Consider the following 1,050,761-nt stretch of genomic DNA (forward strand, 5'->3'; position numbering starts at 1 on the left):
GGTGGGCCTTGGTTGGGAGCTTCCGGCGACGCCAGTGCGGCATCAGGGCGGTGACCCCCGTCCCTCACTGGCTGCGGCTGCAGGAATGTTTCCGTTGCTGGGACACCAATCATGGGAGCCAGATCGCGGACACGAGGGAGTCAGTCCCGTCTGTGAGTTACACTGCGACCGCGACCGCAGACACTCACCCAGCACTGCCCGTGCGAACAATTCTCCGTTTCCGGCTAAATGTGCGATCCAGCCCCAATCCTTCAGCCCGAGTTCAGGTCGACCCCTGAGATCCTTTCTCTCGTGTTGAATTCCTTTTTCGACTATTTTTATTCCTCGTCGACGGAGTACTCCGTGCCCTGCTTAAAGTTACGTCATACTCCTGAGGTACAGTACGTGAAGCCGCAGCAAGGGACGGTATCGGTACGGTAATGTAAGCGCGCGTCCGTCGCTCCCGCCCAACCGTTTTGAATTCTTTGGGGTCAACGGTACGGCGCTAGGCCGTATCAGAGCTGCCTTGAACTCAACCAACCTTGCGGGCGCTCGGCACCGCCAGGGACCCAGACCACTGCCCCCAGTCCGCCCGACCAAGCTCCAATTTGCCCAAAAAAAAAAAAAAAGAAAAAAGGAAAAAGAAAAAAAAGAAAAGGCCCTCCAGCGCGGTGAAAAAACAAAAATTGTTGTGCTTGTCAGGACCCAAGGAGCGAGCTGCTTGTTTCGGGCACACGGACCGGTCGTCCCTCATTCCCTCCTCATCTCCCACCTCTGCTGTGCTCTTCCGCCGTCTTCGTCTCTTTCTGCTTTCCTTCGCTTCTCTGCTTCGTTCTTGCTGCAAGATAGGAATTTAATAGTTGCAATTGCCCTTCTCCGCCCGCTCCACCACCACCAAGACCTCAACCGCTCACCACAACCACATCCCTCACCACCACCACCACCAGCATTACATCCCTTTCTTCCCTCCCAACGACATCTCACCCCTCACACCCACGCAACATCGCTCTCTATCGCGGCCTCTGGTGGTTATTCTTACGGCTTCGACTGATTCTCACTTGACTGTGAGGACCTCCCCAGCCAAATCGAGGTGCTGGCGTGCTTGCTTCAGTAACAGTTGGTATGTTGGACTCCCTGACCCTTCTTCATAGCGAAATGCTCGGCACGACAATGCTTCTCTGATGGACCTTTTTCTTTTCTTTTTCTTTTTTTTTTCTTTTTTTTTGCCCCCTTTGCTGACCGGCGACCCTAGATGATATAGAGATACCTCGACGGCGCTTCTATTCTTAAAACTTTTAAACCATGTACGGCACTTCTACGGGCCCGCAGACGGGCATCAACACACCCCGCTCCTCGCAGTCCCTGAGGCCTCTTTTCCTCTCCCACGGGTCTCTCGAATTCTCCTTTCTCGTCCCAACCTCACTCCACTTCCATGCATCACAGCTCAAAGATGCGTTCTCCGCGTCCCTCCCTGAACCCACAGACGAGCTCGCCCAGGATGATGAGCCATCTTCTGTTCCTGAACTCGTCGCTAGATATCTCGGTTTCGTTGCGCGACAGGTGGAGGAAGGCGAAGATGACGCCCAAGGCTCATACATAGACCTGCTTAAGCTGGCTCTGAACGAATTCGAGCGGGCGTTCATGCGAGGAAACGACGTGCATGCAGTCGCTGGCTCTCTGCCCGGTATCACCGCCAAAAAGCTGCTGGTCGTCGAGGCTTACTACGCGGCCCGCGCGTCTGCAGCCAGGCCCACAAAACCTCACGAGTCAGCTTTACTCAGGGCTGCCGCTGATGGTACTGCAACATTGTACAGTGTGTACGGCGGACAAGGCAACATCGAAGAGTATTTCGACGAACTTCGGGAAATCTATTCTACCTATCCTTCTTTCGTGGAAGATTTGATTTCGTCATCGGCTGAGCTACTTCAAACCTTGGCTCGGGACCCCGACGCGATCAAACAGTACTCGAAAGGAATGGACATCCTGCGGTGGCTTCACGATCGTGACACTCAGCCAGATACTGATTACCTCGTGTCAGCACCCGTCAGTCTCCCGTTGATCGGTTTGGTGCAACTTGCTCATTACATGGCCACCTGCAAGGCAATGGGCAAGCAGCCTGGTGAGATCTTGGAACGGTTCAGCGGTACCACCGGTCACTCTCAGGGTATCGTCACGGCTGCGGTAATTGCAACCGCAACGACATGGGAGTCTTTTGGAAAGGCCGCCAAGAATGCCTTGACGATGCTGTTCTGGATTGGATTGCGTAGCCAGCAGGCTTATCCACGGACGTCATTGGCTCCTTCTACCCTCCAAGACTCGATTGAACATGGAGAAGGAGTCCCAACACCTATGCTGTCCATTCGTGACTTGCCCCGCGCAGCCGTTCAAGAGCACATCGATGCGACTAATCAGCACCTGCCCAAAGACCGCCACATTGCCATCTCTCTGGTTAATAGCGCCCGGAATTTCGTCGTTACCGGTCCTCCAATTTCCCTCTACGGTTTGAACTTGCGACTCCGAAAAGTCAAAGCCCCCACTGGATTGGATCAAAACCGGGTGCCCTTCACCCAGCGCAAAGTCCGCTTTGTCAACAGATTTTTGCCCATTACGGCGCCATTCCACAGCAAGTACCTCACCTCCGCTTTCGATATTATTGCAGAAGACCTCGAGGACATCCAAATCCCCGCAAGCTCACTTCGCATTCCTGTTTACGATACCAATACAGGTGTTGACTTGCGGCAAAGTGGGGATAAAGATGTTGTTCCCGCGCTGGTTCGCATGATCACAAGTGACCCTGTGAACTGGGAGAACGCCACCGTATTCGAGAATGCTACTCATATCGTTGACTTCGGTCCTGGCGGTATTTCAGGTCTTGGGGTTTTGACCAACCGCAACAAGGATGGTACCGGAGTGCGAGTCATTCTCGCAGGATCCATGGACGGTACAAACGCTGAAGTTGGCTATAAACCTGAGCTCTTTGATCGAGATGAGGAGCACGCGGTGAAATATGCGGTAAATTGGGTCAAAGAATTTGGTCCTCGTTTGGTCAAAACCTCTGTCGGTCAAACGTTTGTCGACACCAAGATGAGTAGGCTTCTGGGTGTTCCGCCTGTCATGGTTGCTGGTATGACACCCACCACCGTCCCGTGGGATTTCGTTGCTGCCACCATGACCGCTGGTTACCAGATTGAGCTTGCTGGGGGTGGTTATTACAATGCCAAAACTATGACAGAGGCTTTGCACAAAATCGAGAAAGCAATTCCTCCCGGCCGTGGTATCACTGTTAACTTAATTTACGTCAATCCCCGTGCGATGGGTTGGCAGATACCCTTGATCGGCAAACTCCGCGCTGATGGAGTCCCGATTGAAGGTCTTACGATTGGTGCCGGTGTTCCGTCTATTGAAGTCGCAAACGAATATATCGAGACCCTTGGTATCAAACACATTGGCTTCAAGCCGGGTTCCATGGAGGCTATCCAGCAGGTCATTAATATCGCCAAAGCCAACCCAACTTTCCCAGTTATTCTACAATGGACTGGTGGTCGCGGCGGCGGTCACCATTCCTTTGAGGATTTCCACCAGCCGATCTTGCAGATGTACAGCCGTATCCGTCGATGTGATAATATAGTATTAGTTGCCGGTAGCGGCTTTGGTGGCGCTGAAGATACTTACCCATATTTGACCGGTACTTGGTCTAGACAGTTCGGCTATCCTTCCATGCCCTTTGATGGATGCATGTTTGGCAGTCGTATGATGACAGCGAAGGAAGCACACACCTCCAAGGCGGCGAAGGAAGCTATTGCTGCTGCCCCGGGTGTCGATGACAGTGAGTGGGAGAAGACCTATAATGGCCCTGCTGGCGGTGTCATCACGGTGCGATCTGAGATGGGTGAACCAATCCACAAGCTTGCAACTCGTGGTGTTTTGCTCTGGGCTGAGATGGACAAGAGAATCTTTGCTCTGGACAAAGCCAAGCGTCTTCCCGAACTTAAGAAGAATCGCGACTACATCATCAAAAAGTTGAATGACGACTTCCAGAAGGTTTGGTTCGGTCGTGACTCCTCCGGAAATACCGTCGATCTTGAAGATATGACTTATGCGGAGGTCGTCCACCGTATGGTTGATTTGATGTATGTGAAGCACCAGTCACGATGGATTGATGACTCTTTGAAACGCCTCACCGGCGACTTTATCCGTCGTGTCGAAGAACGGTTCACATCTACCGAAGGACAAGCATCTCTGCTTCAATCTTACTCTCAACTCGATAAGCCATACCCCGCTGTTAGTGATATTCTAAAGGCATACCCCGAGGCTTCCTCCCAACTCATTAGCGCCCAAGATGTGCAACATTTCTTGCTGCTCTGTCAAAGACGAGGTCAAAAGCCAGTCCCATTTGTCCCTGCACTCGATGAAAACTTTGAGTTCTGGTTCAAGAAAGATTCCCTCTGGCAGTCTGAAGATCTTGAGGCTGTCGTGGGTCAAGATGTCGGCCGCGTTTGTATCTTGCAAGGCCCGATGGCGGCTAAATACTCGAATAGCGTCGACGAGCCGGTTAAAGACATTCTTGAGGGTATTCACCGCAATCACATCAAGGGTCTTATCCGCGATGTCTATCACGGAGAAGAATCTAACGTCCCTGTTGTGGAATATTTCGGCGGTCGCTTGCTTCTTGAAAACGAGGATGACCGTGACATCGATGGCCTGACCGTTTCCGAAGACTCGACAAAGATTTCTTACAGGCTATCTTCCTCTCCTTCTGCAAATCTGCCTGATCTTGAGCGTTGGCTCCATCTCCTTGCCGGAAAAGCGTATTCCTGGAGACACGCCTTTTTCACCGCCGAAGTGTTCATCCAAGGCCATCGCTTCCAATCTAACCCAATGAAGCGCCTTCTTGCTCCTACACGTGGAATGTATATTGAAATTGCCAACCCGGATACGCCACAGAAGACGGTTATCAGCGTCCGAGAACCCTCCCAGTCTGGTAAATTAGTGAAAACCGTTGAAGTCCGGATGAGCAGTAAAAATGAGATCTCTCTGACGCTCTACGAGGGAAGGACGGCCGAAAATGGCGTTGTTCCACTGGTGTTCCAATTCGTTTATCATCCGGAAACTGGCTATGCACCGATCAGAGAGATAATGGAAGGCCGCAATGATCGCATCAAGGAGTTCTATTATCGTATTTGGTTTGCCGAGAAATCTGTTCCATTTGATACGCCTGCTACCAGCGTGTTTGATGGAGGATCCACAACCGTGGTCACCAAGGATATTGCTGACTTCGTGCATGCTGTCGGGAATACTGGTGAAGCCTTTGTTGACCGCCCGGGCAAGGAGGTATATGCTCCTATGGATTTCGCTATTGTTGTTGGATGGAAAGCAATCACAAAGCCAATTTTCCCTCGCGTCATTGATGGAGATCTTTTGAAGTTGGTGCACTTGTCAAATGGTTTTCGAATGGTTCCCGGGGCGGAGCCAATCAAAGTTGGCGACGTTTTGGAGACTACTGCTCAGATCAATGCGATTATCAACCAAGACTCCGGAAAGATGGTTGAGGTCTGTGGTACAATCAAGCGAGATGGCCAGGCGATAATGCATGTCACGAGTCAATTCCTTTACAGAGGCACGTATACCGATTACGAGACGACATTCCAGCGCAAAGAGGAGGTGCCTATGCAGGTCCATCTGGCGTCAACCAAGGATGTCGCGGTTCTTCAGTCTAAGGAATGGTTCCGCCTTGATGACCCTGATGTGGAGCTTCTCGGGCAAACTCTCACTTTCCGCCTTCAGAGTACCGTTCGATTCAAGAACAAGACTGTCTTCCATAGCGTTGAGACAATGGGTCAAGTGCTCTTAGAACTGCCAACCAAGGAAATCATCCAGGTTGCGTCGGTCGAATACGAAGCTGGAACTTCCCATGGAAATCCTGTAATTGACTACTTGCAGCGCCACGGCCAGTCTATCGAGCAGCCCGTTCACTTCGAGAATCCCATCCCACTTAGCGGCAAGACACCACTTATCCTGAAAGCTCCTGCATCCAATGAAACCTATGCACGCGTCTCTGGAGATTACAATCCCATCCACGTTTCTCGTGTATTCTCTAGCTACGCAAATCTGCCTGGCACCATCACACATGGCATGTATACTAGTGCTGCAGTCCGAAGTTTAGTCGAAACCTGGGCCGCTGAAAACAATATTGGTCGTGTTCGCAGCTTCCATGCCTCCCTTGTTGGTATGGTTCTTCCCAATGATGACCTTGTTGTCAAGCTTCAGCATGTGGGTATGATTGCCGGACGAAAGATCATCAAGGTCGAGACGAGCAACCAAGCAACGGAAGACAAGGTCTTGCTTGGTGAGGCTGAAGTTGAGCAACCCGTCTCTGCTTATGTATTTACTGGCCAGGGTTCTCAAGAGCAAGGTATGGGTATGGATCTCTACAACTCGAGTCCTGTTGCGCAAGAGGTCTGGGACCGCGCCGACAAGCATTTCTTGGAGAATTATGGTTTCTCTATCATCAACATCGTCAAAAATAACCCGCGTGAATTGACCATTCACTTTGGTGGCCCACGAGGAAAGAAAATACGACAGAACTATATGTCCATGACTTTCGAATCTGTTAACGCTGATGGCACGATCAAGTCAGAGAAGATTTTCAAGGAAGTGAATGAACAGTCAACTTCTTACACGTATAGGTCGCCATCAGGCCTCCTCTCCGCGACACAATTCACCCAGCCTGCTCTGACCCTCATGGAAAAAGCCAGTTTCGAGGATATGCGGTCCAAGGGTTTGGTTCAGCGTGACAGTTCATTTGCTGGACACTCCCTTGGCGAATACTCTGCCCTTGCTGCCCTTGCTGACGTTATGCCCATCGAGAGTTTGGTGTCCGTTGTGTTCTACCGCGGATTGACCATGCAGGTGGCTGTCGAACGTGATGAGCAAGGTCGATCCAACTATTCCATGTGTGCTGTCAATCCAAGCCGCATCTCTCCGACATTCAACGAGCAGGCTCTTCAGTACGTGGTTGAGAATATTTCTCAGGAGTGTGGCTGGTTATTGGAGATTGTCAACTATAACGTCGCCAACATGCAATATGTTTGTGCTGGAGATGTATGTTTTTGTCTACCTTGTACTCCCGTGTTGCTGAGCTAGTGCACTAATAGTTTTACAGCTTCGAGCTCTTGACTGCCTTACAAATGTCCTTAATGTTCTCAAGGCTCAGAAGATCGACATCCAAGCGTTGATGAAGACCATGTCTCTGGAAGACGTCAAGGCCCATCTCGTCGAAATCATCAAGGAATGCAGAAAACAAACCGAAGCAAAGCCTAAGCCACTCACCCTTGAGCGTGGTTTCGCTACAATCCCTCTGAAGGGAATCGACGTGCCATTCCACAGTACCTTCCTTCGCTCTGGCGTGAAACCTTTCAGATCTTTCTTGCTCAAGAAGATTAATAAGTCCACCATCGATCCCAGCAAGTTGATCGGCAAATACATTCCCAACGTCACTGCACGTCCTTTCCAGATCACCAAAGAGTACTTCGAGGATGTGTACCGACTTACCAACTCTCCCCGCATCGGCCATGTATTGGCTAACTGGGACAAATACGAAGACCCCTTGGACGCTAGGAATTAAAAGCATCAAAGACGTCCAGTTCTTTCGTAATTTTTGATTACATGCCCCAACCACCCCTTTTTTTCCCACCTTTCTTAATATTCCCTGCACTACGTATGAATATAGAGCTTCTTAATACAAAAATTATGGTACATGTGCCCTATCGATGTTTCTTTCCTACAGCTTTATTTTTCTGAATGCTCCCCTTTTGCCATTGATCTGGAACATGTTTTTGACTGTGTTTGATTAAGTGTCTATGTGATTTTGAACTGTTGAAGAACGCCTGTGTAATGAGAATGAGATCATGCTCTGAGATAGATAAATAAAGTGTTCCCTGATTTTCAAAGCCTCATCATTGCTCAGCAAGAATTCAATATATAGGAATATCCCGTGAAAACTGCTAATCCATTAAAAATACAGTTGTTCCCATCTTGACTGTGGTTCAATTGGCTTTTCGAGCATTATAGGTAAGGTAGCTTTATGGTGACTAGCTACTTTTCTGCGAAGTGAAAACGCCCAAACTCCCAATAGTACGGAGTATATCAATCGAATACATGCGTACATTACATCATAGCATAACTGGTCCATGAATCGGCCTTGGGCAATGTCTTAACAGAAGGATGCGTCCACCATGCCAGCCATTAGCGCAAAGGAAGTTCACTTTAAAGCAAGGAGTAGATAAAGCATCCTTCCTATTTATCTCTTTTTATGTTATTTTAGTCATTTTTTTTTTAATGCTCTTTTTCAAGAACCAGAAGGTTTGAAATTGGGCGCTGGTCTCAGTAATTTATCCTCCTTAGCGAACACGCCGACCTCTTTGACGATGGCGATGAATTTCGGATAGTTGGTTTTCATATCGCCTAGACGGTGACGGAAGAGTTTGAGCAGATCACCGGATGAAATACCGGTAGGAGGAATGGCAGCGTGGACCTCGGCGTGCGTGGGGAAGGATCCGACTGGGGCTGCAGTTGTGGCTGTTGCGGGGGTAGATGGGCGGACTAGAAAGAGGTGAGCTTTTGTTAGGACTTCTAGACAGATAGGCGATGGGAGGGAATCTAGGGGAAAGGAATGCCGATGATGATGAACGTACCAGGAGGACTACCGGCGCGGGAACCGGCTGGAGTGCCCCTCTTCGAAGACACGCCGGGAGGATTGATTTTCAGTTTCTTTGCTACTGCGCTGTCGCTCACTTCTGCACCGGAGGCGGCGCCTCGCTCTGCGTCACTACCAGAGCCCGCACCGCCGGTTCCACTCCGCATGCGTTTCTTCCCAGCTGGTTTTGTGGCATCCTGTTTTCGTTGAGTAGCGGAAGTAGTGGTCGACGGTGCAGGAGACATGGGTCTCGAACCAGGTTTGGAGCCTGTTGTAGACAATGGCTGGCCGATGTGTTTGTTCTTGGCTTTCTTGCGTGGAGTATCCGTGCCGCTGGCGTCGGAAACGTTTGGTGAACCGGGGCGTTTCTTCATTTGCTGCGTGGGACCCTTTTTCAACGCATCTGTGAATTTTCCCCGATCAGATGGTGTACTTGTACCCTTTGTCTGGGGCGCAGATGATTTTTCTCCTTCCTTCTTCTCCTCCTCCGCTCTAATTCGTTCGGCTTCAGACTCGTCCGTATTCTAGATTGAAATAATTAGACAAGGATGACTTGATAAGGATACTGTGGTGCGAAAGAGCGAACTAACCTCATCTTCAGACCAGGGATTGGCATCAGACCCGCTACTATAGTCATAGTTCTTTTCGCGCCGCTGGAGGGCTTTCCGAACCTTCTTTCCAAACTCCTTAAGCGCCTCTTTCTCTCTTCGCTCCTGATTCTCCTCGGCCTCATAATCCCTTTCATCCCTTAAATTGAATACGTTAGCCTTTAATTGGTCTTTTTTGATACGCTTCTCCGCCAGCTTGGCTTCCTCATCTTCTTCCACCACAACATGTTCTTCATCATCAGCAAATCTGTCCTCCTCAAAGTCCATATCATCGCCTTCGCCACCTTCTCCAACACCAGAAGACACCACTCTTCCCGTATAAACTTTACGTTGTTTCGCAAAGTCTGCTAATTCCCGCTCTTGCTTTCGCTCCTGCTCCTTTTCCATGAACCACCGTGGATCTTTAATTTTCTTGGACATGTATTTTTCAGCTTCTTCAATGGTAAGAGCTTTGAACGGATTTTTCCCACTAAATTTATACCACTTGTCTATTGGAACCAGCCGCAGCTTGCCATTCTGCTCTAGAACAAACATCGCGTAGGTCTCAGACATGGCGGCCTCGTATTTACCAACCCAGGTATTCTTATTATCGAAGTCTTCTAAGTGCCAAGGGAGCGCTTCTTCGTATTTTACGCGAGCTTTCGCGATCTCCTCGGGTGTCATCTCCGATTTAAACACCTGCTGGATGCGCTGTTTCGGGACGTTTGTGCGTTTAGGGCCACCAGAAGCTGAAGGGGCAATTTGTGCCAGATTCTCTTCGCGTTCTTTGGCTCTAGCAGCCTTCTTGGCCTCTAACGCTTCTCGTTCGGCCTCAGTTAGATTTCCTTCTCGTCCCTTCTGCGCGTTCTGTTGTCTTTCGATCGGCGGTGGCTCAGTGGTAGCTCTCGGGTCACGACGTTGGAGTCGGACTGGACGTGTAAACTGCGATTCGTCTCTGGGATCAATATTCTTTTTCGACAAGAATTTGGCGACATGGTGTTTTAAGCCCTCCTTCATAGCACGTTTGGTAGTGACCAATGCAAAATCGACGTAATTCTGACAAAGGAGGGGCCCGCTGAAGCCATTCACAGTCATATCATCTGCACTAGGGATGGGAGGAGGCTTCGGGGTGGAGGTATTTGATTGAGGTTTCGGAGGAAGTTGTGGCGAAGGGCGTGGTTGTCCATTGGCAACAGGGGCACCACCCGGCGCCAGACCTTGAGAGCGTGGAATCGGTCTCTTTTTTGGACGCACTAGCGGGTCTGCGGGTTTTGGACGGCGAACCTTGATAAAAGGCCCAGCACGACCAGCTGGAGGTACTCGACCGGGCGGCCCGTTTGGCGGGACCGAGCTCATGATATGGGGATAGAGAAAATCGAGTATGTAAAAGACAAGAGTCCAGAGAATATAGTGATATTTTATCTGTGGAACTCGATCTCTCTTAGGACAGCCTAGAGAGCTTCGCTAGAGGGTCAATGGATGAGATTGTACTCCGTCAGTTGAGGATTGATGCTGGACGACGGTTTGATGAATAGAAAGAATAATGTAGACCAGGCATATAATGTGGATTCAGGCGCTGCTGAAGAACACTTGAGCAGGATGGTTGAAGATGCTCCAGGAATCCCCCGAGCCAGCGCTGAGCAGGACGAGCAAAACAGAAGCAGCAATGAGGTCAGGGCGGAAGCGCTTCAGGATGAGCTGCTTAGTCAGATGCATTAATTACTAAGCAGTTTCCTGGATTAACCTAGCATGGTCTAGTGCATACGAAGCTCAGCACCACGGAATAACTATTCCCCATTAATCACAACGTCAGTTCACCACAAGGTCCAAATTTCACAGCTTTTAAGAGATATCTACAGAGATATGATTACATTTGATGGCTGGCAGGTCATTCTTGGACAGAGGGAGCACTGCTGTTTTGGCACATATGTTATAGGCCTTGTTGATATGTGCTTCTGTGCATTGATGGCACAATATCATCATTCTCCTAGTTCTCAACTTGACAGGGGATTCAGATCCTCAGAAACGGGAGCACGGTCTAATCCAAAGGCCGTACCCTGTAAATAATTTTTTTTTTTTTTTTTTTTTTTTTTTTTTTTTTTTTGCATTTGCTGTGGCAACAAACCAGGGCTTATCAGAGCTATGAGAGATCTGATTATATATCCATGCCACACTCCTCCCGGACGTGTTTCCCAGATTTATTTCCTCTCCGTTGATACTCAAGGCCAGGGTGGTTGAGACTGGAAAACCGGAGTAAACACTCTATTTGATGTACATACATTGGAGCTTGTGCCACTATACCCATATGCCCTATGAATCTGAAGGGCCCCTGATTAAGCTATTATTTCAAGTCGTCGAAAATAAGGCTCCAATCACGCCCTTATGGTCAACGGTGAATCATGGATATCGCTCAGGATTGGAACGTAGTGGCGCGGAAACCCGCACATGATACCAACTCTCTACATTGACCCAAAGGCTATCAGACGTATCTCAGGATTGTATGCAGCGAAACATTGAAACGCATTAGAGATATACCTTCCTATACCAAGGCATTTTAGGATGCTTGCACTTCAGACTCACGGAGACGGCCGACGGAATTAGCTAATCTCGTGTCAGCGCAAGGAAACCTTTGACATCGAGGATTGCGTGCTCGTTCTTGTGTTATTGAAGGCAGTCGAAGCCCTACCCTCCAGCCCCAGGTATATCTTCGGCAAGATTCCCACAGTGGTGGTCTTTCTTTATCCCTTTCCCAGCCACCTTCTACCTTTTCTCTTCTACTCATCGTTACCACCTTTCTGCTGCAATAGGCTTAAAACTGCACGAAATTACTTCTTGTCAACCAAAATTTGTTTCCAAAGCCTTTTATTTTTATTTATTTATTTATTTATTTTTTCTTTCTCCTATCATATTTTGGAATTGATGCATTTCTGCCACACTTGTCCAACATGGCAATGACTCGCTTGGCCCGCGTTCCCAAATCTGAACAGACTACCGAATGGGAAGGGCGTGGGACCATTGCTTATGTTTCGGAAGCCTCAAAGAAAGAATTCCTGAACCTCCCACCCGAAGTCCATGCTCGTCTGCAGCTTGCAATTGCCCAGCTTGACAACCAGAATTCCGTCGTCCGTCGGGTCATCGTTGGAAGATTTACTCCGCCCAAGATTTCCACCGTTGAAAAGTATGAGCTGGCTCGCTACAATGTCGATTGGCCTTCTCCTACAGCTGAGCATGACGTCCTAGATCCTCCACGCAAAACCAGCCGCACCATGGTTGCCAGAATCCAATATAATAAGACTAAGACGGACTACATGGAATATCTTTCGTCTCACGTTCCGCAGTGGGAAATGTCAGATGGTCAATTAAAGGAACGCGAGGCCACTCGGGTTGAGTTGGTCAAGATTGCAGCTAGGGCTATCAGGGAACGTATGACTGATCTAGGCTTACCAACAAGCGATTTTACCGTGGCATTGCATTGTTTCGGCAGCTTCTGCTCTGGCTTTGCAGTCCCTTCTTCCGAGATGGACCTGACTGTTGTCACTAGAGGTGTCCCTTCCATCCTGGACTCCGAGCTGCCACGCCTTTTCAAGGCGGCTTACATTGCGGCAGGTTTTAACGTGTATACGGAGCCGGAGGGGCCAATCGGCTTCACTGTCCAGGAGAAAAGCGAGGACGAAACCTCCGAGTGCATCCCTTTATACAATATTCATTTCGAGAACGTTGCCTTGAAAATGCGAACCACGACTCTTTTGCGATGCTATCGGGCTTGTGACGATCGAGTCTACGAAATGGGTGTTTTCATTAAGTATTGGGCCCATGCTCGCCAGATCGATGATCCAAAGGCTGGCACCTTGCCGTCGTTCAACTACATCCTCATGCTCCTTCACTATTTGATGAAAGTTGCAACGCCACCCGTTATTCCCAACCTGCAGCTTTCAAACATTGGAATGCGGAATCTTGAATGGATCGAAGGACATGAAACATTCTTCTGGGATAACTTTGAAGAAATTGCTCGTGTTGCTGGCAAGGGAATACTGACATCCAACCGCCAGTCAGCTGGTGAACTCCTCCGCGGCTTTTTCACTTACTACTCCCCAGCGGAATCGGGCAACCGGCGCTGGTCAACTAGATATTCTAAGTTTAACTGGAAGAATGACGTTGTCTCCATTCGCAACCCAAATTTGACTTCCAAAGAGACGAAGCGCTGGGACTGCAGCTTTTTCAACAAGGACGGCACTCGGACCTGGAACTTCCTCGCCATCGAAGATCCGTTCAACCCCAACAACAACTTGGCAAAGAGTATCTCCAAGGGCTCCGTTTTTATCATTAGGCGCGAATTTGAACGTGTGAATATGATTATGAATCGTGCAGAATTTGTCCCTGGTTTCGGCTGGGAATGGGCTAACAACAATGATGAAGTTGGGGAAGACATTTTCGACGATCGTATCCCCGCTACGCTCAACCCTGCAGATTAAGTTCAATACAATATTGTTGATGTTCTTGATGTTTTTTGCTCGAACTACCCTCTTTTTTTTTTTTTTTTTTTTTTTTTTTTTTCTCCCCAGATTGGTCTGGTTTATTATGTTTCTGTGTTATTATCAGTATCTGTGAAAATTGCTCATATTTATTACCTGTTCATGGTCACTCTTTTGTGAGCTTCCTTATAGAAAGTCACATCATTATGTTTTTGCAATGCACGGTATTATGAGATTGGAGATAAGGATTTGATGAAGCTAGTGGAAATTGGTGCCAAAGAAGGACTTTGCAACTTATCCCAACCCCCATTATCCTCCCTTCATAATCATCTACATGCCTTTCTCATATTCAAAAGAAAAGAGCGAAAAAGAAAAAAAGATACGTTGTTCTTGTTGGTTTGGTCCAGTTCAGGTGTTGTCTAAACAGTTTACCTCAGGTTTAACACCAACAGTGGTAGATGAAATTAGAGCAGTTTCAATATTAGATTTTCGACATGATTTTGTTTTCTTGAAATAGAAATGGATAGGATTCCTGCAAGTTTCAGTTCCCAGTTACACGGGCTGCGATGATTCCATCATATTCCTGCCTCCGGAGATACCTTCATATCCGCGTTATGAGGAGGGTTTATTTGCTTCTACTTCTTCAAAGCGGCGCCTGTCTTCTTCAAGCTTCTTCTTCCTCTCTGCATCCCATTGCTCCCACCATTTCCTCATCCCCACAACATCGTATCCAGCATCTTCGAGCTTCCGTTTGTCACAAATAAACCATTCTTTCCCGCCTCCGCAATCCTTTTCGTACGCATTCAAGCTTATACCTTCCCACTCGTGGGTCTTCAGACTCCTGAATAATGCCACTGTTCCAACGGGTGGACAGAATCGCTCCGCATCAACAAACACGCTCACCGATATACCGAGTTCTAACTTGGTATTACTAGGGTGCTGGTTGCGCTGGGGATGGGAGGTGAAACTTGAATCTACGATGCGTAGATCGCGCTTGGGAGGCATGTTTCGGCGAGTTATGGTGTTGGGCGAGGTCCAGGATACTACGCCGAAGACGTCAACAATATAGTTGCGTTTTGGAAGGGCACGAAGCGGATAGAGAAGCTCGTGGACAAGAAAGAGGTTGAGGGGACGAGTAATGGACAAAGATCGGATAGGCTGTGCGTGGGCATTGGGTGTTTTGGCCTGAGATTTGGTGGGGGGCAGCCATGTGCTTTCAAAAGGAAACATGGTGAGGTCTGCTGCTCCAGGAGTCCGGGGCCTTATACCCTCAGCTGCTCCACAAGTCGATGCCCTAGCGCTAAGTCCCGGCGATTGCTCGCGTGTGTCTTCCAAAAGAAAGCCTGAAGCAAGCATTTCTGTATCGTCCAGGATACTCTCGTAAAATTCTTCGGTTTTGCAAATTCTGTCCTGAACTTGGGCTGTTGGTGGCGGAGATGTATCTTTCGAAGTGTCGGATTTTTGATCAGGATCAGGGAGCCTAGCATTCTTTTGCCGCAACGGCTCACTGGCGTCTAGCTCATCTCTGTCTCTTTTTTTGGCCACCATCTTTACCTTTAGAATTGGCATTCCAATTTGAATCTCGCCAATTTTTGGTTCAGGTCTGAGTCTTCCATCAACCGCCCGAAACCTCTCCACCGCGAGGAAGACAATCTGGCCTAAGCTTTCACTTTTATCTTTCGCATGGACATCAGCGCTAGAAACCCTTTCCGCCTTCTTTATTTCAAATCTCTCCAGCCCAAGAACCGCTCCCGGCACAACCTCACCGGTGGACACGAAGTAGTGCAATTCCCGCTTTAACAGCGCTTGGATAACCAGCTCTCCATCGCTTAGGAAAATGCGATATGTCTTGCGTGTCGGGATTCGCTCTTCTTCACTCGAGCCTGGTACCGCTAACGAGCATGATACCGAAGGTCCCGTGTCACCTATAAATTGGCGCGATGCGAGTATGATGGGAACCTCAATCACGCGCTCGACGCGTAGAATAAGCTCGGGTGGGTGATACCCGGTTCGAAGGAGTTCGGCGATACATGGCTGGACTACTGGGTGTGTCATCGGAGTCGAGATGTATTCCTTCTCAGCGAGTTCGCGTTAGATAAGAGGTTCACTTGACAGAGCCAAAAGTAGATTTAATGTTGATGAGCGCGCGGTTTCATAGTTACCATGTCAATCGGCCCGGAGTACCCATGACGGCCGTCCTTTCATCCCAACGCTTGCCCTTTTGCTACGTTTTGGTTTGTTTGAGGTCCCAGAGTGGTGGTTTACTCCGTACTCGCGACTAGATGTTGAGGCGGAAGCGGTTCAATTGACTTTTGACGGGGAACCCCACGCGAACACGGTAAAAATTTAGCCGCTGCGGATCAGCCGAACCAACTTGCATGCGCAGTGCTTGGCAGGAGAGAGGTTGTTACGAGGGAGGTAAAGAGAACTTCTTTTCTGTTAGGAGTACGGAGTACTCCGTACAGAGTATAAACATACATGGATTGAGCCTTTTTAATTGCTATTCTCAAAAAATTTCAACAATTTTGTCTTCGTCGTCTTCCCGAGGCGCCTCCTCTAAAGCTTTTGCCTTTGCTCTCTCCATCGCCTCTGCGTCCTTATCTTCGTCGCCTTCCTCGCCGCGCATAAGGACTTGCACCAATCGATCACACCCTTCCATCACCTTTGGGTCATCGATATGGGAATGGCATTCCCGGATCAAGGGATACACCTGAACATCTCTCATTATTTTTCTTCCTTCTTTGGTGGTTGTCAGCAGTAATAGCGTTTCCAAGTGTGTGGTGATGATTTCAGGATCGCTATCTCGCTCCTTGTCTGGGGGCAGAAGCTGAAGATCCGGGAGCATTGCCGCACTTTCTTCATCATCGAATTCTTCCGGTCCCGCAATAGGTAGCAGAACATACGGTAGGATATTAATCTGCGACTCTGACAACAAGCTCGGGTGTGCAGAAATCTCAAATGCAATGTTTTTAAGAGTTGAGGCCACGCCTTTTCTTCGGATGTGACTACGGTGCTCTGTGAAAACGGTGAGCTTTGTAATCGGAATGACTGAGTCGTATTCCTGCTCCGTGATAAAGTACGCACGGCCTTCTTCGTGCTTTGAAATATCTGCGAAGAAATAGGCGAGGTAATCGTAGTTTGTATCATTTGACTTGTTGAGTCCACCTTCATTGCCCTTGACGAAGCAGTCCATTAACTGATCCATCGCCTTCGAAGACTTGGAGGCTCCGGATGGCACGGCTCGGGTTAGGCTAATTATTCGCTTCATGCTATCGGACTTAGCCATGTTGGCAAGAAGCATCGTAATCTCACTCGCATTTGGCTCCTTCACGTTCTGTTGCTCAAACACCGTCAGCCCAAAGGCCACGCCCAGGGAGGGAGGCGCCGGGGGAAAAGCTGCAGAAGCAGTAACCTACATACGGTTACTTTTACCAACAATGTCTCCAAAAAGACATCATCCTCAGTTAATAACTTCAAAACCTCTTCGTCCCCTGAAAGATTAACCAACATGGTGAGCGCATTCTTCGCGATGGGCTATTCGGAGTGCAAAGGTGTCAGCTATGTTATGTCCCACCCAAATGATCGAGCTCGGACATACAGCATAGTCCCTTGCAAGCAATTTAAGATCACGAATTGGTAACAGTTGCTGCCGTTTAAAGAGGGAGGGTTGGGACGTAGAGTATCCGACGAGATGCTCGCATGCTAAGGCGGTTCAGCATTACCGTTCACGGACAATAGGGCGAAGGATGTCGCGGGGGAGCTATTTACCGATCTGTCTGATCTGCGAGTTCCCATGATGAAGGAACTCGACAAGCTACAATTAAAATATAAGTCGAAGCCACTTTCTTAAGGAAATAAATCCCCCGGGGGGCGGGGGCGGGGGTTTGGTTGTTTGATATACCTCCTCCAATTCAGTTGGCATGTTATTGCCAGGGCGCGGTGTGAATTAGCTGGGAGTATAGCAATGAATGGACGCGTACAGATGGTAAACAAAACACCATCAACCAGAGAGAAAGGGTTGCTCGCTGGCGGATCGATAATCTGGAGTGATCAAATTCCCGCCCGCCAAAAGAATGAAAAAAAGTGTCCCCGCGCTCTCGGTTTCTATTTTGCCGACTCATGGGCCCGCGTTAACTAACTAACTAGTGCAGCCGCACCGGAAGACCACTTCGCGCCCCCGAAAGAGGCGGCTCCAGAAAGAAATCCATGAGATCTCCGGTTGGCGATCCTACCCGCTCAGCTCTTGTGCTACGAAGGACTGTGAACACTCGGGCCATTACCCACGATTGGATTGTGGCGCGGAGATGAGAGTTGCTCAAAATAAAGAATGCCGAGCTGACTCGGCATTCTTTATTTACGGAGTAATTGGGCTTAAACATCCATCAAGAAAACGCCTCGTCGTCAATCAGCAGCGTTTGGCTCTCAATTATCTGATTTCTCTATATTACGGCTGAAAGTGTCCTGGTACACCTTGTCGGTTGCCTTTCTTTCTTTTCCTTCTCTTTGCTGGCCTTGCTGCTAGACAGCCTACATCATCTTCTTTTAGCCTCAGAGCCCCGGAATTCATGGGGAAGACAAACGCTCAGTTCTGGCCTAGCTTCTTGGGACCAATATTTAGGGCGTCTTCAAAAGATTGGGGCTAAGTCATGGGCACCGCAGACTCGAAAGTCCCCGCTCTCCACGCGCTTCTTCACACGAATCAACCGCTCAGCCAGAGTGTTCTCAATCCTGTGTGCAAGTGTGTCACTCACACCGTTAATGGAAGTTGCTCTCAACATCTTTCTTCAGTTTTGAAATGTGGTTTCCACAGGTAAAGCCAGGTGATACCGTGCAGCAACATCGGTCTCGAAATTTCTCATTTCGTATACAAAGATGTGTAATCGATACCAAAGAGGCTTGTATATCGGCGACGGTGTATGTCTAGAGGACCTCCTGCTTTCTTCGATGATTCAGTTTGAAGAAGAGAGAATGGCACGGAGCGTTGAAGCGAAGTAAAGGGAAGGAAAAGATTGGAGCCGCAGGAGTTTTTATATTTGAAAAGCTCAACTTCGTTCCTGAGTCTCGAAGTCGCCAACGAGTCACCGGGGCTGTTGAGCCTGAATCTTTGGGGAGGAGGTAAATACAGATTACCCTGTAGAGTTTCCGGATACAATTTTATGGCATAACAGGCCTATTTTTCCTTTGCAGCGTTTGACTTCATCGATTTTGGTTAAATATTTGGGTCAGGCCTAACCCCACCGATCATGGAATGGCATAATCCCCACGTTTTCTCTATCTACTATTACTTGATGACCGTGACTTGAGGGTCTTCGCGGATTGAGGATTCTTGCATTGAATGCACGTGGTAATCATTTAAAAGGAGGCATGTACATTCGTGTTTCCTGACAATAATGCAGTTTCTCCGCTCATGGTAACAGGAGGTGTTAGCAAAAGTCGCACCCTTCGTCAAGCGGCACCCTGGACTTCTTTGTTCAGTTAGCTGTCAGTGTTTGGGCGGTCAGCCATGCATGATGCATCCTGACTGGTGCGCCCTTGCGCAAGGGACATCAGGACCCGATTGGACGGCTAATCATTGCCCCGAATGACAATGAATATGAGATATCAAATGCCATATGGTGGTACCGTCTTTATTTACAGCTAACGCCTCCCGCCCCTCTCTTTAAATATTTTCCTTTTTGCCTCCTTCCTTCTCCTTCTATCTTGCGTCGATGTCGGAATGGCTGGTTCAGGTTCAGGTTCAGGTTCGGCACCTCACGCGCAAGCCTCTGGCTTAGTTAGGATTCCCGTCGTACGGTTTCCCCTGACGCAGGCAGTTTAATCTGACTGGGATTAGCTAACAGCTGGAGGGAGAATAGGACCCCGATTGCTGTGGGTTCTCAGATTATGGGGACTGGTAAGAAAACATTGTGCACAGCATAGATCATACCGTGATTAACATGGACTGTTGTGCGGTCGATAAAGCGCGAGTGATACGACATCATTGTGTTTGGAAATATTTGAGGATCACTTCGAAAATGGCCGAAGGTACCATGGTTATAATTATGGTGCATACTGGTATGATGGGGGGGCTTCAAGGAAACATCTATGCTGGCTGACCGTTCGTCCGATTCTAGGGCACCGAATGATCAGCAACAGAATGAACAGCTCGTAATCGCGTACAAATCCCCACTATTGGCGTATGCACACATATACAGAAGGCTAGTTAACTAGGAGTATAGGCATCGTATATTCCGCTTAATGCTGAACGGTAGGCTCCTTCTCGCACCGATTGATCGTGACATCGAAGTGAGCGAGTTATAGGTTGTTTGTAACCTTGAACATGCGCTGACGTTCAAGATAGAGAGTTCTCGATGTTGGAACCGGCACTGGAGTGGTACGTTCATGCTGCTTTGACATATGTGCCGTACAATACATTAACATATGTCTCAATAGTGGGCAATGCAAGTATACGCAGATTTGTTTTCAAGGAAAGTAATCGCGGCCCTGACAATTCATTTTTAGTGACTTTGCCGACGAATATCCTTCAGCCGAAGTTATTGGTACCGATTTATCACCCATACAACCGGCCTTCGTTCCGCCAAATGTTAGATTCGAGATCGAGGATGCAACGCTTGAATGGACGTTCCCACAAGACCATTTTGACTTGATTCATGTTCGCACTTTGTATGGCTCCGTTGGGGATTGGCCAGCGTTCTACCAGAGAACCCTTTCGTACGGACAACCCGGCTTAGAACCCATTTGCGCCTCCTTCTAATCTTATCATGACTAGGCATTTGAAACCCGGAGGTTGGTTTGATCAACTGGAGATGTCCGTCCAGTTTCAGTCCGACGAAGGAAACTTAAAGGACCACCATATTCTCAGTGTCTGGTCTAAGCTGTTCATCAGAATGGGGGAAATGACAGGGAAGACGTTCCGTATCGCGGAACTCGCCAAAGGATACATGGAAAAGGCGGGCTTCCAGAACGTGACTGAAGTGAGATTTAAGCTTCCCGTCGGGACATGGAGTAGCGATAAGCATATGAAAGAACTTGGAGAGTGGAATCTGCTCCAGTGTGACCAGGGCATCGAGGGCTGGGCAATGGCTCTTCTGACGAGGGTGTTGAAGGTGCGCACTGCCTGCATAGCAAGATGGCGTCAGCGACTAATTTGGTATGCTGAAAACAGTGGTCAGTTGACGAGGTAAAGCTTTTTCTTGCTGAAATGAAAATCGGGCTTCAGGATAGCAAAGTCCGTGCGTATTTCAATGTGTGAGATTTTCTGGCCTCTGTCTTTTTCCACTTAATGGATCACCTTTTCGCTGACACGCTAATGCAGGGTTAGTGTCCACGGCCAGAAGCCGCCTGGATAGTGTGAGACGGACCGTTTTATTCTAAATATGTTACTCCGTACTTTCATTGCCTGTTGTATTTTCGGGATATTTATCTTTTCAAGGAGAATCCTGCTCTTGCAATTTCTGTGACAGTTTCACTCTGCTGCTGAATGTATTCCGGTCCCTGTTGTCCTGACTTTGTCGCGTGTGGCTGAAGCTAAATATCATTGCAACCTCAACAGCCCCGTCCTGTTCCTCGGATCTCAGGGACCTTGGAGGTGATCTCCATCGTGAAAACCTCGCGATCTTGGCAGTTACTTTTCTACATATAGATTGTGCTCCGTAGTCCGGAGACAAGGAAATAGTCACTTCATGCTCAGGATGTTAAAGCTAATTAGGTCTGCTTGTGCATGGGTTCCTCGTGCGAATAGAATTTTGCCAAGCCAGAGGGACTTGACAAGGCATGATTTTAGAAGTTGACTTGAATTTTCCCTTTTTCCGTGTCCCTGGGGGGCACAGCTCCTCTGCAACTAGACTGCCAGCTAGCCACTGCTGAAGGACACGTTATTTAAAATAAGGTTACATAGTTTGAGAATTCAACTGCTCAGAGCCGGGCACTAACCACTATCTTCCATGATTACGGAGTACAGGCCTGCAAATAATGAACAGGCCACCAGGTCGCGGGACTGGAGATGTAACCGGCACATGTTGTGCAGGGAAGACCTCGTTCATGGTGCCCTAAGAGAAGGATGATCAATCGCACGATGTTCACCGCCAAGAAATCAAACCAATCCTGAGAAACATTTCGAGACTCACCTCTCATCAAAGAAATCTCTAATGAATCTCTTCTTGTCGTGTAGCTGACTGCATTTTCTGCTTCACCGCATCCTTCTACTCTCTTTTGCTTTCATTCACAATAGAATCATTGCAGGCTGACGACAGTGTGCATTGGCACCTGCATGGTTAATCAACCTTACTTTGTAGTTATTTAGTGGCTTTGATTGGCTTCACCTCCATAGACCGGGGGTTCATACAAAAAGTGCTTTCGTCCCTACCTTCTTTTATGACAATTGGGATCTTTTCTTGAACCAATTTGAATTCACTTCTGGTTATTTATCTCTCTTGGACACTTTGACCTCTTTTCCTCTTCCTGTCTTTTTTCGCTCTAAACCTCAAACAGAAAGGACGTGAAGAGTGTGATTTGAAAGTTATCAAACATAACAATGACGACTAGTACCAGTACCTCTCCTAATCTTCAAGAGATCCATGATTGCTTTATCGAATTGGTGAAGCAAGCCGGCGAGATGATCACAGGCGCAAAGCCCTTGGTCAACACAGTCGGGTCGAAGAAGAACAGTGTGTACTGCATACGAAGATGGGTTTGGGCCTTGAATGCTAACAGTGGCTATAGGCTCCGACCTCGTCACAGAAACGGACCGTGCTGTTGAGCAGATGGTCTCCAAGGCGTTAAGAAGTAAATATCCTGATTATGAGTATGCTTGCTGCCTACCCGTTTCTCTGGCTAAGAGCGCAGTAAGTTGACATGAGTACCCGCTATGATTATCCAGATTTATGGGTGAAGAGACCTATCAGCCCGGCATGCGCTTGACCAACGCGCCCACATTCATCGTCGATCCCATCGATGGCACAGTCAATTTTGTCCACAATTTTCCCAACGCATGTATTTCACTTGGGTTCGCGATTGAAAAGAAGCCAGTTGTCGGCGTTGTTTTCAATCCCTTTACGAAAACGTTGTATAGCGCCATCCGCGGAAAAGGAGCCTTTTTGAACCGCACAACCAAGTTGCCGCTGAAAGGAGACAATATAGAGCCATTGAAGGGCCTGTCTAGCGCTCTGGTGGGCGTGGAATGGGGATCTGACCGTCACGGCACCAACTGGGAGACGAAGATTCGTACCTTTGAGACCCTCGGAAAGGCGCGGGAAGAAGGCGGGGCGATGGTCCATTCGATGCGAAGCATGGGATCGGCCGCGTTGAATCTGTGCGCTGTTGCTTCGGGCTACATGGATCTTTACTGGGAAGGGGGATGCTGGGCATGGGACGTATGTGCTGGATGGGTCATTCTCACAGAAGCTGGCGGCATCATGGTTGATGGCAATCCCGGCGGGTGGAATGCAGCGGTTGATGGAAGACGCTACTTGGCCGTCCGCGCGTCTAAGAATGGGGAGGGACAGAAGGAGATCGTGGAGGAGTTCTGGGGTCAAATCAAGGGGAAGTTCGATTATGGCCAGTAAACCGGCTGTGGTTATTGACTGAAATCGCATGAAACGGCCTCTCTGGGCAGTTCAATCGACTTATATATTTCTTGAAATGATGGCGGTAGTGACTCGACCCTCAATTTACGCATGTAATAAAATCCATAGAGTATGATGTCAAATAAAAGCAATAATAGACTTGTTAACCAATTGCCTGGATAGATTGCTCCGTTCTTGAAACCCGTTGCTCAAATCCCAGACAGTTTGAGCTTGGGTTGCCTGTCTTTACGAATGAAGTTGAATGACTGGTAATGTTAAAGCCGGGGGCAATGCCGCAAATCAACCAAGTCCCATGGACTTGAGGCGCTGCATCTGATCCGCGGCGAAGCTCCTTCATCATCCAATGAATTTTCGGCACTGCAGTGATCAAAGGTCCAATAATAACGGCGGCGGTTGGATCCTAAGCAGCTTAATTTTTCTTAGTGTGAGCGACCACAGCAGCCTCACCATTTCAACCATCCATGCAAGGGCTCTCGCCGAATCCGCCTCGCAAAACTACGGCCTGGTCAGCGACTATTACCCCTCATATTCTTTGCCTATCAGGCTGTCTGCTCAGGGAGTCCATTTTCCAGGGATCTTAGCTCCGCCAGCTGGCTGGTTACCGTTGGTTTTCCGTGTCCCACCCTCAGAAGATGGTGGGCAACGCAAAGACACAAGCAAAGAAGCCCAAGCATTGCTAGTCGTAACCAATAGGAGATCCATCAGCCGGCTGATCTCTAGCCTGTCACTGTTTTGTGCACAGTTGGCCGTGGTGAAGACGAGGCTACTTCACAAAACCTGCACCGGCTGCATGTGAACCGGTTCATACACCCTTCTTCGAAACTGGAACAGAACTGCCACGATCTGCGGTGAAGACAAAACCGAGAGAAATAAGAATTTGAGGGAGTGAAAGGAGTAACGAAATACCTACCAATCGAAGCGAACACATCGACTTTTCATTCCTCCAAGCCATCATGGAGGGTCGGCAGTGGTTGAGGTTTATTTCTGTCGACCTGCAGCCTTGCTGTATCGCGTAGGCTAAGGGAACTGCTCATACATGATTGCAATATCCGGCCCCAAACCCGCGGCCAAATCTTGCCTGATATAGTTACTCGACAGTTTCGCTTCGATCGCCGTATTCACCTCGAATTTACTCCGTACGCAGGTCGCATTAACCCCGAGGAGAATGCCAACGACTTCGCATTCCGCGTCTCAGATTAGTTTACCTGCGTCGGATTCGCGACACCGCAGGCGTAGGCGTTATAGAGATACTGAGGATAGAAATTACAGTCGCAAAAGCCGAGCTGTGGAAGATGAGGATCATAAAAGTGAAGGGACAAAGTCGCGATCAGGAACAAGATCTGGAAGAGAGGTGGAACTCCCTGACTCGCGATCCAAGATGCATGGAGGCGCAGAACGCAGGCACCGCAGGAGCACCACGGCCACCGGCAGCACTACGGAAAGGAGCCGTGTAGGAACTACGTCAGAAACCAAAACCCAGCGCGCGTCGCAGACTCCGAAGACCAGGTATGCGCGTCAATCAATACAGCAGAAAGTTTTGTGCCTCTACACGGAATAACGCTGATATGTGTGTTCTAGACCGGCGTCTGTCCATCGGCACTCTACGTCCTCTACAAAACCCCCGTCTTCCTCGAAGGAGAAAAAAACCTCCTCTAATAACCCTACTCCCGGTTCTCAGAAGACGAAGGAAGCTTCGAAAAACACATCATTGAAGCAACCACCTAGTGTAGAAGGGAAGCGTAACTCGAACTACATGTTTCTAGGCAGCTTGTTCGGCAATCCGCATCCTCCAGTTGAAAAGAAGTGCGTGCATTTCTCTATCATTTGAGTCCGAATAAACTGACGTGCCCGTAGAATCACTTGCCTGACATGCTTGTCTGACGATGTTCCTATCAGCAAGTCCGCCAAACTTGCCTGCTCACACCGCATGTGCAACAAGTGTCTCAAGCGTATCTTTACCATGTCCGTCTCTGATCCACAGCATATGCCTCCTCGATGCTGTACGGACGATCATATTCCGCTTAAACACGTTGATAGGCTTTTCGATTCAAAATTTAAAAATACGTGGAATCGAAAGTACCAGGAATATACCACCAAAAACCGACTATACTGCCCGGCCCGTGGCTGTGGAGAATGGATAAAACCAAAAAACATCCAGCTAGATACTAGCAATGGGCCTACTTGTGGGCGCAAATACGGCAAATGCAGCAAATGCAAAACCAAAGTTTGTGTGCTCTGCAACCGCAAAATGCATCGTTCCAAGGACTGTCCGAACGACGAAGATACGAAGAGGTTCAATGAAATAGCCCAGGAGTCTGGATGGAAGCGTTGTTACAACTGTTCTGCGATGGTGGAATTAAAAGAAGGCTGCAACCACATGACATGCCGCTGCACAGCTGAATTCTGCATAATTTGCGGCTCGAAGTGGAAAACATGCGACTGTCCGTGGTTTAATTATCATACCCCTGGGGATGGGGCCTATCCGGATATCCCTCAGGGAAGGATGATGGATGAGCAAGGGAATGAAGACGTTCGAGCGCCTATTCGATACCAGCAGGAGCTCGACATGCGACGTGCGCAGGAGCGACAAGATGAAGTCCTTGCTAGAAGATTGCAGCAAGTTCTCGGTCTTGATGACGACGATGACGGCAGCACTTATGACTACTCCCCAAACAACAGGTACACAGCTAATATTGACCCTGCCGACATGAACGACGCATTCCCTCCAATATACGATGATTTCTATCTTCCCAGCAGATTTGCCGGTACCCACACCCCACCTCCACCAGAAGACCGGATAACTCGAACTGATCTTCCACCCGACGATCCTCCCATGATGCCTCCAGATCAGGTGCCACGTTCGCCTAGAATGCGAACCCAGCCGCCCGATTCCGCTCGACGTCGTCGACGGCGCAAGCAAGCCACTGCTCGTGATATGCCTTCAAGCTCATCGCGAGCTCAACAGTGGAGACTAGGCCTCGGCATGCTCCCCCGATAACAGCCCTCTTCGCACTTAGCCACGATATCCTTCCTTCCGGTAAATTCTTTGACACCCGATCCCCTTCAATCGATCGAGATGGAGGGAATGAAATTTGTATCTAAACGATCCATGGGGTTTCTATCTCCGACTAATCCTGCTTTTCCGGCCTTCAGGAATCTACCCTGTTTCCTGACCCACGATTTATTTATTTATTTTTTTTTTACCATGATTGAACGACATGAGATAATGACCTGAAGTGAACGGCATGCACGCCATATTTGGAGGTATTTATAAGATCCATTCTACGTCGACATCTTTGCAGGGGGCCTGCCCAAACCAACCTCTTTTAAATTATTACTATACCATGTTTTATAACTACTAAGTTCCGTAGCTTCTTTTTCTCCCTTGTTTTACTTATTTATCGATTATGATTCAGTTTCCAGTATCGAAATGCTCTATATCCCGGAGACATATCTCTTATTTGAATACTTTTCTTTCATATTCTATGGGGAACCCCCTTCGAAGTTCATAGGCGAGTATTTGTTGATTAAAATGCATACAGGCCTAGAATCTAGCTAAAATGCGAGAGTGGAAATCCAAACCGCCATTAAGAAATAATTAATTTCTTTCTATTAACCCGCTGGTCACAGACACCAAGACTCCATTCCGAGCGTAGCTGAACCTTGTGGAACCGAATTCAATAAATTATTTCAGTGATCTAAACATAGAAACAAACTTCTCTATGTAAAGGGCATGTGATGTGTGTATAGGCGCGTAGGTGTGGAATCCAAGGCGCAGAAAACAGAACAAGGGTATTACTGTAGCGTAAACCCCGTATGGTAGTCGGAGATACGTAAAATGAAATTCAAAGGGGTATATATATCTAATCTCAACCAGTTGGTCTTGCTTCTCACTTGTCCATCCTTCCATCCTAACCTTTGGTTGTCGTACTCGCATTTCCTAGGGTACTATCCGCAATATCGCTCCTACTGCTCAAACTTCGTCTTCTGACATTCCCTCTCAACTCGTCATACATTTCCGCCTCATCAGAGTCATCATCATCGCCGTCTTCAAGGTACCTATCTGTCCATTGCGCTGAGCTTTGTCTCGACAATTTTGAGTGCAGCGAAGAGGCCCTAGAAGCAATAACTGGTCGGTGGGATCCTTCGTCGGCATCCTCCATGGGAACAGGGCTGGAGCACATTCTCGGACTCCCTATTCTCGGGCTATTTAGGCGTGAGTGCGCAATCATTTCGGGAACAGTATCATTTTCCTCGCTGCTGGCGTTCGTCGTATCATCATCTTTAATATCCCGATTGGGTGTGGGACAGAAACACGGGCGCGGGACATCGGTGGGTTTATCCGTTTGACCTCGAACCTCTTCGCCGTGCTCGCTGGCAGTGGCACTGAGTGGTAATGCCCTTTCTTCGCTACGCACCTTGTCATCTGCAGTTGTTGCAGCTTGTGTATACGCAAAGTGAGTGTCCACGAGGTGTTTTACTACTGGCCACCCATATGCATTTGCAAACATGCGTCGGACGATGATATTGTTATGGGCATCGGGTTCTAATCGTACTAGAACCTTACGCCATGATACTTCGCGATGGTATGCTCTCGCGATCTTTTCTTCGACTTTCATCCCAGATCCTTGCGAATTGGTCCCAAATTGAGGTACCTCAGTCCCACCATCGGCGCCATTAATATTACTGTTGGAGCTCGAAGTACGGAACATAGACCGAGGCTTGGCGGGTGGCGGCGGAGGAATATCTTCGGGATGGTAGACACGGTCGTGGAAAATTGTTCTTGGGCGAGAGGAGGGGTCAAGAATGTATCCTAACGATGGTAAAGGGGGGCTGATCACGTCCCCGGCCGCTTCAAATAACGTTGTTTTTGGAGGAGCATAAAGCCCTCCATCCTCATACAACGAGTCACCGCGAGCTCTACCGGGTTTGTGGGGTTGTGCTGGTGTGGTTGAGGCCCCTGCGCCAGCGTCTTCTGGAGGCGTAGCTCGGATTGTTTGGCTTCGTCTATAAATCTTAGTAGCCTTGGTTTCTCGAGAAGCTTTCTGAAACTTGAAAAAAGATATCAAGGCATTAAATGGATTGGGCGATGAAGGAGCCGATGCTGATTTGTTGGATTTTGCTCCTGGCTGTGCCCCATCTGCTTGCTGGAGTTGTTGAGTACTCAAGAACTGACTAGGCGCGGGAAGCTCAGGGGTGGTTTCAAGGCGTTGATCGTCAGAATTGGAATCGGGCTGTGATGAACTTGGGGTGGTCTCTAGCTCCCCTTGAACGTGTTGATTGACGGGAATTGTGGCAGCACGACCAGACCGCAGCTGGCTTGAAGAGCTACCAGTGAGCGCGGCCCAGCCCCATTCTGCTACAGTTCCAACAAGTCCGTTTTCCCTTCTAGCCTTTTCCACTCTATCCAGGCCTCTCCAGTCCAGAAACAATAAGCAAGACGTCCGCAGGGGAACAATTCCATCATTGACAACATTGCAATACAGTGTGCGGTTCTTAAACTTCTTCAATACCTGGTGAGCTGGCCCACTTGGTAAAATTCTCAAGAGTGGCTTTGCCCCGGGATCTGGGTTGCGCTGAGATTTATTTGCGTCGTTGCCCAGGCCTCCAATCATCGCTTCCCAGCCACTTCGCATTTTCGATGGAGCACTCCACGATAGCCCAAGGTCCTGCCCAGTCCGACCAACGAGGCCAAAGTCGAGAGCAAATTTGACATAAATCGGGTTCTCGTTACTGAGTCCAAGGAAAGGCGACGCCAGTGCAACGAAATTTACCGGTTTGATGATATCGAAGAATTCGGGGGAGTGTTTCTGAATATAAGCAATGGCATATGTCTGAACAAGGCCGCCAAGAGAATGACCAATGAAGCTAATACTTGTTATTCGATATGCGAAATCCTTGTGTTCGGGCTCCCGGCGATAGATGGTGCTTCCAGAGTGAGACGCATGGGCTTTTGGGCTCTCGGAACCCTTACTGAGGCCGAACGTTTGACTGAGAGACATCTTTCGCGTCTGTTTGATAGGAAGGTATGGCTGATCAGGATATGTCATCAAAAGGACATACTTGGCCAGCCGCTTCCCGAGATATTGTATACCTCTCTCTGTCCGTGCAGCATTGCCAGGAAAACCTCTCACAATGACCTCTTCCTCGTCATCACTGCCGCTTTCTTCGGAGCGGATTTGTGCGGAAGACTCCGCGTTCCTCCTTTTCTCCTGTTTAGCCTTTTTTCGATCCTCGCGCGCCCGTGATGCAGCAGCATCGATGCTCTCTTTCATGAACAACATGTCCGCACCAAGATTACTATGAAGGCCGTGTGTCAGGACAACAAAATGGACCTTTTTCTGTGTCCTGGCTCTCGTGATTATCCCATGGGGACCCTTCGGTGTATTTGACGAAGGGTTCAGATTTGCATTGTACGTATGCTCGGTTCCGAGATTCTCCAGCGCATCTGTATCTGCTAAAGAAGGAAACCGGGGAGAGGTCCACAAAGTCGCTGTGTCGTCGACCTTCAGCTTCACGGATTCAGAATACACCCCTTTAACCGTCTCTGCGCGTCCCTTTTTACCTTCTTTTAGGCTCCGTTTGTGATCGCGAAGATTTCCCGGCGCGGGTAAATCAGCGATGCTCGCAGCACCCAGCTCAGTGGATTTCGCATCACGACCGACCAGCACTTCAAAAGTCACGCTTGCGGTATTCGAAAACACGACCTGGGAGGAAATTTCGACAATCCAAGAAATGCTTTTCTGGTCTGGTGACCTGGAATCCCCAGGTCTGGCGGGAGCTACATTGCGAACACGCTCGGGCACAGGTATTATGGCATCCCAAGCTGCTCCCGGCTGGAGGTGGGGCTCAAACTGTGGAATCCCATCCGTCTGATGGTTGTCAAATTTGTTATGAGGATCGAATGTGGACGGATAACAGGATGTGTGGATAGTATAGGGTCCATGAAGATATGCCGCTCGTAATGCAATCGCAGAAGTATTCCTGATCTTAACGTATAATTCTGTAGGGTAAGGAAGTATCCGATCCGCCGAAGGGGTATACGTAAGGGTGTAACTATTGCAAGCAAACAAGTCAGCGATGACCCCTGAATTCGCGATCAGTCCGCATGTAAGCGGCCGCAAGCGGAAAATCTCACCGAACAACTTCCCCAATACGCACGCTCCCGACATGGTGTATGAGTAACATCTCCGCTGCCCGTCTAATCTCTTCTGGCGGAATACTCCACCCTCGAAGGGTTCGAAAAGTTGGAAAATTCTCTGGGGTGAGGGATAGTCCTTTGTTTGGAGTCTGAGACAGCTGATAAGTGCGCGGAGTTACGAGCATTGAAGCTTCTTGACCTCATAGGCTGGGGTTCAGACAAGTTAGAGGCGTAGACATGCCTAGGCCCAAGATTTCAGGGTGCGGAGCGGAAAGCTTGAAGGCAGCTGCCAGGAGAAAGGACGTCATCCGCAAAAAGTGAGTGCGCTCAGGAACAGAAAGCCACAACACATCAAAGAAAGATTGCAGCAAGAAGGATAGTCCAGCAAAACAGTAATGATATTCACAGACTGCAATGATGCCAAAGCGTCCCCTGCAGCATGTGAACAACACCTTTGGTCACCTGCAAGTTCCGTCTCGACCAGGTTGTATCCGTAATACCGAAAAGTTCCATTCCGGCCTTTCCTTTTTGGGTATAGTCATATAGTGCCACTGTCCAAGCTCCTTTTCGTCCAATCACCAACGTTCAACGGAACATCCGGGACAAACAAGTCAATCATCAGCTCGTTTCGCCTCTCTCGCTCGGTTCTCAGCCCTGGCCATGGCCATAGTTTAGCTTCCTGGCTTTCTGGCATCTTGACAGCAATGGATGGTGTCCAGAAAGTGCAAAGTGCATGGTTGGTCGCATCTTGCTTTCCTTTCAATTCAGCGGCTCCATCTACAGCAGAGAACAGCTAGATCCTGGAGAATTGTCATACAAAACCGAGGCTGAAGGATTTTCTAAAAGCAATTCCGCATGCGAATTATGTCTTGATCTTTTGCTGATCATCCTCCTCTGTCACCGGTGGGACTCTCATCTCTCGTCTTATCAATTCCACTTCCATCACCCTTCTGTCTAAGGGCACCTTCTCCCTCAACCCATCATCATCACAGTCAAAATACAGTGCCCATCCAAGCATTCTTCCGTCCGCATCCTTCTCCTCTGCAACTGCAAAACCTTCCCACCAGTCGAATGTCATCCGTCGATCAACAGGCGTGCAATCCCATGGCCCCATCATATGCCCTTCGGATTCCGTTTTGTTGCCATATTTCATTTCATAAGTGTCTTTATCAATATAGATCCAATTGAGAAGAGGCGGATCGGCGGTTATGGTGCTTACCAACCCCTCTCCTTTGCGCCATCTATGCTCGGGATGTGGGAAGAAATAGCCTTCAAAATGATGACACTGGTGGAGGGAGGCTTTGAAGCGAGTGGCATCATCGGATGGCTCACTGGCCTCGCCATCGGAAGGTCGGGATGCAATCCATAACTGATATGGTTGAGCGTCAATCGCAAGCACAGAGTGTGTAGCCCATACGTACCTTATGGTTCCTCAACACCACGAAGCAGCCATCGACATCTTTACTCTTTCTGGAGGGATCGGAGCAGGAAACTATTAGGTTCATTTTCCTGCTTCGATGCTCCTGTCTTCTCTGGCTGCGCTGACTGGAACGTATGGCTTCTGTTGTGCCCACGATGGCGGGACAAGCAGCAACTGCTGTTATAATACCAAACACCATCTCCGCGTTCCCCTGGAGCTCTTGGTTTTACTTAAGCGTACCTCAGACGAAAGGGAATGCAGTGGACCAGAAAATGACGATGGGAGAGCTTAATGTTATGTGATGTTATGTAATGATATTTATCGAAGCGAACCAATACTCGAAGGAGAGAAACTCGCTATTGTCAAACACGCCTGGTTCATCCAACGTCTAAAGTTGCATATCGCCTGTCTTAGCAGTCGTTCGAGGGAGTTATTCGAACCCGAAAAATTTCCGCGCAAATATTCACTAATACGTTTCCCTCATGGGCCCAGTCAGTGGCTTTGCAACGCTTCGGATCCTGATCAGCAACTTCGAGTCGTCGAGGTCGACGTGACGCTCCTTTCATCCCATATGCCCTCCAGGTCTTGGCGTGCGCCACAACGGAGCACCCTGACGTCATCCCGCTGCAGCTGGAACCCTCGTTCCGAGCCCAATACTCCGTACCGCGATCAGTTACCGTGAGTTGTCAGTGGCCCTGGGGGTAGAAGCGACCAAGAAGATGGTTGAGGATTGAGGCAACGGAGAAAGCTGAATCTAGAGCTTTTACTTCCTTTTTATCCACCGTTCTGGACCAGACCGTTAACCGACCCTGCGTCTCATCCTGCCTCACTAACGTATGGTAGCTGTTTGATTCTATTCGCTCCTTGCTGTCATTGTCCCAACTCCGTCTCTTCATTTGGGTGTCATATTGGTCTCATCTCTGATTCACGGTTTCCCTATTCCCGAGCACACCTCACCTAATACGTTGTTTGGGCTCCTGTATATATAGTCTATAGTAGTTGCGAATTCTGCTCAAATGGATCAGGATCAACCGATCATCATCGCCAACAAAAGAAATCGTCCTCTTAGCCTTGTAGTCACTGCAACCTTTTGGGACGCATTCTTTCGTCTGAAAAGGTCAATCGAAGGATCCCTATTCAAGAAATCATACTCCGAACCTCCCACACCACTTCCTCAGAGACAGTTCAGAATGGCCACCAAGTAAGCCCCCTTCCTTTTCGAGGCCGTTTCTGCGTCATTACTTACAGCATGCCATAGCGTTGAGCCAAACACAGACGCCTACGAGGTCCAATCTCAGGTCGGATCCGAGCATGAACAGGCATACCCGTATAACACCAACCAGCAGCTCACGCAGCAAAATGGTACCCTCCGGAAATCACGCATCAGAGACCGCCCAGAATCCAGAGCTTCCGAAAGCAGCAGCTTGAAGATCAAGATCGAACTAGATATTGAAGCTGAGGTTGACCTGTATGCTCGAGTGAAGGGCGATGTGACTATCGGGTTGCTATAAGAAGAGACCGCAGTAAGCTTCCACCCCAATCACAAGAGACCACTCGTAGTGGCTAATTGGCGCGCTCAACGCAACAGATGAATATAAAAGTAGGGTATTCCCCATTGTTATTTGCACAGAAACAAAACATCTACCAACCTATCCTTGAAATAAGAGCGCGCGAGGGTCTTAGGATGGCTGGACTGCGATTAGGTCTCTTGCAACATATGACGATTGATGCTGCTATTTTCTTTCAAATTTTCCTAAGTTTCAGAGATATAACTATCGATCGCCTAAATCTTGAACCCAAATTCCCATTGATGTTCAGTAAAATATATCAACTGTTGACGTCCTCTGAGGAATCAAGCAACGGAATAAAATCACACTTAACTGTCACTGTTCCTTATTCCCCATTTTATTGGATGATTAGTCCTGGGAAGCGCCAAATTAGATATCAGGCACCCCTCCTGATGTAAAAGAAGCCAACATGCACAGTGAGGAAAAAGTAACATTTAGGGAATTGTCTCGTTGGTTACTCTTGTGATCAAATAGCTGTCGGTTGCCAAAGCGAGATTTGCACAAACCCATTTAAAACCAAACTACTCCATAACTAGTTAACTAACTAACTAAGGTAGTTCACCACTAAACGAGCCACACCACTAAACAAGCCAAATTTCGCCAAATGCTCCACGCAACAAATTTATTAAATATCTCAACAACCAGATCTTTATTATTAAATAGCTATTAAATATTAAATAAATGTATTCTTTAAAGCATAGAAATTAGTATAGTTAGGAAAATAAACAGGTGGACAGCCTAATATTACAGCCAGAGCAAGAGATTCAGGGGGTAGATAGGAAAGAATTCAAAGAAATGTCAACAGTAGATTTCTCAGCTAGGGAGCCTAATATCTTGCTAGAGATGCTTGTAGAGCTCTTACTTTCTCTTTTGGAAGATTATATAGACTCTCCACAATAAGACTCTTTAGTAGAGAAGTTCTTCTGACAGCACTTTAAAGCTGGTGCTTGAAGCCCTGACTGCCAGTATTTATTAGTATGTTCAACTGTCTGTTTTTTCTTCTCTGCTAGTTATAAAGTCTTCTTCTTCTCACAAGCAACATATTATGTCTCTCTTTGTTTAGTATGTTTGATTTTTTCAGTCTCTTGTTACTTCTGAATCTTTTTATGGGCATTCTTCTGTTCAATCTGTCTTTTTTTAACATCTCTAGCAGCCTGCTTCTTTTAAAGCTCTTATTGAAGTTTTGTCTCTTGTGTTTGAGTAATTTTATTAGTTTTTTCAGCCTCTATTTTATTCAGGTGCTTGCATGCCTTAAGAACTTTTATTGAAGATCAGAACTGTGCTTGACTAGGATTATCTCTATTGAGTAGATCTAGAGGCTTGTCTTGCTTGCAGTGTTGCTTCTTTATCACTAGAGTTAATCTTAGCTGCTGATTCTTATATTTCAGCAGTTCATTATGAAGAGCAAACTGCTCACTAGCTTAAATAATCTATTCAATGCTCTGTGAATTTAGACTGTGCTAAAGATATATATTCTTAATCTCTTGTCAGAGCTGATGCATATTACTAGAAATAGAAGATTTAACTAACAGTATAGAGACTTGAGCAGTTTCAAATCAGTATAGTTGATGTTGAGAATTCAGAGAGTTAATCCCAGTCTTTGTAAAGTCAGTAAGTATATTTTTAACTGTCAAAGTCTTCTTCCAAGTCATATTAAATAATCTCCAGAAATTTCTTTTTATCATTTGAATATAGCTCATTTCTTGATATAGTAGTGCTTCCAGCTTATTGGAATATGCCTTGCCCAGCAGCTTAAAAATTTTAACATCAAGAGATTGCAAACAGTAAGTTGAATGCAGCAGAAGAATTATAAGAAGAATCTTTTCATGGTCAGTATATTCAATAAATTTCATATTTATATAGAAGGAATAACCATCTAGTAAAAGCAGATGTCTTTCTTAATCAGCTTGTTTCTTAGTATGCTGATTGAAAATCTGTTTCAACCACTCCAGTCCATATTTATCATTGCTCTAATCATTTGTTGAAGCTGCAAAGTAGGCTCATTTACTTCCATTATAATTATCTAGTTATGTATTCTGGAGATCTCACAATTTACTCTGATAAATAAGAGCTGGAGATAGTATAATTTCTTCAGCAGAGACTGAGCAGAGCAATAAGAGAAATTCCTGACTATCATTCTGAATAGTGGTATTCTTTCCAGCTTATAGAACTTTAATAGAGACTAATTACTTTAAGACATGGCAGAAGTCTAGAAGGAATTCTTTTTTATTAAAGTTGTAGATGTTTAAGGGCTTAAGATTATATTGATTAATTTTCTGCTCCAACTATTCTATAAGTAGTAGTTAAATAATTAGCATCAACAACTGCAATCACAAGTAATCAAATAAATCATCAAATTACAAGCATATAGAAGTGCTTAAAGCACTGATAGTTATCTGCTACCTGCCTATTTTGATTAATTGCTTTGAGATAAATGCATTTGATCTTGTCATTATGCTGCTTATGAAATTGATTAACCTAGTTGATCCCAACATTCTCTTCTGTCATCTCTTGTACAATATTTTGTAGGATCTGAGGTGTAATGGCAAGGCTGTAGCTAGAGAGCTTGTTTATATAATTCAGAAGCTCTGCCTCCTGTATATCAGAGAGCTTTTTCTTATATTAAGAGACTGCTTCATCCTGAGCAAGTTGCAAGCCTTTATACTGTTGGTGCAGAGTCTCTTGATTAACTGAGTACTTTCTTATGGTTGCAGTGTAATTTGAGGTCTCTTGCAATTCAAGATCTTCAATTACAAGCCTAATTGAGGTGTTGTTGACCATGTTGTTGCATATTGAATGTTGAATGTTGGAGGAATTTTGGTGGTGGAAGATTTGGCTCATTTAGTGGTGTGGCTCACTTAGTGGTGAACTACCTTACTTAGTCTGATTAGGTGATAAAGTTAGTTGTCGAATCGGGCTGTAGCGGCGACACCCAATGTAGGGAGTACTTGGTAAAAAAATGAGGCCTTCATCATTGACCAGGTGTACTCCATACAGATCACTTCACTATCCCTAGCAACATTGTGTGCTTGTCAATCACACCCATGTTGGAACCATCAAATCCAATAGATGGCGGCCAGACCTCTTAGCCTCCAACCATCCACCCTTCTCAACAATAACCACCTTGCCATCCACACATACCCTTCTCCACGTCTCCTCGTCCTCATTAAATTGGATCCTTACTCGTTCCACAGCATCATACTCCACCCGTTCGTCTTCCACATGCTGCCCGCCCTGGTACGCCTTGGCCATCAGCCCCATGGCTTCATCGGGGCTTAATGGTTTAAAATGAACAACATGTATCTGTCCATCTAACGGCTTCGACGAAGGGGAGATAGTGAACCCTTTCTCCAACTGAGAGACAAGCGTGGCCAGGACATACATGTGGCATTCCCTGTCAATTACTTGCTCCTTCGCTTGGCCAGATTCCGGATCCTTTTTGATGAGCGTCACACGGCCGCAGTATTGATGCGTTGGACTCCCATCGGACGGATAGAGAAGTTCTTTGGCTGCCATTTGGAATCTCTGTGCACCAAACTTGCGATAGTGGCTGGTATCACTATCCGCTACTAACGATGCGTGCATTCCCCAACTCAAGACCACTGCACCGTAGACTTCTGCTGCGGATCTCTCCCTGTCGAATTCGCTAACTAGGGGCTCTTTCCGTCGTGCTTCATCAGTAAGGTAAGCTGAGCCAGGCGAGAAATTTGCCTGGAACAGCGGTAGCATCCGTGGCTTTCCACGTAGTAAGGTCGACAATCCCCACGTGGCATCCTTAAACAATCCCGTAGAATTTGCGGCAGCATTCCCAGTCCCCATCGGAATAAGAGAAATGCGCGGTGGTACGAACTTCTTCCCATCGCTGCTGTCGTTCTCATCCACTCCCGAAAACACCTTGATGATATCCACAAGCCCGCCATCCCCAGAAAGTAGAATGATCGTTTGCTCTGTCCCGGCTTGTGCCCTGGGCAAGAAAATAGCCTGGCTTAATTCAATAATGCTGTTTGTCGATTGAGTCTTGTGAACATGGTAACCCGTAACGCTTATGGCCGAAAGTAAAGGCTTCAGCGCGTGTTCGAAAAACAACGATGCTGCGTGGGTTCCCGAATGTGTGGATATCACGACATGCACATTCGAATCACCATCTGCGGGGAGGGCGAGATGCGCTGGTGGCACAAGCTGGTCACTTTTCCACAATGCACCAGGTATTTCCGACACTTCGAGGCATCTAAGCTTAACCTCCAAGTTGTTCGGGTTATCATGTTCAAGAAATAGAATTCTGGCCGTGGACTCATCGGGACCTTCCGCTGGGGGAAGCGTAGCAATCACGCTGTTCAAGGGAAGCGATGATGTCTGCTTGGACTCCAAGTCCTTGTAGTCAATGCTGCTGCTCTGTTCTGACAACCGAAAAGAAACGGGTCTCCCATCTATAGAACCATGAGAAAATGTAGACATTTTATCTCGTCGCTTGCTTGTCGCTCTATCTCCCAAAATTATACTGGGCCAAGCTCTTCTATCTATCCCTCGATATATCTCCTGGTACGTAGGAGTAAACAACGAGCGTCACAAAAATGACTGCGTAACTAAACTGCTCCCTGCGCCGACTCCACTGAGGGATCAGCTCCACTTCACGAAATGCAACAAGGTCACAATGCCCGGGTGTTATCCTGTAGAGCACCTGAAAATAAAGAACCGAGCCGAAGCCTAATAGAAACAATAATGATACCGTCTAATATTAATACGCACTGTGCTATGGAAGATAATGATACACATCTTCGAATAAATACCGATAAACATAGTCTCCGCTCACGTAGCTCCCACCGTATTCTCGTCTATTAGAGCTCTATCTTGGAAAGGACAAAAACAAACCCAACCAGACACTACACCAAAGAAATTCCTTTCACAGGAATGCCTCCCAGTATGATACATACTAAAACAATTTAACTCGTCTCTTCGTCACCTCGTCTAGCTGCCGCGTGCTTATCGCTGAGGTTAACGGCAATGAAGGACTTGGGCAATTTGACACTAGAAGTGATAGTCAGCTTATGTTAGGGCTAGGAACAAACAATAAGGTTACTAACGTATCGAATTTGGCCTTCAGGGTCTCGATGACTTTCTTCCAGTCTTGATGAGCCGTAAGACTTCTTCTTGGAGCACATCCGATTGCGTGCCTCGAATCAAGCTGAACATCTAGGGGGTCAAAAGTGTGGCATCCAGGACTAATCGAAATCCTAATAGAATACGAGAATTTCTCTGACTCGCTGTCCCTGGACTCGTACAACTCAAAACAAATCTGTGAGAGGTAATCCAGTTCGGGAATGGCGCGTCGAGCAATCTTTGTCTGAATCCCTCCTTCGAGGATACAGTTGAGGAGAGTGTAGATGTGCGACTCCTTCGTAAAATAGAAGAAGGATTTAGCATCGGGGGATGCTTGTACTTCTTCCAGATCCATCACAATTTCACGAAGGAGAGGCAGGGAAGTTAATAAACCGATTTCGAGTTTCTCTTCATCTTCGATCCCGTATTCCTGAGGGGTGACAAAATCAAAGAGGATTTTAGCGAGATTATACAACTGCTTCAGTCTGGAGAGTCGTTTATCAATCTTTGGCTTTGACGGTGTAGATCCGGGGTAAAGTTTAAAGTACGAATCATAAGAATCCTCGATGGATCCGAGAGGCTGCATTAAACCAGCATGTCCTTCCTCATCGTAGACAAAATCATCGGTAGGCAAGAAAACCCATTCGAGGAATTGGCGGTTATGCAGGGCGTCGAACTTCATGCTGTCATATAACTCTGATAATTTGCTCGGATCAACCTTTTCGGTGTCACAGAACTCTTTGAATAACTTCTCCCACCGCTCTTTAAAAAGTTGCGAGTCTTCTCCAGCGCACCAACGACCTTGAATGTCGGATACATTGAGGGACTCACTTGGTGCATCACCCTCAGATGCTTTTTGAGCTTGTTCAATACGTTTGAAATTGTGGCGCATGACACTGCGGTGAAATTTCATGAGTTCAACGACGGTGGATAGCACAACAGAAGGCTCCGGAAAATTCTCTTTAGGCCAAGTAAACTGGGGAGGCGCGGAGTTCCCTTCACGGAGTAAAAGCTTCAGCTTCTTTTTCACCTTGTCCATGACATCTTTGGCTGCATTAGAGTCATCAAGTAAATCTTTTCTTACTTGAATGAAATCATCGGGCAACTCTTTCACATCGAGGAAAGCGGACGCAAATATTTGGGCTAGGCTATTGTTAAGACCAGAAAATTAAGATACTGGACGGAACCTACTTACCACTTGTACTAACTCGACGTTCAGAGCTGGTAAACATCCGGACATCGTTTAGGCACTCTTTATTCATGAGTTTCAAATCATCTCGCATATTAAGGCCCACATCCTGAGATTGGTATCTTGCCGCATGTGTTGGTTCTCCGCCCCATTTAATCACTAATTGCAATTTATCGAGAATCAGGTCATTTTCCACAGCAGAGAAACGCGAAAATGTCGGTCCCGATATAGAATCGCTTCTCGTCACTGGACGACGTTCGCTTTCTCCTTCACCATCAACGACGGCTTCAACATTAGACGAACTGTCGACTGGGTTTTCCGGTCCTGGAACAGTAGGGCCCTGGTGCCTCCGCATTTCCTCTGCCGTGCGTCGGCGAAACATTGGCTTAATTTGCACCTTTGTGCCCGGCCACGCGCCCTTATGATGCAGCGACGCCCGTAGAAGCTTAAGTTTCGCGACATCCTCAACTCCTTCCTTCATTGCAATATCAACAGCATCTGAGACGCTGCGCAATGCGGTTTCTCCTTTAATCACAACCTCTTCCTGGTGACCTTTGAGCAAGTCAATAAATGGTTGGGTATGGAAAGTAAATTTAAATTTCTGTTTTGGGGTGCGATCCGCATGCCGAATCACAGCCACCATGCCTTTTAGCTTCCAGGAGTGTTTCGATGGTGGCCGTGGTGTACCCTGCGAGTTTGAATGGCTAGCGTCTTTTGGTGTAACTATATTGGCGGGCGGCGGTGTGCTGTTCTTGCATGGAGAGACACTTTTAGCTTGATGGGAAGCAGCGCAAGGTTCAGATCTGACCAGCGTTGGTGGACGATCCAAGGTGCCGTCACCGGAAACAGATGGATGCCCTTTACTTCCGTGGTTATGTAAACCTAGCATGCTGGGGGATTTCAGGATACTCTTGAATGCGCTGCGGTGCGAGCCCGGACTACCCTTTCGCGGAGAAGTGGTTTCACTCGATTGCATACCGGAAGGTTCCGATACTCCATCACGGCGCTGCTTTTCTTTGATGAACATGTCACGAAGAATCTTCGCACATTTATCATAGTAATCATTGTTATCCTTCACGAAGCTCCAGCCGTTGACATCAATGACATAGGAGTTATCGCGCACACGAAGCAAGTCAAAACCGCAGATCTTTTGACCAAAGCCGTTCGAAATCTTGGTAGCCATGGTTGCTTCTTCTTTAGTAAGTTTTGTAATGTACCTCAGTTCTTTACCATGGGTATTGCGACGCACAACCCCGTCTACTACCGGTGACTTGCGGGTTTCAGCATGGCAGAAATCGGGGCCAACAGTATAGGCTTTGACATCTTCCGCGTTATCAACTCGGAGAAATTGTTCGTAGAGATAACTCCCATCAGGCTCAGTGATGGATCGCGGGATTTTCAGATCTGGATCATATTCTGAGCTTTTGTTTCCAACTTTTCGGAAGAGGCGACGTGCCCCTCCACCATAGTGCTGATCATCAGGGAAGTAAATGTGGATGTTGTGGTCTTCACCACTGACTGGTTTCTCAACGAATGGTTTCCTAAAAACCTTGCCGTCCACGATAAGGGATTCGCCATCCTCGGACATGGTAACGCTTTGAGTTCGAGGAGCCCCGCCACCTGTACCATCGTCCGGGCCTTCCAGTTTCACTCCGGTTAAATTGTAAACATGTTGAGCAAGTTCGGGGGAAGCAAGTCGGGGGCCACCGTCTCGGTTTACTTCGACTCGTTTTGGAGTCGGTACTCCCATTTGATCTAGGATGCGAAGGCAAAGTCGGCGGTCCCAGAGGACTTCTTGCATTGGGAGGTCATTGATGCAAAATGGTTTCCGAAGATTTGCGTAAGCAATCGCCTTGTCCAACGGAAATCCATCTGAGAAGAAGGCGATTAGGAAATCACTATTGCAATTAGTACTGGTGTTATTAGGTATTTAAAAAATAACGAGCTGAATTACCATTCTGGCCAGTTTTCCACGTCTAGTAAGCCAGTTAGCAAGTGTAAAAGCGCAGAGATACTGAGAGATGACGTGGCTCCTACCTTCATCAAGGATAACCTTATCACCGAAAACAATAACCTCGAATTCGCCGTTCGATTGCAATCTTGTGAGAATATTTTGACTCGGTTTGCTTCGAGCTTTAATATCCAGGGCACAAACACCAATCTTTCCAATCGTTGCGGGTTTGTCTGTTGGAACGATTCGGTTAGTTTGGGCCTAAACGAAGATAAGCGTGGGAGAAGAAACGGTAATCTTACATTCCACTTCACTGATACTGCTTGCCCCGGTACTGCCACTGAACCGCCGTGGAGTCCGGCTCGAAGATCTTCCAGGCCGGGACACCCAATTCGTAGCCAGGGCTTCCCCGGCCTCAGATCGTTGGGGAGAAGCAGCGTGAGCTAGAGGCCGTTTTAGTACTCATCAGAAGAAGCAACAAGAGGTTCAGAGAGACGGACCCTGAGCTCCCGATTCAGGGGAAGTAGATGGTACAGCATCAGTGGAGCTAGAAGATGGCTCAACGCGTGCTTTGGAGTCGCGCACCGACTCTAGAGTCGTTGATGGCTGCTTTGTGGAGTCCTCCATGTTGCTCTTCACGGACCCAGCAATGCTGGATACTGCAGTGCTTGGATACTTATCTGCTGCAGAAGAGTAGAAGCTTGAAGTGAGAGAGTAGAGTGAGGAAAAGGAAACACGGTGGCCTTCACGATCAGCAACGATGCGTTGTGGTTTATGAAGAGCGGGATCTTCCAGCGCAGCATTCGAGATAACGCCCTTGCCAGCGACGCTGCTTGGTTCTATCAGCCCAGCAGAGGAATGGGATCTTGTGCCCAGCGTGTCTGAAGGCAGTAGATCCCGGTTCCCTGGAGGAGTGGCGATTCCGGTCGACGTTGGCGGGTTGTCGCACAGCAAAGAGGAGGACGACGAGGAGGCAGCGAGACCGCGTGACGATGTGGCGGGAGGGGCTCCTTGCATACCCGATTTGGCAGCAGGTTCCCCCTGCACACCTGGCGCGCCCGGAGCACCAAAGCTGACTGCCAACGGGACGCTGCGCTGCGTGCCCGTGACGTCGTCGCTGTCCATCCTGATATCGCCGTTTGGGCACGCTCAGAGAACAGTAGCAACCACAGGCGGTGATTAGGGGGTCTTGGTGACAGCAGCAGCCAATCTCAGAGAGAACAGACCCTCAACTGCTCAGCAAGGCTGTGCTCCCCGATGGAACAATGGTAGGTGCTGTGGAAAGTTAAAAGGCCAGACGGTTCTATTCCTTCTTCCTGATTGAGAGTATTTATATCTAGGCTGGAAAACTGTTTGGATCGCTGGACCCTTCTCACAGCAGTGAAGGGGTTTCAGTCACAGTTCCGCCACCAACTCCACTACTCCACGTGTGTTTGCTGTCAGATCTGCTGCTCTAATACGCAATCTCCGCTATTGACCCGCCACTTGATTGGCAAACGGCTTGATGAAAAGCATCGGGCTGAAAATATCTGTCGGTTTCTTCTCCAAGGGACGGGGGACCTTACGGAAGGTACGTGGGAGAATCTGGGCTGTCAAAATTGTGGTTCCGAAAGCGGACTTAAGCTGTGAGACCCATATTGGCGGCGTTCGGGCTGGGGGAATGCTTAAGGCGGTGAAGCGGGATGAAAAGGCGGAGGACTCGTGGAAACTTCCTTATTCTTGTCCAGGCAGGGATGTTCTTTGAATTCGAAAGCAAGACGCCATGGCCAGTGAGGTGTCAAGGAAATCCATGGCTAATCGCAGCGGGTTCGGCTCTGATAACACAGCATTCGCAGAGGCAAAATTCTCGATTTTTTTTGCTTGGGAAACGTCCAGCCTGCAGGGAATCTTATCTTATCGATGCCGCACTAGAGCCTGTTTGAGTCTAGGGCGGTCGATTGCCAAGACCGAGCGGCTGCTGAAAAAAGACTTCGATGTTTTCCAGCCGAAGCTTCGCGAGCACTCGCGACGCACAACTTTGACTGCAGCAATTGTGTTCGCCTGCCGGTCTGGGGGCCTTTGAGAATCATGCCTTCAATTGACGATGGCGTTTTCGGCCTTCCGTTAGCGAAGCGTCAGAAAGTTGTGCCCGAGCAGCATGCCGCTGAAGCAGCAGAACCCGCAAATCCAGCTGGGTCAAGAATATTCTCTCCATTTCGCGTAAGCTAACGGGCCCTCACTCATTTTACAAATGACGTTCTATGACCTGACAAGCTTGTGACTGAAGACGCTAGGTCTGGTGTCTCCGAGTTCCGTTCCGTTTACTTCTGTCGCTCTGGGGAAAACCACATTTCAAATTACCACGTCCGTCGGCAAGAGTTTACAGACATACGATCTTCGTCGCGGCCTTAATCTGGTGTTCCTGACTCGTCCTCAGACGCCTTCAACGATCACAGCGACGTATGCATGGAAGGATCGTGTATTCGCTGCATGGGGAGGTTCTTTGCCCAATGAACGCCGAGGCGTGTGGGTGTTCAAGCGGGGCAAAAAGATAGCGGAACTTGACCCTCCCGCCGGATTCAGCGAACCCATCGAGGAGCTTATGGTGTTTGGCTCTTGGATCGTAGGATGCGGGACTAAGACGATTCAGGTTTGGAAAACGACCAGCCTCGAACATTATACTACCCTGACTCCTCCTACACAACGGACAAGCTCAACGGGCCGTGTCTTGACGGGTAGAATCTGCAACATGCCCACTTATCTAAATAAGATATTTGTTGGTAGATGTGATGGAGGCGTGGATATATGGAATGTGTCAACTGGGAAACTGCTGTACACGATACTTCCCACTTTCCCTGATGCTGGAATGGTGACGGCGATGGAACCGAGCCCTGCTTTGTCGTTCATGGCTATTGCCTACAGCAGCGGTGCGCTGGTCATTCATAACATTCGAACTGACCAACCGGTCCTGCAATTGCGCTCTCCAACCACTACTTCTCCCCCAGTATATTCTATTTCTTTCCGGACTGATGACCTTGGCGCTGGAAACGATGGAAGAAAGGCTGGGGTAATGGCGACCGCTGGAAGCGATAGCGGAGATATTACTATGTGGGATCTGAACGACGGCGGACGGGTAACCGGTGTCTTACGAGATGCTCATGAAAGTTCCGGCAAAGGTCGACCACCTGGCATTAACAAGGTTAAGTTCCTTGGTGGCCAGCCTGTTTTAATATCCACAGGAACGGACAATGCGCTTCGTTCCTGGATATTTGACGAGATGCCATTTTCTCCTATTCCACGGCCTCTACACGCGAGGACCGGACATTCAGCCCCCATCACTACCATTGCTTTCTTACCACCGGGGTCTGATGGATCGGAGACTTCGGGAAAATGGTTGCTCAGCGCCAGCGAAGACCGTAGTCTTTACGCATTGAGCCTGAGAAAGGATGCTCAAAACGCCGAACTCTCCCAGGGGAAGGTCAAGAGCAAGTCAAAGAAAATTGCTTCTGCTCAGGGTCCCGGGGAATATGTTGCAAGGTCGGAGACCTTGAAGTCTCCTGAAATCACATGTATGGCTTGCTCTCTTAACAGGGATGGAGGTATGGGGTCTGCTGCTGCCGGCCCCGTATGGGCTAACGCCCAATCCGTAAATGCCGATAGTACGAATTCTACTGGTTGGGAGAGCGTTGTCACAGGCCACAAGGGGGATAAATTTGCACGCACCTGGCTCTGGGGGAAGAGGAAGGCTGGCCGCTGGGCACTGGAAACTGGCGATGGCACGGAAGTCAAGAGTGTTGCTGTCTCGCCTTGTGGAACGTTCGCTTTGGTGGGCTCGGACGGTGGCTCAGTTCACATGTACAACCTACAGTCTGGCATGCATCGTCAATCGTTTCCTGCAAAACTCTCTCCCGCGCAAGCAAGGAGGGTAAAGCTACGGCAGCTGCAAGGTGAGAATATTTCGGGAGGAAGAATCTCGTCCCGGTCGGGGCAGGACAAGCATACCAAAGCTGTGACTGGCATCATGGTGGATAGCCTTAACACCACGGTTATCAGCTGTGGCTTGGATGGCAAAGTCAAGGTAAGTGTGTTCGTTTACAGTGCTATTGCTCATGCTAACGGTCGACACTCGTTAGTTTTGGGAACTGCTTACCGGACGTCTTAAGCACGAGCTCGACTGGTACCCCATGTGCGCCATCACCGGACTTCGGTACAGCTGCTCCAGTGACTTGATTGCTTTTAGTTGTGATGACCTCTCTATCCGCGTTATTGACATAGAGACCAAAAAGCTTGTGAGGGAGCTCTGGGGATGTGTGGGCCAGGTAAACGATTTTTGTATTTCTCATGACGGACGATGGATTATTGCCGCCTCAATGGATTCGGTGATCAGAGTCTGGGATTTGCCAACAGGCCATCTTATCGATGCTTTTCGGCTGCAAAATACATGTACTTCTCTCGCATTTTCGACTACCGGGGAGTTTCTAGCAACGGCTCATGCAGATGAGGTGGGCATCAATCTTTGGAACAATCAAAGCCTGTTTATGCACATTCCGACTAGACATATTGATGAGGACGCCATTGCTGAGATTGCTGCGCCTACTGCCTCTGGAGAAGGCGGAGTCGCTACAATCGAAGCCGCATTCAGGGAGGACGATAACGCGAATGAGAAAGATGGTCCGGTCATATCAACTGAACAACTCGATAGCAATATGATGACACTGAGCATAACTCCCAAAAACAGATGGCAAACATTGCTCCATCTCGATTTGATCAAGGTAGGATCTCCTTTTCTCCCATCATATTCATATTGCGCTCCATAATTAGACGGCGCTAACGACTATCTTAGCAACGCAACAAGCCAAAAGAAGCGCCCAAGGCCCCCAAGAAGGCTCCCTTCTTTCTCCCTTCGACCCTCCCAAAGCTGGATCTCGCAGAGCAGATGTCTGGAGGCGCCACAGATGGCGCTGAAGAAGAACGAATTCGATCTACTAGGACCGAACGATCGCGAATAGCAAAACTACAAAAGCTGCACGGCGACACCTTGCACACATCCCAGTTTACCTCCCTCCTCCACTCCGGCAGCGACTCAGCCGACTATTCTCCTTTCATCGAGTATCTCAAGTCACTTTCGCCAGCCAAGGCTGACCTGGAGATCCGGTCCCTCGATCCTATTAATCGCGAATATGGAAACGAGCTAGCCATGTTTGTAGCAGCACTGACCTCCCGGCTAAAAGAGAAGCGCGACTTTGAGATGGTGAACACATGGATGGCAGTGTTTTTGAGAGTACATTGTGATGCCGTTGAGGCTACACGGTCTCAGGGTGATAGTAGTGAGGATGATATGAACATTGACAGTGGCATCGCTAGTGGGGCTATGACTTTGCAAACAGCCATGGTTGAGTGGAAGGCTGAGCAAGAAAGAGAAGGAAGAAGGCTGGCCGAGTTGGTTGGGTATTGTCGAGGCATAATTGGATTTTTAAGGTCCACGAGATAGTTCTCGCTGTCAAAGACTCTCTCTGCATTCACGCACCTAAAACCTGTCATACCTTTGCGGAACGTATTCAGAGTATTGAGTAATTTGCATAAGATAACTACTGGCTAACTACGGAGCACATACGAGTGGCGCACGCTCAACGTTGGGTCTTATGTAAGTGGGCTGGAAATGCACCGCCCAAGCGGCTGAAGTTGGTTGGTGAGAGCGCAGCCGCTAGTGAATCTCTCAGGGCAGATCGCAACGGCCTGGATGAATCAACGACATGCCGATCCTTTGAAATCAAGCAAATCCGTCGCATGTTCTCACAAGGCTCTCATCCATCATTTCTACCACTCTGCAGTCATCGAGGGAATTCTCGACTTTCTTTCTTCTCTCTGCTCTCCTGCCTGTTCTCCCATCTCCGCCTGTCTCTTGCTCTTCGGCATTTTCCCAAAACCAGGATAAAGGCTGCCCCGTGTCTTAGGCTAATCAAAGACAGGAAGGTCAAAGACATTCGGAAATAGTACGCTGAACCTGCGTTCCTGGCCTACGTATTAAAAAAGACCCATGTAATTTCGTTCCTAAAGTCACGCAGCATCATTGACACCCATTTCCCTAACAATTTCGAGACACAAACGCGCGGTCCTAGAAAAAAAGTCGAACTCGCGAACTTCGCCGCTTCAAATTGCGCACATTGAGAGACTCTTTGAATCTTCTGCGGCCGAGTCTCTACCGACCTGTCCCTCGATTGACGACCATCACACTGATTTCAACCCCCCTTTTCCGGAGCGCCCATTCGAAAGTGGGCTTTCTACGTCTCACCTACCTCACTCGTGACACTATAACCCTCACACGCTCGTCGCCATGCGCTGGGGGCTCTTCTTCCTCCTAATTCTCTTCTTCGCCGTCATCGGCTGCATCGGCTGGGTCATCTACACACAAGTGCGCGCCCGTCGCGCTGGCCTACCACCTCCCACGTGGAAATCATATATCCCGTTCACATCCGCCCCGGCTACATATCGAGATAGCAGTTTCCCGTCTCCTCGTCGCGGTGGAGTCGTCGGGTGGGTAAAAGACAAGATTGAGTCGTTGAGGAATAAGCGCACGTATCGCGGTGCGTATGAGGAACCGACGACTGGTGGTCCGGGGCCATACCGCGGCGCGGGTGCGGATCCTGACGAGGCGTGGGATACTAGGGTGGGTGCGTTGGAGGATGGGCCATATGGTCATGCTCCAGGGCCGTATGGGCACTATGACGAACAGGATTTTGGGAGGACTCCGAGACGGGAACCGTATGATAGTGCGGGATATGATGCTGGTCTCACAAGGACGGACGAGGAGTCCGAAAGAGGGAGAAGTCGCAGTCGGGATCCAGGACCGCCGCAGGTGGGGCTGAAGCTTGGAGATACAGGAAAGCCGTTGGAAAACCCTTTTGAAGACCACAATGCTAGCAGTTTGAGAGATGTAAGTCCTCGGCCGGAGCCGGACCCTCAAACTGGGAAATGAATTATGGGAAACTTTGGGTTTTTGATGAAAGTTTATGGGTCTATGGGTCTTCTTGAAGCATTAATGGACTGTATAGTGGCTCATAAGGGACGAATTTTGTGTGCACATGTCTTATGCCTGTTCAGGCCATTCTTATATGATATGGGAGGCCGTTTTTGGTTTGATAGACAGGCTGGCTCCATGGGTATCATAACGTTAATTTGGCAGCTGGCGTTTGTTTTAGGGCGTATCAAAATTTAGTCAATACCTTCAAGCATCTCATATGGGTTATTGGTTCTTTTTAGCCGTTTTGGTGGCTGCTCTTCGTTCTGATCTCTCGCTTTTTTGACACAATCTATGTCATCGTCACTGGCATTTTTGGGATTGATGTCCTCGTCAGGAAAATGGCCTTCATTTTGCTTCCTGATAGAGAATAATACAGCCACTGCATTCTTGATCAGGTCGTTCGGGATGGGTTCGTTCATCGAGATATCACTCATCGAATGTGAAAGGACCCGCATTGGCGGTAGGCTTCGCAGCAGTTGAAGAAGCATGACTGCTCTCTGTAAACCAAGTTTGTCAGGAAAAACTGAGACTTCCAACGATTGTCGCAACATTCTTAGCGAGTATAAAATAGATTGTATTTGGGCATTTAGGTGAATATCTTCCCAGTCCATCGTTTCTGCACATCGACCCGTTTCAAGAAATTTGCTGATACGGCCTGGGCTGGGCCAGGTGTCTTCATTCTTGCCCAAAAAGACCTCTTGCATTGCGAAAACCCTCCAAGGCAGTAGAGAGTCGCCGCAATTATCAAGAACAGCCTTTAACCTGTCATAGAGTCCAGGCACCTGATCCCGCAACTCATGTTCTTGTAATAGGTGGATAGAGGTGGGAACCACTCTTGTTCCCCGTCGAGAGTACTCAAGAACCACATTTTTCCTGTTCTCTGGTGGAGCAAGAAGATTAAATATAGAAAAAGCAATGGCCCGTATCTCGCTTCCTTCGCGCCATGCACATCGTCGGAAATGATTTTCAACCATTATGGGGAGATAAATTACCGGCTGTTCATTTTCAACGCTGAATTCCGGACGCATATATTGCAAATATAGCTCTGAAACTTTCGGATCAAGCAACTGGATGTTTTGATCTAGCCGCGTCGGGTGCTCCAAAGACGCATATTCCTGAACAAACGAGATATACGAATCATTGCTTTCCACTCCGCCAATATTCTCTTTGGCCCGCTGGACGACTTTGCCCAGGCTCAAGTACGGATCCCTCTTCAACTCGAACGCAAATCTCTGGACACTCCTGATCCCTAGGTTCGTAGCTATTTTGTTCGGGCATATCTCCGTCGCACGAATCCGGATTGGTCCACTTTCGGCATCATTTTCATTAGACTCGATCGAACTGAAGAATATGACGGTCCCATTTTGGCCCAAATCGTGGACAAGCAGGTCCGAATCTCCTGTCAACACAGCCGCGCCGAACTGCTTTGCTGCATGGGCACAGTATTTGTCAGCCTCTCCGGGAACCAACTCTGTGATATTTCCCCATATATATTCGGATCCGCGCGAGATATCGTGTGCGTGAGGCAGATACTGGGCAACAGCATCACCATTCCATCTTGTCTTCAAGTCCTCTATGACCGTTTGGACCATAAATGGGTTCTCCGGCAAACCACCCTGTCCTGCTTGAGGACCTCTTTTGTTGAAGACCATGTGCGCAGTGATGTCCAGAGGGCGTCGTCTTAGGCGGTGAGACCTAAACACTCGGTCTGAGAGCCCAGTGAAAGTCTCAAGTTTTCGCCTAGACATTTCAAGGCGCTCTAGTCTCGTATCTCGCTTTGACAGAGGAAGGCCACCGTCAAAACAAATTTTCTTTCTAGTCAAAATTCAGCATCCATGGATATTGTATACAGCAGCGCGAATTCCAGAGACCGATAGGCACTAACATCGCAACATTCAGTTCCATGAGCTGAAAAAGGAATCTCATGACTCCAATGCTCACTTCATTGCTCGTAGGCTGCGCCGCGACGGCATTCAAGCCCGGAGGCATCCTTGATAGCAAGGAGTAATACACATGGTAAACTAAGGCAGGCCCATCGATTACCACAGAAGTGATCTGTCGACCATCTTTGGGGTTGACATCAGCGTCGCCGAGCCATACCACTTCTGCGTGTGGCAGCAAGTGCCTAGCCAGGTGCGGGATTCCCATTCGTACTATATTCGCACTGGCACCATGGGGCAAGGACAGGCGAAAAAAGAAACTGGCGGAAGAAGCGCGTTTATCGAAAATTTTATCTCCTGAAGCTTGGGCGAACCATCCGTGTATTACCCCGCTCTGGCAAGGATTCTTGAAAGAATTTACTAAGAAGAGACCACAATTGATACCGTTGACATAACAACATTGGTATCCTGCGGTGAGGTACACGGCCAGCCTTCCACCACCTGAAGCTTAGTCACCAGGGTTTCCGCTGCGCGCGAAGCCAACTTTTCCGCCCCACCAGGTGCGGAATCTTGGCACCAATTGGTTAAATCACGAACGCGACAGGCATGCGAGAATTCCAATCAAAAAAAAAAAAAAAAAAATTACCAAAACAGACGATAATCGCCATGTTGTCAACATCGGGGAGGCCGGTGCTATGTCAGGATGGACTTCTCTTCGCTGTATTATGCCGGTGCATTGATGCTCGCAGTCTTTGGCAGTTCCGAACCCACAGCCGCTGTTGCGCCCGCGTCTACAGTTAATATGGTGCCCGTAATCCACCTCGCCTCTCCTCCGGCTAAAAACCGGACTGCGCTCCCACAATCCCATCCGTTGCCTTCTGTCTTTAGCAAGCTTCTTCCTTTCCGGGCCTTACGCGCTTCCTCACTCATCCCTGGCCCATACATCATAGGTGTATAGAGCATACCTGCATCATATAGTTAGCAAATTCCGAAGAAATTTCGAGCCTCGCCATTCTTACCTGGGCAAACGCAATTAACCCTAATCCCATCGGGGGCGTGGTGTGCCGCCATCGCACGAGTCATATTCACGACTGCACCTTTACTTGTCGGGTAAAGCAAATGAGGCGTCCCTCCTCTTAAGCCAGCGACGCTGCCAACGTTGACAATACTCCCTCGAACAGGGCCCTCATTCTTCTTCATTATAGGGATGACATATTTGGCCATCAGCACCATGCTCGACACGTTAACCTCCAGACCCCTTGCCCACTCTTCCATGTCTACATCAACGGCGGTTCCTCTGGCTCCTCCAATGCCAACATTATTCACCAGGACATCCACCCGGCCGAATTCTGAGACAGCGAGATCGACGACGCGTAAGCAATCCTCTGCCTGGCTGACGTCGGCTTTGAAAGCCAACCCCGTCCCTTTCGAGTCCTTTGTTATCATCTCGACCGTCCTCTCGGCCCATTCAAGGTTGGTGTCTACGCAGATGACAGCAGCTCCGTCTTCAGCCAAGAGGACCGCTGTCGCCCGACCATTACCTATGCCGTCACCAAGACATCCCGCGCCAGTAACGATGGCCACTTTGCCAACCAAGGATCGGGAAGGTCGCGGAGGAATCTCTTCTCCAGCCATGATAGTATGAAGGAAGGGAGCAGTACCCCGCAAATGGTACCTAGATATACTCCGTACTAGCTAAGTACTTCGTAGCCCGTAGCTATAATGTATATCGTCGACACGACTTCGGCGATGTTGCAACTTTGGATTGGCCACTTGTTTCCCATCGAATTATGAAGCGCAGTTTTACGGAGTGCTCCTTACAGAGTACATATGCAGTCATTGATAACTAGTTAGGTTGTCGATCGCCAGCCTTGGGCCTCGGCAAATGGAACAACTGCCCCATGCGGAGTATGGCGGGTACTCGGTGACGTAGTTAGCTTTCTCAGGGCTGGATCCATCCATTTTTGTTTGAGGAATATTGTTTCGCCGTCTCCGTGGCCAGCTCTGCCCGCATCCATGGTTATGTGCGGTTCTGCTCAGTATCAGATCTGGATATCGTCGATCGTCAAAATTTTTAAGAGGCTTTTTCGTTGACCGCACCCAGGGCATCTTCCCATTTGTCCCTTTGAGATGGAGTACAAGACTGCTGAACCCGGCAACGACGCAGGACCAGCAGGCAAATAATCAACCCGGTTAATCCGTACACCCATAACAAATAGCGCAGGAAAAGGAAAAAAAAAAAAAAAAAAAAAGGAAAAAGGTGCCTACAACAAGTAATACCAGACTGTATAGAAAATGCCTTGTACATTTATTCAGAAATACCAATGGGCTGGATATTCTTCAAATATTTGAACAAACACAGCAGGAGATGCAAGACTGAGAGAAATGATGAAAGGGAAAGTCTGCTGATTATTGGAAGGCCGCAGCCTTAACCCAGAGCCTCAAAGAAAATTGGCCTCCCTAATCCCTTCCCACCACCCCGAACAACACCAAAGTTCTTGTCGCCAAAACCCCCTAACACTCCATAACCTTAACCCCTAATCCTACCCCTTAGCCCAAGCTAATCTGGCTGAGACAGTGAGACGTGCCACGCAGCCTTGCGGCGCTTCGGTGCAGAGCTATTTCTTCGAGCAGCCGACATGGTGCTTGGGCCTTTCCCATATAAAGGATGGTGCAATAACCATCCACACTAAATTATTCTTTGTGCGATGGCAGCAGTATTCCCACGAGAACAATAGCAGCCGGGGACGTAACTGTGTGCAGAGTACGGCGTAGGCGATATGACAATGGAGCCACCCCCCGAGTTCCTGGTGTTTTGGAAAAGACACCCCACCGACGAGACTCCGTTTGGCTTTAACTACATTTCAACTCTCACCGTGTTAGTTGTTGGCTCATCTTTGACAATGAGTCCCATGCGCACGGCCCAGTCATCACGTTTTGTTTCATCAGTCAACTCCTTTGCAAGATCCAGGCGTCGGCCGTAACTCCTGCGCTCGCCGGTCACTCTGACCATGCGCCCATGCATGTGTAGCTCATGGGTCGCTGAATTTGCCAGCCCCAGGAGGCCCGCTGAGCCAATGAATAGACTGAGAAGAATAATCGTGCCGAACTGGGTGACATTGCTAGCCAATGCAGCGGCGAGGTACACGCAGACTTTGGCAATGGCAGTAAGCCAGCTTTCCACCGTCGTTTGATCCCGAAGCCATTTCCCAGAGGTCACTGCTTTCAGATCGTCCACAAGACCTTGTATTCGAATCCAACGGTCCTGGCTAAGCAGAATAAACAGATCTCCCACTTCACCTGGCTCCGGTGCCCCAGCCCACGTCAGCTCGCTTCGACATCTAATCACCACAAAATTGATCAGGCGTGTTGTCATAAGGATTCCCACCACGGCGACTCCCCACCAATCTTCGGATAAAATGAGCAGGAGCAAGCCTGCGATTCCCCAGAGGACCGCCATGAAGTAGGTCACGACCGGAATAATGTTCGTTTTGGAGGGTGAGATGAAGACTGATTTTAGTCTGTGGTGCCACTTTGCGGCGCTGTTTAACCTTGTGACGTTGAGAGTAGTCAACTTTCCGGTTCGTCCGACTCTTTGCAGGTAGAACACAGTTGCAGGATTCTCCACGCGGAAGACATAACCTGTAGTGAGAGCAGCGCATGCTGGATACTCCCCCGTATTCAGTTCAACCGCTCTCTCCTGTACATGGAGACCGGGAGCCAAGATAAATATGTCCAGCAGGGAGGATGTCCCCGATAAAGCAGTCCTCTCCTGGATAGTTGTCAGCTCGGCAAGGGCAACAAGGCCCGCAGCTTCCAAGCCGACTGACGGTGTCTTAGGGTGTAACGGGGCCTCTGAAGTCACCATCTTGCGAAATGTCAGCTGTTTATAAGAAATGTCTCAGTAGCTGTTGTCAAAGGACATACCTTTGCTGGGATGTACATTATTGGTCGCTGTTGGACGTCTTCCACGGAACGATGAGCGCTTTGGAAGATCGTCTTGAAGTGGTGATAAATCCATGAAGGAGTCGCTGCAAGGCCCGGAAATGGCATTGCACGATGCGGCTCTTCGAAACTCAGGTTGAGTGACTATCCGAAAGATGTGGGCGGGTCGATTGGATGTGAAATCAGCGCCAACCAGGAATGAATCCAATCAAATTGGGATACCCCGGTGGTTAACTTGTCTACGAACAGTCTCAACCCTCAACATGACGACAACGCCCGAGAAGGCTGATTTTGTCGCAACTGTCTAAGGCAGCCAATCCGGATGCAGCCCGACCAGTGGTACTTATGCACTCCAGTGCACCCAGTTGTATTTTAAATCCTGCGTCCTTGTCCAAAGCATCTCTATCGCCAGTAACATGTCGTGATTTTGGTTGATTACTCGCCACCCTTCGTACATTGGGTATCGCTGCATATGCAAACTCAGTTGCGTTCTACTGACATGTCGTGTCGTTTGTTCCACCCTTCAAGGGGCCGCTGCGGCCCCCGCTTCCCCCCACCCCGCGATCGATGACACGCAAGCTATCGTCTTGGTTGCGTATTTATGGGGGACTCAATGGGATACCGGCTAGGAACTGGAGTATCTCTCTGGTTTCCAAGGCTTCTGTCGGTCTGAGGAATTGAGAGGGTTATCCATTCATATCAATGCCTCTCCGTCTCCCACTGCCTCTTCAGCAGTTTTTTCGGATCCTTTCCCGCTGCAAGCTTCGGAGGTATCTGAAGCGCTGGAAGACTTGGTTTTCTTTCAGGCCTTCGACACTCTGGAGAAAGTGGGGACGGAGAATGGATCTTAGAAACGAGATAAGATATATAGAGCGGTTAAAGAAAATCTCCTCTGAGGATGCCCAACAACATATTGAGAGAATTCGACATGAGAAGGGACTCGGTCTCTCCAATCACCTCAGCCGGGATTTAGAAAATGCCTTGGTTATGTGAGTTACGACGTTGTGTTTCTCCCGGAACAAGAGCTGACGGTGGTGTCCTCAAGCCTTGCCAAACAATTATACAAAACGAACACTCGGTTTTTGATGGAACTTATCCAAAATGCGGATGATAACCGCTACCGAAGGGACGTCAGCCCTAGCCTAACACTAAGCTATAGGAAGATGCATCTGCGCGTGGACTGTAATGAGTTGGGGTTCGCTCCTGAAGATGTCGATTCCATCTGCCGGATTGGAGGAAGCCAGAAAGGAATTAGTGCAGACCGAATGGACTGCATCGGCGAGAAAGGGATTGGGTTCAAGTCAGTATTCAAGGTAGCTAGTGTTGTATGGATATCGTCCGGCAAATACTCTTTCAAATTCGACAACGCGACGCGACTCGGTATGATTGCCCCAATGTGGGCTCAATTTCCTGCAGAAGCTCCCGCTAGTGGTACTTCTATGCTCCTTCGACTTTTGAATAAGTCGGTTAGAGACGAGCTACTGAAGGAGATGCGAGTGTGCGACCCTAAGATCCTGATTTTTCTCAACCAAATTCGAGAATTAAAAGTGTGCATTGCGCAAGACAATGGCACCACGTTTGAACGGACCATTTCTAGAAAAGATGATAAAGATGTCGACAAACCGGGCCAATACGTCACCACGCTACGATATGGTGACTCTTCTCAGCAGTTCGTGGTCATTCGATATGTACCTAGCGGACGGTCGACGGACAAGGCGGAGATTCTGCTGGCATTTCCGATTAAAAACAACCAGGAGCCCGTTATTCAGTCGCAGTGCGTCTATACCTTTCTCCCAATCCGAGATTATGGCCTAAAGGTAACTTTACTTTCCATATCCCGAAGCTGCGCTCCCCCACCATGTGGTAACGTTATCTCTAGTTTCTCGTCCAGGGCCGGTTTTCCCTGATTGCCAGCCGTGAAGATATCAACGGTTCATCCGCTGAAAACCAACGGCTTCGGTCCTTGATACCAAAGGCATTCGTACAGGCAGTTGACTACTTTCAAGAAAGTGATTATTTCCGCTATATTTGGCCTAGGTATCTCCCCATTATACCTGAGGAGAATTTTTTCACTTCCTTGACAGAAGAAACAATATTCACCCTTTCTCAGCGGAAGTTACTCGAATCAGAATCTGGCGAACTGGCCACACCGGGAACTCTTTTCTATGTTCCTCCTCGTTTTCGAGACCCCAACGGGGACCCACTTCCTCTATGTTCCAGGACCGCCTTCCGGTACTTGTCACGGAAATATTTCGACGAAGACAGTGATCTTTTTCAATGTCTCGGTGTGCGTCCTTTAAGCCTGCGTGACCTGCTTGTCGACATTAAATCTGTTGTCAACCAATACCAAAATCACAGCAGAGAAGCCACTGAGTGGCACATACGACTCTCCAAAGCACTCAACCGGGAGGATATGTTAAGAGCGTACCGTCACACGCTCCATTCCATTCCCCTTATTCCTCTACGTGATGGCCGATGGATCTCGGCAAGCGAGAGTGCAGGAATAATTTTTTTTCCTTCAGCGCTTGCAGATCTTTCCGTTCCAAGTGGTCTCAATTCAGTGGAGATTCATCCAGATGCCGCAAGTAACGTGGATAGGAGGCAATTGTACAGCTTTCTTGGCGCCGAAGAGTTTAATATTGAGAAGATCCAGAGACAGGTTGTTTCCAAACTCTCCACCCTCGCTTCTGCCCTGTCGCTCGCCCACCGGGACTTGATTTTGCTTGCGGCTTTCCTCTTTAAAACCAGTTGGATCTCGAGGTATAATACGAACATATACGTTGCCACAAATAGAGGAGATCTCTGTGTTTCATCTGCCGTTTATCTCGACTCTTCCTCCGCGTTTTCTGCGACGAGCCTGCTAAAGGACTGCAAGGATGTTCCGTATTTGCATTCCGATTATGATAGGGTGTGTGGTGAAGAAGAGCGAACCCAGAAGAGGTGGAGAAAGTGGTTACACGACTCCCTGGATATCTGGGAGTTCCCAAGACTTGTCGAACGTGGTAATCTGCGTCTTTCGTCTCATTTCAAATTCATAACTGAGAATGTCCCCTCGCCCACCTGGTTATTGCTCTTGAGGGAGAAATGGCCTGTTTACTCTACATGGATACAAAAGGGTCTTCGACCTACCGAGGAAGTATATCGGTACTTAGCGGCCCAAAAGGTTGCATGCGTTAGTGGTAGGCAGCATCCCCTCATGGAGACATATCTCCCTGACAAAGTGCTCACCGTGGACGGCAATACCTCTTTGCCATTCCTTGACCTCCCGGATCCCGAGCATGAAAGCTGGTCCTTTCTAGAACATTTGGGTGTCTCTATTAAGAGAGATATAAAGTTTTTTATTCACGCATTGAATAAGTTGAAAGCTGGTATCCCATCCAAAGAGCAAGTTTTTGGGCTCTACTTGAATATCCAAATTGAACTCAACATCCAGGACGCCCACCGTCAGGACAAAACTCGACTAGTGAGGTAAGGATATTTCTCTTCCCCCTCCTTCTTTCTCCTTTTTTTTTTTTCTTCTCCCTAGAAATTGACGAACGGCACAATCCTAGGAGCCGTTTTGAAGGAGATCGTTTGGTGTTCATACCATCTTCGGATGGAGAGAAGCCCGGTACTTGGCTTTCACCCGAGAACTGCGTATGGAACGGACCAGGCAGCCTTATACGAACCCCCCGATTGAAAAATTTATACCCAGATAACATCTATAAACTTTTCCGCGAGATTCTGGGTGTCAAAGATGCAACTTTGGAACACCTCCTATCCGAGATCGAAAATCTAAGCGAAAAAGAAGCCGCCCCATATGTAGTGCGACTTTTTCATGATGCAAACAAGCTACGTGAAGAGAGGGCCACTGAAACCCGCCTTTTATCCAATTGGTTTGACAGAAAAATATTTCCGGTCTATGGCACTAACGATCTATACCATATGAGTCGCATTTCCGATCAGAACTGGTTTATTGCTGATCGTGACCACTTGCGGCGTGCTTTCTCTGGCAGAGTACCCTTGCTTGCGTTCAGCGTCGAAGAGATCAAAGGACTTGAACATTTGATGAAGTTACACCCCCTAAAAATGAGAAAATTATCATCCGTAACGACAGAGGTTCTCAGCTCCAAGGGAACCGAACTGTTACACAAGCAGTACACGAATTTAATCCGAAACAAAGGTGGAATCATTGCCCGGTATGTCCTTGCAGCCCTGGAGTACCGAGGTCAAGGCTGCAGTGCATGTTGCCTTTAAACTAAATTTGGCGCCAGTTTACTAACGCATGGCCTTATTGTAGCTTGATACCAGGGAAGAGTTTGAGCAGTGCGCTGCTTCAGATGCTATCAAATATTGAAGTCTATCAGACGGATAAGGTAATCCTGCATTGGATATTAAAGCCACCTTTTCCAGGCAGCGGTACAGAAATAATAAGCCATCCTGACCAAGGCGGTGCTTATGTGAAGAATTGCGGAGACTCAATTAAAATATACCTGGAAGAGCGGCATATTCGATTGAGATCTCTACCTTTCGAGTTGGTGGAGCAGCTGTCAGCTATCTGTTCCATCACAGACCCAACTCACCAGGGATTCTTGCAATTAATTTTGAGCCATGAAGATAGAGATTATCTTCATAGGATTTTGGACCGTCGAGGAGCTCCAAGATCCGAGGGAGATGTCCATAACTTCATAGGAAGTGAGTCTGTTACATATTTACTTATTCCGGCAATTGAACAGGTCCGCTTACATACTCTTTTCGTGGGTACATAGAACCCTTAGAACCAAACAGAGAGCCCTCCACGCAGTTTCAACAACCTCCAGAACTTCGTGCAGCACCCATTCAGTCGAAGCGGTGGGAAAGTTCTTCCAGAAGTGATGGGACTTCATCCTCGGAGACGTCGACAAATAAGCCTTTAAATGACATCAATCCTACCAGCGAGTCCTCTGGGCAACCCACCAGAAGAAAAGACGCTAATCCCATTCTTCCGATATATATGAAACAGGCCAGTTCAGTCCCTATTCCATCGTGTTACAAAGGCGGCTTGGACGAAAACTCGGTGCGCAAGCTACTACGCCATGAGTCGAGCTCTCGAAATGAGGTTCATGATCCGTATTTGGTAGATGAGCCTTTGTTGGTGGACCGCGGGCTGCCTGACCGCGCCTTGCGCCGTTTCATGAGAAACGACCAGGATCCAAATCCAAACCGCCGTGTAGCCAACGTCATCTTTGTTACGAGTCCACATAATCTGTGCGATGAAAACGGTCAGCAGTTGACAAGTCTTCCCGCGCGAATACACTTTGGTGAAGGGGGAACAAGCACGGTGTTCGTGCCATTGAATCCTAAGGATCGATTAGAGTTATGTTTTCTTGGGGAACTACTTGTCAGTCCGAATATCACATTATATGAAATCGCACGAATACCTATGACTAACCAAGCTATTGCCGTATGCAGGTTTCGAGACTTCTCGAAAGCCATCTGCGCGATGCGTACAATCCTAAAACCGATTGGACTAGTCCATTGCGGAGCCGGGCGGGCTATGCTCCATTTAATGATCCCGAGGGATGCTGGACTACTTTCACACTTCGAGACAAGACGAGCGCTTTCACGGAGTTTCTCACTCACAGGGTTGTTGAGCACGCAGGCGTACTAGCTTACAGCCACTCAACGTACCATATTGAGGTTCAGACTACCAAGGGAGGCATAAATGAGCCTTTCCAATTTAACTCAGCGAAGCTAGAGATGGTGAGATTTCAAACGTTCCTGTCTCCATTTCTGGGCTCGTGCGTTATCTGACATGATCCTATAGTGCCGCCGGTTCTCAAATCAGCAAACATCGCCCGGGGCTGACGTCTTCATCCTAGTCAGGATCTTCAACGTTGAGACCATTCCTAAAATCTCCTTTTTTATCGACCCTTGGATTCTGTATGCTAGAGGTCAGCTGGAATTATCAATTCGAAACGATGAGTATCGGGCAAAGTTTGAAACTATCCCATCCCAGATTCGATTTTCAATCTCCGAAAGCCACGGAGACTGTTTATACCGATATCAGCCATTATGCCCGAGCAAAAGCGAGATACGGTTATTGCGGCTTTTAGATGGTGATCCTGGGGCACCTCTGAGAGGTGAAATATTTCACGTACCACTGAATGACTGCGGCCCATTCACTGCGTTGTCTTACACCTGGGTGACGAGCTTGAAGCCGTACACATTACACACTTCAGACGGCAAGGTTCCGCTGACCGCTTCGCTGTACTTTGCGTTACATCGCATACGCAAATCAAAGGCACCAGTTATCCTTTGGGCAGATGCTATTTGCATTAATCAGGATAACAGCAAAGAGAAAGAACATCAAATTACCATGATGCAGAGGATTTTCATGTCCGCTACGGGTGTCTTTGCGTGGCTTGGGGAAAAGTCGGATGACAGCGACATCGCGATGGAAATGCTCACCCAGCTTGCATTAAAGTTATCGCATAGTGACGAGTCCAGCCCGCAGAGTTCATTGCAATCGAGCATTCACACTGTCAGCAAGACTGCATTAGTTGCCATAAGCGACTTTCTCGGGCGGCCGTGGTTTCGCAGAGCGTGGATTGTACAGGAAGTTGTCTTTGCTCGTAATCTTACAGTTGCATGTGGCGATCGAGAGATGCCCTGGGATGATCTTTATCGGTCCGTTCAACATTGCATCGAAGAGGCAGAGAAGTCCGTCCTGGAACTCAACATCCCCGCCTTACGAAATACGAGCGCCATACCGAACCTCGGAAATGCCCGAATGGCATATCGAACCACCGGTAAGATTCAGGTCTCTCACGATTTCTTGACACTCTTTGAACTTTTCCAACATACGGAGGCTTCATTGCGGCGGGATAAATTATTTGCACTACGTGGGCTAGCTTCAGACGCTGAAGATCCGGTTTTCGACCCGGATTATAGCGCCACTTTCGAGCGCGTTGCCCTGAGATACGCCACAGTGTTCATCAAGCGAGGCAGAACAGCAGATTTACTATACCGTGCCGGACGTGGTTCGAAACCTGGGGAACTTCCTTCATGGGTCCCTGACTGGACTTCTAGACCATTCCCAAAGACTATTACCTCGTGGAAAGCTGTTCGAAAACCGTTCTCTGCATCGGGTTCTTCTGTCTGCTGCAGCTTCGTGTCTCCCCAGGATGATAGGGTGCTCATCATTAGAGGCTACATTGTCGACACAATCGATGGAGTCAGCCTCTATAACTCCGAAGAGGAAGACACATTGCGCTACCTTAAAAGTGTGTTTGACCTCTTTCGCAAGCGGGCTTCAAATTCCCCCGGGGATGATATCGGTAAGATGATATGGAAAACGCCAATCGGAGATGCCAGGCCTCAGCACAAAGATGGCTCGACGGATAATACCTTTGAATCATCATATGAACAGTTGACTAAGTATCTGGAGCTGCGGTTCGGGTCCTCTGACTGGCGAACTTCCAAGGATACGGCCCTGGAGGACATCAAGCGTATGAAAGAGAAACTCTGGCCGTACGTTGTAACCGCATTCACATTCTCAGAGAAATTTCAACCGGCAATCGCAGGCGTCACGAAACGCGGATACTCTGGTCTGTTTCCTGGAACCGCAAGTACGGGTGACAGAGTCGCCATTTTCAACGGTTGCGCAGTTCCATTCTTGATTCGCGAGAAACAGGGGAAGAAGGGAATCTACCAGTTGCTCGGGGAAAGTTACATTCACGGTATGATGTACGGTGAGGCTCTTTCTTTTGATGGCATCCGAAGGGAAGACATTGGGCTTCGATAGTCAGCACAAAGAAAGCAGATGCGGCGAAGAGAATTTTGCCAACTCTGAGCGTCAAGCGAAGCCCCCGGATCTCGACGATATTGAGCTTGCAGAAGTTAGAATGTTGGAGTAGACTCTGCATGAATACATAACGGCCAGACGGTGGAGTGTGGTGGGTAGATGACCTGCTGAGGGCTATTCCCTATCAGCGTATTCAAAAAGGTCCATTATGGATTGCCAATAATCTGCGGTTTCCAGATCGCTCTTGTTTTGCTGTGGCTCCTGCACAATCTGAGGAATATCTGAGGCATACTTTCCGCGTCTCGCTTTTTCCCTTTTTAGGGTAGAGACACAACCACATGATCTGATTCCTTCTCAAAAAACCACAACTTGATTCTTCTCTTTCCTCTTCCTTTCTTCTCTCCATTTATTCACCAGCTGAGTCTTGACTCACCAGTTGAAAATCCACCTCCTGAACCTTAACTCAGTGCTTGCAACCAGAGAGGAAGACCAATCCAGAAAAGAAATGGCAGAAACTGGAAACATATAGGTACTTCATCACCTTGATGATCCCTTTGACTGAAAAACTGACATCTACTGTGTTTGACCAAGCAATGACCCATCATACTTCAGGATATGGATGGAATCCAAGAACCTCGAGAAATATGTTGAAGCTTCTGTGACGCCCAACGAAGTAAGGCCAGTGAAAAGTTACGGCAAGCAAGGCTGACTTCGCATAATTGTCTTATGAAGAGTTAATAATTTGGAGATTCTGTTTCTTCATCCTCACTGGCTGGGGAGTATTGCAAGCCATAGCCATGCTTACCTCTGAGGCGCTTTTCGAAAGTGTCCTTAAGGAGGATGTTGGCGCCACTGTCCTAGTATTGCTAGGGGCAGTAAAAATATAACAGCGGCAGTCTTCCAGTGGCACGACGGGTTATTATTATTATTATTATTCATTATAGTCTTATGCAGTCAGTGACTATGAAGACTACGGCACGACGGGTGCAAGCCGACACCGCGAGCCGAGTTTTTCCACGGTTTGCTTTCCCTAGTTTCGGCTGTGCTGGATGTTGCTTTGGCAACGTATGACCTTGGGGGTGTCGGACATGGCAAATTTAAAACTATCCTGTCCACATTATGCACAACACTGGCTAGTTTATACCTTTCCGTTAACAGCCTGCGCTTGTTCCTCGGAGGAATGCTGGGGGCCTCAACATGGGCCGACTACCTTTTGCTGCTTTGGCACCAAATTCCCCCCCGCGAGCTCGCTTGGAATTCTCTCTCGGATAGAGAAAAGAATTGGGCGTTGGAAACACGCATGGAATTGGTGGTCGCCGCCATTGACGCCGCAAACACAGCTACTGCTTCTTCCAATCCTCCTCCTAGCACTCTTACTGGTCCTCCGTCTGGTTCTCCATCCCCTCCTTCTACCCTTTTCTCTACACCTTTCTTCTACCCCTTTCTTCTACCCCTTTCTTCTACCCCTTTCTTCTACCCCTTTCTTCTACCCCTTTCTTCTACCCCTTTCTTCTACCCCCTCTTCTCCACCCTCTTCTCCCCTTCTTCTATCTCTCTCGACGCTCCACCCGTGAATGCAAGCAGCGGAGTATTCATGGGCAAACAGCCTAAAAATCCTAGTATGCTTTTCTTCTTGCTGCACGGCGCTAGGAGTCCTGCATCCAGTATTTCAAAGGATTGTTCAGAGTGTTAATGCTCTCGGTACCTGGAGTTGTCTTTTTTCGGGTGTTAGTCCAGGTCCTAAGCAAAGATGCCTGCCCTTACCAAAAACTGCCTTGAAGTCATCATCTCAGTAAATATTAGCCATGATAATGGAGAAAAGGTCATACATATTCCAAGTGGATGAGCACGGTTCTGTTTCTCCGTCTTCCTCCAAATGGTAAGACCTTCCATGACTTAACATGCTGGATTGGCCTGGCGCCCTTCGAGCCATTCCCGCAAGCATTGCAATCCTTGTGAAACGCGCTCCTCGGTCAGGTACATCCATCCATATTGTACCCCTTTCTCATGATGCAGCCTTATGCCCCAGAACTCTTTGTCCAGTTGTTCCGTGTCATACCATCTCTCCCATAACTTTAGCATGGTCTCTTCATGCTCAGGTGTAGCAAAAAATTCCCGATTGGGTACTTTCTTGTTTAACCAGACTATAAACACATCTTCGGGTCTACGTCCACCATGGTCATGACGAAGAGCCCTGAGAACTTGATCGACGAGTTCTGTGGCCTCGGTAGCATATTCGGGAAATTTTATTTTCACTTCAATCACGAACAACTCCAACCGGAGCCGCAGGTTTTCTGCATTTCCACCGGCTCGCAGGACCTCATAGTACGTAGGGCGTTCCTTAGTTGTCTAGTCTTCCTAACAACGCTTGGCCTACGCACTGATATCGCGTATGGCAAGCATGGTAGAAATCGAGCAGGGAGCAATGCCTTAAATTTCTTGGGGCAATATGATATAACAAGTGTCAGGCAGTTCAAGGTGAATATGTTATCAGCCGACCATCGTTTTAGGTGTTCACACAGGAAGAAAGGTTCAGCTCTGTAGGAATACTGGCAGGGAGGATCTCGTGTTCAAGAGTCAGTTAGTGGACTAGACGGCATGAGGTGGGAAATGAAACCAATAACCAAAACGATTTCTAAAGAGGGGATGAGGACGGGAGCCCCAGGAAGATCCAGAACATCCAGAACTGTGGGTAAACGTTAAACCTATTTAGGTTAGCTGTGTATGACAAGCATGCCCCGCTAGGCCGCCCAGCAAATCCGGCAGCACGCTAAGGGCGAGCTTATTTTGACCCAAAAAAGAAAAAATACCACGTGACTATGCTTAGTAATACGAACTTGAAGAAAAATTGCTTCAAGTAGTGAACTTCAAGCCCTCCTCGCTTATTGGAAAAGCGTATCCGGAAACGCTACAAACTACGGGCTGCAGGGGTGCCCTTACCTCTTTGTATCTCTTTGTGGGCGGATTCTGGTGTTACAAACGACTTTCTAGGCAAACGAATGGGTTCTCAACCAACATCGCAGCAAGGTAGATGATGGTAGAGGATCAAGTAGTTAGCTAGGAGGGACCCAACGGAGCATACTTGGTCACAAGGGGTATGAAACAGAGAGGTTGGTGGGATCCAGATGCGGTATCACCGCCGAGTCGCTGAAACAGATCGAGCGAAAGTTTCGCATGTCAAGTCATGTAGCCATCATCATCTCCATTATTAGAAATAGATATAATTCCTTAACTATTACTACTAACAGGCCAATAATGAGTACTTCTGAGAAACCTTTAATCCCCGAAATGTAACGAAAACGTATCTGAATCGAAACCTTTGGAGAGTTCATCTAGTGCGATTGCTGCGAATGTATGGGATGCATCGTTCAACTTTGCTTTCACATCTCAAGCTATCTTTGGCTCCGAGATTGCCCAGAGTAGTGTCAATACGCCTCAGCCTCCATATTCGGTTGTCTTAGCAAGATTGAGGCCACGGAACAGGCGAGGACTGCGCCTGTTCCAACCAGGGGAAGCTGCAAGAACTGATAGCATTATACCTCGAAAGGTTGGGACTCGGAAATAGGTCACCAACGGTCACTGTGCACCGGAAATTGCTCTGGTGCGTTGTAACCTGTCCAAACAAATGGGTTTATTCGAACCCCCCTTTATTTTGTAGATATAAAAGGACTGAAGTCCGAGTACCCCAAGCATTCCCTCCTTCCAAGCTATAAGAAGGGCCCCCAACTGTGTTAGTGTGCAATACCCGCTGAGAAGTAGCAACTTCTTATCTTCCAGGGGGAGTACTATTTGTCAGGGTAGCAATACCCACCAAATATCGTACCAGGTGCCTTGGTAAAGGCTTCCCTGGCACTCTCATTAATCATTCCCCACGTTCTTGCCAGGCATGTCCTACGCCGCGAAGACCCCAACGCCTTGGACGATAAATTTACGCCTTATCCAAATCTGGCCGCTGATATCAACGATGTTTCTATCAGACTATCACATCCAGCCCAGCTCTATGAGTGGAACGGCTGCAGCTCGGATGAACGAAACGCTATTAGTGAAGCATATCGTGATTTCGACCATTTGGCCAACCAACCAGATGTGTTCGCTGATATCGATTGGAACCATCAGGCCGCCAAAGACTTTTGGGGTCCGGTCAAGGGAGATGGAAAAGTGTCCGACAAACGAAAGGAAGAAATCCAAGGTAATAGGCGTTTCAAAGACGTGTGGGACAGCGGAGCTGATCGGAGCGGTTGATAGGGGCTTTCAAATCCATGGGGCGGATCCATAGGAACTGGTGGTCATGGGAGCCGCTATCAATCCCGGGGCCTAAGTGTCCCTCTGGATCAAAGTCTGTTCCATTCCTCCCCATTCAAAGAACAAATTTGAAATACCAGCTAACTATTGGGCAGGTTGGTTGTAGCGGTAATGCCGGCAGCAATGACCCAGAAAATATTTGTGGGACAAGGACGCCAAAACAGAGTGTCCAAGTCGACCAGACGGCTCAAAGGGCAGCCAGCTTCTCCATGGAGAAGATAGAAGACTGTTTGCATGGAGCGATGCAGAGGGGACTTCAGTAAGATCGTCTTTTGCTATAAATTCTTCAAAGACTTGCCGTCTTTGAACAGTGCTACTTCGGAGGGGAAATTCAAGTCGAAGGGGCTTCAGGATAATCTCGAAAATTGGGATAATAGGGGTCGGGTGTTTTTCCACGAAGCTGTCCATATGGCCAGTTTGATGTACCCACAAGACAAAACTCCAAGCGTGGAAGATGCTGAAATCAAATTCAAGGAAGGTGACAAGACAGCGACGAATTACGCGTATGGTCCCTATTACGCAAAACTCCTCAGGAACTGGGTTCAAAAGGATAAGGGAGGGTTCTATACCTAGCGCAATGGTGAGATCACCTAACCTCGAAATAGACACCGGACGGTAGCTAATCAGATAATTTTAGCCGATTCATACGCCTTCTTTGCGCTCGCAAAATATGTAGAGAAGCAAATAGACCGGTACGTATCATGAAACCCTCCCGAGGTTCCTATAGCTAACCCAGAGACGCAGTTATCCTACACCAGGCTCCAAAAAGGTAGAATCCGAACCCCAAATAGCCGGGCAGACCGCCAAGGATAGCGATGGCAAGAGGGCCAGATATGTCCCTCTCCATACACGGGGAGGCGACGATGGCTTGCTAGGCGATAAGGAGCTCGAATACAAGGATCAGCACATAAAAGAATTCTCCATCCCAGCATGTCCCGACTTTTAGCCGCAAAGCTCCAAGCCGAAAGCAGAAGGGAAGAAGCCAAACCTTGTATGCGACAACAAATCACCAAGCAAAATCCCTCGTATCTACCTCGTCAATCCAGTCAACCAAATCGGCCACAAGTTTTGCGAGGCCGTTGATAAGGACAGGAACAAGCAGTTAACGTGGAACGTATCCACCAATGGAGAAGAGAGGAAGGCGAAACGAGGATTTCCGTTATTCCTCTGGGTATTCCAAAATAGCTTCAATCCAAAACCCTAGCCCCTTGAATTAAGCTGGGAGCCGAAGGATGTTGAAGAGAAATGCCATATCGAATGCAAAGATGCCTTCCGGACCATGTTCTTAGCAGATTGCGATGTAAGCAGCCAAAAACCAACAACGATCGTGGCTCTTTGCTGACATTAGACTCAGGCGAAAGACCTGGTTTGGTCGCATCCGCGTCTCTAGATGCAGATTGCGGAGTTTTCAAGTATAAACGAAGTACCTTGAGGCTCTGACGGCCGGCGGAGATTTCTTTCCTCGAGTAACCAGTGATTTCCGATCATAGCTGATGATGGTAATCAAGCCGCGATAGATGTGGGGTATCTATTAGAGTAATTTAATATGAGCCATTGTTGTATTATCTCTGATTTTCGAGCGTAACTCAGTACTCCCGTACTCAAAATTAGCCAGCACTGCTGTGCTGCTTTTGAGCCTGATGCGCTCAAATATATACATAATTTTGCTTTGGCTCTCTGAGTAGCCATATGGCGCACCTCTTTTCAAGTCTTCTAGGAAAAACAGGTAGTGGCCGCTAAGGTTCCTCAGACTCTCAATTATGTCCTCTTTCGTCATCCGCACGAATAGCACCGTTCTGATGCTCGTGGTCTCTAGATAGAGACCAAAAACATAGACGAGGCGTCATCTCAAGGAAATGCTTTGGCATCCTCAACAGATGAATTCACATCCTCAGGGCGCGAGTCATCGAATAAAGTAATGATTAGACTCCATTCAATTTCACTTCTCAGGAGCATCAGGAAGCCTTTCAATGACGTATTTTGCTCTGGCAACGCTCATTATGGGAACACCCGGAATTTTTCTGAGACCAATGTTAGTATACCTCGCCAGACGATGATTCGTGATTGAATAACAAACCTAATCCTTCTTTTCAGGTCGCGATCGTTCGTAGCCACGATATAGATCCTATGTTTGATAACCCGATCGACGATACAGTCATCCGCGTATGTCCCCTTGTGATCGCATTTAACTCTTTCGAACCTCGGGTCCTTGGCAATTCTCAGAGCTAGGCGGTATTTCTGTCCCAGTTTCTCAAGTTCAGCCAAAACGCAGTCAGTGATGACAGGGATGCATTTTGCATAGAGACAGTCCATCATGGTCGGTATGAGTTCGAGTTTGTGTTGAACGGTATGGGAAAGGAAGTTGGTATCTACTAGGACGGAATATGGAGGCGCGAGAGCGGTGTTATACTGGAAGAAGAGGGCTGAAGAGACCTGAGGGCTGAAGAATTGGTTCTGATTAGTAGAGCATGGGGCACGTCAGGAAAGATGACTGCTGGATCCTACATTTCGCGGATAACTTCATCCTGGGAGGGCTTTTTGGTTTTCGCTTCCTCCTTCGCCTGATTTTGTTTTCTATACCCAAGGCAATTAGCAAAGGTACTGGGACTTTCCAAGAGACGCAGGGGATGAATACAGTCGGCTATCACGAAGTGAAATGGCACGTTTGACCTGACATCTGTTAGCGACGCAAATTTTTGATACTTTGACAGGGAATGACAAACCTGGCCAAACTTTCGGGTCTTTCTCTGCACTCCCATGATGATCGCAAAACAAAGATCGGGTACAATATGACAGGAAGACAGTAGTGATATCCTCTTGAACACTTCTGTGGCTGATGCAGCTTTGTGAAGCAAAATATCATCAATTGCTGTGTCCTGTGAAAGAGCCAAGATAAGCCCGGAGATACCAATCGACGAATGATGGATGCAAAAAGCTATGTCAGGTGATATTCTATTTCTTGGCGTGCGGCTCAATTTGTTTCTCTGGCCGTTCCATCTCTCGGGTACCAACTAACCTCACGGAATAAATAATTCTATATCCAAGAACAAAGCACTGAAAGGCGCACGGGCCAAATCCACCAAGTTACGTTGGGTATCGGGGTCGGATTTAAAAATTTGCAAGGTCAGGTATATGTGTTCCTGCTTCTCTCTGCCTCACGCACCCAAGATGCCGCGCCCAGATTCGAGCCCGGAAGTCGTGAGAGTTGCGAATGCGATTATGCTCTCCATTAAAATAGGATACCCTTTTCCAACGGCTTCGCTACTCCAGGCACCTTTACAAGCCAAAAGCCCCAATTTTTGACAACTTTGGTGACAAGGTTACGCGCAGGAATCTACTGCGCTCCTGGAGTGCTCTGGATGGTCACTACATGAGTGCTCCGTTCCCGGGATCATGTGGACGGGTCTCCCGTTTGAATGGTACATAGTTAGCATGATTTACTCCTGAGTCGCAAATCAACTGAAATGTTGACCATCACCGTGACAATGCCATTTGGCAAACCTTTTTATTCTTCTCTACTTCAGTCCCGTACCGCACTGCATTCTATTTACAGGCTGATATCCCTGGTATTGTTGGCTAGTAGCTAGCGAATGCAGCCAGAATCAGTTGCAAACTGCCAGATAAGCAAGTCCTATTTTGTTGGAGATACTCTTACTCCAAGTCTCAACATGCAACGGGAACTTGTTGTCACCTTTCTTCTCCGTCCGTACTTTCAGTCTCAAGCTGTGCTCACAATCAGAGTCGATTTAGTTGATTGCAGCGTACACCCTCTTCGGTTGCCATATATCCAGATCGATCTCCTTTGACTCTAGCTTTCCTTCATCAAAGCTAAAACCAATGATTCAACTCGAGCAGTCAGGCTTGCTCCGAGGGTAGACGATCCATGATGCGTCCGCACCGTGAAGGTTGCCGTTCCCCCAAGCGTCGAATCGCAAGCAGAATCTGCTCTGAGTGATCTTTCTCGGTTCGACACTTAGCTTGGAATTTCCTTTTTTGCGAGGTGAAATCCCTGTAGCTAGGCAACTAAAGTTGGCATCTCCTCAAATTGGTTCCGGAATTTCACTTCTTTGCTGTGAGACTTGACGTTCAGAGAATCCAACTTATCATCATTCAGTGTATTATACGAGCCTGTCGGGAATTCATCAGTGTTTGAATCGGCTCCAAACCAGATCGCACTGCCCGAGTAGAGGATACTATCATCCCAGGTCTCGATGTGGAGATTCAGACTGCTCCCCGTTACTGGGTCAGCATATTCCCGGATTCGGACATCCTTGTCACTATCCAGATCGAGTTGAGTTAGCCCGATAGCCAGATTTGGCGGATCCGTGTAGCATTCGTGAAAGAAGAATGCCCGGGAGTGCTGTCCGCGCATCTCGTACAGGAAGGGATGGTGTGCGTGTTGAAAACACCTGTTTCAGGACTTCGGGCAACGGAAGGGTAAATCATGCGAATCATCCTGGTGCCTTGATCGGGGAGTTCTTTGGGGAACTCGATATAGCTTCCATCGCTCGTCCATCCAGGACGGTATGATTGGCTAATCCCAACTGCAGTTTGCGGATGCGGTCGATGAGTTTACGAGTCGGGTCCTTCAGAAACATGAAGGTGAGAAAGCGAGATACATCGCAGTGTACAATCGTTTTGCTCAGCTTGTAGCAGAGGTAATCACAGTTCCCCCATTCGCAATCAGGTTGAGAGACTAAACATAATTCAGAAAGGAGAAGCTGAAAGCCGGCTGAACCCACTACGGAGTTGATGGTGTACCAGCCTTCATCTGAGCAGTCTGCCAAGTTAGAGCCTGCCATGAAGATTCTTGTTGGCAAAGTTTTGGAGAGGATTGAGCAATCTTTGTCTAAGTAGCCATGGATGTCCTAAATGTACCTAGGGTCTACACTATGATTTTGGAAAGTGTTTTAATTACATGAACACAGGAAGAAATTAGTACATGATCTTGAAGCGCGAATGTGAGTAGTTCTCTCAAAGAGAATATGTGTTAGGGCTTCACTAGGCAGTGGTCATAGTTACGAGACATAATCAATAAGGGATTAAATTTGGTTAGCTAGACCTTTAATACTTTATGGTATTTGGATCAAGAGAGCACTCGCGAGAGGATAATAGTTGAAGCAGTCAGTACTAAAAGTAGAAAAGAGGGTAAATACTGCAGCAACATAGGAAAATATTATGCATGATGCTAGCTTCACCAATCCAACAAAATGTGTATATGAAGTTACAGGTCATGAACAAATAATATCCAAGCTACTGATTCATGTAACTGTCCCATCCTATTGGTCACTGGTCATAAATTTCTGGATTGCTTCATCACACATACTCTCAAGTCTCTCGCGTTGTTCACTTGTCTATGGTATCAGGTCTGTTGAAATTGAAACAGTTCTGAGTTATTCCCAGTGTCGGGGATAGCCTCAGGCACCTAGGCATTTAATGTTTTTGCATTGTTTTTATGTTTCTCTGAGTCTCTGACTGCAAAGCGTTTGGACCAGACCACTGGGGGGTTAGAGGCCAGTGCATCTCACGCACCTTTGATTAGGTAACACTGTGATATTAACAAACTATTTAATTGTAGCCACCATAATATATAAGGATTTTCTGTTTAGTATGGAGTCCATAGAATGACACACTTTGACATTGTAATTCAGGAGGAGAAATCAGTGGGCGAAGTAGCAGGAAACCAGCGGAGGAGAAAAGGAAGATCGTTGAAGAGAATGCGCTAGTCTGCTAGCCTCCATCCTGCCATTGGCTAGTTAATTGACTGCTTAACGACAGAGAAACTTCCTCGTGAGCTGGTACACTCGCTAAGCTTACATTAACTAATTAACCGGTAAACATGCCGACGTTCTCATCACTTCAGAACTCCAGGGTCCTTGATTCCCACCATTGATCTATCCTCCACAGAATCATGTCAGTGAAATCATCCCAGTGGAATATGCGCATACTCCCAGAACCTACAGCAGGTCAGAACATACCGGCAAGCATCTTATCAGAATACAGAGCAGAGGGCGATGTAACTGCATGTGTACAGAGTACTTGACGGTTACTCCGTAGTTTGCTGAGTTACACATTCCTTGCGCCATCGACGATCTCTTACTTCGCTGGAAAGGAGGTCTTACAAGGATCTACACCATTATATACAGGGACCATACTCCCACTCCTAGCTCAATTTCTGTGCCTATGTTGTGAAACAGCGTCGACTGGACCGCGGAATACGTACTCACCCTGAGTATGATTCGATCTGCGCCGAAAAATGCGTTAATGCACAGGGGATAGGGCATCGGGAAGTTGATCGGATATGTCCCCGAATCTTTCTGGGAGAAGAACGGCTAACGGCAACCCATGTTTACTGAATTGGTCAGAGATTTGTGATTCCCAAATCGCGCAGCTCACCACTGTATGAATGACAACAGTCTCGCATATCCCCCATGTTGGCTTCCTGTGCATGGGGCAAAAGGGTGACATGAGACAAACCCTTCCAGCTGTATCGGAGATGCATGTTGTTGATGACACCCCACTCCGGCAGGGAGCCGTGTTGGGTTGTTTGAGCTGCCGCCTCCCTGCATGGGATGTCCACATCGAGAATGAATACATGTGTTCTACCATCCCAGTGAGCCGAACAGCCATAAGCTCGTGCAAGGTGCATAAAAGCCGATTGGCTCGGTCTTGCAACGGCATTCCCCCCTTGGACGCCTGAATGGGGTGTGGAATGTGGGATAATAGATGATTAACATACTGGTATATTCGAAGCTTCCAACGGGCCTGCACTTACAGGCCCTCGTCCCCTTTTCAACTCTTATTTTCATCCTCCCTTTTTTTCCTTTCAATTCATGTTTGTGTGTCTACTTTGGTATTGTTTATCGCTCTACTCATCAGTTTTGATGTAACAAATGGCGATATACAATTGGTTTGGCCGCTGGCGTTGCTGGGTTTTCATTCTTTCCCCCATTCCCTTTATTATTCTGCTTCATCAGCTATTGACCTACCATGATCTACTTCAGCGTCCCTTCATCAAAAATGCACCCAAAATCATCCAAAGCGGCTGCGATGCTGTTCCAGGAATGGAAGATATATTGGTCATCATGAAAACCGGCGTTACAGAAGCTCTGGAGAAAGTTCCCATGCATTTGGAGACCACACTTAGTTGCGTGCCACACTTCGCTATATTTTCTGACTTTGAGGAGGATATTTCAGGAGTGCAGACCTACGATGTCCTGCGTACTGTCAGTAAAGATGTCAAACGCTTCAATCCAGACTTCGAACTCTACAACAGAATCAAAAAGTTAGGGAGGGACGGATTAAGGCCAAGCGACTTGATGATGGATGATGTGAGCGGGCCGTCCGGAAAACCGAACAATCCCGGGTGGAAGCTCGATAAGTGGAAATTCATCCCTATGATTGACGAGGCGCTAGAAGTTCGGCCGGATGCGAAATGGTTTGTTTTCATGGAAGCGGATACATATATAGTTTGGCAGAATCTCCTTGCTTGGCTTGAAAGGTTCGATCCTTCAAAACCGTATTATCTGGGCACAGAGATGCTGTTAGGAAACATATTATTTGGCTATGGCGGGTCTGGATTCGTCATTTCTAATTCAGCAATGGAGAAATTTTCGCAGTATAGGGCTTCTAGAGCTACACAGCTGGAAGATTACACCGCACATCAGTGGGCAGGAGATGGAATTTTGGGGAAAGCCATGGCAGATGCCGGTATCCCTCTTACCAAGTCATGGCCAATGCTGCAAACAGCAAGAGTATGGGATCTCAATCATTTTGCAGAGCCGTGGTGTTATCCCGTGGTCTCTTATCATCATATGACTCCAAGCGACGTGGAAATAATGTGGAGATTCAGCCAACAGTGGTTCAAAAACGTGAGTCTCGATGTCTTAAAATATGCATATACAATGCTGAGTCGTGGTTAGAACACCAGCTCGATTCTTCTCCACCAAGATGTGTTTACGCGCCTCATACAGCCCGGTCTGTCGTCCCCGCGGGATAATTGGGACAACTTCTCAGAAGAGGAACACAATGTACCGTCAGAGGATCAGTGCAAGGCGCTTTGCGTGGACAATTCGGCATGCCTGCAATACTCTCACAGGTCCGGTAAATGCTTCACTTCCAGAACGGCAAAGCGGGGGGTCTCGACCTCCTCTTGCAAATCTGGCTGGATACCGGACAGGATCAGACAGCACGCCGAGAAGATGGGGTCATGCGAGAAACTTGAATGGATTCGTTGACAAAATCAAAAAAGTCCGTGTATTTTTATTGCTCGGGATATACTGAATAAAGAGAAGCTTTGTCATGACGAAACTCAGTCCAGGCAGCAGTCGTACATATGTGGATGAGTGGGGTCAATACGAGCCACAAGTCGGAGAGGTATATAAATCGATACATTTCACCAGGAAATATCGATATTTCCTGGACAACCAAATACTTCAAAAACAACAAGACGATAACTCGCGTCAGAAACGAAATTTTGTCCAACAGCGCTGAAGACCACAGTAACACTTCAAGCCATAGCACAGCATAGCAAGGAACTCCGCAACGCATTTTGCCATAACCTACCATAATGGCTTATGCCCCGTCCGAGCCGTTTATCCTTACAGGAGGATGCTTCTGCAAAGCCATTCGCTACACCATCAACGTTCCGCAACGGGAGGATCGTCCTATCCTCCCAGGAGCGGTGGACACGCGCCTGCCACCGCTCCCGGGGCAACACAAGCACGACGATGACAGACGAAGCCAGCCCCGCGTTCCCACCACATTCCCATTAATTGGCTTCGATCATTGCTCAGACTGTCGCCATGCTGCGGGAACCGTCGTGCAGGCCTGGTGCATTTCCCCGCACAGTTGGGTGGAATGGACCGTTCTTCCGTTGCACAAGAATGATGCTGGAGAAGGAGATGTAGCCAAACCGCCCATTCACCTCACAACTTTGGAAGCCTGCGCATCCGACGGAAAATCTTCCGTGTGCCATGAGACGTATATTTCTCATTATAAGTCGTCTCGCGATGTCACCCGGAGCTTTTGCTCCCGATGTGGGACAACCCTGACTTATTATTTCGAAAGACCGGCGTCATCGCCTATTTCACCACTGATCGATATAACCATGGGCAGTCTGGATGAGGAGAGTCTCGAAAAGATTCATCCTGAACGCCAGGTGTGGTGGGATTCTGGGATTGGGTGGATGAAGGGAATTATGACGTGGGGAGATGGGGGGGTAATGAGACATGCAAAGGGGACATTGACGGATGAAATAGCGTCAGGCTGATGGCAGCTGGAGCACTTGGATGTCGGTTACCTTGTTAAGCAATGCAACTGTGACGTTCGATGTACGTGATAGAGCGCAAATGGCCCGTATGCCTTTAAGCGACCTCCCTGGTGGGTCGGATTTTGAATTAGCTATGCAAGGTCGGGCCGAGCTCTGGGCAGCAGTTTCTTGCTCGCAGCGTACGAAACCCAGCCACGTTAAAGCCACATCCTAATCAGACAGATTAGTCAACTAGTTAGTTGAACTATTCCTAAACAGGTTAGCCAAATTCCTCGACATTGGTCGCAGTGGCTTGCTCAAAGTCAAAGTAACTTCGCGAGGTCTCTCAGACGATAAATTGAGAGTGAGCAATTGAACTGAACAAGAAGTAGCTTAATGAGCATGGAACGTTGAGATTACTGGTTTTATGGTGCGTTCGAAGATAGCGATTCCCACTCTCTGAAATATCATTGCAGATCGATCAGGAATCGCAGAACCCGGTGCCTGGGTTTGGGCCGCATACCAAGAGATGTCCACGCAGCGGCTGCGACCGTCAGGGCTATTTTCATTATGGAAAAGCCCGCGACGGAATTCTATGGCTATCTACTCAATACCTCGCGGGTTTACGGAAATGCGCCAAACCTCACCGCCCACAGGATCCTCCATACACCACGAAACCGCATCCAGAAACGAAAGGAGCCGAGACACCGCCGGCGTCAATGACCAGAAAGATGAACCGAAGATGGGTTATGACCCCGAGCGCATGACGCGGGAGCGGTCCGAACTATTCGAACTCTTTTCGCTGTCCAGGATTCCTGATCCACGCACGGACCTAGGTGTCAAGATTGATGAACTGGGCCAATTGCAGATCACAGATCCTGTTGAGAGTCGACGAAAACATAAAACTGCCTTGGTACTGTCCGCTGTGCCGATTTCTCTGGTTGAACGTGATTTCAGGCGGCTCCTTGACCCGGGAAAACATATTGAAGGGTGGACAAGCGGTGGCGGACTGGAAGAAAGTGAGGAATACCACCTTTTGCGTAATTGACTTTACCTGCTGAACGATTTATACAGTCATCCCAGCACGAGACCCTCAAACACTCCGTCGTAAACACGGTTGGATTCTTATCTTTGCAACTCCTGCCGCAGCACAAGAATACCAGGCTCGCATTCACAATCTGCGAGTCCTCCTTCGCCATCATCTACCGATAACGTCTGAATCAAAACTACAACTCCCGCCGGCCTATACTGTTCACGGCTCTCGCGGCTTCACACTTCAAGACTACACAATCAGTAGCCCTTGGCAATACCCATCAGTGCTCGCTTACCTTGCGCCATTCAGCGGCCATTTACAAGAAGTCATTAAGACACACAACAACATCCTCGCCCAAAAGCAAAAGGAACGCCGAACATACCCCGTCCAAATATCCCTCGACACCCGCCAGATACCCAATATATCCACACGGCATATCGTCTCCTTCGTTCACTGGGATGCTGAAAATCGCAGAGTACCGTGGCGCCTCGCTGAAACGCTGAGGCCTATCTCCCCTCTAACGAACGATACGCCGCATAGGATCTTGGATTCTGAAGAAGACGCCAAGATTCTGAATGGAATAGGCAACTGGCGCATTTTGTTTGAGAACTCGTCGGAAGCAAGAAGATTTGTGCGGACCTGGCACCGGAGGCCGTTGCCGAAATTTACGGGATTACCGAACTGCGACCCTCCGCCACTGCTGCATGTTGAGTGTTTGTTCCGGGATGGGTATTGACAAATATAGCAATATCATACTCCTGCACATTGCCATCCTTATTTATATGTGGATGTCCCAGATACAATTGTCAGACAGCTCCGATTGATATCCCTACTTCAAAATGTACGGAGTAGCGTATCTGTAATATGTAAGGTAAGGTACCCTATACTCTCTGGTGAGACATGCTTAAATTCATACTTGTTCACCTTCCTGTTGGAGGCTTACAGGCCGTTTGCAATGATCATTATGGATGTTTTGCTTAATTATGTTCTGGCATATCAGCAGGGCACACTTCCTCCCAGCCCTTTAGAGGTGACCAAGGGCGACACAAACGGCCCAATTTCTGGACAGCTAGGTCTGTTACATGAAGATATAGGGGATGATCGGAGCTTCAGAAACCGCCGGGCACTTGCCGTAGAGGACATCTTTCTAGAATCTAGCAGAGTAACATCGCCAAAAAAAAAAAAAAAGAAAAAGAAATGAAGCTATCCAAACCAAACTGTGGCCTAAGCAACTCAACAATGCTAAACTTCATCCTTGAAAACATATGGCCTGTCCGGATGCCATAACATCTCCATATACGGCGTGAACGAAGACGCCGTATGAGCATATTCAGTTTCAAACTGGGGTTGATAATCCCAGTTTACCCATTCCTTGAACTTGGCCAGCGGACATGATACCTCGTGTGACCGGAGCAATGGCGATATATAGGTTCCAGGTAGGCCTGGCTTGCAGTGCTGAGAAACCTTATTCCACTCAAAGTCCAGAAGGACGATCCTCCTGATCCGGCTTTTTTTTTTTTTTTTTTTTTTTTTTTTTTCTTTTTTTTTTTTTTTTTTGCTTATCCCGCTCCACCACAACATTCCTTGGATGTAAATCAACAAGCCAGACCCACATCGCGGGCATACATAATTGATTCCTCATCGAATAATATGTTTCGGAATGAGTTTCCTCTCCCACTGAGAAATCCTGTTGTTGACGCTCATGCGTGGAGGGTCCAGGAGCCAACTCAATCAGGTCCCCGTTCTCAACAGATAGCTCAAGAGAGTGTGAGCCATAGTAAGTGGTAATCACTTTTCCCTTGGAGATCAGAGGGGTTGCTTTATGAGACTGTCTCGCACAAATAATCATGGTTTACGCGGAGAAAAGGGTCTGCATCATCCACACTATAGTTGACATACAGAGGGCCATACAACCTAGCAATTGCCATGCTGCCACCCTAGGACGATTTGGGCTACTGGGGCAAGCACAATAATATTTATAGCAACAACCTGGGAGTTGTGGTTCTCTCTCTCCCCCTCTCTCTTATGCTGAGTGCTATCCTAAAAGCGACTTTGCAGTCCGCAACAATGCCACCTTGTCAGTGGTGCAGGCAACACCGCATTGGAAATTTAGTCACACATTCAATTTTAGTCTCCTCAGGAAGCTTACAGAACTCTTTGCGAGAGGCTGGGGGTGGCGGACTGTGTGAACGGGTAGTAAAGCAACGACCATCCACATAGGGCATCAGCGGCAGAGGGTTGTGAAACCCAAAAAATTCCAGTCTCGATAGCCTCGTAATACGGCATTGTATGATGGACTCGCCATAAACGATTGGCAGCCGCAGAGCCGTTACTTCGAAGATTTAAACCTTCTTTGCCTTTGTTGGTGAATTAATGAGAGTGTAATAAAATCAACGGCGAAAGAGAACAACGTGTGGTCTGGATGGTTGAGACGCTTGCTGAGGAACCCCGATCCATGGACAGGGCTCGAGGCTCTGGTGGGCGTGGATACCCGCCGAGGATTGCGGGAAATTGTCCCGGACTGATAAGATAAGATAACTTAAAAGGCGTCCCGAGAGGGATCATCAAATCAGCCACGAAGTACGGAGTACTCCGTACTCCGTGTATGTATGTATATGCACGCAGATCAGTTACGTGTTCTGAATATGGGGAGAACATGAGCGGAACAGGTACAAGAAGGATGCTGGTGGTATTCAGGTGGCTGTAGTCTCTGCGGGCCGGCTTAACCTAAATCCTGGTCACGATGCCCTTCCAAGTGTATGCCTGTACTCGTACCTAAGAAATCGGATGGACTCTATGAGAGTATCACCTACTTGCCCTGACATTATAGCCTAAATCCCCTGCCTATAAGGCCTTAAAACACCGCCGTAATATCGAAGACTCCCCTTCTATTAGTTTTTAGGAATATAGACTCATAATCTGGCCAGGACATAGGGGTTTCGAGACTTCTCCCTCCTGATCGTTGGAAGCACTGATACTGCTGCAACTGCGCTACATATATAGGAAGATCACCCTCGCTGCCCATCCATCAAGTGTGAGTAGCCTGCAAGCAAGTCCCCCTTCCCCGTGTTATATAGCGGCCATTAAGGTGACGGAACAACCTATTCTACTCCTTGGGCTATCGTCTTGTTGATCATAATAGAGTGTATGTATGTTTATACATACGGAGTATATTAAAAAGGCCTTTGGCTGGGGGCACGAATAATGAAGTCAATTGAGTTTAAATTCTTCAGGTGTAAGACTCGTGAAAATGCAGACCAACACAGAACTGCTCCTGGGCACAGACTACCGAGGATGGTACCACTGCCATGTTTAGAACCAATTCCATAAACACATTAAGTTAAAATATCTGTAATGAAAAGGACTCTTCACCCTCCTCGTGACCCTTGTGTGCCATCCAAAAGAACAGGTCCTGATTCAAGGCCACACAGGTACTCTTAACATTTGCCTGACATAACATTGGAAGCAGTAATCTATCCCGATCAGGGTAAAGCAGCAAACATCCATACCTAAGAGACACATCCTTGGAACATCATAGATAAAAAACAAATAACGAAGGGGACAGAATGAAGCGGCAAATGACACAAAAAAAGTAAAAAAAAAAGGCGGGCAACCTGATCAACCTGACACAGGGCATAAAGTCTTGTCTCTTCAGGGGTAATCATACGCGATAAAAAGAAGAAGGATATAAAATTATACAGACAAATCATCTGCGAGGAAGGAACTGACATCAAATGCTCTCTCAACCCTCCCTCTAGCACCCAACCCATTTAACAGCACTTGTTCGCGAGCCCTGTCCCGGACCCCGTGCCTTGATCTATACTGACGTTATGTGAAGCAGACTGCTCAGCCTTCGATGTATCCATGACCTTCTTTATCTCCGAAGCGAGGGTGTAAAATGCTTTGTCGACGTTGATGTTATTCTTCGCGGAAACTTCCAAAAAGGGGATGCCTAGCTCATCAGCCAGCTGCTGGCCTTGCTCGGTAGATACGGCTCGTTTCTCTTCCCAGTCACACTTGTTTCCAATCAACATCTTGTGTACGCCCTCGGAAGCGTGTTGCTCAACGTTGGAGAACCATGTTCGAATATCTATAGCAACAAAGAGATTAGAAACTCAGATCCGACGGTCGAGGAAAGAAAAGTCGGAGAGTCACGACTCACTGTTAAAAGATCTTTCATCTGTAACATCGTAAACAAGCAATATACCCATCGCACCGCGATAATAAGCCGTTGTGATTGTCCGGAATCTCTCTTGACCCGCTGTATCCCATATTTGGAGTTTCACTCGCTTGCCTCCCAGGTCTATGGTGCGAATCTTGAAGTCGATACCAATAGTGGTGATGAAAGAAGGTGTAAATGAGTCTTCGCTGAATCGTAGCAGGCAGCAGGATTTACCCACTCCTGAGTCTCCGATAAGCAGGAGCTTGATCTGTATGTGATCAGTTCTTGTTAGCATTGAAAGCAGGCCCAACCACAGAAACAGAAATATTAGAGAAGGCTATTTGCATACCAAAAAATCGTAGTTCCGTGTGCCAGCCATGGCGGCAAAGAGAAGGAAACAAGAACGGGGTTATGACGGTAGGAAGGGAAGTCGCCTATTAAATACGGCGACGGAACAGGGGAGGTCTGCAACGCAATATGCCAGGGGAAATCCGGCCTGCGAGTGAGGCAGCAATGCAGTCGGCCCGTATTGCGAGACGGGCGAGTCTTTCCAATGGTCCTGTGGCTAAGGAAATCCTAGCAGTTAAACTTTGGAAGCCAGTCTTTTGCTACTTCACGCAGTGACTATTCAGACTGGCGATAACTCTGGTGTACACGGAGGAATTTCTGGATGGCGTTGGGGTTTCGGCTTTGAAACATGTAAATGTCAAGCAGGGTAAGGGTGGAATGGAGTATAGGCACAGAGGAATGTTGGCGGGTAGCTAGGCAGGATTGGTAGGGTCCTTCGGCAACAATGCAGAGTATCGAAACGGTAACGGAGGATAATAGTGACAGTTGGACGGTTGACTTATTGTCCCACAGCAGAAAACCTCGGGAGATCTGTAAGGGACCAAATGTTCTCCGGAGACCGCGAGGTTATCAAGGACAACAGGGTTGAGTTGAAGGTTGTGACGTTGGGATTTGGGTCGGTCTCGAGACGGTCACATGACCTTGTAGCTAGCTGGAGCAGCTTTCGGCTTGTTGTCTTTCCCCCTGAAAGCTTCTTCCTACTGTAGAGTTCTGGGTGGCCATGGGCGCTTTACCAGCAACCAGCGGCTTGATCCCACTGCTACTCTGCTAGGGGGCATGTCCAGTGGTGGCAATACATAGCCTGCGACCAAAACATTAAACTCCAGCATGCGTTGTTTATCACATCTGTGAAAAATATGTATAGTATGCCGTACATAAATACATACGCACATATGTAGCACATAGACTGATAAAAATCCACATCAACATCAACTCCACAATGATCCTGCTAAGGACATATGCTATCGACCATCATGCCATGCAATGCTTGAATAAGAAACACCTTGAATCCTAAAAACTGGATGAACTGTTGGGCATGCCACATCTGAGCTCTCTCTGCGCCATTTTAATTTTTTTTTTTTTTTTTTTTTTTTTTTTTTTTTTTTTCCTTTGATACGTGAAGCGATATTTTTCGTCATTTCACTAACAGATCCATCGGGAATACGCCCATCGGATTTGCTCTAAAACCCTCAATTGTTGGACGATACCAGAACTAACATTCAGAAGGTCGGTCAGGTCCTCATGGAACTCGTGATATATGTGTCCAGGTAAAACTGCATATGCTCTTCGACGAAGGATCTCCGCCTCGCAGATCAATAGGCCGTGGTCCTTATAAGATAATACTCCCGTTGGGGTAGGCACTGAAGAGGCTAGGATGCGATTGACCGCTCTAAACGCGACGAGAAATTAGTCATGTGCGGTTCTAGTCGACTAACAGAGGGACTAACCGTAGTGACCGTCTTGCTTCTTCACGCCTCTTACCCCGTCGTAGTCCCTTCTGACTACCAAAAACATTGGTGAGCCAGGTGATAGCCGAATAGGAGACAAGGATACCAGGAGTCAGGCCGATGAAACTAGACCAGCGGTTAGAATAAGAGTAGGTTTGTCTCCTGAACTGATAGAATAACGTACGCAAAAACTAGCTGTTGGCTTTGGAGGAGAGAATCAATCCCACTCATTGCAACTTCGACGTCCACCTTGGTTTTCTGAATCTGTATAAGCAAGGTTGTAATCAAGTCCCCTCGAACAGCACCCATAAAAGGGCTCTGCAAATCCCGCTCATAGGCCTTTAGGACGAGAGTGAGATCTCCTTCCCTGACACCCGACCGGATTTGCTCAAGCTCAGCAGGAGTGAACGCGCGGTCGGGTCCATGCTCAGGATGCCGGATGGCGTAATCCACAACCATACGCTCTAGGCTAGCAAAGTCTGATTGCAAGCTGCCTTTGCTCATCAAGGCCACTTCGCTCTTCTCGTCATGGCGTATTGTTCCAACCAGTTGATTCAAGGGCTCAATGACCCAGTTCACCCAGAAATCTTTCATTGTAGTTCCCAGTTCTCGGACCCAAGTGACCAACTCTGCACGTCTATTTGTCAATATATTCAGAATGGTACTGGAAGAGAACAGAAATGCAGATGCAGGAAGCCAATAGCGAACGAGCCGAGAAGGACGCCCATACTGCCGGGTAAGACCCCGTGACAAAAGTCGTTGGTGCGGCAATTGTTCTTCCAAAATATCTATAAGCTGCTGGATGACACTGAAAGCTTGATCAAACAAAGGCTTTTGATGGCTCTCTTCAATAAATGGTGCGTCGACTGCATCAACACTGGCAAACACATTGTCTTCAAATCCGTTAAAATCATTGCTGAGATCATTAACATTATTGAGAATAGTTCGTATGAGTAGAGTCGTCCGGAAAACAGTATCTTGCCAGTCCTCTGGATTGGCATTGGCAGTGTTGGTATCGGTATCCTCTTCGTCGAAATCGAACAGCAGGGCTTCTTCCATCAAGAGGCCGACGGCACAAGCATTCAGCTCCCGCATCTTCCTCAAGCTTCGCCTATTCCGCCTGGCCTCTGACCTACATAACTGGAAGGGAGACAGCATTAACTGCTTGGCTTGTGACATGCTCTGCTGCCTCACACTCTCTCGCACGAGCTGGTAAAACGTGCCCCAGCGCGCTGACAGGGTTGAACTGTCCAATTCGAAGCGCGACTGAGGTCGTAGCCGGCAGACATGGTGATAGATGTCCTTGATCCGGTTGCCGAATCGCAATGGCGAGGTCTGAATGGCATACAGGCCACTATTGAAGTATGATCCCAGAACACCATCCCAGTACCAGATACCCTCACTCAGCGGAGCAGTCTCTTCCAATAACGCGTTGACCACGATGGCGAATGCCTGAACGGTGGCCTTTGCCGCCACCATCCACACGAGGTCTGGGGCGTAACCATCATCCAACCCGGCTTCGCTGTGCTCCAGATCAGACCTCAGCCGGCAGACCTGGCGCAACAGATCCAGAAGTTTGGAGGGCTTCAAGAGCGGGCCGGAGGAAGATCCCGCCGACAAAGCTCTCGCGATTCCGGCGAGCGCGGCAACGGGCGGAGCGAATAGGTGATGGGCTATTTTTACGGACTCATCCTGGTCCGTGCTCGACGGCTGCGCTGAGTCGAACGCTCGTAAGTGCAGCTTGTCGAGGTAGAGATCCAGACGTCGTACGTGACTATGTGATATGAATTGGAATCAGCCACATGGAACTGTGCACCAGAAAGTTTTCCCCGTATTGGGCCGATTGGCGGGATGTGGGAGGATGGCATGGTGTTCCAGAAGCTTACTCCTCGACGAGTGACATTTTCCACACCCAAAAATTTGAATCGTGCGTTACAGCCGGGGCAATTCCAGAACCCTGTCGATCATGTTATGCACATGGATAAAATATACCCGTGATTCTGGTAATTGGACGAGACCAAATCCCGATCTCAGCAGGACATCGAGCCTGAAACGACAGAAGGAGGGTGTTTCCGGAGGATTTGAGCTGCAAAGCCGTGATGGCTCGATCAGATAACAGATGACGTAGCGCCACTGATTGGCCTGGGCCACATTGCACGTGATCTCAGCCTGTGGCTTGGCGCTGGAAGATAACGCGCTGGTAATTACGGTATCAGGCCACGCCTGGTCGAACGATCCGGCTCGCAGCGTGTCTGGTTCCGGATCGACTGCAATACCGGGTACCTTACGCAATCCTCGCGCCCCATTGGCTGCTGCGCCTGCGGCCCCGCCAGGCTGACAAAGCCAGTACCGAAATGAACCCCCTTACTCCCAAACTTCCAAACTCCCCCCAAGAATCCAATAATCCCTTCCCGGCTTCTTTATCTGATTTTATTTATTTCTTCCGCCAACCCCCCCACGAGCACAACTCAACTGGCAGACAGCACTCTCCATCACCAGTTGATTCCGCTTCCACCGGCCTGCCCCTCCGCTGCTGGCTACGCTGATCAATTCGGGCAACCAAGATGTGAGTTGCTCTGCTCCCTTCTGCTCGCTGGCCCTGGCCCTGGCCCTGTCTGACTTACCGCCTGTTTTGCAGGAACTCGACCACCCTTCTCTCGCCGCCTCCCACCTCCTATTGGGGCCAGTTCGAGGAGATCTCGAAGTACAACACTCATCTGAACGTCGCTGAACGACTATGGGCGGCGTGGTACGCCTATATGCAGAATGATGTCCTTGCGACAGGCATCATGTCCTTCGTCATGCACGAGGTCGTCTACTTCGGCCGATCGCTACCTTGGATCATCATCGACAGAATAAAATATTTCAACCGCTGGAAGATTCAGCACGTGAGTCAAAAATGTCATTGCACGCAAATTCTCTCGAACTCTAGCTGATGCCTCGTCAAGAACAAAATCCCAACAATCCAGGAACAATGGAACTGTGCGAAATTAGTCCTCCTCAGTCATTTTACTGTCGAGTTGCCTCAGATTTGGTACGTATATTGACCTAGGATAGCCGTTCCATCGACTCATCGCTAATTGATTTGGCAGGCTCTTCCACCCGATGGCTCAATATTTCGGTCTTGCAACCGGTGTTCCGTTTCCCTCGATCTGGAAGATGATGTATCAGATTGCTATATTCTTTGTGCTCGAAGATACATGGCATTATTTCTCTCACCGTGCCTTCCACTGGGGTCCACTCTACAAATCCGTGCACAAGATCCATCACCAGTACTCTGCCCCATTCGGACTTGCCGCTGAATACGCTTCTCCTATCGAAGTCATGGCTCTCGGATTTGGCACTGTCGGATGCCCGATCTTGTGGTGTGCATTCACCGGCGACCTCCACATCCTAACTATGTACATCTGGATCGTCCTTCGATTGTTCCAAGCCATTGACGCGCACAGCGGTTACGAGTTCCCATGGAGCTTGCATCACTTCCTCCCTTTCTGGGCGGGCGCTGACCATCATGACCTTCATCACGAAAAGTTCGTCGGAAACTACTCCAGCAGCTTCAGATGGTGGGACTACCTCCTTGATACCGAATATAGCCCCGAAGCTGTCCAGCGCCGGAGAGAGAAGTCAAAGGTCGCGAAAAAGACCGAGTGAAAAACTGAGAATAAACCCCGAATGAACCACGCTTTCGCTTCAATTTCGGCAATGGAGAGTGTTTCTAATCGATGCAGATTCTACCATTACCACGTTTCGACTAACAAACCTTTTAATGTTTGGGTGCTAGGCGGAGTTTGCCGTTTACTATCCTTTTTCCTTGATTCTTTTTCCGTCGTGCTCCCTTTTCGCGATAACGGCTCTTTTATACGTTCATAATGATTCCACCTTGTCTTGTACTTTTCTAAAACCTTTGCTCGGGGCGGCTAGTCATGGTTTTCCAGGGGATGTTGTTTTCCAGAACCTTACGTTGTAGCAAGCTACCTTGTTTCTTAGCTTTGCCCTGTTACCTATGATGTAGATAGATATTCCGTATACTTAATAATAACTACATGATGAAATCGTTAGTGTCGAAGAATCCCATTTTCAAATTGATCAAATCATATCTGATAGGGTCTTGCTACCACGCGCTAGGCGCCGTCACTGTGACTGCTCGGGGAACGGAGGAGGGACCACTATCTCCTCATGCAAGGATGCTTGCTCGTCGCAGAACCTGGCCATTCTCAGGTCTTTGAGGCTAAGCCCGCGTGGACGGTGGGTGGTCCAGGTAATTGAAACCCGGTTATATACCTGGAAATAGAGAAGGAAGAGTAAGCCGGATATTGAAAAGCCTCGCGGCCGGATGAAAATGTCGAGGCACATACGTTGGTCCATTCAGGATGGTGTTTTTCGACACTGCATTGTTCCGCGACAGCCGCCATGAAGGCCTATCCGTGACACGGGGCTAGATTAACCAACCAGCCTGCATCCATGCTAGAAGGTCATGAAAGGATCCCTTCGAGGGAGCGGAAGAGACGCACCCAGGCCTTTTTAAATGATTTGAACCTGTATTCCCTCTTAATGCCTTGAGCATCTTGGCATAGTTCCCATCTGCCTGCTTCTTTGCTGAGCAATGCCTCGAGCTCCGGCTGGGCGACGGACGGGTCGCATCCTTCTGAATATTGGATGCGGGGATTTGAAGATGGCCCGGAAGATGGAGCCAACGACATTGGCCTTGATTGCTTGACGTTGACAGTTGACAAGGGGCGATTTCTGAATGGGCTGGCCGTCGGCTTTGGGAAGATGTGAGGACGCAGCAACAGGCGAGTGGATGTCATCCGTACCACGGCCATTTTCGCTTAGCTACAGGTCTCCTTGCAATGCTGTGCAATGGCTGCTGGCCACCACCAAGGTCGATCGTGAACGGAGGGGGAAAGGCTTTTTTGGGGCTATTGAGAAGGTTGGCCGAAGCCACTGAAACTCTGGAGCTTGATTATATCCAATCTGCGGCCGGCTCGTCACTCCGTAGTTATGTAGCTATATTACACTATCCGCCTGCGAAGAGGATATCTCAGTTTAGCAGGTTTGTACATGCATACGCAGTGCTACATTCGATATTTCCATCAAAAAGATCCTTCTAAGACATTGCTTTCCGCTTACACAAGCGATGGAATTTGTGTCGCACTCGAGCCAGCAAAAAAGAAACTCGTCGTTGCGTGCCCCACCAGCGGAAAACCCTTCATTGGATGTCTGCATTCTCCAGGATACAGTGCACCTCCAGAGAATGACAACTGTTGTCCGAACCCTGGCATCCGTTGCCAATGTGTTTTCTTCCCGTCTTCATCCACGACAAGAGATGATGAGATGACTGCCGATGTTTTGATTTCGCCACCGTACAAAAGCTAACTTAAATCCCCCTCCCCAAAGAGCAAACAACCACCAGCAAAAAGTCTCCCTGAACAGCACACGACTGCGCGTAGCTTCATACGCGCCCTGTTGGCGTCTGAAAGGGTACAATCCATCTTAAATCCCCCAAGTTGACTTCTTCCGTTCAAATCCCCTCTACTGCGACTACCCCGAAGACCACGAAGCTTCTCTCAACATGGCAGAAGGGCCCAAATTCACAGTCCGCCCAGTGGCACGCCAGCCAAGGAACGACTCCAAGGATGCATTCCGGATTTTTATGTCCCCAGCATCCCTTCTCCAGGTCCACTGCATAGTAGGGGAACCATGTCAACTGCGGCTCGATGGAGGTCCACCCAAGACCGCAATTGCCTGGTCCGCCCCTGAAAGGATACACGACAATGTCGTCCAGACATCAAAACTCCTGCAGACGCTATACAGATTCAAACTCGGTGATAAGGTGACCGTCACCAGAGCCGAGGACTCGTTGAGGGACATAGGCGTCGTTCGTCTGGAAGAGTGCAGTGATCCGGCGGCGACTTCGACATGTGTAAAGCTGGACGAAAAAGATCAGCCGTACTGGGAATGGGCCCTGGAGCATCCTCTTTCCAAGTGTGAGATCCTGGCCGTAGATATGGTTTTTGAATGCGAGCTTAAAAAGTGCCGGAGGACCTTCAAAGTCGTGGAGATTGATCCTGGAAGGGAGCGGAGTGCAAACACCATTGCCCGTTTCACTTCAGAATCGAAAGTGAAGATTGGATCCGTGAATTCTGTACCTACGCCGAAGTCTGGACTTGAGGTCGATTCGTCTGGTTTGGGCGGACTCGGTCCACAGATCAAACAGATCAACGAGAGACTGAGAGATTTTACGGCGGAGGCACAAAAGATTGATATGCCATCTTTTTTTAAAAATAGCGGCGGGATCCTCATTTACGGTTCGAAGGGAACCGGGAAGACTTCGCTGTTAGCTAAAATTGAAGCCGCCGGATGGAGAAACGTCTTTACCGTGAAAAGCTCCATAATCGGCCGATCAACGGTGGACGGGGAAGCTAAACTTCGGAAAATATTCGCTGAGGCACTCAAATCTCAGCCCAGCCTCATTGCTATAGACCAGCTGGACTTCCTTGCGCCAAGACGTGGTTCGAACGATGCTATGTCCATGGCATCCGTGCTGTGTGAAAACCTGGATTCACTTCAGAATAATCATGTCCTTGTGGTTGCATGCACCAGACATCCGAATGACGTGGATGACACCTTAAGAACTCCACATCGTTTAGGAATTGAAATTGAATTACCAGTACCAACCGGAAATGATCGAGCCGAGATCCTTAGGGCGCTGCGAGGATCGGCTGATCAGCCTTGTGATGATCTCCTGGCAAAAATAGCCGCTCAGACACATGGCTACGTTGGTGCGGATCTGTTTTCATTGCTGCAGCTTTCGTGTAGGAAAGCCCAGACGCGTCAGCTTTCCCAATCCGTCAAGGAAGAGGCAGGGCTAGATCAAAACCAGGCTCCGGCTGAGAATCCGGAGCCGGAGGAACCATCGAGGATTCCACTTGAGATACGGGAGGAAGATGTAGCGTTGGCATTACAAGAAACTCGGCCAACGGCCATGAGGGAAGTATTCTTGGAGACGCCTGCAGTGAGGTGGAAAGACATTGGCGGGCAGCGAGATATCAAGAGATATCTCCAGAAGGCTGTAGAACGGCCTCTGAGGGTACGTGATTCAATTCTGCCATACCAAGTTTGCATTTAGTTTATAACCCCTTTTACAGCATCCCGAGCGAATGAAGCGTTTCAATGTCAGCGGCAAGAAGGGTGTGCTACTATACGGGCCGCCAGGCTGCTCCAAGACACTAACTGTGAAGGCTCTCGCGACCGAGGCCGGATTGAACTTCTTGGCCGTCAAGGGTGCGGAAATCTTGAGTATGTACGTTGGTGAATCCGAGAGGGCACTGAGAGAAATATTTCGAAAGGCTCGAGCCGCCCGACCCAGCATTATCTTTTTCGACGAGATCGACGCCATTGCCGGGCGGCGAGGACCAGGCTCTCAGAGTGGCATTAATGTGCTCACAACTCTACTCAACGAAATGGATGGCATCGAGGAGTTGAAGAACGTCCTCGTTGTGGCAGCGACTAATAAGCCGGAGACTCTAGATCCAGCACTAATGCGACCGGGGAGATTAGATAACATTCTCTATGTTGGCCTGCCTGACATGGAGGCTCGCAAGGAGATACTCGACATCTGGTTCAGTAAATCCGAGGTTCACGACGAGGTTGACCCCATCGCACTGGCATCGCGGACCGAAGGATACTCGGGAGCAGAATTGGTGAATGTTTGTGAGACGGCGGCAGATGCTGCGCTGGATGAAGAAGAGGAGCTTGGTGAAGAGGGCAAGATAAAATGGGAGCATTTTGAGAAAGCGCTTGGACAGGTTCCGAAACAGATATCCCCGGCGGTAATCAGGGAGTACGATAGATGGAGCAAGGAGTTTGGGAATAGATAGGCCCCCGTGTGCTCCATATCATGCGGACCGGAACCTCCATGGGATCGGTGGCGCAATGCTTTAGCTTCCATATCCTGTTGGAGACGAGCCTAAATTGATTTTTGAGTTGTTAGCTTGGGGTTATGAAGGCCGCACTGCAACAACAGCGCATAAATATGTCAACTACTGATGAGCTTATGACAATTTCATGTGTAGGGTTAGGGTTTTGCCTCAAGCCCAAGTAAATTACTCCGGGCAGTCTATTATTGGCGCTCCCCCACAACGCACGGAGTACTTAGTGATACAGATGGATCGGATTCGGACCATGGACAAAAACATCGAGTGATTCTTGTGAGTTCATTACCGCATGAGGCGGAACTCCGCTCTCCACCCCCAGATTCGCTCTATGCTTGCGTGTAGGGAGTAGAAGACGTGTATGGCTGCACAATTCATGGTGCTAGACTTGGTATGAGAAAAAGAATGGTCCTGTCGGCAATACTATGCCTGCTTTTTCCAAAAAAGAGGGAGGGAACAGAAAAGAAAAGAACAAAATAAAAATAAAAAAAAAAATAAAAGGAGAAGTGGAATCGGACGAGTTCCAATTGCCCTGCATGATAGTTTTGCACCCACAGAGAGTCGAACTCTGGACCTCGTCATCACGGATTGATTCGTCCTACTAGTGACGCGCTCTACCAACTGAGCCATGAGTGCTGCTGGTGATTTGAAGTGACTGGAGTTCTGGGTGGGAAGGATAGAGGGTTCGCGTCGGGAGCGAGAAGTAGCCAGGTAGTAAGCAGTTGGTTGTTGATGGCGATGCCGTGTGCTGCCTCACGTACGGTCGGACAAGCGTGCCCTTATTAGTTGGCAGTTCGGGTCGACACACAGATAAAAAAAATTCGGCCCAAGGCCTCCGATGTTTCATTGCCCTCCCTCCCATTGTGAGAGGAGAAGCCAGCCGTTAATCTCGGCTTCAAAAGAGAAGCACAAAAAGAAACTTTCAAGTGCTCCCACTCAGATTCGAACTGAGGACCTCATCATTACTAGTGATGCGCTCTACCAACTGAGCCATAGGAGCTGCTTTGAGATGCTCTTCGACACTTTGCTTAATGAGGCAAAAAGTATATGCATCTCATATCATCTCCACTACTCATCGGGTTTAAAAAGTAGCTCTCAACACTTCGACACAAAGCTTCAATGCAACACAGTTTTGACGTAGCGCGGTCGAGTGACTTAAATTTAAGAAAAGCTTGGCACGGAGCGTCAACTGCAGAGAACCTAGCTAGTTGCTACTCAAAGCCAAAAGCAGCTGAGGCGAAACACGACTTTTGCTTCCAATTCCTCCTTCGAATCTTAAACCCCCTTGAGCTCTACTTTCGGCGAAGATGCCGACGCGACGCTCTATTTCTCGCTCTATCTCGCCCTCGCGCAGCCGCTCCCCTCCTCCTCGAGACCGCTCTAGATCTGTCTCCTCTGGCCGCTCCCGATCAGTTTCACCGCGTCGTTCACCATCTCCTCGCGCACGCTCGCGCTCGCGCTCACGCTCTAGAACTCCCCGGTTGCGAACGAGATCGTTGACACCTCGGTCTCGAAGCCCCAGCCCCAGGCGCAATGGACGTGGAAGAGGCAGATCGCTATCAAGAACAGACAGCGGAAGCCCGTACTCGTCCCGAACCCCGAGCAGAGATAGACATGGAGGAAGATATCGCGATAGGAGCTATTCACGAAGCCCAAGTCCGCCAAGACGGAGCACAAAGGTAATGCTTTCTTGCAAAGTCGCGAGCCGCGGAAATCTTGCTTGAGATGAGCACTGACGGTCGTGTTCAGATTGTCGTTGAGAAATTGACCAAGAACGTGAATGAGGATCACCTTCGTGAAATATTCGGTGCCTATGGTGACATTCAGAGCATTGACTTACCAATGAATCGCCAATGTATGCTCTTCCGTAGCCCTTTTGCTGGTTTTGTCTTTCAATGTTAACAGACATGGCAGTTATGACAAACCGCGGGACAGCGTATATATGCTATTACGATGCCGCTGATGCCGAGTCAGCAATCGCCCACATGCACGAAGGCCAACTAGACGGCGCCGTCCTCAGTGTTTCCATCGTTCTTCCCCGCCGCACATTCTCCCGCTCACCACCTCCAGCACGGATATCCACGCGCCCCGAACCTCGACGACCGGTATACCCAGCACCTTCACGGTATCGATCTCCTCCACGTAGGCGATTCAGAGCGCCGCGAGGCATGGACAGACATGATTTGTATCGGCCAAGGTCTGTATCGAGGTCGAGATCGCGTACAAGGTCGCCACCACCACCGGCTAGATCTCCGTTATATTCATCACGATCACCGACTCCACCGCGAAGAAGAGGTAGAAGAGACAGCTATGATTCGCCTAGGCGAACAAGACGGGGTTCAAGTTACGATAGCCTGAGCAACAGGAGTCGAAGCCCAAGTCGCTCAAGATACAGCCGGAGATGATTCAAGAAAAGTGCTTAGTCGTATTTTACAGTGCTTGAGACAAATGGAGTTTGACTGGGATTTTCTACTTCTTTCCTAGAGGTTTGGGTGGTATCATGCGTTAGTAGCTTATTTCAAGCCGGGGCTTCTGTACTCCGTACACCAGGAGATTTCGACCATCGCAAGAAGCAAAGGGGCAAAAAAAAAAAAAAAAAAAAAAAAAAAAAAAGGGATAATCTTCATAGTATTTCAAACACTCCCACATGTACACAGCCATTAGTAGCTAGTTCGTTATTCGACTAAAATTCCTACAGATCATGTACTCTTGTGAAGAATATATGCAGTCCGCTTAGAAGAAAGCACACCATCCAATATACATCGCTGCCAAATTCCTTATGCTTGTTGCTTGTATTATTAACTCGTCTACCTGTCCGCCAACGGATAGAGGAACAGATTCGCCTGGTAACAGGCCGCGAAGTCTATTCCTGACAAACTCGAGAACGGCCTCAGGGGTATCAGGAACGCGTGGGTTGGTTCGTTTCTATTCCGCTTGTTAGCAAGCATGCTCATAATTTACGGATAAGGGGGGGAGGCTTACCTTCTTATCGATAAAATCTGTCGTCGGATCATGGAGGAATGTTTCGAGAATGGTCATTAGGGAGTCTTCATTTTGGCGTAGTAGACCCTGGGTAAGCTCGCAGGTCTTTCGAAACGGACCTAAGGCATCGTGCACTGATTAGGGAGAACAATTCTTTATGCTAACGATGGTTTGGAGAAGAACAAACCATTATATCCATACGCTCCGAATGCATCAATCATATTATGAGTGAGTCGAAACGGTACCAATTCGGGCATCTCGAGTGTCAAACCCTGGTAAATATGAAAGTTAGGCAGACCATCATCTGAAAAATACAGCAGATAGAAACAGCGTACCTTGTCGAAAAGACAGTTGAAGTCAACATGAAGGATTTCTCCTGTTCCTTCTTCGAAGAGAATATTTTCTCCGTGTCTGTCCCCAAGCCTGTAATGCATAAGCTAAATGCAACGACTACCAACACAATCTCGGATACTCACCCTAATGAAGAACCAACCATAGACATTACAGCGCAGGATCTCGTATATCTCAGTCTGGCTGTAAGCCATGCTGACGGTTCGGGGAACATCTCAACAAACCACTCATGCAAAACAGGAGGATACCTAGCCAGTCATGTAAGCATATATTCCCTAAGGTCATTTCAAGAGCTGTAATTTACTTCGTCAAGAGCTTCGAGAATGCCGCAAGCTTTGAATCGCTTGAGGACGTTTCCGTCAAATAATGCTTGATCTCAGTGTACTGTGACCAGGTTTTAGTCCGGGAGTCCTCGTCGTTGGATTTCGGAAAGCTTACATTTATCATAATGCCACGCGCCTTCAGCAGCTTTGTGACGATCTCTCTCAAAGGCCGCAGCCCATCAACCCATTCAATAAGGCCACACCGCTCGTTCAGCGGCGTAACAGCATATGTTTTGATATATAAGCGGCGCTTATTCGATTCTACGTCCCTCTTCAAGAATCGATTAATCATAGTATTGTACTCCATCAAGCGTTGATCTTTGCGGAGATCATCTTTCGGTTTGCAGAGAAGGCTATATACTTTGCCATCAGAGCCTCGAATGCTTATTTTCCGTGGTCTTTGCATTGAGAGAAGGACAAGGCCTTCGTCGAGCACCGCTGCAAAGAGAGTTAGTACTGGATATGTCAGCTAGAACAAGGTCACATAGCATACTTTCGATAGTTATTGGGTCGTTTGCAAACGCTCGGAATGTCTTTAAGAAGTTTGTCTCGTGACTCGCAGGTAAGATAGGAGTCAAGGTCGTTTCCAGAGGGATAACAAGTCGACAAGGAGCCACTCGATGATTAAAACCCAAATGACGAGCCAAACTAACTTTCATTACCCTATCTTCGACTGGTGCACCGCATAATTTCAAAAGTTCGTCCGAGAATTTCTGCCCCTGATTCATGATTACCCGAATATCCGCTGCTGAGATATCTGTTTTCTGCTTTTTTGCAGTTTCCTGAGACCCGTCAGTAAAGTTAAGTATTAAAAGCTAACTGAAAATTACTAACGGTTATTTTATGAATGCAAGCCAACCCCCTAGACGCCCGATCCTTCGTGGAAGATTTCAAGACCGCGAGAAGAGTCCACAACCCCTGCTGAGAAAACGCATGGACCGTCTTCACCACGATTTGTGTTAAAATGTTGTAGACCGTGTTATTCGAGTGGCATATGCGTGTGACAACTTGTGGCAGAATGGTAAATAACTTCTATCATTAGCTACCAAGAACTCGCCAGCTTGAGAAGAATACCATACCAGTGCAGCCGGGATTCTGTTGATATATTTGCGAAACTGGGCATTCATGTCATCGAGGCTTCTTTTGCGCTGCGTCATATTGTGCTTTTGGAATTCCCTTGTATAATCATTAGCATTTTTGCAAAATTTCTATTTTTTGGTCCACCTACTCGTTATCCCCCCTTTTAGGATCAAATGGCAGGTTCACTGCGGATGCATGCTCAAGCCACAATGTTAGAGCCTTCGGTAAAGTTTGGAACACATACTTATTCCCATGGGCAAGGGATCGTAGGTAGTTATCAATTACCAACTTGGCCGCTTCGCCACTCAGGCTATCCTTCGGATTAACAGAGGAATAGAAGTATTAAGGTGTATACGCACTATATTTGAGCTTCTTTTCCAATAGGCTTGGCTTTTTCGGAATCCAATATCTTTGCATAATGCTTTCCAAGGTAGTAATGAGCCTTTTCCCATCTAGAGGCTAGTTGTCAACAAAAATGCGGCTACATGAGCTGTGCTATTCAACCAACCTTGTATGAAACTTGATAGCCTGTCGATACTTTTGAATTATGACTTCTGATTGAGTCTGACCGGCGCTGTCCATCCATCTAGCGAGGAGAAGATGTGCCTGAGACTATTAGGATAACTTTTACACGCAATCTCCAGTTTCAACTTACCCGCGCAGTGAGCATGTTCTGTTTATGCTGATCGTCTGCAGTGGAAGTCTCAGTCAAATCTTCCCCGGGGCTTTTATCGAAGGATCCGAATGCGTTAGCCGCAATAGCACTTTCAAGAGTTCTGATTGCTTTCCTATGATGGCCCTCCTTCCACAACAATCTGGCGTATTCAATAGTTGCGGATTTGTCCTTCAATTGGGCGGCATGAAGGACAGCGTTGAACGCTTGCTCTGTAGAGTTAGCTTTCCGTGCGAGTCTGGAGATGATCAACCAAATGGAGGCGACATCCAGCTCATTGAATGGAGGCCTTATCAGCATGAGTTAGCTCCAAAACCACCTAGAAATAATACTTCTCATGAAGCCTAAGCAGCAAGCATGGATGTGGAACAGTACGCACAGTAATTCCATGATTGCTCGTCTGAGACCAAGAATATATTGCTTATCCGAGATGCAGCCCCCAAGAATCGCCAATCTTCGATCGAGAGTATCAAATAGCGTTTCACGAGAGGGGGAAGACTCGGACTCCATATTGGTTAGGAGTTCCATCTCCGCAAGAACATGTAGTTTTGAGATACTATCATGGCTTGCTTGAAACGAAGAAACTGAATTTGATGTCAGGCCTTTAGCAACATTTAGGCGCAACTCATTGATTTTGTTCTTAAATGATTGATCTTTCGCGCGAATTGCAGCCAACGCAGACCCAACACCAATCGTGAAATCCCCAACTCCATGTTTGGGGCGCTGTGCAAGGTAGGTTTCCAACCGGTCCCATTTGCTGGTTACCCACGAGGCCTCCACGGCAAATGGCAGCATCTTTGGCAGCGTGGCTTCGGTGGTTTTCAATGAACCAAATTGGTTTAGAAGGACGTCTATCAAAATGTAAGCATAATACTAGCTATATGATACCGCTAAGGATGCTTACCATGCTGCCCAGACTCCTTCAAACATGTTAACAAATTCATCTGAACATCAATATCTTCCGGTGTCTTATTTAGTTGAAGCTCGTACCAGGTTTGGGCGGCAACCCATCGCCCAGCTTTGCGGTGTTCGAGAATCTGTTGATCGATATTAAGGACGTGGAGATGGGAGGAAATACCTTCAATGCCATCTGGTTCATCAATTTGTGTGTAGATATCCTGTAGCTTCTGATAAAGAGACTCCAACTCGGAAGAATCCGTTACCGTTTTGGACCTCTGCTGCCTAATGTACTGCTCCCAGTGAAAGAGCGCCCGGGCGTAAGATTTGCACTCAACAGCGCGTCGAGAAATAACTTCGGCCGGGATAGAAGATAGCAATGCTTCCACCCGTTTCACCTGGACCGTGCGTTCGTCCATTGTTTCTCTGCGATCACGACTTGTAGTGGAGCCTGTAAGCTCTCGCTTTTTGCCTTGTACCCAGCGCGACAAGTAGTCTAGCACACCGAATACACTCTACATAATATGGTTAGCAGCAGCCACAGCCAAATCCAATCCAAACGAACCTCACTGCACAACAAGATATTCTCTTGCATATGATGATTATGCTCCGGAAGTGTATATTCTAAGACATTGGCGAGTTCTTTTCGTATGCATTGTCGAATTTCATCGTCGTCACTGATTGCGGCATTAAGTGCAGCAAACGGGAGAAGGAAAGCTGCAATAGAGATATCCTGACTCCGAATAATCCGACTGCTTATATTGAAAATCATCCTAGTGTTTGTATCATTGCCTTTTTGTAACAGATCTAGCACAAATGTACGAAGCCACTCCGGGTGGCTAATATTGGACGAAAATAATGGATAGTTGCAGGATGTGCTGATAGCTCCTATGATCACCGTATATTTCGAGCTAAGGAAAGGCGTCAGAGTGTTTCTCACATATTCTGGAAGCGACAGCCAGCGTCGATACATCTCCCCCGATTCAAGGTCCTGAGTACGCGGTGGTACCACCGAAGTCAAGCCGCAGTATTTTAGGAGTGATTGCATGGCATAGGCAAGAAAACCCTGTGATCGAGTATTAGATGCAGAAAGGAAAGCTTCGACCAGGACATGATGCAAGAAAAATAGTGCAAAATCAACCGTCTCATCCGCTCTTTGGAAATTGGAGAGGACGAGGATATCCTTTTTCTCTTTCACCAGATCAATGCGGCTAGGGTCGAGGCATCCGATAATACCGAGACATTTGGCGGATAATAACATGATATTTTCAGACGTCGGGTTGAATTTCGCACAACAATCGAGTAATGACCGTGTCAGCCGGCCGGCAATATTTTGATTCGGCTGCTCGTTGATTGCAGCTCGGTGAATAAATTCTTCATGTTTTCGCAGCTGTGGAACTAGCTCTTCAAGTGCTTGCTCGACAACAACTTGGTTTTCGTTCTGGCATCGAAGACAAAAAGTTTCGAACTGGCTCCGAATGTCCATTCCTTCTTTTAAATCCGAGATCTTTTTAGAGAAATTCGCCATTTCTGGTATTGACGCAAGAGACGGCATGGTGGTAAATGTATTTGCAACAAGCTCCTGGCACTTTTCCAATATGTGCTCAACAAGTTCAATCGCTTTTTGCCGAGACGGCGCCCGAAATTTTGTCCAGTTTTTTACGATTATCGCAAAACTTTGGTCAATCAAAGCTTCAACATCTATGTCGTCGAGTAAGGTGACCATGGTGCACCAAGAAGAAAAGGCGTGCTCCCGTAACTCTTCCATGTCAAGAGCTGAACGAAGGCAAGCACATATCTAGATATAATTTTAGTTCAACGCCAAAGGTTTCAAAGGAGTGGATTATCCCAATACTGACCTGTGGTAAGGCTATACTGATGCTGGCGCCAGCTATTTTTACCATTTGGCCTATCGCGATTACACTGCGTTTTTTCTCTACTATAGACTGTCGTATCTGAAAATCGTTAATCACATTCGCGAATTCGGTAATTATTCCAAGGACATGCCCTTCCAGAAAGGCAGTGAGTGGATTAATTATCCCAGAAGAACTCTCCTGGCCGGGTAGGAGGGGTGTAACCGACGCTACAAGCTCTAAAGCTTTGTAGTGCTGCGAAAAGCTTAGCGATAATTCGTAAATTAGTCTTGATTTCGTACCTTGGATTCTTCACCTGCTGAGGAATCGCCAATTCCCTTTAGAAGTTCACAGGCAATTAAGATCGGTTCCATTCTGACCAGGGCTGCGAGATCTTGATCTTTAAACCCTGGGGCCACTTCAGAGAGAATAGTTGGGACCATGGTTTCTAAGTCGGAAAACTCCTGAGTCAATAAAAGACACAGGATAGCCGCAATGTTGACACCAGTAGTACAAAGTTGAAAAACGGTTTTGTCCTCGTAGGTCCGCGCAATTCTGGCGATGATATCTTTCTTGCGGGTCATAACAAGATATGGCAAGATGTGTACTTCTGTTAGTCGCAAAAAGTTATCGACTTTCATTCCGATTAAGTCACATAAAAGATCTGCCATATGCGGCCTTGTCTGCAGATGCTTTATTACTAGCACTGATAACGTTCTCCAGAAGGGTCGAAAAAGGGCGGCAGGAGTAAGTGCCAGGTGTTGGGCTAGTTTCGACAGCTTCAAATATCAGTGAACGCCAAAAGAAAAAGTAGAAGCTTAGACAGACTTACCTCGGTGTATGCGACTCCACTAATAAAAGGGCTGGTATGGCCCAAATACTCCAGAAGACGGAGGAGAACAATATTCATTTCCTCATCACCAGATACCCTAAAATTGTCAACGCACTGGGAAACTTTATTTCCACAAGATATCAACTCACTCTGCAATGCGCCGTAGCACCATAATACACGTTTCCTGTACAGATAGTTCATTCTTCTCTTGGAGCTGTTGGAGGTACTTCAATGCTATAACAAAATTATTCCGGCGAACGTCTTCATCGAGCGGCGCTCTTAAAAAGATGGCCATTGTTTTCCTAAACAAAGGTCAGAATTGAGAATCACCGATGTTGGAATAGGGTGATGCCTACCCGGCAGCGATTCTGAGCTCTCGCACGGAACTACAGAGAGATTGCAGGCAAAATTCTCCATATGGCGCCCCTCCCAGTTGCGAGCCTTCACTTTTCGAGTCATGGATCAATATGTTTTGCAGAGCTAGCATTCCCGCAACCCGACATTCTGCAAACCTGCGGAGCGTGGGTATCAAACTGGCCAGGGTTGCGCGTAACTCGTCAAACCTCTGCCTTTGTTTGCATATAGCACTTGCGGTTTTCCAACCACTACTGTCGCAAATTGCGCATCGATATATAGAACTAGGTACATCCATACGCTCCTCAATAGTTATACTACCAGACAAGGCACAAGCAAGGTGACCAAGATGAAGCAGAGTTTCACATTTCTCATTAGCGGATAGGTCAGGAAAGGCATCCCTATGAAGGTTAGCAGAAATTGATGGTCAAGCAACACAACAACTTACATGATTGAAGGATCCATATCTTCGAGTCTATTTACGGGTAAAGATCCTACTATGGTACAGATAGCATTTGTAACCATCTGTGGAATGTCAAGTACGCTGTTGGCTTTTCCCATGTCCATAAGGCGGGGGCGTTTGCGAGCTCTCTCAGAGTCGGGGGTGCTAGGATTCAGCCCATTTTCGGGTGGGACATATTCATTGATCACAGTACTTTCCCGGGCACGAAGGACTGACTGAGAAGAGGTGCGCCGTTGAAATTTAGATGACGGTCCGGGAGCATAATAGTCCCCCTGCACTACCCTAACAGTTACGTGCTATTGAAGATATTAGCAGTGCTTTGAGAGAACGGACACCAGTGGATGCAACGCAACCTGAAAGGACTGATGCAACGCTGCAAGCTTATCTGCATCTGACGTGAGTTCCTCCAAATCTTCAAGGAAATGCTCTGCAATGAGTTCGTGTGCTGTGGGACAGCTATGCGACGCTCGCATAACCTCACTCAACAGCTGGCTTAGAGCATGTTGTAGATCAAAGCTGCGTTGTAATTTGGTCGATGATAACATATCCGCGCCGTTTTGGACTAGCGCACGCATAACTCTCTCGTCAAGACCTAGACCAAGCCGTTGGGAGCATGAGAAACATCGTTTCGCGAGGAAAATCAAGTCTGTGAGAAGGTTCACGGCATGCTCCTCTTGCAGCTGGGTTTCTGCCAACTCAAACCATATAAAAATCGACTTCCATAATCTTTGATAGCATTGAAGATTCCATAGGATGCATTCTCGAAAAAAATAAGCACGTGAATGGAACGCTGGCGTCGAAATGGGGCTGCAAAATGATTCTAAAACTTGGAAACATGTCTTTGCGACGACGAAAAGACTACCAAGTGGTCGTCGAGTAACTGCAGACCGAGGGATATTGAGTGTCTCTAAGCAGTTGGCGAATACATTTGACCACGACGGAAAGTAGAGAGGTGTAATTGCAACCTCACGACCACCAGATGCGCCGGTATTTTCGATAGATACAATCAGGTCTAAGCGACATCAGCAGCCATGCCATAGCTATACCACACTAACAAATACTAACCTATCACACATGCTCTAAGAAACCAGATGATTGATCTAGAAGAGTGCCATGATCTGCTAGCCTTGAACTGGCAAGTATAAATAATGGACAACACACGACAAATTTTTTCCCGCACAGCTTTTTCATCCCAGGCACAGAGTAAGGCTAGGTGAAAAGGAATAATCCAGGTAAACAAAGGCGCCCCAGCAGTGTCCTCACCCAGAATGCCAGGATCGCACGGCTCGCGTAAAACGTGCGGCGCCTTTTGTATGGCCATTTGCACGATATCGAGGCAATCCACAACTTGCCCGAGAACATCCCCTTTTGGCACATTGGCCTTCCGTCTTTTAAGCAAGGGCTCAAGACCAGCTTTGATGACCACGCAAATCAAAGTATGGATATCACTTAGGTTGTCATCAAGATTAACCTGGCCGTTTTCATCTTGATCAAAGATTTCTCGGCGCAATTGAGAAAATGTTTCGCGCTCAATGCCATGATCCCCATTCCTCCCTGGCGCGAGGTGAGGTGCTAGGTGAGCGGCAATGAGTGAAGAGGCGGGTTCCCCAAGATTACTCACAGAATGCTGTCCAGACCGACCCGGCTTCGTTTCATTATGTGCAGCCATGTGGATTCCATCGCATGCTACATCGAGAAGCGGAAAACTTCAAGCAGAGCAGTCAATAAAGAGAGGAAAACAATAGGATACAACGAACAAGAGAGGATGCGGGGTTGGGCGTGTGGGGAGAGATGCTGTCCAGCCTGATATTCTAAATTTGGTGGACTCGACGCGGCGAAATCGCGATAAGGGCTGAGCCGCACCTACCATGACTAAGCGCTTCCATCGATTTTCAGGAATGTATGGGTGATATTATCCAGCAAAATCCATGTTATATCGAGAAAGGTCGCTTTTCTGGCATCTGAACAGATTAAATACAAGTAGACGTGTAAGGCGTATGACGACTGGGAGGCTACAAGCGAAACCGTCCCGTTCTTCAGCTTTGACCATGGCGGATACCAGCGCTGACGACCCGGCACATGAGCAATTCATGAGAGAGGCTTTGCAAATGGTACATTTTATCTAAATTTCCTTTTTTTTTAAAAAAATCCAGCCATGACAGAGTAACTATGAACTAATGTAGGTGGAAAGGCCGAGCAAGCTCTTGCGATAGGCGAAACACCCGTTGGCTGCGTCCTGGTGCATGACGGCAAAGTAATTGGCCGCGGAATGAACGACACCAATAGGTCTTTGAATGTATGTATGGCTATGCGTCGTGCATGTTGCTTTGAGAAGTCGCATACTTATCCTGAGCAGGGGACAAGACATGCTGAGTTCCTGGCAATTGAAGAGGCCTTGAGATCCTATCCACGATCCATATTTCGGACGACGGATCTTTACGTGACGGTTGAACCGTGTATCATGTGTGCCTCGTTGCTGAGGCAAAATTATATCCGACGTGTTTTCTTTGGCTGCGTAAATGATCGCTTCGGGGGAACTGGAGGAGTTTTAAATTTGCATTCAGAGTCAGGACTTTAATCTCTCCCCTTTTTTTTTTCTTCCTTTTTTTTTTTTTTTTTTTTTTTTTTTTTTGGCTCTGACGCTAACGATTAAAAAATAAAAATCAAAAGCCGGGCAATTGATCCGCCATATACAGTGTATGGCGGCATATTCCGCAACGAGGCGATCATGCTCCTACGCCGTTTTTATATCCAAGAAAATGAAAAAGGTCCGAAGACCTCTTTTTGTTTACACATAGCCGTTACTGATCCACCTCCCTAGCACCCAATCCACGGCCAAAGTCCAACCGTGAATTGAAGAGGAAACTTGACGACGCTGATGAGCCGACGTCACTGGCACCATCTTTTCAGACAGCATGATGTTGCACGTGGGGTGAAAATTCACCACATGCATTGACACTGAACACAATTGCCCTTAACAAAGGAAAACTAGCATTTCGAGCCATGAAGGTATGTACAAGTACACAGAGGAATCTGAGCTTTTAGTAGAGAAAGGTGTAATATGTCTCTTTAGCTAATCGCATTCTAAAGGCCCTCCTTCTGCATGCGTTCGGCTTCTAGTTCCCGCTCCGCTTGGCGGTAGTATTTCGCAGTGTCGACACCATGCTGTTTGGTTGGTGATTAGCAAACACTCCCAATAACGAATTATCCAGGATATTTACCTGGTTATGGTTCACAACATTGAACCAAGGAATGACGTGGATAAACAAGCTCGAGTATCGCGAATTTCTCGCAGCGACACCCTGCATGTAAGGGGACAGCGAGGACTCTCCGTATAGAGGCTCTCCTCTCTTCACTTTATCAACCATTTCTCTCATATCCATTTCTTCTTCTCTCTTATTCTCCGAAAGTCCGTAGAATCGATCTAGCCACAATATGCCGCAATTAATTCCAACCCATTTCCCAGGATAAGGCTTTCAGTAGGAAGCTCACTGCAAGATCTCTGATAAACTGTAATAGCACCGGCGACCAATCCTATACCACCCGCCAAGCGCATACATCTGGCGAAATTGATTTTACCCGAGTGAGCCGGCTGTACTCTCTCCATAATGGCAAATGTGAGGGGGCCGAGGATGGCAGTAGCACCTCCCAGCGCCCAATCGGACGTTCTGGCATATCCGAACACTCGTTTTACATGTCTGCAAATTTGGCATCGTTAGATATCGCTCGATGGGGGGCACGCCACAAAGGCAGAACATACGGATCAGAATCTATAAGCTATAATGGCAAACAAGTCAGCACTCTCGTATCAATGCGAACATTTCAATTGGTAAAACAAGGCATCCTATCCGTACCGGGTAGTCAGTTCTAAGTTGCTTGGGGGGTACAAGCGGCCTGCCATGGTCAGCAGCCATTTTGAAGTCGAACTAGAAAAGGCAATTGCTTTAGTAGACCGCCCGAGTTGTCTGCAATTGAGCAGCTGTCGTTGGCAATAATCGGATGTTCCTTGACGGCTTGAGATCGGCCAATTGGGTAAGGTTGGATATTGGCCCACGTGACAAGCTAATTGCCGCGTTATCGTCGTTGTGATTGGTTGAGTATAGTGCATATCTATTGGTGGAAAATACTTAAATTCTAGCCAATAACCATCGCCATTGAGTTTACTCTTAACGCGTCGCGTCATCCGAGAAACGAGGAACCACCACGATGCTGGACAACGGCGACAAACGACTGCGGAGTTGCGCTGCTCTTATATGTGCGTGTAAGGTCACCTATTCAATAAGGTCTAGCCGATATCAACCCAATTAGCTTGCGTATCTCTCGTGGTCACAAAACTCGCCCCCGATACCCCTTTTGTCGCCGCGATGGCGGAAGACACAGCCTTTGATGACCTTTTTAACTACGATGCCGGAATCGAAGATCTATTGCGCGATCCAGAAGAAGAGAAAAATGACGGGAGGGCTTCTGGAACGGGAACGGGGAGTACGGAGAATAAGAACGATGACCTAGTTGGCCTCGAAGAAATTAAAATCACTAGGAAAAGAGCACCAACAGTGAAGCTCGATGAAAACCGGTATATCCAGCTTACCCCCCGTCTATGATATATCCGCTCAAAGGTTATTCAACGGCTCACCCCTTACAAAATAGACTACTTTCCCAGGCGGGAATTCCTAAGCTACGAAAATCTGCAAAAACGAAGCTAAAGTTTAAGGGAAAGCGTCACGAGGTTTGACTTCCTATTCTCTTCCTATCTCAACGCCACGTTTCTTTCCTTCTGACGATGTGCACTTGGTATAGTTTTCGGATGTTGCACGTCTTCTGAACTTCTACCAGCTTTGGCTAGACGACCTATACCCGCGCGCAAAGTTCGCGGACGGCCTGTCAATCATTGAAAAGCTGGGCCACACAAAACGCATGCAGGTCATGCGGAAAGAGTGGATTGATGAAGGCAAGCCCGGCCGAAATTTATACGACAGTAATGCCACCTCCCTCGACCCCAATAGCGATAATAGAGGCGACAAAGACACGGCAGATCCAACAATTCCTTCCATCTTTCAACGAACACTGGAGCAGAGCGCTCCAGCTATGGAAGCTCATCGGAACGATCAAGCAGAGAGCACTCATAGCCCTAAGCGTCTTTCCGACTCAGAAATACCATCCATCTTTGGCGGTGGCAAGGCAATCTCATTAAGGAACAATGCCGACGACGATGATGATCTTTTCGTCCCTGGAAATGAAGGCATGGACATCGATCCTCCAGTCCAAGCCTCACAAGTACCCGAAGAAGATGACCTCGACACATTTCTTGCAGAGCAAGAAAGCACAATGCAAAATACGGCCCATGGGTTAGGAATACTAAAGCCAAATGCCCCACCAGCGGACGAAGAGGACGACTTAGACGCCCTTCTCGCCGAGGCAGAAAATACACCTGCGCGTGCACCGAAAACTGGTCACCTAGAAGTGAATCGCCCAGCTGCGGATGATTTCGATGATGAATTACATATGTTGAATGAATTCGGATTGTAAGAGAGCTGGGATACTCTTATTCAATTAAATGTAACTCCTAATCCCAACGAAACACAAAATACGAAATATATCAATCAGAATCAAGTCAATTTTGCAGCATGTAGACGCCCAATAGAAAGCAGGAAATTTCTAAAGTCTCCAATTTAAAGTAGAAAATCAAATCGGACTCTAGAGCACACTAACGACAAGGGAACAAAGCACCCGCAACCATCGAGGAAAAAATAGCAACGCAGCGCAAACGCAAGAAAGAAATTCAAAGAGCTTCCAGTGAGAAAGCCTCTGGAATCACAAGAAAAAGAAAAAGGATTAAAAAATCTTTGAAATAACAAATCAAACCAACCAGAACATTTTATCTGGACTCACAGCAAAGACAACCAGCAAACACTAAAACAGGACATGAAACGGCGAAAGGAGATATACGTTAAAGAGACAACTCAACCAGATAAAACCATTCAAATAATATGCAGCACGAACAATCAACAGATGTCAAAACAAATCCCAAAGAAACAAGGGAAGAGATATCCGAAAAGGGAAGGGAAAAAAAAAAAAAGCCAAAGAAACTAATCAAACCTTTAAGAGTCGAGAAATCTAGTTCGCTCCCTGAACGTTTCCATTCGGAGCATCAGCGTTTGCAGCAACGCCATTGACGGTAACCGCAGGTCCAGCAAGAACAGAATATTGTCCACCGGCACCAGCCCAGTTCAACATCTTGCCTCTCACAGCCGTATTATCAACGACAGTAGCAACCTCGATATCGTCATCAGTGCCCTGGCCGGTCTGGTAATTTGCAGAAAAGCCCCAAGTCCAGGCACGTCCATCTTTCGCAATAGCAATTGAATGATCCGCACCTGCAGCAACAAATTTGGCATCGATGCCAGGAACAGCGGTGGGGACAGAGAGAATACGGGCACGATCTCTATCATCCTTAATAACTGCATCATCAGGAAGACTTTTGATATCCAAGCCGGTCTGGAAGCCGTCAACGCGACCCCAAACAAGACACTCTCCATCTTTGGTAACAGCAAGAGAATGATGGGAACCACCGCAAAGTTGGATAACATTTTTATCCTTCAAAGACTTCACAACCTCCGGGTGCAAAATGACTGCTTCGTCGGATCCAGCACCTTGAGGAATGCCGGTTTCGCCATAGCTATTCAAACCCCAACTGTAAACTTTGCCAGTCTGGTGAATCGCAAAAGAGTGGAATGATCCACAGCCAATATAGGTGATATTCTTGGGCAATCCGAATTCACGTGGGTGAAGCCCGTTCAGCTTGGTACGCTCAACAATGCGACGACCAAGTTGGTTCTGCTGTCCAGAACCCCAAGCAAATACGGCACCTTTTGTATCTAGTGCGAGAGCGTGGTTATCACCACAAGCAATGTGTTTGATCTTCTTGAGAGATGGAATAAGTTTAGGAGTAGTCTGAACACGGGTGGTGGCATCAAAACCTAGAATGCCTTCATTTCCCTAGACGACATGTAACGTTAATAGGGGCACTAGGCCATAATGATAGAGGCAGAACTTACGCGGAATGTACCCCAACCATAAACAAAACCATCATCAGTGAGAGCGAATGAAGAGCTATCTCCAGCAGCAACCTCAACAAAAATGGTTCCTTCCGGGAAATAATCAGCCGGAATTGGAGTTGGAGTGGCCTCCTTGGGGTTCATGCCGCTGTCACTTCCATCGTCCGAGTCAGAATCGCTGCCAGCGTCGTCGATATCCTTTAACTTGCCCTCCCAGGTGGTGTCACGACCCAAAGCACCCTGATCATTGACCCCCCAGGTGTAGATTTTGTTGTCGTGGGTAAGCGCAACACAATGCATCCCACCGGTCGCAATTTGGACAACACCAATTTTATCAGCCAGCAAAAGTGGGTTAAGACGAGGTCTTTTCACGTCAACCGCATTCTTCGCGGTTCCGAGTCCGAGTTCACCAGAGCTGCCTTCGCCAAAGACATAAATGTTCAATTTTTCGGTAGGGGCTTCGTTAATCACGACTTTTGGCTTAGGGGGTTTAACAGCGGGCGACGCTGTGACGCGAGTCCTCTTCGGCTTGGGAGCTTCTTCTTTGGCAGCCCGAGCTTTCTTGGGCCTTGGTTCGGTTTCATCTTCAGAGACAACCTTGCGCTTCTTGGAAACAGGGGCCTCATCAGCCTTTGCTTTGCGCGGAGCTTTGGTGGTTGTATCCTTGGCAGCAGTAGCCTTGGTGCTGGCAGCTTTAGTAGACTTGAGAGCAGCTGCACTCGCTTTCTGCTTCTTCGTAGCAGTGGGGACCGCAGTCGCTTTCTTAACGCCAGCCTTCTTTGGCGCGATGGCAGTTGTAGTGGTTGGGGCGCTTTTGATACGCGTCGAAGATCTGGTCGCTGCGGCCTTCCGGGGCGCCATTGTTAACAAAGGCCGCGTGGGAAACGAAGCGGAGGCTCTTGAGAAAGGAATAAAAGGTGTGGATATGACTCAAAAACCAAAAACTGAAGTCTTAGACACAAGAAGAATAGGTAAATGGTTGATGGTCTGTTAAATATTTTGGATTTTTTGTGTCTGTTGTGGTTGTTTTTTTTTTTTTTTGTGAGGTTTGGGGAGTGCAGCTTGTTTGGGTTTTTGGCAACCGGGGTTCTGCTTATATCATCTATCTTTGGACGCAACACAGCCTCCTCAATCAACAAGACAATGACTTGGGAATAATTGGCCAGCTGATATTGTGAGAAAATGCTTTCTTCTTTGATCCTATTCAAACGTGGACAAGGCATCTACCGCAGTTATGTTCATCGAATAGTCCTGGTCCAATGGCGCCGCGGCTTGATGAAAGCGGCGACCCCAATGGATTCAACCCCGGAGAAATTCAAGAGTCCGTCGAAGGGCTCTCTTCGTTCTGGAGGCCGGGATGGAGCTCTCGTTACGAAGAACACAGTGTTTATATCAGGGTTCTCAGTGCTCCAGCTAGTTTGAAATACGTGGCTGGTTCCCTTTCTTTTTAGCTTGCGAGCCCAGTCGAGAATCCGCTTGGCCTTGGAGGCTGCTTCTCTTTGAAATTACGATTTTTTATGGCATGGTATTTAATATGTACAGTGAAATGATATGACCCTATGGCGACCAATTCATTCAACGGCATCCCACGTAGCCAGTATTACGGATGAGCTGCCGTCTCATGAAGTATGACAAGCTGAAGAGGGTGATAGCCAATGTTCTATTTGGCAAGTATGATATTGAAAAAACACATGATAGTTACCGTCAGTCAGAGCTCAGTAGTATGAAGGGTTAATCGATAAGTGAACGAATGGCTTCATGACGCTCCGTAAATGATCGGGACCAAAAAAGTAATTGATATGAGCAGTTGTACGTATGGAAGAGAAGCATCAGTGTTAGTCGATGAGCCTCACAATCTCTGTATCGCAAAGTTATGGGTGAAAGTTGGTTTTCAGGAATTTGATGCGATCGACAACCACCCCATCGCTGTAGATATCATGAACCACCCCTTCCGCTAATATTGAACATATGGTGAATCGACATCCCTACGTACACCTCACCTAGTCCATGAAATATGCCTCAGATACAAGAGTTTGTGTCGAGTATTCATTCCTCTCTCTCCGCAGCCCACGGCTCAAGGCCTCGGTAACACACTCCGCGTATTCCCCGCATTTCCCTTCTTCCCTTCGCCGAAAGATAGAGGGGAATATAAAAGCCCACAGAACGGCCACTTGGTCCAGCTGGTACTACTTGGCTCTATCTTCCACTTAGGAGCGTGAAACGTGAGTTCCTCAGCCTATAAACACCATGAGCGGGCGCCCAGCAAATCTTCCCAAATTCTCTGATCTTCCGCTGAACAAGGACGACCCGCCCTACTCAGCATGGGGCCTTTACGGCAAAGATGACCAGCTAGGCTTTTTGAATCGCCAGACCAATGAAACTGTCAAGGAGGCGGCGAAGGAAATTCAAAGCGGAGTTAGGTACGTTGGGAAACGGATTGTTGCCCCATCAACAACCAGATATTCTCATGCTCGCTTTCATTAATGGAATTCTATTTATGTATTTGTTTTTTGTTTTTTCTTTTTTTCCTTTTTTCTTTTCTTTTTTCTCTTTTTTTTTTTTTTTTTTTTTTTTTTTTTTTTTTTTTTTGGTTATCAGATATTATCCGATGTGATATGTGGCATATAGTGCATTGTGAATTTTAGAACACATGCACTTCCATGAATCTGTACTTTCGCTGCGTTGGCAACTCAGCTGTGATCTAAGCCGACCTAACCTATGGCAGAGTCTCCATGAATTGGCCTCTTGATGCACAGGGAGACATTCCTTTGTTTGGACGACAAGTTTTTCAAAAGCAAATCGTCCAGAGATCCCCGAGAATAGTCTACGATGATATTTGGACATTTAATACCCAGAGCAGCAGCCAATGTAAGTTCACCAGCCTGCGGTGCCCCGTTGCCGGTGACAAGTACCGGATGGAGTTCTTCCAAGACGCTCCGGTAATCTGACGATCAGTGACACCTTAAGGGGATGGGCTGCGACATGTCGCATATCAAAAGGAGAAAAGATTCTATAACGGCGTCACCATGGATGATATCGCCGGACCCAATAAGAATAATGCGAATGGGGTTCAAGGTCCGTTTGGCTGCTGATATAACCTGGAAAGGTTCCCTAGCTGACTGCAATATCAATTTAGCCTGGGCGGAAAAGGGAATTGTTGGCCGTGGCATCCTCTTAGACTACCACAAGTGGCGACTGGCGAACAATATTGACATTGACATCTTCAAAACAAGCCCCATACCATTGAAACATTTGAAGGCGGTTGCGGAGTCCCAGGGAACAGAAATCAAATTCGGAGACATTCTTTTCATCCGAGTTGGCAAGCTTCACCCCATTTACATCGACAAGCAGTTCGCTTGAAACCAGGAGACCATAATTGCTAATAATGAGACAGGGTATATGCTTGAATTCAACAAGCTGTCGACTGCAGAACTCAGTGAGCTTGCAAAGCAAAAGATGCATTCACTTATCGGTGTTGAGCAAACAGAAGACATGCTAGAGTGGATCTGGGAGAATTTTTCGGCAGTCGCTGGTGACCATCCCGCATTCGAAGCCTACCGTAGGAATTCCCAAATACTCAAAGGCCGATTTGACAAAGAGTGAATACTGATCATTTTCTCCTTCTACCAGCACCCCCGGAACATTTGAAATTGCACGAAGTCCTCCTTGCTGGGTGGGGGTGTCCCATTGGTGAGCTGTTTGATCTCGACAAGCTAGCAGAAGAATGTGAGAAGCATAAGAGGTGGTCGTTTTTCGTGACAAGCGAGGTATGCAATGTTCCTGGAGGCGTGGCAAGGTAAACCCAACAATCATACATTCTCCAAGCGTAGTTTGCTTTGACTGATAAGGACCAGTCCACCCAATATCTTGGCGATATTTTAGGAGAACCGACGCGACATGGTTCTTCACTCGCCCGAAAGCCCGAGGGCTGCATCTTCGATTCCTGGAAGGATTGGTGGAGGAGGAGGAACCCGTACTTTGCTGCACATGATCACATCTTGACCCAGCGCGTGCCATTTCGGTTCTTTTGGTTTGAGCGAGACTTTCGGCTTTCCGTATTCATCTCTTTTAGAATCCGGGGCCACACCCACGCCGCCACGGCCTAGATAAGTTGGGGCAACAGTAACAATGACGGAATCAACAAAGTCCTCATATTCTGGGTTGAGTAATTCACTAAGAACCACTCCACCTCCTTCAACCATAATGCTGTTGATGCCTTCAGCAGCTAAAGCCCCAAATATCGTAGACCATTGCAGACGCCAGGATGGATTGAATTCCGAAATCCTTAGAAAATCACCCCCATGTTTCTTTAGAAGCAAGATTCGGTCAGCCGAGATATTCGCGCATGGCGAGACCACGACCCAGGGGGCCTTTCCCTTACCAGCCAACGCGGTTTTTAGGATTCTACATTCCGGGTTAATCGGCCACCGACCAGTGGGATCTACTATCACTGGCCTTGGTTGCCACATCTTGCCCAGGCCCCCATAGCCGCCGGCGCCTTCTAAGCGACAGTTCAGTCCAGGATTGTCAGCAAGAGCGGTCCCAACTCCAATCAATATCGCATCATGACGTGATCGAAGATAATGCGTCATTAGCTTGGATTCTGGCCCTGATAGTACCGTCTGAACACCAGGCGCTAAAGAAATTTTCCCATCCATAGACTGCGCATAGGTCAGTGTAACGTGTGGGAACTTGCGGTTCTCCTCCCGAGTGGGAAGATATGGTTGCAGAAACTCTAATGAAAATGATGGGAACGCGAGTGCATCAGGGGCGTGGGATGTTAGTGTGATTTTGGGTTGCGGCGTAATTTGCGCGGCACCCGGGCATGCTGGGCGAGAGCCAACTTTGTAGACACCGATTCCATTTTGAAACAAGTAGCCTTGATGTGTCTTCAGTTCTGCGTTGGGGTTTGCAGCGCGCCATTTGGCGCAGACATTGCGCACGTCCACCCCACTCAGGAACCTGCCTCCGATAGCCGCTAATGCATCTGGATCCTCACGAAATTTCGCCAGGATTGAGGCTGGGATATATGCCTTCTCTGCCTCCTGTTTTATAAACGACAATAATCCAGAATTGCGCTTGACTTTATCCATGTGGTCCAAGTCATGCGAATGATTCGCACTGCAATTAGTTTGTCGGGAAATTGTAACGGACGCAAACGTGCCCTCAGTTTTGACAACTTTGATCTGAAAACCGCAGACAGGCCCCTCTCGCACTGCTCTATGCCTCCTTTTCCCCTCAGGATACGGCTGGCCTTGTGCCTTTTCTTCATTGCGCCTGGTCGGCTGTTTGCGCTGGCGACAGCAATAGTAGTCTGACGTTGCAGTTTTATCACGCGTCGTGCTAGATCGCTGCTTCACCCACACATTATCAATGAATGGCCAGTAGAGGTTGTACTCCTCCAGACTCAACTCAATCGGCTGTCGCAGTTCGAACATCTCCTGTCTGATACGCGCAATGTTCGGAGGCACTTCGTAAGATTTTGCGCTATCGGAGTCCGTCGCTTCACTGACTACCAAGCCTGTTTGAGATATTTCTTCGGATGTTGAGTTGGACGGCTGTGCAGCGGCGCTATCCCGCGTCTCCGCCGCGAGCTGCGCCTGTATATCACTCTGCAATTTTGAATCTTCGTCTTCCGAAGTGTCTCCAGCAGCCGCGGTGCCATTTCCCATCTCAACATCACCATCTGCCGTCGGTGGGCCGGTTTCCGGTTCCTTTTCTGTGCTAGTAGCTGCTTCCATGTCTATCTTTAATGTCAGTGCTCGGCTTTCTCTAGATCCACCAGACGATAAGCGTACCGAACCGGGAGGTGACGATGGGGATGACGCGGGCCACAACTCCGAAACCCTGAGTTCCGGCTGTAGATCAGGAGAAATCGGAGAAAGAAATTTTGTTCTCGAAGACTATAGCATGTTAGGCTGCATGGGCCTTTGAGGCTTTGGTGGACGTGTAAACAAGCGTTCGTCCAGCATTCTGCAAGAAGGAACCTGATTATTGTGGGTGCAACTAACACGCTGACTAATTGCCCCACCACCGCAATCGGGTATTAGTAAGCCAGAGTCGGCAAATCAGCTCGTCGGTTCTTGGTGACGACCTGCAGGATCGATAGCCTAGAGGACAGTAGTGCAAGGCTTGGGCAAGTGAGTTGGCAATGTAATGACGACACAAGGCCAGGCTGTTCAAATAAAGGGACAAAAGGAGGGTGAGTGGGCAAATCAAAATAGTGAATTAAGAAAAAAAAAAAAAAAAAAAAAATGAATGGGGTGAGAATGAATTGAGACGGTAGATGTGGAGGAGAGGAAAGAAAATTGTCAGCGAGAGAAGTGAAAATGATGCGTCCAAAGCTCGCTTTGGGGAGAAGAGAAATGCGATCGCCAAACACCTTGAGCTGTCCTCCGTAAGCAGCTATTGTTTGTCGTAGTTTCCTGCGGTATTGCAATCTATCCACTTCAAAGAGTTACGATCGTGATGAGTGGAAATGGCCACCCGATTCGAAGATAAGGCAAAGAACTTGAAATGCAAGATGTCTCGTATATTCCCGCTAAACTAGTCAAGCAAATACGCTATATTTCGGCGAACTCGAGCTACTCCAGGAATCAAGTCATGGACAATGGGGAATAAGTTGGGGCCGATGCACTACACCCCCGCCATGTCGCCCGCTGCTTTCGCCAGTGCTTCGTACACACCAGGCGGCAGCTTATATTTGATCATACCTGCAAACACCATCAAATCCTTAGCCATGCTCAGAAGCTGGTCTGCCAAGCTCTGCCGCATATCATTCTCATACACGCCCTGTTGTAACCTTTCGCGCTCTCGGCTGATACATGTAATGCTCCACATGATAAGATTACCTCCGTTCCGTGCAATAACGGCTGGTAGAGCCGAAAACGCCTGTGCAGCACTTCGAGTATACGCAACAGATCCGCGAGCGCTTAGCGGCAAGATTTGTAAATTGTTGATATCCTGGCAACGCAGTTAGGATCACACGCCATAAACATTTTATCTCGGGGGGTGGCATTGGGAATCTTACATCGAGCGCTTGGGCCCACTTCCCTGCTTCGACTTTACTCTTCGCATCCATCATGCGAAGTAGTATGCCGCATGCTTCACGGTTAATCGGATGTATCTTCTGGTAATACATGGCATTGGTATTATAGAGGCCAATCATATTCTGCGCAAGAGTCACTGGATCTTCAACAGAAGTAAGGCTGAAGCTACTTGCGGCCTCGGCTGGGGTGACTTGCTGGCCATCTCTCTGTGTTTGCTGAGCTGCGCCAGGTTTAGGCTGCTGAAGTCTCAGAGCCGCGCTACCTAGATTCACTGCCACTGCATCCGAAAGAGACCGGTTGAGGATCACCACGACATTATCATAATCTTCAGCCAAGTGATACAAGAGCACCGCATCCGCAGTGAGGCCTTTGTCGTCGGCAACGGCAGCCGCCTGGACTGTGATTGTTCTGAGAAACTCCTCCTGGTCGTCAAGTTTAATAAGTTTCAAGCGTTGCTCTATCGCGCCTCTGATTCTAGTACCGTCCGATTTGATATCTCCAAGTAATTTGGCAAAATCGCGAGTTTCCAGAATAAACTCCCGCAACGCTTCATGGCACACTGATGCCTGCGACTTCCCTAGTTCTCCTGGAAGATCTGCATTCAAACAAATCAAGGTGAAATAGTCAACGGCAGCTTCGACGTTGCCTGTGCGGAATTCCCGAGTATATTGGGTGATAAGGAAAGCAAAGTTGATCTGTGGTAGTTGTTTCGTAGTGAAGGACACTATAACAAAGTTAGCCAAACGTCTAGAATCCTCAATGTCCACACTAGAAATTAACTTACGCAGTTCTTCGCCAGAAGTATAGTAGTCTGACACGCGAAGCAGGCCGTAATAGTCCAGCGCAATTCCGAAGTGGACGGCGTTAATAGGCGCATAGTTTCCGAGATAAGATACTGCATGTTCAAACATACCACCCAGGATCTGCAGCAAAAAGTAGGTCCCGTATCCGCCAGCCGCCTCCTGGCCTTTTACAAATATTCGCTGACCGATTTCCGAGATATCCTGCTGGATCTCTTGCAATCCAAACATATCGCCTGCGATTTCTTCAGCACGACTGTCCTCTCGAGCCAAGGTAAACTGCAACCACATCCAATCTTCCACTCCTTGGCTCATTCCCTCGAGTCGCCTCTGGCTAAGATCACATCGACCAATGATCTTGTAGCAAGCCATCCGGTACGGGTCCACGGTATTCTCAGGGGCGTTTCGGAGTCGTTGTTGGTACTCTCCATTGATCTTCTGTTGTAGGTCTCTAGGCAGGCGGCGTTGCTGAGCATAGGTCGTCATATAAGTAACGAACTTGTAATCCATAGACCGGAACCCCTGGTCCGTGCTCACGTATTCAGCGGCCTCGGAGACAAACCCACAGCGGAGGAGGTAGAATATGAGCACCCAACAATAGTCCTGGTCGACCATTTGCAGCTCTATTCCATCCGGTGCAAGGTCCTTCCGTGCAGCCTTCAGTCGAATGTAGGCTCGAATTTTGTTGGTTATGGATGGGATTCCGCCTAATTGGGCTTCTCTGGGGTTCTTGGCGATTGCATTCTCTATTTCCCTATAGAACGCCTGTTCCAAGTACCTTCTCGAGCCCTCCACAATCCTTTTCCTCATACGCACTGATTCATTGGAGTTCACATTCTCATCCAGATAATCCTGCGAAAACTGGCGCTCCTTTATTGCACCTGGCTCCGCAAAATCAACTATATTTGGATTTTCGTCAGTAATACTTATTAATGCTTGATAGGCTTCGAAAAGTTGGCGAGGAACCTAAACAAAGAGTCAATATAGAGCCAGCAAGGGGGGTTGTGATTGTGATAAACATACGTCGGATATTGTCAGTTTTTCAGTCTCAGCAAACTCGTGCAGAACAGGAAACGCCCTCTCTTGAGACCTTGCTTCATTGAGGCGTTGAACCTTTGTTGCAAAATGTCCCATTTTCTCCCTTAAGAAGCGTGTATCCGCAGCCTGCAAACTCGAGGCGGTAGGAGAAAATATCTGTGCAGCATCACCACCGCTGATGGTAGACCCAATTACAGACTTTGAAAGAGCCGAACGTCCAAATACGCTCCGTCTTGTGCTTGATGCCGGCCGTTGACCTAAATCTGCTCCAAATCTAACACTTTTTGACGCCCCGAATGCGCCACTGTCGCGCGTCGTTTCTCCAAGACGATCAGCGCTTGCTTCACTCTTAGGAGCTAAACCAAAGTGCTCAAAGATCTTATGGCGTTGCTCATCCCAGTTCAAGTTGACCTTCTCCTCTAAAAATGCGTCGAAATCCCGTCGAACTCTCGCAAAGCTATCGGCGATCATAACATCCCGACCACGCTGTTGCATCCGTCGTAGGAACTTCTGATTATCCGGGTCAAAGGGCTCATCGTCTCTCATCACGTTGGGAGGCGGTCCTTGTTTATCCAACTCTCTCAAATCATGCAAAACCTGACCCGGAGATATTCCCGATGCGGTAAGTGAGTAGTGCCTAGACAACAGGTAGATAAAGCGTCAGCGCAATTTTCCGTTAAATGTAGCCTTATCAAATTTTTGAAGGTGATTTTACTCACGGTTTTGCATCAGCGCCCAGGCGGCCAGCTGCTTCTCTGACCCCTAGGCCACGAGCAGTTCTTCGAATATCATCGAGACCCAATTGTAGATTTGGAAGCTCCACTTGGGTGGTCTTGAGGCTCGATGGGTGAGGTCGTTTCTTCCCACGCTCCAACAAACTGCTGAAATACGCGGGCTGTGTAGTCTGGGTGGACAAGACGGACTGACCTGCGAGCGCTGGGTTTACCGGCTGGCCCAGCTGTGATTGGCCACCTGGTGCAAATGATTGTCCCAGTATCGAGGAGCCAAATGTAGACTGCGTAGATGCGACATTGGTAGCTCCCGCGGGATTGGGATTGCCGCTGGAGTAGATGCTTGCGGCCCCAGGTGCAGATTGGGGTGCGCCGGGCCCGGCTCCAAGACCTAAACTTGTGCCCGTAGTTGCGAATGGGGATGGCTTGGCTGGTTGCGATGTAGTTGGGCTATCGAATAGCCCTCTTTTCGCAGGTTGTTGAGTGTTCGCAGTGGTCGTAAAGAGGGATCCAGCCGAAGAGGACTGGCCAAGTCCTTGAAACATGATGGCAGGCGCAACTTCAGAATTGAGGCCTTAAAGATTCAAACAATCACAGATCAGTATCAAGTAATACTATTCGATCCAACCCCTTAGGAAGCCTGAGCGACAACGACCTCACTCTTCAGTGATGTGTTCCAGGCAGCTCACCAACCAAAGGCTGATCACGATTGTTTACTGGTGCGACTGGAAGCTTCAGTTAAAGTTCGCTAGGCCACGGAATTACTATCACCCGACCATAGTTTCTTTTTCCATGAGCCCTGTCTCGAGCAGGAGGGACCAACAGGGCAATCTATGGACTGACCATCAATTACCTATTTCCCTAGGAAGACCCTTTATTGCAAGTGCTATAAGTTCCAATTTAAGTCAGTTGTCCGATTAATCCGACCCAATAACCATGCCTGTTTTCCAAACAAAGCGGTTCAGGCCGTCGACATCCGCAGGTTCAACCCTCGGCGACCGGATCGGCCAAATGTACCGAGCACATTTATCCAAGCACCCATTTTTACTATTTGGTCTTCCGTTCCTTAGTCTGATGGTTGCCGGCTCTTTTGTTTTGACTCCTGCAACTGCTCTACGGTACGAGCGGCATGACCGGAAGGTCCAGCAAGTCAGCCAGCAAGAAGCATTGGCTCTTGGGATCAAGGGCCCCGACGGTGATGGGGAGAATGATATTAAAATGAATCCACGGAGAAGAGTTTTGGGCAGTGAAAAAGAAGAATATTACGTATGCCGGGAATTCCAGGCTCTCCCTAAATTCGAGATGAAATTGAAACGCTAACTATTCCCTTCCCCCCCCCTTTTTTTTTTAGAGACTAATGGCGAAAGATTTGGACAATTGGGAGCAAAAGCGAGTGCAGCGATGGAAGGGAGAACCCGATGGTAGGCTCAGTTAATTGAAGAGCGAACTCGAATACCAGATTCCGCCACTCCTCTCACTACCGCTCCACACGACCCGGAACATTTAGGGCGATTATAACAATTGCTGCTTTGTCAATTGCCATAATTGTGGAGATGGGCGAAGGATCCCGTGAGAAACTCAGCATGGCTGTTTCTTCCAAGGGCGTCAAAGCTCTTGCGGCCCGGTGCAACAATATCCGAAGCCACGCGACACCACAGCCGTTGCAATTGCGTCAGCTGAGAGCAGCTTATCTCTCTTTGCAAGCACCTCGGAATTTGGCAGTTCCCTGTTCGAAGCGGGCATGATCAACGAGAATAAATCAGGGCCAGTAGGTTTCTCTTGGCAGGATTGAATTCCTTGGAATGAAGATTTGTTGGTGTGTATGATATGCGGTACCTGCCTACGCTCAAGATGCATGTATGTACCTGATCTGCTGTATATTGCAAGACCAAATCGATAATCTCAAAATCTAGACAGGCGCCTTTGAAGCTAGCCGGAGTAAGGTTGTAGAGAGAAGGTTAGTTCTGAAACCAACCTCTCAGTATCTTTCTGGCCGCCTCTTCTCCTCTTGCAAACAAGTTCTGGCTCTCGAAGGCGATAGGGACGGGGTGTCTGTTGCGTGGTTAGACGGCGAGACCTTTCAGGCTTTCACCCCTGGCAGCCGCGCCAAGTGACCAGGTTGATTGCTCATACCTGCGAATGAGACAGAAATGCATATAATTTCCTCCTCTGAAGATAGCACCTCGATAGACGGAGATCGAGACGAAGATGTAATAAAACGAAATAATAATAAAAAATAATAAAAAATAAACCAGTAGACCAACCGGGATTCGAACCCGGGACCCGTCCATGGCATGAGTATCGTGCCACGAAAAGTGAACTTATGGCAGGAGACACATAAGTGGACAACGCTAACCACTGCGCCACTGGTCTAAGATTTGCCCAAATTTTTCCACTATTCGCTCAATGAACCAAGGTATGATGAACCCATTGTACGGCCTTACGTTAATCCGCGAAACTGTTGATCCAGAAAACAGGGCTGGAAAGGTAAGGTTGAACTGAAGCTTCCCGCCCCGTGATGTACCTTTTTGAAGGTTCAATACGTCAAGCCACCGATCTGTGGACGAAGAAGATGCGCCATACCAAGAGGGCATTTCTTGGAGGACCTTCTTTCACTCGCGGGAAATTTTTGACCAAACGACCCGAGTCGAAGGTGCAATGTCTCAATGCTGGCTGCGATTTTACCCTGTTTCTTCGGAAGTTGGATTACATATCGCCAAGGGGTATTGGTTGGTTATCGCATCAGGCCTCCCTACCTTGACTGACAAGATAATTCTAGGAATGTAATTTGAAGTCAAGCTCACGTCTCTGAACGAGAGGCCCCGACATATGACTCTCTGGAAGTAGGTTTGTGGCGGCAAAGTTCTAGACATCTCCAAACTCTTGGAAGGTTTGGCTCGAGGCTTGGTTCCGAAATTGAAGACAAGTCAAACCGCGCACTGACCCAGAAATGATAATAAACATTTCATTGCTTTTTGATTGACGGAGCCTTCCGACTACGTCACTCGCCTCGCAGAGGTCGAGCGGATCGCCTAGTAAAGTGTACAAACGTCGTTCTTCCATCAATTCGGCACAGGGCGCTTTCTTTTCCATGATGCCGCGCGTGGGGGCGGTATGCAGATGATCCTCGAGGATACTCCGTAACTCCGTTCTAATGCCCCCGTACGGAGTGCAAGGGGTTCGTTACAATCAAGCCACGCTCCATACTCCATACTCTGGGGGTGGATACATCAAAACCGCGGCAACCCCAGACTCTGTCCTGTCCTCCGCCTTTTAAAAAGAGAGTTGGAGTCGACGGCACACTATCAAGCACATAGCTCTGCCGAGTGTGCTGGACGAAAACCAAAGTGGCTGCATGTGGAGAGAGTAAGGTTGTAGTTGTAACTTAGTGTACTCCGTACTCCGTAGTGGCTTTTGCCTGGACCCGAAGCTTCATCATGGGATCAGCCAGCAAAGGGCCGAAGCGCTCCGTATACGGCAAGAATCCGCCGCCGAGAACGATCGAGCAGCGCCGCTTGCGGGCGAGAAGCAACTGGGATAGACTTTTTGGCGATTACCTAAGTTCAAGTTGGCTCGGCTGTGATTATGTAACTGACCGGCGGCTGCGCTGGAGGGAAACCTTCCCCTTTTTCTGCGCGCGCGGCTGGGAGGAAAATCTCTTCCCGCCGGTCTGTCTTCGCTCCAGTTGGCGCCGTCTGCCGGTTTCTACCGTCGCGATATCGTGAAGGCCAAAGGAGTTGCTATTTCGATTCTCGAACCTACGAGTCCGGGAAAAAACGAGAGAAGAGCGTTGGGGCGAAGTCTTTTCCCTTTTTCCTTTTTTTTTTTCTCTTTTTTTTTTTTTTGAAATGTACAGTCCCTTCCTGCCGACTGCCGCTGCATATTGCGCTTGTGCCTCGTAGGTCCGAGAAGAGCGACTTGGAAGTGAGGACAGAAGTGAATGGCTGCGATGGCTCCCGCATGACAAGCCAGCTGCCTGCTCGTGGTACGATTGCATTTCCATATTGCCATTACCCGCTCGGCACTGCGACCGTGTGGTGCCTGGGAGGTACCCGGTATCCCACACTGCCTTGGTTCCTGCGTTCGTTCGTTGGTGGTTGGCGGTTGGTGGTGTCAGTGGCGAGAGTGGCTAGGCCCTGGCCATCGAAGCGCGGCCTTCGGCATAACGTCATAATAGCCAACCCGCAAACTAAACTTTGTTCACTAAACGATCTAACTTCCACGCCCACACCACCTCCTCCTCCGCTGACACCCACCCACCCCCCCCTATGTATCATCTAATTTTTTGGCTTCCTTCAACCCTCATCCCGTGGCAAGCCATTGTCCTTGCTGCTTCATCCTTTATATAACTTCACCATGCCTTTGTGACGCTCCTTCGTTGCTAACTCATGCCACCATCCTCAGTTATCGCTTTTTGTGTATCCACCTAATCCCCTCACTGTCGCACAAGACTCATTCTTTCCCCCCTCCCCCCTGGAAACAAAAGCAAAGACACCTCGAGTATCTTTCGACGCGGTTGGCCACAAATTCCAGCCGCAACCTAAAACGATTGGTTATCTCCTTCTGAGCGATATCCTGAAGCCCTCCCTCGACGGTTTCCTCGATTTCAAACCCAAGCCCTCATTCACCCGGACCCGGGCGATCGCTCCATATAAGATTGCACGCACCCGGTCACTACAACGTACCTGGTTTTAAGGAAGGAAGTATGGCGACAGCGCTGAATTATCAGCCTTGCATACTTCCTTAGTAGAGAATACGGCAGATAAAGCCTGGCTCTACATGCTGAATTGTCTGATATGTCGACGACAACAGTTTCGAAACCTTCGCCTTCAGGGTCATGGAGCCCTGGAGGCTTCCCTTCGACCACACCCAGCGGAAGGCACGAAATTACCACACCGCCTTCTGTGGGCCAAGCTGCAACGCCCTTCCGGGCTGGAAACAATAATATCGATTCGCAGCCACTACGTGACGCAAGCCCCAGCTACTTCAACATAGTCGGCGATAGTAGCACATTTCATATTCATTTCCCCCCCCAGATCTCTAGAGATGCCACACCGCTGGTACATCCCAGCATCTATACAAGGGGTCAGAGGCCCTTTCAATCAACACCCGGGCCGGACGTTTCAGGCTCGAATATCCTCCCCGCGAGCTGGCAAAGTTCGAGTACATTGTCTACACAGCACCATGATAGTGACAAAACCTCCGGCGTGGCGGCGACACCGTTCTACACTCCCCCAGCGTGGCCATGGAAGGGGCAGTTTGGTAACGCTGAACAAACCCCAGTACGGGAAAGCCAAAAGTTGATCCAAAAAGAAGGACACCAGCTGAAATCCCCCCAGGACCGGAAATCTAGCCCACTTCAACCACCAATACCGACAGTCCATGTCACACGTCCTGGCCCATCACGCCCATTCGACCAGGGCAGCCTACCAGCAATGACGTCTGCGCCAGCGCTCTCCCCGTACGGTTCGGGCCTACCAAGTCTTCAACGATCCGAGACCTCTCCGGCGTCAGTTGACAATGGTAGCGTAAAGATGATTTCGAGTCAATGCTGCAAAGATTTGTTAAGCACCAAGTCGGACGTGACTCTGGTATTAGATATCCGCCCCTACCCACAGTATTCTCAGGGTAGAATTAAAGGTTCTCTGAACTTGTGCATTCCGACAACCTTACTTAAGAGGCCGTCATTCAATTTGGAGAAACTTAAAGATACCCTTGCAGGTGACGACGAAAAAGAAAAATTCTCCAATTGGCACAATAGCTCGCAGATTGTCGTGTACGACGCGGCTACAACCCTTATCAAAGATGCGTCTGCTCTGGTAAACGTCCTAAAGAAATTCACAAACGAAGGATGGAGTGGAGAACCAATGATTTTGCGGGGAGGATTCTCGCAGTTCTCCGTCCAGTTTCCGGACTTAGTCGAGAAAAAACCAGACGAAACTCCTATGAAACCACCAAAGCAACCTTTATCCATTAGTCTATCATTTTCAGGACCATCGTCAATATCGGGAGGATGTCTTATTCCCCCCTCTACACCCTCTCTCAATCCAATGTACAACAGTATTCGCCAGAGTACTGAATTGGTGAATGGAGTTGGGCAAATACCCATAAAACTTCCATCAACACTGACAGAGCGAGCGAGAAACTCATTGCCTTCATGGCTCGCCAAGGCAGCTGATGTTCAGGACAATGGCAAATCAGTATCCAACAAATTTCTGGCGATTGAAAAAGCAGAGCAATGCCGCATGCAAGAAGCATTGTCGGATTCCGGGACATACGGCAGCGCGACAGCACAAGGCTCAAAGTCGTCCTATCGTATTGCAGGACTTGAACAGGGCAATAAGAATCGATATAACAATATTTATCCTTACGAACATTGTCGTGTTAGATTGGGAAGTACCGTCCAGGGGTCCTGCGACTATGTAAATGCGAGTTACGTGAAGGCCAGTCGGTCGAACAAGCTTTACATTGCCACGCAGGCGCCGCTTCCAAGCACATTCAAGGTGAGTGCCCCCCCCCCCCCCCCCCCCCCCCGGGTCCCCATTTACCGGGCCGACCTCGGCCTCCTGGAACTGTCCTAACTGGTGAGTTTGAAGGACTTTTGGCACGTCGTTTGGGAGCAAGATGCTCGATTGATCGTCATGTTGACTGCCGAGTCGGAAGGGCTGCAACTGAAGTGCCATCCGTATTGGCAATCAAACGCTTATGGCCCATTTAGGGTGACACTGATGAATGAATATAAAGTCCCTCTACATGTCTCACCGCTATCTCCAAACAAACGCACACATAGCCGGCGGGAGTCAACAGGTCCGAGTTCGTTCGAGGAGCTCTATATGATCGTCCGGCACCTCACCATAATCCACGAATCTCTACCTTTTGAGCCCTTACGGGAAATCACACAGATCCAATACTCGCACTGGCCTGATTTCGGCACCCCTTCCCGGCCGGCGCATCTCCTTCGAGTCATTGAAGAGACGAACAAATTTTCAAACGCCAGTAATGGCAGAGGGCCGGAATGCATACAGGACCCCGAACCTCCAGATCCACGAAAGATCATTGTCCACTGTAGTGCAGGCTGTGGTCGAACAGGCACCTTCTGCACAATTGACAGTGTTATTGACATGCTCAAACGGCAAAGGAGACGTGGTGAAGGTGAAGATGGCTGGGTGTACCGTGATGACCTCGATTTGATAGCCAGCACAGTCGAAGATTTCCGTTGCCAACGACTGAGTATGGTGCAAAGCCTACGGCAGTTTGTATTATGCTATGAAAGTATTCTAGAATGGTTGGCATCCCAGCCGGAAAATAAAGAGAATTGACAATAATCAGGTTTAAAGATTGGAGGATCGGTGTTCAGCGTAATGATTTGTTCTTTTGGCAAAGGTATTGCATTCTTGCTGGAAGCAGGATTGGTGGTGTTTGGGGAAGTGGGATCAAAAGACCTATGTTCAGCCTTGTTACCTACTACCGCTACAGCATGCTCATGGAACCCAACGTGGGGTTTGATTCTGAGGGACGAATGTCCACCACCTGATGACGTTATGAACCTAGAATCCTTACAGTGTATTCAGCATTCCTTGCTATGTTTTTGCTTCTGTTCTTTGCTAGCAGCAGGACAGCTGGCTAGTTAAATAGTATTCTTTTCGGACGATTGCGAGGTATTGTTAGCTAATCAGTCAGATAGACTTGGGTGTCTAAACTCTGCGCGCTCATCCAGTGTTGCTCCAAAAAAAAAAAAAAAAATTCACTGCCACATCAGAATTTGGAACCTTGCACTTCACAGCTGGAAAACCCAGCTCTCTAGAAGCCCCATCAGGCTCTGAGTGTGTTGCCTGGCCGATGCGGCGCTGGGAGCTCAGCCAGCGTTAGGCACTGCGGTGAGCCTCCCACCAATCAGGACCCCGGGTTGTTTCTGCCTGCGAAACTCTCCAGCGATCAACCAGCTTCAACAAGACTCCCGTCAGCATATATAAATTGGGGGAACGGCCAGGAGGAGCTGCTCAGCTCTGAGGGGGTTTTCCTAAGGCTCAGCATTTAATTGTGGCATGGAGGTGCAGATGGCTTGATCAACCTCACCATTTTCACCTCAGATTCCGCCTGACTGTGGCATCCAACCTGTCAACAATCCCTTGCATTGCTTTTGACACACGGCCCGGCAACTAGTCCTCTTACTCCTCTTATTATTTCTTCCAACCCTCAAGAATTTATCTACGAGTCTAACCCCTTCTTGCTTGTGTCTCTACTTCTCTCCAGCATCATCCAGCATCATGGATCGCCTGCGCCCATTGGAGCTCCTTGATCTTCCACCCGAGTTGCTGCAGCTCATCTTATTTCATTGTTCCACCCCAAGCTTCCTTCAACTCTCTTCAACATGTCAGACACTATATACTATTGCTTCGTCATGTCGTGAAGTCATCAAGAACCACCTTAAGCGGACTCCTGGCGCCAGGACATCCCTCAATGACCTGAAGACCGAGGAGCTGTTCCGCGTCCTCAAGGCGCGCACAGCGGAACACTTATATGGTGCCAATTTCCACTCTGACTTGACCAATTATATCTTCAAATGTGGGATTATCGACAATTGTACTTCGGCATTGCGCGAGGGCGAGGATCCCAATGCTGCCCTGGTCGAGAAGGGAGGCAGCCGTGTGCTGCTTTATCATATCCAGTCCAAGGAGGCAAAACTACGAAGCATTCTCGAGGTGCCGTACGATCAACCCGGGCGTGTGGAGGTAATCAAGACGGTCTTTTGCAAGGATGGATCTCTCGCCGTTCTCCAGAAATACGAGCCGATCGAAGAGTCATGTCAAGCCGGACGCGCTCACCCATTTGCAAAGGAAGCTCTGGAATCTTATCGGCAGGCCGAGTTTCATCTTGTGACTTATCCCGATATATCCGGGTTCGCCAGGGTGCCCCGGGTTACGGTGGGAGTGCTACAGCCTGTTGAAGGATTCCACCCTACCGCTATCGATGTTCAGAATCCGTCTATGGCAGTCATAGCGTGGCAGCATGAACGGTATCCCTTGCAGGGGCAGGTGCTTATGTATACTTTAGTTAAAGACGCGTCCGTCGAGGAAGATGGAAGGACGTGTGAGTACGACCGTTTGTGCAATTTTTCTTTCCGAGAAGGCCGTGCTTGCGTCACCTGCTTGGCGTCCGATCGTTATCAAATGCTAATAAAGTTGATAGATGCAATGTACAGCTCTAAACCTATCATAGATGCAGACCCTGCCTCTAACATTTTGCAATGCATACCGCCTATCGTACGGCTTGAACTGAATGATAACGCGTCTCAGGTTCTTTATTACCATCCGTCATCTACGCTATACAACAGATACGGGGATTTGCTCGCTTTAGATACCGCAGCTCAACAACGACACAGCTGGATGAAGAACGCTTGCAACGTCACCTTGGGCCACAGACTACTTAGGTTCTCCATCGGCATTCCCTTTTTCTGTACTCATGAAACCTACCAAGCAGACTCATACCGCCAAATGTGCCGCTGGCAATACCTCACCCTCGGCATAGCACGTCATGAATCGGAAAAGTGGACCATTGCTTGCCTGCTTCGCTCAGAAGCTCGTTGTCGCTCTTCTCGCTGCCAACACGTGCCCAACCTGGACCGCGGCAGACGTTTCAACCAGTGGGTTGCCATGGCCCGTCTTTGGGGCTACCAGAACAGTGAAAGCTCCCTCTCCGGACTCGTTGCCACTTCGCCACGGGGAAAACGGATAGCCATCGCAAACTGGAACGTGATCTACATTTGGGCGCTGAACCCCCAAGTAATCATTGAAGGCCAGCAGGGAAAGGAATGGGAATATTACCCGGAGAATATGAAATCAGAACACGGTTTCGTCGAGTTAAAACCGATTGTTCTTCAACCTGACGCGGTGTGTTTCAATTTGAAATTTTCGCAGAGTGAGGATGAACTTATTGCCTTGACTGATAGGGGGTTGATGAGGTGGGATCTGGGCCCCGCTGGGAAGGGCTTTAAGGTGAAGAAGTTTCTGGATATGGATGCTAAGATTTCAATGGGGGAGACAAGTAAGGGTTCTGGTCCAGCAGTCGGTACCAGCAACCTACAGGATGTGGGAATGATTGATACTTGAGAGGCGGTTGGATTCATCCTAATAGAGAAAGATCCTTTTTCACAGCTCGATCCCTTGAATATTTTTTCCGTCGATTTGAAATCCCCGGACCGTGGCATGGAGGAGGGGGTGCATTGATCAATGGTGTTCCTTATTCTGTTAAGCATTGTATGTATGGAGTTTGAAGGACAACAATACCCCAGAGGCATTAATTGCTAGAATTACACCTTTTCGTTCCTGCATCTCATTTTTGGGCTTGACTATCTTTCCGTGACCGATTCAGCGCATGCAACGCGCGGTACGTTGCTCCCAGCTCCGATTGGTAGCGCCCTGCAATGTATATCAAACTGGGCTGTCCGCGATGATGGTTGGAATAGCGTGGCGCGCCTCCATGGGTCGCTCATCACAGGAATACCCACATCAGAGCCGCAGCTCCTTTCCCTTGCTGCCGCGCGATGAGTCCAAAAGAGCAAAAGAAAAAAAAGTAAAAATAAAAATAAAAAATAAAATAAAATATTGACTCGTCAGAAGTAGGCCCGCATCCTCTATAAGAGGAGGGAAGGACTTCGAAAGCAAAAAAAGGTCGATAAATTCATTGCATATATCGAGAACTCCATATAGGATTGATTTTATAAAGGTAGCCTGGTCTTGCCCGCTTGATTCTAGGTTCTTGCTTTCTTAAAAAATACTATCGTCTTTTTAATCGTTGTCACGATGAATGGGGTCAATGATTTACCACAGAAGATTCTTCTGCAATTCGAAGATCATGGGAAGCTACTTGATGTGATCGACTCGCTTCGATCAGCGGGCATCGGTCGTTATGTTCATCTACCCCAACTCATAGTCTGTGGCGACCAATCATCCGGAAAGAGTTCTGTCCTCGAAGCCGTCTCTGGCATTCGATTTCCAATCAAAGAAAACCTCTGCACGCGTTTCGCAACTGAACTTGTTCTGCGTCGGGGAAATGAAGAAAAGCCGAAAGTGGAAATAATTCCAGGCAGTGAGAGACCAGATGACGAAAAGCAGAAGCTAAAAGCATTCAGTGCACCTATTGCAGATGTTGCGGATGTTCCTAATGTCATAGAGGCTGCAAAGACGGCGATGGGCCTTGATAAGGACGCGAGGTCAATCAGCGACGACATACTTCGGGTTGAGATATGTGGGCCCCATCAGTCACACCTGACTCTTGTTGACCTGCCGGGGGTGGTTCATTCTGAGACGCGCCAGCACTCAGCATCGGATGTTGCCATGATATCTTCGCTCGTAAACTCATACATGAAGAATCGCCGCAGCATTATTCTTGCGGTGGTTTCTGCCAAAAATGACCTCGCCAACCAGATTATCACGAAACTCGCGAGGAATCATGATCCAAAAGGGCTTCGGACGCTTGGAATTATCACAAAGCCGGACACGCTCCACCGTGGATCTGAAAACGAAAAGAGTTTTGTTGACCTAGCAAGCAACGAAGACATCGTCTTTCGGCTTGGTTGGCACGTTTTGCGAAATCGCGACTATCAGACAAGAGATTCCACAGCCGAGGAACGCGACGAAAAGGAAAAGGAGTTCTTCTCTGAAGGAGCGTGGACTTCGCTTCCACCATCTATCCTGGGTATTGGCGCGTTGAAGCCCCGGCTGAGCGCCATCTTAAGAGATCACATCATCTCCGAGCTACCTGATTTGAGGAAAGACGTGGAAGAGGGCATCAAGACCTGCGAGAGAACCTTAGAAAGACTTGGTCCATCGCGGTCCACCGTCAACGAACAGTGGCTGCATTTGATTCGCATCAGCCAGTTATTCACTTCGCTAGTGCAGGCTTCCATCGACGGCGTGTATAGCGACGATTTTTTTGGTGATGCGAGTTCTGAGACAGGATATAGCCATCGCCTCCGTGCAGTCGTGAGCAATATTCTAGGAGAGCTCGCCTCTGATATGCGGAAAAAGGGACACAAGCGAACCATCTTGGACGACGACAGTACGCCTACGACTCAGCTTTTCCGCAGCAGATAAGAAGGGACGAATTCACCAGCGAAGTCCATGCCCTAATGAAACGAAGCAAGGGAAGGGAGTTACCCGGGACATTTAATCCTCTGATAATCGGTGATCTATTTTATGAACAAGCAAGTCAGTGGGAGCAAATCATCCTAGGCTATGCTGAAAGGATATTAGACGCGACCCAGCAGTTCCTAAAACTCACACTAGCGTATTGTGCAGATGATACGACACAGCAAGCTGTTCAGATGGAAATCATAGCAACAGCCATGGAGAGCTGCACCGACACCCTGAAAAAAAAAGCCCTGGAGATTCTCCAGCCCCACAAAAAGGGTCACCCAATCACTTATAACCACTATTTCATAGATAATATCCAAAAGATTCGTGAGGAGAGAAACAAAAGAGACACTGAGACTTGCTTACGTGACTTTTTGCTTTGGGAAATTTCGATGGGAATCGGTGCATAGGAAGAAACTTTTCTCTAAACGACCTCTTGGCCGCCCTGTCCCGGCAAACAGAACAAGACATGGATCGGTACGCGGCATCGGAGGCGATATGCTACATGGAGGCCTATTACAAGGTTAGTATGGGAGCCCCCTCATATCCAAATATCTCAATATAACCCTACACATGTAGGTTGCGATGAAAACGGTCGTGGACAATTTTGCGGTTTTGGCCATTGAGCAATGTATTCTCAAGAAACTGCCTCTTATTTTCAACCCTGAAGTGATAACGAACCTCGATGATAAGACCCTAGAAGCTATTGCAGCGGAAACGACGGAGTCAAAAGTTGAACGCAGTCATGCTTTAGAAAAGCTAAAATTTCTCAGCCCCGCGTTGCAAAATCTTAAACGTTTGGCCTTTCGTAGAGGTGGGCACTATTCAGATGTAATTCGAGTGAAGGGGAGCATCTACACTCTGCCAGCAACGAGATCAGTCGAGCGGGTGGCCGACGGTGATGGCGAAATCATATCTACCAACCCTGGGACGGATGGAAGCCTCATGGTACAGACGGCGGCAAAGTAACCAGAACTAAATCCAGGCGCGACACTCGGGATGAGGCGGGAAGGACAAGAGATAGCTCTACCAACATTAACGACGACTTTCGAGGAGTGGAAACTCCATCGAAGTGAAGAAAAAACCAGAAGATGAAAAAAAATGGGTAGGGTGGCTTCCACACCCAGCCACCCCGAACAACCGGCACTTGGGCTAGTCTATTCTCATCTTCGGAGGAGTAGTTAACTGTCCAGCTCTCTCAATACAACTGGTAAAGGGAAAGGGGATTTCGAGGGTTTCCATCTACCTACAGAGTGCATCTGTGCTTGAGAAAAGGTAGTTCAGTTTCTTCTCGCAAATAACAATACTCATTCACAGAAAATGAAGAAATGTAGTAGTGCCATAGGATTTCATGACGCGGAGAGCATAAAATTTATCTCAGGTGAAAATACCCCGTGCAGGCTTCGGAATGCTTTACCACACCAGAAAATTTGAATTTCATGTCTTCTAGATTTATGAGTTATCCGCGTAGTATGTCGAGAAATCTCTCGCATATTCAACAGAATGGAATTCATTCAAGGCCAGACGATCTGCCCGAGAGGAAAGTTATCCAGCAGCTGTTAGTCGAATAGAGACCCCACGAAGCACAAAATGCAAGAAAGGAAAGATAAACTTGAAGTTTGCAGATATTGAAGAAATCATGAAGAAATCCAAAAAAAATAAAAATAAAAATAAAAATAAAAATTAAAAAAAAATTGAGCGAGAGGGCTCAACTATGAGACGGCAGCCGAAAGGAAGCTAAAATTGGCTGAGGGTTCAGCAATTATCTCTGAACTTCCGGATAGAAATTTAAGGTTGAGACATATGGGGAGTCGGATCGTGACAGATTCATCTAGTGTTTGCCGTCCAAAGCCTGGAGAATGCTTTGGTCGAGTCTTCTATCACAAGACTTGGAAGGGTGAAGCCAGTAAACGAGTTTTTGCGTTTTGCAGTGTGTATGTGGTATCTCTGAGTTCTAGATCTGTAGCTCCATCGAACCAAGTTAATGCCCAAGAGGATCAATTGGTAACTTTTTTTGAATTCTGTTTATATCCACGCCTTTTGTGATGTAGATGGAAGGACCTGGCTCATTTCGCCTCGCCTCCACCCCCTATCACCAAGAACAATACAATTGGGATAGCCCACCAATACCTAAACGATACTTGTCAGACTTGCACAGAGGAAGCGTAGTTGAAGTGGTAGAATAAAGGGGAAAAAAGCTGGTGAGCAGGTCCATACTTTTGTATAAATGATTTCTCAATAATCTCCTCGGTTTCTTTTCCATCCTCCTTCAGTACAATGGGTCTGTTTAAATGCGGTGTGGGGGCGGGAGTCGGTCTGACTATCTCGACATTGAGATTCTGATTCCCTTCGCTAGCTGACAAGGCCGAAGCAGAAACCGCGACGCTATAAACCTCATTATCTAGGCTGAGATATAAGCTTAGATTGGGAGTGATTGCGCTGTTGTTGAATGCTGAAAAGGACGTTAAGCTTCCCACCCAGTGCTCCTGTGACGCATCGGTGAATAGGCCAATGCGCAGTAGGTCCTCATTTGACTGTTTTTGGGGTGGAGTATATGAGCGGACGGATGTTTGGAGAGTGACGGGATCGTAGGAAACTTCTGCGAGCCGGGAGGCTTGTGAGGGAGAGGATGCGGAGAGCGGCCAGTAGAATATGTCGGTGTTTTGGGGTGAAGTGGAAGTTGAGGCCGCCACGGAGGATACGAAGGAGAGGAGGGAAATGAGGAGGAACGAGAGAGCTTCAGGCCAGTGCATTCTAACTAATCACCGGGCAGCCTAATTGGCTGTCGAGATCCTTTGGAAGTTTCAAGGCAGCGGTGCTCGTGGGCTTCCCAGTCTCCCTCAGACTTGTATCCGACATCAGAGCTGCGAAGCTCTTCCCTCCTGTGTACTCCGTATTCCGTCTCTACGATATTTGGCCAATAAGCGCTAGTCTTAAAATGGAAAGGCATGATATCGCATTAGCTATTCCAGTTTTGGTCTAGCTATTAAAATTTTCAGAATTTTACCGTATTGTATTGGAATTCCCTAGGCCGGGGGGACGGCGCCGGCAAAACAAGTCGCCGGGATTATCTTATCTAATCTTGCCTCCAAGCATGTTTTCTGGGGCGGACTTTGACGGAGCCAACGCGCACGCTTCCCCGGCCACGATGGTCGGCGCTGGAAAAGATATGGCCGTGATTGGCCTTGTCTGCGTTCCAGCCTTGCCTCGGGTCTCCGCCAGTGGGTCACCTGAACGCATTCGTGCCGCTGATCAGTTGAAGTGGCAGGGTTCGCTTGTGGAGAATGGTCCACATCAAGCTGCCCTCGAGTTCGGCCGCGAGCTCCGGAGAGGATGGATTGGGAAGTGCCGCTGGAGATCTGGGCTTGGGGCACTGGTTTGAGATAACATGTCGGTGTGCGTGACGAGCCCTGACTGGGCATTCGATACAACGCAATGCAGTGTAATGAAGTGCCTTATCTCGTATCACAGGGGCTGGGATTCACCATTTCCGCTGGCGGATTTGGGCTTCATCGCAGTCGCATCGACTGATGCAGACCCTTCGTCGAGCAGTGAATGCGTTGTGACATGGTAACTCCGGGAGGGGGGGCTGCTCTTGGAAACGGAGTCCTCCAGTAGATGTCGGTCGAGATAAGCTTTTGCAGAAAGTGTGGATACTGATGCAAGCATCCACCGGGTTTGATACACTCAAATCTCTCTTCGGTGACCTGGCAGACAAAGACAGAGAAATTCCTTTTTAAAAAGCCCTTGGTAAGACATTGTTCTGGGCAAAAATCAGCCAAAGCAGCTGTCTCAGTACACATACAACGCAAGCAAATCCGTCCATCATTTGCTCAGTCAAGTCCATCGCTGCTTTGGATGTTGTTCTGACATTGGAGCTGGAACAGAGCAATTTAATCGTGAACTTACCAGAGGTACGTAGCGCAAAGACCGCGAGGGCTGCATGGGCGAATTACCTCACCCTCTGCCGCGTCCTCCTGACCGTCGACCCAAGGTTGCTCAAAGCTCGTATGTATCATGGACTTAGTTGGACACAGTCGCTCTAACAATTCGATCGCAGTTCCAGGCATACTTGGCAGCCAGCAGTCCACGCGGCACATTTCCAACTTCACTTCCGTCAGCGGCACTTGCCGAGCCAAATATCGACCCGAAACTCAACTACAAAACTTGCTCTCCCACCCTCTTTCAAAATGACAACATCCCTCCCCTACCGCCGCTCCTCTCGCCAGGCGTCGTCGAGGCAGGCGAGCATGGATCCTCGCAACGAGATCAGTGTCCAGATGGATCACTTTATCGGTGTCGACGTGGGAACTGGAAGCGCGCGCGCTTGCATCATCGATGATAAAGGTGACATCGTCGGCTTAGCCTCAGAAAATATTGGTTTATGGCAGCCCCAGCAGGGATACTATGTAGGTGTCCGCTCATCGTCATGATGGCACTCTCTCTCTCCAAGACTTGTGACCTAGCGCCTGATACTGGCATATGCTGATTGATCATCGAAACGTAGGAACAATCTACAACCGACATCTGGCGTTGCATCTGCATTTCAGTCCAGCGTGCTATAAGTCAGCACAACATTAACCCAGGATCAATCAAAGGTATCGCATTCGACGCCACTTGCTCCCTAGCAGTGTTTGCAGAGGATACCGACGAGCCCGTGTCCGTGACTGGTCCCAATTTTGATACCGAGCGCAACATCATCCTGTGGCTCGACCATCGACCCGTCCAAGAGACAGAAAAGATCAATGCTACAGGCCACAATTTGCTTCGCTATGTGGGAGGGAAGATGTCCATCGAGATGGAAATTCCTAAGGTTTTGTGGCTGAAAAATAACATGCCGAAGGAGCTTTTCGACCGGTGCAAGTTCTACGATCTCGCCGATGCTTTGACCCACCTTGCCACAGGAAATGAAAAGAGGAGCTTTTGCAGTGTAGTCTGCAAGCAGGGATATGTCCCTGTCGGTGTGGATGGCAGCGTGAAGGGGTGGCAGGAAGATTTTCTGAGGGACATCGGGCTGGAGGACCTTACAAAGGACAATTTCAGGAGAATGGGCGGCGTCATTGGCCAAGTAAGTATTTACCTCTACCTTCTGACCCAGCACCCGCCAATATACGCCGTACAATATAGTAAATTCCAGCCTAACGACCTGCATAGAACGGAGAATATCTTAGTGCTGGAGAGTTGGTTGGTACGCTCTGTGAAAAGGCCGCGAGTGAGCTCGGTCTCCCTCCAGGAATCGCTGTTGGAAGTGGTGTCATTGATGCATACGCTGGGTGGATCGGCACCGTTGGTGCAAAGGTTCAACTGAGCGCTGATCTACTCAGCTCCGATGCGGCAAAGAATGACAAAACTCAAGCGTTCACGCGACTTGCTGCCGTGGCTGGAACCTCTACATGCCATCTTGCCATGTCACCTAATCCGGTCTTTGTCCCTGGAGTGTGGGGTCCATATCGCGACACGATTATCCCGGGCTACTGGATGGCTGAAGGTGGCCAATCAGCCACTGGCGAACTGCTCAAGCACGTTATCGAAACCCATCCTGCATTCAATCAAGCGCTCTCGATCGCTGAGTCCTATCACACAAACATCTACGATTACCTCAACGAACATCTCAAAGAATTAGTTGCGGAGTCCAATGCTCCTAGTGTCTCTTACTTGGGTCGTCATTTCTTCTTTTACGGCGACCTCTTCGGCAACCGTTCGCCAATTGCAGATCCTACCATGTCAGGCTCCGTTATCGGTTTATCGAGCGATAAGTCAGTCAGCGGCCTTGCTCTCTACTACTATGCCACTCTAGAATTCATCGCCCTTCAGACACGGCAAATTGTCGAGACTATGAACAAAGCTGGTCACAATATCACGTCCATTTTTATGTCTGGCTCCCAGTGCCAGAATGATATCCTTATGTCGCTTATTGCTTCGGCTTGTGACATGCCCGTGTTGATACCTCGATATGTGCATGCAGCTGTGTGTCACGGTGCTGCTATGCTTGGCGCTAAAGCTGCCAGTGCGGATAAAGACGGTAAAACTGAAGACTTGTGGGATATTATGGACCGAATGAGCAAGCCTGGTAAAGCAGTGCATCCGACAAAGGATAAGTTTGAAAAAGCATTGCTAGAGGTGAAGTATAAAGTGTTTTTGGAGCAGTGCTACCAGCAACAGGAATACCGGAAGAATGTGGATGCGGCAATCGTAGGCTGGAGTACTTAGCATCATCAGGACTTTGGACTGGTGGTCTTAGAGGATTATATGGAAGTCTCGAATTTGGGACCATGAGAAAACGAATCAATGCATACTTAGAAAATGAATGCCAAAATTCTTTGTTGAGACCGGACTCTTAAAAAGTAAAAATTAGCTATCATACAGAACAAGCCCCTTTGGATATGACTATAGAAACCACCCCCCCCCCCCCCCCCCCCCCCCAACACCCCAAAAAAAAAATAAAAATAAAAATAAAAATAAAAATAAAAAATAAAAAAAAAGGTCATGTGCATCACCTTGTTTTAACGTAACCTTCTCAAAGATATACAGAGTGCCTCGGTCAGCACGCCGCAGCAAGACGTTCACCCTACACAACTTATCCTCACCAATGTCACCATCATATCATCCGCTTGCCCTCTGTGATACGCAAAGCTCACATTCCTTTACTTCTCGGAGAGGTAAGTAGTACAGCCCCTCTCCCCAAAGCCAAGGTATCGAACCGATCAACACCGTTGGCTTCCATGGTATTATACCTTGTCAAGAAGAACCCCATAATTACAAACAGATACGTAAGTAGTAAAATAGAGCCTTTGAAATAATTGCTTTTTCCTTCGCCGTAAACATACGAAAGCAGGAAAACGCAAAGAATCACGGTAATCATGTCCCATTGCGGGAAAATTAGACTGTTTAGTTTGAGTGTTAGTGAGATAAAACGCGATGTAGGGCAGTACTCGAAGAAAGAGACGTTTTGGGAGGGAGGAGCCGTACTTAAAACTATGGCTGAGGAGCTCAGATGGATCAACATAGAATCGGTTGTGGATAGCGCTGAATAAGACGAGAGCGGGGATCTGTAAAAGGCAGACTTGAAGGGCGTATGCGGAGCCGATTTCCATTGAGAGAGCGATATTGCCATTCATAGCGAAAGAAATAGCGTTCTACACAGTGCACAGGGTAGGTTAGTAAATCCTCCGTATATCGAATGGATTGGAACATGAGCGTTTACCAAAAATTCCGTTGTGTTGGGAATGAGCGAAAAGAGCGTAATCCCAAGGAACTTTTCATCTACATCAACGCTTTCAAGAACCACATCAACCGTATTGACAAGGATTTCTGCTATAATTGCATATAATAGTGTAGCACTGAGAAGTATAACGGAGCTTTTCAATTTGCTCCAGTTGGGCGCATCGTGCCCACCGGTTGGTGGATGTGGCTCATGGAAAACTGCAGCTTCATTGATATCTTCAGGGGCACTGCCAGGCTGGCCAACAACGGGCTTATGTCCATGCGGTCCGGAAGTATGAGCAGTAACCGAGGCCTTCCTTGGGTGTCGAGATGCATCACGAGCGGCGAAGGTTGCAGCTGTCGCTGCTACTTCGGTAACTTGGCGAACGAAGACTTCATTCTGCTCCTCAGATAGCCCTGGTAATCTCAGATTAAGAGAGTGGGGTTCGTTGCTCTTTGGGGGTACGACATGAGGAAGAGAGGCTTGTCCATCACTAGCTGGCTGCTGTTTGGGTTGCTGTAGTCCCTCATCATCATCCTTGGGTGATAGGCCGACTTGTTTTAGGGATTGTCCCAGGATGCGAGCATAGAGCTGGGAGTCTCGAACAGACCCCTTGGCGTTGTGTCCTTGAGGCGGCTGTCGGCCATTAACAGCACCATGTGTTTTTTGGGGAGCCCCTGGAGGCTCTTGCGGAGGAGCTACCTTTTTTTCATCAAGTTCAGTAGACCAAATTACTGCAGCATGTGTGCGCAGGGTAAACCAAAGACCAATGACATAGCAGAGGAATAACAATGTAGCAGCAAACCAAGAATAAGGTTGCACTGCTTGGATGAAGAACTTATTCTTAAAGGAAGGGAGTTCAGAGAAATAACATCGACGACAGTCTTTGTCACTTGGTAGACGTGGTGATGAGCATGGATGGCAGTAGAGTTCATGCTAAAAAATAAGCTATTAGTTTCGCAGCAAGGTAAACTTCCAACATGTTTATGGACTTACACTTCCATATATCTGATAGAATAATGTCGGGCCAAATGCAGCAACAGTAGCAAACAAAAGCATCGTTGAGGTAACACCAGCTGATTTGACATTAAATCGCTGAGTTTTGCGTTTGATGGCCCCAAAGCACATGGACAGTCCTGGGAGAAAGAGAATTCCGGCGAAGATGCTGCCGACAATGCTACCTTCCACAAGCCGGGCTTTTCCTTCGGTGAGAGCAACACAGTACAGATACACCTCCACAACGGTTGAGAAGAAGGCATTTACAGCCGCACCAAGACCCATTGATGACTGGGCAGAAATCGATGCTACGGCCTGTCCGATAAAGTATGCCAAGGGAATAATAGAAAGAAGCGCGAGCATGAATATCAGGCCAGTGTTGGTAACCCACGCCTCGATTTGAAGAGTCCGGTGGAGGAGCCAATAATCCAGAATGGAAAAAACGACAACCCCTAGCAGGTTGATGAAAAATATGTTCGTCCCGTCAACTGTATATTTCCAATATTTGAGCCCGGCAGCTCGATATGTGCAGAGAAGAATGGACGAGGGTGGGTGCGTAGGGGATCTCGTGTATGTACTGTCCAAGTGGAATGAGACGGCCAGAGGATGTCGACGCAGATGGTGCAGTAGGATAATCATTACACGGCCCATTGGTATCCAGAAAACCAGCATCCAGCATGTGAGTGACACGACAAGCATTAGGGGTCCAACAAGCAAATAAAAGAAACTGTAGAATATGGCTCTTCCCAAGGTCCATTCCCCTCGGCCGAAGAAACGTCTTTTGTTCTTATAAGTTGGACTGTCGGATCGCTGGCCTCTTCCTGGGCGACCAAGGAGACTCTCATATTCTCCTGAGGAGTCCAGGCTATTTCTTCGGCGACCAACTAGTGACCGACGGCCCACTGGACCAAAAAACAGCCTGCCGTGTTCTAGATCCCCACTTTGCCATTGTTCGTACTCACTGATGCTTCGGCCTTCACCTTCATCTTCCTCAGCATAGTTTTCATCGGACTGAAGACGGACAAAAGACCCGAAAGGGTACACTAGGTACCCCGAAAGGCCAAAGAATACTTTCCCGTATGCGGCAGCGTCGGGCATAAAACCTACCAAAAAGCAGGCGCACGCGCCAAGCAAGGCAACTAGAGCTAGCCACCACCCGAAAAGAATTGTCCACAAGAGGTTAACAATAAAAAGCAAGTTATTTACCCCTTCTCCAGGCGCAGAATGGATGTCTCCTTCGGCAGTTCTCTGAACAGAGCGGAATTTCTTATATAGAGCAGGCTTCCAGATTCTAATGCCAAATGGGTGGGTTTGGTTAATTGCCTGCTGACGATCTTTGAGAGTAAAGCTTTCGGCATCACTAGTACTTCCCTCGTCATCTTCACCATTGTCATCACCGCCGTTGTTTTCGGGCGATCCTGAATCATCTCTGTCATCCTGATTGTTCGCTTGGTCCTCATCTCCGGACTCGACTTGCTGCAGGACAGGTGACTGCGGGTTGAGCCTTCTCCTTAATGTTCCATACGGCCTGGCTGGAGTCCTTGAAGATGCTTTCCGTAAGGCGTTATCTTCTTCATATTCGGAGACGTCGTCATCAACTGAAAATTCTTGACCTCTGTAAGGTTTAGACGACGCACGTCGCACTGTGGGGGGTTTTCTAGGTGTTCGTTCGGGATTTTGAGGGTCAAGTCCTGGACCTCGCAAGAAGTCAGGGACGCTTGATGACGCTTGAAAGCTTTGACACTCCGGCCCGCTTTCTAACGGTACAGCCAATGGGGACCGGTCAATGGTACCTGGATTCAAAACCATCAGCTAACATATGTGATTAAGTCGCAAAAAAAGGGATATCAAAAAGTCGCACCATAGGACGGTCCTGGGCGTGGTATGCTCGCCTCTCCCGATGAGCTGCCACGACCTTCGCTGATATATCTTTCGGTGGGGGATGCTGAAGAGGAACCAGAAATCTCGCGCAAAGCGTCACTGTCACCATTGTGGGAAGCCATGGTCTCGCCCTGGAAATACGCTAAGTTCAGCTAGGAAGTAGGACGCGAGCCACGTCTGCAGACTGGGAATTTGATTCATACGCAAGCTTCAAGTTGTGCATATCAGAGGCAGTAACAGAAGACCTCAACTAATTCTTCAACATTGAAGAGAAGCGAGTCCAGCTGAGTGGATAGACGCCCGGCAATGGTAGCTAAACTGCGGCTCTCAGTGGGCAGGGTTGTCGAGGAGACGCCGAAACTGAAGTGTTTATAGACGCCAGATAGCGTAACCGGCAGTCTTGGGGTCTGTTGCACAAACAGTTTCCTGGTTTACCCACAAAAGGAATCCGTCATGGATGCATGGTGCAATCCTTCAGTAAAACCTCCCGCATGACCTTCACGTCGTGATGGTTGCTGGTCATGCCGGCGAACGTCGATCAAGCCATAAACAAACGGGACAAACACATGCGCAAGGCTCGGATGTTAACGCCAGAAGCTCAAGGCGCCAAACCGCTTCTAGAATAGTTCTCGTGGCTAGTGTGCCGCTGGCAAAGCTCTTGTTGACTAATCATGACCTGAAGCTTCCAGCAACAGGCGGACAACAAGCATTCCATTGACATTCGCCTCTTGGGCTCCCATTCGACTTCGCGCTTCTCCTTCGCCAGCTATAGAGAAAGGACGGGCATAGTTTCACTTCTCTCGGTTCCTGTCGCTGGCATAGCCGTTTTTACTTCAGCCAACTCCCATATCACCCTTCCGCATCGTCGTCAAAATGGCGCTTGACAACTACTTCCGCAACAAGATAGAGAGCATGAAGCTCGAAATCATCAAGGGCCAGGCTGTTTTGAGACGATTAGAAGCACAGAGAAATGATTACAACTCGAGAGTACGGCTATTACGGGAGGAATTGGGCTTATTGCAACAGCCTGGTTCGTACGTCGGTGAAGTTGTGAAGGTGATGTCGACGAAAAAGGTTTTGGTCAAAGTCCATCCAGAAGGCAAATACGGTGAGTTCACATCTATTGAGTTTTCGCTTTTACAAGAGGCTAACAAGGTGCAGTCGTCGATGTTGCCGATGGTGTCGATATTGCAAAACTCACGGTTGGCAAACGTGTGTCGTTAATGTCCGACTCGTACAAGCTAGAGAAGATGCTACCTTCGTCCGTTGACCCCCTCGTCTCCCTTATGATGGTCGAAAAAGTACCGGATAGTACATACGATATGATCGGAGGTCTTGACCAGCAAATCAAAGAGATTAAAGAAGTGATCGAGCTTGGTTTGAAGCACCCCGAGCTCTTTGAATCCTTAGGTATCGCCCAGCCAAAGGGTGTCCTGTTATATGGCCCCCCAGGAACTGGGAAAACGCTTCTGGCTCGAGCGGTTGCTCACCACACGGACTGCAAATTCATTCGCGTCAGTGGATCCGAGCTAGTGCAGAAGTATATTGGTGAGGGGAGTAGAATGGTCCGAGAGCTGTTTGTCATGGCAAGAGAACATGCACCCAGCATCATATTTATGGACGAAATCGATAGCATTGGATCGAGTCGTGTGGAAGGGAGCAGTGGAGGTGACTCTGAGGTACAGAGAACGATGTTGGAACTTCTCAACCAATTAGATGGTTTTGAGCCGACAAAGAACATCAAGGTTATTATGGCGACGAATCGCTTGGATATCCTTGACCCTGCCCTTCTCCGACCGGGACGGATCGATAGAAAGATTGAGTTCCCACCACCGAGGTAAGTGATCGCTTTCTTCCTCCTCTCGCATCTATCTCACCACCTGGGGCTTCATATAGTGTCGAGGCACGTGCAGACATCCTCCGAATCCACTCCCGCTCGATGAACCTTACCCGTGGAATCAATCTGACAAAGATAGCGGAGAAGATGAACGGGTGCTCAGGCGCAGAACTTAAGGGAGTTTGCACCGAAGCAGGGATGTATGCCCTACGAGAGCGACGTGTACATGTTACGCAAGAAGACTTCGACCTTGCGACAGCGAAGATCCTCAACAAGCATGACGACAAGGAGGTCAGTCTTGGAAAACTCTGGAAGTAGACAGCGTAGGTGGTACATGAATGGTATATTTGAAGCGAACAGGATCAATTATAATGCCTATCCCCCGCGCGAGATGCTATATTATTTCAGTATCGACCGAAAAGAACCAGATAAGTAGCTGCCACGAAAGCTAGAATGAACCAGGATTACATGCGTTTTGCCTCACGAGGCCATCTGTGGGGCAAGCGGGCTTCTCACTGTACATTATGAAATGATGCACATGGCACCTCTTGGGTTTCAAGGTTACGATCTCGTTGCTAGGATGAAAATCGAGCGGCATCCCGATGAGATTCTAAATTTTGCGGCAAATGAGGACTCGTTGAAACATGAGTAATGAACAATATCATCTAAATCATCTTGCGGGCTAGAGTAAAGCAATTTTCTATTATGAAAAGTAACACCACAATCCAGACGTGCCACTACCCATCAATTATGCACGCCTCTCGCAGCGCTGATGATGAATGGTCGGCCACCTTGGGGGGGTGTGGAAGCCAGGGCAGAGCAGGCGGTCGGGCTGACAGAGTGTCCACGCAAGCTGCGAACGGGAGGACGTCAGGCAAAGCTTGATGGAGGTCGGGGTCCTGTTACTATTATCAGTCGGGTTTCCCTGTATACATTATGTATCCTGAAGGGGGTTCTCCGGACTCCATGGTTGGCAGTTGGCAGTTGGCAGTTTGGCGGTGGAGCCCGTTGCCCACTGTCTCAACAAGCGTGATGCCAAACTGTCCGCCCAGCGCAGGCGAAGCGGTATAAATTATGATGTACAGTAAGGATGCACGCCGAGAACCCCAGGCCCATCTGGTGTGTGGGATCGCTTGGGTGGTTTAGTGAGTTCGGTGTCTGCCGGCCCCTGTGGGTTTGTCTTGTCGCCTTATTTGGTTATGCCGGTCATTTCAAGATGCGGGAGATGCAACTGACCCGTTCTGCTGCATTTCGCCTCTTGAGATGAGTTACATGTCGCGCCCTTGTAGTTGCATGTGAAGGCTGAAGTTTATGCGGGAACAGACGCCTCCCGTGAGCATCCCAACTGTGTGTCCGGGACTCCTCCATGGCCTCGATGTGTGTCTCTGTACGGAGTAACTTATACGGACAAGATGGGGCATCCTCGCGACGCCGGCATTCTGGCCAATACTGCCGCTGCACCATTTTGACAAGGGAGCTCCCCTTCCATTCAACCATCAAGTGAAACCATCCCGCCATCAGCTCACTAGTCCAGCGAGCTAGTTGATACATGCGTTAGTCTTGGTCGCATGCCGAGCTGGAGCTCTCCTTGATTGTTGAGAACCCACGTTGCTTCCACTGTTGCGGCCCCATGATCCTGGGCCTCTCTGCTGAACATTCCCTTTTCCTCTCACCGCAAAGGTTTTGGGTCTTTGTCCTCCCTTCTGGAGCAGATGCCAACCAACAGGTGGCCTCTTTTCTGGCTTCCCAACCATCGCCTCGTTCATAGGCCAGTAGTTAATCATAATATCTAATACGATCCAATTCTTCTTACGCTCCGCTATTACTCTTATCATCCCCATCAAGCTTTATATTGCTTTTTTGCAGCTCTCTTGCAAACTCCCCCAGATTTCGCTTTGTTCCCCCCCAAAGTCTCCCTGATTTAATATCGCGTCGCCACCTGAGTCAAACTTCTCGGCTCTCTTGTCTTCTGCAACTGTTTCTACTCCGTACACGATCCTCAGCATCCTTTTCCACTTCATAATTGTTGACAACCTTTTTTTTTTTTTCCCTTTTCCTTTCTTTTCTTTCTAATTTTTAGGCTCCTCTTCTCTGTCTGTTGTCATCATTTGGCCTGGAGCCCAAAGTTTTAACTTCAACAGCATCCGGATACTTTTTTACACGTGTCGAAGGCTGGTCTTGTTAGAACCAGAAAGTTGACAAGCTCCTGCTCAACTCTCTGGCAGTTGTTGGTTTGCAGCTGCTGCAGCAGTTACACTTCACCTCCCTGCTCGCCTTTGTTGCTGGAACAGAAGGGTGATATGGCACAGGGGGAGCTATGGGCTACTCTACTGACGGCTATTAACCCTATCAACGCCAGCGCAATGCCGGTTGTCCTGCAGTCTACTATCGATCTCCTGGAGGCTGAACTGGTCAAGGCGAGGGCCGCGCTTCAGCAAGTCCAAGCTGAACCGACGGTTCCCGTTGCCGAAAACGTCACCGCTGGTGCTATGGAAGCGTACAAAGTCCACTTGGTTGGATGTGCTTCACGCAAGCAAAGCAACCATTCTTTCCTGCCTTTGATAGATGATTCTTTTGTGCGCTATAGCAGCATGACTGCTCGAAAACCATCTCGAAACTGTACTGCCTTGGCAGACATTTTGTCGAATTCCCTTGTGATCGACCATCTGGCCCCGTACATGTCAGTCGCGTCATTGCTCTCCCTGGCATCGACCAACAGGACCATGAGATCTCTTGTCATGGATACGCCTTACGTCTTCCGTCATCTGGACTTGACCCAGTCTCGTGGTGCCCAAGTCCCGCTTATCAGCCCCATCGATCGCGGAGGCACCGTCTGGAGGAATGAACGCATCGACGAGTCTCTAACTGAAGATGAGTTCTACTCCGGCCCACTTAGAGGAATTTTCGACGACTTAGGACGAAGAGCTATCCTCCAAGATGTCCGCACCTTGATATTGGACGGTCTTTCTGTTCCAGCGGATTTAGTCGCCGAAATTGTCTTGAACGATCGTTTCAATGTTTCCATCCTGTCCATTCGTGGCTGTCTGAACTTGAACGAACGTAAATTGATGCAGACACTGCAGTATGCGGTAAGACCTGGTCGCGCAAAGGGCACGCCAAGACTGAAGGGCATCTACCATTTCAGTCCGAAAGATTCTGATCAGCCTTCGTGCCACCAGACGACCCTTGGCAAGCGGCATCGGCCCGACCTGGCCCAGACTGGCCACCACACAAACCACGCATATCACCCTCATCACTCGGAAAAGGATGTTCAGCATCGCCACGAATGGTATAAACCTTCTGGTCAGGTACTCAAAGGCACAATAACCAATGGATGGGCCCAAACATTGCAACTCTGTGAAAGACTAATCTCATTCGATGCCGTTCTCTGCCGAAGCCCGAGACATGATCCGAATTCCTTCACTGGGGAAAATTCCAAGCCGATAGGTTCATACCTTCAACCAGCAATTGCTACCGTCGCGCTTGGACCAAGAGGATGTGAAGGATGTGGCACTGCTCCTGAAGGCCCCGCTGTCTGGGGCTACTCTCCGGAAGAGTATTTCCCACTGCTTGCACCCCCTCCACTACATTCTTCTCGGATCGCCGTCGCCAAGAATCCCGCGGTGTACAAGAATGAATCACCTACGCTGATCATGCAATGCGAAGACTGCGTCCGGAATCGCTTGTGTCGCCGATGTAACCGATGGTGGTGCTCCGACTGCTTGCAAGACCCTGAGATTCTCAGAACCCCTGGTACTGCATATCAGCCGCCGGGTATGTTTGCTGGCATGGAACAATCCAAGGAGTGCGAATTTTTAAAGGTATTTGATGGTCTCTGTATTGAATGTCGAAATTATCTCGTCGATCCGTGACCGGAGGCTGGAATATTCGCTCTCACTTCCCAGGCTCCTTCCACATGAAGTGGAAATGAAGAGTATGCCTCGTTGCCCTTTGCTGGAGCGCTATCTCTACATTTTTCACAGCCCTTGCCGCTACAATACCTTAGCGACGGGCACGGATTTCCTTACAGCATAGACTCTGCACATCTCCTTGATAACTGTAAGCTGACTATCTTGACAGCATCCTAGGCAATGTGTTGCCAGAGACTGCTGGGAGTGCGGGCCCACGGTAAGTTATAGTTCCATACATGTCATTAATAGGATGCACGTCTTTCTAATCAAACTCCTCCTGCCAGTGCACTCGCTGTATGATCGAGGTTATTCGCACCTGCGAAATCTGCCAAGGAGGATTTTGCCTAGACCACAACGATGGCTGTTCCCAGACCAAGGTACGCTTTGGGCAAATCTCCCTATCAACGGCCGGCGGGATAGTACTGATATCACTTAGTGCGACTGGTGTAATACACCAAGACGTGGTGGCAGGGTCTAACCCTGTAAAAGGGGTTGATGTCATTAACATCACCAGCGAATAGTGGCCATCCTTTCTACTCGCATTTGGCCCAGATACCACGTTCTACACCATATCCAATGGGAGAGGGGATACCGAACGCAAAGTTAGACCCAGATCCCAACAATCAACCCGCGTTCGACTTGACTCTTTTGTTTCTTTCATCAAGGGCCACCGAATTGAGCGATTCGCCCATTATGCCCCCGCGCACTATACCCATCGTTTCTTCTTATCGTCTCTTCGCTTTGATTCCTTTTACTGCCTTTTTCATCGGCCTTTTGTCTCCACGCTATTCTCCACTCTCGGATACGACTATTCATTTTCTACCTACTCTATCAATGTTCACTCGATACTCGTTTAATCAATGACTCTTTCTACGGACAATTCGCGCTCATGATGTTTCCAAATCGGACTTAAGAGGTTCTTGATTTTTTTTTTTTCCTTCCTTTCCTTTTTAGCCTTATCGTTTTCACGGATTATTAGCATGACATCGTGGGTGGAATAGGTATTTCGGCTGTGTGGTTTGTTTTGTCAAGGGGGAGCAGAGTAACATTTGTTGGAGCACGATTGGAGCGGATGGTTGTTCGGTCTCGGTGCTACTACCTAGATACATCTCCATTCTTCTTATTTCGGTACAGGAGTTCCTCGGGCTATGCGCTTCTTCTATTGCTTTCGGATGGAAAGGCGCTGACTTTTTTACATACATAACATTCATACATACCTCACTCAGTCAAATCTTTCTATATTCAGATACCAAATACGGAGAGGCATTGTGCCCATCTTGGGGGAACGATTGTATCAAACCATGACCAAGACCATGCAAAGTATTAATTTCGCGATTCAACAGGGATCCAGAAAAGCAAAACTAGCAAAGTATGGATTGTTACGGGCTCAGCTGTCCTTGATCTGGTCGCAATTTGTAGAAATTAAGTGATAACTGCTTTGGTTTCCTAGTTTTGGTCAGCACCTGAACATTGCTAGCTATGTTCACTCCAAAACCGCTAATGCGTATGTTAGGAATACAGGTTCAACAAGTGTTGTTTGACGAGCATAGGAAAACGCATTTGTAATCATGCAACAGTTTAAGGAATTAGTGAGAGGCTCTGTACTCCGTACGGAGTATTGAATTTAACAAGCCGCCGAATTGAAAGAAGGTTCACAAAAAAGACGTCGAATGGATACACTGGGCTTAGTCCTGGCTCTGATAGATTCACGTGATCTCTACTTACATAAGGAATTGCAAACAAAGCAAACAGCCGATAGTTGAGCGGAGCCGCTGATTACATCGTCTTGGCGATGAGATGCTTCTGGAAGTTTGTCGCAGTATCGCTGTCGAGGGTGGTTTTGGCAAAGCATAGCGGTCGATGAAGATGATGGCCGGGCTGGAACCCTGCTCATACCTTCCGATTCTATAATCTTTCCTTTCTCTCACCTCATAGCACACGCCTGCGCGAGCCCAACCCATGGAGAACCCGCTGAAGTGGTCTGCTTCTTACTTCGTCGCGCCGCCGAATCGCTCCCCAAAGAAGCTCCGTGGTGATAAAATATGTCTCCCTCCTTCAGCCCTGGAGAGCATTCTGAGTGCTCTCCCCGCCCCGTCCTCTTCGCGCGACTATAGCCCTTCTGTGTTTGAATCCTTCAACCGTTATACACCCTCCACCTCCTTCGTCAACATTGAAGGCCGCAACCAAGGTCGGGAGCTTCCGTACCCTCTCACATTCCGTATAGTGAACCCCAAAAATGGCCGCGTCATTCATTCGGGTATCCTCGAATTCTCCGCCGAAGAGAACGAAGTTGCCCTGAGCCCCTTCCTACTTCAAAGTCTTGGAATACACCAGCCGGAACTCGAGTCGCATCCCCGCTTATCGGACCTTGGACAAGGCGAGCATGCTGCTGAAGACAGTGGCCGAATATTGGGCCATGATCATCCCAGACTTACTATCCATGCCGTACAGCTTCCCAAGGGGACGTATGTTCGATTACGCCCCTTAGAACCGGGATATGATACCGAAGATTGGAAAGCTCTGCTGGAGCGTTATCTGGGGGCAAATTTTACTACTCTAACCGTGGGGGAGTCATTGGCGGTCCATGGGCGCCCTGACGAGGTATTTCAACTCCTTGTGGACAAGGTACAACCGGAGGGTGACGCCATCTGCGTTGTTGATACGGACTTGGAAGTCGACATAGAACCCCTGGACGAAGAGCAAGCTCTGGAGTCAGAGAGAAGGCGCAGGGAAAAGCTGAGGACCAAATCTTTGGCTAAAGGTGGAAAATTACAATTTGGGAAGCAGCTTAGTGCCGAGATAGTCGTGGGCCAATACGTTGACTATGAATTACCGGAATGGGACCGCTCAGAGCCCATTGAAATCGAGTTGGATGCGGAGGACAATACCGACATTGACCTCTTCGTTAGCCCCTTTTCTTCTCGGCAGAGAAATCGGCCTAGAGAAGATGAGCACGTCTTTGGTGATTTCTCAACCGAGTTTCCGAAACACGTTCAGATTCAACCCACTAATATTGAACTTGAGGGTGCGGAGGCGATCTACATCTCGATATTTGCCCGCCCACCGGAGGAGGGAATGGGCAAGGAAGGTCAAGCCTGGGACTTTTCCTTGCGTACTAGCGCGTCTACAAAGGGAGAGCAGCTAGGGCTTTCCGACCCTCAGTTTGGCTCCCAGAATACTGAAGACGAGCAATGCAAAAATTGTCATCAGTGGGTTCCCAAAACAACCATAGTGTTGCACGAAAATTTTTGTCTCCGGAATAATGTATTATGCCCGAAATGTCAAAAGGTTTTCCAGAAACGATCCGCAGAGTGGCAGAGCCATTGGCATTGCCCTCATGATGAAGCCAACGGAAATGATGCATATAGTAAGGCAAAACATGATACTATCTTCCATACAGAAGAGCCGTGCTCGAAATGTCATTATAAAGCCCGGAATTTGCCCGACCTCGCTCACCATCGCACCACAGTTTGTCCAGAGAAGCTTATTCTCTGCCAATTCTGTCACCTCGTCGTCCCACAAAAGGGCGACACTGACCCGGACGTCCTCGATCCCGAGGTTCTTTTATCGAACTTGACACCGCATGAATTCGTCGACGGCACGCGTACGACGGAGTGCCATCTATGCAATAGAATTATCCGCCTCCGAGACATGAACACCCATCTCCGCCACCATGACCTTGAACGCGTTTCCCGCCCCCCACCCCGAGTATGCAATAATCCCAATTGCTGCAGCACCTTGGATGACCCGGTCAAAAGAGGTAAAGTAGCCGACAATTCCCTAGGCCTATGCAACGTCTGCTTCGGCCCTCTTTACGTCGATTTGTACGATCCAGAAGGCAAAGCATTACGGCGCCGCATAGAGAGGCGATACTTGTCCCAAATGCTTAGTGGCTGCGGCAAATCCTGGTGTCGAAACGAGTACTGCAAGACTGGCCGGGCAAACATGGGCATCATCAGCGTGTCCGCGAAGGAGGCGCTGGCGTTGGTTAAGCCATTGATCAACGCGGTTTCGATTCCCGTAGGCGGCCAAGATCTGGAGAATACTTCGCCTTTGTATTTCTGCTCTGATGAAAATAATCAGACGAGGAGGAAATTGGCAGAGTTACTTGCTTCGGAGGCGGGTTACGAATTGGGCTGGGGCGTTGCGGCGATTCAGGAAGCTGGCGGTGATATTGATCGGGCAAAGGATTGGTTAAAGAATTGGGCGCCGAAGAAAGGCGAGAAATTTGGTGATCAGAAGTAATTGAGTGGCAAGCACACACTTTGAAATGGTAGTTACGGATATATCCCAGCATGGACTTTCTTGTGATGATGATATGACAGTCTGCATAAATAGTGCATTAGATATGTTGGGCATCTGGCGATTAAAATATCTCTTTGCATTAGAAATAGAGTACAAAGTCCAAGTATATCATTATCACATAGTATTTGGGTATACATATACGCGGAAATACCAGATGCAAGGACACCATATAATAGGAGATCCGTACATATATCCACGCCAACATCACCTGTAAAACTCGAACAGAATTTACCTATAGTATGCCCCTTTGTTTTTCGATCTCGCTGGTCCGCCATCAATTCTTGTCCGTCATATCACAACACGGCGAGACTCATATTCTCGGCGAACCCGAGGTAAACATTCTCTGACCAATTTTCGAAGAACCCGATGCGTTCCCCGCTATAAAATCGAGACAAACCCCCCCAAAACAAACAAAAAAAAAAAAAAAAAAAAAAAAAAAAAAAAAAAAAAGGTGAGAAAACGCTGTGGGTGAACCACCCTCTTTTTCTTTATTCTTCTTCTTCAAGTGCCAGCGGTTGTCGCGGCCAAAGTACCACTTCCTCTCGACGAGAAGATTCCCATAATCCCAAACACCACGTAAAACAGCGCCAACGGATAAGCCACCAAAGCTCTCATGCCTCTCATCCTCGCAACAGCGCAAAACATTCCTGAACTACTATACGTACACCACCCCACGGCGGCGGTGGTGAGGAGATATCCGAACATCGTATCCATAGGAATGAGAATGCCCACTAGGCTTGTTAGCACAAGTGGAAGGAAGCAGTAACCCAGCACGCTGGCGGAACGAGGGAATGTTAACGTCGATGAGAAATGTCCTGCGTTAGGATTTGGTTTGTGGTGTGGGTGGTAGCCGCTGGGGTCGGTGGATGAGACGTCGGTGGGACTGGGGGTGTCGAGGGTGGGAGACATAAGGCTGAGAATGACATGAAGGGCAACGGTGCCGAAGACAGCGACGCCGTAGATGTAGCCGTAGAACACTTTACCGGAGAGAAGGAGGAATGTGCCGTAAAGTAGGATGTAGAGGAGGGCACCGTAGAGGTCGCTGTCGTCCATCAGGTGTTGATCGATGTGGGCAAAGGGATTCAAGACGGTGAGTGTCTGATAGATGGTCAGCGATTTGGTGCATTGGTAAAATGCAAGACATGTAATTCCATTGTCGAGGTCGAAAGCAGGTTTCGAAACTTGACTTCGCGCTCCCAGACAGCTCAACTGAGCTCAACTGAGCTCAACCAACCTTTGTTCTTATATGCTCAAAATTGACCCCCAGTTCTTCCAACAAGGGTGGCTCTCCTTCATATCCTTCCGTTCCAAAAGCTGCCAGCCATCCCATTCTCAAACCACCCTGCTCGCCCATCCTTCCACTCACACCAGCGGCTGAGCCTCCGTAACCACCACCGCCGTAGCCGCCTGCTCCACCACCGACGGGGAACGCGGGGGCGGAACTAGATGTCATGCCATAGCCGCCATATGTTGCCTGTGACGGTGTGGTGTGTCCGGAGACTGATGAGTACGATGTAGAGTAGAATTGAAGGTTCTGTGCGGATTGTTGGGGGGGAACGCCGTAGGGCTGTTGTGGTTGCTGCGAGTAGAATTGGGCCATTGCGGCCGAGGTTGGTTATAGGGAGCTAGCGCGACGGTTGATCGAGCGGGTCGCGAGAGCGAGTATCGGCGATATGTATTCTAAATGAGATGGTTCAGTTGCTTTGAGGGTATATGGCGTGGTGGGAATCAGGTTTGAAGCGGTGTTTCGAAGCTTGATGAACGAACTTGTGTGGTTGTTGGTGAAGTGATGTGTGCCACGGTGGAAACTCGAAAAGCAAGTCAGCCCAGGCACGCAGGCAACCCCCTTTTTGTTGCTGCGATAGAAATAGCAACAGGCTGTTGGCTCTACGTTTCTAATTATTAAAAACTTGTTTGTAGCAACCCTGGCGCTGTTTATGACTTTATCTCGACGACACACCACCGACACGGCTTTTGAAGGTAGAACGGTAATGGAAAGCCTTCAGGAAGAATTTAGTTTTGCCATGTATTTTTTCTAAAGTACAAGATTACAGCATATTCTACAGGAAGCTGATTCCAATACCAAGCTGTAGCCCCTTCCTACCCTCCTCCCCCTTTCGTAAGACAAGAGGCAAGGAGAAATTCAGCTCAAACCTTGCCACTGGGTGAGCATACACCAGGCCGACACCGGCGGCCGTGCTGGGAAGGCCATTTGCGAGCTCCGAAAGCGTGCTAGCTACGCTCTCTCTGACCTCTTGCGGAGAGGTGGGAGAGGCACCTTGCGGTGTCTTCAGAGCCAGTAACTGCCCGGCATTGACAAAGGCTTGGAGCCGGAAAGGCTTGTCAGCACCGACGCGTGGAAGAGGACACAGCAAATTAGCACTGCCGGCAGCGTAAACGTCACCGCCTAGCGCGTCTGGACCTTCGCGCGGACCAAGTCCTGAAATTCTGAAACCTCGTACATCCGTCGGACCTCCTAGCTGGAATCGGTCGTTGATCCGAGAGAGTTGGGGCTTGGAGTTGGAGTCCATGCCTAGCGGATAAATAAGGCCGGCACGGAAGCCAGCGGTGAAACTGATGCCGCTATCGCCCTTTAGTCCTGGAATCGGTACGGGGACCGCTGCCTGGGTCTCTATCTCTGATTTCCAAAATGAGACATCACCTTTCAAGGGGCCCCATCCCGCCAGTTCATTTAATGTTTTAGCGTAGAATCCCTTTGTCGGTAGGATGGGATTGTCTCGCTGATCCTTAGTCCAAGTGTGTGAAATGCTTGTTTTCACGCTGTCGCCGGCATTTTCGCGCACGGACGGAGAGGCGCTGCCTGCAAGGCCAGTAACCTGCCTCCAGAATCCATTCAATCCTAGCTCATGGCGATGACCGGCGGCACTCATCCAACGGAGTCTGCTCCATGCACCCTTGACCACTTCCTCATGACTAGCCCATGACTTTTGTGTATCACTTGCAAGGGCACCGATTTCAAATCGAAAGTCAGGGTCACTGAGGATAGGAGTTTCAAACGTCGCTTGGTAAGCCGACCTTGTTCGGGTTCCCAAGGAGGCATTGAGGTTTAGCGTTTCCGCTCCGCCAAATATGTTGCGCCATAGAGCGTTTGCGTACGCGGAGCCCTCGGCATTTCCTAGATCCGTGCCGGTTTTGAGAAGGAATCGAGATCTCTCCTTGACGGATAGGTAAACGTCCAGGTCAGTCGGTGTGGTGGACGGGTCAGTCTGGGAGGGCTTGTCGAGGTATACGGATATCGGCTGCTGAAAGATATCTGAAGTCCGAATTATTTAATATCAAAAACAGGTGATTACAGAGATATGTGAGCTTCCAATGGCTCAACTTACCAAACTTGTGGAGTTTATCAGTGCAGGCGCCAACTTCCTGGAGAGCTTCGGCGAGAGTGTAGGGATGGTCCTTATTGGAGCTTAACAGAGGACTGAGGACCTTCTCCAGAAAGTCTTTCCGAGTATGCGAGGCATTTAGTACTTGGACCGACGAAATAGTGCATGGTAGGGTGGAATTTTGATCAATCTAGAGGCGGGTATGAAAGTAAGATCTTAATGGCCGTATTTCATAGCAATCAGGCGGGTAAAACATCCGGGAGTTCTAACCAGCTCTGCTAATCTCGTTTGCGCTTTTTGATATATCGCATGTATCCTCTCATTCACAGCCTGCTGCCGTTCCTCCAAGACTTTCGGATCTTCGTTCTGTTTCCGAAGCCGCTCGAAAATCTATTTTGGTCAGAGTGCCGTCAGCGCATCGAACCAGTCCCGCCGGAACGAGAATAGAGATTAAAACAAAGTGCCACATACGCCGTCGTCATCTTGAAGTGGAGACGCCATTTCGGCTCCGTCAATGGCTCAATGTCTGCGCAAAGTCGCACTCTTTGGGGCCATCACCACCAGATGTTCTCGATAACTTCCTGTCTGCTCACGTGACACCGGCCCTTGGCCCTTGTAAGGTCCAACTTCTTCGGGATGGCTACAAGTAAGGTGGATTTACATCACGCTTCATCGAACAACCGCCGCTATTCACTCCTTTGTCAGACTTTCATTTTTCTGGGGCAAAGATTGGACATCTCGTCTCCATTCCCAAAATCAGAAATTGTTTGTTGACACCCACCCCCGAAACCCCTCGTCCAATCTGCCGGCATGGCAAACAAGGCGGCGACTAGGCGGGTCAGTTCACCAAAGGCAAGGCCATCACGGAGAGCGCTAACACTTTGTTCTATCAGTTGACGCGCGAATACCAAAACATTCAAAAGAACCCTCCGCCCTATATCACTGCTCATCCCTCAGAGTCAAACATCCTAGAGTGAGAAATTTTCAGCGCCCATTTCTCTCGAATCTGGTTTCTAATCATATCGCTTCATAGATGGCACTACATCCTTCAAGGTCCCCCGCAGACACCATATGAAAATGGCCAGTACTGGGGAACGTTGATGTTCCCACCAGACTATCCATTTGCACCGCCTGCCATCCGCATGCACACCCCGAGCGGTCGGTTCCAGCCCTCCTCTCGACTCTGTCTCAGCATCAGCGATTTCCACCCCAAGTCATTCAACCCAGCGTGGGAAGTTTCGACGATCTTGATAGGACTCTTGTCCTTCATGACCAGTGAGGAAATGACGACAGGAAGCGTCAGTGCATCTGATCCGGAACGCAAACTACTCGCTGCACGGTCACGATGGTGGAATTCAACGGGCGGGGGATCCCATTCTAATGCCGTTCCCGGCGTGACGTCGACCATCAAAGGCATCGCAAACATCAAAGCGGGAGACGGTGGGAAAAAGTTTCGGGCAGAATGGCCCGAGCTGGACGAGGAGAATTGGAAGTGGATGAAAGACAACCGTATTGACGTCGCCACCGGCCAGATCCTCCCTGATCCCAACGCCGCAGCCACGAGCTGCGCTCCAGAGACAAGTGCGCTGCGTCGTCGGCCCGCGGGGAGCACTGCAAGCATAGGGGCTGTCATGGAGGGAGGGCAAGTCGCCCGTGATGTCGGTCAAAGCTGGTTCCGTCGGCACAAGGTTTGGGTTGGAGTCCTGATGGTCCTAGGCTACGCCTTGTTAGCACGGCTGTTCGACGACATTCGTGTCTAAAGCACTGTTCGTAGCGCATCTTTGTGGTCCGGGAGCCTTTCTTTCCTTTCGCCTATTCAAACGGAGCCAGGACTGCGCAGCAAACGGACTCCACACCTCTTCATGTCCACTGCGACATTCGGCAATATTTCATGTGGTTGGGACTGGGATGGAAAGAGTTGAAATTCAGCGATGGGATTCGGATGCATCTAGCGTTTTATTTTATTTTATTTTTTATTTTTTCCTTTTTTTTTCCTTTTTTTCTTGTTTTTGTTAATGGATTGTAGACCGATTTTTTTTTTTTTTTTTTTTTTTTTTTTGATAATTTTTCGTGCTGCCCTGAAAAGCAGCGAGGGCTGCCACGACGATATACCCTTGTCGTAGCCTACGGAGTGGTGCATGTATTTCATGTGTGTACTGTATCTACAGAGAATCCATCGAAAGGCTTGGTAGATTTATATATTTATTTCTTATAATCGCGATACAGTCAATAAGTTAGTTAAATATGGTCTTTGGAGAAAGGGAGACGTGACGACAGTGTATATTTGCGAGAGGAGGGGATGGGAGCAAGCTCAGGGGAAGGTTACTTCCGAGGTGCAAATCCGATTCTCGATGGGCCCCAGACGCGAGACATTGCATATGGGCGGGTGATTCGAGCGAGGATCCTTGCCTACTTGCATCTGCCGGGATGGTGGCTGTTCGTGATGATGGTTCATTGTTCATTGTTCATTGTTCACTGTTCGGCTTCGGACACGCGAAGAGCCTGGAGCGTCCCGATCGGGCAATTGTTGGAGGTGGCGAATGATCTGTGAGAAACAGAAACAGGCCGCGTTAGGCGCAGGCTTATGAGATTTTCGCTGGAGTCGAGCATCCACTTCGCCGGGGGCCATTCCGTCTGCAGAAGGGCTTTGCTCGTCGATCCATTGGATGTTCCCCCGGGGCGAGGACTTCGACTCAAAACGGCCTTCTGGCGCAAGAGCCGACAGCGGGCGTGAAGTTGATGTCGAGAAGAGAAAAAGCAAGTCCTCCGTGCGCCCGTCAGCGAGTCAGCAGCCACTCCAGCAATGGGATCTTCATCCAGGGTGGCTCGAGTCAAACTAAATCCTAACCCTACCCAAACATCATCCAACTCCCCGTTCTCCATCCCTTCACCGTCTTCTTCGCTGCCGAGAGCTTTCATCGTATGTATCGTCAATCACCTTAGTCATTTGTCGAACACTCCATTATTGTGTACACCCCCACCCCCACACAACCGATCAGTTCCCTCCAGGCATCTCGTCCCCCTCCGCGACACCCTGGTCCATCCCAACTCCCCCCCCCCCCCAATCCAGGCCTCCCGAGTAATGCACTACTCCGCTTAGGGCTATCGCAGGTTGCTAGCCGTGTTCATCTCCCGTGCAGGCACAAACAGTGCAACGGAGCAAACGGGGCCACATGGCCGTTCGCTCCCGGTCTCCTTTTGACGTATCGCAAGGAACGCTCCTCTCCTGCATAACTCTGGGCCTTGGCTGACGCTGAGATCTCTCTTTTTGTCTGGCCACGATGGACCAGCCCGCCAGGCAAGGGAACAGCAGCGCGTCATCCCGTCAAGCTCCCTGTAGGTTTGGTCAAGATACATGTCTCTGTCTCATTCTTTGGCCTCTCCGTGTTCTCCGCCCCGGGTAGTGGTACAGCACAATTTTGAGCGCCCTTTTTTGTCTCAATCTGGACCATTACACCAATTGCCGGATCTTCCTTTCTAGCCCCTTTTCCCTTTCTTATTTTTACGAGTCACCTGGTTTTTGCTCTTGAGCATTGTCTTTGCCCCCAGCACAGCTTCCCCCACGGGCCATTTCGTCTCGATAAGTCGGGTTTACAGGAATTCATTGGTGGGTCTTCGGAGACTTAACCTTAAGGACCGCTGCAACCACCAAAAAAAAAAAAAAAAGAAGGATCAGAAACAACAAACACACCAAAGATCTTCTCCATATTTAGTTTTCTTTTCTCAATTGGAGAATGTAACACCCAGATCCACTAACGTTGAAATCGCGCTTTTTCCGGGTTTAGGTCCAAAAAAGCCAATCCCTGCTAACGACTTACCCTCCTTTACGTTTATCGATCACGATGACAACTTAGCTTCTAAACGCATCAAGGATGCGAACGCCAGAAAGGCGATTCGATCCCATGTAATGCGCGACGTACGCCGGCGAGAACGACTTGCCGGCTTAAAACGGGTTTCTAAAAGAGACAAAAAGGTTCAGGCAAGCCCCGATGCCAAATCTCCCGAATCCGGTAGACAGTTACTACGGCCCCGTTCGGGTGCACCCCTTGGTGTTGGGTCAACTATTGTAATACCCACAAGGTCAAGAAAACCTCCCTCATGGAATCCACCCATTATTGGCTCCCTGTCGGACCACGTTCCGAGCCCGTTCTCGGAACCGGGGGTATCGTACTTTGATCCCTTCTGGAGCCTACCCGGCTTTGATGACATCAAACCCGTTGTTGACAGGCTTATGAAGCATTGTAAGTTGCAAGAGAACTTTCCTTCTTTCTATTTTTCTGACCCTTTTTCTTTAATTATCAGAACTTGATAAAAACCTTATGGATTAAGTACACTCAATACAGTGGATTAGTCCGGGTTGTTCTGATACTTGTTCATCTTGATCTATTACAAACATATTGACACAGGACACATCCCCTACCTTGGTTGGATACATTTCTATTTCCGGCAATATGGAAAGGAGTATAGAAGCATATCGTCTTCGCATACTTTACCTCTTCATACCACCTCTTTTATTTCTTTACGTGTTATTGTAATTGTCTGCTGTGCCCATCACTTACAAGGCAAAGTGGCGCTTGTAATGCTGCCGATGACGTTCCCGGTCGAGGCGAGACATCCTAAAGAAGCCCACACCAGGATAGGACTCTTTGTCGCGAATGCAATGGCTGAGCCTGGGCCATTTTTCTCGAATCTATGCCTGGCCGCGGCACACAAAGCCATTCTGCGTACGGAGATCGTTGATTATTCGCAGATGGACAACAGGGTTGTGCCTGAGGCAGATCTATATGTCATGAAGGCGCAGGCCCTTAGGGAAATGAACAAAAAGCTACACAATCCTGAGACCGCTGCAGATTCCGCGGCCTTCGAGACTGTCATATTTTTAATATCTGCTGCTGTGCGTTTCTTCTTTACCGCGGTTGTTATCGAGCCACATTCACTCCTTTCTCTCTATGGCCCTTTCGTCTTCGTCGACTGACTTTGGCGTAGGTAACGATTGGATTGTTTAATGAGGCTCAAATGCATTTTGAGGGTGTGAAGAAGATGGTGGAATCCAGAGGAGGAATTGGGTCGCCGAGCTTCGAAGCAACTCGCACTCTCGGCGGTGTTTTGCTGTTAGTAGTTTCCATTAAGTGGCTATTCAGTTCCATATCTGACTTGCGATTCTAGGTGCGACGTTAAAATTGCATGCGGACTGTTGCGTCGTCCATACTACCCGATAACGTGGGATATACAGCCAATGTCCCCTGCTCTTGCGTCCCGAATAGCTCCCGCTAAAAAGTCCCCTTTAAACCGGGTAACGTCTAGGTTACAGAACAGTCCCTACCTCAGCGATACGTTGAAGGCAGTAATTGCAAAAATACGTGAGATGGTGCTTCTTGAGAATTTTAACCGCGAAGACTCCATAGGCCTTACGAGTGAAGAGCTTGAGTTTTACCGCCTTCGTGTCCATGAACTAGAGCACGAGCTCCTGGATTATCCCTATCGGATATTCAGCAAGGCCGGCACCAAGAACGATGCCACCATACCCCCGGTAGAAAACGTTGCCCGCTTAGCTTGTATCTGCTACATTAGCACCGGTTGCGTAGTTGCACCGCCCAATTCCGGCGTTGGAAGAGCCATAACAACCCATGTAAAGGCGGTTCTTGAGAGGTGTCCACCGGACAGGCCGACTAGACTGGGTGATGATGTACTCGACCTCTTAGCTTGGGCTGCCTTCCTCGGTGCCTTTCAAGCAGGCGACCAGTTGGAGCGTCCGTGGTTTTTGCATAGAATTAGGCATATCGCGATGCTACGGGGCTGGAAGGACTGGAACAAAGTCGAGGATGTGCTTCGTGGGCATATTTATGTGCCTCATTGCCATTTGGGATTTTGGAGAAGGATATGGAACGATGCTATGACTATTTCGGTGGTTTTTGAAGAGGATACTGAAATCAAAAATGAATAGAGACGATGCTGCAGCAGTAGCTGTCTGACATTCCTCGTGATCGTTAAGATTTGTATAGCGAACGGTGGTGTCTCTTATTTCTTGGAATGTAGTGAATTGGCTCTGAGCACTACGGTCCAAATGCGCCTTCTCCCGAAATTTCCTCCTTCGTTCCTTTTCTTCACTGGGTGACCTTAGCGGGACTCAGGGCTTGACTGATGTCCTATCTTAACTAATGTAATAGCGTGTGTAGCTTTTACGTCTTGACTACGGAGTACTCCCGAAATCACTTGCGTATCAGTCCGTCAGTTACGGAGAGTCAGTTCGACGACATTCTCTTGGGGCCTTATGTCATATCACGTGAACGTAGCTTAATATCTAATCGAAGATCTTTTTTTGGGCCGACTCGATCGTGAATTTGTCCAGATTTCCTTCAACACACTAGGTTTAGGGGTTTTACCAAGAATAGCAACAGCTCTTATCTTATCAAGAATTGGATATTTGAACTAATCACAATGGGATGGTTTTGGGCTTCACCTTCTGGTGGGCACACTCCCACCGCGCAGACCCAAGTTGCTCCATCAAATTCGCGCCAGGTGAGCACGGCATACACAAATTTTTCTCAGAAATGATATTCGGATCACTTATGGGGAAATTAACTTAGTCCACATGCCCGGTAATGCATAGTACACCCGATCAGAACCAGTCCCAATCCTCATGTCCCGTTCGCGCATCTGACTCCCCCTTCTACGTCGCTCCGTCGTCCGCGAAATCCGATTCGCCTCCATCTGCCTCATATCCAGAAGAACAGCAATCAACCCTTTCAAAGTTAAATCCCTTGAATTACATGTTCTCGAATATCTCGCAATCCCGCGCGCCTAACCAGTCCGTTGACTTGCCCGTTGAGCGAGAGCTCTCTTCGATTCCTCGTGCTGATGGCGCAGGCGGGAACTGGGAGTATCCCTCCCCGCAACAGATGTATAACGCCATGCTGCGTAAGGGATACACAGACACACCGCAGCATGCGGTCGAAGCGATGGTTGCGGTGCATAATTTTTTGAATGAGGGTGCATGGGAAGAGATTGTGCAGTGGGAGAATACGTTTTCCAATGGGTTGAAGAGTGGGTGGGACAAATGTCGGCGTGGTTCGGAGAATTTGGAGACGGAGTTGGAGAAGGAGAGAGTCCTGGGGGTATCAGCTGAGCAACCGAAGTTGGTGAGGTTTATGGGACGGCCGCAGGAGAGGACGCCTAAGGCTTCGATCTTGCAGTTGTTGGGATGGGTGTATCCAGCGAAGTTTGGGTAAGTGCTCAACTCTCCCCCTTGAAGAGTGGGCGGTTTTTCTTTTTCCGAGAAAAGTTTAGTCTGACCTGGTTGAACTTGGTAGCACTCCTCCGCCATTCGATCGTCATGACTGGTACGTCTTGCGCAACACGCCGTGGGGACCGAAAGAGGTTCGCTACGTGATTGATTATTACTCTGGTCCACCTGAGCCAACTGGCGAGCCGGTGTTCTACCTCGATATCCGACCCGCTCTTGATTCACCTACCGCTGCTGTCGAGCGATTAATGAAATGGGGCGGCGATGTATGGTGGAGAGCTAGCGGAGGCTCCGTAAGAGAGTCACACTAAAAGAAATCTCAAATATATACCCAACTTTCGATCATGATTGTAAGCCCGATAAATCATTCTCAGGGCTTCAAAGCACAAGAGCAAAATGGGGTACGGTGTCTTAGCCTTGGGTCTTTGGATCTCATTTTTGTATTTTCTTTCCCTCCATTGTCTTAATAGTGTGACGTTTCTATTTTGTCAGAGGCATGCCATTTGACCTCTCGGAGCTTTCATATTTGCCTCTCTATCTTTCTCAGGCCGGATCAAAACAAGCCTGACTTGGAGTTTTCGCAGTGGTTGAAGGGAATGGGTGCATAATGATGACCGTCAGGCCTGGTTCTCCTCTCTCAGTTCTTTTCTTGTTTGTATAGGTATATATGTTATCCATTTGTCCCCAAGTAATGTTACATTAAGCCATAAGATTAATTTGCCTCACACCCATATTATTTCGGCGAGAAGTAGCGACGATACAGTCTTTCAACAGCACAACAGTCACATGAGGAAGAATCCATCACATGGAGACAGTTATGCTGGACACTGCAGATAAGAATTTCAATGATCGACAGCCCCAAGGCAACAGTGCCCTGCCAGCTTCAGCCTTATGCTCGCCAGGGTAAAGGAGAGTCCGGCCTCCAATTTGTCTATTCCGTACTACAGAGGATTGGAAATGAATATAATAGCTTGGCTTCATGACACTCTCCAGATGTAACGGATGCCCATAAGATGGGGCTGGGTTTGTAAATGTCGCCTTGATATGGTGATCGATTCGGAGAGGTCATCTGAGCATATAACGACTCGCTTATTTTACTGTACTAGTTGACTTGACAGATCGGATGAGTTGGACGTTATCTTATTTTAGAGAGTGCCACTCCCGAATACTCCTAAGATACGGTAGCCAATGCCTAAAAGTTTTGAGGAAAAAGCAAGTCCATTTCCTTAAAAGCTTGAAGACTCGTCGCTTCTTCGAGAGACGTCCTAAATCCTTCAAAGTCGAAGCCTCACGGCAGCAGCTTCTGCAAATTAGCCGTTATTTTTAATATTTGCATTAAGTCCAGGACTGCTTAGGAGATAGCTTTGAGCAATGTCTGAGTTCCGGACACCATCAGAAACCCGCAGGCCGCGACGGCATCGCGTTTGTTACATTCCAGAACAGATCGACAAAACCGCTCTCACGAGTCCACCAACAACGCGAAACAACCCCGTCGCCTTGATGTGCCGAGATGTGCGGACCTTGACTGGCGTCTTACCACTTCTACCAAACCTTTTTCGGCCGTTTTCCACCGGCCAAAACACCGATGAGCTGAGTTTGAAAGGCCGAAATTCGATCAATCTCGTAGTTTTGGTAGTCGTGACCGTCTTGGAGTCCTTGGCCTTTACTCTGATGAGCCTGTCGTATTGGGTGCTTCCTGGATTGCTCAGTATTCCTGTAGCTGGGCTCCTCCTAGGGCTAGTCTGGCTGTTGTGTGCTCCGTTGCGTGGGCCGGATATTGTATATTCGAGCCTGGAGGGTGACAATATCATAAATGCAGCGAGACGGAAAAAAGAATGCTGGGTCTTTGTTAATGGAATTCTTCAATCGTAGGCTCCCATCCTGCTTATGACAGACTTTAACATTCGCACTAATCATTCTTTTCAGTCATTACGGGCTCAAGCAGAACTGTGACCGCCTTGCAGCAATTTTTGGCCGTCCTATAATTGGCATACACAATGCCACGTACGGACTCGTTGGTGACCTGCTCGAATGCATTATCCAACGATCGTTTTCATTCAATACCTATAGCATCCGATTCACCTATGATCAGGTAAAGGCGTTCTTGGTCGATCCAACCGTTCACGGGGTTGTCCTCATCGGTCATTCTCAAGGAGGGATTATCTTATCCATGGTCCTCGACCTGCTGTTCACGGACGTTCCTGCAGAGAACATGGCAAAGCTGGAAGTATACACGTTTGGGTCGGCGGCATCTCATTTCAACAATCCTCTCCGTGCAATTAACCCTTGCTCTGGTACTGCTCGCACCGGGGTGATACCATATATCGAGCACTATGTCAATAGTGAAGACCTTGTTCCTAGATGGGGAGTTTTGTACAATGTTCGCACAATTTTGGAGAATAGATTTGCCGGCAAAATTTTCATCCGCATGGGTGCCACGGGTCATATGTTAAACCAGCATTACCTGGACTTCATGTTTCCTCCCCTTGAAGCTCAACATAACAACGAGGAGCTAGGGTTTTTAGACCAGGTCGTTGAGGTGGATGAAGCAACGCCAGACGCACGAGACCAGTTCGCCCACCGGGTATTGAATGTGCCTGCGAGGGCATGTTTTGCGGAGAACGGCCGTTGCATGTCAATTAATGAGGATATGGTTAGCACCGTGGGAACGACTTTCAAAACCGTTCGCGAAATTAGCAGGCTCTGGAGATATATGGAAGGGAACGACCCGGATGACTTGGGCGGTTGCCCATGCGTCAATTAATGTCAAGCAGAATCACATAAATTTCCAACTAGTCGTAGGGAGCAACATACTGCAAGGTCGATCCCTCTGGGTCGGTGCATCGCCGTAGTGACAATATAGTCTGTACTCCATATGTTTACCGATGAATTCGCTCCCTGGCAGAACGAAGCGAAGCGTAGAGCCAAGATGCCTCTGAACTACTTTTCGGGACGGAATAACCTTCGACCGGCTATCAACCTGGATGGATGGACGCCGCCAGCTTCGAGCGGATCTTGAATTCCTGGAATGATGCTTGGGTTTGAGGGATGAAGAGACAATAGTGGAGATGGTAGCTTTTGCCATTAATCCTATGACTTTCGAAAATTGTCGCCTGGCGAAGCTGAGACTCGGATGAAAGGAGGGTCTTGGTGGAATTTTAATGCTAAAACTGGGCGAGATGCAAACGGCTGTGGTGAGCGCGTTCTACTTTCGAATGCCACCGTGTATTGGGAGGTCTAACTGAAATTCTGTCAATTAGCGCCGCCTGCATCGTTGTCCTCGAAGATGTCCGACCCCATGGCGTTCGATGCGTTCTCCAGACTCTATTCCCGCCACACGTTCCCTCGCAGTGAGTTCGGCCAGACGCAGCTTGCGGTCGGGACTCATTCCGGTTTCAAAGGGACATTGGAGCTCCAAACATTTGTTGAACCGGAAGTATAGTGCTGTATCGAAAGGTGTATTTAATGATGATGTCACCGCGGACATGCTTCGCGAATTCCACCCGGCGCATGATCAACGCTTGAAATGGGCAGAGGCTTCCAACGGAGTGGAAACCCCCATTGGATTCGCAAATGTCGACGATTATCCTGCCCTAAAGGGTATCGAAGCTGACCCAGTTCGCATTCGTGAACTACTGGAATCGGCTGTCAGCGCGGAGTTCCAAATGGAATTTCGGGCGCTTGGGCCTGTTGATGTTATGTGCTTGGTTACGTGTTCCATACCGCTTCTTCGCACAGTGATCAAAGTTTCTGGAAAAGGGGACTCAGAGGTGGGTGGCTGTTAACCCTTTTATCCCGGTTACTCGGGGCCGCCAGAGTTAATACACATGCTAGGCGAATGCAAAACATGTCGCATTTACATATTTAGTCTCAGAACTCCACAATCGTCGTCTTCTGAAAGCCATATTCGATCATAAGGCCAGCCTAGCTGACTTGAAAGGAATATACGATTATGCTGCCCGTTTCCTATGCGTTCCTATATTTCAATTTAGAATGGTGCGTGACTCTTTGCAAAGCGACGGCTACAACTTTGAAGTTACGATTTCGCTCGAGGAACAATCTTTAAGTGTCACCACCACCGCCAACTCGTTTGATGAAGCAGTAAAACGGGCAATCCATGATTTCAACAAGAAAAGGGCAATTTTCTCTGTGATAAACAGCACGAAGCAAACTTGCAGTGATTCGATTGCTGCGTGGGAAGTTGAGGGCTTTATTGACTTCTACGAATTCTCCAAAAGCTTACGGAACTGCGTTCGTGTCAAAGTGGATAAGCAACCCATTAGTCCTGAGAAATCTGCGTACATTGCCTCAATATATGTTCGAAATGAGCTTATCCCTGAGCCTGTTATTGCTTTTGAGGACAGACAGGTCCGTAAAATTGCAAATTTAGCCGCGGCGATTACACTTATCCGTCAAGATCCGAGTCTTTGGGATGTGTATTACCGAAAATACGCAAGAAGACGAAAGAAGCTTTCAATGAATCGGAATGTTGTCGAGGAAATGAAGTTTCTGTCGAAGAATCTGAATTATTCCCGGCGCAAGATGGTTGACAGGGTACAAAATATTGAACCAAGTAATCTGAAAGGAGAACTCCGCTTTGGTAACGTTCTTCATTCCGATCTCGAGCAGAGGTCACACCAACTTAGGGATCACCTTTCTTGGCTGGAGGAACAACAAAGCCCTCATCCCCGTACTCTGTCGCGGAGGCTACCTGTTTATCGCTACAAAACAGATATCATTCGGATGGTAGACCAAAATGACTATAGCTTTATCACGGGCGCCTTTGGAAGCGGAAAGTCTACTCAGGTTCCGCAGATCCTTTTTGATCACGCTATAATGCAGGGAACAGGAGCTTTGTGTAATATCTTTGTCTCTAAGGATAGACTATCCACCGTGAAAGGAAATGCTGGGCGAGTTGCCTTGGAGCGTTCTCAAACACTGGGCAGCACAGTCGGATACGGTGACTCATTTGGCCCTAAGCTCCCAACGCTAGCTGGCAGCATCTCATACTACACGCATGAAATGCTTTTGGATCTGCTAAGCGATGAATCGAATGGAATTTTTGAGACTGCTTCTCATGTGATCATAGACGATGTTGAGAAGCGAACTATCTCAACCGATCTTCTACTAGCGTACGTGAAGTCGAAAGTCTCGGAGAGAGCAAATCAAGGAAAGCCAGTTCCTAAATTGATCGTTATGGGCTTGGATTTTGACGTTGAGTTATTCGCGAGTTATTTTCGGGTCCAACCATCTAGGGAGGACTTTGCTTGTCCGTCTGTCCGTATTCAAACCAATGATCATCCGGCCGATAAGGTTTACTTGAATAGCATACTGGAGCAGTTGCGTTCGGTTCGTGGCTATCATTCTTTATTAGCTGAGCCTCAGACCGCTCGATATCTGTCCCTTGAGAATATTGAAGTTGCGCGGCCATTACCATATGAAGAGGGCCTTCGGATGAGTGAAGAGAACTCACCTATTAATGGAGAACAAGATATTATACCTGGCTCTTTGTGGGAAGAGGGTCTCCGGCTAAATGATGACAATTCGCATATCAGTGGAGAACAGGAGAGTATACCAGACTCTTGGTGGGAGGAGGTTCTTCAGACGAGCAAGGAAAACCTGTTTATCAATGAAGGACAAGAGATCATGCGTGACTCTTGGTGGGAAGATGGTCTCCAACTAAGTGAGGACAATTCTCCTGTCAATGGAGAGCAAGATATTGTACCTCACCTTCAGGAAGAGGTTCCCCCAACCCCTATTGGATTGGTGGCAGCTGCTATTGACCACATCGCCCAAACTACAGAAACGGGTGCAATTCTAGCCCTTCTTCCGGATCAAGATGATATTGAACGTGTGAATCAGTTGCTGGTCAGGATGATAGAGAACGATACGAGCAATAGGGGTAAATACCGAATATTCAAGCATTCTCCCGACAAAAGTGGTGGATCCTCCGCAGATGATCGGACCAGTCGAACGATCATTCTTTCAACTGGCACGGCTGGTTTTTCCCTTGCCGAAAGTGTCTGTTTTGTAGTGGATGCCGGTCTCATGACGGAAAAATTGCATCATCCGAGGAGTTCAACCACGTCACAGGTCCGCCGCTGGATCTATAAATCTTGGCTACAAGACCGAGTGATGCTTGCAAGCCACAAAGAAAATGGGAAATACTATGCCCTGTTCAGCAAGGAGAGAGAAGCATCGTTACAGCCGCATTCAACCCCTCATATCCGTCGCCTCGAGTTTGATCGGGCGTGTCTACATGCAAAAGTCCTCTTCCCTTCGAGTGGATCTATATCTGATATTCTATCGGGATTAATAGAGCCACCATCGCGAGAGCACATCTTTGAAATGACTCGTAAACTTCAGGCATTGAATCTCATTGACCAATGGGACAGGTTGACTCCATTAGGGCGAATTGTTTCATCGCTTCCACTATCGCCCACAGCGGGCAAACTAGTTGTTCTAGGTGTCATATTTCGCTGTCTTGAGCCCTTACTCATATCTGCTGCTGCTGTGGATTTGACCTCCGATAAGGCGTCTATTTTCGACCGCCGACGTGCCCACACTGAATCGGCCCAAGGTCCATTTTTTCAATTCATCAGGGATAGCGTCAGTGACCACATTGGCGTCATCAATGCATTCAAGTACACCAATGAGCAATGGAATAAGCATGGCGAATCCAAGGCTCAACTTGCCTGCAGATCCAAATTCATTAGATACCCCATGTTTTTGAAGATATGGGAGTCCGTCCTCCGGGTGGAAGAGATGCTTTTCGATGCGGGAATTATCCCCAACCCTTCTCGAAGCAACGTGATTGGCGGACACGCATTGAATATGAATTCCACTTCGCAGTCTCTCATAAAAAGCCTTCTACTGCGTGCGTTGCTTCCAAACATCGCAGAGAGGGAGCAAAGGGGTATATGGAACACAGCAACAACAAGTGAAATACAAGCCCTGCCAGGAACGGCTCTTCGGAATATAAGCCTGAGGGTCAACGGCGTCGCCATATTCTCATCGCTCCTAACGTCGGGCCGGTCTGGAAATGTATATCTTGACACTGCAACGTTGATTCCATCAATGATGGCCTGTTTGTTTGCGGAAAACCTGAAACAGAATGAGAATATGTTGTACTTATACCCATGGCTGCAGTATAGCTTGCCCGAAGATCATCCGTTCGACATCAGGCAGAGTTCTAGTCGAGTATTTTCGACGTGCAAATCATTCTTGGACGAAGTATATTTACTCCCAATGTTCTAAATCGTTCGCGAAAGTGGCTAACGGATTCTCATTTTAGTTTATCAACTTGGCTGTCAAGGACCTTGCGGCTTACAAGCTACGGAGAGCCGTCTGCTTCTATCGGGGTGGGTTGAAAGGTGAATCACGAGACGTGTCCCCGAAAAGGCGCAGACTCCTGTACCGGTTTCCTTATATGAATGATAGGGTGTCCAAGACTTTTGTCAGCGCCCTTCATAAGGTATTCGACGGAAGCATGGGCGCGGTGAGAGGAGACACACGGGTGGCGCCGCGTTGGCCATCGGGTGATATCTCGAAAGATCCTGCTACGAATTCGGAAACCGACTGCTGCATAGATTTTTGATAGAATTTCAAAACTAAAAGCTCATATAGACGGAGTTGGGGGTTCGCTTGGTTTGGCATAGCATGCATTTGGGTGAGGCCGGCGTCGGGATTTTTCTTTTCTTTTCTTTTTTTTTTTTTTCTTTTTTGTGTTTCCAATCGAACACGGTCGCCCACATATATTCAGACATGTGTATTATTTAAATATCTATTTATCTTGAGTGTAGACAACAATGCTCTGCCGTGATCGCGCTGGGATATATCAGCTAATATGAGCCTCCAGAAAAAGCTTGGACGAAGGAACATGTGACGTAACTAGTTACTTAACTAGCGGGTTAGATTTGACTCTCGGCCAAGCTTTGCTCTTCACAAGCTAAAAAAGCACACCTGCTCGCCCGCCGCAGAGGACGGACGGCCAACGTCCTTGAATTTCTTCATACACACGACGAAATACCCGAGCATTGTCGCCGCATCGATGACCATTGGTTACACTCATCTCATGAGAACATGAAAACGGCCCTCACCGCCGGCCGATTTTGCATCCGTCATCAATGTTTTCGAAGCCTGCCTAGAGCTACTCCGCGGTGTCGATATTTCCACCCCAACCCGTCTACTCGGTTCATATTTCCTCCTTCTCCGGTACACAGTCCCGTCTGGAAATGGCGATTCGTATGGAAGCGCAATTGGAACCGCTCTTCAGCGATAAGCGCTGCGCTGCTGGCTGCGCTGACTCCCGTTGCTCTTCTCGATATTGCGGAAAATGGAAATAGTGACGATGACACAACGGGTGAGCTAGAGATGCTTGCCGCGTCCAGTGAGGAGGCCCAGAAATCCGTACCGGAGGACGCGAATGCCATAATGAGGGGCCTGTGGCATGTGTATATATTCCTGGAGAGATATGTGTTTGAGGTGGCTGCGACTGGAATGCGGTTCTTACATCTGGTGGCTATATTCGTACCCGTGATTGTGACGGTTCCCATAATATGGTTTGGACGGAGGATAAGAGATCGGGATGATGAGAGGACCGGTACCCTATGGTGGTACGAGTTCCTAGTGTCGGCGATGGAGCGCGCAGGTCCTGCGTTTATCAAGGTGTGAATGCCCTCTACGTCACGATTAGGCAAGCCTGAAGGGATGGAGCGTATGCTAATATTCCTTCTCAATGGACTCCAGCTGGGGCAATGGGCAGCGTCGAGGTCTGACATATTCCCGCCAGAATTATGTGCACTGATGTCTTCTCTGCATTCCCACGCACCAGCGCATTCATTTCATGTTACCAAGCGGACCATTCGGAAAGCTTTCAATGGGCTTCCATTTGAAGATATATTCGAAGAGTTTGATATGGAACCTCTGGGTGTGGGTGCCATTGCACAGGTCTACAAGGCTAAGCTTCGGCCTGACCTCTCGGCCTTGAACGAGAGGAATATAGCCGATAAGCCTGTAAAATTACGCGAAAAGGTTCGCAAGAATGTCGACGTCTTGGTGAAAAGCACTCCGCAGCGGGTCCCTTCTTCCTATGTCGCAGTCAAGGTGCTTCATCCTCGAGTGGACAGGATCGTTCGACGCGATTTGCAAATAATGATGTTTTTTGCCCGTGTGATTAATGCCATTCCAACTATGGAATGGTTATCATTGCCTGATGAAGTTCAGAAATTTGGCGAGATGATGAAATTACAATTGGATCTCCGGATTGAGGCGAGCAATTTATCTCTATTTCGAGAGCATTTCAAGTCACGAACTACAGCCTGGTTCCCCTATCCGTATATAGAATATACCACGAGAGAGGTACTTGTCGAGGAGTTTGCACAAGGAATTCCTCTCACAACGTTCCTCAAAAATGGGGGTGGTGTCTATGACCGTGAAATTTCTCGTGAAGGCCTTGATGCATTCTTACACATGCTCCTTATCGACAACTTTGTCCATGCCGATCTTCATCCAGGCAACATCATGGTTCGCTTCTATAAGCCTGGGCAATTAGACTTGTCCATCAGAGGCCACCAACTGGCCCCAAGTACCAGACATGTTGCTCTCCCCGATGCACCAGAGAAGGTCCTTTCCAGGCTTGCAGCATGGGAGGGCAACCCTGAAGCCTGGACTCGCGAACTTGAGAAGATAGATGCTGAAGGCTACAGACCGCAGATCATATTTATCGACACGGGTCTGGTAACCCAGCTTAACAACGCGAACCGGCGCAATTTTCTAGATTTATTCCGGGCCATCGCCGAGTTCGACGGGTATAAAGCAGGTCATCTCATGGTTGAGCGTTCCAGACAGCCGGATGCGGTTCTCAACCCAGAAATCTTCGCCTTGAAGATGCAACATCTTGTTCTTGGGGTCAAGGGCCGGACATTTGCATTGGGCAATGTCAAAATCGGAGACGTTTTGAGTGAAGTTTTGTATCTAGTTCGAGCACACCACGTACGACTTGAAGGGGACTTTGTGAATGTTGTCATTTCCATTTTGCTGCTGGAGGGAATCGGAAGAAGCTTGGATCCGGACCTTGATTTATTCAAGAGGTATGTCACATCTTCGCGGCCCTTACCCGTGTTTCTTCTTGGCTGACATTCGGTCTCTTGAATAGTGCCCTCCCCATCCTCCGCCAACTTGGCTCCGGTACAACCCTTCTTAAGTCTGTTCGTGAAGGTGACACTTCAATGCTCCGTGTCTGGATGGGTCTCGAGGCTCGTAGCTTCCTGCAGGCTAGCATTAGCAGTGTTGAGTGGTGCGTTAAGTACGACCAATTATCCCCAAACATATGATTCCGAACAGTCATAACTGCCTTGTGACAACACACCCCTATTTAGGTTTTGCGATGCACATATTAATTCCCATACACTTTTTAAGTGAGCCTTTTCTTTCTTTCTTTTCTTTTCTTTTCTTTTCTTCTTTTTCTTTTCCTTTTTTTGTTTAAACAATACGACTTTAGGATGTTGGCATATTGGTTTGGCATTGATGTTTTTTACTTATGGGGCTATTTGCTCTGCTGCATGTATGGACATACACCGTCGTCGTCGTCTTTTTTTTTCTTTTCTTTTCTTTCTTTCTTTCTTTCTTCTTTCTTTCTTTCTTTTTTTTTTTTTTTTTTTTTTTTTAGCAGATTTATTTTCTTCGTGATAGCTATAGAGGAGACCGGTAGTCGGGAACGGTTACTGGTGCACATACGCGATATATCTCTACTTTAGATACCGAGGTGGATGGCAGTTCCACTAATATGTCCAGAGCGCAGGAGACCTCTCCTCGCGACTGTCCTGCACTCTCCAAGTCCAGACAAGATCATCACCTCCCGGCGGGAAGCCTCTGTCCTACTCTGGGGGTGCGCAACGAGGGACTAAGCCTCGATCACCAGGAAATGTAGGGCAACCTTGATAACCGAGTATGAGAAAGAGAAAAAAAATTGGTCGTCGCGGGAAGCGTTTTTGGTTTTAAACATCGATATACTACCGCGTTTGACAGCAGCTTGATGACCCTTCAGAGCTCTTGGTCGAACCACGTTCGAATCAAGTTTGCTGTCTTACGATCCCTGCATGAGAGTCATTATTCAGAGTCCCCAACCAGCAACACGATTCAGCTGATGGTCCTCGCCATTGATACAAATTGAGGTCCTTGCGGTGTGGGTACGCGACTTTTCTTCCGGCCTGAATCAAGATTGGCCACGCAATTGGCCGTCTCAAATCCTTTCAACTATCTCTTGGTGTGCAGTTGTCGGATGCATTCGTCAGACAGCCACAGGTAACCCCAGTGAATGGTTACCCAGTTGCCTGTAAAAAACCATCCGCATGTCGCCAACTGAACTGACCGTCCTTATGCATGAACGCCATATCACTTGGCACCTCCACGCCTGTGCATCAACACAAGCCAAAACCTTAGGCTTCAGCTTTTTCTAGAGACAATCAAGCCTAATTCATAGCAATGATGGCCGCCAATATTCAAATGAACTGCAAAGATCATTCTATCCAATCAGCTTCGGACAGTACTAAGCCATTTTCACACCCGTGCAGATATTCGCCAGGATGTTTTTCCCTGTCATCACAGATATCACTATGTGCGCAGATGAATGGCTATGAGGAGCTGATCCTGCGATTGTGCTGGTTTATGCTGAAACTTTTTAGTCGCACAGAAGGCTTGCTGCCGGACCTGACAGTTGTGTCCCCAGACAGAGATCTTCCCACCTTGGCGGGCTGGAAGGTACGAAACACCTTACAAGTGGCTTGATACGTTGCGCTACGTTATTCCCGAGGGATTCAAGTCAATGTATCAGATTCTTACCGAGACAGGTTTTGTTGAACCGGGACGAAATGGATATAAAAACGGAAGTTCCATCAGGAGCAAACTCGAACCTTGAGATCCCAATTTACAAACATCCGTGAACCCTTCCTGTGATTTTCACGTCCGAACCCTTGTTTACCTGCTCTTAGTTGAAATCAGGTTAGATATGGAAAGAAGACCCTTCTCGAAAACCCGTTCTTGTCCGACATCTCTGCCTAAGGAACCTCTCCTGATCAGTGAGGATTTCTTTGCAGGCCGTGAAACACTTCATACAGCAACACCTTCATCTCCTCATATTTTGATCATCGGTGGAGGAGTGACAGGCTTGACGACGGCATGGCTGCTTTTAGATCGCGGTTATCGTGTCACGATCGTGTCCAAAGAATGGGCAACGTTCGGTTCTGAACAACGACTCACTTCCCAGATTGCAGGTGCGCTCTGGGAATTGCCTCCAGCCGGTTGCGGCCCCCAGGCAGTTCAGGAGAAACTTGAAATGGTGCAAAAATGGGCACTGGAAAGCCTGAAAATCTACTGCAAAATGACAGAGAGCGAAGAGCTCGCTGCAGCGTTCGGTATAAAAGTGACCATGTGCACTTCCTTCCACACAAACCGTATCGTGGACGATGTGGTGAAGTCCAAGAAGATGGAACTTGTTTTGGGCAGCAAGCTGGAAGGATTCCATTGGGGAATGGAATTGCTGGACAAATATGGAGTGAACGTGAATTCCCATGGTGGCTTAAAGGACGCCTACGAGCATATGGCACCGATTATCGACACAGATGTGGCGATGTCCTTTTTGATGAGGCTAGTCAAAAGCAAAGGAGCGCAATTGCACACTGACACAATCCATGGCGATCTACTCGACCAGGAACGACATCTCTTACGAACCTATCACGCCGACGCGATTGTGAACGCAACAGGGGTTATGGGATCAGAGACGGCTTCCGACAACACAGTTTACCACCTCCGTGGTGCAGTACTGCGGGTCATCAATGACGGAACGGACTTCCCGCGGGTCAATAATGCTATGCTTGTGTCTACGGAGAGCAGGGCGGATGGGAATTTCAAAGACATGGCTTTTATTGTACCTAGAAACGACAACATCCTTATCCTCGGGTCCATTACACAGCCCAACCAATGGCGGGTTGACTTAACACCTGAATCCCGCGATATACAGGACATGCGTAAACGGTGCGAGGACTTGCTTCCCGTTTTGAAAAATGCACGACTGGATCCAAAATACCCGTTGGCGCAAGGAACTCGTCCATATCGAATGAAAAATGTTCGCGTGGAGCACGAAACGAGGAAAACAGGTAGTGGAAGGCCAAGCAAGGTTGTTCACGCATATGGACATGGTGGCGCGGGGTGGTCTCTCGCATTTGGCTCTGCAAGGCAAGTTGGACGGCTCGTAGACGGGGTTTTGAGAAATAAGCATACGGCGGAAAATGAAATTATGGCGAGATTGTGATTGGTTCTTAGAAGGCTGTAACTATGGAGTAGAAGTTAGTCGAATCGGAGAGCACCGGAAAAAGGTCTTTGTCGAATGATCATGGCTCCAACTCTCTGTAATGATTTGATACCGGGCTTTCGTCCACAAAAGCCGGCCCCTCAACGAAATGCATGCAGCCCCTGGCATACGAAGGCTAATCTTGCCTTACTGCCAACTATTACGCCCGGAAACAAGAAGAAGCATAGAGGGCGGCCTCGCGATGACGCACTCCGCGGCGACACGGGCTTAGACTAGAAATACAAGTCCGATGCCATCTACGGAGTAGTCACTGTGACTTTTCTGGATATTGATTTATTGAGACATAGTTACCAGCTTCCATCGGTTTCACAGTCTTCAATTTGCTCCAGAGGTTCCTCGGCTGGTTTTGAACTTCGGGATGGAGTATAATTGGAACCCGATCTCATCCAAGAGAATCAAGATGAAAGTCAATTTGCTGTTCAGGTTCAGAACAAGGGCCTCGCGTCCCAACTATGCTCAAAAGGCTCTTCAAATGCTACGGTGAACTGGCCGATACCCTGGGATTTGCTGTTGTTGCTATTTCGAGTGGCGGCATACCAAATGTATGCCGACCTACAAGTCGCCAACGCTTCCGTTCTTACTTTGCAAGACCCGGGCCGTTTCTCGGACGAGGTGGATTATTCTGTGCCATGTGCTGCAGTATATAGCCAACCGTGCCATCGTCGTCCCGTGCATGATGAATATCCCATTCTAACCCAACGGGAGGACTACCGTACGGAACGAGGCGGTGTTTTGCGGGTAAATATGTGTGATACTCAGAAAACATACAATTTTAATCCATGAGTCATTATAGCCCTAATAGCTGCCACCTCATATTGACATTCTCTAATGCGTCTTCCAGTTATCAATACATGCAGTGAGCATATGCGTCGCCTTTTTCGCTTCCGCAACTGTATGATCAATGAGCCCTCTATCGGAAGGGAAAAGTTGAGTTGAATGCGGAAAACAATGAAGCCACCAAGGGCGTTGTTTCGATGTTGCATAGGGGCTACGGTAGAACCGTTGGTTGCTGTGGAATGATGGCTTAGAACTTCTGACACCATCGCTTTGACTGCATTTTCATCATCCCTAGTAAACCGAACTCATTCTTCGAGGATGGGGATCGAGACCCTAAGCTGCCGTGGATCCCGCTTACTTTATCGGTGGGACAAACTGGAGTATAAGGGACAGAACTAACCGATCCTCTTTGACCGTGCGACCTTGCCTGACTAGACTTCATTCAAACTTGCTGTTAATATTTCCCCTCTAAATCCACGATTCTCGGGGCAGATTCCGAACCGCAGTCTTGGTTTCAGGTCACCCCTGTTCTGACATGGTAGTTGCTAGTACACGTGAGTGCTTTGATTGAATATGGCTTGCGAATCAGATATCATGGGGTCGACATCAGTGCGTCAGTGAACACGGGGGTTCTGCTGTGGAAGTGACAGACAAAATCTTTGCTTGTCAATGAAGTGCAGCCTTTCAATTGAGAATCTTCTCTAACGCCAGAGAAGCAGAGATAACCAAATCCAACTGTTTGCATCTCGAGGCGCCATGGATAAAACGTAGGACGCCGCAAGACCCTGGTGTTCCCACTGGAAACGAAAGCACCAGCCTGCTATCAGGTGTAAATATTTCCCAACTCTCCGTACTAATAATGCTGGCGTGTGTTCGGCTCTGCCCAGTCCGCACTGCACATCAGATACTTCTGTTTCCGGAGTGGACTCCCGATGGGGTGGGGAACCTTTGTAGGCTGCGTGTTCGGAGCTTTGAAAGCTGTCTGCGCGGTACTCCATACATGTTCTCATATGGAGTACAGACGACATCATCACAATCGCTCTTCCGTACGGAGGAGAGTGCCTCTGTAGATCACGCACAAAGTTATGCAGATCGCACTCCACTAGGATCTACAGTGCAATATGCAAAGCAGATCTCATGCATCCGAAGATCATGGCTCTGCGGTGTTGTGCAACGGAAGGGTGGTCAGTGCCTCGTTCGCGAAAGAGTCCTCCGCAAGAACCCCTTTTCTGTACTCTGTATTTGAGCCGAAACGCTCTCGGGTTATATCCATTGGTTTGACAACTTTCTCGGCATTTTATAAAAACGGCTGGTTCCACGGACAAAGCCGGTGTTTCCCACAAACGAATTGAGCTATTGGGTGATGGGTTCGTAGACGCGCGTATGTGGCGTGCTGATAGAGCGCAAATATACGAAATTTTCTGTCATTCAATTCAAGCCCTTGGCAGTCTTCTATCCCCTGCACAAGACCCATCACTCTTAAGGGCTGTCAGGTGAATTTTGCCGGGAAATTTTCAGCTCAGCCTTTGTCCGCATAGGGATGACCCGACGCCATAAAGATTAACCACCTCGGATGACAGGGTTGTTCGCCACTGTCAACACCTACTTATGCACGTCCAGTCGGGGTGGTAATGTTGTACCCGATCTTTAATAGCTCTATGTCATTCCGTGCTTAAGCGGCTTCCAGGAGTACTGACGGTGACGTATTTATGCTCATCGCTGGCCGGTGTAGTACTGTATACGGAAGACAAAGTACGGAGTAGACGGTGTTATTTTTATTTTTATTTTCTTTTTTTTTCCTTTTCCCAAACAAAGAATTGGGCTACGAATCCTCTGTCTTCCAGACTGACTTGAAGAAGAAATCGAGGACTACAACCCGACGTGTCGACTGTCGTTGAATGGTTCATCACTTCAAAATTCTAATTGGAACGCCGATGGTAAAGAAGCATCGGAAATGCCCACTGAAACATCACCTCTCCTTTCATCCCACTGCGAAAATGGTACTTGTCCGGCCGACGGCGCAGTCCAGCAAAGTTCAGAAAGGAAGGGTCCAAATCCCGATGTCGCCAGAAGCGTCTGGTGGACAATGCCTGCCCTGGCAATCGGGATATTCCTCTCAGCAGCGGATCAAACCCTTGTTGTTGCATCGTACGGGAAGATTGGCAACGAGTTTGCTGCCTTGAATCAGACAAGCTGGATAGCTACTGCGTGAATAAGCTCTCGTTTCCTAAACGCAGGAGTAAATACGGGCTGACGGGGTGGAACAGATATTTCCTCACGCTGACCGCTTTTCAGCCTCTCTACGGGAGGATCAGCGATCTATTTGGGCGCAAGGCAGCGTTATGTTTCTCCTTTGGCCTGTTCGCAGTGGGCTGCTTGTGGTGCGGCCTTGCTAGATCAATGAAAGAATTGATTATAGCTCGCGCCTTTACAGGCATTGGAGGAGGTGGGATGACCACGGTAGTAGCTATATTGCTCTCAGATGTGGTACCCCTTCGAGATCGTGGTACGTGGCAGGGATATAACAACATTGTGTATGCATCGGGAGCAGGGTTGGGAGCTCCTCTAGGCGGTGCATTAGCCGACACCTTGGGATGGAGATGGTAGGTCAGTGCCCCGGGCGCCGTTTGCGAGCAAAGTGGTGGCTGACTTTAGTGATTGAAGGTCGTTCCTTTTGCAGGTCCCTGTGAGCATTCTTGCGTTCTTGAACGTTCTATTTGTTCTGCGAGAACGCCCTTTGGACCACCATTGGAGAAAAAATATAAAGCAGGTCGACTTTCTGGGAGCTCTTCTCTTGGTAACCGCCATAGCGACGTTGTTTCTTGGTCTAGATCGAGGAAGCAACGACTCCTGGGGAGATCCGATGGCATACGGAAATGTGGTCGCATCCATTGTCTTTTTCGGGCTATTCCTCTTCAATGAGGCCAAAACGACGTGTCAACCCTTTGCTCCACTGCAAATTGTATTTTCACGTCCCATATTGGCATGCCTATTGTGTAACTTCTTCGCGTTTGGCACGTATATAGCCTTGACATACAATCTCCCATTGTATTGGCAAGCCGTGGAGTCACTATCCGCAACGGCAGCAGGAGTGCGTTTATTGCCTGGTATCCTTGCAAACGTTTGTGGTTCTCTCTTCGCAGGATGGGTGAGTATAAACGACCACGTCCTCGAAAAATGCATCAACCTCGATTTCTAATCAGTTCCACGGCATTTGCAGATCATGCGTCGAACATGCCGCTACCGGTGGCTCACAATTTGCTGCTACCTCATGTTCCTGATCGGAACTGTTCCCGTCATACTTTTCACCGGCCTTGTTGGGGCAAGTATATGGGGTATTTGGGTCGGAATGGTTGTATACGGGTTTGGTAATGGTATAGGGGGAACAAGCACACTGGTTGCTCTGAGTAAGGCCTTTCCCTATTGAAAATTTCCTTTCCCCGAGCTCACAGCCCTAATGCAGTTGCCAATGCCGTGCCGGAAGACCAGGCAGTTGGAATAGCGTGTCTCTATCTCTTCCGGTCTCTAGGCTCCGGGATTGGAGTCTCGATTTCCGCAACAGTCATACAGGCTCTTCTGAAAACATACTTGTTTGAAAGGCTGCATGGTATCGGAGACGCCGAGGAGATAGCTCGCAAAGTCAGGGAGAGCTTAAGCTATATTGACGAACTCTCTGACGCAGCACTCCGGGAGGCGGTAAGAATGTGTTATGGCTGGGCAGTCCAGGCCAGCTTCTGGCTCATGGCGGTATTTGTATGTGGAGCACTTCTTGGAGCAATCCTGATTCGGGAGGCGAAGCTAGGGGAATAACTAAATAGCTAGTGTGGTAAATATCACACCTGCTAGGTTAGACTGAAATCTCACATTTCCATGCACAGAGATCCTGGTAAATATTCAGAACATATTTATGTTTTGGTCCAAAAATCTTGGTCTAGGAGCCAGGAATTCCCTAATGTGCTATAAAAGCTAGGTTTTGGGTGAATCGTGATGTTTTTGGTTGGCGGTGCACTTTTCTTTCGAACGAGGGTAGTGATCTGTGCCCAGAAGCAATGTGGCGTGGAAATAAAAAAGAAGACGAAAAATTGTCGAGACACTAGTCTCTATGTAGTTAGTCTCCAGCTTAGTGGCTCAGATCTTCTTTGATCTGATGCAGAGTTTTTGTCTCACTTCTCATCCCACAATTCTTTGGATGAGAGGAGTGAGGGCACGCACATCTATTGAGTTCATGTTCCATGGTTCCTATAGCTTCCATATATAATTAGTAGTCTTGTAGATTCTTTCAAGAGATTCTGAGTCCTTCTTTAGGAATCTTTAAAGCCTTTGGAGTTGCCAAAAGAGGAAAAATCCTTGACAGAACAATGAATATTGATCTGGAGAGCTTCTCAGCTCCAATCCCCAATCCAATCTCCAGAAATATGAGTCCAGTAAGACATATGAAGAATACTAGCACCAATACAGGTGCACATTCACAGCCAGTGGACATTATATGATGGGTTGGCTTTCTACAGAGCAGCATTGCAGGCCACCAGTTCAGAGAAACAACTCCCTAAATTAAAAGAAATTTCAATATAGCAGACAAAATAGTTACAGATATCACTAAAACAACAATTCAGTCAATCTTCATGCTACAAGGCAAGAAAAATGTGAATACTTGATTAAACATTGTCAGGTTGCAGCTAAACTACTATGACTGAGGGATTCTATATGATACAGTAATGTCAGAGCCTACAGAGGCTTTCAAAGATATATAAATCAAATAGTAAAGTGCCATGACATTCTTCACTACATGACTCAGCTTAAGCATGAAAGATGATGCTTGAGATCAGATCAGCAAGTACTATAGAGATGACATTAATGACTCTGCTCTTATAATATTCTACACAAAGCAGCTCTTTCTAAAGCCTGATAAAAATACATGCATTCATGTGGTGAAGAATTATTTCTACACATGTCAACATAACTATGGATCAGTTACACAATATCTCAACATACTGCTTGAACAATACCAGAGGGTATTGTGAGCCTCTTATTCATTACATTCTTCTCTAGCAATTAACAAGATAATTAAGGGTGTACAAGTGATTAATAAGAACTACACAGATAGTGTGCTATTAATAGTTCAAAATACAAACCCAAGTGACATAATATATGAGAATATGAGGAATCTTGTACAGGAGGCAAAGAAATATATGAAAGTTTCAAGCAGGATATATATAGCTGGACAAACCAAATTCAAAAAGACTGCCCCCAACAAGCAAATCATACAGAAATATGCTTTACAGAAGAGAGTCTTGTGGAATGACTATATCAAATTCTTATATGAAAAAATACCTAGCAAAATAGATAACAACTGTGGATATTATGAGACTCCAGGTCATGCCATACAATAATGCCCTCACCTTTTTACTGACAAGAGATATCAAGGATGGAAGCCAAAGCCACATTTATAGATGAGATTAAGACCCAAAGAAAGATGACACACAAATTCTGAACAGAAAAACCAGAGCTAATTTAAATCTCAGCAACCAAATTCCAGTAAAGATGCTAAGAATAATACAGGAGAAAATCATCTTATAATAAGATTTAAAAATAGCTTCACTGGCATGGCATTCAGACCTGGCTTGATAGCATCCATATCTGAAAGAGCTGTTGGTCTGGAAACCTGGCTTGTTGACACATGCTGCAGCCACTTGATTTGTTACAATAAAGCCTACTTTACTAGCTTTGATTCTACTACAGATCATTGGTACAGGACTTCAAATGAAGAAATTATTTTCATAAAGAGTAGTGGCATAGTACACATTAGATACATTGTCCAGAATGGCATTGTCAACAAGATCCATATATATGCATGGTATAATCTGAAGTTAGGCACAAATTTGCTTTCCACAAACCAGTTGACCAAAAAGTTGAATCTCTACTTTACAGAAGTAGACCACACACTGCAAACACAAAGAGACCACAAACTAGTAGGATATGCTAAGAAAAGTGATAGTGTTATAATTCTTGAGACAGAGCTACTTCATCAGCAAGAGAAAGTTATTCAACAGATGTATGCTACTATAAAGCTCATGCTGGAGCTTCTCCATAAACAGCTGGGACACTGTGCATTCTCTACCACACAAAAAGCAGCAAAAGACCAGAAAATCAAAATAGAAGATCAAGATACTTTCTATTACAAAGCATGTGCACTAGAAAGATCAAAACAGCAGATATTCTGAACACCACAGATCCAGTCTATAGTTCCTGAACAGAAGATCCACATTGATCTTCAAACCATAAAGTCAACAAGTTTTCAAGCCTTCAAATATGCTCTAATAATTGTGGATGACTGCATGTGTTTTAAATGAGTTATACTACTCAAGAATAAAGCTGAAGCTTCATGTAGTCTCCAGAAGCATGTCAAGAGGCTCAGGAATCTACTAGATTTCTACATGGATACTGTACAAACGGATGGAGGCACTGAATTTTCACTATTTAAGAAGGAATTTGCCCCAGCTTATGAAATTAAATGCAAAGTGACTACTTCATACACACCTGAGCAAAATAGTGTAGCAGAACAAATCAGTGGCTATTTAGTAGAAATAAGTTATGTCATGATTTTAGAAGCAAAGCTTTCACAAGAAGTCTGGAATCTGGCCTTGCAAACTGCTTGCTATATTATGAATAGGATTCCTTCAGTTGGAGGTGGAGAATTACCATACAAGCTCTTTTGGAAAAAGAAGCCAAATCTACAGCATCTACAAGCTTACAGATGTATAGTCTACACACATATTTCACCAGAGAATAGAGCAAACTACAATAAGGCATATAAAATAAAACCCAGGGCTCAACTTGGTTGCCTAGTCAGATATTGTAGTGGGGATTCCGGTACCTCATTAGGACAAAGGTTGTTCCAGTCCGAGGCGCAAACCACCCCAAAGCTACTATCCTTGAGCTATATAAACCACCTGTAGCCCCTGCATCTTGCTTATTACCTTCACACACCATTGCTCTTTTCTACACACTCATTCCTTACTACCAGTTCAGCTATTAGTTAGAGAATATGAAGATTTCTTGTTCATGAAATGTGCTACTGTTCCTCATTAGAGCTGCCTGTGTTAGTACAGGGCTCTTTAGTACTATTACTCCTTGCAAGCTTAGGCATCTGTTAGAACATATCTATCTCTACACTTACTACTCAACCATACCCTTACTATGTGGTGATTTTTCATCTTTCTTGTGCTCTCACCATATCAACCAACTTGCCTACTTTGACAAGGCATCCCATCATACCCCGCTCTATTTGGTGACCAAGCTGAGACCTGAAGATGATGATGCAGTGATTTGGTGACTGCCAAGGAAGAGAAAAACAAATTCTGAGACATATGAAGTGATACACTATTTCAAGAACATACTGTGTGACATGACCAAAGATCAAGAAACCAAGAAATTGGAATCAGAATCAACTATGGCTGAAGGTACTACAGGATCATATGCAACTATGTCACTGGGTGAGGACAAGAGAATTGTAGTTCATTCCCACATTCCTATGCCTTCCCCTGGCATGGCAAATGCACCTTGGTTTGATGGCAGAGATGCTACCCTGTTTATTGAAAGGTTTTATCAGATATGCAAGAATCATGGGGTAATTGACCCTAAAAACATTATTGAACAGTTGGCTAGGTACTGTGTTACATGGATTGGAGAATGGATGAAGACCTTGGAAGGCTACAAAGAAGATAATTGGGAAGTATTCTCCAAAGAGATTATTCATGAATTTTGTGATCAAGACATTACTTACAAGATTCACTGTTGGGATTACCTCTGGGCAATTACAAAAAAACTGTGTGCTTGGGATGGCAACATTCACACCTATGTTTGAGAATACACTACTATTGCCAGTACAGTTCAAGCAAATGGAAGGCTTGATGAATTCACTAAGGTGTCTTGGTTCCTTCAGGAGCTACCTGAGAAGCTCTGGAATAAGATTATTGACAAGGCCAAGCTCAATCTTTCAGATGATATGTTGCCTATTGATTTTAGGAAAGTTGTTCGGGTGACCATGGATTTGATTGACCAGTATGAAGGGAATAAGAAGGTCTTTGAAGAAGATGAAATGAAACAAAAGAAAATGGAGAAGCTTGGTGAGCAATATCAATTGGCTAACAAGCCCCCTACAGTTGAAGCTCCAAAGAAAACAGCTAGTTTTGCAAAGACTGAAGAATCTGAATTGAAAGTGAAAGCCAAGAGCTCTGACAGTGCCAATATTGAAGCTGCTATTGAAAAGATGACTAATGAGTTCACAAATTTGGCATTGGCCATGAGAGTACAATCAAATCAGATACAAGGGAATTCTGATCAGTATTATATACTGCAGAGAGAAGAACCTCTGAAATCTATACCAAATTATCCAACAAATGTGACTGTTAATTCTACAACTGTACAAGAGAATACTCAACTGCCAGTCAACCCCTATTTGGCTTGAAATGGCTCTCCTATGACAGGCTATAGTAGTGCTTGTGGATGAGGAGGAGCTTGAACTGGAGGAATTTTGACATGTCCCTCATGCTTCTACTGTGGAAAACCTGGACATTGTCAATCTCAGTGTTATGAATACCAATCCAATATGAGTAATGGATACTGCCATATTGATGATGAAGGGAACTTACACATAAGCTCTAAGAGTCAAAACTATTGAGCTGTCACTCCTAAACCTGGAATCCCAAACATGTATATTGTGTGGTCTATGGGAGAGAATGAATGGGTGATTCTGGAGTCAACAAGCCCTAAAAAGAAGATCAATCAGCAAGAAGAGACACCTCCTGCAAATTCAACCAGTGTAAAGGTCCAAGCAGAATGGCTTGCATACCTAATATCTGATGGAGAATCTGATTTGGATAAGGAATATGAACTATTGAAAGAAAGAACATCAGTCAATATTGGAACAGTTAAAGAAGCTAAGAACAATCAAAGAGCTAAGATTGCAATGTCCCATACTCAGTATACTAGACAATTTATTACTTACTGGGATAATCAGGCTAGTGTTGATGATGATATCATGGAAGATGTTGAACTGATCAATCAGAAGAAGCCTGAAATTCAGAACAAGTCTGTGGAGAAATAAAGACCAAGATATTCTGCAACAGATTGCTTATCCTCTCAGATCTGTGATTCAATGGATGCCAATGAATTAATGGGTTGAATTCTCAATGGAAAAGTTGAATTGTCAGTCAAGAAGCTTATAGGTGTATCATCAAAGCTTCATTGAGTGTTCTTTGGATCAGACTGGAATAACAGTACTAGCAAAAGCCATGTAAGGGTTGGAGTCTCTGAACTAGTTCAGCCTGAGCTAAAGATCAATTCTGGTTGACTTATTTCAAAGCCCATGGTGCCAAAATTCAAAACAGCATATGGAATGTGTTTGTTATATGCACCAGTCACTATAAACCAACAAGAATTAATGGTGTTGATTGATACTGGTTCAGAAATCAATTTGTTGTCTTGGAAGTATGCTGAAATATTGAAATTGCTAATGAAAAATAAGCTGTGAGTGACCATGGTTGTTCAAACAGAAGAAGTTGCTCTTTTTTATGTGTTTTGTGACAAAGTGCCTGTTCAAATTGGAGATATTATTACACATACCCCTTTCCTTATATTTGAGGGAGGGGATCAGCAACTTATTCTTGGAAGACCTTGGCAATTTGCTGTCTGTTGGGGGTGCAACACCTCAGAAGATGGTGGAGTGAACTGTAAAATTTATAATGAAGAATGAATGTGTCACCTAGTTTTTGAAGACTTTAAGCTAAACTTGAGCAACATGAGATATGTGACTGATAAATTGAACAGCAATCATTTAAATGATTCAACAGGCATTTAATCAGGCAGGTGCCCGTGGATACAAGGCCTGAGGGGGATGAAGAAGATGTGATGAAGACAATGAGTATAAGAATTAATGATGAGAAGGTTGAAGGTCAGGAGATTGAAAAGAATAGGGAAGTTGGGAGTGTTGGCAGCATTGCCAGCATTGGTGATTACAGTGATGAGGAGAAACATAATTCTGGTGTTGGTGAATCCAAAAGCACACTAAGCCTAATTGGATTGACCAGCATGCTGGTGAATCAAATGGATCAATCAGAAGACAAGAATAATTTTGCATTGGGAGTTTGGATTTTCTGACCTCTGCTTCCCAATCCAGACAGTGTCATGGCTCACTGCAAACATTACACACATGATATAAATTCCAGTTTAATTCACAAACCTATTCCATAAAGTGCTTGATCAATTTATGCATCTCTGAACAAAAATCATGATTTTGTCATGAAGAAATTGTGTCAGGTAGACATTTTCAATAGTGGATGAGATATTGGGCTGCCTTCTTCAGAGGTCTGAAGAGTGTGCACTGCTTATAAGTGGAAAGCTGATAAGATAAGGCCATTAGCACCTGGAAAATCTGATGGAAGCAAGCTGGAAGGCCTAGATAATTGGGTGGATGTTTGTTTGGATAAGTATTACCCTGAGGAGAAATGTGTTGTGTTTAATTGTGAATTTGATGACTATATTAGGCCTAGAATTGTGCTCTTTCCTGTTGGAGAATGGCTAACAAATGAGAGAATTGAGAAACTCAAAATTGGATTTGAACTGACAAGTTGGGAGAAAGAATTTTTCATATCAGTTCTTTATAAATGTGAAGAGGTGTTGGCTTGATTATTCAAAGACCTATGTGGTGTTCATCCTGAATGCTTGCCTCCCCAGATTATTTGGACAGAGCCCCATGAGGCTTGGCAGACTAAGACTTACCAAATTCCTCATGCTCTACATGATAAGCTAATTAAAATCATTCAGAACAGGTTAGAAGCTAAAATGTTGGAGCCTTGCCATGATTCATATACCAATTCCTATTTTCTGGTTGCAAAGAAACAGAAAGATGAATATTGTTTAGTTGATGCTGCACATATGTACAACAAAGTTACTATTTGGGATACTTTTATTTCTTCTAATGTTGATGAATATGCTGAAGACTTTGGTGGACTTGTTATGGCTAGTCTATGTGACTTATTCTCTGGATACAATAATTTTCTGTTAGCTGAAGAAAGCAGAGATATGACAGCCATTGCAATCTCTATTGAGCTCTTTTGCCATACAACTTTAGTCCAAGGGGCAATGAATTCACCAGCTCAAGCCCAATGTGGGATAATGAAGATAATATGTGAGGTTTTTCCAGAGATTGCTTGAGCCTTTATAGATGACCTTGGGGTAAAAGGATTGTGTGTCAAAGATGAAACTGAAGTCCTTCCAGGAATAAGAAGATTTGTTTATGACTATCTGCAGAACCTGGACTATGTTCTATGGCTTGTTGAAATCTCTGGGGCCAGGATCTCTGGCGCCAAATCTTAATTCTGCATGTCTGGAGTCAATGTTGTTGGATGGGTCTGTGACTATGATGGATGATGACTTGAGGAAGCCAAGATGGCTAAAATTGTGAATTGGCCTACTTCTATGAGTGTTACAGAATTATGAGAATTTCTAGGGCTTGCTGGATATTTCTGAATACTCATAGAGCATTATAGTTGGATAACTGAACCTTTACATTATCTGCTTTGATGAAATATTACATGGACATAGACTGAAGAGCAAAATGATATCTTTATGCTTTTGAAAGAAAAGTTATGTTCATTCCCTATTGTTCTTCTGATCAATTATGAACAGGATCCTTTGCTTATCACTGTGACTGTTGATGCCAGTGGATTAGAATGGGGAGAATGCATTATTCAGAAGTAATGAGGAGCTTGACATCCTGCATGATATGAATCTGAAGTATGAAGTGATTCAGAGAAAATATATGATGCTGGCAAATGAGAATGCAGAGCTGTTTTGAAAGCCTTCAAGAAATTCTGACATCATATCTATGGAGTGCCCTTTATCTTGGAAATTGATGCAAAAACTCTTGTTGCCCAACTTAATAGAACTGCTACAGATGTTCCAGAAGCTTTGGTTACCAATTGGATAGCTTGGATATGTCTCTTTGACTTTACTGTTAAACATGTTCCTGGGACAAAACACACAGCTGCTGATGGACTATCTTGCTGAGAACTAGGTATTAGAGAACAGCCTGAATCTGAAGAAGATGAAGATCTGTTTGCCTTTATGGATTCTATAAGAGTTTTAGCTGGCTGAGCTCTTGATAGTGAAGACCTTAGGATACTGGACTCCACATATTCAGAAGAATTGGAGAAAATTGCATGATACCTAACCACTCTATCAAAACCATTGGGCATGGAAGGAAAAGAGTATGTGAGATTCTGAAGAAAAGCAATTAAATATGTGGTGGAGGCTGATCAACTATTTAGATAAGTGGGATCTGGTGTGTCTCTAAGATGTGTTGTGGACAACAAAGATCAGCACAAACAAATTTTACACATGATGTATAATGAATTTGGCCATAAAGAGTGAGAGGGAACATACTCTGCTCTACAAGCTTGATACTAGTGATCAGGGATGTATAAAGATGTGTCTGCTTATATGAAGCACTGTTCTCAATGTCAACAAAGAGATTTGCAAAGGTTGAGTGAAGAGCTTCATTCTACCTGGGCCCCTACCTGTTGGGAGAAAGTTGGGGTGGATATCAAGCACATGCCTTCCTGTTGAGAATGAAATTATTTGGTTGTTGCCAGATGTGACTTCACTGGATAAATGGAAGCTAGAGCCTTGAGAAAGGCAACAGCTGAAGCTGTGGCCAAATTTCTTTATGAGGATATCATCTGTTGATGGGGCCTGCCTGCCAAATTTGTTATGGATGGAGAACCAGAAAATAAGAATGTTGTGGAGACCTTACTGAAGAAATTCAACATTAAATGCATTGTTATTTCACTCTATAACCCTCCTGTGAATGATATGGTGGAAGTTGGCCATAAGTCTTTGACTGATGGGCTAGCTAAAGCTACCAATGGCACTGGAAGGAATTGAATTAAACATCTTCCTGTGATTCTGATGGCAGATTGAATGATGACTAAGGCTAGTACTGATATCTCTCCTTATAGATTGCTAATGGGCCAGGAGGCAGTTCTTCTGATTGAACTTGAGATTCCTACTTGGCAAACAATTCCCTGGTGAAAGATTTGAACAACTGAAGACCTGCTTCTGATGTAAGCATGGCAAATCAAAAGACAAGATGAGGATGTCCTGAAAGCAGCTCATCATCAGCTCTGAATGTGTGCTAGAAATAAGAAATACTTTGATGATACCCATAATGTTTGGACCAACTCTCTTCTACCTGAAGACCTTGTCTTGCTTCACAATACCAAAGAAGAACAGAATATATCTAGGAATAACACCCTGTGCTTTTGATGGCTAGGACCTTATAGAGTTAAGTCTGCCAATCAAGAACTAGGTGCCTATCATCTTGAAGAGTTAGACAGCACTGAACTCAAAGAATCTATTGCAGGAAACAGATTAAAGAAGTACCTTATGAAACCTGGAATGGAGCCATTTAATGATAGCTCAGCAGATTCTGATGTAGAGATGGAGAACATCTCTCAAAGATATGCCACCAGAAGTTGATCTAACATTCTCTCTAGCAGTTCCTTGAATGTTAGCTTCTTGAATCAGAGTGAAAATAAAAATGATCAAGGAGAAATGGAGCAAATGTGATTTCCAACTGTTATATCAGATAACTGGAGCTTTGCTGTTGTTATACCTCCACAAGATGTTTAATTTGTTGTGTTTTGTTTGCAAAGGTGAAGTTTTTTGCTTGCTTATTTGGGAAGTTTCTTTTATTTGCCTGCAAAGTGAAGTTTTTGCTTGCTCTTTTGGGAAGTTTCTCTTTCTTTGTTATTTGCTTAGCATTCACTTTTTCTGGAGATATTTAAAGGTCAATTTTTCTTTACTGGAGCTTTTACTTTCTTTTACATTCAAGCTTGATTCTTTTTACAGATTCAACATTTCCTTCTATTCTGTTATTCTGGCATTTGCAAATTTTTTGATCTCTGATATTCTTCAAAAATGGCTGGATGAAGCAACCTGCCTTCTTTAGCACCAGCAACTGAAAACCAAGGCCTGGTTGTTACCAGAGACAGTGGAGTCAACTTGAATGGCCATTTCTTCAATAATCTAACAGCAGCTATGGAATACATTGATAACCAAGCTCCACACCATTGATATGGTCTACAAGTTGAGCTGATGAACACACTTATGCGAGTGACTGATGTAGTCACTGACTTAGTGGCCCATTTCTATTGATATGTTGAAAGATCCAGAGCTTGACAACATGTTATGCATGCCAATTTTGAAGCCAATTTCCATGATGCTCAAAAGGTTACCCTGAATGTTGAATGATGTTGCATTGATATGCAAAAGATCAAGAATAGGCTTGTTGCTACATGGGGGATAGACAGGATTGATGCCATATGGCCAAAAGTAGAGAGTCTGTGGGCTGCACAAAAGCTTCACCATACCCTAAATGTCTACAAGGATTAGGATAAGTTCACCAACAATATTAACAGTGCAGTGCTCCAAAGACTAGATGCTACAGGAGCTGGACATTGCTGAAGCTTAGCTATATTGCCAGGTGATTATACTACAGCTGACAAAGAAGTTGATTATGCTTGTGAACTTCCTTCAAGAGATGCCCTACACCAACAAGGACTGACTATTGGAAACTATGGTCTTCTACAGTTGTTGGCTCTTCCACAGTCATCTAGCTCCCAATGTTTAATTCAGGATATTGCTAGAAGCCCTCCCACTGCAAGCAGCCCCTGAGGTCTACTAGAAGAACCACAGTCACCAAGATTATCAAGAGATGTTCCAATGGGTGGGATGTTGATGCTGCATAGCCACAATGTATTGGGAGCCTCTATACATAGTACAATGTTGATTAGATTGTGTGGATTGGAAACTGGCCAATCACAGCTGCCATTTGGATTCACCAGTGTGCTGGCCAATCCACCCAGCCAATCAGAAGCTCTGAAGCACCACAGTGAAAGAATCACAGCCATGTCAGCACACCAAACCCTCCAAGGCCTAGACAACAAAGATGAGTCCATTATTTCTCCTGAAAGTGACAAGGAAATACCCCAACATAAATGAGAAGAATCTGTCATGGCAGTATGCTCTGGTACTTGCCATTGCTGTGGTTTTGAACAGTAGCTTCTCCAAAAGATAAAGAGTACAAAAATGTGTTCAGAGTTGGACCTTATTTGCATCCTGAAGCAGTTAGGAAAGACCTTTAGTAATAAGAAAGCTGACATCTACCTATGCTATGACCATGCTAAACTAATGGCTTCAAAACTTGGTTTACAGACTCACACACTTAATAGGGAGGAGCTTCTTAACTGTTTGACTTACATTCATAGGAATTGTTGCAATATTAGCTCAGTCAAGACTGATGACAGCATCTACCTCTGGTTCCATTTGGCAAATAGACCAGCTAGAACTGAAGATGCTTTAGACATTTACAAATTTAAACATCAGCCAATTATCCCTCTGGTCACAAACATGAGAACATTTGACTTCAACCAATACACACAAATAACTGAAGTTAACAAGTTCATCACCAGTAATCTTCAGAAGAAATGGGAAACAACTGGGTCTGTTGTCATTCTCCAGCTAATGCACTGGTGGAATGATAAGTTACAAGGCGCCACCACTACAGTACTCACCCAGGTCAATGGTGAATACAACATGTACTACCATCATCAGTGAATGATGGAAGGTCATGACAATTATGAATGGTTGAGAATAATGTATCACAGTATCAGCCAACAACTTATGCACCAGGACTCTGTGTACTACCTATGGTACATACTGACAAGACCTGACCATGCTTGGAAATTAATCTCCTATCCATACTATGCCAAGTATGCTAAGCCAGGGGATAAAACTGGGTTTTGCCATATTGATGTCAATGTTCCAGATGCTATTACTACTGAAAGGGGTGTTAATATGATACAAGAATTCTTGATCTTAACTGCAGAAGAGCCTGGTGACTGTACAGAAATCTTGCCAGAAATGCATAACCACCTAGAGAATTGATGGGGACTAGTTGAAGAATGAGGCTTATCTACTGATGGCTATATTCACCACATTAAAGATACAATGTATACCAAAGATGATGAAAGAAAATTTGGTATTAGGTGGACTGATGTCATTTGCAAACCTGGTGATGTCCAAATTACAAGCCCTCTGCTACTCCATGGAGCCCATGATCCATGCAAAAAGATCTGATGCACTATGCTACCCTGGTATGTGGCAATTCAAGAGAACCATGAACATCTAGAAGTCAATAAAGCTGGTACATGGTCCCAGCTCTCTGCTGCATATAGAGATCTAGTTCCAGGGCCTTTGTCTCCATCTGGCCATTCAAATTATTATGCATTGGTTCCATATTGATTCCCTACCACTATTCAATTACAAGGCTTAGGAGCTATATTGGATGCTCTGGTAGAATGAATTAGGTGGGACAACCCTATGGTAATTGAGGAACTTGATATTCTCTTTGGCCCTGATGACAAAAAGGCTCAGGACTTCATTAATAACTGGTGCCTAAAGACCATATGAATTGCTCTGGATGCCATTGTCAAGACTTACCAAATTGAAAAGAAAGCTTTTGGTAATAAATCCTATTGGCATTGTGTGCATAACAACATTGACCCAGTGTCAGTTTGGCCTTCTCCTTCTCCTGAGAACTTGATAGAAGAAGAGAATCATGATGATCACTATTAGGGATTGCTGCTATCACTCTCCTTATTCTTATTTCCTATGTTTTTCCTTACCAGACTGCTCATTACTATTTATTATTCTCTTATTTTACTAAATTGGTTTTGTTTTATTTTATATGTTGTTTGTTGTCAGGGGACACCAACATTGAAGGCCAGAAGGAAATGTAGTGAGGATTCTGGTATCTTATTAGGACAAAGATTGTTCCAGTCTGAGGTGCAAACCACCCCAAAGCTACTATTCTTGAGCTATATAAACCACCTGTAGCCCCTGCATCTTGCTTATTACCTTCATGCACCATTGCTCTTTTCTACACACTCATTTCTTACTACCAGTTCAGCTATTAGTTAGAGAATATGAAGATTTCTTGTTCATGAAATGTGCTACTGTTTCTCATTAGAGCTGCCTGTGTTAGTACAGGGCTCTTTAGTACTATTACTCCTTGCAAGCTTAGGCATCTGTTAGAACATATCTATCTCTACACTTACTACTCGACCATACCCTTACTATGTGGTGATTTTTCACCTTTCTTGTGCTCTCACCATATCAACCAACTCGCCTACTTTGACAAGGCATCCCATCGTACCCCGCTCCAATATAAAGGCAAGAATGGACATATTTATAAGATCTGGATTCTGAAGACTGGCAAAATTATATATACACACAATGCCAAGTTCAACAAGAATATCAATGCCATCCCAGACCTCCCAAAAAAGAAAGATTCTAAGCCAAAGAATAGATTTACAGAATTCTTTATGATTTCAAGCTTCCCAAAGCAGAAAGCTATAAAAGTGACAAAGCAAGCTGCTACTAGACTTCTACCAGCTTCAACACAAGAGTCTACAGAGGCACATGCTCAAGAAGCTAATCTGATTGAGAACTCTGAGATTCTAATATCTTTCTGGATACAGAAGTAAATACACAGCCCACAGCTTCAAACAATAATATTATCATCTTAGAAGACTTCTCTGGCATCTGAACACATGGTGAGATTTCAAAAGCCTGTTCATAAGACTATTAAAGAAACACCAGAGCCTCTATATAATAGAGATAGCAACAATAACTTGATTAAGAGCCAAATCCACAACAAGATATTCAGAGATGCATTGGAAGAACCAGGACAGAGCACTAAATCCATGCCTACATGTGAACCAGAATCTATAACTTTAATGAAGCTGAACTCTCAGCCCACAAGACACATATCAAGCCATACAACTAAAGACAAATCACCAAGACTATATGGAGATTATGCTTTCTATCTTGCAGCCAACCTGCTAGCTTACAAAGTTAAGGTTCCACACAACTACAAAGAAGCTATAACTAGCAAATATGCTAGCAAATGGAAGAGTGCTATAGAAAAACAAATTGAGAAGCTAGAAGCTGTCAATACTTAGGAGCTAGTTAAGACAGATTCAATAGATTCTATAGCTAAGATTCTATCTGGCAAATAAGTTTTTGACTTGAAAGTGAATGCTGACAGCTATGTTATCTTCTTCTATGCTAGATAGATTATATGCAGTAATTTCCAACACTCTAGTCTTAATTTTGACAAGACTGCTGCATCTGTAGTCACTGAATCAGCTATCAAGCTTGCACTTATAAAAATAGCAGTTGAAGATATGCACTGCAAACAAGTTAATATAGTTACAGTCTACTTGCATACCATACTTAAGCATCATAAGATCTACATAAGCCTTTCAACTGAAACAGAAAGAAAAGACTTCATCTGCAGACTCTGGCAAGCTCTGTATAAACTGAAGCAAGCAGGACATCTTTAGCAGAAGATCTTTATAAAAGCTCTTATAGAGATCAGTTTAAAGCCACTAAAGCGTACAGATCCATATGTATTCATAAATAAAGAGTCTAGCCTGCTACTAATAATCTACATTGATGACACCCTTATTGCTGCTCCTACAAAAGAAACTGTTACTGATTTCAAAAACAAGCTGTCTGACTGCTTCCCTATAAAATCTCTAGGCAAATCATTAAGATTCCTAGGTTGCAAAATTGAACAAGATCATATAAAGTGAATAATCTACCTCTCTCAAGAATTATATGTTCAAAAGATTCTTGCCAAATTCTACATGAGTAGCTCAACAATCCAGACCATCTCTATGGCAGAAGAAGTATAGCTTACACAGAAGCTTGAGCCTAGTTCAGTAGTTACTGAAAGTATTATGAACTGGCTGCAACAGCTTCTTGAAGCTCTTAATTAGCTCTTAATAAAGAGCTGCTCTGATATTACATTGGCTGTCAACAAACTTCAACAATTTGCTACAAAGCCAATACTAGAGCACCTAGAATATAGCAAATGAATACTGCATTATTTGAAAGAATCTCCCATGCTAGATCTAATTCTCAGAGGCATTCCAAAGCCTGGAATCCCAGAATTACAAGTCTATATGGATGCTAGTCACCAAGACTGCAAGAAAAAATGCTCAGCAGAAGCATATGTATTATTTTATATAGGAACTTCTGTCACATGAAGCTCAAAACACCAAAAGATTATTGCACTGTCAAGCACAGTAGCAGAATTTTGTGCTCTTGATTCTGTTATGAAGAAAGCACTCTGGATTCAGAAGCTCTTACAAGATCTTGATCTTCCAGCAAAAGCTCCAATTTCTATATATACAGATAGTGTGAATGCTATAGCACTAGCTCACAAGCTAACATACACACTGACCACCAGGTGGATGGATATGTGTTGGTTCTTTGTGAAGAAGCTTCTTAAAGAGAAAAGAGTGAAACTCTATCATATACCAGAAACAGAGAATCCAGCAGACAGCTTGACAAAACTACTTGAAAAACAAAAATTTAAAGAATTCTTACAGATATTGAATCTCAACAATGTGGATTCTACATTTATACTTGCTTGATTAGAATGACACAAACACTGATAAAAGTGACATAACCCACAACAACATTACACCAGCAACAGATTTAAAGCTTAATCTCCAATTTGGACTTCTGCTTATTATTTACTAAGAAATATTCCACTCATTTGGTTATTGAATCAGCTTGGATTCTGGATTTGTTGGATTTATGTATTTAGAAATTTGTCTTCTCCCAGTACTTGCTGGAGTCTAGGGGGTGGTGTTGAGACACTAGTCTCTATGTAGTTAGTCTCCAGCTTAGCAACTCAGATCTTCTTTGATCCAATGCAGAGTTTTTGTCTTGCTTCTCATCCCACAATCCTTTGGATGAGGGGAGCAAGGGCACGCACATCTATTGAGTTCACATTCTGTGGTTCCTATAGCTTCCACATATGGTTAGTAGCCTCGTAGGTCCTTCCGAGAAAAATAGATGTAGGTGGCTGGTCTATTTATGCCATATTTGCGGTCCATCTTTTTTATAATCACGCCAGGAGACCTCAATTGGCACGACCACGACTTCGCGATCCCGAAACCCCTTCCGCGTGGAACGGGAGGGCGCCAGCTGGAATAAAAACGATCCCGCCATCGACCTCCAAACGTGAACCACGGCAGCGCACTCCGCAAATCCCGTCAAAAATCGCATGAATGAATTCCGGCGTGTGGGTATCCCTCCTCGCCTAGTCCCAAACACGAAGAACTGGCGAGGATGGTGTCATTTCAGCTCTTCTCCGGTCAGCGAACTGCAGGCCCGGAATTGCGGTCTTGTTGGGGCTCTGAGGCCATAGAGGCACTAGAGTACGCGATTTGGAGTAGTACGGAGCTCACAGGAACTGGAGAAGTATGACATGTGTTTGAGACGCCGCTCCGACATTTCAGGCAACACGTATCAACCTTGACTCCGGCCCTTTCCTTTGAAAGAATACGCCATATTATGCGTAGATATACATGTATATATATATCTCCAACTTCCAACTGCTGGGTGCTTAAACCTTTGAAAAGACGAAGAGCACGATTCAATTCACTCAATATATACTTCTTTTAGACATCTATCAGACGGATCGGAACACAAAATGGCAACACCAATTCAACTGAACCTGCAAGCCAAAAACGCAGAATATGCCTCGAAGTTTGACAAAGGCCATCTTGCCTTACCTCCAGCAAAGCATTACCTTGTCCGTGGGTGACCCCGGAATAGGCCGTTTTCAAGCAATACCGAGATTACCTAACCTAGTTCCCCAGTGACATGTATGGATGCTCGAATCGACCCAGCAGCAGCTTTTGGCATTGATCTCGGCGACGCCCACGTCATCCGAAACGCAGGCGCTAACTCCCGTGATGCATTGCGTTCAATTATCATCTCCCAGCAATTGCTCAACACAAAAGAAATTCTCCTCGTCAAGCACACCGGTTGTGGAATGCTGACATTCACCAACGACGCCGCACGCGCTGTCACGGAAAATAATCTTGGTTCTCATGTCAAATCGGAAGTTGAGGCGTTAGACTTTCAACCGTTCCCGGATTTGGAGGAGGCAGTCAAGGCCGATGTGAAATGGCTGAAGGAACAGACCCTAGTGATTCCCGGTATTCCTATCACTGGGTGGGTGTATGAAGTAGAGACGGGAAAGGTTCGGCAGGTGGTCTGAATTTTTTTCATTTTTTTTCATTTTTTGTTTTAATCCTTCGATGATTGTAAAGATGGTCCAACCAGTGATGACTCTGAAACCAGGATAGGACAGCTCCGGAGATATGCTCACCTTTGATATTCATATGTTTCCTGTTCGAACATCAAGCCTCAAATGGTCGTGGTAGATCGACTTAGAAGGCCTTGTAGATAGAGTAACTTAGATTCCAGGTATAAAAACCGGATTTTGCGCCCTCACATTGACACGAGATTAGCTGGAGGGGCCATGAGGGCCGACGGTCCTAAATCCTCCTTCATCTCTGTCTTCACCTTTCTGAGGCCATAAGATGTGCCGCAATTTAATCGCTCGAATCATCATAAAAACGACAAAGAAATACGTGCAAAACAGCATGACGGTCATCACGCAACCAATAATATTTATAGCGCGGCTTGAGAATGCTTCTCCGATTGCAAATGTAGCAGCCACCAAGGCAGTGTTCGGGAACACAAAGGAAAACCAAGTCATAGAGAATATCATCGTCGAGCTTCCGACGGTTGAAGTATGAGCGAATACCGCAATGAAGAAAAAGAAAATCGCGAGCCTGTAGAAAGCGATTAGCAAGAGACATATCGCACTGGTTGTAACAAGAACCTACCCCCAAAGCCAGAGGGATGCGAAATAAGCTGTGAGGCAAATAATTTTTCCACTAAGCGCCGCGTCTCCCAGAAATCCTTCCGGAACGGCCCGATGAGCACTGCTTCCCATGCTAACAAGACCTACGACGGTGAACGCACTCGGGCCGACAGAAACAAACATACCGGGCCTCAAATTTTCTTTGGGCAGCTTTTGCGTCATCAGACGATAGATAAAAGCGGAATACACCATCATGGACACTAAAAAGCCAACGCCTTGGATGGTGTTGCCTCCAATGATGATGCGCCATGCATTCTCCTGGGCCAACTTTGTGCTTAACGTACCGGCATGTGTACCGATGATCAGCATGGGATAGGCAGGAAATATCCAAATAGGGGTCATTTGAGCAATGGTGAATGTCTGCGTTGACCATCTACCTCAAAATTAGCATTGGGTGTAACCATAGATAGCGATAAAATCCAAGGCATACAGAACAAGGTATATCCCAGAAGATGCTGCCACAGCCAGGGCTGCATAAAACCAAAACAGAATAACTACGGCGTTCTCGAGCCACTTTCCCGTGTGGGACGGTCCATATTGCGCGATGTTGATGAGGATGGTACCAAAGGACACAATAGTCGCAGGAACAAACAGGGACTCTGTCGGATGGAGAAATGACGCTTTGAATGTATATGGAAACAGATAAAACCGCAGCAGTAGTAATGCCCATATAATCACATATAGTGCCATATTCGTGATGAATACTATGATGGCGATGGTATCCAAACCAGAAAATCGATAAGGAACTAAAGACCTTTAGCGATCCTTACATCTACATATGGCTGTGGCACCGTCAACGGTAGGGAAGGAAGGACACACCTTTGTAGAGCACGTTTGCCAGACCACCTGTTGCCATGGTCAGGGTGAAATATGCCCAAGTAAAGTGCCTCATTCTCTCTTTCCAAGAGAGCTTAGTTGGAACCCTGTCAACGAGGGCTAAGGAAGCGCCTGTGACAGAATGGTCTGCGCCCGGCACGGAAGGCCTTCGTTCATCCCCGTTAAGATGATGTCCATCAGCCTGAGAGACATAGCTTCGACGATATCGTGACATGACGGTTGGCACTGGCGTTAACTCAGTATCGAACGACTCTGGCGGCAATGCCACAGCCGAGGCGGAATCCTCCTCCACATCTTCAATGGTTGGTGTCCTGTACCCATCATCACCAGGCCTGCGAAGATGCCTTGGTAATTGACATGAACTCTTCATCTTTCAGCGGGAGATGCAGGGGCATCGGCATTGTGGAGCACATCAAAGTCCGGGTGAGATCGAGAGTTGTCCTTGGGGCGAATGAATGACCGTGGGAGAATCTCGCACAAATCTAATTATGCTGAGTAGCTCCGGTCATTTGACTATATTGAAATGTACAGGAGGCGAAAACCGTGCCCGCCCGGTTAATCGATTTGGAAAAAAGTTTTTGGTGCGGATGGATCGAGACCAAGGTTGGGTTCGCCAGAAGCCAAGCCCGTTGAAGCTCCAACTCTGCAAAGGCGGAGATCCACAGGAGCCAGCCGTCGAGCAGAACTCATATCCGGGCCCGTCAACCCGCTCCACACCGTTGCTGAGTTCCAACGGCCGCCAGATATATCCCTATACAAAACAGGATTGAAGACGACCAGCTGTCGGCAGCGGAAACGGCTGGATTATCTAACAAGTCGGCGATTACGTCCCGTCCGAACCGGAGAATAGTCTATGACTTACGAAAGAGCGTCTCGGCGGTTCTGGTCTGGTCTGGGGTCGCGCATGTGAATCAGTGGCGGCGAAAGTTTGACACCCGAGGAGGCACGAGGTTCAACGCCCGCGCCAGGGCTCAAGGGCGGTGCTTTTGATCAACGACGGAGCAATCTCCTCTATTTAATTGTGCTACTCTGCAGTTAACTAATTGACCGGACATCGCTGCACTCCAATGGACAACCGCAAATCAGTCCTTATCACCGGGTGAGCTCTGAAATTCGTGTTCGGCCGTATTTACAAGAGAAAGCCAGAAAGCTAACCTAGTTTCGACTTCAGGTGTTCGCCCGGTGGCATCGGCCACTCGCTAGCTCTAGAGTTCCAGCGGCATGGCCTTAGGGTCTTCGCGACCGCGAGAAACAAAACTACTATCGCAGACTTGACCGATCGAGGAATTGAGACGTTGAGTCTGGAGGTCGACCAGGAGAGAAGCGTACTAGCTTGCCGCGACGAGGTGGCTTCGCTGCTGGGACCAGATAAGGGACTGGATTATCTTGTCAATAATGCGTTAGTGGCTCCCTGTCGTCTGGCATCATTTGTTTTGAAGCTCAGGTGTCATACTAACGAGACATTCATCACGAGTCACAGTGGCCAGAGTATGTAGACATCTATCTCCAGTTGGTCGCTACATATCGTTAAACCATCAACCAGATTATACCGTTCCGGCCCTAGATGCGGATATCAATGAGGCGCGACAGGTTTTCGAAACGAACTTTTTCGGCGTCATAATGATGTGCCAGGCTTTTGTCCCTCTTCTCATAAAAGCCCAAGGCACAATCGTGCAGATTGGCTCGCTTGCAGGGGTACGGAATTCATCATCGTTCGTTCTTGTATATTCTAGAAGCCAGAGCAGTAACCAAAGATTCGCAGATAATACCTTATGTCTTCGGCTCTGTATACAATGCTTCTAAAGCAGCCCTGCATTCCTTCAGTGACACTCTGAGAGCAGAATTGGCGCCACTCGGGTTCGTATTGCCTATTCATTTCCATTCGATCCTCCATCCCCCGTTATGAATCTCACGGTTCAGATACAAATAGCTAATATCCTAATCAGCGTCCACGTAACAACCATCATCACCGGTGGCGTAAAATCCCGCATAGCGCGCGTTGAACGAACCCTCTTACCCACCTCCCTCTACCAGCCCATTCGCAACGACTATGCGCGGCGCGTCACCCACAGCCAACACGGCGCTATGCCCAACGAAGCTTATGCCAAAACCGTTGTCACACAGATATTGTATGGCTCAGCGCCCTGGAGATGGATATGGCCCTGGAGCAGAGGGCCGGGACGGAAGAAGTGGATTTGGGCTGGAAACAAAGCAAACTTGGTGTGGTTCCTGAGCGCTGGATGGGCCTGGGTAGGACTATTTCAGTGGGCGCTAAGTCGGATGTTTAACTTGGGAAAGTTGAGGAAGGCCTTCTTGGAGGAAAAGAAAAAGGCGAAGAAAACATAGAGCGACGACTTTGCAAACATGAGCAGTGTCAGAGAAAAGTGGCACCCATAAGGTGTACAATTATGGCTGAAGTGCGCCTAATAATAAATTTTCGGAGTATAGAAAAAGAAAATATTGAGCAATTTTCCAAAACTCTACCTGGTCGAAAAAGAAATCCTATACAATGAGTAGGAAAATGACGGGAAGTACGAGTAAAATACATCAGGGTAAACGAATGCCATTATCGGCCATTTGTATCACGGATATCACGGAGGAAGGAAAGTTGGGCAAAGGGAAATCTGGAGTATCCATTGCGTGGATATTCCCTGGCTACCAAATCTGCCTCTATTAGAACAAATTCTCTTATCTCTGTGGCAAGGATCTCCATTCAACCATAGCCCCTAGAATCCGGGGCGACAGCTGTCGCCAACCATTGAGGTCCTTCTTCGTCTGACAGAATGCGAAGGAGAAGTTAGCAGCACAGAGAAAAAGTTGCGGCGTTGCATGGATTCGTTTGGAAATGTGTCGAGGTATAGATAGGGAGTAAGGAGATAGCAACTAGCCACTGTGCGCTTAAATACCAAGCGTGAATTCGACCCCAACATCAATATCACGAGCCATCTTGACAACCTTTGAGAACTGGACCGACTTTTCGGCCGCATTCTGAAGGTCCTCAATGGAGAATATCTTCAGTCCCGAATCGTTGATCTGAAAGCATACGTTAGCAACCACCGGTCAAATCTGCAGGAGATAAACATTTACCAGTTGATGAGCTTTCTCCATGTTCGTGCCCTGTAAACGGGCGACGATAGGAGTACGAAGGTTCATGTCACGGACCACGTTGATAAGTCCTTGGGCAATGGCGTCGCATCGCACAATACCTCCGAAGATGTTAACAAAGATGGCAGTAACCTTCGGGTCACTAGTGATAAGCTCGAAGGCCGATTTAATGGCGGATGGGGTAGCACCACCGCCAACGTCCAAGAAATTAGCCGGATTGCCTCCGTTGAGCTTGATGATATCCATGGTGGCCATGGCCAAACCGGCCCCGTTGACTTGACGAGGTTAGAATATGGAATGTATACGAATAGAATCAATTCAACTTACCCAAGCAGCCAATGTCGCCATCCAGCTTAATGAAGTTCAATCCAAACTCAGCCGCCTTGACCTCGTCGGGATCTTCTTGAGTGGTGTCTCTCCAAGAAAAGACCTCCTTTTGTCTGAATTCGGCGTTATCGTCAAAGTTGAGCTTTGCATCCATGGCAAGAACTCTGTAGTCTGTAGTCTCAGCGAGGGGGTTGATCTCAATCTGGGTAGCATCCCTCTCCATGAAAACCTTGTATAATTTCTGGATAGTGTCCTTTGCCTCCTCGAGACATTGCTCCGAGAAGCCTAAGCCGGCGGCGATTTTGCGAGCGATTTCGTCGGTGACTCCGACGTTGATATCGATCTTTGTGGTAGTGATAGCCTCTGGATTTTCTTTCGCAACAGCTTCGATATCCATACCACCCTGCGAAGAAGAAACAATCACCGGGGATTGAGAAGCGCGGTCCATAAGAACGGCGAGATAAAATTCTCGGCGAGCATATTTGCGCTCGCAAATGTAAACAGCGTTGCAGATGCGCCCGCGAGCTCCGGTTTGTTTAGTGACGAGTTTATGTCCGATCATTTGACCTGCAAACATTCGGGCTTCGGTGGGACTGCGCTGGACGTCAGGACGGGGTGTGCACGACAGAAGATAAGGTGATTCCACTTACGAGTAGAGGATACGAACACCTCCCTTCAAACCATTGTCGAAAGTACCTTTACCTCGACCGCCGGCCAGAACTTGGGCTTTGATGACCACATCCTCCCCACCTAACGCAGTGTATTAGAGCTGGGAGGGTTTCTTTTTTTTTTAAAAAAAAAGGAACTGAGAGAGTGCATACCTAGCTGTTTAGCAACAGCTTCAGCCTCATCCGCAGTGCGTGCGACCTCGCCTTTGGGAACTCCGATTCCGTACTATTGTGGTTGTTAGCGTCGAGCCCACTCCTGACAGGGCTGGAGTGGATCTATGTTTACGAACAGATTTCAACAAGTTGGCGGAAAGGTATTCGTGGATGGAGAGGTTTCTTTTTTGGCTTTGAAGGGCGCTTCTGAGAGGTGTTTCCTAGAGGCGGATTGATGTCAGCGTTGCGGTCTTTGCAAAGCGGGATCTCATGAAAGAGGACATGTTACAGAAAGGCGGCAACAGTGTACTTACCACGATAGGCCTGAAGGCCGCAGCAATTGGTCTGCTGCGCGCGAGCTTAAACATGATGGAAAAAGACAATCTAAATAACACAAACCAAGAGAAGGGCTGGAGAAGAACTGTGGAAGTTGAAGAAAATTGAGAGGCCGGAGGACGATGAGACAACTGCGTCTGAATGATTACCCCAAGATTTTCCCGCGACACGTCCTGGTTGCCCAATTGGGTGAAGTGCTCGGGAAGGCGTCCCGATCTTGTCAGGGCCACTGCGCTAAGCCGCCTTGGGACTAGTGACGCAAAAGCATTAGTCCGGCGACCCAAACTTATCGGGCGGGCTGATCCACGCCTGCGAGATATCGGCAGCCAGAGCGATTGCTGCCGGAGCCTGACCTACGGACGAACTACGATAAAAGAGCCAGCTGTGAATTGATCTTCTGGCGGCATGGCGAGCTCGACGACAGAGGCCGAAGTCATCTTTAACCGGGCAAGTGTTGCATTGGCTCGAAGTCAGAGACTGATCGCATCCTGGCTCCCTCCGAAAACCCAAGAAGAGATAGCACATGAAAAGACGGAGGAAGAGCTACAGCGAGAGGAAGACGAGATATTTACTCCAGTGCCGGAAAAGTACGTCAACAAAATAATGACTTAACATCTGTATGGAGCCCGCTCAATAGCTAATATGTTCTCCTGTTCATCAGACTTGGGCTCGGTGCTCCATTGCCAAATAGCCAGTCTGATGGTTGTCGCAACCGCGCGGAGCTCAATTCCAACGACAAATTAAGAAAACAGCTATTGGGTAGAAATTCGAAGACAATCACTCCATCACGGAATCCCAGCGGACAGCAGACAAAACAAAACAGAACCAACAAACCGATTCCGTCCCCTACTTCGGATTCTGAAACCGAAGAGGAAAGCAGATCTTCCTTGGTCACACGGAATAAGAAGAAAACATCGCATTCAAAGAATGTCGCCAATACAGTAGAACCTGACGGAGACATTGAGCCAACAAGGAAGAAGTTCGGCACAAAGAGAGCAGGAAGCTACCTCGACGAACTTCTATCCACCAGAACGAAAAAGAAAAAAGCGAAAAGAGGCGGTGACTGAGGCATATGCGCGAAGCCGTCTATTTCCCATTCAACTGGCGAAAGCTGTTAAGAAGCCCAGGGTAACTTTTCAGTTTGGATATATGTGCCATCGTTGCGCCGGACTTCAGGGTTGTTTCTTTGGCCTGAGGTGTGAACTCCCCAAATCGTCGCTGTCGTTTATTCTCCTGCTTTCCAGCGATATGCCCTTTCTCGGAACTACCTTCGATCTTTTGAAGCAATTGACGTTGGACGTCAATTACATCATGTAAAAATTCGCGATTCAGATCCTCCTTTGGCCCAGCGATGGCTCCCATAGCGTACATATTCGCCGCCCGGAGTCTCAATTTCGACCCTGGAGCAGCCGATCCGTATACCTGTTGAATGAGACTCGACGGAATTTTTAAATCGCCCTTTGAAGGCAGTGCCTTGAATCTTCGCTTCGATTTTGCTTTTGATGGCCTCGACGCCCACTTTATCCCCCAGTAAATACAATTCTATCAGTTGTTGGTATTGAGTCGGGTCCGCCTCATTTTCCTGACTCGGGAGGCAATCACGATAAAGCCAGTCGACGAAGGTGCAAAACAGATCGGGCTGGACATCCGCGAGCTCCAATGTTTTCGTCGAGGGAGATTGCAGACGCGTGTTAAACCATTTCGACTCTTTGATGAGGAAATGCGGATGAATCAAGAATTCTTCTGGTGCGCTGCCAATGCGAACTCCAATAACTGAGCGAAATGGATGCCTATCTAAACATTAGTCGCGAACGAATCGAGTTATGACGCGTTTCATCACAAGATGTCGCTCTAAGACTACTTACATGCTTGATTTTGCAGTAGTGCACTATGTGGGCGGGTTCTCTGGCTCTTGTTCACTTAGATGTCTTTCTCTCGCGAGAGATTGTGTCCCCGTTGTCAACTGTTTCCTCCTTGATCTTCGTCTACGTATCAATGGCTTGCCGTCATCATCACTTGAAATAGTGTCGTCCAACTTGCCCAGAGCGGGCTGATCTCTATCTCTTTGGGGATATCGTGAAGACATTCTGATAAGATGTCACTAAAGGGAGGAGGTAGTGGTAGGATGGGCGGGGGTGGGCAAAACAGTCAGGTTAGAGTGGCCAGGACAGTTCTCATGCCTCTTAGTTATGAATAATATCTACAGAGGTATTTGTCGCTGGGACAGTGCCTTCATCGATAGTTGCTGATAGGACTTCCTACCTTCAATACATTGACGAATTGGTAAATTGGGCTATAGCCAATGTACCTAGCTTTGTATCCAACTTATATCAGCCTTAGCACTCAATGTTGATGGGAAAACCACTGTTTCCTCGAGCATCTTATAGGGTATGCGCTCCGGAAATGATATAGGTACACTCATCCAGCAAAAACCACGCCAATCTAAAACGTGGATGATATGGGGCACCAGCCAGGCAGATGCCCCTGGCTTGACAAAAAAGAGCATCAACAATCTGCCATGCATATTAAAGCACAAAGGTTAAGATCTTAGCGCTGAAGTTTTTGGCAATTGGAACTCCGTCCTCTTTTGCTGAGTCAAACCAGAAACATTGAGTCAAGCATCTGGATGAAAACCTTAAGTGGTACATACAAAAGAAACAAATGATGCAGTTGTCGGATCAATACAAACACCTCACATGTTGGGGTCCAAATTCACATAACTGCCACGTCATTGTGGTGTCAGTTTCTCCAACTCCTCCAAAATGAAGGGACAGCACCAATGGAGAAATAAGCAGACAGAGAAACAAGGTATTCGAAGGGATAGCTAGGTATGAACCACTCTCAATTACAAAAGAATACTACACCAACACAATAGACTCACACAACTTGAACACATACACATGGACAAAAGTTCCAATGATTTTTTTCCTTTCTTTTTTTTTTTTTTGGTGAGAAATCTGTGAGAAGTGAAAACAATCAGGGCAGCGCCATCAGATGTGGAAAAGTAAGGCACAGGAAACTGATATGATTACAGGGGAAAAAAGTCTGATAGCGAGGCGGCACATTGTTGGTGACTGGAGACCAAGAAATTTTGAGAAATGAAAATAGAAGAAAACAATGTTGGGAACTCCCTAACAGTTTGGCAGGATAAGAGCAGATTGTGGTTAGTCAGCAACAGCGACTGGCCACTTCTCACCTTTCATTCAGGGTTGGAACGAGCGTGTTTTTGTGGTTTAGTCCACACACAAGTACAGCATGAAAACATGCGACGAAAGCCAGATGTAGGGTATTCAAACATGGCTTATGAACCCTGCACTAGTGAATGAAAAGAGGCCAAGAGGTCAGGCCATTGAAAGCGGCTTTTGCAGAGCTAAAGCATACTTGAATAATCAAGTCATAGTTTCATGGGACAGAGCTGGTTGGCATGCGACTATATTGAGATATAATTCGCATTTTCCAAATAGCAGGTGGCTCGACTGGTGCGATTAGAAAAAGCACCGTAGATGATAATTCATTTGGTGAAGAGTATCAATCACTGAAGTCGCTGGCGTTTCCGATCCTCGCATGTTGCAGCATCCTCTTCCTCTGCACGTTCTCTAGTCTCCGCTGGGTTGAGGAGAGAATGCACGTTGCTAGCCATACTTGATCGTCTCGTTGCTGGAAGGGACTCTGTAGGACGGAGAAATTTGGAACCTCCAGTCGGCCATCCACCTTCCGAAGGCTGGGCGGGGTCTAGTGATAGCGGTGGCGTCGCGTGTCTTGGAGTACCTGGCTGTTGTCGTGGTTTCCCCATTTCATATTTGGCGAGCACATCGCGGACCTGTTGATCAGCTGCATTGGGTGCTCGTTGAGGTGACGATGGCCACTGAAAGGACGTTGCACCAGCGGAAAATGGCGAAGGCCCGGGAGTTGGCCAGCCATGCTGCCGAATATCGGCTGAAGTATGACGTCTACCCATATTTGCGCCGGGTGGTGAGGAGACAGACAGAGGGTGTGGTCCCGACGGGTGCGGTGAGACTTGCGGCCTAGTATAACTAGCAGAATTACTCGCGCCACCAATAGACCCATATCGATGCGGGGAGATAGAGATATGGGGCGGTATTGGTGGGCGAGCAAGAGAGGCTCTTCGAGAGTCTTCAGCAACTTGGCGGGGAGATAGCGGAGGGCCGGTATCAACGGTCAAGTTTTGGAAATAAGGCTGTCGTCCCGGCATGAGCACATCATTCGGCGATTCGGGTGCACGCGCAAGTTCAAGCTGTCTGGCAACTTCTCGTTGCATATTGGCGGCTTTTTGACAGAATTAGAATGGATCTTCGTCGATTGCAACACAACCAGACTTACCTTCTCGGTGAATGGGGTTATCTGCATCTGGAACCAGTGATGTGATAAAGCGAGACATCAAGTTTATCCACTAATGATACAACTTAATGTTTATTGCCGAAACCCAATTGGATGCATACGGAATACATACCTGATGACAACGGATTAAACTCTCTGTGAGTGCTTGGCATCTTGAGCTCAGTAGACTGTGCTGATCTTCCATACGAGTTAGTCGCGAGTGCACTTCATAGAGGGAATGTTCGAGATTGACAACTCGGTCGGGAACCTCTGGGACGGTCTCTGCAGGGGTGCCTGGTTGAGAGGCGTTGTTGTTCTTATGCGCTGAGAACGAATCGCGATGGATCAATGCATGTCTTGACGCGCGCCTTTTGATTTCGCGCAAGCCTGACAAGTCTCCTTTTCTAAAACTTCCATTTCCATGTCGAAACTCCCACATCGGCGAATCGGGCGAACCGGTATGGAAAACATCGCTCACTTGGCGGGCAAGTTAGCAAAGACTCTCCGAGAAATGTGATGGTGACTTTACCTTTGTGAAACCCGTACATGTTCAATTGTCTAACAAACGAGGAAATATTCGTGTGCTTGAAATATTGTCTGGTGCAAATGAGTCAACATGATCCTCCGAGAGAAGTGTGCTGGGCGACGTACGAGAGAACCTTTGAAAAGTCCGACGATGGGGACATGACAAAGCTCTCGTTTGAGCTCGACCAGGATATTAAATGCTGAATGCTCGGATCTTGCAGCATGCTGCCAGATTCGTGTTAGAGAAATTCGAAAACAAACGGCTCCAGCAGTGTGAGTGCGCGTCCTACCTGTAAAGCTTGTGTATGAATGCCGTTTGTACCACTTTGGGCTGCTGTGCCGCAGCTGCAGCACCAGTGGGTTGTCCAGAGGCATTGTTTTGGGATGCATTTGATTCTGCTATATTCCCATTGGTATGATTGGTCGGCGCTTGCTCAATTTCAGGGCTGCTTTGCGACGGCGGGCCCATTGCAGCGGAAGCGGGCGGGCTGACGTCCATAGGATCACCTGGGGAAGGGTCGGAGGGCGAGATAGAGGCAGAGAGGACGGGGATGGTTCTGGGTTCGGTCGACATCTCCACTGGCCTTGTGAAAGGATTTCTTGATGGGGGTTCGAGGACTCGACTCATCGCAGCGATGTAGAATGGCGGTAACGGAGGACGGGAGAGGAGCAGACCGCTGGAAAGCAAGCCGCACGGGGAGAAAAGGGAACCGAAGAAAAATTCAAATTCACTTCTAGTCAATTACAGCAACCGACAGCGATGAAACCACGCTCAAGACAACCGCAGCGGCCTCGATGGCGATATTCACCATGCACACTGCACGGTTGCGGAAGACTGGATTGTTGCGCCCGCTCGGGTGGGGATGTGGCACTGGGGAAAGCTGGACCCACAAAACGCTGGGATAACTGCTCCGTAGGCGAGGAATAATCGGTACATTGGCATTCAACCGCGTGTAAGAGCCGGAGCCGTGGCCATATTTGGACTGTCAAGCTCTCGAATCGAGGCGGCAGAGGGAGGACTCGAGATGGCAGGCGAATCCGGTCCGGGATGGAATTAGTTCACCAACCGACCAGTTGGAAACCTTCAGGCTAACCGTGGGAAGAGGTGACAATCAACCACAAACAATCGCGATAACGACAGTGTGGAGCGGCGCGAGTCGCGTAGAGAGTGGTTGTATGCTGTAAGATCACGTTAATAATAACAATGACGTTGCTCGAGGACAGCCACTGAGGAGGAGACAAGGAAAAGTGACTTGTGGAGGGGAAGAAAGTCCTCTGTTGCCAAAACAACGTGACACGATGAAAATGCGACTCCAGGCGACAAGCAAGTTTCTGGGCTTTTGCTCCTCGAAGGCGAGGAAGCGCAAGGAGCGACAGTCAGAGGGGGGAAAAGAAAATAAAAATTCAAAAATTCAAATAAAAAGCAAGGCGAATGAGGGCGCGCGCCGGGGTTGGAGAGCGGGTGTGCAGGCGAACAGGTGAGTTTGAGTGGAGATCCCCGGGAAGTAAGTTCGCTAGGACCTGCAGAAGGACTATCGACCGACGGCGACAAAGGTGCTTCACTATACTCGTTTCCGACGGTCCTTTGTCCTCGGACGCATTCTCGAAAAGGGCAAGCTGCAGCACACATCCCTGATTGGAGGTGAAAGCACCTTGACTTTTTACAAGGGCAGATGGAAGGCTGAGCGAATGCTGCGGAAGCTATTTCTGGAATTGCAAAAGAGGGAAAAAGAAAAAGAAAGGAAAAAAAGGGAATACCTGGGGCGTCGGGAGCAGAAGTCAACTCACATGGTTACCGAATAACCCATACACCAAGAAGTATTCTTCTTTCAGGCTGAAGGTTGCAGGAATCCTGAAGCTTTGTCGTGCTCGAGGGCGAGGAGAGATGGCGGTTAGTCGCTTGGGAGCTGTCGAAGTCGAAGCCGAGCAGCCAACTAACGAGTGACTAGCGGAGACGGGAAGATCTGTAACCTTCCTCGCTGCCTGCTTGATTTTAATAGTGCTTACTGGACGACCTGTTGTTTTTAGGACTGCAACAGGTCCCTGTCAAAGGCGATCCCGAGGGTCACCAAGATGGCACACGAAGCACATCTCCATCCACCATTGCTGCAGGACATGCATGGTTGTGGGGAGATCCCTTGCGACCTGCATGTCATGTTGAACCTCGTTTTCCCACTCCTCTTCTCTTCTCTTCAACCGCATTGCGCCCCCCCCCTCCTTTACGCAAGGTCACCCCGCTCTCCTTAAAATTAGAATCACATACTCTGTAGAGTGTCCTGTATTGGGTTTCTATAAACTTAGAAGGGACGGTGGTACCTAGTTATTTCAGCTGCCCAAACTTTCCATCCTCCAGGCTCTCATAGTTACTCTCAGCTCTCTACTTTGCATGGAGGCGAGCAAGGATAATGGTTGCCCCTCCGCCACCAACCTTCCACTCGATCAACAATAAAACACTTCTACATATGCCTGTGTTCGAGAATTGATGACAGGGGCATGAGTTCAAACACAACATAGTATCTCCACATAACACTTGCTGTTGAAACACACCATCCAGATCGAAGGATCAACCGAAATTGGGGGAGATTTAAAGATACGTAGTTAAACCCATTGCGATGATGCGCCCTAGTAGATAACCTTATGCCGCGGAGCAAGAGCTGTACCTGATATGGAATGCCCGTGGAACGTTCTTCGACACTATAAAACTAGGTCTGGACATCGGTCCACCAAAGCTCGGCCAAATGGAGGAAAGGGGACTTGACGAACCAAGGTTGCCGTGGGGGCTCATGGAATAGGTGAGGTTAATCCGAGGACCAAGGAGCATTTGGTTCGAGACAAGTCATCAAGCCAATTTATAAATATTTGAAACTTCCGTTCGATCTCAGGGGATAGAGAGACTTGTGCGTTAGAATATAAATGGATCGAGAGCGGCAGGTCAGAAGAAAGGAGGTGATGTTGAATCCTGATCTGCGCATTCCAGCCAGTTCTGACGCGCCACATGCTTTTCTCCCCGGTCAGCGAATTGACAGTCTTCTCATCACTGTGTCCTTCGGGCCAAAGGCCATTGTATGTATTCCGTACTGTACTATATGAAGCACACATTCAAAATACCTTTTCTTTCATTGGCCTCAACCGTCTCGTCAACGTAAGGGGATCACGCGGGTATCCGTGTGGGCTCAGCTTGGTTTCGAGACACAGATTCACGGAACTCCCTAGAAATGTCGGCTTTAAACTTCCGGCCTTGCCGGGTCCGTCTTAAACCAACAAAATAAAAAAAAAAATATTTACTATATCACCCTCCTCAGGTTCAACAGAGAGAGATGATAGGGAGCGGCAACACAGCTATCAAGTGAGATGGTCAAAAGGCGTAGTTCAGGCTACACCCGAAGAGAATTGAACTGTCAGTTGATCAAGCAGCCGGAAAACGCTAGTAAGCTTGGCGACATTTTAGCACCGAGGTAAATTTCAGAGTCATTTTAGGAGGAGACCGTTGAGTGTGGTTCTGGTGGAAGCCCCCGAAGTTAAAGGGCCTTGATAGGCGCGCCAGTTTTCCTAACATCCACTCAGCCCCCCAAGCAAAATCACTAGCTACTCTGTACTCCGTACTGTACTGTGATGAAATTTCAGCCAAACGGACAGAAATACAACCTTTTGAAACTTTGGCCGCCTCTCCTTCATTGAATCAGCAATCTGTTGTTTGTATATGTTTTGTTATAGGGTTGAACAGCAGACAATGCAAGTGGAATGGGGAGTCATTGAAGCATTCTGCTAAACCTTGGAAGTGCTAAGTGGCAATTCCTTGAAATTGCCAAACTGTCTCAAGCTTGCTCAGTGGTTGTTAATGCTTCTGACGGTGGAATGGTGGTCATGCGATCACCCGTCCCCATCTCATTGCATGTCATATTGAGCCTGCATAGACACAACTTCATGGTCACACATCTGGTGACTTATCCTCTTCGTGCATTTTTGCTTTGTTGAAGCCTCCATCTGGTCTTTGTTTTCGGCAGGTGGTGCCTCTATATTCCTTTTTTTCTACCGCAGCCAGCTTCACGAAGGCACCCGGGGAACCGGCTGTTGATTGACTTACCGGGAGGAATGTGTTCCGCACATTTCGTGTAACCTCCCAGACGAGTCCTTGTGTCGCAACGGCGTCTAACACCACGGGTTGGTTGGCGCAAAGGTGGTACAATGGATCAATATCCTTCGAGTTCCGTGGATGTGATTGACGCCTTTCGAGCATTGACTGCCGAAGCGCGCAGAAATGTGTATGCACAACACCCCTTTTTCGGGTTGTGAAAGTCTCTCGCAGCAGAGAATTTTCACACATGCCTGCTCTGTCTGGAGTCGAAGTTACCCCAGAGTACGGTGCTAATCTTCTGCAGATGCCGTACTTTAGTGGCTGAATTCAGCCATGCCGAATGCCATGAAGTGTGGGATTTGATTTTCAACCGATTTCACTTTGATGTTCTTGAAAACCTGCCTTTGGAACTGACTGCACGCGTTGCGGGTTATCTCGAACCTTCGGAAACATTTAGGTTACGTCAGGTATGAGAGCACAAGCTGCTGCAGGATAATATTGGTGCCATCCAGTAACCCTGATTCCCTACAAATTAGGTCTCAAGGCGATGGAATGAATTGTTTTCAACACCAGCAATTTGCGCTAGCAGTTTCCGATCTTTTAATTCCCACCAGATCCTCAATACAAGTGCTGCTGAATGGAAACAGAGTTATTCGAGATATGCAAAATGTCAGTTGGCTTTGAGGACAGGCAGGCCAGCAGGAGAAGCTCTCTACAGTGATATATCCAGTGACTGGTCGCAATGCAACGACAATACCATATCTTACTCTGACGGAATGATAGCATGGGCTAAGAATCAAGTGATCCTTTTACTCTGCCTACGAAGCGGGCGTGCTAGATACTTTAATACAGCAAACCGTCATGTTGTTGTGTGCGTTCGGGTGTCCAGTAGGATCATAGCTGCCCTCACTTCTCATGGGTATTAATCCCTTTGTCTCTTATTGTGTCTCAACCCACATGCAAGCTAACCTATCCCACTTGCAGCTCTTGCCAGGTATGGAACCATAAGTCGGGCAAAGAGGGCATGCTACGCTTGCCTTCTGCCAACTATAAAGTCTCGCTTGGTTATATAAGACATAATTTCCTTGTCGACGAAGACACTATTGCCGTTTATCTAGCTGGTAGCCAATCCATAATCGTTTGGGACTTACAAACCGAAACGTCTCGGCAAATTTATATTGGCGCAGAACCCTTCCATATATTTCTCGATGCAAAAGGGAAAACCTTGACCGTGATGCGTCTTGAGGATGCTCACGAGAATCTGGTATACCGTCATGGTGACCACATTTCACAGATAGTTGGCGTAACTTATTCCATTGATCGGAATAGCCGCAGTGATCAGCGTTCCTTCTCCTTTCCCCTTCCAAACTCCGTGATGTCCGTCGATTTACGCCTTCATTCATGTCTCAATAACATCAAGAGTTGTTGTTTTCGGCTTAGCACGACGATATCCCACGATAAGAAAGACGATGCCCAGCCCTTAGCTGTCGGGGGATTCATCACATTTATCTCATATAGCAACATCCTGAACAGACCAGTTGCTAGGTTTTATCCGGAAATACCTTGTGGCGAGATGGATAAACGGTGCCTTGCGACGGTAATGTCTGAAGGTCTGGTATACTATTTAGCCGAAGGCGACACAGATTCTTCAGCCATTGTTCTGGACTATCGCCGTGGAGAAGCCATTCAGGCTCCCGGAATAAACCTTGCAAGCGGAGTTTTCGGCGGCAACTCCCAATACCCCTGTTATTGTTTCGGTGACACCTTCATTTATGGAATCGGCCTTTCCGACGTGGTTCGTGTTTGGTGTTTCGACGAAGATGTGATGGCGGGTGAAGGAATAGGTCGCCACGAGATATTTAGAGACTGAAGAGATCTTGAAAGTTGAACTTGCCAATGTGAATGGCAAGTGATTACAAGCTCATCCGGAAAGGGAGAGGGAGTTCGTGAAGCTGGGTGTTCCATTTTTAGATTTCAGGGTACCCTTTGTTGCACCCTTCGAGGCTGTTCCATCCTCAGCCGAAGCGTAATTATTCATCATCTCTCCTTGTGCCCCTTTTGCTGGCACAGAGGTGGGAACTTTTCTTGATGCGACGAGTGAATCTCATTTCTCATGTACGAAGGCCTCATAAATCATGATCTTCATCATCAGGAGGTCATTTCTGACACGAAAAGAAGCTAAACAGAAATTCTCGGCACTGTCGAGTCGACAACATTTCGCTGGTAGATACTTTCCATGCATGAACCGATCTACTCCGTACATCCATATACCCCAAAATGCGGACTATTCAAGATGGTTTTGCACATCAGGCAGATATATATCTGAAGCTGGTGAAGACTACCATAATTTTCAGGCTGGACGAAGCCTGAAGGATTCGTTTCGCGGCTGAGAAATTAGTTGGTATATTATGACGGAAGCATCGATAGAGTTACATTCCATCTTCCAAGAGCACGCTCGGTCTCCCTTCCGTGGCCTTCTCAAAGTGGCTGCAGGGATGGCCCGAGACAGCTTGAATAACTCAGTCAATCCAAAGTAATGGGAATTTTTATCACCCATGCCTGCGCCCTTCAAACATCACAGGCATGAAAATGTCTGAGCTTGGACTGTGGAGATCCCCAGGCACTCGTCAAACCCAGCACTGGTTTTCTGGACCCAGCTGCATCGTTGTCATCTTTGGTGCAAAGCGGACCGGGCTGACAAAGGGAAAGTTATCCCTGTTTGGCAGGCGATGATGAATTTTGAGTTGATGAGGCAAACGAGCTAAGTTAGTGGAATATCTCGCCAGCCAACCAGGCTGATCAAGCCCAGTTAGTTCACCCGTTCACTGGAGCGAAGTTAATTGACGAGGTTGTGAGAACAAACCTTTTTGGGTCAGCTCCCTTTCAAAATTTCCAAAAAGGAAATTTATGCTTCCTGAAGGTCTCCTCGTCAGTATTTCAATCGGAGAAGTAACTCCGGGCCTTCAGCCTTCTCATGAGGTGGAGATGGATCAGGCTTGCGAGTGCGAAGTTTCTCAAACTCCATTCGAGAGTCCAGCATTGACCTCCCCCCCCACAACCTCAGTCTTGTTGGTCTCGGAGTGGAGACGAAACCTATCCCAGCCATTGACTCGGGGTACTCGCATCAAAAAGAAGGTTCATAACCTCATGCTAGTCTCGTGCCCGCCCCTCTTCATGGACCGTAATCCCTGTCATCAGCGTGCCGAGAGGCCAACAGCCAGTTCTAGCTTCGATGGAGATAGATCGGTGATGCTCTCCATTCCGTGTTGGACGTCAAAGCCCATGTGGCGTATGGAGATCAAAGCTCGAATTGTTGCCAAATCTTTCAAACGCATAGGAGATACGGAGAAGGTTTTTCCATCCAGAAAAAGACATTCTCCTTTGGAGAATTCAATTTCAGCCACTGCACGGCATACTTTTCAAGCGCAATGCCATGATTTGGTGAAGAAAAGGGATGATGCTTCGCCCGTTGAATATATGTATTCTTTCTACGAGCCGGTGACTGTCGACGAGTTGAAATGCATAATTTGTTCAGATATTATTTTCGGTTACGCTCGAGAATGGATGAATCGCTACCAACACTCGAAGCGACTACTGAAATTTTCATTGCTGAACGAACCCTCAACATTCTTGTTATCTTCCTGACAGTCCTGGGCTCGGTTATACTCATTCCAACCGCATACCTTCGATGGAGACATGGAAGACTCAAGGAGACCGAAGTCATCTTTATCGTGGCAGGATATCTCTTTTTCCTTGCACATGAGATTCTTCTTCTCCAGATCCTGCCGATGATATATCGTCTGGGATATGTTGCCAATGGATTAATGGACCCGTATCCGGCCATACTCGAGGAAAGGCACTCGGCTGTCCTTTTGACGATTGTATCAACCATCATCTTCTTTTCCGCCCTCTGGTGCATAAAAATCTCACTCCTTTTCTTCTTCCGCCAGTTGATGAAGGGACTACCGAACGAGTTGATCTTGTGGGGGGTGGTTTTTGCCTATACAATAGTTACCTATATTTTCTCTTTTCTCATGGCCTTAATGGCATGCGGCGGGCCTTCCCAGATTAGCAAGACGCTCAACCGTTCGTCGACCCTGGCTCCCATGTTACACGATTTCGAAGAGAGATCCGCTTACAACAGATAGGATATTGTACCAAGCCACACGAGAGTTTGACGCGCAACATCAGCTTGTTCGGTGGATTCGCCGCTGATTTGTCCACTGATATACTGAGTGAGTGTTCTCTGTAATGCTTGAATTTGCCGAATTAAACGCTGATCGGGTTTTCTGCAGTTACGATTCTGCCATTACGGCTTATCTGGGGACTACATATTTCCAGACAACGCAAAATCGCAGTCTGCGCGATGTTCTCCGTTGCCATCTTGTGCATGATAACGGCGATAATTCGTCTAGTTCAAATCAACTCCAAGACGGGAATCACGAATCCGAATGTCCAATGGGTCGCTCTTTGGGGTACGGTAGAAGCGACCACTGGTAAGTGATCGATGATGAACCTCATATCCCCATTTCCCCATGATTTCCCTTTTACAGAGGGCCTTTTTCGTACTAAGTCTCATTTTGTTACCTGTAGCTATAATCGTTGGCTGCCTTCCCACGTTCCGCTTCCTCCGTAAGACTTCCAGAGCTACCGGTGCCTACTATTCACAGAAAGGCTCTGGTCAGAGCTCGGGTCAGCGACCAACAGGGAATACCCCGAGTATTCCGTTGAAGACATACATACCCCGAAACAGCCTTCGACATAGTGCTCTAGAGGTCTCATCGTCAATGGAGAGCTTAGCTCCGACCAACAGAACGCCGAGTGCCCCATCTCATTTACGACAAAGAGCTGATATTTAGATTGCGTTATGTCCTTGACCTCTTTCTCTTAAATCCGTCTACCTAGTTTCAAAAAGCAAATTTATACCACTATTAGCTTTGTGACTGCCTGATTGCATATACTTGGCACTTCAGACAGGAAGCTCTCAATGTGATATCGCAGAGGTGATATTATTGTCTCATATGGAAGAGACTTGCCCAGTACTGTGATTATTTATCTTTGATGCCACCTATATAAAACTGGGGAGTGCAAGTGCCTAGGGGAATTATTATTATGACTGGCTTTCAGACATCTATTATCTGATGACAAGCCTTATCTTCATGATACAAAATATATTTATTTACAAAATTATAAACTACTTCATAGATTTTCTGTAAAATACAAGGCCAAAGAATTGTTGCTCCTTCATTGTCCAAGCCGACATCCGGTTGCATCAGCCAATTATTATTCAACATGTATAAACCATCGTGGACACATATTGTACGGCTATCTTGGTTTCTTCTGTGACCCATTGTTCAAATTGCCAGGTCTGCGATCTTGAATTCCCCATTGCCTATCGTTACACACATCCCCCATTCAAAATCAACACACAAGGTTAAAATTTGTTCTTGATTCACACATCTGATCTAAAGGGCCCAATGGCTGACTCCAGCGACACACATGGGATACGAATGTACTGCTATCGCTGATCATGGTTCAACAGAAGACATATCCAAGGCCAACTTTCTCTGCGTTCTCATCGAGATAGCATCCATCGCGCAGGCCAAACACGGTCAGGTCGGTGAGATTATGCACTCACAATTCGATTCCTGTAATTACATGAAAAATCCGCCTTTGAGCGTATCGACGGCCGTTTCTGGACGGGTCCCAGCGCCGCTTTTGGCCGCCGCGACGGTATTGAGTCCGTATCGCGCACGCACCAGGCACCCCAATCCGGATGTAGCTACACGCCGCTCTAAGCAGAACGGGACTTGGCAGGGGAGCCCTTCAGGCACCACCACGGCCGGGTGAAGCCACCTGAAGCTGGCCTGAAAAATACGGTGCCTCGCGCGACGCTTACAGTCACCTCGCGCGACACTCATGATGAGCGGTCGTCATGGAACCGCCCACTTCTCTCTGTCCTCCCAGCGCTGGCTCGCCCTGAAGTTGCGGTGCCTCTGCCTATAAAGACAATGTCTCCCGTCTCTTCCCCTGCACGCCAGCAGCGAGGCCTCATTTTACCTCTCCGCCTGCAGCGAGGAACCCTCCCGCAAGCATCCCTCTCCTATCCTCTCCCTATTTCCCCATTTGGTGCTGTTGCCCAGGGTCGGTGACCGACAGTTGCTGGAACTCCCCAAGGCGGTCATGAAATCAAAAGGGAGGCAGGCGGCCGCCAGCGCACGCCGTGGCCGTGGCCGTCCCCTGAGACTGGCGCCAACAGACATTGATTTCATACAATGAGTGAAGGAGCATGAGGCCGCAGGCTGAACCAATCCAAAGCATGCCAAAAACACCAAGCATGGTGCATGGATAATCTGGAGGAAGCTGATGATGTGAGCAGAATCCCATCCTCTGGCCAACAATGGCAGGTGCTGACCACAGACACCCAGCTTCTGCCCAGAGAGACTCAAGATAAGCCCTCATCAGTACATCAAGAAGCTCAGTGCCAGCATGTACAAGTTGTGGCTTGACTGGCTCAAGGCTACCCACAAGCACTGTATCAAATCTGACAAGACAATCTGGGTCTACTGGCGTCGGCTAAAAATGTTCTATGAGGTCAAGCACAAGGGCAATGCTATTGATGATGCAACCACAAAAGATTGCATCAATGTAAGTACCACTCACCCTGTTGGGTTGCCATACATGGCTAATGGCAGCAGTACACTTGGGCCATGATTGACAGATGGGAAGAGAAGTGGGGGGTCAGAAGAGATCCCCTTGAGGCTAGGAATGCAAGTGGTGGCAAAGATGACATCTACCAGTTTTTGCGTGCCAATTGGGAGTTGTGCATGAAGGTGTATGCTGATGAGCAACAGTGGTTGCAGAACTCAGCAGGCCTCCTTCTGTCCTACATATCTGGCTCGCGGTTAGTCTCCCTTTTTGAAACCAAGGCCAGGGCAAAACCATCGGCTGAAGGGGAACTGTGGCTGCTGGATGAAGACAATGAAGAGATCTCAGTGGTCACCAATGCCGCCGGCAGAAGTTCTGCAGGCGAAAGGGGCACCCTGTCTGAACCCCTCAAGGCCAAGCTTGCCAGCGAATATCAAGGTGGACGCGCAAAGGTAGAGTCCTGGATGGCACAGTCTGACAGTGACCGGTCGCATCCACTGAAGGGGAAGAAGCACACATATGATTCTCTTGAAGAGGCAGAGATCAGCACCTCAGAGGGTGATATGGAGACAGATACAGCCTATCAGAGTGAGGCAAGTTCTGAGACCTTTGTTGATGTTTACAGTGCTGGGGATGACAACATGTCTGTGCTGGACAGTGACAGCGGCACCCTCATTAATGTTTACAGTGCTGAGGATGATGTCTGTTCTAGACAGTGATGGGACTCATGAGAACTCATTCAATCCCCGCAATCTTAGTGGGGACGATGAATCTGTTGTTACCAACGACGGATACCACGCGGGGGATAAAAAGAAGGATACATGCCTGTGGCGCCATATCCCCTTCCACATTGTCTGTGTGGAAGCACCAGGACAATCAAACACCCTGCTGGCCAAGGTGACACTGATCCACACCAAAGGTGAGGATAAGAAGTGATGAATGTATGAGGCTAGACCCCATCTAGTTGTACCCCAACAGCTAACAGGCTCTACAGGAAGACATTTGTCATTGTGCACAACCCTGAACCAATATTCGATCTCCTTGGGCATTTTGTTGTGATGGTGCTCCATGATGGTGCCTTCGCGGCGGACTTCACATGTCTTGAGGACATATACTGGCACCCAATCCCATCACACCAGATCTCCATGGCTGTCAAGATTGCATGAGACAAGCTGGATGTTCCTGTCTTCCGTGAGCCTGAACACACCAATAGTGGGTACTGTACTTCAGAGTGGATTCCTCTCAAAGGCACAACATGGGCCCGCAACCTCAACCACATAGGAATAATTATTGGGCTGATCTGCCCTCTTGAACAGTATGTGTTTCAACAGACCTTCATTAATAAGATCAACAGTAAGTTCTGGTCTTGCCTGTTGCTTTACACATTCCTCCTTGCGGGGTCTGTGGATCTTGCTTCTTACTCACAACTTCCACTCATAGACAAAGTACTGGTGTTGGTCTGGGACCAGGTTGCTGACCATGACTCCAATGCAGTCAAGTATTACCTGGATAATGTTGTGCATGCTGACATTGAGGTGATCGCAATGGAGCTTCCACCCAGAGAAGCTGTTCAGGTCATGGCATATTCACTGGGCCTTGATGCTGATCTTGTGGTGCCCATAGTGTCGATAGCTCTAACAAGATTATTCCTCCTCCGCCTTGCACTTTCACAGATGAACAGCTACAGCATATTGCAGCAAGTGAAGAGCCTTTCTGAAAGGAACACCAAGCTGACTGCCTAGATCTGGGTGATGGACTACAGCTCTGTGGCAGCAGCGGCCGGAACACCTCTCTACCAGGAGAAGATGAAGATTCAGACACAGCTGAACAGTGCCAAAGTGTATCTGTGGAATCATTACTGTGGAAAAAGCAGAAAACAGCATTTTCACCATGCTGACACAGAGTGCTTCAACTGCTGAATTCACAGTGGTGACAATGAAGACCCTGCTGAGCTCACTCCACCACCACCTCCAACACTGCAGATTAAGGAGCGGAGATATATTGTGGAGCTGGTGTGCAGAAGCCAGTCAGAGTTGACAGATGAAGAGATCTTCCAGCAGTGCTGCGCGTCCATCATACTGTGGGTACACCTTCAGGGCCGGAAGGAGCCCCCCTCCCAAGGCCAGCACAAATGGCAGTGCACAGTTGCAGTCAAATCAGATGAACCAGATGTTGCACCCCAATCTCCAGGCCCTGAGGTATCCTTTGTTGTTCCCTGGAAGCTTGAAAAACTGGAGTGTCCATTCTGTGTTTGTGATGCCTCACTGCCCATGGCCACAAGGAAACAGCCTTGGAAGGATAACAATACATTCTGGAACCATGTTGAAAAACATGTCCACCAGCACAAGCTAAAGGTGTATGTGTCTGGTAGGAAGGAGTGTGGGATATGCTGGAAGCATGGAGTTGTGTTCATTCCAGTAATGTTATGGAGTTCAAGGCCCATATGTTCCATGAGCACGGCCGAAGGCTTTGTGAGTAGGTGGATTTGGGTTATGTAGTGAATGAAGTTTCAGCACTGGATTCAATTCCCATTGGATAACTAGACAAGATACAGAAGATAATATGTGTGGCCAACCACAGATCAATCAACTAGAAAATGTGATGACTACTCTCTTCCCCAAACAAGCTCCAGTTATGCAAGCCAGATACCAATCCTACATTCAAGATACAACTACCAATCAAGCTCTGTTTCCACTGTTCCACAATTTCCCCCAGATTGTGGCACTCTTTGCCAGTCATATATTCCACCACGTCTTTTGAAACTTTCCACATCCCACTTGACTTGTGACAGGGCTTCTGTTACAGTCACCTTCAAAATGGACTCTGATGTTTTTTCAACACCATTGCCTTTATCCATGAACCTCATATACTCATCCAGAAGCAGATAGCTTTTTGCCATCATGGCATTGGACTCTGGGATGAATTGATCTTCAAGGTGCCTGTGCCTGTGACAGAATGATTCAAACTGCTCATTTGTGATAGCAAACTTAGCAAACAGCTTGCCTTGCCCTTTTGCACTCTTTTTATCATTTTCCCCACCAACCAGCAGAACCTGAAAACATTTCCACTGAAATGGGTCCAGCTCTTCAATCATCTTAGACATATTCTCTTGCCAATTGAGGCTGCAAACAACAGTGTTCATCTTAAATTTAACATCATAGCACTGGCACCACTCCTTTATGCAGCAAAGTTGCTGAACATTGTCACCACTTCCATGTCTGATCTCAATATTTGTCTGTTTGTCAAAGAAGTTGGAGGAAACTGCTATAATATTGATGAACCTTCTGTACTTCTGCAGCCACTTCTTGGTGACTTTGCTGCTGTTGGTGACAATTGATATGGATTCCAGATGAAGAGTTTCCTTGATGTATTGGCAAATGTGGTCAAGGAAAACTGGATGCAGAAATGACTCCCCCCCAGCAACATTAAGCTTTTTCATGCCTGCTTCAACAAGCTTCTTAAGCCCTCTCTTTGCATCTTCCTCAGGGAGCATGTAGGATGTCTTGTCAATGTGAAAACAAAAACCACATATGTTGTTGCATAATCATGTAGGAAAGTAGTTGACAGACACAGGCACTGGTGAGTGTGTTGTTCAAGAGAGATGCTTTAAATTGTGAAGTAAAGGTGGTGTGGTTATGCTGACAACAACCAGAAGAAGCAGCCAGCCAGCATTATAGAAGTCAAGGGCACATCTTAGCATCTCAGAGAGTGCCATTGCTAGTGACATAACCTTCTAAGAGTGATAGGTAAACTATTAAAAAGTCAAAGTTAGTAGCAATATTCATCTGTTTAAATTTTCTAGATTGAGAGTTTCTTTCCAGTGTGAAATACACCTACTAGCTGTCAATGGAGTGTCTTTCAACTTTTTGTTAGAGGTTGTTGGAATAAGAAATCCAAAGACCACCCTTAAATGAGAAACAATGTGATGCTGGCTGAGTTTGTCTTTCAAAACTACCCCGCGGGGATCTTCTGGGTGGGCAGGTGTGCCAGGATGTTGAGCTCAGTTTACCACACACCTCTGAACACACCGCCCACGCACCACCATTGATGCAATTGTGGCAAACTATCCACGAGTCAGGCGCTCCATTGGCCACCCAGGTCTACCCATCATTCACCCATCACCCTGCCTCACCCTGCCTTGGCGGCTGCATCATGGTTTCTCCATTTCCGCCGGAAATGGTGCCTCTTTGCTCACCCGGCCATGGCCATGGCCACGGCCATGAGTTGTGGTGGCCTCTTGCCCTGTAGTCAGCGGGCCAAATATGTGAGCGCGACGCCAGAAATGGCTCCTTCTGCTCACCCAACTGCCTGCTGATGGACACTGTGTACTTTCTCCTTTCTGTCCATCACTGAAGAATACCATTTCTCCCTTCCCTCAATGTTTCCGGACGACAGCTACCTCCTGTTGCTCATTCATTGTCAGTTGGACTTTGAGTCCACTCTGTGATTGATCTTTCTCTTCCAAACTATCCCCTTAAGCCTAATGATGGCTATCTCTGCCGAGAAGATGACCCTCGTGCATCAGATAGTGATTCAGGCAACGAATGCTTCTCAGATGATGGAGGCAACGAACAGATTGCTCCTCTGTCGGTGGCGACGATGTGGAAGATGGACTAGATGATAAGCTGGAGGACATCGGTGCCTGCCTCCTCAATGAGGAGGAGCATCCCCCGGAGCACTACCTTGAAGAGGAAGCGAACCTTGACCCATCCCGTCTTCGACGGCGACGGTATAGCCCAAGGGCGCGGGAGAAACTTGACTGGGTCAAAGAGCATTGGGAGCATTAGGTAGGTCTGGCTAAAGGTCTTATAAAGCTATCATCACCCCAATTGCGTGGATGAGGGAGCAGCGAGACGCTTCCTCACTGTTAATCCACTGACAGGGGCAAGATGGTTTACACGTGGCTGTTGGGAGGCATGGATGTGGGCAAAGTAACCAATTGCTTCCTTGTAGCAAGCTATTTTTGGAAGAGAGAAGAGGCCGCAAAAAAGCTGGCCGAAGTGGCCTCTTTTATCTTATTTGGGCGCATCTGTTTAGTAATTAGGCAGATCAGACGATCCCTAAGCGCTGTCTGATCGGGTATCAATCGAAGCGGGTATCAATAAGCTCTTAGGCTTCTCCGACTACCACAGCGGAAATATACCCAGTTGGCCTGGCAATCGAATCGGGATCGTAATCTACATCCACAATGTGCATTGGCGCCAATTAGCGACTAGGGCCAAGGGGTTCCAGGACCGTGTGGGCGCTTCAAGCCTGTGGCCATCAGAGCCATCGGGCACTTTGACCATATGGCCTCCCTGACCTGTGGCCGTCATGGGCGCCTGGCCCTTCAACCACACGCATCTTACAAGAACCAGATACGTGCTTTCCTAGCATGGAATGGGTATTCCATACGCAAGGGGGATTTTTATTTAATTCCGGTTTGGGCTATGTGGTTCTGAGATGGGTGCCCCAAAGTCGATCAACCAGCCAATGTACGGGAAACTGTGATGGGGAGATGCTCTCTGGCAAATAGAGATACCAATCATTTTCATCCACCACGCTCAAAGTGCGAGTCAGCCCAGTGCATTCGTAGTACTCAGGATAAAAGCCACTATACTCCCAGTCAATTATTCCAGTAACAATATAGCGGCCGTTGGGATCCTGTTTCACCATTATGTTATCAGTCCTAACATCACCATGCGTGAACACCGATTCATGCATTGAAGTGGAGTGGTCATTTTTCAGAAAGGAACGAAGGAATTCAACGTAAGTGGAGCTGCCATGGTGGCGGGCGGAGAATTGTAGGTCATTGAACTTGATGGCCGTGGTTATATCTTTAAAAAGGGCGCATTCATCAACACGGAGCTCTTTGACCCCTTCTCCACAGACCCCTCCAAGCACATTGCCATCATCCTGTCGAAGTATTCTCAGACGGCGGAAGATTTCATCCAGCTGGCCTTGTATCAATAATTTTTCCTCATGGGACAGGCTAGGCCATGCTTGGGTCAAGGTCATGCCCGGAATGCATGACATGAATATGACCCGAAAGGGCCCAAAAGTGACTAAACCATGCGGTCTTGGTGCAGGAACATCAGGCGCCCATTTTGCAAGGAATTCCAAGCTTGTGTACTCTGTGTAATCTTTGTTTCCTGTAACGACTTTGGCGATGATGTCCTCATTGCACTTGACGACCACACCTCTAACAGGATTTTCCCAGAGCTTTGTCGAATCCCAAAGAAGCTTCTTCAAGGAGAGGAGGAGTGACTCAGCTGTGTCACCTGGCCCACTATGCCCTGACTCTTGTGACTGTGCAAGCAAAGAGATAACCTTCTCAGACAGCGGAAAGATAACTGAAGCAGTCTTAGCAAGATCAAGATGTGCGCGGAACTCGGGAGCCCTTCTCTCAGAAGTGTGTTTCTCTGCGGGTGACAAAGCTGGGGACCCAGTTGCCATTGTGATCCTGCGGGTATAATTTGTTGGAAATGCTGATAGCAGATTGACCTCCGGGTCATGCCTGAAGGTGTCATGAAGTTCATTTAGTGTTCGGAGATTAATTCTCGCAGCATAAGACAGCTGAGAATACTGCGCATTTCGATGCTCATGATGATAAGAGTCAGAGAGCATTGATATTAGATCCACCGCAGGGTTCTTTTCCAAGGCCGCCTTGAATCCCAGCAGAATGTCTCTGTTCCATCGTGCTGCTTCGGCGTTGGAGAGGGTAAGGGCTCGTGGAGCTTCTTCCATGTTGTACGTGGTGGAAGTGAGGCCGGCAGAGGAAGTAGCCTCGATATCATCGGGTATTTCATACTTGGATACACCTAAAAGAAGGTAAAACGGGAGATAGGCGAACTGTTGAAATCCAGCCCATGCTGCCGAGCAATAGTGCCAGAGGAATGAAAACATTACGGACAAGGCGATATGGTCAATGGCGTTCTGAGCATCCAGAGGTCGCGTTGAGGAGTCACGGAGGTCTCTGATGTTGCTGGTTGATGATTGCAGGTCACGACAACCTCCCAAAAATGTCTGGGTAGCTGGAGCACCGCTTCCCCAATCGAATTTCCGTTTATACGGTCAATTATGGCGCATCGACATGGAACATTTGACTGTGGAGAAAAGAGATTTGTTTGCTTTTGGTAATTTGCATAGCGTTCGTTGCCGCCCGTGAGATTCTAGGCGATCCTATTGGCTGGAGACTTCTGAGCGAAACTATTCGGGCTTTTACTTTTTCCGTTTCCAGCTCGGCTTTCGCCAATGGGAGCCGAATCCAGCTTTTTGCTGGAAAAGCTCACACTCAGCAGAGGGTGGAGCAGGTGTATGAAGATCTGATCATTTCAAAACTTGGAGCGGACATCCCAGTCCACCAACCAGAGATGGCCAGTAATAGTTTTTTTTTTCACCAAGCCATGTTCAATCTTCTGCTCTTGTATGCAGGCTGCTCTACTTCGTTCGTCTAAGTGTATGACCGATGACTGAGTTAAGAGCTCCTGATCGGTTGGGGGAGGGCCATCGTAACCAGTAAAACACATGCCATCTGCGATATAGGAGAGCATAGCCGAATTCCCTCTATATTCTTCTGTGGTCTCTGCCTCCTGAGATAGATATTACCGCTCCGTTCTGACGTAGCCGTCTTCTGTTTTCGCTTGGCTGCAGGGTTCACCATGAATTTTAGCTATCCGTGCACCTATCCGCAACAGGCTGGATGTAGACACATCACATGCTCTGTCTGGTGGACATTCATTGACCTAGCAGCGAGAGTAGTAGTGCATCATTTAAAAATCGGTTTGCTGGAGATTATTCAAATAGGTTTTGCAGCCGAATACGAGCTGTATATAGCAGAGAATGCCTGCTGCATTTTCGCGTATCCTCCGTCCAAAAACGCGTTATAGGTGCCTCGATTTGAGGCTTCCGTGTACATTTGCTATGGAGAATATGAGTGGGATCTAGGCCCACCGAACCTGTGGTTGTTCCTCCACCGCGTGCGGGAGCTTTTGGCCACATTCCAGGCATCTCCGGAGTATGTTGCGACTCGAGAGGGGTAGGTTGCGGGTCGGGAGTTGCTTCTCGCTCGGAGGTCTCAGGCAATGGAGGGCGCTCTGGAGGAGAAGAAGAAGGCGTGTTAGCAGATTCAATAACAGAAGGAGCAGGCAGGGACTCAGCAGGCGAAGGTGAGCTGCTAGGCAGTCTAAGCTGCGGACCGCTATTTGATGCTGGCTGCGGGTTTGGTCACCACGGGGCGTCATGGATCGGTGTTCGAACGGCTGCGGGCCTGGCTTCTAGCAGCATGCCTGGTATCCATTATTCCACTCCAGGAAGGAGCTCTGCAGGTATCCCGGAAGAAGGAGACATGTCCGTATGGCTCACGGGAGTGCTGGATGCCTCTGGCGGTCGAAGGCTCAAGGAAGGGAGAATTGGAGCTGTTGAGGCATAGTTTTTGCAGTAACCGTATAGCAGGGTATAGGCAACCGCTGGAGGCTTGCCAGGGCAGTTGAGGACATGCTGTATGCGATTGATTCGCGGGTAACAGTTTTGGGGACTACTGCCTTTGGTAGGGGCTAACATTGTTTGTGCCACGGAACTTAGCTTTACTGTGTCTTGGATAGTCGTCTAGGGGGTAATCAACGGAATAGGATATGATAGTATCAGCAGAATTGAGAAAAAAATGCATGGTTGCGCGAGTGTGTGGAAGCAATAGGAGTTGAGGATGAGATGACATTGCCCAAAGCTCCGCAGAAGTCAGTGAATGGCAATCCAGTTGACAGAGCGGATTGGTTGGCGGTATTCGGTAGGGAGTTTGCCCTGGTTCCTCAACACCAACACCTTCTGAATCAATAACAGCTTCTGAAGGCTGAGGGTAGGCAGTATGGACACCCTCAAGAAAGGTTGGAAGGAAGTTCCAGCACTGAGCAAAGTCAACCGCAAGTTTGGAGGCGTAGGCGCCAGGGACCCTCAAGTTCCAGAACAGGCGTCCAAGGATTTGATCGGTAGTCTGGTTGGGTTCGATCCTAGCTTGTCAGAGAGAATTCCTTAGGGGTCCTGATTTAGGTTGAAACATTTGATCACACCTACTTGGACACGTCGAGCTATCTCGGGATCTTTTGATATGATAGCTTCCAGATCCTTGGTCGTGAAAGTCGTAACAATAGCGTCTTTGATATCTCCCCACACAAGCCATTCCCCCCACCCTTTATAACATCTCGTGACAGATCTGATGAAGGGATAGGACTAGTACCACCAAGTACTAGTACCGAGGGAGCACTGTTCCATAAACAGCTTTCGGACACCAGTTGGTTGGATTACGGATGAGTTCCAACCACCATCACTTCCTCAGTGCCATGATGTAGCTGCCCGCACTAGGGCCTTTTTTCCTCTCCACACTACGGAGTATGAAACCCAAGATGTGACGCTCGCGAAGGTAGCCGCCGGCCATTTGGCTGCTGGCAACACACTATCACAAAACAAAACCTACCTTGACAATCAACCATCCTGACTTCTAAACATAGATAGGTCAGAGTGATCTAGTGATTGGCCATGTCGGCGGCAACTGGGACATATGCAAAGGCCAATGCTCCCAGCAGGATGAATCTGGGAGATAGTGATGGAAGCAAACCTTGCAGTTATAAACTGCTTGGAATCCTTCCAGGACAAGATCTGATGGCTCTCTGCATTGTTATCTTTGATTCCACATAGATGTCACCATGGATAATCTTGCATTCGGAATGCAAATAGTCCAGTGCTAGAAGGAGATACTTTAGTATGGTTGCCATGATTGGAACGGGTAGTCTGTGAATTGGATTGTGGCGAAGAAAGGTCAAGATGCTCTCCCATAGGGGAGGATGTACGAGGCATCTGTGTTTATCCGTGGGCCCATTAACATCAAAAGAGTCAAGAAGCATCCGCACAGCTTTGTGGCCAGGATGAGATTTCGAGCCTCGCTCCAGACGTTTGTACATATTGAGCTCGCCATCCAATTGCTGGCCCATGGATGTAGATGTAATGAATATCTTGAGGGTAACATAATTACAGCGGCTGAAGATGGTTTTAGTTCAGGCATTTAACACAATTTTATGATGGAGATCGGAGGGTCTTACTTCATGTCCCGCGCAAGCCACACCGTCGAAGTTGCTCCGTATCCGAGTTTACCAACAAACTTGGTATCTCTCATTGAAGACCTCCCCAATGCGAACGGGATAGTACCGCGCGGCGACGTAACCTGGGATCGTCTCCTCTTCGATTTTTTGAGCCAGTGGTATCCGGGGAAAGTTCGAATTGGAAAAGCTTAGGGGCTTCCATCGTCCAAACCGGGGTAGGAAACGTAAAAGCGATGGAAGCATCAATACAAATGCAGTAAAATCAAAGATGACACGGATGATACAGGTTCGAAGAGGTGATGGCGTTGGATTTGATGTTGGTGATGCCTGTGATGACTTGTTTGTGCTGTTTGCACGGATGATAAAGCCTCGGCATTGGGTGAACAAAGTTCCGAGTTATTCGCAGCTGTGATTGGACAGGGCCTCCCCAAGGCATCCACTGGGCTAGGGCTTTGCCCTTATCAAGCCAAGGCCGGCCGTTATCACGTTCTGCCCTTGAATATTCTTGCGCGGCCGATCCCGCCCCGCCAACATCAGAGAAATATTTCGTTGCGTTGCCCTTTGATATTTTCCTTTCTTGGAGTAGATAAAGTCTCCTGATTCCGTCAAGCTAGATAGTAGAATCGGTCATAGCGCTGTGATTTACTCTCTCTTTCGGAGGCAGTTATCTTTCGGTTGTCCAGTATGGCTTCTCCCCCACTATGACCTGCAGAGAGAAACTGCGTCAGAAGCGACCGCTCGAGACCTTGACGCTTACTGAGTGTTTATCCAGGTCGATATATTAATCAACTTCTTTTTTTTTTTTTTTTTTTTTTTTTTTGAGTTTAGCAGGATATCTAGAAAGTCCAAACCCCTCCACTTCGACGCGCATTCGGACAAGATGTCGGAAAAATTCTACGTTACATATAACCAGGTACGCCCAAAGATCGGTTGCGCTGTCGAACTTTGAACGGCGATGAAGAATCTAGCCCGTAGTTTGCAGTGCTATAGTTACACAAAATGTACTTTCTTCGGCCGCCGGAAATACCGAACTGACCATACCCTTTTCTAGGTGCATAAACTATGCCAGCAGTCGGCGGATAGAATCCTAAAGGATTTTCGCCCCAATCTTATGATCGCCATTGGAGGAGGAGGATATGTACCAGCGAGAATATTGAGGTCTGTGTCATCTCGCTGCAGTCCATGATAGACAATCTCCGCACCGGCGCAAAAGATCGCGACGCCGCATAGTAGCCAGACACCTCTAACAGATCTCAAACCTTCAGATCGTTCCTTAAGCAACCTGGCGCTCCTAATATTCCTATCCAAGCCATCGGTCTCTCCCTCTACGAGGATCTTGGCAAAGGTGATATCGAAGCTCCGGGTACCAAGGTTACAAGAACACAATGGCTTGATATGAGCTCCCTGGAGATGGCAAACTTGATTGGGAAAAATGTCTTGATTGTAGACGAAGTTGACGATACTCGGACGACTTTGGAGTACGCAGTCAGGGAGCTAGAGAAGGACGTGGAGCTCGCACAAAAGCAACTTGGTCGCCAGGGAGAGAAGACCACTTTTTCGATATTTGTTCTTCATGTGAGTGAATCTCGGACCATTACAGGACATCGAAGTCTTGTTGAAACATGGCGCGTTTTGTTGCTAACTTGGGCCCCTAGAATAAAAATAAAGAGAAGAAGGGGAAGCTACCCCCAGAAATGTTGAAAGAAGACAGATATCTTGCTGCTGTCACCACAGATGATGTCTGGATATGTTATCCATGGGAAGCTAAGTAAGTTTAGCCCATGCATCCTTGCACCCTTAAAACAGCTCAATCTTTCGATCGAATCTTGGCGCCTATTTTGCGAGTGAAGGCTTGGTGATTAGCGCTCGTTGTCTTTTACCGTTGGATTAGATTTCGCTAACCCCGGGCCTACTAATAGGGACATCGAAGAGCACGACAGACTCGCTGTGGAACACCCATTGGTGTCATAACTTATCAAAAACAAGGAACCATTGATTTTGTGTTCGCTCAAGCTGTCTTCGTAGATACTCCGAGCCTGGGAGATATCAAACTTCCAACGGAACAGGAAGTGCCGTATATACTGCAGTGCAAACACCAGGCCTCATGTGTGTCCTCTCTGGGGACTTTGATTGAGGCTGCGGGTAGGTTGGTGTTTGTTTCACCGAAGCAGTTCTGTGAACCATATACCAATCAATATTTGAGGGAAATAAAAATAAAAATAAAGCAACATAGAAACAAGGTATTTCTGATCTTGATGTTATTGGTGTGCCACAAACATATGCTGTATCTCAGTCAAGGCTGCAGCATTGCTAGATCGGTTTTCATCGCATGTTTCTCACCAGGTTTAGCGACGCACCGGTCCCTGTTTCATGGCTGCATGAACACAGCACTAGGAAGTATGATGTTGTGAAATAGCCCATCCAGGCCAGTAAGAGTGGGCATTGTGGAGAGGAATCACCAACTCGCCATCCATAAAAGAGCCCTCCCATTGGGGGGTAGAATAAAATTCATGAAAGCCAGCGAATAAATGGGGACAAAAAATAAAAATAAAAATAAAAAGCCAATGCTGTCGACTCCGTCGTAATCCGAATAAATTTACAATATTAAATATTCAAACCGATCCCTCATGTCTCAGTCCCCATTAAATGCATCGACCCCTTTCCTCAAAAGCATAGCAGATGAAGACCCTGTTTAATCAACTTGTACTTTTGCTGCTCGGAGTTGAGCTTTCGCGGTGGTAATCTCTGCTTGCAACGATTTATGAGCGGCCGGAACGTCGTTGAAGGTAAACACCCCCCAGCCGAGTCGGAAGAGTAGGTACGAGCCGAACGCCATGATTGTGTATGCGGGAAGCTATAAGCCCGTCGCTGCTGTTAGAGGGTACATAAAGGAATAGGCGGTCGAGGGCTGGGAACACATACATATGGAATGATTTGCTCTTGGATTACGCCATTCATGGGAACGAGACCGAGATAGAGGGCGAGGTAGAGCTGTTGGGTAAGATAAATGGTTAGCAGAGATTTCGTAGACAAGTCAACGGGCTTGAAGGTTCAGGCTTACTGATGTCAAAAGGAGAATGATAGAGAGAGATTGCTGGGCACGTGTCATCTCGAGTATATTTTGGCGGGGAGGACCTCAAAAAGGGGGACAGCTCTCGAAGGAATGAAGGTGAGGGCGCTGTGACTGCTGTAGTGAGGTGAGCTAGAAAATATGAAGACCACAAATGTGAATTAGTTATATATAACGAGAGAAAAAGAACAAAGTCCGCAGTTCCAGTTTTACAGATGGCCTCAGAGAAGATATCCTTCTCTGCAAGTTGATTGATAGAGGCGATGGTGGTGGACATTGCTCCTTGTCACGTGACAATTAAGTAAAGGTTGGAAGGTTATCCCCGATTCTCAAGTTCTCCCAGAGAACAATCCTTGGCCGGTCACCAACTGACTAGTCATACCTAAGAAGAATTTTTACTATTCGAGCTGGTTGTGATCTCATTTTGAACATGTTCTTGCTTTTTATCACCCAAAATTTGAAGTTGATTTCATGTATGTTGTTAACCAAGAAGATTAGCTCAGTATCGAATCTTCTACGTTGGTTTGTACGGCCAAACCATATCGAAGAAGGCGTAACTGTCGATTTCAGTTTAAATCTAGAGGCGCTTCGCGTGTCCTCTTGATTATTTCCGTCTCTATTTTATTTTTATTTTGCATACTAGGATGAGGGCGAGAGTAGCCTCTGTTGACGGCCCTCGTCCTGATCATACCCTTTGTCGCTCCTTATATCGGTTCGCTACCGTGACATGTGCTGAATGGCGTTTTGTTGAAGCTGAGAATGAGAATCCTTTGTTATGGATGCCGATCTAGGGCTTGGGACGGTCGCTCCTTCCCGCTGGATCTTGTTGATCTGGTATGAATCATTGGCTTTACACGGTGGCGGAACTGACTTTGATTCCAATCAAAATTCAAGTTCAATGCAAAGGAGACTATTGTGCAGTGCTCCAAGACATCCAAGCTGAGCTTTCAACAGTGGATCTAGTTTCAGTTTGGGAACTTCCTGGCCAGACGGGCTGATATGCGCAGAGTTTCAAAAGAGAATGATCGCATGAAGCTTCGATCTCCCATCGCATCAGTCTAATGGCCGAAAATCAACTTTGGATAAGAATCGGCTTTTTATGCTCCATTCCGGTGTACCCTGTCCGGACGTGGGATTTTCTAGGGATGAAGCAAAATGTGTCGGTCTTGAGCCTCTCATCACCGGTCGCGAGTAACCTTTCAGCCACCTACCACCACGGCACTTTTCCGAAATGCCGAAACTCAATTGCCACAACACAATATCGTAAAACAGCTCTTTTTTTGTGTTTGATGAAAAATCTAAGGTATTTACTCTAGCGCACATTTTATCATCCTTGAGCAATGAGCTAAATGTGCGTCGATAGCGCTGCTAATATTGTGCTAGGTAGTCTTACTGGGCACTCTTTATGTGCTCGAGCCCTTTAATAAAGTATTCTAGGAAGACTGTTGGATTCTCAGTCATTGGGAAATTCCCAAGATCCCTCATCACTTCGAACTTCGCTCCTGGAATCTTGCATGCCGTTTCCCGGCTTAGCTCTGGTGTACACGAATAATCATACACGCCGGTGAGCATATAGACAGGACAAATTTTCGTGTTGATGAGATGCATTCGATCCCGTCCATCCCAGCCCTGAAAGTAAAATTTCAGGTCTCCATGGAACATTTGTACAGCTTGGGATGAATATATCCACCAGATTAGTTTCCTGTTCGACATGGGAGCTGTCGGAGAGATCATTCCACAGACTCTTTCAGCGTTAAGAATGGCCTGATTTTGATCCCCCGGTAAGTGATATATCGGCTGAGTGAGTGGCAGGTGATCGCAAGCCTCACATGGAATAACGCCGCTGACGCCTAGTTCTTCCGCACGCAGCGCCACTGCAAGACACACCTGCCCCCCCATACTGGCACCTGACACTATAGGGCGGTGAAGTTTTAGTTTCTCGATGACTTGCTTGATCGCACTAACGTATTGCTCCTCATCGTTTACGGAGCCCTCGGGTTGCGTTTTTGAACCTGGGTATGAGCGTCCGTGGCCCGGAAGATCGAAGGCGAACATCGTACAGCGTTGCTGCAACTCACAATTATTCATCAAAGCGTGGAACTGGCGGGAATCTGCGCCTGCTGTGTGGAGAAATAAAACATGTTGCGGGCCTGTGCCGGCAGATTCGCAGAAGACTTTACTCTTTCCCCAGCCAACAGAGTCTAACCAGACGTACCGACCGATTATGCTATCTTCTTCTGTTATTTCCTCATATTCGACGTGATCTGCGGAAAGTGGCCTTGAATGAATGGCGTCTCGAATTCGATCAAGGGATATCCTCCATAAACGAGCGTGTCGAATGAACGATGCCATATCTCCTAGTACCTGCATACCGGGATTATGCCCCAAGACCCGCAACATGCCCCAATACGACTGCCATGGCGCGCGGGGAACAGCCGCGAAAAATTCCTTCCAGTCATCTTGGCGTGCTGAGAGTGTAAATTCGGCATCCCCTGCAGGCTGAGCTATCTGCGCCTCGGTAACTAGGCCATCATGGATTGAGATTTGTAGCGCAGTCTCTGAACCGGCATCTTGGATGGCGAACTTCGCGGTTACTCCATTGGCCGATGTTTGAAATTCCAAGTCGGCGTTGATGGCGGCTGGAATATCCGCAAGGGCGGGCTGTAGGACTGCTGGGATCATGCTGACGCTAAAGAGGAAAGCGCGATAGGTATACGAGAGACCGGATTTTGCGAGAAAGGCGAGCTTCGAGATTTGGTCGACCAGTCGTAATCATGCCGCATATGTACTCTCAATATGTATCCCTTGTCAATATGCCCAGTGGAGGAGCTCTAACCTCCGTGATTATCTTGCAGTTGGGAACTGTGGGGCATAGTTCGAGCAGGGCTCTGTTGACTGGATGCGTGCCCTGCGCGCGGAGGTTGAACTTCCGCGAAGTCATGGGGTACTCCGTAGTCCGAGGGATTCTCGTTATCCTCAGCACACTGGCTTTCGAGAGCGAACACGTCTCATGCAGAGGACTCACGGGCCTCATTATCTGAGTAGTTCTCCCGTTGCTTCTATTCCTCTTCTCCTTACGGGCCTTGATACAGCCCGATCTACGGAAGACAAGAACAAGCGCCACTCTGATTTTTATCTAGTCAACTCGAGGAGTATGTCCGAGAGCCACAGCAAGTTATGTAGCATAGCCCGAAGGTCTCTCGGAAGTCGACGCCACTACCCCAGATTTTCGAAATGCCAACCCTCGTCGCAAGCCCCAAAGCCATTTGGCGTCGGCTAACCGAACCTGTCCATCGGGATTTATTATCCCGGCCGTTGCCACGATTCCGAGATTACAGGTCAGTAACGGTATCAATACAGGATTACAATGTTCTATTGGCTTGAGTCTTAGCTGTACGGTTTCAGTACCGTAAAGCTCTATCTCGAAACCAGCTCGCAGACCAGTTACGGTTTCGAGAATAGCGCCATCGTGTCGCTGCTCCACGCGGCCGAGAAACATCGCAGCAGGCGGGGAGAGTGGAGTCGGCGAGGTTCCAGAAACAACCCGTCCATCATCCGCACCGCGCTGCGAAGTGCGGAGTAATTTCCTGGAATTCGTTGAGCGCCTTGCCCAGGCATTATGCGGGAAACGGAGAATGAGTTCAGTCGATGGAAGGAACCTTGATGGCCCAAAGAGGGCAGCATGATGGGTAAGGATGCTATAGAAGATACATTTGTAAGGCAGTTTAAGCATAGTACTCGGTACACACGGAATGATTAAACTTCCAACGTTTGAGACATAGAATTCAACATAGTCAAACGAGCTGGAACAGAGAGTCTTCGCCACCAAAGTCAATCAACGAATCAAACGTCTCCTCGAAGTCTTCACCCCGCCCACCGAGACCATCATTCAAACCGTCCAGTGCGCCCTCCGGCTTCGCAGGAAGTCCGTTCTGCTGGCTCTGCGGATTGCGGTAGTCCGTGTGACTGGGCGCAGGATCCCTCTGTGCTGCTGGCGCGAATAACTTCTCCAGCTGCTGCAACGTCTGTATACTCATCGCGTACGCGCTCTGATTCTCGGGCGGAGGCGTTAGTGTCGGTGGGGTCTTTTTGGTGCTTGCCAAGGAATGTGGGAATGCACATGTCGGGGGAGCAACGCGGCAGTTTGGAGGAGACGAGCCAAAGCGGGGTTCTCGCCGGTTGGTGAGTTGGGCGTCGACCTTGCGGATGGTTGATTCCAGGGTGCTCATCGTGCGACTGGCGGCCGCGTGGCTGTCGCGGAGCTGCTTAAGGAGGGATATGTTCCTTTGTGGGTCGTGTAGGGCTAGCTGGCACGCGTCTTCAGTGGGAGACTGTGGTGAGGGCGGCTCCAGAGGGCGTGAGGAGGGATATAGATTTTGTTGAGATGCTATGTGATATCGGAGGTGATCTTGAACTTCGGGGCTGAGAGTTTTGCGCTTAGTGCTATTACCCGGCGGGATGAGTCGGACCTTTTCATTGGGTTTGAATTTTGGATGCTGTGGCCTGGGTGATAATGAATCCCCCTGGCCGTATTGACTGAGAAGAGTCAAGTACTCAAACATCTTGTCCACCACACGAGCCGGCATCACACTAAACCAGCGTGCTAGCTCTTCGTCGCAAGGTGGTAGTTCAACAAACTCAGCTTTCTCGAGCTCGGTATGTTCTGAGGCAAAGTGGGCAGGAGATCCTGTTGAGTTCGGAGGTGTACCAATGCTGTATCCAAAATTCCCTTCCCAGTCGTCTGGAATGGTAGCAGACGACGGTCTGCGCACAATGTCTGACGGGACGCTTCCAGCGTCTGGCGTGGAGCTGTCCATGCGTAGAACGGCTTCAGAAATCACTGCGCCCAAGGATTTACTACAATCGAGTCCGATTAGCCAGCGTTTTCGATCTATAGGGTATTGAACCACTTACTCCCTCTTCGCCGTCCGTGTTGGTCTCTTGCGCTCCGGGATGATACATTCTAGCTCATCCAGTTTGCAATTGTAACATGGCACTCCATGATCGGAGACACTGCATCGAACCTTGCGCGATCTGCAAGACTGGCAGGCTTTGGCAGCTCTCTTCCTCGTCGCTCTTCCGTCATTGTTGTCCAAGGCGGCTTCAGATGCCGTGCGCTTCTGAGGACTATCGTGCTGAGAAGATTCTGGCTCCGGAGAGCTATGTTTGTAGCCCATAGTTTCGTCCATTTTCGAAATTTTGTTTAAACAAAGCTTTATTCTGACTGAAACGTCCTTGACAAGCAATCGAGCTGACGTTGAAAATTCTGGAGAACGGCCAGAAGAAATATAAACCACAAAGACCCATAACTACCCCTCAAAATCTCAAGCTCCTCTTCCTATACGATGCAGGAGCCAGGGCCCAGCTCGTAATCCAAGCCGTGGCGTTGATTCGACCAAAGCCCCGACCCATTGGTGCCCTTGAATGGCAGTGGAGCGCAGAGGGAGAAAGGGATTGGGGCCTTTCTGTAAGCGGAACATACCCGAGACCAAACTCAGAAGTATGGGGTGCAGAACCACGGACTCTTCCCCATCCTCAGCCCCAGAGCATGCTTAGAGGAGCCCCAGGAGTGGGATCCCAACCATGGAATGGCTAATTAAACTCAAGCCGGCTGGAGCCAAAATGCGAATGCCGGTATTCGGCGCTTTCGAGTTCGAGATAGTGCCGAAGTGCCGACCCGCTTGAGCACCAAAATACCAGCCGACCTCAACGAGGAACGGGACATCTCGTGGAGCAAATCTGAACGGCAAAGGATTCCCCAGTCACAATGAAATATATGATGACCAAGCTGTTCCTTCAACGATTCTTGACTCTTCGGATGCGAGAAAATCCTGATCGTGATCTGTGCGATTAGGACCTAGTGACTTCAACGGGGGGTAGCAACAGGAGCCGGACAGGCAGGTAACTATTTAAACAGTTGGCAAAATTGGTCAAAGCGCCAATTCCTACGTCAGCAGTCCTTTCGACCGTGCCAGTGGTCTGACGGTTAAGAGTTCAAACCAGCCCATGGACTCCGTGGTTGGGTCCCGTCAGCCGAAGGGCTCTGGTTAGCTTAATGTGCGAACTATTTTAACTAGTTAACTAGTTTTTTATGTTTGTATTGTTTGCTTAGAATCTGAAGCTATTTTATCATGACAGAGCGACCGAGCCATGGCCTTGGGAGAGACATACACTTATTACAAGATAGACTTTTTGCAGAACATCCACATTGAGAATGAAACCCGAACAAGTATCAAAATAGGATATGGACCAGCCTGACGATGCCAAACAATTCTCTCGCTCCTTGATCCCTCTTCTATTGCAATATACTCTATATGATGCGTTTGACCCCCGGGAAAAAAAGAGTTTCCATTACGCCCTCGACTTTATGTCTGTCTTAAATTTATGATACGGGTCGCATAATAATATTATAGAGAACGTTAACCCTAGTCAAGAAACGCTAGCCAACCACTCGACAGCGAGCGCTATCTCGGAAGAGACACTGGTCGTTACGGGAATTTCATGACCACCTCCATGATCGTATACCCGTCTGATTTCTGGCTTGCTGAAGTGTGCCAGCTGAATCGAGCAGGGATAACGAGGGTCCTTGCTGCCATAGATGTGGACAGTGGGAATGTTGATTCGCAGACAGTCAGGGATAAGGGTTATGTCTAGACCATAGACATTATGAAGGCCAAACTCCGGTAACAGGTGCGGCTTGCCCGTATCCCGGCGGCGTGTGCGCTCCGATCCTCGTGCTTCCAAATTCTCATCCGGGAGCTTCTGGCGGGTACGTGGTCTGCTCTTAGTCTGGACAATTTCCTCAACTTCAGACTGCAGAGTGTGGATTTGAGTGGACATGGCTTCTGCAGTTTGGTTGTGGATTTGCCACGCCCGTTCGGGCACATGGATTCCAATGTGCTCCAAAGCTGGGAGTGGGATCCCTCCGCATATGAAAACGACGGACTTGAACGGAAGAGGCTCCTCTGGGTGTTCGTTCTGGTGGAAGATAATTAGAGAGGAAATCACGGCACAGCCCTGAGAGAAACAGAGCACGCCGTCGTAGGGCTGAGGTTGCCGTCGCATAAAATCAAGAAGCCATATGTGCGCATCGGCTATGCTGGGCGGGCTGATGTCTTCCCAAAAAGTGTAATTTGGAGGGAAGAATAGGGCATCGAGGCCCCATGCGGGATCTGTCTTGTGCGGTGCATCGATAAAGTCGAATGTGTACTTGTCGGGGTCTAGATACGACCGGAACGTAGCTATAGTTATAAATGAGAGTCCCCGCGAGCCTCAGTTAGTGAAAATGGTTAAACGGCAGCCTCTGCAACGAGTAACTATTCTCGTAGAGAGAGAAAATTTGCAACAAAGGGAGAAAGAGGCTTACCAGTCTGATTGCGGAAGATAGCGCCGCTGGTGCCCTTACCGTGCAGGCAGAGAAATCGCATGATGGTTTCTTCCAAATGATAGCTTTCTCATCCCTCGCCCGCCAGAACAAAGGAAATAGAAGTACTCCCTAAGTTTATTCTTTTAATTTTTTAATTTTGTTAATTTTTCTTCTCTGGTGCAAAAAGAGACTGGTGCAAGCCTTTCAAGAACAATGCCTCACTCTTCCAACCACAGACCAGTGTAAGCCATACGGGTATGTGCGCTCCGTTGGCATTCTGCTCAGCCCAGTTAAAATAAACCTATTTCCCCGATTCCCGTTGTCGAAGCCAATTTACATGAAAATAGCAATCCGACAGCTTGCTTACCGGGACATTTAGCGGATAACTAGCTATCAGCAGAGAGGTATTTGAATGCAATACTCCGTACATGTTGCTGGTGCCTAACTGCTGGAAATTCTTCCCCAAAAATCTTGACTTTTGGTCCCGACCGGGGAGCGAACAAAAATAACTATCCGCTGCCGAATGTCGATCGATTGGGGGAAGTGCGCTTGTTGGCCGGGCTGCAGCAAGAACAGGGATCGGGAGGACAAGGATTGTCCCGATCTAAAGAAAGACGGCTGCGTGTGTAGGGGTCGAGGTAGAATTGCTGTGAGTATGTAATTATGTTTGAAATGAGCTTGATTTCCAGTCAACTTGTATAATGCGTTCTTCATCTCAATTATCCCGTTGATTTTGCAGTTGTCTCAATATGTGTGAAATTTCTGAACTTCAGGCGCTGGCTAGGGAGATATGCGCGGCGACAAACCTCATCACAGGGCATGATGCCCTCGCCGGAGACTCTCATTCATCATCATCTGATGATGCTCCCCTTAATGTACGAGATGCCAGACAAAGAGTCCTCAACTCCGCCGCAAAAATCCAGCAGTTGATCAGCGAACCTACAGAATTCCTTGTCAACCTATCGGTTGAGGTATTTTCTTCTCTAGACACCTTTTGGTCAACGATACAAGTAGAGCTAAAGGAAGCCCACATAGTACCAATTAATTGCAAGTATTCAATGGCTCTGTCACTTCCAGGTGCTCGCGGCGATTCCTCTGCAAGGTTCAGTCCCATTCTCCGACTTGGCCAGTGTCTGTACACTGCCTGAACGCCGCCTTCGTAGTGTGGCACGCATGGCAATGACAAGAAACTTCTTGTGTGAGCCAGTTCCGGGCCATGTCGCCCACAACGCCGTTTCCCGCCTGTTTGTCACCAATCCTGCCTATCTGGGATGGACAAGGTTTATGACCGAATTCTACATGCCGGTCGCGTCTAAGTTCTCCGAAGCCACTGAGAAATGGGGAGACACAGTTGCCGGGAACCAAACCGCAGTCAACTTGGCCATGAACACCCAATTGACAGCGTTCGACTTTATCACCCAATCTCGCGAATGGGGCAGGTTATTCTCCGCGTATATGAAGGGTGTTCAAGCAAGCAGGGCGACAAATGTGAAGCATGTGGTCGCGGACTATGACTGGGAAGCCATGGGGAAGGCACTAGTGGTACATGTAAGGCTCTAAAATGCGAGTTCACGCGCAGAGATGCTAACTTTCTTCTAGATAGATGGTGCTCCGGGGAATGTCTGCATCGCTTTGGCAGAAAGTTATCCTGCACTTAGCTTCATAATTCAAGACACACCAGAGACTGTGGGAAACTGTCGAGGCCTTCTCCGTTCTCAGCCAGAGAACGTTCGCAAGCGCATCACGACCGCTGCACACCGTGCTCTGGAGCCACAGACCGTGACAAACGCCGACGTATATCTCCTTCGTATGGTGCTTCACAATCACACTGACGACGAAGCGTCTCGTATTCTCGCCAATTTGGTCCCGGCATTGAAGCAGAACCCCTCTGCGCGAATTTTGATTGTCGACACTCTACTCCCCGAGCCCGGGAGCATTGGAATCGTGGATGAAGGTCTTGCACGCTACCGGGACATGACGATGATGGAAGTTTTCAATACAAAGGAGCGTGACAGGCAGGAGTTTGAGGATATTCTAAACAAGGCCTCTGACGGGGAGGGAAAACTGGGTATTGTGGGTGTGCGAAGGTCACCCGGGAGTACATTGTCCGCCATTGAGGTCTCATACCATGCCTACAATGCAGGCAATGCTTTGTGATGGCCTCGACGGACGCGCCATTATTTGCTTATGTAGTTATTATAGTGACAATTATTGAAACATTGGCGTTCGATTCCGAGGAATAAACAATGCACAGTTGCAAATGGTTGTTCCTATACTTCGTAGTGTCATGTTTCCATTCATCAAGCTTAAAAAAACAGGACTCACATAAGCTAACTCATTCTTTTCATAGTGCCACGCACGGTGCCAGGATGACCAGTTACTTTGGGCCAACAAGGCACAGGCTACGAGCAGGAGGCGTTGTCACTATTTCTGCAACTGCGCCAAAGGCGTTTAGGCAAAAAAGCCCCCAGCCACCTGACCTCAGGGGCCAACCGGGAGGGAAAAACCTCACCGCCGGTATGTCGTATAAATACTTTATCCGGTCTGATAAGCAGACTAGCCATAAACAGACTAGCGTGATGGACACCGCATCCCTGACGACCGAGCAAGGTTGGGGAGAGTTTTTGACATCGCCAACTCACGCGATTGTGTAGCTCAAGTGGCCCTTGCAGCACCGATCAGGGTCAGGATGGGTACAGCATGCATGGTTGGTGGGCCGTCCATACATATATTTTTCATTGGACTCCCAAAAATGAATACGGGGCACTCCGTGATGTTGGCCCCAAGGCCCATATGTAGGGAGCCTCAGCCTTGTAAGTGAAAGCCCTCGAAACACGGTCGGTGGAGAGCTGATTACAAGTTTATTTATATCTTCGGTCGTCTTGGAGGCTGACCACTGATCGAAATCGCTTTGTTTCTCTGCGAGGAAGGCCTTCCAAGCCCGCATCTTCTTTGTACTCGTATAGAAGCCGGCCATACGCAGTATACACCCATTAATTCTCAAACTTTAGCAATGAGTCCCGTTTAGAGGCTTCGGCCCGGTTTGAGGATATTTCTGTCCTGAAACGAGAAAGAGCAAGACCCATATTTCATGCTTGGCATGTTTCGATTTGCAGAGAACGCCACTCGCTGTCTTCGCCGTTATGGGTTCTCTGGCTGTTAAGCTGACAGGATGGCATGGTTTCTACCGTGAACAACTTCGGTTGACTCACCTGAGCTAGTGTTTCAATGAACCTTGCCCTATACTGGACTCCGGCAGGACGGCCTTGTTTGGTGACTAGAGTCCACAAAAAGGACCCAGTGGCCTGCCTGAGGTATTACCCTTGCAGAGGGTGCTATCGTGGAATCTCGACCAACCTTTGATTAGGATGACCAAGGCGCTGCGCGAAGTGATGCTCGTATGCCGACGCTGCGGTAAATCCACGAGAGTTATGCAAGTTTTTTGTTTGATATCCCCAGTGGGCCCGCGTTCTAATATTAACACCCAATTTTTGGGAACTCACAGCTCCATGGTACTTCCCCACACGGCTAACAACCAAACATGGAGGTTGAGGTTTGACCGCGTTGGATCAGCCCGGCAGCGGCTCACGCTGCCTAGATCCAAGCCATTCCGAAAATTGGTTGATCCCGAAACTCCATTAACTACTTGGCTTCTAAAACAGGCTTCGTGTTCAATGACTAAGGATGCTTATTCTGCTCCCGACCATCGTGGTAAACCGTGTCTGCATCTTTGCCTACACCTTTCCTTGAGTTGACCACGGTATACTCGGCTAGGCCGGCGAGAGTAATCATTAACTTTCTTCCATAGACCCTTGCTATCAATCCAGTCGTCGACTTTCGCCCCTCGGCTTTAGTTCACAATATATTCACAAAAGAGAGGGGTGTCCATTCTTACCATTGATGACACGCATGGTTGGTCTATGAAAACTGTCACACTCATTGTGGATGGCCCAACGGCTCTACTCCGCCTACTGAAAAGTCCTGCGTCAAGCCCAGCCCAGTGCAAGCAACCCTCTGGAACCTTATGCACATCAGCAATCGAGCTTATCGTTGAAGCTTTCCAAGGCCCTTCATATCCGGCTCCCGTCCAGTCCCGAGCGAGAGGTAACCACGCCAAGTTTCGCAGAGGACTGGGAGTAGTGTACCTCAAGTATTTTTTTTTTTTTTTTAATGCATTCTCGCGTCTTCTGGCCCCCTATTGAACGAAGTCGCCACTGTATGTCGTCCATATATGCCTAAGTTGTCTGCAATGCCATCCTACACAAAAGCACTAACTGATTAATCTTGTTTGTTTGATCCTATCAAAAGCATATAGGATCCTGCCGATCACGGCCCGAGTGGAAAAGCACATATTAATGCGATAGGAAATAATGTAAGATCCACACCCAGCTGCAGCGCTGCCAATAGCGACATATTGTAGACATCCAGGGTAAGTTTCACGTCGTAAACACAGACAATGTGGATGCGGAAATGGGTTTTGAACATATTACTCCGAATACGCGGATGAAGCGGGGTGGCAGGATGTTTTGTTGCCTTGAATTTGTGTATTTTGATGATTGCAATTGACGGCACGAAGATGTGGCAAACGTGCTGTAGCCATTATCAAATCAAAGAACTATTAGCATCGGAAAAATAAGACGAAGTCGACCAGACACGAGGTTTCCGACAACACGACGCGGGGAGTTTACTAATGGTTCGAGGCCCTGGTCACGACAACCAGGCAGGTTGGTGGCTTAGACGTGCGATTTAACAGGACAAGCTGAAGTGCATTGAACACCGCTTCAGCTGTTGGATGGAACGAGGCTGGCAAAGCGGACTGCAGTAACTAACTGGCTGTGGCACGGAGTAAAGAAAGCATACATTCAATCTCGGCCTGGTTATATGTCTACGCTTTACCCGTTCGCATGCATACGTAGGTGGTCTAATCCCAACGAGCTCGCTCATAATATAATCTTTTCAAGCCCTTTTTCCTAATGAGACGAGTCGACAAGATATCACCCCGCACCGAGTTGATAATGAACCGTCCACCAAGGTCCAAACAGAAACTAAAGGATAGCTGCAACAACTGCGCTTTTGCAAAAGTGAAGTGCAACAGAGCCAAACCAGTCTGCTCCCGCTGCGAGGACCGAGATCTGGTTTGCTTCTATGGGCCATCCCATCGATTTGGGAGACGGCCTGCAGCCAGCAGGATCGCTGAGAAGCGTGAATCCAATAAGAATGCGCTGGAAAAAGTCGTCCCATTGGCTCCCGCGCCGTCGCTGCCACCGCCGCCGCCGTACAGTCTCGAAATCCCACCTCCACTCACAGCGCCCGCTGGAACTCCGTCGATATATGAATCCACCCTCATCACAGATCTCTCCATGGTAGAATCCTCTCTACCGTTTGGATCGCACAACGAGACCTTTCCCTTGGCCTGGGATGAGCCGCTTTTGACGGCAGCGACGTGTCAATTCTCTGGCATAAATGAGTTTAACGATCCCAATGGATTCTGGAACGCGATGGATTCTTCGTACTATTCTCTCATGGACACTTCTTTGAACGCCCTGCAGACTCCGCCAGAGGATGAACCGGCAAAATCGCTTTTTCCCAGTGAGCCAGCAATTTCAATGCCCCCAGTGTTGAATCGCGCAGCGACAGGAGACATCCAGCATCCGTGGATGGGGATCAGAACCGCTCCAGACTCGCCCTCAGTGTTGCAATCGACCACAAATCCGGGACACGATCCTCATAAGTGTCCTGGAGCGGGAAGCCATAGCTCTCAATGCATGCCCGCTATCCAGTCCTGTCTTGCCAATCTTGACAAAGCCGCCTCCGATCTCGACATAGAAACAATTATCCGCACCAACAGAGAGGTCTTAGAGCAAATCATGGAAGTTCTGGACTGCTCGTGTTTCGCCAGCAATGAACAGCTCCAACTATTAGCTGTTGTCCTGGCGTTTAAAGTCATGTCTCGATACGCGGTGGCTGCGCTGGACGGACAGCCTTCTGCGTCAGCGTCTACGGGCACTGGGCTCTCTTCGCCAGTGAATCGTGGAATACATGAGCGTGCCCGCCTGGTGCTGGGTGAGCTGCACCGGGTTGTGCGGCTGGTTAACCGCCTGTCCGGATGCTTCAAAAAGGAAAAAATTGCCGAAACAAGTCCTTCACCCAAGCTAGCTGGGTCTGAGGCGTCGTCTACCGAATTCTCAGGGATGGGTGGGCATCATGTCTCCGCATCCGTTTTTGTCCAGCTGGAGGAAGACCTCCACCGTCGCTTCCGAGTTCTAAGGGATGATATCATTGCTGTGTTACGATCTCTATGAAATGATGGGTTATGGGATATTCATGGAGCGGGCGTTCAGCCTTTGCATTTGTTGGTTGTATTGAGTTATTGTTGTCTTCTTCCCTATGCGACAGGCGCATTGGGGGAATTCGCTGTGAATATGTGCCTTGAGCTTTGATGTATATGCATGATAGTTAAGAGTTGTAGATACCAATATATGAAGACAAAAGCATGGGCTTTCTAGTGATACAGTTCATCTGTCTGATCGTTCGCAGACTCAAAAAAATAACTACGTAACTACTTGCAAAGTGCCTGTTCAGCAACTGATGACCGCCCCGGATGGAGTAAGGCCGATATGGGCAAACCGATTTCCCCGAATGCTGAGTGTCGGCAGACGGATGAGAGATTCGGGATCCTTCAATGTTGGTATTAATAGAAGGAGCCCGTGCGGGACGATGATCTCATCCGATCGAGATAAATTGCCATGCAGCCGTTGGGAGCGAGTTGGTGCGGGTTCGGAATTGGTCCTTCGTTCGGCCGCAGTCTGTCCGCAGCACTTGCAGGGATGCCGGATCGACCCCCTGATTTGATTGGCCTTTTGGACTCCGAAGATCCCTGCAGCGCATCGAGTCGGCGAGACTCAAGTCCGTCAACCACCGTCGTGAAGAGCGAATCTCCAGATCAAGCTTCTCATTCAGATTTGTTAGTCCGGTGTTGGCAGCATGGGTTGGATGATCTACCCGTAGTCCGTTGCTTGCAGAAAAAATGAAATGAGATAAAACATGGCCGGCGAGCCGGTGTGCTCGTCGCTACGTGCTTGCTTCATCGTGCCAGTCTGCGCGTGATCTCTTGAATCCTTTCCTCTTACACGCTTCCATCTAGAGACAAAAAAATATCCAAAAATGTCTTTATCACCGCAAGATGGCAGAGAAGCTGACAACAACAGCACGTCCGTGCTGAGTTCTTTGGATGGCTCTCCGCTCAGCAGTGAGAACGAAAAGTCATCCATTGACGAGAAGGGCGATGGAGTCGACTACCTGCCCATCGGCCTACGGCTGATCGGGATCGTCGTTAGTCTCATGCTGGGCGTGTTCTGCATGGCCTTGGATAACACTGTGAGCTCCCGGTTTCATTTCCTATACCTCCGTCTCTCAGGCCCTTTCCCATGGGTGGTTTTGAGTTCATTTCACCCGATTTCCGCTAACTTATTCTTCTCTAGATCATTTCCGTGGCCATTCCCAAAATCACAGACGAGTTTCACAATCTCAATGACGTGGGCTGGTATGCGTCTGCGTACTTGCTGACAGGTTGCTGTAAGTGGGAAGAAGCGATCACCACCTGGTTTGCTTGATACATGGGCTGGGTGCTAATGTGAATCGGTCAACAGCCTTCCAACTTTTATTTGGCAAGCTGTACACATATTTTAGCATCAAATGGGTCTTCCTGATCGCTCTTTTCATCTTCGAGCTGGGCTCCTTGGTCTGCGGAGTCGCACCCACGTCCACAGCTCTGATTATCGGTCGAGCGATTGCAGGTCTTGGCAGCGCTGGTTTATTCACGGGCGCGCTGGTCACGATTGCGCATACGGTGTCACTGGACAAGCGACCGATGTTCTTCGGATTGATTGGGGGTGTTTATGGCGTAGCGTCGGTGGCGGGGCCACTGATGGGCGGCGCGTTCACCGACCATCTCACCTGGCGATGGTGCTTCTATATCAATCTCCCTCTCGGAGCTGTCACCGCTGTCGGGCTTGTGTTCCTTCTGAAACTAAAAGAGAAGAAGAAGGAGTCGCTTCGAAACCTCTTCTGGCGCCTTGATCCAATTGGGAGCGTCGTTTTCGTTCCCGCCATTGTCTGTCTGTTGCTCGCCTTGCAATGGGGAGGTGTCAATTACCCCTGGTCGAATGGTCGGATTATTGCACTGTTTATCATCTTCGGGCTCACCCTTATTGGTTTCTGTATCTTGCAGGTATACCTGAAGGAAAATGCCACTGTCCCAGCTCGCATTGCCAGACAACGATCAATCGCATCTGCATCCTTATTCGGGCTCTGCATTGGCGGGTCGTTCTTCATCTATATCTATTTCATTCCAATTTGGGTATGTTATCCCCCCCCGGATTGCTTCGCTCGAGCCCAAATAAATTAAACTAACGTGACTGGGGATAAAACAGTTCCAAGCCATCCGAAATACCAGTGCCGTGACTGCTGGCGTCTATTCGTTACCACTCATCCTAGCTGAGATCGTGGCCATCGTGGTGTCAGGAGCTCTGGTCACTCATCTTGGCTATTTTGCTCCGTTCTTTATCGGCAGCAGCGTACTTATGAGCGTGGGTGCAGGCCTTCTGACACTCTTCACAGTCGACACCCCGCAGAAGGAATGGGTCGGATATCAATTTCTGTACGGCTTCGGAGTCGGGCTCGGATTCCAACAAGGTGGTGTCGCGGCCCAGGCCGTCCTAAACCTGAACGATGTCTCGATCGGCACAGCAATGGTGCTCTTCCTTCAAATTCTGGGCGGATCCGTGTTTGTCTCCGTCGCTCAGAATCTGTTCACCAACCGCTTGGTTGAAGGTATTGTGAAGCTGAATCTGCCTGGACTGAATCCAGAGGCGATCGTACACGCCGGAGCGACTGGCCTTCGCCGTGTAGTCGACCCAGACTATCTCCCTCAAGTTCTTGTGGTGTACAACGATGCGATCCTGAGAACCTTCCAGGTCGGGTTGATTTTGAGCTGTCTGAGTATCTTGGGGGCCGTGGGCATTGAGTGGCGTAGTGTCAAGGGGAAGAAGACTGCAGGTCCCGGGGCAGCATAACTAAGGGGTGTGTGTTGGATGTGTGTTCGATTTAGGGACGGTTGAAGGTTAAGTTATGAATTGGTTCGGCATGTATTGTTCAAGCGGGTTTAATGTTTATGAGAATAGATTTTCATTATGTGGAGTTGGTCTGTCTTTTTCTTTTCCCCTTTTCGTTTTCTTGTTTTCGTTTCTTTCGTTCGGGCTTTGCTGGCAAACTTCCCCCACTTGTGCTGTTTAGGATTTGAGACAAGCAGCATACTCTATTTGGTGTCTGGAGTTCAGAGGAGTTAATATGGATTCATGGACCTGAGTTATGTGTGCATAGTTCTTGATATCCGAGAAGTTGGTTGTATATACAGGAATTCTTACATGTTCAAGCATTCGAAGTGCTTTTGAGTCCTGAACCCCGGCATCTTGAAGTATATTTATTCGTTACCTGAACTCAATGGTGGATTCTTGATAAATTATATATGTCCATGTGTCACGTCAAACGAATAATGGAAATGTGAAGGCAAATGTAAGTTCTATTATGACTATCTAGTAACACATAATATCCAAGAATTCAAGTATAGATTGCAAAGTCAGAGTGACTCGGGTGTGTTCAAAGACACTGCCACTGCAATAACGTTCCCTTCGCTGTATGAGAGACTAACAATCACATTGCTTATGTTCGCCTGTCTGGCGGTACGTAGGGCTGCACCATGTAACTAAGGTAAACAGATCCACATGTTATTAAGGGGCTCTAAAAGTGAAATCAAGGATACAAATAGAAAGAAGATAAACTTACAACCACTTTAGGTGCCCCATTCCTATCACTTTTTACCTCAATTTCTTTCATCGGTGCCCCTGCCCCTTTGGACTTGACCCCAAGGCTCTTGAAAACGGCTTCCTTTGCGCACCAGCGCCCGATCAATGCCATATGCGGGTCCCGACATGCCTGGGCGAACGCCTGTTCGGCGGGAGTGAAGTTTCGTTGTATAAATAACGGGTTAGAGTCGTAGTCAAAGGTGCTTACGGCCTCAATGTCGACACCAATTGAGCGGATTTTCACATCTTGTGGAAGGGAGCGCAGGACATCACCAGTGATATCAGAAATGGAGATTTTGGCGCCAGGTACATCGTTTATCGGTGACGGCTCTGGTAGAGTAATATGATCCTGCGGGGGTTGCTCCCGCCTGACCATGACAGGCTGGGTACCATGGAGATTGGCGGGATCGAAATAGATCTTCTTGGACGTGGGATTAGTGGATACGCGAGCCAACGGATCTAGAAGTACTCTGGACTCATCCCGTTTCTCATACGGCGGCTGAGTTTGAGCCTTGACTAGAGAATCAGACATGACAGCATGTGCAAACGCTTGATTCGCTTGTCGCTTCCTGGTGGCGCACTTTTCTGCATACACTTGATACACATCTTTCTCAAGTGTCCCGAGGAGATATTTTGGTGCCACTCCGACCATCTGGGCCCCTTTTTGCCCGAAGCCAAATGAATCCAGCAAAAAGGCATTGATCTCAGGGACATGAATCGTCTCTGTCGTGACCAAGATGTGCGGGAAGTCCCGGAGAGCAGGATCGATATTATCGCAATTGAAATTTCCAGGGACTGTGCCTGTATTCATAGCTTGCAGGCATCCGTTCAGCATCCACGCTGCAGCGGGGGCTTTTGGATGCCCTGTGACAGATTTCTGACACATAGCTAAAAGGGGCGGACCTTTACGACCGAGATGGTCCATTTGCTTGTTTAATGCATCGAGTTCGTTAACATCATTAGCTTTCGTAGAAGTTCCATGCAACGATACAATTCCAATATCATCAATACCGAGTCCCCAGGTGGCCAACGACGCTCGCATGGGTGAGATTGTAGGGCAAAATTGTCGAAACTGATTCCCCCACTGGCGGCGGAGCGCATTGATCTGTGCCGGAAGAGTAGACTCTTTTGCAAGATCGAAGCCATCGATACTGTTCTGGTATGACTCTAGACTATCCGAGTCTGGTACTGAATTTCCTGATGAACCAGAAGGAGAAACAAATCCAGGGGTTAGAGTGGGTGAAAGCAACTCTGTCTCATCGTCGCTGTCATGGCCTATTTTCTTGTCATTAGAACCAGAGAGAAGTTGAGAAATGGATGCATTCAACTTCTCGCGGCGGTATTCTAGATTTAGAAGCGGGGATTGAAGAGCTTCTGGGGCCTCTCGCGCGAATGTAAGAACGCCTTGACCGGGAGCTGGAACGGAGCGACTGATTTTGTCTGCTGCCATAGCGGAGCCTGAGACGACAGCGTAGATGGGCAGCCCCATAGAAATGGCCAGCTCCGCTGTGCATAGAATTTGGACACCTCCACCAAGAGCTTCAACAAATCCCCCCCGTGATTCAGCGGTGGGTCGAGACATCTCTGCAGGAGTGCGACCTTGTGCAAACTGGTCTTCGGTGTCGACTGTGGCCTTCATCATCGTAAAAGCGTGGGCCTCGTCCTCATGGAAGTTATCCACACCACCAACAAGACACATCTTGGTCTTTCCAGCGAGAAGAGAATCTACCCCAATGTCCAGTGATTCGAGGCTGGTAGCACAGGCCCCAACCGGGGTTTTAATAGGGCCACTGCTTCCGAGCAAAAGCATGTTGACCCACGCTGCGGGAGTATTGAGGTTGGTCTCCTGGAGCACATCCCCGGGCACTGTCTTGTCCAGGTACACATCCCTAAACATCTCGCGGTTCTTTTCTGTTCCACCTAGCGAGGACCCAATGAAGTTGCCCACTTCAGATACATGGATATGGTGAAATATCTCCATGGGATTCTTTATTCCTGCGCTGAGAAACGCATCTGACACGCAACATAGCGCAAACAATGTCACTGGATCCACTTGATTCACAATGTCTTCTGGTATACCGTATCGGGCTGGCGTCCATCCACTCGGAAGTTGACCAGCAACATAATTCGCGGGTACAGGGGATTTCTTTGGAATCATGATCCGCGCACCAGCCTTGATCTGAACACGGAAGGAGTCCGGCTCTTCCAGTTGTCGGATCACAGCATAGTCGCCATGCTTCTGTTTGAACGCTGTAGCGGTAGCCAGAGTTGCGTCGAACTCGGGTAGGTCTTCCTCCACTGCAATTTCTTGTAAGGACTCCTTACCGTGAGGATCGTATCCTCCTGCCATCTCCGGTTCAATGATTCGAATTCCACAATGCTGTTGAATATGATCCCCAAATCTCTGGGCAACCTGCCCATCAGATAAGCGCTCTTGCGACTTCGCGTCCACCCAGCCTACATAATGCCCAGTGGGAGGGTTAATGTCAACATGTTTGATCAATCCCATCAGCCATGCAAGCTCGATATAGCCCTCAGTAGAGAGCTGTTGTTGACTCTCCATTTCGAAACGAGTCCGGGAGCTACCCCAGGGGCCCAACTCTGAAAACCCCACGATAACAACGGTACTGGAATGGTCCACCATGCCAGTTAGGTGCTTTAGGGGTTCTAAGTCCTGATGGTAGTCAAGCTCGCGAGGAAATTCCATTTGCAATGTGCACCGGCTCATACGGTCCTTGCTATGTAGTCCATCTTCACTTTCCGTCTCCGTTGTCGCCATCGAGCGTTCACGACGATCTTCTTCATAGATAACCTTGGCAATATCCGCACGCTGACGTAGGGACTGACGGGCGTCCTTAAGAATGCTTTCCAGCCCATTTAACCTCTGAAGATTTCCCCCAAGATCTACCAAAATGGGCTTGTCCTCGCTCATCCTAGCTACGTCTGGAGAGAGAAGGGATAGTATATTCAACGCCATCTCCTCCTGGGAGAATGTCAACCCACCATGGGCTTCGATGGTCTCCGCCAGGGTGTCATTAGATTCCATGAGTCCTGTGCCCCGGGTCCAGCCTATCACGACGCCACATAACGACACCTGCTTTCCCCACGACTCAGAAGAAATTCGGTTAAGCAGACTCTCCAAGCCCAACTTTGTCTCGGAATAGAGTCCATCGCCGCCAAAGGTCCCGTGATTTGGAGAAAGAGGTAGAAGAACCTGTGTTGGGTTGCAATCAATCTTTTCCGCACTCTTCATGTGAGCAATGTGGCCAATTAGTCGGAGAACGTTGACTAGCATCGCACGATGGGCAAATTCGGATTCTGCACCTATGCCATCGACTTCAATCCCTTTCTCCGGAATGGCAGCGAACGGAATGAGGATGTCGATATTTTTTGCTAACCCAGATGGGCTGTAGATGTATTGGATCAATTCAGCACAATCACGCATGCTGCCTTGGTTGAATGGCAAGAGATACAATTCAGAGCCTCTGCTTCCAAACTCTGCGTACATCTTGCGAAAGTATGCTTGGCTGTCGGCAATAGCGCGGCTTGTGGTGACAATGACAACAGCTCCCCCCATAATGAGTCCCTTGACAAGCTCAGCGCCAATAGAACCGGGGCCTGCTCCGGTTACAAGAGCAACCTTGCCAGCGAAAGAAATTCCGTATGTCAAGACCCGTGAGATAACTCGGAAGAATTCCTCTGTCATCCTGCTTTTGACTTTCCAATGACCAGCGACACGTGTTTTCAGAGAAGCAAATTGTAGAGCGCGTCCTGACTTTAGAAGAGAGACATAGTCCGAGAAGCCATCGCGTGGGACTTCGGTGCAGCGAATGGAGCCATCCTCCCCTATGATAGTCCGTGGTTTAGTCAACGGCAGCGAAAAGCTTGCTCGCGGTGGATGCGACGCTGACGAAGCAATTAAACTCTTTACTCGTTCACCAAGATGAAATAGTCGAGGATGAAATTCACCAGTCCTGTCAGAGTGGTCTATGAGCCGCTTGACCAGATCAACAGTCTCTTCATTCGATCTGTTCGCAATCCGGCGCCACATATTTATATCTGCTCGAACTTCCGGCTGACCTTTAACTTGGCCACTGAGAAGACTAATCCAGCTCTTGATAACGTCCATGCGAACTTGGTTCCACCAGAAATTGAACCTCCTCTGGTGGCGGCGGTTAAAACGAGGTTGAATCCGACGTTCAAAATCTTCGTTAAACTCCGATATCCAAAGATTGAGCCGAGACTGGTGTATGTTATCCGATTCGGAAAGGGGATCTTGGTGGGCGCACGTTTCAATCCCCAGGTACGATGCAAGGGCCTTATGCTGCACCATGGCAAGGCGTTTCTGCTCGTGTGTCAACTTATCCAGTGTAGCGGTATCCAGCACAATGTCGGCCGAAGGTACGGTGCTTGTGGACGCCTGTTCCTGTAAATTAAGCCCGCAAGCCTTAGCATACGAGCTGGTGACCGTATCCAGTAACTCTTTAGCAGCGTCAATTGACGGGAACTGGCCCATGGACTCAGCCACTGCCTTTGTCATAGTGATCAAAACGACTGTAGTTTGTCGGCCGGGACCCAAACCCCAACGACGTTGTAGATGCTCTCGGATGGAGTTTAGGTTGAACCGTGCCGGCATCGTTGATGAAACCCATCGGGATATCAACGTGGATATCGTTTTCCCCAGATGATCCGGGGAGCTATTGAAGGATTCTGCCAGCGCATTAAGAGGAAGGTCCTCGGCACCGTCAGGGGTGTTACCAAACTCGTTGGAAAGGTCTGCCAAAAACTCATTTTGCAGAGTAGATTTTCCTAGATGATGTCAGGCTGGAAGTTTATTTCGCGAAAAGGACATTTACCTGCAGCTAGATCTTTGATGGTCTTGGTTGAGGGCACTTGAGGAATTGACTTCCGGAGCTTGCAGCCTATGATGGCCTGAATTATCTCTAATGCGGTGGCAGGGACATCGGGGATGCTGTTAGCGACGGGAGCGGATGGTGAAGGTTTTCTATCAACTGGTGGCTGTGAGGGAGCACTGGTCGTCAACTCCGGTGTAGATACAGAAGTCGCCTGCGACTCCACTAGAGTTTCAGAAGCTGTCGTCTGCTCGTCAGTACTGTATTGGTACTGGATCAATTTTGAATCCTGGGTGCTGGCGAGAAAAAGACGCTCAATGCCAAGAAGCGTGTCTTGAAACGTGAATTTAGCATCTTTCGTTCTCCGAGCCATATTCACCAAGATATTTGACGGTCCCAGCTCCACAAGGCGTGAGATGCTTCTCTCTCTATCAAATAAAACATTCTGAGTATCTATCCTACCTTAGAGGTTAGCATTTTCAGCCGATTGAAGAAAAATGTAGGAGAAAGTACGTACCATTGTACTGGAAAGGCAAATTGGTGGCTACCGTCCTGGTGTATTAGCAGGGCGCTTAGACATATGGCCAACAAACGGGTCATTGGTACACACGCGAGTAACTCAACAAGTAAATGGTAGGCAATTTTCCGGCTGTCGACACCGTTGCCTAAATCAATGCTTCCAGCAGAAGAAATAGACATAATTCTGGAAGAGACGCAACACTGCGAATCAACCAATCTGTTCTAGAGCACCGAAGTCTCGGTGGGATTTGAGATCAGGCTAAGTAGAAAGCATGGAGCAAGCGAAAGTTTCTAGGAAATAGATAGTATTTGATAAGGATAGAGTATCTTGAGAGAAATAAGAAGCAATCGACCAGCATACAGAGATATAGCATGCGGTCGTTCATGCCTCCAATATGAGAGAGTGGCCATTATAGCCAGAAGTTATGCTGATATCACCGTGATGTCAGGGGCCGGATTCAAGCTGCGCCCATCCAAGCACCAGGCTGAAACCCGAGCACCCATTTTCACAAGTCGCTTTCCGAGAGATGTTGTCTCGCGAGGGCGATTTACTCAGAAGCAGTTAAGCCACCCAACAATGTAAACCGTTCTGTTTAGCTCCTCACAAGACACACAAGCAGAAAGAGAGGGAGATATTTTTAGGGCGGAGGTTCTTCGGAGTCCGGATGTTGAAATAAAGTTGGGTAGCGGTATTTTATGGTCGTTTCAATACGGGGAATTACAAAGTTACATACAAACAACCGCAGCATCAGAGAGATTGCGGCTCCAAGCCAATGTGTCTGACCAACACCATAAGCCTAGCCATGTAGCAAGTCACTTATCTAGCCCCGTGAAGGGACCTGTCGAGATGGATTTATCAGTATTCTCATGTTTCTCCTTGGATTCCATATCCCACTCCAGAAACCGCTTTTTGCCGTGGCGGAGTGACTGCATGTTGGTGTGTGCTAGATATGTCTCATGATCAGGATATTCGATGGACTTTCAAGTCCCTAGGAGAAGAGAAGGATTTATTGATATCGTACTTTACTTCTTTGAGGGGATCTGCACAGAGCGCCGATTTGATACCCACGTTTTCATCTCACGACGATATTTGCTTATCTTTAAATCAAACTCTGGCGTTGCTCGACTTCATTTCGACGAACCCACCGGACGATACGATTCTACAGCTACTCCACCGAGCCTTTAAGTGTGAGCTTCTCTGCGGCGGTGATATTCATTCTCTGGCGTTAAAACTGGAACCATCCTCCAGCAGAAAGCTCATCGAGGCATATTTTCGCACCATCGGCCGTTTCAGGGAGATGTCGACATCGGCGCTTTTTGAAAGGGCCAACATCGACGATATATCGTTGTTGGCGGTCTTTGGAGGCCAAGGAATTCACAATCTTGACTGTTTGACTGAGTTACGGAACATCTACCACACATATAAGCCTCTAATCGGAGACTTCATCCAGCGGGCCGCATTAAACTTGCAAAATATTGCCCTCAGATGCTCCGACTCTGCAGACGGCCCTTTTTATGCAAAGCTTGATATCCATGACTGGCTCTTTGGTCCTTCCGAGAAATGCCCGGGGCGCGAGCATATTGCAACTGCACCCATCAGCTTTCCCATCAACGGGCTCACCAGCTTTGCACACTACGCAATTGCCTGTCATGTGCTCAACCTTCACCCGGGAGAAATGAGAGTCCGATTTTCGGGCGCAGCGGGGCACTCACAGGGTGTAATAGTTGCCGCTGCAATAGCTGGTTCGGACTCTTGGTCTAGGTTCCATGATCTGGTGGATAGGTCGCTGGAGCTGCTATTTTGGATCGGGCTTAAAAGCCACCAGTCCTTTAATCACTCTGTGCTCCAACCTGCAGTTGTTTCAAGCGATGGTAACCAGAATGCTGTTGCACACTCAATGCTTAGTATACGTGGAATGCGGAAAGTGAAGTTGCAAGAGCTCCTACAGCAGAGTAATTCTTGCTTGGGAGAATCGGAAGCCGCATACTTGAGTCTTCAAAATTCTGACGATGCTTTCGTGGTTGCGGGCCCCACGAAAACATTACGAGGAATATGTCAACTACTGGAAAAACGCAAGGTCGCGCCCAACGAGTCCCAGGCGAAAATCCCGTTCCCTGATCGCGCTCCCAACATCGATTACCAGCTCTTGCCTATTTCAGCTCCGTTTCACTCCCCTCACCTGCAGAATGTAACTCAGGAAGTTCTCCAGCAGGTCGGAGCAGAACTTTTGGCGGAACTTGACCTCCGCATACCGGTATATCACACCCGGACAGGAGCTGATCTCAGGGACATCACCGGGACGGATCTCACAGCAGAACTTGTACGAATGATCACATGCGAACAGGTTTTCTGGCGTGAGGCATGTCTTAAGGACGATATTACACACATTATAGACTTTGGACCTGGTCGAAGCAGCTGTCTACTCCTCAACCAGATTCAGGGCTCTGGGACACGTATCATTCTTGTATCGGAACCGACAGATTCCACGAGCTTGTATGGCGGCAAACATGAATTCTTCTCCAGTGAAAAGCCCTTTTTCGCTCCTAAGTGGTCGCATATACATCGCGCCAAGCTGATTCGGGATGAGGGGAATTTAAAGATAAGAACGCCGATGACGGAAATATTTGGAACTCCACCCGTTATGGTAGGTGGAATGACACCAACAACCGTTGCGTGGGACTTTGTGTCTCATGTGATGAATGCTGGTTACCACATCGAACTGGCCGCCGGCGGCTATGCGAAACCCGAAGACCTCGAATTCGCTATCAGGAGACTCGCGACATCTATACCGCCACATCGAGGAATTACCCTTAACGTCATCTATGCCAACCCCAAGGCAATATTGTGGCAAATTCCGCTGATCCGCCAATTGATCTCTGACGGCCTCCCAGTTGAGGGCTTGACGATTGGGGCCGGTATCCCTTCATTGGAAGTCGCATCCGAATATATCCATACATTGGGCTTGAAGCATATTTCATTCAAGCCCGGATCGGTGGATGCGATTGATCAAGTGATCAAGATTGCAGAGGCAAATGAGTCATTTCCAATAGCCCTGCAATGGACTGGAGGGCGGGGCGGTGGCCACCACTCCTATGAGGATGTGCATGCTCCTATCTTGAAAACATATGCACGAATCCGGAAAAGAAAGAACATTATTCTCATTATAGGTAGCGGATTTGGGGATGCGCAAGGAATGCTACCTTACCTTACTGGCTCCTGGAGCGAAACCTTTGATTACCCCCCCATGCCATTTGACGGTGTGCTGCTTGGTAGCCGTATGATGGTCTCCAAAGAGGCTCACACTTCCCCGCGAGTTAAAGATTTAATTGTCCAGACTAAGGGCACCAGCGACGCCGACTGGTTCGCCACCTACTCTGGTTCAGCAGGAGGAGTGATCACAGTTAAATCGGAAATGGGAGAGCCCATCCATAAACTGGCCACACGAGCGGTCCTTTTATGGAATGATCTGGACCGAACCGTCTTTCGCATCAAGGAACCCGCGAAGCGACTTGAGGCCCTTCTCGCCCGGCGAGAGTCCATAATTTCTCGCTTGAACACAGATTACTGCCGACCATGGTTTGCAATAGACTCGAGCGGCAATGCAGTGGAGCTTGAGGATCTAACCTATGCGGGTTGTTTGCTTAGGGTAGTGAATTTGATGTATTTGCCACAACAACGGCGTTGGGTGCATCCATCGTACTTGAGGTTCTTCCTTGACTTTTTACGCCGTGTTGAAGAACGATTATGCCACTCTACTTCATCTGTCGTTGCAAAGGAGTCGTCGAATCCTTTCAAGCTCGTGGATAGCCTCCACAGAGATTGTCCGAAGCTTAGCACTGAGCTCATTTATCCAGAAGATGTATCGTACTTTCTGGCACTCTGTCGTCGTCGAGGCCAAAAGCCCGTCAATTTCATTCCAAGACTTGACGAAAATTTTGAAGTTTACTTCAAAAAGGATAGCTTGTGGCAAATGGAGAACTTGGAAGCAGTGATAGACCAAGACCCTCAGCGGGTATGCATAATTCATGGCCCAGTGGCTGCAAAATACTCGACCTCGACTGAGGAATCTGCGGGACAAATTCTGGATGGAATCTGCAATGATTTATTATCTTCCCTTGCTTCGGGTCAACATGAGAACCGGGAAAATCTTACCGCCTTGTCGAAGACCCCAACAGAACAGCCTCTTGCGGGTATATTTCCCTGCGCCAGTTTCACCTCAGACCAGATGCACAATGTGTATACTTTTACATCTTCAGTGACCGACATTGAAAAGAACCGGATCCTCGAACACGCTTTGGGAGGAGTAAATCAGTGGCTACAGGCCTGCTTTTCTGAGCAATATATTCGCCGCGCGAACATTCAGGACCACAACCCTCTCCCAATCGCATTTCGTCCTGTCACAGGTGATGCTCTGATAGTCCGATATCACGGATCCACTAGACAAGTGAGAAGTGTCACATTATCTAGGAACTCTCCGTGGCAAAACACCCCATATCCAGCGTTGTCTCTCTCTTCATCCGATGGGAAGCAGGTTCGCGTTACAATTCAAACACCCCCTGACTTGTCTCGACGAGTCAGCCATCTGCGTTATGAGCTTCATCTTACCGAAGCAGGAGGTCGGTTCGTGATCAATGATAAGACGGGACAGAGATTGGAGCGAATCCGGAAATTTTATGCGTCCCGATGGATGCTTGAATACGGGGCATGTGCAAATACGGACATCACCTTGCCCTTTTTCCAGGAGGAAATGACGCTGTCCCAGAAGATGGTGGACAGCTTTGCGGCCGTCGTTGCAGGGGCCCAAGGAAATTATAGTCCTCCTTTATCGACTCAACGTCTCGCACCGCTTGATTTGGGAATAGTCTGTGCATGGTCTGTGCTAATGAAGCCATTACTAGCCACAGGAGTTGGTGGTGACCTTTTCCGGCTCTTGCACCGATCCAACACCTTCGAGATGTTTCCCGATGCGAAGCCCCTAGAGATTGGGGACGTTGTCCAGGCGAATTCACGAGTTACTGCGATACGTGCCCAACCTAAAGGAAAGCTAGTAGAAGTCAGCGCAACCATTACAAGGCGACAAGAGCCTGTCATGACCGTAACTTCAGCTTTCTTTATCCAGGGGGAAAGCCAGCCCAGTGGCCCTATGTTCCAGCGGCTCCAGGAGCCCGAAATGATTGTACGGGTTACGACTCAGAAACTTGAGGCGTTGTTACACAGTAGAAAGTGGATCAAATTCGACGACGGCCCCAAGACTAAGTTACACCACAAATGCCTCGCTTTCCGCACTGAGTCTTATAGTATCTATGCCCAGTCCTCCGCCTCCTATGGCTTGGAGGTCATAGGGACAATTTCCTGCATGGTAGATGGGAAACAACTGTCTCGCGTTGGTGAAATCAACTATTCACATCCACACTGCCATGGAAACCCTGTGACTGAATTTCTTAATCGCTATGGAGAGCCATTGAAGCAGCGCCAACATCTAGAACGCCCTGGGTGGGACAAGTCAGCGTCATGGGTTATGGAAATCCCTGCATTTGCCAGTCGAGACTATGCGACAGTGTCTACCGATAATAATCCTATCCATGTGTGTTCCATCTTTGCAGGTTTGGCACGACTTTCAGAACCCATTGTTCATGGCATGTATACATCGGCCTTTGTACGAAGAGAACTGGAGAATCGCCTGGCAGAGTCTGACCGTTCCCGTTTCCGCCGGTGGTACACATCATTTGAAAGCCCTGTCCATGAAGGTGATGCCCTGCGCGTCGAGGTCGAGCATACTTCGATGGTTCAAGGGCGCATGGTCTTCAATGTGCATGTTTTCAATAATGCCAGCAATGAAATTGTGATGAAAGCTGAAGCTGAAGTTGAGCAACCGCCGACAGCCTATCTTTTCTGTGGCCAGGGAAGCCAGGAAAAGGGCATGGGGATGACACTATATGACAATGATGAGGCAGCACGAGAAATTTGGGACAGAGGGGATCGTTACCTTCTTGATCGTTATGGTAAGAGATGGCCAGCCACCGGCCCTCCTATCAAATTCTTTAATTTGGTGGATTATTGCTCACACTTCCGCGCGATTAGGTTTCTCCGTGATTGATGTCATCCGGCAAAATCCATCGAAATTGACCGTACACTTCCGAACTGCAAAAGGACGCCGCGTGCGTGAGAACTATCTTGCGATTACCCGTCGAGTAGTCGAGAATGGGCGTGAAGTTCAGGTTCCCATTATGGCGGGATTGACCCCTGAATCCGAATCGTATACATTTCACAACCCAACTGGGCTGCTCTTCTCCACCCAATTCGCCCAACCTGCCATCAGTTTGATGAATCTTGCCGAGATGGCCCGACTTGAATCAAGAGGGCTGGTACAAAGTGATGCTACCTTCGCTGGACACTCTCTAGGCGAATACAGTGCGCTTGCTGCTTGTGCTGGCGTCCTGTCGGTGGAGGATCTGATTGCCCTTACCTTTTACCGTGGTGTGGTGATGCAAAATATGATGGATGGTGATACCACGGGGCAAACGGACTTTTCTATGGTCGCCGTTAACCCGTCAAGGGTCAAAAAAGGTATGTGTCCCGTGTCATGATGTTGCATAAGAAAATAGCCCTCACACCTATATTAGATTTTACACAGGAGTCTCTCATTATCCTCACCAAACAAATAAGTTCCAACATGGGTCTCCTTCTCGAAGTTGTCAACTACAATGTCTATCAACAACAATATGTCTGCGCTGGTCACGTAAGTGTTCCTTCCATAAATATCAGTCTCATAGTTTTAGACGCTAATTTTGTCATCAGCTACAAGCCCTTTGGCTACTGGGAAAAGTCTGTGATCACTTAGCCAATGATACAAGAGCTGGGACAGACACCCCTGAGGCTCTACTTGAAATTGTACAGCGACATGAGCCAGCAGCCAGAAGCCAAAAAGCCCCTGTCCAGCTTGATCGTGGAAAGGCAACTGTCCCTCTCCTTGGTATTAATGTTCCCTTCCACTCTAGCTATCTACAGGGCGGCATTGACACTTACCGGGAATACCTTAAAGACAAGATTAAGGAGGAGAAGATTGACCCTCTTCGGCTGGTAGGCAAATTCGTTCCAAACGTGATGGGAAAGCCATTTTCTGTACAAAAGCCCTATGTTGAGGATGTGGCTCGGGTTACAGGGAGTCGGGTCTTGCAGCAGATGCTGGAGAGCTGGGCTTAATATTGCTAGAGTTTATTGTTCTCCGTTTCTTCGATTTAGATATAACATTGGTTAGGTATCGACGGAGTAGTTTCATATCCAATACATAGAACATAAAGGAATGAGATTTATATGAATAAAAGAAAGTCAGACCTACAAAATAGCATTGGGGGACACTTGGAGATTTCAATGAAAATGGTCACGCGGCTTAAAACCTTGTTACTCTCTCGCTCATGGCTTTTTGACTTCCTTTCCAGCAGGCAGTTTTGGAAAATGACATGAAAGGGACTTTAGGTACATGTAGGTACCTGCCTAGGTACCTGGCAGGATACGGAAAACGGAGAATCAATTTTGCGTCGGTTTATAGGAGAATTATTAATCCGGGCGTGAGGTTCATTTCGCACTAATCCTTTTATAGTTAAAGTCTTTCTAAATTTAAATAAACTCGGATCGTCTTGGCCCCGACGCAACTTGACACCAGAGTCAACTCTATTGGATCGCTCGGCTTCCGCTCGCGTGCTCTGGCGTCAGCCTTGACATCCTCCGTACCTGATTCCAGGTGGCCTTTTCTTTACTTAGATACATAGCTTCTTCTCATTAATTCTTGTTGACTAGCCTCCCGAGACAAGTGGAGGTCAAACCACTACCGCCCAGATCCCACTTCTCACTTTGCATCTAACACGGAGTGACAGGCAATTCGGATCTGGCAAGCGTTTGAACAGACTTCCCCTTCCGGAGTCCTATATTCCATAAATATCCGGCATTCCAATTTTGCTCTCGCAGTTACCAAAGCTGCATACAGAAATTATGGTGTTCTCGTATCATTTAGATGACCTCGAGTCCTATTTCCACCGTAACAGCCTAACAGTTGGCTTTAGCGAGTGGCTGAGCGAGCTCTTCACTGCATGAGTCGTTCCGGACCCCGAACGCTCCAGTGGGCTCTTTCATTCTTCTTATTTTTTGTACAGCATTCTAGCTGCACCGGAGAAAAAGTGCGTTCCCCATAGGAGAAGTGGCTCTGCAGTCGATGAAGCCTAGAAACGCGAGACATGGCGAAGTACGGAGACCTAACGGATGTAGACCATGATGATGGCCTGCGGGCTGAGCAGGCCGGCGATATGGGCTCTGCTTAAAGACATTTAATTGAAGATGAAGTCTACATATCTGCTGAGTCTATCTGTTCCTTTGTCGATGGCTAATCTCAACCAGCGCTCTGATAGAAGTACTTAACCGGTGCAACCATCTTGTATCATATATTATTATTATCGTTATTTTCTTCTTCTTTCCTTTCACGAACCTCCCTAAGTAAGGAGAACAGACACTATGGCTCAGGACATGCAGGTCTTCCTCTTTGGAGACCAAACATATGATCTCGTACCTGATCTTCGACAGCTACTACGCTGCAATACAAAGCCAATTCTTAGTGCCTTTTTGGAACAATCTCACTATGTGATCCGAGCCCAATCTGCTACTTGGCTGTCTCCGGAGGAGCAACAGAGGTCGAGAAGTTCGAACCTCGCCCATCTTTTGCAGAAGTATTCCGACGGTGATTTAAACCCTGCATTCCAGGTGGCTCTGCATTCATTGACGCAGCTGGCCTGCTTTATTAAGTAAGCTATTCACAGAAAGGCTTCCTTCCGGTGCTACTGCGATGTCTCTCTGACCGCTTGAATATAGTCATTATGAGGAGCCCGGACGTCCGTATCCAAGCCCTGGCCGAAAATATGTTGTCGGCCTCTGCACTGGTGCTTTGGCGGCAGCCGCTATCAGTTCCTCCAGCTCTCTTTCCGAACTACTACCCGCAGCAGTCCACACAGTCCAAGTTGCCCTGCGCCTCGGCTTGCTCGCTAATGACATGAAAGACCGTATCGAAACACCCACGCAAGAGTCTCCTCGAGAGTGGTCCGCCGCGTTCTTTGACATGACTGAAGCCGCAGCTGTGTCCGCTCTTGTAGAGTTTGATAGCGTAACGGTAAGATCTTTTGCTCTCTGTACGAACATTGCAAGCACGCTAATCAGGAAACAATAGCCGGTCCCGTGCAAGCTACGCCCGTGGATTGGAGCGACATCTTCAAAGGCGATTACAATTAGTGGTCCGCCGTCTGTTCTGCGACGTCTCATTAAAGGTCGGGCTCTTGGACAATATAAATCCAGAACTCTCCCCATCTTCCTTCCCTCCCATACTCCTCAACTATTTTCCATCCAGGATGTGGAAAAAGTTCTTGAAGCCACAAATCCCGTAACATGGTCTAGATATAACGCTAAATTGCCTGTGCTATCGGGCGCCACGGGGAAGTCCGACTGGGGAGGCAGCTTTGTGTCCCTTCTCCACCGAGCAGTGCGTGAATGCCTCATGGAGCCTGTTCGATGGGACGGGGTGTCCGACAGCGTGACCAAGATCGCTCGATCGCTAGAAGTAAAGTGCGTGGCTGTCACTCCGGTTGGAACGAATCTCGAACACAGCATGTCATCTTCTCTGAAAGATATTACAAAGGTACAGATCGAGCCGCTCAAAAGCTCAGACTCACCCTTATTCGACACCGTACCCGTGGGAAAGGCAAAGCTGGCCATTGTCGGGATGTCTGGTCGCTTCCCGGAAGCCCCAACTCCGGAAGCATTTTGGGATCTTCTGTATGAGGGCTTGGATGTCTGTAAAGAAGTCCCGGCCAAGCGATGGGATTGGCGCACTCACGTTACTCCAGACGGCAAAGGCCATAATCTAGGGGGTTCAAAGTGGGGATGTTGGCTCGATTACGCGGACCAGTTTGATCCCCGTTTTTTCAGCATTTCCCCGAAGGAAGCGCCCCAGATGGACCCTGCGCAACGTATGGCACTAATGACTACATGGGAGGCTCTCGAACAGTCTGGATTCGTATCCAATACTACCCCTTCGACCCAGAATGATCGAGTCGGAGTATTCCATGGCGTTACCAGTAATGATTACTTGGAATGCAATAGCGGCCAGTACATTGACACGTATTTCATCACTGGCGGCAATCGTGGATTTATCCCTGGCAGAATCAACTTTTGCTTTGAATTCTGTGGACCCAGTTACACGAACGACACGGCATGTTCTTCGAGCTTGGCTGCTATTCATCTAGCCTGTAACTCCCTTTGGCGAGGAGACTGCGATACAGCCGTTGCGGGAGGGACTAACATGTGCATCAATCCAGACGGGCACACAGGTTTAGATAAAGGATTTTTCCTGTCCCGAACAGGCAACTGCAAACCGTTTGATGACCAGGCAGATGGATACTGCCGCGGTGAAGGGGTAGCGACTGTGATTATCAAGCGGTTGGATGACGCGATTGCCGAGAACGACCCAATCTTAGCCGTCATTCTTGATGCCAAAACGAACCACTCAGCGCTGTCGGAGTCAATGACGCGACCCCATGTGGGAGCACAGGTTGAGAACATGCGTGCGGTGCTCAACACTTCAGGGCTAGATCCAAGGGAGCTGAGCTACGTTGAAATGCATGGGACAGGGACCCAAGTCGGCGATGCGGTTGAAATGCAATCTGTTCTGAATGTCTTCGCTCCTGACAACGAGTTCCGAGGGCGCGACAAGCCTTTGTATGTGGGATCTGCAAAAGCAAACGTTGGGCACGGGGAGGGAGTGTCTGGGATTACGAGTCTGGCTAAAGTGCTTTTGATGATGAAGCATGACACCATCCCACCCCATTGTGGAATCAAGCCTGGTAGCAGGATCAATCGCAACTACCCAGACCTGAAAGCCCGAAATGTGCATATTGCTTCCGAACCTGTGCCTTGGACTCGGGGTTCTGAGCCACGCCGAGTCTTGATCAATAACTTCAGTGCGGCGGGAGGCAACACTGCTCTTCTCCTTGAAGATGCGCCCCTAAAACCTGTGCTAGCTGACAAAGACCCTCGCAGCAGCCACATTGTGACGGTCTCCGGACATGTTGTTGCTTCCCTAAAGGAGAATGCCCAACGGTTAATCGACTTTATTGGGAAGAGCGGGTCAAATGAGTACTCACTCTCCCAGCTTTCCTGGACCACAACCGCAAGACGCGCTCATCACCTGTTCAAAATTGCAGTGGCTGGTTCCACCCCAATGGAGGTCAGGCAACGTCTGCAGGAAGCCCTCGCTAGCGGGGACGGAACTACAAGGCCTAAGAATAAACCCAAAATACTATTTGCGTTCACTGGGCAGGGCTCTCAATACATCGGCATGGCAAAAAGTCTATTCCATGCCTTCCCGAGTTTCCGATCAGATATCTGCAATTTTGACCGACTAGCTCACCATACCATGGGCTTTCCTTCGTTTCTCCATATTATCACATCGAACACTGGAGACATGAATGACCAGTCACCGGTAGTGGTTCAGCTTGCAATTGTATCATTGGAAATTGCTCTTGCACGGCTTTTGCAGTCTCTTGGGGTGGTTCCCAGTGCCGTTGTTGGCCATAGCTTGGGAGAGTATGCCGCACTCCACATCGCAGGTGTCATGACTCTGTTTGATACTCTGTATTTGGTTGGCCGCCGAGCCGAGTTCATTCAGGAGCTATGCGATCGTGGAACTCAGGCGATGCTTGCAATTAAAGCCTCACATTCAACTATCAGAAAACTCCTCAACGGCAAAGCGTACGAGGTTGCATGCGTTAATGGGCCCGAGGATACCGTCATTAGCGCAGCCAATGATGTAATTGATGGTGCCAAAGCGGTGCTCAATCACAATGGTATTAAGAGCACGGTTCTGCAGACGCCTTTTGCATTCCATTCCGCCCAGGTTGCACCTATTATGGACCTCTACACCAAAACAGCGGAAGGTGTTACCTTTCACAAGCCATCTGTACCGGTACTATGTCCGCTCACCGGCAAGGTGGTCCAAGAAGAAGGGGTGTTCAGTGCCCATTATCTGGTTCGCCATCTCCGTGAACCGGTGAATATGGCAGCTGCTCTTGGGACTGCCTATGAATCTCGGGTATTAGATGACAGGACTTTCACTATCGAGATAGGCCCTCATCCTGTTGTGTGTGGTATGGTTAAAGCGACCCTCGGGTCTCAGATGCCAACATTAGCCATACTCTCACGTGGAAAGGATGTATGGCCATTGATGACTGAAGCTCTGGCAGCACTTTACAGGCAAGGGTATAACATCATATGGGGGGTCTATCATGCTCCTTTCAAGTCCTCCCATCGGGTTGTCGAACTTCCAGCCTATGGATGGGATTTGAAGGAATATTGGATTCCATACGAGAACGACTGGTGCATATATAAGCCGTACGGCCGACCCGGTTATGCTGGCCATAAAGCTCAGTCCGGCAATCCAATCGTACTTGTGGATGAGCCGCAGTCAAAGACTCTCCCCGCTCCGTCTGTGTCCATACGGAAACCTCAGACAACAACAATACAGACAATGATTTCCGAAGATATTCATAATACAGGGGCTACTCTAGTGTATGAGATGGACTTGAACCGACCTGATGCAAGCAATGTTGCTGGTGGTCACATTGTTAGCAACATTCCATTCACCACGCCATCCGTCTTTGCAGATATGGCATTTGTGCTTGGGAAATATGTTGTGGAACGCTTCTTCAAGCGTCCCACCGTCATTGATGTGGCCAATATTGTGGCAGACAAGGTCTTGATCCCGCGCGGGAATGGACCCCAACCTATCCGGGTGTCAATGACAATGACATGGGAACCGGGTCAACCGCAGACTTTGCAAGCAGCGCAATGCGAATTTTACAGTGTAGATGTATGTTTCCACAGGATACCAAATTATTATGAGTTTTCCCGCTAACATATTCTAGGCCAAGGGAAAAACGACAGCTCGACACTCGTGGTGCACTGTCTACTTCCATGATGGTACCCAAAGAAAGAAGCTTGCCAGTGAAGTTCCACGTATCCTATCCAGAATCCAACGCCTCCGCGATGGCGTAGACAATGGACAGTTTGTGAGATACAATCGAGCAAGCGGGTACAGACTGATGAGTTCTGTTGCACACTTCCACCCAGACTACAAAGTTTTAGATGATATGGTTATGGATGATGAGACGCTCGAGGCGACCTGCACGCTCAATTTCGGATTGCTTTCATCCGGAGGGTGCTTCGCAGCACATCCTGCATTCGTTGATTGCATGACACAGTTGGGTGGATTTACTGTCAATGCACAAGAGAGCCTAGACTTATCTGCCGAGGTCTACATTAGCCATGGATGGGACTCACTCCAAATCTACGACAGCTTTAAGGCTGAAAGAAAGTATCAACTTTACGCCCAGATGAAGCGGGACGGAAGCGAGTTCTACCACGGCGATACCTGCCTTCTAGATGGAAGCACCATTATAGCGTACTTCAAGAATGTCACAGTACGAGATTTTCTCTATTACCAAACTACCTTATAATCTGCTAACAAGAACGTTTAGGTCCGACGAGTCTCGAGGAAAACCCACCGCGCCGTTATGCAGACTCTCGTGCAGCGTAATACCAATGCAGCAGCATCAAAGGGTTCGGCTGACCACAAGGCTGCTGTTCATAGCCCCCCTGTGCCGAAAAAGCCCATTGCGGTTTCTGCATCGAAGGCCCTGCCAGCGGTGCCATCACCTACGCCCAAAAAGGCTGCTGAGTTGTCCGCGCCAAAGGCCATGCCAGCAGCTGCTCCATTGCCTGTACCATTAGTGGCCAAGACAAGAAATAAAAAACCTGCGCCACAAGATACCATTTCAGAACCCCAGAAGAAGGCAAGAAATGTTCCAACAGAGCAGAGAACCATTTCAGCGGGTGGCGCCCGTGCGAAGCAGAAGATCGCGGAGTGTCTGCAGGTAATTGCAGAAGAAAGTGGCATCGCTGTGGACGATCTTACCGACGATAGCAACTTTGCCGATATCGGTGTCGACTCACTGTTGTCAATGGTCATTGCCAGCCGCTTCCGTGAAAACCTCGGTCTAGACCTCGATGCCAACTTTGCATTATTCGCTGAATGCCCCACGGTCAAGAAACTCAAGGAATTCATTGCAAATTTCCTTGGTGAGCCCTTGGAAACACAAGCGTCACAGCTGCGGGACGATAATGATGAGCGGCTGCAGGAGATTCCACCACCGGATACGAAGCCAATGCTAGATACTAGCTATAGTACGCCGCTGGAACCGATTCCCGCAGAGTCCTCATCCAGCGCTCCATCCACGGGCCATACATCTGAAACATTGGTTGAAATGCCCTCGTTCATCAAGGAGGACGATTCTTTTTTAGGAGTTCGAGCCGGCGGAATATGCTCCGCTGGTTTAGCGATCGTGTCCGAAGAAAGCGGCATCGCAATTTCCGACCTTACTGACGAAACAAACTTTGCGGACATTGGAGTAGACTCCCTTTTATCCATGGTCATTGGCAGTCGGTTCCGTGAGGAGCTCGGTTTGGACTTGGGTGCTGACTTCTCCATTTTTGTGAATTGCCCTACAGTGAAGAAGCTCAAGGCATTTTTAAATAGCCACGATGCATCCAGCGAAGATGATGGATCGTCAGATGATGCGTTTGGCTCGTCTACTTCTGTATCAAGCATGGAGGAATATGCCGATACCAAGAAAGCGGAGTTCACTCAGTTGCTCGACGACGACTGCCGACCAGCAACATCCGTTATCCTTCAGGGTATTCCGAAATTGGCCCGCAAGACTCTTTTCTTACTCCCAGACGGAAGTGGCTCAGCATCGTCATACGTGCCAATTCCAAAGCTTAATAGGGATGTTGCTATTGTCGGTCTCAACTGCCCTTATGTCCGCGACCCCGAGAACATGAACTGCACTCACACCGCCCTTCTATCAAGCTACTACAACGAAATCCGACGACGGCAACCCAAGGGCCCCTACCACCTAGGCGGCTGGTCCGCTGGTGGAGGTTTTGCCTTCGCATGCGCCGAGCTCCTTATCCGCGACGGTGAGGAGGTGCAGAGCTTGATCATTATCGACTCTCCTCTCCCCCAACAGATGGAGACCCTTCCTGTCGAATTTTATGAGCACTGTGCTACTCTTGGATTGTACGGTAATGAGAAACCCCCCAGCTATCTCATTCCTCATTTCCTTCGCACCCTGGAGACCATGCTTCCGTACCAGGCAACACCTTTGAAAACCAGAAGGTTGCCTAAGGTTGGAATCCTGTGGGCCTGCGAGACGGTTATGGATGCTGCCGGCGCGCCTGATATTGGCGAGAGAAACCATTTCATGCTGCGACGGAGGCAGGATTTTGGGCCCGATGGATGGGACACAGTCCTCCCAGGGGCGGAATTTGTGCTAGGCAAAGCTGTCGGCGCGAATCACTTTACAATGATGGTAAGTAATCCCTAACACCTCGAAATTCCCGCATCATCGTTTTGAGTTGTTCTCGGCTGACGTCGATACCTTGGATTAGCAAAAGGATCATAACCAACATATTGCACGATTGATTGAGAAAGTCGTAGGTTAGTGTTAAGAACATTGCTTTGTATTGAGAATAGATATTAGGTTTAATTTATTCCGTGTACTTTGTACTCCGTACTGCAAGTAGCTATCCACCACATCTAAGATTCTCGTATTTCGTCCTCTGTACTCTGTAGTCTATAGTCGCGTCGTATAGTGAGAGTCTAACGCTGAGGGGGAAATATTGCTCCGTAATTTCAAGGGCTCATGTCAACAGTTCAAGAGTTCGTTTTCCTTTCCGTCCACAGGTCCGTGATCTTAAGAGGCATATTAATTTTAGGGTGGTTAGGGGAGTTGGGAAGTTAAAAGGTTGGGTATGACTTGGCAAGCAGAACTCTTTGATAAGGCAGAGCACTGTGGACTAGTCAGTTAACTACTCAACAGCACAAAATGCCCAAATTCATCCATCAGTGATATGTATGTAACAGTGTAAACACGTTGACCATATTGCATTTAAGATGTGGTGTCCCTTGCAAGACCTCTTTTATCTAGAATTCGCAAATTCAAAGTCAATAGTATTATTAAGAAAGAGATGCAATGAATGTTTCTGGTTTGTACAAGCGCATAATGGGCACATTTCCCCACAGCCACAGGCCGTTTTCAAGCCAGGTCGACAGACAGAAGTAAGCCAAGTTGGTGCGCTAGCATCTAAGATTAATAGCTGTGATATATGTTAGCTTTGATTCTTATGTCGAAATAACTCGGAACCGACGTCTGAACCTACCATTCGCGAACAGAGAGAAGGAATCAGCGTTATTGAGAGCCAGTCTCGTAGATAGACGTCGAATGGATCGGTATCCATACGCGTGATCTTTGCAGAAAGGTTCATGTACACCTGGCGCGTGAGCAAACTCGTGGAGAACGGTAGTAGCCTGGTCCTGGCCATGGCACCTGTTGGTGAGTGCTGGCAAGTTGTAGAAACTCGGGCAGTTCACGACAAGATTGTGAGATGGGAGAGTGTATGCGAGCACACCGGGCTCGCATCTGTTCCAGTGGTCTTCACAGGCGTAGCGAGTTGCTCCGTTGCGAGTAGAACCAGATTCCCGGGAAATAGCCTTCAAGCGAGCTGCAACGGATCGAACGGCTGTGCGATCGGTGGTGTGGAAGTATTCTTGAACTTTACGCGGGTTGCGATACGCAGCGCTAGCAGCAGTTCCAGCAAGATGCGCGGAGTTGCGAAGGGCCCTCATGAGAGCCTTGCGTTTTGCGCTGTTGCGGCAGACATGCATGTCGCTACGTCGATCAAGGGGCTGGATCGCCCTCGCAACGGTAGCAGCCATCTCTCCATCAATCTTGAGCTGGAGTGCATTGCTCTTGAAGACCATGGCTCCAGTAAGGGTGGTTTGGTTGGCTTCCGCATATGGAATTGCACCCTCAGACAAGATATCGAAGGCACCACCCACAGTCAAGTCAGAGGTTGAGGCAATGTCGAATTCTCTTTCAATGCTTTCACCCGGGCTGATAGGAACGAAGGCACTGATGGGAAGGTCGAAAGTCTGGATACGTCGCATGATTCCATCAAACTTGATCGGGTTGCCTAGAAAGGAGAAGCTATCAGATCTGTGCCTGGAAAGTCATCTCGGGCTATCAGTACCATCCTTAAAGATTCCAACCTTCTCAGTTGGACCATCATCAAAGAAGGTGTTGAACTTGAGCAGATTCAATGGACGATCAGCTTTGTTGGTGATCGTAGCCTTGACACGAGTGTTGCTGAGGCTGTCGAGTTTGATATCAAGACCGGAATTGTCTTCAGGTAAATCTAAGTGAGGGAGAGCACAAGAAAAAGCAGGAGTGGCTAAAGCCGCCAGGGCCGCCACCATCGAACACAACAACATGGCAAATAAAAGAATGGACAAGCCAAATGCAGGCGTTCAGAACGAGTGACGGCACAATTAAAAAGAAAAAAGAAGGAAAGGCTGGAGAGTTGTGTGGTCTGTAGAGAAGAAAGACAGTACAGATTCACAGCGGCAACAGAGCCTTATATGCTTCTTTCCACGGTCTCTATGAGCGTGGTTCTTCCATTGCAAAACAAACTTACTGAACCCCTGATGAGGATCAAGCTTATTGCAGTGGGTTCAGGACATGGGCCAACATCGGACATGACCGCCAAGGATGTTTTTGTTTCCACCGATTACGATGAGGAGTTATTGCCTTTAGCTTTGTAACATAGTGAACAGGAGGAATGATACCAGGAAGCAGCTTGTGCTATAGCTCACGGGATGTGCCTTTGCTTCTAGGGTCCAAGGCGCTCGCAATCCCGAGGAGCGTGGCGGAGGTCTTCTTGGGCACTCAGACGAACCACTTTCACCTTGGTACTTTCGGTATAGACAAAAGCGGTGCAATGGAAATCAACTTCAGCCAAAGCGCTGTGGTTATCCATGGAACTCGGTCAAAGGCCTGACAGCCTCCGAAATTTGCCAGAAATCCATTCAGGTGAAACAATGCCAACGATGGACTGGGTGGCCATACGAAATCGCGAAACAGCCAATGAGCAAAGTTCAAAGCCGACCCCGTTTCTGTAGAGACGTTTCAGTGTGAAGAGAATTCACGCCCTAGCAATCAAATCCACAGGATTGTAACGCAGCGGACTTGACCAAGTTTCAAGTCGCCCCAAACGTTAACCACCAGATGGAGCGTGCCCCCGATGAAACTCCTTGCGCTGAGGGATTCCGAGCTGGACCACTAATGTCCACAGTAGTCACCGATCCTCGAGAAATTCCGGGCTCATGGACAAATGTAGCAGGTAGAAAAGAGTTTCGAAGGTGGATGCGTCGTCGAGGTCTCGAGCGTTGGACGTCCAGAATTGCCGAACGCCACAGCTCATCCTTTGGCTAACTAACCTAGCTTTGCACAGGGGTCAATCCTCTCCACCGGCGCGCCGTGACTGCCAACCGGTTCTCGCCATTCTCGAATCCTGCCAAATCCTAGTCGGAGGGGGTTCTTGGAAGCTTGGTAAAACTACATTAATCGGGGGAATGCGCATGTTCCGGCTTACCACCTGGCACGAGCCCTCTGGGTGGACACCATCACTGGGCAAGGATCCAGAAGCTCTCCCTTCAGCGCATGCTTTCGAGCTGGTTTAGAACGAACAGGGATATTCACGGAAGTTTCCTTCGAGAAGATGTGCCCAGGGGATACCACGCGCTTCTCAGCGGCCATAGCAGTCTTTGTATATGCAGGCATTCCTGGCATATCCGTGTCGCGATGTTAGGTAACGCATAAATCTCCGCGAGCCCATTGCGTCGTGATAAAGTTCCGCCGGGGGGTCAGCAAATTGGAAAATCCTTTCAGGGTGAAAGCCCAGCAGCGACGAGCTCAACGGCTGATCCCCGTCATAGCAACACGGGGATGCTGATGTATGTTCTCACAGTAAGGATTTGAATGTGCTTGTTGAAAATGGGCCTACACACCCTCCTTGTAGGAGGTCTGAATTGATCCTGCGCTAGGGGATTGAAACCCAATGTCCACACAGCGAAGTTCAAAAAGGTGAGAAGTCTTGTAAAAACTCCAAGTTAATCCAAGATGCTTGGAACGAAACAGACGTAACAGGAGAATTGTGGCCTAGCATATGCTATCTACATATGTAAATATGTACTACAGTGATGTTCTTTAGAATCTTTGTGTTTTGCTTCTGAATCGCGTCGTCAGCAATGGATGCAAAATCTGAGCTTCCCTTGCAACCGTATCCTCCAACAAGCATATCAAAGTTGGCCTTAAGTTATTCAAAGGGAAATTCGGAATCGCTAAATCGAGGCTCATATGCCATGAACTGCGACCTTGAAGATCAGACACTGAAATCCTCAGCGCAGGGCACGCGTCAAAATGTTTCCTGTGGTAATTCCCTCTCATCTCCTTTTTTCGCTCCCTGCCAACGTTCCTCATTGCGTTAGGGAGCCGAGAAGTGTATCCGGCACTGATCGTCCACGACCTGTATAACGGCACATCCTCCGTAGGTTCCCTTCTGCATCCGCGAAAGCAGAATTATGATGGCATCCAGCTCTTTGTGGAATAGAGCCGTCTGTCATCCCAATCGTCCAGCCCACTCGGCATCGGCAGTATCAGCACCACGGGATATAAGCGTGCCCCACACACGCCAAACTTGGTAACCAGCTAAACACACCGCAAATGTCTCTTTACATCCCTGGAGTCGCTAGGCGGCATGGAGCAAATTGGGGCGAGCCTGTGGTTGCGCCAATCATTGTGAGTTTGAAGGAACGGCACAATCATTGCTCCACCATAGCAGAAGCCTCACCGATACATACATTTGTGCAGCCTAGGAATAAACACTCAGGGTGTTGAGTCAGTGTGGTCAGACCGCGGATATTTCACAGGCTCGTTAGTGGTATAAATAGTGGGCATATGGATTGATTGGCTCATGTCAGCTCTAGTCAAAGAGCAATATGACCAAAAATCCAAATACCAAGACAATAAAAATCAATCTCAAACCCAGGCCTCGGAAAGGATGGCACCATTTATTATGTGGAAGGGAAAGCTCAATTTGTTGAAACCTTTGGCTATATCCGTGCTTCACGGATTCTTGGAATTCGCTCCAGTCCTATCAGGAAACGGTTTCGGCAAGAGGCAAACTCGGCTTCTACCCGAGACCTCGGGTGGATATGCGAAATAATCACAACACGGGGGCTTATCATAGGCAACCAAGGGAGTCCAAACGACTTTGAACGCTCTCTCGGACAGTCCACGTGAATGGAATATAAAACAACCCAAAGAAACTGTGGTCTTGAAAAGATGTGATGGTACCGGCATCTGTGGTGGCATGGTCTTATAGGCAGGCATATATGCAAGTAATTCAAGTGGGTGCGGACATCAAGAAAGCAGATTCTTGCAAATTGTCGAGTGCTATCCTTCAAATGTCTGTGAATATCATGTTTACATCTTCTGTGCCCACAGAATAATCGCTGGGCAGCTGTTTTCTGGATATCTCCCCACAGTTGCCAAGAAGTTTCTGTCCAGCACTAGGGTGCTCCAAGGAGTGACGTTATGGCATATCTGTCAGTGAATTGCTTATTCCACAGGGATGTCAGACGGGTATCAATTCTACTCCGTACAGTGCGAGGCTATACTCTGGTGAGTGCATGCATCACCAAGATTATTGGGCTGTTCTTTTGAGGTTCGTGGGTTCAGGCAGAAGCTCGTTGAAGATGATTCACCCCTTTTTATTTAGTGCTCACTAGCCAACCACGTGAGAAATGGAGCCCTAACTAGTAAGTAAGGATGGATGGCGTGCAACGTCCTGCATAAGCTCTCATGTTTGCTGAGGGGTTATAAGCATTTTGGAGAACTGATCCCGCTGTGTCTCTGGGGGTATATACAGTTCACCTCTTTCGAATAGTGTTCTATGACACATTGTTTGGATGCTGACTCCTGCCTAGTGAAACCCTGGTGATTCTGTCAGCTTCATAGGATCCACAGACACTCGGCAGACAGAGTCTCATTAGCAGCCTTGCCGGACTGAACTTTTGAGTGATCTGACTGTGACCTATACCTGTGATTGGATATTGCTGCACCCTTGAGGATGGTCTAGTTGCAGTTCTTGACAGCATTGAATATCTCGCCTGTCAGCGGTTCCCGCGAGTTCCGGTGTATACTATCTTGAACTAGGCAGCTAGGGTCAACTGAGCACCGTTACTTGCCAGCGCCATGGAGTCCTCGAGTCATTCGTCACAGGTTGCCGCGCAAGGGCAGGAGACTTCCAAGTCTCCGGCCGATGTTAAATACCCAGAAATGCCTCTACCACAAGTGACGGCAGGGAACTCAGATCGAGATCTACCTGCTAACATTCCGGCTCACTCCAAAGAGGAGACCCTCAATCCATTGATGGCACCGAAGAGAGACAAGCCAAGCCTACCCGCCAAAGAAGAGGAGAGAATGTTTCAAGCCTTAAAGGCTGTATTCGAGGATGCCGGAGAGGATACAGCCAGCTTCGATTTGAGGAATCTAATGGCATCTCTTGAGTTGGTGGATAAAGAATCCGCCTATGGACCTCCAAATGCGCGCATACTAGAGGCCGTCAAGTCCAAGCTGTATCAACTGTGGGAAACTAATTCTGGCTATATGGCTCGTGTTACCGAAGTGTTGGCAAATGGAAGCCGAGATCGTAAGTATCTCGTTTATATCTCGGTAAAGTGGAAGTTGATTTTCTGATTTTATTTGATTAGCGAAATGGCGACTACCTTACGGTACAAGTGGCATCTTGGACTTCTACCTTCGAGTCATCTCAACGCAGGGTGTTGATGACGATATTCTACTCCATGCCTTAAGATTGATTGGGAATTCATGTGCTGATACAGGTAGTTGGCTTGTCCTCCCTTGACGTGATCTATATTGATCGTTGAATAGATGAAAACCGGCAGCAAGTGGTGGACAGGAATTATACTCGGTCAATAATGATGCTGTTTGATAACCCGGCACTTGTCCATGTAGCCATTCCTGTTATTTACAATATTTGCGTTGACTTTGGTAAAGTGACCGGCTTACTTGTCATATTCATCCACTAATTTTGGAGCAGAACCCGCTCAAGCCCAAATAGCGATGGATGGGATATGTAATCCCCTCCTAAAATTGCTTGCGAGTGGGTCAATTCAAGGGAACGCGTTGCTGAGCTATACTTATGAACTTGTTGAAATAGCAAGTGGACAAGGTATGATCTGACATTTGTTGAAGAGTGCAATACTTGAGCTGATTTCCAAGCAGGGCAGTTTCTAGATTCAGTACCGGATGATTCTCTTTTGTTAATTATTACACTGGCTACAGCCTCCGATATATCCCTGCCTCATTTCACATCCATTACGAATTCTCTTGCGGCATATTTACAGACCGATCGATTTCAACGAGTATGCATATTGCAAGGACAAGTTGAGAACGTGCTCTCGATTCTATCGCAGTCGTACGAAATGGAAGATGAAGAAATGTCTTCGGACGACGAACAAGCTCTATCTTCTAGCCGTTTGAAACTTAATCATGCGCTTTCGGACCTCTCTGGATTAGAGATATACCCTACAGCATATCCCCTCGGCTCTGCACTTACTGGGACCCTGATATCTTGGCTTAAAACGTCGAATGACCATTTACAGATCTGTGCCTGCGTTATGCTTGGAAATCTCGCACGGGAGGATGCAATTTGTGAATCGATGGTCCAAAAGCTGCAAGTCCATCTACCGTTAATAGCGATTCTAGAGAGTGATGCCAGGAGCCCAGTGCTTCATTCAGTGTTGGGATTTTTGAAGAATCTTACCATTGCAGGCAACAACAGAGAATACCTTGGTGAGGCTGGTATTATTGAAAGACTATCCAGGCTATGGGCGGTTGAGACAGCTCCTCAAATACAATTTATGGCAGCCAGTCTAACGAGACAAGTCATACTCTCCTCAGTTTCTAATATATCTCGACTGCTTGACCCCCTGTCCTCGGACCCCAATTCACCAGCAAATGTGCGCACGTACCTTTCTCTCATGCTCTCTCTTTTCTCCAAAACTGATTCTTCGCCTACCCGGACCGAAATTGGTCGAACTGTAGCTTCAATTTGTCGTGTTCTACTACGATTTAACCCGGAACCAGAGAGAATAAATACGACAGAGGCTCTTGTCAAACGCCTGTTCGGCCTCCATAAAGATGTCGCCCGGCCAATCGGGGCAATGATAACTCAAACTGACTGGCCAGTTGTTCGTAGCGAGGGCTGGTTTGCTCTCGCGTTGATGGCTTCGAACAAAGAAGGCAGTGAGGCGGTGGGTGATTGCTTGCAGAGCATGAGCGTCACAGATATCCTCTGCGATATGGTGCGAAAGAGAATACCTGAGCCCTCGGAGAGCGAATCTACTCAAGAAAAGACCGACCGAGCTAGACTAGCAAAGGATAGGGATAATGCTTTGATCCTGCTACATGGTTTACTACAGCATCGTGTAAGTTTGGCATGCAATTCATATATCCCGGCGTGCTAACATTCTATGTGTAGCCTCCAACTTTAACATCAGCTCGGAGGGAAATATTTGAACAGCTGATGGCTGAAATCGGCCAGCCTAAGGCCTAATGAGATTCACCTTCCCCCACATGTCGTGATGAAGTATTTATGAAGTTCTCCAGTGACGTTGAGTCTTGCATTTAGTTGCTAGATCCTAGCGTGTTATCAGCCGGCGAAATGACGAATTATGGTTCGGGAATGTCCCAGAGTAATCGTTGCCTCTCCACACCAGCCATGACAAAAAAATTAGTGTCATCAGAAGCTACTCCATAGTAGATGTAAAAGATTTATTTAGATCTATTCTTTGGGGATGATTTCTTCTCAGGTCTAATTTGCAAAACTATATACATGTATTGAACGCTTAGACGGAACTCCACAATGGCGCCTGAAGCCGTGAAGACGACCTCAATGCTATCCCCCGGGGCCGGGGGGGTATATCTTGACAAACTAGAGATCGATGTCGCAGATGAAAACGCGCGTAAACCTATCAGCACACCTCTTGTTGACTCGTCTTCTTCTGTTTCAGTCGCTTCTCCGTCTTCATAAACTCTCTAAAGCCCACTGGAATCCCCTCAAACAGATCCTCCGCCTCCGTTGACAATGGATCGCCAACCCAATTACCCTCACTTCCCCCTCCATCATCGTCCATACTCATACTCGCGCTCTCAACCTCACGGCGCGGCTTATGCCTCACATCTCCTCCCGCCTCAATCATCACTTTTGCACGGTTTTTCGCCTCGCGTACCCGCGCCGCCCATTCTTCAATGTCGTCTCGGTAATCGTCCCAGACACAGTGTACGCATCCGCTCATACAGCAATTATCTGGCTCTGAGGGGCGCGGGGGGATCGGGACGCCGTTGATTGTTTGCCAGGTTGAGTCTGGTGGAGTGGTTGGATTGTAACGCGATGTGTAGCCTGGACCTGCGAGGCGGGTCCCGAAAACTATGCTCATCTTTTCGGCGGGTGTAGGTTCGCGAGTGTCGGAAGATGCCTGGGCGGCGGGGGCTGGTGGTGTGGAAGGGTCATGTCGAGCGGGATTGGCAACACGGGTTGGGTGAGAAAGGATGTCAGAGTAGTAGCCTTTCAGAGGATAGGCCTGTGATACTTGGGATCCTTGACTGAGAGTTTTATGCGCTCTTATTTGAAATTGAAAAGTAGGTTTTGGTGGTGGTTGAGGGTAAACGTTTTGAGCGCGTGAGATAGGCCTATTGTCTGGGCCCTGTATCCGGCGGAGGCAGTGTACGCATAAGGTATTCTTCAAATAGAGTCGTCTTGAAGTGAAGGCCAAGCCCTCCATTCTTACCGGTGACTGACAGCAATCCACGATCGAATTTGCTGCCGAAGTGCCGCCGTGTTCTACGATGACGATGTTCGCTGGAACGATGGTGCAAACATTGCAAACAGCGGGTCGCGTTTGTTGTGCCGTCAAAACAGCCCGCGATCCCAGAGCTGCTCTGGCCAAAGACGGTTTGCAATTGCTACTCTACTCTGCCCGTATATTGAATCACTGTCTTATCTGATAAAAAGCAAGGACTTGAAAAGCGTCTATATGTTCTAACGCGCCTCACGTATGATTCCCCTACCCGCCAAACGGCGCAAATCGAACTCCTCTTCGGCAATCCCCGTCGAATCGACAAATGTCGAGCACGCATCTCTCAATAACAATGGAAAACTGGAGCCTGCAAGCGGCGCATCGTTTCGGTCGGCAACAAAAGCAAGTCTTGCGCGGTCGCAGGCAGAGCTTCTTCCTAGAATATTAGGCCGGTCGGCGGCAGAAAGAACACAACGGTCAGAGAGCCGGGGACGTGAGCTGCATGATGCTCAGGGAACTAAGGAGGACATGTCCCGTAAAGCTCCATGGGCCCTACCGAACCAAATTTCTTCGAAGCGGGAATCTAATTCTAAGCTTCCGGTGCCGAGTTCCCGCAAAGCAGAAGCGGCAGAAACCAATCTAGAGAATGGAACTGTTCGCAGGTCTGCTAGGAGAGCTCTATTTACCTCACAGCGCACGTCTATTACAGCCGAGGTATCAGCGGCTGGTCTACCAGACGAATTTGAGCCTGGAGAACAGGGTTCTGGGAGTTTATTCGGATCGCAAAACGCTGGTGATGGGGAGAGCGAACCGGAGCTACCCCCAACTCCAACGCAGCTGGGTCTGCAGAAACTTTCTGTTCGTTCGAGAAGCTTTATGAGCAGTAGCCCAAGTCTTCTGGTTGACCGGCAAAAGAGACGGACTTCGGGAAGACGCTACGAGCCGAGCCCACTTAAACCGCGCGATGAGCAGGTCGGGGAATTGGAAGATTTGGGTGCAGACCTATCAACAAACGTTTCACAGCTAGAAGAAGAGCTGCCGGCCGCAGTGCGTGAAAAAAAGAGGCTTCGTGACGAGCTTACTGCACAGTTGGAGAAGTTGAAAGAAGACGTCGCGACTCTTGAGGATTGTGGCCGTCGCTTTGAGCAGCCGGATACAAACGAGTCACTGGACAAAGAATATCTAAGCCGTTTACTGTAAGTTTTAGCTGATGTTTCCTGGGTTTCTGCTTGTTCCACCTGACCTGCGCTACAGATCTCTGCTTACGACTGACAATCCTTCCTGTGCTCCGCCTCCAAAGCCAAAACGATTACCACCAATATCCTCCATGCTTTCATATCTTCTTCCATTTTCTGTTCCTCAGCATATCCCCAAGTTGGAACTGCAGCGTCCAGTTACACCACCTCCAGAAAATCCATTTGCGCTCGAGCAGCTTTCTGATCCTTTGCCGTATCTTACACTCTTCGCACCCCTCACTCTATCTACACATACGACAACAACTTCTTCGTCCTGGAAAACATTGGGATCCTCATCACGTCTGATACAAAAGCATGAATTTGTCCTTTCTCCTCCCCGTGGATTCCCTCAGTCTATATACAAGATTCCGATCACCCTTGAAACAGATCCGGAGCTACAAAGAATCCTATCCATCACCATTCCCGATTCCTCAGAAGCATCTGATGTTGCAAACATTCCATCTCAACTACACCGATGGATGCACACCCGACTTTCGAACCAACTCTTAAAACTCGACATATCCGGATTGTCGTGGGGCGTTTGTCGCTACTGGGAAGCATGCATCTCGCGCGCAAAAATATGGACATTGTTGGAGAAGCTCCAGTCCAACGTCACCAAAGGCACTCGCCTCAAAGATACTAGCTCTCGCGAAGATTCCGAGCCCGAGAAGAACCCTCGCGCGCTAGTTCCTCACCTTGATCGATCTTCATCCCTTTTCTCAGGCCCTCGCGGGACTGGCAGTTATCAGATCATGGTGTCCTGTCCCATCGAGATTGATCTCTGGACCAGTGAACCGTTCCTACAACCTGATATTTGCATTTCTACTTCGACTTCCCCACGCTCTAGCGGAGGCGCCGAGACCAAAATTGAAATTGAGGCGCGACGGGTGTTTTGGACTATACTAAAGCATCGTAGTGCCGATGTTGAGATTGATTGTGGCATAATTGTAGGCGCTGTGGAGGCTGTCGTCAGGGTGCTGTATGGGGAAGAGTGATGATGGTCTACTAAAGATATGGGAAGCAGGGCAACATAGAAGAATGAGACGATGAAACCTGCTCTATATAAACGTACTTGTCATTTTGGTTGATAGGATATCCGCCCTGTACTTTGTAAGTATCGTTGGCCTTACGCAGTTGCTATGATATATGCATACTTAGAAAATGTTTGTGTTTGGCTTCTCCCTTGAAGACGGCAAATATCAACGGGACCCCCAACACATACCACTACGTGGGTTTGTTCAATGGAAAACAGCACATGCCGCCCAGAGACGATTTAAGAGGTTGGATGAGATAAATGTCAAAAAAAAAAAAAAAAAAAGAAAAAAAAAGAAAAAAAAAAAAAATTCATACCAAAACTATTGCCAGCTGAATGTTATGGGCTAGACGTCATATCATTTCATTTGTAATTCTAGCTGGGAGATCACAGTGAGCAAGGGAAACTTTGCATAAAAGGACGTCCCAGCCAAAAGTGCTCCGAGATAATTCAGGATGTACGTTTTCGTATTTCTCTCCCATTGCATTTAATTTAAAAAACACCCAGGGAGTAAGTACACCTCAAAGCCATCAAGGACCAACCCCATTGATTCCCATCGGACGACCATATTATCATAGCAACGTAAAAGAGAAAAGGGCGAGGAGGGGTAAGAACATTCGGGGATTGCGAGACAAAAGGAACCACGAAGAAAACTACAGCAGGCTTTTCTTTAAATTTATAGTTTTATTTCTTAGCCGCTGCGGCCTCCTCAGCCTTTGCCTTTGCCCTCTTCTCTCTAACACCAGCATAGCGGGCCTCGCTGCGAGCATCTCTCAGTCTGCGGTAAGCAGCCTTCTCTCCCTCTGGCATATCGGCCTTGGAGATTTCAGTGACAGCCTGGGCGCGGGTGATGTTGGTGACTGGAAGCAAGGAGCCGACGTTCTTGACGAGGTTCTTGCCCTCGAGGGCAGCCTTGACATCTTCGGGGGAGGAGTCGAGTTTCTTGAACTGACCGCTCTTGCGGGGGAAGAGGATCAAGCGGGCCTTGTATTCCTTCAAGCGGGCGACGTTGGCGGAAAGGGATTCTGAGCAGGCATTGACACGGCGGTGGTCGACGGCAATACCGATGGTTGGGGCGAGTTTGCGGGGGATACCGGCTTCCTGTAAATCACGGTAACATGGACCAGTAAGCGAAATGCTAATACTATAAACGGTCTTCGCGCAGCAGGTAACAAGTGCCTCGGACGCGTCGAAGCCCTTGTGGAGACAATAGGAGTACCTTCAACTCTTGAATCGTGAAACCACGTCCAACTCTGACCCGGCTGTTGTATTTAATGGTTGGGCATCTGACAACTGGGCGAAGCTTGTCGACAGGACGGGGAGCAACGGCGGCAGCCTTAGCAAGACGAGCTTCCCGACGGCGGTGTTTCCGGCCAGGCTATAAAACGCGAGCAAAAATCAGCCACATCCACCTTCCAGGTAAAATATACACCGCAATGATTCCTTTCCATTGTCTCCGCGTTTCCTTTCCCTCGAAGAAAAAAAGGAAGGGAAAAAAGCATGAGCAAATTTCGTACCTGATCGAAGTGCACTCGGACACGACGCTGCCAGTCCTTGTGGAAGTCTAAAACGCACGAAACCAGTCAGAACAAAAAAAACTCGCCCAGAGTGATTCGCACATCGTCTTGCACAGCGATCGACCGAGAGGAATACTCACGATTCCTAGGGATTTGCTGGTTGTGCTTGATCGCCTATAAGATCCAAGAAAGTCGCATGTTAGCGTCCATCCAAAGCGGCGCAACGCGAAACAGAGGACTTTAATTCCCCGTAAAGCGTAGCGGCGGGGGAGAGCAGCATCAAGCATACCATTGTGACGGCCGGTGATCAAGTTGTCGAAACCCGGAATGGTGTTGCTGGTCGTTCGTCGACGTCGTTCGAGGATTGCTTGGGTTTATTTGGGGTGGGAACTTTTTTGGTGTGGTCTGCCTCTCGGAGCCGCCAGCCTCGCTTAGCCCACGCTAGCCCTATGTCTTACCTAATTGGTTACCACAACATCTCTGACGACGGCGAAAATTTTCAAAAATTCACCAAACGCACTGCTGGACAACGGAGGAGGAGCTGGCCATTGTGGGTTCATATTCTCGTCTGATTAGGATCCTACACTACTTCTACCTAAGCCAGACCACGCGTTACAAGCAAAAAAAAAAAAGCCAGCAATACCTTGGCCGCCGAAACACCAGAAATCAATAACAAAGTCTATCAACAAATGCAGGAATAATCGTACATCATCAGAAAGACCCAAAGTGATGCACCAGGGGTGAAAGAGGTACAGCTCGCATAAGTGATTTTTTCAAATACCGATAAAGCAAGGAAATTCATCAACATATCGTAAAGCTAGGAAACTCAGGAGCATCGTGAAAAGGGTTCATAGTGAGTGTTGAAAGGGTAGCAAAGTCGTATCAAATCATCACAGTAAGGGGGGAAAAAAAAAAGAAAAACAAAAAAAATGGAAATGTTACCCCTTCAGGATTCCACATCAAGGCAGACAGACTCTGCACCACAAAATTTCTTGGGAGACATCATCTTCTCTTCAGTGCTACGCTTGCGCTTCAGATTGCCGCTGGGGCGTTCAACGCCCGGTTTCTTGACTTGGCCGAAGAGTTTAGCCTGAAGAAGGGTGTTCGATTTGCCAATGTTGACCGGGATTGATGGTTCTTCTTGACTGCTACGGGGAAAACGACGTAGCATACTAGTAGCGAGAGAACTTGCTTGGGAAGCGGGCACATCTTCATCGGTCACTGCTTCTTCAATGTCGGAGGCCGAGATTGTGCTGTCACGATCGTGGCGGTCGCGTTCGTCGTCTTCGTCAATGGCAGAGTGGCTCAAAGGCGGGGCTGTGGATCGTTTATTGATCGGAGTAAAGAAATGGATTCGATCGTTGCCCACAGAATTACGCTGGGGAGTCGTGGGTAAGGACGAGAGCGAATGCGTTCCACGAGCATGACCGTGGTTCTTCTGAGAGTTTTTCTTTGATACGGGAGACTTAATACTGGCAGATTCTCCGTTGAGGACCTGGTCAGCAGCAAGGAGAGCCGCGAATGGATGATGACTGCCGACTCTGCTGATATGAGAACGAGCACCATCCGGGATCGGCTTGCGGTGTGGAGTGTTAAATTCGGTACGAGGGCTTGAAGAAATGGACCCTTGGTCCATTAGCTGGGTAAAGTGCACTCGGTTCTCCCGGATGCGCTGTTTGAGAAGGCCGTTTTCCTCCTCCAGGAGTCCATATTTGCCGGCATGCTCCTCGATGAGTTTTTTAGCGCGGCGTAGTCTTCGATCTAATGTCATATTTGCGTGTTCTAGTTCCTTGATTCGATGCACGGCAGCCTCTAGGTCGGCGTTGAGCTGGGGATGAGGAGAGGTCTGTCGCATGAGGTTCTGCCGGGAACGATAATCGGCGCTCTGCAAGATTTCAATCTCTCTCTTAGCAAGCTGCTGTTCGACCTCAGCTCGCTTGATCGCCTCGCTACTTGTCAGAGAGAGAAGGCTATGTTGAAGTTTAAAGTGTGCAGCCGACATGCGTGACTCTTGGGCCACAGCCAAGAGCCCCTTTGCCATCTTTCGAAGTGATTCGGTATCTGCGTCCTCGATGTCTGTTGAGGTTGGTAAGCTCTTTGATGCGCCATAGGCAACGCAGAGAGTCTGATTCACGGTTGCGGGCGGCGACACGAGGAAAAGGTTATGTTCAGAAAAGGCGCGGACAGGCGTGGATTCATGTGGAGCATTTCGTGAAGGGGGAGGAGTCATCTCGGACGACGAGGCAGGTGGCTGTGGAGATGCAAACTTGGTTCTCTCCGAGGGATTTATTGAGAGTGGTAGATCATCGGGGGATGCGGACAGGCTGCTTCGGGCTGGGATCGGAGAGCTGGGCACCGCGATTTCGGCGGCAGGCTCGAGGCACGCCTTTTTTAGAAGGGGTTGATCAGTCATGATCACGGAGGATACGCTGAGAAGAGCGTTCGATCAAGATCGGAAGTCGACACAAGGATGGAGTTCACTCGGCGCTTGCTTTGGTGTCAAGACAGAGACAAATGCGATAACGCCAAGGCCAATTGCAACGCCAAAGACACGAACTGAGGGATCCAGATCAAAGAGTCTGATTGATGAGTGAATGTACCGCCAAATGCACAAAGAATGCGTGAGTGAGACAAGCGAGGCAGGGCGACAATACGATTGTGGGAAGACAAAAACAAGGACAGGGTGGTGCCGAAGTATAAACAGTGCTCAGGCAGACTCGAGGCGACGACGGTGGGAAAGGGCAGGTCGAGCTTGGGGGGTGGATGATTGATGCGAGAGAGAGGGATATGAGCGATAGGCGATGAATTCAAGTCCAGAGTAGACGCCGGGGATGCAGGGACGAGGATGGATGGGGGATGATGGAACGGAGACAGGACTGGCTGGACGGATACTTTGGGGTTGCGATGGGTGGTTGTCCAGGTGGCCGCCAGCGAGAGGAGGCTGGGCAACGGCGCTAGCGCGACCCACCGCAGCGCCAGCGCCCAGCCATCTGTCACGTGAATAAAGCGCTGAGTCACGCGGGGTTCGGCGGCGGGAGCTAGGCCTATCACGGCTAGCGCAAGATCTGCATTTCCGTCGCCTAAAGAGGAATAGTGCTCCATATTAGTCAGCTGCCGGACCGGCGAATCGGGTTTGCGGTGCACGCCACAAAGGGGCGCATCTAGCTTAGCGAAGCTTTGCCCCTGGAGGCTCGCTGACTGCAGCTCTCGCTCGGCGGCAGAGGAACACGCAGGGTCCAGCAGGCAGGGGAGAGAGAGAGCTGTGCTTTCGGATTTGCATTGTTATACTACTATGCCACATTACATTAGCTTGATGCCAATGTCTCAATTGAGCATTTAAATTTCTTTCTTTCCCCCGTCTGCGAAAATCGCTCTCTTCCACCGGTTCAGAGTCTCCAGCGCAACCATGGACCAAGAGCCGGTCAAGCGGCCACCTCCCAGCGCCATCCCACGCCTATCCAGACTTCCGTTGCCAACAGCCGCCGCGCCTAAGCTAGTACGGCCATCTCCATCTAGAGAGCGACTCCAGGCAGACCAAGGGCTTAATGTTTCGAGACTCCGCAGACCGTCTGAAGATGTGTTCAAAAAGCCACATCTTCCCCCTCCCTCGTCCCGCAAAGTATCCGACAACTTCTATGCCCAACGGAGATCCTCCCAGTATGGCCATTCGATCAGAACTGCTGCGTCAGCGGAAAGCCTTGCATCCAAAAGAGATTCCGAGCTCTGCCTTACCGAGACAGGGCCTTCCCTGGAGGAGCGAACGATCGAGACTCTGTCGCAGATCCCATCTTCGCCCTCTCCCAGCAGGAGGCAGTCCGGATTCTTTAGACCGTCTAGTCCGATGCGCTCAGCATCCCGGCCCACCTCCGAGATCAGCCGGCACCCTGTCGCGCAAATTACATCTCCCACAAAGCAGTTCAGGCCTCGAGCATCCCTGTCCACGGAGCCTTCTCGCCCAAAGCCTCGTGCGGCATCGAGTGCCCCTTCTTCGAGAAAGGCTAGTGAGAACAGCCGTAAAGAAGACCCCTCGGTGCCTTTGCCAAAGCAGGATGTCGTTTCTCCACGTATGCCTCCCAACGGTGAGAAGAGAAACGCGGTTCTTCGAAGCTCTAAATCACGCCAATCTCTAGCCCAGACTTATTCCGAGACGAATGGATCTGCTCCAGCAAAAGACACCCCAAAGTCAAAACAACCCAAGCCCCGCAAGCCGTCCTCTACCCTCTCGTCCAACATCACTTCTCCGACATCTAGCGTCTCCAAAACATCGCAAAGGACCTCCGTCACATCTGAGAGCAATTGCTCCGAGCCTCCCAGCAAGGTTCGAGAAGCTAAAAAAGCATCCAAGTCCTCAAGTGCTTTGAGGGAAAGCATTGCAAAGGCAAAAGCGGCTCGCAAGGCTGCAAGGCAGAGTAATGCAAACGATGCTTTTGCTGACCCGTTTAACAGCATCTCGATGAAAGATCCTTTCAATCAGCTGCAGAACGAAGCATCCGACAAGGCACTCCTCAAGAGCAGAACGAGAGCTGCACGTAAATCCGGCCACCTGAACATTGCTGCTTTAGGCTTAAAGGAGATCCCTCATGAGGTCATGACAATGTATGATTATGACCCTGAAAGTACCGATGATTGGTATGAGGCCGTGGATCTGGTCAAGTTTATAGCTGCCGATAACGAATTTGAGTCTCTCTCCGAAGATGCTTTTCCTGACGTTGATGTGACTTCTTTGCAGATGGACGAAGGCTGCAAAGGAAATCAGTTTGGAGGGCTGGAGGCATTGGATCTTCACGGGAACCTTCTTGCCAGCCTCCCAATAGGCTTAAGAAGACTGCAGCGGCTTCGCTCTCTTAATTTGGCAAAGAACCGGTTGAACATGGATGCTATTGAAGTGATCACTCAGATTGGAAATCTGACCGAGTTACGGCTAGGGAACAATGACCTTGACGGCATGTTTACACCTCAACTTGGGTCACTTCAGAAGCTAGAAGTATTAGATCTTCGGGGTAATGCATTGACCGGACTTCCTGACAATTTGTCTGATTTGACGGGTCTGCGAGTTCTAAACGTTGCGGAGAATCAGTTGACATCCCTGCCTTTCAGCGCTTTGTCCAAGCTTCCTCTGGTTGAGATCAATGCCCAGAAAAACCGCCTGCAAGGGTGTCTCATTCCTGCGTCTATTCGTCGAATTGAGGGACTTCAGATACTAAACGTGTCCGGTAATTCGCTGGAAGGCCTTTCTGCGGGAGATGTTTTAGAGCTTCCAAACCTACAGCAGTTGTTCGCGGACGCAAATCGTATCAAAGCACTGCCCAACGTCTCCTCGTGGATGTCTCTTCTTTCCCTGATCATTGAGGACAATGACTTGTGTGAAATCCCGGAGGGGCTTTCTGAACTGACTAATCTAAAGCATGCTGACTTCAAAGGAAATAGCATCACTACCCTTAATGACAGAATTGGGTTAATGGAAAATCTGATGACATTCCACATTGGAAACAACCCTCTTCGGGAGCGGAAATTCCTCTCTATGGATACGGAGAACCTCAAGCGAGAACTTTGCACCAGATGCGCCCCTGAAGTACAGGAGGGTGAAGACGGGGAAGAGTCGGATCACACTGAATTCACTTTGGCACCAGAAAGGCCAGAAACATCGCATGGATGGCGAGTGAAATCTGGCGGAGTTCTGGATCGCTCCTCTACGGACCTCTCCCGTTTGGAGGTCGAAGACTTGGAACCTCTCGTCTCCAGCTCCGACATTCGTTGTCTCTATCTTAAGCATAATCGATTCGACAGACTGCCTCTTTCAGCAATATCCTTTCTTTCTCATTCGCTGACTGACCTCGATCTTTCACATAATCCGATGAATGGCGAGGACTTATTCACGAGCCCCATTGCTCTGCCGCATCTCCAGAATCTTACCCTAGCCGCTACCGGACTGACTTCCTTTGAGCCTCTTCAATCCTTCCTCTCTGCGCCTTCTCTTATGTTCTTAGACGTTTCCAATAATCGATTGCGCGGTGCTCTTCCAACTTTGCGCTCTACATATCCAAAGCTAATCACATTCTTGGCATCTGAGAACCAAATAAACTCCCTATCCTTCGAAGCCGTTGAGGGGCTCCAGGCTCTCGATGTCAGCAATAACAATATAGACTTCTTACCTCCTCGACTTGGACTCCTTGGTGTTGAAGAGTCCGGTGGCTTGAGGAGACTGGACGTTTCCGGGAACAGTTTCCGCGTTCCCAAATGGCAGATTGTGGCCAAAGGGACTGAAGCGGTTTTAGATTGGCTGAAGAACCGCCTTACGCCAGAGGAATTGAGGGAATGGCAAGGTGATACTGCCAATATGTGATTTTTGATATGGTCCAATATCCCACTCTTGCGGATCTATTATTATTATTCTTCTTTTCGTCCCCTAATACTGTCTTATCTACCGAAGATTCTGTATCTTATGTATTATTTAGATCTTTTTTCTATCTAGTTACTATCCGGGAATATTGAATTAATATATGTGCTGCGCCCCAGTATGACGTGTGTCGGATGAGCTGTCCTTGATGGAATCCCTCCTACAACGCCTACTTCGAATATGGGAGCCCTTGCCGTGGCTATTAAAGATGACAAGAGATTAAAGGATGGGTATAAAAAGAAGCCCAAGGGCAAAACCCAACACCATAAATGGCGAAGCACAGGGCAATATTATGATGCATTCAGAATAGATCAGGTTTAAAGTCTATTTCTGTGTGCCAGAGTGATGTTCCAAAATTCACTTGCCTTCATTCATTGCAAAGGGGACATTTTTAACCATTCTTGCGAAAGATCCAACAAAGTGCATGCGTGTAACAATGCTCACCTCACTATTATAGCAACGCCACATTGATAACGACCTAATTGGGGTATGTACTCCATATACTGCTCGGCTCTGTAATACTTCCTTGGTTTCCCAAGCTGCTTATGCACAGTGATATTTCAGAAGTTTTCAGTGTCCTTTATGTGTTTATGTCCCAGGAGAAATGGGTCACTCAGGTCAAAGTTGATCATATCATATCAAAATTCGTTCCTACGTAGTATGTTTTTGAAACTCGTAGCCAATTCCACATTCTTAACCCAGTGTTCGTTTCGGATGCATAACTGTTGCCAACTGGCAAATCTGTGCTCCTCTTCGTAGCAGAGAACCAACCATTGACGCGCGAGTTATTTATCCTTCTGGTTGCAGTCTGTCGTTTCCGAGACCTTCGACCACTTTAATCCAGACAGTTGCCCACTTTGAAAATTTGTCTTCTCTTCGACTTAGGTCTCCCTGTTCTAGCGTTGCACCAAGGACCCATGGCTCGCATAGCAAATCCACAGCTTCGGACGCTCGATCCCGTAACCTAAGACTATATGCATCAGAGAATTCGAGGTTGTGTTCGTACAGCGACCCAGCCGCTTCATCCACGAGATTGGGCAGATCCTGCAGGCAAGAAGCAACCGAATCAAGCTTTGGAGAAAATTTCGGTAAGATAGCCTTTTCATCCAAATTCTTCAAACGGTACGATATGATCGCGGTGTATAGCTGTGAAACAAGCGTGAGCAGACGAAGAAGACATTTCTTTTCGTCTTCAAGTTTAGCGCGCTGGTTTTCGTCGTTTTCGTCTTTATCTTCATCCTCCATATGCTCCTCCTCCTCATCACCACTCTTGGCGACTTTGCCTTTCCCGAGCACGCCACCGTTAGCCTCACCATGTGCTTCATCTCCAAAATCCTCTACCCAAAAACCATCGTCGCCATCCAAATCCTCCTCCGGGTCCCATTCCTTCAATTCACGTATCCCATCCTTGACTAATTCCAAATATTCCTTTGCTTTCCGGACCACCAGGCCAACCACACCTTCCGACGCAAAGTTGATGATATGATCGCATACCTCCCAAACCCTTGCCGTTGCAGCGGTAATCCCATTTTTGTCCGTCCCACTCAAGGTAAACTCTTTGTGCTTGTCATGAGAAACCGCAATGGCCCGGATACCCTGTATCAAGGTAGTTAATTCGCGCAACGCGTCTTTAACGAGCGCCTTGGCCTCAGTGGAGAAGGTCTGTGTGTACTTCTCGGGAACAGAGAGCAATGCTGCAGTGGTAAGGGAGGGAAGGACAGCGTCGTTTACGTCTGTGAGCACGGTGACTATTGCGGACGGGGTGAATGGTGCATTAATGGCGAGTAGCGACAGCTTCGTTGTCTGCGCTTTGAGGGTATGAGAGGCAGCGGAGAGGAGGGGTAGCGGGGAAGTCTGGGGGTCGGAGCAGCTTGCATTGCAAGCTGCGGATTCAGAGGCATTTGGAGAGGAAAGATTTAAACTAAACTGCTCTGATAGAGCCAGTGTGGTATCCAATGCCTTTAGGAGACTCGGAGGCATTTTTATCTGCGGCACGCCGTTGGTTTGTTGATGTGCTTTTGGCTTGTCGGCGCGTTTGGATTTGAATTTATTAAGGTTCGGAAGATGCGTCACGTGATGTTGCCTTCAGACCTACTGGAAGTTCATCAATGATGCACTGCGTATGATACACCTACACCCCCACCACTGCGAAAAGACCCGCTGGTCGGTTACCCTCAAAATAGTGCGAAAGATGATGTTCTTAGTCGACTTCTTACCAGGTACAGGTGAATTCCGTTGAGATGTGGATCTGGGGTTCTGCGGATTGAGGATGAATACGTTGAACCGTAACACCTTGGACAGTTAAACAAGCATTGTGCACCCGCCCTCGGAGAGGCATTCAAGCCTCATGGGCCTATCACTGGAACCGGTAAACGCTTCTTGCCAATGTTCCGCGAGGACCGGAATCCAGAACGCTGATAGCCCGTTTGCGTTCTTTCATCAAACCATCCCGCACAAAGATCTTCGAGCACGAATACAATCTTAGACCACCGGATCTGACTTCCGAACGGTGTCTTCGGAGAAGGTGTCTAAATGCATGTTCCAGGAATGAGCGTAAGCAACAAAGCACTTCTTTCATGCAGACCAATCCCAAGGTTCCCTTTTCGGTTCTAGGGAATCATAACCCTATTTCAGGGAGGAATAGTTAGACCAGCCACCAGGAGCTCTAAACCGGGTTCCTTCTGTCATGATCTACACAGTGCGCAGTGGTTAGCTACTTAATTGAAAATAGCTTTGTTTCGCTGGATAAATAGCATCTTCTCGAGCCGATTTAGCAATGGATGAGGTTTACTAAACCGCTGGATTGGGACCCCTTACTTACAACGCATATACATATATATAACATAGGCAGATATCTATCAGTAGCATTTGTACTTCGGGGTCTCGCTACATCTGACAAAAGGCCGGCCAAATGCATCGTGACTTCCAGCAGGATTGGAAGAGAGTATGAGAAGATACGACATGCCACAAGTTTCCCCAGATCCAGGTCGAATGTGGGTGGAGAAATATCTCTCCGTGGCCGACAGCATTTCGCTGCAAACAGAGCAAACTCCCATCCTGAGCTCCTTCAAGCTTCTGTGGCGATGCATGTATCTGTCAAATCCAGCTCGTCCCATTGTCATCGCTCATAGGAAATGGGACCTACAAAGGGCTCTCGTGCCGCAAAATCCGCTGCAGCAGCTGCGCAATCTCTACCCACCAAGACCTTCATCATCGACAATGGCGCATATACTATGAAAGCGGGCTACGCGCCCTCCAACGTTGAAGACTCCCCATCCGATCCCCTGGCGCCCTGTCTGATGATCCCAAATGCGTTGGTCAAGACCCGTGATAAGCGCGTTTACACCGGTCCTCAACTAAATACTCACGTCACAGACTGGAACGAGGCCGCTTTCCGCCGCCCAGTGGAAAAAGGATATATAGTGAATTGGGAGGCTCAGAGGGAGATATGGGATCATAGTTTTTTCGACGAGAAGATTCCGCGGAGGCCGGAAGTGAGATGCACGGACCCTGGGGATACGACGTTGATATTAACGGAGGCGCCGAATGCGATGGCCGCGCTGCAGAAGAATGCGGATGAGATGGTCATGGAGGAATGGGGATTCGGAGGTTATTTAAGATGTATTGGTGGGTGACTTGTCTCCTGGGAATTGTCATGCACGATTTATGTTGAAACGACAGTTATGTTTAGGCCCGACGTTGAATGCATGGAACGACGTCCATTCTCTGTTCGGTGACCCAGTTGTTCAAAATGCCAACTCCCATCCTTCCCCAGTCGAATGTCTACTGGTTATCGACTCCGGCTATTCCCATACAACCATTACACCCGTATATCGAGGGCGACCTTTGCACCGCGCCATACGCAGATTGGAAATTGGCGGGAAGTTTCTTACCAATTACCTAAAAGAACTTATAACTATCCGCCAATACGAGGTGCTGGACGAAACCTATGTTATAAACGAGGTTAAGGAAGCAGTGTGCTACGTTAGCCATGACTTTGCAGGCGATATCGAAAAGACAAAACGAGGTAACAAGAAAGGAGCTGCTGATGGCGTGGTTGATGGAATAGTGGTAGACTACGTCCTCCCAGATCCAAACATCGGCAAGAAGGGGTTCATGCGGCCACATGATCCTCTCCTCGCGGCGAAGAAACGAAAAGAACTTCTATCAGGGCCCCGACCTTCTGCTACTGAAGATCTTCTTGTTCTTGGGAATGAACGTTTCGTTGTCCCTGAACTTTTATTCCACCCTGATGACATCGGCATGAAGCAACCGGGAATCCCGGAAATTGTTATGCAAAGCCTATCAACGCTACCTACAGCTCTCCACCCAGCTTTTCTCGCAAACGTTTTCGTGGTCGGTGGGAACGCTCTAATACCCGGGATGGTTGAAAGACTGTGAGTAAACGTCTACTGGTGCTTTCAGAACTGAGCTCACGCCGCACTCCCAGAGAGTCCGATTTACGACAGTTGGCTTCGGCCGAGTGTATTGTCCGCGTCAGAAAACCAGTAGAGTAGGTGTTCCTCCTTGCTAGATAAGCAAAGCCGTCCACATTTCATCGGACTAACACAAGATTACACAGTCCCCTCCGGTCGGCATGGCGAGGAGCTACTCAACTTGCCAGCAACCGAGACGTGCTGAAAGAAGTTGCGATTACGCGACAGCAATACCAGGAATACGGTTCTGGCTGGACTGGGAGGAAATTTTCCGGTGCAGCCTAACTCAAACTTTTGCTTCTCTTTCTTTCCCCCTCTTCCTCCTTTCCTCTTCTTCTTCGCCCCCTTTTTTTTTTTTTTTGTTTTTTTTTTTTGGTGCTTTAAAACAATCTCAAGCAACATTTGGGTTGGTTCAGGTTAAGGAAAAGTGTCTACCCCATTTAAAGGAGTTTCTGCTTGTTCGGCAGTTGTTGCGGCGTTTTGCATGTATTGTCATGATACCCTTTTACTGGAAGAATTGGACTTGAGGGCGAATGCTTGCATTTGACAACAAAAGAAGCATTTGACCCCTACAACTGAGATTGCTGAGATGGAGAAGCTATGTTCCATCCTGTCTAGCGCCACAGGAGTATGTACTACGGGAGTATGTGCTTTGGGAATGAACTCCAACCTCGACTGCAGGCGGGTGTATGCCGCGGGACCCAAAAGAGGCTCCGACACCTTGTGCATTTGTCCCATCGCTGATTCCATATTTTGGCATGGTACACTCGCTAATGCGCAACTTGATCAAAGTTTATGTGTGAATCAATATTTTAAGCCACTGCTCATGTTCAATCCTCTGGTGTTCGTCAGCTGATATCACATACAAGGAGAAGCCTACATAAATACCTCTGAGCACCTCCTATTTGAAACCCCAAGTGCTGATCCATTTTAGAGGTATTTATTTACTCGAGAGTTTTGATTTCTATCCTCGTTCAATGTATCAATACCAGGCCAAAGAAAAGTATTTTTAAATGGGGCACCGCATGTCAGTACCCTGACCATGATTCCCTGATCAAGTCTCAAGCAGTGCGCGTCCTCTTCCATACTAAATATCCGCGTCGCACTTTCACTCATATGTAGCTGATTTCCGTCGAAAGGTGCGCCCTATTCTTACAGAGTCTAGCATCAGCCCCCTTCTTCAGTAACTCCTTTATAACCGCTTTGTGTTTATTTTTTACCGCCCACCATAGGGCGTGTCCATTCCCCGCGTTGATAGTTGCCCGACAGCCACGTCGCAGCAACAGATCCACCATCGCAGTATCGCCATTCTTCGCTGCCAACTCAAAAATCGAACATCCTTCGAGCCAAGGATCAGCAAAGCCCAGCGTGAGCGAAAGTTCCAGAAATGGGAGAAAGCAATGTTGGTTTCTCAAAGCTGGGCGGAGCCCAGTGATAACGGTGTCGAATGGTAAGGAGAAACACGACTTCATGACCCCAGACAAATTCCCGGAGTTACAAGCTGCAATTTATCACCGAGGTCGATCCTCAGTCAGGAGGGAAGATAATCTTTTGGGACTCGAAATTACGGACTGTAGGATTTGATGCGAGGCTTGACACGCTGGGAGAGTACATATATGCATCATATCTTGCCGGTGCTAGGAGACAGATGTGCAGGTGTCGATGTCAACAGGTAGAATGGCAGTCATCACGCGTATAGTTATGTATCTCAAGGATAATAAAGGCCTAAAGTCGAATTGAATTGTCTCATCGACACTGGAGGACAGGTTTCCGGGGACGTATTCAAACCTGTTATCCGCAACCAAAAGTCGAAGAGACCTAAACTTCCTAGCAAAGCAATGTCAGCTAAGCAAGTCAAAGTAACTACATATACAATATCCAATGAAGCGAATCAACTGCATTGAACTGTGTGAGCCGTGGTTCAGTTGTTGTAGTGCTTCCTTCGAGGTTCATGTTATCCTGCATCCACTATACAGCCACTCAAGCAGGTGACATGCAGTTCCTTTGGTGGCTCCGTATATATTTAGTTGCCGCATTGCTGACAAGTAACTCTGGAGGGCTCCCCAAACAAGCATGGACTGCCCTGGATGTCAGCCTGGTTTGATGGAATTCTTCATCATTGAAGCCTGTGCGTTGAGTTGTGATAGAAGTTGGATGCTGTGGGAAATAACGGGCTCCACCCAACTGGTTATGGAGTGGTCCAACCGACCAACTTTGTTAACCAACCAACCAACACTTTCCAACTACTGGGTATTTAACCTGTCATTTCATTGACCTCACTGGTTCAATATCAGTCATTCATGGGCAGCCAACTGCGAAGAGTGAGATTTGTCTGTCGACCCTGTGATCCAGGAAGATTCATGGCATGCACATTGATGGGTGTGGTGGGCTGCACAATTATATATGGACATCATCCAGAACACGTCGAGAGCGGATCTGGAGTCAGGCTGGTGAGCTCGCGTTAAATGGAAAACCAGCAATGGCTCTCATTTGGCGTGTGCCTCGTCCCGCCGAGCTGATTTCGTATTGGGCACGTATTTCCACCCTGCACAGCCCACCGGAACACTCACTCAGCCGCCGATATTAGCGAGCGCCCTCTTCTAAAGAGCAGCGTTTGGGAATACCCGAGGCGCCGATGCATTCTCGATCGCTATTGGGATGAAAGTCGAGGAGTCGCTTGGGCGCTTCTCCTCGCCCTGACGAGGACAAAGTCGGCCGGCTCGCGCTGAGGCATTTACGGTGTGATGGCTGTGCCATCCAACCGAAATTTGCTTCTTTTGACTTTCTTGAATTCTTCACTGGCGCGCTCGCTCGTTGGTCAGCCTAGCTCCCCCCCACCTGTATGGCTGCTGCCCCTTTGATGCGGAGTTTTCTTTGAAAACTAGCCTGCTTTCTGTTCCCCGGGACGTGCATGAACTAGAGCTACAGGGATGGACGCACGCTGGATTGCCCGTTGGATGGAGAACCAGTTAGGGGATTCTGACCCGACGGTCTCTTCCTTCCCGTGCATCAAAGAGACTTGCGGCTCCATGACGGCAGTTTATGTACTCCGTACCAGCCCACGGCCCTTTTTATTTCTCGCAGCTGCGGGCTTTGGTCCTCCTGTAAGGAGCACCTTTCCGCTGGTGGTCGCTGATGATGATGTTCTTGATTCTGATGCAGCCTGAATTTTCCCTTCGGCCCCAAGGTTTGTGGCAATTCTTTTGAACGGTGAATGAAGCGCTTGGGTCGGATTTACTCTCAGGTGTGATAATGGGCTGGCTTTCTTGAAAGGCTCATTTAACGATCGTCAGCTATCGACACGCCCCTCGCCATGATTACCAACATTCCCGGCCCTGGGATGTCCCCCGTCCGTCGTCTCTCTTACCACTCTCATCACTCCGAAATTGGCGATCCGCTCTCCGAATGGCTGGGCCCAAACGCATTGAAGGACCTTGATATAGCCGATGAACCACCTGCAGACTGGATGGAGCATCCATGTCCCCGGGAGCTCCTAGATTTTCCGGAGGCCACGGCCCCAGACCTTCTCCAAATACTCAACCTATCCGTGGAAGCAGACCTGTATCGGAATCATGAATATGAGAAAGAGATCGCCTTTCCTACATTACCAGAAAATCTACTATCGCCGGTTGAACCGCCGGCGAAAAGATCACAGGACCTGCCGAGAAGCGATAGGGTGTCCGAGGTAAGTCGCTCTTCGACTGCCCTCTCCCGACGGAGCTTTACGTTTTCAAGGGATGGCGCTTCGACCAAATCTGCGTTTGGGAAGTTTTCTGTAAAAGCTCCAAAGGAGGCACGGGCGATTTCAGTCTCAATGAAGGGAAAATACTCTGTCCAGTGAGTTCATCCCATATGCATTCTACCTAATATGTGGGCCCAAAGCCCTTCGAAATTTATTGACATCCTTGTTTTCCGCAGAGAATGCGCAAGTTGTTTAGAGGGAATCACCGACAAGAACCTCATTCGCTTGGAATGCCAACATAGATATTGCTTAAAGTGCTTCTCCACCCTCGTCACTACTGCGATGCACAACGAGACTCAGTTTCCTCCGCGATGCTGCCTCCTAGAGATCCCCATAAAAGTAATCCTCCACAACCTGAACAATGCGAACAGGGAACTGTTCAAGGAAAAAACCCATGAGTTCTCGATTCCCGAACAAGATCGGTGGTACTGCCATTCGGCCACCTGCGGGAAATGGATTCCTCCGAAGAAGGTCAAGAGCGGCGCAACCGTGCAAAAGTGTCCATTCTGCAAGATTGAAATATGTGGGATGTGTCGTGGTCCCGTGCACGTGAGTCTTCTAGACTGTCCAGGGGATATTGGCTTGGAAGCTACTCTTGAAGAGGCCGATTTATGCGGCTGGCGACGATGTCCCCAATGTCGTGCTATGGTTGAATTGATTTCAGGATGTCGCCATATGATCTGCAAATGTAGAGCGCAATTCTGGTGCGTACAGCTTCTCAGAGTGCCCTCAATTAACACATTTTATGTTGATCACTAAGCAATATACATGGTGTAGTTATACATGTGGTGCACGATGGCGTACGTGCCAGTGTACTGAGGTTGACCAACGGCGCCGAGAAGAAGAACTACAGGATCGACGATTCGAGAGGAATGCGGCGGCGGAATTAGAAGCTCGGGAACTTGCCGATGCATTGGCTGAGATCGAACGGCTGGAACAGCGTGAGGCTGAGGAAATAGTGCGGCGGGAAGAGGCGCGAAGACGGGCAGAGGAAGAGGAGGCGCGTGAAAGGGAAGCCCAACGGATGATGGCGATAGCTGAGTCGACACGGAATATGCGCCTGGCGCTCGACAGAATTAATAAGTTACAGCAAACAGTATTAATCAAGAGGCACGAAGCGGATGCGAGTTCCCTGCAGGAGGAGCTACAAGACCAGGTGAAGCAATTTGAGCTTAGAAGACAGCGGCTGGAGTCTGCTCTCCGGTCAAATGTGGAAAAACGCACAAAGATGCTTGCTTCGTCCCACGACGCAGAAATTAAGGAGTTGACCTCGAAACATGAGGAAGAAGAGGATGAAATGTTCATTAGCCTGTCAAGGCATTTGAAAAATAAGCCGAATCGGGAAGAGCGCGAGAAGTCCTGCATGGACAAACTTAAAGCCTTGCAGGATGAGAAAATCGCTGCCACGTACAAGGCTCACGAAGAAGCGCGGAATGAACTGGAGTTGAAAACCGAGATAGAGAACAAGTCATTGGAAGCAGCGTTAGTTAAGGAACAAAGTTCTTTTCCGAGTATCGACCGTCGTGTTGATCTCGCCAAACGGATCACGATTGACCGGCATTGGTTCCGAGTCGTGGTCAGGAAACGATCGGATCTTCTCGAACTCCATCGAACGCGTCTCGTCCGAGGTGAAAGCTCTCCCGAGGAACCTTATCTTAAACGGTCACACTTCACGAGGTCGTCGAAGCCACCGTCCCCTCCTCCTACTTATCCTCTTCCTCCACCTCCTTCAGTGGTGTCTGCGTGTACACCAAGTAGGCCTGGATCTTCAAATACCCCCATGTTTCCTCCGCCACCGGACTCGCCAAATCCACAGTACTCCCTTTTCTCACGACACCCAGAAGTACCCCACACGCCATCTCCCCTAACTACGGCTCCGGTTACCATATCCACGTTTGAGGCTAAGCAGGAGCAGGCGTCGCTGAAAGAGCTAATTCTCAAGAGTTCCCGCAATCGACGGCTGAACCAGTCTGCATTCTCTTCACTCAGTAGTTAGATTTTCTCTTTTTCTCGTTTTGGAACCTAGTAGTACAATCGGGGTTCTTATTTGTTGCGGCGGCGACTTTCTCCTCTATCAGCAGTATACACATTTTTATATCTTTACCTAGATCATTTACCGTTTTCATTCATATGTGCACCAAATATAGTTCATATATCAGGCATATATATGTATATATACTCTTTCATGCGGGATAGTGGTGGCTTCATTTTCCGGGTGGGCCCCTTCTGGAATATTAGAAGGTGGTATTTCTGACGCTCTGGTACACCGATTGAAGAAGTACCTCCGTATGCTGGCGATGAAACCTTGAGGCCTTGAATAGAGCGATCGTTGCCACGAAAACAATGTTCGGAATGACTCAATTGTCAAAGCTGCTTTGCAGTATGTATGTATAGAGGATTGCCTTTGATCCTCTTCTTTTTTTCCTTGAGCAGGACTGTGATCGAGATTTATTACGTCGCATACCTCGTCCACACCTGCCCGCCCTGTCGTTTGTCCCTATTCTTCCTCACCAGTCGGTTTCACTACTCCCTATGATTTCTCCCCCAAATTCCTCCTTATGACTGGCCGTTGGGTTCCTAGAACTTTTGACTCAAAAGTCCCTATCCTTACAAGTCCATATCGGATCTAAATTATCAGCTTTACTGTTTCTTTATTTCCAACAAACCAGATCTACATATATACACACAAAACGAACATTTTAACACCGTTTTCGACAATCCCAGACGCTATTTTTATAATATTATTAATAGTCATAGAATCCCTTTCCGGTCTTCTTGCCTAGCCATCCAGCATCGACCATTTTCTTCAACAAGCCAGCAGGTCGGTACTTGCTGTCGCCAGTCTCTTGATGCAAGACGTTCATGATTGCGAGGCAGGTGTCAATTCCGATGAAATCCGCCAGAGTAAGTGGGCCCATGGGCACATTAGTGCCGTACTTCATAATGCTGTCGATATCCTCGCGGGTTCCGATGCCGTTTTCCAAGCAGGAGATCGCCTCGTTGATGTATGGCATGAGGATGCGGTTGGCCAAGAACCCAGGAGAATCGGTTGACCGAGCGGGAATCTTGCCCATGCGCTTGACAAACTCGAGCGCGGTGTCGATGGTGTCCTGGGATGTTTGTAGGCCAGTGATAATTTCCACGCCCTTTTGAACGGGCACTGGGTTCATGAAGTGAGTCGAAATCACCCTGGATGAGTTAGACAGGTCCTTTGGATCTGTGGTGGTGGCAGCTGCGATCTTGGTGATGGAGATCGAAGAGGTGTTGGTCGCGAGAATGGCATGCTTGGGAGCGACCTGGGCGAGTTTGGAGAAGATTGATGCTTTGAGATCGGGGATCTCGGGAACTGCCTCGATGACGAAGTCTACATCTGAAACATCTTCGAGTTTTGTAGTGGGCGTGAGCATGGAACGGATTTTTACGGCTGCGTCCTTTGTGATGCGCTGTTTGGCGACGTCTTTCTCGAGGAGTTTGTCTACGAGGAAAATTTAGCCGGAGCACGCACATACCTCCGTGGGGAGGCCGATATAGCACATACCGGCGAACTTGAGGCCCTTGTCAAGCGAGGCTTGAGAGTTATCAACCAAAGTGACAGGCACACCAGCCTTTTGAGCAGCAACCAATGCGATTCCCAAACCCTAGTCGCTTACGTTAGAGATGTAGCCCATCAGATGATATGCCCACTTTCAAAAGAAGACGTAGAAGAGTGATTAATTACCATCTGACCGGCGCCAATAACGGCCACCTTGTGAACCTCGGCGGCGGCCTGCGTAGCGGGAGAGGTGCTAAAGGCTCTGGCCCCAATTGAAGGGATGCCCGCCGTGAGGCTCTTCGTAGCTGCGGTGCGGAACATTATTGTGTCTTGACAAGGGACAAACTCGGGGAAAGGAGGTGTTCAAGAACGAAGCTGGACCGGGCTTGACTCTGCAGTGAAATGTTTACAGTGCTTGCGAGCTGCCACAAGGGCTTCACAACCGCGGACAAGCGGCAGTCATGTGCTTCACGTCATCGCGCTCGGGAGATTTCGGTTAACTTCGGATTATCGGAAAATCAATATCTCCGGTTAAGTTTGTGTGGAAGTCAATCTGATAAGATAAGGTTCACTAGCGAATCACTTGCAAGCAGCGTTCTTACAGGCGCGTCGCGACGCGTCGACCGCCAAGGCACTGAGATTGGTGTTGTTGCTTCCCGAAACTTCAACATCGACTGTCCGGCACCGCTCTCCACCATCTAATGACGTTGCGACAGCTACGGCAGAGTGAGCACTCGACTTCTTGGGCTGGAATTATCATTGAACAGTGCAGCAATGGAGATCGAGCCGCCCCAGGCTGTGGAAGTTGTTGATCCCGAAGTCCGGTCATATGTGTACAGCCTCGTCACCGCAGTCAGTAACCCTTATATGGTACATTTTTGGGGCCCATTGCTGATGTGAACCAGCTTGGCGGCACTGCTGGCGATGAAACCGGGCAATATGTGCTGGGCGACGACGCGCTTGGTTGTCTACGCGACCTTAAAAAATGGCTGAGATTCTATGATGAAAAGCTCAATCGCATGGACGTTGCGCGATGCCTCGCGGAATGCAAGCTTGTCAACGGCGATTTAGTGCCGATCATATCGTTGTACGGTGATGCAGAGCAAAGCGATAAGCATAAGGCAAGGATTATGCTGGCTTGCTGTGAGTATATATTTCCCTTTTCTCGAAACTCTTTGGGATTGGATTCTCTGATATTGACGCGAGTAGTGGAATTGCTTGTACCTTTAACATGGCCCGTGGAGGTTCATGGCCAGATGACATTCAATCATCACAGACACACGCCGTATCTCCAGTATTCTCAGGTCGAATACAAACGCGGAATCCTTGGGTTTGCACCTTCGCCAATACTACGTGCACTTATTCGGGTCGGTCTACCCAGCATGGCGATTCCACGATCCGAAAGGTCTACCAGAGATGAGGGGATCATAAGGCTTATGTTATATTTTTTCCGAAATATTGCAGTTATCACTTCACCGCCAAATCTACCCATAGATAGCGATGACGACAAAGCTACAAGGTCTGCAACTATCAACGCCTTTCAACAGCAGGATGTGTTTGCTCTCCTGTTGACCATGTGCTCTAACATGGGCAACGATTTTACATTTCAAGATGTTATCATACTTGAAATTTTATTCAACCTAGTCAAAGGCGTCGATGTTGACCAACTCTTCAAGCTTAACGAACGTGCCGGTACGATCAAAACCGATGACCTACAAGATATTTTGCAAAAGGAGGATGAGTTGAATCGGGAACATTCTAAAAATGCCCCGACCCGCCATGGTCGATTTGGGACTATGATCTGGTTCAAGAGAGACGATGAAAAGCTTTCTACCGTTTCGGGCCAGGACGTGCTGAAAGGTGACAGAGCGACCTTTTTGAAAATGGATAAAACAAAAAAGTGGAACAAGCCGAAATTTAAAAGGGAGGTGGTCGATCCGTCGTCAAACAACTTCAATCTGAAGGTCAGACTCACGTCGTCAGCTACAAAGCACTTGCGAACTTTTGTGGAAGAATTTCTAGATTCGGGATTCAATCCGTTGTTTACTCACCTCCGGAAGGCGATTGAACGCGAAGCAGACCGTGTCACCGAGTCAACTTCTCGACAATTCTGGTATGCTGTCTCGTGGTTTTTACACGCTGAGCGGGCACGGCGAGGGCACCAGAAGGAAACACGTCAACGAAGTAAAGGAACATCGAGAGAAATCGAACCTGACAGCTTCTCTCTTGTGGCAAGTGTACTCAACCAGGAGACATTCGTTGGCTTGAATAGGTTCATGCAGCACAGCATCGATTTCAAGGATTGGCAAGATCTTACCGCAGGGATGAAATGCCTCACACAAATTCTATTAACAGTGCAAGAGATGGCAATATCCCCTCTTGAAGAAGACCAGGAAATCGCAGAAAATATTCAAAGTCGGATATTCTATGAGGAAACCACGCATGATCGGGTATTGTCTATTTTGCGGAATCATAGAGATCAAGGGTTTTGGTACCTGGATGCATGCACGGAGCTTGCACACGTATTCCTTCGAATGCTTGAGCAGTACTCAAAACAGAATGTCGACATGCAGGTCCGGTCACGTAGACGAGCTCGCCGAAAGCAGGCTCAAGCGGCTGTCCCGAATCAAAACGAAACTGAGGCAGGTGGCGAGCACGACTCCGAGACGGAGGATATCGCAGAAGCACACCGGACAGTGACTGAGAGATCCTTTGACTTTAAACGATTTTCAGTGAGATTCTGCACACAGAAATCTGTGGACACTTTTGTTGCTCTCACCAAGTACTACCGGGAATTGGATTCAGAACAGCTCAAGCGAGCGCACCGTTTTTTCTACAGAGTTGCATTCAAGCAAGACATGAGCGTTTTGCTTTTCCGTGTGGACATTATCTCGCTCCTTTTCAAAATGATCAAGGGCCCCGAAGGACTTGATCCGTCGAAACCGCCATTTAAGGATTGGGAAGAACTTATCCGCCAGATATTTAAGAAACTTGTTAGGAAGCTTGGTGAGCGTCCAGAATTGGTTGTCGAGCTGTTGTTCAGCAAAATCAACGCCACAGTATTCTATTTGGAGTACGGCCATGAGAAGCAAACTATGTCAGAGTCGAGACCAGCGACGGAGTTGGAGCTCAAACCTGGCAGTGCTTCAACTCTAGATGAGAAGACACGAATTGTTGTGTCTGCATTGATTCAGGAAGGCAAAAAGCCACTAGTTAAGTGGTTATCTCAAGTGCTAGGCTCGGCTGCGAGTGAAAGGTTGAGTTGGGAAATGGAAGCGGAAGCTATGGCTACTTCATCTCCAGAGGAGCAGTCGGACGGGTCAAAAGCTCCTTCGATTGGTGAGACTAGATTCCGTTATTCAAACAGAGCCCTTTCGCTAATGTTCAAATAGCGGTACTACCAGAAGATGACGGATGTCGCACCGCGATGTTTAGGAATGCACGTTTACGGCTCTTGATGAGGTTAGCCGGCCTTGAGCGTTTGGATGAGGACGTCCTTGGAGCATCTTGGATGATTCCATCGTCGGTACCATCGTCAAATTTGAAAGAGTACCACGAATTAATCGAAAAACATTGTGAGAGTCCGGCAGAAGATATTGATGGCGTAGACCCACGAGATCTAATGCGCCGTAAACGGACTGCTGCAGACACCAATTCCTCTCGTCATGAGTTTACCGAAAATGTCAATTTTGGAAGTGATTCGGAAGGAGAAGATGATGGCGTTCTATTCCCGCCAAATCTCCCCGAAAGATCCAAAGCCCTCAAAACACTTAAACAGAGGAGGCGACGGAGACGGAGGAGTGATGACGCCGAAGAAAGTGGCCCAGATGAGGCAGTCTTGGAGGCTCGACGGACTGCCCGAGAGAAGAATGCCCTGGAACGCCAACGAAAGATTAAAAGTGACCTTTATGTTCACGCAAGTGATGATGAGTCCGATGAAGAAGCAGACATAGAGTTCTTCGCTAAAGAAGAGATGAGACGACAGGCTCAAGCCCGGCGCGTGGCAGAAGCCCTGGAGACGGGAATGCCAGAAAACAACACAACCAAAAAAAAATCAAAGGCCAGCGCAGGCCGGAAGCGTAAGGTTAAACCAGTCCTCGAATTGGATGACGATGACAGTGAAGCCAGCCCGCCGAAACGCCGACGTAGCGATGAAGTAATAGAGTCAGACAGCGACGGTGAGCTCATGGTTGGCATTGGGTCCACTTCACCTCGCCGGTCCCAGACGCCACCCACCTCAGCCGATAATATCTTTGGATCTGAGAAATCCCCGAGCCCAATGTTTCCCTGGAGTGTCGGCGTGGATCAGATGATTGCCAAACTCCAGGGGAAAGAGGAGGCGTCTGCCGACAATGGAGAAAGCAATGAAGATGAAGGCGAAGATGTTCTGTCGGGAACAGGGCGTACTCGCCGACGGCGCACCATGGGCGGCTTTGTTATTGGTAGCGACTCCGATTCATGACGGACATTCAACGATAACGCTGTTCTGATTAGTCTTGTTGCATTTCAGGAGTGTAGTCGGCGTTATCGGGTGTTAACTATGCATGAGTAGTAGTTAGTGCTTCGTTTAGATGCGGGACTTTGTCGTGTTTGATACCAGCTAGCGGCAATGTCTATATATGCATGTGAATTCTTTAATGTTAGGTTCGAAGACGGCGCTGATCAATCTGCTCACCGTGATGCTCCATTCTACATTGTTGTTTCTTCTCGGCTTAGTGTGCTGTGCTTTTGGCAAAAATCGTAGCAACCTGCAGCCATTGCGCTTTGATGGTCCAATTCTCCCACAATCCTTTCCGAAGCTACGAAACAGATTTCAATTGACTTTTAAGTGCGGATATTATGAACTTTAATCATCATCCGCATCCAACCCCGAATCACGCCTTATGATTGATCGCGGGGTATGGAGTGGGAGTCAGCCATTGCCTTCGTGCTCTATATAAGATAGACTGCAGAACCCCTTAACTTCAATTTTCAATTGATTTTACATTACCATATTTAAAGCATCTCAGGAATTAACAGCCCAGCAATGGCAATGTCACTTCGCTACGTCACCCTCGACGTCTTCACTACCAAGCGGTTCGAGGGTAATCCCTTAGCCGTCGTTTTCCTCGAGCACCCTCAGCAAATATCCCAAGAACAAAAGCAGCTCATTGCCCGAGAGTTCAATTACTCAGAAACTATATTCGTTCACCCACCGATACCTGGTCAACAAAGTCGCAAGATTGACATCTTCACCCTGGACCGAGAGCTCCCATTCGCAGGCCATCCCACCATCGGTGCAACATACTGGTTCCTCCGATCACAGGGTTATGGAACTACCGAGCAATCGCCCTCTAGCCTCCTGACAAAAGCTGGAGAAATCCCTATTTCATTATCTACGGAGGATTCTAATAAGGTCGCCGCCTTGATACCGCACAACGTGCGCATTCATGCCGCAAGAATGTCTTTGGCGGAACTGCTTAGGCTGCATCCAGAGCTCGAGCCTTATCTAGATGCTTCGGCTCATGCGGATGGATTCCCGGTGGTCTCTATTGTCAAAGGCATGTCTGCTGTGCATGTTCGCCTGCCTAGCCTTGAGGCTCTAGGCAAAATTACCACCCCGACTGGAGGTTATTTGATCCCTGCAGCGAACCCAGCGGGCGGCGGATATCTTGACGAAGGATGGGATGTCCTAGGACATGTGGCGATCTATTTCCGCGTTCACGACGTGTGGGATGAGAAGCTCCAGAAGAATGTTATTCGCAGTCGCATGCTTGCTGGCACCTTGGAAGATCCGGCTACGGGAAGTGCTTGTAGTGGAATGTGTTCATATCTGAGCTTAACAGAGGGAAAATCTGCAACATACCAGGTTGTGCAAGGCCAAGAGATGGGGCAGAGGAGTGAAATTGCAGTTCGTGTAGAGCTGAAGGATGGAATGAAGGAGATCCAAAGTGTTCAGTTGCAGGGAAATGCAGTCAAGGTTGCTGAGGGAGAGCTTTTTGTTGGAGATGAATAGCGGATATCTCTGCTTGCATTGACAAATCTAGGCATCAATGGGAAACAGTTTGTCAATGTCCAGGACACAATACCAATACAAAAAAATTCCAAGTGCAAGAGAAAATCATGGCTCATCCGGAATGTGTCTGTTCGTCCAGGGCCCCGTATGGGCCTGGGTAACTGCCGACGATATCTTCCTATATCTATTCATTGCTTCATTTGCATCCATTGAATATACATCACCCAAACATCACCTGTACATGGAACGGCCATATGGAATAGCTCGATCATTCTTTCTCTCCTCTCTCTCTCCCCTTTTTTTCCTTTTTTCTTTTTTTTTTTTTTGTCTTTCCAGGCTGGAGGGTGCGACGAGCATGCCGCTGTCCAAACATACCACGTCCAAGCGACGGCGAACCCCCTTCATTACCCCTGAGGTGAACTCATCAACCGCTGGAGTCTCCTCCGCCTCAAATGGCAAACAAACAGGCCGCAAAGCATCTCTCGCTGTTTCCCTCCAAAGTTTTGCAAATCGCACTTTCCAGTCCCTGCCACGCCGGGTAAACACAGGGAGCGACAACGCCGACGCGACTGCGGCCCCGAAGCTGCGCCATTCCTCCGCGAAGCTTCTGATCTCAAGGCCGGTATCAAAGCTGCCAATCCCGCAGTCACGGCCGTCGACATCGAGCTCCATTGTTCGAATCCCACCTTCGGGATCAAATGTTCCTCCAGTACCACCCCTGCCTGCGCGTGGATCAGAGTCGAGAATACCAACGTCCAGTCGAATACCAGCGCCGACCGCGCGACAACTTGAATTGGAACCCCGGGCTGCTAATTCTGATTCTAAAGCCGACACGTGTGCCAACTCAAGAACGAGCGGATATAACCACTTCTCACCTCAGCCAAAGCCATTTGTCGCGTATGAAGACGTGAAGGCCTTAACACGGAACAAAGCCAGTCCAAAGGATAAACAACAAGGGCTCGAAACGTTGAAGGTGAAGGATTCTAAGTCAGAAAGAGACACAATAACCGGCAAACCTGCCAACTCGACGCCCTTCCGGAAGCGGATGATATCCTTTAGTCATAGGAGGACATCAGCAACAGCATCAGGTAAGTCGATACGGGCAAGTGACATGGGAATTCCAAAATCAACGTCGATGACAGCCATCACTTCTTCACGTCGGGCATCGGAAATACCGCCAGTTTGTTCTTTTCATTCCCTTCATGCACCGCCAAGCAGCCAAGTTAAATCGCCCAGTACATGCGGTTTGAATATCGGAGCCAACCCTGGACAGACTCCAGATCGCGCAACAAGCCATACACATCGAACACTTAGCAACGCATCAGGGGCAACTTCCCTCACCTGCAGCCCCAGGGAGAGGGACCTGCCGCTACCACCGATCCCTTCGTTACCCAAGAGCTATTCTGTCGGGAACGTAAGGATTGATGGCCAAACTGAAAAGACGCCGCTTCCAGTCTCATATCAAACACCGGCCTCTCCCAGAACCCCAGAGGATACGCGCGCGCACATGAGTTCGATGTCAACTCTAGGTCATACGCATGACGCACCCAAGCCCAAGGATAGTAAACGAAGCAGTCGCCCTAGCGATGCAGTTCTAAACTGCTATGTGACGGCCAAGTACTCAACTGTGTCGGCACACATTACCGAACCACTATTAGACCTGACTCCGCCGCGTCCGACGCATTCGCCCGCCCATGTGTGCCTAAGATCTGCATCTCCTAGGACACTTCCAGTTAAAGCATGCAAAAGGACCGAAGAAAATGTTAATCTGGTACGTGCTTCTGCGCATGATATAACTCCATCCAAAAAATATTGAAACTGACAGTCAAGTTCTATCAGGTCACGCGCGCCCAGCCGCAACAGTATTGGCTTGGTCGGCTCTCAACCCTTGTGAATAGCCTCCAGTACGAAGATGCATTCAACGAACCAGATCCATACATTACCTACCGCGCGCCGTCTAGAACCAAAATTCTCAAGACTTGTGGGATAGAGAGTGCTGAAGAATTCAACATAAAGAGAGCCTTCGCAGCGCTGGAGCGGGCGTGCATGACTGATGAAGCAACAAAAAGTCTCAACGAATTTAAGGAAGAGTATGAGCGCAAATACACGAAGTCGGGGACTCCAAAGCCGGATAAAGGTTCCAGGACCGGTATGAGAGGGAGGCAGACGGCGATTCGCATGAAAATGAATACGGAGGAAAAGGACTAGGATGCGAGGATGCGCGGCTGCGTGGATATTTTTGACGATAGAGAGATGCAATAGCCGTGATACCCAATTAAGCCTTTAATATTCCATTGCACGTTAAAATTGCTTTGGTATCTGAACTTCCCAAATAACGCGATCCTACCAGTCCCAGAACCCATTAAGACCTTACCTTGTCTATTGCAGTAGAAACACCATGCGGTCCATGCGTGAGCAAAAATGAACAATCAACTTCTAGAGGCTCTACTTCTCAAAAAAGCGGCGACTTGCTCATGTCTCGTGACAAAGAACATTCTTCGTTTCTCTGATTTCCAAACTAAAACACCGATTTCCTCTGCGTACCGGCACGGGGCTTCAAACTCCGCCGAAGATGCGAAATCTTTGAACAAAAATCCTGGTGTGGCCTTCAGCCTATCACGTTCTAACTGCCAGAGCCGGATTTGATCAACGACTGTGGGCGGTAGAACAGACGCAGGAAGTCCAGCTGTGGTTGAAGTGGACTTTGATGCGTTTACTTTTCGCATCTGGGGGTGAGCATGGGTCGTGAGGTAAGATATTATTTGGTCGGCAGTGATGCCCATTTCGACGGCGCGACGGATGGATTGGCGTGTTAGCTTTCCCGTAACAAGGTTGGGAAAGCGGTATTTAAGTGTTGTGAAGAGTGCGATGAGGGAAATTTGAAGAGGGGAAGAGGTATACGCGTATAAGCGGTAGTTTGTTTCGATGATTATGAATCCTGTGCCTGGCGCACCAGTAGCGGCGTTTATGTTTGGACCAGCTGGAGCAAGGTTGCCTGAGATCGGGCTGGAGAGAGCCATGGAGTCGGATGTAAGCGTTGTTGCTAATCGAGTAGGGTAAAAGCGTGTGGATTCCGAAGCAGGGGAATGTTGGTAAACGATCCCGAAATCAGTGAGGTCGGCAAGGGTACGGAGTTGCGTTGAAGTTAGATGCTTTTTGTCGTAGGATTGCCCTAGCTCCAAGCTACTGAGGAGGAAGAGAAAGGAGAGCACCTCGACGCTATCCATTCCGATGGCTTCGGCGTTCTCGACGTAGAGGATGAGAATATGCCAGACCTGAGTATTGACATCTTGCAATACAAAGGCAAACCCTTCCTTGGTGATTTCCACTCTGCGATCTCGGACCTCGACAAGGTGGCAGGCTTGGAGGAGGGATTTGACTCCTTTACTCAGCGTTACGTTTTCACGTTGAATGCCCAGCGAGTTTGTCCCGACCATGTACCCAAGAACACCCTCCCACTGTCGCCTGGCATAATCGTCTAGATCGGAGACAGTCATAGGGTGCGGATCAGGCATACTAGACATAACTCCAAAAGAATGTTGTTTGTCTCCGCCGGTGAGCGCCTGTCGCAGAGAGGAGGAAAATGGATTGGTCACCATATACGCCCTAACGTGGTCCGACGTTGTAGTGCTTGAAAGAATGTGTAATCGACTAAGGATCGACAGGGCGTTGTCTCTCTCGCTTGTGACAGAGTCAGAATACTGCGCGTAAGCCCGCGAGCCGGTCAAGGTTCCTCCTACCGCTTGCTTCCTGCCTTGACCCACAGCTCGAGCTCAGCTGCTGGCAGGGGGTCTTTGAGGTAGAGAAGGGCCATGACAAAACATTTTGCTGCGTAGATATCAAATGCTTAGCAAGATGAGAACAACTACACGGAGACAGAACGGATGAGTTACCTAGATGGGGCAGCATCCGGCGAAAGATTGCCAGAGCGGTTGAAGGCTGCTGATACAGCTTGAGGAAGACTGTGCCCGGAAGGCTCTCTAGATACTCTAGAGGACGGGACGAAGAAACAGGCATCTTGGAACTGTGCAATTAAACGCTCCACCGCCGTTCAAAGCTCATCATCTATCGACCATCATGTCGCGGTAACTGAGACTTTGAGAAAGCTCCATCTGAGCATTTGCCAGTCAAGCCCGCCGTCCGCCAGAGGCCTCATCTCGGACTTTTAACAACATTGCTGCTGACTAAGCTTTTCGCTGCTGTGCTCTCTCGCCGATTCCAAGCAACTCATCCGCAAAATCAAAGTATCCTCGATTAACAAAATGACGGCCTTGAGATTTGTTAGATCGGTAAGCTATTGTATCAGATTCCTTGATGTTTTGAACCCGCGTCCACTAACGTCTCCCTGCAGGTATGGGAGTCCTTCCGGGCTACATCAGGCCTGGAGCCGAGGTATTGGGTTTCGCAGCATAAAATGGCTTTTGTACTGTTCAAATGCTGATATTAATGATAATATGCAGATTACTAGACAATGTATGTCTAAAAGCTTGGTTACTGCCGATACGGCAATAACTACATGCTGGGGCTATTGCTCAATTTCGAGCTCCTGGCGGACAGGGGCTCGCTGTCGAGCCGGAGACGAAGAATAACAGCCCTTTTGCAAAGTTGCTCCTAACTTGGACATGTCTCTTCTAGCTTCGAGTCACTGCAGCTCGCCCTGGTGTTGTAAACTTTGAGCTTGATATTAAAAAGGAACATACAGTGAGTGTTCCCCCTTTCCTATTGTCTAGTGATACTTTTCTCAGATGTTTGAGAGATTTGGCGCTGTTTGAACCATCTGTGTCCTGGGGCTGCTTGCAACTTGTTTCTGGTATTACGTAGCTGCTAAAAAGTCATGATAGAATCGGCTTAACATCCTTCATGGCGGCACGATTGCTAGCATGGGTAAGCTTCAGTCAAAGGGCCATTACAGATTTTAAGTTCCCTTACTCTTTGCTGCTAATGCCGTCGCCTTAAACAGTTGATCTCGGAGGGTCTCTTGCTGTGGCTTCTCGGGGCCTCTTTGCCACCGGTGTCTCGACAGATCTCAATGGTAGGCACGCATCAACCCCGGAATATCTGATTTAAACTTTCTAGATACTAAATAGGACATATTACTCCGTAGTGACTTATCTAAGCTCCGGGGGTAAAGTCGGGGATAAAATTTTAGCTGTATGTGAAGTCCTATGATCTCCTTTTTATTTTTATTTTTTTTGATGTTTGCCTTAGCCTCATATGTGCGGTGCTGATCAATATATTTAGGAGGTGACTTGCGACAAATGTACGCAAAAATTTTGTCAATCTGATATTGCATGGAGGGAGCAAATGCTCCTTTAGGTTGATACGCTATACTAACAATCTCTTAGTTGGAAATAATCTTGCATATACCAGCATCAAGTTCATGAATGCCAAAAATGAAGTGGTGGCTAGGGGCAGCCATACAAAGTGAGTTTTTTTTTTTTTCTTTTTTTTGTTGCACAATTGTATAATTTTCGCTCTGACACCACATTGCAGATATGTTGCCCATGCTTTCAGGGATCCAAGGAACATTGTGGAAGAGCTTAAGCCAGAACCCTGACTGCTGTCTCTTCCAACAATGATGAGACGCCAAATAAGAAACTAAAGAGCGAAGTTAATAAATAGAGTAAATGCCGACTATCCCATTTTGCACATAAAATTTCGCGCTTCATAGAATGTATAGCAAAAAATGTATTTATACAACTGCAAGCGAATGACTGTAAAAACATGTTTTGCTAGATCTTACGGACACAAGAGCTGATCACGATGTGGAACCCATTAAAGTCTTTCCGGAATCCTACCTCGCCAAAATCCAAGGCCGGAGTACCTCCCTATCATCAAAGATTATCATACAAAATAGACAGCTTCCCTCAAATGCATATATTATTCATTCCTTTTCTCCACTAGGATCATTCCAGGAGAGATTCCCGGGCCGCATCATTCTCAAATTCCTCGACTCCGTCTCTCATTAATGCCCCGTCCTCATCCATTGGAGCTGTGTCCATAACAGTCACCTCTTCTCCCATGGCCTTGACCTTCGCTTGCGTCATTTCGTATACGTACTGCCCAAGATGTTCGATACCTTCCATGGCAGTGCCGCTGATATCTGCGTCAAGGGCCCTAGTAGTCGGAAACATTTCCCCGGGAACCAACATGAGTTTATCTGGGCGTTGAAAAAGGATATCAAAAGCCGGTTTCAGTTCAAAGCATGATTCAAATACTTCCCGTCTGCCCAGAATGTACAGCCCTAGGCGTGCACGAGAAAGCGCGACAGTGAGGCGCCGGACGTCCCGAAGGTATCCCACAGCTTTCGTTCGCGTGAGAGAAAGGATTATGTCTATCAATTGAGAATCAGAAATGACGTAACCCGATACAAACCGTCTGAGTAGTTTACTTACAGTCGTTTTGCTCTCCTTGGTACTTATCCACCGTCGTCACTATTCTGGGGAGACCAAAAAGAGACTTCTTGGCACATCTATGATTTAGTACATCCTTAACCAAAGCTTTCTGGCCAGCATACGTGGTGAGGATCGAGATTTTCGAGGCAGCGTAACCTAGCAATCGCATGTATTGAAAGATTGCCACAGCATATTCAGCTTCGCCGAGATTTTGTATAAAGTGTGGGGATGGCTCCCTTTCACCAACTCCTTGAAAATCGGGTACGTTGATAAACTGGTAATCATACTGGAAACCTGCATTGGCAAGTTTGAATTCTGCTCCATTTTCAACGGTTGGAAGGTTCCCTAGCCGCTCGTATCTCCATTTGAATAGCTCAGCGATAGACGGACGGGCCCGGCCCTGTTGATCTAAATTGATAGTCGGTACGCCCAATCTAACCAGTCGGAGGAAGAGACTCTGTTCGAAATTGGCATATTGACGGAAGGCTATGTTTTGAACGATAGGGGAGTTTTGCAAATGATCGCCGCACAAAACCACCCTCTTCAGGGGCAACTCGCCGTTTTTGCTCTTTTGTAGCGCGCAAGGAATGAAGCTTTCAACTTCGGTGACTTGAGCGGCTTCCTCCATAACAACATTATCATAGTGGAATCCAAGATTCGCAATTTCCTGCCGTCTCATAGCGGCATGTGTCGAGGTCATTGCTATGATCCTCGCTTCCTTGACCAAAAGGTAGTTCGCCTTGTCGCGTTGTTGTCGTAGGATTTCAAATGGGCGAATATCTTCTAACTCAGAAAATACTCTATCAAGATGGCGTTGGCACCCAGCTGCAATGTCCTGAATTTCTTCCTTTGATGCATCTGGTTTGAAGAGGGGCTGAGGGGCATTCGAAAAAAAAGAGTGAAACGGAAACCATTGGATTATGTTTTCGCACGATGAAGTCTCCAGCCGCGCTTTATCCCAGAATTTGGTCCAAGCTGGTTGGATATATACTGAATTGAAGTACCCTGCCGTTTCACATGAATTCCCATGAGCACCTTCCGCTCCAATTGACGCCGCGAGGCGATCTACCTCAGCAAGATATCCAGCCCTGTTTTCTAGGAACGATTCAACCCTGCCAAATTTGCTATAACTGGCTTCAGTCTCGAGTTCTTCTTCTCCATGACCGAGGCGAAGGAGATGGCGTGCATCAATATCTAGGGCAATAATTTTCTGGAAAAGTTGGTTAAGTGCCTGATTGCTATGGGCCACCAGTAGCGTGCGCTCGCTGGGGAAATTGTGGTATATGTTGCTGATGATCTGTGTTGCAACGTCAGTTTTTCCAGTCCCTGGAGGTCCGACGACTATGGTAAGCCCCGGCTGAGTGCCCGAAACAATGGCATTGACCTGGGCAGGTGTAAATCGTATTTTGTTCAACTTTGGCGCGTCCATAGGGTAAGGTCCTTGATTACTAGGCTTGTACGTAGAGGCACGGACTGACGCTGCTGCAGGCTGCACAGATTCGGCACGATCTCGTCTCCTTTTCTTCGAGGGGTTTAAAGTCTCCCCCTTAGATGGGTTGTCTCTCATTTCCAGTACATATGGTGGCCCGAAACTGGAATTATTGTTTTCCACTGGCTCAATGGTGCAACCCGGAAAACTTTCAACAAGGTGCTGCCAATCCAGAAATGTATCTCGATAATCAATCGTTTTCAACTTTGAGCCCACTTCTGGGTAACTCGCACTACGTGGGTTGCCATAGCCGAGGAAAACGTCTTGCAACCATGATGGAAGCTGTGTGTCTGCAACTGTTAGCGCCTTCACAATCTCCAGAATCGGTTTGAAGTTATTCTCCCGGCCCCTTCGACGCACAACCAAGTTTATCAACGAATAAATATCGGGGTCATCCTTGCCCCGTGAATCCAAGTCTGTCCTGTAAGCTCTGGCATCTAGATTCACAATGAGTCTTCGCTGACTGGGTCTCTGTCGCGAATAACCGTTGTGCTGGTCATCCTGAGGCTCCCGAATCATACGGCCATTAGCATCAAGGACTTGAACTATTTGGGCGCAGCGGACGTGTAAGATCCCAATATCGGGAAGGTTATTGACGGAGTGAAGGGAGAGAGTGGATATAGGAAGTTTAGAGCCAACTGCTAGCAAAAATATAACGTCGTCCGGCCGAAGTGTTTCCCACTCTCGACGAATGCTGTCATTCAGGCGACTAACATCTAGCAGGATTTCAGCGCGAACGTAAGCTGGATTTGAGCTTCCAACTTTGGGTTCTGCTACGTCGATGATAGCCGGTTTGGAAATCGGAATTGCCATCCGTGAAAAGCCTTCGAAAGTCGTTTTCTTTGTCTCTCGGTGTATGCGAGGAAGCATTCGCTTTACAACGGATTCTAGGTCACTCTTAATCTCAAAAAACGATTCCGCCCGGTATAACAAGAGGGATCGCCACAAGAAATCCCCCAGGCTCAAATACTGTAGATTCAACTTTGGAATTGCCAGCGGCCGGGAACCGTCATACGCTTCGTTTCTAATTAATGCTGGTTCGTACAGTGACTTTTCGCTGGGGAAAACGGTCAGTTCAGACGCAGTATCCTGGAAGGATGGTTGACGTTCAAACGCGGACAGAATAATTTCGAGAAGCAATTGGCGATTGGATTGAACACCAGCCTGTTCAGGGTACACAGTCCTGAATCCCAGTGCAGAACATAAGTTTTCCAGTTCAGTATCGTTTAATTCAGATAGATGTGTCTCCAGTTCAGAACGCTTTTCAAGTGACCCATAATTGGCCAGAGCCAGGAGGGTCAACTTTTCCTTGAAGTGTTTGATAGCAACTCGTTGAAGCCGCGCAAGCTCCTGGCAATGGATATCATACATATGTTGAGGAGAGTGTTGTTCGCCAGATTGATCATTTATAGAAAATCCGACAAAATGCTTGAGAAGATGGTAAAAGTCACGAAGCAGAGAGTTCTTTCCGTTTCTAAAAAGGCGCGAGGTGCGAAGGACTGGGAGGATATTAAGATCTTTGAATAGGGTATTCACGTATCGTCGTGTTGGAAGCTGGCTTTCTAGGTCGACAAGCAGTTCCATAAATCTCTCGCAGAATCTAACGTTGTCTTCACTCAATTCCCCGAGTGGGTTGAGTCGCTGCAAGAACTCCAGAAGCATGGAGTATAGCCAAGATCTCTCAAATCGAATTCTGGCTTTCCCGGACTCATCGGCCATATCGTACCGCTTCGTTGATACCCTCCATGCTCGTTTCAAAGCTGCCGAGCGCTCAAGTAACTTGGTTCGGGCGTCGACGCTGTGGAGGTTATGCCAAATGGCAATTGACACCAATGGCGCACATTCTTTGCGAATTTGGAGATTTTCCAATGACTGGAATGCGCTAATAACGAAGGAAAGAAGGTATATCCGAGATGTTGTAGGGAGTGTTTGGTCAAGGTTCATTGAAAGGATACGCCGGAATAAGTTCGAAAGGTCCTCTGGTCGGTCGGAAAAGTTTTCTAAACCCAGTTAGAATTGAAGCTGAAATCTCGGAAGGACCCATCTTACCCCATATCGGCAGATGTTCTCTTTGTTTTATGCCCACAATCACAGCAATCAGCAGAACATGATAATTTGAGGCGTCCTCGGAATAGGTAGGCCATAGGTATCTTGACTGGTTATTAGTACCGTCCGGTCTCAAAAGTCCAATGCAAACATACTTCTCTAAAATATGAAGATTCTCTAGCAACAGCAGAGAATGAAGGGAGAAGCCTTCTGTGACCAAGGGATCCCAGATATCATTTTTGATGGCCTCCGGCCTGACCTTCCGCACCTTCGTTTTAAGCCAGTGAGCTCTGGCCAACGCCACCCATTGATTTTCTTGTTGGAAGTCGTTGACAGTAGGTCGCATATCTAAGCTGCGCGCCATAGCTGGGCGCATCTGTAACCCCATTGTAGATTGAATCTTTCTCAGATGCGCTGAAGTTGCGTGCTGCTCTCATCAGGCGTGATGGCCGAAGCTGGCATTTGAGTTACGCTTTACAAAATTACAGCTTACGATACGCAAGGCTTCCTGGGCCCAGCGCCAGCGGTGGCGTAACACTATAATTACCATACAGAGCGGCGCCATTGAGCTCCTGCACCACGCTCAAAGCTACTAGTGTCCTTCAACTCTCATTAACACCACTCAACCCACCCGGTGCTGGCTGCTTTCTTACCGGTAGTGCCTTGAAGATGGCTGTCGGGGACATTCGCGCTGTTCAGATCTATCGAAGACGTGTTCAGGTACTGCTGGACAGAGCGACGAAAGTGAAGCAGGGCTCCGAAATAGAACCGTCGATAACAGAGTCTGATTTGGGAGATGCAATCAACGAAGTTGATGACGGCGAAGAAGAGGCATTAAAGAACCAGAGTTCCCAGCCGGCCTATGCAGCAGTAGAGACAGCTTTCCGCGAGAAGTTTTATCACTTACTGGTTGGTTGGATTATCAACCTTTTCTGCAGAGTCTGAGCTAATTCTTAATTTGCGATCCAAGGCCACGACGTCTATCAACAAGCCCGAGTTTGTTCACATGTGGAATCTACTTGATGTTGTGTCTATATTCTCCGACAATGGTAGAATCCCAGTGGAGCTCGCTGTCTCGTTCCACGCTGACACCTTACCCTTTAGAGCGATGCGAACCCGGTCTTATTTTCTGGCTCATAGAGGAGCTACTCGATAGTCAAACCATCGACGGCTGCCGTAAAGTGTTCGACTATTTAGAATCCAGGCGGGAACGTAATACGGCTGTAAGTTTAGTGGATATGCGTCATTGTCTTTGAAGATGGACCTCCTAATTTTGGAGCAGAAACATTTCAAGCAGAAGAGCTTAATTATTCTCCGTTCATGCAATGAATTGCTGCGACGACTCTCACGAGCGGAAGATACGGTATTCTGCGGACGGGTGTTCATTTTTCTCTTTCAATCATTTCCTTTGGGAGACAAGAGCTCGGTTAATTTGCGAGGAGAATATCATACAGAAAACGTTACAACATTTGACGAACCGCCAAAACACATCGCTGCCAATGAAGACGCCGACGATGTAGAGATGAAAGATGCAGAAGCGCAAAAGCCTTCAGACAACTCATCAAAAACGGACGCAGCAGCTTCTTCTCAAGGAGGTTCTGTCTCCCCCGAAATCGATGGTCAGCGATCAAAGCAATCGACCGATCACCAAGCTGAAGATACATCGATTGATATGGACGCTTTATATCCGGTATTCTGGGGATTACAAGCGAACTTTTCGGCTCCTACACGGCTTTTTGATCACGAGCATTTTGCTTCTTTCAAAAAGGGGCTCGAATCCACCATTTCAAGTTTCCAAAAGGTTAGCATTGACTTGGAAAAGCGCGGCATGACAAAGGGCTCAGAAGAAACATCACGGCGTGGGCTGAAGCGGAAGCGGGGTGAAACCGGGCCTGAAACCGCAAATACATTCAACCCAAAATATCTCACGAGCCGGGACTTGTTCGAATTAGAGGTATGCTCTTTAATGTCTACTGGTATTACTTTTTTGGTTGATGTGCTTACCTAAATTTAGGTTAACGACGTCGCATTTCGAAGACATATACTTGTCCAGTCGCTTATTCTTCTCGATTTCCTAATTTCTCTCTCACCGAAGGCGAAAGCCAAACTTGCGGATGCTACAAATAAATCAGTTCTCTATGGCTATGTGCTTAGCGACGAAGATGTGAGTAGAAAAGCCATTTTCAGATTTTAGCTGCTTACGCATAATCTCTATAGGCGAAATGGGCAAATCAAATGAAGTCCTCCATCGCGAGCTACCTGCAGCAAGGTCTCGATGGGAAGTTCTATTATCGCATGGTAGACACCGTCCTGACGAGAGATAAAAACTGGGCCCGTTGGAAGGCCGAAGGATGCCCACCTATTGAGAAACCCCCAATTCAAATTCAAGACTATCTAGATACCCAGTCCTCTACTACCAAATTAACTACAAATAAACGGCTCCGGGCGACGCCACTCGGCTCCTTGGACCTTAAATTCTTGTCGGAAGAAGCAAATTTAGGCAATCTTGATCGCCTCATGGAGCCTGACAGGTAAATTTCCAGGGAGAATGGGCCGAGTCCACAGGTAATGATGCTAATTGGGTATTAGGTTTAGAAATCCAGGGGCCGAGTCATACATGCGGGGTATCACGGACGATGAATTCAATCTCGACATGGCTCAAAACAGTGACGAAAAAGAAGAAGCTGCAAAAGCAAAAGCAAGCAAGATATGGAGAGTCTTACGGCTGTCCTCGCGCAGCAAGTTGAATCGGTTCGATAAAATCGAAGACGGCAGAAATTTGAAGATCCTTTTTGAAAATCCGCCTCCTCCGGAGAAGGCGGTTGCGGAAGCGGAAGATGGAGCTGATGGTCATAAAGACGACTCAGTAAAGAATCCGCCAACCAAGGAGAATGATGCTGTTACGGAGTGAGATCCCCTTTCTCTCCGTGACGTCGATCATTCAGCAAGTTGAGAGTGCTAAGCTCTGGATGTGAGCCTCAGCCATTTGCTATATGATGCCAACCCTAAGCCAGGGCCGAGATCTTAATACGTTTCCTAGGAAAGGAGCACAAAAGTGTTGAAGATTGCCCCGTTAAAACCGCTGATAAAAATACAGATTTCGCCACGATCGTTGACCGTCACCCCAAGTGTGCGGTCCGATTTGAGCATTTCTTTGGGAGATCATCCGTGAAAGTCCAGAGTACTCCTTTCTAGAGCTCTGAAATTTCCGTTGATGATTAACGTGGGATTTTTTTTACTAGTGTCTACTGGGGAAATAACGACGTTTATGCGTCGATCAGAGGATCTAGTGTACGAAATTGGTGCTGGTACGGTGCAGCACCATGAAAAATCGGATAAACCCCAGTTGCATATTCCCTTTTCTGTGAGAGACGATAATGAAGGAAGAATTGGGCTATGATCTACCCAGTTATCTGGCGAATCACCTATGGTCCGGTGGTAGTAGATCCCACTCATGTCTCGGAGCTCTGGTTTTTATGCAATGTTGTATAGATAGGCGATACTCTCTAGTCGTTTTGCTTCCCGGCAAGGGTTAGGCAATCCGAGATATGCATCAGCTAATTCCTGAAAATATTCACCTTTTCTCGGGACATTTTCCCTTTCGGGGCGATTCAGCTTGACAGTGTGGGTAGTAGATGCAGGGCAGATGTGTGTTTTTCCTATCACGAGGGTTAAGAATGTAGGTAAACTATGATCTGGCTGAGAGAAAGGGGAAAACGCACCGACCAGCCCTGCGTGACGATGCTTTTCTTAGAAACATCCAGCATGACTTTTTGGGGCGTGTTTGGGGGTTGTTTCGAACCGCTCCACGCAGCTCGCCCAAGCCTCTGACCCATCCCGATCGTCGAGGTTGGCAACACCTCCGAGCGTGAGCCTAACTCTGTAAGAACTGGCTAACTACGAATCCCAACCCTTCTTTTTTTTTTTTTTTTTTTTTTTCCCCCTCAAAAACTAACTCAAGGTTGTGGATGGTATTCCCGAAGCGTGGACGCGACTTTAATCCTTCACATATAGGGGCTCTGATGCCAGCATCGTGTCCAGTAACGACTATCCTTCATGGCCAAATGGCACCCGAAAGGCTGGCTTCGGCTGATTTCCGTGCCTTGATCAGAAAAGGCACCCATGGGAAACGTAGGAAGAAGGAATAATGTATTCCTCTTATGGATCAACCTCGCCCCTTGACTGTTTCTCGGCTTTGGCCCCATCGATGACAGTGATGGATAGTGGCGAAGAGATCCATGCAAACAAACATCCCCTGTCAACGGACCCCGCGATTTGGTCTGAGCAACCTTTCGGGCATTAACTCCGCGCCATACACTCGCTTTCCTTGACATCACTGCATTTCTTGCCATGCGTTCCCGGGACATCGCCTAGAGGCTAGTGTGCTAGCGACTCTGCAGGGCCCCAGCTGAGGCTGGGCTCATCGCCCATCTTTTGAAGGGTTTCACACACTTTCGCCTGCGTGCCCACGCTTACTTCCTGTCCCTCTTGGCCTACACCGCGCATTCATGAGTATGCATTTGAAAAACAAACAGCCACAAGCCCCCAAAAAAGAGAGTCAAGATGCCGGTAGTGACCGATGATGCGCATTCTGACAACATCCGATACGAGAGGATAAGGCAACCCTTCCTTCCACCAGGAGACCAGGGTAGGCGATAACATGGTGACTTTGCAGAGTCAGATGAGTTCTTGCAGCCGCACAAGGCATGGTTTCCATGACAAGCAATGGGGGATCTGAGACCTAAACCGCTCTTCTGGTTGATTCCTTGCATATATCGACTGTTCCTAGAGAAGTTTCTTCCCGGCAGGAAGAGTTCTGGGGATCAAAGACCTGACCGCAAGCCGGGCTGATACTACCCTGCCCCGCACCGTTATCATGGCCCTTAGTTCCATGCTGGGTCATGGCCACATATAAGTACTTTTGACAGGGTTGAAGAACATGCCTACTGGTTGGTAGGTCATATGTTTTTTTGGTATAGATTGGCTTATCAATTCAAATATTAACAGTGAGTTCTGCGCCTCCCTTTGAGCTCTTTGTCAAGCCATTTCCCTTCTTGAAGCATTTGATATTGTGACTGAACCGGTTCCTGTGAAAGTGATTCTATGAGGTCAGATATCGACTAGACTAGGTGGGTATATCTTTCTCTAATTCTACCTAGATAATCCTGCGTGAGGATTTTGAAAAGGCACGCTGCCTTGCAGCTGTGAAGTTGATATTTTTAGCTCTGCATTATTATTGGCAATGGAGCCAATGTCAAATTGTTTCATCCCTTTAACCCGTCTCTCTCATTTTTGTTCCATTTTAGTGATTTTTGGAGCTTAGGCTAATCGAATACAGGACTGCTACCGGATGCCATTATTTTGTCGTTACGAAATCTTCTAGTTGTGGTAGCTGATGATTATCTCACTACAAACCTGCCCTCTTACCAATTGAAAATTGGAGCATTCAGTCTCTGTGCAGTGAAGACTTACCTGCAATAAAATGGGCACATGCAAGGCCAGCCCAGTGGACCTCTTGGGTGCCTCTACGTGCCGTGTTGAGAGTGCTAGTTGGTCACTACGTGAACACAGCCCAATATATAGCAACTCTCGACATTACAGCAAGGTCGAAAACACTCAACAACGTCAAGCATATGCTTGGCCAGCTCCCGCGCTTGGAAGGGATTGCACTGGATCTAACGAAAGGCGCAATGGGGAACAGTCACCGTGTCATGACGAGATCCAAAGTGACGATGGGCCTCAAACTATGGGTGGCGGAATATTAGAGGAGAAGACATCGAAGAGGAAGATGAAGCGTTTCAGGTCAGCTCTTTGCATTAGGACTGTATGCATATTTTTCAATTGCTAATATGAGCATAAAACCCAGACTCAGCCATAGCCAAACACGCTATCTTATGAGCGAGTTCACACGACAAGCACATCCTGACGCCGCTCATAGAGAGCGTCTTTCCCGTGAGATACCGGGGTTAAGCCCGAGACAAGTTCAGGTTTGGTTTCAAAATCGGTATGCAGCGATCCCTGTGAGCAGAAGAGGATTTACGAACTGATATTGTCGCAAAGGAGAGCCAAATTAAAGAGGTTGTCTACCGACGATAGAGAAAGGATCCTAAAATCAAGAGCAGTTCCAGAGGATTTTGACATGGCAAAAGCACTCCGTTGGCCTTACACCAACTATTCAAATACACCAGCATCTGCCGCGACACACTGTGATAATTCGCTCGGGAGAAATGACGTGCCATTGGTGATTGAAAGCATAAAGCTCTCGGGAGAAGAGTATGTCACAGCTCCGTCGAGTAGTCCGCCTACCTATGGGTACTATGCGTCAGACCCGTTGTCAGTGGCGGAAGACAACACGAGCCCCGACAACATCATTTCGAATTCCTCAGCCAACGAGCGGAAGTTACCTGTAATATCATGGACATACTCCCAGATGCCTACACCACCATCAGAATCAGCAACTGTACCTGAGTCAACGAATCCTTCGGAAGTAAGGTCGCCGTTAAACCGCAAGTGGAGTGGTGTATCCTTGGGAGGTATCTCAGCACGCCTGTCGCCCTCCAAATTATCACCTCATACCATGAACCGTAGCCCAAATACACCCATAACACCATCACACAGCTACTATGAGAAGCAGCTAGCTACTCCAGTATCAGTCGGAGGTTTCCATGAGAGATCCGGTAAGCATTCACAGAACGGGGTTCATGAACACGACCTAATTGTTTTTACAGCTTCTCAGAAGGAGGTGCAGAGCCCGATGGCCAGCACAATGTCGACCACTCCCCTTTCTGTTTCGTCGGAAGAGCAAGTCCTTCGGCCGAATTCGTGCTTTGGTCTTAGCTCATTCGACATATCTTGTCCGCAAGGGGCTTCGCCGACCATGGGCTATACGGCTTCTGGGGTTGCTTTCGAACCCAGCCCACGGTTTGTTGAAATTCCTTATTCCACTAATCCGGTGAAAAATATGTGGGATATGGGATCTTAAAATATACTAAAGGACATTGCATTCTGCTTGCATTCGAAATCCCCCACACGCGTCGACTCTTCCTGGCGAACGACTTGATGTCTTTGGGATAAAAATGATTTCTGCATGCTTCTGGGTAATACATTCAGATCTGACCATCCTATTCTGTTGATTGTATTCTAAACCTTTTTTATTTTATTTTATTTTCTTTTTTAATCGCCATTCCTGCCACCTTTTTTGTTGTCTTAGTACTCCGTACTCCCCATCCTTGAAACCTCCTGCCTTGCACCATCATCATTCACTCTTGTTGATACTATCTATGAAAATAAAGTTGTAGTTATTTAAACTTATTAAGATTGATCACAGCACCCTTGAGACACGCCCGTTCCCGTCATACCATCAAACCTTGTTCGCCCGTAGCCCTGCGGCATGAACCACGGCTCACTGATGGTGATCTGTGATATCAGGCCACCACCATTGTTTGCACCATTTGAAGGGTTTGCACAGATGTTTGTCGATAGTGGTGCAATGGTTCGCATTCACCAATCATCTTCCAGCTATTGCCAATGAGATGACTGATGACGCAGTGAAACGCGACCAGGCAAGAACGGCGGATAGAATGGATTGAGCAGTAGTATAAAAGCTCATCAGCTGGTTGAAATCCTGTAGATTATTTTGTAACTTTCCTTATTCAAAATTTCATTGTTTAATTGTTGTTGTTGACTGATCAGTCCTGCCAGTCGCAAATATATCCAAAGCCTCCACCCTTGCGTAACCACTCAATCGATCGACGACCTCCTTTTTGGCCCAAATACCTTTAAAATTCTGAAGAGATATAAACATTTGACAAGAAAAAGAATGGTTGTACCACCGCTATCTTGCTGCCACTCCTCCAAGGAGGGTTGTGTCTGCGCAGCACAGGCCAGATGCTCCTGCGGAAAGCAACACGCCCTCCACTGCAATTGCGAAAGGGCACGCACCGAAAATGATACTTCAGGCCCCAGATGTTCCTGCAGTAGGTATTCCCCATTTTCCATTCGCAGGCGCAGTCCGTGGTGTCTGACCAGTGGCCTTTTGGCTCGAATTACAGGAAGCCGCCCCGCCGGGCAGTGTACTTGCGAACGGGCAGAGACGGAGAACCATCCACCTACAGGGGAGACGTGTCCATGCGGCCGTAGAATTGCTGGTGAGTATAGTTACCCGGACCCTAGCAATGATTCATCGGTAGTGTCGTTGTTGACTAACGGTTTTGTATCCGAGCCAGACTCTTGCACCTGCGAAAAGGCTGTTGATGCCGGAAATTTCCCGGGTGAGATTGACTTCACCACACAAGCATAGACACAGATTATCGGTCTGTCCATTGATAGGATTTCAGGCTTTGCTGCTTGGGTGGGGAATGTGCTGGGTGTCAATATATAAATGGAGTTTGGAGGTTTGAACATCGGGATTCTAGGGAATGTGATTGTACGAGCATCAAAGGACAAACTGTGATTGTTATAGCATGGTTAGCAATGCGAAATATACTCAGTACTCTGTAACGGGTCTCAGATACAACTCTAAAGTTCCATTGTCAAAGTATCTGTTGATTCACCGTTCGGGTGGTTGTCGGGAAGCCGCGCTGCGATTGATATCTTGGCGACCACTAAGTTCGGCTGTCGGCGACTAGCGCCGGAGATAAGAAAATGCGTCCTGTGGTCTTGGCGCCCGGTTGATTAGCTCGCGGCGTAAGTTTATTCCGTGGAACTGGTCTCCCGTCCAGGGATCCAGCAGTGTTATTGTCGGGATAGACCGAAAAGGGTAGCAGGAAGGGCAAGGCCTCCAACGAAAGGGCGACATCTTCACCTGCAAGCGAGTCGATCTTTGAGCCAAGCTTGAAATCTTTTGCTTTGTTCGTTTTACCGCGTTTGCACTGTGTTCTTCGCTCCTCTTCTCGGAGATCCTAAATCGCTTTGCTGCTGTGGCCTTCAGGCTTCCCCTGGCTGGAGCCATTGCAACGCCAATCCCGCGGTCGATCCATTCGTCACCCTTCCCCGAAACTTGGCATCGGTGGTGATGCTCATGCTGTTCTCGGTGATACTCTCGGAAATATGTCAGTGTTGAGTTCCGCGTGAAGCCTAACTGGACCTGCAAAGTCCGGATAGAGCGAACGGCCAACTCGGTCGTACTAAACCGCCATAATGTCGACAACTATGCGAGGATTGGTCCAATTCATAGCCGATCTGCGGAACGCTCGAGCTCGTGAACTGGAGGAGAAGCGGATCAATAAGGAGTTGGCTAACATCAGGCAAAAGTTCAAGGATGGAAACTTGAATGGGTATCAGAAGAAGAAATATGTCTGCAAGCTCCTCTATATCTACATCCAGGGATACGATATCGATTTTGGGCATTTAGAGGCTGTTAACCTGGTATCGGCCTCTAAATACTCGGAGAAACAGATTGGATACCTGGCCGTGACGCTCTTTCTCCACGAACAACATGAACTTTTGCATTTAGTTGTCAATAGTATTCGGAAAGACTTACTCGATCATAATGAGCTAAACAATTGTCTGGCTCTCCATGCAGTTGCCAATGTGGGTGGCAGGGAGATGGGCGAGGCGTTAAGTGCCGACGTCCATCGGTTATTGATCTCTCCGTAAGCTCTATGGTCGCCTCGCGTGAGCCTTTGGCTAATATGGCGTTATAGGACATCTAAAGCGTTCGTGAAGAAGAAGGCTGCTCTTACCTTATTACGCCTCTACCGCAAGTACCCGGGCATCGTGCAGCAGGAGTGGGCAGAGCGCATCGTTTCTCTCATGGATGACCCTGATATAGGTGTTACCCTTTCCGTCACGTCCCTCGTAATGGCGCTTGTTCAAGACAGCCCCGAACAGTACAAAGGGAGCTACGTGAAAGCTGCGCAAAGGTTAAAAAGAATCGTGGTTGATAAGGATATCCCGGCCGACTATATTTATTATAAAGTACCTTGCCCATGGATACAAGTGAAATTGCTGCGTCTGCTCCAATATTATCCCCCATCGGGTACGTGAAATACCTCCTGGGCTTACTTATGGCATCTCTAATTGGATTACTACAACAGAAGATACACACGTCCGCGGCCTCATCAGACAGTCCCTTCAAGAAATCATGAATCTTGCTGTGGATATTCCAAAGAATGTACAGCAGAACAACGCGCAGAATGCAGTTCTTTTCGAAGCAATCAACCTCCTTATTCATCTCGAGAGCGAACAGGCACTTATGATGCAGATTTCAACTCGACTTGGTAAATTCATCCAGTCTCGAGAAACCAATGTGCGATATCTGGGGTTGGAAGCAATGACGCATTTCGCCGCCAGAGCGGAGACTTTGGATCCCATAAAAAAGCATCAGAACATCATCATCGGTTCTCTGCGGGACCGTGATATCAGTGTAAGACGAAAGGGGCTGGACTTATTGTACAGCATGTGTGATACGACTAACGCACGACCTATCGTGAATGAGCTCCTTAAATATCTCCAAACCGCCGACTATGCCATTCGAGAAGAGATGGTGCTTAAGATAGCTATATTGACAGAAAGATATGCCACAGACGCCCAGTGGTATGTTGATATCTCACTTAAGTTGCTCCATGTTGCAGGTGACCATGTCAGCGATGAGGTCTGGCAACGAGTCATCCAAGTCGTTACCAATAACGAAGAGCTTCAGGCATATGCTGCGCAGCATATCTTGGGATATACCAAAGGCGATTGTCACGACAGCCTAGTGAAGATCGGGGCCTATATTTTGGGCGAATTTGGTCACTTGATCGCCGATAACAAAGGCTGTTCTCCCATAGAACAGTTTCTGGCTCTTTATTCCAAAATGGCATACTCCTCAGACCACACTCGAGCCTTCATATTGTCATGCTTCGTCAAGTTTGTCAATCTATTCCCAGAGATTAAGCCTCAGCTGTTACAAGTATTCCGTGCCTACTCACATTCTCCGGACTCCGAATTGCAGCAGCGTGCTTATGAATATCTCCAACTTGCCCTATTGCCAACCGATGATCTTCTGCGTACGGTCTGTGACGAAATGCCACCTTTTTCGGAGAGAATATCAGTGCTTCTATCCCGATTGCATCAAAAGAGTGCTGGAACCAGCGATAAGCGTACTTGGGTAGTCGGTGGAAAGGATGCCAATGCAGACGAAAAGGAATTTATGTTGACTCAGAAGTCGGGCTTAAAGCGTTCCTTCACAACTCCGGCCAACGGCATATCTGGGACCAATGGAGCATCGAAAACAGGTGCCTCAAGCGACTTATTGGGTTTGGACTTAGCAGCCTCAGACGCAACTGCGCCAAATTTGGCAAGCGCTGCACATCTTTCACCAGATTGGGATATCGGATTCAACAGACTCTTTTTTGTCGATGAGGGAGTCCTGTTTGAAGACGCCCAGATTCAAGTTGGCTTGCGGTCGGAATATCGCGGCCATCTTGGTGTCTGTAAACTGTACTTTACCAACAAGTCTTCGTTTTCTATTGGGTCTTTCACAACAACCCTCGATAACCCTTCTCCTACCGGTTTAAAGGTGGACACCAAGAGCTTACCGGAGCCGGATGTTTTTCCTGCAAGTCAAACCCAGCAGACTGTATGCTTTGAATGTCTTGGCCCCTTTACCAAGGCACCGACAATTCGAATATCATACTTGGCTGGTGCACTTCAAGCATACACTCTTCAACTACCTGTTCTCATGCACAGGTACATGGATGCATCCGGGTTAGCCTCCGACGACTTCTTCAAACGCTGGAGGCAGATCGGAGGGGGCCCGCTTGAGTCGCAATCAACGTTTGGACTGGTCAACATTAAGAATCGAACGATAAATGAAGCATCGACCCGTCGGATCGTGGAAGGATTTAAGTGGAAGATATTACCCGGAGTCGACCCAAATCCAAAGAACATTGTTGGATGTGCTGTTTATCAGGCTGAGAGCCGAAAGACAGGATGTTTGATGAGGCTGGAGCCCAACTACGAGAAAATGGTAGGCCTGCGCCGCGACATATATGTCATTTTTTGACCTTTACTGACACCGAAGCAGATGTATCGGATAACCATTCGAGCCACACAGGAAGACGTGCCACCGGCACTGGTGAAATTAATGGAAGAAAGACTAGCGCAAGGAGTATCAAATGATGATATGTATAGATAACATCTCGAATAGTAGGATTGTCAAACGCACCGACTATCCCGGATGACATCAGCGGCATTTCAAGGCATGGCAAGGCATCGCGCGTTCACTTTGTTCACCGTCCTTTGGGATAAGGATAATATACATTGTATATAATGCTTTTAATTAATTTGGTCTTTGAGCGTACGGGTATCGACAGTCCCTTCAATTATCCTCTTTCTTTTTCTTCCTTTTTTTTTTCTTTTTTTTTCCCTGATTATAGAATGTGGCAGTTCAGGGAACCACTTTTGCTTCTCCTTTTGGAGGACGAGCTCCGAAAATCGTGCTCCCCACTCTAACCTCATTGCTCCCCATGGCAATAGCACCCTCAAAGTCTTCACTCATACCCATGCTCAACTCCAGCTTCTCCTCCCCTTCCAATCCCAATTCTTGGCAAATTCTATCCCTTGTCTCTCTCAAACAGTCAAAATCTTCATTCTGAGTCTCCGGGGTTGTTGCCTTGGACCGCGCAATGGCCCCGATAGTCATTAGGCCCTCTAGCTTCAACCGTGGACACTGCTCCCTGATAAACCGGCACAATTCCACCGCCTGTGATGGCTCAACACCAGACTTACTCTCTTCTCCGGAGGTATTCACCTGGACAAAAACACGCAATCGCTCCGGCTCCGCTCTGCTCTGTTCTTGTTGCTGCTGCTGTGCGGAGTGATTCTTTAGTCTCTCGCCCCACCCTTTGTCTAGCAGGGTCGCTTTCTTCTGTGTGTCTACACTCTCGACGGCCCAGAGACCTCTCACATCCCTCGCTAGTGTGACACATTTGTTCGACTGTAGCCCGCCGATGAAGTGCCATCTGATTTCCGGGGGCAGGATTTTGGATTTTTCGAGGAGCTCTTGCAGGTAGTTTTCACCGAAATGAAGGTGGGATGTGGGTGGGTTGTAGAGGGCGAGGATGTCGGATGCGGGCTTGAGCTTGGAGACAGCGACGAGGCGGACAGAACTGCCGGGGACTGAGGCGGCGGAGATGCGGGAGGTCACGGAGGAGAGGTTCGCAAGCAAGGCGGAGGCGCGGGACGGAGAGGGCATGTCTGCAGATGGCTCCGGAGCAGAGGATGCGCTCATAATGAGGGCTCTTGAAAGGAAGAATGCACACCAGATTATCCCTTGCAACTTATGTCGTCCTGGGGTGAGCTACAGGGCGGATTGGCGTTCTCCGGCTGGGACAAGCGGAACGGGAAACCCAGCGGGCGGCGGCACTTTCTGCCCAATCGGCGTGTTATCTCGACGGGCCAGCCCTTATCTCCACGTGATCACACAAATGCGGCTAGCGCAAGCTGTGCGGTCACATGACGGTTTCGGGAAGAATCGCGTTGTTCAATTCCAGCCAGAAGCAGCAGTGCTGGACAGCAAACCGCTCGCGAGCAGACGGTTCGTCAAAGGCGGGCGACGCATGGGAACGACGGAGAACAGAGCAGCCCGGGCAAATCAGCACCATCTTTCGCCCTCGCTCCATGATTACACATGCGAAACCCAGAGGTGCATATGCCACACCATCCGAGTCGGTCTGGTGCGGCTGGCCACTCACGAGAGAAGCCCTAATGCAGTTCCCCTTTGACGTGCAGCTATTAGATAAAACAATGCAGCACGAGGATCATTCCAAGACAGCCAAGGGCCCCCGGTCGAAGACATCCTCCATCCCACTCAGGGTATGGCCGTGCTGATTGTTTCGTAAAAGAAATGCCCGAAGGAGGGACTGGCAAACAATAGGAGGTCGAAAAATGGACTCCAACATGCATAATGGGATTATTAGTTTCACCTAATAATGTCTTGATGCTGTCTTTCGTTTCTCTCTCCTCTTTTATTTTTTTTCCCCCCCTTCCCTTCTTCTCTTCTCCAGCTCGTGTCGTCTGTTAAGATCCCGACTTGATTTGAATTAGTTATATGGTCTGCAGGAAACCGTTCTCTCCCCTCCACCGTTGTTGGCCATTGTCCCTCGCTTCACTGGCATTCCCTCACCTTCACTCGAGACCATTTATTTCACCAAGTCTCACCTTTACCTGGCTGACAAGTATCATTTTGTTTCAAAAAACCCACAAAAAGCTTATATTAGAAAGAACCATGGATTTCTCCCGTTGATGGCAATGCTGTCATTACTCTTTGACTTTTGTCCCATCGATTTCGAGAGCTCCGTCACCATCAAGTCTATCCAAAACCCTCTATTTGCCTTTGTTATCAATCACCCATCGCAGTATACCCTCTAATTAGGGCGTTGTCTTGCCTTGGGACATCTGCCAATAAGACAATCAATCACCTTTCGAAATGGGCTCGTCTCCTACACCCCCCCGAGAATCTATTTCACGAAGCCGAATTCTCCGTACCACCACCAGCAGCAGCGTCCATCGGCGAGGCGATTCTGATATTCAAACAACATGCAACCCACAAGGTCCGCCGAGGCTAGGTGTGCCCGATTGGTTTACAAAGGACGATGATCCGAGGACATCCACGAGTACATACGCCTCAACGATACCCTGTCGCGAAGAATTGAAGAAGAAAATCCACACAGAGCTCGTCCGCGACAGATACGAGGCATTTCCAGCTGAAGCGATCGCTTCAAATCCGACCAGCTTTGGCAGATTGTTCCCCTCGTGTAGAAAGCTTATGGTCAGCCACGACGATACGACCCGCGACGGTAACCTGAATCTACGCGTATCCACGCTTGTGACTGAGACTCGAGGGCGGCAATGCGAAGTTATTCTTTTCCACCTGCGAATGCTTGACTTGCAGGAGAGGAAATTCTCGTTCAGGCGATACTGTCGTCAATCTGGCAGAGAAGTGTGTCATTCCGCGAGAAAGTACCGAGAGTGTGCCAACGAAAAGCGATACACAGCGTTCTCCTGGGCCAATTTTTCGCCGTTTCGCACAAAGTCGAAGTCTCAGCAGACAAACCTCAATCATCTCAGAAGGCAAGATTCGGGCTATAAATCAGGAACGGAGGAAGATGAGTCATCTGAGAAGAACGGGTTCCCCGAAAGGGATGCGCCACCCTCGCAAAATGAACCATCTCCAACAAACACGATAAAGCTAGAGTTTTCCAATTATGCTCATGTGGATGTCCGGAGACGTGGTTCGAAAATTTCCAAACGCTACGATTACGAATACTGGAGTACAAAATATCAGTGGAGGAGGTCAATTCGGCATCACGGCGGTTCCGAGGAGCTATCCTACCATCTGTATGATCTCAGTAAGCCGAAGCCCGTCGCACATATTGTCCCAGAGGCGTTGGCTCCCATGGAAGCGTTTGACGAAGAGTCCAAGGGAGGTTGGGTACCGCCATCGTCGATATGGATCAGTGACGCGGCAATATTTGGCAAAATGAGCGATATTGCTGAGTGGGTTCTCCCTGCAACCCATCTGGAACGGCATGTTTCAAGTTACTGACAACTAAGCATTAGTGTTGTCATCGCTACAGGCCTGATTGCCCTGGTTGATGACAATATCAGGCGCCGCTGGCACAACAAAGAAAAGTCACGTCCGTCCTCTCCCATTGCGTCCACGTTTATCAAGAGCGTCGAGTCTCTTGTTTCGACCAAGCTTTTCGACAAGGTTTTCCAAAATCGATGGTCTTCCGGCTCTCAACATATCAATTCGATTCGCCAGCTAGTTTTTCGTGGCCACGGGTCATGACAACTTCTTACTATAAAATAGCGTATTAGCAATCGGTTTTATTTTATTCGATTAATGTATTAATGCTCGACTTGTTTGCTTGCAAGAATGATGTGGACGAGTAGCAGTACAACATGAATGCACGGTTCTGACACATAGGGGGTGTTTAGTCTCTCAGCTTTTCATATTTGAGCGCGCAATTGCATACCTACAGCACATGTGTTATGATATTTATGAACGATGCACATAGCCGGTTTTGGTCTTACATGAATTTTTAATATCGTGTCCTGCGCACACCCCAGTCGTTGCAGTTGCCATTAGGCTACCGTTTCTCCTATTCGAGCCAAATCTTTTATTCCCTGTTCATCATCGTTCTGGCACCCGCATTTGCAAGCGACCTTTTTTTTTTTTTTTCTTCATTTCTTTTTTTTTTTTTTTTTTTTTTTTTTTTTCCGGGCACTCAGATGATCTCCGGGACTGATGGAATGGGCAGCATTGAGCATGTATCGTAACAAGCAGCAACGAACAGTCACAATTGTCTAACTAATAGCGTGGATTGCATATTTTCGGGCGCAGATTTGAATACTTGCAGCCACGGTGCGGTTCGCGGGTTGATTTTGAATCTAGTTGAATGTGCCCCTGCATACTTACCAGGTATCCGGATGACACATGAGTGATGATGCTTCTGCCGGAGCAGAGAAGGGTGTTTTTCTTTTTCCTCACAGTTAGAGTATTATGGCGAAAGGGCATGGGCTTTCGGAAGAGCCGGCCTTACTCGCCGCTAGCTGGTTAAGTTCTCGAGAAAGTATCGCCTGGCCTTAACTTTATACGACGCCAATTGAGGTGTTCACACCATGTTCAGGCGGCTAAGCAGACGATTTTCGAAACACGGTGTTTCTTGCCTAATATTTTAATTTTAGACCGTTTGCGGTCACTTGCTTGACTAGAATTTCCCTTAATCACGTACTTTTCTCCCTGGAGTTCGTGTGGGATGAACAGCTGCACGTATGAATGCCCAACATAGAGCGAAAGCTCCGTGAGGGCGAAAAAAAAAAAAATTGAAAAAAAGCTGAAAAAGCAGCGAATCATGTCTGCGAGAAAATCGGACGTCCCCTGTTGAACCATCCACTTTTATCCCAGCGCATCCCTGCTGGTGCCGCGTCTGTCTGCACGTCGGCCCTGCTGGAAGGACATGGGATTCAAGACGACCGACGGCCGCCCTTCTTGCTGCTGACTTTTCTGGGGAGCTCCACTGGCTGGTCGTCTATTTCTGTCTTTACAGCATTTCGAGAGCTTTTCCCCAGGTCTGCCGATCGGGGATCAACCCAGGAGACCTGCGGCCCTTCAGCTGCTTGACCCCTCCATGAAGGGCAGCAATTTTGTCTCCCACTCGTCTATGCCTCATCTTTTCACTCGTATGCTCGCTTTTTTGTATTTTCTTTCGGGTTCTCGCCTGTCTGCCAATTGATGAGCTGGCAACGCTCTGCTGGGCCCTTCGCAAGAGATCTCCGCTGCCCAACCTGCTCTCCCTCTCTCCACAACACATCACCCTGGCTTGGTCCAATTTTTTCTCTCTCTCTCTCTCATGACAATTAACCGGGCCGATTAACGCGATTCGATCTGGCCTTCGCCTAAGAGAGAGAAAAAGAGAGGGAAAAAAAAAAGGAATAAGAAAAAAAATAAGGGAACTAGGGCAAAACCCCTCGCAGTTGACACTCCGATTCGCACCGGGGCTGGCTATATCATACTGCGTCCGACTTTGGCCCATTTGCTTTACCCCTCCACCTTCAATCGTGCTCTGGTGGGGTAGAGATGATGCCTCTTCACCAATCATTCCTTTTCCGCGCCCCCTTTTCCCGCTGAGGTTGTTTTCCTTTCGTTCCGGAGGATATGCAGGCCTACATTTGCAGGGTTGTTTTGTTCACCCATTTAGCTTGTCATGTTCTCCCAAAAGATCTAATGGGAGTGCAGCGGGCCGACCCATCATCCTCCTGGCACCTTGTCGAGGATGGGGGTTAGCCCAACTGCAACGCACGGAGAGTTGCAAATGGCTTGTGCTGCGTGTGTGTGTGGAGGACAACTATGACATATTTGCCCATCCTGATTTCTTTTCTTTCCTGCATAATGTTCGGCTCTTTATTAGGACGCTGGCCAGAACCACTCCAGTGGCGTGGATTCAAACGCGAATCCTCAAAGAACCTCTCACGTCGAGTGATATAAACGGCTTTACCTTAGCTCTACCGCTCCCGTCTCGATTCTTATAATATCCGCAGTACTCCCCCCTTCTGTCGCCGATCGCATTGATTTCTCTTCTACAAAAGGAGGAAACCAAACGCGGATACCTAGCTTCCCCGACGTCACAACCCAGTGATACCCCTCATCCCACTGTCTTTCGGTAAGCTCCTTGGGATAATTGAAAGGTGTTGCAAGATATCTGATCCATCATGACCAGCTTGCACAGATTTCAGCCAAAGCACCCTTGTGAAAAATGGCCGCTGCTACCGTTAACGGAGTGACCCGCCCCACATGGCAGGAAAAACTTCAAGGTTCGAGCTCTCAACCGTTTCAATGCTAAGAACAGCATCTTGTTAACATGCGCGATAGATTATTGCAAGCTGTCACAGCTGCCGGAGCCGGTTTTCAGCCTCGTATCGGACCGCCGAGGTATCTCATTCCATTATCCTTATGTTCAAACTTGGTTCACTTTCCCCGCCGCTCCTTGAGAAACAATTCTCCATCTACGTTTTCTTCTCGCAATGGGAACATTAGTGAAGGAATACGATGGCTAGCGCCCTTAGCTTAAGTTCGGAGAAGCATGATGTTGACACAAAGCCGTTCTGTCTTCCAGGAGGTCGAACCGCCTGGTCGAGTAGTGTGACCATCCAGGGTACGAACTTCGCTGCTCGCTATTTCTACGACGGCCAATACCTCCACAATGCCAAAGAAGACGCCGCCGAAGTTGCGCTCACGTGTCTGAACTCGCAATTGTCAGCGCCGCTCTCTACCACCCTGCCAGGACAGCTTTACACTCAAAACCAACAGGGGAACACACACAGCCGATCCAACCGGCCTTCCTAGTTGCAAGGCACCGTCGCCTTGACACGGCTTCTTCTAGTACAAACTACGTCCCACCACCGCATTTCTTTCGTGATTACGTCTCGGCGAGATATCGTCATTACAGCTCCATTACCTTTCCATAACTTCCTCCCCGATGATCGATTTTCTAGACATATCACCATGACGTCTCGTCGCGGCGTAACTTCACATGTACCTCCCTCTATCCTTTTCTTCCTCTTCTTCCTCTCTCCTCTTTTGGCTAGATTTTTAGGGCAGCCTGTACGTTTGACACGGCAGAAATGGGCTTTTTTTTTGTACTTCACAGTTTGAAAAGAGCGGCGGATTTCTTTGATCATTGGGAAAGGAATAGGGCAACCTTTTTTTTTTTTTCTTATTTTTCTATTTTACAGAATATCGTGGAGGCATCTTGGTTACCGTTTCTCATCGATTTGCAGCATTTTTATTTCTTCGCATTTTATGAGCTAGTTTGATATTCAGCTACATTGGGAAATTGGGTTTTGGAGGCGATTCCGCCAGCTTTTGGCCTTATATCGATGGATTGATCACGGTGTTGCCATATTAGATATTCGATATTCGAAAATATTTTGGGCGACATGGTGGGCTGCTGCACTGACATCAATGTTCAGCTGGACCTCGGGTAGTTATAGGCAGTTATTTCTCGACCACTTCATGCCCTCTTTTTTGTTTTTTTTTTTTTTTTTTTTTTTCTTATTACATATATTTCTCAGGCTGAATAACTGTTGCATATCCGTACGTTACCTCCAGAACCCAATTAGTTTTGCCAGGATTGAATGGAATGGACGTCAGCTCACGGCCTTGCATACGCAATGTAATACTACCTTCGAGAGGCACATACCGCCTAAGGAGGGTGAGGTTTGAGTGTTCGCCGGACTCGCGAGCGTGCGTTGGTCGTCCATCTCGCTCATCAATACTCTGCCGCCGAGCCCAGTAGCCTCTTTTTTTTTTTCTGGGAACTTGGAAAGCCCCGAATGCCGGGCCTAGCCGTGGTTGTGGTGCCAGGTTCCGGCAGCCAGCTGTCCATGGGGGTGTCGGTGCTGTGGATTGGCTGCACGAGGGTTGACGGGCTATCCGGTTCAATTGGGACGCCCATCGTTGATTACATACTTATAGCCTTGCCCGTGCTGTGCAGTCCAGCAAATATATAACTTGTTGAGAGAGCCCTTTTGCCCGGGCCATGGCGTTGCGCGCTCTTCTTTTCCCGCCGCTCTGCCGCGTTCGTCGCCGTCCTGCTGTGTCTGTGCTGAGCCAATTAGGACACCTGACAATGCTGCGGGACCCGCAGGGAGCCGACCCCACGATCCACCGAACGAACCATCAGGGCAGCGAGACCGGAACAACCCCCAACAAGGCCTCGCTCGCCCGTCACCTCACTTCACGCTGGCTCCCTCGGTCATGGAGACCGATACCGACCCATCCTGGCCAGCACCCAATCCAGCCTCACGGAAACCCTATCATTGCGCAACGGAGCCGCGAACTATTATTATTTCTAGGCGGTTAGACAAGGAGTCCGAAGAGGGAGGGAAACAGGAAAAGGACCGACCAACGAAAAATAATAATAGCTATCGGGCCAAAAAAATTCTAAATTGATCGACCATGCAGGCCTGCGATCGTTGCCATCGCCGAAAGTCACGATGTGATAAACAGGTACCTCTCTGCGGCCCGTGTATGAAGGCCGGTGTCCCCTGCGTATATACAGATCGTTCCAAAGAGCCGACGTATAGAAAAGAGGTTGTCGAGCGGTTAGAGCGCCGGCTGAAGCAGTGCGAGGCGACTAATCGTGCTTTGGCTGCGAGATTGGCGAGTGCTAACAGTCAGCTTGCTGCGGCCACGGGAGTAAATGGCGCCTCAAGTGAGGATCGGGCAATGGCTGCCCTCCCTCAGGACCAGCAGCAGCAGCAACAGCAGCAACCACGGTCAGACAGCGACAATGAGGTGACGGACGAGGTTTCGTTCCTATCCCTGACTGCTGGCGGGGAGAGGCAATTCTTAGGATCGGGCAGCGGAGTGCTGTTTGCCAACCTTGTTCGTGCTACAGTAGAAGCAACTTCTGCACCTACTTCGTCAATTGCTCTCAAAACCAGAGAGTTCCAACGCAATTCTCCCTATCCCGCCGGTGGTCTTCCCGGATCCCTCGCATCAATACCGAAGACCGACCTCTCCCAGATTCCCCCTGAACTATTCGCGCGAGACCTACACCATGCATACTTCGAACATGACCACCTTTGCTACCCTTTCCTCCATCGCCCTACCGTCCTTGCCTCCTTTGAACAAATATACGCAGATCCATCGTCCCTGGATCGCGACCACTCCGCTGCGTTTGTATACTATATGATATTAGCTATATCGTCGGTCGATTTCCATAAATTCGATTGGCAGACGAGACCTGATGCCGAAAATTTTCACGCAATTGCATTGGCCAGGCTTAATGAGGTCCTGCAGCTTGGTGGGATTAAGGCGCTACAAGCCATCCTTCTGCTTGTGCAGTATCGGATGAGGAGTTCAATCCAGGATACTTCTGCAAGTATGGTCTGCCCGCTGGACGAGATGGGTCATGGGTGATGATCACTGATTTCTTTGTTTTTCCTCTCTTGTTCTCTCTAGGCATGTGGCATTTAGTCGGAGTCGCGGCGCGAATATGCTTTGAACTTGGCCTTCATCGAGAGCTTGTATATCAGGTTCGTCAGACTCCCGATCCGTCTGGGTTAAGCGCGACGGATCAATTCATTCGATCAGAAACTAAACGTCGGTGTTTCTTTTGCGTCGTTGCAATGGATCGGTACGTTCCTCTCTTTTTATGTGGATCTCATATGATATAGTACCCCTTCTGTTGACAAGACGGAAATCAGTGTTGTGAGCATTACGCTGGGCCGGCCCTTTGCAATTCGACTCGAGGATATCGACGTTTCTCTCCCCGATTCCCAATTCGATTTGGATATCACCCCACCTGGATCCAGCTTTCACCCGTCAACCGGCGAGTCATTTTCTCGCACGGCCTTGTTCGTTCACATTGTTCGCTATAGAACCCTATGTGGCAAGATCCTCGCTTCGTTGCACAGTGGAAAGCGCCCTCAGCAGAAAGTCGAGGACAGTGCTGCTTTGGAAGTTCGAGAAAGCCTGGCAGCGGAACTTGAGGCATGGCGCCATGACACGGCTTCCCTCAATCTTCCTGCTGTAGATCTTTCTAGTGCAATACCGGGTGACAGGTCAAGTTTCCGTGCACATGAGTGGTACGAGATTTTATACCACAACGCAATTCTGATGCTCTACCGCCCGTCCCCTGCATTTTCGGCAGTTTCGACGAAAGTTCCAGTCTCGATACAAACGATCTTTATGGCTGCGAAGCAATCTATCACTTTGTATGCTCATCTCCATCGCTCTAGGAGGATTAACTATACATGGATTACGCTACACGCCGTGTTCATGGCAGGCCTTTCTTACGTTTACGCCGTTGGTCGGCATTTTCGCGCAAAACGTCGAATAGCAGCCGGAGGCCACGCGACCACGATGCTCGACGAAGATCCATCTATCATAGAAATTGTGAACGAAACCCGTGCTTGCTCTAACGTGCTGGTAGCTGTATCCGAGCGCTGGTCTGCCTCCCGCAATTCTCACGACGTGTTCCACCGTCTGAGCGACGCAGTTCTCGCCGATGCCATTGAACTTTTAAGCTCGCCACCGCCGTCATCAGCGACTAGCCAACATCCGCAAGGTTCCATACCAATTGGCGGGCTGGGTTCTCCATCCAGCATGTCCATGAGCGGAATGGCCCATATGAATAATACCACAAGCACACCCGGTGGCCTGGAAACGTCATGGCCTGTGCCGGATATGGTGACCAGTCCGCCGCTGGCGGTGGATTCAGTGTTGAGGGATTGTTTTAGGGATTTACAAAATATCCACGAGCATGGTTGCGGAGATGATCCGATTGGGAGACTGTCGCAGGATTGGTTGGGAGAGATTGGTGGGATGTCATTGGAAGCGGTGCAGATTTGGGGAGAGTAGCAACAATCCCGTGAATAAACGCATCACGGTATCTGGTTCACGATTGTGTGAGCTCCGGGGAGTGTCAGTCCAGTGTGCCAATCTGCGACGGACCTCCCTGCACAAAACGATGGCCTGAGACTCTTTCACCTATTCTCTCAACTAGGAGCTTCGGCACACTCCTATTGAAAAAGAAATTGTATGACTAAATCTGTGATACGAATATCAATGCCATCTGAGCATTCCTCACGGGGATTCGCTCACGCCAGTCGATGCTAATTGACTAGCTGTCCTTTGACTAACTGTTTGAGTGAAAAGAGCAAGGATACTGCGCCTTCATGTGCGGTTGATATTATGTGCCTCAGTGACCGGTATGTGTGACGGTCGTGAGATCTTTCTGAGTGATATGGGGCAGTTATGGCATTGGATTGATGATTCTCCTATAAATCTCTTTTTAACCAATGTTCTATTTCGGAAGGGCAGCTTTGGGTTATATGGAGTACCTAACGCATATTTGGGTGCAGGATACCCGTGTATTTGGGCTATGTTTGGTATGGGATAGATAAATCAGGGAATACAGATAATGATAGCTCTCAGTTTGAATATTTGGCCTACCAGTGCCCTCTACATCCTCATAGTATGATTTTTATCGACAAATAAAAGCATTTCTAGCTTCTAAGATAATGTAGACAATAAGGGCTTTGGAATCATGACCAGGATAAATGTGAAGCATGGTTTTCTTGATGCTGCTAGCATTTAATACCGAGACAATCGAAAAGAGAGTTTCGGCGCTCAGTGACTTTTGCGGGTCCTTTGATCACAGCTTTCACTAGATAACATCGCCGCATTTGATTCATCTCAACACTGAAAAGAATAGCACAAATTAGGACTCGATAAAATAATGAGATGAAATACCTTTTCCGCAGTTTAATTGTTCCACGCTCTACCCTATACCCTACTTCACAGCAACTCAAAAGCATCGGCAAATTTATTCATTACTCCGCAGCCATGCCCGCCGAAGAAGCAGCATCGCGTGCTCCGTCAGTCAGCATGAGCTACTCACCACGGAAACCAATGCCCTCTGCCCTAACATTTGATCTTGAAGCTAGATGCTCAGTACGTCAGACCTTCTACGTCGTACTACCATGGCTAACGTGCCAAATTATGTAGACAACCAAAGCCCGCGCCAGCACCCTCATACTACCCCACGGTCCCGTCCAATTACCCATATTCATGCCCGTTGCGACACAAGCGTCCCTTAAAGGACTCACGCCGGATCAGCTGAAGCAAACTGGATGCATGTTATGCTTGAACAACACATATCATTTGGGGTTAAAGCCAGGCCAGGAAGTGCTAGATGCGGTAGGCGGCGCGCATAAATTTCAGGGATGGGATAGGAATATATTGACGGATAGTGGTGGGTGAGTTACACACCAGCCTGCCATTTGAGAAGCTCCTCTTCTGGGCTGGAATTCCCAGATAGAGCTAGGCTATTTTGCGGTGATATTGTTTCGTTGCTAATGGGGAAGATTTTTGTCATTATTTCCTGATCTAACAGGTTCCAGATGGTGTCATTATTGAAACTTGCTAGGGTTACGGAGGATGGAGTTCGATTTTTAAGTCCGCATGATGGGACGCCGATGTGCGTGTTCCGTGGACCCCTCTTCCTTTCCTCGAGATACATGGCTGATTTGGTGAAGGCTTCTTACTCCGGAACACTCGATATCACTACAGAATTCTATAGGATCAGATATTATTATGCAACTTGACGATGTCATCGCTACTACGTCCCCCGATCACGCCCGTATGAAAGAAGCAATGGAGCGTTCGGTACGCTGGCTAGATCGATGCATTGATGCGCACAAATACCCTGAAAGACAAAACTTATTTTGTATCATACAAGGTGGTCTTGATTTGGAGATGCGCAAAGAGTGCTGCAAACAAATGGTCGAGAGGGATACTCCAGGTATTGCCATTGGTGGGTTGTCGGGAGGTGAAGCGAAAGATGAATTCTGTAAAGTGTAAGTAATGATTTCCCTCATTAAAGGCAGAGTGTTTCGTGCTAACGTCTGTATTTAAGAGTTGATACATGCACAGAGCTATTACCTGAGAATAAACCAAGATATGTCATGGGCGTGGTGAGCATCCACCGGAGGCCTGGGTACTCTTCGTCAGACTAACGGCGTTAAAGGGATACCCGGAAGATCTAGTCGTAGCGGTCGCATTGGGTGCAGATATGTTTGATTGCGTTTGGCCTACTCGAACGGCTGTGAGTAATGTGACTGATCCACATGCATCATTCCTGAAACTAATTTCAACAGCGATTTGGAAATGCCGTGACATCTTCAGGTACTTTGAGCCTTCGACATGCCTCGTTTGCAAACGATTATAGACCAGTTGAGGAAGGGTGCAAGTGCACTACATGCAGACCGAAATCCGAAGGCGGGCTCGGTGTGACGCGCGCGTTTATTCACCATTTGGCATCGAAGGAAACAGCGGGTGCGCATTTGTGAGTTCCTTCGAACATCCTTGAGTGCGAGCCCAAGATAGCGGCAGCTAACATACATACTAGGCTGACCATGCATAATGTTCATTACCTCCTTTCTTTGATGAACTCCGCAAGACAGGCAATCATTGACGATCGATATCCGGCCTTTTGCCGCGAGTTTTTCGGAAAACTATATAGCAACCGTTCAGACTATCCTGACTGGGTGGTCAATGCGCTACAGAAAGTTGGTGTAGACTTGATGGTAGATTAAGTATTAGCCAGGAAAGGCGGGGAATGCGATGGGACCCTGTAGAGGGTGACTTTATACTTTGATATCCTCTGCTTTGCAACATGCCTTGCATTTGGATTGTGTTGGTTGTGCATTGTTGCGAATTGTTTTGTATGCAAACATATTCAGGTTCACCTTCAGCTACCCGGTGTGCTCCACAGAGATAGCTCCTTAAATGATTTGTCCGACCGATAGTATGTTCTGCTGCAGAGTCCAGTATCTCGAGAATCTCGTGGGCTTAAAGTAGTTTTAGAGTTGCCGCGTGACAAACCTTATTTTCGCGTCGTGGCTCGACGCGACGCCGATAAGATAACCACCGCAGCTGCATCTTTTCGTCTTCAATTACTCCATTCACACAAAACGCTGCGGAAGCAACAGGTTCTTAATGTCCAGATATGGCCTCAAATACACCTGTTGACCATGTTCAGGCACTTCAAGCGCCGACAACACCCTCCGCCCCATTCCCTTCACCGTCGCCCAACCCGGCCCATGATCCCACTCATGAAGAGCATCAATACCTTAATCTTATCCGCACCATACTCGCAACAGGCGAACACAGACCCGACCGTACAGGAACAGGTACATGTGCCATCTTCGCTCCTCCACAGCTTCGATTCTCCCTCTCCAAACCCGGTCCTACGCCGTCATCCACTCCAATCCCTATTCTACCTCTCCTCACCACCAAACGCGTCTTCCTTCGCGCCGTAATCCTAGAATTGCTCTGGTTCATCTCGGGCTGCACTTCTTCGCTTACTCTTAGTGAAGCAGGCGTAAAAATCTGGGATGGAAATGGGAGTCGAGAGTTCCTTGACTCCGTTGGTCTCTCGCATCGTGAAGTTGGTGACTTGGGCCCTGTATACGGGTTTCAATGGCGCCATTTTGGTGCAGAGTACGTGGATGCGAAGGCAGATTATAGCGGCAAGGGGGTGGACCAGATTGCAGAGGTGGTTCGAAAATTGAAGGAGAATCCGTACGACCGACGGATTATTCTGAGTGCATGGAACCCGGCGGATCTGAAGAAGATGGCGCTGCCGCCGTGTCATATGTTCGCGCAGTTTTATGTATCTTTCTGCAACGCAGCATTGCCGGAGATGGAGAATGGAACGAATGAAGATGCGGATAAAAAGCAAAAAGGCACCTTGAATTGTCTTCTCTACCAACGATCGTGCGATATGGGCCTTGGGGTACCGTTTAACATCGCCTCATACGCTCTCCTTACACATATGCTTGCTCACGCCGCCGACTTATATCCTGGTACCCTGATTCATACTATGGGCGACGCGCATGTGTACCTGGACCATATCGCAGCCTTGCAGGAGCAGTTGACACGGGAACCTACAACGTTCCCGGAGCTGAGGATCAATCGAACGGATCGCGGCAGTGGGGATATGGACGGATGGGCAGAGGGCGATTTTGAGGTAATTGGGTACAAGCCGCATAAGATGATTAAAATGAAGATGAGCGTGTAACTGCGACAGTTTCTTGTTTCCAAACGTTTTGGGACGTTTCGGACTGCATTTATACCCGCATTGCCCCTTTTTGCTTATACGAACTATACGCAATGAATAGAAACGGTTTTCATTAAACTGTCGTCAATATATTGAAATTTGGCCAAATATCAAGGCAAAATTGTTATTCTTATCCCGTCAAATGCGCCCAGAACTCCCATGCTCTTGTAAGATAGATATCTAATGTAACCCAGAAGACTTGCTCACGAAAATAACGCCCAAATGAAGAAATTTCAAGATTAGGCCATACACGGAAGAGATCATGCCTCGATCAAATCGGGTATCGGTGGTCCCACGCCCCTCAATAAGACTATTGTGTCACCTTGCGCAACCTTGCAGTTCCCAATTTTCTCTGAGAAATCCAAAAGCCTTCCCCCTTCAACATGAAATACCCTCAATCTTTCATCCTCCCCTTCCACACGATTATTCACATTCTGCACCTGTAATCTCTTTGCAGCATCGTCCAATACCCGCCCCACACTCCATGACGAATCAAAGTAAAAGTCCCCGGAGGGAAATTTCGACTTCGTCGTATCCGCCGACGCCTCGACATGGAGATAAAACCGCTTCGATACATCGAGGTTCGAGTCGCCTTTCGCTGATCTCTTCAGCGCATTTAGGTTCGCTATCCGCGTGGCTGCGCTGCTTGGTGGCTTGGGCTTCGGTGCTAGATTCGCCGTGACGCTCGACGACTTGTCTTTCCCCCAAGCGCGCAACTTGGAAAATGCGGAACGCGCTTTGTCTACGTTTGTCTGCGCCACAGATTTCCCTCCCACCGGCCTCGCTCCGAGAGGGATTAGCTTCGTACAATCATGGTCTTCGCGCAACCGATGTGACAAGCAATAATGCCTATTGCAATTCTGGCAATGTACGCCGGGATTCTGAAGCGTGTGGATAAGCGTCTTGCACTTCGGGTGGGAACACTGCGCCGAGTTATAGATCGTCGGTTTAGAGTTGGGCAGCAGTGTCGACGGCGAGAGCATACGGTTATTATTGTTATTGTTACTCGTGGCACTGGCTTCTTTCCTCCTTCGCGCCGCAGCCCATTCTCCGGCGTTGGGGCACTTGTGCGCCGTTTCGGTCCGATGGTCGAGACAGTACGTCTTCTTGCATGATTCGCACCGGAATGGGAGGAAATCAAGTTGGTGACAGTATTCGAACTGGCAGTGTTTGCCTATCGATTCGAGGTCGTGCTCTGGACCCATTTGCGTGTAGGACTCTCGCTGCTGGCCTGTCGCAGGTGATGGAAAAGGTGGCATGGCGACGAGAAGGATATTTCACTTGAAAATTGTTCAAAGGCTAAAAGAGTGGTAGGATAATTACAAATGAGCGATTATCAATCATCAATCATCAAGAAAGGACACTGAGAGAAAGTTTCTTCGCCGTTCGCTGTCCCGATGTCGTGCTGTTCGGACACTCGCAGGCTACCAGCGCACTTCGTCATTCGAGCGACGGCGGAGAGAACATAGCTTAGTAAGCACCAAGGATGGGGCTGGTGGTTGTGGAGCCACAGGGAATGTTCCAGCCACATCTAGCGCACGGGGATACCGGACTATATATGTTCCCCATCCCGGGTGCTTAGTCATTGGACAGCAAAAAAGCACTTATCACAATCCACACGTATCAGCCCTTGCTCCTTGACCCTGCCAGCTTCGAAGGAATATATATATATACATATACATATATATATGAGGAGGAAAAACATGGCCTACAAGGGCAAGATTCACAGTACAGTGGGGGAAACCCAAGGTCGAGTTCTCACCCAAGATCTTACTGGTCTCTTGGGATGCCACATTACTTCAACCCCGCGCCGAAGTCGCTGGGTTAACCAGGTCTAACCACACCATTTGCTCCATAGACCGGGGTTAAATGTATGCATCTTGCAGCCTTGTGCACGCAAGGCTGGCAATGTCAAGGTTTGGCTGCTTAGAAAAGCCCATGGCGCCCGCTTCGTCTCTCTTGACAGAGCACCTTTTCTACTCAGTCCAGGTAAATAGGCTGTGTTTCAAGCTATCTGCCCGCGCCACTTCTACATTGACAGTTAGCGATGCCGATAACGCCGCAAGACAAAAGCTTCATTGGCAGCGAAACCGCGGCCCAAGAGCTCTACGGTATCGGCGTACGCCTCGGATTCTACTTTCAAGGAATTGGCCTCTTACTACATATAGCCCGAAGCCGAAAGTCCGCCGCGGGTCTCAAGTTTGCTAGTGGAAGCATCTCGCTCTCGCTCCTCGTGTCATGGACTGTCCTTGCAGCGAGACAGGCACTGAGTTCCTGCGAAGCATACATTGTCCTTTTACTCCTGTCCACGATGACGCTACCCGGCCGCATTGCATTTATGACCGAAGATGTCTCACCCGGTGAAGGCGTGGGGATATTTCTGGTGCTATTTGCGGAAACGTGGGTGACTACTGCATACGGCTGGTTTTTTGTACGCCTCTCTGTTACGCTGCCAACACTGGGGACGAAGAACGTGACGTTTTTTTTCGCCAAAGTATCTCTGCAAGGATGGTTTAGGACGCTCGGACTCGTCGTCTTTTCTCTCACCTGTTTTACCATGCTTTTCTTCCTATATTTTAGCATAAGGGCACTACGGACAACCTTCGCTTCATACCGAGATGGAGGGCGACCACTGACTGAGGACGAGAAAAAGTCTGCAGTCCCCTTTGTGACCACGATAGCATCCTATGCCTTCGCCCATGGGGTGGATACTTCAACACTCAACCCACAAGAGGTTGAGATGATAAAAACGCTCATTCAACGCTTTCATAATTCTGCGATCCGCAGCTTGGTCTCCATCTTCTCAGTCTTGTTTTTCATAACCACAGTCGAGCTCACTATCCATTGGAACGATCTAAGCCCGATTTCAGACTTGACGTCGCCTGGTCAGTTGATCCCGCTTGTCACGGGGATCGTTGCGCTGTGGGATGACTTTCTTATCTTGGTCCGCCCAAGGAGCTCTGATGAACTTACTCCTGGAGCTAATGGTATGATCCCTGTATCGAGCTCGTGAAGCGAATGAAGTGTATAGACGAGTGTGGCTCCAAGAATCTAAACAGCGGGATCTAGCTCTACTATACTCCGTATATAATGGAGAGCAGATGGGTGACCTGTGATCCGTCATCGCAAAAGAGCCTAAGTAAGAAGAACAACGATACAAGTGACCTTAGGAATTGGAATCTAGCATGTGGAGCTGTGTGCTGGTAGTGGAAAGAGAACAGAAGAGACAAGCATACTAACAAAAGAAATACCTACAGAAGTGCATATTGCGCTCTTCAATAGTTATATATAGCTTTTCCAAACCACATAACATAGCTAATAAATGCCTCTTGATAGCAGCAGCAAAAGCAAGAATTCAAAGTGAAATGGCCGCCCGGGCCATTGTGTATACACATAATATTTCTTAGAGCACAACCCATCCTAAGGAATGCATTCTAGTAGTCAAGGGATAAAACAAAGACTAACATAAGGTATCCCCTGTGCAGTTACAGCTTTCTTCCAAAGGCTTTTCGAGGTTATCAATGCTTGCTTTTAGGATCGGAAGAAGTCAGCACCTCGCCACTATTATTTCAATGCCATCATCTCACAGCCTTCCTTTTAGCATGTAGATGGTGGAGTAGACGGGAGGCCTTGCTAAAATGTCACTGTTAGACTGTGCCTTTTTTCCCGATGTTACTGGCCCTTTTTTGCGACACTACCTTGATTGAAGATTATTACTTGACTAACCAGAAGGTAAAGGGTGTTTGTTTTCCTTGTTCCTACTCTCTGCAACAGGGTTATCAAATTCACACAAGAAGATTAAATACATACTAATACTCAATGTAATTGTGAATAAACTAGTGGATTGAAGACAAAAACAGGAATAAAGAAGATATAGGGTATATGGATAGACAGTGTGGGTAATATGCAACGCCAACACCAGAAACTAATGTCCCAACAGACTACGCTGGGGTATGGAACGAAAGGAATAGATATGTGGGTGATTAAAAAGGGCGAAAAGAAAATAAAGCGTAAGGATCAGTCCAAAGGGAAGCACACTAACTAGACAATGGATTCGTTCGAAGGGTATATCAACTATGAACCGGTATTGCTATCGCGGGAAGGGCCAAAGGGAATGACAGAAGTCGAGGTGAAAACAGGAAGGTCTTCCTTTGTGTAAGCTTTTGGAGGGGCCGACTTGACTGTGGTTTGGGGTCTGGCGCAGGGTGACAATGGTGTAAGGGGCGGAGAAGGAAAAGACGGGTGGTCGGTAGTTTGGTGCTGTTCGCGACCTGCAGAGATTGCGAGTGAGTGCTCGGTAGACGAGACTGGGGTTGATTCTGAGGGAAGAGGAATCATACGTGGGTCGGCGGTGTCAGACTCAGCTCTCGGAGCTTCTGAAATAGTCGCATTACGCGAAGTTTTCGATGTAGACTTTCCTGCGATCTGCTTCGTCGGCTTTGCGGCAGGGGTCTTCTTAGCTGTCTTTGACATATTTCTATTCCGTTCTTCGGCAATTCTTGCAGCTTCCCTCGCAGCATGCTCTTCGGGAGTCGGAACTTTCAGTTTAAGGCTTAATTTTTTCACGCCATTGGAAAGGTGGTCGACATCTCCGTGCTGGGATTGTGCGGAGGTGGTGTCGAGCGGAGTGGATTTCCTGGATCCTGATCGATCACCCACTCCCACAGCTCTCTGCTTTTGCACATTTATCCCCATAGATGTCGCAGGCCTAGTACTTGCTTGTGCCCGGCTAACTGGACGGCTGGAAGCTTCACGAGGTTTGCGCAGAGAGATATTCCTAGGAGCTGCACTGCCCACCGATGCCACGCTCGAAGTGACGCTAAGTTTTCGTGAATGCTGTGGCACCACCACCTGAGTCTGATCAAGGGACTCAATTGGTGTTTCAGGAAGAGCACCATCAGCCAGATCACTGGATGATGCAATGGTGGTCCGACGAGTACTGCGAGATGATGATCTTGAATTTCCGGGCTGCAGCTCTGGGATGACCGGTGCTTTAGGCTTTCTTTCCCGAAGTTGCATATGCCCGCGTTCAGAAACACTTTCAAGGTCAGTAGATCCTGTCAGCGAATGGCGCTCTCGTTTGGACCTTGCGTTCTCTCCCTTCAAATCAGCGTGCTTTAAGCTCGAAGTTTGCCTGTCAGTAGGTATGATGGCCTTCGACAGTTCAACCGCTGCCAGGGCCCAGTCGACTTCTGGAAGGGAGAACGGCTCATCCAGAGTAGCATGGTGTGAAAACAAAACACCACGTTCCCTGACTGGGGTGACGGCTTTCGCAGCGGATGCCTGGGTGTGTGCCAAAAAGCTTGGCTGACCCTTTTCACGGAGCTTACGAATAGGCGCCGGAGGCGGTTTCTGTGCAATTATCTCAAGTTCTTCCAACATAGGTCCAGTCCACCATATAGTATCAAAAAGTATGGGTTCCTCAGTTGAGTCACAACTTGGAGCATTGCTAGCCTTATCACTCAGGTTAAGGCGACTGAACATTTCAGAAGCGAGGCGGCTTTGCGCATCCATATCGTCGACAACAACATTTCGAGTATCAGCAAGCGCTGAGAGGTGGCTGAAAATACCGCTAGTTAGCGCTCGATCACTATATCCTCCTTCAAGGACACTAATAATCCTTCCATCCACGGCTAGATCTTCTTCTTCGGCGAGTCGGTTGATATCTGACGTAAATTTAGCGTAGAAGTCCGTCGGAACGTTGACTTTATGCCTCTGCATGCCGATCCCTTCCCATTCACTAGCGTCGAATCCCGCAGAGAGGAAAATCGCAGCTTTTGGGTGTGTAGAATTTGGCGAGTCGCGCAACTGTTGGGAGCATGACCGCAAGAAACAGCGAGCCTTATCTAGAAGGACCGCGTATTTCGTATTGTAGAGCTGCCAGAACTCCATGGCGTCCTTCCATGGTTCAAGGTGCACATTCCAAACGGACTGTCCATGAGCATTGTCAATGCAGACGCTGGCGCTCATGACTTTAGCTTCATCGCCACTTTCGCACGGATATGAGTTGATATCGTGCAAACTGAAATATCCGATCCTGGTCTTTTTATGCAGTGGCGCATTCCTGGATGCCGATATGGCCCTTTGATTCTGTTCCCAAGCAATAGCCTGAGAGCCATCGCCATGATGCAAGTCAAAGTCAATAATCGCGGCATGTGTAAGACCGTGGGTCATTGCAGCGTGCGCGATGCCGACATGTACATTATTCAGCCAGCAAAATCCAGAAGGAAAATTTGAGGAACAGTGGTGCCCGGGGGGACGAATGCATACAAAAGCTCGACGTGTGGCATCCGACTCAAAAACGGTATCAATCGCCTCACACACGCCTCCCAATGCACCTTCAAACGCATTTAAAGACTCCGGACAGAGATATAAATCACCTTCATGAAGTTTCGGCACGGAACCAGAGCTATCACTTCCTGAACTGTTTGGACGAACAAGCTCCTTGCCATTCAGCGCCAAGCGCGATTCCGCCGCGTCACACATCATTTTCAGTTCTCCCATCCACTTTGCCCCATGGACATGTGTGATCGCTGGAGAGTTTAACGGTAAAGTTCTCGTCGTTTTCAGAATCTGAAACGGGGGCACCGGTAACGAACTTAGGTCTAGGTCGGGGTGAGGTGCACAGCGATGATTCCCCCATCTTTTCCCCATCCGAACGTACGCAGACGCGACACCCAAGATCCCTGCGCGTAGACGTTCCGGGCGCTCCACTATGGATTCTAACCCCGCTTTAGAAGTCCTTGGGCGTGAATATCTATGTCCATAACAAGCATCTTGAAGGATCACGACCGTCTTTGATCGTAGGTCTGTGGACTGGTGAAGTGCAAGCTCTTTCTCGAAATGCTCCGCAGCGATGGATGAGGCGGTGGGCAGGGGAGGAGGTGAAGGACATTCCGACATGACGGAAGGGGATATTGGTCGCATCATCGATCCTGGCGTCGATAGGAATTGGTGGGACGCGCGTCTCGAGGTGCTGGGGCGCGGAGAGCCAACGCCGTTGGAGTTCTGAACGGAGCGGAGCGAAGCGGTAGACAAGCGTTTCTTCAAAGACGGGGTGGAGGACCGACGGTCTTCCCTCAAAGAGTTAATGCTGGGTGTTCTTCGAGGAACGGGAGAACGGTGCGCGAGAGGATCATGTTGCGCCTGCTGGGGCTTGTCGAGGGTTCGATAGGATTGGGAAGAGGTTCGCGAGGGGGACTGACGGGGCAAAGCAGCCTGAGGAGCCAACGAGAGCTGATTGAAGGAGCTCACCAGCTGCTCACGCTCATTGTTTGTTGTGAGAGTGCTCTGTCGCCCTGACGATCCAGCGTGCTGTTTGGGCGCCATTGCAGGCGGGGGTTTCCGCCCGTCCATCTTCTCTCACGGGACAGTTAACTTATGGCCCAGTGTAGCTCTTCCAGCTCAGACAGCAACTAGATGTATCCTAGATGGCGAATGCTGTCCTTGCATGGTGGCCTGAGGTTGTGAGTTGAAGCCAGCTTGTGCAGCCTGAGGGAGTTTGGGGTTAGAGATTCCAGATCCTTTGGCAGGGAGGGGGGCAAGCTAGGTAGTTAACTAGCTAAGGGGCTGCACTGGCTCCCCCTGCGAATCTCATGCATGAACGCCAACCTCCCCGGCCCAACATCCCCATTGACCACACCGCACAGCTAAGCATAAGGAGCATCCCTACCTCTTACAGGGGAATTTGGTACCAGGGAATAAAAATAACAAAAAAGCAATAATGGCGCTACAGTAGTACACTCTAAAAACGAGAATGAAACCGGGAGGCGTCAAAAAAACGCAATGTAACTGGGTCCCGCCGCGATTCGAACGCGGGGCCTCTCGCAGCTTTGAGTTGAGCCCAAAGCGAGAATCATACCACTAGACCACGAGACCTGCTTGCTTGCCAAGCGACTAGACCGAATTCTCTGATGAGAAAAGTCTGCAGTCAACGAGATAGACAATGAGCTGAAGAGCTGTCGCTGGTTCTGGAGCGTGTTTTGGCGGCTGGTTGATTGGGTGATATGACCAGCAGTTGGGATTACAGAGTGAGTCGTCGGGAATAAAATCCCTCTACGTAGTACATTGATTGCCTACTTAACAAACCAAGTAGTTAACCCAGGGAGTTTAGCTAACTACACGGCGGTGTGTGACGGCGCGCAAATAACCTGACTGGTGGTTGAAATATGCAAGCGAGATCACAGCTTTTAACTACAATACTTAACTAGTTAATACTCCAGGTGTGATTTGATAGCCAAGGGGCAGCCGTCACTGCCACCCTTCATTTTTGGTACTCATTCCCATATATACATTCATAAATAGATATGTACTCTTGCCATGTAACTACATCCAAGCTCAAAGCAAGTGCCAAAAGAGTGCGGACGAGCCTAGCTTTGGGACCGGTGGGCCCCTGAAACCATGCCCAAGAAGGGTATCACCGCGAAATATACGTAAGGGCGGGTTGGAGGGGGGTAGATGTCGCGATAGAGATGGTTAAAGTGTTTACAAACCTTCCTGGAAGGCAAGTTCAGTCATGAAGCCAACAACCACCTTGACGTGCTCGGCCATGTGGTTGAAGTTGAGGCCCTCGATGACATCGTTGGCAGTGTGGATGCTTGGTCTCAAGTTATCGATGGTGCTCTCAGCGACCATAGCGGCGGGGAAGTTGTATCGATTGGCGGAGGCGTGGTCGGAGCAGGCGTAGCCACAGCGGGTGTCGGAGGTTGGGAGGTCGGAGTACTATGGTGGAAAGCTGGTTAGCTGCGTTGACTCTTCAACACGAAACAGGAAGAATTGCTCACCTCGCTGACAACGTTGCGGGCGAAGTCGGTCAACTCGGCGTCGACGTTGTCGGTGATGATACCGAATTCCTCGCGTGTTCCTTCTCTGACATAGCCGGTCATATCCTGGTTCAACATGGCCTTGATCTGTCGGCGTTGTTGAGCGTATTGGGCAAAGATGTCGGCGGAGCCGAGCAAGCCAAGTTCTTCACCGGCATACCAGTGGAATTCCATGCTGTTGGGCGCATTGCCGGAAGCGACGTCCTCGTTCTCCAAAACCTTACGCAGGGCCTCCAAGATGGTAACGGAGCCACTGCCGTTGTCATCAGCACCGGGGGCGCGTCCTGTCTCTCGTTGCTGCTGATTGATGCTGTCCTGGTGAGCACCCACAACAACGGTGTTGTTCGAACGGCCTGGAATGGTGGCGATGACGCTGAATTGACTGAATCTATGATCGAATCTCTCGACCCTGACTCCCTGGACATCACCAACGGCCGCTTGAACCTGCTCCATGATCCAGGTTGCCGATTGCACACCGGTCTCGGATTGGTAGTATCGGTTGTGGAATTCGCTCAATGTGGTGAGATCCCGTTCCAGATTCTCCGTGGTAAGCGTGGCAAGCATTGGCTTAACTTTGTCCTGCTGTGCCATCACCTTTGGGTAGTTGGGGCGGGAGAGAGGGCGAAAGCTGTTTAGGTCAATGTTCCGCTCGAGTTCATGGGTGATATCGATGAAGTCTTTGCCCACCTGGAAGATGATATTATGGTTAGCAAGATGAGGAAAACAGCCTCTGTTTGACCGCCGATGTAAATATAAAATTAGGTGGGACATACAGCCTTCAGTTCAAACTTCTCGGCGTTTGTGACCCATCTTGTCTCTCCATGAGCAAGTTCAATCAAGGACTTGCCCTTATGTTGAGGAGGAATGGAGGCTGCCAAAGCAGTGGTACCAAGTGCAAGGAAAGAGGCAAACTTCATGTTGGCGTGATCGGAGGCGACAATCTGCTAGGCCTTGGGATATGTAGGCTTAAATCAGTTGTTTCTTCCAAAACGGGAGGTGACCTGGGACGAAAAGACTCAGAATCGGGCTCAGATCCGAGATTTAAATACTCGTCAGCTGAAACGAAGGAGGGAAAGAAGCGGGTTATTACGGCCTGCAGTAATGGGCGACTGTGATGGCAGCACATGCCTTGTAAAGAATTGCCGGAGGGATTGACCCTGAGCATATTGGCCAGGCTGACATCCTAGGGAAGGTCGCAATCCTGCAAGTAACCGAAACCCACTTGATAATGGGGAACTGACCTGGAGATGGGGTCCCACCCCTAAAAGGGTGTTGATAATCATGGGCCTGGTACTTCCGCAAGGATGGTATTTATGATCTTCAGCTAAATAGGCACTGATTGGCGTGCAAGCCACCTCCCGTTGTTGGGAGGGTGTCAGGGGAAAGGGGCTTTTCAGCCTTTCAATTTGTTCTTCCAAATCCATGGTTTTGACACAAAACACAAAAAAAAAAAAAAAAAAAAAAAAAAAAGAAGAGAAAAAAATCACATCAGCAGCATTAACCAATGGATAGTCTCCGGCAAGGTGCACTTTGGTACCCTTATTCCAGCAATTGGGACAGAAGGATTTTTTGTCGTTTCGCGTTTTGAGACATCACACAACCCTATGAACTAATAGGAAGGTTGAGAGGTGCGCCCTGACAGGTATTTCCCGGCCTTTGTGTGATATGGGGTTGTGATCCACATGAAGACGAAGGACGTGTGCCCCGAAACCGAAGGGTGTTTCATCAGCGGTTGAGTTCCGGGAACTTCGAAGTACCATATGTGTCTGCGAATATTCAGCATCCCCATGACCCGGGGAAGAGCGATGATTGTTTTGTTATTCAGAAAAAATAAAAAAAATAAACCAAATCTGTTCGTGACACGCATTTGTGGAGTACCACATCAAGACTCCGAAGGCTCTGGTGTGCCTGTGGTTCTGCATCATGTTGGACAAAACCGATCATTTTGGACCGTCGTGCTGTTCGCAGGATCGATGAAAGCCTTTAGCGCGCACTCCCACAAAACCTCGCATTGATCTGCGGGTAGCAGATGTCGATCCATCACCCTGACCGATCCTTCCACAGGACCACAGGTCCTTCGAGAAGGGTTATCAGCCTGTGTGGGACTGCGCTAAAACCCGAAGCTGGAGCGCCCCAGGAAAGCTGACAGTGCAGATATCGACAGGAGCAATAATAATCATAGCCATGATCGGAAGAATTTGGTTATCAACCGAGTACAGAGCCGCCATCACAGCGACAATGATTTGTTTAATGGAAGGGGTGAACAACCCCATGCTGCTGACACAAGATCCGCGGTATGCCGAGGAGGAACATCCGCATTTGCTGGGAAGCTTCAAACTTCGTGCCCAACTCAACTTTGTACCCCTGTCATCGTATCTTTTTCCAGAAGAACTGGAGAAACTCGGCGTCCAATCTCGCGGTTTGGCTGGGTAAGGCCCGTTCTTATCCGGATGATATCATCGCTGCAGCCGGCCCTGTCCGAATGAACCGCCCGTGCGAGACAGATTCAACAACGACAGATCGTCGCAGAGCGGTTGGTGTGTTGAACAGGAAGTTTCTGCTCCAGCCTGGCCGACCCTCTGCGCTCAGTGCCTGGAGAAGGATACCGTCGCCTGGCGGGAAAAAAACGCCAAGCCGCCGCCCCCCGGCACCGCCAAGCCAATCCCCCGCAATTTCCACCCCAGGCGGTTCCCCGACGCCCATTGGCCCGCGTGCGATGTTCCCCTCCACAGTCCGGGAGCGTGGAGGTACCTCAAGAATGGAGTATGCTAAGGTACCTGGGCCCCCGGAGTCCACGTAACCCGCTCGGACACGAGATGCTGCTGGAGCGCCAGAGTTCAATCGCCCGGGGCGTCGTCGATTTTGTCGGACAAGGAGGCATGGCTGTCGCCCTCGACCGACACATTAGCAATCACGTTTCTGAGTGCGTGACTCGGGGGAATTGATCCGTTGCGAGAGATCTGCGGTGATGTCCACGAGACCCTCCAAACAAGGTTTAGTCCACAACATCTGATCCGATCTCTGCCCCTCCGTCAACCCGTCTTTGCCGCCATCAGTAAATATATCTCTTGCCAGGCTAATACCACCATCGAAGCGCTGCGGAACAACCACGGGAAAAGCAAGTCTCCGCCCAGGAATCTCAGCGGTAGTTACTTCGTTACGAGTCAAGGGAAAAAAAATAAAAATAAAAATAAAAACAAAAAGTGCGGGGAACCACTGATCTCAACGGGCCCGAACCCGATCTTTTCCCAACCCAATATCAGAGTGGTTTGTTCCACGAAACCCAGGCATCCTGGGTTATACCTTCTTATCAAAATCTCACCGGGGTGCTGAACCGTCCTTCTTTTGTTCCTTGAAAGATTCTCTCCTGCCGCTTTTACAGGCAGGGTCCAGACGGAATTCCTTCATCGAATCAGACTTGCGTTGTCACTACTACGTTTCCCAACCCCGTTGAAGAAATCATGGCTGATAGAACAGGCTCCTGTCAGTATTTTCTGTTTTCTTTGCTCCAGTCCTGTACCCTTTCACTGATGCGAATGCCTTATCGGAGCCTCTGATTTACTAACAATGATATCATCGTCTCCTATGCTCTTCAGACAACCCATTTTCCAGGCGATCGTCTCACGGTCCAAAGACCGTGAACACGTATCGGGTATTGACGCCTCTGTCTTGGCTCCTCGTAGTGGTCTTCGGCATCTATTACTCGGTACGCGGCCCTGATGATGTTCCATCAGGCTCTACTATAGGGAATCAAGCCGAGATCAATCCCACACCCTTTTCGCAGACCAAGACAATCACCATCATCTACTGGTAAGATGAAGCGTGTTTATTGACCGTCCTTGATTTTCCAGGAGATGTGGTAGTCTTTTTGTTGATAGGGTCAATTGACCTGCGGGGCGAGAATGCGATTTCTCCACTGAAGTCCCCTTTAAGCTAACTTGACCCGCCAGGGTTATTCTCCTTGTTTCTCAGCTCGGATATATGGGGCAACTCTGGTCCTCAAATCCCGAGAGATTGACGGCGGCTGCCAATGTGGCGCCGCACTTCATCCTAAACAATCTCTTCATACTCTCTTTCATTCTCCTTTGGGTTCGCTCCCATTTCTGGGGTGCCGAAGTCTTCGACATTGTCTCGTTGCTCAACCAGGGCACGCTATACTGGAGATACCCAGGTCTTCCCGAATATATCCACCTTCCAGCAGTGGCGGGACCCTATGCTTGGTCCATCACGACTCTCTTCTGGAATGGAGCGGTTGCCGTGGGCGGTTACAGCCTTCCAAAGAGGATAGTTGCCAATGTGTTCATCTGGGTCATGTTCCTCTTTGGACAGGCCCACATTGCACGCCGGAATGATCGTTCGCTCGGCTACTCACTCAGTCTTCTGACTTTGTGTAAGCAAATTCAAATTTTCATGACCCTTTAACATGCACGGTGCGTTATTATTTGACGCTCCAGCTAATCAATTCCCAATCCAGCACTTGCTCTCAAGCAGTTCTCCTTGAAGATCATCTCCTTACAGTGGATCTTCGCCTTCATAATCTTTGGCATCTTCCTGGTATCATCATTGTACAGCTCAACTACCAGATACTACAAGCGAGACTTCTTCCTCAGAAGTCTGGTCGAGCCCGAAGCCGGCGACCGTGAACGCGAGCCCTTGCTCAGCAATGCGTAAAGAGGGCTAGGTCCACCTTACTAAAGTGGCCACTAACATTACGGAAACGGGATCCCGAGAAGTCCACAATGGTAATTTTTCATGCCGTTGTTTCCAGCTTATGCCTCAGTAACATGGTGAAGTTTTTAGTTCTGTATCTGTGTCTTTCTCAGAAATTGCTAAAGTTATTCCTAGCTAAAGTCAGAGCAGAATATCGTGCTTCATATTGCAATTTGGAAAAAAAAAAAAAAAAAAAAAAAAAAAAAAATTGGAAAAGGAAATGTGTGGTATCCCACCTATTAGCTCTCATGTGTTGGGTCCTCTTAACTTGGTAATTTGAGGCCCTTGGCTTTCCCTTATAATGATATGCTCCTTTGTCGTTCAGATGCGGTTTGGCTAGTCTCCATTACTTAATCCAAATAGCTTTTTGTTCTCTCATATCTCCTCTTGGTTTGTGGGTATTTCGGGTGCGAGCGTAATGCTTCTCGATGCGGGTTTTGAGCGGGAGCTCAACTTGGCAGCATTGGAGAATGATGTCATTCCGCTAGCTTTCTCTGCCGTTGGATGAAGATCCACTGCTAACTACCGGGTAGCCCATGGGAGACAAACGACCTAAAGTCAACTGAAATATCACGAAAGGGGAACAGTAAATATGATAACTGGTAAAGGCATTCAGAGCTTCCGCAAGACTTGACCGCTCCCTTCATCCGGATTGTCTCCTCGATTCTTAATGTGCCGCCTCAAGTGACCTGAGTATTATTCTGACTTCCAGTTTGAACATTTATTTCGGATTCTGACGCTGTCGAGTCGGGAATTAGGGAAAGCTCTGACGGCAGGGAGATCAGCTCCGCATAGCTTCTCTCAGAGCGAATAGCTGTGCAGGTGTCAACGCTCACGTGGAAGAGGACAGGGGATTGTTGCCATGATAAAATCTTTAGATTCGTGGATTCTTCGCTCGAAAAGATATTCTTTAAGCCTGATGATTGACATGCATGCCGAGTAGCCAGGAGAAACACACAATGTGGTTTGTTCTACGGAGTACTCCGTGCACATAACTGGAATTCTTCCAGTTCGCAGCCCAGAGGAACTGGGAAAAGGAAAGTCTCGATGGTTATTGTTGGCCCCTTGGTCAATTCCAGAACTTCCTCCGCGAATTCTGGCAGCCAGAAGAAGAATAGACAAAGGCAATCGACAGGGTCGGGTGCTGATATTTCGGGATCGGTTTGACCCACGACTTCATTCTTTTCCTCCTCCCTTTTTAAAGTTGTTTCACCCATTTTGCTTTTACCAAAACAGGCAGTGTCTTGCACGGTAACGACAGCCGAAGGGAAACCCACGCTACGTCATATGTCTGGCTCTTCTGCAGGAGCTTTTATCTTCGATCGCGTCCAGCTTGAGGATCGGACCATCGAAAAGAGCTGTTCGGGCCGGACCGGGTTTCCATTGACCAATCAACGATTTGGGAGCACAACTGGTGGCCGCTGACTAACCGGGCGCTCCTTCGAATCGTCCACTCACGGCACCGCAGTTTCAAAGCCCGGCAACATCAGGCCACCTACTTCATGCCCTCCCCTCCGGCTGGCAAATTACGATGAGTTCAGGACCCTACTGGGGAAAGGCGATATGAACTACGGAGTAAATAGGCTGAGCTCTATTCCCGCCCAACGTGGCACATGACGGCTAGCCCTGGCCGGGAGAAAGGTACATTATTGACTCAGCCTGAAAAGCTGGGCCGACAGGGCACGAAATGTATATAATCGTGAATTGAGGGTCAATTCGTCAGGCTTTCCTCATGCCCCCATTTCTATACGTGCCGGATAACTAGTCCTCCATAAAGCCTTGGTTCGGGGACTTCTTAGTGTGGATCCAAGCTGACAGTCAGTCGACTTCATATATCGTGATATACGAGAGACTTCAAGCATTATTTAAATATTCTCCGTTGACGGGCACATAGTTTCGGGTTTTCGTACTGGAGGAGGGAAACATGGCAGTGAATAACGAGCAACGACGGATGCAGCACATCGAGCGCAAAGATCTATATACAAACCTGGAGGCGCGGATACAATATCTTCACAACTTCCTTGATTTCAATTCCAGTATGCCTCCCTCACAATCCCGCGGAAACCTTGATACTCACCTGATTTGATAGATGATATCGAGGCACTGATCTCCGGCTCTAAATATATCAAAGCTCTCATCCCTGCCGTTGTCAATATCGTTTATAAAAAGCTCTTGCAATATGATGTCACCGCGCGAGCATTCCAGACAAGGAGTACGAGCTTTGAGGGGCCATTAGATGAAGAGCCGGACGAAAACAGCCCACAGATTCTGCATCGAAAGATGTTTCTAAGAGGGTATTTGAACCGATTATGTTCAGATCCCAGTAAGATGGAATTCTGGGAGTATCTGGATAAAGTCGGGTAAGCAGAGGCCCTGTTTCCGCATTTGCGATTTGCCCCGGGGGCACTTTGGTGGAAAGGGCTCAATAGCTGACGCATATTGCAGCATGATGCACGTCGGTCGGGGTCGCAAGCATCCGTTACACATTGAATTCGTTCACATCGGCGCGAATCTCGGTTTCATTCAGAATGTTCTCACGGAAGCACTTCTCTCCCACCCACGACTTCCGCTCCCTCGCAAAATAGCGCTCGTCAGCGCCATCGGGAAGGTGATCTGGGTACAGAACGATCTCTTCGCAAAATGGTATGTGCGAGATGGAGACGAATTCGCGGACCAGATGGAAGAAGTCGCCATAGAACGTGAGGGTTACTTACATGGGAAGAAAATGATTGTTAGTGAGGGATCGGAAAGTGAGACGGATGGGGACCCAGCTGCGCCGGCCACGTGTCCGTTTACTGGTGCAAGGAACGGTGCTTCGGAGCGATATGACGCTGTGAAAGAGCAGCCGCCGTCTGAACTGCCTGGTTGAGACGAGAGAAGGTAGCCAAGCGGACAGGATGAACAATGTATGATTAGTCAGCTACAGATAGCATGTCGGAGTCCCAATGGAGTTAAACCGTATTCCTTCATGAGCAACCTTGACCCCGGGTTCATTGTAACATGCGTGCCAGAACTCATTTACGCTAGACCTTGATACGAGATGATGCCCATCATGCCCGTCCGCTTGCTGGTTTTCCCGCCGCATGCGTTGACATAGGCTCTTGGGAAGCAGGTTCTCAGCACCCGCTCTAAACGCAATTGCTGGCTATATAAAAGCCAATCGCAGGTGCTGCTACTCGAGGGACTATCATTAGATGATCTTCTTTTGCGTACCTTCAGATTCTCCAAAGGACTTCTCTGATATTTGGATCGAATGACCTGAAGTTAGTAGGTACAGAAACTTGAGACATCGAATGCAGCTGACCTTTGAAGAAGTCAAAAAATGGCTCCCGAACCACTCTCAGCAGCTGGGCAAAATCTTATCGATACTGCCACATCAGTCATCAACGGCATTCCAGTCTCTGACTTCTACAGTGTGGCAAGCGCCGCTATTTCTGACGACGGCCGTGTCTTCTCCGGCGTCAATGTCTACCATTTCAACGGCGGTCCGTGCGCAGAACTTGTTGTTCTCGGGGTGGCGGCGGCTGCTGGAGCCACGAAGTTAACTCACATCGTGGCCATTGCCAATGAAGGGAGGGGGATTCTGAGTCCGTGCGGAAGATGTCGACAAGTACTAGCCGATTTGCACCCTGGGATTAAGGCTATTGTGATAGGTAAAGAAGGGCCGAAGATGGTGGCTGTGGAAGAGTTGCTGCCTTCTATATATGCTTGGGACAAGGACTATGACCGTATCTAAGGAGGACAAATGATAGTTGGAGGTCAGGATAATGTATTCCATCTGGACTAGAATGCTAAATGTCTAGCTGGACTATGCCAATATATGCTACGGACACGTCAGTATCCTGTTTAATTCAATGGCACCCAGTTAACCACCGCATCAAATTCTCTCATTCCTCCATAAAACGTACTACGCTGCAACACCTTTCTCACCGACGGCTTTTGAACTTTTCTTTACATAAACACTTCATGTATCCAGGATTCACAGAAAATATCCAGCCCTAACAGACCGAACTTTGAAAAACGAGGATATCAGCATGTTTCCTCCGTTCCTGGACACGGGCGTTGGCAGGTGGGCAGGATGATCCCGGTTGAGCGCCGTGCGGTCTGATTGGCGGCGAGCTGCTGGCGCTGGTCGTTGTCGCAGCAACACCGTTTACAAACATCTGCACGTGATATCAAATGGCAATCTTGTCCCCGTCGCGCTGCATGGAAGCGCTTCATGATTATCATTCTTCTGACGTGCATGGTATCGTGCTTTTGCTGTGCTTTTCTTCGTTTCAAGGTTTCCTGCTTTCATTCAGTTCCCGTGATATCCTGCCGTTCTCTTTGTGCTCCATTGCCATATACCAGCAAGTCGTTCCGCCCAGTCTAGTTCCGGCCCCTGGCCAAGGATACACGAATTCTACAATCGCGATAACGGTGCCGGTGTCGCATTACTTTGGAAAGGGTTCGGGGCTGCGCTGGTCAATCAGCCACGTCTTTTCAAGAATCCGATGACCCTGGAACAACATTAGCATTGGGTTAGCTCTTGGAAAGACCCAAACTCGACTTCAAATTGGCGAAACGCTCTGTTGCCAGCACCGGTTTCACTCGCTCTGCATACTGGAAAACGCTATAGTTCAAGCGGGCAGCACCTTGCCCGTTGGGCAAACGTGTGGCGACGACTCATTCAGCGCAATCATCTAAAGTGATCCTTGGGGAATATTGTCCAGAGACTCGCAGACACTTGATATGGCGTTCCCTCCGAATAGTTCGAACGGCGCTCCTCCACCGCCTTCGTATGACGAGGATCCTCCATCGTACGGATATAACGATAGCGTCCTGACCTACGACACGAACGATGATATGACGGCTCCCATCTCCGAAAACGGTCGGCACGACGGATCGACGATGAGGCTCCTATCGTCGAGCTACGTGGACGACAACGTTGACGGGTACTCCGCAGAGGCGGATGTTGGTGGCGCATATTTCAGAGAGTCGCAGCCTGGGGCGTTGCATCGCCGATTGTATGTAAACAATGTTCACTCTTCCATTTCAAACTCAGATCCCTCCCCTCCGGTACAGAAGAATGCTACTCCGGAAACTTCAAGAAGTACTTCCACCCTACCTTCACACCCTGCGACGGTGCGAAGGTGTCCAACTATATCAGATAGCTCAAATGCTTCAGTTTTCACGACACATCCGGGCCATGACAAGGACGAATTTAAATTCGTACGGCGCCGACATACCAGAGGCTCTGCGGGTCCAGACACCGTTCGCACCCTTAGGATGGTCAACGACCCGTTGACGGTTCCTGCCCCCCTTCGCCTGACAACGCCAAAGTCGCCAGTCAAGCCCAAACCCGATATCCATCTGGATCCCATCTGTCGCACTGGACCTCTTGCGAAACAAGACCAGACAGGTCTTTCCAGTGTACAAGAGACAGATCCAGAAGAAGTAGCTAACAAGTCGCATCATAGAAGCTCTGTATCGACAGCTCGATCGTTGCGTTATCAGCCTCTCCATCATCACAACCACTCGATAACCTCATTCTCACCATCACGACCACCGTCAAGTTTAAGCAATGCGCCGAGTATCCCACCACCAAGCGTCTCTGGAGAGCCTGCTCAGCGGCCAGGGTCGCCAACCAGACCCTTGACACCATCCCGAAACAGTGACTGGCCGCGACCACCGACATCTGCTCCAAGCGTAACGTACGAACCTGCAGAAATCAACGGTCAGTCACGGCCGGGCACCCCGAGCTCACGATATGGTGGTAGCCCTCGACGCCCTCTTCCTCCAGCGCCGCTATTCTCTCGACCGTCAGCCAGCGAAACGAGAATTAATATCGAACGGACCAATAGCAATGCCAGCGATGATCCATTTGGAGGTGATGGAAGGACAATGGACCCGAAGCCAGGTTCAAGGGCTAGCGTAAGGTCGTATGACTCGTATCTGACTGAATCTACGATGGTTACAGACGACAAGGACACCATGAGCAAAGTTGACCTCGATGACGAGAGCATAGCAGGTAACGCCGACCCGAATCTGCATTATGGACCTGCTCCAGAGGGCCGTCAGGACCGTAGAGGCGTTAGACAGGCACAGATGACGAAGAAGGAGGTCAAGCTGATCAACGGTGAATTGGTTTTGGAGTGCAAGATCCCAACTATCCTGCATAGTTTCCTTCCTCGACGAGATGACCGCGAATTTACCCATATGCGATACACCGCCGTGACATGCGATCCCGATGACTTCGTCCCCCGTGGGTATAAGCTACGGCAAAATATTGGTACCACCATGCGCGAGACGGAGCTATTCGTTTGTATCACAATGTATAACGAAGATGAAATCAACTTCACTCGCACGATGCACGGTGTTATGAGGAATATCTCTCATTTCTGTTCCAGGACCAAATCCAGAACTTGGGGAAAAGATGGCTGGAAGAAAATCGTGGTATGTATCATCGCGGACGGCAGACAAAAGGTCCACCCGCGGACACTCAATGCTCTCGCAGCAATGGGTGTTTACCAAGACGGCATCGCAAAGAACATCGTCAATCAGAAGGAGGTTACCGCCCACGTATACGAGTATACGACACAAGTCTCCCTAGACTCTGACTTGAAATTCAAGGGTGCAGAGAAGGGTATAGTTCCTTGTCAAATTATCTTTTGTCTCAAGGAACGTAACCAGAAAAAGCTCAACTCTCATCGATGGTTCTTCAACGCTTTTGGCCGGGCCTTAACTCCCAATGTTTGCATTTTGCTCGATGTCGGCACCAAGCCATCGCCTACAGCTCTATACCACTTGTGGAAAGCTTTCGATCAAGACTCAAACGTCGCGGGCGCCGCAGGAGAGATTAAGGCTGGTAAAGGAAAGGGATGGCTTGGCTTGTTCAATCCTCTTGTGGCATCTCAAAATTTTGAGTACAAGATGTCTAATATCTTGGATAAACCTCTCGAGTCAGTTTTCGGATACATCACTGTGCTTCCTGGAGCATTGAGTGCATACCGTTACCACGCTTTGCAAAACGACAGCACCGGACATGGGCCCCTGAGCCAGTACTTCAAGGGAGAGATGTTGCATGGGAAGAATGCTGATGTCTTCACCGCCAACATGTACTTGGCAGAAGATCGTATCCTATGCTGGGAGCTAGTGGCTAAAAGAGAGGACCAGTGGATTTTGAAGTTTGTCAAAAGTGCGGTTGGGGAGACTGACGTACCAGGTATATCGTTCGGCTTAGAAGATTCTTTGTGATGTCTCTGCCCTCGAAGACTGACGTTATATTTGTAGATGCCGTTCCTGAATTTATTTCTCAGCGACGAAGATGGCTCAATGGTGCCTTTTTTGCTGCCGTATATTCTCTCATCCATTTCCGTCAAATTTGGAAGACAGATCATACGGTCATGCGAAAGATATTACTTCATATTGAATTCGTCTATCAGTTTGTGAGCTTGATCTTCACATTTTTCTCTCTGGTATGCCCTCGTTCCTCACAACTCAGACCGCATACGATACTCAGACTACTAACTCTCAACTACTAGGCTAATTTTTATGTCACATTTTATTTCATTGCTGGGGCTTTGGCGGCTCCAGACGTTGATCCGTTTGGACATAATATTGGCAAAATAATATTTGTTGCATTGAGATACGCCTGTATCTTGCTCATATGTTTACAGTTTATTCTATCCATGGGAAATCGACCTCAGGGGTAGGAAAATCCTTTACTCTTATTGAAAAGATTAAGCTGACAACTGGTAATAGAGCTAAAAAGATGTTCTTGACGGGTATGATTGTGTACAGTATCATCATGGCTTATACTACCTTCGCCGCATTGTACATGGTGGTGATGCAACTCAAACACCGTGACGACCCCAAGAATAAAGAACTGAACCTCGGAAACAATATCTTCACAAATATCATCGTCTCGACACTCTCGACTGTTGGTCTGTACTTCCTCATGTCATTCATGTACCTCGACCCTTGGCACATGTTCACGTCATCAGCCCAATACTTTGCACTTCTGCCGAGCTACATCTGCACTCTGCAGGTCTACGCATTCTGCAACACACACGACGTTACCTGGGGCACAAAGGGCGACAACGTAATCCATACCGATCTCGGAATTGCGCGTACGCGAGATTCTTCCACCGTCGAGCTCGAAATGCCGTCTGAACAACTCGACATCGACAGTGGCTACGACGAAGCTCTCCGCAACCTCCGTGATAGGCTAGAAGTCCAAGCGCCCGAGGTTTCCGAAGCGCAAATGCAAGAAGATTATTATCGTGCGGTGCGGACGTACATGGTGTCTATTTGGGTCATTGCCAACGCGATCCTCGCAATGGCCGTGAGCGAATCGTATAACAACGAGGAAGTTGGGAGCAATGGCTATCTCGCGTTTGTGCTCTGGGCGGTGGCGGGTTTGGCTGTCTTCCGTGGCCTGGGGTCCACGGCGTTTGCGGTCCTGAATATTGTGCATAAGATAGCGGAGGGCAGGATGAAATTTGCTGCAGGGTCTGGGTCGTCGGGCAGCGGTGGTAGTTCTGCTGCGCTAAGCAGTCTAAGTTACGGAGCGCACAGAAATATCGGCGAGAAGGTGAGAGATTGGTTTAGCGAAACGGGGTGGACTTTGAAGAGAAAGGTTGGAAAAGTGGCTTTTTGGAGGAGATGAGGGCAATTAGCTGTGTTTTGTGGCCTTCTCCTTTTTGAGATCCTTTGTTTTGCTTTGATTGGGACTTTGATTTGGCTGGACTGATTTTCTACGATAATGTGTTGGTACGAATTACGATTGATACACCGATTGGACGGGTCAAGGTAGGTGGTCTTCTTCCTTTTTTTTTTTTTTTTTTGGGGCTTGGAGAAGACGCACCTTCGGCCTTATTGTGTTTGAATGTATGTATGTTAGTTAATGTTGGCGAAATGCTTGTATAGTGAGTCTATCACTGATTTCCATCTGCCTCTTTTAGCATTGTTTCCATGGTAGAAGTTACTACTCCCGGCATATATATATAAGACTGAAAGTAAACAGGCACGGGATCTATCGAGGTATCTAAAACAAAAGAAAAGCGTCATAGCGACGTACCAACAGTCGACGATGACATATGCACAACTATACAACACACGAAGTGATATCACTGCTCTCGACAAGGCATCCTCGAATTCCACGGCTTTTCACATGTTGTCCTCCGTCCACCGACTCCTCATCTTATCCCACGCTTGCTTCTCTTCGATCCCTGCTTTGATATCCAGTCCCACGCCCATCCCTCTCTCAACCCACTCCTTGCCCTCCATCTCCGCTAATCTTGACAACGCCCGGGCAAATGCGAAGCGCTCTTCGTCACCGCTGAATATGGAGGTGGCCCTTAATTGGGACATGGACAGACCGAGATCATCCATCAACATGCGCATGGAGTCATCCAGGTCTTCGCCGGAGTCTTGAGCAGGTGACGAGGAAGAAGAAGAGGAGGAGGAGGAAGAGATGGGTTTAGAATTAGCAGCAGAGTGCTTTGGGGTGTGAGTGATCGAGGCTTTGATCTCAGAGGGGGAAAGGAAGAGGTGTGAGAGAGGAACAGCGGTGGTGAGGACGAGTTTAGCCTAGACATAGGGGTATTAGTATGTTTCTCTACAGCCGTGCTGAAAGTTTAAATGAAAGCAAGCAACTCATACCCGACTCTCGTAGACTGCATCAATAAACGTAATGAATCGTCTGGCCAAATCACGCTGCTGCAGCGTCATCCCGGGCACATCAGTAATGATGAACGCATTGTAGTTCCTCATCAACTCGATATAATCCGCTGCACTCGTGGGTCGGCCAATCAGCTCATCGAATGTAAATCTTGCCGCTTTGCCTGAAGCTTGTGGAACGACGACATCGCGTCCCCAGACTTGATGCACTGCGCGGTGCGGTGGGTCATTTTTGAAATCCCCTAGATACTCGAACCATTTATCGGCGTGATGGTCGGCCTGCAGACCGAGGGGACAGTGATAAACACCAGACGGTGGACGCGGGATTTTGCGATAATCTGTGGTGGAGTTAAGATTTAAGACGGTAAGTGTATTCTTGAGAAGTTGGATGCATGGGATAAAAGACTGTCGCTGAATTCCGTTCTTATACAATTCATCCGGGTGCCGGTTTGATGTTGTTATGAAAACAACGCCGTGGGACATCAAGGATTCAAGCAATCTGCTTGCCAGGTTAGCTTCCTGCATATTTATCAGATGGTCCTAGCACATAAAAATCCACAGCATACCTCCTCAGGATCATTGCGTCAGCAACATCAGTGCACTGAAATTCATCAAAACACAGTACACTGGACTGCTCTGCAATCTCAGCTGCCACAAAGGGGACTCCATCAAAGTCATTTCCATGCTTCATTTTCACAAGATGCAGCCGTTTGTGCACGTCCTGCATGAAATTGTGGAAATGTATGCGTGTCTTGGAGCCGATGTTCGCAGGTAGAGTGTCATAAAAGAGATCCATCAACATGGTCTTCCCACATCCCACGTCGCCATGCATATATAGACCCTTTGGCAGGTTTTCGGGTATCCGTGAGATGAGGCCGGATGGTTTAGAGCTACGGCCGAAGAGGGTATCAAATAAGGAGGATTTGGGCGCAGCATTCAACTCAGCAAGAGACGGGTGGACTACTGGAGGTGGCTTATACCCTCTGAGGACTTCATGTAGGTCTTGGAGATGTTGGATAATTGCTAGAAAACCGCAAGGAGGCACGGAGGTACTAGTTAACAAGGCGATTTTTCTCTCCAACACAATCGCACGCAGCAGGGTTGGGGTATCTACGTACCTCTTTGAAAATCATCGTCCCTCAACCGCCCCGCCTCCACTCTCGAATCATACTCTTGGATAGGCCCAAACGTCGCTGCCGGAGCACTGTCCTGAACCCCAACTGCGGTACCGACATCCGTCATCCTCCTCGTTTGACCATATTTAAGCCCACCGTCTACCCTCCCTCCACTTCCCGGAGACACGTATCCAACGCACTGCTCCCGGCGGGCCGATCCACTCAAGCATCTCGAACGATGTGAGTCCGCCACACCTCTCGCACAGACCGAAAAGGAACGCGCAGCGCCAGGTCCCGACCACGTAGCACTGACGAGGAGTTTGCGATATGGACGTACGGCGGGTCGAATCATTTGTCTCTAATAATACTCCGAAAGGGAATGGGAAAAAAAAGAGGCGATTCGTTCGGCCCAAAAGCTTTATTTTTTCTTCCCCACTTCAGCTGCTCGAATTATACCAATTTATCCCGTCTGTAATCGTGTCGTGCGATCTCTCGACTTATTGTCGATATATATATATATATATATATATATACAGATAATAGAATGTACCGTCTCAGACAAGTATCTCATCAAATTGCATTCTTCCTAACATGTAGCATTCCCGGGGACGGATAGCTAATCGATACGATCGCGGGACAGGATGGGACGAAACAAGGCCGGCAAACGGGGAGAAGAAGAAAGGGGGGGAAAAAAAAGGATACAGGCAAGCAAACGCTTTATTGAAACTACTCGAACAGGAGATGACAAAAGAGAGAGAGAGGCCAAGAGAGAAAGAAAGCAAATATATACGCCTTACATCGAATAACAGATAACGGTCGAGAATGAAGCAGCATCAGCAGCAGCAGCAAAACGGGCTCAATTCGCCATCATCCCGCCGGAGAAATTCAAAGCGACGGTCACCCGAGCGGCTTTGCCATCGGACGGGCGCTAGGCCGGATCCGGTTTGGCGTGCCGGTAATAATTGCCGAGGCTGCTTATGCTGACCTTAATTATGTCATCACGGATGAGGGGGCAGGACCAGCTCAGCAGAAGTGGCTGAGCAAGCCAGTGGCTTCCAGCAAGAGCCGCCTGGTTAGCTCAATCGGTAGAGCGTGAGACTCTTAATCTCAAGGCTGCGGGTTCGAGCCCCGCATCGGGCTTTCATTTTTTTTTTTTTTGATTTTCGTTGCTTGCTTTTTTCGGCTTGTCGATGAAAATTGCATGTTTGGTGATTGCTTTTTGCGGAATTGGAGCGATGGCTACCTTAGGTACATGCGATGCGGAAGAATGTTTGAAGCAATTGTGTGCATCACCAGGTCTAAGAGAATTCCCCCTTAATAACAGAACCATCAAAGCCAGCGGGATCGCAAACCGAGCAAGGAATACTATAGCGATACTCCAAAAGCATACACATATAATTATAATAAATATATATAAAGCGACTACCAGGGAGGAGCAGTTGAAGATACTTTTTTCTTTCTTTTTTTTTTTTTCCCTTTTCCCTCATTGCATTGGGCGTTTGGTCTTTTTACGTTGATCGTTGCTCATCTTCACATTCATATCATATAACCCCCGGGTGCCATTCGTCAACCCGAACTATCCTCTCCCCTTATTCGCATCTTCTATTCCTCCTTGGCTTGTCCCTGGTTCATACAAACATGACGTGCAGAAGAGGAAGGAAAAAAAAAAAAAAGGAAAAGGAAAAGGGAAGGCGGTGAAAAAGGGCATTCATGGTACGTGTTTGAGAAGGAAACGGGGGTGTGTGGACGATAGTGAATAGCGGGTTGTGTGTGTGTGTGTTTTTGGGAGGAAGAGAGAAATCTGCAAGCAAGTTAACATGGGGGAAAATAATAAAAAGCAAACCAAGAAGAACAAGCAGGAGAATAAGTAACCAAACAGAGGCACTGAAGCTCACAAGCCAAACCAGAATGTAGACCTCCGATAAAAATTTCAGCCCATAACGAAGTTCGTAAATTTGCAAACATCCGATCGAGGAAAACAAAAAATGAAAAATTGATCGGGGTAAATCAAAGTGGGAAGAGAGGGGAAATAAATAAAACTGGTATCGAAGCAGAAAAAAAAAAAAAAAAAAAAAAAAAAAAAAAAAAAAGTAAACTTGTATAAATCGAATTGATGGAGAGGAAAAAGGGGCGAAACAGGGCCTTGTAGCAAATTGTGATGTAGGTAGGATATCACGCAATCCCAACATATACCATGAGCTTCGTATTCCGCTGAATGGCCACCTCCAGATCAGCGTCACTGAGCAGCTCTACAAACCCGCGAGACGGTTCGTCCTTGTACCGCAGGAGGATGTCCTCGTCGACCTTTAAGCGGTCCTTGATCTTGTCTCTTAATTGCTGCAATGTGACATCGGTAGGGACACGGACGACAATGAGATCATCTTGGAAGAACACTTTGATCTTGATCGCATTCGAGCCGGATGATATGGACCCTTGTGTTAGTGCGCTACCCTGTCGAAGCATCATCGGCTGCTGGGCCACGCTTGGTTGCGACACGGACCCCTGGTTTCGCTGGTGGTTAAGATAGCTGTTCATCTGGCCTTGTGAGGATTGTCGAGATGCACTGGGCGATGCATCGTGTCCTGAGGATGGCTGAGAGCCCGAGGATAGCCGGTATTCGTCGGCCATTGCGGCAGGGTCGATTTCGAAGTCGCCAGGCCGTGGTGCGAAAAGCTGGCGGACAAGCTGACAGCGCGAAATGTGCGGCGGCATGGAGAGTAATTTCTTAATGTACTCGTCCAGGTTTTGACGGCGACCGTTGGATATTGCATTTGTCACATGAGTGACTGGGCCGGGCATGAATGGCAGTGTCCGAGGACCTCCCTTATTCCCAGCTTCCTCCTCGAATTGCGCAAGCAGAGCGATCTGGAAGTCATAAAAGTCATGATAGTATCTTGATAGTTCCCACCATCTGCCATCTTCCATCTGCGCCTCAATAATATACCAGTATTTGTCATTATCGAAGCAGTAGCGGGGGATCGACGCCTGGACCGGAGCGGGGACGGAATAATAATCCTGTGATCGCTGCTGTTGGAATTGCTGGTTCGGGTTGGGATATCTCTGACTTTTGCTTGCGTTGCGCTGATGGTACTGTCGCGCAGAGAGAGATTAGACAAAAAGGCGGTGGTGACATTGGGCCAGGGGGGAGAGGGGGGAGGGGTAAGTTTGACTCACATAATCGTTGCTGTTGTGATGGCCGCTGTTGTTCAAGCTCATCTTTTCGATTTCGGCGGTGGCAGACTGAACACCTCCAGTCTCGAACTTGCCCAGGGTAATAGAGCTGTTCTTGTACTCTGCTGTCATTTTCTTCCACTCTTCGACCCGCGGGACTCCCGCACGCTTAACGGCTTCGTGGGGATCGGTTACGGGCTGGCCCGTGACCATGTCTCGGACCTCGATGAAGGAGACGGGAATGAGGCCCGGGCCACCCAGACGCCCAATTGGCTTTGCAACAAACCACTCTGGGTTCGACTGGGCGATGACGATGATCGCCTCGCCGGCTCTGGCCTCCAATTCATCTGGTCTTTCGGCGTGAAAATCATACTGCACCACTCCGTAGACCATTGCGCCCGCACTCTTCCCAATCGCCGACATCCTTGCCTGCGCACCTTGTTTTGTCGTGTTTGTCGTAGATTCTGTACCGACGAGTGTATTCCGGTCCGAAGGATCCGAACTCTGAAGGTCGTGGCTGCGATGGTCTTCGGGAAAGCCAGTCGAGCCGCCGCTGTTTCGCTCTGTCTTGCCGATGACCTCGAAGAAAGAGACGGGGACCAGACCACGGGCACTGGAGGATAGTGGGTTGCAGGCTTCGTACCAATCGAAGTCGTCTTCTCTGCTTATAACATGGAAAAAATCACCTTTGCTGAAGGCAAGCTCGTGTGTGTTGGCTGGATCGGGAGTGTAATCGTAGAGGGCCCTTATGACCTGTGGGGTTCAAAGGGAAGTGGATTAGCCTATTGGGCATCGCAAGGGCCGCTAAGAAGCGTGGCGACGACGGGCGGGCAAGGGTGGAGCGGGAAGCGAAAGGAAACCAAACACTCACCTTCTTTGGCGGCAAAATAGCGATGGCAGACTTGGGAGTGATGGAGACATGCTGTGGCTTCTGGTCTTTGTCGCCCTTGAGTGAACGTCTGATGGCCTAGCAACGAGGGGAAAAAGAACCACGGCGGCGGAACCGATTAGCTGAAACCCAAACGCATCCCTGATGGGGCATATTACATTTTTTTAAAGGGGGGGTAAGAAAAGGGGAGAATAGAGGTAACCTCATCGAAAAACTAACAAATGGGCAGAGGGGACGGGGAAAAAAAGAGGCAGATAAGATTCCCAGAACATACCTTCATTGTGATCGGCAAGCCCCAGGGTTCCACCTGCAAAGTGGAAATCTTATTATTTTATTTTATCTTTCTTTTAAAATTCGAGTGAAACAAGTTTTAGGATCGGGAGATATATCGTCCTGTTCGGCGGGCAGGCAGAGAGAGAGGAAGCGTGGAGGGTTCGGGGGTGCAGGGCTGGGCGGGATCGAGACGTAAGTTGCGACGGCCTCACTAGCTAATTAACCGCCTAACCAGGGCTCGCTCTTGGGGCTGATTCCGCTCCGTGTCACCCAGCAGCAGCGAACGGGGGGGAGGGGTTAGAGGCGTGCACATCCAACCAACCCCACGACAGGACAGGACAAGACGAGCGAGCGCTTGCAGCAACCACGCGCTGGGACGTTTGGAAGCCCGTGCAGCGAAGCCGCCCTGACACGGGGACAGGGAGTTATATCAGTCACTCCTGCTGGTTAGTTATGGAGCTGAAATGCGACCAGAGCGAGTGATTGCGATGCGCCCAGAACACGGCCACGCGTAGCTCAGCTTAACATACCCTTCCACCAGGCAACCGACCTTTGAGGATATATAACAGTTATATAGAAGCTATAGTTTTAGTTTAGAAAAAAAAAAAAAATTAAGATTTGGTCGGGAAGGGCCTTAATTCAGGGACCGAGAAGATGGATTAAGTTTGGATGGCGATACGAGTCTCATCGTCTGGGCCCGTGTGCTCGCGATGGTGGCACCGGCTTTGCAGCGACAGCCAAGTTAACAACTTTAGCTCTGTAGTTATGCAGCTAGATTATCGACAAGACGACGTCGAGTGGCATCCCAGAATCGGCCAGGACGGCAGCGAGAGGAGGACAGCGGGGAGAGACAGATGGGGCGCGAGAGAGGCAAAGTCACGGGCGACGGAAGGGGGAGAGAGAGAGAGAGAGAGAGGGAGGGAGACAGAGAGAGCGAGATAAAGAGAGTCGAGCGGACGGATGGCGGTGGCCATGTCCTCTTGCTGCTTAAAAGAGTTTTAATTTGTTCCATCCAAACCAAATCTACCCACCCGATCCGGACCCTTCTTTTTGTCGCCCAAATGCAAATCGCAGGGCTGCCAGTCCGATCAGCGAGCTACGAACACGCGGACAACCAGCTAACTAACCAACTACTCTGCCCTCCCGTCCGGCCATCAGGACCCCGGCTTCCCTCCTCGCCGGCGATAATTCACTATTCTCCATCGACATCATCGACTTGCGGAGTACTCTGTCGTAACTCGACGAAAAAGAAAGCAACCGCTAGTCCGCCGATAGCGCATGAGTCTTGCGCCTGATATTTCCCTCGCCTGCGGACCTAATTTCCTCTCAAACCCGTATCATCCAAAGGAGCACCCAGCTGCTAACTCCATCAGAACAAAAAGAAAAAAAAAAAGAATCAAACACAATCCCCCTCGTCGCTAACTACCTAATCAGCCTTGGCTGCCCTACACGCCCATCCTTCTTTCGCCGCGATGATCTCTTCGACGCCCCGCAGCTGTCCAGCCCAAGTTCTCCATCTTCCCCAGTCGCTCGTCCCTTGCAGGCGTGAGCTAGCTAACATAGCCAACTACTAACTTTCAACCTCTTCTGGATTCTTCCGCATGGGCGCAAGCCCGCCTGCTGGGCATCGTCAGCTTACTGCCTGCCAGCTCAGTTATTCGCCCTGGTCCTCGAACCTGAAGCACGATGACGTAACTCTAGCGCATAAACCGTCCGTCGACTGGACGGGGTGCGCAGAGGGCGTCGATTGCAGGGACTGGAGCAAAGAAGACGGCAGGGCCAAAGCGTACTTGCAGACGGCGGCCGAGCAAAAAAATAAAAAATAAAAAATAAAAAAAAGGGAAAGCAAAGCCGTGAGAGGATCAATTGCACATGCTTATGGATCCCCGGCCAGCCTCATACGCCAACGAGTTGAGTTATGGTGGACACCCTCAGGAAATATATCTCCGGCTATGTACTCCGTACCGAAGCCTGCCTCTATCATCCTTGTCCATCAAGCTGCGTTTGTCGGGTCAGCTCCTAATAATTCATTATGTACGGAGTAGTAGCTCCTTAATACCTGGCATGGATCGTGCTATATTAACTTTTTTTTTTTTTTTTAAATTTCGCCTAGTCAATGAAATGAAAGGTTCCTTGAAGCCGGAAGCGATTTGGACTGACCGAAAACGGGTCGCTTGGTCACATAGGCCAAGATGGTGATGATAGATAAGAATACGTTTCCGCAGGATCGACGCCGATGCCACACGGGCTTCGGCTCCCGCCCACACTGTCCCGCTTTATAAAATTGCATAACTCCCTTGCTCATAACTAGTTAATCAAACAGAGAGCATAGTTTACTGATCAAAAAACCAGCCCGATTGTTCGCTAACATGACAGGTGACGAGCACTTCTCGCGTGGGCATTCATATCCCCCATTCGACTTCATGGGGGGGTTGGAAGATGCGTCTTTTACCAATCTGTCGGTGTTTAGATGGGGACGTGGGGAATTACTTGCCTTTTGTGCTGAACACAAGCGCTTGCACAGCCTGCAATTTCTCTCAAGCGCTAAGCCAGTCTACCGCTGGTTACTCTGTACCTTCGGTTCCTACGATTCAACTTCCCAATAGTTGAATAAACCCTGAACTTACACTTCCTTGGCTTGAAAACATGGTAAGCTGCAAACCGCTCGCCACATCCCTCGAGACTGGATCACTGACACGCCTCAAGGCTGTGCCAACGCTGGAGGGGATCCCTACGGAAATACAAATTTCCCTTCTCACGAACCTTGGCGACCTTAAGGCTTTCTATAACCTTATCTGTGCTTCCCAACTGTATTACCGCACATACATATTTGACCAGCAAAATATCCTTGCAGCGTTGATCCACCATCAATATAGTCACCTGGACCTCGTAAAAGCACTTGCTGCAGAGGCTTAATAGCAGCCCTTGAGCCAGAGATTAATTCTGTCTTAAGCTCTCTTCGCCATCCGCAAGCGAGGCAAAGATCCCTGGAAGGACATCCATTCAGGCCAAAAAGCGTCAAAGAATGCTTCAAATTGCTAGATCTTCACCGGATGCTTACCTTCTTCTTGCAACATTTCTGGCGGACTGCCCCGTGTCCCCCGTGGATGGACAAGGACAAATGGAACACCGAAATTCTACCACTGGAACTGTCCGATGCCGAGTCTGCACGCTTTCTTCGGGCTCTTTGTCGCATGCAAACATACTGTAATACTTTTGGTAAACAGGGGGACTACTGGAGGCATGCTGCTGACCAGAAAACGACAGAGATCTCTTTGGGTCGCCCTTGGTATCGAAACGAAGAAATTTGGGAGCTCTTCTTAAACACAATGCCACCTTGGGAGGCTGAAGAGATGGCCTGTGTTTTTGGGCGTATCTCCGGACTAAATGGGTTGAAGTATTTGCCGAGATTGAGGATGATGTGTCTGAATACCGTCCTGGAATAGAAGGGTTCCTCGCATGGACTGGTACAAGAGGAACGAGCAGCTTTATCCAACTCGTAAGTGAAGAATTTCCCCTAGTCGAGCATTGAAATTCCGGTTATAGCAGAGCCAAGACTTACGCTTTTACTGGATAGCTGCGTTCTATGACATGTATCTCGAAGATGTAACAAACACAGGACCAGGGTTTTTATACTGGGTCCTCCACGCACCGTCATACGAGGCGCCCCGGGATGTTATTATAGCCACCACCATTTTTGGCGCTCGGGGAGATACGTTCAGTACGATGCTTGGACCTTACTTGGAATCCTGGGAGTTGGGTCTCCCCGCAGCCAGATACCAGGAACACGATGGGAATTCTCGAGGGGTATTTACGCACCTTGCCCCTCACTGAAAGGCCCAATTTGAGCTATGTTCGGTATTGGTATGGTGACGGACCCGTCCTGGAAGTATTCAATGATGATTTGATAGACTTCTTCGCACTCAGTAGTAACTTTGAATGGTGCTGCGCCCTGTGGGATGACGAAAGACTCATCGAGTGGAAAACCCCCTTACCTCTACACCCATTTTAACCTCTCCCTCTCTCTCCGGCCCCGCGGGACTCGTCCAAATACCCCTCTCAATTTGAGAAGTTATCCACAAAAGGCAATGCTTTTACTTTGGAGGTATTATTCAACTTCTCCCCGTATCCTTCATAATCCCTTATCAACAGGACGCGGAGCTCTCCGGTCTCCTGTGTTTTGGGCTAACGGATGGTAAACGTCACAGCGCAAAGCATGCTATCTTGAGCTGTCAAGGCATGAGCAGAAGGAAGGTAGCAAGGGTCAAAGAGTGGATAGTGGAAGGCCGGGTGATCTTACATACTGGTGTCCTACTTCGGCCTACTCAGTAGCAACATTCATCAAAGATAACTAACTGTGAAAATCTATACAATATTATATTTCTGGGCTCCTAAGCAAGCTATACTTGTCTCGCCTAGGAAAAAAAAGCAGCAGCACTACAGGATATCACTATAAGTGATTAAAGAACTCGGGCAAACCCAAGAACAGATACCCACACAGGCAGGCTCTGAAAACACATCGCCAGCAATATAATCCCAACTCCTATACACCCCTTTCTCAGCCTAAATGCGTACGGAGGATATAATAAGAAAATCATACGACCAATCAGACAGTATTGACTTCGCCTTCTCCCATGTGATGGTAGGAGATCGGTCGGTCAAAGAACGTAGCCGAGAAGAGCAGATGGGACTTTAGGGAAGACCATGGATCGGGAGGCTGGTACGATCTGAGACAGAGAGGCACAAAAAAGGTAGAGTAAGAAATCATCCACGGCGAGGAAACGCCGAAGATGCGAACGAGTCACTACGAACGGAGTAGGAACTTTAGAGTGCGCCGGAACAGCAAGGTGCCCCGTAGGACCTGGAAATCATCGTCAAATTTAACAGTCGTTAAATCTGTCCTTTAATATCAACGATTCTGTGGGCTTCAGCTTTAGCCGCTTCAAAGTAAGGTTGAGCCTTCGCAGTAACAAGTTTAACGCCGTCTGGTTTCTCTTGAAGGAGCTCTTCCGGCACATGATCCAGAATAAATCGGGCAGCTTGCTCATCTGACTCAAAACCAAGTTCCTCGGTGATGAATCTAATATTGAGGTCGGGCTTATACCTGTTGATCGAGTCAGAGCCATATGGAAGTAGCGTAGGATTATAGTACATACGCTTTACAGATGTAGGTGAGAGCATTAAGACGCTCCCGGTCGACAAACATGTCCATAAGATATGCTCCCATGTTCGGCGTGTCAAGGTAGAGTTGGAAAAATCGATGATAATTTCCAAGTGCCAGAGCGGAACGCACATCCAATGCATGTTTCACAGCATGGTCAGCTGCTTCTGCGGGGGTTAGATCCGCCAAGGCGTTGTTGATGGCGGTTCGATTGCGGGTATAAATGAAATAGAGAATACGATACGCCTTAAATTCCATGGGATGTCCTCCAAGATTCATTGCATACAATGCCAGTAGTTGAGTCTGGCACTGATTATACTCACCAAGATCACCCTTTTCCAAAGCAATTCGAGCATGGATTTCGTATACGTTGACCGTGAACTCATTTCTGATGTGTTGGACGGTTAAATCCTGTCGCATGGACTTAAATTGGTCACAGACGTAATTGTAATTGTTCTCTGATCTCCACTTTTTCTTTAACAGGTCAAGGGTCTTTTTTAGCACAGACAACGGCCGCACAGTGTCCGGGTTTGGGGGAGCAGTGAGACGGAAATAGTTCTTTTCTAAATTCTGGCATCGGCCGATAACGGGCCCGTCATCGGAATCTCTCGTGAGGGATCCCTCGTAGGGCGAACGCGTACTGGGGGTCGCCTGTGAACCAGAGCCTGTGTCCTCGAAACGCCGTTTGCGGCTCTCCAGAACACTGGTAAACTTACTTGGAATTTTGCTGTTAGCGTTATCATTACCGATATCTGTCCGTCTTCGTTTGTCAGTAGGGGAAGGGAAACTATTGCGATCTTCAAACTCAGTGCGAGAGTTAGCTTTTCTTCTCCATGGCGGAATACTTTCCACGTTATCCTCCACTGTGCTAATTTCTGATGATTTTCTTTTCGGGGAATATTCTTCCTTTTGTGATCTTTCCGTATATGCAGGAATAGATCTGTGAAAGCCCACTGGTTGCTGTCTCGTTGACGATGTCAGAGCCCTATTCCGCTCATCACGAATCATTTCCTGGGGTAACGGCAGGGCTTCCCAATTAACATTGTTGAGATTATTGCTCTCGGCTGCTTCCGTGATTATTTGCTTTAGCTTTTTCTCCATATCCTCTCGCGTAATACCCGGGATCTGGTATTCGGGAACAAAGCTCCGTTGCACATATTGGCGTACTCCAGGGGGCCACTCAACCCTTTTCTTACTACCTTGAGCCTCGGCAGGTTTCGGTGGAGGAATATCTGTGGAGTGGGGATCTGTAGTTGACTGCGGGTTTGAAGCTAAGCTGCGGCGGGCTTGAACGGAAATATATGCGGGAGCTGAGTAGCGTTAGGGTTTTGTCGATTGGGAGACAGGCCAACGTAAACTCACCATTTGATGTGTATTGTGCCGTAGTGGAAGCCCGCCATGGCGGAGAAGCAGCATTCATGGCGAATTTCAATAGATCGTAAGTCCAATAGATGAAATCAGCTGGTTCGAGGTGTCAAGTTCCAGATTTGCAGAGAAGGGGTTCTGTGTTGAGGGCTCAGTCTCGACAGGATAGATTCACAGTATAAGCTAAAAGAAAACTCGTATGATGGTTCACTCTGTACAAAATATGAAAGGAAAGATTCAACACCCTCCACACATAACGATCAAAAGAGCAAGCTGGTGATGGGATGGAAAGGCGCATAAATGAGAAGTGTCGTTCTTCATGATGAGGTGGCAACCAAGATGTGAATGGGGCGCTCGCTTCACTCTGTTTCCGGTTTAGTGCGGAGTCTCGGGAAGGCGGTGATATCACGTGAATGAAATAGGCGGATGACGAAATCCGTCGTGTGCAGAGGTGAGCGTCACTGATTCTTGAAGAAGAGTATTACTGCGCAGACAGGAATGATAGGAAGCCTAGAGTTGGGATTCTACCTTTTTGCTTATATTTTTACTGGGTAAAATTCTAGCATCATGCGCCATTCTTTTTCTTGTCCTTGTAGATGTTCTTCAAACCAGTTGATCTCACCACCGCCCTGCGCCCCGCGCTGCTTGAGGATGAATCACTGCTGTTTGTCCAGGACATGGTAGGATTGTACGAAGGGTAGGTGTTTCCTGTTTTCTAGGCATGAAAGCCCCTTGACTGACTACCGTCGGGGTTATTATAGAAAATACAAGATACCCAACTACCAGAATGGCCATGCTTACCTGACTTCGCATCGCATCTGCTATGTCGGGGCTTCCGAACCCCGTAAATACTCAGTAACGGTTGACCTGAAAGAAGTGGAGCGGGTAGAATATCAGGTATTAGAGTCCTTGGTACTAGTATTATTGGGCTCTTTTTTTTGACGGTTTGGTATTAGGCGGGCTTTCTGAGATCGTCACCGAAGATTGCAATATACCCCAAACCTTCGAGGAAACCTCCAGGGAAAGGTGCCGTCAAGGTTGAACGTGCTTCATCACCAAAACTTTCATCTTCCTCATCACAGAGAGCTGCAAGTCCTTCACTTCGCCAGGTAAATGGATCGTTGCCCAGAGCTTCAACTGCAAATTGGGTCTGCCCAATTTGCACTTTCTCGAATCCTGTTCCCTCCAACTTTGACCCATCCACAGCCACAGCTTCTACTCCACTTCCGCCATGTCTAGCCTGTGGAATCAAGCCACCCCTTACGACACTTCTAAAAGCAGCTATTGCATCTGCGACAAATCGCATCGTCACAAATCCTACAGCTCTACAGCCGTCTCAACCCCATGAGCAGGTTGATACGCTGCCAATAAGCCGCGACAATAGCGGAGATATTCTTGAACTGTCGCGTTCCATAGCCAAAAGCCATATAACTACTTGCCCACGATGTACCTTCGCAAACCACCCTTCCCTCCTGGAATGTGAAATGTGTGGTGCACCTCTTAAGCATTTAGGAAACAATACCCCTGATCGATTAGATTCCCCGGCTCCTCTCTTTCTTACTTCTCAGTTAGAGAATACGGAAATCAACGAGAGTATGAAACTGTCATTTCGTGGAGGCGGGGAGAAAGTTTTTCATGAGAGACTTAACGATGCTCTGATCCAAAGGAAGTGGCTCCTTCACGATGCCCCGCCTGTCCCTCAGATGTCACTTTATCCCGGACCTCAAGGAATCTCAGCCACCGGGGGAGATTCCTCTCCTGTTGAAGAAGGGTCGCCCCAGCCAAAAGGCGTTGGAATTGCCGGGCTTGAGCGTCGCGGTTTTCATACAAGAAAGATTAACGAAACAGTAATTGGAAATGCTTTTGAAGACCTTGAGGCGTTGATGGCATCGGCTAAGGAGATTGTCGCCCTAGCTGAAACCTTGGCCACAGAAACCGGAGTAAAGCCAAATGATCACTCTACTCTTGAAGCGGATGCAGTCCTGTCGCAATCCGCCGCCGCTCTTGGAATGATAACAACGAAAGACATGCTTGGCTCAGGCAGCAGCTCGGAGACACTGTATCTTTCCGAACTATCACGTAATCTCGCTGAATACTTGACAGACGACCGAGAAGGCGTACTTCGCCGTGAAGGTGGCATCATGAGTCTTATAGACCTTTGGGCTATTTTCAACCGACGCCGAAATGGGGTGGAGCTCGTTAGTCCGGCCGATTTTCACAAAGCGGCAGAGCTATGGGAGAAGCTCAAACTTCCTGTGCGGTTACGTCGATTCAAAAGCGGGTTATTGGTCGTTCAGCCGCACGATTGGACGGATGAAAGATGCATTCGTCTTCTTGAATCGTGGATGAATGAACTACAAACTGATTCTCCTGCTGCAGAGGTACCTTGGGATTGGACACTTTATGGCAGAGGAGTAACGGCGCAAGAAGCCGCTCAGCGCTTTGGATGGAGCGTTGGTGTCGCATCCGAAGAGCTGGAAATGGCTGAAGATCGAGGTGTTCTCTGCCGAGAAGAAGGTATCGAGGGTACTCGATTCTGGCGGAACCACATTTTGATAACCGAAAATGGTGAAGGCTCTATGACTCAAAAATGATATGAGATAATAAGTTGGTCCGGTCATCAGGATAATAATATAATATTCTTCCCAAGGCATCTACACCATTACAACCAGATCAGTAGGCCCTTGATGGACAATTGATGTGAGTGTCATGGGCGTCTATTGAAGCTTACATACGTCATTATGCTGTACGTAGTAAGAAGAAAAGTCTTCGCCGATTTGACGAGACTGAGGTGAATAGATGTTAAATTTGACATACCGAAACTTCTCTCTCTCTCTCTTCCACACACGTATATATATTCCCTGCTGTACAAAAAATATGAATGATCATTCCAAATCCCCCAAGCCAGATATCAAATTGTTAACATTGGACGAGAAGCATAAGATTTGAGATTACAATCATGGGACGCGCCGCAGAGAGGATTGTTTCAATTCTTAACACTTTGGCGTAGCGGTACTCTCTGAACGACAAGGGGGCTGCAAGTGTTGCGTCGGTTCGTTGCTATCCTTCAAACATAAAAGTGACGCCTCCTTTCGAGAGCTGGGTCGTCATCGTCAAGATCATACCGTGATAAGATAAGATGTGGGCGGGGAGAGTGCGGGAGGCGAATGACATAATCAGCGGAGCTCCCGCATCAGACGGCCGAGCCGACACATCGATCTCCGCCTGGTGCTCCTTGGAAGCCCCGTTGAAATCCTCCTCAGTGCTCTGCCCCGGCGGAATCTACGGTTTGTCTATTATCCTTAGTGGGTATATATGGAACCCGGGCAGCCAGCATCGACCCTATCCGATGTGACTTATCCTGCCTCAGGTAGCGAAGAGTTCTTGAACTCAACGACCGCTATCTGAACGTTTTGCCCGCCTTAATCGTTGAGTACACGGTTGCAATGGAATCGGTTCTGGCTAAATCAGTCTTTCGGAGCCGAGCCATTCGGCAATCGAGTATACTCTGTGGCCCTACGACGTTAACAGTTACTTCTAGTCCCCAGTGCCATCCTCGTACCTTTGAGCAACGACGGACGATAGCATGGGGTGGTCGTCCAGGTGGCCCGGACTGGCAGTCACGATTTGAGTCAAAGCTACGACGCTCCATTGAAAAAGCAAATCGCATGCTTTTCCATAAATGCTCTCATGGGATGCGCCCACGGTCGGAATGGTATCGTTGGCAACATGGAAATCTCTGGGGCTGGTCTCAATTTGGGTCATTGGGGCCTCATAGGGGACCGGGCGATGGGCCTGGATGGTCACCCTGGAAATGGGGCCAATCGTCCTGGGAAAAAGAATTCACAGCTGAACAACAACGCTTTGAACAGGAATTTGAGGAGTTCAAACGGCGGATTCATGCGGATCCATATGGCATGCTCTTTGGGAGGCGCCTTATGCGGCTACACCCTTTCCCGCTTGGTCCGAAGGATGATACCCTGTCAGCCCTTTGGCGATACCTCTTTGGAATTGAAAATAGTGCTGCCTCATCTAAGGAACGAAGGCATCGCCATGGAGACGAAACCGCTTGCACCGCGAACGCGAACGTACATAGCCATTCCGATGGTTTCCAAAAGGCATCTCCAGACAAGGAAGCTCTGTTTGAGTTTGATCCAATAAGCGGCCGGATGGTGCCCAAGGACTGCCCAAATACAACCGTGGAAAATGCACCATTCGAAAAGATCGCACATGATACGTTTGATATTCCCATGAAAAGGTCACGCTCAGAGCTAGCAGATAATAGGAGTCGTTGCACAAAGGTCGAAGTGTCTGAAAACTCGCCTTTGCTGGATCAGAAGCGTGACTGCGATTCTTCGGTCGAGGGACCGAGAATAGATCGGCGTAACGCTTCATCCAGCTCACAAGGGATAAACAAGTCTGGCCAGAAGAGAAGCGATGGAGTCTTTCTGATGGGTGCCCCACAGAGTCAGGGTGAGGTGAATGACCTTGGTTCTTCGATTACGAATACTTCCCTGGACAGCGAACTGGGCATGGACACATCAAACAGCAGCGCGTTACGAGTTGAAGACGAAAAGCCGGGATCACGGGCACCACAAATACGCTGTGCACAGTCTGTCTTTGATAAATTCAAGGATTATCTTACTTGCAAGCCTGAGACATACACACACGATCGAGGCGTGTTAGCAAATACTTGGAGCGCGAAGGAAATGGCTCTAGAAGATGTTCCACATAAGTGTCGACCTGTTTTGCATAATGTTCCATACGAGGATCCGGAACGAATGAACATTGATTCTCTACGCGCCAACGACGTGCGTGCATCCTTTGAGCGTCGGAATCCCGAGCTTGAAACCCAAAGATGGGAATCGAAAATTGATCATATAGTTAATTCCCAGGCCGTTAACGCATTGGGGGCACGTGGAAATTCAAATGAAACCACCGGTGCAAACGATGATGCTTCATGTACTGCAACCGATATTGGTGATAAGGGAAAAGTCGAGGACACTACCGGACAAACGCAAACCAGCTACGAAAGCGTGTATGGTGAGGTCACTCCCAAGGACACACAAGCCCAAGCGTCTACAAGGGTGAACGATTCTGTGTCCGAGATGGACATCGACCTAGAAGTACCTATTACGGACACCAATACAAGCCGTCTGACGCTACTCATGAGGGCTGGGAGAACCTTGGATAGAATTGAAAGGACAAGTAGCGCCATTCGAGCTTCACTGGGAGACACCTTAAAGAGTTCCGCAGACGTTCCAACAGAATACAAGATTCTTGCATATGACTCGTCAACAATGAAGGTTCTGGATGCTGTTATAACTTCAACTTTCTCTTTCGATTTTACTCCTCTCCATCCAATAGAGGCGATATCTCGATTGAACAAACCTTCGAAGTTTCTTGCCTTTTTTTCGTCACTGACATCTCAGGGCTACGAGATTTTCTCGGCCAGCGGTGACGTACTTGTCTTCAAGAAGACACGACGAGGCGATTTTGAGACATCCCAGGGGGATGAGTCTGGTACACCTGTTTCTTCTTCAAGCGGGTCTATACATTCACCGAGAAGAGCCACTGAGCTAGATGGAGAGTCTATCGATGAATTGGAGGCTAACGGATCCACCTCCACTTTGCAAGCAAGGACTCCTTTAAATAGACAAGAGAGCTGTGTAAACCCCGGAAGAGAGTCTATGCACTCACCTCAAGGAGCTATGCGGCTTGAACAAGAATCCATCGAGGACTTTGAAGCCAAGAGGACCGGATCATCAGAACTGAAACCTTCTGGTGCACAGGGTGAACCCGTCGCGAGCATTGATAAACAGCCCGTGCATTCACCGAGTCAGGCGGCCCAAAGGGAACGAGAATCCATCAAAGAGTTTGAAACTAGCACGCTGAAATCGACCACCTCGCATCCTTCCACCATGGTCCGGCGACAGGAGACCCATTTCACGGGCGGACCGCCAAATTGGTCACCATACGACCCAAATGAGAAATCGAGACTTTCGCCTCCTCAAGGCGCCGGAACCGCGAGGAAGAAGGAGGAGGGTTTTCTGTCGTCGTTTCGGAGAGCGATTCGTCGTGCTGTGTTGGCTGGAGTGGTTGCTGGGGGCACTTGTTATGCAATTGGTGTTGTCGCAGAATATTTTAGGACTGGAGGGCAAGATGGTTTGGGGCCGAGAGGATTCACGGGTCTTGAGGGCAGATAAGGCTGGCCCTCGTCAGGGTCCTGGGGACAAAATGGCCTTCCAACGTGCCCGAGAGGTCAGTGGGATGGAACGAGAATATATGGATAATTTGTCTATTTAACCCCACGAGGGCGATTGCACACTTTGTGTTTGCTTTTTTTTTTTTGGGGTAAATACTATCATCTTTTCTTTTGTTCCCACCTTTGCCCTTTCAGCGCCCCCAAAAAGCGTAACGGCTGAATGCTGCGCAAGTGGCTTCCTCCCTCATTCACAGTTACATAGCCCCTTCCAGGGACTGAAATTCTCCAATACAATGGCGTTTTGAGAATCTCCGCGGGAGTATTCTGGTATTTTTGTTTGCAACCATGAATTGGAATTCTATTCTGATAAAGCGAAGCGTCGATGTTCTCTCAATTAAGCTTTGCTCTATTTATACGGAGTACGGACTAGCTAAGCAAGTACGGAGTCGAGTTGGGGTTTTCAGGTGAGACAAATCGCCTAACTGTAGATCGGTTGGTCACTTGCAGAAGTAGCGACTTTTGTTAACGAGTTAGCGAGCAATTCGGTAGCGAGTCGACTAGTTTCGAACCACCGTTACAAGGGTTGCCTGGGGGGAGGAGATGCGAGAAAGAATGGTCCTTTTTTTTGCACGACTTGCGCTTCCGTGCGGCTCCGGGAGGTGCCGGTGGTGTTTACGCAATAGTCCGAATTCCCCCCTCCCCCCTTTTATTTGATTTTCTTTTGCCCGGCTTGGGGTTCGATGTGTGTGTGAAAGGAGACGTTCATGTTCTGGAGCACGGAGGAGGGATGAAGAACTCTTTTTGTTTCATCACGAGTTCCAGAACCTCTCGTCTCCTGCTAAGACGGAAGAAGCGGGGAGTGGATTTGCGTTGGTGAGTGATGTGCGTCCTCAAGCTCTGCCCGCTCGGAACGTCGTCTCGGTTAGCTTTTTCGACGATGGCTTCGAAATGTCTCTCTCCCGCGTCGCTCTGCGAGCTGTTGTGGGAGGCTGATCGCTTTAACGACAAGGATGGCCGGAAAGGGGCATCTTTATGTATGTACGGAGTACTCCGTATGGATGGATGTATTCCGTCCTGAGAACAGTCCACAGAGCTGAGATGACAGCGGGATACGGAGGAAATGGCGTCCATCCCAGATGTCGCTGACTGCAACGGCGTGCCCACCCGCCGACGTCGGATTGAGCCTCTCGCTGCGAGCGCTCCAGACACGGTATGTCAGAGGATCGTCGCCCGGTTTTTTCATCGGGAGACGGGGTTTAACTCCTTTGATCGACGGCTATGTGTGTTATTTCGTGCGGCATGCAGCCTTGTCGTCTCGCGCGGTCTGACAGCAAAACCCGCTGCGCTATCTTCCCTTTTCCCCCCGAAAATCGTCAGACAGAGGCAGTCGGCTGGGTCGTGTGTGCCATCGAAAGCCCACCGTGAACGTCGTGGCGCAGCACAGCAGCTTCTAGCCCCAGTACTCCGGCCCAAAGCAGCAAGTCTCGCTGCCGATCGCAATTCGCACTGTCGAAAACAGCTTAGCGGCGAACCTTGGTTGCTTACTCAAGTTTGTAAGTTACACCTCCGCTTTCTGTATCATTTTACTCGCATGTCGTCATGTCCTCATATAGAGCGTGGATGCCCGGAACGTATTCGTATGTAATGGATGCATCGACGGGCGTCTGGAATCATTTGACGGTTACTCTTTTCATTCTGGCACTATTTCTTGCACTATTTTTTTTTTTTTTTTTAATGAATCTTTCGGTGTTATCACAAGGAGATCGCTGTCATGGTTGCAATGGGCTGTCATCCGATGAAGGCTGCTGCTGCTGCGTGGGTGAGGGGAAGGGGAGAAGCTAGCAATGCCTGCTTTTCCACTTGGCGCACGCCCGCTCGCACCTGGGGGCAGGCGAATGGTAAGGGTCTATTTTGGCTTCCCTGCCGGCTATTGCTCGCTTCGCATCGATGATTGCGTAGGCGTGGTCGCGCAGTATTGCCCGTTGTCAGGTGCTCGCTGGCCTTTATATTTTTTTTATTTTTATTCTAATTTGTTCCAGGAAATTCTGTACGGGGCTTGGAAGAGGCGGGAGATTGTGCAGGAACAGGGCATTCTGGAGCTTGATGGTAATCCAGTGGCTGTTCGCAAAATTTGTTCGCATCTGGTGTTCAGGGTACTCCGTAGATGAAATTATGATTAATTTCAGTTTTCCTTTCCTTTCCTTTCTTTTTTTCTCTCTCGTTTACGGAGTCTCCCTCTTTTCGGGCAGCAAAGCACGGACAAGTTTGAATCCGCCAGTCTTTGTTTTCTGCGAGAGAGTTTGTGAGCCCGTGAGTGGGCAGGGCGTCGACAATTCCCCTGAAATATACTCCGTACTCCGTAATTGTCGCTAAGTTAGTGGCTCGTCGCAAGAACTGGGGATACGATAGGCAAATTTCGGGAGTAAGCAGGCCAAGACCATATCCTTCTCACCCTTCTCAGTCGTTCTTCCCTGAAAGCAAATGCGCAGTTAGCGGGAAAGTCTCCCCGTGGGAGGAATGATGGCCCGCTGTTCTTCTGGCTTCAAGACATAGATGGCAGCGGTCCAAAGGCGTTCTTGAGATGGAAGATGACGTTGTTCTTGAGGGATCCGTCGTGACCATTGTGAGCTCTGGAAGGGCCGCCATCCGGACTCCGAAGAAATTGACATTGGGCCCATTGAAACCCCTGCATTTTGTTTGTATGCAAAATACTCCGTTGCTCCGTAGTTTGAACTCCATAGCTTTGCACCTGCTGTGGCTTACCCTTGGAGGATACGTCCTGCGCTCTGCTCGATAACTCGAACACGCTCTTGTTGTGGAGGGCGGCTGCTCGGTGGGGTCCATTTTGTTTGTCGCGGTCTCTTCGGAAGTGCAACTCTCGACACGAACGATTTTATGGGATGTGTGTTTGACGCTGAAGATAAACAGAACAGGTGTAGCGCATACAGCAACAGGTTTCCCTCCTTCACTTGCCCCAGATTTTACGAAGTCGACGGGAGGTTCGAGAGAGTGTCTGATGGTCCGAGTCGAGCCAAGCAAGTGTGTGTGCAGATATTTAGGAGCACAAACTCCGAGGCACATACGAAGTACATATTCATGCATACTAAGAAAATGGTATACTCTGTACATAGTAATCCGTAGATAATTATTACTAACGCGTATACAGTACAAAGTGTCCTATGTATGCTCCGGAAGATCTAGGCCCTGCACAAGTCTAGAGTACGTGCAGGAGTACTCCGTAGCGGTGTCGACAATTTGCGTCCTCGTCGACGGTCGTACAAACCAGGCAAGGAGGACAGAAGGAGTTTCGTACAAGAAGAGGAGGAGAAGGAGAGACATCTTCAGACGGCCGAGTCGCCTTGCCAGAGAAGGTTTGGGCGGTTGGGAGCAGACACGTGGTTGACCGTGAAATTTGCCTTTTCGCCAAGAGACCGGAAGGTAAGATATGCTCACTAAGAACTGGGAAGCTCACGAGGCGACGGTGCTGGCAGCAATTTTTGCGGGTAGTTCAACGATGGTTCGGGGGAAAAAAAAAAAAATAAAAAATTGTGCAAGTGGAGGGAGAGAACGGCCGCAAAATATCATTTTACCCCTGAGCAGGCGCCGGGCGATGATTCGGCGTGCTGAAAACAGAGCCACTCGCGATCCGGGGTCGCTGTGGCCGTCGTCTCACGATTGGCCCTGTGCGGCACGCTAAGCCTCTTTCAAGTTTAACTCCGTTCCTGGCGGCTCGTCGAATGCAACCAATGGATCCCCGGTGGAGCCCGCCGCCTTTCAAAACTTACCGTCCAAATCCCTGCCGCCCACCCAGTCTTACCGTAATCTACCGCGCAAGTCCTGTCACGCTCCCGTCATCCGAGTATCATATCGCGTACTTACAATCCCCGTACGCTGACACCTCGCTTGAGCGCTGTATCGTTGCACCAATAGAAGAAATTCGCTGCCCGTGTTTGAAACGGTTAGGCCACACCATTGGCCAGCGTGGTAATTCTGCTGAGAGTGTAATACGCAGAACTCGCGAACGGCCTCTTCTCTCCTGGGCCAAGATGGAGTTGGTGCATGTGTTTATTACAGCGCCGACCGTTGGTTTCGTGGGCGTAATGCCTTCCCAGATTCCCGTAAGCGCAACAATACCTCCTAACCAACAGGGAAGGGCGTCTCTGAGAGGCTTCGCCGTCTCATTATCATCGCTGTCACCTCACAAACCCTCGCTTTCGCCCTCCTCCCGTCTTCCCTCTCTCGCTTCCTCCTCCTCCTCCTCTCCCAACTTCACCTCCATCCATTTCGCATCCTTCACCACACTCTCCTCCCTCTCCTTGTATGCGTCGTCGTCGACGCTGTTGTCGGTGTCGTCCCTCTTTCTCCTCCGCTTCCCACCTTCGACACCTGAGTACACAACGGCGCCCCTCCGTAAGTTAACCATGGGAATAATCCACCCTAACGCCCCATTGGCGCAAGCCATTAATGACTAAACTGTACGACTAACACGTTGGCTTGACTTATTTACATATAGTAACTCCAGGCTCCGGGTCGACATCCACACCTCATCTCTCTCCCTCTCCCTCCCCCCATCATCCCTCTCAAAACCCATCTCCCTTTCCGTCGTTTTCTTTTTCTTTTTTTACTTTCCTTTCCTTTGCACCTCTCTTTCACTCATTTTCTGTATTTAATTATTTTCGCGTTCTCTCCCCGGGCATCCTTGCCTCGCCGCTCCCTCCATCATCTTCGGGGTTCCCCAGCCAAAGCCGACCGTGGTTCGTTCAAGGGTTGAAGGCAGACAACTTTGGGGCGACGGGACAACAGGACTAAACATTGCTTATCTGGTGGCTGCGACGTCTTCTTTGAGGGTTTGCATCTTTTGATCTCGACATTTGAAGGGGGAAAATCCATACATCAGATCGTGAGAAGGCAAACCCCACGCTGTTAAACAACGAAATTAAAAAAAAAAAAAAAAAAAAGGAAACGAAGCGCAGCCATCACTGACACCATAGCCAGGACTACAAGCTTCCTCTCGACGATAGATCTGCGCTTTAATTTTCGGCCGGAAAGATTTCATTTTTTTGGGGGCATTTACCGTTGGACGATACGCCTGATGAGACAAATGATTCTTATTACGCGTGTCTAATGGGACGAACCGAATCAGACTGAACAGTACGTTGGGCGTGTTGTCGAGCCCTTTTTTTTATTTTTTTTTATTTTTTTGGGCAAAAAAGGCCTGTTGGGTATCTAGGGCGCGTGATAACAGTTGTTGGATCGAAATTTAGTCGAAAGGCCGCACATCCCCTCAAGTTTCAAACTACCGGCAGCTGAAAGATTGTTGCTTCTATCCCCGTCGCTCTTTATCGCCTGGAACGTTTGTTCCGTTACGCTCTTTTGAAAGGTATGGGCCTACAAGATTGCTGTCTTTGACTCATGCCCCAATCATCCCAAGTTTGCTGTTTTTGTTGATATCCTTCTCCACTGGACTACCCAAATGCCATCGCCCTCTTTGCCTACCGTGTGGGCTGACGGAAAATGCAGATAGTACCGCTTCGCGACATTAAGTCGCTGATTCCATTCGCTTAACACATTGAACATACGCACAAAGTACGTGAGGCATTCGGAACACTCCATACCGTGATATCGATATAGGACACAACGATTCACCAGTTATCTGCAGTCGAATAACCATGCGCGCCATCCTGTCAACGCTCCTTGTGTCTCTCGTGTCGCTGGCAAGCCTGGAGCAATGCCAGGCGTTGGACACTCCCCATGGCAACGAAAGACCCCAATACTACTTCCCTCGGCGGATCAAACGCGAGATACATAGAGAATCTCCCCTCTACGTCAAGCGCGAAGTTGTCGTGATACCTGTAACTGTTATGTTGGGACCGGATGGGAAGAAAACAACACTTGGTGCGAACAAAGTTGTTGGCATGGGGACACAACCCACTGCTGTAACGTCTGCGACAACCATTTCGACAGGATCCACAGACATTCCGGGGACTACACCTTCGGACCCAGATAATCCCCCAGTTCCAACTCCTTCAATTCCATCCACGACGTCTGTACGGAAGATACCCGGCACTTCTCCAGGAAGCAGGATGAACAACCCAGAAACCACAGCCAGGCCATCCGAGTCGACCGGTCCAACTACGCCGGCTGCCTCGGTCACTACTCCAGTTTCAAGCAGCCCAAGTGATGATATGGAAGAAGGAATCAGTATCGACCTCTCCCGAATAATTTCTGGTATACCGATGCATTCAACGGGTCTGGTTCCTAACCCCACGATGAATTCCAATTCGCCAAATGGATCTGCACCTACTACTGGACCCGTTGAGCCGACCACGGACGTTTCCGCAACATTACCCTCTCAGTCCGGAAGCTTGAGCTCTCAGAGCTTGGAGCCTTCGATGACCAGGGGTACAGGAGGAATAGGCTTGCCATCTCTACCTCCGATTCCGCCAGTAAATGACACAATCTCCAGTTTAAGTATGAGCCTCCCGACAGCTTCCTTGAGTATTGACCCTATAACAACGCCTGGAATACCCATGAGTTCGCAGATTCTTCCTCCAAACGACACGTCCACTGTTGAGCCGTCCGGCTCTGCTACACAAATTCCAGGCAGTTCTACAACCACGTCTGATCTAATACCAGAGTTTCCCACTCTAATTCCGCCATCTGTGACTGAAATGCCAATTGGCAGTGGCACTGGAGTGAGACCGCGGCCAACCAATACGGCAAGCAATGGTGAACACTCTACCCCTAGTGGAAGCGCAACTTCTGCGACCGGCTCCGAATCTCAGCCAACAGCGACCCCGTCAGCGACAGGAACGTCAACGATCCCATCCGGTATTTTCCCACCCAGCGGCTCTGGATCCGGCTCTGGATCTGGAATCTTGAGACCTACCACCACTTCGGGCAAGGGATCTGCGACCGAAACCGCCTCGCAAACGATGAGCATCACGACAAGTGACATGGCCAGCCCTACGCCAGCGCCACCCAGCACGAAATCTCCCGTCTCCCTGTCAACAAATTCCGAGACAGAAATGTCTATTCCCACAAGCATTGTTGTACAGCCGACGCAAACAAACACCGAGACGACAACAGAAAGTCAGAGGCCAACTGAACGACCAAAGGTCATTTCACCCCCGCCTAATGAAGACAAAACCCCGCCAAATTCCGTTGTGGTTAATCTAGGGTTCAACGGCTCTCTGAGCTATGATTTTGTCGTTGACCACTCCGGTGCAACGACACAAATCTTCTACTTCCTGCCAATGGGTGTTGCATATGCTCTCGAAATTCCGAATGAGAGCGTTAAGGTCGGGGCTCTCCGTCCGTATGACACCGTTGCTAGACTTGGCTACACTACCACAGTTGCCTCCGTTTATATCCCATCAGACCTCATCCAGTCACTTGCTCTGCAGCTCCGGACTCCGTCTTCTCGTCTGTACAATAACCCAGACCCTTCAGTGCGGACAATAATGGCTATGCTGGATCCAACAATCCCTCTCACTGGTGTTCTCTCAGGAGGTAATGGCTCACCGTCCAATCCAGGACAGAATAACCCCGACCAGCCAGGTGATGACGACGGAGGAAACAGCCAAGACACTGGCCCCGGTCCAGGAGGATCTGGAGGGAACTATAACGTTCGCGCGACATCCGTTGGTATTGGTTTGGGTGTCGTTGGCGGTGCCTCGCTCTACGGTGCCGCCATGTTCTTCGTTGCTCGCCGATATAGAAGAAGACGCCGGTTGATGAACGAAGAGAGCTTCTTAACCGACGGCCTTGGCGGGCCAGCTGGACGGGAAGGCGAGCCGTTTATGAGCGGCGCCCGCAGCGATGGTTACGGAAGCTCCCAGCGTAACAGTGGAGGTGGAACCAGTGCCAGAACCCAAACAATTAGCCCGCCCATGATGGCTGAAAACTCGCTTGGTTGGAACTGAGCGGCGAGTGAACGCCCGAACCAAACTGAAATTGGAAATGGCCAGTTGGATTAGAAATGGTCTAAGCTTCTGAGCACGCTCAACGGAGTTTAGCATCGTGTCTGACGTCAAAAAGAAGCTCCCATCGAATTGAGTTTGTTCAAGTACCACATCGCACCATGCACACTCAATTCATATCCTTGCGATATTGCAAAGTCAAGCGGCTACCTTATCTACTGAGCAAATAAGGGATGATTTTCATGTCGATTTCAGCCTTGGATTTTTCTGCACCCGCCTATCTTATCCTTTCGACCTGACGCACCTTTCGAGCCAGGTCCGCTTTCTGCTTTGTGAAGCCGGACCCAACTTTTGTATTATTTTTCTCCACTGCCCGACAGTGACAAGCCCATACACCATGTTTCCTTTGTTATGTCTGAATTACTGATACCTCCCATGTCTATCTGTTATCTAAAGAAAAAGATTGCTGTTTTTAACATGCGAGCAAAGGGCTTCGGATATTTCTTTTGGTCTTTCCTCACTGTGGGCCGAGCTCATTACAACGTTTAATCGATCGCTACTTCAAATTTCAATATGAAGATTTGCTTCCCTCGGATGCCGAACCGTCATTTTCCGTCTCAAGCAGCAGTTATCTTCCTTCCTTTTCCCATATGATGCGTGTATGGGGGATTAGCAATCAAAAGAGTAGGCCTTTTTGCGAATCTCTTTGGCAAGATAGGCCGGACAATGGTATTCAACCGCTTTGGAAGGCGAAGGAAAAGGTGTCTAGACCTGTCGGGTTTCTTCTAAGCTCCTTTTTTCTTTTTTTTCACTTCGAAAATCCACCTTTTCTTTTCCGTATGTCCCCCTTTGGGAAGAATTTTAAAGAAAAAGCGGAGGAGATTCCGACATTATATCTAATATCAGGAAATCTCTCTCAATTGGGGCGAGCACACATCGCTTCTAAACCATTTAAGCCAATTTTTTTTTTCTTTACTTATTTGATATCCCCTCGCGTATTGGCATTAGCTAGACAACTCCTTTCACTTCTGGTTTCTAACCTAGGTCGGGATAACTGGCCCTTTTTTTTTTGGTTCAAGATATATATTACTCCCTTTTTTAATATTAGTGTCTCCCCCTTCACACGCCTTTCCTTTATTCAAAAACTCATCTCCCGTTTGCTTTACGTGTCCGGGAGGGCTTTTTTCCATGCTCCCTCCCACCCCCCAGCAGCAAGCAGACTAGACGTTGATCCTTGTTGGGAGGGATTTCTTCCCGCCTTAATCGTACTTCCCACCTATCTACGGAGTCCATATTGCAATTTTACATCCCCCATCGTTACCAATGGGCTAGTCACTGTTCGGCTTTCTCTCTTTCTTTTGCATCCTGCGTTTTCCTCGGAGACGTTTTCGTATCGGCTACGTACCGTCACTCCTCCGGGGTGTCATCAGTCATTCGTTGAGGGAAAAAAAAAAAAAAGAAGAAACATTGCCCGTCATTTTGTTAAATAAACTGTGTACGGAGTAGAACTGAGAGGCGCCGTTGCTTTGGTTTCTGGATATTTTTTTGGCATTTTGGGCCTGGGCTAGATTTCTCAAACCCCGGATGTGGCTTGCTGTTGATGTCTGCGCTTCCCCCGCTCTTCACTTTCACCCCACCCGGTGTCTCTCTCTCAGTTTCTGTCTTTCTCTCTCTCTCCCCTCGCGTGTGTAGACCTCAGCTTTTGTTTTCTTTTCTTTTTTTTTTTTTTTTTTTTGGATGCTATCCTTTGTTAGTTTTTGTGCGGATTTACTGGCTTAGAGGTGGGTTTCACTGCATAATATATGTATCTACTGTACATAATAACCGGGCACAGAGTTAATTGTAGGATTTGCATCGTACATAGTTGGAGATTTTTAACTAGTCTTTTCCTTTGACTCTCCTGCCAAATGTGTCTGTGAGGTTGCTTCTCCATCGTTGACCATGCGCGCGAAGGGCGGAGTTAGGACGGACGGACGGCTGGATAGATGGTCCAGATGGGGTGGGAACCTTTGTGTGTTTCTCAATGGGGCGCGGGTGTGTGTGAATTGTATGTATGTGCGTACGTGCGTGGGCAGTCCCATGCATTATTGTTCTTGTGCCGGGAGTTGAAGTGGGAATTCGACTACGAAGTAGCTATGGAGTAACTATCGCTGATTATGATTATGAGTGGAGTCCTTCGGGGTTGATCTCTGGATGTTCCGTCTGTTACGAGTCGGTCCAGACCCTGAAAAACTGGAATAAAGGAGTTACTCCGGAGACGGATGGTCAGATGGTGGTGGTGGGTGGGGAGGTGGAGAGGAATTAAAGAAAATATATCCATATCATAATGCCATTAGAATTAAAACAGTTCATGCTAGAAGGAATCTTTGTCATCTGCCCATGTCATCGATGAAAAAGGAAAAAGAATCATTAAAAGGGTGTGGGGAAAGAAAGAGAAACATAACGTCAATGCCGATGCAGGAATTTGGGGGTAAAGTAAAAAGATAAAAATAAAAAAATAGAAATAAACAACGTGAAGGTGCCAGACATAAAAGAACCGTTGTATATATGTGCTGGAAGGCAAAAAAGCATTAGGAACACGTCGAATAAGGATCAGAAGTTTCTTTTTTGAAAAGAGAAAAAAAAGTTCAGAGAGAAAGCGAATTAGCGACCCGGGAATGTAAAGTAGAAATGCTAGTTAGAGAGGCGAAGCGTGCTTATGCATGACGACTGGGAGGGTATGGAGAGATCGAGATGGGTGCGCGATGAACTACTTTACGCCCGTTTGCTGTTGATGCCTTTGAGTTCGACTTCGCTGTAGGTTTAGAGAACGGTTAGCTCCCAGCTCACGACGCATATTCGAGGTAGTAGAAAGGAATCGGAGAGGAACAAGTGGAGATCGATTGGCGGATAACTTACAAGACGAGAGTCGCATGCGGCGGAATGAGTCCAGGGAAACCACTATTTTTGGCAGCTCAAGTTAGCAATGCCGGGTCACGATCAAAGTGTCTTAAGCACTGGTCTGCCTTTGTCTCCTCTTTTTCTATTGTTCTGCTTTTTCCTTCCTGTGTGACATTGGGTACTGATGGGGGATCAAGCGTGGCAGCTGATGTTATCCCCCAGACTTTTGTGTCACCGGCAGCGAACCAGGTTCTGAGAGGCAGTTCGCAGGGATCAAGAAAAAAAAAAAACTTCAGGGTAATTGAGCATACCGTGCACCGTAAGCGTAATCACTACTCGACCTGTCAGACTAAACCTAATTTTTTATTTATTTATTTTTTTTTCCTTTTCTTTTCGGTTCATAACAAAGGACTCAAAAGGGCAAAATAACATACTCAGTGATGGTTAATATGCTCTTCTCGCCAAGAGACATTTGGAGGACGGCCTCGTCCCAGCCTAGAAGCCAACGGCGAAGGAAGTCAAGTTAATTGCAACTCTATTCTCCTTAATCATTCAAGTCATGTGCATTTGACAAACTCATCAGAGGATGTCGAGAGACACGCTCGGGGTTGTCCCGGAGCACACGGGGGGTGGGTTTTTCGAACATACCGCGGATAACTACACCGATGCCAATTTTCGTTTTGAATTCGCCACGTTCTTCAGTCGAGTCGAATCTAGACGCAAGGATCGACAGTCAGCCCCAGAAAGTGTGAGCTCAAAGCCAAAAAAGAAAAAAAAAAGGCACAAAGTTGACCCATGCACGGCCCTTGTGACCACCCCAAGCCGGATAAGTTTTATGTAGGGAGTACGGAGTACTCCGTACTGATTATGGATTTGCAACGCGACTAAAAATAGTCGCCGGGGGGGCGGGAGAGAAATCAAGAACAAGATCATCAAAAAGAAAGACAAGGGTGAACCTACTTCCTTCCCATGAAGTGCTCGGAGGGTTTGCTGGAGTCATAGAGACAACCCCGGTAGTTCATGACGATATCGTCCCCCTTGACGGGCTTGTCGACGCCATTGCCCTCCTTGAGAATCTTCTTTGTGACGCCCATGGTTGCGAAGTAAAAATAAAAGTGAATGAATCTGTTTCCTTTTTTTTTTTTTGTTTCCCGTTCAATCAGGGCTGGTCTTTGGATATAGCGACGAAGCGTGCGATCTGGAATTGATGTAGGCCGAGCGAACGATTGGCAGAAGGGAGAGGGAAAAAAAAAAAAAAAAAAAAAAAAAAAAAGAAGAAAAAAAGGAGAAAAAGTGTGAGGACAGGGAGAGCGATTGTGTCCCAGTAAAACAGTAACGAAGGATACCCGATGAAAGAAAAAAGAAGAATATAAGACTAGGGAAATCTTCTGGAAACGCCGTGGAGAAGACAGAGGGAGAGGAGCAGACCAGTCCCCGTTCTATTGTCTCTAATATATGATTTGGTTTGTGATGCCGCTCCTGGCTTTTCTCTCTGCGCCCGAGTCTCGAGTGGGGCTCGACCTGGAAAGTGGAGGGAGAAGGGCGACGCGACAGCGGGCAGTGGGTTGGAGGTGTGGCCTGCGATCCGAGAGGATGGACGACGAAACGCAAACCGGTCTGAGTAAAGTAGCCACCGGTGAGTTGTTTTCCTTTTGCCGAACGAACAGGGTTAAGGAAGAGGAAAGGCAACAGGGAGAGAGGGAAACAAAAAAAAGAAAAGAAAAGAAAAGAAAAGAAAAGGTACAATGAAGAGCTGATTCAGATCTCACCCCAGTCTGGGGGACCAAGGCAAGTGGATTGACTCGCCGGATGATTGGGAGGGCGGTGGAAAAGCAGCAGGAGATCAGAGAATTGGTGAATGGAGCTGTTTGAGTATGTCGGTATCAAGCAAAGTGTGTGGAGGCCATGCCACATCATGCATGAGCAGTAGGAATTAATTTCTTTTTTCTCCTCTCACCTTTTCTTACAGAGTAGGGAGTACTTGGCTGTCTTTTCTCCTATTCCGCCCTTTGTTGAGGGTTTGGCGAAAGGAAAACAAAAAAAAGTAAGAAATGGTCTTTTCTTAAAAAAAAAAAAGAAAAGAAAGAGAGAGAAAAACAAAAAATGTTCGGAGCCAGAGGAGGATGAGCACTTTCAACGTAGCAGCCTCTCAGAGGGCCGGATTTTGCTTTATATTTGAGAAGTGCCCTTTGGGCTCCAGAGTCAAAAGAGGCACGAGCCATGGGATGCCGGTGCCGCTCCAGGGATTGGCAGATTGCGAACCCTGGAGCTGAGGTCTAATTCTGGCCGTCAAGTCCTCGTCGGAAGATGCAGCCAAAGTGGGCTGCGGAAGTGGGTGGTGGGTGCGCAACCATCAGGGAGTAGTCGGTTGATGGAGAGCGTGAAACTATGTCCGGTAACTAACTAACTACAGCTGGCTACAGAGCGACTAGCATGCGGGTTGAACCAGTCATCCACCGGCCAGCCTGTCCGTTCACACTTCACAGGTCGAAGTCTGACAGCACCCGTTTCTCATTGGTGGGCGGAGGAGGATGAAATGAAGACAAATGGAAACACAGGCGCACACACACACACACACACAGAGAGAGAGAGAGAGATAGAGAGAGAGAGTGTGTGTGTGTGTGAGGGAAGAGAGGGGGATATCCACTGCGGATATCGCGTTGAAGCAGACAAATCAAGCATCCATTTCTCCCCGTCACCTTTCTTTTTTTTTCCCTTTTTTTTTTTTTTTTCATTTTTCTATTTTTCCCCCCTCCACGCACGGTCTGGTGCCCCAGACTTCGAGATGGGCCACCACACCCGAGGCACAGAGCACCAACTGGGGCCAATTGGAGCGGGCACGGCGCAACAAAAGTCAAAATAACAATTGCAGAACAAACCGAGCGCGCAGGAAGGCCGCCTGCTAGGTTTTCCCAACGAAGCGGGATTTGGGTGCGAGACGTGCAGCAGATCGAGTGGCCACCAGACCGTGCTTGCATGGTTCCGCGTCCAGTGCTGGTCCCTGTCGTTGGTTCGGCCATCCATGCAGAACGCGAGGGTGTGTGTGGATCATCTAGAGTCGATCTAGAACGCCGTCTTGGTTGGTTGGATCCCTCTAGGCAACCCGCAGAGTTTTAGGCTTTGCGTTTTCTGTCAACGAATTATCCTTGGGCGACTTGTCCCACGGATCTTCTTTCGTCCTGTCGGGAGATCATTCTCACAGGCGCGGGGGACTTTTTGGCGAGGAGAAAGTCTAAATTATAATCAGACGGACAACGAAAGGGAAGTCTGCAAGAATAATGTAACAGCGACTTCAACTTCGGCTGGTGGAGAGAGAACAAAAGAGACCGACTCGACAGCGCTGTGCTGGCGATGTGGCATGCTCGGTTAGCTATGCCGTCTAACGGCCGCCGCGACAACAACGTCGACGACGACAGCCGACCGTGACAGGCTGCTCCGCGGCGGCAAGTTTTATTTGGTTGGGGGTTTAATTGCCTGCTGCCATCGTCTTCCCTCGGAGACAGAGGTTATGTGTGTATTCCGTCTTGTAGTCACATAACCATGCAGAGATCGAATGGGTTTCTAGATCACCTCGCATGCATTTACGATCGAGTTATCCCTACAACCTCTTCCTTTCTGGCCATAATTTTGGCAGATCTCTCTCGCGGCCACATGTCTAGACGTGTCTCGTCTCGGCGTACCCAGTAACTATTTGTGCGCTGGATGGGCATTTCTCTTCGGCTGAATAATGTGTCGTTAAATCCCCGTCGTTGCATTCGTGTCTTAGACATCCAGCTCTGCGAGACTCCTTGCCTTTTGGAATGTAAACGGTACATCCATCCATCCCGGCATTGAATATTATTTCCTGCTCTTCAAAACCTCCCCTTAAAAAAAAAAAAAGGAAAAATTATTCTATTCACCGGAAAGCTGCGGGTGACAGGACTAAAATTCTTCAGCTCGGTTTCACCTCAGACCAGCTCCTGTGGCCATAGTACCCTGCCTTCAGACCTGAGTGGCGGGCGTCCCTTGCAGCGCCCTCCGAGGGATGCTACACCTAGACCCGATATCTTCCTGGTCCTGTTCATGGATGGGGATAGCAGCGATTTCCCGTTTTGGCCGCCCAATTCATCCGCAGTCGCTTCTCAACCGTCGCCCTCATCGATCCATCACCACACTCGCCGCCCATTCTCTCCCCGCTGAGATAAGCAGTCTAGGCCCCAGACAACCCTAAACCCCAAGCCCTAAACCTAAGACCTGGGCACTAACTCAACCCCCGAATTCTAGGCGGTGGCCCTGGACAGCGCTCCACAGCAAATGTCGTCCGCAATCGACACTGCTCTGCTCCCGCTGACCCTCCGTCTGAAACCTGTCTATTCATGAACGTCTCCCACTGATCTGTCGGTTTATATTCCACCTGCCGACCCGCTGCCTGATCATAGATGACGCGGGCTGCGAGGGTCGGGAGGGATAAACTATCACTAGCGCTATAGCCGCTGGAAAAGATGCTTGGAAGAGAAACGGGTAATCAATGTGCTCCTGGCAGAAGCCGAGCAAACCAAAAATGACTCGAGCACTGCATGGTTACGGATGATTTTCTCCTTTTGCGCTCTTTTCTTCTTTTTCTCTTCCCTTCTCAACAGCCGCGCCTTGTCTCGTATCGCGGATGCCGAATCCGTGGATTTGCAGCACGCTCTGCGTGGACCTCTCCCCTGCACATGCAACTCCCCTCCATCTCGCAACGGCCGGGCTTCCAACAAACCACCCCGGTTTTCGCGTCCTGACTGGCCCGGGGAGGGGTTTGGCCGTTAGCACTCAATCATAGATGAGAAAGCAGGCCAGTGGGCATATTCCTTTTCATGCGCCTCGATTTTGAGAACTTGGCTTCTAGGCGAATATTCAACCGCTTCTTTCTTGTCGTCGTGCTTTGCTCAATTCTTGAGATAGAAATGAGATCAATCGATTTTTGTTTCCTTCCTACGTACTTCATGAATATCCGATTAACTCCTTGCCTTCTATGAAAGGCGAAAAAAAAAAGAAAAGAAAAGGCAAGTAACAATAAATAAAATACAATATCTCAACTCGGCCGGAAACACGTTGCATACGATGTACTCACCGGCATTGCCGCGAGACATGGGGAAAATAAACAACGCACCACGGACCGCAAGTTTTGATACGACTCATATGCAGGATTTTACTTCCCTGTCAGTCGATCTACAAATCGACGACAATTGCTCCAGCATCTAGATGCGTCCAGCTCATCCGTTTGGATCGAGTCTGTTCCCATCCCGACTCACACAGGTCGCTTTCTTCGGCCACACTTCATTCTCGAATCAATTAGCCAGAATTGCTTCCGGCGGCAATTACATACATACACATAAGGATCCGCCATTCTTTGCTCTGTCGGGGAAAAATGGGAACTAACAAGCAATGCCACGCTATGTCCCGTGCACCAGGCTTGCATATGTACATTCTTCCCCTAGACTGGCATCGGATCTGTCTTACGTATGCATTCATGCAGCTCGATCTATCATTGATGTTAATTTGTACCCCCATGTTGCACATCTGTGAGCCATGAAGGGTCCATGCCCCCCTCCCGCTCGAGCCTTTCAACACAGAAGATGCAGGGCGGCTGAAAAAGGTCATCTGTTTTATCATCTAGCAACACTTGGTTCTCTTTTTGTCCAGTGTTTACTTTTTGATAACCACTGCTGCAAACTTCGATGCGTTCTGAATAACTTCCACTGTGGTTGGTGCTACCTGCCAAAATCTCTGATCTCCTTTTTTTGTGACTGATACAATCCAAGCCTAGAATGTGAAAGTGACCTTAAAACCGTGTGGCACAAGACGGCTTCCTATGTGTCGATGTGCTGGAAGGTATGACTTGTTTCGAAAAACGACTGTCCACGGAGGCATATTTCCTTTCGGCTTGGTTTTCTTTCCGGCCTTTCTCCAATCTATGACGGATAAAGAGGAGCCTGTACACTCGGCAGCTTTTGTTTCCTCACAACTTTGCTGGGGATGATCGACTAGTTTTCCAATCTTTTCCTTGCACCTTCTGCTTAATTCGTCAAGCTGTTACCTCACGTTGCTCGCCTGGTGCCAGGATCTCACAGCAGGTCTTCGTTTTAGCTGTGCGGGATCTTGGACGGCAGCGTTCGATCCGTTGGGACTGAGGGATTATCCTTTATGGTAAATGACTGACTTCTATTGCCTCTATGCGAAGACTCGTATCTTCTACAAAGTCAGATTGACACCATCATATTTAAACCGTTATGCTACCAAGATGATACCCTCCATGGGCGCCAAGGCACAACCTGGTTTTCCATGCCTACACCGACACTTCTTCATTCCTGACTAAACCCCTTGCCAATTGACGATTGTTTCCCTAAACCGAATATGTCAAATCAAACAGAACGCTTATTCAATACTGTTGTGAATCGGCATGTGGTCGGATCCCTTTTCCGGATCGTCTCTTATCGTGCCACAGATCTGGCTACCGCGCACCAATGGTGTGTTTGTCCAATACGCGAATCTATTGATATGAATTCACGGTGTTCTTAATTATTCGATCCCCACAAGAAAAGCTTGTAGCAGCAATAGGAGTATCGACAGCTTGAAACATTTCGACACCCTACTATCCCTAGCTTATTGGCAAGGGAAAGGAAACAAGCGAAATTCTGACGTGTCATAAGAACAAAGGTAATTGAAACCGATGAGAAATATGCTCGAGCTGTTGAGAATTGGAGATTGTGAGTGTTATGCTTGAAATAACTCATATTTTAATCAGTCGACACACAGGAGCGGGAGCTGGCGCGGCTCACATCCAGTTGAGTTGATGTCTCCGGGCAGAAGTGGATATCTCTCACATCCACTTCCCTTATCGCTCTCTTCCTTGATAGAACACTCAAGATCGTGGTGAATACCGAATTCCCTGATGAGTCTAATAGCACTATCGCGAGCGCCATTATCGACAACCGCGCCCAAACCCTCCTCCTGTCTCATGAACCTTTCAGCATGCTCCTCTATCTACGCTTGGCCGTCGCCATCCAAGATGCCTGAACTGAATTGGACATCCCTTCTTCTTTCTCTTTTTCTCTCATCTTACTGTAAAATATAATTATTGGGTTGCTCTATTTCGCAATCATTGAAATTTTCTGATCCAGTTAAGGAGGCCTTTTTTTTTTTTTTTTTGGTTTTATCGGGATCAGATCAGATTTAACAGCTAGTTTCCTAACAGTGACAAGTTAGCTTTTATTATCTCAGAGCCCTAAAATTCTGCTATAGCGGTATCACTGACATTTACTATCTACACGGACAGCTAGAGTTCGGCAAAAGAGCACTTTTAGTCTCCCTTTGCTGCTTATCCTGGTGTCACTAGCTAGACTAACTCGGACTGCACGATAACCATTTGCCCAGAGTTTGTTTATAGCAATCAGCTTCGGCGGGGTCGTCGTACTTCTATCGTTTTTCATTACGGCTCATCAAGATACCTTTCATCTTGGAGGCACAATCTGCTCAATTGTCTGAAGATTCACCCCATGGGCCACAAATATGAAGTCACTCAGACTTAAAGACCTCCCGAACATGGGTGATTGTTTTTGTAAAGGAGAGACGAAAGTGCAGACTGGGACAATATCGATTCGTACAAGAGCATTTCAAGAAAACTCTGGCTATTCTTCAGCCGCTCGCCGATGTATATGTTGACGATGATTTCTCCTTGGTCTTCAGGTAAAGTTGCTCACTTTTCTTGTTTCTTGATTGTAGGGCAATGGCTGCGCTTCTGGACAGCGCATAATGCGGTTTTACTCTGGTATATCCACTTTATATACAGACTGATATCTCACAGATGTTGGGTCTTCTCTCCAGCACATGTTGAGCCCGCTAAGTATCAAATGGTAAATGTTGGGGGAATGGTGAATACTGATATTTTACCGGGACTACTTACTTGTAGCAGGCATTGAGATGGGGAATAACATCTACATTCAAATGTCAAGCTGAGTGTCTCAAGTTTTCGAATAATCATCAAAGGGATAAATGGCTTATTATATTGAGACCTAGGCAAAACAGTCCCTACAGGTTGGATCCCACGCGACACTGGACAGTCTGAGACCCCAGAGACAGAAGCTATCAGTTTTAAACGAAATAGGATTTGCAAAACAAATATTGGCCAGGCAGCTGATTGGGATTCACATATTGTGTCAGATAGTGATAAACAGATCACATACGACCATAGGAGGTGGAAAACAGGGCTTCCCGTCCGCTCAGCCGTACTTAAGGCACCTGCCGGCCGGCTAGTAGTTGGGTGGGTGACCACCAGCGAATCCCGGCTGTTGTATGTTTTTTTCTTTGAGCTCCTTATTAGTAGCTTTTTGGACAGTGGATTGTGGTGGACCTTAGGTGGAGACTTGGATATATGACAAGCACATACGACCATAGGAAGTAGAAAATAGGGCTTCCCGTCCGCTCAGCCATACTCAAGCTACTCGCCGGCCGGCTAGTAGTTGGGTGGATGACCACCAGCGAATCCCGGCTGTTGTATGTTTTTGTGGTCATCTGTGTTTTTCTGGTTTCAGGGTGTAAACCAATCTCTCCAGATAATCATGATTGCTGTAAAGTTCTCCGAAGGTCTGTCTGCGCTATAAAAAAAACTCCCGCCGTTACAACGGCGCGCAGATCCCATTGCTTTGGAGTCCTCGGATCCATCAATTTCTGCCTGTCTTCGTACTTAAAGAGCCTCATAAATATTAGAATAGGTGAAGTGTAATTGCAGTTTTCTTGTATATCTTTAATTATTAGCTGTATAGAAATATTCGTGAATTTGGGCGTGAACAGCATTGTCGTTGAGTAGGGGTGGGCTTTTGCAGTGAAGGCCTGCTGTCAATTGGTCCTGGGCGGCGGGTGATCCATCAGTAAGATAAAAGAAGAGATATCGCGACTCACAGGGCTTTTCAATGTGTTGAAGCTTTGAAATCACAACCCAAGTCTCAATGCAGATATGTCTTGTTGTTATATTGTTCTGATTATCCCAAGCATCCTTTAAAGGAGTGCCTAGAATAAAACTTGCTGCAAGTCAGCCATTATCGAGAGTGTATGGTGCCAGATAAATCTTGGGATATCTGTTTGCTCTTTCACATGTTGCATAGCAATTTCCTCAGCAGCAAGGACTCTGCCGCTGTTGATGGCTCAAGACAAGAACTTGCTCATGAATCCCGCGAAATATACGTCCCGAGTCGCAGTCGTCATTTGTTGCAGTCATTGACATTAGCCGGGTATTAAAGTTGGAGATGGGTATTTGTGGGACTGGTGAGAGAGTTCAGTTTTAAAAAGTTATCATTCGCTCTCTAACCCAGTGTCATGACGCTTTATTGATGATCCCTAACATCAGGAAGGAAACATTCTTGGGTTGTTGGATGGTAATAAAGGCCATTGCGTGGCTGAAAGCATTAACTACAGAGTTAACACCTCCGTACACCTTGATAGACTCGACACACACGACCGGAATCGAGGATCTTCATCATCGATAGCCATCGTAGTGCTTTCGTATGTTGAAAGGTCGGTCCAATTTCTCCGGGGCTAGGATTGCAGAGACCAATATCTTCATTGCGCTGGAGTATCGCCGACAAACAAGGAAGCTATTCTCCTATCTCAGTCCACATGCATGTATGATCCAGGAAGCTGCAGCCCACAATCTAGATGTTCGCCCTAAAGACGTGTGAGGTAGCGATATGAAGATCTGGCGCTTTGGAAGCTTCAACATCTGCGCCTCAATCATTGTCACTACATGGCAATAACACGTGTGCTGATATAATTCCCACTGTCACATCGGCCGGGAAAGCTGGCACCCATGCATGGCTGCAGGAAAACTTCCCATCTGTACCCATTCCCAGGCTATATAGGCTTGCTTTGTCTCCAGGCTGAAGTGTGTGATTGGTTTTTGTTGTGTTCCTTAGCTTTTGCACCCGACAGCAAAAGTTGACTTCAAATCACACCATCGTGCTTCGTGACCTTTTTCTAATATCTCCGTCAATGTTGGCGGTATTTGTTGCTGTTAGAGCCCTCGTCAAGAGCGCGCCCTGCTAAGGCAATATCAGAGGGCTTCATAGCCCACCAAAGTGCCCAGAAGTTGAGGACAAGTTGTTTAATAAGATCTTTGGTTTTGGTTTGTTGGCAATGAGGTGAGTTTGTTAAGAGAAGTGGTTGAGAGGTGTACGTTTGATAAGATAAAAAATAGTTATAACCACGCCAAAACGCCCCCCATATAACCGCTAGTTACCCAGGCATTGTTAACTAGTACTGGTGAAAAGGGTTTGACCATATGCTACTTATTCTTTTTTTTTCCCACTCAATTATAGTAAAATACCTTTACTTACATATTAAGTACATACGACCATAGGAAGTGGAAAACAGGGCTTCCCGTCCGCTCAGCCGTACTTAAGCCACTCGCCGGCCGGCTAGTAGTTGGGTGGGTGACCACCAGCGAATCCCGGCTGTTGTATGTCTTTTTATTTTGCTCGAAAAACCCTCCAGGTTTTTGGGTTTAGTGTTCATGAAAAGGGTTTAGTTAACTAAGATAACAGCCACAACAAAAGATCTAGAAACTGGTGAGATGAACATTTAACCAGTTCTTCCGGGAATTTTCTTTTGTATACTCGTAGTTTTCTAGAGGTTTTTGCAAAAATGCATTTGCAATGCGTCGGTGGCTATCTGATATCTCAAAGAGCCAATGCACTAGATTTTCCTACCTTGCTGACTTGTAGAACGTACTTCTCGAATACGTTGTAATAAGACTTCAAGTTGACTCTCTCTCAATTTTAACATATATAAATCGATACCGAGCAGGGAACCTGTTACCCCGGAGACAGACCACGAGAGCCGGTCGAGACTTTGATGATTAAAGGCGGCCGGTACTTTCGGTTCTCGATAGAGTAATTCTGACAAATATTAGCATCCAACTGTACTCCGTAAATCGCATCTTGTAGTATTTCAATCAGCGTCATTACGCAGTACGGAGTATACAGTTTCTCAATGTTTTTATTCAACGCTCCGGATTCGCAACGGGCCGAAGTCCAAAGGGCTGAATTGTGGCTAAAGTCTCAAGGCTAGCTGGCCTATTAAGCATGTCCAGAAGCAAGAGGAACCATGAAACCAATCAATTTGAGTCCTAAGACATTACAGGTCAGATGAGAGGAAAAGCTCTGCATTAGATAAGGAAGATCTGCGCTGGATGCCTGGAGACTCAGTGATGTCGCGGCATACCCATAACTCTGGCTCGCCAGGCACCCCATTTCATAACAATAAAACGCACGGCTGCCCGCCTTCATCGAAGTTGTCATATTTATGATCCAATGGGGTCCTTGGCCCAAAACAACACCGACAGAGTTCCACTTACGGCTGGCGAAAGCCCGAGGCCACCTTAGGCCTTAATGGACATCAATACTAGGATTGAAGAACTTCAGAGGCAGCTAAAAGAAGCAGAGAGGAGGGCGGAACAGGCAGAGGGCATAGCTGAAAACGCAAAGGCCAGAGCCGAAGAGGCAGAATATCTCCGTGAGAATGAGCGACGACTTCGACAAGCCCTGGAGAACAGAATCAACCTGACAACCTTCGAGACCTTCCTTCGATCCTGCCACGAGTACATAACCGTACCGCTTAACATTCAACCGAAGAAGTCCAAAACTACAAAGGGCTCGATCACGGCCCCTACTGGTCGCTACTGTCCCACCACACTTCGCCGATGGACAGATTTTCCCCGTCTGCGCAACGAGCTCTTCAACAGGGTATTCTCTCTCTTTCATCCGACTGAAGCACCCCCATTAAAAGTGTTCCCATCCACTGAGGTGGTGAGGGGTGTCGGTGACCTTGTCTCGCGTCGACGACTAGGCAGCGAGCTCGACCTCTTGAGCTATGAGCGATTCGCCGTTGAAGAACATGTCATCTTCATTATGCAGGAACTGCTAAAGCTTGATACTGGCACCCACCTTCCTTTGCTCGGGTCGGGCATATCCTTTGAAAATCATGCCAATACCCTCAGTGACGAGCTGGAGCTAACACCGCAGAAGCACCAGGGCTGGAGGCCTCGATCCGATTAGCTATGCGTGTTTCGAAAAGATGACGAGGTTGAGACTTTGCTGTTCATCATTGAATACAAAGCTGGTCATAAACTTCTGCCTGCAAATTTACGGGCGGGACTGCAACCCTCAAACTTCTGGGAAGATGTTGTGCAGGCTCACCTGATCCCCACTGATCAAGAGGAAAAACTCATTTACAAAGCAAAGCAGATCACTGGTGCTGCCATCACTCAGGCATTTGACTACATGATTAAAGAAGGGGTTGAATATGGGTATTTGACTACTGGTGAAGTTTTTACTTTCCTTCACATCAAAGAAGATGACCCAACTACACTATATTACCACCTCTCTGAACCTGTTCGTGACATCGAAGCTCAGCATCCCCTAACACAGCAGTATCATCGCTCCTTTCGCTATGTCTCCTGGCCTTGGGTTCACAGAAAAGGGACCAAGAGTGGCGATCTCATGCATTTTCCATTCTTCACACATGGGCTATTGATGTAGAGTACATCTTGGCGAAGATGCCAGCTGAGGAGAGAAGCCGAACGCCATCTGGGTCGAGCTTTGTCCCATCAAGCCCGCTTTCCAGTCCTATCCAACAGGAACAATCTCGTCGATCACGTCGACTGCAAGGTCGCTGTGCGGACTCGGATGACACGGCCGAAGATTCACCCTCGGATAGCTCTGAGGGGGACGATCCCAGCAACCGTAATGCAATGAGCAAATGGGGATCCAAACGATTCGCAGTGGTTATATCTCCACCTCGACCCCCTGCAGCAAAACGACAGCAGCAGTCGCAGGAGGAGCGCAGACGTAATCGGGAGCCAGAACGTCAATACTGCACACAAAAGTGCCTTGCTGGTTTGGCCAATAGGGCTGCTTTAGATCAAGCATGTCCCAACATCACTCTTCACCGAACAATGAGCCAGGATGACAATCATCCGATTCTTACAGCGAGAGTTGCTGCACTACTTGAAGCTCAGCTTAACAACGACCGAGATAATGGATGCAGACCTTTGAAGTTCTTTGGGGCCTACGGTATTCTCTTTAAGATGACACTGGCCAAATACGGCTATACTTTCGTGGGGAAAGGAACGATCGAAGGGTTGATCCATCATCTCCAACATGAGGCTAAAGTGTATGAATACCTCAGCAAGCTTCAAGGTAGTTTGATTCCGGTCTGCCTGGGGAGTGTTAACCTAAAAGAGCCATTCATCACAGATGGTTTGGATCGGATTGTCCACTATCTGCTCCTCTCCTGGGCTGGAGACAGCTTAGATTATTCGCAGCATTGTGACTTTCATCAGGAGGCGAGAAGACTGCAAAAGGAGTTGGGTCGGTATGGTGTGGTCCATGGGGATGTTCGTCCTGCCAATGTCACCTGGAATTCAGAGCTATCCCGACCAATGCTGATCGACTTCGACAAAGCGCGGCTGGTGCGGAAAAGACCATTAACCAGCTCAAGGCCGAAAGCCACTCATAGCCATGCCATTAAACGGAAACGGCGAAGCCTTTTCCAAGTTGACGTATAATCTTACCTAGCTGCGGAAAGCCATGGGGTGATCCTTTGTTACCGAGCAGGTTTCGACAACCAGTGGTAAGCTATCTTTCCGGGCGTCAACTGCTGAAAGTGGTATCTTTTTATAATGGAGGACTAAGATTGTAAAAATTTGACGGATGAGCGATTGAAGCTATACAATAAAGCATCAAAGAAGTGTTAAGAAAAGTTGAACCAATTTCTTGAAAATTGGTGGGAATCGAGCTGTGATCAACACGTTGTGGATGCTGAGGTTACCGCGCAGGATTCAACTTATCAGTCTGACATTTATGCCTCTGAGAGAGTCCATTTGCTGTTTGTGGCCGGGTCCTTTCTCCAAGCCGCCATTATTTGGGTCCAGTCTTCTAGTTGATATGTTGGATAATTTCATAGCAGCTGTCTTGGTTGTTTCCACTTTTGATAAAAAGAGAGCCCTGAATGCCGTAGGGCTAAATAGATAGATCATGGTCATTGAAGCTCGATCAAGGTAGTCTTGCAGTCAAACAGACACAAAAAAGGCATATTCCCCCACAGCCACCTGTGTTTCAATGTGCTTCTAGCAACAAATCATGGATCATTCCAGGATGGGTAACTGCTCTTAATAAATTTATGAAGTTTATAAGTCCTAATTTCAAAGGGCAATGAAACCAAAGATGGCTTTAGGGAATAGATGGATGCCAAAGCCACTTCGCTTCAGAGCAAATAATACATACGGAGTTGAGAAGTCAGAAACCCCACAAGTTGATCAATTCCAAGAAAGGAAGAAAAAAAAAAAGCAAAGGATACTTCAGCACAAATGATGAACCCCGAGGACAAAGCACAAACAGGCAGATAACGAGGCACTGAGAAAGATTGCTACAAGTGGCTGAGCAGTCCATGTGTGTTCAGCACCTCAGTTGCCTTACATCTTCTTGAGGTAATGCAAACTTCTGTGCAGTTGACAATCTCCTCCCATAATATGCTTCTCAAACTGAGTAATGATATTTCTAGAATCATACGCATTGATTGCACCAGTGTCCAGCAAATGAAGAAGGCAATCTGGGCTCAGAAATACTGGCAACCAGACCAACATTTCACCCCATTCTATCCACACATCAGTCAAATGCTAGCCTATGAGCAAAAAGATATATCAACATTTGAGTGGCATCAGCATGGCTTGTACCCAGCTAGGAATGAAAAAAAAAAAAAAAAAAAAAAAAGTAATTATCTGACAAAACATATGACCATGATCTTGTTGACGCACTCAATGTTCTAGGCCGCCTAGACGCACCAAAATCGTCTAGATGGGAAATATGCCGTTGAATCTATTACGTCAAACTACCTTTAAAACGGCCTCTTCATACTTCCTTGCGCTGGCTGAGATGCACATGAATCACTTGATTAGCCAAAGGAATGATGCTAACAGTTCAGTGGAGGACTGCAGACAGAACTATATTGCTCGATGTCTATTCCGCAAGCTTGCCCAATGATGCCGTCTCTGAAAAGTATGATGATGGCCCTTTTTAAATTATTCCCTGATGACTTTCGCCCCAAGTGTTTTTGCTAACACCGAACTCAAGGTCGCAGGAACGATTGACTGGAAGTTCACATATGTTGCACCAGCAAAGTTTGCTAGAAGCCCTCTGCTCTGACTATTACTGGAACTTCCTGGATACTGGCCCGACAGGCTTGATGATTGGACTCGAAACTATGAAAAGTGCTCGAAAACTTTGTTTGAAACATTTCAAGAAAAAGAAGAGACGGTTATCCAGCATGGAATGACGACAGAAAAGAACAGGCTCTTGGAGCATGTGAAATAGAACTGGGAATCTGGGATATCTTGGTTAAGTATGTCGCAAGGAGGAGTTGGGCATTTGATATGATTTTTTGAGCCAGAGCTGATAGAAGATTATTTGCGGCTGGTGATCTTGAAGATCGATTTCAGTTGCTGACAGAAAAGGAGTTGGATGGGATCGAAACATTTATGCAGAGGTGAATGCCGTGTATCACGTGACATAGCCAGCTGTTGGGCAATTTCCGGTCGGATTTTGCAGCCGAGTCGATCTGCGCTGAGAGAGCAACACGGGGGATTGTTTCGCGTCGATTCCCGTCGATCAGCCCACTGATGGGATGGATCCTTGTGAGCTGTCAAACTTTACCAACTCCTTGTACGGAGTACTCCATACGGAGTACAGGACCAAACAAGGCGACAACCTTCCTAGCTCTTTTGTGTGGATCATAAAAGAGGACTCAAAAAACTCCAATTGTACTCCGGACTTCGGCGAAGATGCAAACATTTGCTAAAGGCTGGTTCGATCCTGTTGTTAACTATGAAGTTGCCCAATTATATCCGGAGTAGAACTCTTCTCTGGAATGAAGATGGATAGGTGAGAAACATTGGCCTGTCGATTCGGACATATGGAGTACTAAATAGGTGCAGTCTGAACGACCAAAATTCCTCTATCATTGGCTAATCCCTTTACTGGCTACCTACGGAGCGTGCTGCTGCCATCATACCCAAGAAATTGAGTGAAGCTGATCCCCGGTACTACTAAGTTTTTGGCCTCCTAATCTGGATATCATGGCAGTACGTAACTGCTGCCCCACGTTTTCAACATCAGTATGCAGTGATGATGAGAGCACACACTTTTATAGCGGTTCCGCAGTACTGGTATCAGAGACCTCTACTCGACCTACTGCATGCGCCATCAAATCCATCTCAGCAAACGTTCTCTATCAACGGCATCGATCGTATCTTATATGGGATAAAATCGTAATGCTGGGAAAGAAACAAAATCAAACTAATACTCCGTGACTAGCATCTCATTTCAACATCACGCGTTCTAGATGGATAGGAACTCACCCGAATACAACCCAATTCCATGACACCCCTCCTTGGGTGTAGGCCCCGGATCCTTCAACCTACTCCATACACCGCCGGTTTTTACAACTACGGAGTACATTCTGATAAAAGGCCTAACACAAAGTCAAGCTGACCATTTTATTGCTTGAAGACTGACTGTCAGCTAATCTTTGACAAGTGGATCCGGTGGTCTTAAATGACCCCGAAAGCTTCGGACCAGGTGGTAGTTTGTTTGGGACTAGAACATGGGAGATGAATCCTAAAATTGAGAATTAACAGTTGACCTTGTTGGAATGGATGTGTACCTCTGATAAAGCAGCATGTTCTGTTTGCAAGGGCTGAGGTGCGGGCTGAGGTGCGCAGAAAGTGGCGATCCTGTCATCTCTCCAACGCTCCGGTCGCCTTCTTCATGTCGAGGACGGGAGATGATCTTACCCGGGTTCGTCGCTCGTTCCGTACGATTTAGGTTCACCTCCGGGAATCCTGCTAAAACACCGCTTTCCTTTTGGTTGTTGCCAAGAGGCGTTTCCCCATGGCTGTTCCCGGCTCAGGGTGACATGGTCAGAAACGCCGATCACTATGTTGCGGACGCCCGAACGGGCAGGGATGCCGACACAACCAAGATCGACTCTCACCGAGTGAGGATAGATCTTAGATCGTAGAAGCGAAGATGTACAGATGTGAGTACTTTCTTCAATGTCGAAATGTCCGATTTTTCTCACGAGACTCTAGATTGTGACGATGTCATACTCACCACCTCCGCATTTGGCACTGCGCAAGAGACCAAACCTTCCTGTCAAATGGACCACCGTCGATACCACCATACCCCGTCATTGTCACTTCTCCAGATGCTAGCGGGCCCTGGAGATCGGCTGGGGAAGTACCCACATCATGCTGATCCCACCGTGTCTCCCATCTCCCCGTGGGAGAGACACTTCCAGAACTCTCTTCAGAGAGCACATTCGCTCGACCTCGGGAAGCACTTTTATATCCTTAGTGAAAGGCCCACGTGAAGAGAATTTTCCGCTACCAGTCGACATTTCTCTGGGCTTGGTAATTTCAAACAGGAATCGATTCGTCCACGAGAAGCGGAAGGATCCCTGGTAAGTATGATTCCACTATGCGCCCGGGACATCCGTATAATTTTGCTATGGCCGATTCTTGGCCGGTAAATTCCTCGCGATGAGAGACTAGATTCGGGTTGTCATGCTGTTTACTGCATAGAAGCGGCATCATGCTGTCACCGGAAGAGTTTCTTCAATCTCAATAGAAGCGCCCCATTGGGTCATGTTCCCACGACCCCGATGTTACGCTGCGGCGGAAGGGCAAAAATGAAAATTCCCGGGCAAGGCAAGGGCTCAGATAGCAATTTGTGTGCAATTGTATTTGGTTGAACGCCACCTAGAATCCGGTCGAAGCCGTGCTCCCAATCCCGGGGTGGAAAAGTGGTATATAAAAGCCGAACTCCCAGGACCCTGAGCCATCGACTTATTGTTCTCGGTTTGAAACATCGGCTCTTCACCAGATCTAGCCTTATCTCTGTTCGTCCCAAGATTTTCGTTATGCGTGTCTCCGTTCCTGTGTTGGCCCTGGCCTTTGGCTCCCTGGCCGCTGCCGCCCCCAACGCTGGGCGTCGAACTTGTGGCTCTGTACCACCTCCAGAATTCTTTGAAGCGTCAGAAAAAGTCGCTGCTCTGGAAGAAAGCGGAGCGTTCGCCGATTTGCAGGCCCCTATTGAGGTCGAGACTTATTTCCATGTCGTCGCTTCGAGTAGATCAGAGCGTGATGGTTACATCAGCGTAAGATGACAGCCCTAGAGCCGGTTAGACTCAAAACGGGATATGATCTGCTAACGAAACAAAAAGGATCAAATGTTGTCCGACCAAATCCGGGTCATGAATGAGGACTATGCCCCTCACGGAGTTCATTTCAACTTGCGAGAAACGACCAGAACGATCAATCCAAGCTGGGCTTCAGACGGAAATGAGATTGCCATGAAGCGCTCTCTCCGCAAAGGAGGCTACGCTGCTCTTAATGTTTACTTCTTGAAGGACCTTGGTGGAGCGTTGGGGGTACGAATACCCTGGAGCAAAAGTGTACTACCACACATTCTCTTGCAAACGCTAATTCAATATAGTATTGCTACTTCCCCACCAATGCCGCTCCCGGCTCGACCACCTTCATCCGTGATGGATGCTCTGTTCTGTCCTCTAGTGTGCCCGGTGGCAGCGGAGCCCCTTACGACCTGGGCAAAACAGCCACCCACGAGGTTGGCCACTGGATGGGTAAGTCCGCCATCCAGAACTCTTCTAACTGTTTTTAAAATATATTTAAACTCCATGCTTATCATGTCCTGTTAACTCCCGTCAGGTCTCTTCCACACCTTCCAAGGTGGCTGCTCTGGACAGGGTGACTACGTCAGCGACACCCCACCCCAGCGCAGCCCAAGCTCCGGCTGCCCTGTTGGCCGTGATTCGTGCCCCGGTGGTGGTGTTGACCCAATCCACAACTACATGGACTACTCTGTTGAGTAAGTGGCCTCATGCCTTCTCACCGAATTGACCCCCTCCGAAGTGATTTTATTTGAATAAGGGCTAACGTAAAGCGCGCAGCTCCTGCATGAACCAATTCACCAGAGGCCAGGGTACTCGTATGAGCTCTATGTGGAGACAGTTCCGTGCCGGAAAATAATCTGTCATGATTGAGCCAGATCGGAGCCCAGAATCCATTTGATATTTTCATGTACATAGTTGATGTCAATGTGAATTGAGATTTTGGATAGACACCTGCGCCTGTAAACAGCGTAGATTGGTGTTTTTTTGGCATGCCTTGAATGCGCAACTTATAAAACTAAAGTTCCAAATTATCATGTCGTCAGGATTTTGGGAGGATCCACGCACAATCACGGGTGTTGACGGCCACCTTGATGGTTCTTATTCTTGGAATGATTTTCGACATGTCTCTGGAGGATTTTCCCCCCACCAAACCTTAGCCAGCAGGGACTAGAACAATGTGCAGCTCTTCATTTCTATCACCATGCAAAATTCTTGTATGTATGTCTGAGAGGACTTGGATGCAAACTCCTTTCTGTTCATCTGTAAAGGTTGGGGAGCCCTTGGTTAAGTGCACTGCTCTTGCTCAGGGCATGCTCACAGCGATATGTTCAAAATGTACTTAATCGCCCGGTAAGGCATATTCCCCGCAGGATGGGTAGAATCTCAACAAATCGGAACAAGTGGACAGTTGATCATTTCACAGGTAACTGCTATCGCGCATCTTTCTATGGACGTCTAAGGAATTAAGGCATATCAAAAGTCGATTCGTCGAGTTGGTAAAGACTAAGACAGAGCAGCAGCCCATAACGCTCGCTTGCAACTTTTCACATCTTTGCGTGGAGAGTTCTTAACTTGGAAAGCTGATAGGTGTATATGGGGAGGCTCTCAGCAGGTTGGGCTATACCCGCGTAGTTGTCTAGTTATTCAGAAACTTCCTACACCGGTTCTGATATCCAGAAGACCTGTCGACGATAATCCATGAGGCACTTGATTCACCTTTCAAGTGGTCATAATCTTGGGGTACTTCTAGAAGATAACATCAGTCACCGTACTTCCGATGGATCGTTCCAGCTTTCAGGACATCGTCGGAATCCTATACTGTCGCGATGCACGAAGTATTGTCATGCGATAAAATCTTCAACAGCACTTTTTAGTTGCGATGTACTATCTTTATGTGAACATAGGATATTCGAAGGCTCACGGAACTTTTTGAAATGAACAAAATAGAGTAATATTGAATTTTTCCGTTGAATTGAGGCAACGAGTTGATAAAATGGTCTCCAATTGGTAAGTCCTTAGAGTATAAAAATTGATAGGCTATAGAAACGGGTCCCGGGACGATGGTGAAAGGGAGGTATTCTGGTATGTTACACAGAGAGAGCATATGTGGGATACAGAAGTAAAGGGTCGATACGGGGAGCAATTTTCGTCCTTGGCTACCAAGCGGTGAGGGAATGAATTCCAAAGAGTGAAAACCTCAGAAATCCAGAGAGCATGGTCTATACGGAAGGATTTGTCATATAAATCAAGGAATTATAGAGAGGTAAATGCGAAGTAGGCACAAAAGCAAAAGCAAAGTGAAATCAAGAGTGATGGCTGAACCACACATACTCCTCATACTGTGAAGAGTCATAAAGTCACCTGGATGCCGGAGGTGAGAGGATTTAGTTTCGGTTGAACACTATGTCCTCAAACGTGACAAGGATGCGACAAAAGCAGTTGGATTACATCAAGACAATGATGTAATGATATCCGGCAACCATGCTGAGCCTGATTTAATAGCATCTCTGGGACAGAGGAAGGTGATTGAACCAAGGGTTGAAGGTGGACAGTCAGTGTCGACATATGGGACACAATTTAATATTGAAAAGGACTTGCTGAGCTTTAGCATTTGATATGAAAGGCCTTGATTCCTCGACAATCGATCGGTGGATTGAATATCGGTACCGCTAATGTGAACAGAGACACACGTTTTAACCTCCCGAGGAATCCTAGGAATCAATAATTTGCCATAGACCTCCTACAATGGCTTAGGTTGTCGACACAAAGGGTTTGAAGGCAATTCTCAAGTATAAAGATGCCCTCCTCGGGACAGACACTGGGCGCCTTGTAAGTTTCCACAGGGTCCTGGTAGACGATGGATGAGATCCTCTCCATAGATGCCACATATCGGGTGATTCCTGGATGTAAACACGATCCTTTGGAATCCATTCGCTAAAGAGGCAGTGTAAATCACGTATATATTATCCCCGCGAAGCACATCACGTTTTCCGCCAATGCATATTCGAGGGTCGTTTCCCTCGTGTTTTTTGCTCTGGTCCCCGCGTCTGTCGCGTCTGTGCTTGTTGCTGATTCCTTTTTCCTTCCCATACTTGCTTGTTTTCCAAATGGTCGACAAGAAGCCTGGCTTGCTCCACAATCTTTTCGTAGCCCGCCTTCATGACCGGCTCAACCATGCGAATCTCCATCGTTCCCTTCAACGCTTTCTCCGCCCCTGTCACATGGCCCTGGCTATCGCGAATGAGCTTCTTTCCTTCCGTATTATAGCCGCGTTCCTTCAGCACAGCTTCAAAGGCCGTTCTAACGCGTCTCGCGCACCAGGATCGAACGACTGGCTTCAGCGAAGACACGAGGTATCCATCCACCACTGTCCACCACAGTATACCGCGTTCGCGGGTTTGATACATATGGACGACCTTCGGACGAATTGGGTGATCAAAGTCGTTAAGGTAGCGGGCGGCAATGTAAGGAATAAGATTCTCTGGGGAATAGAATATATGGAAGAGGCTCACGCCTTTTATTCGTAGGGGCTTCGATGCTCGTTGGAAAAAGGTCGGGAGTTTTGCTCCCCTTGCGGCATTCATCTTGAAAAGGAGGAGCCTGGACAATAACGGGAAAGGGAACCAAAGAGGCAATGGACTATGTTCAGAACCTCTTCACCGATTTTAACACAAAGTGGAAGAGCTTGACATTTCTGACGTTGCGGCGGCCAAAACAATCCGTCCGTGGAATTAATTCTTGCGCTGTGGCCATAATCTAGCTGGCCAGGATTCCTACGATAGACCATAAAATGACCGCGATAACTTCTGGCTTTCGAGGCGCCAGAACTAAAGAATGGAATGTTCAGAATAGAATAAGCGTATTCATTCTGTTTCTATCTTGGTAGACTATTTGTTTGGATACAAAATAGTGTACACAGTACAACATGGCGAAATTTTCGCTGCCTTCAAGGTCAGCTCTTTCACCCTGGTGTTAAGGCTAGCCCCTCTCCCACTATGCCGTTATTTCCCAGAAGGATTCTTTCTTAAGGTCCTCCACGCTTATAGAGCCAATCCTCATATTGGGAAAACGGAAATCATCAGCCGGAGCCGTTGAGTCGGGCTCATACTTGAGATAATGAATGGTAGTGATACCAGCAGTGTCAAGAAAATCACGGACTCGGCTATAATTCAGTGCCACATGGTGCACCCCATGGCTGTCGTCTGACAGGCAGAACCGACCGTTTCTTGCTATAAATTCCTATAATAAGAGAGGAGAGATTGGGTTAAATAACCGATTCATGCGTAAAATTTTGACATACGTCCTCACCTTGCAGATCTCAGCTTTTGGGTATGGTTCAACCATCCCTTTCCGTAGACTGGCCGAGTTAAGTTCCAGAATGCCACCATATCCAGCAACAAAGTCCAGGTTTCTCAAGATCTTTTCCCAGACATTGGGCCAATGCTTAAAACTCCTATCCGGGCTCTCACTCATCAACCTAATAAGGTCAAAATGTCCAACAACAGGAGGCTTTAATTCCATCAGCATTTTGTATTGGCTATCGAAGTAGTCTCCAAATATCTTTTCATCCGTTCCGCCGGATATCTCCCTAGCGCGGATGTAGAAATCCCTATCGTAATCAATAGGAATGGTGTGAACATGATGAACGGAACCGATAAAGAAGTCGAAGGGGTACTTGTCCAAAGACTGTTTAATCAAGTCCAAGGACGAAGGACGAATCCAGTCACACTCGAACCCAATTGGAAGGTTGATCTGAGACTGGTACTTTTCTCGAAGACGAGTGGCCTCTTTAAAGTAGGCAGCTTCAACTTCCAACATAGTTTCAAGTGTGTTTATCCCGACCTGGAAATCGATTAGACATTTCGAAATATTCTAGCAAGCTCAAGCGTTTGAGATCTGGCAAGCGACAAAAGCGACATATATAGGGCCACACGCACTTCTTCCGGGTAGAGATCCTCAGTATGTCGAGGCATATGCTCTGTAAGGCAGAATACACGCATGTCCTTTTGAATTGCTGCTTGAATTACTTCTTCCAGCAAGTCTTTCGCATGGCCGGGGCAGAACTGCCCGGAATGACTATGGTGAGAGAAAGGCATATTGATGTGTCGTCAATATACCCAGAAGAGAACCAAAGCTTACACCGATATTAAGATCAGTAAGTCGAACAATGTGCAAAGGTAGACAATGTAATGGCCAACCTAGACGATGTTTTAGTTGCTGTCCACCAATGCAAAAGAAACACAAGCGCATCCTATTTAAAACAAACAGCAGGAAGGCTTGTTGAGCAGTGATGGCGTGAATGGGCCTGGGAAGACCGCGTATTACCAGCAGGTTCGACTCACCACACAACTTGTCACCGCAAATGAAACCTTGACAAGACTTCCTCCTGAGATTCTGCTATTAGTGGTGATGTCAAGTTCCACAGGCTTGAATCTTGCGATAGAAGCCTGTTAATTACCAGAAAAAACATGCACCTTTAGCTGCTCTTTGTGGTGGGGTTGTTCGTGGTTGAAATAACAGTTGCAGAAACTCAAAATTCTGTGAAGAGGAGAAAAACAAGACTCAGTTAGATCACAGTCAATAATCCATATATAAAGACTTCTACAATTCCAGGTCCATCTTCTTTGCGCCATTATTATAAACAGTTGTATTGACAGCAACGGCCGGTGATCACAACGATCAACACAGCGCTTCTCTACAGGGACCAGGGGCCTCCGTCCGACCCACTAAAGACGACCACGCCGAGCTTATCGGCTCCTGATAAGCTCAAGACTTGGACTTCCGCTGCCATTCCCTTGATGGGCCTCTTTTAGTGTAATGCGAGCTGAAGAATGCAGATATATCTCCCAAAGTCTCCTGATTGGGCGTAATCATAGTACCGAGGTACCTTTGTCAAGATGTGCATCACATGGCGTTCCTGCATCGCGGAAATCCTGAGGTCCTGTCCAAGGTCCAATGATTACGACGAGCTGTTGCATGTGGAATGTTCGACGGTACAACAGGATGGCCCACGATCAGTAACAAATAAGTCGCAAGACATTCAAGGTCCTACTGTCCCGGAAGAGGGAAAGCTTCAAAACACCAATTCCTATATATCTGCTTTGTAGCGGCGTAATGTGGAAATTGAGACAGGAGCGGCGTAATTCTGGCATGGAGTTGGCCAGACATAATGAGTTTGAGGGATTGGCTGCTTTTTGATTCATCACATTCATAGCCCAGGCACCCAGTTTATTACCCGAGAGAGGGCGGGAGTGTCAAAGGCGTGCATGCACACAGCCTCCTCTTGAGCGATGGTGGTTTTAACTTTGAGGAAAACAATGCTTTCGTCGTCCTGGAGTTTTTTCATTCACTTGGAGACGCCGCGATGACCGTTGCAACAACATACTCCCCATCGTGGGAAATGGATAATTTGCCAATTCGGCCGACTTCTTCCCCGTTCCTTAAATACACCACCTCAGGTCTTCCGTCCCCCTTGGGCTCGTGTCTGACGATAACTTCTTTCCAACTAATGCTTGCAGCGCCGCCGGGTGCTGCCTTCCTTGCCGCTTCCTTAGCAGCAAAGCGACCGGCTAACCATCTCGCTACATCGTTGGCATTCGACGCGTTGAGCAACTGTGATGACTGAGGTATCGTCTGGGAAAGCTGTGGTTGATATTGTGGAAATTTAGACAGAAAGTAGGCTTGTTCCTGCTCAGACAAAATGCGCCGTATAAACCGGTTGAAATAGTTGTGGGTGCCAGCGGATGGACGAGTGACCAAGCGAAAGATTCGAGGAATGTGCACTATATCAGTGCCGACATTCAGGCATAAAGGGAACGGAATGGCCTTCATTCGGTAATACAGATAGAAATTCCAGGAAAAACCCTCGTACAAAAAGTCGAGCTGTCGAGGCAGCGTGGAGTTCCAGGTGGCGCGTCGAAATCCCTTGAATGATGATATAAGCAGGGGTCTTGGCCAAGACCCCTGGAGATATCGACTTTTCGAAGCGCGACCTTTCTCAAGTCCTCAATAAACAAAGCGGATGAACAACTAGCGAATGAGGTTAGCCACATGGCCACATGCCTCTCTACCTTTGCCTAAGGCACGACCTTCCCTTTTGTGAGGCCTCACTAGTTCGTCCTCCCTGCGCAGTGGAGCGTCCTAAACGGCAGTCCTGTTCCAAGGAGGTACACGGTGTACGTACGGAGTACTTTTATTATAGTACGAAGTAGCGATGTGTGTGATGCGTTTCCTCCGCATATCACTGGGTCCAGAGTCGTGTGTTTGAACCCGTCAGCAGCCAAAGGAAAGATTCCTTTCTCTTGCTATCTTTTTCTTTCCGCTAGTGCCCTGGTTTTGCTGCTAGAAGAAGCTGTTGCGATTCAATGCTCGTGTTTTCCTCCATTACCGTGGCCATGTTTGAGTTTTCGATCTCTCTAGGCTACAGAATACGCAATCGGATTACCGAAGCTCGTAAAAGCTGAGCTGCTCGGACCTGGGGATACCTGATGTCTAACCGCGGAGTATTTCCCTTCATATTAGATTCTCTTCTATATACGAAGTCACATCATACACACGTAATGCGGATGTGTGCTTCTGTAACAGCTTTGTCCCAGCCTGCACATCTGCTTCACTTTCTTACTATCAATATTCGATATGCAACTTGACGAGAGTTCTCGGCACTTTCATGGATTTTGAAAGGAGCTATGGCTCTTGAGCTATGATGGTATTCAATCACATAATATATCTATATACGGAGTACATTCTCCTTGTAAGTGTAGATTGGCACCACTCCACACAATCCGAATTGACTCGCTCTTCGGCCCGAATGCGGTTCCCAAACTTAGTATGACACCCGCTCGGTAATCGGCATCTCTCCGCGGCCATCTGGTGCTGCTGTTTTCATCACCGACGCGGGGAAGGAATTCAATAGAGACATCCTTATAAATGTCATGAATCCTGTCGCTAGTTCAGTTGCAATGTTTCTTCTTTTGAAAGTATCCATTTCCTGTTCGGTTCAAGCATCCTCACCATAAATAGTTCCCGAAAGCTTGTCGCTAGGGTCCGAAAGGATATTTTGTAGGGAAGACGCAAGTTCACAATGCGCTCGATAACTTGTCAAGGTACTCCGTCTGAGGTACATCAGTCCTAGTGGCTTTTCCCCCAAAGAAAGCCCATAGCTCACGAAGACTCGAACTAGATCGGCCTGCAACATGGCCAGCAAGCCAAGTCCGAAATCCAAGGCAGTATAGAGTTTTACAATGATCTCTTTAAAAAGAAATGCTCTATGGATTGGCAGGAGGTGTGTCGAACGGCAGCAAAATTCATCCCGTTGCTAGAAGCTTCGTTTCCGGAGTATTTACAAGAGATAAAAGGTGAGAAGGGAGAAACCTCCTTTCCACGGTCTTTCTCGTGCTACAAAGTCCTAATAAACTTCAATAGGTATTGCACAGGGGGCTGATGTGGATATGGAAACCATCCTCGCTCTTAATGTCCGAACAGAGCTAGCATACGGAATGTTCAGTGACGGATGCACGGCGTTCTCTTGGAAATCGGAGACAGAAAGTTTTCTAGGTCAAAACTGGGATGTAAGCTCGCCCTTTTTCTCAACGACGTGTCGCAAAAAGTGTACGAAGACAGGAACTAATGTCCGCCAAAGTGGGATAAAGCGCAATCCCCGAACCTGGTCTCGATGCATATCCGCCCTTCTCAATCTTCCAAGCCTTCAATCCACATGATCACCGAGGCTGGAATCATTGGCAAAATTGGCTTAAACTCCTGCGGTGTAGGCGTCACACTAAATGCCATCAAATGCGCCGGAGTCGATTTCAATAAGATTCCATGTCACCTCGCCCTCCGCACGGTGCTCAACAGCAGCTCGCGTGCTGAGGCCGTTGAGAAACTTGAGAAGCTTGGCGTGGCGTCTGCATGCCATATTCTCGTCGCAGATCACACAGGTGGAACTGGACTAGAATGCTCAGCCTACGACATTGTACGGCTGAACATGGGCGATGAAGGAGAACCATGCCCTGGCGTTATCACCCATTCCAATCATTTTGTGCATGAGCACATTAACGTCAATCCAATACTATATTTAGCGGACAGTGAACCTCGATTGCGTCGGATTAGAGAATTGACAGGCGCGGCCGGGTCGCGGCCAGGGTTTGACGCCATGAATAAGATTTTGGAGGACGAGAAGGGTTACCCAACCGGGATCTGTCGCGCACCCACAGAAAATAGCCAAATGGCGTCTCTTTTCAGTATAATCATGGATTTGAAGGGGAAAACAGCAGCGGTTAAAATCGGGAGGCCAGTTAGTCCGACCGGAAGCCTGGAGTTGCGACCATAAGAAGCGACAATTCATTTTCTTTTGTTAGTGTTTCCCCGGTTTCGTTGATATAACCCAAACTCCAAATTCGAGACGCCCAGATGATGATCTTGTTGCCAGCTTTCTTGTGTGGTCTTGTCTTTGTATATCTATGTCATATACCCTGGACTTTAGTTAGCAAATGCTCTGCGATAAAGCTTGGATATTGACCCTAACATGCATCTACATATGCAGGAAGAGGTATTCGCAACGCCCTTAAAGACGTAAAGTGGATTTGCTGCATTAGGGTATTGACAGTAAAAGCTCTGAGGTCTCTTGCAAAGAAGGTCCGCTCTCCTTAGCTTGTGTAGTGGTAAGTCGTACTCCATCCCACCCTTTTTGAAAAGCAGGTAATTACCCAAAACAGTGTCATAACGAATCTATCATGCCATTTGTGTCTATATTTCGAAATAATATCTGTACATATGAGGCACCTTCGGTTTAACCCTTGGCGAGACCCGGGCACACAAAGTTCCGCGGCAATTTCTTCCCAAACGTCGGTATCAAGAGCATATCAAAGAGCTGGGGCTGTAAGCGTATACATTTTCGGGGTTGACGGTCACAAAAGTTCGATGATTACGCTTTCGCCTTCTTTTCCTCGGCTTCAACGTTTTTCAAGAATTCTCTGATGATAGAGAAGAAACAAAAAGTTAGGAGCGGACAGTAATATGGGGTGGGGAGGTCCAATCGTTTTAACGAGGGAGGAGTAAACGCGTTCCGGCAACATACTGGATAAACTGCTCCTCATCCTTACTGCTAGCCTTGATTGGAGGGCCCTGTTCCTTCTTTTTGGAAGATGAAGGCATTGCGAGCCAAGCGCCGGCGAATGTTGTACCAAGAGTGGCCATTGCGAGCTGTTAATAAGACATCAGCGGAATTTCTTAATCGTAACATCATCGACATATAGAATATATCTCCAGTGAAACAGCCGAATGGTATAGCACGGCCGTATGGGTCCGGGGATCGCAAGGGCACACATACAACGTGGGAGCCGACTTTGCGGCCGGCAACTTGATAGTAAACCACCATTGTGAGAAGGACTGGTAAGAAAGAAGGTCAAAAGCAGGGCAGAAGAAGGTCAAGGACCGAATTGATGTTCTGTCCGGTAGCAAATGCAGCTCACAATCCGTCGAGGAGTTCGCGTTGGATCGGTCCAGCGATAAACTGCGGTTTCCCAAAGACGTCGACGATTTGTGATAATCACGTGATATTACAATGTTTACATCAGCTGTGTCGAGTATCCGCTAGTCTATTTCAGGTTAGATCAGAGCAGAAAAACCGAAAATTGCCGATTGACCAATAGAAAGCAGCAAATTAGGCTGATTATATAATGCGGGGTGCCGGGTTGCTATGATTGGCTGAGCACCTTCGGCGCTACGTGTGCTCCGTCGTCGCGTGTCCGCCATTTCTCCCGAAGCCCCAAGCCCGTGATGGAGCTCCAAGGGAGGCCCGGAATGAAACATTTACCCAGTGGGCTCTTCTGTGCCGTAGAGGAGGGCGGAGGCTTATGGCGATGGATACACGCGGATAAAGTAATAAAGGGTGTGCCTTCCATCAATGCGGGCGATGGTAGCTTTTTTCGTCCTTGAGCCTTCCGCTCGGATAGCTGGGTGGGCTGATGTCAACGGCCCGAAGAATAACAAGGAATCCTCTGAAGTAACGGAAGTCTAAGATCCAACAACAGTCGCGTGCTTCCTCACTTCGTCTCCCATCCACTACGTTTTGGTCTCACTAATTGTTTCTGACGTCTCTTCTCCCTTCGTCTATACCCCCAACGTCTGCGGAATTGATCGTCTCACCCTCCAGACTTGCTGAGCCATCCCTCACCATGTTTTGGGATCGCAAGAAGGACGAACAGGTTGACGACACTGTTGGGCGGCCCTCGCGGCGGCGCAAGTTGAATCCAGAATTGCAGAAGCTTATCAACCAAGAAGAAGAATTCCTCGATCAGCTTTATGACGGCCGGTATGGACAAGCTGTGATCTAAGCCCCCTCGCCGAGGCATGGCTTTTGCGCGCTTGCCTTGTAACGTCCTGTGGTTTTGAAAAGGGCATATCTGATCAGTCTCCACCTGGCAGCTCTGCAGATTCCATCGAGACTCCTTATCGCTACGCTGCGTACGCGACACGCATCAAGACCCTTCTCCTTTCGGCACACCGTTATGTCGCCTACACATCCGACATCGGTGAATCCTTTCGGCCTATAGCACACCCCTGGCTTGTACGAACTGCCTACGGTGTATCTTGGGCCTATATCTTTGGAGATGTTGCGAACGAAGGATACAAGGCGTATATGCGGAACCAACGTATCCTCATCCCCAAAGACGAGGCATACCGTTCCGCCGTCGCGACTCCCACTGGCCAAGACGTAGACTCACATGTCGTTGCCAAGGAGGGTTTGCGGCAGCACCAAGCTTTAGTAAAGTACGGCAAAGTCACCTCCGATCCTCATTCAATTTCTTGGAATGATCCTGAGGAGGATACGTTGACGCCATGGCCGACGAAGAGGATTCCATTGAGTGAAGATTACAGATCGATTATGGCCGAAAGAGCGGTGTTTCAAGGCCTTGCTAGTATGGGCTTGCCGGCGTTTACCATCCATTCGGTTGTGAGATATTCTGGAAACGCGTTGAAGGGTATAAAATCCGCTTTCTTGAGGACATGGGCTCCCATTGGGGTATGTTCAACCTCCCAATTACTTTGTGGATAGGTTTTAACTCTTGCGTTGCCAATAGCTCGGCTTATCCATCGTTCCCTTTCTACCATATGTCTTCGATAAGCCAGTTGAAGAAGCGGTCTCTTGGTCTTTCCGCAAAGCTTTCCTAGCTATCGGAGGCCCTGAGGCAGTTCCCAAAAGTGAAATTGAAGATAGCTCTGTTTCCAGGGCCATTGAGACCTTTGAAGAGAGACGGCATCGCCGACGAGAAGAGCGAGAACGGAGACGTGCTGAAAGACAGGCTCTTCTCGAAAATACGAAAGAAGAATAAACTAGCCGAATTTCTAAAGAACCCAAAAAGCACCTCTGAAAGTCAGTTTTTACTTTGTAACTAGCATTTTCTTTCCTTTTTTGTTGTGCACAGGCTAGGTGATCCTCACTTTTCCCTTTATCACATCATGGAGTCTTTGTTTATGGAGTACAAGTATTTTATATGCATCTTTGTCATGCCAGTTTGTGGTATTTTGCTATGACTCTAAACCCTGCTCTTTTCTGAATACATATAGTATATATAGCCTACATATCCAAGCGAGTGGAATTTACCGTTCTCGTGCGAATATGATGAAAGGTGTTGAAAACGGCATGTTCATGCACACATTGTATTCCTGGGTAGCTTATTCCGCCAATTTCCTGATGGTGTGCTAGATTTTTCCTATAATCATGGATTCAACCTACTGCCTTTAATGATAAATATCACAACTCCTATAACACTTTTCAAAAGCATTTAAACCAACATAAAAACGTTATGCTACCTCTGGTTGTGCTCTTTCTCCTCTCAAACCACTGCCGCACCCTCAAAAATAGAGGTTAATTTCTATACAACTATCAGCTACAGTGCCTCACTCGACAGGGACACACAGAAGTCCATCGATAACTACTAATGTCTCTCAGGCCCGATCGATCCCCAAACGAGGAAACCACAGAAGAGCAGGCCCTTATTAAGCCTGACGATGATACAAAGCCGGGGATCAAATTTAAGATCCGCGAAATTGAGACCGACATCGCTAAGCAGCAAGAACTATTGACTCAGATCCGCAAAAAGCTTTCACGTTCGGAGTCTAATATCGCTATGGAAATGGAGCGTCTTGAGCGAATGAGCGAGTGTGTTCGTCAAGCAACAGAGGATTTTGTAGCTATGCGACTGAGGTGCAGTGCATTTCGTGAAAGGCTTGGGTTGAGGGCGAGAACCAACCCAGAATTAGACAACAAGGGGGACAATAGAGGATCTTAGGAGGAATGATTATGGGGCCCTGAAGATCCAAAGGCAGGATAATAAGGTATAGAACACGGTGAAAGTAGGGACAAAATTGTTTTGGATGTGTTCTATAAGTATTTATTCCGAGGTTCCAGAATTGCAAGCAAAAAAACTGCGAAGTGTGACTTGTGACACCCATGACTACATACAAAACTGACAACGCACAAGAGTAACATCTTTAGGCATGTTGATTCTTTGGAACTGTATGTTGTTCTTTTAACTTTTGTATTCATAAAACATCAACTCGACTCTGTGCAATGTGTAAACACCAGAACAAACAATGAAATTGTATATAGATGATCCTCTTCTTTTGTTTCAAACTGAAAAACAGATAGGGTATCAAAGATCTTCAAAGCTCTCTAATGATAATTCACTCAGAAATGATTTTCGGCGCAAATCGCGGTCGAGGCTCGCGTCGACTTTTGAACGGCAACAAGGACGAAACTATCAGCGCAAAGAACATCGCAAAGTTCGGAAGTAGAGGCAGGTCTGATCAAAATACGACATGGCTCGTCAAATCGTAATCGTAGGGCATCGAAAATGTCGGCCCTTTGATTATAATGTGCTTTTTTCAGATGCAGTTGCTTCGACTGAATGCATAAGGTTCGCCCGGAGTTTGGTGTTGACGACACCGCCGACACCATAAGCTGGCAGGATACGCCCTATTCTTGCAACACAGCTAGGAAACCAGTCCCGCTTCACACGTGCCCACCTATCAGCGGCAGGCAGCCCTTCAGAAGGCTGGCGATTATATAAATCCAATCCCAGAAGATGGAGTGGGGTGCTGAATATTTGGACGGTGGCAGGGATCGTAAATTGGGCTAAGGATGTCTTTGATGATGGTGTTGAGGCGAGGAAGTTAGGAATATGCGGGGAGATCAGCTGCGGGACGTTGAAGGAAGCGAATATCGTTAGACTGTCACGAAGACCGAACAAGCCAAGGGAGATTTTTGGGATTTTCGGCGCTGCTGCCATTTTTTTCATTGATTGGCACGCCATCTGAGCGCCCCTAGATGCTGTGGCTGATGATTGGGGTGAACCTTGAGTCTGCTGGCCTTGCGCTCCAAATAGCTTTGCAAATCGTGAATCCTTATATACGCAGATCGACATATTCACGAGTGCAGTTGAAAGGAATTTTGTAGGGCCAGCTGATACGTGACTAAATTCCTTATCGTTCGTGGTTGAAACAACAGTGTCAATGACATTGGCTGTCAGATAGGTGCAAGAATAGAGCGTGTAAATGAGTAGAAACGGCGTTGAGATGATGAAATGGTGTGGACGGGTTATCATTCCTCGAAGAGAGGACGTCAAGCTCTCTCGAATAGCAAGACCCTTGGCGGCTTTCTCTATTATGGCACTATAGGTTCAAAAGATAGCAAAATGTCAGAAATGGTCCGATCGAGTAGCTTAGTGGGGATAAAAGTATGAGCAATACATACCGATCTATGATCGTAACAATGGGGCATATCAGAGCTGCAGCAGTCGTAGCACTGGCGGCATCTAAAGCTAATCTCATACCCAAGCTATTGGTATTCCATTTCTTTGCTGTCGAGGCCAGTGATTCTGGCACGACATGGCGGTGAGGTACATGGACTGGTGGTGGATGGACGTGAGGCTCAAGATAGCTCGAGCTGTTGTGTTTGATCACCATGTCTTTTGTTGGATGGGTAGAATCGACTGACACTCGGTCATCTTGCGACATTACCAATAGTTAACGAACGAAAGCTGGAAGAAGCGAAAGTCGGTGTGGATGGCCTGAACAAGAGCATGCACGGAACAATTCACCACGAACAGTGAAGGTAGGTGGAAGAAAGAACGGAGTTGGTTATCATTAATAATATAGACAAGAGACGCTGCAGTAGTCGAATACACATATAATATATATGCTCCGCAATGAATATCAAATCAACATCTAAGGAAAAATGAACGACAATTGCTTCGAAATTCTCCGACTCAACTCTTTTGACGGTGAGGCCAAATTCGAAACTGACATCATCCAGTTAAATTTTGCGGCTAAATTCAACTACCCACACGATTAGTCATGCGTAGCCTATGCAAACCTAATAACCACGTCCCCCAAATCTCTGCCGAAATCGGACCGGTGGCCTGCTTGGCAACTACGCTGCGTGATCATACCTAATATATTCCGACTCCCGCACAACCTTAGGTAGGTTCCCGCTGTCCAGGCACTAAGGGCCGTTGGGAGCCCTCCCGTGCTCTGGTGGTGGTCTCTCTTTTCTTCTACGTGCTCATCAGCTCATGATTGTGTAGGTGGTGACCTCTTCCCGCACGGTGCTGTTGCAACAGCGGTTCTGCTACTACCTTGATGCAAGATGGCTGCAGGAGAATTTAAAATTCGTTCGTGGCGGGCTTAGATACACGATGTCTCGCTCCATGTTCTTTCAGCTCCTCCGCATGGGAGTACAGAGACAGGCATCAGGCCTTAGTTCTCACCTGGCGTCTGACACTTGAACGTCTCGCTGTACTAGCCTTATGTTATGATAACGAGTCCTTCGTTTCCCTTCGTACGGTTATTACCATTTCGACCCTCGATCTAAAGCAAATGGGAATTCAATGTAGCCTTCTACTCATTGTTGGAGACTAAACTCGCGAGTGACCCCACCAAGTCCCTCTGAGCTTGCTACAACCAGAATGTACATCCTAGGATTTCTGCGAAGTATCCACTACCCCATGGCACTGGCCGTTTTGATTCCTCCTGCAAGATGCCGCGGCAAATTCGCTGGCAGGTTTGGGAACCCTCAGTTGCTGGAACGATCTTCAGAATGCGGGAAGTTAATGGCCAAACTCTCGGCTGAATGCTTGTCTGAATTACCCCGTACGAAAGCAGAGCCAAAATCGCGCTTGGTAACAACCCCCGAGTTCTGATTGGTGATGGACTCAGTGATCTACACTCACACCCAGCGTCACCGGGATTGTATCTCCTAGGTTGGCGGAGAAGTTCTGGGGTAATTCAACTAAAGCACAGCTTGATTTGCTTTGTCTCCCAAATGATACCCTCCGTGCTTTCTTTTCGGCCAGATATTGGGGAGTCCGTTAAGGGTCGACCGTCCTTGCGTAGGAAACCCGGCTGTTGCTTTTTGCCGAAATATTTATACAGCCGCAGCTCCCAACTCCCAAGGTAGCCTGTTATTATTCTTGCAGGCCTTCTGTCAAATCTCAGCTGTATCTCTATCAGCAATGGCTTCACCCTCCAATTTGTCCCCCGAATTGAAGGGGGACGATCATCAGATAGAAAGCCCACCAAATGAAAAGTGCCATAACAGCCTGACAATGGTGACGGACGAACCCAAGATCGAAGACGTTGAGGAGATCCGGAGAACCGTGGAATCTTACACCCCCGAGGAAGCAAAGCGAATCCTTCGAAAGGTTGACTATCGATTGGTTCCACTGCTGGCAGTGCTCTATCTCCTGGCTTTCATTGATAGAGGGAACAGTGAGTATATGACACTGATGATCCCACATATTTTTCAATGAGGTTACCCAAGAAGTTACCAATTTCTGCTAGCTTTGTTGTCGGCTTTATAATAAGATGCTTACTTCCTTCTAGTTGCCAATGCTAAGATTGCGGGGATGGAGAAGGATCTCAACCTTCATGGCTCGCAATATAACATTGCTTTGACCCTGTTTTTTGTGCCTTACGGTCTCTTCGAAGTTCCGAGCAACATCGTCCTTAAGATGCTACGACCTTCTGTGTGGATTTCAATTATGATGTTTTCATGGGGAACTGTGATGACGTTCGAATCTCTATCTCCTTGCGGTCGTTTAAAGAAGCTAATATTAATTCTAGTTTAATGGGTGTCATATCCAACTACAAAGGTCTCCTGGCAACGCGCTGGTTCCTGGGAGTTACTGAAGTGCGTACATTGCCTCTGGATCCGCCTTCCCAATTCTATTCTAGCTAACCCGAGAACACGTATAGTCGGGGTTCTTCCCAGCGGCAACATATTTGTTGACGATCTGGTACAAGCGCTATGAGGTTCAACAGCGAATGGCAGTTTTCTATGCTGCAGCATCACTTTCCGGTGCGTTTTCAGGACTTCTAGCGTTTGCTATCGAGAAAATGAATGGAGTCGGTAACTACGCTGGTTGGCGATGGTTAGTACTAACTTAACCCGATAATACGTATTGGATTTGGGAGCTGAGGGATTTTTTTGCAATAGGATTTTTATCATTGAGGGTCTTCTTCCTGTGGTTCTTGCAGCAATTGTGTGGAAAATCCTTCCGGATAGTCCAGAGCAGGCCCGGTTCTTGACAAAGGCCGAAAGAGAGTTTATTGTTAACCGGCTCGCTCTTGAAACCGGCTCCGGACATGGAAAGGTTACAAACTCTGACAAGATACAACTCCATCACATTGTTGCTGCGTTTAAGGAATGGAAAATTTGGGGTGCCATCATTCTCTTCTGGGCCAATACCATTGGTGTTTATGGGTTAGTATTCTAGGCCCTACATCAACAGATATATACGCTAACGTTATATAAACGACACCAGTTTCACGGCAACTGTTCCTACGGTGATCGCTGACCTGGGCTACACAGCAGCACATGCGCAGCTTCTCACTATTCCTATCTATGTGGTCGCTATGATAGTCACCCTGGCATTTGCGTTTGTCTCAGATCGCTACCAACAGCGGACTCCATTCATCATTGCTGGCTACGTTATTGCCGTCTTGGGTTTTACCTCCCAGCTTGCCATACCGCATCCTGAGTATCCTGGACTGACATACGGCATGCTCTTCCTCGTTGCCGCTGGACTTTATGCGCCTTTCATTTCCATTGTCTGTCTAATTGGTAATAATCTCGCCCCTTCTTCAAAGCGCGCTGTTGGAATGGCGTTGCTAATCTCCATCGGAAACTGGGGCGGCATCGCGGGGTCGAATATCTACCGGGAGAATGAGAAACCAAAATATCCAACTGGTTTTGGAGTGTCTCTTGCCATGGCAGTCATTGCAATTATCACAGCATTCGTACTAAGGGTAGCGTATCGGAGAGTTAATAGGCAGCGTGATCTGTTGTTGGAACAAGAAGGAGAAGAAGCAATCAGGGCACGGTATACCGATCAAGAATTGTTGGATATGGGTGATATGAGCCCGTTCTTTAGATATACACTGTGACAACTATGTGTCACTTGGCATATTTGTCTCCTTTGGCAAGAGACATCCTACATATATGGATGACGAAACAAGTAAATGATATTAATCACGTCTGCATGTTTGAAATGATATAGAAATCGAACTAATCCAATATATGTTGAGTTTTAAAAGACGAAAAGGGAGCTTTCAAGTTTCGAACGAACACCTCCCGAGCCTTATGTTCAGCAGGCTATACTTAGTAGGTCATGTTTTCAAATAGTTATGCCATAGCTGTTAGTTAATCACTCTGAGTCAGAATTCGGTCGTCGAGACTAGGAAGTTAACTAGCCCAGATCCAACCACTAGCTTATTTCCTTACCCTACCCCGAGCATCAACCTGGTAAAGGGCAATGATTGTTTTCTGTGTACGGATTCTAATACGGAAAAAGGTTGTGGTCCCTATATGTATAACTAGCACCTTACAAAGTTGGGTTCCTAGCATGGCCTACATAGATATGGAATAGTTCTATTTGCATCACCTTTTCCTTTTATAAGTGAGGTATTGAGATTTTGAAGCAGAAGTTGATTCTCTTTTTGAAAAAATGGCCAACACACATCATAAACGCCTTGTCGCCTGTAGAATCAAAGACACCAAAAGTATCACATCATCATAGATCCGAGCCGGTTATAAAGCCAACAGCATGGAAACAATAATTAGACAACAAAATTATCATGCTGTGCCAATTGTATTTTAGGCCTCAGAAGCTGCGGCTTCAGGCTGGTTTACAGACTGAAAACCATCAACGGTAACGCTAACAGCACCTGCTTGAACAAGCTATATATATGAACACAGGTTAGCTGGAGTCACGGTAACAATAATAGAAGCTTTGAAATCAGGCAGGGATGTGCCACTCACTGCTCTTCTAAGGTCATCAATCAAGTCATCCACATCCTCAATACCCACACACAATCGAATCAGGTCCTCAGGCATTGCCCTCTCCTGTCTTGTTTTTGCATCTATACTTGCATGGCTCATGCGGCATGGCATACTGATTAAGCTGTTCACACATCCAAAGCTGACACTGATTGCCCACAGTTTGGCGCTTTCCACAATCCGTTCGCTCATCGCGACGTCTCCTGTCTCAAATGAGAGAACAGCGCCAGCCCCTCGGGCCATGGATCTGTGTAAATCATATTGTGGATGTGACTTGAGACCAGGGTATCTCACGCGGAAGCCATGTGACTCTAGGAATTCTGCGATCTGTTGGGCGTTGGACTGTTGCTGTTCCATCCGAACCTTCAGGGTTTTCACTCCGCGAAGTAGCAACCAAGAATCAAATGGCGATAACCCACATCCGGATGCGTTGATAGGGAAGTAGAGTTTCTCTCCGAGTGATAAGTTGTTTACAGCGATCACACCAGCCATCAAGTCGTGGTGTCCTGAAAGGTACTTTGTACCACTCTCGTAAACGATATCGGCTCCAAGATCTAGCGGATTGAGGAGTAAAGGAGAAAGCATGGTATTATCAACCGCAACCAAGGCGTTAGGGTTCGCTTCGTGTGTCATGGTAGCAATTCGGGCAATATCAACAATCTTAATGAGAGGGTTCGTCGGTGTTTCGAGTAAAACCATAGCTGTATTTGGTCCAAGTACTTCTCCCACTTTTTCCGGTGTCGTCGTATCAACGTGATGCACTATGATTCCGCCGTGCGTCGACAAATACTTCAATAGACGGTGTGTGCCTCCATATAAGTCGTCTCCTGTGATGACCTCGTCTCCAGGTTTGAGTAAGCGGGTGATAACATCCAATGCTGCCATCCCTGACGAAACCACAAGCGCTCGCTGAGCAGACATGATCTTCGCCAAGTGCCGCTCGAGGTGCGTTCTGGTAGGGTTCCCCGACCGCGTGTAGTCATATTCACCGCCGCCACCACCAGAGTTCTGCTTAAAGGTCGCGCTCTACCAAGTATAGAAACAAATCAGTCCTCTGTCCGCAAAATTACGGGGTTCGTCTCACCTGATATATCGGCACGCTGCTTGCTTTGTACTGATCATTTCCCTCTGTGTAAACCAGCTCCGTCGCAAGCGCGTACCGCCTTCCCGTCCGTGGGCTTGATGGTGCAGGAGACGGAGGAAGATTATGCCCAGCCAAATCGACTTTTGAAAATGCTTTTCGCACAGCACTCACATTCTCCGCAGGAGAATTACCACTGTTGGCGCCGGAGAATGCTTCGGAATCGGACATGGCTAACCTCACTGAGCGGAACCTGTGATGTGTAGCTCAGCAGAGAGAGTAATGATTGATGATAACTTAGATAAGTCGTTAGTGTCACAATGTAACTCTCCAAAAGGCTTTGGATAGTCAATTGTAACAATCAACTATATATTAAACAGTCATATGGGATATCTAGCGGTAAAAGAGAGCGAAATGAGTAACAGACGGTTTTCCGGCGGAGTTACATGGGACAGCGGAGTGCTGATCTGCTGCTAAGAAATCGCGTCATCGCAGTTGTATGGATTAGGTAATACGGAAAAGTTTCTTCTCCGGCCCTTACAGGGACGGACAGATTCCAACACGTTAGCGTAGAGCTTTCAAGGAATGGGGGACTTCCTCGAAGCCTCCAGACGAGGCAAAATTAGTAGGAATAGCAAGCAATTAAAATTCGGAACAGATCTAATGAATCCTAGTTCCCGCAGCAGCAAAGTTCCCATCCGCTCTTGAAAACGCCAGTATATTAGGTACAAAACTAGATGCCAGGCCGGTCATATATGCATCCAAACCATATGCCAAATTCGAACGTGGAGATATATGTATCTATGCAAGTAGCAATTTAGTCAGGTCCATCTGCGACCGGAACGATCCTAGATTCGGCCTCGACATTATCAGGCTCTGAGTCCGTAACCCATTCCTTCTCGGACTGCAGCTTGTGAGATGCTCTTTGTATGGCTTCAGAATAGGGGTTTGTGGGCCTAACACCGCCTGCTTTTTTGAAGAAGTCGTCTGTCCTCAAACCTCGAACTTCATCAGGGTTCATGGAATTGATCAATGCGCCTGCACCGCGTTTGCTCCGGATGAGTTCCCGGACGGGTACCATGGCCGCATCGCGGCAGGCTTCTTTTATATCACTCCCTGACATGCCAGCCATAGCCTGGACGAGTAGGTCCACATCAAAATTCTCTCTCTCAATTTTTGTGTCCTTCAAAACCAACCCCAATATTCGTCGTCTCTGAGCGGCCGCGGGAAGGGTAACAGGGAACTTTTTAGGCATTCGTCGGAGGATGGCTTCGTCGATGTCTTGAATTCTATTTGTTGCTCCAAGAATCATAACGCGTTGTGGCTGGCCCATGGCATTTGCTGAAGTCAGCCCATCCCAATGTGTCATGAACTCAGCCTTCACCATGCCGCTGGCCTCGTGCTCGCCACTCCGTCTCGTTCCTAGTACGGCATCGATCTCATCGATGAACACGATACTCGGCTCCAGCTTTCTCGCGAGGGAGAACACGGCATTAACCAGTTTGTTTGAATCTCCGTACCATTTCTCTGTTAATGTCGATATGTGCAAGTTGATGAAACAAGCTCCACTTTCATGCGCGAGTGCTTTTGCCAGCATCGTCTTGCCACATCCCGGAGGGCCGTACAGGAGAACACCGGACGGGGCACTTAAAAGAGAGGACGACGATCGATAGAGATGGGGCATCGTCAACGGGTATATCACCGACTCTTTCAGCTCTTCAATGATATCGTCCAGGCCCCCAATGTCATTGAAGGAAACAGGGATATCCTCCGGGGCCACAACATCCATAGCAATGGCCTGTTCATACTGGGTGAGAACGAGGTCCTGCTTCTTCTGCTTTTGAGGCCTCTTCTGGCGGCTTGATGAACTATCATCCGAATCATCACCACGGTCTAACCTTCGAAGTATTGCGGCGGATTTCCTCTTAGCGTCTTCATGTTTCTGGCTCTCGGGATCGAATTCTAGTCGCGACAGGAGAAATCGAACAACGAAATACGTTGAAAGGGACTGGGAAATGGATCAGAATAAATCTAAAGACAGAAACGCAACATAACTGAGGAATCCCATACTGTACCAGCTATGAGAATAAGTTCTTGAATTATTTGCTGCCATCTTCTTACGTTCCCGGAAGCCATGACCAATCGCCGGATACGGAGGGGTAAGGGGAATAAAACGGTAGAGGAACAGGGGGCGGGAGGATGGTTTAAGAAACAACCGTCCGTAAGAGCACAGCGGAACTGCAGGAGTCGAGTTTTCCGAGTTTTAAAAAGTCCCTCGATTCCGAGACTGTTGCTTGGGTTCGAACGCTCACAAGCTTCGATCTCGGCTTGTGACATCGAGTTTAGCCGTGGCTTGTCGGGCCTAAATAGAGTGTGGCTGAAGCTGGTCAACCAGACTGGTCACGTGCTGCGTCGGCCAGGCGCGTCCCGTTTATTTTGGCACGGAAAGGAGCGCTCAGGACTCGACAAAAGGGTTCGCCTCCGAGCGGTTGAACAAGATACAAGCGCCATTGCTGTGCGCCAGTTTTACAACCAAATTTGCCTAGCTCAGTGCATCCAGCTATTATTATTGCGATATGCCGAAACGGAAAGCTACGTCAAACCTATCTGGAATCGTTGACGGGGGGATCGACGATGATGGGTTTTTGAGTGCTGCCGACCAGCACGATGTTGCTTCTCCGCCGGCGAAGCGCATGAGGGGTCGGCCCAAGTCAACTGCGACTCAAGCGACGAAGACGAAGACAACTACAAGAAAAGCGCGTTCCACCGTCGTCGTGGGACCGAAGCGACGCGGAGCGAACGGCGCGACGGCAGCAAAGCAGAGAAAAGCAAATGAAGCGCAGATAGCCAATGCAGAAGCTGCGCATACTTTAGAAGAAGACGAAGAGGCTAGTGATGACGCACATCAATTGTCAGAGGATGAACTTGACTCTCCGGAAACCACGGCGACAGTGCCTCCAAAGCAGGAAGTCAAGGCAGCAGGACGACGTGGGAGGAGAGAAGAACCGGAGAAGGAAGTTGTGAAGGATGGTGAATTTGAATATACTCCTACGGGCACACGAGGGAATAAGCCCGCGCCAAAATCGAGACGGACGGGAAAGCGGACGGCCCTGGTGGCACGAACCCCTTCCGCAGAACCAGAAACAGAAGAGCAGCCTATTGGTGAGCACGGCCAAGAGGAGGATTCGTTTGACATTGACGAAGCGGCTGTTGCAGAAGCCGAAGAGAGCGATTCCTCCCTTCCACTTCCATCTCCGCTGAAAAGATTCTTAAAGGGAATTCCAGAACCAGCACCCGCCGCAACGCCCTCCAAGGGACGGAGAACGGGGAGTAATTTAGATACAGGAAATGAATCCAACGAAGCCATGTTAAAGCGGAAGCTGACCGATGTTTCTAAAAAGTTGGAGAGCATGGAAGCAAGATACCGCAGTTTAAGACAAGTAGGCATCGTTGAAGCTAGCGCCAATGTCGAAAAGCTACGAAAGCAATGTGAAAGCATGACTGCAGGTAAAGATTTGCTGCTTTAATTCGATTTTATCCTGGAGGCTAATAGCTAGCAGCTTCGAATGCCCTTATTACATCACTGAAAGATGAACTCGCTACACAAACGGAATTAGCCCAACAATCGCAAACCTTCCGAGCTCGACTCTCTGAACGAGATGATGAAGTTTCTGAACTCAAATCCAGGGTTGGGAGCATGTCCTCTGATCTGAGTAAGGCTCAAAATGAAATCAAAGCCTTACAAGCTAAACTCATGGCTGCTCGAAATGCGGCCACGAATGAAAAGCCGAAGGTTCCTGGCAGCACGGGTAAAGGAGGCCGAGCTACTATGGCTGCCAATGCCGAATCGGCACAAGCACTTCAGATCGCTCAACTAAAAGAAGACCTCTATAGCGATCTGACAGGTCTGATCGTCCGTGATGTAAAGGCAAGGGACGGAGATTATTTGTACGACTGCATCCAAACTGGACTCAATGGGAGTAAGTAGCACTTCATATGCAAAGCCAGTGCACGTATCATGCTAATGTCTTTCGATGTAGCTCTACATTTCAAATTGGTCGTTGCCGATGATTCTGATAACAAAATTACGACTGATCTTGAAGCAGCAGAATTCCAATACATGCCTCTTTTGGACGATAATCGTGATCGAAACCTCTTGGAAATCTTACCTGAATATCTTGCAGTGGACATTACCTTCTCGAGGCAACATGCTTCAAAGTTCTACAGTAGGGTTGTGGATACCCTCACTAAAAGACGGATAGATGACAGCTAGGCCCTCATGAAAATGTAATTATCTTTGATATGCGATTTTTGGCAGGATATATCTCTGGAGAAGTATTACTTTTGGAACACTAAACCTTACCCTTTGGATTTGCTAAATGAAATTGGTCCGATCAGATAAAGCTCCAACATTAGAGGATGTTCGAAATGTTCAATACAACTTTCTTTTTTGACCTAAGGACTTACCTTTTTTTCATGAACTACATTTCTAGCAATCAAGGAATGAGGGAAGGGCAGCTGGCCTAAAAAGTAAGACGTGGAGCGCACCACTAGGGACAAAGCCATCACTGCAAACCCAAAAGCATTTCTCAAAACTTTTTTCCCAGCACACTCCTCTCCGGAGCTCGAGGCGAATTTTATCATAGAAATCTACATTAAGAGAAAGTCCTGACTAAGTGTCCGCCATTTTTTGACCGGAGAAATAACAGGATATGCTCCTCCGTTATCAAAACCGAACTGGCTTCACTCGTTTACTGGTCGTTGAGATTTGATCACTCTTCCACCCTCCTGTCTCTATTCCGAGATGTCTAGGTGACAACATTCTGCATAGGCCCCAGAGAGCCGGCGTTGTACGGAGTAAATCCGTAATACCTTGATAAACGAGACCTCTGAGGTACTCTGCCAAGGACATAACTAATTACTACGCAGGCCACGCAGAAGCTGTCTCTAAATAGCTGCATTGCGACAGCGTAGGGTCCTGGTCTGCTATTTCAAAGCCTAATCGAGAGCTGGAATGGCTGCCATAGATATATATGTATGTATGTATGTATGTATGTATGTATGTATGTATGTATGTATCTATGTATGTATCTATCTATCTATCCTCAAATTGTGCTCAAAAGACCATGAACTGGTAGCTTTAATGTCGAGAGTTGATTGTTAGTAACCAAGGTCCTCAGCCGCAATCAAAGTGGGAGCCGTGCCAAGCCTCTCCTGCAACTTAAAAACGACGAAGCTTCGTGTTGAGCAGCCGCACGCCCATTCTCCCGTTCCAGGGACGAAAGGGTTAACAGTGGGACGGGCGCCACTTAAATACATTTCCCATCTCTTCTCGTTCGGACTTTGTCTTACGGGGTCGTTGAGACCGCGTTCGCTCATTTTACCCTCACACAATGCCATCGTGATACCCTGATTGACGCAGCTACTTCGTTTCTCCGTGCCTTCGTTAACCATGGCCCGCCTTGGTCGTGTCGGGTTTTTGGCCCTGGCTATAATTTTCCATTTGATTTACACCTACTCGATCTTCGATATCTATTTTGTCAGCCCAATCGTGAGTGGAATGCGACCTTGTGGCGTGGAGCGCGAACCCGGAGCCAAAGCACCCGCGAAGCGATTGTTCCTGTTTGTCGGAGACGGTCTCCGTGCTGACAAGGCTTTTCAATCCTTTCCCGACCCGTCTCCGCCTCCAGACGCATGCCCCGATGCTTCCAGCTGCGATGGAGAATATCTCAAACCGAGGCCACTTGCTCCGTTCATCCGCTCGCGCGTCCTCCACCACGGTACATTCGGCGTGTCTCACACCCGCGTTCCTACGGAGTCGAGACCGGGACATGTTGCACTCATCGCAGGGTTGTACGAAGACGTTTCGGCGGTTACAACAGGTTGGAAATTGAATCCAGTCAACTTCGATAGTGTCTTCAATCGCAGTAGGCATACCTGGAGCTGGGGGAGCCCGGATATCCTTCCTATGTTTAAGGAGGGTGCCGTTCCCGGAAGAATCGATGCGGAAACATACGGTGAGGAGGCCGAGGATTTCACCCAGGATGCAACAAAGCTGGATATATGGGTGTTTGATAAAGTGAAAGCGCTGTTCTCAAGGGCAAAAGAGGATCCGGAGCTGAATGCAAGGTTGAGAGACGATAAGCTAGTCTTTTTCCTGCATCTCTTGGGTCTGGATACGTCCGGTCATGCTTATCGACCATACTCAAGGGAATATCTACACAACATAAAAGTTGTCGATCAAGGAGTCCGTGAAATTACTGAATTAGTTGAGAATTTCTACGGTGATGATGAAACTGCCTTCGTTTTCACCGCTGATCATGGTATGAGTGACTGGGGTAGCCATGGTGATGGCCACCCAGATAACACCCGTACGCCACTTGTTGTCTGGGGCTCCGGGGTCGCTAAACCAAAAATTTCCCATTGGGGAGTTGCTCCCGGTCACGAAGACGGTTTCTCATCGGACTGGAACCTGGATCATGTTCATCGGCATGACGTTGCTCAGGCCGATGTTGCTGCCCTCATGGCTTATTTGGCTGGGCTCGACTTTCCTGCCAATTCCGTGGGCAAGCTTCCGCTTGATTATATCGATGCGACTTTAAAGGAGAAGGCGAATGCTGCTTTGGCCAACGCTCAAGGAGTCCTTGAAATATACCACGTGAAGGAGGAGCACAAGAGGTCCTCTACACTACGGTACAAGCCATATGGGCCATTTGCCAGCCCCGACAGTTCGCCAGATTCCCAGGTATCCGCAATCCAAAAGCTAATTTCTAAGCAAAAATACGAGGAAGCAATCAGTCACTCATCAAGTCTATTAGAGGAGGCACTGGACGGATTGCGCTACCTCCAGACGTACGACTGGCTCTTCCTGCGAACCATTGTTACCGCGGGCTATCTTGGATGGATTGCTTATGCTTTAACCACCGTTATAGACCTCCATGTTTTACACCAAACTTCTCAATCTGTCCGGACTACCTTCACCACGAGCTTTTTTTCTTCCGTCCTAGTTGGTCTATACTCCGTATTATGGGTTCAGAAGTCCTCCTGGCGTTATTATGCATATGCCATATTCCCAGTATTTTTCTGGGAAGAAGTTGTTGCAAGGCGAGACGCGCTTAAAGCCGGACGACAGATCCTCTTAGGCCATATTCGAACCTTTTCGGGTTATTTCTCGTTCTCACTCCAGTTAGTGATATATATTGGAGTATTAGAGGCTCTTGTTCAATCTTATTTTCACCGAGAGATCTACACTGCCTGTTATCTAATTGCTTGTTTTTGGCCGGCCTTTTACGGATTCGACTTCCTCTCTCGCAACAAAGTCGTTGTCTCTACTTGGGTTATTGGGTGTGGTTTATTGAGTGTTTTCACTCTTCTCCCAGTGATCAAAATTGAAAGCTCGAATACAATGTGAGTGATCCAACGATATTAACTCGACTGGGCTCTAACAAATATGCAGCACCCTTGGAGGCGCACTTATGTTTGCCACGGGCCTCCTCTACCTCGCATTTGAGGAGAGCATCACCCTTCAATCGAAACAAGCCGCAAAAAGCTCCCTTCGCAAGGGATCACGCATTGTTATGGGAATTCAAGTATGTCACCGGCATCCCCTGTAGGCGTATTACGTTTTGCTTATCTGGCTAACGAATTTCTAGGTCGGTCTGATTCTACTCGCCATTATTGTTACAAGGTCAAGTATTGCATCAATACAAGCTAAGAAGGGTTTACCATTTGGCAATCAAATTGTTGGATGGATCATTATGGGTATGCAGTAACTCAAGTTTACGGACCCTCTACTCACCTTCAATTGCTAACTCTTTATAGTTTCTTCGCTTTTGCTCCCCTTCGTGCACAAACTCTATCCAAATAGCCATTATCTTCATCGCCTTATCATACTCTTCCTTGCATTCTCACCGACGTTTATCATCCTCACTATCTCCTACGAAGGACTCTTCTATTTTACATTCTGTGTATCGCTTCTCACATGGGTGAGACTTGAACACAGCATATACGTACATACGTCGAGCTACCATACGACCTCCAAAACACCTACCGATCAGGGAATCACGACCGGGAGGACAGAGAGCCTTCGGGTTTCACTCTCTACCGCAATCCAAAATCGCAGGCACCGCAGCCTAACCGTCTCCGATGCCCGCATCGCCCTCTTTTTCCTTTTCCTCCTACAGTCCGCATTTTTCAGCACTGGCAACATCGCTTCTATCTCCTCATTCTCTCTTGAGAGCGTTTGTCGCCTCATCCCTATCTTCAATCCCTTCTCCCAGGGCGCCCTCCTCATTCTCAAGATCCTCATCCCATTCGCCGTGATCAGCGCGAATCTCGGCATTCTCAATCACCGGCTAGGCGTCGCTCCGTCCGCCTTATTCATGATCGTTATGTCAATTAGCGACGTGATGACCTTGAACTTCTTTTATATGGTTCGAGACGAAGGGAGCTGGCTCGATATCGGAACAACCATCAGCCACTTTTGTATTGCGAGCGGGATGTCCGTCTTTGTGGCAGGGTTAGAATTCCTAAGTGAGGTCTTCATTTCGGGAATCGAGTTTCAAAGCGATGATCGCGTATCCTCTGGCAAACCGGGCGAGCCAAACGTTTCGGTCGAGACAAATGGGAAGTTACACGAGCCAGCCAGAGGATCTTCGTCAAAACCCAACATCCCGGGGAAGCGTGGCTTTGTCGAAAATGGACTCGTATCTTCCACCGACCGTACGGCAAAAGTGGTCAATTAAGACTTTATAATCTTTTTTCTCTATTGCCTTATTTAATTTTTATATGCGGGCACCTGATCAGGTTCCTTGGGAAATTGTAATTTTGGTGGTAAAATATCTGTCTCCATATAGAGTTTGGGCAAAGACCTATAGAATGTCGCATTTGACGCATATCTCTAAACAATTTCATATAAAAAGTGTATGTTGAAAAAGTCGTAAAGTATTACATCTATGATAGCATTTGGAATGCTAGGGGGAAAGGAAGTCATTGGAAATACAAATTCATTGTGGCACATTGTCGGTACAATTAAGGCATGTTTGAACCACAAGGGTACAAGCAACCATTGCTGATGCCAGGCTTGAGAACATCTCTTAGAACAATTATACATAACAGATTTCGTAGTTCAATCTAATCTAGACAGCAGCCATTACAGATAAACTCGGTAATACAGTCAAGAAGAGTAGGGAGCGTCCAACAATAGCAATAATACTCCGATGCCAGGAAAGAGACATATATGAGCTCATACAAACCAGTACGACTTGTGTCCACAACCCGTGCCTGTAGAAGACTTAGGGCTATGATTTGCAGATGGTATGAAATAAGTGCACCGCAATTCCAATCCAGCGTCGTCTTGCGGTATGCCCAGTTGTGTCTGCGCATGTCTCTCCAACTGCGTAGCCTCAGCCTTGCTAGACAATCTAGGTCATTAAGCTCATCCTCCTGAACACATTCTTCTATATTTTCAATATATACCCCAGCTGTAGAGATATCAATGATATGAACAATGGCAAAATTGTATAGCAAGAAGCCAGGCAGAGGGATGTCTCCCCAATCTGTAAAAAAAAAATGTGGGTATTCTGGGCGAAGGGAAGGCGGTCTTTTGAGAGCCTGAAAGAGTAAATTACTGATTCCAGAGATATGCACCTTGTTAGGAACGAATTCAAAGTAAAGGTTAAAGTTGCTCAAATGCTAATAAGACTTATAGCATTAAATGATATGCCAATATTAGCACCATCAGTAATATGGGAACAATCATAGTTTCATGATATGAATGAGTTCAAGGGCAGCTTTTTCGGAGTCATCCTATGCATACCATTTAGCTGTAAAACTTTTCTCCCAGGAGTGGTGCTTGCAACTTATTGGTTGAGAATTTGGACCCTCTACTGAGATGAACATAGAAGTAACTATATAAAGCCAGTCCTAAAACATTTTGTTGGCTGCTTTTCTTGGAGGAAACCTTTATTCTCTTGAGAATTACCACTACATTACAACAAATGAGTTCTGTTGCAACTTTTTCGGTCACTTCGGTTGGCAGGCATGGTATACTTTGTCAGTGGTCTCAGCGTTCTCTATGATTGAATTTTGGTTTTCAAACCACTCTCACACCAAGAAGTCTCATTCCCAATGGATATGGGCTTCTTACCAGATCTTCATTCTGTTGGCATACTTTGCTTGCATAGAGGCAGCTGCAGTTGTTCGGGCGTGGATAGTGACATATGCTTGGTCAGAATGAATCATGCCTTCTTGTATATCTTGACCTAAACTATCATAGAGTTCAAAGTGAAGTGGGCGAAATGCACAGTGCAAGTAAACCCACTCATTAGTATTCTTTTTTTTTTTGGTTCCTATGATATCTCTGTGCGCATTCACTTGAGTTCAGCCTTTCCAAGTATCAGATGGTATTCTGACCTTGGCCTGCATTATTTTTGATTTGAGTTGAGGGTTTCCTAGAAAATTCCAGCCTCAGGAAGGAAGCACAAGGTAGTTTGCCCAGAAAGAGAGAATGTCATGCCAAGTAATATATTGCCTCTCGGTCAAATATGTGTGAAATTCTCTATGCTTTCATCATACTGTAACCTCCCACCAACCTTCTCAGACCCGAAATTAAGGGCAATATCAAAATCGATCCATACAACTCGGTCATCACTTCCATTGGTTGCCGCTCCGGGAACAATCAACACATTCTTTGGGTATGGGTCATTATGCACAACTCCTGCGTGGTGTACAGCTGTGATACCCTGGATGGCCTTTTGGATCCTATCTCTGGTGTAGTTTTCGCAGTTCAAAGGCTCCGCATGGGGAAGATACTCTCAAGTAATATAGCGCAGGGATGGTGGAGATCACCAAGGAAGGCGTTGAGATATGGTGTCAGTGTGGGCATAAGTGGGTCAATATCCTAAAATAACGCGTGAAATTTAGGTACAAAGCCCTGCTCGCATATTTCCGCTGCTGAGAGGAGCTTGTATGCTTCGATCTCACAACGATAGCGACAGAGATCTCGGCCTGTGGAGGTAAATCCTGGGACGTTGTTGACATGAAACTGGAAATCAATTCTGTAAATTATGGCCCAGACGAGAACACTGCATTTGATTCTTGACATACCACTTTTAGGCAATATTTCGCGCCTTCATATTTGACTAGGAAGATTTTCGAGCTGTCTGATGAATGGACATTTCGGATAATGGAGAGCTCAGAAAGGTGAAACTGTTTAGCCTGTACAGAACCAGCCATAGTCTGCTGCTGATGGGTGCAAAAGTGAAGGACTCGTACTTGTACGGTATTTGAAGACCAGGCCAGGCAATCGAAGCTTCTCACTCTGGGAAGTCGGCACGTGGAGTACATACGGGCTTAAAACAGCGTTGAAAAAGGGACGCTCTGAAGTGACCGCACCCCCAACTTACAGACTATAGAGGTAGAGTTGCTTCACACGGAGAAATGTTGCACATTTAGCAACTTACCATGGAATACATATTCTAAATACTGCACCATTCCGGTTTCCTGAGTTGTTAGGTGTGATGATTATGCTATGTGTCGGCATATGGGTAATGGATTGATGGTGTTGCAATGGCGAAATATCTCCACACTTATGCTATACTACACTCTGATATTTGCTTTACAAAAACAGTACGTTGAGTACGAATGTAATACTATCTGGCTGTTTAGTTTTTCTCTGTTTTCACTTAATAGGAGTGCATGGCACTGCAGCGGAGGCTCTACTCAAGTCTTTGAAGGAAAGGTGACAAATAGAGTTGGTTGCAGTGAACCTGCAAATGACTCGAGGACCCAGGCTTCAGGTGAGTCTCGGATTCCAAACACTGGGCTGACATACCAGCATGTGAAGTCTTCCATGGCTTTGTTATTTCGTCAGCCTTGTAACAAGCGGTTGTACTCCGTAATCATGTTGTCTTCACTTGATACAAGAGCAAATCCGCCCGGCATAAAATGCATCTCGAGAAGAGAAAGGTGGGGGATCGGAGAGTAACGGGTCAAGTGAGCTGGCGGGGTTGGGCAAAGCAAAAGGGAAGAGGACCGGGAGGAAGCCAACCAGAGCGGTGGGGGGAAATGTGTTGGTCTATATGGCCCAGCACGCACTCCACCACGAAGACGGGCTTGTTTGAGGGGCGAGATGCCAGGCCAGAAACAGGTTCCGATGAAGCATTTAGGGCTGGCTCAGGCTCTCGGACACATCCCGCCATAATGTGGGGGATTCCTGTTCTTTCGTACGGAGGACCCTGCTGGTCTTGTGCGGAGTCCATGCAGGCACTGACTGGCGCGTCGAAGATGTAACCCGATACTAGGAAGCACGATGCGAAACCCCAGATATTAGACACCTCATTGGGAATAGTTTAGTAGGGAACCCTGAAAGCCTAGACGGTTGACGTCAAATGGGTTTAGGTATAGAGGGCTGAAGAAGCTGTGGGATCAGATCTGAAGCAGTTGCACGAGTTGTCATATGCATTCTCCATAAGGCGAGGGTCAGTAGTTCGGCATGTGAAGAGGCCAAGCATTCACCCCCTGGATGCTAGCTTAGTTTGCCACTCGTGTGAATGGTGGGTTTGCCAGCCGGTTTCTGGCTGAGGATGAGCTAGCGGCTGCACCCTCGAATAAACGAACTCCGCCAGTGGAAGAGCATCCCTGGGCAATTTCCAACGGACACACGATCAGTCCTCCAAGCCAATCGATCGACCCTACGGTTCGGATCCGTGTTTTAACGGAATCTCCCGGGGAGGGTTCATGAGATCTTAGACTGCTCTTCAACGGTGCCATGTTTAAGCGCGGAGTAACTGTGAGGAGATTTCGGATCGCACAGCAGAATGAAAGAGCAATTGACCCAGTCAGAGCCGCACCGTTCTGCACGTCCACACTCGGGAGGTTACACTGCCTGGTCAATTGATCCTCGGCGTCGTAAGTCAGGTTGTAGAAGTATAACTCCTGAGTAGATCTTGGAAGAGGAAGATTAAAAGGGGGGCATTTGAAAGAGAAGACTGAGGAAAAAGCAAAAAGTGTCCGTGTCTGAGACTCTCTGTCTGGGTTCTGTCATGATCCTTGCATTTCGGGCATAATGTACGGAGTACAGAGTACTCCGTACATACCTTGAAGATCCTCTTCGCACAGCCAGGCTCTCAATGGGGCCTGTATGGATGTACACGCAGTTCACATTTAGGGGATTAACACCGATGACCCGCCATCCGGGGTAGATCTATCGTAGAGTCCATGTCCTCGAGAAGTGAGGGCGCGATGGAAGTTGGGATGCATGGAAGTGTGGTTACAGAGGTGCTTGAGGATCAGCATCCGTCAGGGCTCGAGGCCTCCCCGATGTTGCGCAGGAAAGGAGAGCGCCAAAAAATCCAGTCGTCTTACTTCTCGCTAGCTCACGAGGGGATCAAAGAGGATCCATCCTTGTCCTCAAACTAGCACCAATGCCAACATCGGGTTTTGAAAAGACTCTCCCTGCCCGAGATCCCTTTTTTTTTTTTTTTTTTTTGGGAGCCTTCAGTATGATTAGGTAGGAGTCAGTAGCTATAGTTGCCCAGAGCTGTGGGAGTACTCCGTAGTTGATCGCGAATTTTTCACGGTTTCTGTTTGGCCATGGTGGTGGGCTTTCGTCCCTCGTGAAACGCACTGCGGAGGTGATATTCGACGATGCTAATATAGCTCCCGCGCCCATATAGGTGCGCTCCAGCGTTGGTCTGTTCGAAGGGCGTTCTGTCAATGTGCTCTCGTTTCTTATGGATCCAGGTCTCTCTCTCTCTCTGTGTCTTCTCGTTAAACAATATAAGAAGTCAACTATTGACTTTGGTGCGTTGCTGCTTGAATATTATTATCCTTAATCCTTGTTTAGGTCGCCACGCCATCGGGGACTCTTGATCAACCCCCAAAGCCTTCAGTCCACTTTTCCCTCTATTCTTTCCCCCCCAAAGAACGCTCTGTACGGAGTATCCTTTTATTCAAAACGCCTAGCCTCCTGTTTGGCTTATTCCTCTTTTCTGCTGATCGCTATGCCTGCAAGGGGAATAAAACTGGGACGAATGACTAGAACCACCGGGAAACCTTGAACTGTAGCAAATCTACCACCACAGGAGCCCCATCCCAAAAAAGGACCATCGCCCATACCCAGGATCCATCGCAAAACAATTCACACATATCCTCTTCCTCCTACGGACTCCGGCTGCGACCTTCTTCTCGTCCCATCTGACTTGGGCGATAATTTAATTTTTACAATCATAATTACACATAGGGCCAACCTCCTCCTACCAGACAATTCGCTTAGCGGGCTGCCCTTCTTGGATGGGGGTGATCGCCTTCTCTGACGACTCAAACCTCCCACGCCGCCATGAGCCAACTCATCGCTGGAACCGAGCCCGAATCCGATCGAGAAATGACTGACCGTGAGCCATCAGCACCAATAACGGCACCTACTTCGACCGTCACACCAGCGGCGGACGCAGACCCCGGAGTCCAGGCAGGCGTCGAAGGCGAAAAGCCATCCACGAATCCTCCTAAACCTGGCGCTGGTGCAACGCCGACAACTTCTTCTGGCCACCCTAGTTTTCGAAGGTGAGTCACTGCGCCTTTGGTTGGCAGCTGTTTTCATTGCTATCAGATTTCCTTATCGATGCAAGGACAAGATGGTGCAGATTGGATGCGAGGGGCCTGGGACAAATCCATCAAACCCACTGAAGCGCTTCTTCCGATGGAACACGGTTGGAGAGTTTTTAGAGTAATTTTTTAGCTGACCATCATCGTATTTATATTCTAGACAACGTGCGTCGCGAGCTTGTGAGGTATGTTCTGCGCTTCGTGTTTGATCAACGCGATCTTTTTGGCTTGCTCTGGCGTTGAGCCTCGGCACCTCGGCCTGCCTTTTCACCAACCATTCGCTCTCGTCCCAACCTGATGAGAGCGATGATGGAGATAAAGGAAGGCCAAATGCAACATGGATAAAACGTGGCTAACAAGGATAATCTTGATGGCGATAGACATGTCATGCTAGGAAGGTTAGTGCTGTTAACAAAATTCCCTTCGCCTGACGCACATCGCCGCCTCTAGACTTCCCCCTCCATCCTACCCCATGACACCGTCATCAATTTATTTGCTTGATGCTGGTACTTGATGTGATGTCAGCTTATTTGGATATTGTTATGTGGTGCTGACTGCTATTGTTCGATGTGTTGGTTTAGGTGCGGTGTGATGCTGCAAGTCTTGGTGTGCCCTGCACCAACTGCGTCGCCTTCTCCATCGAATGCAAGATCCCGACTCCCAAGCGAAAGAAGAACCAAAAAGCTAAAGATGCAGCCAAGTATGTTAGGCCTCCTCATTCCCAATGCCGTGCGACTAATATCCCATTGTTTCTCTACACAGTGACGAAAGCGGCTCTACCGGCGCGAAGCCCACTCAAAGAGAGGGTTCTGGAGGCCCACGGAGCAGGCCTGTTGATGGAATGCCAGTGACCTCCTTGACAGAAGCCGAGGCTGCCCAACAGGCTCAACAGAACCACTCTTATGCCCAATTCATGAAACCGAAGTTTGCGCGAGCGCCGATCACGGAAGCTGGTCGAGTGGCATACCTTGGAGAATCATCGAATCTGTCCATATTAGTCCACGACCGACACGGGACCACGGACGTCGTTCACTATCCTCTTCCTGAGAGCATTAGAGGCTCGAGGGCCCGGCTCACCGAATTAGATAGTCTCGAAATCGACATTCTACATCAGCGAGGCGCGTTCCTTCTCCCGCCACGGTCGCTTTGTGACGAGCTGGTCGACGCATATTTCAAATGGGTTGCACCCGCTGTTCCTATAATTAACCGCAGTCGCTTCATGAAGCGCTATCGAGATCCCAAGAACCCCCCTTCGATTCTGCTCCTACAGGCGGTACTTCTCGCTGGCTCGAGAGTCTGCACAAATCCGCAGTTAATGGATGCGAATGGGTCGACTACCCCGGCTGCAACTACATTCTATAAACGGGCGAAATCCCTTTTCGATGCCAATTATGAAGACGATAGGGTGACTATCGTTCAAGCCTTGGTATTGATGGGGTGGTACTGGGAGGGTCCCGAAGGTAGGCATCATTCTCTCTTACACTTACCACAGTCAGAGTATTAATACCCTTTTTTTTTATCAGACGTTACCAAGAACGTCTTTTATTGGACTCGAGTCGCTATAATCGTCGCACAAGGATCCGGCATGCATCGAAGGTTGGCATTACCTTTACCCCCGCTTTGTTTTCCGTTCACTCACAGTTTGAATAGTGTTGAAGCATCACAGCTTAGCAGAGCGGATAAAAGACTATGGAAAAGAATTTGGTGGACTCTATTCACCCGAGATCGATCTGTTGCTGTCGCCCTGGGACGACCTGTTAATATCAACATCGACGACTCTGACGTGGAGATGCTTACGGAGGACGATTTCATTGAAGATGAAGCTGACTCTCCGGCCGAGTTCCCCCCTGATCCGACTCACGTCCAGTTCTTCCTGCAGTACGTTAAGTTATGCGAGATTATGGGCCTTGTGCTGTCACAGCAATACTCGGTTGCTTCAAAATACCGGAGGACGAATGCGATGGATTTGACTCACAGTGACATGGCGTTGGCAGACTGGCTGCAGAATTGTCCTAGAGAAGTGTACTGGGATAGAAATCGTCATCATTTCTGGTCGGCTCTGCTGCATTCGCACTACTAGTATGTGGTGGCCCTCCATTTTCTCGTCCATTCCTCGTTACTGACCAAAACCCTTTCAGCACAACCTTGTGTCTATTACATCGGGCACATATGCCTCCTGCCACCGGTGCACATACTACTTCCGCTGATGGATTGGCCTATCCATCGCGCACTATCGCTTTTCAGGCTGCTGCCATGATTACATCGATAGTGGAAAATTTACAGGCCCACGATCAACTTAAATATACTCCTGCATTTATGTAAGTTCTCCATCGCTGATCCTTATTGCGGAAGATTGGAAAGCACACTGACAGCTTGGCAGTGTCTATAGTTTGTTTTCTGCCCTAATTATGCACGTTTATCAGATGCGGTCGTCTGTTCCGAGCGTTGTCTCTACAACGCAGGACAGGATCGGTGTCTGCATGCAGGCTTTGAAGGATGTTTCCAAAGTTTGGCTGGTCGCCAAGATGGTTTGCACTCTCTTTGAGTCCATCCTCGGGAACAAGGCACTAGAGGAACGCCTCCAGAGAGCTGCAGGAAAACGACATCAGAAGCAGAAGTCCAAGAAAGATGTCGTTCATCCGCCGAAGAAGCCCGAACCTCCGAAGCGCAAGTTCGACGACTTGGATATTTCCATTCCTAACGGTCCTCCCTCCCATCAAGTCTCGTACGAACGGTCACGCCCGCAAACGCCAGCCGCTACGCCTTCTATCCAACCCGCCCAAATAGCTACCACGGGCGCAACTCAAATGTCCCCACAACCCCATCATCGAGGCTCCAAAGATGGCCTCTTGGGTCCGTCAGGCCATGGGGGTAATACCCGCCCAACATCTCCATTCAACCCATCGTTCTCCATGCCTACTACTCCTCCAGACTTTTTCCTTGTCACCCGAAATTCGCCTAATTTATCACAATCCCTTTGGGAGAATTTCCAACCGGATCAACTGTTTCCAGATGGAACAAATATAACCGGTACCGGGTTTTCACCCTCCTCTGGAAATGCGGTTGATCCACAGCTGCATATGTCACAGCATTTGCAACCAACTGGAATGGGTTCACAGGCAATGGGAATGCATCAGCAACAGCAACATCTTCCATCACGAGGGCCACGTGCACCGCATGAAAGTCCCACAATGATGCAAGGCATGCCGGGGATGGGAGCAATGGGGCATCAGCAGCACTTGCAACCTGGGATGGCGATGCAGACCCAGCCATGGGTGTTTGACGGCAATATGCACATAGACGCCTCAAGTCAAGATGATAATTGGAGCAACAGTTCGAGAGGTCAGGGGCCCGTTGTGCCTCCGACTTTAAACGTTGAAGATTGGTACGCTGGCGCCCATCATATCACCATTTCACCTTTGATCCTTTTCCTCGATGGTATACCTCACCGTCTGTTCTTGCTAACGTCTCGTTCTAGGTTTCAATTCTTTGGGATTAATGGCATCGACAGCCTAGGGATAGATCAGATGTGAACTGATCCCTCGTTCGGCTGTGGTTCGTCTCGTCTGAAGTGTCCTGGTGTTTGAAGCATGTTCTTGCTCGTGGTAATTCATATAGTGTATCCTGTGACGTTCTCGTTGGAAATTGCCTACAGAAAACGGATTTCTGTGATGTTTAGGGACTAATAGTCGGCGAACTTGTTTGAACCCTGCGGCGGAGTCTTAGGAGGCGTTATCGGACGCAAATTCGATCGTTTTCCAATATCACCGCCAGCTCTCCTCTTTTATTTATTATTTTCTTTTTCCGGCTTATGTAACCTTTTTTACACTTCCCGTACAAATTTCCTGTCGGGTTTGTTTGCGATGAAAAAGCCCTATATAATTCATCTTTGAAGTACTCCGTACAATACAGAGCATTTCTTCAATTCGCATCGCTGGCTCCATTGTAGTCCAGAGACAAATCAGGCCATGATAATACATATCGCTCCCCTATGTCATAGGCCTCTTAATGTCCCCTTCCTCCTAGCATCTGAATACCATTCAGCCCTCGTCACTGGCATTTAAGGGCTTCCTTCCCCCGCACCCGTGGCAGCCAGGGACACAGCCAACGTCCACTTCGCGTGGCTGTGGGGGAGGAATTATGTTTGTCCGAAAGTAGCCATGACTAAGCGGGGCTGGTTTCCTAAAATAGCCATGACGCCTCGACAACAGGATGGCCGAAATCGAGCACAGCGGCGGGCCGAAGCATAAAGGCGGGTTCAAGCTAATCTCTCTCTCGCTGTCCAGCTCTACAAGGATTTTGTCTAGAAAGTCTGATTGCTCTAGGTGTCCTGCTGCTCTTGATGCGGTTGAATTACGGTGCGGCCACCGTCGTCCATGCTAGCCTGTCCTTACACGCTGATCCGACGACGAATCCTGGCCCTTGATCAGCGACCTCAATGACTATTTCTCCGTCGTCCGTTACCTTACTATTGCATGCTGAAACGCAATGATATTTGCGTGAAAGAAGTCAGCCTTCCACCCAAATCTTACAACCACAATACCTTTGTCCATCCGCGGCCTAAGACAAAACGGATTTCATCGTCTCCTTGTTCCACCCTATGCCGAAGCCACGCTCATCTGTCAAGAAGACGAAGGCCTACATCATTACCAACCCAGCTCCCGTTGAGTACGCTCCTCTCTCAGGCTTTTTACGAATCCAATTGGATAGGAAGATAAAACCAAGGTAGTTGGGGGAGATATAGGAATGAGCAGTGACGGAAATCCACTGGGTACATTTAACTCTCGTTCCTCTACCTCCTCACCTCGTCGAGTAGGAGCGAGTTCTAGCTCTGCCACGTCAGCTGCCAATTTAACTGTTCGTCCGCGGAACCGGCGGTTAATATCGTTTGTGGAAGATGGCGAAAATGAAGCGAGTGGTTCAGCGAAAGGTACGGTAGTACAACAGGGGGGATTGCATCCCACCACAACCGGCACGATTTCGAGCTCGAGAAATCCGTCTCCTTCGCCGTATTCCTCTCGGGCGACATCCCCAGCACCGCGAAACCTATTTTCTCGGACGCCTTCGGGGCTACCGGGTCTCGGGTCTTTTGCCAATGGATTAGGGGCTGGGGCCGGTCGGGCAAGTTCCCAGGGGAAGAAGTCTACCGGTTTTGCGGCGGATCTGCTGGATTCGTCCTGGTCTTCAATTCAAGGATTAGCCTCGGCAGTTTTGGGGATAGATGGTAATCAGTCAAGGAATAGGTCGCCTTTGAATGGATACCGGCGAAGAAAATCTTCTGAGTCTGATTCCTTTGCCCCTGTCCATGATGAAGGTTGCAGGCGGCCCGGATTACCATCGGCTTGGGGACCCCCTGGTCTGAACGACACCCAAATTCTCCCTGGGTCAAAGGAAGATCGACAAGCCGTTATACAGTTGAAGAAAAGGGAGCTATTATTGCAGGCCAATGGAGATGCTGTCCCCGATAGCCAAGGGAATTATAAAAGGCGAATTTCACTGGATAATTCTTACTCTCCCTCGCCAGCGCGGCCGGTCGAGCAGGATGACGGCGATGCGTTAGTTTATATACACGTTGTGCAGCCTACTGACAGTCTGACGGGTGTTTCTATACGTTACGGTTGTCCACTTCCCATCTTGAGGAAAGCCAATGGGTTTTGGCCAAGCGATAGCGTGCAGTCTAGAAAAGTTGTTGTTTTGCCGGTTGCGTCGTGTACTTTGAAGGGAAGAAGGATCTCATCTGATCAGGTCGACCAGTTGAATCCCAAGAGAGGCGCTTCAACTGACTCATTTGAGGATAATAGCTCCTTGATTCCAACTCCCTCTCCTACCAATGCTTCCGGATATGGGGGATCTGCTCGTGGATTGGACGATCCCTTCTCCTCTAAACTAGAAAAAGCGCCTGCCAGCACACCTATGTGGAGACATGAAAGTTGGGTACAAGTGGAGGGATTCCCCTCGCCACTCGAGCTTGGTCGAATTCCCAAAAGGACCTTGGGATTTTTCGCTAGGGGTCGCCGACAATCTCAAACTCTTTCCGAACCATATTCTCATCTCGATATGTCCCCATCCAGGAGTCAAACACAAAGAGATCTATCCCACTCACCTACCTCACGCCTCCGTGACCGATCAACATCAAGCTCAAAAGTCTCTCCTCATCCGAGTCGTCGCAGCATCGTATTGTCTGGGCCTGGTGGTGTCGGCACGCTAGACCGCAATGCCATTGGCCCTGGACCGGCACCTGATAAACTTAATGCTTTTGTTAGTACCCATCTACCGAATCTGGTCATTCCTTCGCAACAACCTCACATGGCAGGTACCTCTCTCGGGCCCAATGACCGGATGTCCTTTGACTCCGCATCCACCTCTTCTACAACCGGTCTGGAAAATATTGGCGGAGCGATTGAAGGCTGGTTCCGCAAAGTTGCAACAAAGGCCAAGGCTGGGCTCAATGAATTACAACAACCTATCCAGCCACATGGTCACCTAGGAATCGGAGGAAACGGTGACTTGATTGAGTTGAGTGAGGCGCCAGAGAGTAGTAGGATGACTACACCAGCGCCTAGACAGACCGGAAAAACTCGCCGACATGCCCCTTTTACATCCGACATGTCCAATGCCCGTAGCGAGGAACGTGGTCGTGGGTTGGGAGATGTGGATAGAAAGAAGGGTGATTAATCGGACCGTCAAGGCGCTGCAGTTGTATAAAGCCCACCTATGAATTCATTTTTCTAAGACTTCGTTTTTTTCATTACTGGCGTGCATGAGTTGGCCTTTGATATCCCAAGCATTGGTTGGTTTTGGTCTTCGAGTTGATTGGTAAACATATATTGACAAGTCAGCTCATTTCGTTTGGTCTTTTTTTTTTTCCCCCATTCTGTCGCCAAATACAACTGAAATAGCTTTTTGCCAGCGCTGGAGGTTGCGGTCTACCGATATTGTAAGTACTATTTCTTCAAGGCGCACTGCTCTCCTGGACTTTGGATTTTGGTTCCAGTACTACGTTCGCGGGAACTAACTTGAGCCAAAATAATCCCGCGAATGTCATGTACAATTCTACTCAGTCATGGTTGTACGATGTATATATAGTCATATTTTATGACCCTATCTCGGGGACGAGGAATGACACACTCGATCCACCATGAAACATTGAATATAGGATAGAGTGGATGAACTCATATCGTAATAGCTTTAGACACTCTCCGCTGGCGGTCAACGATGAGTCGGAGTTGTTTTCCCTTCCATGATAGCGCAGAATGTTCGTTTCCAGGACACAAGGCACGCCCAGCAGGGTTGAATACTCCGTTTCGAAGAGCTGGTGTGAAAAGCTCGTAGGAAGGGTAGTCTATCGACCACGTTAGCCGAATGTGACTTAAAAGGGACCTACACTAAAACAAAAAAAGGCATAGTGTGACTGACAGCCATTGACAAATTGTGTGACTTGATCTGGGGTCATGGCGGTACCTTTTGTGGCTAGGAGCGTGCGTTCTTGCTCTTGACGCCAATCGTAGACGTAGTGGGTGTCTTCGGTGTCGCTAAATACCAGGAAGTACGTTAGTACATCCGTATTAAGGTAACTGGTGGAATGTGTGTTTGGTAATGGGGACGTACATATGTATGAATGCGTCAAGTTGGCTTAATTGCAGAGCCGTCAGTCTTCATCCCATGTTTCATGGTTCAAATGGCTAGAGCAGGGATGTGGCATACTCTGTGAACGCATCGTATCCCTTCAACGCCTCATTCACCGCCAACACATCCTCTAGCTTGACGTTGGCCAATTGGCCATCATAGGTACCGGTCGCTTTCTGTTGAACCGCATTTTCCCAAGCGGTGCGTATGTCATCTGGTAGCCGCGCTCGAAACCCCAGACACCAACCCTCGAAAATCACCACTTTCGCTTTTCGCCCGCCGTTCTCAACATCATTAACTACTTCCCAACGATCTTCTGGCAGTCGATCACCCTGGCCTTTGAAAGCAGATTTATCATAGCTTGGGATTTTCGTCGGCAATCCCTTCCTTAGAGAGTCAAATACTTGCTTGCCAAGCGAGATGTCATGAGTGGAAGGCTGACCGCGATGTTGGAGGAGAGGATTGTTGGGGTGAGAAGCAGCAAGACGGAGCTGGCTTTCATGGGTGAGGTAAATATCATCGAGGGAGAAAGCTATGGTGGGAAGGTTGTATGGCGGAGCGGAAAGGGTGGAGCGGAGAGTTGTCACCTGGAAGGCGGGGTCAGCCGGGGCGGAGCAGACGAGCGGAACTACGCCATAGTTTAACTCCCAGTGATGAATTGAACAAAATTCTCTAGGTATGTGCTTTCCACCTTCTCAATAATTACAGTTGGGACGTGGCTGGTTGACCATAGCTACACTCACCAGCACTGTCTTCCCTGCTCCCTGGACGCCATTCAACCCCAGAAAGAACGGGGGCGGATTGGGGTCACTTGCATATCGGACACGGTGGAGTTCCAATCTCCCCAGCAGGAAGGGAATACAATACTGGGACTTGTCATCAAATATTTGCGACATTGTTTTTCCGCCCTCAGCTCCTTTTGTATGTTCGGGCAGAAAAGGAGTCTCCTTGGCTATCAGAAGCAAACACACCCTCGATCTGAAGCATGTGGTGCAAGATGACGTAATCGTGAGCCAGAAAATAGCAGATTTGGAGCTCTTTCAACTCCGAATTCCCGGTCATCAGGTGGTGGGGGAAACTTTGCAGGAGCACAGCATGGAGTACTCCGTAAAGAATCCATAGTACTGCTGTTGTATAGCTTTGAAAGGGAGAATACCCTGTAGGGTTATGAACTATCCTCAGGAGTAGTCAAATTCACCGCTAGATTCCGTTCACTGGGGGTGCATTGTGTTTTGGGGGACCCAGAGCACCCAAGTCCCATGTTCGGCGTCCGCCCGTCTCTGAGGTCGCGCGGGACTCGAGGTTGTTGTGGGCCAATAGTCGCTCTCTACTCCGCAACCTCCGCACATGTGAAATGCGGCGAGGAACGAATTATATGCGTTCCTTTGCGAGAAAAACAAGTATTAACCAATAGAAATAGAGAAATTGGTCCCCACGATTTTAAGCAGTAGGAATTTTGATTGGTCATTTTTCCGGCGCACTCGTGGCAATCTCCCGCGACTTTGAGGTACTTCGGCTGCCGCTCTTCGGATGGCTGAAGCCATGGTCCCTGCGCCGTAGCTGTCAGTTGCCAGATCAGCCGAGGTCCAACTTACGAAGCTGCACTGTTGGTGCTGCACTTCAACTGCGAACCTCGTTTTTTCCCGCACATCTACGCAGTATCCGAACTTCCTTTTTCCATCATCTTCTTTCAACTACTTCTTCTTCTCTTTCTTCAACCCTCTCCCCCTACCTATTCTTGATTCCATTTCATCATCCCTCTTAGCACTTGCAGCTTCAGTTTCCGTGCACTCATTTTATTAATCTTTGCATGGTTCTTGTATTGTAGTTCCCCTCCTTTATAACTTCACAGAAACTCCAACATGTCGCAACTTCGCTTCGACGGACAGACTGTGGTTGTCACAGGTGCTGGTGGTGGTCTTGGAAAGGCCTATGCCGTCTTCTTCGGCTCACGAGGTGCCAACGTCGTGGTCAATGATTTGGGTGGCTCACATACCGGCGAGGGCCACTCGTCCAAGGTTAGCCTCCCATCGGCACGCCCGTGAGGGCAATCCGTAACCACCGTCTCACGTTCATCATGACCAATGCATTCTAACGTCGTTAATCATAGGCTGCGGATGTTGTTGTCGACGAAATCAGATCCAAGGGCGGAAAGGCTGTTGCTAACTACGACAGCGTCGAATTCGGAGAGAAGATCATCGAAACTGCCATCAAGAACTTTGGCCGTATCGACATTCTTATTAACAACGCCGGAATCCTCCGAGATGTTAGCTTTAAGAACATGAAAGACCAGGATTGGGATCTGATCAACCAGGTCCATACTTATGGTTCATATAAGGTAAGTGTTAGAGTGCATGAAGAAACCTCCCATTTTCAGGGGCTGAAACCGATTTTTAACTCTATCCGTAGTGCTCAAGAGCCGCATGGCCCTACTTCAGAAAACAAAAATTTGGCAGAGTCATTAATACCGCTTCTGCTGCAGGTTTGTTTGGTAACTTCGGTCAGACAAACTATTCAGGTATGTATGCTGATGTTTCTCAGTTGGGACACTCTACTAACGAGATTAGCGGCCAAATTGGCCTTGGTTGGCTTCACCGAGACTCTGGCAAAGGAGGGTATCAAATATAACATCCATGCCAACGTCATTGCCCCAATTGGTACGTTGAAGTAGCTCCCACCCCGCCCTATCTAGGCATAAATATTAATCAATTACTTAGCTGCGAGCCGTATGACTGAAACTGTCATGCCACCGGAGGTTTTGGAAAACCTCAAGCCCGAGTGGGTTGTTCCCTTGGTCGCCTTCCTTGTCCACTCTTCTTGCAAGGAGACCGGATCCATCTTCGAGGCTGGAGCCGGCCATGTGGCCAAATTGCGTTGGGAGCGTGCCAAGGGCGCCTTGTTGAAGACAGATGATTCTCTTACCCCTGGTGCCCTTTTGGCAAAATGGGACCAAGTCAACAACTTCTCTGAACCGAGCTACCCAACTGGCCCCAACGATTTCATGGATTTGCTTGAAGAAGGAATGAAACTCCCCAGCAGCCCCGCTGCTAAGCAACCTGACTTCACTGGCAAGGTTGCCTTGATCACAGGCGCCGGAAACGGGTAAGTTTATAAGGACTTGACCTCTCTCTGGCTAAATCTAACTGTAATTGTAGACTCGGCCGAGCCTATGCCCTTCTCTTTGCCAAATTAGGTGCCGCGGTTGTCGTTAACGATTTGGTTGACCCAGAACCAGTTGTTCAGGAGATCAAGCAAATGGGAGGCAAAGCCGTCGGCTCCAAAGCATCAGTTGAGGACGGCGCGGCTGTCGTAAAACCAGCAATTGATGCCTTTGGCCGTATTGACATTCTCGTCAACAATGCTGGTATTCTCCGTGACAAAGCTTTTACCAACATGGATGATAGCTTGTGGAATCCCATCATTAATGTCCATCTCCGTGGCACCTACAGCGTTACTAAGGCAGCTTGGCCCTACATGTTGAAACAGAAATATGGACGAATTGTCAATACCACCAGCACCAGCGGAATCTATGGCAACTTTGGCCAAGCCAACTACGCTGCTGCCGTAAGTTCAACCCAGAGTCCACTCAATGAGATAAATTACTAATGGGCACAGAAATTGGGCATTCTCGGTTTCTCCCGAGCTTTGGCACTTGAGGGTGCCAAATACAACATCCTCGTCAATACAATTGCGCCAAACGCTGGTACTCAGATGACGCGGACTGTTATGCCTGAAGAGGTTGTCCAAGCGTTCAAACCAGACCAAGTTGCGCCAATCGTCGCCCTTCTCTGCTCTGATATGGTGCCCCAGCCAGCTACGAAGGGCTTGTACGAATGCGGCAGCGGTTGGTTCGGTCGAACCAGATGGCAGCGATCTGGTGGTCACGGTTTCCCTATCGATGTTGAGTTGACTCCAGAAGCAGTTGCTGCTATGTGGAGCAAGATCACCAACTTTGATGACGGCCGCGCAGACCACCCAGAAGATGGCCAGGCAGGATTCAAGAGTATCATGGAGAACATGAGCAACAGGAGTGGCGGCTCAGCCGCGAAGGGCAGTGACGAAAACCAGCAGATCCTGGACGCAATTACAGCTGCCAAGGGAATGAAGGCGGAGGGAACTTCCTTCGACTACACTGATCGCGACGTGATTCTCTACAACGTCAGCCTCGGGGCTAAGCGAACTCAACTTCCTCTCGTTTATGAGAATGACGACAACTTCCAGCCTCTGCCCACCTTTGGCGTTGTTCCTTGGTTCAATACTGATATCCCGTGGAATATGGGTGAAATCGTCGCCAACTTCTCGCCCATGATGCTTCTTCACGGCGAGCAGTATTTGGAGATCAAGAAGTTCCCCATCCCAACTGCCGCCAAGACCATCTCTTATCCAAAACTCATCGATGTCGTCGATAAGGGTAACGCTGCTATCGTTGTTAACGGCTACATCACCAAAGATGCAAATACAGGAGAAGATCTCTTCTACAATGAGTCTACCATGTTCATCCGTGGAAGTGGAGGCTTTGGTGGTCCTAGCAAGCCAACTGCTCGTCGTCCTGCTGGCGCCACCGCAGCGTATAAGCCACCGCAGCGTAAGCCAGATGCTGTGATTGAAGAGAAAACCTCCGAGGACCAGGCCGCCCTCTACCGCCTCAACGGCGACCGCAACCCGCTCCACATTGATCCAGAATTCAGTAAGGTTGGTGGTTTCAAGATTCCCATTCTCCACGGTCTCTGCTCGATGGGCATCTCCGGTAAGCACGTCTTCAGCAAGTTCGGTGCTTTCAAGAACATCAAAGTTCGATTCGCCGGTGTTGTTCTTCCCGGCCAGACTCTCAGAACCGAGATGTGGAAGGAAGGAAACTTTGTCCTTTTCCAGACCACTGTGGTCGAGACTGGTAAGCCTGCCATCGCTGGTGCTGGTGTAGAGCTTGTCTCCGACAAGGCTTCAAAGCTCTAAGCGGTTTATCGGCTCATATGGTTTGAGTTTATAAATGGCATTCGATGTCTAGCCGTCATCTACGGCTGCTGACGAATCGGTGTCTCTGGCATCAAGATCGTATTCGTTCTTTCGTTCACGGGTGTACTGTACATATTAGGTTGGTTAGGTAGTTGCAAATTTGGGGCAATTTGTTCTTTAATGAGTTAAAATGTACTCCGTATGCACACTGCATTTGACCAAACTAAGATATTTAGTTAATTGCGAATCGTAGTTCATTATCGGGTGGATGGCGAGTCAGATCTAAGCTCACACATACGAGTACGCAGCTCGGCACGCGGCATCCATGGTCGGCTTTCACCGTAATGTGCAACCGCCGGTTATAACCTCTTTCAACCAGGGATAACTCGTAGCTTTGCCTTGCGTATTTCGGCCTGTTGAGGCCGAGATCCAACGCGTCAGCCGATTGTTTATTCGGCATCTAATCTGTTAACCGTAAGATATTCTTTCACTTCCGAGATACATTCCTTGCCTTTCAGAAGGCCCTGCAAGGGTGGAGCGAGCAAGGCTTGCTGGACATAGGTATACGATAGGGTAGAATGTACTGTACATATGTAGTATGTAACTCTGCATAGGAGTATAGAGTATTCCCCAAGAGAATGTTGTATCGATTTTCGTATTCGTAGATCGCAAGGTTGGACGGCGATCATGAACGCCCACTAAACCTAGCCACAGACAGAGTCCATGGCTGTCTGGCCCGTTGTTGGCGCTGAATTGGGGTGTATTTTTCTCGTCAGGAACAATCACCTGGGGCACTCCGACCATGGTAGCTGAGCCGGACAGGTAATCCAAATGAAGTTGGACAGCTTCATTTGAGCGTCATCATCGCCCTGCTTTCTCCGCATCCACACTTCTATCCAACCATGTAGCGAAAGAACTGATTTTCTTCATCCACCCCACGCAGAAACGATAGGATGGTTTTCTTTCTTCCATTTCTACGTGCCTCCAAATCACCCCACTCCAGTGGGAAAGGGCCGCCTTCGTCGGGTAATGCCTCTACAGCGTCATTGGCCCCTCCATCCTCCGTCCCGATCACAACAGCATCCGCATCTTCCTCATCTTCATCTTCCGCCATGGCGACACCGGCGTCGGCTACCCTTATCGAAGCCCTCCGTAACAATCCGTTCGGAACCGCCGGGAAGTCCAAGTGCCCCGCAACGATTCTCAACAACGAAGAGGAGAAGGAGCAGGAGAGAGCGGAGCTTAATAGATCACTTGTGATCCTAGCGGAGTTGTTCCCCGACGTGAAGATCGAAGTGTTTCGTGAATTACTTGTCCGCTTTGACGGAGATAGCAGGCTACAGGTCTGCGTGGAGCAGCTGCTACGGTATCGGAATGAATGGGTGAAAGGAAGATGGAATGTTCCGACGGCCACGGATACTGATTCGACACAGACTTCGAAACGAGTGTCTGATAAAGGGGGGAAAGATTCCGCTTGGACGAAGGCCGTGCCGGAAGAAGAGATGTTCAGGAGCGACCACTACAAGAAAGCTGTCAAGACGGCATTGTGCCAGGAGTTTCGCTCTATAAGTCGGAGTGCTATTGATGCGGTCCTGGCGGAAGTCAACTACTCTTATACGCGTGCCCGTCCAACGTTGAGGCATCTATCCCGCAAAACTTGGCGTGTGACTTTGGGCAATATTCTTTCTTTCAAGAAGAGCAAGGAGAAGGACGAGCCACCTCTACTTGTTTGGCAGCGGCAGCCAAATGGTGATATTGGTCCTCATTTGAAAGGAACTGGTTCAGCAGAGTTGGATGGAGAGCTTCGTGAAACTTTCGTCGTACCCCTACTTGCCCGGAAAAAGGAAAGCCAAGAAGACGAGGATCTCCGATTAGCACATGAGCTCAACGAAGTCGAAGCACAAGCCGCAGATGCTCTATACGAATGCAGCTGCTGCCTTTCGGATATCGCCTTTGAACAGATTTCGATGTGCTCTGAGAGCTCTCATGTGATATGCTTTACCTGCATCCAGCGAACCGTACATGAGGCACTATTTGGACAGGGCTGGGGAAACTCAGTTAATACCGAGAAGTCTACGCTTCGATGTTTGGCTCCATTGCAAAATGGTGCTTGCAATGGACTGCTGGACACAGAACTTGTGAAACGAGCTATTCTTGCGGACAAATCCGGTTGCGAAACGTATCAGAAATTCGAAAGCCGCATTGCCGAAGAATCCCTCCTGAAATCACAGCTGAAGCTTGTCCGGTGCCCTTTTTGTTCGTATGCTGAATATGATCCTGTCTACCACCCTTCGCCCCCGGGCTTGACCTGGCGTTTCCGGCGCGCAAGTGTACTACCTACTATTTGCATGATCATGGTCCTTCTCGATATGATACCCTTCCTTATTGTCCTTCTTACTGCGTTTCTTCTTCTATATCCAAGTACAATACCCCTAATTTTTAGTGCATCCGTTCGAAATCTTTGTCTAAGAACGCGCAACCAGCGGTTTACTTGCTCAAACCCAACATGCGGACGAGACAGTTGTGTTACTTGTCACAAACCCTGGCAGGACCCGCATATATGCCACGAGCCGCTTCTTCTTAATCTCAGAACAACCGTTGAAGCCGCCCGCACCGCCGCAATAAAGCGCACATGTCCGAGGTGTGGCTTATCTTTTGTCAAATCCTCCGGGTGCAATAAGCTCACCTGCGTTTGCGGATACTCAATGTGTTATCTCTGCCGCAAGGCTCTTGGTCCACCGCTCAGACAGCCGGGCGGTAATGGCTTCCGTCCTGGACGACTCCGGGATCAAGAAAACCTTGCATTGCTGGATGCAGGATTTGATGGTCCGGTCGATCTGGATGAACAGTCCGACGAAGAATTACCGGACGATGAAGAGGAAGGGGAGGGGTATAAGCACTTCTGTGAGCACTTTCGTATTAATCCGGGTTCTCGTTGCACTGAATGCAACAAGTGTGATCTTTACATGGCGGAAGATGAAGAGGCCGTAGCTCAACGGGCCGGGGAGAAGGCTGAGCGTGAATGGAGATATCGACAGGGCTTGACAACCGGTCCTGTCCCGCATCATTTTGGCATTGTCAATGCCCAACTTCACGATAATAGGGGCAGAAAGTCAGACCCCCGCACCGGCCGTGTCTTTGCACCGTGGGAATGGAATTGGAAATTTGACCCTAAAGACTGGAAAGCACGATGTCGTTTCTGGGTAAAGGATGTGTGGCGTGATGAAAGGTGGAAAGGAGAGGCGCAATATCTGGTTGATAGAATTGTGGAGATTTTGATCGTTGTTGAGACCTGATGACCTTACGGCTGCTAATAGCGACGAGTCTTCTTTTGTTTCTTTTTATTCTCATTTCTTGCATGGAGTTTCCGGCGGGGTTGCGGTTGGGATTGTGGAAGGATGGCTAGAGCCAACTCCGTCCAGGAAAAGAGTGAAGTTATAATGGCTTATGAGGCTGAGTAAAGATCTGGACATCTGAGCATAGCTATATGTGGTACGGGTTTTGGCGGTTTTGGGCATTGGGATAGGTCTTGCACCTCCTGGACTTCTATTCAATATTGTATTTTTTAACGCGTTCCTCTATACCCCTGTTTTTTGTATTGATACAAGCATATCTGTGTTGCTGCCTGGCGAAGCTGGCCAGCTTGCTAAGATCTACTTAGTTACTCTATACTCCGTGCTCCGTACACAGATATATGATACATCAACCCAAAAAAAAAAATAAAAAAATAAAAAAAATAAAAACAAATCTCTTTCCACCCTATATTTTGAAATTAGTGATTGATTTGTTCCCTTGATACCAGAACTAAGTCACCCGTGCTTTTTAATAGAATCAATGTATTCTGAACATCTGCATTCTTCATGCTCTAAATTTGGTAATAATTAATGATAGCATCTTGCATTTTCTTCACAAGATGACTCTGTAACAAGCTTGCGGTGTCTTGATAGACACAAGCAATAACTATCATAGTATCTATATGGCTAAGCAATACTGTCCGGATGCTGAAATTTCAGAAATCTCGCAAAACACAACAATGAACTGATAACTACTTGTTACAGACATATTTACAAAGGATCCACAGATGGTTGCAACATACAACTCAATTTGCTTCACATTCCACATGTAGACTCCCACTGTAAAAGGTTGCTGTGGCACTTGGAATTTACATGTGGACCTCACCCTTTAGGATACATACCGGGCCGACTATTGATCCACCACTCGCCGAAGTGGACCGCCGGGATGAGGGGTTACGTAATATCCAACCATCTGTTCACAGCTATAATCCAAGCCAGCAGCTTGAATGCCACCAGTGGTGTTTGCTTTCCAATTTGAAGCTATTATGGCAATTTCACATCTTTTGAATTAAAGCGAGAAATCTCCGAAGAATAGTATACTTGGATCCTCCACCGGCTTTCCTGTCCATTTCGCGGGCTTTCTGCCCATGCCCTTGGTGTTGTGACGGAAGTAAATAAGGACACCAGAAGATGGCGATGATGCCCAGTGTCACGTCTGGGAGCCGGACGGGGAGCCCGTTCGTAATTGAGCGCGATGATGACTCGACATTTGACAACGATCTTATAGACGCTGATGACTGTACGTGCACGACCCGATTTGAAGCCGAATACGGGAAGTCTACTAAGTATGTCTGCTTCTAGCTATCGAAGCCGATGACCCGCTCGCCTCCACCACCGATCGAACGCCCTTAACAGGAAATATCTCCTCTTCGAACAACGGAGGCGAGTCTTCTAGATCTGGCGGCGGTGGCGGTATCACCGGCTCATATCTCACTTCGTCCATTCCCGGCGAAGACCGCCGAGCTCCCGTGAACACTATCGATGAATCTGTATGGGATACGTTATCACGCGATTTTATGGCAGTATGGGAGAAAATGAAGCAAGTCCTTTGGCCAAAGTATCTGCTCGGAGGCATGTTGCAGCGTGGAGGCGGGGGCATCGCCGGCACCGCGGAAAGAGGGGAATCCACGGGCTTTGGGAACGGACTGGCGGGGGTTAGTGGATTAGTGGGGAGATGGCCCGATGCAGATGCTGTGCTGCAGGGTGGGATGAGCGAGGGCTTGAGAGATTGGGATCTATGGTTTGTTTTCCCGATACACGATCGGACGCAAGCCATGGATTTCTGACTGACTTGTGGTTCTAGGGGTCCTCTAATCTTCTGCTTATTGCTGAGCATGTTTCTCTCTATGGCAGCGTCCAAGGAGCAGAAGAGCTTGGTTTTCTCGGGTATGTTCTGCATTATATGGATTGGAGAAGCAGTCGTCACCCTGCAGATCAAGTTGCTCGGTGGAAATATGTATGTTCTCGTTGTCGCCTCGATCTCAGGTTAACCCCGCCTACTAACATCCTGTCGATAGCTCCTTCTTCCAATCCGTTTGCTTGATCGGATACACAATATTCCCGCTGGTAATTGCGGCGCTACTTAGTGCACTAGGTTTACTTATCATTCCCCGAATCCCGGTATATATTGTCCTAGTAGCGTGGTCGCTTGCGGCTGGCGTCAGTATTCTAGGAGGATCAGGGGTCGTGAAGAATAGAGTCGTCCTGGCTGTTTACCCACTACTTGTGTTCTATGTTGGAATCGGCTGCCTCTGTTTCATCAGCTGAAATGGAGATATGAATGGCCCAAGGGCGTTTGCTGATTGATTAATGAAGATAGCGGCTTGGAGGAACCGATCAATGCGTGCTGACCCAGGTGTGAATGACCGAGGACACGATTAGGACCAGTGTACTATGCTTGATCTAGTTGTTTTAGCCTATTCTTTGTATGACTATTTTGAAGAGGATCATTTGATACTCGTCGAAAGTTTATCCTCGCTTCAGTCCATTTCATGTAGTACAGAATGGAATTCTTTGGCCCAATCGCATATCCTTTCTCTTACCGCTTTGCAACTCTTAAATTATTTACAAAAATGAAAAGGGAATAGCACTCCTATCCTTCGTCTCGAACCATCGCTCCTAGGCCGAATTACATCTTGCCACGCCTTCCAGCCGAGGGTCCTCAACCCGGCCAACGGACATCCGGTGAGCAGTGTTATCCTCCAGCACGACCGCTCCAGCGTTACTCTCAAAAACAGCAGACGGCAGATCAGAAAACGGAACGATAGCACAAGGGTATTAGGCACCTCCATAGACCGGGATATCTAATTTTTGGGAGCTGTCTAGCAGTTGTGTGGTCAAGATTTCGCTGAACCAGTTGTCGTTCAAGAGCCAACCAACCCAGCAAATCATCAAACTGCAACACCGTCACTCGGCTCCGTCCTTCCCCACCAACTTTTCCGACTTAGACACCACTCCATCCAGACACCACAACAAGGCCATAGGACAAAGCGGAACAAGGAGATTCTCAAAATGGAGCCGGAAGCTCACGGCCAAGGTGCGGAGTTGAACGGTGAGAGTCCCATCGAACCCTCAGCGCTGTCTGGAAAAGACCGCCACTCACACCCCTTTCGAATGTCTAGACCTCCTGAACGGTTCCCAAGAGGCTACTCAAGGTGAGAGGACTCCAGGTCTCCTTGAAATTGTAACTAGAGGGCATAAATACCCTCGTTATAATCCAAGTTTTCTGAGTAAAGCTAATACATTTTAATTCCAACGAACAAGATAACCCAGCACAAGGTACGCATCGATGAGCCGCTCCAAAACTTTAGAACAGCTCCGCAGACACGATTGAATTCGGCCTTTCAGCTACTAACATTGAGAAGCTAAGCAGAGATGTGAAGACGAACTCCCACGTCGTGATGTAGAAGAGCTTTCAGAAGGTACGGAACTTTCAACACCAGCACGCGTATCAGCAACAATAGATGAGCCTGCCTCTGACGAGAAGAAAGATGGATCTGGTGAGCGGCCTGTTCGCCAAAAACTCAAGGAGACATCCATAGCCGGACTTTCGCGACAGCCATCTCCCGAGGACCAGCCGATGCCTTCCCAAGAGCCTACGTCGACAGACGATAACGACCGCGGCCGCCTTAGACGAAAGCGATCGTATGACGAATCGAGAGATGCAGATCCTGCTGATGCAGAATCAAAAAAAGAGGACGATGGCGGCCACAGGAGAAAGAGGTCAAGAGATTCGAAGGAAGAAAACTCAAGCGACCAAGAGAAGGAAGCTGAGCCAATAGAGAACCGCGAACGGACCCCATCAGCATTACGGGCGCCTGCGAACGAGGCGAATAAGCTCCTGAGCCCAAAGAAGAAGCGAAGTAGGGACCAGCTAGATAAGGACGACTTGAAACTGGAGAAGAACGAAGCCGAAAAAACGGGGCAGGCAAAAAATCCGGCTGATGGAGAAAAGCCGGGGTTGTCTGCCACTAATCGCACAGAAGAGGGCGAGCCAGAGAAGAAGAGACACCGTGATGACTCGCGAGAACGAGATGTCTCGAAAGACGATTCATCCAAGGTATGTTTGGACCATCTGCAGTCACTTTGTGAAAAGAACACTCTCCAACGCTTGCCGATAGGCATCCTTCCCAAATCCATTTGCCAATACTTCTGCTACTTCCCCATTCGCCAGCTTGGATGCGTGTAAACTAGCCGGGTCAAGATCAAAAGACGAAGCTCCAAAAACACAACCAGTGACGTCCGCATCTGCATTTGCTTCGTCAGGATTAGCTGCTTTCGCAAGCTCAGAAAAGTCCCCTTTCGGCACCATTGGAAGCAACGCGTCCGTCTTCAAGTCCATGAAACAAGCCGAGACTAGTATCCAAGGAAAAGAGAACGTTGCATCTGCCACTACTGCCACCCCGTCGCCACTTGCCGCTACCGGGGCATCCCCATTCGCGTCATTCTCGGGAGGATTTGCTTCGAGTGCTTTTGCCAGTTTTACTTCTTCAGCGCCTCAATCTTCGGGACGGTTGACTAGTTTTGCTTCTCCTGCCAGCACGACTATTCTTGGTGGTGGCCCCAAGACTAAGCCGTTTGGTGCTGCATCGGATGGCGAGGAGGAAGAGGATGATCAAGGAGAGGACGAGAGCCGCCCCGCGTTTGAGGGACTAGAGGAGGTCAAAAGGGACGACAGGTTCTTCAAACAAGAAAGTACGTGGTCTTTGTTTCTAACCACGCTTGATTTTTCCCTTACAAAACACTAATTCCATATTCTGTTCAGCGGAAACCGGAGAGGAAAATGAAAAGACATGGTACTCCTGCCGGGGGAAACTGTTCCAGTTCGATGGCAAGGAGTGGAAGGAGCGTGGTATTGGCACCTTCAAGATTAATGTTGTTGAAACCGAAGAAAGCTCCGCGTCCAAGAGAGTTGTGCGCTCTGCACGCATGATCATGCGCACCGATGCCGTGTTACGAGTTGTCCTTAATTCTCCGCTCTTCAAGGGAATGAAAGTTGGAGACGCGACCGGCAACGAACCGACGGGCAAACAGATCCACCTTGTTGGAATGGAAAATGGCAAATCTACTCCGTATTTGTTAAGGGTGAGCTTTTCATGCTACATACAGTCCTATATTGCGTCGTTGATGAGACTGACTTTAGTATAGACTGCAAGCCTTGCCGCGGCCAAAGATGCATATCATAATATACAAGATATCCTGTTGAAATTTTGATCTTCGATGGTGGAATGTGGCCCTTAAACGATCATAGGGGTACAGTGCGAATATCCACTGCCATGTCTCATGAAAAAATGTTTTGTCTGGATATCAATACCTACTTGTCATGGCTATTTCACATGTGGCCGTGCTTAGTTTTATATTTTATATTTATCCAACACCCGTTTCCCATTTCGCGCATGGTAGTCTTTCATCTTCCTTCGCTTTTAGAGTCGCGTCTTATTCATATACCTCCCGATCAAAACTGCTTTCTTTTATGTGACCTGTGCATATTTTCGTCTTGGGAGATATTCCTTACCTAGAACATTTGGCCTTTTATGACCTTTTGGGGTTGGAATAGAAAGGCTCCTTCAATCGTTTCGATTTTCTTTGTTTTTAATACTTTCCTCACCCACTTTCATTGTCTAGACTCTGCAGACACCTCTCCATACAACACTGTAAGTAGAGATTAGGGGGGTTTCGCATTTGTATCTCGCACACTTCATAATGTGGGTCAAAATTTTGAGCGGAAAATCTTCGCCAAGAAGATGGGCAATTAGTTTAGTGGTATAACGTCCGTTTTGCATTGACGGTAATACGGAAGGTCGTGATTTCGATTATCACATTGTCCAAAAGAGAATCAAATTTTTTTTGAGCTTTTCGTGACCGGAGTTTTTAAATGCATGCCCGGTTAACTGACCCGCTCCAAAGGGGGGGAAGTGTGAATGTAAGTAATTACTTTCGGAGTAGAGTTTTGAATTAGCAGTTAATTCTGAAGTGCTAATAGGGTGCGGAGTACTGTGGCGTCAAATCTCCTTTTAATACGTTATATCCGACTTTATCCAAATGTCTTTAAAAGTTCTGGGTTGCTTCAGGAAGTATACCCAGATAGCCCAGACAAGCCATGTTATGTTGGGTAGTGCCTCCTGGCAGATAGGGAATTTCCAAGGTGCTAATATTCTGTAGCGGCTCCCTCCAGCGATTGTCAGAGAGACTCGAAAGTTTGATGTCTTTGGTCTTTGAAAGCTGTTGGTAAATCAATGCTTCCTTTGATAACTTCGCCGTGCTTCGCTTCCTGAGCTGTGCACATACGTTTGAAGCCTCTGCGGGATGCGAAGCAGAAGATGGTGAACGACTAACTAAGCAGCGCTTAATTCTTAGTTCGAACCTTGATTTGACGCCTCGGCGCGCGACAGAGTTCCAGAGACGCGGAAACAAACCTGCCAGCCTGAAGATCTAAACATGGAACAAGGCGACTAAAGTTTTGAAAATCGTGCCGGATCCTCTCGGCTGTGTGTTTGCAGGCGATTCCCATACTCGACCATGGCCAAAAAGAGAAAAGCAGAATGCCTTGATGGAACAGAAGGTCGGGCAGCCCTCCCTTTCGCTGACGAGGCACATACCACAGTCACCACAGTTCCGACGAAGCGACATGATGGCCCATCCCGCTCTCGCAAACTTTCCCGTTCGAGCTCTTCCTCCGCTGCCTCATCTCGAGCATCAAGCGCTTCCCGCTCCAGCGTGAAGCCACCCGCAAAACCTACTATCCCCTGGCCCTCTGCATTCAAGGACCTATCCCAGACCCACCGTGCCCTGAACCTCGTATACACCTTCTGCTGCACAAGAAAGCACTTTGCAACCACATTTGAGAATATCAAATCATCTGTCGAAGCCCAGACAGGCGGGAAACGATTGACCGTTGAGGATGTGGCCAAGGTCAAGGTGCTGATCCCACGAGCAGTAAGGTTCGAGGCCGTGGATGCTGGTGTAGTGGACGTTATGAGCGTACCAGACTCGAGAGGGCTAAAATTAGGCAAGACTTGGGATGGCTGGGAGACGGAAGAATCAGGTAAGGATATGGAAGATGACGTGGAGATCGCTGGGAACAGCATGGATAAAAGTGAAGTCTTACTGTTTGAGTTTGTGGACGGAGACTTGAGGAGAGAAAAGAATATCGGAACGGCGACTCGAAGGCCGATGGAAGATAACCTGAAAATGCCAGTTTATAATCAGAAACATATGCTGACCCTGCTCGAGAAGCGGAATAAAAAGTTTTCTGATGCTATTGATACTTTTCTTTCTCGCTGCCAAGATGAAGGTGTCGACCCGGTCGCAAAACTTGAAGCTGAAAAGGATGTGTATCTCCCTGTCTCCGGCAGTCCTGGCATTAATACTCCCGCTGCTGCCAAGTTGCCTATGCAGATTCCCAAGGATCGAAAATCCATATCTGAAATTATCGCTGAGATTAGGGAGCAAGAATGGTACACGGGTCAGATTGTTCCGAATGGACATCGCGTTTTCGATGCCCAGCTGGCCATATACGGCGAATTGAATTTTCAACTTTCGCAGAATGTGGTCAATGCACTCTACAACACAAAAGGGATCACTCAGATATATTCGCACCAAGCTGAAGCCATCAACAACCTTCATGACGGGCACGACGTGATCGTTTCAACGTCAACTAGCTCAGGAAAATCACTGATCTACCAGGTGCCGATGCTTTGTGAGCTAGAAAAGGATAGCCAAAGCCGAGGGATGTATATATTCCCAACAAAAGCCCTTGCACAGGATCAGCGGCGGAATATGGAGGAACTAATGCAGTATATGGAAGGCTTAGAATATACCATGGTCGAAACCTTTGACGGCGATACACCAATGGAGCGGAGAAATGCAATTCGTGATGAAGCCAGGATCATATTTACCAATCCAGATATGCTCCACATTACAATCTTGCCACAGGAATCGTCTTGGCGTACCTTTCTCAAAAATTTGAAGCTCGTAGTCGTGGACGAGCTTCATGTGTACAATGGCCTCTTTGGCTCCCACGTCGCGTATATTATGAGGCGGCTGAGAAGGATATGCGCTTCTCTGGGGAATCATAGCGTGAGATTTGTATCCTGCTCTGCCACTGTCGCCAATCCAGAGCAACATATGAAGACTATATTTGGTGTGAACAAAGTCAAATTGACCGACTTTGACGGATCCCCTGCTGGCCGTAAGGAATTCATCTGTTGGAATACCCCCTTTAAGGATCCTGGTGACCCTAGCTCTGGTCGTGGCAACTGTTTGTTAGAGTCGGCAAGGCTTTTTTGCCAGCTAATCCTCCGCGGTGTCCGGGTAATCGCTTTCTGTCGTATTCGAAAACAATGTGAATTCCTCCTAAGTGCAGTGAGAGATGAATTCCGTGCCTTAGATCGATCAAGCGTCGCCAAGTTCGTCATGGGCTACCGTGGTGGATACAGTCCCCAAGATCGGCGCCAGATTGAACGGGAGATGTTTGAAGGGAAACTCCTGGGCATAGTAGCGACTAGTGCCCTAGAACTTGGCGTCGATATAGGCTCTTTGGATGCAGTCATTAGCCATGGGTTTCCATTCTCGATCTCTAATCTCCGTCAACAAAGCGGGCGCGCGGGACGCCGAAATAAAGACTCACTTTCGATATTAGTAGGTGACTCGTACGCAACGGACCAACATTACATGCGAAACCCAGATGAGCTGTTCACAAAACCCAACTGCGAGTTGCAGGTCGATTTACAGAATGAGCTAGTCCTCGAAGGCCACCTCCAATGTGCAGCATTCGAGATGCCTATTCATCCTGAAGAAGATGAGCAATACTTTGGCCCTCAACTAGCTCAGCTGGCTTCCACCCGTTTAGTACGGGATAATATGGGGTTTTACCATTGTCATGAACGATTCCGTCCTCAGCCAGCACGCTGCGTTCAGATTCGTGATGTAGAACAAGAGCATTATGCGGTTATCGACACCACGAACAATCGCAACGCAGTAATAGAGGAGGTCGAAGATAGACGAGTTTTTTTCACTCTTTATGAGGGTGCAATATTCCTTCACCAGGGCCATACTTACCTGGTAAAGGAGTTAAATACCACTCTACGTTTTGCTCGAGTTGTTCGTGTCCAAGTGGATTGGACGACGCGGCAGCGGGATTTCACTGACATCGATCCAATTGAGACGGAGGCAATAAGGAAAATCAGTGATAAATCTAACAGCCGGGCATTCTTCGGCGCTATCAAGATACACACCGTCGTCTACGGATACTTCAAAGTGGACAAAAAAGGCCGAATTTTGGACGCCGTGGCTCTCGACAACCCACCGATAGATATTTTCAGTAAAGGCCTCTGGCTCGACGTCCCAAAACAAGCGCTTGAAATCCTCGCGTCCCACAATCTCAATGCGGCCGCTGCAATTCACGCCGCGGAACACGCGGTCATGTCGCTCCTCCCGACATTCGTGATCTCATCACCCGGCGACATCCGCACGGAGTGCAAAGTCGCAGTCAAAGAATTAAAAAAGCCCTCTGCACAGTCCCAAAATAATCAAGAAGACCGACTGCCTCCGCCACCGCGCCGCCAACGGCCCGCTAGATTGACGTTCTACGATGCTAAAGGTGGCGTGTCGGGCTCAGGCATTGCCTCGAAGGCCTTTGAATTCATAGACTCCCTACTCCGTCGCGCAGTCGCGCGGATCGAATCATGCACGTGTATCACGCCACGTGGCTGCGTTGAATGCGTATGCGACGAGCGCTGCCCCGAGCTCAACGTTGTGATGAGCAAAGCTGGGGCAGGTGTCGTGTTGAAGAGCCTTCTGGGAATGGAGATTGATGTTGATGCGTTGCCATGGGGGGAGGGGGAGATGGGTGCACAGGATGTCTCTTATGCCGATGGACCTGAAGGAAGGGAGCTGCCAGCTGGATTGGCGACAGTTGTCGAAGCTGTGGAGGTTAGAGGGAAGGCTGGCGGAGTGAAAGTGTACGAGTAAATGTGAGAGACTGAGGTTTCCAGTTCGCTCACTGCTCGGCCGGCATTACAGGCGTTCAGCGTAATGCAATAATAAGTAATTCTACGGAGTACGGAGTAGAGAAGATCAACAAGTGGAGAATTTTTATTTTTGTTCCCGGTTCGTTGCTGAGCATCCAAGATCTTCGCCGCTAGACTTCGGCAGCTGAACAAAGGGGCTCAAATGTTGCCAAAGCATATTTCTTTGGCAAATCACAGTAGAGACTTAACGACGGAGTACATATTGAGAACCTCCAAATAAACTCAAGATGGCGTGGGGAACTGGAAAGGGGGACAAAAAGGTAGCTTTATTGAACTCACGATGTAGGATCTCTTGCCATCATTTAAGGGGTGCTGGTGTTATGCGAACCGAGAACTCTCGATGCTGATCAACTAACCAAACGGGCTAGGGACATTGTGGAATCAACCAGCATCAAATGGCAGAAATTAATACAGACAGATAAGCTCAGTATTTTCCGTGGACTCTTCGACGATACCCAATGCTATGCCATGGACCAAGACATCGGCAGTATCTGCAAACAGCTCCTTTGAATGAGAGAAACAGTAACAGAGCCGATTCCCAATCCTCCAATATGTTCAAGGGAGACTGGGTTCACAGATGACAGAATTCGAGACGAAGCTACAAGGCTCCGCTTCATGGTAGAATATAATCGTCGAAATCAGCTTGGTCCAGCGGGAATCCATTGCCTAGACTGGAACATTCCTTAATTCTAAGCTCCGCATAAAATTCCACGTGCGTCATCTTGGCCTGAGATCCTGCGGCGATTGTCGCGGTGAGAGCCCCACCGCACTATTGACACTCGGAGAGGTCCCTGGGCTGCTGCTGTCTTCCAAACTCATGTTCCCAAACACCGCTTTAATATCCCGAACGGCTTCACGGAATGTATCCCTTGGATCTGTGATGCGTTCCTTCGTCCATGCCCTGATGTCCTGGACAATCCTTGGATAGCCTTCGTCATTGGGAAGCCACCAGTTCTTCACCTCCGGGATTTTCCAGAAGTCGGCCAGCTTCATACGCATCGCTGGAGGATAGATATATCTAGACGCCAAAAAAAAAAAAAAGTTAGTGTCTCCAATCTCCAACGGGGAGGAGATAACCAACAATAATATAAAAGGAAAGTCAAAAAAGTAAGCGTGCGTACCCTAACTGCTCGTTGCGAGCCAACTTCTTTCGACACCACATAATATGCTCCTCGTCGTGAGGCAGAAGAAGTACGACCATTCCCAAAGGAGACATAAACCAAAGATGCATTTCTTCAGGACAGTTCGGCCAGCGATTCAATGTTTCAATCCTCTGAGCTTGTTCCTTGGCCATCTCACACAACTCTGAGTGGTCCATGTTTTTCAGTATCGCCCCTATTTGGTACTTATATAACAGGGTTGTTGTTATCAATTCCATTGCGCAGAAGTTAACGTCCCATAGCTCATCGCCATAGATAACTCCGGGCACGTAAGGGTCAAAAACATCTCCAGGTTCAAGTGGCTGTTGATGTGGATAGGAGAGCACTAGATATCTTGGGTCCTTCATCGATTCCAGAAACTGCCGCAATTCCTCGAGAGCGTCATCAACGATCGCCTTCTCCTCTATAAACTGCTCAGGTGTAATGAGGCCTTGGGTTATTTTCGCAAATAACGATGCCATGTCCATTCCGAATCGTCGGCACCTTGCACCCCACGCCATAACCTTCTTGTTCAAGTCATGCGGATGGACCATAGAATCTTGCATTGAGAATTCCTCGTCTGCCATATACCACTCACGACTCAAAACCATCGAGTTCCCTGACATCAAACCAGCCATCACATCATATCTGGTGTACCAGAGCAGGATATGACGATGGAAATAATCGACATTGATACTTTCCGGAGTATAAAGGTCTACCAGCATGCGGTGGGCAGCTTGATGGTGGTCGATGAGGTTCACCCAGTCCCCGACAAGCTCCTAGTATTCTCCAATCAACAGGTAAACCAGCGTTAGGGCAACATGTACGTACCTCAAATGCAGCTAGCTGAAGAATAGTTAAAAGCATAGCATCGTTATGCTTCTCACCCCCTCGGAGCGAGTTTAAGAGTAGCGAGACCGACTTGTTGTAGTACTGAAGAAAGGTGTAAAGCTTTCCGTTGGGATGTGCAATTGAGTAATGATATGCGGAAAATGCAACGACGGCATATAGCAAAGGCTCATAGCCCATAGCATAGCTCATCATGTCGTCACCTAAGAATTTTGCTGCATGGGATTTAAGAAGATAGTGGTGATAATTTATGTGTTGTTTGCGATAAGCGATGAAAAACGTAACGTCCGGTGTCAAGACAGACAAGTCAGAAGGGGTGGAGGGTGGTAGCGAGTGAGAATCTAAATCACTGCAAGCTGCCGGGCTGGGTGATTCTGTCGATAGTCCAGTGATATCGCTTGATGGAGATGCACATGTCGTATCTACTAGACTCGAACCCGTCTCGGACGACTGGCGTATCTTCCTTCGTGCGAGAGGTTGAACTTGATGTCTCTGGGTAGACGCACTCTGTTTTGAGGTTTCTTTCATCTGTCGCGGTTGAATATCCCGCTTCCACGAGTCTTGGGTGCCCGTGCTAGCATCATTTTGACTAGCCTCCTCTGATTCGGATTCTCGAATTGAAGGATACTTCTCGCTTTTCTTCATATTTGATCGACTATCTTTCTTTAAAATTGGAGCTGGAGGGAAATTGCACTCTCGCTTTCCTTTACTGCAACCTGAACGATAAACCAAATTAACACATGCGACTTAATATATGCAACTGGCGGATGATTATACTTACGCTCGCAAATAGGGCGAGTCTCATCACACTTGGCGCCTGTTAGTTACGCAACCTTCACAGTTGGCGACACAAAGAGGACAAAGAACACACAAGAAGTGAGAACCGACCTTTACTCGGCGTGCGCGACAGGTGAAACAGCCACTTTTGGTCCTTTTGTGCCGTTTCTGTTCCGGGGGCCTCTGAGGAACCTGAGGTTGAGGTCGAAAATCTTGGGAATCAGGGGAGGGATGAATATGGTGCGGATTATGCCATAACGCAAGTGTGTTGGGATAGTGCGGAGTTAATGAAATGTTCGACGGAGTTGGAAACGCAGCTGACGGTATATTCCACGTATTCGGGCCCGGTGTCGAGTAACCACCCTCCCGGTGGAATCCGGACGCATCAGAGCTCTCCATATCGACTTTTCAATTCTCAGAGGACAGAGGTGTGACAGTTGCGGGAGCCAAGTTCCGTGAGTAGCCTTCAAGAGAAGATGATAAACAGCGTTTGTAGAGATAGCGTGTTTAGGTATAACAGCAGCTTCGCAGGTTTGCTTCAAAGGAGAAAAGAATATCTACATTAAAAAGAAAGCTGATCGCCATGTCGTCAGTGGCGGCCAGATATGCGAAGAAGTTCTAAAGGGGGAAAACGTTAGCCAAACAGGACACTTCTAATGAAATTTTACCTCAGTATCGTAAACCAATCCCAAAGAGTTCCAAGCTGGCTCAAGGGTCTTGCCCATAGGGACGGATAGTGGAGGAGATACTCCGTAGTAAAAAGGAATAACCGCTGGCAGGAAGCCAGCCAGGGCCAAACTCAATCTGCAAGGGAGTGGCCGTACCCCGTGCTCCGTCCGGAGTACTCTTGTGCGAATTTTAAAGGTGCGCAGGGTTCAGTGCCTCTAAGCTTGTGTTACTCACAGACAACATGCATCTGAGCACGGATGAGATCGTGCTCGTCCAGGGTGGGAAGCAGGCGGACGGGGCCTTGTTCCGGCTAGTTTGAAGTCAGAGCTGACTGCTGATCGGGTGGCATCAAGGATTTCTATGTAAAGAATCAGGGCCTGGGGCGGAAACTGGGGGATTTCCAACGGGTGTGATTTGCAGGGAATATGGTTAGCGGATGGCACCAGAGCGCCGGAAGCCAGAGATGGGGTCATCTTCTTGATGTGGAAATCGTTGACCCGTAAAAGCCCAGAAAAAGGAAAAACGATTCGCACTATTTAGCCACTATGACATGTTTGGAGAAAAGTCTGTCCAGCTGTGGACAAATGGACTTGCTGGAAATCGTCCCTGGCCCAGTGGCACTCCAGCACGGCATTGACTGGGAGAGAAGGGGGACGCGAGAAAAAGAGTGTGTGGAGAAGCCAAAGTTTGGATCTGAATGCTCTCCACACTCCGTATTCGCACTCGAGCCTTATCGAGTTAAAAACCGTGGAAGGGGCCCCAGATAGTTCCTCCGTACAGCAACGATTCTTTGCTTTCCCTTGGAGAAAGGTGTGAGTGTGTGGAATGGAGAAGTCCAAACGGTCCTATGTTCATGGGCAGTGTGGGTCGCCAACCTGATCTCGAGAGGGCAAAATTGAGTTTGCGAGGCTTTCAATAAAAACGGCTCTTCGGCCTGAGTCAAGGAACTATCCACCAACCAGGCTGATCTCTCGCTGACTAGTTGGTGCTCTGTGTGCCCCAGCGTATGCACGCCGATTTAGCTTCATATCTTTGTTGCCGCTTCTAGAGCTGCAGGCGCCGCCAGACTTGTCGTACTCATGATGCGTCTAACTGCTCGTTGGTTACCTACATACTCAACCCCAGGGTGCGAAGCCCGTTCAGCCTTTGTGGAACAGCAGGAAGGTTCGGCTGGATGTTCCGATAGCCACTGTCTCTCGGGTGGTGCGAAGCCAGTCCCCCTGGATCGCCCAGGGTGTCCCGGGCATGCGCCACTGCATCCCTGCAACGCAGCGTCCCGACTATCTGCCCAGGTCCGGCGCTGCGAACGCGCTCGACTCACTTAACCATACCGGTATTTACCTAGAAATACACCATTACCACTAGTTATCGCTGCCAGGAGTTCCCTTCGAGGAATCATAAACTTGACCTCGATGTTGTGCAATTCTCGGACGGGGATAGGGAATTGAGAGGGCCTGATGACCCCGCGGACCCGAGAAAAAGTAAATCCTGACCAACTGATTAAGTTCGTCAGCTAGCCGCCAATGGCATCAAAGTGGATTTGCGTTTACATAATGTATCATGATTCATCGTCGCCGTGGGACGCCATGATGGTCACACCTGGTGGGACTCGTCAGAATCCAAAAACCTTGTTACGACAACCAGAATGGCTCGATGCATGGGGCTCCACATGTCAGGATAGGGAAAAAGATAATTCAATCTACGCGGTTCTTTTGCGGGAGAGGCGCGCCGTGCTGTCTTTGTTGGGGCAGAGGGGCGAAACTATGGGACTGCTTTGGCTAGTTTCTCTGCTGACGAAAACAACCTCAGGGTGTGCCTCCGCGCACGGGAAGCTCTCGTCACAAGGGTCAAGTATGTATCAGTCCGGTTCATGGAGGCCGAACTCATAACATTGTGGCCCGCCTGGACAGCTGCACTCAACGCATTGTTATCGATGCTGATTGGCTTACGTTGGGAGCCTCCTGGCATCTGCATCCTGGGTTGAGCGTTTTGGGACCCAGGCCTCCACGCTAAAAATTAGTTGCTCGGTGATGGCTGGTCGAGGGCGGTCAGAATTGGAGACTATCGGCTGATACGGAGATATTTTTAGAACATACAAGGTGTCCAGAACTCAGGTTTTGATACTGGTGAAGCTCACGCACCCGAGAAAAGGGCTTGTTCAGTCCGCGGAGCACGGAGTGATATCATAGTTTCTGCCTGCATTTATTGTCTGAAAAAATAAAGTGATTTTCAGGCATCAGAAAGCGTCGGCGAGTGCGGCTTGAATCATGAAAGGCGATAGTCCATCCGGAGTACCCAGACGTATATGGTGGTTTGGGCGAGGAAGACCATTCCAGCCCCTCGTGGAATCGGAATGCCAAGAGGCTTAGCTAGCGTAGATAACAGACAGCCTCGGTGTATCCATGGCCGTTTGAATGATCACTTGTGCCTTGCATTGGCTGAATTCGAATTAGCCGGAAGCCGGATCTCAAGGACGATACGGTTGACAACGGGTTAAGAGGCGCCCTTATGCGGAGGAGGTGTGCTTTTTCACATGATGTTCAAGCTATATTGCTAGACGCGACAGAGGAGCACAGGAAAGGTGAAGTTCTCTGGGCCCTAGCACTTAGGGCACCGAGGGTTGCCCGAAGCATGAAGGTGTCAGAAAAGCTTCACGGCGCGAGCGTGTGGAAACTCGGAGAGCTCTTTGCGGCTCTCGCACCTGACTAGCGGCTTTAACTATGGAATGGGTGTTCGCTGAAGGATCAATGCAACAGTGAAAAGCCTCTGATATGTATGTCATTCCTTCTCACTGCCTAACTATTTAAATTACTCCGCACCCGTCACTTATCATACACATACACTCTCTTCATATTTCCTTTTGGAAAGTTCCCCGCTAATTTCAAATGCCGCAATGAAGCCCTGGAGTATGAATGTATGCTTGACGTTGAGAGCCTGAGCACGACCATCGCAAGGAGGCGGTGGAAGTCCAAAGAAGCAGGCGGAGAGGAGAGGGAGGGGCTAAGAGGAGCAGGTACGGAGTAAAAGGAGGGAGAAGGAGCGGGGTGTGCAGGGTTGGCCTATGTATGTATATTACCTATTTCGGCGAAGGAACCCCTAGCCGCAAAGAGAAGGAGCCGGGGTTTGCTGCTTCTAACACGTGAGTTACCTGCCTATCTTGGTAGTGGCACTCTTTCGTTTCTGGGGAGGAGCCTTTTGGGCGTGGATCGGCTCCTGCCCGATGTAGACGATTTGACACCACTGGCGGATTAACTTTGTTCCGCAGATCCCCTAGTTGCGGGTTCGTCCCGGGTTGGCCGCCGTAGTTCATGAATTCCAGGAAGAGCCTAGGAAGCGGACAAAAAAAAAAAATGTCCCCGACATCAAAAAGGGACAGTCATTTTGATATTCATAGACGATGGTTGAGTTTTATATCTAGAGGGTCTTCTGTATCTCTCTACCTTGCTGTCTCGAAGATTGAATTTCCTACTTGGTGTAGCCACCCTTTACCCCGTAGACTGTTTCAATTGGGTGGCAGAACCAGCGCTTTCACTCTTAAGTTGATTAAAGGCCACCTTTAAACTCCTCCGTCACCACCAAAAAACCAACATCAAGCTCCCTCTCCAAAGCCTATCTCCCATTCCCTTCAATAACATCCTTAGATCCCAGATTATCCATTCCATAACCTAGATACTTCAGAATACCAAAAAAGAAAAAAGAAAAGAAAAGGAAAAGGGCTTCAACCCCAAGGACTCCATACCAACATGGCCTCTCCGGCCCAAGTCTTCTTGCAGCACCCTCTCCATCTCGACCCAACCTCCAAAGCCATCTCTGCCCCAAATACCTCATATCCCGGCCTCTCCACCGAGCTCGACGCCCTCAACTCCCTGCACCGCTCCATTCTGAACCTCGACAGCCCCAATGTCCCTCCCCCGCCGCGACCGGTGAACCCGAAACGCAGCGCCCAAGTCTCCAAGCTGCGCGATTCCGCAAACACGGCATATCGCAAGTCCGCTTTCGCAGAGGCCATCAGACTATACAGCTATGCGATCGACATGGCCATGCAACGGCCCGCGTGGGAACCGCTTGGCTTGGTGCGAGAGGAACTGGCTCCGCTCTACTCAAATCGTGCTCAGGCACACATGTCCCAGCAGCAGTGGCCCGAAGCGTGGGTCGATGCGCAGCTTAGCATTGAATGCAACGATGAAACCAACACAAAGGCTTGGTGGAGGGGTGGAAAGTGTTTGATCGAGATGGGAAGATGGGAGGAGGCCATCGACTGGCTTCAGAAAGGCTTGGAAGCTGAAGGAAGGGGCTCTGATGGAGGGCGTGAACTGAAAACCCTATTGGATGACGCCGAGAAGGGGCTAGAGAAGATGGGACAGGGCGTGTGAAATCATTCTATTTTCTCGAGTTGGTTTTTTTACAATTACATGGGAAGAATTGGCTTGTTGATGTATGTATGGCATTGTTTGAAACTCTACTGCGGCGCACTGGTGATTCCTTGCGGTCTACACATTCGCATTATAATACTTGCTTCTCTGCTTCTGTATCATTCTTTGCCTTTGTTTACCCTTTTCCCTCCCCTTTTCTTCCCCTTCTGGTGGTGGCCCACTGTCTCAAGATCCAAGGATCCTTTTGATGCTATTCATGGTTCCCCATGTTCAGAGCAGTTTCGAGCCAGGTGTCCTCTTGAATGGATTCCCTCGGCACCGCAGGTGTGGCGCTGTCTTCATTGCCAAACATCTCCGCTGTTAAATCCAGCAACCATGCAAGGGCCCCCAAGGGTCATGGGTTTTCCATGCACCAATTAATTATATAGATCTTAGTTTTTTTGAGTGCAAGGGTTGTGGGTCGCGATGCCGCTGGGACAAAATCCTACCAGTAATATTTAGGGTAGGGTATCGCATGGATCTCAAAAGGTACTCCATGGCAAATTGATAGCTGGGCCTAGAATAGACAGTTCATGACTTGTCCGATCTTGCTTCGGCATCCTCCATTCTCACGAAGTCCTTGATCGCCGCGTCCCTGCGTTCCGCTTTGTGCCTTCGGTTTCCGAGGATCTGCCAAGGCCGCGCTCGTCCCGGAAAAGAAGAATAGGCACTCCGTACGTCCGGAGAACATGTAACAACGGAGCCCACTGCGCATTATCGCCTGCAGATAAATTGACAGGCAAGAACGAGGGGTCCAATCTTCCCCGGGAAGCCTGACGCAGTCCATGCCTTAGTTGGCGGTCTTATATGGCGGCACACAAGTATCTCAGGAATTTGACGTGCAGGCATCTTTCCATGGTCCGAAGCTGAGATCTCGGGGTTTGGCCGCCGGGGCCAACCTTTTTGACGGCAAGACGGTAGAGGAATCCCGATAGCCCTGTGTTGCTTGAAGACGCCGGTTTCCAATTCGCGCAAAGCCACCATTCCAGACTGCTCGGTGGGCAGTCTGAGAAAAAAAAAAAAAAAAAAAAGAAAAAAAAGACAGGACGCCGCACGATTCTGGCGCCAGAGAAGGTCTCCCAAAACAGGAACGGAACCTGTCCCGTGTGACCCGTCCTTTTTCTTTTTCCTCCTTCTGTTTTTCTTTTTTTTTTTTTTTTTTTTTTAGCCCACACTCTCTATCGGGAAACGATGCACGGGAGGCCGAGAAGGAGAAGCTTGAACTCAAAGGTTACATAGAGTTCCTCGGCCATGGTGCCGCCCTCGATGCCGGGAATGCCCTCCCAGCATCCCGGTTCGGCGGCCCGTATTGAATGGAGAATCCTGGTTGGGGTTGACTGCTCCTTTCCCGGATATTCGCCCTTGCACCCAACTTCGTCGCCGATAACAAAGGAAATGGCATGGCCCCAAAATCAAGGGTCATGCTAAGGCATGCCAAGTCCTCTGCCACCCTTATCAGAAGCTCGTACGGGGTACTCCGCACAGGTGTTATCAAAAGCTCTCATAAGTAACGATCCGTGACGACGTGTTAAATTAACCTACACCCCCCGCAAGATTCCAAGCTTGTCGGTCTGCAATATGCCGCCGGGAAACTCCCCGTTTACAACTGTTTTTTTCCCTAAAGAGAATAGGTTTTGTCCATCTTCCGGCCGAGACGAGAGAAGGTCTTTCCCGGCACGCCGGCGTCATTTTATTTTTTTTTGATGTCCTCCGTATTCTTGCTCTCTCATCTTCAGCTCTGCCAGTTTGGATAACTAACTATCGACTCGTTATTAGTCACGGTCCACCGGCCCCATCAATGTGGCTGATTCCCACGTGGAGTACGCTTGCTTAGTTAGTTACAGTATCCACCGTGTAACTTACTCGTTAACCCACTTAGCCCATCAGCTCAGTCTTCCGGACTGCGTACAGCCACCGTATTTACTGGGATGGTACGGAGTACGGAGTGCATGGGCTGTACTCTGCACGGAACATGGCGGACTGAGCGGTTGTTTTGACCGGTGGGATTGGTATTCCATTCACCATTTTGTAAGGCTGCCCACAGTCTGTCCATAGGAACCATGTCTGCGGTGGATGCATTCCCTTCCCCAAAGCCTATCCCACATTACCACACAACTTCCCTCCATCTTCCGGAAAAGCGAGGCGGGGGGGGGGGTTTGTATTGTGATTTTGTGAGGGGTCACAAAGCGCTCCTAGTCCACTTTGCATTGAGGGAGTGCTAAAAAAGTGCATATCTGTTGTTAGACGAAGGGCTCTTTATGGAGTACCGAGACGGAGTACTGTAGCTACCGGGGGTTTGCCTCACAGGGTTTAGCATCATCTTAATCAGGTAAAGCGCCATATTGCTACTTTCACGACTATATAAACTGCCCTTCTCCTGCTGCCTGATACGTGATAGTTGTTAGGGGCTTTGCAGGTTCACGCCTGTGGCATAGGCAATTTGATTCAGATTGGTTCACCCGGGAGGAAGCGGCACGAAGAGAGAAGCCATGTACTCTGTACTCCGTATTCACAACGAATTGAAGGCCGGCCAAGGTGCAGGAATGAAGCAGATGTGCAGTTCTGCTGTTGTTGGTTGGTCGGTTCAACCTGGTAGCTCGAAGCCACTAGGGTACAACCTTGAGTGAAATTGTGCGAGGCTACAAACAGGGTGCAAAAAAGGACAAATAAAAAGAATCATTTTAACCACTACTTTCAGCGATCTCTTTTTTTTTTTCTTTCCTGTAAGTATTTGCACAACTCTGTGGCTTCCCGCAACAACAAGATATTCTGCTGTAGTGCAATGGCTTAAGCGAGTGCAGTGTGATATCCAAATCCTCGGAGGTTACTAGCACCGAGATGGATGACCCCGGGCGACTTTGCGCACACTGAACGCGAAGAGGGATTCATCGAGGAGGTCGCTGAGGCCCCCTGAGAAGTATGATAAGAATCAATTTTTATCCATATTCTACCCGATCTGCATTGGAGACGTGCTTGATGAGAGATACCGCGTTGAGCACAAACTCGGCCATGGGTGGCTTTACTACTATCTGGATGGCCCATGACCTTCAGGAAAAAAAGTATGTGGCCGTTAAAAGTTCTGGTGCCAAGCGAGTCGAGAGAACATGAGATTCGGATGCATGATGAAATACAGCAGAGTGTACAGGATACCTTGCACCTTGTCATGTATCTGGTGACTACTACACTTTGTGGAGACAGGTGCAGTCACCGGGTCGTGGTGCTTCCCTGATGTGGTTGGCATTTATAACCTGAGGTGGAAAGATATGTCAATGGCTACCTGAATGACCGCTACGATGCAGTTGCTGGAGGCCGTGGAAAACCTACACAAAGCTGGAACTGTGCGCTGAGGCAAAGCAAGAGTCTGTCTTGTGCTATTATTCACATGGTAATGTCTCTCCTTTCAGATCCAAATGATAGTAATTGCCTATGGGGCATGGTTCCTCTTGACCACCTCGGCAGGAAAGTGAAATACGAGGCTTTGGCCTGGCGATGAAACTTAGTGATCTCAAGATTCTAGATGGCCGTCCACCAACTATATTCTGTTCCCTGGATTGACTTCATAACAAAGGTCCAAGCATTGCTTGCGACATGTGGAGCTACACGTGCATCTTTTCAGAGCTCTACCTTGGTCTCCACCTTTTCACCACCTTTTCAGATGGGGACTGCTGTGGGTTTTACGGTCAAGCTCTTAGGCCCGCTCCCTGAGGAATAGAAGGCGCTATGACATCTTGCCCAAATCAAGCGTCAATTCATGATATGATCAGAACAATCAGCCTAGTCCGACCTTCAATCTTGTACGTAGGTGGAGTTCCTACGGAAGGACGCGCCGATCCAGCAAAGCGAGAACTTGTATACTCCATTCTGAGTCGAGGATTTAACTACTTCCCTGAGAAGCGTCTGACTGCAACACAGCTCTTGCAAGACCCCTCATTCAAAACTCTGATGGATAGATTTTGATGATGGCGATGGACAATACAGATTTTATTTCCTTGACGTTTTGCTCCTTTCTTTTTAACTGCCCTTTTCTCCCTTTGTCTCTCTGGAATTTCAGATTTCAGCAGTCTAGACCGTTGCACCTCGAGTAGCTTTTGGATTACATTTTGAGGTGGAAGACGATAGGTGACTAAACCGATGTGTGGCCCGCGTCGATGCAGAGTAGCAAACTTGCAGCATATGCTGACGTGGACTCTGATAGGGTGCGATTCTCCAGGCTGGGGACAGGCGGGACAGAAGATGGGTTATGAAACTTGGTTGAGAAGAGCGTGGAGGGCGTCCGTGCCATCTTGCAGGGCTGATTTTTGGCTTTGCGGGATACCTGCAGCGGCACTCCAACGCCTCTGAGGCAAGACTCTCCATCCTCTGTGGCGTATTTTGGAAACCTGGGCTGCTTTGCAATTTTGTTAGCCTGCGGTTGCATCCTGTCCTCAATGAACTACGCAATGTTCATTTGCAGGGCTTGTCAAAACAATACCGAGTTGGTCACCATAATGTGCGCCATTTGCCACCTAAACCTTGTATCCCTTTTAGTTAGGGGCCAGCCTCAGTGGACTGTCTGGAATGATACTTGAATTTGTGGGAAGTAGAGCTCCTCCTTTTGAGTCATATCCCTTCAGCCGGGATTGGTTGTCTGCAAACATTCATGGATATTCCTGGCTCAGTGCCATATATTCAACCCAATGTTGCTGGCATGTGGATGTCTAGAGCTGATACCTGGCAACTTCTCTCCCTATCACCTGCTGCTGATGATAATTTACATTACGATAGTCTAATGTTTCCACCATGGGAGCTTGTTGGGATTACAACCTCCCAACAATTGGCTACTAGAGTACATGTCCGCCATACCTGCTACTGCCGCCGACTAATGTATAGGCATTGATGTATGGCTTCAAGAAGATGGTCAGGCAATACAAGCCAGTGGATTTGGGACAAATCCTACTCCAAACTGTTTGTCCACCATGAACACGATTATGCTAACTCCTAAGGACTTTCGTGTCAAGCTCTCCCCGATCAGAAGGCATTGATGATGGCATCTCAGGAGGCTTTTGGATGGGTTACACATAACTGCAAAGGCTATCCTTCCTAAGGACATTTATTGAGACAAGTGATTAAGGGAAGAAAGCAATAGGGAAACATTTGAGTCTTTGAATATCTCCAACAGTTCCTGAAATGATGATGACTCGGCTAAGCCAACGGATATTCATGAAAGAGTATCGAATATTCAGGGGTGGCTCAGTTCGGTCTGATTTCAAGATTTATGAAGATGCAATAATATCCCATTCTACAGCATGAAGTTGGGATGGAACAGGGCCTCTAGATATTCGAGCGGACAGAGGAAGGGACATTCATAGGCTATATCAGAGGGTCAGCGTTTTGATCCTAACTTAGGTGGCGAACCCGACTTTTCGAGAGGACGTACCCGGATTTACTTCGAGCCAGGCTCTAAATGACAAAATAGCGATAAACTTGATAGCGAGAGTGATCAGAGGAAGCTCTCCAAGACCAGTGGGAGTCTGAGCAGCAGCCTGGAGCCATTCAAACCCGTCACAAAGTGAGAATGCTCGAAATCGATGGCTGTGGTGCCCGGGGTTTCATCCTGCTAGAGTTACCCATGCTGTTAGGAGAGCTTCCCACATCTGGGCACGGGCTACAGCCTCTATCTATAAACAGACTAGAAGCGGTTCCTAAGGGCGATAATGCATGACGAGAATGGTCGGACTCCGGTCAATCCCAATCTAGCAGATGGTTCCATCTGCTTATCACTATCAGGGTGATGGACTGACTGTTGTGAGTTATCAATCCTCTCATGGGTATACTGATATCTTTGCTCCTGCGTTACTGCATGGGAATGGGTGATGCTCTTGATGGGTTATTGACCACATGGGTGACAAATGAGCTTAAAACGGGGTCAAAAAAGGGTTGCTCTAACTTACAGACTAGTTATAGAGGAAGATTTGTGTCTGTCCTGTTTGGTTGTCCTTACCTGATAGGTGACTCCTTTCACAGGCTATCCTTGTCCGTGCCTCAACAAATAATAATTCAGGATGCAAATTCCTTGTCCTGCGAACGCATTAACCAAGACACTCTCACACTTGAAACCCCCTCTTTCGATGAAAAGTTGTTACTATCTTGTAAGCATTGGTTATCACAGTAGTTTCGAATTATTTTCCTATTAAGACTGTTCATGCTCTCACAGAGTAGCTGCTGTCCACCACGCAACATGGAGCTTTGCATTTCTCAGGGTTGAAAGGAAAGTCCGACAATGTTCGATCAACTGAGTTTCTTGATGCACCCGTTTGTCCTCGACTCTTTTGGCTTGACATTGGATGGACCTTTCAAAATTGAAATCCATCCATCATTTCCCCCTGACTCCTGATCACGATAAGCAGGTTGGAGATATTCTCCGAGAAGCATGTATATATATACGCCTGTAGCGGTCAAAATATGCCACCTAACCAAACTCATTAGTCTCAACGGATCTCAAGCTAGCCTGGACGCCAGACACCATAATGGGAAGCAACTCACCAGCCGTGGAGCTCAAACAACCAAGCCAAAGGAATCCCGATGGCATGTCTGAGAGCTCTCAGGTGTTGACAGGCGAAGACATCGATCAACCACAGGCCATACGCAACGATCAGTATCACTAAAATGCAAGTGAGCCTTGAGCGCTCGTGAAAAGGTTGGGCGGGTTGTAAAGTATACTCACAATATCCCCGAGTCGCGAGTCGCCGTAATTTCGAACGCATATTCCGGCTGGATATCATTGCTTTCAGAAGCTTGAATGTTCGGAATCCAACGGTAACAACCATGCTGCCGAAGACGATCTGGTGCAACGCTGAGTCGCCCGTTTTTATATGGGCCCAGACTGCGAGCGAGAGAACAATAGTGATAAGGAGAAACAGTCGAATTTGATCTCCAGTCCCGCGATTGATGGTAAGGACATGATGGAACATAATGCCCGCACCCAACAACATGGACAGATCATCAACTAAATTGGCAGGAGGAATAAGGTGCGTGTCAACACGGCTGTCCACAAACGTTGCGATATGGCAACAAAAGCCAGTGGCCACCAGGTAGGATTTAATATATACCTAGCTGTAATGGGTACTTCAATGTTGCATGGTACGCCGCGGAACCGATTCCCACAATGACCAGAGAGATATAGGAGAGATAATGGGTCAGTTGGGTCTCGTTCTCGCGCGAGCGCTGGCGGTAGAGAGCGTAGCATCCCAGAAAAACTTTATAACCGCGAAGGGCCAGATCAGCAAGTCAAATATATCAAACGTACGCAAGCCGAGGGGGACTTCGATTCGCTTCACCAACGGCGAGACATGGCGCACTGGAGGGGGAACGGGTGAACCCTACCATAGCTTAAACTCGTAAGAGTATTGATAAACTCTCCCACATATCCCGTAAAATGATAGTCCTAGATATGATATTAATGTTGCGCTGTGGTGTGGATTTTAATGGAGGCTCGTCCGGGTATCGCCTCTCCACCATACCTCTTCGCAGAAGCTATCCGACCATCAGCAATTGAAAAGGTATCAACGGCCAAGCATGGATCCAAACTTCATCTTAGAGGTCTGCGGGCCCCACACTGGCGGCTTCCCCGGGGAAGAAATAATGTGCACACTCATCTCGTATGCACTGTACTCCGTACCTACTGTACAAATGGATCTACATCTTCATCAGTATCCAGTGATGTGACGGTGGGGAAATGGATCCATTGACGAGGGATGGGGCAGTTAGCTATTTAATCGACCTTTAAACAAGAGCCGGTCTCTCTCTCCCGCAGCGGCGTTCGGTGATTGAACTGTCGAGCTTCTTCCGACACCACTCTAAGGCGAAGACAATAGCGATGTTCCGGGCAAGCCGGAGAGTGACTTGCGGAATGGATCTACAGTATGGATGCAGGTGGGCGGCGGCTCTGCACTGGAAGATCTGTTTTTCCGATGAAGTCATGCTTTTGCGCCACTGGTCCGCCCGCCGCCCCCTTCACCTATCTTCAGCTTGCATCCATCCTGCATCACCCAGCAAGTCGCCCTCCTCACCCCCCATCCATCACATCCGAACCTCTCCCCTCTCGCAGGTGTACGGATTTCTCTGAATCCAACTTGCCTGTCTGGATATCCAGCAGGCCGAGAGAGGCTGTCTTTCTTTTGAACTGAATCAACCGTCACTTTCTTTGCCGCGTCGCTCTCCTTACCCCGTATCATCTAAGGCAAAGCTGAAACGGCCTTAGAAACACATTCTAGCCTATCGATTAGCCCAACTCGCTTTTAGGTACTCCGTACAAGCCACCGATTTGGCCCAGCGTTTTGACTCCGCTTGAGAGCTCCTCTTCGTGAGTCTTATTCCCCATGTCTCCTCCACATCGCCTCTTGCCCGCTCTGCGACCTTTTCTGAGTGAGCAAAACCTCACCCATCAACCGTTACAGGGCAGAGATATGCTACCTCGCAATCTTCCATGTTCTTTCGAATAATTTTTTTATTTTAGAAGGTTAATGCTTACGTGTTTAATGTTTCACAGGCTTTCCTTTTACCCTTGTTGACATGGCAGCTCATGCCTAACTCCTTTGTTGCTCTTTCCGATCGCCGTTCAGCTGCTTCATCCCCAGCTACAGCAATGGGCCAAGCTGGTTCCTCGCAACGGGCGGACTTTTTTCGCCGCACCAGCTCCACCTCTGATCAGCAAATCGGGGACGATCACATTGGTCCATCTTCCAGTCTTCCGAGCATGCAAATTAGCCGCAACGCGAGTGAGCCGACCAGTGGGTCGGAAGCCACTACGCCATCGATCTCAGAGCTTCCAGCTTCCCGGGGGTCAACCTCAACCCGAATATCGATAGAAAATCAAGAACGCATAGGATCATTCGTGCATGATGAGCACGAAGACTTGGCCATGGAGGGACTGTCGACGCAGGGCTCCATTCATACTCGTCAGTCTGCTCAATCGTCCAGTAGCCGACAGTCAACCATGTCGAGACTAGGGTCAAGAATCATTCCGAGCTCCATCAGGAGAAGCCTACATAGCCGTGGAAGTGAATCGTCAGGGGAAAGCCAGCCTAATCGTCCCACTCTCTTTTCCAGATCCGGACTCTCCTCTCGACAGGATGGCCGCAATCGTCCACAGTCACCTTCGCTCAGAAACCTAGGATCTCGGGGAATAGCAAGAAGACGCTCGATCCGGGGACCCTACGCACTACCACGTGGCGAATCTGCTCTCCTGCCCGAATCCCCTCCGAATCCAACTTTCCTAAGTCCTGATAGAGCCGCCGAACGTCGTAGGTTCTCTTGGCGCCGCCACTCCCGGTTGAGCCATGTGCGTAGTTCAATAGCATCACCGATGTCACATATGTTCGGCCAAGGTTCACCTTCAACCACAAGTCATGCATCTACGGCCCCGCCACGACGTCCTTCTCGTTCCGGGTTTACGGAAGATCCAGATGGTTCGCTCCCACCTTTACGACAAATGGATTCTGCGATGGATTTGGATGAGCCACACGAACTTGATTCAGTTGAGCCGGCAGCTCGACACGTTCGCTCAAACTCAGCTTCTTCTCGATATGTCCCGGCCGTTTCGGAGGCCAGGAGATCGCCTGGTGCAATTAGGTCACGAGCAACTCGGCTACTCCGAAGAGATGAATCTACACAAACGCCCCTGTCTCACATCCTACACCTGGCTGCAAGCGCACTCGCAGCTCAGATTTCAGGAAATGCGACTCCAGCAGCTTCCAACCTTCAAAATATCGGAGCGGATGGTCTGGATGGGCCGCTTGAGTCCCTCTTGCAAGGCTTGCAACATATTGCTTCTTCGCAGGAAGAGGCTGGTGCCGGTGAAAATTCGGCCGAGGGAGGCTTCCCTAATGTTAATTTCTTAAGAGTCTTTCGTTTCGTCAACGCCGATAATGCTCACAACAGTCCTTCTCAGTCAAACTCATCCGAATCCCAAGAAGACGCTGGTGATTCAATGGAGACAGGTCATTACGATCCAGGAGAAGAAAATCCTGAAAGGCGATTGCTGACTCTAGTTGTTGTCGGCGTGAGATCTATCCCGGCTAACGGTAGCACTGGGAATGAAAGCGGTACCAATGCTAGATTGAACGCCGAATCGCTCCTTCGCCTACCATTCCTATCTGCCGGAAATCTTCTCCGTAGCGATAGAGGCTCTAGTGGCTTCCTGCGTCGCGGTGATGGCCGAACCCGATTCACTAGCAATCGCAACTCTGTCGCTGGTCCACCCATACAAACCAATCACGATAGCCAACCACATCAATCTACTTCTTCTGGGGGACGGTCCGATGCTGGATCGCTCGCCGACTTGTCTTCATCCCTGCCAACAGTTTTTTCGGAAAGTCCACCAGGCCCAAATCCTCCACCGTCCACGCCGGCTGACCCTGGCCTATCTGGTGCATCTTCGACGGTAAATACTCCGAGCAGAAGACCCTCGTCGGCCTCTGCTTTCCTCCCGCAGCTAAATGAGGACTCCAGTGGGGAAGCCGAAGCGGCTGCTGAACAAAGTACGGCCTTTAATTTCCCTCGCCAGCGCCGACGGAGCGATTCCGAAGCTGCTCGCCATCGCGGACTTGGCTCTGGTGCGGCACGTCGAAATGGAGTGGTTGAACCGGATGACCCTTCGCCAAGTACTACAAGAAGCTGGTTGATTTATGTCGTTGGTGCTAACCTTGCTGAGAATCATCCAGCCCTCGCTGCTCCCAGCTTGTTTACTGATGTAAGCGCGTCAACCCTAGAATTGGTGCTGATCAAATAGCTAACTGACTTTGTAGAATCCTACGTACGAGGATATGATGCTCTTATCTTCTCTTCTCGGCCCCGTTAAACCACCTGTGGCTTCAGAAGAAGATGTTGCTCTCGCCGGAGGCCTTTATCGATTAGTTCAGTATCCCGAGTCATTGGTTGCTGAAAACGCGGAAGACGGAGAACGCATTCATATTAGTGAAAACGATAGGTGTCTCATCTGTCTCAGTAACTATGCTGCTGAGGAGGAAGTCCGGTTATTAGCAAAATGCAGACACATCTATCATCGCGAATGTATTGACGAGGTACGAGATTATCTGCATATCCTTTTTTGTCCACAACTAACCAATGCACCAGTGGTTGACTACCGGGCGAAACTCCTGCCCCTTATGTAGGGGCGAGGGTGTCTCAAACTCCGACAACAATGGAAACACCGCTGAACCTGAAAGCAACTCAACATAAATGTCGACGGTCTACCCATCAGTCAGTTCCAACTGACTAACATGTCTGCTAATATCACTCAACACATCCGTTCCAGTACCATTTCTAATCGCTTCTTGCTCTATATCCGGTGCATAACTATCCCATCCTATTACGGAATCTCCGCGAAATTACAAATATTTCACATTCTTCTTGACGGTTGCAAAAGCTTTTCCGTCCTCTTGGGTTTGCCACTCTCATCTTAATGACAATTTGAGAACCTCACTTTTTTATCCTGGTGGTTTTGAAAGCGATTCTGTGTTTTAAGAATTAGTCATTCGGGACGTGCGAATTCGCTCGCTTTAACCTCGTCCTTAAGCGTAAAGTCTCTTGTTGGGTTCAGAATTTGGTGCGTTTTAGTTTTTCTTGTCCTTGATTGCAGAAGCACGCAAAGCCGGCGCAGTTTGGGGGTACGGGACCATAAACTGTATACAGGGTTACGTGGGCATTTGGTATTCTTGCATGGGCTGCTTTTTATTTCATTTTCTGCATTTTCCCTTTTTTGTTAATCGCTTTGCATTGAATTTTCTCCTGGGCGTGTTTGGCCTCCTTGCCTCCCCTCAATCCCTCCACCCTTCACCCTCATGTTTGTACTCCCCATGCAAAATTGCTTTCCAGCCTGTTCTTATTTCCTATCTTTGTCCTTCAGCCTGGTGTGTTGCTTTTTCTTTTTTTTTTTTTTTTTCTCTTTTTCCCTTTTTTATTTCCTCCCCCGGTTAGGTTGAGCGAGAGAGGAGTGATTATTTCATGAACGGATTGGGTTCGTTTCTCATCCAATCCACTTTCTCGTGTCTATCTGTCGGTGTCACAATTGTCAGTGTATATTCATTGCTGGTATAAATACGAATCTAACTAGCTGTTCATACCCACTTCATGCTGCGAGGATTCGAGAATAGTGCCACAATCCCGGCAGTGCGGTTTAGAAAGGGTGGAGAGCGTCACTGCTAGCTGCCACCCCTCGCCTTTCTCGCAGCGTCTTGGCCGGTGGGAAAGGATGATAGCGTCCTTAACCAGACATTCCCTTGCCAATGCTTGCTGTGTCAACGATATGTGCTTGCTCTATATTCGGAGGGCAACTGCAATCTCATGAATACCCAAGAAAAAATTATTTGGAAGTTCTGCCAGCCATCAATCCTGCGCGCAAATGATCACCCTGATTTCTACAGACGTGAACCTCTACGCTGGGGTGTTGATGAGGCGATGAATGGAAAGTCAAGGCACTTGGAGTGAGCGCCGCTATTGCGAATTTACTTCTTAGTAACCCTTTGGCGACTCGAATGCAGAAGTCCTTGACATAACTCTTTATCCTACCAGGCGCCCTGTAACTCCGTCTTATTGTATCGGGTGGGACACAGATTATGTATCTAGGTATTTGTCGCCAAGGACAAAAATAAAAGAAAATGTGACTAATCCTAACGATTTGCACAGTATACACGAAGGGACATCCACCGTCTCCGACGAGATATGTGGGCTTCTTCACCCACGAACATGGGGACAAAGTCCTGATCAAGCTCCGCTGTGTTAAAAGGTGCCGTAACATGGATCTGGCGAATCACTCCACCTTGTGGAGTCGAGGGCTGGAAAGGAACTGCTGGTCTAGCTGTCTTCGGTCCCATAGGGATTTTCTCAAGATCACACTGCACCAATTGGCTCCGAGAAACTTCGCTGGAAAAGATTGCCTGGGGTCAAGGACCCAGTCCAGAATGTCCTGGGCAATCCTTGGAGCAGCATGGTCGGGAGGCGCCGAGCGAAGAATCACAGGTTGTTGGGAAGTGGAACGGAGTAGGATGATGGTCGGAAATGGTCGATGGCGTAGGGGATGCGGGCTAATTTGAGCCATAGCACCTTTACGGTTCAAATGGATAATGCTTTCCCTCGTTCTTCTACCCAAGAAGGGGTTTATAAACGAGAAGGAATTTGAGTAGGATAGATCGTAGACACCCCCAGGAGTGTCTAGAATCCTGAACATTATATTGTATTCACTTTCGTAAATATACTGCTTGGTTTCCCCGTCTGCTTGTACATACAATAAATTAAAAGACACATTAAGAACACCATGGTTAAAACCTTGCCTTGAAGTCATCAGTCGTGTCTGCTCCGTTGCGTGCCCATATCATAAATCCCAGATGATATACGCCGTAAAATGCTAGAGATAATTTCACCCGTTAACATGTATTGTTTTACCAAACCAAACTCGAGTATTATGCGGATAAATTTCGACCTCCTATCACCCTCGACCTTTCAAAACCCCCATGCCTCCGGCTCTCATGTCATCCATTCGATCTCGGATATCTTTCACTTCTCCTTCCACAAGTTCGTAGCGCCGCTTGATCTCTGCCTCGAACACCGCAGCAACCTGTCTTCTTTCCCGTCTCGCGTCCTTTGTTTTCTGCAAGATAACGCCGAATTGCTCGATCAACCAGTCCCCACTATCTTCCCATTCTGCCTGCGTCAGAGATGAGAAAAAGTTACGTCTCTGGTCGTCGGTAAGTGATTTCAAGCGGTGTAGCTTTTCTATGAGTGGGAGCTCCGGGTCTTGTGGTGGGAAGACAGGTGGTGGTGGGGCGGGATTATAATCGAACGGCTCGGCTTGGAGGTCGGAGTAGGATTTGGTATGAAGGATGTTCGGGTGATAGTCGGACGTGAAGGCTGTGAATGGGCGTTTTGAAGATACAGGAGAGAGCGTGGAGAGCTGTGGAGAAGTGGCCGAAGGCGGCATGTTTGGCTCTGTAATGCTTTCTTCGGAGCTGTCTAGGGCACTTAGATCGGTCGTGTCGAATATGCCCCCTTGGTTGTTATGATACTGACCGTTGTTGGTGTCTGTTTGGGAAGGACTGAGTGGAAGCTGATCCCTGCGATACTCAGGATTAAGCGGGGAGAGAGCGTTGTCGGAAGGAAAAGGGATCCCTGGAGCAGAAATTGGGCGTGGAATTCGTGAGATTGAAAACGGTGTTGGCGGTTTTGGAGGCTTGGGGGTCGCGAAACGGGATTTGGGAGTAAAGCGGCCTCCAGGAATTAGTTTCCGTATCGGTCGAGGAGTAGCGTGGGTGGTATTGGCGTAGTTACTCTGGTCTGATTCATTTCCGGCAGGGCTCTGTAGTTCACTTTGAACCTGGTGTGGCGGCATGTATTCTGGACGTTGCACGGAGCTTGACTCGTTGCTCGCGGTTTGAGGGTTATGCTCCCGAAGTGCTGCCTCAATCTGTTGCCAACTCATAGCGTGCTGGCTGTTCCCATGGTTGGCATCCCATCCAACCTTGATAGTGGGCTCTCCCTCGAGCTCCATATCGTGATCGCCATCTTGCTCATCAACATGAGCCTCGAAATTCTGATGATAATGCTCATGCTGATGACTAGTACGAAGATCATCAGGTTCAGAATCGAGCTCCTTCATTCTCTCGGCAATTGAAATACAATTCCGCTGTTCAAATGCGCCATTCAATGGGTCCAATGACATATCGCCCTGATGGTGTGTGGTTCCATTATCTCTGCCTCTCCTGGGAGAGGCCAGACGCTCCTCCTGGGGTGGTGGCGGCACAACGACATCGTCGTCTCGAACGAGACTCATCGTGGTGGTGCTGTCGTCAAATCCTTCAACGTCTGTATCGAACATATCGCGATGCTCCGGGTTAAGTGCGCCAAAGGGCCCAATCCTTTGATCACTCGTCATTTGCAAGTTTTGGGACTGTTGTCTGCCATGCATGTTCACTGCCGGGGTGGCATTGAACCCAGCTAATCTAGTAGGAGGTACATTGACCCGAGCCAATTCCGCCGCACGCAGCCTTGAGGAGGGAATGCTGCTTTTGCTGGTGCCCTGGGAGACTGGCCGGTCATTGTTCTGGGGTATGGTTCCATGGACATAATCGCTAACTTTCAGCATGGTGAATGGAAGAGTAACCTTCCTAGGAGCTCCCCGGAGCCCAACAGAATAATATTGGATGGAAGAAGAAAAGTAATAGACCCAGAGGAGATAGAGAAGCCAGCAACAACAGCAAAGTCAGACTTTCAGCTTATTAACTCATGACTTTAAAACACCTGCATTACAGAAAAGCCAGCGAGACAGCTGGTGAGTGACGTTTGTCGTTCAACGCCTCCTGTCGCAGCAGCCGCCAAAAAACACGCACCAAAACACGAAGTCACATGACAGCTCGCTCTGAGCAGCAAAGTTCTGTTTAAAGTACATCACCAACACCAGACGAGAAGAGCTCTGATTTTACCCCTTTGTCTTTTTTTTTTTTTTTTTTTTATGATCGCTATTAGTATGAGTCAATACTATCCATGTACACTTTATCCGCTGCACTTAGCGGCCCAACCTTCCTCGCGCGCGCCCTCTCAAAGAACTCCTTTGCTTTATCCACCTCCGCCTGCCTCCTCTCCATCCCCAGCCCTTCCTCCATTCTCGCCAAGATAGAGTCTACCTTATCGTCATACGACATCATGGTGATATCTCCGTCCTTATCACCGCCCATCTGCACGCCCTGCTCAGCTGCTTCATCGGGAGACACTGATGAGACGCATAGATCCCCGATCCACAATGACACCATCCCTCGTAATCTCAATAACTCATAACTATCCGAGAACGGAGGAGAGACGAGCAGATCATCGAGCTGACACGCGATCTGTTGCGCCTCCTCGAGTTCCTTCGAGCGAGCTCGAGCGACAGTTTCGGCCCTTTGTCGATCTTCCCGCCCCAGATCGCTGGTCATAGACATGTTATCTTCCACGTCGTAGCCAAAGTCGTAGTCCCTCTCCTCCCTCACCACATCATATGTAGCAGCCTCCCTCGTAGCTCGACTCTCCTCCTGAACGACCGATATCCAAAGTCCAAACATAGCCGGGTAGAAATCCAACGGCCCCAGAGCATTGGGCGCATGTTTCCGATACGGATAATGCAATATCAACCTCTCGTAGTACTGCTTGGCCCTCTCAAACCCCCGTCTCGAAAACCACTCCGTCTTATAACCACCCTTCCCACCACCTCCCTCCGCCCCCGCAGCCGCCATCTGCCCATCTCTCCACAGCAGAATCTCCGCTCCGATCCCCCATCTTCCTTCCGTCCTCACATCAACCGCATGCCCACCCCACTCATCCCGCAGAATCAGCCCCCAAGCCCTCCCCGCCCGCACATAGTCCCCTTCAAGCAGACACCGATGCAAGATCGTCGTGATCACGCCCAGATGCTTCAGACGCAGGCTGTTCCGCGCCGACCCCGGCAGAAACACCGGCGGATTCAGCTGCGCCAGATCCGACTCGATACGCCTCCTGGTAGCCGGCTTCACGCCTGAGGCCGAAGAGAGGCCGGAGTGCGGGAAATTCCCTCCCGGCAACTCCATGTCCGGCGGCTGGCCGGCGATGCGGTATTGATGCGCTTCGTCCGGTGTGAGGATGACGGAGGAGCGTGCGGATGTCGAGCGGCGGCAGGGCCGGCGGGAGAAGGAGGAGGAGGAGGAGGAGGAGGCGCGGTCGCTTTTCACGGTGCTTGTTGCCCGCGATTGGCGCCCCGAGGAGGCTGCTCCGATGTCTTCATAGTCGCTGCTATCGGAACCGGTTTCGATGCTCGAGGCGTCGGTGTCTTCGACAAGGGGGCGTTTGGCGCGCTGCGGAGGATCGTATTTGGCTGTGCGATAGCTCACTGGTCTTTGCCACTGGGGCAGCGGGAGAGAGAAATGGGATATCGTTGCAGATTCGGGCATTTGGGATTTGTCAAGAAAGGTTAATTGTTGATTGTATATTTTGATAGCCGTTCAATCTGAGACACTCGGTATGAGAGAGCGTATGTCGGGATGTCCTCGAGGTTTCGGCCTAGAGGTCGTCATCGTTCCCGTCGGGAAAAACCAAAAAAAAAAAAAAAAAAAAAAAAAAAAAAAAAAAAGAAAGAAAGAAAGAGGAAATAAAAGGAAAAAAGCCGGGCTGTGTCGTCAACCTTAGGGGTGAAATCACATCAAGCAGAAAGTTATGGCGACGGTCCGTCGGCGAAAAGTGTGAACAGGGGCAGAAAAGTATTGATAAACTTCGAGATAATCCAACCTCACCCATTGTGACCCACATTGATTTGGGCGAATCTCTCGAACCCGAGCTTGGTGATTAACAAGCATAACTCACTAGTTAATTCCTCCTCTACGGAGTATCAGAAACTCATCGATAGACTTCCGGCGGATTTCGCGAGCCAAACGCTGTCGCGCCAAGGAGGTGGGGTGCTCGACTCGTCTTCGAGGCGCATCTCTGGAGATCAGAGCAGCTCAGTTCCCATATCGTACCACTCCAAGTCATACGGAAAGCATTTGATCGAGCAACATACTACGTTCTAGCTCCTATCTTCCGAGCTCTAGCTTCAACAAATAAGGTAGTATTTGCAAATAAGAAGTTTTAGAGACACCAAATTACTATTTTCGCCTGTTCGCTAAATGCCCGAGACTTTCAAAAAGTTTGAAAAAAAAAAATAAAAAAAAAGTAAATATGTGACCGGAAAGAGAAATTTATACCAAAAGGAATGCGGCCGTCTCATCTTGGGTTAAGCATAAGGGACATTAGAAAGAAAGAGAAGAGAAGAGAAAGATGAGCACCAATAATGAAAACACCACAGCTCGCCAATGCATTGCCACCCCTCCCCAAGAGTGAGTAGTTAATTACCCAGAAGAAAATATCCAAAACACCGCTCCTCCTCCTCAAGCCTCCTCCGCTCTCCTTGAAGCAAAAGCGGAGGCGGAGGCGGAGGCGGAGGCAGAAGCAGAAGCAGAAGCAGGAAAAAAAAAAAAAAATTAGGAGCGGCCTGGAGAGGAACAAGCCATGGTACATTCAGCCAACATTCAATAGATACACTGTAAAAAGGCCCACCACAACCTCATGAAACACACAACAAACCTTTCCAACCAAGGTTGTAGCGCCACATGCTTTTTCTCCAAAACAAACTGCAGAGAAGGAGGACAAAAAGAAAAGAAAAAAAAATATTTTTAAAAATAGTAGAATGCAAACCTGTCGTATCGCGGATCATCATATCATGTGTCATATCAGGTCATCAACCCAGTTCAAAAATTCATAAAGGCCAAACCGCAAAACAGTAAAAGCCAAGGTCAAAAAGGAAAAGAAGAAACCCGCTATACCCATAGGCTAAACACAGAAGCAAAGGCGAGATAATAAACATATAACAACTAAGCCTCCCAACATGCTAAACTTCACCCAAGAGTCCAGTACCATCATATAGGAACATCAGATGAAACACAAAACGAAGGAGCCAAAAAAAAAAAAAAAAAAAAAAAAAAAAAAGCCGAACAGGGACCAAAAGACAAAGGAAAAGAAGAGGATGGTGACGGTCCGTGGAGGGTGTTTGCAATATACCTACATAAATCCCAGAGAAGTATGATGTAGACACAAGGAAAGTTAAGGTGCAGCGTATATAGTTGGATGTGTTTTTTGTGCCGTGCGAACGGATTTCTTCAATGGGCTGTCAAAGCCAAGTCTTTCGCTATCGTATTAGCGGCGAGCTAAACATGCGCCTCGCGGCGCTCTCTAGGTCCTGATTCTTGAGGGAATGCATGATGGGTGTTTCCGTCCCCAACTCCGGCCCGCCATGTGAAAATGCTCCGAGCCGAAAAAAGCGCGAAAGGAAAAAAAAAAAAAAAAAAAAGAAAAAAAGAAAAAAAAAAAAGAGATATAAGGAACGATAGAGTTTGATGGAGGGAATGGAGGTCACAAAAAAGGAAATTCGTGTCAAGCGTCGAGCCAATTAGTTTAGGTAGGTATACCAAACTCTGAGAGGGGAGTTTGTTTTTATTAAGTTGCATTAAAAGGCTTGGCGTCAAGAGGTGCACATCGCGCCGCCAGGTTCTTCGTGTTTGCCGGGTATTCCGCAGTCCTTGACCATCCGTCTGAAATCACGGATAACTTTTTCTGGAACACGGTCCCAAAGGAGAGAGCGGGAATAGACCTCAGAGGTGCCTTTGATGCCGGTATTTTGGCTTCGCATCGCAGCGTAGGCTTGCTGCAGGTTGGAAGGTTGCGGAGTAATATCGCCTTCGTCATCGTCCAGGGTCGTCAAGGCGTTGTACTGCTCTGCGGTCAGAGCGAACGCCTGCTCCTCTTCTTGCTGCTTTGTGGGAGCGACAAGGTTTCGGTGCAGGTCATCCAGGTTGGTCATAGTGGTGTCCTGACCCGAAGAGATCTGTGCCATTTCTGCGCCGGAGATTGTTGCAGGGAACGGGGTAGTAGACGATGGCCCAGCAATGGAGGCTAGGTTGAGCGAATTGGAGGCCTGGGGAGGATTTGCAGAAGCAAGGACTGCTTTTAGAACATTGGCAGATTCGGCACGATACTCTTCCGAAAGAGGAGGAATGGAGCTAGGAGACATCGACGGGCCGTTTGAAGCCATAAAAGCACCGAAGAGTAGACACATGTAAAATGCATTCCAGCTGAACGGGAAGTCTGTTTGCGACGAAAGCTTCTCGACAACCTTGTCAGTTTTCTTGATGACCGTTGTAAGCGACTTCTCGGGAGCGGGCGTCGGGGTCCGAATGGGTACCCGAGGCTCGCTATCCAGAGTAAACTCGTTGGTCATAGAGAAGTCATCCCAGGAGCTTCCATCAACGGCAAGACTCTCATAATCGGAGAAATCGCTGCGGAAGAGGGACCCGGACGCAGACGAATGCTCTAGTTTCTCCATATGTTCGCGAAGAATGGTGTTCTTCTTTCGAAGTTCACCGGTCTCCAGAGTATGAGATCGAATCAACTCCTCCTTTTCAGTGTGGAGTTGGTCGATATACTGATGGAGCTGCTGCTGACCCTCGAGCAATTCGTTCTTCTCCCGTACAAGCTCAGTCTCCCGGAGTTTCATCTCACGGATAGCCTCCTGGAGCTCGTTGATGAGAGTGGTGGACCGTCGCTTGTCTTCCTCAAGCTGTTCGGTGTGCACCTTCTTACGTTGACGGGAGTCAAGCCTAGGAGCGGAAGAGTCAGCCAGAACGGTTCAGTCAACAGATTTCCGTGTATCATTGTAGGAGGATATCCCCCTTTTTTTTTTTTTTTTTTTTGGGGGGGGGGGGGGGGGTTGTTGGTGTGGTGGGTAAGTGAAAAAGGGGAAGGGATCCATACGCAGCCTGTCGGTTTCTCAACAGACGTTTCTGTTGCTTGAGCTCTTTGATCTCCTCCTCATCGGTGGAACGGCTGATGAGGAGGTCAATGTTGCTCAGAGTACGTTCGGCAGGGATGTCGAAGCGAGCATTCTTCTTCCGGATTCCATCCCGGCGGATATGGAGGTTGGAGCTATTTCGATAGCCGGTGGCAGTTGTGGAGTTTTTCCGTGCAGCCTTCGTCTGCATCTCGGCGGGATCGGCAGATGCTGAGGCCCAGCCTTGGCTAGATTGCGGGGACATTGGAATGGCATTGTGAGGAGCGAAGGTAGAGCCGGGTCGGTATGGCATGGTTGGGTAGGCAACTGGCTGCACGGCACCGACAGCACCGCCAGCGAACGGGTTTTGAGCCGCAGCATCGAAGTCGTGTGGGAACTGTTCGTACATGGGAGTCGGGGTACAGGAGCCGGAATCCGTGGCCAGCGTCCATTGTTGTGGAGGGTATGTGGTTGTGTGGACGAACGGGTTGGCGATGGGTTCAAAGAGAGGAGTGGACATCTGGGACGGTTGCCGCGACTGGGCTCCGCTGTGGTGTTGTGCCATATCCGACCAGACAGAGTCTCTCCGCGAGAAGTCGTCTGTGGTGTGGTCAAAGGACGACCTTCGTTGGCCGTTGAGGGATGTGATGTCTTGTGTGTTTGAGTCGAGGATCTTGTCGTCTAGTACGCTCATCTCGTCGTCCGGGGAGAAGATGGGTTTGGAGTCGAGGGCGGGCGATTGTTGGAAAAAGTCGAACGACGAAGGATGTGAATACTTCGCCATTGTGAGGGTGTGAAGAGAAGATAAAAATAATAAAATAATAAAAATAAAAATAAAAAAAATGGAGGTGTTTTGGATAAAATTTAACCTCCGAAAGTCAAGATCGATGGATAAAAGGAAAAAAAAAAAAAAAAAAAAAGAAAAAGAAAAAAAAAGGCAAAAAGGTACAAAGAATCGGGGCAGATCGAAAGTGGGACGACAGCCGTCAAGTCCGGAGAAAAAGAAGCAAAATAGTACAGGGTCGTGAATGTCGTGAACGATGTGATTCGTGTGAAGGATAATTTCTCCGATGAAGAGGAGCGAGGTGGAATAACTGGGGGGGGTGCGAGGAAGTGAGCGGGAGTTTTAAGAGGGACACGGGCGAAGAGGCGGTGTGGGATTGTGTGGTTCTTGTTTTGAGTAAGTTTGCCCGTTCTCTGTTGGGGTGATAGGAGAACGTGATAAGGCGAGCGGCGAGGAGGATGTGTCGATGTGTCTTGTCTGTCTGTCTCTCTTTTCTCCAGCTATATCGGGAGTCTGTCGTTGTTCGGGTGGGCGAGTGTGAGCTGCATGCGTGTGAGAGGGAGTGGTGAGAGGGTGTGTGTGTGACCTTGAGGAGGATTTACCTTTGAGGAGGGGGAAGGCCGTTTCAACAGTGCGGGGTTCGAGACCAGAAATCCTGACCAGAGAGGCGAGAAGAGGCTGGGGGGATGGGATGGATATTTTGTCTTGGACAGGATTCTTGTTTATGCTATTGAGGGAGAGGGGGAAAAGAAGAAAAGACATAAAAAGGAAGAGGACAATATATCAACACCAGGGGGGGGGGAAGCTGATAGATATACATATCTTTTTCTTTTTTTTTATAATTATTATTTCTCCCCTTCTGCAGATGTGAAAACGACTTCCCCTTCATCGACACAGTACATTGTATAATTATTAGCTAGTTGAGTTCTGGGTGGAGTTAGTTTCTGCGGCAAGGGAGCGAAGGCGAGAGAGAGAGTTAGAGACAGCCGGACCAGGCCCCTCCAACCTAGTTCGCTGCCGTACCTCGCCCTCGTCCGTTTCGAGTAAACCCATAAGGAATTTGCCGATTGTCCAGTAGCATGCCGGCTTCGCGGGAAAAGAAAAAACCAGAGACACCCTTTTGTGCCATAATTTCACGGCCTCATCTGTGGAGCTGTTCGAGGATGGAGAGAGGGGGGAGAAGTGTGGGTGTGCCTGGGAAAAGCAAAGGCATTTTCCCCGGCCAGTAGGCGAGTGTTGCACTGCTGACCAGGGACGAGTCGAGGAGTCAGTCGAGATACCGATGGGCCAACGACCCTTCAGGGCGACCGGACGCTCGAGTGAGTCGAGTCGAGTCGAAGTGCTCGCTCGCAGCAGCGTCACAGCAGCACCACCACAAACCGAATGTCAGAAACATCCCTCTGCACGGCCCGAATTACGGGTATGCTTTTGCTTATTCCCACTCGCCCTGTCTCCAATGTGATGGGCAGAAAGGCGCGACTGTTCCAGATCGACTGGGGTTGATAGACGCTAGGTGCAGCGTTCCAGGAACTTTGGACTTCTGGCGAAAACAGGGGCGACGATTTGTCGTTCGTCCTGCCTGCCCGCTCGCCATTGGATGCCCTCTCTGCTGGCCTTTGGGCATACATGCATCTTGCACACCTTTTTGCCCCTAGTAATAATACTCGGACCTTAAAAAAAGTATCATGGGCGTTTGCACGGGCCCGAGCATCACGGATTAGTTAATCGTTCAGTTGCATTTTAATCCGAAAAATAGGAGAAAAATAAAAATAAAAATAAAAATAAAATATAATTAGTTCCATTTCGGAATCAAAAAGAAAAATTCAAGCCAAACAGCCCTGGCGAGTGGAGATCACGGGTGACGACCATCTTCACCTTTTGCCTCCTCTCCCCTTGCACAACACCCTCGCAAGCCTTCGCGGTTTTCGAGCAATGACAGGCCCTCGTGCACTGAAAAGTCCACCGCAGGCCCTCTGCCTGTTTCAGTTCTTGAGGCAAGCTCTCTGACTGGCCTGAAGCAGCACAACCGAACTAACCGTCCGCGACCGAGAAAGCTTCTCCTTCCCGGCTGAACGGTCGAATGAAACCTTTTTTTTTACCTCTGCCTTTTGCGTCTCGAATTTGTTGTTTTTTTTTTTTTTTCGTTCGCTATCTCTAGTTGAATGAAGGCCGTCGTTCAACTAGGCTTTTCGCCATTTCCTGTGGTCCCAGGGCTGCGAGCCAAGGTTCGACTCCTCGGACACTTAGTTATCTTCCAACTTGACTTTTTGGATAATGTTCAACTTGTCTCATCGATAATTACTTTATGCTCCCCCGTTTTGCCTCTCCCTTGCAGCCTGAGGCCTTTATGCCGAACCAGCCCCTCTCTCTGACGAGAGCTCATGGAAACCCTACCTTCCTGTCGATCAGACCCTTCCCCCCCTCAAGGTACAACTGCGCCTCTCCTGTCTCCCTCTTTCTCATCTCGTTCTCTCTCTAGACCGTCCGAGGGCCGCAAGGTACCAATCCCCAAGCTCCGATGCTTGATCTACAGAACACGACAGCTCTTCCCGCTCTCTACGCTGCCTATTTGCGTTGGCTTTTTGATATCTCGCAGTACTGTGTTCTTGTACAACGTTTTACTTGTGCTTTGGCCATCTCGGTCATTCCTAGTACAGCGTCTTCTTGTGCTCGTCGGATAGTCTACCCGTGCCCTCTTTGCGTGTCAATGGCACTGGGAAGGGGAAGCTATGGTAATAGTTTTGCGGCACATCTTCTCTAATCTACCGTGCCAGAAGCTAGTTAGCCTCTCACTCTTGCGAGGATCTCCAACGAGCACACCATCCACAAGGCTCTCCAATTTTTTGTCGGCCACAAGGCAAAGTTGGAAAAGAAAAAAGGGAAAAAGCACCAAACGTCAAATCTGTCGCCTTGTAGTAGCTCATCTTCAAACTACGGACGAATAGGATGCCATCAGTCAATAGATATTCGCGTCCTCACCGCTGGTAATCCACTGGACCCGCGAAACGGGGAATTTCAAGCAAGTGAAAGGTGATTACATGCGCCCGGTCTATCCACTCAGATGTCGAAGTCCATGTACGCCAGGCAGTCAAGCATCAAGATGACATGCCTGAACGCCTCACATCTCGGACTTCCACCGTCTTGAGCGTAAGAAGCTGAAGAGGAAAAGAGACCAAGAACGACCCATAGAACCGTATCCGTTGCCCTCTTTGTCCCTTACATATGTACCATGTATTCTGTATAACGTATGTATGTACATGCTCCGTTTCTCTCCCGTGCATCATACAGAAAATAAAAATGTTAAAAACGAGACAACGTGAGTGGAAGAAAGAGAAGCGGGATTCAACTCCGTGCCCTAGTTGATTCCCATAGGATAGCTAAGTCTGAGGTACATGACGCCGTACATGCTGACCTCATGACTGGGTGGAATCGGCTTTTCCTATCTGGGCCGGTTTTCGCTGCCCAAGCAATAAATGATGCTGCGCTGTACAGGAATATGTGGGGTTATCGATTTGATATCAAAGTAACCCGTGGTGTTCATGGTACGATAGGGATGAGAAGGTCGGGTGCTTCGAGTTATGAGTCATAGACGGGGGAGCTTCGTGGGCAGAAGTCATTCCCCCCCAAAGAATTTCACGTTCAGAGATCCTTTTTGAAGTTTGATGGATAGCTAACTACCGAGTACATGCCTAACATAGTGATTGCTCAAGTCGGCAGTGCAATTTTTGCTCCAGGCTACGACGAGGTCACAAGAGCGACGCAGACTTTTAGACTGCAAGCTGAAGCCTGTTGAACAGTGATCGAAACGTCTGTTCTGTAGTTTGTCATTCCTGCGAGCGTTTTCATCCCTTGCGTGACCGTGTCCCATGGATGGGGGGGGCGCCCGCGATTCGAGTCTACAGAGTAGTTTTTACCCTTTAAATCAAACAGATCGGAATACGCTGTGATTAGTTACACTTAGGTACCTATTCATCAACGATCACTTCATGGATTCTCCAACAGAGCAGGGGTCCGTCGTGCATCTTGCGAGTTCTTTCACCATTCAAAGGGAAAAAGCCACTCACGTTCGACAGTCCCTCACGGTGACTCAGTACCACTCGGCAAAAGTACGCCTGCAAACCAGCCCAGACAGAGCCCACAAACCCCGAACATCGTGTGGTACGTACACTTTTAAGCACTCCAGAGCCGGGTCACTTTTTAGTGGATATCTGAGGGGCCTTGGGCACCGGACGCATGAGCGGGATCCGATCATGTATGCAAATCATGAGGCCCCAAGATTCGGGTTTGGCGGATTACGAATAATCAACTAGTAGACGAATTAAGGGTACGGCCCGTGTGGCCTGGTGATTTACCGGCCATCTTTGCCACAAAACTGTGAAGATACGGGATAATTAGCTCGCCTTTGGGGAAAGAATAGTTCAATCACCCAGCATTTTTAGGGAGAAAGAGGCGTTCTGCTCGATGAGACAGGTCCAGTGAGGAGTAATATCCGAGATCCATGTCTGTCTGCATGGAAGATCTTGAGTCGGATGAAAGATGGGCAGCGATGATGTATAGCTCGTCTGGCCACCCGCCGTAAAAAAAAACCTCCTAGCCAGCGAAGAATCGCGTACTCCGCGTAATCCCATAACCAAAATATTACCGTCTGGCGGCGTAATTACTAAGCATTTGCCAAGCCTATCTAGTCCAAGATTGGTCTAGTACAGTTTCCAATGGCTCCCGCCTGCAGTCGGCCGGCCGACCTCACTCGCCGCTGCCACGCTCCATCCCCGCTTTCGTCGCAACGAGCCAAAACGTCCCCTCGCCCGCCGGCCCTCTCGAACGGGATCCTGGGGAGCTGAAGAGCCTTTTCAGGCCCTTAGGCATCTCGCCGTTCAATGCGCCGAATCAGCTTCTCACCCAGCAAAAACCAAGGGGGGGGGGCGAAACACTCAAGACCCGTCGTCCCACGAATTCTCATCCAATGGCCGCATCACCTTGGTGATCCCTCTCTTTTCTTGACCAGGGGCAATTTATTCTCTCAGGCTAGTCGGACCTCCCTTCGGACCTTAATTCTTTTCTGCCTGTGGGCTTTCTTCATACTGTCCGAGGGGGGGGGTTAAAGAGGTTTTGGCTGCCAGCCTCAGGTCGGAAGCTTCTTGCTGGAGGCCGTCATTCGCTGCTCTTCAGGGTGGCGCATCAGGGAGTCCAACGTACCATTTCCGCTCTTCCATGTCACATGGGGCAATACTTTAGGGCTGTCCATCCATCAAGACGTCCATTTGCTTGAATACCATGACCCCTTTGGGTGATAATTGTGATTTACGAACAAGGTCCCCAGGACGAAAGTCCAGCCGTATTGCTTGGCTCTCCCTCTCTCTTTCGCCCTGCCTCAGGCCCATTTCCTTTTCCACCCTCTTTCGATTTGAGCCCAGGTTTGAGTCTCCGGCTTTTTCTTTGTTCTTTGGCCTTTTAATCACTGCGACGCAATCTCCGTTCATCGCCTCATGGTCCCTGTTTCCCTTGACACCCCCTGACATTGGGCACACTTCTCTCAACAGAAGTACATCTGTGCGCCCACGGTTCCAAGCTGCCCTTGATAGGTTGGTGATGGCTTCACTGCGCTTGTCGCGCCCGAAGAAGTATACAAAATCCCGCCTTGCACCAGCCTAGACTGGAACAACAGATTTCAAAAGATTGCGGGAAAAGGCTGCATAGGATCCTTGATCCAGCATATAAAATCATTTGCAGCACAAACTGTTACCTTCACGTGCCCTCTTGCCTGCACCCTCTGGAAGTGAATTGCCAGCACGGATGTAGCTAACGTCATGGAGCATATCAAAATCTCGGTTTCATGTAATTTCTGTGGTCCACGGGAAATGGACACCCTTTCCTTCGGTACCTTCGCATTTTCTCCTCCATTCACTGACGCTGGCTGCATGTAAATGCATGCATACCTCCTTACCTATTTCTTTGTTCAAACCCCGTATGTATGTACTGCAGTAGCCAGTCCGCGTTAACTGCGGCTAGCTTTGATACCCGACGCTTGCCACTACATTAGACCTCGCTTTCTTCCAAATCACAATGTCCTCATTGTGCACGATTTTGTACTGCTACAAGAACACCTGCACCGCGGACGGTTTATCCGACGTTGAACTGAAAATAGCAAGTCGATATCAAAATTCAAATATGCAAATTGTCAACTCAATTTCCATCCTTTCTACTAACAGCGGCCTTCGTTGACACGCCACGTTTTCTCCCCGCTCTTAGACCACCCCGCAGCCGCGAGTCGGAACAGGCGATCGCGAATTTTTGAAACATCATGGCAATTGTCTTCCTGACTGCTATTAATTAAACATACATACATGAACTTCTCTGTTCACTAGCACTTTGTTTTGATATCAGAAACGATGTACCCTCTTCTATCTTCAGGTTCAAGGCATGTGAACATCCACACTTCTTCAGCATCTAACCCTGCTCGTTCCGCCAACTATGCCCATTGCCCCGTCATTCACTCCTTTTAGCCGTTGCTTTTCGCTCTTACCCAGCGAATAAAAGCATCCCCTTTTGAAAAAAATGAAAAAGGTACGTCAGCCCCTCAAAGCCATCTGTTTCAGTTTCGAACCAAACATGCCCACCACTCTAGCCGGTCCAGCAGCAACAGTCCATGTGGCTTCTCTTTTCCTCTCTCTCTCTCTCACTCCCTTTTTTCCTATGTGTTTGGAAACTCGGTGCATGCACTCTGTATGCATTCGTGCCATACTCCCCCGGCAATATAAAAATTCGCCTTTGCAATAAAGTTGCATATGTACGTATTCACCTGATGGCAAAAAACGAAACCACGAAACCAAAATGAGGATTTACCCCTACATGGCGGAAAAAAGATAAATTTATCTCTCGATCGAATTGCGGAAGAAGCAGAGACGTCTCCCTCGAGAGCGCCAGTATCAAAGCTGTTTCGGATGCAATGCGGCCTTGCCAAGTAAACTAGCACTTACAGTTTTTGCGAGTGCTTTTTCTTTTTGAATCACATACGCATGTATGTATGTCCATTGCCATTTTGCAATGATAGGTATGGGGGCGTAAATGCTGTGGCGATTGATGGGGCGACTACTCCCTGCTGTGTATGCCTCCGAATGCTTTGTGGTGGCCAAAACGTCCTTCCAAGCGGGCCATACCAGGAATCCATGTATGCACCCAATATGTGTAGTCCTTTGGAATATTCACTATATCATTGAAGTAACTATTTTTATTTTATTTACTTTTTACTTTTCTTTTCTTTCTTGTCCATTATTCTCTTTCGCGTAATAGATGAGAACAAAATTCTGCTTCTCCAAAATATATATATCATGATAATGAATACTGAGCCACGAATGGATAGGATACCACAAAACGCCTGCTCCAATGTAGAAAAAAGAAACCACTAATGGCTGTGCAGCATATGTAAAGGGAAATAAACCCCTCTCCCGAAAATCTAGCAAAGCAGTTCCCAGGGGAATCACAGCGAGAGAGGTAAGACAATACCATGCAATCTGAATGCTGTCGTGGAAAAGAAAAGCAGGGAAAATGCACCATCGCAACGATAGTACATGTGGTAGATAGGGAGTGATATGATATTTCACCGATGGGGTTCAAATGAAGAATTCGTGCTTTTTGTCTGGGATGTTGAATTTTAGCTATTCCCAACGCCTGGGATAACTTTGAGTATGGGTATCCTGGAACAGTTGTCGGCCATGTTGCACCCTGGAAAGGTACAGAGATCCAGCTCTATGGTAGAGAAAATCTGGCCCTGTGGGTATGCATATATGTTAGATCAGACATGAACAGATACTTAGAATTTGATGAAGTCGTGTTGCTCGGTGACCTCTTCTCCTGCATGTGCACCAGGGATGATCACTTCGGGTTCGTCGTCATCAAGCTCATCAGAATCAACATCATCAGAATCAATCTCGTCGTATGCCTCCTCTTCACTAGATACATCGTCCGCATATTCTCCTGGATTTTCCGTAGCGTGGGTGTTGTTATCTGCCTTATTAGCGGCGAGTTTGCGGATTTGGCCCGCTCGGTCAATGTGCGGTAACGGGCATTTTTGCTTGGCACACTTGCCCATGTTCGCATAGTCTGGACACTCTATAACATGGCGGTCCTGACACTGGTCACCTTTGCCGCAGTATCCCAGGATAGCAAAATCCCGACACACTGGCGCTCCTGGTGTCACTCGGATGTGCGCATATCGACATGCGGGGTTAGAACAGCGGCCACGAATGAAGTGGACGCAGGCAGGAGATCTCTCTGGTGATGGCTCATGCGAAAGATCACACGATGGTCCTGCACTGCATTTACCTGTTTGAAGAAATTCCTTGCAGATGGCAACCTTATTCGGATCGTGAATATATGAGCACTTAGGCCCCTTATAGCAGGAACCTAGAAAGAAAACCATGGTTAGTATTTGCCTAGTAGGGGGCATTCGCCTAGTTCAAATCGAAATTCCATCTGGCGAAGCTTCATTGTAGCTTTCATTCGATAGAGCCTTTCGGTGGGAGGGAGAGTAAGGGTACCCGTCGCAGTAAATCTCTTGCAGAGTTCATCCTTTTTCCTAACAGCCCCGGTTTTCCTGCCGCCAGTGTCAGATATCTTATAGCTCTCACGGGGAATCGACACGCACTTCTTTGAAACCACGGCCCCTAACCGATGTAGGTTCCCGTTCTTGCTTCTGACAAATGTCACGCCACCAACGTTTACTTTTTTCGGAGTCGCATTTGCGGCTGTGGGGTCATCTATCAACTGTAAGCCGGTTCTCACACCTTCTCTAAGCCTTGGGGTAGGCTCACTTGATAATCGGATTAACTTGCTCCCTCCTTTAATAACTTGGAAGGGGATTTCTTGTATGACGATCTTGTATGAATCCGGACGTACACCAGCAGCGGCGGCTTCTGCAGTCGGAGCAACAATATGCTGCGCAAATCTTAAGACTTTCGCTTTTTCCAGCTCCGCTTTTTTCTGTGCCTTTAGCTTGCGGGTCTCTTCAATAGCTTTCGTTCTCGCTTGGGCTTCCTGGTCGTAGATTGCGGTATTGATAAGTTGCATGTGACGATCGCGTTTCGCTACCCACCCAGTTTGCTGTGGCGGTTTTGCTTCGACATTCATGTCGCCAGGTACAGTGGTAGATGAGCTGCTATCCGCAGTGTCGGGGTTGGGTGTTCCGTTATTGAGGACGAGAGTTCGGTGGCGATGGGGTCCAGCAGCGCGTCTTGAAGGAGGCCGGCCACGTCCACGATAAGGCGCCCAGCCAGGATGAGGCCTGTGAATGCTACCATAGCTGGTATGCGATGGGGCGTTAGCGTAACCGCCGCGTGAGAGAGGCGTAAGTTGACTCTTGTGCTGGTTGATTTGCCCTGGGGGATTTTCATTTAGCTCTTGTCAGAATAGATAGATGATAAGGGGTAATAATATACCAGCAAGGCGGCCGATCCTGGCTAAGAGTTCTTGGTCTTCACTCATTCTGAATCTAACGTCTGAAGCTGATTGTCGACATTTACTTTTGCTCAAAGGATGAGCGACGGTCGCTTATTATGGCGAGCCGCTTCCAAGAAGGAAATGGTTCGGCTTATCATTTATCCGAAATCCATATCACTTCGCAGGCGATGCTCGGATTACTCCAACATCTAAAAAGGCAAGGGAAATATCATGAGAAATGGAGTATGATTCAGAATGCGTGTCTAGTAGCTGGATACATAATAACGCCAACAGAAACCTTGATGTGGATTTTACTTATAGTTCCACTGCCGAACTCCCAACACCAAACCACGATAGTATGTAAATGCAGCCAAACACTATATGGACCTCAACGCTGTTCAAACCACATTTTCAAATTTAATGTTTTCTTCATCATCATTATCGGTACCAATTCCGGAAGCGGTTGGCTCTGCCTCAGAACCTTCATCCATCGCGCTTGGAGCCAGCTCCTGCTTCGCATCTTTATACGCCATGGCGTTCGCGTAGCTTGCTTCCCGTGCTTCCGGCTTAAGCTCCCATGTCATCGCAAAATCACCACTCTTGACAAGGTGTGCGACCATCTCCAAGGTTTGCTTGAGGTAAGCCTCTGGCTGCTTAAGCTCGGCTTTGAGGGATTTAAATGGCCAGTACCTGTATCGTCGGAAACAGGCGTAGATGAGGTCCAGGAGCTCGTTTTGCGGCATACGGGCGGTTTTGTTGTCTTGGGTGCGAATCCTTGGGGGTTTCGTAACTTGCTATTGGATGTCAGTAATAAACCACAATATAGAGGTGAAAGAGAAATGACGAAGGCTTACAATAAAGTTGGACTTGTCGGCAGCTTGAGCAGTCTTCGGCTGCAACATTTTGCCAGTAACTCTTTCGATAAACTTGGTGTTTCTCTTCGGTTTAAGGGCTTCTAGAGCTCTTTTCTCGGCTATTCTATGATATTCCTCATTTTCAACGGGAAGGCAGTTGAACTCATCGTGTACTCGCGCAGCGATGGCCGTTTGCTCTGAAGAAAATATTAGTATTTCCAGAGTTCTCACATATGGACAAATGGAGAACACACTTGGAATAGTTTTCCTTGTATATGGCTCCCACTTCTTCTTGTTTGCCTTCTTCCTTGAATCCCGTTTCATTTGCTCGTACACGTACGATCGCCCGTGGGGCTGGTTTTCATTGAATAGAAGATGCGCCCTGTCTTTATACCCAGGAAGATCCTTCTCTGTAAATATAAACGTATTCTGCACGGCGTAAGCAGTCCGATCTGCATTTATATTCTGGCGTTTCAGATTATAATCCTTCGGTACTCCCTCATTCTGGGGGATATCGAGTAATCGAAGACTGATCTAGACTCATAGTATTAGCTGAGTCGGAAGAGAGCAGAAAGCTCCAGATCCGGATTCAGACCCATACCCGCTTAATGTCGGTTGGCGGCCCTTCCACCCTTACTGTGCCGATCTGTATCTCCTCATCGTCGTCGAGTTTCGACCAATTCTCCCAGAGAATTTTCGGAATCCTCGTCAGCCATACATCTTGCGCGGCATTCGCAAAATCTAAATCACCCGTATCCTCATAGATATCCTCATCTGATAGCATCGCAATGTCATTGTCTTTTGCGTCGGGTTCTGATTTGATCGCCAGTCCGGGACTTGGTTCCGGTTTGACGGCGGAAGCGCCAATGTTTGACATTATCGTCCGCTCACGATGGAGTGTAGAAGCAAAGGAAACGGCGATGGCAGATATGAAAATATATTTGGGGCCGGAGAAGCTGTTGAAAGGGGCTGGCCGTGACGGATTGTGTCTGTATGCTCTTTAGAATGAAGCTTCGCATGCCTGTCAGTGACAATTCGATGAAGTCACTGGATCACGTGACTATGGGGATTCGCTTTCAGGTGACTAAGCAGCTTGGTTGAGCTTCCGAGAGCTTCGAGTAATGAGGGGGAGCCTATGTTTTTTGTTTGTTGAAGCTCTGTTTGGCCCGGTACACTGACATCCTAATTTAGGTGGTTGTATGAGGTTGTAATTGTGATCAGATAGTGTGCTAGTTCACTGCGATCATGGCTTCGGCCGAAGTCACGTCTGCCCTCGCAGCAATTGATGCAACATCAAACCAACAGGCCAAAGCAGTACGGTACAATGAACTCCTCTCCCAGATAGTATCCTCATCCAGCCCCACCACCATATCGCAAGACCTTATCGCCTTCCTGGGATCCATATTGAGCGAAAATGTGAGCATAATCGCCTCTCGCCCTCTTCTCGATGCCTTTATAAATGCCCTCCGCACGCTCCCTGCAGACGTCCAGATCAATGTCGGTCAACACGCCATCCACGCTCTTCAGAGCCGATCAACATCGGTGGAAGAACAAGACTCCTCGATACGTGGAATACTTGCGGATGCATATGAGTCGCAAGATGAATATCTAGCTGCTGCCAGGGTCCTTCAAGGAATTCATCTGGATAGCTCGCAGCGTTTGATATCGGATGAAGATAAGATGCGCATGTGGATACGAATTGTCAGACTATACCTTGAAGAAGATGACCCTACAAGTGCTGAAGGATTCCTGAACAAGATAAAGAATTTACCATCAAAGATTCAAGATCAGGAATTGAAGCTCCATTTCCAGCTATCACAAGCACGAATTCTCGACGCCCGAAGACGCTTTCTCGATGCCAGCCAGGAGTATCTCAATGTTAGTTTGGCCACTGGTGTGGATGAAGGGGATCGACTTCACGCGTTATCTGCGGCTATAGTCTGCGCGGTCCTGGCACCAGCAGGACCTCAAAGATCACGCATGCTTTCGCGACTCTCCAAGGATGATCGATCCTCCTCGCTAGAGGAACACAGCATCCTAGAGAAGATATTCAGGGATCATCTCCTTACGCCGGAAGAAGTGAAAGCCTTTTCGATAAAATTGGCTCCTCACCAGCTTGCACAGACAGCGGATGGGTCAACCGTTCTTGACAAGGCGGTTATCGAGCATAATCTGCTCGCGGCAAGTCGGCTATATGAAAATATCCATGTGGATAGTTTAGCGTCCATTCTTGGCCTCGAAGCGAGCGGAGATATGAGTGCTGGCGAGAGGGCGGAGGTATACGCTGCCCGAATGGTAGAACAGGGTCGACTTGAGGGGAATATTGATCAGATCGCGGGTGTCATCTACTTTAAGTCAGGAGTAGATGGCGTTGGGCCTACGGACACGGAGGGGAGGAGCTTAAGAATATGGGACGCTGGCGTGCAACATTTGACGGATGAAGTGGAAAAAGTCGCTGCCTCCATCATGGACGAGTTCCCCGTAAGTCCATTTTGGATATCCCTTTGAGCTACTTGACACTAATCGCTTTCTACAATGCAGGAATTTGCAGCGGCACAGATGGTCCACTGAATGGCCTGAACCCGTGTAGATTCTTGAAGATGGAACAAGGTGTTACTCTCTCACCCTGGGCACAGGACCAGTTACTTCGTAATGACATAATGAATGAAATGACTTAAGTATCCCTCCGGAGTGAAAAGGCACTGGCTCCCGTGGAGTCTCATTCATCAGCAGAGATCCATTGTACGATGGTGTAAAAAGTATCTGTACGCCATACCATTTCTTGTATTCTCGTAGCAAGAGGCACACGCTTCGCACAGAGGGCGCGTCCAAAATGTCTTGTAGGCCAGGAATCAAGTAATTCAGAGACTGGAGAACAATTGCTTAGCCCGGTGGAATTTCGCAGGGCTTTACTCCGTAGCTGGCCTAGTTCCATATTTCTTGGAGAATTGCGGCCCAACCGATTGAACTGTCTCTACGGAGTAATGACTAACTACGGAGTACTCCGTACGTAGTAGTCAATTGACTAACGTGGTGTGTGGCGAAAGAAGAGGGTCGTCCAGCCTGACGTCAGACGAAAACGGCTTGCTGCTGTACCACCATGCCCAGCAGTGAGGGCATTGCTCATCGCCCGTATACGCAGTAGTTAAGGATGATTTCTCCTCTTTGCAGGATGGACGGAATGAATGTAACGCGCTGCGCATCTGAAGTAGCCGCTCATGATGTGATCCAGGTCAATTTCCAACTCAATTGACCTCCTCCTAACACCCTGAGGATGCAGAACCACGTTCCCCGCCAACGACAAAACGTCTCAGGGACGAGAGAGGCACATAATGGCACCACTCGCAGAGCCTTCGATCCCCTCGAACCTCCTCAGCGCAGCCAGCCTCGTCACCCTACTGGTGGGCTGGCATATGCCCTCTTCATGTTCTCGTCGCAATGGTTTCTCGTCCCGCAAGGCATGGGCATCATCGCCGTAATCCTCCACCAACTTCCTTACCAATTCCGCGGGCTGGAAATAATATCCAAGATCGTCTGGGTTTACACGATTGTCTTGCTTGGTTCATGTCTGGGTTTATACGTCCTCCGCATCCTGCTCTACCCCCGACATGTCGCGTACCAATTACGACATAGCATCCTGGAAACGTCGTGCCTGGCGAGCATTTCAATCGCCTTCACGTCGATCATACAAATGGTTGCATTGACTGTGGTAAGAGGATGGGGCTCTGCCTGGGGAATTGTCGCCTTCGTCCTGTGGTGGATCAACACCGCTCTCGCCGTGCTCGCTGTCCTGGGTATACCCTACATCTACGTTCAGGTTCAGCCGCCCGGGATCAAAGGTGTTCCTCCGGCGACTCTGTTACCGCTCATCGCTGCATTGACATCCGCCGCCGGAGCGGGAGTGATTTGCCGATATGGTGCGATCAGCGCACGGCTACAAGTGCCCATGATCATCGTCTCCTACCTAGAGATCGGGATCGGATTACCTCTCGCTGTCTGTTTAGAAACGATCTACCTTGCTCGACTATTCGACCGAGCATTCCCGGCAACGAAAGAGATCTATCAAACCATGATACTTTGCGGACCCTTCGGCCAGGCAAGCTTCGCGTTGCAAATGCTAGGCCAGGTCGTCCAGCGAGGAAGCTTCGCGTCGTATGACCGGGGCACATTCCTCACCGCAAACTCCGCGCCCACGGTGGGAGTCACCAGCCAATTCGCGGGCCTGCTATCCTGGGGCTTTGGCACGTTCTGGTGGGCATTATCCATCATAAGCATCGTGCATTCTCTTCTCGCGCAGTCGGGTGGTTTGAGAGCGACAAGCTTCACACTGGGCGCTTGGTCGCTTGTCTTTCCATGGGTTAGTAACTAACCGTTGTTATCCTGTCGCATCTAGTCTGCATTTCACAATCTAAAGATTGAATGAAGGCCATGCTAAGAGAAAAACAAAATAGGGAGTATACACAAACGCAGCCATTATGCTCGGCCAGATCATGAAATCTCCCGCTTTCGATGTCTGGTCTACAGCGCTAACCATTCTTTTACTTTTCATAGCTATAAACAACCACATATGGACGGTGAAAGGGTTGATGTCAGGGACCATCTTCGGTCTTCAGAAGGGCTAAAAGTATCAAGACGACGAGATCGACAAATCTGCGTGGGGTTTGACAAATGAATATAGATGATATCATAGATTTCCACTGTTGAAGCCTAGATTGTATTTAAGAAACACAGTCTAGCTTCTTAAACTGCCTATCACAATCCCAATTAACCGGTAATAAAGCAGCTAATTTAAAATTTTTTTCCAAAGGCCATGAAATAGGGGCAAGAGGGACTCCTCAATCAGAGGAGGGGTGTATTCATTAATTTCCCGCTATCGATCCATCAATCAACCCATCCATGCCTTATCAGCCCCTGTCAAACGTTTCGAACTAGTTGACCCTTCGGCATCTGTCAATATCCAAGGAACCAATCCATTCTTGATCTGCCCTTAACAACATCCCCAGTATTTTTTTTTCTCCTTTTCAATCTCTCCGAAATCCCCGTCCAAGCGATTATGCACAATTTCCGGCGCCAATCAAGCTATTTATCTTCAACCGTCCGTTGCAAAATGGCCCTTGAATTGTAAAAAAGGAAAAGGCAAGAGTAAGTGTAGGCGCATGTGTTAGGGTACAAAGCAACATGGCTATCTATGCAAGAAATTTTTTATTTTTCCTCTCTTAAACCAATGCGCGCATGCTCCTATTCCATGGCCACAATGCGGATCTGATTGAAATGAGAGGCAGAGTAGAGGGAGTTTTGGGTTCAATGAATATGCATGTGAAGAAGAGGGGATACCATGGCATTTCCGGAGGGCTGCGATTTTTTAAAGTTGGCTTAGATACAATATGTGCTTTGCATGCTTCACAAAGCTGAGAATACAAATAACTGTGAACGGCGCAGGGGTTAGCATCTTGAATGTGAAATAGCAGTGATGGTTGTTGGAATGGGAACTTACATTGTTTGTTGCAGCGATAGCAATGCTATCCTCAAATGGATGCCAACTCATGTGCAGAATCTTCTTGTTAAAATCAATTTGATCTGCATCTGTCTCTTTACGCATGCGTCCTCCAATTCCAGCAGGACTGCCGGCTCTTGATCCACCCTTCTTACCAGCATTTGTCGAAATCGAAGAGTTAATGGGAGTTGGAACGCCCACCTTCTTCGCTTTGAACGCGGTCTTATCAGCCTGGAGGACAACCTCGGTCTCCTGGCTTGGGTCTGTTGGATAAATCATGAAGTTGTTGTTGTAACTTCCAGTCATCACATTATTGGCATCGCCGGAGAAGACTACTTCAAATTTGTCAAAGATACTATCATTTTCGTACGTGTCGCAGAGCCTCGGGCGTAGATGCTCGTGGATCGGAATTGTCTTAACAGGTTGACGTTCCATGTTTACATCCCAGATCTTCACAGTGAGGTAGTCGCGGGAAACGATATAGCGGCCGTCGTGAGAGAACCGAACATCAGAGATGGAAGAGATGATTTCAGAAAAGAAAGATCGAGAAGACACATCTTCTTCTTGTTCAAATTCTGCGGGTGAACAAAATCAAATGTGAGCACAGGTGTATTCCATTGGCATAGAAAGATAAACAATATTCCAAGGTGGTCAGAAGAGTACGTACGTTTTGCATGCTCATCGCACAAAGCGCGCTGCCGCATATCGGCCAACTTGATCGTTCCCTTGGAACTAGCATACATGAACCAGTTGCAGCTAATAGGGTGGAACTCTGCAGCAGTTATAACCTCAGTCAATTCTTCCATATTCGCTGGCTTGATATCGACAATGTTGAAACTCTGGTCTTGGATATTCAAATTCCACAAGTTGATACGTAGATCGTCGCTGCTGATGAATGTCTCTCCATCGCTGTTGACCGATATGGAATTAATGTGATAGGCATGTGCATTAGCGTAGATACGCCGTGGGACTGCCGCAACTACGGTATCATGGTGCGTCATGCGAGGTAACTTGAGGGCCGATGCGTCCTTGAATGAAATGTGCGGTGGTCGCGGGATACCCCCTCCACCAACAGCGCTGCCTGGGGTAAGGTCATGGGAGAGGTTATTCTCTGCAACCACCTTGAGCGACTTGTCAAACACCTTCCACAGCTTTATAGTCTTGTCGTTCGTCGAAAGGAGGAAATGAGAAGCATTTTGCCGTCTGCACCATTTTATTTTGTTGATCTTCTCTTCGATCTCTAAGGACTTGAGGTAATCGAATTCCGGCTCGTGCGACTGAAATTCGGTATGGAATTTGTATTCGCATGTTTTTTTCTAGACCAGCAACGTCAGTCACCCCATTCAACCCCGAAACGACAACGTAGGCGTGGGGAACGCATACAGTTTCATTCCTCTCGAAAAGAACCACTCGACCTCCCTTGTCGCCAGTCGCCAAATAGTTACCCGTATGATCGAACTCGACGGTGGAAATGATATCGGCTATAGGCAAGGTAAAAGAAATATAAGCGAGGAGTGACAAATGGAGTGATAGCAACAATGTGATTCAATGCGCGATGGGCGTTTGTATACCTTCAGTGATATCTTCAACGTCGCCCTTGTCTCCAAAACATCTAGTTAACAATCAGTGGCGGGTCTCACAACATAGCCAGACAGAGCTGCCACAGAAGCATTGCTGTGTGCTGCGATACAGGCTCTTCCAGCAGAATTCAAGACGTACTGTGTAAACTTCCAGGTTGGCGAACCTGGATCCCCGTCAACCATCTTTCCTAGCCGCTACCTGACCTTTAGGTAGCAAGATGAAGCAGGCAAACGCAATTAAAGATCCCACCGCAAGAGTGGATGGTGTGCTTGAAACTGTAGGGGACAGCTGCAAAGCAGAAACTTTTCCACACGGTGAGGAGATGTGGGATTTATAAGGAATTATATAAGGTGGGATACGTTCTAGAAACCAAAGGTAGGAGGGTTCAGTTGATGTACTTCGGTCTCAAGTGATTTCGATCTGAGGTGGTTCGGTCTGAAGGAGTTCGGTCTGAAGATGAATGCTGCGTGCGCCGACAGTATTAGCTTAAGCACAAGTTAGAAAGTTAGGGTTCCAATAGAAGAGTGGAGGAGAGGGAGGTTATTGTTATAAGAAGTGAGTGATGTGATGTGGGTAATTGAACACTTGACAACCAGCTCACATCAGGATATGGAGGTGACGGGAAGCTTCCAAGACAAGTGACGGGATAGTGACGGGATGGTGACCAGAGTAGCAGGAGAAGGTCGCATTTTAAGAATGCATTTTTCTAACTTACAGGTAATGAAGAAGGGAGAGGTTTCGTCGGCAGAGGAGCAGTGGGATGGGATTTTGCTGAAATCTGAAGCTAAGAAATAGAAAGGATGATGACGGCTGTAGAAGGAGGAGGATGGGAGAGAAGAAAAAAAAGACAAGGCACGCGATGCTGAGAAGGAAGCAGAAAACGGGAAAATGAGCCACAGAAGATACTGAAAAGAGGAGAAAAAGAAAATCAGGATGAGGAGGGGAGTGGAGTGTATGGCGATGCTCCGGCGATGGCGGCGGCGGCGGTGGTGGTGGTGGTGTTGGTACTCTGGGATCGATGGAGGGGAGAGGTGCCGGTTTGGGGGGGAAAGAAAACAAGTGCGGATCCCGTCGCTGGAAGCAGACGAGGAGAGGCAGAGAGAGAGGGAAGTGCCAAACCTGGTCACAACTCTGTGATGTAACAAGCTGCAGAGCACCAGACAACAACAACGCTGTTGGTTCGCAACAAGAAGCAGAGAAGTAGAAAGACTTCTAGGTAAATGCCCTTCTCTTGCTGACAGAGTGGGCAAGATTGAGATAAAAAAAAAAGTCGAAAGAAAAAGGGAAAAATCTGGGAAGTCGTGCACCAAGAAGCTACTTGTAGAGGTACATACCTCTCCCTGTGCGAGCTACAGTGTAGTTTTCACGCATTAAATACTAAATGGGCATTTCTCAGTGATGACCGCACAGTTTGTCAAAAGCAGCAGGGTGTGTTATGGAGATATTCAGTGAACTGCTCCATTGCTTGAGAGCTTCTTCCGCCTGCGACGTCTCCCAGCGATGATACACAACTTGCAAGGCTGCTTTAACAAGGCGCTTATCTAACTAAAACTCACTGATCTTAACTAAGTAGCCAGCAGGTACCGGCCGACGATCGCCCGCTTCTTGAGGTCAATCTTCACATGCAGCGACTCCAGCCCTACCAAGACCATCCATTCCATCCTTGACAGCCCGCAGTCGAGGCAAACCGTGCGCAGGCATCATTAGACCCGAAAATTTCACATCGCCGCGGTGATTGTTCTCCCTGTCATCGCGTTCTCTTCGAGCCTGGGTTAATTTCAGGAATCGGAAAATGCCGTGAGATGAGCTTCTGGCATCTATCATAGATACTAGTTACAGTGATTTTGCCGGGGGGGAGCAAGCATTCCACCGACTCGAACAATGGATGGAAAACGGCCTGTGCCACCGGACGAGAGAGGCAGTAACCAGGATATCCCTCCAAAATCTGAGATTTCTGATTCAGATAATAATTCTCCCGCCCAACCAGCCCCCGCGGGGAAGTCCCTTGCTGACCGGATCCAATTCTCTGCCTCCGGCCTCCTTCAAAACACCTTTCTCAACACCCGATCACCCTCCTTGAGCGACAGCCTCGCATCAGGCCTTTCTGGGAGCTTGGCCAATTACGGCAAACCTGGTTCTTCACAGGGTGGTCCGTTTGCCGGTCAACAATCCAGTCATGGCGTGATAAACGATTCACTGCGATCCTCCGGCGGACGAAGCGCACCTTCAACCTCGGCCATACACTCGATCGGGGGGCCCAGTCTACGGTCTGAGTCGTTCCGGTCGAATTTGACATCTGCAACAACCGACCAGGAAAATGCCGATCTGCTAAGGTCCTTCGAAGAACAATTGAATCGGGAGGAGTTTTTATTCTCACCAGAAGACAATATCGGAAAGGGCAAAGGCAAGCTTATCGCCGAAGACACAAACCCACCACCTCTCCAGCACTTCTCGTCCTCAGTCGCTCTTGAGTCAGCTTGGTCTCATCCCTCCCAGGCTAACCCAAATTCCCACCCGGCAACCGAAACAACCGACGGCTCAGCCGTCCTCTCCCTCCTTTCAGATCCATCCTTCGACCCCTTAACCCCTTCCTCCGTCCCTCCATCCCCAACCCTCGCCCCCATCCCCGACTCCACAGTCATATCTCCTGCGTTGCGCACAGAACCGCTTCCGCCAGTCTCCCTTCTCCCCGAGATCCAATCTCTCCTCCTCCTCCCTCCAGAGGAACTTTCGTCCATCCCCACAGTCTCCGAGTGGCTGGACCTCGACGTTTCATATACAGACGCCGTCTGGGGCGGTGCGCTGAAGACATACACCGAAGAAGCTAGGAGGGAGGTTGAGGAGCGGAAGGAAAAAGGTGCAGACCCGGGTACTGGCGACGGCGGTGTGTATGGAGGCCCGGCTGTGAGAAGGCTGGGGATGATCTTGGCGCATCTGAGAGAGAAAAAGAGTCCTGTTGGAACTTGACCGGATACATAAATATCTTTTTGCTCGCTTTGGTCGATATCTAGAGATGTATATAAATTGCGCACATACGGGCCGGGTGTTTTAACTGGATTTTATATGTATATATCAATGTCCCCCGATGGCTACGGGTTGTTTAATGCAGCTACTGTACAGTAAACTAGATATACCCAGTAAATTTCGAACAGAATCGAGAGATAAATTCTTAGAAACAAAAGGCTGTTTACACCAAGAGAAGCCGCCCCAAGGAAAAAAAAGGCTATACAATGCAATATCGTAACTAAAAAGAGTAAAAAACAAATTCCGTTATTGTGGGATAATACACGCATGTCCGAAATAGGAAATTAGAAAATTAGGCAGAAAGAAATCCCAGTCTGATCGGATAAAGAAGGGAGGAGAGGTGGTCGTCTATGGAGAGTCAGGAGGGCGATTTGTTCTAAAACTTCAAGCTTGGGGTCTGTCCCTTTACACGTCCGATAACGATCTGAGAGGCATATTTGGGAATGACTTCATCGTCATGGAGCATCTCGAACTCTGAGGATTAAGTCAGCATGGCCAACACGCAATTAGCAGAATTGGTTTCACAGGTTTAGCGTACCTTCGGTAGCATCTTTGCCCATATGGCTGAACAGAGCCTGGGCACCACCAGGATGCTCGTCAAGCCAGTTGGAAACATCCATCACGACACCCTTGACGACGATCCAGAGGTCGTCTTTTTTGTTGTGTTTAGCGACTTCTTCCATGGTGAATTCCTTCTCTGGGACTTTGAAATCGGAGATATCCGCTTCAGCAGGCGTGGATGCCGCGGCGGGGGCGGGAGTCGCTGATGCATCGGCCTTTGGGGCGGAGATTTGGGCCTGAACCTGGCCCTGGCCCTTGCCGTCGCCAGGAGCAGTCCACTCAACAGAAATCTTACCAGGCTGCGAAGGGTCAATGTGGAGGGAGATTTGGTTCAAGCGAGACTGAGCAGTGGCACCAGGGTTGGAAAGCACCTGCTGGAAGAGATATTCGCTAGCCGAGTCACCGGCAACACGGCCGTAGACGACACAGCCGAGGAGAGAGGAGCCACCGAGACGATTAGCTCCGTGGACACCACCTGCAAGCTCACCACAGACAAACAAGCCATCGAATGGCTTGCCTTCCTTGTTGAGGACTTGAGCCTTGTCGTTGATCTCAATACCACCCATGGTAAAGTGAAGAACGGGCTCCATCACAGCAACGTGGAATGTGTCATCAACGGAGAAGGGCAAGTTGTGGAAGTATTTCTTGCCAAATGGATCCTTCTTCTTGCCTTCGGCAATCTGGTTGTAGTCATCGAAGGTCTTCTTCAATGCGGCTTCTCCACAGCCAATCTCTCTCGCAAGTTCCTTTCCGGTCATCTTCTTCATCAAACCACGGCCAGAATAGTGGCGGGTGTGGAAGTCAAGGACATTGGAAGCTTTGCTGTTGAGAATAAGACGGATAGGCCATTTTCCCTTCTCCTTCTCCTTCCACATCTCGCCGGAGACGTAATCACGATGACCCAGTTCATCAGCGAACCGCTGGCCGTCTTTGTTGAGCAAGAGACCACCCTCACCACGAAGAGCTATAGCCTGATTAGCCTTATCCACAGAGAGCTATTTGAATACAACGTACCTTCAGCAGCCAAGAACTTCCATTTGGAAGTAGGATCCTTGGGATCGACAAGACCAGTTGGGTGAACCTGGACCTTGTCCATGTCAATATCATTGGCACCAATCGCCATCAGCATCTTGTGTCCATCACCAGTGGCATGAACGCCGTTTGTGCTGGAGAGGTTGAAAGTGTCTGGTCGCCATTTCTTTAGGAGAGAGTTTTCTGTGAAATCGGCGGCATATCCACCGGTGGCCAGGACGACGACACCGTCGGCGGAGTGGGATTCGCCGTTGTACTCGTAGGTGACACCGGTGACCTTGTTACCCTCCCTGTTGATTCCGGTAACTCGTGCCTTCTTCAGCACTTGTACACGGTTGGGCTCCTTCTCCGTGAGTTCTTCCAATTTCTGCATGAGCGCATATGTGATCGCCATTCCGGGGAATTTGGCATCGTGACCACGGTGCGTACGAGGGAATGAGTGGCCACTATCCTCCTGTTAGTAAAATATGTAAGCAGCCTGAGGCGAATTGTACATGAACTTACCCAAGGCGGGATACGAGGGTCAGGTCGAGGTCGAAGACGTCCTGGAGCCATTCGACGGCCGCAGCGGACTTGTATGTGAGAACCTTGATGAGATCTGGGCGAGCCTTGTCTCTGGCGGACTTCAGGGTGTCTTCGTAGAACTGCTTGACACTGTCGCCAATGCCAAGTTCGACCTGTGTTCTCGTGAGGGCTCCGTTGATACCGGAGGTGGCTTTCGTGGAGTTGCCACCGAAGAAACCTGCGGGGCAGCCGGGTCAGCGAACGTCTCGGATTAAGAGCAAGCACAGTTGGAAAGGCACTCACTCTGCTTATCGAGGACGAGTACGTTGCCGCCATTTAGGTAGACTGTATGAGCAGCACTCAAACCGGACACTGTGTTCAAAATGGGTCAGCTCTTTGCTCGACATGTGAAGCGGAAACAGCCCGCAGAGAGGAAAAGACGTACGTCCACCCCCGACGACGATAACTCTCTGTGGAGTGGCCATGGCTGATGATAAGGAATGTAAAAGGTCTATTGCAGTAAACGTAGATAGCACAACCAGGGAGAGGAAGAGATTTGGGGGAGAACGAAGCAGTGAAAGACGACAGGAAAGGGCAGTTAAGAAGAGGAAGAGGAAGAGGGTGGCCTTGATTTAGCTCTCCCGCAGTTCGAGGTACTCCGTAACGACCCAGCGGGCCTCCATCTCGGCCGAGGTATCTCCACACAGCGAAACGGGCCCGTAAAGTTACAGCCCACTCCGATTCTGCTGGCCACCGCCGCCCGTTCTGGCCACTGGGAGCGCACGTAATTCCATTATCGCCGGCGAATGGATACAAGCGCAATTCACCCCGGGTTTCGGAGCGTCTGCCTGGGCCAATCACACCAGCTGAGTTGCAGCCCACCATGATGACATTCAACCGCGGTACAATCTCTTAGCCCTTCGTTTCTTGTGTCTGGTCTGGGGTAGGAAGTACTCCGTGATCAGCCCAGGGAGAGAAAATTCCCTGAGGTCCGGCCATCGAAACGGCAGCTTCGCTGTCCCCTGTTTGGCCTACTTCATCCTACGGTTGCGAGGTATGGCGGCTTCATTCAGCGGGCAGAACTGCTGGGTGCCATCCCGTGCATTCGATGACTTTTGTCTTAGTTCCATGAGCCTAACTCACGATTGCCTGTTGTCCCATTGGTTTATTCCCGCATTGGCCCATTGAACTCTACCACCTTTGACTCTGGCGCATGTGAAATGGATTTTCTGGGTTCAGGATTCACATGCAAGCCACGCAGTGGATCAGACATCAAGATCATTACTACCTGTTCCGTACCATCAATGAATGGGATGATCAGATCATGGTTTATTGGGTCAAAGGAATGCTCCTCTAATCGTTCCCTGCTCATATCCTCCCATCATGTGCGACAGAATGATGTGAAAGGATTATTGCCTCTTAATAGCCTAAAGGGATTTATATGAGCTCTCCCCAAAATATTGATTTGGCACCAACGAGTCCTGGAGAAGCACTGGAGGCAGGCTGCTTTAACCACCTTGGACCTATTAGTAGCAAGATGCAATTCTGGTTGATCTAGGGTTAGCCCGGGAAACTGCAATTTTCAAAATGTACCTTGCATCTTGAAGTATAGCCGTGAGGAAGTTGAAAAGTTTCAAGTGAAGAATCGTCGAGTTCAATACAAATGTGCAGAAATCACTGGACCACTGTCAAGAATGTCCCAAATCATGCCTTTCCTAGAATCCCTTGCTCACCCTCCATTTTAGCTTTATTTCATTCTCCTTTTTGTCTTTGAAGAGCCATGCAAGCATCCAAGCTAGGATGACCCAGCGCAGTCTCTTTTGAATCATAGTAGTGGAAAAGGAAAATGAAGCTATTTCCCAGGAGCTTCTGACAAGACAGAGAAAGGTCTCACTTACACATGACAAGGATGATTGTGTGGATGGGTGATGCAGCGGAGCTTGGAATCCATCGCCCTACTCGCGTGGCCCATCACATACCCTTCGCCCTGATAGTGGCTATTACATCTACCAAGTATGTGATAAACGCATCGGAGCCCGAACCTAGCGATCACCTGCTCTCCTAGTTAAAAACCTGGTGAAATGCTACCCATAGATCCATTTTTGTGGAAAAGCATCGTGTGTAATCATGTCCTACCTCAATCATCAAACGGCCAAATTTACTCGAGAAATTTCCGTTCTTCATCAGAGTGAGTTCGCTCGATTGCGAATTTCTCCTTTATTTTTCACACGTCTTGCTTTATCTCCTCATCGAAACATTCTCGGGCTGCGGCTGGGCCAACAGTGAGTCGACCAACCTTTACACACTGACGGCTGTTCAACGCAGAGGGGCTGCTCAAATGGTCCATCCACATCATCTATATAGTAGAGGCTCCCAAATATACTAAATTCCATCGCAATCCATGCCCTCTGATGGTCAAAGATTTACATGAAGACCTTCATCTTACTGGTGTCTCTGAGGGCCAAATAAGTCCGAGTTTGATTCCATCAAATTTTTCCATAATGAGATACTCGGCTCGAACAGTATTATCAATATTGGTTTGAGAGTTTCACGCATACACTTCCGGTGCCGGAGACTTCAATAGATTATGTGTTTTATTGAAGTAATCAGGCAAAGGAGAACATTTGAAGTAGGTATCCAAACTCACAAAGTCAATAGTTGCTACTTCACTAGTAGCAGTAAAGTGAGGTACTCTGGTATTTGAATTAGGAACTTTGCCAACTACCTGCCTGCCATCGTCAAGTGTAAAGATATATGCTTTTCTGAGCATGCCATCGGCACACCTCTCGATATTTGTCCAGCAGTTCGCGCCGACTGGCCTTGCTGCAACTTGAGCAAGTTCATTGACATTAAATTGAACATGACGCCTCGACATTTGCTCTTGCTCGTCCAGGAAGAAGCGCCCGCATGTGCTGTTGAAGAACTCCTCCGTAGAATTCTAGTCTGAACGTCTTGCGGGCTAACACATTCCTTCTCACGAAGATTCAGATGCCTGCCTTTCCGAATGGCCAGAGTTTGTGTCCCCCCCCCCCCCCAAACACTGAGAGAGTGTTTGTCGAATTCGCTATTAAGCACCGATACGACTCAACGGGCGAGCCATAGGTAGCGTTCTCGGAGCTGGAAGTCCTCGAAGATCCTCAGGCCACGTTTTTGTCGTGATTGATTTCCCACCTGCCCCATGAGGTGAGAATAACTCCGTCATGTGGTAGTTAACTACACACAGAGTAGCTGCTGGAGCTCCACGCCAATATACCTAAGAACTTCAGCTCACTTTACTTTTAATTTCTTCTTGGTGTCGGCTGCATAAACTGAGATGCCCTCACAACATGGAATACATGGTCACTTCTGCAGTAGGGTTCATAACAATACAACTGGGAAATAGGGAGACATCCACTTGCTCCGGTTGAAGTGCACATGTATTTATGTATGCAAATACTCCGTACTCTGGAGCCATGGAGCAAAATCTGCATGTGTGTGATGGTGTGGATGCATCATTGTTGTCATGTGTGGATTCAAAAGAATCTGCTGAAGTTGTTTCAAGATCCCGTGGCCTGGGACAAACAGTGGCTATTGAAGCAGGAGAAGGTGTACAGAGTACTCCGTAATGGCCTTGGGGAATTTAAGTCGGGCGATACAAGCTCATTATGCTTGTTCCTGTTGAGAGGGGGTCACTTTCCAGCCACCCGTGCCTGGCGAAGCTGTCCAGCAAACTTTAAAGAGGTTCAGGACGGGCCAAATTGCCGAGTTTGGTCTCACCGCCTTATTACCTCATCACAGAAGAGTCAAGCTCCTGATTGGACAGTCGCAGCCATGTGGGGCCGACTTTCCGGCGTGACGCTGGGAGCTAAAAGACGCCTCAAAGACTGGGCCGTGCTAGGCTGGATGCGGAAAAGCTCAGCCGGCAGAAAAGATTGACCTCCTTACCTCAGTTCACGTCACCGTTTGCGCTGTCTAACGTAACGCCTTGTCTCCGAGATTTTTACCTCCTCTCTACCACTTCTTTCTCTTCAAGAGAGTGCTATCCTTATCGCAAGTGTCTTGTCTTCCTGGCGTCTGCCATGTAATTTTAATCTTCGCTTCGTCTGTTTGGCAAAACGCTTTCTTCTTGAGAGACGGCAATTAGACACCATACCGTATTCTCCTCTCACTCCGCTGGACCACCGGTTGCCTGCCTGTCGCTTCTGTAAACTCAGCGAGACATCTTTCTATCGTCATGAATCCGTCCAACAAAGATGGATGGCATTCAGGGGCTAGCGGTCCGCAGCCGCATCCTGCAGTAGAACAGCTCGGGCAGCAGTCGAACAGGCCTCTCGGCTATGGGTACCGTTCCCACCCCTCGTCCGGGACTTCAAACGTTGCGCTAACATTCTTTGATCAAATAGTGAGAATCTTCTTCTTCTTTGCGATGTTGCATAGCTTCATCTGTGGAGATTTCCATTTGCCGCTTTCACTGCTGGCTTGTTCAAAATGCATGCCGTGGCATTGCTTCACTCTTCACTAATTCTTCTCAACGAATAGGCCCCTATCATGCAGTTAGCCAGCCTTCTAGCCACACACTTCCCACTCTAGCAGACCTGACGCAAGGTGCCAATGTACCACCTCCATCACATCAGCAGCCGCCAAGATACGCGCAACATCAACAACCATCCCTGGGGGGTTCACATTCCCTTCCCGGCATTAGTCAATCGATCCAGCATTCCTCACCGCAGTCATCTATCAACCGAGATAGAGAGAGAGAATCTCGGGACAGGGACAGGGACATTCTCGAGAGACAGCGCGAAATGCAGCGAGAGGAGGAGATGATGCAACGGGAGCGTGAGATTCGCGAAAGGGACCGCGAGCATGCAGAGCGGTACCATCGCGAACAGCAGCAACAACAGCAACAGCAGCAACATCATCCCGTTCAAAGCCACACTGGCTCCATTCCAATACATCAGCCTGTCGCCTCCAAAGTTCAAAATTCGATCCATGGTCCTAACGGATTGCTTTCGAATCTTGGTGCGACCACTGGCCCAAATGCACCCCAGAATGCTCTTCAGGGTTCTAGCGTCCCAGGAGGTTTGTTCGGCGGCCAGATGCAGCATCCAGATGGACCACCAAGACAATATATGCCCGTCCAATCTCAGTCCCTGTTATTTGGTGGGAATGCGCCGTCGCAGATCCCAGGGAGTGTTGCCGCATTGGCGCAAGGCCAGCAACCTATACTTAATGTAAGTCATCTTAACTACTCCCTGGAGAAGAGATATTTGGGTTCACGTCGCCTTTTTAAATGTGAAAGTGGTATCATTAAGATATAAAGTCTGTTGCTCTTCCTTATATTTTGAAAGAAAATTTTGAAAAATTGTTCACAAAGTTGGCCCGCTGTGGTCCTTCATGGTGACCTTCTCGGCGAGCTTTCCGGAATATGCTATATTTTGCTGCCGACAAATTCCTCAACTGTTGACATGACATTGTTTTGAAAACTCTGCCTTCTAAACATTTACATCTACCCTGAACACATCCTCAAAATTCTTTCTTCATACCAACAAAAAAAAAAAAATTTTTTTTCGTCACACTCTTTGGCACCACAACAGCTTTGTGACGTCGATACTGATGGCGCCGAATCCACAGGACGCTCTCAGCTACCTTGATCAGGTCAAGGTCCGATTCGTCGAGCACCCGGATGTTTACAATCGGTTTCTTGACATCATGAAAGATTTTAAAAGCCAAGCGTGAGTGACCAGCCTACTCTAAGATATATAGCTTTGCTTCTCTAACCAACCTCGCAGCATTGACACCCCTGGAGTTATCCAACGCGTCTCGACTCTTTTCAACGGACATCCCACTCTTATTCAAGGATTCAATACCTTCCTCCCACCCGGGTATAGGATTGAATGTGGGCCAGACGACAATCCGGACGCGATTCGCGTCACCACACCCTCTGGAACGATCTCCATGTCTGCGGGCCGTCCAGCTTTGGAGGCTACCACTGAATCTGGACAAAGTGGGGGTTTAATTCCTCCGAGTCGCACAGAGTATTTTGAGCAATCCCGTCCAGGGTGGCAGCCCGGGCACGAACAGCAACAACAGCAACCTCAGCAGGGCCCAATGCCTGGTGCTGTTGGCTCTTATTCCCCAAGTGGCAGAATGGTTCCACCTCAGTATGGCCAGCAGGGTGCACAGGGTCAGCACCACGAAGGTTCATACGAGTATCAGAGCCAGCATGAGCAGCCTACCCCGGCAACAAATGCTGCTCTGCTCCATCAACAAGAACAGCGCGGAGTGTCTCAGTTGCAGAACGCCGTCTCTGTCGCGACTGGAGGCGCCGGGCGATCGATGATGCAACTTCCTCCCGGTGGCAGCCAGACACCTGGCCCTAATCAACCCGCGACTTCATTGGCAGGAATGGGCTCTGGTGTTCTTCAAGGAACTCAGAACGAGGCTACTCGACGAGGCCCCGTCGAATTTAATCATGCAATCAGCTACGTTAACAAAATCAAGGTGAGTTTCCTTTGCCTCCAAGCTAAAATGATGCGGCCATGTGCTAATGTGGGGTCAAACAGAATCGATTTGCGGACTCTCCTGAGATATACAAGCAGTTCCTCGAGATTTTGCAGACCTATCAAAGGGAATCCAAGCCGATCCAGGATGTGTATGCGCAGGTGACCGTTCTGTTCAACTCTGCCCCGGATCTCTTGGAAGACTTCAAGCAATTTCTTCCCGAATCGGCAGCCCAAGCGAAGGTTCAAGGGCAAGGCCGCCAAGATGAGGTTCCTATTTCTGTGAGCAACGTTCGCGGAGAGCCTGGTTATAGCTCTGCTGCCCTCCAGAGCCAGTCCTCTAGGGACACTGTCAAGATGCCGCCTCTGGGTCAGTTCAGCGTTAAGGATTCGGCAAAGGAAAGCAAGAAGCGGCGCGGTGGTCCTGGTGCGCAAGCTGGTGCGACTTCGATCGGCGCCCCTGGCCCAATGGAAACTTCTGTTGGAGGACCGGCAAGCAAGGTTCAAGCATCCCAAATTGGAAATGTCAACAAGGTAAGACGTCTTGCTAAGTAGGATTTTGCATTGCCTTTTTGATTATTGCTGCATCTTGCCTGTGAATTCAAGAACGCAAGGGTGGATGGATGCTTTACTTTCTGTCATTGAATGGCTTTCTGCCATGAACAGCCGGAAACAGGATGCCAGCTATCTGTTGTTGTTCTAGAAACTACAATTGCCCGTGACTACACTGTTGTTATCCTGTTAATATTTGGTTGGCTTGGTTGGGTGGTTTTATGGCCGGTGCTGTTCAGTTTTTGTTTCCTTTCCTTTCTTTGCAGGTATCTTTCTACGTGTGGCTTCTTTGGCACGTACACCTATTTTTTTTAATGTTTCAGACGCACTTCTTGGCGTCTTCTTCTCGGCGTCTCTTCACGCAGCCTGTCGTTCGTTCGCATTACATGCAAATTTTGGAAGCTGACGGTATTTTACCAGAGAACGAAACTTACGCATAAGCCTGCACCACCTGAGGCTGCGCCTGCGATATCTCCCACGCTTGTGCCTGCACCTCCAGAACCCATCCCACCAACCTTTACACTCTCAGCATCTCAAGAAGAATACGCCTTTTTTGACCGTGTCAAGAAGTTCATTGGCAACAAACAAATATTCAGCGAGTTCCTCAAGCTGTGCAACTTGTATTCTTCAGACTTGATTGACAGGAATGTCCTTGTTAACAAAACAGCAGGGTTTATTGGCTCTAACCAAGAGTTAATGAATTGGTTCAAGCGATTTATGCACATAGAACCAAAAGACGACATCATCGAGCCGAAGGCCAAGGACGAATCTGGAACTGTCAACCTTGCGCATTGTCGAGCCCTTGGGCCTAGTTACCGGCTTCTTCCAAAACTCGAGAGACAGAAGCCCTGCAGCGGCCGTGACGAGCTCTGCCAAAGTGTTCTGAACGATGAGTGGGCATCGCATCCAACATGGGCATCAGAAGATTCTGGTTTCGTTGCACATCGAAAGAACCAGCATGAAGATTCTCTGCACAGGGTCGAGGAAGATCGTCATGATTACGACCACTATATCGAGGCTGGAATTCGAACCATACAGCTCATGGAAGCTTTGTTACAACAAATCTCAATTATGACAGAGTCAGACAGAGCCAATTTTAAATTACCACCAGGACTCGGTGGGCAAAGCGAGACGATTTATAAGAAAGTTATCAAAAAAGTTTACGATAAAGAATACGGCCTTCGCATTATAGATGAGCTATTCGCAAACCCAAGTCAGGTTCTTCCTATCGTCATTGCTCGTCTGAAGCAAAAGGTTGAAGAATGGAAGCTCAGCCAAGTAAGATCAATTATGTATCCTTATCCGAGCAATTTACTAACGTCTCTGAAGCGCGAGTGGGAGAAGGTCTGGCGGGAGCAGATGCAAAAGGGATACTGGCGAAGTCTTGACCATCAGTCTTCTATCAACAAGAAGGACGATAAGAAAACTCTCACGACTAAGCACTTCCAGGCGGAGGTTCAAGCTAAATTTGAAGAAGCAAGAGCCCTTCGCCGAAGCGGATTCCCGGTACTCAGCTACCAATTTAAACATACCTTTGCGGATTCCGAAGTTATCCTCGATACCACCTATTTAATCCTCTGTTACATTGACCATAATTCAGCGGGTTTTGGCGCTGATCCGCAGAAAGTGATGAATTTCGTCAGAGACTTCGTCCCGATATTTTTCGGTATGGATCGAGACGCAGTTAGGACTTATCTAAGCGAGGTTTACGATAGCAGTCCTGCAAGTGAGGAAATGGATCATGACAGTATCCCATCCGACGAGATGAATGGTACTCGCGTTCGCCGTGCGGTCAACAGCAAGAAACTGGACCTCCTCCGCGAAGTGCTTGATAATCGGGTTGACAAGGTCTCGAGGCTAGACGGAGAAAGAAGTACTGCATCGATCAGTCGGTTCTCAACTCCAGGTCTTGGATCCGCAACCGAATCTACCCCAGCTCCCGACTCTAATTGTACTTTTGATTCCGCTGAGTTGCAGTGGATGGACCATCCTAGTCAAGGAAACTTTAATCAGCAGCGTGAATACCCGTTGAATGAACCCTACAAAAAGAAGGTCCATCACCTGTATGGGAATCTCACAATCTACTGCTTCATTCGTACTTTTGAGATGCTATATACTCGTCTGTTGCACTTGAAGGGAGGTGAAGAAGCTGCCCATGAGGAATTGCGTCGTGCGATGGCCCCCAAAGCAGCCTACGACTTGGGAATGATCGACAAGGCGCCCAAGGAATTCTTTTACGATACGGACCCAAAAGCAAATCTTTACCATCAAATGGTTCGCATGTGCGAGGAGCTGGTGAAAGGCCACTTGGACCCGGGCCACATGGAAGACACCTTACGCCGCTTTTACAACAGAAACCGTGGCTGGGAGCTCTATACCCTTGACAAATTGCTCGGCGCTATCGCGAAATTTGCAAGTAATATTTTCAACACCGATCCCAAGGACAAGAGCGCGGACATTGTCAATCTCTTCTTCAAAGAACGCGACAAGGAAGAAACGACGCATAATCATGAAATTCAATATCGCAAGCAGGTGGAGAGATTGATAAAGGATGGAGATATTTATCGTATATCTTATGTGAGTTTCATCCTTCGCTTTTGCATGTTTGTGGTCTCTAATAAGCTAATTTTACTCTGTTCCAGTTCCCGGCCTCGAACGCCGTCACGGTACAACTCTTAACCACCGAAGACAGCACCCTTGAGAGCGATGACCTCACACCCGAGGCGAGATGGTCGTATTATGTCTCTGCATATAGCATGCGTGATCCCACCGAGGGGGTTATATTTTCGGATATGCGCATTCCATTCTTGAAGCGCAATCTCCCTCCCAAGCTGGACTCGGATGAAGAGTACAACCAATTTTACAAGCCCTTGATCAGTCACGAGGGATTGGTCATTCGGGTCTGTGCAAACAGCTATCATATCCTCTACGAACCGGGTACGGAAGAATGGTGGTGCCGTCTTACCCAGTCGAACGATGCTGAGCAAGAAGCTTCGCAGAAACTTGCTGCAGTCAAGGAGAAGCGCAGAAACCGCTTCGAAGAGAAGTTTGTGAATAACTCGCGGTGGACGGATGGCCTTAGCAAGGTTGAAGTTGACGAATTCAATCAGCGGTTTAGATCCTGGATTAAAGCTCAAGACCAGGATGCCCCGAATGTAGAGAAAAGTCAAACTAGAACCTCTGATGATCATCGCGAGAAAGAGGACGAGGTAATGACTGATGCTGATTGATCTTTCGAAGTTTACAAGAAAAAAAAAAAAAAAAAAAGGCGAAAGGGAGCTCTTGTTGATGCCAGTCTTAGGACACACAGAGTATCCTTTACCATTAGGGCCATACCCACCCATTGATGCATTCACATCCATGACTTTCGGCTTTTGGCGACTGGGAACTGGGGATGGTTGGGAAGATTGAAGGGACCGGCTTGGCTCCTCGGTTATATTTCTTAAAATGGTTTGTTTGTTCGACGACTGTGTGGTTTGTGTTGAATGCTTTCTGCATTGCTTTTGCGTGATGATCTCTTTTCTCCTTTCAACTTCCGGTTATCACAGTTGAACTTCAGCCCCGAATTTGTGTAACTACCGTACTGTACTATCAGCTAGGAAATTCGTCATTGCTTCACTGAACCTATGCCAGTCTAATTAACCAACCACATCGCTCCCATTCCACTCCCGACGGCCACAACTCTCTGTAACCCCTTGTTGACTCGGGTCGCACCGAGGTCGTGATGCTGACTAAGAAAATGGCTTCCACTCATCCGTAGTCCGCTTCGGCTATCAACCGCAATATCAACAGTGGTGCGACGATTTTTAGCAAATCCGTCAACCGAAAATGGAAGCAGTTGCAGATATAGAGCTAACTGTAGCGAGCATATCGCCGACCATTCCAGTGGGCCCCTTTAGAAATCGTCTATTTGCCGCGCTTAAAGTCATAGGGGCCGAAAATCCGCCGATTTCAATGTCTGGGTCTGTTACGTCAGAGGGCAACTATAAAACCCAAAAAAAAAAAGGCCCAGATGGGGGTTGAAGAGTGATATTCTACTTTGCGGCTTTGAGATTTTCTTTCCCTTTTTTTTTTTCCTTTTTTTCTCAATTCCTTCACTTTTGCTTTTCCTTTCTACCTTCTTCTCCAAGTCACCTTTCTTTTTCTTTGGTGGGTTGGTCTGCCCCTTGTGATTGTTGTTGGCTGAGACGTTACTTTCCGGCTTATATGACATTGGCCTGATTCACTTGGTTTAGCTTGAAGGGAAAAAAAAATCATATTTCTTGCGGAAGGGGGCTGACCTAGACCTTTCTCTGTTGGGGCAGTAAAACAACAGTATAAAAATCTCTGTGTTTTTTTTTTTGACCAGCACGAGTTGATCCCACCATAGAAAAAAGCACTATCTTGGAAATATCTGCAGTCAGGTCACGAAGATGGCGGCTTCTGCAATTTTGAAAAGCCGTATCAGGCGGCCGTCGATGCTCTCGAAGCTAGCGAAAGCTGAGGATCTGATCGATCTATTCCCCAATGGCTCTTATATCGGTTGGTCTGGGTTCACGGGTGTCGGCTACCCAAAGTGAGTCTGCTCATCTTATGGGATCCATCGTTTTGGTTGGCGGATGTGAAAGGGATTTCTAACGCGTTGTGTTTGCAGGATGGTCCCAACTGCATTGGCTGACCATGTCGAGAAGAACAATTTGCAAGGAAAGCTGAAATATACCCTTTTTGTTGGCGCCTCGTCGGGCGCGGAGACAGAGAACAGATGGGCGCGGCTCAACATGATTGATAGACGATCACCTCATCAGGTTGGAAAGGACATCGCAAAGGGAATCAACAATGGAAATATCAATTTCTTCGACAAGCATCTCAGCATGTTCCCTGCAGACTTGGTATATGTATGAATCCCAACGGAACCCATGTTGCGCCCGCCCATTTGGAGGAGTGATTGTGTTAATCGGTATATCCTCAATGTTAATATAGGGCTGGTATACACGGAACAGACCAAAGAACAGACTCGATGTTGCGGTCATCGAAGCGTCTGCCATCACCGAAGAGGGTGGAATTATTCCTGGAGCTTCAGTCGGCGCATCTCCAGAGATAGTTCAAATGGCAGACAAAATCATCATCGAAGTCAACACAGCCGCTCCCTCATTTGAAGGATTGCACGACATCACAATGTGCGATATCCCCCCTCGACGGAAACCGTACCTCATCATGGCTCCAGAAGATCGTATTGGAACCCACCACATTCCAATCGACCCGGAGAGAGTCGTCGCCGTTGTCGAATCCACCTATCCCGATCAGACCCAACCCAACGCACCCGCAGACGAGGCGTCGCGCGCTATTGCTAGCAATCTGATCGAGTTCCTCCAGCATGAGGTCAAGATGGGCCGCTTGCCAAAGAGCCTTCTCCCAATCCAGTCCGGCATTGGCAACATCGCCAACGCGGTCATCGGTGGGCTCGCGGAGGGCGGCGCCAACTTCCACAACCTCAAGGTCTGGACTGAGGTTTTGCAAGACTCTTTCCTCGATCTCTTCGACAGCGGCAATCTCGATTTCGCTACGGCCACCTCCATCCGTTTCTCTCCGGAGGGATTCAAGCGATTCTATGACGGATGGGAGAACTACTACGACAAGCTCCTCCTCCGTTCGCAGCAGGTCTCGAACTCCCCCGAGATCATTCGCCGCCTCGGTGTCATCGGCATGAACACACCCGTCGAAGTCGACATTTACGCCCATGCCAACAGTACCTGTGTGATGGGCTCCCGCATGCTGAACGGCCTGGGCGGTTCTGCCGACTTCTTGCGCAGCGCCAAATACAGCATCATGCACACACCCAGCACACGTCCCAGCAAGACCGATCCCACAGGTATCACCTGCATTGTCCCATTCTGCACACATATCGATCAGACCGAGCACGACCTGGACGTCGTCGTCACCGAACAGGTATGCCTATCAACAGTGATCTCATTCTCCCCCCCCCTGTTTCTCCAGTGATTCTTCCAAGGAAAAGAAAAAGGAGTTGCTAACATCCTCTTTTCCCAGGGTCTTGCCGACGTCCGAGGCCTTGCGCCACGTGAACGTGCCCGCGTTATCATCGACAAATGCGCGCATCCCGACTACAAGCCCATCCTGCAGGATTACTTCGACCGGGCCGAGTCATACTGTCTCCGCAAGGGCATGGGCCACGAGCCGCACCTGTTGTTCCAGGCGTTCAAGATGCACCAGAACCTCCAGGAGAAGGGGACCATGAAGATCGATGGATGGGAGTAGATGGATGATAGACCTTTGTTTGGTGTTTTCTTCGGGAAACACTTTTGACGGTAGTTGGCTGGAATGGGCTTGAGCGAGATTTTTCTTTTCTTTTCTTTTCTTGCTTTTTCGATCTTACTTTGTTTCATGTGCAATCCATGGTCCCAACATCATCTCTTTTTCTTTGGAGTCAAGGTAGCTTTTTACAGATAAGACTGTTTTTTTTTTGACAATAAACTCCGGCATTGGATGTATTTACTTTTGATGAACTGGGCTGCTTTCAACCATCGAGGTGCCGGTTGAAACAGCCGTGCTTGCAGTGAATTCCTTTCAGGGCATTCCGGAGTCAAAAGACGGAGCAGAAGCCGCCGTCCTCCGCAGGAGTCGAACAAACCGGTGATGGCGCTCGCGCTCTCAGGCCTTTTTTGTTCTTCGCACGGCGCGACGTCCGAGTGCTCCCCATCAAGCTTTTAACTTAGTTTGACGCCCAATCGATTCAGCCAGCGACATTTTGATCGGCCAGTCCGCGAGCTGCTATTTCCCACCTGTCAGTCTGAGAAACAGGGGGCGGCCGGCAGACTCCAGCGCGAAAACCAGAGCAGCAAGACGAATCAACTCAAGCTGCATTTCCCAGCGCGAACGGAGTGGGCAGGCAAAGCCAATAGTGGCAGTTCTAGACCGTGGGCGACGCAAATATCCAAGCAGCGCCGATCGACTCCCACGCCATTCCCCAACGCGCAGTGATCGCCCAGCGTCGATGCTCTCGACTCTGGCAAATCCGCGGACTTTGCGATGTCCAGAACTCAGGGCGGTCTGCGTAATACCGATACACAGCCGGAATACCGCCCGAAGTGGACTGCGAGGAAATTATGTACAACGATCGGCGGTCTGAAAGTCGAGCAGGAATTGGACTGAACAACACCACTGGATCAGGACGATGAAGCCTCCTCCTCACACTTGGTCGAGGCTGTCGCTTCTCTCACCACCACCTCGTCGCAGCAAGTCAACGGCAGCATTCGACAAGACCCGCGTCAATCAAACCCTCTCGCTCCGCGACGGGCGCACCCTCGGATACGCAGAGTACGGCTGCCCATCGGGCTTCCCGCTCCTCTTCTTCCATGGCTTCCCTTCCTCGCGCCTCGAGGGCTGGGCCCTCAGTCACGTCGCCCACCGCCGCAACCTCCGCATAATCACGCCCGACCGCCCCGGATTCGGCCTCTCCACGTTCTACCCCGGCCGCCGCATCACCGACTGGCCCGCTGACGTCCACGCCCTGACGCAGCATCTGCGCCTCTCGCGCTTCGCCGTCCTGGGCGGCTCCGGTGGGAGTCCGTATGCGTTGGCGTGCGCGCACGCGCTGCCGCGTGAGTCGTTGGCCGCGGTCGGGCTTTTGGCAGGAGCACCGCCGTGGATAGCGGGCACGCAGGGTGTGTCCCTGTCGCGGCGGATAGCATCTTCGGCGGCGACGCACTGGCCGTCGGGTCTGTTGGCGTTGACGGATATGCTAGTCGGCATGCTCAGATGGATGGTGACTACTGGTCCCGTCAAAAGAGCACTGGATACCTGGCTACAGCAGCAGAATGCCAAGACCGACGGCGCTGAGGCAGGAAGCTCGTCGACCAAGGAGGACAGAGAGCGGGTTTTACAGCTTGGATTTGAAGCGTTTGCCCAGGGTGCTGGAGGGTTCGTGCAGGAGACGCGGCTGTTGACGCATGATTGGGGATTTCGGTTTGAAGACGTAAGATATGACAAGATTCAGATCTGGCATGGTGCGAAGGATGCCAATTCGCCGGTGCGGATGACGAGATATATGGCGGAGCGGCTGCCTCACTGTGTGCTACGCGAGTTCGAGGGTGATGATCACTACACTATGGTTCGTCATCTGGAGCAGATCGTATCGGAGTTTGTTCCAGAAGAGATGACGAGCGAATATAACGGCAAGACATCATGATTTTTTTTTTTTTTTTTTTTGTCGAGCTTGGTCGGAGTGGACTGAGCGTTGTACAGTACAGCTTCTATAGAGTCCGTTCATAGAACATAACATCTCCCATTCATTCGATATCACAGCTAGTATAGATATTCTACCGTTTCAAGCTCAGTTCTCTACATTCATACTCAGCGAGTTCACATGATATTGACGGCAAGGTCATTTCGGGCAACCCGATATGGATGCTGTACTTTGTTCTGGCTCCATCTCACATGAAATTTGCTCAGCAACCCACCTGCACAACCAAAAGGCATCGTCAAGACGTCCATCCGGCACCCTAATTTCCGGACAGTCACAACGCTGGCGGTCTGGACCAGTGCTGGGCGGGTTCGCCCCTCTACGACAATGGAGAGCTTCTCCAGATAATTTAAATTTTGACACGCCTGAGGGTTTTCAGGAGGTCGCATTGGAGGTTCTTGGTAAAGTTTGGCGGCCGTTCGTCGCAGGGGGTTTGTTTTGGAACGGCTTGACAGCGGTGTGTGTGTGTCGTTCCTTGACGACCTCAGGAAAGGGAGGGCCTGATCTCCACGCATCGCACCGCATCGCATCACATCACATCGATGGCGCTCGATAGCGAGAGAATAGCGCAAACCGACTATGTATGTGGTGGAGGCTCACGGCGATCTGCAGCGGCCGACATTTGCGGCTCAGCGACATTCAAAACAAACAAACAGGGTGTACTGTATGGATGTATGTATCGAGCATTACTGAAATACGCAGTTGGTACAGGCCAGGGGTATTACACTGACACACAATACTGCGCCCCGTACTCAGTCTTACGGTCCTCAGCGCTGATGGGGCATTTGCGTCCCGAGAGCCCTTCCAAGAGTCACCACACACGACGTTATTTCGCTAAGCGAGAGTGAACCACTTGACAGCTCAGCGCTGCAGCAGGAGAACAAGGAGCAAAACACAAAGAGGCGGACCCTGATACCCAAAGAAGCGGTAGAAAGTCCGGCCCGATCGAACATCACAATTGGCTACGGTATGTACTCCGTCCACAGGGGGTGACACAGGCAGATATCAACAATGGCAACGCCCATCGTCTCCCATGTGCTTCGTATCCCAGGCGCCGATACGTTAAAGCGGTTTTCCGTCCAATTGATAGGGCCCTCGTGCTCTGTTCTCAACGCCGTGGGCTCGTGGTCAAGGATATAGCTGAGAAACGTCAACTTGATACCTGCTAGCCAGATGGTGGAAGTTTAAAACAACGATTTGTCTCCTTTCCCGCTCTTCATTGGAAGGATATTGCATGCTTGCTGTGAAACTCCCAAGAACTGGTCATGCGACTTTCAAAGCAACGCTGGCCGACTAGTTACGGAGTACAGGTCTCAGGACATAACTTTTGCAGCACAAACAAAAAGGAGCGCGGATCTTCTCTCGCTCATCGAAAGAGCTGTCCCAGAAGTTGTCCCAGCGACTCTCCGGGAAGTGTCATGATGGAAATCAAGATGTACCCGCTGGGGACAGACATATCGGGGACTTGCCGGTCATTGAACCAGCAAAGGACCTTGCGGGTTCACCCAAGTATCTCCTCTCACCCGAGCCATGTGGGTTATTCAGCTCATTTGTGCTGAGATGGCAGACATATTGTTGTCAAATTCATCACCAATCCAATCTTCTATTTGCCCATGACTGCAGAGGATTTTTGGGCTCAAATACGGTGGCATGAACAGAAGTGTACTTTGTAATAATGAAGCGAAGTTCTGTGTGCTCGCGCGCAAGAACGTGTCCCTAATATCATATACGGCGGTTGATACCGCGGCCAATGTTTTCAAAATACATACCTTCTCTGCCCATCGACATACACAGAGTAGCTTTCTCCTATCTTCAGCCACGGAGCATGATTTTTTCCTTTCCTTTTTTTTTTTTTTGTTTGACCTGGATTCAGCCGACCAAATGCAGCTCTGTCCCCCGATCTTATAATTTCATCCAGATATACTGATCACACCGAGAAAAACTAGGTGGTTTTCGGATTGACAGTCCAACATATGTATAACTATATGTCCGGAGGCTACGGGAATCCGATCTTGTTTCAGTTGGTTGCCATACCTAGCCTAGCCACGACACCACACGCGCTGATGTCAGGCATTGCTAAAACGAACGCGCAGCATGCATGCCTCTCTCTCTTCTCTTCCCTCTGTTGGTTATTGACTCTGGAGTCTGTCGGCTCGCGTGCTCGTCTCTTTTTAAATTAAATTTCCTTGCACAAAAAGTCAAAGTATGTATGTTTTACAAGTAAACCCTGTCTCCATGCGGGAGCACTCGGATATCTCAGCCTTACTGCATGTCGCATCAGTTGTTCCGGCAAAGTGACAGAGTTCGAAACTGGGTGATATCCTTCCATTTCCATTACTATTTTAAAACGTGGAGGTCATCCTGGGAAGTGTTTTTTTTGTGTGAGATGACATGGTCACCGTCAAAATCCTCAGGGCAGTTCACTATCTCGGCGCCAGGACAGACTACGGGTTCCCAACGAGTTGATTGGTGGTCAGTGGGAAATGACGCATGAAAAAGAATTTTTCCGCTGAAGCAAGTTTGGTTGTCCCAAATATATGTCCAGTAACGTGCAATGCAGGGGAAGGGGGAAATCAAGAAAAAAAAAATTAAAATAAAATATGAAAATAAGGAGCGGTTGGGCTTGCGGTTGGTGCAGCGTGGCGGAGGCAGTCTGGATAGCGGTACTTGGGTGCGGAAAGTACCGCAAGCCAAGACCAGAGGGAGAGCCGAGTCGAAGAAGCAGACAATGCAGCGGAGTATTTCTCACAACACCTCTCGAAGTCACTCAAGTCAGTTCCTGCATGCAGAGTATACTCCATCGATGTGTATCTCTCTCTCTCCCCACATCGTTCCAATCGAAGTCAAGCCAGGATGTTTCAGGCCCCGGTAAGCAGGCGGTATTGGGCGGGTTGTGCCTGGCAGGGATACGGTACCGGTACACGCCCACCCCTGAAACACGGCGAGCTGGGAGTGGGGCAGCCCGTAAGATTGAGGTGCGGCAGGGGCGTTTGATTGGCCGGTTCCTGGGCTGGTTGTCGCCCGGTGCTGACAGCTGACAAAAATTAATTACAACGAGATCCAGAGAGAGAGAGAGTAAACACACAATAATAGAAAAATAAAGAGAGAAAAATAATAAAGAATAAAAAAAAAAAATTGAAAGAAAATAAAAAAAAAAAAAAATATGAAATGTATCTATCTGTTTCATCACCTGCAACTTTTTTTGCATCTCGGACTGCGAGTCGGTTGGATGGAGACTTGATTGACGGGCCGCCCAACGTTTCCAGGAGAAATCCTTCCGGGGGGCGCAAAAGCAACAAAAACCAGCTGGCTCCAGTCAGGATTGTATGTCTGTATGTCTGTATGTATGTAACTAATGTCACAGAAACGCCCGCTGGTTACCGCCTAACCCAGAGCAGCAGTGCGGCGCCCGCCACAGCCCAATCAGCGCGGGTGCCGGCGGGGTGTTCCTGGTACTGTGACCGTCACGCCGTCTGTTCTCTTCCCGTTCCGCTGCACTAACCCAAAGCAAACAGCCCCCTTTGCCCCCTTCTCTTCTTTCTCTTTCTCTTCTTCCCTCTTCGCTCTCTTCTTCTTCTTCTTCTTCTTCTTCTTCATCCTCCCCTCTCCCCAGGGCTCACGATCCCCATCTTCCATCCCCTCCCTTCCATTCTCTCAGTCTGTTATCACTGACCACCGCTTCACTCTTTCAGCGGGCATTCTTTGCTAGGACGGTTTTCACCACCATCCCAATTGTTTACGGAAGATCATCTACCCTCCCCTCCCCCCCAAGAAGGGCCCTTATTGTACCCAATTTGCTGTCGAGTTATCTAGTTCGTCGCGCGTGCTTGGATAGCTCTCGAGAGGAGAGATGAAGGGCGTTGCTTTGTTGACCGCTGCGGCGGGTCTCGTGGGCTCTGCCTTGGCTGGCGGAGCCCGTCACCATCGCCATGGCCATGCCGTCCTCCACCGCCGCAACCCTCAGACCTGCGGCTGCACCGTCAGGACCATCACCATGACCGGAGAGCCAACCTGTAAGTTGTTTGTAAAACATTCTGTTTTGAGCATGTTTTCGGAAACAATGCCAAAAAGAAAACAACCAGAAACAACAACAAGCGCCATTCTGGATGTGTTCCGACTAACATGAGACAATAGTGGTTCCGGAACCCGTCACTGAGAAGACCACCACCATCCGCTCCACCAGCTACACCACCGTGACCGTGTCCGTCACTCCTACCGAGGCAGTCCAGACTCCCACCGAGGCGCTCCCAACTCCCATTGTCACCGTCTACCCAACCCCTGGCACCTACACCGTTGAGCCAACCACCATCATCGTGACCAAGGAGACCACCGTCTGCGCCGCCACGACCACCGGTCTCTCGCCAGGCGAACACACCTATGGAGGCGTCACCACCGTTGTTAACTCGCCAACCACTCTCACCGTGCCGATCGCCACCGTCAAGCCCGAGGGAAGCACCTTCACCAGCGTCATCGAGAAGACCACCTATGTCTGCCCAACTGAGGGAACCTACACCATCGCCCCCTCTACCACCTCCGTCTCCAAGAGCACTGTCATCGTGTACCCAACTCCGGCCATCATCACTTCTGGAACTTACACCCAGCCTGGAGCCACCGTCACCGTCACCGAGACCGACTATGTCTATGTCTGCCCCACCCCAACCGGCATCGAACCCCCCAAGGTCGACCCTCCCAAGGTTGAGATCCCCGATGTTGAGCCACCCAAGGCTGAACCACCCAAGACCGAGCAGCCAACACCACCAAAGCAGGACAAGCCTGAGCCGCCAAAGACACCTCAGATCGGTGGTGGTGAGAAATGGGGCATGACCTACTCTCCTTACACCGACGACGGCCAGTGCAAGGGTGCCGGTGACGTCAAGGCTGACATTGCCATCATCAAGCAAAAGGGTTTCAAGACCGTCCGCGTCTACTCCTCTGACTGTGACGGCCTCAAGAACATCGGCAACGCTTGCAAGGAGTACGGTCTCAGAATGATCATCGGTGTCTTCATCTCCAACACCGGCATCGAGGGCGCCCAGAAGCAGGTCACCGATATCGTCGAGTGGGGCCAGTGGAACATAGTTGACCTCGTCGTCGTCGGCAACGAAGCCATCTTCCAGGGCCACGCTGATGCCTCCTCCCTTGCTTCTTTCATCGGTTCCTGCAAGGCCACCTTCAAGAAGGCTGGCTACAACGGCCCAGTCACCACCACTGAGCCCCTCAACATCTGGCAGGCCAATGCTTCCAAGCTTTGCGGTGTCATCGACATTCTCGGCGCCAACATCCACCCGTTCTTCAACTCCGATGTCTCCCCCGCTGATGCTGGTAAATTCGTCAAGGGCCAAATGGACATCCTCCACGGCCTCTGCAACAAGAAGGTCATCAACCTCGAGACTGGCTGGCCCAACGGTGGTGGTAACAACGGAAAGGCCATCTCTGGTCAGTCAGAGCAGGTTACCGCCATCAAATCCATCGTCAAGGCTGTTGGCAGCGACTCTGTCTTCTTCTCCTTCCGTGATGACCGCTGGAAGGAACCCGGCCCACTCGGTGTCGAGCAAAACTGGGGCTGCATTAACGTTTTCGGCTGAAGCGTCTAATTCGATCAGAGTAATTGTGAATGTCTTTGTCTCCTTTTGATTCCCTTTTCCGCCTTGCGTTCCCTTTTTTTCTTTTTTTTTTTTTTTCCTGCGTGGGGATTAACATCGGAATAAGCGGAGTTGTAAATGTTCTACTTTTTTTTTCCTTTTCCAAAGTATACCATGGTCTGATTGGGAGAGAGGAGAATAAGTGATGGGAAGAAAAAGAAGAAAAAACCAACATATTCCCGGCTTTCTTGTCTTGTCAGACAAGAACAAACAGACTTTCTGGTCTTGCCTCTCCAGGAGTATTTTTTTTTTTTTTTTTTTTTTTTTTTTCAAAAACTTTCTAGAAATTCCTTTTTCCTCTCCCTTGCTTTTTCCACCTCCATGTGTGAATGTACATCCCTGGAACTTTTACGAACTAAAGTAAATAAGAACCCGTTCCCTCCCACTGGATAATTTGACCATCATAAAATATCCGCAGCACACGAGCCTGCGGCCAGCTCTCCCGGTGTTGAATTCCCTCCCCCCGCCTTCCATAGAATTCGGCCTATGTCCTTCTAGTGTCTGTCTTACATATTATGCTCCATTCTGTCTCTTTTTCTTTTTTTTTCCGCGCTGTCGGTATGAGATGTAAAAGAAGTCTATGATATCAACCTGCTCACTCCCCAAATCTCCACCCCGTAGTTCATTATTTCATTTCCATACCAGCGCCAACCGCCGATGCAGCATAAAAGCTGCAGTCACTGCAACCAACGCCAGCACCACCTTTCCCAACTCTGGAATGTCAGGTAGCAGCGCGCTCCCGGAACGCGCAGAAGACTCCAACCAGAAGTCCTCCTTCTCATCCTCTTGTCGCTCCTCGTATCCGACGGGTTCAAGGCCAAGGTCCTCATTGTAAGCCTCGAGCTGCATTATCTTAAGCTCCACAACGCTCTCCAGGCCTTCGTACAGACCTCCCTGGCTCGCTGTCCGCGCGACCCTCTCCGTCTTCGACGACGATCCGAAGACATAGTTATCCAGCACGGTCCAGTAGATGGAGTCAAGGCTGAAGGGGTTGCGTATGGCGATGTTGAACCAGAACGTCTGCTCATCCATCGAGGCGCGCATGCGCGTAGAGAGGGATTCGCGGTTTCCAACGGGCATGTTCCGCTGGCGCTCTAGCTTCTCGATGGATTCGATGAATAGGTCGAGCTTGGGGAGGTAGGTTTTTAGAAATGAAGATAGCCCGTGGTCGTCGGCCCAGTCGCAGGGGTTCTTCAGCAGCAGCCATTCCGGAGCGCTTCCTAGAAACTGGGGAGGAGCCGCGTATGAGAACTCCCAGTCGATTATCCCGGTGATTTTGAGGGTTTCTGGGTCGACGAAGATGTTGCGGGGGTGAAAACCGTCGCAAAATAGCTTGAATGGCCCGTTGATATCTATGTCGTAGGTGAAGTACGGAACCGTAGAATGGAAGAGAGTGCGGCAGACATATTTCTCGCGGCAGTCCCGAGAATTATAAACAGCGTTCCGCTGCCGCATAAGATGGGTGACGTATTGGCCTGCTGTGTTTGAGAAGAAATCGAGCGCCGACTTGAAAGAATCAGTGTAGAGATCATCTGCGAGGACCCTGCCATATACCATCATGTCATTGATGCATGTCGTAAAAGCCGGCGTAAGGGTATCAAATTCCTCCGTGTCCATGTCCCAGCTTACGGTACCGATTCTATCAAAGTTTACCGCCCATAGCTGAAGAATGACTTCTGCAATCTCGTCGTAGAGCTTTCGAAGGAGCTGTTTGTCGACATTAGGATCTAGGATGGTCTCGTACATATCTTCCCCCACGGGCACCCGTTTCCCTATCAAGTCCGACATCCTCGTCCCTTCTAACCAGGTCATGATTATAAACGCGCCCAACCCCGTCGGATTCTCCGACGCACGCCCGTACGCGATGACCTTCGGAACCGGGATCTCGGTCTTCTCCGCGAGCAGCTTCAGCGTATCGACTTCGGCCACGACCTTCCCTTCGGACAGGTTGCACCTTGTCGGGATACAGAAGCGGATGAGCCAGTCCTCGCGGCCGTCCTCCCAGTGCAGACGGACGCCGACGTTGTTGGACCCCCAGTGCTGTGAGATAAGGAGACATCCTGGCTCGCCCCTGTGCTCATCAGCCAACGAGCGAATGTTGGTTCTGCAGGTGTTCAGGAGTTTCGTCCATTCCTCTACCAGATCCTCCCGCTCCCGGTCAAGGGAGTGGTCGAACTCCATTGCTTAATCTCTTGACTGGCGCCTTAGTATAACGGGAAAAAAAACAGAAAAACGACGCTTTCCTGGTTATGTGGATATGGATATTGTTGGAGGAAAAGGAGAATATTGCTCTCAGAGGAACCCCTGCGGTAGCAACATTGATTGAGAGGCCACAACATGACAGCTGCAATCCGGGTGGAAGTAGCTTGTAACCATGGCAGTTCAAACCAGGTCCTTCATGGTTGCAGCTTCTTTCGTTGGCCTTCCGTAGAGTATTCCAGGGAAGATGCCTTCTCTCAGTTGGAAAAAGGAGGATAGGGGCAGCTAGGGTTCACTGCGTTGTCGCGGCAATGGGTAGTTATTTCTCACAGTAGCCATGGCAGCGTGGTGTCCAGCTTGGCTGCAGCAGGGTATGTCAAACACACTGTTCTCATGGCGTTCATATCCTCTCTGCGAATCCAGGGTATTCAGGAAGGCACATGGAGCTTAGCTGCCGATGGATTATGCCCATGACAAGAGCAACCACAGCCTTTTCAGACAAAAGCTACATTCTCCCCTGAAAAAGTGAGGATCGTGCCCAAGAAGAGAGAAGGAGGACAGGATCGCTCCATGGTTGGTCATTCCCATGATATTTCAGAAATTCATGAATTCAAACGTCAGACATCACATATGTTCGATACGTAAAAAAACACAGAGCAGAAGAAAAATAGCTGTAGCTCCCTCGCTTCAGAGGAACTTCTTCGCCAAGCCGAGCAGTCCAGAACCGCCTGACTGTCCGCCGCCGCTGACGCCGCTGGCCAGGCCTCCCAGTCCTCCAAGGCCTCCAAGGGCGCCTCCTCCGCCACCAGCTTGGTTCTTCAGGTACATCTTCAGCGCCATTTTGGCGGCTGAGTTGATGACGGACTGCTTATCGGTAGCCTAGAAAACACACCACGTAGTTAGCCCCTCTATCCCCAATTAATCAATTAATCACTTCCCTCCAGAAAAAAAAAAAAAAAAAAAAAGGAGAAAAAGAAGGAACTCCAAAGAGAACCATCAAACTCATACCACGTTCCCCTGCTGATTCTGCTGATCCCACAGCTTTCCAGCCTGAGCCATCGCCAGCCCAATCAACTTATTCTGATCATGACCACCGCTCTGCGACTGCTGTCCTTCGCCGCTGGTAAACATCTTCAACGCCTGCAGCGCTGCGCCATTGCCCAAGAAATCCGCATCATGCTTCCTCTCAGCCTGCTGCTGCTGCTGCTGCTGCTGCTGTCCTCCACCATACAGCGCCTGATGAGCACCCACCACCTGCTGCTCGTCAATATCCTCCTGGCCAAACCGATCCTTGTGCTCGCTGATGAAGCTTAGAGCTTTCTTGAAGAATCCGGACTCCTCGTCATCCTCGTCGTCGTCCTCGCGCCCGGAGTTGTGGTATTTGGCCTGCTTGACGGCGTTGCTGAAGGCAGGGTCGTAGTTGTAGCCGCCGGACCCGCCCTGGTACTGCGATTGCTGCTGGTATGGCTGGGACTGGGAGGAGAAGTCTGCGCGGGGATCGTAGTAGTTTGCACCGCTAGAGCCGCCGCCACCGTACTCGGCGGGGTTGGGTGGACGGGAGTAGTTGGACATTTGGTTTCTGTGCTAACTGTGTAGCTGGTGGGGTGGAATGGGGTTCACTGGTGAGATGCGGGTGATCTGGATGATGGAGCGATGCCGGTTCTTTTACCTCTGGCGTTGACGCTTTATATGGAGCATCGGCGGACGCCGTGAGTTGTGGCTGCAGCTGAGGAGCGGGGGCGACCGAGGGGCATTCATCATCGCCAAGCTGCGTCATAGCGAGGGGCAGCCGAAAAACCCGCTGCTGCACGGTCAACGCCAGAGAGAGACAGAGAGAGAGAGAGATATATATACTCCGACAGGAACTGCATTTGCCCTCCGGTATTCTAACATCTAGTTAATCTAACATGTTCCCACAGTGATCGTGATTCGCCCTTTTTTTTTTTTTTTTCCTTCTGCGCCAAACTCCAAGATGAATTGAAAAAGCTGTTAAAAACAGGAAGAAGCATTGAAAAGAAATAGTACTATAACACGCAGCAGCTATCTGTCCGTCTGTCCGCCCGTCCAAGGAGCGGAATGAGAGCGGAGACGAGCAGCTCATGTCCCTCAAATCCCATTGCTATCTCGCCAAAGTTGACACTGTGGATCCTGTTCAGACTCGACTGCATGTCACCGACTTAAATGCTCCCTCCAACCGACCGAATGCGTAGAGAGTCCTCCGTCCGTCAACCATAACCCGCCAAGCAGCGCTAGAAATGCAACAAAGCAAAGGCAATGCCATAGAGATATAAAACAGGAAAAAAAAACTGACAAGCGGTCGTACATCGATTCGGAGAAGAAAAAAGAGAGAAGAGCAAATGCAAAACAAGACAGCAGACAGAAAACAACAAGTCAGCAGGCTCAAGAAATATGTAAGAACACACAAAAACAAAGACCGACTTTGCCAGACTCAAAATCATGAAGAGAAACAAAAAAGAAAAAAAAAAAAAGAAAATTCAAGGAGGGCAGTGCAGTTCCAACCCCAACACAAGAGTCTCCAAGTCCAGGCCATTTTCACAATAAATCAAAAAATGGCTGAGAATCAAGCATCTTCTCTCCAACATGCGACGAAAGCTGTCAGGTTACCGCTTAACTAAAAACAGCGGAGGCTAAAATCGCAGATTGTGGAACAGACGCATAGAAGTTGAGAAGAGGACTTTTTGGGCTGCTTTACAGCTCAGCATACTCCAAACGCCAATTTCATTTTCCATGGATGTTGTGCCCAAAGGAAAAAGGTAAAGAAAATAAAATTGAAAGCAAACTCCCCAAAGGATGCAAGATTTAAAAAAAAAAAAAAAAAATAAGGAAGAAAAAAGGGGAAAAAAAGGGGAAAAAAAGGGGGGGTGAGAGAAACCAAGCAGGAAACGCAAAAGCCTTCTTGACTGTTGTCACAAAATTACTCAAACAAAGATGTTCCCAAATAAGGATCACCAAATCGTCTCTTTTTTTCCCCAAAGTCACTTCTCTCCTATTTAAACTGGGATCAAATGCTCTCCCCCTATCCCAAGAGAGGATCAAGCATCTCATACTGTGTATCGTTGAACAGCTTTTGAAACCGTATCTTGCGCTCTCCTGAACCCAGAACGCACCGCGGGTCATCATCGAGCCGCGCCTCGGGCAGCCATTCGTTTGGCAGGTCGGGAGAATAAAAATCACCCTGAGCCTCGATGCGTCGCCGTCGCGTGTGTCCGATTCCGAACTCCTGCCCCCACTCGCGACGGTCGAATTCCATGAATCCGCCGAACTTGGTGTCCATGTTGGCAACCCAGATCCGACTGCCGTCCGGGGAGTAATCCGCTCCGCCTATCTCGCCGAAGAAATCGTGGACTTGACGCGTCTGGTAGGTCTGCGCGTTGACGATGGCGATGCGATCCGCGGGTTCACACATGAGCAGGGTGCGTGGCCCACCGCCGACGGGTGAGAAGCGGAGAGACCGATATCCAGCAACGTCGGAGTCGATGACCTGCAGAGTTCGCCACATGCGCGCATCCCAGATGTTGACGGTCTTGTCCTGGTTGCTGGTTGCGATGTGTAGCATATCCGGCGACCACGCGCATGCGAACCCGTAGTCTCGATGGCCGATCAGGGTCTGGACTGGTTTGCCCGTCTCACTGTCGATGATCCAAGCATCCGGCGCGTCGCCAATAATCACACGCAGGCGACCGTCTGGCGAGGTATCGGTGCAGTTGATCGCGCGAGCAAACTTGTGCATGGACACGAATCTATTCGTCTCGCAGTCGAGAATCCGGATGCGGTCGTCATTGGATGATATCACGGTTCGAGGGCTGTTGCTCGTCCGGTGTTTAATGATATCAATGTGGTTAGTTATCCCGTTGGGGTCTCTGGTAACGCGGCCGTCCATGACCGCAAAGTCATTGATTTCGCCTCTAACAGCGTACTCGCCTGAGAAGCCGCCGACGACAGTGACCCCGTGCTTCGCCCTCATCGTCGATATCTTAACAGAATCAAAGAACGTTGCGGAAGGAACGGGGCCCGCGAGATTCATCAGGCAATTTTGCTCGCCGTAAAACGGAGTTATAGAATACACTTTTGAGTGAGACGCATACTGTATGGTGTTCGATGCCGTCACGGACATAAGGTTCCGAAGTTGGAAATGCGCCATGGAAGCTCTATATTTGGTGTACATCGTCTTTGGCCGGAAATAATCTTCCTTCTCTGGCAACAGTCTGTGATACTAAAATAGACGGTCAATCCTCGAAAGCAATTTTACAAAATTAAAAAGGAGAGGTGTAGATCCTCACGCCATGTGGTGTGTATTTCAGGTTGTGATACGAAGTGTACAACCTATCCCTCAGAGCTCGAGCATCTGATCTCTTCACCTTCAACGTCGTGGACCACGGGATTCCTTGAATATCGTATAATCTTGATGAATCGGGCCGTGAGATCTTCGCGGGGCGTTCCCAATCTAGAACATTTGCGGCTTCGGGCGAGATAGGAACGAAGGGCTCTTTGAACGCGCGTAGATGGTATCGAGGAACGCAGGATCGCACGAACCATTGTCTTATGAACTGATCGACGGTAAGGTTCCGCTCGAACGCTGGATATTGATTTCCATTAGCATCAATGTAGATATCGCCTTCTGGGGGTGCAAGGAGTGCTGCGAGCAATGAACTAGCAATGTGTTCCTGATCTGCGAATGTTTGCAAAATCAAGGCGGGCTGGATATAATAAATGGAGTACTCCGAAGGTTGATGAAGGTCATAATACTGCTCTTCTGTCAGAAGAGGACGTGCCGGCCCCGTAGAAGACGAGGACGCTCCAGTGCTGTTTTTTGCTGTTTCGCATTGCGAAGGGCACTGTTCTTCAGGAGGGCATCGCGGCAGGGCTGGGGCCTGCGGGAGAATGAAGGGTACACTTCCACTCAGAGCGGTGTCCAATCTGGAAGATTCGCATGAAACAAGAGCCAGCACAAGCTTTCTGTACCGGGCAGGGCTATGCGGGGACGCATATAGAACCCTCGACCCAGACAGAAAGGAGATTATCGGCTGGTTGACAAAGATATCAGTATGTAAAACACCGGGTATAAAGCCTTTGTCCAGGTGGCGCTTAGCAGCGACAAGAATCTGCGAGATTCTTGTCCCAACCAAGGTAGAAAATCGGTTTGCAAAACTAAAGCCTAGTTTCTGCACATGCAGCGAGATGCCTTCCATGTTGAATAGGCGGTCATCGGCGAGTCGAATGTTTCTAGGGCTTGGCGCTTGTACAATTGTGCGGGAAGACACGGCAGCAGAAGAGTTTAGGAAAGAGGCTTTCATACTTTCGGTATGCATTGATAGCCCACCTTGATTATTGAAGTCTCCATCAACTTCACCATCGTTGTGTTGGGCGTAGACGGCATCGAACGAGGGTAGGTGGGGCGTACCGAGGGGTACAGGATGCGCGCTCGCCTCGTGGTCAACCCGATGATCTTCGGCGATCGCTCCGTCGTGGTGTATGCGAGTGTCCGTCGATCTGCCTCGCCCAGGTGGTTCCGAATCCATGGCGGCGTCCCCCATAGAAACCTCGTCGTCGGAGGCGTAGAATTTGTCGGTATCCCGGTCGTCGCAAGAATCGTTCGGGTCGTTGACGGCTCCGAAGAACATGGCTGAGGGGAGTCTATCGTGCGCAAAGCCAAAGAGGTCGGAACGTTCGATCAGGCTGCCATCGTCTCTGATAAAGCGGAGGTGAGCGCTGTGTAAGCCATCACTGACCTCGTCGCCGAAGCCCTGATCTGCGAACGCGTATCCGTCGTTGTCGCCGTGGTCGTCGTGGTCGTCGTCATTGTCAAGAGCCATATCATCGTACTGCAGGCCGTCACCGAAGTCGGGCGGCGCCACGTAAGAAGGCGTGGTGGGGTCAGAAGGGGCAGCTGTCGCGAAAGAAAAGGGATCGTGTATGTTCATGTCCTGGTCGTCGGGGTCGAGGTAGGAATTGTTGGAAGCGGTGGACGACAGCCCGTCGGCGAAATCGGAGACGAAGTCCATGGTTGGTGCGTAGTAGAAGTGGCTGAGATCTTCGACGAGTTCGCCGAACGGCTGACCATCTTGTTCGGGGAAGGATAAAAGGTCATTGCTCGAACCGTACTCGGCTCCCAGGGTCAGACCCGGGTAGTCGTCGAGGCTCTGGGTGCTGCTGGCGTCGCTGCTGAAATCCGAGATGTCGACTTCTGGGCTGCCGTCGTGCGCCGAGTTCGCGTTGCTGGTGCCGTCCGGGTCGCAGGCTTCGCTGCCGCTGCTGCTGCTGCTGTGGTGGTGGTGGTGGTGATCGTGCGCCGGCGGGCTCGGCACGCCGTCGGCAACCTTGCTGGCGTCACGTGGCGCTGTCTCGGGCGCAGGCGACTCGGCGACGGCGGCGAGGTTGTTGCTGGCAGCGCGGGCGAGAGCGCTCTCGTTGTGGTCGACCATCTTTTCTTTTCTCTGCCGCTCGACTCGCTCAGGTTTGCATCCCGTAATGTAACTGATCGATGCGAGACGTGGGCCGGATAGGCACAGCGAACAGGGACCAACGGCCAAAGGGCGGGTTTGCTTTTCGGCAGTCCCCGCTCCGGGATCGTGAGATCTGACCTTTTGGCGACGTTCTATCGATGTAGTCGGCAGGTCAGGTTATCCTCCCGAGGAGAAAAACAAAGCCAGGGCCGCTTGAAGCAGAAAATTCGCCAAACGGGGAGAGCAGATATTCGAGGCGGTGCCTTGGGCCCTGGACCCAGCCAATCTCGAGCACGGCCTGTCGGTCCTGGCCGCCCATTCACCACGTAAGCATTAACACATCACCAAACAGTTTGCTCCCCGGGAGGAGGAACATACCTATCCGGGAAAACCAACTCAGAGGGTACGGTGGCCCGGCAGTCTTGCAGGACGGGTTTTATCTGAACTGGGGACGCGCCCAGCCCGCTCACCAGACGTAGATGGAGGGCTGGATGAGCGTGTCACGAAAAGCGCAACCCAAGCACTTCCGAGCGGAAGAGACACTCGATCTAGCAGTGGGGCCAAGAAGGCGTCCTGGGAGATTGTCCTGGAGGGAATAACAGGGGGAGAAAATGGCCGGTGTGAAGAGGAATGAAACCAAAAAAAAAAAAAAAAAGGAAAAGAAACACCAGCGGGGAAGGGCGAATTCAGGATCACAGGGGACAGGACCTCCTTCAGAGTCCTTGTCCTTGCTGGCCTCTCAAGAGTGTAGAGCAGGGTAGGACTTTCTTTTTCCTTTTCTTTTTCTTTTTAGTTTTTCTCTTTCACTTTCTTTTTCTTTTAGTTTTGGAGTGTGAAGAGCGCTTCACCTGTTGACGTGTCTGTTATGGTTGGAGGCGGCTACGGGCAGACGTCCTGATGGCCCTGGCAGCGGTCCGGAGTAGGAGAAGAGGGGATCCGGAAGCGTTCTGAAGATAGAGTGAGTATTTGGCACCCAAGAGCGCTGGAGAACTGTCTGCGTGGGGCCTGTGGAGGTGAAACAACAGAAAGGACTGACAGGGAAGAAGCAGTCAATGTGGATGTTACTGCGGAAATGGCTCAGGTGAGAGAGAGGAAGAGAGGAAAAGAGAAAAACAGGGGGGTGGGAGAGAGAAGACAGAGAGAGAGACAGAGAGAGAGAGAGAGGAAGAATGTGTGAGAAGAACTGTGAAGAATCACAGAGGAGGGGCTGAAAGGACTGGGAATTGCTCTACTGGTAAAGGTGACGGGACGCGAAGCACGACAACAGTGAGTGAGTGAGTGATGGCGGAATTCTTGCAGAACATGCTCCCCAGGCCTTCTTCACAGCTTCTTCGACAGGGGGGGGGGGGGGGGGGGTCCCATCAACCCGCTGGTGAGGCCAGGATTGACATTTAGACAGGCCAGGGAGGGAGAGAGACGGAGAGACAGAGAACTACGTAACTTGAACCGTGCAGCTGGCTGCTTCTGGGATGCCGACAGCACGCGCCGCCCGTGGGGTTATTTTCGGGGCGCCGCCGCCTATCTGCGCTCGATGGGGAAAAGGCCGCCAGCAGCACACGCTTGACGTTTTGACAGGGATCTGCTGTGCGGAGGACAAACCCTGCCCGCTGTTGATCAGAATCCAAGGGCCTGAAAAACCTTCTGCTCTTCGCGCTCTGGGTTGGCTGCATCGTCCGGGCATGAATGTATCAGAGTGTGAATGGAAGCCCGACTTGCGTGCCAATCATGCAGGGGTTCAACTCTCCCGCCGGTTTAACCAACTCATTCACTTCTCATAGTTTAACTAAACTAACTTAGTTTTACAGTACAGAGTACTCAATTGAAAAAAAAGAAAAGAAAAAGAAAAAGAAAAAGAAAAGAGAAGAGAAAAAAAAAAAGAGAGAAACAAAAAAGCCAAAGGACCCAAACAACATGACCTGTCCAATCTGCGCCCTCGTCCGCCCGCCTCGTCTCCCGCCACCATCCAGGTCCGAGTCGTGACAGCGCCGTCGCCCTTCACCATTCCGCACGTGCAGCAGCCCTTCAGCTGTGCGTCTGGCATGCGACACGGCTGTCGACGCAGCTCGCCGCTTCGGGACCTCCATCGACGCCTCTGTCCGACCACCTTTGAGAGGTTGAAACTCTCTCTCCCCTCGTTGCCTGCCACTCCCGCCGTCATTGCCTTGCCGTTTCCGTCGCACCCATGTCTTCCCCCCTCAAGTAGTTATGGAACTAGTATTGATGGACAGCGTGAGGCAACTTAAACCAAGCTTCTCTTCCTCACTGACTACCTACTATCGACGTAGACATGCCGCGTGACGGGTATGTACGTGCGTACGTACGTACAAACGACATGCATCCTCAATCCTTTCCCTCCCAAAAAAAAAAAAAAAAAAATGGAAAAAAGAAAAATGTGCCGTCGCTCAAACGGCCAAAGCCCCTGAGGCCAGGCATCGATTTGCGATAGGTCAACTTCGTAGAGAAGAAACAAAACACTCGTCTGCCCGCTGCGAAGCAAACTCCCCCCCAATTCGAAAACGAGTAGAGTTGCTCCCCCAGAGATATTAGAACTAACTAATCAGGGTCATCTCGTCTCTCGCATCTTAAGACTCATCTCTCTCTTTCTCCCTCTCTCTCTCCCCATCTGTCCGTCTTTGGTGTACACAGTAGGCTGCTCTCCTGATCCTTGGGCTCGGCAAATGCATTTCGACAAACTCCGGTTCGTCTTTCCACAAAAGCCGGACTCGTTAGTTAAGTGTCACCTGGCTATGATGTCTTGGTTGGTCTCTTTGCCAACGAAGAGCAGTCTTTAACCGTTTATGACCTGATGCGCTTTCCGTGAGGCAGCGGGAGATACGCGCTCGTGTCCGCAAATCCTCTCCGTGGACTAACCAATACAGGAGTGTTGTCATACACCACGAAGAAAATGAAAAGAAAAAGAAAAAAAAATGCAATTCACAGCTATTTCCCGACACCGGGATTTTCTCGGGACCCTCTTTTCTTTTTCTTTTTCTTTTTCTTTTTCTTTTTCTTTTTTCTTTCTTTTGTTTTTTTTGTGGTGAAACGAGCTCTGATATCCAAACCCGGACCGGCGTCGCTAGTTTTAGCGGAACGGCGGGCATCCCAAGCATCTGGGAGTTAACCAGCGAGCTATCAACGAACTACACGCAAATCGGAGAGTTCGAGAGCAAGACAACTGTCCGAACGGGGTCTAGTTACTTTGGTCTGGATCGAGAGTCGTGCAAAGAACCTCTTTCGCTTCCAGACAAGATCCCTGTGGTCATAGTTGTGCGATCCCGCTCCCGGATTAACTACTCGAGCGCTATCAAATACATACAATTCCTTTTTTTTTTTTTTTTTTTTTTTTTTTTTTTTTTTTCTGTCCCTCGATTCCGATTTGTGTTTTAGAAGAGAAAGTTTGCTGCCGGGTACGAATGCCGTCGAGGAAGCGAGACCATACCTTTTCATTCTGGACTATCAGTTGCATTCATTAACCCCCATTCTATTCAATGTCCCTGCTAACTGCATCCTTCTTGGATAGAAGAACTTGCCGCACCGCTCATGTTGCCCGCCCATTCCAGTTCTTGGCTGCGATGTGAGATTGACATACGGGCATATGTTAAGGCTATCATACCCTACACATACCGTTATTATGAGTGCTTTATACTAATGTTTTCCCTTTACAGAAAAGTCTTCTCGAGTTTGTTCCATAGTAGGGAGGTGTAGGTTTAAACAAAAGGACGGTAAAGCTAACCATTCACGAAGCAAGCCGAGCGTGTGCGACATCCGCCTCAGCTGGCTATGTAGTCGCAAAGCTAAGAGAAGATTGTTCTGTCCGTTCGCAGATTTGAAGATCCCTCCGCCTGTTCCCCCTTTCCAACCCTCATAATAAAATCAACATTGATTCACGGTGGAAAACTGGATGCGTCAGGAGAAATGGTGAACTACTTATATTGATCTCTTTTCTCTATCTACACACACACACACACACACACGGGGGCGCAGCCATAGTTGCCCATATCCCCCTCTGCATCCACTCGTATTGGTATCACCAGCTTTTCTCATAAATCGAAGACAGAAAACAGATACATCCCTCCCGGGAGAAACAACACAGAAGACAAAGCCTTCACGGGCCTAATATTTCAACAAACACAACAAAAGGGTCTCTCTCTCTGTGTGTGTGTGTGTCTCTGTGCGCCTGTGTGTGTGGCTATACAATAAATACATGCACGGCTTGGATTTACATCATAAAATAAAATAAAATAAAAAGAAAAAAGAAAAAACGGGTGAGGGGAGCGAAAAGTAGGAAGAAAGAGGAGAAAGTGGCCAAAAACTTAGACCCTGGTGGTTTTGCAAAAAAGGAGACACAATAGAAGTGTATACGGTAGAACAGCACCAAAGCGGAGGGGAAAAAAAAAGAAAAAAAAGGAGAGGGAGAGGGAGTATCTCGAAAGGAGAACTAGGAAATGGAGAGGGAAGAGGACATAATTAAATTATAGCAGAGTAATAACTCCTGGTGGCTAGTAGTTAATAGTGGGCATGGTTTCGTGACAAAGAAAAGCCTCTCTCTCCAAATTCCCTTAGCGGTAGGTTAAAAAGGGGGGATGGGGAAAAGGACTGGGCCAACATGACATGACTCCTAACATGATGCCTTGTTTCTATCACAGGCAGACAGGGTAATAATCAAAAAAAAAAAAGAAAAGAAAAGAAAAGAAAAAGGGCAACCGAAGTATATGGACAAAAAATTTAAACAAAAAAAAAAGGAAAGAAAGCAGCAACGTTTTCCCAAAATCCAGAAAATCTAATAATCGGATTCGTACACGGAATTACGATGCGGATAATGCGCAAAATTAGTCGTTGATTGTGAGAACGCTCCGGCACCAGTTCTTATGCGACGTTCTAGCAAGCGGGAAGAAAAGAAAGTGATTAGCATTCGTTATCCTCTGACCAAAGGAGGAACAGCGTATACAATACCTTTCTCAAAATCACGCCACCGCTTCATCGTGATCTTGCTGCTGTCGAACTCTCCCTCATACTCGATACCGGCCTTCTTCGTCTTCTCCCCCGCCGTCTTGCGCGTATCACCCCAGCTGAAGTCGTCGAATTTCCAGTAGGCGTACGTGGGCAGGACAAAGTTCCATATCGGCAGAGACAGCAGGTAAATAAACATCCACATGACGTAGGACAGGCGATGCGCCGTGACGACGATCAGAACCGCGGGGAGACCGAGAATGAGCGCGAGAAGGATGAGCGGAATGATCTGCACGGGTTTCTTGATGATGGAGATGATGACGACGTAGAAAGTGAACGAGATGGCGGCGGGGAGAACCAGGGTGCCGACGAGCTCCATGAACACGACGAACTGCATGCTGAAGCAGAAAGTACCGCAGAGGTCGCGCACGAGAATGAGTTCCATCAGGTTGTGAACGGTACTGTTGATCCACCGACGACGCTGAGAGAGAAGGACCTTGAACTCGTCCGGCACGGTTGTTTTGCACACGGCCTGCGGAACGAAGACCTGCTTGCGCTTGGGGAAAGTCTTGAGCATCAGCGTGGATAGGTATCGATCTTCGCCAAGAAGTAACAGGTTCTTTTTGTGCAGGGTGTCGACAACGTTCTCGGAGTAGTGCTCTACCACGTCCGGATTGGCAAGGATTGGCACCCAGTAGTTCTGTCCGCCCTTGGGGGCCTTTATGCGATACATACAGAAACACCCGGGCAAACAGGTAACACCACCGAAGACGGACTCGAAAGACTTTGACAGATGATGGGAGATGAAGTACTCAAACACCTGAATCATCGTGACCCAGCTCTGAGCTTTATTTGCAATCTTCGTCTCGCCGCAGAGACCCATAATTTCAGGATCGCTGACCATCGCAGAAATCATATGCGTAAGGCTGTCCGGGAACACCTTCGTGTCGGCGTCGACCATCAGAACGATCTCGTAGAAATCCGGCGATATTCCTGTGATCTTCCACAAGCCGTTGAACATTTCGAACTCGAGCTCGGTCATCCGCTCGTCAAACATGACTTTCTGAAGGAACGACATCAGGATGATCTGGCTGTCACGTTTACCTCTGTTTCCTGGTTTGCTGTTCTTCGCCTCGTCCGGGGTTCCGCATTTCACGATGACCATCATCGGAACGCGCTGCTGTTTCTCGCGGGGAACGACGGAATTCTCCCCATAATCGTAGAATCCGGCGTACACCTTGGCCATGTTGTGCCTCTTCGCTCCACTGGCAACGGCAACGTACGAGAACGCTTGGACATCTTCCGGTAGCACGGCGTAATCGCCCATCATGCCGAGACAGATCTCCGGAGTGGTCAAGCTTTCACCTTTACCCTTGATCATACCATCGCAGATAACGATGATCGTCTTGTGGCTGTTCGGATAGTCCGTCATGGCGATGGAATCTAAGGTTGTACGGAGACCCTCCTCACCTTCAGAGTACGCGGTGACCAGACAGATAGCATGCGCCAAGGGGTAGCCAAACGGTTGCCACTCGGGGGGTGGCTGGGGAACAACGGCCTCGTGGATAAGTTCGGCGGGACCCTGGCCCTCGATGTCGCTGATGGTAGAGTAGCGAGGATCCGGAACCATGAGACTGGACCGACTGGCGGCGACGCTCTGACGATTGAAGGGCTCGGCGCTCAGGGTAGCCTGGCTGGAATTTTGACCGGCTTTGTACATGGCGGACGGCGCGTTGAGGCGGCTGCCTGCGTTCTGGCTTGCCATTGTCGTCGGCACGGGGCGCTGCTTTTGAGCTCCCATGACGTAGGGGCTGGAGAAGCGGGATGTCGTGGGGAACAGGCTGCTTCCACGCTTTCCTGGCGCGGCGGGATCGTTCAAGCGTGGGCCAGGGCGATATATATCATCACTCCAGTCTTCGATCTGGCGCTTGCGCTCTTTCGATTGTGGATCGATCGCGGTCTTGGGAGCTGCAAACCGCCTTGCGATAAACCATTGGAAGCCCAGTGCGAGGAAGAACTTGACCGAAACAACGGAGAGGATGAACACCAACGAGATGTACAGGACGACCTTGGACGCGATACAGCCGACGGTTTCGGTGTCCACGGAGCCCACCTTGACGATCTCGGATAGACATCTCGCAATCTTCTTATCCTCGCCCGACTGGAACATATGAGTGATATCCACCCCCCTGAGGTCCGGGTTGGTGCGCAGATCATCGAATCGTGCCGGGTAGACGACCTGGCTGGTATTGAACCACGCCAGGAGATCTAGGTCGAGAACGTTGCCAGAGTAGACCACCAGATTACGGGTCTTGTTCTTGACGTCGTCCCAGGTGAAGTAGACCTCGCCAGCGCTTTTCAGGTTGTAGAGGGCTCTTCTCGCTTTGCCCGTGGTGTGGCAGGCGTATCCGGTGTATCGGGGCTCGGTGAAATTTGGCCTGGTCGAACCATCCTGGTTGAACAATGAGCAAGGGAAATACCAGCCCATCTCCTTTTCGGAATTCGTCGGTATCTCGGAATTTTCGACAGCGGTGATGAGCCCCTTGCACTCGCCGTTGACGTTCTGGAAGAGGAAGCTCGCGTCCTTGCCACCGTGTTTTTCGGGCAGGTCGAAGATGACGTTTGAACCGCCGGGAATGCCGATGGCGGCAGGATGGCTCGATTCGACCAAGTCGTACGCTTTGCCGTGGATGATCAGGTAGCCGAGACCGACGTGGTTGACCTTGAGCCGTACGCCTGGGCTGCCGCAGACGACCTGGGTGAAGCCAAAGGTGAGGAAGCCGACGAAGCCGCAGATCAGGAGGATCAGACTGATGAGGCCCATCTTCTCACGCCAGGCCCTCCTCTGCGCCTTGGCGGGCATCCCGAAGCACTTCAACAGGAAATCGGGGCACCAGAAGGTGACCATCGCGCAGTACACGTTCCAAAGGCTGGGCGGCCGGATCGCATCCAGCTCTTTCTGACGCCTCCTCTCCTCCTCTCTATGGGACCTGGACGCCTTCCGCGACAGTTTTCTGCGCACGTCATCCTTATTCTTGCCTCCGCCGGCACCACCGGCGGGGCGTGAGGATCTGGCGGCAGGGTGTGGCCCACGGCTGTAGTCGAGGCTTGGGATACCGCCGCCGCCGCTGCTGGCCTTTTCACGTTTCAAGCTCTTCGTGTCGGTGCTGCCGGAGCTGACGGTCTCGGCCTCGATGGGGTCCTCCATGACGGGTTCGTTCCCGGTCGTGGAGGGGTAGGTGGGCATGTTCTGGGCGTGCTGGCGGTAGTGGTAGTTTGGGTGGTCGCGGTTCATGCGGGTCCTCTCGGGCCGGACGAGGCTGCGCTTGCGGTTCAGGCCACGAGGGGAGGACATTGAGTCGTACTCCTGCGGCGAGGACGGGGAGGGGGAGCCGGTGGAGAAGTAGCCTTGATTCCGGCGCGACTGCGAGGAGGGGCTGGCGGGGCTGTCGGTGTATCCGCCCGACTCGATGTCATGTCTCCGCCGATGGTAGGAATCGCGGAAGGAGGGCTGTTGGGAGAGTTCATGCCTCCCAGGCCGTTGTGGGAGCGACATGGTTGTCAACCGCGCAAGTCGGACTGTGAAGGGTTCCCCGGTCAACCAATGAGCCCAAGGGATCTCACAGTGAATTGTATGTTGGGGGGGTATGAGAGGGAGATATGATAGGGAGGTATGAGAGGGAGGTATGAGAGGAGAGGGTTGGAACTGACGCTGTCTGATATCAACAAAAGGGAATTTTGGGGTGTGGTCCTGTTGGCGATATCAGGAGAGTATCTAAAGAGATTAGGGCTACGAAGCCATGCGATGCACCTCTGGATGGCTAACTAAGAGGGCCAGCCGAGAATAAAAGTAATGGTAACAGAAAAAAAAAAAGAAAGAAAGAAAAAGAAAAAGAGAGAGAGGTAATTGGGTAGGGTGAGAATGATGTCGTGGGGGTGTCCCGATGGTTGGGGAGCAGAAGTGCAGCCCCCTTCGAACCGTACTCGCGTCACAAAGCAGGGTCGGTGTATGTGTGTGTGTGTGTGTGAGAGAGAGAGAGAGAAAAGAGTGAGAGATTGGACACCGAAAAGACAACACGGGCAGAGAAACAGTGCAAAAAGAAGCGATCGCGATGCCAAGTCAGAGTGCAGATGGATGGGGATGGCGGAAAAGAAGGCGGGCTCTGAGGCGGAGTTGAGCGAGTGACGAGAAACAAGGAAAAACAAAGACGCTATCCCCCTTTTCTTTTTCTCTTTCTTTTTCTTTTTCTCTTTTTTTGTTTGTTACTAGTAGATTGGTGAGGTAAGAAGCGAGAGGCTCGATGGAGACAGGTTCAGGAGGGCATCGTGGAGCAAATCCAGGCACGAAGGCGCAGAGAGAGACAGAAAAGAACAAGACAAGACAGACAGACAAGAAACAAGAACAAGACAAGAACAAGACAAGACAAGACGAGACGAGACGAGAACAGAAGTGCTTCCTGGCTGGGGGTTTGCGCTGCTGCTGCTGCTCTGGCGTCTTGTAAATTCTGTATTGTTGTTGCAGTGAAAGAAAAACAAGGGGCAGTAGCCACAGAGACACCGCCGGGTGGTTTGGCTTGTAATATTTCCAGGCTTGTTGTCTGAGACATCCAGCCGACCATGCCTCATCTGGACAAGCGTCGCCGCGATGGACGAATCAGCGAGTGTGGAGCAGCAGGGACGGGGCGATGAAGCTTCCATAGTGGCGACGAACGCGGCGGCTGATTGGCCGTGTGGGATCGAGTCAGGCTCCAAAAATGGACAAGCTCAAGGTCCAGTAATTACCGTACGACGTTTCGCACGGGTCACGCCGGGCAGCGAGCCAATGGCGGGCACAGACGGACGGCCAATGCGAGCCGGCGAGTGGAGCATAAGTTTCACAATACAGGGCGTGACGGGGGAGATTTTCGCGACACATGGAACCGAGTGGCGGACTTGCCGTGGCCAGCCATTTCCATCATTTCCATCGTTCCATCCGGCGGCCTGGAGAACTCGGGGGAAAAGTTGGTGGGGTGAACCGATGTTACGATTGCCGGGCACGGCCGTCAGGCCACCACAGAGTCACGTAGTAGAGGTACTAGAGGGAGAGTATAAAGTAGAGTATGTACCTGCATTTGTGAACCCTCTCTTCTCTATCAGCTTTTCCCCACCAGGTGGTTTTTGTCGACCGGATCTCAGAAACTTCCCTCCCAACCCAATCCCGGCCCCGCCAAGTCCCGACGATACCCAGTCGACAGCACCCGAAAAGGGAAATAATGACAAATCGAGAAACAAACACACAGAGAGAGGATACATTATATACACACAGAGAGAGAGAGAGATAGAGAGAGAGTAAGTCCACACCAAGTTAATTAGCACCTGCACTCAATCTCATGTTGGGCAATAATTTTAAGGTTTGGCTACTCACTCATTGTAGGGTGGCTGTACGGAGTTACCGAGTACATCTACCGCATTCACACACACTGCCACCTATATAACATTAAGCTCTCAAACAACACATTGGATCTGATAAACTTCTTCTTCAGTGTGTCGACTGCTAAGAATGGAATGTCTGGTTACTCCGTACATGCCTCAGGGGGCCCAAGTCACTCAATGATTTGTTGAAGGCCTGACCCCACAACACTTTCGAACACTGATGTCAGAGGCTGAAGTTGAGCATCCATCCACCCTTCAACCACTGACTGACCCTACTTTCTTTTTCCATTGACAGGAGGGATTGGCATCAGTGAGGATTGTGAATAAGCATGGAACTAGCCAGGCGATGCCACACACTCTCAATTGAACCACAAAAGGGCAGAATCAGTACTCAATTGGACCACAAAGGGCAGAATCAGTCTGTTGTGAGACATCCGGTAGGCCGGTCTCAAAAAACCCCATCTGCTGTCATCGTCGTGTCGCTGCGCGATTTCTCTCAAACATCAATGGCAGCATCCAGGTCCAGCATCGCACTCGCCGCGCAGGGAAAAAAAAAAAAAAAAAAAAAAAGAGGACTTCAGGTCATACAACAGCTCCATCCTCCACTCAGGTAGATTGCAATGTGAACGACACGTGGGACACAGGGGCCCCAAGTATGGAATGGGCGAGCGCGGTCATGATGGCCCCCCACCAATCATCAGCACTGAGCTTGAGGATGGTGAAGGGAGGGAATGGGTGCAAAAACTGGCGTCCAACAGTTGGGATGGGTTTCGGTCCTGAGAAACATCAGGGAGGCAGTCTCCGGAGAAAGCTGCTCTTGTTCTTGAGAGCTCTCATCATGTACTGTCATGGTGAGCAGTAGTGTGTGGGGCAGCTGCCCAGAGTGTCAGTGACATTGAGAGCAAAACTTAGTTTATTATTAACTTGACTGCTGTATCATACAGCTGTCAGACTGTTCAACGAAGCTTGAATGACATGTTGATATGATATATATATAGTATTGAAAACAAGCTTTCATCTGATAGGCTAAGTTACTGGTAAACTTTGTCACCTATCGATATAATCTGCATGAGCATTTAACTTCCTCCCTACGTGTCCTTCAGCTGGTCAAGTCAAGAATCCACCATGATCCATGTTCTCCATCTGCCAACCGAGGATGGCGCCCTCGAAACGCTTCAGCCTCACGACTCCATCTTCCGCTACCATCTTCAGCCGTGGCACCGGCGTTGACGTGATCCACGTGGTGCAAGATGTTCTTCAGACCGGGGCGCTCGATGCGATTTACGAAAGAGAGGGGGGCCGAGATTGATCTACAAATACACAACACAGACATACCCCGTCTTTGTTGTTCATGTCAATACGCTCGAGGGCAGGAAGAATGCTGACTGAGCCAACAAAACTTTTCTCAATGAGCTCCCATTAACTAGTTCTTGCACTCAAGATTTGAAATAGCACAAATCGTGGTGTTTAGAAAGGAAGTTTTTTTTTTCATGCATAACCAGCCTCAGTTGACCGGGTTATTTAAAAGCAGCAGCCCCCCTCTAGTGCTACTCTGGGCCCAGAACGATATGTAGATAAAAGAAATTTGGAATAGCAATTTATGGGGACAAATCCTGATCATTAACAGGTAGTTTACCATGTTTAGTTGGTCCCGGTCTTTTAGAGACTGCTCGATTATAGGAGGTTCGGGTTCACTAATTGTTAGAGTCTCTTTTACAGAGTGCATCTCCACAGGCTAAAATATAATAATTAGGCAGGTTCAGCCCGCAAATTGAGGCTCAACAACAAACCAAAACACAAATAACATAATGCCGGAGGGGAAAGAGCCGGCCGCAGCATCCCTGTAGTAGCAAGACCGGTCTTAATTCGTCTTTGCTTTCTTCTTCCTCTCTTCTTTTCATTCCTTTCCTTTCCTCTTCTTCTTCTTCTTCTTCTTCTTCTTCTTCTTCTTCTTCTTCTTTTTATTCCTTTTCCTTTCTTCCTTTTCTTTTCGGCTGTGGCGTACTCTACAAATCTCTTGAACTGGTGGAGTCGAGACAGATGCGGTCAGAAATGCCGAATTGGGTTTGGTTATGCGGTCGACTCCAGATGGAACATCCGCTAATAGTCACGGCGTCTCATCCCACCCCTCCGAAGCATGCTGGACTGTGTGCATATATAGTCATGCTTATGCAGTTATGTTACTTCACAGTGTCAATATGCAGAGAGGGGTATCCAATTAAAAGAAAATAAAAAAAATAAAAAATAAAAAATTTTCAAATGAAAAGACAAGAAAAACAGAGTCAGGTCAGGTCAACTCGTGACAGGAGATGCATCTCCGGTGTCTTGGGTTCATGGCATGTCTCAGGCAAACAAAGAGAATCCCCGTCGTACATCATCATCATCATCATCATCATCCTGCTGCCCGCTTGCGACGAACCGCACGTGGCGGAGGCATCAATGCTTAGCCAAAGTGACTCGACGAAGCACGCAATATTTTCCCTTTTTCCCTTTTTTTTTTTTTTCCTTCTCCGCCAGACCGGCACACTCAGCCTCGCTCCCCACGTCGCTCGTCAAGCGAGAAAAAAGAGACCCGAGATGTGGAGGGGGCGTTACATATGCGGTGAAACTGTTTCGACGGGCTGAAATCTGTACGAATTAAGGACGTATATTTTCTCTCTCGCTCTCTCTTTTTAAGTTAGTTACTTTAAATGCAGCTGCATCTCTGCCGGGTCAGCCTATCTGGGGCAGAATCCGCCCCTGATCTGCGGCTGAGCAGACCCTCCGCTAGTCTGTCTGCCTTGATACGGAGGATTCTGTAGTAAAAGAAAGAAGAAAATAGAAGAAAGCAAAGAAGAAAATAGAAGAAGAGAAAATAAAATAAATTGAAATAAATTGAAATAAATTGAAAGAAGAAAAGAAGAAAAGAAGAGGAAGAAGATGAAGAAGAAAAAGAAGAAAAAGAATGAAAAAGAAAATACTCCATACTCCATCTTATATTCCATGCTGTTCTTCTGTGTTCGTCGAGATAAAAATAATTCCATCGGAGCCGTGGTAACTCATCGAAGCTGTCTTACTGGGGAACAGGCGTAATCGTGAACCAAAACCAGCCCTGACCGACCAGAGTTCCGTTTCCCCAGGCCCAGCGGGAAAAACGGGGGGGGGAGGGCGCCCTTCTGGATAACTCCCATGGTTTGACTGGGTGCGTGGGCGACTCCCATGGTTTTACGGAGCACTAGGCTCGTGGATAACTCCGTGGGTTCACTAAGTTTCCCATGGTTATTGGGGGCTCGCGGCACTGGCGCTCTGAAGCTGAGTTTCATGGCGCTTTGGGTTCGATCCCGCAGTTTTAAAAAAAGAAAAAAAAAAAAGTCCTGCAGTCTGGTCTGCCTTCCAGAGCCGCAGCGGAGGCGGAAAAAAAAAAATAAAAAATAAATGAAATTAAATCGAATTCAAAAACAAAAATAAAAGAAGGGAGGAAGAGAAGCAAAAAAGCATCAAAATCAAAAAATCAAAAAAATCAAAAAAAAAAAAAAAAAGAAAAGGGAGATCGTCTGTCTCCTGCAGAGCCGTTTTCTTTTCCCTTTCGACTCTGTGCCAGAAACGTTATTCTCTCCAGACATACAGGTAAGAAGTTCGGCTATTTAATTAAACACATCTCCGCAATCCCAGCAACCCGCGCCATTTATATTTTATCTTTTTATTTTATTTATATTTATTTCTCCCTCTCTCGCTCTATCTCTTCTTCCCCCCCTGCTGTGCTGGAGGCCTGGGTGTCTGTGTTGAGACAGGTCCGTTAGCCCCGTTAGATCGTTTTTGACGAGGTCGTTGAAACTTAACCAACTCCTCTCCAAACTGCCAACTGCCCGCTCGCGTCCCACGTTTTCCGGTCTCTTGGATCTTCTTCGCCCTCCCTCCTCCAACTCCACCTCCAGGAAACCCGGCTCGAAATTCCACGCATTCATTCTTTTCTTTTCCTTTTTCTTTTTTTCTTTTTTCTTTTTTTCTTTTTCTTTTTCCTTTTCTTTCTTTTCCATGCGGCCATTCGAAACTCTCCATGTGTCCTCCTGTCCCGGTCTATTGACTTCTCTCACTCATTAACCTCTTGTTCTCCTGTGGCTGAGTTTAGGAGAGAGGTACCTCTCGTCGTCTTCCCGCCGCAAACTGTCGTTACCCCCTTGCGTCACATTTGTCGTTACTCCGTGTTCGTGTCGTCCTTTCGCCTCTCCCCCCCCGGCGGCGTCACGTTCGTACGTTCGTCCACACACCCTCGAGCCTAATCCAGCCCTGCTCAGAGGAATAAAAATCCAGTTGTAGGTTTACCGAGGCCAGGCTCCTAAAGAAAACAAGGAAAAAAAAAAAGGAAGAGAAAGGTAAAAGAAAAAGGAAAAAAAAAAAAAAAAAAAAAAAAAAAAAAAGAAGAGACAGGTAAAAGAAAAAGGAAAAAGATTCCCAATTACTCTGGCTATACTACCATTCTCCTCGGGGGTTGAAATTCCACAAAGACCAACCCATCCGTACAGTCTCTTCTCCCCCCTTTTCTCCCTGAAAAAAAAAGAAAGAAAGAAAAAAAAAAAAAAAAGGAAAAAAAGGGCCCTACAGGCAGTGTGCCGTAGTTGGGTATTCCAAGGTCGCACAGAGATCTCCCACGGCAGCTCCCCATGTGTACCTGTGTTCTCCGATGACGTTGCGAGGGTAGTTTTTTAAACAAACCGAAGATCACAGACTCCATTCGACCAACATTGCAGTGTTCTTCCCAACCCTCCCTCTTTCATAGCCCCTCCGTCGAAGGCCACAGTGTCCCCGGACCTGAACCCCTCCACCATCTGCGGCTTGACAGCATCCAGATGACCGGCGTGTAAGCCTCGAAGACACAGTCAGGAATCATCCGTTCAGTTGTTGCTGGGACAAGAAAAGGAAAAAAGAAAGGAAAAAGGAAAAGCACAGTAAGAGTTTCACCTGGGTGTGAGAACTTTTCTCTTGGGTGCTCTATAGGATATACGTACCCTTCTTGTCCTTTTAATGCTCCATCTGATTCTGTTCCAAAAAAGGAATTGTGTTGAATTGGTAGATTCGCAAGCAATTCCCGCAGATATTTTCCCATCATGAGTCGGACAGCGGAGCTACAGCCTCCCCTCTCCCCCCCTGAGCCAGCGTACCTCAGGTCCTCGGCTCCGTTTCCTTCCCCTGATCAGAATCCACCTCCACCTCCGCCCCTGATGTCTCCAAAGAACTCGAGCAAACATGTCTCGAGACTCTCGCTTCGTGAAATACCGAAAAGAAAACCTGTCGGTCTTTCCGAACTGGAGGCCCACGAAAGTGCCGTCATGCACCATTCGCCAGTGTCGCCCGTGAGGATCGACGATCCTTCTATAATACCAGAAGCTTCATCTGCTCTCGTCGAGGATGTGAGGAATCTAAGGTTGTCCCAGGAATCCGGGAATGACTATAGTTATCAAGAATATCCCCCTCGCCGCAGCTCCTTGTACCAAAGTCCTCCCCCTGTTCAGTACTCGCAAGATCAGCACGGGCCCGTGGACGACACATCGGGTATTCCCCCGCGAGGCGATTCGCTCAATCATGCCGGGATGCCGCAGCAATTCTCACATTTGAATGGGCAAGGGCGCCAGGTCGAGACGAGAAGTTCATCGAGTAGAAACAGCCTCGAAAGCTTTCCCGAGGAACAAGAAAGCACCCAAGGAAACCACGAGCCCGAGATCTACCAGCCCCTGCAGTATCACCATCAGCCTTTCCAGGAGCATCTGCTCGACCGTGTCGGGCATCGCGGATCAAAGAGCACAGTCGTTTCGGCTTCCGACTCCTCCTCTACCGGAGGGCAATCAAATCACCTTGCACCGGGAGGGTTGGTGGTTCCACGCCCACCGTCAGCATATTCGGATGGTAGGGGCCGCACACGTTCCCTCCAGCTCTCTCCTTACGGTCATGCGCGCGCGGTATCCTCTCACTCGGCTGCTTCTCCAGACACCAGACCCCTGTCCTTCGTGGACTTGATGAACGTACCGTATCCACAACCCCCTCCGGCTCCTGCGACTCTCAGCAATGCGCATCTGCGGGCGTCCGTGGGGAACAGCGCTTCTCTGCTAAGCCATAAGCAGACATTTGAGATGTACCTGGCGAACGTCAAGAAAACTAATGACTCAGGGGCGCAATATGAGTTTGCGGTGTTTATGATCCATGCCGCACAAGAGACTTCTCGGCCGGATTCCCCCGCCGCCTCCAAACAGCAAGAAATCGGGTCCGATATCTCGAAGGCGGAATTGCTTCGAGAAGCCAAGGCGATCTTACAGCGTCTGGCTGATCGTAGTTATCCGTACGCGCAGTATTATCTCGGTGATGGGTATGCCTCGGGTCTTTTTAACAAGGGAAAACCGGATTATGACAAAGCTTTCCCGCTATTCGTCGCTGCCAGCAAACATGGTCACGCGGAAGCTGGGTACCGTGCCGCCCTCTGCTATGAGTTTGGCTGGGGAAGCAGGAAAGACGGCGCAAAAGCAGTCCAGTTCTACCGACAGGCAGCATCCAAAAACCATCCCGGGGCAATGTTACGATTGGGAAAAGCGTGTCTGACTGGCGATATGGGTCTTAGCAAGCGCTATCGTGAAGGCATAACCTGGCTGAAGCGAGCCACCGAATCGGCGGATTTCCAATACAATGCCGGCCCGTACGAGCTGGGTCTCCTCCACGAAACTGGTTATGGAGACGATGTCTTCCAGGACGAATCCTATGCGGCGCAGCTGCTTACGAAATCTGCGGAACTCGGACATGCGGAGTCGAATTACCGACTTGGAGATGCGTATGAGCATGGGAAATTGAGCTGTCCGCGAGATCCGGCCCTCAGTGTGCATTTCTACACGGGTGCTGCCCAGTTGGGACACCCGATGGCGATGATGGCTCTCTGCGCCTGGTTCATGGTGGGCGCGGAGCCCATGCTGGAGAAGGACGAATATGAGGCGTACGAGTGGGCGAAAAAGGCGGCTGAATGCGGTAAGTCTCCTTTCCTTTTCCTTTTCCTTTTCCTTTCCCCTTTTTTTTTTTTTTTTTATGGTTTCCCCGAAATACATCCCACAAAGTAGTACGCATATAGCCATATGCTGATTTTGGCAAAAACCTGCAGGGCTTGCGAAAGCGGAGTATGCGGTGGGCTACTTCACGGAGATGGGCATTGGGTGTCGGCGTGACCCTCTCGAGGCCAATGTGTGGTACGTTCGCGCAGCTGACCATGGCGATGAGCGCGCCAAACACCGCATCGCAGCAATTAGAGCTGCTGCGTCAGGCGCTGATCCCAAGTCGGCGGCGCGGCGGACGCACGGGAAGATTGGAAAACCTGACCCTGCTACACAGAGTAAGTTTCTTTTTATTTTTGCCCTTCCCACTGTGCCTTGTGAGCGTGTGATTCTGATCCAAGTTCTACAGACGATAAGGGGAAAGGCAAGAAGTTCGGTCTCTTCTAGTTCCCAACCTCCTCATTTCTTTCTTTTTTATTTTATTTTATCTTTTTCCGCCGCCAGGACCATCACCTTGTCCGAAACGACTTGTTGCTATTGGGAGCCGCGTATATTCGTCACGGTCGCACAGCATTATCCCATCCGTTACGCTAATTGTTCGAGACATGCATTGAGACGGGTTGATTTTTTTGTTTTCATTGACGCCTCCACTCGCAGAACCGCCTCGACATGAGAAACATGAATTTTCTGTCCTTGATTGTCCAAGATTTTCGCCGCTGACCGACTTACTAGAGAAGGGAGAGAGAAAGTCTTAGTTCCTTTTTTTGTCTTTTTGTTTTTTCCAAATATTTCTCGCGATTTGGCCCATATTTGGCAAGTTTTCATCGCATTGCATGTCGGCACCAAATTCATTCCCTCCAATGATTGATTTCCCTGCAATTAAAGCTCTCATTGCCCATCATATATCATACCGCTTCTGCAGCCTCGTGCTCCCCTTTTATCGTCTCCCCATTCAGCATTCATTGTGCATAAATTTTCACCCCATCTTAATGACTGATTAGCGACATGCAAATATCCTCTCGCTTATATATCCCCCTCCTTCTTTTTTTTTTCTTCTTTCTTTTTTTATTTTAACTGGGCAGAAATACGCATCTTGAAGAATACCATCATTCCAACGCTACCTGGGCATTAACAACACTCCCTCCGCCCTGGTCTTGGGTTGTGTGAATTTTTTTTTTTTTTTCTTAATGCCTTTGGATTATGGGCTTGACAAACTCCCTTGACTCTGTTGCGTTGCCGTTCATACATAGTTCTCTTCTTTTCTTTTCTTTTCGTTTTTTTTTGGACGGCGGGTGTTTTGGGTGTGTGTTTGGCTTGGGAGAGGGTTTCTTTTCCCTTTTGTTCTCTGGGATTATTTCTTGTTGATATCCTCCTCCCCGCTTTCTTTTATTTTCCGTCTTGACCTATATTCGGATTATACTTGCAAATATAAAAAACGGAAAAAAGTTAGAAAAGAAAAGACAGAATAACTAGTAATTACTAATAAGAATGATTTGGGCATGACCTGTTTTTCGGTTTTCCTTTTTTTTTTTTTTTTTTTTTTTTTGTTTTTGTTTTCCCTCGCATTTTGGGTATATGTAATGTAAATGTGCGAGACTTAATGGTGAAAGGAGATGTTGATTAATTTTTATTAACCTATGTCTATGTCTATCCTCTTTCATGCGAAGGCGTCTATAGACAGATGCAAAATAAAAATAAAAAAAATGAAAAAATGAAAAAAATGAAAAAGAAGTTTCAAGGCAGAGGAAGGAAATACGTGACGACCTTAGCCCCGAGTCCTTAAAAACGCCATTCAAAAACACCAGTATTCCGAGTGGAGAACTTCGTGAAATCGGGAAATGTACAGGGAGAATCCTCATAGAAACGCCAATTGCTGCCCCCTCCGAACAACACCACCAGATTTGAGCGAGAAGTAGGAGAAGAAGAGGGAAGCCTATTTCTCCGAGGCGACCTCAGCATCCCTGCTTTTCTTCTCGCGTATCGTCTGCTCCGAATCAATCCCCTTGTTCAGATCATACGACTCCGTGAACAAGCTCAACACCCCCGCAACCCCGATCAGCGCCGTGCACACCGCGTACACGATCCGCAAACTATCCGTGTACGCTTCTTTCAAATTATCCTTCTCCATCCCCGCAGGCATCGCGCGGACGATCTGCACCAGCCCGGCCGCGTCTTTGCTGTACGCACCCGCTAGCGGCGCGAGGTCGGGATATCGAAGCAGATTTTCATGCATTTGATTCTGGAATATGACACCTCCAATGGCCACGCCGATGGCCTGTCCGAAGGCGCGGAAGAAGCTGAACATCGCGACGGCGATAGACATGTGCCCGCTCAGAGCGGAGGCTTGGATCGCGAAGGCAAGGGAAGGGAAGAGCATACCTAGACCCAGGCCGGCGGGGAGTGTCAGGAAGATCCATCCTGCTATGCTGGTGTGCACGTCGAGAACGCAGAACAGGCCCGTACCGAGAGTGGCGAAGAAGAATCCGATCCAAATGGCCCAACGGTAGTGGCCTGTTTTGGTAACGACTATGCCAACGATAGCGGCGGAGGGAGCCACGGTGAAGGATAGGGGGAATAAGCTGACGCCTGCGATGATTGGGGAGTACTCCTTGACTGTTTCATAGTAAAGAGGCATGTAGTAGAGTGCACACCAAAGGACAAGCCCGTGCAGCACGGTTTCGATATATGTTAGGATAGCCGTGCGAGTGGCGAAGATGGTGATGGGGATCATGGGCTCAGCCGCGAAATAAGTCTCATAGACGAAGAACGCAATCAGGCCGACTGCACCAACAATCAGTGGCACAAGCGTTCTCCAGGAGTCCCAGGGATACATCACTCCCCCCCAAGTGACTGGGATCAGAAAAGATGTTGCGCTTCCAATGAAGATGATTGAACCAACGTAATCGATTCGCCGGAGTTTAGACATCAGTGACGAGGGAAGGAAGTTGAGTTTTAGGAAAAGGATGACAAAAACGATACCGAATCCAATGAAAGGGAAGTTAATATAGAAGATCCATCTCTAGAACACGGTCAGTGATGTGGAGTGACTAGCCAACTTCTGCGGGAAAAGCTTACCCAGGAGACATCTTGAGAAAATCCTCCGCCCAAGATCGGTCCAGTAACAGATCCTACACTCCACATGGCGCTAAGAATACCAAAGTACTGGCCTCGAAGTCTCAAGGGAACCAGATCAGTCACAATGATTTCAGACAGGGCAATCAAGCCGCCGCCTCCAACTCCTTGAATTGACCGTCCAACCAGCATGTGGGTAAAATTTTGCGCCAGGCCGGCAACAAGGGACCCGGCCAAGAAAAACGCAATTGCCGTGAGAATTAAGGGTTTGCGGCCGAAAATATTGGATAATGATGCAAACGTGGGTTGGAACACTAGGAAAATCCCATCATTGGTCAGCCATGCGGTCTTGGGTTGCCAATCGACGCCGAAAATGGGGTCAGTTCGGGGGGTTCATACCGGTTGAGCAGAGAAGAAACGATGTTCCACTCCAGAACGCTTCAATTGCCGTTCCATGGAGCTTGGAGGCGATGATCTGAGAAGATAGATTTAGTGTCGGCGAGCCAGCCAACTTTAGACGGGTAATTTGCCAGAAAAGACTCACCGGCAAAGCAACAGATATCGAGGTACCATCAAGAGCTACCATTAAGGTGAGAGTAGCGAGAGTCATGAAGACGAGCCATGAGCGAGTTGACAGTTTGAAATTCTCTGCCCCGTCATCTGCTTTGAGCGAGCCTGTTGATGACGCCTGGGCCGATCTTAGTATGCCGTTGTGCCCTGCATATTCCTCTTCGGATCCTTTCTCGCCATTTGCTGGTCGCTCGAGAGGGGTTTTTGGCGACGTTGACCAGTGTTCTTCCACCATCATCTTTCTTCCAAAAACTGGCTGAACTGCTGTGTTCTACAGTTGTCGTGAACCAGGGCCGTTTCACCAGTGTCCTCAACGCAATACCAAACAGACACGAATATCTAGCGAATCAGGATCCCTGGCTTGGGGAGTCCAAAAAGTATGCGAAAAGCTTTAGAGAGAGAGCCTGATAGAGAGCGGAAGAGGGTATATCGTCTGATCAAATAAGATCAAGTTGGCCAAAGAACAATCAAGGAATGGGGGAATATTCCCATATATACGAGGTTCAACATCTCCATCTGGATCTTCATTTTGAATCTTTTCCAAGCGTGATTCATCTCAGCAACATTTATCCGGGAATCCCGGATCGGACTAATTGTTTGCATCCTTTTCTGAATCATGGCTGGTAGGGATTGATGAACTCATTTTGTGCTAGAGAAGTAAGCGATGTTTTGCAAAAGCTGGTATAGGCAGCTAGATTTCTCCAAAGGTGATTGACGGACATGGGCGCCATGCTTTTGCTTCGGACGTAGTTAGCATGAAAGTGGAGTTGAGCCCTGCCATTTGTTAATCCACGTTTCCGTTAGCAGCAGCGTAGGGCGCTTGCTGCTTGCATCTGGAGGACCCTGCCATGATTTTGGGTCCTCCTCAAACACGGGGCCCTGGCGTTTTGAAAGATCTTCCGCTGGCCTGGAGCATGCCCAGCGCTTCATGACGTCGAGGCGGATCAGGAACCGATCGGGCTCGGCTGAATACCACTCGCAGTGCCTACCGCATTGGGTATAGCGTACGGAGCTAAGCCAGCTCGGCGTCAAAGTTCATCCGAACGCGAATCCAATGAGGTCAACACTACGACAGTTCAGGATGCTGCATTTCCCAGCTCGATACGATAAGAGACACAGCAGGGCTGTGGGTATGAGTTGGCCCAATGGATCGGGGGCCTGTCATTCTCAAAGTACAAGTTTGGTTGAAAATAAAGATCAGTAGCTTCTATTGACAGTTCTGAGTAAACATATTCTAACTGTATGTAAATCTGGGGAGTTGTTTGGAAGCAAGTTTCTTCTCTTTTTTTTTTGGAGGAGTTGGAGAGAGAACAGAGCTGTCTAACAGTTCCGCGGACCAGCTCCGTCTAGGGCGTGGAGGTAAACCGGTGGTGCGCAGACAGCAAGAGAAACTAAAAGGCCTCAAATCCGCACGCGGAAAGGGGAAGAGGGAATATACAAGATAACTCTAAAATGTTCAGCAAAACCACACACAGAGTCGAAATTGAAATCTTTGAAAAGCTACAAGAAAGGTAAATGATAGGAAGGAAAAAAGCCGAATAACTCAATGAAAATATGCACCGGCCAGCATGACCCTCCAGGAAACCGCAATATGTGAATCAAAATCCCAAATAGAAGCCCTCTCCGGAACGTTGATATCGAAGACCAGCTACCAATCATCATCATCTTGCTCTTTTCCTTGCATAGCGCTTTGCCTGGCCCTCAGGGCTTCTGCAAGACCACCCGCAATGCTCGCATTGCTTAGACTGCTTGGAGTGGCGCGACCACTACCAGCCGGCGACTCATGCGAATTCATGCTTACTGCGCTGTCTCGAGGGGCTGCGGCAGGGGCTGCTTTGCGATTTATATCTGGACGTTTAAATGGAGGAGTCGGAGGAGCCGGTTTGGCCTTCGCAGCTGCACCGTTGACGCGTGATGGTCCATTGGGTAATGTATTCGATACGGCAGACTTTGACTGTGGTGGAAGACTAGGTGGTGGCGGAGGAAGTGATGGAGTTTTAGCTACTATTGGCTCAAGATAGGCCTCGGGAGCCCATCCCTGGGCTGATGTCTCTAGATTCATACACAACCACCAACCTATGAAATAGTTAGCTGTGTTGCGGAGTTGCAAAGCGGAAGAACGTTGGATAAGATTATACCGTTGCTCTCTTTCGTAACCACCTGCACAATTTCACCTTTTCGAAGCGGTAATTCATTCGATCTGCCGCTGTCAAAGTCATAGAGGGCTTTGGCAGTATCTTTCTTCGGGGTGGGAGGCTGGGTCGGTGGGGGCGGAGGGGGAGGTCGATTTTGGGAGCCTGAGTTAGTTCGAGCATGTGCTGCAGCGACTGCAGTAACGGATTGTGCTACCGGTTTAAACTTCTCACCAGCAGGCTGCTTCGCTGCCCGCGGATTTTCAGGGAGATTTTGAGCAACTGGTTTGGGCCGTGGTGCAAGCTTGGACGGCCCACCTCCTGGGCCACCAGGTCGCAACAATTTGCCCTTGGTTATTGGTTTACCAGGGACCTGTTTTGGTCTCGGCGTAGGTTTGGAAACCGAATTCGCCGGTTCTCCCGGACCAGTACGAATCGTGCCACTCTTGTAGACATCATCACGAGGTACTGCAGGATCCTTAACTGCCTTTACGACAGCCAGCTTGCCTGGTTTCTTGTTATACTCGATGCTATAAACTTGTTAGCATACGGCGACAGAAGAAGCAACCTTGCACACTCACGTTTCTCCAATTCGCAAACTAAGCTGGCCTCGGAGTGCATTTGTGAGGTAGGTAAAGAATTCCGTCTTGAAGACGCAGCTGATGAGAGGATCAGGTTCCTGTTGAGCCCCAACCCCAATGGAGAACCAGTCATCCTTCAGATTTGAGGTGCTGACGAACTTGATGGCGCCGATTGGAATCATGCGCTCCGCCAATATGCTAAGTTGATTATTCACAAACTTTTGCACAACAACGTACACATTGCGGGAAGTCTGGGCATATGATATTAGCCATGAGCCATCAAAGACTGTGATAAGACTTACCAGTATTAATAGACGAGGTGAAGGTTTGCTTGAGCGACCAAATTTAGTCACCAAGAGTTCGCATCGACACGAATATAAGACATTTTCCCCACCTAGCCCATTAGACAAAGTCGTGCGCATTATGTGGGATGAACAACTTACTGCTAATATTGATCGAGCTCTTAATGATGTCCCCCATATCACCGGCGTTACTAATTCCGAGATAATCGCCTAGGAACCTCCTCGAGCCAACTAGACTATATCTTCGGCGCTCCTTCCTACCACCTAGAATTTTATGACCCTGATCACGCAGTTTGATGAATTCAAGCCCCCCGGTAACTCTTCTCCAGAATCGTTGAATGCGGATGGCGCACTCGGTCCGGTATCTCAGATAGTTACGCCAAGCCCGTTGAATTCTTGTAGCCATGTTATGCCAATATCGATCTCGCATATGCTCCAGTGCGAAAAGTGTTTCGGGAGTCTTGATAAACGCTTTCGTAACACCCATTTGATATTCTTCTGGAGGAATGCTGGTATCCTTTAAGATCTGGCGGGCACCGGATTCGGCATCGCCTGTCCAAGTATACTCCCCCGCATACGATGTCTTCGGAGAAAGAAGATAGAACCGCTCAACAAACTTTTCGAACGTTTGACGATAAGCAAACCCTGCTCTTCGAATTCGAACATTCTCTTGTAAACCGAGATATTTAATTTGATGGATCACGTTTGCAACGTTGTACTCAGACGGGGACTTGTTATCGTTTGGTTTGATTGTTCGAATATAAGAGGGTTGCGCTTTCGCCAACGTTGTGACGAGATCGTTAGCAGATGCCTTAATCTTGTCTCCTGCGGTCGGAGGCCGACGTTTATCATCTTGATTCACTCGGTTCGGGAAAAGTGTATGCAAAAAGCTATTGGTGCTAGAATTAACGAGATTCAGAAGATCTTTGAGGAGCTGGTCTTTATTTTTATCTGTCATTCCCTCCACAGCATAGGCAACATCTCCGGCATAATGTTTGACGATAAATTGACCCTGCCGGGACTCAAAGTTAGGATTTTGAGACAAAAAGTTTAGTCTTCCAACGAAGGTCTGGTCAGCCGCCCCTGAATCGGCATGGGCGGTCGCACAGGCATCATTCAGCGCTGCAAAGACACCAGGCGGTCTCTTGTCTTCGATCAACTGGCAAACAACTTTGTTGTCGAAGTATTTGATTGGCGTCCACTTGATCTGCTCTCGAGCATATTCCTCCTGCTCAGTTTTCAAGGTTAACTGAATAAAAATCTGTTGTAGCTTTTCGTTGACATAGTTAATGCAGAGTTGTTCGAATGAATTTCGTTCAAAGATTTCGAACCCGTAAATATCTAAAATACCGATCGTGTTTGTCACGGTGCCTTTTGCGGTCAACGATGCATTGACTCGCTGGACGATCCAGTCGAATAAATTGAAGTAAAGGGCCTTTGCTAGAGCATCCCGTACTGCAGTAGCCTGTACTGTGTTTAGGGGAACCTCATATATCGAGCCTCTTCGCCCACCTCGCGCTGTCTCGACAATTCTTTGGGTTAGCGCTTTCTGCACTCCCTCAGCATCCACTTCTAACAGATACGCAACAAAATCGATAATGGATTGATCATTTATGGAAGCATTAGAATGATCATCTTCTTGGAATTGCATATTTCCTAACCACAATATAGCGGATAGGACGCGAAAGATATTATCTTGCTCAGCTTGACGAAGACCAATAATTCTCATTGCCTCTATTGTGTCATTGAAGTCTGCGGCATCATTCATCCCGGAAACGTCGAAGCATTGTGAGCGGCTGGTATATACATACGACTGGGGCTGCTGGATACCGAAAGCATCTATACCATGTTAGATTCCATGTTGCCAGGAAACATAGGATGTATTACCTCTGTAGGATTGCGGGGCAGCTTTAGTAAACTGATAGAATATGTGGAAATTTCGTTCATTCTTTATCTGGCCCACAACTCTAGACTTCTCGAGAAGATAGTTTGTAATGGTCGCGCCGACCGGTTCTCCGACCGAGTTGAACTGCAGCTCCAGGTATTTTCCGAATCTTGAGGAATTATTATTTCGCAGAGTCTTCGCGTTTCCAAAGGATTCGAGGAGTGGATTTGTGGCAAGAACCATGTCCTTTGTCTGTTGAATCGAAGAATCTGTGCCGCCGGACACGTTTGCGATATACTGCATAAGACGCTTTGCGGCTTCCGTTTTCCCAGCTCCTGATTCCCCAGAAATAATGACGCATTGGTTTTCTTTATATGCTTTCATATTATAATATCCGGCTTCGGCCACTGCAAAGACGTGTGGAGGAACTTCGAGCCGGTTCTTCCCCCGGTACGATTCGAGGACCTTATCGGTATAGATACCCACTGCCACATATCAGGTCGAGGAAATCTTAAATCGGTCTGAAGTACTTACAGTCCCGGAACGGATTGACAGAGACCAGCACATGTCCAATGTATGTCTGGTGTCGGCTAATGTTAGTAAGGAAGCAATATACCAGTCAGGGGCTGGGGGGGGCATGAAATACATAAATCTCGCCGTGCTCAAAGCGCTTCTTCAAGTTCTCATTGATAGCCTCATTGGAGACTTTACTGAGCAGTGTTAGATCTGAGACACCGATTTCCTTTTTCTTCGTGCTCTCGAACACGGCCTTTTTAACTTGAGGCCTGCCGCCAGCGCCCGCGTCATCATGTCTCGATCGCCCAAAGCCTCTACTCTTTTTCTCTTCCTTGTTTTTGAAAGGGCGTTTTGATTGACCCTATGGTAAATCATATCAGTACCAAAGATCATGCGTTTCTCCACGTAAATTAGTGAAATCCAAGCGGGGAGGTCGGGCTCACCATGGCTCATTGGGTGCCGTGCGCGAAGTGCTCACCGGAACGGTTTCCTCAATAACTTGACACTGATTGCTCCAAAATCTATAGTCAAAAGCGGTACGGCCGAAACAGCCAATCTAAAAACGCTGGGAATAGTATCAAAGAGCGAATATAAGTATACGGATCAGGTTGGGATGCGATTATCTGCGATGACCCAACTCTTCCCCTCTGTCCCTTGGACACCTTTCGCGGCGCGGCGGATTACGTAACCACGATGATGCAGCCAGGTGGCAGCCAGTCTTGGCATTCTGCGCCACAGCGCCCCATCTACTCTGCACCGGGCCGAGAATTATCCGAGCATCCTGATTTGTGATAAAGGTCGTGGCAAGCTGCGATCAACGTATGATATTGCCCAAGTTGATCCTGTATAATACTTATGTACTTTGTAGCAGGTGTAATATGGAGGGACAAGCTCACATCCGTGGGTTCTGGCTCAAATGTCATTTGAAGACCCTGCCCAGAATGACAGAATACCTTGTACTGCCTGTGGATCAAAATACTCCCTCAAAAGCCGTCGTCCTGTGTCCGTTCTCACTCCCAAACACAGATCTCGCACTGTCGGAAATAGATCACTGAGAATATTAACTGTGTGTTGATCTAAAGGGCGGTAAGGATCTGTGGCTGTGCAGTATGGGACTAGATCTGCCGGAGCACATGAGAATGTCTGCTGGATCTCGCGAGAGGTTTCCTTGAGATGTGATTGTAAAGCCGGTACGAGCAACTCTGGATGCTGGATGGGGATAACCGGAAGGCTTATTGGTAAATGCTCAAGCATGCTACCAGTTTGGATGTGAGATTCTCTATCTTCTTTTTCTGGGACCGATTGGAGAACAAGTTTAGTGTTGGACATACAGCTTTTGTAGCAGAAGAAGGGGCATCATGTCCGCTTTTTGGCTCTTGGATCCAGTGGCCTTTTCCTCCGAGAGCAAAAGAGCTATGACAAGGTCGCTCTCGATAGCCAATGCAATAAACCGTTCTAGACGGGTGACTGTATCGTCTTTCACTGCATCCCTGACAGATGCTGGCGTAAGGAGCAAGACATGGAGGATTCTCTGGCTTCCAGTTCCACGAACATTCAATGGCAGTTGGAAATCGTGTGTGCCTAGTTTCGTTTCTACGGGATGGTGAGCCACAATAAACTGACGACAAGATGGGGGCAAGGGACCTCTCAATTTCGGTGACCCTGTGGAGGCGAGGACAGGGCCAACAATACGCCACAGCGGACGTTTTCTCAAAGACGCGCAAAACATGCTTCACGGTCAGGGATAATTCAAGAGGCAGTTCAAGAAATTCGCCGAAGAGAAAGCTGATTTCATGACTTCGAATGATAGACGACGAGCCTCGTGCTTCGGATGACAGAACGTCCACTGGGAACCAACTTCCATTACGGGAAAGTGAGAGATTATGTACTAGGTATATTTTGTACACGGGAATATTGTGTTGGAATCTATGGTACATTCGAGTCACGATATCTAAGAGTGAGATGGGTATCCTTCAAAAGAAATTATGGAAAGCGAAGGGTTAATACCGGGAAAATAACAAGCATTCGCGATGAGGAGGCACTCCGCAACACAGCAAGCACCAGGCACTGTATATTTGTCGACTTGATTTTACCAGTAGATCGGGCCAAGATGTATTTTCTTTTTTTTTTTTTTTCCCTTTCCCTGGCTCTTTTCAAGATGTACTTGACTTGGGTTGAGATGTTGACGAAGCTCCCGGAGAAGTTGAGATGGTGGGATCAGACTCTGATGAATTCTTTCTCCAAGCAGCCTTCTGAAGCCACCAAAAGTTGGCTTTAAACCTCCCGAACAGACTTGGGGGCTCATCAGGCTCTTCTTCTTCGTCGAGTTTACGGATGGCTTCCGGCAGGACCGGCCGCAAATCTTTGTGAGTCTTTTTCTCAACCTGAGCCCGTAGCTTCAATACCTCTTTTTCCAAGGCAATAAGGCCCAACCTGGCGGTCCTTTCCGATTCTTCTAGCTCGGCGAGGCGTTCTGCCACATCCTCCCTTCTCGACGTCTCCTTTCTTCGGGACCTCCAAGACTCGAACACTATCAAACCACCAGCAACCATGAAAAGAAAGGCCTCACTTATAAAATTTGCTCCGGTATCAATCGCCTTTGCATCAGAAAGGGGTCGTATCCGTGGCGTTGGAGGTGGTTTTGGAGGCTCAGCGTTCTTTTCTTGCTCTCTTGCCGCAGCCGCTTCATCTGCTTGCACCTGGGCTTCGGTCTTCACGGTTGCAACCTGATGTTTCCGTTTCTTAGCATGCGCTTCCGCCACTCCACGAGTAGCTTGCCGTTGTATCTGAGCGTTGGTGTGTAGTAGGCCTAGTCGAAGTCGCATATCCGCTCGGTGGAGCATCTGAGCAAAAGATATGCATATACGGCGGAAGCGCTCATGTTCGCGTGCTTGTGCTTTAATTTGATTCTTCAATAACGGTCGTCAGCTCTATGTATTCGATGTATGTCTCCGAGTTTTTCGCCGTCACTTACAGCAATCGGCTTCGAAAGCGTCCGAATAATGAGCGAAGAAATTTTGAGCGTTATGCTGGCCATGGCTGATCCAAGGGCATTCTCTCGACAGGCCTAAAGATAATGTAAAAACCACAAGCTATCTATCCATAGCAATATCGAACCTGCTCTCCTCTGCGTTACGGCGGCCAAAGACACAGCGGCTGGTCTAGGCTGACGGTTGACTCGAACTTGGGCGCGCCGTTGCGCTTGTTAGTTGCTGATGACATAATCGGCGGGAGCTAAAATGCTTGGCACGGACGAACTCAAATCTCGTTGCCGGGCCAATGTTTACAAACTTCCGCTTTCAGAAATTGATCGCCTCGAGGCTTTCACTTCTTTTCTGCGACGGAAAAGACATCGGACATCAGCATCAAATTCCTTAAGTTTGCGCTTCAGATACTACATCATCTATTTTACTTTTGAATTTAGAGTTGTGAGTATTTGACTAAATCTCTAGCTTCTCCCAACATCTTCAATTAACACGATACCGGAAGAAATGTTATGTGCTTGTGACCGTCGCAACTAATCGTCATAATCATCGGAGGTCCCCGGTCCTCCCTGCTGTTTTCCCCCTTTACTACTCGACATCCTGTGTATCCTAGTGCAATCTATGGTCTAGTTGCGGGTGACTCATCTACAATAATGGCGGCCCTGTCCCCTCGCTCCACGAATATCCTCCCGAAACCCAAGGCGGACGTTGCGAAGAAGCAATCCGCAAAAGACCTAGCAGCCTCAAAGTCCGCTCCTTCAAAAAACCATGCGCCGCCTCCTCCCGGATTTGTTTACGAGCCTGGGCATGCCGGAGAAAAGTACATTACCGGAAATTTTTTGGGCAGAGGAGGGTTTGCTGTGTGCTATGAGGGCAAACTGAGTCGGAATGGCCGTCTTTTTGCAATGAAGGTGGTCAAATCGGAAATGCCACAGCGCAAGATGGCGGAAAAGGTATTGACCAAGAGTATCCGTTGAACGCCAGAACGACCGGACTAATTAAAAGTTGTATGGACAGTTTCGCACCGAGCTTCAAATACATTCGAAAATGCGACATCCGAATATCGTAACATTTTACCGTGCATTTGCATTTGAGACTAATACTTACGTTATCCTTGAGATGTGCCCTAATGGTTCTGTCATGGAAATGGTGAAAAAACGGAGATGCCTAAGTCTTCCCGAGGTTCGCAGATTTATGATTCAACTATGCGGTGCGGTCAAATATTTACATAAACGAAATGTTGCCCATCGAGACTTGAAAATGGGAAATTTGTTTCTGGACCGCAATATGAATATCAAAGTCGGAGATTTTGGCTTGGCCGCAATTATCCTGAGTGAAAAGGACGAAAAGAGGCGGAAAACACTGTGCGGGACGCCGAACTATATCGCTCCGGAGGTATTGGACAAAAACAAGGGAGGACATACCCAAAAAGTAGATATTTGGTCCTTGGGAGTTATATTGTAAGTTTCATATTCTGCTTTGTTCTCACTGATTATCTTTCTGATTCCGGACAGCTTTGCCATGCTCACTGGCTTCCCTCCCTTTCAATCGAAAACGCAAGAAGAAATCTATAAAAAAGTTCGAAATCTTACGTACGCTTGGCCAAAGGACTCAGAGTGCCTGAATTATATTCCGGCAGAAGCAAAAGGCCTTGTTAGCTTATGCCTGAGTTTGGACGAAGACGAGCGCCCAGAACCTGATCAGATCGTGGATCATGAATTCTTTACTATGTATCCAGGGTGTATACCTGGTGAACTTGATTCGGAGTGCCGCTACTCGAAGCCAAATTGGATCAAGGCTCAAGATCCTCGCGGAGATAGGTGCGAAATTGGGTACAGCCTCGAGTATGAATCTAGATATCTTTCGAGAATACCTCATATCAAAGACCCGGAAGACAGATTTACTATTTGTAAGAATTTCTTTTACACGGAGTGTGGTGTTGGCAGAAAGCCGACTGGCGAGATACGGCGACCCGTCGGTAAGCGCTGCTCTAAATCAGCATTTGCCGAGTGCGCGGCAGAAGAAGAATTGGGAATGCAGCCAATAATCCCCTTGCCGCTGGATCAAGTCTACTGTTACATTCCAGAAGACGAGGACTGGAGCGTGCAAGAATTGCGCCCTGAGATCGAATCCCGTTTTTCTCCAGTCGAAGAGGAAGATCAAGCTCGAAAGCCATCGTCGAAGGTGGAAGCTGCTACCTTGGCACGTACTCAGATGGCATTGGCAGCGCAATTGAGGCGGAAGGAATCGCAGCCTAGAAGCCACGCAGCACAACTACGACAGCAAGCCTTGCCGCCCCGTCAGCCGACAAGAGAAAACCCCCTACAGCATACTCAAACTGGACATCATAGACTAAAGCACGAATTACCACTTGAGGCGGCACCCGCCCCCACAACAGTCGTCCAAAATTTGCTTAGTGAGCGGCCTATCCGATGCAAAGCACCTGGATACCACGGCTCCCTTCGAGAGAGAACTAGATCTTCGGAAACATTGTCTAAATCCGCATCGACCCCAAGCGGCTTGATGATTGGAAGGACAAGAGCCCAATCGAGACAGCATCTAGCGGCCCTCGCTGAAGAAAAAGCACGGCGCGATCCAAAACCTAGCATTTCTTTTCCTCAGGGTGTTGGATCAAGCCAAGGATTGAGCGAATCCTTACGCATTCAGAGCGTGAGAGAAGAATCACAGGATGCGACTGATATCGCACCCCGGAAGCCACAGCCCAAGCTATCCCACCCAAGCGGGGGAAGCTTGCCCGAACGGAGATCGCGGAGCAAAGGGCATGATGCGACAAGATCCACATCATCCAGTGGTGGTAGCAGGTCGAGATCAGCGTTTGGCCTACGACCTCTTATTCGACCTGACGAGGATGCCGAAATAATGCCTGGGACAAGTATTCGCGAAGTTATGGGAGACTTGAAGGCTTATTTTTCTGACCTCTGTCGTTCTCGCTCGTACTCAACAGCTACTCTCACAAGAACACGACGCCGTCAGCAGAAGTTCGTACCCACAAAGCCGCATTCGTACGTGATGAAATGGGTCGACTACACAAATCGATACGGCATTGGATACGTATTGGATGATGGAAGCGTTGGCTGCGTGTTCAAATCTGATAACGGAAGTCCAGCAAGCTGCGTTGTGGTTAGAGATGGAGAAAGGCATATACGACTAAGGACTCGCGCCAAGGAGAGTCCTGATGGGCAAGTTAAATATTCGGAGGTTGACCAGCTCGTGCCTAGAGGTGGGAGACCAGTTGAATTCTATGAAAACATTGATGTTGATCCTCGCGGACGTCAAGGAGGAGGTGTAAAGAGAGTCCTCGTTGACGCTAAGGGCTTCGACACCAACAAGCATTCACCCTGCGAATTAACAATTAAAATTCGCACGTTGGATACGGAGAAAGTGAAACGAGTCAAGTTGGTTGATCAGTTTGGAAAGTATATGATAGGATCATTGGGAAAAGACGTGGACGACCAGTCTCCGACGGACACCAAACCAGGTGAAGACGCTTCGACTGGACAGTACGTGAGATTTTATCAACGCTTAGGCAACGTTGGAATATGGGGTTTTGGGGACGGCGCTTTCCAGGTAAGCTCATAATACTTTCTCAAAGCCCAAAAAAAAGGCTCTTTCGGTTTTCTGATTTCGTCTTTAGTTCAATTTCCCCGATCACACTAAACTTGTACTATCTCTGCCTGTTCGACGCACCGGCAATTCTTCCGATTCTTCTACATGCTGCCAAATAGATTTCTTTCACCTTGCACCATCTGCTGCACGATATTTGAAGGCGAAGGGAAAGATGCATCCAAGTGGCTTCGATACTCGAGCGGTAATAACAGATACTGCTAACAATTATTTCTCTTCGCTATATGACGAGCGAGAGATAGCCTCTGCTTCTGGAAAATATAAGTTTCAGGAGATACTGGAAGCCAATTCGTTCCGTCAAAAAATGGACTTCATCATCGAGGTCCTAGAGAGTTGGATTACCAACGGCCGATTGGGAGGGAGGATATTATCCAGATCTGCATCCTCATCGTCCATCTCATCTTCTCAAACGTCAATGTCCCGAACGTTGTCTATGACTTCGACATACCCAACATCCCTATCCGCGGGAAATCTTGATATGTCATGCAACTCGTCTGACATGTTCTGGTTGGGCCCTCAAGAGAAATCTTGGGTTGCTCCGGCGGGAGGAAAGTTTGTATGGGTCACTGTTGGTGCCCAAGGTGGAGATAACAAATACATGTCTCTGTCCCTAAAGAACGACGGAGAAATCGAGTCTGCTGACATAGAGGAAGTTGCGGAGTTAAAAGCTAGATTAAAAACGCTTACGTTATGATTTTGTTTGCTTAATTCTCTCCCTTGACATTCACTGGCTCACGATATCATTTGTGCTAAATCTGCTTTTCGTTTTTTTTGCGTCTCTTTTTTCGTTGGACGAGTTGCACACTACCATCGCAGATTCTATTCGTTTCATTTGCTCCTTTTTCTTTCTCTTTATCTTTTTCTCTTTGCACTCAGCTGAATACTCTCATATCTAACGAAGTTACGAAAGTCTTTGTCGGGGTTTGGCGCTTTTACGCAAATTTACTGAAAATACGTTTTATACCCCATAAAGCGTTTGCAGATAATGCTTTAAGCGTTGGTGCGGGTTTCGACATCAATTTTCAGACCTTTCTATTCTGCCTCCTGAAGTTTCCATTATTTGAATTTGGTGAATGTGCTCCCTCTCTTCCCTTGGGGAATTTTTGTTGTATATAGGACCACAGTCAAATTAAATCTGAAGCCAGGACTCCGGGGATCAGCGTTACCGGATTGTGAATAGGCTATAGAGTATTCTGTGCACATCGCAATAGCCGTGGAGCCTCAAGCTCTCGTTAATAAAATTGTTTTGGCTAGTCTGTTGGACTGCTTTATAAAACAGCGTGCTGGCTTTAACATCTGATTTATGCCATGACTTAACGATATGGAAGATGGACTCCAAATTCCGGACAGTCAGCTTGTGGTCACGACGACGAGAAAGAGGCCCAGATAATTGGTATTGCCGCCGAGTTTAGGTTAGAGACTATAGGCCGGATCCTGTTGTATCTTTGGCTTCGTTTCTCGGACCACGAATTCCCTGAGTGAGGCGGTACGCTTCTTAGAACCAACGAAACAACACCCGAAGTCGGTCAACCTCGTAAGATGGCTGGAATGCCCTTAATAACATCCCCCACGCTACGACATTATTATCGACAAGAAAGTTATTGATGACTTCGCCGTAATATAACGCACTCCCTTAGAAAGTGGATTTAGGGCATAGTTACACCTCACGGTGATTCAGGCGCCAACGGCGAGAGATTTCTCCTTGGCCTGATTTTTCCGTTGAATCAGAACTGCCAACGGAATATCATCCTCGTCATAGAATTCAGCTTCCTCGTCAACTCCAAAGTCGCGTAATCGATCTCCATCCGAATTCCGCCACCCTTCTTCGCCGCTGTCCGACGAGTAATAATCTTTTATAGAGTCATTTCCATCCGATATAGAATCATCTATATTTTGCATATATCTCTCATGGAAAGGTTTACGCCGCTGGACGCCTAAGTCCAATTGATGGCGCTTGTAATCTAATTCTTGTCGACGCCTGAACGCATCAATGGCGTTTTGGCTGAAGTTTTGCTGCTGATCAAGTATCATGACGTTGTCGTTTTCACTGGGGAGAACATGTCGGTACATTCGATCTGGATCTGGAGGTGGCCAGGAGAGAGAGGGATCTATACGTTAATGTTAGATATAACATTACAAATCGCACCTTGGAAATAATGCCACAGCATCAACTTACCATCAAGCCCGTTGATTTCAAAATCTAGCCCAGTGCCAGGAAGCGGAGTCCTAGAGAAGGGCCAAAACCAGCTTAGAACCTGTACCTGAGTTAGCTTTCGCGATATAATGGTTTCACCGTAATCTACTGACATTAGCACTGCCTCCCATACCCGCTTGGATATTCTCCCATATTCCAATATCGAATGGAAACTCTTGCTTTTCAATCCGAACTTTAGTACCATCCGGGCCGTCAAGGTAGCCTCCGAACACGCGAGCCCGCCGCAATAAGGCTCGATGTCGTTCAATTTCCCATCCTTCAATTGTAGTCTGGTTTTGTAGTAGCATCCAGATGGTTCTCAGGAGCAAAACAGACAGGGCAAAAAGGACCATTGAATTAACCATTACGAGTAAGAACAAATGCCCTAATTGCCGTAGAGAAGGGCCAAGATACTTTGGTTAAGGACCCGCGGGATTAGCTTCGGTATAATGGCTCCATTAGTGTACATAGAAATTCTGCCCACTCACGATAGGTAAATTTCTGTTGCTCCATACAATGGATACCCGATCATATAAAAAGATTTCAAGATAGATCATCGAAATAACCGCATATAAGACAAACCGAAGGAAATGTGGGTATGTAAAATGAGACACACAGTTGTTTGTCCAAGGACAGTGATGGTCCATCTTCGGAATACACCTATGCAGAATATTAGCCACTGCCGTAGGGGGAGGAATTCTTGGGAGTGTCTCCGGATTTCTCACTTCTGACAGGATTTGCAATGATGCGCCCTTGGCGGCTTGAATGCCTCGCATCTCCGGCACCACCTTTGCCTGCTGCGCGACATGAGGGCTGGATCACCCTCAAGATGGGTTCCAGATGTCTCATCGGAGACAGCCGGCTTCCAGCCAGCGGGGACGCTGCCGGGATCGGTCGCACACGCTCTTGCATAGCATATCCAAATGCACACGACCAAGGCGTTGAATTTGATGGACTCAGATTTGGAAAGGGGGCCGGGATCTATTTCGTAGAACAGATACTGGGAAGTGTAAGAAAGGAAAGCAATTAGGGTGCACACAGCCGGCACAGCAAGTTGGGACGCGGCGAATCCACCCATGCTGGTTGGCATCGTTGCACCAGTTAAGCCTCCGGTTCAGGAACGAGAGAAGACTGTCCGCGTCGCCCGGCCAGGACCACATGCAGCCAAGATATTAGCGGGTCCAATGGTCTCTTGTCCAATGGTATGACCTCGTGGCAGTGCTAGCGCCAACCTAGCAAAGCACGTGAAAACCTAATCTCAACCGCGCCCCTTGCTTTCCCCTTTCCCCCGAACATGAGACGGCAGCATATCAGTATGTGCGGACAGGCCAACCAACCCCCAGCTGCTCAGACATGGAGTCATCGTGGGACAACAAGGCTCCCACCATATAACTGGAGGTCCCTTCGGCATCCACTTCCCGTCCTTCTAGATGCTTACTGCTCTCGGATATTGTATCGCCAATATATAACTTCTGGCATTTTCAAGAGCAAAATAACTTTTACAAAACAGGGTGATTTGAAATGCCCATTGCTGAACTCGATCGGGCCGCAGCCCATGCAATAGGCTCGGCTTCTGCCATTTCTGATCCTTGCTCTGTGGTCAGGGAACTCATTGACAATGCATTGGATGCGAATGCTACAATAATCTCCGTCGAATTGTCTGCTAACCTCCTTGATAGTATCCACGTCAAGGACAACGGCTTGGGCATACCGCCTGAAGATCGAGAGCTTATATGCAGGCAAAATTGTACCAGCAAAATCAAAACCCTTGATGATTTGAAGCATGTGGGCGGTAAGTTGTTAGGTTTTAGGGGGCAGGCTCTGGCAAGTACAACGCAAATGAGCGAGTCTACGGTTATAATTACGAGAATTACGGCTGAAACAACTGCCTCGATCCTCGGATTCGGCCGTGCCGGCGATATTTTGAGGTAATCATGCTTGCGGCCGCGGAGAAAAAGTTGCAGTCTGACTTTGTTAGTAGCAAAGGAATGGTTGCGCATCCGGTTGGAACATCAGTCCGGGTGTCCGGTTTCCTGAAGTATCTGCCTGTTCGGAGGCAGATGGTCTTAAAGTCTTTATCGAAGATTGTCTCACGAATAAAAAAGGCCCTCCAAAACTATGCGCTATCTCGACCGTGCGTCAGGCTCTCTCTTAAGATTTCGAGGCAAAAGAGGGGATTTGCATGGATATATGCTCCGAAGCAAAGCCCATCCGTGGCCGATGCTATTTCTAAAATCATCGGCGCGGAAGTGGCTGCCCACTGTCTAGAACAATCGTTAACTTACAATGACCCTAATCCTGAGAATAGTGATGAGGGTAAATCGACTGCTCAGGTCCATGCCGTGATTCCAAAATTGGACGCTGGTAAGTAGCGATAGCCGAGCCCTGATTCGCGTGCCCAGTTGGTAACAACGAAAGATATATCCAAACTGGAAAACAAAGGTCAATTCATATTTGTTGATGGCCGACCGTTGTCCACGTCAAAAGGCATAGCGAAAGATTTAGTCAAGATCTATAAATCATATATTAATCGTACCTTTGGGCGTCCATCTACATCAGCAATTACGGACCCTTTTATGTACCTATACCTCTCCTGCCCTCCAGGAATCTATGATGTTAATGTGGACCCATCGAAAGACGACGTGTTGTTTGCGGACTCCAGATCAATTCTATGCCTTGCAGAGGATCTGTTTGGAAAAATGTACGACAACGAGCAACTGGGTGATGAGAGGCAAAGCGAAACATATCGCGGCAGCCATCAACAAGAAGAAATGTTTCGCGGCACCAGTGATACGGAGGGGAATTTATTTAAAAGGCCAGAGCCTACCATGATATTTCCTCTTCCTGAGCAGCGTCGGCTAAGAAGACCGTCCCCCGGTAAATTGCACGCACATTCAAGGCAAAAAAGGGAATGTGCACACAAGGAAAAGCACGCTACGGATGTAGCGTTGAATCCGTGGACGCTAGCAAGGCGAACCTCTACCCAGAGACATCGAGATCCCAACTCTCACTTGCTAACTCCTTCCCGAAGTCCACAGTCACTCATCGACAATGTCTCTGTTCCTCAAAATGGGCGTAGGTCTGCAAACAGAACTCCGCACTTAGCAATCTCTCCTGGAGCAATTGACAATGTTGAAGTGTCCCCGATCCAAACGAAGACATTAAAGATCAAATCGCACCGTAAAAGGATGCATCGAGGATCTCGCAAACCGGAAGGGGAATGTGGTGTTTCGATATACAAGCATGCCATTAATCGGGCCCAAAGTGACTTTGGAACATCCCCCGACAAAACCCCTAACTCCGTTGCAACCTCGCAACACTTGGAAAATGAAGCCCTCCAAATTGCACTATCTGAACGATTTGGGAAATGGACTCCTGGATTGAACATTGGTTCTCTAGTGTCTCCTGCTGTAACAGAGAGGGGTGGGACACTCCCATTTCCGGTGAAAACAAACATTCAAAATGGAACATTGCCTGGTACTTTGAGACCAACCCATTCACACCCGGAATTTTTATATTCTGAATGCCATAAGAAACTTGCTGTTCATCCCCAATGCATGGTAGAGCAAGAGATGCATCAGCCTAAAAGCAAGATTGATTCTCTGAATGCGCCTTATCCCACTAGGAGCGCTACATTTATCATGTCACCAAAGGCACAATCAGTTGTTGCAAAAGACTCTGCCATGCTCATTAGAAAAGCTACTAAACTTCCATTCAACACCCCTCAAGCGCATAGCCAGACTATCCAATACCAGAATCAGAGAGAGATCCGGGATGAGAGGATGCCTGGCCAAGAAGAAACGCTGAAAGTTTCAACCATTCACCACCTTGCAACTTCTCAGGTTGATACCACTGCTGAGGTCGAATTGTTAAATCGCCAACTATGTGGAATAGATTCTTATATTCAAACGGGCAATATCAGCCCGGCATTGGTTGAACCTTGCCCGGCTAGCACCATCGAGCAGTGGAGAGCTACAATATTGGACTTTATCACTGGTCAATTTCGCTCTGAATCGACCGACGTTTGCACCCGCCTTTACCTCGACTCCAACTCTTTATTCCCAACCGTGTAATGAATTATCACGTACATTAACACTTTATCAATTAGCCTTCAGGGTTTACTAAATCTAAAGGGAAAAAAAAAAAAAAGAAAAGAAAGAAATTATTACAATAGTTGTTATACACCTACGAGACTCGCCTACCATTCCGACAAATGTAACCTTCCTTGTTATTCTTTGAGATGACAATGAGCATATGATACCAGCCCTCTAATATTCGTTTCAAACTCTGGGAGGCATATAGGATTGCTGACGAAGGTCGAAGTTGATGAGCCTAGCAATGCTCAACGCGGCTCCCCGTTCACCGCCAGTTTGAATGAGGGCGGAAAGTTAGAGTGCAGTTAAAAGCCCTATTTTAATACTTGGGATGCACTCGTCAACTGCACGGGTTTCGCTATCAGCGTGTGACCTTCCTGTGGACTGGACATAGGCTAGTGCAGAATACTAGCACATTGATGACTTCCCGCTGGGAGTTTTCGTGAAATTGCGAGTCAGTTTGTCAGAAACCTCAGACCGAAATACGAAACCGAGGATATTAGGCAGATTGTCGGATCCATAGTTAAGTCAATAACTACTTAACTTAGTTAACTAATACGGAACAGTACTTGTTCCTTTCTCCGATGCATCGTCGAATTTGGAGCAACTGGTTACGAGGACGAAAATATTCCCGATCGCACCAAACCTCCCGATAGAGGCTACTAAATGGTTTGTTTCATGTTTCCTGGAACGCGATTAACATTGCATTTTACAATGACAGCAGCTGAATGTCTCTTTGCAGCTATTCGGGTTCGCCTAAATAAACATTGAAGAAAGCTAAAATCCCTTGTTTTCCATCCTGCTTCCATGCCTATGACGCTGGAAGAAGAGCACTTCCGAGTTTTCCCATTTATCCGGTTATTTCCAGGCCATCCCGATTTTCGTTGTTTGGCAATTGAGGAGCCCATGGCCTAAGCAGACCTTTTTTTAAAAGCTGAGGGATACACACAAATTTGATGAGGAATCGCGCCTTGCAAATTTCTTTCTCGATTTCCTTTTTGGAAGAAAAATGAGAGCTTCCATGAACCATGAAACGTGGATAATCTTGACTGTGTGGAAGCCGGATCCATTCTGCCCCCCATCTTTCCGGAACCACATCGGGATGATGGGTCTCTGACAACCTTAACCCTCCCGAGTCGCATACTCCGTCACAGGGCCCGTCGTCTGATAGGGGCCACTAACTACAGCCTCGGTTTTCACCTACCGTCATTGATGTCAAATAGAACCGGGTCCCGTCGATGCATGCTTTCGTATTTGAAAGCACATAACCCCATATCCCAGAAATCGATCAATTCAATCATTTCTACTACTTTTTGAATCCTCGTCGCAACGATCATCATGGCAGAGACGCAAGCCCAGCAACCGCAGGAACCGCAAAAGCCACAACAGCCCTTGTCGCAAACATGGGAGCAGCCTTCGCATTCAGCAATCACAGTCCGTCGGTCAGAGATTCTCGCCTCCGGCTCCGACGTTGCTGCGCCTACTTTCTGTTTAACTGCAATCGCCGCGCATGACATCCCCGCGAACTCCCTATTCGCAGTGAACACATCCACCACACTGGCTTCCTCAAAGGACTACTCGACCGTCCAGATCTCCACGAAGGAACATATCAGACTAAACTCGGACCTCCTATACTGCAATCATTCATGTGATCCTAACGTTCGATTCGTCACCTCGACGCTTACTACCAACTCCAAAACAGAACTGGAGACCCCTGTTGCCGGCGTTCTCGAAGTGTGGAGTCTCAGAGACATCCCCGCTGGCGAGGAATTGAGGTTTTTCTATCCGAGTACGGAGTGGGAGATGTCCCAGCCTTTCCGATGTTCATGTGGTGCCGAGGACTGTCTGGGCTGGGTCGATGGGGCGAAAAACACACCGGCGAAAGTGCTGGAGAGATACTGGCTGAGTGGACATATCGCGGCATTGGTTGCTGAGAGAGAGAGATTGAACTGAGGCTGGCGATGCACACGTTTCTCGCATACTCTGCTTTTGAGTGGCTGGCGGCGCGGGGTTATATTTATTCTTGGGGAGCCATCGGGTCGGAAATAGATTTTGAATAGAATATTCCACGCTAAAAGAATATTAAAAAAAACTCATTCAGTCCATATTTATCACCTGTTCTATAACGGATTTTCGTCCTTGATCGAATTTTGCTCGAGAAAACTGGATTCGTGGGCAAGAATTCAATTCATACAACCCCGCCATTTTTTGGACGCGTATTAAGAACATGAACTGCCCATACTCTACGAGAACTTGGGATTTCGATATTTCGCCATTTTATTCAAGTCTTTGCATGTTATCGACTGCCATACTCTCCGAGGTGTGGGCATTCGAGGGATAATTCGCAATGGAGGGGTAATTTCACGGCTCCGATCGGCCTGAGGGGCACGAAATGCTGGGTCAAAAAATGACGAAATTCCAAACCAGTTCTGCAGCAAAGGAATTCACCGTTCAAAAACAGTAAAAAAACGGCCAAAGCTAAACCACTCCCATGAAGACGTCCAATTCCGCCTCACACAGACACCCTAAATCTCTTCATCATGCCTCCGGTACCCATCACAATCGTCACTGGCTTCCTAGGGTCCGGCAAGACCACCCTTCTCCTCAATCTCATCCCGCAATTACCTCCCACCTACCGCCTTGCCCTCCTCAAAAACGAATTCGGCGATGTCGCCGTTGACTCCCAGCTCGCCTCTGCAAATTCCATATCCGGGGTCCGCGAACTTCTTAACGGGTGTATATGCTGCAATCTTGTGGGCCAATTAAGTGATGCGCTTCTCCAGCTGCGCGACCAGATCCAGCCCGATCGCATTGTGATCGAGACGAGCGGGAGCGCGTTCCCTGCAACCCTGGCGATGGAGGTGAATCGCTTGTCGCACGAGACGCGAGGAGAGTTTGTGCTCGACGGGGTGGTTAGTGTGATTGACGTGGAGAATTGGGAAGGTTACGAGGATACTTCGTACACGGCGAAGTTGCAGGCGAAGTATACAGACTTGATCGTTTTCAATAAGTGGGAAGATGTTTCAGAGTTGAGATTCGACTTGTGTCTGGACAGAGTGGGCGATTTGGAGGTGCAGACCCCGTGGGTCAAGTCTGCCAGGGGGAAGGTGGATAAAGATGTGTTGCTGGGGATCGATGGGGCATTGTTGGCGAAGGAGGCTGCGGATAAGGGACATGCGGGCTTGGATTTGATGCTTATGGGTGGGGTCAAGGAGTATGAACAGGCTCATGCTCATGATCACCAGTCGGAGGTGGAAGTACTTTCCGCGTCTCTTACGAGTCCTGATTCGTCAGCTGTAGTCGAGCTGTCCTCTCTTACCAAGCTCCTGCATTCCGCACCAAAGGATGAAGTCTACAGAATAAAAGGCATTGTTCGCTGTTCATCAGATAATCCTCCGCAGGACTCCTCTGGCGATCGTGCGCCCGCCGTCAACTGCTCAACGAGTGGCTCTTCCATTTCAGATGGAAACAAGATAAGAAATTACATTCTCAACTGGGCATTCGGAAGGTGGACATTCACTCCTTCGCCCAATATCTCCAAAAGTACAGAAACCGAATCCAATAATAAGGACGTTGTTCGAATGACTCTCATCCTAGCGAGATATGAATCCAGCAAGTGGAAGAAGAAGCTAGAAGGAAGCGGCCTTATCGAGCTTGCTGGAGAAGCGAAAGACTCTGCTATGCTGTCCATTGAGAAAGTCAACTAGCAGCTGAAGAAACCTGTTCGTGCAGCTTGATTATTTCTAAGATGAATGACCTGTACCATGGTCACCCAACCCAGTGCTAGGGTTCTCGAATGTCTAAGATTATAGACGATAGAGGTACTGGTTGCTGAAATTTTGCCGGAAACTGCTGGACATGCACCTTTGTATGCGCTGGTCTGTAAAAGTGTCATGAAAACTTATCCTTTTCCTGCTGGTCACAGAAAGAAATGCGCCGTGCAAAACATAAATGTAAATAGAAGCATCCAAATCAAAGAAGAAAGAAGCACTTTTGTTTATTAGGATAAACTAGCAAATAAACTTGTCTTCAAGGGAGGCCTGAGCCAGGTGACGCGGTCGTCTAGATTCTTCTATCATCTTATTCCATCTTTCCCCTTTTGTGACCAAAAATGAGCGACTGAAGAAACAGAGGGACAGATAACAAAATCATATTCTTTTTTAATAACAGATCCAAGGTGAAAAGATAGCTCAACGTTGTGTTTTGCAAACTTGAAAGATATTCATTGTTGGTTCATGTTGAATGATATGCCTCCAATCTTTCGTCTTACATGGGATGTTGCCTAATATCCCATAAGCGCAGCGGCGCTGGGTTCTGTAGAAATGTAGATGATGTCATGCTTGTCGGTGAAGCCATTGAAACGAGTTGCACTGCATTGGGTATAAGCGCCCATATTCTCAAAGTACAACCAGTTGCCCACACCCAATACTCCGTTAAGTGTAACGCGTTTGCTGATAACGTCGATGCCATCGCAGGTAGGACCCCAGATGGAATACTCCACAGGGTGGGTAGAAGCCATGTCATCCTTGGTTAGAATCTGGGCCACCGGATGCTGATGATCGAAAACAATGTTGGAGAAGTTTCCGTAGACTCCATCGTTGAGATAGATCATATACATCTCCGCGGGACCACTGGCAGAGTCCGAGTCAGAGGCTGCAGGGCTGACATCGCGGCGAGCAATGACGTTGGCGGCGAGGGTGAAGGCAGATGCAACATAGTAACGGCCGGGCTCTGCGATGACGCGAATATGGGGCGGGAAATACGTATCCAAAGCATCGCTGAGCGCCGCTGCAAACCGCTCAAAAGTTTCGTCGCAAAAGCCACCGCCGACATCGAGAACTTTGAGATCGTGACCGATGTCACTGGCTTGATCAAACACGAAGCGGGCATCTTCAACGGCCTTGACGAATGCTGTTGGGTCTTCCGCCCCGGAACCGACATGGAAGCTCACTCCAACAACGTTTAGACCCAAGTCCTTGGCCAGTTCAAGTAGAGAACGGGTCACAGTGAGCGAAGCGCCGAATTTCATGCTTAGACGACACAAGCTAGCGGAGTCGTCGGTTAGGATTCGCAAAAAGAGCTCCGCATCGGGACACATGGTCTTAATCTTGTACAGCTCATCAGCGTTGTCAAAGGTCATCTGCTTGACGCCTTGTTGTGCCGCATAGCGAAGGTAGGACTTTGTCTTGCACGGATGGGCATATATAATGCGGCTAGGGTCGACGCCGGCAGCGAGGACATAGTCGATTTCCGCCTTTGAAGCACAGTCAAAGCCATTTCCAAGGTGAGCCATGAGACGAAGGACCTGTGGGTCGGGGTTACATTTAACGGCTATTTTACCGATCCGTTAGCATTCACGTTATAATATTGTCAAGAGCACGTCAAGACACACCGTAGAAGGGCTTGACGCGTCCTAGGTTCATCTTCCAGCGAATGTGCTGGCGATAAACTTCTCCTAGATCCGCCACATAGAATGGATCCTCCTCGCCGGGGCAGCAATTCTGCACATCGATGCTGGCAGCTTTCTTTTGCAGGATGTCCAAGATCAATTCTTTGGACGCTTCACGGGCATGTGACAATTCGGGCCCGCCATGATTGGTAGAATTATAACTACCTTTACTCTCGTGATGGTACTTTTCAGTAATATAAACGTCCGTGGGTTCGAAAACCGAAGGTGCCATAACCATCCGAGAGACGGATGATCAGTTGACTAATATCAAATGGAGTTCAGACACAAATGCAGTCCGTCGGGTAAGACGAACAGAAAATAGGTGTTAGGGGGGGCGAAATGTTTCGCAACCGTGGTTGACTGGACTGAACCTCCTCGACTCTTCCTCTGGAAGAGGAAGAACCTTTAGAGAAGTCCTATGCGGCAGCTCAAGGTTTTGGCAACTCTCAGAAGCTTGGGGACAGAGGTCGAGGGGCGCTAAAGGACGAGATTGACCTTGGTGCGACCAGACCTGGGGCGATTGAAGAGGGCACTTTGGTTCAAGGTAGGTGAGAAAAACAGTGAAGGGGACTCTGGTGGTTTCTGGAGCCGTGATCCAATGTGCCTTTGGGTATGTGGCCCAAAGGCGAGCTGACACTGGATTTATATAGATCTAAAGCACTGGCCCTGCAGGATCAAAGAAAATCAGTACGTAAGCGTTGTGAATGCTCGCTTAACGGGGCACAGCGTTCGGCACTGCGTTTTGCAATGTGTGGTTTAAAAATGAAGGGCAAAGCTGGCGGGAAATGCCGAGAGAGCAACTTACCTCTCGGGATGAAAGGGACAGCGGTTCACAGAGCAGAGGCGGAGTACAGATGACTCGATGGCTTGCGATTGATGGTGTTCCTTCGCTCAGGAGGGATCAGGGTAGACGCTTCGAGGAGCTGAAGAGGAGAGGAGAGGAGGGAGGGAAAAAAAAATTTGGGATTTGTGGGCGAGGGGCAGTGAGAAAAAAAAAAAGTGGGCGAGAAGCTCCCTTAGCCTGGTGTGTTTACCGGTAATTTTTACGCAGCTATTACGGCACCCCAAAGCTAGGGGCCCCCGCAGAGTTAGGCCGGTAATACCGCACCCTGACCGTTCAGCGCCCCGTTAAATAACGAATTCCTGCAAGCCACCAAAGATAACCCCCTTTTTCCCTCCAGCTGGCCCATGACTCAAACGGTGCCGGAGCCTGCATTTACCGTCGCCAGAAATATATGAGGTATTTTCCCCGGCCCTTGACCGCTGGGGGTCGGTGGTGCAACGTTACGGAGAGCCATGTCCCCATGCTCTTTTCGCCAACGCAGACTGGTGAACCGCCCGGAAAGCTTGAGGATCACAGCCCGGACACAATGCCGGAGTGATCGACTAGCAACAGAATTGGCCTGCAAGGTGCCCTGAAAATCATCCTTATCTCGCAGGCGCGTACTCCGGTCCGGAGTGTTTTAACTCGGCCAAAGCTCTTCATCGTCCGTAGAACATGGGCTGGGTGGCTGGTGCAGGTTCCCATCCAGAGGATGCACGACCAGGACGCTGGGGTTTAACTAGCGAGCTGTCTTTCGCTGGCTTTTTGAAAGCGGAAAATTTTGATCTCTGGTGCTTCATGATCATCATCGTCGTCATCACTTTCCGCTGCGACTTGTAAAGCTGGACTTGACTCTCCCACGACGGCCAATGCTGCATCCTTCATTAGATCGAAAAATACCAACTCGCTCTCGCATCGCTTTTTCCATGCCACAAGCACTGATGCACCGGGCGAAATCTCCAGTAGGCTCTTGATGGTTCTAACTAATGCTGGTAGGGCGTCGGAATTGTACGTGCAGTCGGACAAAAGGATCAAGTCGTGGCGCCGATCCTTGACTGCCTGCGGAAGCTCTTCGTCCCAGTCAAGGGTTTGAAATTCGATGAGGGATGATTGAGCTAGCTGAGCCGTAGAGATATTTCGGTGAATTATCTCCCGGACTTCCTCGAGGTCTGTGAGCATCACGGAGCAGTTTGACATCATCTGCGCTAGGGCAATTCCGACAATACCGCATCCTGACCCCAATTCTAGAACATTAAAGGCATGGTTATCATTCTGCCGGAGCGGTTTGCCTCCTCTGTGGCTGAAGTTGTCATGGAACTCGACAATGGCTGCCAAAGCTGCATCCCTGAAGCGCCGATAAAAATTAAAATTTCAGCCCGAAGAAAATAGGGAGACCTCGGTGCTCACCAGATATGTCTCGCAATACTGTTTCCAGTTTCTTCCCATATTTTCAGTTCCGCCCCAATTTTGGGCTGGAACCGTCTCAACACCAACTTCTCAACGGACCTCTTCCCAGGAGATATTTCAAACAATGGGCTCCAAGCAGAGACGACTCTAGGAATGTGTGGGCCATTGAGTGAATCTGCATCCATTACCTCAGTTACAGAGCGAACACAAAGCTGAACCGTACAATTGGTGAGATCTCGCCGTATGGGACCGAAAGTTAACTTCTGCTCTCGGCTCCCCGCCTGCCAACAAACAGCCTGTTTTAGCGGGGCGATTGGGCGTGCAAACTGCACCGTGGCACCAAGTTGAACATCCTCAGCAAGAAAGGAGTCCCCGAGGTCCGTAGTGATGGTGAATAAGGTGGTGATGAAGAAAGAATCCCCATTCTTCTTCGTTATCTGTGGTTGTTTTAGAAATCGGATATAATGAGCCATGGCCTTTTATTTAAATCAACGAAAAGGAGCTTTTTCAAGGCCTCCTGATTTACTTCCGCCCAATCACAAATGTTAAGGTCAAGGTTTTCTCCAGGCTGGGACCGAACGAACTCCATGTTTTCGAGTTGGTTCGGCGGCCGTTCTGCCTTGGCTTGCGCGCACACTTGTACAGCGATGTTTGCTCGGTTTGCTTGTTCTAGGGTGCGCCTGTTGTGCCTGATCGCCAACTTTCGCGTAGAGATCATGGACACCGGCCGGGATGCCACACGGAGGTAAATGGAAATGCAATCTGCTATCTACACCCTGTACTCCGTATCCGTATCACCTTGACATTTCCAAACCAGAGCCACTTGAGCCCTAATTCAGTAGGTAGATAATTGATACTCTGGCTTCAGTTTGAAATCCGTATGCGGTATTCCTTGGTCATTTCATATATCTATCATGGTCTGAATAGAACATTTCGTTAACATTATTTTGTTACTACATCCTGAATATTGACAGCTTGCTTAGTCTTAAAGTTTCTCATAAGATATATCACCCCAGAAACTATCATCAACATCCCATTTACTGCTAGTCTTGGTTTCCTCTTCCTCCGAGGCTCTGTTCTCTCTTATGTACTTCAAATCTTGGTTCTTCGCAGCAAAGTTCCAACTTTCTTCTCTCCTGTGTTGCGGCTTTGTTTTCAATTCCTCTTTATGGCTCATCTCTGCTACTGTTGCTGCTATATGCTTTCACGCACATGGTGCAACCAATGACAATTTTGACACCGGGCTCATCATGCTCAAGCACCTCACTGCTCAAGGCGTGTGACATGACCCTTCCATAGCCTTCTCTAGCCATACTGGTAAAGTTGATAGCAATTATTGTTTGGCTTCCCGGGCATCTTAGCCAACTCATATTTTGGACGGAGGACATATCCTGATTGTGTGATTCCTACCCCTACGCAGGTTCGGTCAGTGTAGTCTTCGAGAGGTCGGCTGCTACACGTGGTTCGACCTCCTCAGCCGATAGGTATTTGATGTGGATGTATAGCGGTGGCTCCTTCCGGTTCGCGAGTATGAGGGACGGGGCTTTACGGGCACAACTGCTACCCTTGTTGATTTACTTCTGGTGCCAGATCTAGGCCTTCAAGTGTCGCCATACCAGTTTGAGGCTTGAGCTCTGTTCTGGTATTTCTCTTTGCCCTTCACTCGATCACTCATATCCGGATCTCAACTCCTCTTAGTGAGATTTGAGACCTTCGATTGTCTGGTTTGGTTGGCTTATGGGCTTCAGCCCAGTTCCAAGCCATGGAATCTCGTCGAGTTTAGGGTTTCACTCGCCTACCACCTGTGAACTCACCAAACTGACATTTAATTTGTCACATATATTTCGCGTATCAGCGTCCTTATCATTTGTGAGCAGGGTTTTGGGCCTTAGTTTGGCCGGTAATGAGGGGACATGTTGGTTTTAAGGTTGGACCTATTTATGATAGATCAACCTTAATCCAACAATCGCTTTTTATGACAGCACTGATTAACAAGTGGTAAGCTGCATATTATATTGCTGCTGGTGCTCTGTATAGATAGAGTGCACAAAAATACAAGCTGGAGAAAATGAAGAGAAGGAACAATACATAAACAAGATGTCGAATCATCTAGCAGCCTCAACACTTGGCCCTTGGTTTCGTGTCAGGGTTACGGAGTAGATTAACCGTATTCTCTTGGATGAAAGTTTGTTTGAAAAACTGTACTCAAAAGAGTTTACTCTATTCCTTTCGCGCATCCAAGGTTTCTTGTGCCCCTTGGGGCTGAGCAAAGTAGAAATATAAACTGAAATTATTGACGATGAATGAGGGAGAAAAAGAAGATGAAGAATGGAAGACAGAGGTAAGGAAAAATGGCAACGGACAAGGCAGTTTACTCAAAACAACCATTGACCCAAGGTCTTCGCATTAGCATGAGGGGATTGTAGCCCAGGCCGTGGTGATACATGTGATTAGCGCGTCGCAGCAGACACTGAGAGCCAGATTTTCTGCTGGCAACAATCACCCAGAAGAGGCTCACTGGCTCTTTGCACTATGTATCATCCAGTAGAACAGACAAGGCTGTTAACAATGATGAGCCGACTCGATCGAGATCAACGACCAAGTTCATGACCAACGAGCAACCTACAGCCCTTGCTTACCTAATGATGCTCTTCGGCAAAGTATAAACTGCCTCTGGTTGGTGGGTTCATGCAATTTGCGAGGCTTGGCGAAGCCACTTGGCGTCTGACGTAACGTGCAGGAGTTCGTGGGTTTGCGGCCAGTTGACTCTGGGGTTGGGCGGACCGCACTGCCGCTTGGGGAACATCCCGTCAGGCTTGTGTTTCAAAACCACCCATCTCCACGACAGGCACTATCAACCACGCTTCAGATGCACACATATACTCGACTCCTATTCAATGCGTCCACCACACCCCATTTATCCCTCTTAATCCGGCCACGGACCACTGGCACCTCCCTAAACCGTGCTATCACCTGTGACCATGCACCCAAGAGACCCTCGAATCCGTCAAACCATCAACCAGATATCCCAAAACATCGAGTCTGCAAATGAAACCGCCCAGGAGGAGATATATGCCTTCTCTCACAACTACTTAGCCCCCTGCTTCGCTTCAATCCGTGATTGCATAGGCACATGCACCGCGTCATGCTTCCCCCGCCGAGACGATGTCTTGCGTCGTCGGAAGCGCGGAGCGTCGAGGGGGAGAGCTGAGCTGAATTTCGACTTTTACGATGACTGGGACTACGATGAAGATGTGATGGGTGATCAACCCCTAGGGTGGGGAAACGATGAGCTGGACAGACTACTTGCGGGGAGTAGTGGAAGTCGTGACCAGCCGCGCAGGAACCGACGTATGAGTTATGGCGCGCGTGGTGGGCGCAGGAAAAATTCCATCCTACAGCCCGATGAGAGACAGGATCCGACGGTGATCCCGAGTTCGTCGTTTCTCGGGTTCTTGCAACGCTTTCCATGGCGAATAGGGGCTCGAGGGATAAGGTACAGGCCGTCCGCGGCTGATATGCAGGAGAACCCTGGTGGTCTGAAGAGAAACACACTCGAGAACGAGCCCCTCTTGGAAGGTAGCGAGGAAAGTGACGAGAATGCGCAGAAAGCGGACCGTGGAGATGCTGCTACCAGACAGAGAAGCAGTACGCAGTCGTCACAAGGCACTAGCACCTCGCTAAGCTCACGGGGTGATCTTATTCTTGGCGATGAGGAAGAAGATGCAGTCCCTCTGAGCGACGAATTTGCCATGGCACTTGAACGAAGACCCACCAACCTTGGAGACGAATCTGCCTGGCCTCGGAGGTCCGTATCGGGAACCTCCACCTCGGGGGGATCCAGACACACTGGCAAAGGGAAAGGAAGACGCGGAACGAGAAGAAATACCACTGCCTCCAAGAAATCATCTAAAGCGTCTTCTGGTGTGAATACGATCGATCAAGCAGCCCTCCCTGTTCCTTCCATTGCAGATTTACAACGGGAGGAAGAACAAGTGCAAATGGAAGAAGAGATGGAAATAGAACGGAAACGGCAGGCTGCACAGAGGCTCGCCCGCCGGAGAGGCTTGAGTGTCAATGGCGGAAAACTTGAGGTAGTGAACATCATCCATATTGCTCACGGCGTCTAACATTCTCTTCTGCAGGAGACTCCCGCTCAGGATAAACTTCTGCCGTCTAGCCAGGAGTTCTCTGTTCCTGATTCAACACCTCTTTCTATCCCGGATGCCATCCCGGGCGATGGACCTGATGACACTAGTATTGCATCTCCGCCCTCCAAGCCTCAGCCAACGGACATTGAATAATGAAGCTCTTGATTGATTTTATAACGGCTCTATCTTTGCGCTCTAGATCTAGCTCTTGAGCGTTTTATACAATATGGGATTTGCTTAGAGCGTCCACGCACTTCGAATATGCATGAATAGAAAATCGGACCAAAGACTCGTCTATGGCCTGCGCAAATGCGGTCACATGTTTCAGTTGCTCAACAATGGACACCAAACTTTTCCATGTGTCAGGAAGGTAGCTACGCTTTCAGTGGAGTTGAAAAAACAAAAAGCTGAGAATTCATGGTCTATTTCAACCGGAGAATGGTTTAAATACTCATGAACCAGGTTATGATATAGGACTTTCGTCTAGCACCGAGAACTACCCCAAAGACTGCAGCCCGGTCTCTGAGCGAAAAGTTCGAATTTGGACATCGCAACTTACAAGACGCAACGGAAGCCCCTATCCGAGGATGTTTCTAGTCCAAGGAAGGCGGCGACTTGCCCAAGATGGTCCACACCGAAGAAAGACTCAACCTTTCCTTCGGAGTTGGTGCATTCTATCCAAGGAAGGCCGAAAGCGCCAGAAGTGACAGCTCTTTCGGTGTTTGCCAGGAGCATTTTCTTCACTTCTTCCGTGGTAGACTTTGGAGATCACTGGTCAGCTTAAGCTTCGAGGCCCAGGGACTGCTCTCCCTGAGTTCATACCTTTCGAACGGCCTCTTCAGCGGCCTCCTCCCCCAGCACCTGCGATAAAATTGGCGTGAAGCCTTCTGGCTTACCGACATCTGGGTTTCCTTCGACCCAGAGCGACTTATATAGTGCATCAAGGCAGGGCACTAATTTGCTTGGAGTTTCGGCGGCCACTGAACAAAGGGCTCGTTGCACCTATTGCAAAACTCGATCAGAATACGTTATCATCGTACATATTTTTCCAAGCGGGATCTACATCCTTTTCCTTTTGGATACTGGACATAGAATTAATACACTCTGAGAAGGTAAATGTTTAACTCTTACCGCCAACGTCTGGATGGGGAATCCCTTGACTGTCCCCTCCGTGACGGGAACGTTGAAATAGCGAGACCACCGGAGTCTCTCGACGTTGATCCATTTGTCTTTGTCTATATTATTTGGTTGTTTAGCATATAATTACGGAGTATAGGCAATGTGTTACTCTGCATATCAACTGGGGGAGCCATACTTTTGATGTATAGTGGCGAGTTATTATTTGTTGCCTTGATGATTCCACCCAGCAAGACGGGTATATAGGACACTTCGCATTTTGCGAACACGGGTGAATGCTACAGAGCAGTATTATTAGCTTCTAATACACGATACTGGGATCGGAACCTTTTGCCTCAACTTACTCGTGTGATATAGTATGCAAGGTACGCGAAGGGGCTGACGACGTCGACGTATAGCGTAATCTTGGGAGCAGCCATTGTAGATACTAGTCTGATCCTCGCGCCGTGATTGATCATGTCTCGGGCGACGACGTCGGTGGCAATGAAGCAGTCCAGGTAATTTATATATTCTTGTATATACAGAGGGGTCGAGCCGCTGAGGTGGCTGGTTGGTGTCTGAGGGGACAAAAGTGGTGAGACTTGTTTTCTAATCAGACATCCAGCCGAGGTTTGCTGCGTTTACCTCGCCAGCGATCGATCCATGTTCACTAGTTAAATACGAGAGTTTTACTAAAGGGCGCTCGCTTCTCCACGGCACTCCGCTTGATCTCATCTGCACGGAGTAGTTAAGTAACGATTGGCTTTGGACGACGCCGGTGGCGTATGCGACAGGGCGCCAACCGGGGTTTCGGGCCCATGACGCCGCCGGCCTCGAATCAGTTGAATAATGGTGAATCCTCAGACAACACCAACCGAACGACCATCTTTTCCATCGTCATCCGCAACGTAGGAGTGGCCGCTCGTCTTCATGGCCATCTTCCTGGTGGCTTTGCTTCTGAAGATGCAGCCGGTGAAATGGATTCACAGTAGCCCTTGCCTCCCGGTCGGCTGCTGGACGGCCACCCATCGCCGCTTCCACGACGTTGGCCTTCTTTGAGCGATCTGGATGATGGCCGAGATGTGCGATGGCACGCTTGTCCTTCTTTTTCCTGCGTTGCCAGCACCGTTCGCCTCCTTATATAATCGTATTGATCATTTCGTGCATTTCGCATTCAACAGAGCTTACTGATATACTTTTGATCCCCTCTTCTCTCCACTCGCGGTGCTCTGAAGACGCTTCTCTCCGAAGCGCAGAAGCGGTTTTATGAGAGCCTGAGCCTGCAACAGACGAACTCGGTGCGTGGCCACGATTGTCCATGGATCTGGCAACCCAATCGGCCTACAGCACGTCAGAAAGCGAATCTTCATGCCAGGATCAGGGAGTCACAGATCATGAAAGAGCGCGGAATCATGTTTCTGACGACTCGCACCCAAGCTGTGCCCCAAGGGTCGCTGGGCCGGTTACTCCGCCAGCCAGAACGTTCCTCGAGAGCGAAGGAAGCACTCCTGTCTCAGATTCGCTAGCGCAATCCTTATTAGAGAACAGGCGCCGGGGTATATATTTCCATCGTCCTCCGGTTTTGCTGCTGGGCGGCACCGGTGGCGACGGCGCTGGTTTGTCTCGTAGTGACGATATCGACCTGCGATATCCCTCCGGTGGTGGAGTTGTTGGACGAACAGACCTCGAGGAGGGTTTAGCAGAGCCTTCCAACGAACTACCGGATTCACCAAGGTTAGCCCTCCCGAATTTTCCAGCCGACACTATCAGTCCAATGGCAGTTTCAGAGCAACAAGGTGTCTCAGCAGTTGCAAGTAATTCCCCAGAGACCTCTATTGGGGTATCGCTTGCCTCCCATGTTGCGATTCACCAAAACTCAGTACATGGTGGCTCCACAGACTCTATAAATCTGCCAAATTCAGATCAGATCCAACCCGAAAAGATGTCGGGCCAGCCCAGAAAGAGGAATACTGGTAACTCTAGTCCACTAGCTAGACACCGTCAGGCACTGGATTCTGGAAGTGGGAACGGTGGTCTATGTCCACAATGCATGCACAATTTAGCGGCATCTCGCGACCCGCCACAGGAGACTGTTCCCCCAGTCGTGCAAGAAGAGCTGCTATGGGACACTGAGCGCCTGGTCGGCATGAGATATCTTGAATCGTATCGAGATATTAGGGCCTCTCCGGGTTCGAGAAACCGATTCGCGATTCGAAGTGGGTGCCGTGTTATTTGCATTGGAGACACCGTTCCTTGCAAAGACGACGAATCACGCGAAGACTCCTTTAAGATAGCGTTTGGGGACGTTTATCTGGTTCTTCGACTGTATCCAGATCTTTGGGCTTCCTGTATCAGAATCGACACTTCTACCCCGGTTTACCCTTTCACACCCAGGAGTGGGTTCAAGCCTCGATATGCAACTACAACTTGGCCCACCTCAACTAATGCCATCAAATTCTTACCTCTTTGCTGCGTGACCATAGAGGCGAACTTCAGCAAATATATTCGGTGTCACCCAATGTATGGCAATGGAAGCCAGGCCATCACCAACCCAAGCACAGGACAGGTTGTCATCCCCCCGAAACGGAAAGAGAGCTTAGCGGCAGGAAACGATGTTTTGCACCGTAATGGTAGCATTTTGATACCGCTAGGCTTTTACTCCCAACTGAATTACCCTATAATGAGCAGAGATGCACCCTATATAGTTGCGGATCCTAGGGAAAAGGGGGACCCTGTGGGCCATGTCTGTGAGTCTATGCCCGTCTATTATGAGCCTAACCTCCCGAACGCCTTTCCCGTGAAGATTTCGAAAATGCAGTGGCTTCGGAAAAAGTTTCTTCGGCAAAGGCAGCAAGCCGAGTCGCAGACAAAATTTCCGCCCCTAACACCACATGCAAAAGACCGCGCAGAAGGTGCTGGGTTGATACAAACGAGGCATCCGGGTGATAAAAGCAGCATTCAAGCTCGGAATGCCGAAATTCTAAATAAACTAGTATTTGGAGCCCCGTCACCAAACCAGGACTTGGCAGCAGCTGATGCTTCTTGCTCGCCTCAGACACAGGGAGGCGCGCAAATATTAAAGATTGTACCTGGTTCGAAGCAAGTCCTGGGCACTGCTGTATCTGAGCCTTCACCTACTTCATTTCGCCCCCTTGTTGACCGCATGTCACGCAGCCGCTCTGGCTCTAGGTTCGGGTCAGCTTTGGGCACTCGGTCACTTACACGCTCACATTCAGCAAAATAAAGCAGTCTATGCGTGAGGAAGGGGTGAAGTCCGAGTCATGCATGGGATGCAGCCACAGAGACATTTGTTATTGTTATTGGGCAATGCAGGATGTTATTGTACAGGCTTTACTCCAGGTCTAGTAACATATCCCTTAGATATGTATCAGGCTTTCATGCTTGCTTTCTTTCATCCTCATGTTACTTATTGAAAGTATCTCATGGACTTTTTCATAGCCCAGGTGAACTGCTAACTATGCGTGCTTAGTCGGCGTCATCACAAAGTTCATCCCCCCAGAGACTTCATTCCTCTGTTCCAAATAATTTTCTTTTCCGGAATAACACTGTTTCCTTAACCCTTTGGCGAACATCGTCACTCAGGTCTACCTCATCAGCAATAACAATTTCCAAGAGGTCATTAAGCAGGCCGTGCAACAGTTCATTGATCTCTTTTGGCTCACAACTGTGGAGGGCAGTGAGACTGCCCGTGCTCTCCGATTCACCATTTGCTTGTGAAGCTGTCACTTTATTCCTCCCTGCTTCGCTGTCCCTTGACAACCTCCGCTCCCTGCTTCTTGCTTCCACGCGGCGAACTTCATCCACAGTTTTGTCAACTACATTGTCCACCATTTCATACATGATTTCTCTTAATTTCTCGTTTTCCATTTTGCTGCTTGCTGAAGCAGCAGCAGCTTCTCCCTCTTCTGTGGCAGCATCTTCTCTAAGGACCCGTTCTAGTGTTTCATCGTCAAGCATGCTACGCAGCAGGTCTCGGAACGCAAAATCTTCCTCGCTCCAGCCATTCCTTGGTCTTCGCGAGGCGGAGCGTCTTGGAGGGCACAGAGGCCACAGAGGGCTCGGAGAATCTCTCTTCGGCGCCCAGGTCGGGTTGAGCATTGTAGGATCCGCCGAACGATATGGCCTTTTGTTTACGCCCTTGGACCAAACTTGAAGTTCAGGTTCTTCGATTGCAGGGACGAGAACGGGGCTGGTGATGAAAGGATTCGGGGCTTCTTGCTCTCGGCGTGCCAGCGATACCACTTGCTCTTCAGTTGCGGGGTTGACGTTGTCACGCTCTTCCTGCTGGCGCTGGCGCTGTTGGTGTCGCTCATGGTGTTTGAGTTCGTGCTTTTTGCGGAGTCTGTCTCTTTCATCTTGCGTGGATGTGTGAGAACACAATGCAAGCAGAGGGGGTTCATCGTCATTCTCGTCGTTCATGTTGTTGGTAGGACCCTGAGTTGGTCGAAGCTTTACTAGAGGCTCAGGAACAGCACGTTTGCGCATCTTTTTGACGATTCTTTTGAGGGAGCAACACTTCTGCTTTTTGAATGTTGCTACCAGTTTTTGAAAGTCTCGAGAGTCTCCAGTCTCAGAGGTGGCACGCAAACGGTTCGTTTGCAGCCTAAAGATTCGATTGAGGATGGTTCTGAGGTTCTCGACTTTGAGTTTCTTCCCAGCTGTTTCGAAATGGCGGAGGGACTGAGGCCTGTTTTTGCTCTCTTGGCCGATCGCTTCTTTGCTAGAGGTAGCTTGCATGGCGTATGTCCTGGTGAAGCAGGTATCTTCCCGAGATTTTAGGGGCCAGGCTTTGATGCTGGAAGACAGAGAGAGAGGATGGAGGTAGAAGGGTGAGAGAAGATGCAGTTAGGGCAGTGATAAGGAGATGTTCTCGGGCAGGTTTCCTGCAGATGAAAGGAGGAGATTATTTTCACTTGTTAAGGAGGCGTTCAGAGGAAATACTAACTGGCACGGGACATGCCGTTGTTCTGTTGCTCACGAATCCTACCGCGTTACACCTTGTTTACCCTTTCACATGAGCTGGGTATTTTTGCTTCCCTCCAAGAGCTGCTCTGCTTCCTACATACTGTCTTGGATGAAATGGGGGGTTTACGGGTTACCATGGCCTCTTAGATAGGGGCAAAGAAGCGGCTGAGTGGTCCTCTACAAATTTGATCTTTAGATAGGAGCTAGGTATCCGAAATATCAGTCCTCTTTAAGTGCCCTGTCTCATGCCAATTTCTGGTGGTTGAGGGAGAAGGAGGTTTCTATGGGGTAGCAAGCCTACATGATGTGCACCGGTTCAGCTTCGAGTCCCAAAGGAGAGGATTTATGGCATTCTAATGCATAAACATTGGTCTACAATGAGGGCCTCTGAGGATTTGATCCTGAGGGAGTGGAACCACTATCTTGGGCTCTTTATATTAGGTTCTATATTAGCCACTATATATTAAGCATGTTAAAGCACAGCTTATGTACTAACCAGTGTACAAAGGCAAGGCTCCTGAGAATCAAGGTCCATCTAGAGTAGAGCCCACAATTAAAGATAGATAAGAGTAGGACACTATTATCATTAAGAGTAAACAATGCTTGCGGGTATCTCACAAGGGTATCGAAGCTGGACAAATTGTAGTTGCAAAACCAAAGATGAAGAGATAAGAGATTAAGTAAAATATAAACTGAAAAGACGTGGGCAATGAGGTTAGAATAAGAAAAGTCAAGAAGCTCGTAGTACACCCAAAACCCAGCTTCGAATCATGGGTGTCCTCGCCTAATTCGTTCGAGAGTAGCAGGGCGTAGCAGCGGGGGATCTTCATCGTAGGTTGCGGGCTGCACAGATCGAATGGAAGCAGCGGTCATATTTCGTCTTCCTTCCCCAGTCGCGAGTCTCGTGTGGTTGGTACGTAGTGGAAGATGTGGTCGAGATCCTCCTCTCCTTTGGCATATTGTCAAGTCATGAGCTGCCGTGCTCGGAACTTGCTGGTTTTGCTGGGCAACTTCACGCGCGTAGTAAAGACGTTCTCCACCTAAAATCGGCTGCCGAGGGAGTCCTGGAAGATCTTCTCTCAAGTCTATCAGGCCAAGGATCTCCATGGTAGCAAGTGCAATGTCTGTGTATGAGAATTGCCTGTCTGCCATCTGTGTGATGATATGGCCGAGCCCTTGATCATTTTGTCGGAATTGCGCAACGATGAACCTTCCTATCTCTGTGCCAGACATCCCGCTATCGATTTTTTCTGCTACAAGTCCGCGGACTCGTGCTCTCTCTCGGGAGTTGATGTTTTCGATTTCAAGGTATACACCACCTCTAACTAGCCGGTCAATAAGCTGCCATGAAGGAGGAGGAATTTCCTGGTCGTCAAAAGCCCGGTGAACCGGTGGAGGAGCTGGACTTTGGCTAGATGCCATGCCTTGATTGGAAACACTTGGCATCTCGTTGGCGTTAGTTTGATCTGCCGCTAGGATTGATAAGTTTTCCATGTAAAGATAGCATTGTCAGAGGTGAGAGGCTCACATTTAGCGCTCTTAGGCTCCTGTGAACCCGTTGACTTTGACAGCCATGAAAAGGGGTTTTTAAAGGCGTGCTTCAACATATCCCGGCCTTTAGTGTCTTCCAGATTGGGCATCACTTATAAGTAGTATGCAAATTAGCGTTATTTCAATCGTATGAGGGCCCGTTATAGCTCTGGATGTCGTGCTGAGTGTGTAAATAGGCCAATGCTGCCTTGTACTGTAAAAAAAAAAGCAAAAAAAAAAAAAAGGAAAGAAAAGGACCTAGAGATAAGATGGTGTAATGGATAAAGCGGACAGGTCTAAAATGTTTCGAGTTCGAATAGTTGAAAGACAGCTTGATTTCTGTTGAGGAAACAGATATTGGCTTTTGAACTGAGATGAAGGAACAGTTCATCACCCTTTGTATGTCTCACTTAGTGAGCACATTGCTAGGAACATCCCTTTGCATGTGATATTCAAACGTGGAAATATATTGTGTTTGCGTGAAGCAATCACTTTGTCATGCTTTGTACTTGATAGATGTAAGGAAGTTTGTGCAGTTAAAATGGTGTTAAGTCTGGGACCTGCCGGCCTGGCAAAGGAGGCATGCATGGTGAGGCATATAGCAAAGGATATAATGAATGTGATCTTTCAGGCCATGATATAAACTGTAACTGTTATGAGGGTAGAAAGGAAAGGTTATAAGTCCTTGGTTAATGAACTGATAGGGGGAAAGTTGCCGCAAAACTGGATCGGCACCATTATCATCTGGTAACATCAAAGTAAGATTATAGGGCAGAATAAAGTGATAAGGGGATGCTTTATGAGGGTATCTATAGCAGTACTGCGCAAGAAAGGAAGTCTGGAGAAAAATGGGGCTCTGAGAGGGAAAGAAAACACAAAGCGATCTCTAACATGGTCCTTTGAGAGTTTGCTTCAAGGGATATGCCTCAACTTTCGACATTACTCTGATGGACTTCAAAGCCAAAGAATCCATCGAATGCCACTTACACTGCCTCTCCAGATACCCCTGAGAAGCTTCCACATCATCACGATAGTCCAAACCCACCACATCACCCCAACGAGCACCCACTCAAGAAGCACATAGCCTACCCGGCTAACCCAGCGAAATCTGCGATTTCGCTTGCGGATTCCTTTGTCCAATGCATCGTGCAGCTGCTTGATGGCCAGAGTACTTGTGGTTGCAAGCTGGCCAGTGAGATGTTCCGCTTCAGTGCTCACTCCACGAAGACGACAGTTGAGAGATGAAGTAATTAGTCGGTCCAAGCAGTCAAGGTCACGGGTTAAGCTTGGGAGATCCGATTCCGAGAATTTGATGATCGAGCTTTGGACATGACTAACCCTGTCATCGAAGGCTGTTAGTAATTTTTTACTGGCTTCTGTGGCTAGTTTCTGGTCCCCTATATACGGCAAAGGGTTAAGTCGGTCGTCAGGGGACCCAGTATAAAGTGGGTTGAAAGTAAACGCTGATGGAGGTGTGTTGGCATGTCGACATATTTCTTGGGCCTTTACGCCTGTAGAGAGCAGATGGGCTCGGACACGGACGATCTCGGCTTTGCTGATGCGATGGGACTGGGAGTATTTCGGAATGCTGTGGGATGAAAGACTCCAGTTACGAGTAGCTTCGGACAGTTTGGGCCTGCTTGGCGCAGGAAATGCGACGTTATAGACGGGAGTATTATCATCCTTTTGTGGCAGATGGGGCGTTTCCTTCCGCAACTTCGAATTTTGGCCAGACGAGAAGCTTTCTTTATGATCAATTAATAGTCCAGTATCGGGACTTTTCATCCTTCCGGCGGGCCCTGGTTGACTAAAATCCTCTAGCGCATCCGGCTTTGGCGGCGAACTACCATTTGGGACACTGGGTGGCGTGGATCCGGGAGACATAGCGCCATGTTTCAGAGATGATGTGAAGGTGGGAAGGTGAGGAATACTATGCTTTGAAAGTTCAGGTGTCTGGTCTTGCGTTGGGAGTCGAGTCAATCTCAGTTTCAGTCTTCGTTTGCTATGACCAGTATCATCATCGGCATCTACGTATTCGGAAACGCTAGATGCGGATGAAGACTGGCGTGAATGACTGGAAGGATCTTTTTTCCGAATCAAGTCGCCAACCTTAGACACCTCGTTCCCTACCAATTCAGCAATCCTGCCACCTTTGAATAGCCCACGTCGCTTTTGATCCGGCTCTTTTCCACCTTTGCCTCCTTCAGGCGAACTGTGTGTTCCATGGCGAGAAAATTGTGTTGGAAAAGTTGGCCCAGGAGATCCGACTCGTTCTAGTTCTAAACTTGATGTCGCTCCAACACGGAACGGATCACCAGGGGAGTATGGCAAATCGACATTGGTCTTCTGCTTCTTGGTTTTTTGACGATCAAGGGAGGCGCGAGGTGACAAGTGGTGTCGTCTACTCGGTGAAGCCTCTCGACTTACTGAAGGAGAGAGATTAGCCGTTATACTCGGAAACATCGGTTTTTCAGAAGGCGTCCGTCTGACTACGTCATCGTCTTCGAAGGACGCACGTAGGATGGCTTTGTCGGAATTATAATCGGCGGAGGAAATAGATCCCGCGTAGCGGTGGTGAGATAGTGGAGATTTTGATTCGCTCATGTTGGTATCCAGAGGAGGCAGCAAGCCATCCATCACATTTTGTCGGCAAGGAGTATCCTCGCGTCCTGTGAAATCCTCGATGAAATAACTATGGTCATCCTTATTTTGCAAGGATCCGGAAGAGCTCCTCGACCGACTCAAAGCATGTCGCCAGCCTGATTTGCTGTTATCCCTAGGATGGCTGTGGCGGGGCGTAAGATGGATAGAGTGCGCAAATCTCTGTATTCGCCGGCCTCTATTTATATTGGATGATCCTCTGGATCCGATAGATGTAAAACTTCGTAACCGTCCGGTGGAGCAAACTGGGTCGTATGATATACCAGTCGGACGGAGCTCTGGCGAAGGACCATGTGATGTCAATTGGATGGATTTTAATTTGGTATCCGCGGGAAACACTTTATTTCCATCTTTATCTTCGAGTTTAAGCTTATTCCGGCCGGCCTCAACCCAAGCTGCATCGGCCAATAGATCGGCCGGGGTGAAGACCCAGTCCATCCGAGGGCGACGTGGTTTCGTAGTATCGTTGGTGTTTATGCGGCCAGGGCTTGAAAATGACTCCTGGGGTTCCTCTGAGGTCCCAGCGGGAGTATTGAGTGGGGGTAATTGAACACACTCGGTAGGCTGGTATTCCCCTTCATCAAGAGCACTAACCACACCATCCACCCAGTTTCGGACTCTATCGACATTCTCCCAGCCCTCTTCCTCTGAATTAATCGCGGTCCTTTCGCGAAACCTCACTTTCCGATTGCGTATGTATTGGAGAGGGTTATAGACTCTTCCTCGGGCGAAAGACCTAAGACCAGCAGATGGGTCTCCTTGCTTCGTAAGACTCGTCGAGGACTGCAGCGGGGGGAGAGAAGTGAGTAAACGTAAATACTCAGCAAAGAGCTCAAAATGTTGCCTCGCTTTGTCCGCTCTCGCAATTGTCCCCGCAGATAGCTCGGAGAATTCCAACTCGCAACTCCCACGGTCGAGAAACGGAGCTGGCAGCAACGAGCGCGACGTTGAACCTTGGCGTTTTGACTGTCTGTCGTCGTCTCGTGGCGGCAGAATTCGGGTCTCGGGTACCGGGCTACACGCTGACAAACGTCTATCACGCGGAATGCCTCCGGACACGGTTCGTCCGCCCATCGTTCGCCGGCGAGACTCGCCTAGACTAAGTGCAAGGTTGACAATCTGGGCTGGATCCGTATCAAGTCCTATCAAAGTCGAGCCATGGGGACGACCACTGTTCGATAGTCCGGGTTCCGAGGGGGTACTGCTGCTCGCTTTGTCTCCATCCTGGGAACTACCCGCATTAACTGACTGGCCTGCATCTGGATGGCCATGCGGGTGGCTAAGTGAGGTTTCATGCTGTGCGCTGGGCTGGCCTCCCCATCCCTGGGGTTGTCTCTTTTTAACCAGCAACTGGGGCTCGTTGCTAGGTCGCTTGCTTGCTTGACGATGCTCTGTTTGCCGGCTAGCTTGGGGGCTGGGATTCAAACTTCTGGCAGTGCTGAAGGCTGACCCTAGTCGAAAGCTGCTGCTGCCTTGATTTCTATGTCTTCTTTGTGACGGTCGACGTTCCAAGGGACTACCTGTCCTGCGTGCGGATTCATCCTCAATTGGCATATCAAAGCTATGACGGAGTGTAGATTTCATGTTGTCCCCTGGCAGGCTGGCTGCTTGAGGTGAACATCGGTGTGGGCTTTGCTTCTCATTCATACATGCTCCTTGCCTATCGTTGTCACAAGCAGACACGTGGTCATGATGGGTGAGCAAATCTCATGCAGCATCTACAAATGCTGTGATATGACAGCAGGGGCTTAGCTGTATATTCTGTAGTATGAGTGTCTATTGTAGGAGGGCTGGGGTCCTAGGAGCAGATTCGCAGCGTCCTGCAAGCTCTCATCATTCTCCTGATCCTTGTCGGATGAAGTGATGTCTTGTCTACGTGGCTTGCAGGTCCGTGCGTAGAAACAGCGCCAACGATCGGGTGCAAACATGACAAACAACGATGGAGAGCAAACAGTCCAAACGTCCAAACAAGGCGCAGCACTAGGGTACCAGATCAGTGTATTTTACAAGGAATTCATTGCAAGATTCGAGGTCTAAACATCTTTTATCTAGGAAATTGCAGGGAAGGATCGGTAGGTTTACAATACAAAGGCGGGAAACTGGCGAGACTAAATCGCCTATTCCACCTGAAGGCACCGGAGACGAGCTTCGGTTTCAATAAGCTACATATCGGATCAGTCAGCATTAGTTCCGCATGTATTGATTGGAGTGGTGCATGTAGAGCGATATCTTACCTCAAGAGCCTGATTAACCTCCAAAACCCTTCTCACATCCGCGAGCCAATCCTTGCTCAGTATCTTGGACCATCCTTGCAATGAGTTCATTTCACGTGCGGCATCATCGAGTCTACCCTCTTCGAGAAGGGTCTCAGTTCGAGTGAGAATGCTTTCTACATCATCCCCTTCCTCTGAGCCCTGCTTTTTGAACATGACCTTGCTCATCATGTAGCTAGCTGCGTGGCTTGCGATACCAGCATTCTCAGGCAAAAGACTTGCCTTGCGGACCTCGGTAGCTAAACGTCTAAATCTTTCGATAATCTGAGCAGAGGATGGGATACCGCGTTGATAGGCAACGGGGCTGATCGACGAGATAGCAGCATCAACAACTGGGTCACCAGCAGCGAGTTCTTTCACAGCAACAAGCTCATTAATAAACGGTCTGGGAATGTCAGAGTTTTCGAGGGCGCTGCGAACAGCGTCCACTGCAACTTGAAGTTGCTGCGTCGTTAAGTTAGTATCAACAACGCTGTTCCATTCCGCGGTCAGCCTCTCAAGTTCGCCCACGTTTGCTGTCAGTTCGGAAAGTTTGCTGAGACGTCCTTCTCGCTCATTCTCGACCAGGGATCTCACATCACTGAGGAACTTGCGGTTTAATTCTATCGCCTGCTCGACGAGCTCGTTCCGGAGCCTTTGCTCAGAGACCTCTTGAACTCTCTGAAGTTCGGTCTTTATCTTTTCTTGGTAGGCACGGGCTAATCTCTCACGTTCGGCCTCATATTCCTCACGGAACTGGGCAGCATCGTCAGCACGGACTTCGTCGATGCGCCGAATCAACTCATTGGCGGATTTTTCCATATCTGCTCGAGCTTTTTCAATCTCCTCTTGGGCAAACTTATAAGACTCTTGTTTTGCCGCAATGATACGTTCCCCAAGCTTTTCGAAATCCGCCTTTGCCTTTGAAAGCGTAGATGTAAACCGAGAAGATGACTCATCAGCATTTACTACAGAAATGAGATCATTTACGATCCTCATAAGCTCCTGAACCGTAGGTTCGTCCTCGATGGCGATGGAAAGAGGCTGAACGGGACTAGCAGTTGGCAAAGCCGGGGACCTAGCTTCTTCCAGAGCTGGTTTCTTGCTTTCAGCCGGTGTGGTTTCCTTCTTGATTGCAGGTGCGGCCTCTTTCTTAGCTTTGACTTGCTCAACGGCAGCAGTCTTTTCCTTGTTGACCTCCGTTGCGCTCATGTGTTTGCCTTTCCGAGACACATCGCTTCCTGCTTCTTTGGCCTCGCTCTCTTCCTCAGAGACCTTCCATGAGAGCCCACTCTTGCCGGGGATAGTCACATTTTGTCCCTCTTCCCGAGGTCCTGTCACACGCCGGGTGATTTGTCGGGCAGCGTTGGGGAACCGGCGACGGAAATCCTGTTCTTCCACATATAACACAGCCTCCTCACCATACGGGACATATTCGGTAAAGAAGTCATGGAAGTTATCGGATGTAAGAGAAAGCCAGATACCTCCGGCATAGGCGAGTCCAGTAGTAAAGATTAGATAGATCAAGGACCGTCTGAACCTTCCACCTTTTTTGGGTGCAGGAGGCGGAGGGGGCGGTGGCGTGTTTGTCTCCGGGGGAGGTTGAGCACGGCCGTCTACAGAAGAACCGGGCGAAGTTTGAACGGGGTGAGACTGTGGTGGCCGCGGCACGCCCTCAGGCGCAATTGCCGATTCTGACGATGGAGATGGGGGTGATCGAACGTGGGAATCGTTTGCGAGTATTGCGCTCGTCGTGAATGCATTGTTTCCCCGTACCGGCAACACGACACCATCAAGGGTAGGAATCGCCTTGGAAATAACCGGAGCTTTTCTCGTTCTAGAATAATGTTTCTGTAGAAGTACTTAGCATGACGAAATAATTCACAAGGCAATGGCCAACAGCCTCCTTTGCCGGCAGAGAGGGCGAGCATGAACTACCTTGCCAACAAGTCCTCCTCGGACCCGCGAAGATTGGAGCCATTGGCGGCCGGTGGTGGGTGAAAGCAGCTGACGGCTCGGCGCAATTGAAGAGCGTATCATGGCGCCGCGATTTGCCCGCAAGAGGCTTGTTGATGGGGTGTAAACTGTCGGCGTCGGAGAGTTGAACTTGGGAGGTTCGGAATAATGCCCAGATGGAAGCGGGTGTTTTCTGTCCACGAAAATTTAGCGTTTCTGGGACCCAACTCCAACCCATCCGCCGAACCTCCATTAGCTCATGAATGTGCGAGACAACAAGTCAAATGCGGCAAAAAGGGATCTATATTCCGGTCTCATACAGCAACCTCATTTATTGCGAAAGAGAGACATACGGACCAAAATATGGTATCGTCTGAGAGCTGGATTGTTCATGCTGCCTGGAAAATGACTAAATCGTTGTCCCATTCATGGACTCGATGGGCTACACACTTCTCTTCAACTTATGGACACGGCAATGGTTACCAGTGATTAGTACGGAGTAGAATTAGTCGTATGTATGAAGTACAGTTTCTATCAAAATTTCAGCTAAGCCTTGATTCCATGAAAAGCACCACGTAACATTTAGGCCTCCTACGTCTGTGAACGAAGAAGACTCGGAAAGGCACACGACACCCCTATATCGTGGGGACACATACACAGAGAGTAACAAGAAGTTAACTCTACGAAACCCGTGTCGAGAAAAGGCTCTGCATGTCGGAGTCGAGTGAGAGATGGAATTGTATTGGAGGTGCCGGGTCACCCACGGCCGGAAAGGAAAGGTTGCGGATGGTCCCAGCTGTATCTGATCCAACCCAGTCGCTGGGAGTATATCCATGAAGATAGTAAAGTGTCCGCCCAATGGCATAAATACTGCTCGCTTCGACGGTCGCCTATCCTCAAAGCAAATAGAACGTAAAGGCTGTGCACCACGCTGTGACTAGTCCCCTGTGAGGACAGTCTCCCCAAAATTCCTTAGTTTAATGTAATAGCGGCTATCAATCAGTATATTCCTCGGGGTAATGCCACCATGGGAATACCTTATCGCCTCCAACAATGCCACAGCTGATACAATCTGAGATGGCTATCTCACATTGAGATCATCGCTGGGGTGGAACACTGGGTACCCCAAGTCACGGTAACTTCTGGGACAACCATAAGCGCAGCACTGATATTTGGATTAGATTTCTGCCGAAGGCCGCAAAATATTGTTTTCTCAGGAAATACAGACTCCTGGGAAGTTGGTTCCTTGCAAGGGGCGGTTTTGAAGGCTCCCCATGGATGGAGCTACTTCAAAGCCGCGAGAATTCTTCCTTTCCCTGTTACACGCTCTATGTCACACCACCATTCTAACCTATGGCGGCGAAGCACTTGTCCTCGCCTTTCCGGGCTCCATTGCTTTTAAATGTCCTATACAAATGGGGCTACGGCTGTGAAATCCCAGAGGCGAAGAAGGGTTAGGTCTGACGCTGGCTGGTTGTTCCAGTGTGATGTTCAGGAGAGCTTGGGCGTTACCCTGAAGGATCTGCCGGAGCATGGCTAATCCATTCCCCTGAATGCATCAGAATGGCTCTGTCAAGGCTGCGGAGTTATTTGTTGGGCATTGATCCGTAGTGCGTCGGCTCATCCGAGCAGCTCAAAGGCTTCAATTTAGGTTGGGATCAGGGAACCGAAGCTTCTTCCATCTTAGTGGACACTTGTTCTATTAAAAAGTGGTAGAAGAAACACGACAAGCTACAAATCCTGCGCCCAAATCTGACAACCTCTGGAAAAGCACAAAAGAATAGGCAATCACATTCATAAGAAAATAGAATGAAGAACATTAGACCAGTAAGTCCCCCCCAAAAAACACCGAAGCAGGAACAGGACATAAATCACAGGCATGGAGTAAGGCGCCATTTAGACAAGGGTCTAGTGAGAATGCGATAAATGCTAAAGGTTCTCAAGCGCCAAATAGACTGGGATAGTATTAGGGACTGATGGGAGCGAAGAGCGGGTAGCACTGAAGCACACACATGGTGCAAGAAAATGGTTGGGTGCGCCGAAACAGATTCTCCCCCCTTCAAAATAGCCCCAGCACCTCTTGGAAGGCTTGCTAGTAAATCCAAGTTGCCATATTGTAAAGGTACTTGAGGGAATATAGATACGTCCGGAGGTGGATGGGGAGACGTGAAACGAAGTGCATTGCGAACTACAACCTGGTCACCGATCTAGCAATTGCATCCTCCAGCTTGGGTATTGGCGGATTCCGGTCGTAAATCTACTCCTGGGCGAGGGTTCGATCGAAGATTCCGTGGGCCCGCTTGATCCAGGGGCAGTTTCTTTGCGATGGCAGTGAATAGTTCTCTCACATTAGTTGACGTTTTTGCTGATGTCTCGAAGAAGAGTAACCCAGCCTCGCGCGCATAAGCCTCAGCATCAGCGGTTTGAACAGCGCGTTTATCTGGGCTATCTGTCACAAGATCAAGTTTGTTTCCGGCCAAAGCAATGATGATATTTTCGTTTGCCTGTCGTTGGAGCTCCTTCACCCATGATTTTGCTTTGTCGAGGGAAGACTACATCAACAAGCGATCGGTCAGCAACTTGGGGAAGCGTAGCGGGGAACAGGGTAGATAAGTACCGCTTGGGTAATATCATAGACTACAACTGCGCAGTTTGCATTGCGATAGTACATCGGGGCCAACGACTTGTATCTTTCCTGGCCAGCAGTATCCCATATTTCGAATTTCACGGTGGTGTTCTCATCGAGTGAAATGGTCTGGGTCAAGAAAGCCGCGCCGATGGTCGATTCCCGATAATCATCGAATTGATCCTAGAAAAAAGGCTTAGCATACAATGTGTTCATCCGCAGTAGGAGCCCTCAAGCGTCGAGGAAACAGATATCCATCGCTCACCTTCACAAAGCGCAAGACTAGAGAGCTCTGGCAGGCAGCAGTTAGCATGATTGCAGGAGATGCGGAGACGGGAACAACTCCACCTTTCCAACAGCAGACTCCCCTATCAAAGGTTATGACCGTCAGCTCACATAGCATCAAAGGGGCCAAAGAAAACCATACCAAGGAGAACAAGTTTGAACTGAGCGAATCTGGCGCCGGGTCGGCCTCCAACGGGTGCTCTCGCGGCCATCTTCGCGGACGATCTGGAGTTCAAACGGAAAGGGAAATCGGGAAAAGTAAAGCACCGGAAAATAAGGGTATAAAAAGGTGGTCCGTAGAATATCCGATGTCAAGGCGCTTGGGCTTGCTCGTACCTGTTCGGCGGCCTGTCGATGTTGACTGGGATGGAGATGGTGTTGTCATTCATCAGTTGCAAGTTCTGAGGATGACGAACCAAAAGTGCAGCTTCCGCCCCAGCCAACCACAGGGAAAACCCAGGGCGCCACTATGGAAACGCACCTATTGGTAAGGCCACGGTGCAACAACGCCGGGAGCACGGGCTCTGGGAGCCTGGGCCCGCCAAGCCCTGTGTGGGTTTACCGGAGATCGCTGTGTCCACAAGGCCCTATCAGCTTCCCCCTTTCCGATAAGCCACTTTGCTGCAAATGCGCTCCTGGGGGCCTCCAGGCAGTTTTGCTTTCTTTTGTTGTTGCCAACTCTCGTGAAGACACAGCTCTCCCCCCAAAAAAATAATAGAATAAAATAAAATAAAAAAGAAAGAGAGAAAAGTCTTTGTCGCATGATTAAGAGCTGCACATATTTACATACTTTCTTAGAGCTTGAATCGTTGAATATGATTTGAGTTGCCTTTCAATTCCTTCCACCAAGAAACTACTTTCCTCACAAGTTCCTCGAAAAGAACGCGAAACCTCTGTTGGCAATGGCACCCGTTCTCCCTTACCGTGACATTAATCTGCTGGTCTCTCCTCTACATTATGCGTTCAGATCGGCATCATCGACGTCGGCACCCACACTTGTCGTTGAGAGACCGTCAGGCGAGCTGCGGCTGGACAATGTGTCGGTGCAAGGAGCCAAGCGGGTGTCAAGCATAGCCGGCATTTTGGGAATTATCAAATTGAAACTAGGTAGAACCGAGCCTTCTGCTATACTCCCCATGCGCTAACTATTTACAGATAAGTATATCATCATCATAACCAAGGCCCGTCCGATGGGAAGGTTGAGAGGCCACATGGTGTACAATGTTGTCTCTACCGAATTCCTCCCACTTCGCGAACGACCGCTCCACGACCCTGACGAAGATACATACCTGTCCTTGCTCAAGCAATTTTTGCAAAACAGCCCCATATACTTCTCCTACTCGTTGGATATCACCAATAGTTTCCAGCGCCAGTCCCACAGCGATCCATCGGCCCCATTATGGAAGCGAGCGGACGACCGCTTTTTCTGGAATCGTTTCATCCAGACAGACTTGATAGATTTCAGGTCGGGTCTATCTGATGGGACCGGCATCCGATACGGCCAGCTGTCAGATGTGGATCCGTATATATTGCCTGTTATGTATGGAATGTTGCGCATAACACCCACAAAAGTCAAGTCAACGCCCTTCACTTTCGCCTTGATCACCAGACGCTCCAGGCATCGCGGTGGCACCAGATACTTCTCCCGTGGAATAGATGAACATGGCAATGTCTCGAATTACAATGAAACAGAACAGATTATAATCCTCAACGACTCAGCTGGAGGACTCCCTGGTTTTGCTGGCGGATCCGGCATGCAAAATGGCCAGCTTAGGAGTGCTGCCGGTAAAGATTTGCATGTCTTGTCGTTTGTGCAAACAAGAGGTAGCGTCCCGGTCTACTGGTCTGAAATTAACAACCTTTTTTACATTCCACGGCTCCTGATCCGCAGTGTTGATACTGCCATCTCTGCCGCACGCCAGCATTTCTCGGAGCAAATTAGAATTTACGGAGAAAACTATCTTGTGAACCTGGTTAATCACAAAGGAAGAGAGGAGAAGGTCAAAAAGGCGTACGAGCATCTAGTTCGCACCCTGATAACCGCATCCTCCGAGTCTACTGAGTCAGATCCGTTGTCATCAGAAAAGTTGCACACGGTTGATTCATCAATCAGAAAACAAGAGATGGACAGGCTCCATTATGTTTATTTCGACTTTCACAATGAAACAAAGGGCTTAAAGTGGCATCGAGCGGAGCTTTTGTTGAACCGTCTTACAGACGGATTAATGCGAGGCCAATATTTTAGCGGTGTCGAATCGTTGGGTGATCCATCCGGCCCGCTTGATATTCGACTCCTGCAGTCTAGTGTGGTCCGAACGAACTGTATGGATTGCTTGGATCGCACCAACGTTGTGCAGAGCATGCTGGGTCGCTGGACTGCGACCCGTCAATTGATTGATGCTGGTGTTCTACAACCGGGAGAATCTGCCAGTGATGATCCGGAGTTTGAGTTCATGTTCCGAAACATGTGGGCGGACAACGCAGATGTTGTCTCGAAATCGTATTCTGGAACAGGTGCCCTGAAAACTGATTTTACTCGCACCGGCGAGAGAACAAAAGCTGGCATCCTTCTCGATGGGAACAATTCCTTGACGAGGTACATCCGTAACAATTTCCGCGATGGCCCCCGCCAAGATGCCTTTGATATCTTTCTTGGCACCTATCTGCCTTCGTCGTCCTCAAGCAACAGACTTGTGTTCGTGGATCGAAGGCCGATTATCATCCAAGCAATTCCATATATTCTTGCGGCAAGTGTTTTCATGGTTCTTGTTGCAATCTTTAGTCGCAGGCTCCCTGATTCTGCCGCTTGGCCAATAAGGCTATTCCTCATTTTCTGGATGGCTGTGGCTGCTTGGTGTCTAAGGTTTATCTATTCCCACGGCATGCTTTATGTGAGTCATGATCCAAGTATGATGATCCTAAGAGGATGTAGGCTAATCATGAACAACTTGTAGGTTAACTGGCCAAAGCTCAACACTCCCACGGCAGCAGTTGATGGTTATCAAGATGCATTACACAGAGCACATTCAGACAGAGTCATTGGACGATTCATACCCGCCGCTCGCCATCAGCGTGGGTTCAGCAATGTCCGCCTTGGCTATATGGAGGAAGGGAAAAAGCGAATTGAATAGCATCTGCTCGTTGTTCACAGGGTATTTTCTGAGCTTCTTCAAGGGCGTATTTTTCACTGTACCCCTTTGTGTTCTTTGGTCATGATAATATATTATGTGACAACCACTTCTTTTGGGTCTTTAACCCTATCTTCCTGTTTTCCAAGGAGTGCACTGTCACAATTCACAAGAGTATATACCTATTTTAACTAGCCTACACCCTTTTTCCAGGAACTAATCATAATAGTATTAACTTCACCGAAGCAGAGCTCAGTTTATATTGTGAGATATGTGAATGTTCTCTTTATTTGTGCTCAACTTTATATTAATAGAAGACAGTCTGTGTGGTCGGTAGTATCTCCATGTTCCCTCTGATGTATGCAAAACTTTTAGCTTGTGCCTGGTTGGAACCAAAAATGGTTATTTACCAGACCTCTCTACTCTGTACTCTACCGGTATTAGCATGTCCCTTTCCCACGAAACCCCGCTACAGCTTGTCCCACGGGGTCTTTATCATTTTCTAGTTCCTGGATTATAGGATGGGTCAATTGATTCTATAGTCTGGTTAAATCTAACACTGGCCTTTCAAAACCCCACTGGAATGTACCAGCCTTTTTGGAGGCCGACAGCGCTGATCAGATACAACCATTTGCACTCCTTCACAGTCCGGAACTTCTCCAAAATGGGGCGCACATATAATGTTTGCCATGATCTTTGCAAAATTAAGATTCTTACTTTTCAATTGAGATGTCTTGACTGACTTCAGGTCTCGGATCTAGGATGCTATCGTCGCGCTCAATTCGCTTCAGTCGAATTACTCGATTGTCCAGAAGATCCGCAAATCGGGAGGACGGATGAATGAGCAAGCCATGACTGAGATGGTAGAATGGTGTCAAAAGGTTGGATACAAGGTATGCGACCTTGTCTCTCTCCCGGGCTCAGATCCCGTCGGCACTGAGTAGATACTAACCGTCACATTATGCATCCTTCGGTCGCGACAGCCATCGGACTTTAACAAGCTGAATCTAATCCATATCGCGGGGACGAAAGGCAAGGGCTCGACATGCGCTTTCATCTCTTCGATTCTTTCTCAGTACGCCCACCTACAGACTTCCCAGGGCGTCGAGTCGTCCTCCGAGCCGAAAATCAGCAAAATCGGCCTTTACACATCCCCACACCTTCGATTCGTCCGCGAACGGATACAAATTAATAACACACCGCTCTCTGAGGAGCAATTTGCTAAATACTTCTTCGAAATATGGGATCGATTGGAAGAATCTGCGCGAAAAAGTGGCATGGACCCCACCGACCCGGCCGGAAAGCCCATCTACTTCCGGTACCTTACGCTTATGGCATGGCACACGTACCTGAGAGAAGGTGTGGATGCCGCCATTATAGAGTGTGGGATTGGAGGGGAGTATGATAGTACAAATATTTTGGATAAACCTATTGTTGCAGGTATTTCGAGCTTGGGGATTGATCACGTTGAGCTGCTAGGTGATTCAATCGAACAGATCGCCTGGCATAAAGCTGGAATTATTAAGCCCGGATCGATAGCCTATACCGCGCCGCAGCCAGAAGCGGCTTTGGATGTTTTGAAGCGGAGAGGAGAAGAGAAGGGAGTCGAAGTGGAAGTTGCCTCAGGGCATCCGGAGCTAGCACCTGGAAAAGTTCAATTGGGCTTGTCGGGCGATTTTCAATATAAGAATGCGGAACTGGCGGTGGCCATCTCAACTTCGTTTTTAAGAGCAAGAGGCGTTGCGGATGTGCCATCGTATGCTAACGGGGAGCCTCTAACAGAGCCAATTCTACGAGGCCTGGAAAATACCCGCTTGGCCGGAAGGTGTGAGGTCAGGCGAGAGAAGAATGTTGCCTGGCACATTGACGGAGGCCATACGCCAGAAAGCATTGAAGCCACGGGGAGATGGTTCTCTTCGCAGCCGTACACCAGGAATGCTCTGGATGGAGGAAATGGCAAGAATCAGGTCTTGATATTTAACCAGCAATCTCGTGACAGTTCTGTTCTAGCGCGTGCCCTCTATAGCATATTGTCCGCAGGAAATTGCTCCTTTACCCATGCCGTGTTCTGCACGAATGTCACATTTAAGGAAGCAGGATATCGGCCGGACCTTGTGAGTATAAATGCAAATGCCACAGAGGTGGAGAAATTGAGCGTGCAAAACAGCCTCGCAAAGACGTGGCGGGAGATGTCGCCAGATACCACCGTGGAAGTGAAAGGCACGATTGAAGAGGCGGTTGAATACGCCCGAAATCTAGCATCTGGCGAAGGCGATGCTATGGTTTCCGTGCTTGTGACGGGCAGTCTACACCTAGTTGGCGGCCTGATTGAGGTATTAGAGACGAAGCCTTTGCCAGAGTGAGGTAACAAACCCGGTTATAACTGTATAACATCGCATTTTCAACAATCTTTAAAACATGATGTTTGACTAAACCTCCACGGGGCTTCTTCCCCTTTCTAAGAGTCATCTCTCCCGCATGGGTTCAACGCCCTTACAGATTTCCGCATCCTTATCTCCAAAAGATTCCGCAGCACTGCGCACGTTTAGTTTTGCAAAACAGGTTTTCCCGATGTGTCATGGATCAATAATCCCGCCCCAAAGCTGAACTCCCCCTTACTTTTTCCTAGCTTGGTGGATTCAGCGTGTTTGCCCAGTTATCTTACCAGTGGGATATTTCTAACCTCCTCCGCTGGGGGTCCCGCCCTGGCGGAAGGCCATTAGGAATCGGGGTTGGTGGTTCTGGGAAAACGGCGGGGACGAGCTTTCACTTCTGGTACACTTTTGGCTGAGACATTATTTATTTATTTCCCGCTTCTTGTAAAGAAGAGCGGGTTGGCATCACTTTTCTTTGTTGTACACATTGTCATAGATTGCGGGGCAGAGTAGTATTATCTGGCGGCGATGCCTCATTTTGCGGTGGCGGCGGGGTGGAACTGGCGGACAGACGCTGCGACAAAGCTAAACGGGAACTCGTTACTTACACCTGATCTCTTCTTGCCCACAATGAATGCTTTAACCCGCTCAAACCTTTGATAATTCCAGCAAATATTATTATTCCTCGGGCTTCAATTCGACCTAAGTTTTATATTCTCGGGGACGATTTACCTAAACCATTTCCTCACCACTCTTGACGCGCTGTTGAACCCTATCGAGGACACGTTAAATACTTCTCCCACCTAGGAGCTATTCGCGACAAGTGGCGCAAATCACCTAGAGGAAAGACCAAGTGCAATGGACGGCAGCACAGGCACCGGCGATGCGCCCCGCGACGAGCCTCAATCCCCTCCCCCGCCCGGCGACTCCAGCGAGAAGAAAAAGGGAAAGCGAAAGGCAAAGGGCGAGGAAACGCCCAAAGCTCCCGCCGGGGCTAGGCTTACGGATAACATGGCCGGGACCTTGTTAGAGATGAACCCAGCGCTACGGGGAGAATTGGCGGGAATGGATAGAGAGAAAGCTGCGGAGATGTTGCGAAGGATGGACATATCGGAGCTACTCACTGGGCTCTCTTTGAACCAAAAGAACCAGAAGGATATGGCATCGTATAAATTTTGGCAGACGCAACCTGTGATTCGCTTCGATGATAAGGGTGCTGTCGAAGACGGACCGATTAAGCAGATCAGTGTGGAGGATGTACCTAAAACTCCAGACCCCTTGATCGAGGGGTTCGAGTGGGTTACCTTGGACTTGGACGACGAGAAGGAACTAAAGGAATTTTACGAGCTGCTCTCAGATCACTATGTGGAGGATGGAAGCGCGATGTTTCGTTTCAATTACTCCCCGGAATTCTTGAACTGGTGAGTGAGGAGGCTACTCTGGACTATGCGTTGTCGGCGCAGCTAATGTATCCAAAGGGCTCTGAAAGCACCCGGATGGAAAAAAGATTGGCATGTCGGCGTTAGAGCATCTAAATCAGGCAAACTGGTCGCCTCTATCTGTGGCGTGCCCGCTGAGATTTCCGTGCGCGGTCAATTGATCAAGGTCTCGGAGATCAACTTCTTATGCATACACAAGAAATTGCGCTCGAAACGATTAACCCCTGTTCTCATCAAAGAGATCACCAGGCGGTGTAACGTCGATGGCATATTCCAAGCTATCTATACCGCCGGAATTATTCTACCGACTCCAGTGAGCTCATGTCGGTATTACCACCGCGCCCTCGACTGGCTAAAACTGTATGAAGTTGGCTTCTCCGCCCTCCCTGCGGGATCCACGAAAGCTAGACAGATTACGAGGAATCACCTACCAAGCAAGACAGCCACACCGGGGTTGCGACCAATGCAGAGCAAAGATGTTGACGCCGTTCATGACCTGTTGAACCGGTATATGAAGCGGTTCGACCTTGCTCAAACGTTCAGCCGGGAGGAGATTGAGCATCTATTCGTCCATAAAGAAAAGCCCGGAACGGAGCAGACCGTCTTTGCGTACGTCGTTGAAGAGGATGAAACACACAAAATCACTGATTTCGTTTCCTTCTATTCTCTTGAATCGACAGTTATCCACAGCGAAAAACATAACACTATCAGGGCGGCATACATGTATTATTACGCTTCGGAGACTGCTTTCGCGCCGAAGGAGAAAGGCCTGCGGGAACGGTTGACATTACTTGTCAATGATGCTTTAATTCTCGCAAAGAAGGTAATGTTTACTGAGCGTCCCTTCTGACGCGATTGTTACTGACAACCTTTCAACAGGAGCACTTTGACGTGTTTAATGCTCTAACCTTGCATGACAACCCGCTCTTCCTTGAGCAGCTCAAATTCGGCCCTGGAGACGGCCAGCTCCACTACTACCTATTCAATTACCGAACATCCTCTATTGCTGGTGGCGTGAATGAAAGGAACTTCCCTGACGAGAAAAAGAGGGGAGGTGTGGGAATTGTCCTTGTTTGATGGCTTCTTTTGCAGAAGGAATTTGTTTTCCCCTCCCTGATTACACAAGTTTCCCTCATGGTTGGATGTGCAGCATTTGGTCCTTTCTTTCGTGCTCTCTCATCCTCAAGAGCTGTGGTTGTCGTCATTATGTCTGACATGATTCCTGTCAAACATCTTCCACGCAGCTATTGTATAGCTATGATCATCATTATTGTATGGAGTATGCCATCACAATATCCATGCTTAGCCTGTCACTAGGCTGAGAGTTGTATTCCACAGGGATTTCAGACAAAAATAACTGCGCTGCTGACTGACTCTTCCCTTTTCTGTGATGTCACAGATGCCAAGCTACGTAAACGTGAGAAGTAGGTTAACAAGTTAACTACTTAACCAACTGGACCAGTCATGATGTCACGGGAATGCTCGCCGCCCAAGACAACTTCGACTGCAACTAGCCAGTTCGGTGGCGCGGCGAGTTGGGATCTAGACCCTCGACTGTGTCTTGGTGTCAAATGAGTTCGGGTGTGCTCGTTTCTAATAACTACTACGACCAAGCCGTTGCTCCTCTTGAAACTTGCACACTTCTCTGTCTCTTCTGGCTTCCACAGAGTATACCCATATCGACAACCAACCAGTTGGTAACTAACTATCGAGACAATTCATTGGCCCTTTCATGAGGCGCCCTGCCTTACACATGAATCCGTGTTGTCACTCGCGGAGTAATAGTTACAAAATATACAACGGACGCGGTTGATAATCTATTAGTTAGCTGGCTCAAAATGGGCGCCGGTCAGTCGACGAGGAGCTCTCTGAATAAGTCGTCTCCCGGTAAGCTTCCTGATGTTCCCGCTGGCTACTCCCTGTCGTGATACCTACCTGCTCGCGTTCTATTTTTACAGATAGAGCACACCATTAACTACGGGGCAATCTGTTCTGTTAAAATCTAGAGGAGCTGAGCCACGTTCTGGCTCATCGATTTGCCTCGAAATGCTTTACACCCCTCGAACTCACCCATTTCAAGGACAACTTCAACTCTAGGGCTCTCGATGAAAATGGCCTTCGCCATTGGAATGAAGAGATCCTCTCCCAGTTCTTGGGGATCCCGGATGGCGCTGGAGAAAAAGCCGGCCCGCACACCGATGCTACGCTTGACGCTGGGCCTGTAATATTTCGCATGGTGTCCTATCTGGGCGCGTTCCCGTTTCAGAATACGCTCGCACCCAGCGTGCTTACTTACGAGGCTATCATTAAGGTCGTTGTGCTCCTAACAGAGAGATACGGCCGAGTTCTGAGAAGAGGGAGAAAAGATCGCATTAAATTGCTATTTGGTAGCCTGGCTGATGTTGGTCGTACTCAAGTTGAGGAAAAGGAGATGCCTGTACAGGAGTCAAATGATGGTAAAGCAAACGGTATTGCAAAGGGCAACCCTTCTCATGTTACAGGGTTTGCTATCGATGCGCCTGCGAACGACGACGAAGAAGAAGAAGACGATGATGATGACCTGGCCCTTGCTGCCTTGGAATCTCTGGATGCAATTGAAGTGTTTAAGCACGATCAACGCATCGATCGGAGCGTATATAAGGCACGAGTTTCCATCGATACTTTTCGGAGGCTTATCGCCTTGATTCTTGTTATTGCGCCTCTACATCCTATTGGAACGACGTCCAAGTTGATTGCAGATCAAGATGCAGAATCAATTGATGCCATCCAAGCCCAAGTAGATAGCATCATCGCCGCTTTTGGCGAAGAAGCCGACAATGATGGTATTACTTATAAGTCCTTCTCTAGAGTTCTTATGACATCTCTTCCCTTCCTATTCGATCCATTAACGCCCCTATTTGAGCATTTTCTGTTCAGCAAAAACCTTGATTTATCACGGCGAAAAGAGTCACGATCCACAGAGCCGGAACACGAGAAGTCAAGCTCAACCCCGCCTCCCCATTCTCCTCATTCCGAATCTGTATTTCTCCCTGGTCCTTTTGAATCGAATATCCTAAACACTGCGCTGTTATCTCACCTTTCATTCTTCCTTTCGACTTCATACCCACTTCCCAATCTATTCCGTAATGGAACCCGTCTACACCCAGTTTTCTCTTCAGTATACCACGGTGAATCATTAACAGCGTTCTCCCATCACGTCCTTACCTGGCATGCGCCTAGTATTCTTCTCCTAAAAGGAGTCACGGACTCTTCTTCCTCGAGACAAGACACAGTTCTAGTGGGAGCATATTTGCCTGAACCCTGGAAACAGTCCAGTACCACCTCCTCGGACCGTGCGTCTGACTCCCTGGACTCGTCTAAGTACCCCTGCCTCTTCCAGCTGCTACCAACTCACACCGTCCTCCTGGCCTCCCCGTTCTTCAAAACCCTCAAATTCAACATGCCCGTGGCGTCATTCTCTACAAAATCCGGTATTGCCCTGGGTTGCATGATCCCTCCCTCCTCACGCACATCGTTGCACCATGACCTCCGTCCGCGACCCGCTGGCGGAGGTAGTTTGATAATTGACCCTGCCCTCGAGAATGCAACATTCGTCGTCTCCGACGGCTTGAACGGTGATGGGGTATTCCTACCTCCAGGTCTTTCCCCTTCATCCTCGTCATCCTTCTCTGCTTCAGCATTGTCCTCCACAACGTCCATATCTGTACACGCCATCGAAGTATGGGGTGTGGTACCCACACAACCCGAGTTGGGCCCCGTTTTGGATCCTGATTCCTCACGGGGGGATGCTGTTGCAGCGCAGAAAGCCGCGTGGGATTTCGAGGCGCGTGAAGCAGAGAGGAGAAGGACCATTCACTTGAATGTTGGCGGAGGTGATAGTGAGGAGCAGACTGGAAGGGCTTTGTTAGAGATGGCTGGGATTATTGGGGATTCGAATTATAGTCCGCGGAAACATTAATGAGACTGTTTCTTTTTATGGGTTTACAGGTATGGACCGGTATGCATGGAGTACATTGGCATGGCGCGGCTTTCCGTTTGCCTTCTGATTAAATGGCTTAGCACTTTGAAGAAAAATTGTCCGTCGTCAGCGCTCTTCTGAAGGGGTTTAGCGTTAGAAATAAATTTGTATCGGACTGAGATGATGATGCGTTCAGTGTTGACCAGAACTTTCCGAACTTCAAAAGAGTAAGATCTCGGAATACTATAAAAGAGATATTATTCCGAGTCTCTCAAGCCTAAAAGGTTTATATATATTACAGAATCAGCACCCCTCATCAAACGGATAGTTACCTCAAAGGGACAAGTCCAAAGGGAGCATCATAGAAGTCCTTCAATTCTTCATTGTCCTCGCCCAAGCTAGGGGTAGCTTCAGTCTCTCTATTCTCTGTCCCTTCCTTTACTGCTGCTCCCGTTTCACTCCTATCCTTAGTCTTATTGCCAATTGTCGTATTTCCGGTTCTGGACGATGGGTCACCCGCGCTCGCTTGGACAGTATCACTATCATCCGTCCCATTCTTGCCGGGTTTTTCGCAAGGTAATCTCATTGCGAGGTAGCGAATAGGAGCCCGTTCAACCCGATCCATCACATCGTTCATGTACCGTTGAACCTCGACCAGAGGTTTAACAACTCGGGCAAGGGGTTCAAGAACACGTGCATTACTCGCAAACAAGCGCATTGTGATGGGTTGGTAATATTCTTTTTCTTGTGTCTTTTTGGGGGATGAGTCGTTATTGGTTTCCGGCGTATCCCTAGCAGATTGATCGGTTTTTGACTGTGCTGTTTTCTGTGGCAAAGGTGCTTGAGGCATGGCATTTGAAGGTGTCCCGGCCTTGGGAGTGCCGTCGGGTGTTGACGCGATTTTGGTTTTTTTCGCTTTTGATTTGGTATTTGTCGAGGAAGGTGTATCTAGAGGGGTTCCGTTAGGGCCAACTTTCTTAACCACAAGAAACGAAGCTATGACCTGCGTCCCTGGCGGTATATAATCGATAATCATATTTTCGGGAAGAAGATATCGATCTCCTGAAGCAGCAAGCCCAGGGCCTGGAGGAGTAATAAATTCAAAAACCACTGCTTTAATATCCTGTTTAGCGGGCTGGAGTTGTGGCGGTGGCCTTTGTTGATGAAGGTAGGTTTTTGGTGGAGGGTGCTGCGGGAATTTGGATCGTATCGGCGGAGTAGACGGTGAAGAGCGAGATGGCTGATGGTTAGAAGGACTGTAATACTGGATCGGAGGAGGATTATGGGATTGTGGCTGAAAGATAAGTGGTTTTGCTCCGGGCCTGCTAGCCGCCGGCGGGCCGGAAGGTCCAGGCGGCGCAGGAGACATGGAAGTAGATTTAGGATGATAGGGCGAATTAGTCTGTGGAGAATTGATCCGTGATTCTTGCTGGTTTCGGCTAGCGATGATCGCATTGAGCTCGTCAATATGAGCTTGAAAGGCACGCAACTGCTCTTGCGACGCTTCACTCGAGGCAACAACCCGCATGAGCGCCTTTAGCTCAGGATTCACTGCAGCTCTTGTAGCCAACATTTGTATGACTGGATCCGCGCTGCCTTTCGGGGGTTGTGGGGGCGGATCTGGAGGCTTTTGAGGTGGGGGACTGGGTTGCGATTCGCCATGCGAAGTAAGCGGTCTAGAAGGTGTTTCCGAAGGAGAGCTAGAGAGTGGTCCAAAATGATTATTTTGATACGTCTGTCCGGCGCTCTGCTGTGCTGGCTGGATGGGTTGTGAGGGTGGTGCAAATGTGGTTTTGGGTGCTGGTTGTGACACTTGGGGGCTATGTAAAGCCGGCATATGGGAGGTTTGCGGGACCTGAGGAGAATGCCGGGACTGGTTTGCTGGCGGAGGAGGTTGATATTGGTGGAAGGTATTCGAGTTGCTTGGCGCAGTGTATTGAACATGGATCAGAGGCTTTTGAGAAGGGGGAGGAGGAGGGGGTGGCGTTTGTTGTTGGGATTGCGGATTGCGCACGGTATAAAGCATAACGTCGAAATGGTGAGGTTCAATCACAATTGTACACGGGCCCAATTTGGTCATGGATTCCTTCGGAGGATTTGGAGTTGCGGGCTGCGGCTGGCCTTTCTTTCTGGACGGCTTTGTCCAGTATTTTTCGAAAATACACTCGTGGAGCCATCTTGTCTGCGACCGTCGAAGAGCGGCAGCGACCACAGCGCTATCAAAAGAAGATATAACGTTAGAACAAATGTCCAGAATCTCAACCCAACATTTCTGGGATTATATCACCTTTCGTCATAGGGCTGATAATCCCGCCATGACAGGTTTCCCGGCTGTACTTTAGCGAGGGTTGGCAGTGGGTTTCCTTCCTTGATCTTCGTGGGGAGAGGCTCCTCTTCGACTGGTTCAGGGAGCTTTGGAGCTGGCGTCGCCGAAGCTTTTCTTTTCGCGGGGACCTGGCGTTGTGGGGTGGTCGCGTCGGATTTTCGCGTCCGCGTCGTAGGAGGTGCTCGAAGCTTTCGTTTCTCTGCCATCTCATCGCAGGGACCACTCATGCCAAACCAGAGAGCCACCCTGCGCACTGGCGCTTTGTCCGTCGTCACGACGTGATGAGCTCGCCGCAGTGAGAAGCAAGACAAGCGACGGCGATAATAGCTGACTAAGCGTAATTATGGTAATTTAAAATACACGATGTGACAGTACCTTATCGATAACGTCCTTGAAAAAGTCCTCGTCGGCTGGAGAGTGAGCGACGACGGAGAGCTTGAGAGCTGCTCGAGCAATCGGCTGATGGCTTGATCTTCGATTGAAGGCTCGCATGTATTCTTTCGCTTCCTTTTTTCTCTGTATACCGCTAGTCTTGTCTCCGAATTCAGTCTTTGCACCTACTTCCCTGTATCCCGTACTCCGAACTACCTCCCCGTTCCATCGACCTCAGATATTGTCTATGAAAGCAGATATATGTACGTCTTGTTCACTACATTGCATTTTGGGAGACTCAATCTTTCCGGGACCCTATCTTGGAAAAGGACGCTCTGAGCACTAAATTTATTTCGCTGTATCCTGACAAATATTGTAGGAACCGCCATCATGGTAGAGCTGGCGCCCATTTTAAAAAAGGCCTACTGGGTCCTCGCTCTCTGCGGCCTGATTTATGTCTCTCTGATCTTCTCTCTAACATATCCCACTATCCAACGGGGGTGAATTTTCCTTTCCTTCGCTGCACGACTTTGTCTGTGCATTACTAATTATCGTCTTAGTGTGCTCTATTCGCATGGAATCAATCCATCGCGATTCTACGACGTCAACGATGTTGAAAACTTTGGGTTCTTGAGTACATACGATTCTTGCCCGAATAGTCAACTTTTAGAGTATTAACTAGGTCACTAGAATCTCAGGTACAACCGTTCAACTTACTTACTCCGGATAATGCCACCCTATATGCATGGCATATCCTGCCCCTTCATCTTTGCAAAGAGCATGAGAGAGAGCTTCTCGCAAGCCACAGTTACGGTGTAGCGGAGGATATGACCAAAACGGGTGCTTTCAATTTACTCGCCCGAGATCCAAATGCGAGAGTGATCGTCAACCGTATGCATTTCGGCCTATCCCAAAGTGTTGCGGACTCGAGGCTAACGGCGAAGTCACAGTTCACGGAAATGCTGCAAACCTTGGCTCTGGCTATCGCCCCGGGATCTATCGCAATTTTGTCTCAATGTCAACGCCGTATCATCCTGTTCACGTGATAGCATTCGATTATAGAGGGTTCGGGCTCTCCACCGGGGAGCCTACAGAAGAAGGCCTGATCACAGATGCGCTAACGGTGATAAACTATCTCACATCACCCCCTCTCTCTATTTCTCCATCTCGAATTGCAGTTGTAGGCGAGAGCCTTGGGACTGGGGTCGCTGCTGGACTCGCCGAACGACTTGCTTTTGGAGACGCGTCACCCGTCAAAACTCTCGCCGGATTTGTGCTTGTTGCCCCATTCTCGAATATTCCCAAGCTCTTAGAGTCATACTGCATTATGGGGATATTCCCACCACTCCTCTCACCGCTGATGGGGTATCCTCGATACAAGAAATACGTGCTCGACCACATAATTGATCGATGGGATACTGCGTCACGGCTAGCCAGACTAACAGGTGTATCCCCACAATCTGATTCTGACGCAGAGCATGATGATAAAAACTTCCATCTCACAATCATGCACGCAGCTAATGACCCTGATATTCCTTGGCGCGAAGGTAAAAGAGCGTGGGAAGCGGCTGTTGGAGGTGAGGACGCCGCGAAGTTGGGTACTTTCACTGAGCAATCAATTTCAAGTGATAATACTACTGAAGTCAAAACCTGGGAACGAAGGGTTGGATCAGGGCTGAAGAGAGTTAGATGGCAGAAAGTACGATATGGAGGTATGGCTTCCCCAGTGTCGTCATCCAATATCCCTTCTAATGAAAGGACCGTTCGGGTGTCGAGATGGATGCTGAATTATTCACTTTTCTATCTAGGGCACAATGAGATTGCAAGTCTTAGCCCGGCAGCCGTCGCTGTGATGAAAGTTTTTGATTAGATATTACCACTCTCATCACGATATCTAGATGCGAGTTCATAACTATAGAGAGGGGGAAGGAGAGATACATAAGATGACTTGCGTAACGTACCGAAAACACCATTAGAAAAAAATGGCGACTGAGAGCATGGCTTGTCATAATGAAGATGTAGAGGAATAGGTTCTTGAAATAGAAATAGAATATTAATTTTTCAGATTCATCTGGAGCGGAGAGAGCCAGGGACCAGATCGCCAAATCAGCCGTGCGCATACACCCCTTTCCATGCAATGCTATCCGTCCTAATAATAAAGAATAATCGCAGAAAGGCAAACGCTTCCAAGCCTTATAAACAGAAGATATAAGCAATTTTGCGAGTCTATACCAATTCATTACACAGCCAGAAAAAGTGTCTAGGGCGACTGCACGCCAAATGGGAGACATACGGAAACAAAGAACATGACCCTTGCAAAACATTTCGCCTGTATCCCCATCATTTTTGCCCAAAAAGAAAGCCTCGCACGGTATAAATACATCAGATGGAAGGGTAAGTGAAGTGGTACATGTACAGTGCATCGAGATATTCAAAAACAACGTAACTTCCACCATAGTGGAGCTGGCTTGAAAGGGAAGCAGATGGTTTCAAGCTCTGAGGATATTTCGGAACCATGGCTGGTCGTGAGACAAAGCCCCGCTGGGAACTTGTCCGTCGCAGGTAAACAAAGACCTGCTCAGAGTATTCAACGGGAAATAAAAGCGGATGCAGCTTATTTCTTATGTCTGGCAGCTTGTGCTTTCTCATACTCGGCAATAAGCTCCTTCCTATACGTCGCAGGGCCGTTAGTGATTTTCCGTACATCGAGACGGATAATAGAGACGGGAATACTCACTGCAAGTGACCAGGAGCTTTTTCGTAATGGCTGAACTCCATGGTATACTCTCCCTTGCCCTGGGTAGCAGCGCGCAAATGGGTACTAAACCCGAACATTCCATTCAAACTGCAGTCGGCGTAGACGGTGAATTCATCAACGCCAGTCTCGGTATCGTTAATGATAGCATTGCGCTTGTTCAACAAGGCGATAACATCACCCTGGAATTCTGATGGAGCGGTAATGACAGTCTTCATGAGGGGTTCAAGAATGTGTGGCTGACTGTCCATAAACGCTTTCCTGAAAGCTTGCTGAGTGGCATTCTTGAAGGACATTTCGGACGAATCAGTCATATGTGTGGCACCGTCATTGATCACCATTCTGGTACCGAGGACCTTGTGGCCGATTAATGGGCCCTTGTCACAAGCCAGGCCGAAACCTTTCTCGCAAGCAAACAAGAACTTCTCGGAAATGCTGCCTCCAGTGATCTGCTCCTCGAAGTTGTTGCCATCCAAGTTCCCAGTAGGTTCCATCCAACCAGCAACACGAGCATATTCACCAGGTCCGCCAGTTTGTTTCTTAAGCAAGTGATCAAACTCAACACGCTTGCCAATCGTTTCACGGTACGCGACCTGAGGCTTTCCGGTTTCGCAATCGACGCGGTACTCACGACGCATACGTTCAACATAAATATCCAAGTGTAGCTCACCCATTCCAGAAATAATTGTCTCTTCACTCTCGGTGTCGAAGTGAACCCGGAATGTGGGGTCTTCACGTTGAAATCTGTTGATAGCCTTGGAGAAATTGGCAAGATCCTTGGAGTTTTTAGGTTTGATAGACAGGGAAATGACGGGCTCAGGCACAAACATAGAAGACATCGAGTAGTTCAGTTGGCCATCGGTGAACGTGTCTCCGGAAGCACAGTCGACGCCAAATACGGCGCAGATCTCACCAGCACCGATTTCAGAAACCTCTTCCATTTCATTTGAATGCATACGGACAATGCGAGGAACCTTGATCCGCTTGTTATTTCGGGCGTTGAATACGTTGGTTCCTTTTCGAAGGGTACCCTGATAGACACGTATGTAGGTGAGTTGGCCAAAATTGCTCTCTTCAAGTTTGAAGGCCAGGCCGACAAAGGGCAAAGAGTTATACGGAACAAGCTTGACGGAAGTCTCGTTGCGTTTTTGGTCGAGTGCCAAGTTCTCGATTTCGGCCGGATTTGGAAGATAATCGCAAATACCATCAAGCATAGGCTGTACGGCTTTGTCTGCCAGAGCGGATCCCATGAAAACTGGGGTGAACGTCCGGGCAATGGTTGCCCGCCTTATAGCGGCCTTGAGTTGCTCAACCGTGGGCTCCTTCTCTTCCAAGAAGAGTTCGGCAATATCATCGTCAACGTCGGCCAGAGTTTCGATCAGCATTCTCCTCCGCTCTTCTGCCACTGGGCGCACATCGGCCGGGATCTCATCCTTTTCGACAACCATTTCACCCCGAGGGCCTTCGTTATAAATAGCCTTCATGCGGATGATGTCAACAACACCCTTGAATTCGTCCTCGAGCCCAATGGGCACTTGGACGGCCGCGGCGTGCATCTTTAGTTTCTGATTAATCTGTTCAATAGCCCTGAAGGGATTAGATCCCATACGGTCCATCTTATTGATAAACGAAATACGCGGAACATTGTAGCGTCGCATTTGTCGATCGACGGTAATGGTTTGCGATTGGACGCCAGAGACAGCGCACAAGATCAAGACAGCACCGTCCAAGACACGTAGAGCTCTCTCGACCTCAATCGTAAAGTCAATATGTCCAGGTGTATCGATCAAGTTGATGTGGTATTTCTCGTCCTTCCCGTTCTCCTTCTTGACCCAGTCGCAGAATGTCGCGGCAGACTGGATGGTAATTCCTTTCTCACGTTCGAGATCCATAGAGTCCATCTTGGCTCCGACGGAGTCACGTCCCCGAACTTCATGGATGGCCTGGATGCGTCCAGTGTAGAAAAGGACTCGTTCAGTAGACGTGGTTTTACCGCTGTCAATATGAGCCTATAGGGTACTGTTCAGCTCGGACGTTCATTGCCCCAATTTTATGTTTGGTGAAGTACCAACGCACCGCAATACCAATATTTCGGACTTTAGATATTCTCGCAGCTTCGGCAGGATCCATACTTTCAATGATTGCGTCTTGTGAAAGCGTCTCCGGTTGCGCGGCGGCCTGCTCAAGTCTGCACGCGTGGGGATTAGTATATGTATATATGCACTGCAATTACTAAAAGCTGATCAACGGTAGAAAAAGCAGCACTCACACTGCAGCCGCAGTAGCAGAAGAAGAGTGCCTTTTCGGCTCCCATCTCCTGTTCAACGGTAACCGAGTGGGAGCGGCAGGAATTGACCGAAGGGGAGCCGCTGATAGGTATCTTCGCGCGCAAAAAGAATTGCCAAGTGGCCGCATTCCGGCTTTCGGCATGCCAGCGAGGGAACGGACTTGTGTCCGCATGAACGTGTGGACACTCATATTGAGACGAGACTATCCCTTTTGGTCAACACAGAGTCGAAGGGGACGCAATGCTCTTCCGCTTCTCGCGAAGGAGCCCGTCGAGAGGATCTTTTGGTAATTTATTTTTTTAAACTTTGCCAAGCCCGCAAGGGTCAAACTTAATTAAAATCACGTGGTTTTACGCTTCTCAAGATGCTGTGCAGGAAAGTGTCGCGGCGCCAGTTAATAGAGTGGGAAATAACTTGTCTGTATTCCGTTCTACCGACTTCATAGGCAAGCCCTGGCTATATCGTGATGGGATGAAGAGTGATATTTCCCTAGTGAAGAACGCAGAGAATGTCTAAATGCTGCCCCGAGGGTATCCAGAAGTCTTTCAATGGAGTTCGAACAACACCTGCACGGAGTACGGAGTAAAATGTTCTCACAACACCCAAAGCCATCCGCAAATCACAGAAAAGATCAAGTAATAATACATGTTTCGTATTCTGAAATCGAACCGTAACAACCAAGCGCCCAGAATCCCCGTGATATGCGAGACGAAAACAAAAGTAGATGCCCATTTGGCGTTAGCCATGGCTTATATCGGCCGAAAACATGCCTTTTTTATGAACCGGTATCGATGGCGAAGCCCTTATATGGCGAAAATAGTCATATAATACAATTGAAATCACGCCCTGTTTATTTTCCCTGTCGTTGCTTATGCTTCGGGTTCTTCGAGCTGCAATGCGAAGGCTTGTTAGATTATGCGAAGCAGCACGCACTTGAGGCTGGAGATTAAGAAGAGCATACCAGATGATATAGACACGGTTCTTTCTTCTCACGGGCTAAAAGTATTGAAATTCCCAGTTAGCCAATTTCAGTTCCAGAGCCATAAGTGATTGCGCCCGGTTCTTTGACCATCCCACCCTCTCATTGCAGACAGATCGACGCCGCAATCGCAATAGATAGGAAAGCAGATCTTGACCACGCACCTTGCATCCATCACATAATCTTTTCACGGACGACCGCGTCTTCATTCCCCGCACTTGCCCTAGCACATTTTGGCTCCCTGGGCCATAGCTCAATGTTCTTTCGGCGTTACTAGCCAATTTTGGAAGGGGGCTCCATATCCTCGCTGCTGATGTGCTTAAGTGCCAAATCGACCGTGAAAAGGCCGAGGGACATGTTCTGTTCAAGAGAGTCGAGTGTAATTGGCGGAGCGACTGGGCCGACGCGGAGGAGAAAAAGGATCGTATCATAGCTTCCGAAGCAACAGAAACGCAAGCAAAAGGATTGCGCAAAATGAGAGAGGAAACAGGGGCGGTGGCAGTGTCAATCGCTCATACCACAATGCCACTGGAGGTTGGCTGCGTCGATTTTCGCCGACAATCGGAAGTTAGATTTTCCGAAGCCGAAGAAGCTTACCTAAGGTACCATCCGAGCTAAACGTACTCCCCCGAGCGGATCACACCACCGAGCGGATCACCAAATTCAATATATCTTCAATTTTCTAATTAACCCATTTCAACGCGTGAGAATGCCATCAATTCGCAGTAAAAATGCAAGAAACTCTATAGAGATAGAGGGAAGACTTGAACTCGCGATATCTGCTATTAAAAAGCAAGAAGTTCCCTCAATTCGTGAAGCTGCTCGCTTATTTGAAGTCCCATATTCAACTCTATGCTATCGACTCAATGGCCGGCCCGCAAGAACCAGTCTACGCGCAAATTCAACCAAGTTAACAGAGGCTGAAGAGAACCTGCTAGTTCAGTGGATTCTAGATCTAGCTAAACGAGGATCGCCCCCCCGGCCGGCATTTGTTGAGAATATGGCTAATCACCTTCTTACTCTACGGCATTCCACCTCCAATCCCCCCCGTGTTGGCAAGAACTGGGTGTCGAATCTGATTAAACGCCGTACGGAGCTCAAATGCTGCTATTCCAGACGCTATAATTACGAGCGAGCAAAATGTGAGGATAGGAAGGTTATTCAGCAGCTGGATATTCAACTCCAAACCCCTACTCCCCCAGCTAGCCAATCTAGCAACTCCCAGTCATCCTGGATCCTACAAGCACCAAGCAACCCCCGGCAGTTGCATAGGCAGGTGGATAAGATCAAGAATCTTATGGGGCAGGGACTTGAGAGCTCACCTCAAGGCTTGATGGAAGGATTTGATCAAATTATCAAGGCCTGTGAATACGGGATGGTCAGTGCAACCATTATGAAGAAGCAATATCAGGATATATTTGCCGCAAATGAGAAAGAGAAGCAAAAACGCAAGAGATCTAGGCGCCAGATTCAACATGAAGGAGGTTTAACTAGAGAAGAAGCTCAGGCTCTTATTATTCCACCTGCTGAGGTAGTTGAACTGCCTGCTATTCAACCCTCTGAGGCCCCTGCTTCTGAGCCTGCACGACGCTCACGGGCTCCATCAAGGTGTACGAACTGCCAAATTGTGGGCCATACAAGAAGAAGCTGCCCTAATCCCAGTGTAATCTAATTTAATTTAATTAGTTGTTGTTGAACATTGATAATTTGGATTAAAATCTATTTAATTACTATACAGTGATTTTGGTGGGCGACTCGGTGGTGTGTGGTGGATTACGTTAGTCGAGTAACCACTTGGGGCTGCCCAGAAGTGCCATCGCCGCAGCCATGCCCAGTAACCATGTACGGAGTGCGGAGTACTCCGTACCTACACCTTTGACCACATTGAAGATGAGAGCAACAGTGAATTGATACAGTCATGATGATGGATAAAGACATTCTCCCGGAAAGCAAATACTTGCGTATATGACCAAGTCCCCAAAATGAAAAGAAAGAGCCGGCCTCCCCGCCATGAATATACCCAGCGCTACATACCATCCCACCACAAAGATCTTTTTTATATCAACAAATCCTCCTCGGAACTCTCATCAGGGAGTCATCAGGGAGGAAAGCGAAGGGAATTGACCCCTTAAACTGCCTAAATGGTCGAGAACGAGCCTACGGGTCCCCTTTCTGCCCGTTCTCTTTGGAGTTGACACTTGTACCGTCTTCTATTTCGCGATCCCTTTCTGCAGGTCGATAGGATGGTAGGAGCCACTAATAGAATAGCCACCGATACGGAGAAGAGCTCATAAAAAGCCAGAAATGTCCATTGACTTATATATGCCGCACCCATTTCTCTCCTTCCAAATACCCGTCTCTCACTAATCGGTAATAAAGCCATAGAGTACAAAGTCAAAGATCATCAACTATGCTTTGACACTAGAATGGATTGGTTAACTACTAATTTTCAAGATCCACTGTGAACCATGAACGTGAGAAATGATTACAAGGTGTACGGAGAGATCCTGGCAGCATTTGAGCCCTCCGCACAGAGAGCTCAGAGCCGCAAGCGCTTTGAGATAGCTGAGACCTTTTTCTTGTGGCCCGTCTTTGCGGATCCACCCGTGTTCAAACAAAGTACGGAGCAGTTACTCCGTATGACAAATACGTCCCAGAAACGCAAAGCGATCAACGACCCTTGCAATGCACAATCAGTTATGCTACATAAGTCCAGTTCTATCGAGCAACAGACCCAAGCGGTGGGGAGGATTCATGACTGGCTGCTTTATTGGTGCGGAGGCCCATATTAGTTAACTAACTAAAAGCCGGGCTCTTCAACCTAAGCGTTGATGACTCCATATCGAGGAGAAAGCCCACCGCCTTACGGAGTACCCCATATGGATATTTGGAATGCACTTGGAATCCGTGCATTCCGCACTTTGCAATCCACTCAGCTGGATTCACCTGAAATGCAGCGCTGACATTCTTTGCGCGGATACGACCGTCGTCAGCGTTCAAGCAAGAAATCTTTGTACCCTTCATGATGCAATATCTCTGGCGTCTTGTCCTCTTCTTCACGGTGACCGTTCACTCGAGAAAAAAGACGGAGCCCCCCCCAGATACAGTCCGAACCCTTATCGGGCCTCTTACCACCCAGTTTAGTGCTCCGTCGAAATGCCTCGAGGAAATCCGTACAAGGAGGGGTATTGACCTTGAGTTGGGCTGTGAAGGCCCAAGCGGCAATGAATGCTGCCCAGAGGGATGGGCGAGCAACCGGTACTTCAGCCCCGGGATGTGTCCCTCAGGCAATCGAGTCTGCACGCTACCGACCACAAGACAAAGACATGAAACGACCGTTTTCTGCTGCCCGAGGTGAGACTCTGTTGACGTGTGAGCTGAGATCCCTTTTCTCACCAATGATTGCTCAATAATCAGGTATTTCGACTGCCCAGACAACTTCGAGTACCCATTCTGTTTGAGCTGGCTGAACACCCCCACGGCGGTGGCCACACACACCACCAGTTCAACGACCAGAGTGCAATCCGAATACCTAGTGTTTGCGACCCCAATCCAGGTTCGATTCCAGGCAACCGACAGCTCTGTTGTCCCCATCCCCACGGATTCGTTGAACCTGCCGCCCCCGAAAAAGCCTCTATCAAAAGGCGCCAAGGCCGGCATTGGAATTGGTGTGCCCGTAGGAACGATTGGGCTTGCCGCTGCAGTTGTACTTTTCCTACGCCGCAGAAGGCGTGGTTCGAGCGATCATGTTCCCTTGCAGTCGAGCATGCCAGATCCCCCTCCAGCTTATTCCGAAACGAAGTAGAAACCTAGTTCCATCGCTCGCGGGCTCATTTACGCGGTCTGAAATAATAGCGGATTCGGCGCGTGATGGGAGATTATACACAAATGAGATTTTTATTTTTTATTTTTATGTTTTTTTGGATTATTTGTAGGTCATCCCAAGAAGAGGAGGCACTGGTATCGTTGGTACAGTATGGCTATGGGATTACTGATAGGACTTCTCGCTTTTAAGTCTAGGCGGGTATGTCAATATCTGGACCGACATACGCGAGGGCTGCGCACATATGATGCATTCAACAAATACTTAGAACGAGGTCCCTGAACAAAGTTGGAGTTAAATGAAAATGCTGCTCTGAATTACCGGTAACTCCGACTATCCATGCTATTGGTGATCTCGGTTGAAAGAAGGAGAGGAGACCGCATCGTTTGGTTAGTCCGCTTCTATTTTTCCGCTGGCATATCAAAGTACGACATGCCTCCAGCCAACGCCATACCGAGAAAATCAAGTTGGAATTTGCCAAAATCATCCCTGTCATATCAGATGTTGCAACACAATTAAGATAAAGCCAATGGGTCATATTTTGCGATAAGTATGATATCAATGGTTTCTCAGAAACCTTTGATATACTGGCGAACCGGTGCAATCTTTAAAGGGGTAGCCCAGGTCTCGAAGAAATGATTCAACCTCCTGTGCCTCGTCCGGTGGGCACTGGACAGCGGCAAGGATATTTGCAACATCCCCGCCATAGTTGCGGTAGTGAAATAGAGTGATGTTCTGATGCGGGCGAAGTGTTGTAAGAAACCTGGCCAACGCTCCTGGTCGTTCTGGGAATTCAAACATGAAAACGCGTTCGTCTGAGACGTTACTTCTTCCGCCAACCAAATATCTAATGTGTGTTTTGGCCAGTTCATCATCGGTTACCTCAGTTACGCTCATTCCGTCCCTTTCGATCTGTAACTTCAGATCGGCGAGATCAGCCATCCCCGTGGACGCAGAAAGGGATATGCCCATTAAGATGTCTGCAGAGCTTGTTGTGGCACAGCGATAGCTAAATTCTGTAATGTCATGCGGCATAATAATCTCAACCAATTTCGCGAACGAGCCCGGCTGTTCTGGAATAGTGACGCTCAGTAAGGCCTCCTTTTTCTCGCCTAGTGCAGCTCTCTCTGCCACGAACCGCAGCCTGTCAAAGTTCATATTGGCTCCGGACGCAACAGCGATCAGTTCACGATTAGGGTTCGATGACGGGTATTTAGCGACGTATTTCTTAAGCCCGGCAAGAGCAAGGGCACCGGCTGGTTCCACGACCGACCGGGTGTCCTCAAAAATATCCTTGATTGCGGCGCATGTTTCATCGGTTGTAACCTGAATCACTTCGTCTACAACCTCTCGGCAAAGACGGAACGTCTCCTCACCAACGATTTTGACCGCAGCGCCATCGGCGAATAAACCAACATCTTTCAAGGTGACTCGTTTGCCTGTTTCCAACGACTGTGCCATGGCATTTGCATCACATGTTTCGACGCCAACTACTTTGACGTGAGGTGCAATGCGCTTGATATAAACTCCAACACCGGCGATGAGGCCACCTCCACCGACGCAGCAAAACACTGCTTCTAGGTTCTGCACGTTTGCTTGGCGTAAAAGTTCCATGCCGCAGGTTCCCTGTCCAGCAATCACATATGGGTCGTCAAAGGGCGGGATATTCGTAAGGCCATGGAGTTTAGCCAACCTGTGAGCTTCCTCCTTTGCCGCATCGAAATCTGATCCGTGGAGCACCACATTTCCCCCCAATCTTGAGACGTTCTTGTGCTTTATAGCTGGGGTGCAAGATGGCATCACGATTGTTGCTGGGATTTTCAGATGCCTGGCGGAGAACGCAACACCTTGAGCGTGGTTCCCTATACAGCATTAATGCTTGAAAGAACAGAATAGTAGAGGAAATATGGACAATGGTTTACCTGCTGAGCATGCAATAACTCCCTTCCATCGCCGTTCATCGCTTAAATGGGCCATCTTGTTATATGCGCCGCGGAGCTTGAAGCTAAAGACCGGCAGCAGATCTTCTCTTTTTAATGAAACTCTGCACTCTAGGCGGTTACTAATGTTCACCGCATGGGTGAGGGGTGATTCTTTGATAACATCGTAGACTCGGGAGGTCAGGATGAGTCGTAAGTACTATATCCGATCAGCCAAGAAATTCACCTACTTCACGGACTCGAGAAGAAGAGTACATCTGGATAGCCATTGGGCAGTAGAAGGCTGTCAGGGATATCCCAGTCTGGCTGGTGGACGCATTTTTCGGAAGGGGGGGTGGGATTTGCGGTATACTCAGTCAAGGACAAGCTGCTGAATGCAGGGGTGCTGGGCCTTGAGGCCCCGTTTGTGGTAGTGACGCCGGCCATTGGGTGCGATGTGAGAGATAGCTTCGGGACCAAGCCGTAAGCTCGTCCGCCGGAGAGCGGCGGGAGGGATTGGCAGTATATATACAGAGTACGGCGTATCTATATACATGTGCCAGTCAACTGAGACCAGAGCTTCAGGAGCCGATGACTGATCCTTGGACTCGGTGGGCTGTGGTTTTCCACATTTTTGAAGCTTCGCTGCGATTACCTAATGTCGGGCTGCAGCCGGGTCGGGCCTGGCCCCTGTGCCAAACCGTAGAAAGTGCCGAAGGGGCGCCTGTTGGCCAATTGAGCTGCACCGATTGCTTCCGGGTGGTGGGGGGGAGGGTGCAACATGGCTGACATCGTGGACATCATCATGCTCACTTCTCAGCCATGCTCGCGCCCCCGAAGGCGACACCATCACAAGAACAGGCATTATTGCTGGCTCTGGGCCTTCCACTGCAGAAATGTTCGCTAACTATGCCGTACTTAGTTAGAGAGTGTGTATGCAATCAGGAGTCAAGTGAGCATTCTTTTTCAACCTCACTGAGACAGCGCTGTGGCATCTTTAGACTTTCAGGCTCAAACATATGTAACTACTCCATTTCATGAGAATACTCGGGGCAACTGGATGGGTTCGCGTGATTAATTTCGCCGACCCGGACCCCACCAGACAAAGCCATTGAAGCCGTGGAAGGCCAATGTATGTACGGAGTACGGGGTACACTATCCTTTTTAGCCAGTTAGTTAACTCTTCATAAAGGGGTAGTAATCTCATAGCAGGATTAAGAGAACTGTATAATGAAGACTAGCAGCTTCTTCGACAGGCCTTGCTCGCATCCATATCATATTTTCCTTTGCCCAAGTCCGGATGCCGTGGTCTATCTTTGATGACGGGGCCCAGCAATTGAATCCCATCTATTCTTTGAGTTACTGCTTGAGATCATGTGCGCCATTGATTTGAATGATCACAGCTTGAAGGTGCTACCAGAAGATGTAATCTCTCCTTTGCCTAGCCTTGCGTGAGGTGAACAATTCCTTATTCACAGTCCTTGCAGATGTAACCATAGGTAGTTATCCTTGAAACAAGCGAAACATCATGTCTTATTGTGGATCAGGACACGAGAAGTCTGAGCCCCAGAAATGACAGTCCACTTTATTTAACCTTCTTTTCTTTCCCTATATAATTCCAGGTTGTGACTAGTTATACCAAGATACAAAGTATTTCTCCGCGGTGAATCCAAGCGATGGAAACTCTGTTTCCTGGTTTCTATATCTGGAGTTGGCCTTAATATCGAGTTCCCTCGTTGAGATGGGAAGTGATTATCTCGACTTGAAGGCATCGGGAGGTGTCCCGTATCCCATATAGTAACGACAGAATTAGAGACCGCTCGGAATTGGTACGCATGACCTGAGGACGGCGAAGAAACTTGCGAATGAACACCCCGATTTATCATTTATCGAAGGCATGCTATCCAATCCCGTTCCTGCTCGAGCGTCCTAGAAAACTGAATTCCGGGAATATAAGCAATGGCTCAGCAATTGGATCAACCGCGCCATGGTTACTCAACCCGATATAATGAATAGCTCGGCTTTCAATTGTGAACAACTGCGCGTTTTAGCCCTATAGTCGAGTGCGTTTGGACAGTACGTTCAGTCATCCTCCTGTGACTGGCAGGTGTGACGCTAGCTCCGGGGGGTTGCTAGACAACATTTCCGACGGGACAACCGCCAAGTTGACCAATGAAGCCGGAAGCCCAAGATCAGATGCTGTATAAGTGGAAGCCAAGGCCCAAAAGGGTTCGCCCAGGCTTCTCCCACAAGAAGAGAAATCCCAAAGGCATTTGGAGAAATACTAGTCGGGGATACAGTTTTTTCCTCGCCTTGTTCTGTTAAAGTAGGTGGTTAACCCGATTTGACTGCCGGGGGAATGCACTCACTACGAAGTAGTTAGTTGGTTAGTAAATAACCACGCAGTAGCTAATTAGAGATGATCTCCTAACTGGTAACTAAGTATCATGGTATTTTGGCACACCATACATAGTTAATTGGATTGTATGTCTAATTTTCCCTTACCTCAAAAATATATAGACACACATACTCCGTACATACATACTACAAGGCGTCGTGCTCTCCCTGCTTAATTGGACCGTGGCCCCCACATCAAGCTTTTCGAACTGGGCTTCCGCGACAACCTCGCCGCCGCCCGCACCTAAACTCTCCGGTCCCCGATCCCGTTAAATATTTTGCAACGGAGCACACAACACACAGAAAACGAGCATTCTTCCCCAGCTTTGATTATCGATTGTACACACATACCTTCTTTTCAGCATGAGCGACAAGCCTCTGCCGTCATCTTTTGACTCAGACCCGTAAGTTCCCATCACATCTCTGTTTGCGGAGGCCGACCAACAATTGACTTTGATTGGACAGCGAGTTCTTCGAGGAGAATCCGTGGGTGAAGCTAAGACGGCGATTGCGAGAAGAGCCTCTCATCCCTTTAGGTATCGTGCCCATGCCTCGCCCCGGTTGTCCTTCTTCTAATGGTCCCCGATTCATATCTTTTACTCCAATGGACTAATCACGGCGATCGTTCAAAACGTCTGTAGGATGTGCTGCCACTAGTTATGCCTTGTGGCGAGCATACAAGTCGATGAAGGCCGGCGACTCTGATCAGCTCAATCGCATGTTCCGCTATCGTATCTACGCGCAAGCATTCACGCTCGTCGCTGTCGTCGTTGGTGGAATATACTACAAGTCAGAGCGGGCGCAGCGAAAAGAGCTAGAACGGGCAATGGAGGAGAAGAAGAGCCAGGCTAAGCGTGATGCGTGGTTGAGAGAACTGGAGATCAGAGATCAGGAAGATAGAGACTGGAGAGAGAGACATGCCGCCGTCGAAAGGGCGGCAAAAGAAGCTGGGATGAAGCCGAAAGATGTGTCCAAAGGACTTGCGGGAGAGTCGGCCGGGAATCAAGAGGGAGACGCGAAGTCAAATGTTGGAGTCCTTGATGCTGTCAAGAACTTGGTGAAGGAGAAATGATTTTCATTCTTTGGTTGGATATATTCCCCGAATAACTGTACATTATACATCATTGGGTAGGCGTTGGTATGACATGGGTAAAAATTCTTCTCTTTCACTTTGGACGCTATTCCATCTCTTTTAGATTGGCATGATCGCGCATATTGAAGGTTGCACTTGGAACCGCTTAACCTTGCTGGCGTTTCAGTTTTCCCAGTGTTGCTTTTCCTCGAGGCTAATAATAGGGATAATCACGAAGATTGCTCGTCGATATATCGTCTCATCGCGTCAAACTCCGTCTTTCCCGTCTACATTTCCACTGTCAGCCGGGACGCTTCCATTCTTTAAGAGTGTGTAGTACTAGCATACCGATATAAGATACCTGATGTGTGCCTATTGCTCGCTTAGCCCGGAAGAAATTGCACAAAGCACGGCATACCTACCAAGTCTCTTACATTCTTATTACGTTCAAATTCCTGACGGGCGAACACCCGTAGCTCATCTCTGGTCGTAGAGGGGGGAATTTCTTAACACAGATTAGAATGTTTCTGAAGCATTCTGTAGGATCTTGGGGAGACACACTGTTGATGCCCCGTACTATATCCCGCCATAGCTTAAGCGCGCGCTGTCGCTGAATAAACTGTACCTCAATGGGCAATTAGCACAGTGGATTTTAGGCCTAAAAGGGGCAATAGGTTAGGAGTGTCAGACATGTTCTAAGCTTACTGCTGGCTTTCTTAACCGGGACGGTCTCGCCACAGCTGCGGAAAGGAAACTTGCTCCGCGCATGAGGAACTGGAAATTATCTACAATGCCTCGAAAATAAAATCTCTGCGCCCACCATAGCGAACTGTCGTCAATTGTCCCACGAGATTCGACTACTGATGTACGGAGTATGATCCCAAGAGTACGTGACCCTATGGAAAGCTAAAACGTTCTGGAAGTGCTTGGGCGGAGTTTGCTGGATTTGACAGAACTTTATTCTTGCAGTTTAAGACGTGTGACGCGAACTCTACTTTCCTTTAAGCTAAGTTCGGCCATGTGTTGCGGAAGAAGAATTATTCTGAAAAGCTCCTCCAGACTCAGTACAATTGAATGATTTCTTCGTATTCAAGGCCTAGCATGCGATCGACATCGCATCGAGCCAACGCGCACACATTATTCAGCATCATGGCCCTTGCCGCAGGGTCTGACATCACTCCACAGAATGAGGCCAGGTTGTCAACGCGAAAGCGAAAATACCGGGAGGATATTTGCCATTCGGCTTCTGCTGACAGCCTAGATATAGATAAACCGTGTACCCCAAGGAAAATGAACAGAGCCTTTACGACTAAAAGTGTGTTCCTGTCCATGCCTAAAGGCCGCCGTGGAATACTAATAACGAAAGCAGGACCACGACGAGCAACAAAGCCCTGTCTCGTGGAAACCATCAACTCCCTATCACTAGACGAATTTATCAACCGTTATGTTCCTCCCAATGTCCTGGGACACACTATACGAGTGCAGTGTTCTCCCAAAACCGACGCCCAGGTAACAAACGCGGTCGGCAAAGTGGAGGATGAACCACACGAAGAATATTCCGTTGAAATGCACACATCATCTACCCTCCCAAAGCACTATTTCGACGCATGCTTTGCGTTGATCAAATTCACCAGTGCTGAAGCATATAAGAATTCACGCAACGGATGGTCTCCGGCGAAAAAGAAGGTTGAAATGAAACTCGTCGATATGCGCTACATGTTACTGCTTCGTAAGAAAAATGAAGGCCAGACCTCGGAAGTCCAGGAGCAATCTGTGGAGGATAGTGATCTTGGAGGAATGCTTTCATTTATGACCACATATGAGGACGGGTTACCAGTCCTTTATTGCTATGAAATTCATCTGACACCGAGACTCCAGCATAAGGGTGTTGGGAAGCAGCTGATGCGCATATATGAGGACATTGGCCAAAACATTGGGCTTGAAAAGGCAATGTTGACGGTATACAAGTCAAACAAGTCCGGAATAAAATTTTATGAGCGACTGGGATATGCTGAGGACGAGTTCTCTCCCAGACCAATGAAGCTGAGAAATGGCCATGTGAAAGACTTCGATTATATGGTGTTTTCCAAACCGCTCAAGGCTAACGAGGAAAAAGCGATCGGAAAGTCTGCCTAAGAACACTATATTAAGCCAAACCGCGAGACATCTAAATCTGCCTCGCGTCCTTTCCTCTCATCTCGGGCCTCTCTTGCTCCCATTCATCTCTCAATACCGCGAAGAGGGAATCGGCCACGACGATCGAAAGCCCCAAGCTCCATACAAGTGTTATCGCATAGAAAAAATTTGCGTTCCCCGAACCCGCGTAGATCCAAAGATGGTGAAATATTGGACCCAAGAGGCTTGCATACAACAGGGCGGAAACCGCGAAAAACGTATATCGCATAACTTTAATCGATTAGCAACGCAAGGTTGACAGAGGAGATAATACTTACGAGGAAATGTGTGTCGGTAGAGCGGCAGGAACGCAAAATAGATCGAAACGTCCGAGATGCTGGGATAGGGTTTAAAGATAGCGAAAATTCCGAAAAGAGTAGTGATGACGAATAATGGTTGGCGCCGGATGCGAACAGTCAAACCACCGACGTATGCAGACAAATGCAACCAGAACACTCCTAGGAAAAATTCCCTGAAAGGGTCGAAGATTTCGATAAGGAAATACCACCAGAGCCCAGCATTAGGGGTGAGATCTGGAACCAGAAGTTGCACGCCGTATGTTGCAGGTATAAATTCCCACGACTGGCCGACGATAAGATACGAAATGTATAAGAGGACTCCGATACTTCCGCCAAGGATCGAGAGTCGTTCTAGCGAATATGAAATAGCCCCTTTAGTGGCCTTTCCATTCCTGACGTATCGATCGTAGCAAAGTAGGGCCATTGGTGGGAAGAGGAGTGCCGGGTAGAGTGACATGTAGGAAGCCAATCCCAAAGCCAGCATCGAGTTGAAGCTATTGCCGGCGATGGCGTTAGAGATAGAAGAAATAATCGCGGAGTTAGTAAACGCGTTCGTGGAGCGACCGAGGCAGGACGCGATCGTGAATGGATTAAACAGATATCTGTGAGAGCAAATCAGTAAGTCGCCTAGCAGAGTGCGCAAAATAGGAGCATACCCAGCAGCAATTGCCGTCCCATCCCATCTTATATGCTTCCTTGGAGAGGTGTACAACCTCGGAGCAACAGCTTCGTCTGAATTGGCAATACGTCCTAAAGCATTGGCGTTCAGAAGATCGAGAACAATATACACGAGTCCAGTCATAAGCTGGTAATCGCGAGGCTCAGGCAGTAGCGAAAAGATTGGGAGGAGGATGGGTGCCTGGAGTGCAAGCTTGAGTTAGCTCCTATGGGTACAGAATATGGAGGGTCGAGATACCTGGTGAAAAACACCGCCATCATAAGGGGAGACATTGCGTTTATATAGAAAAAGGCCTTCTTGTACTACAATGCGAATGCGTCAACGGCAATTCTTTGCGCTTCACGGAGCATCTTAGGCTTACACCTCTTGAAGCTGCTCACTGGAGTTGAAACTTCAACCCGACCTGTAAGAAGATCGGGGAGGCCGGGGAAAAAGACAATGAGGAGGAGTCGCAGAAGAAAAGCACTCCCAAATACCCAAACCTTTCTCCTGTCGACCGGCATTGTTCAGTTCTTCAAGTGTCGCGATCTCATGCCGCTCGCTGATGATGATCTCCGTCAATGTTGATCCGGCGATAAGTACCTGGCTGGCAGCAAAGGGCTTGGCAGGGCACGGGCCACCAAAAGCTTTTCCAAAAATTTATTTCGCCGTGGCCGTCCATTGCGCATCGTGCATTTTCACCGGTTGTTGTAGCACTCAAGGCTTCCGTCGCCTTTTCAAGTTGCTAAAATGGCGAAAATAAAAAAGAAGGGTATTGTCGCATCTGGCTGTTATTTTTTTTTGGGGGCGGATGTTGATAGCTAACTGTATCACAGGAACCTCCGGAGCGGCCAAAAATTATATCACCAGAACTCAAGCGGTGCGCAAGCTTCAGATCTCACTACCTGACTTCCGCCGACTATGTATCTTTAAAGGTGGGTAGATTTCGGATGAGACATTTGGTGGGATGTAGTTAAGGATTTGGAATTGCAGGTATCTATCCTCGCGAGCCGCGAAACAAGAAGAAAGCATCCAAAACCTCGACCCCGAGCACGACGTTCTACTACACGCGAGATATTCAATATTTGCTCCACGAACCTCTTCTCAAGAAGTTTAGGGACCAAAAGGCTCTTTCAAAAAAGATTGCCAGGTCCCTAGGACGTGGAGATGTGGGCGATGCTGCTCGGTTGGAAAGGAACAATGCTCCGAAAATCACGCTAGATCATATTGTGAAAGAACGCTATCCAACTTTCATCGATGCTCTCCGGGATCTCGACGATGCTTTATCGTTGCTCTTCCTGTTCGCTAACTTACCTTCGACGGCCAATGTCCCACCCAAAACAATTGCCTTGTGCCAGCGACTATGCCACGAGTTCCAACACTATCTTATCGCCACAAATTCCGTCAGAAAATCCTTCTTGTCCATTAAGGGCATATATTATCAGGCGACAATTCAAGGGCAAGATATTTTGTGGCTGGTACCGTATCGATTCGTTCAACAAGTCACGGGGGATGTGGATTACAGAATTATGGCTACGTTTGTTGAGTTTTACACCACGCTTCTCGGCTTCGTTAATTTCCGTCTATACACTTCGATTGGATTGGTATACCCTCCAAAGTTTGACTCGAGGAGCGATGAACGCGGTGCCGAGCTGGCCGCTTTCACCCTCGAGGGCAGAAAAGTTGGTGAAATGCAGAAGGCTATATCATCCGAGCCGCAAACAAATGGACAGCTAGCGAAAAGTGATTCAGCTGCGAATGACATTCAGGCCAAAGTTGATAATATTCTCAAGGAAACGACCCTCAACAATGAGCCTGATGATGAAGCGGTCGATGTGGAGGATAACGTCGATGCAATCGATAAGTTCAAAACAACAGCGGCAGAGGCTGATACTCTGCCACAGCCACAAATGAGTGGGAATGAGGTGGCTTCTTTGTTCGCTTCTTTCACTTTCTTCATCTCTAGAGAAGCACCACGGGGACCTTTGGAATTTTTGCTGAGAGCATTCGGATGCAAGCGAGTTGGCTGGGATGCGGTCCTAGGTGAAGGAGCCTTCACACATGACGAAACAGACCCTCGAATAACACATCAAATCGTCGACAGGCCCCCTCTTCCTGAGTCTGCTCTCCCCCCTTTGCCCCAAAATCCCGGCGAAGGGGCCGAAACGGCGCCGAGAGTACGACCTGGAACAAGGATACCCGGCAGAACGTACATACAACCGCAGTGGGTTTGGGACTGTGTAAATGAAGGCAAGCTTTTAAGACCCGATCTTTATGCTCCCGGTGCCACGCTTCCTCCACATCTCAGTCCTTGGGTCAAAGCTTCTAAGGGGGAATACGATCCTCGTCTCAGTTTAGCAGAACAAGAAAGTGATGGCGAGGCCGAAAGACAAGCTGAAGAGGAGAATGAGGAAGAAGAGTCCGAGGTCGAAGGCCTCTCCATGGACAAGGAGATGGTGGAAACAGAAAATTCGGAGGCTGGCGAGTCGGATGAAGAATCTGTTGATGGTGGTATGGATGTGGATATCCCCGGCTCTGATGACGAGGAGGAAAGTGAAGAGGACAATGCGCTTCGAGAGCTTGGTGGCTCGGATGAAGCGGCGGATGTTCAGTCTGAGTCAGAGGACGACGAGGAAGCCGCACGGAATCAACACCAAATGGAACTTGAAGCTGAAGCCGCAGGACTTCCATTCACAGGGGCAGACGGCACTGGAACTTCTTCTAAAAAATCAAAGAAACAGAAACCCCTGGCTAAGAAACATGCAGCTCAGAAGAAGAAGGAACAGGAAGAACTTGAGCGTCAAAAGATGATGATGAGTCGCAAGAAGCGGAAGTTGCTCGACAAGATGTTGTACTCTAACAAGAAAAAGGATGAAGAAGCAGAGAAGCTAAGGCGGAAGAGGAGAAAGATTGAACAGGGAACGAAAGGCCGATAAAGAAGTGTCTGAGGAATCTAGTTTATGATACCTCGGATTCGGATTACATAGCTGCTCTTCCAGATTAGAAAAGCTCGTTGAGGCGTCATTAGTGGTTTGGTCAATGGAAGTAATTGTACTCCGTATGTCTCCGCAGGATCGAAATGCCGTTCCCTTCGTCAATACTCCGTCCGTGACAATGCCCTCGATTAATTCCAGCTTCCATTTGTGTTCTAGATATTAGAAGTGAACCTCTGGCAAAACTGAGGTTGACAAAAAAAGCCCCCCATCACATGACTTAAAGCTTTATTTAGGGTTTGCGCTAGTCTTAACAAGAGTCTCGGCACTTTTTTCCTCGATCCCCGTCCTCGATCGTCGGGAGTTATCACGGGGCAATTATCTGGGAAGACAAGGGGCCGTTTTATAGTGATCGGGAAAAAAAAAAACTTGCTTTGCAGATTCCACGAATATGCTTGCATTGACTCACTAGCTGTGACTGTGTGCAACAGCTTTGATCGCCCGCCTAATTCATCTTCGTGTGAGCTCCCTACTCCCGGCCACGGAGAACAACTCAGTTTCCGATAATGTCATGCGGTACCCAAGAGGAACAAATCATCTTAGATACTCAGGATGCTCAAGATGCTCCATTGCAGTCTCTGTTTCCCCCCGAGCAAGATGATCCTGATGATTTAGACTATGAAAACTATGACGACGAGGTCAATGTCTTTGTCGAAGAACGCGAAGTACACAGCAAACCTCAGGATTGGTTAGGGAACAGCGATGAAGAAACTTCGTTGTCATCCGAGGGTGACTCTCTTGAAAGGCCAAACAGATTCGAAGGTTCACGACGGTCCTGGCTCTCGTGGACCAAGAGTGAAAGACAGGAAGTGACCGCTCTAGAAACTATACGTGCAAGAGACCTATCACTGCATCTTTATAATGCTTTTGCGCTGAAGAGAAGAGCAAAGAAAGTAAGAGTGGAACGATCTCAAAACAACAAGGAAGAAGATCGCATCGACAATGCAAACGAGATTTACCGTGAAGACCTGCTCTCTATATTTGCGCCTAGTAGGACGTGGACTGCGTGGCCCTTGCCTACAGAAATTGTGCCCAGGACTGTGGAAAAGGTGATAAGAGACGAGGATGAAGACTGGACCTTACGGGGCGAAATCGATTCGCGGCCAAGTGCAGAGTTGGAGGACTGTCTTATGGCCCAAATGATGAAATTCGCAAAGGAAAGATTTGAATACCGGGAATGGTCCCAGAAATCGGCTTGCTATCGAGGAAAGGACACCAATCCCGGCTCTGATAGCGAAGCCATGCCATCAGAAAAAGATGATGAAAGAGGTCATCCAACAAGCATTGCGGGAACCCTCCGCCCGGTGGTACAAGCTGACGATGAGGAATCAAAACGGATTATGCGCCCGGAAGCTCGTCACATTATTAGCAAGCTCGACGATCTATTCTTGAACCTTTACCATGCCCGGAGAGCTTATCTTACAGCTACTGATATGGCTCAGTCTGGAGACGAAACTGGAGACGAAAATACGAAGGGAACCCCGACCCCACTCTATGAAGGAAGAAAGCGTAAACGAACGGCTTCTCACCCAAATAGCTCCCATGCCGATGGAGATGGGTCGGGCCCCTCGCCTATCCCTCCAAAGAGCAGAAAACGATTAAAACGTAGCGATCCACGAAAGATCCGGTTGGGACTCCGAGACTGGAGTGATGTTCTAGGGATTGCATCGCTGGCGGGATGGCCTAATCCAGCCGTGATGCGCACCGCGCGGCGCTGTGCAGACCTCTTTGGTCAGGATATGCTGTTCCAAACTCTGGAGGAAGGCAAAGTGGAGCTTGAACAGGACAAGGACGGGTCAGCGTCCTGGAAGTACGTTGAAGATAGCAAAGAGAATGACGCAGCAATGGTCGATGACGATACGCCGGTCCCAAAATATATTGATAGGCCAAAAGAACATGCAGTATTCTGTCCCGTGGAAGAATGTAAACGTCATAAGCAGGGCTTTTCTAGGACGTGGAATTTGAATCAACACTTGAAAACAAAACATCCTACATTGGTGGCGGTTGAAGAGAGAGGAAAGACTGACTAGTGGTTATCTCATGAGCTGATTAACAGTCATTTATACTCTCCTTCCTGCTGAAAGCACCACAGCGTAACACAGGAACCACTTGGCGCCAGTATATAAATTGAGAAACAAGCCATTCCTAGATATCGAACATATACAAAAATATCGTGAAAACGTTGAACTTCTCAGTTCCCTAAACGTTAAAACACAACAATCAATCATTACTATGCTCTACTCGAGTCAATTATTGATATTTCCGTCCGCTGAAATATCCGCATATCATTCGGATCAGCATTTTCGGGCCCAATAATCCTCTCTTCACTCTCTGTCCGGAAAATTGGCGATTCTCTCCCTGGTTTTATAGATGCCATATAAATATTCTCTTCTTCATGCTTGGTCCAACATATGGCAGCAGTAGGCATTGTCGACCCACCGTTTGTCAGCCCGTAGGACCTGTGGCTGGCAGATTTGCTCAAGGAACGGCCGCTAGGGCGAGTTTTATTGCGTGAAAATAGCTTCGGAAACAGTACAGAAAGTGACTGGCGAATCATAGGCATGCAGGCGCAGACAATGCCCGTGTTGACTTCAACAACGCTCCACAAGCCGAGTGGAAATGTGTTCCCTGGAGTTGAGTCGGTTAGAATATAAGACAGCCGAAACAGGAATCGATGGTAGCTTGACTGACACAACGGGTCCTTCCGCTTGCCAACCCTGCGAATGGTTGTCACTCGGATAACACTTATGATGCACACACTAGAGGAGCCCGGTTAATTTTGTGGGTTTCACACATGCATCGGGAGGGCAATACTCACAATGCACCCAAAGAAAAGATAAAAATCAACGCAATCTTATCCCTTCGTTCTAGCTGGAGGCAAAAAATCCGTTGTATCGGGAGAAACAGAATTAAAAAGTCAGTGCCTATGTTTATCACTGAATACGACAGTCGCCAGTGCTGATTTCCGATACACTGGTGTGGAATGGAACGATCCCAAAAGGCTTGTACCGGCGAGCATTGCCAGATTGTTAGAGGCGTGTACGCAATACCCGACAAAACAGTCAATGCAATGAGAGCGTAACATAGCCAGCGAAAAACCTTTTGCACAGAGAAGAGTCGCAGGTAGAGGAGCAAGATTGCAACCTTGGTGAGCGAGATGACGATTTTGTATATCACTTGCACTATGAGTGACCACTGCATCTCACGTAAGCCCTTGTATATAACCATAGCACCCGACGCAAAAGGAGCAAATCAAAAAAGATTAGAGCAGGCCACGGAGGCGAGAGGGAATGGTATGCTGTAAGCTCTCACCTTCAACGCCTGAATTCTTTCGGGCTTTGGCACCTCCCAAGTGTGATTGCCGAAGCCATGCTTTACAGCTAGGGGCCGTCAGCGAAGTCTTTCTATGGCGGCTCATTCCATTGTCCTGGAACTTACACATAATATTGCACACGGAAAATGCGATTGAGAACAGCTAGGTTATTATTAGCAATGGGGGAGTATAACAATACTAAGAGTAAACCTTCAAGGTTTCATACATGTGCTGCAACAATTGCCCAGTCATCCACCCAAAGCATACTCCGAAAATATCTCCCGATCAAACGCAGAGAAACAAAAAAGCCCGAAACAACAACCATGACGGTAGCTACTACCCATAATTGCGTTCCTCTGCCGGAATCACTTGCCACGGGAGGACCCAAAGCCATCCTCCAGGCCAGCAGATCAAATCTCCGTTCAACGGAGATGACTGAGAAAGAGAACCAAGGATGTCACGGGCGAGAAATGGTCAAGGGGAGTGCCTGGCGTAGCATCGTGTGGCCCTCTTTGCTCAGTCGATGGACAACATGCTCCCTATCTGGCGGTAGGGAGCGAAAATTTTGGGCAAAGCAGCAGGAATTCGAGACGATTGACAAAAGACGGCCCCGGCTGGAGGCCAGCCGCATGATTATATCGCCACCATGCTCACGATGGCTGTCGAGCATGACTAGCGGGGAGCCATCGATCAAGACACGGGCGCCCATCGGGGCGAAGAGGCCTGGTGAAACACGATTGGCTGCGATCAACTTCCGAAGTACATTGCGTGGACCTACTTGCAGGGAGTTGGGGTTTTAAGTTGGCGACGGCCACGAGTCAAAGTTTCAAGCCGATCTGGGGGGAAGTTGTCGAACGTTTGGAAACTCTTCGGTCAGAAACCATCAGCCGCAACCAACTCCATATTGGGAGCACACTGTACAGAGTAGTTGGTTGGTTAAATGTGTAGTTGGCTGGTGAGACAAATGCAGAGGTCAAGAATCACCGTGAGACCGACCGCACGAACAGTTCCGGCACTGGCATGCCATTGACAAAGAAAACCGTGTTTCGTTTGACTATTTTAGCCGGTCAACACTCCGCAGACCAAAATAGTCAAGGTCAAAACTCTGCGCACCGCATGAATCCACGCCTCGGACGATCCCGTCACGTTTGGCGTCTAGGCCGAAGCTTGAAAAGCAGCTGATATGTAAGCCATGAACGACTCTCCACCGTCTCAAGTTGGACAGAGTACGGAATGCTTTGGGTATCAATGAGTTAATATGTGGATGGGTTGTGCTAAAATGCATTATGCACAGCAGTTCTGCGCAAGAATAAAATCCTTGTCACCACGTTGACCTGAATCCAAGTCCATTCAGGGAGTGAAGGTCTTGAGCGACTTGGAAAAGTCCAGATTGGTGCGGAGCAGCGTCTGCCGCTGTGGAGAAATGAAATGACAGCATCCATGCAGCCACTGAAGATGGCGATGAGGGTAAGCCAAGTTTGGTATGGTTAGCGTGGGTTAAGGGTGAACGGTTAGGGGCTCAGAGTGTTAGGGTTACATAGGAAGGGAGAAGCAACAGAGGAATTCAAAATTTATTAAATCAAGGACAGAGTCCTTCGACCCTCCAGGGGCCGAACTGGTAGCTATGCACGAACTCTACAGCATCAAGGGACACAATTCAACGCCCGTTAGACGCCGTCCCAGCCGAGCAATTGGGCGAACCCCCAAAACTGGGGATCATCCCAGGGATCTGGAACCCTTCTTCAAGTTGAAAGGGTGCAAACGGAAATAATCTGCTGCACTCCAAGTAATATATCCATTTTCTCTTTTCACATTTCGTTAAAGGGTTTGACGGCCACTCTGTTCCATATTCCAAAACCAGCCTCCTGTAATATACCAGGCGCCTTCGGGCTAGCCGCCGGGCGTCCAGGGAGATGAAGCCGCGGAGGAGTCGAAAGTTCTCATAACATCACCGTAGAAGTGTACGATATTATAAACGCATGATGGATTCTAATGTTGCGATTCTCGAAGCTCTTTGAGGTTGGATGTCGGGGTCGTCCATACGGTGTTGACTCTCAGCGGCAACCGAACATGGACATGAAAACTAACATTCTCTGGCGGTACCAAGGAGTTGCTTTCAAGATTCAAGATCTTTAACGCCCCGTGGCAAACATCCTGCCTGCAAGCCGAAGCAAAAGCAGGATTGCCGAGCGGGGAGGGTGACTAATAGGCTAGCTACCTCCCGGCGACGTGGTTGCTGAAGCTCCGAAGAGCCGAACAGCTGTGGACTCTCGGTGATGTCTTCACTGTGAAGGATGTTTTCTAGCTCAATCGCGAAGAGAATCGCTGGCGCGGAGCGTCTCGAGTTCCCTTCGACTTAAAACTCGCAGTTCACCTCACCGCAGGGATAGTTTCTCCCACCCCAATTGCAGCGTGCTTTCGTCGTGTTAAATACAGACGCACGACGGACGGAGATAATTCATCCCCCGGTTGTTACTTATCGTCCTTCCCCGCATCTCCCAACCCGGCTATCCGAACCTCGTGCGTGCGTTGTGTCTTTATTTATTCCCGTTCTTCCACTCAAGATGGAGAAGCTCGCCCGGCCTATTCTTCAGCAGCTGTCCCGCCCACGCGCAAGATATCCCTTTACAATTCCAACCCTATACGGAAGACGACGATACGCAATGCACACAATTCCTCCAGTAAGTGCCAGGCTAAGCTCATCCCTGAGATGCCCTTCCATACCTTTTCCTGTGCAGCATTGCTGATTTCGGTCCATCTACATCCAAGTTGAAAGATAAATCACTCCTTATTGGCAAGTGTTTTGTCAATGGAGAGTGGGTGGATGCGAAAAGCGGGGAAACGTTCGAAGTGACCGGTAAATAGCAGCGTGCTTTCGTCTAGACGAACACACGGGTATATGGCGATGGATTCAGCTGATATCATTGTCTCGTCTGCGTGCTCTACAGATCCCTCGACGGGAAAGCTCATTGGAACCTGCCCCGAATTCACCGCCGAAGAAACCCAAAAGGCGATCGACGCGGCATCTGCGGCTTTTCCCTCGTTTCGCAAAACTTTGGCCCGGGAGCGGGCTCGTATGCTACGAAGATGGTACCAGTTGATGATGGATAATGCGGAGGACCTGGCGACGCTGATCACATGGGAGAACGGCAAGCCATATGCGGATGCTAAGGGAGAAGTAGTCTACGCCGCCAATTTTTTCGAATGGTTCAGTGAAGAGGCTCCTAGAGTTTACGGAGACACCATCCCATCGTCCGTCCCAGGCAACAGAGTTATGACCCTGAAGGAGCCGATTGGGGTCTGTGGATTCATCACCCCATGGAATTTCCCCGCTGCTATGATCACCAGGAAAATCGGCCCTGCCTTGGCTGCCGGATGTACAGTTGTGGCAAAGTCTCCAGGCGAGACACCCTTCACAGCAAACGCTATCATGGAGTTAGGTCGCCGCGCGGGAATTCCCAAAGGCGTTGTCAACCTTGTGACAGCTTTGAAAAATACCCAGGAGCTTGGGATGTGTTTGACCACCCACCCAGACATCCGCAAAGTCTCTTTCACCGGCTCCACCAACGTGGGAAAGCTTCTTATGAAGCAATCCTCATCTACAGTGAAGAAGCTATCTTTCGAACTGGGTGGGAACGCCCCGTTCATTGTATTTGACGATTGCCCTGATCTCGACGCTGCTGTTGCTGGCGCCGTCGCTTCCAAATTCCGTAGTTCGGGACAGACTTGCGTCTGTGCCAACCGTATCTATGTTCAAAAAGGAATCTACGATGAATTTGCGGCTAAATTTGCTGAGAAGGTCAGGGGCTTCAAGCTCGGTTATGGTTTTGATGAGGGTGTCACTCATGGACCGGTCATCCACTCCCGCGCAGTTGACAAGGTTACCCAACACGTCCGCGATGCTGAAGCAAAGGGAGGGAAAGTTATCCTGGGCGGAAAGCCAGCGAGCGAACTTGGCCCGAATTTCTTCCATCCGACGGTTGTCACGGGTATGACCAAGGATATGTTGATGGCATCCGAGGAGACGTTTGGTCCTGTAGCAGGCCTCTTCCCGTTCGAGACGGAAAAAGACGTCGTCGAGTGGGCTAATAAGGCTGAGGTGGGCCTTGCCGGATACTTTTATAGTAAGGATATTCGACGGATCTATCGCGTTGCTGAGGCCCTTGAGGTTGGCATGATTGGCGTCAATACCGGAATTATCAGTGATACTGCTTCGCCGTAAGTCTACCGGTTCCCTGTCCCGACTTAAATGCTCGTGCTGACATTTCCATCTAGATTCGGCGGAGTTAAGCAAAGTGGGTTTGGCCGTGAAGGCAGTAAGTATGGAATCGATGAGTTCTTAAGCATCAAAACAATTACTTTCGGAGGCATGGGTGGAGAACTTCAAGGGCACTTGCGATGTAGTTAACTCTTCACATCTTAAAACAGTGATGAATAATTGAAATGTACGGGATGAATATAAGCTGGCTTGGAGTTGGAGTAAATGTGAATGAATAAGAGTTAATATACCCCGTACCGCTGGTTATTTCACTTCAACCCCTTGGCCCATGTATCCAGTAATATTCTCTGTCCTGTTAACTACTCCGTGCTGAGTGATTACACAAGGGGGTGGGGTTAACTGATGTGGCCCGGCTGACCTGTTGAGGGCTTGGATACAACTCTCATAATTATTCCCTCCCACTCAAACGACAGGCAGTCATTGTTAAACAAGCATAACAAACTAGATAGTTCTGCGGGAGTTATACTCTTTATATGAGGCTGCAAATACAAGTTTGCAGCTACCGACAAATTTCTGTGATATTAGTTGTCACACGCGTCTTGCACCTCACAACGGCATACAGTTGAGTGGCTGCAGTACGGAGTACTAATCCTAACATTTAGGGATAGTGACCAACGACTGCCCAGTACATATTTTCAATACATTTTGGGGCCAGACTATTAAGTTACTATCGATTTGGCCTTCCTCCCTGCTGGAACTGGAACATGAACGCGATGCGATCCTCTCATCGCATCCCTCCTGAGCAGCTGCAACAGAAAAAGCCATCACAGATCAAATTCATACGTGCGGCGCAAATGAGCCTCTTTGCAAACATATCATCATGGCCGCCGTTGGGGCAAGTTACATTCTTGAAGAGAAGAGGAGACAATATTTCTGGAGATAAGGTGGGCAATCTACTTTGTACGGCATTGTTAACTATGCAGTTTGCCTTACTTGTCAAATCCTCATTTCTTTTCGCGATTGACTTTCTTAATAGGCCAGATTCACCATTTTACTTGAGGCAAGCAGTTCATTTCCAGAGCAGGGCTGGGAAGTTTCTATCTGGCATAATGTTTACGGAGACTGGAAAGAACTTACCCTACAAAAAGTCACTGGGCAAAAGGTTCCTGTGGCCTCTGGGCGAAAGACTGGTGGGGATTACCATCGGCATACATTTAGCGGAGAACTTGGATTTCCCAAGGAAGGAAAATATGCGTCATTCACGGTTAAATATAGAATCGGCCCTGACACGGAGTGGCAATGGGTGAAGGAACAGTTTGGGACCAAAGACGGGGAAATTGTTTTTGAACCACCACAGACTTGGATCGATAAATACCGCGATGGTCATCCTACAGATCAATTGAACAACTTTATTGAGACTTTCAATACCGAATTGGATGTGCAACGTCGTGCGAGCGAAACCCCAGGTGCAGTTTTATGGAGCATCGCCGGGAAAGCCCCTCGTGCAACAGATGGTAAAAGCGGACGTGCAACACTGGCACTTGGTTCCCCGAGGGAGTTCGTGAGAAACTTTTCACTTGTTCGCATATGGAGCCCATGGCTGGCTCCGAGGCATGGAATGGAGACCTATCGACTAACAGAAGACGCTGTTTTGTCGTCGTTTCTGCGCAAGGATGGCCTGTCACTGGTGCTTCTCGCCGTGAGCGGTCCGGCTAATATCTCAACAACGCTGCAGTCGAGCAAGTCAGGGGTCGTCATCTCTGCGAGAAATGACGAAATGAAACAAGCTGATGTGAAGGTACTCGCCGCGGTTGCTCCATCCTTCAGGCTTGCCATTGCTGCCGTAATATATGAGGCGAGAAAATTGGAGAGGCTCGTTGCCGAATCGCTTGGTAAACCGACGCAAACGCTGACCTCTGACAGTTTTTCAAAAGAACCCGATGATCTCAGCGCTCAGTGGCTTTCAAGCTGGTATGACGGCTTGGCGTACTGCACCTGGAACTCACTGGGTCAGAGCTTGACAGAAGAGAAGATTCTCAATGCATTGGACACTTTAAAGGTCAACAACATCAACGTTGTCAATCTTATCATCGACGATAACTGGCAATCCTTGGACAATAAAGGCAAGTCTCAATTCCAACGAGGCTGGACACGATTTGAAGCGAATGAAGAGGGATTCCCGAAAGGATTAAAACATGCCATTAATAGCGTCCGTGCAAAACACCCAAACATCAAGCATATTGCCGTCTGGCATGCTCTCATGGGGTACTGGGGAGGGATTTCTCCCAATGGAGAGCTAGTACGGAACTACAAAACCAAGGTAGTCAAAAAGGTCGACCGGGTCGCGGGAGGGACCATGCTTGCTATTGACCCCGACGACATTCATCGCTTCTATGACGATTTTTACTCGTTCTTGTTAGCGGCCGGGGTCGACTCCGTGAAGACGGATGCGCAGTTCTTTCTTGACACTTTAGACAATGCGACTGACCGAGCTCGATTCACCACGGAGTACCAAGATGCATGGTCAATCTCGCTGTTGAGGTATTTCCAAGCAAGGGGTATATCCTGCATGTCGCAAACGCCTCAAATAATATTTCATTCGTACCTACTGACCACGAAACCGCGCATCTTACTGCGCAATTCTGACGATTTCTTCCCGGACATTCCTAGTTCCCATCCCTGGCATATATTTTGCAACGCACATAACTCGCTATTGACACGTCATCTTAATGTTATTCCAGACTGGGACATGTTCCAAACAAACCATCCATATGCCTCCTTTCACGGAGCAGCCAGATGCATATCAGGCGGACCGATATATATCACGGATGAGCCGGGAAAGCATGACTTTGAACTTATTAACCAAATGACTGCGCTGTCAATTGATGGAACTAGCGTCATTCTTCGACCAAGCGTTCCGGGATCCACGGTTGACGTTTATCACAACTATAATGAAGGACAGCTTCTGAAAGTAGGAAGCTACACTGGACAAGCACGCACTGGAAGTGGGATGCTCGGTCTGTTCAACATCAGCGGCCAAGATGTATCCTCTCTGATATCTATCCTCGACTTCCCTGGAGTTAACTCCGGCACTGAAACCGAATACGTCGTTCGCGCACATTCAACAGGGAATATGGCGATAGGGCCATGTGATCAAAGTTTTCTGCTTTCTGTTGGTCTCGAGCCAAGAGGCTGGGAAATCCTCACAGCATACCCTGTTCACGCCTTTTCTTTGGATAGGAAGTGTTCGGGGTCTGAATTGACGCGGGTTGCAGTTTTGGGTTTCCTGGACAAAATGGCTGGCGCTGCAGCGATAGTCGGTTTTGATGTTGCTATCTCGCATGGTGGTCGACTTCGCTTCGATATTACCCTTAAGGCGCTTGGAGAATTAGGAATATATATATCCGATCTTGGCACAAGAACCGTTGAGGACAACTTTATGGTGATGATATCAGGCAGAGCAGTCCCGGTTGAAACTATTAAGGTACAGGGACCCAATTTGCTGTCGGTGGATATTTTCACAGCATGGAGAGAGATGAGATTGGAGCGTGGGTGGAGCAATGAAGTTGTCGTCCAAGTTTTAATGGACTGACCATATGCGTTTTTGGAAAGCAGTTGGATAGATATATTAATTATCTACTCCCTCCGTCAAATATCTCGTGTTAAAGCTCTTCTTTCATTTGCTTTTCTTTTCTCCATTTTCTTTTGCAAAGCCAGGTTGAAGATTTGTTTGGCAGGCTGTAATCCCTCGTCTGCTCTAGTTAGTTAAGGTTAACGATTATTAATAACCTTTTAACTCCTATTGATGGAGGACTCGTATGCCTGTCATTCACTAAGAAAGGGGGATCTCGTCTAATCTATGTGGGTCACGTGAGCGAGGTGCTAGTTGGGTTACCTAACACTATCTAGCTAGTTACGTATTATCTTTATTCCGAACGTGAAACTAAATTTTTCCGGCGCGTCGAAATTCGGACAATTCGAAAGAGTTGGAATGTCAAACCTGATGCTCAACCAGAAGGCTCAGCTGTCGATGCACTTCAGGCTGAAGAGATTGTGGGAGCTTGCGGACTTGAGCCACCATTGCCAGCCAGTGTGATCGTTTGGAATAAACTGTCACAATGCGCTGCAAGTTATCCCGGAGTACTCTCCACCGAACAGCTTGCTTATCCTGCCGGAGGGAGATACTTAGAGCATATTCAACAAGGTGCACAACGATTCGAAATGCTGCACACGCGCAGCTTAATGGAGCATCTGTTGCCCAAAAAAGACACATAACCCAGCAACATCTACGTCGCACGGCTGAAGCTGAGGAGCAATGGAAGCTTCAGGCAAAGGAAATCGAAGCCGGAAGAAAGCAGAGCTTCCTATCATTCCTTGAGGAGCGAGGGCTTGTTAATTCTGTTGTTGGGTAAGTTTACCCTTGTTATAATACCATCAGGTGTCTACACGGGCCTCTACTCGTTGAAAATCTGCTGATGCGTGAATGTTGGTTAGACAGCGAGATGCACTAGATAAGTTAATAACGCGAAAACGGGTAGGATTTTATGCTGGCGTCGATCCTACCGCACCGTCTCTTCATATTGGGCACATGCTCCCGTTTATGATACTAGGGTGGGCATATGTCCATGGGCTGAAAGCAGTTTTCCTTGTGAGTTGCTGCTACTTGGTTTTGTAGTGTTCAAAAGACTGATTTCTCTTTTTGGTAGATTGGAGGATCAACTGCAAAAATTGGCGATCCAACAGGACGTCTAGAAGGACGACCACTCATGGATGGTGCCACCCGAAGAGCAAATATAGCTAATATACATCTCCAACTCAAAAGGCTTGGTTTCTCATTCGAAAAGTACGGCCGGAAACATGGGTTTGAATGGGAATGGGCCTGGAGACGGGCATTGGAAAACAACAACACATGGTGGAATAAGCAGTCACTCAAGGAGGTGATGGAAGTATTGGGCACTTCTTTGAGACTGGGGCCGATGTTAGGTCGTGACTAGTAAGATCCTATGTCACCCTGATTTGGAATGGTGACAGGGTAGTAATTGACATGCATCTAGTGTGAAATCTCGACTAGCAAGTGGCGAGGGCATGTCAATCGCGGAATTTTGCTACCCTATTATGCAAGGATGGGATTTCTGGTACCTTTTCCAACGCAAGGTACAAGTTCAAGTTGGAGGATCGGACCAATATGGCAATATTCTATTCGGCATGGATGCTATCAAGGGAATCCTTAAAGCGAATCCAGAAAGTGAATGGGCTCCGAAGAAAGACGAAGATCCTGATCTTGCCAATCCCTACGGAATCACCACTCCCCTTCTTACCACTGCGTCTGGTGAGAAGATTGGAAAGTCAGCCGGCAATGCGGTTTGGCTCGACAAAGACATGACTTCTTGCTACGATCTTTACCAGGTGTGTTTGATGAGCAACGATGCTTCACTGGCGAGAGCATCGACCCCGTCCTTTATACTCCCTGCTAATAGGCATTCTAGTACTTTGTTCGAGTTGCCGATAGTGATGTCGAGCGGTATCTGAAAATGTTTACGTTTGTACCAACCCCCGCGATTAAAGAGCTTATGGAAGAACACGCCAAGGACCCTTCTAAGCGAGTAGCCCAGCATAAACTTGCGCGTGAATTCGTTGAACTCATTCACGGATCCCTGAGTGCTGAGCAAGCAGCCAAGGATCACCGGACTCTCTTTATGACAAAAGCCTCAGCCGGGGCCCCGGAGGGCTTGGCTGCAGAGATAGAACATGCAGAGACGGACAACGCTGAGGGAAAACATCAGAAGCTGCATGCGTTCGAGACGGCAACGCCACACATTATACTTCCGCGATCCCTCGTTATAAATCAGTTCTTTCACAAAGTACTATGGTCTGCTGGGATGGTATCCTCCAAATCCGAAGGTTTCCGTTTAATTGTTAATAATGGAGTGCACGTCGCAAGCCGTTCAGATTCCCGTGAGGTCATGGGGGATGGCGTTTCGTATATTCCTGTCAAGACCTGGCCGGCGAATATTACAGAGAAGTTCGTTATTGATGGACGGCTGCTGATTTTGAGGATTGGAAAATGGAACCTAAAGATCATCAAGATTGTTCCCGACAGTGAGTATGTGAAGATGGGACTGAATGCGCCTGGTTGGGAGGAGCATGAATCGCCGGAAGAGCGCGCAAACGATAAAAAGTTGTTCACCGGGCGGAAGATTAAAGGACATCGTGTCAAACTGCCGGCGTTTGCTCAAATCCCGAAGCCTGAAATCAAACATTGGACGCCGGGAAACCCCATAGGGGTTCTACCCAAAGATGGTGATGAATAGCGGAGAAATATTCATGATATGTACTATAACTGGATCTGCCCTTCTGGCATTCTGTCAAGCGCATCTCGCGTATATGTGTATATTCTATGGCCTGTACTATTAGCATTACGATTACTATTACTATAATTTAGAGCATGGACACTCTAGACCGGGAATTGTTTTCGTTGCTCTGGTTGACCTACATAAATAAGCAGCTGATGTGATTCGTATGGAGCACAGAGTACGGAGTTGCCTGATATCAGTTCGGTTGCTTGCCCTGGGAAAGGCTTGGCGTGGTCACGGGCGGTTCGGAATTCTGATCACGACGCGTCAAACACGCTAACTAGCTTAACCGTCTACGCGGGTCACGTCTTGCTCCCTCCCTGAGGTGATCTCGATCATCCACCCTTCCGAGCAATGGCGATTCATTGACTTTCCCCTGTGCTTTTCCGACTACCTCTGTCTCTTTTTGCAGAGCCTGTTCCTAGGTGATGCCTGAAAGCTCTCGGGTTCCAAAAAATTCGATGGCGGGTACACAGACCATGAAGGGCCAGAAATCTATCCTGGGCTTCTTTCAGCCAAAGTCGTCGCCTTGCACACCTCCGGCGACGTCTCGCACGCAGAATGTCAAAGATGAGCCAGCCTCGTCTCCAGCTCCACGGCCATCGCATAACAGAACCAAAGCGAGCCAACTGAGCGGGACGCAGTCAAGCCATCGTGCCCCTAATCTAACTCCTTCCCCGAGCAGCGACGCGGTGGAACCAGTTTCCGATGATCTCAACATCGAGCAGTCGACCGTACAACAGTTGAAGGGAAGTCCTGAAGCTGTGGACGTTAGCTTGCCCTCTCCTGCTACGTCTGCTAACGGGCGTGATGGGGAGCAGGCTGAGAATCAAGAATTGCCTTCAGCGACTCCTTCTCGTCGTGTAAGCTGCGTATTTCCAATTATTTCGCTTCAGACCTATGTGAATACTTCCACTAACACAACGCACCTCAGGCAAAGAAGACCGTAGATTATTGGGAATCGGATGAAGACGACGTTGTTAAACCTCCCACACGGAAGTCCGCTGTTGGCCGGGCAAATAAGAAAAGAAGAACAGTTGCCATATCTGAAGACGAGGAAGAATTTCAACCAGACGACAATATAGGAGATTTCGATGGTAAGATACCTGCTGAGAGCGTAATTTGGGTTAGTACATACTAAACGATTTAAGACTTGGACGACTTCATCGTCCCTGATGAATCCGATCAAGAGATGCGACCATCTAGGAAACGCAAGAGATCCTCCAATCCCAAACCTACCAAGCCTTCAACCCCGATATCTGCACCACAGGATGATATGGACGTCGACCTAGATATCCCTGATTCCGCCTCTGGAACCGCGAAAAAATGGACCTACGATCCTAATGACACCGAGTGCCGCCAACATAGAACAACATTGGCACCGCTTTCGTCCAAATCTTTGGGGAAGAAAAAGGAGAAAGCACACCTGACCGAGCCTGAAAAGCGATACCCATGGCTTGCGAATATACTCGATATGGATAAAAACCCTCCGGGCCATCCCGATTATGATCCTCGGACGTTATATATTCCCCCTCTGGCATGGAGTAGATTTTCTCCTTTCGAGAAACAGTACTGGGAGATCAAGCAAAAGTTCTGGGATACCGTTGTCTTTTTCAAAAAGGGGAAGTTTTATGAGCTTTACGAAAACGATGCCACCATCGGGCACCAGTTGTTCGATCTTAAACTTACTGATAGAGTTAACATGCGGATGGTGGGTGTGCCAGAATCCAGTTTAGAGTACTGGGCAAATCAATTTGTTGCCAAGGGCTTCAAAATAGCCCGCGTCGACCAGTCAGAATCCGCGTTGGGAAAAGAGATGAGAGAGCGGGACGACAAGAAAAAGGGAGACAAAGTCATAAAGCGAGAGTTGAGTTGTGTCCTTACGGCCGGCACACTTGTTGACGGTGCCATGCTTCAGGACGACATGTCAACGTATTGCGTAGCCGTCAAGGAGGCTTTGGTTGACGATCTGCCAGCTTTCGGGGTTAGCTTCGTTGATACGGCCACCGGTCAATTTTTCCTGACGGAATTCACTGACGACGTGGACATGACAAAATTTGAGACCCTGGTGGCCCAGACACGACCACAAGAGCTTTTGTTAGAGAAGGGCTTCATGTCCCCCAAAGCCCTCCGAATTTTGAAAAACAATACAAATCCTACGACTATCTGGAACTATTTAAAGCCAGAGAGAGAGTTTTGGGATGCATCTACTACTCGCAGAGAACTTGATGCAGGCGAATACTTTGTTTCTGTTGACCAGGACAATATTGAAGCGTGGCCGGAAGTTTTGAGGCAAGCTCGACACAAGGAGCTTGTGATTTCGTCCTTTGGTGCCTTGATTCAATATTTGCGGATGTTGAAGATTGAACGGGATCTCATCACCATTGGCAACTTCACCTGGTATGATCCTATCAGAAAGGCGTCTAGTCTGGTCCTTGACGGACAGACATTGATCAACCTCGAAGTCTTCGCGAACTCTTATGATGGTGGCCAGGATGGCACGTTATTCCAGTTACTCAACCGCTGTATAACGCCATTTGGGAAAAGAATGTTCAAACAATGGGTGTGTCATCCACTCATGGACTCGAAGAAGATAAATGCTCGACTCGATGCCGTCGACGCGTTAAACGCGGATAGCAGCATACGAGATCAATTCTCATCCCAACTGACGAAAATGCCGGACCTGGAAAGACTCATTTCCCGTGTCCATGCGGGAACCTGCAAGTGTCAAGATTTTGTCCGTGTTCTCGAAGGATTCGAACAGATCGATTATACTATGAGCCTTCTTAAGCAAACCGGTTCAGGTGATGGAGTTATCGGGCATCTCATTTCTTCAATGCCCGATATGGATGGCTTGTTGCAGTACTGGAAAACTGCTTTTGACCGAGTAAAGGCCAAGGATAGTGGAATTTTTGTTCCGAAGGCAGGAGTGGAAGAAGATTTTGATGCATCCACTCAGCGAATTGAAGAAATTGAGGCTAAACTGGATCAACTGCTGAAGCGGGTCCGAAGGGAACTTAACAGCTCTGCAATAATATACCGGGACAATGGTAAAGAAATATACCAGCTTGAAGTCCCCGTTAAAGTGAGGAATATTCCAAAAAGTTGGGATCAGATGTCTGCGACTAAGCAGGCGAAGAGGTACTATTTCCCTGAGCTTCGTGGTTTGATTCGAAAGCTCCAGGAGGCACAAGAAACGCACAATCAAATTGTCAAGGAAGTGACCAGTCGGTTTTATGCTCGCTTTGACGAGAATTACCAGACCTGGCTCGCAGCTGTTAAGATCACTGCCCAACTCGATTGCTTGATCGGTTTGGCAAAGGCGTCCACAGCTATCGGGTACCCTAGTTGCCGCCCGGTTTTCGTTGACAGTGATCGTAGCGTCCTTGAATTCCAAGAACTCCGCCATCCCTGCATGCTTGCCACTGTTGGAGATTTCATTCCCAACGACGTAAAGCTGGGCGGGAATACTGCCAGTATCAACCTTCTTACCGGGGCCAACGCAGCCGGAAAGTCAACTGTCTTGCGAATGGTGAGGATTGCCCCTATCCAATCTTATTTATAGTATGAAGAAATGCTAATGCATTTTAGACATGTACGGCCGTGATCATGGCTCAAATTGGCTGCTACGTCCCTTGTGCATCAGCTAGACTTACCCCTGTCGACCGCATAATGTCACGGCTCGGAGCAAACGACAACATTTTCGGTGCACAATCTACTTTCTTTGTGGAACTATCAGAGACGAAAAAGATTTTGTCCGAAGCGACATCGCGCTCTCTTGTAATCTTGGACGAACTTGGTCGTGGTACCAGCTCCTATGATGGTGTTGCTGTGGCTCAGGCTGTGCTGCACCATGTTGCAACACATATTGGCGCGCTGGGTTTTTTTGCAACACACTATCACTCACTTGCCGCGGAGTTTGAAGGGCATCCGGAGATCTCCCCTCGCCGCATGCGTATTCATGTAGACGAGGAGGATAGACGAGTTACATTTTTATATAAATTGGAGGATGGAGTTGCTGAAGGAAGTTTTGGGATGCATTGTGCATCCATGTGTGGGATTCCTACTCAGGTTATCGAAACGGCAGAAGTTGCTGCCAAAGAGTGGGAGCACACCAGTCGATTGAAGGAGAGTGTCGAGAGGAAAAAAGGAAGTGGACTCGTTGGTTTGGGCTGGTGGAGTGATATTGCGTGGATCTTGAAGGATGATGACGTCGTACGGGACTCAGCCGATGGGAAAGGCATGGAAGTTCTACTGAAAGCAATTGAGAATATGTGAGCAATGTGCCTTGCTGTAATTTGAGGTGGTTCTGTTTCTGGGGATGGATCTTGTTTTATGTGATTCCTAGATGGCGTGGCTACTTTGTCTTTTACCTTTCACTATGAGGTCTGGCTTTTACTTTTAACCGTTTAATACCCTTGAGTGTATTATCAAATATCCGACAGCTGTTCAGATGGGTTTTTCCCCAAAGCCCTCTCGCCCCTTTTTCTTTTTGTGGATAGTGGGTAATGGGAACGGTGACCTATCAATATAAGGGATGATTACCTTAGACCGCCTTGCATTTGTATCATTTCAACAGCCTGTCTTCGACATTTGATTCTAAAGCACGCCCAGCTTCTTCCAGACTGCCTCATCATAGCCGTCCACATATTTCACATATTCCTCTCCAGCTGTTACCCAGCCTTTAATTCCACCTTCAAGAACCAGACTCTGCATCCCCGCGGAGTCATGTTCCGCGAGATAGTCAGCCAACCATCCTCCGGCACGGGTTCCGCGACCCTTTGACGAGCCTATGCGGCGGTCAGCCGAAATTGGTCAACGCTCAATGAGAGAGGATAATTAATGCGAACCACAGTAAAATATCACTTTCTTCACATTTGCTTGTTTGAGAATAGAATATACAGTTGGAAGAGAGGGATAAAAGCTTTGCGCGGGTAGGTTTAAGGACCCTGAAATGGTACCTCCCTGCGTTTTGGCGGGTTAGCGGGAGCCTACACAAGGACATATCGTACTATTTTCTGTTTCTACGGATATAATCCATCCTCATGAAGGGATATGGGGATATATAGCTGGAGGCATACCTCATGGTCAGCCCGTCGTACGTCAACCAGGACGAAGTCTAGCGTTGCAGGCTTGTTGGGAAGCCACTTGAGAATTTCGGTACGGGAGATAACGTCGGCCTTAAGCTTGGGGGCCGGAAATGCGGCATACCATGGTGTTTCCTCTGTTTGTGGAGGAGCTGCGTCTGTGGCGGCCATGTTGTTTGATGCTGGTTGATGAGATGTGGAGTCAAGAGAGACGATGAGGGGCAACCTTCGCGGTCCTGAATCACTTCGGGCTAGAGAAGGATGTTGAGAAGAACAAGCTTGCAAACCTTATATTATATTCCTCCAGTTGTTTTGGAGTAGAGTTGAGGATGCCAACATCTGCTCTCTTTTCTTGACTACATTTTGTTTTAAACTTCGTCCATATTAACAGTGTTCCTGATATCGCTGTGATACTTGGTAATTTTTAACATGATGTGTGTTGAAATTGTCCCATTAGAATTGACAGCCTATTACTATGGAACTACTTCCTTCAGCATTCATCTAGTTAAGCCCGAGATCTCAAGAGCCAATGGATATGCATGCTAATCATAGAGCAAAGGTGGTCCTCCAAGGAAACCGTGGCGCGCTGGCGCAACGACCCAATGTTCGAAACAAATCTTCAAGAGCCGGCCGCAAGGGAAAACTAATCAACGATCCAAGTCCAATGACAAGTTGCCGAAAGAACATCGAACAAAGACAATGGACACAAAACGGGAGAAAATGAATAGGACAATCAGTGATCGTGCGGCAGGTCATCGAAATGACATCCTGATTTGAGTAGTGACATAGGTAACACCAAAGAGAATAATCACAAGAAGACTGTCCAATGCAGAGAGAAAAGTCCAGAATTGTGTCAAAGTCATTATCCAGCTTAGTTGTCATCGAATTCTTTCTTCGGCATGACAGTGTCATCGTCATCGTCCTCGTCGGCGGGTGCAGGTGCTTCAGCCTCGCAGTAGACGGTAGATTCAATAGCAGTTTCACCAAAATCGCTAAGCATGTCGCTATATCCGACACCATCCTCAAGCTTGATGCTATCATTGCTACAAGTTATTAGTAATAACTGGATTGGTAGCGATATAGACGAGGAGAGTTCCTCACATAAGATCAATGGGCGCTCCTGGCTTGGTTTCCTCTTCATTTTTTATTTTGTTGCCGGCAGTGCGTCTGCCTCCACCACGTTTTTTAACGGGGGGCTCTGTGTTCCCATTCCCATTCGAGGCATGGGACGCTTCAGGATAGGCAGCAATCGGGGCATGTTCCGAGGCCTTGGCTTTTCCTTTCCCGGTATTCTTGCGAGCAGTACTGCGTTTGGTCACTTTTTCGGGGGTAGCAGCCTTTCAAACGATGTAAGCGATTGGCCGACACTGGGAAGACATCGTGCTTACCTTCTTGACGGGACCGCCACTGTCGCCATTGCTCTGAAGCGCGACAAGTTTACGCTTGGCCTTGTTGAAAAGAACTGATGCGACAGAAGCATTCTTCAAGCCCGACATAGCAGCTAGTTTTTCGTAGTCAACCTATGGAAAGTATAAGAATAATGTATAACTTTCAAACTTTCACAAAAGTAAAAATAAAAAAGCGAAAGCAGGGTGTAAGTGGGGAGTGTCGGGTACACTACTTGATGTGGGATAAGGGGGATAGAGAGTGGACGGGAATTTATGCTCAGGAAACACACATACCTTGATACTGTTCAAGCCTTCAAAAGCGCAAATCATGCCATTGCTAAAGATGCGCTGTTCACTGGCAGACAATGAATCCATGGTGGAAATTGAAGGAGCTTGTACTGTATTTCGAAAGATTGAACGAGAAATGACGACGAAAAGTAGAGTTGAGATGAAGTGATCCCTGAATGTGAGAGCCTAAGTGTGAAGTTTGAGTAAAAAAACTGTCTGTAGTTGAGCTGAAGTGGGATGGAGATGTGAATGAAAGATCAGGGCAAAGAGCACGGAGAAGATGATTAAATAGAGTGTGAAAACAAAAACAAAACAGAAAGGCAAATACAACACAATTGTAACTGTAATTAGGCGAATTGTAATTTTCAATTCAGTTTTGAAGTGCTGCTTCATCCAAAGTGTTGCTCAACGTGTTAATCCTTGCTGCAAAGCTAGCGGACAAAATGGCACATATGCCTAGTTCAACATTGATGTTACATGGCCTGAAATCTGTGGAAGTAGCAAGCATCCACAAACAAGCTAGAATAGCTCTAATCAAAGGCTCATTGTATCTCTTCTTTGATAGAGATTTCAGTAGGGTATATCACATTATGGTCAAATATCGGCTCATTTGTTTTTCATTAAAAGGCTGTTCTGCTTAATCTGGGCAAATACTCGCTCCCAAGCTTCTGGAAAAAACTTGGGAGTCGATTTAGCTGGTCTGTTTGCCTCTGGTGTATAGAAATGTACACCGTCTTTGCCTCTCCACCATGGCTGTGGCTGAGGGTTGGTATTGATGAAGCTAACTGGCCGGGTGAGTGATTTTCCAGGAGCTAGGTCTGAGATTGCGACCTGGGTTCTTCGAGGATAGAAGTTAAACTTCATAGTCTCGATGCTTAATGTGGCTGTTCGGGGAACATTCTGTAGGTAGGATAACATGTGCTCCCTTGACTGTTGCGCAAATGCTGGCAATGCTAGGTAGACCAGGTTGACGAACGGGGCAGCAGTGTAGGAAACGAACAACATTGGGAACGCCCCCGCTGCAATAACTACCCAGCGCCTGTTAGTTTCTCCGACGTAGAAGCAACAATGGGCAACACTCACTGGCCGGCGGTATATACCAGGGGTACTCGGCGGCATAGAATGCGGGGGCAACCACGGTGCACGAGACAACGAAAATCAAAATTGTGGACAAGCGCATCATTCCGATAAAAGCAATTTTCCCACTCCCGGCGTGGTATATAACAACTTGCTGGGGCCTTGCATGAGCTTTACGTCACGGCTATTAGCTCAGGGCTCTCCTGTTAAAGTCCGTTGAATATACGTGCATACCTTTGGAAAAATTTGGCTGAGGCCGCGACGGTGCATTTCGAATAGGATTTCGGAGAAGACCGCGAGACGAACCCTGGGTCTTTGAGCGGTTTAAGGAAGCTCGCTGGGAGAACCCGCTGTCCGTTGTCTTGTTCCGAATACAAAGGCTGTCGACCCGGTCTCTCCGCGTACACCAGGTCAAACACCTGCCTAGAGGTCTGAGAAGGAGGAGAGGTCTGCTCATCGTTACGCGAGACTGTTAGCTGGCCAATTGAATGGGTGGGCTGTTCCTCCTCGAGAATCCCAATCCGCGAACTAACTCTTGGTCGAGCTGTTCGGTTGATTGAAGCTTTTCCGATCACGTGCATTTAAACTTCGCGATAGACGCACTCTGTACGCTGATTGGTCAGATTGCCGCGGAACGGATATTCTGAGACACATCAGGCACGCCTCCGCTTTGTGGCCGCGACGGCGAGCAGCTTTTGCGTCGCCGATGCGCTTTTAACTTCCTGGTGGCATTGATCGATTCGGGATGACAACGCTGCGCATCGCTCCTTGTCCAAAATGATGGCCACCAGCCGGGTGCCCTGGATTCTTCCGTGGTGCCTATCACTAATATGGATAGCGTGCCTTGTTTCGGTCGCCAATGCATACACGGCCTTATCCGATGACACACTCAAAGCCCTACCACGCCCCGGCAACGATTTCGATGTCCACAAGGGGGCGCTCCTTGCACCAATCCTTCGGCCGCGTGTTCCTGGCTCACCTGGCTCGCGAGCCGTCCTTGAACACTTTGTCAAGTTCTTCCAAACCACTCTGCCGGACTGGAAAATCGAATTCCAGAATTCCACGTCGAAGACGCCGGCGACGGGAGACAAAGAGATCCCATTCGTTAATCTGATTGCCTCTCGAGATCCTCCAAACACCCAGCCCGGGAATGTGGGTAGATTGACTCTTGTAGCACACTATGACAGCAAACTTGAGCCAGAAGGCTTTATCGGGGCTACAGACAGCGCCGCTCCCTGTGCGATGATATTACACGCGATACGCAGCATTGATGCCGCCTTGACGAAGAAATGGGAGGCTATGAAAGACGATCCAGTCCATGAGCTAGGCTTGGACGAGTACCAGGGTATCCAGATATTTCTTCTTGACGGGGAAGAGGCTTTCGTCCAGTGGACAGAGGAGGACTCACTCTACGGCGCCCGATCCCTTGCCGAACACATGGAAAACACGGTGTATCCCGCTCTGTCAACTTATAAAAGCCCTCTAGGTGCTATAAAATTATTCGTGTTACTTGATTTACTCGGAGAACAAAATCCAAACATCCCTTCTTACTATAAAACGACTCATTGGGCTTACCAACATATGGCGGTTTTGGAATCGCGGCTCCGGAGCCTCAATCTTTTCAAGTCCTCGAAACAAGCCCAAAAGGATGGGAGCAAGAAGAAACCTGAGACCGAAAAGCCTTGGCTCTCTGATGCCCTGAAGGGCGATAACGAGGTTTTCCCTCCGTTTGGTATCGGCGATGATCATGTTCCTTTCATGAAACGTGGTGTTGATATTCTCCACATCATTCCGTCTCCATTCCCGCGTGTGTGGCATCGGGCAGAAGATAATGCGGATCATCTACACCTAGACACAGTGGAGGATTGGAGCACTATTATTACAGCATTCGCTGCCGAATGGCTTGACCTGGAGGGATATTTTGATAAGGAGGCAAGGACATCAAAATGGAAGGGAGAGAAAAGGAAAACAGAGTTGTAAGCGTCCTCTGATACCCCAAACTCCTTGCATGTATGTACATATGAGACAAGGAAAGTTTGGGCTCGTAACATGTATATTTCAAAAGCGACGCTAACATCGCTATGTCTTAAAGGATATAAGCCGACTGCTTCACGACGTACCATCATAAAACGGATAGGATTCTTCTTCTCACCACGGTATGTAAGTGACATGGAGGGGGCTCCCGTGTTCATCTATGACCTTTTAAATCCTGATATACCTTTTATACACCACTGTACCTTTCCCACCCTTTTTCATGCTTTACTCCTCGAGGCAAGCGACTCTATAGATTTTCTGTTTTTAATATTAATGACGAAAGGGATAATGCAATGCTTCCCTAGGCGCAAGTCTATATGCCCTGATATTAGCTAGATATCCGACTTCTTATCTGAATGATAAATTATTGACTGAATTTACCCTCTTTCTGTGTACATTCGCATTCAGTCCGATATGGAAAGAAACGAACGACTTACATCCAAATGAATGATTGAAATTCAAGGACCTGTGGAGGACTTTTTTCTAACCTTATGATATAAACATAATATTTTTGACAACCAGTTAGGAGGTACAAGATGTTACAAGCCCAGTAAACTACCCAACCAAAAACCGCCCATCCATAAGGCACCAAAAGCCGGTTGCAAGAAGGATCTCAAGAGCCCAGGTCCCGGGCACACACCAGACAATCCCCACCCGATGCCAAAAGACATTGCGCCGAGGACAAATCTCCAGTCAATGTCTTTCACTGTCTTGGTGGGTAGTTGGAAATATTCAGTTAGAGTGGGTGGTTTCTTTCCCTTCTCGTTACCGTATTCACGCTTCATTCTAAAATATGACAGGAGACCTGGGATAACGGCGAAAACCATCACGAGCCCGAGAGAGGGATCGAAGCGCGAGAGATCACGCCAGCTAAAGAACCCAAGGACCTTGGCTGGATTGGCTAGGCCGCTGATCAAGAGACCAAGACCAAACTGTAAGCCTGCAATATAGCTGTATATGGCAGCGGACTTTTCATCGCGGCGGAGGAAGCGTGGAACGATGATGGAATTGACGATCTGTGAAATGATGACGGCAGCAGAGATGAACCCAAGGTCATGGTTGGATGGGTAGGACGGAGTACAGCATGGCTGGCCGCCGGGGCAGGCTGGAATCGGTGCCCCGACTGCCGAGTTAGCAGTGATAAGCGCAGTGACAAAGAATATGCCAGTAGCAATAATGGAGCGCGGAGAGAGCCGACTGATTCCACAGAGCATGTGGCCAGATGTGCAGCCGTTGTCGTTCTGTACCCGAAAGGAGAAGATTAGTTGATTAGTTCTCGGATATTAACACCGCCCAACGGTAATGTCGTTAGTAGCTTAGGCAGAGAGGAGGATTTCTTACCTTCGTTCCCCATCCAACTAGGAAACCTGTTCCTGCAATGCCCAGCGCAGCGCCTAGTCCCGCTGGGAGAGGCGGATAAGACGGAAGAAAGGAGGGAGCGATCAGTGACACTGGAACGATGCTGGACGCCATTCCTAGCACAATAGGTATATTGTCCACTCCAGGGCGTCCAACACAGCCTGACAGGAGGCTAGATATGCCAAAGACACGGCCATTGTGTTGGAGTAGGCCAGATGAGCCTTGGTATAGAAGCAAGGCTCCGAGAGCGGTATCAACAGGCGTGAACATAGCTAAAGAAAATGTGGACCTTTTTCTCAAAAAGGTTTACTTTTGAGAGTGTTCACAACATGTACGTACGGCCTTTGACAGATGGATTCGCAAGTTATATTCTAACGCCATTGCATCTTGCCGCCCAGTTCATCAGCAAGCTATGCGAGAAGTTAATCGCCGATTACCTCCTAATTGTGGGTACGGAGAGGTGAAGGCCGAAACATCATCGGAGAAAGCCATTTTAGGTTCTGCTAGCTTTATCCCGAGACCTAGTCAAATAGACACAAGGGCAGTCGACTGTAACGCCGGTTCAAGCTTCCACGCTGAGGCTTGCTTATATTTGAGCCCAGTCGATGGCGCCAGGAGGGTGTACTGTACTTCGCTTTATTCCAAGAATCAGGAATGCACCGAGAGTTAAATAGAGCCGGGGCATTGTCGGCTAGCCCCTGCTTACCGAAGTGGCCGCGTCTGTTCCGCGATCGGCGACTGAGCGGCGAGCTTGAAGCTTCGGCCCTGAGCTACACCAGTGTCTGGTTAGTTACTTACATAGTTAGTTACGTCACTCCAACGCCCTGCTGACGGAGATCAATGCACGACATCTCGACGCCTCAACGGAGAGCTACATCACACCTTATCTCGAAACGACGCGCCAAGTATCAGTGTCTCCTGGACAGTCTACACAATATTCTCATCAGTCCGTATCTGTTCAAACACGTAGTTACAAAGCGGGACTTGAGAAAAGCTGATTTCGCACGCAGCATGGTCACAAGAATCACGACAAGCTGCGTATTTCCGAGATAGGACATTCCAGTGACCTGCTGGAACTTCTAAAAGAATTGGGAGCTGAGGAATGGAGAGCCAGCGGGAACCGAGTGCAAGAGGAAGCCCGTTGCCTAGACCCCAGACCTGGGAATGGCCGGTGTCCGGTCTGGCATCTTTAAACGTGCCCGTATCCCCACCTCGAAAGCGACGGCGTCACAACCCTCGAACAGGTCTCCTTGCTTCTGGCAAAAGGTCAGCCCCTAGCCTTGCTGCCATAGAGGCGGGCAAGGCCCACGTAGACAACCATCTGGAGATATTCTCCTCTCGCCTTATTGAGACAACACGGGAACCGGTTCCCTCTATTCCTCGTCTCCCACACCGAGACTGGATCGAGCTGTATGTACGGAATCAACATCTAAATGGGAGGCACTTTGTGGTTCATCAACACGACCATCCGATTACCGGCCCCCATTACGATCTGCGTCTACAGTTTTCAGATACTAGCTCGATAAGCTTTGCGATAATGTACGGGCTACCGGGCAACGCGAATAGTAGGAGACCGAATAGAAACGCCATAGAAACACGAGTTCATAACCTGTGGGTAAGTGGATTCGCGGAATGCATTCCAGTTTGCTGCGATTGGCTCCAAACGAGGCATATTCTAATCTTGCAGAACCATTTGATAGAGTCTGCTTCAACGAGTTCGGGAAGCCTTATAATATGGGACACAGGAGAGTATTCTATACTTCCGTATCATGCGCCCAAAGAAGCAACCGAAACAGACTATTCTCGTTCACATTCCAGTGATGCGTCTGATATCGACGGGATGTCGGAGAGTGACAAGTTAAAGGAGGCGTTTCAACAGGTGAGAACATCATAATTCCGAACTAGGACGCCGCTGACGCTTTTGTGAAGCGAAAAATTCGGCTAAGGTTGCATGGAACCCGCCTGCCACCAAATTATACCGTGACCCTACGTCTCACATCTGACAACGATATCTCCTTACGGCCCAGAAGGCGGAGTAAAACACGAAAGAGAAGAAGGAACGTGGCGTGTTGTGGAAAAAGATCTTCTGCGTCGTGTTCATCTTCGCCTTCGACCAACCAAGACACCGGAGTATCTAACCACAACACCCGTTTTGCACATCATTCCGATGAAGAGGATGAAACAATTCGAGTGACGAATGCTTATCCTGGTGCAACTAACTCGATCTCGTCGGTTCATCAGAGACGATGGTTTTTATCACTTGATCGCGTGAACTCTGGATTCGAGCATCGTTTCGATTCTTCTGTCGGACGGTATTCTTGGGTGCGGAAGACCGTTGAGGAGCATGATGGGGGGCGTCGGCTGTTAGGGTTCGAGCCGTTTACCGTTTATGGGCCGGAAATTGAGCGGAGTGTTGTTACAGGACGGTTGGGAGGTGATGTCTTCCAAGATGAAGGAGTGGAGAATTTTGTCGGACGGAGCGGTTGGAGGCCGATTCTAATTTAGGGCGGAGCTGCTGTTTGACTTGCCCTTTGCAAGGGAATGCACTGCCTAACTCGCGAACTCATCGCGCCCCTCCCATCGAGGACTAGCGGATTGGTTAGCCCCCGGGGGGGAGTGGTACGGATCTGAAATTCGCAGCGCGCAGTTGCTTTTGCGACGAATGTTCAGCAAGCATTGAAACAGAAGTGTTTGGCCCAGAATTTTCGGTGCCAAGTACTGTGAGTCATTGGCAGCATGCCCTCGAAATTTGGAATTTTTTTTTTTTGCTGGGGGGCCCCCAATCTCAATAAAATGGGTGAACAAGGTGGGTGGCGGTTGGATGGTCATCTGAACAGCCAGAGAAGGCCCCTCAAGAATTCGGTGGGCGACCCGTTTCCGCAGATACGAGCGAAGAAAGGAAGATTTTCGCATCTTGCGCCAATCGTAAGCCGCTGTCAAATGGCGGGGGGAAGCTTGCAAACCCCACTGTGTCTGGGGGCCGAAAGCACAAGTGGGATGAGGTCTTGAAGCAATGGTCTGGAAAGACAGCCGGCGACGTGCTGTACGGAATCTGAGGTGCGATTTTTAATGGCACCATGTATCTCAAGCTGGTAGTTATCGAACGCTGGAGCTCGATATTGCAACGCTGGTGCACCTGAGATGCGGCGATCTCGTCACGCGTTCGGTTCTTCAAATCTATCAACCTCAAAACTCCGACCCTGGGGACGGAGTTGGGATTGGACCGACCATTCATTGGAGCTTCCGCAAACAAGCGACAAGGGTCGCTTTGGCGCCAAACGGAACACCGGGACGACATCAAGCCAAACGGTGACGACCGCTCGTATCGCAAAGGTTGCCGATTCAGGCGCACGCTCCAACGCCTTTCTCGTCATTAACTGAGTGAAGCCTCCCCGGGCGTGGTCGGACCTAACAACTGCCCGAAACGAGTTTAGGGACGACACTTCGAACGTCTTCCCGCCTCCCGATCTGACTCTTTTCTGCTTATCAATCCGATACTACCCTGCTGTCTCGTTGGAATTTGCGCGGAGGGTGGAAATTGACTTTGGAGCTATGCCGCCAACGTAGCCCGGATCTTAAGTGCTTTCCTTCATTTGGACTCCGGACAAAAGAAAATATGGATCTGCTCCTTGCGATGATCGGTGGCGGGAACGGTGGAGAGCTGCAGAGGAAAGCTGAACTCCAGTGAAATGTGGCACTCTCTTCTTGTTGGCTCTCCATTTCCCTCAGGCTAATTTTAATCCTCTTTTTTCTTTTTTTTTTTTCACGGTTTGTGTCTCAGGGGTTTGACCTGTCAACGATTGCGTGCTGGTAGCCTAGCGGCTTCTCGCAAAGGAAGTGTGTATTTTTGGGGGATATCACAATTCCCCCAATATCTAGATTTCACATCCAGCGAGTGCCCTGTTTTTGGTTAATCAAGGGAGTTGTCGGCAGTTAACCCCAAGGCAATGTCAAGGAACAGCTTGCCTATAAGCTGCAAGAGCAAGAAAATCTGAACACATCATGGAGACTTCACAGAGGCCGTCGTTGGTGGTTGGCATCGCTGGCATCGCGTCTATCGTTGTCGCTACTATTCCGGCCCTGAAATCCATTGTGGATCGATGGCGACTACAGAAGAGAAACAATGTCTCTCTGTTCCTGCAAGACTTGTACCACGACCGTGACGGATGGGCGACTGAAGAATCGACCAAGGCATTTTCGGATTCGACTAGACGTGCTTCAATTGCGATCTTCTCGCTCGGCGGATTACTGGTGTCACTTGCGTTGGCTGTCCTTACAACTGCTGGTCACCAAAACGGATATTATCCAGGGCCGACCGAACAATGGTTCCAGTTTGCGACTTGGGTACGTTTGAAATTCCCCCTTCGTTATCATGCAACTACATTTATATATGTGTGTGTACATGCTTACCAGATTTACAGGCTTTACTCGTAGTTCAGGCGGTGTCCCTGTTTGCAGAACCCTCCCCTCAAAAAAGATTCTCTCTAGGACTCTACAATGCCACGGCTTGTGCCATATTTATCGTGGTGTCTTGCGCCCAAGTAGCAATCATCGGTGCCTGGCTGCAATCTCCGTCCCTCAACTCCGCTTCAGATATTCTTGTCCTGGCCGAGCTCATAGCCGCTTTTCTAATCTGTTGTGTATCTGTTCTCCTGCCCCGTCGTCCGGACGTTTTCAGGAATGATAAAGCCGTCGACCGCCAGTTCACAACTTCATTTCTCGGGAGAATCTCGTTTGATTGGGCGGGTTCCTTATTGCGCTACGCCAAATACAATCAGGGTTTGAGTATTGATGATCTCCCTGAATTGGATTACGCCACCCGCTCGCAGACTTTGCTCGAATCTTTCGAAAATAGAAGAAGAAAAGGACAGAGCCTGTGGAAAGTATTGGCAAACGAATACTTTGCTACCTTCGTCCTGCAGTTTATCTTCTCGTCGTTCGTCTCAGTGGTCAGTTTCGCTCCTCAGGTCGCGCTTCTGGGGATTCTGCGTTCCCTGGAGGCTCGATCTTCGGATTCATGGAATCCGGTAACCCTCTGGCTTTGGGTCTTTGCCTTGGGAGGGTCAATTATCTTCTACAGTACGGTTGAGTCTTGGTTATTTTGGGTTGCCTACTATAAATTGGCTATTCCTGTTTACGAACAACTGTCTGCCGTCGTATTCGCCAAATCTCTTCGTCGAAAAGATGTTAAAGGATCCCAAAAATCGAGTGAAGAGAGCTTGGGAGTCAAAGTTGATACTAGAAATGACGAAGAGGATGACGATGAAGACACTCGAAAGACCCGCCAAGCTACGATCAATCTTATCGCCGTTGACGCTAAAAGAATTTCTGATTTTGCTTCCTTTAATTGCATTATCATTGAAACCATTGTCAAGCTCGCGGTCGCCTTTGCCTTCTTAATTCGCCTTATTGGATGGAAGAGTCTTTGCGCCGGGCTCTTGGTTGCTCTTATTATTACACCTCTCAACATCATGACTGCAAGCAGGTATTCTGCGGCACAGACGTCTCTCATGAAGTTTCGAGACCAGAAAATGGCAGTTATTACAGAAGCTTTACAGGGGATCAGACAAATTAAGTTCTCTGCTCTGGAGGGTCAATGGGAACAGAAAATTTTTGCGATTAGGAATACAGAGCTCCATGCGCAATGGATGGCATTTACTTATGATGTCTGCCTCATATCTATTTGGATCCTTGGGCCAATTATGCTATCTGTCGTCTCCCTAGGCACATATTCCCTTATTTATGGAGAACTTTCTGCGTCGGTCGCCTTTACCACGATGGCAATATTTTCATCACTTGAATTCTCTCTTGCAATTTTACCTGAATTGATCGCGGACTTTATTGAGGCGTTCGTCAGTGCAAAGCGTGTCGAGAAACACCTGGCATCCGCCGACCGTACTCAGACCACCATTCCCGCGGATAATATTACGTTTAAGAGAGCAACAGTGGCTTGGCCTACTGAGGAGGTTGACGAAAACGATGAGCGATTCGCACTCAAGGAAGTTGATTTAGCGTTCCCACCAAAAGGATTGAGTGTCATTTCCGGTAAAACTGGGTCTGGCAAGAGTCTGCTTCTTGCAGCGATTATTGGTGAAGCAGATATAATTGATGGAGAAGTTCACGTTCCAGTGGCTCCCCCATTGGAAGACAGATTCGATGACCACGCTACGAAAGCAAATTGGATCATCGACTCGGCGATTGCATATGTTTCTCAGGTACCTTGGATAGAGAATGCCTCTATAAAAGATAATATCTTATTTGGGCTACCCCTTGACGCTGAACGATACGAGAAAGTGTTGTTTGCTTGCGCACTCGAAAAGGACTTTGAAATGCTACCAGATGGAGAACTAACAGATATTGGTGCGAACGGAATTAACCTCAGCGGTGGGCAAAAATGGCGTGTCTCCTTTGCAAGAGCTCTGTATTCGCGAGCCGGTATTCTGGTTATGGATGATCTCTTTAGCGCTTTGGACGCACATACTGGCCGCCACCTCCACGTCCATGCTCTAACTGGGGAACTATGCCACGGACGAACCCGAATCCTAGTCACTCACCACGTCGGCTTGTGTCTGCCTCAGGCTGATTATTCGGTCCATCTCGAACGTGGAATCGTTCAGCATGCAGGATCTGTGGTGGAGTTAAGAAGAACTGGGAGCCTCGCAGACATTCTGACACACCCTCAAGGTGAAAACCTTGAAGGCAGAGATGAATCTGAAGAGACAGTCGAGGATGAGGCGGAAGAGTCAAATGCTCTACAGAAAATCATACCACGCAGGTCGCAGAGAAGCACCGTGGAAGGACATGGCAACGAATCCCTTAAACCTCAGGCCCCGAAAAAGTTTCAGCAGGAAGAAAAGCGTGAAACCGGTGCTATCAAACTTATCCACTACATCCAATATTTCCAGAACGGCGGAGGTCTCCTCTATTGGTCCTTTGTTTTCTTTACATTTTGTGCATATGCCGGTTTGGCCGTTAGTCGCGTAAGTTGACAGTCAATTTAGTGCCCGCGCTTAGCCAACCCGTTGTTCAACTAACTAATATCTCTTATAGTCTTGGTGGGTCAGCATCTGGACTCGATCTTCCGGAAGTTCTGCTTCAGGCGAAAACCTCCTGATGATATCCCATGTCATGGCCAAATCGACCCAGTCAAACTCCGATCACGGCCTGTGGTTCTATTTGGGAATTTACTTTGGCTTGTCGGCTATGTCATGTTTAGTGGGTACTCTCAGATACCTGTTTCTGCTCAGGGCAGCCATCCGATCGTCGCGGAACTTATTCAAGAAACTCACATATACGGTATTGAGGGCACCGCTTCGGTGGCTAGACACTGTTCCGGTTGGCCGAATTCTCAACCGTTTTACGGCAGATTTCAATCTGGTTGACTCGAAGCTGCCGTACGAGCTAGGATTTATGCTGTATAACGTCCTCAATGTCATCGGTATCGCTGTGGCTGGTTTTCTCGTCTCGCCAGTGCTGATAGTTTTCGCGATTCTTCTTTTGGCGATTTGCATGTATTTCGCACAGTGCTTTCTTTCCGGAGCCCGAGAAATCAAGAGGTTGGAGAGCAACGCGAAAAGTCCTATTTTTGAACAATTTGGGTCTGCTTTAATTGGCCTAACAACCATACGTGCGTTCGGGAAAGCCCAAACCTACGTTGAGCGAATGTATCGGAAGATTGATCATCACGCACAGGCGTATTGGAATCTATGGCTATTTAACAGGTGGTTGAGCTTCCGTATGAATGTTGTGGGGGCGTTGTTCTCGACGTTAACTGCGGGCCTTGTTGTTTCGCTTCGAAATATAGATGCACCTTTGGCTGGGTTTGCTCTCAGTTTCGCCCTGCAGTACACCGCGTCGATCATGTGGGCTTTACGTCAGTATACAAATGTCGAATTAGACATGAATGCGACGGAACGAGTCCTTGAGTATTCCGCGATCGATATTGAAAACCAAGAAGGAGCAGAAGTGCCAGCGGCGTGGCCAACAGAAGGTCGTCTCGAAGTAACTGACCTGGTTGTTGGGTATGCCCCCGATTTGCCTCCGGTTTTACGGGGCCTATCTTTCACAGTAGCAAAAAATCAAAGAGTGGGCGTCGTGGGTCGTACGGGGGCCGGTAAATCGTCTTTGACATTGGCATTATTTCGCTTTTTGGAAGCATGGGAGGGTTCCATTGTCATTGATGGCATAGATGTCTCCAAAATTAAGCTCCATGATTTACGAAGCAGGATGGCCATTATCCCTCAAGATCCAGTCCTTTTTTCTGGGTCGATTAAATCGAATCTAGATCCATTTGAGGAATATTCTGATGCAGAGTTGCGCGACGCCCTCGAGCGAGTACACCTCATCTCCGATGTGCTCGAGGAAAACACTGGGCCTCACTCGTCTACTCACTCGGCTCTTCAAGCCTCAGGAGCGTCAGGATGCACAACCCCGACGTTGTCAAGCAACAATGGTAGCACAGCCGCCCATACTATAGATACGACCAACACGACGGCGGCTACATCCACCCAGGCCCCTAACAACAACGTCAACATCTTTACCAACCTTAATTCCGCCATCTCCGAAGGCGGACTTAACCTTTCGCAGGGCCAGCGACAGCTTCTCTGCCTTGCCCGCGCTATCGTCTCAAAGCCTAAAATCATGGTGCTCGATGAGGCGACGTCTGCCGTGGACATGGCAACAGACGCGCTTATTCAGCGCTCTATCCGCACTGAGTTTGGACGCAATTCGACTACATTGCTGGTTATCGCACATCGATTAAGCACAATTGCTGACTTCGATAAGATTCTGGTGATGGATGCTGGCAAGGCAGTGGAGTTTGGAACACCGAGAGAGCTGATGGAGATTCAGGGAGGTGTGTTCAGATCCTTGGTTGAAGAAAGCGGAGAAAGGGAAGCTCTGGAGAAGGTAATCCTTGGCGAGCAAGAATAATAACGGAGCAACTCACTTTTCCAAAGTCCTATAGATTGAAATCTACTTGCAGTATAACTTCTTGGTCTTTAGTTTCAGATGAAAATAAATGTTCCCCAAAAGTGCTACACCAGGTCTATCGAGAAGATTGAAGGCATATTAATCCGTTCAAAATGTATTTAGTTGACCATAGGATAGAGGGCTAAAAAAAGATAGATACGGATCAAGGACCTGTTTTATTGCTGTTCTTAAATAAATCGATGCATGCAAGCCCAAGGTATTTGTGGGATGCAGATAAATTTCTAGGTTCGTAATATTGGTTCACTCCGCATGCGACTTCATGGCCTGGTACTGGCATAAAAGCTCATTTGCCGATTCTGTAAATGCTGCTGTTGCTTTTCTCCACAAACGAGGGCCAACGCTTATCCTTGCTACTCCAATGTCCGCTAATTCTTGAATCGTCAGTCCGTTTTCAGCAGCAATAACATTCAGCCTGCCGCCGAAAGCGCTCGATAATCTAACAACTTCATCTCGAGTCAAACCGCGCCGAGGACCGCCCCAAACAAAGGCTGTGGTTGCGCCGGCCTCAAGAAAGGCCTTTCCGCGAACAATGGCATCTTCAATGTCATTGTTGGCCATAACAGCATCCGTTCGAGCATTGAGAACGAAGTTGGGCACTCCGGCTTTCGCGGCGGCTGCCAACGTCCGGCGCACTCGGTCGACTGCCACATCCAACGGGAAGAGCTTGCCTGTCGTGTTATCTCTATCTTCCAAATTGCAGCCAGAAGCACCGGCGACGATGATCTGTTCGATGGCTTCTTCGAGTCGGTCGCCGTATCCGTCTTGTAAGTCAACGGTCAGAGGCTTGCCGTGCTTGATTGCTACTGTTGCAATGGGCTTCACCGCGGCTACGTTGGTCTCTAGGTCCATATCATCGTCATCTAGGCCGTGGACAGCAGCCACTGCAAAGCTAGCAGTAGCAAGTGCTGCCGAGGAGGGGTGGGATGCAACAATTTTAGCTGTCGCAGGATCGTAGACATTGGCAAAAACGATGGGTTTGCCGGGGGTATGAAGCTGTCGGAGCTGCAAAGCTCTGGCATCTGCGGATGACATATTGCGAACAATCGGGGGTTCGGAAGAATGAAACTTTATTGTGCGAGTAAATATTCTTAGAAATTGTTGAAACAGAATGGTCTCGATGGTTATATAGTTAAGGATCAGAATGTGTATCAACTGCTCGGAGTCATGTAGATTTGAGTCTGATGGAGCCGCGGGGAATACAACTAGGCAGCGGTGCGCGATCAGGAGGGGCCAGCTCGCTGGTCTTCGCTTGCCACAATGAAACTTTGGGATAAAGCATGAGATTTGTCATAAATACGAGGAAGTAGCTTGTACCCTGACGGCGCCACGCCTTGATGGGTAATGCTGCTTCGAAGGGCGTCGCGGAATCGCATTTACATCAATCGTAGTGTGATCTGATCCATCAACGGAGCAACGATGGGAAAGCAAAAGGACTGCATGGAAGCCAAGGAGCGCGAATACACAATGGTTTACGGTGTTTGCGGCCCGAACGAACAAATATTGCTGTTAAAGTGAAAATCAACAACAGTCGAGGACTGTATTGCACACCAGTCTCATTTAAGAACTAAAATGAAAAATCTTCGCCAGCCAAAATAACAGAACAAAAGAAACAACTGATAGGACCAAAGCTTTGTTCTTGTCATCGGAGGCATGTATGTATGCACTATATGTTTGTACACACACGGACACCTTCCAAGGATTGAGGATCAGAGATGCCATCATCGCGTCCGTAAAATAACAAGGTGGATGTGCCGAACGCCTTTTTCATCCTTCCTCCAAGCTCCTTCATAGAAGCCACTTAGGCCCTGAAAGGGAGAGCTTCCATGTCGGAGAGGAGCAAGTAGAATCAAAGCGAACACGCCAGGCTTTCATCATCTGCAACACAGAAAATTATCGATTAGCTGATGATTCCATAGCACGCCAAAGGACTCTGTAAAGGGGAAAAATATAATACTCACATGTTCAAAACTTGGAAGGATGAAGAAGAAAAGAAGAGAAGAGAGTCAACAGCTGAAAAAAGAGAACCTCAAAATTAGAAGCATTTCGGTGTGGCGGAGAAACAAAGCTCCGGCAAGCTCAGCCGAGTTGAGACCATCGGACACTGATCGGGGCTCGAACGAGTCGCGCAAAAGAACACATACCTAAACTCTGGTTTCAAGGGAAGATGCCTTGCATATTGTCCCAATTGCCCCTGTGAAAGTCATTTGTCTGGCCATTTCTCTCCGCCAGCTCCCGCTATGCTCAGGGACATGATCGTACGGGGAGCGATTGCTCGCAGACAAAGCTATATCGAGATATCAAATTATCTCCGGGGTGTCTATGTGATTCCGCGTCCGCGTTTACAATGTCAATTCCACGGCAAAAGACAGTTTTGTTCTGCGAACTCGCTGGGAACCAAGGATGCTTCTCTCCGGTCGTCGCATCCATTCCTTGAGGAATATAAGAAAACAAGTAAGGGACTCGGATGTGTGATTTGAGGCACCTAAGTTTTATACAGCTAATGAGTGTTGGTGTAACTCCAGTTTCTTTTCCTTCTTCGAATTCAAATTTCCCGGCCCTTCTCGACACTCAGGGGCTTGGAAAACGTGTCACCCTACATGGTTACCTAGGAAGGAGAACTGATATAGGAAAGAAAATGTCATTTGTCCGACTGTCAAATCCGTCCTTGACGCAGACGGTGCAGGTCATTTCTTTTTCAAAGAGCGAAGCGTTCGATAAGTTAAGGTCCATAGAAGCGAATAGCCCAGTTGTAGTTCGGGGCATACTGCGGTCGAAAATTGCAAGTTCCAAAGGACACACCCAAGAACCAACGGTGGACACTGAAGGGAATATAAACAGCGTGGAAATTGCTTTGGAGGATGTCCAGTGTCTCAACGACTTTCCCAAGGATATCATAATGACATCGGAAACCGTATTTCCCGCTGAGAAACGGTATCTGCAGATAAGGAATGACAAGGACCTCAGGCAAGCCTTGGCCTTTCGAGCACGGGCGAACAAAGTTCTTCGAGAGGTCTTGGAAGAGTGCGATCCTCCGTTTATGGAGGTAGAGACACCATTGCTCTTTAAGTCCACCCCTGAAGGTGCGAGAGAGTTTCTTATTCCGACTCGACGCCCTGGCCTAGCATATGCGCTCCCTCAGAGTCCACAGCAGTATAAACAAATCCTCATGAGTAGTGGCGTTCCGAGATATTATCAATTTGCCCACTGCTTCAGGGACGAAGACCTGCGAGCAGATAGACAGCCCGAGTTTACGCAGGTAAGATCTGCAGGCCACTGCTTGGATGATTAATTCTATACTTACACCATCACTTAGCTTGATATGGAAATGTCGTTCGCGAGAGGTGAAGATGTGATGAGTACTATTGAGCAGGTGATCCGAAAACTGTGGTCAACACTCATGCCGGAACAACTCGATGCTAGTCCCTTTCCTAGGATGACCTACAACGAAGCTATGTCCAAGTATGGTTCCGATAAGCCGGACCTAAGAATCGGGATGGAAATTCGTCGTGTTGACTATATGATACCTGTGGACCTTGTTAACAAGATCACAGATTTGAGCGCGCCCATTGTGGAAATTACCAAGCTGAAAGGGAACGGCGATCCCATCGAAACCAGGCAGTTTGTCACGTCGTTTCTGGACTCACCAGAAGCGAGCGAGTTTATCAACAACCCTGAGGGCGGGCCGGGAGTTTTTGTTTTTGATTCCTCAAAACCTTTATCGGGGCTTCAGGCCTTTGGGTTTGAAGCAACGTGGGCACTCGAGAACGATTTGGACCTAAATGACGGTGATTTGCTTATTCTCCAAGCCCGCCAAAATGCTCCTTTCTCGGGTGGGTCGACGCCCCTCGGGGATCTACGCAGAGCTATCCACAAAGCTGCTGTTGAAACCGGTTTCAAACCTGCACCAACCGGCTTCCATTTCCTCTGGGTGACACATTTCCCCCTATTTTCTCCCAGTTCCGATTCTGAACCGGGTCAAGGCGGCACCGCTGGAATCGCATCCACCCATCATCCTTTCACTGCTCCTCTCACCCCAGAAGACGTCTCTCTCCTCCTTACCGATCCCACCAAAGCAACCGCAGACCATTATGACATTGTCGTCAACGGCGTTGAGTTAGGGGGCGGCAGTCGACGTATACACTCTGCCGAAGTCCAAGAGTTCATTCTCCGTGACATCCTCAAAATGCCGGAATCTCGCCTCGCTGACTTTTCCCATCTCTTGGACGCACTGAGGGCGGGATGTCCTCCACATTCCGGGATAGCATTAGGATTCGACAGGCTGATCGCCGTTATGTTGGGCAAGGAAAGCGTCCGTGATGTTATCGCTTTCCCTAAATCTGGCAAAGGCGAGGATGTCATGGTGAGAACGCCAAGCGAGATGACCGAGGAAGCCCTGGAGACCTACCATTTGCAACTACGACGAAAGATATAGACCACACGTCTCTTCGCTGTGTGAAGCAAAACACGAATTTGGAATGGCTTTGTGGGCCGGGCACACTTATTGTGATATTGCTCGGTTTTAGGAGTATTTACTTGACATATTCCTCATAATAGATAAAGATCCTGCATGATAGAATGTACGATAGCGAGTTTCGAATTTATAGATTCGCGCAACGCGCCTCGACGAAATCACATACGATGAGAATACATAAAACAATAGATTTTCACCCGCTATGCTTAACCACAAGAGATCCATTTCAAATAGTCGCTTACATACTGAGATCATCCTTTTGAATCCAGAGACTTAATTTTGATTTATCCAATTTTCGCATTCGAGAAATCCATTTCTATCAGCGCGGTTAGCAGAAGAGCACATGGCTGTAACAGCAGCGTCACAGCCAAAAGACATACCTGGATGCTGTTCCTGGAACTTTCTTAGCATTTCCATCTTCTTTTCTTCATCGCTAGTTGGCTTTCCCATCTCCTTCTGTCTCTGGTCGTACATCATTTTCTCAACCATGCTTCTTGTCTCACCATCTAGATCGCTCAGTTTGGAATTTTCTGGTTGGATTTTGGTGACATCTATCTTGGGAGCGGAGGTGATGATGTGTGACCACCATTCCATTTTATTGACTTTGTCGAGATGAATGGATACCTCCTTTCCGGGAGGGTTTGAAGTGGGCTCAAGCGTCCAGGTGGATTCGTCAACATGAATTGGGTGAGGAAAATCACCCTGTTGATATATAAGAGGGAAAAACTCAGTGCCAATTCTTCAAAAACATAGCTGCAGAATGGGCCTTAACGCACATCAATGATGGGCTCCTTTCCCTTCAGTCCAACCCTGATCTTTGTTTTTGTCAGGACAACATCTAAATCACGCCCCCTGACCTCTGCCGGGACTACAATGGTCACATCCGCGTCGCCAATGGTCTGCGTCCATTTATAGGGTAGCTTGGCTTGTTCTGCAGCTTCCTTTTCTCTGTGCTCTCGATCCTGACGTTCGCGCTCCGCGACAGAGGGTTCGGATTCCAAGGGGTCAGAGGAAGACATTCTTCCGTCGTCGTACTTAATTTCGAGTTTTCGCTACCTCTAGAAGAAGAATCGAAAATAATAAGACAGGGACGATTATTAGCCCTTTTCTAGACGTAGGCTGAAAGTAATACGATAATCAAACGAGAGAATCTTGAATATTGAGCGCTCTGTTCTGCCATCGCCTCGTCGAAGATCGCGACATCCCACCTTCCTGTCTTTTGGCGGGGAGCGGAGCTTCCAAGCAAACAGTGCAAACAGGTCGTATTGCTTGGCCGTCACTTTGCGGCGTTCCTACTAATATGCCCGCTCAGAGCTGAAGCTTCAGTTCCTAACTTAACTAGACATAGTAGCTATTAGCTAATCATTGCTAGAAATACAAATTGCAAACAAAAAAACAGTGTGCAGTAATATCTAATTGAAGAGAAAATGGCTAATTTTCCTGATTTCCGTGTCCTTTGCCGTTACCCAACCTCGGGGAAACAAATTGTTATAAAGAAACGAATGCAACGTCCACGCGCCGAAGTTGAAGGAATAAAAAAAGGATAAAAATATGGAGAGGAAAAGGCGCCCGCGATATTTTTGAGATAGGAAGGAAATATGAAGGGAAAATATTCTTCATTTCTAATCTAGCCATAACGTCCTCGTGAAAGCGATGGAAGGCTTGCGGACAAGAGCCGCTACTGACGAAGGAAGAGAAGTGCCGAATCACGGACTGGGTGTCCCTTCTTCGTATCGTGGTCCTCCGTCATCAAGTGCACCAGGTGTAGCAGGCAAACCCATCCCACCCGCAGAAGTAGAAGTGCTAGGGTACCCTGAAGCACCGGGTGTGGGCGCGCTTGTTGCTCCGGGGGTTGGGGCGGCGTCATTCCATGGACGAGGCGTGGGCCCAGTTGCACCGGGTGTTGGCGCGGTCCCGAAGGCAGCAGGAGAAGGGGCTGCGTAGTCACCACCCGGAGTGGGAGCATCAAAGGCCTTGCCACTAGAACCGGAACTATGGCCCCAAGCGGGTGTGCGAGAACCGCCAAGAGTGCCTGTGTGTGCAGGAGTACGCGCCCCGGCAAGGAAGGCATCGAAACCCGAACTTGAAGACGATCCACCGAATCCAGACGACGCATGATGAGGAGTTTTGCTGCCGGCAGCCCAAGCAGGTGTCCGACCTCCAAGAGTTGACTTGTATCCAGCATCATAGGCGTTCACTGTTCGGGAGCCGTCTGTCTTCCATGCTGGGGTGCGAGCACCGCTTGCGGCTGCATTCCATGCAGGAGCTGTAGAATTATTAGACACTGAATCCATCAGCATAGCACCAAGATAATACTTACTTCGTGATGATGAAGCACGCCAGGCAGGAGTTCGAGAAGAATCTTTCGCCGCGATAGGGGTTCTGCCGCCCTGCCAAGCACTCTGTGCCCTCGGAGGGGCGGCAGACGTGCCTTGAGGGGTTCGAGGGCCACCACGACCGGCTCCTCGCCCAAATTGGCGAAGATCAATTGGCTGACCGGTTATCGGGCTAAAATAGGCCGTTAGTAAGAACGATCCAAGAAAATGAACCGATATGAAAGCCATACTCTTTGATTGTGAGGTTTTCCTTCTCGACAGGAACAACTTTCGAGACCGAATGCAACTCAACTCTCGCAATATCATCCGTAGTATCCTTAACGATACCAAGAAGTCCTTTGTATGGACCTTTTCGGATAGTGACCGTCTTGCCAACCGTCCGGTCTCTTCCGACAGTTCGAGGCGGCGGCATACCACTACCATTCATACCGTTCCTCTGCAGCGCGGGATTCATTTTCGACAAGTCAGGGCCTCGGGGCGCCAGACTTCCTCCGCTTGTAGCAACAGTCACAACGTTAGACGCTCTAGAAACGATAATACCGGCATTATCACCGACCACCTTACTCTGCAAGAAGAGGAAAGCTCGGTGGACATGAAGAATCACACCTAGTCTTTGCTCGCCTGCAACCTCGCGGACAGTATCTCCATATTTGATTTCAGCACCATTTCTATCAGTAGTCACTGCATTTCGACGATGCTCGATCTTTCCCAAAACTCGAGATGGGAGAAGGGTCCTAACTGATCCGTGCTGGTCGATCACCTTCATCGACTCCCGATCGAGTTTGATAATACAACCAACGGTGGTTTGGCTAGTAAAACGTTAGCTTAAGTCCTAAGACATAGCATGAGAGACTTACTCAAGTTGTACAAGATCATGAACGTCGTACTGGCCTAGTTTTCCATCGACGCCAACATCTTCCGCTTCCCTCAAATCTTTGCTGAAAACCGTGATCTCTTGCATGCTCATATCAGTGAGCAAAGTAACCCGGTCATCCTTAATGCGGACAACCATTCCGAGTTCGTCACGGTATTTACTACCACCGATAACTTTGACATGGTCGCCTTCTCGGAATCGTTTTCTTAAACCTTTAACAGGAACCTCAAGCCTCTGACCCTCCAGTTCACCTTCGACGACCTTGATGGAAACAATATCTGCGCGACCGGCAATAACCCTGCCAACAACACCTTTCTGTTCCCCGCTAAAGACTTCTACCGTGTCTCCCGGCACATAGGAGTCTTCACCCGTAGTGTCTTTGAGACTAGCTGCCAGCGAAGCAAGGTCCAGGTTGACAGTACCATCATCAGCACCGCGTGCAAATTTGGTAACTTCATCAAGCTGGGGATTAACATTCTTGGTAATAAGATGCTGGATTTTCATGTCTTTGATGAGGAACCCGTCGATATAGGTATCGCCGAGATAAGTCCATGATTTACCTCCGAGCCCAGCGGCAGCAGATAAGTATCTGCTATGTCGCTTCTTCGCTTCTGCTTCGCTGAACAGGCGCTGTGGTGGGCGGGCGACAGCACTTTTGCCACCAGGTCGCTTCCGCTTTGTATCGCCGTTTGGAATCTGGACATCATCATTCAAACCGTAATCGAGACGAGGTACAAGCCTGACAGTAACTTCGAGCCCATTGGTTTCGACCTCTTCGATTTGCGCCAAATCGCCTTGATATTTTCCTCGCTTTATGCGGACCCAACCTCCGGGCTGCAATTCTTCCGATTTCTGGACCCTCAAAAGATCAGGCATTTCCTTGACAGAGATTAAAGTCAATTTGGATCTAATGAACACGTTCGATAAATTGTCCAAAGCGTCCATGACATCCGCCTGCTTCCGAGCTTCAATGTAAACGTAGCCGCTCATAGTTCCGCCTCGCTCAAACGCAGATGTAATCCGAATGGGGTTCCTTGAAGCAGGATGACGCTCCTCTATTCTCTTCATTATATTAAAGACTATCTCCCGCTCCTTTCCAGGCCGGCACTTGACAGCCCAGATACTCGGATCGTCGACGCTTGGCAGCAATAACCTCTTGGGAACAACTACCAAGTCAGAGGCGGCGGCACGGTTTCGTCCATATCGCTCTTTCAAGGCTTGAGCCTGTTTTTCTGCATCCATGGATGCCTCGAGGTCTCGTTTTCTATCGAGTTCACGATGTCTTCGATCATCGGTCTCGGCGCCAGCGGGCAGGATTGCATCGTCATCAGGATGAACAAATTCGGCTTCCATCTCTTCTTCTTCATCCTCGACATCTTCTTCTTCCTCCTCAACTTCTGCTTCTTCCTCGAAGAAATTATTCAGTCCGCCTCGTCTACGTTTTCGTGGTCGACCCTAACGGCGAATAGTGGTTAGAGGCGAGTCAGATATACCTAGTAGAATGGAGGGATATCTCACAGTGATCTCTTCCTCTTCTTCCTCTTCTTCCTCTTCTTCTTCTTCCTCCTCGTCCTCATCCTCGTCCTCTTCATCTTCACCATTCCCGTCTCTCTCCCCAACGGCATCTTCATCGCCTACGTGCTCTTCATCCTCGCCATCCTTGTCCTCATCATCGTGCTTCTCTACAGGACCGCCAGCATTTTCAACGCCCTCTCCATCGGCATCTTCAACATCTCTATCCGCGCTGCGGCGCTTCTCTCCTGTCACCTCCTTGTCCTCAGCATCGGACTCCTCTACCGGTGCCGGGTTGAAGTCATCGTCTTCTTCTTCAGAGCCGAAATCATGGTCAATAAATGAGGCCGGATGGTGGGACATTCTGTCTTTCGTTCTATTTGAAAATCCGGTTGTCGCTAAGTTGCGCGGAGGTAAATCGGGGGGCGCACTTGGTTATTCACCAACGTCGAAGGGCTATCGCCACCGATTTCAAATAGCCCAAAAGGGCACAGATTCAGATCGGAGAACTGTGGCTGGTTGCACGTGGGTTGAAAATTTGACAGATTTGGGAGATCGTGATGGGAGCTGTGGTGTAGCAGGGAAAGCTCACTTTATCATAGTCGCATCGGCTGTCGAGAGTCGAGCTGGGAGTTTTAGCGGGACTCGGGGGGAAAGGAAAATCAGAAAAAGGAAAGGAAACCAAGTGAAAACCGCTTTGTAGAGGGTATTGTACAAGGCAATCCTAGAAGAGGATCGATGTTGCAAAAGGACGAGCGGTCTTATCATCCACTTAGCAGAAGAGAGCCAGCTTTGAGGTCGGATGGAGCTAACTGCGCTATTGGTCCCTGTGGCATCCTCTACCAATTCCTGAGTAATCTGCATAGCACGTGATACACTAAACAAACCGCCGGTTACCGCGTGAGACGGTTTGTTGCACGGGTCGCACTAAAAAAGGCCAGCTTAAGAAGAGGTGCAATAAGGGAGATGGAACGGATTGTTTGACGACACAGCTACTCTCTGTATATGCTATCTACACACATCCAAACCAGGTATCTCTCCCCATGCCAGTTCCCATCCTTGATGACATGGTATGATGCATGCATAATAGGCAAAGTCAAGAAAGAAAGAAATATTATGGAGTAATTCTGTTTATTATACGGAGTAGGACTTCTAGTCACCCTAGAAGACTATGCGCATATGTGGCGTTTAAGGCCTTTTTTTGCCTTTTGCTTTTTTCTTTTTTCTTTCTTTTTTTTTTTTTTTTTTTTTTTTTTTTTTTTTTTTTTCCTTTATCACAAGCTCATGCCGAAAGCTTTGTGGACTCTCAAGCTCTGTCTCATGCTGAGATCCAACATAATTTCTTCGCTGCCTCCGGGAATGGCGTACGCCCTAACGTCACGATACAGGCGCTCAATTTTACCACCTTGCCCGCCGCGGCTGTAACTGAGTCCACCAAAGATCTGACTGGCCTCGCGCGCGCAGAATTCAAAGGTCGTGGTAGACTGAGCCTTGAGGCCGGCAATGGCACCACCGAGGCGAAGGGACGCTTCCATGTCCTCGTAATTCTGGCATTGGTAGATGATGTTCTCGAGCCAGTTGTGCGACGCTTCGATCTGGCGGGCCATGTGGGCGAGTTTCATACGGATAACGGGGTGGTCGATCAAGCGCTTGCCAAAGGTGCGGCGCTTGTGGGCGTACTTCACAGATTCCTCGTAGCAGACGCGAGCGAAACGCAGAGATTGGATGACAATTCCGATACGCTCGTGGTTAAAGTTGGTCATGATAACTATAAGGAATTAGAAGCGGTGAATCGATTATGGATAAAAGTAGATGGCTTACCCTTGAAGCCCCTGTTCTCCTTGCCGATCAAGTTCTCGACTGGAACCTTGACATCCTCAAATGTGATGTATGTAGTGCCACTGCTCCAAACTCCCTGGCAATCCATTCTACGCGTGCTCACACCTTCGAACTCCCGCTCGATAAGCAAGACGCTGACGCCGTTCATGCCAGGGCCACCGGTGCGAACGGCCACGGTGAAATAATCTGCCCACACACCGTTTGTGATCCATTTCTTCTCACCGTTGACGATGTAGTGCTTCCCGTCAGGGGTCAGTTTGGCCTCGCAGGTCAAGTTCGACACGTCACTTCCAGCGTCGGGCTCAGTGATGGCAAGGCAGATACGTTTGTCTCCAGAGAGGATGCCGGGCACAACTCTCTTCACGACTTCCTTGTTTCCAAACTTGAGAAGGGGCGGGCAGCCGATACCGAAGCCACCAATGAGATTCCAGACGACGCCTCCGCTGGCACAGCGGGAAAGTTCGTCGGTCACGATCACCTCGTGGAACAGATCCCATTTCTCGGGAGGAACGCTCTTGACGGTATTCTTTGAGAGTGAAGGGTCGTATCCGACACCAAGCAAACCAGCAAGGTATCCTCTTTCTCCCATCTGCTTGTAAATGTGGTCGGGGACTTTCTTGGCTTCATCCCACTCGAAAACATGGGGCTCGATCTCGGTCTCGACCCACTGGCGGACTTCATCACGAAGGGCAGCATGGGTCTCGTTGTAGTAAGGGGAATAGTACTGGATGGAAGTTCACTGTCAGCCGAGAAAGGTACAATTACAACATGTAGCAGAATGATGAGTGGGTCCATACACCGTGATACCAAGCCGGGTCGGCGAATGGGATCAAGTCGCCATAAGGCTCCAAGGGAGCGCTAGGAGCCGGAGTCGCGATAGATGTGGTAGCCTCTTTCTTCTCGGCGGGGGGAGTAGCTGGTGGAGTCTGGGGAGCAGGAGCAGGAGCAGGAGGAGCAGCCTCCTTCTTAGTATCTAACGATCCGACCTGGAGCTGCTTCCGGTATTTCTTCAACACGGCGGGATTGTGGTATTTCCAAAATTGCTTCGAGGCATCTTTGCCCGCAACTCGTTGTAGGACTAAGGTAATTCGATCAGTTCAGACACTCGAGATCGTCTGGCCAAGTCATGCAACGTACTCTTCTTCCCACCTAGGTGTTGTCAGCATCTCGAAGTTGTGTCTGGAGGCCGCGAGATCTCTGAGCGGAAGGGTATGCTTACCTGGGTGATCATCCTGAAACTTGGTCAAATCAAAAACATCCTCATCAATGATAACCCAAAGGTCGCCAGCGTTGTTGTGCGACGCAACAGCGTCTTTGGAGAACTTTGCCGCCATGGTCGAAATCTATAACAAGTATGCGTCTATATTCGTACAAGGTATATATAAATATATATTTAGTAATGCAAAGCGGGAATGAGATGAGAAGTACAAAAGAGAAGAGCGGATGAGGCAAATTTTGTACTACGGAGGGTGGGATAAAAGTAGGGATAGGGAGGGTGAAGAAGTGAAAATCCGGGGCCCCGAGAAAAAAAAAAAAAAAAAAGAGCTTGTGAAGGAGAAATAAGTAGCGGACGCAGACCAGGGCGGCCCTTCTGCGAGTATATTCTGTGACAGAGCTGAGGGGAGTGGGAGCTGGTTAAACTGCCTAGGCTCAAACGCTCGCTGGCGGCGGCCGTAATTGGTCTCATGGTCACAGCCCACATGGCTAACTTACCAGCTTTTCTGCGATGGTGACATATGTGTCTTCACATGTCTTTTTGAGCTTTGCCATGGTTGTTGCCTCTTCCCCACCCTGGCGGTTTTCTCTCTCTGTGTTCTTCGGTCAAGCTAAAGTGACTGGTGTTGGTGCGAGTACGGCTGCTCACTCCCGTAGATTCCTCCAAGGGCATTATCCACAGTCTCGTAGCTTAGCTATCTCTCAGCATCGACTTGTCGCATGCGATGCCGCTTTCTCGACATCCTTTTCACATGCTCGCCGACTTTCGTCCTGTGGCACCGATTCTATTACTAAGCTTGCTAATTTGGTATCACGCTAAGCTGTAAATGGTAGGAGCCTCGGCAACTGCGGCTCCCTTTAACTAGGTAGCGGGGATGCGGCGGCGGAAGGAGTTTGTCCGACGCGGCGGGAAACTTCCAATTCCAACCTTGGATACTCCGCGCATGGCGGGCGATCGCCACGCATGTGACAGTCTGGGAGTCTGACAAGTTGCAAATTGCCTACGAGCCCATTGGTCCACGCACGGGAGTCCAATCAACCAACGGACTGATATATAATTATCAACCTATGAAGCGGCCAGCTCCTCTGAAAATGCTGGAAGGCTCATGAGTTCACAGATAATTTCGTACATACACTACTAGTAGACAATAGAAGTACACGAGGTTCTCTAGATGCCTGGGATGCTATCAGGAAAGATGAAAAAAAAGAATATGGAGTAAAAAAAGACATCCAAAGAAAAAGACACAAGATCGGCCGCGGATCACACGAATCTTTAACACGCGGAAATCAGGGACAAACAAGAAAATAAGGAGTGGGCCGGAGGGTGTGGCTGGACTAAATACTTGATCATCACTCCGCATCAGAGTAGTAACTGAATTCATCGGGCACTGGAGCTTCCTCGCCGCTTTCCTCATCCTCGTCTACAGCGGTTAAGACTCCTGCCGCCGCCGCAGCACCGCTGCCACCAACGGCAGGCACTTGAGGAGCCGTTTCTGCTTGACCCGCTGCCGGAACTCCTTCCGCACCGTAGATCGCAGCGTTGATTCGATCCTGTAGCGTCTGCGGCGCAGCGGCTTGCCGGACGTCCTTGCTGGCTTTCAATTCCATAATCTCGCGTGGTTCGGACGGACTTTTGTCGAGGACAACTGTGACACCGCCAGTGGGCTTCGTAGAGACATCATTAGCATCATAGTCTTAGTTTTGCCCCCTGTTACAATTATTCACTTACCCGTTTCACCGGCTCATATCGTGGATCAGGGAACGTCAAGTATTTTAGCTGCGCAGGAAGAACTCTCGACATGTTGGCCAGCTCATAGCCCACTTTCTCCTTTTCGACTTTGCGCTTGGGTGTTTCGGCTTCTTTTTCAGCAGCCTTGCCCTCATCCTCACCCTTGGGCTGGCTTTCGTCCACTTCCATCTTGTCGTGGGACTGACCAGTCCCCTTGGGCGTCGTTGGCGTTTGGTCCACATCCATGCTCTCTCGGCGCTGTTGCCTTTCTTTGCGCTGCGCTCGCCGCTTGGCCTGCGCGGTGGTCGAGAGGACCGCAGTCTTCACTTTTTCCGGGGCCTCGTCGGCCTTGACCTGCTGCTCGGGTGGGTAGTCGAACAAGCTAGGTCGGGTATTGCAATGGAATTTGAAAACTGGCGCCTCTAGCTTCTGATCGACACCAATAACGGCGGTGGGGGTAAAGCTGAGAGACAAGAAATGTGTCAACGGGAACCAGTACCAGTATTGCGTGAAAACGGCAGCCCCGACAATTCCAGGCATGTTGAGATTGCCGGTTTGTGTCTGCAGGCTGATGGTGCAGTTGCGTCCACCCGCATCGATGATACCCAAGGCGACAGCACAGCCGAATTTAGCCATCGCGTCTTCGTGGCGGTCACCAATCACTTTCTGCATTGCCTTTCGGATCGTCCCGACTTTGGGGTTCATGGTCTCGTTCTGCTGCACGAGAACCATGGCTAGTGCTATCAGAGCTCCTTGTCGAACGAAGTCAGTCGGGTCCTTTAGCATCGGTTCTAAGAGATCAACCGCTTCGTCTAGGCCGGTTCCAGCGCAAGAGATGCCAAGGGCCATAGCAGCTCCGTACCGGACATGCGGGTTGTAGGATTCTGAAAGGAGCTCGACCATTCGGGGAACACTGTGATACTTTCTGAAGAGGATGAATCCCAGACTCATCACTGCAACTCGTCGGACATCATCATTAACATCACTGACAGCAACATGGAGCAGTCTGCGAACGGCCTTGTTGCTACCAGTTCCACAGTAAGCCAAAGCAATAGCCATAATACCGCCATAGCGTAGAGTGGGATCCGGGTCACCCAGCAAACCATTGATCAGCTCGTCCGCCGCTTCCTGGCGGCCGTACATAATGAGAGCCATCCCCATCGCAAGACCTCGAATAATCTTCTCATGTTGAGTCTCGTGTGCATATTGAATCATATCTTCGAGAGCCTTCATATTTCCAGTCCCCAGCATTACCAGCCCCATTGCAAGACCAACAGCCTCTCCATTTAGAGCCGAGTCCGTGTGAAGAACATTTTTCAAGTCCCTATAAATGTCCTCATCACCGGTTGCCATAGCTGAAACGCCCAAACCAAGTGCGCCACCGTGCTGGACGACTTCTTCGGTTGCCTTGTTGAAATGCTCACGGATAAGATCAACAGCCCAACCCTCGTGGTTCGCATAGATCAAACCGAAAGCATAGAGAGATCCACCTTGGCTGTAAACAGAACCCGAACTGCCCACTCCCGCAATATTTTCTTTAGGTAGATAGGGTGCCAAAAGTTTCTGACCCTGTGTGAGATTTCCACGATGAATAACACCGAGGGCAGCGGTGGCTGTGAATTTCGACCAATTGACAGCTTTCCCAAGCCATTCCAGGTTGTCTCGGAAAAATTTGTCGTGTGTAGTTCCAGCATGCATAAATGCATTCGATAGAGTCACGGCGGTATGGAAAATCGAGTTCCGAGCTTCAAGGCTATCCTTAATCCTATTCAATATCGCAATATCGGCTTTGTTGTTTCTGTAAAGGAATTCGAGATTCAGCTGAATCGAATTAACACCGTCTAGGATATTGCGAATATTGGTGAATGCGGAACGCGCCTCCGATGAGAGGTTACTTTTTCCAAGCCCTGAACTGGAAGCATTTGCCTCGTCCTTGTCTTGAAGGAGAGCATCCGTTTCTTTTGCTTCTTCTTCCATTTTATCTGGATTTTCCGACGTAGGGTCGTCCTCAGGGCAAAATCCAGCCACTTCTTGACGAACCTTCCTTAAAAACTCTTGTGTGCTGTTGTCATACAGGTCAAAAGAAATCTGATAAGCGACTGCCAGAGATCTCGCATCTCCCTTCTCCACAAGCTGTCGAAGAATGTCGGAGGCCATAGTGTGCTCATTCAGGTACACCACACACTTAGCAATGGAAAAGTAGTCGGGGGAAGGAATTTCGCTCAGTAGCTCGAGTATCAACTTTAAAATCTTCACAGAGAACCCTTTTATCAGCGCTAATTTCCCATGGGATCACAAAAGACACGACATACCTCGTTTCTAAATGCCCGTTCTTGCACAACGTTCATGCAAATTCCGAGAACATATTCCATTAATTCTTCCCCGCGGCGTGACGATTCACCTCCCTGGCTCTTTTCATCTTCAGCAGCGCGTAGTATAGCCGTTCGGAGAATGTCCAAATTCTTTGCTTCCACCGCAATGCCAATGACCTGGCGATATCTCTTCTGCTGGAAACACCGTTCAAAGAGGCGGCTGATGACTGCTTGAAGCTGCTTCTGGACTCCACGTTGAATCACAAGTGGCACCTCAGTCGGGCCTTCAACGTCATCACTCTCACCTCTCTGATAGCTACTATCAGCCGACGATTCGGGGCGGGATAGAAGAGACTTGGATGGTAACGTAGATTGCGAAAATGGTGTAATGGGGGACGTAAGACCGGCTGACGTGCTTGCAGCTCCATTAACTTGTTGAGGAAACGAGGTGTTGACATGGGGTTTACCCGACGCATCGACATTTGGACTGCTCTTTTGCATCGCAGATATAGACACAAATGTATCTATGCATTTTGCTACACCAACCGAATTAGTATTGAAGGAAGTCATGCCCGCTCTTACTTGTAGTCCACCTACAGATGATGGTTTCTTCAAATTCGCCGCCGTTCTCAATATCGAACAGATGCCCCGCTCCCAATGCGAAAACTGTACTTTCGTTATACTCCTGTAGGTTATAGTAAACCTTAGCCGCAACGAGAGAGGCAAGTTCACGTTCAGGAAAGGATTCGTCTTCGCAGAGAGCTTCGCTATAGACGCATTAGGCAAAAGATAAACACGTAAATGGACGCTTGAACCTAAAAATATGGGACAAAGGAAGGCAAATGCAGTGAGGATGGGCGACCGGTAGATTCTTGCTTACATTTGGCCGACGGATCCAGCAATTTCGGACCATAACGAGTCCACCTGAGTATCCAAAGTCTTCAGGGCGAATACCTTGAGCTCGGTGTCAGGCTCCGATAGAAAGCCCACCAGGCCGGCTGCTGAAACGAGTCCGACCATATTGCGCCGTCTATTGCACTCCGACTGATCTATTCTATATCAAGGCAGACGTGGAACGCAGAACTGTCACGGTGGCCTTGGGAAAAGGAAACCTATCGGTGAAGGCACGCTTATTAGAGAACCCCCAGACAAGATTGCACGTAGAAAATAACTCACAGGTAAACGTCTAGAAAGAGTAAAACCAAGGATGAGGAATGGATAACTTGATGGAGGGAAGACGATGAGGGCTAGTCAGACTGACTGATGAAGAGAGCTTCAGGCCGGAACGCACGTCAAATGCGTTGGCGATGCTGGGAACCTGGCGCCCTGCACTGATTGGCTGGCCCAACAAGCTCGTATATTTGCTTAGTCATCCGAGAACCAGCTCCCCAGCCTCACTGCGTGACCAGCCAATCAGGTCACACGACCTTCGGCTCGCCAGCACGAGGCCAGAATGGCGATGTTAGGAAGATCGAACAATGGGGAGACAACGCACGATCTGAAATGGCCATCGAGCCATCGCATCGATTCTTTGCTCTAGCTACATCTTGTTCTTTGCCAGGTGTGTGTCTCACAACTCGTAGTTGAAGCTACTCGCTGTCCAGGTCATGGCGACGTCACCCTTGGACAAGAGCGGCAAGCTCCTGCCGGTGCCACTCTCTGCCTCTGTTCATCATTCGGATCCATTTATCTTCATCGAGAGGCAGTCACGACAGCTCCAGAATGACTTACAGGCGCTTCTCGATGTACAAAGCGCCGGCTTGTCGGCCGGACTGTCAGCGTCCTCGAACGATCACACTTCGACTACGAGCTCTACTTCTTCCACGTCTCGCCTTGCGAGCCCAAAGGCGACCATGACAATCCCTGTTCGACAGCCGCCCAAGAAGAAAATTAGTTTGAGAGGAGCTAGGAGGGGTATTTTGAAAGCTATGGATGGGCTTCTGACTTTGAGAGAAGAAGAACGCCGTGTCATTGGCTTCGAGCTCGGTTGCCGGCGGGAAGCCTTGAGAGAGGTCGATAATTTTGTCAGCAAGCATAACGGGTTGGAAATAGCACTATCCCAGATGCAAGGAGACCAAGAAACGTTGAGGATGGATTCTCTCAAAAATGAGTCCCGTGCTCTTGAAAAGGAAATCATGGCATTAGAGAACCATCTCGCCGAGATGAAAGCACGTCACAGGCAAATTTTCAATGAGATAACGCAGCTCCAAAATTCCGTCGATTCAAAACTGTCGTCATACAAAGAGTCGCTAGCACTGGTTCACAAGGACGTACAAAACTATCTGAGATCCCCACCGGTTCAGCCCCTTCTGACTATGTTCCCGGATACACCGACGTTCTACTCGCTCCATCCGAAACGTCGGACACTAGAGATGGCAAAGGAACACTGGCAGCACGAAAGCATGGAACTTCGCAAACGGAGAAGAAAAGTTGATCATGAGATCGGTGCGCTCAAAGAAGGAGGAAAAGTGTGGCACGAAGTTATATCCACAATATCAACTTTCGAAACATCAATACGCAAGAAAATGTCACGTATTTCAGAAAGTCGCCTTGAGACAGGCGATAAGTCTATTCAGGATTGCATTGTACGAGACATGAATGATGTGATTGGACAGTTAGCCGCCAATCTGCAAGTTGCCGAGGAGAAGAGCTGGAATCTACTCATTTGCAGCATTGGTGCCGAGCTTGAAGCTTTTCGTCAAGGTAGATCTGCATTCATGGAAATGTTTGACTATCATGACAAGGAGGCTACGGACGACCAGGGTGGCACTGCCGTTGGAAATGTTCCAGAAGAATTGCTGAGGGTAACCGAATCACCGTCGCCAACGCCACAACCCGAACCTCCTTCAAATGCATCTTGTAGTGATGTGAGTGACACTGTGAAATCTTCGCCTCGGTGTTCCCCCATTAGACCCAGTGACGACGATGAGCAAGATCAAGTCTTTCTATTCTCTAAGGTAGACTAGCCCATAGATGAAGGCATAATTGCCTAATGACATAATCCGCCTTTCACTTTCTGTCATGTCACTGCTCCCTAACTACTATGTAGCCCCTGGTTGTATGGGCAGAGCCTGTTGTTCGGAGGTCTTTAAATACCTCTTGTTTTTGAGCAGCGCCAAGTTATTAGTTAATTTGTTAGGAACCATCAACCACAAAACTTCTCGCCACAAAGTGCATCAAGAAGCCACCCATCAGTGCATCACGCGCAGATTTTGAAAATCACAGCTATCAGATACAAAGTAGAATCCTGTTTTGCATCATGGACTTAATACCGCCAAGCTATTCGTTCACTATTCCTTCCCTCTACGATGGTGTCCATCTCGAATGCCGTCTATTTCACTCTCCGAGGTCAGTGCACGCCCGTGGGAAATGCAAGGTAGAAAAGAAAGCAGCGATTGTAGCTCACCCGTATGCCCCACTTGGAGGATGTTTTGATGACCCCATTGTGGGTGTGATTACAGACGAGCTTTTACAAGCAGGCTATGTTGTAGGCACTTTTAACTTAAGGTAACTATGTCATGGCAAGACTTAATTTCTTTTCCTTTCTCTTCTCCAGATGGAGCAAATTATTAGCTACTTGAATGCCTCTAACATACTTGGTTTAGAGGTGCGGGGGAATCGCAAGGCCGGACAAGCTGGACCGCTAAGCCGGAGCTGGCGGATTACATCTCTTTCTATGGGTTCGTGATCCATTATATGCACAATCTTCTCATGGAAGACGGCTCCCAATTGTCTGGAGAAATCCGTTCGCCAGTTGAAGAGGATGATTATCCCTCTGTAAAGGGAGAAGATGATAATATGAAGCTTATCCTATCTGGATATTCCTTTGGATCGATGTTGGCCACCCTTCTTCCTTCGGCGGTTCAAGTTGTTGAGACGTTTTCATCCGCCGAGGATGATAGCTCAGCTATGAAGATCAGGCGAATAGCACTTGAATTGGCGCGTGAACACAGCTTATCCATCAGGTACGAGGTTGCTTTCCACGCATTGCTCCCTGTCTTCTCACGCTCTCAAGGAATACTAAATGCAAGAAGGCCCGCTACTCCCTCTGGAGCATGTAACTATCAACCAGAATCGCGGGTATCAGGGCGGATAGGCAAGGGAGTAGAGACAATCAATCCGTCGCCTCCGGATGTTCACTATCTCCTGGTCTCCCCGATACTACCTCCGGTGTCACTTTTCGTGACCATGTCGTTTTTCGCTTCACATAAAAATCTTAGCACAACCGTCGACGGGTCTTCGATCACTGGGCTTCTACCTGAAGAAGCGCTGACAAGTCATCGAAGCCTCGCCATCTACGGGGACAGTGACTTCTTTACTTCGATCAAAAAGTTACGAGACTGGTCTCGTGAACTATCGAGTAAACCCAATTCGTCATTCGAGTTCTTAGAAATCCGAGGAGCAGGTCACTTTTGGCGCGAAAACGGAGTAGAATTTTTATTGAAAAGCGCCATACGAGACTTTTCGTTGGCGAGGTAGCTCAACTTTCGTGGCCCAGCAGGATTTATGTTTGGTAGGCGGGCATTTTAACTAAATGAAGCTTCCGAGAACATGAAGTCATGAGGCGCACTCTCAATTCTCTTTCTCCGGGAATTTTTACCAAATGAACTGAATCATGAAAGTTCACCGCCACAGATCACGGTCTGGTTCAGCTGTCATCATGAACCGGGTACCGCATCCCCACATGGGTGTACCTCGATGTACCGTTTCTCGCCTCCCACGCAGAAAAGCTCTTCCCTAAAGTTGTCAGATCCAATTTGGTACATGGCGGTACCTTCTCCCCACGCCTGTGCGCATGACCTGATGCCTTGGTTGGGTTGGGCCCCGATCAGAATGACGGTATTTAGACAGGAACCTGTTCGATATGCTTTGCACCGGCAGTCTTTTCATCCTCAGCTGTTCTCACTGAGCTATATGTTCTATGCACACTAGCACCAAGTTGCAGCATTAGCTTGAACACAGACATTTCTTATTATTGGTCGCGTCAATGGGACCTTTGGCGCATGCTGTCAAAGAACCGCGAGTGGAGGTTTGGTTTTTAATGGCTTCCAGAACAGACTCGCGATGTCCTTGATCACCGACACTACGTTTCCAGTAGTGTCGCGTTTAACCCCCTCGAAACAGTCTCGGCTGGGCGCCCTACGAAAATATGTTTCAATCTCATATCTATCATCACTTGCATGGGACTCCCTCGCGCATGCGGGTTTTATCGCTTTCGGTCTCTGGCGCGGGCTCTCGCGTGATGAATACGAGAGGTCCTTGCAGATTGAGAGGAGAAAACGGGATCTTTCTTTCAAGCTTCAGGCCGTAGGTGGTCTTTGACATTCGAAAAGATATCAACGGCTAACAGTTGTTGCAGGCGACTTCCCTGCATGAGTGGCTTCAGATAGCGGGGGAATTGGATAAACTTGAAGGGAATAAAGAGTGGAAGTCGGTTGATGAATCCAACGAGTACGATCATGCCCTACTCCGGGCGCGACTGGATGATCTGGAGCAGGCTTTGCGTACTGACGATTTCGGCGCTCTCGTCCATATTATTCGAACCTCCTTTAGTCGACATCTTGCGAATATGACAAATCCGGATCTCTATACACGTGCCCATATCGGTACCAAAAATTTGATAGATCTCTATGTCACAACAGCCACGAACGCGGTATCTGTGGCACTGGAAATGGCAGACAAGCTGGAATTCAACATTGCCGAATCTCGGTTTCTTTTGGAGCAACTGCAAGCTACTCGACAAGCTTTTGGACGAACAGCATTATTGCTCTCTGGTGGTGCTACCTTTGGAATGAATCATACCGGCGTTGTCAAGACTCTCTGGCAGATGAGGCTTTTGCCACGGGTAATATCTGGTTCTTCCGCCGGCAGCATCGTTGCCGGCGTTCTCTGTGCTCATATGGACGATGAGATCCCACAAATTTTATCGTCTTTCGGAAACGGTGACTTCTCCGTTTTTGAATCGAACGACGGCGTGGAGACCCTGTGGCACCGATTGAGGAGATTTCTTATTTCAGGCTCTTTCTTTGATATCGCTCATCTAACACGGGTTATGCGAGACATATTAGGGGATGTGACATTCCTAGAAGCATATAATCGGACGAGAAGGATCCTCAACATCACAGTTTCCCACGCAGAGACTCATGAGCTGCCCCGGTTATTAAATTACATAACTGCCCCAAATATCATAATTTGGTCTGCAATGTAAGTACCCATAACCTCAAACATCAACAGAGAACTAACGGTCTTAGCGCTACATCGTGCTCTGCTCCACTTATATTTTCAACCTCCGCGTTAATGGCGAAAGACCCGACTACCGGAAATATACTAGAATGGGGAGAATCCCTTGTTCAGTGGATCGACGGGTCCGTTGATAGTGATTTGCCGATGGCTCGCCTGTCGGAAATGTTTAACGTTAACCATTTCATCGTGTCCCAAGTCAATCCTCATGTGATACCATTTGTTCCCCCGGGAGAAGCCGTTTTATTTGCAAAACTCAGCGAACGCCCGCGGGAACCCGAACCTGAGCCGGTTGATCTTCCCAAGATGCTGATAAAAGAGGAGACAATTGGAAAGTTCACTATGTTGTCCGAACTCGGAGTGCTGTCTAACCCCCTGAGCAAATTTGCTTCTGTCCTGAGACAGGAATATTATGGTGATATCAATATCCTTCCAGAGATCACTTATGAGGTGTTTCCCAGCATGCTTAGGAACCCCACGCCCGATTTCATGTTACGAGCGTGTCTCAGTGGCGAGCGCGCTACATGGTCCAAACTAAGCCGCATTAGAAACCACTGTGCTCTCGAGTTTGCTCTGGACGCAGCGGTTTTGATTATGCGTGAAAAGGTCGCCGCTGCTGCAAGAAATGCTAATATACCTTTGAGGTCTGTTTCATCCTACATCGAGGAAAACGTCTACACCGAAGAGGATATGCCAGAAGTTCAGCAGTTAGCACCGCCGAAAAAAGGGGTACATAGACTAAAGCCGATCCGCGCCCACTCTCACTTCGACGCAAGTTATCAGTTTCAAAGGAGCAAAGGTTCTCTTCACATGCCAGAAGTTCGGCGTGGCCTCAAATCTTATGCTCAGCCATATAACAGTATACCAATTAAGGCCAAGCGGTCAAGTTCGGCGTGGATACCAGCAATCACATTCTCCGGGGAGAGAATTCGTCACATGCCTCCTGAATCAGGTATCGGCGCGTCCGCAAGGTTCAGACGACCATCTTTATCATATGTATCCTCCAGATCGGAGAGGCACACACCGATGACTCTATCACGTCGCGGATCTTTTATCCAGAGCACAGCCCTTCCCACCCAGCGTCGACGGGCCCGCCGTGCGAACACCTACGAAACATCCCTGTCAACTGTCTCGCTTCCGCGTCTAATCATGGCTGTTCAAACCGGGCCTCCATCGCCGGTGCGTGAACACGAGCACTATAGGTTTCTTCGAAAGCAATCGAGCGATTCGAATTCTAACCGGGCGGTTAATTGTTGACGGGACTCGATTTAGGGGCATGTTCTACGTGGTATCGTTGGATATTGCCATTGTCGAATCATGGGAAAGGCAGGCCTTTTTTTTTCCCCCCGACGGGGCTAAGGACTGGGCATGATTTCAAGCGTAACTATGTGTGGATGTCAATTTCTCGGCCGCATTCCCACACTAAGTCCCTTTTTAAAGTGTAATAGGTTGTGGTTTAGATAGGTCTCATAGCGAATCCAGTGATCTGGTAGCCATGCCACTGAGTAGATGGATATGATGTAAATAAGACACCGAACAAATGGGCTCCCGAAACATGCCTCTGCTCAGAGTCGCTGTCGGTTACGTTGCGAACCCAATATAGCCGCCCCTACCTGACCACCTACCCGCTTGTCCAGATTCCACTAACTAGGCCACCCCCAAAACTCGCAGGGTTTTCCTTTCTTGTGAAAGTTTGCTACCCTAAACTTGAAAAATAATGCTGAAAGCCCACTCTGTACTTCTAAGCAGGAACCGAGATATGCCTGTTATAGTCCGATCAAATAGGAGGGAAAGGGTAGTTAAAGGGGTAACCAGAGGGGCAAAGGCGTAGCAAGATCTGATAAAATGGACCATAAAACACCAGCCATCGTGTTTTCCCCGATGTCTATGCCATGACCCTGCAAGAGGGATCCCGTGCGGTCCTCATGTAGGCTCATTTCAAAGGAAGATTTAATACTAGGTAGCTCAGCAGGTTGAGTCCAAACACTCACACTGTTTCTCAAAGCAAGTGAGGGCTGTCTAGTTATACGTGACTCCCGGACCTTGGAATGGCTCACTGACTATAATACGGTTCTTTGTAGAGAAAGCACTTTAGTTGTCCTGCAATCATAAATTAAGGGGTAGCTTGATACTGTCCTTGCTGATATACATTAGTATGGATCCAGAATGCAATAAACAACTAGTTGAGTCTGCCTTTTTGCTGTGGAAATGATAGGGAATGCACCACTGATCAAGTTTCAATTTGTATGCACTTGGCCTCATTGCTCCCTCCCCTACTGGATCTCCTGTCGATCTCAAGATGGCCCTTTGGGGTCTTTTCCTGAGTTTTGTGCTTTGCCAATCAGATTTTGATCACCAGTTCAGGATCATTGTTTCCCTGGCATATCTGGTTCTGTGGGGTATCCGTGCAAGGGAAAGGTTATACTTGGATTGGAAATTGGAATCAAAGCTGGCAATTTCCATTGTAATACATGCGGGCGCGGGCGCTTTGTGGTCCCAAGTGATGCCAAAACACTACTCCGTATGGAGGACTATCACTTTGCTTTTACCCCGTAGTTTACCTGGTATGGGCGAAATTAGTGTTCTTTGCCATAGAGGGCTCTCGCTCCGCCACTACCTAGAAGAGTATAAGATTTACCTTGATATACACATCCCGGTTCGCAAAACGGCGGAATCAACCCTGTGGAAACCTTTTTTTTCCCCTTTGAGGGGTCAGGGAGAGCCATGTTTGAGAGTATCGCGGTATGGACTGGTGCACCACATTGGTTGATGGGCTGGTACATGAGGAAGTGTTGCCTGTTTTCGTATGGAAGTGCTACCAGATGAAAAATGCAACGTAAATGGAGCCATCGCCGGTTCCGTTGGGCTGGTCCAGGTGAGACACGACGAGAAAAAGAGCAGGAATACACCCTGTCGTCTTGGGCCCTGCATGTCAACATACGGATGTATATACATTCAGAATACATATATATGGATAAGCGCTTCTTTCGGATGAAAAGGGTATTGGGGCTGAGAGGTCGCGCCCGAACAAGCTGAGGGAAAGTGGATTGATTTTGAAAGATAGCCTCCTCGATGAATCAGCGTGGCCATCAACACTGGCGGCAGATATGTCGATAGTGATCCAGATGTACTTCAGGCCAGGCTCGGATCTGAATTCACAAGCGCGTATGGAGTAACCGTGGGTAAATTGGGGTACACCAACCTGCTACAATGGGACAAGGATGTTGACGGCGTTTTCCATGTTCTTATCCCCGACATTTGAGCTAGTGGCATTGTAGAATTATTCGCTTCTCCAGGGCAGATGGAAGGACAGATCATGTGTTTTCTCGTCGATCTCTAATGTTGATCTTGCCGGTTTCTTTGAGAAGGGTTTTGGAGAGCGCGAATCATGTTTGTACTTATCTCTCAACTTTGGATTTTCTGGGTGGGACGCAGTTAGCCTCACCGAAATCAAAAAGATGCACAGAGTACTCCGTACTCTATAATTATTCCAAAGAGGACGGCAGAGCGTTTGGCTCGAGTTGCCACATCATCGTCATTACTTGTGCCATTGTGTCGGATGCGGCTAGTTGGGCAACGCTGTCTAAAAATTGAGACTGGCTGCGGTGCAGGTGAGAAGTCCCGGAAATATTTCCCTGATCACTCATGACGAGGCCCATTCGCTTAGGCCAAGGTGGGACTTGGCAGCAGGGAACGGCGATCCACAACCCTGACGCCGCAACCGTGCTGTCGGTACTCGAATCAGGGCGCTGAGATCGCATCTTGTACTTTGAATTTCGACATTTTCGGGTAAGGTCACGCATCCCATTGGCGTTCGATACTGAAAATGCCGCAAAAGGATGGCCGTGCCGACAGGGATGCTTGGAGGCTTGCTGACATGGCTGTAGCAGGTAATCCAAGAGGCGCGGGTTCCGCCAATACAAACAAAGAACAAGAGCAGTTCGCAAGTTTGCTGGCTATGCCGGCTCTTTCAAAAGCAGGTAGCGATACCAGGCTGGAAAATTTTGCCTCTTCGGCGTGAGCATCTCTGTGTCCGATAACAGAAGTAGTTGAGAAAATGCAGATGTGCATTCCCACTAAGCAGCATGGGTTGGCCTCGGGAACATCATGATATGGTGCAGGGGCGCGGAATATGTATGCCGCCTGCAGAATAAAGAATGTCAAGCCAGGGTAGACGCGCAACGGAGGTGCGCATGATACGACATGCCCTGTGACACTATGTCCGGTGCGTTCTTCCGCCATTCCACAATTTGCCAACAGCGAGGGGCGCAAATCCTTCTTCCGGCAATTCAAGTCTCTCGTATGTCGTGCACACTAGTTCAGAGCGGCAAACCTCCGCTGCTATCATTACCACGAAACACGTCTCTAAAGGGGGGCACTCCGTGGGATGTATGTAGGCCGGATGCAGGCTGATTCTCGCTGTTTTGGCCGAAAAGTGATGACTAAGAGGATGTGGGAGGAAAGTTAAGCGCCAACTGCTAAATACGCGTGCTGATTGGCTGGAGGCCTCGTTACACACCAGCCAGGAATCTGACCAATCAGTGAGTCAGTAGCCGCACCGTTCGCGTAATCGGCGAACCAAGCCGCGAGATGCCGACCACTCAGAGGCCGCGCTGCTCACCACCTCTTCGCCTTGCTTCGCGGAAGGACGAGGTCGATGGGGTTGGACGGGGTAATCCAGAGAATAGATGGCTGATGGTGTCGTCTGCTCGATCAAAATGCTGCGCCCTCTGAACTCCAGAAGTACAGAGCGACGGAGCGCAGGCCAGACACAGGCTTCACAGCGTTTTCGCCCGGAGAGAAAGCCGTTGGGGCTCAGCTCGCTCTTGTAACTCTTCACAAGTTCTCTGATCCTATTCTCGACTAGGTGGATCGTTGGTTAGTTGATGAACTATCCTGGATCTGTTCTTTGTGAGAGAGAAGCTTGCCCCGCCCTCACGACCCTGAATTTGCTTGGACGAGCTCCTGCGTCCGGCGCAGCGGCCACACGCAGCAGAGTACAGCGCTCTCCCACCATCTCGTTGCTCGTACTTACAGAGAGACTGGCCGATTCACAGTCGAAAGAGTTACGTCTTCCATCTGTGTCTCAAATCCGACCAGAGAATTCTGGAAGGCAGCTACCAAAGTTAAAGAAGCTTTAAGACAGGTTGGTCCGAGATTTACAAAATGTAGTCAAAATCTAGGCGATGATCTTCTTAGGAAGTCTATGCTCAATGTACGGAGTACGCCCTTTGTGTTCAATCGGACTGTGCCTGTCGTCCAAGTTTGCCATTTCCGGAGACCACAGTCGGAACTGATCCCGCCCACCCCCTGGTCGTGCGCCACCATGGGTCGTTCAGACCCCTGGCCCCCAGCTGCCGTTTGCCGGCTCGAAACCGGCCATATTGCTTGGCCTCTACGGAGTACACTACTCCATACTTCAGATGCAGCCATTAATTCGATAATCGCAGCGCTTAAGGCAGATGTCATTTCTCAAACTCCATGCTCCACATTATGCATTGCTGTCGTGGAGATGCGATATTCTTGGAAGCGCTTTTTGGCCGCTGTCCGTGCCCGTGTGACGCTTATTATCTACTCTCTATCATGGGCGGATCTGCCGCATGCTGTGAAACAAACATTCTTACCCTTCTCGGGGCTGGCTAGTTACCTGTTATCACCTAGGTTTTATTGTTACTCCCAGTGCTCTCGTGCTGCTTCGGGTGCCACTAATACACTTCAGTCGCGCCTCCGTTCAGCGATCTAGTGTGCCTTGCCGTGCAACGGCAACTTCATTTCCCGAGGAGTAAGCTCTTGATCTTCAATTCCTGATCCGAATTTTATACCTGGCTCCAGCAGCCGTGCCGCCAGATTTTCATGACCCTTTGGATATGCACTGCCCGAGACGGCGTGTCTCTCTTGGCTTGAATCCTTCCCTTCCATTCTTTTACTGCCTATCTCCCTCCTTTACATTCGTCTTATTATTACTATACCACCCCCATCAGTGCTTGAAAGGAATTGAACAGTTCTACCGAAGATACGTTTTAATAGCGGTGACACCTTATCATCTGTCAAGGATATTCTAAAGGACTACGGCCGTCATTACCTTGGAAGCTCGATTCTTTATTTGGACGCGGTCATGGCGACATGGGTGAAATGTTGTTTCGAGCGAGGTCGTTTGGGACAACGGCATCGGAAAGGGACCAGGCAGCTAGACGAGCGTTATGGAGATATGGACATCAGTGGCCCTATGGATGGAGGATGGAACCAGCTTCCCTCGTTCCCATCTGAGAAACGCTCGACCTCCGTGCCGGTATCACGAAGCGGCACAAGACGTCAGAGACAAGGTGTTGGACACGTTCAATTCAGAGCACACACGGGGGCGCAACCCTTCGTATGCATCAGCGAGTCGGTCTATGACACCCCAGCAAGGCCATCCCACGAGAAGCCGCCAGATTTTGTCTACAAACCTGCCAGTGAGGCATTCTTTAAAGATATGGCAGAAATCGGCAGACCGAAATATTCACCACCCCCCTCCACAATCACAGAGAAACATCGGCGGCAAACCTCAATGCGAAGTGCAAGTTCTCTCGACCCGAGTTCGGCTGGAGAGATACCTTGCCATCCCTCTTACCAGAGGAACATACGCACATCATCGCCACACGGCAGCTCTTGCTCCGGCTATCACAGGAGCCCCCCGCTGCATGCACAATGCAGTCGAGCGAACAGCCCCGCGCTGTCGACGCGATCAAACGAGATTACGGACGAGGACGTAGAAAAGCGAGTCCTAACTACAATACCATTGAGCACCAAAAAGAAGCAGAAGAAGTCACGGCGAGCCGTTACAGAAGAATTGGTGCCATCTACGATGGAACTTTTCGGATGATATCCCTAAAAATTTTTCCTTGCCTCGTTGCATTTTACACTTTAGCGGCCTTTGAAGGAGTTTTATATTTTTGGAGTTTAGGAGTTAGGTGAACCTGGCTTCTACTGCTGGGATGGAGTACTTGTTCCTTTTCTTTCGCCAAATTGTGTGAACATTACGATATCATGAAGCTGGTTCTGAGATTGAAGATGCTTTGGCCCTAGTTTGAATGCCTTCAATACCCCTAGTCTTTCAAATGAATCTTAATTTCAGGAGTTTTTGTTTACTCTACAGACTTTCAGCCATTGGCAGAGAACACAGAATGCCATTGAACTCCTTACCAGATGGAGACCTATAAACTATTGAGAGTAGTAATAACATGCACAGGTAACAAACAGGCAGTCCGCTTAATATTTCATGCAACGAATCACCTACTGTGGTTGGCCATTCAATAGCACGCAGCTATACGGAGTAGAGTTAGCTCTGCTATTTTTGTGTTCGTCATTTCAATTTGGGCTCATCAGGATGTCTCCAGGCGGTCTACAATTCACCATAGAAGAGTCCGTAAATAGCACAATTGTTCCTTTTCTTCTTCTTGATTTCTTTTTTCTAACTACAATAGGCCGTTTAGAAATGCATGGCAAATTGCAACGCAATCTGGGAAGCGAGGGCGGCGCAATGAGAAATCTGGATTAGCCGCCTGTGTGGAGGCCGAGTATGCATAATGTTTTACCTGCAATTTTGAAACAACACCGGTGTTTGATTCTATCGGCTCCTTCGGCATCAACCTTCTTTGCTTGTGATTCGGCATCCGAATTTTTCTCTTTCGGGTAAAACAAACGGTCTTCAGAGACGCATGTCCCCCCAAGTTTTGTTTGTGGAGTGAATTTTGTTCTCAGCAGCACCTCACTCACGTGACCAAAAATAGGATTAGATGAAATACTCCTTGAGGTACGGAGTAGCTTTAGTGAATGACAAGCACACAGAGTATTCCTCCTCTAACTTGATAATATATTTGACTCCAAGAGGATTGTTTGTTGTTGATGACCACGCATACACCTTGGGAATAGGGACTCTCTTGAACCACAGGTACATAAGTGTTGCCACCTCACTAGCAGTTGCATAGTTTTTTTGGCACGGAGAGGTCATATGAAATCTTGATAATGACCTAGATGCTATCCTCAAGCATGGCAAGGACCATACGGTTGAACCCGCCCTTGCTCAGCTTCCGGAGGCCCACAACTTTCCCGTGCCCTGCAACATTGAACTCGACATATCTCTCGCGGAGTCGAATGGCTTCGTTGTAGAGTGGCCCGAGGTATAGGAGAAAAGGGACAAAGGCATAGATCGGAGAGCTCATCGCACTTGGAGCCCAGATGCCTCGCTGGAAGACCGTTCCTGTTTGCCAAAGTGAGACTACCATAGATGGAGGACTTTCTGGCGATAGCGCCAGGATAGAAAGACCGAAAGCAATTCATATGCTACTAGGGCCAACTTAGGTACGTAGTCGCCATCAGCGCTTAGAGGGTATCAATAAGGAGTGCGAAAGGAAGCTTACTCTGATGTCTTAGTCAAAGCTGGACATGTTCGCCGCCCGTTCGTACGATGAACTGTAATACGCAGCAAGGCAAAGGAGCTCGAGGTGGGTCGTTGCGGCAGCGGTCCGGAACATTCCAACGAAAAGGGAACACCTTACGTGAGATGACCTACCTTGTAGGTGGTGCAGCCTCATTGAAAGAGATTCACCGCATTTTTCATAACATCTCGCTGTCACTATCGCTGGACTGGGTTGTCTAGATGCTAACCCAGATTTCCCGGAAGCAAGTGTTACACTAGAGTAACCTGGAAGCTGTGCCGTGTTTACAAAGATATAATGGTTTTGATAACCTTGTGTCTATTGCTGACAGGATGCAGACGAGCAAAAATTTTTTCTATCTCACATGTCTGGCTGTCAACATTTCAAGAGGCGTTCACGCTCAGTATTGGCGACCAAGGGTTTCTTATGTTAAATGGACATTGAGGTGTAAAATCTCCTTAAAGCGTCAGACAGACTGACACTTAGCCTTGACCCTCGGCCTTCCACACATAAATATACTTTTCGTGAACAAATGCTTTTGGACTTTATTGAGGTGAGCCTGTCGATTAAAACAATAGCTTATGATGGATTCCAGGTGTTCGAGGAATTTAGAGACCCTGCCAGCGCCCAGCTTGATAAAACCTCGTGTCTTCTCCGGCCCTGCAACGCTGATAGGTTGCTTTTAGGTCAATGTCTTGGAAAATTTCTTTCTACCCTCCAGTCTGTGAAGTGATGACTACCCTAACATCCATAACTATCTCTGCGGAAGCTATTCAAATACAGTTTTCAGGACCGCTTTCTCCAACAGTTAAGACATGTTCAGCTGGTGGCGGCTGCTCACACCAGCCTTCAGGGGCAAATCTCCTTTCACCCAATATCTCAGACAAAGTGGACTCACGGATAAAAGGAAGGGCCAGATAGGGTAAGCGCTCCTTGCTACTCCAATACACATTGATATATCGGATGAGCCGTCCCTCGAACTTTAAATCGTCTTCTGATCCCCATTGCCCCGTGGGGTGACAAACCTTTCTCGGAACCCGCACCCTTCGCGCAGGCTAGTGATTCCGGGGGAAAGGAGCATAATATAAGGTTGTCATGTCGTCTGACATACGTACTGGTGAGAAGCCTCTGGTCGCAAAGCTAGAGCTTCCTGTCCGCCTCGCCATTCTGCAGCCCATTACGTCCACCTTTAGCTCTGGGCTGAAGCTTACCGTTGGTCTCTCGGAGCCGGTTATTCTGGATCAAAGCGATTGGTTGATGCTGTATAGCTCTCCGCAGTGATCCACTCTACCAAATAAATTTACACGAGTCAGTCCAGCCTTCGCGTCTATAATCGGGGAAAGAGGTAGCGGATGCTCCTCCAGGCATAGGGTATTGATTGCTGTGTCTCTGGCGTAACGCTGATCCCATCGATAGCTTCATCACGATATCGCTGCATCGCTATCTGCGTGCTTTCTGGAGAAATGTATCTGTCTCTCGTGACAGACGCGAAGCAGGCAGAGGCCCCGCAGGCGCGCGGCTCACGACCCAGTCCCGAAAGCGGCAGCGATAAGGGCGGATCTTGTCACCGATAAGAAGGGCAGCGCACGGGGACCTCATCGCGCTGAAACCTGTTGCTTGTAAGCGAGATCAGATTGACTGGCAACGTGGGCGGCGGAAAGGCGGCTGCCACCGAGGCGAAGAACGGAAAGTCTACCCGTGGGGAACGCATTGCCGAGGGATCCAGCCGGCCGGGTACGCTAATACGCGCTAGGCTGTATTAGGGATGGTCGGTTACTAGGCCAGTATTCTGGATTCAAATATTACTCTCCCACCCTAGGGATACTGGTGGGTGTTGTGGGTAATGGGATGTATTCGGCGGAGGCAGGCTTGGTTGAGATGCCTATCTCCACCGGCACTCAGCGTACACGGAACAGCGATTTCCACCGTGGAACAAAGCGCACACTACTGACAGGATGATAGAACAATAATGCGGGGTAGCTACGGTTTGAAGCATATTCAGGGCTATGGCTGCTGAGGCCTGAGAATTACTTCCCCTGCGAATGGAAGGATTATTATCTGGGAATACTGCCCGTCCGAAGGAGGATTAGAGTTGCAAAGCAGAGCTGATAACGGCGCGAAAGACTATCGTGGACACCTGGTGACTCGTGGGGTAATTAAACCTCTATCCGTCTTGTTTGTTTCACGATTGGAGGATGAGATATCGTCAGATATAGCGAGCTCCACCTTCTCCGCACGGCCAAGGTTCCTTTGGCCGGGACGTAGAGCTGGAGCTGGCAGCTTTGAGCTCTACGCCAATCATCAGTGCGCTATCTCTGACTGAAAAACTGGAGGCGAATCCAGCTGGCTAGAATCCGAAATTCTTCAGATATTTTCTGGGTTGCGCCGTGGCCGTGGTTTTGGCTTTATATTTCCAGCTTCGAAAAGCCAGGTACGGCCCCGTACTTAATATCCGGGGTAATCCCACTTGGAGCTGCTTGCTTTCACCTGCAAAAATCTGTGTCATTTCGACTCTGCCACAGGTTTGGCGTATTATCAGCAGCTTATACAAAGCTGACCGCGAAGCCCTGGTTGATCTTTATCCAGTGATATCGTTACTCTATTGCGGTTTAACCACCCTTTCCTTCCCTGCCGGGCTTCACCGAAGACGAAATCTGACGCCGCCGGTCGAAATGGCGCCCAACCACCTCGATCGTTCGGACCTCGTCCCAGGGACAGTCCATCTGGTGGACGTCGCTGGAGAGGCAGGAAATTCGAAACGCGAAAAAGATATTGTTTTAGTTCCTCGACCGAGCGCAGACCCGGAAGATCCTCTGAATTGGAGTCGTCGTCGCAAATTATTACACATGGCCATGTTGTTCATCTATACCCTCGGCGTGGGTATTCCAACGACCTTACAATACAGTGTGCTCGCGGATATTACACGCGATACCGGTATAACTACTGCTCAATTGGTCAACGGTACCGGCCTCATGTTCTTATTTCTCGGATGGGGATGCCTGCTCTGGCAACCTATCGCAATTACGTACGGCCGTCGCGGCGTTTACGTCCTTTCATGTCTCTTCTGCGTTCCCATGATGGTCTGGACGGCATACTCCAAATCCTATGGAGAATGGTATGCGCATCGAATTATTATGGGTCTGGCCGCCTCGCCCATCGAATCTCTCCCAGAAGTGTCGATCCCCGACATATTCTTTGCTCACGAGCGTGGTAGGTGGATGGGCGGTTATGTGTTATTCTTGTTTGGATCGAACTTTATTGCTCCCCTTATCGCGGGTTGGTTCAACGACGCCTACGGGTGGCGATGGGTCATGCATTTCGGGGCAATGATCAGTGCAGTTGCCACAGTTATTATCTTTTTCTTCATGGAAGAAACGCTGTATTTTCGAAAGACCGTCGAAGGTGAAGAGTTAGACGTCTCATCAAGTGATGGGAATTCCCTTAATCGAGAAAGCTCGAAGGAGAAGCGAGAGGTCCACGCCGCATCCACCTCCGAAAACGTCGAATCATTCCCGCTTGCACGCACCTATATTCAGAAGTTAAACCTCTTCGTCTTTCTACAAGGACGACCAACCATCAAGCAAATGCTCACGATGATGTACCGGCCCTTGTTGATCATTCTCTATTTCCCTTGTACCTCGTGGGCAGGATTCCTTTACGGTATCAACCTGTCTTGGTACAATGTGCTAAACGCAACCGCCTCCCCCGTCCTCTCCGCAGCTCCGTACAACTGGACTGCGGCGCTTGTTGGTTCCGCCTATGCGGCACCTATCATTGGAGCTATCTTTGCCTGCGCTTGGTCCGGAATCGTCGCTGATAAGGTTGCGATCTATCTTGCTCGACGCAATAAGGGTGTTCGTGAACCAGAGCACCGCCTGTGGCCGCTTGTTGTCTCCGGTGTCGTATCCACTGCCGGTCTGATCATATGGGGCGTTGGCGCTTCGTATGGAGTACACTGGGTTGGTCTTGAGTTCGGCCTTGGCATGCTTGCGTTTGGCTGCATCACAGGAGGCTCTATCGCCATCTCCTACAACATCGACTGCTTTAAGGAACTCAGTGGTGAATCGATGGTGTCTGTAATTATCATTCGCAACACCCTCGGATTCGGGTTTAGCTATGCTATTACCCCTTGGATTGAGGCGCAGGGTCTCCGTAACTGCTTCATCACGGTGGGTATGGTTTCGCTCGCGACGACGGCTACTTTCTTAATTATGACAGTCTGGGGCAAGAAGCTGAGAAAATTCTCGAGGGACAAATACTGGGAATACGTCTCTACAAGCGTCGCTGGAACTATTTAATCTGTATGGGGTATTGGGTTGGCCTTTTTCTTTTTGATGTGTAACAAGAATTACTCTTTGGAGTCATGATATTTTTATCTACAAATTCTGCCAGAAATTCTGTAATAGTTGTTTCCAGAGGGCTGTGTCAAGCTCGAGGTAGTTATCCCGAGTCTCGTTTGAAATATATCGTAAGCCAGCAATATGACTAAAGGATTGTTTGTCGAATTCCAGAGTATCAACCTTTTCAGGATTGCCAATGGCCTCAATGAACTAATTATTGCGCCACTGGGCCATTGCGAGGTTCGTACTGCCGATACGTGTATCTGGCGCATGGCAATACCTTCGAAACGACCACAATTTTGAGGTAGGCGCTGACGAAGCGGCAAGATAGCTGAAGGAGTTTTAGGTTTTCTATGCAACTGGCCACCCTCACACCATGACCAAGCCAGCCCGATCCTCCATGCAGGTATGAGAGAGAACTTTGTCGGTCAGGGATGTAATGAAGGGGTGGTCTAGGAGCCAATCAGCCTAGTGGCAGACAAAACTAGGATATTTGTTTCTTTTCCTGAGATGGCTCTGATCGCCAATGTTTGATCATCGGTGAAGGAAAGCGTGGTCGGGCAGGGAGTATGACTGGAAAGGGGGCCATCCTAGCCGATGTTGATTTTAGAACGCTTTCCTTTTTTTTTTTTTTTTTTTTTTTCTCTCTCTCTCTCTCCTCTGCACGCTGATCGTTGTGGGTCTTAACCACCAGCTGCATTAGCCATGGATGTCAGCTCTCACTGTCGAGTTTCATATTAGCCATCCCCGCGCTCTTCTCGTCGCGATGGGGTCGGAATTTTGATATGTCTGAGAGCCCAAGCATGGTACGCTAAGCCTAACTCAGGGCCGAATAGACCCGCCAAGCATGGTCCTTAAACCAATCGTTCTACGTTGGCGCGCCAGTGACCAGATTGTCGGGCCGACCAAGATCGTCCCTACCCCGTGTTCGACGCGCTGGCGAGAAGGTGGCTTCCCAGCGAGTAAACTTGGGTCTGGTCTTGTCCAAACAAGAAAGTCACGACTCCGGAGTGCACCACTTAAATGGCGGCGCAGCAACAACCAGAAGACTTCTAGAAGGCTTCTAGAAGGCCACTAGAAGGCCAGGGTCCCGGCTTCTCCTGCTTGGGGTCGTCAATAGAAGCGCCGTCATTCGCCGAGCTGCAAGCCACAGGCTGCACGTTTCCCGATTTGGAAGGCTTCTAGAAGAATTTCCAGCCCTACAGGGCAAAGGGAGCGGTTTGGCGCCGACTGCAAGCCGGCCGCCTGGTCATTGAAGATACCGCCCTCATGTTTTTTGCTCCCGGGGAGCGTTTGCCATCGTCCTCTCATGGCTTTGTTTCGGCATATTCTCCAGAAGCAATGCTCTCTATAATTCAAGCTGCTCCCACCGACTTGATCCCCTTTTTTGGTGTTTCTCCCACCAGTCCAGGAGCATACAGTCAGCCAACCCTCGACACACTGTCTTTTCTCTTCTGTATATCCTACTCATCATGGCGTCCACATGCTCTTCGGTTAGAGCTTTCGTCATCCTTTTGATATCTGTCATTATATTGTTTGAGTTAGTCACCGGCCAACCAGTTGACCCGTATTTCTCTGGACCAGGAGCGGCCACTGAAAATCGGGGATCTCCTGCCTCCCCTTTGCCATCGACTACAGGGCGTTGTGATACATCCTACTTCGCTCTCTTCAGTTTCCCTGGCAACCGTGCTTCCTTCAACAAACGTGAAGATGCAGCTGCGCATGTGCACCGGATTTATGCCCGGGCTTTAGAGAGTGAGCATCAGGGCTTGTCAAGCCGCGAGAAGCTAATTATCGGCCTTGGTGCGGGAATTGGTGGATTGTGTGGTGAGGTTGAATTCTACCTCACGAGAAACTGTGTGGCTGATATCTTCTTGAGTAGTTCTTCTGAGTATCCTGGTCATCGCCCGGTATCAAAAAAGTTGGTACCGGGCCATCCCATTGAGATTCACGCGCAAAGGTACCCGAAGGAATCTCAGAAGTCCACCGCCAGAAAATACCTTCAGACGACATCATGAATCGATGCGTTCCATAGGGACACCGAAAACCAACTTGCAGGTATTCTACGGCCCGGAAGGCGCCCTCTATCAGACCTGTCCGTACCACCCAGGCCTTCCAAGTCCTTTGACTTCCTACTACCAGCCAGTCGAGGTATATCGCACTCTCATGCGATCAACTAAACAGCCCCGCCATCCTCCCTCTCCTGTCTCTCAGCCCGCCTTAAGCCCCGCGACACAGGCCGCTCACCATGACTCTAGCCCTCAACATGTTCAGTATCTTTCTGAACCTCCTAGCCCCTCCGATTCTGCGATATCCCCCAGAACTATACCTCCGCGGCCTAGACGTGCGATATATGCCCCACAACCCCAGTGCGCGGGACTTTCCAACAATATGCGTCAAAGTGTAGGCATGGGAGTTTGCCACCCACCACCAGCGAAGTTGCGACCTCTCCCTCTAAGAGAATATTCTGGGGTCAACCCGCCCCGATACGGCTTCCCTACTTAGGCTTTCATTTCCCCAGGCCTTCAGCTTTCGTGGTACCCAGTACACATAATGCTGCAGCTTTGCCCAATCATTTCTCATCTCTATCTACTTCCTAGTTTGATCACGATCTCTCCTCTTTACATTGTTTAGGCAAACTTTTCCTCCTGCTTATTTCCCTATAACTCCTCGCTTCGTTAACGCCCATATACCAACCAACCACTGAACTCTTTGTTCATGGCTTCTTGATACAATCTTGTCGAGTATAACTCAGACGAAGACCGAGAACATTACCACTTGGCATCTGTTGCCTTGTTCGTGGCCAGCTTGTTCGACCGCACTGAAATCCCATACGGACTGATGGGACATTCTCGCGAAATTCGCGACGTTGACATCGCATTCTAGGCATCTGGAAACATAGGAGATCTCTAAAAGATCCTGGAAGCTGAAAGTCGGTATGTATATGGTTAAGGTGAAACATGAATCACTACTTACAAGAATTACAGTCTCATCATTTCAAACACCAAACTTATTAGCAACATCATAAACGCCTTTGTCCTTACTGTACCAGGGCATGATGGCTGCAAGAATGTGATATCTGTTTGACTTGATAGAGAATGGTATGTTTAGCTGGCGGAATAGCTTCAAACACCTTTTCAAATTTTTGTCTATTGGTCGGAATATTCTTTCTGACAGGCTTGGGAGCACAGGTCTATCAAAACAGCCCGCGATACTGCATGCGAATGGGAGGTGGCTTTGTCACCCCTTCCAACTTCGGCCAGAAGAATATCTATGTAATGGATATATTCTATCTACTGCAAGGCAAAATGGCAGCTTTTACAGCCCGACACAGCAACAATGACTTTGATAGTTGTGCGACATTTATTGCAGATCTATGATGGTGAAATCGTGGGCCTTGCCTACCATTTGGGCCCAGAGGCTATCAGCTGCTTTGTTGATAGCGTTTCTGCTGGCGAATTACTGCAATGACATGCTTTCTTTGGGCTTCGAATCATTGAAACTAGGTATTTTTATTATCTTTTCCAAGATTCGGTGGTGTTTTCCCAGATCAATTTTGTAAACTTCACTTAGGCCTTTTACTAGTGGCTAAGATTTATAGATGTGTAGCATGAGACAGAGCAATGCACACTATCAAACACTAATATAATTTATATATATATATATATATTTTTTTTTTTTTTTTTTTTTTTTTTTTTTTTTTTTGGTCTTCTACTGCCTACAAACCAGGTTGATAATGTGTAACTCTGCACGGAGTACGGAGTAGTTACTGCACATAACTAGCTAAACTGAACCTCAGTCAACTGTGCTCACAACACACCCACAAAGATAAGTTTGTACCGAGTGGTTGGTTACTTAATGAGGGCTGGCCAAACTCCCATCCAAACATAAAATTACCAGTTTTTACCCTTTTTTTTTTTTATTCTTTTTCTTATTCTTTTTCTTTTTCTTTTTTAATTTTTCAGATATACTCTCTACTTTGTACTTTGTACTCTGTATACTGGTTATTACCCCCAGCCCTGTTTAGTCCCCTGCAAGGAGAGTGCGAGCAGGGGTGCATGGATGAGTGACGAAGGGATGCTCCAATCACACTCCAGCGCTTAAATTTATGATGATGTTCCAACCAATGCTCCCACCAATGTTCCCTCAATATTGCGAGTAACAGCTCCATTTCCTGAATTTCAGTCAATGCTGCTGCTTGCCGCTCGTCACCACCATGTATGAACACAGGACGCACGAAGTCACATAACACGGCAAGTTCTTTGTCCCTCACGGGTGATAGACCAAACACCGTCCCTTTTTGGGGCCAGGGCAGGCTTGAAGAACTAGCGACTGAAGCAGAGCACTCTGAGTGAGGATCCCTCGGATGGTGATGTGATTGGCTGCTTGCTTGTAGGGTTGTGTGGCTTGTGAAAACTGTGCATGGGGAACCCATACAGACATTTTATGGAGTGGTTGGGATGGTTGCAGGGGAGAGTGCGAGATTTGCAGCCGGAAGTGCAACCTGAATTTGTGTAATGTGTGAAGGATCAGAGACTGCTAGGCCATATGAGGTCAGTTCCCGAGATCCAGTGCACATTTTGCGATTTATGTTGTACAAGGCTTTTTCACGGCTGGGAGATGAAAGGAGACTTTAGACAACAGAGGAGTCTGTTAACAATAGACACCCGCCTTGCTGTTGACTTTCTGTTGGCTGTGTTGCGGGTAGCTATTCTATGTAAAAAATGGTCCGCAATGAGGTCTTTTCGAAGTTCTAACCACAGCCCGACACCAAGCAGCAAAATCTGTCGATGGGAAAAAAAAAAAAAAAAATTCTCTTCCCGACCAAATAGTTTGTCAACACCGAAGGAAACGGCGGTCACAGACTAATGCGATGTGATCACACCAATGATGCGCCTGCGAAATTTCTTTTCTAACCCACTGCAGCTAGTGACATCGCCCAGGCCCGAGGCGGCCCCCAATCAGCAGTCTCAAGACCTCGCTCTTCCCCCCCCCTTCAGGTCGATCGCGCTGAGATCCATGCACCTTTTGCGATGCGCACGAACAAGGACCGAACCCCCCCTTCAGTCCCGTTGGCGGGTGGAGAGGCCAGGTTGAGGCCATCAGTCCGCCCAGGCAATGGCACAAATGGTTGGTCACCTGCATCCTTGAGGGTTCTTCATGAGAGAGCGCTCAATATCACTTTTCGGTAAACCCAGCTATGGGCCAGGTCAAGCATACATCACCGTGGACAGGCCGTGGATCAATACTCTGCCTCTTGGGTTCCTTCCCGCCCCATTAACTCCTTTCTCATTTTGCGCTTCTCTAAGCGCCGTGCTCCAACGCGCCCTCTGATGCGCAGTGGTGAGCTCAACCGCCTGGAGCTCTTGAACTAGCCGACGGTCACGGATCTTAAATACCTTTATCCCCAGAGTGGGGTAGTTAAATGTTAAATTCTACCTTCTCAAAGCTGGTATGTGTGTTTGGATATCTCGTTTCGATCGACAACTGTTGTTAGATTCTCCCTTGTACCCTTTACGCCTTGGGGTTTTCCTAATGCTCAGATGGTTGAACAGTTGAGAGAGTGACTACCCTGCGACATCGCGGCCGAGCGTGAATCACATTACTTTTAGTCAACCAGTGATATCCGTACGAGAATGAGGCTGGATGTCATAAGCTGAAAGACTTCTGCGCTTCGAGTTTGAGGCCTGATGTTCGACCCAACCATGCTTTACAGGCTTCTCGCCCTCTTCTACCTCTTTGTCCTCACCGCCCTCGGCCTCCGAGTAACCCCTGGTTCTCCGTGCGAAGAAAAATGTGGTCCGGTAACCACGAACACGACGGGCGCTGACGTTGTCTGCCGTGATTATGAGTATTCACGCAAACCGGAAGGAGTCGTTTTTCAAGACTGTGTTAAGTGCGAATTGCGCAGCACTTTCGAGCATAGAAGATCATACCAATCAGATTTGAAATGGGGATTGTGTATGAACCCGCCCTCCTTCTGAAATAGAGTCAACCACTTGTGCTCATCAATGCCTAGACAACCTCCGTTACGCATTCTCGAGTTGCATATATGCCTTCCCAGTATCCAAGCAGTCGTTGTCGACACCATGTCAAGTGACATGTGATTCATTGATGGATGCTGTCAAGTACCAGTTGCTGAATCCTGTTCCTCAGGAAGCCTATGATTTCTGCGGCATGGATAGTTTCTCAGACGATTTTGTGACGAAATGCGCTCTGTGTTACTCGCTCACCGATGACGAGAAGTTGATAGGAAACTGTACGTACATTTGCAATATTCGACGTGAGACTGCATCTTTTGCTGACAGCGGTTTAAAGTCATTGAAGCTATAAGAGAAGGCTGTCACTCCAAAGTACCATCGGGACACGAATTCATTATCGATCCTGATCGCATCTTTAATACTACCCTCCTTCCTCCGAGCACTGAATCCATTGCTCCTCCAGGCACTGAACCCAAAGGGAAAAAAAATCTAGTCCTTGTGATTGTTCTCCCGATTGTCGGGTTCTTACTGCTTTGTCTGGTATCGTGCTTCTGCTGCTTCTTTTATATCCGACGACGACGTCGGAAGGCCCGCCAAAGTAGCCATGCGGGCCACCTCCACGAAAGATGGAATGACACATCCATCATGACGCCTGTTGGAGGCGGGCTCCGACAGATCTGGGGTGAGACGTCGCCTCAGATGCATCCAGCCCAAGCTTATCATTATAATCCGGCATCTCACAACGGGTATTATGGCGGCGAACAAGATATCAAGTACCCACCCGAGGTGTATCAGATGGGCCCGGTCTCTTCTCCCCCGGATGATACCAAAAAAGCAGAATTCGTGACCCCCACAGTACCAACACTTTCGGCCCCTCCTCCGGGGCGCAAGTCGCTCTCTACTGATCAGTGAATAACCAATAATACCTCTCTATGTTCCTTGATTTCCGCACGAAAAAACTCCGAAACTCCTAACTGTCTTATGAGCCGATGGCTCTGAATATGAATATTGGATATTCCACCTGCTGTCATCTAGCACCCCTTGATTTGTACTATCATTATTTTGATACGCGAATATACCCCTTTGATCTATTAATGCAGGCTATTTCAAGCTAGTAGTAATATCCCTTTCATCTTTGAGTAGCTGTCTCAGATGATAGATTAACCGATTGAAACGTCGCTTCCTCCGATTCAATGCAAACTGTGCTTCGTTCATGTGTTCAGCTCCCAGGTTCGACCAGCTTAACTTATATAGTCCTTCGCAAGGGAAATGAGGTGTAGCGGTAGCATGCATCCTTCCATTTCACTCTTTTGAGCTTCATCGCTATCAAGTAGATGCATTTCACCACAAGAAGTGGGTGGTTGCTAAGTCATTTTGACCAAGAAATATGTAGGTTATCAAAGATGCAATGATTATCTAGCTTATAATTATTGTCTCTCTTTTATTCATAAATTAACTCTATTGTTTTCAGTTGGCGACTCCTTTGGCCAAACGGGTGTCCATGCGACCACTGGCCCGGCCGGCCACCAGGATGTTATCAATCAATCAGATAAGATCGTGACAGTGTCCATCGTCCCCCGAAAGCAACGAGCGAAGATCTGTGCAAACAACGCACCCCCGCGTAAACTCACTCCCAGCACGAAGAAATCTTTCGAATGCATCTTCATAATGGCGTCCTTAAACCAGGAGCAGCTCAAAATCTTGGAACAAACGCGCCAGCGGCTTCTTCATCTGACGCAATCCCTTGGCTCGCTGTCAAACAGCATCAACCAAAGCGATCCGTTGCCGCCATGGTAGGCCCGGACCCATTTCCCTCCTTCAGGCTATGAAGATGAAAGTAGATAATTTTTCAAGAGGCTGACGTCCAGACACTCTTAGGTCCTCCCTCCAATCCCAAGCCACGATCATATCCAACAACCTACTTTCCATCTCTCACCTCCTCACTGAACACCAAGAGCTCCTCTCTTCTATCGTCGCCTATCCAACGCCCAACTTCCCAGGACGCACAGAGTCTACCATCCTACACCAGCTAATGCGCACGAAACTAGAACCTCGCGTAGAAGAATGGGTCGCTAGAGGAAGAAACGTAGCCAGGCATAATACTGCTTCATCGCAAATCCGGGCGCAACAGGGGGCTGCGGGAGAAGGTGAGACTGTCCGCCTATCCGTGGATGAGTTACTTGATCTGTGGCACTGGGCCCCCATCGCAGCGAATATGGAGGCTCGACGGAGGGATTGGGGTGGCGACTATACGCTGGAAGAAAAGGAAATGGGTGTGAAAAATGTTATTACGGGCCTGAAGAGACAACTTGATGAAGGTGACGAGGAGGAGGAAGAGGAAGAGGAGGAGGAGGAGGAGGAGGAGGATATGCAGGGCGAAGAGATGGAAGTGGTCGTGGGCGCACATACTAAGGCTGGTGGGGGTTCGGGCGTGGAATTTGATATTGCTAGAGGGAGCAGTCATATCCCTTCGAAACCTGTGGCGCCTGGTATGCCACTTGATGACATTTTTCGATTTATGATGACGGGTGCGCCGCCGAGGCCAAGATAACCCGGATTGATTTGCTGGAAGTTGTGGAAGAGCTTGTTATTACCATTCGAGGAGCTCTTTTTAACATGATACCATGATTGCGACTGGTCTGAATAGATGCCGTGATTGCATATTTACCGGAGATGTGAGATGGGATCAAACTGGATTAGAAGGTGATATTAATACTTTTGTTACTTTACATTGCATATAGAGGCATTAATCTGCACGGAGTTAACTGAGAATTCCAATGAATTAAAAGACGAATGAAAGTCATCCCCGTCGCCTTGTACTTGGGCCTTTTCCAGAGGGACTGGGAGAGATGCCAGTGCTCTTTGCAACGGGGATTTTCACCTCTTCCATTCGTTGTACTGGACGAGCCTTCTCCGACTGTTTCTCCGAAGCGACGGTGGGAGATTTCCAGTAGTAAACCATTTGCATAGCGAGGATGAGATTGAGAGAAAATCCTGCGATGAAGCCATAGAGAATGAGCTTATCATCGACCTCCTGCAGAGTTGTAAAGATGCGCGAGAGGGACCCAAGGAGGTAATTGAACACCTATAACAACTTGTCAGCACAACATAGCAAAGCTAATAACATGGTCTACGGTGGAATCCGTACCGCAAAGGCGCTCAATTGACCTGTACCACCTTGAGACCACACGGTCCAAATCTGAGGTACTTTGCTGGCCACACCCAGGACACCGGCGCCGGCTTGCAAATATCCCATCATGCTATTATCCACAATAGTCTCTCCGCTAAACAAAAGCGCATAGATGACTCCGCCTACGGCTGCTAAAAAGGCGCCAGCGCTTGCAGCCTGCCCGGAGAAAACCAAGACCAAAACCCCAACCACAACATCTTGTACTGCAATCAACGCTGCTTCGCCATAGGTGCTAAATGGAAATTTTTGGCGTGCATTATACGCAAGGGTGATGAGCAAACTGGTGGTTTCGAGTGCGTACGAAGTGAAAGAAACGCCTGCAGACGATCGTGACGAGAGCAGTTTAAGGATCTGAGGAACTTTGACGATTGCGCTGAATGCAACGATCGCAAGACCTAAGGCTTTGGAGATCGCAAGTGGGAGACAGGCCGGGTCTTTTGTGATGTCAACGGCGAGGATTAGGGAGGTATAACATTTGTCGCCGAGGAGGGAGATGAGGGCGTTGCTAACTGGATCGGGAAGAGACGTCGTGATGGGCTGGAGATAAGGCTGAAGAGGATCCAGAATAAGGGACTGGATGGATTGCTGAACTGACTCCATGGTTGCGTGGGAAAAGGTGATCTGTTGACGAAAATGACCACCACCACCAGCTGCGATTCCCGGTTGAGTTATCAGCGAAAAGAGCAGCCCAGCCGAGCTCCCCTGGTCAGTGCACGTGTTCATTGGCTGACTAAGATTTTAGGTCCAACTTTGTTCCGCTAAACTCAGCCCAAATCTTCCCAGAGATCCGCGCGCAGTTTCGAAAATTGCGATGCTTCCACAGGTTTGAGTCCCTCTTTGGACGCACAATTCCCTGGCAATGAGCCTCCGGGCTATTTACCTGAGGCCTGGAGCCACGTTTGAGCCAGCGACCCTCTGCAGCGAATGTTTATTCCGCTGCCTATCCCGCCCCAATGCGACCCCTCGGCGGATGTTTACAGCGTCAAGAACGTTGCAGAATGAATTGTCGCAGACTCGAGCCTTGCCACGAATATTAAGGAAAGCATACTTTTCTTCCAAAGCCCCGATCACAAAAGACCTCCTCAGATCGAGAATCTTACCATGGTCGAAACGTACCACCTCTCCTGCACATCGAGCGTCGCTCTTTGATTCTGCCGCTCCGACATCGAGGGGAATAGCATCCAATACAGTCGCCAACCAGAAAAGCGAGTCTGGGCTAGTTGGTGAGCTACCCCATCGACGGAGACAGCGGTTAAAAGCTGAAACCCAACATGCGCAAAATGATGGACAAAACATCTCCGCGGAGACTGCCATACGACCAGACGCATCCTCACGCCTCTCGACTCTCTCATCGACACTACCTAAAAGCTCTTTGCGACGAAAGTTAGCATCGTATCTAGCTCTCACAAAGCCCCAGCTATCATTCCTCGTCGTCCTCACCGCTACTACCGGGTTTGGATTGTATCCCATGCCCACTCTCCTCACCCTCGATCCTTCCATCGCTCCGCTTCCCACCTTGTCCACGTCAACGTTGACATGTCTATACCTTACGGTGGGCACCTTTCTCTCCTCTGCGAGCGCCAATACTCTCAACATGCTTTTTGAGCCCAAGTATGACGCCCAAATGTCCCGTACACGCAATCGACCGCTTGTCCGCAAGCTCGTTACTTCCCGCGCTGCTTGGCTCTTTGCAATTGGCACTGCTACAGCTGGTATCACCGCTCTATATTTCGGCACAAACCCCACCGTTGCAGCTCTATCCGCTTTCAATATAGCATTGTACGCTTTCGTGTATACTCCCATGAAACGAATGTCGGTGCTCAATACTTGGGTTGGCGCAATTGTTGGCGGAATCCCCCCGTTAATGGGTTGGGCGGCTGCAGCGGGTCAAACGGCGACAACGGGACACGATACTTGGAGGGATCTTTTGTTGGGACCAGACAGTATCGGTGGGTGGCTTCTTGCTGGAGTTCTCTTCGCGTGGCAATTTCCCCATTTCAATGCCCTTTCCCACACGATTAGAGAAGAATACAAGAATGCTGGGTACAAGATGCTTGCGTGGACGAACCCGGCACGAAATGGCCGTGTTGCCCTCCGATATTCAATCCTCATGTTCCCTCTTTGCGCTGGGCTCTGGTGGGTCGGCGTCGTGAACAAAGGGTTTTTAATTGGTGGGACACTGGTTAATTTCTGGCTCACCAAGGAAGCATATAGATTCTGGAAATTGCAAGGTGCGAAAGGGACGGCACGAGGCTTGTTTTGGGCTAGCGTGTGGCACTTGCCCCTGCTGATGGCGGGGACATTAGTTGCAAAGAAGGGTGTATGGGATGGGGTTTGGAACAGAGCCATGGGAATTGCAGGTGATGAGGATGAAGACGAGGACTTCGTCGAAACCGAGGACACTCATGTCTCTACTCACATGAGCCAACCTGCAAAGCCTCTTGTTTGAAAGTGGCGCCAGGCTGTGTATATTAACAGGAATTTTTGTCGCTTATCTGGCGAAACCAATTGACTTCCTTCTGTATACTATGGATGAAGAATCGCAGACAGACGTGAACGAGGCACATGGAAAGTCTCTTTTTACCTGCATTTGTTTCTGTATTTCCATAAATAGAGCGCTCTTGCGTCAAATTAGCGTTTGGCCCATCGCTGCTTAAAAGTCCATGCTTTTCGCCCAGCCTTCTCCTCGGAGGGCAACGTGCCAAAGGATTTCCACGAATCTTGCAATGACGGGGAACTCACTGCAAACGTCTATTTCAGGCGAGGCACTACCACGGGAAGGCCTGTAACTGACTCAGCCCCTACTATGAGGCGAACCCCAGACTAAAGTATAGTTCGGAGATATCATCGCAATGGAAGATTTGAGCTGTCCAAGAGATATCGCCATGATAATCAGGCGGAAGTGCATAAATAGTTCCTTGGCTGTTTTTAGCTTGCAGAATTTCGGCAAGATTGGTTCGTGGGAATGGCGAGATTGCTACCCAAATCCCATGGCTGAGCTCGATACTCCGTACTCCATCTCGGAAACTCCATATGTAGAGACGGGCTGTGTGGCTCAAGGCTTCCCGGAGTGGAGTCAGCCGGCCGGGGAAACGCAGGGTCCGTCCTCGCTGAACCTTTGGCTCAAGCAAGCAGCGGTTGGTCGTTCGCCGTTGCCACACCAAAGAAGCTTCATGGCGAGCCATGCCAAGACTGCGGCCTGGGGGTTGAGGCTTTCCCGCGTTCGGACTAGTCATCGTACGCCAAGGATCGGATCATCGGTAAGGCTCACCGTAGGGCTGGATCTGCCCAGAGATTGGAGAGCGCCCTGCCAGGTCGAGCGTTCGTCTGAGGTACACCCATGCACAACCTGCCCGTTTTTCCTCCACATTCGGCCGTTACTTTCTCGTCATCGCCTCAAGCTTGGCTTATATTTCCAACCCACGGATTCATTAATCTCTGGCGACCCCAGCAATTTAGCACTGTCTCGAACCTGAAGTAGCGCAGGGGAGCCTGATGAGAGCTATATTTTGTGGTGTCTCCCCCTTTTGGAGAATCGAACTCCCAATCTGAAATTGATCAGAATTTACTATTCCAATAATGGAATATCCTCGTAATGCCCCTGCATCCCGCCTGCCAGCTCTGCCAGTCGCACAGGCAGATACCTCTTCCGCATTGGCATTGCCTCGCCAAGCTCTACAAGACGCAAGGGATGGCTCGATGACCAGCACCAATCGAGTTGTTAAGAATCAAATTGTTTTTCGGATTAAAGATTCTCGTAAGCCAACGACAAGGACACGGCGCCTCGGGACGCAGGACCAAAGCGGCACCCCGGCAGAACCCGTTTTCCGCCCCCGCAGGTCACATCGCAAATCTCGAACAGGATGCGGAAACTGCAAAAGACGGAGAGTCAAGGTTAGAATCATGTTCACCCCAAAGCTGACTGAGCTAATCGCCTTCTTACGCCTCCCATGAGTGGTCTGAGTATGTGGGCATTTCTTGAAATTGGGTCCTAATGATGCTTATCGTAGTGTGACGAAACGAAGCCTCACTGTCAAAGGTGTGAAGCTTATGGTGTATCTTGCGACTATACAGCCGTAGACAACCAATTAACGCTTGCAACCGCATGTGCATCTAATTCTCGCCAAATCGACGCGTCGGCTTTCTCTATGTCTGTGACGGATCTCGGCAATAGGATATTGGAGGTGCTTCGCTCAGGCTCGTTATCAGGCGTTGACCCCGGACCACTGCCATCATTCACAGCGAAAAATGCACCGTTAGCGTTGAATCATTTTGTACAGACAGTGGGCCTGATAGCATCCATGACGGATTCGTCGAGGAAGGTAGTTAGGGGGGATATGATGCGGTTGGCATTTCGTGTCCGTGCCACCACCCCCTGTTGTCTCCCGTTTATTTCTTCGGCTGACCCCTTACCGTTTACCGATTTAGACACCACATCTTATGCATGCTATTTTAGGTGTAGCCTGCACATCCATGTATCAGATGTCGATACATGATAAATCACACAAGGTTGCGGAAGCGTATCACTGGGAAGTCGCCATCAGATTATACAAAAAGGAAATCCAGAATCCAGTTGGAGCACACAACATGGACGCACTCATGTCAACTTGCATGATGATGGGGGTTTTATCCTTTTGCGAAAAAGAATACAACCCCCTTGATTCTTGGGTCTTCTCGTCACGCCCGACGGACCTCAATTGGCTTTTAGTTCAAGGCGGCCTTCGATATCTCATCCAATCTGCCGTGCCATGGATTCGGCAGAGTATTTGGTGGGATTTTTTCATGGAGTCCGATGACGAAAACAAAACGTTCGACGACCATCGCCCTGGTCGTGTTGGCCTAGACCCACAACTCGCAGATCTGTGTGAAATTGGAGAAACGACTACGGAGGATGATAACCCATACCACTGGCCCTTGAGAATGCTCAGTCCGCTGCTCAACCTACCGATGATTCGCGAACATTTTAGCAAATTCTGCACTTTTATGGGCAGACTCCTACCGCCATACACCAATCTCTTGCATCGAAAGGAACCGAGAGCGTGTCTCATTCTGGCGATTTGGATGGCTAAGATGTGCGAGCAGAAGGAGTGGTGGATATACCCACGAATGCACGCCGAGTGCACAGCTCTCTGCATGTTCTTGGAGCATAGTGATGACCCACGGATCTTGAAACTGCTCGAATACCCGGCGTCTGCATGTGGATATGTTCTCAAACATCAGCGAGAGGACGAACTACTTGAGTCTAGCCTGCAATTGCTAGAGCAAACCTTGATGGAATGAAAGAGTCTTGTATTCCGTGAATGCGGGAAAACGAGGTGAGATTGAACCACGATGTCGCTAGTTTTAATCGTTGCAAACAGCTTGTTGGGTCCCTCCTTTCGCTCGTGGCGTGTCGTCGGAGTAGAGCTATATGCGTGTTACCCAATTTGGCAGTCCATCATGTGATGGCTTTACGGCCGAGCCCGAAGACTCACTGCATCTGGGCTCGGGAACATTTTTGAGATCAGTGGTGGGTGAGGAGTCGGGTTCTTACTAGATATCTCTTGATCCTTGGTTCAGCGTTTGGATGGAGAATAGTTTTCTGAAAGGGAGGAATCGTTTATCCCACCGGATTTATGTCCTTAATCATCAGTCTTCGCTTCTACGAGACGCCAGCAGTTTGTATATGTAGAGCTATTACCAAGATTGAAATCAGAGAAACATCATACTAATCTTAAGTCTAAACTTATAAATCAAACCTTTATCATCACGTCATAAATCTGGAAAAGCAGGGGAATCCACCCATACAGGCCAAGGTCCAAAAAAGAGATAGGTATCACGAAATAACCCAGGGGAACCCACGTCCGGTATAAGACCGCCATGATTGTGAGCAAAGTACGATATATAACCATTTAGTACCGGAAAGAAAAACCTACTATTCCCGCTCCCAAGGAATAAATCACAGTCATTTGTTCCTCGCTTTTGAAATAACCCAAGCCTCCCAGATCTTTCGCTGTCTATACTCCACATTCAGCCCATTGTCATCAAGTTCGTCAGCCGATACGGTAGATAAGAATTCCCATTGGTTTGTGAACGGCGGTAGCTGCAGGACTGGCGCATTAATGGTTGTGTCGGGAGCCAGCTCAATTTGATTTGCTCGCGGACCATCATCGCCGTTGTGGTCGCTCATTCCATCGGACTCCTCCCCAATGCTCATATTGTCGTCTACATGCCCATTCTGTCCATCGTATCCGTCGAAAATATCTTCCTCTTCACTATCTGAGTTCGGGAAGGATTGAATATCGGAGATATCTGCGCTTGTGGCCCATTTTTCGTCGAAGGCGTTCGAGTAGTCTATTCGTCGAAGACTGACCCATTCGAGTTGCTCCATCTCATCATGCAACATGGAGAGTACGTCTTTCCACATGCTACCTTCTTTTAACAAAACATCGCGAAGCCGGAGACCGCGTAGTGTCTTGCGGTGACGACGGGCGAAATTGATAATCTCATCAGAATCCAGTCGCCACGCTTGGATTCCAAAGGCTCGGAGCCGTGGCCAGTAAACATTATGGAATATGTCCTCTAGAGATAAATCGAGGGGTAGACGAGATGGAAATCCCAGGTGAACAGCCTCCATATTCCTTGCCGCAAGGAAAAGGGTGTGGAAGACATCGGACAGCTCTCTCATTTCCGCGTTTACGTACCTCATTGCGTCGAAGTGTATCTCAAGGCACGTTATTTTCCCCGCGAGAATCGACATCTGCTCAGCAGGAGCAAACCTTAAATAAAGGGCGGCTTGCGGGCTTATCTGTGGACCGGAGAAACGGTTGATGGGGGACCCGGATTCTAAAATAGCGGTACCGATCGTCTGGACTGCGCGAATGCAAGCCGGGTTCCAATCCAGCACAACCAAAGGGTCCAGAGGATTATCATGCCTTTCAATAAACTGCCGCAAATCACGCTCCACTTCATCTTGCACTCTCAGGATCTTGACATGTTGAAGCGTCGTGAATACCTTCATGGCACGTTTTAACGAAGCGAGATCTTCGCCCGATCTAACCAGCTTCCTCTGCTCTTCTATCCTACGAAGATGATCATCAATTCTGATCTTGCTGGAATTGGCGGTTAGCAGCAGTTGGGGTATATTGTCGCGTCCTATAGGCCAAGGTCAGCGTCCCACCAAGGCATAAAATGTGCAGAGTGTTGGAAAGGCAGTACCACCTTCCACGTAAAAGGACCGAATGATGTATGTAAAGCTCTTCGCATGCCGAGCCAGATGGGGAGCGCTAGAAAGCTTGTCTAGCCTTTGAAATGCAGACGTAGAGAATCGTACCACTACGCGATTGAACTTATGGGCGGCTCCAACGTCTGCAAACCTCCTGCATACCTCCCTAAACCGGTCGATGTCACTGCGAACATCAAGGGACGGGGGTTCTGGCGGGCCTGGCTTCTTGAAACTCTCAATGGACAGAGATGCGCGATGGTCCACGCTGATACACCTGTCAGGATCCCGAGAAAGGTGGTCGAGAATCTCCTTGAGAAGCTCGTTGGAGAGTCTCAGAATGCCACGTGGTTCGTCGTTCATCTGCGTGCCCCTAGATTCTGTCAGCGGTTCACGGGCCGCTTGAGCGTCTTTATCAGATTGGTCGTCATGGGAAAGACGAAAACGCTCAAAGAAAGACGAAAGGAAAGAGAAAAGTGACTGAAGCAGATACGCCAGCTTGACGAACGGAGGAGGGGATTTTGGCTGGCGGGTTGTGGTAACTAGTCACGCCAGAAGATTTGGATCAAACCAGGTGGTAGTATTTACGGAGACAAGTCAACATCAGCAGCGGCGGGTGAAAGGGAGGTCAGAATCAGATACATAGCATTTTGAAATCTGGAATAGTAGGCACCAAAGAATACGAAGAGAGAAATATTCCTGAGGCTGTAGAGGAAGGGGAAGGGAAGGGGAACAAAGGAGGAAAGGAAGGTAGAAAAGAAGAGGAACAACAGGCGACACGGGGACCGTTGTCAAAGTCCTCAGATGTGCCAGCAAGAGGGAACTGAAGGGGGAGGGGGCGCGAGGTCAGGGGAACAAAAGATGGCGATGGCCATACGAGCAAACGGATCGCAAAGACAACTGGGCTACGTACGCACATGATAGAAATCCATCAATTCAGGCGTTTTCATCCCCGTCGCCATTGTCGAGTAGCATCAACAAACGTGTGCATATCCAGACAGGGCTTCTCTGACCTCTATTTATTTTCTTACTCCTCCCTTCGAGACAGCTTATCAGCGAAAGCAAGGGATACAAGAGGAAAAGGACCTGTTGGTCCAATGACGATAATTCCTCCTACACCAAGAAATCAGCTGACCGAAAAGACACCAGCAGATCGTTCAGCCCGCTGCGGGAGCAATGCGCGTTGAGCGAATGGAGACTGAGAAGAACAAGAGACAGGCACAGTCGGTGCTCTGGCGCGGCTGTGGCGGACGAATCGTTGGTGAGAGATGGATCTTGTCGTTGACTGTTTGACAGTCTGCACCGGTCAATCCCTGGTGGGTAGCGGAAAGCGCCCCAAGACATGCACAGGTATGACCCCCTGGCTCGTCAGCAGCGAAGGCTTGTAAATATCGAGACGAATCAGCGGTTCGGTCCAACCGACAAAGAAATTCGTTGGTTGGCGCAAGGGTCGTAAACACGGGCGCGATGGCATCCGGGTCTGGAACGCGGAGGTTAACTAATGACTTCATGTGGACCGCAGAGAAGATATGTAACTGCTCCCTACATGAAGTGGGATGGGGTACTCCCTCGCGAGTGGTTGAGAGCGATCGTTCTTGTACAACGTTGGGGTGGGAAACAAAATTGCCGCTTCTACTCCCATCGGCTGATGTTCACGAGAAGATTTAACCGGTTGGTTAATCAGCTAGTTAACGGGCATTGGAGCTTAGCAGCTCTGCTAAAGGCGAGGGGGCCAAAAAAAAAAAAAGGCCGCCCAGTCAATGACTGTCGACAGAGGCCAGCAGAAGAGGTCTGAAGGTTTAAGCGCTGCTGGGGTTGCGATTCATCCCGGGACCCGTCTCGAATACGGTTTTTGCAAGCTAAGAACGGGGACAATAACTAATCCCGAGAGTGAACATGGAGCAACCCCTCCTTTGGTCCATTTGTTCCTTTTTTTTTTCTCTTTTCCCCCTCCCCTGTTGTTTCTCGGTTCAGCAATGACTCTTGGTCTTCAGGCAATGAATAGAGAAACAGGCCATCGCCACCGCCGGAAGCTTTCCACGCATTCGAAGATGAATAACCTCGAACAAATAAAGACTACTAATTTTCTTGTTCCTCTCTCTCTCTCTTTTCTTTTTTTTTTTTAAGGTGATCTATCAGGGGAAATGTATCAACATGGATTCCCAAGGTGGCCAAAAAGCGAAACACAGCTTTCATGCCAAATCACCGGCTGTGCATGCCGCTGATAACCCTTGCTCTCACACATCTTGCAGAGAAAATCATACATACAACCACGCAATTCCTTCACATCCCACCTTGCTGCCAAGGAGAAACTAGCAGGAGTATTTTCGAGACGATTGTCCTGCCATCGCTGCACGTCCTGCATAAACAACCTGTATCGGAAGGACTCCAACATTCCCGTAACTGCGGGGCTCGGCCAATGTGGCATCCAAAGCGGCTCGTTGTCATGTCTCAAAAGGGATTCCATCAGGCACCTATTGCATTCTCGATCATTCGTGTGGGGTTTTGAGCTTTGTTTAATCTGCAGAGGCGAGCCGACACGATAGGTGTGGACGCCATGCAAGAAATCCCTACGCCTGAGTGAAAATAGTGCAGCGAAGACGGAGGCTGTAATGGACACCCTTGTCAGTGGTTGGCTTCGAAATACAATAGAAGTGATTCCACTCCCAACCAAAAAAAAAAAAAAAGAAAAAAAAAAGAAAGAGCTAGATAGAGATCCATTAAATGTGAAAAATCAATTGATGCGTTGGCATATGTTTCAGAGACTTGGGCTGCCTTTTGCTACATTCATACGACGTCTTCGAATCTCAGTGCTGCTGATCTTTGATTCAAAATTCTCTGCAGACGTCTCGCCCGTTCCTGCCTCTGCTTCACTCAGGTCCAGAACATCGACTTCGAAAACTTCTAGCGTGGCCCAGCCCTTTTTCTCGCGCTCGTCATTGACGGATTTCCCACCAGATCGAGTTTCTTTGGAGACAACCAAAGCCGTAATATCCTCATCCGTGATGGTCGGACCGAATGGGTCGGCGATCTGCACGAATCTGAACTCTAAACTGGAACCGACTAGGACGATAACGCGTTGACCATTTGGACCGGGGTCCGAAATGCGCTCAAATTTGGTCTGACTGCGGTCTGACGGAGAGGAAAAGTCTACAACTGACTGTAGAAATTCCCACACACCCCGCCATCGCTCTTCCCAGGACTCTAAGAACTCGGCGTATTTCTTGTTCACTAGCATCTCATCCCCCGTAATTCCGATTGTGACGATTCTCCGTTTTTGTGGAGATTGGGCGACATATGGATCCAGAGGGAGGACCGTAGCTGTGAGGAGCAGCTTGTGCCCGGTATGCAGATGGTCGAATGTGCCCCCGACGGCGACGGAATAATGTAGAGTCGAGTGCGTCGTGGTTCTGTCAACGTGCAGAGCCAGTGACTGTGCGCCACTCGTGCCAGGCAACTTCCGTATCTTCAATTGATTGCCCAAGTTGGGCGCTATTGCCTCCCTCAAATCACGTAAGAACTCGTCTCCCTGAGGCGAATCGACAGAGTAAATGTGTTCCCAGGAGCGTCCAGCGGCCGCCAGGGACGCAAGGTCGACGACAGGCCCAATCTGAGGCGGGCCGGAAGTCTGCGATTCAATTGGCTTCCCGTGGGTACAGTCCACGAAGAAGATCCTGGCGTCAACACCGCCGGGGCCATCGAGGTCAACGGACCGCTTGACGCCAACGACTCCCACGAGTCTATAAATACTGGCCAGCAGTCGCTGAAGGCGATCAAACGATTTGGTTCTCAGCTCGGCATCCGGAAGAGAGAGGCCAGAGACCGCAACAGCTATATCCAGTATGGCAGAGCGTCTTGATCCCTTCACACAGCTGGATAATGCTAACAGGGCCGTGGATATAGCTTGTTCGTATGCGAGTTTCAAGGCAGCAAACGAAGGAAATGTCGCTCCAGGCAAAAGAAGGAGAGCTTCATGGCGAAGGTTATTGCCGTCTCCGGCCATCCCAGTCGCAAGCAAGCGGGGCACGCTGTAAGGAAGAGCGAGATAATTTGCTGACAGGACAGACGCCTTAACTGTAAATTCCGACAGAGCGTGTCCTAGATGAGATTGCTTCTGTTTGTTGGGCCTTTCACTGACTCGGGGGTATCAAAATAATGAAGGGACGGCAGCACGCCAATATACTATGGGCCAAGCAGCCGGAAGCGAGCGTCATCGCGGGTTAAGCCGAGGGAATTCAACCGTTCAAGCTGCAAGCTTCGCGACGACAGTTTTAGCGGGTGACTTTTTGCGCGCTCAGCTCTAAGCTAGCTTACTAAGCCGCCAAGGCACAGCCTCATCAGAAATTGAGAGCGTGGGAAACACGGCAAGCACAACGAGAAGAGGATGATATTTGATAAGTAACCTCTGCTCACCTCCCCTTGCCCTTGTACCTGCAATTGGAGATTGCCTGGGTTAAGGGAAGGACTGAAAGAGGGGGGTCGCAGAGAGCTGGAAGCTCGGGGATAGCAGTAGCCATGTTGTAACCCATAGTTAGTTACTTGGTATCATTCAATAGTTCGAGGCACAGTCGTTGGGATGACACGTCCTCGAGCTGGCTGCTGTCACTCGCATTTCATCCTCGCAGCGGCTATTATATATATATATATATTGAAAGTATCGCATCTGGCTCGTAAATCGCTTTCGTCAAACTACTGTTTACCTACTTAAAGCTGTTCAGAACGAGATCTTTTGTCGTCAGTTATATTGCTCGTGAGCTGGTAGCTGGAGTTTGGTCGAGGGCCAACCAAGGAGTTGGGTTCCGGAGCCGCAGCGCTTCGAACTCTCGACATCCACCGCTCTCACGCCACGAGCTACAGCACAATCATGCAAATTTGACCCGTCCCGATAGTCTACAGGTTGCGCCGTCTTTCAGCTTCGACGACCGACCAGTTTCGCGAGGTCAAGGACCCCGTTGGTCCTCTAGCGACCCATGGCAGACTCTCATGGCTTCGGAGGGGCTGGTCGAGGCCCAACATTTCCCCGACAGCCAGAGGAGCTGCACATCCCATCCGCGAACAGCTCTCTCCCCTCGAATGGCCCACGACCTGCGCAGCATCAATTCCCTGCACCGCCAGAATATGCTGCCAATCATCCTCCGACGACGGTGGGCATCCAAGCTTCCGCCTCCCAACCACCACCGCAATCCCATCCCCAGTATTCCGCGAGCACCGGCCAAACCAACCCCGGGAATGTGTTGCCAGGCGCTCTCCAGCCTGGAAATGCAAGCCGCTCGGGCCCTATATCAAGCAATACCGCCCCTACTTTGCCTACTATCTCGCAACAACCTCCAGCCTCCTCCCCTTCCAGGCCAGCCCTAGCGACCCAGCCGCACTCCTACTCCGCTTCCAGCCCTGCTGCTTTCGATCAGCAAAAGTATAAGCCCTTTGGAGGTTCTTCAGATGGCTCGAAGTACATCTCCCCAACGTTAGCTACGTATTCGCAGGGTAATCAGTATTCACCGTTGGGTTTGGCAGACATTCGGTCACGTATGGACCATGGGATGATGGAGGACGTGAGCGGAGCGGGCCAGGCAAATAATGCAGATCCTCCGATTTCCACGAATTGCAACTATATGGCCCCTTGGAGTGTCTATGCGTTAGACTGGTGTAAATGGTCGGTCCCGCCGGGCACTCCAACCGCCGGAAAGGTGGCTATTGGGAGTTATCTTGAGGACAACCATAATTACGTATGGCTCCTTCGTCTATCTTCCGTTTCAATTATATCCCGCTCTCCTTGCTAACGAGATAGGATAGATCCAAATTTTGAGCGCCCAGTACACGCCACCCGATAGGGACTACCCGGAACCAGATGGCCTACCAGGGCTAGAATTCGTCAAGATCGCCGAAGCAACACATTCTTATCCGGTCACTCGAATACTATGGGAGCCTCCATCATCACAAAAGCAATCTACCGACCTGTTGGCGACCTCCGGGGACCATCTCCGGCTGTGGTCGCTGCCGTCAGAGTCGTCTCAATTTCGCCATCATGGAAGCAGTTCTATTAACCGGTCAACAAATGCCCGACCTCCTGTTCAGAAACTATCGCCCCTTGCTCTGCTGTCCAACTCGAAATCTCCCGAGCATACAGCCCCCATAACATCTCTTGACTGGAATGTAGTCTCCCCAAGCCTCATCATCACATCCAGCATCGATACAACTTGCACAATATGGGATATCCCTACCTTAACCGCCAAAACACAACTCATTGCTCATGACAGGGAGGTTTATGATGTCCGGTTTTGTGCCAATAGCGTCGATGTGTTTGTCAGTTGTGGCGCGGATGGTAGTGTTCGAATGTTTGACTTAAGAAGCCTGGAACACAGCACCATCATCTACGAACCGTCAGAAAAGAATGACAAATGTACGTGTGAGAAATCCATCTTGAACATGCTTTGTGCTAACTAAGCATAGTGGCTAACCCTGGCAATTTGTCTCCATCATCCTATCCAAGTGTTTGGCCCCCGCCATTACTACGAATTGCCGGTATGATTTATTCAGCTTCATATATATATATATATATATTTTGCCAGTGTTGGTCTTATGCTGATTAAACTTCACATGTAGCTTCTCCTCATGATGCACATCTTTTGGCAACGTTTTCTCAAGACTCTAGCGTCATCCGAATACTTGACGTCCGGCAGCCAGGCCAGGCTCTTCTCGAGCTCAAGGGCCATTCCGCGCCAATCAATTGCGTGGAGTGGTGTCCTGCCCGCCGAGGGACTCTTGCTTCGGGTGCCGATGACTCCCTTGTTCTCATATGGGATTTGATAAATCAGAACAATGCGGCTGCAATAAGCTCACAGACGCCAGCTGGCCAGCCACATCATAACAGCTCAAGTGGCGCCTCAACGATGGAGCGCGGACCGGCTGCAGCATGGCAGTGTGATTACGAGGTGTCCAACGTCAGCTGGGCGCCCCATGCCCCTAGTGGCAATGTCTCAGGCTGGTTGGGTGTGTCTGGCGGGAAAGGATTATGGGGTGTATCTATATGATTAGAATCCCATTTCTATGCCCATACCACACTATACCATCTGGTCCAGGCCTGTTCCGGTCCCTTTATTTTTTATTTTTATTTTTGCGTCTTTGTATAGCATTGGGCACAGTCATCCAGCAGGTTTTGTCCAGCTTGTGCATTGCTGATGCAGCTTTGTGGAGTGTGATTTCACCTTTTTTTTTCTGAATTTTTTTTTCTTTTGCAGAAGGCGTATGAGCCAGTTTTTGGAAGTATATTGGTTTATTTTGCATATCCCAGCTGATCTGGGCTTGTTGTTCACTTTTGTTTCTTTCTTCTTTTGCTCATCATTCTTGGTGCTGGCACTTGAAAACCATATTTGCATGCCTATGATTATTATGAGCGTTTACGATACATCCTGGGTACAATATGAGAACTCATTTTATCCCTGTGGAGCAGTTCCTTCTTTAATGTTAGGTAAATAACTGGCTCCCAGGTTCCACATACTATTGTTCTCCATAACAGGATATGGAATCCCTGATACGATAGAGCTAATATAGAGAGCATAGGTGACAATAGTTAATGGTTATTTCATATCAGCATCCCGAAAAGATAATTGATGGTATGGGTCAAACTATTATTTTGAATATAGAACCGAGAAAACTTAACTGGTTGTGTTAGTTGACTCGTCCTTGCTCCACCCTAGATTTTGGGCAACTTGAAAGGTGGTACATGGGCAAGCAAATTAGGAATACTTTTTAGGCTCCCTAGTTGTCGAGGACCGTTTCTTTCTTCAATAGTGCACCTAGACTGATGATGCCTGGCGCGTATGTGGTATCTTGTCGGTAAATATAAGTATACTCGTGACCCATACTTGATGCAAAACCGGTCCGTTCGGATCAGCTTTAACGGCTGGTGCTCGCAGTGGTCAATCGCTTTTCGATAATCCAAGGCAGAGCACACAATGAAAATGCATATTGGCAGAGGGTTGACAGAGATCGTTACAAGAGCAATGCCATGTATACACACCTGTGGTGCAGGGTTTTAGAGTACATTGCGTAGCTTCACTAGCAGTGGTATGGGATATGCCAGCATTGGGCTTTGAGATCTTTGTGATAACTTCCTTGCTCTTATCTATTTGATACACTTTGTTGTACAGGTCATCAGGGCCTTTTTTTTCCTTTTTTCCTTTTTTTTTTTTTGATTGATGCCAATATGCATCCTCACATTTACTGAATTTGTTGCTATGGATTCAAGCTCATGTGCGTTAAAATATATAACTATTGTGTTTGGCAATTTGTTCATTTTCTCCAAGAAGAAACTGTTCGCAAGTGTAGTCAAATGCTCCAAATGCTCATATACTGGAAGCTATGTGATTATTGTCAACCGGCCTGCATATCCGGTAAAGCCAATGCTTCTGAACAAACCAGTTGCCATTCTCGCAAGAGGTCAGAGATGTGAAGAGTGAAAACTAGCCCTAAAGGGAATAAACCTTTGTAAAAAGCGCTGCCGCATGGTTGTTAGTTGACTGCTATTTGTTTGACAATGACACCGAAGCAGGAAGCAAAGAGAATCATTCCCAGTATCCCCGAAAAGATGGAAAGACACCTGGGTTTGTTAATGGATGATTCGTCGCTGGTTGTTTGCCCTCTTCTTTAGGGTAACCATCCTCTACTGTACTCTGTAGCAATGTGTACTCTGCATAGACATTCTTCTTGGCCTCTGTGGAGTACAGCCAGCACACGCTGGCTGCCATGCATTGGCTGGTAGAATCAATTGGTGTACAGGATTAAACTGCATGTCTTGGTGCAAGATGCCTGACCTGAAACGGGTCCATCTTCATTCCGGTGCTGTCGGCTCAAAAAGGGGTTCGGAGGTGTCCGAACCACCGCAGAACGAGGTCAGAAAAAGCAACACTCTCACCACCCGTCAATGCATTAATAGAGCATCTCGCCGTCCAGCCCGAGCGCGAGGCGGCGAGAAAGTGCTGCAAGCTGGTCGAATCAGCGCGGCGACGGACGGGCGGTGACCGTTTTGCTAGTATGGTTAAGTGCACATATTTACGGTAATTAACATTGCAATAGCTGCTAAGTCTGCTGGTGCATTCCGTACAGACCTAGTATTTACAGTTCCATACAGCAGGCAATGAGCAGACTTCGTCCGCACCCAAAACATCCAACGTCGCCAGAGAGAAGATCTCGCATGGATGGCGACGAATCCTCCTGCTGCTGCCGTACTCTCTGCTGGGCATCAGAAAGCCTATACTAGCTCATCTACTGACTAGTCGACATCGAAGAACCATCCATCCCGACTACTATGAGGCGAACGCCCGAGTTTTCATCAGCTTAACCTCAATGTGTGATCCAAATCCATCATGGACTTGCGCACAATCATGAACTCCGACTCCGCGGGGGTCCCGAGCAAACCGCCCCAAGCACAACCTCCACCCTCTCCCTTGCAGCCGCGCACGAGAGAACCCAGCCCTCGCCGAGCGAGTTATCCTAATGAAACATCTCCTCCGGTCCATCCCTCCCATCCACCCGAACCGCGTGTAAGGCCACCACCGCCTCCACCACTGCAGCCTCCTCTTCATTCACCAGGACGATCTTCTTCCTACGGCTCTGCTCAATCGCCATACCAGCATTCTTCCGCCAGCTCAATCCTAAGTGGCATTCCTCCGCCCCCGAACGCCTCATCCCACTCCCAAGGCTCCCAGTCCTTCCTCCCCGTTGCGCGCGACTCCTTTGCGGCCACATCCGCCCCCCTAGCTCACCCCACAAGCTCCATCTGCTCGCCATTTACTCCGCAGCCATTGAGCTCGGGAACACAGCAGACTTACTTCTCCCAGGCCCGCTCTCACTCGATTCATTCCGCCACGACGCCGTCGTCGGTTCGCAGCTTCTCGTTTCCTGCTCCACGCGAGGAAGCCGGAACAGCTCAGTATGCTGAGTTGCCTCAATCTTTGCCATATTCCCCCAACCAAGCAGGCTCGCAGCCGGCGACCCCTCTGGGGCCTCCTTCGGCATCGCTGAAGAGACCGTCCCCTCATCCGACGCGTCCAACTTCTTCAGGGCTTGATGCGGACCATGCACCGTTAACCAGCCCATGGGACAGACCCGATCAGCAAAGGGAGCAAAAGGAATCAGTCTCGCCTATTCTTCAATCGCAGATCTCACGGCAGCGATCATCTCTGGCGGACCAACTGCATAAACAACACTTGCTCGAGCGAGACGTCGATCGCCAGAGGACCAGCGTGAGCCCTAAAACGGTACTCGGAAAATCTGGCCATGCTGCTGGGGACCTTGGGCGTGTTCAAGATCGCTCTTTGCAAGTTCATTCGAACAATGAACCTGACAGGTTATCATGGCAAACATCCAGTACGACAACAAACAATCCGGCACCACCACATGAAAGTGACCCTACATCCCAGTCATTGTATCCACCCACCACCCCTAAAACATCTCATCCTTCAAACTCTAGTCATCCTTCAACCGTATCTCCGACGTCGAAGCAGCAATTTAGGAGAGAGACAGATTTATCGTTTCAGCACCAGGATACACCGATGAAGATAACCGATCAACCGGCTCCTCCCTCAGTTGCCTCTTCGTTTGTACCACGAAAGAAGCGCAAGCGATATCATGAACCTCCAATCTACGCTCAAAAAGCTCCTCGGACTACAGGAACCCCTCCTGCGATTCCAACGAGATATAAGGCCGGCTCTTCTTTTCCGTTCAAACCTCCGTTTCCTAAGCGCGAGACCCCGGATGATCGGCCTGTGTCACGAAACAGGTCTATGCCTCCTCGACAAGCTCCAACACCACAAAGTACTCGATCCGATGTCAATGGAAACGCCACACGATCTAGCACGGCTGGTGACTCTACATCGTCCCTCGGACCGTGGGAGCCCTCGATCACCGGTGTCATTCCGCACGAAGAGGTTACGAAGTTAATATGTGACTTTTTATTCCAACAGGTCGTCATGCGAAAGGACATCGGTGCTGGTCCTGCTGGAGGATCAGCCACAGGATCCGGAGCCATTTTAGAGGTAGAAGCCAAACTTGGACAGCTGGTTGACAAAAATAGAGGCGAGAGAGTACGCCTTCCGGTGCTCACTGAATGCATTATCAGCAGAGATGATCCAAGCATGCGAATCGCCTTCGAAAGCTCCATGACACTGGTACGCATTCCGTCCGCTGTTTGCCGCTGTTGACATTTCCGAGTAGGTGTTAATGATTGAGATCTAGGCTCAACATCGCTCTTTGAACAACTTCCTCAATGAATCCGTCAAATCCTCCATGGGACCTGGTTCATCCCGCATCCCAATTACATATGCACACAAAAAGGAACGTGATACTTTCTATGAAATATCCTCCTCCGCGCTCCCTCCAATCGTCCAGCATCACCTCAATCCCCGCCACAAGCCCAAAGTCCGTGTTACTACAGATCAACGGACAGGAGCGATACTGGCTCGGATTATCAAATGCCGCATTGCAGACCTGGATGTTTATAGCCCGAGAACGAACCTCGATTGGCGGATTAGCGTGAACTTGGAAATGAACTATGAGGGAGACATCAATGAACTCATACCAGCGAGCGACGCGGGTAACTTTGGTGGGAGGGCTAAGTCTAGGAACAAGGATCGCATGAGTTATCGGCATTTAGCATATCAAATTGACCTCACACAGGTTGCCACTGCGGAAGTGAGTACTCTCCAATTTTATAGACTCGGGCTCGGTTCTGTGGAGTAATTTATTGACGTTACCCCCGCTGCAGGCAAACAATCCTCCAAACCCACAAGCTGATTTTGAGCACGAACTCGAAATCGAAATTTCCTCTGCAGAAATTAGACGACAAGGCGATCTTGCTCTTGCGGGCGACCCAGCTAATCAATACGAGGAACTGATCAAAGGGTTCGTGGATAATGTCAGGGTGCTTGCAAGAGCGGTACCCGGAAGATAATTGTGATAACCTATCGGTTCGGCTTCTTCCTTTTTCCTCTCTTCTTTCGACGATATATTTTTTCTAATGGTGAAGGGCAAACAAAAAAATTGGGTTATTGTACTTCTCGTTTCATATTATTTCTTTGTTACGTCTTTGGTTCTGGCTGTGGATTCAGGTTGGGACTGGAGTGTTTTCTTTCTTTCTTTCCTTCTATATGATTCTTCCTTGTGTATTTCTAGCACCTTTCTCTTTCCCGGGCCTCTTGGTCTAGGGTAATTTTATCCTCTTTAACAATTATGGGTATAATTATTGCGCTTGTTGCATATCCTTCGGAGTAAAAATTCTTTGAGGGAGCAAATATGTTCTTTCAAGCCTTACTTTTCAGCATTCCAATTCCAATTTTCTCATAGGATCATTAGATATGACTTGTCGCACTATCGATAAGGAAAAGAAAGACAAATGTTAGATAAATACCGATGTCAAAATATCAATCAGTGAGCCAAAAACAAGAGTGCAAGTGGAAACAGGAGATCACACCAAAACGGAGGTTAACAACATACCAGAAATTCCAAGCAACTGCGGATAAGGGGGTATTCACGATGTATCAAGTGAGAGCGCAAACCATTCTAGAAAGGCCACAACACGGCACAAGAGAAAACATCTTGACATAAAACATAAGTTTAAAACAACATGGATCACATCAAATAGCATTGTAGCTCAGATGAAAGTGATGAACTCTCTGCACATCACCATCAAAATAGACATGCAATGTAGTAGTAAGATAGGTCCAAAATTCGGGTCATACCATATATAATTCATAACATCTTCATATTCCCATTGCAGAGCCAGGAGCAGCACTGGTCATATACGTGGTATTCGACGTTATACCAGCCGTAGGCGTACTCCGATCATCGCCGCCATTTATCGCACCTCGTTCTCTAAGGCGTCGCCCTTCCATTAACCCCCTCAACCCACGTTTCTGTAGACCAACTACGCAACTGATTCCTCCCGTCCAGACGTCTCTATCCGGCCTGCTGTGGGCATGATGTCTGCTAGACCCATCACCGCTGCTAGATTGGCGGCCCATATCGGAGTCAGTATAACTGAAACTAGTATTTGTCGACGCGGAGGTAACGGTACTAGCGCTACTGATCGATTCCGCGCGATGACGCATTCCCAGGTCGGTGTTGATTCGAAGATTTGACGGTCGTTGCTGGGAAGCAGAGTTGCTGGACTCGCGACGACCAGACGCAGATTTTCTGTCCGCATGTCCGCCGTCATTATCTGAGCTAGAATGAATTGCAGACATTTGTGAATTTGAAGAAGTCCCAGGCTGATCAGAGCGCAATTTGACACCGTTCAGCACCTCCAATGTCCCACCAGGACCACTTGTGAAGCCGGTCCCACGTCCACCTCCGGCGGCCATGGCGGCGGCGTTGAATACTGCGGCCGCATTTCTACCATCAAGAACCTGGTGGAGACGTTCAACGGTGGCTTCAAGCAATCCATCAACCTGGTACGGTCGAGCTAGCTGTAGAAGCGAGCAGAGAATTTGAGGGGTACATAACGGAGAATCAATAGGTGGCAGGGATGAAGTGTAGAGAAAATGGACGAGGAGTTGGACGGTTAGGTGGGTGTGTGGAAGGTAGAGGGTGCGAGGTCGTGAAGTTGGCGTGAGGGAGTGAGCGGAGGGTATCTCAAGGTTAGGAAGCGCGGCAGCAGAGTCTTTCCTGCCGGTGTTGGCAATGGTGCCAGGCTGGTTAACCAAGGTTGTTGCTGTGGAATACTGGCTAGTATTGCTGATGGAGGGAGTTATTGTGATATTCGAATTGCGTTTATTGCTGGAGTGATTATTGCCAAAAGAAGAGCCCGGCTGGCGAACGGTAGCCACATCAGAAAGACTGTCTGAAGCAACAGCTGTGGATTCACGAAGCAGGCGGACAAAATAGGGGCCCCATCGTCGAGCAATGATATGAGAATTGACGGGTATTCGTTCGCCGCCAATTGTAAGCAGCTCCATATCGGACAATTCCACAAAGGACTGGGCCATGAGACCCAACTGCTGTGCCGCTGAGGAATACTGTCGGCCACCGCCAGCTTGTTGAGAGAATTTTGGTTGAATAGACGCTGGTGTTGCGGGAGCGCTCACTGACTGATATCCTGACGTCGGTGATGTCCTCCGCGGATTCTCGTAGAGTCCAAAAGCCTCCAATTCCACCATGCAGACGTGGGCAAAATTGAGCCGCCGATGGTTGTAATCCTCAACCAGGCTTCTTTTTCTATGTCCCAAAATCACAAACGTGCTCCTTCTGTTCCACAAAACACCGCGATTCCAGCTTCCGTTGCTGAATATAGTTCCACCCACATCTATACGTCCCCATGTCAACGTTTTTAGGTTCAGCGCCCAGAGCGCATACTCTTGTTTCGATGACGTTAAATACGTGCCGCTAACAACGAAGTGACCATTGATAATGCCGCCATTCGGGAATCTAAGGCCAGGTGGTGAAATAGAAGTATCCATCGTCTTCTCTATTAAATTGCCGTCCGGGAGGCGCACTTGAAGCTCAAGTTTGACATTAAGAAAGTGGTAATTGGAATAAATCAGGAGAGGAGTTCCCTGGTTTTCTGATTCTGTGTTTGTCGGGTCCGATTCCTTGTGACTTTCTCCGATTTGCGATGCTGGAGTATTGATAAGTGGCGCGACGACGCTTCGGTAGGCTCCACAACTCCGGTCCAGGGGTGTTGTCACTGTCCACTTCAAGCTGCGCAGGTTGAAGACGCTTATTTGTTCAATATAATGATTTGAGCTGTCTTGGCCTCCAACCACAACCATCTCTGCCCCCCCAAAGCCATCAATATCTACTCCGATCGTTCCCTGATGTGGATTTGCGGACGATGGATTATTTTGGATGGCGGATAGGGGCGCCTGAGCAGACGTGAAAATAGCCGACGATGGAAGTATAGCCGCACAATGAGCGTACCTCCCTTGGGGTGTGTTATCGGTGTGAATGCGAGTCCAGGTTCGCGTCGGTACGTCCAAGATATGTACATCGGACATCACCACAATTTCCGGCTGCGATTCCTGGTTACCGGATGGGGATAAACTTGATGACTGGCTTGTCTGCGTGGTTCTAGGAGACATTCCGCCGTAGCAAACGAGTTTTGTATCACCTAGTGCACATACACTATGAAAATATCTTGGTGACGGCACATGTCCGGTAGTCTGCAGCTTACTCCAATGGCGCCTTATCAGATCCAGTTCGTAGAGATCTGAGGTTAAATCTGGTCGAGTCCTAGATAGCATGCGCCCTCCAAAAACGTATAATTTGTCGCCGAGAATAGTGGTAGTGGCGCCTACTAACGCGTGAGGCTCTCTCCCGGTAGTTTTATAAACATTGCATACCAACCCCGACAGGTTCGTGGAGCCAACGTTGGTCGTGGGCCCGGCAACTGTAGGCCTTGGGTGCAGATTCGAGTGCTGGGCGTTGTATTCATCGCGGCTGGTGTCAAGGCCCATATTTGATGACATTTTCGCGGGCTCACTATGGGGGATGAGGGGTGTTATCGGCGAAGGGTTTGAGTTTTGATGCTGAGTGTTATAGTATTCTTTGGATCGTCCATGCGGGGTATTTTCGTCTAAAGATGGGCGTGAAGTTTTCAAATCTAACGAGGGTCTTTCGGTTGGAGGTGCATTAACACTAAATACAAATTTGGGTCGTTTATTTCCAGTCAAAGTTGACCTTCGAAATCTCGACTTGAGTCCGAACTCCGTGATAGAGGAAGCAGCGGGTAAGCTCGAGCGGCGACTCGAGTTCGATTTAGGTGCGGGTTGCTGAGATGAAGTATCGAAGACCTGAGAGATATTAGGGTCGGGCAATGCCGCAGAGTTCAAAAAGCCTTGCCCCTCTGAAAACGAAGTAGATGGCCGCGATTGTGATGAAGGCCCAAGGTCCTTAGGTTTGGCGTCGCCGTGTCGAAAATATCTCTTTACCGACGAAAACGGGTTCGATATTTCGAAGTTTGGGGGCCCAGAATTCGGAAACGAGTCACCTGAAGGGATAATGACCTTCGAAGCTCGCCGTTCAGCACCTAAACGCGTCATGGTCGGTTAACCGCCACATTCCAGAAACAAGAAGAGTTTGTTGACACAATTCGGTTTTTTCTCTGAAAGGGAAAAGCCAATGTCAAAAGTGAGGGGAGTATGGTCAATGCAATAAACAAAACACCAAAGCAGCAAAAAAAGGTCGGACGAAACCAAGATACGTACTCTTGACAAGCGTCAGTCAGCGCAACGCAAAGCGCATTTCCCCTTGGAGCGTGGTTCCCTGTTGACAGGCAATATAAAATGGCGCCCCCACCAAGCAGACCCTAGGAATATCTGAAACGGAATATTGACAAGACAATGGACAAGGCTGGCGCAGTAATTGGAGGCTGAAAGAGAAAAAAAAATCAATGCAGAGAATAATACAATTTTGAATACTTTAATTTTCTTGTACCCTCTCGGCTTTTCCTTCGGCTCAAGAAAACGTTGAGGGTGTGTGATGTACGGAGAAAAAAAGGGCGAAATATCAGGGTTGCATTGCAGGCCGTTGACGATTATGTGTGGTCCCTGGGGAGGCTTGGAGGCTGGTCAAATCGGTACCTCTCCTTTCGCCTGGTTCCCCCCAGCTGACGCCTTTAATAGGGTAACGAGCTTGGCGGGGCTAGAGGGAGCAGGCGATCCAATTTCACTCAGAGGCGGGATTCGAGGATTGCCTGCAGGGAACTCTCATGAAGGCTTGAAATGAATACAGAGGCTTCGTGCATGAAAACTCGTCCAGGCTAGCCAGTCGGTAAAATGACAACGCAAGTGCGTTAAATCGTCGACTGCCTCGCCCAGACTGCTCAGGAAGACAGGTCCTTGCCAGCCGGTCGACGTGAAAGGGGGGAAGACGGACGAGGGCGTTCGTTGCGCAAGGGAATCCGCCATCCATGGAACGGCGACGAGCGTTTCTGAGTAATCGGGACTAAGCCTTGTATGGTTTAGCGCAGGCGGCTGTCAGTGGCCCCGAGAAACATGGCCGGTGGAACAAAGTTAGGCCGAGACACCTGCACTGCTGAGGTAAGGCGGTCCAGGCCGCTGCGGTCGGCTTGGCGCTCTCTTTGTCAGCTTGCGTTACAACGGGGTTGATCTGTGTCCTGGCAATGAATCTTAGTTACAAAGATTCCAACCCCTGAGGATTGTATTGGCAAGATCCAGCTTTCAGGACTGGACTAACAGGGAAACAGGTAATCTGACAGCGACTAAGCGGTGCTGATCCTGAAAGGGTGAGAATGCGCCAGCAATAATCTCCCAATTGTTAATTTGTCTTACTGCAAACCTGGGTGGTTCTCAATCAAATGCCATTTTGTATATTCGCACATAGCTTAATGATTTAGATCAGTAAAAGCTGTACTCCATCATCCAAGTCTTGCACGGTGCTCTTGGCATCCATCATGAGCCAAGCAGATGGAGAGATCACCCCAGCCAGTTCACTGTCTGGTATCCAGCTTCAACTATTCATGTTAGGTGGGATCAACTCTATCCTAATCTCGCACCCAACTTGCTATCTAATAGTTAGTGCAACAGGGACTTTTCGAGCAACAGAAGCCATCGCGTGGACAAGCATTTTCCCATATGTATATTTCATGATCCAATCTTTTGATGAGGTGGATCATGCAGATATACCGTTGTATTCTGGTATGCTCATATCCATATTCACATTTTGTGAATTCCTTAGTGGGATGGTATGGGCCAAAATCAGCGACCGGATTGGAAGAAAGCCAACTTTATTGATTGGGGCTCTCTGTGGCATCATTACAGCCATATCATTCGGGCTATCCAAGTCTATGGTTGCGATTGCACTGTCAAGAGCATTGGGAGGGCTTACAAACCCAAATGTTGGCGTAGTGCAAACTTGTGTTGGCGAATTGGTTGAGCGGAAAGAACAGCAAGGTATGCGCTACAGCCCGTAAAGCTTCAGGACATGGAATGGAACTCCGAGAAAATGAGTTGTGCTACTGGAGCTAACTCGGTTTCAGCAAAAGCATTCTCTGTTGTTCCTTTTCTTCGCAGCCTTGGGTAAGGCATGATATTCTCCATAGTGAGGCCTAATACCTGACCTTGAATGCACCTAGAACTCTCCTCGGCCCGCCGTTAGGCGGACTCCTAGCAGACCCGGTGAAATTATACCCGAATGTGTTTCAAGAAAAGTCGATTTGGAAGAGCTTTCCATACTTACTTCCAAACTTGCTTGTTGGTGTGCTTTCGTTCTCTGGCATGGTCTTGGGGCTTCTGCTTTTACAAGAAACCCATCCACAGCTGGTGAACAAACCAGATATTGGAATTCGCACATATCTTGCATTTAAGTACCTTTTTACAGGAAATTTCAGAAAACACAATTGCGCTCGATATTCGCGTTTGGACCAAGCTGAAGAGGATGGAATAGAATTAAGAATGGAAACTGAAGCAGAGCCTGAACAGGAGGCAATACAGGCACCGTGTGCCATAACAACTCCACACAAAACCAAGCCCACTGAAAAGCCACTTTCAAAGGCTTTCACACTTCAGGTTATACTGCAAGTTATCTCTGTTTTTTTATTGGCGTTTCACAAAGTATCTTCAGACATTATAACGCCCATATTTCTCGCAATTCCCGCAAAAACAACCAAACCAGCCGATAACCTTGTGGAGAGGAATATTTTCCAGTTTACTGATGTATTCGGCTTCAGCTCTCAGAAAATTGGTTTCATCCTTCTTACCCAAGCTGGAGTGGCTATCATCGCACAGTCAACCTTAATTCCTTGGATTGTCGGTCGATTTGGAGCATTAAAATGCTATCGAATGATTCTCTGCATCTTTCCGGTCGCATATCTATTCACACCATTCCTCGTTAAGCTGAAGTCGCCTTTTTCTATAATCGCATTATTGTTTGATCTATGGGTGAAGGTATTACTTTCATCCACAGGATACATATGTTCTGCTATCTTGTAAGTTAAGTCTGTCGCCTTACATAAAGCTATGTCTGACTCCGTTGCATGATTACGAACACTGCACCATCGAAAAGTTTTCTAGCGAGGATCAATGGTGTGGCTGCCTCATTCGGCTGCCTTGCACGATCAATTGGCCCATTGATATCCGGGCGACTGTTTAAATGGGGTATTCAGGAAGGATATATTGGAATTGCATTTTGGACTCTAAGTACTGTCGCCTTTATCGGCGCGCTAGAGTCATTTTTCCTCTTAGACCATGCGTGATAATCGATGATCAGCAGTCCTTATGCACCCCTACTTCATAAACTCGAGAATCCTCCGAGTGTTTCGTTTTACTTTGCCCTTGCTGATGTTTGAAGATACCCGAATTTGTCTGAAAGGTTCTAAAACCTTGCTATCATCTTTATTGTCTAGCTATATTGTAGTCTGACTCTCTGATGCTATTCCTCGATCCTGAGAATGCCGAATCATTCTCTCGCACTACGAATTTAATCAGGGCTCTTCGAACTCCTCATTGAAGTTATCGAAGCCGAGATACTCTTTTGTCTCCAGATTCCGTACGGCTTTCTCTCCGTTTGAACCCATGAGCTGACCAAGCGCAGCATGGTCTTCGGGACTCAGCTCCACCAAGCAGTCAAAGTTTTCTGAGATTCTTGACAAATTATTACTTTTCGGTATCACAGATACACCCAACATGATCAAATGAGCCAGTATAATTTGCGCTGGAGTCCGAGAATACCTTTCCGCCATTGCCTTAACCTGCGTCGAATGATTAAATGGAGGGTTTATTGCCGGAAGAGATAGCCCAGGTAAGATTTGGTCACTTACAGTGCAGTCTTCAAGTGGACCAGGGGTTTTTCTTCCAATTAAGTATGGGACTGGTGTGCAGCCCAGAGGTCCGTATGCAGTAACATGGATTTCGTGCTCGTGACAAAATCGCAGGAGTGTCTTCTGCGGGAAATACGGGTTGAGTTCAACCTGGTTCACAACTGGGAAGATACGGCAGACGCTCAAGAGACGCTTCAACTTAGGGGTTGAGAAATTCGATACCCCTTAGACAGCCGGTAGTTAACAAACGATAAATTCTGCCCCGTAACTTCCTACGGGAATCCCAAGTATCGCAGGCACTAACCTATTAGTTTTGCTTTGCCTTGGTCTACTAAATTCTCCATGGCTTTCCAGGTGGTGTCAAACGCTCTCGAGAGCTCGATGTCAACAACAGGCTGCTACTATCAGCTGAAGAACGAGATCTCTCGAGGGTTTCGTACTTTTCCGTCCAGCTTTCTCACAGTGGAGTAATTTTCCCCTTTGGTATACGCATATGGAACTGGGCACCGATATTAATCAAGCTTGCAGCAAAGTTCATCCAAAAAGACTTATAACATACAGTGCATCAGATATAGATCGACTTGATCCCAACACGATCAGTATTAATACCATTATTGAGGCTATGTCGCCTTACCATAGGCGAGCCCCAAATTCTTCAGGCTCATATTCATCCCAACCTCGACATCTTCGGGCGCATGGAAGCAATTATGACTTGATTCCCAAATGTCATTAGTAACGGGAACAGATCAGGTAGTTGGGCAATGAACAAGTTCTTACAGCTTCGTCACCACAAACACATCCTCCCTCGGAACACCGCTCGCACGGATCGCAGCGCCTATGTCTCTTTCTACCGAACCCCAACCATACGCCAGCGCCGCGTCAATGTGTCTGTATCCAACCTTCAACGCATGGAGAACAGAATCTTTGACGGATCCTTCTGGGTACAGGCTGGGATCAACTTGGAAGGTTCCTAGGCCGCGGGCGGGAATACGAATGGAAGTATTCTTGAGCGCGAAGGAGGTAGCGATAGGCATTGTTTATAGTGTGTGGGACTCGACTTTCGGAGAGTAAGTTACAACTCGAGGAAATATGTACCGTTTATTGAATCAGTTATGATATAGAGGGATCTGTGTGTGGTACGGAGTAGATTTGCAAAATTTGGCGGAGCAGTGAGGGGTAGCTAGCCATCATGATCTCCAGTACATTCAGGGATGCACCATAGACATGCATATGTATACACATACCTGTATGAAACGTTGTCACGTCCTAATCACTTTGAATGGCCTTTGAAGTTAGGTAGATTGTGACTGTCTCGGAGGATTTAGCGTAAGTCGTAACTGCAAGGGAGCAACATGGTGGACATTCAGGAAGAGGATATTACGAGTATTTGTAAATAGCAGCACCGGCAGATGCACATTTAGCTATAAATTATGTGTAAATTTCATTCTATCATTGCCATACAAACTGTCAACTGTAACTACTATACTCTTTGCATCTTCAACTTCGCCAAACTTGGATTCTTCACTTCAGTTTTCACATGATAATCTGTTATTGAAAACTCCACGATTAACATTTCAGAGCATCTTTTCTACCTAGCGTAGCGCGGTAACCGTGGTAATACGAGTGATAGTAAGTACATACAAGGCAATATTATATTTTTGACACCAATGTCTTGTGGGCTTGCAAGTTATTTGCGGCGGAAGAAGGTTGGAAGCTGACTAGCTCTCGTATCTATGTAACTGCATAGTTAACTTGGAGGTCTGGAGATGTAAGGGTAGTCTGCATGCTACGATGCATTCAGTCAGCTCCGACCAAAATACCACTCAGGACTCCAATCCCCTTCGGTGCGTAACCATAGCTATCTCTCCACCTTTTGGGCATAAAAGTGTCCTGTTGGGGGCTAAAGTCATTAAGTTTATGTTTGATGTATTTAGCCAATCCCTTGGAATGAAGAACTGCGGCCTGGGTTTTGCCATAGTGACATCGAAGTCAAGTGTACATATCCAATTCTCATAGTCAAGGAAAACCAATTGTCCCTCACTGGCTGAGGGTTTTGTACGGGGGCAAATGCAACCAAGAAATCGTTGAACGGTACCCGACATGATCAGGTTCCTGCGTTTCTGTGTTCTAGATTCTAGATCAGACACGAGGATAACATCAACCCTCAAACATGGAGTTGTATCACTGCCAATTTCGCAAATCAGGTAACACCCGTCAATAGTCTTAGTAATTTTCTGGACATTGTCCTGGACTCCCGCGGAGGGGTTTGAACTGAAAGATGGGACCTGTACGGCTGTGTCGTTTGAAATATTTCCAAACCGGGACTGTTGCATGTCGATTTTCGGGCTTTGTACGTCATCAACGCGTCTTAAATCCTGCCAGTGATGAACATGATATTCCTTTGGGTCAATCCAGATGAGTTTGCCCATATCAGATGGATGGTTGAACCACCTTCGTCCCGACGGATGCTGCCATCTGATCCTACTAACTTCGCTCTTCTTCTTGATGTTCCAGATACAATCCATCGTCCCAGTACTAACGAGCAACATACTTTCGTCGGGACTGAAGAGGGCTTGCCGAACAAGTTCCCGGATTCGGAAATCGAAAACATTGAATACAATCCATTTTCCATCTTTTTTGCCGAGTGCTTTTAGGATGACCTTTCCGGCATCATCCGCTGAGACAAGGAATCTGCGGGACGGAGACCACTCAAGGACAATAACATCACTCATGACTGAATGACTCCAGAGCTTTTTTATTTTCTCACCTTCCTTCATTTCATGAAGCCAGATTGTGCCGTCATCTCTTCCGCAGACATAATAGTCAGCTAAACAGTCGTAGGCCACAGAAGTGGTTATGGGAGTGTCCTGTGTCCCTCGCGAGAATGTGGGCTCAGAGACGTCGGAACCACCAAAGAGACTTGAACCCTCTTCTTGATCTCCTTCCTCTAATCGAACAAGTGCATCTGGTTCCCAGACGTTGCAAATAGATCCCCGTACATCGTAGATACGCTGGTTATCAGGGCTCAGAGTGAGGTCCCGAACGAACGGGCCGCAATAAAGCCTGTATATTAAATTAAAATTTGATACGGTCCAAACACTCAATGTTCCAGTGTTGCTGCTGGTCAAAAGCAGTGTCCCGTCGTCGCTCGTGGCCATCTCGCGGGCTTCGGTGTTTTCATATTCAATTTGAGAGCCTTCTTCTGCTAGATACCAATGAACAATAGTGTTGTCCTGGTAGAGAATGAACAATGATATCCCGTTTGGTTGCCAACATACTATTTCGGGGGCGCAAAATACGTCGTCCTGTGGTTTGGTTCGCAATCGTTCCCAGTCTTTGTCCCGGATACACCGTTTTGGTTCCTGGGAAGAATCTTCAATAAGGTCCCAAATAAGCACGGGTCGTCCGCGATATGCAACAGCTATCTTGGATAGATCGGGACTGATTGCCATGAGGCGCGGACAACTATGTCTGCGATCGCTCCTATCCTCCACATCGTATTCTGCTAGAACGCGGGACGTGCAAAGGTCATACTTGGCAACTGTGCAGTCATCATATCCCACGAGTAATTCGGAATCATTATCCCCAAAACTGATACACATGACTCGTGCCTGGCGATCTCTTTTAAGTAAATGAATCTGTTCTCCTGTCGAAATATCCCATACTTTGAAGGTATATCGTCCGGTCGTAACCAGTAAAGTACGAGACCTATTGACTTCCATGAGAGTCACCCATTCGCCGTGCTCTAGGAGTCGAAGTTTTTCGAACGTCTCCGCGTACCAAACAATGATCGCCCCTTTGCTCGAGACGAGCGTAAGGAAAAAGACACCTGCACAGCGAACCTTCGAAGCGGTCTCATCTTGGCCAACGGAAAGATGAGCTAGATTATCACCCCAGCCACGAAAAGGCACACCTTTAACAGCTACAGCCGATGTTTTCGGTTCATTATAGACCTCAGATATGATGGAATCCTTCGGGCATAGAGGAGGAATAAGTTGGTGAATGATCGAAGGTTTTTGAATCAAGTTTGAGCCAAACTTTCCCACCAATCGGATGAGATCAAGGGTCCAAAGCTCTAAGGGTAAAACTGTCCCATCCCTTTCACTGGGGATTGGGATAGATGTGGCAGAAACATGCCCAGTTTTTCTTAGTTTACGCATATAAGCTTTCAGGTACCGAGCAGTACGGGTAAGGGTTTGTAATTCGTTGAAAAATGCTACTGCATGAACCCAAGTTAAGACATATTTGTTGAAGAAGCGGGTTAGAAGGCCTTTGAGTTGCGGGGATTGAGTGGTCGAGTGGCTCAGATGGAAAGCCCAATTATCTTTGGCATATCCCAAGAAGGGATGTGCCTTTAAGATTACGTTCAACATGTCAGGTGTTCGGGAGGGCTTGTCACCCTTCGCAGATTCAAGGGTAGGCTGCAGCTTATCATCGCAAAGGTAGTCGAGGCAGATTATAGCAAGACTTTCATGACCAACATGGAAATCTATTGCTGGGGGCAGTCCATTTGAGCTGCTAAAGAGGAATTTCCGCGCAGTAGCGTGAATCAGAGACACTTGATCCTTATCAATACGAATAAAATGACAACATAATTCGATAGTCGACTCATTGAAACTGACTTGTTTCTTATTAAACCTTCGTCGAAGCGCGGTTTCAAACTCGGTAACTCGAAGTGGGCGAAAGCTGCAGGATGCCCATGTTAATATTGCCATAGCCACTTCTTGCAACATCGGTATATCATAATTATGAATTTGTTGCAGCATCTTTCTGTACATGGATTCCATGTCGCTCGGAACGTCGTCCAAAGCCGTTCTAATATCATGTTCCAGGTGGCCCGTACGCCGTAATGTCTCCAATGCCAATTTTGCCCAGAGGAATGAGCCCTCAGCTTTTGCCAATATTTGTTCAATAACCCTCGGTTGGATTTCTGGATTGCGTGGAAAAGTTATTGGGGCAGCAGCTTTTAGGTAGATGTTAATATCCTCGTTTACGTCTGAGATGGAAGTAGCCTCCAGGCAAACATCGCCTTTTCGAGACAAAGCGAGGTTCGTCAGATCGCTCAAGGGCCGACTGAAGAGTAAAAGTTTGATTTGGCTTCTTGGCCGCATCTGCATGAGAAGGGCGACGAAGTCCTTCGATGTTTCTGCCTCATCTATAGCGTCTATCACCCAATAGAGAGTGTGAGCGAAGTTCATTTTGAAGATAATGCCCTCAAAAATTGTATCCCAAATAGCCTGAAACTTCTGGTTTTCAATAGTCAAAGAAGTCTCGCGGTACAGTCGAAGTAGCCTGGCGGCAAACTCTCGATTGGATCGAGCCAGCTGAAACGCGATTGAGCGCAAGCAGTATGCGACGCGTCTTTTTGTTGGCTGGGACCCAATGAAGAAATAGAATTGACAATTTTCCTTAAAGTACCGTTCGTGGAGCAAACCGATGGTCATGGCGGACAAGGTTGACTTGCCAGCTCCTGGCATCCCCGTAAGCCAGAGAATGTTGGTGGATGTACCTGGGCTATTGTCAAGCCATCGATTAAAACTATCACGATTGTGAAACCACTGGCAGGATCCCGGCGTCCCTTGTTTTAAATATTGGGAAAGGTCGTCTTCCGGGGCTTGCTTGATTCCCAATGCTTCCATAAGCGCCCCCTCGGGGTGGATTTCTACCGAAATTTATTAGCACTCCAGGCTGATATACATATGACCTGAATCTATTTGTAATACCTGATCCTTCAGTTAATCGCCTCAGATAGCCGGTGACTGTGATAAAATTTGAGTCAGATTGATCCCGAAATTTACAGACTGTATGGTGGTCTGCAGGGAGTGGAGTCCAAATCTCATTTGGCAGGTTGAGGACAGCCGAATCACGATCTACAATCTGGGTAAGTTAACGGAGATGTCAAGAATTGGTGGAATGGGAGCCACTCACTATCCGCTTTTTCCCCGGCCCAGTTTTGGTGGCGCTAGATTCAACCACAGAGACAATCCGTAAACGGTCACAAACAGCAAGGAATTGGACATGTAGATCTTGCATCGACGGCAACATGATGTCAAGCTCAGAGACATATATTTTTCGAGGTATTCCTGTCATTGCCAGGATGCTGTTCAGGGCGTTCGCATATAGAATGCCTTTATGCGGGGTGGAGAGGAACATAATTCCATGTACTTTCGAGATGATTTGAGAAAAATTCTTGTTCTGCTGGCCAACAACATATGCCTGAATGAATATTAGTTGAATTCTAGAAAGCGGGCAAAAATTAGAAAGGTGCGTTGTACCTTCTTGACAATCAAACCACCCATGGAATGGGAAACAAAAACGATAGGTTGCTATACATACAACCTATGGTTAGTAAGATACCTCTTGAAGTCCCATTTTTTGTATGCAAAACTTGGCCCACCGTTCCTATAAGTTTATCGCCATCCGGGCCGCCAAATCCATAACTCTGCATTGCTGATAAGAGATTTATGGAAAAGTCGAGGATGCTCTGTGAGGTTCTGTTGTCGGTAAGATTGGCCTTGTATCCAAAGGTAAATATTCTACAATACGAAAAACCTGGATGATGTGGCAGCCATTCCGGCCAGAAGATTTCAGGGTTGTGATCCCATGACCATGATCTTCTGGATGAGCCACCAAGGCCATGAACGAAAATTATGTCTGTTGTAGAATATGGAGGGTTGTAGACGACAGAGAGTCCCTCAAGATCAGAGGTAGATGGATTGCTACTAAGCGATGTGGTCTTCGAGACCGTAGATGGTGCAGCGGTTGACGCATTCGAGACACTCTCGCTTCTATCACACAGCTCAACACGTTGAGCTGCCCTAATAGATTCTGCGGTGTAATCTGTAGCTTCGTCTTTTTGTTCAGGACCTCGACTCCGAAATCTGCGGAGCTGGCGTGTTGTGAGATAACTAGATTAGCAACGGCGCTCCTGGAATTTTGAAAAGTCCAAACCCAGCTTACCATTTTGCATGAAATGCGACCAAGGAAGCGAGCTTTGCGCAGTTAATGACCAAGACCAGATCCAGGTCCGGTGGTTTTGACGTTGTTAGGTATAGTTATTTGGACGGGGTATTGACAGTCTGACAGAAGGTGAGGCCAAAATTCCGGCGGCTAATTTAGGTCACAATCTCGAGTCCAGCCAAGCCCGGCCCGTTCCCCGCTTCAACCCTACCTAGAGCAGTGGGTCCAGCGCCTAACCCAAAGAGCTCACGGGCATGGAGAATAAAATCCAGGGCACACATGAGCCGACAGTGAGATGAGCTCGGAACTCCTATGTGTGTAAGAAGAGTTCATTCAGCACAGTTGTCGGCCGTGGGATCCGAGCCTCGACCGTTAGAGGTCCTGCGCTCAAAGTGCGATGTGGTCTGACTGGGGTGTCAATTTCCTTGATGCGGCCATTTTCCACCTAACATGGAACCCCGGCTCAGAATTGACGGAACATGCAACCAACGTACCGACCAATGGGGGGAGACGTTAGTGAGATGGGAGGGAACGACAGCGGCGGATTTCTCCGATCAAAACACGAAACTTCTTTCACACTGTGCGAAACATACGGAAACCTGAGGTGCTGAGAGCACCAGTCTCCTTATTTCCGCCACATTATCCAATGTCTAGGTATTCCTGCAGTCGAAAAATACGTTGAAGACCACAGTCGTTCTCAAAATACAGTCATGGCTGCCGCTGCCTCTCCAGTCTTGCAGGATATCATCTTCAAAGATGACTTTGGCGAACATACCCTTGATGTAGATAGGCATGGGGGAGACCAGGCTCCAGCTGCTCCAGTCCCAAAGCCCGAGGTTCGGGGCAATTTTGACCTGGACGATGCTGTTGTGGATGGTGGGCCAGATCATTCGAAGCTAGAAAAGAAATGAGGCAATCAACTAATACCTCCAATAGCTCTACCCATACCTGGAACCAAAGTTATCTCGGCATATAATTATGGGATGTCTCTCTGGGGTCAGACTGCAAAGATATATACGGTTCTGCCAACCGGAGAGCGGAAGGAATATTTCCTGAAGGTATTAGGTCTCAGTTCTTTGTTTCTCAGCCTGTGAATCATGCTCACCTGCAAAAACGCAGGCCGTGTCACTTGGAGATGACGGTCGTGTCATGATTGAGGGTGAATACGAGTCTCTGAAAGCAATTCACGCAGTATCGCCGGACTTCGGACCAGAGCCCTACGCATGGGGAAAGTTCCGAAAAGACGAAGAAAGTACTTATTTCCTCCTTGCGGAGTACCGAGAAGTGGGTGAACAGCCCCCAAATCCCCTCAGATTTACTGCTCGTCTCGCAGAACTGCATCAAACATCCGTGTCGCCAACAGGAAAATTCGGCTTTCATATAACCACATGTCATGCGAAACTTCCCCAAATAACCGATTGCTGGGAGGAATCATGGGAGGTCCTGTATAGAAAACAGTTGGGCCATATGGTCAAATTAGACGAACAAAAACATGGGGAATGGCCGGAGTTCCAGGCTGTAGCTCGGCTCGTGCTTGAAAAGGTTATACCAAGGCTTCTCCGGCCACTGCAGAGCGAAGGTCGCAGCATAAAGCCATGCTTGGTCCATGGAGATATGTGGGATGAAAACGCTGCGACTAATATGGATACCGGTGAGCCCTTTGTGTTTGATGCAGGGTCATTTTATGCCCATAATGAATATGAAATTGGAAATTGGAGAGCGCCAAGACATCGCCTAAGCGACAAAGTCTATGTCAAAAACTATCGGCGGTTCTATCCCGTCTCCGAGCCTGGTAGGCTTTCAAAGTTTCTTTGGGTTTGCGGATGGTGTAGCCAAAGCTAATCTCTAGGCAGAGGATGACTGGGATGATAGAAACCTTTTATACTCCCTAAGATACGATCTAGGCGCCGCAATCCTCATACCCGGATGCAATCTTCGCCAGATGTAAGCTACATTCCTCTCGCAAACCTAATCATACGCGGGATTGACACCCCATAGCGTCAAGGACGGAATGGCAACTCTCTGCAAAAAGTTTTGTCCTAAGGAATTGATCGCCGCAACCGAGCAGATGCCATTGCCTTCTAGCCTAGACTTCCCGATAGACGATGACTGGGCTGAGCTTGAAGAATACAATGAAAAAGCCGGGAATAGTTATCAGGTTGATTTACTAATAAGTCCTGTGGAGGCTGGGTTAACCGACAGATTCAAAGACGATGAATGCGAAAAGGAGAGGGCAGAGAAAACAACCATCGAAACTATGGAGCACAATCTCGAATCCTCCAACTGTTCAAATCAGCCAAGATCCCATGGACGTGACGAAGAGAATGTAAAGGCGATGTTAGGGGGGACGATGGACCAGAAGGTAGATGAGAGGAGCGGAGAATCGGTGCTACTGAAGACTGATCAAATAACAACATCCAAAGACAATGGGGAAAAGAAGAAGCAGAAGAAGAAGAAGAAGAAGAAGAAGAAAAAGAAGCAGAAGCAGAAGAGAAGAAAACAGGGGCCAACAGACAAAAGAGCAGCAGGAGAATAAAAGTCGAAAATGAAATGAAAAGAAACTGCAAGAGAGAGGAGAGTGTCTGCGGAACACTCTGGACAGAATTCTAATAGCTACAGCATATTCTTTCAGCTGCACAGACTAGACTTTGAAGTAGAGTTCTTGTTGACAGCGCCGGCAAGCTGATAGAAGCGAAAAGAGTACTGAACTGGGTGAACAAGCTTCTGTCACTACAAAGTACTCTGGAACGTGCAGATTATTTTCAAATCAACACACTTGGGCACCTCAACCTTAATATGTCATCAACGATGTACGGGATACCTTTTGTTAGGTCACTATTCCAGGAAGGATGTGGGAGGACCAACTGTATTAACCACTCTGTATGGAGTACTCTGTGCCTAACTAGTTAACTATTTAGTTAACAGTTGCTTAGAGTTTATAGAACTTGGTGTATTGCTGATTATACCCTGATTGGTCTTGCTAGTTAGTTAGTTACTCATCAAAATTTCCATGAGGCGGTGGGTGATGGCAGAATACGGAGGCAGCCTACACGCAAAGCCCTAGTCCCATGCAATAGAACGCATGTTTATAAGTATGGAGTACTCCGTACTCTGTACACACTTGGCGGTTCAATTCTATCAAGGCAATTCTTGGTTTAATTTTGCAATTAAAGACTAGTTATGGAGTGGTTGGTTACTCAAAGGTGGTTAGATCAACTTGATTCATTGGTCATTACAGATACCGCATAAAAACTCCCCGATTCTCAACTCCTGAAACCCAAAGCACAATTTAGTTCTTAATAGTGGCATATCGGAGGTACCTGGTGCGTGGTCAGCATCCGAACAGGGCCATCACTGCTGCGGGAAAACTTACGGCTTGACAATTCTGACGTCGCCGAACTTCTTGATCGCATCCTCGGTGGACACGAAGGGTGGGACGATCACATCGTCGCCTGGGGTCCAATTGATGGCGGTGTTGACACCGTTCTTGTCCGTCGTCTGGAGAGCATCGACCACTCTGAGGACTTCTGCGGTGTTGCGGCCGGTGCTGGCTGGGTAGCTCATTATCAGACGGATCTTCTTCTTGGGGTCGATGATGAAGACGGAGCGAATGGTCATGGCCATGCCTGTCCTGATCGTTAGCCCAGGTTTCTCGAAAAGCAAACCACACCGAGGACTTGGCCTAAGCATACCTTTCTCGTCAACGTTTGTGGTGTCCTGATAGTCGATCATGTCATAGAGATACGAGATGTGGCGATCGGCATCTGCAATGATGGGGAACTGCAAGTGGGAGCCGGTGACCTCGTCGATGTCTTTGATCCAGTCGTGGTGGGACTTCAAGCCGTTGGCACTCTACAAGATCCGGTCAGCGGGTGCATTTCCTCGCCTGAACATGGGGCGGTGTTTGTGTTCCTCACCAATCCGATAAGCTTAACGCCCCGCTTCGTGAATTCGGGTTCGAGTTTGGCGAAAGCACCGAGCTCGGTGGTGCAGGTTGGAGTGAAGTCATCCTGGAACGGGCCGAGCCGGCCGTTAGCGACTGATGGCAGGTCTTTTGCGGCATGAGGGTATCTTTCACATACAGGGTGCGAGAAGAGGATGACCCAATTGTCGCCGATAAACTCATGGAAGTCGATCTCGCCCTTGGTGGTGACGGCCTTGAAGTTGGGGGCCTCAGAGCCGAGGCGAAGACTGGTGGACGCGTCAGAAGAAGGAACAGAGGCATTCTGGCATGGGGACTGGACTCACGGAGCGGCGCGCTGGCTCTGGTCTGCCATGTTTGGTCGTAAATGAAAAATGCGATATACAAGAGGACTTAACAGCCAAACAAAAGAAATTGAGTTTCTACGATGGATGACTCGAGGGAAGAGCTGTGGGAGGAGGCGAGGAAGAGGACGAAGGGAGGAGGGGGGAAAAAAAAAATTAAAAAAAAAGGTCTCAGACGAGTGATAGCGATTGCAAACCTCCAGCGAGTTATATTGACTCCACCATGCCCGCCATCCGTCTTGATAAGAAGACCTAAACCTGGCTGGTAGCAGCAGGAGCAGCAAAAGCCCCCGCGCGGCAGAATCTCCCGCTCAATCACGCAATGCCTCACCGCCTGTCGGATTCCGCGCTGTGATTGGCCAGTGCGAAGTGGGCTGTTTCGTCCGCAAAGTTCGAAAGTCGAAAATCGCCATGAGCTCATCGGCGGCCAATCAGGTGGCAGGGAGTCGCACCCAGCCGCTAGGCTATTTGCGGATGAAACCACAGCACAATCGTCGACATCGCGAACGCGGGAACGGCGGACAACGGCGTGACTGGGATCATCCCTTGCGATCTGAGACTGGGCATCGGCGACCACTCCCATTCCCGTGGCTTGGGTGCGTACCTCGGTCTGTTTGCTCGCAGAGTTGCTGCAGGTAATTGAGGCTTCTCAAGCGTGGATCCTTACTTCGCTGGATATCAATGCTCACCACGGAGTATTCAGGGATATATACTCCGTATTATATATAGATTATCTATGATATTTCTCCTTTATCGCTAATCAACACACAATCAAAATCTAGACTCCAAGCAGCTTCTCCTCATGAACATCGATCGGGACCCACTGTCACAGCATCAGTGACATCACATGGTTGGACTCTTTCGTGAATCCTGAGCCTTCGGCGTTCTCGTATAAAGTGTCGTCTGATCAGCTGGCCCGCGGCCGAGAAATGCATGCGGAACATTGAGAACGTTTCATTATTATGACCCTGCTGCTCTGGGAGACCACACTGGAATCGAAGGCACTTTTCTCCTCGTCCCGTTCACCTTGCTGACAATTCGGCATATAAAGATGCCAATTGCGACACTTCATCGAGCTGCATGCTGTTTTCAAAAGGAATCCCCAGAGGTTGGCATTAATAATGGATAGAAAGACCACCAAAACAAAAAAAAAGAAAAAGACACATCAAACGCCAGCGCCAAATCAAAATGCTGTTTGGAGTACTCTATTGTCATGCAAAACCGGGTAACTCCCGATCGCAGATCCATGCCGGGAAAGAACAACAGATACCACATTGATCCTTTTGCATAAAAAGACGGGGTCCATCTTCGGGATCTATTCATGGCCCGCCATGATTTCCTAGAAGAAGTCAGTTTACTTCGCCCGATAAGTTAAGGTGGGCCTGAGCCACTTGACGTACACTCGCAAATTTGCTCCTGGCCCTGATTTTAGGCCCGAAGAATGCCAGAACCCATGGAACAATGGTTAATAAAGATCCCTATCCCGCGGTTAGCAATCAAATTTTGATACGTGTCACCTGGGAGGAAAGCTAGCGACACACAATTCCACCAAGCAAACTGGATGCTTCAGGATATCCTAGGTTATTGTACATGGCGCGGGTAACTAGCGGGAAGGCTCCACCGAGGAGATTCCGGCCTGCGCAAATAAAGTGGTTAGGTTGACCTGCACAAACTCGGTGTAGGTTTTTAATGATAACGTACAACATGACTGAGCTGCCAAAGCTGAGCTCGCATATCGGTGATACGTATCGACCAGGTAATTGAAGACGGCGAGATATATTGAGAATATGCCAATCGTGGCACATCCCACGGCAAGAGCGGGCCAGATCCAATGCGTCGAAGGACCAGAAGTCCATCCGAACCAGAACATACCCGCTGGCATGAGGATGGATTCGACACAGACAAAATATAATCGGCCTTCTGGAGTTGTTGGCATCATCCCAAGTTTTTTCGCGATCTTCTCCTGCCCGGTACTGATGAAAAATGCGATAATCGCGCCGACGGATATTGCTAAGCATGTAAGTCAATTACGCTCTCCTTGAAGATCCTCAATTTGTAATAGAACGCAAAGGATGGTGAACTTACATGTGAATACCGCGCTAGATTGTGCAATATCGAATCCATGATTGTTCTGGAAGACGAGCGGTATCGAACCAAACTGTAGGTACAGCACGGCCCAACTGAACGAAACCCAGAGGGAGAAGAAGAAGACGACTGGCTCGGTAACCAGGAGGTCTTCCGTGAATCCGTTAGCAAAAGTTGCAAGAGTAAATGACAGGCTGTGTCAGGACAAAAAAATTAACTTACGGAATGGCCGATATAATGATATGCTGAGCATATTCAAGAGCGACTCCCTTTCCTCATCGCTTTTCACCTTCCAGCGTATTCGCTGACATCGCTTCTTTTCGCTGTCTTCAGAAACCGGAATGTCCAGGCCAGGACAACCCGCGTTCTCCAGCTCCTCATACCATTTATTGAGTACCTTTGCTTTGCGGCTCAACAACACACTGCCTCGGGTCTCTTTGAAAAATAAAATTATAGCAACCAGGATCACGGCCGCCTCTATGGCCTGCGCGTAGTACACCCAACGCCATGATGTGTGCTTCACAATCACACCAGCTACTAGAGGACCTAACCCGGTTCCAAACAGTGCCGCGGTGGAAAAGAGAGCCATTGGAGTGTTGCGGTCCTTGGTATGATATATGTCACTTATAATTCCGCCGACGATTGTTGAAAAGGTTGCTGTATCAGTTAGACTCTCAGGTCAATGCGTGATGGTTGAGAAGAAGATTTTTCAACATACAGCCCCCGACACCCAAGAAGAACCGAGCAAGAATCATACCAGGAAAAGATCTGGTGACACCACACCCGATTTGGCAAACTATCGCGGCTCATATTAGCATCCACGCGGGCTCCGTCAATGCCATCGCAAGACGAAAGTAACTGACCAACGAACAATATCCCGCTAGCTATAAACATTGGCCTTCGTCCATTGATCTCCGAGAAGGGGGCCGAAACCATCGGTGCAATTGCAAAACCAAACGTGAAGATGGTAATACCAATATTGTATACCACGCCACTAATCCCCCAAGCTACAGTGAGTTCGGCCTCGGGAGGACTATAACATCCCGCAGCGGCGGCACTTAGCACGGTGACAGTGCATGCCAGCATTGTAATCACATATTTGCGAGTGTTCGGCCATTCGAACGGTGATGTGTAGGGCTTTAAATCCGGAGGCTCTGGTAAAGCCGGCTTATCGGAACGCGAGCCAGGCAAAGCCGAGGGGGCTGGGAGATGAGTGCTGAAATTGAGAAAGAGGTATTCAATTTCCTGGCCTGATACCTGAACCGGGGTTGGTGATTTTGAGTCGCATGCATCACTCCCCCCTGAGGCATCGACAAGTGTTGTATTAGAGCCTTTGCTGATTGGCGATTGCTGCTGAGATTGTGACGGTTCTATACCGGGCTCGGCTCCTGATGCGATCGCATCTTGCCCAGCGCCATTTTTCAAAACTATATGATCTTCCATGTCAACGCCCAATACATCCCCTTTGATTCTATGCGCGATACACAAGCGGTGAGAACCAGATCTAACAGCTGATTAACTCACGAGGATGTGTTTATAAACGACGTGATTTCACAGCAGGTCGCCGGGCCAATTACTAATTAATAACCAGCTACCTTTGTGGACGACGTTAAGCTGTTTTTACTCCAAAATTTCCCCAATCGCCTCCCTTTCCCCAACTGTGGAGTCATGGGCGGCGGCCAGTTCACTTGTTACAAATAGTTGGCTAATGTCCAACATTTGCGCCCTGGAAATGCGCAAATCGGGGCCGTAACACTCACACTTTCTCCGTAGAACCCGGGACCTTGAAGCCATGTATGTATTTATGGTTCCTAATTCCCCAAAATTGTCTGCATGTCATGAGACAGACGTGCCGGAGGACATAGCTAGCGAGATTCTGTATTCCAGACATGCCGACACAAGCACGTTCTTTGCTACTAGTGTGGAGTCGGCTGCGGATTGTTCCATACATACTTATTTCTTTCAGGCTGGAAATGAATCAAGGTCCAAGGGTTGTCACATTGTGCCGGGTTTCCCGCTCCCATTCGAAAGATATTAACCGCTTCATCACAAGTATCGAATTGGATAATGCGGAACCTCACGTTATGATCGCTTTTGCCATTGGTCGGCACCACGGAGGACCGAGTCATCACCCGACCAATTGGATATTTCCGCAAGCCTGTGAAAACAACCCTTCCGGGGGCCAATTTTTAACACCGGGCCGGAGTGCAGCACGCCTTGGAGGGATCATTTGGGTTCAACTCTGCGTCGCCAAGATTCCCCACGCGAACAAACTCTTGTGGAGAAAAAATTCCAAAAAACCCCCCTCTCTTGTGCAACCACGGGATAAATTATTATCGCAGTCCAATACTCAAGATTACCGCTCGACGGGTTCGCTCGACGGGTTCATGTCTGGCAGTTTTGAATCAACAGGGCGACAATCGACACCAAGTTATGTTGTGTATGACCACCACCCTCACCTGACGAGGCTTCTCTCGTCTAGATCAGGGGAAGGTGGAACAACGTGCCCACCTGACGGAGCACAACCGTTGAATAAAGAAAAGCTCACCTATTCGCGAGTTTCGCGCTGCCGCTGGTGTTCCCATCCAGAAACAGCCTCTTTGGTCAAATATTCCGATGGTGACATCACAAATTTCGTGTTGCTGAGCATGGCTTTTTCTGGAGAGGGAAAAGAAAAAATAAAATAGAAGAACCACATGGCACCTCCACCTAGTTAGTTAGCGAGTTGATCTGCGTTGCTGCAAGTCGTCAACTCCTCAGACAACTACTTTAGGAAAATGCCACAACTCGGCCGGTATCCTATGAGTTACTGCAAAGGTGGGCTCAGCACGCCTTCTGATGTCTCTTCTCCTTTGCACCTTGCAGCATTCCTCTATAGAGGAGCCAACCTGCCTAGTGCGTCTACATATGCAACGCTTGGACGCTCCATCTTCGGAGTCGATGAAGGTTTATGGAGACATGGATCACAGGGCGCGTTCCCTCACATCATTTGCCTGCAATATCGAGTTTCTTTTTTTTTTTTTTTCCGGTATTTGGAATGAGTGAACAGGCTCATTACAGAACCTATATGTTGATGATGAAGTGAATCGCCAAACCTTGGGGTTTCTTTGGGATGATCAGGTGGCTTACTATAACTATACGGCACGTTTGAAGCTCTGTGGGCAGGAGCTCTCTCTTCCTGCCACACATAAGGAGATGGTTCGACCAGCCAAACCGCCTGGTAGGTCTCATGGCCTTATCACCTCGTTGACAACTTCGTACGGAGAACTCTGGACTAGTTACTCTATCCAGAGTACGGAGCAAGGAGTAGCAAACTCCGTAACCTCATACATAATTGGTTACCCATGACGCCTGGGAAGGGCTTCGTTAACTCCATCTCTGATAAGCGATGAATGCGCCGCCAAAATCGACCTGGAACACTCGAATATCATATGTATGGAGTACTCCATAAACATGTTGAAACCAATCCCATGCTCGAGCTCGATCTTACCAATGGCATTGGTGTTTCCGGCTGTCAGTCTCAACAACCAAACAGGGATGTGAGCTGATGTGCCGCAAAGAGGAGAGATCAAATGTTTACATTGGAATTATTAGGCAGCACCCTGTACATTGAACACACACGGAGCAATGTTTTAAAACACCCCATCTCCTCCATCGCCCATGAAAACTACGCCAGCACGGAGCACACAGATAAGGATTCTTGACCTGTACTGACAACTCTCTCTCTATTGCTCTTGCTGTGCATTAAGCCTTACATCCCACCATACATTCCCTCACCCCGAAAAGACCTAGCAAACAGCATATGGTGCAAAGGAAACACGCCGAGTGACATACTTATTCTCCAATTGCGAAGAGCTAGCAACTCGGGGTGATAGCTGCTCAGTGTGGAGGCGCCATCTCTGTGCTGTGCATGGGCGTCAACAATACTACACATGTCCTTCTGTTGCGGAGGTATGTTCCCTGCTTTTGGAAATAATTAGCAGACTGATAATGATCCTGAGTTGTGGCTGGATGAAGAAACCTGACAGAAAGGATGAAATGATGAGGTATCAGAATTATTGTCCCTGATCACCGTGGACGAGCTCACTAGTTCACTAAACGCCCTGGTGAGCTGAATTCTGGGAAAACATGCACATTCTGTATAGAGGGCCACCTCGCCAAAGGCGCCATGATAGGCTCTGCCAACTACTATACATATCTTGTATTTGATGATAACGCCAAGGGATTGTTCGGATACCCAGGATTGATTTTTGTGATGTGCCGGCTGCCTTAATTGAGTATTTTGTTGAGAGCGAATATACAACGTTGAAATTTCTCGAGTCCACGAATGTTCCTTCGCCAAGAGCATTTGGGTTTCAGTTGGCTTTGGGTTCCGGCGAACAATGTCGGCATAAGCTATGTTGATGGAATGTTTTCCGGGAAAGTCGTACTTGGAGCGTGAGATCGACGCAACGGCCGAGCAAAAGTGTTATGTGATCAGTCAAGTCGCAGGTTTCATGATCGAGCTAGGCAAGCATCCATTATCGAAAGCGGGATCCCTCGCTTGGAGGAATGAAAAACCTGAAATCTCAGCCATTGCGAGTAACGGTTTTCTTGTCCTGGATAGATACGGCCCATTTGACGATGCTTTGCAATATTTCAAAAGCATCGCAGATCAGTACCTTGATTTGATTGCCGATAGGTAAGTCTACTCCGATTACCCTAAAGAAGCGTTCGTCTTCTATCATGTTTTTAGCCGGCTTTTCGCCGCTATGTGCACCAAGCAGGCGCCCAGGACTTTCTATCTTAAGCATGTCGATGACACAGGGGGTCGCTTGCTCGTCGATGAGAACTACAATATCACTGGGATCATCGATTGGCAGTTTGCGAGGTTCGTCCCTTCCTGCGAAGCATTTGGCATATCACTATTTACGGCCGACCTGCATGGCCTCTACTCAGAACTCGCTGGCCTTTCGGATCTCGATAAGAAGTTGATTGATGAACTGCGTGCAAAACAGAGGCTAGATCTCCCTGAATTAGCTGAAACGGGGAAGCTTGCGAAGAGATTCCTGTTTGGCCTTTGCCATGGATTGGATAAGAAGCTCTTGTTATAGTAAGATAGATACAGGCAGTTGTCGGGGACGGAGAAGTAGATTTCAACCAGTGGATTGTTAGGAAAGTAGCGGAATGCCGGTGTGACCCCCGCTGGTCAAGGATTGAAGCTTTGAAATTCCCATAGGCATAGCCAATAGGCCATCAATCTCGAATGCATTTCTACGTACGGAGTACTCCGTACCCCGGTGTTAATATCAACTTAATATCAACATCGTCTCCTCGCGGGATGGTATCAATGAGACAGGGAGTTTTGCCAATCATAACAGCGGTAGAGACAAAACTAGAGCACATATTTATATAAGTGGAAGGGTTTCCCCAACATTTAAACCTGGTACAATGGGAACTCGAACTTTCGGGTTGCTTGGGGCAGCCTGGGAGTAACTAAAGAGCCACCAATGAGGAGGCCGGTTGGGGAATGATTCTTGGCATTTCGCTGCGACTCACAAACGTTCACCGTTAAACAAACCTCGCTCGATTCAAAGTCAATGAATCACTGAAACACTGCGTCGTTGATTCCGACTGCTTGAATTCCCCTGGAACAACGACACCATGGCAGAAGACACCGCCAACTCCCCGCCGGACTCTCACATTGACCACGAGGCAACCATCAACTACTGGTCATCAGTCACCCCGGACCTCAATGGTATCCTCGGCGGCTACCCCCAGCTCTCTCAGATCGACCTGCGCGGGTCGAAAAGTTTTCTTGCAAAGGTCCGTCGATCAATTCCCTCCATGGAATCCAAGCCACTCCAATTAGCTGTCGATTGCGGTGCTGGTATCGGCCGCGTCACCGACGGTTTTCTGAGTAAACAATGTGATATGGTGGACGTTGTCGAGCCGGTGGAAAAATTTGCAAAGGTTATTCGCGATGGGAAATTAAAGCAAGAAGGGAAGGTTGGCGATATATATGTGGTAGGATTGCAGGATTGGGTCCCGACGAAGAAATACGATTTGATTTGGAACCAGTGGTGCCTGCTGCATCTGACGGATGCACAGTTGGTAGAGTACCTTGACCGGTGCCGCGATGCGCTCTCGGACGCGGGCTTGATTGTGGTGAAAGAGAATATCAATTCGAATCCATATGAAGATTTTTATGATGATACGGATAGCTCTGTTACACGGGCAGAGCCAAACTTTAGGAAATTGTTTGCTCGGGCGGGATATGAAGTCGTGCGATCTGAGGAGCAGCTGGGCTTCCCTAAGCGGCTGGGACTATATCCGGTGATGATGTACGCGCTTCGCCCTAAGAAAGAATAGCGATTGGAAGAGTCATCGCCCAATTCGTCGAACCCATGGCATCACAGAAACGCCTGATGAAACCGTTCGTAAAGGGGAGGGGAAAACAAAATACGACAATCCAATTGCCGATGTAAATCTGCGACATGATGAAATGACCTGTCCTAAGCTTGCAGAATGACCCGGAATAAAGCTGTAAAGGCACGGAAATCCCTGCTAACGCCCTTCAAACGCCCTTGCGGATAGAGTACACAAGACGAGTGCAAAGAAAAAGGACATATGTCCCCGCCGATTAGGATGGCTGAGCGGCTCCAGGACCTTCCAGCCATTTCCCTTTTCCTCGTTTTCATTGACGTTGTCCTCACACTAGTCTTCATATCTTAATATCCTGCTCTTCAGCCAAACTCATGATGAACCACCACTCCTCGGGCCTCACCGGAGATACGCTTAGGCGGGATTGCTTCAACATCTGGAGATTCTCTAGCGCATCACCGGGCTTTGCTAAGGACTTTAGCTCGGCCAGCGTGACGAGGTTTTGGAACTTGCTCCTAAACTCGACATGCACGACTTCCCATTTTGGGTTATCCCGGCTAGACTTTGCGTCGTAATAAGGATGAGCTGGGTCAAAAGCAGATTCTAACCACCAAAGTCAGCGTCCATTGATGCTTGCACATGGAAAAACTTGAATATTATACCATCCACAGAATGCTCTCTAACAATTTCCATTGTGCCAGCAATGCCTGGTACTTTGCAATTTGAGTGGTAGAAAAAGGCCAGATCGCCTTTTTTCATGGCGCGCATATGGTTTCGTGCTGAAAAGCGGTTAAATTACCTTCCATATCAGATCATCCAATGTTACAAATCACAGTACACTCACCTGCTGCATTGCGAACACCTGCGAGAGAAGACGGAGTTAGAGACCCGCAGCTGTAGGTGGGACATTATCATTTTAGCAGGAGAGACTCACCATCCCAAGCCTCGGGCTCTTTTGCTTCGCGTAGATCATCAATTGAAAACTTAACATCGACACCTTTTTCAAATCGCGACTCAGGCTCGGCCTTCATAAGCCAATAGGACTTGCCGGCGCCTTTGTCATCTACATCGACCTCTCGAGCCTCTTCGTGGTTGACCTTGGGGTTGGCTTCATCTTCATGCTTTCCATTGGGCTCCGTGTTGGCTGTCTTCGTACGCTTGCGAGCATTGTTATCGGATGTGGTTTGTTCTGAAGCCTCTTTCCCAGCCTTTCTCTTAGGCAGTCGGTCCACCTTGCCTTTGTTGCCTGTAGCCTTGCTGGTGTCAGTCGTCTTGGCCTCATTTGCAGCTATAAGTGAAGTATCAGTTTTTGTCCAAAGCATCATAGTTAACTAGACGTAACTATTTAGTTATTCTTTTGATAGCAACGTACATCTTGTTGCAGAGCGCTGGGCAACAGACTCCCCAACCTCCTTTATGATGTTCTTAGCAACGCGCCTTGGACGCGTAGATGCGGCTGTTTCATTTACAACTATAGCACTGCGTGAGCGTGTTTTATTCTTTGGTGAAGGCGGAGCCATCCTTTTAGTGTATGGGACTGTCTGGGACGATATCTGTTCGATGCCTGGTTTGACGGTGCAAGATTTCAGGCTGCGGTCCCTGGAGCCCAGCAGTGTCCCAGGCCCACGGGGTGGCGAAGGGGTCTTGGGCGGTTAGGAAGGGGGGGAAAGATTCTCTCGTTCGGGCAATGCTTGCCAGAGGGTGTCCTGCGGTGGTGGGTGGTGTGCGCGTTCGGCGCGACGACGCTAAACCACAGGGGGCAGCCGCTTCCGACAGGCCCGGGTCGCCGGGCGGGGTTACGCCGGGTGGAGGGGCAACGAACGCTCCCGTTCCGCTATAACTATTTTGCCCGTTTTTGGGTGGGTTTGGATTTATCAGCACTGGAGGACAAGGTCAGAACGGAGGACAAGGGACCTCTGCATATATGGTCGGCTTCAGATTGCATGCTCGAAGACTATCCCCAGTCTTCCTGCCGTATATAAAGCAGTCAAGCCTATCCTCATCGTCCGTACCTTCAAGAGCTGCAATCCAATCGATCATCCGGACACAGCATTATTCAAGCTCCTCCGAAATGTCGGATCTTTTTACCGAGCTTACAGCCCCCAACGGGCGCAAGTACACCCAGCCATTGGGCTTGTTCATCAACAATGAATTCGTTGCCGCCAAATCGGGACAGAAAATCACCTCAATTAATCCTACGTGAGTCGAGCAAATCCCGCTCGCAAGCCTCGCCGGAGCTGTCCTAATGACTGTCATAGGAATGAGGCCGAAATCGCGTCGGTACATGCCGCCGGTGCCGAGGACGTCGATATCGCAGTCAAGGCCGCCAAAAAAGCGCTGAAAGATCCTTCGTGGAAGGAATTGCCTCCCACTGACCGTGGAAAGCTCATGGTAAAGCTTGCGGAATTGGTCGAGCAGCACATCGAGACCCTTGCCACGATTGAAGCTTGGGACAATGGTTAGACTGTTGCCCCTCCCTCTCCCCTACACCTGGTGATATGTACAACAAGGCTTACCGGTCTCGGTTGTACTAGGCAAACCATATTCAGTCGCCGTCAGCGAGGACTGCGTCGAAGTCGCCGAGACATTACGATTCTACGGTGGCTTTGCAGATAAGGTCTACGGTAGCACAATCAGCACATCCCCCGCCAAGTTCGCTTACACCCTACGCCAACCGATCGGTGTTGTCGGCCAGATCATCCCGTGGAACTATCCATTGGCAATGGCTGCATGGAAGCTTGGGCCCGCCTTGGCCTGCGGTAACACTGTGGTGCTCAAGCCTGCAGAACAGACGCCGCTAAGTATTCTTTACTTCGCGAACCTGATCAAGGAAGCTGGCTTCCCTCCGGGCGTTGTGAACATCCTCAACGGCTTTGGTAAAGACGCCGGTGCAGCCATCGCGTCTCACTTGGACATCGACAAGATTGCGTTCACCGGCTCCACGGCAACTGGAAGACAGATTATGAAGATGGCCGCTGTGAATATGAAGAATATCACTTTGGAAACCGGAGGAAAGTCCCCCCTTCTCGTCTTTGGAGACGCAGATCTGGAACAGGCTGCCAAATGGGCGCATATCGGTATCATGTCGAACATGGGTCAGATTTGCACGGCGACATCCCGGATACTGGTGCAGGACACCGTCTATGACAAATTCGTTGCCCAATTTAAGGAGGTTGTCGCCTCAACCAGCAAGGTGGGCGACCCATTCGCGGATGACACCTTCCAAGGTCCCCAAGTTACAAAGGCACAGTATGACAGAGTCCTTTCGTACATCGAGAGCGGTAAGTCTGAAGGTGCCAAGCTGGAATCTGGCGGTGTTCCACACAAGAATGTCGGCGATGGCAAAGGTTTCTTCATCGAGCCGACCATTTTCACCAACGTGAACGATAACATGAAGATCTACCGCGAAGAAGTCTTTGGCCCTTTCGTCGTCATTGCGAAGTTCTCGACTGAAGAGGAGGCCCTGAGCAAAGCAAATGACACGACATACGGCCTGGGTGCCGCAGTGTTCACTCGCGATATCGAGCGTGCTCACCGCGTTGCCGCTGAGATCGAAGCAGGCATGGTCTGGATCAACAGCAGCAATGATAGCGACTTCCGGGTTCCGTTTGGTGGTGTCAAGCAGAGCGGTATTGGAAGAGAGCTCGGCGAGGCCGGCCTGGAGGCATACTCGCAGACCAAGGCTGTGCATGTCAACATGGGTACAAAGCTGTAAAAGTGGCTTCCATGCTTTGTTTTCTTTGTTTGTCTGCCCTGCTGGTCATCCTGATTATGTAATTCGTTAAATTTGAAGCCCACCATTTCGGGCAAAGTCGATGAAAGATGTAATTTTCTCCTCCGTCACTTCGGGATGGTCGGTCTTCTAGCGAATATCTAATTTTAATATCAAGATCCAAAGAGGAACTACCCCGTTGAGCAGCGTAGCATTCAGTTATTGTACTCTGTGTTTAGCTGGCTGGCATGAGTGGAAGGTTTATGGGTCATGGTCGTTTTAACGAGGTGAAAGTTCATACCCGAATCGCCGAGATGTCTGGGCCATTATTTCCGCCCTTCCATCGCCGAAAGATGGTAGTTATACGGAGAAGAGCACCTCATACCCAGGCTGTTGTCGAACTGAGTGCTTAAACAGTCACATATTTTGATCCTACTTTGTCCTCAGGCCTGAAAGCCAGAGACCAGTCCATTCTCCGTTGACCTGTGAGGGAGCATCTACGATCAATCTTCTTTGATCATAGTCCTTTCTCCACCTAGTCTGTCGTTACTATGGGCTCAACTCACGCATTTACAGAGATCCCATTGATAGATCTCTCCCTGGCAAAGGACCCGCTTACTCGTCCAGTTCTGTTTGAGCAACTGCGCTATGCGCTAATCTCTGTGGGATTCTTGTACATTTCAAACCATGGAGTCCCGGAAAAAGTGATCAATGATCTTGTCAACGTACTTCCAGAGCTCTTTGATCTTCCGGAGTCCGCGAAAGAAGAGATCGCTTTGCGAAATTCCCCCCACTTCCTGGGGTATTCCAGCGTTGGTTCGGAAACCACTGGTGGGAAGGCAGACAAGCGCGAACAGGCTGAGTTTGCGACGGAATTGTTGGCCGTGGAATCAAAAGACGCACCACTTTATGAGAGACTAAGGGGTCCAAACCAGGTACGATTTGCTTCACCCTGTTTATGGAGAGTATTTCTTTGTGTTTTCTCACTTTTGAAAGTGGCCTCCCCAGCTGCCGCCACTCCGACCCGCTGTCACATCATACATTCAAGAACTCACAGCTCTTGGCGAGCGGTTTCTTCGACTTGTCGCAGAGGCCCTCTCCCTCCCACAAGAAACATTCTTCCACTTTCTCTCAGATCAGCATCGCTTGAAGCTTGTGCACTACCCAGGTGCATCGAATTCACCCTCATCGGGAACCATAACACAAGGAGTAGGTCCTCACAAAGATTCATCTGGCTGGTGAACATTTCTCCTGCAAGCTTCGCCGCCCGAAATAAAAGGCCTGCAAGCACTCAATAAGAATGGCGACTGGATCGATGTTCCTGTCATACCGGGGACGTTTGTCGTAAACATCGGCCAGGCCTTTGAGGTTGTGACCAACGGTGTCTGCAAAGCCACGACGCACCGGGTGCTTATGTCTGGGTACAAGGATAGATATAGTGTCCCCTTCTTCCAGGGTGTTAGGCGGAATCTCACCAAAACGGAAGCTGTGGAAACGCTTAAGGAGCATTTCAGCAGGTTTGCTGCCGGCGGGGAATCCGTCGAAGCAAAAGACATTGATTCGGCATTTTTAAGGGGCAAATATGATACGTGGGGCGAGTCTCAGCTGCGAACGAAAATTAGAAGCCATCGGGATGTGGGAAAGAAGTTCTATGGGGATGTGTTTGACAAGTATGTCAATGACGATTAGCATATGGGGCTATTCCAGGTATGCAATTCCCAGGCCAGATGCAATTAGTACAGCAGGGCTGATGTTCTGAGAGCTTCAAGCGCTGAACGTATTGGTTTGGTGTGATTCTAAGGTACTAATGAATGAATAAAATCAGAGATAATGTCATATTACTTCCTCCAGATCCCTGCGCATCGGCTCACAAAATCATGCCCAAACTCAGCTCAGTCCTTCAGTCTGATCTGAAGAATTTTTATCATCAACTAGCAGCAAGTTATCATTTCCATTCGCTCCTCTTTGCCACATACTCCTTCCACGTCGTCGGCTTCTGCTCAACCAGCTTCAAGCTCTCCTCCAAGGTTGCTCCGGCATAGTACCCTGGGTTTTCCAGCAATTGGTGCGTCTGGAGCATCTCCTTGGCAACTGCTGGCGGGAGAAATTTCATGTAATCATCGGCATCGATGGTCAAGAACTTGGCTTTGTGCCCGGTGACTTGCTCGAACTCCTCCACGATGCGATCCGGAGAGTAGTAATCGACAGCTTCGAGGATCTGCTTGCCGAGGAGGGAGTCGCGGTGCTTTATCGCGGTCAAAACGTATTTGCCTTTTGTTGGAAAAAGGGAACGTCAGCCAACGCTGTTGGTGTATTTGTTAATACGGGCGTGACTCACCGGTGTCAGCAACATCGAAGAGAGGGAACTGAGCCTTGTCCGTTATCGGTAGCATGAGGGTATACATCCCGTCTTCTCCCTTGAGAAGTGTACTCAAAAAGTTGGACATGAAGTACCCCGGTAGGACAAACGTGGCGGGAATTTGGAGTTCCCGAATGTATACCTCAATGTTGGCTTTTGTGTCGAAGTGTGGACAGTGTAGGAGTGCGCCGGCACTGGCGTCCATGATATGATAGAGTGAAGAGAAGATGAGATGAGAGACATTCGCTTCTTTTGCAGCGGTTGCTACATTTTTGCCCTGATTATACTCTGTTTCTGCGTCTAATGATTCCCAATAACTTGTCACTAGGAAGACGGTATGGGCTCCGGCCACGGCATCCCCGACGGATGCCGGAGAGTCCATGTTTGCCTATGTCCATCTGGTCAGCTGGGTGTGAAGACGGTGGAACTGTGATTGGGAGGAGAGTGCATACGGTTTTCACCTCTACGCCCTTGCTCTCCAACGCCTTGGCTGCGGGCTTGGTGACATCGCGAGTGATGCCCCGGATCCTGAACTCCTTGCTCAACACTGGATCCTGCAAAATAGCATCCACCACCGAGCCACCTTGGTTCCCCGTCGCCCCAAACACGACAATTAGCTTAGACATTGTCTTTAGCACGAAGCACAAGCGACCGGACGGCACTGACGAACGGAGTAGTTAGATCAGGAGGGTAATCGAGGATGAGAAGCAAGACGAGAAGAGTCGAGGCTGTGAGTGGGAGCAATCGAACGAAGAGGCTAATGTTTCCGCTGTTCACAAGGGCCATTATCGAGGCAGAGAGGGCGAAGAGCTTATATAGGTTGGATGGGGAGGAGGAAGAGCATCAAAAGCACCCAACACACGCAACATTGAATTCCAGATGTCGGTGTCGACGTCATTGGCGCGGGCCGCATGATTTCCAGCCGCTTTTCCGGCCTGCGTAAGTTAGTTAGTTAGTAATCGCTGCTTGTTAGTAATCCGCCGGGAGGAAGATTCATGGATCTGGTGAGCTGCTGAGTCTCTGTGCAAGCCGACCGAGTCTCGAGATGCGGCCTGACACTGACCCGGTCCAGGCCGATGAAAGTGTCCAGCAGTCGGCGGGAGAACGTCACCGTACCCGGCCTCAGCCTTATAAAAGCCCCAAGCCAAGCCGAGCTTTTGCTACGGAGAGCCTTTGTTAACTTCGAACTCGTGCTACGGTTGCATGACCGATCGAAAATCTTTATCTATAGAGAGTAACTAGCCAGTTACTCTACTTCTAAAATTGCTTTTCGTATTTATTGACGACTACCCTCTTTTTTTTTTTTTTTTTTTTTTTTTTTTTTTTTGGTTTTCCCCATCTCCGGAAATGTCTTTCGTGCCGTCCGTGGCCCTGTCGGGGCCATCAATGCTGGTCTCGGCCCCGAGACTTGACTCTCCACCCCCGACTGCGCATTGATCGCAGCAAAATATAAAAATCTCGGAGCAGTTTGTATCTGCCAGTGATGAAAAGCATATATATACGTATACATACATATATCCGGGTCATCATGGATTGCCTCTGCTTTTTCATTCCACTTCCCTCTCGTTCCCATTCCAAAGCCGGGAGTAGGGAGGCCTCTATTTTTCTTGATTCATATAATACCTTCTGTGTTGATTTTAAATTTTTCTACTCAAGACATGTCAGAAAACGATAGCCAAAAGTCGTCTACCGACATGGAGAAAGACGGCGTTGAGGAGTCTACTCCTACGCAGCCTGATGACTCTCAGTACCCAGGACTAGCGACCGTCATCCCTATTATGGCTGCCTTGTATCTCGGTGTATTTCTCGTCGCATTGGTATGCTTTTAGCTTCTTAGCCACAAAGCCATCGCTTATTCAAATGCTCATTTATTTAATAGGACCGAACAATCATTGCAACGGCCATCCCACGAATAACAGATGATTTCCACTCGCTAAACGATGTTGGCTGGTACGGGAGCAGCTACCTCATCGCAGCGTGTTCGTTTCAGTTACTCTACGGCAAGGTATACACTCTCTACCATCCTAAATGGGTGTATGTGTGCAGCATTGTTCTTTTCGAAGTTGGTTCTACTATTTGCGGCGCTGCGCCAACCTCGACGGCGTTTATTGTCGGACGAGCTATTGCTGGACTAGGGTCGGCGGGAATGTTTTCAGGAACAGTTGTCATTATTGTGAACACAGTCCCGCTAAGGAAGCGACCTGCCTATACGGGGTTCATGGGCGGAATCTTCGGGATCTCGTCGGTGGTCGCTCCGTTGTTAGGGGGTGCATTTACTGATAATGTCTCATGGAGGTGGTGCTTTTACATCAACTTGCCCATCGGGGGATTTGCAATGGTGATCATCCTATTGCTCCTTAAGCTTCCACATGTGAAGAAAGCCGATAACAAGGCCTCGATTGGCCGGCATATCATGCGCTTAGACCCGCTCGGCACCATCTGTTTTCTTCCAAGCATGGTGTGTCTCCTCCTAGCTCTGCAATGGGGAGGATCGACTTACCCCTGGAGCAGCGGAAAGGTCATTCCCTTGCTCGTCGTATTCGCTGTTCTCATCTGTGCCTTTGTCGCGATCCAAATTTGGGGCGCGGAGGATGCAACCGTCCCTCCAAGGATCTTCACTCAACGAAGCATTCTGTCCGGCTTTTGGTACACGATTTGCGTGGCTGGTTCCATGCTTGTCATTGTCTACTACCTCCCCATCTGGTTCCAGGCCATCAAAGGAGCTAGCGCCGTTAAGTCAGGCATTATGAATCTGCCTCTGATCCTCTCTCTCGTACTCGGTAGCATCATGGCCGGCGGTCTCGTCACTGCCACGGGTTATTATAACCCCTTCATGTTTCTTTGTTGTGTCCTTATGTCCATCGGCGCCGGACTCATCACCACTTTTACCCCGACAACAGGCCACCCAAAATGGATCGGATACCAAATCGCGTACGGTCTAGGGTTAGGGCTAGGCATGCAACAAGCAGCCGTCGCATCGCAGACGATTCTATCGAAAAAGGACGTTCCGGTTGGCGTTGCCCTTGTATTTTTCGCCCAATCTCTTGGAGGAGCGGTATTTGTTGCCGTTGCGCAGAATATCTTCACGAATAAACTTACTGAGGGCCTCGCGAAAATTCCCGATATGGACCCGTCGATCATACTCAATATCGGCGCCACAGCTATCCATAAAGTTGTTAAAGATCCCGAAACGCTGACCCGTGTATTGGCCATCTACAACGACGCCTTGACGGATGCATTTCGTGTGGCTTTGGGTTTAGCATGCGCGTCTATCCTTGGTGTGATAGCCGTGGAATGGAAGAGTGTGAAGGGGAAGGAGAAGCAATAAGAATGTAAATGCATACAACAATCAGGTATCAAACGAGATGGGATGTCATTTTCTTGGATTTAATGTCGCGATAGGATATGTGTCATAGGTAATAGGGGCGATAGACGAACTTGATAGAGAACTCCAATTCATCAAGAGTCCTGTCGAATACAACAAGTCAAATCCAGTGTGAGGTCCTACTACTCCCGTTCAATAGAGACATCCGGTGAAGAGGTTTGAAATTTAAAAGAAGTCCCGTGTTCCGTCGGGCAGCCTGACTCTCCAGCCTCGACATTCTTATGGATCGCTGAGCGATCGTCCGGAGCAAAACTCTGTCAGCGATCTCTTCCAGACGTGTTGAAGTGCTTGGACGACACTAGAATGTCACTTTCGCTGTGCATGGCATGATACGCCCCGATTCATGGCAACAAATATAGCATTTTGATCACTCCATATCAGCTTGATAGCTCTCCTATGATTATCTGTTTGCTTAACACAGCAGAGCAGTATGAAATTCGGGCATTTACATCTATCATGCCAATAACAGAGCAGCCGTGCAATGGGGGGAGGGAAAAAAAAAAAAAAAAAAAAAAAAAAAAAAAAAAAAAAAAAAGGGGCTCATCAGCAAACAGTTTCCAGGCGACGCAGTAACTAGTTAGGGCGCTAGGGTAGTTATACGGAGTACGGAGTATTTAGAATGCCTTTTTAATTTCTACTTAAATACGGAGTAGCTATTAGTTATCAATAAAGTAATGTGTTAACTAGCTACGGAGTACTCCGTACTCTACCTTCAAAACTCCAAACACCTGCTCCCAAACGCGAGCCCACCTGTGAGTATGTCAATGCCGCATCCCACTCCAACTTCCCCCCCAGCTGCCAGACTTCACTCGTGCCAGCTTTGCCAGCAGCGAAAAGTGAAGTGTGACCGCCAACAGCCCTGTTCCGGTTGTGCCAAGGCGGGAACGGACTGTGTCTATCGCGCCCCGGCCCCGCCGAGGAGGCGCAAAAGGAGGTCCCCGGAGGAAATTCTCCGTGCGCGCCTCCGCAGGTACGAAGCGATTCTTAAGAATTTGGGAGTCAATGTCGATGCAAACGAGGGCACCGGCCCGGGCGAAAAGGATGATGGGCCGGTGAGCTCCCACGATGCTGCGCAAGCCCCTAAAGACACCAGCAAGACGAGGCCGGAAGACGTCGCCTGTCTCGGCAGTAAGCTGGGAAGGCTGATTGTTGTGGATGGGAAACCAAGGTTTTTGGAAAAGTAAGACCTGCTTGATTGAGGCGGGTCGATGTTGGAATAGGACGACACTGACTGCCACTGAACAGTGCGCTTTGGGTAAGCGTGGGCGACGAGGTAACTAACTACATTGTGTAACTGCTCTTAAATGATGCGAAGAGACGGTGGATTTGACTAATGAGATCTATATCCAATAGCTTCATACGTCCCACGATCTCGAAGACTCGTCGACACAAGGCGGAGAAGATGACGCGGACGAAATTGAAGCATTGATGCCAGAGCAGATGGATCGCTTTTCTCCGGATGAGAGCCGATTACTTTTTGGTTCGGCCATAAACCGCCCGAGTCTCCTATATTTGCATCCAGAGCCAGTTAAAATCTTTACTCTCTGGCAAAAGTTCCTAGAGAACGTCGACCCGCTCACCAAGATCTTCCACACTCCAACCGTTCAGCAACAAGTGCTAAAAGTAAGCGGTAGCCTTGGTAATATGCCAAAGCCGTTCGAGGCGTTGATGTTCGCAATATATCTCTGCGCTGTGGTATCGTTGAGTGATGAAGAATCTCGTGGGTTACTGGGAGAACCGAGAAAGGTTGTCCTACAAAGGTATCGGCTTGGAGCAGAGCAGGCTTTGATAAATGCAGAATTTATCAAGAGTTCGGATGTGACTGTTCTACAAGCATTTGCGTTATATCTCGTGAGTTTTGCTACGGCTATTTTCGCTCTACCATATCCCACCAGAACGTCATCTATTCCTAACTTCCTGGTCTTTTGGTGAAACAGCTTGCCATGAGACCTCATATGGAGGCACAGACACTTTGGATACTCAGCGGAGTAGCCCTGCGAATTGCGCAGCGTATTGGCCTGCATCATGATGGAGCGTCACTTCAGCTCTCCGTGTTCGAGACCGAAATGCGTCGCCGATTGTGGTGGCAGATTGTCGTGCTTGATGGCTTTTCAGCAGAGCTCTCAGGTGTTGGGATACTTGGCGGTGTCCACAATCCGCCTATTCCTTTACCTCTCAATGTTAATGACATCGACTTGGATCCCAATATGACAGGGGTTCCTGTTGAGCACAATGGTATTACGGAGATGAGCTTCTGTCTGCTTCGATATACTATTGGGCGGTTTCTCCGGGACTCAAGAACGAAGCACACTTTTGATGGCTCATGGCAGCATTTGACTAACCCAATGATATCCATTCCCGAAAAGATTCAGGAGCTCGAAGACTTGGATAAGTTGATCGAGCAGAAGTTTCTTCAATATTGTGACATCTCCATTCCTTTTCACTTTATCGTTTCGATGGTTGGCCGCTGTGGCATCTCTATGATGAAACACCGGGTTTACATGTTAGGGTGCCCGGGAAAGCCTGGCGGGCGATCCCTCGACCGCGAAGAGAGCGACACACTCTTCGCCAATTCTATCAAAATTCTCGAGTACGATAATCTGGCCAAATCCATGCCAAACGTGCGACGATATTATTGGCATGTCGAGGCGCATTTCCAATGGCATGCTTTTATATTTCTGCTTTATGAATTGCGGAATCGCACGTCTGGCGAAGAGGTCGATAAAGCATGGTTTCAAATCGAGAAAGTTTACGAAAATAGGTCGCGGTTTTTGACAGACGTGAAGAATAAATTAATTGTGGCTGCTGGGAATCTTGTCCTTAAGGCCTGGGAACAGAAGGTCTCAGGAGTGCATGTTCCTGGCGTGGAAATGCGCGTGCCCCAGTTTATAGAGACGCTTAGGGCCCGGCGGTCTGGTATTCTACCAACGAAGCAAAAACTAGGGGATAACATATGCCATCAGCCAAACACGAACGAATCCCCCTTGATCAGTGATTCTTCAGCGTTGATAGATGGGAATAATTCTGCGCCACTTTTTCTTTTCGCATCCAGCGTATCAAATTCCGGTATGGGTGTGGAATCTTCGACCGAGATGCAAGATCCTAGCAGCGTGCTCGACGGTTTGTATGCTCCGTCGCAAGATTTCGACTCCCCAAACTGGATGGAATGGGAAGCTCTTTTCCGTCACTCCGGCATTCGGGAAGACAGGGAAGGAGATATATAACCAACGGACATATATACACGGGACGTTGAATGTATCCTGCCTAAGGTAACAACCCAGCTGGCACACACATAAAATTTGCCATTGACCAAGAATGACTTGCAGCACCTCTTTGCTTTAACCAACTCCAGGACAAGAGCGAATAAAAATCTAAATTTATAATATCAACTGCCCTTTTTTTTTGCCTTGGGGTGGAAAGACTTTCCGGACTTACTCATTGACTGATCGCATGACTCTGTGACTAGGAGCTGTATATCCTGCATTCCGGACTGATCAACACCAGATACTTGCGAGCCAGGAAGCTTCTCCTCTCGACTCCCATTTGCACGATCCCGGTCTGGTGTCAAACGCAAAAATTGTAACGAGTACTTTGCAGCTTTTATACTTTCCTAACTAGCTATCTGCAGTGGCTATTGTATAAGTACTTTGACAGCAAAGAATTTGAATACGGCAGCAATGCTGGCCCCGCTCCAAGCAGTCTGAAGACTAGCAACCACCCATATGAACAGTGCTTCCTGGGAGTCGGCCGGCACGTTGACTGATCAGTGTCCAATCGCCGCCCTCCAGCGATGGGTTTCGAGATACGAATCTGGAGTCTCGACTCCCCCTCGTTGGACTTAAAAGATGCTTGATAATCCGATCTCATGACCAAAGTCAACTTATCCTATCAATAATATTTGCTCTGCATAAAAGCGATTAAGCCCCTTTTAACCTTTAGACCAAGAAAGGGCTCCTGGATTGGGAGACCAGAAGGGCGCGCCCATCGCTATAATCACGGCATTCACTAATGTAGTTACGGAGTACAGAGTACAGAGTTGCGCAAAGGAGCGATTGTCGTTAATCACCATCTCCCTCCCACTCAAGCAGCTATTCCCCTTGGACAATGAACCATGAAAAAATCTGATAGTCTACTATTAATAATAGAATTTTCTTTGTTAACTTATTAGAATTGCCTTGCTACAGTTCCTGAAGAAAGAGGGGAAAAAAAAAAAAAAAAAAAGAAAAAAAACCAACTGCCTGGATGGTTATTAGGTCAAAAGCTCTTGAGCCACTTGAGCACACAGCTGGCTTCCAATCAGCAGAATCACCGACAAGCCAAGTGCCAAGCAAACCGGTTTTCCCCTTCGCAGCTTGCTACTGATGTCAAATAACGTCACTGCAAATCCACAACAGTCTCGCCCTCCTGAGAGGAGTTGGTGATCCCTGCAGACGCCACAGCTAGCAGGATACAGATGTACTCGGTACTCCATACCTGGCTTGTTAACAGGTTAAAGCAGCACCCTCCCGGCAATCACTTCCGATCGCTCCCCACTCTACACATGGAACTCTGGAGCTTCTTTTGACTGCAAGTACAGAGTATTTCACACAGAGATCTTCTCAAATTTGCATAGGAAGGAGGCATATATAGGCCCTTTTTTTTTCGCACGAATCCCTTCAAGCCCTGATACTGTGAATTGTTGATGAAATATCCGTGGTCCATTTGGCAGGCTGGACAGGGTTGAGCCGAACAACAGATAACTGTAAAAGGTAGCTTCAAATGCTTCTCTCCTGAGAACTTGATGAGAAATAATTTGCAGCTCTGTCTAGCCCTATTCAGCCTTGTTTTTGAGTCCCTGTGAGAGAGAGAGAGTGTGTGTGTTGTGTGAGAGAGAGAGAGCAAGCATAGCGCAAGGTCCATGCAGTGAATTTGAAGTTGGTCAAAGTTTGGCAGTGGAGTGCTCTGTTCCTTTGTTTGCTGCTTCCATGGCGAGAATACCGTCTTCAATAGTAATTAGTCCTAAGCCCTGCGGTTTGCTTAAAATCAGATCATCAAAAGAATGATGAAATCCAATCGAGAGTGCTTTAGCGACCGAGAAAAGAAACGCTCAGTGCTCGAATAATGATGGCGTGCCAGTGGTTAGCATACTGGGATCCGCCATGTTAACTTCGCTGCAAATAGCCCTATCGCAGATAGAGAATGCTTTCAACAAGAGCAGAGCTTGGGCCATCGCCTTGGCGGTCAAAGGTGAACCATCAGTAGAGAACATAGCGGCCACTTCCCCCCTATGGAGTTAATTTCGGAGGTGAATTCTGAAGGTCTGAAGGCTAAGAGTGAGTCATTTATCCTCAATAACGAATCAGTGCAAAGAGGTCGAGGGTGCAGGAAGGGTAAGGGGCCGATAAGGCTTCACCCGGTTAGGCCCACAGCGACCAGACAGATGGCAATACTGGGTAGGGATTAGTATAGTGTCTATCCAGATATCCTTCACGCCGACAACTGCACCCGACGCCAGGAAGGAATAGATGGGTACGTCGAAGGTGGCTAGTAGATAGAGAAGAACCTTCCAGTGTACACTGCAGAGAGGTTGGCAAGGCTAAAATTGAGGAATGGGGTGTGCTATAGATACCCCGTTGATACCCCGTTGACGGGGAGAAGATCCGAAACGCTTTTCTAACTCGCGGTTCTAGAAAAAGCCTGCCACCGAAAGGGCCTCAAAGTGGTTAATATACCGGCTCACTCCACAACATGTGGACATTTAATCCTCTCACCAAAGGCCGGAAGATACGCTAACCTAGGAACCTCTTGTGAGATCACCTGCGCAACATCCCAGTGTTATGCGCCAGGGAGTAAATATTGGAGGTGCCTGGTATGATAACCCTTGTGGACTCTTATCATTGACTCATGGGATTCGAGAGGAGCAAATGTTGACTGAGTGCTGCCTGTTGGTATGATAAGAATCAATCCTAGGTCCTAGTTTTAAAAAATGATGATGATCATAACGAGGAAGCTGTCTTCTTCTCTTCCAGGCGCCCTTTTCTGTTTTTGATATCTTGCCAGTCGCAGGACCCCAAGAACCTTCGAGAGTGGATTCCGGAGACCAACAATGAATATCAAATTTTTGACAGGAACCAAGGCTTCGGGAGTGGTAGGGGTGCGATGCACTGGTTAAGACGGTGGCGTTAGCCGGGCAAAAGGACGTCAAACAAACAAAGAAAACCGCTTCCTGCTGTCGCAAGATGCCAAGCGCCGCTGCGGGCGTGCTCGGCGATGTTGACTTCAACGGTTGAATTTTGCTTCGATATTTAAAAGCAGCCAGCCTTCAGCGCCAATCTTGTCCTATGTCAACTCGCCAAGTTAGCGCAGGCTTCCCAAATCCCCTCACGTTCCAAAGTCACGGCAGTATTCGTTCTCGAAGAGTTAAACCCGAAGGTGCTCAAGGATAGGCCGGATATCCCTCCGCGATGCTGCCTGTAATGCTTGCTTTTGCCATCTCCGGTATATTCTCGGCGATCACTTTGCTCGTGATCCCCGCAAACTGTTTGGCTTCGCGCCGTCCATTTCAACAATGACGTGAGAGGCTGCATTTTGCTACAGAATTTCACCAGTTGCCCCCCCGTTTGGTACAGGCCGTTGTCTCCGATCTGCTTCGAGTGGCTACATGCCGGCTGCTTCGGATGCTTTCTGCAATTCCTGTTCTCTGCTTCTGCTGCATGTATACATACAGTACATAGTTACATGACGATCGTCCGCGGGAAGGTTGACGAATAATGGCAAGACGGCATCGTCTGGAACTCGTCCTCTGCCGTCATCAGGTGCCACATGCAGGCCTGTTGCTTAACGGTGAGATGTATATAAATTGGTGATAGCCCGTGTTGTGGCCTTATTTGTACGCCCTTCAAATCTATACGATATTGAACTTGCAAAATAGCCTTTGCTGAGCTGGGCTCTCCGCAATAAATCCACATACTCTAGGTTACCTATCTCGATTCAAACTTCGTCAATATCTCATTAGCAAGAAACCACAGTTGATACGATATGGAACGTGGCTCTCTCATACGCGGCTGCTTGCTGCTCATGCGTCTGCTCCAATGGGCGAGCGCCGTGATTATCGTGGGAATCGTCTCATATCTCATCAACGAGGGTCCAAAAGGAGCGCATTTGATCTATGAGGAAGTCATTGTAAGTCTCTGCTCCCGCTTGGTTCAACACTCTCTCGTGCCTGGAAATTATCCTTTGGGACCTGCACATTCCCTAAAACTTTCGAGAAAAGTTAACTGACTTTTCACCAGGCCGTGCTGTCTGTTGCTTTCTTCGTGCCAGGCCTCGTCTCACCATTCGCCCCGGCAGTCGGCTGGCTCGCGTTCCCGATTGATCTCATCTTCTCCTACCTGTAAGTGTATCCTGGTTTTCGACACCACGCAGCTATTGTAGAGGGGCTCGCTAAAAGTAGTGTCTAGCTGGTTGACCTCCTTTATCTTTGCATCCCAAGATTACAGCGCCGGAGCTGTCTGTTCGGCTAATGCTCCACCCGGACAAGGTTGTGCCATCAAGCATGCGTCTCAATCTTTCATCTTCATCGCCTTGTAAGTGTCCCCTGGATTAATGTAGATTGGTGTAATGCTCTTGGACTGTATGCTCATGTGGCAAATAGCTTCTGTACTATGTGCTCTGCGGCAATGGAGAGTTGGAACCTCTGGACCTATTACAACTCTTCCCGCTCAAACACTGGTGGTCATTCTAAGGAGCTGCATAGAGAATCTGCCGATACCGCTGTCACCGGAAATGGCGGCCAAGCAGTGTAAAAGCAAGTTCTTCGTCCAAACGAAAATACGCTCTTATATACCCCATTTCCTGCGCGGTTATTTAAACAAGATTGCTTGGATTTGCTTATCAGGGAAATTAGCCGTGCTGACTCTCCCCTCCAGCGTATTCGACTCAATTTGATACTTACAGACGCAAAGCAAGATTATACCATGTGCTTGATTTGCTTAATTTTTTGACGTTTCACTTCATGTGTTATTTCCTTTTTGATCCCCAAGTGGTGATGGTAATACAATAATAATAATGATGGTTGAGGATGGTTGAGGAGCTTTTTGCAAGTTACCCTTAGCGATTATTTGCTCAAGTATCTAGTATATCTACATGTACGGAGTATTTATGTAACTTATTTTGTCGCCTAATATGAATGCCATATGGCAAGCATTGTCAGTTTACCGCTTCTTCCCTCTCTTTAACTTGCTATCCTCCCAATAATATCTTTCTTGAGCTTCACACCTGAAACCCGTTCTAACGTATCGATTTCATGACTCTGGGATTGTTTGTGTGTACATGTCTGTCGACGGCCTGCTTGACGGGACTCTTGAGAGAACCATGTGGTCAGGACTGCTTCCAAGTAAATGTATTTCTTGCCCGGTATCGCAGTTAGCGGTTAGATTTAGAGGGAGAGAACGGCTGATATTCACTGGTACCCAGTATAATTACATCTGAAAAGAACTTCCTCCATACACCACGTGCGCATGCTGGTACTTGGCTACAGCCAGCTTCACCTTTTGGAGAGACAGAGAAGGCCACATCCTATATAAGAATGTGCTCTATCGCGACTAGGAAACCGAAAAATAGAATCCACCTAGGATTACCCCAATCAAGATCATCGTGGTTATCCACGCTCCCGCCTTGTCTGCCGTCTTTATCCCCCGTTGCATTCCTATGGCATCACCCGTAGACACGCCCGCACCCGGGTTTCCCTTGCTCGTTCCACCGTTCTTCTCTGTAACAGGAGGATCCACGCTACCGATTAGATTCGACTGGATAACCTCCAATGCCGCCATCTGCTCGCCGATGCCAACGCTGCCATCGAATCCACCCGTCGACCACTTCAGACCGCATGATTTCCCGTCATTACCGCCGGTGCATGCCTTCGCGGCAGCCATAGCAGACGCACGAAGCTTGGGCATAATGAGCTCTCTAGTGAACGGGGCAAGTTGCGTCGTTTCCGCCATCCACCGTGAGAGAAAGGCTTTGAATGACCGCTGATCAGTGAGGCAGTTATCATGAGGTTCGCATGAAGACTCAACCATGATATCTGCCTGTTCGGGGAAGAAAGGGCGAAGACCGTCAATAATCCCTTGGACGCGCTCGCGCCAGATTTGCTCACCGTCGGTCTGTAAATTAGCATCCTCGCTGGGTGGCTTGGAAGAGTCAAAAGAGTCTTACATAGTTGTACATGCTTGCTGCCCCGAGGAGGTACACACCCGCGTTGTATGTCCACTGGATGCGGTTCACCTCGCTGCAATTCAGCTTTTCATCTGACCCATCGAAAAACTGATAATCACCGGTTAGCAACCCGACTCCCTTGGTCCAATCCCACGTTCGGACTGCCCATTCTGCATATGTGTCGTTTCCCGTGTATCGCGCTAATCTGGCAGCGATGTTGAAAAAGCAGCCATTCGAAATGGAGTTTTTGTAGTTAAATCCGCGGTTAAACTGGAATATCTGCCAGTTGAGCCCGCCACCGCAGGTCGCCGTATTCCATCGAGCAGCCTGAGAGTTGAACACGCCTTGAGCCAACGCTAGCCATTGTGGCTCGTGGGCGGGCGGATTGGGAAAATTGCGTTCGGCGGCGGCCAATGCTGCTAGCCCCCAAAAAGCCTGATCGTCGTTCCCTAGTGTGCTTGTTTGGTTGAGAGGCATGAAGTTCTTCGTGGAGCTGGCCTGGTGCAGCAGTGCAGTGGTCGTCATCTCGTTCCAGGTGTCATCTCCAGTGTAGAACCAGTAATCGATCAATGCGCCAAACATCGCACCGGCTTCCCACCAGTAGTATGGGAGCGGTAGCGTGCCTGGGATCCCGCCCGGATGGTGCCCTGTGTAGAAAGAGGTCATTCCGGTTGCGGCGGTTTTGGCGGCTAGTTTGATAGATTCTATAGTAAAAGCTGTTATTAGAACGCACGGGGTTGCTATAAGCCTAGAGAGGAAATACCGTGATCATCGAGGTTCAGATCTATAGCTGAAACAATTGACAGCATCCCCACGAGAGCCAGCAGCGATTGAGCCATCCATCCTGAGGATGATGACCAGGAAAACAGCCTCATCCTAGGTGAAAATAAAAAAAGTAAAATCTAACTGTAGGGTATAGATTGTAGAAAACTGAGCAGAGGAGATATGCACTATATGAGCCTCATCAAGAAGAGAATAGGGATGCTCTTGTGAAGCCCTAAACCACGCACCTGAAGTGAGGTTGAAGGTAGGGCAGGAAGCACGCAGCAGAGTTCAGCAGATGTTGACCAGGCACCCAGCGCCGAGGTTTGAGCTGCACGCATAGTTGAAGGAATCAACCATCCCCTGCTTCCAGTGCAAGCTGACTTAAATGGCATGGTAAATGGAATTCGGATGAGACAGCGATATTCTCTAGGGAAGCAGAGAGAATGGGAGGGTGCAACTTAAATCAGCTATGACAGCATAATGCAGTCATGGAACTCATACAGAGGATTGTACCAGAGCTAACAAGCTCTCAGGCAGGGGTTCGTCCTGAGCGAAACAGTGATAGCTGGCAGAAGGTCCCTGGTTCAGTGTTTAGCATAAAGAGCTTGTTTGTGCTGGTTTATTGAACCCAAGGAATGGGTGCATCCATCGAACCAGGATGCCATCTCACAAACTAATAAAAGTCAACGCCAGGATATCTGCCATTCTCCTAAACCCAGCCATTTCCGCTTGATGAATATGTGCCAATTTAATAGGGTATCCAGGGCACTGGAGATGCTGACTGACCTCCCTAACTGCACAAGTCCGGAGGAGCTGCCATGAGTGACAGAGAATTCCCCTTATAATTATCTCCCACTAACATTTAAAGAGTAGATCTGGATAGTTACTGAGAAATGAACGACGAGAAGAAGGACATGGAGGACTCTGCACGTTGCCCTGACACAAATCGACGAGATGGCTGCCAAGATCGGATGAACTGGAGATCAGGTTCTCTAAAATAACTTGGTTAGTTACTTAACTAACTAGTTAGTTAGTGCGTAGAACGTGAAAATAGAAAACTTTGAACAGGGGTTCACTAGCTATCAGAGGGGCCTCTGAGAGAAGATTTCTGTGTATTCTTTTGTTCTCCAAAAAGAAAAAAAGGTCATCTAAGCTGGCCATCCAATTTCAGACACCACCTTTCTATAACTAAAAGCAGCAGATGCGCTTTGGTGGGAGTTAATTATGTACACTCTGGAAGCTCTCTGGCCTGTGGACGAAGCTTTCATTATCTAGCCGATCGCAATTTTCGGAGTCCCGCAAAAATGACAGGGATCAGACACGGCTCCTGAATCCCACCCTTCGTCATCGGCCAATTTGACCTTTCCGTCCTTGCTCTCGGAAGGCCGTCCGCTGAGCGTGTCAACCAGATTCCTTAGCTTCATCCAGAACTGATTGCGTGGGCATCGATGCTCCCAGTCTGTGTTGGTCGCCTCGAGGCCCTCTTCACCGGACATTGGGCCAAATACAACTTCGCTACCTCGAATTCCGATCACAACGCTTGACATCTCATCGGCATCGATTTCATCACGGCTGCGCCCCGAAAATGACTCGAGGTGTTGGACACAGCGAAGAGCCAGGCGGAGTGCACGGATTCGGTCCATTGGTGATGGTTTCCCTCCTTGTTGGAAGTGGCCCGGAACAGCGGCCCGGGACTCGAAGCGGCCCTTGGCCTCTTCCTTAATCATGTCTGCAATGACCTGTGTGGTATATGTGGAAGACGCTTTCTCGTTGCGGAGGATGATTTTGCCGGCATGACTTGCACCCCGGTCAGTTGCAAAGTTGTGTCGGAGATATTCGATATCGCGGGCGAGCATTTTGATATCAATTCCTTCCTCAGGGATGTACACTGCGTACGCTCCCACTGCTAAACCTGCCATGACTGCGATGTACCCGGATCGCCCACCTTGGGTCTCAATCACAAATACACGGCGGCGCGATGAGGAAGCAGATTGTCGGATCACATCGCAGAAGTTTACCAGCGTGTTCAGGCAAGTATCGCTGCCCAGCGAATACTCAGTGCCAGGAACGTTGTTGGAAATCGTAGCGGGGAGGACCACAATTGGAATTTTTAGTGATGGATAATCTTTCCTTGCCTTTCGAAGCTGACTTGCCGCAGTAAAAGCCTCGAAGCCCCCAATGATGAACAAAGCGTCGAACTTGTACCGTTCAAAGCAATAGGCAGTGGTGGGCATATCCTCGGAAGGGAGACCTCGATTGGTTCCGATTTCAGACCCGCCTTCGTTCACCCAGGAATCTGATTCTAGCCAATTTACCTCGCGGACGGAACCTAGTGGCTTATCGGCGTGGTGGCGGCACAGCCCAGGGAATCCGTTGTAGATGGCGACTGGAGTATGGCCTCTAGCAATGCAATAAGCCACTGCCGCACGGGTCGCTGGATTCATTCCCCCAGCAGGTGCACCGACGTGGATAATCGCAATGCGCATTCTCTATAATACGACAAGCGTTAGCGGGGATTAGCAACAAAAAATTGGATGTGGAGACGCACCTTCTCCTGGGGAAGCAGCATTTTCGGGTGATGGGGAGTAGTCGTGTTAATGTAGGCTCTATGATAGGCTTTAAATTCGGAATCCCGGAGTTGCATGGCCTCCTCAAATCTCTTCTCGGCAACGCATTTTGCAACCTTTTTTGTCGCGGCGACAGCGTCGATCAAAGACCCTCTCTCGATCTTATTTTCGCGAATTGTGATAATTGGTGATGGGGAGTCGGGAGTGGCTTCGAGGACGGCTCTAACGGCTTCGGTGCCCTGAAGAGTGGCGAGCCACCTGTCATAGGCGCAGGCCGGACCACCTCTCTGGGTGTGCCCCAAGACAGTGACGCGGGTGTCGAGCTTGAGTCTGTTGCTAAGAATAGCCTTGACTGCATCCGAGGTGATTTTATTCAGACTTCTATCCTGAGCACCTTCGGCGACGATGACGATTGTTCGCCGCTTGCCTCGCCGGCGGTTCTATTCGCCAAGTTAGTACATCCTGGCAGGCAAATGGGAGATCCTAACGTGCCTGTGTAATAATCTCGCACATATCGTCCTCCCAGCCATCACGGGGAGGCATTTCAGGGATGAAGAGCCAATCAGCGCCTGTGCTGATAGCAGACATGAGTGCAAGCCAGCCGCAATGTCGGCCCATGACCTCGATGACGAAGCCGCGCTGATGGGAGGCGGCAGTGTCGAAGACTTCGTCGACGGCCTCGCAAATACGATGCAAGGAGGAATAGCACCCAATGGTAGCATCGGTAGTCGACATGTCATTGTCAATTGATCCCACCAAGCCAACTATATTCAGGGTTTTGTACGGGGAAGTCTGGTTGGCGGTAAGTTCTCCTTCCTTGACGAGCTCGTCCAGCAGGCCAGGCCATTCAGATCGGAAGACATCAGCACCAGTCAAGCTGCCGTCTCCACCACAGACGATAAGAGCGTCAATTCCTCTTGTGACCATGTTCTTTGCGGCCTTCAAGCGGCCTTCTCTCTGTAGAAACGACATGCACCGTGCGGAACCAATGAGAGTGCCACCACGAGATAGCCAGCCACGCACGTCCTCCCAATGCATGCGCCGGATCAACTCTCCTCCTTGTACCAAGCCTTCGTAGCCTTCATGGATCGCATACGCCTCGCACCCGCAATGTATGGACATCCGGATCACGGCACGGACGACGCCATTCATTCCTGGGGCATCGCCGCCGCTGGTGAGGATGGCAACACGGCGTCGTTTGGGTACAGGCACCGGCAGACGTCCGGGAGGGTCGTAGGAAGCCATTGCGACTGTTGATAAGGGATGTTTGCGCTGGCGGGTGGAGGAGGAGCTCTGGGAGTCGGGGAGGGATGGGAGCAGTGGGGTGAACAGGGCGAAATTGACCTAAACCTGGACGAAGCTCCCCACTGATTCACGTGAAGTGGACCGGAAACAAGCCTGGGGCCGAACCTTCGAAGTTGCCTGTTCTGCTCTCGAAGTGACGATGTGGAAAAGCAGCAGAATTTTTCAGCGCGACAGTGGGGGAAAAGAAGAGGCGACAGGATTGATATGAGCCAGTTGGTTAATTGACATTATATGCCGCAACCGGCCAGCCCGCCCGCTCGGCTCGCTGCCCTGCGCTGCGCTGCCTCGACGGTCGCGATCCGTCTCGCGTTCTTGGCAATCCAGCCCCACCCCTGCGCCCGGTGAGTGGCTAGTGAAGTTATGTAATAGTGATGTCATTGCTGCTCTTGGCGGTAACCCAGGACCGCAGAAGCGCTAATCCAGGAACGGCCTAGTCAGCCACCGCCGCCTTTGCTCCCGAAAGCTTCCAATCCAACCTTCAACCACGGAAGACGAGAATTAAGGCGCTCACTACGGAGTACAGAGTATTGGAACAGTAAAAGGAGTTTTAAGGAGGTGAAGAGTTCCTGGTGAAACATCACCCATCTGCAGAGTATATACTCTGTACGGAGTACGGAGTACCATATTTGCCAATACCAACAGCTAAGTTTGAACTACCTCACCATTGTTATAGGTCTCCGGAAGTTTTGGCGATGGGGAACAGTTGTAAAGGTGTGGAGAACGGCTGCTGGTATCCCGCAAGCCCTTGTTATTTTCAAGCCGCTGGCTGTGTTAGGGATGAAATCGTGAAACCCGAAATATTGTATTTATAATAGCCGTCTATCGTTAAGTATCCCACAATGCAAAAACCATTGAATTCAAAATTCCCCTAGTATTATGTTTCAGACAGCCCTGGTTAGGAACTTCTGTGTCTGTCTAATGAGGTAGGATCTGTCTTAATCAGGAAAAAAGCCTGGCGGCTGGTGAGGCATCAGCTTGAGTCTAAAATACCATTAAAGAACTGTTTATGTGAGGATTGTATGTGTGGATCAGCATGACAATGAATCTCTAGGAGGAATATATGTCGAAAAGAGTATGTGAGGTAAAAGATCTGATATTCTGGCAACTATATACAACTTGTAGACAAGATTGCCACTGGCTTCCAGCAAGAGATCTGATTCAACTCATTGATCACTTCGCAAATCACCCACATGTCATTCCCAGGAATGACTTTGGTGGATCCGCTAGTTCAAGGATCAGCCTTCTTGAGTGGATCCAGTGACGGGTGCCACCCTGTGCATCTTCTCCTTACTAGTATCCATGTTTGCAAAGTTCTGAGGCTCCTGAGCACCAATTATCAAAGCACCCATCTGAAGAAATGGTGAGTTTTTGCCTCAGGCTTGCAATCACAGTCAAGACTTCGCATCGCAACTCCAAAAGAATATTGTTGGGCGCTACTTGAAGAACATTGACAGCCAACTTGACCTGGACTTGGTCATACATTCTGGTGTTTGAGTTGTGGAGGAGATAATTTCAAAATCTGCGCAGCTAGTGGTCGTCAGGATCCACGCCACCAGCAAGGGCCGCTGTGATTCCCCACATGTGCTACCATGTTATTGGATTGAGTATAATGCTTTAATTAATGGAATTCACTCGCTTTCTGTGTGTGTTTTTATAACCAGAAGCAACATTCATGGGTAAAAGCTATTAATAATGTGCTATTAGGGTGTACTTATTAGAGCCTGTTTCTTCTACACCAGTTGCAGGCCTGGAGCCTGCATTGACGGCATTCAAAGATATACTTGCTCAAACGATCGGAGCATTCCTCGCATACATGAGCGCCACGTACATAATTCCATCTGACATGGCTGCATTCATGATTTTCTCGGAGCTCCTGCATTGTTCTTGCAACCAAGATTTCTCTTGCTGTCTGGCCAAAGGTTGCGTGCCTTCCTTGCTCTGGGGTTACTGTTGCTTGAGGCCCTTGATCTGGCTGCAGCTCATGTGTTTCCGGTTCAGCTCCATTGATGTCTAACTGGGATTCATTGATTTCCGGTTGGCGGTCATCAGGGTCTTGAGGAGCAGCGTCAAGGGGAATGTTTTGTTCTCGGTCAATTATTTGATATGCACGCGCAAGAAGACGGTGTTCATTCCATTGTTCACACGCACAGTCTTTCCAGCGCTCTCCACAGTTATAACAAAATTGCGCACCGCAACGACAGCTATCGCCATCCTAGTTAATATCAGAGGCAAGAAAAAAAAGAGGGACTACCCACGTCATATGATTGCAGCCATGATCCAGTTCTACCACTCGCCAGCAGGAATAGCAGCGCTGCCATCCATTATCCTGCGCGGTACTTAGGAGCTGTTGCATTGCGGTATCGTTCGGACAATCTCCTGTATGTGCTCGCCCCTTGCAGCTCGTACAAGTTGTGGATCCGCATTCGGGACATGTGGCTACTTCACCCTCAATGTGAGATGCGTCGATGAAGGCGTTGCACCTAGGAGAGTAGCAGTATGTTCTGTTTGGAGTTTCAAACTCAATCTTCTTTTTCTCGTACCTTTGCACGAGGTCGTTTGTGAGAAATATGCGAGCGATATTGATAACAATAGGCTGTCGGCAGCAGCGCGGAGGGAACAGGGATTCGTCCTTCATTGAGGCTTTGAAGAGATCCTCCAGGCAGGAACGACAATACTCATGGCCACAGGGTACACGTGCCACCCTGACAAATTCGGTTTCTTCTCTGCAAGCGACGCAGCGACGCATTGATGGTGGTCCCTGGTGGGTTCGTCGGGCTGCCCAGGTAGACGATTCGGCTTCATCACTCTCTGAACTGGTTGTTTCTACGCCACTGATGGGGCAGTGGCCTCCGGGGCCAGTCACATATAAGATCTGGAGTTTGTACATCATCTAGTGCTATTGGTTCCGAGTTTGACTGGCGGTCCTTTGCAGCAGCCACAGGGGATCCGTTTTCCTCGCAGTAACGAGCAATTTCCCGATCTCTCATCGCATTCTCTTCGGCCACAAAGTTATCAACCAGAATTGGCCCATCAACTTGAACAGCGGTTGCGAAGCTCATAGCCATTCGTCTATCCACAAAGAATTGGGAAGCATTTTTAAATTCCTCAGTCTGCAACTGGAATGCCAACTCTTCGTCTGTAGGCTCGCGAGACTTCCCTTTAGCGGATTCAAAGTAAAGGTCGGCATCTTGAAGTTGCAGTTGAACAATGAGATCTGCCGTAGGCTGGTCAATTTCCGGTTCAGGTACAGAAGCCATTGGGAGATTATTTCAATTAAGCAAGGGGTGATAGGTCAGGAATAATGAGGTAGTTATTGCAAAAGCTGCTTTGACCTGCACGAACCTAGGTGGGCAGTCTTTGTGCTTAAAGAAGCAAGCAAGCACGGTCTCGAGGCGAGTTAGCCCACTAAGCATGGATAGAAGCTATACTCCATAGGAACCACGTATACCATTCCATTCAGGCGCTCTTATTCCCTTCCTCGCTCTCCCCTCTCTCAACCCTCCCAGCTTACAGGTCAGAAAAGAGGACGAGCTTGCATCAGATCAAGAGAGATCTGCGTCGGGAAGCTGCAAACTAACTAAATAGAAACTAGCGGCTCAATGCACGGTTCCAACTAAAATGTTGCTAAACCACTAAAAATGTCCAACACCCCCGCCCGCTCCCGCTCACTCTGAGCCTAGCCTTTCCGCAAGCTAATTTGCACAACAGGGACGGACGAGGGGATAATCAGGTTGCGGAGTTGAGCAACGCCAACTGTGGCCCTCCAATAGAATCAATTGAACATATCAAACTCCAAGGTCCATGCATGCTGGAAAAGTACACGCTGCCGGAGATTCTACAGAACCGCAGCACAGATTACGGAGTACTCCGTACGGGGTATGATAAACAAATGATAAACAAAAAAAAAAAAAAAAAAAAAAATTAAAAATGAAAAAAGAAAAGGTTGACACAAAAATTTGAAATCCAAAGCTGCAGGTGTTTTCGTTCAGAGATCGAGGAGGCTGAAAAGCTTCGAAGCCAACGCGTTGGGAAGTTGAAGCGCGTCGACCGCCAAGATTGGGGTTTAGCCGCGGTGAAGATCACGTGCAGTGAGCTAAATAACCTTCATCGCATTCGGAGCTTCCTCGGGACGATGGCAATGGCAGAAGCTATCTTTCTGTCCAACGGATGGAGATGAGATAATCTTTCGCTTGGTCTTTCAGTGTGCTTTCTTGCCTGCGGATATGTCGAATAGCTTCACCTTGCCGCTACGGCCGGCGCGACAAAAAGCTAATCGAGAGGATGACCTGGCCGTCAAAATCGCTCAGATTAACGCCCAAAAGGGTTCTTTTCGAGATGTCACTGAAGCGAGTCTTCTAGCTGAGATTGAAGCCGCTCGGGCAGTGGGAGACGGAGAGGCTGAAGCCGTAGATGTCAAAAGGGGCGAGGATGAGGAAGAAAACAGAGAAGAAAAGCTATTCAAAAGCCGGCTGGAGATTTCACAATTCGCCATGTTCGTTGTGTTCTGAGCCCACAGAGATCCATATACTAACTCCCTGCCTTGCTTCAGGAATGCCCACATGGAGGCGACTTATGCGCTTGAATTTGTTTCCCTGCTTCTATCCAAGCATACCCCTCGACAGGCGGAAACGTCCATGTCTCCGCTTCTTAAACAAAAAGTACCGCTGGGATCCCTCGGAGCGGACCATATAAAACCACCAGAACAATCGGAAACGCAGAAGAGAGATGTCGATGCTGTGTCACGTGGATGGAAGTTGGAGAGCTTTGACGCAGCGGCGAACAAGTTACTCCAGTCGGCGCAGAGGCTGGAGGAGGACATCGCAGCTGAAACAAAGTACTGGTCTGAGGTGTTGAAGATCAAAGAAAAGGGATGGAAGGTGTGTAGGCTGCCCCGAGAGAGACAGACACTAGGAGTTCACTTTGGATTCCTGGAATCTACACAAAATTTTCGGGATCGAGGATTGGCTGCTTTGCGAAAAGGGGAGGCGGGGAGATTGATTTTGGACCGTGGAATTCAATTGAAGCCCCCACGGTTCGTTCGAGTGCGAGTTCAACGGGGAGATCAAACTCTGGGATTGACTATGCCAGCGATATCTAAGCAACTCGATGATCAATGCCTAGATGGTCGAATCCGCGAAGCCAGAGATAGCCTGTATGAAGAAGAGCTGTTCTATGAACTGAACCGGGAAGCTCGTGTTCTGCTCCAGCACGGAGTTGAAATCAGACGCGATCTTATCAAGTTCCCAGCAGACGATAACAAACAAATATTTGTTGACCTGGTCGAATTAGACGAAGCGCTTCCAGAGATTGGCGGGTTGGAGCCCTTGGATAATCTTTTGGCCGAAGGTGTTGCCAAATCCTTCCGCATCCTCCTTTCTTATGCCCATCGGAAAAATCACCATCGGCGAACACGTGTGCCGCCGCCAGTGACTCCAAACAAGAGACCGGCCCCCGAATATAACATAATACGGCCCCTTCTTTGCTACTTCCAGCATAGATCGCATTACCAGTGGTTTACATCGTTTTTTGGAACTCTATCAAAGACGTTACGGTCCGCTGGTTTGAAATGCAGTTACACTCTATGCCCCTTGATGAAACGTCCGCAAAGCCGCGCCGGCTCCTCTCGGCAAACCTTGACAGTATCTTCCGTTGAAAGGCTCATAGACACTCTGATCAACCCGTCCGAGTCGATCATCAGTTGCAATCTTATTTCCCAAGGCTCCGTGTTCAGAGTACGAATCACGACCAATGTCAACCCAAACGGCCTTGGATCTGAGTTCGAACTCGTTACGAATCTTGCCCACTTCCCAGCGCAGCAGTCGCCCTTCCGGTTTGGACTGCGTGAGGATGTGCGCGATTTGATTATCCACCTCTTTACTTTGGATCTTGTTTATTTGGTCCCTTCACTAGTCAAAGGTTCCGCGAGTGCTGGTGCTTCAGAAACTCTGATCTCTCGGTATACCGGATCTCAAGCCTTCGTGGAAGAAGAATCAACCGATGAAAATGAATTTGCTCCATCGCCAGCTGCAAAACAGGATGACGTTTATTTATTACCCTGGCAGCCGACGTTTCCCCAGCAAGGCGAGCTGACTGCTTACTCTCCAGCACGTTGTCGCACAAAGAAGCTGCAGATTCAACTGCAGAGCGATCAGCTTCAACTCCGATGTTTCTGGGTAAGACACAGAGGGCCTTCAACTAAGGCAGATGAGCAGCCTGGGGAAAGACTGTTCACATGGCGCGCAGTGGACATGCTGGGAGAAGCGGAAGAGTCCTCGAGGCCTACACTTCAACGGGTGATGGAACTTTTAGGGGAGAAATATGATGACCAAACTGTCCAAAACATCGGCAGTAAATAACTAATATTGACATTTTGTCCGAGCACGAAAGTAATTTTGACACCTTTAACTCGTGTTCATGTAGAGCTGCAAGGACGCCAAAGGAGACAAGGCTGATTTCTCCGCTGATCCAGCAATTAAGCGATCGATGGATTCGACAGTGATATTACCAGATGTGAAATTCCAAACAGGATTGAGCAGAATCTTCGTGGTAGGTTTGGGCTGTTTTAAAACACAGTGACTAAAAGAGTTGTGTGTATGTACTTTACATGAATTAGCTTGCATTCACGGTGTAGTTGCGGACTGATGTACTCCGTAGACCATGAAATAGCTGCCATCATCAATTGACAACAATATCAAAGCGCTCGATCCGATACTCCGTCCAGGTCCGTAGAATTTCCCTAGTGATTGGTCGGGAAATTCAGCGGGCTCGGCGACGTTGGGCACGAGTTTGGCCGCACCAGGAACAGGTGGCGTGTCACAAGACCGATGACGAGCAACAGGTGGGTGGGTGCTCTCCCATGCCAACGCCTGTTTTTGCGCGTAAATCCCAATCATCGGTCTTGAATGATTCCAACCTGTATCGTTTTCCGAACCAACGTCGCAAGACTGCAAAGATCGGGAGCCAACTCTGGCCTCTGTCAAAATCCGGTTGTTCGCGGCTGTAGCTGTCATCACCTCCGTATCGGTCTGTCCAAACATCGCCGAAAATGACGACCCGGTACCGGGTGGAGTGTGAGTAACTCTCTGACCCTGAGTATGTCAAAAGTAACTATCTTACTGAATACTACCAAAAAACAGATGCCCTGAAGGTGAGCCTTGTGGTTATCTGCCCGCCCTTGAACCGTGGCTGACGAGACATAACCATTCAAAAGTCTCATCGGCGAGACCAACTTGTAAGTAAAAAAAGCCCCGGGAGAAGTGGCGGCTCTTTGGGAGACCTGCAGCCATTGATGCATGTAGTATTGGGAACCAGATCGAATGGATTAAGGTACAGTATTCACCGTTTGCTTTACTCCGGGGATCTATGCTAAGCCTATCTCTCAGGGATTACTTGCTGTTCCCTTTGTGCTGCACTCCCAGCCGGCTGCTGCATACAAGGAACACAGCCAAAACCTTGCTCATATTGCAGAGCGAACCCACAATCGATATGTGGAGATTATGCGAGACGTCGAACATCTTGTGAACGAACACAGTGCGTATATATAGTACCAACCCCCCTGAATGATAGAGTGCTATGCTGCTGACTGAGCGGACAGTTGAACATCAATTATCAGGCCGAAATGGCCGTTCTACACTGGGCATGCTGATTCCTTCCGTGGGGACATTTTTCACCCCTCTGCTTCTCGAGGAGGCATTCAAGTATCAAGATAAGAAACGATTTATCAGCAGTCGACGGTTTGTGCCGCCGTCGTTCAACGATATCCGCCTGACATTGAATACGGCCCAGCTAATGGGCCTTGTCCATCGCAGCCAAGTGCAGCTGATTACATTCGATGGAGACGTCACCCTTTATGAAGATGGCGCTTCGTTGACGCCTGACAATGAAGTTATATCCCGCGTTATTCGCCTATTAAGACAAGATAAGCAAGTGGGCATCGTGACTGCAGCTGGATATACCAGCGCAGACAAGTATTATGAACGACTCCATGGCCTGCTGGACATGGTCCACAGCACCACCGAGTTGACACCTGCCCAAAAGAAATGTCTGATAATCCTTGGCGGTGAGAGCAACTTTATGTTCGAATTCGATCCTAGCTCCCCTCATCGGCTGAAATGGGTGCCACGCAGCCAGTGGTTGTTGGATGAGATGAAAGGCTGGACCGAGCGGGACATCAAAGAATTACTCGATGTAGCCGAGGCTGCGCTGCGTGACTGCGTGTCGAATCTCAACCTACCGGCGTCGATTCTTCGAAAGGAGCGAGCGGTAGGGATATATCCACTCCAGGGCCATAAGATGCACCGGGAGCAGCTCGAAGAGACGGTCCTGGTTGCGCAGCAGCGGGTTGAAACGTCTCCTGTTGGCCGACGGCTGCCATTCTGCGCGTTCAACGGCGGCAGTGACGTCTTCGTCGATATAGGAGACAAGTCCTGGGGGGTGCTATGCTGCCAGAGCTTCTTCGGTGGCATTGATAGGTCCAAGACACTGCATATCGGCGATCAATTCCTGTCTGCCGGAGCCAACGATTTCAAGGTATGACGATGGTGCCATCGCAAGCGCATAAGCTACCAAGCTAAATCAAGGTTCTGTTTAGGCTCGGCTCGCGTGCACGACAGCGTGGGTCTCGAATCCAGGCGAGACCGTGCAACTGCTGGATGAGCTTGCGGCGCTAGAGGGTGTCGAATGAAGCCCCACAAGCATTACTTATTCCTCCAGCCTAGCAGTTTAGCTAAGGATATCTTGTTCTTTCACGTCTGACCATATATCAATATGTAATGAGTTCGCCATCCATCTCATAGCAGCTTGAGAATTGTGCAATTACTATTTATTTTGCCTTTATTAAGTATAGAGGTGTGCCCCAGAAAGTCTTTGCCGCGATAAGTACGGAGTAATTAGTTACCTCTAGTAATCAAGAGATAATCTGGATTGTCCCATAATGCAACATTCGTACTAGGCCCGGAGTAGCGCTGGAGGCAGGCCTTTTGGGAAGATTTTATCTCTTCTGGAGGTTTCTACAAGCCAAAACGAGATCATGAAGCGGCTGGCATAAGGCAATTTGAGGCGTAAGCTAGGGAGCCTCAAGGGAAGTAAGGTGACGTTCCTCAGTAAGAACGCGCCTCTGCCGTCATCCACGTTGACATGTGCAGTGAAAGGCGGTGATAGGATCCGACGAGGATCTGCCCTCGTCGAAGCACAAGAGGGCTGACTTCGAGATGATCCCATCGAGGCTAACGAAAAACCAAAATCAAGCGCTGGACGTCAGATTGGAAACTTTAACAACAACATAACTAGTTAAGCTTTAACATCTGTACTCCGTACGGAGTACCACGCTAGGCTTAAAACAGTTTTTTGCTGGACATGTAAGGCTCTCGACCAATATGCGAAGCTATACTCCGTACGGCCCCCCAGAACCTGAACTTTTCAATCTTGGCTCACCTCGAGAGATTGGCATCAGAACTGGGAGGAAAGGTCCAAGCTAAACTACACAAAGACTAGTGTCTGGATACACGTTCATCTGATCCCAAAAGAACGGCTTGATGATTGGTAGCTGCCAAAATCCGGCTCCACCATTCGCGGCTACTAAAATCTGTCTCGATGATTGGACGGCTGCCCAGATCCTGAAGGCGCTGCGTATCAATTGTTACTTATTCCATTCAGGCAGGCTGTTGATAACTTCGGCTCAAGCAACCAAAACCGACAGCGACACTAATATTGCAGTAACAAAATATTTAAATACCCCCAACTACCATGGAGGTCCGAATCCAATGGCCCTCGCCGCAAGCCAGCACATCTGCTGAGGCCAATCTATTGCAAAGCCTGCATCCGAGATATAAATTGCCGGACGGCCTAAAGTATGTATTCTCACCACTACTCTCCGTGACCTCAGTGCTACTCCTTGTTTCGCTCTACTAAGCTGTGCAACTCTAGATGACTTCCAACGTCCAATTCGGAACGGCGACTTCCCAGAATATACTCCTTTCCAGCATGTATTCAATGTCGCAGGAGACTACACGCAGCAATCAGGACCACATCAACCAAGCATCAGGCATTTCCCCAGTGAACTGGACTTCACAGCTCGGTTCTTCTCAGGCGACAGAGAACCTCTACGATGACTTCAGCTTTCCTGTCCATCCTTCGATTGCCCCAGCTTATACGGTCAACCCATCTTTCGCCGGAGCCCAAAGCGGTATCTGGGGAGTACACGGTGCTGCAGGGCCTGATGGGTTTGCTAGCGGAACCGTAATAGGTGGCGGCGTGCCACCTTCCTACAATACTAGCCAAGATATTGAAGGCACCGAAAAGGGACAATGTAAGGCATTGTCCATAGCTAGTTACGACTTGGGCGGCGTGGAGTCTTCAGCTTCCATCAATACCTTATCATCAAAGCGAGTTCCGCACACCGAAGATGTCCAGCAAAGGCAAGTCTAGTGCCTTATGTACTCCTCCATTCGTTTGTTCTAACGAAAGGGTATTAGAGGACACGGAAAATCATGCAATGGCACTTTTACGTGCGGATGGAACGGTTGTAAATACAAAGGAACGTTCCAGCGAACGGAGGATCTGATTCGGCACGTCAGAAGCATCCATGTACAAGCCAACTCGTATCCGTGTCCGGTGGAAGGATGCCACCGACCCTTCAATCGAAAAGACAATTTGGACATGCATATCCGCCGAAGACACGATAAGAATGTGAAAGGGTTCCCGGCACACCCCCAGTGCCAAAAATAATTGCTTGCTCACGAAGTATATATGCAGGAGCATAGCGCTTGTGGAATTACTACTATGCATTTTTCTGCATGCAATATTGGAAATAGCAACGGAGATCTTAGAAAGGCTATATATATGTTCACACACGCCCTTAGTTTTTGAGAAAAGAAATATCACATCGTCTTGGACTCATATTCCAGCATCCTGTGGGTCAGCAAATGTATCAAGTAACCGACAGATAGCCAAGTGGCCGTTTCGCAAAGCAAATTCCCTTGCGCGTTTGTACTGCACACGACCGGAGCTCATGATATCGGCACCACTCATTAGAAGGAACATCACCATATCTATACGTCCATGTTCTGCCGCGCCTTCAATCGCCGTCCTTCCTCCGACTTCTGCGGGTAAGGCATTAACTTCAGCCCCTGCTTCCAGCAACAACTGCGCCATCTCAATATTACCTCGAATGCTGGCCAATTGGAGGGCAGTAGCGCCATATGTTATGAAGGCGGGAGCATTGACTTTGGCTCCGTGGTGCAGGAGTAATTGGACGATATCAAAGCTGCTCGTTTCTGCGGCTAATTGAAGAGGTGTGCGGCGAAGGTCCTGGGTAGCAGCCTTGTTCACATCCGCTCCAAGCTTGATTAGTTCTCCAACCGCCAGAACACTATTCTGCTCGATAGCCAGATCAAGCCCCGTTCTGGAGGGCTGTGTCTTTGCAAGTGCATTGATTTTCAAATTCGGGGAATTAAGGATTAATGTGACAATGAAAGGATCGATATGGCCCATCCCTTCCACGGCAACACCAAGGGCTGATAACCCGTAGTGAAGTTTAGCCTCCAAGAACGAATAGCCTTTGAGACCGGGTTTGGCCCTAGCAATCCAATTCACTTGAACCCCAAATTTGAGCAATGCCTCGGTCTTGTCTCTTTGATTATCTGTGATAGCTAACTGGAGAGCCTCACAACCATAGCCATGGGGGATGATTCGATAGCGAGCCTGATGAGTCTGTAAAAGCAGCAGAAGTATAGAAGTTGGCCTAAAAACTGCTGCTACAAGTGCTGTCTCATCTATGTTGGCCCCGTGGTCAAGCAATTTCTGGACAAGCAAGAGGCTGCCTTTCCAGACGGCCTCGAAAAGCGCGCCAGATCCTGAAAGCATCGCATGCGGGGCATTGATATCAGCGCCGGCTTCTATCAAGATATTTATAATGGCAACGTCTCCGTTTTCAACTGCCAAGGATAGCGGTGTTCTGTCTGAATATAGTCCTTTTGCATTTAGATCTGCTCCAGCATAGATGAGTTCACGGATAATCAAAAAATCGCCTGTGTCAACAGCTTCGGAGAGGACTGTTCGGTGCTCTACATCTTCCTTCAATCCCTGCTGCTTAATCTCATTCACGGCCGCACCGCTTCTCAATAGGTGGTGGAAAAGCTCTGTATTTCTCTTTTTTATTGCGGCTGCGAGTAAATGTGGGCCATCCCCCAAAATTTCTATAGGGCATGTCCGTAAGAGGATCTCGATAACATCTCTGCTTTCGCGCAAGATCGCTTCGATTAATGATCCTTTTAGATGTTCGATGGCGTTTGGCCGAAACCGAGATTTAGGGCCAATAAGCGCGCGAAATAGACCGACGCAGTTCTCTTGGGCAGCATGTCGGAATTTGGATCCAACCGAAAAGCACTATGAAGTTCAAACTCTCCCTCTAGTGCATGTAACGCTTCAATAAGGCCCGCATCTTTGACTAGGATGGCCTTACATAGGACAGCCATGAAACAATCCTGTTTACGCTCATCTGCTGCAGCGTTCAGGAAGGCTATTACCATTGCATTGTCCACTTCTCCGATCATTCCCTCCAGCGCTGATGGAGTAACGGGTGCTCCAGCCTCGAAAACCGATTTGATAAGGTCATTGTCCCCAGTGTAAGCGGCGTATATGAGCGCTTGCACACTATTCCATGGTTCGTATTGCATAAATAGCTTTGCCACTTCCTCGGTCAAATAATCAAATTCGCGTGGAGGTCGCACTCCGCGCTCAAGCAAAAGCTGCAACACGTCATTGTTCCCATCCGAGCTCGCAATTTCCATAACTCTATCAGATACGGGGGCTCCGTATTCCATGAGAAGGCTGATTACTTCGATATCTCCATTACGATCTGCTGCTAATTCCAGCACAGTATCCCAATTATCCTCCTCCTCCTCCTCGGGCAGATCAACGTTCCACATTAGCCCATCTATCATCGCTCCAGCCTCTAGGAGCTGGCGAACGACAGCAGTGACATTTTCAACGTTATTAAGGGAAAACCTAAGAGCATGTACTAATGGAGGCGTTTTAAACAGAGGATTCACATTGGCGCCTGCATCAAGAAGAAGTGAGACTGCTAGAGCATCCCCATTAGCAGCAGCTACTGAGAGCGGGAAATCGCCAGTTGCAGGGTTGACATTAGCCCCAGCCTGTAAAAGAATTTTAACCAATGCAGCGCCATGATCGCCGGCGAAACGAACTCTTAAAGCACAAGAAAGAGCAGGAAACTTGTTGACATCCGCTCTAGCGTCCAATAACACTCTCACGAGCTCCAGAAACCCTTGCGTACATGCAAACTGAAGCGGAGTTTGTAAGTTCGTTAAGCCGATCCGCGGAGTTTGTAAGTCCGGTAAGTCGATCCGTGTGTCGGGGTCTATTGTAGTATGTTGCAGTATTTCCTGCACCGTGACGGCATCTCCAGCCTTTACAGCAAGAGGGAAGAGGCTTTCAGCAAGTGCTTCAACAGCTGGGCTTCTTATAGAGAACATGCACTTCCAAGCAGCTGGGGGGAAGTAGCTTCGGAGTTGGCCATACAGGGCTTCGTATTGTTCATCATCGATGTTAATTAGCTTGTTTGCAGCCAGATATACAAAGAGCCGGAAGGCCTCCTCCACTGCTGTTTGACTGCGATGCGCAGGGTTCATGGCTTCCATAGCCTGGTTGATCAAGCCTAGGCTACGTTTTTCTTGTACACTTTGGTCCAGTCCTTTCGAACACGCTTGGATTGTCAGCGGGTCAACAGTCCTTGTAAAGACGCTGTTATAAGTTGCTACCTGGCCATGTCAGTATACACTTCAACTATATGCAGGTCTAAGGGAAAAGGAATCACAAACGACAACCCCCCACCATTTGCTCTCAGAATAGACAATAGCTCAGCACATGGCAGTATAGCGAGCTTTTGGATACATGGCTGCATGATTGAAGAAGGGTCAAAACTCCCAGAAAAACCAAATGAGCCTGACAAAGCCGGGGATTGTATCAAGGCGAGTTCCTGTGGTGCGGCCTCTGTCTGTGGTGTTCGAAGCTTTACTCCATCGGGGGTTTTTGGTGGTGGTCCTAGATCGGAAAGGTATGTCAGATCAGTTAGCTAAAGGCGCCTTCATATTTACCTTCATTGGTTATGCCCATCATTTCCGACAGTCTCATATATCGGGAGCATTGCCTTTTGAACTTCTTTGGACAGATGACTCGTTTGTTCAGGAGCATTTCTGTCTCCTTTTGCTCTCTTTTTCTTTTTAGTGTCTTGTAACCCACGATCCTCCATTCCTCCTTCTTCAACTTCTTACGGAATCCCCATTCTTTGAACTGAGCCTCGTATTGACACTCCCTTTTCAAAGTCAGTTGAGGGTAGGTAGGCTCGTTTGTCATAAAGGATCCGTACGTCGCTTCCAGCCCCTTCGGAATCATCGTCGTCCGCACCTCTTTGAGGCTCATGTTTTGATGTAGGTATAAGTCCTCCAAAATGTCCTTGTAGTTGTCCCAGCAAATAGGTCCTAAACTCGCCATGGTGAGTCGGTGCAATCCCTGTGGTAGAGGAAATTGTCTTCGACAAACATGCATCCGCAGTCAATGCAGTCTGTTTCTCCGAGAGAAACCCAAGAAGAAGAGAGAAGTTCCAGATCAGTTTCTTTTGGAGCTGATCCGAATGAGCAATCGCCTTCTGAGCCGCCTTGTTGTCTTTAACGGACATATTAGACAACAGCTGTGACGCAAGAGCTCAAGTCACCCCATTGGTCAGCTAAGAAGACTGGAGCCTTGTGCTACAGTGGCAAAAGACCAAAACCTCCCTGCGCCCAAGCTGCGAGGCGCAAGCCGCTTGCAGGGCTTCTGAGTCCAGGGCCAGTGAGGAAACGTCCTGATTGCGGTCCCCCAATTCCGATCTGCTTCGACGAAAACCATACCGTCACTCACACCGCCATTCTTGGGTATCTCAGCCTTGTCTCACCCCGAGGCAATTTCAATTGACGTGTCATTTTGTCGCTTCTACTGTCGAAGAGAGGTGTATGCAACTGTGAAGAATAACAAACATAGGCAGGGAAGGTTATGCATTTCAAAGGGCGCTAACAAACAGCAATTTTTCTCCAGTAGGGGGTCAATCAGATGTTCATTTGACGAACCAGGGTTGAGTTGATTTGTACCGAATTGATCTTCACTGTTAGAACCATGCTTCAGGAAGGCTCATGAGTTAAAGCCAGGACACTTTTTAAAGAATTCAACAACCTTTTGAGGGAAATATAGGAGAAGGCAGTACTCCGTACAGAGTACAGGACACAAATATTTCTAGTTCCCTTAGCTAAAGTGCAGATAAGGTGGTTCTGGGTTCCCTCCTATTCTCCTTACCTGATCGTTGCCAGGCGGGGCAAGCGAGAGGATATACCAGCGAGTCGCTTGCGCTAAGTAATCCGGATCAGGAACAACTAAGTTAGTTAAGTGGATCTCTTAAAAAATTACCTCTGGATCAGGAATATTTTTTGATCACAAATTGATTCCTCCTCTTCTACGGAGTACGGAGTACAATTATATCAAAAGAAAAATCATTAATACAAATAAAGTGAACTGATTATATTAGGCCCAGTCTGGGTGCCAAATCGGCAAATCCCCCGTACAGGCCCCGGGCGGCCCGGGCGCCACCATAAGATCCCGACGCCCCTGGCCCGGAAATAGACAAGAGTGGCCGTACTCCGTACAGGGACTCTTTTTTTTTTAAGCGCCGGGCGCCCTGGACGCCCTGGGCACCCCCCCGGGCTTATTAAGATTTTTGCCGATGCAAAGTGGCCTGGGTGCATTTACTTATGTTTAGGCTGCGGCCAGACCCAGCTATACTCAGATTTTGGGTGCCATGGTGTTCATCCAGTCAGGTCAGATTGTCTTAGAAGTTCTGGATCCACGGATAAGCTTATTGGCTCCTTCTCTTTGGATAGTGATACTGATCCTGAGATATCCATTTTATGACTTTAAAGAATGGGTGAGAAAGACAGGTCAAGGGCTTTTGTGATCACTTGAATGTGATTGTGTTGAATGCGAAAATGACTGCGTTTTGGCTGGTGAAGTTTATCTTTAAACTACAGCCACCGTGAGACTTTACTAAAGCTGGTGAAATTGTTGCCAAATTTCTTGCTTTAACTTCTGAATGAATTTGTTTGAAAAATTGTTTTGTGAATGTTGGATATACCCAACGCTTGGTGTGCATTGTTAACTACGTTAAAAATCAAGATTACCCACCAGATTATACTGAATTAGGCAAATAGTGGAATGTTGAAATGTTCAAATCAATGTTGCTAAAATACATCTATTTTTGAAATGCAAATTCGCTTGTCGTGTTTGCTGGTCAAGAAACGAAGTGAAGTGTTTTGGAGTTTGCTCTGGAACTTGGATGGCTGTCTTGACGATGACATAAGTAACCAGCTCACGAGCCAAGCTAAGAAGATGACAAAAACTCACAATCACATGTCGTGGTCGATCTGCCATCGATGAACGTGGGAAAATTGGCAAATCAGACCTCACTGGTGTGCTGGCGGGCAAGATTCTGAGAACAGGCCCGGTTCCAGAGAGCCTGTGTTGTCACTTCTGACATTGAACATCACCGTTGTCCGCCTCACACAGGAAGGGTTGGCTGGTTAGGTTCACTACTAACTAGGTTTGTTATCCACCAACAAGCTCAGCGTTAACTCTCCACCCACGTTGCGGATTCACGGGTTGGTCTGTCACTTGGGTGGGACCGTGCCATGGTCGAACTGCCTTCCAGAGAAGCGGCGGAAGAGCGAAACAAACCCGGCGTCCAGCAGCGCGCGAACTCCCGGCGAATGACATCCCGCCGTAGCAGCACCTCGCTTTCTCCCTCGTTCGTCGGAGGTGTATGAACCTGACGACCACCATGCCTGCGGCTGTGGCGCCCGACCCTCCAGCGCAGCTCGCCGTCTCGTCATGGAGCTTGAGCGAGAGCAGTGACGCAGCTGGTGCCTCCAGAACCTCGTCGTCCTGCCGGGCTTCGTCGCCCTCGCACTGCCCGACCCATGCCTGGAATCCGGACCCACCGCCCTCCTCCCTCCAGCCCGTCTTTTCTTTTTCTCCCTCCATGCCGCCGCCCTGCCCCTCCCCCGCGATCTCCTCCTGTCCTCCCAACACCCTCTCTCCTCCAAATCTCCTCCAGGGCATTGTGTCCCAGCTCGCCATGGCGTCCTACATCGGGCGTCTGCTCCTCTACCTCTTCCAGGTCGTGCCCAGCCTGCTCTACTGGGCCATCACCTTCACTACAATCACCGTCCCGACAGCTCTGTTCACCCTCTTTTCCATGAGCTTGACCTTTACCATGAACTTTACGACACTGTGAGTCCTTTCCTCTTACCTGAGGCGCTCAGCATGCTGCCAATCCCAAACCCCCCCCCCCCCCCCCCCCCCCCACAAAACTGGGCGCTAACGCTCCTCGAATAAAATAAAAAGCCTCATAATAGTATTGCTACTTGTATCTACCGTTAGCTGGTTCATCCGTTATCGATTTCTTAATATCTACTCCCGGTTACCGCCAGAGCCGCAGAGGAAAGAGCCCGAGATAGACCTCTTTCCCGACTCGCAGGATGGCGACTCAAAACCTGGCTTGTCCAATTACCTTGACGAGTTTCTCAGCGCCATAAAAGTGTTTGGCTACCTGGAGCGGCCCGTCTTTCATGAGCTTACACGAACAATGCAGACACGGAAGTTGATTGCCGGTGAAACGCTGCTGTTGGAAGAGGAGAAAGGCTTTTGCTTGGTCGTCGATGGATTGGTCCAGATATTCGTCAAGTCGATCCAAGAGCGGGACGATGATCGGGATGGCTGGCAGCTGGATGAAGCCGTTGAGGATTCGGTCGATGAAGATGATGAGATTCGGCGTCGGGGTCATCAGGGATACCAATTGCTCACTGAGGTGAAAAACGGTGCGTCGATGTCGTCTCTCTTCTCGATTCTATCCCTATTCAGCGAAGATATCAAATTACGTCATAACGAAGATATGGAGTCAAGCTCCTCAAGCTTTAACAATGTCCCCGCACCCGATTCAAACCCAATGAGCCCGGCTCTTCTTTTAGAGAGTCCCACGAGGGTGAGCTTTCCCGATCAGCGAGATATCCCAACGCAGCCAAGCGCAGACACTCTGCCCAAGGTCTCCCCTCTAGCTTTGGAGGGAAGCCCCGGTCCATTCGAGCACGATCCAAAGCCCCGCGGCCATCGACGCAAGAAGCCCTCAAGGCCTAAACGGGCCAAGTCCGTTCATCCCGACATTTTGGCCCGAGCTATGGTGGATACTACCATTGCAATTATTCCTGCGAGTGCTTTCCGACGCTTGACCAGGGTGTACCCGAAGGCTACCGCCCATATCATACAGGTTATTCTCACGAGACTCCAGCGCGTTACATTTGCTACTGCGCATTCATATCTCGGATTAACCACCGAAGTTTTGAGCATTGAGCAGCAAATGACCAAATATACATCCTTCGACCTACCTAACCACCTTCGTGGAGCAGCGTTGGATAAGCTAAAGTCTAAATTTACAAAAGAAAAGGAAAGATTAGGCCCCGAGGACGGGACAAAAGGCATTGCGCTTCACAACCCGGCTCTCAACCGGAGAAGAAGGTCTAGTAGTTCACTGAGAAAAGATGCTGCATTACATGCTAAGCTTACAGCGGTGCGAGGAAAAGGGTCAGCTTCGAATCCTATTCGATATGGTGATCATGAATCCACCGGTGTTAGCCCTGGAGACTTATTATCTACCATACAACTCTCGCGCTTTGGCCCTCGATACGGAAGCGAGCGGTTGAACGGGAGGAGCGTCTTTTACGATGCAGCTTCTGGCATGAAAACTCCTGCTGGAGGGCCACCAAGTCCACTAGCGACCCCTGGACAACCGCTGTTTAGATTTCCGGCTCAAAATGTTACCTTCCAAAGACAAGATTCTTTGGATCAGGACGCTATTTTCCGTGAATCCATTCTTGATTGCATGATGAAGGCACTGGGGCTCACGGGAAGCACCCAAGACGCCTTGCGCAAAACGCATAATTCCGGGGATGCTTCCCCTCACCTAGTCTCCTACGACTCACGCCGTCAGAAAGCCGTTTTCAATAACGCCTTTGGTTTCATAGACCCATATGACGGCTTCGGCGATGGAGATTCTGAATCGCTCATGTCAATGTCCGTTACATCTGCAGGGGGCACGTCCCCGGTTCATAACCTTAGAACTGAACTACAAGATGAAATCGAGATAGTCTACTTTCCCAAGGGCTCCGTGCTCATAGAACAGGGGGAGCATAATCCAGGCTTATACTATGTCATTGATGGCTTTCTAGACGTCGGTATTCCTGTCAATGAAAAGGGAGAAGATCTTATAGGTTCTTCTCGGAGACCTACAGCCGAGGACATTCTACTACCAATTACAGGTAACGCCTCAAGGGTGTCATCAACGCTTGGTACCGCACATAACCAGAGGAAGAAGGCCTCCCGGCGTTCCTTGTATATGGTTAAGCCTGGCGGTGTTGAAGGATACATTGGTTCTATAACGTCATATCGATCGTTTACGGATGTTACCGCAAAAACGGATGTCTATGTTGGGTTTCTTCCACGAGCGGTGCTGGAGAGAATCGCTGATCGATATCCTTTGGTCATGCTCACGATGGCAAAACGGTTGACGACGGTCCTACCACGACTTATTTTACATATTGACTTCGCTCTCGAATGGGTCCAAGTCAATGCTGGACAAGTTATACACCATCAAGGGGACGAGAGTGACGCAATTTACATCGTCTTGAACGGTCGACTCCGTGCCGTCCTTGATAAAGGAGATGGAAAAGTTAGCGTCCTGGGCGAATACGGCCAGGGCGACAGCGTCGGAGAGTTAGAAGTCATGACTGAATCGACACGGCCCGGTACCTTGCATGCAATCCGTGACACAGAGCTAGCGAAATTCCCTCGGACCTTGTTTAATAGCCTTGCTCAGGAGCATCCTGGCATAACAATCCAAATTTCAAAGTTGATAGCCCAACGGATGCGTCACATAATAGACAACCCACTTGAAAAGGGCAGTGACAAAGGCAGCCCAGACAGCGCCAAGCCGACCACGTCTACTTTGAATTTACGAACCGTGGCCGTTCTGCCTGTTACCGCCGGTATTCCTGTGGTTGAGTTCGGGAACAGACTGTTGAATGCCTTTAATCAGGTCGGCGTGACGAATGGTGTCACTTCCCTCCACCAAGCCGATATTTTAAACCATCTTGGCCGACATGCGTTCAGCAAGATGGGTAAGCTTAAACTCGCGCAGTATCTCGCAGATCTCGAGGAGAGATACGGAATGGTTCTGTATGTTGGAGATACAAGCGTCAATGCACCCTGGACCCAAACATGTATTGCCCAGGCGGATTGCATTCTTCTTGTCGCCCTAGCCGAAGGTTCTCCTGCGATTGGTGAATATGAGCGCTTCCTTCTTGGGATGAAGACGACCGCAAGAAAAGAGCTTGTTCTTTTGCACGCTGAGAGATACTCCCAACCTGGTCTCACCAGACAATGGTTAAAGAATCGGATGTGGATTAACGGAGGTCATCATCATATCCAAATGGCGTTCCGTCTGACAGCGGAACCCGTCCATCCAGAGACTAAACGCCTCGGCGCCGTGCTCAAGCAGAGAGTTCAAGTCATCCAGGCTGAGATTCAAAAGTACACCTCTCGCAGGATTCGCCAGACGCCAGTTTATTCCACATCGACCCCGGTCAAAGGTGATTTCCACCGGCTCGCTCGTCGTCTATGCGGCAAGTCTGTCGGGCTAGTGCTGGGTGGTGGAGGCGCAAGAGGTATTGCCCATATTGGCGTGATAAAGGCACTGGAAGAGGCTGGAATCCCTATCGATATCATTGGAGGCACATCCATTGGATCCTTTATTGGCGCATTATATGCTCGAGACGCGGACGTTGTCCCCGCATACGGCCGCGCGAAGAAGTTTTCAGGACGCATGGCCAGTATGTGGCGTTTCGCTTTGGATCTCACTTACCCCTCGGCTTCATATACCACCGGTCACGAATTTAATCGCGGAATATTTAAGGCGTTTGGGAATAGCCACATTGAAGATTTCTGGCTAGAATTCTATTGTAATACGACTAATATCAGCAAGTCACGACTTGAGTTCCACTCGTCTGGCTACGCGTGGCGGTATGTTCGTGCTTCTATGTCTCTAGCAGGCTTGATACCTCCTCTCTGTGATGAAGGTAACATGCTACTTGACGGTGGATACGTGGACAATCTCACGGTTGCACGCATGAAATCTCTCGGCGCAGATGTCATCTTCGCCGTTGACGTTGGTGCGATCGACGACAACACTCCACAGGGATATGGTGATTCCCTTTCCGGCTTTTGGGCGTTAGTCAACAGGTGGAACCCGTTTTCCTCCCTCCCTAACCCGCCAACACTCTCCGAGATCCAAGCTCGACTCGCATACGTTTCGTCCGTGGATGCTTTAGAACGGGCCAAGTCTACGCCGGGATGCCTTTACATGAGGCCCCCGATCGACGCCTTTGGGACTCTGGATTTTGCAAAATTCGACGAGATTTACCAGGTTGGGTACAAGTTTGGCAAAGAGTTCTTGGACCGGTTGAAGAACGAAGGTGGATTGCCGATTCAGGAGGAGACGGAAGAGAAGAAGAAGCTAAGACGGACGATGGCACCGCGCCGGGCGAGTATTTGATCCACTCTACGAGAAGTGGCATGTCCATTTGTGAACAGCGAAAAGAAATATTTGATGGTGGCTTAAGGGGCTTTTAGGTGTGAATCTCAAGGTGGAAGGGGCGCCTTTTCGGTTACTAAATAGCATCTGGATAGTGGCTGATTGCCGATCCATGTAGATAATAACCAACCTATATGTATTTATATAAAAGGCTCGTTTCTAATATACATAGATAAGGTCGCGTTCTTTGTATCGCCGATGCATGTCCCATCGGGACGCAGGAGAAAGAGGGTAACCTTGTCCGGAAGTACCACAACATTTACATGCCTGTGGGCGTCGAGGCGAATAGTTCGAAGCTCACCAGAGTTAAATTTAAACACAATGCCTTCATCAAATCTCAAATAAGAAGAAAGCGCAAACTCGTAGGATTCAATTAGGATTATCCTCAATATGAAATCTGATACCGGATTCCTCACATGATGCCCGGAGGGATGCAGTGGCCCCATAGACTCCTTGCTTGATCTTGTAAACTCGCGGCCAAGTAGAGTGGTCCTGGGGAGCCTCCCGATCGCCGAATGTACCTCGAAGTACTATCTCAACAAGATTAGGCGTCCGCTCTTGTCGGTTGGCAACTACCATATGAAGTTGCGACACGAGAATTGGAAGTAAAAGTTCAAAGCAATCTGCAATGCGTAAAGTCTCAAGCGTAAATGGAAGAGTGTTCGTTAGAGGGGTGGCTGGCGGGGTGATAGCATCAATACCCATATCGAGGAGTTGGGTGTACCTGAGATGAACGTTCCTCAGTGCTGTAAACTCGACCAGAGATCCGAAGTACCTATCCTCGGATTCGGTGCACAGGGAATAATGGCGGGAATCGTAATCTAACCAGAGGCTTCGGAGGGTTGACTTTGCCCCTTCAAGAGACCTACGAAATGCACATGGGTCAAAGAAGTCTCCAGGAACTCCTCCGTCGGCATGTTCATACTTAAATAACTCAAGGCGTGCACAAGAATAGATTGCATCGAACATGCCTCGTTTGCCATTGCTCGCAGAAAACTCGATCTCTGTGACATTCGAGGTGCGGAGCAAAGGCTTCTCGCTCTGCGGACTATCGACCTCGCCTACAGAATCAGTTTCGCAGAGGTCGTCCTCGACGGGGTAATCTTCCGTGTGATTATGCCGCCATGAAAGCTGCGGAGAGATGGAAGCTTGAAGAACGGCAAGACGCGGTATAGCCTGAGACCTCCCTCGTCTACATCGTACCACGAGATGGAAATATGGGACAGTGATGAGAAGATAGGTTTCTCTAGGAACGGTTTCTCTCTGCTGATGGCCCGCCCCACTATCCTATCAAAATGTTTTGCGCCATGGCGGACGTTCACTTTTAATTCTTTGAGGTTACAGAATTGTGTTAGGATCAAGGCGATCCACGGGTCTTCATTGATGCTTCCCAAGAGGTCTTCACTCCACTGATCCTGTTCTCCCTGGTGATGACAGACACCTGATAGTGCTGACCGGGTAAGAGGCGAGAGGGTATTTGATTCAGCCACGCCTCCATACCCAAAAGGTGAGCCAATGGCTAAGACCCGCACCGCTGATGCCAATCGGGGATCTTTAAGGATGAGCTCAAGAAAAGAGCTCAGTTGAGAGGGGCGCCTGTCGAGCGGACCAAGGTTCATGAGCGACAGAGACCTGTAGAGGTAAGGCAGCAGGAGGCAATGAAAGCGGCGGCAGCAAAGAACAAGGCTTAAAAGACTCTTATGTTGGCGGGTTTGGAGGGCGACGAGGATGAGGCTATCGTCTGGGAGAAATGATAGCATTTGTCGGCTGAACTGATGGTCAGTTACTGCAGTCAGGAAAGTTGCTGATGTCGTTCCCGATGGGAGGGCGATATCTACAAATCCTCCGATGCCGTTGTGGCAGACAGCTTTGAACACAGATGAGCCAAGTTCATCCCGCGGCTATTTTCGTTGCCCCATCGAGTGTCCTCTCATGAAGGATGCGGTGATCAGGCACCCGCCACATGCAGTGTTTTGGCACTCCGAGTTGGACAGGCTAGAGAAAAAAAAAAAAAAAAAAAAAAAAAAAAAATAATAACAGAAAAGACATCATCCGGAGAAAGGATGTCTGGACTTAAAAAATATTTAAAAAAGAAAAAAGAACTGCGGCTTGCCCGGATCGAACGGGCGACCTTTAGATTGCAGACAGAAGCAGAATCTTCAGTCTAACGCTCTCCCAACTGAGCTAAAGCCGCTGTTGCTTGACATGACCACTTCAACTTTGCCTCCATCAAGAAGACATAATACTTCAAGGGGATGTGGAATTCCCATTCTTTGCAGCAATCGCGTGACGGAACTAATGATAAGTAACTAGCCAAGCGCATACAGTTTATAAAGCTACAGTGGTATAGGTGATGGCAGGAGTTCCCAAAACAGGAGTCTAACTCCGTGCCAGGCTACAGTATCAGCAGAGGAGGGAGGAGAGGAGAAATAAGCTCATCTGGGCCTCATCAATTGCCATTGCGGCCAAGAGGCCCGTGGGGGCACGCCGGCCTGGATGTCTTAGACTTGCAGGGCATGTTAGACGCCTTGTTCATGTTACTACCTCCTCTCCCTCCCCCCTTCCCCTACTTCGCGTCCCGGTCTTCCACGAAGTCATCGCTCGCCTCAAACTTGTCTCCCGCCTCCAGTCCGTCTTCACTGCTTGGCGCCGCATGGGCAGCAGTCACATCCCTGCCTTACATCGCGGGATTATCTTCTCTATCCACCGCGCTACTAATACTTCCTGGACGTGGCACCGGCTCCCACGTCCTTTCAGGAGAACTTGGCGGCTCCGTGGTGCCGGGGCTTTGCCCAGGATGATGAGGGAGGCTTTGACTGCGTGTTCGAGAGTGAGTGGATAGGAGCGCATCCGCTGGAAGAGCCCCTGTGGCGATACCCTTGGCCTGACCGTCTTGGTTGTTCCACACGCCACAGCTGCCACATCTCCACGCACCCAGTTCTTCCAGCGTCCGAACACCGGGGGCCGCTTGTCCATTAACGAGGCGGCATTGCTGGCATATGAGAACCAGGCGGTTCTTCGGAAGAGTTTCATCCTCGCCCAGCAAAACATCCAGTACCCGATCATACCATCGCGGCGGGCGGGATTCCGTATAGACGGACGCGGAGAATGCGCTAGGGTGGAATTCCGGCTCATCCGCCTGGGCTGGGACTTGGGCTCGGGGGCGCGGTGAAAATCCAGCGGAGGTATGAGGTCGGTCATGTTGTGCCTGTGGAGGGGGAGAGATGGAGCCCGATTCAATTTGCCGGATGTTTGCTGTGGGTGGTGGAGCAAGCCCTGTTCTCCTCTCAGGAAGAGGAAGAGGAGTTCTATCCTTCGGGGTTCGACGTTTGTGCGAACCTCGTCCTTCGTCACTGCTAGCATCGTTGCCGGAGCGCTTTAGTTTGGGCGAGTCTCCACCATATTTTTCCAGGAGTAACTGCGTCGAATTGTACTTTGTCGCCTCCTTGAGCTTTTCAATAGTTTGGTCACGCTGCTTTTGGAGGTCGTCGAGGACATTCTGTGTCTTGGAGATGCGATAGTTATAGAAGTTTTCTGCGGCGAGTCGGACGACGTAAATACTGAACAGGTCAGCGGAAGGCCGTTGGCAGAAGAAGATCCTCAACAAACTGGGGAAAAAAAAAAAAGAAAAAGAAACGTACACAACTGGCCCACCGCATATGGCTGTATATTCGATAGGTCCCCATCGTCCCTGTCCCAGCACGAGGACGAGAATCAGCGAGTAGAGGATGTAGACAAAGCTGGTGTATAGTGTCCAAAGAGCTCTGAAACGGCGGGAGCGGTGCCGCAATTTGTCCAGGTGGATGTTTGTGTCTGCCAATCGCTTTGACAGATGGGATAGAGCTTTCTCGAAGGATGCCGGGGAGTTATCAGAGCCCTATTACGGTCAAGATTTCGCGTCGTCGTTCGAGATCCCCTGGGCGCCGGAATTGGGGGGGTTACTCACCCTCCATGGCCAGAAGGACACCATGACTAGTTCAGTTTCCACACAACAACATTGTTTCAGCTGGGAAATTCAGTGAGCATGAAAATGGCCTTTTTTGCGAGTGTTCCACTAAGCTTGCGTGTATGGAAGTAAGTCAAGTATGCGCTCTCTCTCGACCGGAGAGTGTTATTTTGTGGCCAAAAGAGCCAGCAAGTCGGAAGCTGCCGATGATGGATTTGCCCAGCCACCCCACAAGAGCAGCTCTCTCCCTTACGTAATGTCACGTGGAGACTACAGTTACTAAATTAGTGTTCTAAATCAGCCACAGAATGGAGTCGACACCAGCCACCAACTAACCAGATATAGTTAGACCTGACAAAGATCTCAGGTCACTGCGCTGTGCACATTACCTAATCCACTATATTTCCCCCGGATCCAGATTTAGTGGACAGTATGCGCGCTGCGGACGGGCTCTTCAAACCCAAACGATGTCATCGAAACAGTAAAGCTATCGCGAGAGAAGCACAGAGCACACAGAGACCACCAGTTTGGACCGGAATACACCGACTGCCAGACTGCAATTGAGAAACCACACTCTTTCTAGTTTCGATTCTCTCCATTTCTTTTGTTCCGTTGCTTGTCTGATACTCATATTTGGAGCGCTCGCAGAAGCGAGCAGCAGCAATGCTCTCCGTAAGTACCTCTATCCAGCCTTCTCCCGTGTCGATGTTCCAACCCCCACCTAACTTCACTCTCCATAGCGTATCCGAGGTGCCATTGATGCCCGGATTGCAGAAGAACAAGCCCGCCAGAGAGGTGCCCAGGAAACCCTCTCCCGCTCAAACTCCGCTCGTCGCGCGAATCCCTCTCCTGCCAGACGTCCGAGCACAAGGGTCAAACGCGGCAACAGCTTCCTTGCCAAAAATCCAGATCCGTCGGAATTCGATGCGGAATTTGTCGTCGGTGACGATGATTCATCGACAAGGACCAGCACCCCTCGCCCGGAGTCTGCGAACAACATGGCCGATGGCGGCGGCGAGCTAGACGAGAAAGCCACTCTTAACGAGTCGGCGCCCGCCGCACCTACCTCTCTACTAGGGAAATCCTCGGGTCAGACACCAGCGGATTTACCAACCGATGTCAGAGTGAAGCTACGGAGGCTGGACAAGTTGGAATCCAAATACCAAGGTGAATACTTAACACTCTCACGACCCTGTCTACGCAATCACTCATTGAATCCCTTTCGCCAAAGAGCTCTTAAAGGCCTATCGAATTGCTCACGCGCGCGTCCTGTCGATCGAACCATTCGAGGCTGCCCTGCGAGAGAATACACCACTTACCTCAATAAGCGAGCCCCGTGCGTTAGCCGAATATCTCAATCAGCTCACTCTAAAAGGAGACATGGTGGTGGACGAATTAAAGAGAGTAACCGCGGAAAGAGACGACTTTAAAAAGAAACTTGAATCTGCCGAGAAATCCACACGTGAAGCATGGGATGAGGTCGCTAATTTGAAACGTTCTCAGCCCGGTGATGAAAAGAAGACGGCTCCAGAGGGAGAAGATGTGAATGGAAACGACCTTCCCAGTATCCAGACCACTTCGTCCGCTGGAGATGACTCCCTGGATAATTCCCAAAAATCCCCTACAACATCGATAACCTCTCGTGCCGCTTCCATTCGTGGGCTGTTTTCTCCAAGAGCCAAGCCCGTAATGTCTCCGCCTCCTCCACCGGAAGAAAACGAAGAGTTCTTCTCCTTCGATAACGAAATCCCGAGATTGGAATCAGAAGTACACGAAAAGGAACAGGAGATCGAGTCTCTTAAGGCTCAGGTTAAGACCTTGACTGGGGATCTGTCTGTGGCTCGGGAGTCTACCGAAGGCATGGCTCATAGTTTGGAAGCTGCAACACGCGATGTCTCGGAGCTACGTGATAAGAACGATCGCCTCGAGTCCCGGTTTAAAGATGAGCGCCATGACTTGCGAGAGCAAATTATATCTCTAGAATCAAAGTTGAGAGCGACTGAATCTGAATTGCGGAGATCGTCCACCTCCATGGACGATGTCAACTCCCAGCTAAAGAAAACAAGAGAGGAGCTCCGGCAGATCAAGGATACGGCTGAGTCTCAGTCGGCAGAAGGGGATGGTCAGAAATCTGCCGACAAGAAACGGCTTGAGGTTTTGCAGGGTGTTGTGACGAATTTGAAGTCGCAATTAAAAGATGCCGAATCCACCATCAAATCTCTCCAGACCGATCTCTCTGCAAGCAAGGCCGACGCAACGCGAGCACAGACAATTGTTGATTTCATAGACAGCGGCTTAAAGGAAAATGAGAAGTGGAAAGATGCAAAAGAACTCATTTCGGGCGGTCAGTCAGTTAATTTTGAAGATATTCGGCAAGATTTGATTGCGCCGGCCTCCCAGCTTGCTCCCGTCAGCACCTCAACGCCCTCCGCTCCCGGTGGCAAGAAAAAGAATAAAAAGAAGAAGAAAGGTGGAAGATCAGAACCTGAGAGTGGCACAAAAGAAGCTGCTACTAAACAGGTTCATGAACCAAACCCCCCGAATATTTCATCCGCAGATGCGATTCGGGAGCTGGAGGATAAAGTGACCAAGCTCGGTTCCGACCTGGCGGAGAAGGATGCGGCGATAGATCGACTTCATGGCAAGCTAAAAGGAGAAGACAACCTTCGTGAAGAAATTGAATCTCTTCGAGATGACCTCATGAACATCGGCCAGGATCACGTAGAAGCAAAGGATAAAGTCAAGGAGTTGCTGGCACAAAAAGCTGCGCTTGAGAAGACAATTCAAGATCTCGAGAGCGAAATAGTGGCCTTAAAAACTAGCTCTGCTTCAGCTTCATCTGATGCCGAGAAAGTCCACAAAGATCTAATGACCGAGTTCGAGGATTTGAAGGTCAAAGCCGTAACTTTAGAAACCGACCTCTCGGCTGCGCAGCAATTAGCCGCATCTCGGTTTAAAGACCTGACCGACTTGCGTCAGACATTGCAGAAGATCCAACCCGAGTTACGAACCCTCCGCCAAGAATCCGCGGATCTAAAGACTACAAAGGAGGAGTTGAAGAATAAGACGGCAGAGCTTGGGCGGGTTGAGAGAAAGCAAGAAGATCTACGCGTCGAGATCAAGGATCTCAAGTCGGCCATTGGCGATAAGGATGCCGAAGTCAGGACGCTCAATCAGAAGATCGCCCAGGAGACCAATAGCCGGCTGAAGGCTGAGCAAGCGTTGGAGGTTGCGCAGTCGGACCTTCGATACTCAGAAAGCCAAAAACAGGAAGCAGTTGAGAAGAACGAACAGACGTCAAAGGACCTTAACAAGACACAAGAACAACTCCAATCCGCCAAATCCAAAGTGCGAGAATTAGAAGAGCAAGTGTCCAAGCTCAACCGAGAGATCGAGAGTTTACACGATGAGATACAGCTCAAAACGGCGCAACACGCAAGCGCCCAGAGCCTGATGAACAGTATGCGCGATCAAACTTCGGAGATGGCAATGCAAATTAAAGAGGTACGTGAGAGATGTGAGAGTTTAGAGGAAGAGCTTTCAGACGCCCAGCGTCTTTTATCGGAGCGGACAAGGGAAGGCGAAACCATGCGACGACTGCTCTCGGAGGTCGAACTGCGAACAGAACACAAGGTCAGGGACTTTAAGGAGCGATTGGAGACCGCCATCGAAGAACGAGACCGGGCCGAGGATGAAGCGAACATTGTTGGCCGCAGACGCGCAAGGGAAATGGAGGAGCTCAAATCAAAAGCACGAGAAGCAGAACGGGCTTTACGAAGAGCGGAGGAGGACAAGGAGGAACTTGAACATGCCCAGAAAGAGTGGAAACGACGACGAGAAGAGTTTGAAGCGGAGATGGAGCGATCAAGACAGGAACTCACGGATGTGAAGGAGGCTATGGCCCAATTACGTGACGCACTGGATGAGAGTGAGAAACAGGCGAGGGAACTGGAGAAGGAGAGATCCGAACTGCGCCGGTCGGTCGAAGAAACCAACCAGCGACTCGAGAAGCTAAGGAAGACAAACAAATCCCTATCCGAGGACCTGAAAGCGATCCAAGCCGGAAAGGGACGCGTTGAATCCGGCAATCGTTCGCCTCGATCGTCCATTGATTCAGGCAGACGCCGCGGAGTGATGTCTCCGCCGCCACGGGCACGAAACGAATCTCTCGCCCGCAGCGAGGCGACGACCGGGCCAGGAGCCGGAAATATCGATCACGTCTACCTCAAGAATGTACTGCTGCAGTTCCTGGAGCAAAAGGATAAAAGCTATCAAAAACAGCTGATTCCCGTGCTGGGGATGCTGCTGCATTTTGATGCGTAAGTGACACTTTGAGCAACTGGACCTTTCTGGCACTTGGATGAAGCTAATTTCTCGTATGCAGCAACGATGAGCAGAGATGGATGTCTGCTATATCCTCGAAATGATTTGACCAGAGATTTCTCCTTTGCTTTTCAGTTTCGTTTCGTTTCGTTTCTTTCTTTCCTATTAAGCCATCCTGTACATTATTTCTCATCCCACGTCTGTGCCGGATTGGCATCGATGGTAGAATACTATTCATGACAACAAATTTATGACCCGTGGAAGGTTGATCCACTGGAAGATAGTGTTCTCCAGTTGTATTTTCCCGATTGTCCCTGCCATGTTAAAGGGCGCGACCGGTTTTCCGGATCTGTTTCCTTTTTTTTTTTTTCTATTTTTTTCCCCTCAAATCAGCTTCATCATCGTGGAAATAAATATAAAAAGGAGCTCTGCCCCGATTGCTGAGTCTGGTAGCGTTTCCGCCCTGGATCCGAGGTTTTTGTATTCTGACTACCATACGGAGTACGGAGTACTTCTTTCCGGGGTGGAACTGAAGGTTCAACTATAAAAGGCTGTGGCTTTCTAACACTTCTCTCTCCGTGTGCTTACTTCCCTGGATATCCTTTCTCCATGGCCAACCAGCAGCCCACCATCCGGTTTGCAACCGAAGACGGTAGGGATAAATTTTGGACGCGATTTGGCGTTGAATTAGCTCACTAAGCCAGTCGCGCAGATATCCCGACGATTCTCAGATTTATCGAGGACCTGGCGGCGTACGAAAAAGCGTCGCACGAAGTTGAAGCGACAGTGTCTTCCCTCCGCGAAACGCTCTCGTTCCCGGACTCCCCGCCCAAACGCGGCAATGCGTACACGTTCCTGATCGAGCCGCCCGCGGAGGCCGGCGGACCGGGGCCTAAGCCGGTGGGGATGGCGCTCTTCTTCTACAACTACTCGACGTGGCGGTCTGCGCCGGGGGTGTACCTGGAGGATCTCTATGTGATGCCCGAGTACCGCGGGAAGGGATACGGGTTCAAGCTGCTGCGACGGCTGGCGGAGGAGGTTGTCAGGGTTGGAGGGAAGAGACTAGAGTGGAGCGTGCTGGCGTGGAATGAGCCGAGCATCCAGTTCTACAAGGCGATCGGAGCGACGGCGATGGACGAGTGGTTGAAGATGATGGTGGACGGGGATGCGCTGAGGAGGCTGGCGGGAATTGTTGAGTAGGTCAATCAGGCACCCCGAATAATAATCGAGAGGGAGCCTGGTTGGAGGATCGCCAGGCTGGTCAAGTAGCTGAAGCTTCCCATATGTTGGAATACGGGAGCCCAGCCGAGCTATGAGGTTTGTGAGAATACAAAAAGGCATAAGGGCTCTTTTGAGGAGGCAGAAGCCTCCTTATATACGTGGGTTCCATCTCAATCGTCGAATGGAGTACACCAGTCATGATTCCGTCAGCTCCTCCATACAAGTGATACGGAGTAGTCCTTATTATGAGAAGATTGAATCAAAGTGTTCAACAGGGGGCAATCAATAATAATTCTCTCTCTACGGAGTAAGCTCCATCCATCGATAATGATCTTCAGCAATCCAGTAAACCGCTGGAGTGGCGGCTCGAGCTTGTGAGTTGCCAACAACTCTCTTGATCCCGGCAGACGATGTTCATCTTAATTATTAGACTTACTGGCCAATACAGAACTGAATGCTGAATGTATACGGAGTACGGAACAGCTGGCTAATCTCCTGATAGAGCATAATGTACTGCGTATACGGGCCTGAACGGATCGCCGCATCGGGCAGGATCGTGCACGGGCCATGGTGACGTCAGCTCAAGCCACAGCTCAGCCAGCCGCCAGCTGGTTGGCCGGCGCGGGTTTGTGAGCTGTTTTTCCCCCTTTGCTCGCTTGCGGTGGAATTTATTGACCTTCTCACGAACAATGTCAAGTTGATATTATATGTAGGGAGCTCTTCCACCGAACACGGAGTGCTTTCAGCTTTACCCTTCTTTGGAGGAGCCACCACTGGACAGCCTATCCCTCTTCCAATGGAGCCGGAGCTCGAGGCCAGCCATCGATCCAAGCTGGACCAGATCTTCCACGTCGAATATGTGATCCTGTACCGCTTCCAGGATGGAGGTACGTCGTCATCATGATTGTCTACACCCACAAACTGTGTTGATATGTGTTGACCTTTTTTTTTTTTTTTTTTTGCCCCTCCCTCCTCCAGACCAAGCAGAGGCGATACACCAGTTTAAGCGGTTGATAAAGGCCCTTGATTACATCGGGCTGGAGACCGCCGTGAGGCCCGCCGGCGAGGGCACGCTCTTTGTATTTGTCAAGGCGAGGGAGGATAGTCTCAACAAGGCCATCCACAGAGGAAGGTATGTTTGCCTAAGACAGGCCAAAGCCCAATTGCAAACGAAGCCCATATAAACACTCTCTTTCTTTCTCCTCTCTTGCCCGTGTGTGTTCTGACCGCGGATGCAGAGTGCGCGATTGGCTCTACGGTGTTCGCCAGATCCAGCCCGGCTCAGACGAAGAAGGCACCAAACAAGAGCCCACCGAGGCCGAGCGGCTACGCATCATCTACGACATGATCACCTGGCCACGCACCGATGGCGGTGTGGGCATAACTCCTAAATACGGCGATTGGAAGCATGTCGAGGCCGTGTTCCCTCTACACGATAAAGATGTCAACAAGGAGTGGATAATGGACTGGAGCCGCAAGACTCTCCTCAGCCGCCACGACCTCGACCAGATCCGCGCCAGGCTCGGAGAAAGAGTTGCCTTCTACTTTACTTTTCTGCAGGCGTACTTCACCTTCCTGATCTTCCCCGCCGCCTTTGGGGTCGCCTGCTGGGCCTTGTTGGGCCAATTCTCCGTGGTTTATGCCGTCGTCAACTCGCTGGCTTGCCTGGTGTTTGTCGAGTTCTGGAAGAGACAGGAGGTGGATCTTAAGCTGCGATGGCAGGTAAAAGGCGTCTCGGCCATCAAGGCGAAGCGACGCCAGTTCAAGCACGACAAGGAGGTTATTGATTCGGTCACCGGTGAAAAGATACTGGTATTTTCGACTAGGACTCGACTTCTGAGGCAGCTCTTGCAGGTCCCGTTTGCGCTTGCGGCCGTGCTGGCATTGGGCACGCTGATCGCGTTTTGCTTTGGCATCGAGATCTTTATCTCCGAGATCTACTCTGGACCGTTCAAGGCGTATCTGGTAAGATGTTTTCCCCCTGCACGACTGTTTAATGGCTACGTCTTACCTTGTGCGATAAAAAAAACAAAAACAGGCGTTTATTCCTACGGTGATCCTTTCGCTGATGGTTCCAACCATCAGTGGAATTCTCACCAAGATCGCCACCGAGCTCACCGACTACGAGAATTACGAGACGCAAGACGGCTACGACGTTGCGTTGACCCAGAAGATCTTCGTTCTCAACTTCATCACCTCGTACTTGCCGGTTTTCCTGACGGCCTTTGTCTACGTTCCGTTCGCCCAGAAGATCGTTCCGTACCTTGATGTGTTCCACGTCGCCGCTCCTCAACTCGTATCCAAAGAGGGTCGAGCAAGAGTGGCGGAGTTCCAGATTGACAGAAGCCGGCTTCGGCGCCAGGTGATATACTTCACCGTCACCGCTCAGATAGTCAACTTTGGGCTCGAGGCCGTGATGCCTCACGTCAAGCGTAGAGTGCTGAATAAGTACAACGAGATGCAAGCAGAGAAGAAAGAGAACCATTCGAAGCAGGAGAGCGGTCCGATGCAGGACGCTCCGGCGGAGGCAGACTTCCTCGCTCGGGTCCGAAAGGAATCAGAGCTGAGCGAGTACGATGTCACGACGGATCTTCGCGAGATGTGTGTGCAGTTTGGGTACCTGAGCCTCTTCTCGCCGGTGTGGCCGCTGGTCCCTCTATCTTTCCTGATCAACAACTGGATCGAGTTGCGGTCGGACTTTGTCAAGATCTGCATCGAGTGCAGACGGCCAGCTCCGGTGCGGTCGGACACCATCGGGCCGTGGCTCGACTCGTTGGGGTTCCTCGCGTGGCTGGGAAGCATAACCAGTGCAGCGCTGGTGTACATGTTCTCGGACGGGGAGACGGGGCCGGACGGCGGCCCGTCGCAGATCAAGGGGTGGGCGTTACTGCTGACGATATTCTTCTCGGAGCATCTGTACCTGCTTGCGCGACTGGGGGTGCAGATTGCGTTCTCCAAGATCGACACGCCGGAGACGCGACACGAGAGGGGCCAGCGGTACAGGGTCCGAAAGGCGTACCTGGACACGATCCTACCGGAGCAGGACGGAGCGGCGGAAGCGGCGGAAGAAGGACGGGAAGACAATGCAGAGTCAGCAGTCGGGGGGGAGGAAGGAGCGCAGAGGATAACGCGGGAGTCCCTGGAGGAGGACGCCAGGCGGCTCAGCCAGCATTCCGCCAGCGCCGCGGACATGTTCTGGGCGCGGCAGCGGGGGTGGAAGGAGTGTGCGCAGGTTGGGGTTAGTCTCATCCAGGCGGGCTACACCGCATCGCTAAAGGAAAAGAAGAGCCAGTGATGTGAAAGCGAGGGAGTTTAAAATGCATCTTTTGGGAGTGTATAGTTTGTGTCCGTAGCCACACATCTCGGTTTAAATCTTGATTTCCAGCCAATTTACATAAAAATCTCTCACCCTCTATACATATACATATATACACGTATATATATATATATATATATATGGATTGCTCGGAGTTGGACGGAACGAGCATAGAGAACCTGGTCTGGTATATGTTTACATCGATTAACCATAAGCTAGTTGGGGCTGGTTAAAAGTAGTTGGTTTTAGCCACACACGCACACAGAGTTAAACCTAATCAGGAATTCCGGTTACATTTCACACCCGATCAAGCGTGGCGTACGTATAATTATGTAATCGACTCACAGAAGAGGGACATGCCTTCCCGAAGGAGACTAGCGGGGGGGGCGCGAGAGGTGGCTGGTCAGGTGATGGCCCCCAGCCCTAGCGATTAGTAATGCGGGAATTCGATTATTAAACGACGCGATCGTCCGCCGCCAGCGAAAAAACAGAGAGAGAGTCACTTGTCAGCCCTTACTCATCGCCAACCTCATCAGTCAGCACTTGACGACTAAGCAGCAGGCAAAGCAAACAGCAGAAGCCAGCCAGTCAGCCAGTTAGCCAGTGAGCGCCGGGAAAAAAAAAAAAAAAGGAAGAAGAGGACGAGGAGACGCCAGGACCCGGACCTCGTTCGCTCTCGAACCATGCAGTCGCAACCTCAGCAGCCGCTAGCTCCCGCTCCCCATCCCGGCCAGCAGCACCAGCAGCAGCCGCAACAGCAGCAACAATCACAACAACCACCACAGCAACAGCAACAACAACAACAACAACAACCACATCAACAACATCAGCCCCAGCAGCCATCTCAACAGCAATTGCATCAGCACCATCAGCAACAACCACAGCAGCCACCGCCGCCGCAACAGGATCCATCCAAGAACAACCCCAATCCAAACACCGCCCACTCCGTCCAGGTGAGAATCCTGTTTTTCCTCTCTCTCTCTATATCTCACTTCTCTATATCTCTATATTTCTCTTCTCTATATCTCTCTTCTTTATATTTCTCTTTTTTCCCCCTTTTATATCCCCATTGCTACCACAACTACCGCTGTTCCTGTTTGAGACGAAAACAAACTGCTTGACGCTGCAAACTTTTGTTTGAACATCTCCAGCCGCAGTTGGCCCTTTTGCCGCACTCTCTCCCATCACTCACATCCCCGAACCATTCACCTCTTTGTTCTTTTCCCTTTTCCCTCTTCTCTCCTTTTTCTTTTTCTTTTTCTTTTTTTTTTTTTTTTTCCCTATCTCCCTCTCCCTCTTCCCGCATCTGCATTGCCATGTCTCTCCCTCTCCGTCTCTTTGCCTGACCCTCCCCATCACCGTGACTTGATTCGAAGGAATCTCGTGCCCTCTGTGTGGCTATACCGATGGCTAACCACCGCCCTATCGCCCCTTGGCGTGGCTTCGGAACCGTGCAGGACCATGCAGACCAAGGTGAGCCCTCGCTCCAGTCGCCGTTTTTCTTTTGCCCTCCCCCCTCGAATTTGCTTTCTCCGGTCGCTCCTTTTTCGGTGCCTTCCGTGGATGCTGACTCTCGCCGCTCTCGGTGTTTTGCAGTTCTCCAGGACCAACTCCTCGCCGCTTCTCTCCAGGCAGGCCATGCTGCCGCTCCGCCGCCTCCGCGTCCCCAGCCCGGGATGACTCACGTCCAGCCGATAAGAGATCACTCGAACATTGACCCCGCGATCTCTGGCGCTCCGCCGACCACCGGAATGATCCCCGCTCCCCCGCCGCCTCCGCCTCAACCACAGCAACCTCAGGTCCAGCCACAGGATCAAGTCATGCAGGAGGCGCAGCCCACCGAACCTCGCAAGACGTACGGCAAGCGTGAGCTGTCGACCTCGAAGCGTGCCGCTCAGAATCGCGCCGCTCAGGTATGCGTTTCCCGTGGATCGACGAGCTTGAAATGGTGATAATGCAAAACAAAAATAAAAGTAAAGAAAGACTAACAGCTGCTGGGGCTCTATAGCGCGCCTTCCGTCAACGCAAAGAAGGGTATATCCGCAAGCTGGAGGAGCAGGTCAACGAGTACAAGATCATGTCCGAGAATTACAAAGCTCTTCAGGCCGAGAACTACCAGCTCCGTGAATATATCATCGGTCTCCAGTCCCGCTTGATCGATTCCCAGAACGACGTCCCCGAGTTGCCACCCAACATCGACCTCACTCAGCCCCGCCCCGATGCCACCGCCGCCGTCGAGGCCGCTGCGAATGCGGTCGCCGGCGCTTCCGGACAACCCGAGCAGATGAATGCCTTGAATCGCATCGCTGTTGCGGGCCTGGGAATGCGCAAACATCAGCACGAGGAGGCCGCCTTCCTGGGCAATAACAGCTTCCCCGCCAAGCGTGTCCGTGCCGATATGGTGGTGGACGAGCAGGGTGCTGTTCCCACCGACCCTACACAGCCTGCTAAAATTGAGGGCGCCCAACCACCGACCATTGGTTCCTGAGGATATCAAAATCAGATATGCACCCGAACAAGCTCACTCCAAAACAACAAAATCATCATTCAGTTAAATCGGTGGCCAAAGTTGTGGGTTTTCCCAAATCGCTTTTCTGTCGTTTACGTCTTTTACTGCGTGTATTTGCTCGGCGCATCGTGGGCTAGGTCGGTGGGCGTCTCTTTGCTCTTTCAACTTCTTTTTCTTCGTCCTTTTTTTTTCCTTTTGTTTTCAAATCTTAGTTAAGATGAGGGTACGAGACCAACATATCACGGTTCATTACATGGAGGCATACCGTCGATGGCGGTTCGAACGAGCGATATGGCTAATTTGTGGAATCGGGGATGTTCATCTGTTCTCTGGCAATGGCGTTTGACATTTCTCTTTTTTACCCATCGTGTTTCCCATACGCTTCCTGTACCATGTAGCAATCTGCATCGTTATTTTTATCGAGGAAATACGTACGATACGTTAATTTTGCCTGTTTACTGCGTCACAAGATCCCAGCACCTGGCAACAGCTTTCACCACCGAGTGGATAATGTAGGACGCTTGGCACATCAGTGGCGGAATCTCCTGCAAGATAAGGACCTAGGGAATATCTTCCCCATCTAGAATAATATTATAATACACACCCGTTCGTTTTGTGTCACCTAATTGACATGAAATCTCCCCCAATTAAAAAAAAAAAAAAAAAAAAAAAAAAAAGAAGAGAAAAACGCAGGGTGGCATAAAGACAACAGCCCGAGCAAATTCCTTGAAATGCCCACCAATACGCGAGGGTTAACAACAAAAACACCTAAAGAGATAGTCACATACTCCCCGTATAGCAGTAAATCACATAAAAAAGGTTCAGGCTGCATTCCCCAGCATGTGCTCCTTGATATACTCGCTTCCCTTCTCCAAGTACTCCTGCCTTGAAATCGAACACGTCGCTAGATCCGGACCCGCCGCCCACTGCGCTGCTCCCTTCCACGCATCAAGCACCGGATCATTCGCCCTGCGCACCCGCAAGTCTGAACCTTCGGGAAGAACGGCACGGAATTCTCGCGCGAATCGCTCGTCGAAACCCTGGAAGAGAGAGTTCCCGCCCGTGATGAACACGTCGCGCAGGAGGCGGGCCTGGTCTTCGCGAGAGGAGAAGCGCTGCAGCACGATGTCCGCTGCCATCTCGACAATGCCGGATTGATCGACGCCGGCGATGGAGGGCTGGAAAACGACTTCTGGAACGCGGATGCGCTCCACGTTGAGGTGTAGCTGGTGGGCCTCACGCTGGCTCTCCGGGTCAAATGGCCATGGGCCGCGGAGGAACATGTGGATGAGGGATTTCGTCCAGTCAGACTGGGCTTCGAGCGTGTGGTTTTCTGTGAACTCGGGGTCGTACTTGAGGAGATCGGCTTCGATGGATTTGAGCTGTTGATTGGGATCTTCTTCGTCTTCGTCATCGCTGCCTTCACCTGTGGCGACTGTACGGTACACTCCCCAGTCCTCGTCGTTGGCGCCGAATGTATCATCGTCTCCACCACGGCGGCGTTTCTTGGGCCCGTCCGCGGCGAGATTGGCGAGTGTTTTCATGCGGATTTGGCTGGCGAGAGATTTGCGGTTGCCGAGATCAGCCTTCATGCGTTCGCGTTCTTTGATCCTTTGTATTATCGCCTATATGACATGTCAGTTGCTGAGCGCGAGGGCCAGGAAAAGTGAGTATACTCACGTCTCTTGCCTGTCTCCGCTCTTCAACCCAAACTTCAAAATTATTTTCACGTTTCTCAGTGTCCAACCTTTCTTCCTCCGCTACTCTCGCTTTTTCTCTTTCTTTCTCCTCCTTGGCCCGCTGTCTCGCTTCAACGTTAGATTTCATTAGCCGTTGATGTTTCTTCTCCTTGAGGCCAGCCTCGTCGAGCTCTTCGTCGGGAACGTCCAATAAGGCAAACGACATCTCCTCAGAGTTTTCTTCCGTTTCTTCCTGTCCAAGATCTTTATTCCGCGATCGTTTTATGGATTTTTCAAGCTCCCTTATAGTTTTTTCTAGCTGCGCTTCATCTTTCATATCTTCCGCATCAAGGACCCGCCTGACCTCCCTTTTACTCTCTGAAGCCAAGTTCTTCTGTAGATCCTTATAGTATTCTAATTCTTGTTCCTTCTTCATCAACTTTTCAAGTCGCATTTTTGCCGCCTGTTCTTGCAGCCGCCTTCCGCTCTCCTTTTTGCGTTCCGCTATCCGAGCGAGCTCTTCTTCAGACTTCTCTGGAACGATGTGCTCTGTGAAGGGATATTGGATGACATGGTCCCGATCCTCTAAACCGGCCCAGTCAAGGTAGCCGCTCAGTTCTCGATCATAATCTTGCGACACATAGCAGTGCTGATGCAGGAGTTCTTCCATTTGGGTCTCCGTTATTCGCGCGGGAAAGGTGGGATACTTTAACTTGAGGAGTTTCATGAGATAGTCACAGGATTGGTAGCCACCCCAGTTGAGCCTGGTGCAATTCGATAAAATGGCCTTGGAGTTAAGAACCGGGATGACATGGGTAGAAGAATGGGACGATGAGATGACAAGGCCATTTGTACCGCGATTGTACTTGTATGCAAACAGAGAATCGATTCCATAGGCGACAGACGGAGCTGAATAGCATTCAAAGGCGATCTCGTTCATCACTACGTTCCATTCCATTAGCATAGCCCCAATTCCTAGAAATGCCAGCGATAGAGTGCAAAATCATACTTCGTCGTGAATATCCCAGATTGGCGATCGGCTCCGTGAAGACAAGTGGTCGATCGACGCCGCCGTTTTCTCCATCCACACCAAGCTTCAAGAAAATATAATCCAGCAAGCCCTCCATGACATCCCAATTACCGACGATGCTTGTTCCAGGATCGAACGCATTGCGCACTTGGCCTCTGGTTGTCGCATCGACATAGGCATCATATCCGACGAACTGGCATGTGCGATTGGCTTTGCGGTCTCTATAGCGGGCTATGATAGGGGGGATGATGAAACGAGGGGCCTTGTCGAAGGACCAACCGGCTTTAACAAGATGCGATCCTGGCCAAAAAAAAGTCAGCAGAAAGTGAGGATGACTGCGGGTTCGTTTGCACATACCATTGTCGATAACTATTGCGCTGGTGCTTGGGGAAGCTCGACTCCGCTCATAGCCATCTGGTTGAGGGGGCAGGATGCCCTTGAACGGGGGCTCGCGGACGGGGAAGACCTTCGGAGGCGGCTTAGGTTCTCGTTTCTCTGCTATGTTCAGGGTGATTCGGGATGAAGGTATGGTTTGGGTGGAAGAGATCGTCATGGTGAGGATGATGCTGATGTGTGTGCCTTTGATGAGATTAACACATTCTGGGCAAGGAGGGGATATTTATGAAGCTGGGAGGACCGAGTAGCGTTGGCGGAGGTTGAGGCAAGCTTCAGGCGATTGTTAACTCTTGTCGCGACTCAAAAAGAAGCTAAAAATTGATAAGATTTGATAAGAACATGCGCCTCCAGCAACCGAGACAAACATCAGATCAAAGTGGCAGAACTACTTGATGCCACAATTACAATCTTACAAGTTTCATGAATAGAGAATGGGTATCATTAGTCATTATTCTAGTTGCTTGTTTATGATTCAGCTTTTGCGCCTTTTTCATGATGGATCCTTCAAGCTCTCAGTAGCTACATAGTTATTACAACTGTTAGTAGCCGATGAGAAGTTACTCTGCAGGCAGGGAGAGTTACTGACCTTCAAGGTGAAAGAGAACATTGGATTGGTAATTCTTGAACATCTGGGCCACCAACTCCACATTCATGTTCTGCACATTGACCTCCTAGTCCACAGATCCAATCCTGATTAGCACAGCTTCAAGCGCATAGGAAGAGTGTGGCGTTGCCAACCTGGAGACTTTTGTTCAACACCATGATGGCTTCATTGAGCTTCTCCTGCATTAAAGGGCGCCTATCAGTAATGGACAGCATTGGCCCAGTAGAAGGAAAACCTACAACATTGGTGACGATGCGTGACAGAAGAAGATTCTGTTGATGCTCGTGAGGGCTCTCCTGGAAGTAATCACATATTAATTAGAGAACGGAGGAGTTACCGGCCCTAGAAATGAGCTTACCATTATGACTGCACATTGACTGCTTGTGGCCTTTCTCTCTCTCTCTCTCTCTATGCAGGCAGTAAAAGAGGTGAGAACAACAACTAATAGTCACTTAAACCCAGGTGTTTCAAGTGTTTATCATCGCACGATCGCGCCGGGGATTGACTAGCTTCACGTGACCCGGAGCTTGTTTCCATTGCTTGCAAGCAGCTTCATCAAACCGCACCTCCAGCCAGCAGCCCAATAGCCATCCCGTTCTAGGATTCTACCATCATAATCATTGCTCTTACTACTTGAATAGGACCCTGTCCTGCTCTCTGCGATGCCTCCAAACACTCCCGGTGACGACTCCCATCAGAAGCTTCTCGACCAGCTCGACATCACCCGCAGTCCGCGGCCATTCCGCAATCCACATTGGAAACCCTCCACCCGCCGCAACAAGAACGTTAAGCAGATCCTCTCAGAATCATCGCGGAAGGAAGCCTCAGCCGTTGGAACTCAGGACAACAGTGGGACCTCGACGCCAAAAGGAGCTGGAGCAGCCGCTGATGGGACAGACACTTCCACTCCCGTCACCACTGGTCCTCATGCCACCATAGGTACACCGTCTGGGCCAATCCCCCGTCCGACAAACATCGCACAGGCTGCGCAAAGCTTATCTACCCTTGTCCTTGAGAAGAATTTCAGCCGCTCGATGTACGCCATGGGTCCTGCTGTGACGTATACGAATATCGAATCGGCGCCATCGCTACATGCCGCGCAGCAGAAGCATTACTGTGATATCACCGGCCTTCCAGCGCCGTACAAGGATCCTAAGACGAGACTACGATATCATGATAAGGAGGTGTTTGGAGTGATCCGATCGTTGGGACAGGGTGTGGCGGAGAGCTACCTTGAGACAAGGGGGGCGCATGTTGTGTTGAAGTAAATTATGAGATTAAAAGACACAAAGACACAACTATTTACTGTTGGAATCGAGAAAGAACGGAAAGAGGAAGGATAAAACAAAGAGGGAGACAGGCAATCCCGGCATGGAATTGCAGAGTGCAGCGAAACAACGATACGGACAAACTTGTTTGGCCCCCAAAGTCAAACCCCGTCCACCCACCCTATCCCTTTCGAGATGGGGTTCAAGACGACGCTCCGGCTTAATCGTGACCGGCTTGGAAGAAGCACTTCCGCGAGTTTTTTTTCTCCGCCTGCGTACGTACGCAATGTAGACGGGTACCGAAATTCCATCGAAAGGAAGATCAGTTACGGCGCCTTCTGAGGACACCGTGGCCTTGGCGGTGGTGGAGAGACATTTTGATCTATAATCAGCATGGAATCTGGTTGATAGCAGCGCTCTTGAAGCAGGTGCTATTTCATGGAGGAAATTAAACGCCGTGCTGGCAGGCAAGTCAGCCAGGCACGAGACAAGAGGCACTCATTAATCTTGCATGCCTTTGTGGCCATGATCATCAGTGGTGCTCTCATCCAATCTCTTGTAACCCTCTATCCATGATCTCAATTTTTGTCCTTTTCATCCTTGTCCAGGCCTCTGGGTTGCTGGTATGGAGTACAGAGGACAGAGAAGCGATTAGTTTTGTTTTTCCTTTTTTTTTTTCCTGGCGGGAAGAAGGATGGGTGTGTGTTTCATCCTAGCACAGATCAGGCCTAGCGTGCTCTGTGGGGAATCTATCCGGGTTCAACCTGCGCTCACCACAAAACTCAAGCACTGGCGCGTTCAAACCTCTCATCTGTGATTATATTGTTTTGTAGCTTGACGCGCTCTTTCTGAATGTTTTAGGCTCCTGGAGCTCATATCTTGCCTTTAGTCTCAGTCCGTATACCTATTTCTATGACTGTCTGACAACCTGCATCTCAAGTTCCTCAGGCAGAACAGCTCCATATCCGAACTGCGATCTGTCCTTTGATGATGAATTTATGAACAGGGGTATGTATCTAGAACCAGGACCACAACAAAGCTCAGCTTCTCCAAGAAAACTTACCTGCCACACCAACCTTGATCTCAGCGAAACCAGTTTAGGCTAATTTCACTCTTAAATTCTTTCGCAGCCGAATGACATTGACCTAGATCACGCATCCACCCCCAGTTACGCCAACCCGCGGACGTCGCATTGGTTTCCGTGTACCTGAGGATATTGCGATTTGTACACGCTTTGGGACTGTGTTGCGGTAGCCATTTTTTGGCTGGGAATATAGGAGGCACACGGCGCCATGCCCACCATGTGGTTGTCCGATATGCAGAGTGAGTTAAGCAGGCAATTTGGTGCTCCGGGGGGACTGCTAATGCCGGCATTAGAGATCGGTGCGGTCTTCTGCACTGCTGGTATGTGCGGTCCGAAATCATGGCACATTACATCGACCGAGGAACTCCCTTTTGCGTGCACATTATGCGATCGAGAATAAACGCTGCAATGGTCTGATGTCTGCTACACTAGGGAGTTTATTTTTCTTCTTGGGCATTCTTATGTTCTTTGATAGATCATTGTGCGTGTTGTCCATACACCTATCTTGCCGATTTGCTAACGCGTGAAACACCAGACTTGCAATGGGAAATGTAAAGGCACCCCTTCTGACCACAGTTTGCCTGTCACATACACATCCAAGTGCCTAACAAGTTGCCAGATTCTTTTCGTGATCGGCCTTCCTCTCATTCTCGGCCCACAAAAGACGCTCTCTTTCTTCGCCCGGCGCCAGAAGCTCTTGGGGTCCGTAACCTTCGCCCTGGGTATCCTCCTTATTCTCTTCCGCTGGCCACTTATCGGCTTCTGCGTCGAGTTATACGGCCTGTTTATTTTATTCGGCGATTTCCTGGTCACTCTAGGCGCGTTTGTGGGTGGTTTCCCTATTGTCGGGCCGCCGTTGAAGAGGGCTTTGACCTGGGTTGGGACCCTCGGCGGACGGCGAGGCGGCTCAGATCTGCCAGTCTGATTCAAGACAATGGAATCGGACGATCTAAAACCAAAGTTGCACACCTAGATGTTACTATTAGAGCATCTTGCAACGTACATACCTACGAATAACAGGGCCGTCTCAACAAAGAAGGCGTTTTGATTACAATCGTGGATGGCAAGGTTTCTGAGTGGGCTACGCTCTAAACGTGCGGACCACCGACGTTCTCAGGATACCGTCATTTTCAACGTCCCTGTCCCCATTTCAAGGATATTCGAATCCGCCTAACCCTTCGCGAGACGGCGAGAACGCTATGATTGTATTTTAATGCTTACTTTTTCTTAATTTCAGCCTTGTACATTTCTTTTCTTTTCTTCTTTTATCAGCAACACCTTGACGGAAGCATCGGAATATGTATATCAGATGCAAAATATCCCCGGTTATCATTTGACTACTTAATGAATTCTGGCATTCAGAACGAAATGTGTATATTTCGGTGCGGTATTTGACGAAAATGGGAAATGGCCTGTATAGACGAAAAGGTGGGAGGTCACATTCCTCACCAAATAGGAATAGCGGAAAGAAACCTGGAAAGGATCAAGCAATCTTGCCTATTGGGATTGATTTGAACTAAAATAAATATTATAAAAAGGACCGGGAGCCAGTATCCCCGTCAACCAGAGATTCAATTTTCTAATAGATGTATCTGGACTTAATCGCACATCCTCTGTTTTGCATTCGCGACAAATGAAAACAAGCCGTATTTGGGCCTCAATTATGTACTGTTGACTCATGACCAGTGGATCATGCAAGTCTGTCTAATAACCTAATCCGATGAGGTAGTCGCCGAGAGTTTCCACCGTGTTGGTCGCGGCGCCGGGTTGGACGGTTTCCGGGTAATGTGCGATGAGGAGAGCTTTTTTCGTCTTCACGATCACGACGCCTTCTTTGCCCTGGATTCGGAATGTATCTGGTCAGTCCTATGTGCTGGAGCCGGAGTGAACTCGAAGCCAGCGCACCTTCTTGCCATAGAGGCGAGACTCGTCTGATCGTAGAGCAACGTATTTGTCTCCACCGACGAAGAATCCGCCGGACTGCACTTCCTTGATCGCATCGCCAGATACGGGATTAAAGGAGTCGACGATGACTTTCACCTCTGCCGGAGAGACCTGAATCCCATTAGCTCGTCGGCTAGAGCATACAGCACAGTATTAAAGGTAGGGGTGAGAGATGGATGAAAAGGTACAGGTGACTGTACCGAGAATCCGGCAGACGTTGCCCAAACGCTGGTGCCTTGGTTGTCGAAGATGGCGGCCTTATCGATGTGGCCAGAGCCGACGAGACTAGAGGGAAATTAGATATAACGGATCGATGCCAAACATTCTTAAACCTCTGGAGGCCTTAAAAAAAAGAAAAGAAAAGAAAAAGAAAAAGAAAGGACACACGAAGTGGCAGGACTTCAGCCACGAGGGGTATTGAGTACCTTGTATCAACATAAGCTGTGGACGTCATTTCAGGTCAGAAGCGTGGTTTGACATAGGCTGATCGGTGAGTATAACATACCTTGCCAGGACATCTTTTGCAAATGAAAAACCGAAGTGGATTTGAAGAGAAGAATGAACCGAGATGTTGGGAGAAGAAGCAGGGGTCGAACCCGGGACAGCAGATGTAGTTCAGGGGGATAATCCGCGAAAAAAGGGATATGGGGAGGTGAGGGGGATGCAAGAGGAGGGGGGACAAGTAGAACAGAGCCACGCAAAGGAGCAGAAGACGGGGCCCTTTGTGCAGAGGATGCTTCCGATGGTCGCGGGGAGGAACGGACAGCGAGTCTGGCTTGTGAGGTTGGTTTTGCTTGGTGGTAGGTGGACGGAAAGGCTTCTCGATCGTCAACTCGGGCTTGAAGGTGGGATGTTTTGGTTGTTCTGATCTGCTTAGGTAACTAACTAACAAACATGGTGGGCTGAGGCGGGGTTTGATGGCTGACTCAGCAGGTGGGCTGGAAGAAGGGCTTTTCCCTTAACGGGTTAGCGGGTTGGCGGTTGAGCTGCTCTGCGAACCTTCTCAGCCGATCCCGAACGACTCTTTCTTCCTCTTCTCGCAACTCTGCCGGGCGGTGGTGGTGATGATGGTGGTGGACGGTCCATGCTTCTTCCGCTCAAGCTCACCGGCTGCGGCATCCCGGCATCTTGGCCCCGGCCTGCCACTTCTGCGATCAACAGCTAACTAGTTAACTCACGAGTTGGTTACATAGCTCGCTTTGGCCAGCAAGTGCCAACCTTGAGACTTGCTGCTCAACGTGCTTGCTCGCAGAAGATCCATCCCCTGCCGTCGCGCTAAAAATCCACTTGACAGGGAACCACGGGCCTAACTCCAAAGTCCCGACCAGTCTCTCCCGCGGCTAGCAAAATGGAGCCGATGACATTTCGTTGCTTTTTGCAGGGAGACGCCCTTGGCTCGCCCGCTGGGCTAGCGGCGGATCAAACCGTGGTTTGACCACCCGAGAACCACCCTGGAAAGGTTTTAGCCCGCGACCCTCTGTCGACATCAATCCAACCCCGGGATTCTAGGTTCGTGAGATATTATCAACTATTTCTAGAACACTGAGAGGCCGGCCTCAACGTCGTCTGGATTTGAGGCCTAGAGGCCTTCCAGACAGAGCGATTCTTGATGTCGGAAATTAAGGACTAGCGACCAAGGGCCACTGACCAAATTACGTGTTGATCTCGGCGTCTCAGCCTTAATTCAACTTCGAATCATGGATTCAGGATTTTCCTGTTCGCCCGCAAGTCCCCAGTTGCCTTTACGCCAAACACTGCGAGTGTTAATTGACCTTGTTATTTTGGCTCCCTCCGCTGTGACTTCGAAACTCATACTCCGGTCTCTCAAGAACTGAGAGGGGCGCACGGCAGCGGAAAAGCCTTTTTGTTGTTATTACCCTTACTTTATTATTGGCGAGATGAATTTCTAAAGCGTGACTCGGGCCAATCACATCTCCCTGTCTCAGTCCTTCATTCAGGAACTGCGAGGAACCTTGGATTCCCTGTTCCTGAGCATTCCACCCTTTATTGGCTTAGACAATTAGCTAAGATACTGCTTCTGCGGTTGGTCGGGCTGTTCTAGAAACCAGCAGCCCATGCAGGGCTGCCAAACATCAAAAGAAATTCGACGATCATAGTCCACGTTGATGAAATGCCCTTTTATCAGTTTCACCAATGTAAGGGTCTCAATCGTCACCCTTGTCTCATTTAATTTAAACAGTGGCCTATCCAGAATTCCGAATCCACCCATGTCCAAAAAAAAAGCTTCTGCTTTCGTTGGCTCTCTTTTCTTCTTTTCCGAAACGACACGAGTCTTGCTTCGGTCTCCACCAAAGGCTTCTGCATGTTCCCTTTAGCGATAGATGATACCTCTTGCGGGCTCGCTTCTGGGGGGACCTTGTCTTTGCCGATACTCTTCAACAGTCGTCCTCATATTCCAGAGTATTAATCCGCCTTCTTCGCCTTCTCACATAAATTGTGCATTTACCGCCACGCCTGTTTCAGCGAAACCTGGGGTAGTTGTACCATTTTCTCCGCTCATTTCTCGAGCTTTCCCGGAGCTCGTCCGCTCTTTTCCTCCCTGTTTTTGTCTGACTTTTCGTGTATTCTTTTCTTATTTTTTTATTTATTTTTTTCAGTCTTCGTTACTCTGTATATATTCTGTACCCTTTTAATCATCTATGTCTTTTTTTTTACGAATTTAACACTACACGTCACCGCAAAATGGGGAAGAAATTCTTTCCATCACGACCTCGAGCATACACGGCCGATACCGGTGTTGGTTCCACTGGAGATGGAACAGCTGACTCTCTGCAGGCGAACCAGAGCTGGCCAGTTGGCAGTGCAAAGGAATCAAGACGCAAGATCGTTAAGACAGTGCGGCCTCATCAACAGGACATCCACCCCCCAGAAACCTTAGACGAATATAGCTCTTCACTCCCTCACGGGTCTCCCCTCCATTTTGCATCCGTGAACGCATCACGGGATGATCAAAGGATAGGTGTCGCTTCCGCCAATCCGTCGACGGAACCGGTCAATGACACATGGGCGGATATCTCCAGCATGAGTCCCCTAACGTTGGACGAAGACGTCCACGGCAAGAATTACAGTTCACTGAAGCGTAAACCAAGCAAATGGAAGAAATTCGGTGGGCTATTCAAGTCAAAAAGTCCAGAATCCCCGCCTCGCGTGCCATTTTACGAGGTTAGGGTAAACGACCGTCAGCTGCAAACGTTGGATAGCTCGGAGTACGTGCCTGATATGCAGCTACTACGGAGGAAGCCAATTATACCCGAAGCTCGACCGTGGCCTGCGCGATCGCAGTCGCTTCCACGTCATGGGGAGTTTCCGTCGATGGTGATCGACGTTGGCCACAGCAATCCCGCAGAGACAGGCGCTTGGGCAGCGGGAGATCAAGAGAAATACCACCAACGGGGGCCTTGGCCTCAGACACCTTTGGAGACCACAGAATCTCAGCCAGATGGATCCACCTCTAATGCTCCGCTTCTCAATGTTCATATTCCTGATGTTGGGATGGAACGTTATAGCGTCATGTTTGGTTCGATACATGACACAAAAACAGGATCAAACTTGCTTTCTCGTCGAAGCAAGAACCTCGATAACCTCACAAACCCAGCCACGGTGGTATGTACTCCTTTCCAACTCCACCTTAAATGCATGATTACTTATTTCTCAGCAGAAAGCGATGCAGAACGATCTTGCCAGACCAAGGCGTGCTACTTCCCCTGGGCCATCAAAGTCTCCTACTTTTACACTATTCCCAGCAACACCCACCAATAAGGCCTCAAAACTTTTAGGATCTCACTGCCTTCCCCGTAGGCCAACTCCGTTGCAAAAATCCCACACCCTACCCGTCTTGCCAGGCGCAACCTCCTTTGAAATGGCCGCTCGAAAAAAACAGCTTCTTCAGAGCCCTGTGGAGACATCGGAATCATCCCATAGCAGATGGGGATCGGCCTCCTACTTTTCAACCTCTCCCTCAGAAATGGATGATGAGTTTTCAGATGAGGACCACGAGACAATTAAACTGCGCATTAAACCACCCGAACAGGAGGAGCCTGTGTGGGAAATGGTGACCCCCGCACGTAAGACTTTATCACAATCAACTGTCAGAAAGTTACAGAATGTGATGTCGGAAGAAAGCCCACCGAGTGGTAGTCCGAGAGAGAAGGGACCACTGGAGCCAATGGCTGGTCAATCAACTCCGTTGCAATTGCGGGACGAGATACCTGCTATCCCTCTTCCGTTCAAAAACTCCTTGCAATTACCCAGAACTTCAACGAAAAACGCCACTTCGGCGCTGGAGCCCAGCGACACGTCTCAGGGTAGACAGGGTGGCTACCACAGGTCCAACCCGTCGATAGACTCGTACGGTGATGACTTTCAGACAGTTGAGGTTTCAATCGCGAGGTCCATATCAGTCAGCAAGCGGAAACATATGCTGGTTCCGATTGGAGGAAAGTCCAGCGCCCTCCGGTCAAATGGACGGCTTGTGGAAAGGAGAGTTGCGACACCTACCGCAGAGGCTGTGCATAAGGATCATCGTTATGAGAAGTCCCGAGTTGCTGTGCTGGAAAATTCAGATTGACGCCAAGGGTGATGCCGCTGCTTCCGCTGTCGAATCCAGAACCCTCAGTTGTCTTCACCTCCTTTTTATAAATCAAAGCCTCCTAGGTGTTGACTCTTTTCTATAACTAGGTCGCTACACTCCACCCGCTTCTTTTATTATTCTTTATTTTTCTCTAAACTTTGCCTCGGACAGAGGATGCTTTGGAGCTGGGAAATGTTTGGATGTGCTACGAGGATACAGTCTTTTGGTTTACCATAACTACGACACACGCCGTGAGTGTGCTTTTACGCGAATGAGACAGGAAAAGGTGCAGGAATATCGGAGCTAGGCTTCTTTTGTAGCCACATTTCCGCATAATGGGAGTTCAATGTTTGATCATATTCGGTTAGGGAATTTTACCCCCGGGAGGAAATCGTTTCTGTCGACTTTTATTTTCCCTTATCCTACACGTTCCTTTCCTCCAACTACACCTCCCTTTTCTTTTTTCTTTTTTTTTTTTTTTTTTTTTTTTTTTTCTCTTTTTCATTGACCCGCATACCTCTAATGAATATCCTCCATAAGGAGTATATGCCTAGGTTACCCCTCACCCAGCACCGAATAGATTCTCTGGGCCTTCTTATGTATTAGCCGGTTGGGAATACTTGAAGCTACTCCTATACTTGGCCATAATCTTTGCGTATTTGAGGGAATATTTGTCGTGGTCTTCTGTAATAATCTCCTTGATGGCAGGCGCTGGTGTGTTTGGGGGCTCAATCGTAACAAATATGAAGCTGGACAACCCCTGAACGGGGTCAAGACAGTCCACCCAAACGGAAACGGAGCAATCATGCAAAATTGAGGTAGTCCAGAATAATATGGATGTATTAGCTGAAGCCGGTGCTGAGATGTGGCCGGCGCTCCCATTAACATCGCTTCATGATTTTCCAGGGCATAGAATCCAAAGGTTGAGATGATACCTTTGGTTAACAATTGTTTCGTTTGTCGTGAATTTAGGTAACGAGCTTATTATCATAGGCCAATACCAGCAGATAGAGCAACTTCAACATGAAAGGATGTTAGTTATGCCGCAAGGAAATGTCGTGTCTTAAACAAAACGAATTCTAGAGAAGCATAGAAGCCTCTCCCTTTTCTGGCTCTAACACTGTCAAGTATTCTATGCTCGAAAGCAAATCATGTCCGCATCAGTCACACCTAACAGTTCCATGACCAAGCAAGGACATGTATTCACTGATTTTTGTGATCGATCATCGTTTCCACAGCCGTAGGATGAGTGTGTTTCAAAGAAAATGCTCTGGATAGCCAGATATGAGGAGGCAATCAAATGACTAGTTTAGCTATTCAGAGCGCTCAAAAGCCGAGAGCGGTTGACCAGAGCTTTATAAAACAATGTTCGCTTCACTTCTAATACAAGGTCAATAATGTACATTATCTAGGTCACTGTTACTTAGCTCTTGGCCATTTTGAGGACAAGAGTAACCTTATAGATACCTAAGTGTGTTTTTTATGCACTGGTTAACACTGTACTCACTTACCATGATGCCAGGTGCTTAAGTTTTCTAGAACTTCATTTCATACGCATCTCAGCTGACTCTTCCAATTCGCAGCTGCAACCGTGGCTTTGTCTGAATACGTAGAGAAAAGAGCCCCTTACTTACAATTAAGGGACGAGACCGTTCACAAGCCCAAGGTGGGGGGATTCTCACAGATGAAATGCGCCAGGCGCTCAAAGCCTTGCTGGAAAGCGAAGTGCTGCGAAATGTAATCAGTATATACTGTACAGTGGGAAGGTGAGGACCCTTGCTCTCTTCCCAGACATATCCGTTGAGGGTCGAAAAGACTTGATGGGCAACGGTTTTTTCCTTTTTTTTCTTTTTTTTTGGCCGACTACTCCAGACATAACTTACTATCTGGCGCACCACATTGCCAAGAACAAAGCATCTGAGATGTGTTGTAAGATACGGAGGAGTAAGATACGGAATTTGAACCTGATGCGCTGCTTGACTAAGGGTTATGTCGGGCCACACAAATTCCTCTCTTGAACCAATCCACTATGCGATATTCTCGTCATAGATGCCGTTCCTTGTCATATGATATTGGAGCTGATGATTGAAATGCACGCGAAAAGCGCGGTCCGCCCCTGTCATGGAGGTACAAGCATCCTAGTCAGCTGCAGAACACGCTGTCAGTTGGAGATAATACTGGGAACCCTGCTATTAGTCTAGAAAAGCGAGGCAGCTATGAATAAAGGCTCCATCAGCATTGTGGGCTGGTTTCTGACACACTTCGGCCAGAGACCGTATTGGTTGCCATTGTTAGAATTTGTCTCTCGCTGGCACCCGAGCCATCGTACTCGCGTAATTTGATGGGGCTGCTTGTCACTCGTGACAGGGTAGTTACTATTTAATAATGGACATGGACCTCCCCAACTGATCCGTTAACCTGGTTGTTGGCAAAGCGAGGGCAACAGGGGTCCAGGCACCGGAGTGCCGATGTAACATGTTCATGGGAATTTCTGGGGAAGTAGACTCATAATAGCCTGAGCCTATTTTTGAATCCTTTTGGAACCATGATCATCAAGCAGTTGGCTTGATTTGCCTTGTTCTTGAAGACTCGGGTATATTTTGCTCAAAGATTTGGTCCAGGGTGGAGTGTACCCTGCTAGGTGCTAACATACCCCTGGTCTTGACGGCAGCGGCTCGCAGCGGCCGATTTGTAACACAATGTATGTACTCCGTATATAATGGACATACATATATGGTAATTTATCAGGCTGTTTCAGCAAGAAACCACCCATTCCATTCCCGGATACCCATCACTCACGACCTTCACTTTCATTTTTCCTTTCAAATCATGCACATCCCTTCTTCCCTCTCCAGAAGACAACTTAATCCTCGTCCGCGCAGTGACATTCGCCCGAGCCCGACTTGTCCGGTCTTTGTCTTTGTTCGACCAAGTGACACGCTTCAAGGCGAGTAGCTCCTCTTCGTCCGGCTCACTTCTCGTAACAACGATAAACCAGCCTTCCATCTGTGGCTTGGGGAATTTGGGTGCATAGATTGGAATTCCCTCAGCGTCTTGGCGAGATCGTGTATGCGATAGTGGATGTTGGCGCACGAGCTCGACGACGAGTCCTGTATCTGCCACCTCAATAATCGATACTTTGATATTAGGTAGTAAGGCTACTACTTTCGTAAATTCAGTCGCGGTTGATTCGTCTAGGCGCAAGACTTTGACAAGATTTTTGGTTGCCGCTGGTGTCAGAGAGACTAGCTCCAGGAGGTTCTTGGGAACCTTCGTAAGGTCTATGTTCTTGTCCTGCTCAAATTCAGGATTCACGCCTGGTAAAATCGACAATGGGTGATCGCCAGGCCACCTAGCGGATTTTATACTTTGTAATAGGGTCATCATCATCCAGCATCCTTTAGCATAACCGAGTTCAGCCAAAACATCAATACAGGCTTGGATAACACGGATCCCTTGATCCAGCACTGAAGTTTGGTCTCCAACATAATCGGAGATAGGGAGGTCAACGCGGGACATAAACGCTTGGAGTAAAAGGAAGGCTTTGATATGAGGGTCCCAGAGCGGCAGATCCGCACTTACCGCAGAAATGGGCAGCGGTAAATTTCGCGCAAGCTCAGCGTTAATTAGATCTTCGTTGTGGCGAACAGGAAGCTCGTTGAATTCGGTTGCAGAGCACATCCAAGCAAGAGCGTCTGTAAACGTGGGGTCTGGCTTTGCATGCGACATCCAGAAACGGACCGTCTTATGGGAAATGTAGTAGTAACTCATAATCTTCCCGTAAGGACTTGGGTCGACATATCCAGTAGCTTCGTCAAACGAGATGCATGAAGATTTAGCGAGTTCCCCCAGAGACTTATCAACCAATTCGATCATGAAGTCCGCCGCCATTTGTTGAGCCGCGATTGAATTGTGCTCTTCCACGGATATTTCAAGGCCATAGTATGATGGATTCTTGTGTAATCGTCTGAAGAAAAAAGTCCACGTCAAGTAGTCAAGAGCATCCTGCTTGGTTGTAATCGTACCAGCAGACACTTCGGCGCCCAAATGATCATCAAGGACTTTGTGAAGCGTGGATTCCACGGGGAAACCAGTATGGAGAAAATGCTTGTAAAACGCTTTCTTAGATTCTTGAGTGAAAATGCGTGCAATACCTGAAGAATCGAACTGCGGACGACCAGCACGGCCAAGCATTTGCAGCACGTCTGTTAGGTCCATATCCTTGTAGGCTTCAATCTTCGCGTCGAAGAACTGCGTTCCTTTAACCACGACGAGATGGGCTGGTAAATTCACTCCCCACGCGAGCGTACTAGTGGCAACAAGGATTTGGACCTTGTTGTTGGCAAATAATTCCTCTGCTAGCTGTCTGTCTGATTCAACCAACCCGGCATGGTGAAGACCAATCCCAAAGCTTAATGCTTCCCTTAAAGCATCATCTTTCACTCGAGCGAGGTTAGCCTGTAAGTCATCCTCTGACATGTTTACAAATCGCCGTGGGTTATCTTCCATGCCACAAAAATTTATCAAGTCCTTTGCCGTGAGCCGAGTTTGTCGTCGGGAGGCCACAAACACAATTACGGGTTTCTCAGGTGAGTGATTCTTAATAGCAAGGAATGTCGGGCGGTTCATTGACTGCATAAATGGGCAGAATCCTCGCTGCTCGGGGAATCCATCAATGTATATCTCCAGAGGAACAGGTCGAACTGAGTGGCGGAAGTTGTAGAGACCCTGTTTCACACCAAGCCAGTCACCGAGATCCGTCGCGTTAGCGCATGCTGTAGACATGCCGAGCAGTCGTACCGATCCTTTGCTTTGAGATGCGATATAATTCATGCGGGAGACGATAATTTCTAAGATCGGGCCGCGATCACCTCCCAAAAGGTGAATTTCATCAATGATAACCAGGCTGACTTGTCGCACGTAACCTCTTGTTTGCCAACTTCGAGAGATACCATCCCACTTTTCAGGCGTGGTAATGATTATGTCTGCATTTCGGATGGTCCTCGTGTCAGGTGTGTTATCACCGGTTAATTCAACAAGTTTGAGGCCCAGTGGCATCGCTAGTCGACGGCGCCAATCCTGTACACGTTCTCGAACTAATGCCTTCATGGGCGCAATGTAAACGACCTTCGATCCAGGCTTTTCCCGAAATGCCCACCACATGGCCAGCTCTGCTGCGACAGTTTTGCCACTCCCGGTTGGAGAACCCAGCAAGACATTGGCTGATGTGTGGTATAGCGTATGGAAAATTTGAGTCTGCATCGGGTTGAAGAATTGAAATCTCTGCCCGTAAATTTCTTCCAAGGCAGGGTTTTTTAAAGCCGAAATAGACAATGGCTGAAGGTCTAGTAAGTCAGTGTAGACACTCACCGTATCCGGTCGAATGAGATGCTGGAAAGATACCGGAGTAACGGTTTCAGCACCTAGCCACCGGTCGGATATGGCTCTGACATAAATTTGAGTTGGAAGGGGATCGGAGAGAGGAATCGTAAAATTCAATTCATGATGATCATGGAGCTTCTTCCGGCTGAGGATAAAATATTCGTGGTGATAGATTTCAGACGTCTCCGAGTTTTCAACCCATATCCAATACGGCTCCAAAGTGCCGTGATGCCTTATGTTCCATTCAAAGTCGGGATAAATATAGAGACGAATCCGCAGGACATCACGATTTAAAGGAGCAATTTCAGGTTCGACGCTTAATGTTGGAAAGTTATCCAGCAACTTGGAAAGTACGTTCCCCATTCTATTGTTATGAACGAGCTGTCCGAGCTCTGCTGGCTCCATATCCCGTAAGTTTTCAATTGACGAAGCAGGGGACTTCTGATCCAGGTTCTTTAGGATAGGTCTTGGTAAGTCAAACTGATAAAATGGATGTTGGAAGGGCCATATTTGTTTCTCAATTGACTTGCACATAGAGAGGAGAACTTGACATTGGTAGCCCCAGCGTCTGTTCAGGGCAATCATGAAAAGAGAGCGGCAGATACGTGCAGCGTTCTGAGCAACGTACGCCGTATCAGATACCAAGGCAAAATCCTCCACCCGAGCGCGAGATATGTACGACTGGAGTAGAATATTGGTCTTCGCTTGTGGACTGTCGTTTGTGCCTTCGACTTCGGTTCTTAAGCCTTCTAGTCGAAGCCTATCTAACTCCTTGAACTCGTTTTCCCTTGATTGAATATTGTCGAACTCGCCACTCATGCTAATCATCTTCATCACATCTGCATCACTGGCGTTTGGATTCATCATCGTATTGAAAACCTCAACGCTCGTCTGTAGGACATAATACTGGCTTGCAATACGGCCAACATCTTTGGAGCGGAGTTCTTCTGTGCGTTCGTTGAATATGATCATCTGGCTCTGCTGGAGGACTCGTGCAGCCTTTATAATTAAATCGCGACGGCGTTGAACAAGTTGAGGGTCATCGCGGATCTCAGCCCAGTCAATACCGTATGAATGGGGATTCCGCCTCATCCGGACGAAAAGATACGAGTAACCGAGCCACTGAACTCCCTCAGTGACAGAAGTTACCGTTCCAAGAGATATTTCTGCGTTGAGATTATCCACGAGTTTCCGGGAGAATCTTGATTCGATAGGCTCTTGAGATGTCACTGCAGAAATATAATGTTGCAGCTTGTTGTGTGTCGTGCAAATGAAACCAATGCCTGTATCTTGAAATTGAGGACGACCCGCCCGTCCAAAAATCTGGAGAACGTCTAGGATCCCCAAATCAATGAATTTTCCCTCTTGCGGGCTGTACAGTTGGGTTCCTTTTATTACCACCGCCGCAGCTGGAAGATTGACACCCCAAGCCAGTGTAGCAGTGCAGCAGAGAACCTTGATGATACCCTCCGAGAAGAGACGCTCCATGAGGTTGCGATCTGATCTCGCCATTCCAGCATGGTGAGTTCCTAAGCCTTTTGGAACTAGATCGCGAATTTCCCGTCCACGGCTACTTTTGATATCCCGTAATGCCTGAGAATAGTTTTCATGATCTACAGGACTAAACAAGTCCGAGCATTGCTCATCAGCAGCCATTTGTGCTAGGAGCCTGGCCGTATTCACGGTGTCTTTCCGTGAATGGACAAAAACCATTACTTGATGCCCCTGCTCGAGCATATCTCGGACTTTCTCAAAAGCGACGATATCAAGGTTTTCTCGAGATTTTCTCGATCCTGGGTCTCCTTTCACGCCAATAAAGTGTTGCTCCAGCGGAACCGGACGGAAAGAAGCATCAAAGTAGAATAAGCCCGCCATGCGATTGACTTTGAGAAAATCTGCAACATCAAGATAGTTTGGAAGCGTTGCTGAGAGCCCGATTATACGGATCAACGACTGAGTGCTTTCAACCTGGCGCTGGGTTCGTGCAACCAAGGACTCGATGACCGCGCCTCTTTCGTCGTGCAGCATATGGACCTCATCGATTATCAAGAGGCGCACCTTCTGTACCAGTTCCGTATCGCCTGTACTTTTCCTAGTTACCACGTCCCACTTTTCGGGCGTAGTCACGATGATTTGGGTTTGGACGATCTCTTGTTTTGTTAATTGCATATCTCCGGTCAACTCTCTGACTTCAATTCCCAGCCAAGCGAGACGCTTTCCTAGTTTTTCCGTCACCTCAGCTGCTAAAGCTTTCATCGGGGCAACATATACGATCTTGAACTCATCAGTCTGGACAACGAATTCAGAGGCCCGGGGTTCTTCCAGTGGGCTGGGGAGAGTGAACCTGGCGATCGTGTTTAGAATGGTAAGCATGGCAGCATCTGTTTTACCAGCACCGGTTGGAGCACAAACAAGCATATTCTCGTTTGTCTTGTAGGCGACATCGTAAAGCAAGCTCTGCATGCGATTAAGAGTTTGATAGCCCCTAAATGTACCTCGACACAGTCCATCCATCTCAGATATCGGAACAAGCTTTTGGTCGATGCCAAGGGTCCCGACCTTAGTTGCTGGAACAGCATATTCCGTGTACCTGGGCTCCTCCCGATGGGTAGTACCGGAAGGAAGCCCGTATTTTCTGCCATTGACGGACAGCGTGTTGCCAGCATTATAGGTCTTGTATACATGAGGATAGTGAGGGCCCTCCCGATCCTGCCTATCGGCAAGTTTGGCGTGCTTGTGTTCAAAGTCTTGACGGCGGAGGGCTTCTTCTCTCTGCGCCCTTGTCTGTAACTTTGATAGAATGGAATTGTCGGTCTGGGAAGGAGAACACAGTACTTCATGCCGATGAGCGATGAGATCGATAACAAGATCCAGGTCATCAAAACCAATGACTTCCGCGAGGGTCATTTGGAGCTCCTCATCGGAGCTGTCAGTGGCAAGAATTGCATTCAACTGCTGCTGCAGTCCAATGGCATCTAAGCCCTGGTTTCGCTGGGCGAGGGATCGGCATCTCCCTTCGAGCCACGTCTGGTCATAAAGCTCGGCCGATGCGGACTCGGGCGGGAGAGGGACGCCGTTTATGTCATCTAGGTCGTCGAGAGTGTCGTCGCCGTCGCTGATTATATCCCAGATGTCGTCGATGGAAGGGGACGAAAGGTCTTCATCACTTAGATCAACGTCATAATAATAGTTTGTATCAGTATCCTTGGACAACTTGAGGCGGTCTATCGCCTTTCTCATGGCCTCGAGCTGGGCAAGCCACTGTGAGTCAGGCGACGATGACATGGTATATCCAGCAAAGTCTTCAAAACAAAGGGAGATGGCAGCGGGTCGTAAGGGGGCTGGAAAATACGCAGTTCTCCAAGACGTCAAAGCACCGGCTAGCCTCCCCTGGGGTGAGTCTAAAGTTGAGCCTTTTCTGCTGCCGTCCAGCTCCAACAAGTACAGAGGCGCTTTGAGAGAGGCTTGAAGAGGGAGAGAGTGACGCTGGAAAATGAAGGTTAAGCCTTAGCGCCGATTGGCTGGATTTGGCAAGTTTAGCTGATTAATTAATTTACGTAAACGAATCAGCAGCCGACACTTTCTATTCATTGTCCAACCAGACTGCGTATAAATTCTATTTTATAGCCAATGAAAGAAGTGCCTTGACTTTTGATCCACCTAGCTGTACCTAACTGGGCTAGTTGAGTAAAGAGCGGGCCGGGCAATTTCTCCGCCTCTCCAGGGCTTCCAATATGTTGTCGCGAGAATCGCAAAGCGCTCTGCCACTCCAACCCGCATTCCAAACATGTGCCGTACTTAGATGAAATGGGTTGATTAAACAAGAGGGATCTTTGACATCCATCTATGACGAAGAGGGGGGATGGGTGCATTCAGGACGAAATATCACTGAAAAACCAGTCAGACACCCTTCTTGTACTTGGTTCGCGGCTTGCTCTTGGTACTAAGAGGAAGACAAAGGGGGATAATCCTTTTTATCAAGCTCGGATTACCGACATTTTGGGACGGAACCTGGGATGTTAGGAAAAGCAACTGGGGTTCAAAGGCTCCAATGAAGTCTCCAGGGACTCATCTGCAGGCAGCATGCATTTCAGAAGCCGAAAATTCACACAGATAAGAGAATTTGACGCAGACGGGACTGAGATCGAGCGTTGGGTGGAAGAGAACCAAACACCCCCAGAACAAAGCAGTTCATCACGCACCCGAGATTATGCCCTGTACAGAGAGTATGGCGGGTGTTGTGTGACGATTAGGCAGAACTATTTTATAACCACGCAGTTTTGTATTCCTCATATCTTCTCTACTAACTAACTAGCGGCACTTCTCTTCCCAGTTAAGTAATTCAGGACTTGCCAGACAGGCACTCTGCTGCAGACTTCGCTGGTCTCTGTGCTCCTGTGTCCTCCCGCCTTGGGTGGTTGGTGGTCGGCCAGAGTTCGCGCAGGCGTCAGCCGCATCCATCTATCCCAGCACCACATGTGACAGCGAACCCACCACCGGATAGTTCATTAGTTAACCAGTTAGTTAACCGCCTACTCCATACTCCATAGTTTCCCTCCCCGTATGTGCACACCAACATAATAACTGTACACTCCCAAGCAGGACTCTCACCGCAACTCCTGAAGTCCTCTGAACATATTGCCTGATCCCTCTGCTTGTTCCTTACCTCAGCACAAACCCGCCGTACTCGTGAAAGCTACCGCCCCCTGCCGCCCCTCAGTCCAGCCGCTCGAAGGTTGGCCACCGCCTGCGAACTCCCGCCTCGTAGCAGAAAAGGAGCAACCATGAAGATATTCTACATCGGAGTGAGCCAATTCTTCCACCTATTCGCTGTTCTTTGGCACCCTAATGACCCTTCATCTCCTAGATTATTCGCAACGAAACCAGGCCGGCCGTGGAGCTGTGCCGTGAGATGGATCTCAGCAGTTTCTCTCGATTCACAAGAGACAGGTACCCAAAACCCTAAGCATACCCTCCCCCGCGGGCTCAACAATGTATATGAAGAAAACTCACGGACCTCCTCCGCTGTGTATAGCTACGGCGAATTCATGACCCTTTTCTCCAAAACAGTCGCCGAACGAACCCGCCCCGGCCAACGACAAGACGTCGAGGAGAAATCATACACCTTCCATGCCTACGGCCGGACCGAAGGTATAGCAGGTATTATAATCTCCGACGCAGATTACCCCGGCCTTGTTGCACATCAGCTTCTTTCCAAAGTCGTGGACGAGTTCCTTGCCAAATACCCCCGCACTGCATTCGCCGCCCCTGACGTCGGCAATCTTCCCTTCCCCCAGTTGAAGGAATACATCACCAAGTACCAGGACCCTAGCCAGGCTGATAGTATCATGAAGATTCAGAAGGAGCTGGATGAGACAAAGATTGTGCTACACAAGACAATTGAAAGTGTGTTGGAGAGAGGTGAGAAGATTGACAGTTTGGTCGCAAAGAGCGACGGCTTAAGTGCACAGAGCAAGATGTTCTACGGCCAGGCGAAAAAGCAAAACACATGCTGTGTGGTTATGTGAGAGTACCGGAGTTGCTGGTTTGAATCTCTCTAGAGGCGTCCGTCTTCTCTTGATCATCTTTTGCGCTTTATGACACAGTTTGGTTGAGCATGATGTTATGCATTTTAAAGCCTGAACACAGGATATAATCTATGAATACCAAATTTCCAGAAGCGCCATGACCTCCCTTCACTTCTGGATTATTCAGGATCTAAGATGGACGATTATCAAAAGTAGGCGTCCTTCAACATCCTCATTATGGAGAACATAGCCAAGAGACATTACAAAACACTTCCTGATACAACTTCAATCCCCCATCTCCACCACTACTTTGGGAATATTGATATCAAATCCCTCCTCTTCCGTCGCAACTCGACCCACGATACACTTCGTCCAATCCAACAGTGCCTGGGGCGGTTCTCGCGTCGCTCTCGCATCAGCGAGCCCGGCCGATCCGGCATGAAGCCGCAAGTGCTGCATGAATGTATCTATATCTGCAAACACCGGCGCAGGCCCTTGCTGCTCCACGCAGCAGTATATGCACCCGAAACGGCCGCCTGTGCCATCATTGGCTTTCGGGCTACTTTTTATCGGAAAATGGCTTTTCGCCAGGAAGGACCACCGGTAGCGGATTCCGCTGGGACCGTGGAGACGCACTCTCTGATCAAAATCTTGCGAAGAGTTTCCCACCAGGGGAGAGGTGCGAGCGAATCCTCGGATGGGTGCGGAGGGAGAATTGCGACTGATAGTAGGAGTCTGGCCCATGGGGCCTTCAAAGTGGCATTTTGTGCATCTCCAGGTGGAAATCTGTTTGTACATGCCAGATGGCCTCAGATCAACGCGGAAAGACTTTTTAATTCCGTTTTGCAGCCTCCAAGCACCTTTGCAGAAACCGGCGAATTTGTTTTCTTCACTTGGTAAATAGAGACCTGCTTGAAGGAGATTTTCCGTTCCCACGGCAGTTACAGGCGGCCCCACCGGAGCGGTTTGAGCTGGCCCAGTTTGAACGGGGTGGGGCCGTCGTGTAAAGCTGAAAATTGAGCGGGAACCGGGCCCAGGTGTGTCCTTTTCGTCCGAAGAAGCAGATATTCGCTTCCTACGGCCATGCAGGCCTGACAAGAGCGAGCCAGAGCGGGGGGAAGGGGCATTCTGTTCAGCTAAGACATTTTCCTGAGAGCTGCCCCCTCTTCCGTATGGCCCATGTCGAATGGGACCTAGTACTGAAGATATATCTCCTCCATTGCTGGGCCTGGATGCTATCAACGGGCGAGAGGACTTTTCGCTATACACACTATCGCTGTAAATACTGTTTGATTGGGCCCCTGCTTCATGAATGGGCGGGATTGAAGGATCTAATTCGGGGAGTCTACTAGGATGGTTTATTGTCGGGTGCTGGTAACGAGTCCCCGTAAAGGAGCCTCCAACTGAGGAATCCAGACTCGGTGTCCTGGCATCCCGGAACTGTGTGTGATCCTTGGCCACAAGGCTAAACGGCGATATTGGGGTAACAAGTGACATCTCGCTGGCCGGAGAAATAGGAGGCAGGTGGTGATTCCTCGTATCGTACGATGAAACACTCTGCGATGTTGATAGTCGATGTGGATCTCGCGGCGTGGTCTCAAAACCTGGACCTACCATCGGCCGTCTAATATTTAGCGGAGGAGATGGGATTCGCTGCATGGATTGCGATCCCACAGTTGAACTCGATGGTTTCGTGGGGAGCGATGATGACGGATTTAGCTGCGGGGGGCCCAGAGCCATGCGTTCCCCCAGCCTATACAAACACATAAGGGCATCGAGGCGGGCATTGTCCGACGCAGCCAGCATAGCGGCTAAATCCGGATGAGTATTGTCCAGCAGCGCCATGCGCAGGGTAGCAAGGAGTGTCAACTGTAGATTTATGACAATATCTTTGAGGCCTTCTCGAGCTGTCTGATCCCCCACCTCGTAGGCGTCTCCAAAGCGGCGAAAGTTCTGGTCATACTGGCCTTGGATAACGGGCGGTCCAAGTAGAAGGGAGTTCTCGAAATCAAGCAGTTCCTCGTCCGTTCCTGTGCCGTTTGCGGTCTTCATGCGCTCCACAAGCTTAGAGGCGTCTAGGAACGAGGTCATCACTATCGTTCAAGAAGAATATCAAGAAGTTAATGATCTGCTACCTTTATAGCAATGTCGCTACATTAAAGTGAGGTGAGATCAATCGCCATACCAGCAGAAACGCATGTTCCAACTGACCGCACATCCGTCGGCGCCTGTGACATGATCATGTACGCCAGACGAAACCAGTTCCATGTAGATCCGATCGCGATATCATCCCCGACGCGTGACGAATAATCGCGCGGATAATGGGATAGGTGGAGTTGAAGCCCTGGACAGGGACCGGATCGAGAGAAAACGAAATACAAATAAAAAAATAAAAGCTCATCGAGAAATCCTCTGAAGGCACGGGCTCTGTGGAGATGTGCAGCTAGACAATGCAAGGCTGTTCATTGTTCCTCTGGCCGCCAAACCAACCAATGAGCCAAGCATTTCGGGCAGATCCTATTCATCAGATCCTTTATTAAACCAGTGAGTTGGTTAGCTAACAAAACAATGTGTCGCAACGAGTCATTGTCTCGAATTCGAAAGAAACGGGCTGATCAAGCAACAGCTTGAAGCCTTTTCGGGTGGAGTCCAACGGGCCTTTGTGCCATCATTGGATTTTCACTTTTAACTAGTTATTTTTCCTCCAGGTTTGTGCGCTGCACCACGACAGCCGCCGGGTATTCTAATGGCTTCCATTATTCAAAGAGATGTACGGAGTACTTGTAGCCTGACTTCAAGTATCCTCTGCGGACAACCGGCAGGTGTTGGGTTAGGCGGCTATTTATCATTGGCTTCGTCCTGATAGCTCGCTGAAACCCCTTTTGCTATCTGAGCGGGCGGATTGCGCAGATCCAGACAATTAGCGGTTCCGGGCTCCAGGGTGGGCGGACTGCCCATATTGACGCAATCAGCCAATCCGCTTTCCTTCGTCCTGCAACAATGTCCTGGAAAGCATTCATCAGCCTTTTGAGGAACCTACCGCTGAAAACTGGCGTAAATCGGCCACCACAGTGAAATCCCTCTCTACAACCGGATAAAGACCACAGGGATGCCCCGAGGGCGTCCTAAGGTTTTATACAAGGTGTATCATGGAAAATTTTCCAAACAAGAGATGTTTGTCTGATTTTCAGAGGACCAAAACCAGCCATCTTAGCTTGACCACGGACATCACACCTAAAATTCCTCCCGGCATTGGTACACCGACAGCTCCCTGGTAAATTACTATGTGGCACACTCCAAGTCAAAGATTCCCATAGGGTACGAGTGTGCCGAAACCGAGAGCAGTCATGTCACGGGTAACTTGGAGATCTGCTGTGTTACGAGAATCAGAACGTTGAGTCTCTTGGACAGCTTCCTTGAGACCTGGACCTCTGTCGTGGGATTCACACCGCTGGGCATGATCTTTTCATCGACAAATGTCAAAGGCTCCCCCGAATACGGTACCGTTATTTGGTGGTCTAGCTGGCTAGATGGTAGGGCCAGGGCCGACGATGAGTACATGCTAGGATGCTTCGGATTCCATAAATATTATTGAAAACGAAAATCTAGGATGATGCGTACAATTCGTTGCTGTTATTTGAGGTGGGTATCTTTGGCATTCCTTGACATCCCACTAATGTGTGAAATGATGAAAAGCTTTGGTGTCAAAACCTCACATTCCAGTGCCTTGATTACAGAGCCTCCCTATCAATTTATATACCGGTAAATGTTTTTGAGATCCCTTTTGCGGTCCGGCTCTCCTATTCAAAATACCGGCTGCCCAGAGAATTACAGGCGAAGCCTGATCCCTATTATCTGTATTTACGGGTTCCTTTAGCACAGGCGAATCGAGGGCCATGCAGAATCACCCTTCAGGGTCGGCTAGTTCCGAAGAACTTACTAGGATCGCCTTATTTGATGAAAAGCTTGCTTTGACTTTACGTTACACGGATAATTAACAGCTGCAGATCTGAGCGTTGATTATTATTGCATCGAGCGAGAAATTGTACATCAACGCTTAAAAAGACGATGCATGAAGGAATGTTGACTTGTGAAAAGGTGGAGCCTTGTGGATTTTTGTCGACCGCGACAACTTCTCAAGGATAGACGCTAGGGGTCGGCAATTCAAGGAGAACCAAAATATTCTCGATGAGACATTGGAGTCACTCCATGAATTTTGAAATTAAAAATCTCTTCGGTAAGCTCAGGGCGAACGTCGTCAGGAAGCGAGTCCATAAAGATGGTAGCTGCCTCCTGATCGAGGTCTTTGATTCTTGTGCAAACCTTTTCGGGATATTTCCGCATGAGGAACAAAAGATCCTCTTTGTCTTTATCCAGACGATCATGCATGAAGGCGGCCAGCTTGACGTTGATGATGTCAAAAACTCCAAGGACATAGATCGGCCGGTGCCCCGCAATGGTGTCAACACTAGAGAGAAGCCGATTGGTTGCCAAACTTTTTGGACTTCCTCGATATCCTGTTGTTCACATCCTCAGTTAGCTGCTCAATCGTGTGTTGAAACCAGGAATGGGACGGATGCCAACTGATGGAAGGTTGATTTATACCGGATTCAATGAGGGTCACCGCAACCGGCACTTGTACATCACACGAGTCATAACCAGGGCCAGTATGAACAAGGACTTTGAGAATATCGGTGGTCAATCTGCTGCTAGGGATAACCAGACTAGCGGCCAATTAAGTTAGTAAGGCTCCATACCGGAGACACCTTGCCTCTGGTACGCATTTCCTCAACTGGACATACCGATGTTGCGTCTCCACAATGCTCCATATATCCTTTATGTTTCCCTGGAACAGGATGTCTACATTGCGGGTGTCCCGTTTTCCTCCCAGCAGGCGAATGGCAAAGCCGCCGAAGAGTGCATAGTTGATGTTCTTGGATTCAAGCATATTCACACAGAACAGAGCGGCAGATGCGAGATTATCTTCCGGGACTTGGGGGTATTTGGCGCGTTCCTCGTCAGAGTCGTAATCGGCCAGGCTGTATTGTGATGCCATTCTGAGAGGCTCCCGCAAGGGGTGGAGCGTGGTGCTAGAGTGGCTGCAGCTGCTTGAATAAATAATTGGAGATGAAACAGAAATGTGGTGAGACAAAGTAAGGTTGTGTGGATCGAGATGGATGATGTCTCAGAGGGGGTTGTTTCCTGCAATGGAAGGAAATGTCAGCCTTAGATGTCCTTCGCCGAGCCACCTTTTGGCTGTCCCGTCGTGAGCTCGGCAACATCTGCACCTGGAAAGGCCATCAAAGGGGCAGAAGGAGACGAGTATTCCTGCGCTAGTTGCTCTGCTATCTGTGAAGGAAGATGCCACATCATTATTTAGTTAAAAGTTATACAACAGGATCTAATACAGTTCACGAAAGAGACTGAAGAAACCAAACAGGCCAGCTACACAATCACTAGCAAAACAAGGAATGGAAAGATGCCGGGTAGCGCCACTAAGTGTGCCATCAATCAGGTGGAGGGGCGTGAGAACCCAAAAAAAAAAAAAAAAAATAGAAAAAAAAGAAAAATTTAAGCAAAACAGTGCGAGGTGTAGGAACCCCTGGATGGATCCTGGCCGTAATAGACATATCCCAAGATCAAACTGCGCCATATCCACTCTATCGATGCCACAAACGCCAGTAAAACCGTATGAAAGGGGTAGGGGAGGGATAAGATGCTTTAAAGTGAGGAATCAGCAGCATTTTCCTTGCTTTCGCTTTGGAAATCCATCAGGCTCATCATCTGTGCGTTCATCATGTAAGACTAGAGTCGGCGGGAAACCCAACCAGCTCCGTCGTTTGTCTGCGTTGCCATCGGCCGCGATGCCATCACCGGATGTCGAGGGCCTCTCGCGCCCGCGAACGTTTCTTCGCTGTGTTGTCTCCGCTTCAACTTTCTTGTTTCTCTGCTCGACAAGTTTCCGGGTAATGACTCGAAATACCTCCTCAATACCCTCTCCATCTTTGGCACTTATCTCGTGGCAGCAATCCCAGCCGATATCCTGGCCCCAGAACCCGCTGCTGCGTTTGCTTTCCGGGCCATGGGTGTTGGACGCCGTAGCGGCCGAGGCACCTAGCATCCCCATTCCGGAGCTGGGCGGAGGAGTGGACGCTTGTGATGGGTAGAGCTGTTCGGCCACATATGCTATGGTCTTCTCAAAGGGGACTTTTCGTTTACTCGGATCATCGGCTACAATGTCAGATTTAGTGCCCACGACATGGATGATGATCGGATTATCCTCTCCCAGATTCCCTTTGAGCTCGCCTAGCCAACCTGTCATCTCCTGGAAACTGTTCTCATCCGTAATATCATAGCAAAGGAGGCCGGCATTGGCCCCACGATAATATAGCCGGGATATGCTGCGGAAACGCTCCTGGCCCGCAGTATCCCAGATTTGTAGTCTCACAATGGTGTCGGAAGTAGAATCGAGGACACGTTTAGTGACAAACGACGCACCTACCGTGGACGCGGTGGTGGTCGGACTGAAGGAATTCTTGACATAACGTTGAACGAGGGAGGTCTTTCCAACGCCTAGGAATAGAACCAAAATGCAGGAATTAGCCCTGGAAGTCAAATTTCCCGCGGGGGGGTATTCGAGACCTCGACGTCATGAATGACTTACCTTGAGCACCGAGGACGACGATCTTGGCCTCGAGGCTGGTACTCATAACGAGAGCAGGGCCGGAGGCTGGCGGTAAGGATTCATCAAGGGATTTCTAGAATGAGAGTGAAGATACACCCATGTCAGTGGGATTTCAAGTCAGGCTAAGTGAGTGAGAAGAGAGAGAGAAAGAGAGAGAAAGCCTGTGTTACGTTGGAGGCTTTGTGAATGGACCTGCACACAAGGAGTCAGGAAATCATCCGAGATTCGTTCTCTCTTTTGCCCAAGTTGCATGGAGAGATCCGGGACAGCGAGCCTCAGTCAGTGACTGAATCATCCTTTTGAGCTGCTGCTCGTGACTAGGAGCGAGGAAAAGTCACGCGTGCACCTTGTCTTGTCATTGCACTCCTGTACTGTTGGAATGTGTTGCGGAGGGGGAATGGGCGACTTCAGCCCAGCTAGGCTGACACCAGCAGAGTCAGTCGGCCAGTCATGCTGAGAGATCAGAAGAGAGCAGGCTATTCATGACACAGCCATCACACCAGGCAATGAGAGAGCGAGAATGCTCTGGATTGTCCCTTCAGATAGATATTTTGAAAAGTAGAAGCCGTTTACAGATCGTTCCTGACACATGCTTTTTAACTTTAACTTCCCATGTCCAGAGTATATAACCCAGAGTTACCAGTTGAATACTGCGTCCTTACTTGTGTCTTTACCCCCATGATCTGATAGTCTACACACAGCTTGAGCTCTGTGAAAGGTGACTGCATGGGAACAGTTATACTGCTGAGACTCATTGTTCTCATCCGATGGCTGATCTGCCTCCAAGCCATCGGGATAAGGGCCGCCTCTGGTAACAATCTACAACTTCGTTTCCGGCAACAGTTGTGGATGACTCAAGGATCGCAACCGGATTCTCTCTACTCCCGAGGCTACTTCTGGCAAGAAATCGGCACTCCAATGGATTCCTGCGCCGATGATCTCCACGAATACATATTTAACTGGCCAGTGTTTTCGAAACATATGGCTCATACGTGCTCAAACAAACTCCGCGCTTCTTGCTATTATTCAATGAACAAACTCGAAGGTTCAGACCACACTTGAAACCCTTCCCCTCCTAGGATTTGGTTCTGAGGCACGCATGATGGAGACCGCTAAATCGCTAAAAAGAGCTTACGGCAGCTGTGCAGGAAGGCTGGGGGGTTTGTCGGGCTGGCATTGGCCGCGAGAACTTCAACTCTTTCCCCCCGGCGCTGTGGCTCCTCCCTTTCCACCTTGGTATGCTTTCGTCTCTGTGTCTCTTCCGCGCGGCGCTTGTCGAGAATTCATAGATTCCTGAATCGGCCCTGAAAAATTCAAAACTTCTGGAAAAGGGAAGAAAAGGATTCCGCGTAGGATCTAAAAATGTCTGGAGTGATGGATGAAAAGGGTAGCCGGATCCTCGTCTGGACAGAGTGTGCAAGCATCTCGCTTGTCCTGTTAGTTTAGGTACCTAAAGTTTGCAAGAGTTATTACTGAATTTTAATAAACTGTACAGGGTACTCCGTATGCAAGCAGAAATTAAAGAGACTCTCTCTCTCTCTATGCTTTGCTTGATATTCTCATGAAAGATTAAGTACTTGATTTAAAAAACTTTACAAAAGTTATTGGGGGCTTGGCATAACTGCCCAAGTAACCCATAGTTACAACCATGCCAAAATCCCCCCATTTACGGAGGAACCTATTGATATTTCAGGTTAAAATCTAGTTAGATACTACTAGCCTATACGACAGGAGAGAGTAAGATATTCTGCGATGGAGTGGGGCGAATTTCAGCCAATGGCCAGAGCAAGGTCACAAAATGTCGGGAAAAGTCATGTTTTTGCAAAACGGCCCCCAAGTGCGGCTGACGGACTTCGAGACGTTCAAGTTGTGCCTGAGAAAGCGATGATCCCTGCGCGCGTTGGGCAGTTCCCTGACTCAGGTCTGTCAAACGGAGGCTGGAAAAATGGCAGCACTACCTCTCGCGGTTGACACAGCCCCTCAGAGCGGTTCGTCGGACGACGTTGCTGATGGCCTCTTGAAGGACAGTGATTTCCGGAAGGACGGCCGTGAGCATGTCCTTGAGTATGGCCATTCTCCACGTCTATGGCAGCCTTTCTTCCTGCGCCGGTCGACTTTCCTGGTCTTTATTGCTACTTTCGTGGCTTTGCTCGCCACAATCGTTGCCTTGTACTGCTATGCGGCTCGTGGCGATGGTAGACAAGGCATTGAAACACAGGGCTGGAGACACTACTACCTATGGACGTATGGACCGACTGCAGGTTTGTTCCTTTTTCTAGGTTTATTCTTTTCAGGCAACAGGTTGAGATTCTAATAACGTCCGTGACAGTGTTTATGGTCCTGGGCGCCTTTTGGGGCCAGGTCGAATACCGCGGGTGCCAGTTAATGCCATGGTTGCTGATGTCGCGCGCTCCAGTTGCCGCATCTGATGGGCTTCTGCTTGATTACCTCTCTCCCTGGAACATTGAGTCCCTCTATAGGTCGGTCCGGAGACGTCACTACCTGGTTTCTTTAGTCATTGCTGGTACACTGCTGGTCAATGGAATGGCAATTGTGTCGACAAGCTTTTTCGAGCTCCGCGACGTCCCCATCAAACGTTCCGCTTCTCTCCGCCTTACCCATGATTTCAATTTCCGCCTTGACAATTTCAGGCCTCCCGATGTGACAACCATCCCGCACATGAGGGCCATGGGAATAGCGCTAAACGGCTCCGATCTGCCCTTTGGAATCCTTGCCAATCATGTATTTCCCCCCTTGCAGGAAGACGGCCCTTTTCGCCCCGACAACTTTACTTTGGGTGACAATCGCGAAATCGAGGCCGAGGTGGACGTGCTCACCGTGAAGGTCCAGTGTGAAAATGCGACCATGGAGGCCACCAAGAATCAATCCGAGTATACTCTCTCCATGAAGTCTGGCTCTTGTTCAACCGGCCCATTGCCTCAGCAGGTTACTCAATATACGGTTTTTCGGGGTGTTAACGCAACCTTCGTAGGTTTTCCCTCCCTGTGTGACGGAAAACGATTGCATTTTCCCCAAGACGAGGATCAGTATACGGACGCATACTGGCGCATATGGGTCTATATTCCGCGTCATGACCCCAATGGTTTGTATCTGAACGCGACCATAGGTTCCGGGAAAACAGCGGAACGCGGGGCTGGGAAATTCGCATTCACCTGTGCTTTCTGTACGCCCTACCTTGACATAGCCCGCGTTCCAGTGAAGCTGTCACGAAGTTCCGACGGCATTTCCATCATAACCGACATTGACATGAAGAAACAGCGTCCGCTGTCTCCTAGTTCCCCCCCGGCATTGGACGTCAACGCCGGCGCCCTTTTGTATGGTGCATGGATCTCTATGTTAAAAGCTGACGGCAATGGATGGAGCCTATTGGGGCGTCGGTCAGGAGATAGAGAGGCTTTTTATGATCCAGCGCTCCTGTCCCAAGAGCTGGGACGTGGTCTTGAGTCTAGTGCGATCCAAGTGGCCAGAGATCAATTACTCCAGCCTGTAGACCGCCACATCAAAGGAACGACGGAACGGACGGAAAGTCGCCTCTTTGTCCGTCAGTTGTCATTTGGTCTGATGATCGGCTTTCTTTCAGTGCTTATCATCATCTCCGTAGTTATTGACTGCTTTTATCTCCCACTCTCTGTCTGCAGCCGCGATCCGAGCTCTATTGGCGGCCTTGCGACAATCTTGGCACGAAGTCCCAAGTTGATGGCCACTCTTCGAAATATGAATCTGAAATGGCCCTCGGAGATGAAGGAACTGTTGGCCGGGTGTGAGCATCGTACCTGCATAAACGTGGGTAGGGAATTCCAGATTGAAGTACATGACCAGCGGACCTCCCACGCGCAGGTATCCAAGAGCGGCACAGATAGCACACCCCGCTGGTGGCGTCCTGTGTCCGCAAGACCACCGGTCTACATCCTTACTTTTGTCCTCCCCCTTGTTGTAATTGCTACTATCGAAGTATTGCTCCATATATCTAACACAAGACGAGGAATCGCGCCGGTGGGAGGAAGAGAGAATGGTAGGGATCAGCCCTGGGCATACGTCCCCGCCATAGTTATGTTTTGCATCCGTGTTCTTTACCAAATGATGGAGGCAAACGTCAGGACATTTCAACCTTTCCATTGCCTTGCACGCGGAAGGGCACGCGCAAATGCGAGCGTTTTGGAAAACCAACATCGCAAAATAACTGCATGGGCGATCCTTGATTCCCTTGGCAAGCGACAGTGGGCGTTAGTAGCCAGTGCCGTTGCACTCCTCCTAGCGGGCGCGCTACCTATCACCGTGTCCGGTCTTTATGCGGTGAACAATTTGCCTTATCCCACTGACATATCCCTGGTTCAACGCAGCACCTGGAACGTTAGTTCCTACAAACAACACCTTGACCATTCCAAGTACTTAGACCTTCGTTCCAAGGACCTTACACCTGGGAGGATTCTCTATCTGAACATGTCATATCCACAATGGACATATGCAGACCTGGCATTCCCGAAATTGTCTCTTCCGAGGACCGATGACAATGGCACGTCCAACTTGACTCCCGGGTACATACAAGCTCGACTCCCAGCCTGGCGCCCCAACCTCAATTGCGATGGCGAGATTCCAGCATCTGATTACAAACTCTCGTGGTCTCACGATGACGACGACGGCCTGCTCCGTTGGGATGTGGAGATTAATAGTACCAGAGGGGCATGCTCGTTCTCACTCCATGAGAAGGGGGTTGGAGCCCCCAAATACTTCTCTGACTGGTTCAATCTGACCCAGAATGTGGCCTATGAAGGGAATCCAGCAGACTGCCCGACATTATTATATCTGTTTGGCAACCAAGTTGAAACCCGCATGTTGAAATGCCGTCCACAAATCCAGGAAGTCGACGTTGACGTCCGGTTGGAGCCACGATCCTTGATGATCAATCCTAACCACCCCCCTTCCATTGTCCCCGGATCCGCTAGACCGCCTTTGGATGATTTCATGGCTTATTCAAATGGTACTATGGTGCCAATCCCATTCCTCCCAGGGCCAGGCTATTTTGACCCGGACTTCATCGCTGTCCAAGCACCAAGAAAGGAATACCGTATCGATTTCTTCACAACGGCTGCTATATGGGGCGCGGGCGGGATTCCCGCAGACGAACTATTATCCGACACAGGCAAACTTTCTGCCGCACTCACGCGCATTTATGGCATTGTCATCGCCCAGCGTATTAATGATAACTGGCACATACCGTTCGGGTCAGATACCACTACTACAGCACCAGATGGCGAAAATAACTCCCCCACAAACTTCCCGGCCAAACTAATCGGCCACGGCGACTACCTCGTCCAAAGCCGTCTCTCCACCCGTCTCCTCGACGCGTTCCTTCTGTGCATGGTGATCCTAGCCGTCACTTCCACATTGCTCATGAACACGAAGAACATCCTGCCCAAGAACCCATGCAGCATTGCAGCCGTCGCGAGCCTGCTGGCTGGATCTCGGGTAGTCGAGGACCCGCGGATCATTCCGCAGGGCGCAGAGTGGTGGGATGATAAGGAGTTGGTAAAGAGGGGGGTTTTCGTGGGCTGGAGGTTTTCGATGAGATGGTGGGTTAGGAGGAGGCAGGGGCCTGTGGCTGATGATGGAGGCGATGGTAACGGTGTGGAAAGGGAGAGAGAAAGATTCAACGGGGAGGGTGATGGCCTTTTGGAAGAAGAGAAGGTGTTTGGGATCGATGTGCACGATAGGGAGAGTGCCTAACTGACTGAACTTTTGCGCTGCTTTGGCTAGGAAATGGGCACACCTTTTACTTTTCATACCATTGAAGTCTTGTGATACTGTATGATTGTACCTGATCCCACTACTCTTGAGGAGGCACAATAGCCTTGCCCTGACTCTGATATACCTGTACAGAAACCCTTTGTCATCAGAGCAAGACTGCCCACTCAACCAGAGCACCATTGGATTATTGATCACTACCTCCAATCTGTTGTGCCCTCTTTGAGCCCTTTGATACCCTCAATACCCCAAAGAACCCAGGGAGGTTCCCAGTTACCAAAAACTCAACAACACAACAGCATGATAGCCTTGCCCTGACTCTGTAAGGATTCGCCGCGAACCCCTTACACGGACGAACAGCACCCGTGAGGGCCAGAGGCCTCAGCTCGCGAGCTGCTGGGAGTTGCATGTGTCCTCACAAGGCACTAAGTCACGTGCTCACAAGCACATGTAAAAGGCTGTCACTGCACAAACCCCTTGCTGGGAGCCAGTGGCAATCTTGTTTACAAGTTGTACATAGTTGCCAGAATACAGACCTTTTACCTTGCATACTCTTTTTCCATGTATATTCCTCCTAGAGATTCATTGTCATGCTGATCCACATGTATGATCCTCACATTTTGCCACTCTTCTTTGGTGACGCCCAACAATGGTATCAACATGAAGAAGCCAACCCCCTGAAACTTGTGAACCTGGGACACCAGCTGAAAACCTACCTGAAGAACAAACCCAAGTTTGTGAAGAGACAACCAATCTTGACACCTCACCTCTCTCAACTGTTGATGAAACAAGCACCATGAATTCAGAGAGAGAGTCTACCCTGACATCAAAAGACAAAATCCAACAGCTTCGCGAGGAGACCAAACTACTAAAGAAAATGATGAAATGACAAGAGAAGTTGAATGCTCTCCAGAACACCCAAAAGCACTTGTGAAGTGAATCTCTTGATATGGCCATCTCCAATCCAACACCCACAAAGTGTCTGTTGATCTTGAGACCACCACAACACACAAAGTGCTACCAGACTGGAACCTACACAGAATATTGCCAGTTCATCTCAGATATTGAATCCATTTGTGACACAAGCAAACTGAATGATGAGGATATCCTCACATATGCTCTCACAGAACTTAGTTATATTGAGAAAGACCTTTGGGAGGCCCACCACAAAGATAATCCATCAAAAAACAACTGGACTGGCCTTAAAGAATTTCTATGTGTGAGGCTAGAAGACCCAGCAAACCACATGTGAAACTCTTGGTGAGCAATCTTTGGCCTTTGCAAAAGTTTGGATGAAATTGATTATGTCTATTGCCAATGATTCCTAGAGCTCACAACAGAGATTGGCAAAGAATTTGAAGATTTCATGAAAATAAAGAAGAACCTGTTTATATGGGGCTTGGATAAGCTCATATGAACCAAACTGAATGAACAGCTGGAGATACCAGATAACATTGATAACATAGTAGCACTGGCCACCTGGCTTCAACCAAGTGTGTCAGTAGCCTATGTGAAGAATGCCTCACACACAAAGTCTACCAATCCAGTTGAAAGTGCTTGTGGAGGTATGAAGATCAATGACTCAAGACTGTAAATAAATAAGAGAAGTCAACCCCAGAGGCCTGCTCAGAAGATGGGGAAGGACCTTACTAAGAATTGTGAAGTCTTGAAAAAGAATGGAAGGTGCTTTGAGTGTGACCAAAAGAGCCATCTCATGAAAGACTGTCTCAAGAAGAAGAAGAGTAGTGAATAGGAAGTTAGGAGGCCATGAGTAGATAGAATCAATATAATGAAGTTGTCCAAGAACAGTCTTCTTGCTCTCCTCTCTATTGTTCTAGGCATGTGAAGCCCAACTGACAGAAGTATTATCTGGTCAGCACTAATAGATTCAGGCTGTCAATCTCTAGTGATTAGTTCATGATTGGCTGCAAAGCTAGATCTAGAGATGCACAAGATGCCTATAGAGATTGAAACTGCTATGGATCATGAGAATGTCACTCTTGTGGAAGGAATTGCAAATATATTCTTTAAAGCCTGTGACTCTCAGGGAAACTGGCAGTTGTTCCATAAACAAGTGATGGTTGTGAATATAAGAGATGAGATACTAGTGGGTTTGAGCTGGCTGCAGCAACACAATCCCAAGATGTGTTTCAAGAAACTAAGACTAGAGTTCCAAACTGTGTGTTGTGACCCACTCACAAAGATTAAACCAGTTAATCTCTCAGAGCTTGTAAAAGAAGGAAAGCCCATCTATATGATGACCCTTCATGAATCAGAACAGGTGGTGACAGCAGACCTAGATCTTCAGATACCAGAAGCCTACTGTGAACTCACAGAAGTGTTTAGTGACAAGAGAGCTTGAGAGCTGCCACCACACTGTGAAGATGATTTGGTTATAGATCTTGAATCAGAGAAGCAGCCAGAATTTGGAAGAATATACAGACTTTTGCAAGCTGAGCAAGAGACTCTTTATGAATATCTGAGCAGTGCTCTAACCCATGGGTTCATCTGGTCTTTCAAGTCATCTGCAGGAGCACCCATTCTGTTCATATTCAAGAAGAATGATGGACTAAGAATGTGTGTGGACTATTGTGACCTGAATTCAAAAACAGTTAAGAATAGATATCTTCTACTACTGATTGAAGATGTGTTGTATAAGCTTGTGGGAGCTGCAATATTCACTCAGTTGAATGTCAAGAACACCTACCATAGACTGAGGATTTGTGAAGGGGATGAGTGAAAGACTGCATTTTGAACTCCACAGGGGCTATTTGAGTACTTGGTAGTGCTTTTTGGACTTGTGAACACACCAGCAGCTTTCCAATCATATATCACAAAGACACTTAGCAAATATCTGGATGTGTTTGTGGTGGCCTATCTTGATGATGTGGTTGTGTACTTGGCTTGTGAGGAGGACCATGAGCAGCATGTGAAATTAGTACTTAAGGTACTTAAGAATACAGGCCTTTATTGCAAGCTGGCAAAGTGCAAGTTCAATGCTCGCGAGATTGACTACCTTGGGTATGTCATAACACCAGAGAGTGTTCTTATGGAGAAGAGCTGTGTGGACACTATTCTTGACTGACCAGAGCCAACCAGTAAGAAAGAGATTCAGGTCTTCTTAGAATTTGCAAACTTTTACAGGCACTTCATTCCAAGATTCTCTAAGATAGCCTGTGGTCTGACTGCTCTCCTAAAGGGAGGAGAAGCAAAGCTAAGCAGATGCATATGAAGAGAGATAAGGAGAGAAGCCAACACTTTCATGACTGAGGAAGGTTATAAAGTCTTCATAAGTCTGAAAAGAGCATTTACAGAAGCTGTTATGCTTCACTATTTTGATATGGAACAGAAGATCAGATTGAAAACAGATGCATCTGGCTTTGCAGTGTGTGGTATTCTATCACAGCTGGTAAAGAATGGCATCTGGGTTCCAGTTGGATTTTATTTGCGGAAGATGCAATCTGCAGAGATGAACTATGACATTCATAATCAGGAACTGCTTGTGATTGTGGAGTTATTTAGATATTGGTGCTGCTGGTTGGAAGACTTGTGAACACCAGTTCAAGTTCTTACAGATCATGATAGCCTGTGCTACTTCCAGACTGCTCAAGACCTCTCATGAAGACAGGTCCACTGGGTGCAAAGACTGACAGTCTTTTGGTTCACAGTTGACCATGTGAAAGAAACTAAGAACCCAGCAGATGGACCCTTGCAAAGACCTGACTATGTCAAGAAGACTGGTCTAGATAATAAGAAGAATCATAAGACTGCAAACCAACTAAGAGTAATGCTTGTGAAGAAGCAAGAGACCACAGAAAAGTTGAAACTGACAGCTCAAGTTTCTTCCAATCAGAGAGAGAAGAGAGAAGATGAGAATGTGCAACTCATCTCTGTAAAGCTTCAGACTGAGACCAAGAAACTACTTGCAAAGATTGTCTTGGGAGGCATGTGCAAAGTGAAGAAGATTGCAATGCAGGTCCAGAAGGCCAAAGACCTGGTTTGTGAGAAGAATTCTTATGAAAAGAGCAGCTCCAATTTGTTGGCATTACTGCCAAATCTACTGCAAAGTGATGACTATGCAGCTGAGGTCCATGAAGGCATTAAGACAGGCACAAAGAAATTTGTGATGTGGAAAGAGAAGAAGAGTATTCTCTATAGAGATAGTTGTGTGTACATCTCTCAGAATAAGACTCTGTGAATAGAGCTGATTAGGCATCATCATGACCTATCTCTCACAGGGCATTTTGCTACAGCAAGAATGTATGAGCTTATAGCTTGCAAATACTTTTGGCCAAGAATGAGAGAACTGGTGAAGGAGTGTTGCAAAGCCTGTGGGGTCTGTCAGGGCTCAAGAAGAGTTCATGGGAAGTCTTAAGGAGAACTATCACTCTTACCAATCCCAAATTACTCTTGGGAATCCATTAGCATGGATGTTATTACAGATCTCCCTGCAAGCCTAAATTTTGAGAAGGTGCAGTTTGACTGTATTCTGGTTGTAGTGAACCAGTTCACAAAGATGGCTCACTTTATTCCTACAACAAAGAAACTGACATCAGAGGAATTGGTCCATCTCTTTATTCACAAGATAGTGAGATTGCATGGATTATCTGTAAGTATAGTAACAGATTGAGGATCTCTGTTCACAAGTGAATTTTGGGGTGATTTGACTCACATCTTGAAGATTGTGAGAGCAATAAGCATGGCATTCCATCTGCAAACTGATGGTCAGACTGAGAGACTGAATAGTGTGCTGGAGCAGTATCTGTGAAGCTATGTTAATTATGATCAGAATGACTAGGTGATGTGGTTGTCAATAGCTGAGTTTGTGTATAATAACTCACAACAGACTTCCACACAGAAATCACCTTTCCAGCTGACATATAGACTGAATTCACAAATGGAATTCTTGAACCCTGATAAGTATGGCTATGTGTGCAAGAATTTAAGAAATCAGGCAGAGACAATGAGATTGCTCTGCAAAGAGGTCAAGAAATTACTTGTGAAGGCACAAGCCTATCAGAAGAAGTACTACAACCAGAAGCATACTGTAAAGGCCTTTCAGGTAGAAGACAAGATGTGGCTTGATCTTCACAATATCAAGACTGCATGGCCTAACAAAAAACTGGATTTGTTGAGGCATGGGCCTTGTAGAATTATGGAGAAGATAGGCTCACAAGCCTACAGACTGGAACTGCCTCCAGGTCTGTAAACTTATGATATCTTCCATGTATCTCTGCTCCACAAACACAAGACCTGTGAAGGAATTGATAGCTCATCTCATCATGAAGTTCATGAGATGGATGAGAATGAAAAGAAGTACCAGGTCTGTGAGATAATTGACTTGAAGAGAGAGAGTCACAAGCTGTGGTACAGAGTACATTGGAAAGAATATGATGATGAGAAGAACAAGACATGGGTTCTCACAAGCAATGTCTGTCTACTGAGAAAGCTACTCCAATAATTCCATAGTAAGAACCTGGACAAGCCTGGTTTGCAAAAGAGATGAATGGAGGTAGTGGAACTAGAAAATGAATTAGGGAGAGAAAAGACATAGTCAAACTGAACTGAATTCAATTGATTTCAAAACAAAAAAAAAAAAAAACTAAACTAAGACTATATAATTAGAGCCTTCAGCTCCTCCTGCAAAGACCTGTAATAACTACCTATAACCTCACTGCTGGAAAGAGCAAGCAAGGTGCCCACAGTATAGACAGTTGTTACATTTTTAACCCAAGCCTACAGAGATGCACTCTGCAAAGACTATATTATTATAACTCTGCTGTGCTCTCTTGCAGGCAGAGCACTTCTGTTCTGGTGATGGCTGGGCCCCAGCTCTAGTCATGAGAATACCCTTGCAGAGCTGGGCACAGACAGCCAACTGATTTGGATTATTCAAACCAGCAATAAGCATGAGTCTTTGAATAGACTCACAACATCATGCTCTTTTACAGACAGACAAAGCTTGTGCCTCTGTGTGGGGGGAAAGATCTGAGAGGACTACCAGATTGGCTTGTGATGCACCAGCAAAAGTAGCAGCTGGCAGCATTTGAGTGAAGGTGATCTGGGACCACTATTGTTGGTCTTGTGGGGGGGGTGCTGGGTAGTTCCAAGCACCCCACAGGATCATGGCACCCACAAATCCTGCTGGTGCAGGGGGAACAACAACAACAATCTAAAGAAGATTAGCTGTGAACTGAAATGTGATAGAGAATACTCATATTTCTGGCTGGGGCTGGAGCAACAACCACAGAGAGAGGAGACAGAGTGGCAGAACTCTAACTCCATCAGTATATGAACCAATGTCAGCTTGTGAGAAGCACTTACAGCTTGAGCTGGCACAGAAGAAGTGGTGACAACTGATAAAGAGGGGGGAGAGAAAACAACAACATTCTAGAACTATCAGTTACAAACACTTCCCAAACTTCTTATAACTACTCACTAAAGATCCAATCTCATCTGTGAAAGAGGGAGTGGGAGTTCTTCTGAGAGAGAAAAGCAGAGACAAGTCACAAGAAAGAGAGAGAGAGAACTGTATACTGGCAGCAACTGCTAGCAAGCATCAGTCTCTCTGTGAACCAAACCCCACACAAAGACAAAACCAAATGGCCACACAAAGCAAAGACACAATCAGGAGTGAACTCACCAGCTTGTGGTCTTTCAGCTAATCATACAGAACATTGAAGTGAAGCCATTTTTCTTCCAGAACATCAGAGATCTCCCACAAGCCTGCCTCCCATGTGAAGCAGTGCTTGAAGGGTTCACTTATCTTTGTAAAGATGATATAGACTAGAGAAGGAAGAGAAGAAAAGAAGAGAAAGAGAAAGCAAGAGAAAGCTCTCTCTTAAGCTAGTATTCATTATCTAATAGTGACACAGGGCTAGCAAGAACAATAGAGACTCTCTACACATTATTGTATTATTGGGTTCTGTTGTGTTATTAGAGTTGTGTTGATATCACATCTCTAGTAAGACTGTACTCTTTTCCTTATGAGGAAATTTTTATTTTTTCCAAGAGGTTTTTTGTTTTTCTACTCATGAAGGTTTTTAATGAGACAGCCATCTTGAGGGACCAAGGCTTACAAGGGGGGGGAATCTGTAAGGATTTGCTGCAAACCCCTTACATGGATGAACAGCACCTGTGAGGGCCAGAGGCCTCAGCTTGTGAGCTGCTGGGAGTTGCATGTGTCCTTGCAAGGCACTAAGTCATGTGCTCGCGAGCACACATAAAAGGCTGTCACTGCGCGAACCTCTTGCTGAGAGCCAGTGGCAATCTTGTTTACAAGTCATACATAGTTGCCAGAATACAGACCTTTTACCTCGCGTACTCTTTTTCCATGTATATTCCTCCTAGAGATTCATTGTCACGCTGATCCACACGTATGATCCTCACAGACTCTGATATACCTGTATGGAAACCTTTTATCATCAGAGCAAGACTGCCCACTCAACTGAAGCACCATTAGATTATTGATCACTATCTCCAATCTGTTGTTGCCCTCTTTAAGCTCTTTGATACTCTCAAGATCCCAAAGGACCTAGAGAGGTTCCCTGTTGGAAACAGTTATACATAACATCTTGTTTCTGAGTTGCTTGCAGCTTCTTTAGTGATTGTAGATAGTATTTATCATTCTTTTCATCTTTATGAATAAAGTAATTATTGTTGTAGCAAAAGCTTTAATAAATTCTGGTGTGATCTGGATGTTCTGTGCATGAGATATTCTGTAGATCTGGTATTTCTTATTCTTCTTTCTTAGTGTTGCATCTGCAATACTGGCAATTTTTAATATCATAATTATAGTCTTTATGATATATGAAGTCTTCTGTAATCTGTATCTATCATTCAAACTCTTCTTGTTATCTTTAGTGAAGCTTATATGAATATCTGTAGATTGAGTATTAAGCATGTTTCTTGTGCTTTGAGTTCTGAATTTCATTCATTTTCTGTTTGTAGTAGTAATTTGCAGTCAAGTAATTAAATTCCCCAATTATTACTTGATTTACTTCTTGTTCTCACATGTAATTCTTTACATAACTTTCATTTCTTGCTATTCAGCTTGTTTTGGCATTTTGATTTACCTTTCTGTTGCTGAAGTAGCTTCAGATAGACTTTTATAACTTGTTCTTTAAATATCTTTCTGAACTGCTGTTGAAGTTCTTCTTCAGTTCACTCTTTCTGAGTTATTGCTTGAAGATATTACTAGTGTGAGGATTGTATGTGTGGATCAGCATGACAATAAATCTCTAGAAGAAATATACATGGAAAAAGAGTACATGAGGTAAAAGGTCTGTATTCTGGCAACTATGTACAACTTGTAAACAAGATTGCCACTGACTCCCAGCAAGGGGTTCATACAGTGACAGCCTTTTATGTGTGCTTGTGAGCACATGACTTAGTGCCTCACAAGAATGCATGCAACTTCCAGCAGCTTGTGAGCTGAGCCCTCTGGCTCTCACAGGTGCTGTTTGTCTGTGTAAGGGGTTTGCAGCAAATCCTTACAACTAGACTTCAGAGTTTTCTTCATTTTCTTTGAAGATTATTCTGAATTTCTTATCTTTTTAATCTGCTTTCTTTGTTCTGTATTGCTTTGCTTGATATCCAGACTTAGTATAATAAAAGTATAATTTTTCTTTCTTTCTCCACTCTTTTTTCTTCTCATCAAGCATGTCAACTTTTATTGCATCCAGCTCTATGGGTGTGTGTTTATAAGAGTTTAGTTGTATATATTTGCTCCAGCCTCAACCTTCAGTATAGTTTAATAAACTGGATTGCTTTTATAATACCTTTTCTTGTCTTTCTATCTTTTATTTATAAAGTTAATTTCCAATTCTGACTGCTACTTTAATTATTTTCACTAGAATGTGTGATTATTTCTTTAATTATACTATTTTGTTTTTGATCTTATTAAATAGTTCTTGATAGAAAGTATCAGCTAAGACTTTATCATTTTAATCAGTGTTGATGCAGACTTGCTAAAATCTTATAGTATAGTCTTGTAATAGTATCTTTTGTTATATATGATGTAACTGCTGGGCTGCTGTATTTTATTTCTTAACTTCTCTAAAAGTGGTTTTCAATATCTGAATAAAGATATTATAATTGTTAATAATCTTAAGCATATTATTATCTTGATTAACTTTGTCTTTTTTGTAGTAATTCTACAGATAGATGTTGAACTAATTAAATACTACTTTATAAAGATATAATACTATTATTATTATCTTGTTCTTATTATTACTGAGTTCATTGTCTTTCATATTTATATAAATGCACAGTTGTTTCAAGAAAGCTTATAATTTTTCTTGTTTACTCTTGAAAAGTTCTGATAAGTTAACTTTAGCTTTATCTTTCTTTTCTTATTGTCTGGTGAATGAGATGGCCAAGATCTAGATCTTAAGCTACTTGTTATAATGTTTTAATTCACAGTTCTGCTTTTCAAGCTTTTTGATAATCTGTTTGAGCTGCAAGATTCTATTCATGAGATCTTGAGTATTGATAACTGGTGTCTTAAATGCAGACATAGTTTCTATATTCTGTTAGATCTTGATATGAGATGGAGGTTGTATCTTTATACTTTAATATAATACAGAAAGTTCTTTCTTTGTATGCAATCTCTGAAATCTTAGATATATTCTCTTCTGAGTTAGAAGTCATTAATATATTATGTAAATAGAAATCTTTCTGAGTTTTTTAAGATTTTGAAAGATATTAAAGATCTTAAAGAGAGCAACAACAGATTGAGTAGTAATTAATAATCTAATAGTACTCTGATTAAGTAAACAGTCTTCTCTGATGACAAAGAATTTCTGTGCAGATATATCAAAGTCAGAGCAAGACTATTGTACCTTCTCAAGAGTAGTAGAATCAGATACAATTGCACAGTATTATAAGACTTCAATAATATAAAAAGAAATCAAGATATGAAAGTATCTGATTTAAAGATATCTGATAGATAGATAAGAAGATTGATTATAATGAATGTCTATTAAATCTCTGGTAATAAGTGTTCTTATATACATGATACTTCTAGTGATAATCCTGCTAAGCTGTTCTATCTATTCTACTGCAGTATGCTTGCTATGTTCTCTGATTAGTTCTATTGTGCTCAGTGTGATTGGTCAGCTTATCAGTTCTATTGCTGGTTACATAACTTCCTGTTCTAAAGTTTCTTCATAATGGTCTGTAACTCCACCTTGTTAGGTCTCATCCAATCATTCTGTATCCCCAGCTGCTATGCTGCAAGATTCATAACAACAAGCAAATAAATAAAGAAATAAGTATATGATAAAATACTGAACTTTTATAATAAAATAATTAATATTTTACAACAAAGAATGTCTACTACAACCAGTAATAATATATATATAAGATATTTATATAGACAAGTAGTAGAAATACAGAAGCTTGCATATTCAAAAATCTACAATACTTTATTAATAACAGAGAAGCTATAATAATAATATACAAAAACTACTTCAGTAGCTCTATATCTTAAAGTCTGAGATCTATGAAGAAAAAGATAGTGTTATAAATAAATCTAAATCAATAAAGTATCAGACAATATTAAATATTCAGAAATACTCATATGACCCCAACTCTGAATATATAAGAATCATATAATTCATATAGATTGTGGAAACCTTAGTGTTCACTCTTCTAGTTAAAGAACTCCTACATTCTATACATGACTCTCTCTCATCAGTTGCAGGCATCAGATCTACTTAGCTCTTTTGTACCCTAAATCCTGGGAAAACCCACATAACCTATGTCCGGTTCTCCTAACAATTCCACATGAAGGAGGCCTAACTAGAGAAGAAGCTCAGAATCTTATTCTTCCACCTGCTGAGCCTGTTGAACAGTCTGTTATTCAACCTCCCAATCTTGTAGCTCCTGAGCCTGCACCACACTCACAGGCTCCACCAAGATGCAGCAATTGTGGTTCTCACAGGCATAGAAGAACAAGATGCCCTAATCCTAGTGTAATTTAATTAGGCGTTGTTGAGCATATATATTTCGGGTTGGAATCTATTCAATTACTATATGGTGATTTTGGTGTCCCGCTTGCTTGGTTGTCCCGCTCAGTTGTGGAATACATTAGTGGATCTACGGTTTACAAATCCTCCCCTTTTCTCCTATGTACATACAGTGAGTCATGTGAGTGAAGGATTCTCTAACAGTTTGGCTCACCCTCTCAGGCCTGGAAACTAGATATCTAAAGCAGTCCAAGTCATTTCCATGAGCAATAGTCCATTAGTGAAGCTTTACAGTATTTCCATTGTTCTACATCATGTTGTTGGTGACTGGCCGCTGAATCAGAAATAAAGGATGTGAATATAAATTTCCTTTTCACCTGTACACTATTCTACCCTTAGCCGTTTATGTGAGGCAGGGAACCCATCTTCTGTGAAGTCATGCTCAAACTCTTCTTGGACTTTCAACGCCTTGTCAACATATTTCCTCCCAATTGGTGCGCCTTCACTAACAGCCATGGCATGAGCTGTCTGCATTAGGTTCTTAATCTCGCGGCCATTCAAAGCTTTCTCGCCCAACATATCCAGATACTGATCATCCATCCATGCCAGTGTTTCAGAGTCATTTGATAATGATGAGGCTTTCTTCGCAAAAGTCATCCAAAGATCGCGTCGTGAGGAAGGTGTTAAACCGTAATATTTTATTGACATATGAATCCGAGATTTGAATGCTGTATCGAAGCTACTGATGCGGTTTGTGGTGAGAAACATTATACCTCGGTAGTATTCGAGGATGCGGAGGAAAACTATGCAATGAAGACCCATTAGCTTTCTTTCTCTTTTTTCATTCTGGAACGACCTCAAGGCCCTGATGTTAGATACCTGAGACAAGACCGTTCCGCTTAAGGTCTCTTTGGCTCCGTTGTTCCAAGAAGACATCTGCTTCGTCAATAAGAACTATAGCATTCCAGGTCGTGGCCAAGTGAAGTGCAGCACATAGGTTGGCGTGCACAACCGTGCTTTCTGCACCTAACTCACCACTGCTGATGGTGTACAAAGGCCGCTTAGTATAATCCGCAACACTTTCTAAAACATAGTATTAGACCGGTTGAGACGCTTCCTCTGCTAGCTATCCTCCCATAACTTGAGATGGATGGTGTGAACTGCTCTCTTACCTGCTGTGAGGGTTTTCCCAGTACCCGGTGCACCGTGCAGCAGACAAATGAAGCCTCTTCCTTTTCCTACAATCACATCGTCGAAGGTTAACCTCGGGTCTGCGTGTGCTTTGACCAGTGCAAGGATCATTTCCTTTTGAGACGCTGGCAAAAGCAAGGACTCAAATGCCTCGGAATTGTATTTCACATCTTCGATTGCATCAACACGGAAATAGCACCACAATTTGTTAGCGAGGGAAAATCCAGGAACAAATGCTGAGCATATTAAGTATTCGTCGTCAGAAAGCCCCAGATGATGATCGAGCATTGGAAATTGTAGCTTTGTTTTTAGGGATGGTTTAGCAAGACCGAATGTACCGCTGTCAGTTATGATCCTGCTATTTATCTGAAGCAAATTTGTTAAGTGATGGCATAGGAGAGGGGTAAATAGATAGGGCACTTACAAAACATCTTCCGTCTTCAAAAAGTCCTGTTTTCCCCGGTGAGAACAATTGTATAGCATTGCCTGTATATTGGCGATGGTTGACCCCCTGTAAGCCGACAAACTTCTTCCCTCTTGCAACCTGCGACTCCCGGATAGCTTCGCAATCTCGATGATATTCCAAAGGAAAAATCTCCAGGTCTTCAAGACGTTTGTAACCATTATATGGTTTGATTGTGGTCTGTATCATGCAGTATCCAAGATTTTGCCCATCCCGGTCTATGAATGATGCTGAAATCGACCATTCCGTATGGGTACAGTTAACATTAGGGCATGTCGTAGACCTTTTCTTGTCCATGGACTTCAACATGAAACATTGAATGGGTGAATCAAAACACTGCCGATACAGGATATCACCGGGGCGGAATACCATCCACAGGTTGCAAAATTCTAGGCTATGTGAGCCTGGCGGGGCAGCCCTAAAGTCGGCATAGCTACGTATTTCCTTCCCTAGAGTTGAAATCATGTATTGAAGTAAGAAGCTTATATGCTCTCTCGCATTAGCATCCTCAAGAGATTTCCCATACTCCTGAAGCTCCTTGCGATAGTGGAAAATGCATTTCGGAAGGTCGCGGATCACAAGTTTATTAGCGTGTGGATTGATCCCGGGATAATCGATGAGGACTTTTTGAAGTGCAGCTTTCATGTGTGGCGACCTGATCTCTAGCTCTGTAACATCAAGTTCTTTATCGAAAGTGTAATATCGCGTGAGGATCAAAGCGGAATCATGGTCGCGCTCCAGTTCGTTAGTATCCAGTCCACGCTTCTGCTTGTTAACTTGGAGGAGTCTGCGTTGACCAGAAGCCACATAACGCGCTTCGTATGTCTTGAGCTCGCAAATCAGTCCTTGAGGTCGATTTCCAACATGGCTTGGTGGGATTGTCGCACTCAGCACATCGCAAAGCTGATTTGGCATGTTAGGCATTGGAGTGACGTATACCGGCCGATGTTAGAAGGCATACAAAAAGAAGAGCGTAGGGTTCAGTATGTCAATGAAAAGAGGCCACAAATAGATGCGGCCTAGGAAGCCCATTTTAGCATTATCGCAAGTGAGGGCCATCACAGGGCTTTATATACACTGGCAGTGGGGTAGGATTTAGGAATATTCTTCCTTAGTTTTCCACCTAGAGTCTGATTGAAGCTACCACTGGGAACTTTGCGTGCGGCACTCTTGTATGTGTGTCTGCGCACGTACGGAGTACAGTACAGGTATGCTTGCAGAAATCTAACTTGGTAAAGCAGTGGGAAGGCTGAAAGACGTTCCATCCATGGCTCCATTCATGTGGTTGCAATCCTGACTAGGTAGACTTTCGGCCGGTCACTAACTCGGTGCTGAGACCGTGGGTTTCAGATGATCCACCAATTATTAGGCTTTCCTCCTCGGCGGGCGTGTACGGAGTACTCCCCTTATCATCTGTGTTTCGCATTGCCGCAAAAGGGATGTAAGGTTGTTCGTGCCGAGATTCTCTCAACCAACGATCCAAAGCGGGAGGAAGCTGCTCCATGTTGTCACCATCACGATTTTCAGGATTGATGTCTTGCTGAATAGGTTTGGCGTCACCGTGCCGGTTGCGATCATTGCTCATTTCATGACTCTACGAAGTACCGCATAGCAAAATTAACCCATCTTGGACCTATCACATTAGCAGAGGGTAGTTATGCGAACCTTGACGTGTTCCATTCTATTCCCCATATCCCTGGCTTTCTAGGACGTGTGATTGGACGAGGTAAGTCCACAAAGCTTTGACAGGTATGTATTTCGGCCTGGCAACAGTTTTGCGACTCAGATGACTTCGAACTGGTAAACCAAGGGGGGCCTGCAAACCGATGTTGCCCCGGAATTTAAGTGGAGAGAATTGCAAGCTTTCTACCAGTACAAGGAGACAGTTATATACCCATAGCGGTCACCTTGCCAGATGCTCGACTCATTCGCGCAATGTATCTTGGGGAACTTTTGAGAATTTTTGCAAAGGCGTTGAAATACCGGTACGGCGCACATTAACAATTCTAAACCCGGCCGAAGGTTTTGTGGCCGCTCGATTGGACTTCTGGGAATTTCCAGGAACTTTTGCCCCTGACCTATCATTAAAGAAAATGTAAAAATTCGGAAGCGATCTTCGTGAGGCTGGCAGGCTTCGTGGTAGGCGTCTAACAGCTTAACGAGCTTTGTCAATACTCGCCGCCTCTTTTGACACGTAAAACGAGGACGTCGAAATGAACTTCTGCTCTTCTCACGCCTTTTGACAGAATGGCTGCCTAATCGAAGGTGATCTCGGCCATTACAGAATATATTTCTTCTCTTCCTATTTCATATGTCCTATCAGCTATCACCCTCAGTCTTTTGGTCAGGAGTTGCAATGGCTTCATACCCTGAACCCCAAGATACCAATGGCCTCCAGATGGATTTTGAGCCATACTGGTCCGGGAACTGGCTTGATGCCCCCATGGACGTATTGACAACAGATTTGGCCCCCCTTGGGTTTTCGGAGGATTCGGCTCGCCATTCCTTGCAAGCTCCACCCAGTACTAACTATGCCACATATGAGCCAGGCGATTTATCGGTCATGGGAAATACTCCCATGAACGAACTTGAAGCAATCTTCGCCGATCAACAATACCGCTTAGATGGAGATGCCGATGCGGCATCGCATGAGCACAGACTACCAATTCCTTTCGATGCGACCGAAGCCCCATTATCTGATTTACCGGCGGTCGCCAATGACGGCCTGGCCTCCAGCTCTCAGTTCATGAACGACCGTTTTGAATCGCCCAGCGAGGCGGCGTGGAATTCCCACAAGCCGCAGATAAAAGAGCTGTACATTGGAGAACTCAAGTCCCTTGAAGAAACTATGAAATACATGGCTGAAGTTCACAACTTTCGTCCATCGTAAGTTGCGGTCATTTGGAATAAGCAGAATTGATCTCAGCGTAAATGTGAGATAAAACTGACTTTTGACTTGGTCAGAAAGAAGATGTACAAGGAAAAGTTCAGAGAGTGGGGATGGTATAAGAATCTTCCAAAGGAAATGGCGTTATGGATGTTCCAGAAATACAAACAGCGAATGCGGGATATAGGACTAGATACGCAGTTTACGCTAGGAGAGCGGGTGTGGTCGTCAGGCCAAATATCAAAACGCGTTCAACGATCTGGCAATCCGCGACATGAGATAGTTACTCATGGTAGTCACAGTCCTTTTAGTTCTTGTTCCCTCATTATAGCAACCCTGCTAATAGTTCAGCGGACAGATATGACGACGCCAATTGGTATTACTTACTGCACTCCACATAGCACAGTATCGCCCCGCGACCGGACTCCAATTTCCTGTAGCGGAGCCGTATCCCGTCATGGTTCGATGAACCCACCATCGGACCTCCAGGATGCAAGACAAACTCCATTCGAGACGCCACAGACAACTCGAATGCACCCCCTTGCAACCCGATGGCAGAACCACACACGAACAGATATTGAAACGCTGCGTAGTTCAGGAGACGAACTTGCTCGCCAAGGCGAATACAGAGCCGCTGAAAGAAAATATCGAGACGCTTTGGCGGGACTAGAGAACTTGCTCCCACTAGCCCACGATGATACAAATGCCATGGCCTATCAACTTGCCGCGTTTTATGCCCAACAGTGTCGAATGCGAGATGCTGACAGCGTTCTCAGTAGAGTGGGTGAGCAACATATCAACCGTTGGGGGATGAATCACATCAAGACAATGACACATATCCAGCGCGTTGCCGATTTATATCACAGCTGGAATCGTGATAGAGATGCAGTTGCATTCCTGCAGCGAGCATTTGAGTGGTATGATTTTGTTGTTCAAAATCAAAATTCAGCCGCGGCCCGCACGTATAACTTTAACTTTATGCATAATGGTCATCCGACGGCGGGCACTAATATGGCCAATCCTCTGCGAATTCCGTCGGTAGAGCATGATGAGGAAACTGTGAGTAGTTTGCCGATGTCCAACCAAGACTCAGACTACTGTACTTCTACCGATGTTTTCAAAACCGAAGAAGGAGAAGCTCCGTCGATTCTTGACCTAATCGAACGATGTGAAAAATATCCACTTGAACTGGGCTCCGAGACGCTCCAGGCCCACCGGACAGTGATAGACTATTGCCGTGCGCAGAAGAATGAAGAAGGGCTCGCAGCAGCCCTTATACGATCAGAAGCTGCCTTCTGGAAAATATTCGAGCACGCGCACGAGCATATAACCATGTATGTCCTGCAGAGTGCAATCCAACTGGCAAAAGCCCACCTGATATCTGGCCGGCACGAAGTCGCAGAAGATTTATTCCTTAAAATCGAGTCCGAAGCTAGAGATATTCTGCGACGAGATCATCAAGCCATGATCCGCATTCTGGTTGACATTGGTATTATTTATCAGGACCAGAATAGCTGGACTGATGCAGGCCCCCGTTTCGAGCATGCCCTTGCTATTTCCCTCGTGGAGAATGGAATCGACAGCAAAGAGACAGAGATGCTCGAGGCGGCTCTCGATCGTAGGCACTTTGAATCTTCAAGTCTGAATTATTTTCAAATATCAATAGCTCTCGCCCATCGGTGAAAGTTCACGAACAGAAAATGTTTCAGTCGAAAATACCACAGTTGTCATCTCTACCAAACGTACGGTTCATCTTGATCACCTCTCTATTCCTACCCGCATCCCTCAAAGATTTCGTTTTCACAGAATAGTGTAACTCGTACTGAGCTGGTGGACCAGGCATCAGCGCTCCCTCCAGGAAAATACGCTCTGGGTATAAAAATGTAGTTGGTCCCGATTCAAAAACTTAATCTGTCGCATTTAGAAGCTATTAGCAGAAAATAGAACTTGTCTGATACTTGATGTATAGCTCCATATGTCGCAAGCAAATGTTGGACAATCACCATGAAGGCATTCTGGAGAGCAATATTCAACAGGTTAGCAACCATCTGGAATCACTGACTTGCCCACTTTCATTCCTAGGCAAAAATCTCCAAAAGAGGACTTTATGCATCAAAAAGGATGCGATTATGCGCAAGAGAAACAATAAAAGAGAAAAATAAAAAAGTAAGGCTTGGATCAAATGCATTAATGTCCCATTTCACACTGCTGCTGCTAACACCAGAGGTGACAATGAATATGCTGCTCTTAACTTTGCTGTAGAAAACAAATCTAGTGATGCAACCAGATAATTCACTACTACTGACATGAAAAACACAATTATACAGAATCTCATATACACTCTTCAATGCTATTAATCTCACTACAGTATGATTATTTCATGCTGTACAGCTAGAGTAGCAAGCTTTACTCATCAATTATTATTTTCTGGCCTTCTCACACTCTGTATTCTCAAGATAAGAATTGCTCTTTCCATCATCTCCATTATCTCTATCATCTTTATCAACCCCATCATCTCTGTTATCTCTGTCATTCTCATTGTCTCCATCAACATCACACTTCTTATTTGTAAGATTATGGATACACTTCAAGTCAATATTCTCAATATTAACATAACAAGCTTCTACTTTTTTTATCCACATCTGTTAGTACAATTCAACAAACTGAAGTTAACTTCATGTCAAAGTCAACTGTCTATTCTGTGGGCATCTTATCTGCTTTTTCCAGCAGTAAGATTATAGGTAGTTGTTACAAGATCTTCACATGAGGAGCTGGAGACTCTTTTATATAGTTTTATCATGGGAAGTGATTTGAGTGTGGCTAAAAAAGGCACCTTGTAAGAGACTATCCCAAAAAGAAGAGTGACAAAGATAGAATCAGTATAATAAAGTTATTCAAAAACAGTCTCCTTATCCTCTCCTATATTGTCCTGAGTATGCAAAGCCTAACTAAAAGAAGTGTTACCTGGTCAGCACCAATAAACCCTTATTACCAATCTCTAGTAATTGTTTGCAACTGACTGTAAAGCTAGTCCTAAAGATGTATGAGATATCTATAGAGATTGAGACTGTCTTGAATTATGAAAGTATCATTCTTGCAGAAGGAATTGCAAATATATTCTTTCAAATTGAAGCCTGTGACTTTCAGAGAAACTTGCAGCTATGGCAGCCTCTGACTATCACTAGTATGTTGTTGATATACACCTTACCTGTACTCTCTCAACATATTCACTGATTCACCTACTTTGATGAGGCACCCTATAGTTCCCTGCTCCAATGTAAGTATAGTTTATTAACTTTGTATTTTAAAGTAATATATTTATAATTTAAAGCTTTTAAAGATTTTAAATTCTTTATTGCTTGCTTAATTATAGATTTGTTGACTATTTTATTGTGATTGGAAAATTGAAGGTTGGACTTTAAAATTGCAGTTGTTGGGTCAAAAGTTGGATTGTAAAAGTTGTTGGTTGGAAACATTAGTCTCCACATCAGTTAAGGTAGTTCACCACTAAATGAGCCACACCACTAAACAAGCTAAATTTCACCAAATACTCCACGCAATGAATTTATTAAATATCTCAACAACCAGATCTTTATTATTAAATAGCTATTAAATATTAAATGAATGTATTTTTTAAAGCATAGAAATTAGTATAGTTAGAAAAATAAATAGGTGGACAGCCTAATATTATAACCAGAGCAAGAGATACAGAGAGTAAATAGAAAAGAATTTAAAGAAATATCAACAGTAGATTTCTTGACTAGAAAGCCTAATGTCTTACTAGAAATACTTATAGAGCTCTTACTTTTTCTTTTAAAAGATTGTATAGACTCTCTGTAATGAGACTCTTTAGTAGAGAAGTTCTTCTGATAATACTTTGAAGCTGATGCTTAAAGCTCTGACTATTGATGTTTATTAATATATTTAACTGTTTGTTTTTTCTTCTCTGCTAGTTATAAAGTCTTCTTCTTCTTATAAGCAATATATTATATCTCTTTATATCTAGTATGTTTAATTTTTTCAATCTCTTGTTACTTTCAGATCTTTTTATAAGTATTCTTCTGTTTAATCTATCTTTTTTCAATATTTCTAGTAGTCTGCTTCTTTTAAAGCTTCTGTTAAAGTTTTGTTTCTTGTATTTAAGTAATTTTATCAGCTTTTTCAGTCTCTATTTTATTCAGGCACTTATATGTTTTAAGAACTTTTATTGAAGATCAGAACTATACTTGACTAGAGTTATCTTTATTAAGTAAGTCTAGAAGCTTGTCTTGCTTGTAGTATTGCTTCTTTATTACTAGAGTTAATCTTAGCTGCTGATTCTTATATTCCAGTAGTTTATTATAAAGAGCAAACTGTTTACTGATTTGAATAATCTGTCCAATACTCTGCAAATTTAGGCTGTGCTAGAGATGTATACTCTTGATCTCTTGTCAGAGCTGGTGCATATTACTAGAAATAGAAGATTTAACTAGTAGTGTAGAGGCTTGAGCAGTTTTAAATTAGTGTAGTTGATGTTAAAAATCCAGAGAATTAATTCCAGTCTTTGCAAAGCTAGTAAGTATATTTTTAACTATTAAAGTCTTCTTTCAAGTTATAGTAAATAGTCTTTAGAAATCTCTTTTTGTTATTCAAGTATAGCTTATTTCTTGATATAGTAGTGCTTCTAGCTTATTGAAATATGTCTTGTCTAGTAATCTAAAAATTTCAATATTAAGAGAATGTAAATAGTGAGTTGAATGCAGTAGAAGAATTATAAAAAAAATCTTCTTACAGTCAGTATATTTAATAAATTTCATATTTATATAAGAGAAATATCCATCTAGTAAAAGCAGATGTCTTTCTTAACCAGCTTGTTTCTTAGTATACTGATTGAAAACTTATTTCAACTACTTCAGTTTATATTTATTATTACTTCAACTATTTATTAAAGCTGCAAAGTAGATTTATTTACTTTTATTATAATCATCTAGCTATGTATTCTGAAGATCTTGTGATTCACTCTAATAAATAAGAGCTGGAGATAGTGCAATTTCTTCAGCAGAGACTGAGTAGAGCAATAAGAGAAATTTTTAACTACTATTGGAGCAGGGTATGATGGGATGCCTCATCAAGGTAGACAAGTTGGTTGATATGGTGAGAGTACAAGAAAGGTGAAAAATCACCACATAGTAAAGGTATGGTTGAGTAGTAAGTGTAGAGATAGATATGTTCTAACAGATGCCTAAGCTTGCAAGAAGTAATAGTACTAAAGAGCTCTGTACTAACACAGACAGCTCTAATAAAAAACAGTAGTAAGTTTCATAAACAAGAAATCTTCATATTCTCTAACTAATAACTGAACTAGTAGTAAGGAACAAGTGTGTAGAAAAGAGCCATAGTGTGTGAAGATAATAAGCCAGATGCAAAGGCTACAGATGGTTTATATAGCTCAAGAATAGTAGCTTTGAGATGGTTTGCATCTTGAACTGGAACAATCTTTGTTCTAATAAGATACTGAAATCTTCACTACATTTTCTTCTGGTCTTCAATATTGATGTCCCCTGACAACAAACAACATATAAAATAAAATAAAACCAATTTAGTAAAATAAGAGAATAATAAATAGTAATGAGCAGTCTGGTAAGAAAAAACATAGAAAATAAGAATAAGAAGAGTGATAGCAGCAATCTCTAATAGTGATCATCATAATTCTCTTCTTCCACCAAGTTCTCAGAAGGAGAAGAAGGCTGAACTAATACTAGATTAATGTTGTTGTGCACACAATGTCAATAGAATTTATTACTAAAAGCTTTCTTTTTAATTTAGTAAGTCTTGACAATGATATTCAGAGCAATTCACATGATCTTTAGACACCAGTTATTAATGAAGTTCTGAGCCTTTTTGTCATCAGGGCCAAAGAGAATATCAAGTTCCTCAATTACCATGGGGTTGTCCCACCTAATTTATTCTACCAGAGCATCTAATATAGCTCCTAAGTCTTGTAATTGAATAGCAGTAGGAAATCAATATGGAACTAATATGTAATGATTTGAATGGCCAGATGAAGATAAAGACTCTGGAACTAGATCTCTATATACAGTGAAGAGCTGGGACCATGTACCAGCTTTATTGACTTCTAGATATTCATGGTTCTCTTGAATTACCACATACCAGGGTAGCATAGTGTGTCAGACCTTTTTGCATGGACCATGAGCTCTATAAAGTAGCAGAGGGCTTGTAATTTGGATATTGTCAGGTTTGCAAATGATATCAGTCCATCTAATACTAAATTTTCTTTTGTTGTTCTTGGTATACATTGTATCTTTAATATGGTGAACATAGCCATCAGTGGATAAGCCTTGTTCTTCAACTAGTTCCCACTAATTCTCTAAGTGGTTATGCATTCCTGGCAAGATTTCTGTACAGTTGCTGGGCTCTTCTGCAGTTAAGGTCAAGAATCCATAGGTAGTACACAGGGTCCTGGCACATAAGTTGTTGGCCAATACTGTGATACATTGTTCTCAACCATCTGTAATTGTCACAACCTCCCATTATTCACTGATGATGGTAGTACATGTTGTATTTGCTGTTGACCCAGGTGAGTACTGTGGTGGTGGCATCTTGTAACTTATTGTTCCACCAGTGCATTAGCTGGAGAATGACAACAGACTCAGTTGTTTCCCATTTCTTCTGAAGATTGCTGGTGGTAAACTTATTAACTCCAGTTATTTATGTGTATTGGTTGAAGTCAAATGTTCTCATGTTTGCAATCAGAGAGATAATTAGCTGATGTTTGAATTTGTAAATGCCTAAAGCATCTTCAGCTCTAGCTGGTCTATTTACTAAATAAAACCAGAGATAGGTGCTGTTATTGGTCTTGACTGAGCCAATGTTATGATGATTTCTATGAATATAAGTTAAATGGTTGAGAAGCTTCTCTCTATTAAGTATGTGAGTCTGTAAACCAAGTTTTGAAGTCATTAGTTTAGCATGGTTATAGTATAGATAGATATCAGCTTTCTTATTGCTAAAGACCTTTTCTAACTGCTCCAGAATGTGAATAAGCTCCAACTCCAAATATGTTTTAGTACTCTTTATCTTTTGGAGAAGCTGCTGTTCAAAATCATGGCAACAGCAAGTACCAGAGTGTACTGCTATAACAGATTCTTCTTATTCATGTCAGGATATTTTCTTGTCACTTTCAGAAGAAATAACAGACTTATTTTTGTTGTCTAGGTCTTGAAGAGTTTGGTGTGCTGATATGGCTGTAATTCTTTTACTGTGGTGCTTTGGAGCTTCTGATTGGCTGGGTGGATTGGCCAGCATGCTGGTGAATCCAAATGGTAGCTGTGATTGACCAGTTTCCAATCCATGTGATCTAATTAACATTGTATTATGTATAGAGGCTTCTGATATATTGTGGCTATATGGCATTGATATTCCACCCATTGGAACATCTCTTGATAATCTTGGTGACTGTGGTTCTTCTAGTAGATCTTGAGAGCTGCTTGCAGTGGGAGAGCTTCTAGTAATATTCTGAATTGAACATTGGGAGCTAGATGACTGTAGAAGAGTCAATAGCTGTAGAAGATCATAGTTTCTAATAGTAAGTTCTTGTTAGTGTAGAGCATCTCTTGAAGAAAGTTTGCAAGTGTAATTAACTTCTTTGTCAGCTGTAGTATAATTGTCTGACAATATAGCTAAGCTCCAGTAATGTCCAGCTTCTGTAGTATCTAGTCTTTAAAGCACAGTGCTGTTAATATTGTTGGTGAACTTATCTCAATTCTTGTAGATATTTAGATTATGGCAAAGCTTTTGTGTGGCTTACAGACTCTTTACTTTTGGTCATATAATATTAATTCTGTCTATTCTTCATGTAGCAACAAGTCTATTCTTGATCTTTTGTATATTAATATGATGTTATTCAACATCCAGAGTAACCTTTCAAGCATCATGAAAATCAGCTTCAAAATTAGCATGCATAACATGTTGTCAAGCTCTGGATCTTTCAATATATTAATAGAAATGGGCCACTAAGTCAGTGACCATATCAGTCACTCATATAAGTACATTCATCAGCTTGACTTGTAGACTATATTGATGGTGTGGAGCTTGGTTATCAATGTATTCCATAGCTGCTGTTAGATTATTGAAGAAATGGCCATTCAAGTTAACTTTACTGTCTCTGGTAATGACCAGATCTTGGTTTTTGGTTGCTGGTGCTAAAGAAGGCAGGTTGCTTTGTCCAGCTATTTTTAAAGAATATCAGAAATCAAAAAATTTGCAAATATCAGAATAACAGAATAGAAGAAAATATTGAATTTGTAAAAAGAATCAAGCTTGAATGTAAAAGAAAGTAAAAGCTTCAGCAAAGAAAAATTAATCTTTAAATATCTTCAAAAAAAGTGAATGCTAAGCAAATAACAAAGAAAGAGAAACTTTCTGAAAGAGCAAGCAAAAACTTCACTTTGCAGGTAAATAAAAGAAACTTCCTGAATAAGCAAGCAAAAAACTTCACTTTTGTAAACAAAACACAACAAATTAAATATCTTGTGGAGGTATAACAACAGTAAAGCTTCAGTCATCTGGTATAACAGTTGAAAATTATGTTTGCTCCATTTCTTCTTGATTATTTTCATTTTCACTCTGATTCAAGAAGCTAACATTCAAGAAACTGCTAGAGGGAATGTTAGATTGACTTCTGGTGACATATCTTTGAGAGATATTCCCCATCTCTACATCAGAATCTGCTAGACTATTATTGAATGACTTCATTCCAGATTTCATAAGATACTTCTTCAATCTGTTTCCTGCAATAGATTCTTTGAGTTCAGTACCATCTAACTCTTCAAGATGATAGAAATCTAGTTCTTGATTGGCAGACTTAACTCTATAGAATTCTAGCTATTAAAAGTGCAGAGTGTTATTTCTAGATATATTCTGTTCTCTCTTGATATTGTGAAGCAAGACAAGATCTCCAGATAGAAGAGAGTTGATCTGAATATTATAGATATCATCAAAGTATTTCTTATTTCTAGCACACATCCAGAGCTGATGATAAGCTGCTTTCAGAACATTCTTATCTTGTCTTTCAATTTGCTGTACTTATATCAGAAGCAGGTCTTCAGTTATTCAAATCTTTCACCAGAAAATTGTTTGCCAAGTAGAAATCTCAAGTTTAATTGGAAGAACTGCCTTCTGGCCTATTAGCAATCTATAAGAGAAGACACCAGTACTAGTCTTAGTCATCATTTAATTCATCATCAGAATCACAGAAAAATGTTTAATCCAATCTCTCTCAGTGTTATTAATAGTCTTAGCTAGCCCATCAGTCAAAAACTTATGGCCAACTTCCACCATATCATTTACAGAAGAGTTATAAAGTGAAATAATAATGTGTTTAATGTTGAATTTCTTCAGTAAGGTCTCCACAATATTCTTATTTTCTGGTCCTTCATTCATAACAAATTTGGCAGGCAGGCCCCATCAACAGATGATATTCTTATAAAGAAATTTGACCACAGCTTCAGCTATTGTCTTTTTTAAGACTCTAGCTTCCATTCATTCAGTAAAGTCACATCTGGCAACAACCAAATAATTTTGTTCTCAAGAGAAAGGCATGTGCTTGATATCCACCTCAACTTTCTCTCAACAGATAGAGGCTCAGGTAGAATGAAGCTCTTTACTTAATCTTTGTGAATCTCTTTGTTAATATTAAGAACAGTGCTTCATATAAGCAGACACATCTTTATATATCTCTGACCACCAGTATTAAGCTTGTAGAGCAGAGTATGTTTTCTCTTGCTCTTTATAATTAAATTTGTCATGCATCATGTGTAAAATTTGTTCACACTGATTTTTGTTGTTCATAACATATCTTAGAGACACACCAGATCCTGCTTGCCTAAATAGCTAATTGGCCTCCACCACATATTTAATTACTTTTCTTTGAAATCTTGCATACTCTTTTCCTTCCATGCCCAATGATTTTGATAGAGTGGTTAGATATTGTGCAATTTTCTCCAATTCTTCTGAATATGTGAAGTCCAGTATTCTAAGGTCTTCACTATTAAGAGCTCAGCCAGCTAAAACTCTTATAGAATCTATAAAGACAAACAGATCTTTATCTTCTTCAGATTCAGACTGTTCTTCAATACCTAGTTCTTGGCAAGATAGTCTGTCAGCAGCTGTGTATTTTGTCCCAGAAACATATTTAACAGTAAAGTCAAAGAGATATATTCAAGCTATTTAATTGGTAATTAAAGCTTCTGGAACATCTGTAGCAGTTCTATTAAGTTGGGCAACAAGAGCTTTTTCCATCAATTTCCAAAGTAAAGAGCACTCTATAGATATGATGTTAGAATTTCTTGAAGACTTTCAAAACAGCTCTGCATTCTGATTTGCCAGCATTATATGTTTTCTCTGAATCACTCCATACTTCAGATTTGTATTATGTGGAATATCAAGCTTCTTATTGCTTCTGAATAATGCATTCTCCCCATTCTAATCTACTGGCATCAACAGCCACAGTGATAAGCAAAGAATCCTGTTCATAATTAATTGGAAGAACAATAGAGAATGAATATAACTTTTCTTTCAAAAGTATAAAGATATCATTTTGCTCTTCAGTTCATGTCCATGTAATATTTTATTGAAGCAGATAATGTAAAGATTCAGTTATCCAACTATAATACTCTATAAGTATTTGAAAATATCCAGCAAGCTCTAGAAATTCTCATAATTCTGTAACACTTATAGAAGTAGATCAATTCACAATTTTAGTCATCTTGACTTTCTCAGATTATTATTTGTTATAGTCACAGACCTATCCAACAACATTGACTCCAGACATGCAGAATTAAGATTTGGCACCAGAGATTCTGGCCCCAGAAATTTTAACAAGCTATAGAATATAGCTCAGGTTCTGCAGATAATTATAAACAAATCTTCTTATTTCTGAGAGAACTTCAGTTTTATTTTTGACACACAATTCTTTTACTCCAAGGTTATTCATAAAGACTTGAGCAATTTCTGGAAAAACTTTGTATATTATCTTCATTATTCTGTGTTGGGCTTGAGCTGGTGAATTTGTTGTCTCTTGAACTAAAGTTATATGGCAAAAGAGTTCAATAGAAGTTGCAATAACTGTTATATCTCTGCTTTCTTCAGCTAACAGAAAATTATTGTATCCAGAGAATAAGTTGCATAGACTAGCCATAACAAGTCCACCAAAGTCTTCAGCATATTTGTTAATATTAGAAGAAATAAAAGCATTCTGAATAGTAACTTTATTGTACATATGTGCTGCATTAACTAAATAATATTCATCTTTCTGTTTCTTTGTAACCAGAAAATAGAGATTGGTATATAAATCATAACAAGACTTCAACATTTTAGCTTCTAATCTGTCCTGAATAATTTTAATTAGCTTATCATGTAGAGCACAAGGAATTTGGTAAGTCTTAGTCTGCCAAGTCTCATGGGGCTCTGTCTGAATAACCTGGGGAGACAAGCATTCAGAATGAACACCATATAGATCTTTGAATGACCAAGCCAACACCCCTTCATATTTATAAAGAACTGATATGAAAAATTCCTTCTTCTGACTTGTCAGTTCAAATCCAATTTTGAGCTTCTCAATTCTCTCATTTGTTAGCTGTTCTCCAACAGGAAAGGATGTGATTCTAGGCCTAATATGGTCATCAAATTCACAATTAAACACAACACATTTCTCCTCAGGGTAATACTTATCCAAACAAACATCCACCCAATTATCTAGGCCTTCCAATTTGCTTCTATCAGATTTTCCAGGTGCTAATGGCCTTATCTTATCAGCTTTCTGCTTATAAGTAGTGCACACTCTCCAGACCTCTGAAGAAGACAGCCTGATGTCCCATCCACTATTGAAAATGTCTATCTGATGTGATTTCTTCATGACAAAATTGTGATTTTTGTTCAGAGATGTGTAAATTGATCAAGCACTTTGTGGAATAGATTTGCAAATTAAACTGGAATTTATATCACATGTGTAATGTTTGCAGTGAGCTGTGATGCTGTCTGGATCAGGAAGTGGAGGTCAGAAAATTCAAACTCCTGATACAAAATTATTCTTGTCTTCTGATTGGTCCATTTGATTCACCAGTGCACTGGTCAATCTGATTAGGCTTAGCACACTTTTGGATTCACCAACATCAGAATTATGTTTCTTCTCATTACTGTAAGCACCAACACTGGCAATGCTGCCAACACTCCTGACTTCCCTATTCTTTTCAATCTCCTGACCTTCAACCTTCTCATTATTAATTCTTATACCCATTGTCTTCATCACATCTTCTTCATCCTCCTCAGGCCTTGTATCCATGGGCACCTGCCTGATTAAATGCCCATTGAATTGTTTAAATGATTGCTGTTTGATTTATCAGTTGCATATCTCATGTTGCTTGAGTTTGGCTTAAAGTCTTTGAAAACTAGGTGATGTGTTCATTCTTTATTATAAATTTCACAGTTCACTCTGCTGTCTTCTGAGGTGTTGCACCCCCAACAGGCAGCAAATTCCCAAGGTCTTCCAAGAATAAGTTGCTGATTCCCTCTCTTGAATATAAGGAAAGGGGTATGTGTAACAATATCTCCAATTTGAACAGGCACTTTGTCACAAAACATATAAAAAGGAGCAACTTCTCCCATTTGAACAACTATGGTCACTTGCAGCTTATTTTCCATTGGCAATTTCAATATTTCAGTGTACTTCCAAGACAACAAATTGATTTCTGAACCAGTATTGATCAATGCCATTAATTCTTGTTGGTTTATAGTGACTGGTGCATATAACAAACACATTCCATATGCTGTTTTGGATTTTGGCACCATGGGCTTTGAAGTAAGTTGACCAGAATTGATCTTTAGCTCAGGCTGAACTGATTCAGAGACTCCAACTCTTGCATGGCTCTTGCTAGTACTGTTATTCCAGCCTGATCTGAAGAACACTTGATGAAGCTTTGGTGATACACCTATAAGCTCCTTGACTGACAATTCAACTTTTCCACTGAGAATTTGACCCATTAATTCATTGGCATCCATTGAATCACAGATCTGAGAGGATAAGTAATCTGTTGCAGAATATCTTGGTCTTTGTTTCTCTGCAAACTTGTTCTGAATTTCAGGCTTCTTCTGATTGATTGGTTCAACATCTTCCATGACATTGTTATCAACACTAGTCTGATTATCCTGGTAAGTAATAAATTGTCCAGTATGCTGAGTATGGAGTGTTGCAATCTTAGCTTTTTGATTGTTCTTAGCTTCTCCAACTGTTCCAATATTGACTGATGTTCTTTCTTCCAATGGTTCATATTCCTTATCTGAATCAGATTCTCCATCAGATATTAGATATGCAAGCCATCCTACTTGGACCTTCACACTAGTTGAATTTGCAGAAGGTGTCTCTTCTTGCTAATTGGTCTTCTTTTTAGGGCTTGTTGACTCTGGAATTGCCCATTCATCCTCTCCCATAGACTGCACAATATACATGTTTGGGATTCCAGGTTTAGGAGTGACAGCTTGATAGTTTTGACCCTTAGAGCTCATGTGTAAGTTCTCTTTGTCATCAATATGGCAGTATCCATTACTCATATTGGATTGGTATTTATAACACTGAGATTGATGATGTCCAGGTTTTCCACAGTAGAAGCATGAGGGATGTGTTGAAATTCCTCCAGTTTGAGCTTCTCCTTGTCCATAAGCACTACTATAGCCTGTCATAGGAGAGCCATTTCAAGCCAAATAGAGGTTGACTGGCAGTTGAGTATTCTCTTGTACAGTTGTAGGATTAACAGTCACATTTATTGGATAATTTGGTATAGGTTTTGGAGATCCTTCTCTCTGCAGCATATAATACTGATCAGAATTCTCTTGTATCTGATTTGATTGTACTCTCATGGCCAATGCCAAATTTGTGAACTTGTTGGTCATCTTTTCAATAGCAGCTTCAATATTGGTGCCGTCAGAGCCCTTGGCTTTGGCTTTTGATTCAGATTCTTCAGTCTTTGTAAAACTAGCTGTTTTCTTTGGAGCTTCAACTGTAGGGGGCTTGTTAGCCAATTAATATTGCTCACCAAGCTTCTCCATTTTCTTCTGTTTCATTTCATCTTCTTCAAAGACCTTTTTATTCCCTTCATACTGGTTGATCAAATTCATGGTCACCCAAACAACTTTCCTAAAATCAATAGGTGACATATTGTCTGAAAGATTGAGCTTGGCCTTGTCAATAACCTTATTCTGAAGCTTCTCAAGTAGCTCCTGAAGGAATCAAGACATCTTAGTGAATTCATCAAGTCTTCCATTTGCTTGAACTGTACTGGTGATAGTAGTGTATTCTCAAACATAGGCATGAATGTTGCCATCTGTTACGAACGTAGACCTAGACCAACCAAGCATCAGACAACATCAGATGTTCAGGGGTATTCACATGACCCCAACACTGAATGTATAAGGATCACATGATTCACATGGATTGTGGGAACCCCAGCATTCAGTCTCCAAGTGAGGGGACCCCTATATTTTACACACAACTCTCTCCCATCAGTTGCAGGCATCATATCTACTTAGCTCTTTCATATCCCTAATTCTGGGAAAACCTACATGATCTATAACTGGTTCCCCTAACATTCTGAACACTCTGATATACAATTGCCTAAGTCAGTACAATGCCACCAAGACCCACAAGACAAACCACAACAACACCCCACATTGCAGACCCAACAGAGGTAGACATCAATGTGGAGAAGATGAACATTGATGAAGGTGCTGGTAGCAGTAGAGCCACCACCAGCAAGACACCAGCAGACAATACAGGCAACAGAGGTACACCCCTCAATACATTGAATGAAACCTGAAGGGAGGAGACCTTTGAAGAAAAGAAGGCACATCTGCAAAAGAATCTAGCAGACATACATGAATAAAACAAGATACACAGGCTGCAGAAGCAGATAGAATATGAACAGAGAATAGCAAACAATAATTTCCCTTTAGAGTTCCCCTTACACACAAGATCAATAGAGGAGTCAGACAATTTTGATGATGTGAAGCCACCAAAAGCACCTTACTACCATGGCAAATCACTTGGCAAGTGCAAATTGTGGTTAGCTTCAATGAGACAGCAGTTTCACCTGAGGAAATCATTACAAAAGGCACCAGATGTGGTCAGGATTGATTGGGCATCCAGCTATTTTCATGACAAACCCCAGATGCATTGGCAGATGTTGGGAATAGAGGAAGAACAACTACCCATGTCATGGAATGAATTCAAGATGTGGTGTAAGAACAACATTGAATCCAAGATAACTTGTAGTTGAGGCACAATGCAGTATTATCATGACACTGTCCAACAAGAGAACCAACTCATACTCTTATTTTTCACATACATTGCCAAACTCAAACAGGATCTGGACAGTTTATCAGATGAATTCTTTCATGTACTCTTTCTACAGACAAAGCTCAGACCAATCATCCAGGCTGAACTGAATAAACTGCAACACCAACCAAAAATGGTTGCAGAATTACAAGAACAAGTAACACTTATTGAGTCCATTCTAGAAAAGAAGAAGCAAAGTCAGTGGGACAAGGACTAAAATGAGAAGAAATGGAAAATCTCAACCTCTCAAGGGAAAGGTGCATTCCAACAAGACAATGAAGAAGGTTATCCACAAACAAAGAAGACACCAGTGAAACCACTTCCAAAAATGTTGGAAGAGGAACACAAATGATGAATGGATGAAGGGCTCTGTCTAAGATGTGGCCAATCAGGCCATAGGGCAAAGTTCTGTACAAACAGCTCCAACAAGTCCCAGCAGACAGATGAAAAGAATGAGGATTGGGTGAAGGCTAGGGCTGCAAAGCCCATGCAAGACCCAGGTCAAACATTAGAAAGATGGGGTGTTAACCCAATAGAGAAGGCAAGCAGGTGCAGTATGTGCCTGTTGGCCACACTGACTATACTGTCAGGTGGTCTTATGGAGCAAGCTGCACTGTTGGACTCAGGTATCACAGTGGACAGTATCTTCTACAAACTGGTGTCCCAATTGGACTGGGATCAACCAGAGATGCCCATGGGAGTCATTGAGATGTTGAACAGAGCTGAGGCTGATTGGTACAGCATCTACAAGGTCCAACTCACTATAATGAACTCCATGGGGACCACAAAGATGGAAAAATGTACATTCACAGTGATTGACATGGTCAACATGAACATAGTCCTAGGCATGCTGTAGTTAGAAGATTTCAACTCAGACATAGACTGGAAGAACAAGATGTGGTGTTACTGACTCTCAGAGAAAATAGTGGAACTCCTGAATACAGATAGATTCCTCTGAGTGGTGTGCATCAAGAACAAACTCTCTTATGTCATTTTCATGTCAGATGACAACCAAGTCCTGACAGAAGTGCCTGAGTAGTTGAGGGACTATGAAGATGTTTTCTCAGAAGAAAAAGTGACAGAGTTGCTGGAATTGATGAAGGTCAGTCACCCAATTATTCTTAAAAACAGCTGTGAGCCCCTGTACATGCCAATCTATGGACTATTGCCCAAGCAGACAGAGGTCCTATGAGAGTACATCAAGAACAAGTTATGCAAGGGTTGGATATGTCTGTCACAAAGTCTAGCAGGGGCTCCAGTGTTGTTTGCACCCAAAGCTGATGAAGGACTCAGACTCTGTGTTGATTATTGTGGTCTTAATGCAATCACAGTGAAGGACCATTACCCCTTGCCATTGATAGACAAGATGTTAAGCTGGTTGGCAGGAGCACACTACTTTTCCAAGATAGACCTACATGATGCCTACCACCAGATTAGGATCAAAGAAGGAGACAAATGAAAGACCATATTTTGTACAAAGTTTAGGAGTTTCAAGTATCTTGTCATGCCTTTCAGGTTGTCAAACACACCAGCAACCTTCCAGTCCTATATCAATAGGGTGCTGGCAGGCCTGGTTGATGTATACTGTGTAGTTTACCTAGATGATATTCTTATTTTCTCAGTCTCAGAGGGAGAGCACAAGAAACACATTAGACTAGTTATGGAGCATCTAAGAGAATACCAGTTGTTTGCAAAGCTTGCTAAGTGCACTTTCAAAAGGTGAATGATCTCATACCTCAGATATATCATCAATAACAAAGGTATTAAGATGGACCCAAAGTGGGTACAGATGATCACAGAGTGGCCCTTGCTATAAAGTTTCCATGATATCCAGGTATTTCTGGGTTTTGTGAACTTCTATCAGAGGTTCATACAAAAGTACTTGATTATTGTGGTGCTATTGACAGATCTCTTGAAAAGCAGTGAAAAGAGAAGGAAGAAAGGATCTTTTCTTCTGATGTCTGCTGCCAGAGAAGTGTTTTGCAAGTTGCAGGCAGCCTTCTCCAGAGAGCCTGTCATCCAGCACTATGATCCAGAATGTAGAATATGTCTGAAGATGGATGCTTTGGAACATGCTGCAGGTATGATATTGCTACAGCTGTTTGAAGATGGGTGGTATCCAGTTGTCTACTGGTTATTCAAGTTTGACCAGACCCAATGAGCCTATGGCACACTGGATAAGGAGATGTTGGCCATTGTCCAAGTGTTTGTTTATTGACAGCAGTACTTAGAAGGAATGAAGTACTCTGTAGAGGTCATCACAGACCATGCAAATCTTTGTTCATTTATGAAGTCCACAAACAAGGTGGCACAACAACAACACATAAGATGGATAGAGGTTCTCAGGGTGTATGACTTTGAGATCCTCTACTGCTCTGGGAAGCATAACTCAGCCAACACATTATCACAAAGACCAGATTATGTCAAACTAGAAGAAGACATTGGTCTGCCAACATATACACTCAAACAATGTTATGTGGATGGTGTTCCAGAGTGGGACCCATTTGAAGGAACTTCCTTTGATGAAGAAGGTATTCAAGTACATGCTGCTTGTGCTGTCCAAAGCAGTGGGGTAGAGGTGGTGCAGAGGAGATCTGGTGGCACCAAGATGATTGAGTCAGTCCAGAGAGCACCAGCCAAAGATGCTGGGGAGGCTCAATGAAGGAATTGCAGGAGATCCTGGATTCCCTGTGTGCACACAAACATGGTGATGAAAAACAAAAAGGCCTATGATGAACCAACTGTGAGTGTGTTGGACCTGCTGCTAGAAGCACAGGGAGACAATCCCTCTGTACAAGTGAGATTTGCTGAGGCAGGATCTCAGCAGTCAGAGTGGAAAATAGATGAATGAGGTCTTTTGACAAAGAGCAGCAGGATCTACATCTCTAATGATCTGGCTCTAAGGCAGGAACTACTACAAGTCCACCACAACAACCCATTTGCAGGTTACTTTGGTGTGGTGAAGATGTTTGTCTTGCTCCAGCAAAAATACAATTGGCAATCAATGAGACAAGATGTCCAGACATACATATGTGAATGCCAAACCTGCCAACAAGGGAAGACTCCAATGCACAAACTATATGGGTTGCTTGCATTATTGCTGACACCCAGTGGTCCCTGGTGTTCAATATCCATGGACTTTATAACAGACCTCTCTCTGAGTGAAGAGGAGAGGAACCCATACAATGCAGTTCTGGTTGTTGTGGATCAATTTACAAAGCTTGCATGTTTTCTTGCATGTAGAAAGAAGATTGACATGCCAGAGTTGGCAAATCTTCTGTTCAGAAGAGTGTTTAAAGACTTCAGATTTCCAAACAATATTGTTTTGGACCAGGGATCTGTTTTCACAAGTGAATACTGGTCAGAGCTATGTTTTCACATGAAAGTTAGATGAAAACTTAGCACAGCATTCTACCCACAAACAGACAGCCAAACAGAGGCACTGAACAAGATTTTGGAGGGATACCTTCATGCCTATTGTAGCCATAGGCAAGATGATTGAGAGGAGTGGCTTGTGTATGCAGAATTTGCATACAACAGGTTAGAACACTTCACAACACACATGTCCCCATTCAAAGCAATGTACAGCTTTGAACCTAGGGGCCCAGATGAGATTCAGAAGTCAGTCAACAACAACAATGACATACAGACAGCATCTGACAGGAGACTGAGGATGATCTCTGTGTTAAGAGATAGTCTGGTAGAACATTTGATGAAAGCAAAAGAGGACCAAGCACAGTTCTATAATCAAAGACATCAAGATAAAGTGTATGCATCTAGTGATGAAGTGATGTTGTCATCAAGGAACCTACAAACAATATGTTCTTGCAAGAAGTTAGACAACAAGTACTATGGACCTTTCTCAGTGATAGAGACCATAGGAAATAATGCATATTGACTGAAGCTCCCTCCAAGCTATCAGATCCACAATGTTTTCTATGTCTTATTGTTGGAACTGTACTGCACAAGAACAGATGAGGCACCAACACATCCTTCTGCAGTACTGGTAGATGACCATCATGAGTGGGAAGTAGATGAAATCTTGGACAACAAAGCATGCTACTGCAAGAGACATTATCTAGTGAAGTGGAAAGAATTCCTTATTGAGGAATCAACATGGGAACCTGAGAAAAATCTTGAAAATGCACAAGAAACCCTTAAGGATTATCTAAAGAAAAGATGAAATTACAAGAAGATGAACAAACCTACATACAGAAAGAAAGGTAAATGTGACATGAAACAAACATAAAGACCACAACACATCTATGAAATCAAGAATTTAACAGTGAGAAGGTGTATTGTGAGGGCACCCAAGACACAGCTGTGACAGTGGTGAACTGGCCATAGATGAGTGAGGCTCAGAAGTCACAGGTATGTTTGGTACAACAACAGACAGGACCACAACAGAAGGCACAGTCACAGAGAGAGGCATTACAGATGAAGAAGTATGAAGAGAACAAAGTGTTTCTACAATGCTCTGAAAACCAGAAGAAACAACATCAGTTAGACAATTAATAGAAGATGTGAGGTTGGCCTAAGCAGTAGTTAGTCTGAGAACAAGTAAGATGGTACAGAAGACCTATGAGACTGGTTTCTGTGCTGTCTTGAAGAGCTTGGGTTCCACTTGTCAAATAAGTTGTAAGATGGTCAAGCAAGACTCAGACATTTGCAACTTCATTTTCTACCCAAGAGAGAACAGTACAAACTGGGCTTGATGAATGAGGGAACTCAGATGGGCCATCTTTGATAGATTCTGTCTCAGACACAAGGTCCACAGTCTTGGCTACATGGTGTGAGGCAGGATGATGATGTTTCATGGAAGGTTCTTTGACAGTAGAAGTGGCCTGGTGGTGGTGATGTTTAGCAGCTTCTGAGTTGAGCCCATGAAATTCACACATGAGTATACTCATACACTTGACATTGTATGGATGATGCAGATCAGCTGCATCAAAACTATGGTATTCTTCTTGAAGTTGCAAGAGCTGATGAACTAGTTCAACAGCAGATTCTGGAACCTACAGCCATGTCAGAACAACAAGAAGAACAGATGAAGATGCACTTACATCATGACAGGTATGGATTTGATGTTCTAAACAATAAGAACAAGATTCCTTCTTGATGTTCCATAGACAAGGCTCACCTTCATTCAGGCAGTCTGTAAACATCAAGTAAACACAGACAGAGCACAGAAGAGTGTCTTCTTCATCATGCACAACAGAGTCTTTTGACAACAATATTGTGATGAGTCATAAAATAAATGAGGAACAACACCTAAGCTCAAACAAAGCAGAAGAAAAGAAGGAAGAAGAGGGCCAGAAACTCTCTATTTATATCTGTCATAATGTACCAAGGTTGCTAGTCCCACAACTTGTTGATAAATAACATGACAATGGACAACAGACAACATAGCAACCAGACAAGCAAACAAACAAAGAAACAAGTACATGACAAAACACTGGACTTTTGTAATAAAACAATTGCTATCCTACAACAAAGGATGTCTACTGCAACTGGTGGCAATACACATGCAGGATGTCTATATAGACAAGCAGTGAGTAATGCAGAAGCTTACACATCCAAGAATCTACAATGCTCCACCAATGATAGGGGAGCTATAACAATGTATGAAAAACCACTTTGGTGGCCCTATGCCTTGGAGTCTGAGGCCTCTGGGGGGGGGGATAGTGTTACAAATGTAGATCTAGACCAATCAAGCATCAGACAACATTGGATGTTCAGGGGTATTCATGTGACCCCAATGCTGAATGTATAAGGATCACACAATTCACATGGATTGTGGGAATCCCAGTGTTCAGTCTCCAAGTGAGGGGACCTCTACATTTTATGCACAACTCTCTCCCATCAGTTGCAGGCATCATACCTACTTAGCTCTTTTGTATCCCTAATCCTGGGAAAACCTACGTGACCTACGACTGGTTCCCCTAACACCATCCCAAGCATGTGGTTTCTTTGTAATTGCCTGGAGGTAATCCTGACAGTGAATCTTGTAAGTAATGTCTTGATTATGAAATTCATGAATAATCTCTTTGGAGAATACTTCCTAATTACCTTCTTTGTAGTCTTCCAAGGTCTTCATCCATTCTTCAATCCATGTAACACAGTATCTAGTCAACTGTTCAATAATGTTTTTAGGGTCAATTACCCCATGATCCTTGCACATCTGATAAAACCTTTCAATAAACAGGGTAGCATCTCTGCCATCAAACCAAGGTGCATTTGCTGTGCCAGGGGAAGGCATAGGAATGTGGGAATGAACCACAATTCTCTTGTTCTCACCCAGTGACATAGTTGCATATGATCTTGTAGTACCTTCAGCCATAGTTGATTCTGATTCCAATTTCTTGGTTTCTTGATCTTTGGTCATGTCACACAGTATGTTCTGTCTATTAGTCAATATCTTTCAAAAACCTGTTTATTGGGCAAGCTCTAGATAAGAGGCATTCAAATCTAAACTCCCTAACCTTATTCCTAAATAAAAAAACTGATTAGTACTGTGTTCCTAGTTCATAAGATCTTACCTTGAAATAGTGTATTGCTTTATGTGTCTCAGAATTTGTTTTTCTCTTTCTTGGCAGTCACCAAATCACCACATCATCATCTTCAGGTCTCAGCTTGGTCACCAAATGGAGCAGGGTACAATGGGATGCCTTGTTAAAGTAGGCGAGTTGGTTGATATGGTGAGAGCACAAGAAAGATGAAAAATCACTATATAGTAAGGGTATGGTTGAGTAGTAAGTGTAGAGATAGATATGTTCTAACAGACGCCTAAGCTTGCAAGAAGTAATAGTACTAAAGAGCCCCATACTAACACAGGCAGCTCTAATGAGAAACAGTAGCAAGTTTCATGAACAAGAAATCTTCATATTCTCTAACTAATAACCAAACTGGTAGTAAGGAACAAGTGTGTAGAAAAGAGCCATGGTGCATGAAGGTAATAAGCAAGATGCAGGGGCTACAGGTGGTTTATATAGCTCAAGGATAGTAGCTTTGGGGTGGTTTGCGCCTTGGACCGGAACAACCTTTGTCCTAATGAGGTACCGGAATCCCCACTACAACAGAGCCCCATGAGGCTTGGCAGACTAAGACTTACCAAATTTCTCATGCTCTACATGATAAGCTAATTAAAATCATTCAGGACAGGTTAGAAGCTAAAACATTGGGGTCTTGCCATGGTTCATATATCAATCTCTATTTTCTGGTTGCAAAGAAACAGAAAGATGAATATTGTTTAGTTGACACAGCACATATGTACAATAAAGTTACTATTCAGAATGCTTTTATTTCTTCTAATGTTGACAAATATGCTGAAGACTTTGGCAGACTTGTTATGGCTAGCCTATACAACTTATTCTCTGGATACAATAATTTTCTGTTAGCTGAAGAAAGCAGAGATATGACAGCTATTGCAACTCCTATTGGGCTCTTTCACCATATGACTTTAGTTCAAGGGGCAATGAATTTGCCAGCTCAAGCCCAACATGGGATAATGAAGATAATATGTGAGGTTTTTCCAGAGATTGCTCAAGTCTTTATGGATGACCTTGAGGTAAAAGAGTTGCATGTTAAAAATGAAACTGAAGTTCTCTCAGGAATAAGAAGATTTGTTTATGACTATCTGCAGAACCTGAACTACATTCTATGGCTTGTTGAAATCTCTGGAGCCAGAATCTCTGGTGCCAAATCTTAATTCTGCATGTCTGAAGTCAATGTTGTTGGATAGATCTGTAACTATAATGGATGATGACCTGAGGAAGCCAAGGTGGCTAAAATTATAAATTGGCCTACTCCTACAAGTGTTACAGAATTACAAGAATTCCTAGGGCTTGCTGGATATTTCTGAATACTTATAGAGTATTATAGTTGGATAACCAAATCTTTACATTATCTGCTTCAACAAAATGTTACATGAACATAAACTGAAGAGCAAAATAACATCTTTATGCTTTTGAAAGAAAAGTTATATTCATTCCTTATTATTCTTTCAATCAATTACAAACAGAATCCTTTGCTTATCACTGTAGCTGTTGATGCCAGTGGATTAGGATGGGGAGGATGCATTATTCAGAAGTAACAAGAAGCTTGACATCCCACACAATACAAATCCAGAGTATGAAGTGATTCAGAGAAAACATATGATGCTGGCAAACAAGAATGCAGAGCTGTTTTGAAAGTCTTCAAGAAATTCCAACACCATATCTATAAAGTGCCCTTTACTTTGGAAATTGATGCAAAAACTCTTATCACCCAACTTAATAGGACTGCTACAGATGTTCCAGAAGCTTTGATTACCAATTAAATAGCTTGGATATGCCTCTTTAACTTTACTGTTAAATATGTTCCTGGGACAAAACACACAGCTGCTGACAGACTATCTCACCAAGAACTAGATATTGGGGAACAGCCTGAATCTGAAGAAGATAAAGATCTGTTTGCCTTTATGAATTCTATAAGAGTTTTAGCTGGCTGAGCTCTCAATAGTGAAGACCTTAGGATACTGGACTCCACATATTCAGAAGAATCAGAGAAAATTGCATGATATCTAACCACTCTATCAAAATCATTGAGCATGAAAGGAAAAGAGTATGTGAGATTCTGAAGAAAAGCAATTAAATATGTAGTGGAGGCCAATTAGCTATTTAAACAAGCAGGATCTGGTGTGTCTCTAAGATGTGTTGTGGACAACAAAGAACAGTGTGAACAAATTTTACACATGATGTACAACAAATTTGGCCATAAAGAGTGAGAGAGAACACACTCTGCTCTACAAGCTCAATACTAGTGATCAGAGATATATAAAGATGTGTCTGCTTATGTGAAGCACTGTTCTCAATGTCAACAAAGAGATTTACAAAGATTGAGTGAAGAGCTTCATCCTATCTGAGCCTCTATCTATTGAGAGAAAGTTAAGGTAGATATCAAGCACATGCCTTTCTGTTGAGAATGAAATTATTTGGTTGTTGCCAGATGTGACTTCACTGGATGAATGGAAGCTAGAGTCTTGAAAAAGACAACAGCTGAAGCTGTGGCCAAATTTCTTTATAAGAATATCATCTGTTGATGGGGCCTGCCTGTCAAATTTGTTATGGATAGAGGACCAGAAAATAAGAATGTTGTGAAGACCTTACTGAAGAAATTCAACATTAAATACATTGTTATTTTGCTCTATAACCCTCCTGCAAATGGTATGGTGGAAGTTGGCCATAAGCCTTTGGCTGATGGGCTAGCTAAAGCTACCAATGGCACTGGAAGAGATTGGATTAAATATCTTCCTGTGATTCTGATGGCAGATGAAATGATGACTAAGGCTAGTACTGATGTCTTCTCTTATAGATTGCTAATAGACCAGGAGACAGTTCTTTCAATTGATCTCAAGATTCCTACTTGACAAACAATTCCCTGGCAAAAGATTCAAACAACTGAAGACCTACTTCTGATGCAAGCACAGCAAATTGAAAGACAAGATAAGAGTGTTCTGAAAGCAGCTCATCATCAGCTCCAAATGCACACTAGGAATAAGAAATACTTTGATGATATCCATAATATTCAGATCAACTCTCTTCTACCTGGAGACCTTGTCTTGCTTCACAATATCAAAGAAGAACAGAATATGTCTAGGAATAACACTCTGTGCTTTTGATGGCTAGAACTCTATAGAATTAAGTCCACCAATCAAGAACTAGGTTCCTATCATCTTGAAGAGTTAGATGGCACTGAACTCAAAAGATCTATTGCAGGAAACAGATTGAAGAAGTATCTTATGAAACCTGGAATAGAGCCATTCAATGATAGCCCAGCAGATTCTGATGTAGAGATGGGTTCCTCAGATGTTAGCTTCTTGGATCAGAGTGAAAATGAAAATGATCAAGGAGAAATGGAGCAAACACAATTTCCAACTGTTATACCAGATGACTGGAGCTTTGCTGTTGTTATACCTCCACAAGATATTTAATTTGTTGTGTTTTGTTTGCAAAAGTGAAGTTTTTTGCTTGCTTATCCAGAAAGTTTCTTTTATTTGCCTGCAAAGTGAAGTTTTTGCTTGCTCTTTTAGAAAGTTTCTCTTTCTTTATTATTTGCTTAGCATTCACTTTTTCTGGAGATATTTAAAGATTAATTTTTCTTTGCTGGAGCTTTTACTTTCTTTTACATTCAAGCTTGATTCTTTTTACAGATTCAACATTTTCTTCTATTCTGTTATTCTGACATTTGCAAATTTTTTGATCCCTGATATTCTTCAAAAATGGCTGGACAAAGCAACCTGCCTTCTTTAGCTCCAGCAACTGAAAACCAAGGCCTGGTCATTACTAAAGACAGTGGAGTCAACTTGAATGACCATTTCTTCAATAACCTAACAGCAGCTATGGAATACATTAATAACCAAGCTCTGCACTGTTGATATAGTCTACAAGTCAAGCTGATGAACACACTTATACAAGTGACTGATGTGGTCACTGACTTAGTGGCCCATTTCTATTGATATGTTGAAAGATTCAGAGCTTGGCAACATGTTATGCACACCAATTTTGAAGCTGATTTCCATAATGCTTGAAAGATTACCCTGGATGTCAAACAACATCACATTGATATGCAAAAGATCAAGAATAAACTTGTTGCTACATAGGAAATAGACAGAATTAATGTCATATGGCCAAAAGTAGAGAGCCTGTGGGCCACACAAAAGCTTCACCATACTCTAAATATCTACAAGAATTGGAATAAGTTTGCCAACAATATTAACAGTACAGTGCTCTGAAGACTAGATGCTACAGAAGCTGGACATTGCTGAAGCTTAGCTATATTGTCAGACAATTATACTACAGCTGACAAAGAAGTCAATCACACTTGTGAACTTTCTTTAAGAGATGCCCTACACTGATGAGAACTTACTATTGGGAACTATAGTCTTTTACAGCTGTTGGCTCTTCCACAGTCATCTAGCTTCCAACATTCAATTCAGAATATTGCTAGGAGCTCTCCCACTGCAAGCAGCCTCTGAGATCTACTAGAAGGACCACAGTCACTAAGATTATCAAGAGATGTTCCAATGGATAAGATGTTGATGCTATATAGCTGCAATGTATCAGAAGCCTCTATACATAGTACAATGTTGATTAGATTATATGAATTGGAAACTGACCAATCACAGCTGCCATTTGGATTCACCAGTGCACTGACCAATCTACCCAGCCAATCAGAAGTTCCAAAGTGCTGCAGTGAAAGAATTACAGCCATGTCAGCACACCAAACTCTTCAAGGTCTAGATAATGAAGATGAGTCTGTTATTTCATCTGAAAGTGACAAGGAAATACCCCAACATGAACAAGAAGAATCTGTCATGACAGTATGCTCTGGTACTTGCTGTTGCCATGGTTTCAAGCAGCAGCTTCTTCAAAAGATAAAGAGTACTAAAACACATTCAGAATTGGAGCTTATTCACATCCTGAAGCAATTAGAAAAGGCCTTTAGCAATAAGAAAGCTGATATCTACCTATACTATGACCATGCAAAACTAATAGCTTCAAAACTTGGTTTGCAGACTCGCACACTTAATAGAGAGGAGCTTCTCAACTGTTTAGCTTATATTCATAGGAATCATCACAACATTGGCTCAGTTAAGACCAATGACAGCACCTATCTCTGGTTCCATTTGACAAATAGACCAGCTAGAGCTGAAGATGCTTTAGGCATTTACAAATTCAAACATCAGCTAATTATCTCTCTGGTTGCAAACATGAGAACATTTAACTTCAACTGATACACACAAATAACTGAAGTTAACAAGTTCACCACCAGTGATCTTCAGAAGAAATGGGAAACAACTGAGTCTGTTGTCATTTCTCAGCTAATGTGCTGGTGGAATGATAAATTACAAGACACCACCACTACAGTACTCACCCAGGTCAACAGTGAATATGACATGTACTACTATTATCAGTAAATGATGGGAGATTGTGACAATTACAGATGGTTGAGAACAATGTATCACAGTATCAGCCAACAACTTATGCACCAGAATTCTGTGTACTATCTATAATACATACTGACAAGACCCAACCACACTTGGAAATTAATCTCCTATCCATACTACATCAAGTATGCTAAGCCAGGGGATAAAACTGGGTTTCACCATATTGATATCAATGTTTCAGATGCTATTACTACTGGAAGGGGTGTTAACATAATACAAGAATTCTTGACCTTAACTGCAGAAGAGTCTGGTGACTGTACAGAAATCTTGCCAGAAATGCATAACCATCTAGAAGATTGGTGGGAACTAGTCAAAGAACAAGACTTATCCACTAATGGCTATGTTCACCACATTAAAGATACAATGTATACCAAAGACAACAAAAGAAAATTTGGTATTAGGTGAACTGATGTCATTTGCAAACCTGGCAATATCCAAATTACAAGCTCTCTGCTACCCCATAGAGTCCATGGTCCATGCAAAAAGGTCCAATGCACTATACTACTCTGGTATGTGGTAATCCAAGAGAACCATGAACATCTAGAAGTTAATAAAGCTGGTACATGGTTCCAGCTCTCCACTGCATATAGAGATCTAGTTCCAGAGCCTTCATCTTCATCCAGCCATTCAAATTGTTATGCATCAGTTCCATATCAATTCCCTACTGCTATTCAATTACAAGACTTAGGAGCTATATCAGATGTCCTGGTAGAATGAATTAGGTGGGACAATCTCATAGTAATTGAGGAACTCAATATTCTCTTTGGCCCTGATGACAAAAAGACTCAGGACTTCATTAATAACTGGCACCTAAAGGCCACATGAATTGCTCTGGATGCCATTGTCAAGACTTACCAAATTAAAAAGAAAGCTTTTGGTAATAAATCCTATTGACATTGTGTGTACAACAACATTAACCCAGTGTCAGTTCAGCCTTCTCCTCCTCCTGAGAACTTGGTGGAAGAAGAGAATTATGGTGATCACTATTAGAAATTGCTGCTATCACTCTCCTTATTCTTATTTTCTATGTTTTTCCTTACCAGACTGCTCATTACTATTTATTATTCTCTTATTTTACTAAATTGGTTTTGTTTTATTTTATATGTTGTTTGTTGTCAGGGGACACCAATATTAAAGGCCAGGAGGAAATGTAGTGGGGATTCTGGTACCTTATTAGAACAAAGATTGTTCTGGTCTGAGACACAAACCACTCCAAAGCTACTATTCTTGAGCTATATAAACCACCTGTAGCCCCTGCATCTTGCTTATTACCTTCACACACCATGGCTCTTTTCTACACACTTGTTCCTTACTACCAGTTTGGTTATTAGTTAGAGAATATGAAGATTTCTTGTTCATGAAATGTGCTACTGTTTCTTATTAGAGCTGCCTGTGTTAGTACAGGGCTCTTTAGTACTATTACTTCTTGCAAGCTTAGGTGTCTGTTAGGACATATCTATCTCTACACTTACTACTTGACCATACTCTTACTATGTGGTGATTTTCCACCTTTCTTGTGCTCTCACCATATCACCCAACTTGCCTACTTTGACAAGGCATCCCATTGTACCCCGCTCCAGTATGTATAAAAAATACACAAGAAATAATGTACTGACAGAAATAATTACAAAATACATGAACAGATATCAAAGATGATTTTTGTTGATTTAGAAAATGAGAGAGCTATCATAAATAAGAATCTGTAAGCAGCATGAATAGGCAAGTGAAACTATTAGCTATTAATAAACAAATCTGTTACTTCAGAGTTATAGCAATTTTACTTAAATCAAAGCACACAATAGTCTTAGTGAACTCAGGTGTGACTGGACTATTTATTAACAGAAGATTCACTGAATGAGCTGGCATTATAAAGTGAATGAAGAAATATCTCTACTAGTTATTGAAACTGAGAGGAGGAACTCTTGATAGAGTTAAAGAAGAAACATACTCTATCAGAATGAGAATAGAACAATACCATGAGAAAGTGTGTTTTGAAGTAATAAATCTAGAAGACTATGATATAGTCTTGGGATACTCTTGATTGAAACAGCACAATTCAGAAGTTAACTGGTGAGAAGAGAAGATTAGGCTGACAAACTGTGAATGTTCTCTTGAACCAGCATATCTGTAAGGATTCACCGCGAACCCCTTACATGGATGAACAGCACCTGTGAGGGCCAGATGCCTCAGCTTGTGAGCTGCTGGGAGTTGCATGTGTCCTCACAAGGCACTAAGTCACATGCTCACAAGCACACATAAAAGACCATCACTGCACAAATCTCTTGCTGGGAGCCAGTGGCAATCTTGTTTACAAGTTGTATATAGTTGCCAGAATACAGATCTTTTATCTTGTGTACTCTTTTTCCATGTATATTTCTTCTAGAGATTCATTGTCACACTGATCCACACATACAATCCTCACATTTTGCCACTCTTCTTTGATGACATCTGACAATGGTATCAACATGAAGAAGCCAACCTCCTGAAACTCACAAACCTGAGACATCAGCCAAAAACCTACCTGAAGAACAAACCCAAGTTCATGAAGAGACAACCAATCTTGACATCTCATCTCTCTCAACTGTTGATGAAACAAGCACTGCAAACTCAGAGAGAGAGTCTACCCCAATACCAAAAGACAAAATCCAACAGCTTCACAAGAAGACCAAACTACTAAAGAAAATGGTGAAATGGCAAGAGAAGTTAAATGCTCTCCAGAACACTCAAAAGCACTCACAAAGTAAATCTCTTAATATAGCCACCTCCAACCCAACACCCACAGAGCATCTGTTGATCTTGAGATCATCACAACATACAAAGTGCTACCAGACTGGAACCTACACAGAATATCACCAGTTTATCTCAGATATTGAATTCATTTGCAATACAAGCAAACTGAATAATGAGAATACCCTCATATATGCTCTCACAGAACTTGATTATATCAAGAAAGATCTTTGGAAGGCCCACTGCAAAGACAATTCATTAAAAAACAACTGGACTGATCTTAAAGAATTTCTATATGCAAGGCTAGGAGACCCAGCAAACCACACACAAAACTCTTGGCAAGCAATCTTTGGCCTTCACAAAAGTTTGAATGAAACTGATTATGTCTATTGTCAATAATTTCTAGAGCTCACAACAGAGATTGGTGAAGAATTTGAAGATTCCACAAAAATAAAGAAGAACCTGTTTATATGGGGCTTGGATAAGCTCATGTGAACCAAAATGAATGAACAGCTGGAGATACCAGATAATATTGATGATATAGTAGCACTGGCTACCTGACTTCAATCAAGTATGTCAGTAGTCTATGCAAAGAATGCCTCACATGTGAAGTCTACTAATCCAGTTAGAAGTGCTTACAGAGATATGAAGATCAATAACTTAAGACTGTGAATGAATAAGAGGAGTCAATCCCAGAGACCTGCTCAGAAGGTGAGAAAGAATCTTATCAAGAATTATGAAGTCTTGAAAAAGAATGAGAGGTGCTTTGAGTGTGGCCAAAAGAGCCATCTTACAAAAGACTGTTTCAAGAAGAAGAAAAGTAGTGAATAGAAAGTTGAGAGACTGCAAGTAGATAGAATCAATATAATAAAGTTATCCAAGAACAGTCTTCTTACTCTCCTCTCTATTATCCTAAGCACATGAAGCCCAACTGACAGAAGTATTTTCTGGTCAGCACTAATAGATTCAGGCTGTCAATCTCTAGTGATCAGTTTGCAATTGGTCACAAAGCTAGATCTAGAGGTGCACAAGATGTCTATAGAGATCAAAACTGCTATGGATCATAAGAATGTCACCCTTGCAGAAGAGATTGTGAATATATTCTTTGAAGTCTGTGACTCTCAGGAAAACTGGCAGTTGTTCCATGAACAAGTGATGGTTGCAAATATAAGAAATAAGATGCTAGTGAGTTTGAGCTGGCTGCAGCAACACAATCCCAAGGTGTATTTTAAGAAACTAAGACTAGAGTTTCAAACTGTGTGTCATAACCTGCTTGTGAAGATTAAACCAGTTAATCTCTCAGAGCTTGTGAAAGAAGAGAAGCCCATCTATATGATGATCCTTCATAAATCAGAACAGATGGTGACAGCAGACCTAGATCTTCAGATACCAGAAGTCTACTGTGAACTTGCAGAAGTGTTTAGTAATAAGAGAGCTTGGAAGCTGCCACCACACTATAAAGATAATTTGGCTATAGATCTTGAACCAGGAAAGCAGTTAGAATTTGGAAGAATATACAGACTTTTATAAGCTGAGCAAGAGATTCTTCACAAATATCTGAGCAGTGCTCTAACCCATAAATTCATTCAGTCTTTCAAGTCATCTGCAGAAGCACCCATCCTGTTTGCATTCAAGAAGAATGGTGGACTAAGAATGTGTGTGAACTATCATAATCTGAATTCAAAAATAGTCAAGAATAGATATTCTCTATCACTGATTGAAGATGTGTTGTATAAGCTTGTGGGAGCTGCAATATTTACTCAGTTAGATGTCAAGAATGCCTATTATAGACTGAGAATTCATGAAGAGAATGAGTGGAAGACTGCATTTCAGACTTCACAGGGGTTATTTAAGTACTTGATAGTGCTCTTTGGACTTGCAAACACACTGGCAGCTTTTCAATCATATATTGTGAAGGCACTTAGTGAATATCTGGATGTGTTTGCAGTGGCCTATCTTGATGATATGGTTGTGTACTTGGCTTGTGAGAAGAACTATAAGCAGCATGTGAAATTAGTACTTAAGATACTCAAAAATGCAGATCTTTATTGCAAGCTGGCAAAGTGCAAGTTCAATGCTTGCAAGATTGACTATCTTAGGTATGTTATAACACCAGAGAGTGTTCTTATGGAGAAGAGCCATATGGACACTATTCTTAACTAGCCAGAGTCAACCAGTAAGAAAGAGATTCAGATCTTCTTAGAATTTGTGAACTTTTACAGATGCTTCATTCCAAGATTCTCTAAGATAGTCTGCAGCCTGACTGCTCTTCTAAAGGTAGGAGAAGCAAAGCTAAGCAGACATATGTGAAGAGAGATGAGAAGAGAAGTCAACACTTTTATGACTGAGAAAGATTACAAAGTCTTTATAAGTCTGAAAAGAATATTTACAGAAGCTGTTATACTTCACTATTTTAATATAGAACAGAAGACCAGATTGAAAACAGATGCATCTGGCTTTACAGTATGTGATATTTTATCACAGCTGGTGAAGAATAGCATCTGGGTTCCAGTTGAGTTTTATTTACAGAAGATGCAACCCACAGAAATGAACTATAGCATTTATAATCAGAAACTGCTTGTAATTATAGAGTTATTTAGATATTGGCACTGCTAGTTGAAAGGCTTGCAAACACCAGTTCAAGTTCTTACAGATTATAATAGCCTGCACTACTTTCAGACTGCTCAAGATCTCTTGCAAAGACAGGTCTGCTGGGTGCAAAGGCTGACAGTCTTTTGATTTACAGTTAACCATGTGAAAGAAACTAAGAACCCAGCAGATGGACTCTTGCAAAGACCTGACTATGTCAAGAAGACTGGTTTAGATGATAAGAAGGGTCACAAGACTGCAAACCAACTAAGAGTAATGCTTGTGAAGGAGCAAGAGACCACAGAAAAGTTGAAACCAACAGCTCAAGTTTCTCTCAACCAGAGAGAAGAGGGAGAAGATGAGAATATGCAACTTATCTCCATAAAGCTTCAGACTGAGACCAAGAAACTACTCACAAAGATTGTCTTGGGAAGCATGTGCAAAGTAAAGAAGATTGCAATGCAGGTCCAGAAGATTAAAGACCTGGTCCACAAGAAGAATTCTTATAAAAAGAGCAGCTTCAATCTGTTGGCATCACTATCAAATCTACTGCAAAGTGATGACTATGCAGCTGAGGTCTGTAAAGATATTAAGACAGGCACAAAGAAATTCATGATGTGGAAAGAGAAGAAGGATATTCTCTATAGAGATAGTCATATGTACATTTCTCAGAATAAGGCTCTGCAAATAGAGCTAATTAGGTGTCATCATGATCTACCTCTCACAGAGCATTTTGCTACAGCAAGAACATACAAGCTTATAGCTTGCAGATACTTTTGGTCAAGAATGAGAGAACTGATGAAGAAGTATTGTGAAGTCTGTAGAGTCTGCCACAGCTTAAGAAGAGTTTACAGAAAGCTTCAAGAAGAACTATCACTCTTACTAATTCTAAATTACTCTTGGAAATTCATTAGCATGGATATTATTACAGATCTTTCTGTGAGCCTGAATTTTGAGAAGGTGCAGTTTGACTGTATTCTGATTGTAGTGAACTGATTCATAAAGATAGCTCACTTTATCCCTACAACAAAGAAGCTGATATCAGAGGAATTGGCCCATCTCTTTATTTGTGAGATAGTGAGATTGCACAGATTACCTGTGAGTATAGTAACAGATTGAGAATCTCTGTTTGTGAGTGAATTTTGGGGTGATTTGACTCATATCTTGAAGATTGTGAGGGCAATAAGCATGGCATTCCACTTGCAAACTGATGGTCAGACTGAGAGACTGAATAGTGTGCTGGAGCAGTATTTGTGAAGCTATATTAATTATAATCAGAATGACTGGGTGATGTGGTTGCCAATGGCTGAGTTTGTGTACAATAACTTATGACAGGCTTCCACACAGAAATCATCTTTCCAGCTGACATATAGACTGAATTCACAAACAGAATTCTTGGACTCTGATGAGTATGGCTATATGTGCAAGAATTTAAGAGATCAGACAGAGGCAATGAGATTGCTCTGTGAAGAGATCAAGAAATTACTTGTAAAGGCACAAGTCTATCAGAAGAAGTACTATAATCAGAAGTACACTGTGAAGATCTTTCAGGTGGAAGATAAGATGTGGCTTGACCTTTACAATATCAAGACTGCATGGCCTAACAAAAAACTGAATTTGTTGAGGTATGGGTCTTGTAGAATTGTGAAGAAGATAGGCTTGCAAGTCTACAGACTGGAACTGTCTCTAGATCTGCAAACTCATGATGTCTTCCATGTATCTCTGCTCCACAAACACAAGACCCACAAATGAATTGATAGCTCACCTCATTACAAAGTTTGTGAGGCAGACAAGAATAAAAAGGAGTACCAGATCTGTGAGATAATTAACTTAAAGAGAGAGGGTTGTGAGCTGTGGTACAGAGTATATTAAGAAGAATATGATGATGAGAAGGATAAGACATGAGTTTCTGTAAGCAATGTCTGTCCACTGAGAAAGCTACTCTAATAATTTTATAGTAGGAACCTGGACAAGCCTGGTTCACAAAAGAGATGAATGGAGGTAGTGAAACTAGAAAATAGATTAGAGAGAGAAAAGACATAGTCAAACTGAACTGAATTCAATTGATTTTAAAACAAAAGAAGAAAAACTAAACTAAGACTATATAATTAGAGTCTCCAGCTTCTTCTGTAAAGACCTGTAACAACTATCCATAATCTCACTGCTGAAAAGAGCAAGCAAGATGCCTACAGTATAGGCAGTTGTTACATTTTTGACTCAAGCCCACAGAGATGCACTCTGCAAAGACTATATTGCTATAGCTCTGCTGTGCTCTTTTGCAGGCAAAGCACTTCTGTTCTGGTGGTGGCTGGACCTTAGCTCTAGTCACAAGAATACTCTTGTGGAGCTGAGCACAGACAGTCAACTAATTTGGATTATTTAAACCAGCAATAAGCACAAGTCTTTGAATAGACTTGTGACACCATGCTCTTTCACAGGCAGACAAAGCTTGTGCCTCTGTGTGGGGGGAAAGACCTGGGAGAACTACCAGATTGGCCTGCAATGCACCAGCAAAAGTAGCAGCTGGCAGTATTTAGATAAAGATGGTCTGGGACCACTATTATCAGTCTTGTGGAGAGGGTGCTGGGCAGTCTTAAGCACTCTACAGAATCATAGCACCCACAAATTCTACTGGTACTGGGGAAACAACAATAACAATCTAAAGAAGATTAGCTGTGAACTGAAATGTAATAGAGAATATTCATATTTCCAGCTGAGGCTGGAGCAACAATTATGAGAGAGGGAGACAGAGCAGCAGAACTCTAACTTCATCAGTATATGAATTAATGTCAGCTCACAAGAAGTACTTACAGCTTGAGCTGGTGTAGAGAGAGCAGCAATAACTGATAGAGAAGAGGAAGAGGAAACAATAATACTCTAGAACTATTAGTTATGAACACTTCTCAAACTTCTTATGACTACTTACTAAAGACCCAATCTCATTTGTAAAAGAGAGAGTGAGGGTTCTTCTGAGAGAGAAAAGCAGAGATAAGTCATAAGAAAGAAAGAGAGAGAACTGCACACTGACAGTAACTACTAGCAAGCATCAGTCTCTCTGCAAATCAAACCCCACATGAAGACAAAACTGAATGGTTATGTGAAGCAAAGATATAATCAGAGATAAACTCACCAGCTTGTGATCTTTTGATCAATCACACAGAACATCAAAGTAAAGCTATTTTTCTTCCAGAATATCAGAAATCTCCCATGAGTCTGTCTCCCATGTGAAGCAGTGGTTGAAGGGTTCACTTACCTTTGTAAAGATGATATAGACTAGAGAAGAAAGAGAAGAAAAGAAGAGAAAGAGAAAGCAAGAGAAAGCTCTCTCTTAAGCTAGTGTTTACTATCTAATAGTGACACAGGGCTAGCAAGAACAATAGAGACTCTCTACACATTGTTGTGTTATTGGGTTCTGTTATGTTATTAGAGTTGTGTTGATATCATATTTCTAGTGAGACTGTACTCTTTTTCTTATGAGAAAATTTTTATTTTTCCCAAAAGATTTTGTGTTTTTCTACTCATGAAGATTTTTAATGAGACAGCTGTCTTGAGAAATCAAGGCTTACAAGAGAGAGGAATCTGTAAGAATTTGCTACAAACTCCTTACATGAATGAACAGCACCTGTGAGGGTCAGATGCCTCAGCTTGCAAGCTGCTGGAAGTTACATGTGTTCTCACAAGACACTAAGTCACATACTCACAAGCACATATAAAAGACTATCACTGTGTGAATCTCTTGCTGGAAGCCAGTGGCAATCTTGTTTACAAGTTGTATATAGTTGCCAGAATACAGATCTTTTACCTCATGTACTCTTTTTCCATGTATATTCCTTCTAGAGATTCATTGTCATGCTGATCCACATATATGATCCTCACAATATCATGATTGAAGACTCATACTCAGAAATGACTTAGATAAGACACTGGCTGTAATAAGTCAGGTCAATAGAAAAATACTATATAGAAAATAATTGATTGACACTGAAGAAATTCATAAAAATCTGACCCATAATGACAAAGTAGATCAAGCCATGAAAAACCTCAATGACTTGGAGCAGCTGTGAGTATAAAAGAATAACCAGAATAAAAAGATCAAGAAGATTCTACCAGAAGAATTCTGGGAATACATTAATATATTTAGAGAAAAAGATCAGAATAACAGTTTACTGAAGCATGAATTCTGGAACTATAAGATAAAGCTACAAGATGGAAAATAACCAGTAAAATTACCAATATACAGATTGAATGAGAAAGAATCAGCTAAAGTAAAGAAGTACATTGAGAATAATCTCAAGAAAGATTACATCAGAGAGTTAACATCACTGACAGAATATTCAATACTGTTTGCACTAAAGAAGAACAGAATCTTACAACTATACATGGATTACAGATAGTTAAACAGCATCACAGTCAAGAACTGCTATCTGATATCACTGATTAAAGAAGTGCAAGACAGATTGAGAAGAGTAACATGGTTTACTCTAATTGACATCAAAAATATCTATCACCAGATATAAATCAAAGAAGACAACAAATGAAAAACAGTGTTCAGAACATGATATGAACTATACAAATACAATATCATGGTGTTTGGATTAACAAATACACCAGCAATATTTCAAGCACTTATCAACAATGTACTGCAAGAGTATCTAAATGACTTTGTCATCATATATCTTGATGATGTGGTTATATTCACTAAAGGAGATCAAAAGAATCACACTGGAAAAGTCAAGAAAGTACTGGAAAAGCTATGAAAATATAATCTACCAGCAAAACTAAAGAAGTGTGACTTCTTCAAGAAGAAAATTAGATATCTTGAACATATCATGTTAACAGAAGAAATATAAATGGAGCCAGGAAAAATTAATGAAATACTACAATAACTGATATCAAAGAAAGTCAAAGAAGTTCAGATATTCTACAGACTAGTGAATTACTACTAACAGTTCATACACAGATTTTTGAAGAAAGCAAGACCACTCACACAATTATTGAAGAAAGATAAAGTATTCAAATGAACAACAGAGTATCAACAAGTATTTGAAGCAATAAAAAATAAGTTCAGAAAAGAAGAAATGAGACAACACTACAACTCAACAAAGAGATGTGTGATTGATACAGATGCATCAGACTGTGTAATAGCAGAAAGATTACAACAACCAGATGAACAAGAAAGACTACAATTAGTTATATGCTATGCAAGAACAATGACACCAGCTGAACAGAACTATAATATCCACAATAAGAAACTACTTGCAATAGTGGCATTACTGAAGAAATAAAAGATTGAACTACAAGAAAATCAACACCAGACAGAGATTATCTCAGATTATGATAATCTGTAATACTTTATAACAACCAAAGAACTTATGAGATGACAAGCCAGATAGTATGCAGATGTACTAATACACTATAATTTCAGAATACAATACTGCAAAGGCACAGAAAATGTCTGAGTGAACACATTAAGCTGAAGACTGAATCTTATAAGAAAAGAACAAGATTTAAGAACACTCTTTAAAGAGTTGGAAGAAACAAAGAATATAATTCTGGACTGACAAATATTGAGAGCAACAAAAATCACCACAGAAGAATTGAATATTAAAGAAAAGATCAAAAAAGCAATAAAGAAAGATGAATATGCAAAAAAGATTGACAAGAAAAATAAGAACTTCAAAAAAGAAGATGAAATGATACTATATCATGAACTGATATATGTATCCAGAGAAGTCAGAAAGCAAGTAATGGTACAAGAATATAACATAATTACTGTGAGACATTTTGAGATTGACAAGATAATGGAGAAAATCACAAAAATCTACTATTGATCAGAAATGTGGACAGATATTTGACAATATATTAAAGAATATGAGATATGTGCATAAAGTAAAGCTAACAAACACTGACCATACAAAAAGCTACAGCCAATACTATAACTATAAGAACCATGAAGATTCATAATAATGAATTTCATAACAAAACTCTCAAATTTAAAGAATATGAAAGGGAAGAAGTACAACTCAATATTAATGATTATCAACAGATTGATGAAGTATGGATACTTTATACTGTTCAGAAAAGCAATAACAGCATCAGATACAGCACTGATAGTACTACAAAACATGCTTGCCAACCACAGAATGCCAGAAGAAATAATTACAAACTAAGATATCAGATTCACAAGCAAATTCTGAACAATACTAATGGTACAATTGGGAATTGAACAAAAGATGTTAACAGTCTATCATTCACAGACAGATGAACAGACAGAGTAACTGAATCAAATCTTGAAGCAATATCTGTAAGAATATATTAACTATCAACAGAATAATTAAGTTACACTACTACTCATGACACAATTGGCATACAATAAAGCAAAGAACATTACTACAGAGATGACACTATTCTACATAAACTATAGCAGAGAACTGGAAATACAGAAATAATCAAGAATTGTATAACAAAAAACTCAAGAAGCAGAACTTACAGTAATATAATTATAAGAACTGCAGAATCAGATGAAACTGAATATTGAATTTCTGAATAAGAGAATAAAGCATTACTATAACAGAAGATGCCAGAAGGCACCAACTCTGAAAGAGAGAGAAAAAGTATTTCTAATTTAACAGAATATCAAAACCAAATGATCAAGCAAAAAACTTGATTTTAAAAAATTAGGACTATACAAAATCACAAAGCAGATTGGAAAAGTCAACTACAAACTCCAGCTACTTAAGAAGATAAGAATACATCCAGTATTTCATATCTTATTATTGGAAAAAGCACCACTACATGTCAAAGAAATGCTTATGAAGATTAACAAAGAACAAGAATATAAAGTTAAACAGATACTAGATCATCAGATAATCAGCAGAAAACTTCACTACTTAGTGAAATGAAAAGAGTATAATATCTCAGAAAATATCTGAAAACCAACAGAAAATCTTAAGAACACCTGAATAATTATTGAGATATATCATCAACAACATTCTCACTTAGCAAAGCATTAATGAATGAATCAGAAATAATCAGAAGAAAGCTTAAAGAAGAAAGATTATTTAATAAAGCAAGCAGATTCTGAATTTCTGTCTGCTTAGCTACTCTTTTCTGTTCTTTCTCTTCCAGACACTCTAATTTCTTTAAAGAAGAAAGACCCCAAACTATCATATTACTACCATGATACTTAAGAAGAAACTCTTGCTTTTGAAGATAAAGAAGTTTTGAAGAGATGTAAATTTTTTTCTTAAGAGCTTAATATTTCTCTGACTCCAGTTTTTTCTAAGCTTTTTCAAGAGAATGTTACTTCTTGATGAAAGAACTATTGTTATAAACACATGAATAACTGAAATATACACACTCACTACACTAAGAAGAACAGAAAGATATAATGCATATCTTGTTAAGAGAAGAACAATAAATACAAGAGAAGATCATGATGAAGTCTGATTTCTCAATATTAGTGATCAGAGCATTCTTGCAAATGACAGACTTGAAAGCTATAGTTAAGCCATAAAGACACTTACTTAAGAAAGAAGAATACAGAAAACATAAGAAAGAGAAAATTACTCTTTTATACTTTAGAAAAGAAAGCAGAGTGATTGAAGACAACATGCTCTAAAAGAAGAGAATAATGTTGTGAATCTTGTGACATAGCAGCCAAAGACACAGAATGATTAGATAAAATCTGACAAGACAGAGTTACAAACTGTTATGAAGAAATCTTAAAACAGAAAGTCATGTGACCAGAAAGTGATATGAGTGAGACAAGATATAAGAAATAGAGTATCATGTATTGTGATACTACAACACAAGCAATTTGAAAGAAAGTATTGTGAGTATCACCAGAAGAGCATCATGTATATAAAAATGCTTATTACCAGAGATCTGATGGACTTGTTCATTGTGATCAATCTTCTTACCTATCTTACAGATATCTTTGAATCAGATACTTTCATATCTTGGTATAGTTAAATGATAGAAATACGACAAGCTAGGGAAAGGTTAATAATAGTCTGCTGAACATGTGAGTGCTTTCCATCAACACCCCTTGCGGTACGGTCAGGGGAGCCAAAGCGGCGCCGCGTCGATTGCTAGAAACGGCTATCGATATAGTCAAAGGTGAATCCGATGTCTTATCAAACTCTTGCGGCTCAAAATAGCAACCAATCAAATTAATCTCAGGAAATAGCCATCATTAGCGTCAATAAACATATGAGAAGAGGTGAGGATGTGGTGAGGACAAGAGCGGCGAGCGTCAAGGTTGCGCTAACTCGGAACAGGAACATCCAGATTCCGCATAAGCTGTGTAACTACCTTAAATAATTAACCAGCCGGAGAGTATTTAACTGGAGTCGATGTTTGAATGTCGGTTAGAAACTTTCAAGAAGCGCATTTTCATCATTGACGACAGCTGATCTGACGTTTTGCATGAATTAATTTGGAAAACAGCTCTGATTCCATGGTGGATAGAGGGGTATGGAGAATGGGGAGAATCCCTTTCTTGAGTTGAAGCTTCTTTGACGCACTTCAAGCGAAACTTACCCTGTTGGGAGTTCCCGTCCTATTCTTCCAGTCTAGCTTCCACCTAAGAAGCGCTCTGGGATTGGAGATGAGTATTTAAATAAAGGGTCATAATGACATATCTTTTAGGATTCAATTGGCCATTTTATTTTATTTTACTTTATTTTATTTTTTATTTTTTATTTTTTTTTTTCAGGGATCATCGCGTCCGTGGATCAGAGAACCATAGTCCATCGCTTCGCCGCTCCCGGGTTCCCTTACCGGGAAATTCAACGGCGTTTTCACCCCACACCTCACCCTCTATTCTGGCTAAAGGATACTGCGCTTCTATGCAAGCTGCCTACTCAGCTCTCTCGTCCCCCCGAGAAAATCGGAGCTGCGGACTTGTCTGTGGGGGTAATGCCATAGAAAGAATATAATAGGGGGGCGCACCATGGCACCGTTTCTGTTTAACAAACCTGAGAGGAGTTATTTTAGAGCTTTGATCATACCAAGAAAATGGGTGACCTTCAGCAATCATCGGGGAGCATTGTCTCCAAGGCATATGTCGTCGAGTCCGAGGGAGCGCCGTTTGTCCTAAAAGATGTTGTCCTGGACCAGGTGCAACCCGACGAGGTTCTCGTGGAATTAAAGTACACAGGGATCTGTCATACTGTTAGTTAGCCGCTTGTTACTCCCAGTCAGAGGAACCCTAGCGACAGGGACACCTCATTTGTTGTCGACAAAGTACTTATGTTTTTTTTTTTACTTTTACGGTCTATTAGGACATTGTCGTCCAAAATGGCGGAATGCCCATTGGGAGCTACCCAGCCGTCCTTGGACACGAGGGCGTAGGCATCGTGCGACAGGTTGGATCTCAGGCTCAGGACAAGTCGCTGAAGGAAGGAGATACAGTTCTACTAGGTTTCCGTACCTGTCGAAAATGCCCATCGTGCCTGGAGGGTCGATGCGGTGCGTGTCCCCGTATGACAGAATACAACTTTGTGAGTGCCCGTCTCGGAGAGGGCGCGAAACCCATCTATTCCTTGACCGATGGCACTCCGGTCCATGGCCAGTTTTTCGGTCAATCATCTCTGAGCAAGATGGCCATCGTTGCAGAACAGTCTGTGGTGAAATGCGACGTCGATGCCGACTCCCTTCAGTATCTACCTCCGCTTGGCTGCGGGTACCTCACCGGTGCGGGAACCATCTTCAACGTGCTCCAGCCCAAACCAACCTCAACCGTGGCCATCCTGGGGATGGGTGCTGTTGGCCTGGCAGCATTGCTCGCCGCGAAGGCAATGGGTGTTCGCCAGATCATCGCAGTGGATATCGTGGACTCGAAGCTGGACCTGGCTGTCTCCTTGGGGGCAACCCACACGATCAACACGAAGCAGGTTCCTGATCTCTGCACCGGCATCCGAAACCTGCTGCCCGATGGTGTGGACCAGATCGTGGACACGACCGGCGTTTCGCCCCTGCTGCAGGCATCGATGAAGGCCCTCGGCCATGAAGGTGTGCTCGCCTTGGTCGGAGTTCCCCGACCTGGAGACTCAATCCAGGTCGATGCCCTAGACTTGCTTGTTTCCTGCAAACGGGTCGTTGGTGTGATTGAAGGTTTTGCGGACCCCAAAGAGGTAACGAATAACAACAACAAACCCCCCCAAAGAGTCATTTCACGCTCTGCTGGTGCTAAGCTATAAAATGCAGCTGATCCCCCGACTCGTCAAACTATACCGTGAAGGAAATTTCGCCATCGATCGCATCTCAACGGTCTACGCGGCTGAACGCCTGGATGAAGCGATGGAGGACCTTAAAGCTGGAAGGGTAAGCCCACAGCATTATGCCCGACTTTGATGAAATATAATCTCATTGACGTCTCCATTCGCTGCAGGTGATCAAGCCGGTGTTGTCATGGGATGGCATTTGAAGCGCGGTCCCCGAATAAGACCATAAAAAGCAACGCACGCGCCGATGACCTTTTTTCTTTCTCTTTTCCTTTTTCTTCACGTTCGTATGGATACCATTGAGCGCCGGAGCTATGTACCTCGTTTTTATTGTCGAATTATAGCACGATTTTAACGAATTTCATTATCTTTAATTGTTTTCTGAGTACTCCGTATCCTGAAATGATAGTACTGGACTGGAGTGAATTCCGGGCATCACACAGAAAGCTTGACCTCCAGTTTCTCCACAGGGCTGCGCTTGTCCATCGGCGATTATTACTTAACCAGTCTGGACTCAAGACAGGCCAACCGCTTTACAGTTCTCCCGTTACTCCGTATCGTGTTTGCTTTATTTGACAACCAATGATTGTGTGTTCCCACCCCGCGTCTGGGCCGACCGTTCAGTTCGCCCGGGCCCGATATTGGACCAGGTTGACACGGCCGATAAGGGGGTTACAGAAGCGTCAGACATGATATTCTGCGATTGGGCCGAGCTTTGGATGGTCAACTACTCCGTACTCCGTATTCCGAACTTATCAACTATGTAGTTGTCGTGGTGATCATGCATTTTGGGGATCCTCAAGAATCATTGCATCCCGCCAAACTGTGATTGGCCATGAGAAAGTTTCGGCTCTTTTGAGTTTTGCAGGGACTGGGGAGCTCTGGCCCCCCGGAAAGCAGGGGGAGGGAGTTACAGTATTCGTAGGTGGGAGGAGTTTTGGCTGGCCTTCCCCTCACGACGACGACGAGTATTTTAGCAGACTACTCCATACTCCGTCGAGGGCGAAAGCGACGGCGCGAGAGTCGCAGCTCAGAACAGGACACAGTTACATGTGAGTTCTTCTCTATTCCTTAACGACTTGGCGTCTAGTGGGGGGAAGTCGGCCGAGAAAGGGACGCGTCTATGGGGAGTTTTTTACCGCTTTTGTTGCTCGGCAAGCTGGCGGCTGTGTCGCGACCCTGCGTTTGCCGTGCAGGGCAAAAGACGAAAGCGGTCAGCGAACCGTCTGCTTCATCCATGTCTCACTCTCTCGCGGGGTTTTGTACGGTCATCCCTGTACTGCATACAAGCACACAAACATGCGTGCATTACTCTGTACATACATGGTCTACATTGTCCATCCAAGTGGCCTTCTCGGTCCCCTGCTGTTGCTACCTTTCGGCCGTGGGGCACTCCGTAACTATAAAAAAAACCTACAAACGGAGGTACGGAGGACAAAGGATATGCTGTATGGCTGGGCGGTGTGGCTAGTGCGCCAAACTTTCCCCCCATGAAAGGCGAGCGTCTGCCGAGGTAGCCGCCAGATCCGGACTAGCGCGCCCAGCCCTGTGGCGCAGACTCACCCTGGTCCTTGAGGCTTTGGCCCAAAATGCTGACTCCGCCAGCCCGTCCTGCTTTCCCGATGCAGTCGCTCTCGCTTTTTTCCAATTCTCCGCTCTTTCCTCAGGTCAACTCACTTCTCTCGGTCTGTTGAATTTATTTCTTTTTTTAATATAAAGTCACTCTTAACCCGCTCTTAATCCACTTGACCCGCTTTAACCTTCTTCCTCTCTCACAGACTTAAGCTTAAAAAAAAATTAAGGTAAATAGAAGATAACTTTGACAGCGAATTGGAAAACATCTATTTTTCTATTTTTTATTTTTTTGTTTGGTTCCAATCCCTCTCTCTTCTTCTCGCACGAGAACGGCCATCCAAAACTCTCAGTTAAAAGCCATCCAAGTCTGGCCCACCGCATATTCTGGACACACCTTCGCCCATAAATAATACCTTCTTCTCTCGTCCTCTTCCTCGTCCTCTTGGGGGCTCAGGTCCATGAATCTACATACTCCGTACATCCATTCACTCGTTCATCTGGGCTTTGCTCGCGGCATCTTCGCCGTCCAGCTACCATCCTGAGATAAGATAACCCCATCCTTGGACTCGACCATTCCTTGTTACAGAGTACATACATATATGTATATATATATATACCGTCCGGCGTCGCATATAGAGTAGCGTTTATCTGCGCCAATTCCATTCTCTACCCGTCCCTGGAGTCAGGACCTTTTAACTCTGTTCCCGGTTGCTAGTCGGTGCGCCGTCCGTCGGAATGACCAACAATCGCCTCACCGGGCCTGAAGTCGCCAGGCACAACTCTGCAGATTCGTGCTGGGTTATCGTCCACGGCAAGGCCTACGACGTCACAGATTTCCTCCCCGGTGAGTGGCCTTGTGCCTGAATGCCCTCGAATCGCCGCACACCGTCACTCCCTTGCTCACACTCCCCTTATCAGAACACCCCGGTGGCCAGAAGATCATCCTCAAATATGCCGGAAAAGACGCAACCGAAGAGTTCGAACCCATCCACCCTCCAGACACCCTCGACAAGTACCTCCATCCCTCAAAGCATCTCGGGCCCGTCGATATGAATACCGTCATGCAGGAAGACAAGGGCGTCGACCCGGAAGAGGAGGCACGTCAAGAACGAATAAGGCGGATGCCCTTGCTCGAGCAATGCTATAACCTGATGGATTTTGAAGCCGTCGCACGCAGGGTCATGAAGAGAACCGCCTGGGGCTACTACTCGAGTGGTGCCGATGACGAAATCGTATGGCCAAAGCACACCCCCTTCCCCCCCCCCCCCCCCCCGGGACCCTTCACATCTCATCGTCGGTACGCTGACATAGGGCAAATAAAAACTAATTTTTGCATCCACAGACCATGCGCGAGAATCATTCTGCTTTTCACAAGATCTGGTTCCGTCCTCGAATACTAGTCGACGTTGAGAATGTTGACATCTCCTCGACCATGCTGGGCGCCCCTGTTTCCGTCCCGTTCTATGTTACCGCCACTGCCCTCGGCAAACTTGGCCATCCCGAAGGTGAAATCTGCCTCACCAAAGCTGCCGCAACCCACGACGTCATCCAGATGATCCCAACCCTGGCATCCTGCTCCTTCGACGAGATTGTCGATGCCGCGATGGACAAGCAGACCCAATGGCTGCAGTTATACGTAAACAAGGATCGTGAAGTGACACGGAAGATTGTGCAGCACGCTGAGAAGCGAGGTTGCAAGGGCCTGTTTATCACCGTCGATGCCCCGCAGCTGGGTCGACGGGAGAAAGATATGCGGTCCAAGTTCTCGGACCCTGGAACAGATGTCCAACGGACCGACAGCAATGTAGACCGGTCCCAGGGTGCTGCGAGGGCCATCTCCTCTTTCATCGACCCTTCCCTTTCCTGGAAGGATATCCCGTGGTTTCAATCCATTACCAAGATGCCTATTGCGTTGAAAGGAGTGCAGCGCGTTGATGACGCCCTCCGTGCCGTCGAACTTGGTGTCCCTGCCATCGTTTTGTCAAATCACGGCGGTCGACAGCTCGAATTTGCGCCGTCTGCGGTTGAGCTCCTGGCCGAGGTTATGCCGGCCCTACGAGCCCGCGGATGGGAGAATCGCATAGAGGTCTACATAGACGGTGGTATCCGACGGGCCACAGATATCATCAAAGCCCTGTGTCTCGGCGCAAAGGGAGTTGGGATCGGTCGGCCATTCCTCTATGCCATGAGCACATACGGAGTGCCCGGCGTTGAGCGCGCGATGCAGCTGCTCAAGGACGAGATGGTGATGAACATGAGATTGCTGGGTTGCACGAGCGTCGACCAACTGACTCCCGACCTACTCGATATTCGAGGTTTGGGACATCATTCCGTGCCAAACCCCGTGGATAGGCTTGCGGAGTCGGTCTATGACCCGCTGGTTACGCCGTCAGATAGGCCTCCTGCGTCAGTTGGTGGTGGGTCGAAGTTGTAGAATATTCAGCTAATAGTGATGCTGGCCTGATTTTTGAGCTTGAGCGTTTCTCGTTTGGTTTATGCTACATATTAATCTGCCACTGGCGTTACTGGCGCGGCCTCTCCTTTTTTTTTTTTTTTTTTTTTTTTTTTTTTTTTTTGTGTTTTCTTTTTTTCTGTTCTGTGGATGCTTAACTACCCTGTAAATGCCATCATAATGAGAATTGCTCCGTACGTGAGAGTGACCTCCATCCTCTTAACCTCTCCATTCCCTTTCGCAACCTGAAGGTTCTCATGATTGGAAATTGTTCTTGTCATTAGCTTACCATCCTTTCGTTTCGCCTGCGCTTGAGGCTGGTCGTGTTGATTATATAATCATATTTCGTCGACTGGCTGGCCAGCTTCACTCCCAGCGATGTGATGAGGCAGAACTCCGGACGTGATTTTACTTCCAGCAAAGCACCCGCCATGTCTCTTGCCGACTACCTAGCCAAAAACTACCTCACGGCAGATTCTTTACATGGCTCTGACCGTCCCAAAAAGAAGCGCAAAAGGAACAAACACGCTGAAGAGACGGACGGGCTTATAATAGCAGACGATGACCCTCCAGACCTCCGGTCGGCTTCTACCACTCAGCAGAAGTCCCGCCGAGGATTTGGATACGACGACGATGACGATGACATGGGACTGGAAGCTACAATAGCGGGTTCGTCTAAAGAATTCAAAAAATCCAAATCGAAATGGAAAACCGTCGCTGGACCCACCGCGCCCACCAACGCAGAACAACTCGCCGCTGACGCAATCCTAGCTTCTGCGGCTGCCGAACGGACGGCACGGGCGGAGGAAGAAGAAGACGAGAAGCCGATGGTTGTGGATAATGATGATCGTGAAGATGAAGTGCTTAGGATGGAATCTGGGGCGCGTGCTGGCCTACAGACCGCCGCTCAGACTGCAGCCATGGTCGCTGCGCAGGAACGAAAACATGCCAAGGATGCTGCCTCGATGCGGAAAAGGCAAGCCAAGGGGGAGGAAGCAGAGACTATATATCGTGACGCGTCGGGTCGTATTATCAATGTTGCTATGAAGCGCGCGGAAGTACGAAAAGCTGCGGAAGAAGCGGCGGCCAAAGAGGCGGCGGAGAAAGAAGCTTTGACGGGTGACGTGCAGAGAAAACAAAAAGAAGAGCGGAGGAAATTGATGGAGGACGCCAAGTATATGCCGCTGGCACGTACGGCGGAAGACGAGGAATTAAACGCGGAGCTCAAGGCGAGAGAGCGTTGGAATGATCCTGCTGCCCAGTTTTTGACCAAGCCATCTGCGACGAGTGCTGGTGCGAAAAAAATGTACAAAGGTGCTGCGCCGCCTAACAGGTATGGGATTCGTCCTGGGCATAGATGGGACGGGGTGGACCGGAGTAACGGCTTTGAAAAGCAGTGGTTTGATGCTAGGAATCGGAGGGAGAGGAATGAAGGCCTGGCATATGCATGGCAAATGGATGAGTGATTACTTATTACCTCCCTCACCCATTAAAGGTCTATTTCAAGTCGACCCACCATTTGAACGGTACATTGTCATATGTGATACAACCGGATATATGATGCCCTAAAAGATATTGGTCGAGGTGCTCTGGGAGATAAATGGTGCGAGCCACTTATGCTTGAATAACTATGAGATATACGACGCTTGCACTGGCATTGTGCTGGCAAGGTGAAAAAAAGTGAACCAGGACAGGAAGCAATATCGGTCTTGGGGCAAAAGCAGGACTTGAACAGCTCTCCGACAAATTACGTTCGGTGGCTCTTGCAAGGGCCTAAAGAGCGTATTTACCAGCTTGATTGGGGAGGAGATGTTTACCAAGTGTTCCAAAATGAAGAACGCGTGTCTTCTCGGAATATGGTTATTATACACGATTGTACGGAGTAGTTCTCCCTCTTTGGGATGGGGTATAAACCCCTGTCAAGATCACAAGAAGAGATATCTAGCCTTGAAAAGTAATCCAACTCGCTGTCTCTGTGTTTGGTAAAAGAAGCCTCTTGGATGCAACCTTGGGATGATCTTGAGGGTGCGTCAAAGTTACACCTGTTGACATCCCTATACCAGGCTCTAGACCTTTCGGCTGCAAGGGTGCTGTAATCCGTCGGACTCTTGTTTATGCCGACTAGAGTTATCGCTGTTGGCGAAGAAGTACTAGGCAAACATTGGAAGGCATGACAGTAGTAACCATCGATGGAAATCAACTACCGCCATACGCGGAGTACTTCATAATACTGTGGAAAACGTTAAGTGAGATATCAGTGTATGTAGCTGGAAACGGCATGGATCTGAATTATACAAATCGGTCGTGAAAAAGAAAAAAAAAAAAAAAAAAAAAAGCAAAAGGAAAAGAATTCATCAAATCGGCACTGTAACTTACGACAAATAGCGACATGGCAACTCCGACCATCCTGCCTCACGCTTCGCCATTTAGTTATATCAAAAATATACGCGGTACAAAATGAGATGCGAAAAAGAAGAAAACCACCATGCAAGACCGAAAGGAAGGAGAATCAAGGAAACGCAACTAGAGAAGGGGAACCGGGGAAATGGGTAAACTTGCAAGCAATCAAAAAAGAGAGAGAGAGAGAGAGAGAGACATGAATACATCGTAATCATCCAAATCGTCAAATCTTCTTTAGATGGAGAGACGAAAGATAACCGTGCGGGAGAATGGTGCAAACCTAACACCATCCCAACCCCATCCAATCCTATTCCTATACTTTCATATGCCATTTTTCTGTCACTTAATTTCATCGCATCGTCAAACGCGGAAAACCCCCAACACCAAGGCGGACATGAATCAACCACAGCTAATCTATTTATCTAAAACCGTCTGCTGCACGCAATGTGATGTGGCTGAGGGCGGTCGACCAAGTGGAAGCCGACCCGAACACATATGCAATTCAAGGGAAAAGAGAGGAGGAGGGAAAGAAAAGAGAGCATAAGCCACGTCGAGAGAATGAGTGCACGCTGAATCCAATATATAGAAAATAGAAATTGGATCACTGCAATATTATTGCTCTTTCTCAGAAGAGTACCCCTATGACAGTTCTAGGAGAAGTGAGCAAGATAGTCGAGATACCTCGGGAGAAGGCGGGTGATAACTGTTCATGAAAGGGGGAAAAAAAAAGAATCAGAGTGAAGCGGCTGGAGCATGGGGATTATTTCGCAGCCAGAAGCAAAAGAAATCATGAATAGGTTTGTTCTACCTCTTCTTAACTTCTGATGCCCAACCGGCGATACCCTCACCCCTACTTCCAACAGGAACGTTCAATTGAATGTGGTCCATCCCCTTTGTGCTCTTGAGATACGGGTGATTCGCCATACCGCCGGCATTTGCCCTTCTATCGGGTACCAACTCTAGCATTGGCAAGAGAAAATCGGAGATGGCTTTGCTCTCTTCAGCTGGGAAGTGGTACTTTTCTCGAAGGACGTCGGGCAGAGCCCAATGACGGAGCCGATGGATGTGGCGAAGTTCACCTTTTCGATTGAAAATCTCTTGACTCCACTTGCCGGATAAACACATGGATTTGGGGAATGAACCGAGGAGTTCGATGATCTGGGCGATGTGGTCATCGTCTTTTCCGTACTTTGTACCCGATTGAGGGTCAAAGAGGTAATCTCCCGTGATAAGTTCGAAGACCTGAATGGTGCGTCAGATGCACAAGTAATAAATGAAAAGGCCAGCCGGTGTGGGGGATTTTCTTTTTTTGCCTACCATTGCCGCCATGCTCCATACGTCTGTGCTAGCACCCCATTTCGCACCGAGAATGACTTCTGGTGACCGGTACTGCCGCGTTTGAATGTCATTCGTGAAATGGTGTCCGACCCAGCAAGCATTTCCCAAATCCGCGATCTTAACGGAGATCAAGTCGACTTGTGGGTCATCTACTTCCGGCGTGGAGCCCGTCTCTAGGGTAATTCCTGAGACTTCACGCTCCAGGATGTCACTGCCAGCTTGTTAGCTATCAAAAGGCGCGCAGGTGACGGGTGTTTTGGCCATGGTTTGCTCCTACGTTGTCTTCTCTCTTTGCTTCTGTTTCTCATCAGCGATCTTTTCCGCGTCCTTGATGCCAAGTCGATCTTTCATAGAAACGCCTGAGGGAGTGGCTGTATCGAAGAGGAAGAAAAAAGAGACCGTAAGCTTATATTCGTGCCTAAATTGGATTTTTTTTTTTTTTTTTTTTTTTTTTTTTGTTTGTTGTTTTTTGGTGGGGGGGGGGGGGGGGGGGGGGGGGGGGGGGGGGGGGGGGGTAAGAGAAGCTTTACCTGTAGGCTCGTGTAATACTTGATTTAGGCTGCTATGGGAGCTGAGGGTTGGGGTATGCGCTTTAAACGGGTCGGCGGCGCTGAAGCTGGTGTTGAGGGGACTGGGAAGGGGCTGACTGCCTGTGATGAGGGTCCGTCTCCTCCTGCGGCCGTTGCGGTGATCATCTTTCTCCTTCTGCGCCTCCTCTTCCTTGACATAAGTTTTGACGATATGCTCGACATCGCCGATCTCGATCAAGACGTTTTCAGGCTTCAGATCAGTGTGGATGATGCCACATTCACGGTGCAGATAGTCCAGACCCAGCAAGACCTGCTTTGTGATCTGCTTGACCAGAGGCATTGGGATGCCGCGATGGTTCCAGCGCTTGATCAGACCAAGCAGATTCTCACCGAGGACCTCAAAGACCATGCAGACGTGGACGCCGTTCGGACCTCTGTGCTCGAAGGAATCTAACAGGCTGACGACGTGTTTGCGACCGGGGTGGTCGGGCCTGGCATCGACAATTCTCTTGAGGAGCTTGATCTCATCGATGGCGGTCTCAGTGTAATGGGCGGCGGAGCGCACGACCTTCAAGGCGACGTGCTTGCCGGTCGTGGTATCTCGCGACAGCCAGACGGTGGAGAAGTGGCCCCAGCCGAGCTTTCGGATGACGACGTAGCGGCCGTTGTTGTAGGTCTCACCGACCTGGACGGGGTGGTAGCCGCCCTTGCAGTAATCCTCGGAGTCCTCCTCGTCGGCGGCGGTTTCGGCGAGGTCTTCTGCGGAGGAGGAAGAGGACGGGGAGCGCGAGAGGGGGGAGGCGTAGGTGGTGGAGACGGGATACTGTGCGGACGAGAGAGGGTTGCTGGCGGGGAGGTCAGTCGCTACCCAAAAATGTCGGACAGCAGCAGGAGGAGGAGGAGGAGGGTATAGATCGGGGATGGGCAGGGGACGACATTGGTCTTTCGAGAGGTGGTGATGGGATCTGGCGGAATGGTGGCTTCTGAGGGCAAGGAAGAGGGACATGATCATGGATTGAGAGAGGGAGAATGGGATGGGGGGGACAGTTGGGAGATGGATCGGGAAGACAGAGGGGGTGGATTTATTGCTTACCTAGATTGCGAGGAGGTCATGTTGATCGAGGCGGAGGATGGGTTGGCGGCGGCGGCGGCAGAGGGGGGGTCGTTTGTGATGATGGGTTTCAGGTCAGCTTTTCTCCTCTTCTTGCCCGGGGTCCCGTTGGCGGCAAAGGGGAGGGAGGAGAGATGCTCCGGGCTGGAGACGGCGGCGTGCCTGATGTCATCCCCATCCATGGTGGCCCTGGAGGCGAGCAGAACGGGGTTGTCTGTGGGACGGAGAGGAGCAGCAAGATAGAGAGGGTGTGCGGGGCGACAGAGAGGGAGCAGAGTTTGAGGTTGAAACTCTGGAGCTGGACGAGACTATTGGTGGGTGGCGGGCGGGAGTTGAAACATTGGGGGGAAGAAGAGAAGTATGATAGCCACGGGGGGGCAGCGGGTAGGGTCTGGAGGGGAGGATGGAAGCAAGAGTGAGTAGCAGCAGCCAAGGTCTGAGAGGTTCTGGCAGCGAGGGCGAGAGAGAGTAGCGTGAGAGAGAGCGAGAGGGAGAGAGAGACAGAGAGAGGAGCGAGGCGCTGGTCCGGTCGTCTTGCAAGGGTGGGCGGCTAGGAGACCAACCTTAAAAAAAATAAAAGAGGAGGACCAACAAACAAAATAAATGGGCCAAACGCAGGTCCCCTTGTTCTTCTTCTATCAACGACAAGTTAACAATGGAGAGATATTCAAAGGAGACAAGAGAGACACAGAGACAGAGAAAAGACAGAGAAAAGAAAGAGACAAGACAGAAGAGAGACGGAAGAGAGATGGAAGAGAGGTTATCACGACGGTTTTTTTGATGAAAAAAGCAGTTGAAAGAAAAAAAAAAAAGAGAACAAGTTATGTAAGCATCGCCTGTTTTTTGTCTTCTTTTTTTTTTTTAAAAGATCATTCTTCTTCTTTTCTAAGATTCTTTTTTGTTCTTTTGATTCTTTCTTTTTTTTTTTTTTCCCTTCTCCTTTGGCCTGGACAAAGGACAATCGGCTGGGCGTGTGGCTGCCGTGTCGTCCGTCTGGTTGTCTGTTTGGGCAGCCAACTTTGCCCTCGAACTGCAACGAGTCGTAGTTTTAAAACTAGTTTGGTGATGGGTTTGGGTGATGCTGTCATTGCGCAAGTTAGCTTTTGGTAGCTTTTTTTTTTGGTTTCTTTTCCTCTCGACCTTTACTCTCCGTAGCACAAACAGTACATCCCCATCATGCAGAGTTAATTACTTATGCGTACCAGCGTTGGTTGAGCCCAGGCCATAGCTGCTGGTTGATCTCACCGTGTCAAGTCGGGAATCAAAAGCCATTGTAGCGTTGTTCCGTCCGGCTCACAAAGCGCCAATTCCCCACACCCACCATTCCGTCCAGAGGAACCGGGGGGAGTCGTATTAAATATATCGATCGTCGAGAGATACTCAACACGCGGAAGATGGGCCCCTTCGACCCGCCCTCCCTGGCTACTCAGTTCCTCGCCTCCCCGCTGCTCTTCATCCTCCGCCCCGTCTACGGCATCCTGTCCTCAGTCCGCCCCGACCCCTATACCCGCTCCCCTTCCCAGCAGCCCGTCCGCGTTGTGTGCATCTCCGACACCCACACCCTCCAGCTGTCCAGCGTCCCCGATGGCGACCTGCTCATCCACTCCGGTGACCTCACCAACGCCGGATCGCTTGACGAGATCCAGAAGGCCGTTGACTGGCTCAGGACCCTGCCCCATACACACAAGGTTGTCATCGCCGGGAACCACGACAGCTGGTTTGATCCGGACGCCAGGTCGCTCGTCCCGCCCTGCCCCGACCGCGAGGCCGTGGACTGGGGGGACATCCACTACCTCGAGAACACCTCTGTCGTCCTGTCCTTTGGCTCGCGCACCTTCAAGGTCCACGGTGTGCCCCAGATCCCCCAGCTGGACCCGGCCGTCCCGTCCGTCCACGCCTTTCAGTATTCGCCGTGGTCCAGGTCCGACCCGTGGCCTAGCCCTATCCCGCTCGATACCGACATCTTGATCTCCCACAGCCCTCCCCGCCACCATGGCGACGTATTCCCCCACTCCGTCGGCTGCCGTTTCCTGCTCGAGGCCGCCTGGCGTGTCCGCCCCGCGCTGTACGTGTTTGGACACGCCCATGCCGGCCGCCGCGTGGAGAGGGTCTACTACGACGACTCCCAGCGCGCGTTGGAGGCCATGGCTGAGCGTCGCTGTGAGTCTGGCTTGCTGTGGGATCGCGGTTTTAGATCGTGCGTCTGGTGGTTCTTCCACGGAGGGCTGTGGCGAGACATGGTCAGTGTGTTCTGGGCCTGGAAGGATGCCCTCGTCGTTCTCTGGAGCGCCGGGAGATCGATCCTCTGGACCCGGATCTGGTGCGGACAACGCTCGCTGGGTAGGGAGGGCTGGATGGTCAACGCTGCGTGCATGGACGGTCGAGGGAGTGGATTGCTCACGGGCCCCGCGACCGTGATCGATCTCTGAGGGAAGATGCCGTGTCTACCAGGCCAACGTCGCGACTCTTGTTTGTTGGGCCTTGTTGATGTCGCGTGATCCGCCCCTGCTTTTGGTAGCGTTGATCCTCACAATGGAAAAAAATCTCAGGATACATCCTCGAGCTCCATGCGAGCCGAGATTTTTTTTTTTTTTTCAAGAGATGCTTAGGATGAGTGCAAGCACTTAAAGTCACCTCACTCTGCCTGAGTTCGCTTCCAGAGAGGCTCCTCACTCAACCCGTATGCCTTCCCCCCCTTTCTAAGCATCAAAAGGCCCGCCAGAAAGCTCCCTTTCCTGAACTCGTTGCTCAACCTTGAATTGTCTTTTGTCGGCTGCGATCCTCCTGCTGATCGCTCCCTTCTGGGATACCTTGTCTAATAGAATCTGAAAAAAAAAAAAAGAAAAAAGGCCACATCACCCAGAGACAGTCTACTTCGCCGTTCTCGTCATGGCCAATCGTATGAACCGAGCTTCGCGACTCCCTCGATTTCTCATGAGCAATGCAGTCAGCGAGCGCGATGGGCCCGATTGGATGGATGGCATTGCGACCCTCGACTTCGACTCCTTCCCGCCTTTCCAGCATGTAATCCCCGAACCGCTGCTGGCGGCAACTAATCTGCCTCCATATTACCGCTTGCTGTGCGATGAGCAGGTAACTGCGCTTTTGTCTTGGGCTTCAAAGGGAAATATCTCCAAAGAGTTATTGGGATTGTACTGGCCGGGGGATTTCAACGGTGATGGCAAAGTGAAGCGCAATCGCCGTCCCTGGAGATACGGGGACAACAAGAGCCTTGCCGCGAGGCCAGTTTACTGGACTTTTCAAAGTTCCGGAAGACCAATGCAAGGAATGAAGCTGCTGTCGCCCACCGAGCACGAGGAAAACGAGGATAAAAAAAGAAAGGCAGAAGGTCCCGATGGCAAGAGACCTTCCAAGCTAGTCCTGCTCCGCGATGAGGGGGATAGCGAAAAGATAGTTGAACTCCAGTACGAAGTCGATCAGCTGCAGGCTGCCCTGAAACGCTCCCAGGCAAAACAGCAAGGGCTACTTTCGCAGATGGACCAAATCGAAACTGCAATGTCGGTGCGCTCGGAACTCGTCACAAACGCGATAGTCAACTATCACTTGTCCATGGTCAACCTTCAGATCCTCTCTCCTGCGATCTCTTCTCTCGTGGATGAAACCGTCTCTGCGGATGATATCGCCGAGGCTGCTGGGGGCCATGCTACCCTTGATCATCGAGTTCGAGTGGTGAAGGAAGTGGCAAAGCGGCTTAAGATACCGGTAAACATTCTCCCTGGTGATATGGACGGGGAAGAAGTAGATAATGCTCCTCTTAACGCCCTCTATCGCACATAAATGATAGGAGAGCTTTGCAGGGAGGATCCATTAGCTTGTGAATCTTAGATAGGATTGTTGATGTGCTGAAATACATAGGGCGGTTGTGCCTGCTTAACGCAAAGGAGTGAGAGGGGGCTGTTTGGTACGTCCTTAGGGTTGCTTCGGAATTTTAAGGATGAATGGGCTTGACATTAAAGGATTGGTGTCCTGGTTTCTTTGGGCTGCTGGAAGGAGAGATATTGATGGCTGAACTGGCGAGCATAAACAACCTGGATCTGTAGCTCTTTTAAGACCATAAGATCGATCCTGAACAATGTCTAGAAAATTTGAGCAGCATAAGCTCACAATTGTTCCTTACCCAAGGCGGTCCTGAAAAACATCCGTAGAAAAAAGGGCGTTGAATCCCCAACAGAGCCGGATTGTTCGCAAGGCTTTATGCTCGCCCTTAACAAGGAACATTCTCTGTTGTCTGTATCCTCACATGGTAAGGGTGATCAGATATTGACTGTCTTGCGTGGGATGTTATTCTCCCCTCGTACCACCCCATTCCCCCTCCCTAACTACAATCTAAATGCAACCTCGAGATGGCCCGAAGCGACGAAGCAGAATGGTGGTTTAACGCCGTGTACGCAGCTATCCAGCAGATCCCTCGTGGCAAAGTTACTTCTTATGGGCATATTGCTCGTTTGCTCGGGGAGCGTAAGTTACAATGATTATCAATTTTACTTGACCAGCGCAATTCTGACGATCCTCAAGCCCAACGATCGCGCCAGGTTGGCGTGTGTTTGAAGCATCTTCCATCTGAGAATAATGAAGAGGGGGGGCCACGCCATTTCTATCACGATGGCAACGTTCCATGGCAGAGAGTGATTAATGCAAAAGGGATGATCTCGCATCGGTATGTGTCTTCGAGTCGGACTGTCCTTGGAGGCTCACTCCAGGCAGCATCACACGCTCTGACTCAACAATGTCCATCGCTTGCCGGTGACGATCCGTATGAACTGGGGCCATTCGTCCTCTGACTCACTTTTTTTGAACGAATAGAGGACCCGGCTCAGCTGCGCGCCAAGCAGCCGCTCTCGAAATTGAGGGGGTGACGGTTACGGCGGATAGTATGGGCGAGTTTTATGTTGATTTCAGCGAGTTTGGATGGTTCCCGGATCACCTCCCAGGGGAAGAGACCAGCGACGAAGAGCAAGGCGGCAATGAGAGCTGAGTGAATCTGGAGCGCGGGAGAGCTTACTATTGAATGTGGTTGCCCCGAAATGGGCATGCGCATTGATGCGTCAATTGACTTGCAATAATAGGGTTAGTTATATAATGCTCGCTAGGTGGTTTACTGAGTCGACTTTTGTCGGCTTTCTGTCAGAGGACCCATCCGAGGAGAGAAACCGTTGCAAGAAGAGCTGATTATCTTGTTTTTGATAACGAGTTACTTACCAGTGAGAGCTATCATGTGCGACCATTTGAGTGAAGCAACTATCCTGGATCACTCCATCTGTGGTACAGAGCAGTTGCTGGTTATTTGGTTAGCTAATTACGGAGTACAGAGTAGAGGGTTGTAGTGACATGATTAGTTAACTAGTGACATGATTAACTAATGACATGATGGTCAATGCTTCGTTCGCAGCATTCCCAAAAGACATTTTAGGATAGATTCAATATTCTTCCCTCCATGGGAGAAGAGCGAGTAGGGGATCTCAGATACGGACTCGGCACTCTCGACACTCCAGGACTAAACGCTAAAGGTCTGATTAAAGAAGTTTGGAGTTTGTGTCACAATGGTTAAGGTAGTTCACCACTAAGCGAGCCACACCACTAAATGAGCCAAATCTTCCACCACCAAAATTCCTCCAACATTCAACATTCAATATGCAACAATATGGTCAATAATGCCTCAATTAGGCTTGCAATTGAAGATCTTGAATTGTAAGAGACTCTAAATTACACTGCAACCACAAGAAAGTACTTAGTTAATCAAGAGATCCTGTATCAACAGTATAAAGACTTGCAACTTGCTCAGAATAAAGCAGTCTTCTAATATAAGAAAAAGCTCTCTGATATACAGGAGACAGAGCTTCTGAATTATATAAATAAGCTCTCTAGCCACAGTCTTGCTATTACACCTCAGATTCTATGAAATATTGTACAAGAGATAACAGGAGAGAATATTAAGATCAACTGAGTTAATTAATTTCATGAGTGACATAATAACAAAATTAAATGCATTTATCTTAAAGCAATTAATCAAAATAAACAGATAGCAGATAACTATCAGTGCTTTAAGCACTTTTATATACTTGTAATTTGATAATTTGTTTAATTACTTATAATTACAGTTATTAATGCTGGCTAACTATTTGATTACTACTTATAGAATAGTTGGAGCAGAAAATTAATCAATATAATCTTAAGCTCTCAAACATTTATAACTTTAATGAAAAAGAATTTCTTCTAGACTTCTGCCATGCCTTAAAGTAATTAGTCTCTATTGAAGCTCTATAAGCTGGAAAGAATACTATTATTCAGAATGATAGTCAGAAATTTCTCTTATTACTCTGCTCAGTCTCTGCTGAAGAAATTGCACTATCTCCAGCTCTTATTTATCAGAGTGAATTGCAAGATCTTCAGAATACATGACTAGATGATTATAATAAAAGTAAATGAACCTACTTTGCAGCTTCAACAAATAGTTGGAGCAATAATGAATATGAACTGAAGTGATTGAAATAGGTTTTTAATTGGCATTGAAGTGGGGTACAATGGGATGCCTTGTCAAGGTAGGCAAGTTGGTTGATATGGTGAGAGCACAAGAAAGGTGAAAAATCACAACATAGTAAGAGTATGGTTGAGTAGTAAGTGTAGAGATAGGTATGTCCTAACAGATGCCTAAGCTCATAAGAAGTAATAGTACTAAAGAGCCCTGTACTAACACAGGCAGCTCTAATAAGGAACAGTAGCATATTTCATAAACAAGAAATCTTCATATTCTCTAACTAATAACTGAACTGGTAGTAAGGAACAAGTGTGTAGAAAAGAGCAATGGTGTGTAAAGATAATAAGCAAGATGCAGGGGCTACAGGTGGTTTATATAGCTCAAGAATAGTAGCTTGGGGTGGTTTGCGCCTCAGACTGGAACAACCTTTGTCCTAATAAGGTACTGTAGTGGGGATTCTGGTACCTCATTAGGACAAAGGTTGTTCTGGTCTGAGGCGCAAACCACCCCAAAGCTACTATTCTTGAGCTATATAAACCACCTGTAGCCCCTGCATCTGACTTATTATCTTCACACACCATGGCTCTTTTCTACACACTCATTTCTTACTACCAGTTCAGTTATTAGTTAGCAAATATGAAGATTTCTTATTCATGAAACTTGCTACTGTTCCTTATTAGAGCTGCCTGTATTAGTACAGAACTCTTTAGTACTATTACTTCTTGCAAGCTTAGGTGTCTGTTAGAACATATCTATCTCTACACTTACTACTCAACCATACCCTTACTATATGGTGATTTTTCACCTTTCTTGAGCTCTCACCATATTAACCAACTCACCTACTTTGATGAGGCATCCCATCATACCCTACTCCAGTACCAGAATCCCCACTACAGCATACTAAGAAACAAGCTGATTAAGAAAGATATTTGCTTCTACTAGATGGCCATTCCTCCCATATAAATATGAAATTTATTAAATATGCTGACTGTGAAAAGATTTTTCTTATGATTCTTCCACCACATTCAATCTACTATTTGCAATCTCTTGATGTTGGAATCTTTAAACCACTGGACAAGGCATATTTCAATAAGCTGAAAGCACTACTACATCAAGAAATGAGCTATATTCAAATGACAAAAAGAGATTTCTGAAGACTATTTAATATAGCTTGAAAGAAGACTTTAACAGTTAAAAATATACTTGCTGACTTTGCAAAAACTGAGATTAACTCTCTGAATTCTTAATATCAACTATACTGATTTGAAACTGCTCAAGTCTCTATACTGCCAGTTAAATCTTCTATTTCTAGTAATATGCACCAGCTCTAACAAAAGATTAAGAGTATATATCTCTGGTATAGTCTAAATTTACAGAGTATTGAACAGATTATTCAAGCCAGTAAGCAGTTTACTTTTTATAATGAACTGCTGGAACATAAGAATCAGCAGCTAAGATTAACTCTAGTAATAAAGAAGCAATATCACAAGTAAGACAAGTCTCTAGATCTACTCAATAGAGATAATTCTAGTTAAGTGCAGTTCTGATCTCTAATAAAAGTTCTTAAGACACACAAGCATCTGAATGAAATAGAGACTGAAAAAGCTGATAAAATTACTCAAATATAAGAGATAAAACTTCAACAAGAGCTTCAAAAGAAGCAGGCTGCTAGAGATATTGAAAAAAGACAGATTAAATAGAAGAATGCTCATAAAAAGATCTGAAAGCAATAAGAGACTGAAAAAATTAAATATACTAGATAAAGAGAGACACAACATGTTGCTTATAAGAAGAAGAAGGCTTTATAACTAGCAGAGAAGAAAAAACAGATAGTTGAACATGCTAATAAATGTTAGTAGTCAGGGCTTCAAGTGCCAGCTTCAAAGCATCATCAGAAGAACTCCTCTACTAAAGAGTCTTATTATAGAGAGTCTATACAATCTTCCAAAAGGGGAAGTAAGAGCTCTACAAGCATCTCTAGCAAGGCATTAGACTCTCTAGCTGAGAAATCTACTGTTGACATTTCTTTGAATTCTTTTCTATCTATCCCCCAAATCTCTCACTCTGGCTGTAATATTAGGCTGTCCACCTGTTTATTTTCCTAACTATACTAATTTCTATGCTTTAAAGAATACATTTATTTAATATTTAATAGCTATTTAATAATAAAGATCTGGTTGTTGAGATATTTAATAAATTCATTGCATGGAGCATTTGGCGAAATTTGGCTTGTTTAGTGGTGTGGCTCGTTTAGTGGTGAACTACCTTAACTATCAACCGCAAGGCTGGGGACACGCCGAGCCTGGCGTGAGAGGAAGTTGCGCGAACTGTCAACTACCGAGGACAATTAATACCCAAGCCTAACCCCATGCGAAGTGTTTTCGAAAGACTTAGGGTGCCCGGCCTCCCCAGCAGGAGGAGGAGGGAAAGCCGTGAGCAGCTGTCTCGTTTTCCGTTGCTCTCGCTCCCGCCCGAAATTCGCGAGGAGGTTTACCGATTCTACTTCGGCCCAGAAGCCATCCACCTGGCCAGTGATCAGGGAAGAATCACCAGCTATCGATGCAAGCAAACGGATCCATCCCCCGTCTCGGATTGTTGCACGCGACCGTATTGTATTGCTTACTTCCAAACTGCCGCCAGTGAGAACGATGGGAATTCGCGAGTAAACACCGCTCTGCTCTACACATGCAGGCAGATATACCGTGAAGCCTCAGCAATGCTTTACAGGTCGGTGATTTTCCAGACCAATGCGATGGTCACCTGGGTTCTCTTTGCTGGAATGATATCACCCGGGCATCTGGCAATGGTTAAAGGGCTGCGGGCTTGTTGGATAGCTTTACCGTGCTTGACCATGGCGCCCATCCCACCCAACGACCCCAGATACCCTGAATATGAACACTACACCGTCTTCATGGATGGGCATTTTCGAGAGTTTTGGGAAATCCTGGGCAGCCGAATGTCGGGTCTACAGGATCTGGGCTTTGTGATGGACTATACTGGACAGTTTTTGTCTCGGGCAGTGACGGCAGAATGGCACCGCCAGCTTACAAAGGTGACGGGCTTAAAGAGGCTCGACCTCCAGATCTGGGATACTTTTGGCGGTGCACAATGGCAGACCGGAAGGGATGAGGCTAAGGCAGCGGCGGAGATGGAGGTTCTGATGGAGTACCTGAAGAAGCGAATGTGCTCGAGAGCTCGCTGTGAAGTGTCGTCGTAACAGGTGCAACTTGGGATCGAGGAAATCGGCCTTGCCAGGTAAGACCGTAGAGTTGGCCACTGGGCGTCACCTCAAGGGCGATCGACGATGGCTCTTGGATGCATCGGGAGATATCTCTGGGACGTCTTCGGGTTGTGGCGGGAAGTGGTTGCATCGCCGCAGCCAATGGCCGGATAGAAAAGTTGACGTGGAAGGCTCGGATGCTTCCTTTGCTGATTTGTAAATAGCGAGATGGAGATGGCTGGTTAAGTTAGTATGGAAGTGGGATGGTGTGTCAGCGTGGATGAGCGCCCGGCTGGTGAGGAATATCGAGCGCAGAACCACTCGGGTAGTAAGTACTGGGCATGAAGTTCGAGCGTTGCATATTCCATGCAGATGCAGGTCTGAAACTTGGTTCGCATAACACTCACGCCTTGAGAGATCCGGACAACAGCGAACGCAACCGCCAGGCCAACCAACCACAGGAGCGTCCTGGAAGGGGAGGGAACAGAGCTGAGCCAAGCCTCGCGTTTGCACGGGAGAGCATTTCCCACGCAGACAGGTGTTTATCGCTCTCTGCTGGTGGACGTGATAAACATGTATGTACTCGATGTTCCACGGGCGAGTCCGACGCCTTCTCTTGGAACTTCGAATAGGTTCGTTGGTGTTGGGGTTCTGGGAGAGTTCAGGAGCGTTTGCGTCCGCAGGATGGGTCTGAAGCATCACCGGGTCATTCTTGCGGCCTGGAAACACACGATGTAGCTCGGCAGTCTCCAAGGCAGCAGCATCATCCAGCTCGAGCCTGCATCCGTTGCCCGCTGCTGGTTGTGGTCGTTCGTTCGTTGCGATTTGCCCGTAATGTTTCCGCCCCTTGAGCTGGGTTCTATATCGAAGGTCCCTCCCCTTCCCTCACGGAGTCCTCCGGAGGTACTTCGAACAATCCCAACGCCGTAATTACCACTGTATTTGTTTTGTTCGTCCCAAGAGCAAGCCACGTCGATGACTCAGCCAGGCACCGCCCCCGCTAAACACCGAAAGCGGCTAGAGTGCCTTGGCCACACCCCCCCACTACGCTAAACCAGTTACGGTCGCCGAGGTGGAGCAGGTGACTCAATTTGGATGACTAACAAACCTTATACTGCGATGACGTAATGCCTCGTGCGGGTGTTTCCAAGAAAGGGGAGTACATTGGAGGTACCTGCGTGTTCCAGTGCAAGTCTGCCGCAGCCCGCCGCAGCCTGGAAGGTACTTACCCCGGGAGGGACACCCAGGTTTTAACAACAAACCACCTTGGAAAAGACGCAAGGCGCCGGCCCCCCTTCCAACACACCCCCCCGGGGCACAGGCACCACTCCGTCCCGGCAGCCGGCAACAGGCAGGGCATGCGGCCGAACGACAGGCGCAGAACCTCCCGAGACACATCCCCCTTGTGACTCTTGATTACCATTTATTTATTCTTGTCCGTGTCTCTTCCGCTCGAGACCCGAAGGCTAGTTTATCTATCACGCACTAGACCGGCCAACTGACTCACTCACTCTTTCTCTCACACACCTTATCAGCCAGTCAACCTTGCTATTGGTTTGGTATTTATGTGTGTGTACGGAGTATACATATATATAAACCATCCTCTGCCCTGACCCGGAGTCTTCTGTCTTTCCCCTCCCCAGGCCACAGATAGCCCGGAGCATCTCATTCACCTCACCACATTCTGCAATCCCCACACCCCGTGGTCCCTCTCTCTCTCTCTCACACATTCACACACACTCCTCTCTCTCTCTCTCTCTCTTGCTTAGTTCCACCCCTCCCTCGCCTTCCTTCAGCTCGTGCAAGTCCCAAGCAACGATATTATGGCTGGCTCTACACTCATTCTTCCTACCACAGACGTCCGGTACACCGCCACTCAATCCAAGAGAGACCACGACCAAAAGGCGAAATGGGCACGTGGCTCACGTCCCGGCATGGGCCAGCCGTGGGAAGGCTATACCACTGTACGACCGGTGTTGCCTCTCGCAAAATCGTTAGTTGATCCCCTCGCCCTGCTCACCCCTTTCTGCCTCTACTCTGGCCGATTCCATCGAAAGCTGATATCTTTTTGTTTTTCCCTGTGCCGTAATAGCAAGGTGGATCGAAAAGCCCACATCGTCACTCTCAAGCGCCAGGCCATCCCATCCAAGAATCCTCGGTCGCACCTCCGTTCTGTCTACTACGAGGACATGAGGGAGGCCAGCGATCTTTCGGACACCCTCGACGACATGGGCTCTGGCCCTAGCCCAAGCTCTCCAGCCGGTGATGTCGATGTCTTTTATTCCTTCGACGCTAGAACCGGACCTCGAGCAGGTGAACACCTCCTGTCAGTGGCTCTAGAGAGGGCGGTCGAGCGGTTTGAGACCAAGGAAACGGAGAAACTTGTCCGGGAATATGACTTCGTAGACGAACGCGAATCAACCGATGGTGGATATGCCGCCAACGACGATGACTATGAATTCATAGATCGCGCCACACTTTGATCAGGCCGCTCTACGGTTTCACTTAGTTCCTTTCGCTTCCGTTTTTCCCAGTACGTGCTGAGAATGGTTTCTTCTTCAGCATTTGTTTCCTTCCTTTAAATAGACCTGCTAGTTTGACGGCATGGCATGGATTGGCGACTACCTTCAGATCAGGAGCATTGTTGCAATTTTTTTTTTTTTTTTCCATTAGTTGTGTACTATGGGTCAAGGATCAAGAGAGGAGTGCTTTGGCGAATTGGGCGCTTCTTGAGGACTTGAAACTTGTATCGTTATTCCGGTTGGATTTTTCCTTGAGTTTGAGCAGTTTTGTACATATCTTTCTCTCCTTGGTATAGGTACTCCGCTGGGGATTATTCCTTTGGGATGGCTTAGGAATACGTTCCTCAGCCTACACGGTTGTGTATGAACCATAATACCCGGTGTCATATTCAGCCGACGACCTAGCAGTTTATATATGAGCCCTATTCTTATACACTTCCGAGAATTTGTAGTTGCGTGTTCGGTTGTGTGTGTGCGGATGTTGCGTGTAAACTAGATAGACCTCGGCTGGAAATTCGTAAAACCGTCAGCCTTTAATGTAGAGGTGAATAGGGCCGTATCTGGCTGCTCCACACGAGGATAGATAACGAGGTAAATTCGCCAGGGTGGTTTTCTACACGACCATACCCTTGAGTGTAGGATCGGCGAAGCATTCAATGCATGGATTCGGCCTCATCAGCTCCCCCACATGTTTAACGCAGTCAAGATCGCCCCAGCGACTTATGCTAGTACGGAAGGATGTCCAATCCTTTCTCAACTGATTGCCACCGTTCAGCTTAGCCGCATGTCTACGAAGGGAAAGATATGATCACACATACCCATGACCTTATCCCACCTCATTCTTCCCTCAAAGTCTCCGCTCTCATCTCTCATGATCCACAGATCTTCTAAAAACGCTCTTGCGCTCCTAACATTTCCCATTCCGTACTGAGACTCAATTCTGGAGAGAAGGGTTCGGACGTCATCACGGTCCGCGGCATCACACGCCTCGCATCCCGCAGCAAACAGTGGTTGTAGAACAGCCACGCCCGGACACGGCTCGTGTAGGAAGTGTATGGCTGATACTCGATGGATGATCTGCTGCACAGACTTCTGCACTAAAGTGCTCGAAGAAGGGAGATTTAGGACGCGCCTGTAGAGATGAAGGAGAGCGACGTGATGGTAAGTTTCATCGACAGCTGCAAAGTCAATTCGGTGGAGACTGGAAAGTGAGGCGTCGATCGTTGGGCGAAATCGTGGCTCATGAGAGGCAAGCATGGAGCTGATGTTCTCTATCATTCTGAAGCATCGTTCGCGAATTATGTCATTGGGAATGCTCGAAATATCGTCAGTACCTGTCGGACATTGCTGCTCTCCGCTCAGTCCGGATTCGACAGCGAGGAGGTTAATGTCACCGAAGATGGGTATAAGCGCCGTAGAAAATCCGGTGAGATCGTCGATCTCATCATTACCTATCAAGCGCCGTAGCTGAAGGACTGTTCGCGATCCCGGAGAGATAACCAAATTCCCACTCAATAGAGTAATGGTTTCTATAGAAAGATACCAGCGCCAAAGCAATAGAGTAGCCTCTGACAGCGAGGACCCGGAATTCCTGGCATTTTGCAAATGCTCGGCTATTATCGCCGCCGTTCCATGTAAATGTGATCTCCACGAGCCTGGACTCCGACCGTCGGATACAATATCGGCGGTGCATAATGTTAGAGTGGTGGCAATAACTGCGTCATTCAATTCTTTTCTCGGCTGCGCCAAAGCGGCCTGAAGCTGCCGCAAACTTGTAAACTTAAGCCAGTCGAGCTGCGTGATGCTCTGATCCATACCCAAGCATATTCGATGCGTTGCTGCGAGACTTAATAGGGCGACAAATAAGTGGGATGTCTGAAGGGCCATAGGGATAAGAACAGAGCAATATGTACGCTGGATCATTGAATGGCAAGACAGAGAGAGGGTTGTGCAAGACATAAAATGGTCCAAAAGGAACCGATACGCAGGTGGGATCCATTGCAATTCGTACGGGTTTCGTGGAATGACGCTGTTCGGAGGTTGGTTAACTCTCTGGGGGCACAAAGGGAACACAGCTGCTGAAAGTGAGCGCTCGGCTTCCGTCCGGTCGAAATTAATGGTGTCTCCAGTGTAGCTGGAATCTGTATCATCGCGACAACAGACGTTAGCAAACAGCGTCGAGTCGCTTCAAGACAGTTGGTATACGTGCCACTGGACAGCTGCTGCGGCACAGAAACAGGTTTGGAGGGCTTTCCAGAGCCATAGACGAAAGCTCCCTTGTCACCTAGCCGACGAATTTAGTTAGCTAAATCGCCCACTGGCGGGGGGTGTGTTGTTTCAAGTCGTCGATCTGGGTTTCGCACCAGAGGTTGGATTAAAGGGAACTTGAACCAGCCCAGGGTCGTTTCGAAGGCATTCGCCGAATCGCGATTTGGAAAAAGGTCGACCGCCCCATGAAAGGCGCAGAGTGTAGACACATTGCCTGCCGGAGCGTAGGCAGCCTGAGCAGGTGGGCTTTCGCTCGTCACACTTGCGGTGTCTCTGACGGCATTCTGTGCAGCCGGAGCGGGAACGACGTTTGGGTCGCGATGGAGTTGCTTCCATGGAAATATCTAGGAGCCTGGTTTAAGAGCAAATGAGATTGGGTCCTCTTTATGCCTTCGCTTCTTACGACATTGTGATCTCTCAATAAGTTCAGAGTAGTTAATCTTCGGCTCGGACCTGCGGCGGGGAAGATTTTCAGTGACCGCCAAGCGCTTCCACTCTCTCGAACCGGCCGGCCGGCCGTCTTGGAAAAGCAGCGCCCACGGAAGTATTATACAAGTCACTCTTGTGAGTTACAGCGCTCTTCGAAATAATAGGCGATGGCTCTACAAGGCACATCCTTACCGTGGCTCCAGAGACACAGATCAAACCATCAACGCCCAGTTTACACCGTAATCATGTATAGGTCCTTTGAATTATGGCCTGAGAACATGGGCACCCGAGACAAGGGCCTTCGTAGATATTGATATCAAACCCAAAAGGACTCATAGCATACTAACTACTAAGCAGTCAAAATTTGATCCTCCTCTGCATTGGCCCCAGCAACTGGGTCCTCACAGCACCGGATCGCTCTCGCGAGGGGTGGAATATGCACTTTGGAGGGAGACAGAAGGGGGAAAAAGAAAGGTCAAAAGGAAAGGGAAAGGAATGAGGTGTACTAGACGCTAGGAATATAACAGTTAGCATGAAATTCACTCATACCAACACCCAACCCTCCAATAACAATAATCTTAAAAACGTATGCCGTGGGGGGGGGGTTTGTGTGTGTGCCATAAAGGGGTGGCCCAAGCTGGAGAGTTCGAGGTCAGGCCCGTTTGATTTTAAGTGCTTTCACCAGAGAAATGCATACCTGGTCTTCAGATTGAATCTGGACTCAACAGATAATAAGCGTCCCTTCCAACTCTAGGACCTTGAATCAGCCCTATGGCTTGTAGCCAGGAGCTTGTGGTTTAGGTATCTTTTGAGGCTTCTTGTATCAATTTGTGAACGCGAGATGCAGTTTGGAGCACAGAACCTGACCGCTGCAATGCACCCTTGGCCAAGCTTCTGATTTCTTCTGATTTATATACGTCGAAACTATCTGATTGTGGGGCATCTTGCGTTGTGTTGATATCGACAGCCTTAGAGACAGATGATACACTTTCATCAAGGTCGTGGGCGCAATCCAATAGTAGTTTCTGAAACTCAATGGCAAGAACTAATTCCATTGGAACCTTTGTAGTGGGAACAAAAGATCCAATACGTAGCCTATGGCAGGGAGATGGAGATCCAGTTGCCTTAGGGTTGCATTTCCCATTCTCAACGGACCTTTTGAGGTGTTGAAACACGAGATCCCACATATCGAGAGTGCGGTGGTGACAGGACAGCAGCTGAAGCAAAGAGGCCTGATCTATTGTTCTCCTGGACATGTGTGGGGTGGTGGAAGGTATCTTTGAAGAAAATGACTGGATTTGCTTGAGGACAGGGGGATACAGATCGATGAGGTTCTGCGTTAGTTCAAACGTTTTAACAAGCGCAAACAAGGTCCCCTGACCAGTTGGCGACTCTGCAGCAGCAGCAGCAAGCACCCTATCATAAGCACCTTTGTCGTCATGGATAGATAACGGTGGTAGGGACACCCAATTATCTTCCAGGTTAACGAACAGGTTTGCCAACTGATGACCTAGCCTTTCTGGGGTGATATGTCCAGTCCTATTGGTATTTTGTGAAGTGCGAGGTTGAGATTGATAAAGAGTCGCTGAATGCTCATTGACCGGCCAAACAGATGGGCTTAGGCAGTTAAAATCGAAGCTGCTTAACCATTCGTCATCGTGCACAGCGTAGCCAGGAAGCAACTGGTTAGGAACCGTTTCCTGGGCAGGAAAGGCGGTGCAAGGGCTATTAGCAGAGACCCGCTGACCAGAGTCCGAAGTCTGAGTCAAGAAATCGCTTGGGCCTGGACGAGACGGCCCTCCCGTACCCGTGCTTGGGTTGCAAGGAGTGTGTGGCTGATGGAAGATGCGGTCCGGGTGGCATCGATGATCCACGGTTGGCAAGAGAGTCTCATCGAGAAGGTTCAGGAAAGCCGACGGGTCTGCAGCCTGACAACTTTGAAGCTGTAGGGCTGGAGGAGGTTCCCTGGTTGCACCTTGTTCTAGCTCCCTTGTTTGGGGTCGGAGTCCACGCATGGAGGGGCTGAATACGCAGGAAGCAGATGCCCTGATACATCGAGTGCAAACCTCGCTCCCTGCAACTTTGGAGCACCGTAATTTCAAGGAATTGCAGCGGTCACAAGCCAGCCGTTTCCGCCTGGGAGCATGAGAAGCCATGCTCGCTTCCGCCGTGGCTTGTGAATATTAGCACATCAATGATGATGGCTGGGAGAAAAGGGACCTGCTAAAACCATTTACTGAGCCCAGGTCACCCCCTGAACAACAAACTCAGTTTTTATGGGCTAATTACACCATTTGTGGCACATTGACAAGATGAGATAATAGGAATATCAATCGATGGAAGAAGATCACACGAGGCTGACGTTTGGTAATAACTAGTCGCCAAGTGCCAAGCTTTTAGTTAACAAATTAAGTACACCTGGACATTTCCCTCCTAATCATTCAGCTTTTCTGCGGCAAAGCCCTCCGCAGCAAGGCCTCGATGTCTGTGAACTCGTAATCCGGCTTGTCTTATATGGGTATGCCAAGTAATTCATGAAGAGCCCTGGTTGAAACAAGCAATATTCTAGCACTTGCCTGTCGGCATTTATGTCTTGAAGATATCTGTGGACCTCCCTCTTGAACTCTTGGCCTGGCAGGTATGCATCGCTCCGCCTGTTTATCGAAGATGGTGAGCGCTGTGTAAGTGTCTCAGGGAGGAGTTTTACCCACAGGCCCCACTCGCTTGGTGCAAATCTTCTGACCCCAGCGGCTATACATGCGTCGATGAGTGCCTTTTGCGTCTTGCTTTCGGGGTCATTGCTGACAAAGGACAAGACCGTATTGACACCTTTCAGGGAATCGACGAGCTCATCTCGATTCTTATAATCAACCCTTTTCACAGCAATACCAGGGTTTGAGAACTCAGGCAGCTCAGCCTACAATCCCATGAATATATTAACGATTTATGAGCTGGATAAGATGTTCATTTTGGATTGGGGGAAAACGACATACCTTTCGCGAAAAGACGGTGATTTGATGTTTTCCCTGCGCTGCAAGTTCCTCGACGATTTCACGCCCGACGTCTAGTAGATAATGTTAAGTGAGAATATTTGACGCTTGAGGGGAAATGTTGCAATTGTTTACTTCCTGCTCCTACTATCGCTATATGGACCATCTTTTAAATATAAATCAGGCAGTAATCAGACCTCGACACTTGCGGCAGAGGGGGGTTTATAAATCCGTGTCAATGGGCTTCATTTCATAGACAGATGGTTTCGTCGCTGCAGGAAAAGGGTTTTTATCTTCATATATAGGCTTTTAGAACTCGTGGAGCTTGGGCCTCCCTGCCGATACGAGTTTCTGCCTTGCTTCACCGAAGCGCCCGCGAAGGCGACCTTGTTCAGCGCTCGTACTTAACTTACAGCCGATGCAAACAAATCGGGCAAACACGACGTCACCGAACGTCACCGAACGCCAAGACCGAATGCCGAAGCTCAAAGCTTGGTAGCAGCTAATGCGGAAACGGTTTAGTGCGTACGGAGCATGTGAGCCGCAAATCTTTTAGTCAGCGGCTACATAGGGCTGGTCGTCGCGGAAACTGAGAACTCGGCACGAAGGTCAACAACACCGGGACCCCTGGCGTCGGCAACTGGACAATCAGCAGCCAGCTGCCTCGAGGGATTCGGTTCATTTGCGTTGCTGTCACTCCCACTCCAAATCCCCCATCTTCGCCATGGAAAAACGTACCAACGAGTCCCCGATGGACTTCGAATGGCAAACGAAGGCCCCCGGAGATGTGACGTCCCCTTTCTACCAACTAGCGATGGAGCATGAGAAGAGTGGAAATAAGCGTGAGAGAGCATTCACATCTACATGGACACTTTGCTCGTAGCAACATGCACAGCTGACCATACGTATCTAAAGGCCCATTCAGTGTCTTCAATTCCCCAACGAAAACCTTTACGGAGCCGAATCAGCGCTTTGAATTCTCGCAACCGCTAGACACAACACCCGCTTTTCATCCCAACCCAGCCTTCGCGACACCACGAAAATTAGATTTCGACTTTTCATCCGGGCCAGAAAACTCGCCTGATACCCACGTAGACAACGATGAAACTCCAGAGCCGCCGTCAAAATCTGACCGAAGGAATTCGTTGTTTAACTTCTACGGTAGATTCGCCCCGAGCCCAGGTCGTGGCGAGATTCCCCGTATAGATAGGTTTGCAAATGTGGCGATCCGGAGAGTTCAGAAACGAAGGAAACGAGAGAGAGAGGTAGAAAGACACTTGCGCAAAGTCAGTGAGGCGGACTCTGTCTCGACAGCCCGTGAGAGGCATACCAGACGCGATAAACCGCCAAGAGAAGGAATACAAATGCATCAAGACATACCCTTTTTTTCCCGGCTCTTTACATTTCTCGAATCTCACCCACATATTCCCCGCATTCTGTCGTACTATGTTCAGTTCACGTTTAATCTTGTCCTTGCCTTCCTCGCTCTCTATGTTATTGTCGCCTTCCTACTTGCGATCAAACACGATATGGATCGCACAAGAGAGGGGGTGTCCGCCGATATTTTGGCTGAAATGGCCACCTGCACCAAGAACTACGTTGAAAACAGGTGTAGCGGAGAAGATGGGAGAAGATTACCGGCTCTGGAGGCTGTCTGCAATAACTGGGAACGGTGCATGAACCAGGACCCAGCCAAGGTTGGGAAAGCAAAGGTCTCAGCTCAAACATTGGCGGAAGTTCTCAATGGGTTTATCGAGCCTATTAGCTTTAAAACCATGGTATGGAACGGTCCTGCTCCTTGATGAAAAGGTGAACCATTGGCTGACAAATCCTGCCAGATATTCTTTATCGCTTCGATTACATCCTGCGTTGCGGTCTCAAACTTGACATTCTCCTTCTTTCGAAATAAATCAAATAATCCTCCCGAATCGATGCCCTCGCGCAGACCATTTACTCCACCTAGTATGTACCCTAGCTCGTCGCAGGTTGCTTTTACCTCTGGGCACAGTGGATTTGGAATGGGAGCCCCGGGTTATGCGCCATACTCGGTGCAAGGTATAATTCCGCCTTTCGACATGAGCCCAGTGAAGTGTACCGATACCGATGAGCATCAACGGCAGATCGATTTTGGGCAGTTTACACGCCGGGTACAAACGCCCAGTCCATCCAAGCGGGAATCTAAGTTTGCTTAGTATTCTATCCTTCTTCTGCTAGCTCGAGATCGTACATGCTGGTTTAGGGCATATTCTTGGGAGCGGCGTGGAACGGATCTGAAAGGGCGTTACTGTTTTTAATCGGTCATTGATAGGATAGGGGCGCAAGTGGGGGTTTTTTTTCATCCCTTTCTCATCCTTTTATTTGCCTTCTTGATGTTTGCTTGTATTCTGCATTTGTTTGGTTCCTTTGTCTTATTTTATTTTATTTTCCATCTTTTTTCCTCACTAAGGCCACACAGAATTGCTACAAGCCTCAGTGATGCGGTTTTCGTTGTAGATATTTGCTGCCAGATCATTTCAAGGCGATAAATATTCGAGAAGATACCTCTTAAGCCATGGGAAGGTGTAGGCAGTGACAAATTGCGGTGTAGCTACAGTTTTGACCAGATCGTCTGCTGCGTGACAGCAACTTGCCGACCTGCAATTATGAATTTTGAGCATCAACAAACGAACTTCTCGTCAGCCAAGCCCCATCTCTCTCTATCTCTCTGCCTTCTCTGATCGTTTGTTCTCGAGATTGACTTTAACAATTGAATTTACAGATGTTGAGGCATAAGAAATCATACTCGAGGAACCACTTCCAAAGAAATTTTGCGAGATACTCCGTGCTCGGTGTGATTTTCAGGGGGAAACACCTGTCATTAATAAAGGTGGGTGAACTCTCTTCGGGTTATGCTCCATATCGTACAACTAGTGCACCATTGCTGTGGACTTAACCCTTCTATAAGAAAAAAAAAAAACCAGTATTTTCGAATCAACTGTATATCAACATTTGACATAGGCTGGAATCCGTGCTCGAGGAATAAGTCCTCTGCTCTATAGGACAACTGAGAACATTGATCAGGAACTATGACAATTTCATCTTAAGACCTTTCTCATAGATATTCGGAATATTGGAGTATATACACAATATGGGGAGACTTGCGTTGGTCCAACTTCAACAAAAAATGAAAGCATCAATGAAATTCACAAAGCAGTAGTTGAAGACTGTGACTTCCATCCAAAATGGATGATGATAGTGTGAAAGAGCAACCTGGGATAGAATTTGATAGAGGTCAGACGTTTAGCAGAAGGACTGGCTTTCCATATGTTTTACAAGTCGCGGTACTTGGATTAACAATGAAATCCAGCAATTTATGCTTAAGCTCTGTCTTTAGGTGCTTGGGGAGATCGTTAAACAATCGATGCTTAAGAATAACCGCACTTGTTTGGGATTTGACGTCGTAATGAGTCACAATTGTCATCTTCAAGTCCGCTTCTTTGTCCACGGCACGCACATATGCCCGCGCTCGAATGGCATACCAGAAGTCTACCACAATCAGTATGCATCGTATCTGGTCAACACTTTCAAGCCACTGGTTGGTTTCAGCATGGTTACGGATGACCACCCTAGTCACCCACAACCCATGTTCCTCGAGCGCACTGCTGGCGACGAAAGGGCTAGTTCATGGTGTCATCTGGATGGAATCACCAGGCGCAGGGATCCTCGGGCTTTGAAGGATAATTGACCGGGTCGGAATCAAGAATATATTTATTTTGTAGTTCAATCTAAATAGAAGCAATAATCTGAAGAACATCTGGTAGAAAGCTTTTGAAGGGTGTTTGAGACGAGGATTGGGCTTTGGACCAGAACAACATATATTCATATAGATGCTGGGATCCCCACTATACTAGAACTTTTATTTCCTACTCCCAGTGATTGGAAGAAGGTGAAAACAAGTGACTACAAGAAGTTCAGCACTGTTCTCCTGTAAATGTCTCCCGCCACTCAGGAGGATTGTAGATCTCAGAAACGCGCTAGATTGCTTCGGTCAGCTCAGGAGTAGTTGAAGTCTTTTACCTTGTTCTCCACAGCTGCTACTGCACTGGAAGTTTCTAGAGGTCTAGAAGATCATCTGAATCAATCTTAACGTTGATGTTAATGTTGGTTTGAGGGAGGATTTGAAGACGTCGGGGGTCTTCATTGAGGAGCTATGAGGATTTGATGTCACAGAAGAGCATGTAAATTCTCTACCTCTTGGTATCAAAGTGTATCCTAAAATACCACAGCATGAAGATTTAATAGGATATTATTGATACTTCTCCTCGTCAATAAATCGCAAGAATTTCATAATACCCTAAGCAATAGACGTAGGAGTAGCAGAGCTGACAGGTGTCCCTAGCGGGACATCAAATTCTATTTCAAGATGTACAGAGAATCTGCTCAACAAAAAAAGTGCAACAGGTGTAAAAGGCCTAATCGAACTAGCTGTCAACTGCCATAGGGTCGTCCAACGTGGCTTTTGGTCCTTTGTACCATTTTCTCGCCGAGACGAAGTAATAGGTGAGCGAGGATCCCCACAGGGCGACATTGATCACAACTGTATAATTCATATCCGTAGCTGCATGTATCAAATTAGCCGTGGATTTCTAGAGAGAAAAGATCCCAATATCCTGCAGTGACTTACCTGAAGGGTTTGGCCCAAGAGTAGGGAACATGGAGAGGGTGATCGAGAAGGAAAGATACACCAACGCAGTGATGGCAATCGCCTTGCTAAAGCGTCCGGTATAAAATGCTCCGGGTCTGAATTTATCCTGACCCCAGAAGATTCTGCAAAAAATGGGAATAGCCCATGCCAGGTCATTACCAGCGACGCACAGCGAGAACAACGCGTTGGCGGCGGCAGGGTTAATCAAGCACAACAGCCCAATGATGATCGAGCCCCCGACACAACCCCAAACTGCGCGTATAGGCTGGTACCTGATTCGCTTGCTCACAACTCTCCAGAAACTGGAAAATGGCAGGGCTCCGTCTCGAGAAAAGGCCCAGCTTTGTCGAGATGCCGAAATAAGCTAGATGAAGTCAGCGAAGCGCCAATGTAATAGGACAGGCAAGTTCACTGCTTGAACATACAATACTCAGACCCATAAAGAATTGCACCACGGTTACCACAGTCATAAATCCCAATGCCCCGTTTTTGCCCAAGGCATCATAATAAACCTGAAAACATAGCTGTTAGTTCTAATGAGACACAGTCAGAAGATGCATGTTACAACAAACCTGGGTCATTGGTTGGCCGAATGGGGAATTCAAAATAGATGCAAGGTCTTTATTCATGCAAGCAGCGATGATACACAGGGACAGGAAGCCAAGAGACCAGCAAGCACCAATAGAGCCGAGAATTCCATAAGGCACTGCCTTGGCAGCATTGGTCGCTTCTTCGCTCATATGCACGCATGAATCAAACGCTCCGATTGTCCAGATGGGGGAAAGCCAAGCGAGCATGAATGCCCAACCCGTTGGCCATGTCGTAAGATTTTCCACGTGTGTAAAAACATAAGCTCCAGAGTTAATACCTTCGGCTGTCCTTGACTTCCCAATGGGCAACGCGATCGCGGTGGCCAATACTAATCCGACATTGGCCATGATGCACACGGACTGAATTCGATGCATAATCCCAGCCGCAAAGGTGGCAAAGATACCGTGGACGATTGCAGTTGCAACGAACGTGCCATATACTGCATAGGTTGATGGGGTCCAAGTGCCATCACCTCCAAGCGAAACAAGTGACAAGAGCATCCGTGCAAATCCATCTAAATTCATCTCAGTCAGTGGCTAGGGGCTGTCTTGCGGTAGGTTGGCATACAGTTAATCGAGCAGATTCCTCCAATAAGGCCAATAGTGTTGCTATAGCCAACTAGGAAGCTAAGCGGATTTTTCCACTTGTCAGCTGCAAAATAGTGCGTCCACCAATAAAGGCCCCCTGACGTAGGCAGAGCCGACCCAAGATCAGCCTATAAATGTAAGTCAGGATAAGTACATTATCGGTTCAATTCTCACTCACCATAGCAAGGCCGACAATGAAGATGAACCCGCTCGCCATAAACCAGCCCTGCACTCGGTTAACATGCCGCATGCGTCAGACTCTCATGCTCTTTGTATTGATAAGGGCAAAAGAAGTCTCTTTTCTTACCCAAACCATAGCAGCCGGTCCCCCTGGAACCGAAAATGATAACGTTGATGCAATTGAAGGAAGCAGGCCCATGATGCTAAACGCAATCGCAAAGACCTGAATTGTCGAGTAACGTCGTCGGAGTTCCTCCTTGTATCCCATAGCAGCTTCAGAAGAGGTTAGCGCCAGCAATTGGTGCAGTGTACACACCGCTTACCGAGAACATCCGCATCCACAACATCCTCCTTTTCCATGATTTGAGCTACAGGCTCGGAGGCCAAACCGGCCTTAATCTCTTGATCTGTTGGCATTGTTGAAAACCGTTTTCGGGGTTCAAAGCCAGGAATCGCAGAATAACTGGCAACAAGGAGAGTAGAAGGACCTTGCCATTGTCAGGGCGGACGGAGGCTTTTTGAGGAGGAAGGATATGCGGGGACAGCGCAGATAGCTTTTCTAAGTGACCCAGAAGCATGGTCGACATAATTGGTGAAAGTTAACCATAGTGTAGAGGACGTGGTCCGCATATCATAGATAGGGACAGTCTGAAGTTTAAAAGCAGGCAGGTACTCCATCGATGATCCACCTGAATTTGTTTGGCTTGAGATGCACTGCTCGACCAATTGAGTTAGGTCAGATATGAGGAAGCGGAAAAGTTGTGTTGACAAAACAGAATTCCACTTAAGAGGGGTGATCAACAGCTGAAAACATTGCACCGCATTTTACCAAGGAGGTAAGTCCGCTGTATCAGATCCGATGTCTGTCTGACGTTCAGGAAAACCTGCTAGGGAATGATGTTTGGAAGAGGAGCGTAGGTTACCTTGTGCTTGCTTCTCCCTAGGTGGAGATTGACCCGCTAACTCGTATCGCTCTTCGCCTTGATAAGAGCCCGATGTTCCACGTTGGCAGAAATAGCATCTCGGCGAGATAAGTTAGCTGGTAGAATCAGGATGTGATAGGAGAACCCCAACATAAGCTGGGCAGACGAGTCAAGGCCGGCACGTCTCCCCGCATTTTCCACCCCACAACCCCGGTTTCTAAGGTTTTGCGGAGAGGGATATGGTGCTCCGCAAAATTTCCGTCAGAGGGCCATGGACCTCGCCCACATTGCCTGGCCCCGGACAGATGGATGGGAGGTCCGTTTGTCCCGAGGTGATATCGCGGGGACGGACATCGGCAGCTAGTTAGTCCGGGCGATCGCCGTGAAGAGCCACACTAACATTGCACATAAACTCACGGCGGAGGCTCCAGTGGTTCACGAAGGTTTCCGCCGACTCTGCGAAGCGCATTTCTTTTCCTGCCCGCGTTAACAATGGCTTAGCTGGCATCTCAGACACCCTCGGTTTTGCTTTCTTATGCAAACTCCCGCCCGCCCGAACGGATTTCCCCTACAGAGCACTCTATGCCACGAGACTTCTCAATATACTCCTTACACCACCCAGGACGTCGATGCTCCCGGCCTCGTCTCCCTTCGTGAACAGAGAAGCAGCTTCGAGAATCCTTGACCGCGGTATGAGGTATTCGTCCCAGGGTGGACCGACGAAGAATGAGATGGCTGCCTGTAAAGGGCTGGTTGCCACGAGGATTTGGGGGTGGAGAGAGTTGATCGCGATCTTCTCGCGTCGGAGAGGAGCAAGCGCGCGGACAAGGTCGGAACGAAGTCCAGATATGCTAATGTATACCGGGGTTTAGGGAAAGCCAAGTTGTATACGGAGTACAGGGTAAAACTGGGAGGTGTGGAAACCGATATCGGGCCCTGAAGCCCGAAATGATTACGATTTTCCTCCTCGATGCACATCAACTATTTACCTCGTTCTTGATAGTACTCCGCATTGACTTCGCACTCTGATAGCTGATTCCTCGCGCTGTCTCCTGCTGCATGTAGCATGTGTGGCAACCCGAAGGGCATCGGCTATCCACCAATTGCTGCTATCGCCAACCCGTTGGACGTGCCCCTTGTACTAGGAATGCATGAAGGCATTTACCAAAGTCAATCATGTACGGGTTCTTCGGCGTAGCCGGTGCATCGTAAATGATTCGGCGAAGATAACTGAATAAAGTCAACCGCATTTACGAGAACAAGGATCACGTTTCTCGCCCAGCCGGCCAGCGGAGATTGTGGGATCTTCGCGCATCAGACCAGAATTTCGCTACGGCCTCTATCTTGGATATGTTTATCCGCTGCGTAATGACTTCACTCGGTCATTGGTCCCGCACCTGCGGCTTAGGCCTGATTCTTGTTTGACTTTCTCCCGCAAGGGTAATGCAATATTTAAAGCGCAGATTCGTTAGCGATATAGTTATGTGGTAACTGGCTTTTGTGTACTCCGTAGCCTCTGTACTATAAGGCGGATTGTTGGCTCGGGAGGCTACAGGATTCCTGTCTGGGTTTGCCTTTCCAATATCCTCCGACTCAAGCCTAGAGGCGCGCTATGTTTGTTGTACAGCGGAAGGCGATAGAACGGAATATCTAGCCCGATCTTTGCTTCCCGCCCCCCTTTCCGCAATCCCCCAATATGTGAAAGTGTGGGGGATAGCCAATACCCTTTTGCTGGGACACAAACCCCGCAGGGCTTTGGGGGACGCAATCTTGGGTCGAATTTTTTGCGGCCTCTTCTCACCCAATGTCAACGGGATGCGAACTGCCTCGTTGAAGCGAAGGAAGGGGCTTGAAGCCGAATCCTGCACCTGCGGTTGCTGAAGGTCATCTCAAGGTGAAGAAAAATCGGCTTGTCTTTGACGAACCCAAACCCCGTTGCGCTAAATTCGGATGGCACTCATCATCTCGAATCGCGTTTTCGAAAGCGCTGCATATCATGTATATTGTCAGCAGGTGAAGAAAGCGTACTGCTAATCTGATAGCTACCTTATATCCAGTCAGCAGCTAGCGACCATGTCGGGAATTGGTATGAGGACCTTTTGGACCACCCAGAATGCCGGGGTAATCCTGTAAGCGATTCATTTGCTGCGATACCAGCTCCTTTACTAGTACTACCTAGTAACTCTCATCTCCAGGTGAAAGTCCAGGAAGCATACGATTCCTACAGGCAGACGGGCCTCTCAAAGACCATCGCTTCGATGACGTGTCGGGATGTCCATCCCACAAAGGAGAGGATAGCGCCTAGCCCAGCCCTTGTACAATACTTATCGCATCTCGAAGAGAGCACCGCGAGGCCGGAAACTTTGGAGGCCCCGTATGAAAATGAGTCAATAAACTGCATGGTGCTCCGGGCCGCGTCCAACCATGAAGATCGTAGAGCTCTTGCGCGGCTTGCAGGATCGGCTGAGGGTTGTGGTGGGGGCTGGTAAGTGCTGTGATGCATTCCGTCTACGTCGCGACTCCAGCAGTATGAATGAGTGCCGACAAGACCATTTATTCCTCGTTGGTCGGTTAATTAAGCGCTGAGATGTGCAGATATATGGTTCCCTGTCCTCCCGACTACATCGATCCGTGTTGGAGATTTCACACCGCCATCCAATGACCCACCTTAAGGCCATCTACAGTCAAATGGGGACTGATCTCCTCCGGGAAATGTTGAACTATCCCGCGGTCCTTGCTACGGGGAGTGGCCAAAAGAGGGCTCGCCTTGGCAAGCCAATGCTTGTTTTTGACAAGGTTGGAGTGGCCATTGGTTTTGTTCCCACTGGAGAAGACCAATATACTTATCATCACTTGCGGACGGATCTTTATGGAATGGCACTACGCAGCGGTGTTAAGATGGACACGTGCTACACTGCCTGCACAGCCCATATCACCCTGGATCGCTTTGTGTCAACCACTACATTCGACTCGGATAGCGATGAAGGTACGCAAAAACATATCGAAAACTGGATCAGAACCATCCAATGTATTAATCAGGAGGTGAAGGACCAGTGTTGGACAGATGAATGGGATTGGGTGGTGGACGAGGAGAGAGGATTGGAGATACAGATGGGTATGCTTAAATTTGGACGCGGTACAAATGCAGCAGCAGCAGTGGGACAAAGCCTACTGTATGAATATCAGGCTAACTACAGAGTACATATTTAAATCACCATGGTAAACCAATGACGAAATTTGCTTAAGGCAATGTCTTGTCCCATGTCTTGCTCAACAACCACACCACCAGCATACCCTTCAGCATGCCACTTGTAGATGGATGGTGGATTAAGGACGCACACATATTGCCAAGGCATGTTTGTCATTAATGAGTTGTTTTGCCAGAGAGAACTCTTGCATTCATACTGATGTAAAGCCGTGAAATGTCTGGGCAGGGACCAGAGTTAGGAGATAACACTCTCTCACTTTGCCAGTTGTTTTGCAGGATACAGGGGTTGATTGAGTTGTGGTCGCACAAGCTGTTGTCATATGGCCTGCTGTGATAACTGGTAAAAACAACCATTCAAGTGCCTTGGTATGGAGTACATTTTTATATTGGTAGATTTGATTAGCTTCTTTCACCCCAAGAATCCCAAATATTGGTGGCTAAAACACTTGATCAGCTCCTGGCTGTCTATGAGTTGCGAAGGTAACCGCCCTGCATGATCCTTTGCACACCCAGCAGATTTTTTTTTTTCTCCTATCCTTTTCTCCCTCACTCTCCTCCTCTATCTCTCTTTCTCATTGTGTACTGACAAATGTGTCAGCTTATTGATACAATACTTGTTTCAGTGTAATTTTTTTTTTTTTTTTTCTTTCTTTTTTTGCCCTGTAAGTATAACTTTCCAACCCTGTCATTTTTCAAGATTATCAATGGGTGTCAAGAGCATCATGTTCCAAAATCAAAAGAATCATCAACAGCAATAGAAGGCACCCACCATGTTTCTTGCACATCAACATCAACCAAAGACAGTCAAAATTTGGACTTTATCATACGAAACGGCCTAGCTGGAGGCGCCGCAGGCTGTGCTGTGAGCCTCACCACCCTAGCCACCAAGAGTTGATTGCTGATGTGAGGGTACCGCAGGCCAAAACTATTGCTGCCCCATTGGAAAGGGTCAAGATTCTCTTTCAAACCTCTCATTCTCATTTTGTGCAACATTCCACCCACTGGAATGGTTTATTCAAGGCTGCCAGAGACATCCAAAAGACTTATGGAATACCTGCACTTTTCAAAGGCCACTCAGCAACCTTGGTCCGCATCTTCCCCTATGCTAGTATCAACTTTCTCGCATATGAGCAGCTCCGAGCAGTCATTATTGTATCTCCAGAGAAAGAAACACCATCGCGTCGATTTTTGTGTGGAAGTATTGCCGGTGCGGCCTCTACTTTTGTCATGTACCCTCTTGAGTTGATCCGTACACGTCTTGCCTTCGAAACAGTACAAAAAAGTCCCTCGTCCTGGCTTGGTATTTCTCAGCAAATGTACTATGAAGGCGGAGGCAGCTGGTGTTTGGCCAATTTTTATCGTGGATTTGCCCCAACTATGCTAGGCATACTTCCGTATGCTGGCATGTCATTCTTAGCCCATGATGTGATTAAAGACTGGTTTCGCTTGCCTGCTCTCGCACCCTACACTGTAAAACCACAATCCCACACACAATTGACAGCAGTTGCACAGCTTTTCTGTGGAGCACTTGCTGGCATGGTTGCTCAAACAATTTCTTATCCAATTGAAATCATTCGGCGACGAATGCATGTTGGAAATGTGGTTGGTACCCAAGCAGGCATTTTGGAAACAGCTCGGCGTATCTTTTTGGAGAGAGGAGCGCGCGGCTTCTACGTTGGGCTAACCATTGGCTATGTGAAAATCGCTCCCATGGTGGCGACAAGTTTCTATGTCTATGATTGTATGAAGCAATTTTTGGGCCTTCTTGAGCAACCAAGATCTTGTTTCTCTGTCTCTCAACTCCGTTGACCACTTTCCTCTATCACGGCTCACCTCTTGTAACTGGATATCCAATATATTTTATGATTTTCCCATGGCTTGGTGTACATGACCGGGTCTTTTGGCCCATTAGCCAATTTTTCCTTATCAAACTCTGCTGTAAGGTGGTTGAAACTTTCATTACATTTGGCTTAACTGAAGCATTATAAAAGTTATTAACCACTGTCTAATTTATTGTTGTGACTCTGGTTATCTTTAGTCTGATACTGATCAATCATTTCACGACAATATGTTGATTATCCCTGACTCAGAAAAAAAAAAAAGAGCTGGTGAAATCATTCACTGGCCTAACTTTTCCCCCTAGGTTGATAAACCATTCACCCAGGAAGCAACATACCAGCAACCAGTGTTTCAAGTAGAAAGACTACTTTCATATTCCCCACAAGCCAGATGTGTATTGGCTGCATCTGCAAAATCCATGCCTTGGTCCTCTTGGTTTGACAGGAGCCTGCACAGACTGTTGACTTGATACTCTAAGAAGGCATTGCTTTGAAGCAAGCCCCAGGCAATATTTTATCCTTTAGAAAAAATAGTCTATTGAGTACACAAGCCTGTTCTTTTTCAATACATTTCCAGCCTCACATTCTAATGCTAGCTCTCTTGTAAGTTATATTTCCTCTTAACATTGTTTTCTTAGCAAATCTAACAGTTGTCTTAACAACAAAATCACATCTTCTGCCAATTCTTGATGTGGAGAACTGTCACAAACACACCCAGCACAAGGCAGCTAGGGATGCAAACTGAAAAACAAATCAGAAGTCTGATCTTCAGTATATGAATGTAGTGGGGGCTTATGGACAGCTGATAGCAAGAGCCTTGTAGTCTGTAGCCTGCTTATCAATTAACCAGTTCAGGAGAAAAGTGATCCAGCCACCTTTATCTGATTATTACCATTGATTTGTCTTCTTGAAACTCTTTAACCTGATTTGCCTGTCTCCAATTCTACTAAATATCTATATCTTCATGTGGCACTATTACAACATTTGCCATCAATCATGTTGTCTGAAAATCTGTGCTATGCAATACATGGCTCTTCACCAGCTCAGATATCTGTTGCTCTTCCTTGTGGCGTCACAAACTCCACCCACCCACATGTTAACGGCCGTGTCAATGGTGATTATTGCATGAGCCACTCACTTTGCAAGCATATTCAGTCAGACAGGTCACACACTTTTACAATGCTGACTGCACTGATCCAAGGTTGGAGGATCTGATATGTGGGACATGATGTGGTAAGTCCATACATATTTATACGTGTGAAGATCATCAGATTCAAGAACAAAAATAACAACTCCATGCTCACCCTCTCTCTATGCATAATTTAGCTAGTCAAGGTCTGGCTGATTTAGCCTACAACCAAACAACTGGTTACTGGGCATGCTGCTGGAAGTTCATCGTGAGGAAACTTGACTGCGACAACTCTTCTGATGAGGTATATCCTGCTCCAGCCCTGTCAGAACTTAGCATGGTTCAGTTTCTCCCAAAACTTTAATTGGGTACGCCCACGTATGCAATGATGACGGTGATGGCGACCTCTGACACCACAGAGCCTACTTCGCACGGCAGTGTTAGTGCTGCTGAGGCCATCAGGATTGGGGTTGGGGTTGGAGCAGGCATAATCCTCATTGCAGCAGTGGTGGTATTCTTATTCTTTCGCAAGAAAGGAGCAGTGACTGCTAAAAGTGAACATGGGCGCCATGTTATCTGCAAATTATGGCCATGCTAGAAGGGCACACGGCATATGTACTACAACAACAACAGAAACCAGGGCAGCAGCAACCAATGCCCAAGCTGGTCTATGAACTGGACAAGAACTGTGCTCCTACACCAGAGCTTGATGCAGTTAATCCACTCTAAAATGAAACCTTCCAAGAAATTGTCTTTGGCGCGGCAAAGTGGCTTTGAGCTGGCAGGATAACAACCATCAAAAAAATTGGTCTTAAGAAACTACAGGAGATAATTCTACAACAGAATCAGCTGTAGTAGGATTTTCTGTGCTGCAGCGCCCCAGTTGGGTCTGGGTGAGAAGGTGAAGTATCTAAAATTCATGGTGTTTGGGAACATTCTGTGTTATGTCATTGATGTATTTGAGTTGGCCTTTCTGCACTACATATTCATAGTATATTTTCTTGATTTATTCCACATGCCCGAAAGTGGGTGCAAGATTAATCAGAGACAAGAAGCACACTGATAGTGTAGACTACAGTAATTGTGGATGTTTATCTAGGGAATGATCTTCATCTATAAATTAAATAAAGAATGTAGATATCATATATACAGCAAACAGGTTTGCTCGTCAATACTTCTACAGGGTAGAATTCATCCTAGCTAGCTTCAGTAGTGTAACTACTTAAAGATTGTGTATTTCACTTGTGCTGAAAAATTCTCAAGTACTCCATTCCTCTTCAGGGGTGAGCAGTTCATATCAATTATTGGAATACTCTTTGATACTGTACTACATGAAACAGAACCATGAATGCAGAGACCAAAATTCCTGCCGGCGACAGTATTATTTGGCGAGCATATGGGCAAATCATCAAGCGATTGTTGCTTGGTCCCAATGAGCTTGAACAAGATTTAGACTATATTTATATCTGCGCTCCAACAGAGCATGGACTCCGTGGAGGGCAGTCCATTCCTGATGCAGTAACCAATTTCAACATTTCTTCCATTGCAGACACTCTGCAAAGGGCTAACAGCCCTATGTTTATGATTCGTACGGAATTGAGTTACGTCCAGAGTCTCAATAAGTACGCAAAGATCCAAACCTGATATTTAGAAAAGCTGCTCACTGTTGCAGTTATCTCAAAGCCGCTAAAGTCAAAACTATTACTCAGGCACAGGTTGCTGAAATCAAACAAGCGATCGAGCGGCAAAGGGAGGCCGAGAGTTCAAGAAATGACGCGAAAAAACAGGCACTAGAAGCTTGGAAGTTGGATCTTGAAGCTCAAGAGAATCCTATAAGTTTCGAAAAATGGGCCATTGAAAATGCCGATTCTTACCTGGAGCTCAAAGAGGAGGCGGACCTGGCCGCCGGCCAAGTAGATCAGCTCCAAAGTAGGTACTATGGAGCTGCGGCTGCCACGCTTCGGGAGAAGAGAGAGAGGCTAGAAAAGTTGGCAATGAATACCACATCTAGCAATCCAGGGTAGGACACTGGTGTCTATATTATGTGACATGGAGCTGAATTTCTCGCAGATATAACATGCCCTGCTTCATTCGCGACTACAAGATCAACGATGCGGCGCTTAACGAAGGTCGCAGGGTGGAAGATATCAACTCCCAGGAGCTCATTTACCAACCCCTCTATGTTATTGATGGCTACGAGTCTGCCTGTGACTCTTGGGTTCAAGGAACTGCCGGCGACGGTATGATATCAACACTGGATCTTACCACGGTCACGCAAGACGACTACAGGGAGCTTGGACACTCTCGAAGTGTCTCTAGAAGCGCGAACAAATTTTTCTACTTTTTCAGCAAATCAAGCGCCGCCAGCACGGAGGAAAGTCACCTCACATTTAACGGTAGTGACTGGACATACAAGACGAAGATCACGCTGTTTATGAAAGCACCAGCACGGGTTTTTAATATCAGACCTGGCTTATGGTGAGTCACTCGATCCCTCACTTCGGTATTGCTCCAATCATAACAAATTTAGGGACGATGGCGGTGTGCGCAGGACATTTCCTGAGCTTCTTGAAGGGGAAGTGGACAGTGCACTTGGTTTGGTGCGGGTCTCCAAGATTCTCGTTGGATATGAAGTATCCGTGACAATTCATTTCGCCGAGTCTCTGAGAACTCAAGTAAGAAACATGGTCAATCAGGCGAGGAGTGAATCAAAAGGTGGGCTTCGCATATTTGGATTCCAATTCGGCCCTGATAAAAGCTCTGGGGCCTCTTTCTCCAGGGACCTGAACTCGCTAACATACAATGAAACAACGAACGAGATGACACTTCCGGCAACTCCTCGAGGAGTTCCCGTGATTTTGGGAGCTCTTGGTCGGAAAATTGGGGCTTGAGCATTATTGATCAATCCCACAAGATGAATAGGTACATATGGATATACTTGTGGCTCTGTTTATTTATTGTGCTTTTCAGCTCCCCTTTTTGTTTTATTAAGGGGAAGAGGGGTGTAGGGGAGGGGTTTCGGGCAGTATTTTTCCCATTGCCAACACATTAATCAAACTTTCAACAAGCTTTCAAAAGAGGTTTCTATATATATATATATATATATATATGTTATTTTGACATTTAACAAGTCACTAGTTTCAAATAATTATTGTAGTAGTGTTATTGTTTTTTAAAAAAAGGGCCAGAACCTCATCAAAGGTCAGATCATTCTGAAATGTGACAGTTTAGCAGCCCCGGAGGCTGAAGTTAAGAACTGGGGAAATGCAAACACAATGAGTGCTGCAAACAATGTCCAGTCAATAAAACTGAATTAATCCACTTTACTAGAAACACGAGAGCCTGAAGAATCAGATTATGCGGGACCCTTATTACAACAGAAACAGTTCACACTTTTCAGAAGAAGTTGTTTCTTGACATTGCTTTGCAATCATGAATTTGAATTAAATTGATCCCAGAATGTATATATAAATATATATAGCTAGCTTAACTTTGTTTTTGGTTTTATTTAACCTGGTGGACAAAAGGAGTGGTGTTATTTATCAAGAGGTAATTGAAGAATCAACCAAAGGTCCAAAAGAGAGTCAACTAAACATGAGCTACCATTATTAGTATCTGTTCTCAAGTCAATAGTCTACTGGGTGACTTACAAGCTATCATGTTCAAAGATGCCTACTAGACATGCCCTTAACACTGCCCAGTTCCTTCAGCATCGGTATTATCACCATCCTGCCTGGGGGTTTTCAATAATGTAGCGTGCTTCAGTTGTGTCATCTGCAATATCAGGTGGAAAATCCCCTGGCTCATGGGCTGTTTTCGCCAAAATTTCCAGTGCTTCTTTGAAGCATGGGTTGGGCCCAATCTTGTCCAAACTTTGAATTTGATCCTCGCCTGACGTGTCGTTTTGCTCTGGAGTTTTTGGGAGCAGACTTCTTGTCGACCCCATGGTGTCAGGGGTAGTTGAGGCGGGGATGGGTAAAGCGCGCGTAGTAGCCCGAGATTGATATGCCGGATCCATCAATTGGCGCATCACTGGCACTTTGTCCATTATATCCTGCTTTAATTCATGTAAACCTTCACTGCCAGGCACTACACTTTTGTATTCCTGGTCAAAGTTGGCTGGGTCGGTTGCTTTGAACATCAATGGAAATGCAATAGCAACAAGAGGATCAATGACAGGAATGAATCCTGCTGCAAAGATGAGTAGCTGTTTGACAGTATCTTCAATCCATGTCTTGCTTCTCCCAGGTTTCCATTGAAGCTCAAGTCCAAGATTTGTGCTTATCACCTGCAATCCACCAATGAAGTAATTTCGCGCAATGCGGTTGCTCTGGAACTTCAGATTAAAACTGGCTGGTCCGTACTTAATGGCACCAGAAGAGTAGGCATTTGAAGCTCTCATTTCTGGAGGAAGTGACGAGCATGACCAACTTCTCAAAGTCAAATACCAAGGCAGAAGATTGGTCAACAGGTAGGCCAGTGGATACATTGCATTGCATTTGTATCCTGAGATTACCTGCAATGGGCAAGACATCTACCTTTCGGTTCTGTGCGAAGTTGACCTGGAACAAGGCACAGAGGTCAGGATAGTCCGGAGATACTCTCTGTGTGATTGGTATGTAGATTCCCTGAATATAGGCAAGCATCTAGGTCTGATATTAGCAATTGATCTATATGCCAGCAACATAATCTGTTCGTACGTAAATCCAGGTCACCTGCCCTCTCTTTGGCAACCTCATATGTACAAATTTAGTCTATTCGGCCATTAGATTTTAGAGCAGTAACAGCTCGGAATCATTAATGACATCTGAAGTGCATTATCTCTCTCCCGGTCTCTGAAGTCATTCCCATTTATGCAAAGTTCAATTTTCTCGTAGCTGTCGGTAGGTACGAATTTGGTACCCCGGGGGGTTTTGCAGACGATGGGGAATTCCTGCCAGTTCCCGTACCATGTTCCCCACCCGACCCCCTTCGATTTCGCGAAACCTATCCCAGGGCCATCTCCTCAGGCGGCACTCTCCTTCCAGGCCATGATATGCCGGTTTATTCCAAACAAATTCAATAAGAAAATACTTATAGAAATGCTCTTCATTGTTAGTGTCATAGCCGTCGACTTTGTTTGATCTCAAGCCAGATCGCCTAAAGTGTACTTTTCCTTCAGGATAGGCGCTACCCATTTTCAAGATAACATATAAAACTGGTTGATGCTCGCGAAATTCCTCGTGGGAAAAGTGAAAGGGAGGGTAGTTATTTGAGAGAAGAAACAAAACTTGAAGACTTCAAAAGGTATTTAATGCCAGAAGACAAAACTACCCCACTAAGTTTGAAGAAGTTGGATGAATGATGGTGAAGAGGCTGAAACAGGCTAATTTGACTGATTGGCAGCAACTGACTTTAAAGAGTGTAGTCTGTAAGTACAAAATACATAAATATGTTCTTAAATGGCCTGAAAAACTGCTTGGCAGCAATTTCCACCTTATTATGATGAAATTTCAGGCAGCCACTCTTCTTTAAGCCTGTCATGTAAGGATTCGCCCGCGAACCCCTTACATGGACAAACAACCGGATCACTAGGAGCTGCTTATGAGATGTTGGAAGTGGATGTGTAGTTATCTTGCGGGACACTAGGTCATGTGCTTGCAAGCACACATAAAAGACAGCCACTGCACAAAGCTCTTAATAGAGATCAGTAGTAAGCTTGTCTTACTAGAAGAATATAAGACTTTTATCTTTCTATATTTCTTTCCACATACAATTTTTATTACAGATTCATTGTTACACTGATCTGTAAAGTATAATTCTTATATTTTACTACTTATTCTTTAATGACACAATAATAATCTGAGAGAAGTGAAGAAACCACTGATATCTTGAATATCTTGTTAAATAAAAGAGATACACACCCCCAATATAGAATAATATCATGCTTATGGAAGATACAGTTGTTCTTGATAAATAGAAACATCAAAAGCACTGAGATAAGATCACCAGTGTTTACAAACACCAGCAATGCCACAACATCTGATGAACAGAAGAGAGGTGTTGTAGAGAGTTGAACCTCTATTCTTCTTGGGCTGAGCTCTCTCATACCATGCTGTGTGAGGGATCTCCACATTATTCCCCTTCTGGCCTAGCGCCACACACAAACATTGTATATATTGTACATATACTCGCCTAGCATCTTTTCTCTCCTTCCCCCAAGCAATATGTTCATGTATATAGAGCCTTAGCTAGTAACTTCAGCTTGATTTATGACATATGGCTAATTGGCATGATACCTCAATCATGAAGCTTGATGACACTTCAGCCCCAGAACAGCCTGGAGCTCCATTCTGCATGAGTTGAAGATCAGGATGAAGCCGTAAATATCTATGAATTAATGATATAATTCTCTGAAAATAGGACTCGCTATCAGTTGTTGTAAGGCCCTAGTCCTTCTCCCAGAAGATAGCTGGTCCCATGTACTCAACCCCAGAACATCCAGCCACGTTTTTGTTGAATCCATTTGACTATACAGTTTGTCCGCCGAGTCACATAAATCTTGGTATGCCTGCCTCCAGATACCCAGCTTTCATCAGTCCAAATAATCCGCTCCAATTGCTATTTATCTTGGCCTTGCTTGCAACGTGCTCGGGCCTCTAGTGGGGAGGTTCTGAGCGCCTAAGTTTGAAGTCATGTCTCCCATTGATTGGGAGATGATCATCTCAGTGAAATCAAGGATGCTGATGTTCGTGGCAACTGGTCACTATATTTTTGTTCTTCTCAGGTAACCCCTGCAAAAACCGGTGTCTTATACAGGCCTTAGGCTAATCATGGCCTTTATTAGTCCGCCTTGTTTGCCACTCCGAAACTACAAGTGCATGGATAGAGTGGTTTGCCTGAAGTATTCGCTAATCTTAGCGCCCCGTCAAGAAAAGCTGAGCTCACTATCCAATTATCTCACCTGAGCTACGCGCTGAGCTGCGGAGTGACTTACAAGCAGCCCGCTGTGTTATCTATGGCCATTACCCGCGAGTGAGTGCTTGGACCGGCGAGCTGAGAAGTCTCAATCTATAAAGCGAGAATGGCTTCCCGACCAAGTCCTCAAAATCCGCAGAAGCAGCTTACGCAAAGGAAAACTTCGTACTGCTTTGTTGTTGGAATCTGCACCTAGCCTAGCTATGTCTCTGTCTAACCTCAAAGTTAACGGGCTTTATATTATTTTGTTTATAAGAAATCATCCCCCAGTTCAGAACAATTTCCACTGGGGCCTCTACTTTCACCGTCATCCCGACACCGGTGGTACGAAATACCATATCAAGCAGCAGGGCAGTGGTTGGATCGCAGATCATGGGCCTACTGCGGGGGTTTTCAAATCCTTCCTTCTCGTGGGTCTTTTCAGGATCGCTGATGTTCCAGCCGGATGGGAGGGACATTTGGACCACACCATAAGGACATACGACAGCCAGTTAAACACTCCGGGCGTTACGTGCCGTGTCTGGGTGCTTTGGGTTCTGGCCCTTCTCCAGAAGCCCATCAACGGTCAGATCATTCTGAAATGCGACAATTTAGCAGCCCTGGAGAATGAAGTTAAGAGCTGGGGAAATGCAAATGCAATGGGCGCTGCGAACAATGTCCAGCCAAGGCCAGTAGCAGCCTCTACATTGTGTGGGCTGTAAACGACGCGAGGTATTCTATCTACTATTCAAGTAAAATGGCCAGTAACTCACCATTGATACCTATGACAGGGAACTGCCTCAACGGATTTGCGGGAAGTTTCATGGGCCTCATCAGTTAGGAGTTATATAAGGGAGAATGATGACCGGGGCAGAATCTACCATCTTGGAGGAGTGGACTAGTCAGAAGTATTTGGTTTATCTGGATTATAAGCAATTATCTTATGTCACCAATAATATGAAGCGCTTGTTAAAGAAGACAACGCGCGCTCACAATCTAGTTCCATCAAGTACTGGCCGCCTCCAAGCCCTATCACAAAATCATACCACCAGAAATCCTCCTGAGTGAATCTCAGTGCTGTGGTGAAGTCCCAATACTCAGGGTACCAGCCTGCCGACTCCCAGTCCAAAAACCCAGTGATTTGCCCATTATGCACAAGGATGTTATGGTGTTTGAGATCACCATGTGTGAAAACAATATGATGTGACATCAGATTCATTTTTTTGGCATGATCAAGTGCATTGCTGTATTCAGTTTCTGATGAGAAACCACCAGACCAAGCAGGTTTTAGAAGGTACTCATTGAACTCTTGTTCCAACTCAAAAGGGCCAGCAAGATGATTAGGTATGCGGACACTCCTAACAGCTGTGCCTAACAAAGAGCAAATTCTGTTTCCCCCCCAAGGGTTTTTCCACCTCCGCATTGCCTCGAGATAGCCTTTTAACTGCAGTTGAATTGACTTTCGGTCTGTCTCACTAAGCACCTCGTACACTTGGCCAAGTTCGTTGCCAGGGATGCGAGTCATCAGAATCGACACTGGAGCATGCGGACTATCTGGATGTTCTCCATAGCAGAGCACCCTCGGAACTGGGAGACCCGCCCTTCTAGCAACCTTCATAGTCAAGACTTCCTCTAACCGAGTACCGTCGGACCACTTCAGAATAAGTCCAAATGGAAGCTGAGCAATCTGATTATCGTATGTAGCGCCAACCCAGCTACAATAAGACCGAGAGAACCGTCGAAGATATCTGTGGAGGATGCCCCATAGTCGGCGTACCTGTGGATGCGTTGGGCAGGGCGTTTCGGGTATTTGGTCAGTCACAGTACGTGAGACATGATTTGGCCAGGTAAAATCTGGCATGAGGCAACGGGGTATTAATGAAAATCCCATCATAATTCAGGGTGTGAATTAGATATAACAAAAGTGCAAGAAATGTAGACAAGCACTGAGTAGAGAAGAGTGGCAAGGACAGTTTGTTTCCCTGGTCAGATGCTTGTATTTATTTTCTTCTCTGGGTGGGCACTAACTAACTAACTAATGTGGAGACTAACATTTCCAACCATCCAACAACTATGACCCAACTTCTGACCCAACAACTGCAATTTTAAAATCCAACCTTCAATTTTCCAATCACAATAAAAATAGTCAACAAATCTATAATTAAGCAAGCAATAAAGAATTTAGAATCTTCAGAAGCTTTAAATTATAGATATATTGCTTTAAAATATAAAGTTAATAAACTATATTTATATTGGCGCAGGGAACTATAGTCTATGGGGTGCCTCATCAAAGTAGGCGAATCAGTGAATATGGTGAGAGCACAGGTAAGGTGTGCATCAACAACATAGTAGTGATAGTCATAGGCTGCTATAGCTTTGACATTCAACAAGTCACTACAGAGTAGTTTCAAATAATTATTGTAGCAGTGTTATTGTTTTTTTTAAAAAAGGGCCAGGCCAACGCAGAGACCTCCACGGGCCGATGTTGATTCGCGAACCAAAAAAAAAAAAAAGGGAAAAGAAAAGAAAAGAAAACTACCATGACAATTCATCCGGCTGCACTCCAGCCATGCTGGTTTTGATCATGGACATCTCTGGTTTCCCATCCAGCTGCCATACTATCAAGCAGAGTATGATGTGAGCCAGCAGCTCCATTTCATTTCTGATTTCAACATTGAATGGTCCCAACTCCTGAATATGAAGGAAGCCATTGCATTGGTTGTCTGTAGGAATGACAGGCGCATTCCCAGGGCCAAAAATATAGTTGAGATACTCATCATTGTATGTCCCAATGCTAACATGGAAGGACAAGTAATCCTGTGAAATCATAAAAGTGCGGTACACCCCTGGCTTGATAGACTGAAAAGGTATAGCAAAAATCATTAGCAGCATAAACTCTCCTCTTGGGGCAGGAAGACAGAGAGATGGAAACTCACTGCTTGATCTTTTACATGTCGCTCCCATATGTACGCAACGGCGGATCAATGAGGGCCTGTAACCATAACAATGGCGTGTTGGTACAAGTTGTAAGGCAATCCCTCCTAATAAAGTGACCATAAAGTTCACCACAAGTGTCTCTGTAGGAGTTTGGTGGTCCTGGACCTCGTCCGGGAGTTCATTTGAAATCCAAGGGTGGATTTCAGGACGAGGCGTGGTAATCTGGTTGACAGGCTCAACAAGGGGGTCAGGGGAGCTTTGAGGGTCATCTTCAACGATTGGAGAGCTCCGACGAGTGCGTTTGGGACGTCTGAAGGTTGGGGACCCGCTCGATGGCGGGGGCGCACTATGGGATTTTTTTGATGCATATATCAGGGGGTTTAAGTCCCCATCTCGCGCAAAAAGATAGGCTCTTTTCCGCGATTTGCTCATGCAAATTAACAAGCATCGAGAAGGGGCCTAGTCCATCGGTGACAGAGCACTGAAACCTGGGAGGTGTTTTCTTTTCGGAACCCAAACAGATGATATCAAACAAGGTGGTCAACTGTTTAGATCCAAGGAGTTTTCTATTGAGGAATTGCCTTGCTTCATCGCAATGCTCCTGACTGAAGAACGCCCCCGTGTCAATAATGTACCCCAATGCCTCGTCAGGGAGCATCCTGTTGTCCCAGATGCATCGGACAGTGAGGAATGCCTCTTTGGTCACTGTTGATGCAGAGAAACGCCCTTTACAGATGCTGTTAGCCATGGCGCGAGGAAGGCCATCATGCAAACAAACTTGAAACTTACCAAATGAGCATATGTCCTGGAGTCTGGCATTGGCGAGATACATGTGGGCCATCTCATGCCACTCTTCTCTGGTACTTGGAAGATTTGACAGCCCATCAACCGGCTTCCGCCTCTCTCTTGGAGCTGCTGCCATTTCCAAGGATCATATACTGTGTACGGAGTACTCGTCGGCGGCTTTGGTCGAAATAAGCTTCGAAAACCCACGGCACAACTAAGGTAGTTCACCACTAAACGAGCCACACCACTAAATGAGCCAAATTTCGCCAAAAGCTCCACGCAACGAATTTATTATCTCAACAACCAGATCTTTATTATTAAATAACTATTAAATATTAAATGAATGTATTCTTTAAAGCATAGAAATTAGTATAGTTAGGAAAATAAATAGGTGGACAGCCTAATATTACAGCCAGAGCAAGAGATTTAGAGGGTAGATAGGAAAGAATTCAAAGGAATGTCAACAGTAGATTTCTTGGCTAGAGAGCCTAATATCTTGCTAGAGATACTTGTAGAGCTCTTACTTTCTCTTTTGAAAGATTGTATAGACTTTCTGTAATAAGACTCTTTAGTAGAGGAGTTCTTCTGATAGTGCTTTGAAGCTGATGCTTGAAGTTCTAACTGCTAATATTTATTAGTATATTCAACTGTCTGTTTTTTCTTCTCTACTAGTTATAAAGTTTTCTTCTTCTTACAAGCAACATGTTATATCTCTCTTTATCTAGTATATTTGATTTTTTCAGTTTCTTATTAGTCTTAGATTTTTTTACAGATATTCTTCTGTTTAATCTATTTCTTTTTCAATATCTCTAGCAGTCTGCTTGTTTTGAAGTTTCTATTAAAGTTTTATCTCTTATATTTAAGTAATTTTATCAGCTTTTTCAGTCTCTATTTTATTCAGATGCTTGTGTGTCTTAAGAACTTTTATTAAAGATTAGAACTGTGCTTGACTAGAATTATCTTTATTAAGTAGAGCTAGAGACTTGCTTTACTTGCAGTGTTGCTTCTTTATTACTAGAGTTAATCTTAGATACTGATTTTCATATTCCAGTAGTTTATTACAGAAAGCAAACTGCTTACTAACTTAAATAATCTGTTCAATACTCTGTGAATTTAGACTGTATTAAAGATATATACTTTTGATCTCTTGTCAGAGCAGATGTATATTGCTAGAAATAGAAGATTTAACTAGCATTATAGAGACTTGAGCAGTTTCAAATTAGTATAGTTAGTATTAAGAATTCAGAGAATTAATTCCAGTCTTTACAAAGCTGGCAAGTATATTTTCAACTGTCAAAGCCTTCTTTCAAGCTATATTAAATAGTCTTCAGAAATTTCTTTTTGTCATTCAAATATAGCTTATTTCTTAATATAGTAGTGCTTTTAGCTTATTAGAATATGCCTTGTCCAGCAGTCTAAAGATTCCAACATCAAGAGATTACAAATAGTGAGTTGAATATAATGAAAGAATTATAAGAAGAATCTTTTTACAGTCAGTGTATTTGATAAATTTCATATTTATATAAGAGAAATGCTTATCTAGTAAAAGCAGATATTTTTTTCAATCAGCTTGTTTCTTAATATACTGATTAAAAACTCATTTTAATTACTTCAGTTCATATTTATTATTACTTCAACCATTTGTTAAAGCTGTAAAGTAGGCTCATTCACTTTTATTATAATTATCTAATCATGTATTCTGAAGATCTTGCAATTTACTCTGATAAATAAGAGCTGAAGATAGCATAATTTCTTCAGCAGAGACTAAGTAGAGTAATAAGAGAAATTTCTAACTTTTATTCTAGATAATTGTATTCTTTCTAGCCTGTAGAGCTTTAATAAAGACTAATTACTTTAAGATATAGCAGGAATCTAGAAGAAATTCTTTTTTATTAAAGTTGTAGATATTTGAGAACTTAAGATTATATTAATTAATTTTCTGCTCCAACTACTTTATAAGTAGTAGTTAAATAGTTAGCTAGTATCAACAACTGTAATTATAAGTAATTAAATAAATCATCAAATTACAAGTATATAGAAGTGCTTAAAGCACTAATAGTTATCTGCTATCTGTCTATTTTGATTAATTACTTTAAGATAAATACATTTGATCTTGTTATTATGCTGCTTATGAAATTAATTAATTTAGTTAATCTCAACATTCTTTTCTGTCATCTCTTGTATGATATTTTGTAAGATCTGAGATGTAATAGTAAGACTACAGCTAGAGAGCTTGTTTATATAATTCTGAAGCTCTGTCTTCTGTATATCAGAGAGCTTTTTCTTATATTAGAAGACCACTTTATTCTGAGCAAGTTGTAAGTCTTTATACTATTAGTGCAGGATCTCTCAGTTAACTAAGTACATTCTTACAGTTGCAGTGTAATTTGAAGTCTCTTATAATTCAAGATCTTTAATTGCAAGTCTAATTAAGGCATTGTTGACCATGTTGTTACATATTAAATATTGAACATTGGAGGAATTTTGGTGGTGGAAGATTTGGCTTATTTAGTGGTGAACTACCTTATGTCTATTCTCTAATATAATCTGCAAGCGAGCAAAATCCGCAAGCAAGTGAAAGATTAAATTAATGCATCTCAACTAACTAGAATTTAACCTAAAATACTAACACTCAACAACCCCTAAATAGATTAAATTACATTGCAATAGGACTGGGGCAGCTTCTTCTTGTATCATCTAAAATATGGTAGTTTGTACATCTTGGTAGTATCTGCAAACATGATGCAGACTCTGAGACTGCAGGCTTAGAGAGTTGAGCAACTGACTGTTCAATAGGTTGAGCAGATAGAATGGCAAGCTCAGCAATCTCTTCTCTAGTTAAATCTTCTTCACATTAAATTCAGCACTTAGATCTTGTATGTTTTTGCTTCTCTTTCTTATTTGCAGCAAATATATCCTGATATTGCTTCTTCATAATAGTGGCATTGACTATTCCATATTTGCAGGCCCTGATAATTTGATTAAATTCTTTTACTAAACTCTGGAATAAGCTCTCAAGCCCCTGCTCCATAAGATTCTTGATCTTGTCCACCTGCCTATGCAATTGCCAGAGGTTGTGAGGTGTTTGTAGGATCCAGAATGACACTGAGTTGCTAGATTAACTAGCTAGATATTGTGTGTGACTGGGAACCTCCCTGGGTCCTTTGAGGTTTTGAAGGATATCAAAGAGCTTAAAGAGAGCAACAACAGATTGAAGATAGTGATTAATAATTCAATGGTACTCTGGTTGAGTGGGCAGTCTTGCTCTAATAACAAAAAGTTTCCATACAGATATATCAGAGTCAGGGCAAGGCTATTATGTCTTTTCAAGAGTAGTAGAATCAGATACAATTATACAGTATTACAGAACTTCAATAATATAAAAAGTAATCAAGATATAAAAGTATCTGATTCAAAGATATCTGTAAGATAGATAAGAAGATGAATAACAATAAACAAGTTTATTAAATCTCTGATAATAAGTATTCTTATATACATGATGCTCTTCTGATGATAGTTCTGCTAAACTATCCTATTTATTCTATTGCAGTATACTTGCTATGTTTTCTGATTAGTTCTACCATACTTAGTGCAATCAGTTAGCTTATTAATTCTATCACACTTGATATAATTGGTCAGCTTATCAGTTCTATTACTGGTCACATAACTTTCTGTTTTAAGATTTCTTTATAACAGTCTGTAACTTTGTCTTGTCAGGTCTCTTATAATTGTTCTGTGTCTTCAGCTGCCATGCCATAAGATTCATAATATTATTCTCTTCTTTCACAGCATGTTATCCTCAACCACTCTGCTTTTCATCTCTGAGATATAAAAGAGTGACTTTCTCTTCTTTTTAAACTTTCAGATTTTTCTCTTGTTTTCTTGTTCTTTAGTGAGTGTTTTTATAATTTTCTTTCACCATATTGTCTGCTTCTAATGTTTGCAAGAATAATCTTCTTTTTGCTATTAAGTAATCTGAATTTGTTATGCTTTGTCTCTGTTCTTAATGTTCTTTACTGAATAAGACTTGCCTAAAGTTGAGTCATTCTTCTTGGTATAGTAAGTGTGTTTGTGCTGATTATTATTGTGTTCATGATAGTAGTTTCTCTGCTGCTGATTAGCAGAAGTTATTTGAAGCTTAGAATAAGCTTAAGTATGCTGAGTAAGAAACTCTCTTTTGTCTTTTTTATTTTCAAAAGCAGAAAAAGTTACTCTGTGATTAAGCTAGTAAATTTCTTGAATCTGAATTAAAGTCTGTAGAAGATCTGAAACATCTTGAGAACAAGAAACAGAAAAGAGTAGCTGAGCAGAGAGAAGTTTAAAACTTTCTTGTTTTATTAAATGATTTTTCTTTCTCAGATTCTCTTTCAGTTATTTCCAATTTGTTTGTTAATGCTTTGCTGAGTGAGAGTGTTATTGATAATACATCTTAATAATTATCTAAGCATTTCTAAGATTTTCTGTTGGTTTTCAGGTGTTTTTCAAGATATTATACTCTTTTTATTTCACTAAGTAGTGAAGTTTTCTGCTGATCTTCTGATAATCTAGTATCTATTTGACTTCATATTCTTGTTCTTTATTAATTTCTGTAGGTATTTCTTTGGCATGTACTGGTGCTTTCTCCAATAATGAGACATGAAATACTGGGTATATTCTCATCTTCTTGAGTAGCTGGAGTTTGTAATTGACTTTTCCAATCCACTTTATGATTTTGTATGGTCTCAATTTTTTGAAATCAAGTTTTTTGCTTGGTTATTTGGTTTTGATATTTCATCAAATTAGAAATACTTTTTCTCTCTCTTTCAGAGTTGGTGCCTCCTGGTGTCTTCTGTTATAGTAGTGCTTTATTCTCTTGTTCAGGAATTCAATGTCCAGTTTCATCTGATTTTGCAGTTCTTATAGTTATATTACTGTGAGTTCTGCTTCTTAAGTTTTTTGTTGTGCAATTCTTGTTTCTGTATTTTCAGTTCTCTGCTATAGTTCATGTAGAATGGTGTTATTTCTGTAGTGGTATTTTTTGCTCTATTGTATGCTAATTGTGCCATGGGCAGTAGCATAACCTAATTATTCTGTTGGTAGTTAATATATTCTTACAGGTATTGCTCTAAGGTTTGGTTCAGTCACTCTGTCTGTCTATCTGTCTGTGGGTAATAGATCATTAACATCTTTTGTTCAATTCCCAGTTGTGCTATCAATATTATTCAGAATTTGCTTATAAATCTGGTGTCTCAATCTGTGATTATCTCTTCTGGCATTCTGTGGTTGGCAAGCACATTTTATAGTACTATCAGTGCCATATCTGGTGCTGTTGTTGCTTCTCTGAACAGTATGAAGTATTCATACTTTGTCAATCTGTCAGTGATTACTAGTATTGAGTCATACTTCTTTTCTTCCATATTCTTTAAATTTAAAAGTTTCATGATGAAATCTATTACTATAGATCTCCATAATTCTCACAGTTGTGGTATTAGCTGTAGCTTTCCATATAGTTGGTGTTTGTTGGCTTTGCTTCATGCACACATCTTACATTCTTTGACATGTTGTTGAATATCTGTTCACATTTCTGACTAATAGTAGATTCTTGTGATTCTTTCCATTATCTTGTCAATTCCAAAATATCCTGCAGTGATTGTGTCATATTCTTGTACCATCACTTGCTTTCTGACTTCTCTGAGTACATATATCAGTTTATGATATAGTATCATTTCATCTTCTTTCTTGAAGTTGCTACTTTTCTTGTTGATCTTTTTCACATATTTATATTTCTTTATTGCTTTTCTGATCTTTTCTTTAATATCTGATTCTTCTGTGATGATTCTTGTCACTCTTAATATCTGTCAGTTCAGAAGCATATTCTTTGTTTCTTCTAATTTTTTGAAGAGTGTTCTTGAATCTTGTTCTTTTCTTATAAGGTCTGGTCTTTAGCTTAATACATTCATCCAGGCATTTTCTGTGCCTTTGCAGTATTGTATTCTGAAATTATAGTGTACCAGTACATCTGCATACCATCTGGCTTGTCATCTTGTAAGCTCTTTAGTTGTCATAAAGTATTACAGATTGTTGTAGTCTGAGATAATTTCTGTCTGATGTTGATTTTCTTGTAGCTTAATCTTTTATTTCTTCAGTAATGCCACTATTGCAAGTAGTTTCTTGTTATGAATGTTGTAGTTCTGTTCAGCTGGTATTAATATTCTTGCATAGCATGCAACTAGTTATAGTCTTTCTTGCTCATTTGGTTGTTGTAATCTTTCTGCTATTATGCAGTCTGATGCATCTGTGTCAATCACATATCTTTTTGTTAAGTCATAGTGTCATCTTATTTCTTCTTTTTTGAACTTATCTTTTATTACTTCAAATGCTTGTTGATACTCTGTTGTCCATTTGAACACTTTGTCTTTCTTAAATAGCTGTGTGAGTGGTCTTACTTTCTTCAAAAATCCATGTATGAACTGTTGGTAGTAATCCAATGTGTTCAAGGTATCTAATTTCTTTTTTAAAGAAGTCACACTTCTTTAGTTTTGCTGGTAGGTTGTATTTTTGTAGTTTTTCCAGTACTTTCTTAACTTTTCCAGTGTGATTCTTTCAGTCTTCTTTGGTGAATATAATCATATTATCAAGGTATACAATAATAAAATCATCTAGATACTCTTGCAGTATATTGTTGATGAGTGCTTGAAATGTTGCTGGTGTGTTTACTAGTTTAAATAGCATGACATTGTATTTGTACAGTTCATACTGTGTTCTGAATGCTGTTTTCCATTTGTTGCCTTCTTTAATTTGTATCTGGTGGTAGATGTCTTTGATATTAACTGGAGTAAACCATGTTACTTCTCTCAATCTGTCTTGCACTTCTTTAATTAGTGGTATCAGATAGCAGTTCTTGACTGTAATACTGTTTAACTGTCTGTAATTCATATATAGTTATAGAGTTCTGTTCTTCTTCAGTGCAAACAGTATTGAATATCCTGCCAGTAATATTAACTTTCTGATGTAATTTTTCTTGAGATTGTTCTTAATGTATTTCTTTACTTCAGCTGATTCTTTTTTGTTCAACCTGTATATTGGCAATTTTGCTGATTGTTTTCCATCTTGTAGTTTTATCTTATGGTTTCAGAATTTGTGCTTTGATAAACTGTTATTCTGATCTCTTTTTCTGAATATATTAATGTATTCCCAGAATTCTTCTGGTAGAGTTTTCTTGGTTTTTTATTCTGATTATTCTTTTGTACTTGCAGCTGCTTCAAGTTATTGAAGTTCTTCATGACTTGATCTATTTTATTGTTATGGATTAGGTTTTCATGAATTTCTTCTGTGTTGATTAATTATTCTTTATGTGGTATCTTTCTGTTAATCTGACTTATTATGGCCAGTGTCTTGTCTAAGTTATTTCTGAGTGTGGGTCTCTAATTATAGTGTACTGGTTTGAGAAAGCATCTACAGTTTATTAGTCTAATTTTTTCTTCTTGCTAGTTAATTTCTGGATTATATTACTTTAATCAAGAGTATTCCAAGACTATATTATAGTTCTCTAGATTTATTACTTTAAAACACACTTTCTTATAGTGTTATTCTATTCTCATTCTGATGAGATATATTTCTTTTTTAACTCTATCAAGAGTTTCTTTTCTCAGTTTCAATAACTAGTAGAAATATTTCTTTATTCACTTTATAATGCCAGCTTGTTTAGTGAATCTTCTGTCAATAAATAGTCTGATTACTTCTGAGTCTACTAGAATCATTGCACACTTTGATTTAAGTAAGATCATTATAACTCTGAGATAACAGATTTGTTTATTAATAGTTAATAGTTTTGCTTGTCTATTCATACTGCTCACAGGCTCTTGTTTATAATAGCTCACTTATTTTCTGAATTAACAAGAGTTATTGTGGGTGTCTGATTGTATATCTTGCAATTATTTTTATTGATACACTATTACTTGTGTATCTTTCATATATACTTGTTATCTCTGCATTCTGCATAGTTTTTACATTCTTTTAAATCATGCAGAGATCTTGTCATTTTCCAAAGTCTCTTATCTTCATGAAATTCACATTGATATTTATACTTAAATTCATTATAACATGAGTGGTTTAGTTCTTCCATCTTTTTCTGTTTTTTATTCCAGTGCTGTCTACACATTATTATTGCTAATAATCTGTTCTCTTCTTTGCATGTGGTCCAGTGTAATTGATTGTCTTGAATTTATAATATTCTTGTTATTAGATATCTTTCTTCTTTAGATGTCACACTTTTTATGAGACTGAGTTTCTTCAAGATATCTTCTTCATGTTTCTCAAATTCTAGTATTTTCCAAGTAGTATTTATCATTCTTTCCATCTCTGTGGATAGAGTAATTGTTGTTATAGCAAAAGCTTCAATGAATTCTGGCACGATCTGAATTTTTCATAAATGAGGTATTCTATAAGTCTAGCATCTCTCATTCTTCTTTTTCAGTGTCACATCTGCAACACTGGCAATCTTTAATGTTGTAACTATAGTTTTCATGATACATGAAGTCTTTTATAACTCATGTTCATCATTCAAACTCTTCTTGTTATCTTTAATGAAGCTCACATAAACATCTGTAGGTCAGGTACTAAGCATGTTTCTTATGTCTTGGGTTCTGAATTTTATTCATTTTCTGTTTGTAGTGGTACTTGCAGTCAAGTGATCAAATTTCCCAATCTTTACTTGATTTACTTCTTGTTCTTATACATAATTCTTTGCATAACTTTTATTTTTCATCATTCAGCTTGTTTTGACATTTTAATTTATCTTCTAGCTGCTGGAGTAGCTTCAGATAAGTTTTCATAACTTATTCTTCAAATATCTTTCTGAACTGCTGTGGAAGTTCTTCTTCAGTTTGCTCTTTCTAAGTCATTACTCAGAGATATTATTGAACTTCAGAGTTTTCTTTATTTTCTTTTGAGATTGCTCTGAGTTTCTTATCTTTTTGATCTGCTTTCTTTATTCTGCATTGCTTTGCTCAGTATTTGAGCTTAGTATAATAAAAGCATAATTTCTCTTTCTTTCTTCATTCTTTTTCTTTCTTGTCAAGTGTGTCAACTTTTATTATATTCAGCTTCATGGGTGTGTATCTATAAGAGTCTGGTTGTACATGTTTATTCCAGCCTTAATCTTCAGTATGGTTTAGCAAACTGGATTACTTCTATAGTGCTTTTTCTTGCTTTTCCCTTTTTCATTTGTAAAGTCAGTTTTCAATTTTGACTGCTACTTCAATTATTTTAATCAGAGTGTGTAATCATTTCTTCAATTATACTATTTTGTCTTTAATCTCATCAAATAATCCTTGATAGAAAGTGTCAGCTAAGGCTTCATTGTTCTAATCAGTGTTGATACAGACTTGCTGGAATCTTATAGCATAGTCTTGTGGTGATGTCTTTTGTTGTATATGGTGTAACTGCTGGGCTACTACATTTCATTTTTCAACTTCTCCAAAAGTAGTTTTTAATGTCTAAATAAAGATATTAAGCATATTGTTATTCTGATTGACTTTATCTTTTTTGTAGTAATTCTACAGGTAGATGTTAAACCAATCAAATGCTGCTCTATAAAGATATAATACTGTCATCATTATCTTGTTTTTATTGTTGCTAAGTTCTTTGCCTTTCATATCTATATGGATATGCAGTTGTTTCAAGAAAGCTTGTAATTTTTCTCATTTACTCTTGAAGAGTTCTGGTAGATTAACTTTAACTTTATCTTTCTTTTCTTGTTATCTGGTGAATGAGACAGCCATGATCTGGGCCTCAAGCTGCTCATTATGATTTTTTAATTTGTGGTTCTGCTCTTCAAGCTTTTTGGTAATTTGTTTGAGCTGCAAGATTTTATTCATGAGATTTTAAGTATTGACAGCTGGTGCTTTGAATGCAGACATGGTTTCTATATTTTATTAGATCTTGACATGAGGTGGGGGTCATATCTTTATACTTTAATATGATGCAGAAAGTTCTTTCTTTATATACAATCTCTGAGATTTCAGATATATTCTCTTCTGAGTCAGAGGTGATCAATATATTGTGTGTGACTGGGAATCTCTCTGGATTCTTTGAGGTTTTGAAGAATATCAAAAAGCTCAAAGAGAGCAACAACAGATTAGAGATAGTGATTAATAATTTAATAATGCTTTAGTTAAGTAAGCAGTCTTGCTCTGATGACAAAGAGTTTCCATACAGATATATTAGAGTCAGAGCAAGGCTATTGTGTCTTCTCAAGAATAGCAGAATCAGATACAATTATACAGTATCACAAGACTTTAATAGTATAGAAAGTAATCAAGATATGAAAGTATCTGATTCAAAAATATCTGTAAGATAAATAAGAAGATGAATTACAATAAACAAGTTTATTAGATCTTCAGTAATAAGCATTCTTATATACATAATGCTCTTCTGATAATAGTTTCACTAAGCTGTTCTATCTATTCTATTGCAGTACACTTGCTATGTTCTCTAATTAGTTCTATTGTACTTGGTGCAATTGGTCAGCTTATCAGTTCTATCATACTTAATATGGCCAGTCAGCTTATCAGTTCTATTGCTGGTCACATGACTTTCCATTCTAAGGTTTTTCCATAACAGTCTGTGACTTTGCCTTGTCAGGTCTCTTCCAATCATTCTGTGTCTTTGGCTGCCGTGCTGCAAGATTTATAACACTGGGGAAGTAGGGGTTTAGAGTTGAATATCCAGCTGCTGAAGAACCTGATCTGGGTCAAATAGGGCTATTCCAGTAGCTATAAAGCCACTTTAAATGTTCTGAGCCTTGAAGATCTCTGTATGTGCTGTAGGATAAGCATCCAGAAAATCTGCCTTCTTAATAGTGTTGATTCTAAGCCACATTTACTGTTTAACTAGACTATTATATGTCTGCTTCAAAACTGCAAAAACACTCACATCAACAGGCTGCAAGAGGTGGAATAAATGTGATGGCATACACAGAGAAATAATCTTATTCTTCTTATAGATATAGTTAAATTCTGGAGTAAGATGACTGCTGTGCCTATTTAGAATAAGAAGTATATAAGTGTCAACCCTCCATGAATTTACAGCAGAAATAAATAGTCTAGTCAGCTATTTAATTTCTATCTTATCTGTGGTCCAGCCATTAGAACTAATATCAAGTCTTCAGCTAGCTGAAAGCCTATCAAACCAGCCTTTCTGTAGATTTTGCTCCTTAAGAATAATGTATGAGGGCAAGACCTAGTCTGAGACATTGACTGATTTAATTACTGTGATTTATTCTTGATTTCTAGACTGTAGAAGCTTTGCTCAGCTATAGTGCTTAGCACTAGTAATAATCTTGATAGTTATGCAGAGGCCCATTGCAAATCCAGTCTTATTAAAGTTATAGATATGTTTTATTAAAATTTCATGCTCAGTAATTATATCTTCCAGAGTCTTAAACCAATTCTGAATAATCTTCCTATTCTCACATTTTGCTTGCTTATACTTATAGTGTCTGGAATAGCAGTATTTGAGCTCTGTATGATATTTAATCAGATTTGACACCTATTTCTGGCTAACACAGGGGAGAGAATAGATAGAATCTTGCATTGTAAGAAGATGATAGACTATATCCTCAACAAATGCTGGTTGGGGGGGAATTCCTCATTTAGCTAGATCTAGAATCCATTGAACTAGCTAATTCTCTTCAGGCTCAGTTAATTTGATCAAATTTGCATGGAGACTGATTTGTGCATGTCTTTCTTTTGCTTGATGATATAAGATAGTATAAGGCATATTAAATAGCCATGCAGCTTCAGCAATTGAGCTAATTTCTTGCTTTTTAAGAGTAGAAATAGCAAGTTCAATCCTTCCCTCTATTTCTATAAAGGATCTTGCATTTTTATTGCGAATTAGTGGCATTCTGACACGTTGAAGTGGATGGTTGAGGAAGTTGAAAAAAATCTTTCGCTCGCTTGCGGATTTCGCTCGCTTGCGGATTACGTTAGTCAGGAATCTAGCCTAACGTACGAAGAACCCCCTTCAGTGCAGACAAATACTATATGCCTTGGTGGGGGCTATATATAACAGACTACTTATATGGATGTAGGCGTATCAATTATAGGGAACAATGTTTGCCAGCAGAAGAGCCGCCTACATAGTCCATGAAAGCGGGGTACGGCGCCTGACTGCAGCAACAGCAACAGCAGAGACTCCTACTGCTACTATGGTCTCCAAGTCCACAACAACCACCATGGACCCAATTGAGTACAAGCCTTTTTCAGATGCTCAGGAGTTCAGCAATCTGATGCGCAGTCTGTTCAAGCTGTACGCGTGGTATCGCGAGGCCATGTATCCCTTCTCCTTCTTGCAAAAGACAAAGGACCTGAAGGTTGTCTGCAAGGACGCTACATCTGAAAAGGTTGAGTTTGTAATACCTGCCGGCCTTGAAAATGCTCTCCAGAACTCTGAGATGATCAATTCCCCTGAATCCAACAGCACTGTCGTTAGTGCGCCTACGGATTGCAGTTGGGCTGGTTGGACATCCATAGCAATTGGTAGTTGACTTTTCTGATCTGCTTTGTGATTTTGTATGGTCCCAGTTTTTTGAAATTGAGTTTTTTGCTTGATTGTTTGGTTTTAATATTCTGTTGAATTAGAAATACTTTTTTCTTTTCTTTCTGAATTGGTGCCTTCTGGTGTCTTCTGTTATAGTAATGCTTCATTCTCTCTTTCAGGAATTCAATGTTCAGTTTCATCTGGTTCTGCAGTTCTTATAGTTATATTGCTGTAAGTTCTGCTTCTTGAGTCTTTTGTCATGTAATTCTTGATTGTTTCTGTATTTTCAGTTCTCTGCTATAGTTTATGTAGAATGATGTCATTTCTGTAATAGTGTTCTTTGCTCTGTTATATACCAATTGTGCCATGGATAGTAGCATAACCCAATTATTCTATTGATAGTTAACATATTCTTATAAATATTGCTTCAAGATTTGATTCAGTCACTCTGTCTGTCCATCTGTCTGTGAGTGATAGACTATTGATATCTTCTGCTTTATTCTCAATTGTGCTATTAGTGTTGCTCAGAATTTACTTGTGAATCTGATATCTCAGTCTGTGATTATTTCTTCTGACATTTCATGATTGGCAAGCATGTTTTGCAGTACTATCAGTGCTGTGTCTGGTGCTGTTGTTGCTTTTCTGAATGATATGAAGTATCTGTACTTCATTAATCTGTCAGTAACTACTAGTATTAAGTTGTACTTCTTCTCTTCCATATTCTTTGAATTCAGAAGCTTTGTGATGAAATCCATTACTATGAATCTCCATGGTTCTCACAGTTGCAGTATTGGCTGTAGCTTTCTGTATGGTTGATGTTTGTTGGCTTTGCTTTGTGCACATGTCTCACATTTTTTGACATGTTATTGAATATTCATCCATATTCCTGGCCAATAGTAGATTCTTGTGATTTTCTTCATTGTCTTGTTGATCTCAAAATGTCCTGTAGTGATTGTATCATATTCTTGTACCATTACTTGCTTTCTGACTTCTCTGGATATGTATATCAGTCCATAATATAGTATCATTCTGTCTTTTTCTTTGAAGTTCTCATTTTCTTTATCAATTTTTTTTTTTGTATATTCATCTTTCTTTCTTGCTTCTTTGATCTTTTCTTCAATATCCAATTCTTCTGTGGTGATTCTTGTCACTCTTAATGTTTGTTGGTCCAGAACCATATTCTTTGTTTCTTCCAACTCTTTGAAAAGTATTCTTAAATCTTGCTCTTTTCTCATAAGATCTGGTCTTCAGCTTAATGTGTTCACCCAGACATTTTCTGTATCTTTGCAGTATTGTATTCTGAAGTTGTAGTGTACCAGTACATCTGTGTACCATCTGGCTTGTTGTCTTGTAAGTTCTTTGGTCATCATAAAGTATTGCAGATTATTGTGATCTGAGATGATTTCTGTCTGATGTTGATTTTCTTGTAGTTCAATCTTCTATTTTTTCAGTAATGCCACTATTGCAAGTATTTTTTTGTTATAGATATTATAGTTTTGTTTGGCTGGTGTCATTGTTCTTATGTAGTATGTGACTAGTTATAGTCTTTCTTGCTTGTCTGGCTGTTGTAATCTTTCTGCTATTGCACAGTCTGATGCATTCATATCAATCACAAATCTCTTTATTGAGTTGTAGTGTCATCTCATTTCTTCTTTTCTGAACTTGTTTTTTATTGCTTCAAATGCTTGTTGACACTCTGTTGTCCATTTGAACACTTTATCTTTCTTGAATAGCTGTATGAGTGGTCTTGCTTTCTTTGAAAATTCATGTATGAACTGTTGATAGTAATTCACTAGTCTGTAGAACATCTAAACTTCTTTGACTTTCTTTGATGTTGGCCATTGTAGTATTTTGTTGATTTTTCCTGGCTTTATTTGTATTTCTTCTGTTGACATGATGTGTCCAAGGTATCTGATCTCTTTCTTGAAGAAATCACACTTCTTTAGCTTTGCTGGTAAGTTGTATTCTTATAGCTTTTTCAGTACTTTCTTGACTTTTCCAGTGTGATTCTTTTGGTCTCCTTTGGTGAATATAATTACATCATCAAGGTATTTTGTTCTGGGGTCTGTTTTCTCTTTGTCACCTTTTTTGATTTATATCTGGTAGTAGGTGTCTTTGATGTTGATTAGAGTAAACCATGTTACTCCCCTCAATCTATCTTGCACTTTTTTGATCAGTGGTATTGGATAGCAGTTCTTGACTATGATGCTATTCAACTGTCTGTAATCTACACATAGTCATAAAGTTCTGTTCTTCTTTAGTGCAAACAGTATTGGATATTCTGCCAGTAATATTAACTCTCTAATGTAATCTTTCTTGAGATTATTCTTAATATATTTTTTTACTTCAGCTGATTCTTTCTTGTTCAATCTGTATATTGGCAATTTTGCTGGTTGTTTTCTATCTTGTAGTTTTATCTTGTGATCTCAGGGTTCATGCTTTAGTAAACTGTTGCTCTGATCTCTTTCTCTGAATACATCAATATATTTCCAGAATTTCTCTGGTAGAGTTTTCTTGATCTTTTCATCCTGATCATTCTTTTGTACTTGCAGCTGCTTCAAGTTATTGAGGTTCTTTATGATCTGATCTGCTTTGTTGTCATGGGTTGAGTTTTCATGGATTTCTTCAGTATTAATCAATCATTCTTTATGTGGTATCTTCTTGTTGATCTGACTTATTACAGCCAGTGTGTTATGAAGCTTGTGGCACGGCAGCCAAAGACACAGGATGATTGGATGAAACCTGACAAGACAGAGTCACAGACCATTGTGGAGAAACCTTAGAACAGGAAGTCACATGATCAGCAATAGAACTGATAAGCTGACCAATCACACTGAGCACAATAGAACTAATCAGAGGACATAGCAAGCATACTGTGATAGAATAGATAGGACAGCTTAGCAGGACTATCACCAGAGAGCATCATGTATATAAGAACACTTATTACCAGAGATTCAATGGACTCATTCATTATAATTAATCTTCTTACCTATCTTACAGATACCTTTAAATCAGATACTTTCATATCTTGGTTACTTTCCATACTATTAAAGTCTTGTGATACTGTATAATTGTACCTGATCCTGCTACTCTTGAGAAGACATGATAGCCTTGCCCTGACTCTGATATATCTGTATGGAAACTCTTTGTCATCAGAGCAAGACTGCCCACTCAACTGGAGCACCATTGGATTATTAATTACTACCTCCAATCTGTTGTTGTTCTTTTTGAGCTTTTTGATTCTCTCAAGACTCTAAAGAACCCAGGGAGGTTCCCAGTCACCCAAATCAAAAATACATAACACATTGATCACCCCTGACTCAGAAGAGAATACACCTGAGACCCCAGAGATTGCATACAAAGAAAGAACTTTCTGTGTCATGTTAATTATAAAGATATGACCCCCACCCCACATCAAGATCTAACAAAGTATAGAAACCATGTCTGCATCCAAAGCATCAGCTGTCAACACTTAAGATCTTATAAATAGAATCTTGCAGCTTGAACAGATTACTGAAAGACTTGGAGAGCAGAACCACAAATTAAAAGATCATAACAAGCAGCTTGAGGCCCAGATCATGGCCATCTTATCCACCAGACAACAGAAAAAGAAGAATAAAGCCAAAGTTAATTCACTGAAATTCTTCAAGAGCAAACAGGGAAAATTATGAGCTTTCTTAGAACAACTGTGCATCTATATAGATATGAAAGGCAAAGAACTCAGTAATAATAAGAACAAGATGATAATGATAGCATTACATCTTTGTGAACCAGCATTTGATTGGTTCAACATCTACCTGTGGAATTATTATAAAAGAGATGAAGTCAATCAGAACAACAACATGCTTAAGATCATTGACAGTTACAACACCTTTATTTGAATATTGAAAACCACTTTCAGAGAAGTCAAGAAATAAAATATAGCAGCCCAGCAGTTACACCACATACAACAAAAAACATCACCACAAGAATATGCTATGAGATTCCAGCAAATCTGTGTCAATATTGATTGGGATAATGAAGTCTTAGTCAACACCTACTACCAAGAACTATTTGATGAGATCAAAAATAAAATAGTGTGATTGGAGAAACAACCACACACCCTGACCAAGATGATCAAAGTGACAGTCAGGATTGGAAACCAACTTCATGAACAAAAAATGAAGAAGCAAGGAAAAGCATCATGAAAGCAACCCAGTTTATTAAATCATACTGGAAGTCAAGACTGGAGCAAAAATGTACAACCAGATTCTTACAGACACACACCCATGGAGCTGGATACAATAAAAGTTAACATGCTTAATGAGAAAGAAAAAGAGTGGAGAAAGAAAGAGAAATTATACTTCTATTGTGCTAAGCCTGGACATCAAGCAAAGCAGTGCAGAGCAAAGAAAACAGATTAGAGAGACAAGAAACTCAGAACAATCTCAAAAGAAAATAAAGAAGACTCTGAAGTCCAATAATATCTTCAAGCAACAACTTAGAAAGAGCAAACTGAAAAAGAACTCCAACAACAGTTCAGAAAGATATTTGAAGAACAAGTCATGAAAGCCTACCTGAAGCTACCCCAGCAGCCAGAAGATGAACCAAAATACCAAAACCAGCTGGATGACAAGAAATGGAAGTTATGCAAAGAATTATGTGTGAGAACAAGGAGTAAACCAAGTGAAGATTAGGGAATTTGATCACTTGACTGCAAATACCACTACAGCAAGAAAATAGATGAAATTCAGGACTCAAAGCACAAGAAACATGCTCAGTATCTGATCTACAGATGTTCATGCAAGCTTCACCAGAAATAACAAGAAGAGTTTGAATAATAAACATAGATTACAGAAGACTTTATGTATCACAGAGACTACAGTTGTAACATCAAGAATTACCAGTGTTGCAAATGTGACACTGAGAAAGAAGAATGGGAAATGCCAGACCTACAGAATATCTTATCTATAGAACACCCAGATCACACCAGAATTCATTGGAGCTTTTGCTACAACAACAATTGCCCTATCCACAGAGATGGAAAGAACAGTGGATACTACCCACAATCATCAAAAAAGTTGCAAGCAACTCAGAAACAAGACCACAGTGATAATGAAGAATATTAGTCAAGCAAAGAACAGACAATCACACTGAAGTTGAAGAAAGAACTAAGTTAGAAAATACTAGAATTTGAGAAACATGAAGAGAATATCTTGAAGAAACTCAGCCTTATAGAAAGCATGACACCTGAAGAGGCAAGATGCCCAACAGCAAGAACATTACAGATCTGAGGCAACCAATTACACTGGACTACATGTAAAGAAGAAAACAGATTACTAGCAATAATAACATGCAGACAGCACTGGAACAAAAAACAGAAAGAAGTGGAAAAACTGAACCAGCCATGCCACAACAAATTCAAGTACAAATGCCAATGTAAATTTCACAAAGACAAAAGATTTTGGAAAATGACAAGATCCCTGCATGGTTTGAAAGAATGTGAAAACTGTGCAGAATGTAAAAACAATAAGTACATGCAGAAAATACACAAGAAATAATGTACTGGCAGAAATAATTGCAAAATACACAAACAGGCATTCAAGACAACTCTTATTAAATCAGGAAACAAGATGGCTGCCATAAACAAGAGTCTGTAAGCAGCATGAATAGGCAAATGAAACTGTTAGCCACTAACAGACAAATCTGTCATCTCAGAGTTACAGCAATCTTACTTGAATCAAAGCATGCAACAGTTCTAGTGGACTCAGGTGCAATCAGACTATTTATCAACAGAAGATTCACCAAACAAGCTGGCATCATAAAGCAAATGAAGAAATATCCCCACCAGTTATCAGAACTGGGAGGAGGAACTCTCAATAGAGTTGAAGAAGAGACATATCTTATTGAGATGAGAATAGAACAACACCACAAGGAAGTGCATTTCAAAGTGACAAATCTAGAGAACTATAATATAGTCTTGGGATACTCTTGGTTGAAATGACACAATTCAGAGATAGACTGGCAAGAAGGAAAGATTAAGCTGACAAACTGTGAATGCTCTCTCAAACCAGTACACCACAATCAGAGACCCACACTCAGAAACAACTTAGGTGAGACACTGGCTGTAATAAGTCAGGTCAACAGAAAGATACTGCATAAAGAATGATCAATTAACATCAAAGAAATTCATGAAGACCTGATCCATAATGATAAAGCAGATCAAGTCATGAAGAACCCTAACAACTCAGAGCAGCTGCAAGTATAAAAGAATGACCAGGACAAAAAAATCAAGAAAACCCTACCAGAAGAATTCTGGGAATACATCAATATATTCAGAGAAAGAGATCAGAGCAACAGTTTACCAAAGCACAAACCCTGGGACCATGAGATAAAGCTACAAGACAGAAAACAACCAGCAAAATTACCAATATACAGATTGAACAAGAAAGAATCAGCTGAAGTAAAGAAATACATCAAGAATAATCTCAAGAAAGATTACATCAGAGAGTTGATATCACTGGCAGGATATTCAATACTGTTTGCACCAAAGAAGGATGAAACTTTATAACTATATGTGGATTACAGACAGTTGAACAGTATTATGGTCAAGAACTGCTACCCAACATCACTGATTGAAGAAGTGCAAGACAGATTGAGGGGAGTAACATGGTTTACTCTAATCAACATTAAAGATGCCTACTACCAGATACAAATCAAAAAAGATGATGAATGGAAAACAGTGTTCAGAATAAAATACCTTGATGATGTGGTTATATTCACCAAAGAAGACTGAAAGAATCACACTGGAAAAGTCAAGAAAGTACTGGAAAAACTGTGAAAATACAATCTACTAGTGAAGCTAAAGAAGTGTGACTTCTTCAAGAAGGAAATCAGAGACCTTGAACACATCATGTCAACAGAAGGAATACAAATGGAACCAGGAAAAATCAACAAAATACTACAATGACTGACACTAAAGAAAGTCAAAGAAGTTCAGATGTTCCACAGACTAGCAAACTACTATCAACAGTTCATACACAGATTTTTAAAGAAAGTGAGACTGCTCACAAAGCTATTCAAGAAAGACAAAGTGTTCAAATGAACAACAGAGTGTCAACAAGCATTTGAAGCAATAAAAGACAAGTTCAGAAAAGAAGAAATGAGATAATACTACAATCTAACAAAGAGATGTGTGATTGATACAGATGCATTGGACTGTGTGATAGTGGGAAGATTACAACAACCAGATAAGCAAGAAAGACTACAACTAGTCACATGCTATGCAAGAATAATGACACCAGCCAAACAAAACTACAATATCTACAACAAGAAACTACTTGCAATAGTGGTATCACTGAAAAAATGAAAGATTGAACTACAAGGAAATCAACATCAGATGAAAATCATCTTGAACCATGACAACCTGCAATACTTTATAATGACCAAAGAACTTACAAGACAACAAGCCAGATAGTACACAGATGTACTGGTACACTACAACTTCAGAATATGACACTGCAAAGGCACAGAAAATGCCTGGGTGGATGCATTAAGCTGAAGACCAGATCTTATAAGAAAGAAACAAGATTCAAGAACACTCTTCAAAGAGTTAAAAGGAACAAAAAATATGGTTCTGGATCAACAAATATTAAGAGCAACAAGAATCACCACAGAAGGATCAGATATCAAAGAAAAGATCAAAAAAGCAATAAAGAAAGATGAATATGCAAAAAAGATCAACAAGAAAAATGAGAACTTCAAGAAAGAAGATGGAATGATACTATATCATAAACTGATATACATATTCAGAGAAGTCAGAAAGCAAGTGATGGTACAAGAATATAACACAATCACTGCAGAATATTTTGAGATCAACAAGACAATGGAGAAAATCACAAGAATCTATTATTGACCAGAAATGTGGACAGATATTCAACAACATATTAAAGAATGTGAGATGTGTGCATGAAGCAAAGCCAACAAACACCAACCATATGGAAAGCTACAGCCAATACCATAACTGTAAGGACTATAGAGATTCATAGCAATGGATTTCATCACAAAACTCTCAAATTTGAAGAACATGAAAGAGAAGAAGTACAACTCAATACTAATGATTACTGACAGATTAATGAAGTACAGATACTTCATACTGTTCAGAGAAGCAATAATAGCACCAGATACAGTACTGATAATACTGTAAAACATGCTTGCAAACCACAGAATGCCAGAAGAGATAATTACAGACTGAGATACCAGATTCACAAGCAAATTCTGGACAACACTGATGGCACAATTGGGAATTGAACAGAAGATGTCAATAGCCTATCATCCACAGACAGATGAACAGACAGAGCAATTAAATCAAATCTTGGAGCAATACCTGCAAGAATATGTTAACTACCAACAGAATAATTGGGTTACACTACTACCCATGGCACAATTGACATACAACAGAGCAAAGAACACCACCACAGAGATGACACTATTCTACATGAACTACAGCAGAGAACTGGAAATACAGAAATAACTAAGAATTGCACAACAAAAGGCTCAAGAAGCAGAACTTACAGCAATACAACTACAAGAACTACAAAATCAGATGAAACTGGACATTGAATTCCTGAATGAGAGAATGAAGCATTACTATAATAGAAGATGCCAGAAGACACCAACCCTGAAAGAGAGAGAAAAAGTATTTCTAATTTGATGGAATATCAAAACCAAATGACCAAGTGAAAAACTCAATTTCAAAAAATTAGGATCATACAAAATCATGAAGTGGATCAGAAAAGTCAACTACAAACTCCAGCTACCCAAGAAGATGAGAATACACCCAGTACTTCATGTCTCATTATTGAAGAAAGCACTGCTACACACCAGAGAAATGCCCATGGAGATCAATAAAGAACAGGAATATGAAGTCAAACAGATACTAGATCATCAGAAGATCAGCAGAAGACTTCACTACTTAGTAAAATAGAAAGAGTATGATATCTCAGAAAACACCTGGGAACCAACAGAAAATCTCAAGAATGCCTGGATGATTATTAAGATGTATTATCAACAACACCCTCACCCAGCAAGACATTAATGAATGAATCAGAAACAACCAGAAGAGAATCCAAGAAAGAAAAGTTATTTAATGAAGCAAGCAGATTTTGAACCCCTGTCTGCTCAGCTACTCTTTTCTGCTCCTTCTTCTCAAGGCATTCTAGATCTTCCACAGACTTTAATTCAGACTCAAGAAATTTACCAGCCCAATCACAGAGTAACTTTTTCTGCTTTTAAAAACAAAGAAGACAAGAAAGAGTTTCTTGCTCAGTACACTCAAGCTTATTCTAAGCCTCAAACAACTTCTGCCAATCAGCAGCAGAAGAACTATCATTATAAATACAACAATAACCAGCACAAACACACTCACTACACCAAGAGAAATGACTTAACTTTAGACAAGTCTTACCCAGCAAAGAACACCAAGAGCAGGGAGAAAGCATAACAAATTCAGATCACTCAATAACAAAAAGAAGATTATTCTTGTGAACATTAGAAGCAGACAACATGATGAAAGAGAATCATGAAGACACTCACTGAAAACAAGAAACAAGAAAAAAATCCAGAAGCTCAAAAAAGAATGAGAAAACACTCTTTTATACTCCAGAAAAGAAAGCAGAGTAATTAGGGACAACATGCTGTAAAAGAAGAGAATGATGTTATGAAGCTTGTGGCACAGCAGCCAAAGACACAAGATAATTAGATGAAACCTGACAAGACAGAGTCACAGACTGTTGTGGAGAAACCTTAGAACAGAAAGTCATGTGATCAGCAATAGAACTAATAAGCTGACTGATTGCACCAAGTGCAATAGAACTGATCAGAGAACATAGCAAGCATACTGTAATAGAATGGATAGAACAGCTTAGCAGAACTATCACCAGAGAGCATCATGTATATAAGAACACTCATTACCAGAGATCTAATGAACTTGTTCATTGTGATCAATCTTCTTACCTATCTTACAGATATCTTTGAATCAGATACTTTCATACCTTGATTACTTTCTATATTATTAAAGTCTTGTGATACTGGACAATTGTATCTGATCCTGCTACTCTTGAGAAGGCATGATAGCCTTGCCCTGACTCTGATATATCTGTATGAAAACCCTTTGTCAGCAGAGCAAGACTGCCCACTCAACCAGAGCACCATTGGATTATTGATCACTACCTCCAATCTGTTGTTGTTCTCTTTGAGCTCTTTGATTCTCTCAAGACCCCAAAGAACCCAGGGAGGTTCCCAGTCACCCAAACTAAAAACACGCAACACAGTATCTTGCCTAAGTTGTTTCTGAGTGTGGGTCTCTGATTGTGGTGTACTGGTTTGAGAGGGCATTCACAGTTTGTCAGCCTAATCTTTTCTTCTTGCCAGTCAATTTCTGGATTGTGTTGCTTTAATCAAGGGTATCCCAAGACTATATCATAGTTCCCTAGGTTTGTCACTTTGAAATGTACTTTCTTATGGTGTTGTTCTATTCTTATTCTAATGAGATATGTTTCTTCTTCAACTCTATCAAGAGTTCCTCTTCCCAGTTCTGATAACTAGTAGGAATATTTCTTCATTTACTTCATGATGCCAGCTTGTTTGGTGAATCTTCTGTTGATGAATAGTCTAGTTGCATCTGAGTCCAGTAGAACTGTTATGTACTTTGATTCAAGTAAGATTGCTGTAACTCTGAGGTGACAGGTTTGTCTGTTAATAGCTAACAATTTTACTTGCCTATTTATACTGCTTACAGATTCTTGTTTGTGGCAGTCTTCTTGTTTCCTGAATTAATAAGAGTTGTCTTGAGTACCTGTTCATGTATTTTGCAATTATTTCTGTTAGTACATCATTTCTTGTGTATTTTCTGTATGTACTTGTTGTCTTTACATCTTGTGCAGTTTTTACATTCTTTCAAACCATGCAGGAATCTTGTCATTTTCCAAAATCTTTTGTCTTCATGAAATTTGCATTGGCATTTGTACTTGAATTTATTATAGCATAGATGATTTGATTTTTTCATCTCTTTCTGTTTTTTGTTCCAGTGCTGTCTGCATGTTATTATTGCTAGTAATTCATTTTCTTCTTTGCATGTGGTCCAGTGCAACTGATTATCTTGAATCTGTAATGTTCTTGCTGTTGAGTATTTTGTCTCTTCAGATGTTATGCTTTCCATGAGACTGAGTTTCTTCAAGACATCTTCTTTATGTTTCTCAAATTCTAGTATTTCCCAACTTGATTCTTTCTTCAACTCTGATGTGGTTGTCTGTTCTTTGCTTGATTAATATTCTTTGTTATTGTTATGGTCTTGTCTCTGAGTCACTCACAACTTTTTTGGTGATTGTGAGTAATATCTGCTGTTCTTTCTATTTCTGTGGATAGAGCAATTATTGTTGTAGCAAAAGCTTTAATGAATTCTGGTGTAATCTGAGTGCTCTGTGGATGAGGTATTCTGTAAATCTGGTATTTTCCATTCTTCTTTCTCAGTGTTGCATCTGCAATGCTGGCAATTCTTGATGTTGTAATTATAGTCTCTATAATACATGAAGTCTTCTGTAATCTGTATCCATTATTTGAACTCTTCTTGTTGTTTCTGGTGAAGCTTATATGAATATCTGTAGATCAGGTACTGAGCATGTTTCTTGTGCTTTGGGTCTTGAATTTTGTTTATTTTCTTTTTGTAGTGGTATTCACAGTCAAGTGGTTGAATTCCCTAATTATCACTTGATTTGCTTCTTGTTCTCACACATAATTCTTTGCATAACTTCTATTTCTTGTTGTCCAGCTGGTTTCAGCATTTTGATTCATCTTTTGGCTGCTGGGGTAGTTTCAGATAGACTTTCATAACTTGTTCTTTGAATATCTTCCTGAACTGTTGTTAAAGTTCTTTTTCAGTTTGTTCTTTCTGAGTTATTGCTTGGAGATATTATTTGACTTCAGAGTCTTCTCTATTTTCTTTTGAGATTGCTCTGAGTTTCTTGTCTCTTTGATTTGCTTTCTTTGCTCTGTATTGCCTTGCTTGATATCTGGGCTTAGCATAATAAAAGTATAATTTCTCTCTCTTTCTCTGTTCTTTATCTTTCTCATCAAGCATGTCAACTTTTGTTGTGTCCAGCTCTATGGGTGTGTGTCTGTAAGAGTCCAGTTGTATATTTTTGCTCTGGTCATGTCTTCCAGTATTATTCAATAAACTGGGTTGCTTCCATGGTGCTTTTCCTTGCTTTTCCATCTTTCATTCATAAAGTTAGTTTTTAATCCTGACTGTTACTTTGATTATTCTGGTCAGGGTGCATGGTCATTTCTTTAATCACACTATTTCATTTTTCATCTCATCAAATAGTTCTTGGTAGAAAGTATCAGCTAAGACTTTATTGTCCCAATCAGTATTGACACTAACTTGCTGGAATCTCATTGCATATTCTTGTGGTGATGTCTTTTATCATATATGATGTAACTGCTGAGCTGCTGTGTTTTATTCTTCAACTTCTCCAAAAGTGGTTTTCAATATCTGAATAAAGATATCATAATTGTTAATAATCTTAAGCATGTTGTTGTTCTGATCAACTTTGTCTCTTTTATAATAATTCTGCAGATAGACATCAAACCAATCAAATACTACTCTGTAAAGATATGATGCTGCCATCATCATCTTGTTCTTGTTGTTGCTAAGTTCTTTACTTTTCATATTTATATAGATGTGCAGTTGTCTCAAGAAAGCTTGTAATTTTCCTCATTCACTCTTGAAGAATTCTGATGAGTTGACTTTAGCTTTATCTTTCTTTTTCTGCTGTCTGATGGATGGGATGGCCATAATCTGGGCCTCAAGCTGCTTGTTATGGTCTTTCAATTTGTGATTCTGCTCTTCAAGTCTCTTGATAATCTGTTCAAGCTGCAAGATTCTATTTATAAGATCTTGAGTGTTGACAGCTGGTGCTTTGGATGCAGACATGGTTCCTATACTTTATTAGATCTTGACATGGGATGGAGGTCATATCTTTATACTTGATATAATGCAGAAAGTTCTTTCTTTGTACACAATCTCTGAGATCTCAGATATATTCTCTCCTGAGTCAGGGGTGATCAATATGTTGTGTTCTGAGTTTTTGGTGACTGGAAACCTTCCTGGATCCATGGAGATCTTGAGAGTATCAAAGAACTCAAAGAGAACAACAACAGATTGAAGATAGTAATCAATAATTCAATAGTGCTTCAGTTAAGTGGGCAGTCTTACTCTGATGACAAAGAGTTTCTGTACAGATATATCAGAGTTAGGGCAAGGCTATTGTGTTTTCTCAAGAGTAGCAGAATCAGATACAATTATACAGTATCACAAGACTTCAATAATATGGAAAGTAATCAAGATATGAAAGTATCTGATTTAAAGGTATCTGTAAGATAGGTAAGAAGATTGATCATGATGAACAAGTTCATTAAATCTCTGGTAATAAGTGTTCTTATATACATGATGCTCTTCTGGTGATAGTTCTGCTAAGCTGTTCTATCTGTTCTATTGCAGTATGCTTGCTATGTTCTCTGATCAGTCCTATCACACTTGGTGTGATTGGTCAGCTTATCAGTTCTATTGCTGATCACATGACTTCCTGTTCTAAGGTTTCTCCACAATAGTCCATGACTCTGCCTTGTCAGGTCTCATCCAATTGTCCTGTGTCTTTGGCTGCGGTGCCACAAGTTTCATAACACTTTAGTGCATTGCAGTATAAGTATAAATAGAGAGTTTCTGGCCCTCTTCTTTCTTCTTTTTCTTCTGCTTTGTTTGAGCTCAGGTATCATTTCTTGTTTGTTTTACAACTTGTCATAATGTTGTTGTCAAAAGATTCTGTTGTGTATAATAAAGAAGATACTCTTCTGTGTTTTGTCTGCATTTACTTAATATTTATGAACTGCCTGAATGAAAGTAAGTCTTGTCTATGAAACATCAAGAAGAAATCTTGTTCTTATTGTTTAGAACATCAAACCCATATCTGTTGTAGTATAAGTATATCTTCATCTGTTCTTCTTGTTGTTCTGACATGGCTGTAGATTCCAGAATCCACCATCAAACTAGTTCATCAGCTCTTGTGACTTTGAGAAGAATAGTATAGTTTTAACATAGCTGATCCATGTCACTTATACAACATAAAGTGCATGAGTGTACTCATGCAAGAGTTTCATAGGCTTGACTTTGAAGCCATCAAATACTGTTGCTGTCAGGCTACTTCTTATCTTGAAGAACCTTCTACAAAACATCATCATCCTGCATCACATCATGAAATCAAGACTGTGGATCTCATGTCCAAAACAGAATCTATCAAAGATAATCTGTCTGAGCTTCTTCATCCAACAATCCCAGTTTGTACTGTCCTGTCTCAGATAGAAAATGAAATCAGAAATATTCAAGTTTTGCTTGATCATTTCATCACTTGTTTAACAGATGAAGCCAAAGCTCTTTAGAGTGTTACAGAAAGCAGTCTTGTAGATTTTCTTCACTATTTTTTCTTGTTGTCAGATTAATCTCTGTCTAGGCCAATCTTATATCTTCCATTGACTGTCTGGCCAATATTGTCTTCTCTGGTTTCCAGAGTATTGTAGATGCAATTTGTTCTTCTCATGACTCTTTATCTGTTAAGTCTACTTTCATTACAGTACCATCCATCATTATATCACCAGTTCTGGCAACTCTAGAACCATGTCTGCATTTGGCTGATTCATCTTTATTACAGCCACATTTCAGGCACTCTTGTGGTACCTCTTCTTGTTGCTAGTTGTTTGGTTTCATTATGTATGATAATCTTTAGCATGTCTAGTCTTCTTTTTGTATGTAGATTCATTCATCTTAGAATGACTTTACTTCTTTTGTAGGTAATTCTTAAGAACTTCTTGTGTATTTTCAAGATTTTCCTCAGATTCTTATATTGATTTCTGAATAGGGAATCCCTTCCATTTCACTAGGTAACATTTCTTATGATAGTGCACTTTGTCATCCAAGATTTTGTCTACTTCCCACTCATGATAATCATCCACTAGTACTGCAGGAGAACACATTGGTGCCTAACCCATTCTCATGCAGTATGGTTTCAGCAATAAGATATGGAAAATGTTGTGGATCTGATAGCTTGAAGAGAGCTTTAGTTGATATATATTATTTTCTATGGCCTCTATCACTAAGAAAGATCCATAGTACTTGTTGTCTAACTTCTTGCAAGGATGTATTGTTTGTAGATTTCTTGATAACAACATTACTTTGTCACCAGATGCATACATTTTATCTTGATATCTTTGATTATAGAACTGTGCTTGATTCTCTTTTGCTTTTGTCAAATATTCTACCAGACTATCTCTTAATATAGAGATTATCCTCAGTCTCCTGTTAGATGTTATCTGTATGTTGTTGTTATCATTAATCAACTTCTGAATCTTGTCTGATTCTCTAGATTTCAAGCTATACATTGCTTTGAATGAGGACATGTGTATTAGAGAGTGTTCTAATCTGTTGTATGCAAATTCTGCATACACAAGCCACTTCTCCCAATTATCTTGTCTATAACTATAATAGATATGAAGATATCTCTCTAAAATCTTGTTCAGTATCTCTGTTTGGCCATCTGTTTATGAATGGAATACTGTGCTAAGTTTTTGTCTAACTTGTATATGAAAACTTAGCTCTGACCAGTATTCACTCATGAAAACAGATCTCCAGTCTGAAACAATATTGTTTGAAAATCTGAAGTCTTTAAACATTCTTTTGAACAGAAGATTTACCATCTCTGACACATTAATCTTCTTTCTACATGCAAGAAAATGTGCAAGCTTTGTAAATTGATCCACAATAACCAAGACTGTATTGTATGGATTTCTCTCCTCTTCACTTGAAGAGAGATTTGTTATAAAGTTCATGGATATTGAATATCAGAAATCACTGGGTGTTGACAATGATGCAAGCAATCTATATAGTTTGTGCATTGAAGTCTCCTCTTGTTAGCAGGTTTAGTATTCACATATGTACATCTGGACATCTTATCTTATTGATTGCTAATTGTATTTTCACCAGAGTAAGGCAAATGTCTGTGCCACACTAAAATAATCTGCAAATGAGTCATCATGATGAACTCATAATAGTTCCTGTCTTAGAGCTGGGTTGTTAAGAATATAGATTCTGCTGCTCTTTGTCAAAAGACCTTGTTTATCTATTTTCTACTCTGACTGCTGAGATTCTGCCTTAGCAAATCTTACTTGTATAGAGAGATTGTCTCTCTGTGCTTCTAGCAGCAGATCCAACACACTCACAGTTGATTTGTTATAGATCTTTTTGTCTTTCATCATCATGTTCACATGCATGCAGGGAATTCAGAATCTTTTGCAATTTCTTCATTAAGTCTCCCCAGCATCTCTGGCTAGTGCTTCCTGAACTGACTTAACTATCTTGGTGCCATCAGATCTTTCCTGTGCCACCTCTATCCCACTGCTTTGGACAGCACAAGCAACACATACTTGAATATCTTGTTCATTAAAGAAAGTTTCTTTGAATGGGTCCCACTCTGGAATACTATTCATGTAATGTCATTTGAGTGTATACATCAGCAGACCAATGTCTTCTTCTAGTTTGACATAATCTGGTCTTTGTGATAATGTGTCAGCTGGGTTATGCTTCTCAGAGCAGTAGAAAATCTCAAAGTTATACATCTCAAGAATCTCTATTCATCTTATGTGTTGTTGTTGTGCCATCTTGTTTGTGGACTTCACAAATGAACAAAGATTTGCATAATTCATAATAATCTCTACAGAGTACTTTATTTTTTTTAAGTACTGCTGCCAATAAATAAACACTCAGATAATGGCCAACATTTTCTTATCCAGTGTGCTATAGGCTTATTAGGTTTGGTCAAACTTGAATAACCAGTAGACAACTGGATGCCACCCATTATCAAACAGCTATAGCAATATCATACCTGCAGCATGTTCCAAAGCATCTATTTCCAGACATATTCTATATTCTGGATCATAGTGGCAGATGACAGATTCTCCAGAGAAGATTACTTTCAATATGTGAAATACTTTTCTGGCAGCAGATATCAGAAGAAATGATCTCTTTTTTTACTTATTTTCACTGTCTTTCAAGAGATCTGTCAATGACATTATAATAACTGAGTACTTTTGTATGAATCTCTGATAGAAGTTCACAAAACCCAGGAATATCTGGATATCATAGAAACTTCATGGCAAAAGCCACTCTATGATTATCTGTACCCACTTTGGGTCCATCTTAATATCTTTGTTATCAATAATATATTCAAGATATGAGATTATTCATTTTTTGAAAGCACACTTAGCAAGCTTTGCAAACAACTGGTATTTTCTTAGACACTCTATAACTAGTCTAATGTGTTTCTCATGCTCTCTCTCTGAAGCAGAGAAAATAAGAATATCATCTAGATAAACTACACAGCATACATCAACCAGGCCTGCTAGCACTCTGTTGATATAGAACTGAAAGGTTGCTGGTGTGTTTGACAATCCAAAAAATATGATAAGATACTCAAAACTCCTAAACTTTGTACAAAATATGGTTTTTCATTTGTCTTCTTTTTGATTCTAATCTGGTGGTAGGCATCATGTAGATCTACTTTGGAAAAGTAGCATGCTCCTGCCAACCAGCTTAATATCTTGTCTATTAACAGCAAGGGGTAATGATTTTTTACTGTGATTGTATTAAGATCATAATAATCAACACAGAGTCTGAGTTCTTCATCAGTCTTGAGTACAAGCAACACTGAAGCCTCTGCCAGACTTTATAACAGACATATCTAACTCTTGCATAACTTATTCTTGATGTACTCTTGTAGAACCTCCATCTCCTTGGGTGATAATCTATAGATTAGCATGTATAGAGGCTTGCAGCCATCTTTAAGAACAATCAGATGACTAATCTTTGTTAATTTTGATAACTCTGCTACTTTGTCTTCTAAGAAAATATTTTTATAGTTTCTCAATCACTCAGATACTTTTGTCAGGACTTGATTATCATCTAATGTGAAAATAACATAAAAGAGTTCATTCTTGATGCACATCACTTGAAGAAATCTACCTGCATTCAGAAGTTTCACTATTTTCTCTGAGAGTTAGTAACACTATGTCTTGTTCTTTCAGTCTATATCTAGATTAAAATCTTCTAATCATGGCATGCCTAGAACTATATTCATATCAATCATGTCAATCACTGCAAACATACATCTTATTATCTTTGTAGTCCTCATGAAGTCTATTATAGTAAGTTGGGCCTTGTAGATTCTGTATTAATCAGTCTCAGCTTCATTCAATATCTTAATGACTTCCATGGGTGTCTCTAATTGATCCCAGTCCAATTGGGATATCTATTCATAAAAGATACTGTCCACTGTAGTATCTGAGTCCAACAGTGCAGCTTGCTCTATAAGACTATCTGATGATATAGTCAGTGTGGCCAACAGACACATACTGTGTCTGCTTGTCTTCTCTATTGAATTAACACCCCATCTTTCTAATGTTGGACCTGGGTCTTGCATGGGCTTTGCAGCCCTAGTCTTTGCCTAGTTCTCATTCTTTTTGTCTATCTGCTGGAACTTATTGAAGCCATTCATACAGAACTTTACTCTATAATCTAATTAACCATATCTTAGACAGAGCTCTTCATTCATTCATTATTTATGTTTCTCTTCTGATATTTTTAAAAGTGATTTCACCAGCATCTTCTTTATTTATGAATAATCTTCTTTATTGTCTTGTTGAAATGTATCTTTCTCTTAAGAGATTGAGATTTTTTATTTCTTCTTATTTTAATTCTTGTTCCACTGACTTTGCTTCTTCTTTTCTAGAATGAACTCAATGAGTGTTGCTTGTTCTTGTAATTCTGCAACTGTTTTTAGTTAGTATTGCAGTTTATCTAGTTCAGTCTGGATAATTGGTCTGAGCTTTGTCTGTAGAAACAATATGCAAAAGAATTTATCTGATAAACTGTTCAGATCCTGTTTGAGTTCAGTAATGTATGTGAAAAACAAGAGTATGAATTGATTCTCTTGTTCAATAGTGTTATGATAATGCTGCATTATATCTTGACTATAAGTTATCTTGAGTTCAACATTGTTCTTACATTATATCTTAAATTTGTTTTATGATGTGGGTAGTTATTCTCTCTCTATTTCTAACATCTGCTAATGTAGCTGGGGTTTGTTATGAAAATAACTGGACATTCAATCAATTCTGACTGTATCTGGTGTCTTTTGTAATGATTTTCTCAGGCAAAACTGTTGTCTTATTGAAGCTAGCCATAATTTGCACTTGTCAAGTAATTTGCTATAATAGTAAGGTGCTTTTAGAAGCTTTACATTATCAAAATTATCTGACTCCTCTATCAGTTGTGTGCATAAGAGGAACTCTAAAGAATAATCATTATTTGCTATTCTCTGTTTGTATTCTATCTGCTTCTGCAGTCTGCATATCTTGTTTTGTTTATATATATCTGCTAGATTCTTTTGCAGATGTGCTTTCTTTTCTTCAAAGATCTTCTCTCTTTGAGTTTTATCTAATATATTGAGGGGTGTATCTCTGTTGCCTGTATTGTCTGCTGGTGTCTTACTGATGGTGGCTTCACTGCTACCAGCACCTTTATTAATATTCATCTTCTCCACATTAATATCTATCTCTGTTGAGTCTGCAACATGAGATGTTGTTGTAGTTTGTCTTGTAGGTCTTGGTAGTATTGTATCAACTTAGGCAATTATATGTTGAAGTGTTTAGAATGTTAGAAGAACCAGTTGTAGATCATATAGATTTTCCCAGAATTAGAGATATGAAAGAGCTAAGTATGTACAATGTCTGCAACTGATGAGAGGGAGTCATGCATAGAATATAGAGGTTCTCTAACTAGAAGACTGAACACTGAGGTTCCTACAATTCATGTGAATTGTGTGATTCTTATACATTTAGAGTTGGGGTCACATGAATACCACTGAACATCTGATGTTGTCTGATGCTTGGTTGGTCTAGGTCTATGTTTATAACATTTTGCCACTTTTCTTTAGTGACACCCAACAATGATATCAACATGAAGAAGCCAACTTTCTTAAACTCACAAATCTGAGACACCAGCTCAAAATCTAACTGAAGAACAAATCCAAGTTTATAAAGAGATAATTAATCTTGATATCTTACCTCTTTCAACTGTTGATGAAATAAGCACTGTGAACTCAGAGAGAAAGTTTACTTCAACACCAAAAGATAAAATCCAACAGCTTCATGAGAAGACCAAACTACTAAAGAAAATGATAAAATGACAAGAGAAGTTAAATACTCTCCAGAACATTCAAAAGCACTTATAAAGTAAATCTCTTGATATGGTCATCTCTAATCCAACACCTGCAAAGCATCTGTCAATCTTGAGATCACCACAACACATAAAGCACTACCAGACTGGAATCTACACAAAATATTGCCAGTTCATTCTAGATATTGAATTCATTCACAACAGAAGCAACCTAAATGATGAGGATACCCTCACATATACTCTTACAGAACTTGATTATATTGAGAAAGACCTTTGAAAGGCCCATCACAAAGATAATCTATCAAAAAACAACTGAACTGGCCTTAAAGAGTTTTTATATATGAGGCTAGAAGACCCAGCAAACCACATACAAAGCTCTTGACAAACAATCTTTGATCTTCACAAAAGTTTGGATGAAATTAATTATATCTATCACCAATAATTTCTAAAGCTCACAACAGAGATTGGCAAAGAATTTAAAGACTTCACAAAAATAAAGAAGAACCTGTTTATATAGGGCTTGGATAAGCTCATGCAAACCAAACTAAATGAACAGCTAGAGATATCAGATGACATTAATAATATAGTAGCACTCGCTATCTGGATTTAATCAAGTATGTCAGTAGCCTACACAAAGAATGTCTTACACACAAAGTCTACCAATTTAGTTGAAAGTGCTTATAGAGGTATAAAGATCAATAACTCAAGACCATAAATAAATAAGAAAAGTTAATCTCAGAGACCTGCTCAGAAGATAGAGAAGAATCTTATCAAGAATCACAAAGTCTTGAAAAAGAATAAGAGATGCTTTAAGTGTGGCCAAAAAAGCTATCTCACAAAAGACTATTCCAAGAAGAAGAAGAGTAGCAAATAGAAAATTAGAGAGTCACAAGTAGATAAAATTAATATAATGAAGTTGTTCAAGAACAGTCTTCTTGCTCTCCTCTTTATTGTTCTAGATATATAAAGCTTAACTGACAGAAGTATTACCTGGTCAGCACTAATAGATTCAGACTATCAATCTCTAGTGATCAGTTTGTGATTGGCTGTGAAGCTAGACCTAGAGATGTACAAGATATCTATAGAGATTGAAACTACTATAGATTATAAGAATATCACTCTTACAGAAGAGATTGCAAATATATTCTTTAAAGTCTGTAACTCTCAGAGAAACTAGTAGTTATTGTATAAACAAGTAATGCTCATAAATATAAGAGATAAGATGCTAGTAAGTTTGAGCTGGCTGCAGTAATACAATCCCAAGATCTATTTCAAGAAACTAAGACTAGAGTTCTAAACTGTGTATCACAACTCACTTGTGAAGATTAAACCAGTTAATCTCTCAGAGCTTGTAGAAAAAGAGAAGCTCATTTATATAATAATCCTCTATAAATCAGAACAAGTGGTGACAGCAGATCTAGATCTCCAGATACCAGAAGCCAATCACAAACTCACAGAAGTATTTAGCAACAAGAGAGCTTGAGAGCTACCACTATACCATAAAGATTATTTGACTATAGATTTTGAATCAGAGAAGTAGTCAGAATTTAAAAGAATATACAAACTTTCACAAGCTAAGCAAGAGACTCTTCACAAATATCTGAGCAGTGCTTTAACTCATGAGTTTATTCAGTCTTTCAAGTTATCTGCAGATACATCTATTCTGTTTATATTCAAGAAGAATAATGGACTAAGAATGTGTGTGGATTATTACAACCTGAATTCAAAAACAGTCAAGAATAAATATCTTCTACTACTGATTGAAGATGTGTTGTATAAGCTTACAGAAGCTGCAATATTTACTTAGTAAGATATCAAGAACATCTATTGTAGACTGAGAATTTGCAAAGAGAATGAGTGAAAGACTGTATTTCAGACTCTACAGAAACTATTTAAGTACTTGATAGTGTTCTTTAAACTCACAAATACACCAGCAGCTTTCCAATTATATATTACAAAGACACTTAGCAAATATCTAAATGTGTTCACAGTAGCCTATCTTGATAATATGGTTGTGTACTCAGCTCACAAGAAAGATCATAAGAAGCATGTGAAATTAGTACTTAAGATACTCAAGAATGCAGGCCTTTATTGCAAGCTGGCAAAGTACAAGTTCAATGCTAATAAGATTAACTATCTTGAGTATATTATAACACCATAGGGTGTTCTTATGGAGAAGAGTCACATAAATACTATTCTTGACTGGCCAGAGTCAACCAGTAAGAAAGAGATTCAGATTTTTTTAGAATTTGTGAACTTTTACAGATGCTTTATCTCAAGATTTTCTAGGATAGCTTACAGTCTGACTGCTCTTCTAAAAAGAGAAGAAGCAAAGCTAAGCAAACACACATAAAGAGAGATGAGAAGAGAAGCCAACACTTTTATGATTAAGAAAGATTACAAAGTCTTTATAAGTCTGAAAAGAGCATTTGCAGAAGCTGTTATACTTTACTATTTTGATATGAAACAGAAGATCAGATTAGAAACAGATGTATCTAGCTTCACTGTGTGTGATATTTTATCACAGCTGGTGAAGAATAGCATCTGAGTTCTGGTTGGGTTTTATTTGTGAAAGATGTAATCTGTAGAGATAAACTATAACATTCATAATCAGAAACTGCTTGTGATTGTGAAGTTATTTAAATATTAATGCTACTGGTTAGAAGACTTGCAAACACCAGTTCAAGTTCTTACAGATCATAATAGCTTGTGCTACTTCCAGACCACTCAAGATCTCTCACAAAGACAGATTCACTGGACACAAAGACTGATAGTCTTTTGATTCACAGTTGACCATGTGAAAGAAACTAAGAATCCAGCAGATGAACTCTTACAAAGACCTGACTATATCAAGAAGACTAGTCTAGATAATAAGAAGGGTTGCAAGACTGCAAATCAACTAAGAATAACACTTGTGAACAAGCAAAAGACCACAGAAAAGTTAGAATTAACAGCTCAAGTTTCTCCTAACCAGAAAGAAAAAAAAAAGATAAGAATGTATAACTTATCTTTATAAAGCTTCAGATTGAGATTAAGAAACTACTTGTAAAGATTATCTTGAGAAACATGTTCAAAGTAAAGAAGATTGCAATACAGATTCAGAAGATTAAAAATCTGGTTCACAAGAAGAATTCTTATAAAAAGAGCAGCTCTAATCTGTTAGCATTACTGATAAATCTACTGCAAAGTGATAACTATACAGCTAAGGTCCACAAAGACATTAAGACAGGCATAAAGAAATTCACAATATGGAAAGAGAAGAAGAGTATTCTCTATAGAGATAGTTACATGTACATTTCTCAGAATAAGGCTCTACAAATAGAGCTGATTAGATATTATTATAATCTATCTCTTACAGAGTATTTTGCTACAGCAAGAACATACAAGCTTATAGCTTACAAATACTTTTGGCCAAGAATAAGAGAACTAATAAAAAAGTGTTACAAAGTCTGTAGAATCTGTCAGAGCTCAAAAAGAGTTTACAGAAAGCTTCAAGAAGAACTATCACTCTTATTAATTTTAAATTACTCTTGAAAATCTATTAGTATAAATATTATTACAGATCTTCCTGCAAGTCTGAATTTTAAGAAGATGCAGTTTGACTGTATTCTGATTATAGTGAATCAGTTCACAAAGATGACTCACTTTATCTCTACAATAAAGAAGCTGATATCAGAGAAATTGGTCCATCTCTTTATTTACAAGATAGTGAGATTATACAGATTATCTGCAAGTATAGTAACAGATCAAGAATCTCTGTTTACAAGTGAATTTTGAGGTGATTTGACTTATATCTTGAAGATTACAAGAGTAATAAGTATGGCATTCCACTCACAAACTGATAATTAGACTGAGAGACTGAATAGTGTGCTAGAGCAGTACCTGCAAAGCTATATTAATTATAATCAAGATAACTGGATGATGTGGTTGCCAATAGCTAAGTTCACATACAATAACTCACAACAGACTTCTATACAGAAATCATTTTTTCAGCTGACATATGAACTAAATTCACAAACAGAATTCTTGAACTTTAATGAGTATAACTATATATGCAAGAATTCAAGAGATCAGGCAGAAGTAATAAGATTGCTCCACAAAGAGATCAAGAAATCACTCACAAAGACACAAGTCTATCAGAAGAAGTACTACAACCAGAAGCACACCATAAAGATCTTTCAGATAGAAGACAAGATGTGACTTGATCTTCACAATATCAAGATCATACAGTCTAATAAAAAACTGGATTTGTTGAGGCATAGATCTTGTAAAATTATAAAAAAAATAGGCTTACAAGTCTACAGACTGGAACTGTCTCCAGGTCTGTAAACTCATAATATCTTTCATATATTCCTGCTCTGCAAACACAAGACTCACAAAAAAATCCATAGCTCACCTCATCACAAAGTTTGTGAGACAGACAAGAATAAAAAGAAGTACCAGATTTACAAGATAATTAACTTAAAAAGAGAGAGTTACAAGCTGTGGTACAGAGTACATTAGAAAGAATATAATAATAAGAAGAACAAGACATAGATTTTCACAAGTAATATTCATTCACTAAGAAAGCTACTCCAACAATTCTATAGTAAGAACCCAGACAAGCCTGATTCATGAAAGAAATAGATAGAGATAGTGAAACTAGAAAAGAGATTAAAGAGAGAAGAGATATAGTTAAACAGAACTGAATTCAATTAATTTTAAAACAAAAGAAGAAAAAACTAAACTAAGACTATATAATTAGAGTCTCCAGCTTCTTTCATAAAGATCTGTAACAACTACTTATAATCTTACTGCTGGAAAGAGCAAGCAAGATGTCTATAATATAGATAGTTATTATATTTTTAATTCAAGCTCACAAAGATGCACTGTGCAAAGACTATATTACTATAGTCTTACTGAGCTCTTTTGCAGACAGAGCACTTCTATCTTGATAGCAGCTGGACCCCAGCTCTAGTCACAAGAATACTCTTATAGAGCTGGGTGTGAACAGTCAACTGATTTGAATTATCCAAACCAGCAATAAGCACAGATTTTTAAATAGACTTATAATATCATGCTCTTTTATAAACAGACAAAGCTTGTACCTTTGTGTAAAGAAAGAGGCCTGAAAGAATTATCAGATTGATCTACAATACATCAGCAAAAGTAGCAGCTGGTAGTAATTAAGTAAAGATGATCTGGAACTACTATTATTAATCTTACAGAAGAGGCAGTAGGTGATCTCAAGCATTCTGTAGAACCACAGTATCTACAAATTCTGCTAGAGCAGAAGAAACAGCAACAACAATCTAGAGAAGATTAGCTACAAACTGAAATATAATAAAAAATACTCATATTTTCAGTCAGAGTCAGAGCAGCAACAACTACAGAAGAGAAAGACAGAGTGACAGAATTCTAACTTTATCAGCACACAAACTAGTATCAGCTTGTGGAAGATACTTACAGTTTGAGCTGGTACAGGGAGAGCAGCAGTGACTGATGAAGAGAGAAAAGAGAAAGCAATAATATTCTAGAACTGTCAGTTGTAAATACTTCTCAAGTTTACAAGAAATACTTACTGAAGACCCAGATATCTCTTCTTTAAAAAAAGAAAGTGTAGATATTCTCTTAAGAAAGAAAAGTAGAGATAACTCACAAGAGAAGAAGAGAAGAAAGAGTAAACCAGCAGTAACTAGCATGCATCAGCCTTTCCACAAACTAAACCCCATGAGGACAAAACCTTATAACTGTAATGATTCGCCGCGAACCCCTTACACAGACAAACAGCACCCGCGAGGGCCAGAGGGCTCAGCTCGCGAGCTGCTGGGAGTTGCATGTGTCCTTGTGAGGCACTAAGTCACATGCTCGCAAGCACACATAAAAGGCTGTCACTGCATGAATCTCTTGCTGGGAGCCAGTAGCAATCTTGTTTACAAGTTGTACATAGTTGCCAGAATACAGACCTTTTACCTCACATACTCTTTTTCCATGTATATTCCTCCTAGAGATTCATTGTCACGCTGATCCACACATACAATCCTCACAATAACCACACAAAGCAAAGACACAACCAAGGGTGAACTTACTAACTTGTGATCTTGTGGCCAGACAGATAAAGCATTAAGATATAGTTATTTTTTTCTTCCAGAACATTAGAAACCTCTCACAAGCCTGTCTCCCACATAAAGCAGTGCTTGAAGAGTTCACTTACCTTGGTAATGATGATATAGACTAGAGAAGAAAGAAAAGAAAAAAAGAGAAAGAGAAAGCAAGAGAAAGCTCTCTCTTAAGCTAGTATTTATTATCTAATAGTAACACAGAGCTAGTAAGAACAATAGAGACTCTCTATATATTATTATGTTATTGGGTTCTGTTGTGTTATTAGAGTTGTGTTGATATCACATCTCTAGTGAGACTGTACTCTTTTTCTTATAAGAATATTTTTATTTTTCTCAAAAGATTTTTTTGTTTTTCTACTCATGAAGATTTTTAATGAGACAGCTATCTTGAGAGATCAAGACTTATAAGAGAGAGAAATCTGTAAGAATTTATCACAAATCTCTTACATGAACAAACAGTACTTACAAGAGTCAGAGATCTCAGCTTGCAAGCTGCTGAAAGCTGTATATATTCTCATAAGACACTTAGTCACATGCTCACAAGCACATATAAAAGACTGTCACTGTATAAATCTCTTGCTTGAAGTCAGTGGTAATCTTGTTTATAAGTTATATATAGTTGCCAGAATACAAATCTTTTATCTTGTGTACTTTTCTTTTATGTATATTCCTTCTAGAGATTCATTGTCATGCTGATCCACACATATGATTCTCACACTTGTTGAAATACATCTTTCTCTTGACAGATTAAGATTTTTTATTTCTTTTTATTTTAGTTATTATTTCACTGACTTTATTTCTTCTTTTCTAGAATAAATTTAATAAGTGTTACTTGTTCTTATAACTTTACAATCATTTTTAATTAGTATTGCAGTTTATCAAGTTCAGCTCAGATAATTGATCTGAGCTTTATTTATAAAAAGAATATGCAGAAGAATTTATTTAATAGGCTATTAAGATTCTGCTTGAGTTAAGTAATATACATGAAAAATAAGAGTATAGATTAATTTTCTTATTAAACAGCATTATAATAGTGCTGTATTATATCTTAACTACAAGTTATTTTAAATTTAATATTGTTCTTACATTATATTTCAAATTTATTTTATAATATAAGTAGTTATTTTCTTTTTATTCTCAGTATCTGCTAATGCATCTGGGATTTATTATAAAAATAGCTGAATATTTAATTAATTCTAACTGTATCTGGTGCCTTTTATAGTAATTTTGTCAGATAAAATTGCTATCTTATTGAAGCTAACTATAATTTGCACTTATTAAGTAATTTACTATAATAATAAGATGCTTTTGAAAACTTCACATTATTAAAATTGTCTGACTTTTCTATTAATTATATATGTAAGAGAAACTCTAAGAAAAAATCATTATTTATTAGTCTTTATTTGTATTTAATCTGCTTTTGCAGTTTGTATATTTTATTTTATTTATATATATCTGCTAGATTTTTTTGCAGATATATTTTCTTTTCTTTAAAGATCTCTTCTCTTCAGATTTTATTTAATATATTAAGAGATGTATCTTTATTATCTGTATTATTTACTAGTGTCTTATTAATAAAGGCTTCACTTCTATCAGTATCTTTATTAATATTCACCTTCTTTATATTGATATCTATCTCTGTTAGATCTGTAATATAAAGTGTTGTCATAATTTATTTTATAGATCTTAATAATATTATACTAACTTAGATAATTGTATGTTAGAGTGTTTAGAATGTTAGGAGAACCAATTATAAATTATGTAGATTTTCTCAGAATTTAAGGTACAAAAGAGCTAAGTAGATCTGATATCTGCAACTGATGAAAGGGAGTCATATGTAGAATATAGAGATTCTCTAACTAGAAGACTGAATGCTGAGGTTCTCACAATCTGTGTAACTCATGTAATCCTTATACATTCAGAGCTGGGGTCACATGAGTACCCCTGAACATCCAACATTGTTCAATACTTGGTTGGTCTAAGTCTATATTCATAACACTATCCCCCCTTGCAAGCTGCTGAAAGTTATATATATTTTTATAAGACACTAAGTCATGTGCTCACACGCACATATAAAAGACTTCATGAATCTCTTACTAAGAGTCAGTGGCAATCCTGTTTACAAGTTGTATATAGTTGCCAGAATACCAGATCTTTTACCTTGTGTACTCTTTTTCTATATATATTCCTTCTAGAGATTCATTGTCATGCTGATCCACATGTATGATCCTCACACATATTTCCAGACATGATCAATTTGGATATGGTATGAGGCCCAGCAGGGCCATGAAATTTTAAAAAAAAAAAATGCTCAAGGATCTTGCAGCACTTTCATTGACATGCCCAGATATCATTAGAGATATGGGACAATCATGGCTGTTTGTTCTTGATGATTCATTCGGCAGAGTTAAATAGATCAGTAGCTAGATTCAATTCAAGCAATTTTAGCTGAAAGCCGCCCTTTCTTCTCTTGTTCCTTTGGCAAACTACATACGAGTACTGCCGACCCTCTGGTTTGTTCAACCATGTCACATTTAGCAGCAGCCAACGCTGCACAGCCTGAAAACCAAATCCGCTCTCTCCCACTTGGCGAGCCCTTGATCCATGCTGTTTCGCGTCTCCTGGATTCCAGCGGAGTCCCAAACGTTCTATGGGGAAACTACCTTCTCACTGTCTATGGAATCCCGTCGCTGAGCAATGTATGTGATGGGTGGCCTGCCGCAACTTCGCGGGGGAATCGTGGGACTGACATTCTGCAGGATGCTTCATTTGCAGTACCCGACGACATGATACCCCGAGCGCGAAAGGTCCTCAACAGCACTGCTGGCTTAGTCTCCTGCACGGACCAGAACTGTATCGTTGTTACAGTTCGATCTCGTCCCCCTCCTATCAACCATTTCCACTTGGACACAGAAGACACGCATATCTATCTATACCCGCTGTCCGAAGTGCTCCCAAACATTCCCAGTATCCCAGATGCCGGCGACAAAATCATCTCCGCGTCTGACCTTGGTTGCCTTCCTGAGCCAATAATAGGCTACGGCAAGGGTGCGTTTGCTCCAGAGTACAGCTCCGTGCGTGTGCCTTCAATTTCCTGCTTCCTGGAAGCCTGCCTCGTCAACTACGCACGCCTTGCTCGAGGTATTGAGGACAATCTAGGATGCTGCCATGACCTCCACTACATGAGCTGGGCATCGTATCTCATACAATACGTCCATCCACGCGGGTACCTCAACCTTGACTCACTTCAGCCGGTGTTCAGAGACTTTATAGTTAATGGTTTTTTGGAAAATAGTACTGCTGCATTTGTGGCAGCAAGGGAGAAACTCATTGCTTCTGTCTGATTTGAGTGGCTTTAAGAATTTTTTTTTATTTTATCTGTTGGTGCATGGAGAGCCATGCTAACAATGAACATAACAAATTATTGCATCTATGTGTATACGGCTCACTATACTACAGAGGACCAGTATCATTTAATGGACCATCATACAGCGCAAGTCTGCTGAATAGCACTAGCAATAGGAACCTAAATTTATAGAGCGTATTTGTGCAAAAGGTGCTACCCCAATGGTTTTGGTGTCGTAGTTGTAGAAGTACTATGGGGTTGCCCGGGTCGGGAGGCAGAGTTGTTTTTTAGCCGCCAACATCTACCAACAACTCAGCACCACAACACACCACAACCCAACATCAGAAATCAAGATCAGTGATTAAATCTCGATGTCGTGTCCCATCAGATGCATTTCCTTGCCAGCTGCTTGGACCCCAGAGTGAAAAGCCCAGCCCATCCATCTCTAAGTCTGAAGATTGAAATGCTATGAAGAGACATTCTCTTTCCCTTCTTTAACATTAGGTGGTCAATACTATTGGGCTAATGCTGAGAGTCAGGTGTGATAAACATACAGTGAATGGTTGTTCTATCAGATTCAGTAAACCATTGCTTCTGAAATACAATTTTGCAGTTTTGCTTGTTTGCCTCTGGGCATCTCTTGACTCAGGGTATCATCTTCATCTGGGCACCTGCTTTCTCCAGGTATCTTCTTCTTCTTCTTCTTCTTTTTTCAAGTTAACATCCAATCCAGCTGCCTTTTCACAGCTATGCAGATGGTGAGAACTGTCATGTGGCTATGTATATAGTATGCTTTGAGAAACAGATACCACAAGCTGGCTTAGGACTTTCTCTATCCCATGCCTAGCCTCAAGCATCCTTTCCCTTTGTCTGTACATTACACCCAATGGTTCAGCCATGCTAGCCTCCCAGGTGTGGTAGCAGTGACTCCTGTGCTGCCCAATTTCCATAACTTGGCAAGAGTTTTTCACTGTGTGTAGTGGCAGTCTGTGCAACCCTTGATACCTCTCTATAGGCTTCCTGTCTTGTGCCATTGTGGTGTGCTGCATCAATGGGGGAGTCTTGTAGGGGTACAGAACTGCATTGTTACTGAACAAGACTCTGGTCCTCTGGTTGGTCAGTGTCAGTCATGTTTCTAAATTGGTGCAGCACACCTGTTCAGATCATGAAGTGCGCTGCTCTTCTGGTCTTTGAGGGGGTGCTGAGGATTTTCTTTTGTCCATGCACTTTCCCTTCCATACCTTCCTGCGGAGGTTATTGAATGCAGGGCATGTGAGAAGGATGTGTTTTACAGTCTGATTGCCTCTGCCACATTGAATCCCGGTACATGTCTGCAGTGAAGAAAATCTCGCAATCTGATCTTTGCAGTCCGAAGTTGAATGATAAGAGAGCTAAGTGGCTTGTTGATGGACAAGTGTAGTTAAAGTGTATTCCGTGTAGGGATGGGGGTCAGTGAGAAAGATGATCTGCCTCTGGCCTCTGTCATCCATTGATCTGCCCACTCTTGCTGCACCTGTCGGTTGATCTTGCTGGATGCTGATGATTTGAGGGCTCAGAAGTGTGACAGCTTTGGGGCTGTGTTGTCAGCACATCATGCCTGAAAATGAGGCAAGAGCAAGAGGGGAGGTATGCAGTGTCAGTGCTTAAGCTGATCTGTGAGAAGATCTAATACTGCCTGTTGAAAGATGCAATCAAAAAGTATGCTGGGAAGGTATCTGTCTTCAAGGCTCAGAGCCAGCCTTGAATGTATGGTATGAGAAATGTCCAAGCTAAACCAGTAGTACGTCAATCTTGGGGATAAGATTCATGAATATTTTTGAGTAGGATAAAAAGTTGCCTTTCCAGGGTTGGTTCCGGTTATATCACAAAGAAGGAAACATCTGGCCAGGAGGAAGTATGTTGAAGCCCTTCTCCAGTTAGAGAGGCGGAGAAGAGCAGCGCTCTGTATGCATGATGATTGGAGTTCGTGGATCCTAATTGGGGACACCATGCAGGTCGCGAGATGGCGGCAGAACAGAACAGATGAGTTTCTAAACAGCTTCTTTGTCAAATTCATTGGGTAGATAATGATTAAACAACTCACCAAGAGGATAAAACTGTAAGAAATGGAGGAAATGAAAATGAACACCAGAAATACAAGAATAGGAGGCAAACGCCAGAGTATCCAAAGGCAAGGCACCATTATCATCAGTCATTAATAAGCCCTGGTCCAGTGGTAATGGAAATCATTCACGAAAATATTATGCCTTCCTACTAATTCTCAAAGGTAGCTCGCGGGGCGGATATGGTGGGCAAAGAATCCACTTGACGATTTCGTGGAATACAGCTTTGTTGTAACAGGACATCTTGAGATCGTGGACAGCTCTCAGGGCAATGTTGAGCTTGGGGTATTCTTGGGATGGATCGCAAGATGCCTGGACCACGCGTACTTTTCCGTTAAGGAAGGTCACCATGGTAGCCTGGAGGGATATATTAGCATTAGCATGGATGATGATGGATAAGAGATGGGGAAGGAAACCTACTGTTGATAGCCCATCCTGATATGTCAACGTCGGCAAGTATTTGTTCTTTGAGTGAACCCAGTCCAACTTGTTCATCTGTTCGTAAAAAATCGCGGTAGTCGCCAAGATTTCGCTATGAAGAAGATAATCCTTGCGATCCATTTCCTCTGGTTCCAAAGGGTGTGTGGTCCCGGATCGTCAAAACCCAGTGCTTCGGACTGTGTTGGAAGAGGTGGTGTCCAACAATAACGCGGCGAAAGGAGGACTCGTCAACCAAGCCTTGACATAGCGCTCCAAGCAGTGGACCGCCAAACCTGGAGTAAAAGAAATATTAATAAAAGAACAGGAAGAGCGGCTTCTCTTCTCTTACAGTCTTTCCCCACGAAAAGCCCGTGAAGCGCCGGCCTCCAGCTACCCAAGAAGATGAGAATACATCCAGTATTTCATGTCTCATTATTGGAGAAAGCACTGCTACACACCAAAGAAATGCCCACAGAGATCAACAAAGAACAAGAATACAAAGTCAAACAGATACTAGATCATCAGAAGATCAGCAGGAAACTTCACTACTTAGTGAAATAAAAAGAGTATGATACCTCAGAAAACATCTGGAAAACAACAGAAAATCTCAAGAACACCTGAATGATTATTAAGATATATCATCAATAATGCCCTCACTCAGCAAAGCATTAACAAACAAATCAGAAACAACCAGAAGAGAATCTGAGAAAGAAAAGTCATTTAATAAAGCAAGCAGATTCTGAACTTCTGTCTGCTCAGCTACTCTTTTCTGCTTCTTCTTCTCAAGATGTTCCAGATCTTCCATAGACTTTGATTCAGACTCAAGAAATTTACCAGTCTAGTTATAGAGTAACTTTTTCTGCTTTTAAAGACAGAGAAGACAGAAGAGAGTTTCTTACTTAGTACACTCAAGCTTATTCTAAGTCTTAAATAATTTCTGCTAGTCAGCAGCAGAAGAATTATTATTATAAATATAATAATAACCAGCACAAACACACTCACTACATCAAAAGAAATAACTTAACTTTAGACAAGTCTTACTCAGTAAAGAACATCAAGAGCAGAAAAAAAGCATAATGAATCTGAATTACTTAATGGCAAAAAGAAGATTATTCTTGCAAATATTAGAAGCAGATAATATAGTGAAAAGGAACCATAGAGATACTCACTAAAATAAGAAACAAAGAAAAAAACCCAAAGACTTAAAAAGAATAGAAGAAACACTCTTTTATATCTCAGAAAAGAAAGCAGAGTGATTGAGAACAACATACTATAAAAGAAGAGAATGATGTTATAAAACTTGTAGCACAGTAGTTAAAGATACAGAACAATTGGATGAGACCTGACAAGATGAAGTCATGAACTGTTGTGGAGAAATCTTAGAACAGAAAGTCACATAATTAGTGATAGAACTGATAAGCTGACCAATCACACCAAATATAATAGGACTGATCAGAGAATATAGCAAGCATACTACAATAGAATGAATAGAACAGCTTAGCAGAACTATCACCAGAAGAGTATCATGTATATAAGAACACTTATTATCAGAGATCCAATGAACTTGTTTATTATAATCAATCTTCTTACCTATCTTATAGATATCTTTGAATCAGATACTTTTATATCTTGATTACTTTCCATATTATTGAAGTCTTATAATACTGTACAATTGTATCTGATCCTGCTACTCTTGAGAAGACACAATAGCCTTGCCCTGACTCTGATATACCTGTACAGAAACTCTTTGTTATCAGAGCAAGACTGCTCACTTAACCAGAGCACCATTGAATTATTGATCACTATCTTTAATCTGTTGTTGTTCTTTTTGAGTTCTTTGATACTCTCAAGACCCCAAAGAATCCAGGGAAGTTCCCAGTCACCAAAAACCCAGAACACAACATAAAGTTGCTAGTTCCATGACTTGTTAATAGACAATATGACAATGAACAACAGACAATATAGCAACCAGACAAGCAAATAAATAAAGAAATAAGTATATAATGAAATGCTGAATGTTTGTAATAAAATGATTACCATTCTATAATGAAGAATGTCTACTGCAACCAGCAGTAATACACATGTGGCATGTCTATATAGACAAGCAGTAGTAATGCAGAAGCTTGCACATTCAAGAATCTACAATACTTCACCAATGATAGAAGAGCTACAACAATATATAAAAAACCACTTCAGTAGCCCTATGTCTCAGACTCCAAGGCCTCTAGTGGGGGAGATAGTGTTACAAACATAGATCTAGACCAACCAAGCATCAGACAACATCAGATGTTCAGAGATATTCATATAATCCCAACTCTGAATGTATAAGAATCACATGATTTACATGAATTATAGAAACTCCAGCATTCAGTCTTCTAGTTAGAGAACCTCTATGTTCTATGCATGACTTCTTCCCATCAGTTACAGGCATTGTATCTACTTAGCTCTTTTATACCTCTAATTCTAGGAAAACCTACATGACCTACAACCAGTTCTTCTAACAATTGTACATATTATTTATAATCCAATATAATGTTTCTTATGTGGGTATTTGTAAAGCCATTGCAGGGTTGAGTATGATTATTAATATACAGAATGCTAGATTCTCAATAGTATAAAATAAGACATTCAAGAATATTAATATTTGTACAAGCTGCTGAAGAAAATTATCTTAATTATATTTAGAAACAGACAGATCTGAATCTGTTTGAGAATATTTTGAAAACTGTTGCTAAGACACCAGAACTATTACTAAAATTTGTTACATTTAGAAAATTACAATTCATGATCCATTATTATATTAACCAGAGTGTTACTCTGTCTGTTATCAGTTTTTATATAATCTTTACTTATTAAATACTTCTTCAGACCACTTGTACTGTTTTGAGAAAAGCTTGAATAATTAAGAAAGATTTGACAATACTTGTAAATTATCTCTGAAGTGCTCTTAAAATACTCTATCATCTGATCAAATTTTGACCAAAAATCAGAATAATATTGCTTTGCCTTTTAGTTAAGATTACTACACTTCTTATCATTAATTAACTGAGCAGCTTTAGTAGTCAACTATCAAGTAACAAATAACTTATAATGTAGCTTCTTTCATAAGACAAATTGTTTTTTTCATATTAAACTATAGTTAATTCTGAAGAAATCTCTGTAAATTTTGCTTGTTTGCTGGCTTTAGTCATTAGATTTTTTTTTTTTTTTCACAATCAAATTAATTTTTCTCTAAGTTCTGTCTTAGTTAAAAAAGTAACAAAATATAGTCAGAGCTCAAGCAAAATTTGACAATCTCTAGATATTTAGTCTTATTTTACTTTGTAAGTACAGCAACCAACTACAAAATCTTCTTCATCTACAAAATGGAACATTCTTCTTCAGGAAAATAAAATATTTTGCTAATTTAATGGCACCCCATTCTCAAATTAATATGAAAAAAGAATTAAAAATCTAACTTTCTCTTCTAGATATTAATAATTCAATCATTCTCTATCTTATTATTATTCTCATCATTCTTATTAGAGAATACTACAATCTCAATATTATCTTTCTTTATCTTTTCTGAAGCAGATGAACTGTTATTGTCTTTATTCAAACTCTGTAATTAACTCAGAAATTCTCTCATCTTTTTCTTAATTCTCTCTCTCTACATACTGACCACAGCAAGATAATTATAACCATGAGCTATGATCTTGATCTCAAGTCTGACTATCATTTAGCAGAATTAAGTCTCTCTACATGCAGGAATAGAATGCTGCATCTAGCTTGTTTTAATCTAAATATGTCAGAACTGTTACTAAATTTCATTACTTTTGAATTCTATCTTCTTTTTTTGCCAAGCTTTATTCTTAGTCCCTGTAATCTCTTTTCAGCAATACTTCTTTTTCTTCTCTCTCTTCTTTTACTGAGAGATTATAAGCTGGTTGTTACAAACGTAGACCTAGACCAACCAAGCATCAGATGACGTTGGGTGTTCAGAGGTATTCACGTGACCCCAACTCTAAACATATAAGGATCACACAATTCACATGGATTGTGGGAACCCCAGCATTCAGTCTTCTAGTTAGAGGACCCCTATGTTCTACACACAACTCCCTCCCATCAGTTGCGGGCATTGTACCAACTTAGCTCCTTTGTAACCCTAAGGTGGCTCACCACTCAACAAGCCAAACCACTCAATAAGCCAAATTCCTTCCAATGCTCCACGCTACAAATTTATTAATTATCTCAACAACAAATTATTATTATTAAACTAGCTATTAAATATTAAATGAGTGTGTTCTGTGAAGCATATAAATTAGTATAGCTATGAAAATAAACATGTGGACAGTCTGATATTGCAGCCAGAGCAAGAGATACAGAGAGTGAATAGAAAAGATTGTAAAGAAATGTCAGCAGTAGATTTCTCAGCTGGAGAGCCTAAAGACTTGTTAGAGAGGCTTGTAGAGCTCTTACCACTGCTTTGAAAAGATTATATAGGCTTGCTACAATCAGATTCTTTTATAAAAAGGCCTTGCTGACAGTACTTTAAAGTTAGTACTTGAAGCTCTGACTGCTGATATTTACTAGTATATTTAACAATCTGTCTCTTTTTTTCTGCTTGTTATAAAGTCTTTTTCTTCTCACAGATAATATACTGAATTTCTTATTATATAGTATATTCAAGCTTTTCAGTCTCTTATTGCTTGCAGACTTTTATATAAACAGTCTTTTATTTAATTTATATTTCTTCAGCCTCTCTAGCTGTCTGCTCTCTTTAGAGCTCTCATTAAAGATTTATCTCTTATATTTAAGCAATTTTGTAAGCTTTCTCAGTCTTTATTTTGTTCTAGTATTCCCAAGCATGCAGAACTTTTGTAAGTCTTTAGAACTGAGTCTGGCTTGAATTATTATAATCAAGTAGATCTAGAAACTTGCCTCACTTGTAGTGCTGTTTCTTCATTATAATAGTTGATTTTAGAGCCCAATTTTTGTGCTCTAGCAGTTCATTTCATATTATAAATTACTCACTAGTTTTAATAACTTATTCAATACTTTACAAATTTAAGCTGTGTTAAAGATAAATATTCTTAATCTCTTGACAAAGCTTTTGTATATTTATAGAAATAAAAAACTTAACTAGCAGCATATAATCTTGTTAATCAGCAGTTTCAAATCAGCTTAGTTAATACTAGAGATCTAGAGCATAAATCTCAGTCTTTGCAAAGCCAGTATATATATTGTCACTTATCAAAGTCTTCTTCCATGCTGCATTAAATAATCTCCAGAAATCTCTTTTTGTTATTTAAATATAATTCAGTCCATAGTATAGTAAAGATTCCAGCTCACTGAAATATATCTTGCCTAGCAGCCTAAAAACACCAACATCAAGAGACTGCAAACAGTAAATAGAGTGTAGTAAAAGACTCAACAGCAGAATTCTTTTACAGTTTACATATTCAGTAAACTTCATACTTATATAAGAAGAATATCTATCTAGTAGAAGTAAATATCTTGCTTTATCTGCTTTTATCTTTGTATGCAGATGAAAAACTTATTGCAATTACTTCAGATCATATTTATTATTGCTTTAGTCATTCACTAAGACTGCAAAGTATATATATTCACTTCCATTAAAATTATCCAGTAATATATTCTAAAGATGGATTCACTCTGATAAATAAGAGCTGAAGACAATACAATTCCATCTGCAGAGACTGAACAAATGTTAGGAAAACTGGTTGTAGGTCATGTAGGTTTTCCCAGGATTAGAGGTACAAAAGAGCTAAGTATGTATGATGCCTGCAACTGATGAGAGGGAGTTGTGTGTAGAATGTAGAGGTTTTCTAACTAGGAGACTGAATACTGGGGTTCCCATAATCCATGTGAATTGTGTGATTCTTATATGTTCAGAGTTGGGGTCATGTGAATACCCCTGAATATTCAATGTCATCCAATGCTTGGTTGGTCTAGATCTATGTTTGTAATACTATTCCCCCCCCCAGAGGCCTCAGACTTCAAGATATAGGGTTATCAAAGTGGTTTTTTGTACATCATTATAGCTTCTCTATTATTGGTGGAGCATTGTAGGTTCTTGAATATGTAAGCTTCTGCATTACTACTGCTTGTCTATATAGACATCTCTCATGCATATCACTGCCAGTTGTAGTAGACATTCTTTATTGTAGGACAGCAATTGTTTTATTACAAAAGTCCAGCATTTTATCATGTACTTGTTTCTTTGTTTGTTTGCTTGTCTGGTTGCTATATTATCTGTTATCTGTTGTCATATTGTTTATCAACAAGTTGTGGGACTAGCAATCTTAGTGCATTATGATACAGATATAAATAGAGGTCTTCTTATTCTTGTTCTTCTCTTCTTCTTCTTCTACCACATCTTGATGAAAGTGTTGTTGTTTCTTCTATGCTACTCTTTGTTATCATGTCTTCTTCAAAGAATCCTGTCCCTGATGTTGAAGAGGAGGTGTTTTTCTGCTCAGTATACATATATTCAATGTTCACTGATTGTTTGGATGAAGTGGAGCCCTGTATATGAGACTCTGAAAAAGAATCTTGTGCTCATTGTTTAGAGTGCTAAATCTGTACTTGTTGTGATATAAGTGTCTCTTTATCTGTTCTTTCTTGTTGGTCTAACATGGTTATAGATATCTGAATCTGCTTTTAATGTTGTATGTTGGCTCTTATGTCTTTGAGAGAAGTTTTACTTCTTTGATGTTACAGACCCTTGCTGTCCATACAATGTGAAGTGTATGAGTGTACTTGTGTGAGAATTTTGTGAACTTGATTCTGAAGCTGCCAAATATTGTTGTTGCCAGACTACTTCTGTTCTTGAAGAATCTTTTATAAAATGTTATTGTTCTGTATTATGTCAACAAACTAAAACTGTGGATCTTGTGTCTGAAGCTGGGTCTGTTAAGAATAATCTATCTGAACTTCTTTATTTGCCAAGTCTAGTTTGTACTGTCTTGTCTTGAGTTGAGAATGAGATTGGAAATGTCTGTATCTTGCTTGATCATCTTATCACTTGTTTGATAAGTAAGACAAAGACTTTTTAAGGCAGCATGAAAGCTAGTCTTGTAGATTTTCTTCACTATCTTTATCTGTTCTCAGACTAACTTCTGCTTGGGCCAATCTCATATCTTCTATTAACTGTCTAACTAATGCTGTTTCTTCTGGTTTTTGTAGTGTTGTGAAAGTAGTTTGTTCTTGTTAAGATTCTTTATCTGTTATATCTTCTTCTGTAACTGTATCTTCTGTTGTGGCTCTGTCTGTTGTTGTACCAAATGTATCTGTGACTTCTGAGTCTTGTGTATCTATAACTGATTCACCACTGTTATGGCTGTGTCTTAGGCACTCTTGTGGTATATCTTCTTGCTATTAAATTCTTGATTTTGTAGATATATTGTAATCTTTATGTTTGTTTCATGTCCTGTTTATCTTTCTTTCTGTATGTAGGTTTGTTTATCTTCTTATAATTATGTCTTTTCTTTAGGTAATTCTTAAGAGTCTCTTGTGCATTTTTGAGATTTTCCTCAGGTTCCCATGTTGATTTCTCAATAGGAAATTCTTTCCACTTCACTAGATAATGTCTCTTGCAGTAGTGTGCTTTGTTGTCCAAGATTTTATCTACTTTCAACTCATGATGATTATCTACCAGTACTGTGGGAGGATGTGTTGGTGTCTTATCTGTTCTTATGTGATATGGTTTCAATAATGAGATATGGAAAATGTTGTAGATCTGATAGCTTGGAGAGAGCTTCAGTTGATATATGTTATTTTCTATGGCCTCTATTACTAAGAAAGATCCATAGTACTTGTTGTCTAACTTCTTGCAAGAACATATTATTTGTAGGTTTCTTGATGACAACATTACTTTGTCACCAGATGCATACTTTTTATCTTGATATCTTTAATTATAGAACTGTGCTTGGTCCTCTTTTACTTTTGTTGAATGTTCTACCAGACTATTTCTTAATATGAAGATTATTTTCAGTCTTCTGTTAAGTGTTATCTGTATATTGTTGTTGTTGTTGATTAACTTCTGGATCTTGTCTGATTCTCTAGATTTGAAGCTGTATATTGCTTTGAACAGAAATATGTGCAATACAGAGTGTTCTGACCTGTTGTATGTAAATTCTGCATACACAAGCTACTTGTCTTAATTATCTTGTCTATAGCTACAATAGGCATGAAGATATCTCTCCAAAATCTTGTTCAGTGTCTCTGTTTAGCTGTCTGTTTGTGGGTGGAATGCTGTGCTAAGTTTTTATCTAACTTTTATGTGAAAATATAGCTCTGACCAGTATTCACTCATGAAAACAGATCCCCAGTCTGAAATAATATTATTTGAAAATCTGAAGTCTTTAAACACTCTTCTGAACAGAAGATTTGCCATCTCTGGTTTGTTAATCTTCTTTTTATACACAAGAAAACATGCAAGCTTTGTAAATTAATTCACAACAACCAGAACTATGTTGTATGAATTTCTCTTCTCTTCACTCAGAGAAAGATCTGTTATAAAGTTCATGGATATTGAACACCAGGAACCACTGGGTGTTGGTAATAATGTGAGCAATCTATATAATTTGTGTGTTGGAGTCTTCTCTTGTTGGCAGGTTTAGTATTTGTATATGTATGTTTGAACATCTTATCTTATTGATTGCCAATTGTATTTTTGCCAGAGCAAGGCAAATGTCTTCACCCCACCAAAGTAACCTGTGAATAAGTTGTTGTAGTGGACTTGTAGTAGTTTCTGTCTTAGAGCTAGATTGTTAGAGATGTAGTACTTGTTGTCTAACTTCTTGCAAGAATGTATTATTTGTAGGTGTCTTGATGACAACATCACTTTGTCACCAGGTGCATACTTTTTATCTTGATGTCTTTGGTTATAGAACTGTGCTTGGTTCTTTTTTGCTTTTGTCAAATATTCTACCAGACTATTTCTTAATGTGGAGATTATTCTTAGTCTTCTGTTGAGTGTTGTCTGTGCATTATTGTTGTTGTTGATTGACTTCTGAATCTTGTCTGGTCCCCTAGATTTGAAGCTGTACATTGCTTTGAACAGAAACATGTGTATTACAGAGTATTCTGATCTGTTGTATACAAATTCTGCATACACAAGCCACTTCTCCTAATTGTCTTGTCTATAGCTATAATAGACATGAAGACATTCCTCCAAAATCTTGTTCAGTGCCTCTGTTTGGCTATCTGTTTGTGGGTGAAATGCTGTGCTAAGTTTTTGTCTAACTTTTATATGAAAATATAGCTCTGACCAGTATTCACTTATGAAAATAGATTCCTAGTCTGAAATAATATTATTTGAAAATCTGAAGTCTTTAAATACTTTTCTAAACAGAAGATTTATCATCTCTGGTGTATCAATCTTCTTTCTACACACAAGAAAACATGCAAGCTTTGTAAATTAATTCACAACAACCAGAACTGTGTTGTATGAATCTCTCTTCTCTTCACTCAGAGGGAGATCTGTTATAAAGTTCATGAATATTGAATACCAGAGACCACTGGGTGTTGGCAATGATGTGAGCAATCTATATGATTTGTGTGTTGGAGTCTTCCCTTGTTGGCAAGTTTAGCATTTATATATATATGTCTGGACATCTTATCTTATTGATTGCCAATTGTATTTTTGCCAGAATAAGACAAATGTCTTCACTACACTAAAGTAATCTGTGAATAAGTTGTTGTGATAGACTTGTAGTAGTTTCTGTCTTAGAGCTGGATTGTTAGAGATGTAGATTCTGCTGCTCTTTGTTAAAAGATCTTGTTTGTCTATTTTCCACTCTGACTGCTGAGATTCTGCCTTGATAAATCTTGCTTGTACAGAGGGATTGTCTCTCTGTGCTTCTAGTAGCAGATTCAACATGCTCACAGTTAGTTTGTCATAGATCTTTTTGTCTTTTGTCACCATGTTCATGTGCACACAGGGAATTCAGAATCTTCTGTAATTTCTATATTGACTCTCTCCAGCATCTCTGGCTGGTGCTTCTTGGACTGACTCAACTGTTGTCTTGGTGCCACCAGATCTTCTCTACACTATCTTTATCCTGCTGCTTTGGACAGCATGAGCAGTATGTCCTTGGATACCTCCTTCATGAAAGAAAGTTCCTTTGGATAGACCCCACTCTGAAACATCATCTATATCATGTTGTCTTTGAATACCTCCTTTATCAAAGAAAGTTTCTTTGAATGGGTCCCACTCTAGAACACCACCTGTGTTATGTTGTTTGAGCATATATGTTGGCAGACTGATGTCCTCTTCTAGTTTGATATAATCTGGTCTTTGTGATAATGCATCAGCTGGGTTATGCTTCTCAGAGTGGTAGAGAATCTCAAAGTCATATGTCTCAAGAATCTCTATTCATCTTATGTGTTGTTGTTGTGCCATCTTGTTTGTGAACTTCATAAATGAATGAAGATTTGCATGATCTGTAATGATCTTCACAGAGTACTTTATCTTTTCTAAGTACTGCCACCAACAAACAAATGCTCAGACAATGGCCAACATCTTCTTATCTGGTGTGTTATAGGCTTGTTGGGCCTGATCAAACTTGAATGACTAGTAGACAACTGGGTGCCACCCATCTTCAAACAGCTGTAGCAATATTGTACCTGCAGCATGTTCTGAAGTATCTGTCTCCAGATGTATTCTATATTCTGAATCATAGTACTGGATAACAAACTTTCTGAAGAAGACTGCCTGCAACTTACAAAATACTTTTCTAGCAGCAGGTATCAGAAGAAAAGATTCTTTCTTTCTTTTATTTTTACTGCTCTTCAAGAGATCTGTCAATAATGCTACAATAACTGAGTACTTATGTATGAACTTCCTATAGAAGTTTGTGAAGCCCAGGAATATCTGGATATTATGAAAGCTTTGTGGCAAAGGCCACTTCATGATTATCTGTACCTCCTTTAGGTCCATCTTAATATCTTCAGTATCAATGATATATCTGAGGTATGAGATTGTTTGTCTTTTGAAAGTGCATTTAGCAAGCTTTGCAAACAACTGATATTCTCTTAGATGCTCTATAACTAATCTAACATGCTTTTCATGCTTCTTCTCTGAGACCAAGAAGATAAGAATATTATCTAGATAAACTACACAGCATACATCAACCAGGCCTGCCAGCACTATATTGATATAGAACTGAAAGATCACTGGTGCATTTGACAATCTGAAAGACATGACAAGATACTCAAAACTCTCAAACTTTGTATGAAATGTGATCTTCCATTCATCTTCTTCTTTAATTCTAATCCAGTGGTAGGCATTATATAGATCTATCTTGAAAAAGTAGCATGCTCCTGCCAACTGGCTTAACATCTTGTCTATCAATGGCAAGAGGTAACAGTCCTTCACTATAATTGCATTAAGATTATGGTAATTAATACAGAGCCTGAGTTCTTTATCAGTCTTGGGTGCAAACAACACTGAAGCTCCTGCTGAACTTTATAATGGATGTATTCAAATCTTACATAACTTGTTCTTGATGTACTCTTGTAGAACCTCTGTCTGCTTGGGTGATAGTCTATAGATTGACATGTATAGAGGTTCACAGCTGTTTTTAAGAACAATTAGATGACTAATCTTTGTTAATTTTGGCAACTCTGCTGCTTTGTCTTCTGAGAAAATATCTTTATAGTTTCTTAACTCCTCAGACACTTCTGTCAGAACTTGATTGTTGTCTGATGTGAAAATAATATAAGAGAGTTTGTTCTTGATATGCACTGCTTGAAGAAATCTATTTGTATTCAGAAGGTTCACTATTTTCTCTGAGAGTTAGTAATGTCATGTCTTGTTCTTTCAGTCTATGTCTGGATTGAAATCTTCTAACCATGATATGTCTAGAACTATATTCACATTAATTGTTATGAATCTTGTGGCACGGCAGCCAACAACACAGAACAATTAGATGAAACCTGACAAGATGGAGTCACAGACCATTGTGGAGAAACCTTAGGATGGAAAGTCACATGATTAGTGATAGGACTGATAAGCTGACTGATCACACTGAGCATGATAAAACTGATCAGAGAACATAGCAAGCATACTGTAATAGAATGAATAGGACAGCTTAGCAGGACTAGCACCCAGAGAGCATCATGTATATAAGAACACTTATTATCAGAGATCTGATGGTCTTGTTTATCATAATCAATCTTCTTACCTATCTTACAGATACCTTTGAATCAGATACTTTCATATCTTAGTTTCTTTCCATATTTTTAAAGTCTTGTGATACTGTACAATTGTACCTGATTCCACTACTCTTGAGAAGGCACAATAGTCTTGTCCTGACTCTGATATATCTGCATGGAAACTCTTTATCATCAGAGCAAGACTGCTCACTCAACTAGAGCATTATTGAATTATTGATCACTATCTCCAATCTGTTATTGTTCTCTTTAAGCTCTTTGATTCCCTCAAGACCTCAAAGAACCCAGGGAGATTCCCAGTCACCAAAAAATCTAAACATAACACATTAATCACTTCTGACTCAGGAGAGAATACACCTGAGACTTTAGAGATTGTATACAAAGAAAGAACTTTCTGCATCATATTAAAGCATAAAGATACAACCCCCATCCCACATCAAGATCTAATAAAGTATAGAAACCATGTCTGCATCCAAAGCACCAGCCATTAATGCTCAAGATCTTATAAATAGGATCTTGCAGCTCAAATAGATTACTGAGAGACTTGAAGAGCAGAACTGTGAATTAAAAGATTATAATAAGCAGCTTGAGATCCAGGTCATGACCATTCTATCTACTGGACAACAGGAAAAGAAAAATAAAGCTAACATTAATTCACTAAAACTTTTCAAGAGTGAACAAGAAAAATTACAAGCTTTCTTGAAACAACTGCACATCTATATGAATATAAAAGATAAAGAACTCAGCAACAATAAGAATAAGATGATAATGGCAGCATCATATCTTTATGGAGCAGCATTCAATTGGTTCAACATCTATTTGCAGAATTATTATAAAAGAGATGAAGTTGATCAGGACAACAATATGCTTAAGATTATTAACAGTTACAATATCTTTATTCAGATATTGAAAATCACTTTTGGAGAAGTCAAAGAACAAAATATGGCAGCCCAACAGTTACACCACATATGACAAAAGATATCATCACAAGAATATACTATGAGATTCCAGCAAATCTGTATCAACACTGATTAGGATGATGAGGCCTTAGCTGACATCTATTATCAAGAACTATTCAATAAGATCAAAAATGAAATAGTGTGATTGAAGAAACAATCATGCACTCTGACCAAGATAATTGAAGTGGCAGTCAGGATTGGAAACTGACTTTACAAACAAAAGATGGAAAAGCAAGAAAAAGTACTATGGAAGCAACCTAGCTTATTGAATCACACTGGAAGTTGAGACCAGAGCAAACACATACAACCAGACTCTTACAGACACACACTCATGGAGCTGGATGCAACAAAAGTTAACATGCTTGATGAGAAAGAGAAAGAGTGAAGAAAGAAAGAAAAATTATGCTTTTATTATACTAAGTCTAGATACTGAACAAGGCAGTGCAGAGCAAAGAAAGCAGATCAGAGAGATAAGAAACTCAGAGCAATCTCAAAAGAAAATAGAGAAGACTCTGAAGTTAAACAACATCTCTGAGTGACAACTCAGAAAGAGTAAATCAAAGAAGAACTCCAATAACAGTTCAGGAAGATATTTGAAGGATAAGTTATAAAAGCTTACCTGAAGCTACCCCAGCAGCTGGAAGATGAACCAAAATGTCAAAACCAGCTGGACAATGAAAAATGAAAGTTATGTGAAGAATTATGTGTGAAAACAAGAAGCAAATCAAGTGATGATTAGGAAATTTAATCACTTGACTGTGAATATCACTACAGAAAGAAAATAAATGAAATTCAGAATCCAAAGCACAAGAAATATACTCAGTACCTGATCTATAAATGTTCATGTGAGCTTCACCAGAAACAACAAGAGAAGTTTAAATAATAAACATGGATTATGGAAGACTTCATGTATCATAAAGACTACAGTTATGACATCAAGAATTGCCAGTATTGCAAATGTGACACTAAGAAAGAAGAACAGAAAATGCCAGACCCACAGAACACCTCATTTATGGAATACCCAAATCATGCCAGAATTCATTGGAGCTTTTACTATAATGACAATTATTCTATTCACAGAAATGAAAAGAACAGCAGATATTACCTATGACTACTGAAGAAGTTGTGAGCAACTCAGAAACAAGACTACAGTAATAATGAAAAATATTGATCAAGTAAAGAACAGACAACTACATTAAAGCTGAAGAAAGAACCAAGTTGAAAAATACTAGAATTTGAGAAACATGAAGAAGATATCTTGAAGAAACTCAGTCTTATAGAAAGTGTGACATCTGAAAAGACAAGATGCCTAATGATAAGAATATTATGGATTCAAGATAATTAATTGCACTGGACCACATGTGAAGAAGAAAATAGATTACTAGTAATAATGAAGTGTGGACAGCACTGGAATGAAAAACAGAAAGAGGTGGAAAAACTAAACCACCCACATTATGATGAATTTAAGTATAAATGCCAATGCAAATTTCATGAAGACAAAAGATTTTGAAAAATAATGAGATCCCTGTATAATTTGAAAGAATGTGAAAACTGCACAGAATGTAAAGATAATAAGTATGTGTGAAAAATACACAAGAAATGGTGTACTGGTGGAAATGATTGCAAAATACATGAACAGGTACTCAAGACAACTCTTGTTAATTCAGAAAACAAGATGGCTGCCACAAATAAGAGTCTGTAAGCAGCATGAATAGACAAGCAAAATTGTTAGCCATCAATGAATAAATCTGTTATCTCAGAGTTACAGTGACCTTACTTGGATCAAAGTGTACAATAGTTCTAGTGAACTCAGATGCAATCAGACTATTTATTGACAGAAGATTCACTGAATAAGCTGGCATTGTGAAGCAAATAAAGAAATATCTCTACCAGTTATCAGAACTGGGAGAAGGAACTCTTGATAGAGTTCAAGAAGAGACATACTTCATCAGAATGAGAATAGAACAACATCATGAGAAAGTGTGTTTCAAAGTGATGAACTTAGAGGACTATGATATAGTCTTGAGATACTCTTGATTAAAATAACACAATCCAGAAATTAACTGGCAAGAAGAAAAGATTAGACTGACAAACTATGAATGCTCTCTCAAACCAGTATGTCATGATTGAAGACCCATACTCAGAAACAACTTAGGCAAGATACTGGCTGTAATAAGTCAGATCAACAGAAAGATACTGCACAAAGAACAATTAATCAACATTAAAGAAATTCATGAAAATCTGACTCATGACAACAAAGCAGATCAAGCCACAAAAAACTCCAACAACTCAGAACAGCTGTAAGTACAAAAGAATCACCAGAATGAAAGAATCAAGAAAACTCTACCAGAAGAATTCTGGGAATACATTGATATATTCAGAAAAAGAGATCAAAGCAACAGTCTATCAAAGCACAAACTCTGGAACCACAAGATAAAACTACAAGAAGGAAAACAACCAACAAAATTACCAATATACAGGTTGAACAAGAAAGAATCAGCTGAAGTGAAAAAATATATCAAGAAAAATCTCAAGAAAGATTACATCAGAGAGTCAATGTCACCAGCAGAATATCTAATACTGTTTGCACCAAAGAAGAACAGAACCTTACAACTATGTATAGATTACAGACAGTTAAACAGCATCATGGTCAAGAACTGCTACCCAATACCACTGATCAAAGAAGTGCAAGACAGATTGAGAAAAGTAACATGGTTTACTCTAATTGACATTAAAGACACCTACCACCAGATATAAATCAAAGAAGATGATGAATGGAAAACAGCATTCAGAACATGATACAGACTATATAAATATAATATCATGCTGTTTGGATTGACAAATGCACCAGCAACATTTCAAGCACTCATCAACAATGTACTGTGAGAATACCTAGACAATTTTATCATCACATACCTTGATGATGTGGTTATATTCACCAAAGAAGACTGAAAAGATCACACTGGAAAAGTCAAGAAAGTACTGGAAAAACTGCAAAAATACAATCTACCAGCAAAATTAAAGAAGTATGACTTCTTCAAGAAGAAAATTGGATATCTTGGACACATTATGTTAACAGA

At 47.2% G+C, this 1,050,761-nt stretch overlaps 327 protein-coding genes and 6 non-coding genes across 340 annotated transcripts; 186 read left to right on the forward strand and 147 right to left on the reverse strand.

Moving 5' to 3' along the window:
* The first annotated feature begins 591 nt into the window (after positions 1–591).
* On the forward strand, positions 592–7,933 carry FAS1 (beta subunit of fatty acid synthetase). The gene is made up of 3 exons (XM_003070372.2): positions 592–1,099; positions 1,232–7,080; positions 7,142–7,933. The coding sequence occupies exons 2-3, from the start codon at positions 1,282–1,284 to the stop codon at positions 7,601–7,603; spliced, it is 6,261 nt and encodes a 2,086-aa protein (XP_003070418.1). The 5' UTR covers positions 592–1,099; positions 1,232–1,281; the 3' UTR covers positions 7,604–7,933.
* Positions 7,934–8,058: 125 nt separating this feature from the next.
* D8B26_004595 (uncharacterized protein) lies at positions 8,059–10,669 on the reverse strand. Its single transcript, XM_003070373.2, has 3 exons — positions 9,265–10,669; positions 8,673–9,198; positions 8,059–8,580 (listed from the first exon to the last, which is right to left on the reverse strand). Exons 1-3 carry the CDS (start codon positions 10,615–10,617, stop codon positions 8,327–8,329), a joined length of 2,133 nt encoding a protein of 710 aa, XP_003070419.2. The 5' UTR covers positions 10,618–10,669; the 3' UTR covers positions 8,059–8,326.
* A 455-nt stretch (positions 10,670–11,124) lies between these two features.
* D8B26_004596 (uncharacterized protein) lies at positions 11,125–13,733 on the forward strand (the record flags this gene model as incomplete). Its single annotated transcript, XM_003070374.2, has 2 exons — positions 11,125–11,148; positions 12,249–13,733. The coding sequence occupies 2 exons, from the start codon at positions 11,125–11,127 to the stop codon at positions 13,731–13,733; spliced, it is 1,509 nt and encodes a 502-aa protein (XP_003070420.2).
* A 530-nt stretch (positions 13,734–14,263) lies between these two features.
* D8B26_004597 (uncharacterized protein) lies at positions 14,264–15,788 on the reverse strand (the record flags this gene model as incomplete). The annotated part of the gene is made up of 1 exon (XM_003070375.2): positions 14,264–15,788. The coding sequence occupies one exon, from the start codon at positions 15,786–15,788 to the stop codon at positions 14,346–14,348; it is 1,443 nt and encodes a 480-aa protein (XP_003070421.2). The 3' UTR covers positions 14,264–14,345.
* Positions 15,789–16,213: 425 nt separating this feature from the next.
* On the reverse strand, positions 16,214–17,655 carry D8B26_004598 (uncharacterized protein; the record flags this gene model as incomplete). Its single annotated transcript, XM_066124531.1, has 5 exons — positions 16,214–17,067; positions 17,154–17,267; positions 17,332–17,435; positions 17,502–17,547; positions 17,635–17,655. 5 exons carry the CDS (start codon positions 17,653–17,655, stop codon positions 16,240–16,242), a joined length of 1,113 nt encoding a protein of 370 aa, XP_065980612.1. The 3' UTR covers positions 16,214–16,239.
* Positions 17,656–20,167: 2,512 nt separating this feature from the next.
* D8B26_004599 (uncharacterized protein) lies at positions 20,168–21,428 on the forward strand. The gene is made up of 5 exons (XM_066124532.1): positions 20,168–20,173; positions 20,235–20,444; positions 20,503–20,839; positions 20,899–20,981; positions 21,049–21,428. Exons 3-5 carry the CDS (start codon positions 20,540–20,542, stop codon positions 21,080–21,082), a joined length of 417 nt encoding a protein of 138 aa, XP_065980613.1. The 5' UTR covers positions 20,168–20,173; positions 20,235–20,444; positions 20,503–20,539; the 3' UTR covers positions 21,083–21,428.
* An 838-nt stretch (positions 21,429–22,266) lies between these two features.
* Positions 22,267–23,407, forward strand: D8B26_004600 (uncharacterized protein; the record flags this gene model as incomplete). Its single annotated transcript, XM_003070378.2, has 3 exons — positions 22,267–22,399; positions 22,455–22,536; positions 22,612–23,407. 3 exons carry the CDS (start codon positions 22,267–22,269, stop codon positions 23,294–23,296), a joined length of 900 nt encoding a protein of 299 aa, XP_003070424.1. The 3' UTR covers positions 23,297–23,407.
* A 1,075-nt stretch (positions 23,408–24,482) lies between these two features.
* D8B26_004601 (uncharacterized protein) lies at positions 24,483–26,903 on the forward strand (the record flags this gene model as incomplete). Its single annotated transcript, XM_003070379.2, has 3 exons — positions 24,483–24,823; positions 24,896–25,120; positions 25,172–26,903. The coding sequence occupies 3 exons, from the start codon at positions 24,483–24,485 to the stop codon at positions 26,313–26,315; spliced, it is 1,710 nt and encodes a 569-aa protein (XP_003070425.1). The 3' UTR covers positions 26,316–26,903.
* A 264-nt stretch (positions 26,904–27,167) lies between these two features.
* Positions 27,168–30,834, reverse strand: D8B26_004602 (uncharacterized protein). Its single transcript, XM_003070380.2, has 2 exons — positions 30,456–30,834; positions 27,168–30,373 (listed from the first exon to the last, which is right to left on the reverse strand). The coding sequence occupies exons 1-2, from the start codon at positions 30,641–30,643 to the stop codon at positions 27,229–27,231; spliced, it is 3,333 nt and encodes a 1,110-aa protein (XP_003070426.2). The 5' UTR covers positions 30,644–30,834; the 3' UTR covers positions 27,168–27,228.
* Positions 30,835–31,242: 408 nt separating this feature from the next.
* Positions 31,243–32,077, reverse strand: D8B26_004603 (uncharacterized protein; the record flags this gene model as incomplete). Its single annotated transcript, XM_003070381.2, has 2 exons — positions 31,243–31,827; positions 31,880–32,077. The coding sequence occupies 2 exons, from the start codon at positions 32,075–32,077 to the stop codon at positions 31,321–31,323; spliced, it is 705 nt and encodes a 234-aa protein (XP_003070427.1). The 3' UTR covers positions 31,243–31,320.
* An 817-nt stretch (positions 32,078–32,894) lies between these two features.
* D8B26_004604 (uncharacterized protein) lies at positions 32,895–33,389 on the forward strand (the record flags this gene model as incomplete). Its single annotated transcript, XM_066124533.1, has 2 exons — positions 32,895–33,079; positions 33,137–33,389. The coding sequence occupies 2 exons, from the start codon at positions 32,895–32,897 to the stop codon at positions 33,387–33,389; spliced, it is 438 nt and encodes a 145-aa protein (XP_065980614.1).
* Positions 33,390–36,398: 3,009 nt separating this feature from the next.
* Positions 36,399–37,901, reverse strand: D8B26_004605 (uncharacterized protein; the record flags this gene model as incomplete). The annotated part of the gene is made up of 1 exon (XM_003070382.2): positions 36,399–37,901. The coding sequence occupies one exon, from the start codon at positions 37,899–37,901 to the stop codon at positions 36,483–36,485; it is 1,419 nt and encodes a 472-aa protein (XP_003070428.1). The 3' UTR covers positions 36,399–36,482.
* Positions 37,902–38,166: 265 nt separating this feature from the next.
* Positions 38,167–43,500, reverse strand: D8B26_004606 (uncharacterized protein). The gene is made up of 7 exons (XM_003070383.2): positions 42,184–43,500; positions 41,986–42,126; positions 41,770–41,916; positions 41,687–41,708; positions 39,739–41,630; positions 38,528–39,686; positions 38,167–38,471 (listed from the first exon to the last, which is right to left on the reverse strand). Exons 1-7 carry the CDS (start codon positions 42,806–42,808, stop codon positions 38,387–38,389), a joined length of 4,071 nt encoding a protein of 1,356 aa, XP_003070429.2. The 5' UTR covers positions 42,809–43,500; the 3' UTR covers positions 38,167–38,386.
* Positions 43,501–43,750: 250 nt separating this feature from the next.
* D8B26_004607 (uncharacterized protein) lies at positions 43,751–47,191 on the forward strand (the record flags this gene model as incomplete). The annotated part of the gene is made up of 4 exons (XM_003070384.2): positions 43,751–43,882; positions 43,950–45,740; positions 45,796–46,434; positions 46,506–47,191. 4 exons carry the CDS (start codon positions 43,751–43,753, stop codon positions 47,151–47,153), a joined length of 3,210 nt encoding a protein of 1,069 aa, XP_003070430.2. The 3' UTR covers positions 47,154–47,191.
* Positions 47,192–47,435: 244 nt separating this feature from the next.
* D8B26_004608 (uncharacterized protein) lies at positions 47,436–48,990 on the forward strand. The gene has a single exon (XM_003070385.2). The coding sequence runs from the start codon at positions 47,997–47,999 to the stop codon at positions 48,636–48,638; it is 642 nt and encodes a 213-aa protein (XP_003070431.2). The 5' UTR covers positions 47,436–47,996; the 3' UTR covers positions 48,639–48,990.
* Positions 48,875–50,831, reverse strand: D8B26_004609 (uncharacterized protein; the record flags this gene model as incomplete). The annotated part of the gene is made up of 2 exons (XM_003070386.2): positions 48,875–50,498; positions 50,569–50,831. The coding sequence occupies 2 exons, from the start codon at positions 50,829–50,831 to the stop codon at positions 48,875–48,877; spliced, it is 1,887 nt and encodes a 628-aa protein (XP_003070432.1).
* A 402-nt stretch (positions 50,832–51,233) lies between these two features.
* On the reverse strand, positions 51,234–52,349 carry D8B26_004610 (uncharacterized protein). Its single transcript, XM_003070387.2, has 2 exons — positions 51,583–52,349; positions 51,234–51,528 (listed from the first exon to the last, which is right to left on the reverse strand). The coding sequence occupies exons 1-2, from the start codon at positions 52,196–52,198 to the stop codon at positions 51,287–51,289; spliced, it is 858 nt and encodes a 285-aa protein (XP_003070433.2). The 5' UTR covers positions 52,199–52,349; the 3' UTR covers positions 51,234–51,286.
* Positions 52,350–53,420: 1,071 nt separating this feature from the next.
* On the reverse strand, positions 53,421–54,616 carry D8B26_004611 (uncharacterized protein; the record flags this gene model as incomplete). The annotated part of the gene is made up of 2 exons (XM_066124534.1): positions 53,421–54,431; positions 54,491–54,616. 2 exons carry the CDS (start codon positions 54,614–54,616, stop codon positions 53,421–53,423), a joined length of 1,137 nt encoding a protein of 378 aa, XP_065980615.1.
* Positions 54,617–55,348: 732 nt separating this feature from the next.
* Positions 55,349–62,273, forward strand: D8B26_004612 (uncharacterized protein; the record flags this gene model as incomplete). Its single annotated transcript, XM_003070389.2, has 8 exons — positions 55,349–55,497; positions 55,554–56,325; positions 56,388–57,976; positions 58,060–58,686; positions 58,788–59,182; positions 59,257–59,867; positions 59,939–60,229; positions 60,294–62,273. 8 exons carry the CDS (start codon positions 55,349–55,351, stop codon positions 62,271–62,273), a joined length of 6,414 nt encoding a protein of 2,137 aa, XP_003070435.2.
* Positions 62,274–64,169: 1,896 nt separating this feature from the next.
* D8B26_004613 (uncharacterized protein) lies at positions 64,170–64,676 on the reverse strand (the record flags this gene model as incomplete). The annotated part of the gene is made up of 2 exons (XM_066124535.1): positions 64,170–64,489; positions 64,655–64,676. 2 exons carry the CDS (start codon positions 64,674–64,676, stop codon positions 64,170–64,172), a joined length of 342 nt encoding a protein of 113 aa, XP_065980616.1.
* Positions 64,677–65,898: 1,222 nt separating this feature from the next.
* Positions 65,899–67,521, forward strand: D8B26_004614 (uncharacterized protein; the record flags this gene model as incomplete). Its single annotated transcript, XM_066124536.1, has 6 exons — positions 65,899–65,927; positions 66,158–66,462; positions 66,519–66,834; positions 66,887–67,053; positions 67,213–67,267; positions 67,320–67,521. The coding sequence occupies 6 exons, from the start codon at positions 65,899–65,901 to the stop codon at positions 67,519–67,521; spliced, it is 1,074 nt and encodes a 357-aa protein (XP_065980617.1).
* Positions 67,522–68,122: 601 nt separating this feature from the next.
* On the reverse strand, positions 68,123–69,374 carry FCF1 (rRNA-processing protein fcf1). Its single transcript, XM_066124537.1, has 5 exons — positions 69,299–69,374; positions 69,211–69,245; positions 69,081–69,149; positions 68,653–69,015; positions 68,123–68,596 (listed from the first exon to the last, which is right to left on the reverse strand). The coding sequence occupies exons 1-5, from the start codon at positions 69,332–69,334 to the stop codon at positions 68,515–68,517; spliced, it is 585 nt and encodes a 194-aa protein (XP_065980618.1). The 5' UTR covers positions 69,335–69,374; the 3' UTR covers positions 68,123–68,514.
* A 1,216-nt stretch (positions 69,375–70,590) lies between these two features.
* On the reverse strand, positions 70,591–70,947 carry D8B26_004616 (uncharacterized protein; the record flags this gene model as incomplete). Its single annotated transcript, XM_066124538.1, has 1 exon — positions 70,591–70,947. One exon carries the CDS (start codon positions 70,945–70,947, stop codon positions 70,591–70,593), a length of 357 nt encoding a protein of 118 aa, XP_065980619.1.
* Positions 70,948–73,660: 2,713 nt separating this feature from the next.
* D8B26_004617 (uncharacterized protein) lies at positions 73,661–74,497 on the forward strand (the record flags this gene model as incomplete). The annotated part of the gene is made up of 1 exon (XM_003070391.2): positions 73,661–74,497. One exon carries the CDS (start codon positions 73,661–73,663, stop codon positions 74,495–74,497), a length of 837 nt encoding a protein of 278 aa, XP_003070437.2.
* A 647-nt stretch (positions 74,498–75,144) lies between these two features.
* D8B26_004618 (uncharacterized protein) lies at positions 75,145–75,912 on the forward strand (the record flags this gene model as incomplete). The annotated part of the gene is made up of 1 exon (XM_003070392.2): positions 75,145–75,912. One exon carries the CDS (start codon positions 75,145–75,147, stop codon positions 75,844–75,846), a length of 702 nt encoding a protein of 233 aa, XP_003070438.1. The 3' UTR covers positions 75,847–75,912.
* A 279-nt stretch (positions 75,913–76,191) lies between these two features.
* On the forward strand, positions 76,192–78,136 carry D8B26_004619 (uncharacterized protein). Its single transcript, XM_003070393.2, has 3 exons — positions 76,192–76,844; positions 76,900–77,729; positions 77,859–78,136. The coding sequence occupies exons 1-2, from the start codon at positions 76,355–76,357 to the stop codon at positions 77,592–77,594; spliced, it is 1,185 nt and encodes a 394-aa protein (XP_003070439.2). The 5' UTR covers positions 76,192–76,354; the 3' UTR covers positions 77,595–77,729; positions 77,859–78,136.
* Positions 78,137–80,628: 2,492 nt separating this feature from the next.
* Positions 80,629–81,399, reverse strand: SEC4 (GTP-binding protein; the record flags this gene model as incomplete). The annotated part of the gene is made up of 3 exons (XM_003070395.2): positions 80,629–80,948; positions 81,021–81,288; positions 81,370–81,399. The coding sequence occupies 3 exons, from the start codon at positions 81,397–81,399 to the stop codon at positions 80,629–80,631; spliced, it is 618 nt and encodes a 205-aa protein (XP_003070441.1).
* Positions 81,400–82,203: 804 nt separating this feature from the next.
* On the reverse strand, positions 82,204–84,858 carry NCA2 (Nuclear control of ATPase protein 2). Its single transcript, XM_003070396.2, has 4 exons — positions 84,703–84,858; positions 83,001–84,590; positions 82,817–82,942; positions 82,204–82,758 (listed from the first exon to the last, which is right to left on the reverse strand). Exons 1-4 carry the CDS (start codon positions 84,717–84,719, stop codon positions 82,512–82,514), a joined length of 1,980 nt encoding a protein of 659 aa, XP_003070442.1. The 5' UTR covers positions 84,720–84,858; the 3' UTR covers positions 82,204–82,511.
* A 371-nt stretch (positions 84,859–85,229) lies between these two features.
* ERG25 (C-4 sterol methyl oxidase) lies at positions 85,230–86,939 on the forward strand. Its single transcript, XM_003070397.2, has 4 exons — positions 85,230–85,382; positions 85,455–85,704; positions 85,765–85,850; positions 85,909–86,939. Coding segments are annotated over exons 1-4 (897 nt in total). The 5' UTR covers positions 85,230–85,380; the 3' UTR covers positions 86,468–86,939.
* D8B26_004623 (uncharacterized protein) lies at positions 86,524–87,709 on the reverse strand. The gene is made up of 4 exons (XM_003070398.2): positions 87,328–87,709; positions 87,172–87,234; positions 86,932–87,097; positions 86,524–86,855 (listed from the first exon to the last, which is right to left on the reverse strand). The coding sequence occupies exons 1-3, from the start codon at positions 87,637–87,639 to the stop codon at positions 86,948–86,950; spliced, it is 525 nt and encodes a 174-aa protein (XP_003070444.2). The 5' UTR covers positions 87,640–87,709; the 3' UTR covers positions 86,524–86,855; positions 86,932–86,947.
* A 563-nt stretch (positions 87,710–88,272) lies between these two features.
* On the forward strand, positions 88,273–90,885 carry AFG2 (AAA+-type ATPase). Its single transcript, XM_003070399.2, has 2 exons — positions 88,273–89,906; positions 89,965–90,885. Exons 1-2 carry the CDS (start codon positions 88,389–88,391, stop codon positions 90,694–90,696), a joined length of 2,250 nt encoding a protein of 749 aa, XP_003070445.2. The 5' UTR covers positions 88,273–88,388; the 3' UTR covers positions 90,697–90,885.
* Positions 90,886–91,296: 411 nt separating this feature from the next.
* Positions 91,297–91,386, reverse strand: D8B26_004625. Its single transcript has one exon. It is a non-coding gene; the product is annotated as a tRNA-Thr (tRNA).
* A 291-nt stretch (positions 91,387–91,677) lies between these two features.
* Positions 91,678–91,750, reverse strand: D8B26_004626. Its single transcript has one exon. It is a non-coding gene; the product is annotated as a tRNA-Thr (tRNA).
* A 64-nt stretch (positions 91,751–91,814) lies between these two features.
* Positions 91,815–93,332, forward strand: D8B26_004627 (uncharacterized protein). The gene is made up of 3 exons (XM_066124539.1): positions 91,815–92,429; positions 92,500–92,605; positions 92,665–93,332. The coding sequence occupies exons 1-3, from the start codon at positions 92,058–92,060 to the stop codon at positions 93,153–93,155; spliced, it is 969 nt and encodes a 322-aa protein (XP_065980620.1). The 5' UTR covers positions 91,815–92,057; the 3' UTR covers positions 93,156–93,332.
* Positions 93,333–93,351: 19 nt separating this feature from the next.
* MEC1 (serine/threonine-protein kinase M1) lies at positions 93,352–102,227 on the reverse strand (the record flags this gene model as incomplete). The annotated part of the gene is made up of 25 exons (XM_066124540.1): positions 93,352–93,675; positions 93,733–93,851; positions 93,920–94,004; positions 94,068–94,155; positions 94,209–94,331; positions 94,388–94,467; positions 94,522–94,844; positions 94,900–95,188; positions 95,241–95,435; positions 95,486–95,582; positions 95,635–95,796; positions 95,846–95,938; positions 95,995–96,092; positions 96,142–96,448; positions 96,539–97,010; positions 97,064–97,571; positions 97,622–98,854; positions 98,916–99,164; positions 99,212–99,688; positions 99,742–99,838; positions 99,891–100,043; positions 100,098–100,496; positions 100,544–100,854; positions 100,912–101,570; positions 101,624–102,227. The coding sequence occupies 25 exons, from the start codon at positions 102,225–102,227 to the stop codon at positions 93,484–93,486; spliced, it is 7,413 nt and encodes a 2,470-aa protein (XP_065980621.1). The 3' UTR covers positions 93,352–93,483.
* A 261-nt stretch (positions 102,228–102,488) lies between these two features.
* On the forward strand, positions 102,489–103,685 carry TAD2 (tRNA(adenine34) deaminase). Its single transcript, XM_003070401.2, has 6 exons — positions 102,489–102,669; positions 102,750–102,854; positions 102,915–103,123; positions 103,229–103,326; positions 103,380–103,567; positions 103,649–103,685. The coding sequence occupies exons 1-5, from the start codon at positions 102,556–102,558 to the stop codon at positions 103,475–103,477; spliced, it is 624 nt and encodes a 207-aa protein (XP_003070447.1). The 5' UTR covers positions 102,489–102,555; the 3' UTR covers positions 103,478–103,567; positions 103,649–103,685.
* D8B26_004630 (uncharacterized protein) lies at positions 103,547–104,566 on the reverse strand. The gene is made up of 5 exons (XM_003070402.2): positions 104,413–104,566; positions 104,319–104,335; positions 104,051–104,256; positions 103,780–103,982; positions 103,547–103,723 (listed from the first exon to the last, which is right to left on the reverse strand). The coding sequence occupies exons 1-5, from the start codon at positions 104,470–104,472 to the stop codon at positions 103,643–103,645; spliced, it is 567 nt and encodes a 188-aa protein (XP_003070448.1). The 5' UTR covers positions 104,473–104,566; the 3' UTR covers positions 103,547–103,642.
* A 356-nt stretch (positions 104,567–104,922) lies between these two features.
* On the forward strand, positions 104,923–106,084 carry CSM3 (chromosome segregation in meiosis- protein; the record flags this gene model as incomplete). The annotated part of the gene is made up of 3 exons (XM_003070403.2): positions 104,923–105,131; positions 105,206–105,284; positions 105,356–106,084. The coding sequence occupies 3 exons, from the start codon at positions 104,923–104,925 to the stop codon at positions 106,082–106,084; spliced, it is 1,017 nt and encodes a 338-aa protein (XP_003070449.2).
* On the reverse strand, positions 106,076–108,648 carry D8B26_004632 (uncharacterized protein). Its single transcript, XM_003070404.2, has 2 exons — positions 107,614–108,648; positions 106,076–107,554 (listed from the first exon to the last, which is right to left on the reverse strand). Exons 1-2 carry the CDS (start codon positions 108,472–108,474, stop codon positions 106,673–106,675), a joined length of 1,743 nt encoding a protein of 580 aa, XP_003070450.2. The 5' UTR covers positions 108,475–108,648; the 3' UTR covers positions 106,076–106,672.
* An 838-nt stretch (positions 108,649–109,486) lies between these two features.
* On the forward strand, positions 109,487–110,561 carry D8B26_004633 (uncharacterized protein; the record flags this gene model as incomplete). The annotated part of the gene is made up of 2 exons (XM_066124541.1): positions 109,487–110,033; positions 110,339–110,561. The coding sequence occupies exons 1-2, from the start codon at positions 109,861–109,863 to the stop codon at positions 110,559–110,561; spliced, it is 396 nt and encodes a 131-aa protein (XP_065980622.1). The 5' UTR covers positions 109,487–109,860.
* Positions 110,562–110,639: 78 nt separating this feature from the next.
* On the forward strand, positions 110,640–111,921 carry D8B26_004634 (uncharacterized protein; the record flags this gene model as incomplete). Its single annotated transcript, XM_066124542.1, has 4 exons — positions 110,640–110,688; positions 110,750–110,932; positions 111,008–111,409; positions 111,468–111,921. 3 exons carry the CDS (start codon positions 110,640–110,642, stop codon positions 111,214–111,216), a joined length of 441 nt encoding a protein of 146 aa, XP_065980623.1. The 3' UTR covers positions 111,217–111,409; positions 111,468–111,921.
* On the reverse strand, positions 111,519–113,641 carry RIB7 (2,5-diamino-6-(ribosylamino)-4(3H)-pyrimidinone 5'-phosphate reductase; the record flags this gene model as incomplete). The annotated part of the gene is made up of 3 exons (XM_003070406.2): positions 113,625–113,641; positions 113,412–113,516; positions 111,519–113,356 (listed from the first exon to the last, which is right to left on the reverse strand). The coding sequence occupies exon 3, from the start codon at positions 113,352–113,354 to the stop codon at positions 111,519–111,521; it is 1,836 nt and encodes a 611-aa protein (XP_003070452.1). The 5' UTR covers positions 113,355–113,356; positions 113,412–113,516; positions 113,625–113,641.
* A 493-nt stretch (positions 113,642–114,134) lies between these two features.
* Positions 114,135–117,894, reverse strand: D8B26_004636 (uncharacterized protein). Its single transcript, XM_003070407.2, has 5 exons — positions 117,220–117,894; positions 116,486–117,137; positions 115,447–116,428; positions 114,644–115,386; positions 114,135–114,576 (listed from the first exon to the last, which is right to left on the reverse strand). Exons 1-5 carry the CDS (start codon positions 117,774–117,776, stop codon positions 114,250–114,252), a joined length of 3,261 nt encoding a protein of 1,086 aa, XP_003070453.1. The 5' UTR covers positions 117,777–117,894; the 3' UTR covers positions 114,135–114,249.
* Positions 117,895–118,167: 273 nt separating this feature from the next.
* COX16 (Cytochrome oxidase assembly) lies at positions 118,168–118,666 on the forward strand (the record flags this gene model as incomplete). The annotated part of the gene is made up of 2 exons (XM_066124543.1): positions 118,168–118,497; positions 118,583–118,666. The coding sequence occupies 2 exons, from the start codon at positions 118,168–118,170 to the stop codon at positions 118,664–118,666; spliced, it is 414 nt and encodes a 137-aa protein (XP_065980624.1).
* An 820-nt stretch (positions 118,667–119,486) lies between these two features.
* On the reverse strand, positions 119,487–119,604 carry D8B26_004638. Its single transcript has one exon. It is a non-coding gene; the product is annotated as a tRNA-Ile (tRNA).
* Positions 119,605–121,546: 1,942 nt separating this feature from the next.
* D8B26_004639 (uncharacterized protein) lies at positions 121,547–124,973 on the forward strand. Its single transcript, XM_066124544.1, has 3 exons — positions 121,547–122,513; positions 122,571–123,734; positions 123,828–124,973. The coding sequence occupies exons 1-3, from the start codon at positions 122,028–122,030 to the stop codon at positions 124,548–124,550; spliced, it is 2,373 nt and encodes a 790-aa protein (XP_065980625.1). The 5' UTR covers positions 121,547–122,027; the 3' UTR covers positions 124,551–124,973.
* A 525-nt stretch (positions 124,974–125,498) lies between these two features.
* D8B26_004640 (uncharacterized protein) lies at positions 125,499–127,592 on the forward strand (the record flags this gene model as incomplete). The annotated part of the gene is made up of 2 exons (XM_003070410.2): positions 125,499–126,321; positions 126,421–127,592. 2 exons carry the CDS (start codon positions 125,499–125,501, stop codon positions 127,338–127,340), a joined length of 1,743 nt encoding a protein of 580 aa, XP_003070456.2. The 3' UTR covers positions 127,341–127,592.
* A 441-nt stretch (positions 127,593–128,033) lies between these two features.
* On the forward strand, positions 128,034–129,326 carry D8B26_004641 (uncharacterized protein; the record flags this gene model as incomplete). The annotated part of the gene is made up of 1 exon (XM_003070411.2): positions 128,034–129,326. The coding sequence occupies one exon, from the start codon at positions 128,034–128,036 to the stop codon at positions 129,324–129,326; it is 1,293 nt and encodes a 430-aa protein (XP_003070457.2).
* A 616-nt stretch (positions 129,327–129,942) lies between these two features.
* On the forward strand, positions 129,943–130,528 carry D8B26_004642 (uncharacterized protein). The gene has a single exon (XM_066124545.1). The coding sequence runs from the start codon at positions 129,951–129,953 to the stop codon at positions 130,332–130,334; it is 384 nt and encodes a 127-aa protein (XP_065980626.1). The 5' UTR covers positions 129,943–129,950; the 3' UTR covers positions 130,335–130,528.
* A 739-nt stretch (positions 130,529–131,267) lies between these two features.
* Positions 131,268–132,250, reverse strand: D8B26_004643 (uncharacterized protein). The gene is made up of 2 exons (XM_003070412.2): positions 131,583–132,250; positions 131,268–131,495 (listed from the first exon to the last, which is right to left on the reverse strand). Exons 1-2 carry the CDS (start codon positions 132,116–132,118, stop codon positions 131,432–131,434), a joined length of 600 nt encoding a protein of 199 aa, XP_003070458.1. The 5' UTR covers positions 132,119–132,250; the 3' UTR covers positions 131,268–131,431.
* A 662-nt stretch (positions 132,251–132,912) lies between these two features.
* Positions 132,913–135,705, forward strand: D8B26_004644 (uncharacterized protein). 2 transcript variants are annotated; one of them, XM_003070413.2, is made up of 4 exons: positions 132,913–133,279; positions 133,426–133,774; positions 133,873–134,433; positions 134,520–135,705. In XM_003070413.2, the coding sequence occupies exons 2-4, from the start codon at positions 133,556–133,558 to the stop codon at positions 135,573–135,575; spliced, it is 1,836 nt and encodes a 611-aa protein (XP_003070459.1). In that variant the 5' UTR covers positions 132,913–133,279; positions 133,426–133,555; the 3' UTR covers positions 135,576–135,705. The 2 variants fall into 2 exon arrangements, with proteins under 2 accessions (XP_003070459.1, XP_065980627.1); XM_066124546.1 differs by having other exon boundaries at positions 133,432–133,774.
* Positions 135,706–135,847: 142 nt separating this feature from the next.
* Positions 135,848–139,577, reverse strand: D8B26_004645 (uncharacterized protein). Its single transcript, XM_066124547.1, has 5 exons — positions 139,427–139,577; positions 137,566–139,358; positions 136,570–137,505; positions 136,335–136,501; positions 135,848–136,249 (listed from the first exon to the last, which is right to left on the reverse strand). The coding sequence occupies exons 1-5, from the start codon at positions 139,566–139,568 to the stop codon at positions 136,000–136,002; spliced, it is 3,288 nt and encodes a 1,095-aa protein (XP_065980628.1). The 5' UTR covers positions 139,569–139,577; the 3' UTR covers positions 135,848–135,999.
* A 586-nt stretch (positions 139,578–140,163) lies between these two features.
* Positions 140,164–141,829, forward strand: RPT6 (26S proteasome regulatory subunit 8). Its single transcript, XM_003070415.2, has 3 exons — positions 140,164–140,554; positions 140,608–141,283; positions 141,343–141,829. Exons 1-3 carry the CDS (start codon positions 140,320–140,322, stop codon positions 141,599–141,601), a joined length of 1,170 nt encoding a protein of 389 aa, XP_003070461.1. The 5' UTR covers positions 140,164–140,319; the 3' UTR covers positions 141,602–141,829.
* A 1,061-nt stretch (positions 141,830–142,890) lies between these two features.
* Positions 142,891–145,188, forward strand: D8B26_004647 (uncharacterized protein). The gene has a single exon (XM_066124548.1). The coding sequence runs from the start codon at positions 143,584–143,586 to the stop codon at positions 145,153–145,155; it is 1,572 nt and encodes a 523-aa protein (XP_065980629.1). The 5' UTR covers positions 142,891–143,583; the 3' UTR covers positions 145,156–145,188.
* Positions 145,189–147,153: 1,965 nt separating this feature from the next.
* Positions 147,154–149,493, forward strand: D8B26_004648 (uncharacterized protein; the record flags this gene model as incomplete). The annotated part of the gene is made up of 1 exon (XM_003070417.2): positions 147,154–149,493. One exon carries the CDS (start codon positions 147,154–147,156, stop codon positions 149,437–149,439), a length of 2,286 nt encoding a protein of 761 aa, XP_003070463.2. The 3' UTR covers positions 149,440–149,493.
* A 136-nt stretch (positions 149,494–149,629) lies between these two features.
* Positions 149,630–151,226, reverse strand: D8B26_004649 (uncharacterized protein). The gene is made up of 2 exons (XM_003070418.2): positions 150,734–151,226; positions 149,630–150,597 (listed from the first exon to the last, which is right to left on the reverse strand). Exons 1-2 carry the CDS (start codon positions 151,097–151,099, stop codon positions 150,001–150,003), a joined length of 963 nt encoding a protein of 320 aa, XP_003070464.1. The 5' UTR covers positions 151,100–151,226; the 3' UTR covers positions 149,630–150,000.
* A 279-nt stretch (positions 151,227–151,505) lies between these two features.
* D8B26_004650 (uncharacterized protein) lies at positions 151,506–153,383 on the reverse strand. The gene is made up of 4 exons (XM_003070419.2): positions 153,315–153,383; positions 153,114–153,233; positions 152,847–153,033; positions 151,506–152,773 (listed from the first exon to the last, which is right to left on the reverse strand). Exons 1-4 carry the CDS (start codon positions 153,342–153,344, stop codon positions 151,560–151,562), a joined length of 1,551 nt encoding a protein of 516 aa, XP_003070465.2. The 5' UTR covers positions 153,345–153,383; the 3' UTR covers positions 151,506–151,559.
* Positions 153,384–153,653: 270 nt separating this feature from the next.
* Positions 153,654–154,603, forward strand: UBC6 (Ubiquitin-conjugating enzyme E2 6; the record flags this gene model as incomplete). Its single annotated transcript, XM_003070420.2, has 3 exons — positions 153,654–153,680; positions 153,737–153,816; positions 153,877–154,603. 3 exons carry the CDS (start codon positions 153,654–153,656, stop codon positions 154,601–154,603), a joined length of 834 nt encoding a protein of 277 aa, XP_003070466.1.
* A 489-nt stretch (positions 154,604–155,092) lies between these two features.
* On the forward strand, positions 155,093–158,923 carry D8B26_004652 (uncharacterized protein). Its single transcript, XM_066124549.1, has 5 exons — positions 155,093–156,179; positions 156,629–157,084; positions 157,412–157,737; positions 157,830–157,954; positions 158,010–158,923. The coding sequence occupies exons 1-5, from the start codon at positions 156,125–156,127 to the stop codon at positions 158,785–158,787; spliced, it is 1,740 nt and encodes a 579-aa protein (XP_065980630.1). The 5' UTR covers positions 155,093–156,124; the 3' UTR covers positions 158,788–158,923.
* Positions 158,924–159,213: 290 nt separating this feature from the next.
* Positions 159,214–160,814, forward strand: CYC3 (holocytochrome c synthase). Its single transcript, XM_003070422.2, has 3 exons — positions 159,214–159,362; positions 159,431–160,068; positions 160,154–160,814. Exons 1-3 carry the CDS (start codon positions 159,282–159,284, stop codon positions 160,395–160,397), a joined length of 963 nt encoding a protein of 320 aa, XP_003070468.2. The 5' UTR covers positions 159,214–159,281; the 3' UTR covers positions 160,398–160,814.
* A 643-nt stretch (positions 160,815–161,457) lies between these two features.
* Positions 161,458–162,850, forward strand: D8B26_004654 (uncharacterized protein; the record flags this gene model as incomplete). The annotated part of the gene is made up of 2 exons (XM_003070423.2): positions 161,458–161,954; positions 162,013–162,850. 2 exons carry the CDS (start codon positions 161,458–161,460, stop codon positions 162,848–162,850), a joined length of 1,335 nt encoding a protein of 444 aa, XP_003070469.2.
* A 273-nt stretch (positions 162,851–163,123) lies between these two features.
* Positions 163,124–167,683, forward strand: D8B26_004655 (uncharacterized protein; the record flags this gene model as incomplete). Its single annotated transcript, XM_003070424.2, has 4 exons — positions 163,124–163,280; positions 163,347–163,856; positions 163,921–167,319; positions 167,381–167,683. The coding sequence occupies exons 1-4, from the start codon at positions 163,248–163,250 to the stop codon at positions 167,681–167,683; spliced, it is 4,245 nt and encodes a 1,414-aa protein (XP_003070470.2). The 5' UTR covers positions 163,124–163,247.
* A 485-nt stretch (positions 167,684–168,168) lies between these two features.
* D8B26_004656 (uncharacterized protein) lies at positions 168,169–170,420 on the forward strand (the record flags this gene model as incomplete). Its single annotated transcript, XM_003070425.2, has 3 exons — positions 168,169–168,753; positions 168,835–170,177; positions 170,243–170,420. The coding sequence occupies 3 exons, from the start codon at positions 168,169–168,171 to the stop codon at positions 170,418–170,420; spliced, it is 2,106 nt and encodes a 701-aa protein (XP_003070471.2).
* Positions 170,421–172,093: 1,673 nt separating this feature from the next.
* On the forward strand, positions 172,094–173,462 carry D8B26_004657 (uncharacterized protein; the record flags this gene model as incomplete). Its single annotated transcript, XM_003070426.2, has 1 exon — positions 172,094–173,462. One exon carries the CDS (start codon positions 172,094–172,096, stop codon positions 173,393–173,395), a length of 1,302 nt encoding a protein of 433 aa, XP_003070472.1. The 3' UTR covers positions 173,396–173,462.
* A 3,993-nt stretch (positions 173,463–177,455) lies between these two features.
* D8B26_004658 (uncharacterized protein) lies at positions 177,456–178,464 on the forward strand (the record flags this gene model as incomplete). Its single annotated transcript, XM_066124550.1, has 2 exons — positions 177,456–177,639; positions 177,696–178,464. 2 exons carry the CDS (start codon positions 177,456–177,458, stop codon positions 178,040–178,042), a joined length of 531 nt encoding a protein of 176 aa, XP_065980631.1. The 3' UTR covers positions 178,043–178,464.
* Positions 178,465–194,867: 16,403 nt separating this feature from the next.
* On the forward strand, positions 194,868–195,595 carry D8B26_004659 (uncharacterized protein; the record flags this gene model as incomplete). The annotated part of the gene is made up of 2 exons (XM_003070428.2): positions 194,868–194,973; positions 195,037–195,595. 2 exons carry the CDS (start codon positions 194,868–194,870, stop codon positions 195,438–195,440), a joined length of 510 nt encoding a protein of 169 aa, XP_003070474.1. The 3' UTR covers positions 195,441–195,595.
* A 94-nt stretch (positions 195,596–195,689) lies between these two features.
* D8B26_004660 (uncharacterized protein) lies at positions 195,690–197,319 on the reverse strand (the record flags this gene model as incomplete). The annotated part of the gene is made up of 4 exons (XM_003070429.2): positions 195,690–196,020; positions 196,075–196,485; positions 196,543–196,858; positions 196,932–197,319. The coding sequence occupies 4 exons, from the start codon at positions 197,317–197,319 to the stop codon at positions 195,690–195,692; spliced, it is 1,446 nt and encodes a 481-aa protein (XP_003070475.1).
* A 437-nt stretch (positions 197,320–197,756) lies between these two features.
* Positions 197,757–199,452, forward strand: D8B26_004661 (uncharacterized protein). Its single transcript, XM_066124551.1, has 5 exons — positions 197,757–198,048; positions 198,121–198,348; positions 198,430–198,644; positions 198,712–198,806; positions 198,896–199,452. The coding sequence occupies exons 2-5, from the start codon at positions 198,345–198,347 to the stop codon at positions 199,293–199,295; spliced, it is 714 nt and encodes a 237-aa protein (XP_065980632.1). The 5' UTR covers positions 197,757–198,048; positions 198,121–198,344; the 3' UTR covers positions 199,296–199,452.
* TCA9 (Succinate--CoA ligase [ADP-forming] subunit beta, mitochondrial) lies at positions 199,433–201,717 on the reverse strand. Its single transcript, XM_003070431.2, has 7 exons — positions 201,517–201,717; positions 201,340–201,423; positions 201,203–201,275; positions 201,032–201,131; positions 200,382–200,974; positions 200,037–200,329; positions 199,433–199,982 (listed from the first exon to the last, which is right to left on the reverse strand). Exons 1-7 carry the CDS (start codon positions 201,568–201,570, stop codon positions 199,848–199,850), a joined length of 1,332 nt encoding a protein of 443 aa, XP_003070477.1. The 5' UTR covers positions 201,571–201,717; the 3' UTR covers positions 199,433–199,847.
* A 226-nt stretch (positions 201,718–201,943) lies between these two features.
* D8B26_004663 (uncharacterized protein) lies at positions 201,944–202,842 on the forward strand (the record flags this gene model as incomplete). Its single annotated transcript, XM_003070432.2, has 2 exons — positions 201,944–202,125; positions 202,200–202,842. 2 exons carry the CDS (start codon positions 201,944–201,946, stop codon positions 202,603–202,605), a joined length of 588 nt encoding a protein of 195 aa, XP_003070478.1. The 3' UTR covers positions 202,606–202,842.
* Positions 202,843–202,847: 5 nt separating this feature from the next.
* On the reverse strand, positions 202,848–203,793 carry D8B26_004664 (uncharacterized protein; the record flags this gene model as incomplete). Its single annotated transcript, XM_066124552.1, has 2 exons — positions 203,459–203,793; positions 202,848–203,311 (listed from the first exon to the last, which is right to left on the reverse strand). The coding sequence occupies exons 1-2, from the start codon at positions 203,622–203,624 to the stop codon at positions 202,848–202,850; spliced, it is 630 nt and encodes a 209-aa protein (XP_065980633.1). The 5' UTR covers positions 203,625–203,793.
* A 1,277-nt stretch (positions 203,794–205,070) lies between these two features.
* D8B26_004665 (uncharacterized protein) lies at positions 205,071–207,029 on the reverse strand (the record flags this gene model as incomplete). The annotated part of the gene is made up of 6 exons (XM_003070433.2): positions 205,071–205,825; positions 205,880–205,949; positions 206,010–206,353; positions 206,406–206,473; positions 206,528–206,626; positions 206,692–207,029. 6 exons carry the CDS (start codon positions 207,027–207,029, stop codon positions 205,071–205,073), a joined length of 1,674 nt encoding a protein of 557 aa, XP_003070479.2.
* Positions 207,030–210,586: 3,557 nt separating this feature from the next.
* D8B26_004666 (uncharacterized protein) lies at positions 210,587–212,483 on the forward strand (the record flags this gene model as incomplete). Its single annotated transcript, XM_003070434.2, has 4 exons — positions 210,587–210,663; positions 210,781–210,943; positions 211,013–211,395; positions 211,461–212,483. The coding sequence occupies 4 exons, from the start codon at positions 210,587–210,589 to the stop codon at positions 212,344–212,346; spliced, it is 1,509 nt and encodes a 502-aa protein (XP_003070480.1). The 3' UTR covers positions 212,347–212,483.
* Positions 212,484–213,905: 1,422 nt separating this feature from the next.
* On the forward strand, positions 213,906–215,403 carry D8B26_004667 (uncharacterized protein). The gene is made up of 4 exons (XM_066124553.1): positions 213,906–214,562; positions 214,625–214,711; positions 214,772–214,972; positions 215,070–215,403. The coding sequence occupies exons 1-4, from the start codon at positions 213,995–213,997 to the stop codon at positions 215,333–215,335; spliced, it is 1,122 nt and encodes a 373-aa protein (XP_065980634.1). The 5' UTR covers positions 213,906–213,994; the 3' UTR covers positions 215,336–215,403.
* Positions 215,404–216,965: 1,562 nt separating this feature from the next.
* D8B26_004668 (uncharacterized protein) lies at positions 216,966–217,843 on the forward strand (the record flags this gene model as incomplete). The annotated part of the gene is made up of 2 exons (XM_066124554.1): positions 216,966–217,124; positions 217,175–217,843. The coding sequence occupies 2 exons, from the start codon at positions 216,966–216,968 to the stop codon at positions 217,841–217,843; spliced, it is 828 nt and encodes a 275-aa protein (XP_065980635.1).
* Positions 217,844–217,945: 102 nt separating this feature from the next.
* Positions 217,946–219,622, forward strand: D8B26_004669 (uncharacterized protein; the record flags this gene model as incomplete). Its single annotated transcript, XM_066124555.1, has 6 exons — positions 217,946–218,043; positions 218,119–218,275; positions 218,441–218,477; positions 218,565–218,737; positions 218,867–218,964; positions 219,052–219,622. The coding sequence occupies 6 exons, from the start codon at positions 217,946–217,948 to the stop codon at positions 219,620–219,622; spliced, it is 1,134 nt and encodes a 377-aa protein (XP_065980636.1).
* A 173-nt stretch (positions 219,623–219,795) lies between these two features.
* On the reverse strand, positions 219,796–220,814 carry D8B26_004670 (uncharacterized protein; the record flags this gene model as incomplete). Its single annotated transcript, XM_003070437.2, has 1 exon — positions 219,796–220,814. Exon 1 carries the CDS (start codon positions 220,615–220,617, stop codon positions 219,796–219,798), a length of 822 nt encoding a protein of 273 aa, XP_003070483.2. The 5' UTR covers positions 220,618–220,814.
* Positions 220,815–221,502: 688 nt separating this feature from the next.
* D8B26_004671 (uncharacterized protein) lies at positions 221,503–221,911 on the forward strand (the record flags this gene model as incomplete). The annotated part of the gene is made up of 2 exons (XM_066124556.1): positions 221,503–221,542; positions 221,700–221,911. The coding sequence occupies 2 exons, from the start codon at positions 221,503–221,505 to the stop codon at positions 221,909–221,911; spliced, it is 252 nt and encodes an 83-aa protein (XP_065980637.1).
* A 640-nt stretch (positions 221,912–222,551) lies between these two features.
* On the reverse strand, positions 222,552–224,009 carry D8B26_004672 (uncharacterized protein; the record flags this gene model as incomplete). The annotated part of the gene is made up of 1 exon (XM_066124557.1): positions 222,552–224,009. One exon carries the CDS (start codon positions 224,007–224,009, stop codon positions 222,552–222,554), a length of 1,458 nt encoding a protein of 485 aa, XP_065980638.1.
* A 1,957-nt stretch (positions 224,010–225,966) lies between these two features.
* Positions 225,967–226,134, forward strand: D8B26_004673 (uncharacterized protein; the record flags this gene model as incomplete). Its single annotated transcript, XM_066124558.1, has 1 exon — positions 225,967–226,134. One exon carries the CDS (start codon positions 225,967–225,969, stop codon positions 226,132–226,134), a length of 168 nt encoding a protein of 55 aa, XP_065980639.1.
* Positions 226,135–228,016: 1,882 nt separating this feature from the next.
* On the forward strand, positions 228,017–229,551 carry HPT1 (hypoxanthine-guanine phosphoribosyltransferase). The gene is made up of 5 exons (XM_066124559.1): positions 228,017–228,107; positions 228,246–228,352; positions 228,460–228,769; positions 228,850–228,962; positions 229,114–229,551. The coding sequence occupies exons 1-5, from the start codon at positions 228,075–228,077 to the stop codon at positions 229,163–229,165; spliced, it is 615 nt and encodes a 204-aa protein (XP_065980640.1). The 5' UTR covers positions 228,017–228,074; the 3' UTR covers positions 229,166–229,551.
* On the reverse strand, positions 229,452–230,504 carry D8B26_004675 (uncharacterized protein). The gene is made up of 3 exons (XM_003070441.2): positions 230,256–230,504; positions 230,117–230,185; positions 229,452–230,048 (listed from the first exon to the last, which is right to left on the reverse strand). The coding sequence occupies exons 1-3, from the start codon at positions 230,301–230,303 to the stop codon at positions 229,887–229,889; spliced, it is 279 nt and encodes a 92-aa protein (XP_003070487.2). The 5' UTR covers positions 230,304–230,504; the 3' UTR covers positions 229,452–229,886.
* Positions 230,505–231,653: 1,149 nt separating this feature from the next.
* D8B26_004676 (uncharacterized protein) lies at positions 231,654–232,946 on the reverse strand (the record flags this gene model as incomplete). Its single annotated transcript, XM_003070442.2, has 1 exon — positions 231,654–232,946. The coding sequence occupies one exon, from the start codon at positions 232,944–232,946 to the stop codon at positions 231,654–231,656; it is 1,293 nt and encodes a 430-aa protein (XP_003070488.2).
* Positions 232,947–233,439: 493 nt separating this feature from the next.
* D8B26_004677 (uncharacterized protein) lies at positions 233,440–233,997 on the reverse strand (the record flags this gene model as incomplete). Its single annotated transcript, XM_066124560.1, has 1 exon — positions 233,440–233,997. The coding sequence occupies one exon, from the start codon at positions 233,995–233,997 to the stop codon at positions 233,440–233,442; it is 558 nt and encodes a 185-aa protein (XP_065980641.1).
* Positions 233,898–235,814, reverse strand: D8B26_004678 (uncharacterized protein). The gene is made up of 2 exons (XM_003070443.2): positions 235,179–235,814; positions 233,898–235,121 (listed from the first exon to the last, which is right to left on the reverse strand). Exons 1-2 carry the CDS (start codon positions 235,451–235,453, stop codon positions 234,059–234,061), a joined length of 1,338 nt encoding a protein of 445 aa, XP_003070489.2. The 5' UTR covers positions 235,454–235,814; the 3' UTR covers positions 233,898–234,058.
* An 879-nt stretch (positions 235,815–236,693) lies between these two features.
* Positions 236,694–237,691, reverse strand: D8B26_004679 (uncharacterized protein; the record flags this gene model as incomplete). The annotated part of the gene is made up of 2 exons (XM_003070444.2): positions 236,694–237,505; positions 237,631–237,691. 2 exons carry the CDS (start codon positions 237,689–237,691, stop codon positions 236,694–236,696), a joined length of 873 nt encoding a protein of 290 aa, XP_003070490.2.
* A 688-nt stretch (positions 237,692–238,379) lies between these two features.
* D8B26_004680 (uncharacterized protein) lies at positions 238,380–239,787 on the forward strand (the record flags this gene model as incomplete). The annotated part of the gene is made up of 3 exons (XM_003070445.2): positions 238,380–238,601; positions 238,666–239,178; positions 239,230–239,787. 3 exons carry the CDS (start codon positions 238,380–238,382, stop codon positions 239,785–239,787), a joined length of 1,293 nt encoding a protein of 430 aa, XP_003070491.1.
* A 2,517-nt stretch (positions 239,788–242,304) lies between these two features.
* Positions 242,305–244,266, forward strand: D8B26_004681 (uncharacterized protein). Its single transcript, XM_003070446.2, has one exon. It carries the CDS (start codon positions 242,604–242,606, stop codon positions 243,930–243,932), a length of 1,329 nt encoding a protein of 442 aa, XP_003070492.2. The 5' UTR covers positions 242,305–242,603; the 3' UTR covers positions 243,933–244,266.
* A 326-nt stretch (positions 244,267–244,592) lies between these two features.
* D8B26_004682 (uncharacterized protein) lies at positions 244,593–247,071 on the forward strand. Its single transcript, XM_003070447.2, has 4 exons — positions 244,593–245,007; positions 245,112–245,205; positions 245,280–245,989; positions 246,063–247,071. Exons 1-4 carry the CDS (start codon positions 244,795–244,797, stop codon positions 246,702–246,704), a joined length of 1,659 nt encoding a protein of 552 aa, XP_003070493.1. The 5' UTR covers positions 244,593–244,794; the 3' UTR covers positions 246,705–247,071.
* A 190-nt stretch (positions 247,072–247,261) lies between these two features.
* On the reverse strand, positions 247,262–253,045 carry D8B26_004683 (putative PKS/NRPS-like protein biosynthetic cluster; the record flags this gene model as incomplete). Its single annotated transcript, XM_066124561.1, has 5 exons — positions 247,262–247,393; positions 247,474–252,302; positions 252,350–252,808; positions 252,864–252,898; positions 252,957–253,045. The coding sequence occupies 5 exons, from the start codon at positions 253,043–253,045 to the stop codon at positions 247,268–247,270; spliced, it is 5,538 nt and encodes a 1,845-aa protein (XP_065980642.1). The 3' UTR covers positions 247,262–247,267.
* Positions 253,046–253,815: 770 nt separating this feature from the next.
* Positions 253,816–260,171, forward strand: D8B26_004684 (putative PKS/NRPS-like protein biosynthetic cluster; the record flags this gene model as incomplete). Its single annotated transcript, XM_003070449.2, has 4 exons — positions 253,816–258,868; positions 258,948–259,433; positions 259,490–259,605; positions 259,665–260,171. The coding sequence occupies 4 exons, from the start codon at positions 253,816–253,818 to the stop codon at positions 260,067–260,069; spliced, it is 6,060 nt and encodes a 2,019-aa protein (XP_003070495.2). The 3' UTR covers positions 260,070–260,171.
* Positions 260,172–261,371: 1,200 nt separating this feature from the next.
* D8B26_004685 (Type I Iterative PKS) lies at positions 261,372–268,463 on the forward strand (the record flags this gene model as incomplete). The annotated part of the gene is made up of 6 exons (XM_066124562.1): positions 261,372–261,658; positions 261,726–262,020; positions 262,078–265,770; positions 265,826–266,380; positions 266,438–268,330; positions 268,410–268,463. 6 exons carry the CDS (start codon positions 261,372–261,374, stop codon positions 268,461–268,463), a joined length of 6,777 nt encoding a protein of 2,258 aa, XP_065980643.1.
* Positions 268,464–269,142: 679 nt separating this feature from the next.
* MEP7 (Neutral protease 2 mep7) lies at positions 269,143–270,276 on the reverse strand (the record flags this gene model as incomplete). The annotated part of the gene is made up of 2 exons (XM_003070451.2): positions 269,143–269,993; positions 270,051–270,276. The coding sequence occupies 2 exons, from the start codon at positions 270,274–270,276 to the stop codon at positions 269,143–269,145; spliced, it is 1,077 nt and encodes a 358-aa protein (XP_003070497.2).
* A 279-nt stretch (positions 270,277–270,555) lies between these two features.
* D8B26_004687 (uncharacterized protein) lies at positions 270,556–271,539 on the forward strand (the record flags this gene model as incomplete). Its single annotated transcript, XM_066124563.1, has 4 exons — positions 270,556–270,617; positions 270,694–270,974; positions 271,041–271,218; positions 271,311–271,539. The coding sequence occupies 4 exons, from the start codon at positions 270,556–270,558 to the stop codon at positions 271,537–271,539; spliced, it is 750 nt and encodes a 249-aa protein (XP_065980644.1).
* A 2,184-nt stretch (positions 271,540–273,723) lies between these two features.
* On the forward strand, positions 273,724–276,500 carry D8B26_004688 (uncharacterized protein; the record flags this gene model as incomplete). Its single annotated transcript, XM_066124564.1, has 6 exons — positions 273,724–274,571; positions 274,633–274,764; positions 274,814–274,933; positions 274,983–275,114; positions 275,168–276,372; positions 276,426–276,500. The coding sequence occupies exons 1-6, from the start codon at positions 274,115–274,117 to the stop codon at positions 276,498–276,500; spliced, it is 2,121 nt and encodes a 706-aa protein (XP_065980645.1). The 5' UTR covers positions 273,724–274,114.
* A 272-nt stretch (positions 276,501–276,772) lies between these two features.
* Positions 276,773–277,728, reverse strand: D8B26_004689 (uncharacterized protein; the record flags this gene model as incomplete). Its single annotated transcript, XM_003070453.2, has 1 exon — positions 276,773–277,728. The coding sequence occupies one exon, from the start codon at positions 277,726–277,728 to the stop codon at positions 276,919–276,921; it is 810 nt and encodes a 269-aa protein (XP_003070499.1). The 3' UTR covers positions 276,773–276,918.
* Positions 277,729–278,001: 273 nt separating this feature from the next.
* Positions 278,002–279,973, forward strand: D8B26_004690 (uncharacterized protein; the record flags this gene model as incomplete). Its single annotated transcript, XM_003070454.2, has 2 exons — positions 278,002–278,939; positions 278,998–279,973. 2 exons carry the CDS (start codon positions 278,002–278,004, stop codon positions 279,971–279,973), a joined length of 1,914 nt encoding a protein of 637 aa, XP_003070500.2.
* Positions 279,974–280,695: 722 nt separating this feature from the next.
* Positions 280,696–283,941, reverse strand: D8B26_004691 (uncharacterized protein; the record flags this gene model as incomplete). Its single annotated transcript, XM_066124565.1, has 5 exons — positions 280,696–281,112; positions 281,231–281,389; positions 281,529–281,575; positions 281,669–281,702; positions 282,499–283,941. 5 exons carry the CDS (start codon positions 283,939–283,941, stop codon positions 280,696–280,698), a joined length of 2,100 nt encoding a protein of 699 aa, XP_065980646.1.
* A 798-nt stretch (positions 283,942–284,739) lies between these two features.
* D8B26_004692 (uncharacterized protein) lies at positions 284,740–288,013 on the forward strand. Its single transcript, XM_003070457.2, has one exon. The coding sequence runs from the start codon at positions 284,935–284,937 to the stop codon at positions 287,869–287,871; it is 2,937 nt and encodes a 978-aa protein (XP_003070503.2). The 5' UTR covers positions 284,740–284,934; the 3' UTR covers positions 287,872–288,013.
* Positions 288,014–288,519: 506 nt separating this feature from the next.
* Positions 288,520–289,920, reverse strand: D8B26_004693 (uncharacterized protein). The gene has a single exon (XM_003070458.2). The coding sequence runs from the start codon at positions 289,903–289,905 to the stop codon at positions 288,715–288,717; it is 1,191 nt and encodes a 396-aa protein (XP_003070504.2). The 5' UTR covers positions 289,906–289,920; the 3' UTR covers positions 288,520–288,714.
* Positions 289,921–291,059: 1,139 nt separating this feature from the next.
* Positions 291,060–292,906, forward strand: ARP6 (Actin- protein 6; the record flags this gene model as incomplete). The annotated part of the gene is made up of 4 exons (XM_003070459.2): positions 291,060–291,552; positions 291,617–292,322; positions 292,376–292,438; positions 292,508–292,906. 4 exons carry the CDS (start codon positions 291,060–291,062, stop codon positions 292,644–292,646), a joined length of 1,401 nt encoding a protein of 466 aa, XP_003070505.1. The 3' UTR covers positions 292,647–292,906.
* Positions 292,907–295,157: 2,251 nt separating this feature from the next.
* D8B26_004695 (uncharacterized protein) lies at positions 295,158–298,206 on the forward strand. Its single transcript, XM_066124566.1, has 3 exons — positions 295,158–296,198; positions 296,280–296,807; positions 296,881–298,206. The coding sequence occupies exons 1-3, from the start codon at positions 295,675–295,677 to the stop codon at positions 298,097–298,099; spliced, it is 2,271 nt and encodes a 756-aa protein (XP_065980647.1). The 5' UTR covers positions 295,158–295,674; the 3' UTR covers positions 298,100–298,206.
* A 342-nt stretch (positions 298,207–298,548) lies between these two features.
* On the reverse strand, positions 298,549–300,073 carry D8B26_004696 (uncharacterized protein). The gene is made up of 3 exons (XM_003070461.2): positions 299,822–300,073; positions 299,642–299,741; positions 298,549–299,578 (listed from the first exon to the last, which is right to left on the reverse strand). The coding sequence occupies exons 1-3, from the start codon at positions 299,954–299,956 to the stop codon at positions 298,848–298,850; spliced, it is 966 nt and encodes a 321-aa protein (XP_003070507.1). The 5' UTR covers positions 299,957–300,073; the 3' UTR covers positions 298,549–298,847.
* A 271-nt stretch (positions 300,074–300,344) lies between these two features.
* TOF1 (Topoisomerase 1-associated factor 1) lies at positions 300,345–304,298 on the forward strand. Its single transcript, XM_003070462.2, has 4 exons — positions 300,345–300,487; positions 300,541–300,778; positions 300,845–302,974; positions 303,028–304,298. Exons 1-4 carry the CDS (start codon positions 300,410–300,412, stop codon positions 304,095–304,097), a joined length of 3,516 nt encoding a protein of 1,171 aa, XP_003070508.2. The 5' UTR covers positions 300,345–300,409; the 3' UTR covers positions 304,098–304,298.
* Positions 304,299–304,661: 363 nt separating this feature from the next.
* On the forward strand, positions 304,662–305,630 carry D8B26_004698 (uncharacterized protein; the record flags this gene model as incomplete). Its single annotated transcript, XM_003070463.1, has 1 exon — positions 304,662–305,630. The coding sequence occupies one exon, from the start codon at positions 304,662–304,664 to the stop codon at positions 305,628–305,630; it is 969 nt and encodes a 322-aa protein (XP_003070509.1).
* Positions 305,631–305,985: 355 nt separating this feature from the next.
* D8B26_004699 (uncharacterized protein) lies at positions 305,986–307,838 on the forward strand (the record flags this gene model as incomplete). Its single annotated transcript, XM_066124567.1, has 2 exons — positions 305,986–307,401; positions 307,470–307,838. 2 exons carry the CDS (start codon positions 305,986–305,988, stop codon positions 307,836–307,838), a joined length of 1,785 nt encoding a protein of 594 aa, XP_065980648.1.
* Positions 307,682–309,749, reverse strand: TFB2 (RNA polymerase II transcription factor B 52 kDa subunit). The gene is made up of 3 exons (XM_003070465.2): positions 309,524–309,749; positions 309,371–309,458; positions 307,682–309,311 (listed from the first exon to the last, which is right to left on the reverse strand). The coding sequence occupies exons 1-3, from the start codon at positions 309,645–309,647 to the stop codon at positions 308,060–308,062; spliced, it is 1,464 nt and encodes a 487-aa protein (XP_003070511.1). The 5' UTR covers positions 309,648–309,749; the 3' UTR covers positions 307,682–308,059.
* A 143-nt stretch (positions 309,750–309,892) lies between these two features.
* D8B26_004701 (uncharacterized protein) lies at positions 309,893–311,327 on the forward strand (the record flags this gene model as incomplete). Its single annotated transcript, XM_066124568.1, has 10 exons — positions 309,893–309,919; positions 309,982–310,022; positions 310,091–310,103; positions 310,266–310,331; positions 310,472–310,514; positions 310,591–310,662; positions 310,735–310,781; positions 310,872–310,890; positions 310,976–311,054; positions 311,124–311,327. The coding sequence occupies 10 exons, from the start codon at positions 309,893–309,895 to the stop codon at positions 311,185–311,187; spliced, it is 471 nt and encodes a 156-aa protein (XP_065980649.1). The 3' UTR covers positions 311,188–311,327.
* Positions 311,328–311,481: 154 nt separating this feature from the next.
* D8B26_004702 (uncharacterized protein) lies at positions 311,482–315,948 on the reverse strand (the record flags this gene model as incomplete). Its single annotated transcript, XM_003070467.2, has 4 exons — positions 311,482–311,964; positions 312,026–315,514; positions 315,564–315,664; positions 315,716–315,948. 4 exons carry the CDS (start codon positions 315,946–315,948, stop codon positions 311,537–311,539), a joined length of 4,251 nt encoding a protein of 1,416 aa, XP_003070513.2. The 3' UTR covers positions 311,482–311,536.
* A 208-nt stretch (positions 315,949–316,156) lies between these two features.
* Positions 316,157–319,148, forward strand: D8B26_004703 (uncharacterized protein). Of its 2 annotated transcripts, XM_066124569.1 has the most exons (8): positions 316,157–316,469; positions 316,531–316,609; positions 316,665–316,783; positions 316,843–317,514; positions 317,575–317,724; positions 317,778–318,091; positions 318,150–318,467; positions 318,543–319,148. In XM_066124569.1, exons 1-8 carry the CDS (start codon positions 316,230–316,232, stop codon positions 318,586–318,588), a joined length of 1,938 nt encoding a protein of 645 aa, XP_065980650.1. In that variant the 5' UTR covers positions 316,157–316,229; the 3' UTR covers positions 318,589–319,148. The 2 variants fall into 2 exon arrangements, with proteins under 2 accessions (XP_065980650.1, XP_003070514.2); XM_003070468.2 differs by having other exon boundaries at positions 318,150–319,148.
* Positions 319,149–321,042: 1,894 nt separating this feature from the next.
* On the forward strand, positions 321,043–322,542 carry D8B26_004704 (uncharacterized protein; the record flags this gene model as incomplete). Its single annotated transcript, XM_066124570.1, has 4 exons — positions 321,043–321,362; positions 321,427–321,564; positions 321,621–322,237; positions 322,289–322,542. The coding sequence occupies 4 exons, from the start codon at positions 321,043–321,045 to the stop codon at positions 322,540–322,542; spliced, it is 1,329 nt and encodes a 442-aa protein (XP_065980651.1).
* Positions 322,543–323,219: 677 nt separating this feature from the next.
* Positions 323,220–324,069, forward strand: D8B26_008423 (uncharacterized protein). Its single transcript, XM_003070470.2, has 3 exons — positions 323,220–323,536; positions 323,612–323,707; positions 323,786–324,069. The coding sequence occupies exons 1-3, from the start codon at positions 323,380–323,382 to the stop codon at positions 323,857–323,859; spliced, it is 327 nt and encodes a 108-aa protein (XP_003070516.1). The 5' UTR covers positions 323,220–323,379; the 3' UTR covers positions 323,860–324,069.
* Positions 324,070–324,307: 238 nt separating this feature from the next.
* On the forward strand, positions 324,308–328,874 carry D8B26_004705 (uncharacterized protein). The gene is made up of 4 exons (XM_003070471.2): positions 324,308–325,153; positions 325,205–325,539; positions 325,598–327,513; positions 327,571–328,874. Exons 1-4 carry the CDS (start codon positions 324,699–324,701, stop codon positions 327,679–327,681), a joined length of 2,817 nt encoding a protein of 938 aa, XP_003070517.1. The 5' UTR covers positions 324,308–324,698; the 3' UTR covers positions 327,682–328,874.
* D8B26_004706 (uncharacterized protein) lies at positions 327,934–328,776 on the reverse strand (the record flags this gene model as incomplete). Its single annotated transcript, XM_003070472.2, has 1 exon — positions 327,934–328,776. One exon carries the CDS (start codon positions 328,774–328,776, stop codon positions 327,934–327,936), a length of 843 nt encoding a protein of 280 aa, XP_003070518.1.
* A 399-nt stretch (positions 328,875–329,273) lies between the features above and the next one.
* Positions 329,274–331,982, forward strand: D8B26_004707 (uncharacterized protein). The gene is made up of 2 exons (XM_066124571.1): positions 329,274–331,043; positions 331,107–331,982. Exons 1-2 carry the CDS (start codon positions 329,974–329,976, stop codon positions 331,336–331,338), a joined length of 1,302 nt encoding a protein of 433 aa, XP_065980652.1. The 5' UTR covers positions 329,274–329,973; the 3' UTR covers positions 331,339–331,982.
* Positions 331,983–335,905: 3,923 nt separating this feature from the next.
* On the forward strand, positions 335,906–338,990 carry D8B26_004708 (uncharacterized protein). Its single transcript, XM_066124572.1, has 3 exons — positions 335,906–336,937; positions 337,018–337,192; positions 337,263–338,990. Exons 1-3 carry the CDS (start codon positions 336,010–336,012, stop codon positions 338,416–338,418), a joined length of 2,259 nt encoding a protein of 752 aa, XP_065980653.1. The 5' UTR covers positions 335,906–336,009; the 3' UTR covers positions 338,419–338,990.
* A 288-nt stretch (positions 338,991–339,278) lies between these two features.
* D8B26_004709 (uncharacterized protein) lies at positions 339,279–341,363 on the forward strand. The gene is made up of 8 exons (XM_003070475.2): positions 339,279–339,513; positions 339,568–339,818; positions 339,956–340,039; positions 340,098–340,418; positions 340,478–340,535; positions 340,589–340,666; positions 340,719–340,906; positions 340,970–341,363. Exons 1-8 carry the CDS (start codon positions 339,304–339,306, stop codon positions 341,154–341,156), a joined length of 1,377 nt encoding a protein of 458 aa, XP_003070521.2. The 5' UTR covers positions 339,279–339,303; the 3' UTR covers positions 341,157–341,363.
* A 206-nt stretch (positions 341,364–341,569) lies between these two features.
* Positions 341,570–342,709, forward strand: TMP1 (Thymidylate synthase; the record flags this gene model as incomplete). Its single annotated transcript, XM_003070476.2, has 1 exon — positions 341,570–342,709. The coding sequence occupies one exon, from the start codon at positions 341,570–341,572 to the stop codon at positions 342,641–342,643; it is 1,074 nt and encodes a 357-aa protein (XP_003070522.1). The 3' UTR covers positions 342,644–342,709.
* A 107-nt stretch (positions 342,710–342,816) lies between these two features.
* D8B26_004711 (uncharacterized protein) lies at positions 342,817–343,981 on the reverse strand. Its single transcript, XM_003070477.2, has one exon. The coding sequence runs from the start codon at positions 343,939–343,941 to the stop codon at positions 342,943–342,945; it is 999 nt and encodes a 332-aa protein (XP_003070523.1). The 5' UTR covers positions 343,942–343,981; the 3' UTR covers positions 342,817–342,942.
* A 396-nt stretch (positions 343,982–344,377) lies between these two features.
* D8B26_004712 (uncharacterized protein) lies at positions 344,378–345,955 on the forward strand. Its single transcript, XM_003070478.2, has one exon. It carries the CDS (start codon positions 344,730–344,732, stop codon positions 345,693–345,695), a length of 966 nt encoding a protein of 321 aa, XP_003070524.1. The 5' UTR covers positions 344,378–344,729; the 3' UTR covers positions 345,696–345,955.
* A 564-nt stretch (positions 345,956–346,519) lies between these two features.
* Positions 346,520–350,332, reverse strand: D8B26_004713 (uncharacterized protein). Its single transcript, XM_066124573.1, has 2 exons — positions 347,023–350,332; positions 346,520–346,953 (listed from the first exon to the last, which is right to left on the reverse strand). The coding sequence occupies exons 1-2, from the start codon at positions 350,036–350,038 to the stop codon at positions 346,757–346,759; spliced, it is 3,213 nt and encodes a 1,070-aa protein (XP_065980654.1). The 5' UTR covers positions 350,039–350,332; the 3' UTR covers positions 346,520–346,756.
* A 143-nt stretch (positions 350,333–350,475) lies between these two features.
* On the reverse strand, positions 350,476–350,560 carry D8B26_004714. Its single transcript has one exon. It is a non-coding gene; the product is annotated as a tRNA-Pro (tRNA).
* Positions 350,561–350,925: 365 nt separating this feature from the next.
* LAP1_1 (Leucine aminopeptidase 1) lies at positions 350,926–352,493 on the reverse strand. Its single transcript, XM_003070480.2, has 3 exons — positions 352,278–352,493; positions 351,466–352,191; positions 350,926–351,403 (listed from the first exon to the last, which is right to left on the reverse strand). The coding sequence occupies exons 1-3, from the start codon at positions 352,419–352,421 to the stop codon at positions 351,167–351,169; spliced, it is 1,107 nt and encodes a 368-aa protein (XP_003070526.1). The 5' UTR covers positions 352,422–352,493; the 3' UTR covers positions 350,926–351,166.
* A 1,249-nt stretch (positions 352,494–353,742) lies between these two features.
* On the forward strand, positions 353,743–354,449 carry D8B26_004716 (uncharacterized protein; the record flags this gene model as incomplete). The annotated part of the gene is made up of 2 exons (XM_066124574.1): positions 353,743–353,933; positions 354,071–354,449. 2 exons carry the CDS (start codon positions 353,743–353,745, stop codon positions 354,447–354,449), a joined length of 570 nt encoding a protein of 189 aa, XP_065980655.1.
* A 164-nt stretch (positions 354,450–354,613) lies between these two features.
* On the forward strand, positions 354,614–356,374 carry D8B26_004717 (uncharacterized protein). The gene is made up of 4 exons (XM_003070481.2): positions 354,614–354,987; positions 355,101–355,314; positions 355,455–355,894; positions 355,979–356,374. Exons 1-4 carry the CDS (start codon positions 354,966–354,968, stop codon positions 356,173–356,175), a joined length of 873 nt encoding a protein of 290 aa, XP_003070527.1. The 5' UTR covers positions 354,614–354,965; the 3' UTR covers positions 356,176–356,374.
* A 1,354-nt stretch (positions 356,375–357,728) lies between these two features.
* On the forward strand, positions 357,729–359,175 carry D8B26_004718 (uncharacterized protein). Its single transcript, XM_066124575.1, has 4 exons — positions 357,729–358,031; positions 358,109–358,250; positions 358,304–358,574; positions 358,660–359,175. Exons 2-4 carry the CDS (start codon positions 358,139–358,141, stop codon positions 359,081–359,083), a joined length of 807 nt encoding a protein of 268 aa, XP_065980656.1. The 5' UTR covers positions 357,729–358,031; positions 358,109–358,138; the 3' UTR covers positions 359,084–359,175.
* Positions 359,176–359,536: 361 nt separating this feature from the next.
* Positions 359,537–360,165, forward strand: D8B26_004719 (uncharacterized protein; the record flags this gene model as incomplete). Its single annotated transcript, XM_003070483.2, has 1 exon — positions 359,537–360,165. The coding sequence occupies one exon, from the start codon at positions 359,537–359,539 to the stop codon at positions 359,948–359,950; it is 414 nt and encodes a 137-aa protein (XP_003070529.1). The 3' UTR covers positions 359,951–360,165.
* Positions 360,166–360,945: 780 nt separating this feature from the next.
* CHS2_2 (Chitin synthase, class 2) lies at positions 360,946–365,018 on the forward strand (the record flags this gene model as incomplete). The annotated part of the gene is made up of 4 exons (XM_003070484.2): positions 360,946–363,418; positions 363,487–363,671; positions 363,738–363,904; positions 363,958–365,018. 4 exons carry the CDS (start codon positions 360,946–360,948, stop codon positions 364,862–364,864), a joined length of 3,732 nt encoding a protein of 1,243 aa, XP_003070530.2. The 3' UTR covers positions 364,865–365,018.
* On the reverse strand, positions 364,492–367,845 carry D8B26_004721 (uncharacterized protein). The gene is made up of 4 exons (XM_003070485.2): positions 366,996–367,845; positions 366,444–366,900; positions 365,860–366,376; positions 364,492–365,787 (listed from the first exon to the last, which is right to left on the reverse strand). The coding sequence occupies exons 1-4, from the start codon at positions 367,342–367,344 to the stop codon at positions 365,365–365,367; spliced, it is 1,746 nt and encodes a 581-aa protein (XP_003070531.1). The 5' UTR covers positions 367,345–367,845; the 3' UTR covers positions 364,492–365,364.
* Positions 367,846–368,059: 214 nt separating this feature from the next.
* On the forward strand, positions 368,060–368,132 carry D8B26_004722. The gene has a single exon. It is a non-coding gene; the product is annotated as a tRNA-Lys (tRNA).
* A 277-nt stretch (positions 368,133–368,409) lies between these two features.
* On the reverse strand, positions 368,410–371,347 carry BEM1 (bud emergence protein 1). Its single transcript, XM_003070486.2, has 4 exons — positions 371,327–371,347; positions 371,035–371,130; positions 370,167–370,916; positions 368,410–370,082 (listed from the first exon to the last, which is right to left on the reverse strand). Exons 1-4 carry the CDS (start codon positions 371,330–371,332, stop codon positions 369,165–369,167), a joined length of 1,770 nt encoding a protein of 589 aa, XP_003070532.1. The 5' UTR covers positions 371,333–371,347; the 3' UTR covers positions 368,410–369,164.
* Positions 371,348–374,552: 3,205 nt separating this feature from the next.
* Positions 374,553–375,159, forward strand: D8B26_004724 (uncharacterized protein; the record flags this gene model as incomplete). The annotated part of the gene is made up of 2 exons (XM_066124576.1): positions 374,553–374,824; positions 374,903–375,159. The coding sequence occupies exons 1-2, from the start codon at positions 374,785–374,787 to the stop codon at positions 375,157–375,159; spliced, it is 297 nt and encodes a 98-aa protein (XP_065980657.1). The 5' UTR covers positions 374,553–374,784.
* Positions 375,160–375,527: 368 nt separating this feature from the next.
* On the reverse strand, positions 375,528–378,147 carry D8B26_004725 (uncharacterized protein). Its single transcript, XM_003070487.2, has 3 exons — positions 377,849–378,147; positions 376,482–377,796; positions 375,528–376,429 (listed from the first exon to the last, which is right to left on the reverse strand). Exons 1-3 carry the CDS (start codon positions 377,904–377,906, stop codon positions 376,216–376,218), a joined length of 1,587 nt encoding a protein of 528 aa, XP_003070533.1. The 5' UTR covers positions 377,907–378,147; the 3' UTR covers positions 375,528–376,215.
* Positions 378,148–378,339: 192 nt separating this feature from the next.
* Positions 378,340–380,504, forward strand: D8B26_004726 (uncharacterized protein). The gene is made up of 3 exons (XM_003070488.2): positions 378,340–378,548; positions 378,613–378,748; positions 378,808–380,504. The coding sequence occupies exons 1-3, from the start codon at positions 378,448–378,450 to the stop codon at positions 380,443–380,445; spliced, it is 1,875 nt and encodes a 624-aa protein (XP_003070534.2). The 5' UTR covers positions 378,340–378,447; the 3' UTR covers positions 380,446–380,504.
* Positions 380,505–381,297: 793 nt separating this feature from the next.
* Positions 381,298–384,057, forward strand: D8B26_004727 (uncharacterized protein; the record flags this gene model as incomplete). Its single annotated transcript, XM_003070489.2, has 1 exon — positions 381,298–384,057. One exon carries the CDS (start codon positions 381,298–381,300, stop codon positions 384,055–384,057), a length of 2,760 nt encoding a protein of 919 aa, XP_003070535.2.
* A 761-nt stretch (positions 384,058–384,818) lies between these two features.
* D8B26_004728 (uncharacterized protein) lies at positions 384,819–385,187 on the reverse strand (the record flags this gene model as incomplete). Its single annotated transcript, XM_066124577.1, has 1 exon — positions 384,819–385,187. The coding sequence occupies one exon, from the start codon at positions 385,185–385,187 to the stop codon at positions 384,819–384,821; it is 369 nt and encodes a 122-aa protein (XP_065980658.1).
* Positions 385,188–389,725: 4,538 nt separating this feature from the next.
* D8B26_004729 (uncharacterized protein) lies at positions 389,726–392,031 on the forward strand (the record flags this gene model as incomplete). The annotated part of the gene is made up of 1 exon (XM_003070490.2): positions 389,726–392,031. One exon carries the CDS (start codon positions 389,726–389,728, stop codon positions 391,979–391,981), a length of 2,256 nt encoding a protein of 751 aa, XP_003070536.2. The 3' UTR covers positions 391,982–392,031.
* Positions 392,015–393,468, forward strand: D8B26_004730 (uncharacterized protein; the record flags this gene model as incomplete). Its single annotated transcript, XM_066124578.1, has 1 exon — positions 392,015–393,468. Exon 1 carries the CDS (start codon positions 392,629–392,631, stop codon positions 393,466–393,468), a length of 840 nt encoding a protein of 279 aa, XP_065980659.1. The 5' UTR covers positions 392,015–392,628.
* A 1,264-nt stretch (positions 393,469–394,732) lies between these two features.
* Positions 394,733–395,952, reverse strand: FPR1B (FK506-binding protein 1B; the record flags this gene model as incomplete). The annotated part of the gene is made up of 6 exons (XM_003070491.2): positions 394,733–394,772; positions 394,877–394,918; positions 395,170–395,190; positions 395,293–395,353; positions 395,507–395,571; positions 395,819–395,952. The coding sequence occupies 6 exons, from the start codon at positions 395,950–395,952 to the stop codon at positions 394,733–394,735; spliced, it is 363 nt and encodes a 120-aa protein (XP_003070537.2).
* A 10,308-nt stretch (positions 395,953–406,260) lies between these two features.
* D8B26_004732 (uncharacterized protein) lies at positions 406,261–406,926 on the forward strand (the record flags this gene model as incomplete). Its single annotated transcript, XM_066124579.1, has 1 exon — positions 406,261–406,926. The coding sequence occupies one exon, from the start codon at positions 406,261–406,263 to the stop codon at positions 406,924–406,926; it is 666 nt and encodes a 221-aa protein (XP_065980660.1).
* A 500-nt stretch (positions 406,927–407,426) lies between these two features.
* Positions 407,427–408,437, forward strand: D8B26_004733 (uncharacterized protein; the record flags this gene model as incomplete). Its single annotated transcript, XM_003070492.2, has 1 exon — positions 407,427–408,437. One exon carries the CDS (start codon positions 407,427–407,429, stop codon positions 408,435–408,437), a length of 1,011 nt encoding a protein of 336 aa, XP_003070538.2.
* Positions 408,438–409,361: 924 nt separating this feature from the next.
* Positions 409,362–409,697, forward strand: D8B26_004734 (uncharacterized protein; the record flags this gene model as incomplete). The annotated part of the gene is made up of 1 exon (XM_066124580.1): positions 409,362–409,697. One exon carries the CDS (start codon positions 409,362–409,364, stop codon positions 409,695–409,697), a length of 336 nt encoding a protein of 111 aa, XP_065980661.1.
* Positions 409,698–412,510: 2,813 nt separating this feature from the next.
* On the forward strand, positions 412,511–413,975 carry MEP1 (low affinity high capacity ammonium permease; the record flags this gene model as incomplete). The annotated part of the gene is made up of 5 exons (XM_003070493.2): positions 412,511–413,083; positions 413,150–413,356; positions 413,422–413,569; positions 413,655–413,814; positions 413,897–413,975. Exons 1-5 carry the CDS (start codon positions 412,847–412,849, stop codon positions 413,973–413,975), a joined length of 831 nt encoding a protein of 276 aa, XP_003070539.1. The 5' UTR covers positions 412,511–412,846.
* Positions 413,976–415,508: 1,533 nt separating this feature from the next.
* D8B26_004736 (uncharacterized protein) lies at positions 415,509–416,762 on the reverse strand. The gene has a single exon (XM_003070494.2). The coding sequence runs from the start codon at positions 416,701–416,703 to the stop codon at positions 416,101–416,103; it is 603 nt and encodes a 200-aa protein (XP_003070540.1). The 5' UTR covers positions 416,704–416,762; the 3' UTR covers positions 415,509–416,100.
* Positions 416,763–417,006: 244 nt separating this feature from the next.
* HIS2 (histidinolphosphatase) lies at positions 417,007–417,994 on the reverse strand. Its single transcript, XM_003070495.2, has 2 exons — positions 417,428–417,994; positions 417,007–417,358 (listed from the first exon to the last, which is right to left on the reverse strand). Exons 1-2 carry the CDS (start codon positions 417,935–417,937, stop codon positions 417,113–417,115), a joined length of 756 nt encoding a protein of 251 aa, XP_003070541.2. The 5' UTR covers positions 417,938–417,994; the 3' UTR covers positions 417,007–417,112.
* Positions 417,995–418,680: 686 nt separating this feature from the next.
* Positions 418,681–419,987, reverse strand: D8B26_004738 (uncharacterized protein). The gene has a single exon (XM_003070496.2). The coding sequence runs from the start codon at positions 419,948–419,950 to the stop codon at positions 419,462–419,464; it is 489 nt and encodes a 162-aa protein (XP_003070542.1). The 5' UTR covers positions 419,951–419,987; the 3' UTR covers positions 418,681–419,461.
* A 1,212-nt stretch (positions 419,988–421,199) lies between these two features.
* On the forward strand, positions 421,200–422,447 carry D8B26_004739 (uncharacterized protein; the record flags this gene model as incomplete). The annotated part of the gene is made up of 4 exons (XM_003070497.2): positions 421,200–421,235; positions 421,299–421,473; positions 421,541–421,686; positions 421,758–422,447. The coding sequence occupies 4 exons, from the start codon at positions 421,200–421,202 to the stop codon at positions 422,445–422,447; spliced, it is 1,047 nt and encodes a 348-aa protein (XP_003070543.1).
* A 242-nt stretch (positions 422,448–422,689) lies between these two features.
* D8B26_004740 (uncharacterized protein) lies at positions 422,690–423,621 on the reverse strand. The gene is made up of 3 exons (XM_003070498.2): positions 423,447–423,621; positions 423,195–423,319; positions 422,690–423,090 (listed from the first exon to the last, which is right to left on the reverse strand). The coding sequence occupies exons 1-3, from the start codon at positions 423,492–423,494 to the stop codon at positions 423,042–423,044; spliced, it is 222 nt and encodes a 73-aa protein (XP_003070544.2). The 5' UTR covers positions 423,495–423,621; the 3' UTR covers positions 422,690–423,041.
* A 322-nt stretch (positions 423,622–423,943) lies between these two features.
* Positions 423,944–425,763, forward strand: D8B26_004741 (uncharacterized protein). Its single transcript, XM_066124581.1, has 3 exons — positions 423,944–424,430; positions 424,544–425,141; positions 425,200–425,763. Exons 1-3 carry the CDS (start codon positions 424,294–424,296, stop codon positions 425,449–425,451), a joined length of 987 nt encoding a protein of 328 aa, XP_065980662.1. The 5' UTR covers positions 423,944–424,293; the 3' UTR covers positions 425,452–425,763.
* Positions 425,764–426,060: 297 nt separating this feature from the next.
* On the forward strand, positions 426,061–426,411 carry D8B26_004742 (uncharacterized protein; the record flags this gene model as incomplete). Its single annotated transcript, XM_066124582.1, has 1 exon — positions 426,061–426,411. One exon carries the CDS (start codon positions 426,061–426,063, stop codon positions 426,409–426,411), a length of 351 nt encoding a protein of 116 aa, XP_065980663.1.
* A 106-nt stretch (positions 426,412–426,517) lies between these two features.
* Positions 426,518–428,361, reverse strand: D8B26_004743 (uncharacterized protein). The gene is made up of 2 exons (XM_003070500.2): positions 427,875–428,361; positions 426,518–427,792 (listed from the first exon to the last, which is right to left on the reverse strand). The coding sequence occupies exons 1-2, from the start codon at positions 428,135–428,137 to the stop codon at positions 426,991–426,993; spliced, it is 1,065 nt and encodes a 354-aa protein (XP_003070546.1). The 5' UTR covers positions 428,138–428,361; the 3' UTR covers positions 426,518–426,990.
* Positions 428,362–429,133: 772 nt separating this feature from the next.
* Positions 429,134–431,633, forward strand: D8B26_004744 (uncharacterized protein). The gene is made up of 6 exons (XM_003070501.2): positions 429,134–429,889; positions 430,004–430,190; positions 430,244–430,310; positions 430,376–430,551; positions 430,617–430,883; positions 430,945–431,633. Exons 1-6 carry the CDS (start codon positions 429,634–429,636, stop codon positions 431,564–431,566), a joined length of 1,575 nt encoding a protein of 524 aa, XP_003070547.2. The 5' UTR covers positions 429,134–429,633; the 3' UTR covers positions 431,567–431,633.
* A 424-nt stretch (positions 431,634–432,057) lies between these two features.
* STR3 (cystathionine beta-lyase) lies at positions 432,058–433,866 on the reverse strand. The gene is made up of 3 exons (XM_003070502.2): positions 433,543–433,866; positions 432,441–433,484; positions 432,058–432,359 (listed from the first exon to the last, which is right to left on the reverse strand). The coding sequence occupies exons 1-3, from the start codon at positions 433,768–433,770 to the stop codon at positions 432,276–432,278; spliced, it is 1,356 nt and encodes a 451-aa protein (XP_003070548.2). The 5' UTR covers positions 433,771–433,866; the 3' UTR covers positions 432,058–432,275.
* A 490-nt stretch (positions 433,867–434,356) lies between these two features.
* Positions 434,357–435,328, reverse strand: D8B26_004746 (uncharacterized protein; the record flags this gene model as incomplete). The annotated part of the gene is made up of 1 exon (XM_003070503.2): positions 434,357–435,328. The coding sequence occupies one exon, from the start codon at positions 435,326–435,328 to the stop codon at positions 434,357–434,359; it is 972 nt and encodes a 323-aa protein (XP_003070549.2).
* Positions 435,329–436,115: 787 nt separating this feature from the next.
* Positions 436,116–437,812, forward strand: D8B26_004747 (uncharacterized protein; the record flags this gene model as incomplete). Its single annotated transcript, XM_066124583.1, has 3 exons — positions 436,116–437,046; positions 437,100–437,519; positions 437,580–437,812. The coding sequence occupies 3 exons, from the start codon at positions 436,116–436,118 to the stop codon at positions 437,810–437,812; spliced, it is 1,584 nt and encodes a 527-aa protein (XP_065980664.1).
* Positions 437,813–438,814: 1,002 nt separating this feature from the next.
* MCD4 (Glycosyl phosphatidyl inositol anchor synthesis) lies at positions 438,815–442,437 on the forward strand. The gene is made up of 4 exons (XM_003070505.2): positions 438,815–440,946; positions 440,996–441,128; positions 441,192–441,300; positions 441,361–442,437. The coding sequence occupies exons 1-4, from the start codon at positions 438,992–438,994 to the stop codon at positions 442,281–442,283; spliced, it is 3,120 nt and encodes a 1,039-aa protein (XP_003070551.1). The 5' UTR covers positions 438,815–438,991; the 3' UTR covers positions 442,284–442,437.
* Positions 442,438–447,511: 5,074 nt separating this feature from the next.
* On the forward strand, positions 447,512–451,960 carry CTF1 (Transcriptional activator of fatty acid utilization). Its single transcript, XM_003070506.2, has 10 exons — positions 447,512–448,101; positions 448,304–448,328; positions 448,524–448,541; positions 448,725–448,843; positions 448,906–449,603; positions 449,667–449,739; positions 449,794–450,222; positions 450,282–450,461; positions 450,524–451,528; positions 451,622–451,960. Exons 1-10 carry the CDS (start codon positions 447,878–447,880, stop codon positions 451,674–451,676), a joined length of 2,826 nt encoding a protein of 941 aa, XP_003070552.1. The 5' UTR covers positions 447,512–447,877; the 3' UTR covers positions 451,677–451,960.
* A 929-nt stretch (positions 451,961–452,889) lies between these two features.
* D8B26_004750 (uncharacterized protein) lies at positions 452,890–455,119 on the forward strand (the record flags this gene model as incomplete). Its single annotated transcript, XM_003070507.2, has 1 exon — positions 452,890–455,119. The coding sequence occupies one exon, from the start codon at positions 452,890–452,892 to the stop codon at positions 454,816–454,818; it is 1,929 nt and encodes a 642-aa protein (XP_003070553.1). The 3' UTR covers positions 454,819–455,119.
* Positions 455,120–455,315: 196 nt separating this feature from the next.
* On the reverse strand, positions 455,316–456,665 carry D8B26_004751 (uncharacterized protein; the record flags this gene model as incomplete). Its single annotated transcript, XM_003070508.2, has 5 exons — positions 455,316–455,485; positions 455,560–455,675; positions 455,752–455,775; positions 455,848–456,356; positions 456,513–456,665. 5 exons carry the CDS (start codon positions 456,663–456,665, stop codon positions 455,316–455,318), a joined length of 972 nt encoding a protein of 323 aa, XP_003070554.2.
* Positions 456,666–457,445: 780 nt separating this feature from the next.
* On the forward strand, positions 457,446–460,935 carry FOX2 (bifunctional hydroxyacyl-CoA dehydrogenase/enoyl-CoA hydratase fox2). The gene is made up of 6 exons (XM_066124584.1): positions 457,446–457,787; positions 457,880–458,107; positions 458,179–458,426; positions 458,487–458,871; positions 458,925–459,333; positions 459,385–460,935. The coding sequence occupies exons 2-6, from the start codon at positions 458,094–458,096 to the stop codon at positions 460,720–460,722; spliced, it is 2,394 nt and encodes a 797-aa protein (XP_065980665.1). The 5' UTR covers positions 457,446–457,787; positions 457,880–458,093; the 3' UTR covers positions 460,723–460,935.
* A 738-nt stretch (positions 460,936–461,673) lies between these two features.
* On the forward strand, positions 461,674–464,352 carry D8B26_004753 (uncharacterized protein). The gene has a single exon (XM_003070511.2). It carries the CDS (start codon positions 461,676–461,678, stop codon positions 464,016–464,018), a length of 2,343 nt encoding a protein of 780 aa, XP_003070557.1. The 5' UTR covers positions 461,674–461,675; the 3' UTR covers positions 464,019–464,352.
* A 676-nt stretch (positions 464,353–465,028) lies between these two features.
* D8B26_004754 (uncharacterized protein) lies at positions 465,029–467,229 on the forward strand. Its single transcript, XM_003070512.2, has 5 exons — positions 465,029–465,315; positions 465,378–465,816; positions 465,880–466,032; positions 466,094–467,127; positions 467,198–467,229. The coding sequence occupies exons 1-4, from the start codon at positions 465,207–465,209 to the stop codon at positions 466,341–466,343; spliced, it is 951 nt and encodes a 316-aa protein (XP_003070558.2). The 5' UTR covers positions 465,029–465,206; the 3' UTR covers positions 466,344–467,127; positions 467,198–467,229.
* Positions 467,088–469,911, forward strand: D8B26_004755 (uncharacterized protein; the record flags this gene model as incomplete). The annotated part of the gene is made up of 8 exons (XM_003070513.2): positions 467,088–467,127; positions 467,198–467,230; positions 467,340–467,354; positions 467,441–467,497; positions 467,567–468,135; positions 468,197–468,770; positions 468,841–469,160; positions 469,224–469,911. The coding sequence occupies 8 exons, from the start codon at positions 467,088–467,090 to the stop codon at positions 469,287–469,289; spliced, it is 1,674 nt and encodes a 557-aa protein (XP_003070559.2). The 3' UTR covers positions 469,290–469,911.
* Positions 469,912–470,544: 633 nt separating this feature from the next.
* Positions 470,545–474,063, forward strand: D8B26_004757 (uncharacterized protein). The gene has a single exon (XM_003070514.2). It carries the CDS (start codon positions 470,595–470,597, stop codon positions 474,045–474,047), a length of 3,453 nt encoding a protein of 1,150 aa, XP_003070560.1. The 5' UTR covers positions 470,545–470,594; the 3' UTR covers positions 474,048–474,063.
* On the reverse strand, positions 473,843–477,438 carry D8B26_004758 (uncharacterized protein). The gene is made up of 5 exons (XM_003070515.2): positions 476,983–477,438; positions 476,876–476,903; positions 476,077–476,810; positions 475,228–476,024; positions 473,843–475,124 (listed from the first exon to the last, which is right to left on the reverse strand). Exons 1-5 carry the CDS (start codon positions 477,268–477,270, stop codon positions 474,824–474,826), a joined length of 2,148 nt encoding a protein of 715 aa, XP_003070561.1. The 5' UTR covers positions 477,271–477,438; the 3' UTR covers positions 473,843–474,823.
* Positions 477,439–481,283: 3,845 nt separating this feature from the next.
* Positions 481,284–481,913, forward strand: D8B26_004759 (uncharacterized protein; the record flags this gene model as incomplete). Its single annotated transcript, XM_003070516.2, has 1 exon — positions 481,284–481,913. One exon carries the CDS (start codon positions 481,284–481,286, stop codon positions 481,911–481,913), a length of 630 nt encoding a protein of 209 aa, XP_003070562.1.
* Positions 481,914–487,807: 5,894 nt separating this feature from the next.
* On the reverse strand, positions 487,808–489,818 carry D8B26_004760 (uncharacterized protein). The gene is made up of 8 exons (XM_066124585.1): positions 489,712–489,818; positions 489,519–489,626; positions 489,452–489,464; positions 489,315–489,375; positions 489,041–489,187; positions 488,656–488,937; positions 488,475–488,592; positions 487,808–488,400 (listed from the first exon to the last, which is right to left on the reverse strand). Exons 2-8 carry the CDS (start codon positions 489,584–489,586, stop codon positions 488,220–488,222), a joined length of 870 nt encoding a protein of 289 aa, XP_065980666.1. The 5' UTR covers positions 489,587–489,626; positions 489,712–489,818; the 3' UTR covers positions 487,808–488,219.
* Positions 489,819–490,575: 757 nt separating this feature from the next.
* On the forward strand, positions 490,576–493,227 carry D8B26_004761 (uncharacterized protein; the record flags this gene model as incomplete). Its single annotated transcript, XM_003070518.2, has 3 exons — positions 490,576–492,681; positions 492,737–493,012; positions 493,065–493,227. The coding sequence occupies 3 exons, from the start codon at positions 490,576–490,578 to the stop codon at positions 493,167–493,169; spliced, it is 2,487 nt and encodes an 828-aa protein (XP_003070564.2). The 3' UTR covers positions 493,170–493,227.
* Positions 493,228–495,414: 2,187 nt separating this feature from the next.
* On the reverse strand, positions 495,415–497,067 carry D8B26_004762 (uncharacterized protein; the record flags this gene model as incomplete). Its single annotated transcript, XM_066124586.1, has 1 exon — positions 495,415–497,067. One exon carries the CDS (start codon positions 497,065–497,067, stop codon positions 495,415–495,417), a length of 1,653 nt encoding a protein of 550 aa, XP_065980667.1.
* Positions 497,068–497,443: 376 nt separating this feature from the next.
* Positions 497,444–498,880, reverse strand: D8B26_004763 (uncharacterized protein; the record flags this gene model as incomplete). Its single annotated transcript, XM_003070519.2, has 1 exon — positions 497,444–498,880. One exon carries the CDS (start codon positions 498,878–498,880, stop codon positions 497,444–497,446), a length of 1,437 nt encoding a protein of 478 aa, XP_003070565.2.
* Positions 498,881–500,982: 2,102 nt separating this feature from the next.
* D8B26_004764 (uncharacterized protein) lies at positions 500,983–503,071 on the reverse strand (the record flags this gene model as incomplete). The annotated part of the gene is made up of 2 exons (XM_003070520.1): positions 500,983–502,117; positions 502,272–503,071. The coding sequence occupies 2 exons, from the start codon at positions 503,069–503,071 to the stop codon at positions 500,983–500,985; spliced, it is 1,935 nt and encodes a 644-aa protein (XP_003070566.1).
* A 342-nt stretch (positions 503,072–503,413) lies between these two features.
* D8B26_004765 (uncharacterized protein) lies at positions 503,414–503,833 on the reverse strand (the record flags this gene model as incomplete). The annotated part of the gene is made up of 1 exon (XM_066124587.1): positions 503,414–503,833. One exon carries the CDS (start codon positions 503,831–503,833, stop codon positions 503,414–503,416), a length of 420 nt encoding a protein of 139 aa, XP_065980668.1.
* A 4,512-nt stretch (positions 503,834–508,345) lies between these two features.
* On the forward strand, positions 508,346–508,723 carry D8B26_004766 (uncharacterized protein; the record flags this gene model as incomplete). Its single annotated transcript, XM_066124588.1, has 1 exon — positions 508,346–508,723. One exon carries the CDS (start codon positions 508,346–508,348, stop codon positions 508,721–508,723), a length of 378 nt encoding a protein of 125 aa, XP_065980669.1.
* A 2,111-nt stretch (positions 508,724–510,834) lies between these two features.
* D8B26_004767 (uncharacterized protein) lies at positions 510,835–512,551 on the reverse strand (the record flags this gene model as incomplete). Its single annotated transcript, XM_066124589.1, has 5 exons — positions 510,835–511,474; positions 511,609–511,664; positions 511,716–511,827; positions 511,882–512,445; positions 512,506–512,551. The coding sequence occupies 5 exons, from the start codon at positions 512,549–512,551 to the stop codon at positions 510,882–510,884; spliced, it is 1,371 nt and encodes a 456-aa protein (XP_065980670.1). The 3' UTR covers positions 510,835–510,881.
* Positions 512,552–512,753: 202 nt separating this feature from the next.
* Positions 512,754–514,342, reverse strand: D8B26_004768 (uncharacterized protein). The gene is made up of 4 exons (XM_003070522.2): positions 513,962–514,342; positions 513,615–513,894; positions 513,361–513,557; positions 512,754–513,300 (listed from the first exon to the last, which is right to left on the reverse strand). The coding sequence occupies exons 1-4, from the start codon at positions 514,235–514,237 to the stop codon at positions 512,905–512,907; spliced, it is 1,149 nt and encodes a 382-aa protein (XP_003070568.1). The 5' UTR covers positions 514,238–514,342; the 3' UTR covers positions 512,754–512,904.
* Positions 514,343–514,605: 263 nt separating this feature from the next.
* Positions 514,606–516,050, forward strand: D8B26_004769 (uncharacterized protein; the record flags this gene model as incomplete). The annotated part of the gene is made up of 2 exons (XM_003070523.2): positions 514,606–515,841; positions 515,902–516,050. 2 exons carry the CDS (start codon positions 514,606–514,608, stop codon positions 515,929–515,931), a joined length of 1,266 nt encoding a protein of 421 aa, XP_003070569.2. The 3' UTR covers positions 515,932–516,050.
* Positions 516,051–516,498: 448 nt separating this feature from the next.
* D8B26_004770 (uncharacterized protein) lies at positions 516,499–518,020 on the forward strand. Its single transcript, XM_003070524.2, has 2 exons — positions 516,499–517,717; positions 517,812–518,020. Exons 1-2 carry the CDS (start codon positions 516,635–516,637, stop codon positions 517,980–517,982), a joined length of 1,254 nt encoding a protein of 417 aa, XP_003070570.2. The 5' UTR covers positions 516,499–516,634; the 3' UTR covers positions 517,983–518,020.
* Positions 518,021–518,166: 146 nt separating this feature from the next.
* CDC55 (protein phosphatase 2A regulatory subunit cdc55) lies at positions 518,167–521,588 on the reverse strand. Its single transcript, XM_066124590.1, has 7 exons — positions 521,151–521,588; positions 520,574–520,898; positions 520,426–520,466; positions 520,238–520,335; positions 519,522–520,170; positions 518,855–519,429; positions 518,167–518,784 (listed from the first exon to the last, which is right to left on the reverse strand). The coding sequence occupies exons 2-7, from the start codon at positions 520,615–520,617 to the stop codon at positions 518,761–518,763; spliced, it is 1,431 nt and encodes a 476-aa protein (XP_065980671.1). The 5' UTR covers positions 520,618–520,898; positions 521,151–521,588; the 3' UTR covers positions 518,167–518,760.
* A 466-nt stretch (positions 521,589–522,054) lies between these two features.
* Positions 522,055–526,156, reverse strand: D8B26_004773 (uncharacterized protein). Its single transcript, XM_003070527.2, has 6 exons — positions 526,002–526,156; positions 525,860–525,928; positions 525,557–525,794; positions 525,035–525,498; positions 523,998–524,984; positions 522,055–523,933 (listed from the first exon to the last, which is right to left on the reverse strand). Exons 1-6 carry the CDS (start codon positions 526,039–526,041, stop codon positions 523,836–523,838), a joined length of 1,896 nt encoding a protein of 631 aa, XP_003070573.1. The 5' UTR covers positions 526,042–526,156; the 3' UTR covers positions 522,055–523,835.
* Positions 522,197–523,559, forward strand: D8B26_004772 (uncharacterized protein). Its single transcript, XM_003070526.2, has one exon. The coding sequence runs from the start codon at positions 522,317–522,319 to the stop codon at positions 523,400–523,402; it is 1,086 nt and encodes a 361-aa protein (XP_003070572.1). The 5' UTR covers positions 522,197–522,316; the 3' UTR covers positions 523,403–523,559.
* A 3,613-nt stretch (positions 526,157–529,769) lies between the features above and the next one.
* On the forward strand, positions 529,770–536,206 carry SIN3 (Transcriptional regulatory protein sin3; the record flags this gene model as incomplete). Its single annotated transcript, XM_066124591.1, has 8 exons — positions 529,770–529,980; positions 530,075–530,766; positions 531,167–531,267; positions 531,325–532,036; positions 532,099–532,569; positions 533,008–533,865; positions 533,917–535,164; positions 535,230–536,206. 8 exons carry the CDS (start codon positions 529,770–529,772, stop codon positions 535,815–535,817), a joined length of 4,881 nt encoding a protein of 1,626 aa, XP_065980672.1. The 3' UTR covers positions 535,818–536,206.
* A 475-nt stretch (positions 536,207–536,681) lies between these two features.
* ACH1_1 (acetyl-CoA hydrolase) lies at positions 536,682–539,216 on the forward strand. 2 transcript variants are annotated; one of them, XM_066124592.1, is made up of 5 exons: positions 536,682–536,901; positions 536,957–537,142; positions 537,221–537,461; positions 537,547–538,512; positions 538,612–539,216. In XM_066124592.1, the coding sequence occupies exons 2-5, from the start codon at positions 537,000–537,002 to the stop codon at positions 538,837–538,839; spliced, it is 1,578 nt and encodes a 525-aa protein (XP_065980673.1). In that variant the 5' UTR covers positions 536,682–536,901; positions 536,957–536,999; the 3' UTR covers positions 538,840–539,216. The 2 variants fall into 2 exon arrangements, with proteins under 2 accessions (XP_065980673.1, XP_003070575.1); XM_003070529.2 differs by having other exon boundaries at positions 536,682–537,142.
* Positions 539,217–539,755: 539 nt separating this feature from the next.
* Positions 539,756–540,770, forward strand: D8B26_004776 (uncharacterized protein; the record flags this gene model as incomplete). The annotated part of the gene is made up of 1 exon (XM_003070530.2): positions 539,756–540,770. One exon carries the CDS (start codon positions 539,756–539,758, stop codon positions 540,767–540,769), a length of 1,014 nt encoding a protein of 337 aa, XP_003070576.2. The 3' UTR covers position 540,770.
* A 3,389-nt stretch (positions 540,771–544,159) lies between these two features.
* On the forward strand, positions 544,160–547,382 carry D8B26_004777 (uncharacterized protein). The gene is made up of 2 exons (XM_003070531.2): positions 544,160–544,836; positions 544,958–547,382. The coding sequence occupies exons 1-2, from the start codon at positions 544,674–544,676 to the stop codon at positions 546,406–546,408; spliced, it is 1,614 nt and encodes a 537-aa protein (XP_003070577.2). The 5' UTR covers positions 544,160–544,673; the 3' UTR covers positions 546,409–547,382.
* D8B26_004778 (uncharacterized protein) lies at positions 547,096–548,857 on the reverse strand (the record flags this gene model as incomplete). Its single annotated transcript, XM_003070532.2, has 1 exon — positions 547,096–548,857. The coding sequence occupies exon 1, from the start codon at positions 548,644–548,646 to the stop codon at positions 547,096–547,098; it is 1,551 nt and encodes a 516-aa protein (XP_003070578.2). The 5' UTR covers positions 548,647–548,857.
* Positions 548,858–549,240: 383 nt separating this feature from the next.
* Positions 549,241–550,446, reverse strand: D8B26_004779 (uncharacterized protein). Its single transcript, XM_003070533.2, has 2 exons — positions 549,673–550,446; positions 549,241–549,543 (listed from the first exon to the last, which is right to left on the reverse strand). Exons 1-2 carry the CDS (start codon positions 550,234–550,236, stop codon positions 549,352–549,354), a joined length of 756 nt encoding a protein of 251 aa, XP_003070579.2. The 5' UTR covers positions 550,237–550,446; the 3' UTR covers positions 549,241–549,351.
* A 1,255-nt stretch (positions 550,447–551,701) lies between these two features.
* On the reverse strand, positions 551,702–555,107 carry D8B26_004780 (uncharacterized protein; the record flags this gene model as incomplete). The annotated part of the gene is made up of 3 exons (XM_066124593.1): positions 551,702–552,898; positions 552,966–553,261; positions 553,982–555,107. The coding sequence occupies 3 exons, from the start codon at positions 555,105–555,107 to the stop codon at positions 551,702–551,704; spliced, it is 2,619 nt and encodes an 872-aa protein (XP_065980674.1).
* A 4,801-nt stretch (positions 555,108–559,908) lies between these two features.
* Positions 559,909–564,420, reverse strand: CHS3 (Chitin synthase, class 3; the record flags this gene model as incomplete). Its single annotated transcript, XM_003070535.2, has 3 exons — positions 563,790–564,420; positions 560,082–563,657; positions 559,909–560,006 (listed from the first exon to the last, which is right to left on the reverse strand). Exons 2-3 carry the CDS (start codon positions 563,632–563,634, stop codon positions 559,909–559,911), a joined length of 3,651 nt encoding a protein of 1,216 aa, XP_003070581.2. The 5' UTR covers positions 563,635–563,657; positions 563,790–564,420.
* A 3,329-nt stretch (positions 564,421–567,749) lies between these two features.
* D8B26_004782 (uncharacterized protein) lies at positions 567,750–568,115 on the forward strand (the record flags this gene model as incomplete). The annotated part of the gene is made up of 1 exon (XM_066124594.1): positions 567,750–568,115. The coding sequence occupies one exon, from the start codon at positions 567,750–567,752 to the stop codon at positions 568,113–568,115; it is 366 nt and encodes a 121-aa protein (XP_065980675.1).
* Positions 568,116–568,942: 827 nt separating this feature from the next.
* On the reverse strand, positions 568,943–569,819 carry D8B26_004783 (uncharacterized protein). Its single transcript, XM_066124595.1, has 2 exons — positions 569,610–569,819; positions 568,943–569,553 (listed from the first exon to the last, which is right to left on the reverse strand). The coding sequence occupies exon 2, from the start codon at positions 569,504–569,506 to the stop codon at positions 569,162–569,164; it is 345 nt and encodes a 114-aa protein (XP_065980676.1). The 5' UTR covers positions 569,507–569,553; positions 569,610–569,819; the 3' UTR covers positions 568,943–569,161.
* A 755-nt stretch (positions 569,820–570,574) lies between these two features.
* On the forward strand, positions 570,575–573,933 carry D8B26_004784 (uncharacterized protein; the record flags this gene model as incomplete). Its single annotated transcript, XM_003070536.2, has 3 exons — positions 570,575–572,474; positions 572,605–572,832; positions 572,904–573,933. The coding sequence occupies 3 exons, from the start codon at positions 570,575–570,577 to the stop codon at positions 572,939–572,941; spliced, it is 2,166 nt and encodes a 721-aa protein (XP_003070582.2). The 3' UTR covers positions 572,942–573,933.
* Positions 573,934–574,239: 306 nt separating this feature from the next.
* D8B26_004785 (uncharacterized protein) lies at positions 574,240–576,652 on the reverse strand. The gene is made up of 4 exons (XM_003070537.2): positions 576,111–576,652; positions 575,966–576,041; positions 575,570–575,880; positions 574,240–575,513 (listed from the first exon to the last, which is right to left on the reverse strand). Exons 1-4 carry the CDS (start codon positions 576,372–576,374, stop codon positions 574,428–574,430), a joined length of 1,737 nt encoding a protein of 578 aa, XP_003070583.1. The 5' UTR covers positions 576,375–576,652; the 3' UTR covers positions 574,240–574,427.
* A 680-nt stretch (positions 576,653–577,332) lies between these two features.
* Positions 577,333–582,156, reverse strand: MYO1 (class II myosin). Its single transcript, XM_003070538.2, has 9 exons — positions 581,996–582,156; positions 581,683–581,913; positions 581,571–581,616; positions 581,039–581,521; positions 579,293–580,990; positions 579,152–579,243; positions 578,850–579,100; positions 578,275–578,798; positions 577,333–578,212 (listed from the first exon to the last, which is right to left on the reverse strand). The coding sequence occupies exons 1-9, from the start codon at positions 581,996–581,998 to the stop codon at positions 577,785–577,787; spliced, it is 3,756 nt and encodes a 1,251-aa protein (XP_003070584.2). The 5' UTR covers positions 581,999–582,156; the 3' UTR covers positions 577,333–577,784.
* A 269-nt stretch (positions 582,157–582,425) lies between these two features.
* Positions 582,426–583,403, reverse strand: D8B26_004787 (uncharacterized protein). The gene is made up of 3 exons (XM_066124596.1): positions 583,197–583,403; positions 582,884–583,145; positions 582,426–582,807 (listed from the first exon to the last, which is right to left on the reverse strand). The coding sequence occupies exons 1-3, from the start codon at positions 583,279–583,281 to the stop codon at positions 582,465–582,467; spliced, it is 690 nt and encodes a 229-aa protein (XP_065980677.1). The 5' UTR covers positions 583,282–583,403; the 3' UTR covers positions 582,426–582,464.
* Positions 583,404–583,456: 53 nt separating this feature from the next.
* Positions 583,457–584,711, reverse strand: D8B26_004788 (uncharacterized protein). The gene is made up of 2 exons (XM_003070539.2): positions 584,527–584,711; positions 583,457–584,461 (listed from the first exon to the last, which is right to left on the reverse strand). The coding sequence occupies exons 1-2, from the start codon at positions 584,587–584,589 to the stop codon at positions 583,706–583,708; spliced, it is 819 nt and encodes a 272-aa protein (XP_003070585.1). The 5' UTR covers positions 584,590–584,711; the 3' UTR covers positions 583,457–583,705.
* A 478-nt stretch (positions 584,712–585,189) lies between these two features.
* Positions 585,190–588,875, forward strand: CDC5 (Cell cycle serine/threonine-protein kinase cdc5/MSD2; the record flags this gene model as incomplete). The annotated part of the gene is made up of 4 exons (XM_003070540.2): positions 585,190–585,489; positions 585,554–585,996; positions 586,051–588,124; positions 588,192–588,875. The coding sequence occupies 4 exons, from the start codon at positions 585,190–585,192 to the stop codon at positions 588,873–588,875; spliced, it is 3,501 nt and encodes a 1,166-aa protein (XP_003070586.2).
* A 584-nt stretch (positions 588,876–589,459) lies between these two features.
* Positions 589,460–591,490, reverse strand: PFA4 (Palmitoyltransferase). The gene is made up of 5 exons (XM_003070541.2): positions 591,101–591,490; positions 590,864–591,035; positions 590,489–590,788; positions 590,358–590,436; positions 589,460–590,289 (listed from the first exon to the last, which is right to left on the reverse strand). The coding sequence occupies exons 1-5, from the start codon at positions 591,463–591,465 to the stop codon at positions 589,856–589,858; spliced, it is 1,350 nt and encodes a 449-aa protein (XP_003070587.2). The 5' UTR covers positions 591,466–591,490; the 3' UTR covers positions 589,460–589,855.
* Positions 591,491–592,074: 584 nt separating this feature from the next.
* D8B26_004791 (uncharacterized protein) lies at positions 592,075–594,792 on the forward strand. Its single transcript, XM_066124597.1, has 2 exons — positions 592,075–592,739; positions 592,794–594,792. The coding sequence occupies exons 1-2, from the start codon at positions 592,310–592,312 to the stop codon at positions 594,446–594,448; spliced, it is 2,085 nt and encodes a 694-aa protein (XP_065980678.1). The 5' UTR covers positions 592,075–592,309; the 3' UTR covers positions 594,449–594,792.
* Positions 594,793–595,807: 1,015 nt separating this feature from the next.
* Positions 595,808–596,422, forward strand: D8B26_004792 (uncharacterized protein; the record flags this gene model as incomplete). Its single annotated transcript, XM_003070543.2, has 1 exon — positions 595,808–596,422. One exon carries the CDS (start codon positions 595,808–595,810, stop codon positions 596,420–596,422), a length of 615 nt encoding a protein of 204 aa, XP_003070589.1.
* Positions 596,423–597,009: 587 nt separating this feature from the next.
* On the forward strand, positions 597,010–598,176 carry D8B26_004793 (uncharacterized protein; the record flags this gene model as incomplete). The annotated part of the gene is made up of 1 exon (XM_003070544.2): positions 597,010–598,176. One exon carries the CDS (start codon positions 597,010–597,012, stop codon positions 598,174–598,176), a length of 1,167 nt encoding a protein of 388 aa, XP_003070590.1.
* A 575-nt stretch (positions 598,177–598,751) lies between these two features.
* SPE1 (Ornithine decarboxylase) lies at positions 598,752–600,156 on the reverse strand (the record flags this gene model as incomplete). The annotated part of the gene is made up of 2 exons (XM_003070545.2): positions 598,752–599,800; positions 599,862–600,156. The coding sequence occupies 2 exons, from the start codon at positions 600,154–600,156 to the stop codon at positions 598,752–598,754; spliced, it is 1,344 nt and encodes a 447-aa protein (XP_003070591.2).
* Positions 600,157–601,451: 1,295 nt separating this feature from the next.
* Positions 601,452–602,621, reverse strand: D8B26_004795 (uncharacterized protein; the record flags this gene model as incomplete). Its single annotated transcript, XM_003070546.2, has 2 exons — positions 601,452–602,086; positions 602,149–602,621. 2 exons carry the CDS (start codon positions 602,619–602,621, stop codon positions 601,477–601,479), a joined length of 1,083 nt encoding a protein of 360 aa, XP_003070592.1. The 3' UTR covers positions 601,452–601,476.
* A 2,324-nt stretch (positions 602,622–604,945) lies between these two features.
* D8B26_004796 (uncharacterized protein) lies at positions 604,946–606,452 on the forward strand (the record flags this gene model as incomplete). The annotated part of the gene is made up of 2 exons (XM_066124598.1): positions 604,946–606,242; positions 606,294–606,452. Exons 1-2 carry the CDS (start codon positions 605,130–605,132, stop codon positions 606,450–606,452), a joined length of 1,272 nt encoding a protein of 423 aa, XP_065980679.1. The 5' UTR covers positions 604,946–605,129.
* Positions 606,453–606,668: 216 nt separating this feature from the next.
* D8B26_004797 (uncharacterized protein) lies at positions 606,669–607,894 on the reverse strand (the record flags this gene model as incomplete). The annotated part of the gene is made up of 5 exons (XM_003070548.2): positions 606,669–607,058; positions 607,122–607,301; positions 607,431–607,534; positions 607,615–607,714; positions 607,781–607,894. 5 exons carry the CDS (start codon positions 607,892–607,894, stop codon positions 606,855–606,857), a joined length of 702 nt encoding a protein of 233 aa, XP_003070594.2. The 3' UTR covers positions 606,669–606,854.
* Positions 607,895–608,331: 437 nt separating this feature from the next.
* Positions 608,332–610,809, forward strand: D8B26_004798 (uncharacterized protein). The gene is made up of 2 exons (XM_066124599.1): positions 608,332–610,407; positions 610,471–610,809. Exons 1-2 carry the CDS (start codon positions 608,734–608,736, stop codon positions 610,657–610,659), a joined length of 1,863 nt encoding a protein of 620 aa, XP_065980680.1. The 5' UTR covers positions 608,332–608,733; the 3' UTR covers positions 610,660–610,809.
* A 131-nt stretch (positions 610,810–610,940) lies between these two features.
* D8B26_004799 (uncharacterized protein) lies at positions 610,941–612,606 on the reverse strand (the record flags this gene model as incomplete). The annotated part of the gene is made up of 1 exon (XM_003070550.2): positions 610,941–612,606. The coding sequence occupies exon 1, from the start codon at positions 612,171–612,173 to the stop codon at positions 610,941–610,943; it is 1,233 nt and encodes a 410-aa protein (XP_003070596.2). The 5' UTR covers positions 612,174–612,606.
* A 563-nt stretch (positions 612,607–613,169) lies between these two features.
* Positions 613,170–613,895, reverse strand: D8B26_004800 (uncharacterized protein; the record flags this gene model as incomplete). Its single annotated transcript, XM_003070551.2, has 1 exon — positions 613,170–613,895. One exon carries the CDS (start codon positions 613,893–613,895, stop codon positions 613,170–613,172), a length of 726 nt encoding a protein of 241 aa, XP_003070597.2.
* A 990-nt stretch (positions 613,896–614,885) lies between these two features.
* D8B26_004801 (uncharacterized protein) lies at positions 614,886–618,176 on the reverse strand (the record flags this gene model as incomplete). Its single annotated transcript, XM_066124600.1, has 2 exons — positions 614,886–615,270; positions 615,337–618,176. The coding sequence occupies 2 exons, from the start codon at positions 618,174–618,176 to the stop codon at positions 614,886–614,888; spliced, it is 3,225 nt and encodes a 1,074-aa protein (XP_065980681.1).
* A 440-nt stretch (positions 618,177–618,616) lies between these two features.
* On the reverse strand, positions 618,617–621,043 carry FCJ1 (Formation of crista junctions protein 1). Its single transcript, XM_003070553.2, has 3 exons — positions 620,783–621,043; positions 618,827–620,695; positions 618,617–618,754 (listed from the first exon to the last, which is right to left on the reverse strand). The coding sequence occupies exons 1-3, from the start codon at positions 620,882–620,884 to the stop codon at positions 618,710–618,712; spliced, it is 2,016 nt and encodes a 671-aa protein (XP_003070599.2). The 5' UTR covers positions 620,885–621,043; the 3' UTR covers positions 618,617–618,709.
* A 1,432-nt stretch (positions 621,044–622,475) lies between these two features.
* On the reverse strand, positions 622,476–624,112 carry YPT52 (GTP-binding protein of the rab/ypt). Its single transcript, XM_003070554.2, has 5 exons — positions 623,854–624,112; positions 623,775–623,794; positions 623,692–623,718; positions 623,418–623,609; positions 622,476–623,352 (listed from the first exon to the last, which is right to left on the reverse strand). Exons 1-5 carry the CDS (start codon positions 623,921–623,923, stop codon positions 623,008–623,010), a joined length of 654 nt encoding a protein of 217 aa, XP_003070600.1. The 5' UTR covers positions 623,924–624,112; the 3' UTR covers positions 622,476–623,007.
* Positions 624,113–624,373: 261 nt separating this feature from the next.
* On the forward strand, positions 624,374–627,037 carry D8B26_004804 (uncharacterized protein). Of its 2 annotated transcripts, XM_003070555.2 has the most exons (3): positions 624,374–624,818; positions 624,867–626,602; positions 626,666–627,037. In XM_003070555.2, exons 1-3 carry the CDS (start codon positions 624,614–624,616, stop codon positions 626,840–626,842), a joined length of 2,118 nt encoding a protein of 705 aa, XP_003070601.1. In that variant the 5' UTR covers positions 624,374–624,613; the 3' UTR covers positions 626,843–627,037. The 2 variants fall into 2 exon arrangements, with proteins under 2 accessions (XP_003070601.1, XP_065980682.1); XM_066124601.1 differs by having other exon boundaries at positions 624,374–626,602.
* Positions 627,038–627,503: 466 nt separating this feature from the next.
* Positions 627,504–629,283, forward strand: MET7_1 (Folylpolyglutamate synthetase; the record flags this gene model as incomplete). The annotated part of the gene is made up of 3 exons (XM_003070556.2): positions 627,504–627,521; positions 627,601–627,732; positions 627,823–629,283. The coding sequence occupies 3 exons, from the start codon at positions 627,504–627,506 to the stop codon at positions 629,200–629,202; spliced, it is 1,530 nt and encodes a 509-aa protein (XP_003070602.2). The 3' UTR covers positions 629,203–629,283.
* Positions 629,284–630,072: 789 nt separating this feature from the next.
* NMT1_2 (glycylpeptide N-tetradecanoyltransferase) lies at positions 630,073–631,916 on the forward strand (the record flags this gene model as incomplete). Its single annotated transcript, XM_003070557.2, has 3 exons — positions 630,073–630,635; positions 630,693–631,476; positions 631,533–631,916. The coding sequence occupies 3 exons, from the start codon at positions 630,073–630,075 to the stop codon at positions 631,728–631,730; spliced, it is 1,545 nt and encodes a 514-aa protein (XP_003070603.1). The 3' UTR covers positions 631,731–631,916.
* Positions 631,917–632,376: 460 nt separating this feature from the next.
* On the forward strand, positions 632,377–636,038 carry RTC5 (Restriction of telomere capping protein 5). Its single transcript, XM_003070558.2, has 2 exons — positions 632,377–632,540; positions 632,660–636,038. The coding sequence occupies exons 1-2, from the start codon at positions 632,492–632,494 to the stop codon at positions 634,609–634,611; spliced, it is 2,001 nt and encodes a 666-aa protein (XP_003070604.2). The 5' UTR covers positions 632,377–632,491; the 3' UTR covers positions 634,612–636,038.
* On the reverse strand, positions 634,918–637,204 carry D8B26_004808 (uncharacterized protein). The gene is made up of 2 exons (XM_003070559.2): positions 636,899–637,204; positions 634,918–636,827 (listed from the first exon to the last, which is right to left on the reverse strand). Exons 1-2 carry the CDS (start codon positions 637,162–637,164, stop codon positions 634,940–634,942), a joined length of 2,154 nt encoding a protein of 717 aa, XP_003070605.2. The 5' UTR covers positions 637,165–637,204; the 3' UTR covers positions 634,918–634,939.
* Positions 637,205–637,699: 495 nt separating this feature from the next.
* Positions 637,700–639,340, forward strand: D8B26_004809 (uncharacterized protein; the record flags this gene model as incomplete). Its single annotated transcript, XM_066124602.1, has 5 exons — positions 637,700–637,809; positions 637,870–637,943; positions 638,000–638,200; positions 638,260–639,021; positions 639,118–639,340. The coding sequence occupies 5 exons, from the start codon at positions 637,700–637,702 to the stop codon at positions 639,177–639,179; spliced, it is 1,209 nt and encodes a 402-aa protein (XP_065980683.1). The 3' UTR covers positions 639,180–639,340.
* A 423-nt stretch (positions 639,341–639,763) lies between these two features.
* MEF1 (Elongation factor G, mitochondrial) lies at positions 639,764–642,243 on the reverse strand. Its single transcript, XM_003070561.2, has 3 exons — positions 642,141–642,243; positions 640,047–642,073; positions 639,764–639,978 (listed from the first exon to the last, which is right to left on the reverse strand). The coding sequence occupies exons 1-3, from the start codon at positions 642,192–642,194 to the stop codon at positions 639,924–639,926; spliced, it is 2,136 nt and encodes a 711-aa protein (XP_003070607.2). The 5' UTR covers positions 642,195–642,243; the 3' UTR covers positions 639,764–639,923.
* Positions 642,244–646,555: 4,312 nt separating this feature from the next.
* D8B26_004811 (uncharacterized protein) lies at positions 646,556–647,136 on the forward strand (the record flags this gene model as incomplete). The annotated part of the gene is made up of 2 exons (XM_066124603.1): positions 646,556–646,685; positions 646,766–647,136. The coding sequence occupies 2 exons, from the start codon at positions 646,556–646,558 to the stop codon at positions 647,134–647,136; spliced, it is 501 nt and encodes a 166-aa protein (XP_065980684.1).
* A 291-nt stretch (positions 647,137–647,427) lies between these two features.
* Positions 647,428–649,573, reverse strand: D8B26_004812 (uncharacterized protein). The gene is made up of 3 exons (XM_003070563.2): positions 649,350–649,573; positions 649,077–649,293; positions 647,428–649,016 (listed from the first exon to the last, which is right to left on the reverse strand). Exons 1-3 carry the CDS (start codon positions 649,518–649,520, stop codon positions 647,713–647,715), a joined length of 1,692 nt encoding a protein of 563 aa, XP_003070609.1. The 5' UTR covers positions 649,521–649,573; the 3' UTR covers positions 647,428–647,712.
* A 2,172-nt stretch (positions 649,574–651,745) lies between these two features.
* Positions 651,746–652,670, forward strand: RCF1 (Respiratory supercomplex factor 1, mitochondrial). The gene is made up of 3 exons (XM_003070564.2): positions 651,746–651,874; positions 651,936–652,006; positions 652,112–652,670. The coding sequence occupies exons 1-3, from the start codon at positions 651,834–651,836 to the stop codon at positions 652,540–652,542; spliced, it is 543 nt and encodes a 180-aa protein (XP_003070610.2). The 5' UTR covers positions 651,746–651,833; the 3' UTR covers positions 652,543–652,670.
* Positions 652,671–652,672: 2 nt separating this feature from the next.
* D8B26_004814 (uncharacterized protein) lies at positions 652,673–653,389 on the reverse strand. Its single transcript, XM_066124604.1, has 5 exons — positions 653,233–653,389; positions 653,104–653,161; positions 652,965–653,047; positions 652,891–652,914; positions 652,673–652,829 (listed from the first exon to the last, which is right to left on the reverse strand). The coding sequence occupies exons 1-5, from the start codon at positions 653,308–653,310 to the stop codon at positions 652,773–652,775; spliced, it is 300 nt and encodes a 99-aa protein (XP_065980685.1). The 5' UTR covers positions 653,311–653,389; the 3' UTR covers positions 652,673–652,772.
* A 302-nt stretch (positions 653,390–653,691) lies between these two features.
* On the forward strand, positions 653,692–654,678 carry D8B26_004815 (uncharacterized protein; the record flags this gene model as incomplete). The annotated part of the gene is made up of 2 exons (XM_066124605.1): positions 653,692–653,857; positions 653,912–654,678. 2 exons carry the CDS (start codon positions 653,692–653,694, stop codon positions 654,676–654,678), a joined length of 933 nt encoding a protein of 310 aa, XP_065980686.1.
* D8B26_004816 (uncharacterized protein) lies at positions 654,426–656,235 on the reverse strand. The gene is made up of 4 exons (XM_066124606.1): positions 656,057–656,235; positions 655,933–655,997; positions 655,673–655,875; positions 654,426–655,618 (listed from the first exon to the last, which is right to left on the reverse strand). Exons 1-4 carry the CDS (start codon positions 656,196–656,198, stop codon positions 654,829–654,831), a joined length of 1,200 nt encoding a protein of 399 aa, XP_065980687.1. The 5' UTR covers positions 656,199–656,235; the 3' UTR covers positions 654,426–654,828.
* A 149-nt stretch (positions 656,236–656,384) lies between these two features.
* Positions 656,385–658,813, forward strand: NOP7 (mRNA-binding ribosome synthesis protein nop7). The gene is made up of 3 exons (XM_003070567.2): positions 656,385–656,446; positions 656,511–656,609; positions 656,668–658,813. The coding sequence occupies exons 1-3, from the start codon at positions 656,425–656,427 to the stop codon at positions 658,608–658,610; spliced, it is 2,064 nt and encodes a 687-aa protein (XP_003070613.2). The 5' UTR covers positions 656,385–656,424; the 3' UTR covers positions 658,611–658,813.
* A 148-nt stretch (positions 658,814–658,961) lies between these two features.
* D8B26_004818 (uncharacterized protein) lies at positions 658,962–661,106 on the forward strand. Its single transcript, XM_003070568.2, has one exon. The coding sequence runs from the start codon at positions 659,174–659,176 to the stop codon at positions 660,695–660,697; it is 1,524 nt and encodes a 507-aa protein (XP_003070614.1). The 5' UTR covers positions 658,962–659,173; the 3' UTR covers positions 660,698–661,106.
* On the reverse strand, positions 660,898–662,676 carry D8B26_004819 (uncharacterized protein; the record flags this gene model as incomplete). Its single annotated transcript, XM_066124607.1, has 6 exons — positions 662,207–662,676; positions 662,106–662,142; positions 661,980–662,047; positions 661,486–661,862; positions 661,359–661,426; positions 660,898–661,295 (listed from the first exon to the last, which is right to left on the reverse strand). The coding sequence occupies exons 1-6, from the start codon at positions 662,372–662,374 to the stop codon at positions 660,898–660,900; spliced, it is 1,116 nt and encodes a 371-aa protein (XP_065980688.1). The 5' UTR covers positions 662,375–662,676.
* Positions 662,677–664,267: 1,591 nt separating this feature from the next.
* On the forward strand, positions 664,268–666,485 carry UGA2 (succinate semialdehyde dehydrogenase NADP+ linked). Its single transcript, XM_003070570.2, has 4 exons — positions 664,268–664,661; positions 664,750–664,837; positions 664,929–666,198; positions 666,256–666,485. The coding sequence occupies exons 1-4, from the start codon at positions 664,545–664,547 to the stop codon at positions 666,386–666,388; spliced, it is 1,608 nt and encodes a 535-aa protein (XP_003070616.2). The 5' UTR covers positions 664,268–664,544; the 3' UTR covers positions 666,389–666,485.
* Positions 666,486–666,866: 381 nt separating this feature from the next.
* D8B26_004821 (uncharacterized protein) lies at positions 666,867–669,853 on the forward strand. The gene is made up of 2 exons (XM_003070571.2): positions 666,867–667,143; positions 667,236–669,853. Exons 1-2 carry the CDS (start codon positions 666,964–666,966, stop codon positions 669,789–669,791), a joined length of 2,736 nt encoding a protein of 911 aa, XP_003070617.2. The 5' UTR covers positions 666,867–666,963; the 3' UTR covers positions 669,792–669,853.
* Positions 669,854–670,185: 332 nt separating this feature from the next.
* On the forward strand, positions 670,186–672,664 carry MSY1 (tyrosyl-tRNA synthetase). Its single transcript, XM_003070572.2, has 5 exons — positions 670,186–670,607; positions 670,694–670,847; positions 670,906–671,192; positions 671,254–671,605; positions 671,686–672,664. Exons 1-5 carry the CDS (start codon positions 670,318–670,320, stop codon positions 672,508–672,510), a joined length of 1,908 nt encoding a protein of 635 aa, XP_003070618.2. The 5' UTR covers positions 670,186–670,317; the 3' UTR covers positions 672,511–672,664.
* A 240-nt stretch (positions 672,665–672,904) lies between these two features.
* On the forward strand, positions 672,905–676,830 carry MSH6 (DNA mismatch repair protein msh6; the record flags this gene model as incomplete). Its single annotated transcript, XM_003070573.2, has 4 exons — positions 672,905–673,415; positions 673,487–673,649; positions 673,704–676,084; positions 676,144–676,830. Exons 1-4 carry the CDS (start codon positions 672,981–672,983, stop codon positions 676,828–676,830), a joined length of 3,666 nt encoding a protein of 1,221 aa, XP_003070619.2. The 5' UTR covers positions 672,905–672,980.
* Positions 676,831–677,151: 321 nt separating this feature from the next.
* D8B26_004824 (uncharacterized protein) lies at positions 677,152–677,810 on the reverse strand (the record flags this gene model as incomplete). Its single annotated transcript, XM_003070574.2, has 3 exons — positions 677,152–677,342; positions 677,403–677,517; positions 677,634–677,810. 3 exons carry the CDS (start codon positions 677,808–677,810, stop codon positions 677,152–677,154), a joined length of 483 nt encoding a protein of 160 aa, XP_003070620.2.
* Positions 677,811–678,510: 700 nt separating this feature from the next.
* On the reverse strand, positions 678,511–679,402 carry D8B26_004825 (uncharacterized protein; the record flags this gene model as incomplete). Its single annotated transcript, XM_003070575.2, has 4 exons — positions 678,511–678,682; positions 678,741–678,976; positions 679,028–679,159; positions 679,322–679,402. The coding sequence occupies 4 exons, from the start codon at positions 679,400–679,402 to the stop codon at positions 678,511–678,513; spliced, it is 621 nt and encodes a 206-aa protein (XP_003070621.2).
* A 519-nt stretch (positions 679,403–679,921) lies between these two features.
* D8B26_004826 (uncharacterized protein) lies at positions 679,922–680,917 on the reverse strand (the record flags this gene model as incomplete). The annotated part of the gene is made up of 3 exons (XM_066124608.1): positions 680,627–680,917; positions 680,399–680,563; positions 679,922–680,343 (listed from the first exon to the last, which is right to left on the reverse strand). Exons 1-3 carry the CDS (start codon positions 680,847–680,849, stop codon positions 679,922–679,924), a joined length of 810 nt encoding a protein of 269 aa, XP_065980689.1. The 5' UTR covers positions 680,850–680,917.
* Positions 680,918–681,098: 181 nt separating this feature from the next.
* On the forward strand, positions 681,099–682,771 carry D8B26_004827 (uncharacterized protein). Its single transcript, XM_003070577.2, has 2 exons — positions 681,099–682,368; positions 682,485–682,771. Exons 1-2 carry the CDS (start codon positions 681,170–681,172, stop codon positions 682,489–682,491), a joined length of 1,206 nt encoding a protein of 401 aa, XP_003070623.2. The 5' UTR covers positions 681,099–681,169; the 3' UTR covers positions 682,492–682,771.
* A 121-nt stretch (positions 682,772–682,892) lies between these two features.
* On the reverse strand, positions 682,893–684,287 carry D8B26_004828 (uncharacterized protein). Its single transcript, XM_003070578.2, has 2 exons — positions 683,768–684,287; positions 682,893–683,667 (listed from the first exon to the last, which is right to left on the reverse strand). Exons 1-2 carry the CDS (start codon positions 684,053–684,055, stop codon positions 682,966–682,968), a joined length of 990 nt encoding a protein of 329 aa, XP_003070624.1. The 5' UTR covers positions 684,056–684,287; the 3' UTR covers positions 682,893–682,965.
* A 600-nt stretch (positions 684,288–684,887) lies between these two features.
* D8B26_004829 (uncharacterized protein) lies at positions 684,888–686,290 on the forward strand (the record flags this gene model as incomplete). Its single annotated transcript, XM_066124609.1, has 3 exons — positions 684,888–685,400; positions 685,473–685,664; positions 685,715–686,290. 3 exons carry the CDS (start codon positions 684,888–684,890, stop codon positions 686,288–686,290), a joined length of 1,281 nt encoding a protein of 426 aa, XP_065980690.1.
* A 45-nt stretch (positions 686,291–686,335) lies between these two features.
* Positions 686,336–686,698, reverse strand: D8B26_004830 (uncharacterized protein; the record flags this gene model as incomplete). The annotated part of the gene is made up of 1 exon (XM_066124610.1): positions 686,336–686,698. One exon carries the CDS (start codon positions 686,696–686,698, stop codon positions 686,336–686,338), a length of 363 nt encoding a protein of 120 aa, XP_065980691.1.
* Positions 686,699–687,303: 605 nt separating this feature from the next.
* On the forward strand, positions 687,304–694,688 carry D8B26_004831 (uncharacterized protein). Its single transcript, XM_003070580.2, has 3 exons — positions 687,304–688,129; positions 688,207–690,765; positions 690,836–694,688. The coding sequence occupies exons 1-3, from the start codon at positions 687,788–687,790 to the stop codon at positions 692,714–692,716; spliced, it is 4,782 nt and encodes a 1,593-aa protein (XP_003070626.1). The 5' UTR covers positions 687,304–687,787; the 3' UTR covers positions 692,717–694,688.
* Positions 693,017–693,824, reverse strand: D8B26_004832 (uncharacterized protein; the record flags this gene model as incomplete). The annotated part of the gene is made up of 1 exon (XM_003070581.2): positions 693,017–693,824. Exon 1 carries the CDS (start codon positions 693,806–693,808, stop codon positions 693,017–693,019), a length of 792 nt encoding a protein of 263 aa, XP_003070627.1. The 5' UTR covers positions 693,809–693,824.
* A 610-nt stretch (positions 694,689–695,298) lies between the features above and the next one.
* D8B26_004833 (uncharacterized protein) lies at positions 695,299–697,347 on the forward strand. Its single transcript, XM_003070582.2, has 2 exons — positions 695,299–696,032; positions 696,090–697,347. The coding sequence occupies exons 1-2, from the start codon at positions 695,412–695,414 to the stop codon at positions 697,206–697,208; spliced, it is 1,740 nt and encodes a 579-aa protein (XP_003070628.2). The 5' UTR covers positions 695,299–695,411; the 3' UTR covers positions 697,209–697,347.
* On the reverse strand, positions 697,261–698,451 carry D8B26_004834 (uncharacterized protein). Its single transcript, XM_003070583.2, has 3 exons — positions 698,024–698,451; positions 697,628–697,949; positions 697,261–697,563 (listed from the first exon to the last, which is right to left on the reverse strand). The coding sequence occupies exons 1-3, from the start codon at positions 698,264–698,266 to the stop codon at positions 697,532–697,534; spliced, it is 597 nt and encodes a 198-aa protein (XP_003070629.1). The 5' UTR covers positions 698,267–698,451; the 3' UTR covers positions 697,261–697,531.
* A 424-nt stretch (positions 698,452–698,875) lies between these two features.
* Positions 698,876–700,349, reverse strand: SPT5_1 (transcription elongation factor spt5; the record flags this gene model as incomplete). The annotated part of the gene is made up of 3 exons (XM_003070584.2): positions 698,876–699,513; positions 699,568–699,755; positions 699,814–700,349. 3 exons carry the CDS (start codon positions 700,347–700,349, stop codon positions 698,954–698,956), a joined length of 1,284 nt encoding a protein of 427 aa, XP_003070630.2. The 3' UTR covers positions 698,876–698,953.
* Positions 700,350–700,436: 87 nt separating this feature from the next.
* SPT5_2 (transcription elongation factor spt5) lies at positions 700,437–702,332 on the reverse strand (the record flags this gene model as incomplete). The annotated part of the gene is made up of 2 exons (XM_066124611.1): positions 700,437–701,912; positions 701,976–702,332. 2 exons carry the CDS (start codon positions 702,330–702,332, stop codon positions 700,437–700,439), a joined length of 1,833 nt encoding a protein of 610 aa, XP_065980692.1.
* A 597-nt stretch (positions 702,333–702,929) lies between these two features.
* Positions 702,930–705,142, reverse strand: D8B26_004837 (uncharacterized protein; the record flags this gene model as incomplete). The annotated part of the gene is made up of 5 exons (XM_003070585.2): positions 702,930–703,737; positions 703,791–704,532; positions 704,606–704,886; positions 704,946–704,957; positions 705,028–705,142. The coding sequence occupies 5 exons, from the start codon at positions 705,140–705,142 to the stop codon at positions 703,244–703,246; spliced, it is 1,644 nt and encodes a 547-aa protein (XP_003070631.2). The 3' UTR covers positions 702,930–703,243.
* A 1,022-nt stretch (positions 705,143–706,164) lies between these two features.
* Positions 706,165–710,277, reverse strand: RPN2 (proteasome regulatory particle base subunit). The gene is made up of 6 exons (XM_003070586.2): positions 710,241–710,277; positions 709,945–710,176; positions 709,662–709,831; positions 709,065–709,600; positions 706,753–709,002; positions 706,165–706,688 (listed from the first exon to the last, which is right to left on the reverse strand). The coding sequence occupies exons 2-6, from the start codon at positions 710,082–710,084 to the stop codon at positions 706,374–706,376; spliced, it is 3,411 nt and encodes a 1,136-aa protein (XP_003070632.1). The 5' UTR covers positions 710,085–710,176; positions 710,241–710,277; the 3' UTR covers positions 706,165–706,373.
* Positions 710,278–710,511: 234 nt separating this feature from the next.
* Positions 710,512–712,071, forward strand: D8B26_004839 (uncharacterized protein). Its single transcript, XM_003070587.2, has one exon. It carries the CDS (start codon positions 710,672–710,674, stop codon positions 712,028–712,030), a length of 1,359 nt encoding a protein of 452 aa, XP_003070633.1. The 5' UTR covers positions 710,512–710,671; the 3' UTR covers positions 712,031–712,071.
* A 252-nt stretch (positions 712,072–712,323) lies between these two features.
* Positions 712,324–713,543, forward strand: D8B26_004840 (uncharacterized protein; the record flags this gene model as incomplete). Its single annotated transcript, XM_003070588.2, has 2 exons — positions 712,324–712,571; positions 712,670–713,543. The coding sequence occupies 2 exons, from the start codon at positions 712,324–712,326 to the stop codon at positions 713,541–713,543; spliced, it is 1,122 nt and encodes a 373-aa protein (XP_003070634.2).
* A 332-nt stretch (positions 713,544–713,875) lies between these two features.
* On the forward strand, positions 713,876–716,848 carry D8B26_004841 (uncharacterized protein). Its single transcript, XM_003070589.2, has 3 exons — positions 713,876–714,371; positions 714,424–715,268; positions 715,316–716,848. The coding sequence occupies exons 1-3, from the start codon at positions 714,129–714,131 to the stop codon at positions 716,559–716,561; spliced, it is 2,334 nt and encodes a 777-aa protein (XP_003070635.2). The 5' UTR covers positions 713,876–714,128; the 3' UTR covers positions 716,562–716,848.
* Positions 716,849–720,938: 4,090 nt separating this feature from the next.
* On the forward strand, positions 720,939–722,421 carry D8B26_004842 (uncharacterized protein). Its single transcript, XM_066124612.1, has one exon. The coding sequence runs from the start codon at positions 721,420–721,422 to the stop codon at positions 722,164–722,166; it is 747 nt and encodes a 248-aa protein (XP_065980693.1). The 5' UTR covers positions 720,939–721,419; the 3' UTR covers positions 722,167–722,421.
* Positions 722,422–723,313: 892 nt separating this feature from the next.
* On the reverse strand, positions 723,314–723,505 carry D8B26_004843 (uncharacterized protein; the record flags this gene model as incomplete). Its single annotated transcript, XM_066124613.1, has 1 exon — positions 723,314–723,505. The coding sequence occupies one exon, from the start codon at positions 723,503–723,505 to the stop codon at positions 723,314–723,316; it is 192 nt and encodes a 63-aa protein (XP_065980694.1).
* Positions 723,506–724,816: 1,311 nt separating this feature from the next.
* Positions 724,817–725,680, forward strand: D8B26_004844 (uncharacterized protein; the record flags this gene model as incomplete). Its single annotated transcript, XM_066124614.1, has 3 exons — positions 724,817–724,983; positions 725,346–725,419; positions 725,475–725,680. 3 exons carry the CDS (start codon positions 724,817–724,819, stop codon positions 725,678–725,680), a joined length of 447 nt encoding a protein of 148 aa, XP_065980695.1.
* A 713-nt stretch (positions 725,681–726,393) lies between these two features.
* Positions 726,394–728,019, forward strand: D8B26_004845 (uncharacterized protein; the record flags this gene model as incomplete). The annotated part of the gene is made up of 1 exon (XM_003070590.2): positions 726,394–728,019. The coding sequence occupies one exon, from the start codon at positions 726,394–726,396 to the stop codon at positions 728,017–728,019; it is 1,626 nt and encodes a 541-aa protein (XP_003070636.1).
* Positions 728,020–729,533: 1,514 nt separating this feature from the next.
* Positions 729,534–730,566, forward strand: D8B26_004846 (uncharacterized protein; the record flags this gene model as incomplete). Its single annotated transcript, XM_003070591.2, has 2 exons — positions 729,534–729,888; positions 729,944–730,566. 2 exons carry the CDS (start codon positions 729,534–729,536, stop codon positions 730,564–730,566), a joined length of 978 nt encoding a protein of 325 aa, XP_003070637.2.
* Positions 730,567–733,616: 3,050 nt separating this feature from the next.
* On the forward strand, positions 733,617–735,124 carry D8B26_004847 (uncharacterized protein). Its single transcript, XM_003070592.2, has 3 exons — positions 733,617–734,022; positions 734,081–734,320; positions 734,380–735,124. Exons 1-3 carry the CDS (start codon positions 733,752–733,754, stop codon positions 734,952–734,954), a joined length of 1,086 nt encoding a protein of 361 aa, XP_003070638.2. The 5' UTR covers positions 733,617–733,751; the 3' UTR covers positions 734,955–735,124.
* Positions 735,125–735,697: 573 nt separating this feature from the next.
* On the forward strand, positions 735,698–735,989 carry D8B26_004848 (uncharacterized protein; the record flags this gene model as incomplete). Its single annotated transcript, XM_003070593.2, has 2 exons — positions 735,698–735,835; positions 735,921–735,989. 2 exons carry the CDS (start codon positions 735,698–735,700, stop codon positions 735,987–735,989), a joined length of 207 nt encoding a protein of 68 aa, XP_003070639.2.
* Positions 735,990–736,074: 85 nt separating this feature from the next.
* On the forward strand, positions 736,075–736,593 carry MED8 (mediator of RNA polymerase II transcription subunit 8; the record flags this gene model as incomplete). The annotated part of the gene is made up of 1 exon (XM_066124615.1): positions 736,075–736,593. One exon carries the CDS (start codon positions 736,075–736,077, stop codon positions 736,591–736,593), a length of 519 nt encoding a protein of 172 aa, XP_065980696.1.
* Positions 736,537–737,927, reverse strand: D8B26_004850 (uncharacterized protein). The gene is made up of 2 exons (XM_003070594.2): positions 737,191–737,927; positions 736,537–737,127 (listed from the first exon to the last, which is right to left on the reverse strand). The coding sequence occupies exons 1-2, from the start codon at positions 737,830–737,832 to the stop codon at positions 736,843–736,845; spliced, it is 927 nt and encodes a 308-aa protein (XP_003070640.1). The 5' UTR covers positions 737,833–737,927; the 3' UTR covers positions 736,537–736,842.
* Positions 737,928–738,091: 164 nt separating this feature from the next.
* Positions 738,092–739,681, forward strand: COX10 (Protoheme IX farnesyltransferase, mitochondrial; the record flags this gene model as incomplete). The annotated part of the gene is made up of 1 exon (XM_003070595.2): positions 738,092–739,681. One exon carries the CDS (start codon positions 738,092–738,094, stop codon positions 739,679–739,681), a length of 1,590 nt encoding a protein of 529 aa, XP_003070641.2.
* A 921-nt stretch (positions 739,682–740,602) lies between these two features.
* D8B26_004852 (uncharacterized protein) lies at positions 740,603–742,716 on the forward strand. The gene is made up of 3 exons (XM_003070596.2): positions 740,603–741,126; positions 741,243–741,590; positions 741,661–742,716. Exons 1-3 carry the CDS (start codon positions 740,812–740,814, stop codon positions 742,510–742,512), a joined length of 1,515 nt encoding a protein of 504 aa, XP_003070642.2. The 5' UTR covers positions 740,603–740,811; the 3' UTR covers positions 742,513–742,716.
* D8B26_004853 (uncharacterized protein) lies at positions 741,988–745,801 on the reverse strand. Of its 2 annotated transcripts, none has more exons than XM_066124617.1 (3): positions 745,351–745,801; positions 744,433–744,806; positions 741,988–744,366 (listed from the first exon to the last, which is right to left on the reverse strand). In XM_066124617.1, coding segments are annotated over exons 1-3 (1,566 nt in total). In that variant the 5' UTR covers positions 745,353–745,801; the 3' UTR covers positions 741,988–743,176. The 2 variants fall into 2 exon arrangements, with proteins under 2 accessions (XP_065980698.1, XP_065980697.1); XM_066124616.1 differs by having other exon boundaries at positions 744,433–744,834; positions 745,347–745,801.
* A 308-nt stretch (positions 745,802–746,109) lies between these two features.
* Positions 746,110–748,436, reverse strand: D8B26_004854 (uncharacterized protein; the record flags this gene model as incomplete). The annotated part of the gene is made up of 3 exons (XM_003070598.2): positions 746,110–746,117; positions 746,702–747,040; positions 747,227–748,436. The coding sequence occupies 3 exons, from the start codon at positions 748,434–748,436 to the stop codon at positions 746,110–746,112; spliced, it is 1,557 nt and encodes a 518-aa protein (XP_003070644.2).
* A 967-nt stretch (positions 748,437–749,403) lies between these two features.
* On the forward strand, positions 749,404–751,847 carry D8B26_004855 (uncharacterized protein; the record flags this gene model as incomplete). Its single annotated transcript, XM_066124618.1, has 4 exons — positions 749,404–750,159; positions 750,227–750,833; positions 750,884–750,955; positions 751,037–751,847. The coding sequence occupies 4 exons, from the start codon at positions 749,404–749,406 to the stop codon at positions 751,462–751,464; spliced, it is 1,863 nt and encodes a 620-aa protein (XP_065980699.1). The 3' UTR covers positions 751,465–751,847.
* Positions 751,848–753,798: 1,951 nt separating this feature from the next.
* On the forward strand, positions 753,799–756,661 carry CET1 (mRNA-capping enzyme subunit beta; the record flags this gene model as incomplete). The annotated part of the gene is made up of 3 exons (XM_003070600.2): positions 753,799–755,601; positions 755,669–756,124; positions 756,198–756,661. 3 exons carry the CDS (start codon positions 753,799–753,801, stop codon positions 756,381–756,383), a joined length of 2,445 nt encoding a protein of 814 aa, XP_003070646.2. The 3' UTR covers positions 756,384–756,661.
* A 526-nt stretch (positions 756,662–757,187) lies between these two features.
* Positions 757,188–761,275, reverse strand: D8B26_004857 (uncharacterized protein). The gene is made up of 2 exons (XM_003070601.2): positions 760,633–761,275; positions 757,188–760,454 (listed from the first exon to the last, which is right to left on the reverse strand). Exon 2 carries the CDS (start codon positions 759,892–759,894, stop codon positions 757,192–757,194), a length of 2,703 nt encoding a protein of 900 aa, XP_003070647.2. The 5' UTR covers positions 759,895–760,454; positions 760,633–761,275; the 3' UTR covers positions 757,188–757,191.
* Positions 761,276–763,765: 2,490 nt separating this feature from the next.
* D8B26_004858 (uncharacterized protein) lies at positions 763,766–765,342 on the reverse strand. The gene is made up of 7 exons (XM_066124619.1): positions 764,982–765,342; positions 764,839–764,915; positions 764,764–764,784; positions 764,645–764,703; positions 764,509–764,599; positions 764,205–764,428; positions 763,766–764,135 (listed from the first exon to the last, which is right to left on the reverse strand). The coding sequence occupies exons 1-7, from the start codon at positions 765,236–765,238 to the stop codon at positions 763,869–763,871; spliced, it is 996 nt and encodes a 331-aa protein (XP_065980700.1). The 5' UTR covers positions 765,239–765,342; the 3' UTR covers positions 763,766–763,868.
* A 989-nt stretch (positions 765,343–766,331) lies between these two features.
* On the reverse strand, positions 766,332–771,167 carry D8B26_004859 (uncharacterized protein; the record flags this gene model as incomplete). The annotated part of the gene is made up of 7 exons (XM_066124620.1): positions 766,332–766,338; positions 766,416–769,866; positions 769,928–770,081; positions 770,133–770,420; positions 770,480–770,530; positions 770,602–771,093; positions 771,165–771,167. The coding sequence occupies 7 exons, from the start codon at positions 771,165–771,167 to the stop codon at positions 766,332–766,334; spliced, it is 4,446 nt and encodes a 1,481-aa protein (XP_065980701.1).
* Positions 771,168–771,484: 317 nt separating this feature from the next.
* Positions 771,485–774,070, forward strand: D8B26_004860 (uncharacterized protein). The gene is made up of 5 exons (XM_003070605.2): positions 771,485–772,040; positions 772,101–772,222; positions 772,284–772,956; positions 773,018–773,108; positions 773,163–774,070. Exons 1-5 carry the CDS (start codon positions 771,875–771,877, stop codon positions 773,698–773,700), a joined length of 1,590 nt encoding a protein of 529 aa, XP_003070651.1. The 5' UTR covers positions 771,485–771,874; the 3' UTR covers positions 773,701–774,070.
* Positions 774,071–774,296: 226 nt separating this feature from the next.
* Positions 774,297–775,667, reverse strand: D8B26_004861 (uncharacterized protein). Its single transcript, XM_066124621.1, has 6 exons — positions 775,413–775,667; positions 775,247–775,355; positions 775,082–775,174; positions 774,857–775,016; positions 774,538–774,790; positions 774,297–774,484 (listed from the first exon to the last, which is right to left on the reverse strand). The coding sequence occupies exons 1-6, from the start codon at positions 775,439–775,441 to the stop codon at positions 774,454–774,456; spliced, it is 675 nt and encodes a 224-aa protein (XP_065980702.1). The 5' UTR covers positions 775,442–775,667; the 3' UTR covers positions 774,297–774,453.
* Positions 775,668–776,304: 637 nt separating this feature from the next.
* Positions 776,305–778,958, reverse strand: D8B26_004862 (uncharacterized protein; the record flags this gene model as incomplete). The annotated part of the gene is made up of 7 exons (XM_066124622.1): positions 776,305–776,769; positions 776,831–777,066; positions 777,132–777,440; positions 777,516–777,665; positions 777,738–778,172; positions 778,234–778,311; positions 778,379–778,958. 6 exons carry the CDS (start codon positions 778,956–778,958, stop codon positions 776,960–776,962), a joined length of 1,659 nt encoding a protein of 552 aa, XP_065980703.1. The 3' UTR covers positions 776,305–776,769; positions 776,831–776,959.
* A 2,954-nt stretch (positions 778,959–781,912) lies between these two features.
* D8B26_004863 (uncharacterized protein) lies at positions 781,913–782,608 on the forward strand (the record flags this gene model as incomplete). The annotated part of the gene is made up of 2 exons (XM_003070608.2): positions 781,913–782,196; positions 782,251–782,608. 2 exons carry the CDS (start codon positions 781,913–781,915, stop codon positions 782,606–782,608), a joined length of 642 nt encoding a protein of 213 aa, XP_003070654.2.
* Positions 782,609–783,018: 410 nt separating this feature from the next.
* D8B26_004865 (uncharacterized protein) lies at positions 783,019–785,544 on the reverse strand. Its single transcript, XM_003070610.2, has 5 exons — positions 785,251–785,544; positions 784,813–785,166; positions 784,723–784,740; positions 784,541–784,657; positions 783,019–784,481 (listed from the first exon to the last, which is right to left on the reverse strand). Exons 1-5 carry the CDS (start codon positions 785,396–785,398, stop codon positions 784,219–784,221), a joined length of 900 nt encoding a protein of 299 aa, XP_003070656.2. The 5' UTR covers positions 785,399–785,544; the 3' UTR covers positions 783,019–784,218.
* On the forward strand, positions 783,107–783,948 carry TAE1 (Alpha N-terminal protein methyltransferase 1). Its single transcript, XM_003070609.2, has one exon. It carries the CDS (start codon positions 783,159–783,161, stop codon positions 783,864–783,866), a length of 708 nt encoding a protein of 235 aa, XP_003070655.2. The 5' UTR covers positions 783,107–783,158; the 3' UTR covers positions 783,867–783,948.
* A 181-nt stretch (positions 785,545–785,725) lies between the features above and the next one.
* On the forward strand, positions 785,726–787,714 carry ALD2 (mitochondrial aldehyde dehydrogenase). The gene is made up of 3 exons (XM_003070611.2): positions 785,726–786,077; positions 786,137–786,336; positions 786,413–787,714. The coding sequence occupies exons 1-3, from the start codon at positions 785,803–785,805 to the stop codon at positions 787,591–787,593; spliced, it is 1,656 nt and encodes a 551-aa protein (XP_003070657.2). The 5' UTR covers positions 785,726–785,802; the 3' UTR covers positions 787,594–787,714.
* Positions 787,715–788,141: 427 nt separating this feature from the next.
* Positions 788,142–789,279, forward strand: D8B26_004867 (uncharacterized protein; the record flags this gene model as incomplete). The annotated part of the gene is made up of 3 exons (XM_066124623.1): positions 788,142–788,525; positions 788,587–788,799; positions 788,890–789,279. 3 exons carry the CDS (start codon positions 788,142–788,144, stop codon positions 789,277–789,279), a joined length of 987 nt encoding a protein of 328 aa, XP_065980704.1.
* A 256-nt stretch (positions 789,280–789,535) lies between these two features.
* Positions 789,536–790,575, reverse strand: D8B26_004868 (uncharacterized protein; the record flags this gene model as incomplete). Its single annotated transcript, XM_003070614.2, has 3 exons — positions 789,536–789,861; positions 789,929–790,337; positions 790,402–790,575. 3 exons carry the CDS (start codon positions 790,573–790,575, stop codon positions 789,536–789,538), a joined length of 909 nt encoding a protein of 302 aa, XP_003070660.1.
* A 705-nt stretch (positions 790,576–791,280) lies between these two features.
* D8B26_004869 (uncharacterized protein) lies at positions 791,281–793,277 on the forward strand (the record flags this gene model as incomplete). The annotated part of the gene is made up of 2 exons (XM_003070615.2): positions 791,281–791,766; positions 791,829–793,277. The coding sequence occupies exons 1-2, from the start codon at positions 791,608–791,610 to the stop codon at positions 793,275–793,277; spliced, it is 1,608 nt and encodes a 535-aa protein (XP_003070661.2). The 5' UTR covers positions 791,281–791,607.
* An 815-nt stretch (positions 793,278–794,092) lies between these two features.
* On the forward strand, positions 794,093–796,961 carry D8B26_004870 (uncharacterized protein; the record flags this gene model as incomplete). Its single annotated transcript, XM_003070616.2, has 5 exons — positions 794,093–794,514; positions 794,580–794,607; positions 794,688–795,185; positions 795,272–796,603; positions 796,661–796,961. 4 exons carry the CDS (start codon positions 794,093–794,095, stop codon positions 796,556–796,558), a joined length of 2,235 nt encoding a protein of 744 aa, XP_003070662.2. The 3' UTR covers positions 796,559–796,603; positions 796,661–796,961.
* Positions 796,962–800,052: 3,091 nt separating this feature from the next.
* On the forward strand, positions 800,053–801,536 carry D8B26_004871 (uncharacterized protein). 2 transcript variants are annotated; one of them, XM_066124624.1, is made up of 5 exons: positions 800,053–800,202; positions 800,289–800,495; positions 800,606–800,706; positions 800,774–800,899; positions 800,968–801,536. In XM_066124624.1, exons 2-5 carry the CDS (start codon positions 800,352–800,354, stop codon positions 801,116–801,118), a joined length of 522 nt encoding a protein of 173 aa, XP_065980705.1. In that variant the 5' UTR covers positions 800,053–800,202; positions 800,289–800,351; the 3' UTR covers positions 801,119–801,536. The 2 variants fall into 2 exon arrangements, with proteins under 2 accessions (XP_065980705.1, XP_003070663.1); XM_003070617.2 differs by having other exon boundaries at positions 800,053–800,495.
* A 380-nt stretch (positions 801,537–801,916) lies between these two features.
* On the reverse strand, positions 801,917–803,400 carry DCW1_1 (hydrolase 76 protein; the record flags this gene model as incomplete). The annotated part of the gene is made up of 3 exons (XM_003070618.2): positions 803,293–803,400; positions 802,530–803,233; positions 801,917–802,477 (listed from the first exon to the last, which is right to left on the reverse strand). The coding sequence occupies exons 1-3, from the start codon at positions 803,366–803,368 to the stop codon at positions 801,917–801,919; spliced, it is 1,341 nt and encodes a 446-aa protein (XP_003070664.2). The 5' UTR covers positions 803,369–803,400.
* A 961-nt stretch (positions 803,401–804,361) lies between these two features.
* On the reverse strand, positions 804,362–807,303 carry PFK1 (6-phosphofructokinase, alpha subunit). Its single transcript, XM_003070619.2, has 3 exons — positions 806,354–807,303; positions 805,843–806,301; positions 804,362–805,783 (listed from the first exon to the last, which is right to left on the reverse strand). The coding sequence occupies exons 1-3, from the start codon at positions 807,104–807,106 to the stop codon at positions 804,566–804,568; spliced, it is 2,430 nt and encodes an 809-aa protein (XP_003070665.2). The 5' UTR covers positions 807,107–807,303; the 3' UTR covers positions 804,362–804,565.
* Positions 807,304–809,709: 2,406 nt separating this feature from the next.
* Positions 809,710–810,423, reverse strand: D8B26_004874 (uncharacterized protein; the record flags this gene model as incomplete). Its single annotated transcript, XM_003070620.2, has 1 exon — positions 809,710–810,423. One exon carries the CDS (start codon positions 810,421–810,423, stop codon positions 809,968–809,970), a length of 456 nt encoding a protein of 151 aa, XP_003070666.2. The 3' UTR covers positions 809,710–809,967.
* A 909-nt stretch (positions 810,424–811,332) lies between these two features.
* SRB4 (RNA polymerase II mediator complex subunit) lies at positions 811,333–813,837 on the forward strand. Its single transcript, XM_003070621.2, has 2 exons — positions 811,333–811,658; positions 811,716–813,837. The coding sequence occupies exons 1-2, from the start codon at positions 811,390–811,392 to the stop codon at positions 813,520–813,522; spliced, it is 2,076 nt and encodes a 691-aa protein (XP_003070667.2). The 5' UTR covers positions 811,333–811,389; the 3' UTR covers positions 813,523–813,837.
* Positions 813,838–814,001: 164 nt separating this feature from the next.
* Positions 814,002–816,057, forward strand: ISN1 (IMP 5'-nucleotidase). The gene is made up of 5 exons (XM_066124625.1): positions 814,002–814,236; positions 814,303–814,492; positions 814,549–814,696; positions 814,761–815,695; positions 815,757–816,057. The coding sequence occupies exons 3-5, from the start codon at positions 814,663–814,665 to the stop codon at positions 815,847–815,849; spliced, it is 1,062 nt and encodes a 353-aa protein (XP_065980706.1). The 5' UTR covers positions 814,002–814,236; positions 814,303–814,492; positions 814,549–814,662; the 3' UTR covers positions 815,850–816,057.
* Positions 816,058–817,147: 1,090 nt separating this feature from the next.
* Positions 817,148–817,591, forward strand: D8B26_004877 (uncharacterized protein; the record flags this gene model as incomplete). The annotated part of the gene is made up of 1 exon (XM_066124626.1): positions 817,148–817,591. One exon carries the CDS (start codon positions 817,148–817,150, stop codon positions 817,589–817,591), a length of 444 nt encoding a protein of 147 aa, XP_065980707.1.
* A 60-nt stretch (positions 817,592–817,651) lies between these two features.
* Positions 817,652–817,951, reverse strand: D8B26_004878 (uncharacterized protein; the record flags this gene model as incomplete). Its single annotated transcript, XM_066124627.1, has 1 exon — positions 817,652–817,951. The coding sequence occupies one exon, from the start codon at positions 817,949–817,951 to the stop codon at positions 817,652–817,654; it is 300 nt and encodes a 99-aa protein (XP_065980708.1).
* Positions 817,952–818,059: 108 nt separating this feature from the next.
* D8B26_004879 (uncharacterized protein) lies at positions 818,060–820,815 on the reverse strand (the record flags this gene model as incomplete). The annotated part of the gene is made up of 2 exons (XM_066124628.1): positions 818,060–819,401; positions 819,503–820,815. 2 exons carry the CDS (start codon positions 820,813–820,815, stop codon positions 818,060–818,062), a joined length of 2,655 nt encoding a protein of 884 aa, XP_065980709.1.
* A 19-nt stretch (positions 820,816–820,834) lies between these two features.
* D8B26_004880 (uncharacterized protein) lies at positions 820,835–821,731 on the reverse strand (the record flags this gene model as incomplete). Its single annotated transcript, XM_066124629.1, has 4 exons — positions 820,835–821,227; positions 821,281–821,498; positions 821,553–821,695; positions 821,726–821,731. The coding sequence occupies 4 exons, from the start codon at positions 821,729–821,731 to the stop codon at positions 820,941–820,943; spliced, it is 654 nt and encodes a 217-aa protein (XP_065980710.1). The 3' UTR covers positions 820,835–820,940.
* A 1,918-nt stretch (positions 821,732–823,649) lies between these two features.
* NTE1 (phosphatidylcholine and lysophosphatidylcholine phospholipase) lies at positions 823,650–829,044 on the forward strand. The gene is made up of 2 exons (XM_003070624.2): positions 823,650–824,497; positions 824,612–829,044. Exons 1-2 carry the CDS (start codon positions 824,028–824,030, stop codon positions 828,867–828,869), a joined length of 4,728 nt encoding a protein of 1,575 aa, XP_003070670.2. The 5' UTR covers positions 823,650–824,027; the 3' UTR covers positions 828,870–829,044.
* Positions 829,045–829,277: 233 nt separating this feature from the next.
* Positions 829,278–830,527, reverse strand: D8B26_004882 (uncharacterized protein; the record flags this gene model as incomplete). Its single annotated transcript, XM_003070625.2, has 2 exons — positions 829,278–830,190; positions 830,280–830,527. 2 exons carry the CDS (start codon positions 830,525–830,527, stop codon positions 829,278–829,280), a joined length of 1,161 nt encoding a protein of 386 aa, XP_003070671.2.
* A 484-nt stretch (positions 830,528–831,011) lies between these two features.
* D8B26_004883 lies at positions 831,012–831,102 on the reverse strand. The gene has a single exon. It is a non-coding gene; the product is annotated as a tRNA-Phe (tRNA).
* An 86-nt stretch (positions 831,103–831,188) lies between these two features.
* D8B26_004884 (uncharacterized protein) lies at positions 831,189–833,028 on the reverse strand. The gene is made up of 3 exons (XM_003070626.2): positions 832,855–833,028; positions 832,550–832,785; positions 831,189–832,468 (listed from the first exon to the last, which is right to left on the reverse strand). The coding sequence occupies exons 1-3, from the start codon at positions 832,876–832,878 to the stop codon at positions 831,586–831,588; spliced, it is 1,143 nt and encodes a 380-aa protein (XP_003070672.2). The 5' UTR covers positions 832,879–833,028; the 3' UTR covers positions 831,189–831,585.
* A 489-nt stretch (positions 833,029–833,517) lies between these two features.
* Positions 833,518–837,375, forward strand: D8B26_004885 (uncharacterized protein; the record flags this gene model as incomplete). The annotated part of the gene is made up of 4 exons (XM_003070627.2): positions 833,518–833,526; positions 833,595–834,021; positions 834,086–837,173; positions 837,239–837,375. The coding sequence occupies 4 exons, from the start codon at positions 833,518–833,520 to the stop codon at positions 837,279–837,281; spliced, it is 3,567 nt and encodes a 1,188-aa protein (XP_003070673.2). The 3' UTR covers positions 837,282–837,375.
* Positions 837,376–837,603: 228 nt separating this feature from the next.
* On the forward strand, positions 837,604–838,724 carry D8B26_004886 (uncharacterized protein). The gene is made up of 2 exons (XM_003070628.2): positions 837,604–837,829; positions 837,890–838,724. The coding sequence occupies exons 1-2, from the start codon at positions 837,787–837,789 to the stop codon at positions 838,375–838,377; spliced, it is 531 nt and encodes a 176-aa protein (XP_003070674.1). The 5' UTR covers positions 837,604–837,786; the 3' UTR covers positions 838,378–838,724.
* A 332-nt stretch (positions 838,725–839,056) lies between these two features.
* D8B26_004887 (uncharacterized protein) lies at positions 839,057–841,812 on the forward strand. Its single transcript, XM_003070629.2, has 4 exons — positions 839,057–839,285; positions 839,377–839,530; positions 839,637–840,363; positions 840,437–841,812. The coding sequence occupies exons 1-4, from the start codon at positions 839,195–839,197 to the stop codon at positions 841,691–841,693; spliced, it is 2,229 nt and encodes a 742-aa protein (XP_003070675.2). The 5' UTR covers positions 839,057–839,194; the 3' UTR covers positions 841,694–841,812.
* Positions 841,813–842,761: 949 nt separating this feature from the next.
* On the forward strand, positions 842,762–844,655 carry D8B26_004888 (uncharacterized protein). Its single transcript, XM_003070630.2, has 3 exons — positions 842,762–843,187; positions 843,311–843,627; positions 843,723–844,655. The coding sequence occupies exons 1-3, from the start codon at positions 843,121–843,123 to the stop codon at positions 844,200–844,202; spliced, it is 864 nt and encodes a 287-aa protein (XP_003070676.2). The 5' UTR covers positions 842,762–843,120; the 3' UTR covers positions 844,203–844,655.
* Positions 844,656–844,903: 248 nt separating this feature from the next.
* On the reverse strand, positions 844,904–847,547 carry ARP5 (Nuclear actin-protein involved in chromatin remodeling). Its single transcript, XM_003070631.2, has 4 exons — positions 847,290–847,547; positions 846,912–847,232; positions 845,904–846,844; positions 844,904–845,848 (listed from the first exon to the last, which is right to left on the reverse strand). Exons 1-4 carry the CDS (start codon positions 847,483–847,485, stop codon positions 845,045–845,047), a joined length of 2,262 nt encoding a protein of 753 aa, XP_003070677.2. The 5' UTR covers positions 847,486–847,547; the 3' UTR covers positions 844,904–845,044.
* A 210-nt stretch (positions 847,548–847,757) lies between these two features.
* On the reverse strand, positions 847,758–848,392 carry DAD4 (DASH complex subunit dad4). The gene is made up of 5 exons (XM_066124630.1): positions 848,291–848,392; positions 848,172–848,228; positions 848,067–848,111; positions 847,915–847,999; positions 847,758–847,847 (listed from the first exon to the last, which is right to left on the reverse strand). Exons 1-5 carry the CDS (start codon positions 848,291–848,293, stop codon positions 847,819–847,821), a joined length of 219 nt encoding a protein of 72 aa, XP_065980711.1. The 5' UTR covers positions 848,294–848,392; the 3' UTR covers positions 847,758–847,818.
* A 202-nt stretch (positions 848,393–848,594) lies between these two features.
* On the forward strand, positions 848,595–849,574 carry D8B26_004891 (uncharacterized protein; the record flags this gene model as incomplete). The annotated part of the gene is made up of 1 exon (XM_003070632.2): positions 848,595–849,574. One exon carries the CDS (start codon positions 848,595–848,597, stop codon positions 849,198–849,200), a length of 606 nt encoding a protein of 201 aa, XP_003070678.2. The 3' UTR covers positions 849,201–849,574.
* Positions 849,575–850,492: 918 nt separating this feature from the next.
* GOT1 (Golgi Transport) lies at positions 850,493–851,209 on the forward strand (the record flags this gene model as incomplete). Its single annotated transcript, XM_003070633.2, has 5 exons — positions 850,493–850,523; positions 850,578–850,604; positions 850,717–850,765; positions 850,820–850,835; positions 850,904–851,209. 5 exons carry the CDS (start codon positions 850,493–850,495, stop codon positions 851,207–851,209), a joined length of 429 nt encoding a protein of 142 aa, XP_003070679.1.
* A 500-nt stretch (positions 851,210–851,709) lies between these two features.
* PFY1 (profilin, required for normal timing of actin polymerization in response to thermal stress) lies at positions 851,710–853,079 on the reverse strand. The gene is made up of 5 exons (XM_003070634.2): positions 852,734–853,079; positions 852,654–852,669; positions 852,429–852,513; positions 852,190–852,339; positions 851,710–852,123 (listed from the first exon to the last, which is right to left on the reverse strand). The coding sequence occupies exons 1-5, from the start codon at positions 852,744–852,746 to the stop codon at positions 851,989–851,991; spliced, it is 399 nt and encodes a 132-aa protein (XP_003070680.1). The 5' UTR covers positions 852,747–853,079; the 3' UTR covers positions 851,710–851,988.
* Positions 853,080–854,931: 1,852 nt separating this feature from the next.
* D8B26_004894 (uncharacterized protein) lies at positions 854,932–856,816 on the forward strand (the record flags this gene model as incomplete). Its single annotated transcript, XM_066124631.1, has 2 exons — positions 854,932–855,852; positions 855,908–856,816. The coding sequence occupies 2 exons, from the start codon at positions 854,932–854,934 to the stop codon at positions 856,814–856,816; spliced, it is 1,830 nt and encodes a 609-aa protein (XP_065980712.1).
* A 2,658-nt stretch (positions 856,817–859,474) lies between these two features.
* Positions 859,475–865,486, reverse strand: D8B26_004895 (uncharacterized protein; the record flags this gene model as incomplete). Its single annotated transcript, XM_003070636.2, has 1 exon — positions 859,475–865,486. One exon carries the CDS (start codon positions 865,484–865,486, stop codon positions 859,574–859,576), a length of 5,913 nt encoding a protein of 1,970 aa, XP_003070682.2. The 3' UTR covers positions 859,475–859,573.
* Positions 865,487–866,745: 1,259 nt separating this feature from the next.
* Positions 866,746–867,881, forward strand: YKT6 (palmitoyltransferase). Its single transcript, XM_003070637.2, has 3 exons — positions 866,746–867,006; positions 867,069–867,151; positions 867,237–867,881. The coding sequence occupies exons 1-3, from the start codon at positions 866,986–866,988 to the stop codon at positions 867,727–867,729; spliced, it is 597 nt and encodes a 198-aa protein (XP_003070683.2). The 5' UTR covers positions 866,746–866,985; the 3' UTR covers positions 867,730–867,881.
* On the reverse strand, positions 867,879–870,265 carry D8B26_004897 (uncharacterized protein). The gene is made up of 2 exons (XM_003070638.2): positions 869,915–870,265; positions 867,879–869,822 (listed from the first exon to the last, which is right to left on the reverse strand). Exons 1-2 carry the CDS (start codon positions 869,970–869,972, stop codon positions 868,015–868,017), a joined length of 1,866 nt encoding a protein of 621 aa, XP_003070684.2. The 5' UTR covers positions 869,973–870,265; the 3' UTR covers positions 867,879–868,014.
* A 1,628-nt stretch (positions 870,266–871,893) lies between these two features.
* D8B26_004898 (uncharacterized protein) lies at positions 871,894–872,785 on the reverse strand (the record flags this gene model as incomplete). The annotated part of the gene is made up of 3 exons (XM_003070639.2): positions 871,894–872,246; positions 872,314–872,453; positions 872,532–872,785. The coding sequence occupies 3 exons, from the start codon at positions 872,783–872,785 to the stop codon at positions 871,894–871,896; spliced, it is 747 nt and encodes a 248-aa protein (XP_003070685.2).
* A 663-nt stretch (positions 872,786–873,448) lies between these two features.
* Positions 873,449–874,439, reverse strand: D8B26_004899 (uncharacterized protein; the record flags this gene model as incomplete). Its single annotated transcript, XM_003070640.2, has 2 exons — positions 873,449–874,302; positions 874,394–874,439. The coding sequence occupies 2 exons, from the start codon at positions 874,437–874,439 to the stop codon at positions 873,464–873,466; spliced, it is 885 nt and encodes a 294-aa protein (XP_003070686.2). The 3' UTR covers positions 873,449–873,463.
* A 1,703-nt stretch (positions 874,440–876,142) lies between these two features.
* On the forward strand, positions 876,143–880,494 carry D8B26_004900 (uncharacterized protein). The gene has a single exon (XM_066124632.1). The coding sequence runs from the start codon at positions 876,653–876,655 to the stop codon at positions 880,157–880,159; it is 3,507 nt and encodes a 1,168-aa protein (XP_065980713.1). The 5' UTR covers positions 876,143–876,652; the 3' UTR covers positions 880,160–880,494.
* Positions 880,495–891,427: 10,933 nt separating this feature from the next.
* Positions 891,428–893,831, reverse strand: D8B26_004901 (uncharacterized protein). Its single transcript, XM_003070642.2, has 4 exons — positions 892,763–893,831; positions 892,320–892,704; positions 892,027–892,230; positions 891,428–891,950 (listed from the first exon to the last, which is right to left on the reverse strand). The coding sequence occupies exons 1-4, from the start codon at positions 893,723–893,725 to the stop codon at positions 891,532–891,534; spliced, it is 1,971 nt and encodes a 656-aa protein (XP_003070688.2). The 5' UTR covers positions 893,726–893,831; the 3' UTR covers positions 891,428–891,531.
* A 186-nt stretch (positions 893,832–894,017) lies between these two features.
* Positions 894,018–894,687, reverse strand: D8B26_004902 (uncharacterized protein). Its single transcript, XM_066124633.1, has 2 exons — positions 894,467–894,687; positions 894,018–894,395 (listed from the first exon to the last, which is right to left on the reverse strand). Exons 1-2 carry the CDS (start codon positions 894,491–894,493, stop codon positions 894,099–894,101), a joined length of 324 nt encoding a protein of 107 aa, XP_065980714.1. The 5' UTR covers positions 894,494–894,687; the 3' UTR covers positions 894,018–894,098.
* A 532-nt stretch (positions 894,688–895,219) lies between these two features.
* On the forward strand, positions 895,220–897,605 carry D8B26_004903 (uncharacterized protein). Its single transcript, XM_066124634.1, has one exon. The coding sequence runs from the start codon at positions 895,773–895,775 to the stop codon at positions 897,369–897,371; it is 1,599 nt and encodes a 532-aa protein (XP_065980715.1). The 5' UTR covers positions 895,220–895,772; the 3' UTR covers positions 897,372–897,605.
* Positions 897,606–937,396: 39,791 nt separating this feature from the next.
* Positions 937,397–938,925, forward strand: D8B26_004904 (uncharacterized protein; the record flags this gene model as incomplete). The annotated part of the gene is made up of 4 exons (XM_003070644.2): positions 937,397–937,552; positions 937,663–938,514; positions 938,588–938,704; positions 938,772–938,925. 4 exons carry the CDS (start codon positions 937,397–937,399, stop codon positions 938,805–938,807), a joined length of 1,161 nt encoding a protein of 386 aa, XP_003070690.1. The 3' UTR covers positions 938,808–938,925.
* A 1,877-nt stretch (positions 938,926–940,802) lies between these two features.
* Positions 940,803–943,037, forward strand: D8B26_004905 (uncharacterized protein; the record flags this gene model as incomplete). The annotated part of the gene is made up of 4 exons (XM_003070645.2): positions 940,803–941,023; positions 941,098–941,411; positions 941,522–942,596; positions 942,916–943,037. Exons 1-4 carry the CDS (start codon positions 940,915–940,917, stop codon positions 943,035–943,037), a joined length of 1,620 nt encoding a protein of 539 aa, XP_003070691.2. The 5' UTR covers positions 940,803–940,914.
* Positions 943,038–943,062: 25 nt separating this feature from the next.
* Positions 943,063–944,116, forward strand: CWC26 (Pre-mRNA-splicing factor cwc26; the record flags this gene model as incomplete). Its single annotated transcript, XM_003070646.2, has 1 exon — positions 943,063–944,116. One exon carries the CDS (start codon positions 943,063–943,065, stop codon positions 944,095–944,097), a length of 1,035 nt encoding a protein of 344 aa, XP_003070692.1. The 3' UTR covers positions 944,098–944,116.
* A 757-nt stretch (positions 944,117–944,873) lies between these two features.
* On the reverse strand, positions 944,874–947,830 carry DSK1_1 (serine/threonine protein kinase, CMGC group). 2 transcript variants are annotated; one of them, XM_066124636.1, is made up of 4 exons: positions 946,647–947,830; positions 946,349–946,580; positions 945,840–946,273; positions 944,874–945,681 (listed from the first exon to the last, which is right to left on the reverse strand). In XM_066124636.1, exons 1-4 carry the CDS (start codon positions 947,306–947,308, stop codon positions 945,657–945,659), a joined length of 1,353 nt encoding a protein of 450 aa, XP_065980717.1. In that variant the 5' UTR covers positions 947,309–947,830; the 3' UTR covers positions 944,874–945,656. The 2 variants fall into 2 exon arrangements, with proteins under 2 accessions (XP_065980717.1, XP_065980716.1); XM_066124635.1 differs by having other exon boundaries at positions 944,874–946,273.
* A 1,518-nt stretch (positions 947,831–949,348) lies between these two features.
* D8B26_004908 (uncharacterized protein) lies at positions 949,349–950,558 on the forward strand. Its single transcript, XM_003070649.2, has one exon. It carries the CDS (start codon positions 949,405–949,407, stop codon positions 950,437–950,439), a length of 1,035 nt encoding a protein of 344 aa, XP_003070695.2. The 5' UTR covers positions 949,349–949,404; the 3' UTR covers positions 950,440–950,558.
* A 341-nt stretch (positions 950,559–950,899) lies between these two features.
* D8B26_004909 (uncharacterized protein) lies at positions 950,900–952,099 on the forward strand (the record flags this gene model as incomplete). The annotated part of the gene is made up of 1 exon (XM_003070650.2): positions 950,900–952,099. One exon carries the CDS (start codon positions 950,900–950,902, stop codon positions 951,806–951,808), a length of 909 nt encoding a protein of 302 aa, XP_003070696.2. The 3' UTR covers positions 951,809–952,099.
* A 180-nt stretch (positions 952,100–952,279) lies between these two features.
* Positions 952,280–953,198, forward strand: D8B26_004910 (uncharacterized protein). Its single transcript, XM_003070651.2, has 3 exons — positions 952,280–952,489; positions 952,547–952,688; positions 952,835–953,198. The coding sequence occupies exons 1-3, from the start codon at positions 952,375–952,377 to the stop codon at positions 953,004–953,006; spliced, it is 429 nt and encodes a 142-aa protein (XP_003070697.2). The 5' UTR covers positions 952,280–952,374; the 3' UTR covers positions 953,007–953,198.
* Positions 953,199–956,737: 3,539 nt separating this feature from the next.
* On the forward strand, positions 956,738–958,608 carry D8B26_004911 (uncharacterized protein). The gene has a single exon (XM_066124637.1). It carries the CDS (start codon positions 956,875–956,877, stop codon positions 957,721–957,723), a length of 849 nt encoding a protein of 282 aa, XP_065980718.1. The 5' UTR covers positions 956,738–956,874; the 3' UTR covers positions 957,724–958,608.
* A 650-nt stretch (positions 958,609–959,258) lies between these two features.
* Positions 959,259–960,400, forward strand: D8B26_004912 (uncharacterized protein). Its single transcript, XM_066124638.1, has one exon. The coding sequence runs from the start codon at positions 959,550–959,552 to the stop codon at positions 960,207–960,209; it is 660 nt and encodes a 219-aa protein (XP_065980719.1). The 5' UTR covers positions 959,259–959,549; the 3' UTR covers positions 960,210–960,400.
* Positions 960,401–960,800: 400 nt separating this feature from the next.
* On the reverse strand, positions 960,801–962,857 carry D8B26_004913 (uncharacterized protein). The gene is made up of 4 exons (XM_066124639.1): positions 962,612–962,857; positions 962,454–962,532; positions 961,067–962,382; positions 960,801–961,005 (listed from the first exon to the last, which is right to left on the reverse strand). The coding sequence occupies exons 1-4, from the start codon at positions 962,850–962,852 to the stop codon at positions 960,974–960,976; spliced, it is 1,668 nt and encodes a 555-aa protein (XP_065980720.1). The 5' UTR covers positions 962,853–962,857; the 3' UTR covers positions 960,801–960,973.
* An 885-nt stretch (positions 962,858–963,742) lies between these two features.
* On the reverse strand, positions 963,743–964,960 carry D8B26_004914 (uncharacterized protein; the record flags this gene model as incomplete). The annotated part of the gene is made up of 1 exon (XM_066124640.1): positions 963,743–964,960. One exon carries the CDS (start codon positions 964,958–964,960, stop codon positions 963,743–963,745), a length of 1,218 nt encoding a protein of 405 aa, XP_065980721.1.
* Positions 964,961–965,382: 422 nt separating this feature from the next.
* Positions 965,383–966,101, reverse strand: D8B26_004915 (uncharacterized protein; the record flags this gene model as incomplete). The annotated part of the gene is made up of 4 exons (XM_066124641.1): positions 965,383–965,599; positions 965,657–965,862; positions 965,939–966,009; positions 966,071–966,101. 4 exons carry the CDS (start codon positions 966,099–966,101, stop codon positions 965,383–965,385), a joined length of 525 nt encoding a protein of 174 aa, XP_065980722.1.
* Positions 966,102–966,548: 447 nt separating this feature from the next.
* Positions 966,549–968,459, forward strand: D8B26_004916 (uncharacterized protein). The gene is made up of 3 exons (XM_003070655.2): positions 966,549–966,777; positions 966,851–967,713; positions 967,774–968,459. The coding sequence occupies exons 1-3, from the start codon at positions 966,660–966,662 to the stop codon at positions 968,125–968,127; spliced, it is 1,335 nt and encodes a 444-aa protein (XP_003070701.1). The 5' UTR covers positions 966,549–966,659; the 3' UTR covers positions 968,128–968,459.
* Positions 968,460–969,156: 697 nt separating this feature from the next.
* D8B26_004917 (uncharacterized protein) lies at positions 969,157–969,659 on the forward strand (the record flags this gene model as incomplete). The annotated part of the gene is made up of 2 exons (XM_066124642.1): positions 969,157–969,255; positions 969,309–969,659. 2 exons carry the CDS (start codon positions 969,157–969,159, stop codon positions 969,657–969,659), a joined length of 450 nt encoding a protein of 149 aa, XP_065980723.1.
* Positions 969,660–970,281: 622 nt separating this feature from the next.
* On the reverse strand, positions 970,282–973,098 carry UGA4 (GABA-specific high-affinity permease). Its single transcript, XM_003070656.2, has 10 exons — positions 973,052–973,098; positions 972,901–972,998; positions 972,301–972,691; positions 972,105–972,250; positions 971,976–972,023; positions 971,778–971,925; positions 971,192–971,724; positions 971,045–971,131; positions 970,599–970,983; positions 970,282–970,532 (listed from the first exon to the last, which is right to left on the reverse strand). The coding sequence occupies exons 3-10, from the start codon at positions 972,392–972,394 to the stop codon at positions 970,396–970,398; spliced, it is 1,578 nt and encodes a 525-aa protein (XP_003070702.1). The 5' UTR covers positions 972,395–972,691; positions 972,901–972,998; positions 973,052–973,098; the 3' UTR covers positions 970,282–970,395.
* A 1,875-nt stretch (positions 973,099–974,973) lies between these two features.
* D8B26_004919 (uncharacterized protein) lies at positions 974,974–975,389 on the forward strand (the record flags this gene model as incomplete). The annotated part of the gene is made up of 2 exons (XM_003070657.2): positions 974,974–975,029; positions 975,080–975,389. The coding sequence occupies 2 exons, from the start codon at positions 974,974–974,976 to the stop codon at positions 975,387–975,389; spliced, it is 366 nt and encodes a 121-aa protein (XP_003070703.2).
* A 169-nt stretch (positions 975,390–975,558) lies between these two features.
* D8B26_004920 (uncharacterized protein) lies at positions 975,559–976,110 on the forward strand (the record flags this gene model as incomplete). The annotated part of the gene is made up of 1 exon (XM_066124643.1): positions 975,559–976,110. One exon carries the CDS (start codon positions 975,559–975,561, stop codon positions 976,108–976,110), a length of 552 nt encoding a protein of 183 aa, XP_065980724.1.
* A 4,309-nt stretch (positions 976,111–980,419) lies between these two features.
* D8B26_004921 (uncharacterized protein) lies at positions 980,420–981,966 on the forward strand (the record flags this gene model as incomplete). The annotated part of the gene is made up of 4 exons (XM_066124644.1): positions 980,420–980,697; positions 980,748–981,095; positions 981,146–981,553; positions 981,606–981,966. The coding sequence occupies 4 exons, from the start codon at positions 980,420–980,422 to the stop codon at positions 981,964–981,966; spliced, it is 1,395 nt and encodes a 464-aa protein (XP_065980725.1).
* An 830-nt stretch (positions 981,967–982,796) lies between these two features.
* D8B26_004922 (uncharacterized protein) lies at positions 982,797–983,477 on the reverse strand (the record flags this gene model as incomplete). Its single annotated transcript, XM_066124645.1, has 1 exon — positions 982,797–983,477. One exon carries the CDS (start codon positions 983,475–983,477, stop codon positions 982,797–982,799), a length of 681 nt encoding a protein of 226 aa, XP_065980726.1.
* A 5,069-nt stretch (positions 983,478–988,546) lies between these two features.
* Positions 988,547–989,870, reverse strand: D8B26_004923 (uncharacterized protein; the record flags this gene model as incomplete). Its single annotated transcript, XM_066124646.1, has 3 exons — positions 988,547–989,294; positions 989,482–989,674; positions 989,738–989,870. The coding sequence occupies 3 exons, from the start codon at positions 989,868–989,870 to the stop codon at positions 988,547–988,549; spliced, it is 1,074 nt and encodes a 357-aa protein (XP_065980727.1).
* An 11,958-nt stretch (positions 989,871–1,001,828) lies between these two features.
* Positions 1,001,829–1,002,263, forward strand: D8B26_004924 (uncharacterized protein; the record flags this gene model as incomplete). Its single annotated transcript, XM_066124647.1, has 1 exon — positions 1,001,829–1,002,263. The coding sequence occupies one exon, from the start codon at positions 1,001,829–1,001,831 to the stop codon at positions 1,002,261–1,002,263; it is 435 nt and encodes a 144-aa protein (XP_065980728.1).
* Positions 1,002,264–1,031,131: 28,868 nt separating this feature from the next.
* Positions 1,031,132–1,032,393, forward strand: D8B26_004925 (uncharacterized protein). Its single transcript, XM_066124648.1, has one exon. The coding sequence runs from the start codon at positions 1,031,200–1,031,202 to the stop codon at positions 1,032,016–1,032,018; it is 819 nt and encodes a 272-aa protein (XP_065980729.1). The 5' UTR covers positions 1,031,132–1,031,199; the 3' UTR covers positions 1,032,019–1,032,393.
* Positions 1,032,394–1,034,260: 1,867 nt separating this feature from the next.
* D8B26_004926 (uncharacterized protein) lies at positions 1,034,261–1,034,683 on the reverse strand (the record flags this gene model as incomplete). Its single annotated transcript, XM_066124649.1, has 2 exons — positions 1,034,261–1,034,479; positions 1,034,543–1,034,683. 2 exons carry the CDS (start codon positions 1,034,681–1,034,683, stop codon positions 1,034,261–1,034,263), a joined length of 360 nt encoding a protein of 119 aa, XP_065980730.1.
* Positions 1,034,684–1,050,761: the final 16,078 nt, after the last annotated feature.

The sequence above is a fragment of the Coccidioides posadasii genome, chromosome 2 (assembly GCF_018416015.2).
Source record: "Coccidioides posadasii str. Silveira chromosome 2, complete sequence".
Classification (NCBI taxonomy): domain Eukaryota; kingdom Fungi; phylum Ascomycota; class Eurotiomycetes; order Onygenales; family Onygenaceae; genus Coccidioides; species Coccidioides posadasii.

Bases quoted from the DNA above. Each gene is read 5' to 3' on its own strand.
- FAS1 (XM_003070372.2), top strand. From the start codon at position 1,282: ATGTACGGCACTTCTACGGGCCCGCAGACGGGCATCAACACACCCCGC. The intron at 7,081-7,141 runs GTATGTTTTTGT...ATAGTTTTACAG, and splicing joins AATATGTTTGTGCTGGAGAT to CTTCGAGCTCTTGACTGCCT.
- D8B26_004595 (XM_003070373.2), bottom strand. From the start codon at position 10,617: ATGAGCTCGGTCCCGCCAAACGGGCCGCCCGGTCGAGTACCTCCAGCT. The intron at 9,199-9,264 runs GTTAGTTCGCTC...ATTTCAATCTAG, and splicing joins ATCCCTGGTCTGAAGATGAG to AATACGGACGAGTCTGAAGC. The intron at 8,581-8,672 runs GTACGTTCATCA...ACCTCTTTCTAG, and splicing joins CCGCGCCGGTAGTCCTCCTG to TCCGCCCATCTACCCCCGCA.
- D8B26_004599 (XM_066124532.1), top strand. From the start codon at position 20,540: ATGTCCGTCCAGTTTCAGTCCGACGAAGGAAACTTAAAGGACCACCAT. The intron at 20,840-20,898 runs GTGCGCACTGCC...TGCTGAAAACAG, and splicing joins TTCTGACGAGGGTGTTGAAG to TGGTCAGTTGACGAGGTAAA. The intron at 20,982-21,048 runs GTGAGATTTTCT...ACGCTAATGCAG, and splicing joins GTCCGTGCGTATTTCAATGT to GGTTAGTGTCCACGGCCAGA.
- D8B26_004602 (XM_003070380.2), bottom strand. From the start codon at position 30,643: ATGCTCGTAACTCCGCGCACTTATCAGCTGTCTCAGACTCCAAACAAA. The intron at 30,374-30,455 runs GTGAGATTTTCC...TGCTTGCAATAG, and splicing joins CGTATTGGGGAAGTTGTTCG to TTACACCCTTACGTATACCC.
- D8B26_004606 (XM_003070383.2), bottom strand. From the start codon at position 42,808: ATGGACAGCGACGACGTCACGGGCACGCAGCGCAGCGTCCCGTTGGCA. The intron at 42,127-42,183 runs GTCCGTCTCTCT...AACGGCCTCTAG, and splicing joins CCCTGAATCGGGAGCTCAGG to CTCACGCTGCTTCTCCCCAA. The intron at 41,631-41,686 runs GTAATTCAGCTC...TAATTGCAATAG, and splicing joins GTGGAAAACTGGCCAGAATG to TGATTTCCTAATCGCCTTCT.
- D8B26_004608 (XM_003070385.2), top strand. From the start codon at position 47,997: ATGCGCTGGGGGCTCTTCTTCCTCCTAATTCTCTTCTTCGCCGTCATC.
- D8B26_004610 (XM_003070387.2), bottom strand. From the start codon at position 52,198: ATGGCTGGAGAAGAGATTCCTCCGCGACCTTCCCGATCCTTGGTTGGC. The intron at 51,529-51,582 runs GTAAGAATGGCG...TATATGATGCAG, and splicing joins GGTTAATTGCGTTTGCCCAG to GTATGCTCTATACACCTATG.
- FCF1 (XM_066124537.1), bottom strand. From the start codon at position 69,334: ATGGGAGTGCAGAGAAAGACCCGAAAGTTTGGCCAG. The intron at 69,150-69,210 runs GTATTCATCCCC...CCTTGGGTATAG, and splicing joins TCACTTCGTGATAGCCGACT to AAAACAAAATCAGGCGAAGG. The intron at 68,597-68,652 runs GTTTGTTATTCA...CATTGGTCTCAG, and splicing joins GACCTGAAAAGAAGGATTAG to AAAAATTCCGGGTGTTCCCA.
- D8B26_004619 (XM_003070393.2), top strand. From the start codon at position 76,355: ATGTCCACGCAGCGGCTGCGACCGTCAGGGCTATTTTCATTATGGAAA. The intron at 76,845-76,899 runs GTGAGGAATACC...CGATTTATACAG, and splicing joins CGGTGGCGGACTGGAAGAAA to TCATCCCAGCACGAGACCCT.
- NCA2 (XM_003070396.2), bottom strand. The intron at 82,943-83,000 runs GTACGTTATTCT...CCGCTGGTCTAG, and splicing joins AGCCAACAGCTAGTTTTTGC to TTTCATCGGCCTGACTCCTG. The intron at 82,759-82,816 runs GTTAGTCCCTCT...CGTCGCGTTTAG, and splicing joins GAAGCAAGACGGTCACTACG to AGCGGTCAATCGCATCCTAG.
- ERG25 (XM_003070397.2), top strand. The intron at 85,705-85,764 runs GTGAGTCAAAAA...TGCCTCGTCAAG, and splicing joins ACCGCTGGAAGATTCAGCAC to AACAAAATCCCAACAATCCA. The intron at 85,851-85,908 runs GTACGTATATTG...TTGATTTGGCAG, and splicing joins GTCGAGTTGCCTCAGATTTG to GCTCTTCCACCCGATGGCTC.
- D8B26_004623 (XM_003070398.2), bottom strand. From the start codon at position 87,639: ATGGCCGTGGTACGGATGACATCCACTCGCCTGTTGCTGCGTCCTCAC. The intron at 87,235-87,327 runs GTGCGTCTCTTC...TGTCACGGATAG, and splicing joins AATCATTTAAAAAGGCCTGG to GCCTTCATGGCGGCTGTCGC. The intron at 87,098-87,171 runs GTATGTGCCTCG...CTCTATTTCCAG, and splicing joins ACCATCCTGAATGGACCAAC to GTATATAACCGGGTTTCAAT.
- AFG2 (XM_003070399.2), top strand. From the start codon at position 88,389: ATGGCAGAAGGGCCCAAATTCACAGTCCGCCCAGTGGCACGCCAGCCA. The intron at 89,907-89,964 runs GTACGTGATTCA...CCCCTTTTACAG, and splicing joins CTGTAGAACGGCCTCTGAGG to CATCCCGAGCGAATGAAGCG.
- D8B26_004627 (XM_066124539.1), top strand. From the start codon at position 92,058: ATGCCGACGCGACGCTCTATTTCTCGCTCTATCTCGCCCTCGCGCAGC. The intron at 92,430-92,499 runs GTAATGCTTTCT...GGTCGTGTTCAG, and splicing joins CGCCAAGACGGAGCACAAAG to ATTGTCGTTGAGAAATTGAC. The intron at 92,606-92,664 runs GTATGCTCTTCC...CAGACATGGCAG, and splicing joins CTTACCAATGAATCGCCAAT to TTATGACAAACCGCGGGACA.
- TAD2 (XM_003070401.2), top strand. From the start codon at position 102,556: ATGACGACTGGGAGGCTACAAGCGAAACCGTCCCGTTCTTCAGCTTTG. The intron at 102,670-102,749 runs GTACATTTTATC...GTAGGTGGAAAG, and splicing joins TGAGAGAGGCTTTGCAAATG to GCCGAGCAAGCTCTTGCGAT. The intron at 102,855-102,914 runs GTATGTATGGCT...TATCCTGAGCAG, and splicing joins ACACCAATAGGTCTTTGAAT to GGGACAAGACATGCTGAGTT.
- D8B26_004630 (XM_003070402.2), bottom strand. From the start codon at position 104,472: ATGGCTGCTGACCATGGCAGGCCGCTTGTACCCCCCAAGCAACTTAGA. The intron at 103,983-104,050 runs GTGAGCTTCCTA...TATTGTGGCTAG, and splicing joins AGTTTATCAGAGATCTTGCA to ATCGATTCTACGGACTTTCG. The intron at 103,724-103,779 runs GTAAATATCCTG...CCAACCAAACAG, and splicing joins ATGTTGTGAACCATAACCAG to CATGGTGTCGACACTGCGAA.
- D8B26_004632 (XM_003070404.2), bottom strand. From the start codon at position 108,474: ATGGCGCCCCGGAAGGCCGCAGCGACCAGATCTTCGACGCGTATCAAA. The intron at 107,555-107,613 runs GTAAGTTCTGCC...CATGTCGTCTAG, and splicing joins ATGGTTGGGGTACATTCCGC to GGAAATGAAGGCATTCTAGG.
- D8B26_004636 (XM_003070407.2), bottom strand. From the start codon at position 117,776: ATGTTTCAAGGACTTGGCCAGTCCTCTTCGGCTGGATCCCTCTTTACG. The intron at 117,138-117,219 runs GTGAGTAAAATC...CCTGTTGTCTAG, and splicing joins CTGGGCGCTGATGCAAAACC to GCACTACTCACTTACCGCAT. The intron at 116,429-116,485 runs GTATGTTTATCA...CTCTTTGTTTAG, and splicing joins AAAAACTGACAATATCCGAC to GTTCCTCGCCAACTTTTCGA.
- D8B26_004639 (XM_066124544.1), top strand. From the start codon at position 122,028: ATGTCGACGACAACAGTTTCGAAACCTTCGCCTTCAGGGTCATGGAGC. The intron at 122,514-122,570 runs GTACGGGAAAGC...AAATCCCCCCAG, and splicing joins GTAACGCTGAACAAACCCCA to GACCGGAAATCTAGCCCACT. The intron at 123,735-123,827 runs GTGAGTGCCCCC...GTGAGTTTGAAG, and splicing joins CGCTTCCAAGCACATTCAAG to GACTTTTGGCACGTCGTTTG.
- D8B26_004642 (XM_066124545.1), top strand. From the start codon at position 129,951: ATGAAAACGGTCGTGGACAATTTTGCGGTTTTGGCCATTGAGCAATGT.
- D8B26_004643 (XM_003070412.2), bottom strand. From the start codon at position 132,118: ATGCACTGGCCTGAAGCTCTCTCGTTCCTCCTCATTTCCCTCCTCTCC. The intron at 131,496-131,582 runs GTATGGACCTGC...AGTATCGTTTAG, and splicing joins GAGAAATCATTTATACAAAA to GTATTGGTGGGCTATCCCAA.
- D8B26_004644 (XM_003070413.2), top strand. From the start codon at position 133,556: ATGACAACATCCCTCCCCTACCGCCGCTCCTCTCGCCAGGCGTCGTCG. The intron at 133,775-133,872 runs GTAGGTGTCCGC...ATCGAAACGTAG, and splicing joins AGCCCCAGCAGGGATACTAT to GAACAATCTACAACCGACAT. The intron at 134,434-134,519 runs GTAAGTATTTAC...CGACCTGCATAG, and splicing joins TGGGCGGCGTCATTGGCCAA to AACGGAGAATATCTTAGTGC.
- D8B26_004645 (XM_066124547.1), bottom strand. From the start codon at position 139,568: ATGGCTTCCCACAATGGTGACAGTGACGCTTTGCGCGAGATTTCTGGT. The intron at 137,506-137,565 runs GTAAGTCCATAA...CTTATTTTTTAG, and splicing joins TCTATCAGATATATGGAAGT to CATGAACTCTACTGCCATCC. The intron at 136,502-136,569 runs GTAAACGCTCAT...TGCACTGTGTAG, and splicing joins CCAACACAACGGAATTTTTG to AACGCTATTTCTTTCGCTAT.
- RPT6 (XM_003070415.2), top strand. From the start codon at position 140,320: ATGGCGCTTGACAACTACTTCCGCAACAAGATAGAGAGCATGAAGCTC. The intron at 140,555-140,607 runs GTGAGTTCACAT...AACAAGGTGCAG, and splicing joins CCATCCAGAAGGCAAATACG to TCGTCGATGTTGCCGATGGT. The intron at 141,284-141,342 runs GTAAGTGATCGC...GGCTTCATATAG, and splicing joins ATTGAGTTCCCACCACCGAG to TGTCGAGGCACGTGCAGACA.
- D8B26_004647 (XM_066124548.1), top strand. From the start codon at position 143,584: ATGGCACAGGGGGAGCTATGGGCTACTCTACTGACGGCTATTAACCCT.
- D8B26_004649 (XM_003070418.2), bottom strand. From the start codon at position 151,099: ATGGCCCAATTCTACTCGCAGCAACCACAACAGCCCTACGGCGTTCCC. The intron at 150,598-150,733 runs GTTGGTTGAGCT...ACCATCTATCAG, and splicing joins TTGAGCATATAAGAACAAAG to ACACTCACCGTCTTGAATCC.
- D8B26_004650 (XM_003070419.2), bottom strand. From the start codon at position 153,344: ATGGCGTCTCCACTTCAAGATGACGACGGC. The intron at 153,034-153,113 runs GTTAGAACTCCC...ACCCGCCTCTAG, and splicing joins AAACGAGATTAGCAGAGCTG to ATTGATCAAAATTCCACCCT. The intron at 152,774-152,846 runs GTAAGTTGAGCC...TTCGGACTTCAG, and splicing joins TGATAAACTCCACAAGTTTG to ATATCTTTCAGCAGCCGATA.
- D8B26_004652 (XM_066124549.1), top strand. From the start codon at position 156,125: ATGGACCAGCCCGCCAGGCAAGGGAACAGCAGCGCGTCATCCCGTCAA. The intron at 156,180-156,628 runs GTAGGTTTGGTC...TTCCGGGTTTAG, and splicing joins GTCATCCCGTCAAGCTCCCT to GTCCAAAAAAGCCAATCCCT. The intron at 157,955-158,009 runs GTTAGTAGTTTC...TTGCGATTCTAG, and splicing joins ACTCTCGGCGGTGTTTTGCT to GTGCGACGTTAAAATTGCAT.
- CYC3 (XM_003070422.2), top strand. From the start codon at position 159,282: ATGGGATGGTTTTGGGCTTCACCTTCTGGTGGGCACACTCCCACCGCG. The intron at 159,363-159,430 runs GTGAGCACGGCA...AAATTAACTTAG, and splicing joins CTCCATCAAATTCGCGCCAG to TCCACATGCCCGGTAATGCA. The intron at 160,069-160,153 runs GTAAGTGCTCAA...TGAACTTGGTAG, and splicing joins GTGTATCCAGCGAAGTTTGG to CACTCCTCCGCCATTCGATC.
- D8B26_004661 (XM_066124551.1), top strand. The intron at 198,645-198,711 runs GTACGGAATTCA...AAAGATTCGCAG, and splicing joins AGATTGGCTCGCTTGCAGGG to ATAATACCTTATGTCTTCGG. The intron at 198,807-198,895 runs GTTCGTATTGCC...TATCCTAATCAG, and splicing joins GCAGAATTGGCGCCACTCGG to CGTCCACGTAACAACCATCA.
- TCA9 (XM_003070431.2), bottom strand. From the start codon at position 201,570: ATGTTTAAGCTCGCGCGCAGCAGACCAATTGCTGCGGCCTTCAGGCCT. The intron at 201,424-201,516 runs GTAAGTACACTG...ATCCGCCTCTAG, and splicing joins CGGCCTTCAGGCCTATCGTG to GAAACACCTCTCAGAAGCGC. The intron at 199,983-200,036 runs GTAAATGTTTAT...GTATGCTTTCAG, and splicing joins TGGAGAAAGCTCATCAACTG to ATCAACGATTCGGGACTGAA.
- D8B26_004667 (XM_066124553.1), top strand. From the start codon at position 213,995: ATGCATAATTTGTTCAGATATTATTTTCGGTTACGCTCGAGAATGGAT. The intron at 214,563-214,624 runs GTTCGTCGACCC...TACAACAGATAG, and splicing joins GATTAGCAAGACGCTCAACC to GATATTGTACCAAGCCACAC. The intron at 214,973-215,069 runs GTAAGTGATCGA...TGTTACCTGTAG, and splicing joins TACGGTAGAAGCGACCACTG to CTATAATCGTTGGCTGCCTT.
- HPT1 (XM_066124559.1), top strand. From the start codon at position 228,075: ATGTCGGAAAAATTCTACGTTACATATAACCAG. The intron at 228,770-228,849 runs GTGAGTGAATCT...TTGGGCCCCTAG, and splicing joins TTTCGATATTTGTTCTTCAT to AATAAAAATAAAGAGAAGAA. The intron at 228,963-229,113 runs GTAAGTTTAGCC...GCCTACTAATAG, and splicing joins TGTTATCCATGGGAAGCTAA to GGACATCGAAGAGCACGACA.
- D8B26_004675 (XM_003070441.2), bottom strand. From the start codon at position 230,303: ATGACACGTGCCCAGCAATCTCTCTCTATCATTCTCCTTTTGACATCA. The intron at 230,186-230,255 runs GTAAGCCTGAAC...CTTACCCAACAG, and splicing joins TCATTCTCCTTTTGACATCA to CTCTACCTCGCCCTCTATCT. The intron at 230,049-230,116 runs GTATGTGTTCCC...ACGGGCTTATAG, and splicing joins AAGAGCAAATCATTCCATAT to CTTCCCGCATACACAATCAT.
- D8B26_004678 (XM_003070443.2), bottom strand. From the start codon at position 235,453: ATGGACGAAACTATGGGCTACAAACATAGCTCTCCGGAGCCAGAATCT. The intron at 235,122-235,178 runs GTAAGTGGTTCA...ACTCGATTGTAG, and splicing joins ACACGGACGGCGAAGAGGGA to TAAATCCTTGGGCGCAGTGA.
- D8B26_004681 (XM_003070446.2), top strand. From the start codon at position 242,604: ATGAGACGAGTCGACAAGATATCACCCCGCACCGAGTTGATAATGAAC.
- D8B26_004682 (XM_003070447.2), top strand. From the start codon at position 244,795: ATGTCTTTATCACCGCAAGATGGCAGAGAAGCTGACAACAACAGCACG. The intron at 245,008-245,111 runs GTGAGCTCCCGG...ATTCTTCTCTAG, and splicing joins GCATGGCCTTGGATAACACT to ATCATTTCCGTGGCCATTCC. The intron at 245,206-245,279 runs GTAAGTGGGAAG...ATCGGTCAACAG, and splicing joins GTACTTGCTGACAGGTTGCT to CCTTCCAACTTTTATTTGGC.
- D8B26_004692 (XM_003070457.2), top strand. From the start codon at position 284,935: ATGGACCAAGAGCCGGTCAAGCGGCCACCTCCCAGCGCCATCCCACGC.
- D8B26_004693 (XM_003070458.2), bottom strand. From the start codon at position 289,905: ATGCCTCCGAGTCTCCTAAAGGCATTGGATACCACACTGGCTCTATCA.
- D8B26_004695 (XM_066124566.1), top strand. From the start codon at position 295,675: ATGATTACCAACATTCCCGGCCCTGGGATGTCCCCCGTCCGTCGTCTC. The intron at 296,199-296,279 runs GTGAGTTCATCC...TGTTTTCCGCAG, and splicing joins AAGGGAAAATACTCTGTCCA to AGAATGCGCAAGTTGTTTAG. The intron at 296,808-296,880 runs GTGCGTACAGCT...TACATGGTGTAG, and splicing joins AAATGTAGAGCGCAATTCTG to TTATACATGTGGTGCACGAT.
- D8B26_004696 (XM_003070461.2), bottom strand. From the start codon at position 299,956: ATGTTCCGCACCGCAGCTACGAAGAGCCTCACGGCGGGCATCCCTTCA. The intron at 299,742-299,821 runs GTAATTAATCAC...GTAAGCGACTAG, and splicing joins TTATTGGCGCCGGTCAGATG to GGTTTGGGAATCGCATTGGT. The intron at 299,579-299,641 runs GTATGTGCTATA...TTTTCCTCGTAG, and splicing joins CAAGGGCCTCAAGTTCGCCG to ACAAACTCCTCGAGAAAGAC.
- TOF1 (XM_003070462.2), top strand. From the start codon at position 300,410: ATGGAGATCGAGCCGCCCCAGGCTGTGGAAGTTGTTGATCCCGAAGTC. The intron at 300,779-300,844 runs GTGAGTATATAT...TGACGCGAGTAG, and splicing joins AAGGATTATGCTGGCTTGCT to TGGAATTGCTTGTACCTTTA. The intron at 302,975-303,027 runs GTGAGACTAGAT...ATGTTCAAATAG, and splicing joins GTCAAAAGCTCCTTCGATTG to CGGTACTACCAGAAGATGAC.
- TFB2 (XM_003070465.2), bottom strand. From the start codon at position 309,647: ATGCCTGTTTCTTCGTCCCGTCCTCTAGAGTATCTAGAGAGCCTTCCG. The intron at 309,459-309,523 runs GTAACTCATCCG...ATATCTACGCAG, and splicing joins CCGGATGCTGCCCCATCTAG to CAAAATGTTTTGTCATGGCC. The intron at 309,312-309,370 runs GTAGGAGGAACC...CTCTGTCACAAG, and splicing joins GTCAAGGCAGGAAGCAAGCG to CGAGAGAGACAACGCCCTGT.
- D8B26_004703 (XM_066124569.1), top strand. From the start codon at position 316,230: ATGGCTGTCGGGGACATTCGCGCTGTTCAGATCTATCGAAGACGTGTT. The intron at 316,610-316,664 runs GTAGAATCCCAG...CTTACCCTTTAG, and splicing joins GTCTATATTCTCCGACAATG to AGCGATGCGAACCCGGTCTT. The intron at 318,468-318,542 runs GTGAGATCCCCT...TGTGAGCCTCAG, and splicing joins GAGAATGATGCTGTTACGGA to CCATTTGCTATATGATGCCA.
- D8B26_008423 (XM_003070470.2), top strand. From the start codon at position 323,380: ATGGTTGTACCACCGCTATCTTGCTGCCACTCCTCCAAGGAGGGTTGT. The intron at 323,537-323,611 runs GTAGGTATTCCC...CTCGAATTACAG, and splicing joins AGGCCCCAGATGTTCCTGCA to GAAGCCGCCCCGCCGGGCAG. The intron at 323,708-323,785 runs GTGAGTATAGTT...TATCCGAGCCAG, and splicing joins ATGCGGCCGTAGAATTGCTG to ACTCTTGCACCTGCGAAAAG.
- D8B26_004705 (XM_003070471.2), top strand. From the start codon at position 324,699: ATGTCGACAACTATGCGAGGATTGGTCCAATTCATAGCCGATCTGCGG. The intron at 325,154-325,204 runs GTAAGCTCTATG...ATGGCGTTATAG, and splicing joins CATCGGTTATTGATCTCTCC to GACATCTAAAGCGTTCGTGA. The intron at 327,514-327,570 runs GTAGGCCTGCGC...ACACCGAAGCAG, and splicing joins AGCCCAACTACGAGAAAATG to ATGTATCGGATAACCATTCG.
- D8B26_004707 (XM_066124571.1), top strand. From the start codon at position 329,974: ATGGGCTCGTCTCCTACACCCCCCCGAGAATCTATTTCACGAAGCCGA. The intron at 331,044-331,106 runs GTGGGTTCTCCC...ACTAAGCATTAG, and splicing joins AAAATGAGCGATATTGCTGA to TGTTGTCATCGCTACAGGCC.
- D8B26_004708 (XM_066124572.1), top strand. From the start codon at position 336,010: ATGCAGGCCTGCGATCGTTGCCATCGCCGAAAGTCACGATGTGATAAA. The intron at 336,938-337,017 runs GTATGGTCTGCC...TGTTCTCTCTAG, and splicing joins AATCCAGGATACTTCTGCAA to GCATGTGGCATTTAGTCGGA. The intron at 337,193-337,262 runs GTACGTTCCTCT...GACGGAAATCAG, and splicing joins TGCGTCGTTGCAATGGATCG to TGTTGTGAGCATTACGCTGG.
- D8B26_004709 (XM_003070475.2), top strand. From the start codon at position 339,304: ATGAAATACCTTTTCCGCAGTTTAATTGTTCCACGCTCTACCCTATAC. The intron at 340,040-340,097 runs GTGCGTGTTCCG...GATTTGGTGAAG, and splicing joins CCGCATGATGGGACGCCGAT to GCTTCTTACTCCGGAACACT. The intron at 340,907-340,969 runs GTGAGTTCCTTC...CATACATACTAG, and splicing joins GAAACAGCGGGTGCGCATTT to GCTGACCATGCATAATGTTC.
- D8B26_004711 (XM_003070477.2), bottom strand. From the start codon at position 343,941: ATGCCACCTTTTCCATCACCTGCGACAGGCCAGCAGCGAGAGTCCTAC.
- D8B26_004712 (XM_003070478.2), top strand. From the start codon at position 344,730: ATGCCGATAACGCCGCAAGACAAAAGCTTCATTGGCAGCGAAACCGCG.
- D8B26_004713 (XM_066124573.1), bottom strand. From the start codon at position 350,038: ATGGACGGGCGGAAACCCCCGCCTGCAATGGCGCCCAAACAGCACGCT. The intron at 346,954-347,022 runs GTATGATTCCTC...CAATCTCTGCAG, and splicing joins GTCTGACACCGCCGACCCAC to GTCGCGAACAGCACCAAACT.
- LAP1_1 (XM_003070480.2), bottom strand. From the start codon at position 352,421: ATGAAGTTTGCCTCTTTCCTTGCACTTGGTACCACTGCTTTGGCAGCC. The intron at 352,192-352,277 runs GTATGTCCCACC...ATCATCTTCCAG, and splicing joins AGAAGTTTGAACTGAAGGCT to GTGGGCAAAGACTTCATCGA. The intron at 351,404-351,465 runs GTGAGCAATTCT...TTTCCACCATAG, and splicing joins CCCGCAACGTTGTCAGCGAG to TACTCCGACCTCCCAACCTC.
- D8B26_004717 (XM_003070481.2), top strand. From the start codon at position 354,966: ATGGCTGATAGAACAGGCTCCT. The intron at 354,988-355,100 runs GTCAGTATTTTC...TATGCTCTTCAG, and splicing joins GGCTGATAGAACAGGCTCCT to ACAACCCATTTTCCAGGCGA. The intron at 355,895-355,978 runs GTAAGCAAATTC...TTCCCAATCCAG, and splicing joins ACTCAGTCTTCTGACTTTGT to CACTTGCTCTCAAGCAGTTC.
- D8B26_004718 (XM_066124575.1), top strand. From the start codon at position 358,139: ATGGCAGTGAATAACGAGCAACGACGGATGCAGCACATCGAGCGCAAA. The intron at 358,251-358,303 runs GTATGCCTCCCT...CTGATTTGATAG, and splicing joins CTTCCTTGATTTCAATTCCA to ATGATATCGAGGCACTGATC. The intron at 358,575-358,659 runs GTAAGCAGAGGC...CGCATATTGCAG, and splicing joins GAGTATCTGGATAAAGTCGG to CATGATGCACGTCGGTCGGG.
- D8B26_004721 (XM_003070485.2), bottom strand. From the start codon at position 367,344: ATGATTCGACCCGCCGTACGTCCATATCGCAAACTCCTCGTCAGTGCT. The intron at 366,901-366,995 runs GTACGTAGATAC...GCGGTTTTCTAG, and splicing joins GGACGATGATTTTCAAAGAG to CAATTATCCAACATCTCCAA. The intron at 365,788-365,859 runs GTATGAGTTGCT...CCCTATGTCTAG, and splicing joins ATGCAGTCTACGAGAGTCGG to GCTAAACTCGTCCTCACCAC.
- BEM1 (XM_003070486.2), bottom strand. The intron at 370,917-371,034 runs GTGAGTGTTTGG...TGAACCCCACAG, and splicing joins CTATTTTGCCGCCAAAGAAG to GTCATAAGGGCCCTCTACGA. The intron at 370,083-370,166 runs GTGAGTCAAACT...TCTGCGCGACAG, and splicing joins ATCACAACAGCAACGATTAT to TACCATCAGCGCAACGCAAG.
- D8B26_004725 (XM_003070487.2), bottom strand. From the start codon at position 377,906: ATGAATGCTGCTTCTCCGCCATGGCGGGCTTCCACTACGGCACAATAC. The intron at 377,797-377,848 runs GTGAGTTTACGT...AACGCTACTCAG, and splicing joins GGCACAATACACATCAAATG to CTCCCGCATATATTTCCGTT. The intron at 376,430-376,481 runs GTATGTACTATA...CTCGATCAACAG, and splicing joins CTCACCTACATCTGTAAAGC to GTATAAGCCCGACCTCAATA.
- D8B26_004726 (XM_003070488.2), top strand. From the start codon at position 378,448: ATGTTCTTCAAACCAGTTGATCTCACCACCGCCCTGCGCCCCGCGCTG. The intron at 378,549-378,612 runs GTAGGTGTTTCC...GGGTTATTATAG, and splicing joins ATGGTAGGATTGTACGAAGG to AAAATACAAGATACCCAACT. The intron at 378,749-378,807 runs GTATTAGAGTCC...GTTTGGTATTAG, and splicing joins TGGAGCGGGTAGAATATCAG to GCGGGCTTTCTGAGATCGTC.
- D8B26_004736 (XM_003070494.2), bottom strand. From the start codon at position 416,703: ATGAATGCCGCAAGGGGAGCAAAACTCCCGACCTTTTTCCAACGAGCA.
- HIS2 (XM_003070495.2), bottom strand. From the start codon at position 417,937: ATGTTGGAAGTTGAAGCTGCCTACTTTAAAGAGGCCACTCGTCTTCGA. The intron at 417,359-417,427 runs GTGAGGACGTAT...CTCTTATTATAG, and splicing joins CAAAAGCTGAGATCTGCAAG to GAATTTATAGCAAGAAACGG.
- D8B26_004738 (XM_003070496.2), bottom strand. From the start codon at position 419,950: ATGAAGGCCATTCCGTTCCCTTTATGCCTGAATGTCGGCACTGATATA.
- D8B26_004740 (XM_003070498.2), bottom strand. From the start codon at position 423,494: ATGGTGGTTTACTATCAAGTTGCCGGCCGCAAAGTCGGCTCCCACGTT. The intron at 423,320-423,446 runs GTATGTGTGCCC...TCTTATTAACAG, and splicing joins GCAAAGTCGGCTCCCACGTT to CTCGCAATGGCCACTCTTGG. The intron at 423,091-423,194 runs GTATGTTGCCGG...CTCTATCATCAG, and splicing joins GATGAGGAGCAGTTTATCCA to AGAATTCTTGAAAAACGTTG.
- D8B26_004741 (XM_066124581.1), top strand. From the start codon at position 424,294: ATGTTTTGGGATCGCAAGAAGGACGAACAGGTTGACGACACTGTTGGG. The intron at 424,431-424,543 runs GTATGGACAAGC...TCCACCTGGCAG, and splicing joins GATCAGCTTTATGACGGCCG to CTCTGCAGATTCCATCGAGA. The intron at 425,142-425,199 runs GTATGTTCAACC...CGTTGCCAATAG, and splicing joins GGACATGGGCTCCCATTGGG to CTCGGCTTATCCATCGTTCC.
- D8B26_004743 (XM_003070500.2), bottom strand. From the start codon at position 428,137: ATGTCGCAAGATGACCGAGTGTCAGTCGATTCTACCCATCCAACAAAA. The intron at 427,793-427,874 runs GTATGTATTGCT...TTGAACCTATAG, and splicing joins ATTGTTACGATCATAGATCG to TGCCATAATAGAGAAAGCCG.
- D8B26_004744 (XM_003070501.2), top strand. From the start codon at position 429,634: ATGGCTTCACCCTCCAATTTGTCCCCCGAATTGAAGGGGGACGATCAT. The intron at 430,311-430,375 runs GTGCGTACATTG...GAACACGTATAG, and splicing joins GGTTCCTGGGAGTTACTGAA to TCGGGGTTCTTCCCAGCGGC. The intron at 430,884-430,944 runs GTTAGTATTCTA...AAACGACACCAG, and splicing joins AATACCATTGGTGTTTATGG to TTTCACGGCAACTGTTCCTA.
- STR3 (XM_003070502.2), bottom strand. From the start codon at position 433,770: ATGTCCGATTCCGAAGCATTCTCCGGCGCCAACAGTGGTAATTCTCCT. The intron at 433,485-433,542 runs GTGAGACGAACC...TATACTTGGTAG, and splicing joins GCAGCGTGCCGATATATCAG to AGCGCGACCTTTAAGCAGAA. The intron at 432,360-432,440 runs GTGAGTGGCACA...TCATATATATAG, and splicing joins TTGATGACCTTAGAAGAGCA to CTTGTTCAAGCAGGTGCTGT.
- MCD4 (XM_003070505.2), top strand. From the start codon at position 438,992: ATGGCCCGCCTTGGTCGTGTCGGGTTTTTGGCCCTGGCTATAATTTTC. The intron at 440,947-440,995 runs GTGAGTGATCCA...ACAAATATGCAG, and splicing joins ATTGAAAGCTCGAATACAAT to CACCCTTGGAGGCGCACTTA. The intron at 441,301-441,360 runs GTATGCAGTAAC...AACTCTTTATAG, and splicing joins TGTTGGATGGATCATTATGG to TTTCTTCGCTTTTGCTCCCC.
- CTF1 (XM_003070506.2), top strand. From the start codon at position 447,878: ATGAGCCAACTCATCGCTGGAACCGAGCCCGAATCCGATCGAGAAATG. The intron at 449,604-449,666 runs GTAGGCATCATT...TTTTTTTATCAG, and splicing joins GTACTGGGAGGGTCCCGAAG to ACGTTACCAAGAACGTCTTT. The intron at 450,223-450,281 runs GTATGTGGTGGC...AAACCCTTTCAG, and splicing joins CTGCTGCATTCGCACTACTA to CACAACCTTGTGTCTATTAC.
- FOX2 (XM_066124584.1), top strand. The intron at 458,427-458,486 runs GTACGTTGAAGT...TCAATTACTTAG, and splicing joins CAACGTCATTGCCCCAATTG to CTGCGAGCCGTATGACTGAA. The intron at 458,872-458,924 runs GTAAGTTTATAA...CTGTAATTGTAG, and splicing joins ATCACAGGCGCCGGAAACGG to ACTCGGCCGAGCCTATGCCC.
- D8B26_004753 (XM_003070511.2), top strand. From the start codon at position 461,676: ATGGTTTTCTTTCTTCCATTTCTACGTGCCTCCAAATCACCCCACTCC.
- D8B26_004754 (XM_003070512.2), top strand. From the start codon at position 465,207: ATGGCGATGATGCCCAGTGTCACGTCTGGGAGCCGGACGGGGAGCCCG. The intron at 465,316-465,377 runs GTACGTGCACGA...GTCTGCTTCTAG, and splicing joins TCTTATAGACGCTGATGACT to CTATCGAAGCCGATGACCCG. The intron at 465,817-465,879 runs GTTTGTTTTCCC...TTGTGGTTCTAG, and splicing joins TTGAGAGATTGGGATCTATG to GGGTCCTCTAATCTTCTGCT.
- D8B26_004757 (XM_003070514.2), top strand. From the start codon at position 470,595: ATGGCCAAAAAGAGAAAAGCAGAATGCCTTGATGGAACAGAAGGTCGG.
- D8B26_004758 (XM_003070515.2), bottom strand. From the start codon at position 477,270: ATGGAGAGCTCTGATGCGTCCGGATTCCACCGGGAGGGTGGTTACTCG. The intron at 476,904-476,982 runs GTCGGTTCTCAC...ACAGGCGCCAAG, and splicing joins GTCGCGCACGCCGAGTAAAG to TGTGATGAGACTCGCCCTAT. The intron at 476,811-476,875 runs GTAAGTATAATC...TTTATCGTTCAG, and splicing joins GACTCGCCCTATTTGCGAGC to GTTGCAGTAAAGGAAAGCGA.
- D8B26_004760 (XM_066124585.1), bottom strand. From the start codon at position 489,586: ATGAGTGTGCACATTATTTCTTCCCCGGGGAAGCCGCCAGTGTGGGGC. The intron at 488,593-488,655 runs GTGAGTATACTT...CTTGCATTTTAG, and splicing joins ACTCGCGACTCGGGGATATT to TGATACTGATCGTTGCGTAT. The intron at 488,401-488,474 runs GTGAGTTGCTTC...GAGTTTGGTTAG, and splicing joins TTGTTTGAGCTCCACGGCTG to GTGGCATATTTTGACCGCTA.
- D8B26_004768 (XM_003070522.2), bottom strand. From the start codon at position 514,237: ATGTCAAACATTGGCGCTTCCGCCGTCAAACCGGAACCAAGTCCCGGA. The intron at 513,895-513,961 runs GTATGGGTCTGA...CTATGAGTCTAG, and splicing joins CGCCAACCGACATTAAGCGG to ATCAGTCTTCGATTACTCGA. The intron at 513,558-513,614 runs GTGTGTTCTCCA...TATTTTCTTCAG, and splicing joins TACAAGGAAAACTATTCCAA to AGCAAACGGCCATCGCTGCG.
- D8B26_004770 (XM_003070524.2), top strand. From the start codon at position 516,635: ATGCAGAACCACGTTCCCCGCCAACGACAAAACGTCTCAGGGACGAGA. The intron at 517,718-517,811 runs GTTAGTAACTAA...AAAACAAAATAG, and splicing joins GGTCGCTTGTCTTTCCATGG to GGAGTATACACAAACGCAGC.
- CDC55 (XM_066124590.1), bottom strand. From the start codon at position 520,617: ATGGTTGACGGGGATCCAGGTTCGCCAACCTGGAAGTTTACACA. The intron at 520,336-520,425 runs GTATACAAACGC...CCTTGCCTATAG, and splicing joins CGTTGAAGATATCACTGAAG to CCGATATCATTTCCACCGTC. The intron at 519,430-519,521 runs GTACGTACTCTT...GTTCACCCGCAG, and splicing joins GTGCGATGAGCATGCAAAAC to AATTTGAACAAGAAGAAGAT.
- D8B26_004772 (XM_003070526.2), top strand. From the start codon at position 522,317: ATGGATGGAAAACGGCCTGTGCCACCGGACGAGAGAGGCAGTAACCAG.
- D8B26_004773 (XM_003070527.2), bottom strand. From the start codon at position 526,041: ATGGCCACTCCACAGAGAGTTATCGTCGTCGGGGGTGGAC. The intron at 525,929-526,001 runs GTACGTCTTTTC...TTTTGAACACAG, and splicing joins TATCGTCGTCGGGGGTGGAC to TGTCCGGTTTGAGTGCTGCT. The intron at 523,934-523,997 runs GTACGCTAAACC...CTTAATCCTCAG, and splicing joins GGGCAAAGATGCTACCGAAG to AGTTCGAGATGCTCCATGAC.
- ACH1_1 (XM_003070529.2), top strand. From the start codon at position 537,000: ATGGCGGCTTCTGCAATTTTGAAAAGCCGTATCAGGCGGCCGTCGATG. The intron at 537,143-537,220 runs GTGAGTCTGCTC...TTGTGTTTGCAG, and splicing joins ACGGGTGTCGGCTACCCAAA to GATGGTCCCAACTGCATTGG. The intron at 538,513-538,611 runs GTATGCCTATCA...CTCTTTTCCCAG, and splicing joins ACGTCGTCGTCACCGAACAG to GGTCTTGCCGACGTCCGAGG.
- D8B26_004777 (XM_003070531.2), top strand. From the start codon at position 544,674: ATGAAGGGCGTTGCTTTGTTGACCGCTGCGGCGGGTCTCGTGGGCTCT. The intron at 544,837-544,957 runs GTAAGTTGTTTG...ATGAGACAATAG, and splicing joins CATGACCGGAGAGCCAACCT to TGGTTCCGGAACCCGTCACT.
- D8B26_004779 (XM_003070533.2), bottom strand. From the start codon at position 550,236: ATGTCCAACTACTCCCGTCCACCCAACCCCGCCGAGTACGGTGGCGGC. The intron at 549,544-549,672 runs GTATGAGTTTGA...TGTGTTTTCTAG, and splicing joins AGAATCAGCAGGGGAACGTG to GCTACCGATAAGCAGTCCGT.
- D8B26_004783 (XM_066124595.1), bottom strand. From the start codon at position 569,506: ATGGAAAAGAAAGAAAAGGAAAAAGAAAAAGAAAAAAAGAAAAAAGAA.
- D8B26_004785 (XM_003070537.2), bottom strand. From the start codon at position 576,374: ATGATGGTGGAAGAACACTGGTCAACGTCGCCAAAAACCCCTCTCGAG. The intron at 576,042-576,110 runs GTGAGTCTTTTC...CTATCTTCTCAG, and splicing joins CGATATCTGTTGCTTTGCCG to ATCATCGCCTCCAAGCTCCA. The intron at 575,881-575,965 runs GTATGAACCCCC...GGATTTTCCTAG, and splicing joins GTTTCTTCTCTGCTCAACCG to TGTTCCAACCCACGTTTGCA.
- MYO1 (XM_003070538.2), bottom strand. The intron at 581,522-581,570 runs GTAAGTACTTCA...GATATGTGGCAG, and splicing joins TGTCAATCCGTTCCGGGACT to TGGGTATCTATACCGATAAG. The intron at 579,101-579,151 runs GTAAGTCTTATC...TCATATGCCCAG, and splicing joins CACCTCGTCTATTAATACTG to ACTTCCCGCAATGTGTACGT.
- D8B26_004787 (XM_066124596.1), bottom strand. From the start codon at position 583,281: ATGTTTTGCGCGTCTTTGAGAAAACGTCCGCTGTGGCGTATTGTTGGC. The intron at 583,146-583,196 runs GTCCCTTGCCCC...ACCATCCCGTAG, and splicing joins AGGGTCACCGAAATTGAGAG to AAACGAAACTAGGCACACAC. The intron at 582,808-582,883 runs GTATGTCCAACA...CCAAACTGGTAG, and splicing joins CTTCTTCTGCTACAAAAGCT to CATGCTTGAGCATTTACCAA.
- D8B26_004788 (XM_003070539.2), bottom strand. From the start codon at position 584,589: ATGGCCAGCATAACGCTCAAAATTTCTTCGCTCATTATTCGGACGCTT. The intron at 584,462-584,526 runs GTAAGTGACGGC...CCGTTATTGAAG, and splicing joins CGCTTTCGAAGCCGATTGCT to AATCAAATTAAAGCACAAGC.
- PFA4 (XM_003070541.2), bottom strand. From the start codon at position 591,465: ATGCCAACCAGCATGGGTGGATTCGCCGCGTCCCAACTTGCTGTGCCG. The intron at 590,437-590,488 runs GTCAGTAGATTA...ACTCAGGTACAG, and splicing joins GTATGGGAGGCAGTGCTAAT to GTTCTAAGCTGGTTTTGGCC. The intron at 590,290-590,357 runs GTAAGTTGATGC...ATTAACGTATAG, and splicing joins TGAAATCAACGGGCTTGATG to ATCCCTCTCTCTCCTGGCCA.
- D8B26_004791 (XM_066124597.1), top strand. From the start codon at position 592,310: ATGCTTGCGGCCGCGGAGAAAAAGTTGCAGTCTGACTTTGTTAGTAGC. The intron at 592,740-592,793 runs GTAAGTAGCGAT...TAACAACGAAAG, and splicing joins GATTCCAAAATTGGACGCTG to ATATATCCAAACTGGAAAAC.
- D8B26_004798 (XM_066124599.1), top strand. From the start codon at position 608,734: ATGGATCTGGCAACCCAATCGGCCTACAGCACGTCAGAAAGCGAATCT. The intron at 610,408-610,470 runs GTATTTGGAGCC...TGCTCGCCTCAG, and splicing joins CCGAAATTCTAAATAAACTA to ACACAGGGAGGCGCGCAAAT.
- FCJ1 (XM_003070553.2), bottom strand. From the start codon at position 620,884: ATGATACGCTCTTCAATTGCGCCGAGCCGTCAGCTGCTTTCACCCACC. The intron at 620,696-620,782 runs GTAGTTCATGCT...GTACTTCTACAG, and splicing joins GAGGAGGACTTGTTGGCAAG to AAACATTATTCTAGAACGAG. The intron at 618,755-618,826 runs GTAAGATATCGC...TCCGATATGTAG, and splicing joins AGGTTAATCAGGCTCTTGAG to CTTATTGAAACCGAAGCTCG.
- YPT52 (XM_003070554.2), bottom strand. From the start codon at position 623,923: ATGGCCGCGAGAGCACCCGTTGGAGGCCGACCCGGCGCCAGATTCGCT. The intron at 623,795-623,853 runs GTATGGTTTTCT...AACCTTTGATAG, and splicing joins GTTCAAACTTGTTCTCCTTG to GGGAGTCTGCTGTTGGAAAG. The intron at 623,353-623,417 runs GTACTTATCTAC...TTGTTGATGTAG, and splicing joins TCTATGATATTACCCAAGCG to TCTTCCCTCGACAAAGCAAA.
- D8B26_004804 (XM_003070555.2), top strand. From the start codon at position 624,614: ATGGCACCCGTTCTCCCTTACCGTGACATTAATCTGCTGGTCTCTCCT. The intron at 624,819-624,866 runs GTAGAACCGAGC...AACTATTTACAG, and splicing joins AATTATCAAATTGAAACTAG to ATAAGTATATCATCATCATA. The intron at 626,603-626,665 runs GTGAGTCATGAT...AACAACTTGTAG, and splicing joins ATTCCCACGGCATGCTTTAT to GTTAACTGGCCAAAGCTCAA.
- RTC5 (XM_003070558.2), top strand. From the start codon at position 632,492: ATGGGCGCCGGTCAGTCGACGAGGAGCTCTCTGAATAAGTCGTCTCCC. The intron at 632,541-632,659 runs GTAAGCTTCCTG...GTTAAAATCTAG, and splicing joins TCTGAATAAGTCGTCTCCCG to AGGAGCTGAGCCACGTTCTG.
- D8B26_004808 (XM_003070559.2), bottom strand. From the start codon at position 637,164: ATGAGTGGTCCCTGCGATGAGATGGCAGAGAAACGAAAGCTTCGAGCA. The intron at 636,828-636,898 runs GTGATATAATCC...TTCTTTTGATAG, and splicing joins TATCAGCCCTATGACGAAAG to CGCTGTGGTCGCTGCCGCTC.
- MEF1 (XM_003070561.2), bottom strand. From the start codon at position 642,194: ATGGATCCTGCCGAAGCTGCGAGAATATCTAAAGTCCGAAATATTGGT. The intron at 642,074-642,140 runs GTGCGTTGGTAC...AGTACCCTATAG, and splicing joins TCCGAAATATTGGTATTGCG to GCTCATATTGACAGCGGTAA. The intron at 639,979-640,046 runs GTGAGTATTCCC...TGCGACGTATAG, and splicing joins AAAGCTCCTGGTCACTTGCA to GAAGGAGCTTATTGCCGAGT.
- D8B26_004812 (XM_003070563.2), bottom strand. From the start codon at position 649,520: ATGGCCGGCGTCACTACCACAAACGGGGCCTCAAGGCCCAGCACCCCT. The intron at 649,294-649,349 runs GTACTCTTCTTC...GATCGGATATAG, and splicing joins TGCCCAATGGCTATCCAGAT to TACTTACGACTCATCCTGAC. The intron at 649,017-649,076 runs GTAAACCATTGT...AATGCTGTATAG, and splicing joins AGTTATTGCATGCTCAGCAG to GGAACCACGCTCAAGGTGTT.
- RCF1 (XM_003070564.2), top strand. From the start codon at position 651,834: ATGAGCGACAAGCCTCTGCCGTCATCTTTTGACTCAGACCC. The intron at 651,875-651,935 runs GTAAGTTCCCAT...TTGATTGGACAG, and splicing joins TCATCTTTTGACTCAGACCC to CGAGTTCTTCGAGGAGAATC. The intron at 652,007-652,111 runs GTATCGTGCCCA...AAACGTCTGTAG, and splicing joins AGAGCCTCTCATCCCTTTAG to GATGTGCTGCCACTAGTTAT.
- D8B26_004814 (XM_066124604.1), bottom strand. From the start codon at position 653,310: ATGCGCGGAGCAAGTTTCCTTTCCGCAGCTGTGGCGAGACCGTCCCGG. The intron at 652,915-652,964 runs GTAGGTATGCCG...AGCGAGCAATAG, and splicing joins ATAAGAATGTAAGAGACTTG to GCACACATCAGGTATCTTAT. The intron at 652,830-652,890 runs GTATGCTAGTAC...GTGGAAATGTAG, and splicing joins ACATCAGGTATCTTATATCG to ACGGGAAAGACGGAGTTTGA.
- D8B26_004816 (XM_066124606.1), bottom strand. From the start codon at position 656,198: ATGCCGGTCGACAGGAGAAAGGTTTGGGTATTTGGGAGTGCTTTTCTT. The intron at 655,998-656,056 runs GTAAGCCTAAGA...TTCGCATTGTAG, and splicing joins AGTGAGCAGCTTCAAGAGGT to TACAAGAAGGCCTTTTTCTA. The intron at 655,876-655,932 runs GTATCTCGACCC...CTTGCACTCCAG, and splicing joins ATGGCGGTGTTTTTCACCAG to GCACCCATCCTCCTCCCAAT.
- NOP7 (XM_003070567.2), top strand. From the start codon at position 656,425: ATGGCGAAAATAAAAAAGAAGG. The intron at 656,447-656,510 runs GTATTGTCGCAT...ACTGTATCACAG, and splicing joins GGCGAAAATAAAAAAGAAGG to GAACCTCCGGAGCGGCCAAA. The intron at 656,610-656,667 runs GTGGGTAGATTT...TTGGAATTGCAG, and splicing joins CCGACTATGTATCTTTAAAG to GTATCTATCCTCGCGAGCCG.
- D8B26_004818 (XM_003070568.2), top strand. From the start codon at position 659,174: ATGTCATGCGGTACCCAAGAGGAACAAATCATCTTAGATACTCAGGAT.
- UGA2 (XM_003070570.2), top strand. From the start codon at position 664,545: ATGGAGAAGCTCGCCCGGCCTATTCTTCAGCAGCTGTCCCGCCCACGC. The intron at 664,838-664,928 runs GTAAATAGCAGC...CGTGCTCTACAG, and splicing joins GGAAACGTTCGAAGTGACCG to ATCCCTCGACGGGAAAGCTC. The intron at 666,199-666,255 runs GTAAGTCTACCG...ATTTCCATCTAG, and splicing joins ATCAGTGATACTGCTTCGCC to ATTCGGCGGAGTTAAGCAAA.
- D8B26_004821 (XM_003070571.2), top strand. From the start codon at position 666,964: ATGAACGCGATGCGATCCTCTCATCGCATCCCTCCTGAGCAGCTGCAA. The intron at 667,144-667,235 runs GTGGGCAATCTA...CTTTCTTAATAG, and splicing joins ACAATATTTCTGGAGATAAG to GCCAGATTCACCATTTTACT.
- MSY1 (XM_003070572.2), top strand. From the start codon at position 670,318: ATGCGCTGCAAGTTATCCCGGAGTACTCTCCACCGAACAGCTTGCTTA. The intron at 670,848-670,905 runs GTGAGTTGCTGC...TCTTTTTGGTAG, and splicing joins GGCTGAAAGCAGTTTTCCTT to ATTGGAGGATCAACTGCAAA. The intron at 671,606-671,685 runs GTGTGTTTGATG...TAGGCATTCTAG, and splicing joins CTTGCTACGATCTTTACCAG to TACTTTGTTCGAGTTGCCGA.
- D8B26_004827 (XM_003070577.2), top strand. From the start codon at position 681,170: ATGATGGCCACCAGCCGGGTGCCCTGGATTCTTCCGTGGTGCCTATCA.
- D8B26_004828 (XM_003070578.2), bottom strand. From the start codon at position 684,055: ATGTTCACGCCTGTTGATACCGCTCTCGGAGCCTTGCTTCTATACCAA. The intron at 683,668-683,767 runs GTAAGAAATCCT...TTTCGGGTACAG, and splicing joins TAGTTGGATGGGGAACGAAG to AACGACAACGGCTGCACATC.
- D8B26_004831 (XM_003070580.2), top strand. From the start codon at position 687,788: ATGGAGACTTCACAGAGGCCGTCGTTGGTGGTTGGCATCGCTGGCATC. The intron at 688,130-688,206 runs GTACGTTTGAAA...CCAGATTTACAG, and splicing joins GGTTCCAGTTTGCGACTTGG to GCTTTACTCGTAGTTCAGGC. The intron at 690,766-690,835 runs GTAAGTTGACAG...TATCTCTTATAG, and splicing joins CCGGTTTGGCCGTTAGTCGC to TCTTGGTGGGTCAGCATCTG.
- D8B26_004833 (XM_003070582.2), top strand. From the start codon at position 695,412: ATGTCATTTGTCCGACTGTCAAATCCGTCCTTGACGCAGACGGTGCAG. The intron at 696,033-696,089 runs GTAAGATCTGCA...ACCATCACTTAG, and splicing joins GACAGCCCGAGTTTACGCAG to CTTGATATGGAAATGTCGTT.
- D8B26_004834 (XM_003070583.2), bottom strand. From the start codon at position 698,266: ATGTCTTCCTCTGACCCCTTGGAATCCGAACCCTCTGTCGCGGAGCGC. The intron at 697,950-698,023 runs GTGCGTTAAGGC...ATATATCAACAG, and splicing joins GAAAGGAGCCCATCATTGAT to GGTGATTTTCCTCACCCAAT. The intron at 697,564-697,627 runs GTATGTCTTTTG...CCGCGCTGATAG, and splicing joins GTTCCAGGAACAGCATCCAG to AAATGGATTTCTCGAATGCG.
- RPN2 (XM_003070586.2), bottom strand. From the start codon at position 710,084: ATGGTCGGACTCGTTTCAGCAGCCGGCCTGGTGGGCTTTCTATCGGAG. The intron at 709,601-709,661 runs GTAGGTGGACTA...CGGTTGGTGTAG, and splicing joins ATTTGAAGAAACCATCATCT to CAAAATGCATAGATACATTT. The intron at 709,003-709,064 runs GTATGTCGTGTC...TTCTCTGTGAAG, and splicing joins AACGGGCATTTAGAAACGAG to ATTTTAAAGTTGATACTCGA.
- D8B26_004839 (XM_003070587.2), top strand. From the start codon at position 710,672: ATGGCGACGTCACCCTTGGACAAGAGCGGCAAGCTCCTGCCGGTGCCA.
- D8B26_004841 (XM_003070589.2), top strand. From the start codon at position 714,129: ATGTCCTTGATCACCGACACTACGTTTCCAGTAGTGTCGCGTTTAACC. The intron at 714,372-714,423 runs GTAGGTGGTCTT...CAGTTGTTGCAG, and splicing joins TTTCTTTCAAGCTTCAGGCC to GCGACTTCCCTGCATGAGTG. The intron at 715,269-715,315 runs GTAAGTACCCAT...TAACGGTCTTAG, and splicing joins ATCATAATTTGGTCTGCAAT to CGCTACATCGTGCTCTGCTC.
- D8B26_004842 (XM_066124612.1), top strand. From the start codon at position 721,420: ATGGCGACATGGGTGAAATGTTGTTTCGAGCGAGGTCGTTTGGGACAA.
- D8B26_004847 (XM_003070592.2), top strand. From the start codon at position 733,752: ATGTTCGACCCAACCATGCTTTACAGGCTTCTCGCCCTCTTCTACCTC. The intron at 734,023-734,080 runs GTATGAACCCGC...ATCAATGCCTAG, and splicing joins AGATTTGAAATGGGGATTGT to ACAACCTCCGTTACGCATTC. The intron at 734,321-734,379 runs GTACGTACATTT...AGCGGTTTAAAG, and splicing joins CGAGAAGTTGATAGGAAACT to TCATTGAAGCTATAAGAGAA.
- D8B26_004850 (XM_003070594.2), bottom strand. From the start codon at position 737,832: ATGGAGTCAGTTCAGCAATCCATCCAGTCCCTTATTCTGGATCCTCTT. The intron at 737,128-737,190 runs GTACGGATTCCA...AAGTTGTTATAG, and splicing joins GTCAATTGAGCGCCTTTGCG to GTGTTCAATTACCTCCTTGG.
- D8B26_004852 (XM_003070596.2), top strand. From the start codon at position 740,812: ATGGAATATCCTCGTAATGCCCCTGCATCCCGCCTGCCAGCTCTGCCA. The intron at 741,127-741,242 runs GTTAGAATCATG...TGCTTATCGTAG, and splicing joins GCAAAAGACGGAGAGTCAAG to TGTGACGAAACGAAGCCTCA. The intron at 741,591-741,660 runs GTCCGTGCCACC...TTACCGATTTAG, and splicing joins TGATGCGGTTGGCATTTCGT to ACACCACATCTTATGCATGC.
- D8B26_004853 (XM_066124616.1), bottom strand. From the start codon at position 745,395: ATGGCGACGGGGATGAAAACGCCTGAATTGATGGATTTCTATCATGTG. The intron at 744,835-745,346 runs GTACGTAGCCCA...AAGACGCTCAAG, and splicing joins GATGGATTTCTATCATGTGC to CGGCCCGTGAACCGCTGACA. The intron at 744,367-744,432 runs GTGGTACTGCCT...CTTGGCCTATAG, and splicing joins TCGGTCCTTTTACGTGGAAG to GACGCGACAATATACCCCAA.
- D8B26_004857 (XM_003070601.2), bottom strand. From the start codon at position 759,894: ATGTCATCAAATATGGGCCTTGACACCAGCCGCGATGAATACAACGCC.
- D8B26_004858 (XM_066124619.1), bottom strand. From the start codon at position 765,238: ATGCCTATCGCTACCTCCTTCGCGCTCAAGAATACTTCCATTCGTATT. The intron at 764,429-764,508 runs GTTAGTGCCTGC...CGGCTGTCTAAG, and splicing joins AGGCAAAGCAAAACTAATAG to GGGTATCGAATTTCTCAACC. The intron at 764,136-764,204 runs GTAAGTGACCAA...CATTCGACGCAG, and splicing joins GTCCACTTGAAGACTGCACT to GTTAAGGCAATGGCGGAAAG.
- D8B26_004860 (XM_003070605.2), top strand. From the start codon at position 771,875: ATGGCTGCCGCTGCCTCTCCAGTCTTGCAGGATATCATCTTCAAAGAT. The intron at 772,223-772,283 runs GTATTAGGTCTC...GCAAAAACGCAG, and splicing joins GGAAGGAATATTTCCTGAAG to GCCGTGTCACTTGGAGATGA. The intron at 773,109-773,162 runs GTAAGCTACATT...GACACCCCATAG, and splicing joins GGATGCAATCTTCGCCAGAT to CGTCAAGGACGGAATGGCAA.
- D8B26_004861 (XM_066124621.1), bottom strand. From the start codon at position 775,441: ATGGCAGACCAGAGCCAGCGCGCCGCTCC. The intron at 775,356-775,412 runs GTGAGTCCAGTC...CGCGTCCACCAG, and splicing joins CAGAGCCAGCGCGCCGCTCC to TCTTCGCCTCGGCTCTGAGG. The intron at 774,485-774,537 runs GTAAGTTTTCCC...ACCACGCACCAG, and splicing joins GACGTCAGAATTGTCAAGCC to GTACCTCCGATATGCCACTA.
- TAE1 (XM_003070609.2), top strand. From the start codon at position 783,159: ATGGCAGAAGACACCGCCAACTCCCCGCCGGACTCTCACATTGACCAC.
- D8B26_004865 (XM_003070610.2), bottom strand. From the start codon at position 785,398: ATGGCTCCGCCTTCACCAAAGAATAAAACACGCTCACGCAGTGCTATA. The intron at 785,167-785,250 runs GTACGTTGCTAT...CTTCACTTATAG, and splicing joins CCAGCGCTCTGCAACAAGAT to CTGCAAATGAGGCCAAGACG. The intron at 784,482-784,540 runs GTATAATATTCA...TTTGGTGGTTAG, and splicing joins TAGAGAGCATTCTGTGGATG to AATCTGCTTTTGACCCAGCT.
- ALD2 (XM_003070611.2), top strand. From the start codon at position 785,803: ATGGTCGGCTTCAGATTGCATGCTCGAAGACTATCCCCAGTCTTCCTG. The intron at 786,078-786,136 runs GTGAGTCGAGCA...TGACTGTCATAG, and splicing joins ATCACCTCAATTAATCCTAC to GAATGAGGCCGAAATCGCGT. The intron at 786,337-786,412 runs GTTAGACTGTTG...CGGTTGTACTAG, and splicing joins GATTGAAGCTTGGGACAATG to GCAAACCATATTCAGTCGCC.
- D8B26_004871 (XM_003070617.2), top strand. From the start codon at position 800,352: ATGGAACGTGGCTCTCTCATACGCGGCTGCTTGCTGCTCATGCGTCTG. The intron at 800,496-800,605 runs GTAAGTCTCTGC...ACTTTTCACCAG, and splicing joins TGATCTATGAGGAAGTCATT to GCCGTGCTGTCTGTTGCTTT. The intron at 800,707-800,773 runs GTAAGTGTATCC...AGTAGTGTCTAG, and splicing joins GATCTCATCTTCTCCTACCT to CTGGTTGACCTCCTTTATCT.
- PFK1 (XM_003070619.2), bottom strand. From the start codon at position 807,106: ATGGCTTCCTACGACCCTCCCGGACGTCTGCCGGTGCCTGTACCCAAA. The intron at 806,302-806,353 runs GCACGTTAGGAT...CTTGGCGAATAG, and splicing joins TGTGCGAGATTATTACACAG to AACCGCCGGCGAGGCAAGCG. The intron at 805,784-805,842 runs GTGCGTCTCCAC...GTCGTATTATAG, and splicing joins TGCTGCTTCCCCAGGAGAAG to AGAATGCGCATTGCGATTAT.
- SRB4 (XM_003070621.2), top strand. From the start codon at position 811,390: ATGTCGAATAGCTTCACCTTGCCGCTACGGCCGGCGCGACAAAAAGCT. The intron at 811,659-811,715 runs GTTCGTTGTGTT...GCCTTGCTTCAG, and splicing joins GAGATTTCACAATTCGCCAT to GAATGCCCACATGGAGGCGA.
- ISN1 (XM_066124625.1), top strand. From the start codon at position 814,663: ATGCGAGACGTCGAACATCTTGTGAACGAACACA. The intron at 814,697-814,760 runs GTGCGTATATAT...CTGAGCGGACAG, and splicing joins ACATCTTGTGAACGAACACA to TTGAACATCAATTATCAGGC. The intron at 815,696-815,756 runs GTATGACGATGG...GGTTCTGTTTAG, and splicing joins CCGGAGCCAACGATTTCAAG to GCTCGGCTCGCGTGCACGAC.
- NTE1 (XM_003070624.2), top strand. From the start codon at position 824,028: ATGAACCTGACGACCACCATGCCTGCGGCTGTGGCGCCCGACCCTCCA. The intron at 824,498-824,611 runs GTGAGTCCTTTC...TAAAATAAAAAG, and splicing joins ACCATGAACTTTACGACACT to CCTCATAATAGTATTGCTAC.
- D8B26_004884 (XM_003070626.2), bottom strand. From the start codon at position 832,878: ATGGTGTCCTTCTGGCCATGGAGG. The intron at 832,786-832,854 runs GTGAGTAACCCC...TGACCGTAATAG, and splicing joins TGTCCTTCTGGCCATGGAGG to GGCTCTGATAACTCCCCGGC. The intron at 832,469-832,549 runs GTACGTTTCTTT...TGACCTGTTCAG, and splicing joins ATATGCGGTGGGCCAGTTGT to TATTTACGTCGTCCGACTCG.
- D8B26_004886 (XM_003070628.2), top strand. From the start codon at position 837,787: ATGGCCAACCAGCAGCCCACCATCCGGTTTGCAACCGAAGACG. The intron at 837,830-837,889 runs GTAGGGATAAAT...CCAGTCGCGCAG, and splicing joins CCGGTTTGCAACCGAAGACG to ATATCCCGACGATTCTCAGA.
- D8B26_004887 (XM_003070629.2), top strand. From the start codon at position 839,195: ATGGAGCCGGAGCTCGAGGCCAGCCATCGATCCAAGCTGGACCAGATC. The intron at 839,286-839,376 runs GTACGTCGTCAT...TCCCTCCTCCAG, and splicing joins GTACCGCTTCCAGGATGGAG to ACCAAGCAGAGGCGATACAC. The intron at 839,531-839,636 runs GTATGTTTGCCT...CCGCGGATGCAG, and splicing joins AAGGCCATCCACAGAGGAAG to AGTGCGCGATTGGCTCTACG.
- D8B26_004888 (XM_003070630.2), top strand. From the start codon at position 843,121: ATGGCTAACCACCGCCCTATCGCCCCTTGGCGTGGCTTCGGAACCGTG. The intron at 843,188-843,310 runs GTGAGCCCTCGC...GGTGTTTTGCAG, and splicing joins GCAGGACCATGCAGACCAAG to TTCTCCAGGACCAACTCCTC. The intron at 843,628-843,722 runs GTATGCGTTTCC...GGGGCTCTATAG, and splicing joins CTCAGAATCGCGCCGCTCAG to CGCGCCTTCCGTCAACGCAA.
- ARP5 (XM_003070631.2), bottom strand. From the start codon at position 847,485: ATGACGATCTCTTCCACCCAAACCATACCTTCATCCCGAATCACCCTG. The intron at 846,845-846,911 runs GTATGATTTTGC...AATGGAACGTAG, and splicing joins TCTGGGATATTCACGACGAA to TGATGAACGAGATCGCCTTT. The intron at 845,849-845,903 runs GTGAGTATACTC...CATGTCATATAG, and splicing joins AGCGGAGACAGGCAAGAGAC to GCGATAATACAAAGGATCAA.
- DAD4 (XM_066124630.1), bottom strand. The intron at 848,112-848,171 runs GTAGGTTTTCCT...CCTTTAATGCAG, and splicing joins CACGCATCGTCACCAATGTT to GAGAAGCTCAATGAAGCCAT. The intron at 847,848-847,914 runs GTCAGTAACTCT...ATAACTATGTAG, and splicing joins TGTTCTCTTTCACCTTGAAG to CTACTGAGAGCTTGAAGGAT.
- PFY1 (XM_003070634.2), bottom strand. The intron at 852,340-852,428 runs GTACAGTCACCT...AATGGGATTCAG, and splicing joins CAACGTCTGCCGGATTCTCG to GTCTCTCCGGCAGAGGTGAA. The intron at 852,124-852,189 runs GTGCGCTGGCTT...TTCCGAATCCAG, and splicing joins CTCGCCTCTATGGCAAGAAG to GGCAAAGAAGGCGTCGTGAT.
- YKT6 (XM_003070637.2), top strand. From the start codon at position 866,986: ATGAAGATATTCTACATCGGA. The intron at 867,007-867,068 runs GTGAGCCAATTC...TTCATCTCCTAG, and splicing joins TGAAGATATTCTACATCGGA to ATTATTCGCAACGAAACCAG. The intron at 867,152-867,236 runs GTACCCAAAACC...CGCTGTGTATAG, and splicing joins TCTCGATTCACAAGAGACAG to CTACGGCGAATTCATGACCC.
- D8B26_004897 (XM_003070638.2), bottom strand. From the start codon at position 869,972: ATGATCATGTCACAGGCGCCGACGGATGTGCGGTCAGTTGGAACATGC. The intron at 869,823-869,914 runs GTATGGCGATTG...CTTGAACGATAG, and splicing joins TGGAACATGCGTTTCTGCTG to TGATGACCTCGTTCCTAGAC.
- D8B26_004900 (XM_066124632.1), top strand. From the start codon at position 876,653: ATGGACGTATGGACCGACTGCAGGTTTGTTCCTTTTTCTAGGTTTATT.
- D8B26_004901 (XM_003070642.2), bottom strand. From the start codon at position 893,725: ATGCCTAACATGCCAAATCAGCTTTGCGATGTGCTGAGTGCGACAATC. The intron at 892,705-892,762 runs GTAAGTGCCCTA...AATTTGCTTCAG, and splicing joins TTGAAGACGGAAGATGTTTT to ATAAATAGCAGGATCATAAC. The intron at 892,231-892,319 runs GTAAGAGAGCAG...ACTATGTTTTAG, and splicing joins TGGGAAAACCCTCACAGCAG to AAAGTGTTGCGGATTATACT.
- D8B26_004902 (XM_066124633.1), bottom strand. From the start codon at position 894,493: ATGGGGAATAGAATGGAACACGTCAAG. The intron at 894,396-894,466 runs GTTCGCATAACT...GGTACTTCGTAG, and splicing joins ATAGAATGGAACACGTCAAG to AGTCATGAAATGAGCAATGA.
- D8B26_004903 (XM_066124634.1), top strand. From the start codon at position 895,773: ATGTACAAGGAAAAGTTCAGAGAGTGGGGATGGTATAAGAATCTTCCA.
- DSK1_1 (XM_066124636.1), bottom strand. From the start codon at position 947,308: ATGGTCTTTGAGGTCCTCGGTGAGAATCTGCTTGGTCTGATCAAGCGC. The intron at 946,581-946,646 runs GTAGGAGCAAAC...ACAAGCTGGCAG, and splicing joins AAGCAAAGAGAGAAGACAAC to TGACATCCTGGAGCGTGAAG. The intron at 946,274-946,348 runs GTAGGCAAAAAA...CGCACCATTCAG, and splicing joins TATGGAGCATGGCGGCAATG to GTCTTCGAACTTATCACGGG.
- D8B26_004908 (XM_003070649.2), top strand. From the start codon at position 949,405: ATGGGCCCCTTCGACCCGCCCTCCCTGGCTACTCAGTTCCTCGCCTCC.
- D8B26_004910 (XM_003070651.2), top strand. From the start codon at position 952,375: ATGGCCCGAAGCGACGAAGCAGAATGGTGGTTTAACGCCGTGTACGCA. The intron at 952,490-952,546 runs GTAAGTTACAAT...ACGATCCTCAAG, and splicing joins TGCTCGTTTGCTCGGGGAGC to CCCAACGATCGCGCCAGGTT. The intron at 952,689-952,834 runs GTATGTGTCTTC...TTGAACGAATAG, and splicing joins AAAGGGATGATCTCGCATCG to AGGACCCGGCTCAGCTGCGC.
- D8B26_004911 (XM_066124637.1), top strand. From the start codon at position 956,875: ATGCGAAGTGTTTTCGAAAGACTTAGGGTGCCCGGCCTCCCCAGCAGG.
- D8B26_004912 (XM_066124638.1), top strand. From the start codon at position 959,550: ATGGCTGGCTCTACACTCATTCTTCCTACCACAGACGTCCGGTACACC.
- D8B26_004913 (XM_066124639.1), bottom strand. From the start codon at position 962,852: ATGGAAGCAACTCCATCGCGACCCAAACGTCGTTCCCGCTCCGGCTGC. The intron at 962,533-962,611 runs GTGCGAAACCCA...TTCGTCGGCTAG, and splicing joins TCCCTTTAATCCAACCTCTG to GTGACAAGGGAGCTTTCGTC. The intron at 961,006-961,066 runs GTATGTGTGATC...GGTGGCAATCAG, and splicing joins GAGGTGGGATAAGGTCATGG to TTGAGAAAGGATTGGACATC.
- D8B26_004916 (XM_003070655.2), top strand. From the start codon at position 966,660: ATGGAAAAACGTACCAACGAGTCCCCGATGGACTTCGAATGGCAAACG. The intron at 966,778-966,850 runs GTGAGAGAGCAT...ACGTATCTAAAG, and splicing joins TGAGAAGAGTGGAAATAAGC to GCCCATTCAGTGTCTTCAAT. The intron at 967,714-967,773 runs GTATGGAACGGT...AAATCCTGCCAG, and splicing joins CTATTAGCTTTAAAACCATG to ATATTCTTTATCGCTTCGAT.
- UGA4 (XM_003070656.2), bottom strand. From the start codon at position 972,394: ATGCCAACAGATCAAGAGATTAAGGCCGGTTTGGCCTCCGAGCCTGTA. The intron at 970,984-971,044 runs GTATGTTCAAGC...GACTTCATCTAG, and splicing joins TCTTTATGGGTCTGAGTATT to CTTATTTCGGCATCTCGACA. The intron at 970,533-970,598 runs GTAAGTCACTGC...TGATACATGCAG, and splicing joins TCTTGGGCCAAACCCTTCAG to CTACGGATATGAATTATACA.
- D8B26_004925 (XM_066124648.1), top strand. From the start codon at position 1,031,200: ATGTCACATTTAGCAGCAGCCAACGCTGCACAGCCTGAAAACCAAATC.